Source organism: Lissotriton vulgaris, chromosome 1_1 (genome assembly GCF_964263255.1).
Source record: "Lissotriton vulgaris chromosome 1_1, aLisVul1.2, whole genome shotgun sequence".
NCBI lineage: Eukaryota > Metazoa > Chordata > Amphibia > Caudata > Salamandridae > Lissotriton > Lissotriton vulgaris.
The window spans coordinates 168,494,133-169,597,569 of record NC_141685.1 but is presented as its reverse complement, the minus strand read 5'-3'; the positions used below and the strand labels follow the sequence as shown (position 1 = coordinate 169,597,569).

Sequence of the window (1,103,437 nt, the reverse complement as noted above, 5' to 3'; positions counted from 1 at the left end):
GTCTACTCAGTGATTGATCAATTCATTTCTCTACAGATAAGAAAAAGAAATGAAGTTGCAGGAAACACATTAAGACATTAGCAGAGTGCAGACCAAAAGGAAAGAAATAGTGTTGTTTTTTACTTTGGTAAAGTAGAGTTCTAAAGAACAACATCCACACACACCTGTTCATGCTACTTTTAAAATCCACACTATAGACAGGGCTTGGACTAACAAGGGTATTTTCAGCTAACTTTAGGGTTTAGTTCTAAAACCTATAAACCCAACACACTCGAACTGATTTAACTGGCAGGCACTGGAGAACATTCATAGTTAATTGTGGGCTTTAGGTGCTTTATGCAACATTGATGGTTTCACTGCTGCTGCCAGAGAACAGAGAAATGAAAGAAGGACATTGTGATCTCAATCTCTCTGGGTTAATCCATGCAGTACACATGTACCTCCCAAGACCTGACACAGGAGAAGCGATGCTCATTTCCATCATCACATGCATCTGTAAATGCACCCACCATAGTGGCACTTCCCCAGTGATGTTCAACAGCTGGATCCTTGGGGATTTGACCGCTCACCACTGACTATGTAAATAATTCATTGTTTGATTAATTGCATGTAAAAATATTTTATGAGTTTCTTATTTGCAGTGAATCATTTGACCAAATCCTAACTGTGTCATGGATAGAATTAGTGCAATATGGCAAAATTATTGATATGAGAAAAAGATGTTGAAATGTTTACTTCTAATGAGGTTTCTCAAGATTTGACAGTTAAGTAAAGATTAAATATTTAGCACTAAAGTATTTAAGCTCCTATCAGCTAGAATCCACAAGCATCGACTCTCTGTTATGCATTTCTGCAACCTTGAACTTGGAAAGAAATCTGGATTCAGAAGAAAAGGAACACAAATGATAGTCAGGTTTGTGTTTGCGAGCTAAAAAGAACCCTCTTTTTTATAAACTCTGCTGGTAAATGAAAGAACTTAAAAAACATATGCTGCCTCATGAGCAGAGTGAAAGTTTCTAATGCATTTTAGCCTTTCTCAGACCAGAAATAGGATAGACCGTAGCATTCAGAATCATCCGAAATTTGCTTTTGTGTTGCTGGAGCCACCAAATACAGTGTTCTCATAACCCAGCTTTGGATAGAGGAAGGAGTTCACCGATAACATATTCATGTGAGAAGAAAGAAAAGGAAACATCTTCAGTAGCCAAAGATGATAGAAACAAATGCATTCCACTGAGTTCATTTTAACAAAGTGCCTAGTCCTTGCTGCTGTACATCATCACAACCATCTTGTAGTGGTAGTTTGGGATGAGGTCACTGTCAGAACTTGGAAATGAAACTATTCGTTGCTGTTAAATACCAGACTGAGCACAGCACATCTATGCCGCCAGAGTTCTGTCCGTCCTGGCATGTTTTGCATTGAAGGTTTTGTGAACCAGTGAGAGTCGAGCGTCTCTGCACCTTTGACTAATGAGGGACCACTTCTCATGGATTCTTATCCCTGATGATCAGGAATCTTCAAGGCTATCACATTGCCGGTAAGGAGGCACTAGCATTGCATGAGTAGCAAAAGCAGCATCCAATGACATCACCAAAGCATCCCAGCACAAGGTCATCGATTCCCTTTTTTCTAGTCCTAAGGCGCTGGTCCAGATCTTACTCTATCACAGAGTCTTATTTTTTCCCACAGGCATTTTCCAACAAGTGGAGTATTGTGTCTCCTCCCTAGAGATCAGGGTTCAAACCCTGTAGGGACTGGGAAGGACTGATATCTAAAACAGATCCCCTCTTCGTCTACCTCTAGTGCTTCGATTCAGATCACGACTACTGGTCTTGTTACTCCTGCCAGAGCAAGCACCTGAAGACCGTCAAGTACCATGAGGCGAGGCGTTTCATAGTCTGGGCCAGGGACGAAGAGTGCAGTTGACACCGCTTCTGACCACACTACAGGTAAAAATGGAAAATTTCAAAGACAAACTCTAGCTCTAATGTAACCGGCGTTGGAACCAGGAGACTGTACGGTGTCAATCAACCTCCAGGATGCGTACTTCTACATCCTGGTCCTGCATTTGCATCAGAGGTATCTGTTTTTTTCGGGGTTCTACGCAGTAGTAGTTTGTAGTGCTACCATTTGAGTTAACATCGGCACCTCAAGATTTCAGAGGTGATGGCAGTGGTTACAATCCATCTCTGAAGGTCGGGTGCCCCTATTTTCCCAAACCTGGATGATTGGCTATTCAAAGTTGGATCTCCTGAGGCGGTATCTCCCCATCTTCAGTCAAGTGTAGCCCTACTGTTTGTCCTGGGTTCTGGACCCACCTGACGCCCACTACTCCAGTTCATATGGTCAGTACTGGACACCGCTCTTCTCCAGGCCTTTCCTCTACCTCAAAGGACTGCAACGGTTCCTTCTCTCCAACCCATTGCGAGAGTCACAGTTCTGAAGGTCCTCTGACTCCCAGGTCCGATGGGTCCCTGCATTCTCCTAGTCCTGCATGTTCCTTGACACATGTGAACCCTGCAGTGGTGCCTCTATGGGCAGTGGCTACAGTACGGGGGAGACCTGTCTGACTCCAACATAATCTCCCCCAGTGCTGCAACAGAAGTGGTTTGCCGATTATCAGTGGCGTCCGCTATAGGTATTAGCTTAGGATATCTTCACCTGGTGGGGTACTCCCCATGTGGACTTGTTTGCCGTTTTGTAAAATGCTCAATGCCAGCTGTTCTGTGCCCTTCAGTATCCCTTCATGAGGTGTTGAGGTGAAACATTCAACTGCACTACACATTTCTCTTTATTTCTAGTGTTCTGTCGAAGATACACCAAGACCCGGTTCTAAGTAATTCTCATCGCCCTAGATTGGCCAAAGGGGAGTGTGGTATGAAGACCTTTAGCGCTTCCCCAGATTTCCCCTTCTCAAGCTGCCATGCAGACTAGACCTTCTCTCCCAGTTGGAGAGAATGGTGCTGCATCCCAATTTCAGAGGCGTTCTCCTTCATGCCTGGAGATTCAGCAGGGACATCTGAACTGCTTGCAGCTGCCACGGGTGGTAGTAGACATCATCTTGTTAGGGTGTCAACCCTCTACTAAGTCATCATAAGAAAAAGTTACTTACCTCCGGTAACAATCTTTCTGTTTTTTTCTGGTCAGAATTTGTATTAACTCTCCCACCTCCATGTTTGATTGATGTGTTATAGATGAGAGTTAATTAGATCCCAAATTCATCATCATATTAACTTTATTTTGGTTCGATGAACCATAAAAGTGCACAGTGCAAATGACATTATACAACATTATACAGACATAAAAAGATCATAAAAACAGATCACATCCAGATATCAATGTACATGAAAAAAGAGAAAATAAAGATTCAGTCATAAAATACAAATTGGCAGACACTACCCCCAACTAAATTCCAAGACCAGAGACCAAAACCTCAATAAGAGACCTTAGAAAAATGTTCCTATAGGGTCCGCTATGTCTCCCAAGTTGTTTGTATTATTTCCATTCATTCATACATTTAGTCTTTGTTTCGGGTTTTGGAAACCGTAAACAAATCATCAGACATTAAAAGCACATAAGTCAAATATATGCACGTTAAGGTCTGAATTGAATTAAAACGCTGATTAATTAACAATAAGTCTTAAGACAGAATTAATTACTATCTTGGCCCCCCTGGACGTAATATCTAAATCAAATGCCATGTCAGCATAAGCCTAGTCTTCCTCATCCGAGAAGCCCTCTATTCTAGTCAATATAAATTGTCCATCCCTTATTCTAGGAACCCTTTCCTAAAACACCATTTGAAAAAGAGGAATATAGATAATGCGAATTTTATTGCGTGGTTGAAATTGTATTTCAGTATTCAGGGGCCTCTAGGTGGTTAGGGGTCCCTAAGTTCCTGCAGATCTGTACTATTCACATTTGTCTAACTCTTTTATATGGTGGACAATAGTAAAGTACATGGGCTTCAGTTTCTTCTGCTGTTCCACAGAAGCGACAATTCCAATCGAATTCCCTCGACCAGGGGGGCGAGCCATGCCTGAACTGCAGATACAACTTCCTGGCTAGTACTCGCTGGATCTCATCTAAGAAAGTCTCATATCTTTAAATGTCTTTAATCTGTAGGAAATTCCTCATCAGAATGACCTCTGTTTGGCCCTTCATAAGAGAGGACAGTCTGAAAGCCCTGTAGAAATCCACAAGATTCTTCTTGGAAATTACCAGGAAGGTTGTTAGAGGGTCATCTCATAAAGAAACTAGTCCTATACTAGTCAGGGTGTCCCTAAAATGAGAAAATAAGGGTAGGCTTTTTGTCCCTGGATTCCCAGTTCTTTTAGAGCTTGTCTGTATGGGGTCTACTCTGGAGTCGACGAAATTCTCCTCCAGAAGAGAAGTCTTAAGGCAATGGTCTCTGAAATGGGACACAGTCCTAAATCTAGTTGGAGTGGAGTCAGGGGGTGCTAAGGGCAAGCATCAATAAGTTCCCCATGAATTAATTTTCTACCAATACAATTTGCGTAGCAAATGTCTGCCCCATAAGTAATGGCTCCTAGAGACTGGGTTTTGTATATTTCCATCATTGGGCTAAGAGGCTTAGAGAATGAAATACTAAAGACCTTAGCCAGGCCACCTGTACTCTGTGCTAGTTTCAACCTCTGATTCCCTATGTGAAAGGCCCAGTCCATGTGCTCATTGAGAGTGATCCCCAAATCCTCAAAGATGGCAGCCTTCTCCAATAGGATTCCATTCAGCACGGGGTTGGTTCTGGTGGAATGTATGGTCCAAATTCAAAGCTCTTTGCTTTATGCACCGTATCAAAGCTGGAAAATCCCCTCACTATCTATCCACTTTAGTTCAACAATATTGTCCCTCGCGCACCCTTAGATCGTCCACCCACTGCAGATTCTCTGTCCCCCGTTTCAAGCGTGCTAGAGTTAGAGGGCGCTCTTTTTCTTACCTAGCACCCATGCTTTGGAACTCGCTCCCCATTCCTTTGCGGTCTGAAACATGTTATTTCAAGTTCCGCAAAGGAGTGAAAACCTGGCTGTTCTCCCTATAATCTGTTCTCTACAATTCCGTTTGCCTTCTACTACTTCTGTTCTCCCAGCGCCGGGAAACCCACGGGTAGCTGTGCGCTTTACAAAATCAGATATAATAATAATAATAATAATAATTGAAAACAATACATTTCGTCTTGGCAACAATAATCTCATGACCCCGCTCGATGCAAAACGATTTAAACCCATTGAGTATCCTTTTAAATCCCCATGGGAGATTTTGATAGGAGGAAGGAATCATAAGTGAACATCAGGGCTAGAATTTTGGTAGAACAAACTTGAGAACGTCGTTGTCATTTACCTCATTTAAAGTATCCACCAACCCATTGATGGACAAACAAAATAGCGTTGGGGCCAACACACAGCCCTGTTATCCACAACTAGTTACTAAAAATGCTTCACAAAGCTCCCCTATTTTCCACATCGAACCTGGGCATAGATCTTCTCATGTAGTATCATGATGAGATTGCAGAGGTAGGTGGGAACCCCCATGTGGGATAGAACAGACCAGAATTTGATTCTCAGAACTAGGTCGAAAGCAGATTTTAGATGTACGAAGATCAGACACAGACTGCCACCCTCCAGAACCACCATTTTCCAGTGGACGAGTTGGAGGCAGAATACCTGGTCAATAGTAAAAGCTCAGTTTCTAAAGTCTGCTTGTAAAGAGCTAAGAGCATCATGGTCCTTTATCCACTCCTTAGCCATTCTTGGGTGACCCCTGAGACAGCCTTCTGTATCACATCGATGAGGCTAATGGCATGTAATTCCCCGATAGAAAGGGGAACCTTTCTTATACACAGGGATTATTTCAGCAGCAGCCCAGGTCTCAGTGATAGGCATACCACCCAATACAGCATTAAAGATGACTAGGGGTCCCAGACAACAGGTTCAGAGAGATGCACATCCCCAGTTATCCTATTGATTCCGGGCGTCTTGTGATAGGCTATGTTTGAGATAGCTATGCATACTTCCTCAAGAGAAACCATGGGGAGGTCCTCATTGGCCTTCATACCAGCCTGGTTCGGGTAATATGATTGAAGATCTACATTATTCACCGCCACTACCTCAGGGGGGTCCTGGACATCATAGAGTGAACTAAAGTGATCATTCCAGGCTTCGGACACGATGTTAGGCTCTAGATTGTTTCTCCCTTCCAGATTGCCGCTGGTGACTATATTCCAGAATGCTCTTGGATCTTATTGTTTTGGAGCCTGTCTAGGTCTGTTTGGTGGCATCCGTATACATTATTCAAAAACTTCTGATCTGAGTTTTGTCCTTAGATTAAATGGCTATTATTAGGGTAGATTTGGCTTTTCTACAGTACCCGTTATACCAGGATGGAATCATTTTTTTGTTCTCTCCGGACCTTCCTCCAGCATCAAAAAGGTTCCTCAGTGCAGCTACACAACATGAGTGGATCGCGGCCACTTCCTTGAACCTTTTTCCTGTATTTGTTGCCTGCATGCAAGCACTCAGGTCTTCCATGGAAATCCCCATTACGTTGTAAATGATGGAAGTAGATTTAGCGGAATCCTGTATTTTGGCCCTACTGGAAGCATCTCTGTGATGTTGACAGAAGCTATCGAGCATCAAATGGGTCCTTGTGTTTCCCCTGTATATTCCCATCTTGCGCTAGCAGGTTTAATGCCAAGTCATTATGGTCGCTATCATGGCCTGGTAAAATAAATAAATCGAGAACTGAGTCCCACATTTTTGCGTCCACAAAGACATAATCAATTATGGTCCCGGACCCAGCCAGATTAAACATAGCCACATTTATCTGACGTTGCTCGCCCGTTGAAAGCCATTAGAGGGGTATCGCTCTAGCAGATATCGCTGTAGCAGATATTGCCCTCTGCCTAACATTTTTGTCTAAGGTCTCGCTCAATCTGATGCCCCGTGACTCAAATTGGCAATTAAAGTCACCCCCTATGATCTTGAGGCCGTGCCATTGGAGGGAAGACCGGATGATTGATAATTGCTCTACTGCTTGGGATTCTTGGCTCCTACTGACTGTTCTTGAGTGTACATTAACCAAAACTAGAGTTCTAGCAGAGGTGAATCTCAGCAATACACACAGATGGTCGTGAGACCCCATCTCTATCTCCCTTGCTGAATAATCTAAATAGTTGGCAATTCAGATTGTAAGCCCCCCTGAGGGTCTACCTCGCACTACAGACACAGCAGGTTTGGAAAAGGCCACATAACCTGGTTGCCTGAACTCCTCCATGGCCTGGGTTTCCTGGAATAATACTAAAATATATGTGTCTATGAATGCCCCCGTTACTGCAATCTAGCTTGTTCCTTAGGCCCTCCACATTTCAAGATGCAACTTTGATGGTATTAGACAAGGTTTTGGTGTCTGGCAGAGCCCCACCCGCTTTTGGCTCTTGCTCAATCACCCTGGGCAGACACCCCAGGTTAATAATACTAGTAACATAGCTCAAATCTGCAAGCCCCTGTTTTGCTCCAGCCCTTGGAATCACCCTCCTCCTCCTATCTCCCTTCTTCATATTGGGAAGGCCTTCATTCTTGGGACAGTGTAGCTCAGTGACTAAGGTGCGGCTTCCGTCAGGCCGTGTTCTACCCACGGTGCATCCTGGCCGGGCAATGTTCTTAGCTACTGTTGGATCAGCCCACTATGTGGGCACTCCCTGCCTTGAGCATCAGGCTCTCCCAACAAACTAATCTAGTGAAGTTCTTAATTGAAGGTCTCGGGCCATGCGCTCAGCAGGGTCAGGGAGTCAATCCATCCCATCTTAGACCTTAAATCTATTGTTTACAGGTACAGCATATCTACAGGGGCCAGCCCTGTGAGGGGGATGTTGGGCACAACTGGGAATAGAGGGCAGGGGGCATCGTGCAGGGTGATGGAGCCTACCCAGGAAACGTCTATAAAAATAGCCCAGTGGGAGGATAGATAATGCTGAATTCTGCACCTGCATCGATAGATCTATTAAAAACAAATCTGATACCAGTTGTGGATCCCTAAAATTGATGACAATGCAGTCCCCAGTTTTGTCTTTACAGTCTTTCCCAATCTAGGAAACCCCCCGGGTTAGAATAATGTCCCCAGCTCCAGTGAGGGAAAAACATCTGTGCCTCGAGAGCCAATGTAGAGATTTGTTTTTGAGGTTCTTGTGGGATACTCCCTGGTTGCTATTCAGTCCCAGGACTCTGGTTAGAACCACAACATAAGGACATGATGCTGGAGGTAGATTAATATCAGGTAGCTCCGCACCCTGGAGACCTGCTCGCACTTCCCATGTGCTTTGCTGGTAGGCCTATTGGCCGGTGGTCTCAATTCCGATCCCGAGCCCTTTTGTCTGTTGACTGAGTTGCTGTTAAACCCTTCCCCTGCACTGGGGTTGCACAGCCCCACAGAATCAGCAATTGGGATTTGAAGAGTCTGGCATCCTGTATCCAAGAGACCAGTTTGCCCCCAACATTGTGTGAGAATAGCCCCCCGTACAACTGCTTCAGTAAGTCAAGTTGCATCGAGAGAGGGCTCAGTTCTTTGCAAATTATGATTAGGTCTCCCGTTTTTTTGGTATTTATTTTTTCACAATTTCCATCTGTATTTATCCATATTTATCTTTCAGCAATCTTATTGGTATTTATCCATATTCATTTCACTTTTAATAATAAATGGAGTCGTAACATGGTGTATTTCCACATTTATTTTACTAATAAATATGCACTCATACTTTAATGCCTGTTGCGTTTGAGGAAATTAAGCAGCCATTATAGCAGAACACTACGTCCACATGTAAATATTAGCAATATATAGAAATATATGTTAACATATGCCTACATTTAAGGAAATCCTATCCTGTTTTGTAACTCCTCCTGCTGTTTCTGCATTCAGATGTTGGCTTGGAATTCATACAGGGCAGTGTCAAACGTCACTCACGAAAGGCAAAAATAAATACAGACAAGAAACACATTGTTTTCTGTCTGTATGTATCTGTAAACATCAGAAATGACTGAAATATGGGAGTTTTGATAATGATTTGATCTTCTACAGACGAGTCCTTGTAAAATCCTCCAGCCAAGGGGGATGCGCAACCTTGGGTGCTATTCGAAACGCTAGAATATGATGTGGCCTCCTCAGACCCGACAGCACTGTTAGACTTCAGTGCTCGCCGTTGGGCGGGCTTCTTTTTAACTGCACCCCTATCGGGTCTTCTCGTTATGCGGGGACTGATGTTTCCCTTGGGAACCTGTAGTACATGAGCGGTTCCTTGGGCCCTCCTCTGTGGGCCTGTCGGAACTGGGTGAGGAGATATACAGATCAGACATACCACCACGAGGGTCTGTGGTCAATGACAACCGTCTCTCAGTGAGTTCTATCTCCGTAGCCACAACCCCTATTGCTCTTTGTAACATCTGATTGATGGAAGTTATCTTGGGAGGTATTGGTGGTAGCACTAGTCTCCCTTGGCAGGTCTTCTTCCCCATAGCTGTGCTATAATAATTGTTATTAGATGTATTAGTTGTTATTTGACTGTGAGGTCTCTCTGGAGATCCCACGTGGTCCACCAGTCCAGGGGATTCACCACAGACGTATCTTTCTTATCTTTAATTATCTTCAATAGTGATAGTGTCAGGCTAGTATGACACTACACACTATGCACGGGAAGCGGGGGTCAAACAAAGTATATTAGGAAGGGTTGGTCACTCCCTTTGGCTCCTATCGGTGAACAACGATAGAAGGCGGTGTGGACCATGCTACGGGATGCCCACGCGGATTAGTAAAGTGCCTCTGGGCACAAGCTGCAGGTGACGTGGGCTATCCTAGGCAGCCCCTGTGATCTCGGCTGTCCCTGCTGGGTGGTGGATGTCTTCCCCTGCTCTCTCATTGATCAGTCCCTGTGGTCCCTGCTGGGTGGTGGATGTCTTCCCCTGCTCTCTCATTGATCAGTCCCTGTGATCTCTGCTGTCCCTGCTCGGTGGTGGGTCTCCCCCTGCACTCTCATTGATCAGCCCGCTGTAGGGCTTGCTGGTTCCTCTACTCTTCTCTTCTTCAGCAACAGTGTGCAATAGGGTGTAATCCGGGGAGCGCCTCTTCCTGCCACAGGTGGCACCGAGGCCTAGCTCGGCCACCTCCGTGGACAGGATGCGCCCCCCTAGTGGAAGCCTCACCTCTGTGGAGCTGCAGAGCTGTTTCTGGCCATAGCATCCCTGGCAGAAGAGACCAGATTCTTTGAGCTCCTCGACTCCTCAGCTTGCAATCGGGCTAGCCACCGCCCAGGATCTCCACAGTCTGCAAGCTGGGTTCGCAAGCATCTGGAGCTCCAAATGCAGCTGCACCCAGGCAACCTGTGCTTCCACCTCTGCCAAGAGCCGCAGTTGCCACAGGATACTGACCGATGCAGACTTCGGCCCCATCTCTGCACTTACTCTGAAGCAAGCCCGTTGTGTATATTTTCTTCTGCTTACAACTTCCAAATTCATTCTGGTACTGACCCCGCTATCGATGTCAGAACGCTGGGAAAAAATAGATGAAAACTCAAGTCCTTGTGCGCTCTATGGCTTTGATGCCATCATCAGATGCCACTTCCAGGCCCAATACGAGCCAGCGCCCCTACTGGCAATGTGAGCGCTTTGAAGTGTCCAGATCCAGACTGGCACGTGGGATTATTCTGTGGGCGAGGAATCTGCAGGCAGATAAGAGCATCCACCAGGAAGATCAGATAAGAGTACCCACCAGAAAGATTGTTACCACGGGTAAGTAACTTTTTGCTTCCTATCTCCATTGCTTCCTGTCTGCATGACATGGTGGGTTTTCACTGAGAATTGTCTTCGCCACCTGGGCTGAGGGTGTTGGGGATGTTTTATCAATTTAAATGGTTTGTTGATTGATAAGAAATCTGCCCCTGGGTTTCAATGCGAATGTGCAGAATAAGGAGGTGCACAGAGCCGCTCTGACACACAGTTGTGCGACTCTGAAGCAACAGATAGCAGGGAAACAGAATTGTATTTTGCATGCTTCTTTTGTCAATGTAGTGTTGCCCTTATATGAAAATAACAATATTTTTTTAAAATGTTAATGTGAGTAGTTGTAAATATGTAATAACTTTCCTCCTAACATCACATGACCTAAGGATTCTGTAATAATTAGCCAAAAGTATGAAACATACTGATACTAGAAAGGATTTGACGATGTTTTAGAGTTTTAAGTCATAAATTGACATCAATAGCCTAACAATTCATGCCACCCATAGGTCGGAGGAAGCTGCTGGTAGATATTTCTGCAAGTTTCATTCACCCATTGATGTTTTAAACTATGGCTTCCTTTAAATTAATCTGTTTATCTTTGAATATTTCATCAACAGTATAATAATCTTTAGACTTTAGATGTATGTTATATGTTTGGTGCAGCAGTTCCTTGTTTCCCTACCAATGTTTATCCCTTGATTGGCTGATGTTAATATACATTTTTGTCATTGATGTATTCTTCTGTACTATTGATGTAACGATTTCATGGAATATACATGAATTTACATTAACTCTAAAATACATCTTGATTGATTCATTCACTCACATTCTGTCAACTCTTCTGTGATTTTCTTATTAAAGGAGAGAGAATACTGAAATGTATGTCTAGGGCAGAGGTTCATACCCTGTGGTCCACGGGCCCATGTGGGTCCGTGAACCTACTCAGGGGGTCTGTTACTGCTTAGAAAATGAAATATTAACAGATTAATAAAGTGTATGTAATAAAAGGTGCAAAATGTACAATATGAAAACGTTTTAAACATTATGTGACTGTGAAAGAATTTGGTGAAAGAGGCGGGGCGCACAGCTAGTGGTTATGTTGAGGTTTTTATATGTTTTTTTTATATATATGGTTTTTTAGTTACATTAGGTTCTGGGTGCTCCACCAAGTGACGTAACCGTCCGTATACGTCGAGATTAGTTACTGGTTGAGTGCGTTACACAGTGAGTAAACGCTTCCTTGGAGTTGGGCACACACATCAGGTTCGTCATATGAAGACAGACTCCATTGTTGATTATGACAATCGATTATTTATTCAAAGATTTGATCATATTCATTAGTTACGAAAGTTCTTCAATTATTGTAATCCAATTTTCTAGTTAAACCATGAAGGAATCAATGCTGGTGATTTCAGAAAAAATGCTCCGATGCATTTCGGGCAAACAGTGCCCTTTATCGAGGAGCTCTGTGAACGCAATAATACGCTTTTACCATTCAAAACATATTGTGAATGCAGTTGCATAAAAATAAATTTACATTTCGGGGAACGATACCGTGTATGCTGGGGAGACTGTGTACCTTATAAACCAATGCGCGGGTTCATGGGGACGACTGTAGTGAGTGCTTAATTTGCCAAAATGGAGGGACCCGAAAATTACGTTTAAGGCACTTTTTTGAAAACATACTTCCACCGTCCACAGACAAAAAACCTGACCATCTACTTGGTTTGAAAACAACCAGTACCTACATGCCACCATGTAGTTACAAAAGCATTGACACATTCGAAACACTTGTAAAACAAGATATATCGAAAATCAATTATTCCAAACAAACGAAACAAAACATGACTATGAAAGACAAAGATATTTTGAAAAAAATTGCCAGCAACAAAACCATTAAATGCCTTAAAGCGGACAAAGGTGGCGCCCTAGTCGTCCTTAACACCAGCATGTACGACGCAAAAATCAAAGAACACATCACCGACCCTGAAACATACATGCAACTACATGGCAATCCAACTGATCAATACAAATCAGAACTAATAGACCTTGTCACTAAAGCACACGAGGATGACATCATCGACGACCGCACCAAAAAATATCTCATTGTGGAACATCCGAAAAGCCCGTCCAGCACCATGCTTCCTAAAATTCATAAGAATCTGACGGACCCCCCGTTTCGACCCATTGTGTCTACGAGAGGATCCCTTCATGAGCCCACAGGAAAATTCCTAGATCGACATCTACAGCCAATCGTAATGAATCTTAAGAGCTACAACAAAGATACCACAGAATTTCTTAAAAAACTTTCAGAATTAGACATATCCACGGACGAGCATCTCATCCTATGTACCGCCGATGTCAAAAGCCTCTACACATCCATCCCCCATGGCGGAGGTATTGAGGCCATAGAAAAAGCCCTTGTGAACAGCAACATTGCTAATTCTTTACAAACTTTCCTCATGGAATTGTTGATTTTTACCCTTTATCATAGCTACTTCACACACGAAAAACAGTGGTACCTTCAAATGTCCGGGATGTCAATGGGCAATTGCGCAGCACCGACCTACGCCAATATCTATATGGCAGAATTCGAGTCAACCTATATCTACGCCAACTCCAACTGGTCAGACAACTTAAAGCTATATGTTCGTTAATAAAACGACTTGTTTTTTATTTGGAAAAACACCCGAGAAAGCTTAGAGTCAGCCCTCACCGACTTGAACACTAAAGACAATCGCATCAGCCTCTCATGGAACATCAGTGAACACCAAATTACCTTTCTAGATGTTCTAGTTAAAACCACAGAGACAGGGTTTGAAACCGACCTTTTTCGCAAAGCCACAGATCGGAACAATACAGTACACTATACCAGTTTCCATCAACATTCCCTTAAACGAAACTTGCCATACAGCCAGATGCTAAGGATCAAACGAATTGTATCAAATCCTGAAACATGTACAAACAAAATGGATGAAATGGCCGAAAGATTCACCAAAAGAGGTTACCCTAAAGAACCAATAACTGAAGCCATCAAAAAAGCATCTACAATCACACGTCAAGAAGCCCTCAAAAGATCAAGAAAAAAAGAGGAGAAGAGAACTGTAGTAGTTTCAAAATACTCTACCTCCAGCAAAACATACAAAAACATCATCCTAAAACATTGGCGTATACTGTCATCCGAACCTGACTTCGGCAACCTGTTTGAAAATCCCCCAATTTTCGCATACACCAGATCTGAAAATCTGAAAGAAATCTTGGCAAAAGAACCCACGCAACAACTCTCTCATACTGGCACACGCCCATGCCACAATTGTAACAACTGTAATAACATCATTAAGGGAAACAGTATAAATCACCCAATGAGAGGGTTCAAAATCAAACTACACGTGGATGCGACTTGCGACTCAAGTAATTTGATCTATTTACTGAAATGACCATGTGGCATGATATATGTGGGTAAAACTACCCGGAAAATCAAAATCCGTCTAAACGAACATAAATCAAACATTCGCACCAAAAATCAAAAGTCTAGCATTGCAATGCATTTCAATGAATTTAACCACAACGTGGCTCAACTGAAATTTTTGGTGCTTGAAGTTGTCTGCAAAAGAAGGAAAAGACAATAATAAAACACTCCTCCGACGTGAAACAGCCTGGATTTACAGATTACAAGCGATGAAGCCACATGGCCTCAATGACCGAATCGAACTTAGCTGCTTTCTTTAGTACCATTCTTATGGTACCCATGTTTCACCATATATCTTTTGTTTATCCTGCTTGGGTATTAATTGTACGTATTGTTTACATTTCATCCATGCCCTTCATACTCCTCTTCAATATGGCCGACACACGTACAATCAGACGTTCAGTCCCTCTACCATGTCTAGTACCTAATCACGTAATCGTCACTACGCGTAGCCAACCAGCTACACACCTCCCACTCTGCCAACACTCCGCAAGTCCCTTGCGACTGAGAAGCGGAATCTTGAACCGACCTCCCCACCATCCCCAAGTAAGTTGGAGCTCCGACAAAGACCCGCGTTTTCAGTTTCTGGCACGCTGGGCCAACACTGTTTCTAACAGGTTGTTCAACCCTTTTTCCCACTTTCAGAGCAACACCATTTTCCATGATCCAGAAACATAAGTGTTCCCTGTGAACTCTATGTTTTTCTCCCTCCATTTTGGCAAATTAAGCACTCACTACAGTCGTCCCCATGAACCCGCACATTGGTTTATAAGGTACACAGTCTCCCCAACATACACGGTATCGTTCCCCGAAATGTAAATTTATTTTTATGCAACTGCATTCACGTTATGTTTTGAATGGTAAAAGCGTGGTATTGCGTTCACAGAGCTCCTCGATAAAGGGCACTGTTTGCCCGAAATGCATCGGAGCATTTTTTCTGAAATCACCAGCATTGATTCCTTCATGGTTTAACTAGACAATTGGATTACAATAATTGAAGAACTTTCGTAACTAATGAATATGATCAAATCTTTGAATAAATAATCGATTGTCATAATCAACAATGGAGTCTGTCTTCATATGACGAACCTGATGTGTGTGCCCAACTCCAAGGATGCGTTTACTCACTGTGTAACGCACTCAACCAGTAACTGTGAAAGAATTTGAAATTGGAGGCTGAAAATAAAGTTGCTATCTTCAGATTGATTTGTGGGAGCAGCGCAAGTGCATCAAACAGATTATAGTAAGGACGATGAGCGGCCTCTATTGAATTAGAAAAGCTTCCACCTTCCTATTAAATTTAAATGCGGTATTTGATGAATACCTGTTTCTGTCTTTTTTATACATTGCTTTGTGGCTCAAATCATCAAAAATGTTAATGTCAGGGGTGTGGCTTGGACGGCGATGTGCTGAGACGTGCCTTACGGGAGCTCCTGTGCCCCAACGCTTTTATAAGCCTTTTTCAGCAGAGTTGGGGTGCCGAATTGTGACCCCGTGATCTGTGGGGGCTCCTGGAGAGTGGGGGCACCTGCGCTGTGAAGCGGATCACCGCAGAGGGCTGCTGTGTGCACCGGCGGCCTGCGAGTGTCCTTGCGAGCCTTGGTGGGCGGCCGTGCCCGCCATTTTGTGCAGTCTCCTGAAGCCGGATCTCCGCACCCTAGCCCCGTGTGTGAGCCACTGGCGGGCTGAGAGCTGGGCCCGGTCCGGGGGTCCTTCGGGGGCAGGAGCAAAGGCGAGCCGAACGGGCTGCGGGAGAGGCCCGGCAGGGCTGGAGGCCTGAACGCGACCTGAGGGGCGGCGGAGGCGGCTGGGAGAGCGGCCTCTGCGCCGCGCTCGGCGAGGTGGTGAGGAGCCCGGCGGAATCCTGCTGTGTGAGCCGCGACCTGCCTGGGGGGCATAGTGCGTGTGGCGGGAGTCGTGGTCCCGCTCCTTCTCGCCGCGGGCCACCGAGGAGTGCCGGCGCCCCGGGGACTGACTGTGCCCGCCTTCTTGTGCCCTTGGCAGAGCCTGTGCCTGGCCCGGAGCTTCCTTTGGACCCCCCTCCCGGCGTGGTGAACGGAGCTGCTGGGGATCGAGCGGCCGCTCTGGTGCGGCGCCCTCCCCCCCTTCTGCTGTGCTGCTGGGGTGGTGAGACCTCCGAGGGACCTAGAGGTGGCCTGCGGGGGAGGCGCGGAGAGCGCGGCCACCATTTTACGCCTTACACCGGAGCGGTGGAGCCGGCGGTGGAGCGCTGGACCTGTTGAGGAGGCTGACCCTGGACCTTGGCCCCTGTGAGGTAGGGAGCGGCACTGGAGGCTGGCAGTGACAGCCGGGGACCCTGCAGGTTCACTTGGAGGCGGGAGGAGTGAGGTGACAGACTTCTGCACGGCCCCCCTGAGAGGGGGAGACCTGGCCCCCTGGGGGTGCGAGATTTATACGTGGACCGGGAGTTGGCGCTGGGCCCTAGGGACTGCGGGCTGTGGCCCTGAAGACAGGCCCTGGGACGGGACTGAGGGCGAGGGGCGGGGGGCGGGGGGGCCGGGGATGTTGTGGCCCCCTGGATACGCGGAGCACTACTGCCTGAGCCTTTAACGGCGGAAGGGGGCTCTCCCCGATTGTGACCCCGGACGACGGCCTCTGCGGAGCTGGGGGGTGCAGTGTTTTGCCTGGTACCTCGACCCCTGGCTCACCTGGGGGGGCTGCTCTGTACATCCCTGGTTCTTTAACCCTCCCATAAAGGTCTGGACACTGCCCTGGGCCGCTGGGCCTCTGCTGGGCCTCTGCTGCTGGCTGTGCCTGTGCTTTCCTAGTGTGCCCGCCGCAGTTGACTGCGGTGCTTTGAGGGGGCCTGTATCCTGCCGCCACTTACCGCGCTGGACTTGCTGCGTGGGGGCACCGCCGGAGGGGTGGGAGACACGGTCTGAGGCAAACTCCCCCCCTCTCTTCCTTCGCTTCTGCTGGACTCTAACGCACTGGGCACGCCGCTAGGCCTTGTTTGCGGCCCTGACAATGACACACTCCAGGGGGGGGGTAAAGCGGATCAAGCAACGACCTCCAAGACCAACTCTGTGGTGGCCATGTGGGGCAAAGCAGGGGAGACGGCACCGACCGAGAGCTCCTCCCAACCCGCTGAGGAGTCGCCACCGGTGACCCAGGCCTTTATGTCCTCCTTTATGGCTGAACTAAAGACAGAGATAGGCTCCCTGCGCTCGGAAGTGCACTCCTGTGTTAAAGAGTTGCGCAAAGAGGTTACTGAACTGGGAGATAGGATTGATGGCCTTGAGAAAATTGTCGATGGGCGCACGGGGACCAGGAGCAGCTCTGGCAGAGGGTAGCGGCACTGGAGGAGCAGAACATCGAGCTCCAGGTCAAACAGGAGGATCTCGAAAATAGAAGTCGCCGGAACAACCTGCGCATTCGGGGCGTTGCACTTGTAGCAGAGGGGAAAGACATCATGACCTACGTGGCGCAGCTCCTCCACGAGGTCTGGGGAGACGAAGATGCCTCTCCTCCGACTCTGGACTGTGCACATCGGGTTGCTGGCCCCGCGGGCCATAGGGGCCTGATCCCGGACATTCTGACCAGAGTGCACTACTTCACTGAGAAGGAAGCCATCCTCAAGGCGGCGAGAGATAACTCGGACCTCACCTACGACGGCCACAAGATCCAAATCTTTCAGGACCTGGCCCCTAACACCCTGCGCAGGCAGAGGGCGTTCTGGCCGGTGACGGAGAAGCTGCGGACCCTCAACATCTCCTACCAGTGGGGGCATCCCTTCGCCCTCATCTTCCACTGGGAGGGCAAGCGTAGAGTCACCCTATCCTACAGGGAGGCGGCGCAGCTGCTCAAGATGCCGAAGTCACCGGCAGGAAGTCCTCCCCGACCGCGGCCCCAGGAGAGGATCCCGGCTAGACCTGACTGGACTACAGTTCTGCGCCGGCGTTGTTCCCCCCCGGTGGATGAGAGATCCCCCTCGCAGGCTAAGCAAGACATCATAGCACACATCCGCTCTCTTGAGGGTGACCACGAGGGGACGGGATCCCATCTGTTGACCCCGTGACTTAAGGCCCCCGGAAGGGCGCTGCCCTCGCGACTTCTTGCGGCTACTGTCGCCTTTGACTCCTGCCTCCGATGGTGGCCGGTGATGTTCGCGTCCCATTTAGTGCGGACACTGGTCACTGGATGAGCTGTCTGGTCTTGCCCTATCTCGACGGGTGGCATGAGCCGCTGCTGTGGGACGTAGACCTGACGCCCTTGCTGGGTATCTGCCTTGTGTTCCCTGGGGCTCGCTGATCCTTTTTGGGCCTGCAGTCACGGTGCTCCGCGTGGCGGCTGGGGACTCTCCGCCCTCGTCGCTTGCTCGGGGCCTCCCAGGAACCGGGGCACACTACCTTGGCCATTCTGCTTGTCCCACCCCGGTTTGCCACGTCATGAGCACAGCCACGATACTCTGTTTGTGATTTGCATTGCATCCTGACTCCCACTTGGGCGGTGGGGGCACTGGGGCTGCTGTTTCCTGAATTTCTTGAGAGGTCCCCCCCCCTTTTTCTGGTACTGCTCCCTAGGGAGTGACATTCCTGAGTGCGTCCAAACCCTTGGCTAGAGGATGCCCGGTGACTGGGGCAGTCCAATGTGGCCCTGTTGGCCTTTTTTGACCTTGAACGTTATGAGACCTGCTTGGCCGCTTCCAAACTCTCTCTCCCCTCTTCTTTCTTCCTCCTTCTCCTTCTGGTCTGGTTTCCCTCTGCCCTCTCTTCTATTTCCCCCTTTCGACTCGGCATGTGGTGGGGTGGAGGTGAGCTGGTTGCTGCCCTCTGGGTGGGGTGAGTGGAGTGGGGTTGCTTCTGCGCATTCCCCCTTGCGTTGGTGGGAGCGGGGATCATGGGCGGACCCTGACTGTTACCCGCTATGTCTGCGCCTATCCCACAGACCCTAAAGGTCTTGACACTCAATGTCAAGGGCTTAAACTCCCCTAATAAGCTTAAGCAGGTTTGGCGCTATCTCCTTCAATGCCGTCCTGACATCGTATTCCTCCAGGAAACTCATTTAATACAGGGAGACACACACCGCATGGCGCACCCCAAGTATCCCCTTCAGTTCTGGGCCTCTGTGGACACTAAAACTGCCAGGGTAGCCATTTTGTGCAGAGCTGGTTTCAGGCAGGGGGTTACGAAGCCCTATAAGAGTGGGGATGGGCGCTTTCTTAAGGTTACAGTACACGTGGGGGGGTGCCGACTTACCCTATGTAATGTGTACGCACCCAATCAGTTGCAAGACCGATATCTCCCGACGCTTTTGTGGGACCAGCTCCCGTGTGAGGATCTGAACCTGATTTTGGGAGGAGACTTCAACGTAGTCTGGGAACCGACCATGGACCGTAGTGATGCTGCTTTTAATGATACTGGGGCAATGTCCTCTGCGCTGCGTAAACAGATCGCGGACTTAGGGTTAATGGATGTGTGGCGCTACCACTACCCGGATCTGCGGGACTACTCGTTTTACTCGCACGCCCACAGGTCTTACTCCCGCATCGACTTCCTCTTTGTCTCGCTGGAGCTGTTACGCGATACACTGGGAGCCTCCATATCGGACATATCACTGTCCGATCATGCTCATGTCGAGATGCTCCTCCAGGACCAGGCTGTGCGCTCCCCTCGTGAGGTGCGTTGGTTCTTACCGCCGTGTATCCTTCGGGATGCTGAGGATGGGGACAGCATCCGAGAGGTCATCAACTCCTATTTTGCTACTAATGACACCCCGGAGATGTCCTTCCCGGTGGTATGGGACGCTTTCAAAGCCATGGTCCGGGGACACATCACCTCTCTGGCAATTGCTCGGAGGCGGGCCGCCTGCAAACTGGAGGCTGATCTGGCGGGAGACATCAAGAAGGCCTTTGTGCAGAATAGGGCACATCCTTCATTGGCCTCTAGCAGGAAGCTAGCTAACCTTAGGGGGCAGTTGCGGCTCTTGCGCACTAATAAGGCAGAGGGCGCTTTGTTGGCTCTGAAGCAGAGGTATTTCGAGGGAGGCGACAAGGTGGGCCGACTGCTGGCGGGGAAGTTGCGAGCGCGTGCCGCCAAGGCACATATAACTAGTGTTCGGCTGCCAGACAGGACGCGAGCTGTCTCAGAGGCGGCTAAACAGGCTGCATTTGTGGACTACTATGCAGCCTTGTATAGAAGGGAGCCGACCTCGGCTGATGCGATTGCGACAGTCCTGGCTGACTACGAGGGGGCAACGCTCCCCCCGGGGAGCTCGGCGGAACTGGAAGACCCCATTAATGAGGAGGAAATAGCGGTGGCACTCGCAGATCTTCCTTTAGGGAAAACGCCTGGCCCAGATGGCCTACCCTTATCCTTCTATCGCACATTCCAGGCTCAGCTTCGACCTTATCTCCTGCGGCTGTTTAACTCTTTCACAGATGACACGGGGCCATCCCCTGACATGGGCATGGCGGACATAGCACTGATACCGAAACTCGGAAAGGACCCTACGGTGTGCGCCTCCTACCGCCCTATAGCCTTACTAAACACAGATCTTAAAATATATACTAAACTCCTTGCCAAGCGTTTAGACCCGCACATGCCGGGGCTTGTGGACCCTGACCAGGCCGGATTTATTTGGGACCGACAGGGAGCGGACAATGTGTGTAAACTTGCACACCTAGTGGGGAAGGTGCATCATTGGAAAATCCCGGCCTGCCTTCTATCCCTGGACGCGGAGAAGGCGTTCGATTGGGTAGATTAGGCCTTCCTTAGGGCGGTGCTCCACAAATTCGGGTTGGGTCCGAAGATGATTGCCAGGATTATGGCCCCTTAACTAGGGCCTCAGGCCAGAATCCGGGTTAATGGGGGCTTAACACCTCCGCTGACGATATATAGGGGCACTAGGCAGGGGTGCCCCCTCTCACTCCTATTGTTTGCCCTTGCAGTGGAACCCCTCGCGGAGATGATACGGCGCGAGCCGGACATCCACGGAATAACTCATGGCGGCCGGGATAATAAGGTGACGATGTTTGCAGACGATTTGATTCTTACCCTTACACGCGCGACTCTCTGCCGGCTGTCCATAAGATGCTTTGCCTTTATGAGAGCGCCTCTGGTCTCAAGATCAACCATGATAAGTCCTGGGCTCTCAATCTTACCATTCCGATAGAGAAGATCCCTGCTTTACAGAGGGCTGTGCCCTATCAGTGGGCTGAAAACAATATTCGGTACCTGGGCCTCACCTTGACCTCCTCATTGGACGCCAGGTCATCTGTGAATTGGCGGGACTGCCGAAAGGAAGTCCTGGAGGATCTACGACGTTGGAAGCCACTGATGTTGTCTTGGTTAGGGCGGCTCAATGCTGTTAAAATGTTGATCCTTCCCAAGATTCTATATGTGTTTCAGTGCCTCCCCACCCTACACTGCATACGGAGCCTGCAGCGCGAGCTTACGTCCTTTGTGTGGGGTGGTAACCGGCCACGCTTCTCACAAAAAATCCTTATGGCCCCACGAGACAGAGGAGGTCTCGCCTGTCCCAACCTAGTACATTACTACTGGGCCGCACATCTCCGTTTTGTGGTGGAATGGGGGGTGCGAGAGAGCGAAAAAGGATGGCTGCATATGGATAGGGCGGTGGCAGGGCGCACGATCTGGGATTTGCCGTGGCTCCATCGGACAGCCCGTTCTAAGGGCGCATACATGGCGGTACCCACAAAAACAGTGCTCGACGTTTGGGACACCTTTGCCGTGTCCAGAGGGCTTACCATGTTCCCATCCTCGCACACTCCCATAGCATCGAATCCACATTTTCTGCCGGCTCACCAATCGCGAGCGTTTGAACAATGGACGCAAGGAGACTGCAGGGTGCTTTGTGACCTTTTTGAGGGGGGCACGTTCAAGTCATTTGACCATTGCCGGGAGGAGTTTCATTTACAGCCGACGGCACGGTTGCAATATGCCCAATTGCGCCACTGGGTCTCCAGCGAGGAGATGCATCAAGCAGCCACACGACCCTTTACGCCCTTCGAAAAGCTGGCACGCTCTCTTGGGGGTTTGAAGCGATTGGTCACCCAGATCTACCACATCTTGCAACATCTGAAGCATGTACTTACCCACCCATACCAGCGCCAATGGCAGCTAACGATGGCCGCAGACATTGAGCCTTCACAATGGGATAGAGTATGGAGAGATATCCCTAAGGTTTATCGGAGCATCCCGCAGAGGGAGAATGCTTACAAGCTCCTAACTCAGTGGTACTACACTCCTCTGCGACTGCATAAGATGTTCCCCAAAGTTTCCTCATTGTGCTGGAGATGTCGGTCTGCAACGGGGGATTTTGTTCACATTTGGTGGTCGTGTCCGCTCTTGACTGTATTTTGGAAAGAGGTCCTCAGCCACATTAGGGGGTGTTGGGGTTCCCCTTACCTGAAGCCATAAGCACAATCCTACTTGGCATCCGGCCCCTGGACCTTAAGGCACTTTCCCGCAGTGATTGGGTTTTGGCACTTCAAATGCTGGGGGCGGCCAAGCAGCTTATAACCCTATACTGGAAAAAGACTGAAGCACCCCCCATAGCCTCTTGGTTTGTACGGCTCTGGCATGTTTTAGCTATGGAACTTCTCACTGCGCGAATACAAATACGCGACACTCACTTTGGGACAGTTTGGAAGCCCTTGGTGCGTTACCTTTGCTCATTAGAACACGCGTGATACATGCCCACTAGACTTCGGACTTTACACCTTTTCGATGATGCTGTCCTGCCCGCTGACCCCAACAGACTGATCCCTTAGACATCCTACAGGACGCGGGAGTCCCCACGCTACCCCTGATGGGCGGCTGCCCCCCCCCTCCTCCATAGAGCAACTCACACGCCCCCAGCTTACATGACACCCTTCCTGTCTTTCACTTCTTACCCATTTCTCTCTCTTTCTTCCTTTCCTATACTCGTCTTTAACTCTCATACATGTTTGTTGGCCCCCGTTGGGCCATGTGTGAGTACTAGCCTTGTTACACGCCTACCTGCTCTTACTGTCCTGACGCCTGGACTTCATCCCCACCACATAGCCCTCACAGTTGTTTCTATGCCATGCGGCCGGCCCTGATGGGGTTGTAGGCATGGCGCTGTGTTAATTCGTTCCTATAGGCAGGTCATATGATCTACTTGCTAATTTCTACGCGGCCGGCCTCAAAAAGAGGTTGTAGGCTTATCGCTGTGTTTTTGTGCCCCTGTCTGGGGATTTGTTTAAAATAAAACAGACTTGGTACAAAAAATAAAAATGTTAATGTCGGGGTCCCTGGCTTCCACTAAACATCTCGTTGAGGAACTGTCATGTGGTGGTTACAGTTAGACACTTACCAACTGAATGAGATGGAAACAGGGTCTAGATTATTAGGAAGTATTAGGACCAGGACCTTTAAAATAAAAATAATATATATATAGACAAGGAAGAAAGACTTAATGAAAAGGTAGTAAGAAAAGAAGAAAGGCAAATGTAACAGAAGAGGAAGGAATTAGGGCTTGCTTATATCTTTATGCATCTTCATGTCCTAAGATGTTATGCAAATTTATTTTCCTTTGTGTATGTAAAGTGCTGTGATACCCACGGGTCTAGCTGGTGCTATATAAAACTTTATAAATAAATGAAATAAATAATGACTCAGTGTGGGTCCTCGGCTTCCACTAATAAATCTGTGTTTGTCCCTGCATTCCACTATTGACTCTGTGTGGGTCCCCGGCTTCCACTAATGAATCTGTGTTTGTCCCTGCATTCCACTATTGACTCAGTGTGGGTTCCCGGCTTCCACTATTGACTCAGTGTGGGTTCCTGGCTTCCACTATTGACTCAGTGTGGGTTCCGGCTTCCACTATTGACTCAGTGTGGGTTCACCGGCTTCCACTATTGACTCAGTGTGGGTCGCCCGGCTAACACTAGTGAGTCAATGGTGGTCCCCGGCTTCTACTATTAACTCAGTGTGGGTCACCGGCTTCTACTATTAACTCAGTGTGGGTCACCGGCTTCCACTAATAAATCTGTGTTTGTCCCTGCATTCCACTATTGACTCAGTGTGGGTCCCCGGCTTCCACTATTGACTCAGTGTGGGTCCCCGGCTTCTACTATTCACTCAGTGTGGGTCACCGGCTTCCACTAATAAATCTGTGTTTGTCCCTGCATTCCACTATTGACTCAGTGTGGGTCCCCGGCTTCCACTAATAAATCTGTGTTTGTCCCTGCATTCCACTATTGACTCAGTGTGGGTCCCCGGCTTCCACTATTGACTCAGTGTGGGTTCCTGGCTTCCACTATTGACTCAGTGTGGGTTCCGGCTTCCACTATTGACTCAGTGTGGGTTCACCGGCTTCCACTATTGACTCAGTGTGGGTCGCCCGGCTAACACTAGTGAGTCAATGGTGGTCCCCGGCTTCTACTATTAACTCAGTGTGGGTCACCGGCTTCTACTATTAACTCAGTGTGGGTCACCGGCTTCCACTAATAAATCTGTGTTTGTCCCTGCATTCCACTATTGACTCAGTGTGGGTCCCCGGCTTCCACTATTGACTCAGTGTGGGTCCCCGGCTTCTACTATTCACTCAGTGTGGGTCACCGGCTTCCACTAATAAATCTGTGTTTGTCCCTGCATTCCACTATTGACTCTGTGTGGGTCCCCGGCTTCCACTAATGAATCTGTGTTTGTCCCTGCATTCCACTATTGACTCAGTGTGGGTCCCCGGCTTCCACTAATAAATCTGTGTTTGTCCCTGCATTCCACTATTGACTCAGTGTGGGTCCCCGGCTTCCACTATTGACTCAGTGTGGGTCCCCGGCTTCCACTATTGACTCAGTGTGGGTCCCCGGCTTCTACTATTAACTCAGTGTGGGTCACCGGCTTCCACTAATAAATCTGTGTTTGTCCCTGCATTCCACTATTGACTCTGTGTGGGTCCCCGACTTCCACTAATAAATCTGTGTTTGTCCCTGCATTCCACTATTGACTCAGTGTGGGTCCCCGGCTTCCACTATTGACTCAGTGTGGGTCCCCGGCTTCCACTATTGACTCAGTGTGGGTCCCCGGCTTCCACTATTGACTCAGTGTGGGTCCCCGGCTTCCACTATTGACTCAGTGTGGGTCCCCGGCTTCTACTATTAACTCAGTGTGGGTCACCGGCTTCCACTAATAAATCTGTGTTTGTCCCTGCATTCCACTATTGACTCGGTGTGGGTTCCCGGCTTCCACTAATGACTCAGTGTGAGCCCCAGATCCCAATAATGACGCAGGGGTACATCAAAGTCAAAAGGTTAAGAACCACTGGTCTAGGGTCAGAAGCCTGATTTAACATTGTTCGCCAGTCATACCTTATAGTGGAGGCACAGACTCACATCCAGGGGAGTTCTGTCTCGCACCTTTTGATCGCCACTTACTCATCCTCACTGATAGCACTAGGTGAACCAGATCAGGTCCCCTCCTCCCTTGTTCAGATGGTGACAAAGCACTAGGGTGGATGTAAGGATCTGGGCAGTGGGAAAGTCAATATCACCCTTATGCTATGTTACCTAGGGCAATGCTTCTTTCTCTTTCATGGACTCCAAGTGCCACAGCACCCTACTTTTAATTATTCAAAGGTTTTTCCTAACAAGCGCTCCCCATTTCTCCATTTTGTTCTTCTATCGTCTGACTTCCATTATGCTCATTTGTTTTTTGTTTTCTATGTATTACTTTACAGCACTTTCCATAGGCCCAGGCAAAATCCCACTTTTTCATTTGGGCGCTCACCACTCATTCGCTCACTTTTGCTTTCTGACCTTCTCAGGCCTGGCCCATAAGCGCCCCCTCCACTCTGTCTGCTTTGCTTCGTCTTTACATCCCTTTGCCTCCTTCTACCAAGCTGAGGCATGGCTACCACTGGTGCAGCAATAATATTAGGGCAATAACAATGCATGTCTTATATTAAAGTAAAACAGCAGCAGAGTACACGAAGCAACATGTCACCAGATTGAAGACCCTCACGCGCACCACCCATGGATCATAGCGCTCTGGAAAGTTGATGAAATAAATCACAATTCTACGCTGCAGCTCTTTTGATAGATGTTCTACTGTTCTGACATAAATCAATGAAGGATGTCATCTGTACCTTGGTGGAAGAGAAAACAAAGCAATCACAGGCCACATTCACCGTATACACAAGAACGAGGATGTTGGCGATAAAACCAGTGTCAGTATCCACGATATAAAACAATAACAAAAAAATACTAAGCAAGAAACGTGTAAAAGAATGAAGGTGAGATAGGTGCAGTAAACACCCTTCATATGTGAGACAAGAATGTGAGTTTTAGCCTTATCTATAATCAAAACCTGCACCGACCTCCATTCACCACAACTCCTCAGGCTCTCTAAGGTGCAGGCTCAGCAGGTGAAGGCAGGTCCAGGGAGGCTCAGCAGGTGAAGGGGCTCAGCAGGTAAAGGCAGGTCCAGGGAGGCTCAGCAGGTGAAGGGGCTCAGCAGGTGAAGGCAGGTCAAGGGAGGCTCAGCAGGTGAAGGCAGGTCCAGGGAGGCTCAGCAGGTGAAGGCAGGTCCAGGGAGGCTCAGCAGGTGAAGGCAGGTCCAGGGAGGCTCAGCAGGTGAAGGCAGGTCCAGGGAGGCTCAGCAGGTGAAGGGGCTCAGCAGGTGAAGGCAGGTCCAGGGAGGCTCAGCAGGTGAAGGCAGGTCAAGGGAGGCTCAACAGGTGAAGGCAGGTCCAGGGAGGCTCAGCAGGTGAAGGCAGGTCAAGGGAGGCTCAACAGGTGAAGGCAGGTCCAGGGAGCCTCAGCAGGTGAAGCAGCAAGTAAAGGCAGGTCCAGGGAGGCTCAGCAGGTGAAGGCAGGTCCAGGGAGGCTCAGCAGGTGAAGGCAGCTCCAGGGAGGCTCAGCAGGTGAAGGCATGTCCAGGGAGGTTCAGCAGGTGAAGGCAGGTCAAGGGAGGCTCAGCAGGTGAAGGCAGGTCCATGGAGGCTCAGCAGGTAAAGGCAGGTCCAGGGAGGCTCAGCATGTGAAGGCAGGTCCAGGGAGGCTCAGCAGGTGAAGGCAGGTCCAGGGAGGCTCAGCAGGTGAAGGCATGTCCAGGGAGGCTCAGCAGGTGAAGGCAGGTCAAGGGAGGCTCAACAGGTGAAGGCAGGTCCAGAGAGGCTCAGCAGGTGAAGGCAGGTCGAGGGAGGCTCAGCAGGTGAAGGCAGGTCCAGGGAGCCTCAGCAGGTGAAGGCAGGTCCAGGGAGCCTCAGCAGGTGAAGGCAGGTCTAGGGAGGCTCAGCATGTGAAGGCAGGTCCAGGGAGGCTCAGCAGGTGAAGGCAGGTCAAGGGAGGCTCAACAGGTGAAGGCAGGTCCAGGGAGGCTCAGCAGGTGAAGGCAGGTCAAGGGAGGCTCAACAGGTGAAGGCAGGTCCAGGGAGCCTCAGCAGGTGAAGCAGCAAGTAAAGGCAGGTCCAGGGAGGCTCAGCAGGTGAAGGCAGGTCCAGGGAGGCTCAGCAGGTGAAGGCAGCTCCAGGGAGGCTCAGCAGGTGAAGGCATGTCCAGGGAGGTTCAGCAGGTGAAGGCAGGTCAAGGGAGGCTCAGCAGGTGAAGGCAGGTCCATGGAGGCTCAGCAGGTAAAGGCAGGTCCAGGGAGGCTCAGCATGTGAAGGCAGGTCCAGGGAGGCTCAGCAGGTGAAGGCAGGTCCAGGGAGGCTCAGCAGGTGAAGGCATGTCCAGGGAGGCTCAGCAGGTGAAGGCAGGTCAAGGGAGGCTCAACAGGTGAAGGCAGGTCCAGAGAGGCTCAGCAGGTGAAGGCAGGTCCAGGGAGGCTCAGCAGGTGAAGGCAGGTCCAGGGAGGCTCAGCAGGTGAAGGCATGTCCAGGGAGGCTCAGCAGGTGAAGGCAGGTCAAGGGAGGCTCAGAAGGTGAAGGCAGGTCCATGGAGGCTCAGCAGGTAAAGGCAGGTCCAGGGAGGCTCAGCATGTGAAGGCAGGTCCAGGGAGGCTCAGCAGGTGAAGGCAGGTCCAGGGAGGCTCAGCAGGTGAAGGCAGGTCCAGGGAGGCTCAGCAGGTAAAGGCAGGTCCAGGGAGGCTCAGCAGGTGAAGGCAGGTCCAGGGAGGATCAGCAGGTGAAGGCAGGTCCAGGGAGCCTCAGCAGGTGAAGGCAGGTCCAGGGAGGCTCAGCAGGTAAAGGCAGGTCCAGAGAGCCTCATCAGGTGAAGGCAGGTCCAGGGAGGCTCAGCAGGTGAAGGCAGGTCCAGGGAGGCTCAGCGGGTGAAGGCAGGTCCAGGGAGCCTCAGCGGGTGAAGGCAGGTCCACGGAGGCTCAGCATGTGAAGGCAGGTGCAGGGAGCCTCAGCAGGTGAAGGCAGGTCCAGGGAGCCTCAGCAGGTGAAGGCAGGTCCAGGGAGGCTCAGCAGGTGAAGGCAGGTCCAGGGAGGCTCAGCAGGTTAAGGCAGGTCCAGGGTGACTCAGCAGGTGAAGGGGCTCAGCAGGTGAAGGCAGGTCAAGGGAGGCTCAACAGGTGAAGGCAGGTCCAGGGACGCTCAGCAGGTGAAGGCAGGTCCAGGGAGGCTCAGCAGGTGAAGGCAGGTCCAGGGAGGCTCAGCAGGTGAAGGCAGGTCCATGGAGGCTCAGCAGGTGAAGGCAGGCCCAGGGAGGCTCAGCAGGTGAAGGCAGGTCCAGGGAGGCTCATCAGGTGAAGGCAGGTCCAGGGAGGCTCAGCAGGTGAAGGCAGGTCGAGGGAGGCTCAGCAGGTGAAGGGGCTCGGCAGGTGAAGGCAGGTCCAGGGAGGCTCAGCAGGTGAAGGGGCTCAGCAGGTCAAGGCAGGTCAAGGGAGGCTCAACAAGTGAAGGCAGGTCCAGGGAGGCTCAGCAGGTGAAGGCAGGTCCAGGGAGGCTCAGCAGGTGAAGGCAGGTTCATGGAGGCTCAGCAGGTAAAGGCAGGTCCAGGAGGCTCAGCAGGTGAAGGCAGGTCCGGGGAGGCTCAGCAGGTGAAGGCAGGTCCAGGGAGGCTCAGCAGGCGAAGGCAGGTCCAGGGAGGCTCAGCAGGTGAAGGCAGGTCCAGGGAGGCTCAGCAGGTGAAGGCAGGTGTAGGAAGTCTCAGCAGGTGAAGGCAGGTCCAGGGAGGCTCAGCAGGTGAAGGCAGGTCCAGGAAGGCTCAGCAGGTGAAGGCAGGTCCAGGGAGCCTCAGTAGGTGAAGGCAGGTCCAGGGAGGCTCAGCAGGTGAAGGCAGGTCCAGGGAGGCTCAGCAGGTGAAGGCAGGTCCAGGAAGGCTCAGCAGGTGAAGGCAGGCCCAGGGAGGCTCAGCAGGTGAAGGCAGGTCCAGGGAGGCTCAGCAGGTGAAGGCAGGTCCAGGGAGGCTCAGCAGGTGAAGGGGCTCAGCAGGTCAAGGCAGGTCAAGGGAGGCTCAACAAGTGAAGGCAGGTCCAGGGAGGCTCAGCAGGTGAAGGCAGGTCCAGGGAGGCTCAGCAGGTGAAGGCAGGTCCAGGGAGGCTCAGCAGGTGAAGGCAGGTCCAGGGAGGCACAGCAGGTGAAGGCAGGTCCAGGAGGCTCAGCAGGTGAAGGCAGGTCCAGGGAGCCTCAGCAGGTGAAGGCAGGTCAAGGGAGGCTCAACAGGTGAAGGCAGGTCCAGAGAGGCTCAGCAGGTGAAGGCAGGTCCAGGGAGGCTCAGCAGGTGAAGGCAGGTCCAGGGAGGCTCAGCAGGTGAAGGCATGTCCAGGGAGGCTCAGCAGGTGAAGGCAGGTCAAGGGAGGCTCAGCAGGTGAAGGCAGGTCCATGGAGGCTCAGCAGGTAAAGGCAGGTCCAGGGAGGCTCAGCATGTGAAGGCAGGTCCAGGGAGGCTCAGCAGGTGAAGGCAGGTCCAGGGAGGCTCAGCAGGTGAAGGCAGGTCCAGGGAGGCTCAGCAGGTAAAGGCAGGTCCAGGGAGGCTCAGCAGGTGAAGGCAGGTCCAGGGAGGATCAGCAGGTGAAGGCAGGTCCAGGGAGCCTCAGCAGGTGAAGGCAGGTCCAGGGAGGCTCAGCAGGTAAAGGCAGGTCCAGAGAGCCTCATCAGGTGAAGGCAGGTCCAGGGAGGCTCAGCAGGTGAAGGCAGGTCCAGGGAGGCTCAGCGGGTGAAGGCAGGTCCAGGGAGCCTCAGCGGGTGAAGGCAGGTCCACGGAGGCTCAGCATGTGAAGGCAGGTGCAGGGAGCCTCAGCAGGTGAAGGCAGGTCCAGGGAGCCTCAGCAGGTGAAGGCAGGTCCAGGGAGGCTCAGCAGGTGAAGGCAGGTCCAGGGAGGCTCAGCAGGTTAAGGCAGGTCCAGGGTGGCTCAGCAGGTGAAGGGGCTCAGCAGGTGAAGGCAGGTCAAGGGAGGCTCAACAGGTGAAGGCAGGTCCAGGGACGCTCAGCAGGTGAAGGCAGGTCCAGGGAGGCTCAGCAGGTGAAGGCAGGTCCAGGGAGGCTCAGCAGGTGAAGGCAGGTCCATGGAGGCTCAGCAGGTGAAGGCAGGCCCAGGGAGGCTCAGCAGGTGAAGGCAGGTCCAGGGAGGCTCATCAGGTGAAGGCAGGTCCAGGGAGGCTCAGCAGGTGAAGGCAGGTCGAGGGAGGCTCAGCAGGTGAAGGGGCTCGGCAGGTGAAGGCAGGTCCAGGGAGGCTCAGCAGGTGAAGGGGCTCAGCAGGTCAAGGCAGGTCAAGGGAGGCTCAACAAGTGAAGGCAGGTCCAGGGAGGCTCAGCAGGTGAAGGCAGGTCCAGGGAGGCTCAGCAGGTGAAGGCAGGTTCAGGGAGGCTCAGCAGGTAAAGGCAGGTCCAGGAGGCTCAGCAGGTGAAGGCAGGTCCGGGGAGGCTCAGCAGGTGAAGGCAGGTCCAGGGAGGCTCAGCAGGCGAAGGCAGGTCCAGGGAGGCTCAGCAGGTGAAGGCAGGTCCAGGGAGGCTCAGCAGGTGAAGGCAGGTGTAGGAAGTCTCAGCAGGTGAAGGCAGGTCCAGGGAGGCTCAGCAGGTGAAGGCAGGTCCAGGAAGGCTCAGCAGGTAAAGGCAGGTCCAGGGAGCCTCAGTAGGTGAAGGCAGGTCCAGGGAGGCTCAGCAGGTGAAGGCAGGTCCAGGGAGGCTCAGCAGGTGAAGGCAGGTCCAGGAAGGCTCAGCAGGTGAAGGCAGGTCCAGGGAGCCTCAGTAGGTGAAGGCAGGCCCAGGGAGGCTCAGCAGGTGAAGGCAGGTCCAGGGAGGCTCAGCAGGTGAAGGCAGGTCCAGGGAGGCTCAGCAGGTGAAGGCAGGTCCAGGGAGGCTCAGCAGGTGAAGGGGCTCAGCAGGTCAAGGCAGGTCAAGGGAGGCTCAACAAGTGAAGGCAGGTCCAGGGAGGCTCAGCAGGTGAAGGCAGGTCCAGAGAGGCTCAGCAGGTGAAGGCAGGTCCAGGGAGGCTCAGCAGGTGAAGGCAGGTCCAGGGAGGCACAGCAGGTGAAGGCAGGTCCAGGAGGCTCAGCAGGTGAAGGCAGGTCCAGGGAGCCTCAGCAGGTGAAGGCAGGTCTAGGGAGGCTCAGCAGGTGAAGGCAGCTCCAGGGAGGCTCAGCAGGTGAAGGCAGGTCCAGGGAGGCTCAGCAGGTGAAGGCAGGTCCAGGAAGGCTCAGCATGTGAAGGCAGGTCCAGGGAGGCTCAGCAGGTGAAGGCAGGTCAAGGGAGGCTCAGCAGGTGAAGGCAGGTCCACGGAGGCTCAGTAAAATCCTGAAAGTGCTAATATACTGTGGTATTCAAAGAGAGTCATTGAAGTTGGGCACCTTAGCTGCTCATTTAAAAGGTCTCTTGTTGTTGCTCAGTGGACTGCAGAGTGATGGAGCAGCTGCACTCTCTCTCCGTCCAGGCGCTGTACTGGGAACAGTCTATTCGCAGTTAGGAGTCCTGTGTTTTCCCTAATCCCGGGGCTTATAACTAAGAAATGCGACCCAGCCGCCATTTTCTTTTTCTGATCCTCAACAGTCTTGCGGGATCACCACATTCTTTGCACATTGTGGGGGGGTCCATCTGGGTCCCCCCCATGGATCCTATGGGGTCAGGGTATCCCTTCCCTGCCCCCAGATATATTTATTTTGTTATAACTTAAGAACAGGGGGAACCTCAAGAAAACCTCACCCAGGTGGCGCTTGTGCAGTAGGACATCTGCTAAGTTCACTACAGTTCACCCAAGAGATTCAGCAGACTGTCTCAGAGCAGGAATTACTTTTCAAGTGCTCTGTGTTTTTTTCCCCTTTTCTTGCCTCTCACCTGAGGCTGACAAAGCAAAGCCCCTTGCACCCATTAATACCAGTAGCTAGCCCCTACATGTAGCTACCACACATTCCTGGCCATGATGCAGATTTGGGTCTGAAGATTGAGGGGCAGATTTACAAGCCCCTAGCGCCACTTTTATGCCACCATTGCTTCACTTCTGTGACAAAGCGGCGGCGTAAACCATACGCCACGTTGCGCCGTATTTACAACATGACGCATCTAGGGAGTCGCAGGTACGCCTCGTAAAAGTGACGCAGTGAAATCTACAAGATTTCACTGAGTCACTTTTACGGCCATGCTGCGTCAAAACCCTGCGCCTGCTTGAAGCAGGCGTAAGGATTGACGCAGCCTTGTTAGGCATGGGGCACCCCTGAACCTTGCTGGAGCCATGTCATGCTTGCGAAGTGACTCCAGCAATGCGCTGCCTTCACGCCGGGGTATGCGACACGCATCTGCCAATCCGTGCGCCGCATTATAAATGCGGCGCATCAGTTGTGGCGCACGGGTGGTTTGGCGTATCGCAACTTTTCTGGCGCATCCCTGCTGATTAGCAGAGATGCGCCAGAAGTTGTAAATCTGCCCCTGAGACTTTTTACAGAGTGACACCCCTGAAAAGATATGATTTGTAACAGTAACGAGCAGACGGAGACGCCGGTATCTGCACCTCGGTACGCACTTGTTAGCTGGTACGCTTTGTAAGATCTAATTGGTTTTAATAGTGAGGTACGTCATCCGTTTGCACTTGCATTTTACGTCAGCTCATGGATGATTCTCAAAGTGTAGTCATATTTATATGAACTGTGCTTACGTTGTTTTAAGTGAATTATGATTGTTTTATTATGTGAGGTAATTATCAATGTGTTTATTGTTATGGCATAAACTGATGACAATAAACTTTTGACATCAAGTACCATACCTGCAGGAATGCTCAGTGGGTTTTGCGAGGCTACATTTAACCCGGTTCCCTTACTCAGTTATGGTGCACTATACGAAGTCCTTCAGCCAGTGGGTGAGGAAACTAAACCCTGTAGACCTGGCCCCTATGTCCCACAATTAGCATTATGCACGTTACTCCTGCAGGGGTGAGGATCAGACTGGACACAGCTCATGAGCCCCGGCCCCAAAGGTTGCATTTCCCTTCTTGTGTCCATAATTTCGGTTCGGAGTGAGGATAAGACAAGACAAATCATTTGTCCCTTTAAGGTGACAATGCCAATTATTGTTCCCTTCAGCTCTGTATGTGGGAGGATCAGACTAGATAGAACTTGCACACCCCCTCAAGTTGGTAGTACACTTGTTGTGCCATTTGCTCCTTTACCTAATGAGGCTCAAACTAAACACACCATGTACCCCCAATACAAGACAGGCTTCTCAATGGAACTATTATATCAGAGGTCACGCCAGTTTGTGGGAGACGGGCTCTGGGAGTGGCCTTCAGCCTTGCCCTGTTTATCATACCCGGCAAAAGCTGTGATAGAGAACAGCTGAACATCGAGAGAAGGTACGCTGTGCGATCCATCTTAAAAAACTGTTATCATACTGGGACAAAGCTTTGATAGAGAATAGCTAAACACAGAGAGAGAAGGTACGCTATGAGATCCATCTTAGGAAACTGCTATCATACCAGGGCAAAGCTGTGAAAGAGAATAGCTAAACAGAGAGAGAAGGTACGCTGTGCAATCCATCGCAGGAAATTGTTAGCATACAAAGGCAAAACAATAATAGAGAATAGCTAAACACCAAGAGAAGTTACGCTGTGCGATCCATCTTAAGAAACTGTTATCATACTGGGGCAAAGCTGTGATAGAGAATAGCTAAACACCAAGAGAAGGTACGCTGTGCGAAGCATCGTAAAAAAAAATTATCATACTGGGGTAAACCTGTGATAGAGAATAGCTAAACACCGAGAGAAGGTACGCTGTGCGATCCATCTTAGGAAACTGTTATCATACCAGGGCAAAGCTGTGAAAGAGAATAGATAAACAGAGAGAGAAGGTACGCTGTGCAATCCATCGCAAAAAACTGTTAGCTTACCCTGGCAAAGCAGTGATGGAGAATAGCTAAATACCAAGAAAAGGTACGCTGTGCGATCCATCTTAAGAAACTGTTATCATACTGAGGCAAAGTTGTGATAGAGAATAGCTAAACACAGAGAGAGAAGGTACGCTGTGTGATCCATTTTTAGAAACTGTTACCATACTGGGGCAAAGGTGTGACAGGGAATATCTAAGCAATGAGAAAAGCTACGCTGTGCGACCCATCTTCATAAACTGTTATCGTACTGGGGCATAGCTGTGATAGAGAATAGCTAAACACAGAGGGAGAAGGTACGCTGTGCGATCCATCTTAAGAAACAGTTATACTGGGGCAAAGCTGTGATAGAGAACAGCTAAACATCGTGAGAAGATACGCTGTGTGATCCATGTTAAGAAACTGTTATCATACTAGGGCAAAGCTGTGATAGAGAATAGTTAAATACCGAGAAAAGGTACATTATGGGATCCATCTTAAGAAACTGTTAGCATACTGGGGCAAAGCTGTGAAAGAGAACAGCTAAACATCGTGAGTAGATACGCTGTGCGATCCATCTTAAGAAACTGTTAGCATACTGGGCCAAAGCTGTGATAGAGAACAGCTAAAGATCTTGAGAAGGTACGCTGTGCGATCCATCTCAAGAAACTGTTATCATACTGGGGTAAAGCTGTGATAGAGAATAGCTAAACACAGAGGGAGAAGGTACGCTGTACAATCCATCTTAAGAAACTGTTATCATACTGGGGCAAAGCTGTGATAGAGAACAGCTAAACACAGAGAGAGAAGGTAGACTGTGCAATCGATCTTAAGAAACTGTTATCATACTGGGGCAAAGCTGTGATAGAGAACAGCTATACTCTGAGAGAAGGGACGCTGCACGATCCATCTTAGGAATCTGTTAGCATACCAGGGCAAAGCTGTGATAGAGGATAGATAAACACAGAGAGAAGGTACATTATGGGATCCATCTTATGAAACTGTTAGCATACTGGGGAAAAGCTGTGAAAGAGTACTGCTAAACATCGTGAGAAGGTACGCTGTGCGATCCATCTTAAGAAACTGTTAGCATACGGGGCAAAGCTGTGATAGAGAACAGCTAAAGATCTTGAGGAAGGTACGCTGTGCGATCCATCTCAATAAACTGTTATACTGAGGTAAAGCTGTGATAGAGAATAGCTAAACACAGAGAGAGAAGATACGCTGTGCAATCGATCTTAAGAAACTGTTATCATACTGGGGCAAAGCTGTGATAGAGAACAGCTAAACACAGAGAGAGAAGGTACGCTGTGCAATCGATCTTAAGAAACTGTTATCATACTGGGGCAAAGCTGTGATAGAGAACAGCTAAACACAGAGAGAGAAGGTACTCTCTGCGATCGATCTTAAGAAACTTATCATACTGGGGCAAAGCTGTGATAGGGAACAGCTAAACACCGAGAGAAGGTACGCTTTTGACCCATCTTAAGAAACTGTTATCATACTGGGGCAAAGCTGTGATAGAGAATAGCTAAACATAGAGAGAGAAGGTACGCTGTGCGATACATCTTAAGAAACTGTTATACTGGGGGAAAGCTGTGATAGAGAGCAGCTAAATATCGTGAGAAGGTACGCTGTGTGATCCATCTTAAGAAACTGTTATCATACTGGGGCAAAGCTGTAATAGAGAATAGCTAAACATAGAGAGAGAAGGTACGCTGTGCGATCCATTTTAAGAAACTTTTATAATGGGGCAAAGCTGTGATTGAGAACAGCTAAACATCTTGAGAAGGTACGCTGTGCGATCCATCTTAAGAAACTGTTATCATACTAGGGCAAAACTGTGATAGAGAATAGCTAAACACAGAGAGAAGGTAATGGGATTATGGGATCCATCTTAAGAAACTGTTATCATACTGGGGCAAAGCTGTGATAGAGAACAGCTAAACATCGTGTGAAGGTACGCTGTGCGATCCATCTTAAGAAACTGTTAGCATACTGGGGCAAAGCTGTGATAGAGATCAGCTATACTCCGAGAGAAGGTACGCAGGGCGATCCATCTTAGGAAACTGTTAGCATACCAGGGCAAAGCTGTGATAGAGAATAGCTAAACACCAAGAGAAGGTACGTTGTGTGATCCATCTTAAGAAACTGTTATCATACTGGGGCAAAGCTGTGATAGAGAACAGCTAATCATCGTGAGTCGGTACGCTCTGTGATCCATCTTAAGAAACTGTTATCATACTGGGGCAAAGCTGTGATAGAGAAGAGCTAAACATAGACAGAGAAGGTACGCTGTGCGATCCATCTTAAGATACTGTTATCATACTGGGGCAAAGCTGTGATAGAGAACAGCTAAACATCGTGAGAAGGTACGCTGTGCGATCCATCTTAAGAAACTATTATCATACTGGGGAAAAGCTGTGATAGAGAACAGCTAAACTCCGAGAGAAGGTACGCTGTACGATCGATCTTAAGAAACTGTTATCATACTGGGGCAAAGCTGTGATAGAGTACAGCTAAACACCGAGAGAAGATATGCTGCGTTATCCATCTTTGGAAACTGTTAGGATACCAGGGCAAAGCTGTTATAGATAATAGCTAAACACCGGGAGAAGGTACGCCATGCGATCCATCTTAAGAAACTATTATCATACTGGGGAAAAGCTGTGATAGAGAACAGCTAAACTCCGAGAGAAGGTATGCTGTACGACCTATCTTAAGAAACTGTTATCATACTGGGGCAAAGCTGTGATAGAGTACAGCTAAACATCGAGAGAAGATATGCTGCGTGATCCATCTTTGGAAACTGTTAGGATACCAGGGCAAAGCTGTTATAGATAATAGCTAAACACCGAGAGAAGATATGCTGCGTGATCCATCTTTGGAAACTGTTAGCATACCAGGGCAAAGCTGTGATAGGGAATAGCTAAACACCAAGAGAAGGTACGCTGTTTGATTGATATTAAGAAACTCGATTTATAGGCTTTCTATTTACTGCTTGAGCTACGTTTTAGCATAGAGTTTGGAAACAGATGTGGGTGGCAGGATGTTAGAACTTGCAAATCATATTAGCAATGTTCATATTGTTTTCACTGACCATGTCATGCACTACTGCATTTATTTTCGCATTCTGTTTAGTTACTGTTCATATTAAATACATTAAGCTTGGGTTTTAGAAGTAAACATTTTTAAGCATATCCCATGATTCTTATTGCAATTTTTTTTAACAATTTTTTTATTGAGTTTGCACAATATATACCAGGCATTGGCACGGAGGATACATTTTGATGATAAATGTGTCAATGCATACTTCTAATCGTGATTACTGGGAAATTTTCAAATACAAGAAAAACAGCATTACGCAGCTTGTCTTAGCTTATTCATATTTTGAGCGTGTTATTCACTTATCAAAGAGGGTTCGGAGTGCCACTTTATCGCTGAACTCGCCTAGTGGGACTCAAAACAACCAGAAAACACTTCCTGCACAGTTCTGGTCAGTGGGTGGTGTATGGGTTACAGTTCAAAGTGGTTTTCTAATCATATTGGTGCACTGAAATTAGTCCTTGCACCAGGGGGTTTGAAATCCAACCCTTGCGGGTCATAAGGTGCAGGGCAAGATTGTGACACTTTAATCCTTGAAAGTTTGAACTTTGCAAGCATCACTTGGCTATGCTTTCCCACCCACAATAAAAGGCACAATGATCTGTCTAGGGTCCTGTCGTTCGCGGTGATTTTGAGTGCCTGGTGTTTGATCGGTACTGTAAAATCATTGCGCACAGCACCATGCACAGTGAAAGAGGGTGCAGATTTCTTTCTGCTGCTCAAGTAGACTTTATACTCGAGTGGCAGCTTTCTCAAGGCGAATGGAAGGTTCCTCAATGTGAGTGGTCGTGACCTGTTGTGACCACTCGCGTTTACCAATCTGACCACCCGTGTTCAGAAATCTCAACAGGAGGTTGATTTTCCTCACTCGCGCTCTCCAACTAGACCTTGGCAAGCGCGAGCAAGGACATATCTCGTTTTGAGGTGGATTTTTCTCGCACGCGCTCGCCAACTTGACGTTGACGAGCAGGAGCGAGGAAAAAACTCTGCTCTGTGAAATTCCGCTTGCTCCGCAGAGTGTGGAAAACTTACTGCCCAGACTTAATTAAAAGGATATTTTAAACCATCTTTGAGTTCCATGACCCTAACAAGGAGCTTTACCGTCAGTCTTGTTCTTCTATATGGGCACAGAACTCCTTAGTGACTTGTAATATCCGTATAATGTATGACAGAAGTTACTTTCCCCCTTGTGTAGCCTGTCTGATTTAGATATTCATCACTGGGTGCTATCGGAGACCATCAACACTCGCGGTGCACTAACACCATAGCATTTATTTATCACAGATTTATCCTCTGACGTAATAGGGCAATTTACATAAAGAGGATAGGAGCCTGGTTATTCCTGGTCACAGAGTGCCACCATGTTCTTTACATAGAGATGAGAAATAGGAGAGTCTGTTCTCGATTTTAAAGGGCCCCACACCTCAACTTGGTTGCTAAAAGTATGTATGTATGTATGTATGTATAGGCATTTATATAGCGCACTACTTACCCAGAGGGTCCCAAGGCGCTTCGACCGCTGCGAAACCCTTCCTGGCTTCCCTGAGAGATGGTCCCTTAATGGGTATCTCCAGGGTGAGACCAGGCATCCCCGGCGGTCGGGTGGGGCCGTTAGTGAAGATGAGGCAAGCTAATGCCCAGAGTTGCCGAGTGTGATCGCTGATCAGAGTGGGCACCGAGGCGAGAGAATTCTCGAGTTTGTTTACACGGCGAGGAGTCACATTAGCCTGGTGCCTGGAGCTTGTGTACATATGCACAAGTGAGCCGGGCTACAGATGGCACACAGGCTCATTTACATACAAGACTAGTGGCTCCTGGTTAGAGATGGCACACTAGCGTCTTTACACAGGGAGGAGGATAGGAGCCTAGTGCTCCTTTACGTATGTGGGAGATGTGAGCTTGGTGGCGCCTGGTTACAGACGATGCACAGGGAGAGGAGCTAGGTGATGAAAGAAAGCCAGGGTCTGGCAATCTGCAGCGTGATGGATCTTCAGCCTCCATGACATATTATGTTTCACAGAATGTTCTTGGCGCCCCGTTGCCAACCATAATCCCACTGACATCCGAACCAGGTCATGTGGAGTCTGATGTGATCTCTGTTCTCTTACAATGCTCTATATACCGATCCATAAATACCATAGACCCTTCCAGCCACAGCTGAAGCTGTGCCTCGTTATAAGCTCCACACCGAGTAACAGGAAGACCTTTTAAGAGATCATGTGTCTGACATATCAGGTCACAACATTGAATCACAAATGGAAACCAGTATACAGAGCGTAGCTCCTCACATCACAATGTAAGAGGGATGAGTGCTAATGAAGTGTGGACACGTTTTACCTTATATATATATATCCTATTAATATACCATGACTATCACTGGAAGGCATCAGAGCTCTGCACATGGTCCAAGACAAAGGCAGTCAACATGTGATTGGAGGGTAGATGGTTTCTAAGAGTGAGAGGAGTGCTGATGCGTCATAATGTGATGATCTTTAAAGAGGTGCGTTTTCAGCTCTTTTCTGTCACAATTTGCAGCTCTGATGATGTCATATATTTCTGAAATATTATCCGTATTACAGCGCCTTCTGCCTTGAGAAGGCTCATCCTGGAGCAACATGAGGATAAAACACATGCCGTCAAATCGAGGGCAAAGGGATTGTGACAAGGTTGAGGAACAATAACAACATATCCTACATCAAACCTCACATGTTTAAATGATGGAGCGCAAAGAGCGATATAAAGTGATAAACTGAGAAAAAAGTACCCTGGAGAATTGCTGCAAAACTCATAAAAAAACACATATTCATAGCTGTGTGACTTGGAAGCCGATTATTTCTCAATACAGCCCATGTTTGTGATTACCTTTTCAGTGCTCACATTATCATCAGCACTAGAAGAGATGGGAGCCTGTGCTGTCTGCTCATAGAAGCTCATTTACATACAAAGCGGGGTGACAGTCTGTTTACAAAGCACAACACAACTTGGTTATGTTAAATGCCTACACAGCACATGGTAAAGTGACTCAGGTACCAGTAAAAGTGTTATATGACAGGAGAGGGCAGTCTTAGTTGTTGAGACCTGAATGTCTGACAGGTGCATCTTTAAGTATTTGAACTGTTTGAGAGAGGGTGGCAGTCTCAAATTCTGGGGACACAGCTACCAACAGCTTCCCTCATAATCTTTACTTTTTGCATCCACAGTCAGTGCTGATTCTACTTAAGACAGTAAGCTTTCCAGCTCGGTGGTCGGCTTCCCGGAGTCAGCCTGCCTTGTTCTTCCCATACTTCTTTCAGCAAAGGTAAATGTGTCTTCTACTAAAGTGTCCTTAGCTCACTTTTGGTAACATGACTTGTGCAGTACAGCCACGTTTGATGGTAAAGCAAAACAGTAGAAGTCACTAATTTCAAAGAAAGAAGAGACAATGACTTCAAGATTCTAACCAAGTTTAGATAAAGAAGAATATTTTATATTTACTCAGAAGCAAAATCAAAAGAATAATTGTGATTTAGGGATTATTAATTAGCAAAAACAACTGTCCTAAAGGAAATAAAGGATACAGTTAGTCATGTATTCTAAACGAAAAACAAATGCTAAATAAATGAAAATTTAAATGCCGATCCACTGATGCAATGTTGAAGCCACTTATGAAATAGTGGTTGTCCTTCCTAGCCATGCTCAAGGGAGAAAGGTAAGTCTAGTCTCCGGTAATGATTAACACTGGAATTTGATGCAAGGGCTTGGACTGAACCAATCACAGAAGGTGATGAGCTGCACAGAAGTGGCTTGAAGCACAAAGTTCTCAGAGTAGAGTTGGGTTATCAAGTCAAACCAAAATCTACGGCCATCAAAATGTCTGAAACTTCAGGCAGTTATAACAGGTGTGAAGTCTTCAGAGCTTCCAGGTTATGGATATGGTCCAAGGTTGATGATCCAAACCAACTCAAAGAACCAGCCAAACAAACACATCGGACGAGTGCTTTGGTGTTCGCGCAGGATCATCTCATTCGCTCTAATAATAGCCCAAGTGCTGCATCCACTTTAGAGTTACCACAAAAATGAAACACCCAGGTTGAGTTGGACACCTCAAAGGCTATTCACAAAGGTACCTTGACCTGTGAGGAATCTATACATGCAAGGATGCTCGTAGAGTAACGTTGCTAGTTTTAGATATTCACCATTACGAGTATAACGTTACTAAAAAATGTGGACTTGCACGTCTGCACACGCTTAAACAGAGGTGGAGTAAAAAGTGTAACTTACTACAGCAGTGGAGCAATAGAGAGTGCAGCACCACGCATGGCCAACCACTGGTAATGCAACACCCTCACTTAGAAAATAATGGAGGCAGAGACCCAACAAGCATTGAAAAATCCAATAGGTCGCAGCAATTTGAGAGCTATACACATTGTCAATGTGAATGTCTTTTAGCTAAGGATTTTTCACTGAGTCCTGTTTTGAAGATGTGTGTTACAAACATGGTAGCTCTATACTGGGTGGTATTTATCACACTTGACACATTCTGACTCAGTAGAGTTGTATTTTATTTGGTGCAATAAATATATCACCAATTACAAACCACATGCAATAAGGGACTGAAATGTATAAGAAACACCATGTGATGTCACTTTCTGCGATGTCACTTGGTCAAAGGTTATGTGAGGTCACTGACTCAAAGACCATGTAATGTTCATGTCCTATGATGTTGCTTTGCTCAAAGATCTGCTGGTGTGGGTTCAACCTGCTCTGAAATGTTGAAATGTTGATATTTAGGTTATATGAAATGATCTGTAGGAGGCTCGTTGACCCTAAATACCTGATTTAAGATGGTTGATAGTCTTGTCTTGTCTTGGTTGCCTCCTGTGGCAGGCAGAAATTCAACAGAAATTAAGTCATTCGAACTTATTCCCTCCAGACTGGGAATGTATTCCATTAGTTAGAGAAGATTGCTGCGATTTAGCGTGTCGTGATGCCCTTGCGACGTATATTCCGGAAGAAAGACGAGCATCTCTGTTGATTGTTTAATGCTTCCTTCCTCCTGGTATTTTTTAGTTGTCTGGTGTACTTGAACTGACGAGCCCTGAGCTAAGGGGACTTCATGAGATGCCTGGGTAGTGTCTTAGCCTGGCAGATTGGCTTTGTGGGCTATTGCTTTGAAAAGGAGTGTTTGCTTTGAGGTTGTTTGTATTTCAGAAGTCCCGTTTGCTTCGCGATGCTCAGTTTGTTTTGGATCTGGGTGAGTGGTCTTAACTAGTGTATCTCTTGGTTGAACTTCGTGGGTTTGTCTTAGCGTTGAGCCAATCATTCCGTTCCTGTTCCCCATCTCGGAAGTTGGCCTAAGTAAATAGTTGCTTGCTGTTATTGGTAGTATGTCTTGGTTGGAAGTTGCTTCAAGTGTTTGCCTCTCCATTTGAGTCGGAGGATCCTTATTGTGCAATGTTAGAGCTCCCGTTTAGCCGTTGAGGTCCCTCGCTGTCTTATTCTTGTCACAGTTTGGCTGGGTGAGTTGTTTCGTCTTTGCTACCACAACTCTATGTACGTCTGTTTGTACCAATTGATTTTTTGGCGGAAGTCCTTGATTCAAAGGGTTACAGATTCTTTTGTACAACAGCTGCTGACTTAAGCTGAGGGGCATACGGTCTTCGTCCTCTGTGGAGTGAACATTGTTGAGAGGAGGTTTGTCCTTTGATGCAAAGATCGGAAAGTATTTAGAAGTAGATGTTTCAATTTCCGTTTTTTGCTTCCGCCCTTTCCTTTTTTCTTGCCGCCGTTGTTTGGCGTTGAGTTTCTTTGGGCGTTCCTGACCCGTCTGAATTATTTCTTCGTATGCGTGGTTGTGATCGACAGTTAACTCTGTTTTGATTCCGGGTGACTCCTCATTCCTGAGTGCTTCTTCTTCCGGTATTGTAAAGCCCTTTTCTGCAGTTGCATTTCCTCTGTGTAGATTCCTTAAGTCTCCTATTAGGTCATTTAGCAAGGACGGCAATGTGGCTACTTTATCTAGTGCCTGGCTGCAATTGCAACTTGGGTAGGTGTTTGTTTGTGCTATCACTATTAAGTTGTTTAAGTTGCCTAACTTGTCGTCGATGCCAGCTGTAAAAACTGCCAGTGTGTTAAGAAGAGTGAGTTGGAGCTCCATTTTATCGGATTGGTATTGTAGTGCATCTACTGCTAGCTGAATTGTGTTTAGCAGTGAATTCCACGTTCCGGTATTTTGTTCTTTCCCCCGCTCATTCTCCTTGGAGATGTTAGCAAGCTTGTTTTTATTTTTGGCTGCCAAGGGTAAATCAAGGGGTTGGGGCTCTTTGTGATCTGGTGTATAGGTTGCTAACATATCTTCCCATTCTTGTGTATTGAGATAAGACATTATTGCCCTGCCTTCTGCTTTGCGGCTAAGGTCATGTGGGCTGACTGCCTCCCTGCCTGGGGGGTTTGTTGCTTGGTCATAGATTCCCTGGTCCTTAGGTGGTGTGGCGCATCTAGTCATTAGGTCAGACTTGATAGGAGTGCTGTGGGTTTGGCTCGTAGATTGTAAGTCCAGCGCCGGGCCGAGTGATGCTTCCTTGATTGAAAGCGGCGCTTGTATCTGTTGGTCTGTCTGCCTGTTCTGTCAGCTATTGTTTGTGCTGAAGTGAGTATCTCGTTCGCGTTAGCGTTGTAATCATCCAATGAGTTTGAGATTGGTCACGCGATGTCCATGCTATCTGGATAAGTAAGTGATGGGTTCTGTTTCTGATTATACACCGCAGCAGAGTTAGATGTCTCTCTATTCGCTAGAAAGGAATGCTTGTATTCCTGTGCCTTGAATTGCTGCCTTGCGTAGGGTCTGGTAAGTGATTTCCCAGGGAAAAGAGACTTATGAGTGCAGGCACTGATGGTTGCGTACATGCTGGGCTCAAAACAGCGGGAAGTAGTGGTGTTTGCAGGCCGTGCAGGTGGCTATTGCTCGAAAAAATGGCAGAGCCTGCATCCTTTAAAAATCCGAACTTTGTATATATTTTGGGCTGATGGAGCTTTCTAGTAATTTGAGGTGCACTTGCTACAGGCTCAGACTCTGATAACAGGGCCATTATTAATCCCTGCTCCCTTATGTTTTTTTTGGCCCCAATGCCTGCACTAATGACGAGAGATTCACATCTGTTCCGATGGCGGGATTTGGACTTGTTTTAATTTTCTTGTGCCTTTTCTCGTTTCCTGATGTTTCATTCGATTTTGCTGTGGGCTTTGGTTTTGGCTCCAGGGGCCCCCTGACTTTTCCTGACCTCATGTCGATAGTGTATGAAGTGGACAGCCGTCGCAGAAGCCGCCAATGGGAGATAAAAGGGAGATAAAAGGTGGTGAGCGACCGCTGCCCCCCACCTTACTCTTTGCGCCTTTCTAGCTCGTTTTGCTCATTTGCTCCTCTGCCAGAAAGATGAGAAGATTGAGAAGACTGTGGACAAAAATTTGTAGCAATGGCCCCCTGTGGTGGCTGATACGTTGATAGGGAAAGGCTGTAAGGGGGGCTGTGAGAAGGCTGAGGGAATGCTGTTAGGGAAGGCTGTGGGTGATAGCACGCAAAAACAAGCTGGTTGTCAACTAGCTGTGAGCGGAGCACTCGGGGGGGGGCTTACAGGCAAAGCCGGACCTGGTCAGACCCGCCTAGGTCCACCCACCGGGCTCTTACTTAGCGGCTGCCTCTATCGGCAGCCGCGCTCACGTTGTGCAACAGCAGCAGCCTCACCTAGCCTCCTCTAATCCTGATGCCTGACGGCAGCAGTGGCGGCGGCAATATCGGCGGTATCCAGTATCCACGCTGAAAACAAAGTTGAAGCCGACTCTCGCCGTAAGCGGCCGCCGCCTTCTCCCTGCAACTGCGGCCGCGTTTTTTTGGTTTCTCTGCTCTTCGGTTTTTTTTCGGCGGCTCTGCGGTTTCTGCTTCTCTGTGCCGTATCGCACTCCGCGCTCCTCGCTCCTCCCTCTGCTCTCACTACTTGCCCCTCCTCTTACTGTCAGTGGTTGATAGAATTTTTATAAATGGGATTCCTGGTTGGCTGAGGTATGCAACCAAGTCAGGCAGGAACCACCACTCTCTACAGGGCAAACTAGATACACACTAAAAGATAACCTGTGTTCACCCTCTGGTAGCTTGGGACAGAGCAGTAAGGCATATCTAAAGATTTGTCCATAATTGTCTTCACTGGGAACCAAACACCCCATTGTAGTGCTTGACTCTCACAGGTTAGCTGTCCTACTCAAGGGAGAGGGTGCGGGCTAGTAATCACCAATCACTGGCACGAAATGATAACACCCAATAACTGATTGTCCAGTCAGTACCTTCTGTTTAGAAAAAGCAGAAGTACATTTATTTAAAACACACTTCTAAAAACTACAAAATAGTTTACAACTATGTACATTGTCAGATGGAACATACATAGATGCCATTGATGAATCACTGGGGAGCCCTTAGAGGAGTCACCCAAACATCTCAAGTTAGTCCAATCATTTGTTTTGTAATAAACACATACCATTTGCAAAAATCATTCACATTACTGTGATAATCAATAAAACATTTGAAATCATTATGGTAACCACTTTAAGATTTTTTCAGTAATTAACCTTGTGTTTGTGTATTCTTTCATGGGTGTGATATGTAAGCTGCAATGGTAAAAACAACCCGTAGAGGCCATCACACTGAAAAAGCATTGCACTGCAACCATATAGTCAGCCTCTAGAGGGCATAAGATCAAAATCACATTTGTGGATTCCAGGCCTTCGAGGTCTGATTAAATACCGTTAAATTACCATGCATGTGGCCCCTAGGGGTTGAAACACTACCGGCTGCGGAGTAAAAGCTACAGCAGTGGGAGAGCTCAAAAAGACACGGAAATCCAGAGGAGATGATCATTTTGCAGTCCCCCCCAACTAAGGGTGAGGACTCTGACAGTACCTTTAAAAGAAAGGCTGCATTGTGTTGACTTTTTGGTGGTGTTCCCGTCATCCTGGGACCACCACAAGCAGAGATATGGGCCAAAAAGTGTTCAAACAGCAAGGCTCCGAAGGCATTATGGAGCTATTTTCTGAGAAAGCAGTAAATACGGTAGCAGGGGCACTCTCGCTGTGCTGGGGAGACCTGCGCAAGTTTTGTTCCTTTATTTTCCTTTGTTTTTTAAGCGGCCTCGTGTTGTGCTTCGTTTAGGGTAAAGCAGTCAGCAGATGAGACAGCATCTGACAATTGATCTCAGTCTTCAGTTTTCATGCGCATTGAGAGGCGCTAATGCACTGTAAGGCGTGGCAGTGGGGTGGTGCAGAACGGTGTAAGGGATGAGAGAGACAGACACAGAACACAGGGCGGAGCCATTGTACAGAGAGCACTCAGCTGATGAGACAGCGTCTGACATTTGATTTCGGGCTTCAGTTTTCATGCACATTGTGAGGCACAAACGCGCTGTATGGCGGTGGTGGTGGGGGGGTGCAGGTAACCTGAATGGGGCGAAACAGACGGGCGGAACACAGGGCGGAGCCATTGTGTATGATAGCAGTCAGCAGATGAGACAGCATCTGACATTTGATCTTGGTGTTTGAATGGACAGCAAATATTATGAGATAAGAACAAGAATGTAATTCCTGTTTACAGCGGTGTTCCATAAACCATGAGCGCTCGTCTCAAGTGCTCTGAATTAAAGAAAAAAGTAACACTGATAACAAATGCTAAAATGACAGCTGGGGATGGATAGTAGTAATTGGTCTATGCTCTAGTAGGTAGAGACATGACAAATGTATGCCATGGACAAATGGGGATAAATCATATTAGATCGATGGTGGAGCCAGCAAATGGTAAGTCTGTGGGTGGGCTGACACCCATAAAGGAGATAAACATGTCTCTTTGAGACAGCACAAGCAGTGTCTAGCCGAGACCTAGAAATAGAACCTCATAAGAAATAGAGGTACATTAAAATAATGTATTTTGTCTTTTCATAAAAGATAATTTCAATTAATTCTATACAAAACTTTTTTAAAGGCTCTGTCCTATCTGAACAGAGGCAATTTAGTAATTTAGAGTACATAATAAGAAAATACAGGGATTATACTTTCAGTGGGATTTTTTCAACAAATCTTTAAAAAAACATTTTTAACACATTTAAAATCAATTACATATTTAATTAAAATAAAAGTTAATAGTATTCAAGCATTTTGTTCTACATTTAAAGTATATAAAATTAATTTACAATAATATTTAACTTAAAAAGATTTCTTTTTTTTAATTTAAAAATCATTCAAAATATCCCATATATTTGTGCACAGGGAGATCTCCACCCTAGTTGAACATATTAAAGATTATAATTTTTCTTAAGATTAAATTAAAGGTTTCCCACCTGAAGTAACATTTTGTTTATGTATTAATAATTATTAAATGTGCTGAACACATGTAACTTGACTTTACTGATAATGAATGTTATACTAGTGTTTACATTTTTAAAATGTATTAAAACATTAAACAATAATGAAATGCTTTCTTGAAATATTGTTTGCCATTAAATTCCATTTATTTAGATTGTTTTAAACTAGTTTTAAATATTTAATTCAGCATTATTTCCTATGGGGTTTTATTTTATGTCCCTACCACCATTATTATTTATGGGAGTTTGCTGCAGTTCCAGTGGATGGCCATGTGTTATGTTAGACTTAATCCCGCTCTGAGCACAAGTACATTTACGATTGTTTTAGATACATTATGGCTTAATGACTTTAGAGTTGTGGTTTAAAAACAGCAATGGGCTTACTCTTTAGTGGGTGAGTGCCTGTCTTTTCCCTAAACCCCTCCCTATACTCCTTCTTAGTTCTGCCTTCATCCCTCCTCTTTATTTATAAGCATTTCCCATTTTACAGCCACTCCCTCTGTCCCTTCCACATTTACTACTAAAAACTATACTAACGTGTGCGGAAACTGTGAAGTCGGGGCAGACAACTACACACAGAAAAAGATAAGAGAGGCAGAACAACCGCACGTAATTTGTGAAAAGCATGTTGTAGTTCTTTAGTAGTACTAAAAATGTACAACTCAGATTATCTGTGAGACTCTCTTGGGTATGTCTGATGTGATTTTAAAGCTCGTGAAACTGAAACTGTCCTCAGCAGATGGGAAGTAGGTTCCATTTGTACCAAAAAAGGACCTGGAAAGAGATCAGTTAAGTTAATCTTTGTAATACGAAGCTGTGTCCCATTGGAACAGAAGTCATTAGGACTATTTAGGGTGGTGACAGGAATAGTTAGCATATGGCTGGTCTTGTCCTTAGTGGCACAGAGACACAGAGACTAGAGAATGATGCGGTGGGATGTTGCTGAGATTAATGACCAGTCTTTCCGTCACTCAATAATCAGTCACAAATTGCACAGGCATGAACAGACGTTGGTCCCAGAGAGTCCTACGACAAAGGGACTTCTGCCGCAGGCACCTGCTGAGGCTCATTAAGGCTGGAAATAGTTTGAGGTTACTTGGATTCCAGATCCTTGGAGGCGTGGTCTCAAAGTTCAGGATCAAATGGACTTGGTGGGTCAGAGCCATGGCTTATTAAAACTCAGGAAGCAAAATACACGGAATGGGATGAGGCCACAAATAGTCACTAAGGAATGAGGTTAATTCACAAATTTCTTTCCCTCGCTGTGCGCTTTTCTCAGTAAACAGTTTGTTGGATGATAAATTGATTGATGTCTTTGTGGCGGCTTCATGTGAAGGTTTTGTAATGCTGAAAAGCTCCTCCTCAGAGCACCTTTTACTCTCCCACATTGTCTCTGTCATGTGGAGAGGTTGTTTTTGTAACTGAAGTTGTTGTCACACTGAGAGCACTGATAATTTTTTTTTCTCCCTGTGGATATTCTCATGTTGAATCAAACTGAGTCTCCAGAAGAGGCTTCCCTGGCATTTAGACCAATGACAAGGTTTTGCCCAGTGTGAGTTTGTGAGTTTTCTCATGTTGAGTGAGACCAGATTTCTGACTGAAGCTTTTCCAGTGTGGATTCTGACTTGTTGAATGAGATCGCTTTTCCGACTGAAGCCTTTCTGGCATTCAGGACACTGATACGGTTTTTGTCCAGTGTGAGTTCTCTTGTGTTTAGTGAGGTGGGATTGATAACTAAAGTTGTTCTCATATTCATTGCTCTTATTCAAGTTGTTTGTATCTCCAAGTTGGGTTTGTTCCTGGCTACATGCCATCTTAAGTCTGAATCTAATTCCGGAGTCTGTACTTGTTTATGTTAAAACTCAACATTAACTTCTAAACTACGCTGCTGAAGCTCTTCTTCACATTTGCATTTAACTAATTATAGCTTTTATTTGGAGATCAATGTTCTTATCTTTGAAGCCAGCCTATCTAACTTGTCTTATAAACTTTCACTGAGAGGCCCCTTATTTTTATTAAGATGCCCCTTATGGATTCATTTTCTCCAAGTTATGCTCACAAGGATTCTTTCAAGTGGAATTAAGCTCATTCTGACTGCAGTTTATCGCATTTAATTTAGGAGTTTTAAAAGCAGTGATTGGGTCTTTGGGGATTCGTACTTACAAGTGAGGTACATTTTTTATACAAGTAATGAACAGGGATTAAAATATGTTAGGGTAGTTCACAAATTATCAATAGTGTAACACTGGCCCTTTTTAAGCTTCCTATTCCGGTGAGGCCCAAAAAGGTACACCATTAACTTTGGAGGTCTGGCACACTTGGAAACAACATAGATCAACCCAAGAGACAGAGTTGGTGGGACAAATCTTTCTATATTGTAGATGTTAATCCAGTGTCTTTGCTGTAATGACAGCTGAGAGGTACTTTTTCAGTTTTTTTTAAAAAATACAATGTTTTCTCTCCTCCGAATCGCAGGAGACGGAGACATAAGCTTGCTCTTGTAAACTGAGGTTATTAGCCTTCCTGACAGTTCTGTCACATCACATCACGTCTACGGATACTGATTTGCTGGGAGAGGCTTAGGTCTCCATGGCATTTCTCATAAGCCATCAGTCAGAATTTGCAACACTGATTATTCCCAAGTGCTCTGTGTGAGGATCAGTTGTTGCCTATCTTCTGTGCTCGACCAATCTTGAAATGTTTCCTTTAAGTTAAAATATTCTTATATTTAGTAGCTGCAGTAGATTTTCAATTTACTTGCGGGTACAGTTATTATTTCAGAGGTTATTCAATCCCAATAACTGACACTTGGTAAATGTTCCTGGTCATTACACTTCAAGGTTTGACAACAAATAATGATTGCAAGAAAGTCGATAAATCACTTTCACATTTAGCAGTTTCTTCTGCACCAAATTCCTACCCTTCCTGGTGCATAGAACTGGTTTCTTCTTTAGAGATCTAGAATGGTTCTCCTTTCCTCATAATAACCCTTTTTAGAAATGTTTCCAACATTTCAACATTTCTTTTTCTTTTTGTTGCTTCAGTGACCTGGAAAAATAGAGATAGAAATTATAAAGGAGTTGAACTCCAAGGGGGTGAAAAAGTTCATGGATACTGCATAGACAGGGAACTTGGGACCACTTAAACTCAATGTCGTGATAGCAAAAGGAGTGAATACTGTAGAAAGAAACACAAGTTACACATGCATCATGACAGATTCTCAGAAGCATCTAACACCAACAATTTACTCTTTCTGTGATGACGACTGGCATCACAGTAAGGTATATGTACCTCCTTTAATGAATTATCAGATGTTGTGTACTCCCCTGCCCATTTAAATGACTCTTCTATTGCTTATTTCAGGGATCCATGAAGGGACATTTCATTGAACAAAGGAATCTACCTTGTTGTAATCACTGCTTTAAATGCCACTGGTGGAGCGTGATTATTTTATTAAGAGTGTTTGGACGATCAGTTCCCTTGGGTGTGATACTGTACATAATACATACTTAAGAAACATGACTAACAGTGTGCCTCGTGAAACACGTGAGAGCTTAAAACTGCATTGTTAAAGCATGCAGAAGGGTCACAAACTGGTTTGAGATTAAGTCATTCCTGACAGAGAGAGAAACCTACTAATGTGCTATGAAAATAATATGAAAGGTAGTAATGCAGTCTGTAGTTTTAAAACAAAATATGATTATGAAAATGCTCAAGTAAAATGAGTCCTGCTTATGTTTTCTTTGAGATGTAATTCCGAGAGAAAGTGCTTGCATGTTTCTTAATGAAACGTAATTAGGCTATGCTTACAAGTATAATTAAATGGTGTTTTTAAATTATTTCTTATGCATCTCTATTTCTTTACTGTTTTCAATATTAGCACATTTTTTCATCAGAAAATAGTGATTTAGTGGTTTTCCTTGTAGGCCTCAAAAATGTATTTTGTCTTTTAATGTTACCTTCAAATAGACTAAAAATGTCCTGATTGCACTGTAGCTACGAGTATTATCGCTGAAGTTTCTGTCCTACTGTTTGAAAAATGGACATCCTTTCTGTCAGAATAAAACTCTATTGACTTTGTTGAAAGCTCAGAAGAGAGAGTGTGGAGTGGACACGTCGAATTGCAAATGTATTTCTTATTTCCGAAGGGAAGTGATATTGCACACTCTTAACACCTTGGCTGCTGCATGAATTCCGCTGCGGTGCTGGACATTCCAATCACAGGCGTCGCTCGGACGGCACTGGCCGTCACGCGCACATGCCCACCGTGACTTACAGAAGGGGTTAAAGAACAGTGAACACTGAACAAAGGTATTACGTATGGGTTACGGATGAATTGGGTTAGAGAACGATCACACAACGGTTGCACCATGGATTTTGACAAATGGTAATCATGCAAACTGTGTAAAAGTTATTTTGTTGGCAGGAACTGAAAACGTTTGGCGGTATAATTGCCCCTTGGGAAAAGGACAGCATGCTGGTATTTTCCCTTGCAAGTCCTGGGCCTCACATGCTGTCGGTCTGAACTCTGATTTTTCCCTTAACTGACATCTCCTGATTCCCTCCGCACTTTACCGGCTGGTGAAGTTGAGCAGGTAAAATCTTTCAGCTGAAGAATTTATGACTCCAGCTATTGCACGCTGTGCTCTAGCGTTCCACTGGGTCCATCTCCTGTCCTGGTTCTGATAAATCTACAACCGATTCTTGGTTTCTATGATTCCAAATTTCAAATTCTATTTTGCAATGTGTTTTCTCTCTTTTTCTCTCTTTCTTCCCCATTAGGTGTTATTTGACGATGTATTTGGCCTGAGCTGTGATGTGCTGTGATTTACCTGTATACAAAAGAATAACCATTATTAAATGGTTCTAGTGCGTTTTTGTACTTTGACCATTCAATCTTGAAGTTTAGATAAAGATAACTTGATAACTATTCCATGTGTTTGTCCTTACTTATTGATGATTTTATTAATATTGTGTGAATATTATTAGGTAGGCACTTCTTGATTACAGGTCCTCATGAAGGAGTGGCTTTCCATCTCTAGTTATCTGTGTCCCTATTGGCTCATACGGAGGACCTTATGATTGTGAATGAATTGTAGAGTTTCTATGGGCCAAACTCTGTGTTATTTGAATTGTGTTGCTGAGGATTGAGTTTATGATGTGGTGGGTAACCTACGTTTGAGCTCACAAATTTTATACCTCTTCCCCTGGATCACCACCGTAGACTGAGGTTGTGTCCAGTTAGCTCAGTGAATTTCACCATTTCAAATTGTGTGGAAGATAAGTACTTGCCTGGTGGCACAGAACTTGTAACACTCCTTTGACAGGACCCAGACACTGCAACACCTGAAAAAGGAAAAAAAAGCAGCATAAGGGGAAAGGGAACTAAAATGGGACAAGAAAAGACAAACACTTTAGAAAACCAGAGGAATAAGGAAAAAGAGGCTATCTTCCACTCTTCTTTAAAGAGACCCAGTGTGGCCCTTGTGGTGACAAACAGGACAGGAAAGGGTAGGCTGGGAGGAAGCAAAGAGGTGGAAGTCAGATCCAGAGAGGAAGGACGCAGAATGAACAGACTGAGGGGAGGATGGAATCACATGGTATAAAGGAAAGAACTATGTAGACAGCCAAGGGACTGCTGGAGAACATGGGACGGAAGCGTGCTCATGGCCCAGTGCTTCCCAACCCGAGAAGGGACTAGACCTGCGCTAGGATCCCACCACATTCATATTCCTTGAGGAATGTGGCTACATCAGGTGGGTGCCAGGGTTAGTGGGATCTCAAAAATTGATGGGGGAGGTTTGCGGGAACATGGGGTGGCTGGCCACTGCTACAACGACCATATGTGGTGGCATGCTTTGCCAGATAAACCTTAGTATTTATAAGAGCCCTAAAGTAAGAGGCACAAAGAAGAAAACTGTTATGAAGAGAATACACTGGCAGAGTTCAACAGTTCTTTATTAGCTTCTACACACCTTTTTTACCTTATTTCCTATTCTGCTTCAATTCGAGTTTCCTCGTTTCTTGCTCATAGCCTTCTGCTGCCTCTACGTTTTCTGGCCCTTGATCTTCCCCGCCTCCGTTCCTGTTCACGCCCGTTCTTCCCCGCTGTTGCCCTCGTAGCCCCTCTGCCTCTTTTACCACTCCCGCCGCCCAGCTGCACCTCCCTCCCCCTTCCCCTATTTAATGGCTGTTGTGCGAAGCGGGCATGCCGCTGGCGCGCCAAAGGCAAGCCCATCTGCACTCATCTGCGCCCCTACCGCGACCAGCACCAGGGACCCTGAATCTCCCACCGTCCACCGCTAGGAGACAGCTGTCCTCCTTGCACTCAATCTCAGAAGGAACAACAGCTGCCAGCTGTCGTTGCCAAACACCCCACACAGCCAATTCTCCTGCTAACATTGCTGACATTCCTTCACCATCCACCTCACACCCACGGCCTCCGCACCCATGCCGGACGACCGCTCCACCAAAGTCCTGAAGTGCATCCTCCTCAACGTGCGCGCCCTACAAAGACACGCCGTAGAGATCTGGGACCTCCTCGACACCCTCTCACCAGATGTTGCCTTCTTCACAGAAACCTGGGCAAACGCCACCTCTGGCCCAACATCGCCACTGCCATTTCCGACTGCTACAAGATCCAGAGGAAGGACCACCCCCACTGCCTTGGAGGAGGACTCGCCCTCGCACACAAGATCTCTTTCCGAATCTCTACCTCCAGCACGAGCCACTCTCTCTCCAACACCAAACACCTCCACTTCCAGATCCTGACCAGCCCCAGTACCATGCTTCATGGCACCCTCGCTTACAGACCCCCTGGGCCTCGCGCTCCTTTCATCACCGCCATTGCCGACCTCATGGCATCTCACGGCATCGCTTTCATGGACTACATACTAATCAGAGACCTGAACTTCAACCTCGACAACCACAGCATTCCCGACTCCACCACCCTCCTGGACAACCTCACCAACCTCGGACTGAAGCAGCTCATCACCACCCCCACCCAAAAGGCTGGCTACACCCTCGACCCCATCTTCTCAGGAGGAACCAACTTCCAAATTCAGCCACACGTTGCAGCCTCTCTGGATAGATCACCACTGCATACACTTCTTTTTCAGCACCACCACCGCATAAAAGCCCGCCCTCACCCGCCTCAAAGGAACTGGAGCACGGTCACACAGGAGCACCTCAACTCCACCCTCATCCTCAAACCCCCCGCCACCACGATTGACGCCAACTCTGCAGCCACGGAACTACACCGTTAGATCACCAGCTGCGCAGACAAACTCGCACCCCTCCACCACACCGACAGACAATGCCCCCTGAAAGCTGTCTGGTTCACCACTGACCTCCAAGAAGCCAGACGCGCCTGCAGACATTTCGAGAAACGTTGGAGAAACAGCAAAACTACCGAAGACCAGACCCCCTACAAGCAAGCCATGACAGAATACCACCAACTCATAAGACCCACCTAGAAGACCTTCATCTCGAACAAAATCCTCACCAAAGCCAGCAACCCAAAGGAACTCTTCAACATCATCCAGCAGTTCACAAAACCCCCCAACAAAGCAACAGACATCACACTGTCCTCGAGCCTCTGGAACAAGCTTGGCTCTTACTTCCATCTGAAAATTAAGGCCCTCTATGACAACTTCAGTGAATGGACTTCAGAAACCACAATCCCCTCCAGCAATAACATCTAGCCCACCATCACCGCCTGGACACTGGTCACCACCGAAGACACCACCACAACCATGAAGAGCACCCACTCAGGAGCCCGAATGGACCCCTGCCCACCACACATCTTCCACAGAGTCACCACCGCCATTGCACCCGATCTAAACTGCACAATCAACGCCACTTTCGAATGCGGCATCTTCCCCAACGGCTGGAAGCAGGCTGAGGTCAAGCACCTCCTCAAGAAACCCTTGGTGGATCCGACTGACCTGAAAAACTACCGGCCCATCATCTATCCTTCCCATCGCAGCCAAAGTCACAGAGCATAGAGACCGCCCTTCTTGCGCCACTGAAAACATCTGCAGGCTGCTCGACCACGTCAACACCACGGCCCTCATCCTGCTAGACCTCCCAGTAGCCTTGGTTAATCCCAGGTTAATCTCCAAAAAAAATTGTATCTCTTCTTTAAGAGTCTCTAAGACTTCTGCATCAGCTAAAATTGTGCGATCTAATCTCCAAACCGGGGTCGTATCTTCTAGCTCCAAGCTTAAATTTAGACATATAGCAGAGTGATCTGATAAATGTGCCCCTATATGTTCTACATTGATAACTCGCTCTTTCATCCTAATATCTGTCAGAAAAAAATCGATCCTTGAATTATGTTTATATTTCTTATTATAGAACGTATATCCTGGCTGCTTTGCTGCTTTAAGTCGCCAAATATCACACAGCCCTAACTGAGCCATAAGTGACTTCACTTTAGCAGTCATTTTACTGTTCACTATTGCCCTAGGATTACCAGTTCTATCCAGCTTAGCATCTAATACTGTGTTAAAATCTCCTGCCATAACAATTTTACCTGAGAAGTCCAATAATTCGACTTCTATTTTCTCTAAGATTGTAGGATCATCAGTATTTGGGCCATAGTAACCAACTACTACTAGCGTTTCTCCCGGCAATCGTAACTTACAAATCGCCCATCTCCCTCTACTATCTACTAAACTATTTTAAACTACTATATCAGATCCTCTTCTAATCAGAATAGCCACTCCCTTTGTAACCAAGTCTTGCGATGTATAGATAGCCTTCCCAATCCATTTTTGAGTAGTGAATATATCCTTACATTCCTTTTGTGTTAAGTGTGTTTCCTGCAAAATAATAATCTGTGCTGGCGAATCTTCTAAATATTTCAAAATTAGTAGTCTCCTTGATTTAACTCGGAGCCCGTTAACATCCCAGGTAAGGAACCTTAGCTCCTTTTTATTAGCCCTGCTCATAATATTTATCATATAGTACCCAGATTTCCCTACTGATTAGGACACAGCAAGATAGCTCATGAGGAATATTTTTTTTTTCTCCCTGAACCTGTTCCCTCCCCTTCCCTCCCCACACTCTCAATTCCCTCCCCGGAAAACCCAACCATTACTCCCATGGCCCAGGCCAGTGGACGTCTCAGTGGTGATGTCACTTTTTAAATATATACATTTTTTTTATTTTTTTTTCCTTTTTTTTTTTTTGGTCAGGTTTCTATTTCTAAGCTATTTACTATGCTACTTGGGTAACATCCAAAAAAGCATCAACTTCCTCGACTGTACGAAATGTATACATTTTGTTATGCCACATAACTTTTAGGAAGGCGGGAAATTTTAACTGAGCTGTGGCTCCTACCTCCCTTAAGGGTGTCAGCCGTTTTCCCATCTCCCATTGCCTATTAGCTGTAGCTGGAGATAGATCCGACCTAATATCCACTGATGCTCCATCTATCAAAATAGACTTTTTCTTTAAAGCAAGTTGCAAAATTTTTTCCTTCAGTAAGTATGTTGCAAAATTAATTAGAATTTTTCTTGGCTTTACCCGATCTGGATTTAGCCTAAAGGGGTCGCGATGTACTCGTTGAATGTCTCGGGCCAACAACTCCTCAGTTTCATCTAATGACAACTCTTTTTTTAGCATTTGCACAACAAAAGTTTTTATGTCTGTTCCCTCTTTCCCTTCTGGAAGTTTAAGAATTTTGAGGTTGTTTCGCCTTTGCATATTTTCCAATCTTTCTACCCTTTCATCTAGTTCTCTATCCTGAGAGTATAATGTCTCTATCTCTTTGCGGTTATCCAACACTCTTCCGTGCACCATTTTTATCTCAGATTCCATCTGGCCTGCACGTATAGTTAATTTGTCGATCTTGTCCTCTAACAAAGTACATGTAGCGCTAATACGCTCTTGATTCTTTTTAGAGGCTTCAAAACCTAAATGAATGTCTTGCTCCAGTTTCCTTAAAAGTTCCATAACGGACAAATCTGCTGAAGCGTATCTCTCATGCTGTGTAGGACTAATTTCCTCTGAGGGAATTTTTTCCCCATTAACTGACGTTTCATCTCTTTTTATAAATATATCGACTCCTACATTCTCTTGCAATTCAGTAGGAACCACAGTTGGACTCCCCACTGCTGATTCTGATGTATTAGTTTGAAATATCTGATTAGTGAGAGACTCTGCTGGGTCTGTATCGAGGCTAACAGCATTTTCTACCTCCATCTCTGCGTTTAGAACCTGAAAGGGATTAGGGGATAAGAGGGTTGACCAATCCTGATCGGCCATCTCTGCTACCTCTTCAGCCCTAAGATGGGGCTGGAGCTGGGGGGTGGAACCCGGTTTCAAAACCAAAACCTTAGGGACAGGTTTAAAGTAAGAACTAAGTGAGGGGGTTATAGGGGTCTTAAATCCAGCTTTTTCTTTTTTTTCGTCTCTTTCTTCTCTCTTTCTTTGAGGGTGAAAACGTGGGTTTAGAAAATGTCTCCGTTTTTGCCCCCTCGTTTTTATGACCCTTCTTGCACTCGACTGAAAGAGAAAATGGACCTCCTTGTAAATTGTCAGAATTGTCCCCTTCCAACAGACCGCCCTGCCTCCCCGGTCTGTTACTCCTCAACTGGTATCTAGTTGTTTTTCTTCCCTCTTTCAACCCCCTACTTACTTGCTCCACGCCAAAATCTGCTCCTTCGATCCGGTTGCTACCACATTGCTGCGGAGGGCTGGACGTAAGGGTCTCCACTCCTTGACCCCTGCCGCCACTGGTCGGTGTTCCAATTTTTGCCAGCACTCTTCTCCCTCTGCTGACTCCAAACGCCGCTCTCTCCCAGCTCCCCACCGGTAAATGGCGTGACTCCGCCCCCTCACTCTCAGCGGATTGCAGAGCTGAGCTCTCCGCCATCCGTTGTGGATCCACTGAATCGAGCCGACAAACGGCCTCCAAGATGGACCGGTAGCTCGCCGTGATGCCCGCTATGTTTTTGCTCTCCGCTCAGTTTTCCGGTATGAGGTTTTTTTTTTTTTTGAGATCCGCTATGCCGCCATTGACTGCAGCTTGCGAGCCGACATTGCCGCTCCGCTGCTCTCCGTAATGCAGCGGTGATCCCACAGCGCCTCAGCTCTTGATGCCGCTGTGACCCCACAGCGTCCTCGCTCTCCGCTCTGCCCAAGTATGTAGAAACCGCTAAACCGCTAGGCAGCAACTAACCATTACACGCGACCTGACATCACCACTCCTCGGACGTCCGCGACCCGCTTCCTAGCCGGCCGCCATGTTTTCCCCCCGGTCTCTGTTACTGTGTTGATGCTTTGAGCTCATTCATCGTTTTCTACCATTCCTATGAATGCAAATAGGACTTGGGTTCAATTTTGAATTGGAACACGGTAATTCAATTTCTCTAACCATTTGATAAAACCATACCACCAACTACCACCGCCCCCCAGTGATTGTTTGATGTTCATTCTTCGTCTCGTGTATACGTTTTTTGTCTACTTTTGTGTTAAATGTTTGTATAATGCAACCCCACAATTTTTTCCCCTGTTTTTGAATATGTTGTACTCCTCCGTATTTTCCAGTAACGTTTATTGTTGAAAGCTGTAAATAAGAAAAATATTTAAAAAGAAAAAAGAAAAACAAACCAAACTCGTTTAATAAAAATAAGAAATAAAAGATTATCAAATTTTCTACTACAAACTTTGACTGAAAGAGTGGTCATTTTGGAATGAGCGATTGGGAGCTTCTTCTTTTACTGTTTGATAAACTGTTGCACAGTACTGGCAATTTGTTTTGTTTACTACTAAAAACAGCAAAGAGCATGATAATAAAGACAAAGTGACTTAACTGGCTGTGGAGCAGCAAAGAAAGAGGAGGAAGGACTAGTGTTATGCCCTTTTATACTACAGACTCTATGGTTATTCCCTAGTGTTCATGGGAAATGTAGTTTTGTTGTGTTTTATATTGGCTGCTGAGCTCATTAAAGAAATGAGAAAAAGCATACTCGGAGCCTCCTGTCCTGACATAGAATTTGAGTCTGGTAGATGGTTTAAAAGATAGTGTAGTGAACGCTCTAGTGTTGCACGTCACGTACTTACGTGACGTGCGGCCGGCCATGTTGGGCTGCGCGCGCAGCCCGGGAGACGTGCGAGAGCTGGCCCGAGCAAAGGACGTGCTCGGCGCTCCTCGTGGGTGTAATTAAATAAATAAGTAGAGAACAGATATACCGGCTCCAGTGTTTCATTGGGGGAAAGAGAAATACTACAGTGGCAACGAGGATGGGATGAGCACCCCCCAGCCCCCAAAACACAGGAAGAAAAGAAAAGAAAAAACGGCAGTGCCTGGAGAACAGGACAGAGCCACGGAGCAGAGTGCCCAGAGGGACAGAGGGTGCACACAGTGACGGCGCCCCAATCGAACACCACAAGGAGCGTGGCAGAGCCGACAAGAACGCAGAGGAGTGAACAGTGGGTCCACTGTGAGTAGTCTGCCTAGAACTGCGACAGGTAGCGCGCCAAAAACGAGCCCCGACCACGGCCTACAGGGAACCGAGCTGGCTACCTCACCCAAGCAGGAAGGGGCTGAAAAGGACAGTCCCCCACCCCTAGTGGACGGAGAAGAGCAGAACAATGCGCCAGGGAGCCCGGGAAGCCTAGGAAGTGCGCCGCCAACAGCTAGAAGCGAAAAGATGAGCGCGCAAGCGGGATTCGCGATGGCGCCCGTCCAGTTCCTTCCCAGACCGGGGGAACCCCTCATAAAATGGGAGGACTGGAAGGAATACATAGACAATTTCATAGAAGTCCTGGAAGATGAAAGCGATGAAAAGTTCAAACCACCGAGAAAGAAACGTATCTTACTGTTAAACCTGGGCCCGGAAGGCCTGAGGATCTACAAAAGCCTGGTTCCAAAAAAGAGAGAAGCCACAGATGACGATGTGTATGCCCACGCAGTGGAAGACCTGGACGAACACTTCAAACCTTCGATATGTGTCTCAGTGGACAGGTTTAACTTCCAACAAAGAAAACAACAACCAGGAGAGACGGTGGAGGAGTATGTGGCGGCGCTGAGGAAGCTGGCGTCTTCATGCAGGTACGCCAACTGGGAGAGTGAATTTATAAAAGATCAAGTGGTGATGCACACCACATGCACGAACGTGCAAGACAAGCTATGGGCTGCAGGCGACACTTCGCTTAAAGACGTACTGGTCATTGTCAAAAGGGCCGAACTGGCGCGCCGATGCGCAGCAGCTACGAAGAAAGAAGCAGCGCCCAGCGTCGTAGTGAACAAGGTGGACAATGAAGAGCACCGCAGAGACCTCCAGACCCGGAGGTCGTCGGAGAAGGGTCCGGGCAGATGGCAAAGTAACCCAGGCCCCTCTGGTAAACCGGCGGGAAGTAACAAGAGGTCATGCTACAGGTGCGGAAGCTGGTCGCACGAGGCGCACGACCGGAAGTGCCTCGCGTTCCGCGCCGAATGCATGTTTTGCGGCATAGTCGGTCATTATGAGAAGGTTTGTCGGAAGAAATCCTCCAAGAACACCGTGAAGTACGTCGGCCAGGAAGGGGAAGAACAGGATGAAGTAGCCAAGGAGGAAGTAGTGACGGTGCTCTGCATCTACGATGAAGTCCTGAGTGTGGAAGGACAAGTTCTGGGAGTCGACGGAAGGAGAATGATGAAACCAATTCTGGAGATGACGATAGGAGGTGTCGAAATTCAAGTGGTGGCAGACACCGGATCACCCTACACCATAGTCCAGAGAACCGTATGGGAGGAGAAGTTCGCACCACAACTGGGCCCCGAACTGGAGAGACTGGACATCCGCCCGGTCACATACAATGGGGACCGCATACCCATGGCCGGGTACAGGAGGTTAAACTTCGAATTCAGTGGACGATCCGCCCAGTGCAAGCTATACTTGTCCGAAAAAGGCCCCTCAGTCCTAGGGTGGCTTGACCAAGGCGACTTAGGCATCATATTGGACCCGGGAGGCAAGGAACAAATTCTGCTAACGGAACAGGAAGATGGACCGAACATGGATAAATGGATCAAGGACTTCCCAACTGTCTTCGGGGGCACAGTGGGTAGACTGGATAAATTTGCGCACAAGATTATTCTCAAGGAAGGTGCAGTACCAGTGGCCCACAAAGTGAGAAACATCCCGTTGGCAGTGAGGGACGACGTGAAGATCGAGTTACAGGAGCTTGAGAAGAGAGGGATCATCGAGCCTATCACGTGCGCTGAATGGCTGGCGCCACTAGTGGTGGTGAAGAAACCCAGCGGCAAGGTCCGTCTGTGTGTCGACCTGCGCGAGTTGAACAAGAACATCGTAGTGGAGAGATTCCCCTTACCCCGAATAGAGGAGATGTTGGCCAGCACCAGGGGCATCAGGTGGTACTATAAACAAATTTACGGGGGGTCAAGGGGAAAAGGAGGGGCATGCGATATTACCTTAGTCCCTAACACCGTGATAGGCGGCAGATCTTAACCATCCGGATATTTAAATCAGGTGGGTGACCCCGCCGGTACCTTCCCTTCCGCTCGAATGTAGCTTGGGGTACCGACGGATAGGTAAGCCAGCGGACGCTCTGTTTATCTCACTTTATCACTGTATTAAAGCGCCGCCTTGAGCCTGGTATGTACATCTAAATCCCAATATAAGTGAAGGATATCCAGGTGCTTATTTTCTCAGCTCTTGCAATATAAATAATAGATTAGGATCCATTTTGTTCACATAGATATGGTATCCTTTTGATTTTCCGGCACATGTTTACAATAATGCTGTGCCTTATAGACTGCTGTACTATGTGTCTTAGATGCCTGCAAGTGGCCATATTTACTACATGACCAGAGCTAACTGTCAACTCTGAGCTACTGGTATGGGCCGTGTTTCTGAGGTATATATATAGAGGGGCAGTTTGGTGTCTATCACACGTTCTTTGGGGTAGATGTGTAGCACAATGTGGCGGGGTACAGAAGCTCTGTGCGTTGACTGTGCCCTCTTTTTCCTACACATCAGAGCGGGGCCTCTTCTTCCCGAGTGGTTGCCGGGCGAGGTGAGGTCGTCACCCACACAAAGCTGGGTGAGTATCACTAGGAGGAAATGCCTCCGTGTGATTGAGCTAGTATGTTCTTTGATATGTGGAACGCAAATTGTCTCCGCATGTGTGTCTTGTTTGTGCGGTGTCTGTGAGGTTATGTGGTTTTATGTGTACACTTTAATGTACGGTGTGTACTTTCTGTATTTTGTTAACAGGTAGAAGACTACCTTCCTGTCTCCATTGGACATTGGGGCTCCAAGTTCCTGGCAGATACTGATTCCTCCAAGTACACTTCACGTTATTTTGATGCAAATATTTGATTGCAATTTCACATATTTAGTATAAATTTGTTGCAGTAGCTTAGTATTCATTAGGTCCTGACGAAAGCTGGAATAGTTTTCCATGAAGCTGAAACTAGTTGACCACTCTGCACAGCGCCGTAATGTAGTTTTACTTTTTAACTGCGAGGCGTGTTTTTAATCTTGGCACCCACTCTTGTCTTTATTAATTTATCTTGAGTTTGGGTAGTTAATCTTAGTTAGCACTATCATTAGAGCACTGCACCCATTCAGCATTACCTATTGAGCAACAAAGTGGCTTAATGCGTCGCTTTCCTTTTCCGCACCGTCAGTTGTCGGTTGGGCGGCATTTGAAGCGAATGCTAATTCCCACATGATGAAATTCCGCCATGAGGGTGGTCTGAAGGGAAATTTAACAGCCCAGTGCGACTCAATTATTGTGACACATGCATCCATGTGACCTTCTTTACCGCACATCATATCACACCACCACAGACCTGGTCTTCTTTCCTGTATTTGGGCATCAGGTGGTACTCCACCATAGACTTAACATCCGCCTATCACCAAATTGCCCTGCACCCGGAGAGTCGCAAATTGACCTCGTTTATTACCCCATTCGGGTGCTATCAATTCCGCCGCATGCTGTTTGGGCTAGCCTCAGCAGCCGCAGTTTCCCAAAAACTTATGCATCAATTATTCAAGGACATGCCTGGCGTCCAATACTTCCAGGACGACATCTTGGTGATGGGGCGAGACAGGTCCGACCATGACAGAAAACTAAGTGAGGTACTGGGAATCCTGGAAAAGAAGGGCCTCACGGCAGAATGGACCAAGTGCAGGATAGGAATGGAAAAAGTGACTTACCTGGGGCATGAAATCGGTGCACGAGGAGTGACCCCCTAAGGCTGAAAACGTGAAAGCGATCTGTGACGCGCCCCACCGTCCAATAAGGAGGAAGTCCGATCGTTCCTAGGGATGGCAGAGTACTACGGGAAGTTTGTGCAGCACTTCGCCTCCAAGACTCACCACATGAGGCTACTCACAAGAGAAAACAGTGAATTCCGCTGGTCAGAGGAGGCTCAGGAAGAATTCGACAGGGTGAAAAAGGAAGTGGCAGGAGCCGTCCCATTGCAAGGATTTGACCCTCAGGGAAGCACGGTGCTCACAACCGACGCCAGCGACAAAGGACTGGGAGCAGTCCTCGTGCAAGACCGAGGCCAAGGAGGATTAGAAACGATAAGCTTCGCATCCCGCACCCTGAGTGACACTGAGAAGAAATACAGTGTGATTGAGAAGGAAATGCTGGCAGTAGTGTGGGCCATGTCTAGGTTCAGACAATTCCTTTGGGGCACCAGGTTCCGTCTGAGAACGGACCACAAGCCCCTGCTTAAAGTACTCACGTCAAGCGGTCATGCCGATGCAACGCCGAGGATCTCAAAGATGTCACTTAAACTAATGGAGTTTAGATATGATGTGGAGCACATCCCCGGCAACGAGAACAGAGTGGCGGACTACCTAAGCAGGGCAGCAGCAATGGAGCCTAGTGCGCGAGACAGCGTGGGAACAGAAGAATGGGTGGCACTCACAGAGGACCAAGAAACGACCATCAGCCGACAGGAGTGGAAACAGGCGTACGAAGAGGACCTAGTGCTGGAAGAAGTAAAATCCCATGTGACAAGGGGCTGGCCTGACAAGAGAAAGACCCGGCGAGAACTCAACCCATACTTTGAGGTCAGAGGAGAAATATCGATGGATGACCAGGGCATATTCCTGTTTAGGGGTGAGAAAGTCATACCACCCGCCAACATCATCCCCAAGCTGCGGGACATGCTACATGAGGGACACCTAGGCATTGGCAAGTTGAAACTGAGGGCAAAGCAAAATTACTGGTGGCCGGGAATGGACATAAGAGCTGAGAGGCATGTCAGGGAATGCCCGAGGTGTCAAGGTGCCGACAAAACACTCAAACCATTGCGTCCAGCCCTGGGTAAATTCGATCCTCCAAAGAATCCATGGGAGGAACTGTCCATAGACATCTTAGGCCCTGTCTTAAACGCCCAAGGGATACAGAAGTACATCTGTGTCATGGTGGACCGATACTCCAAGTGGCCGGAGCTGAGAATAGAGGAAGCAATGGACACAGAGACTATTGTAAGTTTCATGGCTGAGACGTTTGTGAGGGAAGGCATTCCAAAGAGTGTCCTCAGCGATAATGGCCCCCAATTTCGATCAGAAAAGTGGTCCCAATTCCTGCAGAGGAATGGCATCGCAGCGAAGCACACGTCTGCATACCACCCCGCCGGGAACGGGTTGGTGGAACGTTTCAATAGAGTGGTAATGGGTTCGATTCAAGCCGCCATCTCAGACAACAAAGACTGGGAAACAGAGATATGGCACATGGTGTGGGCATACAGGATAACCCCCACAGGTACCGGCTACAGCCCATTCCAGATACTCCGAGGTCGCGAACCATTCACCCAGGACAACAGGGTGTGGAAGGAAAAGATAATTAAGAGTGAGTGGTCACCAGCTGTGGTGCAGGCCAACTTGGAGAGAGCCCAGGCAGTGTACACCAAACACTACGACACGCGAAGGAATGTGAAGAACACAGTACTGGAAAAAGGAGAATGGGTGAGAGTGAAACTGGCCACTCTACAAAGAAAGGGTGAAAGTAAATACAGTAAGCCCCTGCAGGTGAAGGAAGTAAGGGGCAGGGCGGCCTTGCTGAGCGATGGGAACGTCTGGTCACAAGACCGCATGGCCAGATGCAATAAAGTTTTATGCTGGAATGACAACAGAACAGACGGAGGAAATGAGGATGGAGGTGAAGCCCCACAAGAATATGGGGGAGAGGACTTGGACATCGGAGAGGTACAACAAGAGGCAGAGGCTGAGGGAACCAGCCAGGAGCGGTTGGCGGAAGAAGATCAGAGTGTTGGAGAAGCTAGCGCGGCCGCGCTAGGGAGTGGTAACAGAGGCGAAGCGGCAGCCGCCATGACCCCGGTAAGACTGACCAGGAGGGGAAGGGCGGTGGTCCAGCCGGCGAGATTCAGAGACTATGACATGAGTGAGGACTTCTACATATAGTTATGTTGGAAAAAAGGGAGATATGTAGTGAGCGCTCTAGTGTTGCACGTCACGTACTTACGTGACATGCGGCCGGCCATGTTGGGCTGCGCGCGCAGCCCGGGAGAGGTGCGAGAGCAGGCCCGAGCGAAGGACGTGCTCGGCGCTCCTCGTGGGTGTAATTAAATAAATAAGTAGAGAACAGATATACCGGCTCCAGTGTTTCATTGGGGGAAAGAGAAATACTACAGATAGGTGTCTGGATTGGCCTTTGTTGAGTACAAATGGCTTTGCAATGCCACCTCCAGGTTTGCCTTTAAAAGGTCTAGAAACCTGCGTGACCAGTTGGTGCATACCCACCCAATGCAGGGGCCGAGAACATCGGGGCTCCCATCAGGACATCATCCATGTGGTGGGTGTGCTGTTCAATTAGTAAATGGCAGAACAAGGTATTTGAACAAATTTACCAATTGCAAAACAACAAATGTTATTCACAGACTGACATGCCAGTGTGGGTTGCACTATATTGGATTGACATCAAAGAAGATTAAGATCAGAATTCAAGAACATCTAAGTACCCTTAAGGAGGGCAAATCGACTACACGCCTGGTGGGCCACTTCCGTGAACTGAAACACCACTACAAAGATATCAAGAGGGTTGTACTAGAGAAGGTGTTGGGAGACACATACAACATCGAAAACAGACTGGCCACTAAAGAGGCCCGTTGGATCTACCAGGAGAGGGAGGACCTACAGGGCTTGAACGACGTCATTGAATGGAACAAGGCGGGGCCCGCACCTAGATGAATTAAGTCAGTGGCTGTCAATAGTTCTGATGCACACAGGAGCCTAATTCGCACAGGGTACAATGGTAGAGTCAACCTTAGAATGCCCATGTAGCATGCAAGAAATATTGGCACACCAGTCAGCCCAGTAGATTGTTAATGATTGGCAAGAGTCGGTGGTGCCAGGAGAATAAGGGTGGTTCCCTCTACAATTGTATATATACAAATGTAGGTCTTTTTTAATCTTTCTCTCTTGTTTTCCTTCAGTTTATGCATGTTGGAATGTTTTGTTCTTTAAAAATGATGTTATTTCTTAAGAACTCACTCGTTTGCTACAGTCTGATCTACGTGTGTGTGCACCATTCAAAGATGGCGCCCATAGAAGTGGTGACGTGATCGTTTTATACCGGAAGCGGGAGGGCGCCGACGTGCTATAAGCCAGACGCTAACCGGACACCGGAAGCAGTGAGGAGCAGCCTTCCGGTTGAAAGGTGAACCAGGCGGGACACAGGGAGCGGGGACGCTAATGCTGGAAGTTGTTTCAGACAGTGGTTGTGGTGTGTGTGGTCCGCCCATTGAGGCGTTTACTTTCCCTCGCGTGTGAGTGGAGTTATTCAGGAATTATGCAGCACATGACATATTCTTGCTTTCTCCACCAGTGATTAAGGTTTATATTTTATCTTCAGGTTGGTAGAGAGCACCCGCAATAAGTACCTTTGGGTATTGTGGACGCGTGAGCATGCCCAGAAAAGGTGGCTGCTGGTATGCAAGGTGAGGGCAACCGACAGGTCAATATTCCTTATATTGAGCAATGAGTTCAACAAGTGCACGCGCAGCGTGCAGTGATTTTTTTTATCATGAGTTGTGTCTAACTATCTGTGTCTACTGACCCCAGGCACATTATTGAACTTACAGTGTGGCAAGGTCTGACCCCTAGCCCTGAAGAAATTGCCGGAAATGTGTTAGAAGGCAATGAAACATGTTGGCTTTCCATAAAAACGGATGGAGTGCGACAGTAGGTCTTGTTTTTAAATTGAGCAAACACACAGCAGTGATTCAAATTGATGGTTGTGCAACTGACTGTTTAGCTCGTTTTTATGTTGTGAAAGCAAGAAAAAACATGTTGTTGCTTTGACAGAAGGGGGTCAGGGTTGATAGACACACAAATATCTTTCGTGGTGTGTTTTACCTTTTTCACACTTCCAATTCATTTGAGCACACTTTCATTTTGGTAGTGGAGGCTGCCAATGATGATAACAGTAGCACACTGATGAGAACCTATCAGTAGCTCCCATGGTGGTGTTTCCATGAGGTGCCTCCACTTCCCTATCAGTAGCTCCCATGCTGGTGTTTCATTTTGGTAGTGGAGGCTGCCAATGATGATAATAGTAGCACACTGATGAGAACCTATCAGTAGCTCCCATGGTGGTGTTTCCATGAGGTGCCTCCACTTCCCTCACATATTTTTTGTTGGACATGCTGTGCTAAAATCCTCAGTTTGAGAAACGTATAAAACCTATTTATATATGTGGGCAGACACACCTGAGAAATCGTTTTTAAGTACGGATAGGAGCACCCAGTGTGTACACCTTTTTTTAAGCTGGTACCTATGCAGTTTAACCAAGATATGGTTCTGGGTATGCTCATGATGTTTTTCCTGGTTTAGAGCAGGTTTTTGTGTATGATTATTGAGTTTGAGTGGAAGGCGACCTGCGTTATATCCCTCTGTAGCTCCTTTTGTGAACGGTCTGGATTGGACTACCAAATTCGGGTAGATGGAGTGGTAATACCTGGAGGGTTTGTAGTTAGTCTCTTGTGTTTTGTCACAGCTCCTCAGGGGGTGTAAGAAAATGTCAGTAATTTGTAGAGGGCCTGCTGTTGGGCTAAGACCACCTGGTTTCATGCAGTACAGACTTGAGAGTGTGTCTGGGCAGGATGAATTAAATTCTGGTAGCAACATGGGGACCTTGCCCAAAGGGGATTGATGTTACCAAGGATAACCATCTTCATTTATAACTGATAGAGAAAGTCAATGTATCTCGAGAGAAAGTCAATGTACCTTGAGGTTCTTGAAAAACTTTCTGCACTGTGCTGGTACAGTCTGTATGTTTATTCACTCATTACCATTTGCCAGTGGAAGTTCAGATAGATTAGCTGAATTAATTCTTGGAACTGTATTCCTGGCATCAGTTCTTGGAGTCTTGAATACAATGTGCGTGTATTAGAATACAATAAAGTGAATTTTTGCCATTCCAAAGGTATCACACCCAAAAATTTGAATTATGCTACTCGATTCCTATGTTTGTAAACTCACTGTGTGCTCAGAAGAAATAACCACACTGCTCTACACGTGGCTGAAAAAACAGGAAGATTTATTTTAAGATACACTCGTCATGCAACTCTTGGGTACATAATGCTAACTCCTCGTCGTAAACTCTACTTATGAATACCAGAAAGGTCCTGCCAGTCGCTCTGCTGCTAATGCCAAGTTCTGTCTGGTCAAAGCTGCTTCCACTAAACTCCTCCTGTACAAATAAAGTTCTCAAAGTTTACCCGAGTTCCACGATACACACAACTCTCGGGTGTTAAAGTTCCACTCAATAACCCTTATACTGTACCTCTGACACCATTTCTTACCTAGTAGTTCACGTGGTCACCGCGAAGGTACTCCTCTGCTCCCTCAACGTAACGCGTCTCAAAGGACCAGATGTTTGAGCTCTGGCCAGTGTATGCTGGCTTGAGCCCCTCAGTAACAATATAAACAAAGGTTGTGAGAAGTTGGCCTGATATGTAGTGTTTCCAATTCTGGAACCACTGGGTATCAGTCCAAACAAACCCCAAAGATGTCAGGTTGTAAGTCAACCTTGTAGACAAGCTATCCTAGTGGTAGCATGGACTAAGCAGCCTTAAAGGCGTAACTTAAGAGGTCGTGTTAAGCGAGCTGTTTTACCACATACAATCCTGTAATCAAATGAAAGGACACCACACAAGTATATATTATAAAAATATATGTCTTTATTTCTAAATTACTCCCCAGTACTCTTTATGAGGAAAGGGGCACAAGCGTTAAATCAAAAGCACAGTAAAACATATAAAGTTGCACAATTATGGATGAGGGCGGGTGGCCACTCAAACCATATACTAAAAAAGTGGTATAAGAGATACCAATCGAACAGTGGTTAGGCCTAGGGCCTAGAGATTCGCTGGGAGCAGTCAGGACTAGCAATGCTGAAGTCGGGAGTAGCCCACAGGAGACGGGTGCAGCACGGAAAGTGCGGCTCGCACCAATGCAATGTCAATGGTGCGTAAAAGTTACTTAAAGTGAATTAAAAGATACTTCCGCTGAACCTAGAGGAACAAAACTCAAGACACAGACCCTAGAGGTGTGTACCAGTGTGGGAACACCGGCGTTGCAATGTTACCTCACCCACAGGCCGTGGGTGCACAGGGTCGAAGTGGCGTCGGGTTTTGACACGCAGGCTCTTGGTGCTTGAAGCTGTTGCAGCTGCAGGCGATGTGAAGCAGAAGTGTCCGGTGCGATCCAAGGGTGGATCGAAGTAGAAAAGTACCTGAAAGCAGAGGGGACAGAGTCTGGGTCACTCAGCAGTGACCAGGGTGGAACCAGGCAATGTCGGGCGCAATCAGGTGGTTGTCGATAGGCTTCTCTCCGCTGTCACGTGGGCTCTGGGGCATCTGCGACGTCCAGGAGCGGGTCACGATCTGTCCCACGTAGGCTCTCGCCGTCAGCACCGTCGGCTTCAAGATTGCAGCAAACAGCACTTGGCAAAAGCAATCCACGCGGAACCGGGAGATTGCTTATCACTCGAACCAGGAGGGTCAGAGTGGGGGTTCCTTTTCACAGGAGCTGGTGCAGATCTGGAGCAACCAGAAAAGCAAGTCGTATTTCGGTTTTCGTCGGCACAGGGGCCACAAGCCAGCTGGCAAGTGACCGGGCCAACGCGTCGAGCCGCCACAAGCAGAAGGGCCCCACGCAGCACTCGTCGAGTGTGGAGGGGGTAGCTTTGGTGCAAGTGTAGCTCGGGGTGGGGGCTTCTCAAACCCCGGTGCACAGCTTCGAGGATCACTCGTGGGCTGCACGGTCAGCGTCTCGTGGCCTTTTCAAGATGGCGTGCCCCACGCTTCCGGTCGCCTCCACTGGTCTCAGCTCTGCAGGGACTGTGGATCGGGCTGGGAGAAGGCAGGCAAGCTTGATCTCGTCGATCTCGGTCGCTCGAGTTCCGGCGGGAACTGCAACAAAGCAAGGGTCGAGGGCTGGATGGTGCCTGTTTGCACAGGGTGGTCACTCCTTGACCACAAGGGAGATTCTTCAGTCTTCTGCGTTGAGTAGAAAGTCGAAGGGTCCAGAATTCGTTTCTTATGTTTCTTCAGGATGATCTGAGTTGCATATTCACTGCTCCCACTCTTATTCGAATCTGGTGGGCTGGACATCCTGCTAGGCAGTGGCGGCTGGTGACATTTGAAAGTGGTGGGGCATAAAATCCCTCAGAGGTTTCCTTCCAGGCGCTGAACCCCGAGGTATTACAACAATGCACTCCAAGAAGGATATAGTTTCCTTAACCTCGCCTTCAGAGCGGACTTCCTCCTTGTGCAGGTATAACATTCTTAGCACGTGGACACGACATCCCTCGTTCTGCCTGCATGCACGGGCTGTTACCGAAGAGTACGGGGATGCACCGTAGCATGATCATGTGGCATTCCATTGTGTGGAGTCAGACTGGTAGAAGATTGAAAATAATAGAAGGGTTGCAGAGGTGCAGGGAACATTGGAGGTGTAACTAACTGAAGGACATAACAAAAAGCAGGCGTGTTGTGTATGTCAAAGATATTTCCCATAAAATGCAAAGCCTTTAAAGGGGAAAATCGAATGCAGGAAACATAAAAAAGTGAAAATGCGTTTCCTCGATGTCAGAGATTGTAAACGGCGTGTCTGTTTAATTTCACTGACGAAAACTCACTGTTTAAGCGTGTGTTGTCTGGAAGAATCCAGAATGTGCCCGGGGACTGTCAGGTCAGGTCTTGCACCCTGTGGCTTGTCCTTCCTGCTCCATGCGCAAGAGATGAATTGCCGCTGGCATTTAATTTGCCTGGTTTCTGTAATGTTTATAAAGAAAAGGGGTGGGGGGTGGGGGGGGGGTAGAGAGGTGCACTGGTGCAGTACTGGAGCGGTGTCTCTGTAAACAAGTCTGTCCGCAACCTTGGTGGCCCGGCCGGGCCTGCTACCAATTTGCCTCATTGCTGATGCATATGAGAGACAATATATTATGCTGGCTAATCGCGATAATGCCGACCCGATGAATCCTGGCGCTGTTTACACTTGCACCCTTTGTGTTTCTAATATGCATATATGGCCTGAGCATGGGAGCCCGGGGGCTAGTGGTTTTAGGCGCAGTCACAAAATGGTGTAAGCAACATGAACTGTTTAGGGCTTCTTGTTTTTCGAAGCATTGTGGGCGATGTAGTTCTCAAAGAGAAAGCTGCTGTGTTGCCGTCTTAATTCTATAGGATGGCACAGTAAGATTCCCGCCTCATAAATCATAAGGAACCAGTGGCAAAGAAGAAACTAAGAGCTTTTCGTATAGCACACCGCCAAATGTCACTTCGGTCAGATTCCTACCCACTTCTGAGCCCTCAGATCTCTGTCTATGTAACTAGTGCCGCTTTGAAGAGGCCGAGAGAGTGAGACAGCGACCCAGGTCTGTGTCTGTCCCGAGGATTCAGGATTGTCTCCCGTACCGGGGGAGGGAGCTTTAAGCAGTACTACTGGCTTTAAGTGCGCATACCATACAGCCCCGCCACAAATAAAGATGGGTATCGGCTGCACCGTATACAACAGATGGGGATGTGGGGGGGAGATGAACAACCTGTTTGTTGGGACCGTCACTCTCCGCATAAGAATACGCCCTGCCTTTCCCCAGGCTCTCGGCTGGCCCTTCCTCAGACAGTGAGAGTCAAGCAAAGCGGTTGCTCGGAAAGTGGGATACGCACCTTTTTATTATTTTAAAATACCACAGTGTCCCACCCACCCCGTGTGATGCCACCACCACCCACTCGCACACCGCCGGTCCGTCCGCAGTCCGCAAACACACGCACATTTGAAATGTCACATTTCTAAATGTAGATTGTAGAACTATTCAGATGATCATCTAACACACACTCTGACTGTGTTAAAAAAAAAAACTTACGCAGTTTCATCAGAACTGGCCTGGACAAACTCTTGTTCGTCACTCACTCGACAGAAGAAGAAGTCAGACAATGATGACCAGGCACGAGTCACGAGGTCTGAGGGCGCGGGGACGTCCCCACAGCGGCCAACGCCGGGCCAATCACCACTACATGGTTGCCAACGCCGGGCCAATCACCACTACATGGTTGCCAATGGCCACTGGTGATTGGGCATTCAGTGCGGCAAGCTGAGCACTGCCACCCACCCACGCGCGGCGGCACCACCATCTAGTGTGAGGTAACTCAGCCAATCCTGGCGCAGCATTAACATTGCCACTGCACCAGGATTGGCTAAAGATCAGGGCTAATACTGCCCATAATGAGACCCGGCTCCCCCGGGTCTCTGCCAGTATGACGGCTAGGGGGGGAGGAGGAGGGAAGGGGCTACTGTGAGTGTGCGCATGCATGGGCAAGTCATAAAAATGACTTGTTCTAAATGCGCACACTGCTGCTGCCCTCCCTGCCACGCTGCTGCTGCCAGCCTGCCTCAGGCCCGCCCCCCACACCTTCCGCGATCGTGATGACGTCACACACTATTGTTGTTGTAACTCCGACCCAAATCATTAGACTGTCGGATATTGTAGCATCATGATTGAGGATTCATAATTGTACTTTTGGTGCGCGCACGAATGCAGTCGTCTGGCAAGTGGGGCAACGCCCCAACGCCCACAATGGACGAACCGCCACTGCTGCTAGGTCCCCTCCTATGGGTGGGACCCAGGAAGGGGGTGGTTACACCCCTTTCCTTTGATCCAGGCCGCGCTGGGACAGGGGCTGGGAGGCCCCAGAACCGGTTTGGCCGGATTATGCAAGGGGCAGCCTTGTGCTCCCCAGGCAGTGTCTGGTTTCTTTGAAACCTCCCTACTAGAATCCACTATCTCCTGTCTGGGGTGGTTTGACACCCCCCTGCGACAGGAAACTCTTTGTCAAGGCCACCATATGCTGAGTTTCGGTCAGCAGCAGGAGGCCAGACCCGTGTCTGTGGCAGAGGCATCCATTTTGTGGATCTGAGGCTCATTTTAATTCAACCGCGTTTCAGTTAAGTAACATGTCTTATCCCTCTAGAAGGGTGGAATGCTACCCCCGTCGCCAGAACTGGCGAGGGGGTAGTATTCCAATTCGTATGACACCTTACACGACATGTTTTGATAAAGCCAAACCAAAGTTGCTATATAACCGCGAGGATTATAAGGCGCTTAAGAGTATATGGTATGGCATTATCCCGGATCAGCTTAGGGAGTTGTTCCCGACAGCTGCAGACAGGCTCGGCTCATGCCAGAGCTCCATCTCACATAAAACCACGCACTCTGCCTCCAGGATTGATGAGGCCTTCCATAGGAGTGGCTTACAGGCTATATATGTGTCCAGATATAGGTATACTACATCTAAGCAAGGGGTGATTACACCCACTTGCCCCAGCTGAGTGATCAGCCAGTTGTGTCAATTTAAGAACCAGCCAGGGGTGGCAAAAGCTATGCTTCAGCCCCTGGTAGGCCTTGGTGGCACCTATGCCCTTAGCACCTATAGTGCATGGTACAGGGGCTGACAAGGAGTCCATGTCCAATTGTGGTATGTACCTATAGCACATGTATTATAAATTTAGAGAGAGAACAGCAGGCTGGGGGTCTGATTAGCAGGCCCACAGCCTCAGTAAGTCGAAAACCAGTGAAGCAAAAAGCAAAAATTGGGGTGACCATAGGATAGCAGGCCCTACTCTCCTACAAAGGTCTAGTGCCCGCTAAAAACAACTGTTAGCTTAAATTATGTTGATTTCTCCCTTGCTACTGTGCCAATATAATGATAGAGGTAAAAAATAAACTCAACAGATTCTGGAAATATTTTAATAGGAGTCAAATTTAACTTAACAAATTCTAAAAAATTGCTTACTCCTTATCCTTACCGAACCACATTAAAACAAGTCCCACACTCCTCCAGTTCAGAAAGAAACTGAAGACGTGGTTATTCAACCAGTAAACCCAGCCACCAATCTTCTGTTCAGGGATAGACAGCATTGCATACCAGCGCCGAGACGCCTACGGGTAATTGCACGCGCTCTACAAATGCCATTAATAAATAAATAAATAAATAAATCCCAATCAAATGCAGAATTTATTGACTTCCCTACTAATGCCCGTGTATGCCCGTTAGGAATATCTCGTTGGCAATATAAACAAAAGATTCGACCACTATTTTGAAGTATGCAGTTCATACATTTCAGATGTTGTGTGAGGGACCAAGATAAACCAGTTGAGTACCAGGACTCGTGAGGATAAGCTTGTAGTCCTAAGGGCATATATAGCAGTATATGTCCTACACCATTGTTGCCTTTACTCACCTCTTTAACATTTTAAACATGAGATACAGGGTGCTAAAAAAATGGTGCTAGACAAAATACAGAGTTAATGTCTAAAATAGCAAGAGACCACCACCAGAAAGTTAACAATAAGCATTATTAAGAATACCATCTGCTTTATAGAAAACAACTCATGTCCACTTTGTCATTGAGCCCTCTAGGCTCTATAGTGTCAAATCGCTTTATCCAATAAATCTCCCTTTGAGACAACACCTGGGCATTATTGCGTCCTACTTGAACATCCTCTTCTTCTATAATTTGAAATCTCAATTGTAACACAGTGTGTTTAGACTCCAACCAGTGTACCACCAAATTCGAATTCAAATTTTGACTTCTTATCATGCTATTATGTTCTGTGATACAAAATTCAACTTTTCACTGTCTTGCCAATATATAGTAGTCCACCTGGACATTTTATACCATATATGATGGTTTTTGTGTTGCAAGTGGTGGAGTGGCATAACTTGATCATCTCACCTGACCTAGGATGTGTAATACTCTCCCCTATAATTACATTATTGCATTGTACGCAATTATGGCATCGTTGTGTGCCTGTATTTTCAACTGGTTTCACATTGGTAAACTTAAGTTTCTCTTAAGTTTCTGGTGCGAGTATATGCAAATATAGTTCAGTTCTCAAAAAGTCCCTTAAAATCTGGCTGTTAGACGGACCGGGAGGGTCGGCCGAGGATAAGGGGAGAGGTCTCCGGGGAGAGCCGTCTCCAGCGATCGTACAGACAAGTAACTTCCCCCCCACAGACGGACACCACACAAGGGTAAAGTTCAACGATACTTTATAGGCAATTCTTTAAGTTTACGATGGAATGGTACAAGGAGGTCTGGACTCAGGGGTCCCCTCGATTCTAGTCTCTGGTTTGGGAAAAGGGTAGCGGGACAGTCTTGTTACCAAAAAGATGAAAATGGCTCTCAATCCTCGAGCTCGGCGTTCTAGATGATCGGGCCGCGGCGGGGCCAGCAGGTCCCGAGATGGACGAGGGAAACGACGGTCCGCGGCGGAGCCTGCAGGTCCCGGTGAAGATGACGGTTACAAACGGTCCGCGGCCACGCCAGCAGGTCCCGACGACGATGAAGGATATGAAGGTTACGAAGGTTGCGGCAGCACCAGCAGGCCAGACGATGGTGCACAAGACAGAGCTACGGCAGCGCCAGTAGTCCGTCCAGGATGAGTTCTTCTTTGCGTCTCTCGACTCCAAGATACAACTGCCTTCCTGCTCTGGAGCTGCCCCAGTTATAGGGCTGGTGTGCTTTGATGTCCGGACCCTCGCACTTGGAGGTCGGGAGGTCCGGGATGAGGGAGTCCAGACACCCAGCAGGGGGGTGGAGCCGGTGCCCGGGGAGGCGATGGGCGAGCGGCACTTGGCGGGGGAGAGCCATCGACACCTCTTTCTCCCATTGACTTGCCAAGTAGCCCGCTCACCTCCTGGGTGGATGGTGGTGCCGGGATGTCTGAGGCCGGGCCAGGCCCAGGGTTGAGGTCGATCGGGGGCCAGGCGGCCTCGTGGTGGAGTGTCCAAGATGGCGCCCCAGGATGGGCGCGAGGGCCGGCAGTGGATCGGACCCACGAGGTTGACATGCTCGAGGGCAGGGGTCCCTGAGGGGACAGAGGACGTGCAATGGTGGTGTGTGGGACTTGCGGGCCCGGACTAGGGCCTGGTTGGGCCGGGGGAGAGCGTCCCTTCATGTGGCCTGTCCAACATGCGTCCCCCCCTGCTGAAGGCGGGGAGAGTTACCCATCCTCTTGGGGACTCTCCTCGTCGAGGCGGAAGAATCGGGACAGGCCATCCGCGTTGGCGTGATCTGGCCCAGGCCGGTGTTCAACTGTGAAGTCCATACCCTGCAGGGAGATGGACCAGCGTAGTAACTTCGGGTTTTCCCCCCGCATCTGCATCAGCCACTGCAGGGGTCGGTGGTCGGTCTGCACCCGGAAGTGGGTACCAAAAAGGTAGGGCCGGAGTTTCTTGAGGGCCCAGACTACAGCGAAGGCCTCCCTCTCTATGGTGCTCCAGCGTTGTTCCCGTGGTAGGAGTCGCCGGCTGATGAAGGCCACCGGTTGATCAAGGCCTTCGGCGTTCCCTTGAGACAGGACTGCCCCAATGCCATGGTCGGAGGCATCCCGGTCATACCACTTTTTCATGTCCTCTTGGCTGGCCTCTAGGTTAGCTTTCGCCAGCTCCCGGAACCGCCGGGTCTGGTTGCGGAGGGTTAGGAGGTACCGGAAGACATCTGGAGGGTTCTTTAGCGGGGGCATCTCCCAGCCTTCTTTGACTAGGCTGAGGGGTCCCCGCACTGGGTGTCCATATAGCAGTTCAAACGGGCTGAAGCCCAGGGATTTCTGAGGGACCTCCCGATAGGCGAAAAGGAGGCACGGCAGCAGCACATCCCACTGGCGACGGAGGGGTTCTTCCAACCCCCCGATCATCCCTTTTAGCGTGCGGTTGAACCGCTCAACGAGTCCGTTCCCTTGAGGGTGATAGGGGGTCGTGAATCGGTAGGTAACCCCGCACTGTTGCCAGAGGGATTTCATATATTTAGAAATAAAGTTCGTGCCTCTGTCGCTGACGACTTCTCGGGGGAAGCCCACCCGGGAGAAGATCCCCATCAGAGCCCGGCCGACTACCGGGGCTGTCACGGTCCGCAGGGGAACAGCCTCAGGGTAGCGGGTGGCGTGGTCCACTAGCACCAAGATGAATCGATGGCCTTGTTTTGTACGCGGGTCTAGGGGTCCCACGATGTCTATCCCGACCCTCTCGAACGGGGTGGTGACCACGGGAAAAGGTTGCAGGGGGGCCTTTAGTTTGCGGCCGCTCTTTCCACTGGCTTGGCACGTGGGGCAAGATCGGCAGTGCTGGTGTACATCGTTTCTCATTTTGGGCCAGAAGAAGTGGGTCACTAGGCGACTGTAGGTTTTATCTTGTCCCAGGTGTCCGGCTAGGGGGACATCGTGGGCCAGGTTTAGCAGAAAGTCTCTAAAACGGAGCGGCACCACTAGTACTCGGCTGGCCCCCAGCTCTGCGATTCTTTGCTCACTGTACAGCAGATCATGGTCCCAGTAGACCCAGTGAGTTCCGGAGGTATCCCCGGCGCTTTGGGCGAGCGCTTGCTGGCGGAGTCCCTCGAGGGAGGGACAGGTCTTCTGTTCCTGGCGAAATTGCTCTTGCGTGGGCCCCCCCTCTTGAGGCCACTGGTCGAGGTTAGCGAGGTCGGAAGGTTAAGCTGGTTCGGGGGGGACGTCATGGTCGGTGGCTTCGGCTGGGGCGACCGGAGGCGGTGGCGCCGGCCATTCGGGTTCTTCTGGGCGGTGGTTGGCACGGGCGGCCATGGACCGGGTGGTGACACACGCCCAGTCTGGGACGCCTAACATCCCCAGGTGTTCTCTTCGTTCTACGGCTGCCCACGGGGAGCTTTCAAGGTCATTCCCCAGGAGGCAGTCTACGGGGGCATCGTCTCGGACTGTTACCTTCAACATGCCGGAGACCCCTCCCCATTCGAAAGGGACGCAGGCCATCCGACACAGACTTTCTGAGTTATCGGCTGAACGTACCGGGCAGAGAATGTTCGGTAGATATTGTTCTGGGGTCACCAGGTGACAGCGGACGGCTGTTACACTGGCCCCGGTGTCACGAAGGGCTTCGGCCCGGCGTCCATTGATGCTCACCCATTGGCTGTACTTCTGGGTGTTAGCGGGTAGGGGGACCCGCGGGACCATGTCTTTCCCCCTAAGCATGCTAGAGCCATGGCGGCTGGCTCCCATTCTTGATGCTCTTGTTCATACTCCTCTTGTTCCTCTGTGATCTGTTCCTCCCCTAGGGCAGCAGCAGCCACCTGGCGGGGCCTTGGGCTCTGGTACTGGGGGCAGTTTGGGTCGTTCGCATAGTGGCCGACTCGTTGGCATCGATGGCACGTAACATTGGCTCGGTAACCCGGTCGCGCCGGGGTGCTGCCCCGGTTGGCCGGGGGGGTGGTGCTGGTAGCGGGGGCGACCGGGGCGTTTTCTCTTCCTCGTCCTTGGCCCCCTCCTCCCCCTCGGGGACGGTGCTGACCATTGTTGTTCCGGTTCTGTTCGTAGGACCCATTCCGGCCCACTCTGGTGATCTCCCACCGGTCAGCTTCGGCTGCGAGCTGCCGGGGATCCGTTAACTTGCTGTCGAGGAGGTGCTGGCGGAGTTCAATGAAGCAATTGTTCGACAGATGCTCCCATACCATAAGATTAAACAGTTGTTCGTAGGTTGTGACGTTGCTTCCTTTGATCCAGCCCTCGAAGGCTCGGCTAAAGTAGTTTACATAGTCCACCCAAGTTGTACCCGGGATGCGGGTGCAGTCTCGGAACCTCTGACGGTACATTTCGGGTGTGAGGCCATAGCGGGTGAGGAGTGCAGCTTTCATATGGTCATAGGAGGTCATCTGGTGGTCCGGGAGCTGTAGCAGGGCATCGCGGCCCTCATTGAGGAATCTCCCCCATAGACCGGCTCCCCAATCGCTTCTATCGATCCGGTGTGCAGTCATAGCGATTTCATAGGCCTTAAACCATTGCTGGATGTCGTCCTCTCGGAAGTATTCTCGAACGACATCCTTGGGGATGTGTACCTTCTTCTCTGTTGCCCCTGGAGAGTGGGGTTGCTCGGGCACCCCTACTCCTTTATTCTGCTTGCGTAGGTTGATCTCAGCTAGGTTCCGCTCGTGTTCGTACGCTAGTTTCTTTTCCTCGAGCTCCCTTTGTCTCTGTTTCTCCTCTCTTTCTTCTCGGAGACGCAGGTGCTCTAAGTTGATTTTTTGTTCGGCCAACTTAAGCTCCACATCCATTTTGAGTCGGGCCATTTCCAGCTCGTGTAGTCGGGTTTTTTCTCTTTCCTGGATCTCGTCTTGCGAGAGACCCGTTCTTTGCTCTTCAGGGGCCGTGGTGGTTTTTGCTGCGGTGCTCTGATCAGGGGTTCCGGCGGCCCCGGTTTCTGCCCAAGACTCTAGGGCATGCTTAAAATCGTCTTTGGTACTCAGTCCGGTGGTAGCGATACCTAGTTCGATGCAGAATTGTTTTAGTTCACGATGGCTGTACTCATCCAATTTCTCCATCTGGAACTTCTCGGTTGATCCGCTTTCTTTAGTTGTCATTGTGATTTCGTCGTGGGGTGAGCTACTCTCTGTACGTTTATGCGGTGATTCGGATCGCGCCGCTGGCCACCAATGTTAGACGGACCGGGAGGGTCGGCCGAGGATAAGGGGAGAGGTCTCCGGGGAGAGCCGTCTCCAGCGATCGTACAGACAAGTAACTTCCCCCCCACAGACGGACACCACACAAGGGTAAAGTTCAACGATACTTTATAGACAATTCTTTAAGTTTACGATGGAATGGTACAAGGAGGTCTGGACTCAGGGGTCCCCTCGATTCTAGTCTCTGGTTTGGGAAAAGGGTAGCGGGACAGTCTTGTTACCAAAAAGATGAAAATAGCTCTCAATCCTCGAGCTCGGCGTTCTAGATGATCGGGCCGCGGCGGGGCCAGCAGGTCCCGAGATGGACGAGGGAAACGACGGTCCGCGGCGGAGCCTGCAGGTCCCGGTGAAGATGACGGTTACAAACGGTCCTCGGCCACGCCAGCAGGTCCCGACGACGATGAAGGATATGAAGGTTACGAAGGTTGCGGCAGCACCAGCAGGCCAGACGATGGTGCACAAGACAGAGCTACGGCAGCGCCAGTAGTCCGTCCAGGATGAGTTCTTCTTTGCGTCTCTCGACTCCAAGATACAACTGCCTTCCTGCTCTGGAGCTGCCCCAGTTATAGGGCTGGTGTGCTTTGATGTCCGGACCCTCGCACTTGGAGGTCGGGAGGTCCGGGATGAGGGAGTCCAGACACCCAGCAGGGGGGTGGAGCCGGTGCCCGGGGAGGCGATGGGCGAGCGGCACTTGGCGGGGGAGAGCCATCGACACCTCTTTCTCCCATTGACTTGCCAAGTAGCCCGCTCACCTCCTGGGTGGATGGTGGTGCCGGGATGTCTGAGGCCGGGCCAGGCCCAGGGTTGAGGTCGATCGGGGGCCAGGCGGCCTCGTGGTGGAGTGTCCAAGATGGCGCCCCAGGATGGGCGCGAGGGCCGGCAGTGGATCGGACCCACGAGGTTGACATGCTCGAGGGCAGGGGTCCCTGAGGGGACAGAGGACGTGCAATGGTGGTGTGTGGGACTTGCGGGCCCGGACTAGGGCCTGGTTGGGCCGGGGGAGAGCGGCCCTTCATGTGGCCTGTCCAACACTGGCTCATGTTGGTTTAAATCCCATCTGCGATTAAAGATTCTCTTGATGTTCCCTGACTGTGTGGAAAGTTTGACACAAATACCAGCCTTTTCAGTTCGTTCTTAGGGCGTTGCTGTAACAATTCATGCCTGTCCATCCTCCTCACCTTGCGCTCTCTGTCTTCCAAAAGTTCTGCAGGATACTTCCTTTGTAAATACTTTCTTTTTTGTGCTTTGGTGATCGTCAAACCTGTGTCTTGATCTGAGCATATTCTTCTTATTCTGAGGTATTGAGAGAAAGGTAGATTTTCTACCAACTCTCTGGGATGGAAGCTTTGATAGAGTAAAGCATTGTTTTTATCTGTAGGATTAGTATACACCTTGGGGCTTAGACCTTTTCGGTCTTTCTGTATGCTGACATCCCAAAAATATAACTCAGTCTGACTGATGTTGCTGGTTGAATTGTAAACTGCTGTCAATAAGGTTCGATTTCACTATGAGCTACTCCAAAGTATCTGATGACCCCTTCCAAATTAGGAAGATGTCGTCAATGAAACGACAACTTAGTAACAAGTTCTCCTTCCATATTGGTTTTTCTAGAATATTTTCCACTTCGAACTTAGCCATAAAAATATTTCCACATGTCGGGCCCCGGCAAATCCCATCGATGTTCCTCTCAGTTGTAAGTGAAAAAGTAACTATGATACAAACAAGTGTAGTAATTCCAATAGAAATACTCTATGAGCTTTTATATCTGATTAATTCAACAGTTCCCATTCCACTGCTTCTATACCGTCCTGGAGAAGAATTGAAGTGTACAATGATGTCACATCGATGAAACATAGTACCCACTGTTGCCACACTTCCATTGGTAAAGCACCTAGCTTGTTCAGAAAGTGCGTGGTATCTTTGATGTAACTACACCGTGACTGGACAATAGGTTGCTAAAATGTGTCCAAATATTTCCTGATTGGTTCAAACAATGAGCTGCACCCTGATACTATGGGTCTGAATGATGGATCTACCAGATTTTTATGAAGGTTTGGAAGCATATACAAGTGTGGCATCACAGGGAACGATGTTGTCAAAAAAACATTTGGGGCCATATGTATCAACATCCTGAATTGTGATTCTCAAATAGCAATTTTTTAGAAATCGCTATTTTAGAATTGCAAATAGGGATGTATATAAAAAATCACAATTTTTTAGTGATTTCTTAATATTCCTTAATTGCGATTAGCAAATTGCGAATCGCAATTACGGAATACTTTCCCATTCATTTCTATGGGCCAGGAGGCCCATAGGAATGAATGGGAAGTTATTCTCAATTTGCGATTCGCAATTTGAGAATCACAAATTGAGAATAATTTCAAGGGTGTCATAAGGACACCCTGATGCATCCCTGAAATTTACATGTGTGCGCATATGACGCACATACATGCCTGTATGTGCGCCACATGTCACTTTGAAAAATGCAAAACAGTGCATTTTTCAAATAAATCGCAAATTACAACCAACTTGAAGTTGGTGGTAATTTGCGATTCCTTAAGGCCAAATTGCACTTTTTTGGTGCTTCTTACATTGCATTTAAGAAATTGCAAAAATTGTGAGTCCTTAAATGCAATTGCAAAATAAGGAAGCGCAAATTTTGAGATTCCTTATTTTGCCTTATTATATACCATTTGGCAAAATTGTATTCGCAAACGCCGAAATTCTGAGAGTTTCGGCGTTTGCAAATGAGCTTGCCTGTCTGGTCACTAAAGTGATCCATCCCATATCTTCTGCTTTCTGTAAGGTGACAGTCAAGACCACTGCTGTTTTTGGTGTGTGGTCTTTTTCTAGTAACACCTAGGTTTGTACATCTCCAACACGTTCGTCGACTTTTTGTTGGTAGAAACTTTGATCCATCATTGCTAATCCTCCTCCTTTGCTGTGGGTTGAAATGCCTGATTTGTGTTCATGGCCAATGTTTTGATAGTATTCTTTTCCTTATTTGTTAAATTGTTCTGCATGTTAGGTTGTATTACATTTGCTCCGAATCCTTTTTCACCAACAGTTCAAATGTGTCCAATAACTCATGGGATACTGGCGCCTGGTACGTGCGTCTAGGTTTAAATTCCATGAACTCGCTCTGATTCAAAGTCACTTGTGAGGGTGCTGTATTGGTAAAGAAGTGCCTGGCATATTCAAGCAAAAAAGGCCCACAAACCAAAATTGGTAAAGAAGTCACCTGGCATATTCAAGCAAAAAAGGCCCACAAACCAATCCCCAGAGAAAACGATAGATTATGGTCTAAAAAATCATTTGAACAATGGGCACAGGAGCTTATTCGCTCTGCTCCTCTGCCATTCCCTGACCCGGTAAAAGCAGATGAAAACTTTACCAGCTGGCTTACCTCTACTCTGGACATAATCGCCCCGAAACAAGATCTAAAAAAGAAAAATAACTCCTTTAAGTCGCCTTGGTTCTCACAGGAACTCAGGAACCTTCGGAAAATTTGTAAAGTCCATGAAAGAAAGTGGAGAAAAAACTGGGATCCCCTTATCAAGGAAGAGTATAAAACTGCAATGAGGATCTACAAAGCAGCACGGAAAGCAGCCCAAGTTTCATTCTTTGACAAAAAAATCAAAGCTGCATCCAGCTCATCCCGAGAGACCTACAAAATAGTTAAAGAACTTCGCAAAATACCCACCCCCCCCCTCTTTTCAACAACCCTCAGTTGCCAGATGCAACCAAATAGCGGGCTTCTTCCAAAACAAAATCACCAACATTTTGGAGTCACTCCCGCCCAAATCAGACAGCAATCCCCCTGATGCCCCCCTCCCCCCCACCACCAGACCAACCCTTGACAGCTTTAACCAACTGTCTAACGATGACTTTTTGAAAGCCCTTTCAGACCTGAAAAGCGGATCCCCCAACGACCCTGCTCCTATTCGAATCCTAAAACAAGTCGGACCGACCATATCCCACCTGGCCACTAACCTAATTAATACCTCGCTGGGCCAAGGAGTGGTCCCCCCCAGCTGGAAGCATGCCATGGTCAAGGCATTACAGAAGAAACCAGGACATGATCCATCAGACCTATCCAACCTCAGACCGATTTCTCTCCTGCCTGGCTTGAGCAAAATCGCAGAGAAGGCAGTTAACCAGCAATTGTCAACCTTCCTCGAATCCAACAATCTCCTTCGACCCTCACAAACGGGCTTCCGGCCAGGCCAGGGGACCGAGACAGCTCTCCTGAAAGTGGTAGAGGAGGCTAGATGCATCTTGGATTCAGGGGGATCGGTTTTACTGATCCTCCTGGATCTAAGCGCTGCATTTGATACGGTGGACCACAAGATCCTAATCCAGCGACTATCGGAACTAGGAGTTAGAAGCACAGCATTATGTTGACTCTCCTCCTTCTTAGAAAACCGTACCTTCCAGGTTTGTGAAGGGAACATCCGTTCAGATATCCTTTCCCTCCAGTGTGGGGTCCCCCAGGGCTCTTCACTGAGCCCTACACTGTTTAATACATATATGGCCCCCCCTGGAGGATGTGGTCACCCCATTTGGGATAAAAGCTGTCACCTACGCTGACGACACCCAAATGATCGTATCATTTTCACTCGAGGAAGAAAACATCAAAAACCTCCATGACTGCCTTGAAGGTATACACACCTGGATGTCCAACTCAAGGTTTAAGCTCAATGGCTCAAAGACCGAGCTTATGCTCCTGGGAAACCAACCACCATCCCTCCCCATCGCTATGTGGCCTTTGTGCCTAGGACCCATCCCCCAGCCTAAAACTGAAACTAAAAGTTTAGGCTTCTGGCTGGAACAGAATCTCTCCATGACAACACAAGCCAAAAAAACAGCCGGGACCTGTGTTGGTCTGCTCCGATCAACTAGGAAGGTTCTTCCTCTACTCCCCGCAACCTCCCAAAAAATGCTCATGCAAGGTTTAATACTTTCAAGATTGGACTATTGCAATGCCCTTTTTTTGGGTGCCCCTGAAGCGACGCTTAATGTCCTGCAGCGAACACAAAATGCCGCTGCACGGATACTCACTGGCACCCCTCGCAGAGTCTCAGCCAAACCTGCCCTTAAGGCACTGCACTGGTTGCCGATCCGCGAAAGGGTCAAATTCAAGTCCCTATGTACCACTCATAAAGCCATGCAAAACCAAGGACCCCCAATGCTGAAATCTATGCTCTACCCATACACACCCAACAGACCTTTACGATCAGCACAAGGCAATATGGCCACGGTCCACCGAACTAAAAGAGCTCGTACTGGTGGACGCCGTTTCTCGGTGGTCGCCGCAACCCTCTGGAACTCTCTCCCAATCCAACTCCGGTCTGAACTTAATCGCATGAAATTCCGAAAGCTTCTCAAAACTCACCTCTTTCCACAATAACCTTTCCCTTCCCTCTCAGCCACTATCCTCAGTTGTTTGTCTGCAATCACAGCGCTGGGACGCTTCCGGGCAGCCATGCGCTATACAAATCCCAAATTCATTCATTCATTCATTCCTCAGTCTCAGAGCCCTCATAAATCCAAAAAGAGAAATCTCACTTTCTAGCCTGTTCGTGTAATATGTACCCACAAATGATGTTCCTTTTTCAAAACTTCTGATTGTTCTGTAGTTAAAGGTAAAAACGAAATTTTTATAATCAGACTTTGTCCTGCTTTCTTAAGTTCTTTCTTATTTTTTCTTTTTCCTCTGCATGTTTTCCTTTTGTAAATTGGGCTTTTGTTGATACTGTTGCATTCGGTGGTTGACCTGAATTGTGTCCTGAGGACAAAAAAGTTGATTGAGTAGAGGTAGTTGCTAGCTCCGGTTCTTGTATGGAGATCATTTTTAGGTACTTGGATGCTGGCCTATGGAGCTCTAGATGGATCTATGTCTTTCTCCGAGACCAGGCTCGCCACTAATGATTTATTATTGGGTCTCTTTCTGGTCCCTCTCTGAGAGTAAACCTCTGCCTATGTATACACCTCATTGAGCTTGTAGTCTATTGTATCTCTTTTGAACTTACGTAATTTGCTTACCTGTATCTCCTTCGAATAGACGTCTCTTTTCCTATTTATTTCCTCCAAAGTGTTTTGCCAAACTTTATCCTCCATTCCGCTGGATCAATTTTTTTTATCCTGTTGATCTCCTCGTCCAGCTCTCTGGTTGTGCGCGATAGCTCCTCCACTAGCAATAGGATCCGATCCAATGAATACTTATGTAGGATACTGTACCATCTGTCCATGAATTCTGTTAAACTGAAATCTGCATAACATGGGTTTTATGGATAATCGCAACCCCCGTGGAATCCTTTTCACTTTGTGATATTGAATAAGTGTGGATGCGAGAAGACGTTGGTTGAGTTCTCTTCTCAACAGATATTGTTGGGTAGTTGAACCTCTTTGTGCCTTAAACGTTGTTGTTTCTCTTTCTCAAGCATATGTCTGTAACCTGATCTGCCGTATATTCCTTAGTGTTTGCCCTGTTGTATGTTAAACTTGAAATGGAGTCAAACGACATTTTAAATGTGTAGGTTCTGAGACAGGGTGACAAAAATGACCTTCGAACCTAGTGTAAATGCTTGTGCACACTAATATACCCTCTACGTATAAACCTATGCAGTGACTTGCTCGCCGGGTGTGTATGTTGTCAATCAGACACTCCTAACTCCTGGACCTTCCTGTTTAATATTGTTTATGTTTGTTTTTATTATAGCTGCAAATATAAGCCCCTGAAGAAGGTTGTGATTGTGACTGAATTTTGGATCAAGAAGTTGTTTTATTGCATTAGGTGTAAAGATGAACAAACCACAGTAATGGTCTATATGTTCATAAACCAGATAACTGTTTTGAGTTTAATGTTAAAGATTTTTATATGAGACGGTCTTATTAAATGAGTGACTAACAGATATGATACATTCGTACAGCAGTGCCCCCGGGGTCCAAAGTAGTGTTTTCTTTGGCACAATTAGGGGCAGTAGCAATGGACACCATGGCCTGTATCTTCTCAGAATCTGCCCTGATCCTCTCACTCCCTTTTTTTTGCCTTTGCAGTTCTCGGATGGTCCCAGTCTAGTCTTGAGTCTGACGTGCAGCCTGTGTTTTGTACAACACAGAGGCTTCTGGTCTTGGTACTAAACCAGGAGTAATCAAGTCCTTAGACCTTGCCTCTCTCTCTTCCTTCGTTGACAACGGTAGACTTACTATCAATGTTCACATCCACTCCGGCAACCGCGTACGCCATGTCATTGCCAATGGCTGGGTAACCTGATTAATTTGGGGCTAAATAGAATCTCCCCATTCTTGGTGTAAGACATTTAATTATTCCTTTCTCAAGCAATAATCATAACTCTTGTCAAGGGTGAACCCTTAAAGTTATTACATTAACCTGAGTTCAGCCCCCTGGTAGTTATAGCACAGAGCAGACAGACTCAACTTAGGATGGTGTGTAAAGTATGTATATAGTGCCAAACCAGTAATAGAGTCAAAACACCAAGAAATAAAAATCCCCACTCGAATAAGAAAACCAAACCAAAATGACAAAAATCCAATAAGGTGAACCGTAAATCTGAATTTTTAAAGATTAGAAGGAACAAAGTGGAAAAAGAACTAAGTACCAATGGTAGTTAATGCTCCTCCTGGTACAGATCTTAAAAGATTCCTGTGTCGGTCTTTCTGAGCTCGCCTGTCTGTCCGATGCACGGTCACTACTGATGGTTTAAGTTTTGCTCTGTTCTGCTCTGGTTTTCTCCATTGAATTTCTCTACTAATTTAACACCGAAAATATTTTCAAGATTTTAGCTCCGCTTTGCTTAGTTTTCATTTCTTTTAGCCTAGAATACTGTGCTGCTGTTCTGTAACATGACGATGCTTGGAGCTAAATCGACTCGCCTTATTGGCTGCATAATATCTTTTTTGGTTAATTACAAGATCAAATTAACAAATCTATATTTTTGAATTGTTTTATGATTACAAAACCAGGTCACTGGCACCGCACACATTTGCAAAACACTTTGCTGGATTAAATCAACCAATCAGCATTTGTATAGCACAGCACTGTCACCCTCTAAGGGTATCTGGGCGCTGGGGATGTGGCATCTCCGTTTGAGAGGCACGTCTTGAGTTTTTGGTGTCCTGTGGGAGGGCGGGCGGGCGCTGAGGCAGAAGAGGGTAGCTGACTGCTGGCAAGCTTGGCAGGGGAATTGTTGCAGGGGAGCTGGCACGTGGGCCTGCTCCGGAGTGTGCAGTTCTTCAGTTTCAGGATAGTGTGACATGACCATATGTCTCCTCATTGGATTCCCCCACCGCCCCTAAGGCGACAGGCCCACATCTGAGCAGCCTGCCATCCTAGGACTCCACCCCCGTTCCCCCCCCCCTTTCACCCGGAGTCTGTAATTGGCCGGTCCTGGCACCTCAGATCCTGGTGTGCTTCTTTGGTATTGTAAATGTGATTTGTAAATTCCCTCTTTTGCAATGACACAGTGGCCCTTGGCCCTGAGCCCCTCCTGGATTGGCCGGTTCACCGTGGATCTCCAGTGCTTAGCTGTGTCTCATTTGGCGAGCGTACACCCCTTCCCCACTAGAATCCGCTGTCCCGAGAGGCCATCCCATCCCGGGAACATTGCCAATAGCCCCATTTTGGAGTCTTGCCCTATTGGGAAACCCAACACCTTTTCCAATGTGGAGAAGATTCTACCCCAAATGTACGATTGGGTATTTCCACACGTGTGTATCTAATCTTCAGTTGGGGCTCCACATCTGAGGCATTTGGGGGTCTGGGCCCTACAATTTGCCATAATGTGTGGGATATAAAGTAAACTCTATGGAGGAATTTAAATTGGATTAGTCTGAGGTGTGCGGGAATCAGTGAGTGCTTGGTTTATAATTTTGGCATCCACCCAGTCATCCTCATTCAGTTCGCCTATCTTGGCGGCCCGAGTGCCCCTCAGGCGCGTCATGGTGTTGGGTGTGTTGCTTACGAGGGTCCTATATAGTTCAGAAATATCTTTGCCTCCAATTTTCCCCAGCATAAGTTTGGGTTCCAAAGGATTGTACCCGGGGAGTGGATTGGAATTGTTCCCTATTGTTCTAGTGTGTCGGCTGAAAGAACTGCGATTGATGTAAGTCATATACTGAGGTCAGTTGTTGGAAAGAGAGATTTCACCAAAGCATACAAACATCCCCTGGCTGTGCCAGCACTCAGTGGGGATAGCTGTTATCGAGTGTACCTGTGGCGGAATTCTCGTGCCGTGAAGCCAGGACCACAGGGCAGAGCCCCGGAACCCCCAACCTCAATGTGGTAGCAGGGTCTACATTGACACCAAATATCCAGTCATTTATTGGAACCATTTGAGCTGTCCAGTAGTACAGTTGTATATCCACTGCCCCCAGGCGACTGAATACACTTGGCATGTGCTACCCTTGCAGCTGAATCACCGCCAGACATAGCCATTGATCTCAGATAGTATTTCGCCAATGCCCCCAGCGGTATCTTTGTCGGTAGTTTTGGAAGGAAAAGAGCCTTTGGGAATGTGGAATCCTTAAATAACACAGTGCGTCCGATGGGATTGAGGGGGAGAGCACTCCAGCGTGACGTGGTTACTAACCTTGTGTTCGTGGCACTTTATGTTTAGCTCCCAACATATCTTGGGATTGTAAGTTATCTGTATCCCCAAGTATGTGAACGGGCCCTGCTTCTGTCACATGTGGAGGTGTTTGAATGATTCTCTGGTGGGAGTGGTGGCTAAGGGGGTCAGTTGTGACACTACTAGCTCGATGTCAGTCTGCGGTGTGCTGTACTTGGCGAATATTGTTTTTAAAACTGCCTCAAGTTTCCTTTGTTTATTTTAAAACTTGCATGTAGCTCTCTGTCCGTTTATATTTAAAATAGCACCAAGTTCGAGAAACTATTCACCTTAAAAGCCTTGTGCCTGTAGCACCTCATTTCCGGTTGCTCCTTGGCCCCGGTCCGACGCGGCCTATGCCGTTTGCTCGGAGGGCCCCCCTGGAGCCTGAAGCGCCGTTAGCGCTCTAGCGTCCTGGCACTTCACTATATTTGCGGCAAGCCTATGCGCACGCGCAGCGGATGCGCCGGCGGCGCGCCAAAGGCAAGCCCGTCTGCGCCCATCCGCGCCTGGCCCGGGCCGAGGGCCGGAACCCCTGTCTGTACAACTCCAGGGCTCATTTCTTACTCTCGGGAATATCTATGGGGGTGGAAATCTGATCCCAAACTCCCGTGCTGTCCCAGGATTGACACTCTGATGGAGCCCAGTAGGTGTTCAGACTGTGATCTCTGCTTTTCTTTCTCGCTACCATTGTCTCTGACTTCATACACACAGCACGAGTCTAGCACACAGTTCAGGGCTATGCTACGCAACACCCGCTCCTTAATCAAACTTAACTTGGAGATGGCTGAGTTGATCGACAGTCACAAATTAGACTTAGTATTTGTTACAGAAACTTGGGCCAATGAATCTTCCGATCCGGACTTAATATTAGCACTTTCCCCAAAATTTCACATTACTAGAGCAGACGGGACACATAAACGAGGGGGTGGACTGGCAATTATTGCTAAAAAGGATATCTCAGTGAAAGCTTCCCCACTGGGCACATCGTCGGACTGTGAACTGCTCGAGTTTCAGGTCCTATTGAACCACAATGATTCCTTGAATGGTCTTCTAATTTATCACCCCCCTAAAGCCCAGCGCCCGCTGCTAGACATTCTTACCCCATTTTTGGAATCTAGTATAAACCACACAAGCGATACTAATTTAGTGGATTTTAACTACCATCTTGAGAGCTCTCTAGGTACTAGTAATGGTGACCTTGTTGAGGCACTGGCTGGGCTGTGCTTGGAACAGTTGGTTAAAGAGTGTACCCATGATGCGGGTCACACTCTGGATGGTATTTTTATGTCCCATCCTATGATCAGTATTGACAAAATTCTTCCGGTGGTATGGTCTGATCATAGAGCTATCATATCCACAATTAAAGCCTCTGCTCAATCACATATAGGATTTGTGTCGTCTTCAACCTTTTCCTATCGAAATCGGGACAAAATTGATCTGGATCTTTTTTACACTTCTCTCCAAAAGAATGCACCTAATTTGGGGTTAGACATTGATCCAGAAGTCAACAATCTTAGCGACTGGATTTCTCAGGCGGCCAACACAGCTGCGCCTCTCCTTACCTCCTCGACAAGAAGGAAAAAATCATCTGAACATTGGTTCTCAGAGACCCCAAGGCTCCAGAAGCAGCTATGTCATAGGACAGAAAAACAATGGAGACTGAATTATAATATAGAGTTAAAAAAGAAATATGCTCAGTCTGGCCTTTTACAAAAAGCTAATTAAGCGGGGAAAAAAAAAGAAACTACTCGGATAAGTTCGCAGCATCTAACAACTCGAGTAAAGAGCTCTTCAAGACAATGAAAAAGCTGCCCAAAATCCCCTAGAAAGGGATTTAGAGTAATAATGCAGATTTCTGCAATATTTTAGGCCAGGCTTTTGTTGATAAATTGCAAGTAGTTTATGACACTTTTCGCAACATTCCCACTGAGCCTAACATAAATACTGTCCCCTCAACAGACATTCTGAATTTTTCCTTCACCCCACCCAGTAGGGATCAAATCATCCAAACTATTAAAGTAATTAAATCAGGGGCTCCCTCTGACCCTGGTCCCCCCAAAATCTATCAGCGCTGCCCCAAAGAGCTTAGTACTCCGCTAGATTTGTTCAGGGAAATTATACACCATGGAAAGTTCCCAATGGCATGGAAAGGAGCATCGGTGCTTCCCCTGCTAAAAGAACCCAATTTGAACCCCGATGACGCCAACAATTATCGTCCAATCTCCAGAATTCCGATTTGCTCAAAGGTCCTGGAGAAACTTCTTAATACCCAACTTTCCACCTTTCTCGCCTCGAATAATTTGTTGGACCATTCTCAAAACGGATTTAGAGAAGGACATGGGACTGAATCGGCCCTAGTCACAGTTAGTGAAGAGCTTAGGCAATCTCTCGATGGAGGCAGGAAGGCCGCCATAATATTATTAGACTTATCGGCGGCCTTCGATACCGTCAATCATAATATCCAAATCTCGAGACTATCTGGACTGGGTGTTCACAGCCTGTCACTAAGGCTCCTTCTATCCTATCTTGCTGAACGATCTTTTAGGGTAGAAGTGGGAGGTACCAGCTCACACATTTTTAATCTGCATTGTGGAGTGCCTATGGGATCCTCCATAAGCCCTATGCTCTTCAATGTGTATGTGGCCCCTTTAGCTGCTCTCGTCAGACAGTATGGATTTTCAATAATCAGCTATGCCGACGACACACAAATTGTGGTGTCTATTACCAACAAAGAAAGTGAGGTGGCAGATCGCTTTAATACATGCGTGGCACAGGTGAATAGCTGGATGTAATCCAACTGTTTGAAATTAAACGGCAGCAAAACAGAGGTTTTGCTTTTGGGAACTAATCCTCTGGGCTGGTCGCCTGAATGGTGGCCTACTGAGCTGGTGAGTCTCCCCAACCGGTCTCTAAAGTCAGAAATCTCGGGGTGATCTTTGAAGATCGGTTAACTTTTGACATTCAGATCTATGTCCTTACAGCAAGGTTCTGGGCCATTCTTAAGCTGATTAGAAAGATCCGAGCTATTATTCCCCCTAAGACCCTGAAAACAGTGGTAATTGCCCTTGCAATATCCAGGTTGGACTATGGCAAAGCCCTGTATCTTGGGATTCAAAATCAATATTTGACGAAGCTGCAACGTCTGCAGAATGCAGCTGCCAGATTAATCCTGAACATTCCTAGGCATGAATCAGTGGCCCAGCGACAGGTGGCACTCCATTGGCTACCTGTCCGGAAAAGAATAGCTTTCAAGGCACTTTGCATCACATTTAATGCACTTCATGGTAGAGGTCCCCTCTATCTGACCTCCAGAATAAAGTATTATGCTCCTTCTAGGAATCTTACATCAGTTCATCAGAAGCTGCTGCAAGCACCCAGATTTAAACAGGTTCGCTGGGGTGGCAGGTGTTTCTTGGTAAGAGTGACTAAACTCTGGAACAGCCTACCCATCACGATCAAAAATAGTCCGAACCTCATCATGTTCAGGAAATCTCTAAAAACCTGGCTCTTTCAAACAGACATCTAATGTACCTACCAAACAGACATCTAATGCACCTACCTCTGCTTTGACTTCGTTTTTTTTTTTTTTAGTGTTAGCGCCAAAACGCCTCCGGGCATTCGTTGCGCTTTATACATTTTAAAATCAAATCAAATTAAAACCAAACCCAAGTTAACTCGATTCCTGAAGCATCTCTATATACCTGCAGCATATGTGTTAATTAGGAAATCGAGACCTCAGGTTCCTGCATGAACATCAGGCCACCATCTGCATACAGGAAGAAATGGTGCTCTGCACCCCGTGCCCTCCTCAAACCCCACAGCTGGGCATTGCGTATAACACATTTGGCCAATGGCTCTGACACAAGGGCAACGAGACATAGAAGCAGGGGAACCCTGTCTAGACAAAATGCCATTAACTCTCACCTTCACCCATGGATTATTATGTAGTAGGTGTACGCACTTTAGGAAGAAGGTGCCAAAAATCATGGTCTCCAAGACAGAGTGAAGGAATGGCCATTCGACTGAGCGGAAGACCTTCTCAAAGTCCTGCTGAGTTAATATTGTCGATTTAGATATCTCACCGGCTCTTGCTAGTCTACTGTGGAGTCCGTGAATGCTGTGTCTCGTTCACCTCGCTGGCATGAAGCCATTCTGATTGTGGTTAATCAGAACGGTGAGTGCCTTTGCCAGTATCTCAGCCTCATTATTCTGGTCAGCCTGTAGGAGGCTCAATCTGTCAATGGTTTGTTTGATTTAGGAAGCACCACCACAATGGTGTTCCATGAATTGGGGGGAGGGTTCCGAGCCCTGAGGCCTTGTTAAACATCTCCATCGTCTGGGGAATTGTGAGGCCTCAGGGCTCATTTCTGGTAGAATTCTACTTGTAGCCATTTGGACCTGGTCCATTCCCTGTGGAACAAACTACAGGCAGACATCAGACACTCCCCCTCCCTGAACACCTCCAGGAAGACCCTCCAGGAACCGATCTGCGGACCCCCCCCCCTCAGCGCCTTGAGACCCTCATGGGTGACCAGCGCGCTTATAATTCCCTGATTGATTGATTGATTGTGGGTAGGTCCTGTGCGGCCAAGAGGAGTTCCTTCACCATGATGTAGGTATCTCCGTCCATCGTCTGTCCGCAAGTCCATCCAGAGCCTCTGTCTGTCTGGCTCTCATGTCTTTAATGTTGAGGGACGGCCACATGATACTATTGAAGTTTCTCCCTAATTATAGTGTATCCATCTGGGACTGCAGCTATGCACTTGTAAGACCTCTCAGGATTGGGGTAATTTTTTATTTAATTTTCCCTCGTGGGCGTCTGTTGAATCCCCCCCCTCCCCTCCCCCCCCCACACACTCGGCCCCACCGCTCTTACCTGCACGAGCCGTACCTGCCACCGATGTGAATATTTTATGCAACCGGTTTGCCTCACCTCTAGATCCCATAGTAAACCCAGCGTGGTAGACGGTTGCAACCAAAACAGCCCAGGAAAGCGCAATTTCTGCTCAGGAGGTGGTCTCTTGGAGGAGGGGTGCAGCAGGGCCCAGGGCCCTGGCCGGCACAGCGCGACCTCAGTTTGTGTGCGATCATTCAGGCCATTGACGTTCCATGTTATAACTTTGTACATTAGGACCCCTTGGTCATTTGTCATGGTGGGAAGCATGAAAGGGCGTAGCCATCGTCTTTGGATGTGCACCACCGGGACCTTTGGGGATTTAAAGTATAAACGTCCGCGCCACCCCACACTTCTAAATGTGAGGCATCCGTCGCCCACATAAAATCGAACCTTTTCCAAACTTGTGGAATATTAACTGAGGAAAAGACAACAGAAGAAAAAAACAATAACCAAATGCAATGCAACAGGTGCAGTCACAGTGATTCGGGTGAAACTGCAGTTCTCAAAAGCCATTGGAATTCAGGACTACAAAAGACTAAGCCAGATGCCCCGTCAGTGGCTCTCTTGATGCAGCCGGGCCGGGCCGCTTCTCTGGTGATGCACAAAGGAACCAAATGGAGAAAAATCAGTAAGGTAAAGAGCATTGAGAACCAGAAACACCAGAGTCAACCAATAGTGAAATAGACTCTGGACAATTCATGACCATGGATTACGAGAGCTGGAACAAGACGAGAAAAGAAACATGGCGTGTGTGGCCTCAAATACAACAAGAATTTGCATTGCAACAGATCTCGCCATTGCGAGAGTTTGTGCTATTGGCATTTATCTATATGTTTTAAAACCTGCAAGCGTTCTTATAGTCCTTGCTTTTAAGAAGCAAGGCTGGCAGTAAAAGAGGCGCAGTTACTGCCAGCCTTGCTTCTCGTATGTAACGACAATAAATACAAAGTGCCTGTTTACCCAGTGCTTGTAGGTTTTCAAAACACATAAATAAAAGGCATTGTCATTTACAATGCCAATAGCTCAAACTCTTGCAAATGCGAGACCTATTGCATTGCAAATGCTTATTAGATTAGCTCAGAGATACAGTGGCAATCCAAACAGTCTTTTGTTTATGAATACGACACTCAACCTAAGAAATGAGATGTGGTTTAAAATGTTTATTTAAAAACCTGTAGTCTCGTGCTTAACCATGTAACGCTCAGGAAAAACAAGGTAAATATTTCTAACATTGTTGTAGAGTTTCTGACATCCTAACACACTAAAGCTATTTCTTGGACTATGCTAAACCTCATCCAAAGCATGAAATAGCAAACCTGCCATACAGGTTTCTTAGGATGGATCACACAGTAAATATGCTTTGAACAGCTGCCTGCAGATTCAGAGCTCTGCTGCAGAAGCAGGATGTGTGCTCTCGGTGAAGGACACTTTCTGCACAGTATCTGTAATCAGTTCCCAATTGGGCGATTTGGCAATCTGGTGTGAATCTGGTCTGGCGATAATTCTAACACGAAAACCTCTCCTAATCACTAGACAGTAAATCTTTTCTAAAACTAAACTAAACATGATGTAAATGCATCAGCACCATCCAAATGGTGACATTGAGCCTCAATATTTGTAAACTAGAAGCTTACTATGTAAGGGGCCATCTTCAAATGACTACACACATTAACCTGAACAGAAATATGTCTGACTACAGGTTGCTGGCCATGATGAGATCAGCATTTATTTTGCATGTGCTTGAGGAACTTCACTCTCTAATAGAGATAGAGGAAAGGCTAACTGCATGAAAATAAACTGCCTAAATGAAAACTGCCACAGTGCTCACAACAGTCCTTCAATTTGACTGCTGTCCCAGAACATCAGAGCATCAACCTTTCCCTTGTGTCAAAGGGCAAGTGAACACTGGACCCTAATTCAATCTAAAGCAGTGGCAAAGGCAATAGACCTTGCTTGCATTTAGAATTTTAAGCTAGAACTATTTGCTTTGCCTTTGCTTGTTCTAGTCCTCTGAATGATGACATGCTTGAATAAAAAGTAAAAAGGTGAAGACATGGGGGCGCAGCCAGTCAACATGGCTGACAGCTCTTAACTTCCCGGCTGGCCAGATCCTGTAATCCTACCTAATGCTGCTGTTCACATCCTGTAATCAGCATAAGACACTTCAGGGCGACAGCGGACAGAGACCTGAACCAGCGGAGTTTGTCTGGACGCCTGATGGCCACCATTTGAAGTGTCTTTCAGTGGGGATGGCCTGTGCCTCATTGGTGGCGGTGATGGTGAGAAGATACTGGCTCCCCTGCCTTGGTGATCGCTGCCACAGGCTGTTGCACAGTGCGGTTTGGGGAAGAAGTAGGGGGGTAGCTGTGGCCCCCAGTGGAGTGAGGACCACCCCGGCTGACCATCCATCACGTGCTGTGGCCAACATCGAGGGGGCAGTCTGTGCCACTGCCAGAGCCCTGAAGAAACCTGCCTGCTGAGCTGTAGTACTGGGGAGTGTGGTCCACCCGTCCCCCGTGGACATGGACCATGTGGGGGCCACTGCGTCGGAAATATTGCCTTCTTGCTGCCCATGCGCTAAGTGCCCTGTGCATGTGAAACACGCTTGCATTGCTGATAAACTAGCTGTGCCTCTGCTGTGAGTGAAGTTTGGCACTACATGTCCACTAGTCCAAATCCCACATTATTGACTGTCAGTTCTGCTTTCTTCACATTTAGTACGCTCATTATAAATGCAGAACTACAAATGCCAGAATCACAACAGAGAAACACAGAGTGGGTTGCTCATGGGGAAAGGGACACATGTGCTCTTTACAGGAGAAGTTGGAAGCAGAGAGAAAAGGAAGGGTGTGTGGAAGGCACGAGAGGGCGGGAGAAGGCGTTGCGAGTGCTCGGAGTTAAGGAGAGAATTACAGGTGTGAAGGGGGTGGGGGACTGAACATTCACTAAAGAGGAATAAGCAACGTGAAAAAAAGAAGCAGAACAGAGGCGCAGAAGGGGTCTTATTGAGAGATATATTTTGTACGACCCTTTCAGAGCAGGAGTGGAAACAGGAGGAGAAGTGGAAAGGACAGGGAGGTTTAAATGGAAAGAAATAAGACAGATGGCTGTAAGGAAGGACATACCAAATAACTCATGCAAGCCCAGGTTCGGTGAGCTGTCTCCAGCCTGCCCACCCCCGGCTGCCGAAGACTCTCCCTGCACAGACTCTGAGCCGAACTCCAGAGCCTCTTTTACCTGCTCCCGTCAGAGTGAGCTGCAGCTATACTGCAGTGGTCCTGAGAGCCCCGCTGGTGGTGAGAAGTCACAAAGCAGGCAGTGGGCCGGAGTCCGTAGGGGTGAGAGGGCCCTGCCCGGTTCCAGATAGGAGAGTCTGCTGCAGAGAAACTCAGGGGGCCATCAGCCAAAGACACGCCGTGCGCGTGCACAGCTCTTGTCCGAGCAGGCCGGGTGTGTACATGGTTTGTCTCTCTTCGCGCACCAAACCCACAACAATAGTCTCCCCAAGGCGAAGCAGGGCATGCGCTGATTCGCTAGGCGAGACCTAAAAAGTTAAAGAAATCAATGTTCCATTTTGTATCATTAAAATCTCAGACTTAGTCTCAGAAATAGATATCACACACGTGAAAGTGATAAAATACCAAACGATCCTTGAGACTTTGTGTGATCCAGGTTTACCTTTTAAAAATATGGTAACCTTATGGATGGCCTCCTTTTCATCTCCCTGCCAAGCAAATCTCAATGCGATGCCGGTGATCCCAACCAAAAAACAAGAGGTTAAACCTGTGAGACTGTTATTGTGAATCAACCCCAAATGTACCCTTGACAGATGTCAGTTGTAATTCGTATGTTAGAGCCCTAACTATGCCAACCCACCCATCAATTCATCTGAAATAGGTAAAAACACATAGCATTTCAATGGGTGCAGGTAGCAAAAGGATGGAATGACGTGCTATATAAAAGAAAGGCACAGTCAAAAATGAAAAAGGAAATGCTGATTCTCTCAGCAGCACACCTACTAATAAAGTGGGGGTTCCTGTGTCCGGGGGGTATGGATGTCAGGTGTGGATGTGTTCCATTTGTGGGGTGGAGGGGGTGAAAGGATGTGAAGTAAGGAACATCGCGCTTCCCATGCTAGGTATGGGACTCTGGTGGCTGTGGACTATGGCATGGCTCCAGGTTTGGGGCTGTGGTGATTTGGATTCGGGCAGAATTAAACCTTATTGAGATTTCGCAAATGATGACGCTGATAAGGGATGGTTTGTGGTTGGGGTAATAGAACATACAGCTAGATACCATGATTGAATGAATGAATATAAAACTTGTAAAGCACTAACTTTGCCCAAGGGCGTCAGACAGTGTTTGGGGTGGATGTGTGGATGGATAACTGGGTATGGAACAGTTTAGGCAGGCATGACTGAGTAAAAAGACTTTGGTCTTTAGGGGTGTGCAATCTCACACAGAGGTTATGATGTGGCGGGATGTAGGTGGCAGGAGACTAGGCACTGCCTTCCGTGAAGAGTATGTAAATGGGTGCTTGCCGGTTGCTTAGGTGTGCTGCTGTGAGTGTTTGCATGATCACCCAATCCTTTGGACTGATGCTGCTGGCTGTTTGATTCTGGTGCACTGAGTCCTGCCAATCAGACCTCACGGCCAGTGCTCTGACCCTTAAAATGTGTATTTCATATTGGTTTACACACAATTGGAATAAGTTAACATACCCATATGTCCCTAGTATATTGTACCATGGGTACGTAGTGCCTGTAATGTAAGTGCCCCCCCCCCATGGACTGTAACGCTTTTTGTGTCACCACAAGTGTGAGCAAGCAGAGCACGATTCCCAGCCCCCATTGCTGGCTGGCAGATAATTTTTTCAATTGCCAATACAAGTTTGGCAGTTCGGGCTGGACTGTTCCCATGAGGCACAGGGTCAGACTGTTTTGCATATGGCCATGTCTGAACTGGGGTGGTGGAGTGAGCTAAAGAATGGTGATGGATTAAACCCAGATCAGTTGATTGGGGGTGAGTGTTTGATTTGCTCAAGCGCTCCGTCCATCACCCCCTTTTGTTTCGCTTTGTTCTCCCTAAGTGTGGCAGGGTATGCTCAGACGTGAATCCCTTGCTCACTCTGCCACTGGATTCAAGCTAGCCTGGCTGATGATGGCTGAAATGCCAGAAACCGGTCCCAGGATGCTTGTTTCCGGTACAGGGAAGACATGGAGTTGGCAGTTCGGGCTGGACTGTTCCCCTGGGGCACAGGGTCAGACTGATTTGCATATGGCCATGTCTGAACTGGGGTGGCGCAGTGAGCTAAAGAACGGTGATGGATTAAACCCAGATCAGTTGACTGGGGGTGAGTGTTTGATTTGCTCAAACGCTCTGCCAATCATCCCCTTTTGTACCCCATTGCTGGCTGGCAGATAATTTTTTCATTTGTCAACACAAGTTTGCCATCACAACTGGAATGCAGGACCATTGCTCTTTATGCTCTGCACAGAGGCCATATTTTGAATGGTCATGTAATCTGAACACCTTTTTGACCCAAAGACAGGCATAGTGTGAAAGTTGTACTGCCAACAGCCTCAGCACCAAAGTCCTCAACTGGAGCCTGTTATAAACACCTGGAGGTTACTCAGTACAAAGGGTGCATGATCCAATAGTAATATGCTGTAAAATAAAATACACAAACACACATGCTGTAAAGAGCTAGCCCTCTTGGGGAGTGCAAGAATCAGTAAAGCATGAGAAATATAAATGGGAACAAAATCACTGCCATGGATTACCCTAACAGCGGGATCACTGGAATTATGTGGCAGGAAAGGGTTAAATTATGTGGCAGGGTGAGTAAATTATGTGGCAACAAAAAGGCAAATTATGCGGCACGACCCGGCACATTTCCAAATAGTTTTACTTCATTTTTTTGCTATTTTTAAACTTGGTAACACTGTTTGGGCACTGGTTGCACCTCCATTAGTAACCATTTAATATCCACATTTAGTAGTGGGAAACAGAAAGTTGACTATTCCAGCTTTTCAAAGGGCCTTTCGACATGCGGCAAGACGTGTTGCTGCATTTTTAGTAACTTGTTAACTGTTTGAGATAAAAAACAATTTTGTTGTTAAAATGTGTAGATTATGCAGCAGCTGATGGATTAGTTGGTAAAATGTGTCAAATGCATAATTATGCAGCAATCGCCGCCACCGCATAATCGCATAATTCCAGTGGCCCTGCCTGACATGCAGCATCAGAATGGGACAGAAAATAGGCCTCTGCACCAAAATAAAAGGGGCCCCCATTAGGGAGTTACTTAGCTAGAAAAGTGTCCCATGTTTGCAAACTAGCGCAGTTTTCAACTTGTAACCACATGCTGTATACGTTTTTTGTAAGGTATGGAAGGACTGCACTGATTTGAGTTTGCTGCAGGCAATGTTTGCATTAATATCATAAAAACCAAAAGTAAAAACCGGCTCACCTGACCATAAAGCAGGTCAACAGCTAGTCAAAAAACGGCCAACAAACTGACCGACAGCAGGGCTTTAAGTGGGATGAAAAAAAACGGTCATTGCCTCCAGATAAATATTACAAGAAGTAAAATTACACCTAGAACAAGCCAGGACTATTGGCTTTGTCGGTGGTTATTAGTTGCATAAGATGAATAAGCAACATCTACGGCTTCCTTGTATATAATATTGAAAATGCTCCAGTTCTGACATGATGAGACTGAAAGAACTTCAAGGAGTCTCGTTGAAGTTGCATTAAAGGCAGCGATGGGTGGCACTGCTGCATGGTTGAGATTTGTTTTTTTCTCTCTGAGGTTGAGGTTAAAAATGGAGAGCGGGCCCGTCTCATTGTCGTGTTCATATCTAGGACCCTAATTCTATATTCACGATTTATGCCCTTGTGAGGTTATAATCAATAATATCCTGATAAAGGCATAAGAATCAGATTCATATTCAGTAATAGCCCATGCAATCCAAAGCACAGCACGGCTACTCCCATCAACTCCTAGAAAGCACAACGCGTTCTTTAAACAAACCAAGACTCCAGCAGCCCGGGAAAACCCCCCTGCTTTTGTTTTGATTTAAACAAGAACTCCTGAAGTCCAGAAAGAACTGTTAGTTCTTAGTGACGTCTTATGTCCAACCTTACGTCGAACTCTGCACCTTCCAGGTATAAAATACCAACAGTTGCCTTAAGCAAACACACAGTGGTTTGGAGCAGAGCGGCCATCTACTTGCCCGAGATCTTAGCTGATGCGAGTGCCCACGGAAGCCGCCCCTCCTGTTTGACGCACTGAGAGAGACGCTGTCTTTTTCTCCAGCCGAGAAAATCCAGCTCCGGTGTTTCCAGCCTACCCTTGCTGGTTGCTGGAATATCGAGTCCTGAGGAAAGAGATACCAGACCTCCCACATTCTATTCCCAAGGTACGGAGCTGACTAAACCCTTAAGAGAATTCTTGATGCAGATTCTTGGCAAAATTATCTTAACCAACTTAACTTGAAACTGCTACTTACTCGTCCCATCCCACATATTAGGCTTAGGTCAGGTACACCGGGGTAGGCTTAGTTAGAAGCACCAGTTGAGTACGTTAGTCAATGTATTTATGTATGTATATATTTTATCCATTTTAAAGTATCATATGGTAAGAAACCATATCAATGCTTTTACAGTATTATTTCATAATACTACTTTTACTGTACGCACTTTACTTTACTTTAAGTATTGCAATTGTGGCAATTCATTTCTCTTGCATGAGGAAGAAGACTTCTCAATAAATAACACCTTTTATTGAAAAACGCCCGTCTTTCTATCTCTCTGCATTCTGGTGAAACTAAGTATGCACTGCTGACTGAGTGAAATAGCTGTCTATTGTTTTCACACAACTCTAGAGATACACTCTTATTCTGAGGGAGCAAAGTTGTCATGTTTATGCGATTGTCGGAAACTGAATCCCTTCTTGTCTGAGCCAGGGGAGCTTGTCCCTCCCTATTCATTCTAGAAAGTTTCCAGTGATCTCTGAGCTAGCTGGCGCAAACCTAAATTAAGTTTAACATAGTCAGTAGAGACCTAGATGACCTTAGTCCTATGTCTACACTGCTGTTTATGTTATTCGAATGGGCAGAGCCTATTGGGAAAATAGGAACTACACTACATGGCGCCCAACGTTTGGTAACGCTATAATCTAACGCAAGACACTAGAGTAACTCAGTCGTGCTTTTTCACACAGAACCCTTTCCCCGTAAAAACTCCAATAGACGTCTGGAGTGGGTGAAAGGTTAATATCCGCCGGAACTTAGTAGGATGAGAATCCTATGTATTAGTTTTTGGTTTGATCAACGTTGAAGGATACAGTGTTCTAAAATATTGTGCACCTAATCTTTGTTTCCTTGAAACTCGATCTGCAACAGAAAGCTTTCAGTCAGTTAAATGGAAGAAAGTGACGAAGAAAGGGAGCGAGCAAGAATAGCAGCTCGACTCTTCGAGGAAGACACAAGTCTCCATGAAACCGACCCGGATGCTATAATCATTCCGGTCAATGTAAGAAGAACTATAACTCTAAAACTTATAGAAAATGGACTGACCGCACGAGGTGGTACAGTCATATTCGTGATAGAGGCACATGAATATCGGCAGACAGAGGTATTCTATTCATGGATACATTTTCCAGCAGCACACGCTACGACAAAAGACTTCCACTATTATAAAATAGGGGAACCTCCGGATGAATACACTCCGTTCGAGGAGATTGAAATTCCACTAAAATACCAAGAGCACCTGCTCTGGTTTAAAGGAGCCCTAAAACATAATGATCACATCACCAGGCTCGGTCCACTAGGTAGACCAGGGGCAACGTGGCCGGTTCTAGCCAGCTACACACCACATCCAGACATTGATAAAATGTCAGTTCCTGAACTTTTAGCTCAGCTAAAACTCTTAATTAAAATACATAGACACTTACGTATTGGCAAGGAGTTCTTTATCTCTGAGATGACTAAATCGGGTGGAAGGTAATTAATCAAGGTATTAAACATAATTATTGTTACCCAACATCATTGAAAATGTGGCTCTCTATACACTATACACTGTGAGGAGTCATTGAAGGAATCCTTGCCAATACGTAAATGATGTTCCTTCTGCTTCCCTTCCCTTTCATTTCTTTTCTTCCCTTTTTCGGTCCCTGGTTATAGTTAAAAATAACAGGGTTCCTAGTGACACAAGGCAACTGACTGCACTATGAGTAATCTCTGCACAGCATCTCACTGCACGATGGAAATCACTGCATGTTGCCCTGCATTTTACTGCATGCGGAATATGTGCTACTGCACTGCATCTTTACAACACTGTGAAGAATCTTTGCACTCTACACTGCATCTTACTGTAATGTGAGAAATCTGTCCACGCCGCCCTGCATCATACAACACTGTGAGAAATCTGCATGCTGCACTGAATATACTGCACTATGAGCAGTCTGTACATGATGCACTGCATCTTACTGCACTGTGAATTATCTATGCACACTGCATTGTTTCTTACTGTACTGTGAGGATTATATGTGCACTGCACTGCATCTTACTACACTGTGAGAAATATGTGCACACTGCATATTACTACTATAAGAAAGCTGTGCACACGTCACTGCATCCTACAGCACTATGAGGAAATTGTACACACTGTACTGCATTTTACAGCACTATGAGAAGTCTGTGCCACTGCACTGTGAGAAATCTGTGCACACTGCACTGCATTGTACTGCAATGAGTAATCTATGCACACTGCACTGCAGTTTAGTGTTTTATGAGAAATCTGTGCACACTGTGCTGCGTCTTATTCCACTCTGAGAAATCTGTTCACACTGCACTGTACCGTAGTACACTCTGAGAAACCTGTGAACGCTTCTCCGCCTCTTACTGCACTATGAGGAATCTGTGCACACCACAGTGCACCTTACAGCACTATGAGGAATTCGGAGTACTGCAATGCTATTTACTGCACTGTGAGAAACCTGTGCACACTGCACTGCATCTGACTGCATTATGAGGAGTCTGGGCAGTGCACTGCATCTTATTGCACTATGACAAGTCTATGTCAGTGCACTGCTGTAGTGTAGTTCCTATATTCCCAATAGGCTCTGCGCATTGGAATAATATATCCTGCAGCTTAGACGTAGGACTGAGGTCGACTAGTTCTCTACCGAATATACTAAACTTAATTGTGTGTGCCAGCTAGCTCAGAGGTCACTAGAAACTTTCTCGAAAGTACAAGAAGGGATTAGTCTCTGACAACCATATAACATGACCACTTTGTTTCCCAAGAATAAGAAATCAATCTTCAGAGTCGCGGAAACAGTAGATAACTATTTTACTCAGTCAATCGTGCATGCTTCGTTTCACCAGAGTTGCTGAGAAATTAGAGAGACTGGTGTTTTCAATAAAAGGTATTTATTGAACAGTCTTCTATCTCAAGTATGAGAAATGTACTGCTACAATAGTAATGCTGGTTATAAAGTACAGGGCATATAATACGAACAGTATTATAAAGTAGTACTGTAAAAGCATGATATGGTTTCTTAAGCCATAAGTTGCCTAAAATATATAAAAAAACATACAGTGATAAAAGAATGGCTAAAAGTACTCAACTGGTGCTTCTAAAATACGCCTACCCCGGTGTACCTGACCTAAGCCTAGCACGAGGGAAGAAATACGTTTTTAGGAGTAATTTTAAGTTTAGTATTCTTTGCCTGGAATCTGCAAGAGTCTAATCAAGAATTCTCTGCACACTGTACTGCATCTTACAGCACTATGAGAAGTCTGTGCCCCTGCACTGTGAGGAATCTGTGCACACTGCACTGCATTGTACTTCAATGAGTAATCTATGCACACTGCACTGCAGTTTAGTGTTCTATGAGAAATCTGTGCACACTGCAACGTCTTATTCCACTCTGAGAAATCTGTTCACACTGCACTGTACCGTAGTACACTCTGAGAAACCTGTGAACGCTTCTCCGCCTCTTACGGCACCATGAGGAATCTGTGCACACCACAGTTCACCTTACAGCACTATGAGGAATTCGGAGTACTGCAATGCTATTTACTGCACTATGAGAAATCTGTGCACACTGCACTGCACCTTGCTGCACTATAAGGAATCGGTGTCACTGCACTTTGTCATACCCCACTATGAGAAATCACTGCAAGGGGTGGACTGAGCTGGCTTCTTCTACCTGGGGACCTCTGGGAGGGTGAAGGGGCTTTCCTTCCGGCCCTAGGGACTTTTGTGGTCATTATGTGTTTAAGGGTGAATTTATGCACACTGCAATGCATCTTACTGCACTATGAGAAACCTGTCACACTGCACTGCATCTTACTGCACTATGAGAAACCTGTCACACTGCACTGCGTCATACTCCACTATGAGAAATCTGTGCACACTGCCCTGCATCTTACTGCACTATAAGCAACCTGTCACACTGCACTGCATCATACTGCACTATGAGAAACCTGTCACACTGCACTGCATCCTACTCCACTATGAGAAATCTGTGCACACTGCCCTGCATCTTACTGCACTATAAGAAACCTGTCACACTACACTGCATCTTACTGCACTATGAGAAACCTGCCACACTGCACTGCATCATACTCCACTATGAAAAATCTGTGCACACTGCACTGCATCTTACTGCACTATGAGAAACCTGTCACACTGCACTGCATCATACTCCACTATGAGAAATCTGTGCACACTGCACTGCATCTTACTGCACTATGAGAAATCTGTGCACACTGCTTTGCATCGTACTGCACTGTGTGGAATCAGTGCATGCTGCACGGCTATTTGAACTATGAGCGATCTGTGCATGCGGCCATGCATTGTACTGCACTATGAGTAGTCTGTGCACCCTGCACTGTGACAAATCGGTACACATTGCTCTGCTTTTTACTGCACTTTGAAGAAGATGTCTGTGAAAACGGCACTGCTTTTTGCTACTTTGTGAGAAATTTGTGCTCAGCTTACTAATAATCTCTGTCAACCGAGAAAATCTGTACATTGTATTGCTTTTCCCTGCTCTATGAGGGCTGTTGACAGGAAAGCTCATGTGCACACACTGCACTGCTTTTTATTACACTGTGAGGGGGGTTTAAAATAAAAGAGGATATCTGTGCAGACTCCTCTGCCTTTTACTGCTCTGTGCCGGGTGCTCAGAGCCCATCTGTGGTCTGCAAACGGAATCACTTTTACAGCAGCTCGAGGGGCGTTTAAAGAAGAGAACATCTGGGCACGCTGCACCGCTCTTTACTCTTCAGTGTGATAAAGCTGTCCATACTGCACTTCCTTCTGCTACACTTAGGGGCACACAGCACAGCACAGCAAGCCACCTAGCTGCGCTGCGTGATAGTGATAGGGCAGGAATGTGCTGTATCTATCTGAGTGAGTGGATTTGTGAGTGGCTCTTTGGATGAGTCATTGGTTGTGTGAGTATTGGTAAGGGTCTGTGAATGGGTATGTGAGGGGTTATGTGGGGTTGGGATTGGGTGTATGAGAGGTTCTATGGGATAGGAGTGGGTGTGTAAGTATCTGTCTGTATGTTAATGTGAGTGGCTGTATTGGTGAGTGAATGGGAGCATGAGTGGCTGTATGGATGACTTAGTGGGTATCTAAGTGGCTGTATGAGTGAGTGGACTTGTGAGTAGCTCTTTGGATGAGTCATTGGTTGTGAAAGTATTGGTATGGGTCTGTGAATGGGTATGTGAGGGGTTATGTGGGGTTGGGATTAGGTCTATGATAGGTTCTATGGGTTGGAGTGGGTGTGTGAGGGGTTCTGTGGATGTTGTCATTAGTGATGGCACTGACCATGTCATGAGTGATGCAATATGTGAGGTCATAAGCAGTGCATTGCAGAGGCATAAGTTATACTTAGCTCAGGTAACTATACCAGCTGAATTTCTATGCTTTGACCCAGTGAAATCTGAACCTAACTCTAACGTCCCTGTAACCTGTAGTTTTTTCAGTGAATATATATATGTATGCTCCATATGTATTCTGCCTTGCCTGTCACTCCTGAGAAAACAGCCACACCAATGCAGTAGTATTTTATCACTGGTATTTATTCGTAAAACGAAACTGGTGCGTTTCGATCTGACAAACTTTTTCACATAACCCGTTTTTCTCTATGTTCATTGCATTTATACAACGTGCAAAAACGCGTTCAAGTAAACATAAACAAAATACTTCACATTCCGTCATTCCTCCTCAACTCTTTGTCAACAAAAAATGTATCAATGACGAACAAAAGCAGTTATTTAGTAAACTAAGTTTTACCAATAATATTGACTTTAGCCACCATATATTAGGTATAGTACAGTTTCTATGACAGTTGTTCAGCTATGTTTGGCTTATTTCTGAATTACATTTTTATTTTGATAAACAATTTCTTGTTAGAGTCTAGTGCACTAATTCAAAACTGACAAACAAATGCTGCTGTGCTTAAGGGGATAGTACCCAAATTAAACTAAATCGTACTTCCACCTCAGTGAATAAAAAAAGGTGTTGCCACATGGGGGTCGCCTTCTGTAGTCTCCTTAACGCTACTAGCAGATGTGCATGGAAGCTTCCAAATATTTATAAGTGAGAAAAAGAGCAATTTAGTATACCAACGTAACGCAAGTACAACCTAAGTACAGTCTTCTTTGTGCTTCATCTTGGAAAACTATTATAAGAGGAGAAAATAATATCGATGGTGAATGTGATATGTCTACAGAAAGAAATATATACATTTGTGACAATTAGAAATATCATCAAAAGAAAAGAAAAATGAGTTACACATAGGAGCTTCTAATTTAAAGTGTGTGTAAAGCTCTTAGCCCTGGTTCATACCATGTGGAGCGAGACTTCCTGCCTCTAGTATGCACCTAGATTTCATTCTGCATAATGCAGTAGTTCTGTTGCCCTCGGGTGTTTCTCAACAGTATCAATGCCAAACAATCTGGCTTTGGTCCAGTCTCCATCACGGTGTTCCCTGAAGTGTTGTGCTGTGCTGTAGCTCATGTCTGCATTTGTGATGGCATGTCAACGTTCGAGTATGCGCTTTTGTATGGGAAAGGTAGTCGACCTTATATACCATCTGTCACATGGGCAGATGATTACATATACTATATAGTCTGTTTCGCAACTGATTGGTTAGTGATACAGTGTTTCTTCCTAATCCTGTCTAGGGTAATCTCATAGACGTTAGTGCTGAATTTACACGCCTTGCAGTGACTACATTTTATGAAACCTCAACTCTGTTGCAACCAAGTTTGTGTGTTGCTTGTGAGATGGCTGTGTACTAACATGTCTTTTATGGAAAGATTTCTCTTAAAAGTGATGTTGGGTGTATTTGCCTATCTTCGTTCTCAAGGTGGTATCATGTGTTAGTATTGCCCATCTACTCTTTAAGATCTTGCATAAGTTGTTTGTTTGACTTGTAAACGTGGTGATAAATCGTATCAGTTCTTTGTCAGGTTCCCTTGATATGTGTGGTTTTCCTTGTAAAAGTTCACATCTCGATTTTTCATCAGCCCTTATGCTAGCTTTTATAAAACTTTTCGTAGGATACTTTCTGGCACTAAAGCGATTTAGCGTGTCCAGTTTGGTTCTCCTACAGCCTTCATTGGTGCTACTGTTTCTTTTGGCTCTCAGAAACTTGCTATAGGGTATACTCCAGCAGTAGCTTGGTGGATGATAGATCTGCAAGGAGGATCGAGTTGCCAGCAGTGTTCTTCCTATAGAGATCAGTCTGGAGTGTGCCATTTTTGAGTGAAACTTTGATATCAAGGAAATCCACTGTTTCCTGGCTGTAATTCGTGGTGAATCTCAGATTGATGTTGTTGTTATTGATGACAGATGAAAAGATTTTAAGGTTTTCCTCACTCCCTTCCCAAACGAGGAAGACTTTGTCAATATACCTGAGCCACACACTGATTTGATCAATGAATCTATTCTGATCTTGATTCCATAGGACTTGCTCCCCCCACCAGCCCACCAAAAGATTGGAATAGCTGGGGGCGAAGCATGTCCCCCTGGCTGTTCCTTGTATTTGCTTATAGAATGTGTTTTCATCTGTGTGTGTTGTAGTACCTTAGCATCTCTCATTCTCCGAAAGTATTTACAGGCATTCATTCTATCTTGATGCCTAATACTAGTGTACAGACTTTCCACATCTAAGCACTCTAGCCAACATTCCTTGTCCCAACACCGATTATTGGATTTTTGGATGAAGTCTTGCGTATCTCTAATGTAGGAATCCAAATTCTGTGCATATGGCGCCGGACAATTATCTACATAGATTGAGGTATTCTCAAAAATACTATTTTATGAGGAAACAATGGGATGACCTGGTGGGTATAGTGCATCCTTATGCACCTTCGGTAACAGGTAGAGTGTGGGTATGGTAGGTGTTTCATTTTTTAGGGACTGTAGTTAATCCCAAATGAGTAGTTGGTGTTCATGCCACTCCAGTAGTGTTTCTTTATAGTGTGTAATTACATTTTGTAAATATTCCCTGTCAGTTCTAATGTAACAGGTGCTATTCCTCACCTGTCTGAGTCCCTCTTTTACATAGTTCTCTCTACAAATTATCACTATGTTGCCCCCTTGTCTGAGGGTTTAATGATTATTGCCTGATCTTTCTGTAACTCAGTGAATGGGTTCGATTGTCTCTTGTTCAAATTACTCTGTTTCAAGTGTTCTCTACTTAGTTTCAAAATGTCCTCCGCAACTATGTCTGAGAATACATCAATATTGTCTTTGGGTAGTTGGGGTATGGATCTAGATAGAATTCTAAAATTCGTTGCCTCAGTACCCCCTGTGTCGATATCAAGGATGTTGTTAATATTGTCAATATTAGTGGGATCTAGAGAGCTTTGGAATTACCAGATATGATTGTGGTCTCTTCCATTCCTTCTAAACTGTGTAGTGTTTGTAATGTCTTAAGGTCTCTTATTGTAAGTGCAGTCCGGGGAGAAGTGGTTGTTGTTGTCACATCAATTGTTTTCCTGTTTGGATGTAATGCATGCATTTTGTACAATTTCAACTTCCTAACAAACTTAAATAAATCTATCCTTAATTGTGCATAATTTACTTGTGACGTAGGACAAAATGATAATCCAAGTTTAAAAGTCCCAATGTCCTCATGTGTGAATTGTGTTTTAGAGAGGTGTATTACCGTTACTTTCTTTGATTGTACTGCCGTTACTTGTTCTTTCCATGCTGGCCCCGTATTCTCATGCCGCTGTTTGTTTGTTTTCCTTCGTTGCCTGCTTCTGTGGTTTTCACTTTTGTGCCCCTTACTCTGCCTCTTTGTTTTGACTGAAATGAGTATTTGTTTTTTTTTTTGTAGCATCTGAAGTTCCTTGGAGAAAGAAATCTTTGGTGCCATCTTGTTTCTCAGTACGATCCGAGTTCAGAGCTCTGGTCCGTGCCTGATTCGGATACACTCTCCTCCATTGCTCCCAGTGTTCTATCTTTAGCAATTTGTTGGCGGGCTTTATCAAAGTTTTTGGCAAATATCAGAATCCTTCCTGCTGCGTAATCAGTTCATCCCAAAGGAATTTATGTTGTTTGCGCTCTATTACATCCTTTTCAAGGGTCTTGAGGCGTTCTTCAATTGGCTTAAGTATTTTCTTAACAGCTTCCTGATCTATTTCTTTCTCAAATTCATCCATTATGCCCTTGATTTTAGTTGTTAGTTCCGTATGCTCTATCCATGCACTCCTGAACAGGATTCTGAGCATGGTATTCGAGCATGCATTAGTATTTTCTGTCCAATCCTTCAGTAGCTCAGGTCCAGGATTTGCCAATGTGGAGATTATAAAGTTTTTCAGGCCTCTCGTTATCCTGTTTACATCAAGGTCATTTTGAAGTGATGTGGCTACTCACCATCGACTGATTTCCTTTGTCCTCATTTTTTCCAGTGTAATTCCTCGTTGTTTCAAAGTGCCAGTTGGGCCATCGGCATCACTTACATCGGCAGCGCCGTCTCCTCTCACAGCTGACTTAGATTTAAAGATTCTAAGAGCCGATGCTTCGCTTTCCTTTAAAATTTCATTCGCCATGTGTATTCCGTATACTGCGTGGTGTAGGTGTAAATACCTAACACACCTTAGTCACTGCAGGTTAAATCCCTTCTATGTGTCGCCAGACCCCCGTGTGCGAGAAAATGCACGCAATGTATGTATATATATATATATATATATATATATATATATATATATATATATATATATATATATATATATATATATATATATATATATATTCGGAAACAAGAAACCACGCGGCACACTTCTTGGCAGCAATTATTTACGTTTATTTCAGGTCTAGCGCAAAACTCCTACGCGTTTCGAACAAACGTTCTTGATCACGGCAGTGTTCTACATTAGTCCCTTTTCAATTTCCACATTTTATACTCTCACTCATTACGTTTGCAGAGCAATGAATTATGGGCCATGTAGTTGTTATCAATCTTATATATACTTTACATTTGTCATTTTTATTATTGTTAAGGGTAGTAGTGGGGTAGCTTATCATGAAGTGATGCACTTATACACGTATACTCTTTAGTAGAATATTTGGTACGTGTTTCACGGAAGGACATAAAGAATTTCCGTGAATAATTAGCATCCCAGTGCCTTTAACTGAATGATATCGCCTTTGTTCCTCGGGCTGAGTGCCCTTTACCCCACTTATTACCTTTCTGTCACTTGTAATAGGCCATTGTATCATATTCTACATTGTGCTGCAATCCTTACAAGAAATTCCGCCCAAACCAAACTGTACATATCACATTGTTATGAAAGTTTCTCTTTTTTCATTTCTAAAGATGAACATGCATCTCCTCATCTGCATTCAGTCCCAAAGGATGTTTTGTTTTAAATTTAATTATCAGTTTAGACTCCAGTCTTCTTAATTTGAGTAGTCTATCTCCCCCTCGTTCTTGTTTCGGGATCGTAGCCAGGCCTAAGTATCTTATGTCTTGCCACGTCTTTCCAGCATGAGTTCTGATATGTTTCGCCATGGCATATGCATTGTCAAGATTTTGAATTGCCCGGATATGTTCTAGTATCCTCTTTTTTAATGGACACTTTGTACTGCCTATGTATTCTTTCCCACAGTAACATTTCAACATGTAGACTACAAATGTTGTTTCACAGGTTATTTTGGTCTTGATAACAAAGTCTTTACCTGAGGGATCTTTCAGAGTTGTTGTGTTTTGTCCAATCTTGCATGCTTTGCATGTCATGCATTTTGTAAATCCGCTGCTTCTTTTTTGAAGCCAGTCTACAGTTTTTTTCGTTGAGAAGTGACTTCGTACCAAATGGTCCGAGAGATTCGGCGCTCTTCGATATGAGATTAGCGGCCCGGTTCCAATTTTGGTTCCTATGTCTGGGTCTTTCATAAGTACATGCCAATATTTTGATAATATTTGCTGAACTTTGTAACTTTCTTTTGTGTAAGTTGCAATCATTCGCGGTTGGTCTTCTTTTCCATGTTCAGTCTGCATGTGCTTTTCATTATTCATTGTTCCGTTGTCTTGATTTTCCTTAGTCAGTGTTTCTATTCTTGATTTCAATCTTGCTTTTTGTTCCCCCTGAATGATGTCAATATGTTTGTATCCACGTTCTATAAAGCGATCTTTTGTGTCTCTGAATTTTCTTTCCATTTCCTCATTCGTTGAGCAATTTCTTCTCATACGGAGAAATTCTCCGTACGGTATGCTCTTTATCAGTTTCTGGGGATGAAAACTTGATCCATGGAGGATGCTGTTTGTAGCAGTCTGTTTTCTTTGTGTGGTCGTTTCTATTTTGTTATTTTGTATAAAGACCTTTATGTCCAAAAACTCGATTTCTTTGGGACTGATGTTATATGTGAATTTTAATCCCTCTTCATTGTTGTTGAGGATGTTAAAAAAGGTCTCAAATTCTGTTGATGTTCCTTTCCATAGTAGAAATAAATTGTCTATGAAGCGCACCCATAGCGCTACTTTGGCCATGTGTTGGTCGTTTTCTTCTCTCCAAGCTATGTTCCTCTCCCACCACCCCATCATGAGATTCGCATAGCTTGAAGAGAAGGAAACTCCCATAGCAGTTCCACACTTTTGCTGGTACATTCTTTGGTTAAAGAGAAATACATTATTGTACAAACACATCCTGATCATGTCAATTATCATTTTTGAATTCTCTCTTTCTGTGATTGTCCTCTGTTTTAAGAAGAATTCGATGGCTCTGATTCCCTTTTCATGGCTTATGGAAGTGTAGAGAGACACCACATCTATTATTACTAAAAGATAAGATGGATGCCAATCTGTGTTCATTAATAGTTTCAAGAAATCCCCTGTGTTCTTTATATAGGATGTTAATGTTGGCACTATGGGAGCAATAAAATAGTCTACATAATTTGCAATGTTTTCATATAGCCCGCCACAATTTGAGATTATAGGCCTTCCGGGAGGTCTATTGAGTGTTTTGTGCACTTTTGGTAAAAAGTACATAGTCGGTGTGACAGGATTTTCCACCATAAGATATTTCTTTTCATTCTCCGAAATTAAACCTTTGTGTAACCAACAGTTCAGTTGTTTTTCAAGCTCTGTTATAAGTTCTGGAATGGGATTTTTTGTTAATGGTTCATAATTCTTTTTTTCATTTAGTTGGCGAAGGGCTTCATCGATGTAATGCTGTTTATCCATTATAATGGAAAAAACAATGGGATACCACTGCAAAAAGAGGCACAAACCAATAAACCAGTGGATCAGAGTCTGATTTCAGCGAAGGTGAACAAAGGGTGGCTGGAATACGTAGTTTTTCTTTTTTAGAGGAAATGGAGCTGCTCTATCACGAGCAGCAGACACCACGCTACAATCCAGGAGGACGGGGATATCTGAGACAAAGAGCAAGAGGAAGTGGCTCACAGTACTCAGGAAAACAAAACACAAAACAAGACGAGGGAACCAACAAAGGAGGGCGATACAATTTGAGATCCAGACCAGGGAAAAGCTAATCACAAAGCAAAAAGGAACGCCAAACCTGGTAATAAACTTATCAAGATATAATCAATTTCAAAATTTCTTTATTCGACTGTCAAGAATGCAGTCATAAAAGCATGTAAAATACATATATATATATATATACAGTTCATTCATGAAAAAGTACAACAGACAGGTAAAAAACAGGCAATCACAAAAAGGATTAAATGATGACATAGTCCAATATGAGTGTACTTAATTGGGACATGGTTACTTATATAATACAGTTCAATTTAGGATCAACCTTCCATACTTAGTCTGAACTTCAGGGCTGTTTTTAAAAAGTTACAAGTAAAAAAAGTGCTATCGCCATGCAACATTTGGAGATATAAAAGTGCTGGCTTAATTTGCACGAAGTTTAATTTTTAAAGCAAGGGTTTTAAAACAATATCTCGTGGTCTCGAGTAAAAGGTACACAGGAATAAAAAGTGAGCCAGGTCTTGCGGAGACTTATTGTCGCAGCCGCAAGGTGGCAACACTTGGCCTCTATGGGCTCCACTCGGTACAGCTAACAACAGGTGGTATAGACCAAAACGGAGTCTGCTCAGCAGGAAGCGCTCATGTCTTGATATATGCCAGGATAAATATGGTTCAGAGAGCATACAAGTCTTGGTTAAAATATGGCTCATTACGCTGGCCTTCTTCAACTCAATTTCTTCCCTATCAAGCTGTCGATTTAATAGGAAAGTATCCTTTACATAGTTAACATCTTTCTTGGCAATGTGCTGAGGTGTTAAATAAAGATCCAACCTGCCCAGATCTTTAAAGCAATTTCTAATATATTTCAGCCAGGGTATCTTGAGTTGCCCTTCCCAAGTGAGGGCTTCGGAAAGGATATTGTGGGTCAGTGGTATTGAGACATTGAGCCAACAGTTCAACCAGCAGAGCAGAGGATTTACAGCAATTTTATCTCCTATGTACGGCGTGCCCAATTCCTCGTGAACGGAGAAATTAGCGGTGCTTTTTGGTAAACTCAAAACCTGTTTCAGGAAGTTACTTCAAGAGTCGCAAGGGCATCTGCTGGTGCGAAGCCCCATAGTTCGCTTCCATAGCAGGCGACCGCAATGCTTTTCGCTTGGTAAAGCTTCATTACGGCGGACACTAGTGTGTTACCCATTTTGCGTGCAAAGTCCATTATTCCAGCGTTGGTCCTTAATATTTCACCTTTCTTTTTGTTTATGGCAGGGCCCCATGAGAGTTTGTGATCAAACAGTACTCCTAGGTAAGAAAAGGTTTTTGTAGATGGTATTTTTTCCCCGTTAACTGAGAAGGGGTAACATTTTTTTGGAGCTGAGCCAACCATCATGACGAATGATTTGGAGTTGTTGACATTCAGGCCACGTGAGGTCATAAATTGGAGAAAGGAATCTAGTAGTTTTTGAAGTCCGAGTGCAGTTCTGGATAGAAGGACGGCATCGTCCGCGTATAGCAGAACAGGCACGCCCTTTTTCCCAATGCGGGGATAATCCGTGTCAGTTTTTAAAAGGTGTTCTTCGAGTCCATTTATATATAAGTTAAAAAGAAAAGGTGCTAAAATACAGCCCTGCCTGACCCCCCGGTTGATTTTAAAGTCTCTCGTTACTTTCAGATCTTTTGTGTAACGGACATTGGCACGTGTGTCGTTATGGAGGTCAGCCAAAAAGTTGATCAGATTATTTTCAACGCCCATGTTCTGCAGGACTACCCAGAGTTTGCTTCTATCGACACAATCGAAGGCCAAGGAAAGGTCCATAAAGGCCATGTATAATGTTCCTTCTCTGGCTTGAGTATATTTGCCACTGATTAAATATAGGTTCAGACATTGGGTAGTTTTAGCGTGTCCTGGTCTGAATCCATACTGGACGGGGGTCATTATATTGTTATGTTTGGCCCATGCATTCAGCCGGTTTAAAAGGATCCCTCCCACTACCTTTGCAACTGAGTTTATCAGAGAAATTGGTCTATAACAAGCCGCTTTTGTTCTGTCACCCTTTTTATATACAGGGACGATAGTAGATGCTCCCCATGACTTAGGAGCCCCCACTACGGCCCCGTCATTGATGACAGCTGTGAGAATTGGGGCCCAAAAAAAGATGTTAGATTTGAATAGATCCGGTGGAAGACGACGTCTGGGCCCGGTGCTTTGTTACTAGAGAGACCATGAATCCCTAATTCAACTTCTTTGATGGTGAAGTGCAGTGGAGTACTTTCGGGGAGTTTAGGTGATTGCAAAGTCTGTGGAGCGTCACTCTTAAAAATGGCACTGAAGTGAGAGATACAGTCATTCTCGGGTATGACTGTTCCCAGGCTTTCAGCATTCGGGTCATCAAAGAGTGGCTTGTTGATTATACTCCAAAACTTCGAGCTATTGCCCAGGATTGAGGGATCGAGCAGAGACTCCCAAGTTTTGCGGAGTTCCTCAAGGCTCATCCCTTAGTCCGACACTTTTTAACATCTATGTGTCGGACCTAGCTAAGACCATCACAGCACATGGGATGAGCCTGACCTCGTACGCCGACGACACCCAACTAGTGTTGGCGATCAAAGGCGACGGAGAGCAAGTAGCTGAAAAATTTAAGAAAGGGCTCCTAGACATAGGAGATTGGATGGCGACAAACTGCTTAAAGCTGAACTCAGAAAAAACTGAGGTACTCATCTTTGGTCCACTCTCCCCAGCCTGGTCCACCTGTTGGTGGCCAGAGACCTTTGGTATTCCTCCCACGCCGACCTCGAAGGTCAGGAATTTGGGTGTTATCTTTGATGATGGACTTAATTTCATGAATCATGCCAACAAAACAGTATCCACAGCGCACTTAAAGTTAAAAATGATCCGCAAAATACGTCCTTTTCTTCCTGACTCTGCTATTAAGACACTGGTTTCTGCTCTCGTCCTCTCATCCCTGGATTATTGTAATGGTTTATTTCTCAATGCTCAAATCAGAGTAACTACAAAACTTCAAACTATACAAAATGCAGCAGCTCGCCTCCTCACCGGCAAAACAAAGTTCGAACCTATTTCCAAAAACATAAAAGATCTTCATTGGCTGACTGTACAAAAAAGAATTCATTTCAAAGCACTCTGTATAGTTTTCAAATCAATCAATAATCAAGGACCACATTTTCTAAGAGACCAACTTCAACTCTACAAACCCACAAGAGCTCTACGATCAGCCACCCTCAGCCAACTGGTTGTCCCTCGTACCAAAACAGTTTCCTGGGGTGACCGACGCTTTTTGGTGGCGGCCCCCAGACTCTGGAACACCTTGCCTCTCAATATCAGACAAAGTGTCACACTGCTTCAGTTCCGCAAACTTTTGAAAACCTGGCTTTTCTCTCAGTAATCTCTTCTCATCCGTTATATCTGATCCATTCTCTTAGGCCCTCATGTCTCCTAGTCAATATTGGTTTTAGCGCCTTGATGCCCAAGGGTATAAGCAGCGCTTTACAAATATTAAAAATAAATAAATAAATAAATAAAGTTTTAGTTTTTATAGTCTTTTTACGAAAAGCAAGGGCATTTTTGTATTCTGCACGAGAGGCCTTGATAAGTGCGGAGTCTCTTGGCTTGTTCTTGAGGGCAGCTTTTAGTTTTCGATTGGCTGAGGAACAGGCATGATCAAACCATCGAGGGTTTTGGGCAGTTGTTCCCTTGACAGGTACAGACAGCAATTGGTCAATCCTTTTTGTCACCACTGCAAAAGCAGATAAGATGGATTCCGGGGGAGCGGAGTTTGAGACACAGAGATTGAGTTCAATTTCACAGTGCTTGACGACGGTCTCGTGCAGATTGTCACTGTTTATCAAGTTCCATTTCAGGCGGCGGTTATTATTAACCGGCTTTGCACTCCTGGGTTTTTAATGTTTTTTCGGAGTACAAAAGGGCCGCGTTGTAACTCAAGGTGAAGAGGGTTGTGGTCACTGTGAATACTTTCTAGGATGTCAAAGTTTAGAACCTGCTGGGCCATACCAGCTGAAAGGAGGATGTGATCTATGAAAGAACCTGACACAGATCCTTTATAGGTTGGATTTTTGAAGGTGAAAGAGTCGTCTTTCAGGGATAGTGCCATGGTTAGGTTCGTGGTATCCATTAAGGTGTTCAGTTTTGTACCGGGATGACAATGAGTAAAGTGAGGACCTGTTTTATTTCCACAGCCCAAAGAGCCCAGAGGTGATATAAGAGGGTTTCCACATATGTGCGTGTTGAAGTCACCAAGGATTATTTTATCCTGGGGCAATTTTGTCCGACTATCACTTAAGTGATTTTGAAGAGTGACAATGTTACATTCGCTCAGAGTAGAAACAGAGTTGTAGAAATTGACCAGGGTTATTCCTTTCTTCCCCTTTCTGAGGACCAAGATCTGGATGTTCCTACTGTCCAGCTGCACACAGTTTATCTCAGATTTAAGGGACAGACTAATAAATGTTGCTAAGCCCCCCTTTACCCTGCCACTGGGCGATTGGGATGCATGAACAAAGAAGCTCTGGAATCCCTCAATGAAGGTATTGCTGTCTACTAGCCAGGTTTCCTGAAAACATAGGATGGTGTACCTATTAACAAAGGATACCCACATTGGGTCATTGATTTTGGAGGCCAGTCCTGCGATGTTCCATGACAGTATTTTAATTGGATTGGAATCATTGTGATCTAAAGTTGATGCAGGGGTTGTGTTAAAAGGATGATGCGTTTGTACGTTGACATTTGTTACAGAGTTCATCTTATGATTTTTGAGGATAGGTGAAGATTGAGAGACCGTAGAGATAGAGAGACTATGAACTTCAGGTAACGGAGGGGCAGGGATGTGTTCTGAAGAGGGGCTGTCTAAGTAGATAGGTCTCGTCATTATAGCAGTATTGGCTAAATTGACCTCTGGGGGGTTCGAGGTTATTAATAAATTGGCGTTGCATTCTACAAAGTTATCTACCCTTTCCGGGCATAAGACAAGAGGCAGGTCAGATGGCAGTCAATCAACCTCATCCAGTTGGTCGTGGTTGTAGAGTGCCTCATATCTATTGGACGTTGGGAACCCATAGTTATTGTACTGAAAATTGGAGTGGTTATAGGCTCGATGGTAACTGGCCCCTTGTCTATCAAATGTTGCTTGGGGTTGGTAGTTATACGTTTTGCTTACCCAAGGGTGAACGTATGGGTATGGTTCTAGACCCACTGGCATGCCTTGATTGGGAACGAGAGGAGCCGGCCAGGGTTGAGGGTTTAGCTGCGAAATAAAAGGTCCTTCTTGGATATACTTATGTTTAATTTTATTCCTTTGAGTATCTGAGCGAACTGGATAAAAATAGCTTAGACCCATTGTACGGATCAAACTATTTGTCACTGGGCTCCTCCAGTCTGCAATAAATTTCGCCGCTCCTATGTATTTAAAGGTAACCACAATGCAGTCGCCCTCTGTGGATTTAAAACGAGTACCCACCCACTCTACTCTTTTAACATGTTGAATGGTTCCTGTTATGTTGGGAGGAAGAGGCCTGTGTGTAGTTAGCCATTGCGTTACTTTGTTCTTCAGTTCCTCATGCGTTTCCTCTCTATTTACGTCTGCTTTCGGTACCCCAATCATAACTATTGTGTAGGGATTAGACTGTGGTGGTAAATTTATATATGGTAGTGATCGAGTTATAGTGGGTCTAGGTTGCTGTGCTCCTATTACTTTTGTATGGGTATTGACGTTTGAAGGAGCCGAGTGCCTTGTATTCTCAGTAATTCCTGTGTTTATATTAGGAGGATAACCCTCTGTTGCCCACTCACTATCATCGTCATCCTCACCTACCTGGGCGTTTTGCGTGTTATCTGTAGGTATCACTGTAATCGTGTCAGTAAGATGAGCTATTTGTGGGATTGACGTCGAATCAGATGTGGGGGGACTCTGATACTGTGATTTTTTTTGTTTACCTGTGTTCTTTGATGAATCACTTGTTTTTTTTACAGTTTTTGAGTTTTTTACATTGAGAGTTGTAGTGGCTGGAACAAAGGTGGTTGGTGTATTGGGTATTTTGAGTAATCTAAGAATACTAGATGATATATCGTTTTGAGCCCTCTCAAACTTACTCAAGGCCTTTTCAATATTAGCAATTTGTTGGCTAATAGGTTGTAGGAGTGATTTAATCAAAGTTTCAATCTCACTCATAGATGGTATGTTCGTGCTACGCTTATTGTCTATATGGCCTGTTTCCTCGTTGACCAGGTAACTACCTGTATTGTTCTTGGTGTTTCCATATGCGTCATGATCCTGTCGGGAAGTTAATGAGGGCCCCCCACGTGTTGGTTCAGTGGGTTTCCCCAGGCTTGTTTTCTGCCACCTGTCTTTAATAGAGCGTTTGGGTTTGCCTGAAAAGAGGTGGGTTTTCCTCATAGGAAGTTTGGTTCTACGCTTTTTTCGAGTGCCCTTAGGAGGATTAAGTTGTTTAAGGGTTTGAGGTTCTGTTAAGTCAGTGGCCAATAGAACACTCTCCTCTGGGTGGGCAACCAAAACTGAGGATGTAGCATTTTCCTGTTGATTATTGTTTACACGATTGGTAAAATCATGAGACTATTGTCCAAATTATTCGCTGTTGACTCAGTGGGCAGAGATTTAGATGTATTTTCTTTAACGTGTGCCCTTGGTAATTCCGAGAATGATTGCATCAGTAGAGACTCCTACGATGAGGCAGTGTCGTCCATGTTTTGGGTATCATTAGTAGTGTGCGTGGACAAGTCTGGGAAGCATAAATTTGGTGTCAAAGAGAGACGCCTCTCTGTGTCCTGAATAGCATCCGCCACAACATTTATCGTTTTTTGCAGCATTTTATCTATTGCGGTTATAGTGGGTAGATGTGTACTCACAGTTTTAAGTCTGCTAGTTGATCTTGTTGCCATCGGTGTTTTTAGCGTTTTGGTCATCCTTAAGCAGTGATTGGTGCCCCGTTCTCCGTTTGTAGTTTATGATGGATGTGGCTTGCGAGTCCTGACAATCGTGCTTAGGGGGTTGGCCCGACCCGGCCACTTCAGGCCCCTGAGGGCCACAGAGGGCCCGCCCTTTGCCCGGGCTTCGCCCCGGGTGCTCCCGCGCGCTCCCGCGACGCGGGGGTGACGCTTCCTTTATGCGCCGCCTGGCGCGATGACAAGCCGGCTGGCGCCGCTAGGCCTGCTGGGAAGTGTAGTTTTAGAGTCCCCCTCCGCTCGGCGGCCGTGGTTCTTGCTCCAACGCTGCGGCGGGAGGGGGACGCAACAGGCAGCAGGCAGGTAGGGTTATGGAGGTCAGCACTCCCTCTTTGGGCTCCTCGTTAGGCACTCTCGGCCTCTGGTGCTGCACTGGTCGCATCGCCGGGTCACCCGCTCTGCCGGGGTGACGCTTCCTTTATGCGCCGCCTGGCGCGATGACAAGGCGGCTGGCACCGCTAGGCCTGCTGGGGAGTGTAGTTTTAGAGTCCCCCTCTGCTCGGCGGCCGCGGTTCTTGCTCCAGCACGGCGGCGGGAGGGGGACGCAACAGGCAGCAGGCAGGTAGGGTTATGGAGGTCAGCACTCCCTCTTTGGGCTCCTCGTTAGGCACTCTCGGCCTCTGGTGCTGCACTGGTCAGTATCGCCGCGTCACCCGCTCTGCCGGGGTGACGCTTCCTTTATGCGCCGCCTGGCGCGATGACAAGGCGGCTGGCGCCGCCAGGCCTGCTGGGGAGTGTAGTTTTAGAGTCCCCCTCCGCTCGGCGGCCGCGGTTCTTGCTCCAACGCGGCGGCGGGAGGGGGACGCAACAGGCAGCAGGCAGCAGGCAGGTAGGGTTATGGAGGTCAGCACTCCCTCTTTGGGCTCCTCGTTAGGCACTCTCGGCCTCTGGTGCTGCACTGGTCAGTATCGCCGCGTCAAGATATAATCTTTCCAAGGAAGAAATCAAATGACTAAATAAAGGTCTTTCCTTTTGTCCAGAAATCCATCATGAACAAGTCGATACAAAATACGCACGGATTGGTCGAGCGCCTGTGCCCCTCAAGAAGAGGCGCTGCTGCCTGGGAAGTCTTCCTGCCAGCCCCCGGGACCTCGCGTGTCTGCTGCCTGCCCTGCGTGTGGCGAACTCGTCACCAAGGAGCCCCGACTGTTGTGGGGGCATAACGGAGAGCACGGGGAAGGTGACCGGAAGCGCTGAGAGCGCAGGGGAGACCGGAAACTCGCTGATCAGAGCGGGTAAGACAGCCTGAGAGGAGCGGTGAAGGGCATTAGCGCCAAATCGATCCTAGAGTCAATTTGACCGTATTTACAACCACCAACACGTTCTACAGACTTGAGACTGTTTCTTAAATAAGAACTTCCTATTTACAAGTGCAACCACTAAGATTATGTGCAACATTTACCTGAAGAAGTAACTAACGTATGTTGATAATTCTTGCTGCTGAAACTAGATAAAATTATATATTTTTATAAAATATACTTACCTGTGTGGTCTCAGTTTGTGGTGGATTGGGATTATTGTTGTGTTGAGTGCAATTATTATACACAATCCCTAGGGGATAAGCCTGCCTGCTCGCGCCAAGCTACCTAGAGGGAGAGCGGAGGTTATCTACTGTGTGTATTCCTTCACCCTGACTAGAAGCAAGGGTCCCTACTTGGTCTAAGGTCCTTACCTCTGCCAATTAGAGTCCCCCAGATCTAACAGTCCCTATACACCACTATTGTGACAACCCTGCTGAGCATTGCATGCTTCCAGTCAGACGCTCATGGCTGACCTTGCATACTTCTACGCACGGTAATGAGGCAATCACTGCTGAGCCAAACATGCTTTGTATACTGGGTAGTTGTGCACACTGCGGAACCACGCATGCTTCATCTTCATTTAATTTGTGCCCACACAGATGAGCCATGAATAATTTCTCTACGGTACAATTGCACATGCGCACCCGCCCTCTGCTGCTCCTTTCGTGCTTCATACACTGGTTAGTTTTGCACCTTTCTTAACCAGGCATGCTTATGATACTGTGCAGTTGTGCACACTACTGAGCTGTGTCCTCAATGCACCCTTTAGCCAACTGTGAAACACTCTCTCTTGCCTTGCATGCTTCTTTTAAGGTGCAGTTGTTCAGTATATAACATAACAACAGTGGACAGGGAAAAGAATAGAGGAGGTGGCCTACTCATAGCCACAACTCCGGAAGTGAACATCACCTCTATGGAGTCCATAAGCACAAACAAAATGGAATTATGTATCTTTAATATGGATGTTCTGTTGGGAGGAACATGGGGAGGAGCATTAGTGTACAGACCTCCAGGCCCCATATATGACTTTCCATATAAGTTATTGGAGTTTATTGCTCCACATGTATTAGCCTCCAACTCTTTCCTTCTGGTCGGTGATTTTAACTGTCATGCAGAACTATTACATGACCCTGACACGGATCAGTTTATCACAAGTTTCAGCACCTTGGAACTAGTTCAATTGGTAATTGGGCCTACGCATATTGCGGGTCATACGCTTGACCTATTGTTAACAAACTCTACAATGTTTAAGGTTGAGTCTCCACTACCATTATTGTGGACGGGTCATTTTCTATTAAAATTTGTTATTCTAGATCCTACTATCAATGCGGTCCCCTGCAGGGAAGTAGTTTGGAGACGATCCTGGCATAAAGTCACCTTACCTCTTTTTACTACTACCTTCAGGTCAGCTCTACCCAGCACAATTGATAACATTGATCAATGTGCGATCTCCCTAGATAGAACAATAACCAATGCTTTGGACAAAATTGTTCCTCTCACCAGAGTTACAATTAAAGCCAGAGCCGCTCCTTGGTTCACTGAACAATTAAAGCTAGTGAAGCTCTCTTGCAGGACTGCAGAGCGAAAATGGAGGAAAACTAAAGACCCAATAGATCCTAAATTATATAAAGATGTTCACCATAAGTATATGGAAAACATAAGACAAACAAGAAAATTACTTCTCCTTAGCCGTATCGAGAAGGCAGCAAATTCAAACAAAGAGCTCTATCAAATTTTGAAGGAATTCTCAACCCCGCCTGTTCGGTCACAACTTTCTACCTCTCAGAACTGGATTTTTATTTTTTTTTTAAATATTTTTTATTAACATTTTTTCAATAAACTCACATTACATTATGATATGCATAATTTGGCAACAGTGATGTTGTTGTTCAACCAGCGGACATGCCACCTGCATACGGCAGGGACACCAGGGGTTGTAGTCCACTTGTCTTTACTGTAATGCGATTTCGAAGGGAACTGGGAGGGATAAACTGGGGATGCATTGCGGGGGGGGGAGGTCAGGGAATGAGGATCGTGGAGGATGTCCGGGTCGTGTCAGCTACAATCTGTTACTGTGGTCTTGTATTGTTTGTAGGGGCTATCAGATGGACGAAGTCACTAGGTGCAGTAGAGAGTGCAACGCGCAGCGATGTGCCCATATAACACATGATTGTTTGGGGCGTGGGGGTAGCGGTATACGTACTCTATTGCGAGGTCTGCACTGCCGGGACCGTAGGTCATGTTGAGAGGTGTTGGGATACGTGCGCGTGTGTGATTGTTTAAACTGGTGGGATAGCATGGCCCACTCCAATGATATGGGGTGTTTTCGCAGTCCCTTTGCTTCCTCCTCCCTCAGGGTTTCCTCCTCTGCCTTTGCCCATTTCTGCACCGCTCCTACCCATGCCTCCATCGGGGGGGTCCGATGTGGCTTGCCAGTTCATGGCGATGTTCCTTTTGGCTAGGAGCAAGGATAGAGCCGCGAAGCGGACTTGCACTTTGTGTGTTTTCGGCCTTAGGAATACTCCGAGAGTGACTGCTTCCCACGTGTGTAACGCTGTAAGTCCTGTGAGTGCTTTGATTGTGTCCAGAATTATAGACCAGTACTGTCGTAGAGTGGGCTAGCTCCAAAACATATGTTGGAATTGCGCGTCTGATGAGTGACATCTGGGACAGAGGAACTGAGTGTCTGGGTAGAACCACTTTAGGCACACTGGTGTTTGATATGCTCTATGCAAGATATAGAGCTGTATGTTTTTAAAGTGTGCATTTCTTGACACTTTCTTGGGGAATTCCAGTGCTCTACCCATTCCCTGTCGTGTAGCTGTCGCCCAAATTCGTCTTCCCAGGTTGCTCGAAGATTATGAAGTGGTCTGTTAGCGAGTTCTCTCATGGACTTATACAGCCAAGTAACCAGTGTCGGCCGATACCCATATATAGGATGGTGTGGATGACCGGGCGTGTTGACGGCTCACCAGCTGTAAGATCACAGTGTGGGCGATAATTGTCTATGAGCTATCGGTGTGTTAAAAACTGTCCCGGGGGGAGGTCATATTCCTCCATGAGCTGTTCGTAGGGACAAAGCTGCCCTCCCGTGAATAACGCTTCTGCCTCGGTTATCTCGCATTCCGTCCATGCACGGAGCGTGGTGAGTGTAAAATAAGTTTCCCGTTTGGGCCAGCCGACTAGTGGCAGCTGAGGGGAGTAACATGGGGTCCCCGCCGTTATTCGATGAATTCTTTGCATATACCAGTGGGCCAAGGACACTTGCAGTGGATACGTCCGTCGAGGTTTGGTACCCAGAAACAGCAGACGACTAAGTTCGGGAATGAGGACTGGGCCTTGCACTGTGTATGTTTCCCCGGTATGCCTACCTGCCGTCCAGTACGACAGCCACTGGAGTTGTGCCGCCAGGAAATACGACTCGAAAGCTGGGGAGCCCAGACCCCCCTGCGTGGTGGGTAACTGCAGTTTGGTGAGAGCTATCCGGTGTCCGCTAGCCCCCCATATAAGTGTGCGGAGGAGCGCATCTAGTTCACGAATGAAAGTCCTGGGTGGAATAACTGGTAAATTCGTGAAATAGTATAATAGCCGGGGAAGAATGATCACCTTGGCTATGGCTACTCGACCGATCTGGGCCATCGGGAGGCTCCTCCAGAAGCCCACCGACGATCTGATGCCGGCTAACACTTTACAGTAATTACCCTCATAAATGTCAGTGGGGGAGTGGTACAGACGGACACCGAGATAACGGGGAGTGCTCATGATCCAGGGCAGACTGCGCACCCATTCGTATCTCCCGTGGCTCAACGGACGGGTGCAATGGGTAAATTGTGTTTACCTTGAGTTCAGATGCCTCCGCGAACTCCGTCAAGGCTGTCCATATGGGTGAAAGGTCCGCAGTTATATCTCAGATGTACATGAGGAGGATGTCCGCGTATAGGGAAACGCAGTGGACTGTGTCCGCTATGGGAATGCCCCATGTGGGCCTCTCCCGATGCAAATGTATCGCCAGGGGCTCCACTGCCAGGGCGAAGATCAGGGGTGACAGGGGACAGCCCTGCTTAGTACCTCTCTCCACTCGGAATGGGGACGAGACGTATCAGCCTAGTCTGACACGAGATGTGAGGTTGGTGTAAAGGAGCCGCGTGTACTGCAGAAGAGTTGGACCTTTTCCTGCCTGTCACAGGATGGCAAAGAGGTAAGGCCACGTGAGAGTATCAAAGGCCTTTTCAAGATCGAGAATTATACAGGCCGCGTGAGGGTACATGTCTCCCACCTGATTCTGGACATGAAAAATCCGCCTTATGTTTTGGGACGTGTTCCTGCCGGGGACGAACCCCGACTGATCCAGATGGACCAGGGGTCATAGAATTTGTTCATATCTATCTGTCAGAATTTTCCCCAATATTTTACAGTCGGCAGAGAGGAGTGTGATGGGGCGGTAGGAAGACAATTGTTGTGGGTCTTGGTGTGGTTTGAGAAACGTCACTATGACAGATTCGCAAAGAGAGTTTAGCAGCTCCCTCCTCTCAAGTGCATCCGCAAACATTTCCGTCAGACAAGGGACCAATAGGATGGAGAAGGTACTGTAGTATTCAAGAGGTAGACCGTCCAGTCCCGGTGCCTTGTTCCGGGCCAACGCACGGATCGCGCAGGAGACGTCTGCTGCTGATATTTTGGCATCCAGTGTGGTTTTGTCTGCTTCTGTGATGTGTGGGATCGGCAACGGGTCTGGAAAGTGGCTTATCCTGTCTAAGATGTGTTGGGGTGAAATAAATCACAGTGTAGTATTCTTGGAAAGCATTTAAAATGTCCATTTGGGAGCGCACTAGGTCACCCGAGGGATTTATTTCTAACTCTCATGACTGGATAGACTCTCTTTCAATTATTTGATGATAAGATCATGGCTATTCATAATTCCTTCCCTGCACAAGATATTAGCAATGACACAGGAAATGTTTCAGTAGCTGCCTTTGATCCCTCTCATATTTTGGAAGAATTCACCCAGTGTAGCTCTGAAGAAGTGACTAAAGGTTTCATAAAAGTTAAATCTGGTTCGCCTGCAGACCCTTTGCCACCGACCTTTTTCCAACTGTAGCTCCAGCCCTCACCAATCTATTCAACAAATCATTGTCTGTATCAGAATTTGACCCAAAATATGGAAAACTGCCAGAGTCAGGAATATATTTAAAAAATCTACTGCAGATCCAAAACTTCTTTCCAACTATCGTCCTATATCGTTGCTCCCTTATTTCAGTAAGATGCTTGAATCACTGGTTAATAAACAGCTCGTTGTCCATCTTGAAAGCATGGATTGCTTGACCCCTCACAAGCTGGCTTTAGGAAAGCCCACAGTACCAAAATAGCTTTGCTGGAGGTATCTGATAATATCAGGCTGGCACTAGAAAATGGACAGTCATCTATCCTCGTTCTGCTAGATTTATCTGCAGCGTTAAACACCATCTCCCACAGCATTCTTGATCATTAGCTTTGGGAGATTGGTGTCAGGGGAAAGGCTTTACAGTGGCTCAAAAACTATCTAACCGATCGAACAACGATAGCACAGGTAGGAAATACCAGCCCCTGTAGTAGATCCGTCAGGAAGGGAGTACCACAGGGCTCTATCTTGGGACCCACACTCTTTAACCTTTATATGACCCCTCTGGCCAAAGAGATTAGATCCCATGGCTTTGATGTTATGTTGTATGCTGACGACACTCAGATCCTGGTCTCTCTTGGTCCAGACCCATTGGAAACCAAGTCCTGTTTCAAAGATTGCATGTCTCATATTGATAAGTGGATGTGCACCAACCGCTTACAGTAGAATGGAGGAAAAACCGAGATAATGATCTATGGCAAGGCTTATGAGCATTGGTCACCTGATTGGTGGCCCTCAAGCCTTGGCCTTTGTCCTACTCCAACAAAATCTGGGCTTTCAAATGGACAACACACTGTCAATGAAAGACCATGTTAATAAGAGAGTTGGCTCATGCGTAGCCTGCGCAAAGTTTCAAGTGGATTCCGACGGAGGCAAGAAAACCACTAGTCCAGGGACTAATTATTAGTCGTATTGACTATGGGAATGCCCTGCTATCTTCTACCAATGAAAACCTTCTCTCAAGGATGCAGGTTCTGCAGAACACAGCAGCAAGGCTGGTACTTAATCTTCCACCAAGATCTCCATCGACACCCAGTTTGAAGCGTTTACACTGGCTGCCTGTAAGAAAACGTATACGCTTTAAGATTCTTTGCATGACGCATATGAATATGTACGTAAAAGGTCCAGATTTGTGGACCAAAAAGTTAAACTGGTATCAACCTGGTAGAACTTTGAGATCCAGCAACCAAGCACTCCTCTCATCTCCCAGAATCCGTACCACCACATGTGGAGGGAAATCTTTCTCGTTCCTTGCTCCGTCTCTTTGGAGCAAACTGTTCTTATGTCTACGCACCACAAGTGATCATAACTCTTTTCGTAGGAATTTAAATACATTGCCGTTTGACATCTAACTGCACCAAATCAAGTTCTTCTCAGAGTTATCCACCAGCGCCATGAGACTTTCTAGTGATATGTGCGCTTAATAAATATTCTATCGTTTGATTTGATAGTGTTAGGCCTTAAATGCTTAGTGTGAAAATGTTTGCATACATCTGAGCCATGCTTTCTTTTTTACACAGTACAATTGTACACACACTTTAGTACCATATATACTTTATATAGACTGCTGTGCTGCGGAGTATAAACAGTTACGCCTTTCATGCTTCCTGTATGGTGCAGTTCTGCACACTGTTAACTCCTACCTGGTTTGCTGTACAATGCAGTTGTGCACACTACAACACAGTACAATTGGGCACACTTGCGTTATCCTGCTTTCAACCCGTGTGCCAGTCACACACACACACACACACACACACCAGACCACACCCCCCACACACATCTTGTATGGATCCAATACAGCGCAGTTGTGCACAAGACTGTTAAGCTATGCTTGCTGTGTTTGTATCCTCTACAGCGCAGTAGTGTGCACACAGAAGAGCTGTGCACGACATTTGCATAGCATACGTTTGTGCACGCACGCACAGAAATCGCCTCTTATTCTTCCTACATAGAGTATATTTGTTTTTTGGTTTTTTTATTTCACAAATGTTTATTGGTAGTTTCCAAAACAAAAACATATAGTAAAAAAACATAAGGGACAATAAGTAAATGAATGGAAAAATATCTGTATTGGGAGTGACAATCACAGAAAATCAGAGTAAATTAAGACTAAGACAAAAATAAAGCAATAAATGGAAGCAGCATAGTAACAGTCATAAACATCATATATAGTATCTACACAAGGGTGATGGACACTGGTAATACAGACTTCAACGTTCCCTGGGAAAGATTACCTGAAGCAGACAAGTACGTTACAGAGTAGGCTTGGTGGTAAGTATATGCGGTCATATGGGCATGAAGGTTGGGAAGTGTGGTGAAAAATCATGGGGGTTTAGGTACGCTAAAATAATTGTCAAGGGAAATCCATATTTGTCTATGAGGAGGGTGCCATGGGGTATTTTGGAGAGAGATATTATTAGCACCTCTCAGCTTGGTGATCCAGTTTAGCCAACATTTAAAGGAGGCTTTACGCGTCTCCTTCCAGTTGTTCAGAATTATCTTCACAGCAACGGTGAACAAAAGGTCAATTAAGGCCCCGTCATCATCTGAGAGCGAATCAGCTCTGGTAGAGCCCAGCACTAAGGTAGAAAACTCTTTGGTGGGGGAGAAGGAGAAAACTTTTGCAATGAATGCAAAGACTTTGTCCCAGAAGGCTGTAACACAGACACAGCTTAGTAAAAGGTGTTCAAGGTCACCATCTTTCTCGTTGCAGTTCCAGCATGTGGCATTGTCTCTAATATTGTCCAAAAAGCTTTGTGGAGAAGCCAAAACTTGGTCTGGGAGAGTGTAGGGCTTATTTTGTGTCTCATGGTTGATTCCCAGGTTTTGGACCACTCCACTTCTGAAATTGGTACCGAAGAGTATGATTCCCAGAACTGCCGAAGGTCTTTATTGAGATTGGAATGCTGTGGCCGTAGGATTTTGTAAAGCCTGGAGACCTGGTGGCCCAACCTATTGAAGGCAGCTAGGGAGCTTGGGAGGGAGGGCGGCTTTTTGAACAGTTTTGCTTTGGAGTTTGCTGTTTTAATATTCCAAAAGTTGTAAAATTCTATTGCTTCTAGATCATATTTGGTTTGGAGTTCTTTAAAAGAGAATGGGTAAGAATTACTAAACAGTGTGGGAAAAATATACCTTTTATTAATCCAGATCTAATTGTGTAGTGGTTTCCCTTTGTACATTATTAAGTGACTGTGCCATAGCGACTCCCAGTCAGAGCACCTTATGTGGTTAGTCAGGAGTTTATAAATTTTTAGGAGGTCAAGTCTTGTATTTTTAAAAATGGATATTGAGCAATCGGCCGTATTCATTTTAGCAGTAAGAATGGACGCTGGAGCAAGATTTTTGAAAAGGGCTTTCTCAACGCTTAGCCATCCAGGAACGTAATCAGCTGGTGGCGCCAGCCAGTAAGAGCCTTGTTTGGTAAGGAAGGCAATCTGGTATAGTTTAAAATCCGCTAGATTGACCCCACCCAAGGGTTTGTCGATGCTTAGCTTTTTTAGGCTAATTCTAGCCTTTTTCCCTTTCCATAGGAATTTAGAAAGTAGAGTATCTAATTTGTGATGGATGTACTGGGACAAGGTGAGAGGGAGCATTGTAATGAGATAATTAACTAAAGGGGAGATCATCATTTTAATGGCTTCGACCCTTCCCCATCAAGTTATAAAATGTGGGGACCAGCCATCCAGTTGTGATTTAATTTTGCCTAGAATGATGGATTCATTGTGATGAAGTGTTTTGAGAAGGGAGATGCCGAATTCGATTCCCAGTTTTCCATGTGAGGCCTGAGGCACCCAGCATTTCTCTGGTACCATAAATGTTTAGGAGCTTAACCTCTGACTTGTCACGGTTCAATTTGTACCCAGAGTGTAGCGAGTATCTTTCTATGGTAGTCAGGAGAGATTCGATGGAGGTCTCTGGATTCTCTGTCGCCACTAGAATGTCGTCAGCATATGCAGCTAGTTTCACCTGTGTGTCCCCGAAGCTCACTCCTGCTATTTCTTTATTTTGTTTTATGCCTGATATGAGTGGTTCAAGGGCCAGGAGAAACAGGGCTGGAGAGAGGGGGCAGCCTAGCCTGGTGCCCTGTTGTAAACGAAATGAGTCCAAAAGGGAGACATTGATAGCGATTCTAACAGACGGTGAAGAATAAAGGGCCATTACCATATTGATGTAGGAATTCCCTAAATTAAAGCCTAAATTAAAGGCTTTCATGCAGTGATGTAAGAAGGACCAAGATACTCTATCGAACGCTTTTTCAGCATCAAGGGTTATGGCCAAAATTGGGGTAGGTATTATTTTGGCTTTCTAAAGGATATGGCATAATAGTTTTGTGTTGTCATTGGACATACAATGTTTTAAAAATCCCACCTGGGAGTTACTGATTAATTTGGGGAGAATGGCATTAAGTCTACTCGCTAGAATTTTCGCATACATTTTGCAGTCCAGATTTATAAGTGAAATGGGCTGAAAGTTTTTAGTTAGAAGGGGGGCCTTTACCCTCCTTCGGGATAACAATTATAGTGGCTTCGCCCATTGATTCTGAAGCACTGCCAGAGGAGGCAAGCGAGTTAAAAAGTTTTAAGAACATGGGGGAGAGCGACTTATCAAATGCTTTGTAGAAGCTTGCAGAAAACCCATCCGGACCGGGGGCTTTGTTGCTTTTAAGTGATTTAATAGAAGCCAGGATTTCCGTGTCTTTGATGGGGGACCCTATTGTAGAACTATCTTCATCAGAGAGTTTGGGGAGGTTCAGGGCATCTAGGTAATTAGTGCAAGCGACCGGGTCGAATGACATCTTGTTCTTGTAGAGGTCTTCATAAAAGGTCTTAAAGGTGTCTACACTTTTTTCTTGTTTGGTGTGTGTATTGTTAGCGGAGTCTTTGATTGATGAAATAGTGAGTAATTTTTGTCTGTGTTTGAGGTAGGACGCCAGAAGTTTTCCAGCTCTATTCCTTTCGCATAGTTTCATGGCTTTGAACTTATTAACCCAAACACCGGCTCGTCTGCTTGCAACAGTGTTATATTCGTACTTCTTATTGATCAGTTGCTCTAAAACCAGTTTGTTATCAAGGTCAGTCGAGTGGGTGGTTTCTAGGATCTTGATGTCTTTTTCAAGCTTGTCTAGATCTACATTAAGTTTATTATTGGTCCTTGCTCTAATGCCAATAATCACCCCTCTAATTGTGACTTTCAGGGCGTCCCAGACTGTGGAGGTGTTCATATCAGGGGAATCATTCAGTGAGATGTATTCCTTTATGGCGTCTTCTATTTGTTGTTTGCTTTCAGGGTCCAATAGAATTTCCTCATTAACTCACCAGTGTTTTGGGGGTAAAATCGAATGGGAGCACGCAAGTTTGGCGCTAATGCAGGAGTGGTCAGAGATCAGCTTTGGAGCGATGTCTGCTTCCTCGATGAGGTGAGTGAAAGGGCTAGAGATTAAAATATAGTCAATTCTGGAGTATGTATTATGTGGGGCTGAGTAGAAGGTATAGTCCCTCCCATCAGGATGTTGGAGGCGCCAAGAATCCTTTAGTAGGAATTTGGTGCACAGGCAAGTGAGTGACTTGTGGGAGCGAGAAGGTTGGAACATGCATTTTGATTGTCGATCTAATAAAGGGTCTATTGGGAGATTGAAATCACCGCCTACAATTAGGAGTTCATCTTGTGGGATGTTCTCTATGGGTAGGGAGACTGATTCCCAAAAGTCTGGGGCATTAGAGTTAGGACCGTATATGTTTACTACATGAATGGGATCTTCGTCCATTAACAGGTGGGTAATTAATAGTCTTGCATCTGTGTCGTGTGTGTGTGAGGTAACAGATAGGTTAGATTCTTTTGAGATTATGGTGATCACTCCTCCCTTCTTGTGGTTTGTCGAGGAGCAGAGTTTGTGGGAGATCCAGTTGAGGTTTATAAAGCTTATGTCCTCCTCTGAGAGCTTAGTCTCTTGGAGTAGGATGATATCCCCTTTTGATTTAGATAGGTATTCAAAAACCTTCCGTCTTTTCACTGGGTAGTTGAGACCCTTGAAATTCAATGAGACTACATTGAGATTTTCAGCTAGGGAATTGGTTTTAACCATCTAAAGAGTTGTGGTCGCTGAGAGAGCCGCCCTCTGTATACCAGTCCTTGCACGGTATGAGACTACAATTTGAAGAGTTCGTGGTTTATCTCTAGTATGTGGGCATTGGTAAACGCATGACCTGTGTGATACTATAAAAGCGTTATCTTTCGCAACGTAAAAGAAACAGAAAACAAAGCAGAAGGAAAAAAACCAGTGCAGTATACAACCTCATTTTCAATCCATCCCCACCCCTCTCCCCCCTTGTCACCCTTGTCCCCCACATCCCCTCCCTACCTCCCACCCCAAAATGTAAGAACTTAGGATGTGCGACGGCAGTACCGTCTATGGGCAGAGCAGAGATATTAAATGAGAGACATTGGATCTTCAGGCAAAACAAGATTAGAGGCCTATACTACATTAGACCCTGAACAAGTAACCAGGAGCATGGATGATAACAAGTTAAAGAGTGAGTTAGAGAACAGCATAACTTCATGCAAGAATCCTGCTGCCTGCATGCGTCACAACAGTGTGATAGTGGACCCTGCTGAGCCATGCATTCTTCAGATTTATTTGTGCTCTGATTGCTGAGTCATGCATGCCTTTTTAGGGTTTTTGCAGACGGACTGCTGAGCCATGCATTCTTCAAATTTATTTTTGCTCTGATTGCTGAGTCATGCATGCCTCTTTAGGGTTTTTGAAGACAGACTGCTGAGCCATGCATCCTTCAGATATATTTCTGCTCTGATTAAAGAGTGAGTTATAGAACAGCATAACTTCATGCAAGAATCCTGCTGCCTGCATGCGTCACAACAGTGTGATAGTGGACCCTGCTGAGCCATGCATACTTCAGATTTATTTGTGCTCTGATTGCTGAGTCATTCATGCCTCTTTAGGGTTTTTGCAGACAGACTGCTGAGCCATGCATTCTTCAAATGTATTTGTGCTCTGATTGCTGAGTCATGCATGCCTCTTTAGGGTTTTTGCAGACGGACTGCTGAGCCATGCATTCTTCAAATTTATTTCTGCTCTGATTGCTGAGTCATGCATGCCTCTTTAGGGTTTTTGAAGACAGACTGCTGAGCCATGCATCCTTCAGATATATTTCTGCTCTGATTGCTGAGTCATGCATGCCTCTTTAGGGTTTTTGAAGACAGACTGCTGAGCCATGCATTCTTCAGTGCCTGCAAGATACTGTACCGCGCAAGCATTATCCAGTGCTCGCATTGCTTTTGTTACAGTTTATCCCAGAGTGTTGCTCACACCGGGGCATGTCTCAGAGCATGGTTTGTTGTGTGCTCCTGGAAGCCGTCAGTGGTATCCAGGAGTAGATAACCACTTAGTGCTTTGATTCTTCTTGCGAGACCTAGTGTATGCAATAATAGTTATACATTAACAATAATAATAACAACTGAAATGATTTTTATAAATGCAACAACAACACAAAGAGAGCTCAGTTTGCATATCCTTACTTTCTCACAATGCTTTTAAGTGCTTTATTGCAGCCAACAAGACTGACATTTTTGTCACTGCCCCCATTTCTGGTCCCATTATCTGTTCTTGCCTTAAATAGCTTGTTTATGCCTTGTGTTCTCCTGGTGTTCCTACTTCACCCTCTTCACTTTTCCATTTTCCTGTTCATCTTGATGTCTCTCTAACGTTGTATGAAATAAAAAGGATTTATAGAGCGCCTAAAGGTGTCAATGAGCTGACAGCAGTTAGTCCTAAACAAGGAACCCTCACCTGGATCTCTCCCTCGAGGCAGACGGCCTCCAGGTGTTGTGTTTCCTGAGGCTCTGCTCCCCTGAACTAAGGGGTTAATGTTGTGACATCCAAGTAGCAAGTGTCCACGTGAGGCTGTAGGAATAGGATCCAGTGGACACCAATACACCGCCTAGTACAGATGGAAGCAGACGCAGAGGGGTACACCCACCTACCTGTGTGCCTCCTCTGTACATCATAAGCCCCTACCTATGCACCTCCTCTGTTTATATCACATAGGCACCTACCTCTGCATATCCTCTGTTTATACCTTATGAGCACCTGCCGGTGCACCTCCTCTCTTTATACCTCATAAGCACCAACCTGTGCACCTCCTCTCTTTATACCTCATGAGCACCTACCTGTGCACCTCCTCTGTTTATACCTCATAAGCACCTACCTGTGTTTCGTCTCTGTTTATACCTCATAAGCACCTACCTGTGCATCTCCCCTGTTTATACCTCATTAACACCTACCTGTGCACCTCCTCTGTTTGTACCTCATAAGCATCTACATGTGCGCCTCCTCTGTTTGTACCTCATAAGTTCCTACCTGTGCATCTCCTCTGTTTATACCTCATTAGCACCTACCTGAGCTCCTCCTCTGTTTGTACTTCCTAAGAACCTACCTGTGCACCTTCTGTTTATACCTCATAAGCACCTACCTGTGCACCTCCTCTGTTTATACCTCATAAGCACCTACCTGTGCATCTCCTCTGTTTATACCTCATTAGCACCTACCTGTTCATATCCTGTTTGTACTCCATAAGCACCCACCTGTGCTCCTCCTCTGTTTGTACCTCATAAGCACCCACCTGTGCGCCTCCTCTGTTTGTACCTCATAAGCACCTACCTGTGCGCCTCCTCTGTTTGTATCTCATAAGCTCCTACCTGTGCACCTCCTCTATTTGTACCTCCCAGATAAGCTTCTGAAACGAAGCTTGTGATCACCATACTACCAACCATGGCCTCTGGACTATCAGGCTATGACTATTATCTGACGTCTGCTGTGTGCATGCTTCTAGTGTGTGGAGTGAGTACACAAACAGAGGGGAGTAGGGAACTGAAGGACATGGAATGAGATACACCTGGATAAAAGAAATATGGGAATGGAGGAATGTGACTTCACCTGTGGACAACAGAAACCCCCTCCCGCTCTACCAAAGCCCTGTAGAGTCACAAAGTAGCATCCTGGCCTTCAGACAGACAACAATAAGTTAAATATCATGGAAAACAGGAACATGGAAAGCAATTATTAATATGCACACATCTGTTGGATTGGGGGATATTTCAGTTAAATTATCGGTTGTGATGGATTCTCTATAAGAAATAAATGACTGATATTGTTGAATAATGAATGACATGATTTAATATTTCTTTGCGTTATCTGTGTGCACAATATAAAGACGGGCCTTTGCAATCAGCCCCTCATTCTGTTTTACAGAAAACCCTGGAAGGAGCTGCTGATTGAAATACAACAGGATCTTAACTTTACCTAGTTTAGGAAGAACTAAAGACTTACATTTTAAGTTGTCATTCAGTTCAGAATCAGGCACTAGTTCAATGGAGATGGATATATATTCCGCTGATAGAAAATCCACCTCAACTCGGGATAATGCTCCAGTCTTCCAGGTTTGAAGGATCCACAAATGCTTGAGCCAGGAGGGCTGTAAAATGTGTTGAAGGTGACTTAGGGCTTTATTACGAGTGTGGCGGTCTTCCAATCGTACTACCACAGCAGAGGTACCAGGCAGACTGTCAAGCCCATTGAGAGCCCGCCGCCGGATTATGACCTAAATCCAGGGTGGGTGGGCGGTGCAGCAGCGGTCTCGCGGCGGCTGAATTAGGCTCATTGGAGAGCCTAAACAGCATACCACCCCCTTAAGAGTGCCTGCAGCACGTTCCTGCACCATGTCATGCATGCCACACTGTGCAGTAACAAGGGTGCAATTCAATGGGGTGGCACAACATGTGCCCCCCGCATGCAACCCCAGGAGCAGAATCTGCCGGGGCCCTGTTAGGGCCCCCTTACCTGCATGTCCTTTATCCTTTTAATGGTGGGGTTCCCGACATGAAAAGGGCGGTGAATATGCAGACCGTAATATGCTCGGCGATGTCGGCACCGGCACTGCCAACATATTCAGGGTTTTTGCAGACCGCCTCCACAGCGGGATCCTTGATCCTGGCGGGGTGGCAGTCTCAGGCGGTCCCACCACCACACTCATAATATGGCGGTCAGACCGCCAGGATGGTGGCAGTTGGATCGCCACCGTGCATATGGCGATCATGAGGGCCGTCGCACTCGTAATAAGTCCCTTAATGAGCTGCAAGGTAAAGGTGGGAGTTGACATTTGAGCTGATCCAGTGTGAACAGGAATACCTTGTGAAAAAGGTGTCTGGAGTTACCTTTGTCATCTATACTTTCTAAAGAGTTACCTTTGTCATGTATACTTCCTGAAGAGTTTCCTTTGTTATACACTTCCTGAAGAGTTACCTTTGTTATACACTTCCTGAAGAGCTACCTTTGGTAGATACTTCCTGAAACTAAATTAACGGCAGCGCTTCATGATTCCTCTCTTTTCCACAATCTGTTCTGTTTAAATTAAATCTTGTCCATGTACATCTACCTCAAACTCTACCTGTAGCACGAGTGCTCTTTGGCTGCCCTTTCTTTAGTAAGTTACTCTGTGAATAATGGTAATTCACTGCCTTTTCAGAAGTAAATAAGATGTGACATGTTCAACCACAGTTTTAATGAAATATCCATGTATGCTAAAATGTTCCTCACTAAATTTCAAATATGGTAGAGAAGAGATGTCTTCTACAGCTGGTTAAATATTGCGTATTCACATTCTATTACATATGCGTTTAGTAATATTGCATTTCTTTACATTCAACAGAAAATAAGCCTTAAATGCACGGATTGATTATGAATAATGAAGATAACACATCAAACCTGCAAAAATTATCAAAAATAAGGAGCTCCAAAAACTTCAGTGCAATCAGAGGCAGAAGACAGATCCAGGAAGACGCAGTCAAAGACAATTCAGTGAGTGTACGAGTCTGAGATCTGCACCTCGACACCCCAAGATGAAGAAATGAACTCAAAAAAGTTAAGGCAGCAAAACGGACAAACCACCTGCTGTATAAACAAGCGTCTAACACCAGCTTTGATCATGAGGCCGATATGAGAGTTGGAGGAAGGTCTCTTGTCTATTTGGTATCCATAGCTTGGAACAAACTCCCTCTTCAGATTTGAGCTGTTAGCAACATGATAATGTTTGAAAAAAGGTTGAAAACTTGGCTTTTTGTCCATGTTTGAAACAACCTGATTAACTTTCTTTTCTGACCTGTGCTTGGCCCCAGGACACTCTTTGGAGTAGCTGTACACATTACTAGTCGCTTCATCATCCTGATATGGCTAGAACAGTGCTTCGCTATCTAAACTGGCAACAGACCACCATTCAGTGCTCTAGGTGTATTGCAAACTCTTTCTAGTCCAACCACAGGCACCCGGGAAAAGCACAACAAAGTGGAGCCAAACAACTGAAGGGAAAGTGGTTCTGCTGCCTAAAGCACAGAGTATTGTCCCAATTTGCACCTACTGGAAGGAAGAATAAGCTTTACCCGCAAGCATGCGAAGCCATTATCCAATCTAAAAATGCAATCACCCACAAGGAAGCCTTACTTGTATTATGAATGTGGCAGGTATTTAGTGAGTCTTGTATTTTATTGTTAAATGGGAAATCAAGTGTCCAAAATATCACACACATACAGGGAACGTGAAAATAACGCAAGTGGTTTATTAACTATGCTGACCCTTCAGGAAACACGGTCAGGAGACAAATCGTGCAATTGCACTGAATATGTCAAGAACTTTAGCCAATTAGAAACCCTAAAAGAGCATCAGCGAATACAAACAGGGGAACATTCATACCATTGCACTGAATGTGTAGAGAGCTTTAGTCAAATTGCAAACTTCCACAGACATCAGAGAATACACACAGGGGGCAAACCATACCATTGCAAGGAATGTGTAAAGAGCTTCAGTCACATTGAAAACTTCCACAGACATCAGAGAGTACACACAGGGGAAAAACCATACCATTGCAGTGAATGTGTGAAGAGTTTCAATACGTTAGCAGAACTCCAAACACATCAGCGAACACACACAGGGGAAAAACCATACCATTGCAAAGAATGTGTAAAGAGCTTCAGTCAATTATCAAACCTCCGCAGACATCAGAGAATACACACAGGGGAAAAACCATACCATTGCAGTGAATGTGTGAAGAGTTTCAGTACGTTAGCAGAACTCCAAACACATCAGCGAACACACACAGGGGAAAAACCATACCATTGCAAAGAATGTGTAAAGAGCTTCAGTCAATTATCAAACCTCCGCAGACATCAGAGAATACACACAGGGGAAAAACCATACCATTGCAGTGAATGTGTGAAGAGTTTCAGTACGTTAGCAGAACTCCAAACACATCAGCGAACACACACAGGGGAAAAACCTTACCATTGCAGTGAATGTGTGAAGAGCTTCAGTCAAAGTACACTCCTCCGCACACATCAGAGAATACACACAGGGGAAAAACCATACCATTGCAGTGAATGTGTGAAGAGCTTCAGTCGGTTAGCACATCTCCAAACACATCAGCGAACACACACAGGGGAAAAACCATACCATTGCAGTGAATGTGTAAAGAGCTTCAGTCAGGTAACAAGCCTCCGGACACATCAGCGAACACACACTGGGAAAAAACCTTACCATTGCAGTGAATGTGGAAGTAGTTTTACTTACTTTTCAGCATTAAGAAATCATCAGCGAGCACACAAAGGGGAAAAAAATCTTTTAAATACCATGAATGCTTGAAAAGCTAAAGTCCATTATCACTCCTAAGCAGGCATCAGCGAACACACACAGAAGAAAATCCTTCAAGTGCAATGAATGTGTGAAGCAATGTAGCCAATTATCAAGCCTATATAGACATCAGCTTACACACACTCTGTAAATACCTTACAACTGTAGTGAGTGTAGAAGTACCTTTAGGAAATTTTTCGCATTAAGGATTCATCAGTTAATGCACACAGAGAAAAATCCTTTCAGGTGCAGTGAATGTGTGAATATCTTCTGTCAGTTATTAAACCTACGGATACATCAACTAACATACACAGAGTAAAAAAGAGCATTGCAATGAATGTCAGAAGTGATTTTGTTAATTGCGAAAACACCTGGGGTAAACCTTACAATGGCACTAAAAGTGTGACGAGCTTTTATCAATTTCTGATCCTATATAGCCTCAGCGAACACACACATTCATTTAACTCACTTAGAAATAATCCTAGAGATGCAGTGAATTCAGAACGAACTTAAGAACAGTAACAATATTATTGACTCATCTGAGGACATAGACAGGAGCAGCACAGTGCCGTTATTGTGGGATGAAGGAATTACAGGAAAAATATGCGTAATTATGTGGGATATTCAAATACCAGATGAATGAAGACTCGACTAGAAGAAAACCAAAGATTTGTAGAATAATAAAAGTGTCTGTTCCCAGTGAGTGTTCACTTTGGTACACATAGAAAAAACAACGTGATATAATAGGAAATCCACTGGGAGACTAGCACAATGTGGAATAAAAGAAAGAAACACTGGTGGTTTTTATTTGGCGATGAAGAGTTACAAAGAAAAACATCCAAGAGTTCCTGTTCATTTTTATTTTTTTTATTTTTTTTATTTTGAGAGTTCGTGAACACATATCACATAACAAAATACAATTCATTCCAGATGCGAAAATGCAATATACAAATCCGACATACATAAACAAATAATGGTCACGTATACATAAAGAGAAAAAACAAAAACAAGAAACGAGAAAGGCAAGACTCTAACTAGTTAAATTAAATTAAAACGTAGCCATTCTTACATTTCATATCTCCACACTCAGCATTCTAAATACAAGAAAGCTATACCAAGAAAAAACTTAAGGCTGAACAATTGATATCCCACTCGGCTGACCCCTCATCCTTGCCGCCCTCCAACTAGCCACTGGTGCCCAAAGCCGTAGCCCCATCTCTCTTGTTTTGAAGTCCTTAAGTTCATATAGAGCACCCTCAATGTTATGGATGCCGAGGAGCCTACATAGCCACATTTGAAATGTTGGAGCCTCTATATCTTTCCAGGCGGCTGATATTAATATTTGGAATACAGCTACTGCTATGAATGGGCTCTATCCAGATCAGTCTCTGGGTCCCCCAGTTTTATAGCCCAGGCTGCCTCAGTCTTGACCATATCATCTGGAGATCTTTCCATAAGAATTTTGTACAGCCCCTTGATTCTGCGCCCCCCACCCTTCAGATAATCCAGAAGTGCACTCCTTTTTTCCAAAATTATTTGGGGTCTTACTGCTCTAATTGTATTAACCACCTGAAGATATTTATATTCTTGCCCTTCCTGTAATGAATATCGCATCCTTAGATCCTCCAGTGATCTACAAACATCCTTCACCATTATTTGCCCAAGTGTTACAATGCCTTGATGTTCCCAATGTCTCCAGGATCCATCCTTACACAAGTTTGGGAAAAGTCCAGAATTCCATAGAGGAGTATGATGATTGTACCTGGGAACTGCCATTACTTTCTGCACTGATGCCCAAACCCCCACTATATCTTCGAGCAATTTATATAGTGTTTTCTTATAATACCGTTTTTCCGTTCTCCTCAAGAGTACCCCGAATGCTTCATTACCCAATGCCAGCTGAAATATGGATGGGATATCATCTTGGCCCATTTCCTGTCCCGCCCCCCTGATCAAAGAGTATTGCCATTTCTGTAAGGAGACAGGACCAGTGATAATTCCTAATATTTGGCATACCTAACCCTCCCCTTTCCTGAGGTAGAGACATAAACTTATTTGATCTTCTAATCTTGCCGTATTGCCATAGGAATTTCATAAAAATGGCTTCAATTTCCTTTATTAGTTTATCCTCTATTTTAAATGGAATAGACCTGAATTTATACAAGATCTTGGGAAACATAGTCATTTTAATGACATTGGCCCTACCTATTATCGATAAATGTAATGTATCCATCCTTTTTAGATCCTGTTCCATTGATTTCAGGAGCGGTGTAAAAATATCTCTAATTATATTCCCTGGTTGTGAACTAAGTGTTATACCAAGGTACACCACCGAATTAACATACCTAGCATCCCGTTTAATTATATTCTTGGAGCACAGAATTTGGGTCTTAGCCTCATTTAATCGGTATCCTGAATATTTCCCAAACAGACTTGTCATAGTCACTATTTCCCTCATAGCAGACTCCGGATCAGTCGTGATGACAGCTAGGTCATCCGCATATGCGAGCAATTTGTTTGAAAGCCTTTTATGACTACAGGTTTTATCGCCATATTAGACATTATTTGAGTTATTAATGGGTCGATGTACAACGCAAATAGAATCGGGGAACAGGGGCAACCCTGCCGAGTCCCCCTCGTTATACTAATTTTTCCTGAGCTCCCCCCCATCAACTGGATCCTAGCTGTTGGAGTAGAATACATTGCCTGTATGGCCTGTCGGAACCTTGGTCCGAACCCCCTCTCCTCCAACACCTTCCACAAAAATGACCACCTTACCCGGTCAAATGCCTTTTCCGCATCAAGGAGGACCATCGCGGCCCTCTCCCCCCCGGCAGCACAGATATCAAACACGGTAATCGCTCTTCTAATATGATCCGTCGTGCCTCTCCCTGGGATGAACCCGTGCTGCCAGGGCGATACTAGAGCCCCGATGATCCTCCCAAAGCGGGTGGCCAAGATCTTAGCATACAGCTTATTATCAGCATTGACTAGGGAGATAGGCCTATAAGAACCTGGATTTTCTTTAGGTTTACCTTTTTTGTGGAGCACCACGATGTTGGTACTCATCCATGACTCCGGTATTTTGCCAGTTATCATAATCCCATTAAACAGGTCTAGAAGAAGAGGGGATATTTCCTCCCACAGACACTTATATATTTCAAGTGGTAGCCCATCCGGGCCCACCGCCTTTCCTAATGCCAGACTTTGTAATCCTCCTATTACCTCATCCATAGTAATAACCTGTTCAAGAACGTCCCTCTATTCCTGACCTAGTCTTACACCTGTGCTTTCCCAGTTGTTAATTGGGGCATCTGTTCCCACCTCCTCCTGGTATAGGTCTTGATAATACCTTCTAAAAACCTCCAAGATCTCGGATGGCTCCTCATATACTCTCCCCTGTTCTTCTATTTTTGTAATTACATTTTTTGACGTGACCTGTTTAATACGCAGCGCTAGTGCCCTCCCGGCCTGTTCCCCTGTCTCATATAACCTGGTTCTCTGTATATGGTATTCTGCTGCTGATTTTGTAGGCAATTGACTCTGTAATCCCGCTTTGATATTATTGATCCTCTCGAGACTTTCCAATCCTTGCCGCCCCTGGCATATATCTCTTCGATGTTGCGCTTCTGCCTCACTCAATCTATTCAGTAATTGCTCCCTTTCCCACTTGATCCTTTTCCACTGCCTGTTAGTATAGCTAATGGTCTCCCCTCTTAACCCTGCCTTATAACTGTCCCATACTACCCCCGGGAGGCACTGTATCTGTTGGCATCAAAAAAGGCCTGTGACCAGTTTTTAATATATTCTATGTAGACACTGTCGGTTAATAGTTTCCTATCAAAAGTCCATGGTCTAGGTCCTTTCGTAGGTCGATTAACATCCATTGTTATTACCAGAGGGTTATGATCGGACATTATCATTGGAAGTTTGGAGATTTTAACCTTGTTCAATTCAGTAGCTGATACGAAGAAGTAGTCTAGTTTAAAGTATTTGTTAAAGGGATGTGAGAAGTAGGTAAACCCAGTATCCCCTGCTTCTTTATTACCCCAGACATCTCTCAACCCATGTGACTGCAACAACGAGGAAATAGCTCTATATACCCGGGGCTTGCGTCCAGTATATGGGGTACCATTAGTGAAGTCAGCCGATATATTGAAATCCCCGCAGACTACTATTGGGGCTGGCCAATCTATCAATTCCTTCTCAATAAAATCGAAGGTCTAAGGATCGTCCGAATTGGCTCCATATATTGAACAGACAGTAAAACCCATGTTCATTTCACATACAGCCCACCTGCCAAGGGCATCTGCCTTACAGCGCTTAATGCCTCCCAGGCCCTCCTTCCCAATAATAGCTACCCCCCTTATGTTAGACGTTTGAGAAGAGCATGACAGAATCTCAAACCCTTTTAACTTAAGCCAATGCTTTTTCTTCCATTGCAAATGAGTCTCTTGTAACCCGAAGATGTCTATACCTGTTGTTTTAAGATATTCCTCAAATCTACCCCTCTTCTTCCAGTCATTCAACCCATTATTGTTTATAGAGCCAATCTTGAGCTTAGGCATACTTCTGAACCAGACATTGCCAGCTTCTCAAACGACAAAAAAACATATTAGATACATAATTGCAACACCTCTTTTTTCGTATATTTACAATTGAATTTATGTGTGAATTAGTGACACATGCTCTCTTTTCTTTTGTGTTTACCCCCCCATCCCACCCCTCCCCCCTCCCGCTCCCCCTTGCACCCCCTGCCCCCCCCCATGCTGGCCCCTCGGCCACTCGCCCACTTCATGTTCATGTTACCTGTAAAAGTGTAGGGATGAATACGATTCTGCCAGCACACATTGCTATATTAGCATAAGTGAGTTAGTTTCTCGAATGCCATTTTGCTGCTTTTGCACATGACACTACATGTCTCTGTTTTTATAAAGACAAACTGCTTGCTTTTCCTTCACATGAGAACGGTAAGTTTTTCACGTCTCTAGACTCACACTGCGACCTCAAGTCTGCACAGTTAAAATAACAATGTATGCTGTTGATGCAGGTTGATCGGCCCACGCTCTAGACACAACACTAACACAGCTGCATATTTCTGAAACTCAGGTGCTTTTAATATTGCATTGTATGCATGAGACTAGCACTTAGAACAAACCTTTCCATCGACAAAGAGCTGTGCTGATCTGGGATGTGATTCACTTCACCTGACTTTGGTGGTATGCGGTCCCCGTTTAACCTAGAGATCCTCTATTATTATAATACCTAGCAAGGGGAGGGTGGCACACAAGGCGCTATAGACCTGGTTCCACTATCATTATAATATGATTGCTCCCTTTATATTTTATGGAATCGTAACAATGCTGATTGTATTGATTGTATGCATCTTTTTACTTATGTTAGCAAAGATACTGCATCTTAGAGCACGTTGTTGAAATAAACATTTAAACTATACCGTGTCTCTGATTACTCACATTGTGGACATTTATGAGAATAAAAATGAAAGAGTGTTCTTGATTCCCACTATTCCTGAGATGTCCCAAAGTCACTTGTTCTGGGTTGTCTAATCATTGGAAGCTTCGCTGTAGTACGGAGAACGAATGAGACACTGATGCTAGTTGTATAGGGGTCTGGGCACTGAGGTAGGTTTTTGGTACACCTAAATACACTGAGGTTCTGGTTTTCTGCGCATAGTTCTGTGCATGAGCAGAATCTCCGCAACATGGCACCCAAAGTCTTGATTAGTGCTTGTATCTGTCCACAATACCCGCAACACCTTTTCCGGTTAACAGGCGTGATGGATTAACCTACCTATACAAATGGGTTATAGATTAATTCAAGCTTGAGATTTATAAAAAGGTTCACATTTTGAATTACTACACTTTTTGTGCTGCAATTTATATAAATTGTTTTTTTTCTCTGTGTCCTTATGGGTTATATTGATATAGCTCAGCATAGTCGGGCAGCGCTCCGGCGTCATCTGACACAGTTTGGAGTACCAGACAATGGTATGTCTGTTATCTTTGTGGTGAGTGCTGATTCAGCATTCCCCTTTGAGCTTTTATAGTCCTGGGTTTCCTGCAAAAAATGCGGATGAGGATACGTTTCATACATACCCTCAAACATCGATTCCTGTGAACTATACTCCATATAGGACACAAGAGATTCCTAATTCGACATGCCAGCATCGTGTTTGGTTTAATGGCACCTTCCCCCAAACTGTAGCTCCGGTTCAGTTAGGTCCCTTGTCAATTCCTGGGGCCACTTGGCCAGTCTTAGCCGGGTTCACACCATATCCACGTTATCTCAATGCCCCGAATGACGACTTGTGTCAACTTTATTCCTCTTTTGTTGGGGTACATAGCGCTTTAGTTCAATATGTTTCTTGCAGCGCAACAAGTTGGACCTCCCGGGATGTCGATTAGTCCAGTCATGGTTAATTTGGCTAATTCGGTAATGGGCAAGCACCCTCAAACTAATGACGATATGCCTTATTGACTTGTTGAGAAATTTGACCAACTGGAAGCAGTGTTTCCTAATACCACTCCTGTGGAAAAACACAGGATTCTCACAATTAGTTTGCAGAAAGACTTATTACCAGAGGTAACAGATTGTGAGAATTGGGGTAAAGTATTTGCAGCAGTATATGCGAAGTATTTCGGCACGCCGTCTATGACTGTCTTGCCCTCTGTGATCAAGCATGTTCAGGATGAGCACAGTCCGGAGGTGGCTGTCGAGTAGGGAATGAGGCCCGTTGGAGTGTTTAACGTAGTTGCTGATCTCATCTTTTGTAATGTAAAGGGAGATGCTGTTAACTTTCAGGTATCGAATGCTTTGCGCCTTCTCCCAGATGTCGACAAACCCTGAGCATTACCGAGAATTATTGCGGAGGCTTATATGACCATTGGCCGCAATAGTTTGGGTGTTAAGCCTTTTGCTAAAACGGCAACTCAACCACAGACTCAGATGGCAAAGTCTACTAAAGAGGACCGTCAAAATTTTCCAAAACAGAATTGGAAGAATAAAAATCAGGGGAAGCAGCAATAGAAACAGGGGTCGCGTCCGGCGTCACCGATACCAGCGTCTACTGAGCGCACTTATGATTTGCGCGACCACACAAGAATTAGGTCTCCTGATAGATTTCCGGTTCCAGAGCAACATTCTCCTCGTTCTTCACAGGAAACATCGGGCGCGCAAGCCGGTGGAGGAGAACACGGCAGGGGTCGGGGTGCCCCACAAGGATGTGAGCAGCCCCGCCCGTCTGATAGTAAAGGCAAGCAGGACGACTTGCCACGTTAACGCCCTCATTTTCAGAAAAAGAAAGTTGTTGCGTTAACCGTAAGGTATGCCACGGATAGTGAGAACACAGCTTCGGATCCTGACATGGGCATTAACGCTGCTCGACAAGAGGGGAGGAGGTGACCCTCCCTAGTTTTCTGCACACCGTGCCTAAGGAGCAGTCCACAGAACTTTGCAGAAGAGTGTGCTCTGGTGCTTGCACCTGCGTTGTACCGTACTCAAGTCGGGGGGGGATAAACATTCTCCTAGACATGAGATTCCATTGCGGTTTATGCCACAGCCACAACTCCGATATCCCATGCGGCGAGAGGCTAAAGGCCCTGTTGCAGAAATCCTTGAACAATTAGAATATCAAGGTATGATTCAGACATGTGTGTTCACCCATGAATATTCCTCGTTTCACTGTTACCAAACCTGATGGGTAGTACTGCCTGGTTTTTGGATTATCGACATTTAAATTCACATTGTCGTACATGTGATGTACAGAACACCCACAGTTCAGCTCTCGTTAATAGTCTGATGCGAAAAAGATGTAAGATTACACTAGATATTTCCAAAGGCTTTTTTACTCATAACCTGTCCTCTGTTAGTAGTCAATGGACAGCGTTTACTTGTGACAGCAAACAAAAACGATTTAAAAGATTGGCCATGGGCTATAAAAACAGCCCAGGTGTCTTTGCCGCATGTGTCGTCTCTTTGTTAGATGGCATTGATCCTGATGCGTACTCGTACATTGATGATATTTATCTCATGGGCGAGGAATTATGGCCGCATCTGTGTTGCATTGACAGCATCATAGTTATGTTGTTGGACTTCGGTTATAAATTTAACTTCGCAAAGTCACACATTGCGGAGTACACAGTGTTGTTCCTTGGCTGTGAGCTCAACAATGAAGGTATAGGTCTTGCACCTCACTTCTTGGAGAAATGCGCACATTTATGGTCTCCTACAACTCTGAAAAACTACAATCCTTGCTGGGATTTTTGAATTTCGGGCGTACTTATATTCCCGATTATGCCCAGAGTATAAAACCTCTATATGCTTTGATACAACCACCTTTTACCAAGTCATGCTGGCTACCTGAACATTCATCTACTTTGCAATTTTTGCAGTCTGATCTTCTTGAATCTAAGTACTTATTGACTCATGATAACCACACTAACCTGGTAATAAGAATTGTGCCTGGTGCTGTGGGTTTCACGTACTTGATGTTTAATGAAGGAGACACAGTGCCTATCGCTTACAAGTCACGCTTGTACACTTCGGCTGAAAAACGATTTTCTTTTGTCGAGAAAGTCTTGACAGCTGTACAGATGGCGATTCTAAAATTGAGAGCGCTGTCACAAGGAAAACACAAGTTGGTTGTTACACCTTATCCTGCATTTGAAGCAGTGATGAAAGCCAGTTTACTAAATTCTAAAGTTTTATATCCTAATTGGATACAATGTGCAACTTGGTTGACATCTCCGGATGTCACATTTATCTTTGAACCCTCATTGCAAACTCAGGAGTTCTTACAGTAGGAGTTTGTTCATCCTGCTCCTCTGTCCATGCGTACTCTTGAGGATTACCATTGTATCATTTACACTGACGGTTCGGCGCAACCGGCGATAGGATCTAAGCATTCTTATTCAGTAGCCTCCACAATCGTGGCTGGTACCATGGTGAATGGAGAATTCAAGTCCGATGTCGTGCACACGCAGACATTAGGTGACTGTACCACCTAGTTGGCAGAGCTACGTGCTCTAGTGCTTGGGTTAGTGAGAATGAGGGGTAAAAGGTCCCAATCCCTTACTGGACGTTTATTGAGCAATGGTCCCTCTTTTTTATCAAGCTTGCCCTCCGCATGGGGAAACCCCTAACCCCCTATTATAGCAAAGTTTGAGAAAGGTGTGTCAGGACAAGCTTTGTTTTTTATAGTCTATTATGGAAAAATTGCAATCACACGATGGTTAATTTTTTTGTTTTAATAAAGGTGTTACTATATTCGTGATAGTACGTGGGACAACAGCCAACACTTGTTTCACCCCTTACATGGCCATCCGGCCTGGGGCTTCCTCAGGGCGTTGCAAATCAGGTTGAAGAAGTATATCTGGTTGTTCTTTTCTGTTGATGAATAGGGATTCCCTGATTTTGGCGTAATGCCGGTACGAGTCGTCTCATGCGATTGGAATTTTTCCATAATAGACTATAAAAAACAAAGCTTGCCCTGACACACCTTTCTCAAACTGTGCTCTAGTGCTTGCATTGGAGTTTGCTGACTCTCGTGTGACTACTTTAATTGTGAGTGGTGTAGAGATGTCTTTATTAGAATCTGCATGTGTTGCTAGGTAACTTGGAATGTAATGATTAGAAAGCTGATGTACTGGCAGAGTGAAGCTGGTGGATAGAGGAGCTGGATTTTCCTGTACCTACTCTTCAATAAAGACTACATTAAGAAACCTACAATCTTCCTGGTTCCATCTTTACATTGGCGACGAGGTTACCCATGGACTTCTTTCTGCGCAAGGGGCAGATACATATATGGGTTGGATTCTCTACCCTTGGAATATAATTTTTCTAGAGATATATAAGCTGTAAGTAAATTCTTGCCTTTGAATTTTATAGGAGATCATACAGAAGATCATAAAGCTCTGGAACAATAATCTGGATTAAATTTGATGTTCCCATTATCGATCTGATTCGCGTTCTGACAAAGTTATGCTAGGAGACTTTCTTTAAACTTCACTTGTCAGCTGATAAAACTTCAATGCTGAACATTACATGGTTAAATCTGTGTTTTTACTTTTCCTCTGCCCGTAGTGTTAATGATTAATTACTTCAATTTACTTTGCATCAACCGTATTTCCATTTGATGTTTATTTTTATGGCTGTCTAGCAAACCTTATCGTCATTAACCTGACATAAATCTGTTTGGTGCTTTGGAAGAGTAATAACAAATAAAGGAAACGTTAAGCGGATTTAAATCTGTTCGGTGCTTTGGAAAAGTAATGACAAGAAAAGGAAACGCTGAGCGCCTACTTTAAAAAGACGCGTTGCTTCACAAATGTTTCTACTTTGAAAGCCGTGCTTGCTCTTCTCGTGCCTCGCTCATTCTTCTTCCAAGCTATTTGTCAACGCGTTATCTACGTGAGTTTGGAATATCTTGGGAGCAACTTCCTTCAGAAACATACGTAAAGCACGCAACGCATCGGCCATTTTGTTGGATTGGGAAGGTTTACTCTACTTAACATTTGGTTCACGTTGTAAACGGAGGATTAATGCGCGATTCATAACAAACTGAGGTCGAGGTCTTCAACAGGACTGCAGTGAATTCACATATTTTTATTTTAATGAATTGTTTTAATTTCTTTCTTTTTAACTATGTTTTCTTTTCAGGAAGGATATTTGTGACTGAAGTATTATTTTACTATTGATATTTACAGTTAAGACTTTGCTGTGGTTTTAATATGTCTGATCAGGGTTTGTCTGCGCCCCCCTCTTTTCATCCCACTCCTAGAGAGCCTGTCATTCCATGGAAGGAATGGAAAAAATTGTTTCTAACTTATATTTTGGCTACTGGTACTGATAAGTATGGTCCAGTACGCAGGCAAGCCATTCTGCTCCACAACTTAGGTGTTGAAGGACGTAGGCTTTATGAAAATTTACCTGAAGTCTCTTTAGGAAGTGGTGATGGTCAGCCTACCAATATTTATGAGATGAGTATGCAAATGTTAGACATCAGATTTATTGATAAAGTCAATGCAGTTCTTGAAAGGCACAAATTCTTTTGTAGAATACAAAGAATGGATGAAAACATATTGTCTTACGTAGCAGCTTTGAGAGGTTTATCTCTGACCTGCAAATTTGAACAATTGGCTGATTCTCTAATACATGACCAAATAGTTAGGTGCACTAACAAGAGGGTGCGAGAAAAGTTATTAATTAAAGATTCTACTTTAGAAGAAGCAATTCAGATAGCTTAAGGTCTAGAGCATACAGATATTTGGATTAAGGAGATGGATCAGTGTACCAGTTCTATGATGAATAAGGAAACTGGGTCAAAACCTGCATCTAGGGGGCGTGGCCAAGATGGCGGCGGAGTAGGACGCCTTTTCGTGCCGCTCCGGCGCTGATCCAACAAAGCATCTAACAGCACGGTTTTGGGGGTGCCCACGAGCCCCTACAGTGGCAGAGACGATCGCCTAGCGGAGCGGCAGACGTTGGTGGGGTCGCCGAGGCGGTGTGACCTTGGAAGCGCCTGCGAGAGCGAACGCAACCCGTGGCCTGTGAGACCCCGGGCTTTCCAGACATCGCGGCCCGGCGCGGTCGAAGGGCGGGGCCCCAGATCCGCCTGCAGACTCTGGAGTAGACGGAAGGCTGTTCGGACCTGAGCCTGGGCGAGGGAGGTCCTGGCGACGAGACCCAGCTCGTACCCCACCACACCTGGGGGAGGTGGAGCACCAACCCCTGGCCAAGCAGTGGCACTCGGACGGCCAGTAGCACTTTACTATCTCCATCGACCAGCCCTCCCCTCGCGGTTGGCGCCAGCGGCCTGTTTGAACTTTCGAGGCCCCGGGCCTGGGTGTTGCGCGAAGCCGGACGGCGGTGGGGCTACGGAGTGACTCTACCGCTAATTGGAGGTGCGACACGTGCAGAGCGGAGGCACGGAGGGCCGAGGCAGACGGACACCGGTTCCCTGGGGTTCCCGCCTGGGATACAGGAGACGCCCACGGGTCGAGTGCCTGAGTGCGGGGGGCCTGGAAACGCTTGGAGGCGACGGCGGGCGCCGAACACTTGGTCCGCCTGCAGGCCCCGCTACTTTCCTTAGCCACGTGGAGCCGGCGCAGGGCGCGGTGAGCCGCCATGTCTACTGTGCAGCGCAAACGAAACCAGGGGAAGGACAAAGCCTCCCAACAACCGGCCTCCCCTGGGGCGAGTGGGTCGTCGAAGCACTCTGATGAAGACGCCCCAGCGACGAAAGCCTTCATGTCGGAGCTGTTCGCCTCCATCAAGGAGGATATATCAGAACTCAGGGCGCAACTCGCCTCCGACCTACGGGAATTGCGGAGGGACGTGGACGGCATAGGAGAGAGGGTGGCGACCCTGGAAGACAGGGACCTGAGTGTGGCCACCGATGTTCATATGCTCCAGCAAGACATAATCCGCCTCACCGAGCAAAATTTGGACCTTCAACTGCATACGGAAGACCTTGAAAACCGCTCCCGTAGAAATAACATCCGTATACGGGCGGTGCCATGGGACGGTGAGGCGGGGGATCTCCGGGGGTACGTTCAGGAGCTGTTTCTCCAGGTCCTAGATGAGGCGGACATGACGGAGATACGGATGGACAGAGTGCACCGGGTGGGATTGCCACGGCGAGGGGGGGGCCCTCCCCCTGACATATTGGTGTGCGTCCACGATTTTCAACTTAAGGAGAGGATACTTCGGAAAGCCCGGGCCATCGACTCACTGCAATTCCGGGGCCATCGGCCACAACTATACCAGGACTTGGCTGCATCCACCCTGCAAAAGCGGAGGGACTTCCGACCTGTCACATCGTTTCTGAGAGAGAGGGGGATCGCCTATTCCTGGGGGCACCCTTTCAGGATTATCTTCAGATGGCAGAACCGCCTGGCCCAAATCCGCACGCTTCAGGCGGCAAAAGAGCTCTTGGGATTGGAGGATGTGCCGTCCTCACAGGCCACGGCGGCCTCTCCGTCTCGACGGCGCCGCCGTTCGAACTCATGGCACAGGGTGGGGCGCTCCCCCGCCGGTTCCCCTGCTAGACAGCGTCCGGACCTTTCTACCAGCTTGCAGGAACGAGGAGCAGCAGTCGCTTCGGTGGCCTCGGCCACGTTGGCCGACTCACAGCTTAGCTCTGGGGCGGCGTAATCCCCGAAGAAAGGCGGATCGGCGCCGGGGAGGCTCGGGCCTTCTGATCGAGGGTTTTGCAAGTACTCTGGTGGGAGACGACCTCGATTGCGGCCAAGGGGGATAGTGGTTTCATTCCTCTGGCCTGTCACTTGATTGGGGGCTTCCTACGGACTTCGGCCTACTGATCTTGATGAGTATAGTTATTGCACTTTTTTTTCTATTTTTGTACAATGTTCTGTGTTGGTTCGGGGGGGGGTTTGGTTGGGGGACTGTGGGGTTGGGGGGGGGGCCGTGACGGTAGGCCTTTGGGGATGAATGCAGAGTGTGAGTGGTGGAATGCGTGCCATGCTGTAGAGGGGCTGATCCAACGACACGTGGCTGGGGGGGAGGGGAGGAATGCAGGCTGGGCGCCAATTGTATTACTGATAGCGAGTTCTCTGTTTGGTGTCTACCATGCCGATTAGTATAGGCACTTGGAACGTCAAGGGCTTGAACTCCCCTCAGAAGAGACAGAAGGTCCTGAAATATGTTGTAGACCATCATCTTGATGTTGTGGGGCTGCAGGAAACCCATCTAGCACGAAAGGATGAACTGTGGCTCCGCCACAGGGCGTACCCCATTGTGTACAGGTCCTCAGCTGTCACGAAGCACTGGGGAGTAGCTCTAATGTTTAAGGCAGCGTTGCATTTTCAACCTATGGGGGTCCGCAACGATAGAGAGGGGCGGTGGCTGATGGTCAAAGGGCACGTTCAGGGCAGGCTATGTACATTTGTGGTGCTCTACTTGCCTAATACGGGTCAGAATAAGTACTTGCAGGAGCTACTGGAGAAGGTGGGGGACTTTGCGGAAGGTCTTGTGTTCATGATGGGTGATTATAACTTGGTTTGGGACGGAGAGGTGGATAGCTCGGGGGGGCGGCGGGCGGACACAGGGGTCTTCTCGGGGGCTACGCAGCGGGGGGTGGAGGAGATGGGTCTGGTTGATGGCTGGAGGTTTTTTCACCCTGATGTAAAGGACTATACGTTCTTTTCCCATGTGCACCACTCCTACTCCCGTCTGGATTACGTCTTCCTTAGTCAATCACTTAGAGGGAACATTTTAGATGCCGCCATTCTCCCGATATCTGTGTCGGACCACAGTCTCATGGTGCTCACGCTTCGGTGGTCACCTCCTGACACCGCGAACCGGAAGTGGTACTTCCCGGCCTCGGTGGTCAGGGACGAGGTGTCCCATCAGGCCTTACGTCTGGCTATTCGGGACTTTTTTGAAAGCAATCCCCCTTCGGACACGTCCCTGATGACCACATGGGACGCCTTCAAGGCGACGATCAGGGGGACGTGCCTGGGCCTCAACTCGCAATTGAACGCTTTACGTAGGAAGGAGAGGGAGGCACTGGAGGCGGAGGTGCTCACGCTTGAGAGGGAGCACAAAGCTAATCCCTCGAGGGTGACCCTACGTCCTCTGACGGCAGTGAGGGGCAAGTTGAAGGCGCACTATACAAATAGGGCTGAACTCACCCTATTGAGGCTGGGTCGGCACTCCTACTCCGGGGGTAACAAGATTGGCAGACACCTGGCCCGGCAATTGAAAGATAAGAGGGAGCGTGAATACATAGGTGGGATTAGAGATGCTGCGGGAGTGCTCCATCACAGTGACGGGGCGAAGGCGGATGTCTTTGGCCGCTTCTACGCCGCGTTGTACAAGGGGGAAGAGCTGGACACTGCTAAACAGCGTGAATTCCTGCAGCGCTTATCGCTTCCACAGGTATCAGGGGCCTGGAACGATTTACTTGATGCTCCGATCACGAGGGAGGAAGTCCTCTCTGCCATCAAAAACCTGAAATTGCACAAAGCCCCCGGACCCGATGGGTTCACCGCAGTCTTTTATCAGACCTATGCGACTGAGGTGTGTAACTTCCTGGTCGCCCTCTTTAACGACATGGTTGGACCTGGGGTGAACTCTGGGACCCTTGCGGAGGCAGTGATCACGGTCCTGCCGAAGCCGGGGAAGGACCCGGAGCGGTGTGCCTCGTACCGCCCCATAGCTTTGCTCAATATCGACGCAAAGCTCTACTCGGCTATTCTGGCGAGTCGCCTACAGGACCTCCTGCCGTCGATTATCCACGCGGACCAATCTGGCTTCATCAAAGGCCGCCAGACGCATGATAACACTAGGAGGGTAATCCACCTTATTGAGAAGGCGGATAGGTTCCGCATCCCGGCGGTCTTGGTGGGGCTGGATGCGGAGAAGGCCTTCGACCGAGTGGACTGGGGCTTCCTATTCCACACGTTACAGGCGTTTGGTTTCTCCGATCGATTCATCGCGATGGTGAGAGCCAACTTTTGCAGCCCGCGTTCGAGGGTGGCGGTGAACGGCCACCTGTCGACCTTCTTCCGGCACACACGAGGCACTAGGCAGGGGTGTCCCCTCTCGCCCTTGCTGTTTGCACTCATCATTGAACCTCTGGCGCTGGCCGTCAGGGAGCATGAGGGGGTGAAGGGCATCCCTTTCACGGGGGAACAGCACAAGATCACCCTTTTTGCAGATGATGTCCTATTGTCGGTGGCCGACCCCGCTAACTCTCTCCCATGTGTACGGGATATATTGCTGGAATTTGAAGCGGTGGCCGGCTTCAAGGTTAACTATGGCAAGTCGCATGTCCTGAACCTGACCCTATCTCAGGCAGAGGTGGCTCGGGTGAAGGCGACGACACCTCTGGCCTGGGCCTCGGGCTCCATTCTATACCTAGGGGTTCACCTCACCCCCACAGTGGGCGGCCTTTTCGCGGCCAACTTCCCGCCCCTCTTGGCCAAGTCGCGGGCGGATCTGGAGAAATGGAAACCAAAATTCCTATCCTGGTTAGGACGGGTACATGCTATCAAGATGGTCCTTCTCCCCAAGTATCTATACCTGTTCCAGGCCCTACCGATCCCACTGCCCTCCACTTTTTTTAGCCACCTTAAATCGATGATGTTGAAATTTGTCTGGCAGGGTGGTCGAGCGCGGCTTTCGTTTACACTCCTGCGACGCCTGCGGAATGAAGGGGGGGTAGGCCTTCCGGACTTCAACCTCTATTACAAGGCGGCCCAACTTAGAGTCATGGTGGAGTGGTCACAGCAGTTTTCTGACAAACACTGGCTGCATATGGACCGGAGTGTGGCAGGCCGGTCCATCTGGGACCTGGCATGGAAGCCGAAGCGGGACCGCCCAGTAAACGCGTATATTAGTACCCCCACGGGGACTACGCTGAAGGTTTGGGACACACTGGCGGGCGATGAGAGGTGGACGACCTTTCCATCCCCATTCACTCCATTGCATTTTAATCCGGAGTTCCCACCGGCGCTCGCCGAGGGCCCCTTTGACGGCTGGAGGGAGGGGGGATGCCGGGCGTTACTTCACTTGTTCCATGGCCCCGATCCCCTGACGTTTGAGAACTGCATGCGGGACTACCAAGTGCAGCCAGGGGAGCGGTACCGGCATTTACAATTGCTTCACTGGGCCACATCGCCGGGGGTGCGGGAGGCGGCGACGAGACCTCTGTCCGACTTTGAAGCCTTTCTCCTGAAGACCTCTGCCATGAAGGGGGCCATCTCTTTTCTATACCAGCTGCTGCTCCGCTCGGCCCTTTCCCCCAGACCGCGCTACATGGAGCAATGGGAGGAGATGGTGGGGAGAGATATCACTGACGGAGAATGGTCGGCGCTTTGGAAGGACATGACGCAATTTAATCATTCCATACTCCTGAGGGAGGCGCATTTCAAAACTCTTACGCATTGGTACATGGTCCCGGCTCGACTTCATCGCATTTTCCCGGTGGTCACGGACAGGTGTTGGAGGGGTTGCGGCCTCCTGGGGGACTTCCGCCACATTTGGTGGGATTGCCCGATCATTAAGCCCTTCTGGGTCGAGATCTTGTCCCATATTAAGGACATTCTGCAGTACCCTGTCGACGACTCCCCTGAGTTCGTGCTACTGGGATTGAGAGACCCCGGCCTTGAACACCAAACGCGAGCCGACAAAAAGATCCTGTGGCTGTGTCTCGGAGCGGCTAAACTCACGTTGGCTTCAGCCTTGAAACGGAAGGAGGCCCCGGCGGTTTCCCTTTGGCACTCTAGATTGTGGAGACTTCTGAGTCTCGAGAGAATGGCGGATATATTTGTAGGCAACTACAAAAACTTCAGGCACGAGTGGGGCCCCTTGGTGTCCTTTCTTTCTGCTGGCTTGCCTTCGGCTGTTTGCCCGGCGTCATTGAGGAATTTACACTTATTTCAGCTCTAGAGTATGCTTGTTGGATGAATGGGGAGTGCGAGCGGCGCCGTCATGGGGGGGGGGAGTTCTTGGGGGGAGGGGCTGGGTGCTACATTGGGGCAGTTGCATCGCCGAGATGAGGCTTACTTAGAGAATGGGGCGATCCTGGACTATTTATCGGCTGCACTAACTGAGCTACCCCATGCTGGGGGATAGATACGGGACTGCCGACAATCTCAGCACATGAAGACTTTACCTGCTGGCTTTCTGTTTTGCTGCTCTGCCTCATCTTACTTTCACGATTCCCACTGTGTGGGACCATCTACGCACCGAATGTGGTACCTTTTGTTTATTGTTATTTTTTCTTTGTCTGCAAAATAAAAAATTTTACAAAAAAAAAAAACCTGCATCTAGTAAAGATGCTGAGATATTGGCAAATGTTAACGAGACTAAAGTAGTTAAGCCTTATAATAAGCCATTTAATAATAAGATTGTTGATAAAAGTAATGAATCCAGTCAACATAAGCAGTCTTTGTCTTTTGGATCTCGACCTGTTAAGTGTTACCGTTGTGGTGCACCCGGTCATATTGCTTCCAGCAGCAAGTGTATGGGGAGAAATGCAATTTGTAGAACTTGTGGTAGAAAAGGACATCTTGCTAAAGTCTGTAAGACTAAAATGCCATTTGTACATGAAGTTGATGATTCTTGTGAGGATGTTCATGAGTTCATTCCCTCCATTGATGTAGTTACCGCCCAGACTGATGTAAATCTTCCTTCCATAGATGTTGTTACTTCTCAAACCATTAACTACACTGATCTCAAGGCCATAAAATCTGTTATCAATATGGAAAGTTCTGACAAGTTAGAAAAGCCACACTATGTCATTAATTTAGATTCTTTGGGTGTAAAAATGCTGATCGATTCTGGTAGTTTATACACTCTCTTATCAAAAGAAATGTATCTCAAAACATGCGGTGATTTGGGGAGTGACAAAGATTGGAATGTTCCTGACATAAAAGCAGTAGGTTATGGCGGGAAAACAATTGATATTTTAGGCTTGAAATGGATGGTAATTGAATTTAAATCCAGGAAAGTTTGTGGACGTGTTTATTTAACTAAACAAGGATCAAATTTGTTAGGGTGGCGACACCAAAAAGACTTAGGGATTATATTGAATCCTAATGCAAGTGAACCAGTCCAATCTATAGTTGTAAATAATATTGATGATTATGATTCTTTGATAATGAATAAATATGCTGATGTATTTACTGAAGAACTAGGAAAACTTAAAGATTTTTCCCATAAAATTATTCTTAAAAGCAGTGCTTCCCCAGTTGTTCATAAAGTCAGGACTGTGCCCCATTTAATGAGAGCTCCATTGCAAGAAGAATTGGACAAATTGTTGAAATTAGGTATAATTGAGCCAATTGAGGCTTCTGAGTGGTTGGCCCCGATTGTCGTGGCGCCTAAGGATGGGGGGAAGAAAATCCGGCTATGCATTGATCTCCGCGATTTAAATAAGAATATATGGGTAGGTCGCCAACCTTTGCCCAATAAATCAGAGATGCTTACTGCAATGGGTGGAGGTAGTGTGTTTAGTGTGATTGATATGTCAGCAGCCTATCATCAAATAGATCTTGATGAGAAATCCAGACACTTGACGTCGTTTGTAACTCCGCTTGGTGCATTCCGTTATTGTCGAATGCCGTTTGGCCTAGCATCAGCATCAGCGGTTTTCCAAAGGGTCATGGAAAAGGTGTTGCATGGATTGAAAGATGTCCTCTGCTTTCAAGACGATGTTCCTATTGTGGGAAAAGATTACGATCATCATGATCAAGTGATGGAAAATGTTTTGCGTCGTATGCATCAGAATGGTTTGACAATCAAAAGAGAAAAATGTCAACTGAGAAGAGATGTGGTGTGTTATTTGCGTCATGAGATCTCTAAGCATGGAATTAAACCTAAAAAAGTATTGTTTTGGCTGTTAAGGATGCACCAACTCCTAAAAATAAGGAACAACTTAAAAGTTTCTTAGGTTTGGCAGAATATTGTTCAAAGTTTGTGAAAAAGTTCACAGATATTGTTGAACCTCTGCGACTGTTAATGAAAAATGGAGTAGAGTTTGTTTGGAATGAGACCTGTGATAGAGCTTTTCAAGAAGTAAAAGAAGGAATTTTGTCGGCTCCTTGCTTAGGACATTTTGATGCTAAAGCAAAAACCTACATTACTACTGATGCCAGTGCTGTAGGTATCGGGGCAGTGTTATCACAAGTGAAAGAGGGTGAAGAGAGGATAATTGGATTTGCATCCAGGAGATTACAGAATGCTGAAACATCATACTCTGTTATAGAAAAGGAAGCTTTAGCGGTGTGTTGGGGAATAAGACATTTCAAATACTTTGTTTGGGGTATTCCTTTTAAACTTCGTACGGATCACAAACCCCTTGTACATTTATTTAAAGGTGGAAAAGGTCTCGAAGGGAGTGTGACTCAGAGAATTTCTAGGTGGATTCTTTCTGTGTTAGAATATAATTTTGAAGTTGAGTATTTGAAGGGTTTGAGAAACGTTGTGGCAGATTGTTTATCCAGGATGCCTATTGATGTGAGTGATGATGAATCTGGTGTCGTGGAGGATGTGGTGTGTTACACAGAAGAACAAGCTTTTGATAAGGAGGAATGGAATGCAGCAATGTTGGAAGATGTTGTGTTAATGGAGGTTATTCAGAGAGTGTCTAATGGTTGGGATGGTGATCTTAGGCTGGACGTGTCTTTCCAAGGGTTCAAGAATGTGGAAGAGGAATTGAGTGTTAGAGAAGGAAAGTTGTGGAGGAGAGATAAGTTGGTACCACCGGATGGTCTTAAAGCAAAGATTATCAGTATTGCCCTTGAAGGCCATTTGGGCAGAAATATGACTAAAAGACGCATTCGTCAGTCATTCTGGTGGCCTAAATTAGACAAGGATGTTGAAAACATTGTCAAGGATTGTTATGCTTGTGCTGCAAGTGACAAGACCAAATTTGTTCGTCAACCACCTCTTTCTTGTATTAACTTTCCTGATCATCCTTGGGAAAGAGTTGCGTTGGATTTTTTAGGACCCATTTCAAGATTTGGGGACTAATTGTAAATTCCTGATGGTTTTGGTAGATTTCCATTCTAAGTGGTTTGCTGTAGAGACTGTTAATAGTATTGTATCTGAGAAAGTGATAACGTTTTTGGAGAATGTCTTTATGAATGAAGGGATTCCCAAGACGTTAGTTTCAGATAACGGTCCACAGTTGGTGTCCAGGGTTATGCAAGATTTTCTTCACAGCAAAGGTGTAAAACATGAAAGAGTTGCCATGTTCAGACCTCAGGCGAATGGTTTAGTCGAGAGGATTAATAGGTTGATTATGGATATCATTCAACTTTCTTTGTGTAATGGGTTGTCGTGGTCAGATGAATTGAGGAAGTTGATATGGTCTTACAGGGTGACACCTCATTCTGTCACTGGTGTCTCCCCTTTTGTATCATTGAAGGGAAGAGAGCCAGGTCTTAAAGAAGTGCCTGGTTGGTTAAATAACTAAGGAATGCATGTGGGTGGATCGTGAGAGGATCAGTAGCAGTGTTGAAAATCAGCAATTGGCTGCTGCTTATCGTTACAATCAAATGAGAAGTGTTAGGTTTCCTACTATCAAGGTGGGTGACTGGGTGGTTGTGAAACGGGGCGGTGATGTTACCAAAGGTGATAGTAAATTCTCCAAACCCTTCAGAGTCAAGGAGGTGAAAAAAAGTGTGCTGGTTTTGAGTGATGGTTCCACTTGGAGCTATGGTAATATTTCTAAATGTTCATCGCCTTCACTACCATATAATTGAGTATCATCATTTTTCTTGTAAGTGTACAGTTATCTATTTAAGTCATGATATATGCAATTGTGTAACCATACTTTCTTGTTTTTGTAAAAGTTTGTTTAAGCTATTTAAATATATGTGTAGGGGAAGATGTGTAGAGATGTCTTTATTAGAATCTGCATGTGTTGCTAGGTAACTTGGAATGTAATGATTAGAAAGCTGATGTACTGGCAGAGTGAAGCTGGTGGATAGAGGAGCTGGAGTTTCCTGTACCTACTCTTCAATAAAGACTACATTAAGAAAGCTACAATCTTCCTGGTTCCATCTTTACAAGTGACTCTTATTACTGTGTTCAGTCCTTCAATAAAAATGTATTCTTTTGGACTCAGAATGACTAACGTGATTCCAAAGGTGACACAATTAAGCACAAGATGCTATGGGTTTGAGTCGCAGAAATAAAGAACGTCTGCCTCTCGTAAATGTAATTCATACTTTTGGTCACCAGCGTGTAGGAGTATATGCTGTTGGCAACAGTCTTGCTGATGAAGCAGCAAAGACCGCAGTAGCAACATATGTAGTAGCAGCAGTTACAAGGTCCAACAGTAAGATTGATGATGACATCTTGGCAGCTATTGCTGCTACAGAGATCGGTGATAATTACCCTAAGGGTTTCCCTTCTAAATACTCATCATTTAAGTCCTGATAAAGTTCCCTATGTGAGAATTAACAACGTTGGTGACAGGCTTATTCCCGACGCGGACCGCAGCTTACCCTTGATAACAGTCGCTCCCGAAGGCATAGCCTCGGCTCATACCCGCGTTTCAGCATATGTCTCTATCTTACAGCAGCGTTACTGGTGGCGTGGATTGTATAAATGAACTTGTTGTTATGTATGTCAGCAGATTAAACCTTCAACTGTTGCTCGGCTGTCACAAACTCAGCTGTACATATCTAATAGACCACTTGGTCGTGCTTATTTACATCACTGTTGACCATTTTCTGCTGATACTGCATATAAGTATACCTTAGTTGCAGTGGATTCATGCACATGTTTTCTCTGGGTTTGGCCAGAAATGAGTGCTGATACTTGAACTGTCATCAGAGATTTGCATGTCTTTGTGGGAATTTTTGCACGTGGGACCGTCCATTCTGATCAGGGTCCAGCGTTCACCTCTAAGGCATACAAGGAAGCCATGGGGTCTTTGGGGGTGCAGATGACATTTTGTCTCCATTCCAGCCTGAGGGCAATTCTGTTGTGGAGCGAATAAACCGTGACTTAAAGCAATCTTTGACAGCTAGGGTTTTAGGTACCACGTGCACTAAATAATCTTCCTAGAAGATCTCCGGGTGGGCAGACCCCATACAAAAGCTGTTTGGCATAAAAATGTTTGCCCCGGACCTTGATGGTCTAAACATTGCGGCGACAACCGTTCCCTTTGAGGCAGATAATAATTCTGCTGTGTTACAGAACCTACAAGAAACTCGAGATAGTCTTGCATGGTCCGTGAGAAGGTGGAGAACAAGAAGGAGTTCAGCCCCTCGTATCATGCACCCGTTCCAGTGCTTGGCATGCAGGGTACAAGAACAGTCATTTTACCACCACTTCCTGGTCGCAAGGGAAACAGGTACGACTCCATTAACAATGTCAAACTACATCGAGTGACCGATTCTTCTTAGTATGACTCCTGCTGTCTCTTGTCCAGCACTGCTGAGAAATTCTGTTTTGGCCTCGGCTGACACCAACAGGCCTGACCTTGCTATAGAGATGTCCACAGTCACTAATCCATTATTAAATTCACCAGCTGTCGATCCACATGAAGATACTGAGTGTACATATCCCACAGATTTGTCATTGCCTGGTGTGTAGACAAATCTAGCTGATCAGTCACATTTTTCCTTTGACTCTGACTCTGTAACATCGAGTGTACCATTGAGGTTTTATATTTTTGTTACCTGATTTAAAAGACATTTTTGGTTCCACCTTGGACTTACATCTGGTTGGTTCTCATCTTCATTTTTTTGTTCTTGTCGATTGGATTTGTGATGGTATTTTTTCGTCTGGTAAATGGACACTATATAACTGAACGATCAAAAATCAGATTAATTGATGAAACTTTGGCCCCATACTCCTCATCACACATTATGAAAAGAGACCAGACTTTTGTCAACATCACAGCCTAGCCCGTGCTAGATGTTGTAAAATTTTGAGATGCTGTAAAATTTCAAATTCATGGACCCACAGAGGTGGTTAGTGTTCCTAATCTACTTCGTGTTTCAATGGGAGATGTTGTGAAACAAAACATACGTTCTGATGATTGGGATGTCCTTGCTATTGAAGCTCTCTTTTATGATTTGAAATATGATGCTGCCCTTCTTGCTGAGGATTTATATTAAGACTCCGCAAACTACGCCTACTTGTTCTGTTACCAACACTATGGCCATCACTTTCTGCATAAGGGTAATACATTTAGAAATGTGGTTAATTACACCCAATGGGAACATTGTCCTACTCCCGTAGAAGGCAGCTTAAATACCCTTTTGAATAAATTCACATATTTTACTGACTTTGATCGGTCTAACCCGAGCTCATTTTATTTTAAATTAAATTACAAATCGAATTCGAAAGTGAGACTTCCTCACTCTAAGTTGTTGTATTCCAAATCTTTTATGGATCAGTTTGATGTGGGTGGCTACAAGTTATGGAAAGATACCATCGATCTTAAATATGTTTGGGGTTCTATACCCTGGCAAGTGCAGGGCACTGAAGCTTTACACCGAGCATGTCTTATTCTGGGCCACATGTTGTTTTTAAATAGTACGATCTCACAAACAACTTGTCTTAGTTTGGCCACTTGAAAACACATGAATACCCCTAAAATTCCTAATCTGCATGCTTACCCTAATTGGAACAATAATACTGATAGGTCCCTTCATGAATTACAATCTTTAATTTCAAATTTCTCCTTTAACATTTCGTCCCTGGATCCTGAGGGTTGGCTGTTGTGGCCAACAAGTTCTGATTCTTGTCAACATGGCTTTCTGGGTTTAGCCCCTGGCCTTACACAGGACAGAACTGATCCCCGTTTTGAGACTTCCCATTCAGTTACCACCTATTCAGTGGGAAAATTATGTCAAAATTGGCTGAAACATTCTACCCTTTCATCTGTTAAACATCATTTATCTTTGTTGACCAACAATGTTGATTTAACTGATTTTGTTAAGGGTCCTGTGAGTGGAAGATCTAAAAGATATATATATGTGCGATTTACTATAAAGTTTGGAAACTGTCGCAGGTTGAGGCTGCTTCCCGTTTAACAGCAATAGACCAAGCTAATTTGGAAAAAGTGCTTGCTCTCATTGATAATAGCATTAACACACTCTCTTTCAGGCTTTACACCTTGGATAATATTGTTTCATCTGTTGTGGATATTGTGTAAGATGATGTTTCTGTTTTGTTCCATAGTCAAAATGAATTGCGGTTCATCACGCAGTTTGCATGGACCTTCCAAACTTTAAAATCTGGGAAAGTGCCTTGGGACTACATTAATATTTCGTCAGTGTTTTTACCGTTTAATTTAACAGAAAAACCACAGTTCATGTCCATGAAGGGTGCGTCATATTCTCTATTGCATATTGAAAATTTAGAACTATTACCATTTTCTGTAGCCAAATCTAATTCAGCTGTGTGGCTCATCAATAGTTTAATAACATTGCCTTTTCCTCTGTTTAAGTTTAGTTCATGTATGAAACACCATGCCCTGGGTAGATATGAACCACTTGGTACCACTTTTCTCCATGAAGTTTGGTCTCTGCCCTTCTCATACAGATGTCTGAGGGATGGCTAAGAGGTTTACTTAAAAGGGGAGGAGTGCACTTCCACACCTGATCATTCACTCGTATGCAAGAATGTTCAATTGCACGACACGTGTAATGTGGAGGCTCCAAATTTAGCTTGCATTTTGAAAGGAATTCCTGTGCCAGCTATCGTACCAACATTCACTCTATTAGCTAACGGTAGCTATTTGCTTTTAAATAATGAAGCTTGCTGTGGGATGTTGGCTGGAATTCCGTACAATGTCACTGTTTCACAGCGAGTAGTTTGCTGTAAAAATTTGCTTTTCCAGCCCCTGCATGGGAGGCTTGATATCTCGATTTGGTCTTCCATTCCGACCCTGAAAGCAGAGTTCAACAAGTTGAACAGAATAAGAGCTTTATTGTCTCAAACAGAAGTCGCTCTCACTTCTTCTCATGAAACATTTGTCCTTCATGTTACTAAAATGTGTACAGAAGTACACATGCTTTTAAATACGGATCTCCCTCTTCATTTTGGTGCTTTAATCCACACTATCTTTAATGCCTCAACCACTACAGGCCTGGCCCACTTTTTTAAAACTGTTAGCTCTGGCCTTGTGACCTCATTCCAAACTATATTTGGTGTGATACTGGCATTTTTTCATTCTATTTTTTCCAGCATCTTTGGCAGCTTCCCTCTAAATCTCGCCTTAGCTGCTGGTATGCTGCTGTTCATTTGCTTGCTCCAAAATGGCTGCACTGTCTGTGTCAAGAGACAGCCGACCCAGGCTCACGCAGCTTCATGATCGAAAGCTTGAACACTATGGAGTACTGCCATTGGGCACATTGGGCTTGGTATATGGATTATCATTTCGCTGTTCCTACTTTACTTGCGCTCAGCCGGTGTTCCATTGCCTGGATTGCCAATTCGAATGGCCATTAGAACTCTGTTTCTCAAACACGGTGTCTCCTGCTCCAGATTTTGACCATCTATTGAGTGCCTTAGTGGCTCATGAGTTGGCCTGTTCTGTAATCGGGATTATGGTCTGTACAGCAGCGCACTGAGTTTTGGCGAATTGGGACATATATACGGCTGCGCAGGACTTCCTGGAACGAAGTTATCTTGATGTAAACGCACGTTGACCTCTGATCGTGCTAGAGGCTCTTGCAATTGAAGAACATGTATGTTAATTTCCGTTACTAAACTGAATGGCGGAACTCTTTGCTGACAATAACAATGACTTCCTTTTCGAGGCTGTTGCGGCATACTGTGCATACACGCTGATGGATTCGATTGGCAACGATCCAGCATGCGATGCATCACTCAAGTTTTTTGGTTCTCCCCATGGTGTTATTTTTCTTCTCTCACTTGCATTTTTTTTCTTTTTTAATAGACATTCTTTTCATTTCATTTCCTCGTGACCCGTTTTTTGACATGAATGAACTTATTTCTTTCTCGGATGAACTTGAACTCTGCATTCTTCTTATGTTTCTTTTCGTGCATTGGCCCCATCAAGGGAGGGTGTATTGAGGATACGGTTCTGCCTGCACACATTGCTATGTTATGTTAGCATAAGTGAGTTAGTTGCTCAAACGCCATTTTTATGCTTTTGCACACGACACTACATGTCTCTGTTTTTATAAAGACAAACTGCTTGCTTTTCCTTCACATGAGAATGGTCTGTTTTTCACATCTCTGTGGTGCACACAAGAAGATATACTGTACAAACACTTTGAGCCCTTAGGTGAGGTTAGCTAATGACAACATCAAAGATTTCCCTCTCCTTAAGGGCCAAAGGTATTCTACTTCCATGTATGTACTTATTAAGTAATTTTGAAAAATGTAACGCCCAATAATGGCAAATGTTCCTATGTATTATGCTAGGTATTTACTGAGCATCAAGAGTGTCAGTTTAGACATTGTCTACTATGCCATTAATCTACTGTTCGCATACATGTACATAGTCCATGATACGTATTTCTTTAAAAAATCTTTTTTAATTAAAAGAGTGTATTTATGTCTGAATATACATGGATAGGATGTATTTCAACTTCACGTTCACCTCTATGCACAATCAACAAGTCTGTGCACCCTTTTACTCACATGCACTTTACACCTAACTAATCTGGCCACACCCAGGCCTTGCCCCGCATGCCCTAACGTCACCTTTTGCCCTTAGCCCTATATTTTAGGATTATTTCTACTTTGAAACATTAACTAGATTAGGGTGTTCTAATCGCCTTAAAATAAAAAATATATTTTTGTATAATCCAAAACTAATCATTTTAATCTAAAGAAGCGGCGAATAGGATTATACTGGATATTTTTAGTACTTGCATTCCAGTAGGATACCATACCCCTTCGAACTGGTTCTTATTTTAGCGATCAAAAATACACCATGACGTCTATTCCTAATAAATAAACTCCAAATATCGCCTTCTTCGCAAAGAACCTTCCCCTTTCTAAAATGGCGCGGAGATTTACTTAGGTTTATAAGTACGTCTTCTATTTCCACTCTCTATTTTCTTTTATAATCCCTCCTCTCCCGGGGTCACGTGTCCGTACACGAGAGACGACCGCCGGGAACTGACAGAGGAGGGATTGCCCAGAGCGGGTAGGTTTGACTTTCCTTACCGCTTTTCAACATACCGCGCACCCGCGTCTAAACACTTTGGAATTGGGCGCGCGTTGCTTTACACGCATATTTAAAAGAACGTCTCTCATTATGGAATTCCCGTTTTTTGCTAGAATACCACCGCGAAAGAAACGCACCCGTTTCTTCACTTGGCGCCATACAGAAATCCCCTCCCGGCTTTGAAGTTCAAACCATAGCGATTAACAGGTAACCTCTCACATTCCTGTGAATAGTTTTTACTCTTGCATAGTTCTGGGCTAACGTATAACCTTAACCTATTGAAAATAGGGAACCTGCTTATTGTAATCTAATAGCACTTTGTTAAGATGACTCATGAGTCCCTTATTTCCTTCCTTTTGTGCATACATAGTGCTATTCCGTTTTTTGGAAATTACCAGTGGACAAAGACAATTACTAACCTTAACTTCAACAGAACATTACAGTACACAGCACCGGCTGTTGTTTAGACTCACAGAAAACCCATTGGTAAGGGATAGTCTGCTGTTCTGTCTCCGTTGCCCTGAACTTGTCAGTTTCTTTTGTACCTACAATTCCGTCTTTTAGAAGCCTTCCTTAAATTCCCTTTTTGTTTTCCCCTTTTAATCCTTACTTTACTCTAGCTTGATACTGAGTTTTTAGAGGTCCAGACTTACTCCATCCATTTTTTGAAATTAAAGTGGAAGGTAATAGCTATTATCCATTTTACAAAAGGTATTGCATGATGTATGCTTTCTGGATCTTTATCGCATATAGGCACACTTATCACAAGCATGTTATGAGGCAACACACATACCTCTTCACGTTGTGTTTTTTTAAAACTGAATCTTTCTGACATCTCACTTTTAAACTCACCATCACTATAGATGCCCTCTGAAATTTTAGGACCACTGTGTACGAGTGACACATGACCACACATGGGTCTTCTTAAATTCCTTCACTCACGACGTACACACTAGCACAATAGTCCAATGACTTGCACGACCATGCAAGTGTCATCACCACTTTTTTCACCAACCGTGTGCGACATCCACGCACGTCACAAACTGCATGTTGGCTGCACAAATGTCACCATATGCAGTACACAATTGAACATGTTTAGTCAATTAAGTGCATACACTATTTTGTATCACCAGCCCTGAAGAGTCGTGTGACTCAACCGTACACGACGAAACACGTGTCGGCGTTTGTATTGTTTCAAGTCTGGAGAAAATTAAACATCTTGCAGAGACAAGAAGAATAACATCAAAGAACCTGCTTCCGCGTTTCCTTTGAACTTTGGGTCATTGTACCTTGCTTATATGTACTTAAATGTAGTTGCGAGAGCTTGGCTTTGCATTTCACATCTCTAGACTCACACTGCGACCTCAAGTCTGCACAAAGTGTTCAAGGTTAAAATAACAATGTATGCTGTTGATGCAGGTTGATAGGCCCACGTTCTAGGCACAACACGAACACAGCTGCTCATTTCTGAAACTCAGGTGCTTTTAATATTGCACTGCATGCATGAGACTAGCACTTGGAAAAAACCTTTCAATCGACAAAGAGCTGTGCTGATCTGGGATGTGATTCACCTCACCTGACTTTGGAGGAATGGGATCCCCGTTTTAACCTAGAGATCTTCTATTATTATAATACCTAGCTCCTAGCAAGGGAAGGGTGGTACACAAGGCGCTATAAACCTGGTACCACTATAATTATAATATGATTTCTCCCTTCGTTTTTTATAGAATTGTAACAATGCTGATTGTATTGATTTTATGAATCTTTTTACTTATGTAAATGTAAATGTAAATGTACCGGTATTTATAGAGCGCACAGCTACTTCCCTGAGGTAGTGTCCCGGCGCTGTCCGTATACCGCTTAGGAACCCTTCCTGGTTTTCCCTGTGAGTGTCCACTCCTGGGCACCCCAGGATGAAACCAGGCATCCCAGCGCTTTTAGGAGCCGTTGTGGAGATTAAGCAAGCTATTGCCCAAAGTCGCAGAGTGGAACCCATGATTAGAATAGGCAGCGAGGCGAGAATTATCAGGTCCGAGGAAATTGAGCCCAAGACCCGCCAGGGCGGGTATTGAACCCTGGTCCCAGTAGGCATGGGCGGAAAATCCGTTCCGCTCGCGGATTTTGCGGATTTTCGGGAAATCCGCAATCCGCGAGATTTGCGAATCTCCCGCAAAATCCGCAAATCCGCGAGCAGCGGATTTTGCTCGCACTGCTCGCACTGTTCGCGTGAGTTCGCGTGAGTTCGCGCCCCGCGAATAAGTGCAAAATTGCAGAAATACGATCTTAGCAAAACTGAAAGTAACTACTTACCAGATTCAAAAGTTCAGGCTCATCATTAGTAGCCATTTCCTGGGGCCCCTCCAGAGTTCAGTTGCCAGTTGAAACTATTATGTGACCCTGCTCTGAACCTCAGAATAGTTACACATATGCCACAAAGGTCCTGAATTACAGCTAAGGGAGACAAGCAGGAGCCAGGCTGGAAGTTAAAATCCATTAATCAGCCCCTAATTCATTATTGTCAGTTGGGGCAGGGCAGGTGTTGTAACTAATTTTGCAACAATGAAAGCACTTAGCAAGTGCAAAAGATCACTAATCAGGGCGCACTAAGGAAGCAGGTGCCAGCTAAAAAAATATTCTGTGACACATTAATCAGCCCCAAATTAATTCAGGTCACTTGAGGCAGGGAAGGTGTGATTTGCTTTGCCGAAAATAATGTACACTGGACAACCAGAGGGTGTGGTGATGAAACAGAGGGTGGCATGGGTGGGCCAGAGGGTGGCATGAGTAGTCAGAGAGTGGCAGTGGTGACAGAGAGTGGCAGTGATGAAGAAGAGTGTCCCAAACAGGCTGGACACGTAGAAACAACAAGTTCGCGAAACTTGCGACCCGACAGGTAAGTTCGCAATTTGCGAAAGTGTACAAAACCCTCGCGAACTGGCAGAAACACGGGCGAACACAAAAAAAAAAAAATCCGCAAATTCGCGGGAATTCGCGGATTTTGCGGATTGCGAATCCGCAAATCCGCAAAATTCGCGAACGCGAGATCCGCAAAATTCGCTCATGCTTAGGCCAGACCTCTGCATCAGGGTCTACCGCTCTAACCATTTGAGCCACACTTCTCCACTGAGCCACACTTCTCCACTTATGTTAGCAAAGATACTGCATCTTAGAGCACGTAGTTGAAATAAACATTTTAAACTATACCGTGTCTCTTATTGCTCAAGTTGTGAACATTTATGAGAATAAAAACAAAAGAGTGTTCTTGATTCCCAGTATTCCTGAGCGGTCCCAAAGTCACTTGCTCTGGGTTGTCTAATCATTGGTAGCTTCGCTGTCATACCAAGAATGAATGAGACACTGTTACTAGTTGGATCGGGGTTCTCGGCACTGAGGTGGATTTTTGGTACACCACAATACACTGAGATCCTGGTTTTCTGCGCATAGTTCTGTGCATGAGCAGAATCCCGCAACAAAAGCAGCTCTAGAAACAATGCTTGGACTAAGAAGGGTATTTTCAGCTAACTTTAGGGATTAGTGATAAAACCTATACACTCAAAAAACTTGGACTGAGTCCCTGCAAGAAGAACTAATTTAACAAGCACACACTGGTGAATAGTCACAGCTGATTGTGGTGTTTGGTTGTTTTCTACAACAGTAAAGATTCAGTGACAGCGGCCAGAGAACAGTGTCCAAAAGCAAAGTGAAATGAGTAGAATGTGAACTGTCACTCTCAGGGTTAATGCTTGCAGTGCACAACATTTACCACCCAATCCCTGATGGGGAACAAGTGAAAGGATCAGAAGGAGAGCTGCGACTCTCAGGGTTAATGCTTGCAGTGCACTGCATTTACCACCCAGGCCCTGACATGGAAGAATGAAAGGAGAAGAATGTGAGCTGTGACTTTCATGGTTAATGCTTGCAGTGCATGGCATTCACCACCCAAGCCCTGATGTGGAAGAAGTGACCCCAATGTCCATTGTTGCATCTGTACATGCACCCATCATAGTGGCCCTTTACCAGAGGTGTTTTTCATCAAGCTGGATCTTAACGCACCGCTGACTATGTAGCTGATTCGCCATTAGATGATTCACGGTTAGATCAATTGTATATAGCAAAGGTGTTCATCATCGATCTGGAACTTGGTCACCGATGGCTGTGTAAATGATTCCCGGTTAGATGAATTGTATATAGCAAAGGTGTTTATCATCGAGCTGGATCTTGGTCACCGCTGGCTGTGTAAATGATATTTACAACAAGGGGTGGTGAGGGACAGAGTCTCTGAATTAAACAGAACACTCTCACCCAGTCAAGAGATCAGGGCTAGATCCAACACCGTTTTTTAGCTCACTGCACCATCCCAGTTTCAGAACCTGGCTGTATGCAAATTAGTCTGTTCCTGTCCCAGTGCATGATGGGAACAGGGCAAACCAAACTACAAAAGCCAATTCTTACACTGGGAAGGAAACAAGCTACCGGGGACCGGTTTCTGGCATTTCAGCCTCTTCGGCAAGGCTTGCTTGAATCCTGATGGTGCAATGAGCAAGGGACTCACATCTGAGCATACCCTTCCACGCTTAGGGTGGACAAAAATATTTACAACAAGGGGTGGTGAGGGACAGAGTCTCTGAATTAAACAGAACACTCTCACCCAGTCAAGAGATCAGGGCTAGATCCAACACCGTTTTTTAGCTCACTGCACCATCCCAGTTTCAGAACCTGGCTGTATGCAAATTAGTCTGTTCCTGTCCCAGTGCATGATGGGAACAGGGCAAACCAAACTACAAAAGCCAATTCTTACACTGGGAAGGAAACAAGCTACCGGGGACCGGTTTCTGGCATTTCAGCCTCTTCGGCCCGGCTTGCTTGAATCCTGATGGTGCAATGAGCAAGGGACTCACATCTGAGCATACCCTTCCACGCTTAGGGTGGACAAAAATATTTACAACAAGGGGTGGTAAGGGACAGAGTCTCTGAATTAAACAGAACACTCTCACCCAGTCAAGAGATCAGGGCTAGATCCAACACCGTTTTTTAGCTCACTGCACCATCCCAGTTTCAGAACCTGGCTGTATGCAAATTAGTCTGTTCCTGTCCCAGTGCATGATGGGAACAGGGCAAACCAAACTACAAAAGCCAATTCTTACACTGGGAAGGAAACAAGCTACCGGGGACCGGTTTCTGGCATTTCAGCCTCTTCGGCCCGGCTTGCTTGAATCCTGATGGTGCAATGAGCAAGGGACTCACATCTGAGCATACCCTTCCACGCTTAGGGTGGACAAAAATATTTACAACAAGGGGTGGTGAGGGACAGAGTCTCTGAATTAAACAGAACACTCTCACCCAGTCAAGAGATCAGGGCTAGATCCAACACCGTTTTTTAGCTCACTGCACCATCCCAGTTTCAGAACCTGGCTGTATGCAAATTAGTCTGTTCCTGTCCCAGTGCATGATGGGAACAGGGCAAACCAAACTACAAAAGCCAATTCTTACACTGGGAAGGAAACAAGCTACCGGGGACCGGTTTCTGGCATTTCAGCCTCTTCGGCCCGGCTTGCTTGAATCCTGATGGTGCAATGAGCAAGGGACTCACATCTGAGCATACCCTTCCGCGCTTAGGGTGGACAAAAATATTTACAACAAGGGGTGGTGAGGGACAGAGTCTCTGAATTAAACAGAACACTCTCACCCAGTCAAGAGATCAGGGCTAGATCCAACACCGTTTTTTAGCTCACTGCACCATCCCAGTTTCAGAACCTGGCTGTATGCAAATTAGTCTGTTCCTGTCCCAGTGCATGATGGGAACAGGGCAAACCAAACTACAAAAGCCAATTCTTACACTGGGAAGGAAACAAGCTACCGGGGACCGGTTTCTGGCATTTCAGCCTCTTCGGCCCGGCTTGCTTGAATCCTGATGGTGCAATGAGCAAGGGACTCACATCTGAGCATACCCTTCCACGCTTAGGGTGGACAAAAATATTTACAACAAGGGGTGGTGAGGGACAGAGTCTCTGAATTAAACAGAACACTCTCACCCAGTCAAGAGATCAGGGCTAGATCCAACACCGTTTTTTAGCTCACTGCACCATCCCAGTTTCAGAACCTGGCTGTATGCAAATTAGTCTGTTCCTGTCCCAGTGCATGATGGGAACAGGGCAAACCAAACTACAAAAGCCAATTCTTACACTGGGAAGGAAACAAGCTACCGGGGACCGGTTTCTGGCATTTCAGCCTCTTCGGCCCGGCTTGCTTGAATCCTGATGGTGCAATGAGCAAGGGACTCACATCTGAGCATACCCTTCCACGCTTAGGGTGGACAAAAATATTTACAACAAGGGGTGGTGAGGGACAGAGTCTCTGAATTAAACAGAACACTCTCACCCAGTCAAGAGATCAGGGCTAGATCCAACACCGTTTTTTAGCTCACTGCACCATCCCAGTTTCAGAACCTGGCTGTATGCAAATTAGTCTGTTCCTGTCCCAGTGCATGATGGGAACAGGGCAAACCAAACTACAAAAGCCAATTCTTACACTGGGAAGGAAACAAGCTACCGGGGACCGGTTTCTGGCATTTCAGCCTCTTCGGCCCGGCTTGCTTGAATCCTGATGGTGCAATGAGCAAGGGACTCACATCTGAGCATACCCTTCCACGCTTAGGGTGGACAAAAATATTTACAACAAGGGGTGGTGAGGGACAGAGTCTCTGAATTAAACAGAACACTCTCACCCAGTCAAGAGATCAGGGCTAGATCCAACACCGTTTTTTAGCTCACTGCACCATCCCAGTTTCAGAACCTGGCTGTATGCAAATTAGTCTGTTCCTGTCCCAGTGCATGATGGGAACAGGGCAAACTAAACTACAAAAGCCAATTCTTACACTGGGAAGGAAACAAGCTACCGGGGACCGGTTTCTGGCATTTCAGCCTCTTCGGTCCCCGGTAGCTTGTCTCCTTTCTGGTATACTCAGACATGAGTCCCTTTATCACTGCTCCATCAGGATTCAAGCAAGCCGGGCCGAAGAGGCTGAAATGCCAGAAACCGGTCCCCGGTAGCTTGTCTCCTTTCTGGTAAAGAATTGGCTTGGTAGTTTAGTCTGCCCTGTTCCCATGATGCACTGGGCCAGGGACAGACTGATTTGCATATAGCCAGGTTCTGAGCTGGGATGGGGCAGTGAGATAAATAACGGTGATGGATCAAGCCCTGATCTTTGGACTGGGTAAGAGTGGTCTGCTCAATTCAGACACTCTGTTCATCACCACCCCCTTTTGTAAATCGATTTTGGCCACTATAGGTGTGGCAGGGTATACTCAGACATGAGTCCCTTTCTCACTGCTCCATCAGGATTCAAGCAAGCCGGGCCGAAGAGGCTGAAATGCCAGAAACCGGTCCCCGGTAGCTTGTCTCCTTTCTGGTAAAGAATTGGCTTGGTAGTTTAGTCTGCCCTGTTCCCATGATGCACTGGGCCAGGGACAGACTGATTTGCATATAGCCAGGTTCTGAGCTGGGATGGGGCAGTGAGATAAATAACGGTGATGGATCAAGCCCTGATCTTTGGACTGGGTAAGAGTGGTCTGCTCAATTCAGACACTCTGTTCATCACCACCCCCTTTTGTAAATCGGCTGTGTAAATGAGTCACGGTCAGATGAATTGTATATAACAGAGGTGTTTATCTTCGAGCTGGATCTTGGCTCACCTCTGGGTATGTATATAAGTCACGGATAGTTGAAATGTATATAACAGAGGTGTTTATCATCGAGCTGGATCTTGGTCACCGCTGGCTCTGTAAATGATTCACGGTTAGATGAATTGTATACAACAGAGGTGTTTATCATCGAGCTGGATCTTGACTCACCACTAGTTGTGTAAACGAGTTACGCTTATGAATGGTATATAACAGAGGTGTTTATCATCGAGCCGTATCTTAACTCACCCACCGCTGATTATGTAACTGGTTCACGGTTAGATGGATTGTATAGAACAGAGGTGTTTATAATTGAGCTTGATCTTGGCTCACCGCTGGCTATTTAAGTGATTCATGGTTAGATGAATTATATATAACAGAGGTGTTTATCATCGAGCTGGATCTTGGTCACTGCTGGCTGTGTAAATGAGTCCCAGTTAGATTAATTATATAATTATATGTTATGAGTTTCTTATTTACAGACCAAATTCTAACTGGTTATAGGACAGAATCAATGCATGACGGCAAAATTATTGATAGGACCTATAGTGGAATGAAGGAGCTCAGTACAAAGAGCTTCTCATAAACCTATGAGCAGCAAGTAAGGGTGAAGGGTCAGCAGTTATAAAGTAAAGGTTATTTGATTTTTTGGTTTTAGTTGAAACGCTCCTGCAAAAGTCATAATCCAGAATGTTGCTCCTCCTCGGTCTCGGACTAACTCATCATTTTATACTTTTTTCTCATAGTATGAGAGGCTCTTTTTCTGAGCCCCTGTTTGTTCTTACAGTGATAAAGTTCTAGCAAAGGCTATCTATGGAGCTACTCCACTATGATTACTGAGTAAGATCTTCTTACACCTTTGCCAAGTTACCTGTAAAAGAGAATGTTATAAGTATGTCTAGGGGCTAGTAATTCGATAGTTCTATGGGTGCTTAACTATAAATATTATATATATATTTATATATTTATCCACTGGAAAAAAAACAAAGTTTACAGGGACGTTCTAGTTAGGAAATAGAATTTAAAAAACCTGGGAAATAAGCTAAAAAAACAAAGGTTACAAGGACGGTATAGTTCGGTTCATAATTTATACACAAAACCATAGAAATTCAGCAGTAATGGTTAGAGTTATCTCAAGAAATAATAACTCATGCCCTCGGGTAACTATAACTTGTGCGTCCACCATGCAGTTTTCTTATCAATAATTTCACTGCAAATTATATCATCAATGATGGCATAGAAGTTATCATGAGTGATGTAATATGTGGGGTAATTAGCAGTGCATGGTCAGGGTGCGAGTTATAGTTACCTTAGGGCACTGCCCCAGATGCTCCATGCCTCCGGCATGAACCAACATTGCTCCCGCTCGCAGGGAGAAGCTAAAAATGCAGCTCCCTGTATGAAAGAGCAATTTTTCATCTGTTTCTATGCCTACTTCACAGCGGGCAGGGAAGCAATTGTAAAGTCTGCTTCCAGCAGCCAAGTGCATGTTTTAATGCTCCTGCCTGCTTGGCGCAGATGTAGTGTCTGTTCTCGCTTTGCAGGAGCTTGAAAATTGCTCCCACAAAGCGAGAGCAAACACAGGTTTCCATGTCTGGACCAGTGCGGGCAGGGAAACTGCTATGCTCTGGGTGTGGGCACCCCAGGGCATAGCCAAGCCGGCAATGGAGTATGGGGTCCTCAGGCTTATTAATGGCCTTGGGAGGGCTACATGTTGATACATTCCAATTTGCTTTTACAGCCTGCCCCAGGATGGGATCCCTGGGGCTGAAATTGACCTGGGGAGGGGGCTGCATGTCCCCTTCCTTCATGATTTCTGCTTCGTGCTGGGGGATGCCCCTTTTAGATCCGAAATCATCCCAGGGAGGTGGGCTGCTTGGCTCCCCTCATTACAATTACGGCTGGGCCCTGGGTAATGGGGTTCCCAGGTCTGAAATTGGCCCAGGTTGGGGGCATCTGCCCCCCTCCCCTCTGGTTTGGATAGCTTGGCCCCGGGTGTTGTGGTTCCCCAGGGCTGAAATCAGCCTTGGAGAGGGGCCACGTGCCCCCTAACCTTAAATTTGGATGGCTGGGGAGTGGTAGTCTCCAGGGCCATAACTGGTCTGGGGAAGTGGGGTCACGTGAGCCCCTTCTGTCCTAATTCTGAAGCTAATTATCCCCCAGGATCTGGCCCACCCGGGGGCATTATAAAAAACAAGTAGGCCTCTCATTTCAGCTCCTTCCTGGAAAGTTCGGAGGTGATCCATCAGGCGGGGGCCGAGAAAAACAGGGGTCCCCCCCTTGTATTTTCCATAGACTTCTTTAAACAGTGCTGTAGCAAAAACTGCTGAACAGCATTACACTAAATTTGGCATGAAGCTAGATCTTGGCCCACAGATTTAGCTTTTTGGTTATTGGTGTAAATCTGATCAGTAGTTTTTGAGAAATTAAGTGCAAAAAATAATTGTGTATTTAGGCAGTTGGTGTCCAGATGTGCTCTGATTGACCAAATTAAGAGGCAGTAGTCAATCCTGATTGGTTAGTTTCAACCTGAGCAACATGTTTGGCAGCCTTTACCAGACTCAGGGGCATAATAAATTAATTAAACAAGCATTTTCAATGCAATAGGTTTCGCATCTGCAAGATTTAAGCTATAAGCATTGTAAATGACAATGCCTTTTATTTATGTTTTAAGGAACAAAAAGACAATAAAAGGGATTATCATAAACAATGCCAATAGCACAAACTCTCGTAAATGCGATACCTAGTGCACTGGGAATTGGAACCAACAGAGAGATATAGGGAAAGAGAAAGATAGAAAGAGCGAAGGAATGAGTACCCATGTGGAGACAGAGAGAAAGAGTGAAAACACTGTGACCATAGATACATTTTATTCTACTGAAACTAAACGCAAATGTAAAACTTCAAAACATGAAAAGCATAATTATTCCACTTACCTTGGAGAAGTTGATTGAAGGGGATAAAGAAGCCCATGGCTGACTTGGTGGCCGGTTGCAAACGGAGTTGCAGTTTCAAAAGTGCAGGACACTGTAAACAATTTAGAATAACACTGAAAGCGTGATTTGCGGGAGCTAAAGCAACCCAAGGCTGGGTAACCAAAGCTGTTTTCATTGGCCCATATCTATTTATTTATTTATTTATTTATTTATTTATTTATTTAGCTGTTTTATAACGCGCTCTGTTACTACCAGAGTATCCTGGTGCGAAAAGAAAAAACAAGCAAGTGGCATCAGAAACAAAAGAGAGAAACTAATAGGCAATTCTAAAAAGATAAGTTTTTAGTGCTTTCTTGAAAGAGACGAAGTTCTCAATTGATCTCAAAGGAAGGGGTAAAGTGTTCCATGTCCGAGCTGCGACAACCATGAGCGAGTGGCCTCCCAGGCGTACTCGCTGAAAGCGGGGCACCCTCAGGAAATTACAATCCGATGACCGCAATGTCCGAGTGCGTACATAGCGGCTAAATCTTTTTCTCAGATAAGAAGGCCCCATGTCATTGATTGCTTTGAAGGCTAAAGTAAGAATTTTAAAAGTTATCCGTTGCGCGATCGGCAACCAATGAAGTTCCTTCAAATGTGCTTGCACGCTTTCTCCACTTGGAATTTTGCACAGCAAACGTGCCGTCGCATTTTGGATGATCTGCAGTCGGGCCACTAGGAAAGCTGGAGTACCGCTAAAAAGAGAGTTGGCATAGTCGAGCCGTGATAAAATTAAAGCCCTCGCAACCGACTCTCTTGCAGAAGATGGCAAATAAGGAAAAAGCTTTCTCATGGCTTTAAGGGATCCGAAGCATACCCCTGTGAGTTTTTTTATGTGTGCCTCGAATCTCAGATCCTCTCCAAACCAGACTCCCAAATTCTTTGCCGAGATAGTAACTGAGCCTGGCTGGGGAAAATCGGACGGCCACAGGAGTTCTCTAAAATTGGGCGGGAATTGACCATACAGCAGAATTTCAGTCTTGTCTTCGTTGCACTTCAGCTGTGCCATTGCTAACCAGTTAAACACAGCAGAAAGGCACGAACGGACAATCTCTGTATTAGTTGCTGGATCCTGCCAGGTAAATAGAAGCTGCGTATCATCTGCATACGCTATGATTTTTGCTCCCATTTGTTCGGCCAACACAATCAAAGGGGTAAGGTATATATTAAAAAGCAGGGGGCTCAATGTAGAGCCCTGAGGAACTCCAGTAGTGACTGGCCTAATTGAGGATGAAAAAGGAGGGATCCAGACCTGCTGAGATCTATCCGATAAAAAAGACTTCACCCACTCCAATGCTGAATCCAGTACACCAATCTCAGCCAAGCGAGTCAGGAGGAGTGAGTGTGGGGCAGTATCAAACGCGGCAGAGAGGTCTAATAAAATCAGAGCCGCTCTGCCGCCGCTGTCCAAACACTCCCTGATTGCCTCAGTAATCTCCACCAGAGCCGACTCCGTGCTATAAGCTGCCCTGAAGCCAGACTGAGCAGGATGCAAAACCTCTGAGGACTCCACAAAGGCATTCAGCTGAGCAAATGCAAGCCTCTCCCCGATTTTAGCCATAGCTGGGAGTAGAGATATGGGTCTGTAGTTGCAAGGCACAGTTGGATCTGCACCTGTCTTCTTTAACAGAGGAAGCAGCTTAGCCTGTTTCCATTCGTTAGGAACCATAGCTGTTGTAAAAGATAGGTCCATTATTTGAGAAATCTCAGGTGCCACCACTTCTGCCACTTCGGCCAACACCCTCGCCGGGCAAATATCATCAGGGGCACCAGATTTTAACGATTTAATTGCCACTAAGGTGTCATCTACAGAAGGTGGGGCAAAGCTCTCCATGGTGTGAGTAGGTTCAGCCTTCAATCCAACATTGGTAGCCATCAAACACCCTCCACCAATTGCTCTAAGACTTTGCTGGATTTTCGCCATTTTAGTCAGGAAAAAGGAGGAGAGACTTTCACACCATTCAGTAGAGGGTTTCATTGAAATTTGTTCGGCACTAGGAGAAAGGAAACTTTTAACTATGGAAAAAAATTCGTGGCTGTTGTTATTCGCCCTCTCAATTCTTCTTGCAAAATATTCAGTTTTAGCCTGTTTGATGTTAGCATAATATTCTAGCTGAGCAGAGCGGTAAGCTGCCTTTGCTTGTGGGCAGTAAGCCACCCTCCATGCACGCTCCAGTTTTTTGCAGGCTAATTTACTGGTGCATAGATGGGGAGAATACCGAGGTTGGGAAGGGGTCGTCCTAATTCTACCAGGATCAGTCACCTTCGATGAGACAGACAAAGCCGCTCGAATCCACCCATCAAAGACCTGCACAGCGGAATCTAATTCTCCTCCCAAAAAGGTCCTATTCTGATCAAGCCAGGTAGAAAATTTACCTACATTTATCTTTGGGGTCGCATAATCATGGAGGCTTTAGGTGAGTCCTTCATAGCCGACCATGAAAATCTGATAAGCTGATGGTCCGTCCAAGTTAATATTTGAGGAGCCTCAACCTTCAGCGGAAAGTTAGAGCAAATGACATCAAAAATATGGCCGCCTGTGTGTGTAGGGGAGGAGACCCATTGGGTTAAAGAGGCCAGATCAAAGGAGTCAGATAGCAGCTTACTTTCCTGATGTTCCTGACAGTCTACATGAATATTTAGATCTCCGAGCAGTAGAAAACGAGAGAACCTTACTGCTCTGGGAATGAGAGTTTCCAGAAGAGCTTTAAGAAACCGTCCCGAGGGGCCTGGGGGTCGATATAAGAGGAAGCCACCCACTGTGAAATGTGGGGACAAAATTAGCGAAAAATTCATAATCTCGCCTTCCGCGAGATTATCTGAATCTTCCACATTAAGCACCCAAGAATCTCTGAAAATAATAGCTAACCCTCCACCTCTACCGCTAGCCCTGTCCTTCCTTCGAATTTTAAACCCTCTGGGAATAGCTAATTCAATGTCAGGAGCACTTGACCCGTCTAACCAGGTCTCCGTAATAAATAGCAGGTCCAAGGTACCATCTTCTAACAAAGAAAAGATCTCTGAAGTATGTTTGCACATTGATCGCGCATTTATTAGTGCTGCTGAAATAGAAGCTTCATCACAGCTGGAATTAGATGAGGTGGCGTTATTAACACAGCATGCAAAACCGCACGCCGAGCAAGAGCTAAGCCTTACCGGGTCAATAGTGACACAAGATTTACCATTATCTAATAATGGACGTAAGGACATCAGAGACGCCCGTGTGTAACTAATGACAGTCGGAGTCGAGATCTGTGCCTGCATGCCAGCCCACCCCGCGTCCGCCACGTCCGGGGCGTGGACGGGCGCAGACGGGCTGACCTTTGGCTTACCTTCGGCGCGCCTAAGGCGCGCCCGCCATGCGCGACCGCTGCGCGTTGGTGCAGGCATGCTAATTTTACGCCGTGTCCTCTCTCCCCCAGCTAGAACGCTGCCACCAGTTCTGCTGGGGAGAGGGACTACACTCAAGATGGCCGCCCGCCCTCACCACCACCGTATCAACAGCCGCGGTGAAAGGGGCCAGGAGAGGCTTGCCAAGATAAACGGGTGAGTCAGAGCTCGCCCGCGATGCACCTGTATAACAAAAGATGGTTAGGCAGGTTTAAAAATGTAAAATAAAAGAGATACGATTTTTATCCTAAAAACGAACACACAGTCTTAAAATCACTGCTGTTCTGACTGATATGGCCATAAGCAAAGCGGGCAAAGCATATAAGTACTGCAGTGGAGCAGCGAGCACTAGGATTGGCTGATGGCTTTCAAGCCAATCATAGTAGCTCTCCACAAAAAGTCTCGGGCAACCATCAGAGGGTGAAACACATCGCTTCATTGGCTGTCACCCAAAATAATGAAAATTATAGAAGTGGATTTGTATAAAGGCATTCTTATGGAGAGTTTGTAAAAAGTAGGAACGGTTAGTTACCATGGGTGCTGATGGGATTTGTGTGGAGAAATGAGCGTTGGAGGAAACTCTCTGGAGGCTCTAGACCATTACGCAATGCGGAAAACTTACTCCTCGAACCTCCCACTTTCAAGAAGGAAAGATTGATGGCCCAATCCTTTTCAGGCAACGCGGTGAGAATCTGTAACTCACTTCCACCTCAGCTCCGGACTACCATCTTCCCCCAGGCCTTCAAAATGGACCTCAAAGTTCTCCTCCTTCAAAGACACTTCCAAATTTAATTTACGCCCTCTCTATTATCTGAAGGAAGACCTTCCATTTAGAAAACTCTACTCTCCTTGACTATGGAAGTGCCTTCCCGGTGTGTTATTGTGGTTTGAGTGTCTGCCATTTATTGCAGTATTAGCCTTCTACTTGTAATGTGTTCACTTGTAATTTTCTCCTCATGTATCATTACTGTTCCTATTGTGAAGCGCTCTGACACCTTCGGGTAAAGTCCGCGCTATAAAAACGCATAAAATAAATAAACAAACAAATAAATAAATAAATAATAAAAGCATCTCTACCACTACGGTGGTGATGAGAAGTCAGTCGCAACCACCTCCACTGTTTCTCTTGTGTTGTTTTGTGGCCACAATTTTTGCTGCTATGGTGATGGGAGTGTAAAAGGACACATGAGATGATTTGTATGAGAGAGGCCTGGGTATGAATGACTGCGTGCTTGTGTGTGGCACTAAATAGGCAACTCTGTGCAAGAAAGCGCGTGTACAGATTACTAGTGTTTGCACGGTACATTGCGTGTGTGTTACTGTACCTGAAGTGCAAGGGCGTTGGATTTTGGTGTTCTGCCCACATGCAAGAAAGGGGGTAGAGGGGGAGCACAAAAAAACATTACGAAATGCTTGCTTTGCGCTGCCTTTGTCTCGGTCTGCTTCATACAGCCCTGTGCGGTGAATGCTTCTGTGCCGCCAGTGCTTCTTGAGCTAGCAGCACCGGCAGCAAGCTCCTGCTCAACTCTCCCTTCCTACACCGGCACCACCAGCCTCTATGACCTCTGAAGAGGCAGTGACTAAGAATAGTACAAAACAAATAACCACATTTTCAAAAATGCTTTATTATCGCTAAAATCAAATTTCATGTTGCCAGGTAGCACCCAAACAAACAGTTTTCTTGTGGAAAATGGCTTTGTTTGGCTTATATGACACTGTTATTTATTGCTGAAACATCAAGTTACCATTTGATGAGAATAGGAACGGGAATGACTGCCTTGCACGGAGGCAACATCTGGACTGTAACAATAAACTAAATAAGTAGAAATGGGCGCCCTGCGAAACATGTAGCAAAGCGCCCGTGTGCAGAAAAGTAATACGGGTGTGTATATAAAAGCAGTAGTCCCCAAAGGAGCATATATACAACTACAGCATAACAAAACTGTAGTTGGCAATTGCTCCTGAGAAAAAACCGCAAGTGATGTTAAAGGAGTGCCAACCAATCAGAAGCCAATAAAAAAGAGTGATAGAGGAGTAAACCAAAGGCAAGCAGCCAGGTGGGATCACACTCCTTGTAATGATTACAGCAGGTCTTGCAGACAACGCATGCACTGATGCTCAACCTAAACAATATGTAAGGGGGCAGAGCGGGCACACCGGAAAGGAACCCCCCTTTACAGGCTGGCCACAACATGAACAACATGCCGTGGCAGCCGTTACAGGACTCTTTGACATGGAGCCAATTGAAATGAAACGATGATAACAGTTACAATATAAATTATTTGTGGATGGTACCATACTAATTTTAGGAATTGTCTGTTTTTTTGTTTTTTTTAAACCTTTATTGGAAAATTAAGGAGATACATGCGCAAGCCCACAACCATCATGGCCAGCCGCAAAGACAGTCATTAAAAATAGGAGAATCGTGGGCAATAGGTCAATATACAAACAGGATATTTCAAAGTACACTATAAGGACTGCGGGGTGCGCGATATAGAATATGAGGTTTTCGTTTTTAAGTTTAGAAGAAGAGAGGGGGCTGCAACAACAAGGACTGCACACCTTACATAAAGGACAAAAAAGAAACAGGGGGGACGTACCCCAGTTACAATCGGAGATAGGCTATGACTACAGCAACTATACAATCAAAGCTGCCGCAGCGACAAGACTAGACAATAGCAACGGTACAGAAAGCAACTTTACCAAGTCCGATCCCCGAGAGCCCACCCCCAAAATCAGGAAACAAAGGCGTATTGAAATGCCTGAAATAGAAAAAAAAAGGTGCGAGACCCAGAGACAGCCAGCCCCACGAAAGAGGAAGACCCTCCCAAAGCCGGAAAAGAGGGATAGGGACCATAGAACAAAACAAACTAAAACAACAAACCCCCCCCCGCACCCGCCACCCTGCACCCCTGTAATGGCTACGGCCTGACCCACTAACAGCGTGCCTGTCACCCCGGAACTGCCCCACAGTAGGGAAAATAAGAGAATGGAGGAGGAGAGATGCAGACCCGCTCCCGGGCACCCGGTGCCCCTCGCCGGCCATTAAAACATATAGGTACAAGGGGTCATCATTGAGCAGGGTATACACAGTCGGGACTACTAAGAGCGGAGCGTAGGCAGTAGCACGCCGGAAACAGGATTGATCACAAAACAGTACAGTTCGCTCCCCAAAGCATCCATACCCACTGTAGTAACGACGTCGTGAAAGCGATACCCCTTGCAACCAAAGTCACAAACAAAAATGAAAGCCAACCTATAGCAGTCCATCGGCCTCTCCCATACATGATATTATATCAGCACAGAAAGTGAACTAGAGCAGCAAGAATCAGATCAAAGTAACATGTCGCAAGGGACAGAGTCAACTTGGCGCAGCATCAAATAAGACAGCGTATCGCGCAGCCCTCACAGTCCCAGCACAAAGGACGATGACCCAGAGGGGAGACATTTATCCTTGTCCAGTCTTGCTTAAAGTACCAGAACCAGCGACAGTACCAATCTCTAGCAAGTGCGACGGGCAAGACCTGGCAGTGAGACAGACCTTTCACACTCACACTCCATGCAATGAAGCAATACAGGAGAACCACAATCCAATGTCCAAATACGGCAGGAACAGCACCAGGATCTCAAGCAACAGGTCGTTGGAAAAGGATATAGCAGCCAGGTCCAGGCTAGCATCTCCGGACTGCCCAGTGCATCCAATAGTACACGTATGGAAAGTTCCAAGGCACAGTGTTTCCGACCCTCCAGCTGCAGTAGTAGGCGCCATCTTGAAGCATCCGGGCGCCGAAGACGGCGTCTCACTGTGCACGAACGGGTCAGCCGATCTCATTCGCTCCACCGCGAGGGTCATGTTATCCAACTTGCCCCCCAATAATAGGGCGCCCTGCACCAAGGTGTCATGAAGGGCAGCTAGAGAGGCCAGCAAAGCGTCAAGGTGCAAACCAGTTCCATGCCCCCCGTGTATCCTGGTCCCCTTCTCCATAGTAGCACGGGTCAGAGCAGGTCCGGTGTGGGGCCGTGGCACTGGCAGCAAGGCAGCGAGCAGTGTAGTTCCCCCGGCAGGGCCACCAAGATCAATCAAAAGGCACCGCTGGAGTCTGTGCAGCTGAAGGGCAGCTCGCAGGAAATTCGGGAGCCTCCCGCCAGAAGCGGGATGGTTAGGAAAATACCTCTCGGCGGAGAGCAAGTGAAAATCGTGTCGCACTGTCCGTTTACACGGGGGCACAGTGAGAGTCTCGGTCCTCACGCGTAGTAACAGTCTGCCAACGTAAGCCTGCCAGAAAAACCGCCGCCACAAGCCACCTCAGAGCTGACCGGTCCCTCCAGGCCAACGGCGGCCGTTGTTGTTCACTCGGGGACCAGCCTCACAAGATGGCCGAGTCCCCGGTCTCAGGGCTGCTGCGGGCCGCAAACGTCGCCGACCATATCTCGCCTCCACAAGCAGGCACGAACCTCGGGATTGCGCCCTCGATGATCGGGCGCTTTCATGTCCCCGTACACTCCGTCTTGCCGCGGTAGTTCACGCAGGATGCGGTCCCGGGAGGAGATGGTGATCGGAGCCGAGGGACTAGGCGGCCATTGCGGTCGCCGGCTTGGCTCCTCCTCCGAATTGTCTGTTTTAAGGTGATTTTACTTGGTGAAATTAAAGGATGCTAACAGTTACAATATAAATCATTTGTTGTCTGTTCTAAGCTGCTTGTAATCATGTTTAAGAGAAAACAGTTTTCTCATGATTTTCTCGCCGGGGTTATAGAAGGTGCTCCAAAAGCTAAAATGAAAGCATATTTCCTGTAAGTCCACACGGTCTTTCTCAGCCATGTGAGAATAAAGTCTGACATTTTCAGTAAATCGTGTACTATCAGAAAGAGCAGCGTATGTCAGCTGATATACAGTGTTCTACTGCAGCCTCCCAGAGTGTTCTAAAGAACAACCAGAGCGCTAACAGTGTTACTTATGACAAAACTGTTGCACACCTGAAGCCATCTTGATTGAATCAAACTGATAAACCTAAAAACATTTCATTTAAAAAGGAACAAAAAGAGGCAGCTCATTTTGTCATAGAAATGATGGTTAGTGCTGTAGAAAGTAAAATTAGAATACCTTTTAAATGAGTTCTCAAATATCTTCTTCTATTTCATTAAAACGTTTTGGCATGCAGACTGAAACATGCGCTTTCAATGCCAGCAGCAGTTTGCCAGTTAACTCCCTGGTGATCAGCAGCTTTACCACAGTGTTCTAATGAGTAACTAGAGTACTAACTTTCGGAAATTATTCCAAAAGTGTGGCCCAGCTGAAATTCATCTTGATGGAATTGAAGTGGAAAACTGGAAGCACTTTCTACTGAGGATACTGCAGTAAGGTAAACATTTCCAGCTAACGAAAAGGAAAGTTTAGATTCTATTGAGGACAAAGAGGCGATGATTATGCATATCGTTCATCACTTTATTAATCCAGCAGCATTCAAAGAACATCTTAATAGAAAACAGCCTGAACTACATTTCCCATGAACCACCAGCAAATCCAAGAAAGGCATTGAGCAGCCCAGAGGGAGCATGGAATCCAAGGAGCAGCATTGAGCAGCGCGGAGGGAGCATAGAATCCTAGGAGCAGCATTGATCAGCGCAGAGGGAGCATGGAATCCAAGGAGCAGCATTGAGCAGCGCAGAGGGAGCATGGAATCCAAGGAGCAGCATCGAGCAGCGCCGAGGGAGCATAGAATCCAAGGAGCAGCATTGAGCAGCGCCGAGGGAGCATGGAATCCTAGGCGCAGCATTGAGCAGCGCCGAGGGAGCATGGAATCCTAGGCGCAGCATTGAGCAGCGCAGAGGGAGCATGGAATCCAAGGAAGGCATCGAGCAGCGTAGAGGGAGCATGGAATCCTAGGAGCAGCATTGAGCAGCGCAGAGGGAGCATGGAATCCTAGGAGCAGCATTGAGCAGCGCAGAGGGAGCATGGAATCCAAGGAAGGCATCGAGCAGCGCAGAGGGAGCATGGAATTCTAGGAGCAGCATTGAGCAGCGCAGAGGGAGCATGGAATCCTAGGAGCAGCATTGAGCAGCGCAGAGGGAGCATGGAATCCTAGGAGCAGCATCGAGCAGCGCAGAGGGAGCATGGAATCCTAGGAGCAGCATTGAGCAGCGCAGAGGGAGCATGGAATCCTAGGAGCAGCATTGAGCAGCGCAGAGGGAGCATGGAATCCTAGGAGCAGCATCGAGCAGCGCAGAGGGAGCATGGAATCCAAGGAAGGCATCGAGCAGCGCAGAGGGAGCATGGAATCCTAGGAGCAGCATTGAGCAGCGTGGAGGGAGCATGGAATCCTAGGAGCTGTGAGCAGCGCAGAGGGAGTATGGAATCCAAGGAGCAGCATTGAGCAGCGCAGAGGGAGCATGGATTCCAAGAAAGGCATCGAGCAGCGCAGAGGGAGCATGGAATCCAAGGAGCAGCATTGAGCAGCGCAGAGGGAGCATGGAATCCAAGGAGCAGCATTGAGCAGCGCAGAGGGAGCATGGAATCCTAGGAGCAGCATCGAGCAGCGCAGAGGGAGCATGGAATCCAAGGAGCAGCATCGAGCAGCGCCGAGGGAGCATGGAATCCAAGGAGCAGCATCGAGCACCGCAGAGGGAGCATGGAATCCTAGGAGCAGCATCGAGCAGCGCAGAGGGAGCATGGAATCCAAGGAGCAGCATCGAGCAGGGCCGAGGGAGCATGGAATCCAAGGAGCAGCATTGAGCAGCGCAGAGGGAGCATGGAATCCTAGGATCAGCATTGAGCAGCGCAGAGGGAGCATGGAATCCAAAAAGCAGCATTGAGCAGCGCAGAGGGAGCATGGAATCCAAGGAGCAGCATTGAGCAGCACCGAGGGAGCATGGAATCCTAGGAGCAGCATTGAGCAGCGCAGAGGGAGTGGGGAATCCAAGGAGTGTTATCAGGCAGCGTAGAGGGGTGAAGGAAGTTACCCGTTAAGGGTCACCCGGGTCACTAATGACCACCTCTCAGCCTTCCACACAAAATGAAGATTCGCTCAGACATTAGAGAATACAAACCAATAACTGTTTATTCGAAGTACACTCAGAGCGGAGCCCAGTCTGCCCAGTCGCTAGGAGTGCTGCAGAGGGACTGACATCAGCAAGCATAAAGATACATTATGTACATTTCAGAACCAATTAAGGCACGCCCATCATGGAATTTTCCAAGCAGATGTAGCTAAACAGTGAAATACAAGGAGTAAGTTTCCATTCTGAGACCGGGCACACATTATCTGCTATTCAAGGTCGTTCTGCCCGTCCCTGCCACTGGACAAGAGGAGAAGGCCTCTATATGGTGGGAAAGATATGCGTTAATAAGAACAGTGTATTCATTAGTGAAGCAAAACTCAACCCTGGAGAAACGCAACTCAGAAAAGGTAATTTCACGGAAAAAGCAGAGGATTACTTTTGATCATGATTCAAAATGGTGCCCAAATAGAAAATGGTGCACCAAATGCTAACTTACATATAACAATACATAAACAAAATCATTTCTATTCCAGTAGTGCAGAGGGAGTAGGGAACCAAAAGAGCTTATCAAGTAGTAAATCGAAGGAGCAGCAACCAGCGATGCCGCTTTCCAAGGAGCGGCATCGAGCAGTGCAGAGGGAGTAGGAAATAAAAGGAGTGGCATTGAATAGAGAAACTGGAGTAGGGAATCCAAGGAGCAGCATTGAACAGTGATGAAGGATTAGGGAATGCATTGAGCTGCGTTGAGCAGTACAAAGGGAGTAGGGAATTTAAGGAGCAGTATCGAGCAGTGTTGAAGGATTAGGGAATGCAAGAAGCTGCGTCGAGCAGTACAGAAGGAGTAGGGAATCCATAGAGCAGCTTCGAGCAGTACAGAGGGAATAGGGATTCTAAGGAGCAGTATCGAGCAGTGCTGAACGACATTCAAGGAGAGCAGAGACAACCAACTCTGATCACCACCAACTCTTCAATACGCTCTACAACTTTAGGGGCTACATACATCTAAGTGGGAGACCCAACCGTCTTGTGTTACCTTAGCAAGCACCTATTTATGACATCCTACACAGATTTACAAGTCATCTGTCAGTATCCCCACTGTGGCCCAAGTACAAAGATCTGTGCCCACTGCAATAAATGACTGTCACAATACATCAGCTGTGTCCTGGCCTGGCCATGGGTACGGTAGTCACTGTTGTTTAATAGTCACTAATGTTTAACAAAAGTTCTGCTTTGGGTGGACCCAAACTACCTTCCAGAGTCTAAAGGTGCTACAGGTGAACGGCACACTATTATCATATTGGGCACATGTCAGGATATTTGTGACTCTGATCACATGCAGAAGAAAACTTTCTGGGTCTGCCAGAATGATGAGATAAATTACAAGCTGTCACATGGACATTGGTCCAGGGACTTTCTACCCCATGCACAACCTATGTGTCTGTGGTGATCTCCTAATACAGAGACTTTAGATCTTACTAGTGCTCGGCTCTTAATATGAAGTCTGATTCTTGTGTACATTTCACAATGGTTAGAACACCAGGTGGAACCATTAGTTGTTGTTGGGGTGCACCTTGCTTGCAGCCCTGCACACTGTTCACACTTTTGGAGTCACTTTACTACTGCACGTTGTACTGAATTCTGTCTCTGCTGGTGGCTTTGACTGTTCCTTGCCATATTCTGTCAAACACAGGGGTAATAACGGGTGATATGGGGTGCGGACCAAATCTATTTGCAGGACATATTATATCCAACATATCTCACTTTTATCCTGTGAAGAGGCACAGACTTTTTGCACGTTTCCTTGCCAAGTCTTCTAACTTTTCACACACTGTCAGAAAGTAAGTTCTGTCTGTTACTATTTATCTATTTCCCTCCACCACACTGATTGCGAAGCTTGTTCTTTCCATCCTGGGTGTGTTGGTATATGTGCGGTGCCCCAGGGAGAGAGGATGTTTTGCAGGGCCGCGCATAATGCCACGCCAACTTTTTTTACCCAATCATGACTTAAGGGGGAAAGTGAGAGGATTCGGAAGGCCTAAGATCAGGTATGCTGGGAATCTACAGAGTTCTGTGTCCAGATGAGTGTCAATGTCTGCGAGCGCCTGCTCTTATTAGGGCCTTATCTTCGGGCATTCCCTTAATATGTGTGGTAGTGTACCAGAGGTACGACACTGTCGCCAGCAGTCAGGAGATTTGGAGTGGTTATATTTATGAATCCTGTGAGGTGTGTAGTACCAGTAGGTTGCAATCTTTGTGGCCATCTCGATACTGGCCATGCTGCGCGCGGTGTATCGTGCCCTGTAATCGACGTCCCCCTATTGTTTAGTCGTGAGTTACCTGCCGATTTCTGCTTCCCAGCGGAGTTGACCCTTGGATTATGGAGTCTCCATTGAGGAGTTAATCATGTGGTATAGGTCTGAAACCAGGCACTTGTTGGAAGACCTCGACAAGAGCCAGTTTTCGAAGGGGGTGAGTTGTCGTTCTGCCCTGGGGCGCATAGAGGGTTGCAGCACCCATCGTCGGATTTGGGTGTAGTGCCAGTGCTCTCTTTCAGGAACTGTAAAGTCTGCACGGAGTGCTTCGAAGGGGAGTGACCGGTACAGGCTAAATAGGTGGCCTTCTGATCAGCAGCCTGTCTGCACCCAGACTTCGAATTAAGGGTTCAGAGAGTCTGGGTGAAAATCCGGGTTATTAGTTATGGGAGTGAGTAGTGAGGGGAAAGTAGTGAGGTTCCTTTGTGTCACTAGACTGTTCCAAACTGCCAGTGGTGCCTTGGTGATTGGAGAGAGATATAGAGATTCGGGCCTCGTGTGCTTCGGGAGGAACGGGATGCTCTATAGTGCTTGTCCCACCACCGCCCGGTCCATAAATAACCAGCGTTAGTAGGTGTAAGCTGGAGACCTAGATAAGGAATGGATACAGGGACACACTATAAAGGCAAAGCATATATTAACCCCTTCCCTGCTCATGACTAGCTCAGCTCCTCATGAGGCACGGTTGAGCTGTGCTGATGACGAGCTGAGCTCGTCATAGTACAATGATAATCAAAAAAAGTCAGCACAGGAGGGGAAAACACCTAGCAGCCAAGGTGTTAAAGCGTTTAATATCTGTGGCCGGAGAGTAAGGTTGAGAGCTTGTGATTTCTGGATGTTTATCTTGAAGTCTGCTGCTAAGCCAACAGCCTTCAACTCAGATCGGAAGGCGGGCAGTGAAGTAGAAGGCTCCTCCAGAGAAGCCATAACATTATCCGTCTATACCCTTATAGTATATGGCTCTCCACCAAATTAGACTCCTTTTATCTGTGGGTTGGTGCGCACTTTCTGGGACATGGGGTCTGTGTACAGGGCCAACAGCACGGGTGACAGTGGACACCCCTGTCTGGTCCCCCTGGCAACAGGGAAGGGAGAGGATGGGTGCGGAGAGGATGGGTGCCCATTGACAGTGGCTGTTGGGTGGGAGTAACTGCCGAGGATCCATCTCTGAAAGTCCCCTATGCCAAAGTGGGGCAGAGTGGCTGCCAGATAGGGCTAGTGGACCCTATTGGATGCGGTTATGCGTGGTGGGTTTCTTGAAGTTGAAGTGGATGCAGCAATGGTTGGTCCAGTGGAGTTCGGATGTGTGGTTGAAGGAGACTTGGGGGCTTGCGGAGAAGATGGGGTCAAGCGTGTGACCGGCGGAGTGGGTGGGTGTTGTGACGAGTTGTCTGAGTCCGAGGTTGACTAGGTTGTCGATCAGGGTGGTGGAGTTGGTGTCGTCGTTGTTCTCAAGGTGGAAATTCAGGTCCCCGAGGAGGATGTAGTTCGTGGAGGCAAGGGCGTGTGTGCGATGAAGTCGGCGATGGAGTCGCTGAACTGTGGTCGGGGTCCGGGGGGTCTGTAGATGAGGGTTCCTCTGAGGGTGGTGTTGGGGTTGGTGTGGGTCTGGAAGTGCAGGTGTTCGGCGGTGCTGAGGGTGTTGTCGGTGTTGGTCGAGACTCTGAGAGTGTTCCTGTGGACGATGGCAATTCCTCCTCCTGCTCTGTTGGTGCGCTCCTTGCGGGTGATCTTGTAGCCTTCCGGGACGGCTATGGCTACGTCGGGTGCCGAGGCGGGGTTCAGCCAGGCCTCCGTCAGGAAGGTGACGTCTGGGGAGGTTGAATCGAGTAGGTCCCAGAGTTCATCTGAATTTTCATGATGAAGAAAGAATTGAAATCCTCACATATTTTTGACTAGGGACCACCAGGGCATTTGAGTGTTCCAGATTAGAGAGTTCAGTAACAGTGTCAAATATTACTTTTTTTTGTTCTCAGCATTTAAAATTTTAGTTGAAAAGTAGGCAGATTTGGACTGCAAAATCAATTTCTTTAAGCCCCAGATATAGCTATCCTTAGGGATAGTAGGTCCTCGTGCGTGCTCCCCTTGTAACAGTTCTCCTCTACAGCTTTCTCGCAGTCCGCTACCCTCTACTGCCCTCTGCGCCTCCTCTGCTTGTTTCCTGCTCTGTTTTTTACCATTTTCTGCTCATGTGTCTGCCCTCTGTTTTGCCATTTTCTGCTTGTTCCTTTCCTCCTCCCACCGTTTCCTCAGGGCCTGGCTTTTTGACAAAACCTCTTACCCCATCGCCCGGATACCCTAGGGGTGACAGTGCCACACTCTACATATGCTGTTTGATGTCCATTTTGTCAGGCTAGTATGCTTTAGACTGTTTATGCTCAGAATTAAAGCATACTAGCCTTAACTCCTGAACCTCTGGAATGGTGAAGACGGTTTGCCGCCGGAGCAACTTCTACCCCAAATGACTTAAGATGTGCTAGAATCTTTGATGCCTACTGCAATATCTTGTGTGACAGACACAGCCCAGTGGAGCAGAGGTCCTGTCCTCCAGATCTCATCCAAGGAGAGCATCCATGTACATTTTGAAGGGCTTCTCTTAGTGAACCCACTTCGGCACAGGATTTAACCCACTTTAGTCAAATCCAGGAATCAGCAGAAACATAGACAGTGCCTTTAACCACTTTCACTAGGAAACATAAGTTTGACTTCTCTCTCAGAAAAGACAGCATTGTCTATCATGGATAATTTAATTGGAAAAACAGAACAGTGTGAAAGTTAAGAGACTGAAGGTACTCACAGGGACTCAAGCCAGGAACCACTTTGTGAGCATTGAAAAGTTGAACAACACTGACATGGTGTAGTTAAACTGAAACAAACATTTCATATCTTTTTGCAGAGATCAGCACTCTTGTGGTGTTCATGCTGATAGCATAGCTTGGCAGGGACGTGTCAGTGTAGCGCCAGCACCGCTTCCAGGCGCTTTCATTTCTGAGCAAAGAGCATGCTCCTCCCCCTTACTCCAGATGAGCGCTCATGTATGGGCTTCACAGAGCTCAAGGTTTGACCCATCATCTGAATTCTCGCCACCGGATCGCAATACATTGCCTTTATTGCCTGGGATTTGTGGAAAAAAACTGCAGAAATGGCTACATGTACCCAGAATCAACATGCATATGCCGCTGTGGAAATCAGGTTATTTTCCTAACATAAGTATGGACGGCGCATGGAAATTCTGGGAACAGCAGGGTATCCAGACGGTGGGTGACGTAATGCAGAATGGTAGTATCATGAGCTTTGCCGCCTTACATCAGAAATATGGTCTACCAAGCAGCCAAAGATTTAAATATCTCCAGGTTTCGCAAACATTAATAGCTGCTAGCTTTGACGCAGCTATTGGCGCCTACTCACTACTTGAATATCTAATAAAAGGCGGGATCGGGATCCGGGTTATATATCAAGACCTAATCAAAAGGGTGTCTGATGATCTCGAGAAGCATGAGGCTGCCTTGGCAGTTAAACTACAGGACCCAGACGTCGATCTGGTCAAAGCTCTATACCTGGATAAACAGTTACTGCGTTCCTCAAATTTAAAGGTGCAGCATTTTAAAACACTCTTTAATCTGAACTATACACTATCTAAGCTGCATGATTGGGGTACGAGGACGGACAGTAACTGCCCTAGGTGTCACCAAGGTCCTGGGGATTTCCTACATATGTTCTTTTACTGTGAAAAGCTTAGTACAATCAAAGCCGAGATCGAGAAATTCCTGGAGGGGCTGCTAGGCTCTAAGATCAGTCTATCCCCGACAGTAATGATTCTCGGCAGCGATAATAAGCTCGGTCTTAATAATAAGGAGATAGAGGCATTGGTTTTTCTAGCTGTCGCTGTTCTATGCATTCTGCTGTCGTGGCATGGAAAGACACTAATGCCCCAACCTTCCAAATGTGGCTGACTAGGTTTCTAGGAATCCATAATATTGAATCCACACTATATTTGTATAAGGGTAGGAAACTGCGTGACCTTGGCTGTAAAATCTGGGCTCCCCTGAAAGCATGGAGGGAGGGCCAAGAATAATTCCTCAGGTCTGGATTTCTGGGGACCCGATGTTTATACTGCTAAACTCCCCAGGATACATCTCATGGATCCCTTGTAAATATTTGAGAAGTTTTCCCCTCCCTTCCCCAGTCAGCCATCCTTATTTATTGGTGTACATATTTATATGGTTATTTATATGCTTATTTATACATGTCTTTGATGGAATATATATGCAGTAATTTTCTATGAACTGTTTTGTAATATGACGTAATTTGTTTTTAATATTCCATGGATTTGTCGTATTATCAAATCTGATTTCTTCTGTATATTGTTTCTCTTTCTTGTACCATTTGAATTCTCAAATAATTTTTTTTTTTAAATGGTGTACTAGTTCTAGCCCTCCCTCCCATCTCCCAGTTATAAGATTCAAGCAGGTGTGAGTGAGACTTCAGCACAACTTCTAAATGTGTGAGTGTCACTCATGATGAGTGAGACTTGAATGCTCTGATGTGTGTGTGTAGGATCTGATGTCACTGCGGAGGCAACAAATGCTACTTGCCTGACAGTACCTCGAAGCCCTCATGCACCCGCACATCGAAGGTGCATGGACGAGGAGTGACTTATGCTGTGAGAGAGGGTTACCACCTGGCTGTTATATTATAGGCGTGGCATGACCAGTATTGTAATGTCTAATCGGTGCGAACTTAAGATATCAAATATAAGCATGAACCACTTTAAAATGTTTTCTAAAGCGGCTTTAATGAATCATGACTGATAGTTAAAGTAAACAAATACAGCAAAGCCATGTTAACGATGAATACAAACAATGTCTTACAAAGTCTGTAGTAATGATGGCACGAGGGTAAGTTGTAATCCAAGTAGGTTTATTCAGAGGTAGTATCAGTAAGTCCTTATCTACAGTTAGGTCATCATTAACAGGTATAGTCCTGTAGGGCAGCCCCACCAGGAGCAGTCTGCTAGCTGCTCAGCCCAATCCACCAAGTGTCCCTCCTCATCCAGTCACCAAGGCACTCTACTCAAGGTCCATTCACCAACATTCCATACATAAGACAAAAAAAAACACAGGCTGAGCAGCGAGGACAGGGAACCATAGGGAATACAACATCACGCAAGAATACTACAAAGTCTTATTGAAGAATCATGTCCAGACCATTGCAAAATCTTAAAACATGATCGAAAGGTGGTAACTCTAATCCGAGCCTGTATGAAGGAGTCTGGCATTAGTTAGTGCTGGAATACCCTCTTCTTCCTTCAGACCCAGCACCGGTCACTCATTGCCATCGGACCATCCACTGAGGGAGAAATCTCTGAGTGGGTCAAAACTGATTGTTCTGTCTTATGAATGTATTATGACTGCAATCTACTTCTTTCTTTATTTTATAAGTGAACCTTTGAAGGGACTGAGGTGGTGAACAAAGCAGACAAATGCAGCACTGACAAGTACCATGCATCAGGCGGTAGAGTAACACATTTCTGTGGTGTGGTCCGCATCACTGCACTGAAATGGAAAGCCACACATTTTAAGCATAGCGCCTGCCTTGGCTGTCAAGCCATACTTGTGCTGCTATGCTGACTAAAACTAAAGCTGGAGTGGCAGCGCACCATGGCATGTGCGTTGCACTGCAAGCTGAGGGCTGAATGACCTAGGGAGCTAACTGGCTCCAAATAACAAAGTATAAATAGAAGGATTACCGTGGCTCAGCCTTACATGCATCTGACTGACATCACAAGCAGCGCCCAATGGCTACTACCCAGACATCAGCCTGACTAAGGAGCGTGACACAGGGACTTTAAAAGTCGCTGCAGGATGTGGCGTCCTGCTGCCGCAGGCCGCCGCTCCCACTCGCTCCCTGCCTGTCCAGAGAAAGTGCCTCGGCGTTTTCCTAGCGCCTGGTATCGTTTACATTGATTTATTTATTTATCTGTGCTCCTACGTAGCGGTAAAATAATTAATTAATTTGCGCTTAACTTAATTTAGGCATTTCTGAACGACGACTGTGCCCCTGCTTTGTCCCGCGCTACCCTACCGCCATTTGCTGTTGTTGTTGTGTTTACCCTCTCCCCGTGTCTCCTCCCCGCGCCCGCCTCCCAGCCGACCCTCCCACTCACTAGTATCACACTGCAGGCCCCGTCCTCGTCTACCTCTGTGACCGTCTGGATCTTGTACTCAGCGGCCGCTCCCACTCGCTCCCTGCCTGTCCAGAGAAAGTGCCTCGGCGTTTTCCTAGCGCCTGGTATCGTTTACATTGATTTATTTATTTATCTGTGCTCCTACGTAGCGGTAAAATAATTAATTAATTTGCGCTTAACTTAATTTAGGCATTTCTGAACGACGACTGTGCCCCTGCTTTGTCCCGCGCTACCCTACCGCCATTTGCTGTTGTTGTTGTGTTTACCCTCTCCCCGTGTCTCCTCCCCGCGCCCGCCTCCCAGCCGACCCTCCCACTCACTAGTATCACACTGCAGGCCCCGTCCTCGTCTACCTCTGTGACCGTCTGGATCTTGTACTCAGCGGCCGCTCCCACTCGCTCCCTGCCTGTCCAGAGAAAGTGCCTCGGCGTTTTCCTAGCGCCTGGTATCGTTTACATTGATTTATTTATTTATCTGTGCTCCTACGTAGCGGTAAAATAATTAATTAATTTGCGCTTAACTTAATTTAGGCATTTCTGAACGACGACTGTGCCCCTGCTTTGTCCCGCGCTACCCTACCGCCATTTGCTGTTGTTGTTGTGTTTACCCTCTCCCCGTGTCTCCTCCCCGCGCCCGCCTCCCAGCCGACCCTCCCACTCACTAGTATCACACTGCAGGCCCCGTCCTCGTCTACCTCTGTGACCGTCTGGATCTTGTACTCAGCGGCCGCTCCCACTCGCTCCCTGCCTGTCCAGAGAAAGTGCCTCGGCGTTTTCCTAGCGCCTGGTATCGTTTACATTGATTTATTTATTTATCTGTGCTCCTACGTAGCGGTAAAATAATTAATTAATTTGCGCTTAACTTAATTTAGGCATTTCTGAACGACGACTGTGCCCCTGCTTTGTCCCGCGCTACCCTACCGCCATTTGCTGTTGTTGTTGTGTTTACCCTCTCCCCGTGTCTCCTCCCCGCGCCCGCCTCCCAGCCGACCCTCCCACACTCCGCCCCCTCCACTATCCATTTATGGACAGATGGACCTACGCGCAGCGTCCACGCGCTACGTACACGCCGAAGGTGCGCCAAAGGTAAGCCCGTCTACGCCCGTCCGCGCCTGGACCGCGCCCAGCGCCAGACCCCCTGGTCCCCGTCCCTCCCAGCCCCCCCACATTACCTACGATGCCGCTTCCCTCCTAGCCCTTAACCCCGGTCGCGCTCCCAACTGCGTCCAAGCCGCCCCCGGATACACCCATGGACCCTTCTCTTGCTACTCCTGCAAATTCAGCGGCACCGACAACATCTCCGCTACGACCACACCACAGACTCCCGATCCCACCCACCTACAATGCATCCTTCTCAACACCCGATCGGTCCACAGACACGCCATTGACCTATGGAATCTACTAGACACCATCTCTCCAGACGTCGCCTTCCTTACGGAAACATGGATGAACGCTTCCTCCGCACCAGACATCACCATTGCCATCCCTGAAGACTATAAGATCACTCGCAAGGACCGTACCGGCACAGGAGGAGGAATCGCTATCGTCCATAAGAAATCAATCCGCATATCAACCAGCTCGGACACCAACCTCGCCAACTCCGAACACCTTCACTTCCAGATCCACGTCGACCCCAAGACTACACTCAGAGGCACCCTCCTCTACAGACCACCAGGACCCCGCGCAAAATTCAGTGAAGACATCACGGACTTCATCACTCCACACGCGCTCCCCTCCAAAGACTACATCCTTCTGGGAGACCTCAACTTTCACCTTGAAAAGAACAACGACCGCAACACCGCCACCCTTTTGGACAACCTCGCCAATCTCGGACTTAAACAACTTGTCACCACCTCCACCCACATCGCAGGTCACACACTCGACCCCATCTTCACATCCAGCAACCATGTCTCCTTCAGCCACACCACAGACCTCCTCTGGACTGACCACAGCTGCGTCCACTTCACCTACAACAAACCAAAACCCAGCATCCACCTCCAACCTACCCTGCAAAGAAACTGGAACAAAATCACCACGGACCAAATCTCTGCTTCGCTCCTTCAAAACACCCCAGCCCTCTCATCCAACGCTAACGAAGCCGCCGCCAACCTCACCATCTGGCTATCCAAAACCGCTGACACCCTAGCGCCACTGAAAAAACGTCAAAACAAACCTGGCAGCAAGAAGGCCTCTTGGTTCAACGATGATCTCAAGAAGTCCAAGAAACTCTGCCGCACCCTTGAAAAGACCTGGAAAAAAGACCCAACCACCAGCACCAAGGACGCCTTCAAAGACGCCACCCGCATTCACCACCAACTAATCCGTAAGGCCAAAAGAACAGCATTCAAGGATCGACTTGACAACAACGCTCACAACAGCAAGGAACTTTTCAACATCGTCAAGGAATTTTCCAATCCCTCGGCCAACTCCAACGACATCACCCCCTCTCAAACCCTCTGCGACTCCCTAGCCTCATTTTTCCACAACAAAATTGCAGTCATCCACAACAGCTTTGACAACCAACCCGGAAACCAACCCACCCTACCAGTTGCTGATCATCCTCCCCCGGCGAACACCCTTAACGATTGGAACCCAATCTCCACTGAAGACACCATCCGCCTAATGAACTCCATCCACTCAGGATCTCCCACAGACCCATGTCCTCACCACATCTTCAACAAAGCAGACTCCGTCATAGCACCGCACCTCCGAGACGTCATCAACTGCTCCTTCATCTCCGCCACCTTTCCGGCAGACTGGAAACACGCTGAACTCACCGCCCTTCTGAAAAAACCCACAGCGGACCCCACCGAACTCAAAAACTACCGCCCCATCTCGCTCCTACCATTCCCGGCCAAAGTCATCGAGAAAGCTGTCAACAACCAGCTCGCCGCCTTCCTCGAAGCCAACAAATCCCTCGACCCCTCACAATCCGGATTCAGAGCAAAACACAGCACTGAGACCGCCCTCATCGCAGCTACAGACGACATTCGAACTCTACTGGACAATGGTGACACCGTCGCCCTCATCCTCCTTGACCTCTCTGCAGCATTCGACACAGTTTGCCACAAAACACTGTTACAACGCCTCAATAACATCGGAATCCAAGGAAAAGCACTTGAATGGATCACCTCATTCCTCACCGGAAGAACCCAGAGAGTCCGTCTTCCACCATTCACGTCAGAGGCCTCTGAAGTCATCTGCGGCGTACCACAAGGATCCTCTCTCAGTCCAACCCTTTCCAACGTATACATGAGCCCCCTCGCGGCCATCGCACGCCAACACAACCTCAACATCATCTCCTACGCGGATGACACGCAACTGATCCTTTCTCTCACCAATGACCCCAGCACCGCCAAAACTAACCTACATGAAGGAATGAAAGAAGTTGCCGAATGGATGAAACTAAGCCGTCTGAAACTGAACTCAGACAAAACAGAAGTCCTCATCCTAGGTACATCCCCATCTGCATGGGACGACTCCTGGTGGCCGGAAGCCCTCGGAAAAGCACCCATCCCGACAGACCACGCACGGAACCTAGGCGTCATCCTGGATTCTTCACTTTCAATGAACAGACAAGTCAGCGCCGTATCCTCTTCCTGCTTCAACATTCTTCGCATGCTCAAAAAAACATTTCGCTGGATCCCCTCCGACACAAGGAAAACAGTCACCCACGCTCTGGTCACGAGCCGACTGGACTATGGAAACACCCTCTACGCAGGTACTACCGCAAAACTCCAGAAGAAACTCCAACGAATCCAAAACGCCTCAGCCAGACTCATATTAGACATCCCACGCAACGAACACATCTCTGGCCACCTTAAAGACCTCCACTGGCTTCCCGTCAATAAGAGAATCATTTTCAGACTGCTTACCCACGCACACAAATCACTCTACGACATCGGTCCAGAATGCCTCAACTCACGACTGTCCTTCTACACCCCCTCCCGCCAACTACGTTCTTCCAACCAAGCCCTCGCCACTGTACCTCGCATCAACAAGACCACCTTGGGAGGCAGATCCTTTTCATACCTAGCTGCTAGAACATGGAACTCACTCCCCGCCTACCTTCGCCTTACCCAGAACCACCTAGCATTCAGAAAGCAACTTAAAACTTGGATATTTGACAAGTAATCCCCCCCTTCCTAAGCGCCTTGAAACCCTCTGGGTATGTAGTGCGCTATACAAATTCTTTGACTTGACTTGACTTGACTAGGTTCAGCAGTAAATTCAAATCATGATGATCCCCACGACTGCCAGGCCCAGTCAACCCAACGGGGTTGTGGTGGTCGCTGGAGCCCGGAGCACACACTGTGTAGCTCAACTGAGCCTGGGTGAATCTTAATGCATGTGGCACATTTGCGAAGGAGTTGTTGCGGCCAGGTCTGACTCAGAGTATGAGGAGGTGGCGGCCAGGTCAGTCTCAGAGTGTGAGGAGGTGGCGGCCAGGTCAGTCTCAGAGTGTGAGGAGGTGGCAGCCAAGTCAGTCTCAGAGTATGAGAAGGTGACAGCCAGGTCAGTCTCAGAGTATGAGGAGGTGGCGGCCAGGTCAGTCTCAGAGTATGAGAAGGTGACAGCCAGGTCAGTCCCAGAGGATGCGGAGGTGGCTGCCAGGTCAGTCTCAGAGGATGAGGAGGTGGCGGCCAGGTCAGTCTCAGAGGATGATGAGGTGGCGGCCAGGTCAGTCTCAGAGGATGAGGAGGTGGCAGCCAGGTCAGTCTCAGAGGATGATGAGGTGGCGGCCAGGTCAGTCTCAGAGGATGAGGAGGTGGCGGCCAGGTCAGTCTCACAGTATGCGGAGGTGGTGACCTGGTCAGTCTCAGAGTATGCGGAGGTGGCGGCCAGGTCAGTCTCAGAGTATGAGGAGGTGGTGACCTGGTCAGTCTCAGAGTATGCGGAGGTGGCGGCCAAGTCAGTCTCAGAATATAAGGAGGTGGTGACCTGGTCAGTCTCAGAGTATACAGAGGTGGCGGCCAGGTCAGTCTCAGAGTATGAGGAGGTGGTGACCTGGTCAGTCTCAGAGTATGAGGAGGTGGTGACCTGGTCAGTCTCAGAGTATGAGGAGGTGGCGGCCAGGTCAGTCTCAGAGTATGAGAAGGTGGTGACCTGGTCAGTCTCAGAGTATGCGGAGGTGGCGGCCAGGTCGGTCTCAGAGTATGAGGAGGTGGTGACCTTGTCAGTCTCAGAGTATGCGGAGGTGGCAGCCAGGTCAGTCTCAGAGAATGAGGAGGTGGCGGCCAGGTCAGTCTCCGAGTATGCGGAGGTGGCGGCCAGGTCTGCTCTGAGTATGAGGAGTTGGCGGCCAAGTCAGTCTCAGAGTATGAAGAGGTGGCGGCCAGGTCAGTCTCAGAATATAAGGAGGTGGTGACCTGGTCAGTCTCAGAGTATGAGGAGGTGGCGGCCAGGTCAGCTCTGAGTATGAGGAGGTGGCAGCCAGGTCAGTCTCAGAGTATGAGGAGGTGGCGGCCAGGTCAGTCTCAGAGTATGAGAAGGTGGTGACCTGGTCAGTCTCAGAGTATGCGGAGGTGGCGGCCAGGTCAGCTCTGAGTATGCGGAGGTGGCGGCCAGGTCAGTCTCAGAGTATGAAGAGGTGGCGGCCAGGTCAGTCTCAGAGTATGAGAAGGTGGTGACCTGGTCAGTCTCAGAGTATGCGGAGGTGGCAGCCAGGTCAGTCTCAGAGAATGAGGAGGTGGCGGTCAGGTCAGTCTCCGAGTATGCGGAGGTGGCGGCCAGGTCAGCTCTGAGTATGAGGAGTTGGCGACCAAGTCAGTCTCAGAATATAAGTAGGTGGTGACCTGGTCAGTCTCAGAGTATGAGGAGGTGGCGGCCAGGTCAGTCTCCGAGTATGCGGAGGTGGCGGCCAGGTCAGCTTTGAGCATGAGGAGGTGGCGGCCAGGTCAGTCTCAGAGTATGAGGATTTGGCGGCCAGGTCAGTCTCAGAATATAAGGAGGTGGTGACCTGGTCAGTCTCAGAGTATGCGGAGGTGGCGGCCAGGTCAGTCTCAGAGTGTGAGGAGGTGGTGACCTGGTCAGTCTCAGAGTATGCGGAGGTGGCGGCCAGGTCAGTCTCAGAGTGTGAGGAGGTGGTGACCTGGTCAGTCTCAGAGTATGCGGAGGTGGCGGCCAGGTCAGTCTCAGAGTATGAGGAGGTGGCGGTCAGGTCAGTCTCAGAGTATGAGGAGGTGGTGACCTGGTCAGTCTCAGAGTATGAGGAGGTGGCGGCCAGGTCAGTCTCAGAGTGTGAGGAGGTGGCGACCTGGTCAGTCTCAGAGTATGCGGAGGTGGCGGCCAGGTCAGTCTCAGAGTATGAGGAGGTGGTGACTTGGTCAGTCTCAGAGTATGAGGAGTTGGCGGCCAAGTCAGTCTCAGAATATAAGTAGGTGGTGACCTGGTTAGTCTCAGAGTATGAGGAGGTGGCGCCCAGGTCAGTCTCCGAGTATGCGGAGGTGGCGGCCAGGTCAGCTTTGAGTATGAGGAGGTGGCGGCCAGGTCAGTCTCAGAGTATGAGGATTTGGCGGCCAGGTCAGTCTCAGAATATAAGGAGGTGGTGACCTGGTCAGTCTCAGAGTATGCGGAGGTGGCGGCCAGGTCAGTCTCAGAGTGTGAGGAGGTGGTGACCTGGTCAGTCTCAGAGTATGCGGAGGTGGCGGCCAGGTCAGTCTCAGAGTGTGAGGAGGTGGTGACCTGGTCAGTCTCAGAGTATGCGGAGGTGGCGGCCAGGTCAGTCTCAGAGTATGAGGAGGTGGCGGTCAGGTCAGTCTCAGAGTATGAGGAGGCGGTGACCTGGTCAGTCCCAGAGTATGAGGAGGTGGCGGCCAGGTCAGTCTCAGAGTGTGAGGAGGTGGCGACCTGGTCAGTCTCAGAGTATGAGGAGTTGGCAGCCAGGTCAGTCTCAGAATATAAGGAGGTGGCGACCTGGTCAGTCTCAGAGTATGCGGAGGTGGCGGCCAGGTCAGTCTCAGAGTATGAGGAGGTGGTGACTTGGTCAGTCTCAGAGTATGAGGAGTTGGCGGCCAAGTCAGTCTCCGAATATAAGGAGTTGGTGACCTGGTCAGTCTCAGAGTATGCAGAGGTGGTGACCTGGTCAGTCTCAGAGTATGCAGAGGTGGCAGCCAGGTCAGTCTCAGAATATAAGGAGGTGGCGACCTGGTCAGTCTCAGAGTATGCGGAGGTGGCGGCCAGGTCAGTCTCAGAGTATGAGGAGGTGGTGACTTGGTCAGTCTCAGAGTATGAGGAGTTGGCGGCCAAGTCAGTCTCCGAATATAAGGAGGTGGTGACCTGGTCAGTCTCAGAGTATGCAGAGGTGGTGACCTGGTCAGTCTCAGAGTATGAGGAGTTGGCAGCCAGGTCAGTCTCAGAATATAAGGAGGTGGCGACCTGGTCAGTCTCAGAGTATGCGGAGGTGGCGGCCAGGTCAGTCTCAGAGTATGAGGAGGTGGTGACTTGGTCAGTCTCAGAGTATGAGGAGTTGGCGGCCAAGTCAGTCTCAGAATATAAGGAGGTGGTGACCTGGTCAGTCTCAGAGTATGCAGAGGTGGCGGCCTGGTCAGTCTCAGAGTATGAGGAGTTGGCAGCCAGGTCAGTCTCCGAGTATGCGGAGGTGGCGGCCAGGTCAGTCTCAGAGTATGAGGAGGTGGTGACCTGGTCCGTCTCAGAGTATGCGGAGGTGGCGGTCAGGTCAGTCTCAGAGTATGAGGAGGTGGTGACCTGGTCAGTATCAGAGTATGCGGAGGTGGCGGCCAGGTCAGTCTCAGAGTATGAGGAGGTGGCGGCCAGGTCAGTCTCAGAGTATGAGAAGGTGGTGACCTTGTCAGTCTCAGAGTATGAGGAGGTGGTGACCTGGTCAGTATCAGAGTATGCGGAGGTGGCAGCCAGGTCAGTCTCAGAGAATGAGGAGGTGGCGGCCAGGTCAGTCTCCGAGTATGCGGAGGTGGCGGCCAGGTCAGCTCTGAGTATGAGGAGGTGGTGACCTGGTCAGTCTCAGAGTATGCAGAGGTGGCGGCCAGGTCGGTCTCAGAGTATGAGGAGGTGGTGACCTTGTCAGTCTCAGAGTATGCGGAGGTGGCAGCCAGGTCAGTCTCAGAGAATGAGGAGGTGGCGGCCAGGTCAGTCTCCGAGTATGCGGAGGTGGCGGCCAGGTAGGCTCTGAGTATGAGGAGGTGGTGACCTGGTCAGTCTCCAAGTATGCGGAGGTGGCGGCCAGGTCAGTCTCAGAGGATGAGAAGGTGGCAGCCAGGTCAGTCTCAGAGGATGAGGAGGTGGCGGCCAGGTCAGTCTCAGAGTAAGAGGAGCGGTGGCGGCAAGGTCAGTCTCAGAGGATGAGAAGGTGACAGCCAGGTCAGTCCCAGAGGATGAGGAGGTGGCGGCCAGGTCAGTCTCAGTGGATGAGGAGGTGGCGGCAAGGTCAGTCTCAGAGGATGAGGAGGTGGCGGCCAGGTCAGTCTCAGTGGATGAGGAGGTGGCGGCAAGGACAGTCTCAGTGGATGAGGAGGTGGCGGCCAGGTCAGTCTCAGAGGATGAGGAGGTGGCGGAAAGGTCAGTCTCAGAGTAAGAGGAGGTAGCGGTCAGGTCAATCTCAGAGGATGAGGAGGTGGCGGCCAGGTCAGTCTCAGCAGAAGAGGAGGTGGCAGCAAGGTCAGTCTCAGAGGATGAGGAGGTGGCGGCCAGGTCAGTCTCAGCGGATGAGGATGTGGCGGCCAGGTCAGTCTCAGAGGATGAGGAGGTGGCGGCCACGTCAGACTCAGAGGATGAGGAGGTGGCAGCCAGGTCAGTCTCAGCAGATGAGGAGGTGGCGGCAAGGTTAGTCTCAGAGGATGAGGAGGTGGTGGCCAGGTCAGTCTCAGAGTAAGAGGAGCGGTGGCGGCCAGGTCAGTTTCAGAGGATGAGGAGGTGGTGGCCAGGTCTGTCCCAGAGTGTGAGGAGGTGGTGACCTGGTCAGTCCCAGAGGATGAGGAGGTGACAGCCAGGTCAGTCTCAGAGGACAAGGACGTGGTGGCCAGGTCTGTCTCAGAGTATGAGGAGGTGGTGACCTTGTCAGTCTCAGAGAACGAGGAGGTGGTGGTCCGGTCTGTCCCAGAGTATGAGGAGGTGGCCGCCAGGTCAGTCTCAGAGGATGAGGAGGTGGTGGCCCGGCGTAAACCAATTGCCATCACCTTAGTTTGCCTTGCAAACAAAGTTAGTCTCACTCTGTTAATCTAGCTCTCACTGATAAATGTGCTTTTTGGCGCTTAGCGCACAGTCAATCAGCTGCTCACTGAGGCTGCTTCGCCCATGCCTGGTACGTGCTTCTGCCACAGCGGCTGTCCGTCGAGTGAATCCACTAGTACAGTGTGTTGACTGACTCCTCCAACACTATGCCCCTCTTCCATTTTATTTGCCACCTTGGTTTATTTTGCCATGAACACAATGCCAGGAACCCCCTCACAGCCAGTGTGAGCCCAGCAATGCACAAAAACAGGCAAACATAATTTTCGTTTAACATGGGCACTTGGCAAAAGCTAAAGAGAACGTCAGTAACGCCACAGACTTGCCACTGATTTTTAAAGGCTTGCAAAACAATGAATAATTTTTCTGGGTGGCTGTCAGTGACCTGACGGTAACTCGCAGATCCCTGCAGTAGCAGGCATACATTAATTGAGCCATCTAGCCAGTTAGAGCCCCAGGAGCTCAACGACGTAATGTGCAGGACAGGTAAGACTACCACCTGGGTTCAAAGTGCGAACAATGGTTATTTGGGGAGACTAGGTATAGAGGTACTAGGCTGAGAAGAGTAAGGGAAAACATAGAAATGAGAGAAAAAGAGAAAGTGGAGAAGGAATACCACTCAGTTACATGTTTCCCTTCTTTTAGTTTTGCAGGTCCCAGTCTTTTTCTCCTACAGCTTTCCCTCACCAACTTGCTGCAAGTTTACATTCTGGCGTACATTTCCATCCTGTCCCTAGCAGTTTTCCACACTATTTCTCGTAGAGGTCTCATTCTGCAACTGGTTTCAATCCCAGTCACCTGAGAACTTTGTTATATCCTCAGTAAACCAGCCTAGATCCTCCTTGCTGCTCAGCCAGAGTGTGAGTTGGTTACGGAATGTTGGTGTGAATGTGATGCGTGGAATGCCTGGGTGCCTGAGGGGATGAGTGGGGACAGAGAAGGGCATAGCAACAAGGCAGGCTGATCCTGGTGTGGCTGGTACTTGACCAGAGTTGGCTGGAGTTAAGATTGTTGCTACTTGGACATGGAACCAATGAAGAAGACTTGGAAATACTACATGGCTACCTGTGTCTACTTGTACAGGGTACAACAAACTTCAACTAAAGAAGTAAGTGCCTGAAAGAGTGCCACTGAGCCGGTATATTAATCTAAAGTAAACACCTGTCCAATCAACCAGCAAATATAATAAAGAATCAAAGTATTTGAATGCCACTGCATGCTTGTTTTCTGGCTGCATATATTTCTGGTGCTTTGCAGCAGTTAACTTCTTTTAGTTTGTCTTTGCTCAAATAGGAGTAATTTCTGATATGTATATGTTTCCCTTGTCTTCATCGCTTGATTTTGCACACGAGAAAGTGCCACTCATAGTGGTTGAAATGGAACTCATAATTGCACAGAAATTATGAAAATGTGAACCATAGCAATCTGAAATTTTCGCAGTTATGCAAAACTTAATTTGGGGCAAATCCTCGGAAACACCCACAGAAACAGGACATTAGAAAACGCTGTTCAGTTTAATTCTAGCAGTTTTCTTACATTTTCATGTATTTAATGAAATACAGGCTGTCATTTCCAATTGACTGGAGGCGATGGTTCCATCAGTGGCCACCAGATGACGCTCCTTGCTTGCTGATGAAACCCACTGAGCTGCACATTGGATGAAAGGGAGAAGAGTTTCCTCTTCCGGGTCAGCGGCGGCAGAGACAGCACCAGCAGCGGGGGTGACATCACTTCCTGTCTCACACTGTGTGTTCAGCCTGCTGCAGAGGAGGAAGGAGCCCTGTCTGGTGGGCAGTTACCTTCATCTTCAGACCCCCACAGACCCCTCACAGACCTCAGATCTGCCCCTCCCCCCCAGACCCAGGAGGGGTAGAGAGCCTGGACACGTCTGCACAGGTCTCTGCTCAGGTAGGAGATTGTCAGCACCTTCTGCTGTGTTTGTAGAAATAGACTGAATAATCCTGGGAATCTCTTACAGCAATATGAAATGTCTGTGCCACTGCACTATGAGAAACCTGTCCCATTGTACTGCTTTTTACTGCACTGTGAAAATTCTGTGCTCGCACAACTGTATCTTACTGCTTTATCTGCACACTCTCTTACTGCTCTCTGAGGAATTTGTGCACACTGCACTGCACGTTACTGCACTATGACCCTGCCATGCATCGTACCTCATTATGCGAAATCTGTACACATTGCTCATCTTTGCACTATACTTTGTGGGACATTCACAGAAGAGAACATGAGAAATCAGTGCTCTTCTTTCTACTAATCTTTGTCAATCGTTTTCAGAGAAAATCTGTACATTGCATTGCTTTTCCCTGCTCTATGAGGGCTGTTGACAGGAAAGCTCATGTGCACACACTGCACTGCTTTTTATTACACTGTGAGGGGTATTTAATATAAAAGAGGAAATATTTGCAGACTCCTCTGCCTTTGACTATTCTGTGCAGGGTGTTTAGAGCCCATCTGTGGTCTGCAAATGGAATCAGTTTTTACTACAGCTCGAGGGGCGTTTAAAAAAGAGAAACTCTGGGCGCGCTGCACCGCTCTTTACTCTTCAGTGTGATAAATCTGTCCATACTGCACTTCCTTCTGTCATATAGATATGCTTTGCCTTCACACTGTGTTAAGTTAGCATGAGCTAATTAGAAGTTTAAACGCCATTTTACTTTTCTGCTGCTTCTGCACACGGCACATATTGTTATTAGAGCTTTTAGCATGGTAGAATATTTTGCTTCACACGAGAATATTATGTTTTGCTATTGTATCAGCTTTGCTTGCTAAGCTATGTCTGAACAGTGAGTGCCGAGGCCTTCAAGGTTATTTCAACACAGTGGTTGTTGTGAGGTCTGATCTGCGCACGTTCTAGACGTAACACATATGCAGCTGCGGCTAACTCTGGCTTTAGGCGCGTTTAATATTGCACTGCGCAGAGCATGCAAACACACTTGATGAATATTTCGCATGCAGAGAGCTAGTGGAAGATGATGTGATCCCTTTCCACTAAGATCAAAGGTATGGGGCCGCCTTTCTAAAACCCAAAGAGACCTTCTTTAGATATAACAGGGGTCGACAAATGTACTCGCCCGCTCGCAAATGCGAGTGAATTTCCTGAAGGGCGAGTCAGTTTCAAGGTCTACTAGACCGGCCTGGCGAGTGCTTATCTGGCACTGCAGTAGCAGGTGAAGGCTCTAGGGGGCAGCATTACAATTGCAGCAACGACGGCATTCAAGTATCCAGTGCACGCTGTGTGCGGTGAAGGCTCTAGGGGGCAGCATGCAGGCTCCACCTAACTTAGTGGTGGAGGTGTGGTGCGCTGGCTATTGGTTCTCTGGGTCCCAGGGCCGTCAATCTTGTAGCGTGCGAAAGCGCTACCAATGACGGCCCTGGCCTGCCCCACGCGCTGTGCTGCTTAAAGTGCAGCCGTGACGCAGCACGCCACCACGCGCGCGCTCTTCGGTGGACTCGGGAGTCGGGACGGAGTGCAGGGCGATTTGGAGGTGAGTCGGGTTTTATATATTGTTTTGTTGCAGGCCTTATCTTAAATCATGACTGCTCGGTGTCATCATACTATCCCTGAAAGTGAATGCCTATGGTGAAGAGCATGCTTGCTAAGCCTCTTTCAGCGGGATAAAAGGGAATTGTAAGGAATATTTACTATGAGTTAGGGCGATATCATCCTGTACATCTTGAGGCAATTAATTCAAGTCATGAGTTTTCGTACACGGACATCAGTGATGATGCACATAGTCATAAATATCCTAATGTAGTGGGTTTGAAATTTTTTAAAAAAGATGATAGTAATTGTAAATGAGTATGATGATTAATTTTTAAGAGGGGAATCGGAATATGTTTTTGTAATTTTTTTATATATATGTTTAATCCAGAATAAAACCGAATTATAGCCAAACACCACTACTATCAACGTCCAAATGCTTCCTTAACTGAAGAAACACTGTATGCATGGTTGAGCTAAGATTGTCTTTTTAATGGACGATACAGTGAGTGAAAGGGGAGACCTGAGATCCATCTGCATTATTTGAGTTCCTGTCATCCTACATATGGTTAGTGCGGAGGTCGGGAGGTTTTTAGTTTGGATCAAGATCTGCAAGGGTGGACTATTTTGGAGTCCTCCATCTCACTGGATGATAGTGGTGGATCTTGACTGTCAGGCGACCCCATCCACCTAGTAGGAAGTGTGTAGTTAATGTAACTCATAAAAGATTAGGATGGTAGGAGGTAAAATCATATGTTTTAGGTTGGAACTAGTTTGATCAGTACCTCTTACTCCTAGGTAGCAGGGGTAGATTACTATGGTTGTACGATAATCAGAGCAAAGGGCAGCATCTGTCTATATAGACCATATGCATGCTGTCTAGTATCAGTCCATATAAACCATATGTATGCTATTGTAGATTATTGTTCAGAGTTGTTTAATAGGACTAATAGTCTGGGAAATATTCCAGGAACAGCCAGGTTTTCTTCTCTCTTCTGAAATTCAAATGTTCCAGAGTGTTGTATTCTGGCTGAGAAGGAATGCCAGTGTTTTAGCACAGATAATGTGGTTCTCCTATAGATTTGTTTGTAGGTGGGTACAATGTGCCGCAAATCTGAAGTGTAGCAGCCTATTCTGTGAGTAATGTTACCCAGTAGAAAAGTAGTTTGGTGGTCATAACATCGGACAAATTAGAGTTGCCTTGCCTACCGCTGTATTTTGGAGGAAATGGTGTATAGAGCTCCATTACGTTATTTTTCCTTGGTCCTCATAAAAGCTTATCAAGGCCTTTAATACATGTCATGTTCAAGAAGGTACTCACAACTTTGGCATTCCTTTCATTCTATCTCAAGTATTTAAGGCTTACAGTACTTGGCATAGCACATGCTTGTGAAGCTGGTGATATATACCTAGCTCTCTTCTCCGGCTATCACACTGAAGAATAAACACTTAACATTTGAAAAGTGGTGCTCGACTTTTTTCCATGCTGTCATATGCTGTATTGGGAAGGAACAGTCTTGACGGCAGTGCAATACATAGAGCTTGGTGGTGATTCTGCTTTCTATTAGTTTATTTTTGACTGTTAAAATTCGCAATACTCAACTTTCCTGCAGAGACTGCAAAGTTCCTGTGGCAAGGGACACACAATGTCTGGAGACTAGTTGAGTGTAGTAGAAGCTGATGTTTATTATATGAAGCCACATACACATTTCTCATTTTGGTCCTTGCTTCCTTTTCTTTTGGTAGTCTTGTTGGTGCATTGCTGTGATGTAAGTCCACCTTGATCCTGTCTTTAGAATTAGGAACAACTGGTTTGTCCTTAGTCCAGTGCCAAAATGAAAGTCGTCCCATATGAGAGAGCAAACTGTTAAAATGGCACAAGTGCACCTGAGGAGCAAATGCAGTATTATTTGTGCAAGTAAATTCTGAGGGCAGTCTGAGTGAGTTTTGTTGTGAGGGCTGGGAAATTTCTATAACCGTGACTTAACTGAGAGGAGTGAGCTTGCACAAAGCAACTTATGAGTACCAGATGACATGTTAAAGTTTATGGGGTTTTTTTGCCATGTATGTTGGCAGAAACGTTCACCACAGCACTTTGATACACACATAGGAAGGTAACTGGGTGCTAAATTATTAAAATTTGCTGTTAATTTGGTTGGACAACGTTTTTTTTGGTTGTTGGCGCTGCAAATGTTTTGAAAAAAAATCATATGCGATCAGTTTGTGGGTCGAGCGCATTGCTGTTAGGTCGAGTAGAAAAGTCTACTCACTCGACCTGCAGGTCAAGTAAGATTTTTTAGATTTGTCGAGCCCTGTATAATATAATATACTAGCAAGGGAGAGTAAGACTTAGGTGCCATTTAGCCTTCTTCCCTCTAGCATTTTAACATGCTTTCTCCCTTTGTATTTTATGGACTAGTAACTATGCTGATTACTTTGTTTCTTATAATATGTGTGCTCGTATTAGCTAAGATACTGCGCTTGAGAACACTGCATTAGAAATAAACATTTCAAACTTGCACGTGTCTTCATTTACTCCTCGTTCTGGATTGATATGTTGGTATAACGAAAGAGTGTTCATGTGTTCCACGTTACCTGAGGTGTTCTAAGTCCATGTTCTGGGTTGTCTAAACATTGGGAGTTTGTAAGAACCAATGAGACACTGATTGCTAGTCTGGTAGGGGATTTTGGGTACTAAGGTGAGTTTTGGTACACCCTAATTCACTGAGGTTCCAAGTCTCTATGCACAGTTCTGTTTGAGGGCAGGATCCCTGCTACATGGCGCCCAACCATTGGTGGTCTTATTACATGACACTTGAGTAGTGCTTCTATCAGTCCTTAACCCCCTTTGCTATTGTTTCTGGAAGACAGTGGTGCCGGACAAACCTACCATGGCTGTGATCATGTTGGTGAGTGCGGAAGTAACTTACCCATACGAAATTGTTTACTCGTCGGTGACCTTCCCGGCTGAAAATGCAAATACTAATATGTTCGACACGTACACTGCGACTGCCATGCCACAAGAATATGTTCCCTAAAGGACACAGGAAGTTCCTATTAATGCCTGGCAGCACAGAGTTTAGTTTAATCGTGCCCTACCCCACTCTTTGTTAACTCCGAGGTTAGGTCCTTTGTCCATTCCAGGCGCAACTTGGACTGTTTTGACTGGATTTACACCGCATCCTAGACATGGAGCGGTTCCCGTTGCAGATTTACGGCTGTTACATACAGTCGCAATTAGTGTAATCCGGTCGTTAGTGCAGTACATTACCCGCAATCTCCCGGGCGGGGCCCCGGGTGCTGCTGCGCTCCCTGCCGGACAGTGCGGAATGAAGCTCAGTCCTGTGATGGTGAATGCAGTAATGGGAAAGCGCCCCCAGAATAAGGATGATTTTCCTTTCTGGCTTGCCGAGAAGTTTGACCAGCTGGAAGCAGTATTTTCTAACACGACTCCTAGTGAAAAACACAGGATTCTGACAATTAGCATGACAAAAGACTTGGGCCCGGAACCTGGTGACTGTGAAACATTGGGTAAGACCTTTGCGGCAGTGTATACGAGGTGCTTCGGCACTCCGTCAATGACTGTCCTTCCAACGGTCCTTAAGCGTGTTCAAGATGAGCAGGGACCCGAGGCGACCGTTGAATTGGGTATGCGCCTATGCGGCACTTTTGACCTAGTTTCCAATCTCGTACTTACGAATGTCAAGGGAGATGCTGTGAACTTTCAGGTGTCTAATGCTTTGCAGGCTGTACCCAATGTCGACAAACCCCGGCAGTTAGCAAGAATTATTGTTGCGGCTTATAAGACCATAGGTCGTAATAGTTTGGGACTCAATCCTTTCTCAACAAAAGAGAAAAAACAACCCCAAGGGCAGAAGTCAGAAACTGACGAACAGCCCAAGGCTAAGAAGTAAAATTGGCCAAAAAACAACAAAAACAGGGAAAAACAACAACAGCAGAAACAGGAATCTCGTCCTGCGTCTCCAGTGCCTGCACCTACAGAACGTATTTATGACTTGCGCGATCGCGCGACGATGAAATCACGCTTTCAGGTTTCTGAACAACGCTCTCCTCGTTCTTTTCAGGAATCATCGGCCTCATCTACCGGTGAAGGAGGAGGCGGCAGAGGTCGGGGTGGGCAGCAGGGACGCGACCAGCCCCGCCCGAAAGACGGTAAAGGCAAGCAGGACGATTTAACACCGAAAAGACCCCAGTTTCAGAAAAATAAAGTTGCCGCTTTAACAGCGAGATATGCCACAGTTAGTGAGAACGCAGCTTCGGAATCAGACATGGGCTCTGACCTTGCTGGAGAGCGCGGCGAAGATTACCATAGTGCGAGAGGCCCTGCGTCCACTACTGAAGGTGACAGCGACTGACCGATATGTTGTTGTGGAGACAGCTGACACTAGAGTAGCTCGCCCTGATAGACTTTATGAAATAGTCCTTTTAATTGAAGGTGACATACAACGTACCATAAAAGGGGTATTTTGGGAAAATCTTATGACTACCTATGACATTTTGTCCGCGGAGGCTGACTGGCCCCCACTTTTTGTGCTTGCAGCTCCGAAAGGGGAGGAGGTGATCCTCCCTAGTTTCGCGCACACTGTCTCAAAGGAGCATGCACTGAATGTTGCAGAAGAGTGGGCTAAAGCCCTTGCGCCGGCTCTGTACCGTACACACTGTGGTTGGGATACATTTTCCCCACACCACGAGATTCCCTTACGGTCTATGCTGCAACCTCAACCTCAATATCCCATCAGACGCGAAGCTAAGGCTTCCGTTGCGGAAATCCTTGAACAATTGGAATATCAAGGTGTAATTGAAACATGTGTGTCACCAATGAAAACCCCTCTTTTTACTGTGACCAAGCCAGACGGGTCGTTCCGTTTGGTAATGGATTACCGGCATCTTAACTTGCATTGTCGTACCTGTGCAGTACAGAATACCCACGGCTCTGCTTTAGTGGATGGTCTTGTGCGTAAATGGTTTAAAACCACACTTGACATTTCCAATGTTTTTTTTGCCCACAATTCAGATGGTCTAAGTTCCCAATGGACCAGCTTTACAAGTGGCGGCAAACCGCACCAATATAAACGTTTACCGATGGGCTATAAGAATAGTCCAGGCGTGTTTGCTGCCCGCATTGTCTCTCTCTAAGAGAGAGTAGACACGGATGCGTGTTCATATGTGGATGACATCTATCTCACAAACGGCGAGCTTTGGGCACATCTGTGTCGCGTTGATCGCAAAATTTGTAAGTTTGGAGACTTTACAAATTCAACTTTGCTAAGTCTCACATTGCAGAGTACACAGTGTTGTTCCTGGGCTATGAGCTCAACAATGAAGGTTGAGGATTGGCTCCTCACTTCTTGGAGAAATGCGCACAATTGCGCGCTCCTACAACTCTGCAGAAATTACAGTCCTTGCTGGGATTTTTGAATTTCGGGCGTACATACATTCTCAAATATGCCCAGCGTATCAAGCCTTTGTATGCTTCAATACAACCTATTTTTACCAAATTGTGCTGGCTGCCTGAACACTCAGCTATTTTGCAATCTTTGCAGGCTGATCTTCTAGAATCTAAATTCTTACAGACTCGTGATAACCAGACCAACCTGGTGATAAGAATCATCCCTGGGGCGGTGGGTTTCACTTACCTTACTTTTAACAAAGGAGAGACAGTACCTATTGCTTACAAGTCACACTTGTACACTTCGGCTGAAATGCGATTTTCCTCTGTGTATAACATTTTTAACAGCAGTGCAGATGGCGATTCTTAAGGAACGTGCACTGTCACAGGGAAAACGCATGTTGGTTGTTACCCCGTATCCTGCATTGGAGGCAGTTACGAAATCCAGTGTACCAAATTCTAAAGCTTTGCCCCCACGGTGGATACAATGGACAGCATCATTGACATCTCCGGATGTCATGTTTATTTTTGATGCCTCCTTACATTCGCAGGAGTTTTTACAATATTAATTTGTTCATCCTGCTCCCTTGGCTATGCGGCCTTTGGAGGATTTCCATTGCATCATTTACACTGATGGTTCAGCGCAAGTTGCGCATGGGTCTAAGCACGCATACGTTTCCGCTTGCACCATTGTGGTAGGTGCCATGGTGAATGATGAGTTCAAGTCTAGAGTCCTGCACACGCAGACACTAGGGGACTGCACTGCACATTTGGCAGAGCTTCATGCTCTGATGCTTGCATTGGAGTACGCTGATCCTAGTATGACGACTCTTATTATGAGTGATTCTTACTACTGTGTCCCGTCTTACAATGAGAACCTGTTCTTTTGGATTCAGAATGATTTTCGTGATTCCAAGGGGGGACACAATAAAACATAAAATGATCTGGGTCCGAGTGGCTGAGCTTAAAGAGCAGTTGCCACTCGTGTTTGTAATTCACACTTTAGGTCATCAGCGCATGGGAGTCCACGCTGTTGGCAATTCGTTGACAGATGAGGCCGCAAAATCAGCAGTATCGTCATATCTGGTTGCAGCTGTTACACGGCCCAAAGGTAAGATTGATGATGATATCTTGGCAGCTATTGCTGCGACTGAGAAGGGAAGTAAATATCCTTAGGGATTTCCTTCGAAGTATTCATACCACTTAAGTCCTGATAAAGTTCCTTATCTGAAAATACCTGACGTTGGTGAGAGGTTGATTCCCAACGCAGATCGCAGGAACACATTGCTCACAGCGGCCCGTGAAGGGGTTGAGTCTGCGCATGCGGGCGTTTCTGCTACTGTGGCTCAGTTACAACAGCGTTTCTGGTGGCGGGGACTGTACAACCAGATGCGTGATTATGTCCTTCAATGTGACATTTGCCAGCAGATTAAGCCTTCAGCTGCTGCGCGTCCGCCCCAGACACAGTTGTACATATCTAATAAACCACTAGGTTGTGTTTACTTAGATCACTGCGGTCCTTTTTCTTCTGATACTGCGTATAAGTACATCTTAGTAGCAGTTGATTCATGTACATGTTTGTGTGGGTGTGGCCTCACCGCAGCGATGATTCACGAACTGTCATAAGAGACTTGCGTGTCTTTGTAGGGATTTTTGCCTGTGCTACCTTCCATTCGGGTCAGGGTCCGGCTCTCGCCTCTAAGGCGTTAAAGGATGCCATGACTTCGTTGGGGGTCCAAGTCAAGTTTTCGTCTCCATACAGACCTGACGGTAATAGTGTTGTGGAACGAATGAACTGCGATTTAAAGCAGTCTTTGACAGCTAGAGTTATAGGCACTGGCAGGAACTGGCTGGCCCACCTCAATAGCCTGCAGCGTGCTCTAAATAATCTCCCTAGAAGGTCTCTGGGTGGGCGGACCCCATACGAGATGATCTTTGGTATCAAGATGTTCGTACCGGACCTTGACGGTCTAGACTCGGCGGCTGTTGCTGCCTCCGTTGACGTAGATGAACATTGCAATGTTTTACAGCATCTACAAGAGACGAGAGACAGTCTTGCAAAGGAACATTTGCCCTCCACCCGGATGATGCGTTGTTCGGGAGAAGATCAAAAACAAGAAAGAATTTGGTTCCTCTTATCGAACTCCAGTTCCAGTGCTTGCAGTGAAGGGCACAAGAACAGTCATTTTACCACCACTTCCAGGTCGTAAGAAAAACAGGTATATCTCCATTGACAATGTCAAGTTACACAGAATGGCCGATTCTTCTTAGTATGACACCAGCGGTCTCATATCCTTCGATTGCGAGAAATTCTGTTTTGGCTCCGGCTTCTAATCCAGTGCCTGATTTTGCCCTCGAGATGCCTGCAATTTCGAGTCCTTTATTGAGTACACTCCCTGGTACTCAACTTGATGAAACTGACTACACTTACCCAACTGACTTATCGATGCCTGATTTACAATCTCGCTTGGCCACAAAATCCAGATTTTCATTTGATACTGTTTTACACACATCAAGAAAGCCTTCAAGGATTACAGTTTATGTAAGACTGTTTAAAAAACATTTTTTTATTCCCCCTTGAACCTATATTTGGCTGGTGCGTTTTTCGATTTACCTTTTTATGTCAATTGGTTTTGTGTTTTATTTTTTCCGTCTCGTCAATGGACACTATGTCGAGGAGAAAACATGCATTCGACATATCAATGGAACATTGGCACCCCATTCCTCACCACACAGATGAAGAGAGACTTGGCTTTTGTTAAAATCACTGCTTGGCCTGTCCTAGATTGGATTGTATGGGATGCTGTTAAATTTCAAATCCATGGCCCCACTGAGGTTATAAATGTCCCTAATGTGCTTAGAGTTAACATGGGGGATGTAGTTAAACAAAATATACGTTCTGATGATTGGGATGTTCAGGCCGTAGAAGCGTTGTTTTCTGATTTGAAATATTATGCTGCCTTTGATGCTGAAGATTTGTATTTAGAATCTGCTAATTACGGTGATTTATATTGTTACCAACATTTTGGCAATCACTACCTGCATAAAACTAATACCAGGAGGAACACTGTAAATTATACACAATGAGAGCATTGTCCAGCTCCTATACAAAGCAGTTCTGCTACCCTTTTGAAAAGGTTCACTTATTTTACTGATTTTAATCAGTCAAATCCCAATGCGTTTTATTTTAAAATGACCGAAAAGTCCACATCCAAAGTTAGACTTACTGATAGTAAATTATTGTACTCGAAGTCCTTTCTAGACCAGTTAGCTGTTGGAGGCTACGAGTTGTGGAAGGAAACAGTTGACCTTAAATCTGTTTGGGGTTCTAAAAGTTGGCTGGTGCAAGGCACTGAGGCTTTGCACTGTGCATGTCTCATCCCGAATCATATGTTGTTTTTGAATTCTACAATTTCACAGACAACATGCTTCGGATTGGCTACCTCTAAAAATTAAATGCTCCTTCTTTCCCGATTTAGAAGAATATTCAGGTTGGGGTAATACTACAAAATTTTTGATCAGAGAGTTGCAAACTCTGCTGCTGAATTCTTCTTTTAACATATCCAGTTTGGATCCCAATAGCTGGTTGCTCTGGCACAGAAGTGCTGACTTGTGCCAGCATTGTTTTCTGGGTTTGGCTCAACACTTTACACAGGTCAGGGTGGATCCCCGTTTTGAAAGTAACCATTCTGTGACTACCTATTCTGTAGGCAAATTATGTCAGAATTGGCTCAAACATTCTACCTTGGCGTCCGTTAAACAGCATTTATCTAAACTGACTGACAATGTTGATCTGAATGATTTCATAAAAGGCCCGGCTAAAGGTAGATCTAAAAGATGGATATATGCTGTTTATAACGAATTCTGGAAAACATCCCAGATTGAGGCGGCTACCCGTCTTAGGGCTATAGATCAAGCTAATTTGGAAAAAGTGCTGGCAGTTGTAGATAATAGCATTAACACGCTTTTTCCCCGCATTTATACATTGGATAATATTGTGTCATCTGTTGTTGATATTGTGCAAGATGAAGTGTCTGTATTATACGAAGGTCAAAATCAATTGCGTTCGATTATGCAGTTTGCATGGACCCTGCAGACACTTAAGCCAGGAAAAGTGCAATGGCATTACATGAATACCTCTTCCCTGTTTGCCCCGTTTAATTTAACTGACAAGCAGCGTTTACTTTCAGTGAAAGATACCTCTTTTTCCATGTTACACATTGAGGGTTGGAGTCCTTACCGTTTTCTGTGGCAGAGGCCGCTACTGCAACGTGGCTTATGCATGGATTGATAACTCTCCCGTTTCCCCTGTTGGAGTTCAAAAACTGTATGAAGTACTTTGCCATTGGTAGATTTGAGCCTCTTGGAAGTTCTTATCTCCATGAAGCCTGGTTGCTTCCTTTTACATATAGATGCCTTAGGGAGGGCAAGGAAGTTTATTTGAATGGTGAAGAATGCACTGAAACACCGGATCACTCATCAATGTGTAGACATATCCAATTACACGGCTCCTGTAATCAGAACCAGCCAAATTCAGCCTGTATTTTGAAAGGTACCCCCGTGCCTGCTATCGTTCCCACATTCACATTACTGGCAAATGGGAGTTATTTACTATCAAACAATGAGGATTGCTGTGGGTTAATAAAAGGAATTGCTTATGTCGTTACCGTCAGTGAGCGTGTGGTTTGCTGTAAGAATGTAATGTATCCACCCCCGCATGGGAAACTTGATGTTTCCATCTGGCCCAAGATTCCGACCTTGAAAGCAGAGTTCAATAAGATGAGTCGCATAAGAGCTCTATTGTCCCAAAAAGAAGTTGCTCTCACATCTGCTCGTGAAACATTTGTCCTTCACGTGGCTAACACCCGCACAGAGGTGCATGCTTTATTAAATACTGACTTGCCCTTGCATTTCGGTGAATTAATTCACACAATCTTTAATGCATCCTCCACAACTGGGCTGGCGCACTTTTTTAAAGTGGTTAGCAGTAGCCTTGTGACTTCAATTCAGAGTATATTTGGGGTCTTTCCTGCTTTCTTTCATTCGATCTTTTCCAGCCTATTTGGTGGATTTCCCATACTACTGGCTCTGGCTGCAGGCGTTCTTTTGCTGTTTTGTTTAATTCAAAATGGATGCACGTCCTGTATTTTGAGACGAGCTGTCACGTCTGGCACTGTTTCGCAACAGAATGCTTGAGTACTATGGAGCGCTGCCGCTTGCAACCTTAAGTGCAGCTTATGGATTATCGTTTCGGTTTTCCTATTTTACATGTGTCCAGCCTGTTTTTCATTGCCTGAGTTGCGATTTCGACTGGGCCCTGGATTTGTATCTCTGCAATACGGTGTCTCCCGATGTGGATTATAACCAGCTGATGAGCCCCTTAGTTGCTCATGAATTGCTTTGTTCTGACGGAGGGATTATGGCCTTTGCAGCGATGCATGTAATACTGTGTCGTTGGAATGTATTCGCAGCGGCGCAAGATTTCTTGGCACACAGCTTCATTGAGAACCCACCGAGTTGTCCTCTGATGGTGCTAGAGGCTCCGGTAAACGAAGAGCATGTATGTTCTTTCCCGCTATTAAATTGGATGGCTGAACTATTTTCGAATGAGAACAGTGACTTCCTATTGGAAGCTGTTGCTGCATATTTTGCCTATTCAATGTTAGGATGAGGTGTGTCATCGTCATTTATTGGACATTGTACACATTTTTTATTATTATTTTTTTTTTTTCTTTTAGTCCTCATTTGCCTTACCCACTGCTTAGGAAATGCCAACCACCTTGCGTGCCCCCGACCAAGAGAGGGAACCAAGAAAATGAAACCCATCTCTGGAACTGGACTCCGAGATATTTTACTGGTGGCAGAGAAGTCCCAAGGAGAAGGGAAATGTAAATTCTTACGCTGACTCCATCTAGGTATGTCTCAACCTGCAGGACCAAAACACCGTATCGGGGCCAGACCCGGTCCAAGGAGTAATGTTGGCATAATCATAGGACCCGGGGAAAAAAAACAAAAAAAAAACCCCGGAACACTATCTCCACTGTGTCAACAAATCCCAAAAGGCCAGATTACGGTTATTGCAAGCTCTAGCCATGTCCACCTTTGATGTTTCATATAATGACGTGAGCCAATCCGAATATATTGGAGCAGATTTTTCCACCCACCGTATGCAGATCTGCCTCCTAGCCAACAGAATAGCATAAAACGGAAAAGATCTTGCTTCGCCAGAAATACTGTCCTCGATTCCAAAGATGATTAGTGGCAATGAAATTACTAATGATGTGTTCATAATGCAATTTAAGGTAGACAGCACTTCCTCCCAGAACTGACCGATGTTGGGACATTCCAAGAACATGTGAATATCTGAAGCTCCTGGTAAATTACATTTATTACACTTCTTGTCTGGGAGAAATTTGGAAAGTCTCTGCGGTGTCATATAAGCCCGGTGTGCTGTGAACAAATGGTTGCGCCTCAGCCATGATGGCTTCACCACTTTATAGAGGAGCGCAAAAGATCTTAACCATATCTCCTCACATTGTAAGCCCATTGTCTCGCTCCACAATTCATCTGGAAGGGTGAAATCCCCATCGGTTTCCTCCAGAAGCTGCCAATACCAGAAGGCCACCTCCTTACCACCCCTAGGTCTTTCTAGTAGCAGCTGCTCCAGGGAGCTTGATTTCCCAAATAATGCATCTTTGCCCCGCTGGGCTCTCCCCCAGCTTTCCAGCTGGATGAATTTAAATCTAGAGAAAGCTGGACCTATACGCTCATGCAATACATCCCAAGGAAGTAACGATCCATCCACCAATAACTCTCCCCATCTAGTAATTCCTGCTTCCTCTAGTGAGGAAGATAAGCTGTCCCTGAGACACTCCGGTAAACCCGGGGAGTCCCATATGGGAGCGAAATTAGAATAGTAAGACAGCCCCAATCTACTTCTAATGGCTAGCCAGCCCCTAGCCCAAGACTGTATAATTTTCAGTCTTATTTTCTTGAAGTATTTCTGACTCCCAAATTTAAATAGAAATCCGTCAGCTGGTAGATTTGCTCCGGTTAACATGGCTTTATACATTGCCACCTCCAGAAGACTCGATGGTGTTTTTAGTAACATCCTGGAGTAGGACAACTGAAAGGCCCAAGCGTAGTACACTAGATCCGGTAGGGCTAGGCCCCCTATCTCCCTTCTCCTCCTCAACTTCTTCCACGCAATTCTAGTTGACTTATAATTCCAAATAAAGGAGTTAAGCTCTCGCTGACATCTGTCCAACATCTTCACATCAAACCCCAATGGAATGGCACCAAATATAAATATAAACTTGGGAAGGATAGACATTTTTATTAAGTTGACCCTCCCCATTATGGAAAGTGGCAAGTGTGTCCAAGATTTCAATAGGCCCTTACATTCCCTGAAGACTCGATCTAAGTTAGTTTGGGCAATGGTCACGATGTCTTGGGTGATTCGGATCCCGAGATAACGCATAGAAGTGGTGATATTAATGCCTAACCGTGGGTCCGGGATATTCCAGACCATAACCTCGGTCTTACTTGAGTTGATATTGTAGCCCGAGATCTTACCGAACTCTACCGCCTTCTGAGTCACGGCAGGGAAGGACAACACCGGATCCGAGGTAAAGATTAAGATATCATCGGCATATAGTGCCGTCCGCCTCTCCCACTCCTTAAACTTGAATGATGGTATATTTTCGTCTGCTCGCAAAGCATTTTTTATTATTATTATTTTTTTCTAGCATATGAAACTTTCTCTGCCCCAGGCCTATTGACTTTGCTACGGCCATTGTCTAAATTTTCTTGGTTTTGAGATTTTGTTTTTGGGTGAAATTTTTAAAATATTTTTTTCACTTGCGCAAATTTGAGCTGACTGTTGTTCTTGAACTCTGCATTCCAAAAATGTGCCCCTTATCTTATCTTATCTTATCTTATCCGTGCTCGGATCAAGGGAGGGTGTCATATAGATATGCTTTGCCTTCACACTGTGTTAAGTTAGCATGAGCTAATTAGAAGTTTAAACGCCATTTTACTTTTCTGCTGCTTCTGCACACGGCACATATTGTTATTAGAGCTTTTAGCATGGTAGAATATTTTGCTTCACACGAGAATATTATGTTTTGCTATTGTATCAGCTTTGCTTGCTAAGCTATGTCTGAACAGTGAGTGCCGAGGACTTCAAGGTTATTTCAACACAGTGGTCGTTGTGAGGTCTGATCTACGCAAGTTCTAGACGTAACACATATTAAGCTGTGGCCAACTCTGGCTTTAGGCGCGTTTAATATTGCACTGCGCAGAGCATGCAAACACACTTGATGGATATTTTCCATGCAGAGAGCTGGTGGAAGATGATGTGATCCCTTTCCACTAGGATCAGAGGTATGGGGCCGCCCTTCTAAAACCCAAAGAGACCTTCTTTAGATATAATATAATATACCGGCAAGGGAGGGTAAGACTTAGGTGCCATTTAGCATTCTTCCCTTTAGCCTTTTAACATGCTTTCTCCCTTTGTATTTTATGGACTAGTAACTATGCTGATAACTTTGTTTCTTATAATATGTTTGCTCGTATTAGCTAAGATACTGCGCTTGAGGACACTGCATTAGAAATAAACATTTCAAACTTGCACGTGTCTTCATTTACTCCTCGTTCTGGATTGATATGTTGGTATAGCGAAAGAGTGTTCATGTCTTCCACGTTACCTGAGGTGTTCTAAGTCCATGTTCTGGGTTGTCTAAATATTGGGAGTTTGTAAGAACCAATGAGACACTGATTGCTAGTTTGGTAGGGGATTTTGGGTACTACGGTGAGCTTTGGTACACCCTAATTCACTGAGGTTCCAAGTCTCTATGCACAGTTCTGTTTGAGAGCAGGATCCCTGCGACACTTCATCTACACTTAGGGGCACACAGCGCAGCACAGCAAGTCACCTAGCTGCGCTGAGTGATAGGGAAAGGGCAGGAATGCGCTGTATCTAACATTCTACCGTGCAGTCCTGTCTTTTCCCTGCGCTGGCGCACAATGTGCTTCTAGCTCCAAAGCAGGCACTCTTGCACCATGGTGCAAACGTGTGTGAGTGCGTGTGTTGTAAACAGGATTGTTTTTGTGTAGGAAGGGGAACCTTCCTGCACATAAGCAATCCCCTGTGGCATTTTCCTATTTCTATATGTGCTGCAGAATCCAGCACACATAGAAAGGAAGCAGCAAGGAGAAATAAAGATATTTCTCCTTGCTACGCCTCCCCTGAGATGCGTAGCATTTTGACGCATTCCCAGGTCTACCTGTGTTGGTTAATCTGGGAATGCACCAGAATCCATGGGTGGATGCATGAGAACAAGCTCACTCCACCCATTGAACGCCTCCCTGGGGCTGAGTCACGCAGTGCAGCGATTTGCGCTGCATATGACACACACAGGGCCAGGCAAGGTGGCCTTGCGTGGCTTGATAAATCTAACTTAAGAATTGCGTCGCTCTTGCGCTTCATTGTGTGGCTCAAGGCCGACGCAACTCTTTGATATGCCCCTCAGTGCATAGGACGCCACATATGGTCATGCAAGGCGGGCTTGCGTGTCTTGATAAATCTAACTTAAGAGTTGTGTCGCTCTTGCGCTTCATTGTGTGGCTCAAGGCCGACGCAACTCTTTGATATGCCCCTGAGTGCATAGGACGCCACATATGGCCGTGCAAGGCGGGCTTGCGTGTCTTGATAAATCTAACTTAAGAGTTGCGTCGCTCTTGCGCTTCATTGAGAGGCTCAAGGCCAACGCAACTCTTTGAAAACCCCCTAAGTGCGGTATTTTCATAAGCGATGACCTGTGCACGTTGCTTTGTTCTTTACTACATCACCAGGGGCGTTTTACAGAAGAGAAACCTGTGCACTGCACTATTTTCTAACTGCTCTAGAAGCAGTGTTAGGACTACAAGAGGAAATCTACTTAACAACAGAATGAGGGGTGTTTACAAAAGAGAACATGTGTACACGCTGCACTGCTGTTTACTGACACTATGATGTTCCTTTACAGAGTATCTGTAAACATTGTACTGCTTTTACCTATACTATGAGGGGCAGTAACAGGAGGACATCTGTGTGCAGTGCTTTGCTATTTATTACACTATGAGGGACATTTAAAGATGAAAACTGAACACTGCACTTTCTTTTTCCAACACTATGAGGAGTGTTTACAGTAATGGAAATCTGTGTACAAAGTCCTGCTTTTTACTAACATTATAAAGGACATTTACTGTGAACCTTTTATAAACTGTACCTCTAATTACTGACACTGTGAGGGTTTTTAATTAAACAGGGGAATCTATACACTTTGCTCTGCATTTACTCACACTGAAATGTCAGATACTGATTCATTCTGATATCCAGTCTTTCTGTTACACAGACCTACATCTCACTGTTACCAAACTGCTAGTTTCTGGAGATTCACTTTGCATATATTCCCTTCTATAAACACTGGGCTGGTTCACTATAATCCCACCGAAGGTTTCCAAACTCACCGGTGCTGAATGCATCAACCGGTGTGACCCAAAACCTTGTTTATCTTGTGAACGTCTGAGAGGAAGAGGACATTTCATTTGTCCCTACATGAGGGTCAGTCTCTATTTATGCAGCCCCTGGTATCTTCCCTGAGGGACCCCTTGCTGTTTACTGGATGTCTGGCATAGGGCATGGGATACACATCCGGCCTCCTGTAGCCTGTTCGATCCCATTTGCCTCCACCTCAGAGCAGGAAGCCTGGCAGAGGTTGGTTGGAGGCTGTTGAAAGGCAAAAAAGCTCCTCTGGTTTAACTCATCATAGAATCCAGCCTGTTGTACTGGGGTGACGGTGGAAGAGGGTGTGACGGACATCATTTCACAGAAGAGCTCAGACCCAGAATTCCAGTGCTTGGTATCCAAAGAACTCATTTGGGCCCTGAGCAGAGGCATTCTTTTTTACCTGTTTGTGATATATCTGCCCAGCTAACTAGTGCCTTGTCTCCCCTAATGGCCATCGCAATTGAGTCCGTAAGACCTACAGTCTAGTGAAGCAGAAACCTTGTTGGCCTAAACTATGTAAAGATACCATAACTTGGTGTGAATCTGTACCATAGTAATCTTTGAATCTGTACCTATAGTATACAGAACTAGCTTCTGCACCTGAAATTACATTGTGTGCGTCAGATTCTCCTCGTGCCTGGCCAGCGTTATTGCATTGTTTGCATCAGATTCTCCTAGTGCCTGGCCTGTGTTGTTGCATTGCTTGTATCAGTTTCTCCTAATGCCTGGCCTGTGTTATTGCATTGTTTGCCTCAGATTCTTCTAGTGCCTGGTCTGTGTTATTGCATTGTGTGCTCTTGTTTGTTATGTTATTATTCTAGTAGGTGCAGCTTTTCTAACAAACAAAGTATCTTTTATCCAAATATAGTGCATCTTACTGTAAGGGTACTGCACGGTTCCTGCAGCAGTAATCTATTACCTTTTTAAGTAGCAACAGTCAGCACAACATGTCTACCAGAGATGTCATAAAGTCAGAAACAGTAGAAAGCTACGTAGGTATGATTGAGAACAAAGTGTTGAGTAAGGTATTAAATGAAGTTACTGCTGTGATAGACCGCAAAACATCCATGTGGAAACAACAGCAGTAAGACAATGGTGCACGGAATAATAGTGATAGATTTAGAGACAGTTCTGTGCAGTGTGTGTAATTTATTTTTCTTTTCTTCGAGTCTCATGAGACGGGTTTACAAGGTAACTTTGAGCGCACTGATTGTTTAGCGCACTGATTGTATAGCATCAGTTCGAAAAAGATGGTAACATAGAAAGGTTGAAAGATTTGAGACTGGTAGATGGTTTAAAAGATGGTTGTCTTGATTGGCCTTTGTTGAGTACCAATGGCTTTGCAATGCCACCTCCCAGGTTCACCTTTAAAAGATCTAAAAACCTTGGTGACCAGTTGGTGCATACCCGCCCAATGCAGGAGTTGAGAACATCGGGGCTCCCATCAGGACATCATCCATGTGGTGGGTGTGCTGTATGTGAACTCACAGGGGTGATTAAAAGTGTTCAGTTAGTAAATGGCAGAACAAGGTATTTGAACAAATTTACCAATTGTAAAACAACAAATGTTATTTACAGACAGACATGCCAGTGTGGGTTGCACTATATTGGATTGACATCAAAGGAGATTAAGATCAGAATTCAAGAACATCTAAGTACCCTTAAGGAGGGCAAATTGACCACACGCCTGGTGGGCCACTTCCGTGAACTGAAACACCACTACAAAGATATTGAGTGGGTTGTACTAGAGAAAGTGTCGGGAGACACATACAACATCGAAAACAGACTGGCCACTAAAGAGGCCCGTTGGATCTACCAGGAGCGGGAGGACCTACAGGGCTTGAACGACGTCATTGAATGGAACAAGGCGGGGACCCACACCTAGATGAATTAAGTCAGGGGCTGTCAATAGTTCTGATGCACATAGGAGCCTAATTCGCACAGGGTACAATGGTAGAGTCAACCTTAGAATGCCCATGTAGCATGCAAGAAATATTGGCACACCAGTCAGCCCAATAGATTGTTAATGATTGGCAAGAGTCTGTGGTGCCAGAAGAATAAGGGTGGTTCCCTCTACAATTGTATATATACAAATGTAGCACTTTTTAAATCTTTCTCACTCGTTTTCCTGCAGTTTATGCATGTTGGAATGTTTTGTTCTTTAAAAATGTTGTTATTTCTTAAGAAGTCACTTGTTTGCTTCAATCTGATCCACGCATGTGTGCACCATTTAAAGATGGCGCCCATAGAAGTGGTCACGTTATCGTTTTATACCGGAAGAGGGAGGGCGATGACGTGCGCCCGCTTTGAAGAGTTTATACACACTCCGAGTACACAGCATTAGCGAGCGCGGAGTGTTTAAGCCAGACGCTAACCAGATACCGGTAAGCAGTGAGGAGCAGCCTTCCGGTTTAAAGGTGAACTAGGTGGGACAAAGGGAGTTGGGACGCTAATGCCAGAAGTTGTTTCAGGCAAGTGGTTGTGGTGTATGTGCTCCGCTTCTAAGTTGGCACATTGAGGCGTTTACTTTCCCTAATTTGAACTCGCGTGTGAGAGGAGTTATTCAGGGATTATGCTGCACATTAAATATCCTTGAATTCTCCACCAGTGATTAAGGTTTATATATTTTATCTTCAGGTTGACGGAGAGCAACCGCAATAAGTACATTTGGGTATTGTGGATGTCTATGCATACCCAGAAAAGGTTGCTGCTGGTATGTAAGTTGAGGGCAACCACCGGGTAAATTCCTTATATGTGAGCAATGAGTTAAACAAGTACAGGTGCAGGGTGGAGTGATTTTTCTTAGGCCTGATCTGCTAGCGGAATTTGGGTAATTTTGGTAATTTTGCGTTCAGCGGAGAACGCGAAATTTGCAAAAATTCTGCATTCCGTGACATCGCCAATTTTTTTTGTTTGTTCGCAATCTCAAAATGTGTGTTTGCGAGATATTCCCCCCAAGCACGTAAATAGCAATTGCGAACAGCAAAAAAGCATCGCGAACAAGCAATTCCGCTTGTTCGCTGAGATTTTTTAGCATTTCGCTGGGATTTGCGTAACGCGATTACGCAAATTCCGCCCACCCCTAATTTTTATCATGAGTTGTGTCTAAGTGTTATGTGTTGTCTGTTTCTATTGTACCCAGGTACATTATTGAACTTACAGTGTGGCGAGGACTGACCCCTAACCCTGAAGAAATTGCCGGAAATTTGTTAGAAGGCAATGAAACATGTTTGCTTTCCATAAAAAACTGATGGAGTGCGACAGTAGGTCTTGTTTTTAAATTGAGCAAGCATGCGGCAGTGATTAAAATTGATGTTTGTGCCAGTGACTGTTTAGCTAGTTTTTATGTTGTGAAAGCAAGGATAAACCTTTTTTTGCTTTGGCAATAGGGGGTCAGGGTTGATAGGCACACAAATATCTTTCATGGTGCGTGTTTTAGCTTTTTCACACTTCAAATTCATTTGAGCATATTTTTGCACACTTTAATTTTGGTAGTGGAGGTTGCCAGTGACGATAATCGGAGCACGCTGATGAAAACCTATCAGTAGCTCTCATGGTAGTGTTTCCATGAGGTGCCTCCACTTCCCTCACATATTTTTTGTTGGACATGATTTGCTAAAATCCTGAGTTTGAGAAACTTATAAAACCTATATAAGGTACGGGGGGCAGACACACCTGAGAAATTGTTTTAAGTAGGAATAGGCGCACTCAGTGTGTACAGCATTTTATAAGCTGGTACCTAAGCAGTTTAACCAAGATGTGATTCTGGGTATGCTCATGATGTTTTTCCCGGTTTAGAGCAGGTTTTTGTGTATGAATATTGAGTTTGAGAGGAGGGCGACCTGCTTATATCCCTCTGTAGCTCCTTTTATGAATGGTCTGGATTGAACTACCAAATTCGGGTAGATGGAGTGGTAATACCTGGAGGGTTTGTAGTTAGTCTCTTGTGTTTTGTCACAGCTGCTCAGGGGTTGTAAGAAAATGTCAGTAATTTGTAGATGGCCTACTGTTGGGCTAAGACCACCTAGTTTCATGCAGTACAGACTTGAGAGTGTGTCTGGGCAGGATGAATTAAATTCTGGTAGCAAAATGGGGACCTTGCCCAAAGAGGATAGATGTTACCAAGGATTACGATCTTCATTTACAACTGATAGAGAAAGTCAATGTATCTCGAGAGAAATTGAATGTACCTTGAAGTTCTTGAAAAACTTTCTGCACTGTGCTGGTACAGTCCGTATGTTTATTCACTCATTACTATTTGCGAGTATTAGTTCAGATAGATTAGCTGAATTAATTCTTGGAACTGTTTTTCTGGCATCAGCTCTTAGAGTCTTGAATACCATGTGCCTGTATTATAATACAATAAAGTGAATTTGCCATTTCAAAGGTATCACACCCAAAAATTAGAATTATGCTACTTGATTCCTATGTTAGTAAACTCACTGTATGCACAGAAGAAATTACCGCACTGCTCTACCCATGGCTGAAAAAACAGGCAGATTTATTTTAAGATACACTCGTCATGCAACTTGTGGTTACATAATTCTAACTCCTCATCGTGAACTCTACCTATGCACTCCAGAAAGATCCTGCCAGTCGCTCTGCTGCTAATTCCAAGTTCGGTCTGTTCAAAGCTGTTACACACAACTTTTGGGTTTTAAAGTTCCACTCAATAACCCTTATACTGTCCCTCTGACACCATTTCATGCCTAGTAGTTCGCGTGGCCTGCACGAAGGTACTCCTTCCTCAACGTAAAGCGTCTCAAACGACCAGATGTTTGAGCGGTGGCCGATGCATGCCGGCTTTGAGCCCCTCAGGAACTATATAAACAAATAACTAGTGCCCTCTAAAAACAACTGTTATCTTAAATCATGTTTTTCTCTCCCTGCTACTGTGCTAATATAATGATAGAGCTAAAAAAAAAAACATGACAGATTCTAGAAGTATTTTGATGGGAGTCAAAATAAACGTAACAAATTCTAAAAACTCGCTTACTCCCTATCTCAATGTAATACAGAATTCATTGACTTCCCTACTAATGCCCAAGTATGCCCGTTAGGAATATCTCGTTAACAATGTAAACAAAAGATACGACCACCATTTTGAAGTATGCAGTTCATACTATTCAGATGTTGTGTGAGGCACCAAGATAAACAAGTTGAATACCAGGACTCATGAGAATAAGCTCGTAGTCCTGAGTGCACTCGCTGAGCCCCTTATAACCGTATATGTCCTGCACCAATGTTGCCTATACTCATCTCTTTAACATTTTAAACATGAGATACAGGGTGCTAAAAATGGTGCTTGAAAAAATACAGAGTTAATGTCTAAAATAGCAAGAGACCACCACAAGTGAACAATTGGCATTATTAAGAATACCATCTGCTTTATAGAAAACAACTCATGTCCACGTTGTCATTGAGCCCTCTAGGCTCTGTAGTGTCAAATCACTTTATCCAGTAAATCTCCCTTTGAGACAGCACCTGGGCATTATTGCGTCCTACTCGAACATCCACTTCTATTATCATTTTAAATCTCAATTGTGAAACAGTGTGTTTAGACTCCAACCAGTGTACCACCAAATTCGAATTCAAATTTTGACTTCTTATCATGCTATTATGTTCTGTGATACAAAATTCAACTTTTCGCTATCTTGCCAATGTATAATAGTCCACCTGGACATTTTATACCATATATGACGTTTTTTGTGTTGCAAGTGGTGGAGTGGCGTAACTTGATCATCTCACCTGATTTAGGATGTGTAATACTATCCCCTATAATTATATTAATGCATTGTGCGCAATTATGCCATTGTTGTGTGCCTATCTTTTTTTCAACCTATTACATTGGTGATTAAGTTTCTCGCGCGAGTATATCTCTTTTAAGTTTCTGACGCGAGTATATGCAAATATAGGTCTGTTCTCAAGAAGTCCCTTAAAATCTGGCTCATGTTGGATTAAGTCCCATCTGCGATTAATGATTCTCTTGATGTTCCTTGACTTTGTGGAAATTTCCACAGAAATACCAGTCTTCTTAGGGCGTTGCTGTAACAATTCATGCCTTCCCATCCTCATCACCTTGCTCTCCGTGTCTTCCAAAAATTCTGCTGGATACTTCCTTTGTAAATACCTTCTTTTTTGTGCTTTGGTGATCTTTAACCCTGTGTCTTGATCTGAGCATATTCTTCTTATTCTGAGGTATTGAGAGAAAGGTAGATTGTCCACCAACTCTCTGGGTTGGAAGCTCTGATAGAGAAAAGCATTGTTTCTATCGGTAGGCTTAGTATAAACCTTGGGGCTTAGCCCTGTTCGGTCTTTCTGTATGCTGACTTCTAAAAAATACAACTCAGTCTGACTGATGTTGCTGCTGCATTGTAATCTGCTGTCAATAAGGTTCAATTCCATTATCTTCTGCTCCAAGGTATCTGATGACCCCTTCCAAGTTAGCAAGATGTCATCAATGAAACGACAATATAGTAACAAGTTCTCCTTCCATATTGGTTATTCTAGAATATTTTCCTCTCAAACTTAGCCATCAAAATATTTGCATATGCCGGTACCCCGGCAATTCCCATCGATGTTCCTCTCAGTTGTAAGTGAAAGTTGTCGTTCCACAAAAAGTAACTATGATACATACAGAAATGTAGAAATTCCAATAGAAATACTCTATGAGCTTTTATGTCCGATTGATTCATCAACAGTGTCCATTCCACTGCTTCTATACCTTCCTGGAGAGGAGAGAGAAATTGAAGTATACAATGATATCACATTGATGAAGCATAGTACCCACTGTTGCAACCCTTCCATTGGTAAAGCACCTAGCTTGTTCAGAAAGTGTGTGGTATCTTTGATGTAACTACACCGTGACTGGAGAATAGGTTGCATAAATGTGTCCAAATATTTCCCGATCGGTTCAAACAATGAGCTGCACCCTGATACTATGAGTCTGCACGGTGGATCTACCAGATTTTGATGATCGTTTGGAAGCATATACAAGTGTGGCCCCCTAGGGAACTATGTTGTCAAAAAACGCCTGGTCAATGAAGAGATCTGACCCATATGTTCTGCTTTCTGTGGGATGACATTCAAGACCGCTGCTATTTTCGGTGTGGGGTCTATTTCTAGTAACATGTAGGTTTGTACATCTCCAACATGTTTGTTAACATTTTGTTGGCAGAAACTTTGATCCATCATTACTAATCCTCCTGCTTGGTCTGTCAGTTGTGTTCATGGCCAATGTTTTGAGAGTATTCTTTCCCTTATTTGTTAAATTGTGTCTGCATTTTAGGTTGTATTCTGTTTGCTCCAAATCCTTTTTCACCAACAGTTCAAATGTGTCCAATAACTTATGGCGTACTGGTGCCTGCTCTGATTCAAAGTCCCTTGTGAGGGTGCTATCTTTGTAAAGAAGTGTCTCAGTCTTAGTGTCCTCATAAATCTAAAAAGAGAAATCTCACTTTCTAACCTGTTCGTTTTATATGTACCCGCAAATGATGTTCCTTTTTCTAGGACTTCCAATTGATCTGTAGTTAAAGATTCAGACAAGATGTTGATAATTAGGCTTTGTCCTGCTTTCTTAAGTTCTTAGTTTTTCTTTTTCCTCTGCGTGTTTTTCTTTTGTAAATTGGGCTATTGTTGAAACTGTTTTGCTCGGTGATTGACTTGAATCGTGTCCCGAGGACAAAAAAGACGCTGGTTCTTGTGTGGAAATCATTTTTTTTTGTTGTACTTGGGGGCTGGCTAATGGAGCTCTAGATGGATCTGTATCTTTCTCCGAGACCAAGCTCTCCTCTGATGATGTATTATTGGGTGTCTTTATGTTCCTTCTCTGAGGGTAAACCTCTGACCATGTATACACCTCATTGAGCTTGTAGTCTATTGTATCTCTTCGAACTTGCATAATTTACTTACCTTTATCTCCTTTGAATAGACATCTCTTTTCCTATTTATTTCCTCCAAAGTGTTTTGCCACACATTATCCTCCATCCCACTGGATAATTTAGTTTTTATCATGTGGATCTCCTCATCCTCAGCTCTCTGATTGTGCGCGATAGCTCCTCCACTAGCAATAGGATCCGATCCAATGAATACTTATTTAGAATACTGCACCATCTGTCCATTAATTCTGTTAAACGGAAATCTGTATAACATAGGTTTTATGTATAATCCGAACCCCCGTGGAATCCTTTTCACATTGTGATATTCAATAAGTGTGGATGCAAGAAGACGTTGGTTGAGTTCTCTTCTCAATAGATATTCTAACTGTTTAAATTGTTGGGTAGTTGAACCTCTTGGTGCATTAAACGTTGTTGTTTCTCTTTCTAAAGCATATATGTCTGTAGCCTGCTCTGCCGTATATGCCTTAGTGTTTGCCCTGTTGTCTGTTAAACTTGAAATGGAGTCAAACGACATTTTAAATGTGGAGGTTCTGTGACAGGGTGTCAAAAATGACCTTCAAACCTACTGTAAATGCTTGTGCACACTAATATACCCTCTACGTATAAACCTATGCAGTGGCCTGCTCGCCGGGTGTGTATGTTGTCAATCAGACACTCCTCCTAACTCCTGGACCTTCCTGTTTAATATTGTTTATGTTTGTTTTTATTATAGCTGCAAATATAAGCCCCTGAAGAAGGTTGTGATTGTGACTGAACTTTGGATCAAGAAGTTGTTTTATTGCATTAGGTGTAAAGATGAATAAACCTCAGTAATGGTCTATGTGTTCATAAACCAGATAATTGTTTTGAGTTTAATGTTAAAGATTTTTATATGAGACAGTCTTATTACATGAGTGATTAACATATATGATACATTCGTTCGGCAGTGCCCCGGGGTCCAAAGTAGTGTTTTCTTTGGCACAATAAGCGGCAGTAGCAATGGACACCACATCCTGTATCTTCTCAGAATCTGCCCTGATCCTCTCACTCCCTTTCTCTTGTCTTTGCAGTTCCTGGATGGTCCCAGTCTAGTCTTGCGTCTGACGTGCAACCTGTGCTTTGTACAACACAGAGGCTTCTGGTCTTGGTACTAAACCAGGAGTAATCAAGTCCTTAGACCTCTCCTCTCTCTCATTCTTCGTTGGCCATGGTAGACTTACTATCAATGTTCACGTCCACTCCGGCAACCGCGTACGCCATGTCATCGCCTGATGAAATTGGGGCTAGATAGAATCTCCCCATTCTTGGTGTAAGAAATTTAATTATTCCTTTCTCAAGCAATAATCATAACTCTTGTCAAGGGTGAACCCTTAAAGTTATTACATTAACCTGAATTCAGCCCCCTGGTAGCTATAGCACAGAGCAGACAGACTCAACTTAGGGTGGTGTGTAAAGTATGTATATAGTGCCAAACTAGTAATAGAGTCAAAACACCAAGAAATAAAAATCCCAACTCGAATAAGAAAACCAAACCAAAACGACAAAAATCCAATAAGGTGAACCGTAAATCTGAATTTTTAAAGATTAGAAATAAAAAAAAAAGTGGCAAAAAGAACTAAGCACCAACGGTAGTTAATGCTCCTCCTGGTACAGATCTTAAAAGATTCCTGCGTCGGTCTTTCTGAGCTCGCCTGTCTGTCCGATGCACGGTCACTACGGATGGTTTAAGTTTTGCTCTGTTCTGCTCTGGTTTTCTCATTGAATTTCTCTACTTATTTAACACTGAAAATATTTTTAAGATTTTAGCTCCGCTTTGCTTAGTGTTTGTATCTTTTAGCCTAGAATACTCTGCAGCTGCTCTGTAACATGACAATGCGTGGAGCTAAATTAACTCACCTTAAGAGACGCTTTGAACCTCTATAGGGATTTGGAATTCAATATGAGTATAGAGTAGCATATATCCCTTGCAACATCAGCTTCCCAAAATTGGGCCAAGCCATAGGGCGTCAAGGAACTGCAGTGTACACTTTGTATTAACTATTGCTGGTGTAATAGTGTACTTTGTTTATTTATTTGTTTTAGGTTGATTTTCACATTTAGTCTTTTTTTCACACTGTTTTATATGAACACTTTAAAATCACAGTTGTTGTGTAATTGAAATGTATTTGACTCTGACAAAAGGAAATTGTTGCTTTCTTAAATGTGTTATTGGATAAAACATTGTGAATAAGACACAATCTGCTTGTGAACCTATTAGTCAGAGCTTTGTTCTGCTTTAATAAAGAGAAGCATTAAATTGACAGCCAGGTTCTCTCTTCTTGGGTTATAATTTTGGCATCTACCCAGTCGTCCTCATCCAGTTCGCCTATCTTGGCGGCCCAATTGCCCCTCAGGAGCGTCGTGGTGTTGGGTGTGTTGATTACGAGGGCCCTATATAGTTCTGAAATATCTTTGCCTCCAATTTTCCCCATCATAAGTTTGGGTTTCAAAGGATTGTCCCCGGGGAGTGGATTGGAATTGTTCCCTATTGTTCTAGTCTGTGTCTCTATGGAAAGAACTGTGATTGGTGTAAGCTGTCTAAGATCAGCTGTTGTCAAGAGAGCACACACACCAATGTGGGAAGTATTCCCTATTGTTGTAGTGCATGTCTTTGTTGAATCCAGGACCACAGGGCAGAGCTCCGGAAACCCCACCCCAATGTGGTAGGAGGGTCTACCCTGTCAACAAATATCCAGTTATTTATTGGAACCATTTGAGCTGTCCAGTAGTACAGTTGTTTATTCACTGCCCCCAGGCCCCCATATGTAGGCGAATGAATACTCTTGGCATGTGCTACCCGTGCAGCTGAATCACCGCCAGACATAGCCATTGATCTCAGATTGTATTTCACCAATGCCCTCTGCGGTATCTTTGTTGGTCGTTTTGAAAGGTATAGAGCCTTTGGGAAAGTGGAATCCATAAATAACAAAGTGCGTCCGAGGGGATTGAGGGGGAGAGCACTCCAGCGTGACGCTGTTACTAACCTTGCGTTCATGGCACTCTATGTTTAGCTCCCAGCAGATCCCAACAGATCTTGGGATCATTAGTTATCTGTATCCCCAAGTATTTATTTTTATTTATTTTATTTTGAAGGTTTTATATAGCGCGAACAAGACCCTTGTGAGTATCAGAGCACTTACAAGTCATATGTAGAAAACAAGACATAGACACAAAAACTGAACTAGTAATAAGATACAGTAATAAGACAGAGAGTTCACATGAATTTAGCCATGAGGATCGCTTTCACTTCTTCTTAAATTTCAATTGTGGTGCACAGGGTCTTCTGTGCCAGGGCTTTTTTCCCAAAACATATCCACAATTGCTATGTCTGCCCCCTGTAAGTCCCTAGTAAATGGTTCCCTGGGTACCCAGGGCCTGGGAGCTGCAGAGGGTCCCCTCGTACCCTCCTCAGTGGGACCATGCCACTGCCCTTGCAGCTCGCATGCCCCTGTGAGAGCGAAAACAACAAGGTTGGCAGCACTCTACCTGGGTGCCATGCCAGACAACACTGCCTGAAGGTATAGGTCAGTCACCGCTCTAGCAGATCTCACAGCCCTAAGGCACGGTGACCTATACCACAGGTGAGGACACATCTGCTCGAGCAGAGACGCCCCGATAATATTAGGGTCCATTCTTTAATATTGTAAGTGCCAGTGAAGCCACACAGAGTACATGGGCTGGAAACTCGACAGCTCGATTTCCACAGCACCATGATTGCTTCCCTGAACACAGGGGTGTTTGGTACCAAACTACTCCTTTCAATATATCCACACCAATGCCACTGCGAGATTTATTATACCATGTACTCAGAGGGCACCTCAGAGGTGCCCGCTGAAAACCTACCAATCTTGGCGTGGTTTCTGACCGGCTGTAGGCATTTAGCCACCACCAGACATGTTTCTGGACCCCTGGGTGGAGAGCCCCTTCTCTCTTGGACCAGAAACAATGCACATACTGGGTGAAGGTGTCACACGTCCTCCCCCAGGATGGGCCAATGCTTAAAGGGGAAGCTTCAAAGGGCCTTTGTAATATGCATCCTGTGCCTCTGCTGCTAACAGAAGATGGCAGCCTCCGGTTTACACCTTCACTTCATGTGGGAAAACCGGTGGGAAAACTTATGAGAATAAGAGATGTGCCTACCTCTGCCAATCCACCCCTCAGGTGGGGGAGGCGAGGTGAAGCACATCTTTCAGTCCTCACCATCTTGAAGATGGGTAGACCTGCCAATCAGGGCTAGGTCTGTGCACACTCCCACAGGAGGGTGGCATAATAGATGGTGTAGTCAACCCAGGTAAGGTGCCAATTGACCCTACCTGCTACTCCCCTAAAAAGAGGTCCCTGCAGAGAAGACTGAATACGACGACTGCCTTGACCCCATCCCTACTAGCCTGTCTTCAGCTTCTGTGAACCTGCAACCTGTCTTGCTGCAAGTGACATCTGAAAACCCTGGGAGGACTGCTGCCTTTGAAAAAGACTCCAATCTCCCGTGGAGAGTGGATCTGTCCAGAAGAAACAACTCCAAGGGCTCCGTATCCAGCTGGAACCGCAATCCCTGCACCCTACGCCCACGGCCCGAGTCTGAGTGGCCCACCTGCCCAGTGAAGTCTCCCCAGTGATTCAGACCTTGAATTCAGTGTTCGCTGACCGCTCCTGACCTCCATGACGATGCCTCTCGACTGAATCCAGAGGCTCTGCCTAACCGTGACTGGCTCAGGTAAGAAGACTTGGAAGTTGAAAGGCACCCCTGCACCGGAGCCCCTGGGCCTTGGTGAGCTGAACCAATTGTGCCCCTACGACACCCTGCCTCTCTACTTACCTCTCCTGTAGTTGGTCTCCCTCTTGCAACCTCCGGTGGGATGCCTGCAGCCTCTTTGTCAAAAGCTCCAAACTCCATTCAAAAGCATTGGGCACCCAACGCTGATGGAGCATCCAGCTTCCCCTCTGCCCCTAGTGGTGTATGCTTGGTGCTGCTTGGGCCCCCCCTGTGCTTGTGCTAACCCCCAAAGCTTAGCCTCTGCCACTGATACACTTACCTGCAAGCAGTGTGGCTCCAGGCACCCCCAGTCTCTATTGAAAAGCATTGGGCCGAACTCTGACTCTGACCTCTGCACTCAGCCGCCCCTGTGCTGCTACTGGTGCAGTTTTGGTACTCCCCTAACCCGTGCTCCTTGCTGACCTTTGGGCCTGAATACTGGATTTGTAAGTGTGGAACTTACCTGTTAAACTACATTATTGTTTTCACCAGAGGGAACATTGAACTGCTTCAAACATATTCTAAATGCGAACTTTTAAAAGCAAGAAGTATTTTTATTTAAAAACGTACTTACCTTTTTGCGACGATCTTGGTCTTAAAATAAAATACAAACAAAGTATATTTTTCCAAAAGTGGTGTGGATCTCCTTATTGAGCTGTGTGTCCATTATTGGTCAATGTTGTGCAATAAATGTCTTCCACTCCACCGCCCCGACGCTGTTGGTAGCGGTTCCTCCCCACGCTCCCTGCTCTCTTTGGTATCGTTGTGTTGCGCTCCTTACCTAGTCCTGCTGCTTTTCAAATCTGCTGGCCCCTGTCTCCATAACGCTGTAGCGCGATTAGCATTGGCATAAATTAGAATTTAATTTCAGCGCTTTTTGCCGACTTTAGCACTGTGCTTAATTCACGCTGTTGTAACGCTATTTGTGTGATATTTGCATTAATTGATTAGGAAACCGTTCATTGTTGCGCTTTTGCTCACATTGTCTCAATATTTCATTTGTCTTTGTGCCTGTCTGCAGTTTCGTTTTCTCTGCCATTTTTGTTGTTGTTGTGCCTGGGAGCCCGTCCTCTACAGCCCGCCCCGCCTCCCAGCTGATCCTCCCTCCCACTGACTGCATAGCCCGCTCCCGTACTCGGAAGCGCTGTGACCGTCCCGACGCTGTTGGTAGCGGTCGCTCCCCACGCTCCCTGCTCTCTTTGGTATTGTTGTGTTGCGCTCTTTACCTAGTCCTGCTGCTTTTCAAATCTGCTGGCCCCTGTCTCCATAACGCTGTAGCGCGATTAGCATTGGCATAAATTAGAATTTAATTTCAGCGCTTTTTGCCGACTTTTGCACTGTGCTTAATTCACGCTGTTGTAACGCTATTTGTGTGATATTTGCATTAATTGATTAGGAAACTGTTCATTGTTGCTCTTTTGCTCACATTGTCTCAATATTTCATTTGTCTTTGTGCCTGTCTGCAGTTTCGTTTTCTCTGCCATTTTTGTTGTTGTTGTGCCTGGGAGCCCGTCCTCTACAGCCCGCCCCGCCCCGCCTCCCAGCTGATCCTCCCTCGCCCCTCCCCCTCCCACTATCCACATATGACAGATGCCTTTCCGTGCAGCGGTCGCGCCCCATGCGCGCCGAAGGCGCGCCAAAGGTAAGCCCGTCTATGCCCGTCCGCGCCTGGACCGCGCCCAGCGCCAGACCCCCTGGCCCCCACAAACCGCACTCCTCCCGCATAACGTATGACGCCGCCACCCTCCTAGCCCTTAACCCCGGACGACCACCTCAATGCTACGAGGCTGCCCCAGGACACACCCACGGTCCCTTTGCCTGCCACTCCTGCAAGTTCGCCTGCATCAAGACCCACACCAAATCCAGTAACTCTAAACACAGCTCCGACTCCAACCACCTGAAGTGCATTCTGCTGAACACCCGCTCGGTCCACAGACACGCCACTGAACTCTGGGACCTACTCGACACTGCTTCACCGGACATCGCCTTCCTTACAGAAACCTGGATGAACGCATCATCAACACCCGACATCACCATAGTCATTCCAGACACCTACAAGATCATCCGAACAGATCGCACCAACCAAACAGGAGGAGGCATCGCCATCGTCCATAAGAACATCATCAGAATCACTACCAGCTTCGACGATAACCTTGCAACCGCCGAACACCTCCACTTCCAGATCCACACCGACCCCAGGACCACACTCAGAGGAACACTCATCTACAGGCCACAGGGAACCCGTAAACAATTCAGCGAAGACATCACTGACTTCATCAGCCCACACACCCTCACCTCCGAGAACTACATTCTACTGGGAGACCTCAACTTCCACCTGGAAAAGAAAAACGACAGCAACACCACCACCCTTCTGGACAACCTAGCCAATCTCGGACTCAAACAACTTGTTGACACCCCCACCCATGTAGCCGGACATACGCTAGATCCAATCTTCACCTCCAGCAAGCACATCTCCTTCGATCACACCACAGCTCTCCATTGGACGGACCACAGCTGTGTTCACTTCAGCTACAGAACTACCTCGACCCATAACCCCCCATAACCTATTCCGCGAAGAAACTGGAACAAAATCACCACCGACCAACTCCTCACATCGCTCAACCAAAACCCTCCCAATCAATCATCAATCAGTGACACTTATAAAGCGCGCTACATACCCGTAGGGTCTCAAGGCGCTGGGGGTGAGGGGGGAGCCGCTACTGCTCGAACAGCCAGGTCTTCAGCTTCTTCCTGAAGGAGAGGTGGTCTTGGGTCAGGCGCAGGTCGGTCGGGAGGGAGTTCCAGGTCTTGGCGGCCAGGTAGGAGAAGGACCTTCCTCCTGTAGTCGCTCTTCGGATGCGGGGGACGGCGGCGAGGGCGTGGTTGGCTGATCGGAGGTGGCGTTTGGGAGCGTAGAAGTTGACTCGGCTGTTGAGGTAGCTCGGGCCTTGGTCGTGTAGGGCTTTGTGTGCGTGGGTGAGGAGGCGGAAGGTGATTCTTTTGTTGACGGGGAGCCAGTGAAGGTCTCTCAGATGTCCGGAGATGTGGCTGGTTCGTGGGATGTCGAGGATGAGTCTGGCTGAGGCGTTCTGGATCCGCTGGAGTCTCTTCTGGAGCTTGGCGGTGGTACCGGCGTAGAGGGCGTTGCCGTAGTCCAGTCGGCTGGTGACGAGGGCCTGGGTGACGGTCTTCCTGGTCTCGGTGGGGATCCACCAGAAGATCTTCCGTGGCATGCGTAGGATGTTGAAGCATGCCGAGGAGACGTTGTTGACTTGCCTGGTCATGGAGAGGGAGGAGTCCAGGATGAAGCCCAGGTTGCGTGCATGGTCTGTCGGTTTGGGTGCGGTGCCCAGGGCGGGAGGCCACCAGGAGTCGTCCCAGGCGGAGGGAGAGGAGCCCAGGATGAGGACCTCCGTCTTGTCCGAGTTCAGTTTCAGGCGGCTGGTCGTCATCCACTCGGCTACCTCTTTCATCCCTTCGTGCAGGTTGGCTCTGGCGGCGGCGGGGTCGTTGGTCAGGGAGAGGATCAGCTGGGTGTCATCGGCGTAGGAGATTATGCTGAGGTTGTGTTTGCGTACGATGGCCGCGAGGGGGCTCATGTAGACGTTGAAGAGGGTGGGGCTCAGAGATGATCCTTGGCAAACATACATACAATTTTTTGTGTTATGTTTAAAAAGAGTCTTGCTATACTGTTTTTCGGACTCATACTTATGAGATAGCGCAAGGCAAGGCGAAATAAATTTCGCCTTGCCTTGCTTTGTGTTTATCAAGCTAGGAGACATATAATGTCGCTCTCTGCTCCTATATATATATATATGCGTCTGAAAATGACTCTCGCTGCCCCAATATGTATGAGTTCGAAAAACAGTATAGCAAGACTCTTTTTAAACATAACACAAAAAAATTTATATAATAAGTCGTGTAAGAGACAATTCAGGCTATTTTTACACACACCCAGGAGGGGTGTTTAATGAGAAATAGTTGGTGCATGCTAAATTGTATGTTTGCCACGTAGCCATATCGAGAAGACTATTAGCTAGGGTTGAATAATGCGAACAATCGTCCTTTAAACCAGTTAAATAGGATATCTATCCCTATTATTACCAGGTATTTTGAATACAAACAGAGGACTATTCGCTGGACGAACAACCTCTACGTATAGATAAGGAGGCGGAATACCCCTTATGACACACTGCTATACTTATCGTCTGTTTGAGGTAGGTGATGTATCACTGCTCGCCGGTTTTTGCCACCTCCCCCCTAACTAAATCTGGTGCCATCGCCAAATAATGGCAAGTAATCTGTGACTGGTTCCAATCTTGTTATTGAGAGATGGTTCTTTAGAAATATTGTGTAGGAAGATAGCAGATTTACCATTAGTCTATGGGATTGGGCACCATGTCTGGGTGCCAAGCACTTATGTGATCATATTTATTTATTATTTATTTATTTATTTATTTCTAAACTTATAAAGCGCGAACAAATACCACGAATGGTGTCTCGGCGCTGGGCAGACAGAGAGACACTTCCTGTGCATTATTGAATGAATAACCAGGTCTTCACTTGCTTTCTGAAAAGCAGCAGTGAAGAGCTGCTTTTTAGGTTTCGCTGGGGGGCGGAGCCGTTAGGCTCCTCCTCCAGAGAAATCTAATGAGTACAGTAAGGCACTATGGAACACGCCCCCCGTCCCATTGGCTAGCTCCATAAATGGAGCCTAGCCATTGGACGAGGGGCCTGTCCATCAATGCCGGACCAGACACGGGGGCGTTCCCGAGATTCTTTGGCTTTTGCCGACGTCACGCGACGCCGGGAACGCCCCCGTGTCTGGTCCGGCCGGGCCGTGCTTGCTGCTGTCCTGCCTTGTGTCCCTCCTCCCGCCGTCCCCACGTTTCCCGCCTCCCTCCCGCCGTCCGTTCCTCTCGTGTCCTTTCCCGCCCCCCTCCCGCCCCCTGTGTCCTCTCCCGCCCCCTCCCGCCGTCCGTTCCTCTCGTGTCCTTTCCCGCCCCCCTCCCGCCCCCTCCCGCCGTCCGTTCCTCTCCCGCCCCCCCATATATAAAATTGCATAAATAAATAAATAAAAAAAGAGTTGTGATTAGGAACCTGGTTTCTGTAATTAAATCTATGTTCTTTCGTGCGCTTTTCTAAATAATGCGAAATTACTGAAGCTCTGCTTGGGTGGGACAACCATAGGCTTGGCTTGGCTTATTCTTCCGAAATGCCTTTGTCCTACTTTAGTCTCTACCCTGAGTTCGTGCCTGTAGTCTGACATGCTCCTCTCTGATTGGCTGTTATGTGGACTACCACAAACGTGGCGAGACAGAATCAGCCACAGGAATGAACGGGGAGCGGTTTAACTACACGTCGATGAGAGGTGGGCGTACGTTTACTGACAAGGGGTTCGGAGGTCGGCTATTCCATTGCCACAGCGGGGGCTCTATTGTTTTAAGAACATATTAGAAAGAGTGTTACGCACTATTAGTTGCCTCGGTACTCATTTAAAATATGGCATATTTACATCTTCGTCACTTGTTCTTTTCGTCTTGCATCACGGAGAGTATCAGACAAAAGGCTATGCACCCCGAACCCAACTCTATGGTACAGCCTAGCCAATTCTGGTCACGTCACTTCCGGCTCTCGTTCCAGTACCTTTTATTCCCGGCAGCACCCGTGAGTCCTGGTTGATGCGGCCGGCCTTGGCAAAGAACATGAAGCTGCTTGTTGCTGCTGCGCTCGTCGCGGGGTCCATTATTTTCTTTCTCTCCGGCTTCTCCGAGGCCGAAGAGAAGAAGAAGGGACCGAAAGTTACCCACAAGGTGAGTCCGTAAGAAAAGCTAAGTATGGGGCGCGTGATTCAACAAGGGTACTGTACGGCACGGCACGGCCCAGCCCATGACGGGGGGAAGTGGAGGTGTAAGGTACCAGGCTTGTAATGCATTTGTACGGTCTGGCTGCGATTCTTGGCTGGTAGCGGGGTTCCTACAGTTTGGGGGGGGGGGGCAGAACTCTGCTGCGCCTGGTTGAATATTGACGGAACGAACAATCTGGTTAATGAACTGAGCACTCAGCGCGTCAAGGTTCTACAGTAAAACATTGCAACCAACTTTTTATAGTTGCAGACTCCGATTGTTATGCACACCCCCACTGAACACAGCCTCAACTTGCTGACCATGCCTGTTTAATTCTAAGCCGTTTAATAAAGTATCCCAGTGAGGATGTGTGAACACTATAGCCTGCATCGCCAAATCGCGTAATAGGCTTCATATAGCCGACCGCTACGTCGGTGAGATTTGGAGACCTCGCAATCCTAAATCGGAACAATATACAAGATCTTTCTCTGGTATGACCTCAATGATATTAACTCCCCCCAGAGTCTACAAAATATAATGTCCACGTTTTGCTACTGCTATTTGTCAAATTAGATGTAGGTCTATCTAGCAAGTGAAAGTAGATTCCCTTGCCCTCCATTTAACCTTTGCTTTCGATAAACAGACAGGAGGGTTGAGATTTCAAAGGAGTCTAAGTAGATAATAAGGTGATTAAATGTATGGAGTAGATACATGTTTAAGGGAGTTGTACATAAAAGGGATGCCAAGGAGATATGTAATGGTGCTCCTGAAACAATTTTATTTGATTTGTGCCACATAGGTTCACCCATTTAGTGATGGTTTACTTGGAACCTTGCTTTCTGTTATCTAAATATTTTTTTTTACACTGGTGTAGTTTTTCCTTCAGGTATTTAATGATTTACTTTTTATTACGTATAATGTTTGCCATGTCAAATTATTTTACACTTTGCCCTACCTATTTTCAATACCTCATGCCTGCCATGGAGTCAACATTTACCATGTTTCTATCCTTAGCTTTATTGCTTCTTTAAAAAATGTTCTCCTTCAGACAGCTTCTTTGATTTGTTAGCCTTTCTTAGACTCTATATACAGGGCGTTAGTATAACCGTAGGTCACCGGGGAGTAGTCTTGCATGCCTCCTTAGGTTTACATATGAAAGTAATTTTCTATCTCGTTTAAAAAAAAAAAAAAATCTATCTATCCGTAGTTCCACTCTTAATTGTGGGGCTCTTTGCATGTGTGTGGGGCTCTTTGCGTGTGTGTGGGGCTCTTTGCGTGTGTGTGGGGCTCTTTGCGTGTGTGTGGGGCTCTTTGCGTGTGTTTGGGGCTCTTTGCGTGTGTGTGTGGGGGGGGCTCTTGCGTATGTGTGTGGGGGGCTCTTGCGTGTGTGTGTGGGGGGCTCTTGCGTGTGTGTGGGGGGCTCTTGCGTGTGTGGGGGGCTCTTGTGTGGTGTGTGTGGGGGGCTCTTGTGTGGTGTGTGTGGGGGGCTCTTGTGTGGTGTGTGTGGGGGGCTCTTGTGTGGTGTGTGTGGGGGGCTCTTGTGTGGTGTGTGTGGGGGGCTCTTGTGTGTGTGTGTGGGGGGGGCTCTTGTGTGTGTGGGGGGCTCTTGTGTGGGTGTGTGTTTTGGCATTGTAAATGAGAATGCCATTTATTTATCTGTTTTCAAAACCAACACATAAATAAAAAGTTTGCCATTTACAATGCCAATGGCTCAAACTTTTCCGAAGGCGAAACCGTTGCATTTTAAATGCTTGTTACATAATGGGGCAAGGAATTCCAGAGCTTCAAGGCGGCCACCAAGAAGCGTCTGTCTCCCCAAGTAACTGTTCTCACCCGTTGAATGCATAGGGATGCGGATGAGGCAGATCTTAACGCTCTCTTGGGAACATACAGCTGCAGTGATTCCCTAAAAAAGTCAGGTCCTTGGCTATTCAGTGCCTTGTATATAATACACAAAGCCTTGAATTTGGTTCTCTTTTTTACTGGGAGCCAGTGTAGTTGGTAAACGACGGATGAGATAGGCGCGAACTTGGGAGTTTTGGTCAAAATTCGTGCAGCGGCATTCTGCACCATTTGTAACTTTTTGAAGACCTGCTCCTGAGCATTCAGCAGAAGCCCATTACAGTAGTCCACCTTGGATAACACCAAGGATGACATAAGGGTTTTCCCTGCAGACAGGGGAAGGTAAGGTAGTAGCTTTTTCACTTTTCGTAGCGTGAAAAAGGAAGAGGAGACTACTGCATTGGCATGATTGGTGAAACTTAGTTTGTTGTCAAACAACACTCCTAGGTTTCTGACCTTTGAAACTGGGGTGGGTGGATTGCCCATTTCCGGTGGCCACCAGATCGGAGACCAAGATGGTTTTAGGTCTCCAAACACCATTACCTCGGTCTTATCGGTGTTTAGTTTTAGACAATTACTGTCCATCCAGTGACTGATGGCTCTCATGCCCGTCTGAAAGTTGGCTGCCACTTCGATCCCGTTTTTATGCACTGCCAACACCAACTGAGTGTCGTCGGCGTACGAAGTCACTCCCATTCCATAGGTTTTAATGACCCTCGCCAAGTCTGACACATAGATGTTAAAAAGTGTCCGACTCAGCGAGGATCCCTGGGGGACTCCGCAAGGCAGCACAAATGTAGGTGAATAGAAGTTCCCCATCTTTACCGACTGTTCTCTGTTAGCCAGGAAAGAAGCCAGAAGCTCCGCAGCCTTGCCCTGTATGCCCATGGCTGTGACACGGTCGATCAAGATGTTATGATCGACTGTGTCAGATCAGAACAGCCGTGCCACCCTGGTCCATGATCTGTCTGATCTCTTCAGAAGCCTTGATGAGCGCCGTCTCCGTTCCATGTCCTCTCCTAAACCCAAACTGAGTGTTATCTAACAGGTTGTTATGATCAATGTAGCTAGCCAGCTGTTTATTTATAACTTTTTCAAGTATTTTAGATGGAAAAGGAAGGGCTGCTATAGGGCGATAACTTTTTAATTCCAAGGTGTTAAGGGTGGGTTTCTTTAGAAGTGGCTTTATTATAGCAGTTTTCCATGTTTGAGGATAGTTTCCTGATTCACAGATGGTACTACAGATGTTCTCCAGGATTGGAGCTACCACATGAGTTGTCAGAATATCTAGTTTGTGTGCTGATATTAATTCAGCCACCTCTTCTCTATGTTTACACATAGATCTAGCGTTCACCAGTGCGCATTTAATGCGTGTGGTCTCATTACAGGGTGCCCCTGGAATTAGCGGTATCTGAGTAAGGGAGTGATTGAATTTAAAATTGCAGTTTGGGCAGGCTATATGAGTCACGTTGGAATACTCTTCTAAGTTAAGGTGTGGGCAATCCTGCCGAAGCATGGTGTTTTTAATCTCTAACAGATTGGAGGAAGAGTATTTCATTAACTTACTAGGATGGCGTGGTGGCCGGCCAGGAATTTGGGCACTGGGCCCGGGTCCGGCGCGGACTGGCGCAGACTGGCACCCCTTTGGCGCGGCTTCGGCGCGCCATCGTCGCGCCCGCTGCGCCCGTCCGCTGCGCTTCCGGCATAGACTCATGCTTTTATAGTGGGAGCTCGGGCGTCGGAGGGGGCATGGCCAACAGAGATGGGCGTGTCTCTAGGCTCCCTCGCTCGTGGTAATGGCGGCAGAGAAACGAGCGTTATATAAGGTTTTTGTGATAATGTGATATTTATGTGACTATGTTATATGTCTCTTTTGTATTGGAAGCAATGTTAATATGTGTTCTTTTGGAAAGCCTGTAACATTACGTTTTTTAAGGATTTTTTGGCCTCAAATTTCTGTCATTTCAATTAGATCTATTGTGCCTATTTTCCATGCCTAAAATTGATCTTGTTTAAATTTCAGAATTTGTTTGGGAAACATTATTTGTACACTGTCCTGATGAAGGCGGATTTTATCGATTGTACCGCCGAAACGCGTCGACGCCCTAGGAGTTAATCAGGGATCATAAATCAAGGAGAAATTCAAAATTAACGCTTGTGTTTGGGTTTAATCCTTTTTCCCTGTGTACTCCTTTTTAATTGGAATGTTGTTTTTATTGTTTATTGTACCGTCCTATTTATGTTTCCCAATTTTTAATTGATGTAATGTTTGCTTAATAAATTGTGTTATACTTTATTTCTTTGCCAGAGTGTTTTCACATACATTGTTATTTTCACGTGTCTACATTGCTTCCATGTGATATGTAAGGTGTCAGCAGTTTAATGAATGTTTTGTGAGTATTTAAGTACTTTTTCAAATTCGTCCAAAGGGAAATTCTTTTTGACTTGCGTCATTCGTGGAACCCTATCCCTTTGGTTTTGGGGTCCCTCTCTCTTTTGTTAGACATTTCTTGTATTAACCAAACAATAATTGTGAAACACCTTTGGATCTATATTTTTTAAGATTATAAGATTCAGCTTATGAGGACTTTTATATTTTGCCTTCCCCTTCCCACCCCTGGAAAACCCCCTCCCCATCTTACTCTGGCTGGATGTCTTGCCAGATTATCGTCCCCTGACATGTTCCTGTCTACTGCCCGCATTTTCACTTTTATCGGTCAATATACTTGGTATTTTGTAATCAGTGACAGATGGCGGGAATATAATTTTATTCTCTTATCTATTATCAATGTTAAGATATGTTGTTGCTTCTAAAGACCCTTAAGTATCTAAGGTATTATTAGGCGGGAATTATAAGTAGGGTTGGTGTAGCTCAGGGCTTCTTAACAAGATTAGATTAAGTTAGGGGGGTGGAGATCTATAGTGAAAAAAATGTTGTTGTTTTTTTTTCCTCCCTTCCCCCTCCCTTTTCTCTCCTTTTTTTTTCCCACCCATTTTTTGTTTTCTTTTTTCTTTTTTTTTCCACTCGCATATATTTATACGCCTCTTTCCCCCTCCCCCCCAAGGGCTCATTTTTTAATTTTTTTTATCTGCATTGATATTAATTTCTTTCCCCATATTTTTTTAATTTTGTCCGTGTTTTAGACCCTTCTTTTTTAGCTCTTATATTTTCATTTATTATTTGCTAGCTTTTACAAGTGACCAGGGGGGTTTGTCAATGAGATGTCGTCTACTTTAGTCTCCAGACTTTCACACATTGTACGGATCTCTGACTGGATTTGTCTCGATTCCTCAAAGCATTTTTTTGACTCCTCGAACCCACTCCTGATCTCCTTCCTCATGCTGAGAAGTATGACTTGAAGGGAGTCATCACTCTCGGTTTCTTCGTTCCCCCCTACACATTGATCTAGTTCTTTTGCCGCCCTTTCTGTCTCTGCTGAAATAATCACTTGGTGGTCTATAAGGGGCATTGTATTGGTAACCTGCTCTGCGGGATCCCCCATCTTTGCGCCACCTGCCGGCACTTCAGCCCCCGTTGCCTCCTCTGCTATTTCCACAAGGTTACTAAGTGTGGCTGTAGGGTCGAGGGCTTCAGCTGACGTGGATGCGTTTTGTGTGTTATCCAATCTATGGGGGTCTTGATTTATGTTGAGAACTTGGGGCAGAACCTTGAAATAGGACTTCAGTGACGTAGGGTCGAGGGCTTCAGCTGACGTGGATGCGTTTTGTGTGTTATCCAGTCTGTGGGGGTCTTGATTTATGTTGAGAACTTGGGGCAGAACCTTGAAATAGGACTTCAGTGACGGTGTAATCCGGGGGACTTTACTAATTTTTGTTTTACATTCGCCCTTGTTCTGACTCGCCTTATGGGGTAGTTCCTTCGGGCCGGTGTACCGCAACTGATATCCCTTACCCCTCCTCGGCACCCTTGGGGCTGAAGGTTGTGTTGAGTCAAAAACAGCCTCAGACTCTGGTTCTGATTCTGTGACAGGCTGTTCACCTGAGCTTCCTTCAGGTTCTTGCGCCTGGCTTATACCCCTAAGTCTTGTAGGGACCCCTAAGCCTTTGTCTTTGTTGCCTTTATAGCTCCCTTTTCCTTTCCCCTTTGCCTTCCGTTTCCCCAGGGCTCCAGCAGTCTTGGGATCTCACTATTTGCCTGGGCAGGGGCTTGTGAATATGCCTTAAAGCTGAAGACTTTGGATGTAAGGTCTGGATTCTGCCAGGAGCTACAGTCTTGTTTATCCAAGGGGCCACATTCGTCAGTAGGCTGTATTTCCCCCCTCAGCAAGTTCCCTCCCTGCTGGCCCCCCTTACCGCACCACGTATTTGCTGCCACTCTCTTTGCAGAGACGCCGTGTGTAACTGCCCTTCTGCTTCTTCGCAGCTCCACGGCTGCGTCTCCCCAGTGGTAGGGCGCAGGGAGGAGAGCCCGCCCCCTACACATCGACGGCTCTGACTGCGGTCGTATCCACGGCGGTCGGATGGTCTGACGCTTCTGAAGTGCCTCGGCGTCTCTGAGCCGTTAATCCCGCAGCTGCCTGTTTCAGGTCGGCTCAACCCTCTCCCCACAATGGTTTTTCCAAAGCGGACAAGCCTCACAAGTGAGTAAGCTCGCAAGTATATTTCCGATGCCTTAATTTGCCGTCTCCCGCCAGTCCGTGGTGACCGATACCCTAATCAAACAACCGGGGCATCTTGACAAGAGGCTGCGTCAGAGACGAGCGCACCGCGTTAACAAGCGGCCGCCATGTTTTCCTAATAGGTACATCTCTTTACTAACCGATCCAGTAATTCTCTTTCTCGACGGTCGGGCAGTTGACTCCGCAACTGTCTTCGTTCCATATTAGGGGTCGTGTTAGGCGACCCGAAGAAAGGTGAGAGAATGTTAGCGACAGTGTTAGCCATTCTCTGTCGAACGGACGGAGAAGCTGACGAGAGAACAGTAGGAGAACCAGGTTGAGGTAAAGCTGGAGCAGAGGAAATAGCGCAGGAGGTGTTAGGGGAAATAGTCGGGATAGTAGGCAAAGTTGTGGAGATCGGCGGGCCTTGAGGAGGCTCCGTCAGAGGAGTAGAAACCAGCGGAAGAGGGGCTGGCGGTTGTGGAAGAACTGGGGTCTGTGCGGCGGGGCGTGGTATAACAAAGCGTTGCGGAGGTGCAGTAGCATTCTGTGCATAGGGGGGTGGCGAACTCAATAAGTGGGACATTAAAGGATCCTTTTCAGGGTCTTTCTTTGTTTCCTGTCCCTTAGGCGGCAAAACTGGGTAGCACTTATCCACCGCTAACTTCTTTATCCTGGACATTTGCTCGCTCTCCTGCTCTTCCTCATTATCCCTAAACGCAACAGCCGCTTGTACAATTGACATGCCTCTTTTATTTTTCTTCGCTAATTTCATTTCTTTCTGTTTGGCTTCCTTTCGCCATAGGCGGAAAGAGTCAAACATCGCCGGCCGGGCTTTCTTTTTAAACAGTTTGACCTCTAAGTTGTCTAGAATTTCCGTATCAAAGCTACCATATTGGGGCCATTTTAAAACACCGTCCTTTCTGGTGTATCGGATCCATACTTCGTTATAGGCAATGGGACCTACGCCATGTTTCACGTATAATTCATAAGTTGGAGTTCCGATCGGAGGAACCGGACACGAGTCCTCCAATCGGGAATCCCTATCACAACCAAGACAAAACAAATGTCCAAATCTGCTAAAACCAGGCATCTTCGCTCTCTAGTCTAGCTTCAAACTTCGAAGGATTATCGAATACGATAGTCTTGCGAATACGCGAACCCTTCGGTTTTGGCGCTTGCAAGTTCCAAACAGATTGTATCCTCGAAGGGACACCAAACAAAACTAAGGACTGGGAGACGCTCCACTTATACTTAACTGAGGTATCGATGGCGTCACCAGAAGACTCGTCTATCGTTTCGCTCTACAAATCATCAAGGGTCCAAAACAGGGCGATAGTCAGGGCAGCAGTCCTTCGTAGCCATCGGGAAGCAGGGAACCTCGCAGCAAAGACCTTCGGAACACGTCGACATGCAGGGGTCGATGAAGTGACTGGCCGTCCTCCGGAATTTTCACACGAAGCTCCTCACGAACCTCTGGCTTGGACCGGTACCGCTGAAATCGCCCGACGTTGGGCGCCAACTGAGGTACTGGGTTTTTCGGAACCCAGTGGTGTCAGGGACACACCCTTGTGACCTCGAGTTCTTCCTGTTTCAGACCACAGAAACACGAGTCTTCTAGGTGAAGTCAAAGATAATATTTCTTGGCTGCAACCAGTAACAGGTATCCTAGAAGTACAACAGCATGTAGGTTCTCAGGAGACTGCTCAAAATTACAAAGCCAGTCTTCTTTTTTTATACGAAATATTATGCTTTAGGCACAAATTCCCTATTTTACAATTGGTTATTCACATATTTTACTACAAAGAAAGAACAGAGTCATGATGACAAGCCCACGTTCTAGTATTTCCAACCCATGATCAATTACCCGGCAGGGTCCAGTATTTCCATCAGATATTGGCGGACCCCCAATAAAACAGGGAACCTCCTCCTTGTAAAACGAGTCAAAAGAACGGAGCAGAGACAGGTGTACATAAGATTGTGCATGGTTTGTGTGCGATGAAAGGTTTATGACATGTTGCGCCCTGATACTAATCTTGCTCGGCCGTTGGGAAGAAGCTGACCGAACAGGTTTGGCTTCGGGCAGTGGAGTCGGCTTGCCCAGGTCACTGAGGAGTCAGTGAAGGTATACGTGTCCTTCGGACTCGGGTTTTGGCCTCGGTCATTTGGCTATGTGAGGGCAATCACAAAATGGACGCCGTTCACAAAATGGAACCCGAGGGTTCGAGACGGAAATGCTGATTTCAGGGTGATTGCGTCACTCGATTGTGACGCAAATGCTCGTGTATAGTATTCAATTCATTACCGGTCTGCTAATACTAAAATCGTCATGATTCGACGATGTTTATGACACGGGTCCAGAATTCTCAGTACCACAAGACCCGGCACCGGTCACTCACTGCCAAGACACCATCCACTGAGGGAGAAATCTGTGAGAGTCAAACCCGATTGTTCTGTCTCATGAATGTATTGAGACTGCAATCTACTTTATTTTGTTTTATAAGTGAAACTTTGGGGGAGTGAGTGGGTAAAAATTGCAGAGAAATGCAAAACTTAATTTTGGGCAAATCAATGGAAAGTTGTTTGAATATACACAGCCCTATCAAATATAAAGAATTACCCAGAGAAACAGGAAAAATAGAAAAACAGAAAAACTTTGACTAGTTTAATTCTAGCAGTTTTCTTACATTTTCATGTATTTGATGAAATTCAGGCTGTCATTTCCAATTAACTCTTAAAGACTGGAGGCGGTGGTTCCGTCAACGGCCACCAGAGGGCGATACTCGCCTGCTGATGAAACACTGAGCTGCACATTGGATGAAGGGAGAAGGGTTTCCTCTTCCGGGTCAGCGGCGGCAGAGACAGCACCAGCAGCGGGGGTGACATCACTTCCGGCCTCTCCTCGTGAGTGCAGCCTGCTGCAGAGGAGGAAGGAGCCCTGTCTGGTGGGCAGTTACCTTCATCTACAGACCCCCCTGCGACCCCCCCTCAGATCCCAGATCTGCCCCCTTGCCGCCCCAGGGGGAGGAGAGAGCCTGGACATGTCTGCTCAGGTCTCTGCTCAGGTAGGAGATTGTCAGCACCTTCTGCTGTGTTTGTAGAATTAGACTGAATCATCCTGGAGGGAATCTCTGCAGGAGCCGGGCTGAGCTGGGCCCTTTTATCCGGGGGCCCCTGGAGGGCTGAGCTGGGCTGTTCTATCTTGGGGCCCCTGGGGCTTAGCTGGGCTCTTCCATCCGGGGGGCCCTGGGGTGGGGCTGAGCTGGGCTCTTCTGTCCGGGGCCCCTGGGGTTGAGCTGGGCTCTTCTATCCGGGGTCCCCTGGGGCTGAGCTGGGCTCTTCTATCTGGGGGCTGAGCTGGGCCCTTCTATCCGTGGGCCCTGGGGGGCTTTCCTTCTGCCTGGGTGTGTTTGTGGGCATCATGTGGGCATCATGTGTGTTAAAGAGGGGATCTGTGTACTGCACTGCATCCTACTGCACTGTCAATAATATGCGCAAGCTGCAATGCATCTCACTGCACTATGAGAGGTCTGTACGCTGCATCTTACTGCACTGTGAGGAATCTGTACACACTGCACTGCATCTGACTGCACTATGAGTAATCTCTGCACAGCATCTCACTGAACGATGGAAATCACTGCATGCTGCACTGCATTTTACTGCATGAGGAATATGTGCTACTGCACTGCATCTTTACAACACTGTGAAGAATATATGCACTCTACACTGCATCTTACTGCAATGTGAGAAATCTGTCCACGCAGCCCTGCATCATACAACACTGTAAGAAATCTGTGCACGCTGCACTGTATATACTGCACTCTGACCAGTCTGTACATGCTGCACTGCATCTTACTGCACTATGAGAAACCTGTGCACACTGCATCCTACTACTATAAGAAATCTGTGCACACGTCACTGCATCTTACAGCACTATGAGAAGTAAGTGCCACTGCACTGAGAGAAATCTGTGCACACTGCACTGCATTTTACTGCAATGAGTAATGTATGCACACTGCACTGCAGTTTAGTGTTCTATGAGAAATCTGTGCGCACTGTGCGTGTCTTATTCCACTCTGAGAAATATGTTCACACTGCACTGTAACGTAGTACACTCTGAGAAACCTTCTAATGATTCACCTCCTCTTACTGCACTATGAGGAATCTGTGCACACCACAGTGCACCTTACAACACTATGAGGAATTCGTAGTACTGCACTGTGAGAAATCTGTGCACACTGCACTGCATCTGACTGCATTATGAGGAGTCTGTGCAGTGCACTGCATCTTATTGCACGATGACAAGTCTATGTCAGTGCACTGCACTGTATCTAACTGCACTGTGTAAAATGTGTGCACACTGCACTGCACCTTGCAGCACTATAAAGAATCGGTGTCACTGCACTTTGCCTTACCGCACTATGAGAAATCACTGCAAGGAGGTGGACTGAGCTGGGTTCATCTACCTGGGGACCTCTGGGAGGGAGAAGGGGCTTTCCTTCCGGTCCTTGGGACTTTTGTTATGTTATGTTATACTAAATTTGTAAAGCGCGCAGCTTCTCAAAGTATCCCGGCGCTAGTTCCAAAGAAAGCCAACCACATAACCATCTAAAGGGGAGAAGGAAAAAGAGAAGCCTAAAAAAAGCAGAGTTTTTAATTTCTTCTTGAAAGCAACAGGGTCCGACACCCTCCTACGGGCCAGAGGGAGCTCATTCCAGGCTAGACCTGCTTTGCAGGTGAAGGAGCAGCCACCCAGCCTGTGGCGATTGAACCGAGGGTTCTGTATTAGGAGTTGGTCAGAGGATCGCAGTTGCCTAGAAGGTTTGTAAAAGGCAAAGCGCTTCTGAAGATAGAGCGGGCCCAACCCATACAAGGCCCGGTGGACAATGGACAGCATTTTAAATTTAAGACGAGACTCGACTAATAGCCAGTGCAGGTAGCGAAGATGGATCCGCACGCTCTGCCTGGTAGATAGTCCCAGGAGGAGTCTCGCTGCCGCATTCTGGACTACCTGGTCAGATAGCCCGGACATCCAACCAGGAGAGCATTGGCATAGTCCAGGCGGGAAAGGATCAGCGCCCGTACGACCGTCTCTTTGGCACCGGCTGGCAAGAGGTGGAGAAATTTCCTCAGAATTTTCAGGGTGCCAAAACATGTCCCTGTTAGCTTCTTCACTTGTGTCGCAAAATTTAAGTTTTCCTCAAACCAAACCCCCAGATTTATTGCAAGACCCTTGTCGGACAGAGGGGGCGGGAAGTCCGGTGGCCACAGCCTAGCTCTGAAATCCACAGAGAACGCGCCAAACAAAAGAACCTCCGATTTCTCTTCGTTGCACTTTAGCTGTGCATTAGCCAGCCAGCAAAACACAGCTGAGAGACAGCGCTGCGCCATGCTGACCGAATCCTCACCCCATTTCCAGGAGAACAGCAGCTGCGTGTAATCCGCATAGGCCATCACCTTGGCCCCAAGGACTCCGCTAGATAGACCAAGGGAGTCACATAGGTGTTGTACAGTAGGGGGCTAAGTGAGGATCCCTGCGGGACGCCGGTGGAAAGAGGCGTCGGCGCAGAGGCGCAGGGGAGCAGCCAAACTTGCTGTGACCTATCCTCGAAAAAGGATCTAAGCCAGCTCCAAGCTGAGCCCGCAATGCCGATTGCTGTTAGACGATCGAGAAGGAGAGAATGGGGCACCGTGTCGAATGCCGCCGAGAGATCCAGCATCACCAAGGCTGCTCTCCCGCTGGCATCCAAGCAATCACGTATAGCCTCTGCCACCTCCAGCAAAGCTGACTCCGTGCTGTAAGAGGCACGGAACCCCGATTCGCCGGATGCAGCAAACCCGCCCTCTCTACATAGTTGGTGAGCTGAGAGGTAACTGCCTTTTCGCAGACCTTGGCCAAGCTAGGCAGGAGCGAGATAGGTCGGTAGTTGGCGGGAAGCGACGGATCCAGGGTTGGCTTCTTGAGCAGGGGCAGTATGAGAGCCTGCTTCCAAGAGGACGGAACGCAGGCCTCGCGGAGTGACTGATTGACCAGAAGATTGACTTCCGGGTTGATCATGTCGGACAACTCAGCGAGCAACCTAGCCGCACAAGGATCCTTGGGGGAGCCCAATTTCAGTGCTCCAAGGATTCTGCGTGAGGCCAATGGGTCAATGGGGCTAAAAGCAGAGACAAAATGAGCCGAATCCCTCACCGGACTGCCCGACGGAACAGTCGGGTCGTCTTAGGGATTTCCAGAAAGGATTCTTGAAAGTCCATGATTTTATCCCTAAAGTGTTTTGCCAAGGTGTTGCACCAGTTGTCAGAGGGGGGGGGGGGACCACCGCCTCCTGGGCATGGAGCGTTACAAAACTCTGCACGATGGCAACAATTTTCTTGGAATTGTTATTCGCCCAGTTAATGCGAGTGGCAAAATGCTGGCCTTTGGCCATGGAAATAGCTGAATAATAGATTTTCTGTTTGACTCTAAGAGCCTGTTTGGCAATGGGGCAATAGCCGCTGACCCGCCATGCTCTCTCCAAAACCTTACAGGCGTGCTTTAGAGCCTTCAGCTCCGAGGTGAACCAAGGCTTCGAGGGAGTCTCTCTCCCCAGTTTGCAAGGACCCGGTGCCGAGAGGGCAGTGACTGAATCACTAATCCAACTAGAGAAGGTGGTAACATTGTCCTGTCACCTAGGAGGGGAGGGCGTGAGGCCGCCAGATGGCCGCCAAGAAGACCTGCATCCAGCTTCCTGGCCGTGGGGGCGCAATGGCTGTTAGCTAATTGCCGCTGGCGCTGGGCGGACCATGAGAAGAATATAGGGAAGTGATCCGACCAGGTGATCGGGAGAGGCTTTCTGACCAGCACCGGGAAGTTGGAACAGATATTATCCAAAATGTGATCCCCCTTGTGGGTCGGATCAGTCACCAATTGGGAGAGCATAGCCAACTGGAGATTTTCCATGAAGACAGCGGAATCAGCCGACTCCAAGGTGTCGAGATGTACATTGAAATCCCCTAAGAGAAGGTGGTTGGCAAACCTTAAGACTCTATCTGCCAAAGCATCACCGCAGGCATCCAAAAAGACACCTTTTGTGGTCATTATGTGTGTTTAAGGGTGAATTTATGCACACTGCACTGCATCTTACTGCTCTCTGAGAAACCTGTCACACTGCACTACTTTTTACTGCACTGTGAGAAATCTGTGCACACTGCCCTGCATCGTACTGCACTTTGTGGAATCAGTGCATGCTGCACGGCTATTTGCATGATGAGCGATCTGTGCATGCGGCCATGCATTGTACTGCACTGTGAGTAGTCTGTGCCCCCTGCACTGTGAGAAATCGGTACACATTGCTCTGCTTTTTACTGCACTTTGAAGAAGATGTCTGTGAAAACAGCACTGCTTTTTGCTACTTTGTGAGAAATGTGTGCACAGCTTACTAATAATATCTGTGAACCGAGACAATCTGTATATTGCATTGCTTTTCCCTGCTCTATGAGGGCTGTTGACAGGAAAGTTAATGTGCATACACTGCACTGCTTTTTATTACACTTTGAGGGGGTTTAAAATAAAAGTGGAAATCTGTGCAGCCTCCTCTGCCTTTGACTATTCTGTGCAGGGTGTTTAGAGCCCATCTGTGGTCTGCAAACGGAATCACTTTTTACTACAGTTCGAGGGGCGTTTAAAAAAGAGAAAATCTGGGTGCGCTGCACCGCTCTGTACTCTTCAGTGTGATAAATCTGTCAATACTGCACGTCCTTCAACTACACTTAGGGGCACACAGCACAGCTCAGCAAGCCGCCTAGCTGCACTGCGTGATAGTGAAAGGGCAGGAATGTGCTGTATCTATCTGAGTGATATCTTATTTCTGATTATATCTTTATTTCTTGTTAGAGTCTAGTGCACTAATTCAAAACTGACAAACAAATGCTGCTGTGCTTAAGGGTATAGTACCCAAATGAAACTAAATCGTACTTCCACCTCAGTGAATAAAAAAAGGTATTGCCACATGGGGGTCGCCTTCTATAGTCTCCTTAACGCTACCAGCAGTTGTGCATAGAAGCTTCCAAATATTTATAAGTGAGAAAAAGAACAATTTAGTATACCAGCGTAACGTAAGTACAACCTAAGTACAGTCTTCTTTGTGTTGCATCTTGGAAAACCATTATAAGAGGAGAAAATAATATCGATGGTGAATGTGATATGTCTACAGAAAGAAATATATACATTTCTGACAATTAGAAATATCATCAAAAGAAAAGAAAAATGAGTTACACATAGGAGCTTCTAATTTACAAGTGTGTGTAAAGCTCTTCGCCCTGGTTCATACCATGTGGAGCGAGACTTCCTGCCTCTAGTATGTACCTAGATTCCATTCTGCGAAATGCAGTAGTTCTGTTGCCCCCCCTAAGGTGTTTCACAACTGTATCAATGCCAAACAATCTGGCTTTGATCCAATCTCGATCATGGTGATCCCTGAAGTGTTGTGCTGTGCTGTAGCTCATGTCTGCATTTGTGAAGGCATACCAATTTCCGAGTATACGCTTTTGTATGGGAAAGGTAGTCAACCCTATATTTCATCTGTCACAAGGGCAGATGATTACATATAGTACATAGTTTGTTTCGCATGTGATTGGTTTAGAGATACAGTGTTTCTTCCTAATCCTGTCTAGGGTAATCTCGTAGACGCTAGTGCTGAATTAGCACGCCTTGCAGTTACCGCATTTTCTAAAACCTCGACTCTCTTGCATCCACGTTTGTCTTTTACTTGTGAGATGGCTGTGTACTAACATGTCTTTTATGGAAAGATTTCTCTTAAAGGTGATGTTGGGTGTATTTGCCTATCTTCGTTCTCAAGGTGGTATCATGTGTTAGTATTGCCCATCTACTCTTTAAGATCTTGCATAAGTTGTTTGTCTGACATGTAAACTTGTCGATAAATCTTATCAGTTCTTTGTCAGGTTCCCTTGATATGTCTGGTTTTCGTTGTAAATGTTCATCTCTCGATTTTTCATCAGCCCTTATGCTAAATTTTATAAGGCTTTTCTTAAGATACTTTTTGGCACTAAAGTGATATAGCATGTCCTGTTTGGTTCTCCTATAGCCTTCGTTGGTGCTACTGTTTCTTTTGGCTCTGAGAAACTTGCTATAGGGGATACTCCAGCAGTAGCTTGGTGGATGATAGATCCGCAAGGAGGATCAAGTTGCCAGCAGTGTTCTTCCTGTAGAGATCAGTCTGGAGTGAAACTTTCATATATCAAGGAAATCCACTGTTTCCTGGCTGTAATTCATGGTGAATTGATTGATGTTGTTGTTATTGATGACAGTTAAAAAGATTTTACGGTCTTCCTCGCTCCTCTCCCAAACGAGGAAGACGTCATCAATATACCTGAGCCACACACTGATTTGACCAATGAATCTATTCTGATCTTGATTCCATAAGACGTGCTCCTCCCACCAGCCCACCAAAAGATTGGAATAGCTAGGGGCGAAGCATGTCCCCCTGGCTGTTCCTTGTATTTGCTTATACAATGTATTTTCAAAGAGAAAAATGTTCTCCTTTAGACAAGTTTCAATCATTTACATGATCATGTGATTGTGTTGTATTACTGTTAGACCTGTCCTCCTTGGCGTGGGCCTTCTTACCTCCCGGGCCCGACCGTCCCCTGTGCGTGGCCATCCCGAGCGTAGCCCTGTCCTATGTCCTCCTTACATCCCCCCTGATCCCAGAAGAATCGTAGCCACCCTGACATAGCACCCCCAGTTTCCCCCAATAGCAGGAAGCCTAGTGCCCAGGCCCAACAATAGAAACCGGGGTCCACCAGCGCCCTCCCCCATAGGGTCCCAACCTCAGAGAAACCTGAACCCCCCTTCGCCCCCCTGCCCAGCTGTGGGTAGCGATCCTTTTCCCTGTGGAATGGGGCGGAGTTTCGTTCGCACCTCCTGCCTGAAACGGCCCCACTCCCTGTCGGGCAGCGGAAAAGCCCCATCTCCAGACTTCAAAGGAGATGAGTGCCAGATGGCCGGAGGCACCGACAATCGGCCCCAGGCCCGAGGAGCCATCTGGGAGGGCTAGAACTTGAAAGGAAAAAGGAGAGATATAACGGTGGCCACATTGGGAGTGGAGTTAGTTGAATCTTGGAACAAGAGGGCCCTGCTGACGTGGTCGCGGCCCATCCTGGAGAAGAAGAACGTCACTCTCCCACCAAAGACACTCTGAGCCATGCTGACTAGATCGCAGCTCCCCTGACCCCGTGAGGACACTTCGTTGCCCCCGACTCGAGCCCTGCTGACTTCTTCGCGGCTCAAGCCTTGTACCTGGCCTACATCTGTCCGTCCCATACCTGGAAGCGCTTGAGGACCTGTCCGCTCCTGAGTACGTACCACAGCTACATTTGTCCACCCCGTACCTGGAAGTGCTTGAGGACCTGTGCGCTCCTGAGTACGCACCGCAGCTACATCTGTCCGTCCCGTACCTGGAAGCGCGTGAGAACATGTGCGCTCCAGAGTACGCACCTCATCAACAGCTGTACGCCACTTCCCGGGGAGCGCAAGGAGACCAGTGACGCTTCACACTCCAAAGTACGAGCAGCACTGGCCTGTCACCGCCAGGAGGGGCGACCCGACCTACGGCGCTCAGAAGTGCGCGTCGTACCCAGAGCCCAGGGTGTGTGGAACATCAAGTGGACGAATCGTGGTTGAGGGTACAAGTTGTCCACAAACCTGCCGCTCTAGACCCCATCGGTATCACGCGACTCGAGGATTGTGAGTCGTACGCCTGATACCTCTACATTGCAGCCCTCCGTAACCCGTGGCTCGAGGATTGAGAGCCGTACGCCGGATACGTGGCCTCCACCACCCGTTCCAGGAGCGCTGAATCCCACAGCCCTCCCGAGCCAACCTGACTAGAGACTAACCCAGGGAGACTGTGAGTACCTCGAATTCCCACGAAGTCTCCCGCAAATCCCCTCCATGAGTCCCGGCCATTCAAGAAGCACAGCTGGCCCCTAGCCCAAGTGTACATAATCCCTGATCCGATGAGAAGCCATATATAAAGAACTTGTTTTGCCTATAAGCCATTGGTTTGGTGTCCCTTTGTAGTGTGGTGGTGTCTCCGTGTACATGAACATTAATGCTTAACCCACCCCTCTGGAGGGTCTGACTCTAGTGCTCGGTAACGTTCATGGAGGAGGGTGGTCAGGAGTACTTACCTCTGTCCCCCAGAGACCCCCCTCTAACACTGGTAGCAGCGCAAGAGATCTGAATCAGCACTTGTGGTCTTTGTATAGCGGAGCAGCTGACACACTACCTAGCGCCATGAGTCTTACCGGATCCAACGGGAACCCTACCTTTCAAGAAGACCAATTAGAGAATTACACTCATAGGGAACTGAAACAATTCTGTAAGGACTTTCAAATCCCCACCACTGGCCTAAACCTCAAGGAAGATTTCCAGAAGGCCCTGAAGGCCTGGGTAGAGTCCATGGCGCCTCCTCCCCATGTACGGTGCTGGGGACGGACAGCAGGACGAACCCAGGGCCCCTAAGAGGGAGAGAGCAGTTTCCCCTGCACGTAGCAGCACGCTAGAGAGAGGCCTGTCCCCAGAGGAACTGGTAGATCAAGAGAAGAGCAGAGCCCACGAGTTAGAGCTAGCTAAGCTAAAAATTGAAGGGGAGTAAAAATTAGTAGAAAGGAAGTTAGCTATAGAAGAGTTGAGGTTGCAAGGGGAGTTGGAGAAAAAAAAGTTGCAGCGAGAGCCTGAGGGCAGGAAATTCCAGTTAGAGCACGAACGGAGCTTGAAGGAGCTCAAACTCAAGGCTAGGAGTGAGGAAGCCAGGCCCCCGGGGAACCGAGGAACCCCTCCCCCTGTAGAAGCCAAGGATCACATCCCTAAAGACGTAGTCAAGGAACACTATAGGAACAATGTCATTCAACAATGGTTTAAAGCCTATGAGGTAGCGATGACCTCCCACCGGGTCCCGGAGACGGATTGGGGGGCCGGGCTGTGGGGGCGATTCCTGAGCAAGGGGAGGGATACCATGCTAGAACTCCCCTCCACGGTACTGAATTCCTACTAGTAACTAATAGCTCGTCGGCTTCGAGAGGAGGCTTGATGTTATACATTTTGTTGTTATACATTATCCTTAGAAAGGCAGGGAATCGCAACTGGACAGTGGCTCCCAAACTCCTAAACTTCTCCATCCGCTGGCCTAATTCCCATTGCCTATCTAACGTGGTTTTGGATAGGTCAGATCTAACTTCAAAAGGGAAGTCTGAGGCTTTCAGGGTCTTGACTTTCAATGCTAGGTTCAGTATCTTTTCTTTCAGGGAGTATGTTAGGAAGTTCACCAGGATCTTCCTTGGTTTGACTCTGCTTGGGTTGAGACGGAAGGGGTCCCTATGTACCCTCTGAATGTCGGATTCTATTTCAGACAGAGATTCTTCCAGATTGAGGGAGTCTTTAAGTATAGTTGCCACAAAGTTCTTTATCTCTCCTCCCTCTTTTCCCTCCGGAATTTATAGCAGCCTCAAGTTGTTTCTTCTTGAAAAATTTTCAAGAGACTCAACTCTTTCTTTAACTGCCTCACCCTCCCGTCGTAGAGTCTGGATCTTAGTCACAGCATGTTCCAGTTTTGCCTTAAGTTCGCCGACATAGTTCTCTAAGCTTCCAGTTTTCAATGAGATGTCGTCTACTTTAGTCTCCAGACTTTCACACATTGTACGGATCTCTGACTGGATTTGTCTCGATTCCTCAAAGCATTTTTTTGACTCCTCGAACCCACTCCTGATCTCCTTCCTCATGCTGAGAAGTATGACTTGAAGGGAGTCATCACTCTCGGTTTCTTCGTTCCCCCCTACACATTGATCTGGTTCTTTGGCCGCCCTTTCTGTCTCTGCTGAAATAATCACTTGGTGGTCTATAAAGGGCATTGTATTGGTAACCTGCTCCGTGGGATCCCCCATCTTTGCGCCACCTGCCGCCACTTCCGCCCCGTTGCCTCCTCTGCTATTTCCACAAGGTTACTAAGTGTGGCTGTAGGGTCGAGGGCTTCAGCTGCCGTGGATGCGTTTTGTGTGTTATCCAGTCTATGGGGGTCTTGATTTATGTTGAGAACTTGGGGCAGAACCTTGAAATAGGACTTCAGTGACGGTGTAATCCGGGGGACTTTACTAATTTTTGTTTTACATTCGCCCTTGTTCTGACTCGCCTTATGGGGTAGTTCCTTCGGGCCGGTGTACCGCAACTGCTATCCCTTACCCCTCCTCGGCACCCTTGGGGCTGAAGGTTGTGTTGAGTCAAAAACAGCCTCAGACTCTGGTTCTGATTCTGTGACAGGCTGTTCACCTGAGCTTCCTTCAGGTTCTTGCACCTGGCTTATACCCCTTAGTCTTGTAGGGACCCCTAAGCCTTTGTCTTTGTTGCCTTTATTGCTCCCTTTTCCTTTCCCCTTAGCCTTCCGTTTCCCCAGGGCTCCAGCAGTCTTTATACCTGGGATCTCAATATTTGCCTGGGCAGGGTCTTGTGAATATGCCTTAAAGCTGAAGACTTTGGATGTAAGGTCTGGATTCTGCCAGGAGCTACAGTCTTGTTTATCCAAGGGGCCACATTCGTCAGTAGGCTGTATTTCCCCCCTCAGCAAGTTCCCTCCCTGCTGGCCCCCCTTACCGCACCACGTATTTGCTGCCACTCTCTTTGCAGAGACGCCGTGTGTAACTGCCCTTCTGCTTCTTCGCAGCTCCACGGCTGCGTCTCCCCAGCGGTAGGGCGCAGGGAGGAGAGCCCGCCCCCTACACATCGACGGCTCTGACTGCGGTCGTATCCACGGTGGTCGGATGGTCTGACCCTTCTGAAGTGCCTCGGCGTCTCTGAGCCGTTAATCCCGCAGCTGTCTGTTTCAGGTTGGCTCAACCCTCTCACCACACTGCTTTTTCCAATCCGTCCAGCCTCACAAGTGAGTATGCTCGCAAGTATATTTCCGATGCCTTAATTTGCCGTCTCCCGCCAGTCCGTGGTGACCGATACCCAAATCAAACAACCGGGGCATCTTGACAAGAGGCTGCGTCAGAGACGAGCGCACCGCGTTAACAAGCGGCCGCCATGTTTTCCTAATAGGTACATCTCTTTACTAACCGATCCAGTAATTCTCTTTCTCGATGGTCGGGCAGTTGACTCCGCAACTGTCTTCGTTCCATATTTGGGGTCGTGTTAGGCGACCCGAAGAAAGGTGAGAGAATGTTAGCGACAGTGTTAGCCATTCTCTGTCGAACGGACGGAGAAGCTGACGAGAGAACAGTAGGAGAACCAGGTTGAGGTAAAGCTGGAGCAGAGGAAATAGCGGAGGAGGTGTTAGGAGAAATAGTCGGGATAGTAGGCAAAGTTGTGGAGATCGGCGGGCCTTGAGGAGGCTCCGTCAGAGGAGTAGAAACCAGCGGAAGAGGGGCTGGCGGTTGTGGAAGAACTGGGGTCTGTGCGGCGGGCGTGGTATAACAAAGCGTTGCGGAGGTGCAGTAGCATTCTGTGCATAGGGGGGTGGCGAACTCAATAAGTGGGACATTAAAGGATCCTTTTCAGGGTCTTTCTTTGTTTCCTATTCCCTTTTGCGGCAAAACTGGGTAGCACTTATCCACCGCTAACTTCTTTATCCTGGATATTTGCTCGCTCTCCTGCTCTTCCTCATTATCCCTAAACGCAACAGCCGCTTGTACCATTGACATGCCTCTTTTATTTTTCTTCGCTAATTTCATTTCTTTCTGTTTGGCTACCTTTCGCCATAGGCGGAAAGAGTCAAACATCGCCGGCCGGGCTTTCTTTTTAAACAGTTTGACCTCTAAGTTGTCTAGAATTTCCGTATCAAAGCTACCATATTGGGGCCATTTTAAAACACCGTCTTTTCCGGTGTATCGGATCCATACTTCGTTATAGGCGATGGGACCTACGCCATGTTTCACGTATAATTCATAAGTTGGAGTTCTGATCGGAGGAACCGGACACGAGTCCTCCAATCGGGAATCCCTATCACAACCAAGACAAAACAAATTTCCAAATCTGCTAAAACCAGGCATCTTTGCTCTCTAGTCTAGCTTCATACTTCGAAGGATTATCGAATACGATAGTCTTGCGAATACGCGAACCCTTCGGTTTTGGCGCTTGCAAGTTCCAAACAGATTGTATCCTCGAAGGGACACCAAACAAAACTAACGACTGGGAGACGCTCCACTTATACTTAACTGAGGTATCGATGGCGTCACCAGAAGACTCGTCTATCGTTTCGCTCTACAAATCACCAAGGGTCCAAAACAGGGCGATAGTCAGGGCAGCAGTCCTTCGTAGCCGTCGGAAGCAGGGAACCTCGCAGCAAAGACCTTCGGACCACGTCGACATGCAGGGGTCGATGAAGTGGCTGGCCGTCCTCCGGAATTTGCACACGAAGCTCCTCTTGAACCTCTGGCTTGGACCGGTACCGCTGAAATCGCCCCACAATGGGCGCCAACTGAGGTACTGGGTTTTTCGGAACCCAGTGGTGTCAGGGGCACACCCTTATGACCTCGAGTTCTTCCTGTTTCAGACTACAGAAACACAAGTCTTCTAGGTGAAGTCAAAGATAATATTTATTGGCTGCAACCAGTAACAGGTATCCTAGAAGTACAACAGCATGTAGGTTCTCAGGAGACTGCTCAAAATTACAAAGCCAGTCTTCTTCTTTTATACAAAATATTATGCTTTAGGCACAAATTCCCTATTTTACAATTGGTTATTCACATATTTTACTACAAAGAAAGAACAGAGTCATGATGACAAGCCCACATTCTAGTAATTCCAACCCATGATCAATTACCCGGCAGGGTCCAGTATTTCCTTCAGATATTGGCGGACCCCCAATAAAACAGGGAACCTCCTCCTTGTAAAATTAGTCAAAAGAACGGAGCAGAGACAGGTGTGCATAAGATTGTGTATGGTTTGTGTGCGATGAAAGGTTTATGACATGTTGCGCCCTGATACTAATCTTGCTCGGCCGTTGGGAAGAAGCTGACCGAACAGGTTTGGCTTCGGGCAGTGGAGTCGGCTTGCCCAGGTCACTGAGGAGTCAGTGAAGGTATACGTGTCCTTCGGACTCAGATTTTGGCCTCGGTCATTTGGCTATGTGAGGGCAATCACAAAATGGATGCCGTTCACAAAATGGAACCCGAGGGTTCGAGACGGAAATGCTGATTTCAGGGTGATTGCGTCACTCGATCGTGACGCAAATGCTCGTGTATAGTATTCAATTTATTACCGGTCTGCTAATACTAAAATCGTCATGATTCGACGATGTTTGACACGGGTCCGGAATTCTCAGTACCACAAGACCCGGCACCGGTCACTCACTGCCAAGACACCATCCACTGAGGGAGAAATCTGTGAGAGTCAAACCCGATTGTTCTGTCTCATGAATGTATTGAGACTGCAATCTATTTTATTTTGTTTTATAAGTGAAACTTTGGGGGGAGTGAGTGGGTAAAAAATGCAGAGAAATGCAAAACTTAATTTTGGGCAAATCGTTGGAAAGTTGTTTGAATATACACAGCCCTATCAAATATAAAGAATTACCCAGAGAAACAGGAAAAATAGAAAAACAGAAAAACTTTGACTAGTTTAATTCTAGCAATTAACTCCAATTAACTCTTAAAGACTGGAGGCGGTGGTTCCGTCAACGACCACCAGAGGGCGATCCTCGCCTGCTGATGAAACACTGAGCTGCACATTGGATGAAGGGAGAAGGGTTTCCTCTTCCGGGTCAGCGGCGACAGAGACAGCAACAGCAGCGGGGGTGACATCACTTCTGGCCTCTCCTCGTGAGTGCAGCCTGCTGCAGAGGAGGAAGGAGCCCTGTCTGGTGGGCAGTTACCTTCATCTACAGACCTCCCTGCGCCCCCCCCCCCCTCAGATCCCAGATCTGCCCCCTTGCCGCCCCAGGGGGAGGAGAGAGCCTGGACATGTCTGCTCAGGTCTCTGCTCAGGTAGGAGATTGTCAGCACCTTCTGCTGTGTTTGTAGAATTAGACTGAATCATCCTGGAGGGAATCTCTGCAGGAGCCGGGCTGAGCTGGGCCCTTTTATCCGGAGGCCCCTGGAGGACTGAGCTGGGCTGTTCTATCCAGGGGCCCCTGGGGCTTAGCTGGGCTCTTCCATCCGGGGGGCCCTGGGGTGGGGCTGAGCTGGGCTCTTCTGTCCGGGGCCCCTGGGGTTGAGCTGGGCTCTTCTATCCGGGGTCCCCTGGGGCTGAGCTGGGCTCTTCTATCCGGGGTCCCCTGGGGCTGAGCTGGGCTCTTCTATCTGGGGGCTGAGCTGGGCTCTTCTATCCGGGCCCCCTGGGGTTGAGCTGGGCTCTTCTATCCGGGGTCCCCTGGGGCTGAGCTGGGCTCTTCTATCTGGGGGCTGAGCTGGGCTCTTCTATCCGTGGGCCCTGGGGGGCTTTCCTTTCGCCCTGGGTGTGTTTGTGGGCATCATGTGGGCATCATGTGTGTTAAAGAGGGGATCTGTGTACTGCACTGCATCCTACTGCACTGTCAATAATATGCGCACGCTGCAATGCATCTCACTGCACTATGAGAGGTCTGTACGCTGCATCTTACTGCACTGTGAGGAATCTGTACACACTGCACTGCATCTGACTGCACTATGAGTAATCTCTGCACAGCATCTCACTGAACGATGGAAATCACTGCATGCTGCACTGCATTTTACTGCATGAGGAATATGTGCTGCTGCACTGCATCTTTACAACACTGTGAAGAATCTTTGCACTCTACACTGCATCTTACTGTAATGTGAGAAATCTGTCCACGCCGCCCTGCATCATACAACACTGTGAGAAATCTCTGTAGGCTGCACTGTATATACTGCACTCTGACCAGTCTGTACATGCTGCACTGCATCTTACTGCACTATGAGAAACCTGTGCACACTGCATCCTACTACTATAAGAAATCTGTGCACACGTCACTGCATCTTACAGCACTATGAGGAAACTGGGAACACTGTACTGCATCTTACAGCACTATGAGAAGTATGTGCCACTGCACTGAGAGAAATCTGTGCACACGTCACTGCATCTTACAGCACTATGAGAAGTATGTGCCACTGCACTGAGAGAAATCTGTGCACACTGCACTGCATTTTACTGCAATGAGTAATCTATGCACACTGCACTGCAGTTTAGTATTCTATGAGAAATCTGTGCGCACTGTGCTGTGTCTTATTCCACTCTGAGAAATCTGTTCACACTGCACTGTAACGTAGTACACTCTGAGAAACCTGCTAATGATTCACCGCCTCTTACTGCACTATGAGGAATCTTTGCACACCACAGTGCACCTTACAACACTATGAGGAATTCGTAGTACTGCACTGTGAGAAATCTGTGCACACTGCACTGCTTCTGACTGCATTATGAGGAGTCTGTGCACTGCACTGTATCTAACTGCACTGTGTAAAATCTGTGCACACTGCACTGCACCTTGCAGCACTATAAAGAATCGGTGTCACTGCACTTTGCCTTACCGCACTATGAGAAATCACTGCAAGGAGGTGGACTGAGCTGGGTTCATCTACCTGGGGACCTCTGGGAGGGAGAAGGGGCTTTCCTTCCGGTCCTTGGGACTTTTGTTATGTTATGTTATACTAAATTTGTAAAGCGCGCAGCTACTCAAAGTATCCCGGCGCTAGTTCCAAAGAAAGCCCACCACATAACCATCTAAATGGGAGAAGGAAAAAGAGAAGCCTAAAAAAAGCAGAGTTTTTAATTTCTTCTTGAAAGCAACAGGGTCCGACACCCTCCTAAGGGCCAGAGAGAGCTCATTCCAGGCTAGACCTGCTTTGCGGGTGAAGGAGCAGCCACCCAGCCTGTGGCGATTGAACTGAGCGTTCTGTATTAGGAGTTGGTCAGAGGATCGCAGTTGCCTAGAAGGTTTGTAAAAGGCAAAGCGCTTCTGAAGATAGAGCGGGCCCAACCCATACAAGGCCCGGTGGACAATGGACAGCATTTTAAATTTAAGACGAGACTCGACTGGGAGCCAGTGCAGGTAGCGAAGATGGATCCGCACGCTCTGCCTGGTAGATAGTCCCAGGAGGAGTCTCGCTGCCGCATTCTGGACTACCTGGTCAGATAGCCCGGACATCCAACCAGGAGAGCATTGGCATAGTCCAGGCGGGAAAGGATCAGCGCCCGTACGACCGTCTCTTTGGCACCGGCTGGCAAGAGGGGGAGAAATTTCCTCAGAATTTTCAGGGTGCCAAAACATGTCCCTGTTAGCTTCTTCACTTATGTCGCAAAATTTAAGTTTTCCTCAAACCAAACCCCCAGATTTATTGCAAGACCCTTGTCGGACAGAGGGGGCGGGAAGTCCGGTGGCCACAGCCTAGCTCTGAAATCCACAGAGAACGCGCCAAACAAAAGAACCTTTTCTTCGTTGCACTTTAGCTGTGCATTAGCCAGCCAGCAAAACACAGCTGAGAGACAGCGCTGCGCCATGCTGACCCAATCCTCACCCCGTTTCCAGGAGAACAGCAGCTGCGTGTCATCCGCATAGGCCATCACCTTGGCCCCCAAGGACTCCGCTAGATAGACCAAGGGATTCAGAAAAGGGGGTGGTGATGAACAGAGTGTCTGAATTAAGCAGACCACTCTTACCCAGTCCAAAGATCAGGGCTTGATCCATCACCGTTTTTTAGCTCACTGCACCATCCCAGCTCAGAACCTGGCTACATGCAAATTAGTCTGTTCCTGTCCCAGTGCATGATGGGAACAGGGCAAACCAAACTACCAAGCCAATTCTTATACTGGGAAGGAAACAAGCTTCCGGGGACCGGTTTCTGGCATTTCAGCCGTCGTCGGCCCAGCTTGCTTGAATCCTGATGGTGCAATGAGCAAGGGGCTCACATCTGAGTATACCCTTCCACGCTTATGGTGGACAAAATGATTCAGAAAAGGGGGTGGTGATGAACAGAGTGTCTGAATTAAGCAGACCACTCTTACCCAGTCCAAAGATCAGTGCTTGATCCATCACCGTTTTTTAGCTCACTGCACCATCCCAGCTCAGAACCTGGCTACATGCAAATTAGTCTGTTCCTGTCCCAGTGCATGATGGGAACAGGGCAAACCAAACTACCAAGCCAATTCTTATACTGGGAAGGAAACAAGCTTCCGGGGACCGGTTTCTGGCATTTCAGCCGTCGTCGGCCCGGCTTGCTTGAATCCTGATGGTGCAATGAGCAAGGGACTCACATCTGAGTATACCCTTCCACGCTTATGGTGGACAAAATGATTCAGAAAAGGGGGTGGTGATGAACAGAGTGTCTGAATTAGGCAGACCACTCTTACCCAGTCCAAAGATCAGGGCTTGATCCATTACCGTTTTTTAGCTCACTGCACCATCCTAGCTCAGAACCTGGCTACATGCAAAATAGTCTGTTCCTGTCCCAGTGCATGATGGGAACAGGGCAAACCAAACTACCAAGCCAATTCTTATACTGGGAAGGAAACAAGCTTCCGGGGACCGGTTTCTGGCATTTCAGCCGTCGTCGGCCCGGCTTGCTTGAATCCTGATGGTGCAATGAGCAAGGGACTCACATCTGAGTATACCCTTCCACGCTTATGGTGGGCAAAATGATTCAGAAAAGGGGGTGGTGCTGAACAGAGTGTCTGAATTAAGCAGACCACTCTTTTTTTTTTTTTTAAATCTGTTTTATTGAAACTCTTGGTGTACAGGTACAGTTCGTTATGTGCATAATTCAAAGGGGAAACAACAATCGGAGTGGTTCGTACAGTATCAAAGCGAATACAGTCGATGGTTGAAGGTCCAATAATTGCACATATATATAAAAATCACCACTTGTTGTCTTATGGGTGGGCACTGCATGCGTCAGACCATTCATTCCATTGCCTTGTCACAGTGTGACTCACAGTGCCGTTCCCACCAGGACATCCAACCTTGCCCGCCCAGATGGGTAGCCTGGTGACCAGCCGTCCCCCCGGCGTCCGCAGCCTTCTGGTCGGTAATGAAGTGTGATGTCTCCCTACAGTATGAATAGCCATCCAGGCCCGACTCCGGGCGGCATGTACGTGTGCTGTGGACGACTAGATTGGTCAGGATGTCGGCACCGTGGGGTGGAAGGTCGCGGCAGTGGCTTGCCTATGTGCTGCACTCCTGTGTGTAGTCTCTGTATGCTAGTAGTGAGGGTGCGAGTAGGAAAGGCAGGTCCGGTGCGGTCAACTGGGGGGCGACCTCTGCCGTGGGTGTCGCTATTCCGATCTAGGGAAGAGCAGGAAAGAAAGCGTGGGTGTAACGAACCTAAACTTGAGGGGGGGGGGTGCTGCAGTGTGGGCCCTGTCTCGTTGGTTTCGGGTGGGGTAGTCTCATAGGGTGCCGTCCCGTGGTGCTCTCGGGAAGGTGTTACAAGTGGTGCGTGATAACTCTGAATCCCGGGGTGGGAGTGCATTAGCGGAGTCGCCTGCGTGTGTAGCCCCTGCTGACAGGTGGGGGGGTGGGGGGGGGGGGTAAGGGTGGAGCGGGCGGGGAAGCGGGGGGGGGGGGGGGGGGGAACCAGGGGGGCGGGAGGGGGCGAGCGGGGGGGAGCCGGAGGGGGAGGGCGGTGGGTCACGGGGGTGGCGTTTCTTGTTCGTCTGCGCGCGGCCCTCGTTACTCCCCTTTCTCATTACTCTCCCTCTACATCACCCCTTTATCATGGCAGGCCCTGGCGAAAGCTCGAAGGAAACCCTCCCATATCTGGGCTATCGGTATGGCCCTCCGCCCCGCCGTCTCCTCCCTGCTTAGTACCGTGCCCTCTGCGGTCGCCCAGTAGGTGAGGGAGGCACACCAATGTTTTGTCAGCGGTGGTGCTGCGGCTTTCCAGTGGCGGGTTATGAGTCTTTTGGCGGTTATCAGCCCTAAATCCCAGAACCTCATGTGGGGCTTGTTATGTTTCGTCCTGGTGAGGAGGCCCAGTACACAAGTGTCCCAGTCGTGTCGAGCGCTTAGCCCCGTCCCTTTTGCCAACAGCGTGGTGACATCGTGCCAATACGTCTGCAGCTTGGGACATGCCCACAGCATGTGTAGGAGATCTGCGTTCAGTAGCGCCCAACGTGGGCATTTGGACGTGTCCAGGCCAAAGTAACGATTAATCTTGTCCGGGGACAGATATGCCCTGTGTGTTATGTAGAACTGTATGATTCTGAATCTCGAATTGCGGGGAATGTGTTGTGGTCCCTCTAAAATCCTTTCCCACTCCTTATCCGACCAGTCCTCCCCCCTGTCAGTGGTCCACCTGTCCCTGAGCGACCGCAGGGAGCATGTTGTGTGGGATCTCAGCGCCTGCGTTAGCCAGTGTACGACGTGTGTGCCCGCCCCCATTACGTGTAGGTACTGTATTAAGAGGTGTGTCTCGGGTTCCGCTGACATGTCTCCCCAGTGTTCCGTTAGGACCCGTATCATTGATGCATGCGTCAGGAATTGACCCGCTGGCAGTCCAGGATTCTCCACTAGCCCCTCGAACTGCACCAGGGTCCCATCGTCATATAGGTCCGCCATCTTTTCAAGCCCCACCTGTGCCCAGTCGTGCAGGCGCGCTGCCGTCACCACTCCCCCCGGCCTGGGTAGTCCCTCCAGTGGTAATGCTGGGGCGTAGGGTGTAGTCTCCCTGGTTAATGTCAGTGCACGCTTGTAGCATCTCAGTGCCACTGCTACATGCAGTTGCGTCTCACGTGTCACGCCTCTGAGGGGGTGGAACAGTGCGAGAGCCTCCGCATGGGTCAGTGCTGGGGCTGTTGAGGCCGTGTCGTTCAAGTTTCTGCCCGCGAGCCATGCTACCACCCATTGAAGCTGTGCGGCGAGGTAGTAATGCTCGTGGTTCGGGACCGCTCGTCCCCCCGAGGCCGTCGGGGCATATAATTTCTTCAGGGCCACCCTCGGTCTCCCCGCATTCCATATGAGGGTTCGTGCTAAGGCCTCCAGGTCTTTGAAGATCCGGGCTGGGACATATACCGGCAGGTTCGAATAGTAGTACAGAAGTCTGGGTAAGACTATCATTTTGGGCAGGGTGATCCTGGCCGGGACATTAAGCGGGAGCGTGCCCCAGAATCGGATCTGTGCCCGCAAGGAGTTTATGGCTCGAACCAGGTTGCCATCCAGTATATCCGCCGCGTTCCTGTAAATGTGTATGCCCAGGTACTTAAAGGTGCCGGCATACCACGTCAGCGTCGTGTTTCCTAGCTGTACTACGCACTCTTGCATATCTGGGTGAAAGGGGAAAACCCCAGACTTACCCCAGTTGACCCTTAGACCCGAGTGCGTCGCGAATTCGCTGAGGGCGCTGGTGAGTTCCGGGGGTATCCGCGTCAGGTCCCTGACGTAGAGGAGTAAATCATCGGCGTACAAGGAAACCGCGTGTACCCCGTCTATCAATGGGATGCCCCACTGGGCGCCCTGCATCCTCAGTATCTCCGCCAGTGGTTCCATGGCCAATGAGAAGAGTAGGGGCGATAACGGGCAGCCTTGTCGTGTGCCCCGCCTCACCTGTATAGCATCCGAAATCAGGCTCCCTATCCGGACCCGGACGGTGGGCGTCTGGTATAGGAGTCCCACCATTTCCAGATAGTTGTCTCCCAGACCAAACTTTTGCATAACCGTTCTAAGATACGGCCACTCCACCTAATCAAATGCCTTTTCCAGGTCTAATACTATGCAACCCGATCGTGGCCAAGGGTCTCTCGCGTACTCCTGCACCCTGAATAACCGGCGGATATTGAGCGATGTGCTGCGTGTAGGTACGAACCCGTTCTGGTCAGGGTGGACCAGGAGGGGTGTATGTTGGGCCAGTCTCCTCGCTAGAGTGGAGGCTAGTATTTTATAGTCTGTGTTTAGGAGGGCGAGTGGCCTGTATGAGCCCATAAGCGTCCCCTCCTTACCCGGTTTCAAGAGGGAGATCAGTGTGGCTTCGCTCAGAGAAGGGGGCAAGGAGGAATCTTCTAGAGCCTTCTCATATAGTTTAACGAGTTCAGGAATCAGGAGGTCCTGGTAGGCTTTATAAAACTCCGCTGGGAGTCCGTCGGGGCCAGGGGATTTGCCGTTTGAGAGCGCCGCTATGGTCTCCCGGAGCTCCTCAGGGGCAACGGGTGCCGCGAGGATAGTTCGTTGGGCGTCGGTGAGTGTCGGCAACGTCAACCGACGGAGATACTCCTCCGTGTCCGGGGCGGGTGTGGGCAGGCAAGAGCGATACAGTGCTCCGTAATGCGTAGTGAATGCTCTATGTATCTCTGACTGTGTGTGTAGGGGCGTCCCAGTCGCATCTAGCACTTTTTTGACTGGTTTCGTTCGGTCTTCTCTGGTGATGAGCCACGACAGCAACTTTCCGGGCTTATCCCCCCTATCATGTGTGCGTGCAGCATGAGCCGCAAAATTCAGACATCGGAGCCTCTCCAATAGCCATTCGTGGGTCGCTTGCGCAAGTGGAAGTCCAACGATATTCCCTCCCGTCGAGTCCCGCTCATGTCAACTCAGTTCCTCCTCCACCCTCTGTAGGTCCCTCTCCACCTGACGTTTGAGATTCCCCTGTGTACCTAAACACTGCCCCCTAATGACCACCTTAAACGCCTCCCATTCCATTTGCAGAGAGGTGGCTGAGCCTGCGTTGTCCTCAAAGTAATGCACTATATGTGCAAACAGTGAATCCCGGAAGGGCACGTCTAGTAGGAGGTCTGGTTGCAGTTTCCAAGTGGGGACAGGGGGGCGAGCACTCTCCCATGTGATAGTTAACATATGTGGGTTGTGGTCCGAGTGTGTCCTACCCATGTAATGCGCGTCCGTCACTAGCGGGAGTAGATCATCTGTGAGCATGAATCTGTCCAATCGGGTGTGTAGGGTGTGGGCTCCCGAATAGTACGAGTATATCCTGGCCGTGGGGTTCCGGTGGCGCCACACATCATGCAAGTTCCAGTGTGAGGTCCAGGCTATAAGAGCTTTCATGGCGCCCACTACTGGCGCATTGGGTAGTGGTGGGAATGAGCGGTCCAGTGTGGTATCCAGTACACTATTGTAATCCCCTCCCAGCACCCAGGGGACCCCATGCCAATGTGCTAGTGTCGCGGATACCGTCTCGAGGAAGCCCTGTTGGTCTGTGTTAGGGGCATAGAGCGACGCCACCACCAGCGGTCGCCCGTCTAGGCGTCCCTTCACTGCCACAAACCTCCCCTCCTTGTCTATGTGTGAGTCCTCTACCTCAAACGGGAGCCCCGGTCTGATCCATATCAGTGCCCCCCTAGCGTAAGAGGAGAACCCAGTTGCATAAATCTGTCCGCGCCATCACCTGCGCAGGGTGTGTACCTCAGGGGCTGTTAGGTGTGTCTCCTGGAGGAGCGCTATCTGTACCTTGTGTCTCTTTAAGTAGGAGTAAATCATGTATCTGCGTGCAGGTGTGTGTATTCCGCGTACATTCCAGGTACACAGTACTACTTCAGCCATCAGCATATAACAAGTCAGTCACACCCACTCTCCCCCCCATACCAAGTGCCTCCCCAAGGGGCCCTCCATCACCCAGTGTCAGAGCATCCCCAGTTTTTTCCGAGCAGCACCCAGGAAAGCCCAGTGAGCACCCCCGTAGGTCATGTATGCAGCGTTGCACAGTAGGGAAAGGGGGGGTAAACATTAACTGGGGGGAATACCATCGGGTCGGTTGCCAAACGTGCAGCCGTCCAAACTTTTTGCAAAAAGTACGAACAGTCCATGCTGGGGGGTTGCTGCCCATCGCGCAGTCCAAGTGCCCAGTGAGTGTTTGTTGAGCGTGAAGGCGTGAGTGCCCTCCCAGGGGGGTGTGTAGTGTAGGCCCGATTGGCCATCAGGCCGGCCCACTGCCTGGTTAGCAACATGTCCAGAAAGTCATGGGGTGTCTGCCCCGGCCGAGCCTGGAGTCGATAACCATCGCCCACCCATAGGGACCCCGCAATGTAGTGGCCCACGTGGCGTGGGTGCCATCGGGCAGCTGCTCCGTAACAGGTTACTGCAAGTATGACATTGTCTCAACTTACTGCGTGTTCTGTGTCCGTCTCCACCGGGCCTCGCTGTGTCCTTGCTTCTATCACTGGTGGCCCCGTGGCGTGGCACTCCTCCATTAGCCAAACAGGTCCGATGTCTGTGGGGTGATGTCGGGCAGCCCATTCGAGAGCTGCGAGTCCGGGAGTCCATAGATCGCTTCGTCGTCGCTTGGCGATACTCTGGGGCTGTGGGCGGGCGGAGAGCGTTGTGAAGGGGAGCCGCTGAGCTCCGAGACCATCCGCAGAGCTTCCTGCTGTTCCCTGCGCACCTCCTCCTCTGGTGGGCTCGCGCTGTGTTGGGTGCTGCTGGCCGCTGGAGAGGGTGACCTAGCTCCACGTCTCCTTTTAGACCTCCTGCGTCTCCTTGGCCTGTCCGGGCGTCCTGACCTTTCAGTGTTTTTATCCGTCCCATTGTCCAGCCAGGCTTCCACGTCTTCCGAGGAGTCAAAGAAGTGCGTTTTTTCGTTCGCTACCACCCTGAGTTTTGCTGGGAAGAGGAGGGAGTACGTAAGTCCCAGCTGGCGCAGCCTCCGCTTCACCATTAGGAATGATTGTCGCTGGCGTTGCACCTGGATCGTGTAGTCTGGGAAGAACATTATGTTCGCGTTTTCGACCTGTATGGTGCCCAGTTTCCGGGTCTCTCGCAGGACAGCATCCCGGTCCCTGTAATTGAGGATACGGAGTAGGAATGGGCGCGGGTTGGAGCCGGTGTGCAGTGGCCTTGTCGGGACTCTGTGTGCCACCACGAAGTGCGGTGAGAGGGTGCCTTCCGGCAGCAGGGTGCGTAACCATTCTTCTACGTGGGTGGTCGGATCCTTGCCTTCCCATTTTTCGGGCAAACCCACTATGCGGACGTTGTTGCGTCTCGCCCACCCTTCTGCATCCTCTGCCCTGTCCTCCAGGAACTCCACCCTGTTGAGGAGATCTTTAATCTGCTTGTCTGACTGGGCGACCCGAGGTTCCATGCCCGTCACCGTGGTTTCCAGGGTTTTGGTGCGCTCAGCCAGTTTCTTGTGATCTTCCTTCAGGTGCGTGAGGTCAATGGCGACTCCGTCTATTTTCGCCTCCAGGGACGTCCGGGTAGACTGGATGGAATTTTCCAGGCGTTCCATGGCTGCCAGCACCGAGTCCAGTTTAGTCGCCACCGGATCCGCGTCCGTTTGCTTCTGCGTCTTATCCATTTTGCCCTTTTGGGACGTGGTCCCCGTTCCTGTGCGTTTTCCGGCACCCCCGGACATGGGCGGGCGCTGGCCCTCGGAGGATCCCGGCGAGGTGTCGGTTTGTGGTCGCGTTGCTTGTCGGAGCCACTGGCTGGGGCTCCGGCAATGTTCCTAGGTCGGGGAGTGCAGGGTATGTCCACCTTGGAGTCTCCCGTGAGGTTGAACTGCGCCGATCGGATTTCGGCCCAGGCAACGTGTGACGCAGTGTTGCTTCTGTGGTGAAGCGTAATTTAGGCTCCTCGTCGGCTCCCCGTTATGTCGGGCGTCCCGCTATGTCGCGGCCTTGAGGGCGCCGAAGTCCGGTGGCGTTCAGCTGTGGCGCGTGTGGCGTGCAGTAGGTAGTGTCTTCCTGCGGCGTCCGCCTCACCTAATTGTCCCTATGGATCCGTGCACGTGGCCTGGCTGTCGTTGGCAATGGCGGGTGGGGTGGGCAGTCGGGTTCCAGGTCTGTCAGGTGGTCCGTGGCCTCCGCTGGCTCTGCCCCACCAGTGCCCCGAGCTGCGCGCTGCAGAGACGGCCTGCGGCGCCCCCCCTGGGTGTTTCACTGCTGCCTAATCGCTGGGCCCGGCTTGTGGCGCCGCACGGGGTTGGGTCCGTGTGCTCCGTGCTGCCGTGAGTGGCGGATCTGCGCTCAGGCGGGCGCTGTGTTCTCTGCGCCTCGCGCCGTGGCACTCACCGTGCAGGGCCGGTCTCTGACCTGGGGGGGTGTTCGGGGCTTCTGATTGCTGCCCTGTCGGAGCCTGGGGGGTGCAGCCCCCCGGGAGTCCGAGTGTCACCCGGGTCCGCTTTCACCAGCGCCGGTCCGCACCTGTGGCATAGGGCGATGGGGGATGGGCACCTCTCCGCTCCTCAGTCGGTCGCGACGGTCCGGATGGCGGTCTCGGTCCCTCTGCAGCGCGGCACTTCTCCGTCACCCTGGTGTGGCCAGTCGGGACGCCTCCACCTCCTGTGGTCAGTCGGGGGGCCAATCTCCGACTGTGTGTCCCGGCGCCGCTGCCGTTGTTCGCGACTCCCAAGGGTCCCGTCCGTGCGGCCCTCGCTTCCGGTTGCAGCACCGGGCTTTCCTGCTGGGTCTCGCCGGGTCCGTGGGCTCCTCCTCGGCTGCGTCGGCCTCACTGGTGCCGGTGCGGTCTCGGGGCTCGTCGGACCCTGATTCTCGGTCCAATGCTGCGTTAGTGCCCCTTGGTCACTCGCTGCAAGTCCGGGCCGGCCAGGCGGTGAATTTCTCGGATAAATTGACCCCTGAGTGTGGGATCACGCTGGAGCTCCGCTAGGGTACAGCCAGTCTCGCTGCGCGCGTAGCCACGCCCCCATTAGGCAGACCACTCTTACCCAGTCCAAAGATCAGGGCTTGATCCATCACCGTTTTTTAGCTCACTGCACCATCCCAGCTCAGATCCTGGCTACATGCAAATTAGCCTGTTCCTGTCCCAGTGCATGATGGGAACAGGGCAAACCAAACTACCAAGCCAATTCTAATACTGGGAAGGAAACAAGCTTCCGGGGACCGGTTTCTGGCATTTCAGCCGTCGTCGGCCCGGCTTGCTTGAATCCTGATGGTGAAATGAGCAAGGGACTCACATCTGAGTATACCCTTCCACGCTTATGGTGGACAAAATGATTCAGAAAAGGGGATGGTGATGAACAGAGTGTCTGAATTAAGCAGACCACTCTTACCCAGTCCAAAGATCAGGGCTTGATCCATCACCGTTTTTTAGCTCACTGCACCATCCCAGCTCAGAACCTGGCTACATGCAAATTAGTCTGTTCCTGTCCCAGTGCATGATGGTAACAGGGCAAACCAAACTACCAAGCCAATTCTTATACTGGGAAGGAAACAAGCTTCCGGGGACCGGTTTCTGGCATTTCAGCCGTCGTCGGCCCGGCTTGCTTGAATCCTGATGGTGCAATGAGCAAGGGACTCACATCTGAGTATACCCTTCCACGCTTATGGTGGACAAAATGATTCAGAAAAGGGGGTGGTGATGAACAGAGTGTCTGAATTAAGCAGACCACTCTTACCCAGTCCAAAGATCAGGGCTTGATCCATCACCGTTTTTTAGCTCACTGCACCATCCCAGCTCAGAACCTGGCTACATGCAAATTAGTCTGTTCCTGTCCCAGTGAATGATGGGAACAGGGCAAACCAAACTACCAAGCCAATTCTTATACTGGGAAGGAAACAAGCTTCTGGGGACCGGTTTCTGGCCTTTCAGCCGTCGTCGGCCCGGCTTGCTTGAATCCTGATGGTGCAATGAGCAAGGGACTCACATCTGAGTATACCCTTCCACGCTTATGGTGGACAAAATGATTCAGAAAAGGGGGTGGTGATGAACAGAGTGTCTGAATTAAGCAGACCACTCTTACCCAGTCCAAAGATCAGGGCTTGATCCATCACCGTTTTTTAGCTCACTGCACCATCCCAGCTCAGAACCTGGCTACATGCAAATTAGTCTGTTCCTGTCCCAGTGCATGATGGGAACAGGGCAAACCAAACTACCAAGCCAATTCTTATACTGGGAAGGAAACAAGCTTCCGGGGACCGGTTTCTGGCATTTCAGCCGTCGTCGGCCCGGCTTGCTTGAATCCTGATGGTGCAATGAGCAAGGGACTCACATCTGAGTATACCCTTCCACGCTTGTGGTGGACAAAATGATTCAGAAAAGGGGGTGGTGATGAACAGAGTGTCTGAATTAAGCAGACCACTCTTACCCAGTCCAAAGATCAGGGCTTGATCCATCACCGTTTTTTAGCTCACTGCACCATCCCAGCTCAGAACCTGGCTACATGCAAATTAGTCTGTTCCTGTCCCAGTGCATGATGGGAACAGGGCAAACCAAACTACCAAGCCAATTCTTATACTGGGAAGGAAACAAGCTTCCGGGGACCGGTTTCTGGCATTTCAGCCGTCGTCGGCCCGGCTTGCTTGAATCCTGATGGTGCAATGAGCAAGGGACTCACATCTGAGTGTACCCTTCCACGCTTATGGTGGACAAAATGATTCAGAAAAGGGGGTGGTGATGAACAGAGTGTCTGAATTAAGCAGACCACTCTTACCCAGTCCAAAGATCAGGGCTTGATCCATCACCGTTTTTTAGCTCACTGCACCATCCCAGCTCAGAACCTGGCTACATGCAAATTAGTCTGTTCCTGTCCCAGTGCATGATGGGAACAGGGCAAACCAAACTACCAAGCCAATTCTTATACTGGGAAGGAAACAAGCTTCCGGGGACCGGTTTCTGGCATTTAAGCCATCGTCGGCCCGGCCTGCTTGAATCCTGATGGTGCAATGAGCAAGGGACTCACATCTGAGTATAGACTTCCACGCTTATGGTGGACAAAATGATTCAGAAAAGGGGGTGGTGATGAACAGAGTGTCTGAATTAAGCAGACCACTCTTACCCAGTCCAAAGATCAGGGCTTGATCCATCACCGTTTTTAAGCTCACTGCACCATCCCAGCTCATGAACATGGCTACATGCAAATTAGTCTGTTTCTGTCCCAGTGCATGATGGGAACAGGGCAAACCAAATTACCAAGCCAATTCATATACTGGGAAGGAAACAAGCTTCCGGGGACCGTTTTCTGGCATTTCAGCCGTCGTCGGCCCGGCTTGCTTGAATCCTGATGGTGCAATGAGCAAGGGACTCACATCTGAGGATACCCTTCCACGCTTATGGTGGACAAAATGATTCAGAAAAGGGGGTGGTGATGAACAGAGTGTCTGAAATAAGCAGACCACTCTTACCCAGTCCAAAGATCAGGGCTTGATCCATCACCGTTTTTTAGCTCACTTCACCATCCCAGCTCAGATCCTGGCTACATGCAAATTAGTCTGTTCCTGTCCCAGTGCATGATGGGAACAGGGCAAACCAAACTACCAAGCCAATTCTTACACTGGAAAGGAAACAAGCTTCCGGGGACCGGTTTCTGGCATTTCAGCCATCGTCGGCCCGGCTTGCTTGAATCCTGATGGTGCAATGAGCAAGGGACTCACATCTGAGTATACCCTTCCACGCTTATGGTGGACAAAATGATTCAGAAAAGGGGGTGGTGATGAACAGAGTGTCTGAATTAAGCAGACCACTCTTACCCAGTCCAAAGATCAGGGCTTGATCCATCACCGTTTTTTAGCTCATTGCACCATCCCAGCTCAGAACCTGGCTACATGCAAATTAGTCTGTTCCTGTCCCAGTGCATGATGGAAACAGGGCAAACCAAACTACCAGAATTCTTATACTGGGAAGGAAACAAGCTTCCGGGGACCGGTTTCTGGCATTTCAGCCGTCGTCGGCCCGGCTTGCTTGAATCCCGAGGGTGCAATGAGCAAGGGACTCACATCTGAGTATACCCTTCCACGCTTGTGGTGGACAAAATTATTCAGAAAAGGGGGTGGTGATGAACAGAGTGTCTGAATTAAGCAGACCACTCTTACCCAGTCCAAAGATCAGGGCTTGATCCATCACCGTTTTTTAGCTCACTGCACCATCCCAGCTCAGAACCTGGCTACATGCAAATTAGTCTGTTCCTGTCCCAGTGCATGATGGGAACAGGGCAAACCAAACTACCAAGCCAATTCTTATACTGGGAAGGAAACAAGCTTCCGGGGACCGGTTTCTGGCATTTCAGCCGTCGTCGGCCCGGCTTGCTTGAATCCTGATGGTGCAATGAGCAAGGGACTCACATCTGAGTATACCCTTCCACGCTTGTGGTGGACAAAATGATTCAGAAAAGGGGGTGGTGATGAACAGAGTGTCTGAATTAAGCAGACCACTCTTACCCAGTCCAAAGATCAGGGCTTGATCCATCACCGTTTTTTAGCTCACTGCACCATCCCAGCTCAGAACCTGGCTACATGCAAATTAGTCTGTTCCTGTCCCAGTGCATGATGGGAACAGGGCAAACCAAACTACCAAGCCAATTCTTATACTGGGAAGGAAACAAGCTTCCGGGGACCGGTTTCTGGCATTTCAGCCGTCGTCGGCCCGGCTTGCTTGAATCCTGATGGTGCAATGAGCAAGGGACTCACATCTGAGTATACCCTTCCACGCTTATGGTGGACAAAATGATTCAGAAAAGGGGGTGGTGATGAACAGAGTGTCTGAATTAAGCAGACCACTCTTACCCAGTCCAAAGATCAGGGCTTGATCCATCACCGTTTTTTAGCTCACTGCACCATCCCAGCTCAGAACCTGGCTACATGCAAATTAGTCTGTTCCTGTCCCAGTGAATGATGGGAACAGGGCAAACCAAACTACCAAGCCAATTCTTATACTGGGAAGGAAACAAGCTTCTGGGGACCGGTTTCTGGCCTTTCAGCCGTCATCGGCCCGGCTTGCTTGAATCCTGATGGTGCAATGAGCAAGGGACTCACATCTGAGTATACCCTTCCACGCTTATGGTGGACAAAATGATTCAGAAAAGGGGGTGGTGATGAACAGAGTGTCTGAATTAAGCAGACCACTCTTACCCAGTCCAAAGATCAGGGCTTGATCCATCACCGTTTTTTAGCTCACTGCACCATCCCAGCTCAGAACCTGGCTACATGCAAATTAGTCTGTTCCTGTCCCAGTGCATGATGGGAACAGGGCAAACCAAACTACCAAGCCAATTCTTATACTGGGAAGGAAACAAGCTTCCGGGGACCGGTTTCTGGCATTTCAGCCGTCGTCGGCCCGGCTTGCTTGAATCCTGATGGTGCAATGAGCAAGGGACTCACATCTGAGTATACCCTTCCACGCTTGTGGTGGACAAAATGATTCAGAAAAGGGGGTGGTGATGAACAGAGTGTCTGAATTAAGCAGACCAATCTTACCCAGTCCAAAGATCAGGGCTTGATCCATCACCGTTTTTTAGCTCACTGCACCATCCCAGCTCAGAACCTGGCTACATGCAAATTAGTCTGTTCCTGTCCCAGTGCATGATGGGAACAGGGCAAACCAAACTACCAAGCCAATTCTTATACTGGGAAGGAAACAAGCTTCCGGGGACCGGTTTCTGGCATTTCAGCCGTCGTCGGCCCGGCTTGCTTGAATCCTGATGGTGCAATGAGCAAGGGACTCACATCTGAGTGTACCCTTCCACGCTTATGGTGGACAAAATGATTCAGAAAAGGGGGTGGTGATGAACAGAGTGTCTGAATTAAGCAGACCACTCTTACCCAGTCCAAAGATCAGGGCTTGATCCATCACCGTTTTTTAGCTCACTGCACCATCCCAGCTCAGAACCTGGCTACATGCAAATTAGTCTGTTCCTGTCCCAGTGCATGATGGGAACAGGGCAAACCAAACTACCAAGCCAATTCTTATACTGGGAAGGAAACAAGCTTCCGGGGACCGGTTTCTGGCATTTAAGCCATCGTCGGCCCGGCCTGCTTGAATCCTGATGGTGCAATGAGCAAGGGACTCACATCTGAGTATAGACTTCCACGCTTATGGTGGACAAAATGATTCAGAAAAGGGGGTGGTGATGAACAGAGTGTCTGAATTAAGCAGACCACTCTTACCCAGTCCAAAGATCAGGGCTTGATCCATCACCGTTTTTAAGCTCACTGCACCATCCCAGCTCATGAACCTGGCTACATGCAAATTAGTCTGTTTCTGTCCCAGTGCATGATGGGAACAGGGCAAACCAAATTACCAAGCCAATTCATATACTGGGAAGGAAACAAGCTTCCGGGGACCGTTTTCTGGCATTTCAGCCGTCGTCGGCCCGGCTTGCTTGAATCCTGATGGTGCAATGAGCAAGGGACTCACATCTGAGGATACCCTTCCACGCTTATGGTGGACAAAATGATTCAGAAAAGGGGGTGGTGATGAACAGAGTGTCTGAATTAAGCAGACCACTCTTACCCAGTCCAAAGATCAGGGCTTGATCCATCACCGTTTTTTAGCTCACTTCACCATCCCAGCTCAGATCCTGGCTACATGCAAATTAGTCTGTTCCTGTCCCAGTGCATGATGGGAACAGGGCAAACCAAACTACCAAGCCAATTCTTACACTGGAAAGGAAACAAGCTTCCGGGGACCGGTTTCTGGCATTTCAGCCACCGTCGGCCCGGCTTGCTTGAATCCTGATGGTGCAATGAGCAAGGGACTCACATCTGAGTATACCCTTCCACGCTTATGGTGGACAAAATGATTCAGAAAAGGGGGTGGTGATGAACAGAGTGTCTGAATTAAGCAGACCACTCTTACCCAGTCCAAAGATCAGGGCTTGATCCATCACCGTTTTTTAGCTCATTGCACCATCCCAGCTCAGAACCTGGCTACATGCAAATTAGTCTGTTCCTGTCCCAGTGCATGATGGAAACAGGGCAAACCAAACTACCAGAATTCTTATACTGGGAAGGAAACAAGCTTCCGGGGACCGGTTTCTGGCATTTCAGCCGTCGTCGGCCCGGCTTGCTTGAATCCCGAGGGTGCAATGAGCAAGGGACTCACATCTGAGTATACCCTTCCACGCTTGTGGTGGACAAAATTATTCAGAAAAGGGGGTGGTGATGAACAGAGTGTCTGAATTAAGCAGACCACTCTTACCCAGTCCAAAGATCAGGGCTTGATCCATCACCGTTTTTTAGCTCACTGCACCATCCCAGCTCAGAACCTGGCTACATGCAAATTAGTCTGTTCCTGTCCCAGTGCATGATGGGAACAGGGCAAACCAAACTACCAAGCCAATTCTTATACTGGGAAGGAAACAAGCTTCCGGGGACCGGTTTCTGGCATTTCAGCCGTCGTCGGCCCGGCTTGCTTGAATCCTGATGGTGCAATGAGCAAGGGACTCACATCTGAGTATACCCTTCCACGCTTATGGTGGACAAAATGATTCAGAAAAGGGGGTGGTGATGAACAGAGTGTCTGAATTAAGCAGACCACTCTTACCCAGTCCAAAGATCAGGGCTTGATCCATCACCGTTTTTTAGCTCACTGCACCATCCCAGCTCAGAACCTGGCTACATGCAAATTAGTCTGTTCCTGTCCCAGTGCATGATGGGAACAGGACAAACCAAACTACCGAGCCAATTCTTATACTGGGAAGGAAACAAGCTTCCGGGGACCGGTTTCTGGCATTTCAGCCGTCGTCGGCCCGTCTTGCTTGAATCCTGATGGTGCAATGAGCAAGGGACTCACATCTGAGTATACCCTTCCACGCTTATGGTGGACAAAATGATTCAGAAAAGGGGGTGGTGATGAACAGAGTGTCTGAATTAAGCAGACCACTCTTACCCAGTCCAAAGATCAGGGCTTGATCCATCACCGTTTTTTAGCTCACTGCACCATCCCAGCTCAGAACCTGGCTACATGCAAATTAGCCTGTTCCTGTCCTAGTGCATGATGGGAACAGGGCAAACCAAACTACCAAGCCAATTCTGATACTGGGAAGGAAACAAGCTTCCGGGGACCGGTTTCTGGCATTTCAGCCGTCGTCGGCCCGGCTTGCTTGAATCCTGATGGTGCAATGAGCAAGGGACTCACATCTGAGTATACCCTTCCACGCTTATGGTGGACAAAATGATTCAGAAAAGGTGGTGGTGATGAACAGAGTGTCTGAATTAAGCAGACCACTCTTACCCAGTCCAAAGATCAGGGCTTGATCCATCACCGTTTTTTAGCTCACTGCACCATCCCAGCTCAGAACCTGGCTACATGCAAATTAGTCTGTTCCTGTCCCTGTGCATGATGGGAACTGGGCAAACCAAACTACCAAGCCAATTCTTATACTGGGAAGGAAACAAGCTTCGGGGGACCGGTTTCTGGCATTTCAGCCGTCGTCGGCCCGGCTTGCTTGAATCCTGATGGTGCAATGAGCAAGGGACTCACATCTGAGTATACCCTTCCACGCTTATGGTGGACAAAATGATTCAGAAAAGGGGGTGGTGATGAACAGAGTGTCTGAATTAAGCAGACCACTCTTACCCTGTCCAAAGATCAGGGCTTGATCCATCACCGTTTTTTAGCTCACTGCACCATCCCAGCTCAGAACCTGGCTACATGCAAATTAGTCTGTTCCTGTCCCAGTGCATGATGGGAACAGGGCAAACCAAACTACCAAGCCAATTCTTATACTGGGAAGGAAGCAAGCTTCCGGGGACCGGTTTCTGGCATTTCAGCCGTCGTCGGCCTGGCTTGCTTGAATCCTGATGGTGCAATGAACAAGGGACTCACATCTGAGTATACCCTTCCACGCTTATGGTGGACAAAATGATTCAGAAAAGGGGGTGGTGATGAACAGAGTGTCTGAATTAAGCAGACCACTCTTACCCAGTCCAAAGATCAGGGCTTGATCCATCACCGTTTTTTAGCTCACTGCACCATCCCAGCTCAGAACCTGGCTACATGCAAATTAGTCTGTTCCTGTCCCAGTGCATGATGGGAACAGGGCAAACCAATCTACCAAGCCAATTCTTATACTAGGAAGGAAACAAGCTTCTGGGGACCGGTTTCTGGCATTTCAGCCGTCGTCGGCCCGGCTTGCTTGAATCCTGATGGTGCAATGAGCAAGGGACTCACATCTGAGTATACCCTTCCACGCTTGTGGTGGACAAAATGATTCAGAAAAGGGGGTGGTGATGAACAGAGTGTCTGAATTAAGCAGACCACTCTTACCCAGTCCAAAGATCAGGGCTTGATCCATCACCGTTTTTTAGCTCACTGCACCATCCCAGCTCAGAACCTGGCTACATGCAAATTAGTCTGTTCCTGTCCCAGTGCATGATGGGAACAGGGCAAACCAAACTACCAAGCCAATTCTTATACTGGGAAGGAAACAAGCTTCCGGGGACCGGTTTCTGGCATTTCAGCCGTCGTCGGCCCGGCTTGCTTGAATCCTGATGGTGCAATGAGCAAGGGACTCACATCTGAGTATACCCTTCCACGCTTATGGTGGACAAAATGATTCAGAAAAGGGGGTGGTGAATGGTGATGAACAGAGTGTCTGAATTAAGCAGACCACTCTTACCCAGTCCAAAGATCAGGGCTTGATCCATCACCGTTTTTTAGCTCACTGCACCATCCCAGCTCAGAACCTGGCTACATGCAAATTAGTCTGTTCCTGTCCCAGTGCATGATGGGAACAGGGCAAACCAAACTACCAAGCCAATTCTTATACTGGGAAGGAAACAAGCTTCCGGGGACCGGTTTCTGGCATTTCAGCCGTCGTCGGCCCGGCTTGCTTGAATCCTGATGGTGCAATGAGCAAGGGACTCACATCTGAGTATACCCTTCCACGCTTATGGTGGACAAAATGATTCAGAAAAGGGGGTGGTGATGAACAGAGTGTCTGAATTAAGCAGACCACTCTTACCCAGTCCAAAGATCAGGGCTTGATCCATCACCGTTTTTTAGCTCACTGCACCATCCCAGCTCAGAACCTGGCTACATGCAAATTAGTCTGTTCCTGTCCCAGTGCATGATGGGAACAGGGCAAACCAAACTACCAAGCCAATTCTTATACTGGGAAGGAAACATGCTTCCGGGGATCGGTTTCTGGCATTTCAGCCGTCGTCGGCCCGGCTTGCTTGAATCCTGATGGTGCAATGAGCAAGGGACTCACATCTGAGTATACCCTTCCACGCTTATGGTGGACAAAATGATTCAGAAAAGGGGGTGGTGATGAACAGAGTGTCTGAATTAAGCAGACCACTCTTACCCAGTCCAAAGATCAGGGCTTGATCCATCACCGTTTTTTAGCTCACTGCACCATCCCAGCTCAGAACCTGGCTACATGCAAATAAGTCTGTTCCTTTCCCAGTGCATGATGGGAACTGGGCAAACCAAACTACCAAGCCAATTCTTATACTGGGAAGGAAATAAGCTTCCGGGGACCGGTTTCTGGCATTACAGGCATCGTCTGCCCGGCTTGCTTGAATCCTGATGGTGCAATGAGCAAGGGACTCACATCTGAGTATACCCTTCCACGCTTATGGTGGACAAAATGATTCAGAAAAGGGGGTGGTGATGAACAGAGTGTCTGAATTAAGCAGACCACTCTTACCCAGTCCAAAGATCAGGGCTTGATCCATCACCGTTTTTTAGCTCACTGCACCATCCCAGCTCAGAACCTGGCTACATGCAAATTAGTCTGTTCCTGTCCCAGTGCATGATGGGAACAGGGCAAACCAAACTACCAAGCCAATTCTTATACTGGGAAGGAAACAAGCTTCTGGGTACCGGTTTCTGGCATTTCAGCCGTCGTCGGCCCGGCTTGCTTGAATCCTGATGGTGCAATGAGCAAGGGACTCACATCTGAGTATACCCTTCCACGCTTATGGTGGACAAAATGATTCAGAAAAGGGGGTGGTGATGAACAGAGTGTCTGAATTAAGCAGACCACTCTTACCCAGTCCAAAGATCAGGGCTTGATCCATCACCGTTTTTTAGCTCACTGCACCATCCCAGCTCAGAACCTGGCTACATGCAAATTAGTCTGTTCCTGTCCCAGTGCATGATGGGAACAGGGCAAACCAAACTACCAAGCCAATTCTTATACTGGGAAGGAAACAAGCTTCCGGGGACCGGTTTCTGGCATTTCAGCCGTCGTCGGCCCGGCTTGCTTGAATCCTGATGGTGCAATGAGCAAGGGACTCACATCTGAGTATACCCTTCCACGCTTATGGTGGACAAAATGATTCAGAAAAGGGGGTGGTGATGAACAGAGTGTCTGAATTAAGCAGACCACTCTTACCCAGTCCAAAGATCAGGGCTTGATCCATCACCGTTTTTTAGCTCACTGCACCATCCCAGCTCAGAACCTGGTTACATGCAAATTAGTCTGTTCCTGTCCCAGCGCATGATGGAAACAGGGCAAACCAAACAACCGAGCCAATTCTTATACTGGGAAGGAAACAAGCTTCCGGGGACCGGTTTCTGGCATTTCAGCCGTCGTCGGCCCGGCTTGCTTGAATCCTGAGGGTGCAATGAGCAAGGGACTCACATCTGAGTATACCCTTCCACGCTTGTGGTGGACAAAATGATTCAGAAAAGGGGGTGGCGATGATCAGAGTGTCTGAATTAAGCAGACCACTCTTACCCAGTCCAAAGATCAGGGCTTGATCCATCACCGTTTTTTAGCTCACTGCACCATCCCAGCTCAGAACCTGGCTACATGCAAATTAGTCTGTTCCTGTCCCAGTGCATGATGGGAACAGCGCAAACCAAACTACCAAGCCAATTCTTATACTGGGAAGGAAACAAGCTTCCGGGGACCGGTTTCTGGCATTTCAGCCGTCGTCGGCCCGGCTTGCTTGAATCCTGATGGTGCAATGAGCAAGGGACTCACATCTGAGTATACCCTTCCACGCTTATGGTGGACAAAATGATTCAGAAAAGGGGGTGGTGATGAACAGAGTGTCTGAATTAAGCAGACCACTCTTACCCAGTCCAAAGATCAGGGCTTGATCCATCACCGTTTTTTAGCTCACTGCACCATCCCAGCTCAGAACTTTAGGTGTGGCAGGGTATACTCAGACATGAGTCCCTTTCTCACTGCACCATCAGGATTCAAGCAAGCCGGGCCGAAGATGGCTAAAATGCCAGAAACCGGTCCCCGGTAGCTTTTCTCCTTTCTGGTGAAGAATTGGCCTGGTAGTTTAGTCTGCCCTGTTCCCATGATGCACTGGGCCAGGGACAGACTGATTTGCATATAGCCAGGTTCTGAGCTGGGATGGTGCAGTGAGATAAATAACGGTGATGGATCAAGCCCTGATCTTTGGACTGGGTGAGAGTGGTCTGCTTAATTCTGACACTCTGTTCATCACCACCCCCTTTTCTGAATCGTTTTTGGCCACTATAGGTGTGGCAGGGTATACTCAGACATGAGTCCCTTTCTCACTGCACCATCAGGATTCAAGCAAGCCAAGCCGAAGACGGCTGAAATGCCAGAAACCGGTCCCCGGTAGCTTGTCTCCTTTCTGGTGAAGAATTGGCTTGGTAGTTTAGTCTGCCCTGTTCCCATGATGCACTGGGCCAGGGACAGACTGATTTGCATATAGCCAGGTTCTGAGCTGGGCTGGTGCAGTGAGATAAATAACGGTGATGGATCAAGCCCTGATCTTTGGACTGGGTAAGAGTGGTCTGCTTAATTCAGACACTCTGTTCATCACCACCCCCTTTTCTGAATCGTAGATAGACCAAGGGAGTCACATAGGTGTTGTACAGTAGGGGAGTAAGTGAGGATCCCTGCGGGACGCCGGTGGAAAGAGGCGTCGGCGCAGAGGCGCATGGGGGCAGCCAAACTTGCTGTGACCTATCCTCCAAAAAGGATCTAAGCCGGCTCCAAGCTGAGCCCGAAATGCCGATAGCTGTTAGACGATCGAGAAGGAGAGAATGGGGCACCGTGTCGAATGCCGCCGAGAGATCCAGCATCACCAAGGCTGCTCTCCTGCTGGCATCCAAGCAATCACGTATAGCCTCTGCCACCTCCAGCAAAGCTGACTCCATGCTGTAAGAGGCACGGAACCCCGCCGGATGCAGCAAACCCGCCCTCTCTACATAGTTGGTGAGCTGAGAGGTAACTGCCTTTTCGCAGACCTTGGCCAAGCTAGGCAGGAGCGAGATAGGTCGGTAGTTGGCGGGAAGCGACGGATCCAGGGTTGGCTTCTTGAGCAGGGGCAGTATGAGAGCCTGCTTCCAAGAGGACGGAACGCAGGCCTCGCGGAGTGACTGATTGACCAGAAGATTGACTTCCGGGTTGATCGTGTCGGACAGCTCAGCCAGCAACCTAGCCACACAAGGATCCTTGGAGGAGCCCGATTTCAGTGCTCCAAGGATTCTGCGTGAGGCCAATGGGTCAATGGGGCTAAAAGCAGAGACAAAATGAGCCGAATACCTCACTGGACTGCCCGACGGAACAGTCGGGGTCGTCTTAGGGATTTCCAGAAAGGATTCTTGAATGTCCATGATTTTATCCCTAAAGTGTTTTGCCAAGGTGTTGCACCAGTTGTCAGAGGGGTGGGGACCACCGCCTCCTGGGCATGGAGCGTTACAAAACTCTGCACGATGGCAAAAATTTCCTTGGAATTGTTATTCGCCCAGTTAATGCGAGTGGCAAAATGCTGGCCTTTGGCCGTGGAAATAGCTGAATAATAGATTTTCTGTTTGACTCTAAGAGCCTGTTTGGCAATGTGGCAATAGCCGCTGACCCGCCATGCCAGGACGCCCCTTTGCTGGGGCAGCTGCGCGCTATAGAAATATAAATAACATAACATAACATAACATAACATAACATGCTCTCTCCAAAACCTTACAGGCGTGCTTTAGAGCCTTCAGCTCCGAGGTGAACCAAGGCTTCGAGGGAGTCTCTCTCCCCAGTTTGCAAGGACCCGGTGCCGAGAGGGCAGTGACTGAATCACCAATCCAGCTAGAGAAGGTGGTAACATTGTCCTGTCACCTAGGAGGGGAGGGCGTGAGGCCGCCAGATGGCCGCCAAGAAGACCTGCATCCAGCTTCCTGGCCCTGGGGGCGCAATGGCTGTTAGCTAATTGCCGCTGGCGCTGGGCGGACCATGAGAAGAATAAAGGGAAGTGATCCGACCAGGTGATCGGGAGAGGCTTTCTGACCAGCACCGGGAAGTTGGAACAGATATTATCCAAAATGTGATCCCCCTTGTGGGTCGGATCAGTCACCCATTGGGAGAGCATAGCCAACTGGAGATTTTCCATGAAGACAGCGGAATCAGCCGACTCCAAGTTGTCGAGATGTACATTGAAATCCCCTAAGAGAAGGTAGTTGGCAAACCTTAAGACTCTATCCGCCAAAGCATCGGCGCAGGCATCCAAAAAGACACCTTTTGTGGTCATTATGTGTGTTTAAGGGTGAATTTATGCACACTGCACTGCATCTTACTGCTCTCAGAGAAACCTGTCACACTGCACTACTTTTTACTGCACTGTGAGAAATCTGTGCACACTGCCCTGCATCGTACTGCACTTTGTGGAATCAGTGCATGCTGCACGGCTATTTGCACGATGAGCGATCTGTGCATGTGGCCATGCATTGTACTGCACTGTGAGTAGTCTGTGCCCCCTGCACTGTGAGAAATCGGTACACATTGCTCTGCTTTTTACTGCACTTTGAAGAAGATGTCTGTGAAAACAGCACTGCTTTTTGCTACTTTGTGAGAAATGTGTGCACAGCTTACTAATAATATCTGTGAACCGAGACAATCTGTATATTGCATTGCTTTTCCCTGCTCTATGAGGGCTGTTGACAGGAAAGTTAATGTGCACACACTGCACTGCTTTTTATTACACTGTGAGGGGGTTTAAAATAAAAGTGGAAATCTGTGCAGACTCCTCTGCCTTTGACTATTCTGTGCAGGGTGTTTAGAGCCCATCTGTGGTCTGCAAACAGAATCACTTTTTACTACAGTTCGAGGGGGGTTTAAAAAAGAGAAAATCTGGGTGCGCTGCACCGCTCTTTACTCTTCAGTGTGACAAATCTGTCAATACTGCACGTCCTTCAACTACACTTAGGGGAACAGAGCGCAGCTCCGCAAGCCACCTAGCTGCGCTGCGTGATAGTGAAAGGGCAGGAATGTGCTGTATCTATCTGAGTGAGTGGCTCTTTGGATGAGTCATTGGTTGTGTGAGTACTGGTATGGGTCTGTGAATCGGTATGTGAGGGGTTATGTGGGGTTAGGATTGGGTGTATGAGAGGTTTTATGGGGTAGGAATGGGTGTGTAAGTATCTGTATGTATATGCGAGTGGTTGTATTGGTGAGTGAGGGGGTGCATGAGTGGTTGTATGGGTGACTTAGTGGGTATGTAAGTGGCTTTGTGAGTGAGTGGATTTGTGAGTGGCTCTTTGGATGAGTCATTGGTTGTGTGAGTATTGGTATGGGTCTGTGAATGGGTATGTGAGGGGTTATGTGGGGCTGGGATTGGGTGTATGAGAGGTTCTATGGGGTAGGAGTGGGTGTGTGTCTGTCTGTATGTATATGCGGGTGGTTGTATTGGTGAGTGAGAGGGTGCATGAGTGGCTGTATGGGTGACTTAGTGGGTATGTAAGTGGCTTTGTGAGTGAGTGGATTTGTGAGTGGCTCTTTGGATGAGTCATTGGTTGTGTGAGTTCTGGTATGGGTCTGTGAATGGGTATGTGAGGGGTTATGTGGGGTTGGGATTGGGTGTATGAGAGGTTCTATGGGGTAGGAGAGGGTGTGTGAGTGGTTCTGTGGATTAGCAATGTCACTGACCATGTCATGAGTGATGCAATATGTGAGGTCATAAGCAGTGCATTACAGGGGCATAAGTTATAGTTAGCTCAGGTAACTGTACCAGCTGAATTTCTATGTTTTGACCCAGAGAAATCTAAACCTAACTCTAACATCCCTGTAACCTGTAGTTTTTTCAGTGAATATATATATGTATACTCCACATGTATTCTGCCTTGCCTGTCACTCCTGAGAAAACAGCCACACCAACGCAGCAGTATTTTATCACTGGTATTTATTTGTTAAACAAAACTGCCGCGTTTCGATCTGACAAACTTTTTCACTTAACCCGTTTTTCTCTATGTTCATTGCATTTAAACAACGTGCAAAAACGCGTTCAAGTAAACATAAACAAAATACTTCACATTCTGTCATTCCTCCTCAACTCTTTGTCAACAAAAAATGTATCAATGACGAACAAAAGGAGTTATTTAGTAAACTAAGTTTTACCAATAATATTGACTTTAGCCACCATATATTAGGTATAGCACACTTTCTATGACAGTTGTTCAGCTATGTTTGGCTTATTTCTGAATTATATCTTTATTTCTTGTTAGAGTCTAGTGCACTAATTCAAAACTGACAAACAAATGCTGCTGTGCTTAAGGGTATAGTACCCAAATGAAACTAAATCGTACTTCCACCTCAGTGAATAAAAAAAGGTATTGCCACATGGGGGTCGCCTTCTATAGTCTCCTTAACGCTACCAGCAGTTGTGCATAGAAGCTTCCAAATATTTATAAGTGAGAAAAAGAACAATTTAGTATACCAGCGTAACGTAAGTACAACCTAAGTACAGTCTTCTTTGTGTTGCATCTTGGAAAACTATTATAAGAGGAGAAAATAATATCGATGATGAATGTGATATGTCTACAGAAAGAAATATATACATTTGTGACAATTAGAAATATCATCAAAAGAAAAGAAAAATTAGTTACACATAGGAGCTTCTAATTTACAATGTGTGTGTAAAGCTCTTCGCCCTGGTTCATACCATGTGGAGCGAGACTTCCTGTTTCTAATATGTACCTAGATTCCATTCTGCAAAATGCAGTAGTTCTGTTGCCACCCCTAGGGTGTTTCACAACTGTATCAATGCCAAACAATCTGGCTTTGATCCAATCTCGATCATGGTGTTCCCTGAAGTGTCGTGCTGTGCTGTAGCTCATGTCTGCATTTGTGAAGGCATACCAATGTCCGAGTATACGCTTTTGTATGGGAAAGGTAGTCAACCCTATATTTCATCTGTCACAAGGGCAGATGATTACATATAGTACATAGTTTGTTTCGCATGTGATTGGTTTAGTGATACAGTGTTTCTTCCTAATCCTGTCTAGGGTAATCTCATAGACACTAGTGCTGAATTTGCACGCCTTGCAGTTACCGCATTTTCTGAAACCTCGACTCTCTTGCATCCACGTTTGTCTGTTACTTGTGAGATGGCTGTGTACTAACATGTCTTTTATGGAAAGATTTCTCTTAAAAGTGATGTTGGGTGTATTTGCCTATCTTCGTTCTCAAGGTGGTATCATGTGTTAGTATTGCCCATCTACTCTTTAAGATCTTGCATAAGTTGTTTGTCTGACATGTAAACTTGGTGATAAATCGTATCAGTTCTTTGTCAGGTTCCCTGTGCGCTCCTGAGTACGTACCACAGCTACATCTGTCCGCCCCGTACCTGGAAGTGGTTGAGGACCTGTGCGCTCCTGAGTACGCACCGCAGCTACATCTGTCCGTCCCGTACCTGGAAGCGCTTGAGAGCCTGTGCGCTCCAGAGTATGCACCGCAGCTACATCTGTCCGTCCCGTACGTGGAAGCGCGTGAGAACCTGTGCGCTCCAGAGTACGCACCGCATCAACAGCTGTACGCCACTTCCCAAGGAGCTCAAGGAGACCAGTGACACTTCACACTCCAAAGTACGAGCAGCACTGGCCTGTCACCGCCAGGAGGGGCGACCCGACCTACGGCGCTCAGAAGTGCGCGTCGTACCCAGAGCCCAGGGTGTGTGGAACATCAAGTGGACGAATCGTGGTTGAGGGTACAAGTTGTCCACAAACCCGCCGCTCTAGACCCCATCGGTATCACGCGACTCGAGGATTGCGAGTCGTACGCCTGATACCTCTACATTGCAGCCCTCCGTATCCCGTGGCTCGAGGATTGAGAGCCATACGCCGGTTACGTGGCCTCCACCACCCGTTCCAGGAGCGCTGAATCCCACATCCCTCCCGAGCCAACCTGACTAGAGACTAACCCGGGGAGACTGTGAGTACCCCGAGAATTCCCACAAAGTCTCCCACAAATCCCCTCCATGAGTCCCGGCCATTCAAGAAGCACAGCTGGCCCCTAGCCCAAGTGTACATAATCCCTGATCCGATGAGAAGCCATATATAAAGAACTTGTTTTGCCTATAAGCCATTGGTGTGGTGTCCCTTTGTAGTCTTACCGGATCCAACGGGAACCCTACCTTTCAAGAAGACCAATTAGAGAATTACACTCATAGGGAACTGAAACAATTCTGTAAGGACTTTCAAATCCCCACCACTGGCCTAAACCTCAAGGAAGATTTCCAGAAGGCCCTGAAGGCCTGGGTAGAGTCCATGGCGCCTCCTCCCCATGTACGGTGCTGGGGACGGACAGCAGGACGAACCCAGGGCCCCTAAGAGGGAGAGAGCAGTTTCCCCTGCACGTAGCGGCACGCTAGAGAGAGGCCTGTCTCCAGAGGAACTGGTAGATCAAGAGAAGAGCAGAGCCCACGAGTTAGAGCTAGCTAAGCTAAAAATTGAAGGGGAGTAAAAATTAGTAGAAAGGAAGTTAGCTATAGAAGAGTTGAGGTTGCAAGGAGAGTTGGAGGAAAAAAAGTTGCAGCGAGAGCATGAGGGCAGAAAACTCCAGTTAGAGCACGAACGGAGCTTGAAGGAGCTCAAACTCAAGGCTAGGAGTGAGGAAGCCGGGCCCCCGGGGAACCGAGGAACCCCTCCCCCTGTAGAAGCCAAGGATCACATCCCTAAAGACGTAGTCAAGGAATACTATAGGAACGATGTCATTCAACAATGGTTTAAAGCCTATGAGGTAGCGATGACATCCCACAGGGTCCCGGAGAAGGATTGGGGGCCCGGGCTGTGGGGGTGATTCCTGAGCGAGGGGAGGGATCCCATGCTAGAACTCCCCTCCACGGTACTGAATTCCTACAGCCACATGAAGGAGGCCCTAGTAGCTAGGTATGGGCTCACCCCAGAGATGTACAGGCAGCGATTCAGGGATTGCAAAAAGCTCCCTGGTACCACCTGGGTAGAATATGTCAACTTTTACAGTAGAGCCTTGGAAGGGTGGATCAAGGGCAGCAAGGTCACCACATTCAAAGAGTTATTTGATCTGATAGCCTGGGAACACCTATCATTAAACTGCTTTGTGGAACTGCGCCAGCACCTCCTGGACAGCAAGACGTGGAGGCAGACCGCTGGATGAACACCCGGGTCCCCAGGGGCCCAGTGGGTGACAATGTTAGAAATAAGAAGGGCCCCGACAGCGAGGGGGGGCCAAGGTAGGCTGCTGGAGTTCCCGCCAGGGCCCCAACGTAGCCCCCAAGGAAACCAGCAGCCAGGATCAACGTCTCCCCCCGTAACGAGCCCTTGGGTCCCCCCAGGCAGACCGGGGCCAAGGAACGCCACCTCTTGTTACAAATGCCAACAACCAGGCCACTATGCCAGTGACGCCCAGTGTCCCATCTACAAAAAGCCCACCATCTCTGGCAATCCCCCCCCCCCGTCACCTGACTGCAGTCGCCCTCGAGGAGGAGTTAGAAGCTCCCGAGGAGTGGGAACCCGTAGCGATGTCCCTGGTTTCCCTAGGGGATGGAGAAATGGTCCCCGGAACCCCGCTACCACCCAACACTACGAAGTACGTGCAGTGGGTGACCGTCAACGGACACCGGGTAGAGGCCCTCCGCGACACAGGTGCCAGTGTCATGGCTGTCCGCTGTTATTGGAACCGGAGGTCTCTGGTTGGCACAGGTATGCACTTGCGACAAGCAGGGACCCTCACTTCCAGTCAGGGCAAGGGAACTACTCCTTCGAATAACCCCTGCTCACCCTCTAGGTAGTGTGGCGCCAGCAGACAAGGCTAATCCTCAGGGCGATAGTAAGTTAAGCATTTATGATCACACACAGTAAAACCCACTGACCCACCACAAATGGACACCAGTCGTATGGTTGTATCAAAAATACCTATACTTTATATAAAGGATAGATTCAAGCAGGAATATCCCAAGATCATATAACGTTTAGCGATTTGAGGCCACCAGATTACAATATGCAATTTAGTCTTTAAATGTTCGTTGTTCAGCAAGGTACGATGACAGGGAAATAAGAACGTTGCGGACCCTGGATCCGATATGAACTCGAGACGGAGTTCAAGCGTACCTTGCTTGTGGAAGTCCGAGGCGTTTCAGGCGAGGCTATGGTGAGGGCGGACCCGGGATGAGGCCGACGGTTCTCCAGAGGATCTCTCCGGCTCGGTCCCCCTCGAGGAGCGAGGCGGGGAGCAGGACTGTGGAGGGTTGCTGCGATCCGGGGTTGATGCAGCTCACGGGGCGAGGTGCCGTTCAGGCCTGCGGGACGTACTACTTCTTAGCACGCCGGGTCGTACTTGTGGATCTGTGAGGGGCGTCGCGTTCTCGGGCAGGCGGGTACAGCACCAGGCTTCCGGTACCCCTGGATGGGGAGGCCTTTCTTGAGGTGCGGCACGAGCCTTGGTATGCAGGAGGCAAAGTGAGACAGTTGGGTACGTTAGGACATACGGACTAGCCGAGGCTATGGCATGCGCTCCTTGCAGATTCCGGCTGGAGAAGATGAGAGGCGCACAACGCGCTTCGTTAGCGGCGAGGTGACAGGAGAGCGGGCGGCCCGGCACTGAAGCGGAGAGCGACTCGGGGATGAGCGGGGCTCTCTGCGGCGGGGCGACCAGGCTCCGAGCTGTCACGACCTGGGAGGGGGCGAATGCACCCGAGTCACAACTCTGGCGAGGGAATAAGAACTAAGGCCCAACAGCAGACGGGCACAAGCAGAATAGAACCCAATGGTCCTGGGGTTCCGTTCAGGGGGCAAGCTCTCGATCAAGCCCTTGGAGATAGTTTCAGGCACAAGTCTACAAAGTGCTCTCTGGTCCTTTCCTCTCCGTTCTCAGCAAGGCACCCCTGCAGGCCAGTCTTACAGGATACAGACTGGTTTCCGTCCTTCAGCTTCTCTTGGTCCTTCTAGTCAGGCAGAGGTTCGTCGTGGTAAAAACTGGATCTGATTTGTAAGGAGCGGAGCTCCTATCTTTATACTGCATTTCTTTTGTCTTTGCAGGCCAGGGGGCCTGAGCCTAGTTCAACCCGGTTTTGGAGTACTCTGTTGACAGGATGCTGCCGTCTTCTTTCAGGGCGCAGGGCAGAGACATCAGACGCTCGGCAGGAGGTGGAGCCAGCATTGTGGTGGTGGAGCACAACCCTATTCAGAGTCAAGGACTACTCCGCCCACCCATCCTGGAGTAAGCACCCTATTCACCACCTGGAGCCCCCGACTGTCCCCGGGAATCCCCCAGCCCTTTCACTCACACAAACCCAGACAGCAGATACACATCCTGGCAGAGGCGGGCTGAAACAGTTAGGCCAGCAAAGGCTAACTTTCTAAAAGTGTCATTTGCAAACACAGGATATTAAAATAAACCTTACTAAAGGAAGTATTTTATTATTCTGAGTTCAGGCATACTAAACTCGACGTGCTACCGTGTTCCCTGAGCCTGCCGGGACTATAGCGGGTAATAGTTCCGGCAGCTCATCTGGCCTAAGAGAAGAGGTAGCCCTTCAATAGTGAAGAGCGAAAAAGGGCGGTAATTCACTACGAGGACTTGCCAAACTCTAGGCTTGTCCTACCTTACGCTTACAATGCACCCTGCCCGTATGCCTACCATAAGCGTGACTGATATGAAGGTTAGGGAAGGTTCAGGGACTGGCAAGTGTGGGCACGTGCGCAGTCAGCGTGACAGTAGGAGACCGTACGCGGATCTGCAATGGCGAACCAGAGACACATCTTACGAGGCCGCTTCTGTGGGTGGCGCAACCAGCGCTGCAGGCCCACTAGCAGCATTTGTATCTACAAGCCCCGGCACTCCTCGTGCACTTTACTGGGGACTGATAGTAAACCAAATAAGCCAATCGTGGAAATCAATTACATATACACTTTACATTGGGAGCACTTGCACTGCGGCACGGGTTGGCCGTGGCGCAGTGCCCTGAGCATCGAATACCAGCAAAACATCTGAGGCACATCAGCAAAAAGTGGAAGGGAGACTCACGCCAAGGTGCCAGGTCTAACAGCTGTCACTTGGTATCAAAGGAGCAGATTGTCCCTCACGCCCTCTGTCCCGTCATTGCGGCTGACAATTCTGAGAGCCTCTGCAAAATGGCCCAAATTCCCTTTGAATGGGGGGGGGAGTATCTGGCAACCTGCAGGTAGCGGTCCGACCCTCCATGCCGGTCGATTGTTTACTAGGCAACGACCTGGAGACTTCTCCGTGGACACAGTTGTAATCTGAGAATGATGGGCCTACCTGAGTGGGTGTGCACCACCACTCGGGCCATGGCCGCACGGATGAGTGCTCCAGAGGAAGTGGGGCCAGAAAGAGGGGCCCAGAGCCCCGCCTTAGAGGGAGGAGAAAGGGAGTGCAGACAACCTGACCCCTCCAGTCCCGACACCCTAGGAGAATCCAACCGTGAAGAAGAAGAAGCCCAGGGCCCTACCGGAGAGCAGATTGCAGAGCTGGGGGACTTTCCTGGATTGGCCGAATGGCAACCAGAGGGGGGGACCTTCCCAGGAAGAGTTCTGCCAAGAACAGACCACCTGCCCCACCCTTCTAGGCGTGTGGCAGCAGGCCGCCGCACAGGCGGCCAGCAAACAGTCCGGGTCCCACTGGATCTACTGGGAGAATGGTCTCCTCTACAGCGAGCCTAAGTCTGCTGAGCTAGGGTCAGCCTGGGTGCTGGTGGTACCCCTATGCTTTAGAGACTTCCTACTGGGCCTGGCTCCCGACGTGCCGGACACTTGGGACAAGATTAGACATACCACCGGCTGGTCACCCATTTCTATTAGCCCAAGATGCGCCAAAACGTAGCGACCCACTACCAGTCATGCCAGGCCTGCCAGGCCAGTGGGAAGAGTGGAGGAGGTGCAAAGCTCCTCTCCAGCTCTTCCCAGTGGTCAGTACCCCCTTTGAATGGGTGGGAATCGATATTGTGGGACCTCTGGACCCCCGGACCGCCATGGGCCACAGATTCATCCTAGTCCTGGTGGACCATGCTACCAGGTACCCCGAGGCCATCCCCCTCCGTACAGTGATGGTCCCCATGGTGGGGCGGGCCCTGATGGGAATATTCTCCCAGGTGGGATTCCCCCGGAAGGTGGTGAGCGACAGGGGGACCAACTTAATTTCAAAATACATGAAGTCCCTGTGGTAGGAGTGTGGGGTGACTTACAAATTCACCACCCCGTACCACCCCCAAGGCAATCGTCTGGTTGAGAGGTTCAACCGGACCCTCAAGGGAATTATCATGGGCCTGGAGGAGCCCCTGAGGCGTAAGTGGGACGTCCTCCTACCCTGCCTCTTGTTCGCGTACCGGGCAGTTCCCCAGAAGTCCCTGGGGTTCAGCCCTTTTGAACTACTCTATGGTCACCCCGTCCGAGGACCGCTAAGCCTAGTCAAGGAGGGCTAGGAGACAGCCCCCCAAAACCCTCCCCAGGATGTATTCCGATACATCCTGGCCCTAATGAACCAGACTCGGAAATTTGGAGAACTCGCGGAGGCCAACCCAGAGGCTAGCCAGAAAGAAATGAAACACTGGTATGACCAAAATGCCACTCTGGTAGAGTTTCAGCTTGGTCAGCAGGTGTGGGTGATGGCCCCGGTGGAACTTTGCACCCTCCAGGACAAATGGACCGGTCCCTTCAAAGTAGTGGAGCGCAAGAGCCAGGTCACCTACCGGGTAGATGTACAGTCCCCAAGGAACCCTTTGAGGGTGCTCCACGTGACCTGCCTCAAACCCCACTTCGAGCGGTCTGAGGTGAGCATGCTCCTAGCCACCGATGATGGGGCGGAGGCGGAGACCGAGCCCCTGCCAGATGTCCTATGTGCTAAGGATAAGGATGGCTCCATGGAGGGAGTGATTCTCTCCCCCTCCCTGACCCCAGAACAGCACGAAGACTGTCGCCAGCTATTGAGACAGTTCTCGGACCTGTTTTCCCTGGTCTCCAGTGTCACAGATTGGTGTGTCCACGATGTAGACACTGGGGACAGCACCCCTGTGCGGCACAAAGCCTACCGTCTCCCAGACCGAGTCCGGTCCTGCATTAAGGAGGAGGTCTCCAAAATGCTTGCCTTGGGGGTAGTGGAATCCTCTGACAGCCCGTGGGCCAGCCCCGTGGTCCTGGTCCCGAAAGCGGCCGCCCCAGGTACCACGCCCGAACTAAGGTTCTGCGTGGATTACCGTGGACTCAATGCCATCACGAGAACGGATGCACACCCCATTCCCTGGGCAGACAAACTCATTGACCATCTGGGGGCGGCACATTACCTCAGTACTTTCAACCTGACCTGAGGATACTCGCAAATTGCCCTCACCGAAGGAGTAAAAGAGAGATCTGCCTTCTCCACCCCCGATGGGCACTACAAATCATGGGTGATGCCATTCGGAATGAAGAACGCCCCGGCCACCTTCCAGAGACTGGTCAACCGGGTACAGGGACCTTGTGCCAGAGTGTATTCTTACATTTGCGGCCTAGCAGGCGCTCACCCCGCTTTATATTTAAATTATAGAGGGAGCCTACCCCTCATCAGCCCTGCATCACCGCCGCAACCCGGGACAACAGAAAATCACCGCTGCGGCCCCCAGAAGTCAGGCTGCCCTTGCTGAGACGAGGGTGGGGCCCGGCCAAGGAGCAGGAAGTCCGGCCGTAGGAGGAGACAGGAAGCAGGGCTCCCGCATCGGCGGTGTGAGCCCTGCATGTGTCTCCCACCAGAGAGCCCCGCAGCCCCCGGCAGAGAGGAGCACCGGCCACCAGAGCAGCGAGGCTCCCCGAGTGAAAGGAGAGCCCCGCAGCCCAAGAGGAGCCTCGCCCTATCCTGCGCAACTCAGAGGAGTGCTACAGAAGACCTCCGGTGAGTGAAGCGGGACTCCGGCATTGGGGGCACATTATTGTAGCAGTCCCAGAGCAGGACACCAACGGAGGCATTTGCTGATTCAAGCCCTGAGAGGTTCCCGGGCAGCAGTGCATTCAGAGCCCACGAGGGGCCCCGGGGGCCATTATTGATAGAGGGGGCGTCGGGGCACATTGCCGGTGCCCGCCCCCTCTTGCTAAGTGCTGCCTTCGTTTTTGGCCATAAATGTTTGTCGAATCCCCCGAGCGGAACTCCAACATCTGGGGAGCATTATTGTTTTAGCCAGAGAGGCTCCACCAGTTTGGGGGCATTTCGGGAGGTAGAGCGGCCCCGGCTGGCAGCGGGCCGCTCCCCACACAGTGGGCACCATTTTTTTCTCGAGCCCACGAGGCTTCCACGTTGTTTTGGCCCTATTTTGATTATTTAGAGGCCAGAGGAGGTCTCCAGCTGCCCAACACTTAGTGGGCAGCTGCTTCGTTTAGGCCCCCCCAGGAACCCTTGCGCCATTTTCTTTGGCTGCCTGCACAGCCTTCCCTGACATTGTGGACACCGGGCGTTTCAGCCCCTGAGAGCCCAGGTGGCCTGGGGGACAGTTCTGGTGCTGTGCCCTAGCGTGGGGTACCTGTTTCTGGCCCTATGTGATCTTTGTGCAATTTGTGATTACCTGCCTACTGTGCAATGCCTTCTTACCTACACCTCTGAATGTGTTTTCATGCATCATGTGCCAAGCTTCTTGCCTATACCCCTAAATGTATTTTTATGCGTGGGTGGTTGTTTTTCATAGTATAGGTATGCTAGTGAGTTCATGGTTCCCTGCGTGATATGTGCCTAAGGTGTTTAGGATCGCGTAGGTGGTACTTACCTTTTACCAGTGATTACTGGTTATGTGCTACATTTACTATTTGATGCTACAGTTATGATATGTTCTATGTGCTAAGCGCTACTCCTACAAGTATTCTATTTCTACAAAGTGCTAGTTCTACCAAGTGCTTATTCCTGACAGTGGTTCATGTGGCCCTGTCCCATGTATATAATCCCCTGTAAATTTTGCCCGTGCCTCTGGCACATTGTAAATGGTGTGTTTATTATCTAATGTGTTTGGTATAATACAAAGGCTATTTTTAAATATAACCTTGTGTGGAGTTTCCTTTGTGGTGGGCCTTGGGTGTTGTTGCTGGGTGCGTGCGCAAATACTTAACCTACATTGCCTCCGGGATTAACCTTACTGCTCGTGTCACGTTACCTAGAGGGTGAGCAGGGGTTATCCTTTGCATGTAACTTCCTTGCCCTGACTAGTGGTGGTTTCTGCCTGGCTTTGGCGCAAGCCTTAGCCAACCGGAAATCCCATCTCTAACATTCCCTGTCACTTCTAACGTAACAGGTGCTATTGCTCACCTGTCTGAGTCCCTCCTTTACATAGTTCTCTCTACAAATTATCATTATGTCGCCCCTCTTGTCGGAGGGTTTAATGATTATTGTCTGATCTTTCTGTTAATGTGTTCCATTGTCTCTTGTTCAAGTTACTCTGTTTCAATTGTTCTCTACTTAGTTTCAAAATTTCCTCTGTAACTGTGTCTGAGAATACGTCAATATTGTATTTGGGTAATTGGGGTATGGATCTAGATGGCATTTCCCCCTGTCGATACCAAGGATGTTGTTAATATTGGTGGGATGTAGCGAGTCATTGGAATTACTAGATATGATTGTGGTCTCTTCCATTCTTTCTAAACTGTGTAGTGTTTGTAATATCTCAAGGTCTCTTATTGTAAGGGCAGTCTGGAGAGAAGTGGCTGTTGTTGTCACATCAATTGTTTCCCTGTTTGGACGGAATGCATGTATTTTGTACAATTTCAACTTCCAAACAAACTTAAATAAATCGATCCTTAATTGTGCATAATTTACTTGTGATGTAGGACAAAAGGATAATCCAAGTTTAAAAGTCCAAATGTCCTCATGTGTGAATTGTGTTTTAGAGAGGTTTATTACCGTTACTTTCTTCGATTGTACTGCCATTACTTGTTCTTTCCATGCTGGCCCTGTATTCCCATGCCGCTGTTTGTTTGTTTTCCTTCGTTGCCTGCTTCTCTGGCTTTCACTTTTGTGCCCCTTCCTCTGCCTCTTTGTTTTGACAGAAATGAGTGTTCGTTTTCTTTTTGGAGCATCCGAAGTTCCTCGGAAAAATAAATCTTTGGTGCCATCTTGTTTCTCTGGTCTTCCAACGATCCAAGTTCAGAGCTCTGGTCCGTGCCTGATTCTGATACTTTTGCAGCATGAATCTTTCTGGATTCACTATGCTGTGCATTATTCTGCAGTCTAGTGGTTGGGTCCGGAATCGTAGTGTTTTCTTTCTTTTTTTTTTTTCTTTCGTAGCCCAGGTGGGCGTCGACGTCCTACCTTTTGGTGTACTTCCTGTGACGTTGGCACGCTTTCTGTGGAAGCTCCCAACTTTGGGAGCCATCTTCAGATTCTTTTTTCCGTCATTGGGTCTGGATTGTCACCGAGAGGCTCCAGAGTTTTTGGAGAAAAGAAGAGGAAAAAGACGAATTTTACACAGAAAAGATTGGAGAATATACAGAGGAACGAGATCACCAAGCCGGGACGACGAAGAAGGAGGAGAACTTTGAGATCTTCGACGTCCAACGGAGAATGGGCACACAGGGGGCCCCCTGAGCGCAGGAATGGACAAAACACCTTTTAAATTCTGCCGTAACTGCCACCACAAATACGCGCAGAAGGACCAGCACCCGGTCGTCAACCTCTGCTTACCGGTCAACCACGAGAGCAAGGATTGCAACGCCTGCTCCGCCTTCACCCCGAAGACACTCAGGGTTAGAGAGAGACAGAGGAGAGCCAACTACACCATGCAAGGCAAAGGCCAACCTCTGTCGCTTCGGGACCTGGGCCTCTCCAGCGACGAAGAGGACAACATCGCCGAGGGACCAGATGACTACACGGTCATAAGCTCCCACCTTTGGGCACCATTTTCAGATTATTTTGTTCGCCGTTGGGTCTGGATAGTCACCGAGAGGCTCCAGTGTTTTTGGAGAAAAGAAGAGGAAAAAGACACATTTTACACAGAAAAGATTGGAGAAGATACCGAGGAATGAGATCACCAAGCCGGGACGACGAATAAGGAGGAGAACTTTGAGATCTTCGACATCCAACGGATAATGTGCACACCGGGGGCCCCCTGAGCGCTGGAATGGACAAAACACCTTTTAAATTCTGCCGTAACTGCCACCACAAATACGCGCAGAAGGACCAGCACCCGGTCTGCAACCTTTGCTTACCAGTTCACCACAAGAGCAAGGATTGCAACGCCTGCTCCGCCTTCACCCTGAAGACACTCAGGGTTAGAGAGAGACAGAGGAAAGCCAACTACACCATGCAAGGCAAAGGCCAACCTCTGTCGCTTCGGGACCTGGGCCTCTCTAGTGACGAAGAGGACAACATCGCCGAGGGACTAGATGACTACACGGTCGTAAATACCGTTAAGAAGGCATCTAAAGAGGTAGGAGCGACGTCGACCCCTAAACCCCGACAGGCTCTCGAAAGCCCAAGTCAGACTCTCGAAAAACAGAGTCTAAGTTCTCGAAGGGAGCACTGGCGCCAAAAATCTCGACGGCCGCAGCTGCATTCAAGGAAAAACAGCCCAGCGGATCCTTCGAAAAGGACTACCAGGCAGCGAAGACTGGCGAAAAGCCAAGGTCGTCGAAGCACGTCCCCGAAAAGGACCGTTCGACTTCGAAGGAGAACGGCCCGACGCCAGAAGTACAAAACAACATTCTGAGCAACCCGTTCAATGGAGAGACACTGTTCGGGGCACCGGTGGATGAGAAGCTCACCCAGTTTAAGAAAGAAAATGAAACTGCAAGGTCCATGGGGGCCTTACAATTCAGAGGGATGAGAAGGGGTAACCCGACGCGGAGACCAAACGGAAGGGGAGGAAACCAGCTGGGAACATCTCACCAGACATTCCAGCAGGCACACCAGGAAGGCAATCAATCAGAGCAGGGACAGCAAAAGCAAGCCTGGCAGTACCAACCTCGAGGCCAGTCCTTTCGCGGAGGGCGAATGGACGAGGGCAAACAAGAAGAGTGGGCCAACAACCCACCTCAAAGTGACTCCGTCACGCAAAGCGTGCCCACCCACACGACCCCTCTGAGGGTGAGGCCCAACAAGGTCAACGAGAGGGGGTTACACTGACCAAACATCGGCGAACATGTAACACCAGTAGGAGGCGGGCTAAGATACTTCTTCCAGGAGTGGAAGAAGATAACTACAGACAAATGGATACTCAACATCATACAGTTCGGATACTACATAGAACTGGAAAAGAAACCACCAAACAGAAAACCAAAAAGGAAGGCACATTCAGGAAAAGAACTAGCATTACTCCTAGAGGAATCACAAGTACTGCTCCGAAAGGAGGCTAACGAACCAGTTCCATTCAGAGAAAGGAACAAGGGAGTGTACTCAAACTATTTCCTAGTTCCAAAGGTGGACGAAACGCTAAGACCCATCCTTCACCTAAGGTTCCTAAACAAATACATAACGACACAAAAATTCAAAATGACATCCCTACAAGAGGTCATTCCTCAGATAAGGGACGGAGACTTCATGTCCACCATAGACCTCAAAGATGCCTCCCTGCACATTCCCATGAACAGGCAGCACAAACCTCTACTAAGATTTACCATCAACAAAAAACACTACCAGTTCACAGCCCTAGCCTTCGGACTAAAGTCCGCACCAGGGGTGTTCACCAAATGTCTCGCAGCCGTGGCAGCGTACCTGCGCAGGGCAGGGTTCATGTATACCCTTACCTCGACGACTGGCTAATAAAAGCAAGTTCACACAGGACATGCAAGGAACACGCACAGCGGGTCACAGAAACAATTACATACCTGGGTTTCTTCATACACTGGGGGAAATCCTCATTGGAACCAGAGCAAGTGAAGATCTTTCTGGGGGCACAGATCAACACCATACAGTGCAAGGTGTTCCCCAGCGACAAGAGAACGCTGGCTCTGCTGAAGGAGACACGCCACTACTAGAAGGGGCGAGCTCTGACAGTGAGGACAGCGAGCAAGATCATGGGGATGATGGTGTTCTGCATACACCTGGTCCCCAATATACAGCTCCACATGAGACCATTCCAGGAATGACTGCAACAACAATGGTCACAAGCTACAGGAAGTTGGGAAGAACTAGTGGTTGTAACGCACGCAGTGCAGGAGGAGATTATGTGGTGGAACAGGGAGACCATAACAAAAGGGAAGCCTTTAACACCACCAACCCCAACGGTGACCATCACCACAGACGCATCCCAGATGGGATGGGGAGCACACATGAACAAACTCAAAGTGAGGGGTCTGTGGACTCCAGCAGATGCAGTCAGACACATCAACTACCTGGAACTGAAGACCGTGTTCCTCGCCCTGAAGGCATTCCAGAAACAACTGTACAACCAGAGAGTGTTGATACAAACAGACAACACAACAACAATGTTCTACATCAACAAACAGGGAGGAACACAATCAGTCGCACTATCCAACCTAGCGCAGGAAATATAGAGATGGGCCATCCCACTCAAAATAGACCTGCTAGCCATACACCTACCAGGGAAGGACAATGTGGAAGCAGACTGGCTCAGCAGACAGACTTCAGTATCCCACGAGTGGAAGCTCAATGCACAGGAAACGCAAAGGCTATTCAGGAGATGGGGAACACCGACGATAGACCTATTTGCAACACACCAGAATGCCCAATACCGACACTTCGCATCCAGGTAACCAGGGGAACAATCCCAGGGGACTGCCCTAGGGATAAGCTGGTCGAAAACATTTGCCTACGCTTTTCCCCCGATACCACTGATACACAGGGTACTCAACAAGTGCAGGACCAGCAACATGACACTGATCCTGGTGGCACCACAGTGGCCAAGGCAGACCTGGTACTCACAAATAATGGAAATGGCACAGGGACCACCCCACAAGTTCGGGAAAAGAAAAGACTTACTCTCCATGCAAAACGGAGAAGTACTACACCCAGAACCAGAGAGCCTGAGCCTAGCGGCATGGCTCCTCAAGACATAGAGTTTGCACACCTAAGGTTACCTGAGAGCGCCCTGCGGGTGCTACCAGAGGCAAGGAGACCTAGCACACAAAGGTGCTATGTGGCAAAATGGAAGAGGTTCACACAATGGTGCAGCAAGAAGAAACTACACAAGAAGATAAGAGAATCAACAGTGCTAAGATACCTCACGCTCCTGCTGAAAGCAAAACTAAGTTCATCCTCGCTAAGAGTACACCTAGCAGCGATAGCAGCCTACACAAGAGGAGAGACAAGAAAGAGCTTCTTTACATCACAAGTAGTAAAGAGATTCCTGGAAGGGGCAAAAAGGATTGCACCACCTAAGAGGATGCCGCCACCGGCATAGAACCTTAATTTAGTCCTAACAGAGCTTATGAAAGTGCCCTTTGAACCCATCCATAAGGCCTCCCTACAAATGCTGGCAATGAAGACAGCCTTTCTGGTGGCTATCACCTCGCTGCAAGCGTATTCACTGCAGGAATCCTACATTCAAATACACAATAATAGGGTGGTAATGAGAACTGACCCACACTTTATGCCAAAGGTGGTGTCTAGCTTCCACATGAACCAGACAGTACAAATACCAAGTTTCTTCCAGAAACCGTCCACAAGCGCAGAGAGGGCACTGCACACTCTGGATGCTAGAAGAGCAGTAATGCATTACATGGAAAGAACTAAGGAGCACAGGAAAACAAATCAGTTATTTGTGTCCTTCGCTGGGTAGACCAGTAACAAAGGGAACCATCGCACGATGGGTCGCAGAAACTATACAATTCTGCCACAAACAGGCAGGCCAAGAACTAGCAGAGGGGGCACGAGCCCACTCTACCAGGAAGAAGGGAGCAACAATAGCCTTCCTGGATAACACACTCATTCAAGACATATGCCTGGCGGCAACATGGGCTTCAATGCACACGTTCACTAAGCACTACTGTGTGGATATACAAATGAACAAGGAAGCACAAGTAGGACAGAAGGTGCTTCAACATATATTCAACAACCAACACTCATCTTCCACCCAGCCGCCACAAACATAACAAACCGCTACAAAGTCTATGCACAGCAGAGTGAATCCAGAAAGATTCACGCTGCAAAATGAATAGTTTCTTACCTGTCAGTGTAGTTTTGCAGCTTGAAAATCTTTCTGGATTCACCACCCACCTCCGCCAGAAAGATGAGGCAGGAGAAGAAGGTGGAAATAAAAAGGACAATATACAAATAGACACCTAAATAGACAAAGCGGGAAAAATCATTTACTTGGAGGAAAAACTAGAAAACATTGCCAAAGGATTCACAAGCAGAACACAAAAACAAGAAATAAGAATCCGAAGATGGCGCTCAAAGGTGGGTGCTTCCGCAGGAGGCATGCCAACATCACTGGAAGTACACCAAAAGGTGGGACGTTGACTCCCACTTGGGCTACGAAAAAAAAAAAGAAAGAAAAGACTACGATGCCGGACCCAACCACTAGACTGCGGAATAATGCACAGCATATTGAATCCAGAAAGATCTTCAAGCTGCAAAACTTCACCGACAGGTAAGAAACAATTTTTCTCTGCTCCATTGCTATCTTTAGCAATTTGTTGGTGGGCTTTATCGAAATTTTGGGCAAATATCACAATGAGCCATGCATCCTTCAGATATATTTGTGCCCTGATTGCAGAGTCATGCATGCCTCTTAAGGGTTTTTGCAGACAGACTGCTGAGCCATGCATTGTTAAGATATATTTGTGCTCTGATTGCTGAGTTATGCATGCCTCTTCAGGGGTTTTGCAGACAGACTGCTGAGCCATCCATCCTTCAGATATATTTGTGTTCTGATTGCTGAGTCATACTTGCCTCTTAAGGGTTTTTGCAGACAGACTGTTGAGCCATGCATCCTTCAGATATATTTGTGCTCTGATTGCTGAATCAATGCATGCCTCTTTAGGGTTTTTGCAGACAGACTGCTGAGCCATGCATTCTTCATATCTATTTGTGCTCTGATTGCAGGGTCATGCATGCCTCTTAAGGGTTTTTGCAGACATACCGATGAGCAATGCATTCTTCAGATATATTTGTGCTCCGATTGCTGAGTCATGCATGCCTCTAGGGTTTTTGCAGACATACCGATGAGCAATGCATTCTTCAGATATATTTGTGCTCTGATTGCTGAGTCATGAATGCCTCTAGGGTTTTTGCAGACATACCGATGAGCAATGCATTCTTCAGATATATTTGTTCTCTGATTGCTGAGTCATGAATGCCTCTCGGGTTTTTGCAGACATACCGATGAGCAATGCATTCTTCAGATATATTTGTGCTCTGATTGCTGAGTCATGAATGCCTCTTTAGGGTTGTTGCAGACAGACTGCTGAGCCATGCATCCTTCAGATATATCTGTGCTCTGATTGCTGCGTCATGCATGCATCTTCAGGGTTTTTGCAGACAGACTGCTGAGTCATGCATTCTTCAGTCCCTGCAAGGTACTGTATCGTGTAAACATTATCCAGTGCTTTCACACAACGGGTGCAATCCGGGCCAAGGGTGGCGGCGGCGCGTGTACTGATTTGACAAAGACATTCATCCACTCACAAAGGTGCTACAATCGCCTCTTAGCTTGGATGGTGCTTGCATTGCTTTTGTTGCCGTTTATCCAAGAGTGCTGCTCACAACGGTGCTACAGTCGCCTCTTAGCTTGGATGCTGCTTGCATTGCTTTTGTTGCCGTTCATCCAAGAGTGCTGCTCACAGCGGTGCTCCAATCGCCTCTTAGCTCGGATGGTGCTCGCATTGCTTTTGTTGCCGTTCATCCAAGAGTGCTGCTCACAGCGGGGCTACCATCGCCTCTTAGCTTGGATGGTGCTCGCATTGCTTTTGTTGCCGTTTATCCAAGAGTGCTGCTCACAGCGGTGCTACCATCGCCTCTTAGCTTGGATGGTGCTTGCATTGCTTTTGTTGCCGTTTATCCAAGAGTGCTGTTCAAAACGGGGCTACCATCGCCTCTTAGCTTGGATGGTGCTCGCATTGCTTTTGTTGCCGTTTATCCAAGAGTGCTGCTCACAACGGTGCTACCATCGCCTCTTAGCTTGGATGGTGCTTGCATTGCTTTTGTTGCCGTTCATCCAAGAGTGCTGCTCACAGCGGTGCTACCATCGCCTCTTAGCTTGGATGGTGCTCGCATTGCTTTTGTTGCCGTTCATCCAAGAGTGCTGCTCACAACGGTGCTACCATCGCCTCTTAGCTTGGATGGTGCTCGCATTGCTTTTGTTGCCGTTCATCCAAGAGTGCTGCTCACAGCGGTGCTACAATCGCCTCTTAGCTTGGATGGTGCTTGCATTGCTTTTGTTGCCGTTCATCCAAGAGTGCTGCTCACAACGGTGCTACCATTGCCTCTTAGCTTGGATGGTGCTTGCATTGCTTTTGTTGCCGTTTATCCAAGAGTGCTGCTCACAGCGGTGCTACCATCGCCTCTTAGCTTGGATGGTGCTTGCATTGCTTTTGTTGCAGTTCATCCAAGAGTGCTGCTCACAGCGGTGCTACCATCGCCTCTTAGCTTGGATGGTGCTTGCGTTGCTTTTGTTGCCGTTCATCCAAGAGTGCTGCTCACAGCGGTGCTACCATCGCCTCTTAGCTTGGATGGTGCTCGCGTTGCTTTTGTTGCCGTTCATCCAAGAGTGCTGCTCACAGCGGTGCTACCATCGCCTCTTAGCTTGGATGGTGCTTGCATTGCTTTTGTTGCCGTTTATCCAAGAGTGCTGCTCACAACGGTGCTACCATCGCCTCTTAGCTTGGATGGTGCTTGCATTGCTTTTGTTGCCGTTCATCCAAGAGTGCTGCTCACAGCGGTGCTACCATCGCCTCTTAGCTTGGATGGTGCTTGCATTGCTTTTGTTGCCGTTTATCCAAGAGTGCTGCTCACAGCGGTGCTACCATCGCCTCTTAGCTTGGATGGTGCTTGCGTTGCTTTTGTTGCCGTTTATCCAAGAGTGCTGCTCACAACGGTGCTACAGTCGCCTCTTAGCTTGGATGGTGCTCGCGTTGCTTTTGTTGCCGTTTATCCAAGAGTGCTGCTCACAGCGGTGCTCCAATCGCCTCTTAGCTTGGATGGTGCTCGCGTTGCTTTTGTTGCCGTTCATCCAAGAGTGCTGCTCACAGCGGTGCTACAATCGCCTCTTAGCTTGGATGGTGCTCGCATTGCTTTTGTTGCCGTTCATCCAAGAGTGCTGCTCACAGCGGTGCTACCATCGCCTCTTAGCTTGGATGGTGCTTGCATTGCTTTTGTTGCCGTTTATCCAAGAGTGCTGCTCACAACGGTGCTACCATCGCCTCTTAGCTTGGATGGTGCTCGCATTGCTTTTGTTGCCGTTCATCCAAGAGTGCTGCTCACAACGGTGCTACCATCGCCTCTTAGCTTGGATGGTGCTCGCATTGCGTTTGTTGCCGTTTATCCAAGAGTGCTGCTCACAGCGGTGCTACCATCGCCTCTTAGCTTGGATGGTGCTTGCATTGCGTTTGTTGCCGTTTATCCAAGAGTGCTGCTCACAGCGGTGCTACCATCGCCTCTTAGCTTGGATGGTGCTCGCATTGCTTTTGTTGCCGTTTATCCAAGAGTGCTGCTCACAGCGGTGCTACCATCGCCTCTTAGCTTGGATGGTGCTTGCATTGCGTTTGTTGCCGTTTATCCAAGAGTGCTGCTCACAACGGGGCATGAGACTGAGCATGGTTTGTTGTGTGCTCCTGGAAGCCCTCAGTGGTTTCCAGGAGGAGAGAACAACTTAGCGCTTTGATTCTTCCTTCGAGACCCAGTGTACGCAATAATAATTATACATTAACAATAATAATAACAACTTCTAAAATGATTTTAATTACTGCAACAACAACACACAGAGAGCTCAGTTTACATATCCTCCCATTCTGAACACACAATGCTTTTTAAGTTCTTTATTGCAGCTAATAAGACTGGCATTTTTGTCACTGCCCCCATTTCTGGTCCCATTATCTTTTCTTCTTGCCCTTCTATTGAAGGGCGGAAGAAAAGATAATGGGGCCAGAAAACAAGCTATTGTTTATGCCTGGCGTTCTCCTGGTGTTCCTCGTTCACCCCCTTTACTTCTACCTTTTCTTGTTCGTCTTGACGTCTCTCTAACGTTATAGGAAATGAAAAGGATTTATAGAGCGCAAACAAATGCCCAAAGGTGTCAAGGCGCTGACAGCAATTACCCCTAAAGAAGGAAAAGAAGATGGAAATAGAAATCCCATGGTCTCAAGCCCCGAAAGCATCTGTGACAGAATAAAAAGTCAGGTTTTTAACCCCCTTAGCGCGCCTTAGAATCCGACGCGGATGTTTCTGTGTGCGGGCGGGGTTGTGTCGGTCAACGGACGTGGGCAGCACTACGGAGGTAGTGCTTGCAACGGCTGGGCCGACTCACGCAACGGATGGGTTAAGGCCATACGAAATGGGGTGTGAGCCTGAAGACTGGAGATGGAACAGAGAAGGGAGTTCCATAGCTTGAATACGGCCACGGAAGAGGCTCTGGACTCCTAAACATGCCTTTTCGTATTAAGGAACAATTACAAGATTTTGACTTGAGGATTGAAGCTGTCTGGAGGGAATATATCATTGAAACATGTCTTTAATATCTCCATGCCCCATGTTATGCAGTGCTTTGTGAACAATGCATAAAGTTTGAAGGTAATAGGTTTGTCACAGGTAGCCAATTGAGCTTCAGAATCTCTGCCAAAACTGATTGAGATTTAGGAATATCAAAAATCAATCTTGCCGCCGCATTTTGGACCAGCTGCAGTTTGGCTACTACAGTCTTGTTGATAGCCAGGTGGAGCGCGTTGCAGTAGTCTAACGGGGATGAGATCAGTGCCCAGGCCACTTGCTTATGTGCCGAGCGCAAAATGTAAGGATCTCTCCTTCTCCAGGCGCCCTTTTTCTTCCTTCCCTCGCACTTTTTCTTCTTTGGCTTTCCCTCTCTCTCGTATCTGTACTGCTGTTCCTCGTTTCCATCTTGTTACCCCCACTGCGCTTCCCGCCCATTGAATACGAATCACGAGGGCTTCAGGAGGAACCATGGCTGGTGACGGCGACCTCTGTGCTCTGGTCTTGTGTATAGACTTATTTATTTAAGTGATCAGTCTTTTAAAAACAAAAACCATTAAACCAATGGCATTTATAATAGTACTACTGCATACTTATATAAACACGTAAAATCATTAGTAGCATTTTTACATGGTTGGGCTACAACATACTTCCATACATCAATTATGTAAAATTTTGTTTAAAATGGAGATTTAGGAGTTCTTGTCTTTGTGACAGATTATTGCGATCTCCACGGAGTTTCAGCCATTTCCTTTAAATACACATTTAAAAGTTTCACCCCCCTGCACTGTTCAGTGATCTCTGAGGGGCTGTTGTGGACGGATGTGATCATGTCTGTGATCCTTGAATACTAATTTAGTGGGAAGTAGCCCCTTTTGGAACATGGTCTTCTTGTCTGCTCAGTGGGCTAAAAATAGCTGGTATCAGAACTTCCTGCCTGTTACCGACCCACTGGGTGTCTTAAGTTATTGCGTCACCATCTCTAATCCCTGGCCAAGCAAGATCAGGCTGCAGATTTAGTGAGAACGGCCCCCCTAGAGCACCAGGCCAAGTTAGGCACCCATCCTCTGTGCTGCTTTAGAGACCCTAGTACTTGAAATTCTACTTCATTCCCTATTCGGTGTTATTCTCTGCCATGCCAGCAGCAAATGTAAAATGTATTTTCAGCTAAATGGTTGGGCACAGGTGCTTTTAGTCGGGTATGGTGAGATGTCTGTCATATTTCAACAGGAATTTTTATCGACACACACTTTTCCCTTTCTGTTTTGAAAGTCTTTAACAATGTTGGTTGTATTACAAAATAACGTGTTTTCTCTCACTCCCCATGTGTCTCCTTTCCATTGCCCCGTTAGGCCCTCTCATGCACATTATAACTCAGCTCCATTCATGGAAAATCTACAGCTCACCCCCTCCAATCTTACTGACCAAGCAACGCTCCTGCCTGCCAGTGTCTCATTATTACCTATTTACTTCAGTGTCAATGAGGTGTGTGCTGGTTTACATGTGAGTGTCTTTTAGCCTGTGTGTTTGCTTCTTATGTGTGCATGTTTGTGTGCATATATTTGAATATCTGTTTGTGGGAGTTAGTTTGTTTCTATTTGTATTTATGTGTTTGTGTGCACCATTGTGGGTAGTTAGGTGTCTGTATGTTCATGATTGGTGTGTGTTTGTGGGTCTGTGCATCTCTTTGTATGTATTGTATTGTATGTGTGGGAGCACTCTTTTCTGTCTTTATCAAGCAATCAATCAGGACACTTGTAAAGCGCCCTGCATACCCGTGAGGGTCTCAAGGAGCTGGGGGGAGGGGGGGGGGGGGGGGGTGGTGCTGCTACTGATCAAAGAGTCACGTCTTGAGTAGTCTTCTGAAGGCCAGTATGTCTTGGGTCTTCCGTAGGTTGGTGGGGAGGATGTTCCAGGTCTTGGTAACGAGGTGGGATAAGGATCTGTCTCCAGCTGTTGTTCTTCGAATGCGGGGGACAGCGGCGAGGGCGAGGTCGGCAGAGCGGAGCTTGCGGTGGGGTGTAGAAGCTGAGTTGTCTGTTGCGGTATGCTGGGCCGGTGTCGTGGAGGGCTATCAATGTGCTTAACCTCTTCCTTAGAAGATAGAAATCCTCTTTTAATGAGGTATTCCCTATGCCTGCCCTATACATTAAAACACACATTAAATTACATTAGCACACCCAATTGTCTATGTATTCACAGTCAATTATTAGGATAAGATTTTCAGTGTAAAAACTGTACTTGTAAATCATTATTTTTCTCACAAATACAGATTGTTTATCCTCCACTTCTACTTTCAAACACAATGCGTAAACTACAGGCATAGCTTTCATTAGTGCAGCAGGTGCAGTGGCACCAGGGCCCACTGAACTTTAATTATTGAGGTATTTCACAGTTTAACATGGGCCAAAGAGGGAATTTCTTTCTTGGACTAGAGCCCCTGACGCACAGGCTACTGCTGTCACCTAGCCTTGCTGGAGAACGTTATTTGCAAGAGGGATGCTGTATGGAAGAGTAAAGACTCGTTGGATATTGTTCTACTCGTGAAATACACCTGCTTTAGAGTTGGAAATGATTATTAGCCCCGTCAGTGGCGGGAAGTTTCATCGGGGAGCATGGCAGTGCCTAACAGGACTGAATGTGAACACAGCTAAGTACAGGAGGCTGCTCGGTGCATTACAGGTGCCTGTATTCTAGGTCTTGTCATGACGTTTGGACAACTTAACTAGATATGGTGATCTCCTGTATGTGCTGCAAGTACATAATATTAAGGCGTTAAGAGCCCAGTTCCTTGGGGACGTTTGCTTGCGAACCATAGCGACTCGAAGGGGGAGCAGCCATAAAGACAAGCCCCAGGGCAGTCCGGAGGTCAGCCACGGTGTACCCTCTTATGCCCTCATTACAAGTAGCCTCTTTGGTTATTATGGGAAATATGAAACCGAGAAATACAGAGAATCTATTTACTTTAATGCTGAAAACTGACAACTTGTCTGGGTGTACATTTGGGAGAAATTAGGAATTACCAGGTGAATTGAGGCACTATATCACAAAACGTGTAATACTCGAATATATATATATATATATATTCACTGAAAAAACCATAGGTTTTACACATGTTATAGTTAGGAAATAGCATTTGAGAAACCTATGAAATTCACTGAAAAAACCATAGGTTTGACACCAGTTATAGTTAGCTGGAAATTTTACTGACATAAAACCAATGAAATTCCACGTTATAGTTAGTTGGACTCACTATAACTTGCGCGTGTAATGCACTGCTGATGACATTACATATTACATCACTCATGACATGGTCAGTGACATCACTCATGACATCACTGATGACACCATCCAGTGAATGTGTATCTTACTGAAAAAAAATATTTTTTATATATGATTATGTAAAGGTCGATGGAATAATAAATGTTTAAATAAATGTTTTAATGAATTTTTTTTTTAAAAAAATGATTGGTTAACTGGCTTATTAAGTGTATCTTAGTGAATACATATATTAGCGAGTAATGTTAAAATATTTAAATATATGTATCAGTGTTTCACTTTGTGAATAAGTGGCTGCGTGGGTTGATGAGTACCTACATGTGTGTGTATATGGGTTATTAGTATCAGTATGAGTGTCTCTATGGTTTGGTGGGGATGTTACTTATCATATTAGTATCAGTATGAGTGTCTCTATGGTTTCTATGGTTTGGTGGGGGTGTTACTTATCATATACTTATCATATAGATCCATCAATGACTGACTCACTGTTTCTATATTTTTTGAAAACAGCATATGTGCAGGACTGTATGGGTGGATGAGTGTGTATATGTGTGTGTTAGTGAGTGAATGCCTGCCTCACTAGTGTCTTTATCAGTAACGAGATATGTTTAAATCTAGTATATGTGAGTATTGATATATATAAGTCAGTATATGTGAGACTAAGAGATAGAAAGAGTTCCTGTTTAAATAAGTATGTGTTTCTATAAGTGATTGTTTAAGAGAGTAAGTATGTATAAGTTTCCTTAGAAGTAACGTGGTAGTGTGTGTATAGTTGTATATGCAAATAAATGGATGTTCAATAGTTTATTTGCATGTGTGAGTATGTGTGTGAGTAACTTTTGGATGATTGTCGGTGTGTAACAGGATGTATAGGTGTATCACTACATATGATGAGTGAGTATATGTATGAGTGACTATATAGAACTGTTGGTGAATGAGAGAATGTGTATATAGATGGTGGAATTACTGAATTGGTTGTTGTAACTGGTATGGGTATCTCCATTTTTTTGAAAATGTTAATTTCTATTTTCCAATATGTGTTTTAAGGGTTACATTACACTTAAAGGAGGTCTGTCATCAGTGATGTCATGAGTGATGTCACTGACCATGTCATGAGTGATGTAATATGTAATGTCATCAGCAGTGCATTACACGCGCAAGTTATAGTGAGTCCAACTAACTATAACGTGGAATTTCATTGGTTTTATGTCAGTAAAATTTCCAGCTAACTATAACTGGTGTCAAACCTATGGTTTTTTCAGTGAATTTCATAGGTTTTTCAAATGCTATTTCCTAACTATAACGTGTGTAAAACCTATGGTTTTTCAGTGAATTTCATAGGTTTTTTTAATGCTAGTTCCTAAGTATGAAATCACGTTCGTAACTAGATAGTGTCACCGCCTACACGTCCTGAGAAGCGCATGTAAAGTCATGTGACTTGAAAACAAGACTTCCAATTGGTTCTTAGTAGTTTCTGTTCGGGAATTTGCACGAAGCACTCCACCCACTTTCCTCACAATCTTTTCTACTCTCAAGAGACAACAACGTCGAGCATCTTCCGGAAAACTTTGCTGAAATGGCTGCCCTTTCGCATTCATCTTCTGAATCTGAAGGAAATGAGCGACCACCGTTAAGAAGAAAAAAGGAATCTTTCATTTGGCAATTTTTTACTTATCCTGAAGATCAAAAGAAAGTGAATGCGCCAAAAGTAACCTGCACGATATGCAATTCGGAGCTCTCAAGGGGAAATCCAAATAGAAAATATTCCTTTTCTATACACACCAGGCATGTTAAACAAAGGCACCCTGAGCATTATGCAAAAGCATCGACAAGAGCCCTGGCCACGCTATTACCATCAGAGGTGGCCAGCACATCTTCTGGTGGACGACCTGTATCTCCATCGAGTGCTGAGATGGACTTGAGACCATATCTTGCGAAGGTGCACATGAAATGCAACGAGTGTGGAGAAATTCTTTTGTATGGAGAGCAGAGCCTCGTTCTTATTAAACTCAAAATTGAAAGTCATAAATGCCCCAAGAAAAGATAAATTTCTTTACTTCATTTTCATAGTATTACATACTGAAAAATGTAGTAGCAACTCTAAGAAATCGAAAGCATCATAACACTTGTTTCCCCAAAAAAAAAAAAAAGTTATTTTCAGAACTAACTATTTCCACCAAAACGTGCTCCAAGAGCATATTATGAAATGTGTTTTCGCCGCTTTATTTTAGTGCGAGACCGGGTGCGCGCACCCTCCTATCGCGTACAGGACCTGACACTTGCATGTGAAGTCATGTGACTTCAAAACAACACTTCTAATTGGTTCTTGGTAGTTTCTATTCTGGAATTTACACGCAGCACTCCACCCACTTCCATCACTTTCTTTTCTACTCTCAAGAGAGAACAACGTCGAACATCTTCCTGAAGACTTCGCTGCAATGGCTACCGTTCCGCATTCATCTTCCGAATCTGAAGGAAATGAGCGACCACCTTTGACAAGAAAAACGGAGGCCACGCTATTACCATCAGAAGTAATCAGCACATCTTCCGGTGGACGACCTGTATCTCCATCGAGTGCTGAAATGGACTTGAAACCATATCTGGCGAATGTGCACATGAAATGCACAAACTGTGGAAAACTTCTTGTATACGGAGAGCAAAGCTTTACTCTAATTAAACACAAAATTGAGAGTCATAAATGCTCCAAGAAAAGTTAAATTTCTTCACTTTATTTGGATAGTATGACATACTGAAAAATGTCGTAACAACTTTAAGAAATCAAAAGCATCATAACACTTGTTTCCCAAAAAAAAAAAAAAAGTTCTTTTCAGAACTAACTCTTTCTACCAAAACGTGCTCCAAGAGCATATTATGAGATGTTTTTTCGCCGCTTTATTTTAGTGCGAGATCGGGTGCGCGCACCCTCCTATCGCGTACAGGACCTGACACTTGCATGTGAAGTCATGTGACTTCAAAACAACACTTCTAATTGGTTCTTGGTAGTTTCTATTCTGTAATTTACACGCAGCACTCCACCCACTTTCATCACTTTCTTTTCTACTCTCAAGAGAGAACAACGTCGAACATCTTCCCGAAGACTTCGCTGCAATGGCTACCGTTCCGTATTCATCTTCCGAATCTGAAGGAAATGAGCGACCACCTTTGACAAGAAAAACAGAGGCCACGCTATTACCATCAGAAGTAATCAGCACATCTTCCGGTGGACGACCTGTATCTCCATCGAGTGCTGAAATGGACTTGAAACCATATCTGGCGAACGTGCACATGAAATGCATGAACTGTGGAAAACTTCTTGTATATGGAGAACAAAGCTTTACTCTAATTAAACACAAAATTGAGAGTCATAAATGCTCCAAGAAAAGTTAAATTTCTTCACTTTATTTGGATAGTATGACATACTGAAAAATGTCGTAGCAACTTAAAGAAATCAAAAGCATCATAACACTTGTTTCCAAAAAAAAAGAAAAAAAAAACAAAACTTCTTTTCAGAACTAAATCTTTCTACCAAAACGTGCTCCAAGAGCATATTATAAGATGTTTTTTCGCCGCTTACATATAGTGCGCGACCGGGTGCGCGCACCCACCTATCGCGTACAGGCGTCGAGACACGCATGTGCAGTCATGTGACTTTAAAACAACACTTCCAATTGGTTCTTACTAGTTTCTATTCTGCAATTTACACGGAACACTCCACCCACTTCCCTGGAAAACCAGTTTATCGAAAAACTTTTAAAGCCTCCTCTTATGAAATATTCGACATCGTTCACATAGCAGAGTAGTAAATAGCACTATATACACTCCGTCCCTTAATTATAAGAGACTTATTGCTATGTGAGAACAACTTTTGTTTTCACGCGATAATGTGAAATGCTGAGCCTGTTACATAATTTTCTTTCACATATATGTTACTATTCTCCTTCGAGCACTAACACCGTAGAAAATACCACCAATAGCGGTGATATTTTTTACACCGAGAACGGGCGATTTGTATCGCTTAGAGCCCTTACAATTATAAAGTTTTATTTCCTAAGTCTCTGATCTCCAACTGTGCAACGTGGCTCCCCTGTGTGTCGTAATAAGGTCCATAACCAAAAACTACAGGGCCAGCATTATACACATGCACAGAACCACAAAACGACAAGAGCCACCATGTTAATATATATCCTTAATATAATAAACCTCTGAGAATAAATACATATTTCCGTGGCACCCCATAAAAGAAATTTGGCGTCCTCTGACTCTGCTTCATTACCAAACACCCTAACCCCGCCCCCCTCACTCTTCACTAAACTCCACACTCCACCCTACCCGGACCCCCTATTACAAACCCCCAACCTACCCTCCCTGCCCAAGCCCACCATGAACCTCAAACCGCCCCTGGAAAACTTATAAGACACAGGATTACTAAAACTCAAAGAATAGGCAACAGGCAGATAATCTAAATAGTACATAAAGGCACATATTTTTTCCATAATACTATTGAAAAACATGTTCTATTTTTTATAAATCTATCATGCATCTGACCCTCTAGAACCGCTTTCAGAACGTGAACTATAAACCTCTACTTTTCATTTTCAAACCATACACTTTCAATTACATAATTTTTTTTTTACAATTCATGTAATGTTACACACCTTTTCTAAAATACACCAGTCCCTGTTATTTATAAGGATTTATTTTCAGTCTTCATCAGTGACACTTTCTTAACATATAATGAAAATCACTGTGACTTTTTAAACGACAATGCTAACGCGGTAAAAATAACCCTTCATTTGCTTTCCTTTAAGAATGCAGACTATCTACCCCACGCATGCGTTTCTTGATCTTTGTATTTGGCAGCGAATACCGACCTTGAATCGGAAGACATGAACAAGAGCTCCATTGTCACATTTAAAACTGAACGTTGCATCTGCTCACACACATATCTTTCACTTAGCTAACATTCACAGAAAACAGCATTGATGTAAAAAAAAATTGACCTTGCTTTACAACTAGCTCAAATGACTGCCTTATTTTTAACGCATCCTCCACTTCAAGAAAAGCTACTTTTTTGATAACTACTAAGCAATATATAAGTGACTAGACTCCTAGAATATTTATCAAGTCATTCTGCTCCTCTCCACTGCATAGCCGGCGACCTAATTCTGTGGAGTTGCTATACAACCGGCAGTGCTGCGCTGTTTCCTTTACCATCTTGGGAAATTCAAAATGGATGTCCCTCCTGCCTTCGCAAACGAGCCGGACCACTTACAACTATTTCGACAGAGAATGCTTCTGTACTACGGCACCTTACCACTCTCAACTTTGAATACTTCATATCGATTATCATTTCGATATTCGTATTTCACCTGTGTGCAGCCTGTATTTCATTGCCTGAGCTGTGATTTCACGTGGGCCCTGGATTTACGTCTCTCCAATTTGGTACCTCCTGAAGCGAATTACAATCACCTCATGAATCCGTTACTTGATCATGAACAGCTTTGTTACAATGGAGGGTTTATGGCCTTTGCAGCGATACAAGGAGTTCTGGGTCATTGGAATATATTCGCAGCGGCGCAAGATTTCCTAACAGAGAGCTACATCCAAAACCCACTGAGATGCCCTATGACGGTAAAAGACGCTCCAATAATGACAGATCATGAATGCTCCTTTCATCTTCTCAATTGGATGGCTGACATGTTTTCAGATGATAACAGTGATTTCCTGTTGAAGCACTTGCTGCATACTTTGCCTACACAATGGACGGTTAACTCTTTCCTAACAGAGAACTACATCGAAAACCCACCGAGCTGCCCTCTGATAATAAAAGAAGCTCCGATTTTAACAGATCATGAGTACTGCTTTACTCTTTTCCATTGGATAGCTGACATACTTTCAAATGATAAAAGTGATTTCCTGTTACAAGCAGAAGCTACCTATTTTGCCTAAACAATGCTTCAATAACTCTTATACAAGCCATTGACGTCCTCATTTCCTTTTGCTTCCCTATATTCTTCACGTTCTTTTCCATATTTTCTTTTGAAGAACAGACCTATTGGCTTTACTAACAGTGGACATTATGATTTCGTGTTGTTTAAATTTTGGTCTTTTATGTGGACTACATTTGTTTCTTCAGCTACTCGATTTTCAACTTTATTTTTTTACAGTCTAATCTCAACAATTCTATTGCATATCTTATCTAAGGTTATTTCAAACGTACTCGATGCAAAACTCGCTAATATATGCTACATGTACCCTAATTAATGTGTCAATTTTAAACAAGTTTTTTATAACTGTAAACGCCATTTCTTATCTCAACTGCTTATTTCCGCCTCACACGCCTCTGTTCCTTTAATTTTCTATAAAATTATTAATTTAAAATACTTTACAGAAAAATATGTTCTTTCAACAATATTTCCATTGTTACTTGTACTGTATTTCAAATGCAATACTGCAACCTTCAAAAGATATCTCAATACAGTAGTTCTCCTCAATAGTGATTTGCGCAGCATCCAACAGATTACATACATGCACCTCTCGCCATTTTGTCGCTTTTGGCGCCTTTTTTCCCCGTACACAGTAACATAACACAAACTTGATAGTGCTTCGCATGTAGACAGCTGATTGATAAAGTAATGATGTATAACCACTTGCATTTTCATATATCGTTCCTAAACTGAAAGGCCAGAGACCTTCTTCCATTTATTAAAATATAATATACTTCCTTATAAGAGTGTACAATATTTTTTTCCAACTATATTCAGTTCAAATAAGCTTTATTCGGCGTTTGGCCATAAAAGCAACACAGTAAAATACATACAGGTAAAATAACTCAACATAACATTGCCTGGATAAAAGAAAAATGAGATAAGACCCAACTAAAAATAGTTTGGCATGTAAGCAGTTAAAAAAAAAAAAAAATAATAAAAAAACCCCAATACACAGAATCCCCCTTTTTCACCCGCTGTTATTGTGAATCGGTGCTCGAGGACCAGGATAAAAGTCATGGAGGTCCCAGATACGAATGGAGCCATCACCAAGTTTTGGCTGGATAGAACGCAAGTAGGGGGCAGTATTCTTGTCCTTAAACCTAACCAGAATCAAGTCCCCCGGAACATTTTTGGGCAGATGACCAAGCCACCCCACCCTTCTGACGCTCTGTATCCCACCGTCTAGCAGGGAAGGTAATGGTCTATTGTTTTGGAGCCAATAAATGGCTTTGTTCAAAAGGTCCCGATGCAGTTCACGTTTTCCTGGTCGGAGAGCAGGTACCCCAGAGAGAATGGTGACATATGGGGCAGCTACGGGGGGTAAATCGATGCAGTGTCTTCTATCTAGTGCGATCACAGGAGCTCTTTGTGGGACATGCTCGTGAATACGGGTGATATTGTGATCACTTTGAGTCGGTGGTGTAACAGGGGAATCACATGTTTGTAAAATCCTGGGAGCATTGTCTGTAGGCCTTTTGTGGGTATTAGTGGGGGAAGAGCGTATGGGAGTAACAGTGATTCTAGTCGGTGGGTATGACTGAGATACCGTTTGTTCAATCCTGCACAGTCTATCTCCCAAATCATGTAATTTAGCAACCAGTGGAGAGAGAGCAGTAACAAGCAGTCGCTCGATTTGGGCCAGAAGAGACGATTGTAGGGGGGATCGAGGCTCAGCCTTGTCCACAGGTGATGAGGCTGTACTGGGTCCGGGAACTGTGGGGCTGCAATTAGTAAGTGGAGGGAGGGTGGTAGCGGGGGAAGCCTGGGGGGAGCAGGTAGTTTGAGCAGTGTCTCGAGACACTATGGGGGGGGATAGAGCATCCGGGATGTAGTGTGTGCCACAGAGGGCATTCAGCTCTTCCCAGATGGACATTGAAGTTGAGTGACTGTGTACAGTTATCCTGGTGATAGCTATCGGCAGTTCAAGGCAATAGGGATGGAAGAAGAGGAGCTTGACTGTACCTTGTCCAAAGCTGAAGCCAGGAGCGGTGGCCCGTCCCGTCCTCCTCGTGCCTCTGAGGGCCACAGAGGGCCCGCCCTTTGCCCGGGCTTAGCCCGGCGCAGACCCGCGCGCGTCCCGCGACGCGGAGGGAGTGTCCAGTACAAGTAGCGCCTCCGGGCGCGCTGTGGCCGGAAACCGGAAGTCGGAAGTGGGCGCAAAGCACCCTGGGAGCTGTAGTCTCCAGCCGCAAGGTGGAAAGCGGCGGCGGCGAGACTACAGCGTCAGGAGCCCAGGAGCCCAGGAGCAAGAGAACCAGCGTCCGCCCACTGGTAGGTGTCCCTCCAAATGCTGCTACAGCCCCCGCTCCACCGAGGGAGCGTCCAGTACAAGTAGCGCCTCCGGGCGCGCTGTGGCCGGAAACCGGAAGTCGGAAGTGGGCGCAAAGCACCCTGGGAGCTGTAGTCTCCAGCCGCAAGGTGGAAAGCGGCGGCGGCGAGACTACAGCGTCAGGAGCCCAGGAGCCCAGGAGCAAGAGAACCAGCGTCCGCCCACTGGTAGGTGTCCCTCCAAATGCTGCTACAGCCCCCCTATATTCTTCACGTTCTTTTCCATATTTTCTTTTGAAGAACAGACCTATTGGCTTTACTAACAGTGGACATTATGATTTCGTGCTGGTTAAATTTTGGTCTTTTATGTGGACTACATTTGTTTCTTCAGCTACTCGATTTCAACTTTATTTTTTTACAGTCTAATCTCAACAATTCTATTGCATATCTTATCTAAGGTTATTTCAAACGTACTCGATACAAAACTCGCTAATATATGCTACATGTGCCCTAATTAATATGTAAATTTTAAACGAGTTTTTTATAACTGTAAACGCCATTTCGCATCTCAACTGCTTATTTCCGCCTCACACGCCTCTACTCCTATAATTTCCTATAAAATTATGTTTCTAAAATACTTTGCAGAAAAATATGTTCTTTCAACAATATTTCCATTATTACTTGTGCTGTATTTCAAATGCAATACTGCAACCTTCAAAAGATATCTCAATACAGTAGTTCTCCTCAATAGTGATTTGCGCAGCATCCAACAGATTACATACATGCACCTCTCACCATTTTATCGCTTTTGGCGCCTTTTTTTTCCCCTCACACACTGACGTAACACAAACTTGATAGTGCTTCGCATGTAGACAGCTGATTGATAAAGTAATGATGTATAACCACTTGCATTTTCATATATCGTTCCCTAACTGAAAGGCCAGAGACCTTCTTCCATTTATTAAAATATGATATACTTCCTTATAAGAGTGTGCAATGTTTTTTTCCAACTATATTCATTTTTCTTCAACTATAGCGTTTGTATTCCATGTACTACTGACAATACCAATTACTGTGTTTTTTGCAATTTCTGTACTCATATTACATAATGATTTGCCTTTAAAACAGTACATTTCTAAATAAACATTTCAAATATTCACGGTTTCTCTTTTAATCCATAATCTCAACTGAAATGATTTCATTTTGAAAAACTATTCATGGGTTCCACATAACCTTAACTGTAGTCACTGAGGACCTTATTTATGAAGACCTTCCGCCGCCGGTGCCTCATTTTTTAAAATGGGAAACAGTGACGCACCGGTGGCGCAAGGCCTTCATAAATAAAGTCCTGAATGTTTTCTTTTCTCGACCTCACTTACTGATACTAGAACCTGCAAGCCAATTACGGCCCGTGAACTCTTTCTTAGTAGGTGGCGCACCGTACAGACAGTTATACCACTGTTAAAAATGTTTTTTTACTGTTACCAAGCACCGCCACAGTTCCGCTTCACTCAGACTTAATCACTGCTCCCACGCTTCTACAGGCAAAACGCTATGTCGTATTTCTCTCCTCATCACCCTTTCATCTCCACAATAACAAACAGTTGTCCGCCTGCCACCACAGAACAGAGTCAGATACAGAGGCACCAAAGAGTGAACCCATCACCAACTGCAATCTCCGGCTGTTTCCATGGTTACACCTCATTCTGCACAATGCTGAAGGCACAGGTCAAAAGTTCATGTCTCAACGTTCTACAACAAATTAAGAAGACTATTTTCCCTCCAGAAACACCTGCCAATCCACAGCTCTGTTACATGTCTTGTTTTTTCACACCCAATAGTACTTTTCGTTTAACATAAACATTAACATGCAACGTACTGTTCAATCTCCACTTATTACAATCAACCAATCATTTTTATTTTTTTAACCACACCCAGCCTCTTCCTTTTTCTTTATTTAGAATTTCAACTTCTAACTACCATTCCACTTCCAGAACCGATCGGAGGACGACTACAAATCCCTTGAAAATGAAGGTCTGGCTTATAGGACACAGTTATATTCACTGGAGTGAAAAATATGCAGTAAGCAGACGAATTTGCAACCTCGGCTTACCAAATGTACACATAACATGGATTGCCAAAAGGGGATTGAAATGTCACCAATTGATTCCATTGGTGAAAACTTTTATGCATCTCCCAGAACCAGACCTTATAATTGTGCACTGTGGTGGGAACGATCTAGGCACAATCACTGGGGTAGGTCTGGAAATGCTTCTAAAAGACACCTTTCGACAATTGATGACACTTTTTCCTCGATCTGCCTTGGTATATTCCAATATATGCCAAAGACAGAAATGGAATTGGTCCAACCAACATTGTGCACAAATTGAGAAAGCAAGGAGACATGTAAATAAATCTGTTTCTGCGTTCCTCAGAGATTATAGCATGGGTTCTATTTACCACAACAACTTGCGATACCACATGCAAGACGTCTATAGGAGAGACGGTGTTCATTTCACGAATGAGGGAAACAGAATCTTCCTCTGCAACATCAGGCTCTGCATCGGTCCTTACTTATAAATGCAGAAAACACTCAATTAACACAATGGCTCTTTTCAGAGCCACCTTATATCTAAGCACTCAAACTTCTGATTTATCTCCATTTTCACACTCTTGTAAATAGGTGTGCGCGACCGGGTGCGCGCACCCCGTATTTTTTTCGAGAAAAAATTATATCTTTTTGCGTTTAAGGGCCTTACTGCACACCCCGAGAAAAGCTACGCAGCAAAACAATCTCTACCTTCTCCCCTTTCCATGTTTCAACGCTTTGAAATGAACAATATATTTACTCGCAGTGACAAAATGGTGAACAAAACTTCCTGATTTCCTTCGAATCGAACGTTAACAGACGTCACGCAGCAAAAAAAACTTCCGCTCACGCGCAGCCGCTTGAGTGCGCGCACGCGTGCGCGCCTATAGATATATAATTGACTTTAACTTTAATTTTCTCAACAACTACTGAACGGATTTACACCATTCCAAAAAAAGCGTAATCTGCGAACCGGACTCTACAGTTTTGCCAAATTTCTTATAAATCCATTCAGCCGTTCGACCTGTAGCCGAGTCTAAAGGTCCTATGGAAAATAACATGCAGAAAACACATTTTGGGACCCCCCCTTATATCTCAGCCCCCACTTGACCAATCCCCCCCAAACTTTCAGGGAAGGAGCGCAGCGGACGAGCCATCTTCTTTGAGAAATTCGCTAAGATTCTTCAACCAGGGCCAAAGTTATTCCAAATAGAATGTTGAGGATTTCCTATGGAAAACAATCCTAACTATAACTACCTACTGGCGAGCGCCAGTAGGTAATATATATATATATATATATATATATATATATATATATATATATATATATATATATATAAATATATAGTATATATATATATATATATATATATATATATATATATATATATATATATATATATATATATATATATATATATATATATATCAAACCAAAGTTGTTCCACAACTCACGAAGCCACAACTCGGCGTGGTAGTCCATACAAACAGGTAGGTAGCAGCCCAGCAACGTGCACACTTTCTGCCATACGCGTTTCGAGCTTGTAGCAGCTCTTGATCACTGGCGGCAAGGAGACAGGATACGGAAGTTAAGAACATGTGGTTTATTTATTGAAGAGTCCCGCCCCAGTGGGCGCAGTGGCATGCTGGTATTGATAGTCTTTATCACGCCACCCCTACTCATAGTTCATTCACCAAGTGGTTCCGTACCTGGCTCCCAGAAAATAAAGTCCCGGTTGGGCATGCGCTCACTGTTAGGCTAGCCTCGGTTCCCCTTGCCTGTGTTGGCCACGTCGTACCTCCAAGCCTCTTAGTATTCCGCACAGAGGTCCCGCACAAGTCGCGGTGGGGCTTCGCAGCGGCTGGAACTGCCGCTAAACATCAAACCAAAGTTGTTCCACAACTCACGAAGCCACAACTCGGCGTGGTAGTCCATAAAAACAGGTAGGTAGCAGCCCAGCAACGTGCACACTTTCTGCCATACGCGTTTCGAGCTTGTAGCAGCTCTTGATCACTGGCGGCAAGGAGACAGGATACGGAAGTTAAGAACATGTGGTTTATTTATTGAAGAGTCCCGCCCCAGTGGGCGCAGTGGCATGCTGGTATTGATAGTCTTTATCACGCCACCCCTACTCATAGTTCATTCACCAAGTGGTTCCGTACCTGGCTCCCAGAAAATAAAGTCCCGGTTGGGCATGCGCTCACTGTTAGGCTAGCCTCGGTTCCCCTTGCCTGTGTTGGCCACGTCGTACCTCCAAGCCTCTTAGTATTCCGCACAGAGGTCCCGCACAAGTCGCGGTGGGGCTTCGCAGCGGCTGGAACTGCCGCTAAACATCAAACCAAAGTTGTTCCACAACTCACGAAACCACAACTCGGCGTGGTAGTCCATACAAACAGGTAGGTAGCAGCCCAGCAACGTGCACACTTTCTGCCATACGCGTTTCGAGCTTGTAGCAGCTCTTGATCACTGGCGGCAAGGAGACAGGATACGGAAGTTAAGAACATGTGGTTTATTTATTGAAGAGTCCCGCCCCAGTGGGCGCAGTGGCATGCTGGTATTGATAGTCTTTATCACGCCACCCCTACTCAAAGTTCATTCACCAAGTGGTTCCGTACCTGGCTCCCAGAAAATAAAGTCCCGGTTGGGCATGCGCTCACTGTTAGGCTAGCCTCGGTTCCCCTTGCCTGTGTTGGCCACGTCGTACCTCCAAGCCTCTTAGTATTCCGCACAGAGGTCCCGCACAAGTCGCGGTGGGGCTTCGCAGCGGCTGGAACTGCCGCTAAACATCAAACCAAAGTTGTTCCACAACTCACAAAGCCACAACTCGGCGTGGTAGTCCATACAAACAGGTAGGTAGCAGCCCAGCAACGTGCACACTTTCTGCCATACGCGTTTCGAGCTTGTAGCAGCTCTTGATCACTGGCGGCAAGGAGACAGGATACGGAAGTTAAGAACATGTGGTTTATTTATTGAAGAGTCCCGCCCCAGTGGGCGCAGTGGCATGCTGGTATTGATAGTCTTTATCACGCCACCCCTACTCAAAGTTCATTCACCAAGTGGTTCCGTACCTGGCTCCCAGAAAATAAAGTCCCGGTTGGGCATGCGCTCACTGTTAGGCTAGCCTCGGTTCCCCTTGCCTGTGTTGGCCACGTCGTACCTCCAAGCCTCTTAGTATTCCGCACAGAGGTCCCGCACAAGTCGCGGTGGGGCTTCGCAGCGGCTGGAACTGCCGCTAAACATCAAACCAAAGTTGTTCCACAACTCACAAAGCCACAACTCGGCGTGGTAGTCCATACAAACAGGTAGGTAGCAGCCCAGCAACGTGCACACTTTCTGCCATACGCGTTTCGAGCTTGTAGCAGCTCTTGATCACTGGCGGCAAGGAGACAGGATACGGAAGTTAAGAACATGTGGTTTATTTATTGAAGAGTCCCGCCCCAGTGGGCGCAGTGGCATGCTGGTATTGATAGTCTTTATCACGCCACCCCTACTCAAAGTTCATTCACCAAGTGGTTCCGTACCTGGCTCCCAGAAAATAAAGTCCCGGTTGGGCATGCGCTCACTGTTAGGCTAGCCTCGGTTCCCCTTGCCTGTGTTGGCCACGTCGTACCTCCAAGCCTCTTAGTATTCCGCACAGAGGTCCCGCACAAGTCGCGGTGGGGCTTCGCAGCGGCTGGAACTGCCGCTAAACATCAAACCAAAGTTGTTCCACAACTCACGAAGCCACAACTCGGCGTGGTAGTCCATACAAACAGGTAGGTAGCAGCCCAGCAACGTGCACACTTTCTGCCATACGCGTTTCGAGCTTGTAGCAGCTCTTGATCACTGGCGGCAAGGAGACAGGATACGGAAGTTAAGAACGACGTGGCCAACACAGGCAAGGGGAACCGAGGCTAGCCTAACAGTGAGCGCATGCCCAACCGGGACTTTATTTTCTGGGAGCCAGGTACGGAACCACTTGGTGAATGAACTTTGAGTAGGGGTGGCGTGATAAAGACTATCAATACCAGCATGCCACTGCGCCCACTGGGGCGGGACTCTTCAATAAATAAACCACATGTTCTTAACTTCCGTATCCTGTCTCCTTGCCGCCAGTGATCAAGAGCTGCTACAAGCTCGAAACGCGTATGGCAGAAAGTGTGCATGTTGCTGGGCTGCTACCTACCTGTTTGTATGGACTACCACGCCGAGTTGTGGCTTCGTGCGTTGTGGAACAACTTTGGTTTGATGTTTAGCGGCAGTTCCAGCCGCTGCGAAGCCCCACCGCGACTTGTGCGGGACCTCTGTGCGGAATACTAAGAGGCTTGGAGGTACGACGTGGCCAACACAGGCAAGGGGAACCGAGGCTAGCCTAACAGTGAGCGCATGCCCAACCGGGACTTTATTTTCTGGGGGCCAGGTACGGAACCACTTGGTGAATGAACTTTGAGTAGGGGTGGCGTGATAAAGACTATCAATACCAGCATGCCACTGCGCCCACTGGGGCGGGACTCTTCAATAAATAAACCACATGTTCTTAACTTCCGTATCCTGTCTCCTTGCCGCCAGTGATCAAGAGCTGCTACAAGCTCGAAACGCGTATGTCAGAAAGTGTGCACGTTGCTGGGCTGCTACCTACCTGTTTGTATGGACTACCACGCCGAGTTGTGGCTTCGTGAGTTGTGGAACAACTTTGGTTTGATGTTTAGCGGCAGTTCCAGCCGCTGCGAAGCCCCACCGCGACTTGTGCGGGACCTCTGTGCGGAATACTAAGAGGCTTGGAGGTACGACGTGGCCAACACAGGCAAGGGGAACCGAGGCTAGCCTAACAGTGAGCGCATGCCCAACCGGGACTTTATTTTCTGGGAGCCAGGTACGGAACCACTTGGTGAATGAACTTTGAGTAGGGGTGGCGTGATAAAGACTATCAATACCAGCATGCCACTGCGCCCACTGGGGCGGGACTCTTCAATAAATAAACCACATGTTCTTAACTTCCGTATCCTGTCTCCTTGCCGCCAGTGATCAAGAGCTGCTACAAGCTCGAAACGCGTATGTCAGAAAGTGTGCACGTTGCTGGGCTGCTACCTACCTGTTTGTATGGACTACCACGCCGAGTTGTGGCTTCGTGAGTTGTGGAACAACTTTGGTTTGATGTTTAGCGGCAGTTCCAGCCGCTGCGAAGCCCCACCGCGACTTGTGCGGGACCTCTGTGCGGAATACTAAGAGGCTTGGAGGTACGACGTGGCCAACACAGGCAAGGGGAACCGAGGCTAGCCTAACAGTGAGCGCATGCCCAACCGGGACTTTATTTTCTGGGAGCCAGGTACGGAACCACTTGGTGAATGAACTTTGAGTAGGGGTGGCGTGATAAAGACTATCAATACCAGCATGCCACTGCGCCCACTGGGGCGGGACTCTTCAATAAATAAACCACATGTTCTTAACTTCCGTATCCTGTCTCCTTGCCGCCAGTGATCAAGAGCTGCTACAAGCTCGAAACGCGTATGGCAGAAAGTGTGCACGTTGCTGGGCTGCTACCTACCTGTTTGTATGGACTACCACGCCGAGTTGTGGCTTCGTGAGTTGTGGAACAACTTTGGTTTGATATATATATATATATATCCACACATTTACAAAGTTACCCTTGTGAAGACGCCAAACATTTAGGGGAGCTTGAACCTTTCATTTAGTAAGGATCGCTGGTAAGTTGCAAGTGCTTCCTCACACCACAGAAAGCCTGACGCGTTTCGAACGGCAATCGTTCTTTTTCGAAGGCTCCATTGTCCATTCACCTGCAGGCATGTTCTATTAAGTGTCTGCATCACAGCATGAGCCCCGCCCCGAGGAGCGCCAGCACAGCAAGTGCCGATGGTACTCGTAGTTTCTCCAGTGAGTGCTGCAGGAAAGGCAATGCAAAGTGTTACCCATGTGGGTTTGGGATGAGGCGACACAAAGCAGCTTCTTGCTTTTACAAGTCCTTAACATCGGAACTCCCCTGTTCCAACCACAGTAACCCCAGTGAGTCACTGCTGGATCCGCCGTGGCAGTGGGGCATCTTTGCGACCGGGCTGGCCGCCAAAAATCCACACGTTTATATATATATATATATATATTACCTACTGGCAGTCTCCAAATAGCCCATAGGTATCTCCAGTATGTGCCAGGGAGCTGCGTTGCAGACAGGTGTTCAGCGGCCACGCCCCTTTTTACACCTCTCTGCAACGCATCTCTGTGGTGCTTACTGGAGGTACCTAGTGGGATAGTTTAACCCTAGGGATCCTTAGAATTGAAGGGGACATAATCTCTCAACTTAGAACAGTGACAGGGTGCATTTACACAGTGGTGAAGGGAGGGGACGGGGCCTGACGTGATGTGTGCCCTGAGGCGCGTTTTAAGTTGGGGAATAAATTCAACTTCAAACCTGAGGGACCATGGGGGCCAAGCAGTCCACCAGGTGCTTCCAGGAAGCGCTACTGCGCTGCGTTGCAGAGAGGTGGTGCATGCCGTGCCCCTTTTTACATCTCTCTGCTACGCAGCTCTGTGGCGCTTACTGGATGTACTACGAATTTTGATTTACTCACCTGTTATCAGGAGAGACCTCAGTGCTGCATCTTTGATCCCAGTACTGATCCTCAAAAGTAATTCTAACTATACTTGCCAGTAAATTGAATTTCCTTCCATACGCTAACATTGACTAGTTTCACTTGGAAATTCTGGAGTGTGGAGTTTTGCATTTTAAAATAGTCACCTAAAATCATCCGAACAACAAATTCCGATTTACTCACCTGTTATCAGCAGAGAACCCAGTGCTGCATTATTTAGCCTAGCACTGACCCTGAAAAGTAATTCTAACCGTACTTACCAGTAACTTGTATTTCCTTCCATAAGAATCAATTGTCTGGTTTTCACCAGAAAAGTTTCAAAGTGTCTATTCTCACAAACTAAAAATATTCCTTAAAAATCGCCTGTATGACAAACACATTCTTTCAACTGTTTACAGGAGATGCACCAGTGCTGGATCCAGGATTCACCACTGAGTAAGAAAAAGTACCGGTAACACTACTTACCTGCTAAGTGAATTTCCTTCCAAAGGGTAACATTGAGGGGTTTTACTTGATAATGTTTCTAAGTGTGGAGTTTTGGAACTTTAAAATATTCTTATAAAATCAGCAGAACTACGAATTCCGATTTACTCACCTGTTATCATGAGAGAACCCAGTGCTGCATCTTTTAGCCCAGCACTGACCTGAAAAGTAATTCTAACCGTACTTACCAGTAACTTGTATTTCCTTCAATAAGAATCTATTGTCTGATTTTCACCAGAAAAAATTCTAATGTCTATTTTCACAAACTAAAAATATTCCTTTAAAATCGCCTGCATGACTTAAACGCATTCTTTCAACTGTGTACAGGAGATGCACTAGTGCTGGATCCAGGATCCACCACTGAGTAAGAAAAAGTGACTATAGCACTACTTACCTGCTAAAGGAACTTCCTGCTATAGGATAACATTGGTGATTCTATGTGAAAATATTTGTGTCAACTTTTAAAATACAATAATATTCCTTAAAAATCACTACTGTAACTAAAACAATTTTACTCAACCGTTTACAGGAGATATCCATGGACTGAATCTAGGATCCAGTCCAGTGGTTAGAAAAGTAATCCTTAAAGTAACTAATTGCATTTAACTAGAAATTCACAATGAGGTCAATGTTGCATTGTGTTTGAAATTGTGTTGCCCATTGCAACAACTGTAACTACTGTACTTAAAAGTCTATTGCCTATTTGCAAAGTATTTAAACTAAAGTAATTCATTCTAAAAAAGTATGTTTTGTAATGTAATGTATAATGTAATCATAATGCTTTTTTACAAAATAAAATATCTAAAAATAAATTGTTTAAAAAATGTAGTAAATCAGTATCAAAAAAATAAATATAACAATTAATACATTTAAAAATTGTCATTTACAAAACCTTCGAAATTCACTGAAAAAGCCATAGGTTTCAGGCCTGATATAGTTAGGAATTAGCATTTAAAAAACCTTAGAAATTCACTGAAAAAACCATAGGTTTTAGGGGTGTTATAGTTAGCTGGATATTTCACTCGTACAAAACCATTGAAATTCCTCCGATATAGTTAGTTGTACTCACTATATCTCGCGCGCCCACTATCCACTGCTGATGATGCCACATATTACATCATTCATTACATGGTCAGTGACATCACTGATGACATCTCAAATGACATCACTGAAGACATCATCCACGTGACAATCAGATACACCTCATCATACACTAGTATAACCTTTGTTCACTCACTGTAAAATACAGAGTACCATATTTGAATCCATTGACACACCAATACAAGTTTCTAAAATTCCACTCAGTGATTCCTAGATCTATACACACATTTAACCATTTACCTATAGATTCACTCATACATGCAGTCAATGATCAATAGAACACTTTCAAATATACTTATACACCTATCTCAACATTACACACCAGCACACATCCTAGACACTTATGAAGTCATCCTACTCACTTATGCAAACAATGGATCATACTTACATTTACTCAGCCACACACTTATAGAAATACCACTTTATCTATTCATATAGATAGTAACTCATACTTAGTGTGTTATAAAATCACTATTACAAGTATACAGTTATCCATACAGTCACGCATACAATCACTGAGTCTTATGTATACTTATTTATAAACAACAACTGACACATACACTGCCTTTTATTTTTCTACTTTGTTGGACATGTACCATTGAGAGCGATATTTGCTCATCGCCACACCCATAAAGATATTCACTCACCCAAACAACTGTTATAACATGTAGTTTTAACTTCATATACCTACTGAATCAACTATTCACACATCTTTGGGCAGTCACACACCCCCCACTAAACCACACACACATTCACTCTCCCATACAAATACTCAGTTAACTAATCAATAACTAATATAGACTTTCAAATAGCTAGTAACCAACTGGAGAAGCAGTTTACACAACAACTGACAAAGTGATACAGATGTTCACACAGTTTAGTCACTATCAAATATATGTAGTGAGACACTTTATATTAATCAAGTAAACAGTCAATCAAACTGCTACTAAATCCTCCATCCAGATATTTATATTTATATTTATATATCCACTCATTCTTCAATGCATATAATACATATTTAAATAACGAATCAAACCACATTCACGGATGATGTCATTAGTGATGTCATCAGTGATGTCATTTGAGATGTCATCAGTGATGTCACTGACCATGTCATGAATTATGTAATATGTGACATCATCAGCAGTGGATTACGGGCACACGAGATATAGTGAGTACAACTAACTATATTGGAGGAATTTCAATGGTTTTGTACGAGTGTAATGTCCAGCTAACTATAACACCTCTAAAACCTATGGTTTTTTCAGTGAATTTCTGAGGTTTTTTAAATGCTAATTCCTAACTATATCAGGCCTGAAACCTATGGTTTTATTCAGTGAATATATATATATATATATATTCCTTCGATACCTCTCACCACCTTTCTTTTCCCAGCGGAAGTCACGGCACGACAACATGTAGGTTATCTAAAATATTTTATTTTTAAAACACCATGTGTAAAAATGCGCAAGAATAGGACGGCCTACGTGTTTCGGCTACAATTAGCCTTCAACTGGACCATAGAGTCCCAGGTGTGTAGTAAATTTATAAAAAGTGCTCAGTGGTAGTAACCTTCTTTGTGTTCATTAAACACTAGACTGTTAACCTCATTTACAAACTATGGCTCAATACAATCGCCATTTTGTCTTTCTTCCATTCCTGTGAAGTACTCTTAAAGTGCTGCGTGCGAGATGATGATATCATTTCCTCATTCATGGCAGTAAGTTATTCTGTCACAATCTATAAATAATGCATTCTACAAGGCCTTGCCAGGTGGTCTCTCCATTGATTTATGAACTTTCGGCAGAAAGTTGATAGTAGCTATGATCGGATTGTCTCTTTTCAAGTAGCAATATTCATCAAAATCAATTAGGCCTCTTTCTTTCCATCCCAGCAACAGTGTATGGTATTCATTCATCCATTCCCCCATCGGCGTTGTTGGCCAATAGCTCATAATGATCTTGATTCTCCAACTGTTGCTTTGCCTCATTTATATAATCGGTAACATTTTGGACCACAATGTTTCCTCCTTTATCCGAGGATTTTATTATTATTGCAGGATCGTTTTTGAATTCTGTGATTGCCTGATATTCTTTTGGCGAGAGGTTCCACTTTTTTTATTGTTGTTCTTATTCCAATCCATGTTCTTATTAGCGATGGAGCTGCTTGAGATCTTGGTAACTTCTTCTACCATTATTTCATGGAATAGGTCAATTTTATTCCCGGGTGGCATCTGCGGACAGAACCTGGCCTGATTTCTTAGTCCGCTTTCACCTCCTATGTTTGTTGTCAGTCCAATAGTGTTTCAGAAGTCAATATCTGATGTGAACGAATCTTGACTTGTCTCTATGTTTGATGATTCATTCTCTCTCAAAGATTTTAATGCTCTGAGTGCTGGTAGATCTTTTTGGGCAAATAAGGATGGATTTGTTTCTTCTGATTGACAGGCATTAGGTTGAGTTTTCTTTTCCGCAAAGTATTTTGTAAGTTTAATTTTCCTACAAAACTTGTAGAGATCAATCCGTACATTGGGGATATCGATATCCTTGTTGGGGCAGTAGGATAGTCCTCGATTCAATAGTTTGATTTGAACGGCCGTTAGTTGTTTGTTGGATATGTTCAGCACCAGATTTTTATCTTGATTTATTACGCTTTTTTAAGGATTATTTTTGCTTTCCTTTTCCTCTCTTTGGTTTTGCTCCTTCTTCTGCCCCTTCTACTTGTGGTTTTGGTTGTCCTCTCCCCCACGTGTTGATTCTGCCTCTTCCTCTTTGTTGCGTTATCATTTGCGTCAATTGCATCTCCCCGTGAAAATCCAGTGGAGTTGTTACTGTGTCCTCATCAGCTGAGCTGATTTCTGAACTGTCTATTGTATCGGTATTTACTGTTCCAGCGCACTTGTCCATCACAACTCTACTTCTTAGAGTGTCGTACTTTCGGGCAAACGTGTATATGCGCCCGTTTGCATAATCCATCCTGTCCCTCGTGAATTTGTTTGCTTTTCATTTCTCTACCACCGTCTCATATTTGTTCAATGTTTTCTCCATATTTTCAATTAATTCCTTGTTTTCTTCAGATACCGGGATTTTTGCTATCTCTTGTTCCAGTGATTGGATTATGCTTGTAATTTTCTCCAATTTCCTCTCAGCGTGTATGATTAATGTCCTCATGAGTTTAAAGGAACCCTCATTGGTGTCCTGTTGCCATAATTTGATCAAATCCGGGTCTAGATTGCTCAATGTGGGCATGATGAGTATCCGTAGCCCTCTAGGGACTCTTTTAAACTCTATACATTTTTCTAATGTCATTTTTTCTCACCATTTGTTAATTTCCAGGATCCGGTTTTGTTGTAATTCTCTTAGGACATTTACTATTGTTCTGTTATCTTTTTCTTTTCCTTTTCCTCCTGCTATTCCTCTTGTATTTGTGCTAGTTGAGGGAGTTGTTTCATCATCATTGAGTAGTTCACTCGCCCTTAGTTGGCGATTCCTGGTTTTATCTGCCATCTATATAAATGAGGTTATAATTTTCACAGTTTCTTGTCTGTAATTGCTTTGGTGTTTTATTTGTTTTATTTCAGGATTCTGTCATCTGCTCCCAGATTAGCTCAGAATCCCATTGACCTGGTGCTCCTCTTACTCCCCACGTTCGAGGAATCACGATATACCATACTGTTTCTATAATGCTCAATCCCTCTCATTGAGCTTCTTCCGGGTTTCTTGCAGAGACAGTATTTGCCTGTAATTTAGGAGTCGAGAACGCAATGAGTTGTCTCGTATCATTCGTCTTTTGGAAAGCGTCTTATTTTCTTTGCCCCTTTTGCGATGACACAATGCTCGGCTACTCTTCCAGGCGATTTGTGATCAAGTAGGCAGCTGCAGGCCCCCGCTCCTCATACGCCACCTCCGCCGTGCTACTGAGTTGCACAGACGCCGCCCACCCCCCGCCTTGCTCACTCACCGCTGGGTCTTTGCCGCTCAGACTCCAGGCATCCGTTTTCTCACATTTGTTCGGATGCATTTAAACATTGAGGTTCTGTGATTCTGAACCCGTTTCATAAAGGTCGTCGTATCGTGACGATTTTGGTAACAGCGGACCGAAAATGACGAGTGTGGTATGTACGAGTGTTTTCGTCATGTTCGAGTGATGGGATCACCATGAAATCAGGGATACCGTTCTGAACCTTTGGGTTCCATTTTGTGTACGGCAGCCATTTTGTGGTTGCCCTCACATAGGCCTATGACTACGGCCGAACGAGTCCTTGGGACACTTACACTTTTAGCTGACTCCTGTGTGACCTGGGCAAGCTGACTCCATTGCCCGAAGCTAAACTTGTTGAGCCAGTTCCTTGTTCGGCAGCTAGTCAAGATAGAGATCAAAGAGCAGGACATTGCTGAGTTTATGGTACATGCACACACCCTTCTATCTTGCCTCTCATCTGTTTCTGTTCCTTCTTTTATGGCCTATTTATGGTTTGGGTTGAGGTCTTTTATTATGGGTTTCTGTCCGGCCTATTCGAGCAAGAATGTTGGGCCTTCCCGTGTAATTGATGGTGGGCTGGAAAAATGAAATGTGGGTTTGTCATGCAATGCTTTTGTCGTGTACACATGGGATTGGTCAACTGTAAATAAGGAATGTTTGCCTGAAGCACAATATTTGGTATAAAAAGGGATGACTCGCTTTGTAAAGTTGAGCAGTCTCCTACGAATATACGCCATTGTACTTCGTGGACCTCTATTTCTGGTTGCAGCCAATAAATTTGATCTTTGACGTCACCAAGAAGTATCCTGTGTCTCTGTATGCCAAGACAGGAGAACTCGGAGACATCGGGCCTTTACCCTAGCGCCGCTGGGTTTGAAAAACCCGGTTCTTCATTTGGCGCCCAACCGGGGCGACTTCAGCGGTACCGGTCCAAGCCTGAAGATCGTGAGGAGCTTCGTATGAAAATTCTGGAGGAAGGCCTGCCACTTCATCGACCCCTGTATGTTGTCATGGTCCGAAAGTCTTTGCTGCGAGGTTCCCCGCTTTCCGACGGCTACGAAGGACTGCTGCCCTGACTGTCGCCCTGTCTTGGACCCCTTAGACGATTTGTAAAGCGAGACAATAGACGGGTCTTCTGGTGACGTGATCGATACCTCAGTTAAGTATGAGTGGAGCGTTTCCTAGTCCTTAGTTTTTGGGTATCCCCTTGGGATTTTGATTTGGGACTTGCAAGCACCAAAGCCGAGGGATTTGTGTATTCACGAGACTATCGTATTTGATATTCCCTTGAAGTTTGAAGCTAGACTAGTGAGCGAAGATGCCTGGTCTTAGCAGACTTGGAAAGTTATTTTGTTGTGGTTGTAATAGGGATTCCCGATTGGAGGATTCGTGTCCGGTTCCTCCGATTGGAACTCCAACCTATGAGCTCTATTTGAAACATGTCGTGGGCCCCATCACGTATAATGAAGTGTGGATTCGCTACACTAGGAAGAATGGTGTCCTAAAGTGGTCCCAATATGGTAGTTATGACACGGAAATTTTAGATAATCTGGAAGAAAGCCCGGCCGGCGATGTTTGACTCTTTCCGCCTATGGCGAAAGGAAGCCAAACAGAAGGAAATTAAATTAGCGAAGAGAAATAAAAGAGAGAAGGGTATCTCGATAATGCAGGCTGCTATACAGTTTAAAGGTAACGAAGAAGAGCAAGCAAGTGAGCAGTTGCACAGGCAACGTAAAATGGCGATTGATAAGTGTTATCCAGCCTTGCCACCTCATCAGCAAGATGCGACGAAGGAACTTGAGAAAGATCCTTTGATGTCACATTTGTTGAGTTCGCCACCCCCTTATATGCAGAGTGCTACAGCACCTCCGCAACCTTTAGTTGCGCAACCTCCGGTTGCTTTGCCTCCGGTTATCCCACAGCCGCCAGCTCCTCTTTAGTTGGCTCCTATTCCTTTGGCGCAGCCTCTTCAAAGGCCGCCGACTTTGCTACTTGCTCCGTCTCCAATTCCTACGACTTTGTGCCCTGTATTGTCTACTTCTTCCAATACTCCTTCTGATACTACCTCTATGTATGCTTTGTCTCATCCTGTTTTTCCTCCTGTTCTTTTGTCGACTTCTCCTTCTGTTTGACAGAGAATGACTGATACTGTTACTAGTCTCTTGTCTCCTTTCTTTGGGTCATCGAGTACGACCCCTGTTTCAGCGCGTAAACAGTTGCGTAGCCAAATGCCTGGTCCCGAAGAGCGGGAAGTATTGGATCATTTAGCGCGTACATGGGTTACTAATTCTTTAAGATACGATTTAGAGTCTGTTATGGATGTTTTCCGTCAATGGGAAATAAAAGGAGGACCCCGCAACAATTAATAAGGGACTGGGGGGGAATGAAGTCTTTTAAACAAACTTGGGCGTCCCCTTAGACAAAAACCACACAGGTTGCGTGTTCTACCCAAAAAGTAGCATGCCGTTAATTCGGCGGGAAAGGTAAAGTTACAGAATTGAAAATATCAATCTCTAAAGGCAGGCTTCAAACAGGGAGACAATGTCTATGGTTCAGCTCAGCTATATTTCTGTAATGGCTAGATTTTTAGTGAATTGTTTAAATAGAGGAACATTTCTTAAACACATTCAGACCGTAAACAGTAGGAGTTAAAATGTAAGATTTGTTTTTCCACCAAAATGAATTACATAGAGAACACAATAAAAGGTGGTTCAATGAAGCATTAGAAAATTAAAAAAATTTCTTTCCACACCAAGAATTGTAATAAAAACTCTGTTGTACATTTATTATATAATCACAATACAATATATAAGAGATTATTTTAAAACCACATGTTTATACATTTCATACAAAGATTATTAAAAAAAACAAGAATCACAAGTCGACGCGGCGTTTCGGTTTTCTGTATTTGGACCTTCTTCAGGACTGATTCTTTAAATTAGATTGGGCAGCCCGCCCACTGGTTGCAGTTTAATTGATTTCTGCACCCTGTAGTCATCGGATTATGACACACTCAGGAAAAAAATCTTCAATTTCTGATTTTATGATCCCACTTGTTATTTTGTTGAGTTAGCTTTGTCTTGGACTGCCAGGGGGAGCCACCATCTTCCTAGGTATGGGTTTCTTCAATTTCCCATTAAAAAATCTTTTGCGGATACTCAGGATGGATTGATACCAAGTTCCTTCTTGATCACCTCCAAAATTTTTTCTTAATTGTTAGAATTGGCCTCCCTGCTCCTGGTCTCTGGCAGTCTTTCACACGTCCCTCCACTCATCCGGTATTGGCCGTCTCGAATGCTGGCATCCTGAGTATCCGCAAAAGATTTTTTAATGGGAAATTGAAGAAACCCATACCTAGGAAGATGGTGGCTCCCCCTGGCAGTCCAAGACAAAGCTAACTCAACAAAATAACAAGTGGGATCATAAAATCAGAAATTGAAGATTTTTTTCCTGAGTGTGTCATAATCCGATGACTACAGGGTGCAGAAATCAATTAAACTGCAACCAGTGGGCGGGCTGCCCAATCTAATTTAAAGAATCAGTCCTGAAGAAGGTCCAAATACAGAAAACCGAAACGCCGCGTCGACTTGTGATTCTTGTTTTTTTTAATAATCTTTGTATGAAATGTATAAAAATGTGGTTTTAAAATAATCTCTTATATATTGTATTGTGATTATATAATAAATGTACAACAGAGTTTTTATTACAATTCTTGGTGTGGAAAGAAATTTTTTTAATTTTCTAATGCTTCATTGAACCACCTTTTATTGTGTTCTCTATGTAATTCATTTTGGTGGAAAAACAAATCTTACATTTTAACTCCTACTGTTTACGGTCTGAATGTGTTTAAGAAATGTTCCTCTATTTAAACAATTCACTAAAAATCTAGCCATTACAGAAATATAGCTGAGCTGAACCATAGACATTGTCTCCCTGTTTGAAGCCTGCCTTTAGAGATTGATATTTTCAATTCTGTAACTTTACCTTTCCCGCCGAATTAACGGCATGCTACTTTTTGGGTAGAACACGCAACCTGTGTGGTTTTTGTCTAAGGGGACGCCCAAGTTTGTTTAAAAGATTCCGTCAATGGGAAACACCGAAGCAGAGGTATGTTTTTGACAAGATGTGTACTTTCCTTCGTGAAGAATGGGAAGATGGTGATTTGGGACAGACTCCGTCTGAGTTGTTTTGTGTACAGTCTGAGTTTGCGAAGGGAACTATAGTGGGTTTCGAGGTTGAGAGAGCAGTTGCGACATTGTTGTAGTTTAGGACCGAGTCTCCTTCTCAGCCGTTGTTTGAGCCTGATCTTTCTGTTAGGAGGAAGGTGCGACAATATCCAATGAGAGAGGTTCCTCCGGTGTGGAAAGAGGCCATTCAGGCTGATGTTAATGCTGGTATTGTAGCTGCACCGGCTCATTTTCAACGTGTTTGAGTACATGTTCCGTGGAAGCGAGCTGAAGTTTTGGCTCTTAAGCAGACTTTGCCTGACCCCCGTACAAAATCCTGCAGGGTATTATAAGGAATTATCACAGACTGCACACTCATGTGTTATGAATCTAGCTGATATAGACATGTTGTTTGGAAATGTGGTTCCACTGCCTTTATGGGGATTGATTCGTCATACGGATCATGCGCAAGAGTTAGGTAATACCTGGGTTAACATTGGTGCTGCGGATGGTCGACAAGTGGGTGGTGCTAAACCTGAGCCTTTAGTCGCAGAACTTCCTGGTAGGATCGTTACTTATATGAAGACTTTAATGCCTGCTATGCGAGTAAACTGGGACAAATTGTCTGCGTGTAAGCAGAAGAAAGATGAAAGCGTGTCTGATTTCTTCACTAGGTTTGAAGAGACGTTTATTGACCATAGTGGTCAAGACATGAGTACGGAAGGTGGTCAACGGTTGTTTGTTGATAAGTTTGTGCATAACTTGCTTCCCGAGTTGTGTACTAAATTGAAGGATTCAGAGAGTTCTTGGGCTGTTTCCTCATCAGCACAGATATTGGCTACTGCACAGTACTACGAAAATAGGGATAAGGATGAGAAGGATAGAGCAGACAAGAAGACTAAAGAGTTGAAGACAAAGGTTCTTTTGCAGCAAGTGTATCCGCCTCGTAGTAGCCAACGTGATTATCAGCAACTTCAGCAGTTTCAGAGAAACTCACAAAGGTTTGAGTCTCCTCAACCGCGTTTTCCTGTAGGCCCTAATCTGTGTGCATATTGTAAAGAAGAGGGTCATTTTAAAAATAGTTGCCCGGTTCTGTTACAGCGCGTGAATGGTGTTTCTGGTGTGAGAGGTCGAGGTGTTCAGCAAGCTTCTAGAGGTAGGGGACGTGGTGTGTTCCCCCAGAATGCGCGTTCCTTTCCTCCACAAAATTCTCATGAATTGTTTTGATCAGCAAAATGGTGCGTCTGGTAGGACGACTCAGTACTATGCTGACAACTAATATGTCGAAGGTGAGAATATGGACGGTAATGATTGCCAGGACAGCCATAGACAAAGAGAGGAAGTGGTTTCAGTTCCAGTAGATCAGAGTGGACCCTATGTTGAAGTGATTACATCAGGTGTGTCAGAGCCTTTTCTGTTGTTAACTGGTGCTGCGAAGAGTTCTATTATGCACTCTAAACTCCCTGGCACACCTTTGTCTGGCTTGACGAATGTTTCAGTAGGTTTTTCTGGCGCCCCGGTTAAGAACCCGATTTCTAGTTGGACCTTGTGAATTGGAAGCACCCCTTATTTTGACGACAGGTTGTGGTGAGAATTTGCTGGGATTGGATCTATTGATAAGATTGTATGCAACACTACAATGTTCTCCTTCGGGAGTACAACTTACATTAGGTAAGAGAGTGATCTCTCCGATGTATTTGTCGAGAGACCGACTCCCGGCCGAATTGTCTTCTCTTCTTGATATTCTTTGGGCTACTGGTCCTAATGATGTGGGTCTTTTGGAGATACTGCCATATGTTGTGACGCTGAAAGCGAATGTTCGAATGCCACGTATTCCCCAATATAGGATATCTAGTGATGGTGAAAGAGCGTTGCTAGCGATCATTTATGACCTGATTGAGAAATATGTGATTGAAGAAACGAGAGGTAATGTGTGCAATAGTCCGGTTTTGCCTGTTCTGAAACGTGCTGATTCTTCACAACCGCCTGTATATAGGTTTGTGATCGATCTTCGTGAGGTGAACAAGATTGTAGTTCTGCAATTTCCTGTTGTTCCAGATATTACTGCCTTATTGACCATGATTCCAGCTTCGGCTACCTGGTTTTCGGTGATTGATTTGAAGAATGCTTTCTTCAGCATCCCGATTGCCGAGGAGAGTAGAGATATTTTCGGCTTCTCTTTAGGAGGTCGAAGCTTCCGGTTCAAGCGTGCTCCTCAAGGCTATTGTGAGAGTCCATTAATATATAGTCAGGCTTTGAAAACACAGCTTGACACAATTGTCTTACCTGATGGTGCTGCTCTTGTTCAGTATGTCGCCGATTTGTTAGTAGCTACCGATGCTGAGGAGATTTGTAAAGAAGCTACTTTGTCGTTGTTGCGTCATTTGTCTGACTTCCATCATAAAGTGTCCCTTTCGAAGTTCCAGTATTGTCGACAAGAAGTGACCTACTTAGGTCATCTCTTATCGAAGGAGGGAAGAAGATTGACCCCAAAACGAATCCAAGCGATTGCGAAAATGAGTGTGCCAACTATGCAGAGAGAAGTGCGTGCTTTCCTGGGTATTACGTCGTATTGTAGACAGTGGATTCCAACTTTTTCGCTTCTTGCGAAACCTTTGATAGCTCTTACTGTTAAGGATACTCCGAATCCCATTCCTTGGACTGACGAATGCCAGAAGAGTTTTTCTGAATTGCGCGATGCATTGTGTTCGACTCCTGTGTTGGGTACCCCCGTTTACAGTAAGCCTTTCACACTCTATGTCCATGAGAGAGAGGGATGTGCATTGTCAGTTTTGACACAGCAGTTCGGCGATAAGCAACGTCCATGTGCGTATTTCTCGTCGACTTTGGATCCGGTAGCTAGAGCGTTGCAGAGTTGTTTGACAGCTGCAGCGGCAGCGGCTGTCTCTATTCGACAGTCTGCTGGTTTGGTGATGGATAATACGTTGATTGTGATGGTTCCACATGCAGTGGATACCTTGTTAAACAGAACCAAGACACAGCACTTAACTAGTGCTCGATTGTCAGGTTATGAGTTGACACTCTTAGCGAGTCATGTGCACATAAAGAGATGCAATACGTTGAATCCAGCTACGTTGTTGCCGACTTCAGTAGGAACAGATGTTTCTGAACAGCATGATTGTTTTCTTAGGACAGAGGAGGAAATGAAAGGGAGAATAGACCTTAGGGACACTCCTCTTGCGGAGTGTGATGGTACCTTATGGGTGGATGGTTCATGCTTCAAGCTCCCGAATGGTGATACAACTGCGGCATATGCTGTTCCGACTTTACATACGATTGTTGAAGCTGCACGTATCCCACATAATTCAGCTCAAGCAGCAGAGTTGATTGCATTAACAAGAGCGTGTGTGTTGTCGAAAGGGAAACGAGTGACTGTATATACTGACAGCCAGTATGCGTTTGGTGTGGCTCATAGTTTTGGTCGCTTGTGCAAGGAACGTGGGTTCCTCACGTCTCACGGAACGAAGATACAGCATGGTGAGTTGGTGAATGAGCTTCTTGAGTCACTTACCTTGCCGTTGCAAGTTGCGATAGTGAAATGCAGTGCACATAAGAAGGTTACCGATGATGTTGGTCGTGGTAATGCGTTTGCGGATGAAGTTGCGAAAGATGTGGCGAGGGATGTGATGAGTCGAATGTATGTTCCAGGTCCAGCGAGATGGGTTCCAGATAGAAGTATGTGTGAAGATACGATAGAAAGTGTGAAGTCAATTCAAGCTGAAGCTACAGAGAAGGAGTTGAGCGTATGGAGAGAGAGTACGGGTAAATTGGATTCGAATGGTTGTTGGGTTGAGTTGTCAGAGCATCAGCGATGGTTGTTACCCTATGCGTACGTGCTTGCAGTGGTTACAATGGCGCATGGAATAGCTCATATTAGTACGAAAGGGATTTGTAAGTTGTTGGCTCCAGTATGGCAAAATGCTGGAATTCCTAAGTGTGCAGAGAACGTGGTTAAGAATTGTATGGTTTGTCTGATGTACAATCCTGGTAAGGGAACTCCAACTCCAGCTGGTCATTTTGCGCCTCCGACGTATCCGTTTGAGGTCTTGCAATTAGATTTTATACACATGGAGAGATGCAACAACCTGAAATATGTACTCGTGGTTGTTTGTGCCTTTTCAAGATGGGTAGAAGCATATCCCCTGAAAGATAATACTGCCTTGTCCACAGCTAAAGCCCTTGTTAAGGAGTTTTTCTCTAGGTATGGTTTGCCGAGAATGGTCTGGAGTGAATTTTTGGGTCAAGTGATGAAGAGAGTATGTGATGGTTTAGGAATTCGTCAGAAATTCCATGCTGCAAATCACCCCCAATCAGCTGGTTTAGTTGAGTGCCTATAATGGCACCCTTAAGTTGATATTGGCCAAGATACAAGCGAGCTCTCATCTTAAATGGCCCGATGCTTTGCCATTAGCACTTTTGTCAACTAGGATGACTGTACATTCTCGAGTGGGACTTAGTCCATACGAGATAGTTTTTGGTCGCCCGGCAAACATATGGGGAGTGCCGAGGCCGACAAAATTCAGCGAGATCGAACACCCTGTACTGCTTGACTATCTGTATGATTTGACGGCTAAATTGCGGGTCTTACACGAACAGGTTCATGATACATGCCTCAGGCTTCTGAAGAATCAGGACACTCTATTGATCTTGGCTCCTGGGTCCTAGTGAAGAACTTCCAGCGGACAAAGAACGATTAGCCCCGCTGGACCGGTCCCTACTTGGTGCTATTGTCTACGCGATCTGCAGTGCGAGTGCAAGGAAAGAAAATCTGGATCCACGGCGTACATTGTACGGTGGGTCCAGGATGGCATTCCTGATTCAGAAACTGACACCGTGCCTCGTTTTCTGCCTTTTAGCGATGCACGTTCAATTGGGACGAGTTCTGAGCATGAAAGTGACGATCTTCTGCAAGAAGCTGTGCCACCGTCAGTTCGACTAGACACTACCGAGCCTGAACTTTTATTCCATGATCAGACATTACCTGGAAAAGGCCGTTATAATTTGCGACCAAGAGTTGTGGGACTAATAAAGTGAAAATTCTTTTTTTCTTTGCTATTTTTTGAAAGTTCAGCCCTCCCATCTGAGAAACTGTTTTGACTGATTTTTGTTTTTCGAACCGCCATCCGGGTTCAGCTGTAGGGTCGCGGTGTAAAGACTTGGGAGTGCAAGCCGAAGACATGAGGTCGACGGTTCTGGTTGGTCCTAGGGCGTTCCCTGGACTGACAGACGCATTCCTTAGCACGGAAGAACCAACCGCCGCGAGCAGCACGGTTAGAGGATGGAGTTTTTCGAGATGGAGAGACCTGTTGAAGAAATGAGTTTTAAGAGCAAAATGTGCCAAATTATGAGTAGAAAGTGTTTTTTGATATTATGTCTTTTTATGTTACTTGGCTTGATGATGTTCTTTATGGGATATATTATATTCTCTTTTCAAGTGATGTTTGCACCCACTACACCACCCATAGCTTCTTCTACTGTTTCTTCGCATTCTTTTCATCCACTGGCTGAACATGAGTCCATTAGGAGATTGGAATTCGTTAATAATTCCTTTGTTCAGCTTTTGCATCAACACCAGCTAGTAGTGAACATGACTAACTGTTGGGTGTGTGGTCTTATGCCTCATACTACTGATAAAGGTATTCCTTACCTGGTCCTGGCATTCAGCTATAATGGTTCCGTGTGGGCATATAGAACGATGTTCATCTATGTTCGTGAAGTCTACCCCCTACGTTCTGTGAAAGACAATCCAAACAATAGTGCTCTAGTTAAGGGAATAGTCGATATGATTAGAGGAGCTAGTTCCTATGAGACAATCCCGAAAGATGAGACACTAGCATATATTGGATGGAACGTGACAGGATATGGAGCTAGTCTGAGTGAAAACCAGCGAGCGAAAAGATCCTCTCCGATTTGGATTGTACCCCATCAGGGTCATTTATGTCTGCAAGGTAATGGCAAGAATCCGAAAGCTCAGTTAGGGAAGAGTATCTGCACTGAGACGTATGTTTTTGCGTCCCAGACTTCCCCATCGTTTCTAGCAGCTAAGGGTACCTATTTCGTCTGTTACAATAGCGCATACACGTGGTTGCCCCCTGATTTCTCGGGCACATGTTTTGTCTCATTCCTGTTGCCTCCTACTTATACAGCTGCGGCATATTACCACAAGACGAGAGTTGTTAGAGGTGTCTTGAGTAAGGAAGATACTGCAGGATAAGAATTAGGTGATTTCTTGAAGGGTTTTCTGCCATTTTGGGGACCTATGGTTAACAACAGGAACATACGGCAATTGACGAGAGTGGTTGAGTCCACCGTAGTTGAAACTGCTGGTGCCCTTAGTAACTTGACTGCTGAGCTCCAGTCGGATCGCCTTATGACTCTTCAGAACAGAGTTGCGTTAGACGTCATACTTGCAGATAGAGGAGGGGTATGTAAATTGATTCAATCGAGCTGCTGTGTTTTCATTCCAGACAATGCTCCAACAGTGTACCAAGCCATTTCCAAACTGCACAAGATCTCCGAGTCTATACATGTGGACAAAGGAGATTGGACATTAATGGGAAGGTTTTGGGGATGTTATCCACTTGGGGATGGAAGATTCTGATGATCATTGGGATGGTCTTAGCCATTCTTTTCCTTTTCTGTCTTTGTGTACAATGTGCTCCTGCTATATGTGGCCTTAGTGCTACCTTGTGTGTAAGGAGACCTGTATCAAGAGACGTGCTAAGTAATAGGATGATGCTACAGCAACATCTTGATGATCTGATGAATATAGACCTGGATTCAGACTGACATGAGTTTAGGTGATTGCCAATGTAAGGGCAAAAGGAGGGTATGAGGTTCCGTGATTCTGAACCCGTTTCATAAAGGTCGTCGTATCGTGACGATTTTGGTAACAGCGGACCGAAAATGACAGTGTGGTAATGTTGAGTGTTTTTTTGTCATGTTCGAGTGATGGGATCACCATGAAATCAGGGATTCCGTTCTGAACCTTTGGGTTCCATTTTGTGTACGGCAGCCACTTTGTGGTTGCCCTCACATAGGCCGATGACTATGGCCGAACGAGTCCTTGGGACACGTACTCCTTTAGCTGACTGCTGTGTGACCTGGGTAAGCTGACTCCATTGCCCGAAGCTAAACTTGTTGAGCCAGTTCCGTGTTCGGCAGCTGGTCAAGATAGAGATCAAAGAGCAGGACATTGCTGAGTTTATGGTACATGCACACACCCTTCTATCTTGCCTCTCATCTGTTTCTGTTCCTTCTTTTATGGCCTATTTATGGTTTGGGTTGAGGACTTTTATTATGGGTTTCTGTCCGGCCTGTTCGAGCAAGAATGTTGGGCCTTCCCGTGTAATTGATGGTGGGCTGGACAAATGAAATGTGGGTTTGTCATGCAATGCTTTTGTCGTGTACACATGGGATTGGTCAACTGTAAATAAGGAATGTTTGCCTGAAGCACAATATTTGGTATAACAAGGGATGACTCGCTTTGTAAAGTTGAGCAGTCTCCTACGAATATACGCCATTGTACTTCGTGGACCTCTGTTTCTGGTTGCAGCCAATAAATTTGATCTTTGACGTCACCAAGAAGTATCCTGTGTCTCTGTATGCCAAGACAGGAGAACTCGGAGACATCGGGCGTTTCCCCTGGCGCCGCTGGGTTTGAAAAACCCGGTTCTTCAACATGGCAGATCATAGAGGCGTCGATCATCTTGGTCCGATTCTTCAAATGACTGGAATTGTTCCCAGATCACCTCGCCTCCTTCGTGAGTGCCTGTGATGTGTGTCCCAGGCCACGCACCATAGATTCCTTCGACACCTCTCGCCACCTTTCTTTTCCCAGCAGAAGTCACGGCACGACAGCAGGTAGGTTATCTAAATTATTTTATTTTTAAAAAACGTGCAAGAATAGGACGGCCTACGCGTTTCGGCTACAATTAGCCTTCAACTGGACCATAGAGTCCCAGGCGTCTAGTACCCTTCTTTGTGTTCATTAAACACTAGACTGTTAACCTCATTTACAAACTATGGCTCAATACAATCGCCATTTTGTTTTTCTTCCATTCCTGTGAAGTACTCTTAAAGGGCCGCGTGCGAGATGATGATATCATTTCCTCATTCATGGCAGTAAGTTATTCTGTCATAACAATTATTTACAATCTATAAATAATGCATTCTACAAGGCCTTATAGAGTTGTCTCTAATAATAATAAGTCATAAATTATGTATATATACACACATATATATATATATATGTCTCTCTCTCTAAATATATATATATATATATAGAGAGAGAGAGAGAGAGAGACAGAGAGAGACAGAGAGAGAGAGAAAGAGAGAGATATTTTCAATAAAAAAAAACAAAGTTTACAGAGACGTTATAGGTTGGAAATAGCATCAAAAACCTTAGAAATACACAGAAAAAAATAAAGGTTACAAAGACGTTTACTTAGGTTCAGATTTTACATACTCAAAACCGTAGAAACTGAGCAGTTATAGTTACCTGGGCTAACTATAACTTACACTCCCCACAATACACAGCTTATAAAGCGGGCAGAGAAACACATGAAAAAATTGTTCCTGCCTGTAGAGCGCAGGGTTTTAAGCTGCTCTCTACGGGTAGGAACAATACTGGCTCCCGCTGGCGTCATGGGGTCTCTGGGGGCCCTCAACATTGATCATGTGTGTGCCCTGGATGGGCTCAAGGGCACCCACCCTTTACTGGCAGGGTCATTTTTGTAAATCCTTCATTATGCATGGTCAAGGCATATGCATGGTAAAGGTGCTACGTGGTAAAGGCATACGTGTTTAAGGCATTGCAGGGTAAAGGCATACGTGTTAAAGGCATTTGTTGGTTTCTATTACATTATAATTAGTCTAATCCTGCACTATCTCTTGACCTGAAACTAAACCCTGGGCCTTGATAAACTGAACACAGACAGCTCAAAAAAAGTGTAAAAGCAGGTTTAGTGGGAATGTCATGTCACATTGTCATCACATGCCATTTCCCCAATGCATTGTACCATTTCCCCAGTTTCCCCCAGATAAATGGTGCTATGAACTGTATAGCACTACTCGCCACCACGTTTAGAGGGTGATCCATTTCTCTTCCTACCCTGGAAAGAGAGTTAGTCCAGCATTTTGTTGAAGTGAAACTCTAACTGTTTCCAGTGTCAGAAAAAGTCAGATTGGGGTCTGTGAATGCTCACTTGCTTACAAACTGACAAGGTGAATCATGCATGCACTACAGTTACTAGTGTGTGATTCTACACATGCAAAACATGTACACCTGGCAGCTATCATCTGACTAGTTTTGTTTTCAAACATTGTTGAAAGAGCTGAGGACACAGACAAGCCCACTGACACCAAGAGAGAAACAGTAATGACAGTTATTCACAGGCCCTGGCAAACCCCCTAGGCCTGCTCAACATGAGACCAATCTCCCTCCCAAACATTCTTGCTAAACTATTCACAGGCATTCTGGCTCACAACATAGTCCGTTCATAATGGCCTTATGACTGCAAGCCACAGCAGTGGTGAGTTAATATTGTGCTGTTAATAAAATTGATAATTTCCAACACTGAGAAGACACTGGGTGTAGGAAGGTGGATATCTGACCATATGGTTACCCCAACTTTTTGCCTTGTGTTTTGCTGGTTTTCGACTCAGTTGGCCTGTTATCCTGCTATTCGGGGCTCCAGGCTATCTGCTCTCCCTATAAAATGGACTCCATGTACTTTAGGTACATACCAGATTGGGTATTGGGTCACCTCTGTGTGCCCCTGTGTAGTGTACCATAGGTACCCAGGGCATAGGTGCATCCAAGTCCTACCAAGGGCTGAAGCATGTATTATGCCACTCCTGTCTGGCCATCCAAACTGACACCACAGGCTGATCACTCAGCTTGAGTAAGGTGGTGTAATCACCCCTTACTTAGATATAGTATACCTATATCTACCTTTATATATAGACACATATGCACCTATAAGTCACTCCCATGGTAGGCCTCGACAATCCTCAAGGCAGAGTGCTTGGTTTTATGTGAGAGGGTGCCCTAGCATAAGCTGAGCCCCTCTGCAGCTTTCAGAACCATGTCTGTATAGCTGTTCTATGATACACTGGGACAGGATTAGACTAATTTGCATACAGCCAGGTTCTGAAACTGGGATGGTGCAGTGAGCTAAAAAACGGTGTTGGATCTAGCCCTGATCTTTTGACTGGGTGAGAGCTTTCTGCTTAATTCAGAGACTCTGTCCCTCACCACCCCTTTTTGTAAATATTTTTGTCCACCCTAAGCGTGGAAGGGTATTCTCAGATGTGAGACCCTTGCTCATTGCACCATCAGGATTCAAGCAAACCGGGCCGAAGACGGCTGTAATGCCAGAAACCGGTCCCCGGGAGCTTGTTTCCTTCCCAGTGTAAGAATTGGCTTCTGTAGTTTGGTTTGTCCTGTTCCCATCATGCACTGGGACAGGATCAGACTAATTTGCATACAGCCAGGTTCTGAAACTGGGATGGTGCAGTGAGCTAAAAAACGGTGTTGGATCTAGCCCTGATCTTTTGACTGGGTGAGAGCTTTCTGCTTAATTCAGAGACTCTGTCCCTCACCACCCCTTTTTGTAAATATGTTCTATGATATAGCCATACCATATACGCTTAAGTGCATTATAATCCTCATGGTTAAATGATAACTTTGGTGTGGCTTTATCAAAACATGTGGTGTAAGGTGTCAAACACTTTGGAATACTACCCCCCCCCCCACCAATTCTGGCAGCGGGGGTAGCATTCCACCCTTCTAGAGGGAAAAGACATGTATGTTACTGCTTTACCCGGTTAGAGTTAAACAGAGCTTCAGCATCACAAAATGGATGCTGCTGCCACAGACACGAGTCTGAACTCCTGCTGCTGGACAAAACTCCAGCAAGGGAGGCCTGGACAATGGGTTTCCTGTCAAGGGAGGTGCTAGCACCCCCCCAGACAGCCGGTAGTGTATTGGGGCAGGGAGGGTTGAATGGAACAATGCTTTTCCAGACACTGCCTGGGGCACACAAGATGCTCCATGCATAGCCCGGTTCAAACCAGTTGCTGGGGCCCTCGAGCCCTGCTCTGGCGCGATACTGGGCAAAGGGAAAGGGGTGTAACCACCCCTTTCCCAGGTCCACCCATTGGAGGGACCTAGTGGGTAATCCAGCCCATTTTCTTAGTAAAAAGATAGGAGCTGTGTCCCCAGGACGTTAGATTATCCTGGAACGAAACTCTGAAATGAAACTCTTGGACCTTCGATATTCTATACTGACTAGAAGACTGAAGACATCTCCCTTGTGGTCAAGGACTGACCACCTTGTGTAAACAGGGACCCCTGTCTTTAGTAACAAGCAAGGTAAAGGCGGCAGTTGACATTTGAGCTGATCCAGTGTGAACAGGACAGCATTGTGGAAAAAGATGCCCGGAGTGACCTTTGTCATATATACTTCCTGAAGAGTTACCTTTGTTATATAGTTCATAAAGAGTTACCTTTGTTATACACTTCCTGAAGAGTTACCTTTGTTATACACTTCCTGAAGAGCTACCTTTGGTAGATACTTCCTGAAACTGAATTAACGGCAGTGCTCCCTGATTCCTCTCTTTTTCCACAATCTGTCCTGTTTAAATGAAATCTTATCCATGTGTATCTACCCAAAACTGTACCTGTAGCACATGAGTGCTCTGTAGCTGCCCTTTCCTTAGTAATTTACTCTGAACAATGGTAAATCATTGCCTTTTCAGAAGTAAATAAGATGTGACATGTTCAACCACAGTTTTAATGAAATATCCATGTATGGTAAAATGTTCCTTACTAAATTTCAAATATGGTAGAGAAGAGATGTCTTATCCAGCTGGTTAAATATTGTGTATTCACATTGTATTACATTTGCATTTAGTAATATTAAATTTCTTTACATCCAACAGAAAATAATCCTTAAATGCACGGATTGATTATGAATAATGAAGATAACACATCAAACCTGCAAAAATTATCAAAAATAAGGATCTCCAAAAACATCAGTGCAATCAGAGGCAAGGACAGATCCAGGAAGAAGCAGTCAAAGTCAATTCAGTAAGTGTCCGATTCTGAGATCTGCACCTCGACACCCCAAGACGAAGAAATGACCTCTACAAAATTAAGGCAACAAAACTGACAAACCACCTGCTGTTTAAACAAGCATCCAACACCAGCTTTGATCATGAGGCCGGTATGAGAGTTGGAGGAAGGTCTCGTGTCTATTTGGGATCCATAGCTTGGAACAAACTCCCTCTTCTGCTTTGAGCTGTTAGTAACATGATAATGTTTAAAAAAAAGGTTGAAAACTTGGCTTTTTGTCCATGTTTGAAACAACCAGATTTACTTTCTTTTCTGACCTGTGCTATGCCCCGGACACTCTTTGGAGTAGCTGTACACATTACGAGTCGCTTCACCATCATGATATGGCTAGAGCAGTGCTTCGCTATCTAAACTGACAACAGGCCAGCATTCAGTGCTCTAGGTGTATTGTTAACTCTTTCAAGCCAAACCACAGGAACCAGGGAAAAGCACATCGAAGTGGTGCCTAACAACTGAAGGCTAAAGAAAAGCGGAGTTCTGCTCTCTGAAGTACAGAGTTTTGTCCCAATTTGCACCTACCGGAAGGAAGATTAAGCTTTACCCGCAAGCAGGCAAAGCCATTATCCAATCTAAAGATGCAATCACCGACAAGGAAGCCTTACTGATATTATGAATGTGGCAGGTATTTAGTGAATCTTGAATTTTATTGTTAAATCGGAAATCAAGCATCCAAAATATTACACACATACAGGGAATGTGAAAATAACGCAAGTGGTTCATTAACTATGCTGACCCTTCAGGAAACACGGTCAGGAGAAAAATCTGGCAATTGCACTGAATATGTCAAGAACTTTAGCCAGTTAGAAACCATAAAAGAGCATCAGCGAAAACAAACAGGGGAAAAACCATACCATTGCACTGAATGTGTGAAGAGCTTCAGTTGGTTATCCCATCTCCAAATACATCAGCGAACACACACAGGGGAAAAACCATACCAGTGCAGTGAACGTGTAAAGACCTTCAGTCAGTTACAAGAACTTCAAACACATCAGCGAACACACACAGGGGAAAAACCATACAATTGCAAGCAATGTGTGCAGAGCTTCAGTCGGTTATCACTCCTCCAAACACATCAGCGAACACACACAGGGGAAAAACCATACCATTGCACTGAAGGTGTAAAGAGCTTCAGTCGGTTAACAGACCTCCGAAGACATCAGCGTACACACACTGGGGAAAAACCATACCATTGCAAGGAATGTGTGCAGAGCTTTAGTCGGTTATCACTCCTCAAAACACATCAGCGAACACACACAGGGGAAAAACCATATCATTGCACTGAATGTGTGAAGAGCTTCAGTCAGTTAACAGACCTCCGAAGACATCAGCGTACACACACTGGGGAAAAACCATACCATTGCACTGAATGTGTGAAGAGCTTCAGTCGGTTATCACATCTCCAAACACATCAGCGAACACACACAGGGGAAAAACCATACCATTGCACTGAATGTGTGAAGAGCTTCAGTCAGTTATCACATTTCCAAACACATCAGCGAACACACACAGGGGAAAAACCATACCATTGCACTGAATGTGTGAAGAGCTTCAGTCGGTTAACAGGCCTCCGAAGACATCAGCGAACACACACGGGGGGAAAACCATACCATTGCAATGAATGTGTAAAGACCTTCAGTCAGTTATCACACCTCCACACACATCAGAGAATACACACAGGGGAAAAACAATACCATTGCAAGGAATGTGTGCAGAGCTTTAGTCGGTTATCACTCCTCCAAACACATCAGCGAACACACATGGGGGAAAAACCTTACCATTGCACTGAATGTGTGAAGAGATTCAGTCGGTTATCAGACCTCCAAAGACATCAGAGAATACACACAGGGGAAAAACCATACCATTGCAGTGAATGTGTGAAGAGCTTCAGTCAGTTATCAGACCTCCAAAGACATCAGAGAATACACACAGGGGAAAAACCATACCATTGCAGTGAATGTGTGAAGAGCTTCAGTCAGTTATCAGACCTCCAAAGACATCAGAGAATACACACAGGGGAAAAACCATACCATTGCAGTGAATGTGTGAAGAGCTTCTGTCTCATTTCAGACCTCCACAGACATCAGAAAATACACACAGGGGAAAACCCATACCATTGCAAAGAATGTGTAAAGAGCTTCTGTCGGTTACAAGAACTCCAAACTCATCAGCGAACCCACACAGGGGAAAAACCATACCATTGCAAGGAATGTGTAAAGAGCTTCAGTCAAATTTCACAGCTCCACGCACATCAGAGAATGCACACAGGGGAAAAACCATACCAGTGCAGTGAATGTGTGAAGAGCTTCAGTCAAATTTCACAGCTCCACGCACATCAGAGAATACACACAGGGGAAAAACCATACCAGTGCAGTGAATGTGTAAAGAGCTTCAGTCAAATTTCACAGCTCCACGTACATCAGAGAATACACACAGGGGAAAAACCATACCAGTGCAGTGAATGTGTAAAGAGCTTCAGTCAGTTAACAGACCTCCAGAGACATCAGCGAATACACACAGGGGAAAAACCATACCAGTGCAGTGAATGTGTAAAGAGCTTCAGTCAGTTAAAAGACCTCCGGAGACATCAGCGAATACACACTGGGGAAAAACCTTACCATTGCAGTGAATGTGGGAGTAGTTTTAGCGTACAATCAAACCTCCGGACACATCAGCGAATACACACAGGGGAAAAACCATACAATTGCAGTGAATGTGGCAGTAGTTTTACTTACTCTTCAGCATTAAGAAATCATCAGCGAGCTCACAAAGGGGAAACAAATCTTTTAAATGCCATGAATGCTTGAAAAGCTGTAGTCCATTATCAATCCTAAACAGGCATCAGCGAACACACGCAGAAGAAAAGCCTTCAAGTGCAATGAATGTGTGAAGCAATGTACCATACAACTGTAGTGAGTGTAGAAGTACCTTTAGGAAATCTTTCGCATTAAGGATTCATCAGTTAACACACACAGAGAAAAAACCTTTCAGGTGCAGTGAATGTGTGAATATCTTCTGTCAGTTATTAAACCTACGGATGCATCAACTAACACACACAGAGTAAAAATGAGCATTGCAATGAATGTCAGAAGTGATTTTGTCATTTGCAAACACACCTGGGGTAAACCTTACAATTGCACTAAAAGTGTGACGAGCTTTTGTCAATTTCTGATCCTACATAGCCTCAGCGAACACACACGTTCATTTAACTCACTTAGAAATAATCCTATAGATGCAGTGAATTCAAAAAGAACTTAAGAACATTAGCAATAATATTGACTCATCTGAGGGCATAGACAGGAGCAGAACAGTGCAGTTATTGTGAGATGAAGGAATTACAGGAACAAGTATATAATTATGTGGGTTATTCAAATACCAGATGAATGAAGACTCGACTAGAAGAAATGAAGAAAACCAAAGATTTGTAGAATATTAAAAGTGTCTGTTCCCAGTGATTGTTCACTTCGGTACACATAGAAAAAACAACGTGATATAACAGGAAATCCACAGGGAGACTAGCACAATGTGGAATAAAAGAAAAGAAACACTGGTGGTTTTTATTTGGCGATGAAGAGTTACAAAGAAAAACATCCAAGTGTTCCTGTTCATGCTACCTGTAAAAGTGTAGGGATGAATATAATTCTGCCTGCACACATTGCTATATTAGCATAAGTGAGTTAGTTGCGAAAACGCCAATTTGCTGCTTTTGCACATGACACTACATGTCTCTGTTTTTATAAAGACAAACTGCTTGCTTTCCCTTCACATTAGAACGGTCTGTTTTTCATATCTCTAGACTCACACTGCGACCTCAAGTCTGCACCAAGTGTTCAAGGTTAAAATAACAATGTATGCTGTTGATGCAGGTTGATCGGCCCACGCTCTAGACACAACACAAACACAGCTGCTCATTTCTGAAACTCATGTGCTTTTAATATTGCACTGCATGCATGAGACTAGCACTTGGAAAAAACCTTTCAATCGAGAAAGAGCTGTGCTGATCTGGGATGTGATTCACTTCACCTGACTTTGGAGGTATGGGGTTCCCGGTTTTAACCTAGAGATCTTGTATTATTATAATACCTAGCTCCTAGCAAGGGGAGGGTGGTACACAAGGCGCTACAGACCTGGTTCCACTATCAATATAATATGATTTCTCCCTTTGTATTTTATGGAATTGTAACAATGTTGATTGTATTGATTTTATGCATCTTTTTACTTATGTTAGCAAAGATAGTGCATCTTAGAGCACGTATTTGAAATAAACATTTTAAACTATACCGTGTCTCTGATTGCTCACGTTGTGGACATTTATGAGAATAAAAACAAAAGAGTGTTCTTGATTCCCACTATTCCTGAGAGGTCCCAAAGTCGCTTGTTCATTGGTAGCTTCGCTGTAGTACGGAGAATGAATGAGACACTGTTGCTAGTCGGATAGGGGTTCTGGGCACTGAGGTGGATTTTGGTACACCACAATACACTGAGGTCCTGGTTTCCTGCGCATAGTTCTGTGCATGAGCAGAATTCCCGCAACATGGCGCCCAAAGTCTTGATTAGTGCTTGTATCTGTCCACAATACCCTCAACACCTTTTCCGGTTAACAGGCGTGATGGATTAACCTACCTATACGAATGTGTTATAGGTTAATTCAAGCATGAGATTTATAAAAAGGTTCACATTTTGAATTACTACCCTTTTTTGTTGTACTGCAATTTATATAAATTGTTTTTCTTCTCTATGTCCTCATGGGTGATATTGACATAGCTCAACATAGTTGGGCAGCGCTCCGGCGTCATCTGGCGCAGTTTGGAGTACCAGACAATGGTATGTCTGTTATCTTTGTGGTGAGTGCTGATTCGGTATTCCCCTTTGAGCATTTCTACTCTTGGGTCACGTTTCCTGCAATAAATGCGGATGAGGATATGTTTCATACATACACTCACACTGCGATTCCTGTGAACTATACTCCATATAGGACACAAGAGATTCCAATTTCGGCATGGCAGCATCGTGTTTGGTTTAATGGCACCCTCCCCCACACCGTAACTCCGGTTCGGTTAGGTCCCTTGTCAATTCCTGGGGCCACTTGGCCAGTCTTAGCCGGGTTCACACCATATCCACGTTATCTCAATGCCCCGATTGACGACTTGTGTAAACTTTATATCTCTTTTGTTGGGGTACATAGGGCTTAGGTTCAATATGTTTCTTGCAGCGGAACAAGTTTTAATAAATTTTCTTTAAAAATGCCGACTCTGTAAGCGGCACAACACGTGTGAATTTAAAAGCTACACGCGGTAAATAAGTCTTGTTATAATTTTAGGAGCCGTGCGATAAAGACAAGCTATCCCGGTTAAACCTTTAAAGAAAAGAATCAAGTATGTACAGCCCACCTCATGTAGGAAGCCGTCCGTTTGGACTTAGACGTGTTGCTCAGGTCGGGCTTGGTGATTGATGGTAATCAGGATATAGTAATTCAATCCAGTACCTACGCATTGACAAAGGTACGTTATATAGCAAACTGGTGGCAGCAAACAATGCTCTTATTGGTCCCTCCAATCCTTGGTCCCCTGTTTTTTGGCCCCCCATCCTTGGTTCCCCCCGTCTCCCTCCACGTCTGTCAGAACCCTCTGCATCAAGGTTAGCCAGGACCTCTTGCTACGTCCCAAGATAAGCACAGTAGTCTCCTCTTGCTTCCTTTCCCTCAGAATTATCCGGAAAGTCTCACGCTACTTTTCGGCTGATGCTCTCAAACTTGTTATTTCGGCAATGATTCTTTCCCGACTAGATTATGGTAACGCCCTATATGTGGGCATTCCAGCCTATGAATGTCGCCGGCTGCAGCTTATACAAAATCAGGCAGTGCGCCTCATTTTTAGGCTCCCCAAATCTAGTCACACCACCCCTCTACTTAAAACTCTCCATTGGCTCCCTATAAAGGAGCGCTCACTCTTCAAGTTGGGTTGCCTGACCTACATGTCATTAGCTGGCACCGCTCCTGCCTTCATTCAATCAAAGATCACTGCATATGTCCCGGCTAGGCATCTGCGGTCTTCCACACAGTTTCTTCTTCTAGTCCCCCGATTTCGTAAGAAGAAATCGGGTGGCTCCACATTTTCGACACTTTCCCCCCTCTTTTGGAACTCACTTCCCCTGACACTCAGATCTATTTCTTATTACCTGGATTTTCGGGCTGCTTTGAAAACCCATCTCTTTTCCTCTGCTTACATTCTTTAATTCTTACTTCCCTTTTCCCTCAGTTTTAGTTTCTGTCTTCAGCGCCAAGAAACCGCTTGGTAGTAGAGCGCTATATAAATTCTTTCCAACTTCAACTTCTTTCCAACTTTGATACAACCAACTTTTACCAAGTCATGCTGGCTGCCTGAACATTCAGCTATTCTGCAGTTTTTGCAGTCTGATCTTCTTGAATCTAAGTACTTATTGACTCATGATAACCACACTAAGCTGGTAATAAGAATTTTGCCTGTTGCCGTGGGTTTCACGTACTTGACGTTTATTGAAGGAGACACAGTGCCTATCGCTTACAAGTCACACTTGTACACTTCGGCTGAAAAGCAATTTTGTTCTGTCGAGAAAGTCTTGACAGCTGTACAGATGGCGATTCTAAAAGAGAGAGCGCAGTCACAAGGAAAACACATGTTGGTTGTTACACCTTATCTCTAACAAAAGAGAGAGGGACCCCGAAACCAAAGGGATAGGGTTCCACGAATGACGCAAGTCAAAAAGAAATTCCCTTTGGGCGAATTTGCAAAAGTACATAAATACTCACAAAACATACATTAAACTGCTGACATCTCACACATCACATGGAAGCAATGTAGACACGTGAAAATTACAATGTATGTGAAAACACTCTGGCAAAGAAATAAAGTATAAAACAATTTATTAATCCCTGATTAACTCCTAGGACGCCCTAGGAGTTAATCAGGGATTATAAATCAAGGAGAAATTCAAAATTAACGCTTGTGTTTGGGTTTAATCCTTTTTCCCTGTGTACTCCTTTTTAATTGGAATGTTGTTTTTATTGTTTATTGTACCGTCCTATATATGTTTCCCAATTTTTAGTTTTTAATTGATGTAATGCTTGCTTAATAAATTGTTTTATACTTTATTTCTTTGCCAGAGTGTTTTCACATACATTGTAATTTTCACGTGTCTACATTGCTTCCATGTGATATGTGAGATGTCAGCAGTTTAATGTATGTTTGGTGAGTATTTATGTACTTTTGCAAATTCGCCCAAAGGGAATTTCTTTTTGACTTGGTTGTTACACCTTATCCTGCATTTGAAGCAGTGATGAAAGCCAGTGTACCAAATTCTAAAGTTTTATATCCTAATTGGATACAATGGGCAACTTCGTTGACATCTCCGGATGTCACATTTATCTTTGACCCCTCATTGCAAACTCAGGAGTTCTTACAGTATGAGTTTGTTCATCCTGCTCCTCTGTCCATGCGCACGCTTGAGGATTACCATTGTATCATTAACACTGACTGTTCGGTGCAACCGGCGATAGGATCTAAGCATTCTTATTCAGTGGCCTGCGAAATCGTGGCTGGTACCATGGTGAATGGAGAATTCAAGTCCGATGTCATGTACACGCAGACATTAGGTGACTGTACCATCCAGTTGGCAGAGCTTCGTGCTCTAGTGCTTGGGTTAGTGAGAATGAGGGGTACAAGGTCCCAATCCCTTACTAGCCGTTTATTGAGCAATGGTCCCTCTTTTTTGTCAAGCTTGCCCTCGGCATGGGGAAACCCCTAACCCCCTATTATAGCAAAGTTTGAGAAAGGTGCGTCAGGGCAAGCTTTGTTTTTTATAGTCTATTATGGAAAAATTCCAATCGCACGAGACTACTCGTACCGGCATTACACCAAAATCAGGGAATCCCTATTTATCCACAGAAAATAACGACCAGATATACTTCTTCAACCTGAATCGTAACACCCTGAGGAAGCCACAGGCCGGATGGCCATGGAAGGGGTGAACCAAGTGTTGGCTGTTCTCCTACGTACTATCATGAATATAGTAACACCTTTATTAAAACAAAAAAATTAACCATCGTGTGATTGGAATTTTTCCATAATAGACTATAAAAAACAAAGCATGCCCTGACACACCTTTCTCAAACTGTGCTCTAGTGTTTGCATTGAAGTTTGATGACCCTCATGTGACTACTTTAATTGTGAGTGACTCTTATTACCGTGTTCAGTCCTTTAATAAAAATGTATTCTTTTGGACTCAGAATGACTATCGTGATTCCAAAGGTGGCACAATTAAGCACAAGATGCTATAGGTTTGAGTCGCAGAAATAAAGAACGTCTGCCTCTCATAAATGTAATTCATACTCTTGGTCACCAGCGTGTAGGAGTACACGCTGTTGGCAACAGTCTTGCTGATGAAGCAGCAAAGACCGCAGTAGCAACATATGTAGTAGCAGCAGTTACAAGATCCAACAGTAAGAATGATGATGACATCTTGACAGCTATAGCTGCTACAGAGATTGGTGATAATTACCCTAAGGGTTTCCCTTCTAAATACTCTTATTATTTAAGTCCTTATAAAGTTCCCTATGTGAGAATTAACAACGTTGGTGACAGGCTGATTCCTGACGCGGACCGCAGGTTACCCTTGATAACAGTCGCTCACGAAGGCATAGCCTTGGCTCATGCCGACGTTTCAGCGTATGTCTCTATCGTACAGCAGCGTTAGTGGTGGCGTGGATTGTATAAATAAACTTGTGAATATGTCCTTTCTTGTTATGTATGTCAGCAGATTAAACCTTCAACTGCTGCACAGACGCCACAAACTCAGCTGTACATATCTAATAGACCACTTGGTTGTGTTTATTTAATCACTGCTGATCTTTTTCTGCTGATACTGCGTATAAGTATATCTTAGTTTCCGTGGATTCATGCACACGTTTTCTCTGCATTTGGCCACAAAGGTGTGCTGATGCTCGAACTGTCATCCGAGATTTGCATGTCTTCGTGGGAATTTTTGCATGTGGCACCTTCCATTCTGATCAGGTCCAGCGTTCACCTCTAAGGTGTACAAGGAAGCCATGGGGTCTTTGGGGGTGGAGGTGAAATTTTTGTCTCCATACCGGCCTGAGAGCAATTCTGTTGTGGAGCGAATGAACCATGACTTAAAGCAATCTTTGACAGCTAGGGTTTCAAGTACTAAGTGCACTAAATAATCTTCCTAGAATATCTCTGGGTGGGCAGACCCTGTACGAAATGCTTTTTGGCATAAAAATGTTTGTCCCGGACCTTGATGGTCTAGACATGGCGGCAACAGCCGTATTCTTTGACGTAGATAATCATTCTGCTGTGTTACAGAACCTACAAGAGACTCGAGACAGTCTTGCAAAGGAACACTTGCCCTCCACATATGGAGCTGAAGCTGCTCTACAGATTCCGGTAAATTCCGGTAGTTAGCTGGCTACCCCGAGTCGGTGACCTGGTCTCTGAGAGGGTGGAGAACAAGAAGGAGTTCAGCCCCTCATGCTTGGCATGCAGGGTACAAGAGCATTAATTTTACCACCACTTCCTGGTCGCTAGCGAAACAGGTACGAATTCATTGACAATGTCAAACTACAACGAGTGGCCGATTCTTCTTAGTATGCCTCCTGCTGTCTCTTGTCCAGCACTGCTGAGAAATTCTGTTTTGGCCTCTGCTGACACCAACATCCCTGACCTTGCTATAGAGATGTCAAGCTTAGAGTTGTGCTCCTGAGGCGGAAGCCGGGAGCGAGCCACATCTTCTTAAAAAATTATTGTCACAGATTTACTTGTGTTTTAAAAGTTGGATTGTCACAGATTTACTTGGGTTTTTAAATTCACTTACTTCTTGGGAAACTAGCTGTCAGACGCAGCTGAGTCAGCGCTGACGCAGCACGCTAATTACCAACACTCTTTCGCGCCTCTCGCCATGATCAGAGGCCACGTCCCTTTTTAGGCCATGCCCCCCCAAGCCGACTCCTACTTAAAGACGCCGAATCAGGGCACTGGGTAAAAGCTTAGAGTTGTGCTCCTGAGGCGGAAGCCGGGAGCGAGCCACATCTTCTTAAAAAATTATTGCCACAGATTTACTTGTGTTTTAAAAATTGGATTGTCACAGATTTACTTGTGTTTTTAAATTCACTTACTTCTTGGGAAACTAGCTGTCAGACGCAGCGGAGCCAGCGCTGACGCAGCACGCTAATTACCAACACTCCTTCGCGCCTCTCGCCACGAGCAGATGCCACGCCCCTTTTTAGGCCACGCCCCCTAAGCCGACTCCTACTTAAAGACGCCGAATCAGGGCACCGGGTAAAAGCTTAGAGTTGTGCTCCTGAGGCGGAAGCCGGGAGCGAGCCACATCTTCTTAAAAATTATTGTCACAGATTTACTTGTGTTTTAAAAATTGGATTGTCACAGATTTACTTGTGTTTTTAAATTCACTTACTTCTTGGGAAACTAGCTGTCAGACGCAGCGGAGCCAGCGCTGACGCAGCAAGCTAATTACCAACACTCCTTCGCGCCTCTCGCCACGAGCAGAGGCCACGCCCCTTTTTAGGCCACGCCCCCAAGTCGACTCCTACTTAAAGACGCCGAATCAGGGCGCCGGGTAAAAGCTTAGAGTTGTGCTCCTGAGGCGGAAGCCGGGAGCGAGCCACATCTTCTTAAAAATTATTGTCACAGATTTACTTGTGTTTTAAAAATTGGATTGTCACAGATTTACTTGTGTTTTTAAATTCACTTACTTCTTGGGAAACTAGCTGTCAGACGCAGCGGAGCCAGCGCTGACGCAGCAAGCTAATTACCAACACTCCTTCGCGCCTCTCGCCACGAGCAGAGGCCACGCCCCTTTTTAGGCCACGCCCCCAAGTCGACTCCTACTTAAAGACGCCGAATCAGGGCGCCGGCTAAAAGCTTAGAGTTGTGCTCCTGAGGCGGAAGCCGGGAGCGAGCCACATCTTCTTAAAAAATTATTGTCACAGATTTACTTGTGTTTTAAAAATTGGATTGTCACAGATTTACTTGTGTTTTTAAATTCACTTACTTCTTGGGAAACTAGCTGTCAGACGCAGCGGAGCCAGCGCTGACGCAGCACGCTAATTACCAACACTCCTTCGCGCCTCTCGCCACGAGCAGAGGCCACGCCCCTTTTTAGGCCACGCCTCCCCGGTCCACAACCCCGGAGTGGTATAAATTATGTGCATATTCCGGTCGCGCAACGGGCCAGCGCAGCGGGCGCGACGTTTGCGCGCCAAAGGCGCGCCTAAGGCAAGCCCGTCTGCGCCCGTCCGCGACCGACCGGGGCCAGGGGCCACCCTCCCTGCTCAGACATCATGCCAGACCATCACCTACCACTCGCAGCTCCTGCACCAATTAAACCAGACAGTAAGTCCACCCTGTCTACACACTTGGGACCTCTCTATCCAACACGCCGGTTGTATTCAGTCTGGATTTCATTTCTCCCACAGTATAAAGAAACCCGCATCAATTTTGTTGTTGCTGCTCAACTGCCGCTCACTCCCCAAACACTCCACGGAAATCTCCCTATTGTTGGAGGAGATGAGCCCAGACGTTCTTTTCGCCACAGAAACATGGTTACAGGAACACTCTGAACCTGACCTGGTACAAGCGCTTCCACCTGGTTATCAAATACTTCACCTAGACCGCAAAAAAGGCATTGGCGGTGGCCTAGCTGTAATCCATAAATCAGATTACGTGGTCACTAGCACCCCCATAAACTTCCCGGACTGTGAATGCCTCCCTTTTTTTATAAAATTCAGCGCCACACATACCTTTTCGGGTATGCTCATATATCGCCCGCCAGGACCACAAGGGCAATTTCTTCCGGATCTTGCCTCAATAGCGGCAAGTCTTGCAGTGAGCTCTGCCAATTTTACTATCTTAGGTGACCTTAACATCCACCTAGACGACCCAAACGACTCTACAGCCAGAGAACTTTCCTCAAGCTTAACTGCCCTTGAATTACACCAACGTGTAATTGGGCCTACCCACCAAAAAGGACACCTTTTAGACCCTGTCTTTAGCAACTGCAAAAACCTTCACGTTGGAAATCCCTCACCCCTTCCATGGTCTGACCACTTCCTCATCCCGCTCACTTGGACCCTGCCCCTTCACCTCCTCCCCAAACCCCCGACAATTCAACGTTCCCGCAACTGGTCTAAACTCCCTTTATCTGAGTGGCAGGATCTCCTACAGGGCACCAAACCCATTAACCCATCCACTCCCACTCAAGATAACGAGAACTATAACGAGTGGATCACTAGTTCCTTAGATATAGTATTACCACTAAAAAACTCCCATCCTAAGCGGGGCAATCCTACAGCCCCGTGGTATACAAGTGATCTACGAGAGGCCAAACGTGTCTGTAAACGACTTGAGAGGAAATGGCGCCTCAGTTACCTCCCAGCGGACAAAGCAAGCTATCGAACGGCAATAAAAAACTACAAAGTAAATATCCATCTAGCTCAGGCCAAATATTTTGAACTTAAGATCGAGAAGGCAGCGTCTAAACCTAGGGAGATTTATCAGATAGCCAAATCCCTTTTGCAACTTCCTGAGGCCCCAAAACATCATAATAACATTCAGACCCACTGTGAGGAAATAGCTGAGTTTTTCTACTTGAAGATAAAAACTATGAACTCCTCTTTTCCCCCCACTGTTACTTTGTCTGCAGACTCTGTCAACACAGGCTACACGACAGCTTCCCCCTGTGTTCTCAATAGGTTTCCCCCATTAGAACTTATTAACCTGGAAAAACTCATGAGTCAGGTTAAATCTGGGTCACCTATTGACCCAGCTCCTCCCAGTACTCTCACTCAGATAACCCATTTGATCTCGCCCACCATCCAAGACCTGCTCAACTCCTCCCTCCAGACTGGTATTGTTCCACCTCCATGGAAGAGAGCAATGGTCAAAGCTTTATTAAAAAAGCCCAGTCTCGACCAATCCAACCCCGCTAACTATCGACCCATCTCCCTCCTGCCGTGGCTTAGCAAACTTCTCGAGAAGCATGTTAACATCGCCCTCACTGACTTCCTGGAAGCCAATAACATACTAGACCTCTCTCAGACCGGCTTCAGGCCGCGTCACAGTACGGAGACTGCACTGATTGCAGTGACAGAGGAGGCAAGGAGGATCTTGGACGATGGCGGGTCCACGGCCATTGTCCTACTCGACCTAAGTGCCGCCTTCGACACTGTCAATCATAATATCCTACTCCATCGTCTGGAAAAAATAGGAGTGTCGGGCATAGCACTCAATTGGCTGAGGTCTTTTCTCACAGACAGATCCTTTCAAGTCTTTGAGAGGGATTTCACCTCTGCCAGTAGACCCCTCAATTGTGGAGTGCCTCAGGGCTCCTCCCTGAGCCCTACCCTTTTTAATGTCTACCTACGCCCCCTAGCTGATGTCGTCCGCCCATTCGGGGTGAAGATCGTCACTTACGCGGACGACACGCAGCTAGTGGTAGCACTGGACCCCCCCCCTGAACTCTCATCACAGTCTACAAACATGCCGTGAAGCCGTCGCTGCTTGGATGTCTGGCTCTTGTCTTAAACTCAACGGGGACAAAACAGAGATAATGCTCCTGGGAAATAACATCGCGAAATCCATTGATCCTATCTGGCCCCTCTGTTTAGGAAGTCCCCCGCAACCCAAGGAGCATATCAAGAGCCTAGGCATCTGGCTCGACCACACTCTAACCTTCAATTATCAAGCCACCAAGCTTGCTGCCACCTGCTTCGGGCTGATGAGAATACTCCGTAAAATTCTCCCTCTCCTTCCGCTCCACTCAAGACGGATCCTGGTGCAAGGATTGATCCTTTCCCGTCTCGATTGTGGGAACGCCCTATATCTTGGGGCCTCACAATCTACACTTAACAGACTCGAGGTCATCCAAAACTGTGCGGCAAGAATTCTCCTGGATATTCCCCGCCGAACTTCAGTCAGAGCCCGACTGAGGGATCTTCACTGGCTCCCGGTGAGATCCAGAATCGAATTCAAGAGCATGTGCATCGCACACCCCTCCTACTGGGGAACAGGCCCCTCTATCAACTCCCCCCTGGTGAAAGCCTACCTACCCTCTCGCCCACTCAGATCCGCGACCTCCCACCTCGCCTCAGTACCACGCATCAGGAAGGCCAGATGTGGAGGCCGCTTGCTCTCTTACAGCCTAGCCAGGATGTGGAACTCCCTTCCCCTCCATATGAGATCTTAACCTAACCTTCTCACTTTCCGTAAACTGTTAAAAACCTGGCTTTTCAGCAAAACTTCAATTTAATTCCTCACTCAGCCTCTCCCACTCAAGCCTCTCTGGCTCAACTCATTCTTTTCTACAGCGCTGGGACGCCCCTGGGTAGCCATCGCGCTCTACAAATCCTCATTCCATTCCATTCCATTCCAACAGTCACTGATCCATGATTAAATTCGCCAGTTGGCGATCCACATGAAGATACTGAGTATACATATCCCACAGATTTGTCATTGCCTGGTGTGTAAACAAGTCTAGCTGACCAGTCACTTTTTTCCTTTGACTCTGACTCTATAACATCGAGTGTACCATTGAGGTTTTCTATTTTTGTTACTTGGTTTTAAAGACATTTTTTGGTTCCACCTTGGACTTACATGTGGTTGGTTCTCATCTCCATTTTTTTGTTCATGTCGATTGGATTTGTGATGGTATTTTTCCGTCTGGTAAATGGACACTATATAACTGAACAATCAAAAATCTGATTAATTGATGGAACTTTGGCCCCACACTCTTCATCACACATCATGAAAAGAGACCAAACTTTTGTCAACATCACAGCGTAGCCCGTGCTAGATGTTATTGTATGAGATGCTGTAAAAGTTCAAATTCATGGACCCACAGAGGTGGTTAATGTTCCTAATGTACTTCGTGTCTCAATGGGAGATGTTGTGAAACAAAACATACGTTCTGGTGATTGGGATGTCCAAGCCATTGAAGCTCTCGTTTCTGATTTGAAATATTATGCTGCCTTTGATGCTGAGGATTTATATTTAGACTCCACAAACTACGCCGGAATTGTGGAAAGCACACAGTATTTGTTGTAAAACAACACCGCTATGACAGAAAATCAATGTAGTTGAAAGAGAACTGCCCACAGGGGGCAGAACGTAATTTATTGGTGCTGCAATTATTTGTGTTGCTCCTAGTGCTTGGGATCCCACTTTTGGAAATACCCCTGTTAGCACCCACTGTTTCGAGGAACTCAACACACATAAGGAACTGGATTGTAACCAGCAATCTTTACTGTTTCTTCTTACCTGACTGGCGGATGGTTGGAGCCTGCTGAAAGTCCTGCGGTCACCTGGGAAGCTGTGCTGGCCATCGGTGGAGTCCGAATCGTCTGGAGTCATCCCCACCTTCACCGGACTGCTGAAGACCGGGTCTGCACTGGGTCTGCACTTGGAGTGCTGGCGTCGATGCCCAGGTGAAGCGTCCGGAGTGGAGCGCTAAGGGCGGACTGGGCAGAGCCTCACGGAGCGGTCCTGGGGCGCTCGCAGCAACTCTTATCGAGGCAGGCTGGGCACCCGACCCGAACCCCTGGGTGTGTTATCGCACTGCCTTGACAAAGGCTCTTGCTCCCGACGACGGCATTTTCACCTTCGTCCTGGCCCCCAGCTGCCTGCTGCCCGCATTGGCGATCCTGGTCTTTGCTTCGTGGATCTGCCCGCTGCCCGGATTACCGATCTTGGTCTTCGCCTCGCGGCTCTGACTTCCCAAGGCCCCCTTGCTGTTCCTGGGACCTTTGGGAGCAGACCCGCAGACTGTGCCCGACGATGCACACAACGATCCCAGTGCTCTCTGCTTCCCGAAGTTCTGGGATCATCGAGAGCTGCATTGAAGTTTAAAAAAAAAAATGCTGATGACACCGATGATTGCAATGAAATGCCGATGACACCAGCTTACTTGCTACACAGGAATGCAACAAGGTATTTTCTCTGCTTCGTTTTGATTTTGATTTTTGTCCATTTACCCCTCTGAGAACTATGGCCCAAAATGGCCGGGGCCATAAACTACAGCAATAAATCGCCTCCATTACTACCAGACGCGCACAAGGCTGAACAACAACTCTGCATGGCACTGGGAATCACCAAAATAGATATAGGACTTGTCCTCCCCACTTAGAAAGCTAGAAACTGGACTATCTCGATCTGCCCTGGATTAGAAAGCGAAACTGGTCTACCCCCCTGGTCTCAAAGCATAAAAACAAACAGAGGACTACAATACTATTCTCTATCTCCCCAACTTTTCGGCCATCTTAGACTAATCATTCCTCATTACTTAACCATGCCTAAGGAGTCGGCCATTTTAGACTAGTCATAATCTCTATTCCTTCATGCCCACTATTTAGCTTAACCACCCACACCTTACACGCACTTACTATAGCTCTGTATCTACACCTACCCACACAACCTCCTTCACCTACCTACACCTCTACTCTCAACATGGAACCCACGGGCAAGCACACATATAAAATTAATTATCCCCTGAGCTCCCCAAAAAAGACGCCAAACGTTTTAAACAACTTCTTGAAGTCCCACCATGAAACCCCCTTTGTGGACACTTACTTCTCACTAAACAATGGAGCCAAGAGCACCGATATTATCTTCTACACTATACGTAGAGCACAATGGAGAAAAACGTTCCTCACCTTACTCACTATCTCCGCCACTAGGAAATCCGCTCATGGCCTAACACTTTCCACCGCACCATCCCAACTCTTCCCAGTGAGAGCAACCATCACTATCTACAACAACTGTATTATCTTAATTCAATCCACAGACAGGAACCTTGACCTATTCAACAACTTGTTCCCCACTTTCAAAGAATATATCTCCAACCCTCTGACTCCAATCCATCTGACCTCCAAGCTTAGCACCCTTGACTCCACAGCGCCTCCTACCACTAATCGCCTATCCTCCCCCACCTTCCCTCCTTCTAACCTAGCACAGCATCAGAACGACACACCCCTCCTCCCTCCCCCCAGTATTTTAGTCATTCACTCACCTGTTACAGGAACCTCACACCCCTCAATCCCAGGCGTAGATCACTCCTCTTCCTACATCCATCCCACCCTCACTCTCCCCGCCCTCCACCATAACCCTCCCCTCTCACTACCAACTGGACTCTCAGAACACCCCACCTCCTTTAACTCCACTCCCCCTCCCCACAACAGGACCATTTCCCATCCCATCTCCCCCCCATTCTCAGACCCCACTACCACACCTGCACCCCGCCACCCCTAGCCTACACTCATCCCCCAACTTCCCACCCCCTCCTACCACTAACCCTCGCCACAATAACACCAACCCCTCACTATTCCAACCACACACCTCCCCCCAACTTTCCTACCCCTCCTACCACCAACGCCCTCACTTATACCACCAACCTCCACCCTAATCCAACCACACCCCTCCCCCCAACTTCCCTCCCCCTCCGACCACCAACCCCCTCACTAATACCACCAACCCCTGCACTAACACCACCACACCCCTCCCCCCACTCCAGTACCCTTGACACTTACTCACCCTCAGTGCCCATCCCCAACACCTTTCCTAATCCCACGCTGGACAAGATTATGTCCACCCTCCTCCAAATCAAAGAGGATCTTCACACCTTCAAAGAATTACTCTTTATACACCCCAGACATCCCCTACCCACCACTACTTCCTCTCCTAACAAGTCCCCCACCCATCCTACTCACCCTCTCACACAAAACTCCCCACACTGGACCTCAATCCCCGCTCGCAATCCCACCAACCGCTCTCGACGTACCATCAATACACTTTCGGAATACGACATATGCACCCTCCTCCGCTCATATGACCCAGTTCCTCAAAACCACATAGCCACCACACACTTTTCCATCCCCATGATTCACTCAAACCCCCTTAGGCCCTCCACACATAACAACAGAGGCTCCCTCCCTAATAACCTTAAAAAAGTTCCCCTCACTCTAGAACCCTCTACCTCCCTTATCACCCCTTGGCTCAAGTGCACACTACTCAACTGCAGATCGGCCCCTAGACACTCCTCCAACATCGCTGATCTCATCAAAACACTGGACCTTGACCTGACCATTCTCACTGAAACCTGGTTAACAGAATCTTCTACACCAATCATTGACATTCTAGTTCCCCCCAACTATCACATCATTAGACTTGACAGGACCGGCAAGACAGGCGGTGGAATCGCATGCATTTATATGAGCAACCTCTCAGTTACTAGAGTCACTTCCCCCTCTCTTACCTCCTGTGAATACATCTGCCTCGATGTCATCAGCGAGGGCAAACCTGTATGCTCTCTACACTAATAAAAGTGATTTTGCGAGTTTAGCGTTTTATTAACGGTACTAAATAGTGGAGGTAGACAGCTTATTGGCTACCCTTGTATTCATGCAGAGACGTTTTTTTACATCGCTGAGTCTCCCAGCTAGTAGTTGCATAGACTTGAAGAGCACAGTGAGTCAGCTTGCATTTCCAAACTTAATTTAGGAATAAGGAGGGAGAGATGGGTTGAACGGCGTTATGGTGATAAGTATTGAAAAGATTTGGTATGCAATAGAATTAAACAGAAGGAGGTACCCCTGATGTCTATAGCAGGGAAGGGGGTCTTTGTAACAGAAAACAAGAATTGTTTTCTGTTACAAAGATTTGGTATGCATCATAAGTTGATTTCTGATATTAGTGGATTTACGTTAACACTAACACACTTGGTGACAGCTTTTCTTTTGCACACGTTTGGACCTTTTGACCTCTAGTAGACACATGAGGCACCTTACATTCTGGTTAAAATGTACACTTGGCCATTGTTGAAAGAAGCATCTTAATCAAATCAGTATAGAGTCAACAGTATATGATGGATTAGTATTAAAACTTTGAATATGTTTTCTTTTTCTTACCAGCGCCCCTGAAGAAAGGAGAACTTCCAGAAATGCATTGGGCTTTATTATTATGTGTTTTTTATCAAGTTTTCAAAATAATCAATTGTACTGTCAATATTCAGTATTGAATGTTTCGTTTGTAATGTTGAATGATGTTTATGATACCCACATTCAGTATTTTGTTCATGAAAATTACAATGAATACATCGCACAACTTTTTGGTTTCAAGAATGTTTCTTTGATGATAAATGTGATTAGCATTTTTTAATTCTAGTGATTTTGTGTGTACTACGTTTAAATATTGCTGTGCGTTTGGTATACCAGTGGTTCTGCACTAGCTGTTGCACACATGGCTGTACACCACAACTCGCCCAGCTATCTCACTCAGAAGCTGACAATCTCAGGTGGATCAAGAGCCACTGGAAGCACAACAAATCTTCTTTCTGAAACCTCGAAGATTCCGGAAGGAAAAAACTTATAAACGCTCCTTTTCAGGAATGGCACCCAGGATCTGGAATGCACTCCCTCCAGAAACCAGACTTATCTCCTCCACTGCATTTTTCAAGAAGGAAGTAAAAGCTATCCTCATGGCTAAATTCACCTGAACATTTACCTTGGATTTATTTGAGACTCTGCACCTACTTGTACTATTTGTTTTGTCTGATCGACTATGCTCCTTGATGTACCTACCCTATTTTGCTACCCATTTATTACCTACAGCTATTCTGTGCTCAAAAAGTCTGTTAAACACTCTCTTGTTTTTCTTACCCCTTGTTTTTGTAAAGCGCTCTGATATCTGCAAAGATCGTGTTCGCGCTATATAAAATTTTCAAAATAAAAATAAATAAATAATGGCCATCACTTTCTGCATAGGGCTAATACGTTTAGAAATGTGGTTAATTACAACCAATGGAAACATTGTCCTACTCCCATAGAAGGCAGCTCAAATACCCTTTTGAATGAATTCACATATTTTACTGACTTTGATCGGTCTAACGCGAGCTCATTTTATTTTAAATTAAATTACAAATCGAATTCGAAAGTGAGACTTACTCAAATGTGTTGTATTCCAAATCCTTTATGGTTCAGTTAGCAGTGGGTGGCTACAAGCTATGAAAAGATAACATAGATCTTAAATCTGTTTGGGGTTCTAGACCCTGGCAAGTGCAGGGCACTGAAGCTTTACATCGAGCATGTCTTATTCTCGGCCACATGTTGTTTTTAAATAGTACGATCTCACAAACAACTTGTCTTAGTTTGGCTACTACAAAACACATGAATACCCCCAAAATTCCTAATCTGCATGCTTGCCCTAATTGGAACAATCATACTGATAGATCCCTTGATGAATTACAATCTTTCATTTAAAATTCCTCCTTTAAAATTTCGTCCCTGGATCCTGATGGTTGGCTATTGTGGCCAAAAAGTTCTGATACTTGTCAACATGGCTTTCTGGGTTTAGCCCCTGGCCTTACACAGGAAAGAACTGATCCCTTTTTGAAACTTCCCATTCAGTTACCACCTAGTCAGTGGGGAAATGATGTCAAAATTGGCTGAAACATTCCACCCTTTCGTCTGTTAAACATCATTTATCTTTGTTGACCGACAATGTTGATTTAACTGATTTTGTTAAGGGTCCTGTGAGTGAAAGATCTAAAAGATATATATATGTGTTATTTAGTATGAAGTTTGGAAACTGTCACAGGTTGAGGCTGCTTCCCATTTAAGAGCAATAGACCAAGCTAATTTGGAAAAAGTGCTTGCTCTCATTGATAATAGCATTAACACACTCTCTTTCAGGATTTACACCTTGGATAATATTGTTTCATCTGTTGTGGATATGTTGCAAGATGATGTTTCTGTTTTGTTCCATGGTCAAAATGAATTGCGGTCCATCACGCAGTTTGCATGGACCTTACACACTTTAAAATCTGGGAAAGTACCTTGGGACTACATTAATATTTTGTCAGTGTTTTTACCGTTTAATTTAACAGAAAAACAACAGTTCATGTCTATGAAGGGTGCGTCATATTCGCTATTGCATATAAAAAAATTAGAACCATTACCCTTTTCTGTAGCCGAATCTAATTCAGCTGTGTGGCTCATCCATGGTTTAGATATGAACCACTTGGTACCGCTTTTCTCCATGAAGTTTGGTCTCTGCCCTTCTCATGCAGATGTCTGAGGGATGGCTAAGAGGTTTACTTAAAAGGGGAGGAGTGCACTTCCACACCTGATCATTCACTCGTATGCAAGAATGTTCAATTGCACGGCACGTGTAATGTGGAGGCTCCGAATTTAGCTTGCATTTTGAAGGGAATTCCTGTGCCAGCTATCGTACCAACATTCATACTATTAGCTAATGGTAGCTATCTGTTTTTAAATAATGAAGCTTGCTGCGGGATGTTGGCTGGAATTCTGTACATTGTCACTGTTTCACAGCGAGTAGTTTGATGTAAAAATTTGCTTTTCCCGCCCCCGCATTGGAGGCTTGATATCTCTATGTGGCCTTCCATTCCGACCCTGAAAGCAGAGTTCAACAAGTTGAACAGAATAAGAGCTTTATTGTCTCAAAAAGAAGTTGCTCTCACTTCTTCTCATGAAACATTTGTCCTTCATGTTACTAACACGCGTACAGAAGTACACATGCTTTGAAATACGGATCTCCCACTTCATTTTGGTGCTTTAATCCACACTATCTTTAATGCCTCAACCACTACATGGCTTGGCCCACTTTTTTAAAACTGTTAGCTCTGGCCTTGTGACCTCATTCCAAACTATATTTGGTGTGATACCGGCATTTTTTCATTCTATTTTTAACCAGCATCTTTGGTGGCTTCCCTCTAATTCTCGCCTTGTCTGCCAGTGTGCTGCTGTTGATTTGCTTGCTCCGAAATGGCTGCACTGACTGTGTTAAGAGACAACCGACCCAGGCTCACACAGCTTCATGATCGAAAGCTTGAACACTATGGAGTAGGAGTACTGCCATTGGGCACATTGGGCGTGGCATATGGATTTTCATTTCGCTTTTCATACTTTACTTGCGCTCAGCCTGAGTTCCATTGCCTGGATTGCCAATTCAAATGGGCATTAGAACTCTATCTCTCAAATACGGTGTCTCCTGCTCCAGATTTTGACCATCTAATGAATTCCTTAGTGGCTCATGAGTTGGCCTGTTTTGGAATCGGGATTATGATCTGTGCAGCAGCACACTGAGTTTTACCGAATTGGGACATATATATGGCTGCGCATGACTTCCTGGAACAAAGTTATCTTGAGGTAAATGCAAGTTGTCCTCTGATCGTGCTAGAGGCTCCTGCAATTGAAGAACATGTATGTTAATTTCCGTTACTAAACTAAATGGCGGAACTCTTTGCTGACAATAACATTGACTTCCTTTTGGAGGCTGTTGCGACATACTGTGCATAAACGGTGATGGATTCGATTGGCAACGATCCAGCATGCGATGCATCGCTCAAGTTTTTTGCTTCTCCCCGTGGTGTTATTTTTTTTTTCTCACTTGCATTTTTTTCTTTTTTAATAGACATTCTTTTCTTTTTGCCTCTTTCATTTCCTCGCGACCCATTTTTTGACAAGAATGAACTTATTTCTTTCTTGGATGAACTTGAACTCTGCATTCTTCTTATGTTTCTTTTCGTGCATTGACCCGATCAAGGGAGGGTGTATTCAGGATACTGTTCTGCCTGCACACATTGCTATGTTAGCATAATTGTGTTAGTTGCTCAAACGCCATTTTTCTGCTTTTGCACACAACACTACGTCTCTGTTTTTATAAAGACAAACTGCTTGCTTATCCTTCACATGAGAACGGTCTGTTTTTCACATCTCTAGACTCACACTGCGACCTCAAGTCTGCACAAAGTGTTCAAGGTTAAAATAACAATGTGTGCTGTTGATGCAGGTTGATCGGCCCACGCTCTAGACACAACACGAACACAGCTGCTCATTTCTGAAACTCATCTGCTTTTTATATTGCACTGCATTCATGAGACTAGCACTTGGAAAAAACCTTTCAATCAACAAAGAGCTGTGCTGATCTGGGATGTGATTCACTTCACCTGACTTTGGAGATATGGGGTACCCCGTTTTAACCTAGAGATCTTTTAATATTATAATACATAGCTCCTAGCCAAGGGATGGTGGTAGACAAGGCGCTATAGACCTGGTTCCACTATCATTATAATAGGATTTCTCCCTTTGAATTTTATGGAATTGTAACAATGCTGATTGTTTTGATTTTATGCATCTTTTTACTTATGTCGGTAAAGATACTGCATCTTAGAGCACGTAGTTGAAATAAGCATTTTAAACTGCCATGTCCCTGATTACTCACATTGTGGACATTTATGAGAATAAAAACAAAAGAGTGTTCTTAATTCCCACTATTCCTGAGAGGTCCCAAAGTCTCTTGTTCTGGGTTGTCTAATCATTGGTAGCTTCGCTGTCATACCAAGAATGAATGAGGCACTGTTGCTAGTCGGAAAGGGCTTCTGGGCACTGAGGTGGGTTTTTGGTACACCACAATACACTGAGGTCCTGGTTTCCTGCGCATAGTTCTGCGCATGAGCAGAATCCCCGCAACAAAAGCATCTCTAGAAACAATGCTTGGACTAAGAAGGGTATTTTCAGCTAACTTTAGGGATTAGTGATAAAACATATAAACTCAACACACTTGGACTGAGTCCCTGCAAGAAGAACTAATTTAACAAGCACACACTGGTGAATAGTCACAGCTGATTGTGGTGTTTGGTTGTTTTCTACAACAGTAATAATTCAGTGACAGCGGCCAGAGAACAGTCTCCAAAAGCAAAGTGAAAGGAGAAGAATGTGAACTGTCACTCTCGGGTATATTGCTTGCAGTTCATAACATTTACCACCCAGGCCCTGACGCGGAACAAGTGAAAGGATCAGAATGAGAGCTGCGACTCTCAGGGTTAATGCTTGCAGTGCACTGCATTTACCAGCCAGGCCCTGGCATGGAAGAATGAAAGGAGAAGAATGAGAGCTGTGAAAGGGTTAATGCTTGCAGTGGACGGCATTCCCCACCCAGGCCCTGACATGGAAGAATGAAAGGAGGAGAATGAGAGCTGTGACTCTCTGTGTTAATGCTTGCAGTGCACAACATTTACCACCAAAGCCCTGACGCGGAACAAGTAAAAGGATCAGAATGAGAGCTGCAACTCTCTGTGTTAATGCTTGCAGTGCACTGCATTCACCACCCAGGCCCTGACATGGAAGAATGAAAGGAGAAGAATGTGAGCTGTGAAAGGGTTAATGCTTGCAGTGGACGGCATTCCCCACCCAGGCCCTGACATGGAAGAATGAAAGGAGAAGAATGTGAGCTTTGACTCTCAGGGTTAATGCTTGCAGTGCACTGCATTTACCACCCAAGCCCTGACGTGAAACAAGTGAAAGGATCAGAATGAGAGCTGCGACTCTCTGTGTTAATGCTTGCAGTGCACAGCATTTACCAGCCAGGCCCTGGCATGGAAGAATGAAAGGAGAAGAATGAGAGCTGCGACTCTGTGTTAATGCTTGCAGTGCACTGCATTTACCACCCAAGCCCTGACGTGAAACAAGTGAAAGGATCAGAATGTGAGCTGTGACTCTCAGGGTTAATGCTTGCAGTGCACTGCATTTACCACCCAGGCCCTGACATGGAAGAATGAAAGGAGAAGAATGTGAGCTGTAACTCTCAGGGTTAATGCTTGCAGTGCACTGCATTTACCACCCAGGCCCTGACATGGAAGAATGAAAGGAGAAGAATGTGAGCTGTGACTCTCAGGGTTAATGCTTGCAGTGCATGGCACTCACCACCCATGCCCTGATGTGGAAGAATGAAAGGAGAAGAATGAGAGCTGTGACTTTCAGGGTTAATGCTTGCAGTGCACTGCATTTACCAGTCAGGCCCTGACATGAAAGAATGAAAGGAGAAGAATGAGAGCTGCGACTCTCAGGGTTAATGCTTGCACTGCACTGCATTTACCACCCAGGCCCTGACATGGAAGAATGTAAGGATCAGAATGAGAGCTGCGACTCTCTGTGTTAATGCTTGCAGTGCACTGCATTTACCATCCAGGCCCGGACATGAAGGAATGAAAGGAGAAGAATGTGAGCTGTGACTCCCAGGGTTAATGCTTGCAGTGCACTGCATTTACCACCCAGGCCCTGACATGGAAGAATGAAAGGAGAAGAATGTGAGCTGTGACTCTCATGGTTAATGCTTGCAGTGCACTGCATTTACCAGTCAGGCCCTGACATGAAAGAATGAAAGGAGAAGAATGAGAGCTGCGACTCTCAGGGTTAATGCTTGCAGTGCACTGCATTTACCACCCAGGCCCTGACATGGAAGAATGTAAGGATCAGAATGAGAGCTGCGACTCTCTGTGTTAATGCTTGGAGTGCACTGCATTTACCACCCAGGCCCTGACATGGAAGAATGAAAGGAGAAGAATGTGAGCTGCGACTCTCATGGTTAATGCTTGCAGTGCACTGCATTTACCACCCAAGCCCTGATGTGGAAGAAGTGACTCCATTGTCCATCGTTGCATCTGTAAATGCACCCATCATAGTGGCCCTTTACCAGACGTGTTTATCATCAAGCTTGATCTTTACGCACCGCTGACTATGTAGCTTATGCACGATTAGATGGATTGTATACAACAGAGGTGTTTATCATCAAACTGGACCTTAACTCACCGCTGACTGTAGCTGATTCATGGTTAGATAGATTGCATACAACAGAGGTGTTTATCATTTATTTTGTTTATTTATTATATTTTGGTCATTTATTGGACGCAGCGAATCATCCACAGGGGGATCTTTTGGCGCTTGAGAAGAGAACAACCTATTGACAGTGGGAACCAGATTAGAAAAGCCAGGTTTTAAGCAGTTTCTTAAATTGAAAGAAACTGGAACAGGCACGGAGCTCTTCCGGGAGAGAGTTCCAATAACTGGGTGCCAGATAAGAAAAGGCTAGCCCACTCATTTTGGTCTTCCTTATTCTCTGAGTACAGAGCAGGTTGCAGTTGCTGGATCGAAGCTGTCTTACGGGTTGATAATAATCAATTTTTTTGTCAGATATGATGGGCCCATACCCTGGAGGGCCTTGAAAACCATACACAGCAGCTTAAAGATGGCTCGTTTTCTAAACGGGAGCCAATGCAGTTGGTGAAATAGAGGTAAAGAGGGGGTTCGAGCAGGCTTATTGAGGGCAAGACGGGCTGCTGTATTTTGAACCACTTGAAGTTTGACCGCCAAGTCCTCTCTTACTCCCACCAACAACGAATTGCCATAGTCCAGTCGACTAACTAGGAGTGACTGGATAAGAGTCTTTCTGGCATTTAGCGGGATCCACCGATAGATTTTTCTGAGCATCCTCATGGTTCCAAAACACATGCCTGACACGGTCTTCACCTGCTCTTCCATGGATAATTTGTTGTCAATTTTGATACCCAGGTTCTTAGCCCATCCTCTAGGGGAAGGGGATTCTCCTAATTCTGCTGGCCATCAATCTGGGGTCCATATCTCCTCCGCCTTGCCAAACAGTAAGATCTCTGTTTTCGAGGAGTTAAGTTGGAGGAAATTCTTCTTCATCCAGCTTGCGATGCTGATCGTGCAGTTTATCAATTTAGGTTTGGTTACTGAAGGGTTAGCCTCAAAGGGGATTATCACCTGTGTGTCGTCTGCATAGGATATAGTTTCAAAAGCAAAATTCCTAATGATGGCAGCTAAGGGGGACACATATATATTGAACAAGGTAGGGCTCAATATTAAGCCCTGTGGGACTCCTTTATCTACCAAAGTGGTTTTTGACACAAAAGAGTCCAACTGGACACTCTGTGTTCTATCAAACAGATAGTTCTGAATCCATTTAAGGGCCATGCCTCTGACACCAATCTCTCGAAGCCTGTACAACAGGATGCGATGAGAGATGGCGGCAAAAGCCTCCGCCAGATCAAGCAGCACTAACATCACAGGGATATCCTTGTCCAGATACATTCTTAAAGTGTCAGTAATCTCCAACAAAGCGGCCTCCGTGCTATAAGAAGCACGGAAGCCCGACTGGGATATGTCCAGTGAGTTATTCTGTTCCAAGTAGCAGGAAAGGTGCCGGTTGACTAGTGTCTCCATAATTTTTTAACAACAGGGAAGCAAGGAAATCGGTCTAAAATTCTGTAAATCCGTAGGGTCCGCTAATGCCTTTTTAAGCAAAGGTTTATTACGAGCGCATTTCCATTTTTGTGGCACCGTTGCTGTGCCTATTGAGATGTTACAAACTTGAGCAAGCACATAAGACTGGGGTTAGTTCAGACATAACAGCAGGCGGCACCGGGTCTAGCGGGGAACCGGATTTCACCTGCGTTAATAACAGGCTTACTTGTTCCCCTGAGATGTTGGGAAAAGATTCTAGGCTTGAAGGACAGTGGTTTTCAGGCACAGGGACCTTTTCAAGAGCAACCTCTTCAGGCCCAAAGGCGCGATAGATCACGTTCATTTTTTAGTAAAGTAGCTCCCTAGATCCTCATATAATTCTTGGGTGGATGGCAGGAGTGGGTTGTTAGACCTCTGGTTTGTGAATTCCTTTAGGATAAAAAAGGAATTATTGTGGATTGGAGGAGCTCAGTACAAAGAGCTTCTCATAAACCTATGAGCACCAAGTAAGGGTGAAGGGTCAGCAGTTATACAGTAATGGTTATTTGATTTTTTTTTTTGTTGAAACGCTCCTGCAAAGGTCATAATCCAGAATGTTGCTCCTCCTCGGTCTCGGACTAACTCATCGTTTTATACTTTTTCGTCATAGTATGAGAGGCTCTTTTTCTGAGCCCCTGTTTGGTCTTACAGTGATAAAGTCCTAGCAAAGGTTATCTATGGAGCAGCTTCACTGTGATTACTGAGTAAGATCTTCTTACACCTTTGCCAAGTTACCTGTAAAAGAGAATTTTATGTGTTTGTCTAGGGGCTAGTAATTCCATAGTTCTTTGGGTGCTTAACTATAAATATTATATATATATTTATATATTTATCCACTGGAAAAAAAATTTACTAGGACGTTCTAGTTATGAAATAGAATTTTAAAAACCTGAGAAATTAGCTAAAAAAACAAAGGTTGCAGGGACGGTATAGTTTGGTTCACAATTTAAACACACAACCATAGGAGTTCAGCAGTAATGGTTAGAGTTATCTCAAGAAACTATAATTCGTACCCTGGGGTAACTATAACTTGTGTGCCCACCATGCAGTTTTATTATCAATAATTTTACTGCAAATGATATCATCAATGATGGCATAGAAGTTATCATGAGTGATGTAATATGTGGGGTAATTAGCAGTGCATGGCCAGGGTGCGAGTTATAGTTACCTTAGGGCACTGCCTCTGATGCTCCACGCCTCCGGCATGAAATAGCATTGCTCCCGCTCGCAGGGAGAAGCTAAAAATGCTGCTCCCTGCATGCAAGAGCACTTTTTTCATCTGTTTCTCTGCTCACTTCACAGCGGGCAGGGAAGCAATTGTAAAGTCTGCTCCCAACAGCCAGGTGCATTTTTCAATGCTCCTGCCTGCTGGGCGCAGACATAGTGTTTGTTCTCGCTTTGCAGGAGCTTAAAAATTGCTCCCACGAAGTGAGAGCAAACACTGAGACCAGTGCGGGCAGGGAAACTGCTATGCTCTGGTTGTCCAGCTGCTGTGGCTCATCTGAACTGGTCCTAGGAAGCTTTTTTCCGTTCCAGGGAAGGCATGGCTTGGCAGTTTGGGCTGGACTGTTGCCATGAGGCACAGGGTCAGACTGATTTGCATAAAGCCATGTGTGAACCGGGGTGGCAGAGTGGGCTAAAGAACGGTGATGGATTAAACCCAGATCTTTTGACTGGGTGTGAGTGCTTGATTGGTTCAGATGCTCCGTCCATTACCACCCCCTTTTGTACCGCTTTTGGCCGCCATAAGTGTGGCAGGGTATGCTCAGACGTGAATCCCTTGCTCACTTTGCCACTGGATTCAAGCAAGCCGGGCTGAAGACGGCTGGAATGCCAGTAACCGGTCCTCGGAAGCTTGTTTCCGGTCCAGGGAAGACATGGTTAGCTTGGCAGTTCGGGCTGGACTGTTCCCATGAGGCACAGGGTCAGACTGATTTGCATATAGCCATGTCTGAACTGGGGTGGCAGAGTGGGCTAAAGAACGGTGATGGATTAAACCCAGATCTTTTGACTGGGCATGAGTTTTTGATTGGTTCAGATGCTCCGTCCATTACCACCCCCTTTTGTACCGCTTTTGGCCGCCATAGGTGTGGCAGGGTATTCTCAGACGTGAGTCCCTTGCTCACTTTGCCACTGGATTCAAGCAAGCCAGGCTGAAGACGGAGGTAATGCCAGAAACCAGTCCTCGGAAGCTTGTTTCCGGTCCAGGGAAGGCATGGCTTGACAGTTCGGGCTGGACTGTTCCCATGAGGCACAGGGTCAGACTGATTTGCATATAGCCATGTCTGAACTGGGGTGGCAGAGTGGGCTAAGGAATGGTGATGGATTAAACCCAGATCTGTTGACTGGGTGTGAGTGTTTGATTGGTTCAGATGCTCCGTCCATTACCACCCCTTTTTGTACTGCTCTGGGTGTGGGCACCCCAGGGCATAGCCAAGCAGGCAATTGAGTATGGGGTCCCCAGGCTTATTCATAGCCTTGGGAGGGGTGCTTGTTGCCCTTTTCCCATTTGCTTTTACAGCCTGCCCCCAGGATGGGGTCCCTGGGGCTGAAATTGACTTTAGGGAGGGGCTGCGTATCCCCCTCCCTCATGATTTTTGCTTCGTGCCTGGGGATGCCCCCCTTTAGAACCGAAATCAGCCCGGGGACGTGGGCTGCAAGGCTCCCCTCATTACAATTACGGCTGGGCCCCGGGTAATAGGGTTCCAGGTCTGAAATTGACCCAGGACGGGGGCATCTGCCCCCTCCCCTCTAGTTTGGATACCTAGACCCTGGGGGTGTTGTGGTCCCCAGGGCTGAAATCAGCCCAGGAGAGGGGCCACGTGCCCCCTCCCCTTAAGTTTGGATGGCTGGGGAGTGGTGGTCTCCAGGGTCATAACTGGCCTGGGGAAGTGGGGCCAAGTGCACCCCCTCTCTCCTAATTCTGTAGCGTATTATCCCCCAATATCTGGCCCACCCGGGGGCATTATAAAAAAGAAGTAGGCCTCTCATTTGAGCTCCTTCCTCGAAAGTTTCAAGGAGAACCATCAGGCGGGGGCCGAGAAAAACATGGGTCTCCAGCTTGTATTTTCCATAGACTTCTTTAAACAGTGCTGTAGCAAAAACTGCTGAACAGCATTACACTGACTTTGGCATGACGCTCGATCTTGGCCCGCAGATTTAGTTTTTTCTTATTTGGTGTAAATTTGATCAGTAGTTTTTGAGAACTGAAGTGTCAAAAATAACTGTATATTTAGGCAGTTGGTGTCCAGATGTGCTCTGATTAACCAAATTAAGAGGCGGTAGTCAATCCTGATTGGTTGGTTTCAACCTGAACAATATGTTTTGGCAGCCTTTACCAGACTCAGGGATATAACACATTAATTAAACAAGCATTTTCAATGCAATAGGTTTCGCATCTGCAAGAGTTCAAGCTATAAGCATTGTAAATGACGTTGCCTTTTATTTATGTTTTAATAAACAAAATGTAAATAAAAGGGATTATCATGTGCAATGCCAAGAACACAAACTCTCATAAATGCGAGACCTAGTGCACTGCGAATGGGAACCAGAAGAGAGATATAGGGAAAGACAAAGATGGAAAGAGCGAAGGAACGAGTACACATGTGGAGACGGAGAGAAAGAGTTAAAACACTGTGACCATAGATACATTTAATTTAACTATACTGAAACTAAACGCAAATGTAAAACTTCAAAACATGAAAAGCATAATTATTCCACTTACCTTGGAGAAATTGATTGAAGGGGGTAATGAAGCCCATGGCTGACTTGGTGGCCAGTTTCAAACGGAGTTGCAGTTTCAAAAGTGCAGGACACTGTAAACAATTTAGAATAACACTGAAATCGTGATTTGCGGGAGCTAAAGCAACCCAAGGCTGGGTAACCAAAGCTGTTACCATTGGTCCATATAATTCCTGCAGTGGATTGGCAAGCACTAGGATTGGCTGATGGCTTTCAAGCCAATCATAGTAGCTCTCCACAAAAAGTCTGGGGCAACCATTAGAGGGTGAAACATACCGCTTCATTGGCTGTCACCCAAAATAATGAAAATTACAGACAAATGGCTTTGTATAAAGTCATTCTTATGGAGAATCTGTGAAAAGTAGGGACGGTTAGTCACCATGAGTGTTCATGGGATTTGTGTGGAGAAATGAGGGATTCAGGAGCACATACGGAGCACCACTGCCACTACAGTGGTGAGGAGAAGCCAGTTGTTATTTAGGATGCAATTGCAGTCGCAACCACATCCGCTGTTTCTTTTTTTTGTAAGCAGATTTTATTCATTTTCATCTTGTCAATTAGTAGCAGTACATTTCAACAAGAGCGTTTCATCTTAACTTAAGCAGCGGGTGTCAACAACAAGCTTGGTTGCATCTATTCAGTCCTGCTCCCCGCTTCTCACCCCTTATAGCTGTCACCGCAAGGGCAACCACCCCCCAAATTCCTAACAACTCTCGCAACTTTACATTCAATGTCTTTATATCGGAGATCAGCTTCTCGGTTGTCTGTTCTCATCTACACACATATCTATCTAAACAACTAAAAAGTGAACGAAACCCCTCTCGCTCCCCCATCCCCTTTCCCCCTACCCCCACATCTGCTGTTTCTCTTGTGTTGTTTTGTGGCCACAATTTTAGCTGCTATGGTGATGGGAGTGTAAAAGGACACACATGATGATTTGTATGAGAGAGGCCTGGGCATGAATGACTGCATGGGTGTGTGTGGCACTAAATAGGCAACTGTGTGCAAGAAAGCGTGTGTACAGATTACTAGTATTTGCACAGTACATTGCGTGTGTGTTACTGTACCTGAAGTTCAAGGGCCGATGGATTTTGGTGTTCTGCACACATGCAAGAAAGGGGGTAGAGGGGGAGCTGAAAATGACGGAATGCTGGCTTTGAGCTGCCTTTGTCTCGGTCTGCTTCGTACAGCCCTGTGCGGTGAATGCTTCAGTGCCGCCAGTGTTTCTTGAGCTAGCAGCACCGGCAGCAAGCTCCTGCTCACCTCTCCCATCCTACACCGGCATCACCAGCCTCTATGACCTCTGAAGAGGCGGTGACTAAGAGTAGTACAAAACAAATAAACACATTTTCAAAAATGCTTTATTATCGCTAAAATCAAATCTCATGTTGCCTGGCTGCACCCAAAATAACTACTTTCTCATGATAACTTGCCTTGTTTGGCTTATATAACACTGTTATTTATTGCTGAACCATCAAGTTACCATTTGATGAGATTAGCAACTGGAATGATGGCCTTGCACAGAGGACATTTCTGGACCGTAACAATAAACAAAATAATTAGAAACGGGTGCCCTGCTGAAACATGAAGCGCGGCGCCCGTGTGGAGAAAAGTTATGCACACGTTGTGAAGAACCGGGTTATTTAAGACCCAGCGGCGTCAGGGGACACGCCCAAAGTCTCCGGGTATCACCTGTCTTCAAACACAGAGACACGGAATCTTCTTGGTGACGTCAAAGATCGAATTTATTGGCTGCAGCAAGTAACAGAAATCCTAGAAGTCAACACGGTATGAGTTCTCAGGAGACTGCTCAATTTTACAAAGCAAGCCATCCTTTTTATGTCAAAAATCACATTCCAGACGAATACCTTACATTTACAATCTGTCCAATCACATGTATCCAAATCAGAGGTATCGCATGATGGTAAAACCTACTTTTTAGTTGCCCAGCCCACGATCGATCATTGGTCAAACCCAACATTCTTCATCAGACAGGTCGATCGAACCCATCATAAAAACGGGCACATCCCCATTGTAAACGGACCATAAAGAAAGGAGCAGAGACAGGTGTGAGTAAGATAAGACATAGTTGTGTGCAATAAAGGGTTTATGATGTCCTGTGCCTTGATCCTCAATCTTGATCAGCTACTGGGAAAAGAACTGGCCTAACAAGTTTGGCTTCAGGCAAGAGGGTCGTTTGCTCGGGTCATTCAGAAGTCAGCTAAAGTGTACGTGTGCTAAAGGCTCGTTCGGCCGTAGTCATCGGCCTATGTGAGGGCAACCACAAAATGGCTGCCATATACAAAATGGAACCCAAGGGTTCAGGACGAATCCTCTAAATACATAGTGAATCCATCGGTGTAACGTGACGAAATCACTCATGCTTGCCGTACTAACTGGTTACGGTTTGCTAATACCAATTTCGTAACGAAACAATGACCTTTCTGAAACGGGTTCAGGATTCACGGAACCTCAGACCCTCCTTTTGCCCTTACATAGGCAATTAACCTACACTCACTTCAATCTGAGTCCAGGTCTATATTCGTCAGATCATCAAGATGTTGCTGAAGCATAATCCTATTGCTTAGTACCTCTCTTGGGACAGGGCTCCTTGCACACGTAGTAGCACAGAAGCCACATATAGCAGGAGCGCACAGTACACAAAGACAGAACAGGAAAAGAATCGCTAAAGTCATCCCAATGATCATCAGAATCTTCCATCCCCAGGTGGATAACAGTTCCCAGAACCATCCCATCAACGACCAATCTCCTTTATCCACATGTATAGATTCGGAGATCTTATGTAATTTGGAAATGGCCCGGTATACCGTAGGAGCATTGTCTGGAATGAAAACGCAGCAGCTTGATTGGATCACTTTACATACCCCACCTCGATCTGCAAGTATGACATCTAACGCAACTCTGTTCTGGAGTGTCATAAGGCGATCCGACTGGAGCTCAGCAGTCAGGTTACTAAGGGTACCGGCAGTTTCAACTACGGTCGACTCCACCACTCTCGTCAATTGCCGTATGTTCCTGCTGTTAACCATCGGTCCCCAAAACGGCAGAAAACCCTTCAAGAAATCTCCAAATTCTTGTCCTGTAGTATCTTCCTAACTGAAGACACCTCTAACAATTCTCGTCTTGTGGTAATCTGCCGCAGCTGTATAGGTAGGAGGCAACAGGAACGAGACAAAACAAGTGCCCGAGAAGTCAGGGGGCAACCATGTGTACGCCCTATCGTAACAGACAAAATAGGTACCCTTAGCTGCTAGAAACGATGGGGAAGTCTGGGACGCAAAAACGTACGTCTCAGTGCAGATACTCTTCCCTAACTGAGCTCTCAGATTCTTGCCATTACCTTGCAGACAAAGATGACCCTGATGGGGTACGATCAAAATCAGAGCGGATCTTTTCGCTCGCTGGTTCTCACTCAGACTAACTCCGTATCCAGTCATGTTCCATCCAATATATGCTAGTGTCTCATCTCTCGGGATTGTCTCATAGGAGCTAACTCCTCTAATCATATCGACTATTCCCTGAACTAGAGCACTATTCTTTGGGTTATCCTTCACAGAACGTAGGGGGTATACTTCACGAGCATAGATGAACATCGTTCTGTATGGCCACACAGAACCATTATAGCTGAATGGCAGGACCAGGTAAGGAATACCGTTATCAGTAGTATGAGGCATTAGGCCACACACCCAACAGTTAGTCGTGTTCACTACTAGTTGGTGTTGGTGCAGAAGCTGAACAAAGGAGTTATTAACGAATTCCAATCTTCTAATGGATTCATGTTCAGGCAGAGGATGAAAAGAATGCGAAGAAACAGTAGAAGAAGGAATAGGTTGTGTAGTGGGTGCAAACGTCACTTGAAAAGAGAATATAATATATCCCATTAAAAACATCATCAAGCTAAGTAACATAAAAAGACATAATATTAAAAAACATTTTCTGCTCATAATTCGACACATTTTGCTTTTAAAACTCATGTCCTCAACAGGTCTCTCCATCTTGAAAAACTCCCTCCTCTAACCGTGCCGTTCGCGGCGGTTGGGTATTCTGTGCTAAGGAATGCGTCTGTCAGTCCAGGGAACGCCCTAGGACCAACCAGAACCGTCGACCTTGTGTCTTCGGCTTGCACTCCCAAGTCTTTACACCGTGACCCTACAGCTGAACCCGGATGGCGGTTCGAAAAACAAAAATCAGTCAAAACAGTTTCTCAGATGGGAGAGCTGAATTTCAAAAATAGCAAAAAGGAACATTTTTATTATTTATTTGTCCCATGACTCTTGGTCGCAAATCATAACGGCCTTTATCAGGCAATGTCTGGTCGCCTAATAGCAGTTCAGGCTCAGTAGTGTTCAATCGAACTGACGGTGGCACAGCTTCTTGCAGGAGATCGTCGCTTTCTCGCTCAGAACTTGTCCCAATTAAACGTGCATCGCTAAAAGGCAGAAAACGAGGTACAGTGTCAGTTTCTGAATCAGGAATGCCCTCCTGAACCCACCGGTCGTACAGCAGAGGCAAAGGAACTCTCTTACAATGTACGCCGTGGATCAGTTCTTCTTTCCTTGCACTCGCACTGCAGATCGCGTAGATAACAGTACCAAGTAGGGGCCAGTCCAGCAAGGCTGATCGTTCTTTGTCCGCTGAAAATTCTTGATCAGCACCCAGGAGCCAGGATCGATGGCAAGTCCTGGATCTTCAGAAGCCTGAGGCAATGTATCATGAACCAGTTGGTGTAAGACACGCAATTTAGCCGTCAAATCATATAGATAGTCAAGCAATACAGGGTGTTAAATCTCGCTGAATTTCGTCGGCCTCGGCACTCCCCATATGTTTGCCGGGCGACCAAAAATTATTTCATAGGGACTAAGTCCCACTCCAGAATGTACAGTCATCCTAGTTGATAAAAGTGCTAATGGCAACGCGTCAGGCCATTTAGGACCAGAGCTCGCCTGTATTTTGGCAAGTTTTAACTTAAGAGTGCCATTATAGCACTCTACTTGTCCAGCTGATTGTGGGTGATTTGCAGCGTGGAACTTCTGCCGGATTCCTAACCCATCACACACTCTCTTCATCACTTGACCCACACATTCACTCCCATTGTCGCTCCAGACCATTCTCGGCAAACCATACCTAGGGAAAAACTCCTTAATAAGGGCTTTAGCTGTGGGTGAGTAGTGCGGGTGAGTAGTGCGCTATACAAGTATCAATTTACATATTATCTTTTAGGGGATATGCTTCTACCCATCTCGAAAAGGCACAAACAACCACGAGTACGTATTTCAGGTTGTTGCATCTCTCCATGTGAATAAAATCTAATTGCAAAACCTCAAACGGATACGTCGGAGGCGCAAAATGACTAGCTGGAGTTGGGGTTCCCTTACCAGGATTGTACATCAGGCAAACCATACAATTCTTGACCACATTCTCTGCACACTTAGGAATTCCAGCATTTTTCCATACTGGAGCCAACAACTTACAAATCCCTTTTGCACTGATATGGGCCATTCCATGCGCCATCGTAACCACTGCAAGCACGTGCTCTGACAACTCAACCCAACAACCATTCGCATCCAATTTACCCGTACTCTCTCTCCATACACTCAACTCTTTCTGTGTAGCTTCAGCTTGAATAGACATCACACTTTCTATCGTATCCTCACACATTCCAACATCGCCTATCCATCTTGCAGGGCCTGAAACATACATTCGACTCATCACATCCCTCGCCACATCTTTCGCGACTTCGTCTGCGAACGCATTACCACGACCAACGTCATCGGTAACCTTCTTGTGTGCACTGCATTTCACAATCGCAACTTGCAACGGAAAGGTAAGTGACTCAAGAAGCTCATTCACAAACTGACCATTCTGAATCTTCGTCCCATGAGACGTGAGGAACCCACGTTCCTTCCACAAACCTCCAAAACTATGAGCCACACCAAACGCATACTGGCTGTCGGTATATATGGTCACTCTCTTTCCTTTCGATAACACGCACGCTCTCGTAAGTGCAATCAACTCTGCTGCTCATTGCAACCCCAACCTCGTCCTGTTAACTTTCGTTTTTGCTGCCATCTTGTTGTTGTGCCGTCCCAGGCCGCAACTCCACCCCGCTCCCGCCTCCCAGCTGACCCTCCCTCCCACAATAGAGTTAAGGATCGCACCTCTGACCACAGCGCTGTGACCGTCCTGACTCCGTCTGAAGCGGTCGCTCCCCCACGCTCCCTGGCTCCAGCTGGTATCGTAGCGCCTCACAGCAATTGCTTGTGCTTCTGCTTTGTAATTGGCTCCGATTACTAAGTGTGCCCCGATTTCAGTAATTGCAGCTTTGCCAGATCTTAGCGTTACGCTATATTTGTATAGCTTGCAGGCCGCTTTGTTCATAAATTATTTTCTGCCTGATTGTGCCTGCGCCTCTGCCCACCCCAACCTCGTCCTGTTAACTTTCGTTTTTGCTGCCATTTTGTTGTTGTGCCGTCCCAGCCCACAGCTCCACCCCGCTCCCGCCTCCCAGCTGACCCTCCCTCCCACAATAGAGTTAAGGATCGCACTCTGACCACAGCGCTGTGACCGTCCTGACTCCGTCTGAAGCGGTCGCTCCCCCACGCTCCCTGGCTCCAGCTGGTATCGTAGCGCCTCGCAGCAATTGCATGTGCTTCTGCTTTGTAATTGGCTCCGATTTCTAAGTGTGCCGCCGATTTCAATAATTGCAGCTTTGCCAGATCTTAGCGTCACGCTATATTTGTATAGCTTGCAGGTCGCTTTGTTTATAAATTATTTTCTGCCTGATTGTGCCTGCGCCTCTGCCCACCCCAACTGATTACTAGCACGCTAGCGCTTGGGTGTAGATCGTTTTGCACTGTGATAAGGACAATTTTTAAAAAACTGTGTGTTTTAACCTGTGCACTTTTATAATTGGAAAGTGTGTCATTTAAATTGTTGTTACCTTGCCAGGCATAGCGCTGACTCCCCGGTCCACCGCAGCTACTTTATGCTGATTGAGTGGAGGGAGAAAGAGCGCTCCTACTTCCTGCTTGTCCCTCGGCCGGCGGCCATCTTCAGAGGGTGACGCTCTAGTCTTCCCTCACCTCCCAATCTACATATACCCTGCCTTCTCGCGCAGCGGTGACGCGCAGCGGGAGCGCCTTCGTTGCGCCTAAGAGGCGCCAAAGAGAAGCCAGTCTGCGCCAGTCCACGTCCTGCTTGCTGGAGGCCAGGGTCTTACACCATGGTAGGGCTCCCTCTTTCCTATGACTCTTCATCGCTTTGTGCCCTATGTCCCTCCACCAATCCGTTATGTCGCCACACGTTCCTCCCATCCCATACTGACTACCTTTGTAAAAGCTGTAACTGGAGCCCAACCCCTCTTCACACCCGTCCTTTACTCCCTGTTCAGGAATGGAGAATGTTCCTCCTTAATTGTAGGTCCTTATGCAAACATCACACCGAACTGCATATACTAATTGAAGAGCTTAATCCTGAGGCTCACTTTTTAACTGAAACTTGGCTTCACACAGATAACGATCCGACTACTGTATGGGCCACCCCACAAGGATACACGCTTAAAAGACTGGATCGCCAGACCGGGAGAGGTGGGGGACAGGCCATTATTTATCGAGACAGCTATAAATGCCGTATCACCCCCACCACCTCACCAACCTGCGAGAGTTTTCACTTTTCGCTAGAATTCTCCCCCACTACCACCTTCTCTGGCATCCTAGCCTATCGTCCACCTGGCGCTCTTAACAATTTTATTACTAAAATAACAGACCTCGCTGCAAGTATCGTATTGTCCTCGCCTAATTTCACTCTGCTGGGGGATCTCAACCTACATCTAGATGATCCTCACGACACTACAGCTAATAATCTTCGTTCCAATCTACAAGCCTTGGACTTACATCAAAAGGGCTTTCACGTAACCCATAATAGGGGTCATCTTCTTGACCACATCTATAGTAATATAGATGATCTCATGGTGGAGCCCCCTACACCACTACCTTGGACCGCCCACTTTTTGATACCTTTTACCTGGCGCACAAACTCCCCTTCCTCCACTCACCACCTTGCTAGATATCGAGGAAGGAAGTGGTCCTCACTCCCCCTCCCTGCATGGGAAGCCGCCCTTGCTAGAGACCCACCTAGGAAGGTAATGAACTCCAACACAGCCACCAACAACTTCGATGGTTGGATCTCTAGCACACTTGACCTGGTCCTTCCCATACAATCTAGTAACTCCATAAAAAGACCCAAAGCCGCCCCATGGTATACACCTGCCCTCAAGACCATGAAATTAGCTTGCCCTAAACGCGAGAGAGCCTGGAGACAGGACTACTCCCAACCCAGGAAGGCTGAATATAGAGCTGCCATCAAGCTCTACAAACAGGAGATAAAGGTGGCCCAAGCTTCTTTTTACAGTGACAAAATTAATGCAGCCGCTAATGCCCCAAGGGAAATCTTTAAAATTGTCAAATCCCTCATCACACCCCCTGCCGAGTGTCCCTCTGCTGTAGGCGCCCAAAACCGTTGTAACGATTTGGCCGCTTTTTTTCCCCAAAAAATCCAGGCCATATATTCCTCATTTAGGGACGCTAATAATGACACGGAATCCCTCGTACCTACAACCTCCGATTCCTTTGTCTCTTGTACGCTCGATACAATTCCACTCTTGGACATCCCTGCTTTGGATAGACTTATCCCTAAAATCACCTCTGGCTCCCCTAACGACCCAGCACCCCCTCAGACCCTCAGTAAGGTCATGGACGTTATTCGCCCGGTCATATTGGACGTTCTCAACACATCCATCACCTCCAAATCCGTACCACCTTTATGGAAGTGCGCGATGGTGAGGGCTCTGTTGAAGAAGCCCAATCTCGACCAGAACAACTTGCCGAATTATCGTCCTATTTCCTTACTCCCTTGGCTGAGCAAACTGCTTGAGAGGCACGTAAATAACACCTTGATGAACTATTTGGAGTCAAATAGTCTTCTGCGTGCCTCTCAGACAGGGTTCCGTCCTCTGCATGGGACTGAAACCGCTCTCTTAGCGGTAACGGAAGAGGCAAGAGCCAGTTGGACCGGGGTGGAAAAGTCGCCATCATCCTATTAGATCTCAGTGCCGCGTTCGACGCGGTTAACCATGTCACGCTATAACAACGACTGGCGGACATGGGCGTGTCGGGCGTGGCCCTGGAATGGCTGACATCCTTCCTGGCTGACCGTTTCTTCCAGGTCTTTGAGGGTGAGGCGGTGTCTCCCAAACATCCACTCAGGTGTGGGGTCCCTCAGGGCTCCTCCCTGAGCCCCACCCTGTTTAATGCCTACATGGAACCCCTAGACAGGATAGTCCATCCCTTCGGTGTGCGTATCGTCACCTATGCGGACGATACCCAATTGGTGGTCTCCTTAGACCACTCTGAGGGATCGTCCCACACCCTAGGCCCCTGTCTGGAGGCTGTTGCCAGATGGATGCAATCTTCTTGCTTAAAACTCAACGGGGAGAAGACAGATGTCATCCTATTGGGCAATCCTTCTCCCTCTGTCCTTGCATCCATCTGGCCACCATGTTTGGGCCCGCCCCCTGTCCCCAAGTCCCAAATAAAAAGCCTCGGGATCTGGTTTGATAAAGCTTTGGACTTTTCGGTCCAAGCCACAAAGACCGCCGCCACTTGCTTTGGGCTTATGAGGATGTTGCGGAAGGTGCTCCCTTTGCTCCCATTCCAGGCAAGGAGGATCCTGGTCCAGGCCCTTATACTCTCCCGCCTGGATTACGGGAATGCCCTCTATATGGGAGCTCCGACCTTTGCCACCCAGAAGCTCCAAGTCACACAAAACAGTGCGGCCCGCCTACTCTATAACCTCCCTCGCTGGCAGCCAGCAAGGAATGCCCTAAGGGAGCTTCACTGGCTCCCTATAGTGGCAAGAGTACAATTTAAGGCTATGTGTATTTTACACAAAGCCTTTCATCGCACAGGTCCCGCAATCCTATATCCCTTGGCTACTCCCTGCATCCCGTCCCGCTCCCTCCGCTCCTGTACCCTCCAGCTGGCCACTTCCATCAGAGTCAGGAAAGCCCGCTGGGGAGGCCGCTCTTTTTCCCATAATGCGGCTAAACTCTGGAACACCCTTCCTTTATCCCTTCGAGGAAACAGTAACCATCTGTCCTTCAGGAAAGCCCTGAAAACACACTTGTATGCTAAATCCTGCTGATCTGCCCTGAGCTCGCGCTAAGCAAATTCAGTCACAAGCGCTACGAGGCCTCTGGGTAGTTAGCGCTATACAAGTGCAATTTCAATTCAATTCAATTCAACCTCGTCCTGTTAATTTTCGTTTTTGCTGCCATCTTGTTGTTGTGCCGTCCCAGCCCGCATCTCCACCCCGCTCCCGCCTCCCAGCCGACCCTCCCTCCCACACTAGAGTTAAGGATCGCACCTCTGACCACAGCGCTGTGACCGTCCTGACTCCGTCTGAAGCGGTCACTCCCCCACGCTCTCTGGCTCCAGCTGGTATCATAGCGCCTCGCAGCAATTGCTTGTGCTTCTGCTTTGTAATTGGCTCCGATTACTAAGTGTGCCTCGATAATTGCAGCTTTGACAGATCTTAGCGTTACGCTATATTTGTATAGCTTGCAGGTCTGCCTGATTGTGCCTGCGCCTCTGCCCACCCCAACCTCGTCCTGTTAACTTTCGTTTTTGCTGCCATCTTGTTGTTGAGCTGTCCCAGCCCGCAGCTCCACCCCGCTCCCGCCTCCCAGCTGACCCTCCCTCGCTCCGCCCCCCTACACTATCTACATATATCAGAACAGCTGACGCGCAGCGGACGCGCCCCATGTGCGCCGAAGGTGCGCCAAAGGTAAGCCCGTCTACGCCTGTCCGTGCCTGGACCGCGCCCAGCGCCAGACCACCTGGTCCTCGCAAAACCCACTCCTCCCGCATATCGTATGACGCCGCTACCCTCTCAGCCCTTAACCCCGGCCGCACACCTCAATGCTGCGAAGCCGCCCCAGGACACACCCATGGACCATTCGCCTGCCACTCCTGCAAGTTCGCCAGCATCAGGACCTACACCAAATCCAATTCCTCCAAACACAGCTCTGATTCTAACCATCTGAAGTGCATCCTACTGAACACCCGCTCGGTCCACAGACACGCCACTGAACTCTGGGACCTACTCGAAACTACATCACCGGACGTCGCCTTCCTTACAGAAACCTGGATGAACGCCTCCTCAGCGCCCGATATCGCCATAGCCATCCCGGACAATTACAAGATCATCCGAAAGGACCGCACCAACCAAACAGGAGGAGGCATCGCCATCGTCCACAAAAACACCATCCGAATCACGACCAGCTCCGACGATAACCTCACGACCGCTGAACACCTCCACTTCCAGAACCACACCGACCCCAGGACCACACTTAGAGGCACCCTCATCTACAGACCACCAGGAACCCGCACACAATTCAACGAAGACATCACGGACTTCATCAGCCCACAGGCCCTCACCTCCAAGAACTACATTCTACTGGGAGATCTCAACTTCCACCTGGAAAAGAAAAACGACAGCAACACCACCACCCTTCTGAACAACCTGGCCAATCTCAGACTCAAACAACTTGTTGACACCCCCACCCACTTAGCCGGACACACGCTCGACCCTATCTTTACCTCCAGCAAACACATCTCCTTCGATCACACCACAGCTCTCCACTGGACGGACCACAGCTGCGTTCACTTCAGCTACAAAAAAACACGACCCACATCCCCCCACATCCTATTCCTCGAAGAAACTGGAACAAAATCACCACCGACCAACTCTTCACATCGCTTAATCAAAACCCCCCTGCCATATCATCGGACCCAAACCAAGCTGCCACCAAACTCACACAGTGGATCTCCCACAGCGCTGACGAATTAGCACCCTTGAAAAACCACCAGATCAAACTAGGTAGCAAAAAGGCTCCCTGGTTCAACGATGACCTTAAGAAATCCAAGAAGGTATGTCGTACCCTCGAGAAAACCTGGAGAAAAAACCCAACCACTGACAACCTGACCACCTTCAAGGACGCCACCCGCAAACACCACCAACTGATCCGATCCACCAAGAAATCAGCATTCAAGGATCGACTTGACAACGCCCACAACAGCAAGGAACTATTCAACATCGTCAAAGAATTTACCAACCCCACCACCGGCACCAACGACATCACTCCCTCCCAAGACCTCTGCGACTCTTTATCCTCTTTCTTCCACAACAAAATCGCTGACATACATAACAGCTTTGAAAACCAGGCCAAAGATCAGTCCACTCCAACCACCCCCGAACCAAAACAGCACTTTCACAACCTTCACGCCTGGAACCCAATCACTACTGAAGACACCATCCACCTGATGAACTCCATCCACTCAGGTTCACCAACCGACCCATGCCCCCACCACATCTTCAACAAAGCAGACTCCATCATCGCACCCTACCTCCGCGATGTCATCAACTGCTCCTTCAACTCCGCTACCTTCCCGGAAAGCTGGAAACATGCTGAACTCAGCGCCCTTCTGAAGAAACCCACAGCAGACCCCTCTGAACTTAAGAACTACCGCCCCATCTCACTCCTCCCATTCCCTGCCAAAGTCATTGAGAAAGCCGTCAATAATCAGCTCCACGCCTTCCTGGAATCCAACAATTCCCTCGACCCCTCACAGTCTGGATTCCGAGCCAAACACAGCACCAAAACCGCCCTCATCGCTGCTACAGACGACATCCGAACGTTACTGGACAACGGAGAAACAGTTGCCCTCATCCTACTCATCCTCTCCGCCGCCTTCGACACAGTCTGTCATAGCACCCTCATTCAACGCCTCAGCAACGTCGTAATGCAAGGAAAAGCATTGGACTGGATCATCTCATTCCTCACCGGAAGAACCCAGAGAGTCTGCCTCCCCCCATTCAAATCAAAGGCCACCGAAGTCATCTGCGGCGTACCACAAGGATCATCTCTCAGTCCCACCCTTTTCAACGTTTACATGAGTCCCCTCGCATCCATCGCGCGACAACACAATCTCAACATCATCTCCTACGCAGACGACACCCAGTTGATCCTCTCCCTCACCAAAGACCCAAGTATCGCCAAAACCAATCTACACGAAGGAATAAAAGAAGTAGCCGAGTGGATGAAAAACAGCCGTCTAAAACTAAACTCGGACAAAACGGAAGTCCTCATCCTAGGATCATCCCCCCTGCCTGGGACGACTCATGGTGGCCACCGGCCCTGGGTGAGAGTATACCCATCAGATTGTTCAAAAGTCACGCATATACGCTATGTGTCGACATTTAACTAATCTTTACCTTTCACCTCATTACCTCTAGACATCACCTGACACCCGGAACGAATGTTACATTATGTCAGGCAACTACTTATAACCCGTTATTCAATTTTTAAACCTTCGGAACAGCACCATCTTGCTGTCAGCAACTACTTTCTATTTTGAAGGTAAGGACGCCTTAAGCACGCATATATCTTTCCGGCAGTCAAGTCTTTACTTTTTTGCTCGTAAAGCCGCACGTAGTTTATTTTCCCTTTGTGGCAATTTGTGCAATGCCCTTTATCGTTTTACCTCACCTTTCACCCGCTTGCACATCTAAACGCTTAGAACTTTGGCGTTTACATAACCATTTATAGCCCGTTTTTCTAGCATGAAGTACATCGTGTTTATGATATCTCCTGCCGCGTTGCTTAATTTTTGCACGTTGGCGATTTTAAAAGCCAGTTTTGATCTATCCCTAAATAGATGACGTGTCTTTTATTATTTACAGTTTTTAAAGCTTTCCCGGCACTTCGATCACCTACTTGGATCTAAGATTTGAAATATGAACAAGGAAGCATCAGTTGAATGCTCCCAGGTAATCGATACATTTTTTGAGTAATTAACATCATTTACATGATCGTTCATGGAATCATGCCGTATGAATGCTCCTTAAAATATCACCTACCGAGCATCCAAATAGCCTTTTTTGTATCTCTTTACAGCTATAGATATATGTCAATGGATACCTATATAAAGTGAAATAACCAGATACCGAGGGACCTAGAACCCGCGCTGTGAAAATAATAGGTAATTTTCCTTTGAATCCCAGATCATTAAGAGAATCTCTAGGAATGTTGCCTATATTATGTTGAACCCCAATTAGTATATACACTGTCAGCCCTTACCTTGAAAAGCTTCTCGCCCAATAATCTTATCAACATACAGTTGATACCTGTATCAATAGTATTGAATCCCGTCTGTGTAAGTTGCTCCATTATATAGCACCTTTTAATGCACATGTGAAGAATTGGTAGGAATACATGTAGAAATAAATTGAAACTGATAAGCTAGCAACAAAATGACTGTACCACCTTTTGTGCTGGACTAGCCAGTCCCAATTATCTGCTCGTTTAATCCATCTAAATCAATCGGGACCATGTATGATTATGTGTTCAGTGGCTCATTGTGCTCAAAATGTCTACAACTAATTTTTAATTATGCTGTTGATTATATTATATATTTTGTTTGATTAGGTATTAGCCTTTATCAAGTGGCCCTGTGTATCTTTTTTAAAGAAGTTAACACCGATCCATTTAAACTAACGATTTGAAAAACAACGCTGCAAATGTAAGTTGATTGACTCAGATCATGATGTTATTCAATAGGATCTTTAAATGCTTTGTCTCTATCAGTCAGATATACAATGAACTTGACAGGATAGTTTGACCATTTATTATTATATATGAAGTTAAGTACTGCTGTAAGAATATACAGTTACCTGTCTATCATATGACAATGAGGGACCAAATTTTTGTCTGGATTTGATTGGTGGAAAAATTAATTTTCGAGATCTGTTTTATGTAGTAAATTAATTGTTTAGGCAGTGAATAACTAGTATGGAATATGTGAAACATTATATGTACATAACTTATTTTTGTAATGTTCCTTTCAGAGTTTTACCTATGACTCCTGAGGAAGGCGGATTTCACTCTGCCGAAACGCGCGTCGAGTCTCTATAATTAATTTCGCAGTGATTCCTATATCTGTGTTTTTTGTAATTCATTATGATGTTAATATGATGTATATGGTTTTTATGTATTGCCTTTGAATTGTGTTCAACATTTTTAAATGTCAGTATTTTATTGTATCATATAGTTTGACTTATTTGTTTGAGTCTCTATATGATTTTTATCTATGTAACAATTAAACATATAATTTTTAATATACACACCATTCCTCTCGATAATTCTTTTCTGCCCACCGGTCCTAGACTTTCTGGTCGCTCACTTTACAGATGGCCTAGGATTTTTTTACTCATATTGGTTATTACCCTGCCCTAGGAGTCTGTGTATTACTGATACCCAGGGGGTCCTTGTTTCCTCTCAACTACAGCACCCATACCCACAGATCACGCACGTAACCTGGGCTTCATCCTAGACTTCTCCCTCTCGATGACCAAACAAGTCAACGCCGTCTCATCTTCATGCTTCAACATACTACGCATGCTCAAAAAAATCTTCCGTTGGATCCCCACCGAAACAAGAAAGACAATCACCCACGCACTGGTCACTAGCCAACTGGATTATGGAAACACCCTCTACGCCGGAACCACAGCCAAACTGCAGAAAAAACTCCAACGCATCCAAACGCCTCCGCCAGACTCATACTGGACATCCCCCGTCTCACATCTCGGGCCACCTGAAAGACCTCCATTGGCTTCCCGTCAACAAAAGAATAACTTTCCGGCTCCTTACCCACGCACACAAGGCCCTCTACGACCTAGGACCTGAATGCCTCAACACGCAACTGTCCTTCTACACTCCCAACCGACAACTACGATCATCCAATCAAGCCCTCGCCGCAATCCCGCGCATCCATAGGTCCACCATGGGAGGAAGATCCTTCTCCTACTTAGCGGCTAAAACCTGGAATTCTCTCCCCACTCACCTCCGCCTTACACAGAACCACCTCTCCTTAAGAAAGCAGTTAAAAACCTGGCTATTCGATAAGTAATGTACCTACCCCCCTCAAGCGCCTTGAGACCCTCTGGGTGAGTAGTGCGCTATACAAATTCTTGAACTTGAACTGCTTGAGCTGAATTATGTGGGATACGTGCAGCTTCAACAATCGTATGCAAAGTCGTAACCGCATATGCCGCAGTCGTATCACCATTTGGAAGCTTGAAGCATGAACCATCCACCCATAAGGTACCATCACACTTCACAAGAGTGTCCTTAAGATCTACTCTCCCTTTTGTTTCCTCTTCTGCCCTGAGAAAACAATCATGCTGTTCAGGAACATCTGCCTCTACTGATATCGGCAATAACGTAGCTGGATTCAACGTATTGCATCTCTTTATGTGCACATGACTCGCTAAAAGTGTCCACTCATAACCTGACAATCGAGCACTAGTTAAGTGCTGTGTCTTGGTCCTGTTCAACAAGGTATCCACAGCATGTGGAACCATCACAATCAACGTATTATTCATCATCACACCAGCAGACTGTCGAATAGAAACAGCTGCTGCCGCTGTGGCTCTCAAACAACTCGGCAACGCTCTAGCTACCGGATCCAAGGTCGACGAAAAATACGCGCATGGACGTTGCTTGTCCCCAAAAGATTGCGTCACCACTGACAACTCACATCCCTCTCTCTCGTGGACATACAACGTAAAGGGCTTACTGTAGTCGGGGGTACCAAAAACAGGAGCCGAACACAATGCATCGCGCAGTTCAGAAAAACTTTTCTGACAATCGTCAGACCACGGGAGGGGATTCGGTGTATCTTTACAAGTCAATGCCACCAGAGGTTTGGCCAGCAGAGAGAAATTTGGTATCCATTGTCTGCAATATGACGTGATACCCAAGAAAGCGCGCACTTCTCTCTGTGTAGTTGGCACACCCATTTTCGCAATCGCCTGAATTCATTCTGGGGTCAATCTCTCTTCTTCCCTCCTTCGATAAGAGATGACCTAAGTAGGTCACTTCTTGTCGACAATACTGTAACTTCGAGAGAGACACTTTGTGATGAAAATCAGACAAATGACGCAACAACGACAAGGGAGCTTCCTTACAAATCTCCTCAGTATCGGCAGCGACTAACAAATCGTCGGCGTACTGGACAAGAGCACCACCATCAGGTAAAACAATCATATCAAGCTGTGTTTTCAAAGCCTGACTATAGATAGAAGGACTTTCGCTATACCCTTGAGGAGCTCTCTTAAACCGGAAGCTTCGGCCTCCTAAAGAGAAGCCAAAGATATCCCTACTCTCCTCGGCAATCGGGATGCTGAAGAAAGCATTCTTCAAATCAATCACCGAAAACCAAGTGGCCGAAGCTGGAATCATGGTCAATAAGGCAGTATTATCTGGAACAACAGGAAATTGTGGCACGACTATCTTGTTTACCTCTCTAAGATCGATCACAAACCTGTAAACGGGTGGCTGAGAAGAGTCAGTGCGTTTCAAGACAGGCAAAACAGGGCTATTGCAAACATTACCTCTCGTTTCCTCAATCACATCTTTCTCAATTAGGTCATGGATAATCGCTAACAGCGCTCTTTCACCATCACTAGAGATCCTATATTGGGGAATGCGTGGCATTTTAACGTTTGCCTTCAGCGTCACAACATATGGCGGTATCTCCAAAAAACCCACATCATTAGGACCAGTAGCCCAAATAGTATCAGGAAGAGAAGACAATTCTGTCAGAAGTTGATCCTTCGACAAATACATCGGAGAGACCACTTTCCTACCCAATGTAAGTTGTACTCCAGAAGGAGAACAATACAATGTTGCATACAATATTTTCAACAGATCCAATCCCAACAGGTTCTCACCACAACCTGTCGGCAGAATAAGGGGTGCTTTGAATTCACGAGGTCCAACAGAAAGAGACTAGAAATCGGGTTTCTAACTGGGGCGCCAGAAAAAACTACTGAAACATTCGTTAAGCCAGACAAAGGTGCGCCAGGGAGTCTAGAGTGCATAATAGAACTCTTCGCAGCACCAGTATCCAACAGAAAAGGCTCTGACACACCTGATGTAATCACTTCAACATAAGGTTCACTCTGATCTACTGGAACTGAAACAACTCCCTCTCTTTGTCCATGGCTGTCCTAGCAATCATTACCATCCACATTTTAACCTTCGACATAGTAGTCGTCGGCATAGTACTGAGTCGTCCTACCAGACGCATTATTCTGCTGATCAAAACAATTCATTTAATTTTGCGGAGGAAAGGAACGCGCGTTCTGGAGGAAACCTCCACGTCCCCTATCTCTAGAAGCATGCGGAACACCCCGACCTCTTGCGCCAGAAACACCATTCATACGCTGTAACAAAACAGGGCAACTATGTTTAAAATGACCCTCTTCTTTTGAATATGCACATTGATTAGGGCCTACAGGAAAACGCGGTTGAGAAGGCTCAAAACTTTGCGAGTTTCGCTGAAACTGCTGAGGTTGCTGATAATCACGTTGATTATTACGAGGCGGGTACGCTTGCTGTAAAAGAACCTTCGTCTTCAAATCTTTAGTCTTCTTGTCTGCTCTATCCTTCTCATCCTTATCCCTATTTTCGTAGTATTGCGCAGTAGCCAATATCTGTGCTGACGAGGAAACAGCCCAAGAACTCTCTGAATCCTTTAACTTAGTACATAATTCGGGAAGTAAATTATGCACAAACTTATCAACAAACAACCGTTGACCACCCTCGGTACTCATGTCTTGACCACTATGGTCAATGAACGTTTCTTCAAACCTAGTGAAGAAATCAGATACACTTTCATCTTTCTTCTGCTTACATGCAGACAATTTGTCCCAATTTACTCGCATAGCAGGCATTAATGTTTTCATGTAGGTAATGATCCTACCAGGAAGTTCTGCAACTACAGGCTCAGGTTTAGCACCACCAACTTGTCGGCCATCCGCAGCACTAATGTTAACCCACGTATCACCTAACTCCAGCGCATGATCATTATGACGAATCAAACCCCATACAGGTTGTGGGACCACATTTCCAAACAACATGTCTATATCGGCTAGATTCATAACACATGAGTCTGCGGTCTGTGATAATTCCTTATAATGTCCAGCAGGATTTTTACGGGGGTCAGGCAAAGTCTGCTTAAGGGCCAAGACTTCAGCTCGTTTCCACGGGATATGCACCTAAACACGTTGAAAATGAGCCGGTACGGCATCAATGTTATGAGCGGCATCAGCCTGAACAGCATCCTTCCATACAGGAGGAACTTCTCTCATGGGATACTGTCTCACTTTCCTCCTAACATAAGGGTAAGGCTCAAACAACGACTGAGAAGGAGACTCGCTCCTGAACGAAAGCAGTGTCGCTACTGCTCTTTCAACGTCGAGACCCACAATTGTGCCTTCCGCAAACTCGGATTGTACATTGGACAACTCAGGCGGAGTTTATTCCAGATCACCATCTTCCCATTCCTCACGAAGGAACGTGCACATCTTATTGAAGTCATATCTCTGCTTCGGTGCTTCCCATTGACGGAAGACATCCATAACAGACTCTACATCATATCTTAAAGGACGAGTGACCCAGTTACGCGCTAAATGATCCAATACTTCCCTCTCTCGGGAATCAGGCAGTTGGCTACGCAACTGTGTATGCGCTGAAACAGGGTCATACTCAATGACCCAAAGAAAGGAGACAAAAGACTAGTAACAGTATCAGTCATCCTCTGTCGAACAGAAGGAGAAGTTGACAGGACAGGAGATAAAGCGGACTGAGAGGAAGGTAATGTAGGAGCAGTAGCAGAAGAGGCAGTGAGAACAGGCGGAAAAGTCGTAGGACTTAAAGACGGAGCAGGTAGCAAAGTCGGTGGCCCTTGAGAAGGCTGCACCAGAGGAGTAGGAGCCACCTGAAGAGGAGCTGGCGGCTGTGCAATAGCAAGAGGCAAAGCAACTGGAGGTTGCGCAACTAAAGGTGGCGGAGGTGCTGTAGCATTCTGCGCATAAGGGGGTGGCGAATTCAACAAATGTGACATCAAAGGATCTTTCACAAGATCCTTCATCACATCTTGCTGAAGAGGCGGCAGAACTGGATAGCATTTATCAATCGCCATTTTACGTTGCCTGTGCAACTGCTCACTCGCTTGTTCTTCTTCATTATCTTTGAACTGTATGGCAGCTTGCATTATCGATATACCCTTTTCTCTTTTATTCTTCTTCGCTAATTTAATTTCTTTCTGTTTGGCTTCCTTTCGCCATAGGCAAAAGAGTCAAACGTCGCCGGCCGGGCTTTCTTCTTAAAAAGTCTAACCTCTAGATTATCTAAAACTTCTGTGTCAAAACTACCATATTGGGGCCATTTGAGGACACCATCCTTCCTAGTGTACTTAATCCATACTTCGTTATACGTGATGGGGCCCACGCCATGTTTCACATAGAGCTCATAGGTTGGAGTTCCAATCGGAGGAACCGGACACGAGTCCTCCAATCAGGAATCCCTATTACGACCACAACAAAATATTCTTCCAAGTCTGCTAAGACCAGGCATCTTCGCTCTCTAGCCTAGCTTCAAACTTCAAGGGAGTATCGAATACGAAAGTCTCGTGAATACACAAGTCCCTCGGCTTTGGAGCTTGCAAGTTCCAAATCAAAGATCTCAAGGGATACTCAAAAACTAAGGACTGGGAGACGCTCCACTCATACTTAACTGAAGTATCGATGACACCACCTCAAACTCAACCCTGACAAGACAGAGTTGGTCTTGACAGGAGGTGGTTGCAGTCCCTGGTCCCCTTCGTTCTGGCCCCCTTCACTTGGTGTCCCCCCCCTCCCGGTCCCTAAAGTTAAAACCCTTGGTATCTTTCTCAATCCCCAACTATCTGTAAACCCCCAGGTGAGCTCAGTGGTCTCCTCCTGCATCTTTTCCCTCCGGATAATTAGAAAGATATCCCGCTTCTTTTCCCTTCCGGCACTGAAAATAATTGTGATGGCAATGGTGCTCTCGCGCCTCGATTATGGGAACATAATCTACAACGGCGCACCGGCCTATGCCATACACCGATTGCAGCTAGTGCAAAATCAGGCTGCCCGCCTGATCCATGGGCTGCCCAAATACCATCGAGCAACCCCACTGCTGAAATCATTGCACTGGCTACCTGTGAGGGAGCGGGCCTTATTTAAACTAGGTTGCCTCACCTTCCAGGCTAGAATGGGCACTGCCCCCGAGTTTATGTGCTCGGCCATCAAACCTTACCTTCCGGGCAGAGAACTCCGCTCTACCCACATGGCACTCCTGGCCACCCCTCGCTTTAAGAAAAAGAAAGCAGGCGGGGCGAAATTTGCGGTCCTCGCACCTGTCTTCTGGAACTCCCTCCCTATGACCCTTAGATCCGCAACTTCCTATTTGGAGTTCCGGAAGAATCTCAAAACCTTCCTCTTTTCCAGAGCTTTTGATGCCTAATCTGTCCCTGTTGTTGCTGTTGCTGGTAATAGCTCCTTCAGCGCCATGAAACCGCTGGGTATAAGCGCGCTAAACAAATGCTTTTAAATTCAAATTCAAATTCTGTGGGTGGCGCAACCAGCGCTGCAGGCCCACTAGCAGTATTGGCATTTACAAGCCCTGGCACTCCTGGTGCACTTTACTAGGGACTAACAGTAAATCCAATGAACCAATCATGGACATCAATCACATGTACAGTTTTCAGTAGGGAGAGCATATGCACTTTAGCACTGGTCAGCAGTGGTAAAGCGCCCAGAGTCATTAAACCAAACAAAGTAGGTCAGAGAGAGTATTGGAGGAAGGCAAAAAGTTTAGGGATGACCCTGCCAAGAGGCCCAGGTCCAACACAACCCCCTTCCAGCCAAAACGCAGGGTAGACCAATCACCACTGTGATGGGCTTCCCTGCTTGGGGCGATAGAACATGGACCTGGCCCGCAACAGCAGGGGCACATTCCAGTTCTACGCCAATCAGAACCTATTTTAAATCCTCTGTACATACTCTCAGGGTCCACCCAGCTACTCCATGGGGCACCCTTCTCTTCCTCTGTGGACACCACCTTGGCAGCACCTAGTCCTAATTCGCTCCCAGGTGTGTCCCAACAGACAGTCATCAAATCACAGTGGCCACTGACAGTAGTCAGGAATGAGACCCAGGCCTTATGCCTCTCAGGGCTCTCAAACCTCTGTGACCTTAAAGAGCGGGGGGCAGTAGCCCCAGGTGCTTGGCACCCTTTGTCCACTCTCTCTCCTGTCAGGTCAGGTATGACATCCTGGCACTGACCCACCAGCTCCAGGCCTCTACCTGGCAGCTGGACCCAAGACTGGGGTAGCCTCCCCCTCACCCGGTCCTCCTCCTTGGGGCTCTGTACCCTCCCACCTGGAGTGGTACCCCCTTCCAGAATTGTCAGGGCACCTGTGGCAGGTGACCTGCACAATCCGCCCACCAGTTCAGGGGTGCTATCCTGCAACTGGATTTACAAAAGGGGGCTGCAACTGGGGCACCAGGTCAGGGGGGACACCCTGCACCTGGCCCTTAAACCTAGGGTCTAGACCCTCTAGTTGAACCGGGGTCAGAGGCGATGACTTCCTCCCTCTGCACCCCCTTCCAGAGTACTGCCCACTCCCAACTGGAGTGGTACCCCTAGAAGTGACATGGGTCAGGACACTGATTACAGTGGTCCTGCCCTCCAGATCAGACAACACCTGAACCTGGCTCTCCAACTCAGGGACCCAACCCTGCAGTTGAACTGTTGCCTGGCGCACCAGGACTTCCCGGGGAGCACGCATGCCCCCCCTGAGGGTGGCACATAGCTCATGTGCCGTGCGACAGTCTGCCTGGCGCAGATCTCCCAACCCCTGTCCATCTGACAGAGCGGGAAGATCCCCCAGGACAGAAGTGGTGTCCCCATGGTCATTCACTGGGGACGCAGCCCTACTGGCTGGCCCCTGACCCACTGGTTCTTCCACTGGGGACTGTTTCCCCCTCTCGCCCCTCCTTCTGGATTTCTGCACCCTCCCAACTGGAGTGGTACTGCCAGACACCAGAACTACTGGAGCTCTGTTTACAGAGCCTCCACGTTCTCTAGCCACTGGGGGATCCCCCTCAGCGGGTGACTCATCCGGACAGCCTAGGCTCCCCACCTGGTGTTCCCTTAAAGAACCATCCAGGCTCTGAGACTGAGGTTGGGCACTACCAGGACAAAACCCATTCTCACTCCTTCCCCTCAAGGACAGGACGTGAGGCCCTACACCCCTCTCACTACCACAGGACCTAGCTGGGCTACTCTGCGCCACTTCCACCACTCTGGGCTGGAAGATACCTGAGCCACTCCCCACAGGATCACACCCCAATGCCTCTCCAGACCCTCTGGAATCCACCACAAGGTCTGCTTCCAATGTGAGCTCCCTGGGGTCAGAGAACTCACTCTCAAACAGGTGTTGGCATAGCTCTGGAAAACTGGGACTTAAAGTATGCTCTCCCACAATTGGATTACACAGCCCCCTAGCAGGGTTAACCAAACTATCCTTCACCTCACCATCCAGCGCCTCACACACATACTCCACACCATCCTTCTGAGACTGGCCAGACAGTAGCGGACTGTCTCTGTCACATAACCCACACTCTTCTGGGCGGTCTTTACACTCACCCACCAGGACCTCAACCATGGGGGAATCCCTCCCACCACTAGGACCATGAACTCCTACGCCAGCTACCCTATTCCCTTCAGGGACGCTGCGCACTACTGGAGCTACCTCATGCCCTTGAACCTCCTGATGTAAGTTAACCCCCTCCAAGTCAGGTGCCATATCTCTAGGTGCGCGCACTATGCTGTCAGCACTAGATACCTTAATGTTGCTGCCACCATCTGAGCTGGACTCCACCTCCAACTCAGCAAAGCTCAATCTCTGAGCTACACATATTTCTTGTTGCTGGGCTGAAGCCCTCCTGGCCTCAAGCCCCTCGAGCTCCAAGTCAAGTTTCCTCATTCTTAAGTCATGCGCAAGCTCCATTTTCATTTCTTCCAGGGCTAACTTCCTAGATTCTAGCTCCAGTTGGCAATTCCATTTCAGCTCCACCAACTTCATTTCATGTTCTCGGGGGGCCTGTCTGTCCGCCAGCTCCTCTGGTGACAGACCTCGGCCAGAAACACTGCTACCCAATGGGGAGGTTGCACCCCTCCACTCTGGAGTCAGGGGTCCCTCCAGCTGCTGTTCTGCATCCTCAAATTCAAAATCCTTTCCAGGGGCATTCCTTGCCTTGACCCAGGCCCTCAGCGCCTTTTGGAACGGCTCCCTTCTGGAGAGTCCGGTCATGGAAATGTTCAAATTGTTGCAGAAGCTCTTGAGCTGTTTCCCAGTATAGTTTTCTAGTTTCTCCCAATCACAGTCAATAGAAGAAATGGATGGTGCCTTTTCCATTTTCACTGACACCAGCATGACTTCAAAAACACATGGAGATCTCTTCTAGCAAAACATAAATCAAAAAAAAGTCTGTGGCTAAGTTACTGGACTGTATTCACTATGCAATGGTCAGTAGCTAAGGTAAAACACTGCAAACGTAAATTCGCGATCCTCACCGCTGCGTCCAATGTAGGAAGGGGGAGTCTCTAGTTGGCGCAGTGCAGCACTGGCGACAAGCAGGGACTCTCTCTTCCTCGTCAGGGCTGAGGGTTACCTTCAAGAACAACCTCTGCTTACCCTCTAGGTAGTGTGGCACAAGCAGTCTAGGCTAATCTCTGGGGCACATAGGGTTAAACATTTGCAATATTACACCATCACCACCAACCCACCACACAATGACACCAAACTGTATTTCTGTAAACATATCTTCTTTATATATATCTTTAGATCAGGCTTGTAAATACAGTCTTTGCGTAGTTTAAAAAAATGGTTCCAGCAACTTGTAAATATGCCACAGTTCTTATTCTACTTCTTCTAGTCTTTCAAAGGTATTCTTTTAGGGCCTTTTGCCCAGTTCCTGCCAAGTATAGTGCTTTCTGGCGCTTCTGTGTGCTTCCCAGCGCCTCTGTGCAGCTCCTGCTTGAAAATCGGGCCTGGCCTGCCAATGCTCACGCTTCTCGCGTGAGCGGCGAAAGGCATGACCGGGTCTGGCTCTCAGAATGAGTCACAGCTGTGTGGGACTCGCTGCGGAGAAGGCGCCGGCCACAGGGAGTGTCAGGGGGGGCCTCGGGGAGCCAGGAGCGGTGCGAGCCTCTCTGGAGAGGGGAGGCTCGTGCCGAGGTGCAGACTGCAGCTGCGGGGCTCCCAGGGCACGGAAGGTCACAGAGGGCGGTGCGAGCTGCAAAGGGCAGGATGCTCGCACTGCGAGGGGACACACAGTACCTTTAAAGATTAGGCGACCAAGATCCGTAGGAAAGGAGTCTGTAGTTAAAGACGCATCACCACAGTGCAGGAGCCGCAGGAAGGAATCTGTAGTTAAAGATGCATCACCACAGTCCAGGAGCCACAGGAAAGGAGTCTGTAGTTAAAGATGCATCACCACAGTCCAGGAGCCGCAGGAAGGAATCTGTAGTTAAAGATGCATCACCACAGTCCAGGAGCCGCAGGAATGAATCTGTAGTTAAAGATGCATCACCACAGTCCAGGAGCCGCAGGAATGAATCTGTAGTTAAAGATGCATCACCACAGTCCAGGAGCCGCAGGAAGGAATCTGTAGTTAAAGACGCATCACCACAGTCCAGGAGCCGCAGGAAGGAATCTGTAGTTAAAGACGCATCACCACAGTCCAGGAGCCACAGGAAAGGAGTCTGTAGTTAAAGATGCATCACCACAGTCCAGGAGCCACAGGAAAGGAGTCTGTAGTTAAAGATGCATCACGACAGTCCAGGAGCCACAGGAAAGGAGTCTGTAGTTAAAGATGCATCACCACAGTCCAGGAGCCGCAACAAGGAATCTGTAGTTAAAGATGCATCACTACAGTCCAGGAGCCGCAGGAATGAATCTGTAGTTAAAGATGCATCACCACAGTCCAGGAGCCGCAGGAATGAATCTGTAGTTAAAGATGCATCACCACAGTCCAGGAGCCACAGGAAGGAATCTGTAGTTAAAGATGCATCACCACAGACCAGGAGCCGCAGGAGGGAATCTGTAGTTAAAGATGCATCACCACAGTCCAGGAGCTGCAGGAAGGAATCTGTAGTTAAAGACGCATCACCACAGTCCGGGAGCCACAGGAAAGGAGTCTGTAGTTAAAGATGCATCACCACAGTCCAGGAGCCGCAGGAAGGAATCTGTAGTTAAAGATGCATCACTACAGTCCAGGAGCCGCAGGAATGAATCTGTAGTTAAAGATGCATCACTACAGTCCAGGAGCCGCAGGAAGGAATCTGTAGTTAAAGATGCATCACCACAGTCCAGGAGCCACAGGAAAGGAGTCTGTAGTTAAAGATGCATCACCACAGTCCAGGAGCCGCAGGAAGGAATCTGTAGTTAAAGATGCATCACCACAGTCCAGGAGCCACAGGAAAGGAGTCTGTAGTTAAAGATGCATCACCACAGTCCAGGAGCCACAGGAAAGGAGTCTGTAGTTAAAGACGCATCACCACAGTGCAGGAGCCGCAGGAAGGAATCTGTAGTTAAAGATGCATCACCACAGTCCAGGAGCCACAGGAAAGGAGTCTGTAGTTAAAGATGCATCACCACAGTCCAGGAGCCGCAGGAAGGAATCTGTAGTTAAAGATGCATCACTACAGTCCAGGAGCCGCAGGAATGAATCTGTAGTTAAAGATGCATCACCACAGTCCAGGAGCCGCAGGAAGGAATCTGTAGTTAAAGATGCATCACCACAGTCCAGGAGCTGCAGGAAGGAATCTGTAGTTAAAGACGCATCACCACAGTCCAGGAGCCACAGGAAAGGAGTCTGTAGTTAAAGATGCATCACCACAGTCCAGGAGCCACAGGAAAGGAGTCTGTAGTTAAAGATGCATCACCACAGTCCAGGAGCCACAGGAAAGGAGTCTGTAGTTAAAGATGCATCACCACAGTCCAGGAGCCGTAGGAGGGAATCTGTAGTTAAAGATGCATCACCACAGTCCAGGAGCCGCAGGAAGGAATCTGTAGTTAAAGATGCATCACTACAGTCCAGGAGCCACAGGAAAGGAGTCTGTAGTTAAAGATGCATCACCACAGTCCAGGAGCCGCAGGAAGGAATCTGTAGTTAAAGATGCATCACCACAGTCCAGGAGCTGCAGGAATGAATCTGTAGTTGAAGATGCATCACCACAGTCCAGGAGCCGCAGGAATGAATCTGTAGTTAAAGATGCATCACCACAGTCCAGGAGCCACAGGAATGAATCTGTAGTTAAAGATGCATCACCACAGTCCAGGAGCCGCAGGAAGGAATCTGTAGTTAAAGATGCATCACTACAGTCCAGGAGCCGCAGGAAGGAATCTGTAGTTAAAGATGCATCACCACAGTCCAGGAGCCACAGGAAAGGAGTCTGTAGTTAAAGATGCATCACCACAGTCCAGGAGCCGCAGGAAGGAATCTGTAGTTAAAGATGCATCACCACAGTCCAGGAGCCACAGGAAAGGAGTCTGTAGTTAAAGATGCATCACCACAGTCCAGGAGCCGCAGGAAGGAATCTGTAGTTAAAGATGCATCACCACAGTCCAGGAGCCGCAGGAAGGAATCTGTAGTTAAAGACGCATCACCACAGTCCAGGAGCCGCAGGAAGGAATCTGTAGTTAAAGACGCATCACCACCGTCCAGGAGCTGCAGGAAAGGAATCGTTAGTTAAAGATGGATCACCACAGTCCAGGAGCCGCGGGAAAGGAATCTGTAGTTAAAGATGCATCACTACAGTCCAGGAGCCGCAGGAAAGGAATCTGTAGCTAAAGAAGCATCACCACAGTCCGAAGCCACAGGAAAGGAGTCTGTAGTTAAAGATGCATCACCACTGTCCAAGATCCGTTGGAAAGGAGTCTGTAGTTAAAGATGCATCACCACAGTCCAGGAGCCGCAGGAAGGAATCTGTAGTTAAAGATGCATCACCACTGTCCAAGATCCGTAGGAAAGGAGTCTGTAGTTAAAGATGCATCACCACAGTCCAGGAGCCACAGGAATGAATCTGTAGTTAAAGATGCATCACCACAGTCCAGGAGCTGCAGGAAGGAATCTGTAGTTAAAGATGCATCACCACTGTCCAAGATCCGTAGGAAAGGAGTCTGTAGTTAAAGATGCATCACCACAGTCCAGGAGCCGCAGGAAGGAATCTGTAGTTAAAGATGCATCACCACAGTCCAGGAGCCACAGGAAAGGAGTCTGTAGTTAAAGATGCATCACCACAGTCCAGGAGCCACAGGAAAGGAGTCTGTAGTTAAAGATGCATCACCACAGTCCAGGAGCCGCAGGAAGGAATCTGTAGTTAAAGATGCATCACCACTGTCCAAGATCCGTAGGAAAGGAGTCTGTAGTTAAAGATGCATCACCACAGTCCAGGAGCCGCAGGAAGGAATCTGTAGTTAAAGATGCATCACTACAGTCCAGGAGCCACAGGAATGAATCTGTAGTTAAAGATGCATCACCACAGTCCCGGAGCCGCAGGAAGGAATCTGTAGTTAAAGATGCATCACCACAGTCCAGGACCCACAGGAGGGAATCTGTAGTTAAAGACGCATCACCACAGTGCAGGAGCCGCAGGAGGGAATCTGTAGTTAAAGATGCATCACTACAGTCCAGGAGCCGCAGGAGGGAATCTGTAGTTAAAGATGCATCACCACAGTCCAGGAGCCGCAGGAAGGAATCTGTAGTTAAAGATGCATCACCACAGTCCAGGAGCCACAGGAAAGGAGTCTGTAGTTAAAGATGCATCACTACAGTCCAGGAGCCGCAGGAGGGAATCTGTAGTTAAAGATGCATCACTACAGTCCAGGAGCCGCAGGAAGGAATCTGTAGTTAAAGATGCATCACTGTGAGAAGTTGGCCCGATATGCAGCGTTCGCTATTCTAGCGACCGCTATGTATCGTTCCAAACGACCCTTATGATGATTGGTTGTAAGTCAACCTATAGACCAGCTATCCTAGTAGCGTGGATACGAGCAGTCTAAGGCTAAAGACTCGAGAGGGCGTGTTAAGCCAGCTGTTTACCACACATGTATCCCTTGAACACCCAGTGAAGGGACACCACACAAGTGTTATGAAAATAAACGGTATATTTATTTAAGAATCACAACAGCCCTGTACTCTTTATGAGGACAGGGTACTAAGCACAAACCAAATCTCTTAGGAAAATACTTCAAGTGCACAATTAAAACAAGTGTCTGAAGACACGGAAAGTTTAGTGGTCTCGGGCGGACCCGATAAGGCAAGTCGGAAGCGAGGGACTCAGGACCCTAGAGTAAGGAGGCTATGCAGGCACCGAAATGCCGAAGTTACCTAGCCACGAGGGCTGCGGCTGCACAAGTCTTACAGGCGTCGGGGGTCTTCGCTGACGAGCCAGGAGCCGGAAGAAAAGGAGTGGCTGGCCGGCGACCAGTGATGAATAGTTCGTAGAGATCCAAGCCTGGATCAGAGATCGATGATACCTGAAAGCAGAGGGGACCAAGTTCGTACTACTAGCCAGTAGTCAGAGGGTACCAGGAGGGCACCGGTTGGCCGTCACCTCGACCAGGTGAGTGGGCGACGCTAGGCTCTGCAGTCTCACGGACCAGGAGGCGTTGTCGGCGACCAGGATGGAGGTGCGAGCTGTCCCACGAAGGATGATGCTGTCGGCGTCGCTGGGCCCAGGATTGGGGCAACAAGCCTTGGCAGATCTCAGGGCCACGTGGTAGGCCTAAGATGGCGTCTTGAATGGACCAGGAGGGTCCGGGGTGCTCCTCTCGGAAAAGGGAGCAAGGGCCGATCTGGAGCAACCAGACCAGCAGAGTTGTTTGTCGGTCGTCGTCAAGGAAGGGCACAAGCCAACGGCTAGTGACCGGACAACGTGCTGAGCAGCGAGCAGAAGGGCCCCACGCAGATCGTGGAGATGCTGGGAGACTGCACTTCGGTGCTGGAGCGGCTCAGGGTCGGGGCTTCTCGGACCCCAGAGCACTCACCAGAGAATTGCTTCGATGGTCGTGCTGGTTAAGAGCTTGCAGGTTCTGATGATGGCCGGTCCCTCGAGGTCTCGTCGCACCCACAGATCACAGCTGAGCTGATGATGTGGGTAGAGGTCAGAGGTGCCAGGGAAGCCGGTTCTCGTCGAGCTGGGCCGTCGGATTCCTTGAGGAAGGACTTACAGCAAACCGCAGAATTCTTAGATGGTGCCCGCTGATGCAGGGTGACTACTCCTTAGTCACAAGGGAGAAATCTTGAGAAGAGTCTCGAATGTCCTTTCGTAGAAAGTAGTTCTTGATTCAAAGATGATCTAATCTGGAAGGGTCCCCGCTCCGGCCTTTATTCTAAAGAAAGGGGTGGGTACATGACTAGGTCCTGCCCTAAGGGTGGGACCAGGAAGGGGGGTAGTTACACCCCTCTCCCCTGCCGGACTTTCCCCAGGCCAGGGCTGGTGCCCCTGGAACTGGTTCTAACCGGCAGATGCGTAGTGAGCACCGGGGTGCCACTCCGCAGTCACCTTCTCGCAAAAGCCCTACCTACCCAGAATACACAAACCCTGTCTGGGACGGTGCGAACACCGCCCTCGACAGGAAACCCTTTGTCCAAGCTCTCCTCGCTGGAAGGACTCCCAGCAGCAGGAGGTCAGACTCGTGTCTGTGGTGGCAGCATCCATTTTGTGGAGCTGAGGCTTTAGTTAACTTTAACCGGGGTTCACAGTTACGTACATGTCGTGTCCCTCTAGAAGGGCGGAATGCTAACCTCGTCGCCAGAATTGGTGAGGGGGCAGCATCCCGATTCGTATGACACCTTACTCGACATGCCTTGATAACGCGACACCGAAGTTACCGATGTGGTACGCGTTATCATGGAACAGCCATTGGGTCTTGATTCCGCAAGCTGCAACCGGGCTCGGCTCGGGCCAGAACCTAGTTCACACGAGCCCACGCACTCTGCCTTCAGGATTGTCAAGGCCTGTCATAGGAGTGACTGATAGGAACTCGGGTGTCCATTGTATGGTTAGATATAGAGCTACTATACCTAAAGCAAAGGGTGATTACACGACTTTGCCCCAGCTGTCATGCAGCCAGTTGTGTCAAATTTAGGAGGCCAGCCAGGGGTGGTATAATACATGCTGCATCCCCTGGCGGCCCTGGGTACACCTATGCCCTGCGTTACGGGGTCTGATAAGGTGGCCCAGTACCAATTGGAAATGTACCTAGGGTACATGGAATCCATTTTAAAGAGAGAGCAGTAGGCCTGGGGTCCTGATTGGCAGGGTCCCAGGTCGACTATGTCCAAAACCAGCTAAAACACAGGGCAAAAAGTTGGGGGCAACCATAGTCAGGAGGTACCTTCCTACACAACCCCCCCCCAAACGAAAGGAGATAAGGCTATCCTTGTCCAGGTAAGCCTCTATTACCTAAGTGGCCATATAAGGAAGGACCAGCTCTGGCTTGGTTTCCCCCTGTGTCATGGCCCACTAGGCAACCCCTCACCCTAAGGGTATCTGAGGGTCTCCACCATAGGGAATCTCTGTCTCTGGTGTGTCTTGGGAAAGAAGAAGGCTGATGCTGGGATGGAGTACTGAAGTGAGGCTCCTCTACCTTTGGGCTCAACTTCCTCCAATCACCATTCATCATGTGTGCCTTCCTTTCTTTAGCTGAGATGCACTGAGCTCTCAGGGTCAGCCTCTGGCTACCTAAAGCTGGAGGCTGAGTCCCTCTGTTTGGCTTACTGGAGGGACAGGTCAGGTCTGGGGTTTTTAGGCCCCATGTTTGCCTGTGCCCAACAGTGTCCAGCTGTGGGAGTTCCCTAACTACTTTTAAGGGGGATCCCTCAGGAGTCTGTTCTATTTTCACTTGGCTAGGTTTACCAGCTTCAGTGATCCTAATCTGCTGATTAAGGGGTTCTTTTGGACAGGGGGCCCTTTTGGGTCCACCACTGGCCTCCCCGATCTCTTCAGCCCTGGGCTGACTGAGGCAGGGTAGAGAGGTGCAGGTTACCTGCTCCAGACTGGGTCCCACCTGGGAAGGGTCCACTGACATCAGAGGTTCTGCCTGGCTAGGCCTGACTACCTCTGGGGCAGTTCCTTCAACAGGGGTAGAGTCAGTTCCCTGAGGAGGCTGGCTCTCTCCTAGTGTCTGGGAGGGGGAAGACTCTTCTTCCTCCTCAATGCTCTCTGTTTGAGTGGAGTGATCCATTGTTTCAGGCTTCACAACCTCACTATCTGTTTGAGTAGAGACTGAGACCATTTCAGCCTTGCCAACCTTTTCAGGAGGGCACTCAGTTTGTGTTTGGGCTGTGACTGTCACCGCCCTCCTATCCTGTTCTGGAAAGTCTGTCTGAGCCTGGGCAGTGGCTACCACTGCCCTTCCAACCTTTTCAGGGAGGAATGGTGCTTGGACTGGGGCGGTAGCTATTACTGCCCCACTAACCTGTATGGATAGGCCTATCATTCTGCAGTGAGTTTCTTGCTCCACCTCAGCCCATGCTGAGAGTTCCAGGTCATTCCCCAGTAAGCAATCTACAGGTAGGTTATCTGTCACTGCCACTCTCATGGGCCCGGTGACATTACCCCAGCTGAGCTTGACTACTGCCATGGGATGCCTTCTCTTCACTCCATGAATGTCTGTCACCTGATAAGAAAAACCAGGGGTCAGTTGAGCAGAGGGGACCAGATGGTCACTCACCATGGTGAGGCTGGCCCCTGTGTCTCTGAATGCCTCAACTTTCTGACCATTCACTAAAACTTCTTGTCTATACTTTCCCAAAATATGGGGTCCAGTAGTGAAGTTGGCAAACCCCATGCCAGTCTCACAGACAAGAGTGTGGTCAGGGAACCGGGCTAGGCCATAGTCCTCCTGTTGGCCCAAAGTAATGCCCACCACATTCTTGGGGGCACTCCCACCACCTGGGGGATTACCACTAGTGGTAACAGGAGGTCTGGGAGTGTTACTTGGGGGTATGTTTTCCTTATTGCTGGTTTTAGGGCACTTGGCATCACTTTTGTAATGGCCCACCTGTTTACAGGTATGGCAATAAGGTTTCTTCTGTTCTGAAGGAGTGTTCTGGGACCCACCACCCTTGTTGGAGTTTTGGGGCCCTTGGGAAGTCTTCTCTGTGGATTTATCCCCACCCTTCTCTTGAGGCTTGGTTGATTCCTTTTTCTGGTCACCACCCTGGTTTTTAGGCCTAACCCTGGTTCTGACCCATTTGTCTGCCCTCTTACCCAATTCCTGTGGAGAGGTCAGATCAGAGTCTACCAGGTGCTGGTGTAATAACTGGTTATGACAATTATTTAAGATTTGCTCCCTTATAATTAGATTATACAATCCTTTAAAATCAGTAACCTTACTACCCAGTAGCCAGCCTTCAAAAGCCTTAGTGGCACAATCAACAAAGTCAGACCAATCTTGAGACTGCGTTTTCTGGGTATCCCTGAACAGCATCCTGTACTGCTCAGTGGTTAGGCCAAACCCTTCAACCAGTGTATTCTTCAAGACTTGGTAATTGTTAGCATCCTCTACCCTTGTGGTGAGGAGCTTGTCTCTTCCTTTACCTTCAAAGGAGAGCCACAAGATAGCTGCCCACTGACTCTGGGGAACACCTTGCACAGTGCAGGCCCTCTCCAAAGCAGTAATCCATTTGTGGATGTCGTCCCCTTGTTTAAAGGGGGGCACTATCTTACCAAGGTGTTTCGTATCAAAACTCCTTTCCCTATTGCTAGGTATAATGCTGCCACCAGTGGGGACTGCCCCACTTAACTGTTGCTCTCTAGCAAAGGCAAGCCTCTCTTTGGCCAGGGCAAGTTCTTCCCTTTCAATCCTCAGATTAGCTGCCCTTTCCTTAGCTTCGTACACTCTCCTCTGAGGGGACGTCATCCCTCTTTGAGAAGAGTTGTGAGAGCCATTGGTTTGAAAGGATCTGCCAGAGTCTCTTGACAGAGATCGGGCTCGTCCATTCCCAATGTTAAGCTGACCTGATAGTGGCCCCGGGGGTCCCCCAGTACCACTGTCATGCTTGCTTAAGTTGGACCTGCTTAGTCTAACGACTTCTACCTGTCCCTTATCTGCCTCATCCCCAGAGGGATCCTCATCCTCATCATCCTCCACATCCTCGTTCTCAGTTGCGAGGTGGATGAGGTCAGGATCGTCTCTGGTTCCCTCGAGGGGAGGCATGTCTCCTTCTGGATTAGAAGAGCTGGGAAGGGTCTCAGCTTTTCTGGCATCATAAGTCTCCAAGAGACCAATCAGAAAGGACGTTGTGGGGTTAGACCCCTGCTTGATCTTCCTGGAGTGACACACTTGTCTTAACTCCTTGAAGCTCAGCACAGTATATCTTGAAGGGATGACCTGTGGAGGGTCAACTGACACAAGGGGAGACTCAGAGTTTCCTCCTTTGTCCGACATACTGTTTCTAGTGTGGTGTTAGTGATGCACCTACCTACACTATGTGTTTACCTACTGATCCCTTGCTAAGAGTTGCAGCCAAGGTGTGCTAGGCCTTGAGGAGCTGCAACAGCTGGTTCAGTAGAACTCAGAGTATTCTAAGCTTAGTTATATGTACTAACAGTACTTATGTGATCTTTCAACAAGATATTCTTAGGATACGTGTGGTAAAACAACAGCAAGCTCAAATCCAAACCGCTGCTCACCAATGTGAGAAGTTGGCCCGATATGCAGCGTTCGCTATTCTAGCGACCGCTATGTATCGTTCCAAACGACCCTTATGATGATTGGTTGTAAGTCAACCTATAGACCAGCTATCCTAGTAGCGTGGATACGAGCAGTCTAAGGCTAAAGACTCGAGAGGGCGTGTTAAGCCAGCTGTTTACCACACATGTATCCCTTGAACACCCAGTGAAGGGACACCACACAAGTGTTATGAAAATAAACGGTATATTTATTTAAGAATCACAACAGCCCTGTACTCTTTATGAGGACAGGGTACTAAGCGCAAACCAAATCTCTTAGGAAAATACTTCAAGTGCACAATTAAAACAAGTGTCTGAAGACACGGGAAGTTTAGTGGTCTCGGGCGGACCCGATAAGGCAAGTCGGAAGCGAGGGACTCAGGACCCTAGAGTAAGGAGGCTATGCAGGCACCGAAATGCCGAAGTTACCTAGCCACGAGGGCTGCGGCTGCACAAGTCTTACAGGCGTCGGGGGTCTTCGCTGACGAGCCAGGAGCCGGAAGAAAAGGAGTTGCTGGCCGGCGACCAGTGATGAATAGTTCGTAGAGATCCAAGCCTGGATCAGAGATCGATGATACCTGAAAGCAGAGGGGACCAAGTTTGTACTACTAGCCAGTAGTCAGAGGGTACCAGGAGGGCACCGGTTGGCCGTCACCTCGACCAGGTGAGTGGGCGACGCTAGGCTCTGCAGTCTCACGGACCAGGAGTCGTTGTCGGCGACCAGGATGGAGGTGCGAGCTGTCCCACGAAGGATGATGCTGTCGGCGTCGCTGGGCCCAGGATTGGGGCAACAAGCCTTGGCAGATCTCAGGGCCACGTGGTAGGCCTAAGATGGCGTCTTGAATGGACCAGGAGGGTCCGGGGTGCTCCTCTCGGAAAAGGGAGCGAGGGCCGATCTGGAGCAACCAGACCAGCAGAGTTGTTTGTCGGTCGTCGTCAAGGAAGGGCACAAGCCAACGGCTAGTGACCGGACAACGTGCTGAGCAGCGAGCAGAAGGGCCCCACGCAGATCGTGGAGATGCTGGGAGACTGCACTTCGGTGCTGGAGCGGCTCAGGGTCGGGGCTTCTCGGACCCCAGAGCACTCACCAGAGAATTGCTTCGATGGTCGTGCTGGTTAAGAGCGTGCAGGTTCTGATGATGGCCGGTCCCTCGAGGTCTCGTCGCACCCACAGATCACAGCTGAGCTGATGACGTGGGTAGAGGTCAGAGGTGCCAGGGAAGCCGGTTCTCGTCGAGCTGGGCCGTCGGATTCCTTGAGGAAGGACTTACAGCAAACCGCAGAGTTCTTAGATGGTGCCCGCTGATGCAGAGTGACTACTCCTTAGTCACAAGGGAGAAATCTTGAGAAGAGTCTCGAATGTCCTTTCGTAGAAAGTAGTTCTTGATTCAAAGATGATCTAATCTGGAAGGGTCCCCGCTCCGGCCTTTATTCTAAAGAAAGGGGTGGGTACATGACTAGGTCCTGCCCTAAGGGTGGGACCAGGAAGGGGGGTAGTTACACCCCTCTCCCCTGCTGGACTTTCCCCAGGCCAGGGCTGGTGCCCCTGGAACTGGTTCTAACCGGCAGATGCGTAGTGAGCACCGGGGTGCCACTCCGCAGTCACCTTCTCGCAAAAGCCCTACCTACCCAGAATACACAAACCCTGTCTGGGACGGTGCGAACACCGCCCTCGACAGGAAACCCTTTGTCCAAGCTCTCCTCGCTGGAAGGACTCCCAGCAGCAGGAGGTCAGACTCGTGTCTGTGGTGGCAGCATCCATTTTGTGGAGCTGAGGCTTTAGTTAACTTTAACCGGGGTTCACAGTTACGTACATGTCGTGTCCCTCTAGAAGGGCGGAATGCTAACCTCGTCGCCAGAATTGGTGAGGGGGCAGCATCCCGATTCGTATGACACCTTACTCGACATGCCTTGATAACGCGACACCGAAGTTACCAATGTGGTACGCGTTATCATGGAACAGCCATTGGGTCTTGATTCCGCAAGCTGCAACCGGGCTCGGCTCGGGCCAGAACCTAGTTCACACGAGCCCACGCACTCTGCCTTCAGGATTGTCAAGGCCTGCCATAGGAGTGACTGATAGGAACTCGGGTGTCCATTGTATGGTTAGATATAGAGCTACTATACCTAAAGCAAAGGGTGATTACACGACTTTGCCCCAGCTGTCATGCAGCCAGTTGTGTCAAATTTAGGAGGCCAGCCAGGGGTGGCATAATACATGCTGCAGCCCCTGGCGGCCCTGGGTACACCTATGCCCTGCGTTACGGGGTCTGATAAGGTGGCCCAGTACCAATTGGAAATGTACCTAGGGTACATGGAATCCATTTTAAAGAGAGAGCAGTGGGGCTGGGGTCCTGATTGGCAGGGTACCAGGTCGACTATGTCCAAAACCAGCTAAAACACAGGGCAAAAAGTTGGGGGCAACCATAGTCAGGAGGTACCTTCCTACAATCACTACAGTCCTGGAGCCGCAGGAAGGAATCTGTAGTTAAAGATGCATCACCACTGTCCAAGATCCGTAGGAAAGGAGTCTGTAGTTAAAGATGCATCACCACAGTCCAGGAGCCGCAGGAAGGAATCTGTAGTTAAAGATGCATCACCACAGTCCAGGAGCCACAGGAAAGGAGTCTGTAGTTAAAGACGCATCACCACAGTGCAGGAGCCGCAGGAGGGAATCTGTAGTTAAAGACGCATCACCACAGTCCAGGAGCCGCAGGAAGGAATCTGTAGTTAAAGATGCATCACTACAGTCCAGGAGCCGCAGGAGGGAATCTGTAGTTAAAGATGCATCACTACAGTCCTGGAGCCGCAGGAAGGAATCTGTAGTTAAAGATGCATCACCACAGTCCAGGAGCCGCAGGAGGGAATCTGTAGTTAAAGACGCATCACCACTGTCCAAGATCCGTAGGAAAGGAGTCTGTAGTTAAAGATGCATCACCACAGTCCAGGAGCCACAGGAAAGGAGTCTGTAGTTAAAGATGCATCACCACAGTCCAGGAGCCGCAGGAAGGAATCTGTAGTTAAAGATGCATCACCACAGTCCAGGAGCCACAGGAAAGGAGTCTGTAGTTAAAGATGCATCACCACAGTCCAGGAGCCGCAGGAAGGAATCTGTAGTTAAAGATGCATCACCACAGTCCAGGAGCCGCAGGAAGGAATCTGTAGTTAAAGATGCATCACCACAGTCCAGGAGCCACAGGAAGGAATCTGTAGTTAAAGATGCATCACCACAGTCCAGGAGCTGCAGGAAGGAATCTGTAGTTAAAGATGCATCACCACTGTCCAAGATCCGTAGGAAAGGAGTCTGTAGTTAAAGATGCATCACCACAGTCCAGGAGCCGCAGGAAGGAATCTGTAGTTAAAGATGCATCACCACAGTCCAGGAGCCACAGGAAAGGAGTCTGTAGTTAAAGATGCATCACCACAGTCCAGGAGCCGCAGGAAGGAATCTGTAGTTAAAGATGCATCACTACAGTCCAGGAGCCACAGGAATGAATCTGTAGTTAAAGATGCATCACCACAGTCCAGGAGCCACAGGAATGAATCTGTAGTTAAAGATGCATCACCACAGTCCAGGAGCCGCAGGAAGGAATCTGTAGTTAAAGATGCATCACCACTGTCCAAGATCCGTAGGAAAGGAGTCTGTAGTTAAAGATGCATCACCACAGTCCAGGAGCCGCAGGAAGGAATCTGTAGTTAAAGATGCATCACCACAGTCCAGGAGCCACAGGAAAGGAGTCTGTAGTTAAAGATGCATCACTACAGTCCAGGAGCCACAGGAATGAATCTGTAGTTAGAGATGCATCACTACAGTCCTGGAGCCGCAGGAAGGAATCTGTAGTTAAAGATGCATCACCCCAGTTCAGGAGCCGCAGGAAGGAATCTGTAGTTAAAGATGCATCACCACTGTCCAAGATCCGTAGGAAAGGAGTCTGTAGTTAAAGATGCATCACTACAGTCCTGGAGCCGCAGGAATGAATCTGTAGTTAAAGATGCATCACCACGGGGGCGTGGCTGGCGGCCGAACATGGCGGCAGCATAGAGGACTAGCTCCGGCGGGGAAGCGACCTCTCCATCTATCCGCACAATAATCCGTGACTATTTGTTACCTCCAACGGCGGCACCGAACGCCCGGGACCGGGCGGGACTGGCGGCAGGTCTCCAGGCGATAATCGAACATTGTATGCCGGAGTTATCGTCGAAAGTTGAATCGACCGGAGCCTAGGCCCACCTCCGGGCCCTCAAGTGCTAGCTGAGTCCGACCGGAAGTGCAGCCTGCCTGGCAGCCGCAGACAGGAAGTGGTCGGTGCAGGAGCCCCACGCCCAGTAACGGTCCTGTCCTGCGTCATTCAACTCACTCTCTCCAGCGACGTCTCATCGGAAGGGTGGCCGCAAACTACCGAAGCCACCGACCATACTTTGCCCGACAGCCCGTGCAGGAGTCTAACTTTTAACGACGGAGGTCCTTACATCCGGCACCGGGAGCAGCGCGGCGATTGCCCGTCTACCTGGCACCCCACCGGACCGACGAACTGTATTCCCTCCGTGACCGAACGATGGCCGGGAAAGGTGTGAAAGGCGGCACAACCCAGACTCGTATTGACCGCTTCACCAACGACAGGACCGCTTCCCCTCCGGCGGAGGGAAAGACTCCCCCTGTGAAACCAGGCGAGTCCGGGGGGCCGAAGAAGGCGACACTGGACGATATTATGAAGGCTCTCACACAGGTCCAGGCAACGGTGGGCTGCATCTCAACAGAAATCACCCTAATCCGCGCTGACTTTCATAAAATGGCGGAAAAGGTAGGATCTCTGGAGCTCGTCACGAAGTCGCTGGTGGAGGATGTCTCGGAACTGCAGACGGCCATGGAAGCGGTCATGGCCGAAAACAAGCACCTTAAGGACAAGCTCGACGACCAGGAGGGCCGCTCCAGGCGAAACAATGTACGCATTCTTGGCGTTCCGGAGTCAGAAGGTGTGAGGGCTACGGATCTCTATGTGGAAGAACTCATTAAGACTCATCTTCAACCCAAAGGCCTGTCGGCCTTCTTTTCTGTGGAGCGAGCCCATAGAGTCCCGGGTGGTCAACCGAAACCAGGGGCCACGCCGCGGCCGATCCTAGCGAGACTTTTTAACTTCCGTGACCGGGACATCATCCTGCAGGCGGCACGTGTCTCGCCGCCGATGAAAATTCTTAACTCAACGGTAGCTTTTTTCCCGGATTACACGGCGGAAGTGGCCAGGCGGCGATAGACATTCTTGGACATTAAAAGAGAACTTAGGAAACGGGAGCTCCCATATTCAATGATCTTCCCAGCCAGGCTTCGGGTGGTGGCGGAAAACAGGACATGGTTTTTTGATGACCCAAGCACTGCGCGAGACTGGCTGGACGGCTGGCGTCCGGCTTCCCACCCTCGTCGCCCTGGACGGACTAAGACCGGTTCGCCTCATTCTGATCCCACCGCTGCAGGGGCCGAGGGTACGAACAGTGGCAGGAGCTCTCCGATACGAGATGAAACTGCTTTGAGTCTGGAGGTGGACCCTTGACCACATGTGTGCACTGTAAAAGTTTGGAACTGTGGCTGGAACCGTCATGGACACTGGGCCGAGGGCCTCCGTGGAGGGAATGAGGGGCCGCTGATTCCAGAGCGCTCCTCACCCCCAACGAGCAAGTAACTGTGTGTTTTCTTTGGGGTGGGATGAAGCACTCTGCTAGATTGGGGTGGCGGGCAGTTTGGAGTCCGTGTAGCAGGGAAGCAGGGAGGGTGGGGTTGTTGGGAATGGGGGGGTTGTGTTGTTTGTTTAGTTTGAAATGTTTGGCTCAACTTCTTGTCTTGGAACTGCTAGTGTTCACGCTTGACCGTATTCCTTACACCGGGCGTGTTGCCTCTGCTCCTCGATCACTGTATCGGTACACTCACACGCTTAGTTACACTGGCTTGGGGTTTTTCCTATCTGTTATGCCTCCGCCCCGCCCTCTAAGGCACTCAACTGTACGATTGACCACAATATGGCGGATCCCCCACGACCTGCTGTAGTACCGCATGACACTGGGGTGGGGGCGGTACCACCGCTTCGGGTAGCGTCCTGGAATGTGCGGGGGTTGGGTGATAAAGTGAAGAGAGGGCTGGTCCTACAATGTATTAAGAGACTGAACTGCGATATCGCCCTCCTCCAAGAGACACATTTAGTGGGGGTTGCCTCCAAAGCTCTGGATAGGAGAGGTTACCACATGCTGATACACTCAGACTTCACTTCGGGATCCCGGGGAACGGGGATATGGGTAAAAAAGACGTCGCGATTCATTCACCACTCCACAAAAACAGATCAACATGGCCGCTTTGCGGCGGTGTGTGGACAGTGGGAGGGCGTGCCCATCAACGTGGTGTCTGCGTACATCCCGCCGGCGCTACATTCATCGGCACTTCCGGCCCTGGGTAAATTTCTTTTGGAACTCCTGGAAGGGGATTTGTTAGTGGGCGGAGACTTCAACGCATTGGCTGATTCTGAAATGGACAGGTTCCCGGCTCGCCCCCTCCCTACTGACCCAACGAAATTCAGGGACTTCTTAGAGGCACAGGGTCTGATAGACATTTGGAGGCAGCTTCACCCTACTGATCGCCACTATTCATACTATTCCTCCACTCATGCTTGCCTGTCGCGCATAGACTACTTCCTCACACTGGGGGGCGGTAAACTCACTTTTGACAAGGTGCACATCGCACCACGGGGTATTTCAGATCACTCTCCCCTGCTCGCTACACTGTCCTGCTCTGCCACGGCCCGCACGCGTCTCTTCCCAATCTACCCTAGCTATCTTAAAACCCCTCCGATCCGAAAATCCCTTAAAACTGCCACTAAACTTTACTTCCAGGAGAACTCCGGGTCGGTGTCCTCGCCTACGGTTCTCTGGGAAGCATACAAGACGGTGCTCAGGGGCCAGGCCATTTCGACCATAGCCGACCATAAACGCAAACAAAAACTGGAAATGGTCGAACTGGAACTGCAATTGGAACAAGCAAATGTGACTCACATGGCCACACCGTCAGAGGCCACCAGGCACGCGCTGACTCTTTGCCAGCTAAAACATGACGACTTTCTCCGCCGTAGGGTGCTAGAGCGGATCGAATCAACGGCATGCAGAGTTTATGATGTAGGCGACAAAGCCAACAAGTTGCTGGCTTGGTTGGACAAAAAGCGGGTTGGAGGCAGGCATATCCTTCAGTTGCAAGACCGCACGGGGACGCTTCACACGCACCCCCCCAAGATAGTTGACCTCCTGGCAGACCACTTTCAATCAGTTTACACCCCAGAAGTGGTGGTCACGCCAGTACAGGCTGAACTGGCGCTCCAAGAAATTGAGGTGGAGGGGCTAACGCCGGAGGCACAAACCGAGCTGGAAGCGGATCTCACAGTGGAGGAACTCCGTGTGGCGATAGGCGCACTGCACACGGGCAGAGCGCTGGGCCCAAACGGGATCCCAATCGAATGGTTCCAAACGATGTCCGACACACTGGGCCCACCGCTACTGGCCATGTTCGAGAACTGTCGTGAGTCAGGAACGCTGCCATTGGATCAGCGCCTGGCAACGATAGTAGCTATCCCAAAACCTGAGAAACCTCCAGAATGTTGCGCGTCCTACCGCCCGATCTCGCTACTCAATGCAGAGGCGAAGATCCTGGCGAAGGTGATCGCTATTCGACTGACCCCACACCTTGGCCAGCTGATCCACCCGGACCAATCCGGCTTTATGCCTCACAGGAGTACAGCATTAAATCTCCGTAGAGTACACGGCGCGTTGGCGCGTGCGCACTCCTTGACAGAGCCAGCAGCCATCTTGTCGCTGGACGCCAGGATGGCCTTCGACATGGTGGAGTGGCAGTACCTGTTCGCAGTCCTGCGCCGGATGGGCTTCGGTCCGAAATTCCTATCCTGGATCCGACTACTCTACACAGGCCCAGTAGCTCACGTAGCGGCCAATGGCCATATATCTCGTGCGATCTCTTTGGCGCGTGGAACCCGCCAGGGATGCCCCCTCTCCCCATTGCTGTTCGCGTTGGTCCTCGAACCCCTCGCGATCGTCCTCAGAACGACACCACTGTTGAAGGGCATTAGGTGGACGGAGACCTGGGACGATAGAGTATCATTGTATGCGGATGATATGCTGGTGTACGTATCAGCACCCGAACTGAATGTCCCGATTTTACTGGCGCTTTGCGACAAACACGGTGCGGCCTCTGGTTACACAATTAACTGGACGAAATCGGTCCTTTATGTGCTGAAGGGCCCTCGACCAGTCCTCCCGGAACATTGTCCGTTGGTGGTGACAGATGTTTCCTTCAAATATTTGGGTATCCATGTCACTAACGATATGACCGTCTTCAGCAATCGAAACCTAGCGCCCCCCCTCCTCCGTTTGAAGGCAGACGTGCGGCACTGGTCGTCCCTGCCGCTCACACTTTTAGGCCGCGCTGCGCTGTTCAAAATGATGGCGCTCCCGCGCCTCCTATATGTCCTTGAGAATGCGCCTGCCGTGATTCCGCCCTCCTACTTCCAGAAGGTTACCGCGTTGGTTACCACTCTACTTTGGGGTGAGCGTCCCCCGAGGATAGCGCACCTCAAACTGAACCGCGGCTGGTACGATGGTGGCATTGCGCTACCGAACATACAGCTTTATTATTGGGCATCCCAACTTAAGGTAATTAACCAATGGATCCATGCACCACACACTGACCCGGCGTACATGGCGGACAGGGCCCAACTCGGGACACAGAGCCTCCTGGCCCCCCTCTATAACCACAGTCTACTCAAGAACCTGATAGGCCCCACTAAACACACAATCACCCTATGGTACAGGGCACTTACCAAGCTACAGTGGAAGGGAGTCATTACGAAGCTTACCCCGCTTTGGGACACTAAAAAACTGGGCTGCCTGAGGACCAGTAAAGGATTCACCCAATGGGACAATATAGGCATTTCTACAGTGGGGGACCTCTGGACGTCCACTGGGGTGATACCATTCGAGCAACTCCAACAACAATATGAGCTGGGCCCCACGGAAACATATAGGTACGTCCAAATCAGGCACGCTCTCCTGGCGGTGTTGGAGCCGGGAACTACAATCCCGGAATCTTCGCCCCTAGAAGACCGGCTCCTCACGGATTACATGCAAGCGAAAGCCACCTCACTCACCTACCGTAAATTACTGAACAATCTCTCTGACCCCCTACAGACCCTGCGAGAAAAATGGGAGGATGAGTTGGGCGCTATGGATGAGACGGACTGGAACGCTGCTGTGGCATCCCCGAGAGAGGCTGGGGTTTCCGCAAGGTTCAGACTCATACAACTGAAAATACTGCACAGAACGTACTACACGAGGACCACCCTACACAAAATGCACAGGGCTGACTCCCCTCGTTGTCTTAGAGGATGTGGGGAGGATGGCACACTACTGCACACGTTGTGGGGCTGCCCTCTCATTGCCCGGTACTGGCAACAGGTCATGCGCACGATTTCCCAGGCCCTTGACACCTCCCTCACACCTGAACCGCGCCTCTGTCTTCTGAATGTTTGGGAGAGCACTGATCTTAACCTCAGACAACAGCAGTGGGTTACAATTGGAACAATGATGGCTAAGCGTGATATGGCACAGAGGTGGGGGGTGGCTGAGTTACCTACCTTGTCGCTATGGTGTCAAAATATGGACAAACTGATGTTCACTGAACGAACTGTTTACAAATTGAGAGCGAACCCAAAGAAATGGAACAGGGTGTGGGAGGCCTGGAATAGATATAGAGGGGACCTGTGCGACCCGCTTCAGGAGGCTGATGACGAAGACTCGGAAGATGAGGAGGAGATGATTGGCTAACCTGTGGGCTGCCACGGGGCAAAACTAGTACTGTACTCATATAAGTGGAACTCCTGCTCACGTCCTGCGGGGAGTGGAGGGGTTAGGCCTGGGTGGGGGGTCGGTGTGTTCTACTAGCGTCTTCTGTTCTATACTGCTTCGCATCTAAGCACTATTATTGAGCCACTTTGTTTGGTTTGGTTTTCAACGTTTTATACATGGAACAGTTAACGAAAATGCTATTTAAAAAAAAAAAAAAAGTAAAACTTCATGACTCCGATATTTCTCTCCTTATGGTCTGCCGTATCATCCTTATCCTTTGCTGCCGGACCGGAGGGTTGTCGGCTAAATAGCTGTGTATTACTACGGGACATCCTGTTCTTCTCTCCTATCATGATTACTGTGTAATTGTCTTGTTGTAACATGGATGATGAACATCAATAAAAGTTTTTACACCAAAAAAAAAAAAAAAAAAAAAAAGATGCATCACCACAGTCCAGGAGCCACAGGAAAGGAGTCTGTAGTTAAAGATGCATCACCACAGTCCAGGAGCCGCAGGAAGGAAATCTGTAGTTAAAGATGCATCACCACAGTCCAGGAGCCGCAGGAAGGAATCTGTAGTTAAAGATGCATCACCACTGTCCAAGATCCGTAGGAAAGGAGTCTGTAGTTAAAGATGCATCACCACAGTCCAGGAGCCGCAGGAAGGAATCTGTAGTTAAAGATGCATCACCACAGTCCAGGAGCCACAGGAAAGGAGTCTGTAGTTAAAGATGCATCACCACAGTCCAGGAGCCGCAGGAAGGAATCTGTAGTTAAAGATGCATCACTACAGTCCAGGAGCCGTTGGAAAGGAGTCTGTAGTTAAAGATGCATCACCACAGTCCAGGAGCCGCAGGAAGGAATCTGTAGTTAAAGATGCATCACCACAGTCCAGGAGCTGCAGGAATGAATCTGTAGTTAAAGATGCATCACCACAGTCCAGGAGCCACAGGAAAGGAGTCTGTAGTTAAAGATGCATCACCACAGTCCAGGAGCCACAGGAAAGGAGTCTGTAGTTAAAGACACATCACCACTGTCCAGGAGCCACAGGAATGAATCTGTAGTTAAAGATGCATCACCACAGTCCAGGAGCCGCAGGAAGGAATCTGTAGTTAAAGATGCATCACCACTGTCCAAGATCCGTAGGAAAGGAGTCTGTAGTTAAAGATGCATCACCACAGTCCAGGAGCCGCAGGAAGGAATCTGTAGTTAAAGATGCATCACCACTGTCCAAGATCCGTAGGAAAGGAGTCTGTAGTTAAAGATGCATCACCACAGTCCAGGAGCCACAGGAATGAATCTGTAGTTAAAGATGCATCACCACAGTCCAGGAGCTGCAGGAAGGAATCTGTAGTTAAAGATGCATCACCACTGTCCAAGATCCGTAGGAAAGGAGTCTGTAGTTAAAGATGCATCACCACAGTCCAGGAGCCGCAGGAAGGAATCTGTAGTTAAAGATGCATCACCACAGTCCAGGAGCCACAGGAAAGGAGTCTGTAGTTAAAGATGCATCACCACAGTCCAGGAGCCGCAGGAAGGAATCTGTAGTTAAAGATGCATCACTACAGTCCAGGAGCCACAGGAATGAATCTGTAGTTAAAGATGCATCACCACAGTCCAGGAGCTGCAGGAAGGAATCTGTAGTTAAAGATGCATCACCACAGTCCAGGACCCACAGGAGGGAATCTGTAGTTAAAGACGCATCACCACAGTGCAGGAGCCGCAGGAGGGAATCTGTAGTTAAAGACGCATCACCACAGTCCAGGAGCCGCAGGAAGGAATCTGTAGTTAAAGATGCATCACTACAGTCCAGGAGCCGCAGGAGGGAATCTGTAGTTAAAGATGCATAAACAACATTCCAGGAGCCGCAGGAAGGAATCTGTAGTTAAAGATGCATAAACAACATTCCAGGAGCCGCAGGAAAGGTAAAAAGCCAACCAGATAAATTGCGGCACCTTACAATACTCTATGCTGCACGTTTAGCAGGCTATATGGCCAGTGGGATCACAGTGATTTTTAGTCCCATGCAGTAGGAGCCTCACTCAAGTGCGAGCATCTTGCTAGTCCGCCCGGTAGCTCTCCAGCACCCGACAGAGTTGCCCGCTGTCACCGGTGCCATTTGCAATGGCTGTTAAACCACTGGTCCTGATGCTCTGCACCACCCATCATTACTGAGGAATGGTGATTCCTCCCTTTTTGCCTAGTTTTTGATGCAACTTTGACTGAGGTGTGCAGGGTCCCCACAAACCAGGTTCCAAGTACCAGTGTTCTTTCACTAAAACCTATAGCACAATAGGCACCACTTAAGCAACCCTCTTAAGTCCCTCGTAAATGGTAATCCAGGTACCTAGGACAAGGAGACTGAAGAGGGTCCTCTAGGGCTGCAGCACCAGCTGTTCCAACACTAGGACCCCTCACTAAGACCGTGTGAACTGCCACTACAGAGAAAACTGAAGAGTCAACATGGCACACATCCCTGTGTGCGATGCCCACAGACCGGAGCTCGGCACGGAGGACGCTGTAGGATTCATTTCCCTGAGCAGTGGAATACGCGGGAAGACATGCGTATTTACAGAGGACCTTAGGAGATTTTCTTTACCCACAACCGGAAACGTGCACTTCAGGTTGACAGAGATCTTCCCAGACCTTTTTGGCAGCAACCTGCAGTTTAATCAGTTGTTGCAATTCAAGTGCATAGTAAGATTACGGGCAACAGGAGGAAGGTTTCACCACCCAGTTTGAACCCAGTTTTCATCCAGTTTTCCTCGTGCATACCAATTGGGTATTATTTTCTCTGCTGCAACTGTCCTCATAAGCCTAATTGATTAAGGTCGAAACGCGTCGATCCCAAGATACAAAGGAGTCAGCCAAATATGGATTAACATAAAATAATTGTGTACATATTCTTGATAAGGAAGTGAGAGTGAAAAATTCCCTCAAATGTGTACAGGACTTCTTCATTTTGGATTTATTCTAGTGACGGATGGAATAAGGCTGTTGATACCTCCGCACGTGAAAATAATTGCCAGGAAAAATAGTTGCCTTTTGTTTTTATATATATTTGTATATGTGATTTATTTGTGTTTGTTGTTTGTGATAATTGTGATGCATATAAATAATTTTACAACCACTCCTGGAGTAAGCATTGGTGGTATATAAATAAGAAAACAATAGAGATTTGTTACTCTATGAAAGGGATCTATTGAACTGACATATTGGTTCCTCTGCATCACAGTCTTGTTTTGAGAATGCCAACATATACAGCATGAGCTATAGGTAAGTCACCCTTACTGCAGGCCTTACTGCTCCCTAGAAAGGCTAAAAAATAATGACACCATTATAATCAAGAATAGCGACAAAGGTGGAGGGATAGTCCTAGTGGACTGTAATGTATATGAGGAGAATATGAATAAAATGCTTAATGATCCTTCATTTTATAAAAAAATCAGGACTAACCCTACTGAGAAAATAGTGAAGACAATAAATAAGCTGACCACAAAAGCGTTAAATGAAGGTATAATAAACAAGAAAGAGTTTGAATTTTTGAACACATCAGAGAAAAAGGTTTCCTGTATCTATGGTCTACCTAAGATCCATAAGGACCAGAAAAATCCACCATATCGACCAATTGTGTCTACAATTGGTACCCCCTTGGAAGCCCTGTCAAAATATTTAGACCAAATATTGCGCCCCTATGTCTCACTATCAAAATCATATGTAAAAGATACTGGCGACATGATCGTCAAAGTTGAGAATTTAGCTTTTAATGAAGGTAATGATATCCTCGTAACCCTTGACGTGGAGTCATTATATAGCAATATACCTCAGGCAGAAGCAATAGAGGCCACAATGTGGTTTATTGATCAGCACAAAATTCCTTGCTCCAAACCATTCATCAAAGATTGTTTGACTTTAGTGCTAAAAGAAAATTTCTTTGAATTCGGCGAAGAATTGTTTCTACAGATCAAGGGTGTAAGCATGGGGGCCTCTATGGCCCCATCAATAGCGAACATCTATATGATTCTGTTTGAGAGTAAATTCATCCATAATGAAGTTGCACCGTTCTTCGAATCTGTCTCCCATTGGTACCGCTACATCGATGATATTTTCTTTGTGTGGACCGATGGGAGACAGACTTTGGATGAATTTCTGTTGTGGCTGAATTTAACAGATGACAACCTCAAATTCACTGCACACACCAGTGAATCTAAAATCGAGTTCCTTGATATAAACATTAAAAACAGAGATGGGATTTTGGAAGTGGATTTATACACCAAGCCCACTGCTCGTAACACCCTTTTGCACTTCAAAAGCTACCATCCACGTTGTCAGAAAGACAGCATTCCCTTCTCTCAGTTCCTGAGAGTAAGGCGAAACTGTACCAGCATACACGACTTTGACATCCAAGCTGAGATCATGAAGCGCAAATTTATTGATAGGGGATACCCACACAGGTTAGTCAGAGGAGCATACAAGAGAGCCCGATTTTACGATCGGGACTCTCTTCTGCACTCACAGAAACAAAAAGCAGATCCAAAACTCGTATGCATAACGAAACATTCAACCATGGACTCTACTATAAGACAGATAATTAACTCAAATTGGCACCTACTGAATGTTAATGACAACGACCAAAAATTACAGAAACCCATGTTCGCCCACAAGCGAAATAAGAACTTAAAAGATCAAATAGTCCATTCCCGGCATAAAGGGAGCATTAGAAGTACTCCTTTCATTCAGAAATCTATTAATGGAGCAAATGCCATTAAAGGAACATCCCGCTGTGGTTCCTGTCAATTCTGCGAAAGCATTATTGTAGGCGAAAAAATGGAATTTAACAAAACAGAAATCAGAGCTAAGGAACTCTGGAACTGCAACACAAAGAACGTTGTATACTTAATTGTCTGCCCCTGTAACCTCGGTTATGTTGGTGAAACATCCCGTGCGATAAAAACCAGACTAACAGAGCATAAGTCAGCCATCAAAACTAGAAAAACAACTGCACCTTTAGTGAGTCATTATCTAGAGTACAACCATAAACCAGAAGAACTAAAATGGCGCATTCTGGAAAGGATACAGTTGCAAAAGAACCAAGGTGGGGACAAAATCCGCAAAAAGAGAGAGGTCTTTTGGATTTTTACTCTTGGTACCTTTAATCATGGATTAAATCATGAGTTACCATGGGAGAATGCGATAATTTAGTCCCACTACAATTTTAATATAAGTAGGATTGAGTTTAGATAGATAGATTTATATCCACACTGCTGAATTGTCACCCATGACTAGCTTCTCGAATCAGAAAACACTTCTGGGGTTTCCATAGCCTAGAGTTTAAAATTAGCAACCCTTCCGTTTTTTATTAATAGATAATATGCTGCCTAAAACTGGCGCTTTTAGTCAAAACTAGTATAAATAGATTACTGCTTTAAAAATAGGCGGAACTTTCCCAGGACGCTGCTAGGGAGGCGGAGCCTATGCAGAAAATAAAAGAGTGCCTCCCGTGCACTATAGCCAACCATTCCCGCTGTAACGAGGAGGTGAGAGAGATCGTTGCGCTACAGCTCCAGGACTAAGGTAATGACACGGTGATCTTTGCGGGAACCCCTGGCTAGCGGTATTACTTTTCGTTAACCCGCACCCGTACTCGCTAGCTTGGACTGTGTTGTTATATTAAAGCCCCACTCCGTCTTTCTCGGCTAAGTCCGGGTTTTACGGAACGCTCTTTTCAAGCAGAGCTCTTTTAATTCTTTCAAATTTAGCTTGAAACTCGCAACTTGTACTCATACCCTTGGAGGTTGTTTATTTAAAGCCCCAATGTGCTGTTAGGCTATTAACGGCATAACACAATACATAGTCAAGGCTGTGTTTTCATTTCACGCTAAGACCACGGCTGAAAATTACTTTCCCGGGAGGTTGTTTATTTAAAGCCCCGATGTGCTGTTAGGCTATTATCGGCATAACGAAATACACAGTCAAGGCTGTGTTTTTAACTCATGCTAAGACCACGGCTGAAAATTACTTTCCCGGGTCACCAATCCCTTATGGATATTTCTTTCTATCCTCAGAGGCCGTATTCTAACCATAAAAAATAACAGAAGAGTGCCGCCCGTGGACCCATAGCGTGTGTGTAAGCACACAACGGTCTCCATCGTGTTGTCACGCTTCAAATGACCGACAGCAACTTTTAAGGATTGTGCCTCCCTACGCGAATAAAACAAATGTAAGAAACATCTCTATAATATTTAATTGGTAACATATCATTCATAAAGTATGTTATTCTTACAACCATTATTTTATTTTCAGCCTCAAATATCCTTGTGTACTATTCGCAATATGACGACCTAAGTGGATCTGAATGCCTGAGACCTCTCCCTTGTCTGTACATTTTTAAAGGAATGACGAAGAATAATGATAGGTAGTAGTAAGATGGAGGCAGTGAACACTGACTAAACAGGTGAGATCAGCACCTAACGCAATTAGTTTATTTTATGAGGATGAATAATATGAATTTAAGAATCTTTAACAGTAATCTAAATATGTTTTTTCTATTCAGTTATCACATACCGAATCCAAATCTAATGAAGGAAAGGTGCCTTACTCCCTAGAACTACTATATATCCTCTGAGATTTTATCAATTTTGGTAAGGAAAAAAGCTTTATGTGAATTCAACCAAAACATATGCAGAAGATATGCCTTAGCCTCATCTTTGTCTAAATACTAGCCCAACTCTCTATAAATTCAAGGAGCTTTTTAACAACAGATGCATCTCCCTTAGCAAACAACTGTCCGAGCCCACCTATAACCCATACTTATCTATAGATAGACTCAGGTAATTTACGAAAAAAAGACACATTTGTATATAAGCTGCCTGTCAGAAATGACCATAAATAATTTAACAGATGTACTAAAATAGGAAACATGAATTAGGTTTTGAATTTATTAGTTCTTTAATAAGCTTTAGGGTGACCTTTTAAAATATTAGACTTTATGAATGACACACCGACCTCTATGAAGTTACAGCACATGTCTGCAGTTTAACTGCTAAAGATTAGGTCTTTCTTTGATAAATTGTGGTATTTTGATCAATGTATGCTCTTTTCCAACCACATCTTTAAAAATGTTATGTATGACTACATTAGTCTGGCTGAGATATTTGAAAATGTCTTAGAATAATTTTATTAATCGTAAAAAAGCAATGCACTGTGATTTTAAATCTATTTAAATATTACCATTGTATATCTTTTCTGTTTAGAGAAATTGGCTGAACATCCGTTTCTGTCCTGACGAAGACAACCAAGTTTGTCGAAACGCGTTGACACATGATATACAGCCATATGTTATGAACGAAAAGGATTTTTTATATAAAAAAAATACTTTATGAAGATGTTTTGATAACAAACAAATGAACTTCATGAAATGTCTATTGTGTAATTTGTTTACTTTTTATGTATACGTCTATCCTATATTTATATTAAAATGTAGTTTTTGATATCATTTCAGTCCATTGCTTAAATCATTTTTTATATCAATTTTGTGCTATTTTAACATTGTTTATACAGTCAGCCAGCTTTTGTATTTCTTCAGTCTGCCTGGGTGTTAGACGGACCGGGAGGGTCGGCCGAGGATAGGGGGAGAGGTCTCCGGGGAGAACCGTCTCCAGCGATCGTACAGACAAGTAACTTCCCCCCCACAGACGTACACCACACAAGGATAAGGTTCAACGATACTTTATAAGCAATTCTTTAAGTACGGTAAAATGGTACAAGGAGGTCTGGACTCAGGGGTCCCCTCGGTTCGGGTCTCTGGATTGGGAAAGGGGTAGCGGGACAGTCTTGTTACCAGTTGGTTAGATGAAATAGCTCTCAATCCTCGAGCTCGGCGTTCTAGATGATCGGGCCGCGGCGGAGCCAGCAGGTCCCGAGATGGTTGAAGGTAGCGACGGTCCGCGGCGGAGCCAGCAGGTCCCGATGAAGGTGGTGGTTACAAACGGTCCGCGGCCACGCCAGCAGGTCCCGACGACGATGAAGGTTTCAGAAGGTTGCGGCAGCGCCAGCAGGCAGGATGATAGTTCGCAAGGCAGGGCTACGGCAGTGCCAGTAGTCCGTCAAGGATGAGTTCTTCGCTGCGTCTCTCGACTCCAGGATACAACTGCCCTCCAGCTCTGGAGCTGCCCCAGTTATAGGTCTGGCGCCCTTTGATGTCCGGACCCTCGCACTTGGAGGTCAGGAGGTCCGGGATGAGAGAGTCCAGACACCCAGCAGGGGGGTGGAGCCAGCGCCTGGGGGAGCTGGGGGTGATCGGCACTTGGCGGGGGAGAGCCATCGACACCTCTTTCTCCCATTGACCTGCCAAGTAGTCCGCTCACCTCCTGGGTGGATGGTGGTGCCGGGATGTCGGGGTCTGGCCAGGCCCAGGATTAGGGTCGATCGGAGGCCACGCGGCCTCGTGGTGCTGTGTCCAAGATGGCGCCCAGGTCGGGCGAGAGGGCCGTTAGGGGATCGGGCCCATGAGGTCGAGATGTTCAGAGGCAGGGGTCCCAGAGGGGACGGAAAACGGGTAGTGGTGGCGTGTAACACTTGAGGAGCCGGGCTCGGGCCTGGTCGTGCGGGGAGGGAGCGAGCCCTTCATGTGGCCTGTCCAACACTGGGTATTTATCCCTACAAGAAAAAGGCCTTACTGCTCTAAGGCAGGGAGCACTATATCCCATGTGAGGACATATCTGCATGAGCAGATGTGACCTTGCAATACGTGAGCCATTCTCGGATATTGTAACTGCACAGGGAAGCCACAGAGCGTACCTGACTGGGTACTTGTCATTACGAGTTCCCGAGCTCCAAGATGACTTCACTGTACCCTAAGATGTTTGGTACCAAACATCTCATCTTAATAAATGGTCATTAATGCCAGTGTTGGATCTATTAATAAATACACACAGGATATACTTCAGAGGGTCCCCTGAAAAGCTACCAAGACCCTGTGTGGTCTCTGACTAGGCCTAGCCAGCCTGCCACCACCAGACATGTTTCTGACCTCATGGGGTGAGAGCCAGCGCTCTCCGAGGCCAGGAAACAAGCCTGCTCTGGGCGGAGGTGGCTCACACTTCCTCCAGGCCGGAATGGCTTGCCAGAGTGGGAAGCTTCAAAGGCAATACCGCTTTTCAAATGTGACCCAGGCATCTCTAGATAGTGGAGGATGCCAACCCCCGTTTCTGCTTCACATTTGGCAGGAGAAAAGTTGGGAAAGTTAGTTAAACCCGGACGTGTGTCCATATTCAGGTAGCACCACCACTAAGGTGGGGCAGAAGATGTGGACAAAACTTTTCCAATTTCTCCATCTTGGCATTGTAGGACATTACATTGGAAGAGTACAGTCCGGACTCCAACTGTTGTGGAAGCAACCACCCATTGAGGGACTGTGAGACCCCGCAGACCCACTTTGTGATTGGCCCAACTGTCCCAGAATCGCCTCTACAACTTGTCTGCTACGGAGTCGGACCGTGAGGAAATCTTGACGCACGCCGCCGGCTGACCTATCTGCTCTGCACCCGGCCTTGGTAACAACGATCCAGCTGTGTTTCCAGGGTCCTGAGGCCCTTGCAACCAGCTGCCTCAGGTGGGACCCCTCAGGCTCACCTTTAAGTCCCTTTGGGAAGTGTGTTTTCAAGTGGCTGGACCCGGGATGCTCCTGAGCCTTCACTGGTGGAACACGGGACCTGGCCTTGCTACTTAACTAACTCCCAAAGATGAACCTTGACTTCCAACTGAATGATTTTATATGCATTTAATGATCTCTTCAGATTGACTTCAATAGTGCGTAATTGCGCACAAAAGTAATTCATTTTGCCAACTTTGAAAATTCATATCTTGAACAAAGTTCTGGGTGTTAAAAATGATAAAATTTATGTTATTTTTGTAAATTGGTCTCGGATTTATTCTTGAGTGCGTGTCTCATTTATTGCCTCTGCGAGTACAACAAAATGCTTATTGCACTACCCTCTGATAAGCCTAACTGCTCGACCACACTACCACAAACTGAACTTTAGTATCATCTACTTTTTAAAAATATATATTTTTTATTAGTTTCAATCGCAGTTATGCTTACATTTGTGATCAGTATTTCAGCGGGCACTTGACACAGCAGTACATTAGCATGGGTAAGAAAAATCACTTTTACACATTATCTGTTGCTCAATCTCTATTTCGCCTCATTTCAAGTTCCAACATTGGGGGGATACAGATAGTCCCTCGATAGGTGGCTCAGTGAGGTGATAGTTCAGGATCTTTAAGAGTCTGCTCAGCTCTGGAGTCAGGCTGCTGCAAGGTTACATTTGAAATTGAAATTGAAATTGAAAGTGTCTTATAAAGCGCACTTCTACCCGCACCGCAGGCCTCGTAGCGCTATAGACCGCTGGGGAACCCGTCCTGGCTTTCCCTGTGAGATAGTCCCTCCTGGGAGTCTCCAAGGTGAAACCAGGCATCCCCGGCGTTTGTGAGGGGCCGTTGTGGAGATGAGGCAAGCTAATGCCCAGAGTTGCCGAGTGTGATCTCTGGTTGGAGTAGGCACCGATGCGAGAATTATCGAGTCCGCTGATCCTGGTCCGAGACCCTGCCGCGTCGGGAATCGAACCCTGGTCCCGGGCCGTTCTCTGCTCTCGGGTCTGCCGCCTCTAACCAGTGAGCCACACCACTCCAACATTTCATTTCCTGCCCGCGGCGCCGCCCCTGAGACTCTCACTCTGGGGGGAAGGGGGAGGAGGGGGGGCTCATCCGTGGTGCTGCTGGCAGCTTGAGCACCGCTGGGGGCCCCGGGATGGGATGTGCCTCGTCACCTGCTGAGGAAGTGATGTAAGGTGGTAGCAGGCCACGAGAAGCGGCGGCGACTCAGGAGTGGAGGGGTCCTGTGAGAAGCAGCGAGAGGCCTGTCCAGAGGAGGAGAGAAGCTGAGGCCTGTCTAGAGGAGGAGAGGCCTGTCCAGAGGAGGTGAGGCCAGTCCAGGGGAGGGGCAGAGGAGGAGAGGCCTGTCCAGGGTTGCAGAGGAGGAGGGGCCTGTCCAGGGGTGCAGAGGAGGAGAGGCATGTCCAGGAGGCAGAGGAGGAGAGGCCTTTCCAGGGGTGCAGAGGAGGTGAGGGCTGTCCAGGGGAGCAGGGGATGAGATGCCTGTCCAGGGGTGCAGAGGAGGCGAGGCCTGTCCAGGGTTGCAGAGGAGGTGAGGCCTGTCCAGGGGTGCAGAGGAGTAGAGGCCTGTCCAGGGGTGCAGAGGAGGAGAGGCCTGTCCAGAGGAGGGGCAGAGGAGGAGAGGCCTGTCCAGGGGTGCAGAGGAGGAGAGGCCTGTCCAGGGGTGCAGAGAAGGTGAGGCCTGTCCAGGGGTGCAGAGGAGGTGAGCCTGTCCAGGGATGCAGAGGAGGAGAGGCCTGTCCAGGGGGGCAGAGGAAAAGAGGTCTGTCCAGGGGGCAGAGGAGTTGAGGCCTGTTCAGGGGTGTAGAGGAGGTGAGGCCTGTCCAGGGGAGCAGAGGAGGGGTGCAGAGGAGGTAAGGCCTGTCCAGGGGTGCATAGGAGGTGAGGCCTGTCCAGGGTTGCAGAGGTGGAGAGGCCTGTCCAGGGGAGCAGAGGAGGGGTGCAGAGGAGGTGAGGCCTGTCCAGGGGTGCTGGGCGGTGAGGCCTGTCCAGGGGTGCAGAGGAGGAGAGGCCTGTCCAGGGGTGCAGAGGAGTTGAGGCCTGTCCAGGGGTGCAGAGGAGGTGAGGCCTGTCCAGGGGAGCAGAGGAGGGGTGCAGAGGAGGTGAGGCCTGTCCAGGGGTGCATAGGTGGTGAGGCCTGTCCAGGGGTGCAAAGGAGGAGAGACCTGTCCAGGGGTGCAGAGGAGGAGAGGCCTGTCCAGGGGTGCAGAGGAGGAGAGGCCTGTCCAGAGGAGGGGCAGAGGAGGAGAAACCTGTCCAGGGGTGCAGAGGAGGAGAGGCCTGTCCAGGGGTGCAGAGGAGGAGAGGCCTGTCCAGGGGTGCAGAGGAGGTGAGGCCTGTCCAAGGTTGCAGAGGAGGTGAGGCCTGTCCAGGGGGTGCAGAGGAGGAGAGGCCTGTCCAGGGGTGCAGAGGAGGTGAGGCCTGTCCAGGGGTGCAGAGGAGGTGAGGCCTGTCCAGGGGGGCAGAGGAGGAGAGGCCTGTCCAGGGGTGCAGAGGAGGTGAGGCCTGTCCAGGAGTGCAGAGGAGGGAGGAGAGGTCGGTCCAGGGGTGCAGAGGAGGTGAGTCCTGTCCAGGGGTGCACAGGAGGAGAGGCCTGTCCAGGGGTGCAGAGGAGGTGAGCACTACCCTCTGATGAGTCTAACTGCTCGACCACGCTACCACAAACTGAACTTTAGTATCATCTACTTTAAAAAAATATATATTTTTTATTAGTTTCAATCGTAGTTATGCATACATTTGTAATCAGTATTTCAGCGGGCACTTGACACAGCAGTACATAAACATGGGTAAGAAAAATCACTTTTACACATTATCTGTTGCTCAATCTCTATTTGGCCTCAGTTCAAGTTCCAACATTGGGGGGATACAGATAGTCCCTCGATAGGTGGCTCAGTGAGGTGATAGTTCAGGATCTTTAAGAGTCTGCTCAGCTCTGGAGTCAGGCTGCTGCAAGGTTACATTTCATTTCCTGCCCGCGGCGCCGCCCCTGAGACTCTCACTCTGGGGGGAAGGGGGAGGAGGGGGGGCTCATCCGTGGTGCTGCTGGCAGCTTGAGCACCGCTGGGGGCCCCGGGATGGGATGTGCCTCGTCACCTCCTGAGGAAGTGACGTAAGGTGGTAGCAGGCCGCGGGAAGCGGCGGCGACTCAGGAGTGGAGGGGTCCTGTGAGAAGCACCGAGAGGCCTGTCCAGAGGAGGAGAGAAGCTGAGGCCTGCCCAGAGGAGGAGAGGCCTGTCCAGAGGAGGTGAGGCCAGTCCAGGGGAGGGGTAGAGGAGGAGAGGCCTGTCCAGGGTTGCAGAGGAGGAGAGGCCTGTCCAGGGGTGCAGAGGAGGAGAGGCCTGTCCAGGGGTGCAGAGGAGGTGAGGCTTGTCCAGGGGTTCAGAGGAGGAGAGGCCAGTCCAGAGCCAGAGGAGGAGAGGCCTGTCCAGGGGTGCAGAGGAGGTGAGGCCTGTCCAGGGGGATGTAGAGGAGGCAAGGCCTGTCCAGGGGTGCAGAGGAGGAGAGGCCTGTCCAGGGGTCAGAGGAGGTCAGACCTGTCCAGATGGGCAGAGGAGGAGAGGCCTGTCCAGGGGTGCAGAGGAGGAGAGGCATGCTCAGGGGTGCAGAGGAGGAGAGGCCTGTCCAGGGGTGCAGAGGAGGTGAGGCTTGTCCAAGGGTGCAGAGGAGGAGAGGCCAGTCCAGGGCCAGAGGAGGAGATGCCTGTCCAGGGGTGCAGAGGAGGAGAGGCTTGTCCAGGGGTGCAGAGGTGGTAAGGCCTGTTCAGGGGTGCAGAGGAGGAGATGCCTGTCCAGGGGTGCAGAGGAGGTAAAGCATGTCCAGGGGTTAGAGGAGGAGATACCTATCCAGAAGTGCAGAGAAGGAGAGGCCTGTCCAGGGGTGCAGAGGAGGAGGGGCCCGTCCAGGGGTGAATAGGAAGAGAGGCATGTCCAGGGGTGCAGAGGATGTGAAGACTGTCCAGGGGTGCAGAGGAGGAGAGGCATGTCCAGGGATGCAGAGGAGGGGAGGCCTATCCTGGGGTGCAGAGGAGGTGAGGCCTGTCCAGGGGGATGCAGAGGAGGCGAGGCCTGTCCAGGGGTGCAGAGGAGGAGAGGCCTGTCCAGGGGTCAGAGGAGGTGAAGCCTGTCCAGATGGGCAGAGGTGGAGAGGCCTGTCCAGGGGTGCAGAGGAGGAGAGGCCTGTCCAGGGGTGCATAGGAGGAGAGGCATGTCAAGGGATGGAGAGGAGGTGAGGCCTGTCCAGGGGTGCAGAGGAGGAGAGGCCTGTCCAGGGTTGTAGAGAAGGTGAGGCCTGTCCAGGGGTGCAGAGGAGGTGAGGCCTGTCCAGGGGTTTGCAGAGGAGCCGAGGCCTGTCCAGGGCTGCAGAGGAGCTGAGGCCTGTCCAGGGGTGCAGAGGAGGGAAGGCCTGCCCAGGGGTGCATAGGAGTAGAGGCCTGGCCAGGTGTGCAGAGGAGGAGAGGCCTGTCCAGGGGTGCAGAGGAAGTGAGGCCTGTCCAGGGGTGCAGAGGAGGTGAGGCCTGTCCAGGGGTGCAGAGGAGGTGAGGCCTGTCCAGGGGTGCAGAGGAGGTGAGGCCTGTCCAGAGTTGCGGCCTGTCCAGGGGTGCAGAGGAGGTGAGGCCTGTCCAGAGGTGCAGAGGAAGTGAGGCCTGTCCAGGGGTGCAGAGGAGGCGAGGCTGTTAGACCTGGCACCTTGGCGTGAGTTTCCCTTCCACTTTTTGCTGATGTGCCACAGATGTTTTTGCTGGTGTCCGCCGCTCAGGGCACTGCGCCACGGCCAACCTGTGCCGCAGTGCAAGTGCTCCCTATGAAAAGTATAACTATGATTGGTATACCTGATTGGTTCATTGGATTCACTGTCAGTCCCCAGTAAAGTGCACCTGGAGTGCCAGGGCTTGTGAATGCCAATACTGCTAGTGGGCCTGCAGCCCTGGTTGCGCCACCCACAGAAGCAGCCTTTGAAAATGTGTCTAGGGTCTGCCATTGCAGAACCTGCGTGCAGTCTGGTACTGTCATGCTGGCTGGGCAAGTGCACCCACTTGCCAGCCCCTAAACCTTCCCTTAACTTCATATTAGTCACCCCTATGGTAGGCCCAAGGGCAGGGTGCATTGTAAGTGTAAGATAGGACATGCTCTGATGTGTGTGGCATGTCCTAATAGTGAATTACAGCCAAATTCGATTTTCACTATTGTAAGGCTACCTGCTCCCTTTAGGCCAGAATGGGCTGCTCGAATTATTACACTCTATAATCCCAGCAGGCTCAGGGAACACAGTAGAAAATAATGTTTAGTATGCCTGAACTCAGAATATTAAAATACTTATTTTAGTAAAGTTTATTTTAATATCCTGTGTTTGCAAATGCTACTTTTAGAAAGCTAGCATTTGCTTGCCTAACCATTTCAGCCCGCCTCTGCTAGGATGTGTATCTGACTGTCTGGGATATCGGATATGTGAGTGACAGGGCTGGGGGATGACAGATGGTGAATGCAAGGATTACACCTTAGTGGGAGGTAGGAGTGGCCCTGGACTTTTAAGCAGGCTGTGCTCTGCCACCACAATGCTGGCTCCGCCCCCCTGGGGGGCGACTGATGACTCAGCCTGCACCTGGCCCAGGAAGGGCGAAGGTACTCCTGGCTGCCCCTGGCCACACAATGCTGGCTCCACCTCCTGCGGAGCGTCTGATGTGCCTACCCCTCACACTGAAAGAAGAAGCCAGAACACACCAACATAGTGCTCAGAGACTGAAAGGAGTTATGCAGAGGCCCCCCTGGCCTGCAAGAACAAAGAAAATGTGGTATAAAAGTAGGAGCCCTGCTCCTTGTAAATTAGATCCTGTTTGCGCAACAAAGAAGCTCTGCCTGAAGAGGAGGACCCTGGAAGCTGCATGGAGAAGTACTGACCCCAAGAGACTGGCCTGTGGTGGGTGCCTTGCTTCTGACGAGAAGAGGAGAGAAAGACTGAAAAGACTTTGCTTTATTTTTGAACTTGTGCCAAACTCCTACAAAGATCTCCAAGGGCTTGCTGTGGAACTTGCCCCCTGAACAGTGCCCCAGGAACATTGGGCGCTACCCCCCCCATAAGAGGAACCGCTGTGAGTGCTGCCTTCCCCTGCACTGCCACTTGGGAACAGTGGAGCGCGTCGTGATCATTCGCCGTGCCCCCTGAGAGGCCCAGGGCACTACCATCCCTCAAAGCACCGTGACTGCCGCCTGCCAGGGCCCCAGAAGCACCACAAAGACCAGCCTTGCTGGCCCAAGCACCGTGACTGTCGCCCCAACAAGCCGTAGCTCGCATCGTGAGGAGAGGCCTCGCCCTGCACCTGCTTGCCCCCTTTGACCTGTGCCTGTGAAAGTGCCTGCCTCTGTCTGTGAGCGGCTCCGGCGTGCTGTGCAGAAGAAGCCGTCTTGACCCCTTTGACGTGCCCTGCAGGTTTGCCGCCCCCAGCGTGTGCCCCCTCTTTCAGGACTCGAGGCGCTTTATCTCTCTGGCCCAGCCCGCGCCGCAACGCCAACCTTCAAGCTCGAGCCGAGCCGCCGCTCTGACTGGCCCAGGAAGGAAGGCACCGCGACGCGGGACACCGAGCCGACCTTGACCTTGCCGCCTCGACCCTCTTCAAGGATCTCTAAGGTACTGTGTGCCCCAGCGGTGCGAGCGTCCTGCCTGCCAAGCTCGCACCGCCCTCTGTGAACTTCCGTGCCCTGGGAGCCCCGCAGCTGCAGTCTGCACCTCGGCACGAGCCTCCCCTCTCCAGAGAGGCTCGCACCGCTCTTGGCCCCCCCGAGGCCCCCCCTGACACTCCCTGTGGCCGGCGCCCCCTCCGCAGCGAGTCCCACACAGCTGTGTGACTCATCCTGAGAGCCAGCCCCGGTCGTGCCCTTCGCCGCTCACGCGAAAAGCGTGAGCTTTGGCAGGCCGGGCCCGATCTTCTCACAGGAGGCACACAGAGGCGCTGGGAAGCACACAGAAGCGCTAGAAAACACAGTACTTGGTGGAAACTGGGCAGAAGGCCCCCAAGAACACATTTTTAAGCCTCTTTTGAAACGCTGAACAAAGAACTGTGGCAACCTAATTACAAGTAACTGGAACCATTTTTTGTACCAAGACCGTATTTACAAGCCTGTTTTAAATATATATATAAATAAATGTATAAAGAAGATATTTTTGCAGGAATACAGTCTAGTGTCATTGTGTGGTGGGTTGGTGGTTGTTGTATGTGATGTTGCAAATGTTTAACCCTATGTACTCCAGAGTTTAGCCTAGACTGCTTGCGCCACACTACCTAGAGGGTGAGCAGGGGTTATTTCTGGGAGTAATCCTTTGCCCTGACTTAGAGGAGAGGGTCCCTGCTTGTTGCCAGTGCTGCACTGCGCCAACCAGAGACCCCCAATTCTAACAGAGGCCTGTCCAGGGGTGCAGAGGAGGTGAGGCCTGTCCAGGGGTGCAGAGGAGGAGAGGCCTGGCCAGGGGTGCAGAGGAGGTGAGGCCTGTCCAGGGGTGCAGAGGAGGAGAGGCCTGTCCAGGGGTGCAGAGGAGGTGAGGCCTGTCCATGGGGTGCAGAGGAGGTGAGGCCTGTCCATGGGAGCAGAGGAGGTGAGGCCTGTCCAGGGGTGCAGAGGAGGTGAGGCCTGTCCAAGGGTGCACAGGAGGTGAGGCCTGTCCAAGGGTGCAAAGGAGGAGAGGCCTGTCCAGGGAATGCAGAGGAGGTGAGGCCTGTCCAGGGGTGCAGAGGAGGTGAGGCCTGTCCAAGGGTGCAAAGGATGTGAGGCCTGTCCAGGGCTGTAGAGGAGGTGAGGCCTGTCCAGGGGTGCAGAGGAGGTGAGGCCTGTCCAAGGGTGCAAAGGAGGCGAGGCCTGTCCAGGGGTGCAGAGGAGGTGAGGCCTGTCCAGGGGTGCATAGGAGGTGAGGCCTGTCCAGGGGTGCAGAGGAGGAGAGGCCTGTCCAGGGGTGCAGAGGAGTTGAGGCCTGTCCAGGGGTGCAGAGGAGGTGAGGCCTGTCCAGGGGAGCAGAGGAGGGGTGCAGAGGAGGTGAGGCCTGTCCTGGGGTGCAGAGGAGGTGAGGCCAGGACAGGCCTGTCCAGGGGTGCAGAGGAGGAGAGGCTTGTCCAGGGGTGCAGAGGTGGTGAGCCCTGTTCAGGGGTGCAGAGGAGGAGAGGCCTGTCCAGGGGCAGAGGAGGAGAGGCCTGTCCAGGGCTGCAGAGGAGGTGAGGCATGTCCAGGGGTCAGAGGAGGAGATACCTGTCCAGAAGTGCAGAGGAGGAGAAGTCTGTCCAGGGGTGCGGAGGAGGAGAGGTCTGTCCAGGGGTGAATAGGAAGAGAGGCATGTCCAGGGGTTTCCAGGGGTGCAGAGGAGGTGAGGACTGTCCAGGGGTGCAGAGGAGGGGAGGCCTGTCCTGGGGTGCAAAGGAGGTGAGGCCTGTCCAGGGGATGCAGAGGAGGCGAGGCCTGTCCAGGGGTGCAGAGGAGGAGAGGCCTGTCCAGGGGTAGAGAGGAGGTGAGGCCTGTCCAGGGGTGCAGAGGAGGAGAGACATGTCCAGGGTTGTAGAGGAGGAGAGGAGGAGAGGCCTGTCCAGGGGTGCAGAGGAGGAGAGGTTTGTCCAGAGGGCAGAGGAGTTGAGGCCTGTCCAGGGGTGCAGAGGAGGTGAGGCCTGTCCAGGGGAGCAGAGGAGGGGTGCAGAGGAGGTGAGGCCACTCACTGGAGCTTAAAACTGCTGCTGATCTTTCGCACCCAATCCTGCTGTGCAAGAAAACCAGTTTCACCGTCTACAACCTGTGCTGGCTGTTTGGAGCAGACGCTGATTGCTCACCGTATCGTGGTGCTGCCTCCCCCTGACTCGCTGGTGTGAGCGTGAGCTGCACTCGGCACGCTCTGCTTGTCGCTCCCAGCTGGAGTCAGAGGGGTTGAGGCCAGGGTGCATACAGCGAGTGCACCTAGCCTGGGGGACTGCGAGGACCATAATCCTTAGCGGAGATCACCTGGTTCCTCTTCCCCCAGGCGACCCGCCCACGGACACGCCCCCAACGAAACGTATACAAATAACATCTCGCTCCCCGCGACGCGGGACGCGCGCGGGACCAAGCGCGGGGATAAGTCCGGACAAAGGGCGGGCCGTCTGGCCGTCCGGGGACGTCTGAGGACGGGCCGGGCCCCCCCCCTTTCATCCCGACTATTACTGCAGAGAACACCGCACTCGGTAAGTCAACTAGCAGCTTACATCAGAGCGTACATCGGTGTTATTGTATGAGAACCCATAACCCACAACAATCTAAAGTATATAGATAAATAAATGGGCTTCAAAAAATTACGTTCCCGCACGATATTTATGAAAAGAATGGGGACAGAAAATGCTGTTCGGAAATCTACCGACAAGGCAATTAAACCTGGACGGATAACGTTAACACCGGCAATTAGCACATACTTTACTACACTTACAACTAAAGACACTCAAGAATTGAATACATCTGCCAGAGAAACCTCTCCCAACGTTTCCGTAATCTTAAGGGAATTAGAAAGCACTCCAACGATACCTAGCCAACAATCAAAACTGTGTCTTCTGGCCACTGATCTAAGTAGTAAATCACCTTGCACTCCAGCTGATTTACTAAACCCTCAACAAGAACAGACTACTCTAAAAACTTCTACTCCCATCAAAAATGGAGGGAGTTCAGCGCTATTTGACAACTCAAATATCAATAAATCAGTTCTAGGACTGCAAAACTTGGAACATGCAGCAAGCCAGAACAATAAGGATAAAACATCTCTTCCAATCACCTTAATCGATCTCTCATCCGATCCTTTCAATATCAACTCCAAAACAAATAATAATATTATTAACACGACATCACCCATATCAAAAGCCCTGTTTTCACTGCAAGAGATTCTAGAATCGGTTCTCTCTTTTCTGGGAAATATTCTTGATAATTCTGATCAAACCCTGGACGTCCAAATAGGGATACTAAAACATCTAGTTAATAAGAAAAAGAAAAAAGACCTCCTCTTAGCAGAGGCAAACAATTTACCAACGAAAACAAAATCTGAGCAAAATGATATATCGAAAGAACATAATAATGAACAGAAGAAAAGTACACGTGACTTCGGTACCCAAACTTTTAAGACTCAAAAACAACAAAAACAAAAGATGGAACATCCAAATGATACAACAATATATTCCTTAAAAAAACTTTTCAAAGAAGAATATCAGCAAAAAATTAACAATTTCCCAATATTCAAAAAAAGAGGCGAAACAACTACACTGGTAAATAATTCTGTATCAGATAACCAGGAATTACATACGTCTAATATATCAGTACAAGATAACGGAAAACTTGCAGATAAAAAGAATCTGGAAAGTAACATAGAAGGAAGGAAAAGAAGGAGAAAAAAAACAATCAGGAGGATTCAAAAAAAGAAAGCTAACAAACTAAAATTTCGACAGTCAGCTATAAAACAAAACCCTGAAGAGGAAAAAGATGGAAAAATAATAGCATCTGAAAGTATTGCAAAATCAGCAACTAGGAAAAACCTTGAAGAGAAGTCGCCACAACTAGACCCAAGAGCGCAAGAATTTGTCTCTTTCAGACTTCTAGAGGAACCAACTCAAATTAATAATAAAAAAATCATGGAACATCTAGACAGGAACAAACAAAGAGAAAAAGATTCTTCTCCTAAAATTATACAATTCGAAGATCTTTTTCCTAGTGACTCATCCCCACTCAACAGAAGAAGGATAATACATCTACTACGCCATATTAAGCCTCTACAATCATTGAGTAGTAACGAACTTGATTTAGTAACTTTTCCCATTAAAGACAACACTAAATTAGCAAGGGTAACATTTTGGTCGTCTGTTATCCCAGAAATCATCCTGAATGATAAGGAGATACTTTACAAACAAGGCTATGATGTTGTGGAAAGAAAAGAATCAATGGTCAGTACGGTTCCAATTGGGTATGATGCCCAAATCAGTGCACTCGCCAATTCATACAGGAAACAATTTCCAAAACATTATGAAGCGTTGGAAGATCAAGCATTCATGCACTCAGATACTTATTCTGTAGGGCAAGAAAAACTAAAAATTCTGGTGAACAAAGGTCAACGGGCCGTCTGGTATCAAGCTCCTAAGATACCTGTGAACGATAATAGCACAAAATCTTGGGCTTGGGTTTCAGAGACTCTAAATAGCAACAAACCCAAGAGATCTCAACAACAATCTGTTTAGCACTGGCATAAAAATAACCTCCTGGAACATCGCAGGTGGAATTAAGAACAAACTGTCCACGGCCACCAGAAATCGGCCGGATATCTTGATTTTACAAGAAACATGGGCAACCGAACCTATCACTGTTCAAAACTATTATGTTTACGAAATTCCAGCAATAAACACTCATCGAGGTCATGCTAAAGGCGGTTTAGCTATTCTATTAAGTGAAGAATATCTGTGGGCCCAGGAACTATTAGATACCAACTTAGAAAACCTACAGTGCATCAAAATCTCCGCTAAAACATGCAGTACAGCTCACCCTAAAACAATTCTCCTCTTTAATGTATACGCTCCTCCAGGTAAAAAGCATGATATAATACTCTTAAATATCATGGAAAGGATTGAGATCATAACAGAAAACGATCCTCACTCATCCTTTTTAATTGTCGGCAACTTCAATAGTAAAATTTCTAATTTTGAAATTAATAAATGGGCAAAACAACACTCAGAAGAAGGTCTGGACATCATAGCTCCACAATTCCCGGAGGGCATACTGACTGACAAAAGAGGGAAATTGTTATTATCAACACTAACAAACATAAATGGAGTAATATTGAATGGTAGCATGGAAGGGGATATCCCTGCAAATTACACCAGACAGGGAAATGGGACATCATCTATAATTGATTATATAATCACAAGTAATGATTTGCTAGAAACAGTCTCATATCTGCTCAACCAGTTCTGTCACGAAAGCGATCATACCATGATGCACCTGACAACAGATTGGTTACCTAATTCTTCTGCAGCCTGTCACATATTATATCAAAAAAGCAATGTAGTGGTGAACAATGAAAAGAGACGCATATTCTGGAACTCTCATACCATCGACAAAATTACGTCTCTGATTGATCATTCACAACTCTTAACGAGAATATACTCAGAAAATCCCATCGAAAATTTTGAATCCATTATAAAAGAGTTTAGATCTCTCATCCTTAATATGACAGCAAAGGATTCAGCAGGCAACAGTAAGAATAAAGATAAAAATCAGCGCACCTTTAAGAACTCTGAAATAAAGAAAAAACTAAACAAATACATACGCGCCCAATATATGAATCCCACTCTAGAAATAAAAAAGGAAATAAACAAAACCAAAAATCAATTAAGACGCGAGAATCTGAGACATAAAAAAACCTTACAAGATCGTAACTGGGTAGATATCCAGATAGCGGCAAACAAGAACGACCAGCGCAAATATTGGTACCTAATAGGAAAACTTACTGGATCCAAAAAGAAATTACAATCAATACCGGTCCCTCCGGATGCCTGGGAAAGTTTTCTGACAGACCTTTACAGACCAAATTTAATAGTTCCATCGGAAAGCAGTGGGGTCTACAATAAAGAAAAAGTTAAACTTCCATTAAGTAAAATTACCGCAACATCTGTCGAACTAAACATACGTAAAGCAAGATCAACAGGAGCGTCTGGCCCTGATCAGATTCCGATCAAAGCACTAAAAACCGCCCCAAAGGAATGGAGTCAGTTGCTACATCCCCTTTTCAATTATATCTTAGATACTGGCCAAGTTCCAAAATCATGGCAGGGAAGTATAATCATTCCGATCCATAAAAGGGAAGTAAAACCCGGGCAAGCAATTTCCGTCAAATAGCACTTATGGACTCCGTGGGCAAGGTATTTGCAGCAGAAATCTTACACCGTCTAAAAGAATGGGCCTTCACGACTGGCCAGATACCGATGTTTCAAGCAGGTTTCAGACCTAAACATTCGGTAACTGACAACATCGCAGTTATCCAAACCATCATTGACAAATATATAACACAAAAAAATCAGGTTGTATACGCTGCCTTCATAGATTATTCTACAGCATTTGACCGGGTAGACCGACCAACATTGTGGGAAAAATTGAGGAAACTTGGCATAAACGAACAACTACTACAGTCTATAATTAGCTTACACACCAATACTTGGTGTCAAGTTCAAATGGGGGGAGAAAGAGGGTACACGGAAAGAATTAAAACTGAAAATGGACTAAAGCAAGGGTGCCTCCTAGCCCCAATATTATTCTCCCTCTACCTAAGCGACCTGTGCCATTACCTGCAATTGGGCTCCAACCTACCTCCAAAAATTGCTGATCAAAAAATTATTGCTTTACTGTATGCTGACGACATAGTGTTGTTGGATCTTACCCCCTTTGGACTACAAACGTCACTTGACATTCTGCACAAATACTCTAAAGAAAACTATCTAGTCCCAAACATTCAAAAAACAAAAGTGCTGGCCTTCTCGGGGAGGAAACAAAGCGCAAAATATACCTGGAGTCTAGGAGGGGAAAAGATAGAAGAAGTTAAGGACTATCCCTACCTCGGCAGGATCCTTTCAAAAAACGTATCTAACACCGCGCAACTGAATAATTTGTCAAGGAAATCAGATATACACGTCGCGGCCCTCCTGAGACTCTATAGCGCAACAGGGAATAGACATTTTTCCTCGCTGATAAACCTCTATAAAGTAAAAATATCTCCTGTAGTTTCTTACGCGACGGAGTACATCCCCATAAAACAATGGGCTTTTATGGATCGAAAAGAGGGGAAGATTTTAAGAAAAATTATGAAAATGTCAGATGCAGTTCCTGTCCAAGCACTGAGACTGGAACTATCAGTGACAAGTTCCTATGCAGTAGCAATTGCAAATATAATAAGGTGGGCCTACAACTTATTGCACGCAAAAGAGAACACACTAAGGTCACTGTTGAAAAAAGAAACCTTCGAGTATGATGCTAAAAAGCAAGTCTTCAGAAAGAACATGGTTGAAGCATTTCGTGTAGCAAATATTACCGTTGAAATGCTGCTAAATTGGTCACCAGCACAATTAAAACTATTCTTAAAATGCTTCACCCCAAAGCTTAGCTACGAAGTGGACTCTCGACACTGCACCAAATTATCTACCTATAAACCATTTGTTGATTCCTTAGAATATAAACAAAGTCGGCCTTATATTGGACTAACCTTAACACATGGTGCAAGGAGAACAATTGCTATGCTTCGACTGGGCATCCTCCCCTTACTTTCATTTACCTCAAGATAGTCCCCGGGGGAATCTGCTTTATGTACATTGTGCGCTGGGGGTGATCAGACTCTGGAACATGTTCTATTTGTATGTCCGAACCAGATCGTAATTTCTGCCCGCACTAGATTTTTAGCACCAATATATTGCTCATGTAGAATCACGACAGTGAGAGAACTTATCGCTCTTTGCAAGCAACCTCCGAATGAATTTGTTTGTTTTAACTTGTATAAATTCTTAAAATCGTTTTTATCTCTGTATTGACAAAATTGAATCTCTTTTTACATGTAACTTGTGTAATATATTTTCCTGTCCAGGGGTGCATAGGAGGTGAGGCCTGTCCAGGGGTGCAGAGGAGGAGAGGCCTGTCCAGGGGTACAGAGGAGTTTAGGCCTGTCCAGGGGTGCAGAGGAGGAGAGGCCTGTCTAGGGGTGCAGAGGAGGAGAGGCCTGTCCAGAGGAGGGGCAGAGGAGGAGAAACCTGTCCAGGGGTGCAGAGGAGGAGAGGCCTGTCCAGGGGTGCAGAGGAGGTGAGGCCTGTCCAGGAGTGCAGAGGAGGGAGGAGAGGTCTGTCCAGGGGTGCAGAGGAGGTGAGGCCTGTCCAGGGGTGCACAGGAGGAGAGGCCTGTCCAGGGGTGCAGAGGAGGAGAGGCCTGTCCAGGGATGCAGAGGAGGTGAGGCCTGTCCAGGGGAGCAGAGGATGAGAGGCCTGTCCAGGGGTGCAGAGGAGGTGAGCACTACCCTCTGATGAGTCTAACTGCTCGACCACACTACCACAAACTGAACTTTAGTATCATCTACTTTTTAAAAATATATATTTTTTATTAGTTTCAATCGCAGTTATGCTTACATTTGTAATCAGTATTTCAGCGGGCACTTGACACAGCAGTACATAAACATGGGTAAGAAAAATCACTTTTACACATTATCTGTTGCTCAATCTCTATTTCGCCTCATTTCAAGTTCCAACATTGGGGGGATACAGATAGTCCCTCGATAGGTGGCTCAGTGAGGTGATAGTTCAGGATCTTTAAGAGTCTGCTCAGCTCTGGAGTCAGGCTGCTGCAAGGTTACATTTCATTTCCTGCCCGCGGCGCCGCCCCTGAGACTCTCACTCTGGGGGGAAGGGGGAGGAGGGGGGGCTCATCCGTGGTGCTGCTGGCAGCTTGAGCACCGCTGGGGGCCCCGGGATGGGATGTGCCTCATCACCTCCTGAGGAAGTGATGTAAGGTGGTAGCAGGCCACGAGAAGCGGCGGCGACTCAGGAGTGGAGGGGTCCTGTGAGAAGCACCAAAAGGCCTGTCCAGAGGAGGAGAGAAGCTGAGGCCTGTCTAGAGGAGGAGAGGCCTGTCCAGAGGAGGTGAGGCCAGTCCAGGGGAGGGGCAGAGGAGGAGAGGCCTGTCCAGGGTTGCAGAGGAGGAGAGGCCTGTCCAGGGGTGCAGAGGAGGAGAGGCATGTCCAGGAGGCAGAGGAGGAGAGGCCTTTCCAGGGGTGCAGAGGAGGTGAGGCCTGTCCAGGGGGATGCAGATGAGGTTCCGTGATGATTTGAACCCGTGTTTTCAATATTGTCGGAAAAACATAATATTGGTATCAGCGAACCGCAAATGATCCATTTAGCATATCCTGGTGTTTTCGCTATGCTACGAGCAAGAGTACTCCTGTTACAAACACATTTCCGATCTACCCATGGCATCCATCTTAGATCATGGCAGCCATTTTGTGTTTCTTGCCCTCACATACGCAATAATCTCTGATTACTCCATTTCGATTAAGGACACGTAGGCTTGGCCGGCGATTCACCTTTTCAGTGACACGCACACCTTAGAACAGAACACGCTGTAGCTGCATGACTCGACAAAGGCTGCCTCCTCTGCCCGAGGCCAGTCCTGCTATACTGGTTCTTGTGTTCGTTGGCCTGATCACGATTAGGCGGCCGAAGCTGGTAGCCTTGCCCATTTACAACCCACAAACATCCCTTATCCTGCTTTTCTATCTTCTGCACCTGGCTCTGCTCCTTTCCTTATTAGGGGGAGGTAACGAAATTTACGATGAGGCGGTCCGGGTCTTGAATGAAAAGTTGACATGAGATTATGATGGAAAAGTGGGAACCCCTCGTTCGTAATGTTTTGACATCAGATATTGTCGACGATTCCTGTGCAACGCCAAATATTTATTGTTTAGGACACAAAGGTTTGGGAATGTATTACATGTAAAGAATTTGCCTCAAGCTCAAATTTTAGTATATAAGGAGCAACCCTTTTTGTACAAATCGAACAGGCTCCTAGATACTGCCCGTGTGTAGTTTCTGTGACTTCTGTGTCCCTGCAGTAATAAACCTTTGGTCTTTGACGCCACCATCGAGAAGCCCGTGTTTCTGTTTATTTGAGCACCGAGACAGGTGGAACTCCGGGGTCTTCGGGTGTTATCCCTGACACCTCTGGACGGAAACAAAAAGTCCAGAACTCCAATTGACGCCCAACGTGGGGCGACGTCATTCGGTACCGGTCCAAAAGCCTGAAGAGTTCGAGAAGCTTCGTGTGAAGATTCCTGAGGGAGGCGCCCCACTTCATCGATCCCGGCATATCGCAAAAGTGGCCCGACGTTCTCTTCCACGAGGGTTCCCGTTCAGGACGGCTGCAGTGGTCCGTTGCCTTGACCGTCGCCCTGTCTTGGACCCGAGGTGCAGTCCTTAGTACGGCGAAACGTGACGGGTTTCTCCTTGGTGACGTCTTCAGTGCCTCAGTTAAGTATTTAGTGGTTGCTAGTTGGTTACTTCGTAAGGGTTGTTAAAATCCTTTTAGTTCTTGGTTTGGTTTGGTTTCGTAAGATTATCACTGGTTGTTCTGGTTACGATAATCTATTGGTTTAGTTTGGGTATCAATACATTTGTTCGTTTTTGGTAGGCCTAAGTTCTTGGTTCGAGTGCACATTCCTGTTTGTATTTGTCTGTTCTGTGTTCCGGGTTATAAAATGGTAAGTCGGAAAAATTGTATGTTGTCGTGCTTTGGTTGCAACAGTGATTCCAGCTTGGAGGATTCATGTCTGGTTCCTCCGATTGGGACTCCGTTATATGATCTTTATTGTAAGTTTGGTGTGGGTCCTATATCTTATAATGAGGTGTGGGTCCGATACACTGAAAAAGATGGTGTCCTTAGTTGGCCACTACATGGTAGTTTTGAACCTGAAGTTCTTGATAATTTATAAGTAAAATTGTTTAAGAAGAAAGCCCGGCCGGCAATGTTTGATTCTTTCCGTTACTGGCGAAAAGAATCTAAACAGAGAGAAATTAAAAGGTTGAAAAAAGAACAGAAAGAGCAAGAGTTAACTTTAGAACAAGCGGCTAAGCAGCTGCAAGATAACGAGTCTCAGAAAGCAATGGAGATAGCTACTAGAGAGCGTAACTTAGCGATAGATAAGTGCTACCCAGCCTTGCCATCGAGTACAACTAAGATAGTAGAGGACCCCGAAAACGATCCTCTGTTGTCTTACTTGTTACGGTCATTCCCACCGTATGCACAAGGTGCTACGGCTCCGCCTGTACCAAATGTTCAATTGCCGGTTGCTGGACAACCTGGTATTCCTGCTCCTGTCCCTCAGAATCAAGCTCCTGTACCTCCTATAGTTAATGTAAATGTTCCTACGGCACCACCTCTTCCTGGGTTGCCGACTTCTCTACCTATACCTGTATCGTTTACACCTACTGTTTCACAAGCTATCTTACTCGATACTCCTGCTGTCCCACTATCTGTTCCAACTGCTACTGTGTTCTCCGCATCTGCTAGTATTATGACTCCGCTTTCGGTTCGTCGAAGAATCACTGATTCTGTCTCTAACATTCTGTCTCCTTTCTATAAGTCTTTAATTAAGACTCCTACTTCTGAGTCTGTGCAGAGACGTAGTCAGCTTCCAAGTACTGAGGAACGGGGAATATTAGATTCCACGGCTCTCCGATGGATTTCGAAGAGTAGGAGATATAGTACGAGAGATGTACTAGATACATTTATGCAATGGAATGAACCAACGCAACGAAATGTCTTTGACGAGATGTGCTCTCTTTTACGTGAGGAACTAGAAGAAGATGACTCTGAATTGAATTTAGAAAACTTAATTAAGGTTCAGAAAGAGTTTGCTGCAGGTATGATAGTAGGTCAAAATATAAAAGAAGCGATGGAACTGATTTTAAGTTATAGGAATGATCCATCACTTCGTTCACCGAGGGACTTAGAGAAGAGTAGTACGAAGCAGAATCGCCAATATCCAATGAGGGAGGTTCCTCCAATTTGGCGTGATGCTGTGCAAGCTGATGCGGTCAATGGTATTGCAGCTGCTCCGGCACAATTCCAAAGAGTGTGGATACACATTCCGTGGAAGCGAGCTGAAGTATTGGCAGTGAAACAGGCCTTGCCAGATCCGCGTAAAAATCCTGCCGGATATTATAAGGAATTAGCACAAACAGTTGAGGCTTGTGTAATGAATCTAGCGGACATTGACATGTTTGGGAATGTAGTTCCGCAACCAATTTGGGCTAAAATTCGTAAAGAGAATCACCCAGTTGCTCTAGGTGGTGATTGGGCAGCTATTATTGCAGCGGATGGTCAGCAAATAGGTGGTTCCAAACCCGAACCTCTAATTGCTAATCTTCCAGGTAGAATAATCGACTTAATGAAGACTCTGATGCCAGCATTGCGTGTTAACTGGGACAAGTTGTCCGCATGCAGGCAAAAGAAAGACGAAAGTGTCTCCGACTTTTTTACGAGGTTCGAAGAGACTTTTGTAGATCACAGTGGTCAGGATATGAGCACAGAAGGAGGTCAGAGATTATTTGTCGATAAATTTGTACACAATTTGCTGCCTGAACTATGCAATAAATTAAAAGATTCCGAGAGTGCGTGGGCTGTCTCTACAACTGCGCAAATACTTGCAACTGCACAGTATTATGAAAATAGGGATAAAGAGGAGAAAGAGAAATCAGATAAGAAAACGAAAGACTTAAAAACTAAAGTTCTTCTGCAACAAGCATATCCGCCTCGCATGAATCAGACCAATACACAGCAAGGATCATATCAAAGGACAGATTATGGTTCTCAGAGACCACAATACCAGTGGAATCAGTGTGCGTATTGTAAGAAAGAGGGTCATTATAAGAATGAGTGTCCAGTTTTAGCGCAAAATAACGCAGCAGCAGCTCAGAGAGGTCGTGGTGGTTTTGTGCAGAATTCTAGAGGTCGAGGACGAGGTACTATGCCTCCACAAACAAATGATCGCCCTTCCAATCACTTTGATCAGCGAAATGGACAATCTGCCCAACAAAATAGATCTCAGCAGTATCATGTTGAAGACTATTGTGAAAATGATGAGGGATTTCAGCAAAATGAGTACTAGGACAGCCATGGACAGAGAGAGGGGGTAGTATCAGTACCAGTGGATCAGAGTGGGCCTTATGTCGCAGTAGCAACATCAGGTGTAGTCGAACCGTTTCTGTTGGATACTGGTGCCGCAAAAAGTTCTATCATGCATGCGAAACTCCCTGGCGCACCTTTGTCTGGCTTAACAAATGTTTCTGTAGGTTTTTCAGGCGCCCCTGTTTACAACCCTGTATCTGGTCCTTTGTCTATTTCTGTTGGACCGTGTCAATTGAAAGCACCCCTGATTTTGACAACAGGTTGTAATGAAAACCTGCTTGGTTTAGACTTGTTAAAACGCCTAGATGCGACATTGTACTGTTCTCCGGAAGGGGTACAGCTTACGTTGGGTAAAAGAATCACCTCTCCGATGTACTTGTCTATGGATGCACTCCCACCAGAGCTGCGTTCTCTCCCTGATACTCTTTGGGCGACTGGTCCTAACGATTTAGGCCTTTTAGAAATACCACCATATGTAGTCACTTTAAAAGCAAATGTCAAATTTCCACGAATTCCTCAATACAGAATATCTACTGAAGGTGAACGTGCACTTTTATTGATTGTGCAAGATTTGATTAAGAAAGGTGTGGTTGAAGAAACTAGAGGAAATGTCTGTAACAGTCCTGTATTGCCAATTTTGAAACGCACTGATCCTTCAAAGCCTCCAGTATATAGGTTTGTTATAGACCTCAGAGAAGTTAATAAAATTGTGGTTCCGCAGTTTCCTGTAGTACCAGACATTACTGCATTGTTAACATTGATTCCTGCAACAGCTACATGGTTCTCAGTCATCGACTTGAAAAATGCCTTTTTCAGCATTCCAATAGCCGAGGAAAGCAGAGATATTTTTGGCTTCTGTCTAGGAGGTCGAAGTTTCAGATTTAAACGCGCTCCACAAGGCTATTGTGAGAGCCCATCCATTTACAGTCAAGCATTAAAAAGTCAGTTAGATTCCTTTGTACTTCCTCCAGGTTCTGCTCTAGTGCAGTATGTAGATGACCTTCTAGTGGCTGCCGATGACAAGGAAACTTGCAAAGCAGCTACGATTTCGTTATTGCATCATTTGTCTAATTTGAATCACAAGGTGTCACCTTCGAAAATGCAATACTGCTGCCAAGAAGTGACCTACCTAGGTCATCTCTTGTCAAAGGAGGGAAGGAAGTTGACCCCAGAGAGAATAAAAGCAATTACGCAGATGAGTGTTCCTCGCACACAGAGAGAAGTACGTGCCTTTTTAGGTATTACCTCTTACTGTAGGCAATGGATCCCAAATTTTTCTCTTTTAGCAAAACCGTTGGTAGCTTTGACTGGGAAAAATGTTCCGAGTCCGGTGCCATGGTCTGCTGAATGTCAGGAAAGTTTTTCTGAGTTACGAAATGCACTATGTTCAGCTCCTGTATTGGGTACACCCGATTACAGCAAGCCATTCACGCTCTATGTTCACGAGAGAGAAGGTTGCGCGTTGAGTGTTCTGACACAGAGATTTGGTGATAAACAACGCCCTTGTGCGTATTTTTCATCAACATTAGATCCGGTAGCTAGAGCGTTACCTAGTTGTTTGAGAGCTACAGCGGCAGCTGCGGCTTCCATTCGACAATCTGCTGGTTTGGTGATGAATAACATGCTAGTGGTCATGGTTCCTCATGCTGTGGATACACTCATGAACAGAACCAAGACACAACACCTTACTAGTGCTAGATTATCTGGCTACGAGCTGACACTGCTAGCGAGTCATATTCAGATCAAAAGATGCAATGTAGTGAATCCAGCAACACTGTTGCCGGCTAATCAAGAGTCGAGTGATTCCGAACCCCATGATTGTTGTTTCAGAACCGAGGAGGAGACAAAAGGACGAATTGATTTAAAAGACACCCCATTGTCAGATCCAGATGGCACGTTGTATGTTGATGGGTCATGCTTTAAATTGGAGAACGGTGATGTGACTGCTGCTTATGCAGTAACGACTTTGAGTACGATTGTGGAGACTGCAAGAGTGAGTCAGAATTCTGCCCAAGCTGCAGAATTAATCGCTTTAACGAGAGCGTGTGTTTTAGCTAAGGGAAAGAGAGTGAATGTGTTCACAGATAGTCAGTACGCGTTCGGCGTGGCCCATAATTTTGGCCGTTTGTGGAAAGAAAGAGGTTTCATTACGTCCCATGGGACTAAGATTCAACATGGTCAGCTAGTTAACGACTTGTTGGAATCTCTAACCTTGCCGACTGAAGTTGCGATTGTGAAATGCAGTGCGCATAAAGCAATCACGGATGATGTTGGTCGTGGGAATGCTTTTGCTGACGAGACCGCTAAACAGACAGCTAGAAATATGATGAGTAGAATGTATGTTGCAACGTCTGCAAGATGGATTTCTGAGTCTGGAATGTGTGAGGATACAGTGGAAAGTGTGAAAGAGATTCAGAAAGAGGCAACTGAGGAGGAAAAGCGTGCATTGAAAGAAAGTACGGGCAAGTTGGATTCGAGTGGGTGTTGGATTGACTTGTCGGAACAACAGCGTTGGATGTTGCCTGATGCGTATGTGCTTGCTGTGGTGACAATGGCACATGGAGTAGCGCACATAAGTTCTAAAGGAATCTGTAAAATGTTGGCTCCAGTCTGGAAGAATGATGGGATTAGTAAATGTGCAGAAAGAGTGGTGAAAAATTGTATGGTATGCCTGATGCATAATCCTGGCAAGGGAACCCCTACTCCTGCTGGTCACTTCGCTCCACCTTCCTGCCCTTTTGAAGTGATTCAGTTAGATTTCATTCACATGGATCGGTGCAATAACTTAAAGTACGTCCTGGTGGTAGTTTGTGCTTTCTCCAGATGGATCGAAGCATATCCACTAAAGGACAACACTGCCCTATCAACTGCCAAAATTCTTCTCAAAGAATATTTCCCTAGGTACGGAATGCCACGGATTGTCTGGTCAGATAACGGAAGTGAGTTTATAGGGAAAGTTATGCAGAGTGTGTGTGCCGGTTTAGGAATTAAACAAAAATTCCACAGTGCAAACCACCCCCAGTCTGCTGGTTTAGTTGAGGGTTACAATGGCACCCTCAAACTAAAACTCGCTAAAATACAGGCATCCACGGGTTTATCCTGGCCAGACGCACTACCCTTGGCTTTGTTATCCACGAGAGCGACTGTACATTCTAGAGTAGGGCTTAGTCCATATGAAATTGTCTTTGGCCGTCCTGCTAATATTTGGGGAGTGCCAAGGCCAAAGGAATTTTGTTCTCTGGAATATCCAATGTTGATTGATTACCTTTACGACTTGACTGCTAAATTGAGTCTTATTCACCAACAGGTTTTCGATGCATTGCCAAAGCCTCCGGAGAGTCCAGGTCATCAGCTGAAACCAGGTGACCACGTTGTGGTACGAAACTTTACGAGGACAAAGAACCTTCAGCCCAGATTTGTTGGCCCCTACCAAATACTGCTAACAACGAGAACTGCTGTTCGAGTGGCTGGTCGCAAGCATTGGATCCATGCAACACACGTCAAACGTGTGCCCTTGCCACTTCCTTATGATAACTGGGTGAAGAAGGGATTTGGTGCCTCTGAGTTCGAGCGAACACCCAAGTTTGTCCCTTTCAGCGATGCCGAATTGGTAACTGACACTTCGAACTCTGACTCTCCTCCTGAAACTACTTCTTTGATTCCTGAACATTTGCCCTCTGCATCAGAAGAAACTTTGCCATCTGCGAACTTGAACATTGCAACCTCTGCTGACAAGACACTGTTTCCTGATCAAACAGTTCCTGCAAAACTAAGATACAACTTACGATCTCGTAATATGGACAAATAAAGCAGGAAACTGCCTATTGTGATATTTGAAATTTTGAACTTTTGCCTTCAGCCAGGAAGTTTGCTATTGTTTTATTGTTTTTAAAATTTGCCTTGCCGTCTGGGTAGCCGTAGGGTCGTGGCTGTGTGCCTAGTTGAATCTGCGGGGGTCAGACACAAGGTCGATCTTTCTGTTGGTTTTGGGAACTCCCAGGGCTGATAGAGGCATTTTCATCTACGTACACATCATCAGTGGTCGCGAGCGGAATGTAGAAGATGGAGCTTCCTGCGCTGCAACGAGAAAATGTGATTTATGTTCGCAGAAACAGACTTTACAGAATCCTTCATAGTAAATGTTTTCTGATGCAATGTGCTATTTCATTTTTAATTGTTTTAATAACGTTGGTGGGTGGAATCGTTTTTGGTATAAATTTAATCTTTGTGCCAGTAACTACAGTACCTCCCCTTGATCCTGCTACCTCTACTGTTCCTCCTATACACTCTTTCCACTCATTTCCTGAACATGAGCAAGCTCGACGCTCAGAATTTATCAATAACACTTTCGTACAGCTCTTGCACCAACACCAACTAGTAGTTAACACTACAGACTGCTGGGTGTGTGGCCTGATACCCCACACTATGGATAAAGGCATTCCCTATCTGGTTTTGCCTTTTAGCTATAATGGATCATTTCAGGCCTTTCAAACCATCTTTGCTTATGCCCTTGAAACCTATCCTCCGCGTCCACCACGTTCCACTAAATATAACTCTGCCAACAAAGCTTTAGTCCAGGGAATTATTGACATGATCAAGGACGTCAATAATACTCCATCTTACCCTAGAGACGAAATGCGAGTATATTTGAGTTGGAACTCTACAGAGTATCGCCTTAGCCTGGGAGAAAGCAAGCGAAAAAGCTCCACTCCAATATGGGTCGTACCTCACCGAGGTCAGGTCTGTTTGCAAGTTAATGGGAGAAATCCGAGAGCTCAGCTAGGGAGGAGTGAGTGCGTTGAGACTTATGTGTTTCCGTCTAACTCTTCCCCTGCTTTCCTTACTGCTAGGGGTACCTACTTCATCTGTCAAGACAGAGCGTACACATGGTTGCCTGCTGACTTTTCAGGTTCATGTTATATTGCTCGATTGTTGCCTCCAACATACACTGCTTCTTCTGACTATCACAAGACAAGAGTTGCAAGAGGTGTTTTCAGCAAGGAAGATACCGCTGGTCAGGAAGCTGGAGACTTCTTCAAAGGTTTCCTTCCGTTCTGGGGGCCTATGGCCAATAGTAGAAACATACGTCAGCTAACACGGGTAGTTGAATCTACTATTACCGAAACTGCTGGTGCCCTTAGCAATTTGACAGCTGAGCTTCAGGCGGATAGACTCATGATGTTGCAGAACCGTATGGTTCTAGACGTAATACTTGCAGATCGAGGTGGGGTATGCAGAATGATCCAATCGAGCTGCTGTGTCTTTATTCCCAATAATGCTCCAACAGTCTATGAGGCGATCTCTAAGCTACACAAGATTTCCGACTCTATTCATGTAGACAAGGGAAACTGGTCCTTCATGGAGTGGTTGTGGACTCTGATATCAGCATGGGGATGGAAGGTTCTGATGGTCATTGGTGTCATCTTAGTATTCCTATTCTCATGCTGCCTGATTATCCAGTGTGGTCCTGCTTTGTGTAGTCTCTGTGCTGCAACCTGTTTTAGAAAACCACCTGCGTTTGGAGAAAAGGCACGAGAAAGGATGATGATACAACAGCATGTCACTGACCTGATGAGCATAGAGTTAGACTCTGACATAGACTGAGTAATTGCCTATGTAAGGGCAAAAGGAGGGTCTGAGGTTCCGTGACGATTTGAACCCGTGTTTTCAATATTGTCGGAAAAACATAATATTGGTATCAGCGAACCGCAAATGATCCATTTAGCATATCCTGGTGTTTTCGCTATGCTACGAGCAAGAGTACTCCTGTTACAAACACATTTCCGATCTACCCATGGCATCCATCTTAGATCATGGCAGCCATTTTGTGTTTCTTGCCCTCACATACGCAATAATCTCTGATTACTCCATTTCGATTAAGGACACGTAGGCTTGACCGGCGATTCACCTTTTCAGTGACACGCACACCTTAGAACAGAACACGCTGTAGCTGCATGACTCGACAAAGGCTGCCTCCTCTGCCCGAGGCCAGTCCTGCTATACTGGTTCTTGTGTTCGTTGGCCTGATCACGATTAGGCGGCCGAAGCTGGTAGCCTTGCCCATTTACAACCCACAAACATCCCTTATCCTGCTTTTCTATCTTCTGCACCTGGCTCTGCTCCTTTCCTTCTGGGCCTTTATTAGGGGGAGGTAACGAAATTTACGATGAGGCGGTCCGGGTCTTGAATGAAAAGTTGACATGAGATTATGATGGAAAAGTGGGAACCCCTCGTTCGAAATGTTTTGACATCAGATATTGTCGACGATTCCTGTGCAACGCCAAATATTTATTGTTTAGGACACAAAGGTTTGGGAATGTATTACATGTAAAGAATTTGCCACAAGCTCAAATTGTAGTATATAAGGAGCAACCCTTTTTGTACAAATCGAACAGGCTCCTAGATACTGCCCGTGTGTAGTTTCTGTGACTTCTGTGTCCCTGCAGTAATAAACTTTTGGTCTTTGACGCCACCATCGAGAAGCCTGTGTTTCTGTTTATTTGTGCACCGAGACAGGTGGAACTCCGGGGTCTTCGGGTGTTATCCCTGACACCTCTGGACGGAACCAAAAAGTCCAGAACTCCACAGAGGAGGCAAGGCCTGTCCAGGGGTGCAGAGGAGGAGAGGCCTGTCCAGGGGTCATAGGAGGTCAGACCTGTCCAGGGGGACAAAGGATGAGAGGCCTGTCCAGGGGTGCAGAGGAGGTGAAGCCTGTCCAGGGGTGAACAGGAGGAGAGGCCTGTCCAGGGGTGCAGAGCAGGAGAGGTCTGTCCAGGGGTGCAGAGGAGGTGAGGCCTGTCCAGGGGTGCACAGGAGGAGAGGCCTGTCCAGGGGTGCCAAGGAGGAGAGGCCTGTCCAGGGGTGCAAAGGAGGAGAGGCCTGTCCAGGGGTGCAGAGGAGGTGAGGCCTGTCCAGGGATGCAGAGGAGGTGAGGCCTGTCCAGGGGAGCAGAGGATGAGAGGCCTGTCCAGGGGTGCAGAGGAGGTGAGCACTACCCTCTGATGAGTCTAACTGCTCGACCACACTACCACAAACTGAACTTTAGTATCATCTACTTTAAAAAAATATATATTTTTTATTAGTTTCAATTGTAGTTATGCATACATTTGTAATCAGTATTTCAGCGGGCACTTGACACAGCAGTACATAAACATGGGTAAGAAAAATCACTTTTACACATTATCTGTTGCTCAATCTCTATTTGGCCTCAGTTCAAGTTCCAACATTGGGGGGATACAGATAGTCCCTCGATAGGTGGCTCAGTGAGGTGATAGTTCAGGATCTTTAAGAGTCTGCTCAGCTCTGGAGTCAGGCTGCTGCAAGGTTACATTTCATTTCCTGCCCGCGGCGCCGCCCCTGAGACTCTCACTCTGGGGGGAAGGGGGAGGGGGGGGGCTCATCCGTGGTGCTGCTGGCAGCTTGAGCACCGCTGGGGGCCCCGGGATGGGATGTGCCTCGTCACCTCCTGAGGAAGTGATGTAAGGTGGTAGCAGGCCACGAGAAGCGGCGGCGACTCAGGAGTGGAGGGGTCCTGTGCGAAGCACCGAGAGGCCTGTCCAGAGGAGGAGAGAAGCTGAGGCCTGTCCAGAGGAGGAGAGGCCTGTCCAGAGGAGGTGAGGCCAGTCCAGGGGAGGGGCAGAGGAGGAGAGGTCTGTCCAGGGTTGCAGAGGAGGAGAGGCCTGTCCAGGGGTGCAGAGGAGGAGAGGCATGTCCAGGAGGCAGAGGAGGAGAGGCCTTTCCAGGGGTGCAGAGGATGTGAGGCCTGTCCAGGGGGATGCAGAGGAGGCAAGGCCTGTCCAGGGGTGCAGAGGAGGAGAGGCCTGTCCAGGGGTCAGAGGAGGTCAGACCTGTCCAGGGGGGCAGAGGAGGAGAGGCCTGTCCAGGGGTGCAGAGGAGGAGAGGCCTGTCCATGGGTGCAGAGGAGGTGAGGCTTGTCCAGGGGTGCAGAGGAGGAGAGGCCAGTCCAGGGCCAGAGGAGGAGAGGCCTGTCCAGGGCTGCAGAGGAGCTGAGGCCTGTCCAGGGGTGCAGAGGAGGGAAGGCCTGCCCAGAGGTGCATAGGAGGAGAGGCCTGGCCAGGGGTGCAGAGGAGGAGAGGCCTGTCCAGGGGTGCAGAGGAAGTGAGGCCTGTCCAGGGGTGCAGAGGAAGTGAGGCCTGTCCAGGGGTACAGAGGAGGCGAGGCCTGTCCAGGGGTCAGAGGAGGCAAGGGATGTCCGGCGGTACTGAAGAGGTGAGGCCAGTCCAGGGGTGCAGAGGAGGAGAGGCCTGTCCAAGGGTGCACAGGAGGTGAGGTCTATCCAGGGCTGCAGAGGAGGTGAGGCCTGTCCAGGGATGCAGAGGAGGTGAGGCCTGTCCAAGGGTGCAAAGGAGGTGAGGCCTGTCCTGGGGTGCAGAGGAGGTGAGGCCAGGACAGGCCTGTCCAGGGGTGCAGAGGAGGAGAGGCTTGTCCAGGGGTGCAGAGGTGCTGAGCCCTGTTCAGGGGTGCAGAGGAGGAGTGGCCTTTCCAGGAGTGCAGAGGAGGAGAGGCCTGTCCAGAGGAGGAGCAGAGGAGGAGAGGCCTGTCCAGGGGTGCAGAGGAGGAGAGGCCTGTCCAGGTGTGCAGAGAAGGTGAGGCCTGTCCAGGGGTGCAGAGGAGGTGAGGCCTGTCCAGGGATGCAGAGGAGGGGAGGCCTGTCCAGGGGTGCAGAGGAGGAGAGGTCTGTCCAGGGGGCAGAGGAGTTGAGGCCTGTCCAGGGGAGCAGAGGAGGGGTGCAGAGGAGGTGAGGCCTGTCCAGGGGTGCATAGGAGGTGAGGCCTGTCCAGAGGAGGGGCAGAGGAGGAGAAACCTGTCCAGGGGTGCAGAGGAGGAGAGGCCTGCCCAGGGGTGCAGAGGAGGTGAGGCCTGTCCAGGGGTGCAGAGGAGATGAGGCCTGTCCAGGGGTGCAGAGGAGGAGAGGCCTGTCCAGGGGTGCAGAGAAGGTGAGGCCTGTCCAGGGGTGCAGAGGAGGTGAGGCCTGTCCAGGGATGCAGAGCAGGGGAGGCCTGTCCAGGGGTGCAGAGGAGGGGAGGTCTGTCCAGGGGGCAGAGGAGTTGAGGCCTGTCCAGGGGAGCAGAGGAGGGGTGCAGAGGAGGTGAGGCCTGTCCAGGGGTGCATAGGAGGTGAGGCCTGTCCAGGGGTGCAGAGGAGGAGAGGCCTGTCCAGGGGAGCAGAGGAGGGGTGCAGAGGAGGTGAGGCCTGTCCAGGGGTGCATAGGCGGTGAGGCCTGTCCAGGGGTGCAGAGGAGGAGAGGCCTGTCCAGGGGTGCAGAGGAGTTGAGGCCTGTCCAGGGGTGCAGAGGAGGTGAGGCCTGTCCAGGGGAGCCGAGGAGGGGTGCAGAGGAGGTGAGGCCTGTCCAGGGGTGCAGAGGAGGTGAGGCCTGTCCAGGGGTGCAGAGGAGGAGAGGCCTGTCCAGGGGTGCAGAGGAGGAGAGGCATGTCCAGGGGTGCAGAGGAGGAGAGGCCTGTCCAGAGGAGGGGCAGAGGAGGAGAAACCTGTCCAGGGGTGCAGAGGATGAGAGGCCTGTCCAGGGGTGCAGAGGAGGTGAGGCCTGTCCAGCGGTGAAGAGGAGGTGAGGCCTGTCCAGGGGTGCAGAGGAGGAGAGGCCTGTCCAGGGGTGCAGAGGAGGTGAGGCCTGTCCAGGGCTGCAGAGGAGGTGAGGCCTGTCCAGGGGGGCAGAGGAGGAGAGGCCTGTCCAGGGGTGCAGAGGAGGTGAGGCCTGTCCAGGGGTGCAGAGGAGGTCAGGCCTGTTCAGGGGTGCAGAGGAGGAGAGGCCTGTCCAGGGGTCAGAGGAGGTCAGGCCTGTCCAGGGGGGCAGAGGAGGAGAGGCCTGTCCAGGGGTGCAGAGGAGGAGAGGCCTCTCCAGGGGTGAATAGGAGGAGAGGCATGTCCAGGGGTAGAGAGGAGGTGAGGCCTGTCCAGGGGTGCAGAGGAGGAGAGACATGTCCAGGGTTGTAGAGGAGGTGAGGCCTGTCCAGGGGTGCAGAGGAGGTGAGGCCTGTCCAGGGGGGCAGAGGAGGAGAGGCCTGTCCAGGGGTGAAGAGGAGGAGAGGCCTGTCCAGGGGTGCAGAGGAGGAGAGGCCTGTCCAGAGGAGGGGCAGAGGAGGAGAGGCCTGTCCAGGGGTGCAGAGGAGGAGAGGCCTGTCCAGGGGTGCAGAGAAGGTGAGGTCTGTCCAGGGGTGCAGCGGAGGTGAGGCCTGTCCAGGGGTGCAGAGGAGGTGAGGCCTGTCCAGGGGTGCAGAGGAGGAGAGGCCTGTCCAGGGGTGCAGAGGAGGAGATGCCTGTCCAGGGGTGCAGAGGAGGTGAGGCCTGTCCAGGGGTGCAGAGGAGGTGAGTCCTGTCCAGGGGGGCAGAGGAGGAGAGGCCTGTCCAGGGGTGCAGAGGAGGAGAGGCATGTACAGGGGTGCAGAGGAGGAGAGGCCTGTCCAGGGGTGCAGAGGAGGAGAGGCCTGTCCAGAGGAGGGGCAGAGGAGGAGAAACCTGTCCAGGGGTGCAGAGGATGAGAGGCCTGTCCAGGGGTGCAGAGGAGGTGAGGCATTCAGGGGTGCAGAGGAGGAGAGGCCTGTCCAGGGGTGCAGAGGAGGAGAGGCATGTCCAGGGGTGCAGAGGAGGAGAGGCCTGTCCAGAGGAGGGGAAGAGGAGGAGAAACCTGTCCAGGGGTGCAGAGGATGAGAGGCCTGTCCAGGGGTGCAGAGGAGGTGAGGCCTGTCCAGCGGTGCAGAGGAGGTGAGGCCTGTCCAGGGGTGCAGAGGAGGAGAGGCCTGTCCAGGGCTTGCAGAGGAGGTGAGGCCTGTCCAGGGCTGTAGAGGAGGTGAGGCCTGTCCAGGGGGGCAGAGGAGGAGAGGCCTGTCCAGGGGTACAGAGGAGGTGAGGCCTGTCCAGGGGTGCAGAGGAGGTGAGGCCTGTTCAGGGGTGCAGAGGAGAAGAGGCCTGTCCAGGGGTAAGAGGAGGTCAGGCCTGTCCAGGGGGGCAGAGGAGGAGAGGCCTGTCCAGGGGTGCAGAGGAGGAGAGGCCTCTCCAGGGGTGCATAGGAGGAGAGGCATGTCCAGGGGTAGAGAGGAGGTGAGGCCTGTCCAGGGGTGCAGAGGAGGAGAGACATGTCCAGGGTTGTAGAGGAGGTGAGGCCTGTCCAGGGGTGCAGAGGAGGTGAGGCCTGTCCAGGGGGGCAGAGGAGGAGAGGCCTGTCCAGGGGTGAAGAGGAGGAGAGGCCTGTCCAGGGGTGCAGAGGAGGAGAGGCCTGTCCAGAGGAGGGGCAGAGGAGGAGAGGCCTGTCCAGGGGTGTAGAGGAGGAGAGGCCTTCCCAGGGACGCAGAGGAGGAGAGGCCTGTCCAGGGGTTCAGAGGAGGTGAGGTCTGTCCAGGGGTGCAGAGGAGTTGAGACCTGTCCAGGGGTGCAGAGGAGTTGAGGCCTGTCCAGGGGTGCAGAGGAGGTAAGGCCTGTCCAGGGGTGCAGAGGAGGAGAGGCCTGTCCAGGGGTGCAAGGAGGTGAGGCCTATCCAGGGCTGCAGAGGAGATGAGGCCTGTCCAAGGGTGCAGAGGAGGTGAGGCCTGTCCAGGGGGGCAGAGGAGGAGAGGCCTGTCCAGGGGTGCAGAGGTGGTGAGGCTTGTCCAGGGGTGCAGAAGAGGTGAGGCCTGTCCAGGGGTGCAAGGAGGTGAGGCCTATCCAGGCGTGCAGAAGAGGTGGGGCCTGTCCAGGGGTGCAGAGCAGGAGAGACCTGTCCAGGTGTCAGAGGAGGAGAGGGCTAACCAGGGGTGCAGAGGAGGAGAGGCCTGTCTAGGGGTGCAAGGAGGTGAGGCCTATCCAGGTGTTATGGCCGGATTTTCTGAGTAGGTGGGATCAGCCCCTAGGGGCCCCTATGACCCAGCCAAAACGTACTCACCTTCCCTCCTCAGGACCAACTATCCAGGCACCTGGTACCTACCTGAGGATGGGGAACTCGCAATATACAAGCTCATATTATTAAAAACACCACTAAATCTATAGGGATACTAAGAATACTCACTGATTACTAGGGATATCCATACCCTACACCACACTTATTCACATCAGTTGGTCTCGCGGCCACCCCGACCCAGACCGTTCTACCCTAGGGCAGATATGACACACAATCCGGTGCGTCTACACACGGGCCTGCAGAACCCAATGCTCTCTTCTCCAAATTGTTTGCAATCCTGCAAAACTACACACTAGTTCGACCTCCTAGTGTTCTCATTTACTCAAGCCACAATCCAGTGGGTATACACACTGATCTTCTACTCAGTGCTCTCATTAACACCGCATATCAACGACGACCACATTCCTATGAACACCTATATATATATATAGTGGGAAGTCTCTTCACTAAGGGTCTGCTACTACAATATTAGGAGTAAGCCAATTAATCTCATATATCTCCTACTCTTGACATCATAGGTCCACTCACTCCCTATTTATGTGATCACCACTTACCTGATTGGGATTACTCATCCATTCACGTACCTAGTAACTACCTAGGAGATACATTTACCTTCAGTGAACAAGAATAGGAGATACACACCAGTTTGTTATAAACTGGGGGGTTATTTTATTACAACAATATAAACATTTACACAGATCTGACAAAGACTATAGGTAGAACACTCCGCTGAAAGAGAAAAGATTAAACATAACAGGAACACTCCGCTGAAAGAGAAAGGATTTAAACATACAATAGCCTAGGGAATAAGGACAAGATTAAGATGCAAGTGTAAAGTAAACTAATGTGATGAAAACAATATCACCTGATTAGTGTGAAGTCTTGTTCTAGCTGTCATCTGGGTTCCTCTCTCGTCTGTGCCTTGGCTCATCTCATGCTCTCTCTCTCTCCTGCACTCTTGGGTACACCTCTGCGCTGATCACTCTGTCTCTGGACTCCTCTCCCCCACACGAACTGTCTCCACCTTCCATCTTCAATCTTAATGGTTCCTGCCGCTCTGATCACCGTTCATTCCACTAGCTTATTCACTCTGTCTCTGCGCCAATGTCCAATTAACTCCATCTGCTCCCATAGGTTAGTCCACGATCTCTCCTCCGTCTCTTCTAAAAGGCATTACTTCAGACTCCAGCTATTCACACCTCCTCCTGATAAGCAACTGCTTCTGACTGCTTCCTTCAGTTCCAGCTCACTATTCAACTCAGCTCTTCTCCAGCTTGAACCCTCTCTCTCTCTGCCAACTCCACTCCACTGCTTTTCACTCCTCCACCTTAACACGACCCTCTGGCTTCGCCACCTTCACTCGACTGCCACTCTGCTCGACTCCCTCTCTGCTTGACTGACTGACTCCGCCTCTGCACTTCACTGATATAGAATGCTGTTCCCTCATGGAAAGTTCCAGCCAGCAGCTTCCTCCCACCAATCCCATGCACCAGGCTCCTTGCGCTAGACGCTCCCACAGTGACCAGTCTGCTTGTTTCGTCTAGAGACCTGAGCCCGGGAACAATTCCTGATTAGATTCAGCTCTGGCAGGTTCTCTCCGGTCCGCTTAGGGCGAACAACAGTTATAACTATAAACTTTGCCTTTGCCCTGAAAAGCCTCTCAGCTTCATCAAGATGGAGTCCCTCTAGCTCTAGGCCTGTAGGCCTGAAAGGGGTGAAATGCTCCTTAGCTCTGTCAGAATACCTACATAAACCATACCAATGTGTCTAATATGTCAAAGCCAATAGGCAATAGACAGGTTAAAGTCAAGAATAAAGGCATATTAAGCAGCTATCCTCTTCTAAATCTGGAAAAAAGGGCTTAAAAGGGCCAACACAGGCTAAGAATACCTATACTAGATGCGAGCAAGATTAATGATCTATATCACTGCTAAATAAAGCCAAAAAACTCTGCCATTACACCAGGGCTGCAGAGGAGGTGAGGCCTGTCCAGGGGTGCAGAGGAGGTGAGGCCTGTCCAGGGGTGCAGAGGTGGTGAGGCTTGTCCAGGGGTGCAGAAGAGGTGAAGCCTGTCCAGGGGTGCAAAGCAGGAGAGGCCAGTCCAGGGGTCAGAGGAGGAGAGGGCTGATCAGGGGTGCAGAGGAGGTGAGGCCTGTCATGGGGTGCAGAGGAGGTGAGGCCTGTCCATGGGTGCAGAGGAGGTGAGGCCTGTCCAAGGGTGCAAAGAAGGTTAGGCCTGTCCTGGGGTGCAGTGGAGGTGGGCCCTGTCCAGGGGTGCAGAGAAGGTGAGGCCTGTCCAGGGGTGCAGAGGAGGAGAGGCCTGTCCAGGGGTGCAGAGGAGGTGGGGCCTGTCCAGGGGTGCAGAGGAGGTGAGGCCTGTCCTGGGGTGCAGTGGAGGTGGGCCCTGTCCAGGGGTGCAGAGGAGGTGAGGCCTGTCCAGGGGTGCAGAGGAGGTGAGGCCAGGACAGGCCTGTCCAGGGGTGCAGAGGTGAGGAGGCCGTTTCCAGAGGGGCAGAGGAGATATGGCATGTCCGGCAAGGGGTTAGGAGGTGCAGCAGAGGTGACGGCTGTCCAGGGTGATGCAGAGGAGCGAAGGCCTGTCCAGGGGGTGCAGAGAAGGTGAGACCTGCCAAGGGATGTGCAGGCGAGGCTTGTCCAGGGGGGTGCAGTGAAAGTGAGGCCTATCCTGTCCTGTGGGGGCAGAGGAGGTGAGGCCTGTCAAGGGGGGTGTAGAGGAATGGAGGCCTCTCCATGGGGGTGCAGATAGGTGAGGCCTGTCCACGGGGTGTATCCTGTTCTGCTGGGGGCTGGGAATTAGAGGCTTGTCCTGTGCACAGGGTGCAGAGGAGGTAGAACCTGTCTTGGGGGTGTAGAGGAGATGAGGCCTTTCCAGGGAATGCAAAGCAGGTGAGGCATGTCCACGGGGGTGCAGGAGAGGCAGAACCTGTCCAGGGGGTGCAGAGAAGGCATGTCCAGAGGGAAGAGGAGATGAAGACTGTCCAGATGGTGCAGAGGAGAGGCTTCTCCGGGGGTTGCAGAGGAGGTGAGACCTGTCAAGGGAATGCAGAGGAGGGGAAGCCTGTCCAGAGGAGGGGCAGAGGAGGTGAGGCCTGTCCAGGGGGCTGCAGAGGAGGAGAGGCCTCTCCAGGGAGCTGCAGAGGAGGTGAGACCTGTCCAGGGGTGCAGAGGAGGTGAAGCCTGTCCAGGGGTGCACAGTAGGAGAGGCCTGTCCAGGGGTGCAGAGGAGGATAGGTCTGTCCAGGGGTGCAGAGGAGGTGAGGCCTGTCCAGGGGTGCACAGGAGGAGAGGCCTGTCCAGGGGTGCAGAGGAGGAGAGGCGGAGAGGCCTGTCCAGGGGTGCAAAGGAGGAGAGGCCTGTCCAGGGGTGCAGAGGAGGTGAGGCCTGTCCAGGGGTGCAGAGGAGGTGAGGCCTGTCCAGGGGAGCAGAGGATGAGAGGCCTGTCCAGGGGTGCAGAGGAGGCGAGCACTACCCTCTGATGAGTCTAACTGCTTGACCACACTACCACAAACTGAACTTTAGTATCATCTACTTTTAAAAAATATATATTTTTTATTAGTTTCAATTGTAGTTATGCATACATTTGTAATCAGTATTTCAGCGGGCACTTGACACAGCAGTACATAAACATGGGTAAGAAAAATCACTTTTACACATTATCTGTTGCTCAATCTCTATTTGGCCTCAGTTCAAGTTCCAACATTGGGGGGATACAGATAGTCCCTCGATAGGTGGCTCAGTGAGGTGATAGTTCAGGATCTTTAAGAGTCTGCTCAGCTCTGGAGTCAGGCTGCTGCAAGGTTACATTTCATTTCCTGCCCGCGGCGCCGCCCCTGAGACTCTCACTCTGGGGGGAAGGGGGAGGAGGGGGGGGCTCATCCGTGGTGCTGCTGGCAGCTTGAGCACCGCTGGGGGCCCCGGGATGGGATGTGCCTCGTCACCTCCTGAGGAAGTGACGTAAGGTGGTAGCAGGCCACGAGAAGCGGCGACGACTCAGGAGTGGAGGGGTCCTGTGAGAAGCACCGAGAGGCCTGTCCAGAGTAGGAGAGAAGCTGAGGCCTGTCCAGAGGAGGAGAGGCCTGTCCAGAGGAGGTGAGGCCAGTCCAGGGGAGGGGCAGAGGAGGAGAGGTCTGTCCAGGGTTGCAGAGGAGGAGAGGCCTGTCCAGGGGTGCAGAGGAGGAGAGGCATGTCCAGGAGGCAGAGGAGGAGAGGCCTTTCCAGGGGTGCAGAGGAGGTGAGGCCTGTCCAGGGGGATGCAGAGGAGGCAAGGCCTGTCAAGGGGTGCAGAGGAGGGGAGGCCTGTCCAGGGGTCAGAGGAGGTCAGACCTGTCCAGGGGGGCAGAGGAGGAGAGGCCTGTCCAGGGGTGCAGAGGAGGAGAGGCCTGTCCATGGGTGCAGAGGAGGTGAGACTTGTCCAGGGGTGCAGAGGAGGAGAGGCCAGTCCAGGGCCAGAGGAGGAGAGGCCTGTCCAGGGCTGCAGAGGAGCTGAGGCCTGTCCATGGGTGCAGAGGAGGGAAGGCCTGCCCAGGGGTGCATAGGAGGAGAGGCCTGGCCAGGGGTGCAGAGGAGGAGAGGCCTGTCCAGGGGTGCAGAGGAAGTGAGGCCTGTCCAGGGGTGCAGAGGAAGTGAGGCCTGTCCAGGGGTGCAGAGGAGGCGAGGCCTGTCCAGGGGTCAGAGGAGGCAAGGGATGTCCGGCGGTGCTGAAAAGGTGAGGCCAGTCCAGGGGTGCAGAGGAGGAGAGGCCTGTCCAAGGGTGCACAGGAGGTGAGGTCTATCCAGCGCTGCAGAGGAGGTGAGGCCTGTCCAGGGGTGCAGAGGAGGTGAGGCCTGTCCAAGGGTGCAAAGGAGGTGAGGCCTGTCCTGGGATGCAGAGGAGGTGAGGCCAGGACAGGCCTGTCCAGGGGTGCAGAGGAGGAGAGGCTTGTCCAGGGGTGCAGAGGTGCTGTGCCCTGTTCAGGGGTGCAGAGGAGGAGAGGCCTGTCCAGGGGTGCAGAGGAGGAGAGGCCTGTCCAGAGGAGGGGCAGAGGAGGAGAGGCCTGTCCAGGGGTGCAGAGGAGGAGAGGCCTGTCCAGGTGTGCAGAGAAGGTGAGGCCTGTCCAGGGGTGCAGAGGAGGTGAGGCCTGTCCAGGGATGCAGAGGAGGGGAGGCCTGTCCAGGGGTGCAGAGGAGGAGAGGTCTGTCCAGGGGGCAGAGGAGTTGAGGCCTGTCCAGGGGTGCAGAGGAGGTGAGGCCTGTCCAGGGGAGCAGAGGAGGGGTGCAGAGGAGGTGAGGCCTGTCCAGGGGTGCAGAGGAGGAGAGGCCTGTCCAGGGGAGCAGAGGAGGGGAGGCCTGTCCAGGGGAGCAGAGGAGGGGTGCAGAGGAGATGAGGCCTGTCCAGGGGTGCATAGGAGGTGAGGCCTGTCCAGGGGTGCAGAGGAGGAGAGGCCTGTCCAGGGGTGCAGAGGAGTTGAGGCCTGTCCAGGGGTGCAGAGGAGGTGAGGCCTGTCCACGGGAGCAGAGGAGGGGTGCAGAGGAGGTGAGGCCTGTCCAGGGGTGCATAGGAGGTGAGGCCTGTCCAGGGGTGCAGAGGAGGAGAGGCCTGTCCAGGGGTGCAGAGGAGGAGAGGCATGTCCAGGGGTGCAAAGGAGGAGAGGCCTGTCCAGAGGAGGGGCAGAGGAGGAGAAACCTGTCCAGGGGTGCAGAGGATGAGAGGCCTGTCCAGGGGTGCAGAGGAGGTGAGGCCTGTCCAGCGGTGCAGAGGAGGTGAGGCCTGTCCAGGGGTGCAGAGGAGGAGAGGCCTGTCCAGGGGTGCAGAGGAGGTGAGGCCTGTCCAGGGCTGCAGAGGAGGTGAGGCCTGTCCAGGGGGGCAGAGGAGGAGAGGCCTGTCCAGGGGTGCAGAGGAGGTGAGGCCTGTCCAGGGGTGCAGAGGAGGTGAGGCCTGTTCAGGGGTGCAGAGGAGGAGAGGCCTGTCCAGGGGTCAGAGGAGGTCAGGCCTGTCCAGGGGGGCAGAGGAGGATAGGCCTGTCCAGGGGTGCAGAGGAGGAGAGGCCTCTCCAGGGGTGCATAGGAGGAGAGGCATGTCCAGGGGTAGAGAGGAGGTGAGGCCTGTCCAGGGGTGCAGAGGAGGAGAGACATGTCCAGGGTTGTAGAGGAGGTGAGGCCTGTCCAGGGGTGCAGAGGAGGTGAGGCCTGTCCAGGGGGGCAGAGGAGGAGAGGCCTGTCCAGGGGTGAAGAGGAGGAGAGGCCTGTCCAGGGGTGCAGAGGAGGAGAGGCCTGTCCAGAGGAGGGGCAGAGGAGGAGAGGCCTGTCAGGGGTGCAGAGGAGGAGAGGCCTGTCCAGGGGTGCAGAGAAGGTGAGGCCTGTCCAGGGGTGCAGAGGAGGTGAGGCCTGTCCAGGGATGCAGAGGAGGAGAGGCCTGTCCAGGGGTGCAGAGGAGGAGAGGCCTGTCCAGGGGGCAGAGGAGTTGAGGCCGGTCCAGGGGTGCAGAGGAGGTGGGGCCTGTCCAGGGGTGCATAGGAGGTGAGGCCTGTCCAGGGGTGCAGAGGAGGAGAGGCCTGTCCAGGGGTGCAGAGGAGGAGAGGCCCGTCCAGGGGTGCAGAGGAGGAGAGGCCTGTCCAGAGGAGGGGCAGAGGAGGAGAAACCTGTCCAGGGGTGCAGAGGAGGAGAGGCCTGTCCAGAGGAGGGGCAGAGGAGGAGAAACCTGTCCAGGGGTGCAGAGGAGGAGAGGCCTGCCCAGGGGTGCAGAGGAGGTGAGGCCTGTCCAGGGGTGCAGAGGAGGTGAGGCCTGTCCAGGGGTGCAGAGGAGGAGAGGCCTGTCCAGGGGTGCAGAGGAGGAGAGGCCTGTCCAGGGGTGCAGAGGAGGTGAGGCCTGTCCAGGGGTGCAGAGGAGGTGAGTCCTGTCCAGGGGGGCAGAGGAGGAGAGGCCTGTCCCGGGGTGCAGAGGAGGAGAGGCATGTACAGGGGTGCAGAGGAGGAGAGGCCTGTCCAGGGGTGCAGAGGAGGAGAGGCCTGTCCAGAGGAGGGGCAGAGGAGGAGAAACCTGTCCAGGGGTGCAGAGGATGAGAGGCCTGTCCAGGGGTGCAGAGGAGGTGAGGCATGTTCAGGGGTGCAGAGGAGGAGAGGCCTGTCCAGGGGTGCAGAGGAGGAGAGGCATGTCCAGGGGTGCAGAGGAGGAGAGGCCTGTCCAGAGGAGGGGCAGAGGAGGAGAAACCTGTCCAGGGGTGCAGAGGATGAGAGGCCTGTCCAGGGGTGCAGAGGAGGTGAGGCCTGTCCAGCGGTGCAGAGGAGGTGAGGCCTGTCCAGGGGTGCAGAGGAGGAGAGGCCTGTCCAGGGGTGCAGAGGAGGTGAGGCCTGTCCAGGGCTGCAGAGGAGGTGAGGCCTGTCCAGGGGGGCAGAGGAGGAGAGGCCTGTCCAGGGGTACAGAGGAGGTGAGGCCTGTCCAGGGGTGCAGAGGAGGTGAGGCCTGTTCAGGGGTGCAGAGGAGAAGAGGCCTGTCCAGGGGTAAAAGGAGGTCAGGCCTGTCCAGGGGGGCAGAGGAGGAGAGGCCTGTCCGGGGTGCAGAGGAGGAGAGGCCTCTCCAGGGGTGCATAGGAGGAGAGGCATGTCCAGGGGTAGAGAGGAGGTGAGGCCTGTCCAGGGGTGCAGAGGAGGAGAGACATGTCCAGGGTTGTAGAGGAGGTGAGGCCTGTCCAGGGGTGCAGAGGAGGTGAGGCCTGTCCAGGGGGGCAGAGGAGGAGAGGCCTGTCCAGGGGTGAAGAGGAGGAGAGGCCTGTCCAGGGGTGCAGAGGAGGAGAGGCCTGTCCAGAGGAGGGGCAGAGGAGGAGAGGCCTGTCCAGGGGTGCAGAGGAGGAGAGGCCTGTCCAGAGGTGCAGAGAAGGTGAGGCCTGTCCAGGGGTGCAGAGGAGGTGAGGCCTGTCCAGGGATGCAGAGGAGGAGAGGCCTGTCCAGGGGTGCAGAGGAGGAGAGGCCTGTCCAGGGATGCAGAGGAGGAGAGGCCTGTCCAGGGGTGCAGAGGAGGAGAGGCCTGTCCAGGGGTGCAGAGGAGGTGAGGCCTGTCCAGGGGTGCAGAGGAGGTGAGTCCTGTCCAGGGGGGCAGAGGAGGTGAGGCCTGTCCAGGGGTGCAGAGGAGGAGAGGCCTGTCCAGGGGTGCAGAGGAGGAGAGGCCTGTCCAGGGGTGCAGAGGAGGTGAGGCCTGTCCAGGGGTGCAGAGGAGGTGAGTCCTGTCCAGGGGGGCAGAGGAGGAGAGGCCTGTCCAGGGGTGCAGAGGAGGAGAGGCCTGTCCAGGGGGCAGAGGAGTTGAGGCCGGTCCAGGGGTGCAGAGGAGGTGAGGCCTGTCCAGGGGTGCATAGGAGGTGAGGCCTGTCCAGGGGGCAGAGGAGGAGAGGCCTGTCCAGGGGTGCAGAGGAGGAGAGGCATGTACAGGGGTGCAGAGGAGGAGAGGCCTGTCCAGGGGTGCAGAGGAGGAGAGGCCTGTCCAGAGGAGGGGCAGAGGAGGAGAAACCTGTCCAGGGGTGCAGAGGATGAGAGGCCTGTCCAGGGGTGCGGAGGAGGTGAGGCATGTTCAGGGGTGCAGAGGAGGAGAGGCCTGTCCAGGGGTGCAGAGGAGGAGAGGCATGTCCAGGGGTGCAGAGGAGGAGAGGCCTGTCCAGAGGAGGGGCAGAGGAGGAGAAACCTGTCCAGGGGTGCAGAGGATGAGAGGCCTGTCCAGGGGTGCAGAGGAGGTGAGGCCTGTCCAGCGGTGCAGAGGAGGTGAGGCCTGTCCAGGGGTGCAGAGGAGGAGAGGCCTGTCCAGGGGTGCAGAGGAGGTGAGGCCTGTCCAGGGCTGCAGAGGAGGTGAGGCCTGTCCAGGGGGGCAGAGGAGGAGAGGCCTGTCCAGGGGTACAGAGGAGGTGAGGCCTGTCCAGGGGTGCAGAGGAGGTGAGGCCTGTTCAGGGGTGCAGAGGAGAAGAGGCCTGTCCAGGGGTAAGAGGAGGTCAGGCCTGTCCAGGGGGGCAGAGGAGGAGAGGCCTGTCCAGGGGTGCAGAGGAGGAGAGGCCTCTCCAGGGGTGCATAGGAGGAGAGGCATGTCCAGGGGTAGAGAGGAGGTGAGGCCTGTCCAGGGGTGCAGAGGAGGAGAGACATGTCCAGGGTTGTAGAGGAGGTGAGGCCTGTCCAGGGGTGCAGAGGAGGTGAGGCCTGTCCAGGGGGGCAGAGGAGGAGAGGCCTGTCCAGGGGTGAAGAGGAGGAGAGGCCTGTCCAGGGGTGCAGAGGAGGAGAGGCCTGTCCAGAGGAGGGGCAGAGGAGGAGAGGCCTGTCCAGGGGTGCAGAGGAGGAGAGGCCTGTCCAGGGGTGCAGAGAAGGTGAGGCCTGTCCAGGGGTGCAGAGGAGGTGAGGCCTGTCCAGGGATGCAGAGGAGGAGAGGCCTCTCCAGGGCTGCAGAGGAGGAGAGGCCTGTCCAGGGATGCAGAGGAGGAGAGGCCTGTCCAGGGGTGCAGAGGAGGAGAGGCCTGTCCAGGGGGCAGAGGAGTTGAGGCCGGTCCAGGGGTGCAGAGGAGGTGAGGCCTGTCCAGGGGTGCATAGGAGGTGAGGCCTGTCCATGGGTGCAGAGGAGGAGAGGCCTGTCCAGGGGCGCAGAGGAGGAGAGGCCCGTCCAGGGGTGCAGAGGAGGAGAGGCCTGTCCAGAGGAGGGGCACAGGAGGAGAAACCTGTCCAGGGGTGCAGAGGAGGAGAGGCCTGTCCAGAGGAGGGGCAGAGGAGGAGAAACCTGTCCAGGGGTGCAGAGGAGGAGAGGCCTGCCCAGGGGTGCAGAGGAGGTGAGGCCTGTCCAGGGGTGCAGAGGAGGTGAGGCCTGTCTAGGGGTGCAGAGGAGGAGAGGCCTGTCCAGGGGTGCAGAGGAGGAGAGGCCTGTCCAGGGGTGCAGAGGAGGTGAGGCCTGTCCAGGGGTGCAGAGGAGGAGAGGCCTGTCCAGGGGTGCAGAGGAGGAGTGGCCTGTCCAGGGGTGCAGAGGAGGTGAGGCCTGTCCAGGGGTGCAGAGGAGGTGAGTCCTGTCCAGGGGGGCAGAGTAGGAAAGGCCTGTCCAGGGGTGCAGAGGAGGTGAGGCCTGTCCAGGGGTGCAGAGGAGGAGAGGCCTGTCCAGGAGTGCAGAGGAGGGAGGAGAGGTCTGTCCAGGGGTGCAGAGGAGGTGAGCCTTGTCCAGGAGTGCACAGGAGGAGAGGCCTGTCCAGGGGTGCAGAGGGGGTGAGGCCTGTCCAGGAGTGCAGTGGAGGAGAGGCCTGTCCAGGGGTGCAGAGGAGGTGAGGCCTGTCCAGGGGTGCAGAGTAGGTGAGCACTACCCTCTGATGAGTCTAACTGCTCGACCACACTACCACAAACTGAACTTTAGTATCATCTACTTTTTAAAAATATATATTTTTTATTAGTTTCAATCGCAGTTATGCATACATTTGTAATCAGTATTTCAGCGGGCACTTGACACAGCAGTACATAAACATGGGTAAGAAAAATCACTTTTACACATTATCTGTTGCTCACTCTCTATTTCGCCTCATTTCAAGTTCCAACATTGGGGGGATACAGATAGTCCCTCGATAGGTGGCTCAGTGAGGTGATAGTTCAGGATCTTTAAGAGTCTGCTCAGCTCTGGAGTCAGGCTGCTGCAAGGTTACATTTCATTTCCTGCCCGCGGCGCCGCCCCTGAGACTCTCACTCTGGGGGGAAGGGGGATGAGGGGGGGGCTCATCCGTGGTGCTGCTGGCAGCTTGAGCACCGCTGGGGGCCCCGGGATGGGATGTGCCTCGTCACCTCCTGAGGAAGTGATGTAAGGTGGTAGCAGGCCACAGAAGCGGCGGCGACTCAGGAGTGGAGGGGTCCTGTGAGAAGCACCGAGAGGCCTGTCCAGAGGAGGAGAGAAGCTGAGGCCTGTCCAGAGGAGGAGAGGCCTGTCCAGAGGAGGTGAGGCCAGTCCAGGGGAGGGGCAGAGGAGGAGAGGTCTGTCCAGGGTTGCAGAGGAGGAGAGGCCTGTCCAGGGGTGCAGAGGAGGAGAGGCCTCTCCAGGGGTGCATAGGAGGAGAGGCATGTCCAGGGGTAGAGAGGAGGTGAGGCCTGTCCAGGGGTGCAGAGGAGGAGAGACATGTCCAGGGTTGTAGAGGAGGTGAGGCCTGTCCAGGGGTGCAGAGGAGGTGAGGCCTGTCCAGGGGGGCAGAGGAGGAGAGGCCTGTCCAGGGGTGAAGAGGAGGAGAGGCCTGTCCTGGGGTGCAGAGGAGGAGAGGCCTGTCCAGAGGAGGGGCAGAGGAGGAGAGGCCTGTCCAGGGGTGCAGAGGAGGAGAGGCCTGTCCAGGGGTGCAGAGAAGGTGAGGCCTGTCCAGGGGTGCAGAGGAGGTGAGGCCTGTCCAGGGATGCAGAGGAGGAGAGGCCTGTCCAGGGGTGCAGAGGAGGAGAGGCCTGTCCAGGGGGCAGAGGAGTTGAGGCCGGTCCAGGGGTGCAGAGGAGGTGAGGCCTGTCCAGGGGTGCATAGGAGGTGAGGCCTGTCCATGGGTGCAGAGGAGGAGAGGCCTGTCCAGGGGTGCAGAGGAGGAGAGGCCCGTCCAGTGGTGCAGAGGAGGAGAGGCCTGTCCAGAGGAGGGGCACAGGAGGAGAAACCTGTCCAGGGGTGCAGAGGAGGAGAGGCCTGTCCAGAGGAGGGGCAGAGGAGGAGAAACCTGTCCAGGGGTGCAGAGGAGGAGAGGCCTGCCCAGGGGTGCAGAGGAGGTGAGGCCTGTCCAGGGGTGCAGAGGAGGTGAGGCCTGTCCAGGGGTGCAGGGGAGGAGAGGCCTGTCCAGGGGTACAGAGGAGGAGAGGCCTGTCCAGGGATGCAGAGGAGGTGAGGCCTGTCCAGGGGTGCAGAGGAGGAGAGGCCTGTCCAGGGGTGCAGAGGAGGAGAGGCCTGTCCAGGGGTGCAGAGGAGGTGAGGCCTGTCCAGGGGTGCAGAGGAGGTGAGTCCTGTCCAGGGGGGCAGAGGAGGAAAGGCCTGTCCAGGGGTGCAGAGGAGGTGAGGCCTGTCCAGGGGTGCAGAGGAGGAGAGGCCTGTCCAGGAGTGCAGAGGAGGGAGGAGAGGTCTGTCCAGGGGTGCAGAGGAGGTGAGGCCTGTCCAGGGGTGCACAGGAGGAGAGGCCTGTCCAGGGGTGCAGAGGGGGTGAGGCCTGTCCAGGAGTGCAGAGGAGGAGAGGCCTGTCCAGGGGTGCAGAGGAGGTGAGGCCTGTCCAGGGGTGCAGAGGAGGTGAGGCCTGTCCAGGGGTGCAGAGGAGGAGAGGCCTGTCCAGGGGTGCAGAGGAGGTGAGGCCTGTCCAGGGCTGCAGAGGAGGTGAGGCCTGTCCAGGGGGGCAGAGGAGGAGAGGCCTGTCCAGGGGTACAGAGGAGGTGAGGCCTGTCCAGGGGTGCAGAGGAGGTGAGGCCTGTTCAGGGGTGCAGAGGAGAAGAGGCCTGTCCAGGGGTAAAAGGAGGTCAGGCCTGTCCAGGGGGGCAGAGGAGGAGAGGCCTGTCCGGGGTGCAGAGGAGGAGAGGCCTCTCCAGGGGTGCATAGGAGGAGAGGCATGTCCAGGGGTAGAGAGGAGGTGAGGCCTGTCCAGGGGTGCAGAGGAGGAGAGACATGTCCAGGGTTGTAGAGGAGGTGAGGCCTGTCCAGGGGTGCAGAGGAGGTGAGGCCTGTCCAGGGGTGCAGAGGAGGAGAGGCCTGTCCAGGGGTGAAGAGGAGGAGAGGCCTGTCCAGGGGTGCAGAGGAGGAGAGGCCTGTCCAGAGGAGGGGCAGAGGAGGAGAGGCCTGTCCAGGGGTGCAGAGGAGGAGAGGCCTGTCCAGAGGTGCAGAGAAGGTGAGGCCTGTCCAGGGGTGCAGAGGAGGTGAGGCCTGTCCAGGGATGCAGAGGAGGAGAGGCCTGTCCAGGGGTGCAGAGGAGGAGAGGTCTGTCCAGGGATGCAGAGGAGGAGAGGCCTGTCCAGGGGTGCAGAGGAGGAGAGGCCTGTCCAGGGGTGCAGAGGAGGTGAGGCCTGTCCAGGGGTGCAGAGGAGGTGAGTCCTGTCCAGGGGGGCAGAGGAGGTGAGGCCTGTCCAGGGGTGCAGAGGAGGAGAGGCCTGTCCAGGGGTGCAGAGGAGGAGAGGCCTGTCCAGGGGTGCAGAGGAGGTGAGGCCTGTCCAGGGGTGCAGAGGAGGTGAGTCCTGTCCAGGGGGGCAGAGGAGGAGAGGCCTGTCCAGGGGTGCAGAGGAGGAGAGGCCTGTCCAGGGGGCAGAGGAGTTGAGGCCGGTCCAGGGGTGCAGAGGAGGTGAGGCCTGTCCAGGGGTGCATAGGAGGTGAGGCCTGTCCAGGGGGCAGAGGAGGAGAGGCCTGTCCAGGGGTGCAGAGGAGGAGAGGCATGTACAGGGGTGCAGAGGAGGAGAGGCCTGTCCAGGGGTGCAGAGGAGGAGAGGCCTGTCCAGAGGAGGGGCAGAGGAGGAGAAACCTGTCCAGGGGTGCAGAGGATGAGAGGCCTGTCCAGGGGTGCGGAGGAGGTGAGGCATGTTCAGGGGTGCAGAGGAGGAGAGGCCTGTCCAGGGGTGCAGAGGAGGAGAGGCATGTCCAGGGGTGCAGAGGAGGAGAGGCCTGTCCAGAGGAGGGGCAGAGGAGGAGAAACCTGTCCAGGGGTGCAGAGGATGAGAGGCCTGTCCAGGGGTGCAGAGGAGGTGAGGCCTGTCCAGCGGTGCAGAGGAGGTGAGGCCTGTCCAGGGGTGCAGAGGAGGAGAGGCCTGTCCAGGGGTGCAGAGGAGGTGAGGCCTGTCCAGGGCTGCAGAGGAGGTGAGGCCTGTCCAGGGGGGCAGAGGAGGAGAGGCCTGTCCAGGGGTACAGAGGAGGTGAGGCCTGTCCAGGGGTGCAGAGGAGGTGAGGCCTGTTCAGGGGTGCAGAGGAGAAGAGGCCTGTCCAGGGGTAAGAGGAGGTCAGGCCTGTCCAGGGGGGCAGAGGAGGAGAGGCCTGTCCAGGGGTGCAGAGGAGGAGAGGCCTCTCCAGGGGTGCATAGGAGGAGAGGCATGTCCAGGGGTAGAGAGGAGGTGAGGCCTGTCCAGGGGTGCAGAGGAGGAGAGACATGTCCAGGGTTGTAGAGGAGGTGAGGCCTGTCCAGGGGTGCAGAGGAGGTGAGGCCTGTCCAGGGGGGCAGAGGAGGAGAGGCCTGTCCAGGGGTGAAGAGGAGGAGAGGCCTGTCCAGGGGTGCAGAGGAGGAGAGGCCTGTCCAGAGGAGGGGCAGAGGAGGAGAGGCCTGTCCAGGGGTGCAGAGGAGGAGAGGCCTGTCCAGGGGTGCAGAGAAGGTGAGGCCTGTCCAGGGGTGCAGAGGAGGTGAGGCCTGTCCAGGGATGCAGAGGAGGAGAGGCCTCTCCAGGGCTGCAGAGGAGGAGAGGCCTGTCCAGGGATGCAGAGGAGGAGAGGCCTGTCCAGGGGTGCAGAGGAGGAGAGGCCTGTCCAGGGGGCAGAGGAGTTGAGGCCGGTCCAGGGGTGCAGAGGAGGTGAGGCCTGTCCAGGGGTGCATAGGAGGTGAGGCCTGTCCATGGGTGCAGAGGAGGAGAGGCCTGTCCAGGGGCGCAGAGGAGGAGAGGCCCGTCCAGGGGTGCAGAGGAGGAGAGGCCTGTCCAGAGGAGGGGCACAGGAGGAGAAACCTGTCCAGGGGTGCAGAGGAGGAGAGGCCTGTCCAGAGGAGGGGCAGAGGAGGAGAAACCTGTCCAGGGGTGCAGAGGAGGAGAGGCCTGCCCAGGGGTGCAGAGGAGGTGAGGCCTGTCCAGGGGTGCAGAGGAGGTGAGGCCTGTCCAGGGGTGCAGGGGAGGAGAGGCCTGTCCAGGGGTACAGAGGAGGAGAGGCCTGTCCAGGGATGCAGAGGAGGTGAGGCCTGTCCAGGGGTGCAGAGGAGGAGAGGCCTGTCCAGGGGTGCAGAGGAGGAGAGGCCTGTCCAGGGGTGCAGAGGAGGTGAGGCCTGTCCAGGGGTGCAGAGGAGGTGAGTCCTGTCCAGGGGGGCAGAGGAGGAAAGGCCTGTCCAGGGGTGCAGAGGAGGTGAGGCCTGTCCAGGGGTGCAGAGGAGGAGAGGCCTGTCCAGGAGTGCAGAGGAGGGAGGAGAGGTCTGTCCAGGGGTGCAGAGGAGGTGAGGCCTGTCCAGGGGTGCACAGGAGGAGAGGCCTGTCCAGGGGTGCAGAGGGGGTGAGGCCTGTCCAGGAGTGCAGAGGAGGAGAGGCCTGTCCAGGGGTGCAGAGGAGGTGAGGCCTGTCCAGGGGTGCAGAGGAGGTGAGGCCTGTCCAGGGGTGCAGAGGAGGAAAGGCCTGTCCAGGGGTGCAGAGGAGGTGAGGCCTGTCCAGGGCTGCAGAGGAGGTGAGGCCTGTCCAGGGGGGCAGAGGAGGAGAGGCCTGTCCAGGGGTACAGAGGAGGTGAGGCCTGTCCAGGGGTGCAGAGGAGGTGAGGCCTGTTCAGGGGTGCAGAGGAGAAGAGGCCTGTCCAGGGGTAAAAGGAGGTCAGGCCTGTCCAGGGGGGCAGAGGAGGAGAGGCCTGTCCGGGGTGCAGAGGAGGAGAGGCCTCTCCAGGGGTGCATAGGAGGAGAGGCATGTCCAGGGGTAGAGAGGAGGTGAGGCCTGTCCAGGGGTGCAGAGGAGGAGAGACATGTCCAGGGTTGTAGAGGAGGTGAGGCCTGTCCAGGGGTGCAGAGGAGGTGAGGCCTGTCCAGGGGTGCAGAGGAGGAGAGGCCTGTCCAGGGGTGAAGAGGAGGAGAGGCCTGTCCAGGGGTGCAGAGGAGGAGAGGCCTGTCCAGAGGAGGGGCAGAGGAGGAGAGGCCTGTCCAGGGGTGCAGAGGAGGAGAGGCCTGTCCAGAGGTGCAGAGAAGGTGAGGCCTGTCCAGGGGTGCAGAGGAGGTGAGGCCTGTCCAGGGATGCAGAGGAGGAGAGGCCTGTCCAGGGGTGCAGAGGAGGAGAGGTCTGTCCAGGGATGCAGAGGAGGAGAGGCCTGTCCAGGGGTGCAGAGGAGGAGAGGCCTGTCCAGGGGTGCAGAGGAGGTGAGGCCTGTCCAGGGGTGCAGAGGAGGTGAGTCCTGTCCAGGGGGGCAGAGGAGGTGAGGCCTGTCCAGGGGTGCAGAGGAGGAGAGGCCTGTCCAGGGGTGCAGAGGAGGAGAGGCCTGTCCAGGGGTGCAGAGGAGGTGAGGCCTGTCCAGGGGTGCAGAGGAGGTGAGTCCTGTCCAGGGGGGCAGAGGAGGAGAGGCCTGTCCAGGGGTGCAGAGGAGGAGAGGCCTGTCCAGGGGGCAGAGGAGTTGAGGCCGGTCCAGGGGTGCAGAGGAGGTGAGGCCTGTCCAGGGGTGCATAGGAGGTGAGGCCTGTCCAGGGGGCAGAGGAGGAGAGGCCTGTCCAGGGGTGCAGAGGAGGAGAGGCATGTACAGGGGTGCAGAGGAGGAGAGGCCTGTCCAGGGGTGCAGAGGAGGAGAGGCCTGTCCAGAGGAGGGGCAGAGGAGGAGAAACCTGTCCAGGGGTGCAGAGGATGAGAGGCCTGTCCAGGGGTGCGGAGGAGGTGAGGCATGTTCAGGGGTGCAGAGGAGGAGAGGCCTGTCCAGGGGTGCAGAGGAGGAGAGGCATGTCCAGGGGTGCAGAGGAGGAGAGGCCTGTCCAGAGGAGGGGCAGAGGAGGAGAAACCTGTCCAGGGGTGCAGAGGATGAGAGGCCTGTCCAGGGGTGCAGAGGAGGTGAGGCCTGTCCAGCGGTGCAGAGGAGGTGAGGCCTGTCCAGGGGTGCAGAGGAGGAGAGGCCTGTCCAGGGGTGCAGAGGAGGTGAGGCCTGTCCAGGGCTGCAGAGGAGGTGAGGCCTGTCCAGGGGGGCAGAGGAGGAGAGGCCTGTCCAGGGGTACAGAGGAGGTGAGGCCTGTCCAGGGGTGCAGAGGAGGTGAGGCCTGTTCAGGGGTGCAGAGGAGAAGAGGCCTGTCCAGGGGTAAGAGGAGGTCAGGCCTGTCCAGGGGGGCAGAGGAGGAGAGGCCTGTCCAGGGGTGCAGAGGAGGAGAGGCCTCTCCAGGGGTGCATAGGAGGAGAGGCATATCAAGGGGTAGAGAGGAGGTGAGGCCTGTCCAGGGGTGCAGAGGAGGAGAGACATGTCCAGGGTTGTAGAGGAGGTGAGGCCTGTCCAGGGGTGCAGAGGAGGTGAGGCCTGTCCAGGGGGGCAGAGGAGGAGAGGCCTGTCCAGGGGTGAAGAGGAGGAGAGGCCTGTCCAGGGGTGCAGAGGAGGAGAGGCCTGTCCAGAGGAGGGGCAGAGGAGGAGAGGCCTGTCCAGGGGTGCAGAGGAGGAGAGGCCTGTCCAGGGGTGCAGAGAAGGTGAGGCCTGTCCAGGGGTGCAGAGGAGGTGAGGCCTGTCCAGGGATGCAGAGGAGGAGAGGCCTCTCCAGGGCTGCAGAGGAGGAGAGGCCTGTCCAGGGATGCAGAGGAGGAGAGGCCTGTCCAGGGGTGCAGAGGAGGAGAGGCCTGTCCAGGGGGCAGAGGAGTTGAGGCCGGTCCAGGGGTGCAGAGGAGGTGAGGCCTGTCCAGGGGTGCATAGGAGGTGAGGCCTGTCCATGGGTGCAGAGGAGGAGAGGCCTGTCCAGGGGCGCAGAGGAGGAGAGGCCCGTCCAGGGGTGCAGAGGAGGAGAGGCCTGTCCAGAGGAGGGGCACAGGAGGAGAAACCTGTCCAGGGGTGCAGAGGAGGAGAGGCCTGTCCAGAGGAGGGGCAGAGGAGGAGAAACCTGTCCAGGGGTGCAGAGGAGGAGAGGCCTGCCCAGGGGTGCAGAGGAGGTGAGGCCTGTCCAGGGGTGCAGAGGAGGTGAGGCCTGTCTAGGGGTGCAGAGGAGGAGAGGCCTGTCCAGGGGTGCAGAGGAGGAGAGGCCTGTCCAGGGGTGCAGAGGAGGTGAGGCCTGTCCAGGGGTGCAGAGGAGGAGAGGCCTGTCCAGGGGTGCAGAGGAGGAGTGGCCTGTCCAGGGGTGCAGAGGAGGTGAGGCCTGTCCAGGGGTGCAGAGGAGGTGAGTCCTGTCCAGGGGGGCAGAGTAGGAAAGGCCTGTCCAGGGGTGCAGAGGAGGTGAGGCCTGTCCAGGGGTGCAGAGGAGGAGAGGCCTGTCCAGGAGTGCAGAGGAGGGAGGAGAGGTCTGTCCAGGGGTGCAGAGGAGGTGAGCCTTGTCCAGGAGTGCACAGGAGGAGAGGCCTGTCCAGGGGTGCAGAGGGGGTGAGGCCTGTCCAGGAGTGCAGTGGAGGAGAGGCCTGTCCAGGGGTGCAGAGGAGGTGAGGCCTGTCCAGGGGTGCAGAGTAGGTGAGCACTACCCTCTGATGAGTCTAACTGCTCGACCACACTACCACAAACTGAACTTTAGTATCATCTACTTTTTAAAAATATATATTTTTTATTAGTTTCAATCGCAGTTATGCATACATTTGTAATCAGTATTTCAGCGGGCACTTGACACAGCAGTACATAAACATGGGTAAGAAAAATCACTTTTACACATTATCTGTTGCTCACTCTCTATTTCGCCTCATTTCAAGTTCCAACATTGGGGGGATACAGATAGTCCCTCGATAGGTGGCTCAGTGAGGTGATAGTTCAGGATCTTTAAGAGTCTGCTCAGCTCTGGAGTCAGGCTGCTGCAAGGTTACATTTCATTTCCTGCCCGCGGCGCCGCCCCTGAGACTCTCACTCTGGGGGGAAGGGGGATGAGGGGGGGGCTCATCCGTGGTGCTGCTGGCAGCTTGAGCACCGCTGGGGGCCCCGGGATGGGATGTGCCTCGTCACCTCCTGAGGAAGTGATGTAAGGTGGTAGCAGGCCACGAGAAGCGGCGGCGACTCAGGAGTGGAGGGGTCCTGTGAGAAGCACCGAGAGGCCTGTCCAGAGGAGGAGAGAAGCTGAGGCCTGTCCAGAGGAGGAGAGGCCTGTCCAGAGGAGGTGAGGCCAGTCCAGGGGAGGGGCAGAGGAGGAGAGGTCTGTCCAGGGTTGCAGAGGAGGAGAGGCCTGTCCAGGGGTGCAGAGGAGGAGAGGCCTCTCCAGGGGTGCATAGGAGGAGAGGCATGTCCAGGGGTAGAGAGGAGGTGAGGCCTGTCCAGGGGTGCAGAGGAGGAGAGACATGTCCAGGGTTGTAGAGGAGGTGAGGCCTGTCCAGGGGTGCAGAGGAGGTGAGGCCTGTCCAGGGGGGCAGAGGAGGAGAGGCCTGTCCAGGGGTGAAGAGGAGGAGAGGCCTGTCCAGGGGTGCAGAGGAGGAGAGGCCTGTCCAGAGGAGGGGCAGAGGAGGAGAGGCCTGTCCAGGGGTGCAGAGGAGGAGAGGCCTGTCCAGGGGTGCAGAGAAGGTGAGGCCTGTCCAGGGGTGCAGAGGAGGTGAGGCCTGTCCAGGGATGCAGAGGAGGAGAGGCCTGTCCAGGGGTGCAGAGGAGGAGAGGCCTGTCCAGGGGGCAGAGGAGTTGAGGCCGGTCCAGGGGTGCAGAGGAGGTGAGGCCTGTCCAGGGGTGCATAGGAGGTGAGGCCTGTCCATGGGTGCAGAGGAGGAGAGGCCTGTCCAGGGGTGCAGAGGAGGAGAGGCCCGTCCAGGGGTGCAGAGGAGGAGAGGCCTGTCCAGAGGAGGGGCACAGGAGGAGAAACTTGTCCAGGGGTGCAGAGGAGGAGAGGCCTGTCCAGAGGAGGGGCAGAGGAGGAGAAACCTGTCCAGGGGTGCAGAGGAGGAGAGGCCTGCCCAGGGGTGCAGAGGAGGTGAGGCCTGTCCAGGGGTGCAGAGGAGGTGAGGCCTGTCCAGGGGTGCAGGGGAGGAGAGGCCTGTCCAGGGGTACAGAGGAGGAGAGGCCTGTCCAGGGATGCAGAGGAGGTGAGGCCTGTCCAGGGGTGCAGAGGAGGAGAGGCCTGTCCAGGGGTGCAGAGGAGGAGAGGCCTGTCCAGGGGTGCAGAGGAGGTGAGGCCTGTCCAGGGGTGCAGAGGAGGTGAGTCCTGTCCAGGGGGGCAGAGGAGGAAAGGCCTGTCCAGGGGTGCAGAGGAGGTGAGGCCTGTCCAGGGGTGCAGAGGAGGAGAGGCCTGTCCAGGAGTGCAGAGGAGGGAGGAGAGGTCTGTCCAGGGGTGCAGAGGAGGTGAGGCCTGTCCAGGGGTGCACAGGAGGAGAGGCCTGTCCAGGGGTGCAGAGGGGGTGAGGCCTGTCCAGGAGTGCAGAGGAGGAGAGGCCTGTCCAGGGGTGCAGAGGAGGTGAGGCCTGTCCAGGGGTGCAGAGTAGGTGAGCACTACCCTCTGATGAGTCTAACTGCTCGACCACACTACCACAAACTGAACTTTAGTATCATCTACTTTTTAAAAATATATATTTTTTATTAGTTTCAATCGCAGTTATGCATACATTTGTAATCAGTATTTCAGCGGGCACTTGACACAGCAGTACATAAACATGGGTAAGAAAAATCACTTTTACACATTATCTGTTGCTCAATCTCTATTTCGCCTCATTTCAAGTTCCAACATTGGGGGGATACAGATAGTCCCTCGATAGGTGGCTCAGTGAGGTGATAGTTCAGGATCTTTAAGAGTCTGCTCAGCTCTGGAGTCAGGCTGCTGCAAGGTTACATTTCATTTCCTGCCCGCGGCGCCGCCCCTGAGACTCTCACTCAGGGGGGAAGGGGGAGGAGGGGGGGGGCTCATCTGTGGTGCTGCTGGCAGCTTGAGCACCGCTGGGGGCCCCGGGATCGGTATGTGCCTCGTCACCTCCTGAGGAAGTGATGTAAGGTGGTAGCAGGCCACGAGAAGCGGCGGCGACTCAGGAGTGGAGGGGTCCTGTGAGAAGCACCGAGAGGCCTGTCCAGAGGAGGAGAGAAGCTGAGGCCTGTCCAGAGGAGGAGAGGCCTGTCCAGAGGAGGTGAGGCCAGTCCAGGGGAGGGGCAGAGGAGGAGAGGTCTGTCCAGGGTTGCAGAGGAGGAGAGGCCTGTCCAGGGGTGCAGAGGAGGAGAGGCATGTCCAGGAGGCAGAGGAGGAGAGGCCTTTCCAGGGGTGCAGAGGAGGTGAGGCCTGTCCAGGGGGATGCAGAGGAGGCAAGGCCTGTCCAGGGGTGCAGAGGAGGAGAGGCCTGTCCAGGAGTGCAGAGGAGGGAGGCGAGGTCTGTCCAGGAGTGCAGAGGAGGAGAGGCCTGTCCAGGGGTGCACAGGAGGAGAGGCCTGTCCAGGGGTGCAGAGGAGGTGAGCACTACCCTCTGATGAGTCTAACTGCTCGACCACACTACCACTAACTGAACTTTAGTATCATCTACTTTTAAAAAATATATATTTTTTATTAGTTTCAATTGTAGTTATGCATACATTTGTAATCAGTATTTCAGCGGGCACTTGACACAGCAGTACATAAACATGGGTAAGAAAAATCACTTTTACACATTATCTGTTGCTCAATCTCTATTTGGCCTCAGTTCAAGTTCCAACATTGGGGGGATACAGATAGTCCCTCGATAGGTGGCTCAGTGAGGTGATAGTTCAGGATCTTTAAGAGTCTGCTCAGCTCTGGAGTCAGGCTGCTGCAAGGTTACATTTCATTTCCTGCCCGCGGCGCCGCCCCTGAGACTCTCACTCAGGGGGGAAGGGGGAGGAGGGGGGGGCTCATCTGTGGTGCTGCTGGCAGCTTGAGCACCGCTGGGGGCCCAGGGATGGGATGTGCCTCGTCACCTCCTGAGGAAGTGATGTAAGGTGGTAGCAGGCCACGAGAAGCGGCGGCGACTCAGGAGTGGAGGGGTCCTGTGAGAAGCACCGAGAGGCCTGTCCAGAGGAGGAGAGAAGCTGAGGCCTGTCCAGAGGAGGAGAAGCCTGTCCAGAGGAGGTGAGGCCAGTCCAGGGGAGGGGCAGAGGAGGAGAGGTCTGTCCAGGGTTGCAGAGGAGGAGAGGCCTGTCCAGGGGTGCAGAGGAGGAGAGGCATGTCCAGGAGGCAGAGGAGGAGAGGCCTTTCCAGGGGTGCAGAGGAGGTGAGGCCTGTCCAGGGGGATGCAGAGGAGGCAAGGCCTGTCCAGGGGTGCAGAGGAGGAGAGGCCTGTCCAGGAGTGCATAGGAGGGAGGCGAGGTCTGTCCAGGAGTGCAGAGGAGGAGAGGCCTGTCCAGGGGTGCACAGGAGGAGAGGCCTGTCCAGGGGTGCAGAGGAGGTGAGCACTACCCTCTGATGAGTCTAACTGCTCGACCACACTACCACTAACTGAACTTTAGTATCATCTACTTTTAAAAAATATATATTTTTTATTAGTTTCAATTGTAGTTATGCATACATTTGTAATCAGTATTTCAGCGGGCACTTGACACAGCAGTACATAAACATGGGTAAGAAAAATCACTTTTACACATTATCTGTTGCTCAATCTCTATTTGGCCTCAGTTCGAGTTCCAACATTGGGGGGATATAGATAGTCCCTCGATAGGTGGCTCAGTGAGGTGATAGTTCAGGATCTTTAAGAGTCTGCTCAGCTCTGGAGTCAGGCTGCTGCAAGGTTACATTTCATTTCCTGCCCGCGGCGCCGCCCCTGAGACTCTCACTCTGGGGGGAAGGGGGAGGAGGGGGGGCTCATCCGTGGTGCTGCTGGCAGCTTGAGCACCGCTGGGGGCCCCGGGATGGGATGTGCCTCGTCACCTCCTGAGGAAGTGACGTAAGGTGGTAGCAGGCCGCGAGAAGCGGCGGCGACTCAGGAGTGGAGGGGTCCTGTGAGAAGCACCGAAAGGCCTGTCCAGAGGAGGAGAGAAGCTGAGGCCTGTCTAGAGGAGGAGAGGCCTGTCCAGAGGAGGTGAGGCCAGTCCAGGGGAGGGGCAGAGGAGGAGAGGCCTGTCCAGGGTTGCAGACGAAGAGAGGCCTGTCCAGGGGTGCAGAGGAGTAGAGGCATGTCCAGGAGGCAGAGGAGGAGAGGCCTTTCCAGGGGTGCAGAGGAGGTGAGGCCTGTCCAGGGGGATGCAGAGGAGGCAAGGCCTGTCCAGGGGTGCAGAGGAGGAGAGGCCTGTCCAGGGGTCAGAGGAGGTCAGACCTGTCCAGGGGGGCAGAGGAGGGGAGGCCTGTCCAGGGGTGCAGAGGAGGAGAGGCATGTTCAGGAGTGCAGAGGAGGAGAGGCCTGTCCAGGGGTGCAGAGGAGGTGAGGCTTGTCCAGGGATGCAGAGGAGGAGAGGCCAGTCCAGGGTCAGAGGAGGAGAGGCCTGTCCAGGGGTGCAGAGGAGGAGAGGCTTGTCCAGGGGTGCAGATGTGTTTAGGCCTGTTCAGGGATTCAGAGGAGGAGATGCCTGTCCAGGGGTGCAGAGGAGGTGAGGCATGTCCAGGGGTCAGAGGAGGAGATACCTATCCAGAAGTGCAGAGGAGGAGAGGCCTGTCCAGGGGTGCAGAGGAGGGGAGGCCCGTCCAGGGGTGAATAGGAAGAGAGGCATGTCCAGGGGTGCAGAGGATGTGAGGACTGTCCAGGGGTGCAGAGGAGGAGAGGCATGTCCAGGGGTGCAGAGGAGGGGAGGCCAATCCTGGGGTGCAGAGGAGGTGAGGCCTGTCCAGGGGGATGCAGAGGAGGCGAAGCCTTCCAGGGGTGCAGAGGAGGAGAGCCCTGTCCAGGGGTCAGAGGAGGTCAGGCCTGTCCAGGGGGGCACAGGTGGAGAGGACTGTCCAGGGTGCAGAGGAGGAGAGGCCCGTCCAGGGGTGCAGAGGAGGAGAGGCCTGTCCAGAGGAGGGGCACAGGAGGAGAAACTTGTCCAGGGGTGCAGAGGAGGAGAGGCCTGTCCAGAGGAGGGGCAGAGGAGGAGAAACCTGTCCAGGGGTGCAGAGGAGGAGAGGCCTGCCCAGGGGTGCAGAGGAGGTGAGGCCTGTCCAGGGGTGCAGAGGAGGTGAGGCCTGTCCAGGGGTGCAGGGGAGGAGAGGCCTGTCCAGGGGTACAGAGGAGGAGAGGCCTGTCCAGGGATGCAGAGGAGGTGAGGCCTGTCCAGGGGTGCAGAGGAGGAGAGGCCTGTCCAGGGGTGCAGAGGAGGAGAGGCCTGTCCAGGGGTGCAGAGGAGGTGAGGCCTGTCCAGGGGTGCAGAGGAGGTGAGTCCTGTCCAGGGGGGCAGAGGAGGAAAGGCCTGTCCAGGGGTGCAGAGGAGGTGAGGCCTGTCCAGGGGTGCAGAGGAGGAGAGGCCTGTCCAGGAGTGCAGAGGAGGGAGGAGAGGTCTGTCCAGGGGTGCAGAGGAGGTGAGGCCTGTCCAGGGGTGCACAGGAGGAGAGGCCTGTCCAGGGGTGCAGAGGGGGTGAGGCCTGTCCAGGAGTGCAGAGGAGGAGAGGCCTGTCCAGGGGTGCAGAGGAGGTGAGGCCTGTCCAGGGGTGCAGAGTAGGTGAGCACTACCCTCTGATGAGTCTAACTGCTCGACCACACTACCACAAACTGAACTTTAGTATCATCTACTTTTTAAAAATATATATTTTTTATTAGTTTCAATCGCAGTTATGCATACATTTGTAATCAGTATTTCAGCGGGCACTTGACACAGCAGTACATAAACATGGGTAAGAAAAATCACTTTTACACATTATCTGTTGCTCAATCTCTATTTCGCCTCATTTCAAGTTCCAACATTGGGGGGATACAGATAGTCCCTCGATAGGTGGCTCAGTGAGGTGATAGTTCAGGATCTTTAAGAGTCTGCTCAGCTCTGGAGTCAGGCTGCTGCAAGGTTACATTTCATTTCCTGCCCGCGGCGCCGCCCCTGAGACTCTCACTCAGGGGGGAAGGGGGAGGAGGGGGGGGCTCATCTGTGGTGCTGCTGGCAGCTTGAGCACCGCTGGGGGCCCCGGGATCGGTATGTGCCTCGTCACCTCCTGAGGAAGTGATGTAAGGTGGTAGCAGGCCACGAGAAGCGGCGGCGACTCAGGAGTGGAGGGGTCCTGTGAGAAGCACCGAGAGGCCTGTCCAGAGGAGGAGAGAAGCTGAGGCCTGTCCAGAGGAGGAGAGGCCTGTCCAGAGGAGGTGAGGCCAGTCCAGGGGAGGGGCAGAGGAGGAGAGGTCTGTCCAGGGTTGCAGAGGAGGAGAGGCCTGTCCAGGGGTGCAGAGGAGGAGAGGCATGTCCAGGAGGCAGAGGAGGAGAGGCCTTTCCAGGGGTGCAGAGGAGGTGAGGCCTGTCCAGGGGGATGCAGAGGAGGCAAGGCCTGTCCAGGGGTGCAGAGGAGGAGAGGCCTGTCCAGGAGTGCAGAGGAGGGAGGCGAGGTCTGTCCAGGAGTGCAGAGGAGGAGAGGCCTGTCCAGGGGTGCACAGGAGGAGAGGCCTGTCCAGGGGTGCAGAGGAGGTGAGCACTACCCTCTGATGAGTCTAACTGCTCGACCACACTACCACTAACTGAACTTTAGTATCATCTACTTTTAAAAAATATATATTTTTTATTAGTTTCAATTGTAGTTATGCATACATTTGTAATCAGTATTTCAGCGGGCACTTGACACAGCAGTACATAAACATGGGTAAGAAAAATCACTTTTACACATTATCTGTTGCTCAATCTCTATTTGGCCTCAGTTCAAGTTCCAACATTGGGGGGATACAGATAGTCCCTCGATAGGTGGCTCAGTGAGGTGATAGTTCAGGATCTTTAAGAGTCTGCTCAGCTCTGGAGTCAGGCTGCTGCAAGGTTACATTTCATTTCCTGCCCGCGGCGCCGCCCCTGAGACTCTCACTCAGGGGGGAAGGGGGAGGAGGGGGGGGCTCATCTGTGGTGCTGCTGGCAGCTTGAGCACCGCTGGGGGCCCAGGGATGGGATGTGCCTCGTCACCTCCTGAGGAAGTGATGTAAGGTGGTAGCAGGCCACGAGAAGCGGCGGCGACTCAGGAGTGGAGGGGTCCTGTGAGAAGCACCGAGAGGCCTGTCCAGAGGAGGAGAGAAGCTGAGGCCTGTCCAGAGGAGGAGAGGCCTGTCCAGAGGAGGTGAGGCCAGTCCAGGGGAGGGGCAGAGGAGGAGAGGTCTGTCCAGGGTTGCAGAGGAGGAGAGGCCTGTCCAGGGGTGCAGAGGAGGAGAGGCATGTCCAGGAGGCAGAGGAGGAGAGGCCTTTCCAGGGGTGCAGAGGAGGTGAGGCCTGTCCAGGGGGATGCAGAGGAGGCAAGGCCTGTCCAGGGGTGCAGAGGAGGAGAGGCCTGTCCAGGAGTGCATAGGAAGGAGGCGAGGTCTGTCCAGGAGTGCAGAGGAGGAGAGGCCTGTCCAGGGGTGCACAGGAGGAGAGGCCTGTCCAGGGGTGCAGAGGAGGTGAGCACTACCCTCTGATGAGTCTAACTGCTCGACCACACTACCACTAACTGAACTTTAGTATCATCTACTTTTAAAAAATATATATTTTTTATTAGTTTCAATTGTAGTTATGCATACATTTGTAATCAGTATTTCAGCGGGCACTTGACACAGCAGTACATAAACATGGGTAAGAAAAATCACTTTTACACATTATCTGTTGCTCAATCTCTATTTGGCCTCAGTTCGAGTTCCAACATTGGGGGGATATAGATAGTCCCTCGATAGGTGGCTCAGTGAGGTGATAGTTCAGGATCTTTAAGAGTCTGCTCAGCTCTGGAGTCAGGCTGCTGCAAGGTTACATTTCATTTCCTGCCCGCGGCGCCGCCCCTGAGACTCTCACTCTGGGGGGAAGGGGGAGGAGGGGGGGCTCATCCGTGGTGCTGCTGGCAGCTTGAGCACCGCTGGGGGCCCCGGGATGGGATGTGCCTCGTCACCTCCTGAGGAAGTGACGTAAGGTGGTAGCAGGCCGCGAGAAGCGGCGGCGACTCAGGAGTGGAGGGGTCCTGTGAGAAGCACCGAAAGGCCTGTCCAGAGGAGGAGAGAAGCTGAGGCCTGTCTAGAGGAGGAGAGGCCTGTCCAGAGGAGGTGAGGCCAGTCCAGGGGAGGGGCAGAGGAGGAGAGGCCTGTCCAGGGTTGCAGACGAAGAGAGGCCTGTCCAGGGGTGCAGAGGAGGAGAGGCATGTCCAGGAGGCAGAGGAGGAGAGGCCTTTCCAGGGGTGCAGAGGAGGTGAGGCCTGTCCAGGGGGATGCAGAGGAGGCAAGGCCTGTCCAGGGGTGCAGAGGAGGAGAGGCCTGTCCAGGGGTCAGAGGAGGTCAGACCTGTCCAGGGGGGCAGAGGAGGGGAGGCCTGTCCAGGGGTGCAGAGGAGGAGAGGCATGTTCAGGAGTGCAGAGGAGGAGAGGCCTGTCCAGGGGTGCAGAGGAGGTGAGGCTTGTCCAGGGATGCAGAGGAGGAGAGGCCAGTCCAGGGTCAGAGGAGGAGAGGCCTGTCCAGGGGTGCAGAGGAGGAGAGGCTTGTCCAGGGGTGCAGATGTGTTTAGGCCTGTTCAGGGATTCAGAGGAGGAGATGCCTGTCCAGGGGTGCAGAGGAGGTGAGGCATGTCCAGGGGTCAGAGGAGGAGATACCTATCCAGAAGTGCAGAGGAGGAGAGGCCTGTCCAGGGGTGCAGAGGAGGGGAGGCCCGTCCAGGGGGGAATAGGAAGAGAGGCATGTCCAGGGGTGCAGAGGATGTGAGGACTGTCCAGGGGTGCAGAGGAGGAGAGGCATGTCCAGGGGTGCAGAGGAGGGGAGGCCAATCCTGGGGTGCAGAGGAGGTGAGGCCTGTCCAGGGGGATGCAGAGGAGGCGAAGCCTTCCAGGGGTGCAGAGGAGGAGAGCCCTGTCCAGGGGTCAGAGGAGGTCAGGCCTGTCCAGGGGGGCACAGGTGGAGAGGACTGTCCAGGGTGCAGAGGAGGAGAGGCCTGTCGAAGGGTGCATTGGAGGAGAGGCATGTCAAGGGGTGAATAGGTAGAGAGGCATGTCCAGGGGTACAGAGGAGGTGAGGACTTTCCAGGGGTGCAGAGGAGGAGAGGCATGTCCAGGGGTGCAGAGGAGGGGAGGCCTGTCCTGGGGTGCAGAGGAGGTGAGGCCAGGACAGGCCTGTCCAGGGGTGCAGAGGAGGGGAGGCTTGTCCAGGGGTGCAGAGGTGGAGAGCCCTGTTCAGGGGTGCAGAGGAGGAGAGGCCTGTCCAGGGTCAGAGGAGGAGAGGCCTGTCCAGGGCTGCAGAGTGTTGGACAGGCCACGTGAAGGGCCGCTCCCCCTCTGCCCGACCAGGCCCGAGCCCGGTCCCTCAAGTGTCACACACCACCACTTCACGTTTTCCGTCCCCTCCGGGACCCTTGCCCCTGAACATATCGACCTCGTGGGCCCGATCCACTACCGGCCCGCGCGCCCAGCCTGGGCGCCATCTTGGACACTCCACCACGAGGCCGCGTGGCCCCCGATCGACCCCAACCCTGGGCCTGGCCAGGCCTCAGACATCCCGGCACCACCATCCACCCAGGAGGTGAGCGGACTACTTGGCAGGTCAATGGGAGAAAGAGGTGTCGATGGCTCTCCCCCGCCAGGTACCGCTCGCCCACAACCTCCCCGGGCGCTGGCTCCACCCCCCTGCTGGGTGTCTGGACTCCTTCATCCCGGACCCCCCGACCTCCAAGTGCGAGGGTCCGGACATCAAAGGGCACCAGCCCTATAACTGGGGCAGCTCCAGAGCAGGAAGACAGTTGTATCCTGGAGTCGAGAGATGCAGAGAAGAACTCATCCTTGACGGGCTACTGGCGCTGCCGTAGCTCTGCCTTGCGAACTATCGTCCTGCCTGCTGGCGCTGCCGCAACCTTCGTAAACCTTCATCGTCGTCGGGACCTGCTGGCGTGGCCGCGGACCGTTTGTAACTACCATCTCCATCGGGACCTGCTGGCTCCGCCGCGGACCGTCGCTTCCTTCATCCATCCCGGGACCTGCTGGCTCCGCCGCGGCCCGATCATCTAGAACGCCGAGCTCGAGGATTGAGAGCTATTTTCATCTATTGGTAACAAGACTGTCCCGCTACCCCTTTTCCCAATCCAGAGACCAGAATCGAGGGGACCCCTGAGTCCAGACCTCCTTGTATCATTTTACCGTACTTAAAGAATTGCTTATAAAGTATCGTTAAACCTTATCCTGGTGTGGTGTCCGTCTGTGGGGGGGAAGTTACTTGTCTGTACGATCGCTGGAGACGGCTCTCCCCGGAGACCTCTCCCCTTATCCTCGGCCGACCCTTCCGGTCCGTCTAACATTGGTGGCAGCGGTGGGATCCGAATCACCGCATAATCGTACAGAAAGTAGCTCACCCCACGACGAAATCACGATGACAACCAAAGAAAGCGGATCCACCGAGAAATTTCAGATGGAGAAATTGGACGAGTACAGCCATCGTGAATTAAAACAATTCTGCATCGAACTAGGTATCGCTACCACCGGTCTAAGTACCAAAGACGATTTCAAGCATGCCCTAGAGTCCTGGGCAGAAACCGGGGCCGTCGGAACCACCGACCAAAACATCGCAGCAGTAGAAAAAAACACCACGGCCCCCGAGGAGCGAAGAACGGGTCTCTCGCAAGACGAGATCCAGGAACGAGAAAGAACACGACTACATGAACTAGAAATGGCCCGGCTCAAAATGGATGTTGAACTTAAGTTGGCCGAACAAAAACTGAGCTTAGAGCACCTGCGTCTCCGAGAAGAAAGAGAGGAAAAACAGAGACAAAGGGAGCTCGAGGAAAAGAGACTGGCATATGAACACGAGCGCAAATTAGCTGAGATAGACTTACGCAAGCAGAACAAAGAATTAGGGGTGCCCGAGCAACCCCACACCCCAGGGACAACAGATAAGAAGGTACACATCCCCAAGGATGTCGTTCGAGAATACTTCCGAGAGGACGACATCCAGCAATGGTTCAAGGCCTACGAAATCGCTATGACCGCCCACCGGATCGATCGAAGCGACTGGGGAGCCGGTCTATGGGGGAGATTCCTCAATGAGGGCCGCGATGCCCTGCTACAGCTCCCGGACCATCAGATGACCTCCTATGACCACATGAAAGCTGCCCTCCTCACCCGCTATGGGCTCACACCCGAGATGTACCGTCAGAGGTTCCGAGACTGCACCCGCATCCCGGGTACAACTTGGGTGGACTACGTGAACTATTTTAGCCGAGCCTTCGAGGGCTGGATAAAAGGAAGCAATGTCACAACTTACGAACAACTATTCAATCTCATGGTGTGGGAGCATCTATCAAACAATTGCTTCATTGAGCTCCGGCAGCACCTCCTCGACAGCAAATTGACTGATCCACGGCAGCTCGCAGCCGAGGCTGACCGGTGGGAAATCACCAGAGTGGGCCGAAATGGATCCTATGAACAGAACCGGAACAACAACGGTCAGCACCGTCCCCGAGGAGGAGGAGGGGGCCAAGGACGAGGAAGAGACAACGCTCCGGTCGCCCCCGCTACCAGCACCACCCCCCCGGCCAACCGGGGCAGCACCCGGCGCGACCGGGATACAGAGCCAATGTCACGTGTCACCGATGCCAACGAGTCGGCCACTATGCAAACGACCCAAATTGCCCACAGTACCAGAGCCCAAGACCCCGCCAAGTGGCCGCTGCTGCCCTGGGGGAAGAACAGATCTCCGAGGAGCAGGAAGAATATGAGCAAGAGCATCAAGAATGGGAGCCAGCCGCCATGGCTCTAGCATGCTTAGGGGGGAAAGACATGGTCCCGCGGGTCCCCCTACCCGCTAACACCCGGAAGTACAGCCAATGGGTGAGCATCAATGGACGCCAGGCCGAAGCCCTCCGTGACACCGGGGCCAGTGTAACAGCCGTCCGCTGTCACCTGGTGACCCCAGAACAGTTCCTACCAAACATTCTCTGCCCTGTCCGTTCAGCCGATAACTCGGAAAGTCTGTGTCGGATGGCCTGCGTCCCTTTCGAATGGGGAGGGGTCTCCGGCATGTTGAAAGTGACGGTCCGGAATGATGCCCCCGTAGACTGCCTCCTGGGAAATGACCTTGAAAGCTCTCCGTGGGCAGCCGTAGAACGAAGAGAACACCTGGGGATGTTAGGCATCCCGGACTGGGCGTGCGTCACCACCCGGTCCATGGCCGCCCGTGCCAATCCCCGACCGGAGGAACCCGAATGGCCGGCGCCTCCTCCCCCGGTCGCCCCAGTCGAAGACACCGACCGTGCCGTCCCCCCAGAACCAGCTCAACCTCCGGACCTCGCTGGCCTCGACCAGTGGCATCAAGAGGGGGGGCCCACACAGGAGCAGTTTCGCCAAGAGCAGAAGACCTGTCCCTCCCTCGAGGGACTCCGCCAACTAGCCCTCGCCCAGAGCGCAGGGGATACCTCCGGAACACATTGGATCTACTGGGACAATGATCTGCTATACAGTGAACAAAGGATCGCGGAGCTGGGGGCCAGCCGAGTGCTAGTGGTGCCCCTCCGTTTTAGAGACTTCTTGCTAAACCTGGCCCACGATGTCCCCCTGGCTGGACACCTGGGTCAGGATAAAACCTACAGCCGCCTAGTGACCCACTTCTTCTGGCCCAAAATGAGGAATGATGTACTCCAGCATTGCCGATCTTGCCCCACGTGCCAAGCCAGTGGAAAGAGCGGCCGCAAACTAAAAGCCCCCCTGCAACCATTTCCCGTGGTCACCACCCCGTTCGAGAGGGTCGGGATAGACATTGTGGGGCCCCTGGACCCCCGTACAAAACAAGGACATCGGTTCATCCTGGTACTGGTGGACCACGCCACCCGCTACCCCGAGGCTGTTCCCCTGTGAACTGTGACAGCCCCGGTAGTCGGCCGGGCCCTGATGGGGATCTTCTCCCGTGTGGGCTTCCCCCGAGAAGTCGTCAGCGACAGAGGCACGAACTTTATTTCCAAATATATGAAGTCCCTCTGGCAACAGTGTGGGGTCACCTACCGATTCACGACCCCCTATCACCCTCAAGGAAACGGACTCGTTGAGCGGTTCAACCGCACGCTCAAAGGGATGATTGAGGGGTTGGAAGAGCCCCTCCGTCGCCAGTGGGATGTGCTGCTGCCGTGCCTCCTCTTCGCATATCGAGAGGTCCCCCAGAAGTCCCTCGGCTTCAGCCCGTTTGAAATATTGTATGGACATCCCGTACGGGGGCCTCTCAGTCTAGTCAAGGAAGGCTGGGAAATGCCCCCTCTAAAGAACCCTCCAGATGTCTTCAAATACCTCCTAACCCTCCGTAACCAGACCCGACGGTTCAGAGAGCTGGCAAAAGCAAACTTGGAGGCCAGTCAAGAGGACATGAAAAAGTGGTATGACCAAAATGCCTCCTCCATCGAATTTGAACCCGGACAACAGGTATGGGTGATGTCCCCCACCGAACCCTGCGCCCTGCAAGACAAGTGGACGGGGCCCTTCAAAGTAGTCGAGCGCAAGGGTCCTGTCACCTATCTCATCGACATGGAATCTTCACGGAACCCCCTCCGAGTCCTCCACGCTAATAGACTGAAACCCCACTTTGTACGTTCAGAACTCAGCCTCCTGATGGCCACAGACAATGGAGCCGAAGAAGACTCCGAACCCCTCCCTGACCTCCTACGGACTCGGGAGAAAGATGGCTCCGTGGATGGGGTCCGACTCTCGGAGGCCCTCACCCTGGAACAACGCCAAGAATGTCGAGACCTTCTGTTGCAGTTCGCCGGCCTGTTTTCCCTCACCCCAGGTGTCACTTCCTGGTGTGTGCACGACGTGGACACGGGGGACAGCCCCCCTATCCGCCACCGGGCCTACCGCGTACCAGATCGGGTACGGGCCTGCATCCAGGAAGAAGTAACCAAAATGCTCACGCTCGGGGTCATTGAGCCCTCAGACAGCCCCTGGGCCAGCCCAGTAGTACTGGTCCCCAAAGCAGCCCCTCCCGGCACCACACCGGAACTCCGGTTCTGCGTCGACTACCGGGGCTTGAATGCGGTCACCAGAACGGACGCACACCCCATCCCCCGGGCAGACGAGCTAATCGACCGCATGGTAGCTGCCCGCTACCTCAGTATTTTCGACCTGACGGCGGGCTACTGGCAGATCGGCCTCACACCCCGGGCCCAAGAACGATCTGCATCTTCCACTCCTGATGGCCATTATCATTTCAAGGTCATGCCCTTCGGCATGAAGAATGCTCCAGCAACATTTCAGCGGCTCGTCAATCAGGTCTTGGCCGGGCTCGAAGGATTCAGCGCCGCCTACCTAGACGACATCGCTGTGTACAGCCACCATTGGTCCGACCACCTCCACCACCTCCGAGCGGTGCTACAGGCCCTTCAGCGAGCTGGCCTCACGATCAAGGCCAGCAAATGCCAAATTGGTCAGGGGTCCGTAACCTACCTCGGACACCAGGTGGGAAGCGGCCTGGTGGCCCCTCTGCAGCTCAAGATTGCCGCCATCCAGTCCTGGCAGCCCCCCATCACCCAGACCGAGGTACGCGCCTTTATGGGACTCACGGGCTATTACAGACGGTTCGTGAAAGACTATGGTACCATAGTGGGGCCCCTCACAGAACTCACGTCCAAAAATCAACCCAAGAAGGTCAACTGGACCCCAGATTGTCAAACAGCCTTCGAACAACTGAAGGCCGCCATGTGCTCCGCCCCTGTGCTCCAGGCCCCCGACTACAGCCGGGAATTCGTCGTCCAGACGGATGCCTCCGACCACGGCATTGGGGCGGTCCTGTCTCAATTGAACACCGAAGGCCTTGATCAGCCAGTGGCCTTCATCAGCAGGCGACTCCTACCTCGAGAACAACGCTGGAGCACCATCGAGAGGGAGGCCTTCGCCGTGGTATGGGCCCTCAAAAAGCTCCGGCCCTACCTCTTTGGCACACACTTCCGGCTGCAAACCGACCATCGACCCCTGCAGTGGCTGATGCAGATGCGGGGGGAGAACCCAAAACTACTACGTTGGTCCATCTCCCTACAAGGGATGGACTTCACTGTTGAACACCGGCCTGGGCCAGATCACGCCAACGCGGATGGCCTGTCCCGCTTTTTCCGCCTCGACGAGGAGAGTCCCCAAGAGGATGGGTGACTCTCCCCGCCTTCAGCTGGGGGGGACGCATGTTGGACAGGCCACGTGAAGGGCCGCTCCCCCTCTGCCCGACCAGGCCCGAGCCCGGTCCCTCAAGTGTCACACACCACCACTTCACGTTTTCCGTCCCCTCCGGGACCCTTGCCCCTGAACATATCGACCTCGTGGGCCCGATCCACTACCGGCCCGCGCGCCCAGCTTGGGCGCCATCTTGGACACTCCACCACGAGGCCGCGTGGCCCCCGATCGACCCCAACCCTGGGCCTGGCCAGGCCTCAGACATCCCGGCACCACCATCCACCCAGGAGGTGAGCGGACTACTTGGCAGGTCAATGGGAGAAAGAGGTGTCGACGGCTCTCCCCCGCCAGGTACCGCTCGCCCACAACCTCCCCGGGCGCTGGCTCCACCCCCCTGCTGGGTGTCTGGACTCCTTCATCCCGGACCCCCCGACCTCCAAGTGCAGAGGGCCGGACATCAAAGGGCACCAGCCCTATAACTGGGGCAGCTCCAGAGCAGGAAGACAGTTGTATCCTGGAGTCGAGAGACGCAGAGAAGAACTCATCCTTGACGGGCTACTGGCGCTGCCGTAGCTCTGCCTTGCGAACTATCGTCCTGCCTGCTGGCGCTGCCGCAACCTTCGTAAACCTTCATCGTCGTCGGGACCTGCTGGCGTGGCCGCGGACCATTTGTAACTACCATCTCCATCGGGACCTGCTGGCTCCGCCGCGGACCGTCGCTTCCTTCATCCATCCCGGGACCTGCTGGCTCCGCCGCGGCCCGATCATCTAGAACGCCGAGCTCGAGGATTGAGAGCTATTTTCATCTATTGGTAACAAGACTGTCCCGCTACCCCTTTTCCCAATCCAGAGACCAGAATCGAGGGGACCCCTGAGTCCAGACCTCCTTGTATCATTTTACCGTACTTAAAGAATTGCTTATAAAGTATCGTTAAACCTTATCCTGGTGTGGTGTCCGTCTGTGGGGGGGAAGTTACTTGTCTGTACGATCGCTGGAGACGGCTCTCCCCGGAGACCTCTCCCCTTATCCTCGGCCGACCCTTCCGGTCCGTCTAACACAGAGGAGGTGAGGCATGTCCAGGGGTCAGAGGAGGAGATACCTGTCCAGAAGTGCAGAGGAGGAGAAGCCTGTCCAGGGGTGCAGAGAAGGAGAGGCCTGTCCAGGGGTGAATAGGTAGAGAGGCATGTCCAGGGGTACAGAGGAGGTGAGGACTGTCCAGGGGTGCAGAGGAGGAGAGGCATGTCCAGGGGTGCAGAGGAGGGGAGGCCTGTCCTGGGGTGCAAAGGAGGCGAGGCCTGTCCAGGGGATGCAGAGGAGGCGAGGCCTGTCCAGGGGTGCAGAGGAGGAGAGGCCTGTCCAGGGGTCAGAGGAGGTCAGGTCTGTCCAGGGGGGCAGAGGAGGAGAGGCCTGTCCAGGGGTGCAGAGGAGAAGAGGCCTGTCCAGGGGTGCATAGGAGGAGAGGCATGTCCAGGGGTGCAGAGGAGGAGAGGTCTGTCCAGGGGTGCAGAGGAGGAGAGACATGTCCAGGGTTGTAGAGGAGGTGAGGCCTGTCCAGGGGTGCAGAGGAGGTGAGGCCTGTCCAGGGGTTTGCAGAGGAGCCAAGGCCTGTCCAGGGGTGCAGAGGAGCTGAGGCCTGTCCAGGGGTGCAGAGGAGTGAAGGCCCCCCTAGGGGTGCATAGGAGGAGAGGCCTGGCCAGGGGTGCAGAGGAGGTGAGGCCTGTCCAGGGGTGCAGAGGAGGTAAAGGCCTGTCCAGGGGTGCAGAGGAGGTGAGGCCTGTCCAGAGGTGCGGAGGAAGTAAGGCCTGTCCAGGGGTGCAGAGGAGGTGAGGCCTGTCCAGGGGTGCAGAGGATGAGAGGCCTGTCCAGGGGTGCAGAAGAGGTGAGGCCTGTCCAGGGGTGCTGAGCAGGAGAGGCCTGTCCAGGGGTCAGAGGAGGAGAGGGCTGACCAGGGGTGCAGAGGAGGTGAGGCCTGTCCAAGGGTGCGAAGGAGGTAAGGCCAGTTCTGGGGTGCAGTGGAGGTGGGCCCTGTCCAGGGGTGCAGAGAAGGTCAGGCCAGTCCAGGGGTGCAGAGGAGGTGAGGCCAGGACAGGTCTGTCCAGGGGGTGCAGAGGTGGTGAGGCCTGTCCTGGGTTGCAGAGGAGCTGAGGCCTGTCCAGGGGTGTAGAGGAGGAGAGGCCTTCCCAGGGACGCAGAGGAGGAGAGGCCTATCCAGTGGTTCAGAGGAGGTGAGGCCTGTCCAGGGGTGCAGAGGAGTTGAGGCCTGTCCAGGGGTGCAGAGGAGTTGAGGCCTGTCCAGGGGTGCAGAGGAGGTGAGGCCTGTCCAGGGGTGCAGAGGAGGAGAGGCCTGTCCAGGGGTGCAAGGAGGTGAGGCCTATCCAGGGCTGCAGAGGAGGTGAGGCCTGTCCAAGGGTGCAGAGGAGGTGAGGCCTGTCCAGGGGGGCAGAGGAGGAGAGGCATGTCCAGGGGTAGAGAGGAGGTGAGGCCTGTCCAGGGGTGCAGAGGAGGAGAGACATGTCCAGGGTTGTAGAGGAGGTGAGGCCTGTCCAGGGGTGCAGAGGAGGTGAGGCCTGTCCAGGGGGGCAGAGGAGGAGAGGCCTGTCCAGGGGTGAAGAGGAGGAGAGGCCTGTCCAGGGGTGCAGAGGAGGAGAGGCCTGTCCAGAGGAGGGGCAGAGGAGGAGAGGCCTGTCAGGGGTGCAGAGGAGGAGAGGCCTGTCCAGGGGTGCAGAGAAGGTGAGGCCTGTCCAGGGGTGCAGAGGAGGTGAGGCCTGTCCAGGGATGCAGAGGAGGAGAGGCCTGTCCAGGGGTGCAGAGGAGGAGAGGCCTGTCCAGGGGGCAGAGGAGTTGAGGCCGGTCCAGGGGTGCAGAGGAGGTGGGGCCTGTCCAGGGGTGCATAGGAGGTGAGGCCTGTCCAGGGGTGCAGAGGAGGAGAGGCCTGTCCAGGGGTGCAGAGGAGGAGAGGCCCGTCCAGGGGTGCAGAGGAGGAGAGGCCTGTCCAGAGGAGGGGCAGAGGAGGAGAAACCTGTCCAGGGGTGCAGAGGAGGAGAGGCCTGTCCAGAGGAGGGGCAGAGGAGGAGAAACCTGTCCAGGGGTGCAGAGGAGGAGAGGCCTGCCCAGGGGTGCAGAGGAGGTGAGGCCTGTCCAGGGGTGCAGAGGAGGTGAGGCCTGTCCAGGGGTGCAGAGGAGGAGAGGCCTGTCCAGGGGTGCAGAGGAGGAGAGGCCTGTCCAGGGGTGCAGAGGAGGTGAGGCCTGTCCAGGGGTGCAGAGGAGGTGAGTCCTGTCCAGGGGGGCAGAGGAGGAGAGGCCTGTCCTGGGGTGCAGAGGAGGAGAGGCATGTACAGGGGTGCAGAGGAGGAGAGGCCTGTCCAGGGGTGCAGAGGAGGAGAGGCCTGTCCAGAGGAGGGGCAGAGGAGGAGAAACCTGTCCAGGGGTGCAGAGGATGAGAGGCCTGTCCAGGGGTGCAGAGGAGGTGAGGCATGTTCAGGGGTGCAGAGGAGGAGAGGCCTGTCCAGGGGTGCAGAGGAGGAGAGGCATGTCCAGGGGTGCAGAGGAGGAGAGGCCTGTCCAGAGGAGGGGCAGAGGAGGAGAAACCTGTCCAGGGGTGCAGAGGATGAGAGGCCTGTCCAGGGGTGCAGAGGAGGTGAGGCCTGTCCAGCAGTGCAGAGGAGGTGAGGCCTGTCCAGGGGTGCAGAGGAGGAGAGGCCTGTCCAGGGGTGCAGAGGAGGTGAGGCCTGTCCAGGGCTGCAGAGGAGGTGAGGCCTGTCCAGGGGGGCAGAGGAGGAGAGGCCTGTCCAGGGGTACAGAGGAGGTGAGGCCTGTCCAGGGGTGCAGAGGAGGTGAGGCCTGTTCAGGGGTGCAGAGGAGAAGAGGCCTGTCCAGGGGTAAAAGGAGGTCAGGCCTGTCCAGGGGGGCAGAGGAGGAGAGGCCTGTCCGGGGTGCAGAGGAGGAGAGGCCTCTCCAGGGGTGCATAGGAGGAGAGGCATGTCCAGGGGTAGAGAGGAGGTGAGGCCTGTCCAGGGGTGCAGAGGAGGAGAGACATGTCCAGGGTTGTAGAGGAGGTGAGGCCTGTCCAGGGGTGCAGAGGAGGTGAGGCCTGTCCAGGGGGGCAGAGGAGGAGAGGCCTGTCCAGGGGTGAAGAGGAGGAGAGGCCTGTCCAGGGGTGCAGAGGAGGAGAGGCCTGTCCAGAGGAGGGGCAGAGGAGGAGAGGCCTGTCCAGGGGTGCAGAGGAGGAGAGGCCTGTCCAGGGGTGCAGAGAAGGTGAGGCCTGTCCAGGGGTGCAGAGGAGGTGAGGCCTGTCCAGGGATGCAGAGGAGGAGAGGCCTGTCCAGGGGTGCAGAGGAGGAGAGGCCTGTCCAGGGATGCAGAGGAGGAGAGGCCTGTCCAGGGGTGCAGAGGAGGAGAGGCCTGTCCAGGGGTGCAGAGGAGGTGAGGCCTGTCCAGGGGTGCAGAGGAGGTGAGTCCTGTCCAGGGGGGCAGAGGAGGTGAGGCCTGTCCAGGGGTGCAGAGGAGGAGAGGCCTGTCCAGGGGTGCAGAGGAGGAGAGGCCTGTCCAGGGGTGCAGAGGAGGTGAGGCCTGTCCAGGGGTGCAGAGGAGGTGAGTCCTGTCCAGGGGGGCAGAGGAGGAGAGGCCTGTCCAGGGGTGCAGAGGAGGAGAGGCCTGTCCAGGGGGCAGAGGAGTTGAGGCCGGTCCAGGGGTGCAGAGGAGGTGAGGCCTGTCCAGGGGTGCATAGGAGGTGAGGCCTGTCCAGGGGGCAGAGGAGGAGAGGCCTGTCCAGGGGTGCAGAGGAGGAGAGGCATGTACAGGGGTGCAGAGGAGGAGAGGCCTGTCCAGGGGTGCAGAGGAGGAGAGGCCTGTCCAGAGGAGGGGCAGAGGAGGAGAAACCTGTCCAGGGGTGCAGAGGATGAGAGGCCTGTCCAGGGGTGCGGAGGAGGTGAGGCATGTTCAGGGGTGCAGAGGAGGAGAGGCCTGTCCAGGGGTGCAGAGGAGGAGAGGCATGTCCAGGGGTGCAGAGGAGGAGAGGCCTGTCCAGAGGAGGGGCAGAGGAGGAGAAACCTGTCCAGGGGTGCAGAGGATGAGAGGCCTGTCCAGGGGTGCAGAGGAGGTGAGGCCTGTCCAGCGGTGCAGAGGAGGTGAGGCCTGTCCAGGGGTGCAGAGGAGGAGAGGCCTGTCCAGGGGTGCAGAGGAGGTGAGGCCTGTCCAGGGCTGCAGAGGAGGTGAGGCCTGTCCAGGGGGGCAGAGGAGGAGAGGCCTGTCCAGGGGTACAGAGGAGGTGAGGCCTGTCCAGGGGTGCAGAGGAGGTGAGGCCTGTTCAGGGGTGCAGAGGAGAAGAGGCCTGTCCAGGGGTAAGAGGAGGTCAGGCCTGTCCAGGGGGGCAGAGGAGGAGAGGCCTGTCCAGGGGTGCAGAGGAGGAGAGGCCTCTCCAGGGGTGCATAGGAGGAGAGGCATGTCCAGGGGTAGAGAGGAGGTGAGGCCTGTCCAGGGGTGCAGAGGAGGAGAGACATGTCCAGGGTTGTAGAGGAGGTGAGGCCTGTCCAGGGGTGCAGAGGAGGTGAGGCCTGTCCAGGGGGGCAGAGGAGGAGAGGCCTGTCCAGGGGTGAAGAGGAGGAGAGGCCTGTCCAGGGGTGCAGAGGAGGAGAGGCCTGTCCAGAGGAGGGGCAGAGGAGGAGAGGCCTGTCCAGGGGTGCAGAGGAGGAGAGGCCTGTCCAGGGGTGCAGAGAAGGTGAGGCCTGTCCAGGGGTGCAGAGGAGGTGAGGCCTGTCCAGGGATGCAGAGGAGGAGAGGCCTCTCCAGGGCTGCAGAGGAGGAGAGGCCTGTCCAGGGATGCAGAGGAGGAGAGGCCTGTCCAGGGGTGCAGAGGAGGAGAGGCCTGTCCAGGGGGCAGAGGAGTTGAGGCCGGTCCAGGGGTGCAGAGGAGGTGAGGCCTGTCCAGGGGTGCATAGGAGGTGAGGCCTGTCCATGGGTGCAGAGGAGGAGAGGCCTGTCCAGGGGCGCAGAGGAGGAGAGGCCCGTCCAGGGGTGCAGAGGAGGAGAGGCCTGTCCAGAGGAGGGGCACAGGAGGAGAAACCTGTCCAGGGGTGCAGAGGAGGAGAGGCCTGTCCAGAGGAGGGGCAGAGGAGGAGAAACCTGTCCAGGGGTGCAGAGGAGGAGAGGCCTGCCCAGGGGTGCAGAGGAGGTGAGGCCTGTCCAGGGGTGCAGAGGAGGTGAGGCCTGTCTAGGGGTGCAGAGGAGGAGAGGCCTGTCCAGGGGTGCAGAGGAGGAGAGGCCTGTCCAGGGGTGCAGAGGAGGTGAGGCCTGTCCAGGGGTGCAGAGGAGGAGAGGCCTGTCCAGGGGTGCAGAGGAGGAGTGGCCTGTCCAGGGGTGCAGAGGAGGTGAGGCCTGTCCAGGGGTGCAGAGGAGGTGAGTCCTGTCCAGGGGGGCAGAGTAGGAAAGGCCTGTCCAGGGGTGCAGAGGAGGTGAGGCCTGTCCAGGGGTGCAGAGGAGGAGAGGCCTGTCCAGGAGTGCAGAGGAGGGAGGAGAGGTCTGTCCAGGGGTGCAGAGGAGGTGAGCCTTGTCCAGGAGTGCACAGGAGGAGAGGCCTGTCCAGGGGTGCAGAGGGGGTGAGGCCTGTCCAGGAGTGCAGTGGAGGAGAGGCCTGTCCAGGGGTGCAGAGGAGGTGAGGCCTGTCCAGGGGTGCAGAGTAGGTGAGCACTACCCTCTGATGAGTCTAACTGCTCGACCACACTACCACAAACTGAACTTTAGTATCATCTACTTTTTAAAAATATATATTTTTTATTAGTTTCAATCGCAGTTATGCATACATTTGTAATCAGTATTTCAGCGGGCACTTGACACAGCAGTACATAAACATGGGTAAGAAAAATCACTTTTACACATTATCTGTTGCTCACTCTCTATTTCGCCTCATTTCAAGTTCCAACATTGGGGGGATACAGATAGTCCCTCGATAGGTGGCTCAGTGAGGTGATAGTTCAGGATCTTTAAGAGTCTGCTCAGCTCTGGAGTCAGGCTGCTGCAAGGTTACATTTCATTTCCTGCCCGCGGCGCCGCCCCTGAGACTCTCACTCTGGGGGGAAGGGGGATGAGGGGGGGGCTCATCCGTGGTGCTGCTGGCAGCTTGAGCACCGCTGGGGGCCCCGGGATGGGATGTGCCTCGTCACCTCCTGAGGAAGTGATGTAAGGTGGTAGCAGGCCACGAGAAGCGGCGGCGACTCAGGAGTGGAGGGGTCCTGTGAGAAGCACCGAGAGGCCTGTCCAGAGGAGGAGAGAAGCTGAGGCCTGTCCAGAGGAGGAGAGGCCTGTCCAGAGGAGGTGAGGCCAGTCCAGGGGAGGGGCAGAGGAGGAGAGGTCTGTCCAGGGTTGCAGAGGAGGAGAGGCCTGTCCAGGGGTGCAGAGGAGGAGAGGCCTCTCCAGGGGTGCATAGGAGGAGAGGCATGTCCAGGGGTAGAGAGGAGGTGAGGCCTGTCCAGGGGTGCAGAGGAGGAGAGACATGTCCAGGGTTGTAGAGGAGGTGAGGCCTGTCCAGGGGTGCAGAGGAGGTGAGGCCTGTCCAGGGGGGCAGAGGAGGAGAGGCCTGTCCAGGGGTGAAGAGGAGGAGAGGCCTGTCCAGGGGTGCAGAGGAGGAGAGGCCTGTCCAGAGGAGGGGCAGAGGAGGAGAGGCCTGTCCAGGGGTGCAGAGGAGGAGAGGCCTGTCCAGGGGTGCAGAGAAGGTGAGGCCTGTCCAGGGGTGCAGAGGAGGTGAGGCCTGTCCAGGGATGCAGAGGAGGAGAGGCCTGTCCAGGGGTGCAGAGGAGGAGAGGCCTGTCCAGGGGGCAGAGGAGTTGAGGCCGGTCCAGGGGTGCAGAGGAGGTGAGGCCTGTCCAGGGGTGCATAGGAGGTGAGGCCTGTCCATGGGTGCAGAGGAGGAGAGGCCTGTCCAGGGGTGCAGAGGAGGAGAGGCCCGTCCAGGGGTGCAGAGGAGGAGAGGCCTGTCCAGAGGAGGGGCACAGGAGGAGAAACTTGTCCAGGGGTGCAGAGGAGGAGAGGCCTGTCCAGAGGAGGGGCAGAGGAGGAGAAACCTGTCCAGGGGTGCAGAGGAGGAGAGGCCTGCCCAGGGGTGCAGAGGAGGTGAGGCCTGTCCAGGGGTGCAGAGGAGGTGAGGCCTGTCCAGGGGTGCAGGGGAGGAGAGGCCTGTCCAGGGGTACAGAGGAGGAGAGGCCTGTCCAGGGATGCAGAGGAGGTGAGGCCTGTCCAGGGGTGCAGAGGAGGAGAGGCCTGTCCAGGGGTGCAGAGGAGGAGAGGCCTGTCCAGGGGTGCAGAGGAGGTGAGGCCTGTCCAGGGGTGCAGAGGAGGTGAGTCCTGTCCAGGGGGGCAGAGGAGGAAAGGCCTGTCCAGGGGTGCAGAGGAGGTGAGGCCTGTCCAGGGGTGCAGAGGAGGAGAGGCCTGTCCAGGAGTGCAGAGGAGGGAGGAGAGGTCTGTCCAGGGGTGCAGAGGAGGTGAGGCCTGTCCAGGGGTGCACAGGAGGAGAGGCCTGTCCAGGGGTACAGAGGGGGTGAGGCCTGTCCAGGAGTGCAGAGGAGGAGAGGCCTGTCCAGGGGTGCAGAGGAGGTGAGGCCTGTCCAGGGGTGCAGAGTAGGTGAGCACTACCCTCTGATGAGTCTAACTGCTCGACCACACTACCACAAACTGAACTTTAGTATCATCTACTTTTTAAAAATATATATTTTTTATTAGTTTCAATCGCAGTTATGCATACATTTGTAATCAGTATTTCAGCGGGCACTTGACACAGCAGTACATAAACATGGGTAAGAAAAATCACTTTTACACATTATCTGTTGCTCAATCTCTATTTCGCCTCATTTCAAGTTCCAACATTGGGGGGATACAGATAGTCCCTCGATAGGTGGCTCAGTGAGGTGATAGTTCAGGATCTTTAAGAGTCTGCTCAGCTCTGGAGTCAGGCTGCTGCAAGGTTACATTTCATTTCCTGCCCGCGGCGCCGCCCCTGAGACTCTCACTCAGGGGGGAAGGGGGAGGAGGGGGGGGCTCATCTGTGGTGCTGCTGGCAGCTTGAGCACCGCTGGGGGCCCCGGGATCGGTATGTGCCTCGTCACCTCCTGAGGAAGTGATGTAAGGTGGTAGCAGGCCACGAGAAGCGGCGGCGACTCAGGAGTGGAGGGGTCCTGTGAGAAGCACCGAGAGGCCTGTCCAGAGGAGGAGAGAAGCTGAGGCCTGTCCAGAGGAGGAGAGGCCTGTCCAGAGGAGGTGAGGCCAGTCCAGGGGAGGGGCAGAGGAGGAGAGGTCTGTCCAGGGTTGCAGAGGAGGAGAGGCCTGTCCAGGGGTGCAGAGGAGGAGAGGCATGTCCAGGAGGCAGAGGAGGAGAGGCCTTTCCAGGGGTGCAGAGGAGGTGAGGCCTGTCCAGGGGGATGCAGAGGAGGCAAGGCCTGTCCAGGGGTGCAGAGGAGGAGAGGCCTGTCCAGGAGTGCAGAGGAGGGAGGCGAGGTCTGTCCAGGAGTGCAGAGGAGGAGAGGCCTGTCCAGGGGTGCACAGGAGGAGAGGCCTGTCCAGGGGTGCAGAGGAGGTGAGCACTACCCTCTGATGAGTCTAACTGCTCGACCACACTACCACTAACTGAACTTTAGTATCATCTACTTTTAAAAAATATATATTTTTTATTAGTTTCAATTGTAGTTATGCATACATTTGTAATCAGTATTTCAGCGGGCACTTGACACAGCAGTACATAAACATGGGTAAGAAAAATCACTTTTACACATTATCTGTTGCTCAATCTCTATTTGGCCTCAGTTCAAGTTCCAACATTGGGGGGATACAGATAGTCCCTCGATAGGTGGCTCAGTGAGGTGATAGTTCAGGATCTTTAAGAGTCTGCTCAGCTCTGGAGTCAGGCTGCTGCAAGGTTACATTTCATTTCCTGCCCGCGGCGCCGCCCCTGAGACTCTCACTCAGGGGGGAAGGGGGAGGAGGGGGGGGCTCATCTGTGGTGCTGCTGGCAGCTTGAGCACCGCTGGGGGCCCCGGGATGGGATGTGCCTCGTCACCTCCTGAGGAAGTGATGTAAGGTGGTAGCAGGCCACGAGAAGCGGCGGCGACTCAGGAGTGGAGGGGTCCTGTGAGAAGCACCGAGAGGCCTGTCCAGAGGAGGAGAGAAGCTGAGGCCTGTCCAGAGGAGGAGAGGCCTGTCCAGAGGAGGTGAGGCCAGTCCAGGGGAGGGGCAGAGGAGGAGAGGTCTGTCCAGGGTTGCAGAGGAGGAGAGGCCTGTCCAGGGGTGCAGAGGAGGAGAGGCATGTCCAGGAGGCAGAGGAGGAGAGGCCTTTCCAGGGGTGCAGAGGAGGTGAGGCCTGTCCAGGGGGATGCAGAGGAGGCAAGGCCTGTCCAGGGGTGCAGAGGAGGAGAGGCCTGTCCAGGAGTGCATAGGAGGGAGGCGAGGTCTGTCCAGGAGTGCAGAGGAGGAGAGGCCTGTCCAGGGGTGCACAGGAGGAGAGGCCTGTCCAGGGGTGCAGAGGAGGTGAGCACTACCCTCTGATGAGTCTAACTGCTCGACCACACTACCACTAACTGAACTTTAGTATCATCTACTTTTAAAAAATATATATTTTTTATTAGTTTCAATTGTAGTTATGCATACATTTGTAATCAGTATTTCAGCGGGCACTTGACACAGCAGTACATAAACATGGGTAAGAAAAATCACTTTTACACATTATCTGTTGCTCAATCTCTATTTGGCCTCAGTTCGAGTTCCAACATTGGGGGGATATAGATAGTCCCTCGATAGGTGGCTCAGTGAGGTGATAGTTCAGGATCTTTAAGAGTCTGCTCAGCTCTGGAGTCAGGCTGCTGCAAGGTTACATTTCATTTCCTGCCCGCGGCGCCGCCCCTGAGACTCTCACTCTGGGGGGAAGGGGGAGGAGGGGGGACTCATCCGTGGTGCTGCTGGCAGCTTGAGCACCGCTGGGGGCCCCGGGATGGGATGTGCCTCGTCACCTCCTGAGGAAGTGACGTAAGGTGGTAGCAGGCCGCGAGAAGCGGCGGCGACTCAGGAGTGGAGGGGTCCTGTGAGAAGCACCGAAAGGCCTGTCCAGAGGAGGAGAGAAGCTGAGGCCTGTCTAGAGGAGGAGAGGCCTGTCCAGAGGAGGTGAGGCCAGTCCAGGGGAGGGGCAGAGGAGGAGAGGCCTGTCCAGGGTTGCAGACGAAGAGAGGCCTGTCCAGGGGTGCAGAGGAGGAGAGGCATGTCCAGGAGGCAGAGGAGGAGAGGCCTTTCCAGGGGTGCAGAGGAGGTGAGGCCTGTCCAGGGGGATGCAGAGGAGGCAAGGCCTGTCCAGGGGTGCAGAGGAGGAGAGGCCTGTCCAGGGGTCAGAGGAGGTCAGACCTGTCCAGGGGGGCAGAGGAGGGGAGGCCTGTCCAGGGGTGCAGAGGAGGAGAGGCATGTTCAGGAGTGCAGAGGAGGAGAGGCCTGTCCAGGGGTGCAGAGGAGGTGAGGCTTGTCCAGGGATGCAGAGGAGGAGAGGCCAGTCCAGGGTCAGAGGAGGAGAGGCCTGTCCAGGGGTGCAGAGGAGGAGAGGCTTGTCCAGGGGTGCAGATATGTTTAGGCCTGTTCAGGGATTCAGAGGAGGAGATGCCTGTCCAGGGGTGCAGAGGAGGTGAGGCATGTCCAGGGGTCAGAGGAGGAGATACCTATCCAGAAGTGCAGAGGAGGAGAGGCCTGTCCAGGGGTGCAGAGGAGGGGAGGCCCGTCCAGGGGTGAATAGGAAGAGAGGCATGTCCAGGGGTGCAGAGGATGTGAGGACTGTCCAGGGGTGCAGAGGAGGAGAGGCATGTCCAGGGGTGCAGAGGAGGGGAGGCCAATCCTGGGGTGCAGAGGAGGTGAGGCCTGTCCAGGGGGATGCAGAGGAGGCGAAGCCTTCCAGGGGTGCAGAGGAGGAGAGCCCTGTCCAGGGGTCAGAGGAGGTCAGGCCTGTCCAGGGGGGCACAGGTGGAGAGGACTGTCCAGGGTGCAGAGGAGGAGAGGCCTGTCGAAGGGTGCATTGGAGGAGAGGCATGTCAAGGGGTGAATAGGTAGAGAGGCATGTCCAGGGGTACAGAGGAGGTGAGGACTGTCCAGGGGTGCAGAGGAGGAGAGGCATGTCCAGGGGTGCAGAGGAGGGGAGGCCTGTCCTGGGGTGCAGAGGAGGTGAGGCCAGGACAGGCCTGTCCAGGGGTGCAGAGGAGGGGAGGCTTGTCCAGGGGTGCAGAGGTGGTGAGCCCTGTTCAGGGGTGCAGAGGAGGAGAGGCCTGTCCAGGGTCAGAGGAGGAGAGGCCTGTCCAGGGCTGCAGAGTGTTGGACAGGCCACGTGAAGGGCCGCTCCCCCTCTGCCCGACCAGGCCCGAGCCCGGTCCCTCAAGTGTCACACACCACCACTTCACGTTTTCCGTCCCCTCCGGGACCCTTGCCCCTGAACATATCGACCTCGTGGGCCCGATCCACTACCGGCCCGCGCGCCCAGCCTGGGCGCCATCTTGGACACTCCACCACGAGGCCGCGTGGCCCCCGATCGACCCCAACCCTGGGCCTGGCCAGGCCTCAGACATCCCGGCACCACCATCCACCCAGGAGGTGAGCGGACTACTTGGCAGGTCAATGGGAGAAAGAGGTGTCGATGGCTCTCCCCCGCCAGGTACCGCTCGCCCACAACCTCCCCGGGCGCTGGCTCCACCCCCCTGCTGGGTGTCTGGACTCCTTCATCCCGGACCCCCCGACCTCCAAGTGCGAGGGTCCGGACATCAAAGGGCACCAGCCCTATAACTGGGGCAGCTCCAGAGCAGGAAGACAGTTGTATCCTGGAGTCGAGAGACGCAGAGAAGAACTCATCCTTGACGGGCTACTGGCGCTGCCGTAGCTCTGCCTTGCGAACTATCGTCCTGCCTGCTGGCGCTGCCGCAACCTTCGTAAACCTTCATCGTCGTCGGGACCTGCTGGCGTGGCCGCGGACCGTTTGTAACTACCATCTCCATCGGGACCTGCTGGCTCCGCCGCGGACCGTCGCTTCCTTCATCCATCCCGGGACCTGCTGGCTCCGCCGCGGCCCGATCATCTAGAACGCCGAGCTCGAGGATTGAGAGCTATTTTCATCTATTGGTAACAAGACTGTCCCGCTACCCCTTTTCCCAATCCAGAGACCAGAATCGAGGGGACCCCTGAGTCCAGACCTCCTTGTATCATTTTACCGTACTTAAAGAATTGCTTATAAAGTATCGTTAAACCTTATCCTGGTGTGGTGTCCGTCTGTGGGGGGGAAGTTACTTGTCTGTACGATCGCTGGAGACGGCTCTCCCCGGAGACCTCTCCCCTTATCCTCGGCCGACCCTTCCGGTCCGTCTAACATTGGTGGCAGCGGTGGGATCCGAATCACCGCATAATCGTACAGAAAGTAGCTCACCCCACGACGAAATCACGATGACAACCAAAGAAAGCGGATCCACCGAGAAATTTCAGATGGAGAAATTGGACGAGTACAGCCATCGTGAATTAAAACAATTCTGCATCGAACTAGGTATCGCTACCACCGGTCTAAGTACCAAAGACGATTTCAAGCATGCCCTAGAGTCCTGGGCAGAAACCGGGGCCGTCGGAACCACCGACCAAAACATCGCAGCAGTAGAAAAAAACACCACGGCCCCCGAGGAGCGAAGAACGGGTCTCTCGCAAGACGAGATCCAGGAACGAGAAAGAACACGACTACATGAACTAGAAATGGCCCGGCTCAAAATGGATGTTGAACTTAAGTTGGCCGAACAAAAACTGAGCTTAGAGCACCTGCGTCTCCGAGAAGAAAGAGAGGAAAAACAGAGACAAAGGGAGCTCGAGGAAAAGAGACTGGCATATGAACACGAGCGCAAATTAGCTGAGATAGACTTACGCAAGCAGAACAAAGAATTAGGGGTGCCCGAGCAACCCCACACCCCAGGGACAACAGATAAGAAGGTACACATCCCCAAGGATGTCGTTCGAGAATACTTCCGAGAGGACGACATCCAGCAATGGTTCAAGGCCTACGAAATCGCTATGACCGCCCACCGGATCGATCGAAGCGACTGGGGAGCCGGTCTATGGGGGAGATTCCTCAATGAGGGCCGCGATGCCCTGCTACAGCTCCCGGACCATCAGATGACCTCCTATGACCACATGAAAGCTGCCCTCCTCACCCGCTATGGGCTCACACCCGAGATGTACCGTCAGAGGTTCCGAGACTGCACCCGCATCCCGGGTACAACTTGGGTGGACTACGTGAACTATTTTAGCCGAGCCTTCGAGGGCTGGATAAAAGGAAGCAATGTCACAACTTACGAACAACTATTCAATCTCATGGTGTGGGAGCATCTATCAAACAATTGCTTCATTGAGCTCCGGCAGCACCTCCTCGACAGCAAATTGACTGATCCACGGCAGCTCGCAGCCGAGGCTGACCGGTGGGAAATCACCAGAGTGGGCCGAAATGGATCCTATGAACAGAACCGGAACAACAACGGTCAGCACCGTCCCCGAGGAGGAGGAGGGGGCCAAGGACGAGGAAGAGACAACGCTCCGGTCGCCCCCGCTACCAGCACCACCCCCCCGGCCAACCGGGGCAGCACCCGGCGCGACCGGGATACAGAGCCAATGTCACGTGTCACCGATGCCAACGAGTCGGCCACTATGCAAACGACCCAAATTGCCCACAGTACCAGAGCCCAAGACCCCGCCAAGTGGCCGCTGCTGCCCTGGGGGAAGAACAGATCTCCGAGGAGCAGGAAGAATATGAGCAAGAGCATCAAGAATGGGAGCCAGCCGCCATGGCTCTAGCATGCTTAGGGGGGAAAGACATGGTCCCGCGGGTCCCCCTACCCGCTAACACCCGGAAGTACAGCCAATGGGTGAGCATCAATGGACGCCAGGCCGAAGCCCTCCGTGACACCGGGGCCAGTGTAACAGCCGTCCGCTGTCACATGGTGACCCCAGAACAGTTCCTACCAAACATTCTCTGCCCTGTCCGTTCAGCCGATAACTCGGAAAGTCTGTGTCGGATGGCCTGCGTCCCTTTCGAATGGGGAGGGGTCTCCGGCATGTTGAAAGTGACGGTCCGGAATGATGCCCCCGTAGACTGCCTCCTGGGAAATGACCTTGAAAGCTCTCCGTGGGCAGCCGTAGAACGAAGAGAACACCTGGGGATGTTAGGCATCCCGGACTGGGCGTGCGTCACCACCCGGTCCATGGCCGCCCGTGCCAATCCCCGACCGGAGGAACCCGAATGGCCGGCGCCTCCTCCCCCGGTCGCCCCAGTCGAAGACACCGACCGTGCCGTCCCCCCAGAACCAGCTCAACCTCCGGACCTCGCTGGCCTCGACCAGTGGCATCAAGAGGGGGGGCCCACACAGGAGCAGTTTCGCCAAGAGCAGAAGACCTGTCCCTCCCTCGAGGGACTCCGCCAACTAGCCCTCGCCCAGAGCGCAGGGGATACCTCCGGAACACATTGGATCTACTGGGACAATGATCTGCTATACAGTGAACAAAGGATCACGGAGCTGGGGGCCAGCCGAGTGCTAGTGGTGCCCCTCCGTTTTAGAGACTTCTTGCTAAACCTGGCCCACGATGTCCCCCTGGCTGGACACCTGGGTCAGGATAAAACCTACAGCCGCCTAGTGACCCACTTCTTCTGGCCCAAAATGAGGAATGATGTACTCCAGCATTGCCGATCTTGCCCCACGTGCCAAGCCAGTGGAAAGAGCGGCCGCAAACTAAAAGCCCCCCTGCAACCATTTCCCGTGGTCACCACCCCGTTCGAGAGGGTCGGGATAGACATTGTGGGGCCCCTGGACCCCCGTACAAAACAAGGACATCGGTTCATCCTGGTACTGGTGGACCACGCCACCCGCTACCCCGAGGCTGTTCCCCTGCGAACTGTGACAGCCCCGGTAGTCGGCCGGGCCCTGATGGGGATCTTCTCCCGTGTGGGCTTCCCCCGAGAAGTCGTCAGCGACAGAGGCACGAACTTTATTTCCAAATATATGAAGTCCCTCTGGCAACAGTGTGGGGTCACCTACCGATTCACGACCCCCTATCACCCTCAAGGAAACGGACTCGTTGAGCGGTTCAACCGCACGCTCAAAGGGATGATTGAGGGGTTGGAAGAGCCCCTCCGTCGCCAGTGGGATGTGCTGCTGCCGTGCCTCCTCTTCGCATATCGAGAGGTCCCCCAGAAGTCCCTCGGCTTCAGCCCGTTTGAATTATTGTATGGACATCCCGTACGGGGGCCTCTCAGTCTAGTCAAGGAAGGCTGGGAAATGCCCCCTCTAAAGAACCCTCCAGATGTCTTCAAATACCTCCTAACCCTCCGTAACCAGACCCGACGGTTCAGAGAGCTGGCAAAAGCAAACTTGGAGGCCAGTCAAGAGGACATGAAAAAGTGGTATGACCAAAATGCCTCCTCCATCGAATTTGAACCCGGACAACAGGTATGGGTGATGTCCCCCACCGAACCCTGCGCCCTGCAAGACAAGTGGACGGGGCCCTTCAAAGTAGTCGAGCGCAAGGGTCCTGTCACCTATCTCATCGACATGGAATCTTCACGGAACCCCCTCCGAGTCCTCCACGCTAATAGACTGAAACCCCACTTTGTACGTTCAGAACTCAGCCTCCTGATGGCCACAGACAATGGAGCCGAAGAAGACTCCGAACCCCTCCCTGACCTCCTACGGACTCGGGAGAAAGATGGCTCCGTGGATGGGGTCCGACTCTCGGAGGCCCTCACCCTGGAACAACGCCAAGAATGTCGAGACCTTCTGTTGCAGTTCGCCGGCCTGTTTTCCCTCACCCCAGGTGTCACTTCCTGGTGTGTGCACGACGTGGACACGGGGGACAGCCCCCCTATCCGCCACCGGGCCTACCGCGTACCAGATCGGGTACGGGCCTGCATCCAGGAAGAAGTAACCAAAATGCTCACGCTCGGGGTCATTGAGCCCTCAGACAGCCCCTGGGCCAGCCCAGTAGTACTGGTCCCCAAAGCAGCCCCTCCCGGCACCACACCGGAACTCCGGTTCTGCGTCGACTACCGGGGCTTGAATGCGGTCACCAGAACGGACGCACACCCCATCCCCCGGGCAGACGAGCTAATCGACCGCATGGTAGCTGCCCGCTACCTCAGTATTTTCGACCTGACGGCGGGCTACTGGCAGATCGGCCTCACACCCCGGGCCCAAGAACGATCTGCATCTTCCACTCCTGATGGCCATTATCATTTCAAGGTCATGCCCTTCGGCATGAAGAATGCTCCAGCAACATTTCAGCGGCTCGTCAATCAGGTCTTGGCCGGGCTCGAAGGATTCAGCGCCGCCTACCTAGACGACATCGCTGTGTACAGCCACCATTGGTCCGACCACCTCCACCACCTCCGAGCGGTGCTACAGGCCCTTCAGCGAGCTGGCCTCACGATCAAGGCCAGCAAATGCCAAATTGGTCAGGGGTCCGTAACCTACCTCGGACACCAGGTGGGAAGCGGCCTGGTGGCCCCTCTGCAGCTCAAGATTGCCGCCATCCAGTCCTGGCAGCCCCCCATCACCCAGACCGAGGTACGCGCCTTTCTGGGACTCACGGGCTATTACAGACGGTTCGTGAAAGACTATGGTACCATAGTGGGGCCCCTCACAGAACTCACGTCCAAAAATCAACCCAAGAAGGTCAACTGGACCCCAGATTGTCAAACAGCCTTCGAACAACTGAAGGCCGCCATGTGCTCCGCCCCTGTGCTCCAGGCCCCCGACTACAGCCGGGAATTCGTCGTCCAGACGGATGCCTCCGACCACGGCATTGGGGCGGTCCTGTCTCAATTGAACACCGAAGGCCTTGATCAGCCAGTGGCCTTCATCAGCAGGCGACTCCTACCTCGAGAACAACGCTGGAGCACCATCAAGAGGGAGGCCTTCGCCGTGATATGGGCCCTCAAAAAGCTCCGGCCCTACCTCTTTGGCACACACTTCCGGCTGCAGACCGACCATCGACCCCTGCAGTGGCTGATGCAGATGCGGGGGGAGAACCCAAAACTACTACGTTGGTCCATCTCCCTACAAGGGATGGACTTCACTGTTGAACACCGGCCTGGGCCAGATCACGCCAACGCGGATGGCCTGTCCCGCTTTTTCCGCCTCGACGAGGAGAGTCCCCAAGAGGATGGGTGACTCTCCCCGCCTTCAGCTGGGGGGGACGCATGTTGGACAGGCCACGTGAAGGGCCGCTCCCCCTCTGCCCGACCAGGCCCGAGCCCGGTCCCTCAAGTGTCACACACCACCACTTCACGTTTTCCGTCCCCTCCGGGACCCTTGCCCCTGAACATATCGACCTCGTGGGCCCGATCCACTACCGGCCCGCGCGCCCAGCTTGGGCGCCATCTTGGACACTCCACCACGAGGCCGCGTGGCCCCCGATCGACCCCAACCCTGGGCCTGGCCAGGCCTCAGACATCCCGGCACCACCATCCACCCAGGAGGTGAGCGGACTACTTGGCAGGTCAATGGGAGAAAGAGGTGTCGACGGCTCTCCCCCGCCAGGTACCGCTCGCCCACAACCTCCCCGGGCGCTGGCTCCACCCCCCTGCTGGGTGTCTGGACTCCTTCATCCCGGACCCCCCGACCTCCAAGTGCAGAGGGCCGGACATCAAAGGGCACCAGCCCTATAACTGGGGCAGCTCCAGAGCAGGAAGACAGTTGTATCCTGGAGTCGAGAGACGCAGAGAAGAACTCATCCTTGACGGGCTACTGGCGCTGCCGTAGCTCTGCCTTGCGAACTATCGTCCTGCCTGCTGGCGCTGCCGCAACCTTCGTAAACCTTCATCGTCGTCGGGACCTGCTGGCGTGGCCGCGGACCATTTGTAACTACCATCTCCATCGGGACCTGCTGGCTCCGCCGCGGACCGTCGCTTCCTTCATCCATCCCGGGACCTGCTGGCTCCGCCGCGGCCCGATCATCTAGAACGCCGAGCTCGAGGATTGAGAGCTATTTTCATCTATTGGTAACAAGACTGTCCCGCTACCCCTTTTCCCAATCCAGAGACCAGAATCGAGGGGACCCCTGAGTCCAGACCTCCTTGTATCATTTTACCGTACTTAAAGAATTGCTTATAAAGTATCGTTAAACCTTATCCTGGTGTGGTGTCCGTCTGTGGGGGGGAAGTTACTTGTCTGTACGATCGCTGGAGACGGCTCTCCCCGGAGACCTCTCCCCTTATCCTCGGCCGACCCTTCCGGTCCGTCTAACACAGAGGAGGTGAGGCATGTCCAGGGGTCAGAGGAGGAGATACCTGTCCAGAAGTGCAGAGGAGGAGAAGCCTGTCCAGGGGTGCAGAGAAGGAGAGGCCTGTCCAGGGGTGAATAGGTAGAGAGGCATGTCCAGGGGTACAGAGGAGGTGAGGACTGTCCAGGGGTGCAGAGGAGGAGAGGCATGTCCAGGGGTGCAGAGGAGGGGAGGCCTGTCCTGGGGTGCAAAGGAGGCGAGGCCTGTCCAGGGGATGCAGAGAAGGCGAGGCCTGTCCAGGGGTGCAGAGGAGGAGAGGCCTGTCCAGGGGTCAGAGGAGGTCAGGTCTGTCCAGGGGGGAAGGGGAGGAGAGGCCTGTCCAGGGGTGCAGAGGAGAAGAGGCCTGTCCAGGGGTGCATAGGAGGAGAGGCATGTCCAGGGGTGCAGAGGAGGAGAGGCCTGTCCAGGGGTGCAGAGGAGGAGAGACATGTCCAGGGTTGTAGAGGAGGTGAGGCCTGTCCAGGGGTGCAGAGGAGGTGAGGCCTGTCCAGGGGTTTGCAGAGGAGCCAAGGCCTGTCCAGGGGTGCAGAGGAGCTGAGGCCTGTCCAGGGGTGCAGAGGAGTGAAGGCCCCCCTAGGGGTGCATAGGAGGAGAGGCCTGGCCAGGGGTGCAGAGGAGGTGAGGCCTGTCCAGGGGTGCAGAGGAGGTAAAGGCCTGTCCAGGGGTGCAGAGGAGGTGAGGCCTGTCCAGAGGTGCGGAGGAAGTAAGGCCTGTCCAGGGGTGCAGAGGAGGTGAGGCCTGTCCAGGGGTGCAGAGGATGAGAGGCCTGTCCAGGGGTGCAGAAGAGGTGAGGCCTGTCCAGGGGTGCTGAGCAGGAGAGGCCTGTCCAGGGGTCAGAGGAGGAGAGGGCTGACCAGGGGTGCAGAGGAGGTGAGGCCTGTCCAAGGGTGCGAAGGAGGTAAGGCCAGTTCTGGGGTGCAGTGGAGGTGGGCCCTGTCCAGGGGTGCAGAGAAGGTCAGGCCAGTCCAGGGGTGCAGAGGAGGTGAGGCCAGGACAGGTCTGTCCAGGGGGTGCAGAGGTGGTGAGGCCTGTCCTGGGTTGCAGAGGAGCTGAGGCCTGTCCAGGGGTGTAGAGGAGGAGAGGCCTTCCCAGGGACGCAGAGGAGGAGAGGCCTATCCAGTGGTTCAGAGGAGGTGAGGCCTGTCCAGGGGTGCAGAGGAGTTGAGGCCTGTCCAGGGGTGCAGAGGAGTTGAGGCCTGTCCAGGGGTGCAGAGGAGGTGAGGCCTGTCCAGGGGTGCAGAGGAGGAGAGGCCTGTCCAGGGGTGCAAGGAGGTGAGGCCTATCCAGGGCTGCAGAGGAGGTGAGGCCTGTCCAAGGGTGCAGAGGAGGTGAGGCCTGTCCAGGGGGGCAGAGGAGGAGAGGCCTGTCCAGGGGTGCAGAGGTGGTGAGGCTTGTCCAGGGGTGCAGAAGAGTTGAGGCCTGTCCAGGGGTGCAAGGAGGTGAGGCCTATCCAGGCGTGCAGAAGAGGTGGGGCCTGTCCAGGGGTGCAGAGCAGGAGAGACCTGTCCAGGGGTCAGAGGAGGAGAGGGCTGACCAGGGGTGCAGAGGAGGAGAGGCCTGTCCAGGGGTGCAAGGAGGTGAGGCCTATCCAGGGCTGCAGAGGAGGTGAGACCTGTCCAGGGGTGCAGAGGAGGTGAGGCCTGTCCAGGGGTGCAGAGGTGGTGAGGCTTGTCCAGGGGTGCAGAAGAGGTGAGGCCTGTCCAGGGGTGCAAAGCAGGAGAGGCCAGTCCAGGGGTCAGAGGAGGAGAGGGCTGATCAGGGGTGCAGAGGAGGTGAGGCCTGTCATGGGGTGCAGAGGAGGTGAGGCCTGTCCATGGGTGCAGAGGAGGTGAGGCCTGTCCAAGGGTGCAAAGGAGGTTAGGCCTGTCCTGGGGTGCAGTGGAGGGGGCCCTGTCCAGGGGTGCAGAGAAGGTGAGGCCTGTCCAGGGGTGCAGAGGGGGAGAGGCCTGTCCAGGGGTGCAGAGGAGGTGGGGCCTGTCCAGGGGTGCAGAGGAGGTGAGGCCTGTCCTGGGGTGCAGTGGAGGTGGGCCCTGTCCAGGGGTGCAGAGGAGGTGAGGCCTGTCCAGGGGTGCAGAGGTGGTGAGGCCAGGACAGGCCTGTCCAGGGGTGCAGAGGTGAGGAAGCCGTTTCCAGAGGGGCAGAGGAGATATGGCATGTCCGGCAAGGGGTTAGGAGGTGCAGCAGAGGTGACGGCTGTCCAGGGTGATGCAGAGGAGCGAAGGCCTGTCCAGGGGGTGCAGAGAAGGTGAGACCTGCCAAGGGATGTGCAGGCGAGGCTTGTCCAGGGGGGTGCAGTGAAAGTGAGGCCTATCCTGTCCTGTGGGGGCAGAGGAGGTGAGGCCTGTCAAGGGGGGTGTAGAGGAATGGAGGCCTCTCCATGGGGGTGCAGATAGGTGAGGCCTGTCCACGGGGTGTATCCTGTTCTGCTGGGGGCTGGGAATTAGAGGCTTGTCCTGTGCACAGGGTGCAGAGGAGGTAGAACCTGTCTTGGGGGTGTAGAGGAGATGAGGCCTTTCCAGGGAATGCAAAGCAGGTGAGGCATGTCCACGGGGGTGCAGGAGAGGCATAACCTGTCCAGGGGGTGCAGAGAAGGCATGTCCAGAGGGAAGAGGAGATGAGGCCTGTCCAGATGGTGCAGAGGAGAGGCTTCTCCGGGGGTTGCAGAGGAGGTGAGACCTGTCAAGGGAATGCAGAGGAGGGGAAGCCTGTCCAGAGATGGGGCAGAGGAGGTGAGGCCTGTCCAGGGGGCTGCAGAGGAGGAGAGGCCTCTCCAGGGAGCTGCAGTGGAGGTGAGGCCTGTGCAGGGGATGCAGGAGAGGCAGAACCTGTCCAGGGGGTGTAGAGAAGGTAAGACCTATCCAGGGGCTGCAGATGAGGTGAGGCGTGTCCAGCGGTGCTGAGGAGGTAAGGCCTGTTTTGTCCATGGGGGTGCAGCAGAGGAGAGACCTGTGTGGGTGGTACAGAGAAGGTGAGACCTGTGGAGAGGGGGGAGAGGTAGAGGAGGTAAGACCTGCCTCTTGCAGAGGAGGTGAATCCTGTCCTGTTGGGGGAAATAGATTAGAGGGGGTGAAGCTTGTCCAGGGGGAGGCACAAAGAAGGTGAGGCCTGTCCAGTGGGAGCAGAGGCGGTGAGGCCTGTCAAGCATGGGTGTGTTGGGTGCAGAGGAGGTGAAGCCTTGAGGGATAAAAATCGATTTGTGTGTAATCTCCATATGTTTTAGTTGTTAGCACAATATATATATATATATTCACTGAAAAAACCATAGGTTATAGACCATATATAGTTAGGAATTAGCATTTACAAAACCTTGAAAATTCACTGAAAAAACCATGTGTTATAGACCATATATAGTTAGGAATTCGCATTTACAAAACCTTATTTTACTCACACAAAACCATTGAAATTTCATATATAGTTAGTTGCACTATCTATATATCGCGCACCCGCAATCCACTGCTGATGATGTCACATATTACATCATTCATGACATGGTCAGTGACATCACTGATGACATCACTGATGACATCTCAAATGACATCACTGATGACATCTCAAATGACATCACTGATGACATCTCAAATGACATCACTGATGACATCACTGATGACAACATCCAGTGACTGTATGTTATTGTAAAGTTAAAATATGTCTTACATATTGAAGAATGAGTGGATGTATAAGTGTCTGGATGAAGGATTTAGTAGGTGCACGACTGACTGTATGAGTGAGTGATTAAATGTGTCTCACTGAGTGCATGGGTTAGTGACTAAACTGTCTTAATTTGTGCATCATTATGTCTGTTGTTCTGTAAACTGCTGCTTGTGTTGATCAGTAGCTATATGAGTAACTATATGGGTTATTGATTGTTTGCCCAAGTATTTGTATGGGAGACTGAGTGTGTGTGTGGGTGGCTGGGAGGTGTGTGACTCTGTGCATAGATGTGTGAGCAGTTGATTCACTAGATGTATGGGTTCAAAAGTGCATGTGGAAACAGCTGTATGGGCGCTTGACTGTGTGCATGAGTGTATTGGTGAGTGAATGGATATCTCAGTGCTACATGTCAAAGTAAGTACATATGTAAAACACAGTACATGTGAGAGTTGACATATATAAATTACTGTGCATAAGAGCCAGTGAATGTGTGAGTGGCTGTATGGATCATTGAGAACTTGTATCAGTGATTGTATAAGAGAGTAAATATGTGTTAGTACATGTTTGAATAAGTAAGGTGTGTATAACTGTATAGTTGAGGAAATGGAGGTGTGATTGATTCTTTGCATGACTGACTAGGTGTGTCAGTAACTCCATGGATGAGTGACAGTCTGTGAGTGTCTGTTTACACTGAGTGTATCTAAGGTTATATTAGAGTCTGAAGAGGTTCATCGTATTATCACATAAATGATGTCATCAGTGATGTCATTTGAGATGTCATCAGTGATGTCATCAGTGATGTCACTGACCATGTCATGAATGATGTAATATGTGACATCATCAGCAGTGGATTGCGGGTTCGCGATATATAGTTAGTGCAACTAACTATATATGAAATTTCAATGGTTTTGTGTGAGTAAAATAAGGTTTTGTAAATGCTAACTATATATGGTCTATAACCCATGTTGTTTTTCAGTGAATTTTCAAGGTTTTGTAAATGCTAATTCCTAACTATATATGGTCTATAACCTATGGTTTTTTCAGTGAATTTCAATGGTTTTTAATAGCAAATATCAAAAGCTTTAAAATGTCAAGTACGTGATAGGTAAAAACATTTTCGTGTTTATGCACGCTGATGTGCTTTGAACGCTGCCCCCCCCCCCCTCTTTTCTTTTAGGAGTATTCTCTCTTTGCAGATAGTGAAGGGTAGGTAACGCAGGCCTTTGCCCCCGTTGTAATCCGTCGTGCCTGCTTCTCTCTCAATTTGATTGATTGTTATCCAAGCATTACTGTTTTAGAATTGGTTCTCTTTGGTTCATTCTCTATTTACAAACAAGCACAGAGTCGCAATACTCTGTTTAGTCTTTGCAGATAGTGAAAAATCGTTAAAAAAACAAAAGGAATCAAACAAAATCAGTAGGCCACTAATGGGATCTCTTTTTGACCTCGCTAAAATAGAAACATTAGGAACAACCCCTCATGAGAAATACGAAACTAGTGAGATGAACTGAGCTCGACACCATGATGGCGGCAAGATAGCTCGGCTCCGCCGCCCACCCCGCCCAAAATAACGACAAACACTATGCAAATATTATAAATATATACAACACACCAGCAAAGTAACAGGGTAAAACGTTTTATTAAATAACTATTTACATGGCAGCCTGCTGCAACATCGATCCAAACAAGCCTTTGTATTTGGGGCTCAAAATCAACAAGTAACAGGGTAAAACGTTTTATTAAATAACTATTTACATGGCAGCCTACTGCAACATCGATCCAAACAAGCCTTGTATTTGGGGCTCAAAATCAAATCCATTCCCGGGATTTCTCCTGCCCCCTCCTCAAGTCTTGTTGCCCTGATGTGGCCTAAGATCGCCCCCGACATAGGCGGCCGGCTCCCGGGGTCAGACGGAACTTTTTGCCTTTTAGTGACTCTTCCATTCTGGACCTTGTCCCACAATCCGTTTGACCTGAAGACACGTCCTGCGGTGCCCTAGTCCGACCATCACATATTCCTGCACCAGGAGACGGCGTGGGATGCACTAGAAGGGAGAGGCGGCGCGAACGAGCCTCCCCCACCTCCCCAGGTTGAAGGTTTCTCAGCTACACCCCACCGCTTCACTCGACCAGCTGACTTGCGCCCGCTCTTGCGACACAGTGCCTCGCTCGGCCAGCTGAATTGCGCCTGCTCTTGCTATTACAGCGTCTCACCCGCCATCCAACGGAATTGCACCCAATCTTGAGGTACAGCGACAGGCGGCTACCACGGAACACACAAAATGGCGGTCAGCTCTACAGACTTGGGCCTGGCCTGCAAGGATGGCTCTGGGCAACCGTGGAACTCGGACGCTTGACTGCTAGGGCATGGGCCCCATTCCCAAAAACGTCCCCTCAGCCTTGAAGATTCTACAACAGTCACCGGGACCCCCGACTCCCGCAGACTTCCGGTGGGGAGCGACTGCCATGATTGCTCGTGGAATGGCCAAGACGTAGCCACGGGGTGCTCTCATGCTGACGCCAGCTTCAATCTGAAACATCCAGAAACACTGTAGACTACCAATTCGATCAGTTCCGGTGGAGCCCCAACGTGACCCGGTAGAGAAGAACTTGCCCTCCCCTCTTTGACTGAAGGTTCTTGTTGCCTGTCCCTTCTGTTGTCATTTAACAGAACTTTTTTGACTGCTGAAAGGGGTTCTGTTCCGACCGCTGGTTGGTGGAGACATTTTGACTATATTCTGGACCTGCGTTGTCGCGTAATGCGTCATATGACGCGCCGCGTTAGCGCACCCAGAAGTGCTCCGGTGCGCGAGGCGCAGCTTCCCGGAAGCGATCCGGGGCGTGGCGCGCAGCGCGTAACGTAAGCATAACAGATCATGTGACTTGTTAATAAAACTTTTCTTTGGTTCATTTTACTTTTGTTTTTCTAATGATGGAAGGTTTGGTCATATGACCATATGACCTAAAAATAACACTTTTCATTGGTTTAGAACATTTTTTTTTCCCAAATGATGAAAGCCCCACCTTTTTTTTTCTCACTCTGACTTGTAAAGCAAAGGACCCATGTGCATTTACAGTTTATCACTAACAATGTTCCAGGCTAATGTATTTTCCCGGGAAATTTACAACTGTCCTGCAAGTAAAATATTCCTATTTCGAGAAAAAGGGCGTTTCTTCGTCCCATGAGGGAGCGGTTGAACAAAAGAGGCTCGGCCTGCTGTCTTAGTCGCTGATATGCATGAATATCGAATTCTTATCGATCACTTTATGTTGCAGGAGTGGAAAACACAACAGCCCTTGACCATTTATCTTTACTGCTTTCCTGCGTATTATACCTTTTAACTGTCATGTAATCGGGCTGCTTTATTTCACTTGCCTTTTACTGATTCGAAAACAGTGGCTATTATTCAAAACTTTACCAATCTAGGTACTACTACCATATTTTGTTTTAAAAAACTTTATTGTGAAAATGTCAGTATACAAATACGGGCCTATAACCACGTGGGCCGGCCAAGGAGCAAACTGGAATCGTATATGATGAGGGGACATTTACACTGTAGAAGAACGTAACGGGCGGGCCATTAGGTTGCAAGAACTAAGGTGTCTAACAGTTGCGGAATCGGTGGACGTACACTTTATAATTAAAGTACGACAGGGCCAGTTACAATAAAATTATCTAGATATACATTTGCGGGCAAGTACCATGGATGACGGTAATTCAAAATTTCAATAGTACAGTAATCAATAACACATCAGAACTTAATATCAATAGGAATGTCCAAATGTTCAATCAGTACTCGTCGCCGCCCGCCATGTGCTTCAAAACTGCATACGTATCTCGTGATATCAAGGCTGGGCAACCAGTACACAACAAGTAGTTACGAGTCCCATTTATACCGGCGCCCTTTTGGACGAGGCCGGGCAGGTCCAGGATATAGTCAAAATGTCTCCACCAACCAGCGGTCGGACCAGAACCCCTTTCTGCAGTCAAAAAAAGATCCGTTAAATGACAACAGAAGAGATAGGCAACAAGAACCATCAGTCAAAAGAGGGGATGCCTTCGGGAATGGGGCCCATGCCCTAGCAGGCAAGCGTCCGAGTTCCAAGGTGTCCCAGGGCCATTTTAGTGGACCAGGCCCAAATCCAAAGAGCCGGCCGCCATTTTGAGAGTCCTTTTGCAGCCGCCTATCGCTGCACCGCAAGAGTGGGCGCAACTCAGCTGGATGGCGGGTGAGGCACTGTGCCGCAAGAGCGGGCGAAACTCAGCTGGATGGCGGGTGAGGCACTGTGCCGCAAGAGCGGGCGGAACTCAGCTGGATGGCGGGTGAGGCACTGTATCCGCAAGTGCGGGCGCAACTCAGCTACATAGCGAGTGAAACGCCTAGGGGCGCCCCACTGCAGCTGAGGAGCCTCCACCTGGGGAGGCGGGAGAGGCCCGTTCGCGGCGCCTCTCCCCCGCCGGGGCACCCCATGCCGTCTTTCGGCGCAGCATTGTAGGATGGCCAGACCAGTACAGAAACTTGCTGGACACCACCTCGGTGCCATCCGGATCTCAGCGCGTTGTGCTGCCTTCGGCCTACTGTAGCCGCAAGTAAGGACGCAACTCAGCTGGATAGCGAGTGAAACACCAAGGGGCGCCCCACTGCAGCTGAGGAGCCTCCACCTGGGGAGGCAGGAGAGGCCCGTTCGCGCCGCCTCTCCCCCCCCCCGGGGCACCCCATGCCGTGTTTCGGCGCAGCATTGTAGGATGGCCACACCAGTGCGGCAACTTGCTGGACACCACCTCAGTGCCATCCGGATCTCGGCGCGTTGTGCTGCCTTTGGCCTACTGTAGCCGCAAGTGCGGACGCAACTCAGCTGGATAGCGAATGAAACTCCAAGGGGCGCCCCACTGCAGCTGAGGAGCCTCCACCTGGGGAGGCGGGAGAGGCCCGTTCGCGCCGCCTCTCCCCCCCGCCCGGGGCACCCCACGCCGTCTTTCGGCGCAGCATTGTAGGATGGCCACACCAGTGCGGCAACTTGCTGGACACCACCTCGGTGCCATCCGGATCTCGGCGCGTTGTGCTGCCTTCGGCCTATTCGCACATCGGTCCGCTACTGACGCCACCTCACAGGCCAACGGATTTTGGAGGCTTTTTATAGCCCAAAGCCGCATAACAGGTCATGTGACTTGTTTATAAAACTTTTCATTGGTTCATTTTACTTTTGGTTTCCTAATGATGGAAGGCTTGGTCATATGACCTAAAAATAAAACTTTTCATTGGTTTAGAACATTTTTTTTTCCCAAATGATGAAAGCCCCACCTTTTTTTTTCTCACTCGTCAGTCCTAAAAGGTTCTGTTAGATGACAACAGAGGGGACAGGCAACAAGAACCATCAGTCAAAAGAGGGGAGGGCAACTTCTTCCCTACCGGGTCACGTTGGGGCTCCACCGGAAGTCATCGAATTGGTAGTCTACAGTGTTTCTGGATGTTTTAGACTGAAGCTGGCGTCAGCATGAGAGCGAGAAACAACTGCTAAGGGAGGGTCAAGGGGAGTATGTTTATAGACCATCCAAGTTCAAAACCCCTATTGAAACTATAAAGAACAGAAAGAACTTGAAGGTCTGAAAAAGAAGCTAGGTCCTCTAGGTAGATGAATTGGCAAAGTAGACAGTGATTTTTTCACACTGTTTCGCACCCTTTTTAATGTGACGTCCAGGTGAATAACAATAAAAGGATTTTTCTTTTGCCTTGACCGTCATTTTAACATCACTCACTCAACTTTCACTGCACTGCACTGTACCAGCACCGCCAGTGGCGTGGACACTTTCATCTTGTGAACCATAACAGTGTGATATCCAGCCAATTCATCTGGGCATGGATACACCAATTTGGTTCTAGATGTCCTAAATGACGAGGCTCCGCCATGAGGGTGGCCTGATAGGATTTCTACCTTACACTTAGTGTCTATCGACCACTTTGGACTGGTTCAGTGCAATATCAGTGTGTAGTTTGTTTCATTGAAGACCTAGAGGACCTAGCTTCTTTTTCAGACCTTCAAGTTCTTTCTGTTCTTTATTTGTCAGCATGAGAGCACCACCATCTCGTGGCTCCGTCGTGGCCATTCCGCAAGCAATCATGGCAGCCGCTCCCCACCGGAAGCCTGCGGGAGTTGGGGGCCCCGATGACTTTTGTAGAATCTTCAAGGCTGAGGGGACACTTTCTGGAATGGGGCCCATGCCCTAGCAGGCAAACGTCCGAGTTCAAATGTGTCCCAGGACCATTTTAGTGGAACAGGCCCAAATCCGAAGACCCGGCCGCCATTTTGAGAGTCCTGTGGCAACCGCCTATCGCTGCACCGCAAGAGTGGGCGCAACTCAGCTGGATGGCGGGTGAGGCGCTGTAATAGCAAGAGCAGGCGCAATTCAGCTGGCCGAGCGAGGCACTGTGTCGCCAGAGCGGGCGCAAGTCAGCTGGTCGAGTGAAGCGGTGGGGTGTAGCTGAGAAACCTCCACCTGGGGAGGTGGGGGAGGCTCGTTCGCGCCGCCTCTCCCTTCTAGTGCACCCCACGCCGTCTCCTGGCGCAGGTATATGTGATGGTCGGACTAGGGCACCGCAGGACGTGTCTTCAGGTCAAACGGATTGTGGGACAAGGTGTGGAGCAGGCGCAATTCAGCTGGCCGAGGGAGGCACTGTTCCGGAAGAGCGGGCGCAACTCAGTTGGATGCCAAGGGGCACCCCACTGCACCTGAGGAGCCTCCACCTGGGGAGGCGGGGGAGGCCCGTTCGCGCCCCCCCCCCCCCCGGGGCGCCCCACACCGTTTTTCGGCGCAGCATTGTAGGATGGCCAGACCAGTGCGGCAACTTGCTGGACACCACATCGGTGCCGTCCTGATCTCGGCGCGTTGTGCTTTCTTCGGCCTATTCGCACAACGGTCCGCTACTGACGCCACCTCACAGGCCGACGGATTTTGCCGACTAAAAGACAGACCAAAGCAGCCCATTGTTGCTTTGAGATGGATGTTGCAGCAGGCTGCCATGTAAATAGATGTTTAAAATGTTTTTTTAACGTGTTTACTTTGTTGGAGCGTTGTATATATTTATAAGTTATTAAAGTGTTATAATCCTACTACTTTGTTGGAGTGCTATATATTTTTAATGTGACACATAATTGTGAAGACTTTGATGTACAAAAAGGCATCCTTGGAATCTTCCACTTCAGGCTCGGTCCCACACACCCTTACAGTGAGAATCCCCTCCCCAATCACAATACAGGATCGTTATCAGATAGTAGGAACGCGTGTGGTGTTGCGGATCTCATGGGGTGGGGGCCTTGATCTACTGTAACTCCTTTGAAGAGGGGTGATTCTTTACAGTTGGGGCCATAAACTACATCCGCAGGGCTAGGTGATACCCTGGGACCGGCCTGGACAATCGGACACAGAGGAAGAGGAGTGTCAGAGGGTGCTGTAGTGAATAGGGTGAAAGGGAGGTGTTGGGCGGGCACAGGGTGTGATTCTCAGGAAAGAGCAGCGCAGATGGGAGGAGGTTTATGGCCCACGCATGAGAGAGAGAGCGTGGGTGACCAGTGCTTGGGGGAGATGCTTGCGAGGGTGGGGAGCCATGCTGAGGATCGGCGGCGTGTAGAGAGTGGGTCTGGTCAAGGCATCTAAAATGGCTGCCGTGCACGACAAAAGTGTGGCATTGGAAAAAAGGCAAGATGACGCAGACAATGTTTATCAATACGGATTAATTTATAACAATTATTTTTAACAATATATTTACTCGCAGTGACAAAATGGCGGTCAACACTTCCTGATTTCCTTCAAATCGAAAGGTTAACAGACGTCACGCAGCAAATAAAAAAAAAATCCGCTCACGCGCAGCCGCTGGAAGACATGTATCAACATATATGAGCCTCCTCAGCCACCCTCAGAAAACATAAGGGGTCAGGATACGTCTCCAGTACCCCCTTATACCCATTTCCCTCATTGTTTTTCCTCCATCTTGTAATTTAATTAAAACGAAACTCAAAATGGCGAATTCCCGTTTCGCTACCAGTTCGCGACCCGGTTCGCGAACCGGGAAGCGCTGATACCGCTTTTAAACAATTTTTTTTTTTTTGCCCCACGGGACCCTTTAATAACCCCAACATCATTCCTAGAGGGTCAAGAGGGGTCTACCTTGCCCCCTTTCATTAAATTCCCCCTTCGTTTTTCTCCTCCTCTTGTCTCTCGATCCTACCGAGAGACAAGATGGCGGCCGTTCTGGACTGTTTAGAATGTTGACAGACACCGGAGAGCCAATCAGCTTCGCTTCGCAAAGTTCCGTTACGCGTGAAGTACGCGAACCGGAGCGCTACCCGGTACTCTGTCACAGATATATCTGTTTTTTAAAACGTTAATTTCTCAAAATCCACTGGAGCACATATATTGAGACCTAGCAAAGGCACATCGGGCTGACAGTCCCTACAATTTTGCCAAGTTTCGTACAAATCCATTCAGCCGTTCGAGCTAAAAGTGAGGCCAACCGCCCTATGGAAATTAACATGGGAAAAACGGGTTTTGGGACCCCCCTTTTTTCTCGCCCCCCCCTTGACGAAACCCCCCCAAATTTTGAGGGGCTGCTCAGAAACAAAATGTGCCATTTTGCAGAAAATTTCAGCTAATTCCGTCCACAAACGCCAAAGTTATTAGACATAGAATTTTCAAAAGTCCCATAGAGAAAAAATCCTAACTATATATACCTACTGGCGACCGCCAGTAGGTAATATATATATATATATATACATATATATATATATATATATATATATATATATATATATCACACTGAGAACGGCGTACCAATGAGCACTTGGTCAAACAATCACAGGAGTCAGGAAAGTGTCCCAGAGCAAAAAGGGGTTTATTCAGTCATAAACTTTGCGACGCGTTTCGCGCTTGAAAATCGCTTGTTCACACAAAGTATGCAACGTTACAATACTGCTTTGTGGACAACCACACTTTCGTGTAGGTGGACATCGAAAGTGGACTGATAATATCCGCCATCTTAGAATGGTCAATAATTCACATAGTAAACATTGATCGTACTTCACGCTTTGTCAAATACATAAACCGTCTGTGAGCATCAACAATGTCAACAGAAGAATAAACATACATAATGGGACTGAGACAAATGAATGCTGGTACATTGCATGAAGTGAAGTGTACATCATTCTCTGATAGTTTCAGCGAATTCAAACTGGTGATGCGCTCGTTAGTGCGCTCTGGTTAAAATTCATAAAAGATCAAATCCCTCATGGGTCTGTGAGTATCAACAATGTACACAAAAAAATATATATATAATACGTGCATAATATGATTCATCTATGGCAAGTAACTGCCAGTACATAGAATGAAGTCAAGTATAAATCATTGTCAAGTGATTTCTCCAGCAGATTCAAAATTGTAATGCGCTTGTTAGTGCGCTATGACCAGGATCTTATTCACACAAACATTACTTAGTTGCTAATGAAGCGTGTAGAGTCTCTATCATTCGTCATTAGACAGGGTGTGCATATACGAGACATTGGCGTCGGCCATTGAACAGCATGTTCAGATACGGGATTCTGTCTGTTACCGATTATACACACTTCATGATAGAATAACGTAATAAACAGTAAAAAAAAATTTTTGTAAAATGTTTTTACCTTATATAATGCGCTGGTTAGTGCGCTACTGTAAAAGAAGTAAAACAATATGAGTACCTCAGTCTGAAATACTGCATAGCCATAGTATAAATCAACCAGTTAGTAGTTCATCTACAAAACATAATAATAACCTATTCAGAGGCGAAACACAGCCCAATCAAAAAGATGGCCAAAGTCCATATACATAAAAGCAAGTTACAGTACCCTTCCGTGATTCAAGTGAAAAACACGTAACTTTATACATTGGTCTCCATTAACACCACACGTGTCGTGAAAAACTTCTACGGTCATATAAAAAAGATATAAATTTACATACATGGATGAAAAAGAAGAATGAAGATTCATGGAGCAAGGGAAGGGCACCTAAGTTCACAGGCCTTTGGTCGGGGCCCTCACCCTCATCCTGTATGAGCAAAAAAGAGACAAAAGTTGGCATATATATCGGTAAAAATTGATCAACTGCAAAACTGACAAAGTATATCATTGATACAGATGTCTGACCATCTCCTCGTCCATATTATGGCCCTTAGGAGACCTGGTACATAGATTAATAATGTATTCAGACATCAAATGGGACACGAATTATCTGTTAATTACGATGGATGTGAACTCCCTCTACACCTCAATCGAACATCAACAAGGGATAGAGGCTTGTGCGAGATTTTTGAAAAAGAGAAACATTGGATATCTTTTGCACACCACTATGGTGCTTGATATGATGTTATACTGTTTGACCAATAACTTTTTTCTATTCAATGATGAAATCTTTATCCAATTGCATGGGACTGCGATGGGAACATGTTTTGCCCCGAGTTTTGCTAATCTGTTCATGGGGGCATGGGAGAATGATCTAGGCAGTGACACTAATCTGATCGAAGAACTGGGCAAAACAATATTCTGGCTACGGTACATAGACGACATTTTTGTCGTCTGGAATGGCACCAAAGAAGAGGCCTTGGCCTTTGTTGATAAATTGAACAACAACACTAGGAACATCTTTCTCTCATGCAACATCAGCAATGAAGAAGTTGATTACCTAGATATCAAAGTGCAGATTAGGGATAACTGTATACAAACATCCCTTTACAGAAAAAATACTGAGCTTGTTGTTCCTTTGACCCAAGATGATGTAAAGGAATTCAGCGGCAAGGCACCTACTCGAAACTGGTGATAAAGTTTCTTGTCCAGTGGTCTGGTGATGGTATCCCAATAAGTCTCGCGGGAGGGGTCCAGCTTGAAGCTTAGGAATCTTCCCGTAAGACTACCAGAGCTGGAAGCAGTTACCAGGGATTGGCGGACCGAGGCTCAATACAATTCCTTGAATTCCTTTTTTGAGGGAAAGGTGTTGGTACCAGGAGAAGCCCACAAGTGTTCTAATCCCATATCTTGTAGGCTCTTTTTTACAGAACAAAGCCAAGGGATTCTTCCAGAGCCCCCCATCGACCTCACTTCTACTAACTCCTTTGCAAAAAGGGTGAGATCCGGGGAAGTCCACAAACGCCTCCAAAGAGCCACTACTCTAAATCTTGCCATATTGTTAATTGGAAAGCAGCCCAGATCTTGGCAAAGAGGTATCGATGGAGAGGATTGAGGTAACCCTACCAAGTTCCGCAAGAATTTACACTGGGTTTTGTAGAGACTCGAGCGATCCATGAATCCCCATAGATCAGCGCCATAGAGTATGGCAGCATTTATTTTGGTATCATAAATTTTCAAAGCTGGGATAACCCGTTTTGTTATGGATCTCTTCTGCTCTCGCAAAAGACAGCCAGTGAGTTGGGCAAATTTTAGCTGTTGAGCAGCGATTTGCTCTTTCCATAGCAAGCGGCGGTCCAAAGTGACCCCTAAGTAGGTCATGGTTTCAACTTGTTCCAGGTTGACCCCACTCATAGTTACATTGCTACGGACAAGGTTATTCCTAGTTAGAACCATGAACTTGGTTTTCCCCAAGTTTACCTGAAGGTCATTTTTTACACAAAACTCCTCAAAGCAGTTCAAGGCCCGCTGCAAGCCTTTCCGTGTCTTAGATAGGAGTAGAGTGTCGTCAGCAAAGATAAGCATAGGGAATCTAGTCCCTGCCAACGATGGGGCATCGGTATGGGTAGCTGAGAAAAATTTGACTACCTGATCAATAAAGAGCAGGAAAAGTGTGGGCGCAAGGACACACCCCTGGCGAACTCCACGAGTGACTGGGAAAGAATCTGTACGTTGTCCTTGGCCTCCCCACCTCACCCTTGCATAGTTCTCTTCATGCATTTTGATAATTAACTCAAGTAGTTCTCCTGGTAACCCAAGATCCCTCAGTACCCGCCACAATTTGCCCCTAGGCACTAAATCGAAGGCTGACTTCAGGTCTATAAATGCGGCGAAGATGGTACCACAGCCGAGCAAAACCACCTTCCAGAAAATTAAACAGAATCGAAACACCTGGTCAATAGTGCTCGTCCCCGATCTGAAGCCTGCCTGCATAGGTGACAGTATATTTTCCGATTCCATTCACCCTTGCACTCTAGCCAAGATCATTCGTGCGATGACCTTTTGGAGGCAGTCAATTAGGCTAATCGGGCGATAGTTGCCTGGATTTGACCTGTCTCCTTTTTTGTATATTGGGAGAATCTCTGCCCCCTTCCATGATTTGGGTATACTTGCACCTTTTGCTATCGCATTGGCTATGTTGGTTATATATGGCACCCAGAGATCGATATTTGCTTTGAACAAGTCTGCAGGTATAAGATCCAACCCCGGTGCTTTCCCCCGCTGAGTCAAACCAAGGGCAGACTCCGCCTCAATGTTAGTGAAGGTCAATTTTTCCCCGCATGTGGGCGTTATGTACAACTTATCCAACATAGGCGGAGGATCAGAGCCCTCCATACTAAATTGGGTCGAATAGTGTTTTGCCCAATCTTCCGGGGACACATGATTGGTTGGAGTACGGGAATCAACATCCTTTCCCCATTTTACTATATCCCAAAATTTGGTCTGATTGTTCATCTTGGAAGCATCCAAGAGATCGGCCCAATAGCCATCCTCCCACTCCCTTTTAGCTTCCCACTGTGCTCTTTTATACCGGGCCCTAGCCACCTTTACAGCACACATATTTCTAGATTTAACAGTGTTAACAAGATTGCTGTGAGCCTCCCTACATTTTTTGTTGTACCACTTTTCCCGAATACCGTGTGGTCGTACTGTACCCTTCTGGCATGGCTTAGAAAGAAGAAGCTTGAGCTGGTCAAAACAACGTTCATGCAGATCCATAATGGTGTTAGGTTCTAAACTGCCCCTCCCTATAACCTCTAACATCATTTTGTTTAATGCATTCAAAACCACATTCTTAATATTGGTCTGTAGGGTCTCTTCTCCTGATAGGTTAGACCATTTCAGCCTCCTGCGATCATTAGACAGATCAGCAACCCCTGACCCTAAGGGAACTGGGTCTTCCAATCTTTCCATACCATGCAGCCTTAATTTCAGTGACAGGAGATTATGGTCGCTTTCTGGACGAGGGACAACTTCCATATCGACCATCAATGACCAGAATTCTATTTTCAAAAGGAAGTAGTCTATACAACTCTTCCTCAGTCCATTGTCAAAGGTATAGTTGGCACCAAGATCTGAGAGAGAGCGTCCATTTACTGCCCTTAACCCCCAAGTGAGGCATAGTGCAGTCCAGTTCAAGGCTGCCTCCGTTGCTTTGACAGTTTTACTGGTCAATAAGTCCGGTATGTTCCATGTTGCATCCTCAACGGACCCCCAACTATCCCCTGCAACATAGAGCAGCTCAATTGTACAGTTCAAATCACCTGCTAGAAGAATTAAAGTGTCCTTGCTCAATCCAGCTAGATGTCTGTCCAGAACATCCACAATGGCAGGGCACCGACCACCTGGGAGGCCACGTGAATAAATGTTAATAATGATCATATCCCGTCCGCCTCCCTTACTCAGTTTGATGGCCAGTAGGTCAGGGGTATCCTCATAAAGTTCGGTGATGTTATATCCCGATGTCTGTTTTACCCACGTTATCAGGCCCCCTGATGCTCGCCCTTTACTACTCTTGATTGCGGGTTTAAAAAAGTTTATGAAGCCTGCCTTGTGAATTGGTTCGGGTGCCCAGGTTTCTTGTAGTACCACAACATCATATTTATCGACAAACTCAAGCCAATCCTCAGAGTCCATGCGACCCTTGACACCCTCAACATGCCAGGACACTATATTAAATGTTTCTGGAGTGGGTTCTGTTGTATTCTGTGCGAGATTAGCCGTGGACAGGGGAGTCATTGGGGTAATCTGTGTAAACATGTTTCTCTCCCCTCTTTCTTTCTTCTATATCAATTTTATTCAGGCTTTCCCCCTCTGACATGGCCACAGTTATTTCCACTACACCAGGTACAATCTGATCGCTGGATTCAAGTGCCATTGGGGCTTGATGTGATAAATGTGCCTCATTCCCACTAACATCAATGGGCTTATTCTTCCTGCTTGGTGCATGCAGTCAATCTATCTGCTCCAAGTCAGACAAGGGCCCAAAGTGGTTAAAAAGTATGGGGTACTGCTGTGTGTGAGGTGTTCTTAACCCTTGATACCTCCCATCTCTTACTCTCAAATGAGTTGGGCCTAGGGGGTAGTTGCTATGTCTATGTGGATAAAAATACGCAAGACCCAGGGATTGTACATCACCCTGCCGGGCAAATCTGGCTTTCCGTCGTATAAAATCAACCACCCAGGGATCTTTAAATGAAATTAAGATACAGTCCCCTTCCAGATCTTTGGTACCATTACCCACCCAATCTACTCTCCTTACATAGAGAATTTCTGTTGGGGATGATGGTGGTAAGGGACGGTTCTTATTTAGCCAAAATTTCGCCTTATTACGCAGATCCCCATGTGTCTCCTTAATACCATCTTTTAGGGGAGCAACACCAGTTAAAACTATAATGTATTGGGTTGCCTCCGGGGGTAGGTTTACGCGGGGAGCTATGCTCATGCTTTGTTTGCCCACAAACGGCGTCCTGGTAGGCTGATGGTTAGTTTTTTGCCTACTAGGTGGCTGAGCTGGGGTACTATATGATGATTTTGCCATAGCATCTGGCGTAGATGGTTTCACTCTATCTGAATTGGATTTAGCTAGGTCTTTTTTCTTAGGAGCATGTGTCAGGGACCCTCCACTTGCAGTGCTAGGTGTATCATCTGACCTTGCCCCTACTATGAGTTTATTAATAGCTACCCCTGTTGGTGCTGGTTTAGTTACCTTATTTATGGGGAATTACTGGCTGGTTTGGTTTTGCTTAATGTCTGATTACGAGCCCCTACAGCAGAACTAGGGGTAGTTAGTTTTTGCAATAAGCCCAGATTTGTATTGACTGCGGTCTCCAGAGCATCGATTTTGGAGGTCATCAACCTTGTTCGCTCCAAGACTGGAAGCAGGATTGTTTTGAACATGGCCTCAATTTTGACCAAAAGAACGTCATCACTATTGAGGCATGTTGGGCAAGGATTAACCCGGCTAAAAATTTGGGAGTCTGGTTTGGGGAGGATTTGCGATTCGAGGCACACATAAAAAAACTCACTGGGGTGTGCTTCGGGTCCCTAAAAGCCATGAGGAAGATTTTTCCTTATCTGCCCTCTTCAGCAAGAGAGTCGGTCGCAAGAGCCCTTATTCTATCACGACTTGATTATGCCAACTCTTTGTTGTGTGGCTCTCCGGCCTTTTTGGTCTCAAAGCTCCAGATTATCCAAAATGCGACTGTTCGCCTACTGTGCAATGTGCCATATAGAGAAAGTACTCGGACTCACATGAAAGAACTACATTGGCTGCCAGTAGCGCAGAGGATAACCTTTAAAATTCTTACTATAGCTTTCAAAGCAGTTCATGACCTTGGCCCTTCTTATCTGAGAGATAGATTTTCCCGCTATGTCCCTACTCGGGCTCTGCGTTCAGCAGATTGCAATTTTTTAAGAGTACCCCGATTTCAGCGAGTTCGCTTGGGAGGCCAATCTCTTGCTGTTATCGCGGCCAGAACTTGGAATACTCTCCCCCTCCCCCTGAGATTAACTGAAAATTTTGTGACATTTAAGAAGGCACTTAAAACTTATCTTTTCAGAATTGCTTATTAATTTCTTCATTGAAAAAGAAAATTTCTGTTCTCTTCTTTCCCTTCGGCCACTTACCTGTTTCTTTTTACGCGCCAGGACACTCTGGTAGTATATGAGCGCGATATAAAACAGCTAAAATAAATAAAATAAATAAAATTAGATGACCCCAAAGGGGTGAAGGAGGGGCAATGCACATTAGGAAAACCCGAGGGTAGGTGTGGGACTGGTAAAGGGAGACTACGTATATCGTTCAATTTAGGCTGCTTTAAGTCTTTTGCCCCCTGGGGACTCAAATCGAGCTTTCTCTTGCGAGATATCGATCTCGGTCCCATAAGATCGCCCTCAGGCGGGGTAAATGAAGTTGAATCATTAGATTGGGAAAGCATGTCCATACTATGTTCGTTGTCCCCATTATTCTGAGTTTTGTCCCCCTCACTTGGCTGGCAAACATTTGATTTCGGGACATCGATGACCGGAGATGTAGGCAGGGCCACCCCCTCTCCATCCACATGGACTATTGCCTCAGTCTTCATAGAATAAATGCAGTTGGATGCTGCATGGGGAACAGGACTTTTGGCTATTGCCAAGCCACCCAACAAAGAGCGCTTACCAGTAACTAAATCTAGGGACAACCTTTTTTCCACCATTTCTATTTCTTTCTCCAAAATCCCTGTGGCTCTAGTGATGAAAGCGTCCAGTGGACCAGAAACAACTCCCTTGGATGTTTGTAGCTGGACTAATCGTTCTTTCCCTGATCTCAAAGGCATAATGATTTCCAACTTGTTTTACCTACTACCGTTAGAGTATAGTGCGTCGCCCTCCCTTTCAAAGACAATCAGTCTCAATGTGCCTTCGGGTCCCAAACAGTAAGGGGAGAGCACCTAATACCTGGGAATCTATTTTGCCAGGGGTTCAGGCCCAACCCAACCTTGTCCGACCACGGACGGCCACAGACGGTCCCGCCCTTGTCCCGGGCTTCTCCCGGCGCACTCCCGCGCGCTCCCGCGCAGCGGGTACACGACAATCCAAAGATAGCAAGGGGCGTGATTGGCGGGTGGGCGGGGCCGGCAGGGAGAGCAGCCCAGCTGGTGGTGATAGGGCGCGCAAGGACTCCTGGACCACGGAGTCCCTGCCTAGTGCTCGCAGCCCTGCCGGTCGGGAAACAGCAGCCCCTTTAAGAATAGCAACTCCCGCGGTTAGAGCCGTGCTGCGGGACACGTGAAGCGGGTCTGGCGAGTTGCTGGTGCAGCCTCCGGTGTCTTTGGGCAGGAACTTGTGCAGCAGATGGCCGGTACGCTTGCAGCGTGAAGCGTAAAGGAAACAATCACACCTGGAAACCAGTCAAACACCCCTTTATCTCCGTGGGCGGGGGGGCGGGCCGGCAGGGAGAGCAGCCCAGCTGGTGGTGATAGGGCGCGCAGGGACTCCTGGTCCACGGAGTCCCTGCCTAGTGCTCGCAGCCCTGCCGGTCGGGAAACAGCAGCCCCTTTAAGAATAGCAACTCCCGCGGTTAGAGCCGCGCTGTGGGACCCGCGAAGCGGGTCCGGCGAGTTGCTGGTGCAGCCTCCGGTGTCTTTGGGCAGGAACTTGTGCAGCAGATGGCCGGTAAGCTTGCAGCGTGAAGCGTAAAGGAAACAATCCCCATTCTTTATCTTACTCCACCACCCCTGTTCAGACATGGCCATATGCAAATCAGTCTGACCCTGTGCCTCATTTGAACAGTCCAGCCCGAACTGCCAAGCCATGTCTTCCATGGACGGGAAACAAGCATCCTGGGACCAGTTTCGGATTCATAATCCTCATCAGCCAGGCTATCTTGAATCCAGTGGTAGTGTGAGCAAGGGACCCATGTCTGGGCATACCCTGCCAACTTAGGGCGAACAAAGCGATACCAGAAGGGGATGATGGACGGAGCGTTTGAGCAAATCAAACACTCATCCCCAGTCAACTGATCTGGGTTTAATTCATCACCATTCTTTAGCTCACTCCATCACCCCAGTTCAGACATGGCCATATTCAAATCAGTCTGACCCTGTGCCTCATGGGAACAGTCCAGCCCGAACTGCCAAGCCATGTCTTCCCTGGACTGGAAACAAGCATCCTAGGACTGGTTTCGGATTCATAATCCTGATCAGCCAGGCTATCTTGAATCCAGTGGTAGAGTGAGCAAGTGACCCAAGTCTGGGCAACCCTGCCAACTTAGGGCGAAGAAAGCGATACCATGGGGTACCAGTGGGGATGATGGACGGAGCGTTTGAGCAAATCAAACATTCCCCCCCAGTCAACTGATATGGTTTTAATCCATCACCATTCTTTACCTCACTCCTCCACCCCAGTTCAGACATGGCCATATGCAAATCAGTCTGACCTGTGCCTCATTGGAACAGCCCAGCCCGAACTGCCAAGCCATGTCTTCCCTGGACCAGATACAAGCATCCTGGGACCAGTTTTGGATTCATAATCATCATCAGCCAGGCTATCTTGAATCCAGTGGCAGTGTGAGCAAGGGACCCATGTCTGGGCATACCCTGCCAACTTAGGGCGAACAAAGCGATACCAAAGGGGATGATGGATGGAGCGTTTGAGCAAATCAAACACTCACCCCCAGTCAACTGACCTGGGTTTAATCCATCACCATTCTTTACCTCACTCCAACACCCCAGTTCAGACATGGCCATACGCAAATCAGTCTGACCCTGTGCCTCATTTAAACAGTCCAGCCCGAACTGCCAAGCCATGTCTTCCCTGGACCGGAAAGAAGCATCCTGGGACCGGTTTCGGATTCTTAATCCTCATCAGCCAGGCTATCTTGAATCCATTGGTAGAGTGAGCAAGAGACCGACGTCTGGGCATACCCTGCCAACTTAGGGAGAACAAAGCGATACCATGGGGTACCAGTGGGGATGATGGACGGAGCCTTTGAGCAAATCAAACACTCGCCCCCAGTCAACTGATATGGTTTTAATCCATCACCATTCTTTACCTCACTCCAACACCCCAATTCAGACATGGCCATATGCAAATCAGTGTGACCCTGTACCTCATTAGAACAGTCCAGTCCGAACTGCCAAGCCATGTCTTCCCTGGACCACATACAAGCATCCTGGGACCAGTTTCGTATTCATAATCCTCATCAGCCAGGCTATCTTGAATCCAGTGGTAGAGTGAGCAAGGGAACCTCGTCTGGGCATACCCTGCCAACTTAGGGCGAACAAAGCGATACCAAAGGGGATGATGGACGGAGCGTTTGAGCAAATCAAACACTCACCCCCAGTCAACTGACCTGGGTTTAATCCATCACCATTCTTTAGCTCACTCCACCACCCCAGTTCAGACATGGCCATATGCAAATCAGTCTGATCCTGTGCTTCATGGGAACAGTCCAGCCCGAGCTGCCAGTCATGTCTTCCCTGCACCAGAAACAAGCATCCAGGGACCAGTTTCGGATTCATAATCCTCATCAGTCGGCTACCTATGTCATCTACATGAACTGTCTGTACTGAAAACGGGAAGGACCTATGGAGACAAATGGAGAATGGTGACCCGCTGTGGACCACTGAGTATATATTGCATGATGGACACAGGTGTCTGTGTACTACCCAGGAATATACACTGTGTACCTAGTAAATGAGTCTCTTGAAGTAACAGGATATCAGGGGTGTGATAACTGCCCCCTCTTAATTTTAGTATTCAAACTATTATCAATCCATGACTTTATACTATATCCCATCTCACAGTCTGACAACAATTTGTTACTCATTAGAATCAAAATGATCCTGTACAACTCGCAGGAGCATGTGCCTGGTAACACGAACAAAATGAAACCCTGAAGAATCTAAACTAAAATCCATCTCCCTAACGTCCCCACCCTATATTTCCATCCTAGAAGCATCAGTCTCCCCAAATCACATGTAATAATCAACTGTGAAACTCAAGGGCAAAAAGTGAAAATAGAAACAAGCAAAAGGAGTGTTGCTCTTTGAATGAAGAGTCCTTTTTCTTTTCTCTTTCAGGGGCTTTGTATTGTGCAGAAAAGCTGAACATGAAGTCAGTCCTTTCATAATGGTCTCTGTTGCCACATGGGTGTTACTTCCCCTGAACCCCTGGGTGTGGTGAAGACTGTCTGCAGCAGGAGTAACCTCTCCCCCCAATGACTTCGGTGTGCTAGATTCTTTGATGCCGCCTTGGTTGATTGTTTTTTGTGGGATGAAGATATTTCCTCAGACGCCCTTTGAATCCCCTGTATGTGTCAGTGTGAACTGAAGGAGGTTCAAAGGCAATATCTTGTGTGCCAGACACAGCCCAGTGGAGCAGAGGTCCTGTCCTCCAGATCTTAGCCAAGGCACTGAGAGCATCAATGCACATTTTGAAGGGCTTCTCTTAGGGAACCCACCCCGGCACAGAATGTGTAACTCACTTCAGTCAAATCCAGGAATCAGCAGAAATATAGACAGTGCCTTTAACCACTTTCTTTAGGAAACATAAGTTTGCCTTCCCTCTCAGAAAAGACAGTCTGCTCTTCCAAGGCCAATGTCATTGCAGAAACTGCACAGTGAGAAAGTTAAAAGACTGAAGGTACTCACAGGGACTCAAGCCAGGAACCACTTTTTGACCATTGTAAAGTTGAACAACACTGGGGGGCGCTAGATGGTGCACTAGCGAATGGTAGCCTTTGCGTGAGGCTCCCGCCAACCAGCAATATTTATCATATAAATCATCCTTTTTAGGCACTTTTGGGAACTGTGCTCATGGGATTCTGCACCACATAACCTCCGACGCATTCTGGCCGAGTTTGGGGCGAATCGGAGTGAAGCTGAGCTGGTGAGGTGCTGCAGTAACTTTGGCGACCTGGACCTGTGGAGCGCGCTGTGTCGGCGGTCGGCCACACCAACCACGCAAGACCGAGGTTTCCTTTGAGGCCTTAGGCCTCGCACAACGCGAGTCCCGCAAACACGGTTCCGACCGCCCTGGATCTCTACACCTGCCTGCGCAGGAGACATCAGGGACAGCTGCGGACCCGCTCCCCTCCCCTGTCTGTCAAATATCATCCTGTGGCGTAGAGTGGGCCCTGCGGGGGGGCCGAGAGAGGTTTAGAGCCGCGATATCGAGACGCCCGCCTGCAGGACAGCCCCCTCCGGGGACACGGGAGACAGGAGAGGAAAGTAGATGCATCCTTTGAGCGGTGAGTGTGACACCCGGAGAGGTTGCATAATCGCCAAGTCGAGGCCGCAGGGCGGACCTGAACAGAGGGGAGCCTAAAAGATCTCCTATAAACTTGTGATCTCAGCATATTGGGCTGCATCCGGGGACAAGGAACAAGGGCAACCCCGAGAATTGGACTGTCAATCTAACAAGGTCGGAGAGGAGCGTCCCTTGGAGCTAACTGGCCCTGATGGAGTGGCTGCCAATGGCGGGACAAGATACAGGAAAGTGACGCTGGCGCACGGGTAGGGGACACTGCTCTGGCCTTCGCATTTATCGGTCCGCACTGCCCCTTTCTCCACCGCATTTTGGGCCGCATTCTGCTCAGTGAGGCTTATAGCGAACGGAATTCACGGCGAGGAGCCTGCGACGGGCTAGGCCTGCAACGGTTGGGAATATCCTCTCCTCCTGGCCGGTGGAATCGATTGAGCAGTGCGAGAGCCACTGCATGTGGTACAGGGTGAGCGGCCCCATGATCGCTGTTCAAAACAACACCAGGAAGAGCCCAATGTTCTAGAAAAGGTTCGTGCTTTTACCTTTCCTTCTGCCTGACGACCCCCTCGCTCCACCCTTCTGTCCGTGACCGCTAGCCGGAGAGCTGGTACGTGGCCATTTGCGGGGAGCGGCTGATTGGCCTGGTCTGCTGCGAGGATGGGTAGGCCAGACACGAGGCAACCGAAGCTCACCTTTGAGGCTGCCAAGAAGTCGAATCGCACTGCACCGGATCAGCAAAATTTGGCAGGCACTAGCGGAGCAACCGGGGGACCCTCAGAATCTACAGCGGATCTGCAAGATGTCCTTCGTGAAATGCGACAGGGCTTTGCTATGATAGCAGATAAAGTTGATATAATGTCGTCACGCATGGATGCAGTGGTTCATAAACTAGATGCTCACGAAGAACGCCTGAACGAAGCGGAGCATTGCATCTCGGACTCGGAGGACACCACGACGCGGCATACTTCGCAGCTCTCCAGAATGGATAACCTGCTATAATTGCGGCCAAGAACAAGGATTTGGAGGCGAGGAGTATACGTAACAATGTCAGTATGGTTGGTATTCCGGACATGACCAACATGGGCATGATGGAGGAATATGTGGAGAAACTATTGCTGGCGGCGATTGGCTCCGAGGCCTTTTCGCCCCAATTTATTGTGGAAAGGGCGCATCGATCGTTGGGCCCTAGACCCAAACCGGGCACAGCTCCTAGACCTATCATTGCCCGATTATTGAATTACAGAGGCAGAGATGTGGCATTGCGGGCAGCTCGTAGCACGAAATCACTTTCATGTGATGGCAATTCCTTTACCATATACCCAAATTTCACCCCAATGGTGCAGGAGGAGAGGCGGAAGTTTCTAGATGTGAAAGCTAAGCTCCGCAACTTACAAATTGACTATGCACTGCTTTATCCAGCTCGCCTGAGACCTACGTACCAAGGTCGACAGAAATTCCTTACGAAACTGCAGCAGGTGGAGGATTTCATTAAACACTACAAACGTACTAACAGGTCCGCTGAGGGGATGGAAGAGGCTCCGGATTCACCACACGAGTGAATGGACGAAGAGGAACAGTGACTGTCATGGACTGGAGTGAATATTACTGACTTGAATGCCCATCTGTGAGTACAGGACAGCTTATGTTGGGGGGACCTCCACCTTTTCGGCTAAATTTTCTTCTTGATTGATGGATAGATGTATGGGCGATGCAGTTTCCATGGTGCCTACGTCTATATCGCTGGGCACCCCTCTTTCCACTTGGTCGGGCTGCAGCAATGCTGTGGATCCGGTAGGTGTGAGGGGTTGTTGTGTTGCCACCTGGACATGTTCCCCAGCGGGAAATACCCTTGCTGTTGTTTTCTACTTCGGGCATATTTTGGCCCCTGTTTTTTGGGAATTTCTGGGTGGGATGGGGGGGTAACGATACTGGCAGGTTGGGGTTGCTTCAGTGGGTGAGGGGGGGATTTGGGGGAAATTGTGGGGGTTGCACAGTTTGAATGTGGACAGAGTGCATGGACGCGCTTCGGGACTAGACGCGTGGTTTTTATGTGAGATGTGTTGGTTGACTACACAGCGGCCAATGATACGTACACAATGGTATAAAGGAGGGCGGCGCAAGAGAGAGCAGTTGGCGGATCAGACTGATGAGGTGGGGTGGGTTGGCTGCGGCTGTTATGGATACTTGTTGGATGCATACTGATCATTTCCAATGGGCGAAATAGACTCAAATGCATGTACTGTATTGTCATGGAATGTGCGTGGTCTAAAGGATGCTCGTAAATGCAGGCAAATGTTATCTTATTTTGACAGGCACGAAATAAATGTAGTGATGCTGCAGGAAACACATATTCCCCCTTTACCTCTACGTTCGCTGCCAGGTGTGCAGGGGTCAGAGCATTCTCAAACTATTCGTTATATGCCAGAGGCACAGCCATCCTTATACATCGCAATGTTCCCTTCACACTCCTGGGTCAGCGGATAGATAGGGCGGGGAGATATGTTGGGAAAGATATGGCTTGGTAGTTCGGACTGGACTGTTCCCATGAGGCACAGGGTCAGAGCTGATTTGCATATAGCCAGTGTCTAACCCAGGGTGGTGTGGAGTGCAAAAAACGATGGATTTAGGCCCAGATCCTTGTACTGGGGTGAATGTATGACATTGTTCTACATTCTGTCCATCAACTGTGTTTTTTGCAATTTTCACCCCGAGTGTGCTGGGTATACACAGACGTGAGTCCCAGGCTCTCCACACCACTGGAGTCAAGCTATCCAGGCTGATAAAGGCTGATAGCCAGAATCCGGTCCTTGGATGCTTGATTCCGGTCTGGGAGAGACATGGCTTGGTAGTTCGGACTGGACTGTTCCCATGAGGCACAGAGTCAGAGCTGATTTGCATATAGCCAGTGTCTAACCCAGGGTGGCGTGGAGTGCAAAAAACGATGGATTTAGGCCCAGATCCTTGTACTGGGGTGAATGTATGACATTGTTCTACATTCTGTCCATCAACTGTGTTTTTTGCAATTTTCACCCCGAGTGTGCTGGGTATACTCAGACGTGAGTCCCAGGCTCTCCACACCACTGAAGTCAAGCTATCCAGGCTGATGAAGGCTGATAGCCAGAAACGGGTCCTTGGATGCTTGATTCTGGTCTGGGAAAGACATGGCTTGGTAGTTCGGACTGGCCTGTTCCCATGAGGCACAGGGTCAGAGCTGATTTGCATATAGCCAGTGTCTAACCCAGGGTGTTGTGGAGTGCAAAAAACGATGGATTTAGGCCCAGATCCTTGTACTGGGGTGAATGTATGACATTGTTCTACATTCTGTCCATCAACTGTTTTTTTTGCAATTTTCACCCCGAGTGTGCTGGGTATACTCAGACGTGAGTCCCAGGCTCTCCACACCACTGGAGTCAAGCTATCCAGGCTGATGAAGGCTGATAGCCAGAAACCGGTCCTTGGATGCTTGATTCCGGTCTGGGAAAGACATGGCTTGGTAGTTCGGACTGGACTGTTCCCATGAGGCACAGGGTCAGACCTGATTTGCATATAGCCAGTGTCTAACCCAGGGTGGTGTGGAGTGCAAAAAAACGATGGATTTAGGCCCAGATCCTTGTACTGGGGTGAATGTATGACATTGTTCTACATTCTGTCCATCAACTGTGTTTTTTGCAATTTTCACCCCGAGTGTGCTGGGTATACTCAGACGTGAGTCCCAGGCTCTCCACACCACTGGAGTCAAGCTATCCAGGCTGATGAAGGCTGATAGCCAGAAACCGGTCCTTGGATGCTTGATTCCGGTCTGGGAAAGACATGGCTTGGTAGTTCGGACTGGACTGTTCCCATGAGGCACAGGGTCAGAGCTGATTTGCATATAGCTAGTGTCTAACCCAGCGTGGTGTGGAGTGCAAAAAACGATGGATTTAGGCCCAGATCCTTGTACTGGGGTGAATGTATGACATTGTTCTACATTCTTTCCATTAACTGTGTTTTTTGCAATTTACACCCCGAGTGTGCTGGGTATACTCAGACGTGAGTCCCAGGCTCTCCACACCACTGGAGTCAAGCTATCCAGGCTGATGAAAGCTGATAGCCAGAAACCGGTCCTTGGATGCTTGATTCCGGTCTGGGAAAGACATGGCTTGGTAGTTCAGACTGGACTGTTCCCATGAGGCACAGGGTCAGAGCTGATTTGCATATAGCCAGTGTCTAACCCAGGGTGGTGTGGAGTGCAAAAAACGATGGATTTAGGCCCAGATCCTTGTACTGGGGTGAATGTATGACATTGTTCTACATTCTGTCCATCAACTGTGTTTTTTGCAATTTTCACCCCGAGTGTGCTGGGTATACTCAGACGTGAGTCCCAGGCTCTCCACACCACTGGAGTCAAGCTATCCAGGCTGATGAAGGCTGATAGCCAGAAACCGGTCCTTGGATGCTTGATTCCGGTCTGGGAAAGACATGGCTTGGTAGTTCGGACTGGACTGTTCCCATGAGGCACAGGGTCAGAGCTGATTTGCATGTAGCCAGTGTCTAACCCAGGGTGGTGTGGAGTGCAAAAAACGATGGATTTAGTCCCAGATCCTTGTACTGGGGTGAATGTATGACATTGTTCTACATTCTGTCCATAAACTGTGTTTTTTGCAATTTTCACCCCGAGTGTACTGGGTATACTCAGACGTGAGTCCCAGGCTCTCCACACAACTGGAGTCAAGCTATCCAGGCTGATGAAGGCTGATAGCCAGAAACCGGTCCTTGGATGCTTGATTCCGGTCTGGGAAAGACATGGCTTGGTAGTTCGGACTGGACTGTTCCCATGAGGCACAGGGTCAGAGCTGATTTGCATATAGCCAGTGTCTAACCCCGGGTGGTGTGGAGTGCAAAAAACAATAGATTTAGGCCCAGATCCTTGTACTGGGGTGAATGTATGACATTGTTTTACATTCTGTCCATCAACTGTGTTTTTTGCAATTTTAACCCCGAGTGTGCTGGGTATACTCCGACGTGAGTCCCAGGCTCTCCACACCACTGGAGTCAAGATATCCAGGCTGATGAAGGCTGATAGCCAGAAACCGGTCCTTGGATGCTTGATTCCGGTCTGGGAAAGACATGGCTTGGTAGTTCGGACTGGACAGTTCCCATGAGGCACAGGGTCAGAGCTGATTTGCATATAGCCAGTGTCTAACCCAGGGTGGTGTGGAGTGCAAAAAACGATGGATTTAGGTCCAGATCCTTGTACTGGGGTGAATGTATGACATTGTTCTACATTCTGTCCATCAACTGTGTTTTTTGCAATTTTCACCCCGAGTGTGCTGGGTATACTCAGACGTGAGTCCCAGGCTCTCCACACCACTGGAGTCAAGCTATCCAGGCTGATGAAGGCTGATAGCAGAAACCGGTCCTTGGATGCTTGATTCCGGTCTGGGAAAGTCATGGCTTTGTAGTTCGGACTGGACTGTTCCCATGAGGCACAGGGTCAGAGCTGATTTGAATATAGCCAGTGTCTAACCCAGGGTGGTGTGGAGTGCAAAAAACGATGGATTTAGGCCCAGATCCTTGTACTGGGGTGAATGTATGACATTGTTCTACATTCTGTCCATCAACTGTGTTTTTTGCAATTTTCACCCCGAGTGTGCTGGGTATACTCAGACGTGAGTCCCAGGCTCTCCACACCACTGGAGTCAAGCCATCCAGGCTGATGAAGGCTAATAGCCAGAAACCGGTCCTTGGATGCTTGATTCCGGTCTGGGAAAGACATGGCTTGGTAGTTCGGGCTGGACTGTTCCCATGAGGCACAGGGTCAGAGCTGATTTGCATATAGCCAGTGTCTAAGCCAGGGTGGTGTGGAGTGCAAAAACCGATGGATTTAGGCCCAGATCCTTGTACTGGGGTGAATGTATGACATTGTTCTACATTCTGTCCATCAACTGTGTTTTTTGCAATTTTCACCCCGAGTGTGCTGGGTATACTCAGGCGTGAGTCCCAGGCTCTCCACACCACTGCAGTCAAGCTATCCAGGCTGATGAAGGCTGATAGCCAGAAACCGGTCCTTGGATGCTTGATTCCGGTCTGGGAAAGACATGGCTTGGTAGTTCGGACTGGACTGTTCCCATGAGGCACAGGGTCAGAGCTGATTTGCATATAGCCAGTGTCTAACCCAGGGTGGTGTGGAGTGCAAAAAACGATGGATTTAGGCCCAGATCCTTGTACTGGGGTGAATGTATGACATTGTTCTACATTCTGTCTATCAACTGTGTTTTTTGCAATTTTCACCCCGAGTGTGCTGGGAATACTCAGACGTGAGTCCCAGGCTCTCCACACCACTGGAGTCAAGCTATCCAGGCTGATGAAGGCTGATAGCCAGAAACCGGTCCTTGGATGCTTGATTCCGGTCTGGGAAAGACATGGCTTGGTAGTTCGGACTGGACTGTTCCCATGAGGCACAGGGTCAGAGCTGATTTGCATATAGCCAGTGTCTAACTCAGGGTGGTGTGGAGTGCAAAAAACGATAGATTTAGGCCCAGATCCTTGTACTGGGGTGAATGTATGACATTGTTCTACATTCTGTCCATCAACTGTGTTTTTTGCAATTTTAACCCCGAGTGTGCTGGGTATACTCCGACGTGAGTCCCAGGCTCTCCACACCACTGGAGTCAAGATATCCAGGCTGATGAAGGCTGATAGCCAGAAACCGGTCCTTGGATGCTTGATTCCGGTCTGGGAAAGACATGGCTTGGTAGTTCGGGCTGGACTGTTCCCATGAGGCACAGGGTCAGAGCTGATTTGCATATAGCCAGTGTCTAACCCAGGGTGGTGTGGAGTGCAAAAAACGATGGATTTAGGCCCAGATCCTTGTACTGGGGTGAATGTATGACATTGTTCTACATTCTGTCCATCAACTGTGTTTTTTGCAATTTTCACCCCGAGTGTGCTGGGTATACTCAGGCGTGAGTCCCAGGCTCTCCACACCACTGGAGTCAAGCTATCCAGGCTGATGAAGGCTGATAGCCAGAAACCGGTCCTTGGATGCTTGATTCCGGTCTGGGAAAGACATGGCTTGGTAGTTTGGACTGGACTGTTCCCATGAGGCACAGGGTCAGAGCTGATTTGCATATAACCAGTGTCTAACCCTGGGTGGTGTGGAGTGCAAAAAACGATGAATTTAGGCCAAGATCCTTGTACTGGGGTGAATGTATGACATTGTTCTACATTCTGTCCATCAAATGTGTTTTTTGCAATTTTCACCCCGAGTGTGCTGGGTATACTCAGACGTGAGTCCCAGGCTCTCCACACCACTGGAGTCAAGCTATCCAGGCTGATGAAGGCTGATAGCCAGAAACCGGTCCTTGGATGCTTGATTCCGGTCTGGGAAAGACATGGCTTGGTAGTTCGGACTGGACTGTTCCCATGAGGCACAGGGTCAGAGCTGATTTGCATATAGCCAGTGTCTAACCCAGGGTGGTGTGGAGTGCAAAAAACGATGGATTTAGGCCCAGATCCTTGTACTGGGGTGAATGTATGACATTGTTCTACATTCTGTCCATCAACTGTGTTTTTTGCAATTTTCACCCCGAGTGTGCTGGGTTTACTCAGACGTGAGTCCCAGGCTCTCCACACCACTGGAGTCAAGCGATCCAGGCTGATGAAGGCTGATAGCCAGAAACCGGTCCTTGGATGCTTGATTCCGGTCTGGGAAAGACATGGTTTGGTAGTTCGGACTGGACTGTTCCCATGAGGCACAGGGTCAGAGCTGATTTGCATATAGCCAGTGTCTAACCCAGGGTGGTGTGGAGTGCAAAAAACGATGGATTTAGGCCCAGATCCTTGTACTGGGGTGAATGTATGACATTGTTCCACATTCTGTCCATCAACTGTGTTTTTTCAATTTTCACCCCGAGTGTGCTGGGTATACTCAGACGTGAGTCCTAGGCTCTCCACACCACTGGAGTCAAGCTATCCAGGCTGATGAAGGCTGATAGCCAGAAACCGGTCCTTGGATGCTTGATTCCGGTCTGGGAAAGTCATGGCTTGGTAGTTTGGACTGGACTGTTCCCATGAGGCACAGGGTCAGAGCTGATTTGCATATAGCCAGTGTCTAACCCAGGGTGGTGTGGAGTGCACAAAACGATGGATTTAGGCCCAGATCCTTGTACTGGGGTGAATGTATGACATTGTTCTACATTCTGTCCATCAACTGTGTTTTTTGCAATTTTCACCCCGAGTGTGCTGGGTATACTCAGACGTGAGTCCCAGGCTCTCCACACCACTGGAGTCAAGCTATCCAGGCTGATGAAGGCTGATAGCCAGAAACCGGTCCTTGGATGCTTGATTCCGGTCTGGGAAAGACATGGCTTTGTAGTTCGGGCTGGACTGTTCCCATGAGGCACAGGGTCAGAGCTGATTTGCATATAGCCAGTGTCTAACCCAGGGTGGTGTGGAGTGCAAAAAACCGATGGATTTAGGCCCAGATCCTTGTACTGGGGTGAATGTATGACATTGTTCTACATTCTGTCCATCAACTGTGTTTTGTGCAATTTTCACCCTGAGTGTGCTGGGTATACTCAGACGTAAGTCCCAGGCTCTCCACACCACTGGAGTCAAGCTATCCAGGCTGATGAAGGCTGATAGCCAGAAATCGGTCCTTGGATGCTTGATTCCGGTCTGGGAAAGACATGGCTTGGTAGTTCGGACTGGACTGTTCCCATGAGGCACAGGGTCAGAGCTGATTTGCATATAACCAGTGTCTAACCCTGGGTGGTGTGGAGTGCAAAAAGCGATGGATTTAGGCCAAGATCCTTGTACTGGGGTGAATGTATGACATTGTTCTACATTCTGTCCATCAACTGTGTTTTTTGCAATTTTCACCCCGAGTGTGCTGGGTATACTCAGACGTGAGTCCCAGGCTCTCCACACCACTGGAGTCAAGCTATCCAGGCTGATGAAGGCTGATAGCCAGAAACCGGTCCTTGGATGCTTGATTCCGGTCTGGGAAAGACAAGGCTTGGTAGTTCGGACTGGACTGTTCAAATGAGGCACAGGGTCAGAGCTGATTTGCATATAGCCAGGGTCTAACCCAGGGTGGTGTGGAGTGCAAAAAACGATGGATTTAGGCCCAGATCCTTGTACTGGGGTGAATGTATGACATTGTTCTACATTCTGTCCATCAACTGTGTTTTTTGCAATTTTCACCCCGAGTGTGCTGGGTATACTCAGACGTGAGTCCCAGGCTCTCCACACCACTGGAGTCAAGCTATCCAGGCTGATGAAGGCTGATAGCCAGAAACCGGTCCTTGGATGCTTGATTTCGGTCTGGGAAAGACATGGCTTGGTAGTTCGGACTGGACTGTTCCCATGAGACACAGGGTCAGAGCTGATTTGCATATAGCCAGTGTCTAACCCAGGGTGGTGTGGAGTGCAAAAAACGATGGATTTAGGCCCAGATCCTTGTACTGGGGTGAATGTATGACATTGTTCTACATTCTGTCCATCAACTGTGTTTTTTGCAATTTTCACCCCGAGTGTGCTGGGTATACTCAGACGTGAGTCCCAGGCTCTCCACACCACTGGAGTCAAGCTATCCAGGCTGATGAAGGCTGATAGCCAGAAACCGGTCCTTGGATGCTTGATTCTGGTCTGGGAAAGACATGGCTTGGTAGTTCGGACTGGACTGTTCAAATGAGGCACAGGGTCAGAGCTGATTTGCATATAGCCAGGGTCTAACCCAGGGTGGTGTGGAGTGCAAAAAACGATGGATTTAGGCCCAGTTCCTTGTACTGGGGTGAATGTATGACATTGTTCTACATTCTGTCCATCAACTGTGTTTTTTGCAATTTTCACCCCGAGTGTGCTTAGTATACTCAGACGTGAGTCCCAGGCTCTCCACACCACTGGAGTCAAGCTATCCAGGCTGATGAAGGCTGATAGCCAGAAACCGGTCCTTGGATGCTTGATTCCGGTCTGGGAAAGACATGGCTTGGTAGTTCGGACTGGACTGTTCCCATGAGGCACAGGGTCAGAGCTGATTTGCATATAGCCAGTGTCTAACCCAGGGTGGTGTGGAGTGCACAAAACGATGGATTTAGGCCCAGATCCTTGTACTGGGGTGAATGTATGACATTGTTCTACATTCTGTCCATCAACTGTGTTTTTTGCAATTTTCACCCCGAGTGTGCTGGGTATACTCAGACGTGAGTCCCAGGCTCTCCACACCACTGGAGTCAAGCTATCCAGGCTGATGAAGGCTGATAGCCAGAAACCGGTCCTTGGATGCTTGATTCCGGTCTGGGAAAGACATGGCTTTGTAGTTCGGGCTGGACTGTTCCCATGAGGCACAGGGTCAGAGCTGATTTGCATATAGCCAGTGTCTAACCCAGGGTGGTGTGGAGTGCAAACAAACGATGGATTTGGGCCCAGATCCTTGTACTGGGGTGAATGTATGACATTGTTCTACATTCTGTCCATCAACTGTGTTTTGTGCAATTTTCACCCCGAGTGTGCTGGGTATACTCAGACGTGAGTCCCAGGCTCTCCACACCACTGGAGTCAAGCTATCCAGGCTGATGAAGGCTGATAGCCAGAAATCGGTCCTTGGATGCTTGATTCCGGTCTGGGAAAGACATGGCTTGGTAGTTCGGACTGGACTGTTCCCATGAGGCACAGGGTCAGAGCTGATTTGCATATAACCAGTGTCTAACCCAGGGTGGTGTAGAGTGCAAAAAGCGATGGATTTAGGCCAAGATCCTTGTACTGGGGTGAATGTATGACATTGTTCTACATTCTGTCCATCAACTGTGTTTTTTGCAATTTTCACCCCGAGTGTGCTGGGTATACTCAGACGTGAGTCCCAGGCTCTCCACACCACTGGAGTCAAGCTATCCAGGCTGATGAAGGCTGATAGCCAGAAACCGGTCCTTGGATGCTTGATTCCGGTCTGGGAAAGACATGGCTTGGTAGTTCGGACTGGACTGTTCAAATGAGGCACAGGGTCAGAGCTGATTTGCATATAGCCAGGGTCTAACCCAGGGTGGTGTGGAGTGCAAAAAACGATGGATTTAGGCCCAGATCCTTGTACTGGGGTGAATGTATGACATTGTTCTACATTCTGTCCATCAACTGTGTTTTTTGCAATTTTCACCCCGAGTGTGCTTAGTATACTCAGACGTGAGTCCCAGGCTCTCCACACCACTGGAGTCAAGCTATCCAGGCTGATGAAGGCTGATCGATAGAAACCGGTCCTTGGATGCTTGATTCCGGTCTGGGAAAGACATGGCTTGGTAGTTCGGACTGGACTGTTCCCATGAGGCACAGGGTCAGAGCTGATTTGCATATAGCCAGTGTCTAACCCAGGGTGGTGTGGAGTGCAAAAAACGATGGATTTAGGCCCAGATCCTTGTACTGGGGGGAATGTATGACATTGTTCTACATTCTGTCCATCAACTGTGTTTTTTGCAATTTTCACCCAGAGTGTGCTGGGTATACTCAGACGTGAGTCCCAGGCTCTCCACACCACTGGAGTCAAGCTATCCAGGCTGATGAAGGCTGATAGCCAGAAACCGGTCCTTGGATGCTTGATTCCGGTCTGGGAAAGACATGGCTTGGTAGTTCGGACTGGACTGTTCCCATGAGACACAGGGTCAGAGCTGATTTGCATATAGCCAGTGTCTAACCCAGGGTGGTGTGGAGTGCAAAAAACGATGGATTTAGGCCCAGATCCTTGTACTGGGGTGAATGTATGACATTGTTCTACATTCTGTCCATCAACTGTGTTTTTTCAATTTTCACCCCGAGTGTGCTGGGTATACTCAGACGTGAGTCCTAGGCTCTCCACACCACTGGAGTCAAGCTATCCAGGCTGATGAAGGCTGATAGCCAGAAACCGGTCCTTGGATGCTTGATTCCGGTCTGGGAAAGTCATGGCTTGGTAGTTTGGACTGGACTGTTCCCATGAGGCACAGGGTCAGAGCTGATTTGCATATAGCCAGTGTCTAACCCAGGGTGGTGTGGAGTGCACAAAACGATGGATTTAGGCCCAGATCCTTGTACTGGGGTGAATGTATGACATTGTTCTACATTCTGTCCATCAACTGTGTTTTTTGCAATTTTCACCCCGAGTGTGCTGGGTATACTCAGACGTGAGTCCCAGGCTCTCCACACCACTGGAGTCAAGCTATCCAGGCTGATGAAGGCTGATAGCCAGAAACCGGTCCTTGGATGCTTGATTCCGGTCTGGGAAAGACATGGCTTTGTAGTTCGGGCTGGACTGTTCCCATGAGGCACAGGGTCAGAGCTGATTTGCATATAGCCAGTGTCTAACCCAGGGTGGTGTGGAGTGCAAAAAACCGATGGATTTAGGCCCAGATCCTTGTACTGGGGTGAATGTATGACATTGTTCTACATTCTGTCCATCAACTGTGTTTTGTGCAATTTTCACCCTGAGTGTGCTGGGTATACTCAGACGTAAGTCCCAGGCTCTCCACACCACTGGAGTCAAGCTATCCAGGCTGATGAAGGCTGATAGCCAGAAATCGGTCCTTGGATGCTTGATTCCGGTCTGGGAAAGACATGGCTTGGTAGTTCGGACTGGACTGTTCCCATGAGGCACAGGGTCAGAGCTGATTTGCATATAACCAGTGTCTAACCCTGGGTGGTGTGGAGTGCAAAAAGCGATGGATTTAGGCCAAGATCCTTGTACTGGGGTGAATGTATGACATTGTTCTACATTCTGTCCATCAACTGTGTTTTTTGCAATTTTCACCCCGAGTGTGCTGGGTATACTCAGACGTGAGTCCCAGGCTCTCCACACCACTGGAGTCAAGCTATCCAGGCTGATGAAGGCTGATAGCCAGAAACCGGTCCTTGGATGCTTGATTCCGGTCTGGGAAAGACAAGGCTTGGTAGTTCGGACTGGACTGTTCAAATGAGGCACAGGGTCAGAGCTGATTTGCATATAGCCAGGGTCTAACCCAGGGTGGTGTGGAGTGCAAAAAACGATGGATTTAGGCCCAGATCCTTGTACTGGGGTGAATGTATGACATTGTTCTACATTCTGTCCATCAACTGTGTTTTTTGCAATTTTCACCCCGAGTGTGCTGGGTATACTCAGACGTGAGTCCCAGGCTCTCCACACCACTGGAGTCAAGCTATCCAGGCTGATGAAGGCTGATAGCCAGAAACCGGTCCTTGGATGCTTGATTCCGGTCTGGGAAAGACATGGCTTGGTAGTTCGGACTGGACTGTTCCCATGAGACACAGGGTCAGAGCTGATTTGCATATAGCCAGTGTCTAACCCAGGGTGGTGTGGAGTGCAAAAAACGATGGATTTAGGCCCAGATCCTTGTACTGGGGTGAATGTATGACATTGTTCTACATTCTGTCCATCAACTGTGTTTTTTGCAATTTTCACCCCGAGTGTGCTGGGTATACTCAGACGTGAGTCCCAGGCTCTCCACACCACTGGAGTCAAGCTATCCAGGCTGATGAAGGCTGATAGCCAGAAACCGGTCCTTGGATGCTTGATTCTGGTCTGGGAAAGACATGGCTTGGTAGTTCGGACTGGACTGTTCAAATGAGGCACAGGGTCAGAGCTGATTTGCATATAGCCAGGGTCTAACCCAGGGTGGTGTGGAGTGCAAAAAACGATGGATTTAGGCCCAGTTCCTTGTACTGGGGTGAATGTATGACATTGTTCTACATTCTGTCCATCAACTGTGTTTTTTGCAATTTTCACCCCGAGTGTGCTTAGTATACTCAGACGTGAGTCCCAGGCTCTCCACACCACTGGAGTCAAGCTATCCAGGCTGATGAAGGCTGATAGCCAGAAACCGGTCCTTGGATGCTTGATTCCGGTCTGGGAAAGACATGGCTTGGTAGTTCGGACTGGACTGTTCCCATGAGGCACAGGGTCAGAGCTGATTTGCATATAGCCAGTGTCTAACCCAGGGTGGTGTGGAGTGCACAAAACGATGGATTTAGGCCCAGATCCTTGTACTGGGGTGAATGTATGACATTGTTCTACATTCTGTCCATCAACTGTGTTTTTTGCAATTTTCACCCCGAGTGTGCTGGGTATACTCAGACGTGAGTCCCAGGCTCTCCACACCACTGGAGTCAAGCTATCCAGGCTGATGAAGGCTGATAGCCAGAAACCGGTCCTTGGATGCTTGATTCCGGTCTGGGAAAGACATGGCTTTGTAGTTCGGGCTGGACTGTTCCCATGAGGCACAGGGTCAGAGCTGATTTGCATATAGCCAGTGTCTAACCCAGGGTGGTGTGGAGTGCAAACAAACGATGGATTTGGGCCCAGATCCTTGTACTGGGGTGAATGTATGACATTGTTCTACATTCTGTCCATCAACTGTGTTTTGTGCAATTTTCACCCCGAGTGTGCTGGGTATACTCAGACGTGAGTCCCAGGCTCTCCACACCACTGGAGTCAAGCTATCCAGGCTGATGAAGGCTGATAGCCAGAAATCGGTCCTTGGATGCTTGATTCCGGTCTGGGAAAGACATGGCTTGGTAGTTCGGACTGGACTGTTCCCATGAGGCACAGGGTCAGAGCTGATTTGCATATAACCAGTGTCTAACCCAGGGTGGTGTAGAGTGCAAAAAGCGATGGATTTAGGCCAAGATCCTTGTACTGGGGTGAATGTATGACATTGTTCTACATTCTGTCCATCAACTGTGTTTTTTGCAATTTTCACCCCGAGTGTGCTGGGTATACTCAGACGTGAGTCCCAGGCTCTCCACACCACTGGAGTCAAGCTATCCAGGCTGATGAAGGCTGATAGCCAGAAACCGGTCCTTGGATGCTTGATTCCGGTCTGGGAAAGACATGGCTTGGTAGTTCGGACTGGACTGTTCAAATGAGGCACAGGGTCAGAGCTGATTTGCATATAGCCAGGGTCTAACCCAGGGTGGTGTGGAGTGCAAAAAACGATGGATTTAGGCCCAGATCCTTGTACTGGGGTGAATGTATGACATTGTTCTACATTCTGTCCATCAACTGTGTTTTTTGCAATTTTCACCCCGAGTGTGCTTAGTATACTCAGACGTGAGTCCCAGGCTCTCCACACCACTGGAGTCAAGCTATCCAGGCTGATGAAGGCTGATCGATAGAAACCGGTCCTTGGATGCTTGATTCCGGTCTGGGAAAGACATGGCTTGGTAGTTCGGACTGGACTGTTCCCATGAGGCACAGGGTCAGAGCTGATTTGCATATAGCCAGTGTCTAACCCAGGGTGGTGTGGAGTGCAAAAAACGATGGATTTAGGCCCAGATCCTTGTACTGGGGGGAATGTATGACATTGTTCTACATTCTGTCCATCAACTGTGTTTTTTGCAATTTTCACCCCGAGTGTGCTGGGTATACTCAGACGTGAGTCCCAGGCTCTCCACACCACTGGAGTCAAGCTATCCAGGCTGATGAAGGCTGATAGCCAGAAACCGGTCCTTGGATGCTTGATTCCGGTCTGGGAAAGACATGGCTTGGTAGTTCGGACTGGACTGTTCCCATGAGACACAGGGTCAGAGCTGATTTGCATATAGCCAGTGTCTAACCCAGGGTGGTGTGGAGTGCAAAAAACGATGGATTTAGGCCCAGATCCTTGTACTGGGGTGAATGTATGACATTGTTCTACATTCTGTCCATCAACTGTGTTTTTTGCAATTTTCACCCCGAGTGTGCTGGGTATACTCAGACGTGAGTCCCAGGCTCTCCACACCACTGGAGTCAAGCTATCCAGGCTGATGAAGGCTGATAGCCAGAAACCGGTCCTTGGATGCTTGATTCCGGTCTGGGAAAGACATGGCTTGGTAGTTCGGACTGGACTGTTCAAATGAGGCACAGGGTCAGAGCTGATTTGCATATAGCCAGGGTCTAACCCAGGGTGGTGTGGAGTGCAAAAAACGACAGATTTAGGCCCAGATCCTTGTACTGGGGTGAATGTATGACATTGTTCTACATTCTGTCCATCAACTGTGTTTTTTGCAATTTTCACCCCGAGTGTGCTTAGTATACTCAGACGTGAGTCCCAGGCTCTCCACACCACTGGAGTCAAGCTATCCAGGCTGATGAAGGCTGATAGCCAGAAACCGGTCCTTGGATGCTTGATTCCGGTCTGGGAAAGACATGGCTTGGTAGTTCGGACTGGACTGTTCCCATGAGGCAAAGGGTCAGAGCTGATTTGCATATAGCCAGTGTCTAACCCAGGGTGGTGTGGAGTGCAAAAAATGATGGATTTAGGCCCAGATCCTTGTACTGGGGTGAATGTATGACATTGTTCTACATTCTGTCCATCACATCAACTGTTTTTTTTACAATTTTCACCCCGAGTGTGCTGGGTATACTCAGACGTGAGTCCCAGGCTCTCTACACCACTGGAGTCAAGCTATCCAGGCTGATGAAGGCTGATAGCCAGAAACCGGTCCTTGGATGCTTGATTCCGGTCTGGGAAAGACATGGCTTGGTAGTTCGGACTGGACTGTTCAAATGAGGCACAGGGTCAGAGCTGATTTGCATATAGCCAGGGTCTAACCCAGGGTGGTGTGGAGTGCAAAAAACGATGGATTTAGGCCCAGATCCTTGTACTGGGGTGAATGTATGACATTGTTCTACATTCTGTCCATCAACTGTGTTTTTTGCAATTTTCACCCCGAGTGTGCTTAGTATACTCAGACGTGAGTCCCAGGCTCTCCACACCACTGGAGTCAAGCTATCCAGGCTGATGAAGGCTGATAGCCAGAAACCGGTCCTTGGATGCTTGATTCCGGTCTGGGAAAGACATGGCTTGGTAGTTCGGACTGGACTGTTCCCATGAGGCACAGGGTCAGAGCTGATTTGCATATAGCCAGTGTCTAACCCAGGGTGGTGTGGAGTGCAAAAAACGATGGATTTAGGCCCAGATCCTTGTACTGGGGTGAATGTATGACATTGTTCTACATTCTGTCCATCAACTGTGTTTTTTGCAATTTTCACCCCGAGTGTGCTGGGTATACTCAGACGTGAGTCCCAGGCTCTCCACACCACTGGAGTCAAGCTATCCAGGCTGATGAAGGCTGATAGCCAGAAACCGGTCCTTGGATGCTTGATTCCGGTCTGGGAAAGACATGGCTTGGTAGTTCGGACTGGACTGTTCCCATGAGACACAGGGTCAGAGCTGATTTGCATATAGCCAGTGTCTAACCCAGGGTGGTGTGGAGTGCAAAAAACGATGGATTTAGGCCCAGATCCTTGTACTGGGGTGAATGTATGACATTGTTCTACATTCTGTCCATCAACTGTTTTTTTTGCAATTTTCACCCCGAGTGTGCTGGGTATACTCAGACGTGAGTCCCAGGCTCTCCACACCACTGGAGTCAAGCTATCCAGGCTGATGAAGGCTGATAGCCAGAAACCGGTCCTTGGATGCTTGATTCCGGTCTGGGAAAGACATGGCTTGGTAGTTCGGACTGGACTGTTCCCATGAGACACAGGGTCAGAGCTGATTTGCATATAGCCAGTGTCTAACCCAGGGTGGTGTGGAGTGCAGAAAATGATGGATTTAGGCCCAGATCCTTGTACTGGGGTGAATGTATGACATTGCTCTACATTCTGTCCATCAACTGTGTTTTTTGCAATTTTCACCCTGAGTGTGCTGGGTATACTCAGACGTGAGTCCCAGGCTCTCCACACCACTGGAGTCAAGCTATCCAGGCTGATGAAGGCTGATAGCCAGAAACCGGTCCTTGGATGCTTGATTCCGGTCTGGGAAAGACATGGCTTGGTAGTTCGGACTGGACTGTTCCCATGAGGCACAGGGTCAGAGCTGATTTGCATATAGCCAGTGTCTAACCCAGGGTGGTGTGGAGTGCAAAAAACGATGGATTTAGGCCCAGATCCTTGTACTGGGGTGAATGTATGACATTGTTCTACATTCTGTCCATCAACTGTGTTTTTTGCAATGCTCCTAATGTGGACACACCGGAATCTTTTGCAGTGGTATGGGGAGTTATATCAGATATTGGATCGCGCCACGTCATCTGGGAAGGAGACTTCAATGTAGCCATGATTCCTGGATTGGATAGGGCAGATGGGCAGACACAATATCATCCCAGGGCAAGAAAGACGTTAAGAGGCATCTTGGAAGATGGAGGACTTGTAGATGGCTGGAGACATACACACCCTGGACTCAGAGAAGGGACACATTTTACTTCCTACACGGGGATGTGGGCAAGGATAGACTATTGCCTCCTGTCCAGAGAATTGGCTCCTTGTATAACAGCTGCCAGACATTTGGCCAGGACCCAGTCAGATCACTGTCCGGTATTGATTACACTAGCTATGCCGGGCTATACTCGCCCCCGGCGTCCTTGGCGGCTACAGCCTACTGCCCTGTTAGACACTGTCTTTCGTGAAGAACCGAAGACAGACATAGAGGAATTATTTCCCCACAATAAAGACACGGTTGATAGCGTAGAGACGGTCTGGGAGGTCTTTAAGGTTACTGTCAGGGGTTGGTACATAGCTATGAGCTTTGGTGTCTCACGGGACATACAGCGCACAATGCGGAAACTGGAGGAGGAATTGCAGGGCTAGAGCGACAGATGCTGGGAGAGAGTTCGGGACTTTTGCAACGACAATTTCGAACCAAACTCTCGGAGTATGAGGCAGAGGCGCAGTGAGAGGTGCATTTAAGGGACAAGTATTGGAAAGCTCACCAATATAATGAGGGAGATAGGCCTAGTAGGGTGTTGTCAGTGGCGGTGCGAGATGCACGGGGAGCTAGCACCATATTAGAACTAGTGGATGACTCGGGAGAGGCCTGTAGGGATAATGATCGTATATTGGCCACACTCCAGGCACACTATATGCAGTTATACACCTCCCATTCCTCCGATGACATTAATCTCGAGGGATTCCTGGGAGAGCTGGCACTTTGCGGGCTGAGCGACGTCGATAGAATGTTCCTCAGCGCCCCGTTCGAACTGGATGAGATCCGAGATGCCATAATGTCCCTCAGCAATGGGAAAGCTTAGATGGACTCCTAGCTGAGTTTTCTAAATGCTATATTGATATAATGGCTCCAGTGTTAAGAGAAGTGTTTGAAGATTCATTAGAGGTTGGGATATTGCCCAGCTCCATGAGAGAGGTGGTGATTACTTCCCTCCTTAATCCGAGTAAAGACCCGACACAGTGTGACTCTTATCGACCTTTGTTGTTACTTAACTGTGATGCTAAGATCCTTGCCAAAGTGTTGGCTACGCGACTCTCCCTACTCATGACCAGCCTTATACTACCCGATCAGTCGAGATTTGTTCCAACGAGATCGACCTCCCATAACCTACGAACCGTCTTTTCACTCATACAAACAGTGGCCCCGAAACTCCCTTTGGCTGCGATATTCCTAGATGCATCCAAGGCGTTTGATTCCGTGGAATGGCGGTATCTGTTTACTGTCCTGTATAAGATGGGCTTTCCTCCGGTTTTTGTGGGGTGGATACGTTTATTATACACTGCTCCTACAGCCAAAGTGCTGGCCAATTGTCACTTGTCGGAGGCCTTTGCGCTCACTAGAGGCACCTGCCAGGGATGCCCACTGTCCCCTCTCTTGTTCGCTATAGCGATAGAGCCATTGGCCTGTTGTATCCGACAATTACACAAAGATAGCTCCTTTGGTGGTTTTCAGAGACAGCTTTCAATTTCGCTATACACAAACGCTCTATGTCAAAGACCCTCGGAATAACCTAAATGCTCTATTGAGAGAGTTTGTTGCTTTTGGTGGGCTGTCTGGTGTAACGATAAACTGGGGGAAATCACAGCTGTTCCCACTGACTGCTGCAGTATCGGAATTTCCACTGGATTACCATTGGAATGGTGCCATACTGATCTAAGACACTTAGGTATCCAAATATCCAGAGATAGGGATGAGACACTCCGGCTCAATTATGGAACGGACATTACCAAGCTGACGGATTCGGTCTCGCGTTGGATAAGGCTTCCGTTATCGATGTCTGCCAGGGTCTCACTAATTAAAATGGTAGTCTTGCCTCAATTTCTTTATTATTTTCTCAACATACCATACAACCCAGGGTCCTTTTATTTTAAGACATTGAAGTCTGAACTGATTCCGTTTGTATGGGGGGTAGACAGGCACAACTCAAATGGGCTCTTATGTTGCAGACTTATGACATGGGAGGCTTTGACATACCTGACTTTGAAATATATTATCTGAGTGCACAGGCGCATTATTTGTATCACTGGATGAAACCTACCAGCTTTATGCCGCAGATAGCGGTTGAGGACTGGATCGCCTACCCATTGCCTTTAACTGGTATTGTATACGGTCCTGCTAGTGTTCTGGATACCCCGCCAACTACAGTGACGTGCACAGTGGATGCGTGGCGGAGGATAGGGCAGCGACTGTGGGCACCGATGCTCTACGCGCCCCGAATGCCTCTGTCCTACCACCCTCAGATGGCGTTATTTCAAGAAGTGGGCTTCCGCAATATGTGTTGTCGACTCAATATAGGTACATGGGGCGACTTATTCCCTGGAGGAGTCTTCCGCTCACGGAAGCAATTTTTTGGTGAACACCCCCCAGCCCTTTGGAGGTGTTTTATTATATCCGGCTGCGAGAAGGATTGAAAACAGTGCTCCTAGATTACCCCAAAGAACCCCCTTGCACTGTTCCCCTTAATGTGGTTCTGAATAGCGCAGATGGCACACATTTGGTGTCTAGCATATACAGCAGCATGCGTGGTAATATACCGGCAGTTGTGGGTACGGCCAGGGTGCGTTGGGCTGAAGATCTTGGCAGAGAGGTGACGGATGAGCAGTGGGAGTACTGCTGTGGACTCGCGGGGACACTGATGCCAAGTTGCCATTTTAAAATAATCCATTATAAGTTTTTACATAGAATGTATTACACCCCGGCCCGAAAATTTCGATTTCACCTCACAGACTCAGATTGTTGTGAACGATGTAAGCAACCTGGTGCTGGTTTTATGCATTTGGCATGGGAGTGTCCGCAGGTGAGGCTATACTGCGGGCAGATTCATGAGGCGCTGGAGCTTATGATAGATGACACAATCGAGATGGAGCCTCTTATGTTTTTATTGGGCTATACGGCGCAAATCCCGATGAGTAGCCGGAAGTTTACCAATGTAGCATTATTATTGGCCAAAAGACGACTGGCGTGCAGATGGGGGAGGGGGCGCGCCCCCAAGTTTAAGGAATGGATGCAAGACATGGTGTACTGTCAGGTGCAATATGGGATATACTCGGAAATGCAATCGATGACATCTAAACCGACAGACATTTGGGGCCCACTACACACTTACTTCATACAGACGGCGACACAATCGACGGATAGCGCCCTGTCTGACTTAGAGAGTAGACATTCCCAAACATGATCACTAGTCCTAGTTGATACATGCCACGTCCACATAATGGACCCACTGGGGAGTTTAACACCCCTCTCATACGACCTGCACCGGGCAGATATGGGGTACACACAGAGAGAGCATTTCCTGAGATCCAGATAGGAGGGGATACCTACACAGTTAGTGAGAGCCGGAACAACACTATCCCAGGCAGGTGCAATACGCACACGGCGCAACTAGAGAGATACCCTTGCCACGGTAAAACGCACTGACATTTAACTTTACCTATCGGTAGCATTGAAAACGTATATCCACGTATTGGGTAGCATACACTAACTGCGGATGTAATTGAGAAATGCCAGTCTGACGTGTGTTAAGCACAGAGGGAGAGATTTATATTGCATGCTAAATATGTGGTCTGCACATTTGTTTTGTTGTTTCCATGTTGCTCCATTATGCTCGACCTCGCCATCTCTGCCATTAACGATATACTGAACCTAGCTCAATACGCGGCCGGCCCGAAGTGGTTGTAGGCGACTTGCTGTGTTAGACTACTGTTCAATATTACTCACATATTGATGCTCAATGATTGCGATAACATGCTGCCGGCCCTGCTGTGGTTGTGGGTGCAAGCTGTGTACACGTGCACGAATGTTAATAAAGGTTTTTGAAAATAAAAAAAATTAAAAAGTTGTACAACACTGACATGAAGTGCAATTAAACTGAAACAAACATTTCATTTCTTTTTGCAGAGATACACAGGTAACATCCAAATCATTAATACACACATCCAAATTAACATTACACCGAAAGTATAATATGTGCAGCCGCAAGGTGAAATATTAAAAATGTAGTGTTATCAATCTGTAGGACAGTGGGTTTGCTGAACTCTATGAAGTGAATAGTGTCTCCCTCTTTAGTTGTAAGCGGCTACTCTGCACACAGTGGAAGTGCGAGCAAAGTCACATAAGGAGTACTAGGACCCCCTCCCGCCTCCCAGTTATAAGATTCAGCTAGGTGTAAGTGAGACTTCAGCACGACCTCTAAATGTGTGAGTGTCACTCATGATGAGTGAGACTTGAAGGATCTGATGTGTATGCATTTTTTTCGGATCTGATGTCACTGCCGAGGCAACAAATGCAACTTGCCTGACGGTGCACCCGCACAATGATAGTGCATGGATGAAGAGTGTCTTATGATAGGAGAGAGGGTTACCACCTGGCCGGTCTTTTATAGGCGTGGCATGGCCTGTATTTTCATATCCCGGCCAGGACAAAAGTAGGAAGATTACTTAAAGCTGGCATTTTTCCTCTAATCAGTGCAAACTTAAAATATCAAATATAAGCAGAAATCACTTTAAAATGTGTTCTAGAGCTGCCTTAATGAATCCTGACTGAGAGTTAAAGTAAATAAAGACAGCAAAGCCATTTTAAAAATGAATACAAAAATTTTATTCAAAGTCTTATTGAAGAATAATATCCGGGCCTTTGCAAAATCTTAAAACATGACCAAAAGGCAGGTCGTAACTCTAATAAGAGCCTGTATGCAGAACTCTGACATTTGTTAGTGCTGGAATACCCTCTCATCCTCAGACCCGGCACCGTTCACTCATTGCCATGGGACCATCCACTGAGGGAGAAATCTGTGAGAGTCAAACCTGATTGTTCTATCGCATGAATTTATTAAGACTGCAATCTACTTTATTTTGTTTTATAAGTGAAACTTTGGGGGAGTGAGTAGGTAAAAAATGCAGAGAAACGCAAAACTTAATTTGGGGCAAATCGTTGGAAAGTTGTTTGAATATACACAGCCCTATCAAATATAAAGAATTACCCACAGAAACAGGAAAAATAGAAAAACAGAAAAACTTTGACTAGTTTAATTCTAGCAGTTTTCTTAAATTTTCATGTATTTAATGCAATTCAGGTTGTCATTTCCAATTCACTCTTAAAGACTGGAGGCGGTGGTTCCGTCAGCGGCCACCAGAGGGCGCTCCTCGCCTGCTGATGAAACACTGAGCTGCACATTGGTTGAAAGGGAGAAGGGTTTCCTCTTCCGGGTCGGCAGCGGCAGAGACAGCACCAGCAGCGGTCGTGACATAAATTCCGGCCTCTCTTTGTGTGTGCTCAGCCTGCAGCAGAGGAGAAAGTACCCCTGTCTGGTGGGCAATTACCTTCATCTTCAGACCCTCACAGACCACCTCAGACCCCAGATCTGCCCCCCTCAGACCTCAGATCTGCCCCCCAGGAGGAGAACGCCTTGACACGTCTGCACAGGTCTCTGCTCAGGTAGGAGATTGTCAGCACCTTCTGCAGTGTTTGTAGAAATAGACTGAATAATCCTGGAGGGAATCTCTGCAGGAGCCGGGCTAAGCTGGGCTCTTCTATCCGGGGGCCCCTGGGGCTGAGCTGGGCTCTTCTATCCGGGCCCATGGGGCTGAGCTGGGCTCTTCTATCCAGGGGCCCTGGGGCTGAGCTGGGGTCTTCTATCCGGGCCCATGGGGCTGAGCTGGGCTCTTCTATCCAGGGGCCCTGGGGCTGAGCAGGGCTCTTCTATCCAGGGGCCCTGGGGCTGAGCTGGGTTCCTCTATCCGGGCGCCTGGGGCTGAGCTGGGCTCTTCTATACGGGGGCCTCTGGGGCTGAGGTGGGCTCTTCTAACTGGGGGCCCCTGGGGCTGAGCTGGGTTCTTCTATCCGTGGGCCTTGGGGGCTTTCCTGCCGCCCTGGGAGTTGTTTGTTGGCATCATGTGTGTTAAAGAGGGGATCTGTGCACTGCACTGCATCCTACTGCACTAGCAATAATATGCGCACGCTGCAATGCATCTCACTGCACTATGAGAAGTCTGTGCACTGCATCTTACTGCAATGTGAGAAATCTGTCCACGCAGCCCTGCATCATACAACACTGTAAGAAATCTCTGTACGCTGCACTGTATATACTGCACTCTGAGCAGTCTGTACATGCTGCACTGCATCTTACTGCACTATGAATTATCTATGCACACTGCACTGCATCTTAATACACTGTGAGAAATCTGTGCACACTGCATCTTACTACTATAAGAAATCTGCGCACACATCACTGCATCTTACAGCACTATGAGGAAACTGTGCACATTGTACTGCATCTTACAGCACTATGAGAATTATGTGCCACTGCACTGAGAGAAATCTGTGCACACTGCACTGCATTGTACTGCAATGAGTAATCTATGCACACTGCACTGCAGTTTAGTGTTCTATGAGAAATCTGTGCGCGCTGTGCTGCATCTCCTTCCTCTTTGAGACATCTGTTCACACTGCAGTGTAACGTAGGACATTCTGAGAAACCTGCGAATGGTTCACCTCCTCTTACTGTACTATGAGGAATCTGTGCACACCACAGTGCACCTTACAGCACTATGAGGAATCTGCGCACGCTGCAGTGCATCTTACAGCACTATGAGGAATCCGTAGAACTGCAAAGCTATTTACTGCACTGGGAGAAATCTGTGTACACTGCTCTGCATCTGACTGTATTATGAGGAGTCTGTGCAGTGCACTGCATCTTATTGCACTATGACAAGTCTAAGTCAGTGCACTGCACTGTATCTAACTGCACTGTGTGAAATCTGTGCACACTGCACTGCACCATGCTGCACTATAAGGAATGGTGTCACTGCACTTAGTCTTACCGCACCATGAGAAATCACTGAAGGGGGTGGACTGAGCTGGGTTCTTCTACCTGGGGACCTCTGGGATGGAGAAGGGGCTTTCCTTCTGGCCCTGGAGACTTTTGTGGTCATTATGCGTGTTTAAGGGTGAATTTATGCACACTGCACTGCATCTTACTGCACTATGAGAAACCTGTCACACTGCACTGCATCGTACTGCACTATGAGAAACCTGTCACACTGCACTGCATCTTACTACTCGATGAGAAACCTGTCCCACTGACCTGCATCTTACTGCACTATGAGAAACCTGTCACACTGCCCTGCATCTTACTGCACTATGAGAAACCTGTCACACTGCACTGCATCTTACTGCACTATGAGAAACCTGTCACACTGCCCTGCATCTTACTGCACTATGAGAAACCTGTCACACTGCACTGCATCTTACTGCACTATGAGAAACCTGTCACACTGCTCTGCATCTTACTGCACTATGAGAAACCTGTCACACTGCACTGCATCTTACTGCACTATGAGAAACCTGTCACACTGCCCTGCATCTTACTGCACTATGAGAAACCTGTCGCACTGCACTGCATCTTACTGCACTATGTGAAACCTGTCACACTGCACTGCACTGCATCTTACTGCACTATGAGAAATCTGTCACACTGCACTGCATTTTACTCCACTATGAGAAATCTGTGCACACTGCCCTGCATCGTACTGCACTGTGTGGAATCAGTGCAAGCTCACGGCTATTTGCACTATGAGCGATCTGTGCATGCGGCCATGCATTGTACTGCACTATGAGTAGTCTGTGCACCCTGAGAAACCTGTCACACTGCCCTGCATCTTACTGCACTATGAGAAACCTGTCACACTGCACTGCATCTTACTGCACTATGAGAAACCTGTCACACTGCTCTGCATCTTACTGCACTATGAGAAACCTGTCACACTGCACTGCATCTTACTGCACTATGAGAAACCTGTCACACTGCCCTGCATCTTACTGCACTATGAGAAACCTGTCGCACTGCACTGCATCTTACTGCACTATGTGAAACCTGTCACACAGCACTGCAATGCATCTTACTGCACTATGAGAAACCTGTCACACTGCCCTGCATCTTACTGCACTATGAGAAATCTGTGCACACTGCCCTGCATCGTACTGCACTGTGTGGAATCAGTGCATGCTGCACGGCTATTTGCACTATCTGTCCATGTGGCCATGCATTGTACTGCACTATGAGTAGTCTGTGCCCCTTGCACTGTGAGAAATCGGTACACATTGCTCTGCTTTTTACTGCACTTTGAAGAAGATGTCTGTGAAAACGGCACTGCTTTTTGCTACTTTGTGAGAAATTTGTGCTCGGCATACTAATAATCTCTGAGAACCGATAAAATCTGTAAATTGCATTGCTTTTCCTTGTTCTATGAGGGCTGTTGACAGGTAAGCTCATGTGCACACACTGCACTGCTTTTTATTACACTGTGAGGGGGTTTAAAATAAAAGAGGGTATCTGTGCAGGCTCCTCTGCCTTTTACTGCTCTGTGCAGGGTGTTTAGAGCCCATCTGTGGTCTGCAAATGGAATCACTTTTTACTACAGTCCGAGGGGCGTTTAAAAAAGAGAAACTCTGGGCACGTTGCACCGCTCTTCACTCTTCACTGGGAAACATACATCTTTACTGCACTCTCTTTTACTACACTTAGGGGCACGCACGCAGCTCAGCAAGTCACCCAGCTGCGCTGCGTGATAGGTAAAGGTCAGGAATGTGCTGTATCTAACACTCTACAGCGCAGTCCTGTTTTCCCTGCGCTGGCGCTCAATGTGCTCCCAGTGCCAAAGCCGGCACCCCTGCACCATGGTGCAAGCGTGCGTGCCTTGCAAACAGGATTTTGTTTGTGCAGGAAGGGGCACCTTCCTGCACAAAAACAATCCCTTGAGGCATCTTGCTGAGTGTGCCACAGTATCCAGGACACATAGAAAGAGGAGGCAACAAGGAGACATAAAGATACTTCTCTTTGCTGTGCCTCACCTGGGAGACTTAGCATTTTGACGCATTCTCAAGTCTACCAGTGTTGCTAAATGTACAAATGCTCCAAAATCCATGGGTGGATGTGTGGGAACAACCACGCCCCACCCATGGAATGGAACACCTATCTGGGGAAGAGTAACACAGCGCCGTGATTGACGCTGCGTGGTGTTACTCTAGATTTATCAAGCCGCGCAGGGCCATGAAAGGTGGCCTTGCATGGCTTGATGTATATAACTTAAGAGTTGCGTCTCTCTTGTGTTCCATTGCGTGGGCCGCGCAGGGCCATGAAAGGTGGCCTTGCATGGCTTGATGCATATAACTTAAGAGTTGCGTCTCTCTTGCGTTCCATTGCGTGGGCCGCGCAGGGCCATGCAAGGTGGCCTTGCGCGGCTTGATGAATATGACTTAAGAGTTGCGTCTCTCTTGCGTTCCATTGCATGGGCCGCGCAGGGCCATGCAAGGTGGCCTTGCGTGGCTTGATGAATATAACTTAAGAGTTGCGTCTCTCTTGCGTTCCATTGCATGGGCCGCGCAGGGCCATGCAAGGTGGCCTTGCGTGGCTTGATGAATATAACTTAAGAGTTGCGTCTCTCTTGCGTTCCATTGTATGGGCCGCGCAGGGCCATGCAAGGTGGCCTTGCGTGGCTTGATAAATATAACTTAAGAGTTGCGTCTCTCTTGTGTTCCATTGCATGGGCCGCGCAGGGCCATGCAAGGTGGCCTTTCGTGGCTTGTTGAATATAACTTAAGAGTTGCGTCTCTCTTGCGTTCCATTGCATGGGCCGCGCAGGACCATGCAAGGTGGCCTTGCGCGGCTTGATAAATATAACTTAAGAGTTGCGTCTCTCTTGCTTTCCATTGCATGGACCGCGCAGGGCCATGCAAGGTGGCCTTGCGCGGCTTGATAAATATAACTTAAGAGTTGCGACTCTCTGGCGTTCCATTGCATGGGCCGCGCAGGGCCATGCAAGGTGGCCTTGCGCGGCTTGATAATTATAACTTAAGAGTTGCGTCTCTCTTGCGTTCCAGTGCATGGGCCGCGCAGGGCCATGCAAGGTGGCCTTGCGTGGCTTGATAAATATAACTTAAGAGGTGCATCTCTCTTGCGTTCCATTGCATGGGCCGCGCAGGGCATGCAAGATGGCCTTGCGTGGCTTGATGAATATAACTTAAGAGTTGCGTCTCTCTTGCGTTCCATTGCATGGGCCGCGCAGGGCCATGCAAGGTGGCCTTGCGTGGCTTGATAAATATAACTTAAGAGTTGCGTCTCTCTTGCGTTCCATTGCATGGGCCGCGCAGGGCATGCAAGATGGCCTTGCGTGGCTTGATGAATATAACTTAAGAGTTGCGTCTCTCTTGCGTTCCATTGCATGGGCCGTGCAGGGCCATGCAAGGTGGCCTTGCGTGGCTTGATACATATAACTGAAGAGTTGCGACTTTCTTGCGTTCCATTGCATGGGCCGCGCAGGGCCATGCAAGGTGGGCTTGCATGGCTTGATAAATCTAACTTAAGAGTTGCGTCTCTCTTGCGTTCCATTACATGGGCCGCGCAGGGCCATGCAAGGTGGCCTTGCGTGGCTTAATAAATATAACTTTAGAGTTGCGTCTCTCTTTCGTTCCATTGCATGGGCCACGCAGGGCCATGCGAGGTGGCCTTGCGTGGCTTGATGAATATAACTTAAGAGTTGCGTCTCTCTTGCGTTACATTGCATGGGCCGCGCAGGGCCATGCAAGGTGGCCTTGCGTGGCTTGATGAATACAACTTAAGAGTTGCGTCTCTCTTGCGTTCCATTGCATGGGCCGCGCAGGGCCATGCAAGGTGGCCTTGCGTGGCTTGATAAATACAACTTAAGAGTTGCGTCTCTCTTGCGTTCCATTGCATGGGCCGCGCAGGGCCATGCAAGGTGGCCTTGCATGGCTTGATAAATATAACTTAAGAGTTGCGTCTCTCTTTCGTTCCATTGCATGGGCCGCTCAGGGCCATGCAAGGTGGCCTTGCGTGGCTTGATAAATATAACTTAAGAGTTGCGTCCCTCTAGCGTTCCATTGCATGGGCCGCGCAGGGCCATGGAAGGTGGCCTTGCGTGGCTTGATAAACATAACTTAAGAGTTGCGTCCCTCTTGCGTTCCATTGCATGGGCCGCGCAGGGCCATGCAAGGTGGCCTTGCGTGGCTTGATAAATATAACTTAAGAGTTGCGTCTCTCTTTCGTTCCATTGCATGGGCCGCTCAGGGCCATGCAAGGTGGCCTTGCGTGGCTTGATAAATATAACTTAAGAGTTGCGTCCCTCTAGCGTTCCATTGCATGGGCCGTGCAGGGCCATGGAAGGTGGCCTTGCGTGGCTTGATAAACATAACTTAAGAGTTGCGTCCCTCTTGCGTTCCATTGCATGGGCCGCGCAGGGCTGTATGGGGGGATGTTGGTTGCCGGCCCTAAAGCCAACCCCCTGCCGCGCACGGCCGAAGACTGGGCGCAGCAGGGGCTTGCATTTACATACAGGATTTATTTATTCATTAATTTTTTTATTTTTTTATGTTCAAAATTTTTATTAAGCAATAACAAAATGATAACGGCAAGAAGGCATCAGTAGAATTACAATCGTATTACAAAGGTGCCGCAGTCAAACATGGATTGTTACATATAAAGCAATACATACATATAGTAAAGAAAATAAAGTATATTGAAGACAAGAAATTAAACATCCGTCCGGATCTATAAGTGATCTGGAAGAGAGATTAGATGAATGGATGAGTGAATAAACATTATAAAATACCAACATTGCATTCCCACAGTTGTATATAGTTCCGTAGAGCCCTCCGTCCAAAGCTAGCCATATAATACAATTTTTACTTTGTCGCCCCTGCATTGTGCATCTAAGGTTGTCAAGGCCAATGAGCACAGGGTATAACCAGTACAATTCATGCAGCGTGCGCCCCACAGTTCACTAAGTTGAGACCTCATCAGTTAGTACTTCAAGGTGGGTCGAAAGTGAAGGAGGTCTGATCTAAGGAAGACCATCATTTTTTGTTGGTAACCTGCCATGGTGATGAGTGTAGGGCGGGATTGTCAGTGCCCCTAATACAGGACAGCCATTCCCTCCAGGCATTGAAGGAGACCTCCCCCGTTGATTTCCAATTGCAAAGGATCACCTTCCATGCTAATGTTAGCAAAAGATCCAGGAGCTGGCGGTCATGGTCCCCTTTTAATAATGGGTCTAAGGCTCCTTGGAGAATGTAGATGAATTCCCTTGTAGGGTGTATGTCAAACGTGTGCTCAATGTAGTCAAAGATTTTTGCCCAAAAGGTGTGGAGCGTGGGGCAATCAAACAACATGTGTGGAAGGCTACCAATGCCGGAGGAGCAGTTCCAGCAATTCGGTGTATCCCGCAGGCCAACCTTAAATAGACGCTGTGGGGTCCAGTATGTCCTGTTAATAATCATATACTTAGTCTGTGATAATATCGGCGATACCTTGTGTGTGAGTGCTGATGCATGTATCCTGACCCAGTCTATACTTATGCCAGTGTTGTTTGGTTCTTATTCCCATTTGATCTCATTGCGTCTCATCGATTTGTTGGCCGTTGGCGCAAGCAGTTTATATATTTTTGAGACAAAATGTCCAGAGGAGTTAAAGTGGGGGAGCATAGACTTTAGCCAAGGCGTCACTAGCTTGAATGTTCTAGTGGATAGGGCTGACTTTAGCTTCAGGAAAGCGTAGAAGTCAATCGGTAACAGGGAGTGTCTAGCCTGTAGAGTCGAGAATGGCAGTGGCATATTATTTTCGTGGAGATCAGCAACCACATTAATACCTTTATCAGACCAGTGGTCCCATACGATGGGCGATCCGCCGATTTTAACAGACGGGTTATGCCATAAAGATGCAGAAGATGAATTGTGGATTTGCTGACCAGTGTTGTGGACGCGATCTATCCGCAAAAGCGCTCTCTTGGTGTTGAGCATAATGTATTTAGAGTTCGTAAGGTGTGAGAGGTCCATTGTTAGGACAGCCGAGAGCGGGGCCTTGCCTATAATGGATTTCTCAATGTCAACCCATAAGGGCGTATAAATAGGGTTTTCGATAAACCAGGAGGCTCCCTGTTTACAGAGAAAGGCAGTCTGGTAATTTCTGAAATTCGGTAAGCCTAACCCCCCTTTAAACTTCGGGAGTTGCAGTTTCTTCATGGCAATCCTCGGTTTCTTCCCTTTCCACAAGAAATCCGTGAGCGATTTCTCAACTTTATGTAGAAAGTCCTCCGTGAAGGTCATGGGGAGCATACATGCCATGTAGCTTACCAAGGGACTGATCATCATTTTTAGTGTTTCCGCCCTACCCCACCACGAGAGGAATTTTGGAGACCAGCCGTCCAATAGTTTTTGTATCTTTTTATAGAGCAGCTCTTCATTAATTTTTAAGGTGGATATCAAATCCTTTTCAAATTCCATTCCCAAATATTTAAAACTCTTCGGCTGCCAGGTAAGCCCGGAGTTGCCCAGGATGTTTTTATCACATAGGTTATTTAATGACTTCACCTCCGTTTTATCCTTGTTCAAGGAGTATCCAGATACACTTGAGAAGTCATCTATTGTGGACAGTAACGCCGGGATAGCCTTATCGGCTTGTTCACCCCCGCCATTCACTGCTAATGACCTCATATATGACATCACTCATGACATGGTCAATTACATAATTTGTGACATCAGTGATGAATTCTCACATGACAGGATTGATGAGATCACTGACATCATCCTAGCTTTCTTTTCCCGCATATTGATGTATAAATTACTATGGCATCACTACTGTCATCACGATTCAACTCCCTTAAGTGTAGAAAGCATCATTATGTGCAACCTTGACCCTACACCATACACTTTACAGCTAGAATAGTTCACATTAACTATCAGCCACAGGTGTATAGGAAACCCATGAGTACAGTATACGATCTGTGTACAACTGTTCAGAGAAAGCCAAGTTTAGAAAAAATAGTGAGTGTCAGTTTCAAAACAAATGACCTACTGCGGACAAACACCTGTGTATCAAACACCTGAAACTCACCAAACCTACATTGAGACCTGAAGGTGATATCAGTAGAGAACTGGGTACTGTAAACAGAGCTTACTCGATAGAGGGAGTTTACTTTATACCACACTGTTTGCAAACAGTGAAGCTTTCATAACAAACACACCCGAGTATTAAAAAGTATCAATTTTGTACATTGCACAGCTGTCAAAAATGCCACTATTTGCTCAAATTGACCAACATCTGAAGTGCTAAACACCCTTCAACTCGCACCCTTTATACTGTCTTTAGCCCATCTTCTCAAGCAATACAAGCATTGGTACATGGGTTAGTACCTGTTGCAGAGAGTCTTCTATGTTTTGTAGCAATTGTCATGCTGATACAGTTCTCTCTAATAGTTCAAGGCTGCTTATAAAAGTTAGTATTTACTATGTAGAATCTTACACCTGTTGAAATCTTTTTTTAAGAACCATAAAACGTGTGTGGAACTTAATGAACACCGTCAGCTGTTACCAGCACAGAGATGTACTCCTCAATCCAAAGATTTATAACATATTCCATACCTCTACACACCTATGATGTGTAGGAGCAGATGTCAAACCCCAGTGCCAAGACGCCTCGGCAATAGAGCGCTATACAAGCATTTATAACATAACATAATATGTGTTTTGTAAAGACTTACATCCAATAGCTGGGTCGAGTGTACAAAATAGGTAGAAAAGTAATATGGTACTTACGCACCACTATGTAAACTATGAAACAAACAAGCACACTCAGTGGATGATGTCATCAGTGATATCAATATTATCATTTGAGATGTCATCAGTGATGTCATAAATGATGTGATAGAACAAGTCATGAGTGATGTCATAGGTGAGGTCATAAGCAATGCAGGATAGGGTGCAAGTTACAGTTATCTCTGATAATAACCTGTGAATTTCTGTGATTTTTCTAGTTCAAAGCATTAATACATTATATACAGTAAATGTATATATATATATATATATATATATATATATATATATATATACATATATATATATATATATATACATATATATATATATACATATATATATATATATATATATATATCAAGCTCCAAAGTTACCCACAAGTTTAAGGAAGCACTCGGGCAGCAGCAATGCTCGGCAGACCACACACGCAGCAGGAGCAGCCTGACGCGTTTCGGAAACCTCCTTCCTCATAGGCTCAGTCCCACAGATTAAAACACCAGCGTTAGGCCACACTACATTTATTGTTTAAGCTGCCTTCTGATAGGCCAATTCATAAGCCACAACATGGTTGGTGGACAAGCCCCTTTAGAATTCTGGGACATGTAGTGCGGCAAATCTCACCCTGATGGGTGCCGTGTCCTCTGGGTCCTTAATGCAACAGCCCTTCAATGGGCCCCATTTATGTATATATATATACATAAATATGTGTGTGTTTGTAGTGTTTGTATTCACTGGAAAAACCATAGGTTACAGGGACGTTATAGTTAGGCTCAGAGTTACCTGAGCTAATTATAACTTACGCCCCTGCAACACACTGCTTATGACCTCACATATTACATCACTTATGACATGGTCAGTGTCAGGTTCAGATTAGTCAACAGCACACCAACCTCTAACCTTCGGAACAGATTCATCAGGGGCTATGTACAATTCCCAGTTCCCCCTTACACTACCTCCCAGGGAGTATACAGCACCCTACCCTGCACGTAAGTACCCAGGGGAAAGGGGAAAGGGGAAAGGGATAAAACAACAAAAGGTAGATGTCCACTACCACAGGGTCTCTTAGGTCTCTTCCTTATTACGAGAAATCCTTCTTTCTCAGTAAGCCCTAAAACAGTAGTAAATCCCTGTATGTAAGAGAAAGTACAGCCATAATGACTTCAAACACCTCACTATGCACTACACTGTAGATGGAAGCTGTAAGTAAACCTCCCCACCTCTATGACAATCTTACATGCATTCATACTGGGAGGAACTGAACCACAGATTAGTGTCACCACAGAATAAACACCCATAAGGGCTGTACTCATCTGTTGTCGTCCATATGGGTTGGGTATAAGTCACATCAACCCAATGATGGCATCTGATAGAGTAGATAAGAGGAACACCTTTAACCCAGGAAGAAATCCATACAATGAAGATTATGCACAATGGAATCTGGGTGCAGTTACCACATGCATGCGCTGGCCCAACAGTAGATGAAGAGGCCTGAATACCTAAACCCCGTCAAGGGCTTGTATGAGCAAAATGTAAAAAGAAACAAAATAAAGGTCACAGTAAAGAGTACGTGGATTTTTGCTCTCTACACCACTCTCCGTCACAGTGGAGAGGGAGTGTGTTTGCTAGGCACGGCAGGAGGTGAAACCGAAGGGGTGAAGGAAAGCTCCTTCACCGCAGAGCAGCAGAATCAAATTCTTTCGAGTCTGCAGGAGAGCGTCTGGGTTCAGCGGTGATCCTGCCACTGACCGACCTGGAAGTGGGAAGGCACTCTGTATCATCAGAGGGCTGTTGATAACAAAAAGAAATGAACTGACAAGAGCTCCATCACAGCAGAACTGAAGAACGCTGAATCCAACCATCCACAGGAACCGAAGATGGATCTCTAAACAAAGAGTCTGACTCCACCGGCTCTCTAACGATTGACAAGCACCAGCTCTCTTCAGGGGAGGGGTTTATGTAGGCAGTCCCAAACCCTGGAGAAGATGCAGTGGCTGCCCCAATGCCATATGTGAGCTGTGATTCTCCCGTTGCAATATTCAGTTCACAATCTTACTTCAATCTTACTTCATTTTCTGTCTCTCAGGTCCTGAAGTGGTGCTTCTACCCATTTCCACTACGGAGGACCAGAACAGTCAGTGACATCATTCATGACATCATCCAGTGAGTGTAAGTGTTTCATAAATGTTTCTGAGACTTAAATATATAGTAAGCTACAGCATAAGTTACATTACTATTCTTTATGCACTAGTAATTAGTCATACTATTTCTAACATCTCATCTGGGTGTCTGCGTGACTGTATCAGTGTGTGAGTGGATGTCTGATTGGCGGTGGGGGTGTGTGAGGTGCGGCATGGATGAGTTAGTGGGTATGTGAGTAGCTGTATGGGTGAGTGAGTGGCTTTGTGAGTGGCTGTATTGAGAGTGAGTGGGTATGTGAGTGACTGCATGGGTGAGTTAGTGGCTGGGTGAGTGGCTGTATTGGTGAGGGACTGGCTGTGTGAGTGAGTGGATAGCTGTTTGAGGGTGTGTATAGGTACGTGATTGGTTGTGAGTGACGGTATTAGAGAGGGAATGTCTGTCTGAGTGGTTGTGAGTGGTGGTATGGATGTGTGAATGGGCATTTAAGTGGTTATGTAGGTGTGTGAGTAGTTGTATGGGTCAGCGGCTGTCTATCTCAAGAAGTGTATGGGTCAGTGAGAGGCTGTGTCAGTGGCTGTATGGGTAAGTGTGTGGGTGTGTGAGTGGCTGTAGGGGTAAATAAGTGAGTGTGTGAGTAGTTGTATTGGTGAGTAAGTGGAAGTGTGAGTGGCTTTATAGGGGAGTGTGTGGGTGTGTAAGTGTCTGTATGTATATGTGAATGGTTGTATTTGTGAGTGAGTGGGTGCATGAGTGGCTGTATGGGTGACTTAGTGGGTTTGTAAGTGGCTGTGTGAGTGAGTGGATTTGTCAGTGGCTCTTTGGATGAGTCATTGGTTGTGTGAGTACTCGTATGGGTGTGAATGGGTATGTGAGGGGTTATGTGGGGTTGGGATTGAATGGATGAGAGGTTCTATGGGTTAGGAGTGGGTGTGTGAGTGATTCTGTGGATGTTGTCATTAGCGATGTCACTGACCATGTCATGAGTGATGCAATATGTGAGGTCATAAGCAGTGCATTGCGGAGGGAAAAGTTATAGTTAGCTCGGGTAACTATACCAGCTGAATTTCTATGATTTGTACCAGTGAAATCTGAGCCTAATTCTAACGTCCCTGTAACCTGTAGTTTTTTCAGTGTATATATATGTATAATCCACATGTTTTCTGCCTTGCCTGTCACTCCTGAGAAAACAGCCACACCAATGCAGTAGTATTTTATCACTGGTATTTATTTGGCAAACAAAACTGACGCGTTTCGATCTGACAAACTTTTTCACATAACCTGTTTTTCTCTATGTTCATTGCATTTATTCAACGTGCAAAAACGCGTTCAAGTAAACATAAACAAAATACTTCACATTCTTGATTCCTCCTCAACTCTTTGTCAACAAAAACGTTATCAATGACGGACAAAAGTTGTTATTTAGTAAACTAAGTTTTACCAATAATATTGACTTTAGTCACCATATATTAAGGTATAGTACAGTTTCTATGACTGTTGTTCAGCTATGTTTGGCTCATATCTGAAATATATTTTTATGTTGATAAACAATTTCTAGTTAGCTTCTAGTGCCCTAATTCAAAACTGACAATCAAATGCTGCTGTACCTAAAGGTATAGTACCCAAATGAAACTAAATCGTACTTCCACCTAAGTGAATTCAAAAAGGTTTTGCCACATGGGGGTCACCTTCTATAGTCTCCTCAAAGCTACCAGCAGATGTGCATGCTAGCTTCCAAATATCTATAAGGGAGAAAAAGAACAATTTAGTATACCAGCATAATGTAAGTACAACCTAAGTACCGTCTTCTTTGTGTTGCATCTTGGAAAACCATTATAGAAGGATAAAATAATATCGAGGATGAATGTGATATGTCTACAGAAAGAAATATATACATTTGTGACAATTAGAAATATCATCAAAAGAAAAGAAAAGGGAGTTACACATAGGAGCTTCTAATTTACAAGTGTGTGTAAAGCTCTTCGTCCTGGTTCATACCATGTGGAGTGAGACTTCCTGCTTCTAGTATGTACCTAGATTCCATTCTGCATAATGCAGTAGTTCTGTTGCCACCCCTAGGGTGGTTCACAACTGTTTTAATGCCAAACAATATGGCTTCGGTCCAGGCTCCATCATGGTGTTTCCTGAAGCGTCGTGCTGTGCTGTAGCTCATGTCTGCATTTGTGATGGTACGCCAATGTTCGAGTATACGCTTTTGTATGGGAAAGGTAGTCAACCCTATATACCATCTGTCACATGGGCAGATGATTACATAAACTACATAGTCTGTTTCGCATGTGATTGGTTTAGTGATACAGTTTTTCTTCCTAATCCTGTCTAGGGTAATCTCATAGACGTTAGGGCTGAATTTGCATGCCTTGCAGTGACCGCATTTTCTGAAAGTTTGACTCTTAAAAGTGATGTTAGGTGTATTTGCCTCTTTTCGTTCTCAAGGTGGTATCATGTGTTAGTCTTGCCCATCTACTCTTTAAGATCTTGCCTAAGGTGTTTGTCTGACTTGTAAACTTGGTAATAAATCATATCGGTTCTTTGTCAGCTTCCCTTTATATATGTGGTTTTCCTTGTAAAAGTTCATCTCTCGATTTTTCACCAGCCCTTATGCTAGCTTTTATAAGGCTTTTCATAGGATACTTTCTGGCACTAAAGTGATCTAGCATGTCCTGTTTGGTTCTCCTATGGCCTTCGTTGGTGCTACTGTTTATTTTGGCTCTTAGAAACTTGCTATAGGGGATACTCCAGCAGTAGCTTGGTGGATGATAGATCCGCAAGGAGGATCGAGTTGTCAGCAGTGTTCTTCCTCTAGAGATCAGTCTTGAGTGTGCCATATTTGAGTGAAACTTTGATATCAAGAAATCCCCTGTTTCCTGGCTGTAATTCATGGTAAATCTCAGAGATGTTGTTATTGATGACAGATAAAAAAGTTTTAAGGTCTTCCTCGCTCCCCTCCCAAACGAGGAAGACGTCATCAATATACCTGAGCCACACACTGATTTGATCAATGAATCTATTCTGATCTTGATTCCATAGGACATGCTCCTCCCACGAGCCCAGCAAAAGATTGGAATAGCTGGGGGCGAAGCATGTCCCCTTGACAGTTCCTTGTATTTGCTTATAGAATGTATTTTCTAGGGCAGTCTGGGGATAATTGGTTGTGGTTGTCACATCAATTGTTTCCCTGTTTGAACGTAATGCATGCATTTTGTACAATTTCAACTTCCTAACAAACTTAAATAAATCAATCCTTAATTGTGCATAATTTACTTGTGATGTAGGACAAAAGGGTAGTCCAAGTTTAAGACTCTCAATGTCCTCATGTGAGAGTTGTGTTTTAGAGAGGTTTATTCCTGTTACTTCCTTCGATTGTACTGCCATTACTTGTTCTTTCCATGCTGGCCCCGTATTCCCATTCCGCTGTTTGTTTGTTTTCCTTTGTTGCCTTCTTCTCTGGCTTTCACTTTTGTGCCGCTTCCTCTGCCTCTTTGTTTTGCCTGAAATGAGTGTTTGTTTTCTTTTTGTAGCATCCGAAGTTCCTCGGAAAAAGAAATCTTTGGTGCCATCTTGTTTCTTAGTATGATCCGAGTTCATAGCTCTGTTCCGTGCCTTATCCTGATACTCTCTGCTCCATTGCTCCCAGTGTTCTATCTTTAGCAATTTGTTGGCGGGCTTTATCAAATTTTTTGGCAAATATCAGAATCCTTCCTGCTGCAAAATCCAGTTCATCCCGAAGGAACTTGCGTAGTTTGCGCTCTATTAAATCCTTTTCATGGGTTTTGAGGCGTTCTTCAATTTGCTTAAGTATTTTCTTAACATCTTCCTGATCTATTTTTTTCTCAAATTCATCCATTATGCCCTTGATTTTAGTTGTTAGTTCCGTATGCTCTATCCATGCACTCTTGATCAGGATTCTGAGCATGGTATTCAAGCATGCGTTAGTATTTTCTGTCCAATCCTTCAGTAGCTCAGGTCTAGGATTTACCAATGTGGGGATTATAAAGTTTCTCAGACCTCTCGGTATTCTGTTTACATCCAGGTAATTTTGAAGCGATGTGGCTTCCCGCCATCGACTGTTTTCCCTTTTCCTAATTTTTTCCAGTGTAATTCCTCATTGTTTCAAAGTGCGGGTTAGGTCATCGGCATCACTTACATCGGCAGCGCCATCTCCTCTCACAGCTGACTTCGATTTAAAGATTCTAAGAGCCGATGCTTCGCGCTTCTTCAACATTTCATTCGCCCTGTGTATTCCGTATACTGCGTGGCGTAGGTGTAAATACCTAACGCACCTTAGTCACTGCAGGTTATGTTATGTTATGTTAATTTATTTCTTCTATAGCGCTCGGCTACTCCAAGGAGCATCCCGGCGCTTTGATGAAGAATATCGGCAGGCAAAACAAGACATAACAACTAAAAAGCAGACAGAAGAGAGGATCAAGTTTATTTAGTAAAAAGCCACGTTTTAAGCTCTTTTCTAAAAGCAAGGAGACTGGGAGCCTGTCTGAGAGAAAGTGGTAGTTCATTCCACTCCTTCGGGGCTAGGTAGCGGAAAGATCGACCTCCCATCCTTGCACGCCTGATAGCAGGGACTGTCATTTAGGATAGACAAGATTATCTCAAAGACCTGTTGGGTACATATCCGGAGAGACGTTTCCTTATGTACTTAGGGCCAGATCCTTGTAAAGCTTTGAAGGCAAAAGTCAGGCACTTAAAAAGGATTCTTTTAGCGATCGGTAGCCAGTGTAAAGAATTCAGTAAAGCCGAGGCACCTGCTCTTCTCGGGAGCCCGTAAATAGCACGGGCTGCCGAGTTCTGGACCACTTGCAAACGGGTCAAAAGATATTTTGGTAGACCCAAGAAAAGGGCATTTGCGTAGTCCAGTCGAGATCCGATCAAGGCCTGAACAATAATCTTCCTATGCTGGAAAGACACTAGAGGAAGAAACTTCCTCAGCATCCATAAAATGCCAAAGCATTTACCTGAGAGGCACGAAACATGTGGCCCAAAGGACAATTTACTGTCCACAATCACTCCCAAATTTTTAGCCTTGAGAGACACGTTGTCAGGTGGAAACAGATCTTGTGGCCACCAAGCTTTCCAGTCTGGTTCACAGGTGCAACCAAAAAAGAGCAGCTCCGACTTATCGGAATTGCACTTTAATCCATTACACCTGAACCACTCAAAAACCGCACCAAGGCAATCCCTGATCTGTACGCCGTCAAATGACCCGCCCCTATCACAAGTGAAGAGGAGCTGGGTGTCATCGGCGTAAGATACGATCTGGGCGCCAAAAGACTCCGTGACTACCGCCAGAAGGGCCATAAAGATGTTAAATAGCATGGGGCTAAGAATGGAACCCTGCGGTACCCCAACCTCTAGTGGAGCCATATCAGCGGAGAAAGGGGCGCCCAGATCGTTTGCCGGCGGCTGGCCAGAAAAGATTTAAGCCAGTTCCACACCGTTCCCCGAATGCCGCTCTCCCAGAGTCTTACAAGGAGGCGATCATGGGGGACGGTGTCGAAGGCCGCCGACAGATCTAACATTACCAACATGGCCCTTCCTCCAGAGTCGAGTAGTTCCCTGATGGCATCCGTGACCTCGAGAAGAGCCGACTCCGTGCTGAAATTTGCACGGAACCCAGATTGTGTGTCATGCAACAGGTCGTTTCCTTCGATGAAATTGGAAATCGTCCGATGTGCAAATTTCTCGGCCACTTTCGCCAGGGCAGGGAGAAGGGAGATAGGCCTATGGTTGGCATGGATGAGGGGGTCCAAGGTAGGCTTCTTGATCAATGGCAGGATCAGAGCATGTTTCCATGCCTGCAGGACCACTCCCGTTGACAGCGAAGAATTCAGAAGGGGGTTCAGCAAGGCATTTAAAGCGGGTGCCACCTTCCCCAGATGTTTAGCCGGGCACGGATCAAGTGGAGAACCTGATTTCAAGCTTGACAAAAGCTCGAGAGAAGTGTCAAGGCATAGATGTGGAAATTGTAAAAGAGAAGGGCCTAGACCCTCCCTGAATGAAGGGGGGGATGAGGGACCCACGGCCGACTGAGAGCTAGGGTGGAAAAGAGAGGCTTGAATGGTTGTGATTTTACTGGTGAAGAAAGTTGCAAGCTGTTTTATCCATACTTCTGAATGAGTATGAGATGGAGTACAGATAGCTGGAGAGGTGAAATCCAGAACAACTTAGAAAATGTATTCACAGCCATTTTCAGCCTCATCAATTCGACGCTCAAAATAGGCCTTTTTTTCATTCCAGATTGACTGGTGGTAGGCTTTAGTTATTGCTCGAAATTTCAATTTCTCAGTCACATCATAGGTCCGTCTCCAAACTCTCTCAGCCCTTTTACAACCCTGCCGCTGCTCCCTTAGCTGGGGACTGAACCATGGGGCCGACGCTCTACGTTCGCCAGATTTAAGCTTTTTTTCGGGGATTAAGGTCTGAAGTCTGGCTGTCAGCCAATTCTGAAAGAGACTAAGATTCTCTTCCAAATTGCCCAAAAGAGGACATGGAAAGGTGGTAAGGGCCTCAGATAACATATCCACCGAAAGCAGATGCAAAGGGCTCGACGTTCGCATGGTCTCTATTGATTCTCTCACCCGAGTAAGAGCAGTGGCAGGCACAAAAAAGGAGATCAGAAAATGATCAGACCATAATACTGGTTGTATAGACGTTATCGTACTGGATTTTGTTGAGAAAATCTGGTCTAGAGTATGGCCTTTATTGTGCGTCGGTTTCTGCAGAAACAGAGACAATCCTAATGGAACTGTGATGTCACTGAGTTTCATTGCATCGAGGTCCACTGTATTATCCATGTGAACATTGAGATCCCCAAGAAGAATGCAATGCTCAGATCTGAGACAAGGGACTGAGAGAGCTACTTGTAGTTCATCAAAGAACGGCCCTGCAAGTCCCGGGGCTCTATACAAGAGAATCCCAGTACAAGCCTGGAGGGGGGAGAGCTGAAGGGTGAAACCCAAGGCTTCACATCCCTGAATATTCTCTACCGGGAAGGTTGAGTAGGGAATGTTTTTATTTACCACAAGAGCTACACCTCCCCCTCTGCCTGATATTCTATCCCTCCTAAAGATGTTGTATTCCGGAGGGATGGCGTTGGCTAAATCAGGTGCAGAGCAGTCACTCAGCCAGGTCTCAGTAAGAAATAGGCATGATATATTGGAATTCTGTAATAAATTCCAGATATCAAGGGAGTGACAGGTCAAGGATCTAGTATTAAGAAGAAGACATTGATAAGGGGCCGGGATATTGTCCAGCGCAGTTCCGATAGACGTTGGAAGACGCCAACCGAAAGTTGGACAACCTTTTCTTAAGGCCCGGCTGCCAGGAAAGAAAGAATGACATTGGCCACTAGGGGGGCGTAAGGCAAGTAAGTCTGCCGAATTATAGCAAAACATATCTGTGAGATAACACAGAAGTACTACAAGCAAATATAAAAATAGGCACCCCACCGTCCAGCTCCGTCCGCTGCCGAGACGCTGACGGGCGCAGACGGGCAGGACTCTGGCAAGACTCCGGCAAAGCGGAGGCCACCCCGCTGCGCGATCCCGCTGCGCTCGGAGGACTGGTTTAAATAGTCCCTCCAGGTGGGGAGCAAAACGGCCCTCCGGTACACCCACGATGGCGCTGGAAGAGCGTCAAAGCCCTTCTCAAGATGGCGCCCGCTAGAAAGTAAAAAGAAACCCTCCACAACCCCGAAACCGGGCCCGCACAAGCGGCGGTGTTCTTACCAATTACAGTGCAAGTAAGGGGTGAGCCCCAGGAGTACTGCCTATTAAAATCAGGGGAAAAATAAAATAAACGAACAAAAATACAAAATGGGCTTTTTTAAAAACAGAACGCGCTCACCACGCTGCGCAAGAGCTGTTACTAGCTGCCAATACCTGGCCAGGTTAGATCCCTTCTATGTGTCGCCGGACCCCCTGTGTGTGAGACAATGTGCCAAATGTATGTATATATATATATATATATAACACTAGCTGTCACCAGTAAGTAGTTATAGTTAGGACCTAGTTTCCGTAGCAGTTTTTTTTATTTTGCTAATAACTTTGGCTCCAATTTACGAGTCTACAAATGTTTTAAAGCTAGTTTACCATTCAATTCAGCTGCTGTCTGGAAAGCTTTGGGGTCCTTCGTCAGTACAGGCCAAGGAAAAGGGTGGTCCCAAAATACCTTTTCCCCATGCAATTTCCCATAGGGGTTTTAAACATGACTACAGCCCGGAACACTGAACTGAATTACACCAAATTTGGAAGCAAGCTAGAGCTTGGTCCAGAAAGATCTCTTTTTGTGATTTGATGCAAATCCTTTGATTAGTTTTTAAGTAATTAAAAAGAAAAAGATTTAGCAGCATGACCATCTTGCGGCAGCACCTTGCAGCAGTGGACAGCCCCACTTCAGCCATGTTTCAGCCCCTGGGCCCCCTCTACATGCTGAGCTGCATGGGAGCCCCCAGGTAATTGTTGCACTTTGCATCCGGGTCTGCAGGTGCTTATGGCAGAGCACGGATAGGGCACTGGGGCTGGCACTCTCAATGACCGTGTGCTTAGGGGGGGAAGTGCTTGTTTGTGGTGCATTTGAACAGAGGTGAAAGGTGATTGCTGCTGTTAGGGCTTGCAGTGACCTCTCTGCTCTGTTAGATCCACTGTCTGAGTGCAAAGTAAATCCCTGCGTGGACAGGGTCAGTGAACTGACAGGAGCGCAGTGTACGCTTTCTAGCAACCAAACTGACAACGTGGGCCACACAGTGGTGCATGCACATCCCACAAACACAGAGGTTAGCATCCCACACCTAATCTTTGTGCTTACACACACCAGAACGAAATGAAGTACTGAGCAGTACATGTTTCCTAGGCATCTAGGATCTGGGTAGTCACACACGGTTGGCTGTGACACTTCTGCTATTACCAGCAGTAGTTACTTAATCATGCATGCGTTAATAAACCGTGTGTTCTCCCAATATTTGTTTGATTATTTGTTATAAAAGTCAAGCTCATTTCATTTACTGTACCCTTGTGCACTCTGCAGTACCTTGCATGCTCACTGTACTTTGCTGTAGTACACACTGCTGAGCAATACATGGTTCCTTGAGTGCAATTTAGCGCCGTGGCGAGCCATGCATCCTTTCTATACACCACTATTGTGACCCCTCTGCTGAGCATCGCATGTTTCCAGTCAGAAGCTCACGGCTGACCTTGCACACATCTATGCACTGTAATGGGGCAATCACCGCTAAGCCAAACATGGGTAGTTGTGCACCCTGCTGAACCACGCATGCTTCATCTTTATTTCAGTTGTGCCCACACCGATGAGCCACAAATAATTTCTGTACGGTATAATTTCCCACGTGCACAAGCCCTCTGCTCTGCCTTTCGTGCTTCATACACTGGTGAGTTCTGCACCTTTCTTAACCAGGCATGCTTATGATACTGTAAAGTTGTCCACACTGCTGAGCTACATTTTGTTCCCAGTACAGAACAATTATGTGCAAAAAAGTGTGACCTCAATGCATCCTATAGCCAACTGTACAACACTCTCTCTTGCCTTGCATGCTTCATTTAAGGTGCAGTTGTGCATAGTGTTAGGCCTTAAATGCTTACTGTGAAAATAATGTTTGCATACTGCTGAGCCATGCTTTCTTTTTACACAGTACAATTGTAAACACACTTTAGTACCATACATGCTTTATTTAGAGTGCTGTGCTGCGTGAGTATAAAAAGTTTCGCCTTGCATACTTCCTGTATGGTGCAGTTCTGCACACTGTTAACTCCTACCTGGTTTGCTGTACAGTGCAGTTGAGCACACTACAACACAGTACAATTGTGCACACTGTTGCGCCATCCTGCTTTCAACCCGTGTACTAGTCACACACATACACACACACACACACACACACACACACACACACACACACACACACACACACGCCACCCCACATACATCTTATGTGGATCTAATACATCACAGTTGTGCACAAGACTGTTGAGCTATGCTTGCTGTGTTTGTATCCTCCACAGCACAGTTGTGTTCACACAGACGAGCCGTGCACAACCTTTGCACAGCATAAGTTTGTGCATGCACGCACAGAATTCACCTCTCATTCTTCCTACATAGAGTATATTTGTGATGCAAGAATCCTGCCTCCTGCATGCGTCGCAACAGTGTGATAGTGGACACTGCTGAGTCATGCATCCTTCAGATTTATTTGTGCTCTAAATGTGAGTCATGCATGCCTCTTTAGGGTATTTTCAGACAGACTGCTGAGCCATGCATTCTTCAGATATACTTGTGCCCTGATTGCTGAGTCATGCATGCCTCTTTAGGGTTTTTGCAGACAGACTGCTGAGCCATGCATTCTTCAGATATACTTGTGCTCTGATTGCTGAGTCATGCATGCCTCTTTAGGGTTTTTGCAGACAGACTGCTGAGCCATGAATTCTTCAGATATATTTTTGCTCTGATTTTTAAATCATGCATGCCTCTTTAGGGTTTTTGCAGACAGACTGCTGAGCCATGCATCCTTCAGCTATATTTGTGCTCTGATTGCTGAATCCTGCATGCCTCTTTAGGGTTTTTTCAGACAGACTGCTGAGCCATGCATTCTTCAGATATATTTGTGCTCTGATTGCTGAATCATGCATGATATTGCTTGATCTCAGTGCAGCCTTCGATACTGTATCTCACAGTATCCTCCTGAACAATGTTGCCTCCTTTGGTATTAGTGATAAAGCCTTGCACTGGTTTTCGTCTTTTCTCACAGACCGGACTTTCCAAATTTTTTACAAAACGTCTACGTCCAACACTTATCTTTCCCCACATGGTTTGCCCCAGGGCTCTATCCTTAGTCCTCTTCTTTTTAATCTTTATGTCGTTCCTTTGTCCCATATTGCTCACTATTTTGGTCTAAATCTATTCACCTACGCTGATGATTCTCAGATTGTGTTTTCCCTATCCCAAGCTGAACCCACCTCTCCTTCATCTTTGCAAACGGGTCTTAGCGAGATCTCCAGTTGGATAAATCGCAATTTTCTCAAACCAAATAGCGATAAGACGTAGGTACTTGTCTTTGGAAATAAGCCTGATTTATGGAGCTCGAGACATTGGCCTTCGACCATGGGTTGCTTACCCGTTCCTTCTGAACGAGTGTGCAATCTTGGGGTCATTATTGATAGGGATCTATCGATGAAAGATCAGGCCAACAAAGTTGCAGCCACCTGTTTTACCATCTTAAGGTGGCTGAGAAAAATCTTCTGGATTCTGCCTTCGGACACCCAGAGATCCGTTGTGACGGCCCTGGTGACCTCTAGATTGGACTACGGGAACGTGCTCTATCTGGGGGCTACCAGGGCGGTCATGCGCCGTCTTCAACTAGTTCAAAATGCCGCTGCACGGCTTCTCTGTGGTTGTCGAAAACGCGATCATATTACCGAGCGTCTTAAAGAACTGCACTGGCTCAACCTTGACAATCCGGTAAAATTCAAAGCATTGTGCTTTATGCACAAGATCAAAATTGCAGTTGGTATCTTCAGTCCCTTGTTAAATTTTATGCACCTGCCTGTTCTCTCCGTTCTTCTTCCCAACACCTTTTTTGTGTTCCTAAGTTCAGGCTCTCCAGAGTGGGTGGTCGCTCTTTTGCCACCTTGGGACCCAAACTCTGGAATTCCCTTCCCTTGGAATTGCGTATTGAGAACTGTCATATTCGCTTCCATAAAGCCGTAAAGACCTGGCTTTTTGTCCAATAATTTCCCTCTGGATTATATTCTGCTACCTCTGTCATTCAGCGCCGGGAAACCCTTACGGGTAGCTGTCGCGCTATATAGGATTAATAAATAAATAATAAATAGTAATAAATATGCATGCCTCTTTAGGGTTTTTGCAGACAGACTGCTGAGCCATGCATTCTTCAGATATATTTGTGCTCTGATTGCTGAGTCATGCATGCCTCTTTAGGGTTTTTGCAGACAGACTGCTGAGCCATGCATTCTTCAGATATATTTCTGCTCTGATTGCTGAGTCATGCATGCCTCTTTAGGGTTTTTGCAGATAGACTGCTGAGCCATGCATTCTTCAGTCCCTGCAAGATACTGTACCGAGCAAGCATTATCCAGTGCTTTCACACAACGGGTGCAATTCGGGCCAAGGTAGGCGGCACGTGTACTGATTTGATAAAGATAATCATCCACTCACAATGGTGCTACAATTGCCTCTAAGCTTGGCTGTTGCTTGCATTGCTTTTGTTGCAGTTTATCCAAGAGTGCTGCTCACACCGGGGCATGAGACAGAGCATTGTTTGTTGCGTGCTCCTGGAAGCCTTCAGTGGTATCCAGGAGTAGATAACCACTTATTGCTTTGATTCTTCCTGTGACACCTAGTGTACGCAATAATATTTATACATTAACAATAACAATAACAACTACTGTAATGATTTTAATAACTGCAACAACAACACAAAGAGAGCTCAGTTTACATATCCTCCCATCCTGAACACACAATGCTTTTAAGTGTTTTATTGCAGCTAATAAGACTGACATTTTTGTCACTGCCCCCATTTCTGGTCCCATTTTCTGTTCTTGCCTTCAATAGCTTGTTTATGCCTGGCATTCTCCTGGTGTTCCTCGTTCTCCCCCTTCACTTTTCCATGTTCCTGTTCATCTTTGACGTCTCTCTAACGATGTATGAAATGAAAAGGATTTATAGAGCGCTAACAAATGCCCAAAGGCGTCAAGGCGCTGACAGCAGTTAGTCCTAAACAAGGAAACAAGGATGGAAATAGAAATTCCATGCTCTCAAGCCCCGAAAGCAATCGTGACAGAATAAAAAATCAGGTTTTTAAGGCCTTACGAAATGGGGTGTGAGTCTGAAGAGTGGAGATGGAGAGGAGAAGAGAGTTCCCTAGCTTGGATACTGTGGTGTTTCTGGCCTTGGGCCCGCATGTTGGATGAATGACAACAAACACAGCGTAGTTGGGTACTGAAACTGGCATGGAGCACGTGCCCTCTGGCCCCTTTTATTACCAGGGTCACCTGACTGGTGACGCCTGTGGTGGGTGGGTGTAAAGTGTGTGACATCACAGGCAGACCACTAGAATGTATCTTAGGCCTTCTGCTGGGCAGTTTTGGAGTTCTAAACAGCATCGTGAGGATACCTCCTTCGCCTAGGCGACGTTCTGTAGACCGTCTTGGTCTCACAGTGTTGAAGTTCATATATACTAATTTAGTGTCTCTTTGGATGAGTCATTGGTTGTGTTTGTATTGGTATGGGTCTGTGAATGGGTATGTGAGGGGTTATATGGGGTTGGGATTGGGTGTATGAGAGGTTCTATGGGGTAGGAGTGGGTGTGTGAGTGATTTTGTGGATGTTGATAAGCGTGGCTCAAATCCACCCGAGTGACTTGCCGCACTCACCTATAGTTACTATATAGGAAGTCAGCCGGACAGTGGAGAAGAATAAACAAAAGTCTTTATTAGGCCAAACAACACTCATATGAGAGGGCCCTGTCCGACCTCACTCCTAGGAGTGCGAACGAGAGGACTGACTCTCTGCATCACAGCAATACATTATAATGCAATACAGTTAGTTAGGGTACGCCCCTAATGGAAAATCACCGAAACCCAGACCAGTGAACAATGCCATCATACAGCAGGCATCTGCACCTGCAAGGGATACATCGCTATCTCTACTCAAGTCCATGGAGCTAGGCTTCGGCGTCTCTGGGCATGAGAACATTACTGATAAAGAGACTTGTTAGTTTCGGCCACAGCAAGCCGAGAAACGAAAACTGCTGTCTTAGTGAATTTCTGTATTCCTGCGGGAGGGGCACATGAGCGAGCAGGGCCCGCAGGCACAGAGGGATACATAAAATGGTGGCACAGGCTAAGCTAAGGAACTAATATGGTCACACGTACATTTGAATATGAGTAAAGGAGCAAGTAAAATAATTCAGCATAGGTGCATATACGAACTTCATCAGTTAGCCATATGATGCTAACTCACACATCATCAATGGGAAATTGGGGTATCGAAAAGTGAATTCTATCAGACCCTCCTTTTAGCATCATTGGCTAACTATGGCCTCATTTATTTGCCAAAAGGTAGTGTCGACATCCATTCTAGGGGCAGGACATTTCTTTCATTTTTATTTCTTTAGTCTAGAACATCCTCTGCAATAAACATCAACCAGCTTGCATCAGCAGGAATTTCAGTAATCATAGAAGTTGTGTATTGACCAGGTAACTTCTTTTTCGGACGTAAATTCGTAGCACACATAGAGCAGCATGGAGGGAGGCAATATACACAAAGGCAGCAGGTCAGTATTACACTCACCACACCAACCAAACCCATCAATATTTTCCAACCCCAGGAAGAAAAGGCACCTCAGAGCCACCCCTGTATGGACCATGTCCTGTTATCCTGATGCAGTTCAGTCGCTAATCTATGTAATTTCTGTACTGCCAAGTTAACAGTCGGAGCTGAGTCAGGGATATACACGCAACAAGACGTCCCGATGACGCGACAGGCCCCGCCCCTATCTGCCAGTATGACATCAAGCACCATCCTGTTCTGGATCGTAAATAATCTCATAGCCTGAATCTCGACAGATATGTTAGTCGTAATGTCAGCTTCAGTGAGAACTACTTTTTCCATTACCCTGGACAGTCGTCGAATAGCTCTGCTGTTAAATATCGGACCCCAGAAAGTTAGCAAACCCTTAGAAAAATCCGTCCATTGTTGGTACGAAGTGTCCGTCTGATCAACGTCATCTACCTGGAGCTCCCTCCTTTTTCGCTGCTCTTGTGGACTGGGGAATCGACGATGTGTTTTGTGATAATCAGAAGGAGCTACATATACAGGAGGAATCATGTAGGCTAGGTAACACACCCCACCCCAACCCTCAGGCAACCATAAGTATCCATTATCTCCACACACGAAATAGATACTGGGTGGGGCAATCAAAGAGGGGCTGAGAGGCAAACGTATCGATGCAGTCACGTTACAGGAGCTATTACCAACTTTGATGGGACCCCTCCCCTCTATACAGAAAAATGGGGAAGGACCTACCACAGCCAGGGGTATCAGAGACTTGGCACTGTTGTTACCCTTCGGGGGGTGTCTGTAGGACAGAGAAGCATTCAATTTCAGGAAACTTTCCCTAAGTTTGTCAGTATCATTTGGTGTCAGAAACCGGCCCAACTTTTTCTCACACGTCTCTATAAATGTCTGGTCAAAACGTCCGTCAGTGTATATTCGTCCAAGGGAAGATGGAGGCAGAGGGCGCACTCGCATTGTCATTGTCTACCCCCTATTCTGCAGTCGAGGAGTCAGGGAATCTGGCTGCTGGAAATATTTAACAAGACCTATGAGAGTTTACCACCACACACAACTGTTCACAGGCGTCAAAGGGAGTGCTAGAAATCTATCCTTCTTATAGGCAGCAGAAGGCAGATGCCCACAAACCCAACAATCTGTCAAATTGGTGGTGGCATGTGCATGGTGCAAAGTCTTAATAAAAACATTTTCTTTGTAACCCTTTCTCAACATTCTTTCACCATAATCTACAGTAATCATATTATGTTCAGGAATGGCAGTGGGTGTGGGTGCAAACACGTGAACGGGGTAAGCTTTATCCAGGAAAAACAATATTCCAAGAGTCACTATAAAAGCAATTAGAATAATAATGATGACCACAATTTTTCCTTTTCGGGGGAGAGCCAACCAGGGGGAATCAGGTACAGGTCTCGGGGGAGCCGCAAAGGGCTGCTCCTCATCAGGAATAGGGCGCCCAAAAGGATACATTCTCAAGAATGTTCAAGATATACCAAAAATGAAAAATAAAAGAAAAACACTTCTACTAAAAAAATAGTCCCAGACAATCCTCAACCGGCCAGAGGGGTTCTTCAACCCTTAAAAGGGATCTTCTCCCTGTGTCCTTCAAAGCCTCACAGGCAGGCTTTTACCGTCCATACCTTATTCCAACGTCGCTTTTTAACAATTGAAAACAGGGGAGCACTTAATTCGGGCCCCGCACCACTCTATAGTCTCATAAAACGCAACCTTCGGCTAAACACCAGGGCTCTTACAAGTCCATCCCTACCACTAAATCTTCGTATTCAGAAAGTTCACTAAGCCCTTCTTCCAGTGTTTAGTCCATCATATTCATCACTGTTACTTATTTTCTTCGGGGCCGCAAATTATATCGAGTGCTCCCTGGCACTTCGGGGTCAGTGAACAAAGCAGGTGTATCTGTGGCAGATGCTGAACTCTCTGGTGTCTCTTCACTAGTAGCAACAGGAGTAGTAGAGCTCACTGAATTCTCTATTCCGCTTCGCTCTTCTCCAATCAGTGAAGCATCGGAGAAGGGAACATATCTTGGTATATTCTCATGCTCCTCATCAGCAATGCCGTCCTTTACCCACTGGTCATAGGGCAACGGGAGCGGGACCCTCTTCACATGTGAGGCGTGGGCCCACGCCTTCCTTCCTTCCACCCGAAGCGCCGTACGCGTGGTGAGAAGTACCTGACGCGGCTCCGACCACCTTGGCTCCAGACAAGACTTCCGCTGATATCTTCGGACAACAACCCAGTCCCCTGGGTTGATGGAGTGTCCTGGCCCCTCCGGCAACGGCTTCAGAGTGTCTGCTACTTGCTGATGAATAGAAAGAAGATCTTTAGTCAAAGCATACAGATAGTCTATCAACAAAGGATATGGTACTTCTGAAAAACACTTAGGCCTGGGCACTCCCCAGATATTGGCCGGGCGGCCGAATACCACTTCATGGGGGGAGACGCCCGTTTTCAAATTCACTGTTACTCTCGTTGAAAGTAAGGCTAAGGGAAGGGCATCTGGCCAACGGAGACCTGTACTCTCACATATTTTGGCCATTTTCAATTTGAGCGTGCCGTTAAACCGCTCCACAAGTCCTGCTGCCTGAGGGTGTAAGGCTGAATGAGATTTTTGGGAAATCTGTAAGCCTTTACATATTTGCTTTACTAATTCTGCATTAAAGGATGTGCCATTATCACTCCAGATCACCCTGGGTAATCCAAAGCGAGAAAAATACTCCTTTATCAACATTTTTGCAGTAGAAATGGCTGTGCAATCTTTCGTTGGATACGCCTCCACCTACTAAAGGCGCATACGACTACAAGGACGTACTTTAAGTTGTTGACCCTTTCCATTTCGATGTAATCCATCTGAATCACCTCAAAAGGGAAAGAAGGAGGTGCAAAGTTTCCCGTTGGGACAGGGGTACCCTTTCCAGGATTATGCCTCAAACACACCATGCACTGTCGAACCAAGTGAGTGGCCACTTTAGAGATATTCTTATTGCTCCACACTGGGTCTAACAATTTACAAATCCCTTTCGCACTAACATGGGCAGGCCCATGCGCCATCGTCACTACTGGAAGAACATATGCATTCGGGAGTAACCATCGTCTCTTATCGGTCACATCTGTTCAACATTCATCCGCATCCAATCGTCCCTGCCCATCCTTCCATGCCCTCAATTCATCTTCTGTCGCTTTTCCCTGTATATTCTTTACACTCTGTACAGTGTCTGAAAACATATGGACATCTGGGACCCATCTGGCTGGTCCTGCCACAAACATTTGTGGTAATTTTTCCCTAGCAGTCTCTTTTGCTGTTTCGTCGGCGAAGGCATTGCCTCGCCCTACGTCATCCACGATTGTCTTGTGTGCGCTACACTTTATCACAGCCAATCTTTTGGGTAGTGTCAGTGCCGCTAGCAGTCGTAATATCAGTGGGCCATGTTGTATGCGTTGTGCATGAGAAGTCAGAAATCCCCGTTCTGCCTAAAGTCGCCCATAATTATGAGCCACGCCAAAGGCGTATTGGCTGTCAGTATAAATGTTCACGTCTAGTCCCTCACTCAATTCACATGCTCTCAGTAAGGCTATAATCTCAGCAGCTTGGGCCGAATTGTAAGGTATCCTAGAGGTCTCCACTACTGTCTGTAATGTTGTTATTGCATATGCTGCTGTCGATGTACCATCTGGCAATTTAAAACAGGACCCATCCACATACAACTCCCCGTCTGGTTCGTCCAAGGGCCTGTCTGTCAGATCCACCCTCCCCTTTGTCTCCTCCTCTGTCCTAAAGAGACAGTCATGTATGTCATCGTCCTTTGTATCTGTGGGGATAGGTAACAATGTGGCCGGATTCAGTGTTGCACACCTTTTGATCCTAACATGGGGTGCAAAAAGAGTCATCTCATAACCCGTAAGACGAGCACTAGTTAAGTGCTGCGTCTGTGTCCTGTTCAACAAAATGTCCACAGCATGCGGTACCATGACTGTGAGATCTGATCCCAATACGAGCCCTGCCGATTGTCTTATGGAGACCGCAGCAGCCGCCGTGGCTCTCAGACAACTCGGCAGCGCTCTTGCCACATTGTCAAGCATTGCAGAAAAATAAGCGCAGGGTCTCTGTTTCCCCCCGTAACACTGAGTTAAAACAGACAACGCGCAACCTTCCGCCTCATGTACATAAAGAACAAAAGGCTTCTGGTAATCAGGTGTTCCAAGAATGGGCGCAGAACATAAAGCCGTTTTTAGTGACTCAAACGCTTCTTGACATGCGGGGGTCCAGGGTAGGGGTTCGCGCACTTCCTTGGTAGTCAGATACAATAGGGGTTTTGTTAGTAACGCATAGTTAGGTATCCACTGGCGACAATACGATGTTATGCCCAAGAACGCGCGCACCTCTCGCTGCGTGTTAGGTACCTTCATGTTATTAATAGCTTTTATGCGCTCTGGCGTCAATCTCCTCCCCACTTTCGAAAGGAGGTGACCGAGGTAGGTTAACTCCGTTCGACAGTATTGAAACTTTGGAAGGGACACTTTATGCCCCCTTTTAGCCAAATGGTGTAGTAATTTCACAGTTGCATCCCGACAACCCTTCTCGTCGTCCGATGCTATCAGGATATCATCCACATACTGCAACATGACGTTGCCAGGTGGAAGTTCCAGTTCATCCAATTGTGCCTTCAGTGCTTGACTATATATGCTCGGACTCTCAGTGTACCCCTGGGGAATTCTCTTAAAGCGGAAGCTTCGGCCAGCCAATGAGAATCCGAAGAGATAACAGCTTTCTTCATGTACTGGAATACTGAAGAAAGCATTTTTCAAATCCAGGACAGAGAAATATTTAGCAGAAGGGGGGATCATTGTCAATATAGTAGTGATGTCCGAGACCACCGGGTACTGTGGCTCCACTACTCTATTTACGTGTCGCAAATCAATCACAAACCTATAGACATCAGGAGTATTATCAGTAGCTTCAGGTGACCTTCTTTTAAGGATTTTAAGGATAGGTAAAATAGGGCTGTTACATATGTTCGAATCAGCCTCTTCCACTACACCAGACCGTATTAAATCTTGTATTATTTGTAACAAGGCCTTCTCTCCCTCCCTAGGAATCCTGTACTGTGGAACCCTGGGTAATTTTGCCCCCACCTTCACTCTTATGGTCACCGGGGCAATATCCATTTTACCTACATCTGTATCATTGACAGCCCACAAGCTGTCGGGTATGCCTTGAAATTCAGGTGGTAATGGGTCATCTTTCGAAAAACACTGCAATGGGCGGGCGACATTCGGGCCCAAAGTGAGGTACACGCCATCTGGGGAACAATAGATGGTGGCGTGCAACCTTTTCAATAGATCTAAGCCCAACAAATTTTCCCCACAATTCGATGTCAATAGAAACGGTGAATCAACAGTGAAAGGGCCAATCGTCAACGTGAGAGGTTTAGAAATGGGGCTAATCACCGGAGTTCCTGCGAAACCCACAGAGATGTTATTTTTGCCAGACAGAGCCGCCCCTGGGACCCGAGAACGAGCCACTGAACTTTTCATTGCACCCGTATCCACTAGAAATTTTTGTTGAGACCCCAATAAGTCTGCCTCGACATAGGGTCCCCTCTGATCAACTTCCACAAGTACTGGTCCCATGCTCTGTCCTACGCTGTCCTAGTTGTGGGAGAACCCTGTCAAATCGTCCACTGAGTAATCATCGTTATAGTACTGACCACCGCCCCTCTGCAACTGTTGTCTGTCTGCACCATTGTCAAAGTAATTTCCTCCCAGTCTCCCACCTCCTTCTGACCGTGCAGCCTGTCTCCCAAAATCGCCACTACCTCTTCCTCGTCCTCGCCCTGGACCAGTGTTCGACTGAAGCAGTGGGCAATCCCTCCACCAATGCCCCTCCTGCTTACACTTCGCGCACTGATTCGGTCCCAGCCTTTCCCTACTCTCACCTCTCCCGAAGCCGCCTCCACGACTCGGCGCTGCACCCCTTCCTCTGCCTCTAGCCACTTGCTGCAACAAAACTCTTGTCTTTAGATCCTTAGCCTTCTTTTCCTGCTTGTCCTTACTTTTATTTTCTCTGTGCTCATAATACTGTGCCATACTGAGAATACCCGAAGGGGAAGACGTTGTCCACGTGCTCTCCGACGCTTGCAATCTCGCTAAAATTTCAGGCAATAAGTTCACGACAAACCTATTAACAAAAATCCGCAACCCTCCATCTTGTGACACATCTTGCCCACTAAAATCTATGAACGTTTCCTCAAACCTCGTAAAGAAGTCCGAGACTGCCTCATCCTTTTTCTGCTTACAGGCCGTCAACTTGTCCCAATCTACCTTTTTCGGGGGAATGAGAGAATGCATATATTTTATTATGCGCCCTGGTAAAGCTAAAATCTCAGCCTTCGGCTTCTCCCCTGGCTTACGCTCCTTATCCCAGTCCTGCAACTCCTGCCACGTACCTCCTAACTCTTCCGCATGGTCAGTACCTTTCACTTGCCGCCACACATCAACTGGGACCAAAAGTCCGAAAAACAACTCAACATCAGCCAAAGTCATTACAGTGGAAGACGCAGCTTCTGTTAGCTCTTTGTAGTAGGCAGTCGGGTTCTTTCTAGAATCTGGTAGCTGAGCCTTCAATGATAATACCTCACTTCTCTTCCATGGCGTATACACCCATTGCTCCTGGAAATGCGCATCTATCCTGTTCCTGGTGACAGCCCTCGTGACTGGATCTACCACCTCGGGAATCTCGGGATGAAAAATAGGGTGCACCTCGCGCATAGGATGTAGACCTGGGAAATGGGGTGTGCCTGTAGAGGGTAGTTCATTTCTGTATTGTAATAGGGCACGTAAACTACTCATCACCTCTTTCACCCCGGTATTCGTTCTATAGGCTCCGGCCTGTAAGTCTCGTAAAACCGCTGGAGCCACACCTCCATACCCCTGTTCCCATAGCGGTATCAGTACATTTGACATATGCCACAAAGCGTGCTGTTGCATCAAGGGCTCAAAATCCTTCATAGTGGACCAAATATCCTCAAACGAATAAATATTATTCCTGGCCCACTGACATGCCTGATTAGCCACCATACTCTTCTCATCTAGACCAACTGTAGAACGCGTAAGCAACTTCCGTACCTGCGAGAGTAATCCGCTACCTGCGCCTCGACTCGGTGTTAGCATCTCCTGACTGGGGGTGGTACTAGCTGAAACAGTAGGGAGTGCTAAAGAAAATTGGGAGGGTGCAGGTGAAGTGGTCTGGAGTAAAGAAACAAGGGGTGTCGAGGGCGAGGATTGTTGGGGGGCACTTGCTGAAGGACCCGGAACTCCACTACTGGGGGCTGGAACTGGCAAGGAGGGGTACAGGGGCTGTGGGGCATAAGGGGGAGGGGGTCGGGTATTCAGAATGTCTTCCATCTCATCTGGGTCGTCCTCTCGCACTACATAACTTTTATTTTCTTTCAACCTACAAAGTCTATCTGAGCGCTCCATACGTAGCGCATTCTCATTTCCAACCTGTTCTCTCGCCTTCTGCGCCATAGTCTGAGTGGACTTTTTATAAGCCTCCTTCTCGTCTCTCAACTTGCGTTTCTGGCCTCTTTCTGCCACACTCGCAAAGAATCAAACATACTCTGACGGCTACGCCTAGCAAACAATTTGTCTTGCAAATAATCCAATTTAGCTTCATCGAAAGAACCCGTTAAAGGCCATTGTAAATCCACATTATCAGCAGTGTACCAGTGCCACAAAGTACCAAACAAAAGCGGGACCAATCCATGCTTGACATACATATCAAAGCTTGGAGTGCCTTCAGGGGGTGCAGGTTGGCTCTCGGCCAGTCTAGTATTTGAGGGTCGACAACAACATCCAAAACATCGTAACTTACTAAAACACGGCATCTCTATTTCGGTGTGAAAGAAACACTTCTCCACAGACTACGTTACCTTGAGTCGCTAGCTCGAGCTCGTTCATACACACATATAGACATACATTAGGAAACCACACACGCACGTATACAATACCTCCAAACACGTGTTACCAAATGGGACAAGGCCCGTCGACCAAGTCCTGGGGAACCTGGACTCTACCGCAGACCGAACAGTACACTAACTGTTCTGAGGATGGGGAAACGAATCCGCTCCCCGTGCGGCACTACGGATCACTGCGCACTTTACCACGGGAGACCCAGGACTCACCTCCACTGAACCACCACTCTAGGAGTTCAGGGCAAGCACCGGAGTCCACCCGCGATGAGCCACGCCTTCACCACAGTACCACCCGGTCGGATTGCTACAAACAATACATCTAGATATTCCCCCAACCTCGTCAAGTCTGTCAGAGCGCTTACTCGCACTCTGAGTTCCCCGAAGCACACTAGCCCCAGGAGCACACCGGCTCCTCAAACCACTGGAGACACCCTAGTCTCCCGGAACACTCCTGTTCCTGAAACAATCACAGGTGGACCACTCACCTTCCGTAGGCGGCACCGACCTCTACCGTTCTCCACCTCCGGCTGCCAGGACCAACACGGTCAGCTTCAAGTTCCGCCTTCTGGACCCCGGCGTAAGATCCGAACCGGGACCTCTCCCGATCAGCAGGGTGGGGCAGCGCTGCGAGAACCAAGCTCGGCATCAGATGGGTACCCGGGCCCACCGTGCCGACCAGCGGGTCCCCGGTCTTCTGCTACCCACTTACGGGTGAGAAAGATCCTTATCGCGGGTTTCCTATTCGGGCGCCATCTGATAAGCGTGGCTCAAATCCACCCGAGTGACTTACCGCACTCACCTATAGTCACTATATAGGAAGTCAGCCGGACAGTGGAGAAGAATAAACAAAAGTCTTTATTAGGCCAAACAACACTCATATGAGAGGGCCCTGTCCGACCTCACTCCTAGGAGTGCGAACGAGAGGACTGACTCTCTGCATCACAGCAATACATTATAATGCAATACAGTTAGTTAGGGTACGCCCCTAATGGAAAATCACCGAAACCCAGACCAGTGAACAATGCCATCATACAGCAGGCATCTGCACCTGCAAGGGATACATCGCTATCTCTACTCAAGGCCATGGAGCTAGGCTTCGGCGTCTCTGGGCATGAGAACATTACTGATAAAGAGACTTGTTAGTTTCGGCCACAGCAAGCCGAGAAACGAAAACTGCTGTCTTAGTGAATTTCTGTATTCCTGCGGGAGGGGCACATGAGCAAGCAGGGCCCGCAGGCACAGAGGGATACATAAAATGGTGGCACACAGGCTAAGCTAAGGAACTAATATGGTCACACGTACATTTGAATATGAGTAAAGGAGCAAGTAAAATAATTCAGCATAGGTGCATATACGAACTTCATCAGTTAGCCATATGATGCTAACTCACACATCATCAATGGGAAATTGGGGTATCGAAAAGTGAATTCTATCAATGTTGTCATTAGCGATGTCACTGACCATGTCATGAGTGATGCAATATGTGAGGTCATAAGCAGTGCATTGAGGAGGCAAAAGTTATAGTTAGCTCAGGTAACTATAACAGCTGAATTTCTATGATTTGTACCAGTGAAATCTGAACCTAATTCTAACGTCCCTGTTACCTGTAGTTTTTTCAGTGTATATATATATGTATATTCCACATGTATTCCACCTTGCCTGTCACTCCTGAGAAAACAGCCACACCAAAGCAGTAGTATTTTATCACTGGTATTTATTTGGCAAACAAAACTGACACGTTTCAATCTGACAAACTTTTTCACATAACCTGTTTTTCTCTATGTTCATTGCATTTATACAACGTGCAAAAACGCGTTCAAGTAAACGTAAACAAAATACTTCACATTCTGTGATTCCTCCTCAACTCTTTGTCAACAAAATCTTTATCAATGACGGACAAAAGTTGTTATTTAGTAAACTAAGTTTTACCAATAATATTGATTTTAGTCACCATATATTAAGATATAGTACAGTTTCTATGACTGTTGTTCAGCTATGTTTGGCTCATATCTGAAATATATTTTTATTTTGATAAACAATTTCTTGTTAGCTTCTAGTGCCCTAAGTCAAAACTGACAAATAAATGCTGCTGTGCCTAAAGGTATAGTACCCAAATGAAATCAAATCGTACTTCCACCTGAGTGAATTCAAAAAGGTTTTACCACATGGGGGTCGCCTTCTATAGTCTCCTCAACGCTACCAGCAGATGTGCATGAAAGCTTCCAAATATCTATAAGGGAGAAAAAGAACAATTTAGTATACCAGCATAATGTAAGTACAACCCAAGTACCGTCTTCTTTGTGTTGCATCTTGGAAAACCATTATAAGAGGATAAAATAATATCGATGATGAATGTGATATGTCTACAGAAAGAAATATAAACATTTGTGACAATTAGAAATATCATCAAAAGAAAAGAAAAGGGAGTTACACATAGGAGCTTCTAATTTACAAGTGTGTGTAAAGCTCTTCGTCCTGGTTCATACCATGTGGATTGAGACTTCCTGCTTCTAGTATGTATCTAGATTCCATTCTGCATAATGCAGTAGTTCTGTTGCAACCCCTAGGGTGGTTCACAACTGTTTTAATGCCAAACAATATGGCTTCGGTCCAGGCTCCTTCATGGTGTTTCCTGAAGTGTCGTGCTGTGCTGTAGCTCATGTCTGCATTTGTGATGGTACGCCAATGTTCGAGTATACGCTTTTGTATGGGAAAGGTAGTCAACCCTATATACCATCTGTCACATGGGCAAATGATTACATAAACTACATAGTCTGTTTCGCATGTGATTGGTTTAGTGATACAGCTTTTCTTACTAATCCTGTCTAGGGTAATCTCATAGACGTTCGACTCTTAAAAGTGATGTTAGGTGTATTTGCCTATCTTCGTTCTCAAGGTGGTATCATGTGTTAGTCTTGCCCATCTACTCTTTAAGATCTTGCCTAAGGTGTTTGTCTGACTTGTAAACTTGGTGATAAATCATATTGGTTCTTTGTCAGCTTCCCTTGATATATGTGGTTTTCCTTGTAAAAGTTAATCTCTTGATTTTTCGCCAGTCCTTATGCTAGCTTTTATAAGGCTTTTCATAGGATACTTTCTGGCACTAAAGCGATCTAGCATGTACTGTTTGGTTCTCCTATAGCCTTCGTTGGTGCTACTGTTTTTTTTTTGCTCTTAGAAACTTGCTATAGGGGATACTCCAGTAGTAGCTTGCTGGATGATAGATCGAAAGGAGGATCGAGTTCCCAGCAGTGTTCTTCCTCTAGAGATCAGTCTTGAGTGTGCCATATTTGAGTGAAACTTTGATATCAAGGAAATCCCCTGTTTCCTGGCTGTAAATCATGGTAAATCTCAGAGATGTTGTTATTAATGACAGATAAAAAACATTTAAGGTCTTCCTCGCTCCCCTCCCAAACGAGGAAGACGTCATCAATATACCTGTGCCACACACTGATTTGATCAATTAATCTATTCTGATCTTGATTCTATAGGACCTGCTCCTCCCACCAGCCCAGCAAAAGATTAGAATAGCTGGGGGTGAAGCATGTCCCCTTGACTGTTCCTTGTATTTGCTTATAGAATGTATTTTCAAAGAGGAAAATGTTCTCCTTTAGACAAGTTTCGATCATTTCCATGATCATCTGTGTGTGTTGTAGTACCTTAGCATCTCTCATTCTGAGAAAGTATTTACAGGCATTCATTCCATCTTGATGCCTAATACTAGTGTACAGACTTTCCACGTCTAAGCTCTCTAGCCAACATTCCTTGTCCCAACAAAGATTATTGGAATTTTGGATGAAGTCTTGCAGATCTCTAAAGTAGTAATCCAAATTCTATGCATATGGTGCCAGAAAATGATCCACATAGATTGAGGTATTTTCAAAAATACAATTTTTTAGACAACAATGGGACGACCTGGTGGGTTTAGTGCATCCTTATGCACCTTTGGAAACAGGTAGAGTGTGGGGATGGTAGGTGTTTCATTTTATAGGAACTGTAGTTCATCCCAACTGAGTAGTAGGTGGACATGCCACTCCAGATGTCTTTCTTTATAGTGTGTAATAACATTTTGTAAATATTCCCTGTCAGTTCTAACGTAACAGGTGCTCTTCCTCATCTGTCTGAGTCCCTCTTTTACATAGTTCTTTATACACATTATCACTATGTTGCCCCCCCTTGTCAGAGGGTTTAATGACTATTGTCTGATCTTTCAGTAACTCAGTTAATGTGTTCCATTGTCTCTTGTTCAAGTTACTCCGTTTCAAGTGTTCTCTACTTAGTTTTAAAATGTCCTCTGCAACTGTGTCTGAGAATAAGTCAATATTGTCTTTGGGTAGTTGGGGTATGGATCTAGATGGCATTCTAAAATTTGTCGCCTCAGTTCCCCCTGTGTAGATACCGAGGATGTTGTTAATAAAGTCAATATTAGTGGGATCTAGAGAGTCATTGGAATTACTAGATATGATTGTGGTCTCTTCCATTCCTTCTAAACTGTGTAGCCCTAGTAATATCATAAGGTCTCTTATTGTAAGGGCAGTCTGGGGAGAAGTGGTTGTGGTTGTCACATCAACTGTTTCCCTGTTAGAACGTAATGCATGCATTTCGTACAATTTCAACTTCCTAACAAACTTAAATAAATCAATCCTTAATTGTGCATAATTTACTTGTGATGTAGGACAAAAGGATAGTCCAGGTTTAAGAGTCTCAATGTCCTCATGTGAGAATTGTGTTTTAGAGAGGTTTATTCCTGTTACTTCCTTCGATTGTACTGCCATTACTTGTTCTTTCCATGCTGGCCCCGTATTCCCATTCCGCTGTTTGTTTGTTTGTTTTCCTTTGTTGCCTTCTTCTCTGGCTTTCACTTTTGTGCCCCTTCCTCTGCCTCTTTGTTTTGCCTGAAATGAGTGTTTGTTTTCTTTTTGTAGCATCCGAAGTTTCTCGGAAAAAGAAATCTTTGGTGCCATCTTGTTTCTCAGTACGATCCGAGTTCATAGCTCTGTTCCGTGCCTTATCCTGATACTCTCTGCTCCATTGCTCCCAGTGTTCTATCTTTGGCAATTTGTTGGCGGGCTTTATCAAATTTTTGGGCAAATATCAGAATCCTTCCTGCTGCATAATCCAGTTCATCACGAAGGAACTTGCGTAGTTTGCGCTCTATTAAATCCTTTTCATGGGTCTTGAGGCATTCTTCAATTGGCTTAAGTATTTTCTTAACATCTTCCTGATCTATTTCTTTCTCAAATCCATCCATAATGCCCTTGATTTTAGTTGTTAGTTCCGTATGCTCTATCCATGCACTCTTGATCAGGATTCTGAGCATGGTATTCAAGCATGCGTTAGTATTTTCTGTCCAATCCTTCAGTAGCTCAGGTCTAGGATTTGCCAATGTGGGGATTATAAAGTTTCTCAGACCTCTCGTTATTCTGTTTACATCCAGGTAATTTTGAAGCGATGTGGCTTCCCGCCATCAACTGTTTTCCCTTTTCCTAATTTTTTCCAGTATAATTGCTCATTGTTTCAAAGTGCGGGTTGGGTCATCGGCATCACTTACATCGGCAGCGCCGTCTCCTCTCACAGCTGACTTCGATTTAAAGTTTATAAGAGCCGATGCTTCGCGCTTCTTCAACATTTCATTTGCCCTGTGTATTCCGTATACTGCATGGCGTAGGTGTAAATACCTAACGCACCTTAGTCACTGCAAGTTAGATCCCTTCTATGTGTCGCTGGACCCCCTGTGTGCGAGACAATGTGCCCAATGTATGAATATATATATATAACACTAGCTGTCACCAGTAGGTAGTTATAGTTAGGACCTAGTTTCCGTAGCAGTTTTTTTTATTTTGCTAATAACTTTGGCTCCAATTTACGAGTCTACAAATGTTTTAAAGCTAGTTTACCATTCAATTCAGCTGCTGTCTGGAAAGCTTTGGGGTCCTTCGTCAGTACAGGCCAAGAAAAAGGGTGGTCCCAAAATACCTTTTCCCCATGCAATTTCCCATAGGGGTTTTAAACATGACTACAGCCCGGAACACTGAACTGAATTACACCAAATTTGGAAGCAAGCTAGAGCTTGGTCCAGAAAGATCTCTTTTTGTGATTTGATGCAAATCCTTTGATTAGTTTTTAAGTAATTAAAAAGAAAAAGATTTAGCAGCATGACCGTCTTGCGGCAGCACCTTGCAGCAGTGGACAGCCCCACTTCAGCCATGTTTCAGCCCCTGGGCCCCCTCTACATGCTGAGCTGCATGGGAGCCCCCAGGTAATTGTTGCACTTTGCATCCGGATCTGCATGTGCTCATGGCAGAGCACAGACAGGGCACTGGATCTGGCATTCTCAATGACCGTGTGCTTAGGGGGGTAGAACTTGTTTGTGGTGCATTTGAACAGAGGTGAAAGGTGATTGCTGCTGTTAGGGCTTGCAGTGACCTCTCTGCTCTGTTAGATCCACTGTCCAAGTGCAAAGTAAATACCTGCGTGGAAAGGGTCAGCGAACTGACAGGAGCGCAGTGTACGCTTTCTAGCAACCAAACTGACAACGTGGGCCACACAGCGGTGCATGCACATCCCACAAACACAGAGGTTAGCATCCCACACCTAATCTTTGTGCTTACACACACCAGAACGAAATGAAGTACTGAGCAGTACATGTTTCCTAGGCATCTAGGATCTGGGTAGTCACACACGGTTGGCTGTGACACTTCTGCTATTACCAGCAGTAGTTACTTAATCATGCATGCGTTAATAAACCGTGTGTTCTCCCAATATTTGTTTGATTATTTGTTATAAAAGTCAAGCTCATTTCATTTACTGTACCCTTGTGCACTCTGCAGTACCTTGCATGCTCACTGTACTTTGCTGTAGTACACACTGCTGAGCAATACATGGTTCCTTGAGTGCAATTTAGCGCCGTGGCGAGCCATGCATCCTTTCTATACACCACTATTGTGACCCCTCTGCTGAGCATCGCATGTTTCCAGTCAGAAGCTCACGGCTGACCTTGCACACATCTATGCACTGTAATGGGGCAATCACCGCTAAGCCAAACATGGGTAGTTGTGCACCCTGCTGAACCACGCATGCTTCATCTTTATTTCAGTTGTGCCCACACCGATGAGCCACAAATAATTTCTGTACGGTACAATTTCCCACGCGCACAAGCCCTCTGCTGTGCCTTTCTTGCTTCATACACTGGTGAGTTCTGCACCTTTCTTAACCAGGCATGCTTATGATACTGTAAAGTTGTCCACACTGCTGAGCTACATTTTGTTCCCAGTACAGAACAATTATGTGCAAAAAAGTGTGACCTCAATGCATCTTATAGCCAACTGTACAACACTCTCTCTTGCCTTGCATGCTTAATTTATGGTGCAGTTGTGCATAGTGTTAGGCCTTAAATGCTTACTGTGAAAATAATTTTTGCATACTGCTGAACCATGCTTTCTTTTTACACAGTACAATTGTACACACATTTTAGTACCATATATGCTTTATATAGGGTGCTGTGCTGCGTGAGTATAAAAAGTTATGCCTTGCATACTTCCTGTATGGTGCAGTTCTGCACACTGTTAACTCCTACTTGGTTTGCTGTACAGTGCAGTTGTGCACATTACAACACAGTACAATTGTGCACACTGTTGCACCATCCTGCTTTCAACCCGTGTACTAGTCACACACATACACACACACACACACACACCACACCCCCACATACCTCTTATATGGATCTTATAAAGCACAGTTGTGCACAAGACTGTTGAGCTATGCTTTCTATGTTTGTATCCTCTACAGCGCAGTTGAGTGCACACAGACGAGCCGTGCACGTCCTTTGCCCAGCATAAGTGTGTGCACGCACGGACAGAAATCGCCTCTCATTCTTCCTACATAGAGTATATTTGTGATGCTAGAGTCCTCCTGCCTGCATGAGTCGCAACAGTGTGATAGTGGACACTGCTGAGCCATGCATCCTTCAGATTTATTTGTGCTCTGATTGTGAGTCATGCATACCTCTTTAGGGTATTTGCAGACAGACTGCTGAGCCATGCATTCTTCAGATATATTTGTGCTGTGATTGCTGAGTCATGCATGCCTCTTTAGGGTTTTTGCAGACATACTGCTGAGCCATGCATTCTTCAGATATACTTGTGCTCTGATTGCTGAGTCATGCATGCCTCTTTAGGGTTTTTGCAGACAAACTGCTGAGCCATGCATTCTTCAGATATACTTGTGCTCTGATTGCTGAGTCATGCATGCCTCTTTAGGGTTTTCGCAGACGGACTGCTGAGCCATGCATTCTTCAGATATATTTGTGCTCTGATTGTTGAGCCATGCATGCCTCTTTAGGGTTTTTGCAGACAGCCTGCTGAGTCATGCATTCTTCAGATATATTTGTGCTCTGATTGCTGAATCATGCATGCCTCTTTAGGGTTTTTGCAGACAGACTGATGAGCCATGCATTCTTCAGATATATTTGTGCTCTGATTGCTGAGTCATGCATGCCTTTTCAGTGTTTTTGCAGACAGACTGCTGAGTCATGCATCTTTCAGATATATTTGTGCTCTGATTGCTGAGTCATGCATGCCTCTTTAGGGTTTTTGCAGACAGACTGCTGAGCCATGCATTCTTCAGATATATTTGTGCTCTGATTGCTGAGTCATGCATGCCTCTTTCGGGTTTTTGCAGATAGACTGCTGAGCCATGCATTCTTCAGTCCCTGCAAGATACTGCACCGAGCAAGCATTATCCAGTGCTTTCACACAACGGGTGCAATTCGGGCCAAGGTAGGCGGCGCGTGTACTGATTTGTGAAAGATATTCATCCACTCACAATGGTGCTACAATCGCCTCTAAGCTTGGCTGTTGCTTGCATTGCTTTTGTTACAGTTTATCCAAGAGTGCTGCTTACACCGGGGCATCAGACAAAGCATTGTTTGTTGCGTGCTCCTGGAAGCCTTCAGTGGTATCCAGGAGTAGATAACCACTTATTGCTTTGATTCTTCCTGTGACACCTAGTGTACGCAATAATATTTATACATTAACAATAACAATAACAACTACTGTAATGATTTTAATAACTGCAACAACAACACAAAGAGAGCTCAGTTTACATATCCTCCCAATCCTTGAACACACTTGCTTTTAAGTATTTTATTGCAGCTAATAAGACTGACATTTTTGTCACTGCCCCCATTTCTGGTCCCATTTTCTGTTCTTCTTGCCTTTCAAGTCAAGTCAAGTCAAGTCAGAAATTTATATAGCGCGCTACATACCCATAGGGTCTCAAGGCGCTTGAGGAAGGGTGAGAATTACTTGTCGAATATCCAAGTTTTAAGTTGCTTTCTGAATGCTAGGTGGTTCTGAGTAAGCCGAAGGTGGGTGGGGAGTGAGTTCTAGGTTTTAGCTGCCAGGTAGGAGAAGGATCTACCTCCCATGGTGGCTTTGTTGATGCGGGGAACAGTGGCCAGGGCTTGGTTGGAGGATCGTAGTTGACGGGAGGGGGTGTAGAAGGACAGTCTTGTGTTGAGGCATTCGGGTCCAATTTCGTAAAGTGCTTTGTGTGCGTGGGTTAATAGGCGGAAGGTAATTCTCTTATTTACGGGAAGCCAGTGTAGGTTTTTCAGATGACCAGAGATGTGTTCTTTACGCGGGATTTCAAGTATGAGCCTGGCTGAGGCGTTCTGGATGCGTTGGAGTTTTTTCTGGATTTTTGCGGTGGAACCGGCGTAAAGGGTGTTTCCGTAGTCCAGGCGACTCGTGACAAGTGCGTGAGTGACCGTTTTTCTAGTTTCGGTGGGGATCCAGCGAAAAGTTTTTTTGAGCATGCGAAGAATGTTGAAGCAGGATGATGAGACAGCGTTGACTTGTCTGGTCATCGAGAGTGAGGAGTCCAGGATGACGCCAAGGTTCCGTGCGTGGTCCGTCGGGATGGGTGCTTTTCCAAGGGCCTCTGGCCACCAAGAGTCGTCCCAGGCGGAGGGAGAGGTACCTAAGATAAGGACTTCTGTTTTGTCTGAATTCAGTTTCAGACGGCTGTGCTTCATCCACTCGGCTACTTCTTTCATTCCTTCGTGTAAGTTGTTTTTGGCGGTGTTGGGGTTCTTGGTGAGTGAAAGGATCAGTTGGGTGTCGTCAGCGTAGGAGATGATGTTGAGATTGTGTTGGCGAACGATGGCTGCGAGGGGGCTCATGTATACGTTGAAGAGGGTGGGGCTGAGTGACGATCCTTGCGGCACGCCGCAGATGACTTTAGAAGCCTCTGATTTGAATGGAGGGAGCCGGACTCTCTGAGTTCTTCCGGTGAGGAACGAGGTGATCCATTCCAGTGCTTTTCCTTCTATTCCGATGTTACTGAGGCGATGTAATAGGGTGTTATGGCAGACTGTGTCGAAGGCTGCGGAGAGGTCAAGGAGGATGAGGGCGACTGTTTCTCCATTGTCCAGTAGGGTTCGAATGTCGTCTGTTGCTGCGATGAGTGCTGTCTCAGTACTGTGTTTGGCTCTGAATCCGGACTGTGAGGGGTCGAGGGATTTGTTGCTTTCGAGAAAGGCGGCAAGCTGGTTGTTGACAGCTTTCTCGATGACTTTGGCCGGGAAAGGAAGGAGCAAGATGGGGCGGTAGTTTTTGAGTTCGGTGGGGTCAGCTGTGGGTTTTTTCAGAAGGGCGCTGAGTTCTGCGTGTTTCCAGCTTTCCGGGAAGGTGGCGGAGTTGAGGGAGCAGTTGATGATGTCTCGGAGGCGTGGTGCTATGATGGAGTCTGCTTTGTTGAAAATGTGGTGAGGGCATGGGTCAGTTGGGGATCCTGAGTGGATGGAGTTCATCAGGCGGATGGTGTCCTCAGTGGAGATTGGGTTCCAGTTGTTAAGGATGTTCAAGGGGGGAGAAGGTCCTGCAGATAGTTGGGTGGGTAGGTCTTCGGGTCGGTTGTCGAAGCTGTTGTGGATGTCTGCAATTTTGTTGTGGAAGAACGAGGCTAGGGAGTCGCAGAGGGCTTGAGAGGGGGTGATGTCGTTGGAGTTTGCTGATGGGTTGGTAAATTCTTTGACGATGTTGAATAACTCCTTGCTATTGTGGGCGTTGTTATCTAGTCGGTCTTTGAAGGCGGCTTTCTTGGCGGACCGGATTAGTTGGTGGTGTATTCGGGTGGCGTTTTTGAAGGCGACTCTGGTGTTGGAGTTTGGGTCTTTTTTCCATGCTTTCTCGAGGGAGAGGCAGAGTTTCTTGGATTTCTTAAGATCATCGTTGAACCAGGAGGCCTTCTTGCTGCTTAGTTTGTTTTGATGTTTTTTCAACGGTGCTAGGGTGTCGGCGCTTTTGGATAGCCATTGGGTGAAGTTAATGGCTGCTTGGTCGGGGTTTGAGGAGTGGACAGGAGGGATTTGGAGGAGCGATGAAGAGATCTGGTCGATGGTGAGTTTGTTCCAATTTCTACGCAGAGTGGGTTGAGGGTGGTAGTGGATTGTGGGCTTATTGTAGAAAAATTGAACGCAGCTGTGGTCCGTCCAATGAAGAGCTGTGGTGTGGCTGAAAGAGACGTATTTGCTGGAGGTGAAGATAGGGTCGAGTGTGGGACCTGCAATGTGAGTGGGGGAAGTGACAAGTTGTTTAAGTCCGAGGTTTGCGAGGTTGTCCAGAAGGGTGGTGGCGCTTTTGTCATTGCTCTTTTCCAGTTGAAAATTGAGGTCTCCCAATAGGATGTAGTCCTCGGAGGGGAGGGCGTGTGGGGTGATGAAGTCAGCGATATCGTCATTGAATTGTGCCCGGGGGCCCGGGGGCCGGTAGAGAAGGGTGCCTCTGAGTGTTGTTTTGGGGTCGGTGTGGATCTGGAAGTGAAGGTGCTCGGCGCTGGCAAGGTTGTCATCTGAGCTGGTTGAGATGTGAATGGAATTCTTGTGGACGATGGCGATGCCTCCTCCTGTATGCTTGACGCGGTCCTTGCGGATGATCTTGTATCCTTCTGGGATGGCAATGGTGATGTCTGGGGCTGATGAGGCGTTCATCCATGTTTCTGTTAGGAAGGCGACGTCTGGTGAGATGGTGTCTAGTAGATTCCAAAGGTCGATGGCATGTCTGTGCATTGAGCGGGTGTTGAGCAGGATGTATTTTAGGTGGTTGGTGTCGGGTCTCTGTGTCGCGTTGGTGGATGAGGAGTTGGTATTGGTGCCGTCGAACTTGCAGGAGTTGCATGAGAAGGGACCATGGGTGTGTCCAGGAGCGGCTTGGACGCAGTTGAGGGAGCGGCCGGAGTTAAGGGCTAAGAGGGAGGCGGCATCGTAAGTGATGCGAGTGGGCTGGGTATTACGGGAACCAGGGGGTCTGGCACTGGGCGCGGTCCAGGCGCGGACGGGCGTAGACGGGCTTACCTTTGGCGCACCTTCGGCGCGACTGGGGCGCGATCGCTGCGCGTGAACGCTGCGCGCAAGAGCAACTGTCATAAGTGGGAGTGGGGGGGGGCGAGGGAGGAGCAGCTGGGAGGCGGGTGCGTGGTGGAGGGGGCGGGCTCTGGCCAACAACAACAACAACAGCAATGGCGGCTGGGGCGGAAGCGCCGACCGGGTCGGGTGAAACCGATCAAATAACTTCGCGGGCGGCCACACAATGCCAAAGCAGGCACAATGCCAAAGCAGGGAGCAGCTAATGCAGGAGCACAAATAAACAAATAATGCAGCAAAGGACAGCAACACGGGCACACGATCTCGGGCAGGCAAATACAGCATGAAAATAAATAAATGATGCAGCACGGTACAGCAAACACGGGCACACGATCTCAGGCAGGCAAATACAGCGTGAAAATAAATAAATGATGCAGCACGGTACAGCAAACACGGGCACACGATCTCAGGCAGGCAAATACAGCGTGAAAATAAATAAATAATGCAGCACAGGACAGCAAACACGGGCACACGATCTCAGGCAGGCCAATACAACGTGTAAAATAAACAATTAGTGCAGCAAAGGACGATCTCTATGATCAGCAGCAGGGCTGCGCAACGATACCCAGCTTGAGGCAGGAGAGAGCGGGGGCAGGAGGGAGCGACCGTAACTGACGAAGTCAGGATGGTCACTTTCAATAGCTTGTTTATGCCTGGCGTTCTCCTGGTGTTCCTCGTTCTCCCCCTTCACTTTTCCATGTTCCTGTTCGTCTTTGACGTCTTTCTAACAATGTATGAAATGAAAAGGATTTATAGAGCGCTAACAAATGCCCAAAGGCGTCAAGGCGCTGACAGCAGTTAGTCCTAAACAAGGAAACAAAGATGGAAATAGAAATTCCATGCTCTCAAGCCCCGAAAGCAATCATGACAGAATAAAAAGTCAGGTTTTTAAGGCCTTACGACATGGGGTGTGAGTCTGAAGAGTGGAGATGGAGCGGAGAAGAGAGTTCCCTAGCTTGGATACTGTGGTGTTTCTGGCCTCGGGCCCGCATGTTGGATGAATGACAACAAACACAGCGTAGTTGGGTACTGAAACTGGCATGGAGCACGTGCCCTCTGGCCCCTTTTATTACCAGGGTCACCTGACTGGTGACGCCTGTGGTGGGTGGTTGTAAAGTGTGTGACATCACAGGCAGACCACTAGAATGTATCCAGCCGGATACTACATCCCTCCCACATTTTAATGAAGCGACACAAACAATGGTCCAACCTGTAAGAAAAACAACTAAGCAAAAATCACCACCAAATGAGCCTCTTTAGGCCTTCTGCTGGGCAGTGTTGGAGTTCTGAACAGCATCGTCAGGATACCTCCTTCGCCTTGGCGACGTTCTGTAGACCGTCTTGGTCTCACAGTGTTGAAGTTCATATATACAAATTTAGTGTTGATGCATCTGGAGCTGAAGTGAAGTCCACTTTGGTGTCAGAGACGATAACTGTGAGTGAGGCCTTCCTTCAGAGGTGGCGAGCTTGGTGACTCTCCTTACTCCTGACTGCTGGGCAACGTTCGACTTGCCTCACTCGCCTGGACTCCACTGTCACTGGAGCCTCTTGTCGGGGGATTTTCCTGCTGGCTCAGATGGGACCGTGTGGGCCGTGCAGGGCTTTGTGGGAGCCGCATAAAGGCGTCGCCGAGGAACTGCCAACGGACTCACAGCCAAGTCGCTCATGTAGCCTCTTCATATCAAGTCAAGTCAAGTCAAAAGATTTATATAGCGCGCTACATACCCGGAGGGTCTCAAGGCGCTTGAAGAAGGGTGGGGAATTACTTGTCGAATATCCAAGTTTTAAGTTGCTTTCTGAATGCAAGGTGGTTCTGAGTGAGACAAAGGTGGGTAGGGAGTGAGTTCCAGGTTTTAGCTGCCAGGTAGGAGAAGGATCTACCTCCCATGGTGGTTTTGTTGATGCGAGGTACGGTAGCAAGGGCTTGGTTGGAGGATCGTAGCTGGTGGGAGGGGGTGTAGAAGCAAAGTCGTGTGTTGAGGCATTCAGGTCCAAGTTCGTAAAGTGCTTTGTGTGCGTGGGTTAGGAGGCGGAAAGTAATCCTCTTATTGACGGGGAGCCAGTGGAGGTTTTTCAGGTGACCAGAGATGTGGTCTTTACGCGGGATGTCTAGTATGAGTCTGGCTGATGCGTTCTGGATGCGTTGGAGTTTTTTCTGGAGTTTTGCGGTGGTACCGGCGTATAAGGTGTTTCGGTAGTCCAGGCGGCTTGTAACCAGTGCATGGGTGACCGTTTTTCTGGTTTCGGTGGGGATCCAGCGAAATGTTTTTTTGAGCATGCGAAGAATGTTGAAGCAAGATGATGAAACGGCGTTGACTTGTCTGTTCATAGAGAGTGAGGAGTCCAGGATGACGCCCAGGTTCCGTGCGTGGTCCGTCGGGATGGGTGCTTTTCCAAGGGCCTCTGGCCACCAAGAGTCATCCCAGGCGGATGGGGAGGTACCTAAGATAAGGACTTCTGTTTTGTCTGAGTTCAGTTTCAGACGGCTGTGCTTCATCCACTCGGCTACTTCTTTCATTCCTTCATGAAGGTTGGTTTTGGCGGTGTTAGGGTCTTTGGTGAGTGAGAGGATCAGTTGAGTGTCGTCAGCGTAGGAGATGATGTTGAGGTTGTGTTGGCGTGCGATGGCCGCGAGGGGGCTCATGTATACGTTGAAGAGGGTGGAGCTGAGTGAGGATCCTTGTGGTACGCCGCAGATGACTTCAGTGGCCTCTGACTTGAATGGTGGGAGGCGGACTCTCTGGGTTCTTCCGGTGAGGAACGAGGTGATCCATTCCAGTGCTTTTCCTTGGATTCTGATGTTTCTGAGGCGTTGTAGCAGTGTGCTATGACAGACTGTGTCGAAGGCTGCGGAGAGATCGAGGAGGATGAGGGCGACTGTGTCTCCATGGTCCAGAAGAGTTCGAATGTCGTCTGTTGCTGCGATGAGGGCGGTCTCCGTGCTGTGTTTGGCTCGGAAGCCGGACTGTGAGGAGTCGAGGGATTTGTTGGTTTCGAGGAAGGCGGCGAGCTGGTTGTTGACAGCTTTCTCAATGACTTTGGCCGGGAATGGAAGGAGCGAGATGGGGCGGTAGTTTTTGAGTTCGGTGGGGTCAGCTGTGGGTTTTTTCAGAAGGGCGCTGAGTTCTGCGTGTTTCCAGCTTTCCGGGAAGGTGGCGGAGTTGAGGGAGCAGTTGATGACGTCTTGGAGGTGTGGTGCTATGATGGAGTCTGCTTTGTTGAAGATGTGGTGAGGGCATGGGTCTGTGGGGGATCCTGAGTGGATGGACTTCATCAGGTGGATGGTGTCCTCAGTGGAGATTGGGTTCCAGTCATTAAGGATGTTCAAGGGGGGTGAAGGTGCGGCAGAAGGTTGGGAGGGTTGGTCTCCGGGTCGGTTGTCGAAGCTGTTGTGGATGTCTGCGATTTTGTCGTGGAAGAACGAAGCTAGGGAGTCGCAGAGGGCTTGAGAGGGGGTGATGTCGTTGGAGTTGGCTGAGGGGTTAGTAAATTCTTTGACGATGTTGAATAATTCCTTGCTGTTGTGGGCGTTGTTATTTAGTCGGTCTTTGAATGCGGCTTTCTTGGCAGATCGGATTAGTTGGTGGTGTATGCGGGTGGCGTTTTTGAAGGCATCCCTGGTGCTGGAGTTTGGGTCTTTTTTCCAGGCCTTCTCGAGGGAGCGACAGAGTTTCTTCGATTCCTTAAGATCATCGTTGAACCAGGAGGCGTTTTTGCTGCCTAGTTTGATTTGACGTTTTTTCAACGGTGCTAGGATGTCGGCGCTGTTGGATAGCCATTGGGTGAGGTTAATGGCTGCTTGGTTGGGGTTTGAGGAGTGGACAGGGGGGTTTTGAAGAAGCGATGAGGAGATCTGGTCGATGGTGATTTTGTTCCAGTTTCTTCGCAGAGTAGGTTGAGGATGGTTGTGAGTTGTGGTCTTATTGTAGATAAAGTGAACGCAGCTGTGGTCCGTCCAATGGAGAGTTGTGGTGTGACTGAAGGAGACATGTTTGCTGGAGGTGAAGATAGGGTCGAGTGTGTGACCTGCGATGTGGGTGGGAGAAGTGACAAGTTGTTTGAGTCCGAGGTTGGCGAGATTTTCCAGAAGGGTGGTGGCGTTGCTGTCATTGCTCTTTTCCAGGTGAAAGTTGAGGTCTCCCTGTAGAATGTATTCCTCGGAGGGGAGGGCGTGTGGGGTGATGAAGTCAGTGATGTCGTCGCTGAATTGTGCACGGGGTCCTGGAGGCCTGTAGAGGAGGGTGCCTCTGAGTGTGGTCTTGGGGTCGGTGTGGATCTGGAAGTGAAGCTGTTCGGAACTGGCAAGGTTGACGTCTGAGCTGGTTGAGATGCGGATGGAGTTCTTATGGACGATAGCGATGCCTCCTCCTGTTTGCTTGGTGCGGTCCTTACGGATGATCTTGTATCCTTCCGGGATGGCAATGGTGATGTCTGGGGCTGATGAGGCGTTCATCCATGTTTCTGTTAGGAAGACGAAGTCTGGAGATATGGTGTCTAGTAGGTTCCAGAGGTCGATGGCGTGTCTGTGGACCGAGCGGGTGTTGAGCAGGATGCATTTTAGGTGGTTGGAGTCAGATATCTGTTTGGTGTTAGTGGATGAGGAGTTGGTCTTGGTGCCGTCAAACTTGCAGGAGTTGCATGTGAAGGGTCCATGGGTGTGTCCAGGAGCGGCTTGGGCGCAGTTGGGGAGTCGACCGGGGTTAAGGGCTAAGAGGGTAGAGACGTCGTATGTAATGCAGTTGGGGAGGGTGGGACGGGGGCCAGGGGGTCTGGCGCTGGGCGCGGTCCAGGCGCGGACGGGCGTAGACGGGCGTACCTTTGGCGCACCTTCGGCGCAACTGGGGCGCGACCGCTGCGCGTGAACGCTGCGCGTAGGTCCTACTGACATAAGTTGGGAAGTGGAGGGGGGCGGAGCGTGGGAGGGGGAGCTGGGAGGCGGTAGCGAAGGGGGAGGGACGGGCTGCAGGTACAACAAAATGGTGGGCTCAAAAACAACAACAGGACGCTATGCGAGGGCAATGCAAATACAAATAAACAAATGCGAGGACTCAAACAGCAGCGCTATGCACACAGGTCAGCAATTAATATTGTAAAGCCCTGAAATGGTAAATGAGAGTAAGCAGCGCAATGCACGTAGGACCAAATACCAGCAATGAACTACGCAATGCGGAGCGCTACGCTGGAAACTGGGCGCTGAATCAGAAATGAAAATGCCAGTGGATAGGCAGCGCTACGATACCACAGTAGCGCTTGTAGGTCGGGAGGTGGGCAGGAGCAACCGCTTCACGTGGAGTTCAGCTGGTCACAGAGGCTCCTCAGCCGAGTTGTTCCTAGTACTTCATGGGTGAGAGGGGGAGCTGGGAGGCGGTAGCGAAGGGGGAGGGACGAGCTGCAGGCACAACAAAATGGTGGGCTCAAAAACAACAACAGGACGCTATGCGAGGGCAATGCAAATACAAATAAACAAATGCGAGGACTCAAACAGCAGCGCTATGCACACAGGTCAGCAATTAATATTGTAAAGCCCTGAAATGGTAAACGAGAGTAAGCAGCGCAATGCACGTAGGACCAAATACCAGCAATGAACTACGCAATGCGGAGCGCTACGCTGGAAACTGGGCGCTGAATCAGAAATGAAAATGCCAGTGGATAGGCAGCGCTACGATACCACAGTAGCGCTTGTAGGTCGGGAGATGGGCAGGAGCAACCGCTTCACGTGGAGTTCAGCTGGTCACAGAGGCTCCTCAGCCGAGTTGTTCCTAGTACTTCGTGGGTGGGAGGGGGAGCTGGGAGGCGGTAGCGAAGGGGGAGGGACGAGCTGCAGGCACAACAAAATGGTGGGCTCAAAAACAACAACAGGACGCTATGCGAGGGCAATGCAAATACAAATAAACAAATGCGAGGACTCAAACAGCAGCGCTATGCACACAGGTCAGCAATTAATATTGTAAAGCCCTGAAATGGTAAACGAGAGTAAGCAGCGCAATGCACGTAGGACCAAATACCAGCAATGAACTACGCAATGCGGAGCGCTATGCTGGAAACTGGGCGCTGAATCAGAAATTAAAATGCCAGTGGATAGGCAGCGCTACGATACCACAGTAGCGCTTGTAGGTCGGGAGGTGGGCAGGAGCAACCGCTTCACGTGGAGTTCAGCTGGTCACGTCCTCACTGTCTGGACTCGGGTGCTGCGTCTTCCTCTGCAGATCTTGTGGGTGACGAGTCTTCAGCTGTACCTTTGTGCGTCCTGATCCTGACGTGGAGCGGCGGCCGACACATCTCTCCCATTCGGACCCCTTTCACACGGGGACTCCGTCAAGGCCCTTGTCCCCTGGACTGCCACGTGACTGCATGTTCTGTGCGGGATGTTGCGTAGGCCACGCTTAGGGTTGCTGCGGAACTCCCGACAGGGCCACGGTCAAGTCTTGTGTAGTCCCCAAGGGCAGCTCTCCCAATGGCCGGGTGTGGTCGACTTCGGCAGGCTCTGGGTGAACTCGGGTGTACAGACTGTTCCTGGAATATTCGCCTCTCTGAGCTCCAGTTGTTCTGGGTGTGTGGATTTTCTCAGGTGGTGTGATGCTCCTTGGTGGTGACGCACCTGGACGGTGGTAGAAAGATGGCAGTTTTCTTCAGTGGACAGACAGGCGGCGATCTTCTGTTGGGGTGACTTTAGGGAGTGAGAAGGACTTGAGGTACTTTGTGGCACTGCTCCGTTTTTTGCAGGCAGGTGCACTACGAGGTGTGATGCTATCGATACCAAGCAGCCATGTGGTGTGGTTTGCGGTTGTGCCTGTTCACCAGTAGGAGCGGCTGATGCAACCTCTTCACCAGTGGCGGCGTTGGGCAGCAACGTGCGGTGCCTGCTCCACACCAGTCTTTCTGGTGCTGCTGCTGGGGGCAGTTCCCTGGAGACGTTGTTGTCTTGGCTGGTCATCCAGTTCTTGCTAGTGGGGGGTGTCTTTGGTATTGTCGCTTGAGCTTGGACAGCGCTTGCCTGGGCTGGAGAAGCTCTTCTGGTGGCCTTTAGTGATCTGTGATGGTCTTTCCGCCTTTGAAAGTCTGGGCAGCCCGTTGGGGTGGTGTGCCAATCAATCAATCAATCAATCATAGCATTTGTGAAGCAGGCTACTCAGCCATGAGGGTCTCAAGGTATTGGGGTGGGAGGGAGGTGCTGCTACTGCTCGAACAGTCAGGTCTTAAGGTGTCTCCTGAAGGTGAGGTGGTCCTGGGTCAGTCGAAGTTGGACGGGGAGGGAGTTCCTGGACTTGGCAGCCAAGAAGGAGAACGATCTTCCTCCGGTGGTGGTTCCACGAATCCATGGGATGGTGGCGAGAGCGCAGCTGGCGGAACGGAGATGACGGGACGGAGTGTAGAACGTGAGGCGTCTGTTGAGGTAGTCGGGGCCTATGCCGTGGAGAGCCTTGTGTGCATGGGTGAGGAGCCTAAACGTGATTCTCTTGTTGACTGGAAGCCAGTGCAGGTCTCTCAGGTGGGCAGATATGTGGCTGTGGCGAGGGATGTCGAGGATGAGGTTAGCGGAGGCGTTCTGTATGCGCTGGAGTTTTCTCTGAAGTTTTTCTGTGGTTCCTGCATAGAGGGCGTTCCCGTAGTCCAACCGGCTGGTGATGAGGGCTTGGGTGACGGTTTTTCTTGTTTCGGAGGGGATCCATATGGATATCTTTCAGAGCATGCGCAGGGTGTTAAAGCATGAGGATGAGCTGCGTTGAATTGTTTGGACAGTGTGAGCGTGGAGTCCAAGATGAATCCCAGGTTGCGTGCATGGTTCGTGTCAGTGCTGTGCCCAGCGTGGTGGGCCACCAGGATTCATTCCAGGCGGATGAGGATGCTCCCAGGATGAGGACTTCCATCTTGTCCGAGTTCAGTTTCAGGCGGCTGAGCTTCATCTAGTATGCGACGTCCCTCATTCCTTCCTGGAGGTTGGTCTTGGCGGTGGCTGGGTCTTTGGTGAGGGGGAGGATCAGCTCCGTGTCGTCGGCGTAGGAGATGATGTTGAGTTTGTGTGCGCTGACGATTTCGGCGAGGGGGTTCATGTAGACATTGAAGAGAGTCGGGCTGAGCGAGAAGCCTTGGGGTATGCCGCAGATGATCTCGGTGGACGTGGAGTGGAAGGGAGGGAGGCGGACACTCTGGGTTCTGCCGGAGAGGAATGATGTGATCCAGTCCAGGGCTCTTCCTTATATGCCTGTGTTGTGGAGGTGAGATCTTAGGGTGCGGTGTTAGACAGTGTCGAAGGCGGCTGAGAGGTCAAGGAGGATGAGGGCGGCTGTTTCCTCGATGTCGAGCAGGGTCCTGATGTCCCCATGGCTGCAATGAGGGCGGTATCGGTGCTGTGGTTGGCGCGGAACCTGGACTGGGATGGGTTGAGGGAGCCATTTGCCTCGAGGAAGGCGTCAGCTGTTTGTTGACGGTCTTCTCGATAATTTTCGCCGGGAAGGGAAGAATGGAGATGGGCCGGAAGTTCTTGAGGTCCTTAGGGTCCTCTGTGGGTTTCTTCAGTAGAGATTTGATCTCTGCGTGTTTCCGGCTCTCTGGGAGGGTGGCGGTCGAGAAGGAGTTGTTGATGATGTTCCGGAGGTGGGGTGCGATGATGGCGTCTGCTTTGCTGAAGATGTGGTGGCGGCATGGATCGGACGGTGAGCCGGAGTGGATGGTGTTCATGACGTGGGTGGTGTCTTCAATGTTGTAATTATATATATCTCATATCTCTATTGCTTAGATTGCTTCTTTTCTATATGCTTGTAATGCCATAGCCTCTATTTGCTGTTAATGTCATGCGGTTCTATGAGGGCAGGAGTGGTAAGTTGACCGATCACCTACTGCATGCACTACTGTGGTTTTGAGAAATCTGGACCCTGCTATGATATGGTACCGAGGCCTAACACTCGTGTCACAAAATATCATCGTACCATGATGAATTTGGTGTCGGCAGACCGGTAATGATTAGGACATTATCCCTATGCATTTGCGTCATGATTGAGTGATGCTAACACCCTTAAATCGTGGTTTCCGTTTCGAACCCTCGGGTTCCATTTTGTGAACGGCATCCATCTTGTGGCTTACCCTCATATAGTCGATTGATTGAGGCCGAGTTTAATCTAAAAGGACACGTCCACCTTAGCTGACTTCCCCATGACCCGGCCGAGCTGACTCCACTGCCTCCAGCCAAACCTGTTCGGGCGACTCCTCTCCCAGTGGCCGAGTAAGATAGCATCAAGGCACATGCCATAAACCATTTACTACATACAAACCATGTTATCCACACACATACACCTGTCCATGTTTCTTGTTTATGGCCGGTTTTACGATGAGGAGGTGCCCGATTTTATTGGGGTTTCATCGATATCTGATGGTAGTTCTGGGTCGAGCTGGGTAATCTATCACGAACTGGACACACGAAATTGTAGGCTGGCCATCATGACTTTGCTTTTTTTTTTTGTACAAATATGTATATGGTTGCATCGTAAAACAAGGAATTCTTGCCTTAAGTTTAATATTGTGTATAAAAGGAGAAAGCTAGTTCTGTAAAAATGAACAGTCTCCTGAGAACTTACAAACCGTGCTGTTGTACTTCTAGGACGCTTGTTACTTGGTTGCAGCCAATAAACCTAGATCTTTGACATCACCTAGAAGACTCCGTGTTTCTGTGGTCCAAAACAGGAAGAACCTAGAGGTCTCTGGGTGTTGTTCCCCTGGCACCACCGGGTTCCTAAAAACCCGGTACCTCAGTTTGGCGCCCAACGTAGGGCGGTATCAAACGGTGTCGGTCCAAGCCAGATGTTCGTGAGGAGCTTTGTGTGAAAATTCCAGAGGACGGCCAGCCACTTCAGAGACCCCTGTATGTCGACGTGGTTCCGAAGGTCTTTGCTGCGAGGTTCCCCGCGCCCCAACGGCTACAAAGGACTGCTGCCCTGACTATCGCCCTGTTTTGGACCCATCGATACTTGGTAGAGCGAAACGATAGACGAGTCTTCTAGTGACATCATCGATCATCAATACTTCAGTTAAGTATAAGTGGAGCGTCTCCCAGTCCTTAGTTTTGTCCTTAGTTTTTGGTATCCTTGAGATACGCTTTGATTTGGAACTTGCAAGCGCCAAAGCCGAGGGACTCGTGTATTCACGAGAATATCGTATTCGATAATCCTTTGAAGTTTGAAGCTAGACTAGTGAGCAAAAATGCCTGGCTTTAGCAGACTTGGAAACTTGTTTTGTCTTGGTTGTAGTAAGGACTCCCGATTAGAGGATTCGTGTCCGGTTCCTCCGATTGGAACTCCAACATATGAGCTATATATAAAGCACGGAGTAGGCCCCATCACATATAATGAAATGTGGATAAAATACACCAGAAAAGATGGTGTTTTAAAATGGCCCCAATATGGTAGCTTTGACACAGAAATCTTAGATAATCTCGAGGTCAAACTGTTCAAGAAGAAAGCCCGGCCGGCGATGTTTGACTCTTTTCGCCTATGGCGTAAGGAAGCCAAACAGAAAGAAATGAAATTAGCAAAGAAAAATAAAAGAGGTATGTCAATGGTACAAACTGCTGTTGCATACAGGGATAATGAGGAAGAGCAAGAGAGTGAACAAATGCTCAGAAGCAAGAAGTTAGCAGTAGACAAATGCTACCCAGTGTTGCCACGTAAAGAACAAGGATCAACGGAGAAACTTGATAGCGATCCTCTAATGTCCCACTTATTGAGTTCTCCACCTCCCTATGCACAAAATGCTACTGCACCCCCGCAACGCTATGTTATACCGCGCCCTGGCGCAAACATTCCAGTTCTTACACAAGCACCAGCTCCTCTTCAGCTGGTTTCTACTTTTCCGGCGCAGCCCTCTCAAGGGCCGCCGCCTTTGCTACATACTCCATCTGCCTCTTCTACAACTTCGCCTACTGCTCCAATTGCTTATCCTGATACTCTTTCTGCTATTGCCTCGATTTCTACTTTACATCAGCCTGTCTTTTCTGGCATTCCTGCTCTTCCACCAGCTTCTCCTTCTGTTCGACAGAGAGTGACAAAAACTGTCACTGGTCTGTTCTCACCTTTCTTTGGGTCACCTAAAACGACCCCTAATACAGAACGTAGACAGTTGCGAAGTCGACTGCCTGACTATCAGGAAAGAGAAGTGCTGAATGAGTTAGCACGTAAATGGGTAACTGATACTGTAAAGTATGACGTTCAGTCCGTTATGGAAGTCTTTAGTCAGTGGGAAGCATCTACACAGAGATATGTATTTGAGCAAATGTGCCTATATCTCCGTGAGGATGTGAGGGAAAATGATCCAGAATATGACATGACTGAATTACTTCGTATGCGATTCAGGTTCGCAGAAGGCATGATTGTAGGTGCCGATGTTGAACAAGCAATAGAAATGTTGTTGTCTTATAGGAGTAAAGGAAGACATTCTAGATTACTGTATGAGCAGGACATGCCAGGTAAGAAGGAAATGCGACAGTATCCCATGAGAGAAGTTCCTCCAGTTTGGAGGGAGGGCGATGCGAATCCAGCAACTCCACCACATTTCCAGCATGTATGGGTACATGTCCCCTGGAAAAGATCTGAAGTTTTAGCGCTCAAGCAGACATTGCCTGATCCTCGCAAAAATCCTACAGGGTATTATAAAGAGTTATCACAGACTGCCAGCTCCTGTATAATGAATCTAGCAGATGTAGACATGTTGTTTGGAAATGTTGTTCCACAGCCTTTATGGGGAAAGATTCTTCATGCAGATCATGATCAATTGTTGGGTGATACATGGGCTAATATTGCTGCTGCTGATGCTAGACAAGTTGGTGGCTCCAAGCCCGAGCCTTTGGTAGCAGAACTCCCTGGTAGAATTATCACGTATATGAAGACTTTAATGCCTGAATTACGTGTGAATTGGGACAAGTTGTCTGCCTGCAAGCAGAAGAAAGATGAGAATGTGTCTGACTTTTTCACGAGGTTTGAAGAGACTTTCGTCGATCATAGTGGTCAGGATATGGCTACTGAGGGTGGCCAAAGATTGTTTGTAGACAAGTTTGTACATAATCTGCTTCCTGAACTGTGTAATAAATTGAAAGACTCAGAGAGTGCTTGGGCTGTTTCCACGTCAGCGCAGATTTTAGCTGCAGCCCAGTACTACGAAAATAGGCGCAAGGACGAGCTAGAGAAGGCAGACAAAAAGACTAAAGATTTGAAAACTAAAGTCCTTCTCCAGCAAGCTTATCCACCTTGTAATAATAATCAGCAGGATTATCAGCAACCACAGCAGTATTTGAGAAACTCGCAAAGAAATGAGTCTTCTCAACAGCGTTTACCGTATGGTCCGAATCAGTGTGTATATTGCAAGGAAGAGGGTCATTTCAAGAATAGCTGTCCGGCTTTATTGCGACGTTTGAATGGTGTTTCTGGTGCAAGAGATAGAGGTGCCTTGTCCAACAGGCTCCTAGAGGTAGGGGCCGTGGAAATGTCCCCCAGAATGCTCCTTCTTTTCCGCCTCAAAAATCTATGAACAGCTTTGATCAACAGAATAATGTGTTCTCTAGGACAGCTCAGTACAATACTGATGACTACTATGCAGAAAACGAGAGTGAGGGTAATGATTGCTAGGACAGCCATGGACAAAGAGAGGGAGTTGTTTCAGTTCCAGTAGATCAGAGTGGACCTTATGTTGAGGTGATTACATCAGGTGTGTCAGAACCTTTTCTGCTGGATACTGGTGCTACAAAGAGTTCTATAATGCACTCAAAACTTCCTGGCGCACCTTTGTCTGGCGAAATGAATGTTTCAGTAGGTTTTTCTGGCGCCCCGGTTAGGAACCAGATTTCTAGTCCTATGCCCCATTCTGTTGGGCCATGTGAATTGGAAGCACCCCTCATCCTTACAACAGGCTGTGGTGAAAACTTGTTGGGATTGGATCTGTTAAAGAGATTATATGCGACTTTGTACTGTTCTCCTCGGGAGTACAACTTACCCTAGGCAAGAAAGTGGTTTCTCAATATATTTGTCAAAGGAAAATATTCCAACGGAATTGTCATCTCTTCCGGATATACTTTGGGCTACTGGTTCTAATGATGTGGGTCTTTTTAGAAATAGCGCCATATGCCATAACATTGAAAACCAATGTTAGGTTGCCACGTATTCCCCAATACAAGATCTCTAGCGAAGGTGAAAAGGCGTTGATAGCAATTGTTTATGATCTGATTGAGAAAGATGTCATTGAAGAGACAACAGGTAACGTTTGTAACAGTCCTGTTCTGCCAGTTTTAAAGCGTACTGATCCGTCTCAGCCACCTGTGTATAGGTTTGTGATTGACCTTAGAGAAGTTAACAAGATTGTTGTGCCACAGTTTCCAGTTGTTCCTGATATCACTGCCTTATTGACTATGGTTCCAGCTTCAGCCACTTGGTTCTCGGTGATTGACTTGAAGAATGCTTTCTTCAGTATCCCGATTGCCGTGGAGAGAAGAGATATTTTTGGCTTCAATTTAGGAGGCCGAAGTTTCCGCTTCAAACGTGCTCCTCAGGGCTACTGTGAAAGTCCATCTATATTCAGTCAGGCTCTGAAATCACAGCTTGACACAATTGTTCTACCTGATGGTGCGACACTTATTTAGTATGTAGACGATTTGCTACTCACTGCAGATACTGAGGAGATCTGCAAGCAAGCCACTTTATCATTGTTGCGCCATTTATGTAACATGAAGCACAAAGTCTCTCTTTCTAAATTGCAATTTTGTCGACAAGAAGTGACCTACTTAGGTCACATCTTATCGAAGGAGGGAAGGAAGCTGACCCCAGAGAGAATACAGGCAATTGCAAAATTGGGTGTCCCAAGGACACAGAGAGAAGTGCGTGCTTTCTTGGGCATTACATCATATTGCAGGCAATGAATACCAAATTTCTCGTTATTGGCCAAACCTTTGGTGGCATTAACTTGCAAGGATACACCGAAACCCATTCCATGGTCTGAAGATTGTCAGAAAAGTTTTCACGAATTGCGTGATGCATTGTGTTTGGCTCCTGTGTTGGGTAACCCCCGACTACAGTAAGCCTTTTACATTATATGTGCATGAAAAGGAAGGTTGCGCATTATCAGTTCTGACACAATGTTTTGGGGACAGGCAGCGTCCATGCGCGTACTTTTCAGCAACTCTAGATCCCGTAGCAAAGGCATTGCCAAGTTGCTTGAGGGCCACTGCAGCAGCGGCTGTCTGTATTCGACCGTCTGCTGGGTTAGTAATGAATAACACACTGATAGTTATGGTCCCACATGCAGTAGACATTTTGCTGAACAGAACAAAGACACAGCACTTAACTAGTGCTCGTCTGTCAAGTTATGAGCTGACACTGTTAGCGAGCCATATACACATAAAGAGGTGCGATACACTCAACCCAGCGACGTTATTGCCCAGTCCAGCAGAGACAGATAAGGTCGAGCAACACGAATGCTGTTTTAGGACAGAAGAAGAGACAAAAGGGAGAGTAGACTTAAGGGACACTCCCCTTCCTGAATGTAATGATGCTTTATGGGTTGATGGTTCATGCTTCAAGTTGCCAAATGGTGATACGACTGCAGCATATGCTGTGACAACATTGCACACGATTGTAGAAACTGCACGTATCCCACAACATTCTGCGCAAGCAGCAGAACTAATCACACTCACAAGAGCGTGTGTGTTGGCAAAAGGAAAACGAGTGAATGTGTACATGGACAGCCAATACGCCTTTGGCGTGGCTCACAGTTTTGGACAATTGTGGCGTGAACGTGGATTCCTGACTTCTCATGGAGCCAAGATCCAGCATGGTCAGTTGGTGAATGAGCTTCTTGAATCACTGACTTTGCCCTTACAAGTTGCGATTGTAAAATGTAGCGCTCACAAGAGGGTGACTGATGATGTTGGTCGTGGCAATGCATTTGCTGATGAAGTTGCGAAAGAAACAGCCAGGAATGTGGTGAGCCGAATGTGTGTTGCAGGCCCTACAAGATGGGTAGGTGATGTTGGCATGTGTGAAGACACTATTGAGAGTGTGAAGTCTATTCAATCCGACGCTACAGAGAAATAGGTGAATGAATGGAGAGAAAGCAACGGCAAATTGGATGCGAATGGTTGTTGGGTTGAATTGTCAGAGCATCAGAGATGGCTGCTACCCGATGCGTACGTGCTTGCAGTGGTGACAATGGCTCATGGAATGGCTCACATCAGTATGAAAGGGATTTGTAAGTTGTTGGCTCCAGTATGGCAGAATAGTGGCATCCCAAAATGTGCAGAGAATGTGGTCAAGAACTGTATGGTGTGCTTGAAGTACAATCCTGGGAGGGGAACCCCAACTCCAGCTGGTCATTTTGCGCCTCCAACGTATCCGTTCGAGGTTTTGCAGCTAGATTACATCCACATGGAAAGGTGCAACAACCTGAAATACGTACTCGTTGTTGTTTGTGCCTTTTCCAGGTGGGTGGAAGCGTACCCTCTTAAGGGCAACACTGCCTTATCCACAGCCAAAGCCCTGGTCAAAGAATTCTTCCCCAGATTTGGAATGCCTAGAATGATCTGGAGTGATAATGGGAGTGAATTCGTGGGACGAGTGATGAAGAGAGTGTGTGAGAGTCTTGGTATACACCAGAAGTTCCACGCTGCAAATCACCCCCAATCAGCTGGATTAGTAGAATGCTATAACGGCACTCTGAAGTTAAAGCTTGCTAAGATCCAAGCAAGCACAGGCCTTACATGGCCTGACGCTCTACCCTTAGCACTCCTATCCACTAGAATGACTGTGCACTCTAGAGTGAAACTTAGTCCCTACGAAATAGTGTTCGGCCGTCCGGCCAACATATGGGGAGTGCCCAGACCCAAAAAGCTTAGTGAGGTAGAGCATCCTGTGCTGCTTGACTATTTATACGAATTGACAACTAAATTACGTATTTTGCACCAACAGGTTCACAGTTCCCTACCACCAGCTCCTGATGATCTAGGCCACGCTATTGAACCTGGCACATGGGTTCTAGTGCGAAATTTCCATCGAACGAGGAACGAACAGCCTCGCTGGACGGGACCCCACCAAGTGCTGCTGGCAACCCGCACCTCAGTCCGTGTGCACGGCAAGAAAAGCTGGGTGCACGGTGTGCACGTTAAACGAGTACATTTACCTTTGCCCTATGACCGGTGGGTTCAGGAGGGAATTGCGGACTCCGAGACCGAGACTGTGCCTCGCTTCTTACCCTTCAGTGATGCACGTTTGAAGGGAACTGCTACAGAAAAGGGAAGTGATAATATTCTGCAAGGACTTGTGCCACCATCAATGCAGTTGGACACTACAGAACCTAAAATCTTGTTTGAAGACCACACCATACCGGGAAAACAGCGGTATAATCTGAGGCCAAGAAAAACAAACTAATAAAAATAAATCAATAAAGGTTTACTTTTCCCCCAAGAACTATTTTTGATTGAGCAGCTCTCTCATCCAGGAAACTTGCTAATTTTTTGATTTTCGAACCGTCATCCGGTTCTGCTGCTAGGGTCGTGGTTGCCACAGTCTTTGGAGTGCAGCTGGAGACAGTTAGGTCGACAGTTCTGGTTGGTCTAAGGGAGTTACCCTGGACTGAACAGGAGCACTCCTTAGCAGAATCAACCTCCCACCGCGGGCAGCAAATTAGAGTGGATGGAGTTTTCCGAGATGAAGAGACCTGCCAAACTCGCGAACTTTAAAAGAACAATATGCACTGTGATGGCAAGAAAACAATTTTTAGTAATATGCATTTTAATGTTGTGTAGCATAATGACGTTTTTTGTGGGCTATACTCTGTTCACCCTTCTAGTCACATTTGTACACGACACTCAGCCCGCACCTCCTCCTACTGTTTCCCCGCATTCTTTTCACCCCCTACCTGAATACGAGTCTGCCAGAAGATTAGAGTTTGTAAATAACTCATTTGTCCAGCTCCTACACCAGCACCAGTCTGTAGTAAACACCACGAATTGTTGGGTGTGTGGACTTATGCCACACACCACAGATAAGGGTATCCCGTATTTTGACCTGCCATTTAGTTAACATGGTTCCCTGTGGGCTTTCCAGACCATATTCCTGTTTGCCATAGAGCCGTACACCCCGCGTCCCACAGGAAGAAACTCAAGCAACAAGGCACTAGTGGCAGGAATCAGAAATATGAGTAGGGATATCGACACGGTTAGAACGATTCCAAAAGATGAGCTTATACCATACAGACGATGGAACATGACTAAGTATGGGATTTCCTTAGCTGAGAGCCAGAAGGAAAGAAATCCTCCCCAATCTGGATAGTACCCCATCAAGGTCGCCTGTGTCTGCAAGGAAATGGCAAAAACCCTAGAGCCCAGTTAGGGAAGAGTGTCTGCACTCAGACTTACATTTTCTCGTCTCAGACCTCTCCCTCATTTCTAACAGCTGAAGGCACTTACTTCGTCTGCCACGACAGAGCATATACATGCTTGCCCCCTGACTTCTCGGGCACATGTTTTATCTCGTTTCTGCTGCCACCAACCTAAACGGCCGAGGCAGATTACCACCGGACAAGGACAGTTAAAGGTGTTGTGAGTAAAGACGACACTGCGGAACAGGAGTTTGGAGATTTCGCAAAAGGTTTTCTGCCCTTTTGGGGGCCTATGGTGAACAGCAAAAACATTCGCCAGTTGACGAGGGTAGTTGAATCCGCCGTGACTGAAACGGCTGGTGCCCTTAGTAACTTGACTGCAGAGCTCCAATCAGACGGCCTTATGACTATTCAAAACAGGGTTGCCCTAGACGTCATACTTGCAGACCGTGGTGAGGTATGTAGAGTGATCCAATCCAGTTGCTGCATTTTTATTCCTGACAATGCTCCGACAGTATACCAGGCCATCTCCAAACTACACAAGATTTCTGATTCCATCCACATGGATAAAGGGGACTGGTCCTTGCTGGGGTGGCTCTGGGAACTGATATCTGCTTGGGGATGGAAAATTCTGATATTTATTGGAATGATCTTAGCCATTCTGTTCTTGTTCTGCCTATGTGTGCAATGCGCTCCTGCCATATGTGGCCTCTGTGCTACATCATGTGCAAGGAAGCCTATGTCTAGGGACAAACTGAGCAACAGGATGATGCTACAGCAGCATCCTCATGACTTCATGAATACAGATTTGGACTCAGATTAGCATGAGTTATTGCCTATATAAGGGCAAAAGGAGGGTCTGTGGTTCTGAGAAATCTGGACCCTGCTATGATATGGTACCGAGGCCCAACACTCGTGGCACAAAATATCATCGTACCATGACGAATTTGGTGTCGGCAGACCGGTAATGATTAGGACATTATCCCTATGCATTTGCGTCATGATTGAGTGATGCTAACACCCTTAAATCGTGGTTTCCGTTTCGAACCCTCGGGTTCCATTTTGTGAACGGCATTTATCTTGTGGCTTGCCCTCATATAGTCAATTGATTGAGGCCGAGTTTGATCTAAAAGGACACGTCCACCTTAGCTGACTTCCCCATGACCTGTCCGAGCTGACTCCACTGCCTCCAGCCAAACCTGTTTGGGCGGCTCCAAGTCAAGTCAAGTCAAGTCAAAAAGATTTATATAGCGCGCTACATACCCATAGGGTCTCAAGGCGCTTGAGGAGGGGTGGGGAATTACTTGTCGAATATCCAAGTTTTAAGTTGTTTTCTGAATGCTAGGTGGTTCTGAGTAAGGCGTAGGTGAGTAGGAAGGGAGTTCCAAGTTTTAGCTGCCAGGTAGGAGAAGGATCTGCCTCCCATGGTGGTTTTGTTGATGCGAGGTACAGTGGCAAGAGCTTGGTTGGAGGATCGTAGCTGACGGGAGGGGGTGTAGAAGGACAGTCGTGTGTTGAGGCATTCAGGTCCAAGTTCGTAAAGTGCTTTGTGTGCGTGGGTTAGGAGGCGGAAAGTAATCCTCTTGTTTACGGGGAGCCAGTGGAGGGTTTTCAGATGACCAGAGATGTGTTCTTTACGCGGGATGTCTAGTATGAGCCTGGCAGAGGCGTTCTGGATGCGTTGGAGTTTTTTCTGGAGTTTTGCGGTGGTACCGGCGTAGAGGGTGTTTCCGTAGTCCAGGCGGCTAGTGACCAGTGCATGGGTGACCGTTTTACGAGTTTCGGTGGGGATCCAGCGAAATGTTTTTTTGAGCATGCGAAGAATGTTGAAACAAGATGATGAAACGGCGTTGACTTGTCTGGTCATCGAGAGTGAGGAGTCCAGGATGATGCCCAGGTTCCGTGCGTGGTTTGTCGGGATGGGTGCTTTTCCAAGGGCCTCTGGCCACCAAGAGTCATCCCAGGCGGAAGGGGAGGAGCCTAAGATGAGGACTTCTGTTTTGTCGGAGTTCAGTTTCAGACGGCTGTGCTTCATCCACTCGGCTACTTCTTTCATTCCTTCGTGTAAGTTGGTTTTGGCTGTGTTAGGGTCTTTGGTGAGTGAGAGGATCAGTTGAGTGTCGTCAGCGTAGGAGATGATGTTGAGGTTGTGTTGGCGAGCGATGGTCGCAAGGGGGCTCATGTATACGTTGAAGAGGGTGGGGCTGAGAGAAGATCCTTGTGGCATGCCACAAATGACTTCAGTGGCCTCTGACTTGAATGGTGGGAGGCGGACTCTCTGGGTTCTTCCGGTGAGGAACGAAGTGATCCATTCCAGTGCTTTTCCTTGGATTCCGACGTTTCTGAGGCGCTGTAGAAGGGTGCTATGACAGACTGTGTCGAAGGCTGCGGAGAGGTCGAGGAGGATGAGGGCGACTGTGTCTCCGTTGTCCAGTAGAGATCGAATGTCGTCAGTTGCAGCGATGAGTGCGGTCTCAGTGCTGTGTTTGGCTCGGAAGCCGGACTGTGAGGAGTCGAGGGATTTGTTGGTTTCGAGGAAGGCGGCGAGTTGATTGTTGACAGCTTTCTCGATGACTTTGGCAGGGAATGGAAGAAGTGAGATAGGGCGGTAGTTTTTGAGTTCGGTGGGGTCAGCTGTGGGTTTCTTCAGGAGGGCGCTGAGTTCGGCATGTTTCCAGCTTTCCGGGAAGGTTGCGGAGTTGAGGGAGCAGTTGATGACGTCTCGGAGGTGCGGTGCTATAATGGAGTCTACTTTGTTAAAGATGTGGTGAGGGCATGGGTCTGTGGGGGATCCTGAGTGGATAGAGTTCATCAGACGGATGGTGTCCTCAGTGGAGATTGGCTTCCACTCGTTGAGGATGTTCAGGGGGGGTGGGGGTCCTGCAGGGGTTGGGTGGGTTGGTCTTCGGGTCGGTTGTCGAAGCTATTGTGGATGTCTGCAATTTTGTTGTGGAAGAATGAGGCTAGGGAGTCGCAGAGGGCTTGAGAGGGGGTGATGTCGTTGGAGTTGGTCGAGGGGTTGGTAAATTCCTTGACGATGTTGAATAATTCCTTGCTGTTGTGGGCGTTGTTATCTAGTCGGTCCTTGAAAGCGGCTTTCTTGGCGGTCCGGATCAGTTGGTGGTGTATGCGGGTGGCGTTTTTGAAGGTGTCCTCGGTGCTGGTGGTTGGGTCTTTTTTCCAGGCCTTCTCAAGGGAGCGGCAGAGTTTCTTGGATTTCTTAAGATCATCGTTGAACCAGGAGGCCTTCTTGCTGCCTAGTTTGATTTGTCGTTTTTTCAGTGGTGCTAAGATGTCGGCGCTGTTGGATAACCATTGGGTGAGGTTGGTGGCTGCTTGGTCTGGGTTTGAGGAGTGGGCTGGGGGGTTTAGAAGAAGCGATGAGGAGATCTGGTCGATGGTGATTTTGTTCCAGTTTCTTTGCAGAGTGGGTTGGGGGTGGTTGTTGGAAGTGGGCTTGTTGTAGGTGAAGTGAACGCAGCTGTGGTCAGTCCAAAGGAGAGCTGTGGTGTGGCTGAAGGAGACATGTTTGCTGGAGATGAAGATAGGGTTGAGTGTGTGACCTGCGATGTGGGTGGAGGTGGTGACAAGTTGTTTAAGTCCGAGGTTGGTGAGGTTGTCCAAAAGGGTGGTGGTGTTGCGGTCGTTGTTCTTTTCAAGGTAAAAGTTGAGGTCTCCCAAAAGGATGTAATCCTCGGAGGGGAGTGCGTGTGGAGTGATGAAGTCCGTGATGTCTTCACTAAACTGTGCGCGGGGTCCTGGTGGCCTGTAAAGGAGGGTGCCTCTGAGTGTGGTTTTGGGGTCGATGTGGATCTGGAAGTGAAGGTGTTCAGAGTTTGCGAGATTGACGTCTGAGCTGGTTGAGATGCGGATGGATTTCTTATGGACGATAGCGATACCTCCTCCTGTGTGGCCGGTGCGGTCCTTGCGTATGATCTTATAGTCTTCCGGGATGGCAATGGTGATGTCTGGGGCTGAGGTGGCGTTCATCCATGTTTCTGTTAGGAAGGCGACGTCCGGAGAGATGGTGTCTAGTAGATTCCAGAGGTCAATGGCGTGCCTGTGGACCGATCGGGTGTTGAGCAGGATGCATTGTAGGTGGTTGGGGTCGGATATCTGTTGTGTGATCGTAGATGAGGAGTTGTTCTTGGTGCCGTTGAATTTGCAGGAGTTGCATGAGAAGGGTCCGTGGGTGTCTCCAGGAGCGGCTTGGACGCAGTTGGGGGAACGGCCGGGGTTAAGGGCTAGAAGGGTGGTGGCATCGTAAGTAATGCGGGGAGGGTGGGCATTACGAGGACCAGGGGGTCTGGCGCTGGGCGCGGTCCAGGCGCGGACGGGCGTAGACGGGCTTACCTTTGGCGCACCTTCGGCGCGAATGGGGCGCGACCGCTGTGCGTGAACGCTGCGCGAAAGAGCATCTGTCATATATGGATAGTGGAGGGGGAGGGGCGAGGGCGGCTCAGCTGGGAGGCGGGGCGGGCTAAAGAGGACGGCTTTCTATGCAGAGCACAACAACAAAAACAAACAAAATGGCAGCGGAGGGGTGAGCAAAGCAGAGCGCCGGGGGATATCGCGCTTTTAAAGTGAAAGTTACAGTGGCAATATAAAACGCAAACAAAGCGAAGCGGCAACCAAGGCAGACTGCAGGCAATTAATTACGAGGCAGTTTTAAGTCAAAGCGCAGCACAACGATACCAGTTGTCGCCAAAGACACTGGGGAGCGACCACTCAGCACAAAAGCGAAGTGGCCGAGTAAGATAGCATCAAGGCACAACATGCCATAAACCATTTCCTACATACAAACCATGTTATCCACACACACACCTGTCCATGTTTCTTGTTTATGGCCGGTTTTACGATGAGGAGGTGCCTGATTTTATTGGGGTTTCATCAATATCTGATGGTAGTTCTGGGTCGAGCTGGGTAATCTATCACGAACTGGACACACGAAATTGTAGGCTGGCCATCATGACTTTGCTTTTTCTTTGTTGTACAAATATGTATATGGTTGCATCATAAAACAAGGAATTCTTGCCTGAAGTGTAATATTGTGTATAAAAGGAGAAGGCTAGTTCTGTAAAAACGAACAGTCTCCTGAGAACTTACAAACCGTGCTGTTGTACTTCTAGGACGCTTGTTACTTGGTTGCAGCCAATAAACCTAGATCTTTGACATCACCTAGAAGACTCCGTGTTTCTGTGGTCCAAAACAGGAAGAACCTAGAGGTCTCTGGGTGTTGTTCCCCTGGCACCACCGGGTTCCTAAAAACCCGGTACCTCACTACATTGCTGGGATTCCGCCTTCGTTTTCTGAACACTTATGGGGGTCGGACTCCGACGCTGCTTGCTGCCTCAGTGGAGCGGAGAGCAGACAGCGTACATCTCGCTGATGTGCACAGTCCTCTTTTACTTGCAAAGAAGGACCACACAATGCGCATGTGCAGAAATTGAATGCGACGCTCAGGGATATTGATCAGAGCATTTCCTGACTTTTTCTACAAGTAACATGACTTGGCTCTGTATGTGGTGCCAGGGTGAATTCTCCCCCTGCGCCCTATCTCACAAGTATGTGCTGGGTTATATACATTTGCATAGGCTTTGCCTTGAGTGGGTTTTTTGGTCCAGGCATCTCCCTCCCCATTTAAATTAAGGCATAATCCTTGGCCTTACCTAGTTAGTTCCACTCTCCCCTTACTCTCTCAACTCCCAGTAAATTGAATGTGCATGCAGAGAAAATGACACAATGGGAGCCCTATAAGGCGGAGGCAGACAACTACCATGAAGAAGGTGTTGACCAGCTAGAGCGAGATATGGTGGATGCACTGGACTGCAGTGTACAGCAATCTGTGAATAAGACCCTGGTACTGGTGCCATGTCCCTTCACGGGGCAGCTGTGTGAGTTTGCATGCCATAAAGGCTGGCAACCCAAATTCCTCCGGCCAACAATGAGTTGGGCCCATCAAAAAAGGGCAAAGACAAGAGTAAATCACAGCCAGAGGTACAGGGAGAGGCTATTGCAAAGCTGAGGTGCAAGAGAGAGACTTAACACGATTATAGTGCCAACCCATAGGGAGAGTCCTCTCAGTCTCACAGCTCACAGCATGCAGAGGCCCTAGACTCAGACTGCTCTTACCACACTGAGGACAGTGATGAGGGTGAGAAGGCAAGACCCAATAAGAAGAAACGGGATCCAGTCCATACCCTTCGGGTGCTCCAATTCAAGCCCACCCAAATAATTCTCCCCATGAAGCTAAAAGGAATATTCTGGAGAGGCCTTTTTGTCAGGGCCGGGTGCCATGGAGGGTGCACCAGGATGTGGAACCCACCAAAGCTCTCAACAAGGCTACTATGCCTGTGTCAAAGGTGGTTCGTATGGAGACCAACCAGATCCCACCTTCTATCCGACTCAACCCATAGGTGGCCGCCCCAGATTCTGCTGCAGATCCAGACACGAACAATAGAATGCAATCCAGGACACAGGATCTACTGGTATGAGTTATTCCCTTCCCAGAAGTGATATTGGGAGGAAGAGTGTCGCTATTCATAACAACTGTAAATGCATATTCGAGGACCCATGTGTACTGGTGACCATTCAGGGCTTCAAACTGGAATTTTATGAATCTCCAACTCATCTGGCCCCCAAGACAAATGTATTTTTCCCAAACACAATAAGTTTTTTTTTATTCAAACTCTCCTAGCCAAAGGGGCAATGTGCCTGACAACTCCCTAGCCCAAAGGGTTCATGAGGCCCTCCTTTCTGTTCGAAAAGAAGGGCATAGGTCACTACTAGTCCTAAACCTCAAAGATTTCAATGTCTGGATAATGTACAGGCAATTCAAAATTGAAGAAATTCTCTTCCCAAGAGATATTCTACAGGAATGCGATTAGATGGTCCGTCTGGTCCTAGAGGATGCCTACCTCTCCGTCCCCATATTCCCACCTCAACAATGGTTTCTACAGTTCATATGACGGGAACAGTGCATGGAATTCAAATCCGTTCCATTTGGTCTCTCATTGGCCCCATGGTGTTTCACTAAATTGATGAGACCAGTCGTAGAAGCACTGAGGGCTTGAGGAGTATGTCTAATTGACTAAACAATCTCCAGTTGATGGCCCAGAACCTTCAGACACTCAGGACTAATCTATCATGGACTATACAACTTCTTGAGAGTCTGGGATTCCTGATAAACTCCCAGAAGTCAGTCCGGTCACCAGTCCAGCAAATGGCATTTCTGGGTTTCCAGATAGAATCAGTCCAAGCACAATTTCCTTCCAACCCAAAAGCTAAGAAATATCAAGAGATAATTAAGGTCTGCGTTGTGCCAACAGACTGTATCGTTGAGGTAGATTGTCAGAATTGTGAGACTCCTGGCCTTATCGATACAAGTCATATTTCCAAGCCCCCTCCATTACAGAGCCCTTCAGATATTAAAAATACAACACTTATGGAAGGGTCTATCTTACACAGAACATGTCCCACTGATGGGCAAAGCCAGGACAGAGATAGCATGGTGGTTGGACCACATGGAATCCTCGAATGGTCTAGCCATTCTCACCAGAAATAGGGATCAAATTGAATGCCCGCCGGTTGGGTTGGGGAGTGAGGTACAGGACAATGTCGACAGGGGATCAGTGATCAGAGGCGGAGCTCAGGCTCCACATAAACTGCCTGGAACTCCTGGCAGGCTCTTTCACTATCAGGAGGCTCTCCCCGATAAAGAGGGACTATTATATCTTACAGAGAATGGACAACATCTCAGCAATCCGCTACATCAACAAACTTGGGGGGACGAAGTCCCATCTACTAGCAGAGATTGCTAAGGACTTCTTTCACTTCTGTCTCGATCATTGCATCTCCCTCATAGTGGAGCATCTACCACACGAGGAACACCATAGTCGACTAGAACTCCAGACACTTACGAGATTTCAGCAACTGGATACTTAATCACTCAGCCTTCCCAGCTCTGAAAAGATTGTGAGGCCTGTGCAAAATAGATCTGTTTGCATCATGACTCAATCGGCAACTGCCACCTTTTTTGAGCTTGTGCCCAGATCCGATGCCCAGGCGACAGATGCATTTATCCAGGACTAGGATCAGTTCCGAGGCTATGCCTTTCCCCCCATTCCTGATGATTCCCGGTGCCCTGTCACAGATCAGTAGACAAGCAGCAGAAATCATTTTGGGGACACCTTACTGGAGAGCGCAACCTTGGTTACTAGTAGCTCTAACTCTAGCGACTGCGCCTCCAGTTCTACTCCCAGTTCAGCCGGATCTCCTCTTAGACCCGGAAAGTATTCTTCACCCATTGAATCTATAAGGTCAACTCAAGCTGATGGCTTGGATGATTTCAGGCAAAGATGGCATACCCAAGGCATTTCGCAACAAGCTGTATCCTTCATCAGGCAGACCTGGCCAGATAACACCCATAAAATATATTCTTTAGCTCGGAGGACATGGTGTGCTTGGTGCAACACATGGAGTGTTGATCCCGTGGGGGCAGAACATTGTATAGTAATAAACTTTCTATTAGAACTAGCATCTTCTAGTTTAGCATACCGAACAGTCATTACTTCAGAACAGCAGTCTCCGCAGGATACCTCCCAGTAAAGGGTAAACTATTGGATGAATGCCCTCTAGACTGCAAATGGATGAAAGGTATCGATATGGTCAACCCTCCGAGACCCAAGTATACACCCATTTGGGACGTGAATGTTGTTCTCAAATTCTTGGAGCAATGGCCTGGCAACAAATACTTTTTGTGCAAACAACTTTCAGGCCAAGCTCCCAATGTTATTATGTCTGATTTCCTGTAAGAGGGTATTGGACTTACGAGTATTGGATCTATCAGCTAGAGTATTCTCTCCAGAAGACATTTCCTATACTATCACACGCCACACCAAATCGATTTCTATGTTGGTAATCTATCCAAGTTTCCCAAACAGTAGTAAATAATGTGTGGTGCAATGCTTAAAGGATTATGAAATCGATACTTGTGATATGAGATAGGAGGCTAGAGGACAACTATTATTTGCCTTACAAAAACTCTAAAAACCAGTGTCTGCAGCTACCTTAGCCAGGTGGATGAAATGACTACTGGCCGTCCCCCTGGCCCATCTAAAACCTGGGGTTCCCTGTTGACCGAATCACTTGCACCGCTTATTCTTCATGCTGCAAATTTTCTGTGCATGGGGACTTGAATTTAAATTTTGATGATCCTAGTAATACATCTGCTCGAACTCTTTTGGACAATCTGTTGACCCTGAATCTTTCACTCATCAATTCCTCACCTTCCCATGTAGCAGGTCATCTTTTGGACCCTATTTTTTTTAATCTTCCTACTGTGTCCACTGCTACTCCCATTCAGCTAGGCTGGTCTGAACACCTTGCCATTCCTTTCTTTTTTGATTTCTCCTTGGTTGCTTCAACAGACTTTTCCTTCCATTTCATCTCAACTAGACTCAGACCAGCTACTTGTCGAACACTGGTTGTCTGAGGCTGGCGATTCCATTCTTCCCATTTTCGACTAAATCCCAATCTAGAGTGCTTCCCCGCTCCGTGGTTTACTGACTCCCTTAGAGCTGTAATAAAACAATGTACAGTTTAGGAGAGACTGTGGGACAGCAGTACACGCCAGAGCCAAAGCCACTTATCTGTTGGCACAAAACAATATCATGCTCTTTGCAGATATGCTCGGGCCTCCTTGTAATTGGATAAAATGATGTCCGCCCAAAATGATCAGAAAACCCTATTTAAAGTGGTGTCCGAACTTTCTACACCCAATATGTTCTTGCCATCCCCCTACCTTCCATTACATTATTGCAATGAACTGCCACGTTTTTTTCACAATAAAGTTGTGTCTATTTATTGTGCGGTGGAGTTGGATTCCTATTCTCATGACAACTTAATCTTTCCCATTACTCAACTTTCTGACCAGGTTGTGACTGTTCACTCAGATTTTGCATCTGATGGATCTTGTCAAGTTAAGCTTGGCTCCCAACTGATTTAATTCATTTGAGAAATATACTTGGAAACATCATGTCTGGATACCCACTTGATCCTCTCCTTCCTTCCAAGCTCAGAAGCCTGGATGACCCTTCCCTTGAGGTGATTTCTCAGCTTCTTAATTCCTCCCTAAATCTGGGACAGTTGCCTTGCAGTAGGACACACGCTCTGGTGCATCCACTGTTGAAAAAGACTGGTTTAGATCCCCTCTGCAGGTCCAACTACAGGCCTATATCTCTTCTCTCAAAATATTGGAAAAACACATTAACTCTCAACTTTTTGCACATGTGACGAAACATAAGCTATTTCATCCATCTCAGTCTGGATTTCGTCCTGGTCACAGTACAGAATCAGCTCTGTTGGGGGTAATGGAGGACCTTAGGCAGCAGCTTGATTGTGGGGGCTAAGCAGTGCTCAGCCTTTTCAATTTGAGCGCTGCTTTTGATTCGATATCCCATTCCATTCTGGTGGAGAGCCTCGTAAGCTCTGTTACTGTAGGTGTAGCCTTGCAGTGGCTGATTTCTTCTTTGGAGGATCACTCCTTTCAAGTCTTTTCTCACACCGTGAAATCTAACCCCGTTGCCTTGACATCTGGAGTTCTGCATGGTTCGATCTTGAGTCCTCTGCTTTTTAATCTTCACTTTCGCCCTTTGGCAGACATTGCGGAAAAATCTGGGTTGACCGTCTTTTCATATGCTGATGATATGCAGATTATTTTTTGTTTACCACCTGCTCAACATCAAGATCCTTCTTCACTTAAACATGTTCTGCATAACATCTCCTTGTGGCTGTCCAGCAATGCTTTAAGGCTGAATGGTTCTAGGACGGAGGTGATCATTCTGGGGAGCAATCCTGAGCTTTGGGGGGCCAACCACTGGCCTGTATCTCTGGGACCTTTACCACCCTGGTTCCTAAGGTTAAGAATCTGGGATTTTCCATCCATAACAAGCTTTCTCTCATTGCTCTGGTCTCAGGAGTCACCTCGGCCTGCTTTGTGGTCCTCAAGAGGTGAAAGAAAATTCTCTGGCTAATTTCACCTGCCGCTCAGAGGACTGTCCTGCAGTCTTTGGTAATCTCAAGTCCCTTTTCTATTTCAAGTATTAGGGTAATTCATTGATAGGCCTTCCTCTATACCATGTGACACCCCTGTTTAGTTCTAGTTATTTTGTGAGGTTGTTTTCAAATATATTACCAAACAGTGGAATAATCTACCTCACCAACTACCACTTCTACCTGCTTAAGCAGTGAAAAGTGCACCTTTCATATGCAAGTTGTGTCACTCATCCTGGAGAATTGCTGAAAGAAACAGGATTCTGACACAGCCACTCCACATTTTGCCATCAAGACAAGGTAAGTAGAAGCATGGGCCTGGATCAAGGTCTGTGGTTTCCTAAAGATCATTGTCCAAAACCTTCCAAATCACCATGTAGTTTCTGTGCAATATGTCAATGTCCTAAATGTGATCCTATCTAAGACACTTTGTCAAATGAACACTGAAATGTGCTCATCAGTGTTTATTTTAAGTCTGTTGCATGGGGTGTGGCATAAAGCGACTCTCTTTTTGGTGAAAAGGAAAATATTTTTAATTGGGCTTTGGCCCAGAGAGAAAGGTAAACATCCAAGGAAGGAAGAGAAAAACAGGAACTAGTGAGAAAGGGATAAAGCAGAAAAGAAATGGAACCTGCAAGAGCGAGATAAAGAAGCATGAAGTGTATGTTGGTAGATGACAGATATGACTTACAGTCAACATATTTAAATGATTGTTTACATGGTACATTCATGTTGGAGCTTACAATAGTAAAGCAGCACATAAAGATTTACACAAATCCTGCCTTGTTTAGAACTACAATTTCTGAACATCAACTCTTTTGCAACACATGGAACATAAATCAGTTTCACAGCTTGTTGTTTTTTCTTTGGTTAAAGTTAAAATATTAACTGTGCAAAAGAGGCCTCGAGCTTGAGCTGAAATCCACAGGGGACTGGGGTGTTTAGAAACACAGTGTTAGAGAGTGGTTTGCACCCTGTCCAAGTAGAGACCCCTAGTCTAGTCAGGGTAGAGTGATTACACACCTCAGATAACCCCTGCTCACGCCCTTGGTAGTTTGGCTCGAGCAGTCAAAGCTTTTGTAAAGCATTTGTACATGCAAACACAGTAACAGTGAAAACCCTACGAAAGGTCACCACACCGGTTTAGAGAAATAACCAATATTTATCAGAATAAAACACCAAAAATCCGGCATATGCAAGTAAAGATATCACTTTTAAAAGGTACAAAATAGTTCAGTCCATGGGACACTATGGCTGAGTCACTTTTAGCACAAAGTACCTGGGATGGGCTAAAATCAAAGCCGAAATCAGGCGCAGGGGAGGTGTAGTGCTATAAAAGCAAAGTATTGCATTGCTTCATTACTACCAGGGGAGATGATGTGTCAGTTCCTTACTGCCAGGGGAGGTGATGCAGTTTCTAAATGCAGCACAGGGGAGGTGATGCATTGGCTCCCTGCTGTCAGAGGAGGTGATCTGTTGTTTCCTTACTGTCAGGGGAGGTGATGTGTCAAACTCTGGATACTCAGCCTTGGTTCCTTACTGCTGGGCCACATCGATGAAAAACTTGTCTCATAGGTACGATGCATTGAAAATCCAGACACGTTGTGTTGATGTGGAGGAGCAGGCTGTGCATTGATATAACAGTCTGAAGCAGGTGATGCACTGATGTCTTCAGCCACACAGCAGGGCCCTAGACGGAGTCAAAGCGTGCACCATTGAAGACGATTACATGGTGCTCATGACTCGGGTTGCAGCAATCCTTCAGCCGCAAGTAGACACTGCATCGATTCTTTGGCTGCACATCGATGATGCTTTGGATTTCAAACCGCTCGGCGGTGCTGTGCTGGAAAAACAGCTGTTGAGAGTCAAAGCATGGATTTTCTGGGTTCTTAGCAGCCAAGCCAACTAAAAAAAAAGTCCAGTCCTTTCACTCCCAGGACAGAAGTAACAAACAGAATTTCAGTTCTTCCCAAAGCATCCAGCTCCTCTTCCTGGAAGAATGTCCTCTCAGTCCCGAAGTGTTCTGAAGTTTTGGTGTAACAGCTCCAGTACTTATACCAGTTTCTACCTTTGAAGTAGCAAACTTTAAAGGAAAGTCTTTGTAGTTCACAGGACCTGCCTTAAACTGACCTGGCTGCAGACACACTACAAGGGGCAGCAACTTCTTTGTGTGAGGACAGGCACAACCCTATTCACTTGTCAGTGACAACTCCTTCCACCACTCCAGCTCAGGAAGACCTATCAGCCTGGTGATGGGCCATCAGCATATGCAGTGCACATCTCAACTCCCTTTGTGTGACTGTCTCTTGTGAATGCACAAACAGCCCAACTTTCACCCTTCCTCAGATGTGGATTCCAATGACAGGAGGAGTCACAGAATAGTAGGCAAGAAAATGCCCCCTATTTAAAAGTGGCATTTTCAAACACACAATTTGAAAACCAATTTTACTAAAATATGCATTTTCTGACTCTGTGAGAAGCGGTCGCTCCCCACGCTCCCTGCCTGGATATCGTAGCGCTTGGCTCACACTGCTTGCCTGTAAAGAATATTGGTGCCTGGGTATCGTAGCGCTTGTTCGCATTACTTGTAAAGATCTTGTGCCTGCTACTGCTCACTGCTGCAAAAGAATTATTGTGTCCTTTGCTCGCATTTAATTTGTGCAAGTTATTCCGGCCCTCGGAACCGCACCCATACCTACGGACCATGCACATAACCTGGGCTTCATCCTGGACTCCTCCCTCTCGATGACTAGACAAGTAAACGCCATCTCATCATCTTGCTTCAACATCCTACGAAAGCTCAAAAAAATCTTCCGTTGGATCCCCACCGAAACAAGAAAGACGGTCACCCACGCACTGGTCACAAGCCGACTGGATTACGGAAACACCCTCTACGCCGGAACCACAGCCAAACTACAGAAAAAACTCCAACGCATCCAAAACGCCTCAGCCAGACTCATTTTGGACATCCCTCACCAAGCTCACATCTCCGGCCACCTGAAAGACCTCCATTGGCTCCCTCTCAACAAGAGAATAACGTTCTGTCTCCTCACCCACGCACACAAAGTCCTCTACGACCTCGGACCCGAATGCCTCACACGCATCTATCCTTCTACACCCCCTCCCGACAACTATGATCGTCCAATCAAGCCTTCGCCGCAATTCCGCACATCCACAGATCCACCATGGGGGGAAGATCCTTCTCCTACTTAGCGGCCAAAACCTGGAATTCTCTCCCCACCCACCTCGGCCTTACACAGAACGACCTCTCCTTCAGAAAGCAACTAAAAACTTGGATATTCGATAAATAAATACACCTCCCTCCCCCAAGCGCCTTGAGACACTCTGGGTGAGTAGTGCGCTATACAAATTTTGGAACTTGAACATGAACTTGCTGTCGTTTTTCTTTTCCAGGTAAAAGTTGAGGTCTCCCAGTAGAATGTAGTTCTCGGATGGGAGGGCATGTGGGCTGATGAAGTCAGCGATGTCTTCGCTAAATTGTGTGCGGGGTCCTGGGGGTCTGTAGATGAGGGTGCCTCTGAGTGTGGTTTTGGGGTCGGTGTGGATCTGGAAGTGAAGGTGTTCGGCGGTAGCGAGATTATCGTCGGAACTGGTCGTGATGCGGATGGTGTTCTTATGGACAATGGCGAAGCCTCCTCCTGTTTGGTTGGTGCGATCTTTTCGGATGATCTTGTAGGTTTCCGGGATGGCTATGGCGATGTCGGGGGCTGATGAGGCGTTCATCCATGTTTCTCTAAGGAAGGCGACGTCCGGCGATGTAGTGTGGAGTAGGTTCCAGAGTTCGATAGAGTGTCTGTGGACTGAGCGGGTGTTGAGCAGGAAGCCCTTTAGGTGGTTAGTGTCGGAGCTCTGTTTGGAGTTTGTGGATTTGGTGTGGGTCCTGATGCAGTCGAACTTGCAGGAGTGGCAGGTGAAGGGTCCATGTGTGTGTCCTGGTGCGGCTTGGTAGCAGTTTGGTGATAGGCCGGGGTTAAGGGCTGAGAGGGTTGCAGCGTCGTAGGTAATGCAGGTGGGATGGGATTTGCGGGGAGCAGGGGGTATGGCACTGGGCGCGGTCCAAGCGCGGACGGGCGTAGACGGGCTTTCCTTTGGCGCACCTTCGGCGCGCATGGGGCGCTTCCGCTGCGCGTGAACGCTGCGCGCGGAGGCATCTGTCATATGTGGATAGTGGAAGGGGAGAGGTGAGGGAGGAGCAGCTGGGAGGCGGGAGCGCGGTGGAGATCGGGCAGGGAGGCACAACAACAACAACAAAATGGCAGCAAGCCAAAAGCGAAACAGGATTGGGGCACAATCGGCGTAAACACGATGCAAATGGCAGTGGCACCGGCACAATCAGGCACAAATCAATTCCACAGGCAGCGCAGAACAATTGAAAATATAGTCAAAGCGCAATTTGGCAATCCAGCGCTACGACACAAAAATGATGATCAAATCAATAAACAATCAGGCAATCTAGCGCTACGATACAATTGCGATAATCAATCAGGCAATAGCAGATGTGGGAGCGAGGCAGCAGACAGCAGTGTGGCGGTATAGCGCTACGATACCAGGTGGCAGGCAGAGCGGGGAGCAGCGTGAGGAGCAACCGCTTCTGTTGGGAACAGGACGGTCACAGCAACACCACCACCCTTCTGGACAACCTGGCCAACCTCGGACTCGAACAACTTGTTGATACCCCCACCCACAATGCCGGGCACACGCTTCACCCAATCTTCACCTCCAGCAAGCACATCTCCTTCAATCACACCACAGCTCTCCATTAGACAGACCACAGCTGCGTTCACTTCAAATACAAAAAGACCACGACCCACAACCACCCACAACCAATTCCCTGAAGAAACTGGAACAAAATAACCACCGACCAGCTCTTCACATCGCTTCACCAAAACCCTCCTACCAAATCATTGGACCCAAACCAATTTATTTATTTGTTTACATTTGTAATGCGCACAGCTACCCAACAAAGGGTTTCCTGGCGCGGCAGATCCCAATAGCAATGTGGTTACAGAAAACTAGATGTTAAAGAGCCATGTTTTTAAGGCTTTTCTGAATTTGATGTAATTCGACTCAGACAGCAATGTATGTGGCATTGAATTCCAGTGAGAAGGTCCCAGGAATGAAAAGGACTTGCCACCCATGCGTGACAGCTTGGTCCTTGGAATTTCAAAATGATTTGCCGTGGAAGACCGAAGAGATCTGGAAGGACGGTAGGGGCGCACCAGGTTTTGCAGATATTTAGGAGCGGTGTTGGTGGAAATCCTGTGCATAAAACATAGAGATTTGAATTTAACTCGGTTTTCAATTTTTAGCCAGTGTAACTTCCTGATGTATTTAGTGGTTGGAGTAGAGATGGGAATTTTACAGAGTAGTCTGGCTGCTGCATTTTGCACTGATTGCAACCTGCGGACAGTAGCTTTGTTCGCCCCCAGGTACAAAACGTTGCCATAATCTAGCCTAGATGTTATTAGGGCATTGACAACTGTTTTCTTGGTGTTTTCAGGCAGCATCCAACAGATCTTTTTTAGCCATTTTAATATGGCAAAGCAGGTGGCTGAAGTCTTTACCGCTTGCTGATGTAAACTGAGTGAGTCGTCAATAATGACGCCCAGGTTGCGAGCATGAGTAACCGGAGTAGGGGGTTGCCCATTTCAGTTGGCCAATGTTGGGGTCCCCAAAGTTCTTTATTTTTGCCCAACACGATTAACTTGGTTTTTTCGCCGTTAAGTTTTAGGAAGTTTTTTTGCATCCAATCGGCGATTTTACAGAGTCCGAGTTGTAGGGTGGAGGAATTATCAGAATCTGCAGCTGATAAAGAAAAAAGCAGCTGGGAATCATCAGGGTAGGAAAACATTAAAAGCCCTGTTTCATCCACTATTTTGGCCAAGGGGCTCATATACACGTTGAAAAGCAACGGGCTAAGAATAGAGCCCTGTGGAACTCCGTGTTTGAATGTCATGGTATCGGAGCAGGCAGTTTTTGAGAAGACCTGGAACGTGCGGTTTTCCAATAATGATCTAATCCAGTTTAGAGCTGCCCCACGGATGCCCAGGGAGTGGAGTGTTTGGGCGAGGACCGCATGCGACACGGTGTCGAATGCCACGCTGAGGTCGAGCAGCACAAGTGCCACTGTTTCGCCATTGTCCACCATGCGGCGGATATTTTCGGTTACCCCCAGCAAGGTAGTTTCTGTGGAAAAGCCTGCACGAAATCCCGACTGGTGGGATGGTAATAGGTCATGAGTGGTAATGAAATCAGTGAGGCAACGATGTACATGTTTCTCCAAAATTTTTGCAAAGGTGGGCAGCAAGGATATTGGGCGGAAGTTAGCTGGCAAATTGGGGTCTGCGCCGGCTTTCTTCAGGAGCGGATGAATCATTGCATGCTTCCATTCACTGGGTACAAATTGTTCCAGTAACGAAGCATTGAGAAGATCAGTGATGGTAACCAAGACGTTGCTGTTAAGTTGCTTTAAGATTGAGCATGGCAATGGGTCTTTAGGTGAGCCAGATTTAATAGTTTTTAGCAGCCTTTGAACCATATCAGGGTTCAGCAAGGGCCAACTATCAAGTTTGACAGAAGATGCATTAACCGGAGTAGAGCAATCCGGAATGCCTGGGGCATTACCCGAGGTAGGTGATGCACAGTTTGGGGTAGCTTCAGTGGTTAACTTATATTTATTAGAAGCTTGATTAATGTCTTGGTGAATTTTGTCGACTTTATTGATGAAGAAGGCCACATTTAGTTTTATTAAGTTCAGGTGGGAGTTGAGACGTATTAGAGCCAGCCAGCTCTTTTACTAGCTTAAAAAGTGTTTTGGAGTGGTCTAACGCATTTGTGATTTTTGTGCAGATGAATTCTGCTTTAGCCTTGCTACACTGCTTTTGATACGCTATTAACTGAATTTTGTATTTTTCCTTGATTACAGGTGAGTAACTCCTCCTCCATTGACGTTCAAGATTTTTACATCTAGTTTCTTCATTTTGTAAAATATCGTTGAACCAGGGCGCAGGAGAGCGGTGGGTATTAGGTTTAAGCTTTGTTTTGGGCAGGGTGGAGTCAATGGCTGCAAGAAGCCAGTTTTGTACTGTGGAGGAGAGCTGTTGAACAGTGGTCTTAGTGCAAGGCCTATGTTCTTCCAGGAGGGTATTGAGACTGTCAATGTCAAGTTGTTTCCACTTTCTTATAAACTGGGTGGGTAGGGGAGTATTATCTTTATTTATAGGGTCGACCTGAAGGGCAAATTTAACCAAATAGTGGTCGGACTAGGGCAGAGGCTGGGCAGAATGCGTCACAATATTGTTAAGATTGGAAAAGATGGGATCTAGCAGTTGTCCAGCACGGTGTGTAGGCCCTGAGTTCTTTAAGGTTAGATTGGGAGCTGCTAAGTCATTTATGAAGTCTTTAGCTAAAGAGCATTCCTCATTCTCTAGATGCAAGTTTATGTCGCCTAAGATTGTGAAATTGGCAGTTCTCATAGCTAACGGTCCGATAAGTGCAGACATATTTGTCACCCATTTGGATGCTGCCCCCGGAGGCCGATAAACAAGGACTCCGGCTAAAGTGAAATAAGGGGCTAGCGTAAGTTTAAATGTCGCCGCTTGGCAGCCATCACATAAAAGAGGTTTAAATTCGCAATTAAAAATCTTTTTGAAGATGATGGCAATTCCTCCGCCAGGTATCTTTTCCCTGTCAAGTCTGGTGATAGCGTAGGAGTCCGGAAGTGCCATAGCTATGTCTGGACCCGAACTTTCTTTGAGCCAGGTTTCAGTAATAAACAATGCGTTGGGTGCTTCATCTAAGAGCATGTTAAAAATTTCTAATTTATGCATTGGTAAAGAGCGACAGTTGAGGCTAATAAAAAACCAAGCAGCCACCAACCTCACACAATGGATCACCCCAGCGCCGACGAACTAGCACCCTTGAAAAACCATCAAATCAAGCAAGGTAGCACAAAAGCCCCCTGGTTCAACGATGACCTTAAGCAATCCAAGAAGTTCTGTTGCACCCGTGAGAAAGCCTGGAGAAAAAACCCAACCACTGACAACCTGGCCACCTTCAAGGACACCACCCGCAAACACCACCAACTGATCCGATCCACCAAGAAATCAGCATTCAAGGATCGACTTGACAACAACGCCCACAACAGCAAGGAACTATTCAACGTCGTCAAAGAATTTACCAACCCCACCGCCGGCACCAACGACATCTCTCCCTCCCAAGACCTCTGCGACTACCTAGCCTCATTCTTCCACAACAAAATCGCCGACATACATAACAGCTTTGAAAACCAGTCAGGAGACCAGTCCCCTCCACCCACCTCCGAACCAAAACCCCCCTCTAACAACCTTTGCGCCTGGAACCCAATCACCACTGAAGACACCATCCACCTGATGAACTCCATCCACTCAGGATCGCCAACCGACCCATGTCCCCACCACATTTTCAACAAAGCAGACTCCATTATCGCACCCCATCTCCGAGACGTCATCAACTGCTCCCTCAGCTCTGCTACCTTCCTGGAAAGCTGGAAACATGCCGAACCCACAGCAGACCCCACTGAACCTAAGAACTACCGCCCCATCTCGCTCCTCCCATTCCCTGCCAAAGTCAATTAGAAAGCAGTCAACAGTCCTTTTGAGCTTTCCACAGGTCCAGAGGTGTACTGAAGAGTTGGGTGTGAGGGTTCAATATTTATATCTGGTACCCACTTTGAAAAAGGAAAAGGTTCTAGAGAACTCCCTTTTGAAGTACCTGAAATCTCTGCCTCTCCTGTCCTGGCTCCAAACTGGCTGCACGAACAATACAGTGATAACAAGTAATTTGTGTGAAGCCCAGGCACAGTCTGTTCAGTTGCAAGTGAGTCTGTGCCCAGGTCTGTCCCCATCCTGCCAATTTGTGGCCCATCCATCACACCTAATCCCTCTATTGGGTTGCTAGCTGGAAGGAATAAACAAAGTGCAGCTGCCAACTGCACCCAGTCACACGGCCTTGGAGCAGGCTGCAGGTATCAAATACTGCAAAAAACATGCCATGATTCTAAAAGTGGAATTTTCAAAATTGTAACTTAAAATCTGACTTTACCATTTAATTATATATTTATGTTGGACATGAGGTCTCTGATTGGCAGAGGCATGCACCCTTGTCCAATCAGGGACCACCACTCTATTCTGGTTAAGCTCTCAATCCCCCTAGGGAATCGTATATCCACCCTATGGTAACTTGGCGCAGAGCAAACATGCTTAACTTCAAGAGGCTATTGGTAAAGTATTTGTATACACCCACAGAGCAAGTCACAGAGGACACCACAACAAATAAACTCCACAGAGTGGTAGAAAAATATGGGCGATTTATATGCACATAAAATAAGACAGTACAATACATCTCTTCTTAATAAGAATCAGGATAGGAGTTCATTTACAAGGTTATAGGCAAACAGTGCTGAACGAATTGGGCTCCATTCAGGAGCATTATGGTGATTTTAGAATCCTCTGCATTTTCCACAAGTGAGACTGGGTCTGCTGGGGCAATATTTTAGCTGTAATTAGTTGGGGGGCACCTTTAGGCAGTGAGACGCAAAGCACCACAACGCTGGAGACTGGTTGTGTCCAAGATGGCAACGAATCACACCACTGCTACTGAGAGTCCAAGGAAGGCAGCCTGGTGGTTAGGGAATCTGGAAAACTTCTGAGATAGACAGTCATGGGAATGGTGTTACCGTGGCAGTCCTTGCACTCAGGCAGTGGGGGGGAGGTAATCAGCTGACAAATTGGTGCTGGTTGGTGCCCAAGTCCTCTGGGCCCGCGCTGTTGCGTGGGACGTCCATGGCCCAAGTACTCCATTGCAGTGTAATCCCGACAACCCTGTGAAGGAAGGCACCCTGTTCCTGGTTGGCAATTGATGCAGTCACAGGGCAAGGGCACGGTCTTGACTACATTATCTCCCAGACTCAGTCGGGCTTTGTCCCCCAAAGGCCGACTACTTTAAACCTGCGCACATTATTTGCAGTAATAAATAGGATCGCTCCGGAGGTCCCTGCGGCTGCTGTCCTACGGATGTATGTCGATACCACGCATACCGTTACAACGCGGTATGTTACAACGTGGTTTTAACAACGCAAGTCATTATGTCGACTTGCACTGGAGGGTGCTGGACTTAGGAATAGTGCGAATTACTATTCCAACTCCAGCCTACGTACAGTAGGGAAGGTGTTGGAATAGTAATTCACACTATTCCTTAGTCTAGAGCGACCTCCAGTGCAAGTCGACATAATGACTTGCGTTGTTAAAACCAACGTTGTTACATACCGCGTTGTAACGGTTGCGTGGTAATGGATGTTTCCCGTCCTACTCGATACCGAGAAGGACCTTCGGCTACTTGAGGTGGCCCTTTTTTCATAGCAGTGATGCGAAGGTTGGGTATCCCTAAAGGATTCATTGACCTTACTTTGTTGCTTTGCACCGCGCCCACCGATAGGCTTTGATTAAATAGCACACTGTCCCCTTCATTCGCTTTCACTCGCGGCACCAGACAGGGTTATCCGCTTTCCCTGCTGCTCTTCATATTGGCGCTGGACCCTCTGGTTCACCATTACCAGGAAAGACACCTGCACAGAGGTCACCACTTCAAAATGGGTCCTCTGTTAATTTCCCTATATGCAGATTATATCATCCTATATGTCCGAAACCCCCAGAAGAATTTGGAACTGCTCAGCAGAGAGATTATCTGGTTTGGCGTTATTTCAGGGCTGGGTATTTAATTGGGGAAATTCCTAAACTTTCCCCCTGACGCTGAGCACTGAATGTAGGTTTTTATTGGATTAGCTCAGTAAATTAAAACCATAGCTATAAAATATCAACATTAGCACTGTTATCATATTAAAAAGCAAACACTGGAAAAAACAACCAAGATTTGAAATCCTGTATATATAAAAAACAATCTTGTAGGTGCCAGTATAATCACAATACAGTGAAGGGCCTAAAGTAAAATAAATTAGTGCAGGAATGCTAAGCAAGGGGACAGAAAAAGTCTGTGATGAGTTTTTTGGGGGGGGAGAACTGGAAGCAAGGGGGCCAAAGAGGGTAGAAAAAGGTTGTCCAAAAGTCTCACGAATGTTCCAATCCTTACAAGCACTTGAGTGTCTGAGGAAGTAAAGCCCAGGGCCGATGCTTCCCAACACGACCTAATGCCCCATTTTAAATATAAGGGTTTTAAAAGAAGTCTTCTGGGGGCGTCCAGGGCAGGACAGGAGCACAGGAGATGCAGCCATGATTCGGTCTGGTAGTTGCACAGTCTGCATGCCCCCTCCTCACTTGTTGGAGACCATCGGTTAAAGGTAGTTGAACGCAGATCTAGGAGACGCATGAACATTATATTCTTCCGAGCCACTGCATTTAAATTTTCCAGGAGGTAAGATTGAGGTGTCCCAGGGAGGTATGAGTTGTTCAGGGGGAGCAAGACTGTTGATGTTTTTAAAGCCTGGGAGTCCATCCGGTGGGAAATTTGTTTGACCTGCTTATTGATAACCTTTTTCCAGACTGTGTATGGAATAGTGTCTGAAGTTAGTAATGAGTTGGCCTTTGTAACTTGACGATTCCATGGATTTCCAGGACTAGCAAAAGTTTCTTTTAGCCGGGCTTTTAAAGTGTTGTCTGCGGCTTTTAATGTCCTTATAAAGTATTTCAGGGTGTCAGCCTCACAATAAATGGATTGTCTTTGAAGGCCCAGCTCTAGTCGTAGTCTTGCCCTATGAATGAAGTTTGGAAGATGAAAGATTTTTTTATAAATGGAAACTTGGGCAAGGTCAAGACTAGCAGAGCATGCACCAGGGAAGGCCTGATGCCCATAGTTTAAGGCGGGGAGAAGAGTGGCTTTAATCACCTTCAGGATAGGTTCTGCAGAAGGACTACTCAGGGACTGATTGAGTCGGATCAAGGAGTATGTTATAGCGCCTGCTCTCTTTTTCAAGGTGGCTAGGTGGGCTGCTGGTCTGGAGGACCCACTAAACCAGACCCCCAGGTAATTATATTTTGTCGTTGTCTTGATCTTTGCAGGGCCAATGTACCACCTTAAACTTTTATTGTTCTTACAGCCGCCGGATATCAAAACCTTAGTCTTTTCCTGATTGATTATTAAAGTATTGGCAATATTATATTTATTGAGCCTGCTTAACGCTCTTTGGAGACCCGATTTTGCCTGGTCCATTATTACAATATCGTCAGCATATTGTAAAATGTGCAAGTTCCTTTTTGCAGAGCCCAATTTTGGCAGAAGATTACTTTTCTCCAAGAATGTTGCCAGGTCAGCAGTGTAAAGATTATACAAGAGGGGGGCAAGAACGCAGCCTTGATTTAGTCCGTCTCCGGTAACAATTTTTGCAGAGACTGTCTTTGGGCCAGTTTTAATTCGCACCCATGTGTTCTTAAGCAAGGAGATAAGGGCTCCTAGCAGGCTCTGAGGAATCCCCCAATTATCCAGTTTTTTGTGCTGCTTGTTGGCTCAGAATAGCTAGAGTCTTGATGTTATCTATTGTTTTCTGCTACCCATTTTTCTAGTGACCTAAGAAGACAGTGGGCGCATACCTTAGCCTCAAGATCTAATAGGGCAATGAGCCGGTAATTGGCTGGTAGCGAGGGATCTCCTTTCTTAAAAATTGGGCATAGGATCGAGCCCAGCCATGAGTCTGGTAGCCGACGGGTCGTAGACATGTTATTATATAGCGGGACCAAAAGCTTGGCCCACTCTTCCAGAGCACATTTGAATACCACTGCTAGAAGGTCGTTGGGCCCGGGAGCACCGTCGTTTTTCATGGCTTTCAAATACTTGGAGACCTCGGCTGAGGTAGTCAGCTCGTGAGTTTCTGTCTGGGTGGTATTGGCACGATCTCTTAATTCGATCGCCACAGGATCCGGGGTGTCACAGCAGTATAGATGAGTCACATGCTAGGCCCAATCGTCTTCACGAACCGCGTTCCCTCATTTCTTATTGGAGGAATGGAGCTTATTCATGTGGTTCCAGAACTGGGACAGATTTTTTTCCTTTAGCAAGGCGAATATTTTTAGCCATTCGTTCTGTTCTTTTTGTCTCTTTTTGTCTCTTGGCATCCCATGATTATTTTTTGAAGGCTTTGCGCAATAAATCCATATTATTGGCAGAGAGCGCGGTGCCTTTCAATTTGTGCTGGCGCACGGCCCTCCTTAGGGCTTTTCTTTGGCTGGCTAACTCCAGGTCAGGGGTCAGCTTCGGACTTGGCCCATAGGATCTGTGCTGAGCTTCAGGGCCTGTTAGGAGGTCTCGTAATTTGGCAATAGCGTTGTCCCACCGGTGATGAAAGTCTGTGGGGGCATTGTGCGTGAAATTTGGAATTTCTCCCCCAAGCCAAGTACCCACCTTGACAGAGCCCGAAGTGTCCCATTTAATTCTTCTGACTAAAGTGTGGAGTTCGGCCTGCATTGAGTGCCCCACTTCAGTTATTTCGGTAGCGGAAGGCACTTGCAGTCGCATTGTTACAGTTAAGGGATTATGGTCGCTCTCAGAACGAGTGGAAATTTCCATCCTGATTAATTTATTCGCCAGAGATGGTGATAAGAAGATGTAATCGATGGTCGAAATATTCTTAAATGTTGGGAAAAAATAAACACCGGGGTTCTGTTCCAATATAATTTGCTTTGCAGAGTGTAGGTTGTAATTAGTCAGAAAAGTAATCATAGTTTCTTGCTCTTTAGATTTGATGACTGAAAGGGCGTTGGTTGCCAGGTCTCTGATTTTGAAGTCCCCTAGTAACAGTACCTCTGCTGAGGCGAATTCCAGTAAAAGTTCTTCCAGGTGTTTAATCAGTAGGACTGTTGCCGTTGATTTTAAAGTTTTAGCTGTATTGTGGTAACAATTGATTAAGAGCATTGAGAAAGCCTTACCTAAAGATGAGAAATTAGCACAGTCTGCCCTGCCGTTAAGTACCGAAAGATGGGAGTAGCCGCAATCTTACACCCATGTTTGATGAAAATGGAAAAGCACCCAGAGGGTCCTCCATAGGAATAGGGCTGGATAGCTGATTGAAAAAGTTCATAATAGCCGTGCAGAGGCGATGGAGATAGAGACCAAGTCTCCTGAAAACAAATGATGTCAATTTTATTCAGGAATTCCACGGCTGATTTAGATGAAAAGGTTGACTTTAACCCAGCCACATTCCAGGATGTGATGGTCAGTTTAGAGTCTGACCAGTTGGCTTCCCCGTTAGGAGGACTGCTGCTGGGAGCATGTAGTTGAAGGCTCTCGGTCGGAGTGCCCATAGTGGCTCTCAGTAGCATGGAAGACAGGATGGCTGGATTTACAGCTTACCAGATGTTGATTATTAGTACATGAGATGTTTATAAGGTTACCCAGTTTCGAAGCTTCTGGAAGCCAGACATGGGTTGCAACCCGGGTCCCCTTCAGAACACTGATGTACGGCCTCACAGGGTCTACCTGAAAGAAGAACTTGGGGATATTTTTGTTGTTAAGGAACCCACAGTTCTATGCCCCAGTTTTCAAATTTGCTGGCTTCCCCGAAAATTGCATCCCTTAGGGATTCTCTGGACCACGTTGTGACAGTTGCTTCTGAGCCCCCTTTGCCTGATAATGAGGCAAACTTGACCGATGTGAGATCTAAAGAGGTGACCCCGGAGAGCGCTGGGACGTGGCTGAATAGGCAGATAAGGTTGTTTCTGCTTCATTTTCCAGACTTTGATAGTTCTGTCTCCTAGCTATTTCGATTTAAGGTGCAGGTACCTTGAGATGTTGGGGTCGTACTTCAGGTAGATAAATATTCCCCCCTAGTTTACTTTTCCCTCCCGGGACATGTATCAGTTGGGACTGAAAAGACCTCTGCATTTGTATAGAGTGATCCCAATGGGGTTCGATTGGGTCACCTGACGAGTGGCACAGGGAGCGGCCCGTCGCTTCACCTTCTGTTGTAGTTTGGGACTCTGCATTCATTCGTTTTACCTTTTCCGGGCCTTTGATTGGGCTGTTCCGTATGTTTGGTACTTCCGTTTGGGGCTGTGCTGTGTTATTTTGGCAGCCTAGGCTTTGGTCATAAAAGGCTATTCCTTTCGTTTTATTTGGCAAAGATCCATACGTTGCCATTGTAGAGTATAATTCGGTGATTCTGGGAGCCGGGGGCATTCTCATGGACACTTCCTGAGTCAATTGCCTAAGATTTTCAGTGGCATTGTTATTGACCACGGGAATCATTCTTGTCTCAGTGATTATCGATTTAGGTTTTAAGGCCAGGTTGAAAATGGGAAAGTAGGAAAGCCCCCTTGCTTTGGTAACTGGTGCACTAGGTGCCCCTGACCCATCGTGCCCCACTCTCCTTTTCGCAAGACGTTGTTGTTTGGATTGTTTTTTAAGTTTCTTTCTCGCCCTCCTGGACAGTGGAGGTTTCATGGGAGAATTGGGTGGCATGTGAACCATATTTATATGGGCTGTGTCAGTGAGATCAGGCTGCGAATTCACTGATGGAATGGACTTTAGGCTGCTGATGTTAGTGCTCTCCGAGCCAGCTTTGAGATTGCCTGGGCTGGTCCCCAATGACGGACAAGCCGAAATTTTAAGGTCTGGTTCAAAGGAAGGGGGAATAGTTCTTCTCGCTGATATTGGATCGGCCAATATTGCAGTACACAAGGGCTCTTCGGAGGAAAAAGAGGTTTGAGACTCTTGAGTAGATTTCAGTTTCCCGTTTCCGTTGATGTTAAACTTCACGCTATCCAAGAGCGCACCCAGAATTTCTGGGATAGATGAAAGTTTGTTGATTAGTGGAAAACAGGAACAAGAGTTCGAACTATCCAAAGGCCCTATGGATCTTTCAAGAGAGCTTAGCCTGGAGCCCAAGTCTGACAATACTGAAGCCAAAGTTTGAATTAGGTCAATCTGTAATTCCATTTTCTGTGATTGCCATAGCAAGGCTGTTGAGATTGTGTCTTGCTTTACATGAAGGGATGTCAACGAGACCGAGATAGAACTTGTAGATCCTGAAGGGGCAAACAAAGATGGATCCTGTTCTTCTTGCACTGTACTGAAAGATTTGAAGTGAGGGCTAAGGCCCGGTGTATGAGCGAGGGATTTTTCGATTCGGGCTTCTAAGGAAGCCAGGAATCAGTCAGATAAGTTTTTAGATAGGAGAGGACTTTCCTACTTTGGGCTCTTCTTTAAAAACAGAGAGTCACTGGGGTTATTTTGGGGTGCACCTGGACTGCGTCGTGGTGAGGACTTCGATACTGAGTCAGCAGCTGCCTGATCTCTGCAACTATCTGGACGATTTAAAGGAGTGGACAGGATACTGCCGTGGACTTCGGCTTGGACTTGTAGTGAGCAACCTCAGCCACAGGCGGAACAGCCAGCAACAGATGACAGACAGGCAAGCCTTGAACCGCGAACAGAGCGTCTCACTTCGGAGCTCTGGGCGGCAGTCCAAGTGGTGTCAGCTCCGGCAGGCCCGCCGATGACGAGCCGGCTGCCAGATCACAAGACTTTGGGGAACAACGGGGACACAGCAGCCCTTCGATAGCCTTGACAACCGCAGGGACGGCAGCCGGTAAGACAGCACGGTAAGACAGCACGGCAGCACGGCACAGCAGCAGGAGCGGGAGGGCGTGGCTTACAGAGAGCACTGTTCATTTGGAATGTGAGTTCCTGCTGGCGTGGTGTGAGGAGTCGGCCAAATATTTGGGTATGCAGAGCCACAGACAAACCAAGCAAATTATTAGACTAAACTACAGCCCTGTGGTGCATAACTTGGAGCAGTAGGTCAAGCGCTTGTTCAGACTCCCACTTCCCCTTGCTGGTCGAGTTTCACTTGTGAAGATGATTGTCCTGCCAAGGTATTTGTATCTGTTTCACAACATTGCTATCCCACTCCACAACACTTTTTTACACACTTTGCGTTCTTTTTAAAAAAAGAATCTTTTTATTAAACATTCTCAACATAAAGGTACAGATTCACAAAATCAGTAAAGGGATTTAGTGCGAAATCAGATCTACATACAAATACAGCAGCATAATTCAGTGGAAATCAGGGGGAGGGGGATCATCACCACCAGCATCACAGGGAGGGGTACATATGTTGCCACGGTATGCATTCCAGGGACCCAAATCCTAGAACATTTTCGGGGCACCCACAGGCCACATAAACTGTCTTTTCTCTTAGCATGCACCAGTTGAGGTTTCTCTTCCAATCTGTGACCGTGGGTGGATGTGGGGCTCCCCGAAGCTGCACGATATTTCTCTTGGCGATCATGCAGCCAAGTGTGACCCAATGCATGGTATAAGTGTTCAGGTCAGTAGGTTCCCTGATGTTAAGGAGGCATCTGGGCTCTTCTGGTTTAACTTCTACCCTCAATGCTTCGCTCATGATTTTATGTATGTTGCACCAATATTTCTGGATTGGCTTGCAGTGCCATAATTTGTGTATGAATGTGCCCATTTGTGTGCATCCCCTTCTACAAGAGCCATCCGTCAGCCCACCCATGTGTACCAACTGAGGACCAGGTATAAAGATTCTGTGCAGGATCTTAAGTTGCACCAGTCTTAGTCGCTCTGGGATCGCAACTGTTTTGGGAGAGTAGACCGCTTTCTGCCAAGCTTCATCATCCAATTCGATTCAGTCCTCAGTCCATCTGTCTCGTAGTGCCAGTAGGGGATTTTCAACATTGTTAATGAGTTTCCGGTATGTTAGGGAAATGGCTTTGTCAGGCAAGTGGCCATCCTCTAGTGGGGAGGTATCCGGTCAAGTAGAGTCGCTAGGAAATACTGTTTGTAGTGAGTGTCTGATTTTCAGGTACCGATAAAACTCAGAATTCGCCAGGACATACTGGGTTTGGAGAGCGTTAAGGGGTTTCACGCCCTCTGAGCACCAGAGGTCCTTAACATGAGAGATTCCTATTAGATCCCATTTATCAAAACCCTTAGAATTTCCCAAGTATCCAAGTTTCCGTGAGTTCCACAGAGGAGTGGTGAGAGTCAGCTTTTTATGCCAGCCGAGCGACTTAGCGGCAGACTGCTAGATTTTGACTGCGTGATTGGTGGGGTCGGTGAGCAGGTATTTGCCTGGTGTTGAGTATAGCGCACAGGAGAAGATCCCGTGGGAAGGAGCCAGAGATCCATTAGGAACTCCGGGTTGTCAGGGCGACCGTATGTGCAATGATTAATAGCTGTAAGGTGCAAAGCCCAATAATATTTTTTAATGTCGGGTAGACCAATTCCGCTGTCATACCAGCTGAGTGTCAGATTTTTCAGAGCAATACGCGGCCTCCCCCCTTGAGAATGTCTCTCAGGAGTCTTTCAAGCTCTTTAAAATATGAGTTTATGACAGGGTCAGCTGAATTCTGCAGGGCGTACAGGAAACGGGGTAAGACATCATTTTAAATAAAGGTGCTTTGCCCAATAGCAGAGCGGGAGTGACTTCCAGTTTGCTATGTCACTTCTGAGTCTCTGCAGTGGGGGGACTAAATTACGGCGGTATCGGACGGAGGAGTCAAGAGAAATGAATATGCCTAAGTATTTGTAGCCTTCTGTGACTATTGCAATTAGGCAGTTTCGGGGTAAAGGGGAGGGGTTCCCCCAGAGGACATACAGAAGCGATTTTTTCCAATTGACGCGAAACCCAGAATACCTGCCAAAAATGTCCAATATATCGAAGACTGCTATCAGGGATCTCTTTGGGGACGTGAGATAAAGAAGAATATCATCCACATATAAGGAGATCCGGTCTTCCCAGTCTGCCGACCAGTGCATGCCGTGGATCATTACATCCTTACAAATCCATGCTGCAAGGGGTTCGAGGGCTAAAACGAACAGTAAGGGAGAAAGGGGGCACCCCTGACGGGTCCCTCGGCTGAGTGTGAAGGGCTCTGACTTCCTGTTGTTCACGACTATCTGAGCCATCAGTGCACTATATAACAGTTGCACCCAGTGCCAGAAAATCGTCCCAAAACCCAGTTTGGCAAGTACTGCAAAAAGGTAAGACCATTCCAGTGTATCAAATGCCATAGTGGCATCAAGGGAGACTATAATTGCATCCTCACGTATTGTTGGTACTCTACCCAGGACCCTGTGCAATCTGCGCATGTTAAGAGCAGTGTTTCTTTTAGGCATGAACCCTGATTGATCTGGGTGTACGAGGTCCCCTAGCACCTTGATCAGCCTTGTGGCGAGCACTTTAGCTAAAATATTTGGTTCCGCATTTAGTAGCAATATAGGCCGATAGGAGGCACACTCCGTTTTGGGTTTCCCTTCCTTGTGGATTATAACAATATCGGCAATCCTCTTGTCATATGGCAGTGAACCCTGCTTAAGTCTGTCCTCGAACATGGACTTCAGGTAGGGGCAAATTTATCTGGTCAAAGTTTGTAAAGTTCGATTGAAATGCAGTGTGGATCTGGGGCCTTTCTCAAGTGTAGGGCTCTTGTAGCTGTTGCGATTTTGTCAGCGGTTAGGGCACTGTCCATAAAAGTTCGGTCTGTGTCTGATAGTTTGGCAAGAGAGACATCTTTAGCACTTTACGTTCTTATCTCATCAGATTCGTCGGGGGTAGGAAGACCTAGAGTTAGCTGGGATGTCATGTCCTTACCATAGGAGAGTGGTGGTTTTGGGGGGGTCCCCAATTTCAGATCTACTATTTGGTTGCGCAGTGCAGTTTCGCACACTCCTGATATCACCCGGACACGCAGATCAACTACACTAGACCTTAGCCTGACCTGGTGCTTCCATCGCCCCCTTGTATGGTTCTGCCGCGGGGTTTTGCCAGGGATCCCGGGGATATCCAAACAGTTTGCACCACTAGCTGGGCCTGGCATAAGTTGACAAAAGTGACTGGTGTTGGTGCTCTATACTCATCGGAGATCCCTGTCAATACTAACCCCTGGATCCCCATTACGGAACAAAAACTAACACAGCGTACACTCACTAAATATTCAAAAATAAGATTGGGATCTGTTCCCAGGGGGCTATGTTTTTTTTAGCACAGAGGGTGGGAGGTTCAGTGAGGCAGGATTAATGGATCCATTTGTATTTAGCGGGATATGGAGGGCGCTCAGAGCTAATATTCTGGAGTACCCGTTGGAGCCCAAGTACTTCGCTCCACTCACTCTCTTAATCACAAGTTCCGGGGCAGAACACCTAACCTCGAAGCTATACAAAGCATGTCTGTCATTAGTCCCTAGCAGGTAGGCCAAGTTACGGGAGGCATGGGAGCGGGACCTTAGGCACCCAATTCAAGACTCTCACTGGTCCTTTTGTTGTGCACAAACAATAGAGGTCTCCTTAAACAGCAGACATAAGCTTATACACTTCAAATATTTGTGGAGGGTCTATATGACCCCATTGAAGGTTCACTCCATTGATCCCAATCAACCACACACTTTTGTCCTAAGTGCAGTGGCCCACACGCCGATTTTGCCCGCCTGACTTGAAACTGCACTAAGATTGGGGGCTTCTGGAGATTCATTTTCAGAATGATAACACAAATGACCCACCTTGAGATGGTCCGTACACCTGAGGTCGCCTTGTTGGGCTATGTGGGGGAGTTTCCCAAAGAAGTGGTGCAAATTCACAGCCATTGCCCTTTTGCTCACTAAGAGGGAAATAGCTCTTAAATGGGGAAATAGGGCATCCCCCACAGTGAAAGATTGGCTCAATAGCCTCACATACTGTAATACTAATTGTGACCTTTATGCTACGACTCAACCTTCGGCATCCAGGCAAAATTACATTTCGGAGCCTCTTAATTACTTACTGGAGATTAGTGCCGCCCCTATCTCACAACAGCCTGCTGGGATAGACCCCACTCAATCAATCAATCAATCAGGACTCTTGTAAAGCGCACTACATACCAGTGGGGGTCTGAAGGCGCTGGAGGGGGGGGGGGCGGGGGGGGGAGTTGCTACTGCTCAAAGAGCCAGGTCTTGAGGAGTCTTCTGAAGACCTGTAGATTTGGGTCTGCCGGAGGTTGGTGGAGAGGGTGTTCCAGGTCTTGGCGGCGAGGTGGGAGAAGGATCTGCCTCTGGCTGTAATTCTTCGGATAAGGGGGACCGCGGCGAGGGCGAGGTCGGCAGAGCGGAGCTTGCGGGTGGGGGAGTAGAAGCTGAGTTGTCTGTTGAGGTACGCTGGGCCGGCGTCGTGGAGGGCCTGTGTGCGTGGATGAGAAGCTTGAAGGTTATCCTCTTGTTGACGGGGAGCCAGTGTAGGTCTCCCAGGTGGGTAGTGATGTGGCTGTGGTGGGGGATGTTGAGAATCAGACGTGCCAAGGCGTTCTGGACGCGATGCAGGCATCTTAGGAGCTTGGCCAATTCTCTAGCGTAGAGCGCATTACCATAGTCCAGTCTGCTGGTGACGAGGGCCTGGGTTACTCTTCTTCTTGTTTCAGTAAGGGTTCCACTTGAAGATACTACATAGCATTCGGAGGGTATTGAAGCAGGAGGGGGAGATGGCGTTGACCTGCTTAGTCATGGTGAGGGTGGAGTCAAGGATGACCCCTAGGTTGCATGCGTGGTCTGTGGGAGTCGGAGCAGTTCCCAGTGTGGTTGGCCACCAGGAGTCGTCCCAGGCAAATGGGGTGGACCCAAGGATGAGGACCTCCATTTTGTCCGAGTTCAGCTTCAGTCTGCTGTTCCTCATCTAGTCGGCGGCGGCCCTCATTCCTTCATGGAGGTTGGTTTTGGCTGTGTGAGGGTCTTTGGTGAGGGAGATGATCAGCTGGGTGTCGTTGGCGTAGGTGATGATGTTGAGGTCGTGTTGATGGGTGACATGGGCGAGGGGTGCCATGTAGATATTGAACAGCGTCGGGCTGAGGGACGAGCCCTGGGGTACGCCGCAGATGATCTTGGTGGCATTGGAGTGGTAGGGGGGAGTCGGACACTCGGAGTTCTGCCAAAGAGGAAGGATGTGGTCCAGTCCAGGGCCTTCCCTTGGATTTCGGTGTCGTGGTGGCGTGTCTGTAGGGTGCAGTGGCAGACCGTGTCGAAGGCGGCTGATATGTCCAGGAGGATGAGGGCTGCTGTTTCTCTGTTGTCTAGCAGGGTCCTGATGTCATCTGTGGCGGCGATTAGTGGGGTTTCGGTGCTGTGGTTGCTGTGGAAACCGGACTGGGATGGGTCCAGGATGTTGTTGTCTTCGAGGTAGCGGGTCAGCTGTTTGTTGAAGATTTTCTCAGTTACCTTAGCCAAAAATGGGAGCAGGGAGATGGGCCGTAAGTTGTTAAGGGGCTTGGGGTCCGCCTTTGGTTTCTTGAGTAAGGCGTTGATCTCGGCTTTCTGGGAAGATTGCTGTCTTGAAGGAGATGTTGCTAGCCTTGCTGAGATGGGGTGCGATGGATGTGCTGGCTTTGTTGAGGATGTGGTGGGGGCATGGGTCTTGCATTGAACCGGAGTAAATGGTCTTCATGATCTCGCTGGTGTCCTTGTCGTTGATGCTTGTCCAGGAGAGTAGATGGTTGGTGCGTGTGGTGATGGTGGGGGCGGTGGTCGTCGGGGTGGTGATCTTGCAGTGGAAGAAGGTAGCCGGTGAGTCACATAGGTCTTGCGACGGCGGGATGTCGTTGGTGTTGGAGCTGGGGTTTGAGAGTTCCTTCATGATGTTGAAGAGCTCCTTGCTATTGTGTGCGTTGTTGTCTAGGCGGTCCTTGAATGAGGCCCTCTTGACGGCTCTGATGATTTGGTGATGTCTGCGGGTGGCGTTCTTGTGGGGGATGAAGCTATCTGGTGATCATTCGCGGAGCCAGTTCTTCTCCAGTTTTCCGCATGTTCTTTTGGAGGCCTCTGGGTCTTCAGTGAACCAGGTGGCTTTCTTGCTGGTGTGGCTGTTTGGAGGGTGTTTTGAGTGGCGCAAGGGTATTGGCGCAGTCGTCGATCCATTGTCTGAGGTTGCGGGTGGCGGTGTCGGGGTTGGTGGAGTCGGCGGGTGGGTTCTGAGTGAGGGTGGTGGTGAGCTGGTCATTGGTGACTTTGCTCCAGCATCGTCGAGGCACCAGTTGGGTGCGGTAGTGCTTGGTGGGCTTCCTTTAGGTGAAGTGGATGCAGTGGTGGTCGGTCCAGTGGGGTTCAGTGGTGTGGCTGAAGGAGACGTGGGGGTTTGCGGAGAAGATGAGGTCGAGCTTGTGGCCGGCGGTGTGGGTGGGTGTTGTCACAAGCTGCCTGAGTCCGAGGTTGTCGAGGTTGTCGAGCAGGGTGGTGGAGTTGGTGTCATTGTTGTTCTCAAGATGAAAGTTCAGGTCTCCCAGGAGGATGTAGTCCATGGAGGAGAGAGCGTGCGTGCTGATGAAGTCGGTGATGGAGTCACTGAACTGTGGTCGGAGTCTGGGGGGTCTGTAGATGAGGGTTCCTCTGAGGGTGGTGTTGGGATCGGTGTGGATCTGGAAGTGCATGTGCTCGGCGGTGCTGAGGGTGTCGTCGGTGTTGGTCGATACTCTTGTAGTGTAGTTCCTATTTTCCAAATAGGTTCTGCGCATTGGAATAACATAAACGATAGTTTAGACGTAGGACTGAGGTCGACTAGGTCTCTATTGAATATGTTAGACTTAATTAGGTTTGCCAGCTAGCTCAGAAGTCACTAGAAACTTTCTCAAATGAACAGGGAGGAGTTAACTTCCCTGATTAAACAAGAAGGGATTAGCTTCTGACAACCGCATAAACATGACAACTTTGCTCCCCCAGAATAAGGAGTATATCTCTAGAGTTGTGTGAAAACAATTGATAGCTATTTCACTCAGTCAATCGTGCATACTTAGTTTCACCAGAGTGCAGAGAAATAGAGAGACGGGCATTTTCAATAAAAGGTGTTATTTATTAAGCAGTCTTCTTTCTCATGCAATAGAAGTGAATTGCTACAATTGCAATACTTGTCATAAAGTAAAGTGCGTACAGTAAAAGGGGTATTATGAAATAATACTGTAAAAGCATAGATATGGTTTCTGAGCCATACGATACTTAAAATGTATAAAATATATACAATTACATACAATGATAAAAGTTGACTAAACGTACTCAACTGATGTTTCCTAAATACGCCTACCCCAGTGTACCTAACCTAAGCCTAGTACGTGGGAAGGAGTAAAGGAGTTTTTAAGTTAAGTTAGTTTTGCCAAGAATCTGACTCAAGAATTCTCTAAGGATCTAATCAGCTCCGTACCTTGGTTTTAGAATGAAGGAGGCCTTGTATCTCGCTCTCAGGACTCGATCTCCCAGTAACCCGCAAGGGTGACTGGAAACACTGGAGCTGGATTTTCTCGGCAGGAGAAAAAGACAGCGTCTTTCTCAATGCGTCAAATGGGAGGGACGGCTTCCTTCGGCACTCGCATCAGCTGGGCTTCGGATAAGTAGATAGCCACTCTGCTCCAAACCACTGTGTGTTGCTTAAGGCAAACGCTGATATATTTATACCTGGAAGGTGCCGTGTTTGACGTAAGGTTGGACATAAGACGTCAATAAAAGATGTCACTAAGAACTGGCCATTCTTTCGGACTCGCAGGAGTTCTAGGACAAATCAAAACAAAAGCATGGGGAATTCCCAGGTTGCTGGAGGTTTGGTTTGTTGAAAGAACTTGTTTTACTTTCCAGAAGTCTAAGGAAGTAGCCTTGCCGTATTTGGATTGCATTGGCTATTACTAAATATAGATATGATTCTTAAGCCTTTATAAGGGTATGATTTGTTATAACCACATAAGGGCATACATCGGGAATATTTAATTAGGGTCCTAGATACGTTCATAACACCCACTCCACGTATAATGTCCATCATTACTAAATACTAAGCAATATATAAACATATAGGTATGCATGTGTTTTCCAGCCCACCCCAAAATACATCAAATGCATAGATACACGAAAATGAGTATTATACTGTACGCTTTCAAGCAGTGGTGTCATTCAAATAATGCAAATATAAATATCAGCTGAATGAATTGCGAAAATTAAATTTATGAAATGGCTCTTAATACAGAAGAGAAGGTCGAGACCATTTCATCACATATTTATACAAGATTGTACATGTGCTAGAGGCTGATGCAAAATATTGTCTCTAGAGTCTCTAGGAATAGAAGCTCTGTTCTCTAAGAATAGTTCTACTTTAAGCAGAGTACCTTGTGCCAAAAAAAGGAAGCATTTTAAAAGTTGGGAAAAATAATTTTGCTTTCAAGGGAAAGAATAGTTCCAAGTGTTTTCAGCAGTGTTGTTTATAAAAACTGAAGGCCGAATTCAGAGTTCAGGGAACGCTGTGTGCTCGCTATTTCAAATAATATTCTCGTTGTTAGGATAGAACATTACCTCAGATAGACCAGCAACAAATTTGTCTACAGCAGTAGGTGAAAGTTGGACCAACGCTGAAAAATCTGAAAAAGTGCATAAATGCGATGCATTGCCATCATCGGTGTTCAGATCAGCAATGTTCACAGAACGTTGTACCTGTGTGCTGTCGCTTTTATCTCTTACCTCACCACCACCTAATCGTAATGGTGAAGTCTCAACGAATGCCGTCATCAGAATCAGTAGCCGCTGGGGACAACACGTTGCATGAGTCGTTACCGGACAAAGCAAAGCTCAATATCCATTGGTACTGCTGATGGTAGTGTAAGACAGACGTCCAACACGCATTCTTCTCCGCATAGCAGACATCGAAGCACAGGTAAGATGCAATTTTGCCAGATCAGTCTGAATGAAAGAAACTAGGTAGTATTCAGATCTCTTAGCCGGGCCAATCCGAGGACCTTAGTGATACGGTCTCGGTATCGTATTGCTAGGATCGTTTCTTCCATCGTAGCCTGAGTTTTGTCTGTGACTTGGCTTGCCATATCGGAGCAGAAGGAACAAAAATAAAATTCCTGCTACGAGTCCCAAAATAAGAGGCAGGCCACCAAAAAGAGAATGCACAGAATTCGGAAAGATGCCCAGAACTGTTTCAAAGGGTGCTAACAGTCCCGAAAAAATTGTCTTAAATACATGTGCGATGCCACTGGTATCTGACATGTTTAAAATTTGGCTTAACATTTCTACGAAATGCACGGGGCAATTTGTCGATAATAAGGTATGTATCTCTGCCGTGTCCTTGCAGCTTGCGGGTCATATGTCTCTTTGGACGGGGTTAAAGGCACAGTTGTCTGTAAAAGAATAGACTTCATTCTGCTTAAAGTATCAATTCAAATAGAAGAGATAGTCACAGAAGGCCATAATGCTGCCTCCATTTCTGAATTGTTGTTTGGATACAATAATTGCATACAACAAATGACCCTGGAAGTAACGCTCACAAGATAGGGTTTTCCTGGCATCATGCCACAACAGCTGTGGTCACTTAATATAACGTGGCTACCGTTGGAAAGTTGTCTGAAAAAGGGTTCTATCTGTGTAGCTGGGGTGCCATGCAGATGAAATGAAAGGTTGTTTGATGAACCTTCGCAGGCTCCATGCAAGTTTATACCTTGACATAGAAGTGTACCGCTCAGTGATGTTTTACAATTATTACCACTAAGAAATACCTCATTCTTGCCCCCACTCCAACATCTATGTGTATAAGGTAAATTCCAGGTTGATTTGATGTATCCTTTACCTAACCTTTCATACAGGCCTGCTGGTATATATGGCTGAGATACCCGCCACCCCCTCTCAACACAATCCCCAAAGGAGGGAAACCGGAAACAGTTCTTGAAGTTTTTGGAAGAGGGAGGGAGTGACCCTCCCGGCCGTATTTATTAAAACAAAAATTAAAACATTATATTAATGTACAATTTCATTACCACATTGCGATGTTTGGCTAACCTTAACAGATTCTCTAATACAGAGGTTCTCCTAGCCGAACTAACATCCTACAAAACATTGACTTGAAATTTTTAAATTGTACATCCTAACGTTTAAGGGCCAACGGCAAGGTCGTAACCGGTGTCAAGATCCCTAACCAGAAATACCCCCCCCACTTGGGAGGGGCGACAGGACTGAGGCGTACCTCCAGTGCAACTACCAATTTCCCTTGACTTGACGGGGGCACCAATAAACTCGACGCCATTTAAAGGTCGTTCGAGGACTCGTGTGAGGTTATCTAGAAGGTAGCGTAGACCTCCCCCCAAACCCCACACAACTTACCACATCTGCCGTCGCAGACGTCACTGGCCCCGGGAAATTCCCCAGGAGGGGGCTGTAACCCCTCCTACCCAGGAAGGGGCCTTGACCGCCTTTCCTTTTCTTTCGGCGACCCATCCTTAGAAGGGACCGCCTCCCCGTTGAGGGGCCAATGGCCACCTCCCCCGAGCGCTCCCATCCGTGTTGGGTGACGCCCACTCATAGGGATCTTCCAATTAGTGCTCACCGATCATGACCTTACCGCCACAGGCCGGATAGTTGACCGGCTATCCGGACCCCCCACAAAGCTCCTACCTAAAGGCTCCTTTTTCACAGCCGGTGATGTCTGACCGCTGGCCCGGTGTTGGGTCGACTGCATAGTCCGCCCCGCCTCGTAGGCTTGCGCAACTGAAAATCAAACAAAAACAAGAGGCGTGAGTACATCATTACAGCTTCACAACATGTGTAACCGCACATACCTCTTATAACAATTGGAGGACCAACGCCCCACTCGTTTCACTTGTTCAACCTTAAGACCCCTAGCTGTAGCTTCTGTAGCAGCCCCTATCCGAAAGGAATGGGTCCCAAACTCGCCCGGGTTCAAGCCCGCAGCGGCAATTGACATCGCAAGCACCCGCTGAAACTGAAATTTCGTCAGTGGGGTGGCGTCTGCGTGTCTCAACAAGGTCCCCCCCCATGATGCCACCCTTCGTGCTAGGTATTCTTCTAAACACTTTACCGGACACATGGAGGACCCGGGAGTCCTGCGTATGATTATGCAGTCACCCATCCCACCTTGATCGGTCTTGGACCTGACAAAGGAGACCGTCATTGTCTCACCTCTGATCTGAACATGTTCCTGGCACAAACCCCCTGTCACATCCTGTTTGTTCCTTGCCACCAGTTCGCTTACCCGCATCGCCCCATGGAATGCCAGCGTAAAAGCGGCTCGGAACAACACTGTCTCAAACTGAGATGAACATGTGGAAGGGAGTGTGGCCAACAACTGGGCCAACCTATCCAAACCTATCGGGCGCCTCTCATCTACTCTGCGACCTTCAAGGCGTTGCCACCCACGCAGCGCTTTCTGTACAACGAAAGACGCTGTCGGGTCCTGGATACCATGAGCCCTGGCAACAAAGGAAATGGCAGCACAATGCCTCTGGGCCGTAGCCACCGATTTCCCAGCCCTATGTAAGGACATCAGAAAATTCACCACCCATTCCTCGTGGCCCCACAGCCCCTCTCTATCGGGCCCCAAAAAGGCTAAATAGGACCGAAACGCCCCTTCATATGCCTTCCTCGTCCTTGGTGCTAGACTCTCTCCCACGAGGTGACGAAGTTCGGGGCACCGAGAGACCAGAGAGCTTCGGGAAAGGGTGCCGGCTCTGGGTCCGCTGTGGGAAGGAAACCCGAGAAAGCCTGCATATGAAAACGAGACAGTGCATCAGCCGCCTGATTCATTACCCCCGGGACATGTTTTGCTCTGAATAGCACATTCAGTTGCATACACAGTAAAACAATTTCTTTGAGCAGTCTTAAAATCATTTTACATCGTGCAGCCTGGCTATTGATGCACTCGACCACGGTCATATTGTCAGACAAAAAATCACAGAGTGATCTTTGAACCCTTCGGGCCAGGTTCTCAGGGCCACAAAAATGGGGAAAAGTTCAAGGAAAGCAATATTGCTTGTCAGACCATTGTCATGCCACCATGTCAGCCACCTCTGTGCCGACCATTTTGTGCCGAAGATGGCGCCAAAACCTATGCTACCTGCTGAATCGGTCCATAGCCCCAGCTCTTCCGAGGACACGGCTGGTTCGTTCCAGACGACTCGACCATTAAAGTCCGCCAGGAATGCTAACCAAATGCGCATGTCCTGGCGGACCTCAGCCGATAGTCTCGTGCGATGATGGCCCTCCTTCAGGCCGACCATAGCTTGGGCAATTGAACGGGAGAAGGGGCGGGCCATTGGTATTACCCTCAGGGCAAAATTCAACTGTCCCACCAACTGCTGTAATTGATGCAGCGTAACTTTAGATCCATTTATACACACTCGGAGGGCTGCCCTGAATTTTAACACTTTGTCAGCTGGCAAACGAAAACAACCCTCACTGGAGTCTAACTCGATCCCCAGAAACTCAAGGCAAGTCGTAGGACCCACCGTCTTACCTGGTGCCAATGGCACACCAAACTGCTTCATTAACATACAAAATTCGGCCAAGGCCCGGCCACATTCGAGATCCCCGGCTGCCCCAAGGAACAGAAAATCATCAAGGTAATGCATTACATGGTGGAAACCCGTCTTCTTTGTGAAGACCCATTGTAGAAAACTACTGAATTTCTCGAAATAGGCACAAGATATCGAGCACCCCATCGGCATACACTTATCCATGTAATAACAACCCTGAAACATGAAACCCAGGAGACGCTGGTCGTCTGGGTGTACCGGGAGCAATCGGAACGCTGACTCGATATCTGACTTCGCCATCAGCGCCCCGGGCCCCAGGCGATTCGAAATGGCTACGGCCTCATCGAAGGATGCGTACCGCACCGAACATACTTCCGGATCTATTGCATCATTAACAGAAAGACCACGTGGAGCTGATAAATTATGAATCAATCGGAACTCCCCCGGGTCCTTCTTGGGGACCACCCCTAAAGGAGAACAAACAAAATCATGCACCGGGGGTACACTAAACGGGCCGGCGACCCGACCTCGAGTCACCTCTTTTCGGATCTTATCCTGCACCACGGTCGTATGCTGCAGGACCGAAAGTTGATTTTTACACTTCTCCACACCCTGAAAGTCCCCTACCGGGATGCGGAAACCATACGAAAATCCGTTCCGCAGCACCCCAGCAGAAGCACGATCCGGGTATTCACTGAGCCAGGGAATCATCGCCAAGGTATCAATCGGGGTAGGTAAAGGCGCCCCTCGGACTATGTTAGACCTGTTTGGCGCCTCCTCTCCCCCCGTTATCACCCGTTTTGGCTCTGCACGTGGACTCAGGATGGGGCGACCCGCACCCACTACATTCATGTTTAAATTTACACGTTCCCTGGGGTCTAGTACATTTACCTCTGTTGAAATTAAAGCACAACCCCCTTTTTCCGGTATTGCCGGCAGGTCTCGACTGATCGTCGGTACCCGTACCTGAACGAAAGGGCGTCCCCCCATATTGGCGGGAGGATTCGCCAACATTACTTCCTACCAATGGCATTTTCAACATACCTGTCTCCTTCATTTTATCCCATGTCAAAGAATCATAACAATCCCAGGTCAAGCTTTTATTATGCTCTTTAGCCTTTCGAAAAAGATTATCGTAGCAAAACCAATGGTTACCCTGGTATGATGTCGAGTACCCCATGATTCGCGACTGATAGGTCGGCAATTCGGAAAGCAACTCGGGCCTACGTTCCCCCAATATCGACGTAAAGATTCCCCATGCATTGCCCCAATTGCCAATATTCTCATTCACTTTAAAGGCGGCCATTTTTGCGCGCCAAACACTCGGATGCATGAGGTCTTTCTGACCCTTAACATGCTCCACTTCATAATGATCAACAAGCAACGAGAAGATGTTCACATATTCCCCTGCCCAAATCTTTTCCTTAATTGCCAAAGGCACATGTTGACCCAACCTTTCTCTACGAGAGGGTGCTGACTCATCCCTTGCAATCGGCAATGGCCGCTTACCTGCACCGGACGCTGCCTCTGCGGTCGCAATCGTCCCTTGTGGCTTGTCAACTACTGCAACCGGGGCGGACACCTTGGCTGCTTCACGTTTCTCGCGCAATTGCTTCATAAGCGCCTGCGCCTCGGCAGCCGTGGCGCCCTCACTACTTTCGCCCAACCACGCTGCAAGTTGTGCTGCCAGCTCGGGCGGCATATCTTCATTGGACACCGGGGTGACCACCACGGGAATCGGATTCCCCTCCGCCGGTACTGGGGTTGGCGCTTCGAGCGGGGTACAGGGAACCGGGACGTCTCCCCCAGCTGGTCCCCTCCTTGGCCTCTTGGCTCTCCCTCCTGGAGCTGCTCCAGCCGACGGACGTTCCGGCCCCCCTTCCCCGTCTCTCTCCGCCACCCGTTTCTTTAGCTCGGTCATCTCCTTCATGAGAACCCGAACCATCTGTTCGGTCGTCATTCTCTTCCCGCCTTTCTTGGGCATTTCTCCGACAGAGTATCTGTAAGACAAAAGAAAGATTACAACGCTCAAAATTGGCTCTTCGTTCCGTCTCGAGCTCACGTGCAGCGAGGAGGTGCAGCTTCAGAGCACAGGAACAAGAGGATGTCTTCGGGTCTTGCGTCCCCTTTTATCCGTCTTCAGGGCGGGCGTAAACCCGCCCCTGCCTGCCCCGAGGGCGTGGCCAGCCGCGTCAGTGTCTAGGCCAGCCCACTCTAGGGCGGGAAAAAGCGCGCCCCGGCTACGCCGCTTCGGGCATACCAGCCGGGACACACCACCCGCCCAAGATGGCTTCCCGGGGGGATCGTGGTACTCTGCCATACGTGCGGGGGGACCGAGTGGTCGCCCCTTTCCATACTTTTGGCAGTATTGAAACTGAAAAGTTGTTATCGGGATTTTAATGGTGCCATGTATTATCCATTCAATGACAGGTCTTTCTGACATTGTCAGTGGTAATCTCTCAAGTTCTTCAATGCTCAGCACCGTATAGTCTGCTCCTTTTTGTGCCAACGAGATTTGCCTATCAGTAAGGTTAAAGATAAAAAATAATGACGTTATGTTGATTAGACGCCATGGCACGTGACCTGAACACAGGTTTTGTAACGTACAGCCTAGCTGTACAATAGAACGCAATTGGGACTGACCATGTTGTAACATTATCATATCCTGTTCTATTATATCAATAGCAGATGATACAATGCTGTCCAGTGAATAGATTCTGGAGGACAGAGTCGTTAACCTATTGTCCACTACTGAAAGTGTTTTTTCCAAATTAATACGATCAATTTCTCGTATTTTTTCTGCAGTTTCAATTTGATTTAATTTCCAAGCTTCATTGTAAGCTGCGTATAAACCGGCGTATATGAAACATTTTTGACGATGTTTGCGAGGTCCCAGTACGAAATCTCGCAAGTCAACACCTTCTTTAAGTAAAGTTAAGTGTTGCTTAATTTCGGGAAGTGTGGATCTCTGTAGCCAGTCGAGGCATAGTTTTCCTACACTGTATGTTGTAACTATCCCTGGATGTTGTCTCTGAGAATATCTTGGGTCTGGCCTGTTCTATGTGAACCCCTGTATTTTGTTCAGGAATCTATCTTGACAGTTATTAGTGTCTGTGGGCCAGATCAACCATGTGTTCCAATCAGGAAGTGTTCTGTTTGTTTTAAAATATAGGCAACGTCTAACCCCTCATCTATAGTGGTGTTTCTATCAGGCATAGGCTTTGGTATAGACGGGTTGTTTAAATCTTTTATCTGGGCTAAACTAAGACAGGTTGTTTGCTGAATTGTGTCATTCAGGAACATTATTTGTTCTGGGATCTTGCAGGCTCTAAACAATGCTTCTAAACCTTGTACCTGCCATTCCTTTGTACCCCAGATGGTTTTTGTCTCAATGTTGTTTTTCCAAAATTCAAAACCAAATGCTGACATTTTTTCATAAAATTTTTCAGAATAAATCAGTTTAGTATTTGTCAATATGTTTTTAATTCCTGTCTTATTTAACACTTTGAAATAAAATGTTTCAGGATCAGTGACATTAAACCCTGAGAAGTATGGGAATTTCTCATAAAATGTTTTTGAACTGCTTTTTGGCGGAGTTGGACAATGTTCCCATTGATTGTAACTGAAAACATTTCTAAGATTTGCAGATTTATGCAGATAATGAAGCCCAAAGTGATTGTAAAAATACATTTCCTCATAATTCGACGAACCCTGTAAATAATCATGTTCTGTAAATTTTTCTGACATTTCTAAATCTGACATCATATTATTTATATTTTCAAAGTCCCAATCATCAGAGAAAATACTTGGTGATACAAAGTCACTTAAGGAGATCTTAAATTGATGTGGATATTTCAAGAGCTCAACCGGGCCATCAATTTCATAATCAGTTTTGTCCCATGCTATACCACCAGGTATAGGCTTTGATGTGATGTTGACTGATGACAGTTCTCTTTTTTCGATGTGTGAGGATCTGTGTGGTTTCAGGACCAAGTTGATGTTCTGACTTGCAGTGTCCACTGTACTATATTTTCCACCAATAAATCTACCCAAACTTAAAACCAAGATGAGCCACAGAAGGAGGAAAAGTACACCTAACACAATCCATAATTTAATCCATGGTGAAGTTAGATATGTTTCTCTGAGTTGATGAAAGAGCTCTGTGATTTTATTTTTGAAAGTTTTTGTTGCTGCCTTGTCTCCATTTTCACTTGGATCATCGGAAAAGTCATCAAAGTTGATAATGTAGCCAGATGCAGTTCTGTCAATTGGTGGGATTGCTTCCGGATTTCCATTGATCTTTGAATTTTCTTTTGTTACATTTGTATAGTCCGAGGCTACATCGTTGTAGACTGGTGTTTCCTGATGAACTATTGCAATTTGGGTTTCAAGAGGCACAAGTTCCATGGCTTTGTTGCATAGTCCTTTTTTAATCACTGCAGGTTTGTCAAATGTGATAAGTCTCTCAGTTTGAACCTCTTGGATTGTAGCAAGATTTGGTCTTCTGCTATTTCTTGGGAATCCACTGGGCCTACTACTTATTATTGGCCACATGGTTGTGGTTTCACCAGGTCGATTGATACAACTCGGTTCTCCTTTTACCAGCAAGGGGCGGTAGTACAACTGATCTTGTTCCGCTGACAGCTAAGACAGGTACTGCTTTTCTGTAAGAAGGCCCAAATTCCTTCTTCACTGCGATCTTTTCTCTGACCAGATCCCTAATCTTTGGAATCCAGACAGGCCTTGCTGGGACAGGTGGTTTTTCTTCAGTGGTAGTTGGCTTTAGCTTTTCGTTATTCAGACTTTTTCTTGTTTCATTTAAGTCCTGTAAAACAGCCAAGCGATCTTTGATATCAAAGGCTTTTTGTTGCACCACTGAAGTCTGGCAATCCAAGTCCTGGATGATCATTCTAGTACCAAATAAAAGTTCGTACGGACTGATACCTCCTAGAGAATTTCTTGGTATGTTATTAAGACTATGTTGGACACTTATTAGATGTTTGACCCACCCGTCACCCGAACCTAATACCCTCGCTGTTATAGATTGCTTTATTGCCTTGTTTCTTTCTCTCCACTACCGCATTTCCTTCGGGATGGAATGGACTAGAATACCGCAATGCAATGCCCATGCTGGCCATGGCCTCCTTTTAAGCCCGAGAGCTAAACGCAGGACCCTGGTCAGAATGTAGCATGCCAATTGCGTATGTGCCGATAAAGACTCGCAAATCTTTTATAACAGTTCTGGCGTCAGCCGTGCGCTGGGGGTCTCATCTAAATGAATCACGACTTAAGAAAAATGGGATCGCATTTTTCTGTCCGGATGTCTGCGCATAGATAGCCTGATGCTATCTAATAGTGGTGTCTGGGCTGGTGTCTGGTCCAGTTCACAACTGCGATCTCTGTTGCAGTCCTGACAATTCATTGCAAAGTTATACATTTCTACGCTCATCCCCGGCCACCAGTATTGTGATTGTAATTCTATTAGAGATTTCAGGATCTCTTGGTGCCTCAGATCCAATCCCATGTGTGCTTCTTGTATCAAGAAGACTCTCCGGTTCGTGTTTGGAATTACTCTATCCCCCACTCCAGGGATTCGAGCAAATGGAACGGAGTTTGCATCAATTATGTATGTATTGCCGAGTGGATAGTTTAGAGGTAGCGTCGCATAATTGCCTTCCATTGAGGCTTTTACTGCAAGCAGCGTTTCGCCATCTATTTGTTTTTTCGTATGCTTTTTTGTGGCTACGGAAGCCGAGTGATCGGCTGCTGCTGTGGCTTTGTCAGCCAATTAATTCCCTGCAACGTGAACGCCATCACGTTGAAGACTCTGCGTATGTATCACGTGAGTCTTTTGTAGTTCTTTCCGCAGAAGAACTACTTGTTCCATAGTTTTTCATGCTTTATTGTGGCACCTGTCTCATCTTTGTAACCGTTTTTATCCAGGTCTGCATGGAATTATTATGAGTTTGGATGCAGTAATGCGAATCGCACACTATCAATGTCGGGAATTCGCAATCAGCATTTTCAAGGGCCATCTTTAAAGATCTTATTTCAGCTCGCTGAGCTGTACACTTTCTGAGAGATTCAGTTTTAGTGACCATCGGTCTGAATTTACCTAAGCGCCAGCAACCTTTAACAATCGCGCACGCTGCATTGTAAATCTATTTTTCCACAACGTAGTGTTGTGCAAATCTGTCCGTGTAGATCCCACAGGTGTACTGTTCGAGAGGCAGAATTTCGATCGGCAGAGGACATTCATTTTCATATTCCAGATATTCTAGTTTTTTCATTTTTGGATCAAATGCGTGTGTCACGTCTTCTGTTGCAAGAGAAGTTTCCCATTTTATCCATTTTGGATCTAGAGCTTTAGCATTAAGATTGCCTGGTATTGTTACCGCCTCAAGTGCTGATACGGCTGTTAAAACAGATATCTTTTTCCCTTGGGCTAGGACTCTTTCTTTTGCTACAGTAGTTTGAACCGCAGTTAGAATTTTTTAAGCATGGGCGTAAAATCCGTTCTGCTCACGGATTTTGCGGATTTTCGGTAAATCCGCAATCCGCAAACTCTCGCGAATTTGCCGAAAATCCGCAAATTCGCACGCGGCGGATTTTTTTGCTTGGTGATACAATATTGCGGCGCGCGGCGTTCACTTACTGTCATTCAGCGTTTGCCGAGTTGTTTTTCTCGATATTTTGCAAGTGCTGCGCCATTTTGGATCTTACTGCGGGATCCAGCGGGAGTTTGGCGACCGCGATTACGTCATTGCGGCTTGCCACCATGCACAGAGAGTACACCGTGATCACATATCGCGGGAGTTCGCAATTGCGAACACGTAGATGCGGCGGGCAGCAACAATCTCACACTCGCGAAATTACAAAATTTGCATTTCTGCACAAGAAATCCACCAAGCAAGCAGCATAAACCTTCTGAAAATGATGATTTTTATCAGAATAACCCCTCAGGTTGACATTTGCCTGCACTTTTTTTGCAAGGAGTCCATTTTGGGGGGGGGGGGAGGAAGGAAGTGCCCCACAGTCTCCAATTTCCTGGTCCTGTCCAGCAGGCTCCTCCCAGTGCTTTCTTCATGTGCTGGTCACTTTCATTTGGATTCTTGACCTGGAAGGATTACTTTTTGTAGATGCTGCTGGATATTTGGATTTGAGGTCTTTTTGACTTTCTTTGGATCACTTTTGGATTAGAAATCAACTTTCACAAGTAAGTTTGTCTGGGGCTTTACAGTTGCTGTTCTGCAGAAAAACGAGTTTTGCAAAACTGAAAGCACTCAGCAGGTGCAAAAGTTCAAACTCATCATTAGTAACCATTCCCTGTAGTGCTTCCTGAGGGCCCCCTCCAGAGTTCAGTTGCCTACTTGCAACTATTCTATGACCCTGCTCTGACCCTCACAGCAGGCTCATAGAATAGCTACAAGTAGGCCACAAAAGTCCTGGGAAAAAAAATTGCACTGCAACAGAAAGCAAATTACAGATAAGGAAGCAGGTGCCAGACTGGAAGTTTAAATTCAGTGACACATTAATAAATCAACCCCAAATTAATTCATGTCAGTTGAAGCAGGGCAGGTGTGCTTGCTTCCCCCCCCCCATAATCTACAGTGATGAACCAGAGGGTGGCAGTGATGTACCAGAGGGTGGCATGGGTGAACCAGAGGGTGGCAGTGTTGATACAGAGGGTGCTGTGAACCTGTGATGATGAACCAGACATAGAAACAATGTAGTCGCGACCGTTGCAAACCGACAAGTAAGTTCGCAATGGCAGAAACCCTTGCGAACACAAAAAAAACAAAAAATCTGCAAATTCGCGAGAGTTCGCGGATTTTGTGGATTGCGAATTCGCGAATACGGAAATTCGCGAACGCCAGATTCGCAAAATTCGCCCATGCTTAGAATGTTTTCAGTAGAACTGAATTTCATTTCAGCTTGTGTGTACAAATGTGATTTTTAAGCTATTGGTACCGTTTCTCCTTCATTATATGTCAGGTATGTGAATCCGCATCTTCCTGGGATGACTCGGATTACAAGGTTGCGTTCGTTTGCACGTGTTTGCAGTTTTGTTTTAGTTAACATGTCTGTCTGTAATGATCTTAAAATTTCTGTGTGTTTTTGAGTCCAATTAATTGGTTTAAATTCAGGTTTTATTAGTTCGTAGAAAGGTTTAACCCTCTCTGCATAATTTAGAATGTATGTTCTTCTGAAATTCAGGAAACCTAGTATTGATTGTAAGTTCGTTAGCGTTTTTGGAGCTTGGAGTACTGCACACTTCTCTAAGAAGTTGTCTGCTAGGCTTTTGCCTTCACTTGATAATTCATATCCTAAAAATAGGACAGTTAGATTGGCAATTCGTGATTTTTTAAAGTTAAATTTGTACCCTTCAGCTGCGAACCCAAGTATTATGGTGTTCACTCTTTTCAAGTGAGTCTCCAGGTCATCGTCTGTAAGATAGATGTCATCAACATAGGATAATGCCTCATCATCATACATTTGTAGTAACTCTGTTACTCTCATTGAAAATAATCCTGGGCTGTTCTTGAATCCCTGTGGGAGACGACAAAATTGTTTTTTGGTCCCCATGCTGGAGAAAGCGGTCAAATATCTGCTTTCAGGTGCTATGTTTTGACAGAAGAAACCATTTAAATGATCTAATGTCGTTTTATATTTATTCCTTAGTGCTGCACTGTGTGAGTTTTGTACTGCAAAAGTTTTACAACAAGAGTTTAGGTGTCTGTAGTCCAAAACTAGACGATATGAATCATCTGGCTTGGAGACAGGAAACAAAGGATTGTTCGTTTGTGAGGTGCATGTTTCAATCACCCACTGATATTCAAGTTAATCTAAGATGACTCTTACTTGTTTATTAGCTTCTTGCTTAACAGGATAATGCCTCTGTGCAGTAGGTTGATTTTTTAACTGGATTTTATGGTGAGGAGAATCCTCATCCCACCCTACATGATTTTTATATAATGCAGGGGCTTGGGCCACTGCCCATTTTCTAGCAAATGTGTATTTTTTGTGAATTGGAATGTGATTTGCGAAGGCAGGCATAATCATTTCTTCGCCATGTGGGCACTCCCTGACAAACTCTGATGGCCAGTCCTTTTCTGCTAGAAGGATATCATAGCCTTTAGATAGGTTCTCCCAAAAGAGACCTTTTATTTTCCTAGTTTTATCTCCCTCTATACGAAATGTTATTTGATATAGTTCATGGGGCACGCTCACTCGGGTGTCTGCAGTTTCCACTTGAATGTATTCATTCATATCCACTGTCTCCAGAAGATTCATCAGGATCTTGCGAGCTATGCTCACTTCTGCTGCGCTGTCTAGCATTGTCTGGGCCCACTCTCTGTTTTTCAGTTGTGTCCTCAGAATTCTCAGCATGTTTTATTTTAATACTGGCTACCTTCTTTCTGGGAAATTGTAATTTTTTACTTTGATGAGCAGGTTCCTTGTCTTTGGACTTGACGTGCTCTTCTTTATGTTCTGACCTTCCTCTTCTTTCTGATTTCTTTGATGAAGTCTGAAAAGATCGAGAGGGACGTGTATCAATATCTTGATATCTGTCAGGTTTTCTCAAATTGTCCCTATTTCTAAGGTTGTATCTTTTTCCAGAGGGCTCCCTTTGGGGAGACTTGCCCCCCCGTTCTGGAGATTTATCTCTTTGTTGGGGAGACCTTCCTCTGCTCTGAAACTGTTTTTCTCTGGGAGTGGTTTGTTTATTACCCTCCCACTTCTTCTTTTGAGAATTGAGATTATTTTTAATAAAAGTTTTTTCAGGATTTTCAAATAATGTATTTAGTCGGTAGGTTGTACTGTCAATTGTTAATTGAACTAAATCCCTATATGCTCTTGTTAATTCTTTTATTTTAACTAAGAGTTCTTCGCTTGACATTTTTTCAATGTCGGGATTTGGTGTGTAGCCGGCTAGAACCGGCCATGTGGCTACTGGTCTACCTAGTGGACCGTGCCTGGTAATGTGATTTTGATGTTTTAGGGCGCCATTAAACCAGAGCAGGTGCTCATGGTATGTTAGTGGAATTTCAACTTCCTCGAAAGGAGAGTATTCCGCTGGAGCTTCCGCTATTTTGTAGTAGTGGAACTCATGTGTTACAGCATGTGCAGCTGGAAAATGTATCCCTGAATAGAATAGAATACCTCTGTCTGCCGAAATTCATGTGCCTCTACCACAAATATGGCTGTACCACCTCTTGATGTTACTCCATTTTCTATAAGTTTTATAGTTATGGTTTTTCTTATATTGACCGGGATGAGTATTGCATCATGGCCCTCTTCCTTAAACGCTGTAACGTCTGCACCCGGTTGGTTCGCATTTACTGCGGCTTCACCGGTTTCGTTGTTGTCGCCGTGATTTGACATTGTTTAATGAAAGTTTTGAGGAAACAAAGATTAGGAGCACAATATTTTGGAACACTGTATCCTTCAACGTTGACTAAACCAAAAACTAATACATAGGATTCTCATCCTACTAAGTTCTGGCGGATATTAACCTTTTACCCACTCCAGACGTCTCTTGGAGTTTTTACGGGAAAAATGGGGCTGTGTGAAAAAGCACGACTGAGTTACTCTAGTATCTTGCGATAGATTATCGCCTTACCAAACGTTGGGTACCATGTAGTGTAGTTCCCATTTTCCCAATAGGCTCTGCGCATTGGAATAACATAAACGATAGTTTAGACGTAGGACTGAGGTCGACTAGGTCTCTATTGAATATGTTAGACTTAATTAGGTTTGCCAGCTAGCTCAGAGGTCACTAGAAACTTTCTCGAATGAACAGGGAGGAGTTAACTTCCCTGATTAGACAAGAAGGGATTAGCTTCTGACAACCGCGTAAACATGACAACTTTGCTCCCCCAGAATAAGGAGCATATCTCCAGAGTCGTGTGAAAACAATAGATAGCTATTTCACTCAGTCAATCGTGCATACTTAGTTTCACCAGAGTGCAGAGAAATGGAGTGACAGGCGTTTTCAATAAAAGGTATTATTTATTGAGCAGTCTTCTTTCTCATGCAAGATAAGTGAATTGCTACAATTGCAATACTTGTCATAAAGTAAAGTGCGTACAGTAAAAGGAGTATTATGAAATAATACTGTAAAAGCATTGATATGGTTTCTGATCCATATGATTCTTAAAATGTATAAAATATATACAATTACATACAATGAGAAAAGTTGACTAAACGTACTCAACTGATGTTTCTAAATACGCCTACCCCAGTGTACCTAACCTAAGCCTAGTACATGGGAAGGAGTAAAGGAGTTTTTAAGTTAAGTTAGTTTTGCCAAGAATCTGACTCAAGAATTCTCTATGGATCTAATCAGCTCCGTACCTTGGTTTTAGAATGAAGGAGGTCTTTTATCACGCTCTCAGGACTCGATCTCCCAGTAACCCTCAAGGGTGACTGGAAACACTGGAGCTGGATTTTCTCGGCAGGAGAAAAAGACAGCGTCTTTCTCAGTGCGTCAAATGGGAGGGACGGCTTCCTTCGGCACTCGCATCAGCTGGGCTTCTGATAAGTAGATAGCCGCTCTGCTCCAAACCACCGTGTGTTGCTTAAGGCAAACGCTGGTATATTTATACCTGGAAGGTGCCGTGTTTGACGTAAGGTTGGACATAAGACATCAATAAAAGATGTCACTAAGAACTGGCTGTTCTTTCGGGCTCGCAGGAGTTCTAGGACAAATCAAATCAAAAGCATGGGGAATTCCCAGGTTGCTGGAGGTTTGGTTTGTTGAAAGAACTCGTTGTACTTTCTAGGAGTCTAAGGAAGTAGCCTTGACGTATTTGGATTGCATTGGCTATTACTAAATATGGATATGATTCTTATGCCTTTATAAGGGTATGATTTGATATAACCACATAAGGGCATAGATCGGGAATATTTAATTAGGGTCCTAGATACGTTCACAATACCCTGAGGGTGTTCTTGTGGATGATGGCGATTCCTTCTCCTGTTCCATTGGTGTGGTCCATGCGCGTGATCTTGTATCCTTCCGGAATGGCAATGGCGATGTCGGGTGTGGAGGCATGGTTCAACCTGGTCTCTGTCAGGAAGGCGACATCAGGGGAGGTAGAGTAGAGGAGGTCCCAGAGCTTGACGGTGTGTTTGCGGGGGTAGCGGGTGTTTAGGAGGATGAATCTGAGGTAGTTCGGTCCCTTGGTGGGCGGTTTGGCTGGCCGGATGCTGGTGAAGTTGCAGTTCTGGCAGGTGAAGGGTACTTGGGTGCGCTTCAAGGTAGCCCGGTAGCAGGTATGTTCTTGACCGGGGTTGAGTGCGTGGAGGGTGCTGGCGTCGTAGTGCAGTCGGGCATCGTGGCGTCTCTGGGGTCCAGGGGTTCTGGCACTGGGCGCGGTCCAGGAGCGGACGGGCGCCGACAGGCTTGCCTTTGATGGGGAGGTGGGAGGGAGGAGCAGCTGGGGGAACGGGCAAATGGAGCACAGAACAAGCACAGGCAAAGGCAAAACAAGCGGCACAAAATACAAAGCAAGTACAGGCAAAAAGGCAATTAGACTACAATACAGGTCACAAGGCATGATTATCAGAGCGCACACAAAGTGGGCCACCCCACTGGGGTGGCGTAATTCCTGTTCCACCCAACTGCTCAATTGTTGTGTTTATTATGTCAAAGAAAGTACAGGCCGGACAATGAGGGTGAGCCTGCTGGTCCGGGTTGGTCAGATGTTGATATCACAATTTACAATATATATGCTACCCTGAGACATTGGTACATTGCACGCTTGAGTATACTTGTTTTGCAAATGATACTTGTTTTTATTCTTACTCGATTTCTATGATCACAGTGAATGACCATGCAATGTTATAAGCAATATGAAAATGATAAATAAAGTTATTTAAAAAAGCTGTCACTTTGTAAATCATCCCCTAGCAGTGTCTGTGAGATTTCTGGCCTTTTTAGTCAAGCCAGTGCATGTCAGACATTTGTGACATGCTGTGGCATATGAAAGGGGGACAAGGTTTGCGATGAAAGAAATACCTTCATTTGTGAAATGAGACTTTGGGAATGGTTATATAAAAAAAAGAAATGCATGGGGCAAGTCTGAGAGTGAAAGAAAAGAAGGGCTATATGTATATAAATAACGAAAATCAAGTGTAGATTTGTGGTATGTAAAAGCAAAATGACATGGAAATAGAAGCACAGCACCCTGTTCCAATGACACAAAAGCATTGGACAAAAAGTATCTCTACAGAACAGTTGGTCCAGTGGTAACTAACAGGGACTTTGAGCGCTTTTGACAAGGGTTCAAACCCCACCTAGGAAAATTAGATTTTTATAATGTTTTCTATTTTTCTTCTATTTTACCCAAATGAAAGATGCCCTATTGTAAATCACCCCTAGCAGTGTCTGTGAAATGTGTGGCTTTTTTAGTGAAGTCAGGGCACCAGTCATTTGTGACATGCTCTGGCATGTGGAAGGGGGGGCAAGGCTTGCTATTAAGGAAATCCCTTAATTTGTGGAATGAGACTTTGGGAATGGTTAGGTAAGAAAGAGAAATGCATGGGGCAAGTCTGAGAGTGGAAGAAAAGAGTGGCTATTTTGGCCCTTTTTAATGACACAAAAGCTTTGGACAAGCAATTTCTGTTCAGAGCAGATGGTCCCGTGGTAACAGACAGGGACTTTCACATGTCTCTATTTTTTGACATGGGTTCGAACCCCAGCTAGGAAAACGCGATTTTTATAATTTTTCTATTTTTCTTCTACTTTACCCAAATGAAAGATGCCCTATTGTAAATCACCCCTAGCAGTGTCTGTGAGATTTGTGGCATTTTTTAATGAAGCTAGGGCATGTCAGACATTTGTGGCTGTGGCATGTGATGGGGGGGCAAAGCTTGCTATTAAAGGAATCCCTTATTTTTGGGAATGAGACTTTGGGAATGGCTGTGTAAGAAAAGAAAATGCATGGGGCAAGTACCAGAGTGAAAGAAAAGAAGGGCTATTTATTTATAAAGCATGACAATTAAGTGTGGATTCGTAGAAGATAAAAGCAAAGCAGAATCTAAACAGAAGAAGGACCAGCGGTCTTTGTCTATAATAAAAAGAGTTGCACCCCACAATAATAGAATAACACTGATAGTACAGGGGTTAGTAACAGGTACTTGCATACATTTTGACAAGGGTTCAAACCCCCACCCCGGAAAATTCCTTTTTATATTATTTTTCTTTATTTTTTGTAGCCGAGTGAAAGGTAGTCCTTTGGAAATCACCAACTGGCATTATCTGCCGTTAACCATGAAAGAGCATGTCAGAAATCTATGACATGCTGTGGCACATGTCAAATAAGCTGTGGTATATGCCACATGACAGAGTGACTTGTGTCACATGCCATGAATGGGCACCAACCCTTACTGCAATCCGCCTGCCGCATGCTGGTAACTCACTTGTGGTGCAGAAGGGAGTCCATTGGGGGAGCAAAGTACACTGTCCAGCAAGCTGCACCTTCTCTTCCTACAACGGTTTCCACTGCAGTGTGGGAGACGGGTCTGCGATTTCACTTACTTGATGAGATGGGGCTCGTAATTTCTTTCAGCGCTGGGCATGCGGTGCAGCGGCCTCTGGACGTTTGGGGCTGGGGCAGGCTTAGTCCTCCTGAGGGGGGGTGCCATGCTTTCCAGTGGGTAGGGTGAATGTTCAGTGTCACAAGCCAGTTGCACAGCGCTGCCTGTGGGGCATCGACTTTCGGGTGCCCTCATCCTTGCTAGTTTTATGGCGGTGTGCAGCAGGGGTGCCGTGTGCACTGGCTACATTTCCCCCATGACCGAACATGAAAAAGCCAAAACAGATGCGGGGCTCGACCTGCTTGTCTCCATTGTGGTGTTTCGGGCCTCAGGGACACATGTTGGATGAATGACCACAAACACAGCGTAGTTGGGTACTGAAACTGGCCTGGAGCACGTGCTCTTTGGCCCCTATTATTACCAGGGTCACCTCACTGGTGACGCCTGTGGTGGGTGGGTGTAAAGTCTGTGACATCACAGGCAGACCACTAGAATGTATCCAGCCAGATACTTCAGATACGGCCACAGAAAAGACTCTGGGCTCCCCAACTTGCCTTTTGGTATTTAAAAACAATTACAAGATTTTGACTTGAGGATTGAAGTTGTCTGGAGGGAATATATCATTGAAATATGTCTTTAATATCTCCAGGCCCAGTGTTATGCAGTGCCTAGTGGAAAGGGGTGACCACTCGGTCCCCCCGAATGTATGGTTGGGTGCCCCGATCCTCCCGGGAAACCATTTTGGGCGGGGGGCGTCTCTCGGCTGGTATGCCCGAAGCGGCGTAGCCGGGGCCCGCCTTTTCCCGCCCAAGAGGGGTTGTCCTAGACACCTACACCGATGACCACGCCCAGTAGGCGTACCGGAGGAGGGTACACGCCCTCCCGCAGAAGAATAAATAGAGCGGGAATCCGAAGAAGCGTCCTCTTGTTCCTGTGCTCTGAAGGCTGCACCAACCCATTGCTCGTGAGCCCTCGACAGAACAAGCAGCAATTTTGAGAACTTGTAATCTTGTTGTTTCTCTTTCAGTTATTTGGAGTCGAAGAGTCCAGGACCTCGTTGATCGGCTAGGAGCAGAATACTCGAAACCATGGCTGGCAAGAAAGCAGGAAAGGGTTCCGAGACGGATAAGGTTCTAAGCCTATTGTTGAACCGGATGGCTTGCATGGACCGGAAACTCAGACAAGTCCAATCGATCGGTCGAGGTTTGGCGGAGGTCAAAAAACAGCTGGCTGCACTGAGCAACCCAGGTAACCCTAAGAAGGTAATTGGCCCGGCCTTGCCGGGAGTCGTCCCCGAGGGTAGAGGGAAGCGGGTCAAGAAGAGGGCGGTTTCGGGGGAGGTTCCGGTCCCAGAGGTACCCCCAGTCGCCCCGTCACACCGGCAGACAACCCGGTACCAATCCCAGATGCGGGTCAGCCGAACCCGGTTGTGATTACTCCCGCTAACGATGAGGAAATGCCTCCCGAATTGGCCATCCAGTTGGCAGCATGGCTCAATAAGAAGGCAGGGGGTGCAGTGGCTCCTGGAGACCCGGTCGAAGAGGGCAGGCTACTAATCGAGCAATTGCGGCAGTCGAGAGATGCCGCAAAGGCGAATCTTCCTCTTGTTTCTCCACAGGTGGCACCAGTGGGACCTGCAGTTGGTCAAGAGAAAACGGCGGGAACAACGGCCGAACCGGATAAGCTCGCTTTGCCAATGGCAGGGGAGGGTTCATTACCCTCAAGGCGGGAGAAGGTGGCACAGCACATCCCTATGGCCACGAAAGAGTTAATATGGGGAGACAAATATGTCAACATGTTTTCATTATTAACTGACCATCGCGAGATGGAATATGCTAAAACCCAGAAGGATTTGTGGCACCCGAGCGTGTGGCGCGCCAAGATGGCGGAATTCAAGGTGGATGAGACAGTAACGAATTGGGTTAAGGCCTTTTCTATATTTACTGCAGTTATGGGGGAACGTAAACCCGAGGTGTTAACTGAACTGTCTTGCTATCAAAATCGTATTATGGATTTTTATGCAATGTATGAGGGGGAGGAATGGAAAGGTTATGACATGAAATTCCGGAAAGCGAAAGAATATGATGCTACTCTGACATGGGATTGCCTCGACTCGGTGTCATGGCACAAGCAGCTCCTGCCAGGGGCGGCAGGTACATCCTCGCCAGGCGGGAGTGGGTATGGGGTCGTCCGCCAAAAGCCCGCGGTGCCCTTTCGAGCGGGCGCCGGTGGAGATTACCAGCCTAAAACCGGCGGGAATGCCGGCTAGCGGGGGGTTTGTTGGGGCTTCAATCGAGGCAACTGTAACAGACCGCAGGGAACATGTAGGTTCAAGCATGTGTGTGCGGGCTGTGGGAATTCCTCACACCCGGAGAGTTCATGTAGATCTAAAAATAGCGGGACGGGAGGAAAAGGAGGGTCTAAGCTGGAGTGAGGTAGAACGTTGTGACCGATTGCCTACACCCGTTGATCTCATGGCTATGACTCCTTGGTTGAACAAATACCCTGACCATGTATCCGCTGGGGTGTTGAGGAAGGGATTCTTACACGGCTTCCACTTCCCAGCGGGGGATTTTTCGGGGGGACTCCTTTTGTAAAAACCAGTTATCGGTACAGCACAACCCAAGCGTGGCCGAGAGAAAAATTGCAAAAGAAGTCAGCTTAGGGCGAGTGGCAGGGCCTTTTCATCGCCCGCCGGTGGCGGGGTTCATCTGTTCCCCGTTAGGGGTTGTCCCGAAGAAGGACCCAAGGGAGTTTAGACTTATTCATAACCCCTCTGCTCCAAGGGGTTCCTCGGTGAACGAGGCCAATGACCCAGAAGTTTGTTCAGTGCGGTACGCATCGTTCGATGATGCCGTGGCCATGTTAAATCGCCTGGGCCCCGGGGCGCTGATGGCCAAATCAGATATCGAATCGGCGTTCCAGTTGCTCCCGGTACACCCACTGGATCAGCGCTTGCTAGGTTTTGCATTTCAAGGGAGTTATTACATGGATAAATGCATGCCTATGGGTTGCTCCATTTCTTGTGCCTATTTTGAAATGTTCAGCTGTTTTTTAGAGTGGGCATTCACCGAGGCCACAGGGCATAGGCATGTTATGCACTATCTTGATGACTTCCTGTTCTTAGGAGCAGCCGGCGATACGAAATGTGCGCAGGCACTGCATGACTTCTGCAACCTCATGAGGGAGTTTGGAGTCCCATTGGCACCAGGTAAGACGGTTGGACCATTTACTTCACTGGAGTTTCTGGGAATTGAGCTCGATTCGGTGGAGGGATGTTTCCGTTTACCATTCAATCAATCAATCAATCAGTGACACTTATATAGCGCGCTACATACCCGTAGGGTCTCAAGGCGCTGGGGGGGGGGTGCCGCTACTGCTTGAACAGCCAGGTCTTCAGCTTCTTCCTGAAGGAGAGGTGGTCTTGGGTCAGGCGCAGGTCGGTCGGGAGGGAGTTCCAGGTCTTGGCGGCCAGGTAGGAGAAGGACCTTCCTCCTGTAGTCGCTCTTCGGATGCGGGGGAAAAAAGTGGCCACGTTTAGGGCTTCCTTGACGCAATGCCTGGGCAAGGAGAAAGTGACCCTGCACCAGTTACAACAAACAGTGGGTCAGCTTAACTTTGCCTTGAGGGTGATACCAATGGCCCGCCCCTTCTCACGCTCTATTGCACAAGCTATGGTTGGTCTCAAAGAGGGACACCACCGTACGAGACTGTCTGCAGAGGTTCGCCAGGATATGCGCATTTGGTTGGCATTTCTGGCGGACTTCAACGGTCGAGTTGTGTGGAACAAGCTGCCAGCGTCTTCAGATGAACTAGGTCTGTGGACTGACTCAGCGGGGAGCGTGGGATTTGGCGCCATCTTTGGTAATCGATGGTCGGCGCAAACATGGCCGACGTGGTGGCACTCCAGCGGTCTCACAGGTAACATTGGGTTCTTGGAGTTATTCCCCATTTGGGTTGCTCTGATGGCATGGCCAGACGACTTCAGGGACCGCTTAGTGGTGTTTTGGTCTGATAATATGACTGTTGTCGAATGCATTAACCAACAGGCAGCACGCTGCAAATGGATCTTGAGATTGTTGAAAGAAGTTGTGCTGCTTTGCATGAGACTGAATGTACAGTTCAGGGCGAAACATGTGCCGGGCGTACTGAATCATGCAGCTGATGCACTCTCTCGCTCACATATGCAGGCATTCAGGGGTTATCTACCTACAGCGGACCTAGTGGCAGCACCATTCCCCGAAGCACTTTGGCTAATCGGTGCCCCGGATTACAAGACCTCGTGGCAGCAAGCTTAGCCCCCAGGACAAGGAAGGCATACGAAGGAGCGTTTCGTTCCTATTGCACATTTTTGGGTCCGACAGGGAATCAGAACTGGGGTCAGGAGGAATCCTTCCTGGGGTTCCTGGTGGCGCTGCACAGAGAAGGCCGATCAGCGGCAATGGCCAGTAGGCATAGGGCGGCCATTTCATTCATGGCGCAGGTGCATGGCATAAAAGACCCAACGGGTTCCTTTTTGGTTAAGAAGGCCCTTCGCGGCTGGCAGCGCCTCGAGGGTCGCAAGCAAGATCCGAGGCGCCCGATTGGCTTGGACAGGTTGTCTCTACTGGTAGCGAAACTAGACGAGACGTGCTCCTCCCACTTCGAGGCAGTTCTGTTCCGGGCAGCTTTCGCATTAGCATTCCATGGGGCTATGCGGGTGAGCGAACTGGTCGCAAGGAATAAGAAAGGTGTTGAGGGAGACTTGTGCAGGGATCACATCCAAATTAGGGGTGATTCGATGGCCAGGTCCAAAACTGATCAAGGGGCTATGGGAAATCGTGTTGTCGTGCAGCGCGCGCGAGGGTCCCCCACCTGCCCGATAAAGTGTATAGAGGAATACTTGGCACTGAGGGAGGTTACATGGGGGGGGAGTCTGCTAAGACACAAGGATGGCACCCCACTGACGAGGTTTCAGTTCTAGAGGGTGCTAGCACTGACGATCGCGGCTGCGGGCATGGACCTGTGCGATTTTGGGACCCACTCCTTTAGGATAGGGGCTGCTACTGAGGCTACAGCCAGGGGTCAGAGTGCGGAAGAAGTGAAACTATTGGGACGATGGTCCTCGAATTGCTTCAGAAGGTATGTGCGATTGCACATGTTGTAAAGATCAAGTGACCTGCACTCACGCTTCTTGTCTTTTGTTTCAATTACAGTTTCGCAAGCCTGTCACGCGGGGCGGAATTTGCAGTCGACCCAGCACCAGGAGACCAGCGGTCAAGGACCACCGTCTGGAGAAAGAGTGGTATGGGTCGTGGGCCACTCATATGTGAGGCGCGCCGGGGACGTATTCAAAGCAGGTGACGCGACTCGCGCAGCTGGGGAATACAGGTACAGAGTAGCCTTCCATGGGAAGGGCGGGCTCTGTTTTGACCAATTCGAATCATTTTTTGAGGGTCTCTTAGGGCGGCAAAGGTCACCGCCATCTGTAGTCATAGTACACCTGGGGGGCAATGACTTGGTGACATGGGGGAGACGAGTGTTGTTTGAACAAATCTTGTCTGCTGTTAGCTGGTTGGCTAGAAGAGTCCCGGGGTGCACGATTGCCTGGTCCCACATGATCCCCAGGAAGGTATGGCGGGGGGGCCTTTCGGTGTCAGCACTGAACCATTCGGTGAAAAGGGTTAACAATAAAATTGGTAAATTGTTTCGCTCTTCGCAGTTGCATAGCATTCCTCACGGGTGTATTCGGGGTGATCTCATGTACCTAAATGATGGGGTCCACTTGTCCAGGGAGGGAAATGATTTACTCATAGGTGACTTCATATCATGGCTAAGGGGTTTGAGGAAGCATGACCTTTAGGAGGAGTAGGGGGGGCCGGATAGTCGGTCAACTATCCGGCCTGTGGCGGTAAGGTCATGATCGGTGAGCAGTAATTTCAAGGTCCCTAGAGGGGGGCGCCACCCAGAATGGATGGGAGCGCCCGGGGGGAGGCGGCCATTGGCCCCTCCCATGGGGAGGCGGCACCCACTAAAGATGGGTCGCCTAAGGGGAGACGGCCATAGGCCCCTCCCAGGGGGGAGGCGGCTATATGCCCCTCCTACTAATTTCCCGGGGGCCGGATATCCGCGACGGCGGATAGAGAGTGTGGGGATGGGGGGGAGTCCACGCTGTCCTTCCTACAGATACCTCTCACGGGAACTCGGACGACCTTTAAGATGGCGTCGAGTGGAAAGGGGGCCCCCACCACGACAAGGGAAGTTACAGTGGGCAATGAGGGTAGAGTCCTCTGCGCATGTGCCACTCACACCGTGAGGGCGAGAGTTTTGGTAGTAGGGATCTGACACCGGTTAAGACCTTGCCGTTGGCCCTTAATGCTAGGATGTACAATTTTAATTTAGAATGGTTGCATTTGCAGGATGTTAGACTCGGCTAGGAAACCTTTGTATTAGAGATCTGTTAAGGTTAGCCAAAGAACATGTCTTCATCGAAATGTAATAAATGTGAAATTGTACATGATTATGAAACTTTTATTTAATGTTTTAAATTTTGTTTCATATTTTAATAAATACGGCCGGGAGGGTGACTCCCTCCCGCCTTCCAAAAGTTCAAGCCTGTGTCCGACTTCCCATCCTTGGGGATTGTGTTGGGAGGGGGTGACGGGCATTCCGGCCATATGGAAAGGGGCGACCACTCGGTCCCCCCGAACGTATGGTTGGGTGCCCCGATCCTCCCGGGAAACCATTTTGGGCGGGGGGCGTGTCTCGGCTGGTATGCCCGAAGCGGCGTAGCCGGGGCGTGCCTTTTCCCGCCCAAGAGGGGTTGTCCTAGACACCTACACCGATGACCACACCCAGTAGGCGTACCGGAGGAGGGTACACGCCCTCCCGCAGAAGAATAAATAGAGCGGGAATCTGAAGAAGCGTCCTCTTGTTCCTGTGCTCTGAAGGCTGCACCCACCCGTTGCTCGTGAGCCCTCGACGGAACAAGCAGCAATTTTGACCCACCCACCAGCCCCTTATGGCAGTGTTTGTTTTTTAATAAAGTTTTGCTGAGATAGGCCCCGTTTTTCCTTTGTAGAAAAGTAAAGGAATGTTTAGGTTAAGGATATGACTTCTGTCTGTAGGATACTGTTTTTCTTTTTAGGATTAAGCAGTCGATGACACAATTAGGCAATGTCTGAATTTTTCCTTCCTTAGTAGGTGAACAACTGTTGTATTTATTTTTGGTCGGGCGGTAATGTCATGATCGGTGAGCAGTAATTTCAAGGTCCCTAGAGGGGGGCGCCACCCAGAATGGATGGGAGCGCCCGGGGGGAGACGGCCATTGGCCCCTCCCACGGGGAGGCGGCACCCACTAAGGATGGGTCGCCTAAGGGGAGACTGCCATAGGCCCCTCCCAGGGGGGAGGCGGCTATATGCCCCTCCTACTAATTTCCCGGGGGCCGGATATCCGCGACGGCGGATAGAGAGTGTGGGGATGGGGGTAGTCCACGCTGTCCTTCCTACAGATACCTCACACGGGAACTCGGACGACCTTTAAGATGGCGTCGAGTGGAAAGGGGGCCCCCACCACGACAAGGGAAGTTACAGTTGGCAATGAGGGTAGAGTCCTCTGCGCATGCGCCACTCAGGGCGAGAGTTTTGGTAGTAGGGATCTGACACCGGTTAAGACCTTGCCGTTGGCCCTTAATGCTAGGATGTACAATTATAATTTAGAATGGTTGCATTTGCAGGATGTTAGACTCGGCTAGGAAACCTTTGTATTAGAGATCTGTTAAGGTTAGCCAAAGAACATGTCTTCATCGAAATGTAATAAATGTAAAATTGTACATGATTATGAAACTTTTATTTAATGTTTTAAATTTTGTTTCATATTTTAATGGATACGGCCGGGAGGGTGACTCCCTCCCGCCTTCCAAAAGTTCAAGCCTGTGTCCGACTTCCCATCCTTGGGGATTGTGTTGGGAGGGGGTGACGGGCATCCCGGCCATATAAACAATGCATAACGTTTGACGGTAATAGGTTTGTCACAGGTAGCCAATTGAGCTTCAGAATCTCTGCCAAAACTGATTGAAATTTAGGAATTTAAAAATCAATCTTACCCCCGTATTTTAGACCAGCTGCAGTTTGGCTATTACAGTCTTGCTGATAGCCAGGTGGAGCGCATTGCAGTAGTCTAACCTGGATGAGATCAGTGCCCAGTCTACTTACTTACGTGCCGGGAGGGAAATGTAAGGATCGCTCCTTCTCCAGGCGCCCTTTCTCAACCTTCCCTCTCACTTCTTCTTCCTGGCTTTCCCTCTCTCTCGTATCTTTACTGCTGTTCCTCGTTTCCATCTTGTCACCCTCACTGCCCTTCCCACCCATTGAATATGGACCACGAGGGCTTCAGGGGGAACCATGGCTTTGAAGGCGACCTCTGTGCTCTGTCCTTGTGTTCAGTTAAAGCTCTGCTCAGTGATCTCTGAGGGGCTGTTGTGGACAGATGTGATCATGTCAGTTATCCTCACTGGACCAGAAACAAGCATCCTGGGACCGGTTTCAGGGCATCACCCCTCATCAGCCAGGCTATCTTGAATCCAGTGGTGTAGTGAGCACGGGACCCACGTCTGGGCATACCCTTCCCACTTAGGGTGACATATTCCATCAATTGTTGTTGGTGATGGCGACCTCTGTGCTCTGTCCTTGTGTACAGTTAAAACTCTGTTCAGTGATCTCTGAGGGGCTGTTGGGGACAGATGTGATCATGTCGGTTATCCTTGAATACTAATCTAGCGGCAATAGCCCCTTTTGGGATATTGTCATCTTGTCTGCTCAGTGGGCTAAACAGTAGCAGGTATCAGAGTTTCCTGCCTGTTACCGACCTACTGCGTGTCATAAGTTATCGCGTCACATCCCTTATCCCTGGCCAAGCAAGATCGGACTGCAGATTTAGTGGGAAAGGCACCCCCAAGAGGGGTGTTACATCCCACTAGTTAATGTATTTTCAGCTAAATAGTTGGGCACAGATGCTTTCAGTCGGGTATGTCTGTTGCATTTCAATAGGAATTGCCATCTACATACAGACACAGCCGCGCGCACACACTTTTCCCTTTCTGTTTTGAAAGTCTTCAACAATGTTGGTTGTATTACAAAATAACGTGTTTTCTCTCACTCCGCGTGTGTCTCCTTTCCATTGCCCCTCTCATGCGCCCTGCTTGTCATATAATGTGTTTTAACATTATATGCCAGCTCCATTCATGGAAAATCTACAGCTCACCCTTCCAATCTTACTGCCCAAGCCAAGCTCCTGCCTGCCAGTGTCTCATTATTATCTATTTACTTCAGTGTCAATAAGGTATGTGCTGGTTTACCTTTGTGAGTGTCTTTTAGCCTGTGTGTTTGTTTATGTGGGCATGTTTATGTGTGTCTGTTTGAATATCTGTTTGTGGGTGTTCATTTTTTTCTATTTGTATTTATGTGTTCGTGTGCACCATTGTGGGTAGTTAGGTGTCTGTGTGTTCATGTTTGGTGTGTGTGTTTGTGGGTCTGTGCATCTCTTTGTATGTGTATTTCTTTTTGGGAGCACTCTTTTATGTCTTCATCAATGTACTTATGCTCTTCCTTAGAAGATAGAAATACTCTTTTAATTAGGTATTCCCCATGCCTGCCCTATACATTAAATAAGAAACAATTCTTGGACACAAAATTTGAAAGTAGCAATGAAACAGCAATTAGTATGAGGTATGTTCAATCACAACCTCATTGATATATTACAGAAATCTTTATGTACCTACAATGTGCCCAGATGAAAGGAGGGAGGTGGGGTAGGTAAAGTGGTTTTGTGAGGATTGATGGTTTAGTGGGAAGAATTTAAAGATCCAGTGAGGTCACAGATTTCATCATTTGACATCACATATGCATTTGTTACTAAGCCACATGCAGAAACAATAAAAACCTATGCCTTATATTGAAACACAACAATTATAGTCTGTTGTTCATGGGTAGGTGAAGAAGAAAGTCGACGTTTCGACCCCTTATAGATGTAGGTTTATTTGCCACCTTACTACGGGGTGTTCCTCAGGACTGGGGTAAGTGACGTGGGTTAAAAAAGAAGGGGGGCACCTGAAATCAATGAAACAAAAATTAAGCTAAAGGAAAACGCACCTATTCAAACATGGGCATAAATAATTGCCAATATTTACCAACGACCCACCCAAATCCGGTGGCACTTGTTCTACGAAAAGGATGGGCCGATAGGCTCTTCGTGGGACAGGGAGAGCACGATTTCACCTAACGAATAAGGTGTATCCATAAGTGGCACACCAAAGGGTGCCATAGGTTAAAATAAAGGAGTTAAACATTAGTCAAAACCGTAGCGTGTAAAAAAAGGGGGGCGTATACACGCGCCACACTGCTAAGACACATTACACTGTCTTCCTTAAGTCACATTATGTACACAGTTAATCAATATCCTAAGAATGGAAAAGAAGAATGCCAAAACCCATCTGAACAAACACAGCCCAAATTCTCAAAACACACCACAATGAAGTACCTCCTCGAATGTTAGTCAAACCTTCCGGCTTCGTGTTATTCAATTTCTGAAAGGAAGGTAATGAAAAGTATGTTGTATCTAATAAGGCTAAAAGGCTCGACAACAAGTGGTATGGAGTACGCTAGGTATTCGTGAATTACTCACCGATCCAAAGTGGTCTTCGGTTTGAGTACAGTAGTGGCAGTTCTCGTGATTTAATCTAAAAAAGGTTAAAGAAAGCACCCACTAAGTATACGTGCGCTGGAGTGCAAAGAGGGTAGTCCAGAAGTTAATTAGACAAACCCTGCTGTAAATACAAGTAATTAAACAACAGGGGGTGGTGATGGACAGAGTTTCTGAATTAAGCAGAATACTCTCACCCAGTCAAGAGATCAGGGCTTGATCCAACACCGTTTTTTAGCTCACTGCACCATCCCAGCTCAGAACCTGGCTATATGCAAATTAGTCTGTCCCTGGCCCAGTGCATCATGGGAACAGGGCAGACCAAACTACCAAGACAATTCTTTCACTGGGAAGGAAACAAGCTTCCGGGGACCGGTTTCTGGCATTACAGCCGTCTTCGTCTCGGCTTGCTTGAATCCTGATGGTGCAATGAGCAAGGGACTCACGTCTGAGTATACCCTTCCACGCTTATGGTGGACAAAATAATTAAACAACAGGGGGTGGTGATGGACAGAGTTTCTGAATTAAGCAGAATACTCTCACCCAGTCAAGAGATCAGGGCTTGATCCAACACCGTTTTTTAGCTCACTGCACGTAATTACAAGTAAAGCTTACCGCGGGGTGGATGGTGCCGTCTCCGGAGAAAATCAGAAGAGACTGGCAGCCGATTGCAGTATCCTAAAAAGGGGGCGTGCACGTGTCACGGAAAGCGTAGCAGCCGCTGGATGCTAGCGGACCGCTTCACCGGACGTGCTCCGTGTCATTATTGACACAATGTAAAGACTGATGGAAAAAAACAAAGAACAGATCCACTGTTCGTGACATCTTCCCTAGTTACATCATGGATGGATACATTGTTTTGGGAGTGGTTATTTACATCAACAATGCCAACGGAACGGCTGGGCACATTTAAATTAACAAAGTTGGGAAGGACAAACACCAACAAGAGTACTTTCAAGTTAATTCAGCACCATATTACCATTTCTAAATAGCAGAGTTGTACAGGATATATAAAATACGTCAAGTCTATCCAGGCAACACTAGTGCGTAACTAATAATACTAATATTTAAACAGTACGCACTGGGACCCCTTTCCCTGTAACAATTGATACCCAGGTCCCAGTACTTTTTGGGTTTGCCCTTCTATGTAATGCCCTATACATTAAAGCAAACATTAAATTACATTAGCACACCCAATTTTCTATGTATTCACAGTCAATTATTAGGCTAAGATTTTCAGTGCAAAGACTGTACTTGCAAATCATTATTTTATCTCAAACACAGATTGTTTATCCTCCACTCCAACTTTCAAACACAGAGAGTAAACTAGAGGTGTAGATTCCATTAGTGCAGCAGGTGCAGTGGCACCAGGGTCCACTGAACTCTAATTATTGCTGTATTTCACAGTTTAACATGGGCTAAAGAGGGAATATCTATCGAGGACTAGAGACCCTGACACACTGGCTACTGCTGTAACCTATATAGGTAAACAACAAACTAGGCAGACAAATTGCTTGTCAAATAAATGTTACATGGGCATGGGACCATTTTCAAAGTGAGGTTAAAAACAAAATTTATTGGCAAATACATCAAAAATTCATAAAATAGTTCAAAATAGTTTCAATGAGACAAGAATTTAATAAAAATAGTTCGAAGAACTATAAGTGAATAAACAAAATGAAAAACAATGACTGTATAAAAAATATAATTAAAAAACAAGAATACAGAGAAAATATTCGTGGCACAACAGTAATAAATCTCGACGCACGTTTCGGCGACCAGCGCCTTCTTCAGGACAAGCCACACAGTAACCTAAGTAATAATAAACATTATATAATAAAAGCAAATAAATATATCACATAATGTATTGATAAGAGGCAAAATACATGTACTAGCTTCCAAGTAACAAATACTATCATATTTTAGTCAACATTTGTTAGAACACCTCAAAGGATTATCGTACATACATTTACATGGTAGAATTGGTCCAAAGCCCATCTGTAGACAAGTACATTATATCAATAGATGCAACAATGCAACAAGCCATAATAAGTTTGCGAGAGGGATGCTGTATGGAAGAGTAAAGACTCGTTGGATATTGTTCTACTCGTGAAATACACCTACTTTAGATTTGGAAATGATTATCAGCCCCTCAGTGGCGGGAAGTTCCATCGGGGAGCATGGCAGTGCCTACCAGGACTGAATGTGAACACAGCTAAGTACAGGAGGCTGCTCGGTGCATTACAGGTGCCTGTATTCTAGGTCTTGTCATGAGGTTTGGACAACTTAACTAGATATGGTGATCTCCTGTATGTGCTGCAAGTACATAATATTAAGGCGTTAAGAGCCCAGTTCCTTGGGGAAGTTTACTTGTGAACCATAGCGACTCGAAGGGGGAGCAGCAATAACGACAAGCCCCAGGGCAGTCCGGAGGTCAGCCACCATGTACCCTCATGCCCTCAGTACAAGAAGCCTTTTTGGTTACTATGAGAAATATGAAATCCAGAAATTCAGAGAATCTATTTACTTTAACGCTGAAAACTGCCAACATTTCTGTGTGAAAATATGGGAGAAATGAGGAATTACCAGGGCAATATATCACAAAACGTGTAATAGGCAAATATATATATATATATATATATATATATATATATATATATATATATATATATATATAGAGAGAGAGAGAGAGAGAGAGACAGAGAGAAAAAAAGAGAGAGAGATATTTTCACTGAAAAAAACAAAGGTTACAGGGACGCTATAGGTAGGAAATAGCATAAAAAACCTTAGAAATACATGGAACAAAACAAAGGTTAGAGAGACGTTTACTTAGGTTCAGATTTTACACACACAAAACCATAGAAGCTGAGCAGTTACAGTTACATGGGCAAACTATAACTTACATTCCCCACAATGCACTGCTTATGAAGCGGGCAGAGAAACACATGAAAACATTGCTCCTGCCCATAGAGCGCAGGATTTTAAGCTGCTCCCTATGGGTAGGAACAATACTGGCTCCCGTTGGTGTCACAGGGACTGTGGGACCCCCCCTCGGCCCTCAACAATAATCATGTGGGTGCCCTGGGTGGGCTCAAGGGCACCCACCCTTTACCGGCAGGGCAATTTTTGTAAATCTTTCATTATTCATGGTCAAGGCATATGCATGGTAAAGACTTGAGTGGTAACGGTGTTACGTGGTCAAGGCATATGCATGGTAAAGACTTGCATGGTAACGGTGTTACGTGGTAAAGGCATATGCATGGTAAAGACTTGTGTGGTAAAGGTGTTACGTGGTAAAGGCATATGCATGGTAAAGAATTGCGTGGTAATGGTGTTACGTGGTAAAGGCATATGCATGGTAAAGACTTGTGTGGTAAAGGTGTTACGTGGTAAAGGCATATGCATGGTAAAGACTTGCGTGGTAAAGGTGTTATGTGGTAAAGACATATGCATAGTAAAGACTTGCGTGGTAAAGGTGTTACGTGGTAAAGGCATATGCATGGTAAAGACTTGTGGGGTAACAGTGTTACGTGGTAAAGGCATTTGATGAAATGTATGACATTATAATTAGTCTATTCCTGCACTATCTCTTGACTTGAAACTAAACCCTGGGCCTTGATAAACAGGACACAGACAGCTCCCCAAAAAAGTGTAAAAGCACATGTAGTGGGAATGTTATGTCACATTTTCATCACATGCCATTTTCCCAGTGCATTGTACCATTTCCCCAGTTTTGCCCCGGATAAATGGTGCTATGAACCTTATAGCACTACTCGCCACCACATTTAGAGGGTGGCGCCGCGGCCAGGGCAACTGATGCTGGAACCTGGGGATCACGGTTTGATCCTCAGCGCCGGCGGCAGATTAGCCCAGCACCATGTGACTCTGGGCAATAGCTTGCTTAATCTTCCCAACGGCCCCCAGCACCTGGAGACCCTTACGGGTGATTGTTCGTGATTTACAAATGTGGATTATTATTATTATTATCCATTTCTCTTCCTACCTTGGAAAGAGAGTTACTCCCTCATTTTGTTGAAGTGAAACTCTAACTGTTTCCAGTGTCAGAAAGAGTCAGATTGGAGTCTGTGAATTCTCACTTATTCACAAGTAAGCGGTCATTCACAAACTGAACGGGCGAAGAATGCGTGCGCTGCATTTACTAGTGTGTGATTCTACACATGCACAACATGTACACCTGGCAGCAATCATCTGACTAGTTTTGTTTTCAAACATTGTTGAAAGAGCTGCTTAGTCCTAAAAACTCCAATTCTTTGTGCATAAATAAGATAAGCTGAAAACAACTCTTCTGGGGACACAGACAAGCCCACTGACCAAGAGAGAAACAGTAATAACAGTTATTCACAGGCCCTGGGGAAACCCCTAGACCTGCTCATCATGAGACCAATCTCCCTCCCAAACATTCTTGCTAAACTATTCACAGGCATTCTGGCACACAACATAGTTGATCCGGTCAGGTTTGTAAAAAAGATCCGCCCGCCCCAGCTCCTCACAACAATTTTTTATGTACCTTACCCACGGGATGCGTAATCTATGATCTAGACTCATTATTTTAGAAAGAATCTGATGGGTAAGAACTAACTCCATATTTAACCAGCAGTTTAGCCCAAAAAGTATGGGACGTAGGGCCAATATATCACTTAGAACTTGCACTCCCAGTTCCTCATGTACCGCCGCATTTGAAGTACTGTTAGGCACCGCTAATAAATGTTTTTAAAAAAGCATTCTCCACTATTTGCAGTGCACCCAAAGTGACATAACCCCAAATTTCGCTGCCGTAGCTGGCTATCGCTACACTTTTGGCCTGATGCAGTTTCAACAATGTTGCCTCTGGACGCTTGCCCATTTTAGAGGCAAAATTAAATATGGCAGTATTCGCCCTGGTAACCTCCCCCCTTTTTCTCTAGAGGAGAGGGCCCCATTTGAGGGTGCCGTCAAACAACACCCCCAGATAACAAAAGGATCGAGTTATTGGGACCTTTGCATTACCTGCTCTAAAAGGGTCCTGGGTCTTGGTATTACAGTGTAGATCTTCCAAAAAGTTAACCAGGTTATCCACCATCCCCATGGCCCTCATGGCCCTCCACAGCTTCCCCCGGTTAACACAATCAAAGGCTGAGGAGCGGTCCGGTAGACCAAACGATACCTCGATGGGATTCCCTGCTTAAGGCGATAGAACATGGAACCTGGCCCAAACAGCAGGGCCATCCTGTCCTACGCCATCCTAAACCCAGTTGTATCACTCTATCCATACTCTCAGGGTCCACCATGCCAATCCATGTGGAACCCTTCTCCTCACCTGTGGACACCACCTGTGCAGCACCTAACCTTAATTTACTCACAGGTGTGTCCCAACAGACAGACAGCAAGCCACAGTGACTACCAACAGTGATCAGGGATGAGACCCAGGCCTCATGCCTCTCATGCCTCTCAAACCCCTGTGGCGTCAGAGGATGGGGGGGAGTGTCAGGTCAGGTCTAACATCCTGGCACTGACCCACCAGTCCCGGACCTGTATCCGGCGGCTGGACAGGAGGCTGACGTGGGCTTCTCCACACCCAGTCCTCCTCTTCCTTGGGGATCTGTACCCTCCCACCTGGAGCGGTACCCCCTTCTAGAATAGTCAGGGCACCTGTGGCAGGCGTCCTGCACCATTCATCCACCAGTTCAGGGGTTCTATCCTGCAACTGGTATTCCAGCTCAGGGGGGACACCCCGGACCTGGCCCTCCAACCTAGGCTCCAAAGCCTCCAGGTCAGACAACAACTGAACCTGGCTTTCCCACCCAGGGACCAACCCCTGCGGTGGAACACTTGCCCGGCGCACCAGGACTTCACTCACAGATGTGCCCATACTGGTAGACAGTACCCAGCTGGCCAATGCAACGGTGTGGCCCAGTCCACCCCCACGGTGAGACTCCTGTCTACGAAGACAACCAAGAACACAACTTTCCTTCCAGTTCAGGACCTCCCTCCAGCAACTGGTCTCCCAACCTAGGATTTAACCCCTCAGGTTGCACCGGGGTCAGAGGCGAGTACTCCCTCCTTCTGCACCACCTTCCAGAGCGCTGCACCCTCCCTACTGGAGGGGTACCCTTGGGAACCATATTGGTCAGGACACTGGTTACAGATGTCCTTCCTTCCAGGTCAGGCAGATCCTGAACCTGGTCTCCCAACCCAGGGACCAAAACCTGCGGTTGTGCATTCGCCTGGCATGCCAGGACTTCTGGGGACTCACATAGTACCCCCTTGAGGGTGACACACAACTCATGTGTCTTGTGACAGTATGCCTGGCGCAGATCTCCCGACCCCTGTCCACCTGACAGTGCGGGAAGATCCCCCAGGACAGAAGTGGTGTCACCATGGTCACTCCTGGGAGACTCAGCCCTTCTGACCGGTCCCTGACCCACTGGTTCTCCCACTGGGGACTCCTTCCCCCTCTCACCCCTCAGTCTGGACTTTTGCACCCTCCCAACTGGAGTGGCACTGCTAGACACCAGAACTGATGAAGGCCTGGTTACAGGCACTCCCCGTTCAACAGACATTAGGAGATCCTCCTTAAATGGCCTACAAGTACAGTCTAGGTCCCCAACCTGGTGTTCCCTTAAGGAACGCCACAGGCCCTGAGACTGGGTTTCGGGCACCGTGAGACACACCGTCCCACACTCATTCCTTCTCCATTGAGACCGGACATGAGCCCCTACACCCCTCCCACTACACTGGGACCTAACCGGGCTACACTGAACATCTCCCACCTCACAGGTCTGGAAGATATCTAAGCCACTCCTTTTGGGATCACTCCCCAATGCCTCCTCAGACTCTCTGGAATTCACCAAGAGGTCTGTCTCCAACGCAAGTTCTCTGGGGTCAGAGAACTCACACTCCACCGGGTGTTGGCATAGCTCTGGAAAACAGGGACTTAAAATATGCTCTCCAAAAAATGAATCACACAGCCCCCCACAGTTGTTAACCAAGCTACCCTTTGCCTCACCCTCCAGTGCCTCACACAAGTACCCCACACCACTCAGTGACTGGCAAGACAGTGTCTGACTTTCCCTGTCACACAACCCACACTCTTCTGGCTGGTCTTTACACACACACACTAAGGTTTCTACCACGGGGGAACCCCTCTCCCTGTACCTCTCATCTAGAGTCAGTAGAGTGTCCCTCCCACCACTAGGAATATGGTCCCCTGTGCCAGTCCCCCAATCTTCTTCAGGGACACTGCACTCCACTGGAACTACATCATAAACCTGAACCCCCTGGTGTATGTTGATCCTCTCCCTCAAGTCAGGTGCCACATCTCTGGGTGTTTGTACCTTTCTCTCCACACTAGATATCATAATCATGCTGCCACCATCTGAGCTGGACTCCACCTCCAACTCAGCAAAGCTCACTTCTTGAGCTACCCATGTTTTTCTTCAGCTGAGAGCCTCATGGCCTCATGCCTCTTGAGCTCCAACTCAAGCGTCCTCATTCTTAATTCATGGGCCAAGGTCAATTTCAATTCCTCCAGGGCACGAGCATGTTTGCTCTCCTCCGCCGCCCTTTCTTTTTGCATTTGCTTCATCTTTATTTCAAGCCTCAACATTTCTAACTTATGATCTCTAGCCCTTTGGTTTTCCTCCAACTCCTCTGGGGAAAAACTTTCAGCTGAATGATTGCTGCCAGCCCTTGAGGCTGCTCTGGACACAGGCAGATCCTGTGGCCTGAAACCATCCCTTTGTGCATCCTCATCCACTTCTGCACCACATGTCTTCCCAGCCCCTTTGGTCTCCCACCAGGCCCTTAAGGCCTCCTGTAGCTCCTCCTTCTTGGAGTGGCGCTTTATGGGGAATCCAAAGTTCCTGCAGAACTGTCTGAGTTGACCTACTTTGTAATCACTTAACATTTCAATATCAAACTCCAGTTCTGCAACATCACTTGCTGGTTTACCATTCAGAGACATGATACTTGGATTCTTTCAGGGTTACGATCAAAAATAGAACAAAAAATAAAAAACTCAAGCGTAGTATGCGGTGGCGTAGTGGTCTGCACTCACTAGTGATGTACACCAATTACTGTGGGTCTAGTACAAACACAAGTTCAAATCCCACCGCTGCCACCAATGTTAGAACTGGGGGTTTCTAGTTGGCAGAGGTAGGAACCACTGTCCAAATAGGGACCCTTGCTTCTAGTCAGGGCAAGTAGATAACCTTCTGAGATAACCCCTGCTCACCCTCTAGGTAGCTTGGCACGAGCAGTCTAGGCTAACCAGCGGCAATGTGTAAAGAATTTGTACCAACACTCACAGTAACACAGTGAAAACACCACAAACTGACTCCACAACAGTTTAGAAAAATAAAGGTATTTAATCTAAACTACACAAGACCAAAACAACAAAAATTTAACATACACAGTTCAAGAATATGGTTTCAAAAAGAGTTCTTAAGGTTGTAATGTAAGTTCTTTAAGTTGCGATAAAATAATCCACAGATGCGTGAAAAGTTCACAGTTGCGTCATGTTTACTCACAGTACCTTTTAGTTGCAACAAAGTTCCAAAAGCAGAAGCTGGTGCAGTGGAAAACAAGTGATGCGTTGCTCCTGAGACCCTGGGGAGGCGAAGCGACAGCCCTGCTGCAGCAGCGGGCGTGTTGCGATGAATCCGGTCTGTATGGGGAAGAAGGCCACTTGTATGGATTCCGGTGCGTAGGTTCCGTAGGAAGTTTGTTCTGGCAAAGGCATGATGCGACGACCTCTGGAGTTGCGACGATCTCCGGGGCGACGATGCGCAGACCAGCGGTGATCTTCTCTCTCGCAGCTCCTCGATGCAATGGTTTCTGCAACGACACTCGCAGCGACGTGATGCGGTCCGCAAGTAAGCGGTGCGGCGATCTCACCCAGCGACGACAGGCTTTGCGACGACACTCGCAGCAATGTTTGATTCTCCCGCACCGGTCTGGTGCGTCCCGCAAACGAAGGATGCGACGGCTCTGGCAGCAGCGTCAGGTGCTGCGACGATCTCGACCTTCGTAGCGGTGGGAATCTTCTCGCACTGTCGGGGATGCGCTTGGCAAGCGAGCAATGCAACACTTTTCAATTGCAAAAGTCTCTCAAGCTTAGTTTCAAGCTTCCCAGCACAGGTACAACTTCCAGAGGCCCCACAACTGGATCAAGCACTCCAGGAAGGACAGAACTCTCTCAGCAGAGTTCAGGGAAGCTGGGGGGTGAAGTCCTTTTGTTCCTGGGACTTCAGAACAGGGAGCCAGCTCTACTCAGGCCCTTGGATATTCCTTCAAGACAGGGGACACAGCACCACAGCAAAGTCCTTCCCCTCTCCTTGGCAGCAAAGCAACAGGTCAATCCAGCAGAGCAACAGCAGGACAGTCTTCCTTCTTCAGTTTCAGCTTTCTCCTTGGCAGGGGTTCCTTCTTGAGTCCAGGATGATCTCATTTTCTGTTGTCAGGGGTCCTGTACTTATAATCAATCAATCACAGACATTTATAGAGCGCGCTACATACCCGGGGGGTCTCAAGGCGCTTGGGGGGGGGGGGGGTGCCGCTACTGCTCGAACAGCCAGGTCTTCAGCTTCTTCCTGAAGGAGAGGTGGTCTTGGGTCAGGCGCAGGTCGGTCGGGAGGGAGTTCCAGGTCTTGGCGGCCAGGTAGGAGAAGGACCTTCCTCCTGTAGTCGCTCTTCGGATGCGGGGGACGTCGGCGAGGGCGTGGTTGGCTGATCGGAGGTGGCGTTTGGGAGCGTAGAAGTTGATTCGGCTGTTGAGGTAGCTCGGGCCCTGGTCGTGTAGGGCCTTGTGTGCGTGGGTGAGGAGGCGGAAGGTGATTCTTTTGTTGACGGGGAGCCAGTGAAGGTCTCTCAGATGTCCGGAGATGTGGCTGGATCGTGGGATGTCGAGGATGAGTCTGGCTGAGGCGTTCTGGATCCGCTGGAGTCTCTTCTGGAGCTTGGCGGTGGTACCGGCGTAGAGGGCGTTACCGTAGTCCAGACGGCTGGTGACGAGGGCCTGGGTGACGGTTTTCCTGGTCTCGGTGGGGATCCACCAGAAGATCTTCCGTAGCATGCGGAGGATGTTGAAGCATGCCGATGAGACGTTGTTGACTTGCCTGGTCATGGAGAGGGAGGAGTCCAGGATGAAGCCCAGGTTGCGTGCATGGTCTGTCGGTTTGGGTGCGGTGCCCAGGGCGGGAGGCCACCAGGAGTCGTCCCAGGCAGAGGGTGAGGAGCCCAGGATGAGGACCTCCGTCTTGTCCGAGTTCAGTTTCAGGCAGCTGGTCGTCATCCACTCGGCTACCTCTTTCATCCCTTCGTGCAGGTTGGCTCTGGCGGCGGCGGGGTCGTTGGTCAGGGAGAGGATCAGCTGGGCATACCCCTAAAAGTCTTTGTTCTCTTTGTGCGTGTGGGCCCTGAGCTCGGTCTGAACCAGTTCTGGGTGTTTCTTGAGTACTTTGTTTTCCTGGCTTCTCCTTTCCTTTCAGAGTGAGGGGCAGGGTCGTCTGCCGCCCAGCAGGAGGTGGAGCCAGCATTGTGGCAGGCAGGCACAGCCCTATTCAGGCCTAGGTGCTAACTCCTTCCACCACTCAGGTTGCAAATGCAGTCATTCAGCCTAAGGCTGACTCAGCCAGCCTCCTGGGAAATCCCCAGCCCCTGTCACTCTCAAACCAGACAGTCAATACATAAACAGCCCAAGGCACACAGAAGGGTCAGACAAGAGAACAGCAACTTTCTAAAAGGGCTGTTCTCAAACACAGGATTTAAAAACCACCTTTCCTAAAAGATGTGTTATTAAATTCTGAGTTCAGGGATACTAGACTCTTATGTCCTATCTTGTTCCTATGAGAAGAAATGCTGGTAGCCACTGTAGCCAGCAGCCCCCATGTTAATCTATGGAGCAAGATAGCCTTACAATAGTGAAAAACGAAAATGGCTGCCTTTCACTACCAGAGCATGTCACCTGCACTAGTACATGCTCTACCTTTCACATACACTGCACCCTGCCCAGGGGGGTACCTTGGGCCTTCCATAGGGAAGACCAATGTGCACAAAAAGAGAAGGGTTAGGCCTGGTCAGTGGGGACACTGACCAGGGGGACATGGCAGTTCACAGACTGCACACAGGCACTGCGGTGGCAGGCCTGAGACACCATTTTAGGGCTACTCATGTGGGTGGCATAATCGGAGCTGCAGGCCCACTAGTAGCATTTGTCATCACCAGCCCTGGCACACCCAGTGCACTTTACTAGGGACTTCTTAGTGATACAAATATGCCAATCATGTAGATCCAATCACAATAACAATTTACACAGAGAGCATATGCGCTTTAGCACTGATCAGCAGTGGTAAAGTGCGCATAGTCCAATTGCCAACAGCCACAGGTCAGGAAAAATAAGGGAGGAAGAAGCAAAAAGTTTGAGGATGCCCCTGCAAGAAGGGCCAGTTCCAACAGTACCCTGGCACACCATTGTGTACTTTCCTGTAATAAGATAAAGGTTTAAGCACTGGGCTAGAGTGGAGTGACCAGGGCGGAAGCCATACTGTATATCTGCCATGATCTTATTTTTTTTAGGCGACACTGAGAGTCTTTCCAAAATTACCCCCACCTACCACTTTCACCACAGAATCCAGAAGAGAGATTGGTCTGTAGCATGTAGTGCAGTTGCGATCTCCCTTCTTAAAAACTGGGACGACAGTAGAAACTCCCCAGGATTTGGGGCACCCGGACTTGGCCGTGGCATTAATTACTGCTTGCAGAACCGGGCCCCAGAGGCTGGGATTAGATTTGTATAGGTCCGGGGGAATGCCCTCCGGCCCGGGTGCTTTATTGCATGTAAGACCTGCGATACCCTTTTCCACCTCGGCTAGCTCAAATATTAATGGCACGTTACCAATAATTGTGGGCTGAGGCATGTCCATGTCCTGTGAGACACTGAAAATATCCTTAAAATGGGAAACCCATTGATCTTCCGTTAAGTTAGTTGATACATCGCCGCCCGAGAGTTCTCAAACAATGGTTGATTAATTATACCCCAGAATTTAGAGCTGTTCCCCAGGATACTTGCCTCCAACAGGTCCCTCCACACCCCGGCTTTAATTTCACTTTTGCGAGCAGCCAGAGCTTTTTTATACTCGTGGCGGCAAACACCAATTAAGTCTTTGTTTCTCGGGACCATTTTTAAGGCTTCCTTTAATTTCCTCCCTGCCTTAGAACAATTTGAATCAAACCATCTTGGGACTGTCAGTTTATGGTTAGTAACCGGGGCACTCAAAATGTCTCCTATCTTGAAGATAATGGAGGCAAACGAATTAAGGATAACATTCGGTTCAAAACCTGGTGTCACACAAGAAGTTAGTTTTACAGAGCATGACTCCAGCACCTTGCTTTGGAATATATCTGGATTAACCTGGCGCCATCTCAGGCGACGGCGCCCATCCATCAAACTTACTTGAGCTGGCAAAGGGCACCCTCGTTTGTATGGCCAATGGCCCACCACCAATTGACACACAAACAGGGTTGTGGTCGCTTAAAAGCGCCCTCAATTATTTCATACCCCTGAAATCGATCAAGGATACCAGAGGAGATCAAAATATAATCCACAAAGGACCCACACCTTCCTCCTCTAAAAGAGGGAATAATTTGCGTGCTCAAAGGGGACACGAGAGAAATAGATGGAACCAAATCAAAGTCATCTAAAAGGTTATTTAGCTCGGCCCCCTGGTATGTATGTTCAAAATGAAAGCCCCTCATTCTTGCACATCCCAATTCTGATGTAGCAGTTGTTAAAGGGTCACCACAAGGGTGGACATTAAAATCTCCCATAACCATTAATTTCTGTAATGGCAAGCCTCTAGCTTCCCTCAGAGCAATCAAGCTTCTATATCGGGTTGTATCTGGGGAGTTATAAAAATTAACAATTCCAAGGCTTTCAGTTCCCTTCCCCAAAACATTTACTTGGGTATTTGTCCCGGATGATGGTATGAAATGAATCCTGCTAGACACTGCTAAAGAGATGAAGATAGCCAATCCACGCTTGGCTCTACCACACAAAGATAGGGATGAGGGACGTAAAAGACCTTATAGCCCTCCAAGTATAAATCACTGGCCACCAACCAAGTTTCTTGAAGACAAATCACAGTGAATTGTCTAACAAATTGAAGAAACAGTGGGTCCCTAACTTTACTAGACAAACCAGCAACGTTCCACGATAGAATGTTGTAAATACCATTATGTGGGGGTAACATATTAACAGGGGCCAGCGATATGGTCTCAGTATAATCTCCAGTTGGCCCAGACTGGGCCCCACCTGTCAGCATGGTAGTTTGTTCGAGGGGTACAGGGGAAACCCCGTGCTGTAAACTATTTCCCTTACCCTCCATGAAGTCAATCACAGTCATCCTATCTGAATAAGGCTGTGAGTCTATTTGAAAGTTCCAGCCCTGTGATATTCGGGTACAATTGACCCCTTGTAGGATGTAAAATTTCCCCTCTCCCGTTGGATGATAAACTATCTAATCTATGAGCCTGACCCCCATTAACTATAGCCCTGTCTGAGGGATCTTTATGGAAATAACCCAGGGGGAAGCACTCGAATTCCTAAGTCACCAAGGGGTACTTCCAAGTAGGTATCCCTAACGATGCATTCAACAACAGATGGGTTGTTACAATTTACAACAATGCAATCATCCACCCCCTGTTTCCTAGACTTCCCTATCCAATCTACTCGGCGGGCCATGATTCTATTTCGTTCTATAATGGGTGTCATGGAAGTATTATTGGATAATCAGTGAGTTGCCTTGTTTTTTAGCTGCGTAAAGTTCACTCTAGAACCCGCAGGTAGGGGTGGCACATTACACAAGACTATCACCAAGGGGGTCGATTGGGGGTGTGGGTGAATAACTTTGTGATTACCAAGTCTGCTTTTGCCCAGCGCGGGCTGATCCTGCTTTGCCTGAGTTAGATCGAGCTGTAACGGACCGGGAGCATGAGCATCTGTAACATAATTTGGCCCCTGCTTGTTTGTAACTACTCTTAATGGGCCATTAGAAGTCGTAACCCTGCTGGCTGTACTATCAAGTTGATCTCTATTTATAGGGCAAAATTGGTTCACTGGTCCCTTCGTGTGTGGAAGACTGGGATTTACTGGGTCCCTTGAAGGCATAATGGGTGGTTTACCCTGTTCCAGTAATAGTTTCTCCATAACTATCAACTTTTCCCATACTAGGGCCAGCTTCTCATCCATTAAACTGCCCAAGGCTTTGATTAAGGTATCCTGAAGTTGCTGTAATGCGCTATTCCCCAGTAAGAGAGATGATTGGGGGTTCTTCAGACCAGGTTCGGAAGGTATGTTTAGTTTGGCTTTTTTTGCAGGACCCCCAGTGAGCTTTGATTTCCTTTTCACCCCCCTGTTTTATTACGTGTTGTATTACTTAGATCTCTGCACTCCTCGGGTCTTTCCTTTGCCTATTGTTTCTGATGATATATCAGGGGATCGCCGGGCTGCCGGACCCACCATCGGTAACACATTGCTTACCCTGGTTACGATGGTTACAACCGGGGAAAGCACAGGGGGATTTATTTCCGGGAAGGATATGTCGTGAGAATTCCCAGACTCCGACCCAGCACAAAGTAACTGGGACCCATCCAAAACCACTATAGCGGTCTCATTTACTTTGTTTATCTCACCAGGTAGAAGAGGGACGCTCGTGGAGGGTGATTTAGATAACCGTCTGTTAACCGGACTATTTCTTTATCAAGCGCAGAGGCCGCTCTTAACAGATATGCGTCCATCGTGGAAACATTCGCCCTTGTTACACATTTAAGGCTATCCTCCTTCTGTGCAATCTTCCACCTCCCAATATCGCACTCCCTAACCTTAACAAGCCAATATGTTAAAGAAAGAAGGAGCACGAGAACCTTCGCCCTATGCTAGCTATCTTCTTATCAAACCACTAATTCACCTTGTAGACACGACCGTTTAAATGCAAATTAAGTACCCAAAACCAATATAGCAAAACAGATGCAAGGAAAAAAAACGGAAAAGTCAGAGTCAATGTCCAAAGCGGACTAAATAGAGAAATGAGTCTCGGTGGATTAATGACCGGCAAAGAGGGTGGGCCCGGCCTGGCCTCTTCTGGCCCCAGACGGCCCGCCCTTGTCCCGGGTTTCTCCCGGCGCGCTCCCGCGCAGCGGATGTGACGAGGTCTTTAATGCGATTAATTCTTACGGGGTAACCCAGTATCCCTGAGAACCTGGGCAATACAGTAGTAATTTCAACAGTGGTTCTTTCGGGTATCTAACCAATTGCTTTGAATCATATGCATACCTTCAGCAATAATCAAATTATAGTTTCAAAAATATGCTACATTAGTCATCTTTGAGGTGCAAAACCAAACACAAAAAGAAGGGTCAGAGTATATTTTAATTAAACAGTTATTTTTTCTTTTTCTTTTTAGTTGTCAACTGACACCTTCCGTAAGAACATAAAAAGCAATTTTTTACTTTTTCACAAAATACAAATTGCGGCGCAACAATTCAAATCAGTGTGAGAAGTGACTGAGTGTGAAATATTGTGACATTGTGACATATATACGTGAAGGTCTATATACAAGTGAATAACCATCAAAGGACCAATTTACCGAGTCCAACACATCATGGCTAATTGAAATAGCGTGTTGGTCCCGAGTATTAACGAGATAGAAACTGGCCTTTTATAAACCTCTCCCCCTTCCTCATAATCACTTATTCACTTGTATATAGACCTTCACGTATATATGTCACAATGTCACAATATTTCACACTCAGTCACTTCTCACACTGATTTGAATTGTTGCGCCGCAATTTGTATTTTGTGAAAAAGTAAAAAATTGCTTTTTATGTTCTTACGGAAGGTGTCAGTTGACAACTAAAAAGAAAAAGAAAAAATAACTGTTTAATTAAAATATACTCTGACCCTTCTTTTTGTGTTTGGTTTTGCACCTCAAAGATGACTAATGTAGCATATTTTTGAAACTATAATTTGATTATTGCTGAAGGTATGCATATGATTCAAAGCAATTGGTTAGATACCCGAAAGAACCACTGCTGAGGTCTTTAATGCGGCGGTGGGCGGTGTTCAGCCCCAGCACAGGTGATAGCAGATGGTATGTCTCCTTTGAGTCCTTTACAGCACCTCGGGCGTTACTCCCCCAACACGGAACAGGCAAAGGTTTGACTTCACGCTTCTCTTTCCTCTGCTTTCGTTTATTTGTTCCCCTGTGAAATGGATCCAATAATCAGAAAAAACCCTTTTGCTGCAAATGTCGTCTTTCTCTGATGTTTTTCTATTCCACAGTACAGCCTAATCCACGGAGCGGAGAGGTGCAGTAGGGGCGAGTCTGAACACTATGCTGCCCTAGGGGGTCCTGTAGTCCGGTAGTCTGTTGAGTCGGTTGAGGTTGGAGACCTTAGAAAATGTCCTAAGTTCCGGCGGGCTCCCCTATCTGTGGTAACAACTCAGTTGTCCCCGGATCCACCGACCACACCCACAGGCCGCACCCAGTCTTAGACCATTCATAATGGCCTTATGGCTGCAAGCCACAGCAGTGGTGAGATAATACTGTGCTATTAATAAAATGGATGCTTTTCAACACTGAGAAGACACTGGACACAATGTCCGCCAAGGGCCCGATTTATATTTAGGCGGATGGTTTAATCCGTCATAAATGTGACAGGTGTCCCGTCCACCCTATTAAAAGTGCATTATATCCTGTGGCATTTGTAATAAAGCGGATGGAATCTGTTATGTTTGAGAAAATACCCTGTCCGATAAACTCTAAATCAGGCTCTATGTCTGCAGCAAGTGTTGTAGAAGGAGCAAGAGCCAGCATTATAGGAAGAGGGCCTAGAAGCAGATATAGTCCCAGAGGCACTGAAGCACCTACCTCTTCACTTCCTCTGTTTATACCCCATTTGTACCTACCTGTGCGCCTGGTCTGTTTGTACCTCATAGGTACCTATATGTGCACCTCATCTGTTTATACCTCACAAGCACTCACCTGTGCACCTTCACTGTTTATAGCTAACAGGTCCCTTCCTGTGCACCTCCTCATTTAGTACCGCCCAGGTGAGCTTCTGAAATAAAGCTTGAGAGCTCCATACTGCCAGCCATGGCCTCTTCCCTATAAGGCCATTATCTACATCGGCTGTGTGCATGTTTCAAGTGTGTCTCCTGCCTCAGCTAACAATGAACCCTGAAGAGTGAGTACACAGACCGAGGGGAGTCAGAAGCTGAAGGACATGGAATGAGGTAAACCTGGATAAAAGAAATATGGGAATGGAGAAATTAGACTTCACCTGTGGACATCAGACACCTCCTCCCGCTCTACCAAAGCCATGTTGAATCACAAAGTAGCATCCTGGCCTTCAGACAGACAACAATAAGTCAAATATCTTGTAAATGTTGAAAAACAAAAACAATTATTAATATTCACACATCTGTTGGATGCTTGATATTTCAGTTAAATTATTGGTTGTGATGGATTCTCTATAAGGAATAAATGACTGATATCGTTGAATAATAAATTACATGATTTAATGTTTGTTTGCCAAATCTGTGTGCGCAACATAAAGTCGGGCCATTAGATTAACCCCTCATTCTGTTTTACAAAAAACCCTGGAAGGAGCTGCTGATTGAAATACCACAGGATCTTAACTTTAACTAGTTTAGGAAGAACTAAAGTCTTACTTTTGTAAGTTGTCATTCAGTTCAGAATCAGTCAATAGTTCAAGGGAGATGGATATATATTACGCTGATAGAAAATCCACCTCAACTCAGGATAATGCTCCAGCCTTCCAGGTTAGAAGGATTCAGAAATGCTTCAGCCAGGAGGGCTGTAAAATGTGTTGAAGGTGACTTAGGGGCTTATTACGAGTGTGGCAGTCTTCCAATGGGACTACCACAGCAGAGGTACCAGGCAGACTGGCAAGCCCATTGAGAACCCGCCGCCAGATTATGACCTAAATCCAGGGTGGGTGGGCGGTGCAGCAGCGGTCTCGCCGCGGCTGTATTAGGCTCATTAGAGAACCTAAACAGCATACCACCACCTTAAGAGTGCCTGCAGCACGTTCCTGCACCATGTGATGCATTCCACACTGTGCAGGGACAAGGATGCAATTCCATGGGGTGGCACAACATGTGCCCCCCGCATGCAACCCCAGGAGCAGAATCGGCCGGGCCCAGTGAGGGCCCCCTTACCTGCATGTCCTTTATCCGGGAAACATCACTTACAACGCAACTTTTACCACGCAGTGCCTTTACAACGCGGGCATTACAACGCAAACCATTACAACGCATTGCGCTGGGAGGCGCTCTAAAATAGGGAATAGGTTTAATTTACTGTCCAACACCTTCCCTACTATCAACGGGGACTGGAGTTGCAATAGTAAATTAAACTATTCACTATCCAGCGCCCCAAAGCACTATGCGTTGTAATGGTATGCGATGTAAAAACCGCGTTGTAAAAGCATGCGATGTAAAAGCATGCGTTGTAATGTCGTACATCCCCTTTATCCTTTTCATGTCGGGGTCCCCGCCAGGGAAAAGGACGGTGGATATGCAGACCGTAATATGATCGGCGATGTCGGAATCGGCACTGCCAACATATTCGGGGTGTTTGCAGACCGCCTCCACAGCGGGATCCTTGATCCTGGCGGGGGGCGGTCCCACCACCACACTCATAATACAGCGGTCAGTTCACCTGGATGGTGGCAGTTGGACCGCAACCGCGGATACCGCGATCATGAGGACCGTCGCACTTATAGAAAGACTCTTAATAAGCTGCTAGGTAAAGGCGGGAGTTGACATTTTATCTGATCCAGTGTGAACAGGAAAGCATTGTGGAAAAAGGTGTCTGGAGTTACCTTTGTCATATATACTTCCTAAAGAGCTACCTTTGTCATGTATACTTCCTGAAGAGTTACCTTTGTTATACACTTCCTAGAGAGTTACCTTTGTCATACACTTCCTGAAGAGTTACCTTGGTTAAATACTTCCTGAAGAGTTACGTTTGTTATACACTTTCTGAAGAGCTACCTTTGGTAGATACTTCCCGAACCTGAATTAACGGCAGCGCTTCCTGAGTCCTCTCTTTTTCCACAATCTGTTTTGTTTAAATGAAATCTTGTCCATGTATATCTACCTAAAACTCTACCTGTAGCACGAGTGCTCTGTTGCTGCCCTTTCTTTAGTAAGTTACTCTGTGAATAATGGTAAATCACCGCCTTTTCAGAAGTAAATACAATGTGACATGTTCAACCACAGTTTTAATGAAATATCCATGTATGCTAAAATGTTCCTTACTAAATTTCAAATATGGTAGAGAAGAGATGTCTTCTACAGCTGGTTAAATATTGTGTATTCACATTCTTTACAGTTACAATTAGTAATATTGCATTTCTTTACATCCAACAGAAAATAAGTCTTAAATGCATGGACTGATTATGAATAATGAAGATAACACATCAAACCAGCACAAATTGTCAAAAATAAGGAGCTCCAAAAACATCAGTGCAATCAGAGGCAGAGGACAGATCCAGGAAGAAGCAGTCAAAGGCAATTCAGTGAGTGTACGAGTCTGAGCTCTGCACCTCGACTCCCCAAGACGAAGAAATGACCTCAACAAAACCAAGACAACAAAACTGACAAACCACCTGCTGACCTGCTTTGATCATGAGGCCGGTATGAGAGATGGAGGAAGGTCTCGTGTCTATTTGGGATCCATAGCTTGGAACAAACTCCCTCTTCAGCTTTGAGCTGTTAGTAACATGATAATGTTTAAAAAAAGGTTGAAAACTGGGCTTTTTGTCCATGTTTGAAACAAACTGATTTACTTCTTTTTGTGACCTGTGCTTTGCCCCGGGACACTCTTTGGAGTAGCTGTACACATTACGAGTCGCTTCACCATCATGATGTGGCTAGAGCAGTGCTTCGCTATCGAAACTGGCAACAGACCAGCATTCAGTGCTCTAGGTGTATTGCAAACTCTTTCTAGCCAAACCACAGGCACCAGGGAAAAGCACAACGAAGTGGAGCCTAACAACTGAAGGCTAAAGGAAAGCGGAGATCTGCTCTCTGAAGTACAGAGTATTGTCCCAATTTGCACCTACCGTAACGAAGATTAAGCTTTACCCGCAAGCATGCGAAGCCATTATCCATTCTAAAGATGCAATCACCCACAAGGAAGCCTTACTGATATTATGAATGTGGCAGGTATTTAATGAGTCTTGCATTTTATTGTTAAATCGGAAATCAAGCGTCCACAATATCACACACATACAGGGAATGTGAAAATAACGCAAGTCGTTTATTAACTATGCTGACCCTTCAGGAAACACGGTCAGGAGAAAAATCGTGCAATTCCACTGAATATGTCAAGAACTTTAGCCAATTAGAAACCATAAAAGAGCATCAGCGAATACAAACAGGGGAAAAACCATACCATTGCAATGAATGTATAAAGAGCTTCAGTCGGTTAACAGACCTCCAAACACATCAGCGAATACACACAGGGGAAAAACCATACCATTGCAACAAATGTAAAAAGAGCTTCAGTCAAATTTCAAACCTCCACACACATCAGAAAATACACACAGAGGAAAAACCATACCATTGCAGTGAATGTGTAAAGAGCTTCTGTCGGTTACAAGAACTCCAAAAACATCAGCGAACCCACACAGGGGAAAAACCATACCATTGCAAGGAATGTGTAAAGAGCTTCAATCAATTATCAAACCTCCACACACATCAGAGAATACACACAGGGAAAAAACCATACCATTGCAACGAATGTAAAAAGAGCTTCAGTCAAATTTCAAACCTCCACACACATCAGAAAATACACACAGGGGAAAAACCATACCATTGCAGTGAATGTGTAAAGAGCTTCTGTCGGTTACAAGAACTCCAAAAACATCAGCGAACCCACACAGGGGAAAAACCATACCATTGCAAGGAATGTGTAAAGAGCTTCAATCAATTATCAAACCTCCATAGACATCAGAGAATACACACAGGGGGAAAACCATACCATTGCAAGGAATGTGTGAAGAGCTTCAGTCAATTATCAAACCTCCATAGTCATCAGAGAATACACACAGGGGAAAAACCATACCATTGCAAGGAATGTGTAAAGAGCTTCAATCAAATTTCACAGCTCCAAACACATCAGAGAATACACACAGGGGAAAAACCATACCATTGCAGTGAATGTATGAAGAGTTTCAGTACGTTAGCAAAACTCCAAACACATCAGCGAACACACACAGGGGAAAAACCATACCATTGCACGGAATGTGTGAAGAGCTTCAGTCAATTATCAAACCTCCATAGACATCAGAGAATACACACAGGGGAAAAACCATACCATTGCAGTGAATGTGTGAAGAGTTTCAGTACGTTAGCAAAACTCCAAACACATCAGCGAACACACACAGGGGAAAAACCATACCATTGCAAGGAATGTGTGAAGAGCTTCAGTCAATTATCAAGCCTCCATAGACATCATAGAATACACACAGGGGAAAAACCATACCATTGCAAGGAATGTGTAAAGAGCTTCAATCAAATTTCACAGCTCCACACACATAAGAGAATACACACAGGGGAAAAATCATACCATTGCAGTGAATGTGTGAAGAGCTTCTGTCAGTTACAAGAACTCCAAATACATCAGCGAACCCACACAGGGGAAAAACCATACCATTGTAAGGAATGTGTAAAGAGCTTCAATCACATTTCACAGCTCCACACACATCAGAGAATACACACAGGGGGAAAACCATACCATTGCAGTGAATGTGTGAAGAGTTTCAGTACGTTAGCAGAACTCCAAACACATCAGCAAACACACACAGGGGAAAAACCATACCATTGCAGTGAATGTGTGAAGAGCTTCAGTCAAATTACATGTCTCCGCACACATCAGAGAATACACACAGGGGAAAAACCATACCATTGTAAGGAATGTGTAAAGAGCTTCAATCACATTTCACAGCTCCACACACATCAGAGAATACACACAGGGGGAAAACCATACCATTGCAGTGAATGTGTGAAGAGTTTCAGTACGTTAGCAGAACTCCAAACACATCAGCGAACACACACAGGGGAAAAACCATACCATTGCAGTGAATGTGTGAAGAGCTTCAGTCAAATTACATGTCTACGCACACATCAGAGAATGCACACAGGGGAAAAACCATACCAGTGCAGTGAATGTGTAAAGAACTTCAGTCAGTTAACAGGCCTCCAGAGACATCAGCGAATACACACTGGGGAAAATCCATACAATTGCAGTGAATGTGGTAGTAGTTTTAGGGGACAATCAAACCTCCACACACATCAGAAAACACACCCAGGGGAAAAACTGTACCAGTGCAGTGAATGTGTAAAGAGCTTCAGCCAGTTAACAAACCTCCAGAGACATCAGCGAATACACACTGGGGAAAAACCATATAATTGCAATGAATGTGGCAGTAGTTTTACTTACTCTTCAGCATTAAGAAATCATCAGCGAGCTCACAAAGGGCAAACAAATCTTTTAAATGCCATGAATGCTTGAAAAGCTGAAGTCCATTATCAATCCTAAACAGGCATCAGCGAACACACGCAGAAGAAAAGCCTTCAAGTGCAATGAATGTGTGAAGAAATGTAGTCAATTATCAAGCCTATATAGACATCAGCTTACACTCACTCTGTAAATACCGTACAACTGTAGTGAGTGTAGAAGTACCTTTAGGAAATCTTTCGCATTAAGGATTCATCAGTTAATGCTCACAGAGAAAAAGCCTTTCAGGTGCAGTGAATGTGTGAATATCTTCTGTCAGTTATTAAACCTACAAATACATCAACTAACATACACAGAGTAAAAATGAGCATTGCAATGAATGTCAGAAGTGATTTTGTCAATTGTGAACAGACCTGGGGTAAACCGTACAATTGCACTAAAAGTGTAATGAGCTTTTGTCAATTTCTGATCCTACAGAGCCTCAGCGGACACACACCTTCCTTATAAATAATCCTAGAGATGCAGTGAATTCAGAAAGAACTTAATAACAATAGCAATAATTTTGACTCATCTGAGGCATTGACAGGAGCAGAAGAGTGCAGTTATTGTGAAATGAAGGAATTACAGGAAAAATATGTATAATTATGTGGGATATTCAAATACCAGCTGAATAAAGACTCGACTAGATGAAAAGAAGAAAACCAAAGATTTGTAGAATAGTAAAAGTGTCTGTTCCCAGTGATTGTTCACTTCGGTACACATTGAAAAAAACAATGTGATATAACAGGAAATCCACTGGGAGACTAGCACAATGTGGAATAAAAGAAAAGAAACACTGGCGGGTTTTATTTGGCGGTGAAGAGTTACGAAGAAAAACATCCAAGAGTTCCTGTTCATACTACTTGTAAAAGTGTAGGGATGAATACGATTCTGCCTGCACACATTGCTATATTAGCATAAGTGAGTTAGTTGCTCAAACGCCATTTTGCTGTTTTTGCACATGACACTACATGTCTCTGTTTTTATAAAGACAAACAGCTTGCTTTTCCTTCACATGAGAATGGTCTGTTTTTCACATCTCTAGACTCACACTGCGACCTCAAGTCTGCACAAAGTGTTCAATGCTAAAATAACAATGTATGCTGTTGATGCAGGTTGATCGGTCCACGCTCTAGACACAACACAAACAGAGCTGCTCATTTTTGAAACTCAGGTGCTTTTAATATTGCACTGCATGCATGAGACTAGCACTTGGAAAAAACCTTTCAATCGACAAAGAGCTGTGCTGATCTGGGATGTGATTCACTTCACCTGACTTTGGAGGTATGGGGTTCCCGGTTTTAACCTAGAGAACTTCTATTATTATAATACCTAGCTCCCAGCAAGGGGAGGGTGGTACACAAGGCGCTATAGATCTGGTTCCACTATCATTATAATATGATTTCTCCCTTTGTATTTTATGGAATTGTAACAATGTTGATTGTATTGATTTTATGCATCTTTTTACTTATGTTAGCAAAGATACTGCATCTTAGAGCACGTAGTAGAAATAAACATTTTAAACTATACATTGACTCTGATTACTCACATTGTGGACATTTATGAGAGTAAAAACAAAAGAGTGTTCTTGATTGCAACTATTCCTGAGAGGTCCCAACGTCGCTTGTTCATTGGTAGCTTCGCTGTAGTACGGAGAATGAATGAGACACTGTTGCTAGTCGGATAGGGGTTCTGGGCACTGAGGTGGATTTTTGGTACACCACAATACACCCAGGTCCTGGTTTCCTGCGCATAGTTCTGTGCATGAGCAGAATTCCCGCAACATGGCGCCCAAAGTCTTGATTAGTGCTCGTATCTGTCCACAATACCCTCAACACCTTTTCCGGTTAACAGGCGTGATGGATGAACCTACCTATACGAATGTGTTATAGGTTAATTCAAGCATGAGATTTATGAAAAGGTTCACATTTTGAATTACATCAAAATTATTATTATTATTATTGTGAATATTTACACACAGGTACATATTTAAGATCGTTTAGTGCAATACCAGAAAGAATAGAGGCTTCAAGCTAGATAATTCAAACTTTATTGTGTTTCTGCATTTTATACAGAAAAGTGACAAAGCCCTGATGACAGTCTGGGAACTGGTTTCCTCAGACTAGAAATGCGTCGGCACATCTGAGGGAGCAATCAATATCACTAAGCATTTAAACTAGCTCTGGCTGGTTGTAAAAGTCCTCCTTATTTTAGGATGTCCTCCTTCCTTTTGACTTTGTCTCTTCATTCTTTATGAATTCAGATTCACTTTTTTGAAAATTTCAATTGTTTGTGTTTGTATAGTGAATTTTTTGTGGAATGTATGATAATTGTGTATATGAATTGTAAATATTTTGTTTGTAAATAGTTAGATGTTGGAATTTAAATGTATTGAATGTACAGTTTTTTCCTTTTTTGCGAAACTTTCAAAAGAAGAATGAATTTATTTTTCGAAATAGACAGGTATAAATAAATATACCGGGTCAAACTCAATAAGTTTGTGATTCTCCTATGATCTGAAATACGTTTTTGGAAATTAATTGGGTGTAGACATATTCTTGTGTTTTCTGGTTTTGGATTATCGACATTTAAATTCACGTTGTCGTACATGTGCGGTACAGAACACCCACAGTTCAGCTCTCGTTAACAGTCTGATGTGAAAAAGATTTAAAATCACACGAGACATTTCAAATGGCTTTTTTAGTCATAACCTGTCTTCCGTTAGTAGTCAATGGACAGTGTTCACTTGTGGTGGCAAACAAAAACAATTTAAAAGATTGGCCATGGGCTATAAATACAGCCCAGGTGTCTTTGCCGCACGTGTCGTCTCTTTGTTAGATGGCATTGATCCTAATGCGTACTCGTACATTGATGATATTTATCTAATGGACGACTAATTATGGCCGCATCTGTGTCGCATTGACCGCAACATAGTTATGTTTGCGGACTTCAGTTATAAATTTATTTTCGCAAAGTCAGACATTGCGGAGTTCACTGTTGAGCCCAGTGTTGTTCCTGGGCTCAACAATGAAGGTAGAGGTCTTGCACCTCACTTCCTGGAGAAATGTGCATGTTTATGGTCTCCTACAACTCTGAAAAAACAATCCTTGCTGGGATTTTTGAATTTCGGGCGTACTTATATTCCCGATTATGCCCAGCGTATCAAACCTCTATATGCTTTGATACAACCAACTTTTACCAAGTCATGCTGGCTGCCTGAACATTCAGCTATTCTGCAATTTTTGCAGTCTCATCTTCTTGAATCTTAGTACTTATTGACTCATGATAACCACACTAACCTGGTAATAAGAATTGTGCCTGGTGCCATGGGTTTCACGTACTTGACGTTTAATGAAGGAGACACAGTGCCTATCGCTTACAAGTCACACTTGTACGCTTCGGCTGAAAAGCGATTTTCTTCTGTCGAGAAAGTCTTGGATGGCGATTCTAAAAGAGAGAGCGCAGTCACAAGGAAAACACATGTTGGTTGTTACACCTTATACTGCATTTGAAGCAGTGATGAAAGCCAGTGTACCAAATTCTAAAGTTTTATATCCTAATTGGATACAATGGGCAACTTCGTTGACATCTCCGGATGTCACATTTATCTTTGCCCCTTCGTTGCAAACTCAGGAGTTCTTACAGTATGAGTTTGTTCATCCTGCTCCTATGTTCATGCGCACGCTTGAGGATTACCATTGTATCATTAACACTGACAGTTCGGCGCAACCGGCAATAGGATCTAAGCATTCTTATTCAGTGGCCTGCGCAATCGTGGCTGGTACCATGGTGAATGGAGAATTCAAGTCCGATGTCGTGCACATGCAGACATTAGGTGACTGTACCGCCCAGTTGGCAGAGCTACGTGCTCTAGTGCTTGGGTCAGTGAGAATGAGGGGTAAAATGTCCCAACCCCTTACTAGCTGTTTATTGAGCAATGGTCCCTCTTTTCTGTCAAGCTTGCCCTCGGCATGGGGAAACCCCTAACCCCCTATTATAGCAAAGTTTGAGAAAGGTGTGTCAGGGCAAGCTTTGTTTTTTATAGTCTATTATGGAAAAATTCCAATTGCACGAGACGACTCGTACCGGCATTACACCAAAATCAAGGAATCCCTATTTATCCACAGAAAAGAACAACCAGATATACTTCTTCAACTTGATTCGTAACACCCTGAGGAAGCCCCAGGCAGGATGGCCATGTAAGGGGTGAAACAAGTGTTGGCTGTTCTCCTACGTACTATCACGAATATAGTAACACCTTCATTAAAACAAAAAAATGAACCATCGTGTGATTGGAATTTGACCATAATAGACTATAAAAAACAAAGCTTGCCCTGACACACCTTTCTCAAACTGTGCTCTAGTGCTTGCATTGAAGTTTGCTGACCCTCGTGTGACTACTTTAATTGTGAGTGACTCTTATTACTGTGTTCAGTCCTTCAATAAAAATGTATTCTTTTGGACTCAGAATGACTATCGTGATTCCAAAGGGAGCACAATTAAGCACAAGATGAAATGGGTTTGAGTCGCAGAAATAAAGAATGTCTGCTTCTCGTAAATGTAATTCATACTCTTGGTCACCAGCGTGTAGGAGTACACGCTGTTGGCAACAGTCTTGTTGATGAAGCAGCAAAGACCGCAGTAGCAACATATGTAGTAGCAGCAGTTACAAGGTCCAACAGTAAGAATGATGATGACATCTTGGCAGCTATAGCTGCTACAGAGATCGGTGATAATTACCCTAAGGGTTTCCCTTCTAAATACTCTTGTTGTAGTGTAGTTCCTATTTTCCCAATAGGCCCGGCGCATTGGAATAACATAAACAGTAGTATCGACGTAGAAGTGCGGATCTTCCAGGCCTCTACTGACTATGCTAGACTTAATTGGGTTTGTTACCAACTAGCTCAGAGATCACTGAAAACTTTCTTCTCTGAATAGGAAGTGATCAGCTTCCCTGGTACAGATAAGAAGGGATTCAGTTTTCCAACAACCGTGCAACATGACAACTTTGCTCCTCAGATCAAGAGTCGATCTCTAGGGTCGTGTGAAACAATAGACAGGTATTTCACTCAGTCAGTCTTTGTGCAGATTACTTTCACAATATGTAGAGGATAGAGAGACGGGCGTTCGTCAATAAAGGGTAACATTTATTGAACAGTCTTTCTTCTCGTACAAGAGAAATGAATTGCCACAATTTCAAGACTTGTTATTATAAAAAGTACGTACAGTAAGATAAGGATTGCGAAATAATACTGTAAAAGCATTGATATGGTTTCTTAGCCATACAATGGTTTAAAATGAATAAAACATATATACAGTCATATATACATTAGGCTAAAATACTCAACTGGTGCTTCTAACTACGCCTACCCCAGTGTGCCTGACCTAAGCCTAACACGTGGAAGGGAAGTAAGTAAGTAGCTTTAAGTTAAGTTGGTTTTGCCAAGGTTTGCTTCAAGAATTCTCACTAAGGGTTTAGTCAACACCATACCTCTGAATTGAATGATGGAGGTCTGGTATCTCCTTCAGGGTAGAACTCGATATCCCAGTCACCCGCGAGGGTAGACTAGAAACGCTGGAGCTGGATTTCTCTGCAGGAGAAAGGCAGCGTCTCTTCTCAGCGCGTCGAGGAGGAGGAGGATGGGCAGCGTCCGCGGGCAGCTTGTATCTGCTGGGCTCTTGCAGGGGACGGCTGTTCAGCTCCTAAGTTCACCACACCATCGTTCGCTGGGTAGCAGCGATAGCAGTAGCGATAGCAGCTATGGTATCATCAGCATGACAGCAGCTTCAGGCGGCGTACAACAGGCAATTGCTTAAGGCAACGTTGGTAGTATTTATACCTGAAAGGTGCCTGGTTTGACGCAAGTTGCTGGACATAAGACGTCAATAAAAGATGTCACTAGGAAGTGATCGTCTATCAGTGCTCATTAGAGTTCTATTACTAATCAAAACATAGCAAGCGGGGCTTTCCCAGGTTGCTGAGTTTTATCTTGTTGAAGAACTCGGAGTGTTAATCTAGGAATCTTAGATAGTGACTTCTGCTCTGTCATTGCACTAATTGGTTGCAAAGGAAGTGGCAGAGAAAGCTATCCTGGAATGTGGCTCTGTTCGTGTGAGGCCAGAGATGAGTTTCTGAATATTGCACTTGAACGGTTATGCCAATATAGGGAGTAAATGGATTTATAGCCATTAGGGACATAAGGTCACAGTATCGATCAGGATCTTAGATTAGCACGCAACACCCACTCCACGATTTTATGTCCATCAAATTACTAAAACTAGAGCAATAAGATGCATGTGTAACATTGCCCACCCCAAAATACATATATGCATTTGAAATAGGCGTATTTGTCATACGTGAAAATTTTAGGTACTGTACGTTTTCGAAAGCATAGAAATCATTCAAAAATTATAGCATATGAAATCAATGAACGATTATGCAAGAAGAATTACACATTAAATATCTCTGAATACAGAAGAAGGGTGAGATAATTCATCACATATAAATGCATTGCAGTAAAAATGTGCTAGAGGCTGGTGTAAGGTTATCATGTCTCTAGGTGTATGTAGAAATAAAAGTCGAAGCTTCTGTTCTCTATGAATAGTTCTACTTTAAGCAAATAATTTTTTCGTGCCAAAAAAAGGGTGAATATTAAAAAATGTTCAATTCAAAAGAATTCTTGCTGAACGGGGCAAATAGAGTTCCAATGCTTCTAGCAGTTTTTGTTATTCAAAACTGAAGGCCGAATTCAGAATTCATGAGAAAGCTGTGAGTCGGAATGCTTTTCTAAAGTTATTGTTTTTGTTCGGGTGAGAACATCATATCAGACAGGCTCTCAAAGAATTGGTCTACAAAATCAGGTGACAGTTCAACCAAATTCGATAGCGCTGTAACTTGGCAGGTGTGCGAGTGATTGCTGTCATCGTAGTCAGGATCAGCAATGCTCACAGATGGTCGTACCTGGATGATGTTGCTTTGGTCACTTGCTCCACTGTTACCACCTAGTCGTAGCACAGGAGTCTCAACGAATGCCGTCATCAGGATTGGTAGCCGCTGGGGACAACACAATGCGTGAGCCGTTATCGGACTGAGCAAAGTATCGACGTCCATTGGTACTGCTGATTGGAGTGCAAGACAGATGTCCAACACGCATTCATCTCCGCATAGCATACATCTTAGTACCGGTAAGATACAGTTCTGCCATATAGGTCCGAATGAAAGAAACCAGGTCATGTTTAGATCTCTCAGCCTGGCCAATCCAAGGGCACTAGTTATTCTGTCCCGGTAGCGCATTGCTAGGATTGTTTCTTCCATCCCCATAGGAGTCATGTCTGAGCTGCGGCTTGCCATAACGAAGCAGGAGGGTCAAAAATAAAATCCCTGCCACAAGTCCCAAAAATAGGGGTATGCCGCCAAAGACAGAGTGGACAAAGTTTGGAACGATTCCCAGAATCGCTTGAAACGGTGTTAGCAGTCCTGTAAAAATCGTCTTAAATATGCCTGGGATGCCTATGGCACTAGACATGTTTAGAATTTGGCTCAATATTTCTACGAAATGCACAGGGCAATTTGTTGATAATAGGTCATGAACCTCCGTAGCTGTCCTTGCAACTAGGAGATCATACGTCTCTTTCGATGACGTGATGGGCACTGTTGTCTGTAAAAGCACAGATTTCATTTTGCTTAAAGTATCAATTCGTATAGAAGAGAATTGCAGACGAGGCCAGATGGGAGTCTCCATGTCTCCAGGCCCGCTCGGGAACAATGCTTGCATACAGCATTTGACCATGGATGTTACTCCTACAAGATAACTTTTCCCTGGAACAAGGCCACAACATCTCTGATCCGTTCTTAGAATGTAACTCCCATTTGCGAGTTGCATAAAGAAAGGCTCTATCTGCGTTGCAGGTGTGACAAGCTGGTGGCATGAAAGGTTGTTAGAATTTCCATCACAAGCTCCGTGTAAATTAATACCCTGACACAAAAGTATACCGCTTAGTGAACGTTTACAGTTTTCACCACTAAGAAATACATTTTTGTCGCTGTCACTATAGCATGAATGTGTGTATGGTAATTTCCATTCTGATTTTACATAACCTTTACCCAATCGTTCATACTGGCCAGTAGGTATGTATTCAAGGCACTTTTTAAATTGGAAAGTTGTTATCGGAATTGTGATAATCCCGTGTATTATCCATTCAATGACAGGATTTTCTGACATTGTCAATGGTAATCTCTCAAGTTTTTCGATGCTCAGGATTTTATAGTCTGCTCCTTTCTGTGCCAAGCTGATTTGTTTATCAGTAAGGTTAAAGATGGAAAACAATGACGTTGTGTTGATTAAACGCCAAGGCACATAGCCTGAACGAAGATTTTGCAGCGTCCAGCCTAATTGTACAATAGAACGTAATTGTGACTGGCCATGTTGTAACATTAGCAAGTCTCTGTCTATTATGTCAAAGGCAGAAGATACAATATTGTCCAACGAATATATTCTGGAGGACAGAGTCATTAACCCATTGTCCACTACAGAAAGTGATTTTTCCAGATTAATACGATCAATTTCTCGTATTTTTTCAGCTGTTTCCATTTGTGTGACTTTCCAAGCCTCGTTGTACACAGCATAGATACTGGTCGCTATGAAACGCCTTTGACGCTGTTTGCGTGGTCCAAGAATGAAATCACGCAAATCAGCACCATCTTTTAGTAAAGACAAGTGTTGCTTAATTTCAGCCAGTGTGGATGATCCTAGCCATTCGAGGCAGAGTTTCCCTACACTGTATGTTGTTATTATCCCTGGATGTTGTCTCTGGGAGTATCTAGGGTCTTTTCTGGTCATTGTTAACCCCTGTGTTTTGTTCAGGAATCTATCTTGACAGTTGTTTGTGTCAATAGGCCAGATTAACCACTTTTTCCAATCAGGATGTGTTCTGTTAAAATGTAAAATTTTAGTTACGTCTATCTCAATATCTGTAGTTGTATTTTCAGGTATTGGCTTTGGTATAGACTGTCTGTTTAGGTCTTTGATCTTAGCTAGGCCAAGACAGGAAGTTTGGTGAATTGTGTCATTTAAAAACATCATTTGTTCTGGTATCATGCAGGTTCTGAATAATGCTTCAAGGCCTTGTACCTGCCAATCTTTTGTACCCCAAATCGTTTTTGTTTCAATGTTATTTTTCCAATAATCAAAACCAAATGTCATCATTTTTTCATAAAATGCTTCTGAATATATCAATTTAGAATTTGTCAGCATTGTTTTCATTCCTGTTTTATCTAACAGTTTGTAATAAAACGTTTCAGCATTACTGGTGTTAAACCCTGAGAAGTATTTGAATTTCTCAAAGAATGTTTTGGAACTGCTTTTAGGTGGTGTTGCACAATGTTCCCATTGATTATACATAAAAACATTTCTAGGCTGAGCAGATTTATGCAAATAATGATTGCCATAATGTGTGTAGCAGAAGTTTTGCTCATAACTAGATGAACCTTGTAAATAATCATGATCTGTGAATCTAGCTGACATTACTAAATCAGACATCATATTATTAATACTTTCAAAGTCCCAATCATCAGAGAATGTACTAGGTTTTACAAAGTCACTCAAGGAAACCTTCAGTTGATGAGGATACTTCAGGATCTCGACCGGACCATAGATCTCATAGTCAGTTTTCTCCCATACTACCCCACCAGGTATCGGAATGGCTGTGACATTTACTGTTGACAGTTCTCTTTTCTTCACGTGGGATGATCTGTGTGGTTTGAGGACTAAGTTGATGTTCTGACTTGCTGTGTCCATTCAATTGTAATAAACTTTCCTAAAATTAAAACTAAAATTAGGCATAGTAGGAGTATAAATACCCCTGAGATAATCCAATGCTCAATCAATGGTGTATCCAGATATAATTCTTTGATTTGTTGAAAGAGTTCTGTTTCTTTTTCTTTAAAGTTCTTTTTTGTTTCTGGCATCACTTCGGGGTCATTTTGATCTTCAGAGAAGTTGTCGAAGTCGATGAAATAACCAGAGGCAGTTCTGTCAATTGTTGGAATTATATTCACAATTTGTCTTTCGGTAGCACATTCAGATGCCACATCATTGTAGACTGGTGTTTCTTGACGAACTGTTTCAATCTGTGTTTCAAGAGGCACGAGTTCCATGGCATTATTGCATAGTCCTTCATTGAGCACTGCAGGCTGATCGAATGTGATGAGTCTTTCAGTTTGAACCTCTTGGATTGTTGCAAGTTTGGGTATTCTGTTGTTTCTTGGGAGTCCACTGGGCCTACTGTTGATTATAGGCCACATGCTTGTGGTTTTACCAGGTCGATAGATACAACTCTGTTCTCCTTTTTACCAGCAAGAGGCGGTAGTACTACTGATCTTGTTCCGGTGACTGCCAAGACAGGTACTGCTTTTCTGTAAGAAGGCCCAAATTCCTTCTTCACCGCGATTTTTTCTCTGACTAGATCCCCAATCTTTGGAATCCAGACAGGCCTTGCTGGGGCTGTTGCTTGTGGTGCCTTGTCAGTGGTATCTGGCTGTTGCTTTAACTTTATGTTGCTTAAGGATTTTCTTGTTTCATTCAGTTCCTGTAAAACAGCCAAACGATCTTTTACATCAAAGTCTGTTGTTTTTTCTTGTACCACTGACACCTGACTATCGAGGTCCTGAATGTTCATTCTAATTCCGAACAATAGTTCGTATGGGCTGAAACCTTTTAGAGAATTTCTTGGCAAATTGTTAAGACTGGTCTGGACACTTATTAAATGTTTGACCCACCCAGCGCCTGAACCTAATACCTTCGCTGTTATAGATCGCTTTATGTCTCTGTTTTTTCTTTCTACCACACTATTCCCTTCGGGGTGCGACGGACAAGAATACCGCAACCCAATTCCCATGCTGGCCATGGCCTCCCCATAAGCCCGAGAGCTAAAAGCAGGACCCTGGTCAGAATGGAACGTGGTAATTGCGTATGTGCCGATAAAGACTCGCAAATCTTTTATAACCGTTCTGGCGTCAGCCGAGCGCTGGGGCCACATTTTTTAAGTGCTTTTAGTCTTAATGATTAATAGGACGCTGCAGGTTGGGATGTAGACAGTGTTACGCTGTTTCTGATTGGTAGCCGGAAGCATCGTTCACTACTGCGATCCCTGTTGCAGTTTTCACAGTTGTTTACATATATTTGGTGTTGTACACTCATTCCCGGCCACCAGTACTCTGATTGTAATTCTGTCAGAGATTCCTTCATCTGAAAGTGCCTTGGACCTTCACCCATGTGTGCGTCTGCTATTAATACATTTCTCCTGTTCGTGTTTGGAATCACTCTATCCCCCACTCCAGGGATTCGAGCAAAAGGAACGGAGTTTGCATCGAGTACGTATGCATAATTGAGTGGATAGTTCACGGGTAGTGCTGCACAGTCGCCTTTTACGGTCGTTTTTACTGCCAGCATGGTTTCCCCGTCAATGTATTTTACTGAACGCTTTTTTGTGGCTACGGAAGCTGGTTTAGTTGCTTCCGCTGTGGCTGTATTAGCCAATGAATTCCCTGCAACGTGAACGCCATCACGTTGATGACTCTGTGCGTGTATCACGTGAGTCTTTTGTAGTTCTTTCTGTAAAAGAGCTACCTCTTTCCATAGCAATTTATGCTTTATTGTGGCACCTGTGTCATCTTTGTAATCGTTTTCAATCCAGCTCTGCAGTTTATTATTGTAAGAGTTGACGCATAAATGAGAATCGCACACGATAAGTGTCGGGAATTCACGTTCTGCATTTTCGAGCGCCATCTTTAAAGATCTGATTTCAGCTCTCTGAGCCGAACAGTTTCTTACTGATTCAGTTTTTGTTACTTTCGGTCTGATTTTACCGCACAGCCAACGACATTTAATGATCGCACAGGCTGCATCGTAGGTTTTACTCTCTACGTTGAAATGCTGTACAAAACTATCTGTATAGATTATACAGGCGTACTGTGGGAGAGGCAGAAGTTCGATTGGCAGAGGATATTCTTCTTCATACTCTAAATCATTCAGTTCTTCGAATTGCTGGGCGAAATAGTATTTCACATCTTTCGCTCCAAGAGAATCTACATACTGTATCCATTTCGGATCCAATGACACCGTAGGCAGGTTTACTGGGCTGAATAGCGCCTCGAAGGCGGATTCCGCTGTAAGGACATTTATCCTTTTGCCGTGTGCTAGTTCTCGTTCGTTTGCTAATGCAATTTGCACAGCTTTGACAGCACGTTCTGTCAGACTGAATGCTTTTTCTGCTTGTGTGTACAAGTGAGATTTAATTGAAATTGGTACCTTTTCTCCCTCATTAGAGGTCAGGTACGTGAATCCACATCTTCCTGGGATGACTCGGATTACAAGATCGATTGTTTTATCACGTGTATCTAATTTTGTTTTTGCTAACATGTCTGTTTGCAGTGACCTCAAAATTTCTGTGTGTTTTTGAGTCCAGTTGATTTGTTTAAAATCAGGTTTAATTAATTCGTAGAGAGGTTTAACCCTCTCTGCGTAATTTAGAATGTAAGTTCTTCCGAAATTCAGAAAACCTAGAATTGATTGTAGATTTTTCAGCGTTTTTGGAGCTTGGAGTACACCGCACTTCTCTAAGAAGTTATCTGCTAGGCTCTTGCCTTCACTTGATAATTCGTATCCTAAAAACAATACTGTCAGATGGGCAATTCGAGACTTTTTAAAGTTGAATTTGTAACCCTCTGCTGCGAACCCAAGTATAATGGTGTTCACTCTTTTCAAGTGAGTATCCAAGTCGTCGTCTGTTAGATAGATATCATCTACATAAGATAATGCCTCATCATCATATATTTGTAGTAACTCTGTTACTCTAGCTGAGAATAGTCCTGGGCTGTTCTTGAACCCCTGTGGGAGTCGACAGAAATTTTTCTGCGACCCAAATATTGAGAAAGCGGTCAAGTATCTGCTTTCTGGTGCAATGTTTTGACAAAAGAAACCATTAGAAATATCTAATGTCGTTTTATATTTTTTCCTAATTATGTTGTTCATTAGTGCAGCACTATGCGAATTCTGTACCGCAAATGTTTTTGCAACATGAATTAAGGTGTCTGTAGTCCAAAACTAGACGATATGAATTGTCTGGCTTGGAGACAGGAAACAAAGGATTGTTCATTTGAGAGGTGCATGTTTCAATCACCCCCTGGTATTCAAGTTGATCTAAAATCTCCCTGACTTGTTTTTTAGCTTCTTGCTTAACTGGGTACTGCCTCTGTGCAGTAGGTTGATTTTTTAACTGGATTTTGTGAGGAGGAGAGGCCTCATCCCATCCAACATGATTCTTATATATTGCAGGTGCTTGAGCAACTGCCGATTTCCTTGCATAAGTATATCTTTTGTGAATCGGAATGTGATTCGAGAAGGCAGGCATAATCATTTCTTCGCCACGAGGGCACTCCCTGACAAACTCTGGGGGCCAATCTTTTTCAGCTAACAGAATATCATAGCCTTTTGAGAGTTTATCCCAAAATAGACCCTTTATTTTCCTAGTCTTATCACCCTCTATACGCAATGTTATTTCGTATATTTTATGGGGCTCGCTAAGTCTGGTGTCGGCAGTTTCAACCTGAATGTATTCATTCGTGTCCACTGTCTCCAGATGATTCATCAAGATCTTGCGGGCTATACTGATTTCTGCTGCACTGTCTAACATTGTCTGTGCCCACTCCCCGTTTTTCAACTGTGTCCTCAGTATTCTCGGCATGTTCGATTACTCTAATACTGGCTACCTTCTTTTTCTTAAATTGAGATTTTTTACTCTGAGCAGGTTCCTTGTCTTTGGACTTGGTGTGCTCTCCTGGGTCTGACCGTCATCTTCTTTCCGATTTCTGCGAAACAGATCGAGAGGGACGTGTATCAATACTTTGATATCTATCAGGTTTTTTCAAATTATCCCTATTTCTAAGGTTATATCTTTTCTCAGAGGGCTCCCTTTGGGGAGACTGGTGTTCTCGAGTCGGAGTTCTTTCTCTCCGTCGAGGAGACCTTCCTCTGGACTGGAAAACTTTTTCCTTGGGAGTGGATTGTTTATTTCCATCCCAGCTCTTTTTAGGAGTTTTTGTACGAAAAAGCAGCAGCGGACCTTAAAAATGCCGCACCTAAACTCCAGTGCCAATGGTGTCTATGATCAAGTCAGTTTGATAATGTGCAGCCAACCCCGACACCAGCTGCTGTTTGGCGTCGCTGTGCTCTCCAGATCAGTTAAACAATTTTTAGATACTCATGGGGGCGCACCAAAATGAAAGTCCAAAAAGAATAAATAGAAAAATGTTCTTTATTTATCTTTCTTCAGAAAAAAAGCACGTCAATAAAACATGTAGCGAGATCTCGCTACATGTTTTATTGACGTGCTTTTTTTCTGAAGAAAGATAAATAAAGAACATTTTTCTCTTTTTAGGAGTGTTTGAATTATTTTTAATAAATAATTTTTCAGGATTTTCGAGCAGTTGGGGCTTAACTGGTTTTCCACCCAAGCTGTCTCTATATAGTTCTTCATAGCATTTCTCTATGATTCTGGCAAGCTCAATTGGCTGATTCGTTATATCTGATTCCCTCAACTTCTGGCGGATCGCCACAGATGCTGCTTCTCCCTTTATGTTGGCTAATAATATAGCCGAGACCTGCTTGAAGTCTTTCAGTAATTTCATACCAAGAGTTAAAGCGGGCTCTGGACCGTATTCATTTTGAATCTGTTTTAGCACATGTGGTATTACCGCCATGGACGGAACACCATGTGTTTTTGTGTAAATGGAAGCAAAGACTGTACCCCAAGTGTCACAGTCCTCCACGTGTGGTGCGACCCCCATTGGAAGGCAGATGGTCAGAATCCTGTGTTTCTCAATAGGGGTAGTATTAGGAAATACTGCCTCTATTTGAGTAATTTTCTGTGCTAACCAGAAAGGAATTTGTTCCCGTTTTATGGGTGTTTTACCAAGACATGATTGTATGTTCTGTGGTGTAATCTTATTAGTGTTCCCCTGATGAGGGGTCAGCTGTGGAACATTAACAGCTGGTTGGACTGTTGCAGTCCGCATTACATATTGGACTAATTGCCTATGTATTTTAATTAGTGTTTTTAGCTGTGCTAACAGCTCTTGTCTTGACATTTTTTCAATGTCCGGATGTGGTGTGTAGCTGGCTAGAACCGGCCATATTGCTCCTGGTCTACCTAGTGGACCGAGCCTGGTAATATGATCATTGTGTTTTAGGGCGCCTTTAAACCAGAGCAGGTGCTCGAAAGGAGCGTACTCTTCCGGTGGATCCTCTATTTTATAATAGTGGAACTCTTTTGTTCTAGCGTTTGCCGCTGGAAAGTTTATCCATGAATAGAATACCTCTGTCTGTCAATATTCGTGAGCCTCTATCACGAAGACGACTGTACCACCCTGTGGTGTCAGTCCGTTCTCTATAAGTTTTAAAGTTATAGATTTTCTTAAGTGGACCGGGATGATTATTGCACCGGGTACAGTAGTAGTGTCGGGACCCTGCTGAGTCGCATCTGCTGCGGCCTCAGTGGTTCCGTTTTCTCCTGGCATTGTATAAATGCAAGGTTTTTTCAGAGCCGGTCTCCAAGGAGACAAAGATTAGGTGCACAATATTTTGGAACACTGTATCCTTCAACGTTGAATAAACCAGAGCTTTACATAGGAATCTCTTCCTACTGAGTTCGGGCGGATTTTAACCTTTCACCCACTCCAGACGTCTATTGGAGTATTTACGGGAGAAAGGGGTTTGTGTGAAATATGCACGACTGAGTTACTCTAACGTCTTGCGTTAGTTTATCGCCTTACCAAACGTTTGGGCGCCATGTAGTGTAGTTCCTATTTTCCCAATAGGCCCTGCGCATTGGAATAACATAAACAGTAGTATCGACGTAGAAGTGCGGATCTTCCAGGCCTCTACTGACTATGCTAGACTTAATTGGGTTTGTTACCAACTAGCTCAGAGATCACTGGAAACTTTCTTCTCTGAATAGGAAGTGATCAGCTTCCCTGGTACAGATAAGAAGGGATTCAGTTTTCCAACAACCGTGCAACATGACAACTTTGCTCCTCAGATCAAGAGTCGATCTCTAGGATCGTGTGAAACAATAGACAGGTATTTCACTCAGTCAGTCTTTGTATTTTGAATTTAAAAATGTTTATATAGCGCTCTACTACCAAGCGGTTTCTTGGCGCTTTTGGACTGCGAAGAGTGACAGGAGCAGGGGGGATCAGACCTTGTAGGCTTGGGAAAAGAGCAGAGTTTTGAGGCCCTTCCGGAAATCAGTGTAGGAGGATGTCATCCGGAGTTCCGTCGGGAGGGAGTTCCAGAAAGCAGGAGCGAGAACTGCAAATTTCGTTCCTCCGGCCTTTTTCTTTCGGAAACGGGGGGTAGTTAGCAGGGCCAAGTTGGTGGATCGGAGCTCTCTGCCGGGTATGTAAGGTTTGATGGCGGAGCAAATAAACTCCGGGACGGTGCCCATTTTGGCCTGAAAGGTGGTACAGCCAAGTTTAAACAAGGCTCGCTCTTTCACCGGCAGCCAGTGCAATGCCTGCATTAAGGGGGTAACCCGATGGAATTTGGGCAGGCCGTGGATCAGGCGGGCTGCCTGATTCTGCACTAGCTGCAAACGGTGAATAGCGTAGGCTGGAGCGCCATTGTAAATGATGTTGCCATAGTCAAGGCGCGAGAGCACCATGGCCATCACTATAATTTTTAATGCAGGCAGAGAGAAGAAACGAGAAATCTTCCTGATGGTTCTCAGGGAAAAGAAACAGGACGAAACAACCGAGGAGATCTGTGAATGAACAGAAAGTGAGGAATGGAGAAAAATACCAAGGGTTTTGACCTTGGGAACTGGGAGCGGGGAAGCACCAAGTGAGGAGGGCCAGTGGGAAGGGGACCAGGGGCTGCAACCACCTCCAGTCAAGACTAACTCAGTCTTGTCTGGATTGAGTTTGAGGTGGTTGCAGTTCATCCAGTCCTGGATGAACAGCATGACGGACTGGACGTTCTGGGAGGAGGAAGAGGAATGGGAAAGGTTGAAAATTAGCTGGAGGTCATCGGCGTAATTAAACACTGTGACCTCGAGCTGCTGTAACATAAAAATGAGGGTAGATGTATAAATTAAAAAGAAGTGGGGAAAGTGAGGAACCTTGGGGGACTCCACATACAACCTTACGAGGGGCAGCGGTGAAGCCAGCTAGATGAACCGCCTGAGCCCTGTCGCTCAGAAAGGACTCAAGCCAGGCGAGGGCCAGGCCCTCGATGCCCGCCGCCTTGACACGGGTGAGAAGGATGGAATGGTCCATCGTGTCAAAAGCGGCGGACAGATCTAAAAGAATGAGGGCCTGTGGACAATTAGTGTCAATGCCCTCGCGTAGGCTGTCCATCACTGAGGACACCACCCTCTCGGTGGAATGGAGGGGGCGGAAGCCGGCCTGCCTGGAAGAGAGGCAGTGGTTGGTCTCCACATAGGTGCTCAAGGTACTGGTCACGTGGGTTTCCAGAACCTTGCCCAGGTAAGGCAGGAGGGAGATGGGACGGTAATTGGAAGGGGAGGAAGGGTCAGCACCGGGTTTTTTGAGAATGGGAATGATAGCCGCAAATTTGTGAGCAGCAGGGACCGCTCCATTACTGAGCGAGTCATTCAAGAGTGTGAGGGAGGGAGTAGGGCAGTTTAGGAAGATATCTCTTAAGATGTGAGCAGGGGCAAAGTCAAGGGGAGAACCTGACTTTACCTTTTGGAGCAGAGGGAAGAGCGTGGCCTTAGTTAAGGGAGGGATGGAAGTAAGTTTGGACGTGACAACAGGCGGGAGAGGGTTGGTAAATGTGGGGGAGGGAAGAGGAATATTAGCTTTGATCTTTGCGACCTTGTCAATGAAAAAATCATTGAGTGAGTCGCAAAGCGGTTGAGAAGGGGGAATTGAAGCCGCGGCTCTATTGGACGAAGCGAGCTCATGTACTGTGGCGAAGATCTCCTTAGTTTGGGAATCCGCTGCCATTATCCTGTGTGAGTAGAACAGGGTCTTAGCGTCAAGAATGCCTTGCTTGTATGTCTTGAGCACGGAGAGATAAGTAGTTTTTTTTAAGGGGCAATATTCTCTTCTCCATGCACGCTCTGCTCTACGGGCAGCCAGTTTCATTACCTTGAGGTCAGGAGTGAACCAGCGGTTAGCGGCATGAGCTCGCTTAACCGTGATCCGCCTCAAGGGGGCGAAGTCTTCGCCAGCCTGGGTCAACCACCCATCGATAGTGGCCAACTGGTCCGAGGCGGCGAGGCCAGAGAGATCAGGGCAGGAGTTAGCTAGGGATGAGTGGAAAGAAGGCATATCTGCCTTACCCCATTTCCTAACCCAGGTGTTCTTGGGAAGGGGAAGTGTAGCCACTGGGGCTAAGGCAAGGGAAAAGGAAATTAGAAAGTGGTCCGACCAAGGGCAAGGGGAAATGGTAGGGGAGGAGGTAGGGATGTTCAGAGTCCAGACCTGGTCAAGTGAGTGGCCGTGCACGTGGGTAGAGCTGTGAACATGGAGGGTGAAATTGAGGCTGGTCATGAGATCCGTAAACTCTTTAGATTGGGAACTTTCAGCGGGATCGTTAGGCCAGAAGTTGAGGTCGCCCAGGACCAACACTGATGAGTTATTAACGACCAGGGTTGCGAGGATGTCTTGGAAATCAGAAGCAAAAGTGGGTGTGGGGTGAGGGGGACGGTAAATAAGAACAGCAGTTAGGGGGGTCGCGTGGGAGGTAGCGCGGACTACCTTTGTGCAGATTACTTTCACAATATGTAGAGAATAGAGAGACGGGCGTTCGTCAATAAAGGGTAACATTTATTGAACAGTCTTTCTTCTCGTACAAGAGAAATGAATTGCCACAATTTCAAGACTTGTTATTATAAAAAGTACGTACAGTAAGATAAGGATTGCGAAATAATACTGTAAAAGCATTGATATGGTTTCTTAGCCATACAATGGTTTAAAATGAATAAAACATATATACAGTCATATATACATTAGGCTAAAATACTCAACTGGTGCTTCTAACTACGCCTACCCCAGTGTGCCTGACCTAAGCCTAACACGTGGAAGGGAAGTAAGTAAGTAGCTTTAAGTTAAGTTGGTTTTGCCAAGGTTTGCTTCAAGAATTCTCACTAAGGGTTTAGTCAACACCATACCTCTGAATAGAATGATGGAGGTCTGGTATCTCCTTCAGGGTAGAACTCGATATCCCTGTCACCCGCGAGGGTAGACTAGAAACGCTGGAGCTGGATTTCTCTGCAGGAGAAAGGCAGCGTCTCTTCTCAGCGCGTCGAGGAGGAGGAGGATGGGCAGCATCCGCGGGCAGCTTATATCTGCTGGGCTCTTGCAGGGGACGGCTGTTCAGCTCCTAAGTTCACCACACCATCGTTTGCTGGGTAGCAGCGATAGCAGTAGCGATAGCAGCTATGGTATCATCAGCATGACAGCAGCTTCAGGCGGCGTACAACAGGCAATTGCTTAAGGCAACGTTGGTAGTATTTATACCTGAAAGGTGCCTGGTTTGACGCAAGTTGCTGGACATAAGACGTCAATAAAAGATGTCACTAGGAAGTGATCGTCTATCAGTGCTCATTAGAGTTCTATTACTAATCAAAACATAGCAAGCGGGGCTTTCCCAGGTTGCTGAGTTTTATCTTGTTGAAGAACTCGGAGTGTTAATCTAGGAATATTAGATAGTGACTTCTGCTCTGTCATTGGACTAATTGGTTGCAAAGGAAGTGGCAGAGAAAGCTATCCTGGAATGTGGCTCTGTTCGTGTGAGGCCAGAGATGAGTTTCTGAATATTGCACTTGAACGGTTATGCCAATATAGGGAATAAATGGATTTATAGCCAATAGGGACATAAGGTCACAGTATCGATCAGGATCTTAGATTAGCAGGCAACATTGTCATTTAAGTCCTGATAAAGTTCCCTATGTGAGAATTAACAACGTTGGTGACAGGATGATTCCCGACGCGGACCGCAGGCTACCCTTGATAACAGTCTCTCACAAAGGCATAGCCTCGGTTCATGCCGACAATTCAGCGTATGTCTCTATCTTACAGCAGCGTTACTGGTGGTGTGGATTGTATAAATAAACTTGTGAATATGTCCTTTCTTGTTAAGTATGTCAGCAGATTAAACCTTCAACTGCTGCTCGGCCGCCACAAACTCAGCTGTATATATCTAATAGACCACTTGGTTGTGTTTATTTAGATCACTGCTGACGTTTTTCTGTTGATACTGCGTATAAGTATATCTTAGTTGCAGTGGATTCATGCACACGTTTTCTCTGCGTTTGGCCACAAAGGAGTGCTGATGCACGAACTGCCATCAGGGATTTGCATGTCTTTGTGGGAATTTTTGCATGTGGCACCTTCCATTCTGATAAGGGTTCAGCGTTCACCTCTAAGGCGTACAAGGAAGCCATGGGGTCTTTGGGGGTGCAGGTGAAATTTTTGTCTCCATACTGGCCTGATGGCAATTCTGTTGTGGAGCGAATGAACTGTGACTTAAAGCAATCTTTGACAGCTAGGGTCTTAGGTACTACGTGCACTAAATAATCTTCCTAGAAGATCTCTGGGTGGGCAGACCCCATACGAAATGCTCTTTGGCATAAAAATGTTTTTTACGGACCTTGATGGTCTAGACATGGCGGCGACAGCCGTAACTTTTGACGTAGATAATCATTCTGCTGTGTTACAGAACCTACAAGAGACTTGAGACAGTCTTGCAAAGGAACACTTGCCCTCCACATCTGGAGCTGAAGCTGATCTACAGATTCCGGTAGTTAGCTGGCTATCCCGAGTCGGTGACCTGGTCCGTGAGAAGGTGGAGATTAGAACAAGAAGGAGTTCAGCCCCTCTTATCATGTACCCGTTCCAGGGAAACAGGTACGACTCCATTGACAATTTCAAACTACGAGTGGCCGATTCTTCTTAGTATGACTCCTGCTGTCTCTTGCCCAGCAATACTGAGAAATTCTGTTTTGGCCTTGGCTGACACCAACAGGCCTGACCTTGCTATAGAGATGTCCACAGTCACTAATCCATTATTAAATCCGCCAGCTGGCGATCCAAATGAAGATACTGAGTATACATATCCCACGGATGTGTCTTTGCCTGGTATGTAGACAAGTCCAGGTGACCAGTCATGTTTTTCCTTTGACTCTGACTCTATAACATCAAGTGTGCCATTGAGGTTTTCTATTTTTGTTACTTGTTTTAAAAGACATTTTTTGGTTCCACCTTGGACTTACATCTGGTTGGTTCGCAACTCCATTTTTTTGTTTATGTCAGTTGGATTTGTGATGGTATTTTTTCGTCTGGTAAATGGACACTATATAACTGAACGATCAAAAATCATATTAATTGATGGGACTTTGGCCCCACACTCCTCATCACACATCATGAAAAGAGACCAGACTTTTGTCAACATCACAGCCTAGCCTGTGCTAGATGGGATTGTATGAGATGCTGTAAAATTTCAAATTCATGGACCCACAGAGGTGGTTAATGTTCCTAATGTACTTCGTGTTTCAATGGGGGATGTTGTGAAACAAAACATACGTTCTGATGATTGGGATGTCCAAGCCATTGAAGCTCTCTTTTCTGATTTGAACTATTATGCTGCCTTTGATGCTGAGGATTTATATTTAGACTCCACAAACTACGCCGACTTGTTCTGTTACCAACACTATGGCCATCACTTTCTGCATAAGGCTAATAAATTTGGAAATATGGTTAATTACACCCATTGGGAACATTGTCCTACTCCCACAGAAGGCAGCTCAAATACCCTTTTGAATAAATTCACATATTTTACTGACTTTGATCGGTCTAACCCGAGCTCATTTTATTTTAAATTAAATTACAAATCAAATTCGAAAGTGAGACTTACTCACACACAATTGTTGTATTCCAAATCCTTTATGGATCAGTTAGCAGTGGGTGGCTATGAGCTATGGAAAGATACCATAGATCCTAAATCTGTGTGGGGTTCTAGACCCTGGCAAGTGCAGGGCACTGACACTTTACACCAAGCATGTCTTATTCCAGGCCACATGTTGTTTTTAAATAGTACGATCTCACAAACAACTTGTCCTGGTTTGGCCACTTCAAAACACATGAATACCCCTAAAATTCCTAATCTGCATGCTTACCCTAATTGGAGCAATCATACTGATAGGTCCCTTGATGAATTACAATCTTTAATTTCTAACTCCTCCTTTAGAATTTCGTCACTGGATCCTGTGGGTTGGCTGTTGTGGCCAACAAGTTCTGATTCTTGTCAACATGGCTTTCTAGGTTTAGCCCCTGGCCTCACACAGGTCAGAACTGATCCCTTTTTGAAACTTCCCAGTCAGTTACCACCTAGTCAGTGGGGAAATTATGTCAAAATTGGCTGAAACATTCCACCCTTTCGTCTGTTAAACATCATTTATCTTTGTTGACCGACAATGTTGATTTAACTGATTTTGTTAAGGGTCCTGTGAGTGGAAGATATAAAAGATATATATATGTGCTATTTACAATGAAGTTTGGAAACTGTCGCAGGTTGAGGCTGCTTCCCGTTTAAGAGCAATCGACCAAGCTAATTTGGAAAAAGTGCTTGCTGTCATTGATAATAGCATTAACACACTCTCTTCCGGGATTTACACCTTGGATAATAATGTTTCATCTGTTGTGGATATCTTGCAAGATGATGTTTCTGTTTTGTTAATTGGTCAAAATCAATTGCGGTCCATCATGCAGTTTGCATGGACCTTACAAACTTTAAAATCTGGAAAAGTGCCTTGGGACTACAGTATTTCGTCAGTGTTTTTTCCGTTTAATTTAACTGAAAAACAACAGTTCATGTCCATGAAGGATGCCTCATATTCTCTATTGCATATAAAAATATTAGAACCATTACCATTTTCTGTAGCCGAATCTAATTCAGCTGTGTGGCTCATCCATGGTTTAATAACATTGCCTTTTCCTCTGTTTAAGTTTAGTTCAAGTATGAAACACTATGCCCTGGGTAGATATGAACCACTTGGTACCGCTTTTCTCCATGAAGTTTGGTCTCTGCCCTTCTCATACAGTTGTCTGAGGGATGGCTAAGAGGTTTACTTAAAAGGGCAGGAGTGCACTTCCACACCTGATCATTCACTCGTATGCAAGAATGTTTAATTGCACGACACGTGTAATGTGGAGACTCCGAATTTAGCTTGCATTATGAATGGAATTCCTGTGACAGCTATCGTACCAACATTCACACTATTAGCTAACGGTAGCTATTTGCTTTTAAATAATGAAGTGTGGTGATCTGTAATCAGTACTTTATGCTACCTGTTGTCATGCCATCACGGAATACTGTGATGTCACCTGTGGGGTCGCTGGGGATTCCACTCTAGTGTTCCTTGTGTGGCAGTTGCAGCTGCTGTGTCTCTTCTACTGGCTGGACGGCTCTCTTCTCCAGAATAAACCTACAACATCCATCACCTGTTTCTGCCTCATCTTTACATTGGCGACAAGGATGGTCAGCTGTTCTTCAGCTGTTTTCAACTTTCAAAGGGACATCTTCGTTTGAATCACTTCGAAGTTCAGGACCCTTTATCACGTTTGTCCCAACAAAAGTCGACACTCATGTGATTAAATTTAAAATTTAATTGCCTGCTGTACATGTAGAGAGCCGTCACAGCCGTCGGACTTTTATTCACCTTTCCCGCTGCTTTACTTTTACACTTCAAATGGCTTTGAGCAGCGTCGCTATATTACTGACTCTTTAATACGCCAGCCTGACCCTAACTGAATAAGCAGGAATTTAACGAGGCCTCACCTGGGCCAGCTAAACTAAGCAAGACTGTCTCTTTACTTCTGAAGTTTTCCTTACCTCCCGCTCTGCCCTCCCAGCGCTACGTGTTTTCTCCACCGCTTGTTCCTTTCGTCTCGGCTTGCTCTCCATTGTGATGACGCTGTAGAATTTTCAGCGTACCTCAGTCGTGTGCCTTGTTCTAACGTCTCTACGTATGCTGCCATAGCAACTTGGAATCGTCACGACGTTCACGCTGTATGCTGACTGTCATAACAATCGTCACGACGCTCACGCCTGCAGCCTTAACTTGCACGTCACAGAGGCTTGCTTGTCACAAAGGGCGGCACGTCACAGAGACTTCATCTGATCTTCATTCCTGCTGTTCGTAACCAAGTGCTCATTCTCAAGTGCACAGCTGATTAATCCAAAAACGCTTGTCTTCGCTGATGCGCACAGCTAATATTTACACGCTGATGTGCACAGCTTCGGTGCACAGAAAAGAGCATTTTCACGCTGATGTGCACAGCTTTGGTACACAGAAAACTACATTTTCACGCTGATGTGCACAGCCTTGGTACACAAAAAAGAACATTTACACGCTGGTTTTGGTTGCACACTTTTCAAAGATAGTTTTCTTCTATAATTTTTCTTATTTCAACTCAATAAAAGAAAAAAAGAGATCCACAATGCAAAGTGTCACTCCTCCTTCTCCTTTCCTTCAGACACCTGGTGATCCTCCTCTTGAATGGAAACTTTGGTTAAGATCTTTTATGGCTTACTTGGGTGCAATTGATGGTTTGAGATATCGTGCTGAAAGAAAAAAAAGTCTTATGTACTATCACCTTGGTGTTGAAGGTCAAAATGTGTTTGACCATTTACCCCCTTTTGTTCCGCCTCCTGGTGAAGATCTTGATGAATTCGACGTAGCTATAGCAAAACTGGACAAGTACTTCATTAAAACCAAAAACATTGTTGTCCATCGTTACAAATTCTTCACCAGGGCTCAAAAACCTGAAGAAAGCATTGATACTTTTGTTACAGCCTTAAAAATGCTTGCTTCAAAATGCGAATTTGAAAATTTTACCTCACAACTTATTAGGGATTAACTTGTTGCACGCTGTTCTTGTAAGCAAATTCAAGGGAAATTACTAACTTGCAAAGATCCTACTCTTGATAAGGCAATTGACATAGCAAAGAGTATCGAGAAATCTTTGGAGGATTCCAAACAATTGGAAGTTGCTCTATCCAATACCTCCATTTCGAGTGCAGTTTCTACTAAAACACCTGTTTCTATTAAAACACCTAATTTTATTCCTCGTGACACACGTGGCTATTTTAGAAGGATGGGAACTACTGGTACTAGAAGACCTTTTATGCCTAACAGACAATTCAGCCAAAGTACTTTTTGTTTCAGATGTGGCTCTTCTTACCATGTATCCAATTTCAAAAATTGTCCTGCTGCCAACCAACAATGCAGCCAGTGTGGCAAAAATGGTCATTTTTCAAGAGTTTGTATGAGAGGTAGAAGAGGCAGTGTGCGGTGTGTCATGAATGAGAGCGAGTCTTCTCCTGATTAAATTCCTCCAGAAAACTCAACTGAATATTTGGAATGTGATGTAACTAGTCAAGAGTATGTAGTCGTTGTGAAAGACTGTAACAATGCCAGTCAAACATTTCATGTTCCTGATCCCGAAGTTGACACTATTATTGAAAAACATTGTGTTCAATTACTTGTAGACACTGGGGCTCGTATCACCATTGTTTCTCATGAAAAATACATTCGTTTTTGGCAAGATAAGTGTTTACTTCCTCCGGATGTTCTCACTGTGGCTTTTGAAGGGAGCAGAATTAATCTTTTAGGTTATTTTTGGGCTGAAATTGGAAATTTTGGAAAATCTATCAAGGGGAAGGTTTATGTTGCCAAACGAGGCATTAATGTTCTTGGTCTCCTTCATCAGGCTGAGTTTGGCATTACCATCAAACCTGGTTTACCCAATCCTGTATTCATTGAAGGGTGCAATCTCCCTTGTTCTACTTCTTCAATTTCTGTTCCTGTGTGTAACATTTTGGATGGTAAAGTGTGGGAATGCAAGTATGAGAAATTTTTTGAAGATCGTCTTGGTAAAATCACCAATTTTCAGCATTTTATTAAAGTCAAAGATAACATTATTCCTGTTAAACACAAACTGAGAAATGTCCCGCTCAGTATTAGAGAGGATTTGTCGAAACACCTAAAATCACTATGTGAACAAGGAATTATTGAAAAAGTAGAATCCACATTATGGCTTTCCCCCATTGTGCTTGACAGGAAGAGGTCTGGTGACCTTAGGATGTGTGTGGATTTGCGCAGTCTTAACGAGGACATCTGGGTCGATGGCTTTCCCCTTCCCCGTATTGAAGATTTGATAGCAAAAGTAGGTTCTTCCACTTGGTTTTCGAAACTTGATCTCAAGGCAGCTTATCACCAGATTGAATTGCATCCTCTTTCGCGACATCTTACTGCTTTTGTTACACCTGATGGTGTATTCCAATTTTGTCGCCTTCCTTTTGGCCTGGCTTCTGCCGCCGCTGTCTTTCAGAGAATCATGTCCGAAATGCTTGAGGAACTTTCTAATGTAGTCGTCTTTCAAGATGATATTCTTATTTTTACCCAAACTGAGGCTGAGCATGAGAAAGCCATTGATCAGGTCTTTAACATTTTAGAACGAAGAGGTGTAACTTTACAGAAGAGCAAGTGTGTATTTAAAACTAGAGAGGTAGAGTATCTTGGTCATATCATTTCCGAGAATGGCATCAAACCTAGACCAGGTCTAGTAAAAAATATTATTGAAGCTCCTGCACCCTCAAACAAAGAACAGCTTTTGTCCTTTCTTGGTCTTTGTGAGTTTTACTCAAAATTTATGAAAGACTATGCTAAGACTACTGAATGTTTCAGACTTTTACTAAAAAAGGGTGCCACCTTCAGCTGGTCTGATGAGTGTGAGAAGGGCTTTCAGCTCATTAAAGAGCATATCACTAAAGCTCCTGCTCTACAGCCTTTTAATGGAAATAGAGAAACTGTGATTACTGTTGATGCTTGCGAATATGGTTTAGGAGCTGTCCTTTCACAATTGGCCTATGGCAGGGAATTAACTGTGGGGTTTGCTTCCAGGACTCTTCGTCCTGTTGAAAGAAAATATTCTGTTATAGAAAAAGAGCTTCTAGCTTGTGCTTGGAGCGTTGAGAAATTCAAATCTTACTTGTGGGGTAGACCTTTTATCCTTCAAACCGACCATCGACCACTTGTCGACATTTTGTCAGGCAGAAATATTAAACGTACAACTGCACGGTTGGCTAGGGTTTCTACTAAATTATTGGAGTTTAACTTCAAAGTCATTTATATTCCTGGTGGTAAAAACAAACGGGCAGACTGTTTGTCCAGGCTACCCATACAAGATCCTGATGAAAAAGAGTGGGAAACTGAAATTGAAGAATGTTTTGTGGCCAACATTTGTCATGATTTTATTTCTTTTGCTGAAAATGATTGGATTAAAGCAGTTGAAAATGACGATGTCCTTAAAGAAGTAATTTCTTTCATACAAAAGGGTGGCCAAAGGAAAAATCCCTTTCCCCCGAACTTCAGATCTATTGGAAAATTAATTCAGAACTTTCTTTGGAAAATGGCAAAATTGTTAGAGGTGACAAATTTATTCCTCCCTCTGTTTATCGTGAGAAAATAGTTGCAGATGCCCATTCTGGACATCTAGGGGCTACCATTACCAAGAGAAATGTTAGAGCGAATTTTTGGTGGCCAAAAATGGATAATCAGATTGTGGAGGCTATTAAACGTTGTACACGTTGCAACACTAGTGACAAGGTTCTTGTTTTAGAAGGTGTTTGTGATTCCATTGTTCCTCCTCCTGTCAGGGCTTGGCAGAAAATTGGTTTGGACTTTCTAGGTCCATTTCATGTTCTTCCCAATACTTCTAAATACTTCCTGGTTCTTGTTGATCACCTCTCTAGATGGGTGGAGGTTGAACCCATCAATGTTCCCAACTCTAAAAGTGTCATTGATTGCTTAAGTAAAATTTTCATGAGGGAAGGTTGTCCGGAAGAAATTCTCACTGACAACAGCGTACAGTTTGTTTCTAAGGAGATGAGTGTTTTTTTGAATAACTGCTGCATCAAACATACTAGAACTCCTTTATACCATCCCCAGAGCAATGGCAAAACCGACAGGTTCAATAGGGTTGTTGTTGAATGTGTGCAAGCTGCTTTTAGGTCTAAAAGTTGCATTTTTCAAGCTGTAAAAGACCTTGTATGGTCTTATCGGATTTCTCCTCATGTTGCCACAGGTTTTTCTCCCTTCGAACTCATGAGGGGAAGAAAAGCTTGTTCCCAAGCTTTCCCTTTTTGGATGGTTAAAAGTTTCCACCGGGGGTGTGATTTGGAAGAAGTATGGGAATGTGCAAATAAGAAGTCTTTCAATTCATTGCCTAGTAATGTAGAATTAGGAAAGAAGTCTCTACATAATATTTGTGAGGGTGATTGGGTTAGAATTAAGAATCCTGTCACAGTCAAGAAGGGTTTTTTGAAATTTCTTGAATCTCAGCAAGTTGTGGAAGTTCGCAAAAATGCTGTTAAATTGTCAAACGGCAACTGGTGGAGCACATCTTGTGTCGCAAAAGATCCTTCTTCCCGTGCAACTGTACTTTCCCCTAAAATTGTTGATGTTGGGAATGGTTTCAGGAAAAGCTCTAGAGTAACTGTTAGGCCTAACAGATTTCGTGATTATATCTAATTTGTTCATCCTAGTTGTTAAACTCTGTTTTTTTAGTGTTTTTTTTGGGGGAAATGTTTTTTTTGTTTATTAAAAAGGGGGGAGGTGTGTGGTGATCTGTAATCTGTACTTTATGCTGCCTGTTGTCATGCCATCACGGAATACTGTGATGTCACCTGTGGGGTCGCTGGGGATTCCACTCTAGTGTTCTTTGTGTGGCAGTTGCAGCTGCTGTGTCTCTTCTACTGGCTGGACGGCTCTCTTCTCCAGAATAAACCTACAACATCCATCACCTGTCTCTGCCTCATCTTTACATGAAGCTTGCTGCGGGATGTTGGATGGAATTCCGTACATTGTCACTGTTTCACAGCGAGTAGGGAGGCTTGATATCTCGATTTGGCCTTTCATTCCGACCCTGAAAGCAGAGTTCAACAAGTTGAACAGAATAAGAGCTTTATTGTCTCAAAAAGAAGTCACTCTCACTTCTTCTCATGAAACATTTGTCTTTCATGTTTCTAAAACGCGTACAGAAGTACACGTGCTTTTAAATACGGATCTCCCACTTCATTGTGGTGCTTTAATCCACACTATCTTTAATGCCTCGACCACTAAAGGCCTGGCCCACTTTTTTAAAACTGTTAGCTCCAGCCGTGTGACCTCATTCCAAACTATATTTGGTGTGATACCGGCATTTTTTCATTCTATTTTTTCTAGCGTCTTTGGCGGCTTCCCTCTAATTCTCGCCTTGGCTGTCGGTGTGCTGCTGTTGATTTGCTTGCTCCAAAATGGCTGCACTGTCTGTGTCAAGAGACAGCTGACCCAGGCTCACGCAGCTTCATGATCGAAAGCTTGAACACTATGGAGTACTGCCATTGGGCACATTGGGCGGGGTATATGGATTATCATTTCGCTTTTCATACTTTACTTGTGCTGAAAATGCCAGAATGCTGGCTTTGTGCTGCCTTTGTCTTGGTCTGCTTCATACAGCCCTGTGCCATGAATGTTTCCGCAAGGCCAGTGCTTCTTGAGCCAGCAGCACCGGCAGCAGGCTCCTGCTCACCTCTCCCATCTTACAGTGGCACCACCAGCCTCTATGACCTGTGAAGAGGTGGTGACTAAGAATAGTACAAAACAAATAAGCACATTTTCAAAAATGCTTTATTATCGCTAAAATCAAATTTCATGTTGCCAGGTAGCACCAAAACAAACTGTTTTCTTGTGGAAAATGGTTTTGTTTGGCTTATATAACACTGTTATTTATTGCTGAAACATCAAGTTACCGTTTGATGAGATTAGGAACGGGAATGACTGCCTTGCACGGAGGCAACATCTGGACCGTAACAAAAAACGAAATAAGTAGAAACATGAAGCGGCGCCCGTGTGGAGAAAAGTAATACTGGTGTGGATATAAAAGCAGTAGTCCCCAAAGGAGCATATATACAAATACAGCATAATAAAACTGTAGTTGGCCGGTGCTCCTGAGAGAAAACAGCAAGTGATGTTACAGTAGTGCCAACCAATCAGAAGCCAACAAGGAAGAGTGATGGAGGAGTAAACCAATGGCAAGCAGCCAGGTGGGATCACACCCCTTGTAAAGATTACAGCAGGTCTTGCAGACAGCGAATGCGCTGATGCTCAACCTAAAAAATATGTAAGGGGGCAGAGTGGGCGCACCCGAAAGGAACCCCCCTTTACAGGCTGGCCACAACATGGACATCATGCCGTGGCAGCCGTTACAGGACTCTTGGACATGCCCTTTGAAATTAAAGGATGCTAACTGTTGCAATATAAATCATTTGTTGATGGTACCATACTTATTTTGGGTATTGTGGTCTGTTCTAGTCTGATTTTACCCTGTGAAAAATGCTACCCTCAACTGAGATTTCATAAATCATATATAAGAGAAAACAGTTTTCTCATGATTTTCTCAGAGGGGTATGGAAGATGCTCCAAAAGCTAAAATGAGAGCATGTTTCCTGTAAATCCACACTGTCTTTCTCAGCCCTGTGAGAATAAAGTCTGACATTCGTGTACTTCCAGCAGGATCAGTGAATGTCAGCTGATATACAGTTTTCTACTGCAGCCTCCCAGAGTGTTCTAAAGAACAACTAGAGCGCTAACAATGTTATTTATGACAAAACTGTGGCACACCTGAAGCCATCTTGATTGAATCAAACTGATAAACATAAAAACATTTCATTTAAAAAGGAACAAAAAGAGGCAGCTCATTTTGTCATAGAAATGATGGTTAGTGCTGTAGAAAGCAAAATTAGAAAACCTTTTTAAAGAGTTCTCAAATATCTTCTTCTATTTCATTAAAATGTTTTGGCATGCAGACTGAAACATGCACTTTCAATGCCAGCAGCAGATTGCCAGTTAACTCCCAGGTGATCAGCAGCTGTACCACATTGTTCTAATGAGCAACTAGAGTACTAACTTTCTGAAATTATTCCAAAAGTGTGGCACAGTTGAGATTCATCTCGATGGAATTGAAGTGGAAAACTGAAAGCACTTTCTACTGAGGATACTGCAGTAAGGTAAACATTTACTAGCTAACGAAAAGGAAAGTTTAGATTCTATTAAGGACAAAGAGGCGATGATTATGCATATCTTTCATCACTTTATTAATCCAGCAGCATTCAAAGAACATCTTAATAAAAAACAGCCTTAACTACATTTCCCATGAACCACCAGCGAATCCAAGAAAGGCATCGAGCAGCGCAGAGGGAGCATGGAATCCAAGGAGCAGCATTGAGCAGCGCAGAGGAAGCACGGAATCCTAGGACCAGCATCGAGCAGCGCAGAGGGAGCATGGAATCCTAGGAGCAGCATTGAGCAGTGCAGAGGGAGTGGGGAATCCAAGGAGTGTTATCAGGCAGCGTAGGGGGGTGAAGGAAGTTACCCGTTTAGGGTCACCCGGGTCACTAATGACCACCTATCAGCCTACCACACAAAATGAAGATTTGCTCAGACATTAGAGAATACAAACCAATAACTGTTTATTCAAAGTACACTCAGAGCAGAGCCCGGTTTGCCAGTTGCTAGGAGTGCTGCAGAGGGACTGACATCAGCAAGCATAAAGATACATTATGCACATTTCAGAACCAATTAAGGCACGCCCATCATGGAATTTTCCAAGCAGATGTAGCTAAACAGTGAAATACAAGGAGTTTGTTTCCATTCTGAGAGCGGGCACCCATTATCTGCTAATCAAGGTCATTCTGCCCGTCCCTCCCACTAGACAGGAGGAGAAGGCCTCCATCTGGTGGGAAAGGTATGCGTTAATAAGATTAGTGTATTCAATAGTGAAGCAAAACTCAATCCTGGAGAAATGCAACTCAGAAAAGGTCATTTTTCGGAAAAAGCAAAGGATTTGTTTTGATAATAATGCAAATGGCGCCCAAATGGAAAATGATGCACCAAATGCTAACTTACATGTAAGAATACATAAACAAAATCATTTCTATTCTAACAAGGGGTTGGGTATCCAAGGAGGGGCATGGAATAGTGCAGAGTGAGTAGGGAACCCAAAGTGCTCCTCAAGTAGAAATCAGAGGAGCAGCAACCAGCAGCGCAGGGGGTGTAGGGAATCCAAAGAGAGGTATTGAGCAGTGCAGAGGGAGTAGGAAATAAAATGAGTGGCATTGAATAGAGAAGCTGGAGTAGGGAATCCAAGAAGCAGCATTGAGCAGTGTTGAAGGATTAGGGAATGCAAGGAGCTGCGTCGAGCAGTACAGAAGGAGTAGGGAATCCATAGAGCAGCTTCAAGCAGTACAGAGGGAGTAGGGAATCAAAGGAGCAGTATCGAGCAGTACAGAGGGAGTAGGGAATCTAAGGAGCAGTATCGAGCAGTACAGAGGGAGTAGGGAATCCACGGAGCAGCTTCGAGCAATACAGAGGGAGTAGGGAATCAAAGGAGCAGTATCGAGCAGTGTTGAAGGATTAGGGAATTCAAGGAGCTGCGTCGAGCAGTACAGAAGGAGTAGGGAATCCATAGAGCAGCTTTGAGCAGTACAGAGGGAGTAGGGAATCAAAGGAGCAGTCTCGAGCAGTACAGAGGGAGTAGGGAATCTAAGGAGCAGTATCGAGCAGTACAGAGGGAGTAGGGAATCAAAGGAGCAGTATCGAGCAGTGCTGAACGACATTCAAGGAGAGCTGAGACAAGCAACTCTGATCACCACCAACTCTTCAAAAGGCTCTACAACTTTAGGGGCTACATACATCTAAGTGGGAGACCCAACCGTCTCGTTTTACCTTAGCAAGCACCTATTTATGACATCCTACACAGATTTACAAGTCATCTGTCAGTCTCCCCACTGTGGCTCAAGTACAAAGGTCTGTGCCCACTGCAATAAATGACTGTCACCAGCCATCAGCTGTGTCGTGGCCTGGCCATGGGTACAGTAGTCACTGTTGTTTTGTGGTAAATAATATATTACCCTGTCATAATTTCTATACATTAATAAAGGGTCATGCATTAAATGAGAGGCAGAGTCCGTGGTGTCCGATTCATAAGGGCTTTATTTCTCTAACTGCAGTTAAAGGAGAATCGAGTTCCATCACCACTAAGGTTCAGGAAGGATCGTCATCTGAAGTTTATTCACAGAGTACATCATTATATAGTAAAACATACATTAACTTGCATGGAAAAGGTGGAGCAAGTGACAGAGAGAGATAAGAACACATGGGCGTGAAAAGAAGGCGTACATGTGGGTGTTCCCTTGATGAGTCATAGGTGTGTCATAGGTGGGTGGATACATGGGAGGGGAATATATAGGGGCAGCTGGAACCTTTACCCTACTTGTGTGCGTAACCTAATCATGACGTGTAATTGACGTGTAATTGGGGAATGCAGGAAGGAGCTGACTTTCGTGCTAGTAGAGAAAGGCCTTCAGTGTCAGGGCGACCTGTACTTCTAGTAATATCTGATATCTTAGGTCCGGAGATGTATTATCTGGAGCAAAAGGTCGCGCATCACCAAGAGCCGGTGTGGGCATATATTTCTTCGAGCATAGCATGGGGGCTGTGGGCTTTCTATGGGTGCGAGCTCTGTAAATCACTTGAATGGAGACGGAAAGGCTAGGCCCTATCTTCTGCAGGCGGAATATGTTTATCCTTTTCATTTAGGCCGGAATGTGTTTCTGTGGAGCTGAACAGATAACTGTAGGCAAAATACTGCCTTGGCAGGCCAGGCTGGGCACCTCTCGGCTGAGCAGGAAGTATGTTAGCACATTAGCTCTGATATCCTCACCTTAACGTCCGGACTATGTGCCCCCTTTATGCCCTTCTATTTCTCTTCTCTACCGCTTTCCCAGTAACACCTTCCTCTTATCCCCCCCACACTCCCTCGCCACTTTTCACCATCATGGCCACCCCCCGAGTTAAGGCTGGAACCAATTGCTACAAAATCATTTATCCTCCTAGCCTGTCTAAAGCCGCAACTAAACGATGGAAACATAACACTATTGAACGTTTCCCAGATTCCCTTTTTGTGGATCAATTTTACAATAGTCCTTTTGGGAGGCTAAAAAATGATTTCATTTTCTTCACTCATGACATCCCCTCCTGGTCCAACAGTCTTTACTATTTCCTCAACGTCACCTCCTCCTCCTCTATCCCCCATGGGAAAAAACTAAAAATTTCCCCTTCTGCTTGCTTCAAAGGTAACCTCACTATCTCACTCTATAACAACGGTACTATCCTGATCCAAGGCACAGACAACTGCCTCTCGCTCTTTGACTGCCTCTTCCCCTCCTTACTCCCCTCCTCTGCAACTGGATTTCCCCATCACTCTCCTTCCAGCTCCACCCATTACTCCCTTTCTCCTCCGCAGACCCCACCTCACTCCAATTGGCTGCTCCCTCGAGGAGCACAGGTCGGCCCCCTTCCCTCCCCCTCCCTTGTGACCTCCCCTCCTATTCCTCCCCCCTCACAGTATATCCCTTCACACATCACTTCAACCTTTCCACAAGCCAATACGCACCTCGTCCCATCTGCACCATCCCGTTTCTCCAATCTCTTCTCCTCCCCCATTTTCCCTCCCATCACCCCCCTTTTTAGCCCACCTCTCCTCCGTCCCTCTCCCCAAGTGTACTTTCCTTATGCTCCCCTCACCCCTTCCATCCTTCCCCCCTACCCCCTCTTCCCCTCGTTACTCACCCCGTCCTCTCCTCAATCCCACCGCATCTCTCTCCTCCCTCCTACTCCGCCAGTAATGCTGCACTACTCCCCTTCCCCGCCCGGTAACCCCTTCCACTTCCCTCCCGCGGGCCCAGCAGAACCACTTCCTCTCTTCAACTCCCCTTTCTCCCAACACCCCTCACTCTGCCTGATGCCCGTTCCCTCACAGCCACCTCTCCTAGCTGACAGGTCCTCCACAACCACCGCACCTCTTTTCCTCCCAAACCTCCTACATTCTCATGATGCCACACAGGCCTCCCCTCTCATTCTACCCAACCGCCGTGTTCCGCACACCTCTCCCCCTAAATTTGTCCTTAATTCCTCTCCCTCTTGCAACACCAACATAGACAACTCTCCCTTAACCTCCGTTTCACTAACTCCCGCTCTCACCCACCACCCTTCCCCACTTATGAACCCCACACCCAAAATTACCTCCTTTCCTGCCACCTCTCCCTGCCTGCCACCACCCACTCCACCCCCCCCTTGTTTCAATAGAGCCACCCAACCTTCCCCAACCCAACCTTCCGTGCTCTGCCCCATTCTCACTGGAAAACACGCTAGGCTCTCTTATCACCTCCATCTCCCAGCTTACAGCTGCCATTTCACTTTTATGCTCTAAGATTGTCACCCCTTCTTGCACCGCTACTCCTTCCCAACTTCCCACGAGATGCACCTCGCCCCCTCACCCCAGTACAGCCAAGCTTAACCTATCGTCGGGAAACTCTGTTAACTCACTCAAGCCCTTGAACGCCACCCCTCCTCAACCGGCATACCCTAGCAACCCCACTATCTACGCCATTCTGATCATCACCTCTGTCAGAACAAAGCATCCACCTAAACCCCCCCGAGCACCCCCTCATAAGTACAATATCCCGATCACCCTTCAGAGCCCTAGTGCCCCCGTCACCAAAACAGTCTTGACAGAGCTGCGCTACATGCTTCACAACTGCAGATCTGCAGTAAAACACAAACTTGAAATCTCCGATACCATCACCCTTCATAATATTGACATGCTCTTCCTCACAGAGACCTGGTTCAAAGATAGATCTCACTCTATATTTGATCTCCTATTACCCACAGGCTACTCTTTACTTAGGAATGACAGAACTGTCAACACGGGGGGAGGTGTTGCAGTCATCTTTAGAAACACCCTCCAACTCAAGGCCTCTCCTAACAGCTCCTCCAAAACCTTTGAATGCCTTTCTCTTGAGCTTCAATTGCAACACCGTTCACCCCTCAGATTCCATGTCATTTACCGCCCGCCTCGTAGTGGCCCTTCGTTTATGGATGAACTCACCGACTTCATCAGCGACCAATACTCGCGAAGTGACAATCAGACCTTCGTGGGTGACTTCAATCTCCACTGGGGAGTACCGCAAGACTCCTCTGCGAACTCACTGGCCACCTTCCTCTCTACTAACGATCTTATCCAACACTGCACTGAATCAACTCATTCTAAGGGCGCAATCCTGGACCTTGTTATTTCTAAAGCAGGCATGCTTTCTACCACTATCCCAATTCATGTAGATTGGTCTGACCACCTCCTCATCCCATTCTCTCTTCAACTTTCACACTCTATAACTCTTGGCCAACCCAAGAGGGCCATCTCATGGTTCCGGGATGCTAAAAATATTGATGTCGGTCCCCTCTGTGAATCAGCTTTGTTATCTCTTCCAAGGCTCGACCCGAACCTAGATGTTGACGAACTCACCTCTCAAAGCCTCATAGTTCTTGCAGCTGAAATTAATAAAGTCGCTCCACTCAAAAGCAAAAGGTTAAGGCCCACTCCCTCAGCACCTTGGTTCAACAAATCCCTTTATGAGGAAAAGAAGCAGCTAAGATCCCTGGAGAAACAATGGAGGCAAGTGCCCTCCTCCGACAATTGGCCAAGCTTCGCTCAGCAAGATCCAAGTACCACAAGCACATCTTCCTTGGGAAAGCGACACACTTCAAAACCCTCCTTGACTCCGCCAAAAATAGACCCAAAAAACTATTCGATCTCATCAAAATGCCTAACTGCTCTCCCCCAACCTCCAAGGTGGATGATTCTACAAAGAGAGCAGCGGATTTTGCTATTTTCTTCGATGAAAAAGTGAAATCACTTGTGGATCAGGTCGCTCATCCTACCCCTCCAAAGGAGCGCAAATCCTTAGCCATTTGGCAGAGCTTTGACCCCATATCTGAAGATGCCCTTCTCAAGTGCATACGAGAAACGAAGCCATCCAACCATTCTCTTGACCCTATCCCCAGTGCCATTGCCATTGACTTCTATACCCATTCCCTCTCCTATTGGACCACTCTGATCAACCTCTCCCTCTGGCAAGGCTCCCTTCCTGCCTCCTTCAAAACTGGGCAGGTCACCCCTCTTCTGAAAAAACCCACTGCTGATGCGAATGACCTCAACAACTTCCGCCCCATCACTAACCTTCCCTTTCTGGCGAAGATCACAGAAAGATGTGTAGCAAAACAACTCTCCTGTCATATCAAGGACAATGATCTTCTAGACCACTGTCAGTCCGGCTTCATCCAAAACTGCAGCACTGAAACAGCCCTACTGCAAGTGGTTGATGACGCGTTGAGGATACTCGATTCAGGGGGGTCCTGTCTTCTAATTCTCCTTGACCTTTCCGCAGCCTTTGACACTGTCAATCACAACACCCTCCTCAATATTCTTCAGCAGAGAATGGGCATGGAGGGCACTGTGCTTAAATGGTTTGCATCCTTCCTTTCTGGCAGATCCCAAATGATCAAAATAGTGAACAGTCTTTCACCTCCTGTGGCGGTAGGTCAAGGTGTTCCCCAAGGCTCGATACTTGCTCCCACACTGTTCAATCTCTATTTAGAACCACTGGGAAATCTCCTAAGTAAATCCGGGATTCACTATCATCTTTATGCTGACGACACTCAACTCTACCTCAAGATTGCCTCTACTCACGATCTCTCCATCCTAAGCTCCACTCTCGACTCCATTCAAAACTGGATGTCAACTCATCAACTGATTCTGAATCCCTCCAAAACTGAATTCCTCCTCTTCTCCTCCTCACTCTCTCCTCCCCCGGTTCAATCATGGATGGATCAGATGAATCTACTAAACAATAAACCCATCATTGTCGACAGCGCCAAATCCCTTGGTGTCATACTAGACAAAAAACTCAATCTAATTCCCCACATCAATTCCATTGCGAAATCAGCTCGATACCAACTGCGCCTTCTTTGGGGAATCCGTCGCTTCTTCGCGGAGCGGGACCTTATAACCCTGGTGCAAGCACTGGTCCTCTCCAGACTCGACTACTGCAATTCTCTTCTTACTGGCCTCCCCAAATCCCACTTGTCCCCACTTAAGTCTGTTTTCCACTCAGCAACTCGTTTCATTTATGGGGCCAAAAGAAGCGATCACATCACACCGATGTTATCTACACTCCGCTGGCTTCCCTTTGAGGCTAGAGCTATCTACAAGACCGCTTGTATCACCCACAAAGCCCTGCACTCCTCTTCTCCTCGCTACCTGGCGAATAAACTGAAACTCTCTGGAGGTTCTAGACCTTCACGCAATGCGGAGAATCTACTGCTTGAACCTCCCACTTTCAAGAAGGAAAGAACGATGGCCCAATCCTTTTCAGGCAACGCAGTGAGAATCTGGAACTCATTCCCGCCTCAGCTCCGGACCACCGCCTCCTCCCAGGCCTTTAAAAGGGACCTCAAAGCTCTCCTCCTCCAGAGACACCTCCAAAAGTAACTCTCTTTTATCTGAAGGAAGATCTCCCACTACTGAAAATTTCTACTTCTCATGTCCATGGAAGTGCCTTCCCAGTGTGTTCTTGCGGTTAGAGTGTTTGCCTTTTATTGCAGTATTATCCATGTACTTGTGTTTGGTACCCTCTTGCAACTTGCACTCACCACTTTGCCCCTGTAACACACGGTTTGCTTCCTCTCACATGTTTTTTACCTTTGATACTTGCACAGGTGCCACTTTTGCCTTCGTAATCGTTTGTTCTTGTGCTTAAGTGTCTAACATATATTGCAATATTATACCGCAAATTATAATCTATTTTCTCTTGTAGCCTGCACACTTGTCAATTTTTTTTCTCCTGTGCACTTTTTACTACCTCATGTATTTTTGGTAGCCCACATTTTTACCTCATGTATTTTGTTTGCTCACAAGTGTCACAACTACCTTGTCTACCTCATGTATTTTTGGTTTCTCACAATTTTTACTACCTCATGTATTCTTGTTTGCTCACAATTATCACTTTACCGTATGTAACGTAACGTATGCCTCTGCAATCTGTTGCTCTTGTAATGTTCTCAGTTTGTATCATTTCTGTTCCTATTGTGAAGCGCTCTGACACCTTCGGGTAAAGTCCGCGCTATATAAAATTGCATAAATAAATAAATAATAAAATAAAATATGTGAGAGGTTAGGAATACATAGCTAAATTGCAGTTTTCAGAGTGTCAGGGGGCTTGGAAACCCTTAATTCGGGCCCTGGCTCGGCTGGGCCACGAAATGGAATCCGTCTTGATTTAATAAACGTGTACTTTACAAACATGTTGGCAATATAGGCCTCAGTGCAGAATTAACGTTTCTTACATGGAAATCTTGATGACTGACATCCTGCAGGACGCAAATACAGAGGCCTTGTTATTCAGGCCATTAATACATGGGAAATACATGGAGTTCATGTACATATACTACACGGTGGGGCACACGCTAGGGGACACATAGGCCATATAAAATTTATTTTCCTCATTCCCTCCTTGTCCCCTACGTTCCCTTCAAGTTACATCTATTTGCATAAGACCTTGTATATGGTCATACAGCATCATTTGCTCTTCTTTTCGCTTCTGGATATGCGGATGGGGAATACAGGCAGTGGCACACAAGCCGCAAATCGCCGGGCCACATTGTAGAAAGAGACAACAACTGAACATGATGAACAGGATTATTCCTATGAACGTTAATACCGTCCAACCCCATCCTGCTATTACACTCCAGAGCCAACTGGACCAAGTCCCTGGGTCTTGATGCATCTCATGCGCTATCTTATGGAGTCTTGTTATTGCTGCATACACGGATGGCGCGTTATTAGGAATAAACACGCAACAACTGGATCCGATGACTCTACAAGCTCCGCCCCTATCTGCCAAGATGACGTCAAGAACAAGGCGGTTCTGAAGAACAACAAGTCTCATAGCAGACTGCTCTTCTGTTAAGTTCGCTAGAGCAGATGCAGTCTCATTTACTACTGCTTCCAAAATTCTTGTTAACCTGCGTATAAGTTTACTGTTTTGGACGGGACCTATGAAGAAAAAGAATCCTCTGTTGAAATCTGCATATTGCTCCCAAGCTGTCTCAGTCTGATCAACAATTGGGGAATTTATCTCCCTCGTGTGTCTAACATGTACTAATCGGGAATCACGATGATAATGGGAAGGGGCTAGAAAGACGGGGGCAGAAGGAACGATATATAACATGTTCCACCCCAGTCTAAGGGCAGACGTACATAGGCTGTCTGACCACAAATAAAATAGGAATGGCGTGATGCTTTGAAAGTAGACTTTCCTTTATCATTGAACTCGATAACAGTATTACAATCACTGTGACCTAAATGTACTGATCCTTTCTTTCTAACGCATAATTCACCTTTTACTAGTAAGACTGTTATGAACGGTGAACCTGTACTTTGCTTGGGCTGAACATTCAGAATCATAAAGCTAAGGGAAGCATTTCCTTGCGCGTACTCTTCATTTTCTAGATCTGTACCTTTCCTCTGGGGAAGTCCGTCTTCGTCTGGAAAACATGCTTTATTCATTACTTTATTCAGATCTCCATATATCCATTCATTCTGGGAAACTACGGATGTTCTGTCTAGTGATGTCATTAAGGCAAATCATGCACCACACGAACCATTGTGCGAGAACGGGAAAGGAAAAAGAGGCAGGACTCCCTTCGTTTTCTGGTAAGGTGGGAGGCGGCCACATACCCAGCACTTTGTTATATTGCTGGCCTGATGAGAATGGTGCAACATACGAATAAAAGTGTTGTTTCGCAGTGCTAGTCGATATGATAATTCGTGGGGTGGCAGATCACTGAATGTGTGTTCTACAGTGTCATTGAAAGAAAGATGCATATATGAAGCAATAGGAGGAAAGAAAACATGTAGTATCAAACTGATACATATAATCATGACACTTAAAAGGAACATAATAATCAGGGTTACTATACATCTACTACGTAGAGCCTTGCAGTATATCTTTTTCTTATCTCTCTGTCTAGTGCTATTCTGGTCTATATACATGTCAGGAACCTGTCTAACCGATTCACCACAGGGTGGACTTAAACAATTAAACTGTCTGACTTACTAGACCGTAACTTAGATTTATACTCCTGTTGCAGAGTTTTTTCAAGCAAAGGGGGTTTTGAATCACTGGTTTCGAGGCAGTCCTTGGGTTTGTTTAAATTGTCTTATAGTCCATGGAATTTCTTGATGTGCTGGGCATGGATCCAGCCCTTGCGTCCCTCGACCTTCACTGCAGTCCTCGTGGTAAGCAGTACGAGCTTCGGCGTCGTCCAGCGGGGCTCGAGCGGACTTGTACGGTCGAAATTCCGTATAAAAACAAGGTCCCCAGGGACAATGATGTGGTCCTTAACCTGGGTGTTGTCTGGGAAGGCGGCTGCAACCTGTGAACGACAAGAGAGTAGTGCAGACATCAAGGAAGCCAGGTAATCTGTCAGCATATTACTGTCAACATCAGTTATTTTCTTTGGCATCGGAGTACCCCATATATTTGGCGGTCTTCCAAAGACCACCTCGTAAGGGGACAGTCCTGTTCTGGAATGAGCTACCATACGCATGTAAAAGAGGGCAACCGGCAAGGCTACCATCCAATCCACGCCTTTTTCTGCACAGACTTTCGCTAATTTGGTCTTAAGTGTCTGATTGTGTCTTTCAACGAGTCTGGCTGCCTCTGGATGTCGTACACAATGGAACTTCCACTGGTACCCTAACAGAAGAGATACTTGTTTCATTAACTCAGAGGAGAATGGCTGACCATTATCTGAGTACACGACACGGGGCAATCCGTAACGTGGAAAGTATTCTCGAACCAACTGCCTGGCAGTTGTTACAGCAGTGTAATCTGGAACTGGGTATGCTTCTGTCCATCTAGATAGTGCACATACTACTACTAGGACGAACTTATAACCTCTACATCTGTCCATCTGGATATAATCCATCTGGAGGACTTCAAAAGGGTGATCAGGAGGATGAAAACCACCTTGTTCCACCGGAATGCCTTTGCCTGGATTGAACTGACAACAGATCATACAGGTACGTACTTTCTGTTTTGCTGCTGCACGCAAGTGCTTGTTGAACCAGATATTCTGTAAACTGTCTAGCATAGCCTTTTCTCCTCGGTGTGCTGGACTGTGTGCTGTGTTTATGATTACTTGAACCATGGAATCTGGAAGAAACCATGTAGCTTTGTTTTTAGTCATCCAACCTTGGTCAGTCTGGACCTCTCCTTGTTCAGTCCATTTCTTTATTTCATCTGAAGTGGCATGTGTCTGTATGTCAAGTACATCTTGTGTGGGGTCCCTGACTGTCATATTATTCGTCGGTAATGATACTTCGGTCTTTGTCGTGTCCGTTGGAGTCTGAGCTGTAAGCTTAGCTGTTCGATCTGCCAGGTCGTTACCCTGGGAAATGGTGTCTGTAACTTTCGTGTGTGCTTTACATTTCATGATGGCTATGGCTGTAGGCAAATGTATTGCTTCTAACAGAGCTTGAATAAGGGGACCATGCTGGATCTTGGCCCCATGGGAGGTCAGGAAACCTCTCTCCTGCCATAACACTCCGAAGTCATGAACGACTCCGAAAGCGTACTGTGAGTCTGTATAAATGTTCACTTTCAAGTTCCTGGCTCGTATGCAGGCTTGTGTCAGAGCGATGAGCTCTGCTGCTTGAGCGGACAGTGTGTCTATTCTTTGTGTTTCTATGACTTCCGTATCAGTGGTCACGGCATAGGCGGCCACTAACTCTCCTGTGCTTGTTCTCATGCATGAACCATCTACATAAAGTGTCAGGTCAGGGTCGGAAAATGCAATGTCTGTCAGGTCTTGTCTGGGTTTCGTTACTGTATCAATTACTTCCACACAGTCATGTGGTGCAGTGTCTACTGTACTTGTGGGCAAGAGTGTAGCAGGGTTCAGTATATTGCATCGTCTGATTTCTATGTGTGGCTGGAATAATGTCAATTCATATCCTGTCAGTCTTGCTATAGTCAAATGCTGTGTCTGTGTTCTGTTCAAAAGTACTTCAACTGCATGTGGGACTTGTACTGTCAGGGGATGGCCTAATACAATTGAGTCGCTTTGTCTTATATCTAGGGCTGTTGCTGCAACTGATTTCAGGCACGCAGGCAGAGCCTGGGCCACTGGATCTAATGTACTAGAAAAATAAGCACATGGCTTGTGTTTTCCTGCTTGATCTTGTGTAAGGACAGATAATGCTGTTCCATCTCGTTCAGTGACAAAAAGCGTAAAAGGCTTGCTGTAACATGGTGTCGCTAAAACTGGTGCTTGACATAAGGCCTGTTTCAGTTCGTCAAATGCAAGTGTATGTTCCTGTGTCCAAGGGAGGACAGTCGAAGACGCTGCCTCCTGTGTTGTCAACTGTATGAGTGGTTTAGCTAGATATACATACTGAGGAATCCATTGTCTGCAGTAAGAAGTGAGGCCAATGAAGGCCCGTACCTCCTTTTGTGTCTTGGGTCGTGAAAGATTAACAATTAACTGGATACGGTCTTGTGTCAGCTGCCTACCCTCCTTGGAAAGCAAGTGTCCTAGGTACACCACTTGCTGTCCACAGAATTGTAGCTTTGAAGGGGACACCTTGTGTCCCTTGTCTGCCAGAAAGTATAAGATTGTCAGTGATGCTCGTTCGCAGTCAGACTCTGTACGTGCAGTGATCAGAATATCGTCAACATATTGGAGCAGTGCGGTGTTGGCAGGCATGTGAATACTGTCTAGTTGTCTTTTCAATGCTCGACTGTAAATACTAGGACTTTCTGTGAACCCTTGAGGAGCCCTCGTAAATTTAAAGCTGCGTCCATTTAAACAGAATCCGAAAAGGTATTGGCTCTCTGGGTCTATTGGGACACTGAAGAAGGCGTTCTTTAGATCAATTACAGTGAAGAACGTCGCTTCGGAATCAATTGCAGTCAATAAGGAAGAAATGTCTGGAACCACTGGGTATTGCGGTATTATACACTTGTTTAACTCTCGAAGGTCAATCACTAGTCTATAGACTGGTGGTGCATTAGGGTCTGTTCGTTTGAGAATAGGAATGACAGGGGAATTACATATATTCGAGTCAGTTTCTACTACTACTCCTTGAACAATGAGTTCGTCAACAATTTTTAGTAATGCTACTACGGCATCAGGTGGCAACTTGTATTGTCGGATTCGTGGCAGTACTACTCCTTTCTTGAGAGTGACACGATATGGTGTAATGTGCATGTAACCTACATCAGTCGGACCTTGTGCCCATAAATGCTGTGGTACATTCTGGAGTCTGTGATCAAAACCTTTCAACACATAATGTCCTTTAAAATCACGTAAAAACAATCGCACTCCTTCCGGAGAACAACAAATAACAGCTCCTAGTTCTTTCAATGTCTTTATACCAAGCAAATTTTCTGGACATGACTTCGTTAGTAACAAGTCTGTAGTAAGAGATAATGGACCTACTCCTAGGGAAACTGGCTTTGACACTTTGTTAACAATAGGCGTTCCTGAAAAACCCAGGGAAACATTCTGTGAGCCTGAGAGGGGTGCCCCTGGGACCTCGTCATGACTAATGGTAGTTCTACTTGCCCCTGTGTCAATCAGAAATTTTCTGTCTTTTCCCAATACACGACTACGTACATAGGGACCTTCTTGATCGACAGGAACCTCAATAAGAGGCAAGCCAACCTCCCTCTCTAGGCTATTTCATGAGTACTGCTGAAATTCTGGATAGCCTGACTGTGCATACTGATACATTTGCTGCGTGACCTGCTGTGTGGCAGCGATGGGTTGTGGTAGAGCTACTGTCTGTTGCGTGTTCTGTGAGGTGTTATTCTGTCTAGGAGGATGCGGTCTTTCTTTTGTCTTGCCTGTAGCTATATTGTGTTTCAAAACAGCACATTCATTCACATAGTGACCTGGTTGCTTGCAATAATTACAGTTCCCTTTAACAGGTGCCATATATTTTGTATTCACATTAGCTGGTACCGATTGTGCAACTAGCACTTTCATTTTCGTGTCTTTCAAACGTTTCTTTTCATGTTCCTGTTCCTCTCTAATCCTGTTCTGGTGATACTGTAACATTTGTAACATTTGGGAAGGACTGTTTGCTTGCCAGGTACTCTCAACCTTCAGTACTCTATTCTTGATCAGGGGTGAGGAATTTTCTACTAGTTTGCTCACAAAAAGATGTGGATATGATTCACTACTTGGCTTAAGACCACTATTAATAGAAAAACATTTCTCGAATCTAGAATAAAAATCACTAGTATCTTCATCTGATTTCTGTTTACAGGCTGAAATAGCATCCCAGTCTTCCTTTTTAGTAATCAGTAATCTCGGCAGAACCTGTATCAAGAGTTCTGGTAATGCTTTGGCGTGGTCCCCTAGACCAAGCCCAGGGGCCCGTCCTTTATCCTCTGTTTCCAATTCTGTCCAATTAATCTTCTTCTCTCCCACTTCCCAATCTTTTTCTTTAAGCTTTTCATAAATACCCACAGGTAACAGTACTTTCAATAACTTAATAATGTCAGCATACGTGTAATCCCCTATGCGGAGAAGGTCTTTTAATTCACGATGGAACCCCCCCGGGTCTTTATCATGACAGGGCAGCATTCTTTTCATTTCCAGTATTTCTAGTTTCGTCAAGGGTGTGTAAACATATACTCTTTGGAGCGCACCATCAGTGTCTTTTACGGGATGGACCTCTCGTAGGGGGTTCTGTCTGTCTATGTGGAAACACTTTCTGTCGTGATGTGGGGCAGGAATCATGCATGTTGATAGAAAAGTCATGTACCTATGTCGCTGGTCCAGAATGACATTAATTAATTCGGTACCTAGGCCTAACCATCTGTCTAATAATATATCATCCATTAATTTGTACAAGGGACCGGAATCAGAATGCTGACTCTCGTATAACGTGATCAAATGTTGAACCATGTAAATACCAGCCAAACGCTGTTCGTTCGGAGAAAGGCTCAAAAAGGTCTGAGCCACTATGTCATTGTTATATATATTAGAGTTAGACACCCATTGAACGGCTGACCGGGCTAATTCCTGTTCGTGTAGAGTGTGGGGTGTATCGCACTCGACTCGTTTCTACAGTGCTTTCTCAGTAGCTTGAAACAGATTTTTGATGGAAAATCTTTCTTTGATGGGTGGTCCCTTTTTGCGGTGATCGAGGCCTATAGGGTTGTCAAATGGTCGTGCTCTGCCTACATAATTTATTCTACCCGTTTCCTCTGTTTCATCATTTTCTGAGGCTGAATCCTCTTTCTCTTCGGCCTCTTTCTTGTGTAAATTCAGAATCTCTTTTTGTATTTTCCTATACATGCATTCTGTCTTTCCCATTGTATCATGTTTACCGGCAGATATGTTGTCACTCCAGTCAGTCATACCTCTAGTTACTCCTCTGTCTGGTTGATCTTGTTCCCTGATCAGGCAGTTAATCAAAAACCGTTAAATCATGTTTTTAACCTCTATCTTTCTTTGTTTCATGGCATCTTCTATACTCTCGGGTCCCTCCCCCGTTCGAATGAAATGGTATATTCTGTCTAAATTTTCCTTCATTCCTGGTAACGCAATCAGATACTCTACAGCTCGTCTTAGTCGCAGTGAAAACACGAGCAGGCCACCCGTACCTGGTACTGGATCGTATATACACTGTGTTATCGTTACAGTAGACCTAAAAGGTGATGTTGTTGCTGGTGGCGTTCGTTGTAAATCTTGTAATGCACGTGTTGCTGGTGGTGTTCGCGGTGTTGCTGGCGGCCCCCCTCCCACTGCCCCTTGTCCTAAGTCATCCCTCACAGTCAGTGGGGGAAGCTGAGGTGTAGGCTGATTCTGTGGTGCGGGCGGAGGGAGAAAAGGATTGTTGACGGGAGGAACAGGAGGAGGAAATACTGTATTTACATAATCCGGAGCAGGCTCCGCTAGATAGGAAGAAATAAAAGCATCAGCTTCCATTTGTCTATGTCTACGTGCTTTAGTCGGTATCAGAGGTGGCGGTAAATTACTGGGTACTTCTGAGGGGGTCACGTGAGCTAGTCCGTCAACGAGGACGGGATACATGCCTGTGACGAGGGCATTTCTTTCTCGATCTACTTGTTCCATCTTGACCCGTTCCCCCTCTTGCTTTAATTCTTTTTCTCTGGCTTCTTTACTTCTCTCTGCTTTGTGATACTCTTTCTCTGTTCTCCTATGCGCTTCTTTACGCCATAACTCAATGGCATCTTTCTGTGACTGTCTAGATTTTTTTTTCCATAGTGCTTCCTCCACTCTCATAATGCATTCAGAATCCCATGTTCCCGTGATAGGCCATCTATACTTTTCATCTAGTTCCTTCGTGTAGTCCACCCATAAATCTAGGAACAGTATGGCATCTAGCCCATGTTTCTGATACATGAAATGACCAGGAGTGTCTCTCGGCGGAACAGGAACTGACTCTTCGAGAATCCCTTTTCTAGTCCCTATCTGACGTAGTTTTGAAAACAGTGGCATGTTGGAACTGACTCTAATGAAAACACGATATACACGAGAATAGACTGAAAACAACCATTCACACAACAACACTAAAACATTAAGAACAGATACATTCTAACTAGTACATAGGAAATAACATGATTCTAGAAAACAGCTTACTTTATGTACTGCAAAACAGCACAACCATACCGGTCTCATAAAGAGACACGTCTTTACCGTGTCCACACAAGGGAACACGTCTTTACCGTGTCTGTGTACCCAAACATGTCTTTACCGGGCAAATAAATGAACCCGTCTTTATGCGTTCCCAATAATGGTACTCACCGGGAAGCAGAACTTGAACTTGAAGGCCTCGGACACTCGATACTTCGGGACAGCTACGGCCGCGTCTACTGCTACTGCTGTGCTTACTGCTGCTACGCATGCGCCTTGGAACAGGTGGGCTTCGGGATACCTCGGACCTTGCTCTCTCACGGCTTGGGCTCTGGTTGGGATGGTCCGCAATCCTCACTGCCTCGTGTGGATGCCTGGTCGCAGTCTCTGTCTCCTCCGTGGGCCTGAGGGAGTAGGCAGGAAGTCCTGCTGTCGTGTACACTTGAAGTCCGTCACGGCTATAGAAAGGGTAGGGGGCTGGACCTACATCGCCGGCGCATGGGGAAGGGGACTGGTCCCTATTCGGGCGCCATTTTATGTGGTAAATAATATATTACCCTGTCATAATTTCTATACATTAATAAAGGGTCATGCATTAAATGAGAGGCAGAGTCTGTGGTGTCCGATTCATAAGGGCTTTATTTCTCTAACTGCAGTTAAAGGAGAATCGGGTTCCATCACCACTAAGGTTCAGGAAGGATCGTCATCTGAAGTTTATTCACAGAGTACATCATTATATAGTAAAACATACATTAACTTGCATGGAAAAGGTGGAGCAAGTGACAGAGAGAGATAAGAACACATGGGCATGAAAAGAAGGCGTACATGTGGGTGTTCCCTTGATGAGTCATAGGTGTGTCATAGGTGGGTGGATACATGGGAGGGGAATCTATAGGGGCAGCTGGAACCTTTACCCTACTTGTGTGCGTGACCTAATCATGACGTGTAATTGACGTGTAATTGGGGAATGCAGAAGGGAGCTGACTTTCGTGCTAGTAGAGAAAGGCCTTCAGTGTCAGGGCGACCTGTACTTCTAGTAATATCTGATATCTTAGGTCCGGAGATGTATTATCTGGAGCAAAAGGTCGCGCATCACCAAGAGCCGGTGTGGGCATATATTTCTTCGAGCATAGCATGGGGGCTGTGGGCTTTCTATGGGTGCGAGCTCTGTAAATCACTTGAATGGAGACGGAAAGGCTAGGCCCTATCTTCTGCAGGCGGAATATGTTTATCCTTTTCATTTAGGCCGGAATGTGTTTCTGTGGAGCTGAACAGATAACTGTAGGCAAAATACTGCCTTGGCAGGCCAGGCTGGGCACCTCTCGGCTGAGCAGGAAGTATGTGAGAGGTTAGGAATACATAGCTAAATTACAGTTTGCAGAGTGTCAGGGGGCTTGGAAACCCTTAATTCGGGCCCTGGCTCGGCTGGGCCACGAAATGGAATCCGTCTTGATTTAATAAACGTGTACTTTACAAACACGTTGGCAATATAGGCCTCAGTGCAGAATTAACGTTTCTTACATGGAAATCTTGATGACTGACATCCTGATGCAGGAAGCAAATACAGAGGCCTTGTTATTCAGGCCATTAATACATGGGAAATACATGGAGTTCATGTACATATACTACACGGTGGGGCACACGCTAGGGGACACATAGGCCATATAAAATTTATTTTCCTCAGTTTAATAGTCACTAATGTTTAACAAAAGTTCTGCTTTGGGAGGACCCAAACTACCTTCCAGGGTCTAAAGCTCTACAGGTGACCGGCACACTATTTTCATATTGGGCACACATCAGGATATCTGTGACTCTAATCACATGCAGAAGAAAACCTTTCTGGGTCTGCCAGAATGATGAGATGAGGTACCAGCTGTGAGAAGTTGGCCTGATATATGATGCTCACTAGTTCTAGTGATCACCTTGTATCAGTCCAAACAACCCTTATGGTGATTGGTTGTAAAGTCAACCTTATAGACCAGCTATCCTAGTGGTAGCATGGACAAAGCAGTCTTTAGGCTAAACTCTTTTGGCATGTGAAGCCAGCTGTTTTACCACACATAACCCCTTGAATACCAAGTGAAAGGACACTACGCAGGTTGTTATGAAAATAAACAAGTATTTATTAACTAGCATACACCTCTGAACTCTTTATGAGGTCAGAGGGCTAAGCACATGACAAACTCTTAGGAAAAATACGTTTAAGTTGCACGATTTACAATGGTGCCCTAGGGGCACGACAAACCATATACTAAGTAAGTGGATCGTGAAAGTCAATCAAAGGAATGGAGCTGTCCAGAGGCTGTAGGATCGCTGGGACCATGCTACACTAACTTGAGGTAAGTAATAGGAGGCCCACGGAACGAGTGTGCAGAGTGTGAACTCACACGCGAGATGCGTACAAACGTCTATGGACAGTACAGTTTAAAGAAAAGGTGAGTACGGACGTCCCTGACTAGATAGGACAAAAACGACAATGGAACTGGACACTAGGAGAGTCAAGCTACCCTTGAGCACCAAAATGCTCATGTTACCTCACCCACAGGCTGCGGGTGCATAGGTGCCAAGTCGTGTCGGGTTCCTGCGTTGAAGTCTATGAAGCCTGGAGGAAAAGATGCTGCAGGCGGTCAGGAGGAAGATGTCCGGTGTGATCCAAGGATGGATCAGTGAAGAGTAGAACCTGAAAGCAGAGGGGACAATGTTCAAAGTCACTAGCCAGTGACTGGAGTGGAACCAGGAGTGGAACCAGATGTTGTCGTCGCGATCAGGTGAAGGTGGACGCTTGGCTCTGCAGCCACGTGGACCAGGTGGTGTCTTCGACGACCAGGATGGAGGCACGAGCTGTCCCACGCAGGCTCTCGCTGTCGGCGGTGTCGTCTCCGGATTCGGGTTCAACAGGCCTTGGCAAAGGCAACCCACGCGGTGAGTGGAAACAGCGTCTGGAGTGGACCAGGAGGGTCCGGGGTGCTCCTGTTTTGGAAGGGAGCAAGGGCCAGTCTGGAGCAACCAGACCAGCAGCAAAGTTGTCGGAGTTCGTCATCTAGGAGGTCACCAGCCAGCCGGCAAGTGACCAGACAACGCGTCGAGCAGCAAACAGGCAGAAGGGCCCCACGCAGATCTCGTGGATGCTGGAGGGCTGATCTTCGATGCAGGAGCTGCTCGGGGTCGGGGCTTCTCAGTCCCCAAAGCACTTGGACGAGGATGCCTCGGAAGTCGTGCTGGAGCGAAGTGCTGCTTCTTTCGAGATGGCCGGTCCCACGTGTCTCGTCGCACCCACTGGTCTCAGCTGTGCTGCAGATGTGGGTAGAGGTCGGAGAAGTCTGGGAGTCCGGGTCTCGTCGGGCTCTGAAGTCTGGATCCATGCAGGAAGACGACAAAGGGAAGCCGCTGTACGCTGATGGTGCCTGCTGCTGGTGGGTGGACACTCCTTGCCCACAAGGGAGATTCTTCAGTCTTCTGATGTTCAGGAGGGAGAAGGTCAAGAGTTCTTCATGAAAGTTGTCAAGATTAATCTAACTTGGAATGGGACCAGCTCCTACCTTTATTCCGCTAAAGGAGGCTGCACTACGACTAGGTCCCTCCTCTGCGTGAGACCAGGAAGGGGGGGTGGTTACACCCCCTTTCCTTTGTCCGGTCTTGCGCCAGCTCTGGGGCTGGAGTGCCCCAGGAACTGGTTCGGACCGGTGTATGCACAGGGACACCTTGTGTGCCCCAGGCATGTCTCATTCCTTTCAGCCCTGTCCTACCCAATACACATAATCCTGTCTGGGGTGGTGCTAGCACCTCCCAAGGCAGGAAACCCTTTGTCAGAGCCTCCCTTGCTGGAAGGACTCCCAGCAGCAGGAGGTCAGACTTGTGTCTGTGGTGGCAGCATCCATTTTGTGATGCTGAGGCTCGAGTTAACTTTAACCGGGGTTCACAGTTACATACATGTTGTGTCCCTCTAGAACGGTGGAATGCTACCCCCGTCGCCAGAATTGGCGAGGGGGTAGTATTCCAATTCGTATGACACCTTACTCGACATGTTTTGATAATGCTATACCAAAGTTAGCATTTGACCGCGAGGTTCATAATGCACTTAAGAGTATATGGTATAGCGTTATCATGGAACAGCTATTAGGACTTGGTTCCGCAAGCTGCCGACGGGCTCAGCTCATGCTAGAGCACCATCTCACATAATTCCAAGCACTCTGCCTTCAGGATTGATAAGGCATGCCATAGGAGTGACTGATAGGAATATATGTGTCCATTTTTAGGGTTAGATATAGGGATACTATATCTAAAGCAAAGGGTGATTACACCACCTTGCCCCAGCTGTCGTGCAGCCAGTTGTGTCTGATTTGGATGGCCAGCCAGGGGTGGCATAATACATGCTGCAGCCCCTGGTAGTCCCTGAGTGCACCTATGCCCTGGGTACCTAAGGTACACTGTACAAGGACTGATAAGGTGACTCAGTATCCAATTAGATATGTACCTAAGGTACATGGAGTCCATTTTACAGAGAGAGCAGGAAGCCTGGGGTCCTGAATAGCAGGATCCCAGGCCAACTAAGTCGAAAACCAGCAAAACACCAGGCAAAAAGTTGGGGGTAACCATAGTCAGATATCCACCTTCCTACATAACCCCCCCCCCCCCAAACGAAGGGAGATAAGGCTATCCTTGTCCAGGTAAGCCTATATTGCCTAAGTGGCCATATAAGGAAGTACCAGCACTGGCATGGTTACCCCCTATCTCATGGTCCACTAAGCAATCCCTCACCCTAAGGGTATCTGAGGGTCTCCACCATAGGGAATCTCTACCTGTGGTGTGTTTTGGCAAAGTAAAAGGCTGGTGCTGAGATGGAGTACTGAAGTGAGGCTCCACTACTGTTGGGCTCAACTTCCTCCAATCACCATCCACCAGATATGCCTTTCTTTCCATGACTGAGTTGTGTTGGGCTCTCAGGGTCAGCCTCTGGCTACCTAAAGCTGGAGGCTGGGTCCCTCTGTTTGGCTTACTGGAGGGACCAGTCAGGTCTGGGGCCCTTAGGTCCCATGTTTGGCTGTGCCCAACAGTGTCCATCTGTGGGAGGTCCCTAACTAAGTTTAAAGGGGATCCCTCAGGAGTTTGTTTTATTTGCACTTGGCTAGGACTGCTAGCTTCAGTGCCCTTAATCTGCTGATTGGGGAGTTCTTTTGGACAGGGGGCCCTTTGGGGTCTACCACTGGCCTCCCTGACCTCTACAGCCCTGGGCTGACTGAGGCAGGGTAGAGAGGGGCAGGTTACCTGCTCCAGACTGGGTCCCACCTTGGAAGGGTCCACAGACATCAGAGGCTCTGCCAGGCTAGGCCTGCCTACCTCTGGGGCAGTTTCTTCACAAGGGGTAAGATCAGTTCCCTGAGGAGGCTGATCCTTTCCTAAAGTCTGGTGGGAGGGAGATTTCTCTTCCTCCTCAATGCTCTCAGCTTGAGTGGAGTGATCCATAGTTTCAGGCTTCACAGCACTATTATCTGTCTGAGTTTGAGCTGTGGCCATCACAACTCCACCAACCTTTTCAGGAAGGGACTCAGTTTGGGTATGGGCTGTTACCATTACAGCCTTGCCAAACTTTTCAGGGAAGGAATCTGTCTGAGATTGGGCTGAGACTGGCACAGCCCTCCTAACCTGTTCAGGGAGGACATCTTGGACTGGGGCTGTGGCTATCACTGCCCCACTAACCTTGCCATGGAGGTTTACCATTTTCAAATGTGTTTCTTGCTCTACCTCAGCCCAGGCTGAGATCTCTAAATCATTCCCCAGTAGACAATCTACAGGCAAGTTTGATGACATTGCCACTCTCTTGGGACCACTGACACCTCCCCAGCTGCGATTGACCACTGCCATGGGATGATCTCTCTGTACTCCATCAATGTTGGTCACCTGGTATGTGGCTCCAGGTAAAAGTTGCCTTGAGGGGACTAGGCTTTCAGTCACCATGGTGATGCTAGCCCCTATGGCTCTGTAGGCCTCAACTTTTATACCATTGATGAGGGGCACCTGTCTGTACTTGTCCAAAGTGTTGGGACAAGCTGTGAAGTTGGCAAACCCCATGCCAGTCTCACAGACAAGAGTATCTAAGTCAGGGGACCTGGTTAGGCCAGAGTCCCCAGGAACTCCCAAAGTAAATCCACCCAAATTCATGGGGGCACTCCCACCACCTGGGGGATTACTACTAGTAGTAACAGGAGGATTGGAAGTATTACTTGGGGGTATGTTCTCCTTATTGTTGTTGGCCCTTGGGCAACTGCTGTCAGTTTTCCAATGGCCTACCTGTTTGCAGATATGGCAATAAGGTGTCTTCTGGATATTGGAAGGATTCTGGGACCCACCCCCTTCAGAGGATTTTTGGGGCCCTGATGTGGTTTGATCTGAAGATTTATTCCCACCCTTCTCTTGAGGCTTGGTTGATTCCTTCTTTTGGTCACCACCTTGGTTCTTAGGCCTAACCCTGGTTCTGACCCATTTGTCTGCCCTCTTACCCAATTCTTGTGGAGAGGTCAGATCAGAGTCTACCAGGTGCTGGTGTAATAACTGGTTCTGACAATTACTTAAGACTTGCTCTCTCATAATTAGATTATACAATCCTTTGAAATCAGTAACCTTACTTCCCAGTAGCCAGGCTTCAAAAGCCTTAGTGGCACAATCAACAAAGTCAGTCCAATCCTGAGACTGAGTTTTCTGGGTGTATCTGAACAGCAACCTGTACTGCTCAGTTGTTAAGCCAAACCCATCAATCAGTGTGTTCTTCAGGACTTGGTAATTGTTAGCATCCTCAGCTCTAGTAGTGAGGAGCTTATCTCTACCTTTACCTTCAAAGGAGAGCCACAGTATAGCTGCCCACTGACTCTGGGGGATGCACTGTACAGTGCAGGCCCTCTCCAGAGCAGTCATCCATTTGTGGATGTCATCCCCTTGTTTAAAGGGGGGCACTATTTTACTCAGGTGTCTAGTATCAAAACTCCTGTCTTTATCTTTAGGGATAATGCTGCCACCAGTGGGTTCTGACCCACTCAATTTCTGCTCTCTGGCAAAGGCAAGTCTTTATTTGGCAAGGGCAAGTTCTTCCCTCTCAATCCTCAGATTGACTTCCCTCATCTTAGCTTCATGCTCTCTTCTCTGAGGGGATGTCATCCCTCTCTGAGAAGATGCCTGAGAGACATGGGTGTGAATAGATCTTTTAGAGCCTCTGGAGTGAGACCTAACTAGTCTATTCCCAAGGTTAAGTCTGCCTGGGGATGGCCCTGGGGGTCCCCCAGTACCATTCCCATGCATGCTTAAGTTGGCCCTGGTAAGTCTGCTGACTACTACTGGACCTTTGTCTGCCTAATCCCCAGATGATTCTTCCTCTTCCTCCTCTTCCCCTTCTAGTTCAAGGAGGTTAAGGTCTGGATCACTAAGGGTTCCCTCTAAGGGGGGCATGCTCCCATCTGGATTAGAGGGGCCTGTGTTAGAAGCCCTTCTGGCATCATATGTCTCTAAGAGACCTATCAGAAAAGGAGTGGTAGGGTTAGAACCCTGTTTTAGTTTCCTGGAGGTACACAATTGTCTCATCTCCTGGAAGCTAAGGGCTGCATATCTGGAAGTGACCTGTGGAGGGTCATCAACCACAAGGGGGGTCTCTGTGTCCCCTCCTGTGGTAGACATGCTTTTATAGTGAGGTGTAAGTGATGCACCTACCTACACTATGGGTTTACCTACTGATCCCTTGCTAAGAGTTGTAGTCAGGGTGTGCTACTCCCTTTCTACTACAACAGCTGATTCAGTAGAACTCAGAGTATTTCTAAGCTTGTTATATGTACCTATGGTACCTTATGTGATCTTTCAAATGATATCTCAAGATTATATAATGGTAAAAACAACAGCAAGCTCAAATCCCAACCGCTGCCACCAATGTGAGAAGTTGGCCTGATATATGATGCTCACTAGTTCTAGTGATCACCTTGTATTGTGGTTCTGAAAATTCTGAACCTGTGTTTTAAATATCATGATTCTGTTATGAATTTGGTATCAGCGAACCGCAAATGACGAATGCGGTATGCATGAGTGTTTTCATCATATTACACCAATGGATTCACTGTGTATTTGAAGGTTCTGTTTTGAACACTTGGGTTCCATCTTGTGAATAGCAGCCATTTTGTTCATTGCCCTTACAGTAGGCTCCCACCATGGTAGAACAAGTATTTAAGGACATAACCTTAGCATGGGTTTGTGCTGACTCCTGCATGACCTGACGAAAGCTGACCCTGTTGCTTGAGGCTAACCTTGCCAAGCCAGTTCCTGCCTTTAGCTGATCAAGATTATAGATCAAAGCACAGGACATTGTAAAGATTTACTTCACACAAACGTGCCTATCTTATTTCCATCTGTTCCTGCCCCCACAAGCTATTTACGACCTAGGCTGTGTTCTTAATGTCTTATGTTTATCCGGCCTTGTCAGCTAGAGAATGTATGCATTATGTGGACATTGTTTATGGCCTGGACTTATCTTGAAAGTGGGTTTGTCATCATACAGTGCTTTGTGTGCACGTCCTGGGAGTGACCAGCAATAATCTTCTTCAAAGAAAGAATGTGTGCCTAGGGAATAATAATTTGTATAATAGGTCTGTGCGGAGACCATTCAGGCAGACTACCTCATTCAGTCGCTTTAGGTGTGGCTGGGCGACGTAGCCTCACAATTAATTGTAATAAAGATGTATTTTTCATATTTCAGATTCTCTGTTGAATTCTTTGCTGCCTTTGAATGGATTACTTGTTGGTAAGACCCCTAGGAAGAAGTGATGAAGTTTTTAAGGTACTTCAAATGGCCGCCCAACGTGGGCCTCATCAAGAAGTGACTATCTGGAGGAGTAATCTTGTCAGAGGACAGAAATCTACTGGGGAAGGCAAGACAGAAATCTACTAAAAGAGGTACTCTGTGCACGGAGGTTCTGGGGGATTCTCTGTCTTTGCGGCTCAGTATATTTTGATTTTTCTGACTTAAACTCTCCAAAAGATGTCACTCCTGACTGAGCAACCCTTTTTATTTTTGGCACAAGTTTTTTTTAAGAAAGAGACTGTTAGTGCAGTTAGAACTTGGCAGTTAGAATTTAGACAAGGTTTGTATAGGTTTGTATATGCGAATTGCAATTTGTATAGGCAGGTAAGGAAGGATTTTTTTTTTCTTCATCTGTTTTAGTTGAGGTATAAGTGGGTCGCTCCCAGTCCTTTGTTGTTCTTTGTCTAGTCCTTAGTATTATTTGAAGATTGCAATTTTCAATAACCAAGGGTTTTGTATATTTACAAGTGTATCGATGGAGATAGCCCCTTGAAGTTTGAAGCTGTATTAGTGAGCTATAAGATGCCTGATCTTAGCAAATTTGGAGATTTGTGTTGGCCAACTTTGTATAAGTTTGGATTAGCCGGTTTACAAACATATTTCTTCCTTGGTGACTTTGTATCCCCAGGGAATTAAAATATGACATAATACATAACAAGGATCCTTTGCTCTGTGCACTTTTATATGCAGAACGATTTTTGGTGTTCTGCCAGCTAAAGCTAGTGAATTGAGTGTATTTTCGTTTTCCTGCACATACAGCTAGTGCTGTTGGGCTGTTTATACAGTCTTTTGGAACGCTGTTGAGAAATGTTTCTTGTAAATATGACTTACAGCTACTTGGTTTACGTACAGTCTGGACTGTCCTGTTTTCGTCCTGAGTGTTGATTTGTGGGTTTACATGTGTGTTTAAATGTGTGTTTAAATGTTTAGGTGGTTTTTCTCATTAGTGTAACTTCGGTATGTGGATAAAGTCCGCGCAATTTATGAAAGCGCTGTATTGTGTGTCCTGAATGTTTCAACATTTTCTGTTTATGTCTGAAATGAGCTTAATGTGTGTGGGTCACATTTAATGTATATAAATAAGGCCCCAGACAAAAACGAAATTACCTATTTTTGCAAAAATAAATACATTTACAGCATTTTCTCTAGATGCACGATGTTAGATGTTCACAGGCAAGCTTTTTCAGCTGCAGTATATTTGATAGGAATGTTCATTCAGCCAGCATTTTTCCAGTTAAAAACGGGTGGAATTTTGTATAACCGTCCTTTTTAATTAATGTGGCAAAAAAAAAAAAATATGACGCAGGAATATGACGCGTTTTAAGTTAGGCATATGCGCTCAGGTTTGTGAGTTAATGCATCTAAATGATAAGGAAGGGATGCAGCGGACTCTTATATGTAGAGCAATCACAGAGAGGAATAATTGGTTTTATTAGAAGGTAAAACAATTATTAATTATGAAAAATAATTATTAAAAATGAGTGCTACCAAAATCGTTTTTTGATATTTATAAAGCTTAACACTCATACTATGACCTCATAGCATTAAAATTTGATTTAAGTTATGTTGCATCACTAAAATGACAAACATTCGTGTGTGTAGTTTCGCCTTGGCATAGGCGCAAGCAAGCTCATTTTTATAAAGTATAAGTTATTATTTTCAAATGCCTGATTCATGGGTTATGTAATGGACATTCCAGTAATGCATATTATGCATGAAAATTGTGGGATATTCATTTTTAAATGCCCAAAACCTGAAAGTCGATTTTGAGTAAAAGCACTGTTTAAACTGCATTTTGCTTTCATTCAGAGTACCTTTTAAAATGTCTCAGGCTTGAGCAAAAGCATACATTTAGGTTTTGATATATATATTTTGCAGGTTGTGCCTTCTTATGATTCAGTGGGTTAATGTGCCAGTACAGGCTTGTTTTAATATCAGGGTTGAAGGCTCTAGCTTCAGCGAGGCCTACGGAAAGTTTGTTCATTTAAGTCTGATGAAGTGTGTACCATAGGATTGCAACAAGCATTTACTATAAAAAAACTGGTCTGTGTGTCTCTAGGTTTTGAGAAACATTGACAGTTAATATAGGTTAATAATCTGGGAACAGAAAGTACATTTTTAGCGCCAAAAAAAAAAAAAAAAAAAAAGGGAAATTATTTTTTAAAATATAGTGAATTATTGAATTAAGCCTTCTGGCTTTGTCAGCTTCAGTGTGACAGAGGTTGAGAAACTTGAAAGGCTGGTTCCATGCGCGGCCGAGATGTTATCTTTTCAGTTTTCCCCATAAACAATGTAGAAGGCTGTCATGTTGACATTTGTGACCTTTTAATTAGGGCCCCGCCTGTGGAATGCAGAATGACCTCGCTGAACCGGCATCTAAAGCTAACTTCAGCCACCTCTCTGTTTTCACTTCCTGCCCCTGCCATGGTCCTGACCTGAGGCTACTCGAATAGCAGCAAAAGGCAGGCATTTTTCTGAAGGGAACGTTTGACAAAAAATAATACTGTGGGAAAATGTGAACCTTCCGATAGATTTAATTTCTGCTCATGTTTATAATTTAAAAAGGTCTTCTTAGAGCGTTACAAATTTGACTTTTGCTGGGTTGGGGTTCTGCTTTTGGGAACTAGAATGAGCAAAGGATGCAGGGCACATGGACAGCACAAAGGGCCGTGTACAACAATGATGATTGAATTAAAGAAATAAATGAGATGGCACCAGCCGAAGAATAAATAATGGTTCCAGTCTGTGCCCACAAAACACCTGTTGTTTGGCAAATTATGTCACCTCACACTTATCTCAAATTAGAAATCCGGCAGGGCTGACACAGTACTTCATCCCGCTAGTCATAATAAAGGAATAGTATTTAGCTTGTAAGACTGCAGCCTTTTCTGTATGCCATACAAATGGTCAGTACCCTGGAGGGTTGTAGAGCCCAAACTACCCGTGGTTTGCATAACTCCCAGATACCCAGCTGCTTTCAAAATGCTGCAGATAAGCATTTTATTTAAAATGCAGTTAATTATATATGCTTTAAGTCTATAAACTTCATTCATTGAAGGCTGCCGTGTTCTCATTTGCCGCTCTTCATCTTACATCTGCGTTAAAAGCGCACACCTGAGATACTGCACTTTATACTGGTTTGTAGCACAGATAATAAACTATGCTTACTGCGCCCCCATTATGCCTTAAACGGCAATTTCAGTTATAAGTAGACAAAACCAAGCAAAGGGTTTGTTTTTATTCCTTATGTGGACCAGTCACCCATATAATAATTACATTACTGCTTCCTGTGGTTTATTTGTCAAAAATATCGTTCCCTAACTAAGTTTTTTTTTGGCACACTTTAATTTGGTTTATTTTTTTACATCTGTGCACTCCCTCAGCAGGTTATTACGTGCATACATGGTTGCAGGTACTTCCCTCCATCGGTGGGAAAACTATCCTTCAAATTAAGTGCGTATTTATCACTCACAACATATTTAGTACAAGTAACTGTGCAACTCATTTAAATACTTTTTATATTTACAGAAAGCTTAACTAAAGGTTAGATAATTCATCAGCTGCATTTCTAAACATACTTCCTTGCGGTCAACTGGACAGAAAATTCAGACTATTAGACCTCACCAATTTTAACAGATATATTATATCGGTAGTTTTCCACAGTACATGCCTTTTGTGTTTTCACCATATTTTCCGCACTGACCCGTTTATTTATGGGACTGATTTCTAAAACAACTGCCTGCTGCCATTTTTAGGCAGTTATTAGCAATTAATATGTTCCATCTGTACAGTTGTAGGGAAGAGGATGTGGCATAATGGTCACAGCTGCCCATTTTGGAAAGGGGGAACAAGGTCCAGCTCCGAGTCAAGTAGTCAGCAGAGTTAAAAGCTTTAGGCCTGAGTAAGAACAATTTGCCAATTAGGAATCATTTCTCTCAGTGGAAATTATAGGTGCAAATTAATATAGAGTGTCAGTATAACTATTTCTTTTAGAACGGTAAAAATATGATGGCTTGATGTTGCGATGTGGACTGACAAGAGAGTAACAGTTAAGTAATGTAACTTTATTTTTGTGTATGTTACAATTTTTTTGTGTGCTGTGTATTTTTCTGCTTCTGCCAACAGATTATTCATGGATTGTTCTAAGGCAGACAAGACATGTGAGTTTGGTTAATTGAAAGGAGATGTGTTTTTTGCGTAATTTCTTTGGAGAAAAATGTTCATGTTTTCGTTTGTGTATTTGAATATTTTAATTGGTCCTGTATGTTAGGAGAGAGACAGTAAAGTTATACTTGACAGTAGACTCCAACTACGTTATATTCTACTGTCAAAAGGATGGTACAGGCCCAAATATTGGGTTTTTGGCTGCAGGTTTATCTGATGGCTTGACATGTGCATTTTTTATTTTTTTTGTATGTTTTGTTGTATGTTGTTACTATTACAAGTTCTCCTGTGTTGTGAAGGGGTCCGTATGACGATACGTACCGTTACACAATAATTGGATAAATTTGGTATAATGATAAATTTCACAGATATGGTTTTCATACTGTGAGGAAGACAGGCAGCACTTTTACCAATGCATGCCTAAAATTGGCTATAATGATATTGAAGAAAACTAAAAAGATATACAGGTTCAAAGTGTATCACCTGATGCAAGTCACTCACTGCACATTCCCTTAAAGGAATAGGCAGCCCTAAATTGTTATGTATCCTTGATTGGACCTAAGGATGGAATTATAGATCTGTGACTCAAGGTGACCTAATTTCTATATTGCATTATTTAATCATGTTTTGTTTCCCAAATAGCGTATGGCTTTGTCCCTTGAAAGGAAGCCAGGTTTCATTTTTTTTCTCACCCTGAAGAGAGAACAGGAACATTAGTTAGGATTACCGTATATGGTGTAGTGGCCAACGGTAGAGTTAGAATTTGTGTAACTTTGGTCTTTTGTGTATCCCCCGTACTCTTGGTGCTGTGTCACATGCCTGAGGCACCCAAGCAAACTCTTGTTCTTCCTATAGATTTTTCTTTTGTTGCTTCTCCCCTGACCAATGTCGCATTATGCTTAGTTATTGGGGATTTTAGTTGTCCTACTCCCATTTCCCCTTCTCCATATTCCTTTCACCAGTCAGCCCATTTATTATGGGTGTATTGTTTATGTGCACACTTCTAAACTGACCGGTGATGTATCAGGGACCCCCCATGTTATGTAAAAAAAAAAATCAGACTGACTGTCAGGGTAGTGATAGGCTGGTTAACTGACCCAATATTATAGTAAGACAAGTTTTCCATCTCAATAGGAGATACCTTAAGTTTATCCTTTTGAACATGACGAATTTTCAATGTCTATTTTAATTTTTCAATTCTCTTTTGTTCCTGCTGCTTTAATTTTTGGTGGGTTCAGATGTGTTCTAATCATGCAAATACCAGGACTTTCTAGTGCTTGTCCTTTGTCTGCATATTTGATCATTAGCCTTTGTATTGCATAGTGCACCTGATGCACATTTTTAAAGGGACTTTTCTTCATGTTCTTGATCATATGTATTATGTTATGTCTCTATTTGAGATGTTCTAGATAAGGAATTTAGGAACACCTAGGTTTAATAATTGAGGGAAATATGTATTTACCCCATTAGACAATGCCACTGTGTGAGGACATCCATTTATATTCCTATGGCGTATTACCACTCCCTTGCAGATTGCAGCCCACCTGTTTGCAGTCCCCTTGTTAAAACACATGAACTGTTTTTGTGCTTGATTTGAGGGAAACTAACAATTGTGTTATATTTCCTACATCACTAGGTTCTGCTGGATCTTCCAGAGTCAAAGGAAGAGTGATTCCTGCAGACCTGTGATCAAGACTAAGCCCACTCCCCATCAGTGACCGCTCCAGATGAATCACAGATTTCTTGGCTCTACAATTCCTGCAAAAAGAAAGTCGCGAAGCTGGACAGCGATCATCAGCGCGACATCAGTGGTACCTCCCAAGCAAGGCATTTGCTTCAACAAAAGGCGTTGCAGAAAAAAGAGGAGCTGGTTCCTTGTTTGGCACAGAACGAGAGTTTGTTTGTTTGGGCTTTGTACCTGTTATGTGCTGGAAACCTCTGTCAGTGTACAGTCCCTTGAGCCCTTGGCCCCAGTTTTGGCCACCCACACACCTCTTTTGCTTTGCTCCAGCGGAAAGGCAGTGCACCCAAGGATCCAAGTTTGGAAAAAGGCACTACATTCTGGTGTCCATGGGAAAGCAGCTTGAGCGTCCTCTGACACTAAATGATGAGTGTTGGAGTCTGAAAGTGCTGCTGATCTTGATAGGCGGTTCTCAGTAGTGCTTGGATCTGCACGAGATGCTTTGTGCCCTTGATCAATGAAGAGCACATCATTTGTAGTGTCTGCCACAAAGAAGAGACACTGGTGCATTGTTTTGAGACATTGAGACTTTCGAGTGAGCTGTGGGTGTTTTGCCAGGAGGGCACTCCAACTAAACAGAAGAAGACAATGGAAGCGGATTTGTTGGCCAAGAACTATGACTATGAACTAATAAAAGTTTTTTTTCTTTTTGATTGTGCAGCTCTCTCATCCACGAAACTTGCTAATTTTTGATTTTCGAACCGCCATCCGGTTCTGCTGCTAGGGTCGCGGTTGCCACAGTCTTGGGAGTGCAAGCCTGAGACACTAGGTCGAGGGTTTTGTTGGCCCGAGGCAGCCTTCCTGGGTTTAGCAGAGGCACTCCTGAGCAGAATCAATCTCCCACCGCGGGCAGCAACTTAGAGGATGGAGTTTCCCAGGATGGAGAGACCTGCCAGACCAACGAACTTTAAAATAAGAATATGTACTGTGATGGCGAAAAAACGATTTTTAATAATATGCATTTTTTATGTTGTGTAGTGTGATGATGTTTTTAATAGGTTCTGTTTGCTTCACTTTAAGTGACATCTGTACCCACTACACAGCCCATACCTCCTCCTACTGTTTCCTCACATTCTTTTTCACCCTCTGCCTGAACACGAGTCTGCTAGAAGATTGAAGTTTGTCAATAATTCATTCAGTCAGCTCTTACACCAACGCCAATTAGTAGTGAATACAACTAACTGTTGGGTGGGTGGTCTTATGCCGCATACAACAGGCAAGGGTATCCCGTACCTGGTCTCACCATTTAGCTATAATGGTTCGTTATGGGCGTTCCAAACAATGTTCATATTCGCCATCGAACGGTATTCTCCACATTCCATGGAGAGTAACTCAAGCAACAAAGCATTGGTAGTAGAAATTGCAAATATGAGCAGAACAATTGACTCGTACAGAATGATTCCTAGAGATAAGTTGCAAGCTTACGTTAGATGGAATATAACAAAATATGGAGTTGCTTTGAGTGAGAACCAGCGAGTAAAAAGCCATTCAAATTGCTGCATTTTTCATCCCAGACAACGCTCCGACAGTATACCAGGCCATCTCCAAACTGCATAAGATCTCTGAATCCATTTATGTGGATGAAGGAGACTGGTCCTTGATGGGGTGGTTCTGGGAACTGGTCACTGCCTGGGGATGGAAGATTCTGATAGTCATTGGGATAATCTTAGCCATTCTTTTCCTGTTCTGTCTGTGTGTACAGTGTGCTCCTGCAATATGTGGCCTCGGGGCTACATCATGTGTAAGGAAGCCTGTATCAAGAGATGAACTAAGTAATAGAATGATGCTACAGCAACATCTCAATGACTTTATGAATATAGACCTGGACTCAGATTAGCATGAGTATAGGTTATTGCCTATGTAAGGGCAAAAGGATGGTCTGTGGTTCTGAAAATTCTGAACCAGTGTTTTAAATATCATGATTCTGTTATGAATTTGGTATCAGCGAACCGCAAATGACGAATGCGGTAATCATGAGTGTTTTCATCATATTACACCAATGGAGTCACTGTGTATTTGAAGGTTCTGTTTTGAACACTTGGGTTCCATCTTGTGAATAGCAGCCATTTTGTTCATTGCCCTTACAGTAGGCTCCCACCATGGTAGAACAAGTATTTAAGGACATAACCTTAGCATGGGTTTGTGCTGACTCCTGCATGACCTGACGAAAGCTGACCCTGTTGCTTGAGGCTAACCTTGCCAAGCCAGTTCCTGCCTTTAGCTGATCAAGATTATAGATCAAAGCACAGGACATTGTAAAGATTTACTACACACAAATGTGCCTATCTTATTTCCATCTGTTCCTGTTCCTGCCCCCACGAGCTATTTATGACCTAGGCTGTGTTCTTAATGTCTTGGGTTTATCCGGCCTTGTCAGCTAGAGAATGTACGCATTATGTGGACATTGTTTATGGCCTGGACTTATCTTGAAAGTGGGTTTGTCATCATACAGTGCTTTGTGTGCACGTCCTGGGAGTGACCAGCAATAATGTTCTTCAAAGAAAGAATGTGTGCCTAGGGCATAATAATTTGTATAAAAGGTCTGTGCAGAGACCATTCAGGCAGACTACCTCATTCAGTCGCTTTAGGTGTGGCTGGGCGACGTAGCCTCACAATTAATTGTAATAAAGATGTCTTTTTCATATTTCAGATTCTCTGTTGATTTCTTTGCTGCCTTTGAATGGATTACTTGTTGGTAAGACCCCTAGGAAGAAGTGATGACGTTTTTAAGGTACTTCAGTATCAGTCCAAACAACCCTTATGGTGATTTATTTAATTTAATTTAATTTAATTGCGGGTTTATATAGCGCTAGGAATCGACTCCCGGAGGAGTATCTCCACGCTTCGACCGCTGGGGAACCCGTCCTGGCTCACCCTGAGAGATGGTCCCAGATGGGTATCTCTAAGGTGCGACCAAGCATCCCCGGCGATCTGGGGGGGCCGTTGTGAAGATGAGGCAAGCTGATGCCCAGAGTTGCCGAGTGTGGTCTCTGACTAGAGTAGGCACCGAGGCGAGAATTATCGAGTCTGCTGACCCTGGTCCACGACCCTGCCGCGTCGGGAATCGAACCCTGGTCCCGGGCCGTCCTCTGCTTACGGGTCTGCCGCCTCTAACCAGTGATGCAAACAAAACAGATGATGGACCGAATGTGGATCAATGTCACACATTCATCCCAGTCAAAAGATCTGGGCCCAAATCCATCGTTTTTTGCACTCCACACCACCCTGGGTTAGACAATGGCGATATGCAAATCAGCTCTGACCCTGTGCCCCATGGGAACAGTCCAGTCCGAACTACAAAAGCCATGTCCTTCCCAGAACGGAATCAAGCATCCGAGGACCGGACCGGTTTCGAGGTAACACCTCTCATCAGCCCGGCTAGCTTGACTCCAGTGGTGTGGAGTGCCTGGGACCCACGTCTGAGCATCCCCAGCGCACTTATGGCGGTATTGCAAACAAAACAGATGATGGACCGAATGTGGATCAATGTCACACATTCATCCCAGTCAAAAGATCTGGGCCCAAATCCATCGTTTTTTTGCACTCCACACCACCCTGGGTTAGACAATGGCGATATGCAAATCAGCTCTGACCCTGTGCCCCATGGGAACAGTCCAGTCCGAACTACAAAAGCCATGTCCTTCCCAGAACGGAATCAAGCATCCGAGGACCGGACCGGTTTCGAGGTAACACCTCTCATCAGCCCGGCTAGCTTGACTCCAGTGGTGTGGAGTGCCTGGGACCCACGTCTGAGCATCCCCAGGGCACTTATGGCGGTATTGCAAACAAAACAGATGATGGACCGAATGTGGATCAATGTCACACATTCATCCCAGTCAAAAGATCTGGGCCCAAATCCATCGTTTTTTTGCACTCCACACCACCCTGGGTTAGACAATGGCGATATGCAAATCAGCATCCCAGAGCCTCCACACCACTGGAGTCAAGCTAGCCGGGCTGATGAGAGGTGTTACCTCGAAACCGGCCCGGTCCTCGGATGCTTGATTCCGGTCTGGGAAAGATATGGCTGTTGTAGTTCGGACTGGACTGTTCCCATGGGGCACAGGGTCAGAGCTGATTTGCATAAAACCATTATCTGACCCAGGGTGGTGTGGAGTGCAAAAAACGATGGATTTAGGCCCAGATCCTTGTACTGGGGTGAATGTAAGACATTGATCTACATTCTGTCCATCAAATTGTTTTTTGTAATTGCCTCTAACCAGTGAGCCACACTTCTCCACTGATTGGTTGTAAAGTCAACCTTATAGACCAGCTATCCTAGTGGTAGCATGGACAAAGCAGTCTATAGGCTAAACTCTTTTGGCATGTGAAGCCAGCTGCTTTACCACACATAACCCCTTGAATACCAAGTGAAAGGACACCACACAGGTTGTTATGAAAATAAACAAGTATTTATTAACTAACATACACCTCTGAACTCTTTATGAGGTCAGAGGGCTAAGCACATGACAAACTCTTAGGAAAAATACGTTTAAGTTGCACGATTTACAATGGTGCCCTAGGGGCACGACAAACCATATACTAAGTAAGTGGAATGTGAAAGTCAATCAAAGGAATGGAGCTGTCCAGAGGCTGTAGGATCGCTGGGACCACGCTACACTAACTTGAGGTAAGTAATAGGAGGCCCACGGAACGCGTGTGCAGAGTGTGAACTCACACGCGAGATGGGTACAAACGTCTATGGACAGTACAGTTTAAAGAAAAGGTGAGTACGGACGTCCCTGACTAGATAGGACAAAAACGACAATGGAACTGGACACTAGGAGAGTCAAGCTACCCTTGAGCACCGAAATGCTCGTGTTACCTCACCCACAGGCTGCGGGTGCATAGGTGCCAAGTCGTGTCGGGTTCCGGCGTTGAAGTCTATGGAGCCTGGAGGAAAAGATGCTGCAGGTGGTCAGGAGGAAGATGTCCGGTGTGATCCAAGGGTGGACCAGTGAAGAGTAGAACCTGAAAGCAGAGGGGACAATGTTCAAAGTCACTAGCCAGTGACTGGAGTGGAACCAGGAGTGGAACCAGATGTCGTCGTCGCGATCAGGTGAAGGTGGACGCTTGGCTCTGCAGCCACGTGGACCAGGTGGTGTCTTCGACGACCAGGATGGAGGCACGAGCTGTCCCACGCAGGCTCTCGCTGTCGGCGTGTTGTCTCCGGATTCGGGTTCAACAGGCCTTGTCAAAGGCAACCCACGCGGTGAGTGGAAACGGCGTCTGGAGTGGACCAGGAGGGTCCGGGGTGCTCCTCTTTTGGAAGGGAGCAAGGGCCAGTCTGGAGCAACCAGACCAGCAGCAAAGTTGTCGGAGTTCGTCATCTAGGAGGTCACCAACCAGCCGGCAAGTGACCAGACAACGCGTCGAGCAGCAAACAGGCAGAAGGGCCCCACGCAGATCTCGTGGATGCTGGAGGGCTGATGTTCTATGCAGGAGCTGCTCGGGGTCGGGGCTTCTCAGTCCCCAAAGCACTTGGATGAGGATGCCTCGGAAGTCGTGCTGGAGCGAAGTGCTGCTTCTTTCAAGATGGCCGGTCCCACGTGTCTCGTCGCACCCTCTGGTCTCAGCTGTGCTGCAGATGTGGGTAGAGGTCGGAGAGGTCTGGGAGTCCGGGTCTCGTCGGGCTCTGAAGTCTGGATCCGTGCAGGAAGACGACAAAGGGAAGCCGCTGTACGCTGATGGTGCCTGCTGCTGCAGGGTGGACACTCCTTGCCCACAAGGGAGATTCTTCAGTCTTCTGATGTTCAGGAGGGAGAAGGTCAAGAGTTCTTCGTGGAAGTTGTCAAGATTAATCTAACTTGGAATGGGACCAGCTCCTACCTTTATTCCGCTAAAGGGGGCTGCACTACGACTAGGTCCCTCCTCTGGGTGGGACCAGGAAGGAGGGTGGTCACACCGTCACACCCCCTTTCCTATGTCCGGTCTTGCGCCAGCTATGGGGCTGGAGTGCCCCAGGAACTGGTTCGGACTGGTGTATGCACAGGGACACCTTGTGTGCCCCAGGCATGTCTCATTCCTTTCAGCCCTGTCCTACCCAATACACAAAATCCTGTCTGGGGTGGTGCTAGCACCTCCCAAGGCAGGAAACCCTTTGTCAGAGCCTCCCTCGCTGGAAGGACTCCCAGCAGCAGGAGGTCAGACTTGTGTCTGTGGTGGCAGCATCCATTTTGTGATGCTGAGGCTCGAGTTAACTTTAACCGGGGTTCACAGTTACATACATGTCGTGTCCCTCTAGAACAGTGGAATGCTACCCCCGTCGCCAGAATTGGCGAGGGGGTAGTATTCCCATTCGTATGACACCTTACTCGACATGTTTTGATAATGCTATACCAAAGTTAGCATTTGACCGCGAGGTTCATAATGCACTTAAGAGTATATGGTATAGCGTTATCATGGAACAGCTATTAGGACTTGGTTCCGCAAGCTGCAGACGGGCTCAGCTCATGCCAGAGCACCATCTCACATAATTCCAAGCACTCTGCCTTCAGGATTGATAAGGCCTGCCATAGGAGTGACTGATAGGAATATATGTGTCCATTTTTAGGGTTAGATATAGGGATACATACTATATCTAAAGCAAAGGGTGATTACACCACCTTGCCCCAGCTGTCGTGCAGCCAGTTGTGTCTGATTTGGATGGCCAGCCAGGGGTGGCATAATACATGCTGCAGCCCCTGGTAGGCCCTGAGTGCACCTATGCCCTGGGTACCTAAGGTACACTGTACAAGGACTGATAAGGTGACTCAGTATCCAATTAGATATGTACCTAAGGTACATGGAGTCCATTTTACAGAGAGAGCAGGAAGCCTGGGGTCCTGAATAGCAGGATCCCAGGCCAACTAAGTCGAAAACCAGCAAAACACCAGGCAAAAAGTTGGGGGTAACCATAGTCAGATATCCACATTCCTACACCAGCTGTCACATGGACATTGGTCCAGGGACTTTCTTCCCCATGCATAACCTATGTGTCTGTGATGATCTCCTACTTAAGAGACTACTGCTACTATTTTTTCTCATCTCTTAGTATGGAGTCTGATTCTTGTGTACATTTCTCGATGGTTAAAACACCAGGTGGAACCATTAGTTATTGTTGGGGTGCACCTCGCTTGCAGCCCTGCACATTGTTCACACTTTGGAATCACTTTACTATTGCAGCTTGTACCGGATTCTGTCTCTCTGCTGGTGGCTTTGACTATGCCCTGCAATACTCGCTGCCATACTCCGTCAAACACACGGGTAAGTCAGGCTTCCCTGCTGATTATGCACTGGCCCATATCTTAAGGGAGCTATTCTTGGGCTGTCCCGATCCCCCCCTATCTCTTCTCAATTCTTCCATCTCTCAGGGCATCATTCCAACTCTATTTAAATCAGCCACCATTATTCCCATCCTGAAAAAACCTGGTTCTGACCCTACTGTCCCTGCTAACTTCAGGCCCATCTCCCTGCTCCCTTATTTAGGCAAAATTCTGGAGAGCCACATCACCTCCTGCCTGTCGAACTATATCGAGACCAACCATCTTTTGGCCTCCGACCAAGCGGGATTCCGCCCGGCCCACTCGACCGAAGCTGTGGTCCTTGCAGTCCTGGATGAGCTGAAATGTAAGGCGGACTCTAACTCTCCCCAAGCCTTGGTGCTCCTTGATTTGTCTGCTGCTTTTGACACGGTCGACCATTCCATCCTTCTCGACCGTGTCAGGGCAGCAGGGATCCAGGGCACCGCTCTCTCCTGGCTCGTTTCTTTCCGTAAGGGACAAACGCAAGCTGTCCGCCTCTCTGTTTTTTCTGCTCCCTCTCTCCCGGTGTCCTCCGGGGTTCCCCAAGGCTCCTCCCTTTCCCCTCTTCTTTTTAATCTTTACATTTATCCCCTTATTGTTTCACTGCTCAATATGGGGGTCTCCGTATACAATTACGCTGATGACCTCCAGCTTGTTTTTACTTGTCCCCCTCCCCTGAGTCCATCTCCAAATTTCAAACTACCCTTATTTTCATTTCTGATTGGATGAACCAAAACCATCTTAAATTAAATCTGGACAAAACGGAGTTGGTCCTGACAGGCGGTCCTACTACCCCTTGGACCTTTGCCTTTTGGCCTCCCATCCTGGCCCCCCGGTTCCCTCTTCTTCGTTAGAACCCTGGGAATTAAGGTCAGTCAGGACCTCTCCATGCGCCCGCAAGTTAGCTCGATTGTGTCATCCTGTTTCCTTTCCCTCCGAATCATCCGTAAGATTTCTCTTTTTTTTTTTATTTGACGCCCTTAAGATAATTGTTTTGGCTATGATCCTTTCGAGACTGGATTACGGGAACTACCTATATGTGGGCATTCCAGCCTACGAGCAGCGCCGCCTTCAGACCATTCAAAATCAGGCCGCTTGTCTTATCCATCAGCTCCCCAGGTCTCATCACACCACTCCCCTACTTAAGTCCCTCCATTGGCTTCCCGTCCTGCAAAGATCCATCTTTAAATAGGGATGCATAATTTTCATGGCCCGTGCTCATACGGACCCTATTTTCATCAACTCTAGGATCACTCACTATTGCCCTTGTCGTGACCTTCGTTCTTCCACCCAGGCACTCCTTAGTGTCCCCCGCTTCCGTAAAACCAGAACTGGCGGCACAAGGTTTTCTATTGTTGCCCCGCGCTTTTTGAATAACCTTCCATTCTCCATTAGGTCTATTCCTGATTATCTGCTATTCCGTAAAGCACTCAAGACTCACCTATTTGCTCAAGCGTTTTCTCTTCAGTAATCTTCTGGCTCCCCCTTGCTCTGCTACCGCCCCCCTCCTTCAGCACCAGGAAGCCGCTTGGTCACAGTGCGCTCTATAAATTCTTTCAACTTTCAACTTTCAAACACAAGGGTAATAATGGGTGATATGGGGTACAGATCAAATCTTTTTGCAGGACATATTATATCTGACATATCTCACTTTTCTCCTGTGAAGAGGCACAGGCTTTTTGCTCATTTCCTTGCAAAGTCTTCTAACTTCTCACACACTGTCAGAAAGTGAGTTCTGTCTGTTACAATTTCTCTTCCTGGTGAAGAGCCTGGTCACTCTCAGAGTGGATGTAGAGTTGGGCCTGGCCTCCAGGGACCTCTCTGCCATCAAACAGAGTGAAGAGCTTGGCCTCTCCAACTCTCTCTCCCACAGTACTCTGGGTTTATAGCCTGGGTCTCCCCTCCATCACACTGATTGCGAAGCTTGTCCTTTCTGGGGCTCTCCTCCATCACACTGAGAGCAGACCCTGACCTCTCCAGGTCCCTCCTCCATCGCACATGGAGCAGACCCTGACCTCTCCAGGTCCCTCCTCCATCGCACTGGCTGTAGAGCCTGACCTCTGCAGGTCCCTCCTCCATCACACTAGGAGCAGACCCTGACCTCTCCAGGTCCCTCCACCATCGCACTGGGAGCAGACCCTGACCTCTCCAGGTCCCTCCATCGCACTGAGAGCAGACCCTGACCTCTCCAGGTCCCACCTCCATCACACTGGGAGCAGACCCTGACCTCTCCAGGTCCCTCCTCCCTCACACTGAGAGCAGACCCTGACCTCTCCAGGTCCCTCCTCCCTCACACTGAGAGCAGACCCTGACCTCTCCAGGTCCCTCCTCCATCGCACTGAGAGCAGACTCTGACCTCTCCAGGTCCCTCCTCCCTCACACTGGGAGCAGACCCTGACCTCTCCAGGTCTCTCCTCCCTCACACTGAGAGCAGACCCTGACCTCTCCAGGTCCCTCCTCCCTCACACTGGGAGCAGACCCTGACCTCTCCAGGTCCCTCCTCCCTCACACTGGGAGCAGACCCTGACCTCTCCAGGTCCCTCCTCCATCACACTGGGAACAGACCCTGACCTCTCCAGGTCCCTCCTCCATCGCACTATGAGCAGACCCTGACCTCTCCAGGTCCCTCCTCCATCGCACTGGGAGCAGACCCTGACCTCTCCAGGTCCCTCCTCCATCTCACTGAGAGCAGACCCTGACCTCTCCAGGTCCCTCCTCCATCACACTGGGAGCAGACCCTGACCTCTCCAGGTCCCTCCTCCATTGCACTGGGAGCAGACCCTGGCCTCTCCAGGTCCCTCCTCCATCGCACCAGGAGCAGACCCTGACCTCTCCAGGTCTCTCCTCCATCACACTGGGAGCAGAACCTGACCTCTCCAGGTCCCTCCTTCATCGCACTGGGAGCAGACCCTGACCTCTCCAGGTCCCTCCTCCATCGCACTGGGAGCAGACCCTGACCTCTCCAGGTCCCTCCTCCATCACACTGGGAGCAGACCCTGACCTCTCCAGGTCCCTCCTCCCTCACACTGGGAGCAGACCCTGACCTCTCCAGGTCCCTCCTCCATCACACTGGGAGCAGACCCTGACCTCTCCAGGTCCCTCCTCCATCGCACTAGGAGCAGACCCTGACCTCTCCAGGTCCCTCCTCCATCACACTGGGAGCAGACCCTGACCTCTCCAGGTCCCTCCTCCATCGCACTAGGAGCAGACCCTGACCTCTCCAGGTCTCTCCTCCATCACACTGGGAGCAGAACCTGACCTCTCCAGGTCCCTCCTTCATCGCACTGGGAGCAGACCCTGACCTCTCCAGGTCCCTCCTCCATTGCACTGGGAGCAGACCCTGACCTCTCCAGGTCCCTCCTCCATCACACTGGGAGCAGACCCTGACCTCTCCAGGTCCCTCCTCCATCACACTAGGAGCAGACCCTGACCTCTCCAGGTCCCTCCTCCATCACACTGGGAGCAGACCCTGACCCCTCCAGGCCCCTCCTCCATCACACTAGGAGCAGAGTCACCTCCCATCACACTACGAGCAGAACTTGTCCTCTCCATGTGTCTCCTCCAGCACACTGGGTGCAAAGCCTGACCTCTCCATGTCTCCCCTCCATCATACTGGGAGCAAAGCCTGACCTCTCCAGGATTGTCCTCAATTATAGTGGGAGCAGAGCTTGACCTCTCCAGGCCTCTCCTCCATCAGGATGTATGACGTTAGAACACATACATTGACAACGCGTACCTTTACAACGCGTTCGTAACAACGAAAGTTGTTACCACGCATTGCGCTGGGGGGCGCAAAATTGATTAATTTAATTTACTTTTCCAACACCAGTCCCCGTGGATAGTAGGGAAGGTGTTGGGATAGTAAATTAAATCATTTACTATCCTTGAGCGCCCCCCAGTGCAATGCGTGGTAACAACTTTCGTTGTTACGCCCGCGTTGTAAAGGTATTCCGTGGTAATGCTTGCGTTCTAAACGCTGCATACCCTCCATCACAATGGCTGTAGAGCCTGACCTCTCCAGGTCTTCCCCCATCACACTGGGTGCAGAATCTGACCTCTCCCGGTCTCTCCTCCATCACAGTGGCTGTAGAGCCTGACCTCGCCAGGTCTCTCCACCAACACACTGGATGCACAGCCTGACCTCTCCAGGTCTGTCCCCATCACACTGGCTGCAGAGCCTGATCTCTCCAGGTCTCTCTTCCATCGCACTGGCTGCAGAGCCTGATCTCTCCAGGTCTCTCCACCATCACACTGGCTGTAGAGCCTGACCTCTCCAGGTCTCTCTTCCATCGCACTGGCTGCAGAGCCTGACCACTCCAGGTCTCTCCTTCATCACATTGGCTGCAGAGCCTGACCTCTCCAGGTCTCTCCTCCATCACACTGGCTGTAGAGCCTGACCTCTCCAGGTCTCCCTTCCATCGCACTGGCTGCAGAGCCTGACCTCTCCAGGTCTCTCCTTCATCACATTGGCTGCAGAGTCTGACCTCTCCAGGTCTCTCCTTCATCACACTGGCTGTAGAGCCTGACCTCTCCAGGTCTCTCCACCACCACACTGGCTGTAGAGCCTGACCTCTCCAGGTCTGTCCCCATCACACTGGCTATAGAGCCTGACCTCTCCGGGTCTCTCCTCCATCACACTGGTGCAGACCCTGACCTCTCCAGGTCTGTCCCCATCACACTGGCTGCAGAGCCTGACCTCTCCAGGTCTCTCTTCCATCGCACTGGCTGTAGAGCCTGACCTCTCCAGGTCTCTACACCATCACACTGGTTGTAGAGCTTGACCTCTCCAGGTCTGCCCCCTTCACACTGGATGTAGAGCCTGACATCTCCAGGTCTCTCCTCCATCACACTGGGTGCAGACCCTGACCTCTCCTGGTCTGTCCACCATCACACTGGCTGAAGAGCCTGACCTCTCCAGGTCTCTCCTCCATCACACTTGGTGCCGAGCCTGACCTCTCCAGGTCTCTCCACCATCACACTGGCTGTAGAGACTGACCTCTCCAGGTCTGTCCCCATCACACCGGCTATAGAGCCTGACCTCTCCAGGTCTGTCCCCATCACACTGACTCTAGAGCCTGACCTCTCCAGGTCTCTCCACCATCACACTGGCTGTAGAGCCTGACATCTCCAGGTCTCTACTCCATCACACTGGGTGCAGACCCTGACCTCTCCAGGTCTGTTCACCATCCCACTGGCTGAAGAGCCTGACCTCTCCAGGTCTCTCCACCATCACACTGGCTGTAGAGCCTGACCACTCCAGGTCTCTCCTCCATCACACTGGGTGCCGAGCCGGACCTCTCCAGGTCTGTCCCCATCACACTGGCTATAGAGCCTGACCTCTCCAGGTCTGTCCCCATCACACTGACTGTAGAGCCTGACCGCTCCAGGTCTCTCCACCATAACACTGGCTGTAGAGCCTGACCGCTCCAGGTCTCTCCACCATAACACTGGCTGTAGAGCCTGACCTCTCCAGGTCTCTCCACCATCACACTGGCTGTAGAGCCTGACCTCTCCAGGTCTGACCCCATAACACTGACTGTAGAGCCTGACCTCTCCAGGTCTCTCCACCATCACACTGGGTGCAGAGCCCGACCTCTCCAGGTCTCTCCTCCATCACACTGGCTGTAGAGCCTGACCTCTCCAGGTCTGACCCCATCACACTGGATGCAGAGCCCGACCTCTCCAGGTCTCTCCACCATCACACTGGCTGAAGAGCCTGACCTCTCTAGGTCTGTCCCAATCACACTGACTGTAGAACCTGACCTCTCCAGGTCTCTCCACCATCACATTGGCTGTAGAGCCTGACCTCTCCAGGTTGGTTCCCCATCACACTCTCCATCAACTCGATGGCCAAAGCAGCCAGCTTCCACCTGAGCTACCTATGGAAGCTGAAACCTTTCATCGATGCTCCTGACCTAAAAATGGCAGTTCAAGCTCTAGTCATATCTAGACTGGAATATGGATGTTCCACCCTTACCGGTCTACCCAAGATCTCTTTAGCACCTCTAAAAGCCTGCCTCAACGCGGCCGCCAGACTGCTCACTGGCACCAGAAAATTCAACCACATCTCTAAACACATGAAAGCTCTGAACTGGCTCCCGCTAGAAGCCAGAATCCAGTTGAAACTGGCATGCATTACACACAATGCCCTATACACAAACTCCCCTGCCTATCTGGCACAGAAAGTAGTGGTATCTGGAGGAAGCAGAAATTTCCGGTCTGCCAGAAACCTCTTACTCCAACCTGCCCTTTTTCAGGAAAAAAGAACCTACAATAAGGCGTCCACTGGGGCCGCACCAAGAATTTGGAACTCTTCCCACCCGACATCAGAAAAATCCCTTCTCTCGCACGCTTCAAGAAGGAGGCCAAAACCTTCCTCATGGGTAAATTCCTCGTCTAATGCCTGCCCACACCCACCACATTATGCCTGACGAATCTAAGACTATTGCTTCCGGAAGAAGCTAAGACTATTGCCTCCCCCCCTGATCACTAATTATCCTGCAACAAATATGTAGGCCTCTGTTCTTACTGTCTCTAACTATGATTGTAATCATTCACGTGCATCCAACACCCCTGCCCCCGCCAACCTTTTGTATAGTTCTATATTTCTCTGCATTTTATGTTGGTTTGTTGACCTTGTGTACCATGTAAAGCGCTCTGATACCTTCACGGGTCAAGTTTGCGCTCTATAAAACACTATAAATAAAATAAAATACACTGGTTGTAGAGCCTGACCTCTCCAGGTCTGTCATTTACCACACTGGGAGCAAAGCCTGACCTCTCCAGGACTGTGCTCCATTACAGTGGGAGCAAAACCTGACCTCTCCAGGTCTCTCCTCCATCACACTGGCTGTAGAGCCTGACCTCTCCATGTCTCCCCTCCATCACACTGGGTCCAAAGCCTGACCTCTCCATGTCTCCCCTCCATCACACTGGGTCCAAAGCCTGACCTCTCCATGTCTCCCCTCCATCACACTGGGTCCAAAGCCTGACCTCTCCATGTCTCCCCTCCATCACACTGGGTCCAAAGCCTCACCTCTCCATGTCTCCCCTCCATCACACTGGGAGAAGACCCTGACCTCTCCAGGTCTCGCCACCATCACACTGGGAGCAGACCCTGACCTCGCCAGGTCTCTCCTCCATCACACTGGGAGCAAAGCCTGAGCTCTCCAGGACTGTGCTCCATTACAGTGGGAGCAAAACCTGACCTCTCCAGGTCTCTCCTCCATCACACTGGCTGTAGAGCTTGACCTCTCCAAGTCTCTGCTCCATCACACCGGGTGCCGAGCCGGACCTCTCCAGGTCTGTCCCCATCACACTGACTGTAGAGCCTGACCGCTCCAGGTCTCTCCACCATAACACTGGCTGTAGAGCCTGACCGCTCCAGGTCTCTCCACCATAACACTGGCTGTAGAGCCTGACCTCTCCAGGTCTCTCCACCATCACACTGGCTGTAGAGCCTGACCTCTCCAGGTCTGACCCCATAACACTGACTGTAGAGCCTGACCTCTCCAGGTCTCTCCACCATCACACTGGGTGCAGAGCCCGACCTCTCCAGGTCTCTCCTCCATCACACTGGCTGTAGAGCCTGACCTCTCCAGGTCTGACCCCATCACACTGGATGCAGAGCCCGACCTCTCCAAGTCTCTGCTCCATCACACTGGGTGCCGAGCCTGACCTCTCTAGGTCTGTCCCAATCACACTGACTGTAGAACCTGACCTCTCCAGGTCTCTCCACCATCACATTGGCTGTAGAGCCTGACCTCTCCAGGTTGGTTCCCCATCACACTCTCCATCAACTCGATGGCCAAAGCAGCCAGCTTCCACCTGAGCTACCTATGGAAGCTGAAACCTTTCATCGATGCTCCTGACCTAAAAATGGCAGTTCAAGCTCTAGTCATATCTAGACTGGAATATGGATGTTCCACCCTTACCGGTCTACCCAAGATCTCTTTAGCACCTCTAAAAGCCTGCCTCAACGCGGCCGCCAGACTGCTCACTGGCACCAGAAAATTCAACCACATCTCTAAACACATGAAAGCTCTGAACTGGCTCCCGCTAGAAGCCATAATCCAGTTGAAACTGGCATGCATTACACACAATGCCCTATACACAAACTCCCCTGCCTATCTGGCACAGAAAGTAGTGGTATCTGGAGGAAGCAGAAATTTCCGGTCTGCCAGAAACCTCTTACTCCAACCTGCCCTTTTTCAGGAAAAAAGAACCTACAATAAGGCGTCCACTGGGGCCGCACCAAGAATTTGGAACTCTTCCCACCCGACATCAGAAAAATCCCTTCTCTCGCACGCTTCAAGAAGGAGGCCAAAACCTTCCTCATGGGTAAATTCCTCGTCTAATGCCTGCCCACACCCACCACATTATGCCTGACGAATCTAAGACTATTGCTTCCGGAAGAAGCTAAGACTATTGCCTCCCCCCCGATCACTAATTATCCTGCAACAAATATGTAGGCCTCTGTTCTTACTGTCTCTAACTATGATTGTAATCATTCACGTGCATCCAACACCCCTGCCCCCGCCAACCTTTTGTATAGTTCTATATTTCTCTGCATTTTATGTTGGTTTGTTGACCTTGTGTACCATGTAAAGCGCTCTGATACCCTCATGGGTCAAGTTTGCGCTCTATAAAACACTATAAATAAAATAAAATACAATAAAATACACTGGTTGTAGAGCCTGACCTCTCCAGGACTGTGCTCCATTACACTAGCTGTAGAGCCTGACCTCTCCAAGTCTCCGCTCCATCACATTGGGTGCAGAGCATGGTATATCCCATCACATTGGGAGTAGAGCCTGGTTTATCCCATCACACTGGGAGCATAGCTTGACCTCTCCATGTCTATCCTCCATCACACTGGGAGCAAAGCCTACCTCTCCAGGTCTCTCCTCCATTGCACTGGGTGCAGAGCCTGACCTCTCCAAGTCTCTGCTCCATCACACTGGGTGCAGAACATGGTATATCCCATCACATTTAGAGCAGAGCCTGGTTTATCCCATCACACTGGGAGCATAGCTTGACCTCTCCATGTCTATCCTCCATCACACTGGGAGCAAAGCCTACCTCTCCAGGTCTCTCCTCCATTGCACTGGGTGCAGAGCCTGACCTCTCCAAGTCTCTGCTCCATCACACCGGGTGCAGAGCATGGTATATCCCATCACATTGGGAGCAGAGCCTGGTGTATCCCATCACACTGAGAGCATAGCTTGACCTCTCCAGGTCTCTCCTCCATCACACTGGGAGCAAAGCCTACCTCTCCAGGTCTCTCCTCCATCACACTGGCTGTAGAGCCTGACCTCTCCACGTCTCTCCACCATCACACTGGGAAACACAAGATGATGGACGGAGTGCTGAAAACTTTCAACCACTTAGCCCCAGTCAAGAGATCTGGGTTTAATCCATTGCTATTTTGCTCATTATATCACCCTAGTTTGGACACAGCCATATGCAAATCAGTCTTGACCCTGCTCCTCATGGCCACAGTCCAGCCCAAATTGCCAGGTTCTCACTGGACCGGAAACAAGCTTCTTGGGACCAGTTTCGGGGTATAACCCCATATAAGCCAGGCTAGCTTGAATCTAGTGGCACGGCGAGCAAGGGACCCATGTCCTCTTAAGGCAAACATAGCAAATACAACAAGATGATGGACAGAGTGCTGAAACGTTTCAACCACTCTCCCTCAGTCATACTGGGAGCTTAGCCTGACCTCTTTAGGTCTCTCCTCCATCATACTGGCACAGACCCTGGTATATCACATCACTCTGGGAGAAGAGGCCTCTCTTTGGTGATACTGGAAGCAGAGCCTGCCTTGTCCACCATCACCCTCAGCGTCGACCTAGATTGCTTCCCTTGGTTCGGAGCGTGTCTCTTCTCCGCAACACTGGGCGCACTGCCTGGGGACTATCCTCTCTAGCAGTGGGTGCAGAGCATGACACCCATGTGTCTCCATCCTTCACACTGGGTGAATAGACTCATCTTTCCCATGAAATATGGGTGCAGAGCCTGGTCTGAAACAGCACCCAAAAGACACATGCTGATGGGTTGCTGAATTCCGCATTGGCCAGTCTGAAGGTTTTTTCGCCTTCATTGCAGGCTTGAATATTTCCTGTTTGAGGACACCCTTTGGTCTAATGTCCTGGGCACCTCTGGAAGGCTTTCCCAAGGGATGCATGTTGTGAGTAGGCTCATACTGATGTCAGCCTTCTGACACAGAACTACCATTAGAACACTATGTAATGTTCATGACAAAATATTGTCTACCACATTATAGATGTATCTAAACCTTGGACCTGAACAAGGTGGAGATGTAAATTGAAGATGTCCACCAAAACGCGTATTGACGTGGTTTAAATTTCTTTATTCATTTTCAAACATACCAATAGAAAAAAACAAGGCGTATTCATAAAAGCATTGCAGGACCCAGATACACGGTGGGTCATACTCTGAATTGAAAGAACCCAGAAACCCCTCTTCCCCCTGAGCTAACCCCCGGACCTGGTGACTAAAAGGACAGGCCAGTAGGGAGGATAAAACATAAGATAATTATTGTAGAGTGTGTCATTAGTGTTGGTCGGGGTCAGGGGGCCGTGCGACCTCAGGTAGGCGCAACAACTGGAGATATTTGGGGCAGGTAAGTTCTTGAAATTCTGATTTTAATAATGATAGGAATGGTGCCCGTAGCGTAGGAAACGCTGATCCCTGCTTGGATAATGAGAGGTTGATGCTTTCCATCCCTAATATCGGCCACATAAGGCGTAACCATCCCAGGCGGGTCAGTATATGTGCGGTGCCCTAGGGAGAGAGGATGTTTTGTGGGGCCGCGCATAATGCCACGCCAATTTGTTTACCCAGTCGAGACTTAAGGGGGAAAGTGAGAGGATTTGGAAGGCCTAAGATCAGATAGGCTGGGAATCTATGGAGTTCTGTGTCCAGATGAGTGTCAATGTCTGCGAGCGCCTGCTCCCAATAGGGCCTAATTGTCGGGCAATCCCATAATATGTGTAGTAGTGTACCAGGGGTACCACACTGTCGCCAGCACTCAGGAGATTTGGAGTGGTTATATTTATGAATCCTGTGAGGTGTGTAATACCAGTAGGTTGCAATCTTTGTGGCCATCTCGATCATGGCCATGTTGCGCGCGGTGTGTCGTGCCCGGTTATAGACATCACTCCATTTTCTTGTTGTGAGATCCCTGCTGATGTCGGCTTCCCAGCGGAGTTGGCCCTTGGGTTTTGGAGTCTCCATTGAGGAGTTAATCAGGCCGTATAGGTCTGAAACAGGCACTTGTTGGAAGGCCTCAATAAGAGTCAGCGTTCGAAGGGGATGAGTTGTCGTTCTGCACGGGGGCACGGGGGCGCATAGAGGGTTGCAGCACCCACTGTCGGGTTTGGCTGTAGTGCCAGCACTCTCTTTAAAGTCTGCATGGAGTGCTTCAAAGGGGAGTGGGCCCTCCAGGCTAAATAGGTGGCCTTCTGATCTGCAGCCTGTCTGCACCCAGACTTCAAATGAAGGGTTCTGAGAGCCTGGGTCAAAATCCGGGTTACTAGCTATAGGAGTGAGCGATGAGGAGAAAGGAGTGAGGTTCCTTTGTGTCGCCAGACTGTCCAAAACTGCCAGTGGTGCCTTAGTAATTGAATAGAGATATAAAGATTTGGGCCCGTTGTGCTTCGGGAGGAACAGGATGCTCCATAGTGCTTGTCCCTTGGGCGCTCAGTCTATAAATAACCAGTTCATCTCGGATTCGGCCCGCAACCATTCCACAAAGACCCTCAATTGGGTTGCCTTGTAGTAGCGGAGGAGATGGGGGATTCCTAGGCCACCCTCATCCAGAGATTGGTAGCTGAGGTCCCTGCGGAGCCTATGTCACCTGCCCATAGACATTTGTTTAATTCTTGCTGTAGTGAATTTAGCAACCCAGGAGGAGGCGAGACCAGGAGCACTTGAAAAAGAATCAAGATCTTGGGGAGGACTGTCATTTTAATGGCAGAAATGCATCATAGCCAAGGCAAGGGGTAGGACCGCCAATGACGTAGGTTATTCTTGATCAGATTAGTCAGTTTTTGGTACTTGAGGGTAAAAGGGTATGCAATGGTAGGAGTTAGCTGGAGACCTAGATAAGGAACAGACACAGGGCCTACTGTAAAGGCAAAGCATATCTTAAAGCATTTAAATATCTATCGCCGGAGAGTAAGGTTGAGAGCTTGTGATTTCTGGATATTTATCTTGAAACCTGATACTAAGCCAACAGCCTTCAACTCAGTTCGGAAGGCGGGCAGTGAAGTAGAAGGTTCCACCAGAGCAGCTATGACATCATCCGCGTATACACCTATAGCATGCGGCTCTCCATCAAATTGGACTCATTATTCCTTACTAGAGGGCGCGTCTCATTCCAGTCGCTGCAAGGAGGAGAGGGGGTGGGACGCATACCTAAATAACAAGCCTTTGTAATGCAATAGGTCTCGCATTAACGTAGTTTAAGCTACTGGCAATGCAATAGCTTAAACTCTCATAAATGCGAGACACTAAACCAGCAGCTCACTGCCCCGGCCTAACCTGCGGTATCCACCAACTATTTAGATTTGCGGAAACTAATGGATTACCTTTTACACAGAGTTCACTGACGCTGCTGGGGGTAACCTATTGTCCAAGATGTCTGTTTGTCGCAGATACGTCAGTAAAACTGACGTATCTGTCAGCGCAAAAAGTTGCGCATTGCTGGAGTGGTGTCGGAAGCCCGACTGGTCATGGGGTTGTGCTCAACAATCTGGTTGATCTTTTTTGCATTGAGAAAGGAACATTCAGACATCCTTGTATGTACCAATAACCCTGTTTTAACTACAAGTCACTTCATTTTTACCCATGTCTAGAAGTCTGGCTATGTTTACTTCACTTGGGGTTCCTTTATCACTCTCCTTCACTTTTTTCAAAAAGACCACTCACAAAATCTAATGCAAGTCGAATAAAAATGTATTCGGCCAATAATGAACATAAAAGCACAATTGCACAAATGTATGACGTTACATCGCTGTCTTCAAACCGCAATACGTTTACAACGCAGTCATTACAACGCAAGTCGTTACAATGACTTGCGCTGGATGGCACTGGACTTAGGAATAGTACGATTTACTATTCCAACTCCAGCCTATGTAACAGTAGGGAAGGTGTTGGAATAGTAAATCATACTATTCATTAGTGTATAGCGCGATCCAGTGCAAGTTGTTGTAACGACTTGCATTGTAATGGCCACGTTGTAAACATATTTTGGCAGATGCATCAAGCAAAATACCTCCTGGTAAAATTGCGATTCGGTAAAACAGGCCGATACCGAACGCAAAACCTGGAAATGCAATGCATCAACCCAAAACCCTTAAAAAATAAAGAATCGGTAAATACCTACTGCGGTAAAATACTGAATCGCCTAATAGTGATTCGGTAATACAGAGAAAGAAACCAGCCTCCGGAAATACCGAATCGCTAATAAAGAATCGCAACGAAATGCATCAAAACTCGCAAATACCGAAAATGGTCAAAATCGCTATTTTGCATGAGCAAAATAAGGGGAATCAGAAACTGGAGGTAAAGTTATTGGAAGGTAGGAAAAAAATAAAGATTTCCAACACAGGTGCAGCCACTCAGAAACCCTTCAAATATGCTTCTGGAGACCCTGTAGGTCTTCCAAAATGGCTTCCCCCTACATGCTTGTTAGGAGGAGGAGAATCAATGCCCTTGTACAGCGCAGGTGTCGGGATTGGCAACAGCGCAAGTATAAAAATTTGCCACTAACCTTGGTCGGATGACCAGCAGAAACGATGTCTGGCAATAAGCCCCCCAGTCCCGCCTAGACACGATCCCAACAGCGAAATTACCAACTCTCTGTGTGAATACGTGCCAAGGGGGGAAAAGGGGAAGTGGATAAAACAATGAACAGGCGGTGACGGTTTTTTGTAGGTCCCTCTGAGGTCGGGCCAACGGACTGCGTGATATCAGGAGTGTCCACACTGCATTGAGAAAGGACAAAACAAGAGGATTTACATCAATCCTTTGGAGAGCTATAATAAAGCCCGGAAACCTTCTCTTGTTACTCACCAATTTGTCACACAGCCCAACCAGGGCATTTTGCATCACTGCAGACAAGACAGTCAGGAAAGAGGTTTTTAATCCATAGGAGAAATGCTGATTGATACTCCTTGCCATGGAACAGTCTACATAAGCCGCCAGAAAACGGAGTAACAGGAGCGCACTAGAACAAAGTTCATCAAGATATAGTTCCTGTTGTTAATTGCACAACACGAGTCCCAGTAACATCTGTTCGTAATGCTCCTCTGTGAATTAACCAGAAACAAACTGCAATATCCAATTAGCGTTCCCCTGCTTACTTCACAACACAGTACAGAGTCTTGGAGGAACTCGACTCCCCAAACGCGACTCCTACTAAATTTGAACGGTATTTCAGAGAGCGCGTCTTTAAGCAGCAGAAGCGTTCCCAAACAATGACCTTCCTTAACCCGTGAATTTCAGACAAACGCAAACCGCCCTTTTATAAGACACCGCGGCTACTATTCTAGAAATGCAAAGAAAGGAACAAAAATAAACACTATGAAGGCGAGCCCGCACTCCTGTCGTTTCAGTACTTATCGCAATTCGCAAACTATACACAAGTTCCAGGAAACAAAGTCCGTAACGGGGTCCAGGCACAGCAGGCTTCTATCTTCCAGCTGAAATCTGGCGGGGATCACCATCCGCATCTCCAAACGATCCAGGTTGATTAACAAGCACCTTCCTCTTGGGAGGGAGGTGCTTTTGTAAGAAACTCCATGTGACTCCATTTGCCTGCCCCTTAGCATGCTGGTAGTTGTAGTGCTTCCGGCCATTGACATTCATACTATAGTGGACACACAAACAACGGGGTACCCTAGGATGATATGGCATGCGCCCCCTCGACCATGAAACCGCTACAGCAGGAGAATGATCCAGGACAGAGTCTTCAGGGTGCGCATCACATTGCTGGGCTAGACAGAGGAACAGATCTATGACAATTACAGGCTCAAAAGGGCCATGATAATGCGCCTCATTGCCAACCTTGAACCACTACTGCAGCACCAGACCCGTAGGACCAATGCCATCCCAGCCCATGTCCAGGTCCTATGCAGCCTGCACATGCTGGCGTCAGGAAGCTTCCAGTGGTCATAGCAGAAGCTGGAGGCGTGTCGCAAAGCGCACTATCACGCTTCTTCCACAATTTCCTAGATGCAATGCTGACATTGATACATCACCACATCACCTTCCCACAACCCCACAGCAGTTGAACCGCACCAAACAGGAGTTCTACCAGGTGGCACAATTCCCCCATGTGATAGGGTGCGTGGACTGCAACCATGTCCCCATCTGTCCCCCGTCAGCCAACGAATACATCTACCATAACCGGAAGTCATACCATTCCATCAATGTCCAGGTTGTGTGTGTAGGAGAGTAGGGTCTGCAATCCTATGATCACCCAGATTTTTTGCTTTTGTTTCACTGGTTTACGACTTTCTCTGGCTGTGGGCCTGCCAATCAGACCCACAGCCTGGCTGTTCTCTTTCTAAATTACGATATGTACCCTAGGTGCATTTACCAATTGGTACTGGGCCACCTTATCAGACCCTGTAACTCAGGGCATAGGTGTACCCATGGCCGCCAGGGGCTGCAGCATGTATTATGCCACCCCTGGCTGGCCTCCTAAATTTGACACAACTGGCTGCATGACAGCTGGGGCAAAGTCGTGTAATCACCCTTTGCTTTAGGTATAGTAGCTCTATATCTAACCATACAATGGACACCCGAGTTCCTATCAGTCACTCCTATGGCAGGCCTTGACAATCCTGAAGGCAGAGTGCGTGGGCTCGTGTGAACTAGGTTCTGGCCCGAGCCGAGCCCGGTTGCAGCTTGCGGAATCAAGACCCAATGGCTGTTCCATGATAACGCGTACCACATCGGTAACTTCGGTGTCGCATTATCAAGGCATGTCGAGTAAGGTGTCATACGAATCGGGATGCTGCCCTCTCACCAATTCTGGCGACGAGGTTAGCATTCCGCCCTTCTAGAGGGACACGACATGTACGTAACTGTGAACCCCGGTTAAAGTTAACTAAAGCCTCAGCTCCACAAAATGGATGCTGCCACCACAGACACGAGTCTGACCTCCTGCTGCTGGGAGTCCTTCCAGCGAGGAGCGTTTGGACAAAGGGTTTCCTGTCGAGGGCGGTGTTCGCACCGTCCCAGACAGGGTTTGTGTATTCTGGGTAGGTAGGGCTTTTGCAAGAAGGTGACTGCGGAGTGGCACCCCGGTGCTCACTACGCATCTGCCGGCTAGAACCAGTTCCAGGGGCGCGCAGCCCCTGACCTGGGGAAAGTCCAGCAGGGGGGAGAGGGGTGTAACTACCCCCCTTCCTGGTCCCACCCTTAGGGCAGGACCTAGTCATGTACCCACCCCTTTCTTTAGGATAAAGGCCGGAGCGGGGACCCTTCCGAATTAGATCATCTTTGAATCAAGAACTACTTTCTACTAAAGGACATTCGAGACTCTTCTCAAGATTTCTCCCTTGTGACTAAGGAGTAGTCACCCTGCATCAGCGGGCACCATCTAAGAACTCTGCGGTTTGCTGCAAGTCCTTCCTCAAGGATCCGACGGCCCAGCTCGACGAGAACCGGCTTCCCTGGCACCTCTGACCTCTACCCACGTCATCAGCTCAGCTGTGATCTGTGGGTGCGACGAGACCTCGAGGGACCGGCCATCATCAAAACCTGCACGTTTTTCTTAACCAGCACGACCATCGAAACAATTCTCTGGTGAGTGCTCTGGGGTCCGAGAAGCCCCGACCCTGAGCAGCTCCAGCACCGAAGTGCAGTCTCCCAGCATCTCCACGATCTGCGTGGGGCCCTTCTGCTCGCTGCTCAAGCACGTTGTCTGGTCACTAGCCGCTGGCTTGTGCCCTTCCTTGACGACATCCGACAAACAACACTGCTGGTCTGGTTGCTCCAGATCGGCCCTTGCTCCCTTTTCCGAGAGGAGCCCCCCGGACCCTCCTGGTCCATTCAAGACGCCATCTTAGGCCCACCACGTGGCCCGAGATCTGCCAAGGCTTGTTGCCCCAATCCTGGGCCCAGCGACGCCGACAGCATCATCCTTCGTGGGACAGCTCGCACCTCCATCCTGGTCGCCGACAACGCCTCCTGGTCCGTGAGACTGCAGAGCCTAGCGTCGCCCACTCACCTGGTCGAGGTGACGGCCAACCGGTGCCCTCCTGGTACCCTCTGACTACTGGCTAGTAGTACGAACTTGGTCCCCTCTGCTTTCAGGTGTCATCGATCTCTGATCCAGGCTTGGATCTCTACGAACTATTCATCACTGGTCGCCGGCCAGCAACTCCTTTTCTTCCGGCTCCTGGCTCGTCAGCGAAGACCCCCGACGCCTGTAAGACTTGTGCAGCCGCAGCCCTCGTGGCTAGGTAACTTCGGCATTTCGGTGCCTGCATAGCCTCCTTACTCTAGGGTCCCGAGTCCCTCGCTTCCGACTTGCCTTATCGGGTCCGCCCGAGACCACTAAACCTTCCGTGTCTTCGGACACTTGTTTTAATTGTGCACTTGAAGTATTTTCCTAAGAGATTTGGTTTGTGCTTAGTACCCTGTCCTCATAAAGAGTACAGGGCTGTTGTGATTCTTAATAAATATACTGTTTATTTTCATAACACTTGTGTGGTGTCCTTTCACTTGGTGTTCAAGGGGTATGTGATGGTATAACAGCTGGCTTAACACGCCCTCTCGAGTCTTTAGCCTTAGACTGCTCGTATCCACGCTACTAGGATAGCTGGTCTATAGGTTGACTTACAACCAATCATCATAAGGGTCGTTTGGAACGATACATAGCGGTCGCTAGAATAGCGAACGCTGCATATCGGGCCAACTTCTCACATTGGTGAGCAGCGGTTGGGATTTGAGCTTGCTGTTGTTTTACCACACGTATCCTAAGAATATCTTGTTGAAAGATCACATAAGTACTGTTAGTACATATAACTAAAGCTTAGAATACTCTGAGTTCTACTGAACCAGCTGTTGTAGCTCCTCAAGGCTTAGCACACCTTGGCTGCAACTCTTAGCAAGGGATCAGTAGGCAAACACATAGTGTAGGTAGGTGCATCACTTACACCACACTAGAAACAGTATGTCGGACAAAGGAGGAAACTCTGAGTCTCCCCTTGTGTCAGCTGACCCTCCACAGGTCATCCCTTCAAGATATACTGTGCTGAGCTTCAAGGAGTTAAGACAAGTGTGTCACTCCAGGAAGATCAAGCAGGGGTCTAACCCCACAACTTCCTTTCTGATTGGTCTCTTGGAGACTTATGATGCCAGAAAAGCTGAGACCCTTCTTAACTCTTCTAATCCAGAAGGAGGTATGCCTCCCCTTGAGGGAACCAGAGGTGACCCTGACCTCATCCACCTCTCAACTGAGAACGAAGATGTGGAGGATGATGAGGATGAGGATCCCTCTGGGGATGAGGCAGATAAGGGACAGGTAGAAGTCGTTAGACTAAGCAGGTCCAACTTAAGCAAACATGACAGTGGTACTGGGGGACCCCTGGGGCCACTATCAGGTCAGCTTAACATTGGGAATGGACGAGCCAGATCTCTGTCAAGAGACTCTGGCAGATCCCTTCAAACCAATGGCTCTCACAACTCTTCTCAAAGAGGGATGACGTCCCCTCAGAGGAGAGTATACGAAGCTAAAGAAAGGGCAGCTAATCTGAGGATTGAAAGGGAAGAACTTGCCCTGGCCAAAGAGAGGCTTGCCTTTGCTAGAGAGCAACAGTTGAGTGGGGCAGTCCCCACTGGTGGCAGCATTGTACCTAGCAATAGGGAAAGGAGTTTTGATACGAAACACCTTGGTAAGATAGTGCCCCCCTTTAAACAAGGGGACGACATCCACAAATGGATTACTGCTTTGGAGAGAGCCTGCACTGTGCAGGGTGTTCCCCAGAGTCAGTGGGCAGCTATCTTGTGGCTCTCCTTTGAAGGTAAAGGTAGAGACAAGCTCCTCACCACAAGGGTAGAGGATGCTAATAATTACCACGTCTTGAAGAGTACACTGGTTGAAGGGTTTGGCCTAACCACTGAGCAGTACAGGGTGCTGTTCCGGGATACCCAGAAAACGCAGTTTCAAGATTGGTCTGACTTTGTCGATTGTGCCACTAAGGCTTTGGAGGGCTGGTTGCTGGGCAGTAAGGTTACTGATTACGAAGGATTGTATAATTTGATGATGAGAGAACAAATTTTAAACAATTGTCAGAACCAGTTGTTGCATCAGCATCTTGTCGACTCGGATCTGACCTCTCCCCAAGAATTGGGAAAGAAGGCAGACAGATGGGTTCGAACAAGAGTGAAACAGAACCAGGGCGAGAATCAAGGTGGTCAGAAGAAAGCAGACCAGAAGGGTAAAGATTCTAAGGGGGAACAAAATGACCAGAAGTCTTCGACAGGTCCCCAACAACCCAAAGAGGGTGGGGGTCAGGCTCCCCAAAAGAAGAAAGAAGGCCAATCTAAAAGATGGTGCCAATACTGCAAAAGTAAATCTCACTGGATTAGTGAGTGCACCAAGAAAGGAGGGCAGACTCCTGCCACTGCAGCCCCTAAGGCACCTGTGCCCCCTAGTACAGCCAGCAGTGGTAGTGCACCTCCCAAGGGTTTAGTAGGGTTAACCCTGGGTTCTGAGGGGCGTGACAACTTAGTTGGCACACTCACTCAGGCTGTCCTTGTCAGTACAGGGGATGTGGATATGTCCCCTGACGTAAGCCCCAATACTTTGGGCAAATACAGACAGACACCTTTCATAAACGGAAAAATGGCTCAGGCCTATAGGGACACTTGTGCCAGTGTCACCATGGTGACACCTAACTTTGTGGACCCTGGACAGATCATGCCAGGTACAGAATTCCTGGTGACCAATGCAAGCAATGTCACTACCAATCACAGTATGGCAATTGTAGCTTTCTCCTGGGGAGGGGTAACTGGCCAAAAGAAGGTTGTAGTTAGTTCAGACCTCCCAGTGGATTGTTTGTTGGGCAATGATTTGGAGTCATCACAATGGTCAGAAGTGGAGCACCGGACTCACATGGAAATGTTAGGCTTGCCAGCACATGTGTTCGCCGTGACCAGGTCACAGGTCAGGAAATGCCCCACTGAACAGGTGCTGGATCCTGGAACAACGGACCAGACACCTCCCAAGAAAAAGAGCAGTAGGGTTAAGGCTGCGCCTTCCCCCTTGCCCCAGGTCGTGGATCAAGTCTCCGAGGAGGCTGACCTACAGGAATTGAGGGAAACTGAGCCTAGGGAGTTCGAACTTGATCAAGTTGAATTCTTGGGTTCAGGGGGACCCTCAAGGGAAGACCTGGGGAAGGACCAGTTAGACTGCCCTTCTCTTGAACCCCTCAGACAGCAGGCTGCTGCTGAGGCTGCTGGGAACGCCACAGGTACCCACAAGGTATACTGGGAAGATGGACTCCTGTACACTGAGTCAAGAGACCCCAAGCCTGGCATGACCAGGAGGCTGGTTGTACCCTTGTCTCAGCGAGGTTTCCTACTTACCTTGGCCCACGAGATTCCCTTAGCAGGTCACTTAGGCCAGACGAAGACGTGGGACAGGCTTGTCTCACACTTTCACTGGCCTCATATGAACGAAGATACCAAGGAGTTTTGCCGCTCCTGTGTCACTTGCCAAGCCAGTGGTAAGTCAGGTGGCACGACAAAGGCCCCCCTTATACCAATGCCTGTGGTGGGGGTGCCCTTTGAACGGGTGGGGATTGACATCGTCGGTCCCATGGAACCACCAACAGCATCAGAGCACAAGTTTATACTGGTGGTAGTGGATCATGCCACCAGGTATCCTGAAGCTATTCCCCTTAGGACCACTACAGCGCCTGTTGTGGCAAGAGCCCTAGTTGGAGTGTTCTCCAGAGTGGGCTTCCCTAAGGAGGTCGTCTCCGACAGAGGTGCAAACTTTATGTCGAGCTACTTAACTGCTATGTGGAAGGAATGTGGTGTCAACTACAAGTTCACTACACCCTATCATCCACAATGCAATGGGCTTGTTGAGAGATTCAACAGGACCCTAAAAGGGATGATTCATGGACTACCTGAAAAGCTTCGGCGTAGATGGGACGTCCTGATCCCCTGCCTTTTATTCGCTTACAGAGAAGTCCCAGAGAAGGGGGTTGGCTACAGCCCTTTTGAACTTTTGTACGGGCATCCTGTGAGAGGACCCCTGTGTTTGGTGAAGGAAGGATGGGAGAGACCTCTCAAAAAGCCTGCAGCCAACATAGTGGACTATGTGCTTGGCCTCCGCTCGCGGATGGCTGAATACATGGAAAAGGCATCTGAAAACCTTAAGGCCAGCCAAGAACTCCAAAAAGCTTGGCATGACCAAAAGGCTGTCTTGACTGTTTACCAGCCCGGACAGAAGGTGTGGGTGTTGGAGCCAGTGGCCCCAGCAGCACTCAAGGACAAATGGTCCGGGCCCTACACCATCCTGGAGAAAAAGGGAGAGGTCACCTACCTGGTCGACCTGGGAACTCCCCGGAGCCCCCACAGGGTGCTTCATGTCAACAGGCTCAAGGCATATGTCGACAGGAAGGACATGAGTTTGCTCATGGCCCTAGATGAGGGACAGGAAGAGGAGAGTGACCCTCTCCCCGACCTGCTCACTCAGAATCCTGACGATGGATCGGTCGATGGTGTTGTCTTTTGTGGCAGCCTCTCCGAACATCAACAGAAAGACTGTAAACAGGTTCTTCAGTCTTTCAGACATATGTTCTCTCTAACACCCAGTCAGACCGATTGGTGCACCCATGAGGTTGACACTGGTGACAGCTTGCCCGTCAAGAGTAAAATCTACCGGCAGCCTGATCACGTTAGAGACTGCATCAAGAGTGAAGTGCAGAAAATGTTGGAGCTGGGAGTCATTGAGCCCTCGGATAGCCCTTGGGCTAGTCCCGTAGTTCTAGTGCCGAAACCTCACACCCAGGGCGGTAAGAAGGAGATGAGGTTCTGCGTAGACTACAGGGGTCTCAATGCAGTCACTAAGACTGACGCCCACCCAATACCAAGGGCAGACGAGCTTATCGATAGATTGGCTTCGGCCAACTACCTAAGTACGTTTGACCTGACAGCTGGGTATTGGCAAATCAGGTTAGCTGAGGACGCCAAGCCTAAGACCGCATTTTCTACCCCTGGTGGGCATTATCAGTTCGTGGTGATGCCCTTTGGTCTGAAAAATGCACCTGCCACCTTCCAAAGGTTGGTGAATCAAGTCCTTACTGGGCTGGATGACTTCTGTGCGGCGTATCTAGACGATATTGCTGTCTTTAGCTCCACCTGGGAGGATCACCTGGTCCACCTGCGGAAAGCGTTAGAGGCTCTGCAAGCAGCAGGCCTCACTATCAAGGCCACCAAGTGCCAGATAGGGCAGACACAGGTTGTATACCTGGGCCACCTTGTAGGTGGAGGCCAGGTTCAGCCACTGGAGAGCAAAATACAGTCAATCAGGGACTGGGCTCCTCCAACCACCCAGACTCAGGTTCGAGCTTTCTTGGGCCTGACTGGATACTACAGAAAGGTTGTCAGGAACTATGGTTCCATTGTGACACCATTAAATGAACTGACAAGTAAGAAAATGCCAAAAAAGGTTCAGTGGACAGCGAGCTGTCAAAAAGCATTCGATGACCTAAAGCAGGTCATGTGCACGGCGCCTATCCTTAAGAGTCCAGACTACTCCAAACCATTCATTGTCCAAACAGACGCTTCTGAGTTGGGTGTGGGAGCTGTCCTTTCTCAACTGAATTTTGATGGTCAAGACCAGCCCATTGCTTTTATAAGCAGAAGGCTGACCCCTAGAGAGAAGAATTGGTCAGCTATTGAGAGGGAGGCCTTTGCTGTGGTTTGGGCCCTGAAGAAGCTGAGGCCATACTTGTTTGGCACTCACTTCAAGATTCAGACCGACCATAAGCCCCTCTTGTGGCTAAATCAGATGAAGGGTGAAAACCCCAAACTGCTTAGGTGGTCCATTTCCCTACAGGGGATGGACTTTACAGTGGAACATAGACCTGGTACTGATCATGGCAATGCCGATGGGCTCTCCAGATATTTCCACTTAGAACAAGAAGACTCACCTGGTCAAGGTTAGCTTATTGTTCCGACGTTTGGGGGGGGTCATGTAGGAGAGTAGGGTCTGCAATCCTATGATCACCCAGATTTTTTGCTTTTGTTTCACTGGTTTACGACTTTCTCTGGCTGTGGGCCTGCCAATCAGACCCACAGCCTGGCTGTTCTCTTTCTAAATTACGATATGTACCCTAGGTGCATTTACCAATTGGTACTGGGCCACCTTATCAGACCCTGTAACTCAGGGCATAGGTGTACCCAGGGCCGCCAGGGGCTGCAGCATGTATTATGCCACCCCTGGCTGGCCTCCTAAATTTGACACAACTGGCTGCATGACAGCTGGGGCAAAGTCGTGTAATCACCCTTTGCTTTAGGTATAGTAGCTCTATATCTAACCATACAATGGACACCCGAGTTCCTATCAGTCACTCCTATGGCATGCCTTGACAATCCTGAAGGCAGAGTGCGTGGGCTCGTGTGAACTAGGTTCTGGCCCGAGCCGAGCCCGGTTGCAGCTTGCGGAATCAAGACCCAATGGCTGTTCCATGATAACGCGTACCACATCGGTAACTTCGGTGTCGCATTATCAAGGCATGTCGAGTAAGGTGTCATACGAATCGGGATGCTGCCCTCTCACCAATTCTGGCGACGAGGTTAGCATTCCGCCCTTCTAGAGGGACACGACATGTACGTAACTGTGAACCCCGGTTAAAGTTAACTAAAGCCTCAGCTCCACAAAATGGATGCTGCCACCACAGACACGAGTCTGACCTCCTGCTGCTGGGAGTCCTTCCAGCGAGGAGCGTTTGGACAAAGGGTTTCCTGTCGAGGGCGGTGTTCGCACCGTCCCAGACAGGGTTTGTGTATTCTGGGTAGGTAGGGCTTTTGCAAGAAGGTGACTGCGGAGTGGCACCCCGGTGCTCACTACGCATCTGCCGGCTAGAACCAGTTCCAGGGGCGCGCAGCCCCTGACCTGGGGAAAGTCCAGCAGGGGGGAGAGGGGTGTAACTACCCCCCTTCCTGGTCCCACCCTTAGGGCAGGACCTAGTCATGTACCCACCCCTTTCTTTAGGATAAAGGCCGGAGCGGGGACCCTTCCAAATTAGATCATCTTTGAATCAAGAACTACTTCTACGAAAGGACATTCGAGACTCTTCTCAAGATTTCTCCCTTGTGACTAAGGAGTAGTCACCCTGCATCAGCGGGCACCATCTAAGAACTCTGCGGTTTGCTGCAAGTCCTTCCTCAAGGATCCGACGGCCCAGCTCGACGAGAACCGGCTTCCCTGGCACCTCTGACCTCTACCCACGTCATCAGCTCAGCTGTGATCTGTGGGTGCGACGAGACCTCGAGGGACCGGCCATCATCAAAACCTGCACGTTTTTCTTAACCAGCACGACCATCGAAGCAATTCTCTGGTGAGTGCTCTGGGGTCCGAGAAGCCCCGACCCTGAGCAGCTCCAGCACCGAAGTGCAGTCTCCCAGCATCTCCACGATCTGCGTGGGGCCCTTCTGCTCGCTGCTCAAGCACGTTGTCTGGTCACTAGCCGCTGGCTTGTGCCCTTCCTTGACGACATCCGACAAACAACACTGCTGGTCTGGTTGCTCCAGATCGGCCCTTGCTCCCTTTTCCGAGAGGAGCCCCCCGGACCCTCCTGGTCCATTCAAGACGCCATCTTAGGCCCACCACGTGGCCCGAGATCTGCCAAGGCTTGTTGCCCCAATCCTGGGCCCAGCGACGCCGACAGCATCATCCTTCGTGGGACAGCTCGCACCTCCATCCTGGTCGCCGACAACGCCTCCTGGTCCGTGAGACTGCAGAGCCTAGCGTCGCCCACTCACCTGGTCGAGGTGACGGCCAACCGGTGCCCTCCTGGTACCCTCTGACTACTGGCTAGTAGTACGAACTTGGTCCCCTCTGCTTTCAGGTGTCATCGATCTCTGATCCAGGCTTGGATCTCTACGAACTATTCATCACTGGTCGCCGGCCAGCAACTCCTTTTCTTCCGGCTCCTGGCTCGTCAGCGAAGACCCCCGACGCCTGTAAGACTTGTGCAGCCGCAGCCCTCGTGGCTAGGTAACTTCGGCATTTCGGTGCCTGCATAGCCTCCTTACTCTAGGGTCCCGAGTCCCTCGCTTCCGACTTGCCTTATCGGGTCCGCCCGAGACCACTAAACCTTCCGTGTCTTCGGACACTTGTTTTAATTGTGCACTTGAAGTATTTTCCTAAGAGATTTGGTTTGTGCTTAGTACCCTGTCCTCATAAAGAGTACAGGGCTGTTGTGATTCTTAATAAATATACTGTTTATTTTCATAACACTTGTGTGGTGTCCTTTCACTTGGTGTTCAAGGGGTATGTGATGGTATAACAGCTGGCTTAACACGCCCTCTCGAGTCTTTAGCCTTAGACTGCTCGTATCCACGCTACTAGGATAGCTGGTCTATAGGTTGACTTACAACCAATCATCATAAGGGTCGTTTGGAACGATACATAGCGGTCGCTAGAATAGCGAACGCTGCATATCGGGCCAACTTCTCACAGTGTGCAATGCCAAGCACATCATTACAGACATCGTATCACAATTCCCAGGAAGCACCCACGACGCTACATATTCAGAGACAGTGGCATCCACAGGTGCCTGATCAACGGGGAATTTGTAAAGGGTCACCTACTCGATACATACAAATGCCTCCAAATGAACACCATCCTCACATATGTAAATGTATCCATGCAACTAACCATTTGCTCCCCTCCCTGCAGGTGACTGCACCTACGCCTTGCGTGATTATCTATTCACTCCCTACCTCAACCCTGCAACACCTCAGGAGCAGTGCTACAATGCAGCACATATCAGCACCAGGAATGTGGCAGAGCGAACCTTTGGCATCCTCAAGAGTCGCTTCCAGATACTACACAAGACAGGAGGTGCCTTGCAGTATGACCCAGTGACCTGCTGCCGGATAATAGCGGTCTGTGCCATGCTGCACGACATTGCCACAAGAAGGGGGATACCAATAGAGGTGGACGGAGAGGACGACTTACGGGCACAGCAACCCCCCCCAACACCAACAGGCACACGTGCCAAATACAGCTGAGGGACCAAGGAGGCAGACATACATCACAAGACATCACTTCTGAGACAGGTATGAAAAAGCCAACACAACATGTTTATGTTTGCTATTGTTTAATGCACATGAGTAGCTGTCAGCTGCATATGTATGAGACGCCAACATGACGCAGAATCAGATAGACGAATCAAAACATGTCTGTTGTCATCACGGGTGTTACATGTTACTGTACAGTTGGCCCATGGTTACGTCACCATGGCCAGGGAGCCAATGGATCATGGCTATTTGCGCCTGCCCCGTAACCCCAGCCTCCTGTCCCGTGACTCCGCCACATCTCCGCGATGTGATTCTGTGGCTGTGGTGCTGGGTGCACTGCGCCTCCTTTCACTGGCCTCCGGAACAGAGACGCTGCTCACGCTTGAGGCAGCCTCACTCCCCTCCTCCCCTCCCAAACTGCTGGCACTGAAAGTCCCAGACTGCAGATGCTCCACTGAAGTGGTCACTCTCTCCAGGGACTTTGCGACATCCCCGCAATATTGGTCCAAATCGACCTGCAGGGACACAGATCTACGTGACAGCACAGCTGTGCTGTTGCACAGCTTAGTGATGGCTCTATTGGGGGCAATAGTACGGACCATTTTCTGGCGATGCCTACGGCGCTCGCTCTGTTGGCCTGCAATTGCAGCACGTGCGAGTTCCTGCAGGCACAGTTTGATGTCTCTGTTGCCCTCAGCAACGGCTGTGGTCATCTCGCGCATTGCGTCTGACATGGGGCCTATTTTGTTTGTCAGTTTCACAATGTTGATGTTCATAGCACCCACGTGTCTCCCCTGCAGGCGCTGGACACGCAGCATTCGTGTCTCCACCACTCCGTATCCGTGGCCTGGATCATCTGCTCTCTCAACAGCTCTACCTAGGGGCCTGGCCCGCTGCCTTACTCGGACACGTGCTGTTGCTTGGGTGGTTGGAGCAACGACTGTCTGTCGTGGGACAATTGTGTCAGCTGGCCTCTGCTCTGACTCCATCACCTGCAGGGAGGGGACATTTGCCCTGCGGCTCTGTGTAGTTGGCCGCGGTGGTGGTTGTTATGTACGCCATGGTGGTGGTGATGTCCGCCGTGGTGGTGGTGGCGGTGATGGTGGTGTTATGGTTCAGGTTCCTGCGGGGTCTCAACATCTGTCCCCACTGGTGTCTCTGAGATGACGAGGCGTACGCTGTCATCTGAGTCGAAGGGTGATGCATCTGTATGTGAAACTGTGCATAGATATTATTTTGCCATGATGGATCTGTGTTGCATGATTTAACCTACATAAAGGAGATTTTGCACTGACATATGGCTATGTGCAACTGGTTTCATTTCTATTACATCAGGGGTCAGACATGCACTCATTCATGATAGGACTACAACTCCCAATGATGCACTACTCTGGTGAGCGGATATGCATTAGGCGCAGTACAAAAGGGGGTGGTAATGGACGGAGCATCTGAACCAATCAAACACTCACACCCAGTCAAAAGATCTGGGTTTAATCCATCACCGTTCTTTAGCCCACTCTGCCACCCCAGTTAAGACATGGCTATATGCAAATCAGTCTGACCCTGTGCCTCATGGTAACAGTCCAGCCCGAACTGCCAAGCCATGTCTTCCCTGGACCGGAAACAAGCTTCCGAGGACCGGTTTATGGAATTCCAGCCGTCTTCAGCCCGGCTTGCTTGAATCCAGTGGCAAAGTGAGAAAAGGGACTCACGTCTGAGTATACCCTGCCACACTTATGGCGGCCAAAAGCGGTACAAAAGGGGGTAGTGATAGACGGAGCATCTGAATCAATCAAACACTCACACCCAGTCAAAAGATCTGGGTTTAATCCATCACCGTTCTTTAGCCTACTCTGTTGACCCAGTTTAGACACTTATACGCCTGCTTGAGGCGTAAGAATTTGACGCAATGGAATCCTAGAAGTGGCGCAGTGAAATCTTGTAGATTTCACTGCGTCACTTCTACAATGCTTTTTTGCATTGGAACGCCCAACCTGCATACATTACACCTGACGCTGGTAAAATGTGACGCAGGGCTTTACGTGAGGCATCTCCCTAGATGCTTCACGTTGTAAATGGCCTCATTTTTACACAAAAAGTGATGCAACAGCGGCGCAAAAATGACACAGGGGACTTGCAAATCTGCCCCACGATACCCAAATAGGGAAATGTAGCAATATTTGTCAGTTCTCCACCTGTGCATAAAAGCGTACGCTCGTCACGATTTATTTTACCAGATGACATTATGTGGGACTTCAAGAAATTGATAGAGAGGTTGAGTGAGACCATAAAATCTATAGACGTGTTTACAAGTCTTTGCAGCGCCTTTGGTGTCCATGAAAGGTGAACTGCATTATCTGCGTATAAAAGAGCAGGGATGGGTTTAGCACCTGCTCTAGGAGTGTCTTTGCTGCCGATGATAGGGCGGCACCCAGATTGTTAATATATAAGGTAAACAAAACAGGGGCCAAAATACATCCCTGTCTCACCCCTCGCTCGTCCTGCTGTGTCCATGATTGCTTTCTGGACCTCAGCTACCCCAAAGCATAGCGGACGCGTCTCTATGCAAGGTTCCCAGGGGGTGACGTTTCTGTCCAAATCCATTCCTCTATAAATCTGCTCTAAATAACTAACCCATACATCAGCAGTGATGACACGGTCTGTTCTCATAGAGTGCTGTTCTTTTAAAAAAAAGGACTGTTTCGGATTTTTCAATTTTTTTTAGCTATTTGACAAAACACTAACCTGATTCAGATTGTGCCATGCTTGTTCCCGTATCTTGTCTTTCCTTTGATTTATGGCCAGTTTACAGGCTTTCCTACATGCCTTTATCTGTTCCTCATCCTTGGGTTTATATTTTAAAGCACTCATTAGATATTTGTGGGATTTAGAACAGTCTGCGTCGACCAACTTTTCCCCCTCTAATGTCCCTAGCCTTCCTCTCCCCGTTAAACTTTCTGCAATCCACTTGACAAGATTTCCAAAAGCCCCTCTTGTCACACCAGCTTCAGCCTGGGAATCAAGACACAATTTAATATCTTCAGCACCATTCGTATACAACTTATCTAAAAAGGCCTCCCCCACCTCATTATGCAGCCCTGATTTGTTGGTTGAAAGTCCCAATGTGATCCCCTCTTTCTCTCCGCACCTTGGAAGACCAGCTCTCCCATCATCTGTAAATTCAGCGGATTGTGATCACTGTAGCAGCTCCACATAGGGTTTACTTTTAATAATATGTAAAGGAGCAGGGGAGCAGATACCATAATAAAGTCTTTATTCAAAGAACAGCCCGCCAATAAAAGATGGTACTAACTTGTCGCAAGTACATTTTCTAGCCGACAGCCCAGGGGAGAGTGTTGAAAATGAACTTATGTTATCAAGCTATGCCTAGAGCCCCTTCCTAGAGTACAATTGGAAGGACTCGGGTGTACATTGAAATCCCCCATTAAGATAACGTCATAGTAGGAGCGACTCGTCTCTCCATAATGCTCCAAGAAGCCCTCAAGTGCTTGCTATCATTTACCCTACAAAAAGAGTTATACAAATGAATAACCAACAATGTAGATCGCTTGGAAGAGGTGTGGCGCAGCAGCCAGGGTGCCCGACTCCGGACCACGGGTTTCACGGTTGATCCCCGATGCCGGCGGCAGGTCAGCCCAGCACCATGTGACTCTGGGCAATAGCTTGCTTAATGTTCCCGAGGGCCCCCAGTGCCGGGAAACCACTTCGGAGGTAGCTGTGCGCTTTACAAATTCAAGGTTATTTATATTATTGGAAAATGGCATGAGCCCTGGCTATTTAGCAGACAGACTCACCCATGATCAGCCTTCTAGAACACTCCGCTCAGGCTCCAAGTCGCTGCTCCTGGAGCCACGTGTTAAGAAATCCTGCATGGGTGGGAACGCCTTCCATGACTTAGCCCCCTCCTGCTGGAACCAACTCCCCAGCCACCTCCGGAAATGCCCAGACTCTGTACTATTCCAAAAGCTCTTTAAAACCAAGCTTTTCTGAAATCCTTTCCTTGCCCTACTGCAGCACCTCCATAGCGCGGAGATACCCCGCTGGGGGTGATTCGGGCACTTTACAAGGTAATAAATTAAAAATCAGAAAATAAGCCAGCCTCCCTTTGCATGTCCTATGGTGGAAGGGAAAGCCATTTTATAAAAAGGGGCAAAACCATTCAGGAAAAAAGAGTCCGATGTATCCCATGTTTCTTGTAGGGTAACAATATGACCGGACCATATTATTACAAGCCACGCCTCCACATGTTTTTTAGCCCTTAGTCCCGCAATATTCCAGGATATAATTCTGAGATTCAATGGGCCTGGTTGGGTGGGGACAGATGTTAAGGGAGTGTTTATTTCCTCCGAAGGTAATGGTGGGCACCCTGTAATCTCCCACCCCCAGTCAAGACCAATTGTCAATCGATACTATCTAAACCCCTCAGCGGAGCAAATCTGTTTGCAAGGGGGATAGCTGAGTTCATGTTTTTTTAAAACATCTTTCTATTAAACAGGCTCATGATATCTCATACATTGCATTAAAGACACACATAATTGACCGTTTAGATACATTGGTACCTGTAAAGTTTCATCATGGCCAGCACAACATTAATATACAACCCACCTGAGTTCATGTTTGAGCAATGTATTGACCTTACTGCTTGGAAACCAATGTTTGTGCTCTGGGTTCTGTGACGTGGTACCCCTGTAAGACAAAATAAAATAAAAGTGAAGCAGGAATATCTTAATTTCAGTTTTAAAATCTTGCCTACGCACACTGTGAATCATGGTTTTTGTATGTATTGGGTACGTTAAGTTAACCACAATGCAGTCGCCCTCCATATCTTTCTTTATGGAGGATCCGACCCATCTCACTCTTCTGGCCATGATGACATGAGGTGATGAAGGGAAACCATTTATTGTCCAGCCAGTGGGTCACTTTGTGTAGCAGGTCTATCGTAGACTCCCGGGTACCCTGCTTAACTGGGGGAGCCCCGCTCAGAACGACCACTACGGGGATTGACTCTGGAGGCAAATGTGATATATCAGTGCTCCCGTCTACCTTCTGAGGGCGGCTGGGGGAATTTGGGCCCTGCAAATTGGACCGAGAGTTGTTATGAGGGTCAATCTTATGAGCATCTAGCATAGTTCCATTATAGGCGCAAGACCCCACCCACAGCACAGCAGAATAGGCATGCACGAATAAAAACACAACACAATTTTTTTGTTTGGATAAAATATTGCTGCAGGCTTTGGACTCCTCCTGGAGTCCTCCTGGAGTCCCGCAGAAGAGAGTGGGGGCGGGGAAGTGCCCAAATGTAACTAAGGGGTGGCCGCCCTCTGAAGTGGCCTCCTGCGGGTGTCAAGGGCAGCTGCAATCTCAACGGGACTGCCCACCACCGTCCCAATTGTTGTGATTTTCCCAGGCTCCTTTGTGAGCGTATGCCCTTCTGTGGTGGGTGTATGTTTCCTAGACCTGACTGCTACCTACTTTTGGCATCCTTGGGCTGGACTTGTTGAGGGGGCCGAGGACGCCGGCCAAACACACTGTGTTTGCCCTGCACCATCCGCCACCTCCCCAGTCGCTGCTCCCAAGTTCCTGAGTAAATGGCGAGGATGCAACTCAGTGACCTGATGGAGCAAAGCTTCTATCTTAGTCAATCGCAGATTAATGGGTACCAAAAGTCATTTTAACATATCTTCAATTCTGGGCAACAACTCAGACACACACAGACCCAAGTCCTCCTGGTCTATAGCAACTGGACCAACAGCCTTCTTGGGTATCTGCAGAGGTTTTTTCCCCTCGTCCTCTCTTCCTTTTAATCGGAGGTTCAGAGAAGGATGTGACCTCAACTTGGTTTCCATCCACACCAAACGGCAGATCAATATCAGCAGCAATAATCGCCATGGGTACCCTCTTGCCATCATTTTCCATTTGCAAAGAGTCAATTGGGGGCAATAAGGTCTGAGGATGAGTTACTAATTCCAGCAAGAGTATCCTTTGAGTGAGTGCAATTTTGTTTGACAAAACGTTTGCAACACCTGGCTAGAAACGTGTCCAGAGTAGTAGCTGTGCTGCCCCCTCCAGGCGGTACCGTGCTTTGCTTCCTTTTTCCCATTCATTTTAAGCAACTGTGTTTTAAGGAACCTTTGCAGAGAACTTTGCAATTGCGCAAAGTGATCAGGGGCGTTGATTGCTTGTGTGTAGTGCCTTGCCGGATAAATGATGAGACTTAAAAAGAAACCTCCCCCACAGATTTGAACAGCAAGAAACGTTCACCGCTGACAGATTGCACGGACCAAAAACAGAGCAAAGAATACATTAAGTAACTTAATAAAGTGCCTTAAAAAGAGGCCCCAGATCACAGGGGTTGGAGGGGTGGCCCAGCCCAGCCTCTTCCGGACTCTGGCGGGCGCCCGCCCTTGGCCTGGGCGTCACCAGGTTGTGGCCCAGCTGCGCCCACATGCGTCCCGCGCTGCGAGAGACCCGCGTTGTTCAAGAGCGTTGCTGGGGAATGCAGTATTGTCCAGTGCGCCAGTCTCCCACCTATCTATTGCATCGGAATAAATATATGTTTAGAGTTAACATATAATCCTTCTGTATGGATTTTTGTGTATCATAGTCAAATAAAGAACTCAAGGTGGCAAGAGGAAAGGCACTAACTGGGCTGGTGGGTAGAAGCCACCACTCACTGTGGGCTGTGTGGAGGCAGCCACTCACTGTGGGCTGTGTGGAGGCAGCCACTCACTGTGGGCTGTGTGGAGAGGCAGCCACTCACTGTGGGCTGTGTGGAGAGGCAGCCACTCACTGTGGGCTGTGTGGAGGCAGCCACTCACTGTGGGCTGTGTGGAGAGGCAGCCACTCACTGTGGGCTGTGTGGAGAGGCAGCCACTCACTGTGGGCTGTGTGGAGGCAGCCACTCACTGTGGGCTGTGTGGAGGCAGCCACTCACTGTGGACACTGTGGAGAGGGAACCACTCACTGTGGGCTGTGTGGAGAGGCAACCACTCACTGTGGGCTGTGTGGAGGCAGCCACTCACTGTGGGCTGTGTGGAGAGGCAACCACTCACTGTGGGCTGTGTGGAGAGGCAGCCACTTACTGTGGGCTGTGTGGAGGCAGCCACTCACTGTGGGCTGTGTGGAGGCACCCACTCACTGTGGGCTGTGTGGAGAGGCAACCACTCACTGTGGACACTGTGGAGAGGCAGCCACTCACTGTGGGCTGTGTGGAGGCACCCACTCACTGTGGGCTGTGTGGAGAGGCAACCACTCACTGTGGACTCTGTGGAGAGGCAGCCACTCACTGTGGGCTGTGTGGAGGCAGCCACTCACTGTATGCTGTGTGGAGAGGCAGCCACTCACTGTGGGCAATGTGGAGAGGCAGTCACTCACTGTGGACACTGTGGAGAGGCAGCCACTCACTGTGGGCTGTGTGGAGAGGCAGTCACTCACTGTGGGCTGTGTGGAGGCAGCCACTCACTGTGGGCTGTGTGGAGAGGCAGCCACTCACTGTGGGCTCTGTGGAGAGGCAGCCACTCACTGTGGGATGTGTGGAGAGGCAGATACTCACTGTGGGCTTTGTGGAGAGGCAGCCACTCACTGTGGGGTGTGTGGAGGCAGCCACTCACTGTGGGCTGTGTGGAGAGGCTGTCACTCACTGTGGGCTGTGTGGAGAGACAGTCACTCACTGTGGGGTGTGTGGAGGCAGCCACTCACTGTGGGATGTGTGGAGAGGCAGCCACTCATTGTGGGATGTGTGTAGAGGCCGCCGCTCACTGTGGGCTTTGTGAAGAGGCAGTCACTCACTGTGAACTGTGTGGAGAGGCAGTCACTCACTGTGGGCAGCTGTGTGGCAAGCAGGTAAACTCTGTGAGCTCTGTGGAGAGGCAAGCACTCACTGTCGGCTGTGTCTAGAAGCCGCCACTCACTGTGGACGATGTGGCAAGCAGGTAAATGTTGGGGACTGTGTGGAGAGGCAGTCCCTCACTGAGGGCTGTATATAGAAGCAGTCACTCACTGTGGGCTGTGTGGAGACGCAGTCAGGCAGTCACTCACTGTGGGCTGTGTGGAGAGGCAGTCCCTCACTGAGGGCTGTGTGTAGAAGCCACCACTTACTGTGGGCGGTGTGGAGAGGTAGTCACTCACTGTGGGCTGTGTGGAGACGCAGTCAGGCAGTCACTCACTGTGGGCTGTGTGGGGAGGCAGTCACTCCCTGTGGGCTGTGTGCAGAGATAGCCACTCACTTTTAGCTGGAGGCAAAAGCAGCCACCCTCTGAGATGCTGGGGTCCCTCGATGGGCTTGCTGCCAAAGGACCATTTCCCATTTAGAAAACTTTGTACGCAAGTAATATCTCAGTTGAGACATTTATAGAGCAATATAAGAATCTAAATTCCTTGTAGATACTAGGTACAATACAATACATCGGCATTTGTAAACTGTGCAGCTGCTCGAAAGGAAGTGTCCTGGTGTTAGCAGCAGGATCACACAAAAACAGGCAGCCAGCCTAAGCAATACACAGATGAGTCTTCAAACCTTTCCTAAAGACCATTTCTGATGGTGAAAGCCAGAGAGCAGTTGAAGCGAGTTCCACAGATTCACTGTTAGTAAGGCAAAGGGTCTCTCACCAATCCTGGCCCTATGAACGCTGAGGGTATTTGAGGGCTTCAGTGAATTGGACCTTAGGGTCTGCCCTGACAATAGGCCCGAGTCTTCGTCTCAGATACTGCAGACCTTTCTGCTCCAGGGCTCTGTAGGCGAAGATTAATGCCTTGAATTTGATGTGGCTAATGACCCGTGTTAGACCTGGCAACCTTGCCGTGGTTTTCCCTGACTTTTTGCCTCTACCTCCTGTATTGTTGATGCTGTGCTAGTTTAGATGCTTTGAGCATTTTGCCACTGCTGATCAGGGTCAAAGTGCAAGCACTCCCTGTGTAAATTGATTTTGTGATTGGTTCTCCCTGATTGGCATATTTGTTTTACCAGTGAGTCCCTAGTAAACTGCATTGAGTGTGCCAGGGCTGGTAAATCAAATGCAACTAGTGGGCTTGCAGTGCTGATTGTGCCACCCACATGAGTGTCCCTGAAAAGAGGTCTCACGGCTGCCACCGCAGTGCCTGTGCGCAGTTTGTTAACTGGCTTATCAACTTGGCAAGTGCAACCACTTGCCAGGCCATACCCTTCCCTTTTCTTACACATAGGGTACCCCCCTGGGCAGGGTACAGTGTATGTAAAAGGTAGGACATGTGCTGGTGTGTGTAACATGCCTGATAGTGAAATTCTGCCAATTTCGTTTTTTACTATTGAAAGGCTATCTTGCCCATAAGACAGAATAGGGAATGCTTTGTAACAGATTCCAAGCATATCTTCCCACAGGGATAAGATAGAAAAATTGATTTTAGTTTCCCTGAACCCAAGATTTAATAACACATCTTTTAGTAAAGATGGTTTTTAAATTGTGTTTTAAAATACCACTTTTAGAAAGTGGCTATTTTCTTGTTCAAAGAAAAACCAAAGGGGATGATGGACGGAGCGTTGACAATACAAACACTCACCCCCAGTCAACTGATCTGGGTTTCATCCCTTACCGTTCTTTAGCTCACTCGGCCACCCCAGTTCAGAGTCTCTATTCTCTAGTCCCTTGCTCACTTTGTCACTGGATTCAAGCAAGCTGGGCTGAAGACGGCTGAAATGCCAGAAACCGGTCCTCTGTAGCTTGTTTCCAGTCAGTTCGGGCTGGACTGTTCCCATGAGGCACAGGGTCAGACTGATTTGCATATGGCCATATCTGAACTGGGGTGGCGGAGTGGGCTAAAGAACGGTGATGGATTAAACCCAGATCAGTTGACTGGGGGTGAGTGCTTGTATTGTCAACGCTCCGTCCATCATTTCCTTTGGTTTTTCTTTGTTCGCCATAAGTTGGCGGGGTATGCTCAGACATGAGTCCCTTGCTCACTTTGCCACTGGATTCAAGCAAGCCGGGCTGAAGACGGCTGAAATGCCAGAAACCGGTCCTCGGTAGCTTGTTTCCGGTCCAGGGAAGGCATGGCATGGCAGTTCGGGCTGGACTGTTTCCATGAGGCACAGGGTCAGACTGATTTGCAGATGGCCATGTCTGAACTGGGGTGGCTAAGTGGGCTAAAGAACGGTGATGGATTAAACCCAGATCAGTTGACTGGGGGTGAGTGCTTGTATTGTCAACGCTCCGTCCATAATTTCCTTTGGTTTTTCTATTTTCTTGTTCAAACATCCTGTGTGTCTCTGCCTGGTTGTGGACTGACTGTCTGGCTTTGGAGTGACAGGATCTGGGGAGGTGCAGTGGCTCCAGGAATCTGGATGAGTCAGCACTAGTCTGAATAGGCCTGATCTACATTTGGAGTGGTGGGTGGAGTAGCACCTGTACCTGAATAGGGCTGTGCCTCCCTTCCACAAGGCTGGCACTACCAGGGGGAGGAGCAGGGTTTATCTAAAGTGTGTATCCCCCTTACCCTGACTAGAAGCAAGGGACCCTATTTGGACAAAGGTACCTACCTTTGCCAGCTAGAGACCCCCATTTCTAACAACCGGTAACCAGCGCAGCTAACAAAGATGAGCAGAAACAGACTGACGCATAGGTACCTTAAGAAGAAGGCGCTGCTGCATTTTGAGTGATCTGCAGCCGATGCAGTAAGTAGGCTGGTAAGCCCAGATACAGACTATTCACATAGTCCAAATTTGAGTGAACCAGGGCATGAGCAATAGTCTTCTGTGGCATCAACAGAACCAGATGCAATACCCTCCTCAGGGAGTTTAAGGTAGCAAAGCAGCTAGCCGAGACTGCTGTGACCTACAGTTCAAAAGCCAAGTGAGGGTCAAATGTGAACCCAGATTTCTGACACAAGAGGAGGAAATTGGAGGAGCCCCAGCCTCTTAGGGCCATCAGTTGAGAGAATGGGGGTGGGGCTTGATAGAGCCAAAGAGAAGAATTTTATTTTTTTCAGAATTCAGTTTAGGGCAGCTCTCATCCATGCAATTGGCCAATGCTTTTCGGCAATTCTTGGAAGAACTGAAGGCATCTGAAGCCTCATCAAGGGAAGGACAGAAGGTGCTGAGCGTCATAAGCACAGGAAATCACTTTCAAGCCCCAGGCTTCCACAAAGTTAGCCAGGGCCCCAATTACACATTGAAAAGAGTGAGGGACAGCCCTGGGGGAATCCATATTTAAGGGTCTTTGGACCCGAAGAAAAAGGATCAAGGAAAACAGCCTTAGATCTGTCCTCAAGATATGATTTAAAACAGGACAGAGCTTTCCCTTCAGTTCTAATCTTCAACAGCCTTCGCCGCAGGATAGAATGCGAGACCGTGTCAAACGCTGATAACAAATCCAATTCTACAACCGTAGCTGATGCACCCTGAACCAGATTAGACTTGATAAATTCAGAGACCTCCAGTAAGGCCAACTCCGTACTGTACCCTGTACACTGCATATCATGGAAAAGGGAGTTTGATTCCAGAAAAAGGGAAAGCTGTCTATTGGCCACCTTTTCCAGCATTTTGGCTACTGTGGGAAGAATTGAAATAGGTCTGAATTTGCTAAGAGTTTTGGGGTCAGCATTAGTTTTGTTAACAGTGGTACCAGGAGGGACTGTTTTCACCCCTTCAGAACAACAGCAGACTTCCGTGAAGCGTTCAGCCGTTTGTTCAAAATGTGAATAGCAAACAGCAAAGCTAATTTCAGGATTTCAGGGAGGATTTCAGGGAGGCAACAGTCTCGGGGCAAGCTGAACTTGCAGATGGAAGAACATATATGTCTAGATTTTTCATATATTACTAAATCAGGTTGTCACCCTATTTAGGGACTCACATTTCTGACAGAAGAGTGACACAGGGCCCGATTCACAGCACTAACTTAATTCTGGGAGTTTTTAAGGACCAGTTAAAGGTGAATTGCTAAATTACTTTTCTTGCTGATTATGGAACACACATGTGTCCTAACCACATCTGTTCGATCGATCCAAATCTTTTAAGAGAGGAAAGCGCTTTAATCCTGTGGGCTCGATTCACAGAACTAACTTAAGACAAAATCCTAAACTTACTACTTTTGGTATTCACAGAACGTTCTTACTACTTTTGGTGGGATAGAGCCAGGTCTTCAACTTCTTCCTGAACTGCAGCAAGTTCTCCATCTGCCTGAGTTCAGTTGGGAGTTTATTCCAGGCCAGTGCCGCTGCAATACTAAAGGCCCTTTCTCCTGATTTAGCTCTTTTAAATCTAGACACTCCTACCAGCTTCGCCGATGAGGAGCGGAAGATGCGCTACACAGCGTACTTTAAAACGGCTGCTTAGAAACATGTTGTGTTTGGTGTCAAACACCTTGGAATCCTACCTCCTGCGGGGGAGGTATGATTCCACCCTCCTAGAGGGACTTATGTGAAAGACCAGTACACCCGGTACCATCTTTTTCGATCTGGGCATCACAAAGTTGATGATGCCAGGCACACACACAAGTCTGCCCTCCTGCTGCTGAGCCAAGCCTGACACAGGGAGGTGTGACCACCTCCCAAACAGTCTTTAGTGTATAGGGGCTGGGTGGATGCACTCTTAGAGAGCCAGAAAGTCTGCACTGGGGGTACATTTGGTGTTTCCATGCATAGTCCAGCTCAAACCGGTCGCAGCAGTCATTTGCTCCTGCTCTGGTGTGAAACTTGACAAAAGACATGGGTGTAGCCTCCCCTCTGTCCTAACCCTCCCCTAGCAGTGTCCCTGGAGTTAGTCCAATGCCTTCCCTGGGTATAAAGTGGGAAACCTGACTACATGGCTTTGGATTTTAAGTGGACTAAACTCTGCAAGCAGAAACCAAGTACTTCAATGGTCTACACTTCGCTGGACGATAGAAGAATCTCCCTTGAATTAAAGGAGTTACTCCCCTGCATCAGCGTGCACCTAAAAGCATCTGACCGGTTTGCCTCTCCCGAGCTCCTGAGGACTCCGCAGATTTCTGCAACACAGGAGGTGGGTTCCCGAGCATCTCTGAGGTCGATCTGCTCTCAAAAACAAATGAAACGAGGCCCAAAATCAATTTTATAGTACAATTAGCATAAAAGGCCAATGTACCATGTCAAAAGTCTTCTATATATAAAGCAAAAGTAGGGCAGTTGGGCTGTGGAAATCGTGCACATGTGAGGGTATAATGTGGAGGTTCCGGAGACAATTATGAGCGCTCTTATTAGCCATAAAGCCATTTTGATCATCATGCAGTAGTGTTCGGATGACAATATGTAATCTCAAGGCTATTACGTTTGTACAGGCTTTAGTTTCGATATTATTAATTACTGAAATTGATTTATAGAAGGCATCGAGTTGTGAGGAGTTATGCGGCTTCAGAGTAACTGAAATAACCGCCCCTCACAAGAAGTCAGAGAGCATGTAATTCCCAAAGGCCGCTTGAAACATCGACTTTAAATGCAGAATAACCAGAAAGGCACATTTCTTGAAGAATTTAATGGTACACCCCTTGGGTCCAGGATCCTCGCTTGACAGTGCCCACACTGAAAGGTCTCTTATGATGGGATTTTGAAGTTTAGCAGGAGGGGGATGTACACAAAAATATAATATTTGGTAGTAATGGGTGAATGTCTCTGTAATATCTGTACTTGACCCTCAGTGGATAAAATCGAAGGGACAATTCTTGACATATGGCCTTTGTTTGGAAGCCAGAACAAAAATTCCCAGCCTGGTCACCCACTTCATACTTTGTGAATACAACTAGCCTGTCCATCCAGTAATATGAATCATCTGCTTTAGTGTGGTTCTCGGATGTTAAAGGAGTTGAGCTACTTTGGTGTGGTTTGCATTCACCTCCCTCTTTTCTACCTGCATAACTTGGTCTTCTTGGTCAGTATTCTCCCTCTTCCAATTTTCGAGCTGACCTCTAACCTGAGCCATGGTATTTCCTCTAGTCACTACCTTGAATGCTTCCCAAGCTGTAACTGCTGAGGAGACTGAACCCGCAATAATGTAAAAATAATCTATGATCTTATTCCATAGATGTTTCACAAGAGTATCATCTAACATTCAAACACCATTACCCTCCAACTCCCATTGTCGATGTCAGGAGGTTTATAGGACTGGCGAATGATCGGAGAACCCACTGGAGAGAATGACATGTTTACCTTTGTCGTCTACCTGAACTAGCTGTACAGAAAATGGGAAGGACCTACAGAGGCAAATGGAGAATGGCGACCCCTGTCAACCACGGAGTAAATCCTGCATGATTGACATGGGTGTATATATCCTACCCAAGAACACACACTTTGTACCTAGTAAATCAGTCTCTTGAAATAACAGGATATCAGGGGTGTGTTGATCAACAAACAACATAACTGCCCTGTCCCAATTTGAGTTTTCAAACCATTGTCAGTCCATGACTTTATACTATATCTCATCTCACAGTCTGACAACATGTCGTTTGCCAGGTTTCGGTCAGCAGCAGGAGGTCAGACTCGTGTCTGTGGCAGCAGCATTCATTTTGTGATGCTGAGGCTCTGGTTAGGATTAACCGCGTCTTAAGTAGCATGTCTTCTCCCTCTAGAAGGGTGGAATGCTACCCCCGTCGCTAGGACAGGTGAGGGGGTAGTATGCCAAAGTGTATGACACCTTACACGACATGTTTTGATAAAGCCAAACCAAAGTTAGCAATAACCGCGAGGATTATAATGCAATTAAGAGTATATGGTATGGCAATATCCTGGAACAGCTATAAGGAAATGGTTCCGAAAGCTGCAGACAGGCTCAGCTCATGCTAGAGCACCATCTCACATAAAACCAAGCACTCTGCCTCCAGGATTGTTAAGGCCTGCCATAGGAGTGACGTATAGGTATTTATGTGTACAGATATAGGTTTAGATACATGTATACTATATCTAAGTAAGGGGTGATTACACCACCTTGCCCCAGCTGAGTGATCAGCCAGTTGTGTCGATTTGAATGGCCAGCCAGGGGGGGGAAAAGATATGCTGCAGCCCCTGGTAGGCCTTGGTTGCACCTATGCCCTGAGCACCTATAGTGCACTGTACAGGGTCTGATAAGGTGTTCAGTACCAAATTGGTGATGTACCTATAGTACATGGATATTAATTTAGAGAGAGAACAGCAGGCTGTGGGTCAGATCAGCAGGCCCACAGCCACATTAAGTCAAAAACCAGTGAAGCAAAAAGCAAAAATCTGGGGTGATCATAGGAAAGCAGACCCTACTCTCCTACAACAGGGTCTCCTGTGCCAGTGCTTTTTCCCAGAACATATCCACAATTGCTATGATTGCCCCCTGTAAGTCACTAGTAAATGGTACCCTGGGTACCCAGGGCCTGGGAGCTGAAGAGGGTCCCCTCGTACCCTCCTCAGTGGGACCATGCCACTGCCCTTGCAGCTTCCATGCCCCTGTGAAAGCGAAAACAACAAGGTTGACATGGCATTCGACCTGGGTGCGGTGCCAGACAACACTGCCTGAAGGTATAGGTAAGTCACCGCTCTAGCAGACCTCACCGCCCCAGGGCAGGGTGACCCATACCACAGGTGAAGACATATCTGCATGAGCAGAGACGCCCCGACAATATTAGGGTCCAATCTTTACTATTGTAAGCGCCAGTGAAGCCAGACAGAGCACATGGGCTGGAAACTCGACAGCTCGATTTCCACAGCACCATGATTGCTTCCCTGAACACAGGGGTGTTTGGTACCAAACTACTCCTTTCAATATATCCACACCAATGCCACTGTGAGATTTATTATACCATGTACTCAGAGCGCACCTCAGAGGTGCCCCCTGAAAAACCAATCCTGCTGTGGTTTCTGACCGGCTGTAGGCATTTAGCCACCACCAGACATGTTTCCGGACCCCTGGGTGGAGAGCCCCTTCTCTCTTGGACCAGGAACAATGCACATCCTGGGCCAAGGTGTCACACCTCCTCCCCCAGGATGGGCCAATGCTCAAAGGGGAAGCTTCAAAGGCCTGCCGCCTTTGTAATATGCAATCCTGCGCCTCTGCTGCTAACAGAAGATGGCAGCCTCCGGTTTACACCCCCACTTCATGTGAAAACCGGTGGAAAAACTTATGAGTATAGGAGATGTGCCCACCTCTGCCAATCCACCCCTCAGGTGGGGGAGGTGAGGTGAAGCACATCTTTCAGTTCTCACCATCTTGAAGATGGGTAGACCTGCCAATCAGGGCTAGGTCTAGGCACGCTGCCACAGGCGGGTGGCATAATTGAGGGTGTAGTCACCCCAGGCAAGGTGCCAATTGGCCCTACATGCTACTCCCTTCAAATAACCCTAAATTTAGTATTTAGGTGGCTCCCCAGTCCTGAAAATTGTATCTGCTATGACTTTTGAAGAAAGAAGAATTCCCTGCAGAGAAGACTAAATACGACAACTGTCTTGGCCCCATCCCTACCAGCCTGTCTCCAGCTTCTGCGAACCTGCAACCTGTCTTGCAGCTGGTGACCTCTGAAAACCCTAGGAGGACTGCTGCCTTTGAAAAAGACTCCAATCTCCAGTGGAGAGTGGACCTGTCCAGAAGAAAACAACTCTAAGGGCTCCGGATGTAGCTGGAACCGCGATCCCTGCACCCGACGCCCACGGCCCGAGTCTGAGAGGCCCACCTGCCCAGGGAAGTCTCCCCAGTGATTCAGACCTCGAATCCAGTGTTCGCTGACCGCTCCCTCCTGAACTCCATGACGATGCCTCTAGACTGAATCCAGAGGCTCTGCCTGACCTTGACTGGCTCAGGTAAGAAGACTTGGAAGTTGAAAGGCACCCCTGCACCCGGAGCCCCTGGGCCTTGGTGAGCTGAACCAATTGTGCCCCTTCGACATCCCGCCTCTCTACTTACCTCTCCTGTAGTTCGTCTCCCTCTTGCAACCTCCGGTGGGATGCCTGCAGCCTGTTTGTCAAAAGCTCCAAACTCCATTCAAAAGCATTGGGCACCCAACGCTGATTTAGCATCCAGCTGCCCCTCTGCTCCTGGTGGTGTATGCTTGGTGCTGCTTGCCCCACCTGTGCTTGTACCAACCCCCAAAGCTTATTCAGAAAAGGGGGTGGTGATGAACAGAGTATCTGAATTAAGCAGACCACTGTTACCCAGTCCAAAGATCAGGGCTTGATCCATCACCGTTATTTAGCTCACTGCACCATCCCAGCTCAGAACCTGGCTATATGCATCATGGGAACAGGGCAGACTAAACTACCAAGCCAATTCTTCACCAGAAAGGAGACAAGCTTCCGGGGACCGGTTTCTGGCCTTTCAGCCGTCGTCGGCCCGGCTTGCTTGAATCCTGATGGTGCAGTGAGCAAGGGACTCATGTCTGAGTATACCCTGCCACACCTATAGTGGCCAAAAACGATTCAGAAAAGGGGGTGGTGATGAACAGAGTATCTGAATTAAGCAGACCACTCTTACCCAGTCCAAAGATCAGGGCTTGATCCATCACCGTTATTTAGCTCACTGCACCATCCCAGCTCAGAACCTGGCTATATGCAAATCAGTCTGTCCCTGGCCCGGTGCATCATGGGAACAGGGCAGACTAAACTACCAAGCCAATTCTTCACCTGAAAGGAGACAAGCTTTCGGGGACCGGTTTCTGGCATTTCAGCCGTCGTCGGCCCGGCTTGCTTGAATCCTGATGGTGCAGTGAGCAAGGGACTCATGTCTAAGTATACCCTGCCACACCTATAGTGGCCAAAAACGATTCAGAAAAGGGGGTGGTGATGAACAGAGTATCTGAATTAAGCAGACCACTCTTACCCAGTCCGAAGATCAGGGCTTGATCCATCACCGTTATTTAGCTCACTGCACCATCCCAGCTCAGAACCTGGCTATATGCAAATTAGTCTGTCCCTGGCCCAGTGCATCATGGGAACAGGGCAGACCAAACTACCAAGCCAATTCTTCACCAGAAAGGAGACAAGCTTCCGGGGACCGGTTTCTGGCATTTCAGCCGTCGTCGGCCCGGCTTACTTGAATCCTGATGGTGCAGTGAGCAAGGGACTCATGTCTGAGTATACCCTGCCACACCTATAGTGGCCAAAAACGATTCAGAAAAGGGGGTGGTGATGAACAGAGTATCTGAATTAAGCAGACTACTCTCACCCAGTCCAAAGATCAGGGCTTGATCCATCACCGTTATTTAGCTCACTGCACCATCCCAGCTCAGAACCTGGCTATATGCAAATTAGTCTGTCCCTGGCCCAGTGCATCATGGGAACAGGGCAGACCAAACTACCAAGCCAATTCTTATACTGGGAAGGAAACAAGCTACCGGGGACCGGTTTCTGGCATTTCAGCCGTCGTCGGCCCGGCTTGCTTGAATCCTGATGGTAGAGGTGAGCAAGGGACTCATGTCTGAGTATTCCCTGCCACACCTATAGTGGCCAAAAACGATTCAGAAAAGGGGGTGGTGATGAACAGAGTATCTGAATTAAGCAGACTACTCTTACCCAGTCCAAAGATCAGAGCTTGACCCATCACCGTTATTTAGCTCACTGCACCATCCCAGCTCAGAACCTGGCTATATGCAAATTAGTCTGTCCCTGGCCCAGTGCATCATGGGAACAGGGCAGACCAAACTACCAAGCCAATTCTTCACCAGAAAGGAGGCAAGCTTCCGGAGACCGGTTTCTGGCATTTCAGCCGTCGTCGGCCCGGCTTGCTTGAATCCTGATGGTGCAGTGAGCAAGGGACTCATGTCTGAGTATACCCTGCCACACCTATAGTGGCCAAAAACGATTGAAAAAAGGGGGTGGTGATGAACAGAGTGTCTGAATTAAGCAGACCACTCTTACCCAGTCCAAAGATCAAAGCTTAGCCTCTGCAACTAACCCACTTACCTGCAAGCAGTGTGGCTCCCGGCACCCCCAGTCTTATTGAAAAGCATTGGGCCGAACTCTAACTCTGACCTCTGCACTTGCCCGCCCCTGTGCTGCTAGTGGTGCAGTTTTGGTACTCACCTAACCCGTGCTCCTTGCTGACCTGTGGGCCCGAATACTGGATTTGTAAGTGTGGAATTTACCTGTTAAACTGCATTATTGTTTTCACCGTAGGGAACATTGAACTGCTTCAAACATATTCTAAATGCCAACTTTTAAAAGTGAAAAGTATTTTTATTTAAAAATGTACTTACCTTTTTGTGAAGATCTTGGTCTTAAAATAAAATACAAACAAAGTATATGTTTCCAAAAGTGGTGTGGATCTCCTTATTGAGCCGTGTGTCCATTATTGGTCAATGTTGTGCAATAAATGTCTTCCACTCCTCTGTGTGAGGCCTAAGGCTGCTCGCCAACACTCCCACTTACAGAGCACTTTGGGATTTACATTGAGCCCTGTACACTTTTGGGGAACCCCTGATCTTTGTGCATGGAATGACAACCTAGTGGGCATACCATATACAAAGCCAGATTCATACAGCGTCAATGTACATTTGGAAGGGCTTCTCTTAGTGAACCCACCTCGGCACAGAAATTGACTCACTTTAGTCAAATCCAAGAATCAGCAGAAACAGACTGCGCCTTTAACCACTTTCTCCAGGAAACATACATTTGACTCCTCTCTCAGAAAAGACAGTCTGCTCTTCCAAGGACAATTTAATTGGAGAAACAGCAGAGTGTGAAAATCAGGATACTGAAGGTACTCGTAGGAACACAAGCGAGGAACCACTTTGTGACCATTGTAGAGTTGACCAACACTGACATGAAGTGCAATTAAACTGAAACAAACATTTCATTTATTTTTGCAGAGATCAGCACTCTTCTGGTGTGCATGCTGATAGCAAAGCTTGGCAGGAACGTGTCAGTGTAGCGCCTGCACCGCTTCCAGACGCTTTTATCTCTGAGCTAAGAGCATGCTCCTCCCCCTTAGTCCAGATGAGCGCTCATGTATGTGCTTCACAGAGCTCAAGGTTTTGAGATTCCTAGGAGCTGAAACAAATTAGCCTATTGATGACCTCACAGGAAGTGATGTCACATAGCATTTGCCTTTGATAATGTCAGAGGATGAGACACTAATGAAATTACCCACAGAAACAGGAAAAATAGAAAACATTGTCCAGTTTAATTCTAGCACTTTCTTACATTTGCATATAATTAATGAAATTCAGGCTATTTCTAATTCACTCTCAAAGACTGGAGGCAGCAGTTCCGTCAGCGGCCACCAGAGGGCGCTCCTCACCCGATGATGAAAACCACTGAGCTGCACATTGGATGAAAGGGAGAAGGGTTTCCTCTTCTGGGTCAGTGGCGGCAGAGACAGCACCAGCAGCAGTGGTGACATCACTTCCGGCCTCTCCTCGTGAGTGCAGCCTGCAGCAGAGGAGGAAGGAGCCCTGTCTGTCTGTGCAGTTACCTCCATCTTCAGACCCTCACAGACCCCAGATCTGCCCCCCCCTCACCCCAGATCTGCCCCCCAAGCCCCCCCCCCCCCCCAGGAGGAGGAGAGAGCCTGGACACGTCTGCACAGGTCTCTGCTCAGGTAGGAGATTGTCAGCACCTTCTGCTGTGTTTGTAGAAAGAGACTGAATAATCCTGGAGGGAATCTCTGGAGGAGCCGGGCTGAGCTGGGCTGTTCTATCCGGTGCCCCTGGGGCTGAGCTGGGCTCTTCTATCTGGGGGCCCCTGGGGCTGAGCTGGGCTTTTCTACCCGGGGCCCCTGAGCTGGGCTGTTCTATCCTGGGCCCCTTGGGCTGAGCTGGGCTGTTCTATCCGGGGGCCCCAGGGGCTGAGCTGGGCTTTTCTATCCGGGGACCCAGGGGCTGAGCTGGGCTCTTCTATCCGGGGGCCCCTGAGCTGGGCTGTTCTATCCTGGGCCCCTTGGGCTGAGCTGGGCTGTTCTATCCGGGGGCCCCAGGGGCTGAGCTGGGCTCTTCTATCCGGGGGCCCCTGGGCTGAGCTGGGCTTTTCTATCCGGGGGCCCCAGAGGCTGAGCTGGGCCCTTCTATCCGGGCCCCTGGGGCTGAGCTGGGCTGTTCTATCTGGGGGCCCCAGGGGCTGAGCTGGGCTCTTCTATCCGGGGGCCCCTGAGCTGGGCTGTACTATCCTGGGCCCCTTGGGCTGAGCTGGGCTGTTCTATCCGGGGGCCCCAGGGGCTGAGCTGGGCTCTTCTATCCGGGGGCCCCTGGGCTGAGCTGGGCTTTTCTATCCGGGGGCCCCAGAGGCTGAGCTGGGCCCTTCTATCCAGGGGCCCCTGAGCTGGGCTGGGCTCTTCTATCCGGGGGCCCCTGAGCTGGGCTGTTCTATCCTGGGCCCCATGGGCTGAGCTGGGCTGTTCTATCCGGGGGCCCCTTGGGCTGAGCTGGGCTCTTCTATCCGGGGGCCCCAGGAGCTGAGCTGGGCTTTTCTATCCGGGGGCCCCTGAGCTGGGCTGTTCTATCCTGGGCCCCTTGGGCTGAGCTGGGCTGTTCTATCCGGGGGCCCCAGGGGCTGAGCTGGGCTCTTCTATCCGGGGGCTCCTGGGCTGAGCTGGGCTTTTCTATCCGGGGGCCCCAGGGGCTGTGCTGGGCTCTTCTATCCGGGAGCCCTGGGCTGAGCTGGGCTCTTCTATCCGGCGCCCGGAGGGGGGGGCTGTGCTCTTCTATCAGGGAGCGCCTGGGGGCTGAGCTGGGCTCTTCTATCTGGGGGCCTTGGGGGGGCTGAGCTGGGCTCTTCTATCCGGGGGCCCCTGGGGCTGAGCTGGGCTCTTCTATCCGGGTGCCCCAGGGGCTGAGCTCGGCTCTACTATCTGGGGGGGCCCTGGGGCTGAGCTGGGCTCTTCTATCCGGGGGCCCCTGGGCTGAGCTGGGCTCTTCTATCTGGGGGCCTTGGGGGGGCTGAGCTGGGCTCTTCTATACGGGAGCCCCTGGGGCTGTGCTGGGCTCTTCTATCCTGGGGCCCGGAGGGGGGAGGGGGCTGTGCTCTTCTATCGGGGAGCACCTGGGGGGCTTTACTCCCAACTCTGGGTGTGTTTGTGGGCATCATTTGTGTTAAAAAGGGGATCTGTGCACTGCATCTTACTGCACTATGAGGAATCTTTACACTCTGCCCTGCATCTTACTGCACTGTGAGTAATTTGTGCACTACACTGTATCTATCTTACTACACTGAAAGGTATCTTTGTCACTGCACTGCATCTTATGGAACTATGAAAAATCACTGCCAGGAGCTCGACTGAGCTGGGCTCATCTATCTGGGGACGTTGTGGGGGGAGGCTAGAGGGGGTGTTATTTCTTGCCCTGGTGGTTTTTGAAATAAGAAAAGGCTTAGAAGGACCCGGTCATTTGTGTTGGTGAATCTGGGAATGCGGCTAAATCTATGGCGCGATGCGTGGGAACACCCACTCTCCGCCCATGGAACCCGTCACTGGGACAGGTAACGCAACGCAGCCATTTGCGCTGCATATGACGCCACACAGGGCCATGCAAGGTGGCCTTACGTGGCTTGATAAATCTAACTTAAGAGTTGCGTCTTTCTTGCGTTCCATTGCATGGGCCACGCAGGGCCATGCAAGGTGGCCTTGCGTGGCTTGATAAATATAACTTAAGAGTTGCGTCTCTCTTGCGTTCCATTACATGGGCCACGCAGGGCCATGCAAGGCGGGCTTGCGTGGCTTGATGAATATAACTTAAGAGTTGCGTCTCTCTTGCGTTCCATTGCATGGGCCGCGCAGGGCCGTGCAAGGTGGCCTTGCGTGGCTTGATAAATCTAACTTAAGAGTTGCGTCGCTCTTGCGCTTCATTGTGTGGCTCAAGAGTGGCCCCTCAGTGTGGTATTTTCAGAAGTGATGACCTGTGCACGTTGCACATCTACTACATCAAGAGGCTCGTTAACAGAAGAGGAAGTCTGAGCACTGCACTCGAAGCAGTGTTAGAACCACAGGAGGAAATCTATTTTACACCAGAGTGAGGGGAGGTTACAAAAGAATAGATCTGTGCACTCTTTACTGCTGTTCACTGACACTTTGAGGGGCCTTTACAGAGAGAATCTGTCAGTACTGCACTGCTTTTACCCATACTATGAGGTGCAGTAACAGGAGGAAAGCTGTGTGCAGTGCACTGCTGTGTATTACACTACCAGGGACATTTACAGAGGAAACACAATGAGGGGTGTTTACAAAAGAGGAAATCTGTCTCCAAAGCACTGCTTTTCACTATATTATAAGGGGTACCTATCGATCTGTAAGGTGCATGGATGTTTACGTACACTTCGAGAAGTGTTTAAAGTACAGAATATATGTGTGCTGCTTTTTACTCACACTACGAGGGGCATTTAATGTGGGAACATTTATAAACTGCACCACTTATTACTGACACCCATGGGTTTTAATTAAACAAGGGAATCTGTGCACATTGCACTGCGTTTTACTGCCACTGTCAGGATTGCAGAGGTCAGCATTGCTACTCTGCGCTACTTTTGACTTTACTTCTCTTTGAGTAGGCGTTTGCAGAAGTAACCTCTGCACCTGGCGCTGCTTTTTACTGACAGTGGAAGGGAAACAAGGACATGAATAATCTCGGTTAGATCTAGATTCATTCTGATATCCAGTCTTGATTAGTCCCTACATGAGGGTCAGTCTCTGTGCACGTGGGCTGCTTCAGAAAGCTGCCCCTGGTAGCTTCCCCGAGGAACCCCTTGTTGTTCACTGGATGTCTGGCATAGGGTGGAATACAAATCCGGCCTCCTGTAGCCTGTTCCAACCCATTTAATTTAATTTCTAATTTAAAACATTTCTAAAGCGCAGCGTACACCGTGCGGTTTCTTGGCGCTAGTGAACAGGATCGGCAACTGAGGGAAAAGACAAGAGTGATAGGAATGAAAGATCTAAGCGGGGAAAGCCTGATTGAAGAGGAAAGTTTTTAAATCTTTACGAAAGGAGAGGTACTGGGTAGCAGAACGAAGATGGTCGGGGAGGGAGTTCCAAAATGTTGGGGCCAAGGTGGAGAAGTTTGCCCCACCCCACTTTTTACGTGTAAAGCGGGGGATCTGAAGAAGGGACTTAGAGGAAAACCGGAGCTCTCTTGTGGGAACATAGGGTTTTATTAAGGAAGAGATAAAAACGGGGGCAGTGCCCTGACGGGCCTGGAAGACCATGCAGCCAATCTTAAAAAGGGAACGTTCTTTTATGGGAAGCCAGTGAAGCTCCCTAAGAAGGGGGGTGGAATGGTGGTAGCGTGGGAGGCCGTAAACCAGCCGGGCCGCCTGGTTCTGGATCGACTGGAGTCTACGCAGACTGTATGCTGGAATGCCATGATAGAGAGCGTTGGCATAATCCAGCCTTGATATCACCAGGGCGGCCATGATAATCTTGAGTGCCTGAGGGGAGAAGAAGCGGGAAACAGAGCGGATGGTGCGGAGAGTGAGAAAACAAGAAGAGACCACGGAGCTGATTTGTGAGTGGAGAGTGAGCTGGTGATTCATTTTAACACCCAGTGTTTTGACCGTGGATGAGGGGGAAGGTGCGGGCGCAAGAGAAGCGGGCCAGAAGAGAGAGTTCCAGGGGCTGGATGAACCACCGGTGAGAACCAATTCGGTTTTATCCGGGTTCATCCAGTCCCTGATGAATGTCATAGTAGACTGGAAGTTAGAGATAGAGAGGGGAGAAGAGGACAGATCAAAGATGAGCTGGAGATCATCCGCATAATTGTACACGGTGACCTCCAGCTGCTGGAGCGCGAAGATAAGAGGAAAGATATAGAGTTTGAAAAGTAGGGGAGAGAGAGAGGATCCCTGGGGAACACCACAAGTGACAGGGAGGGGAGTGGAAGAGAAGTTGCCTAGCCGCACTGCCTGGTGCGGTCCCTCAGAAAGGAGGAGAGCCAAACCAGGGCTGATCCCCCGATTCCAGCCGCCCTGACACGGGACAGTAAGATGGTATGGTCCACCGTGTCAAAGGCGGCGGACAGGTCAAGGAGGACCAGTGCCTGGTGTTTGTTATCATCCATGCCCTTTCTGAGGTTATCTAGGACTGAGACCACAACCGATTCGGTCGAATGTCTGAGACGGAAACCGGCATGGCGAGATGCCAGCCCCCCATTGGTCTCAATATGGGCGCTCAGTACCGTGGCGTTCCATCACCTTGCCCAAAAAGGGCAGCAGGGAGATGGGGCGATAGTTGGCCGAGATGGAAGGGTCCGCGCCAGGTTTCTTCAAGATGGGTACTATCGTGGCTGCCTTTAGCGCATTTGTCTCCACGTCAGAGCAGGAAGCCTGGCAGAGGTGAAACAAAAAGATCCTCTTTTCTTGTTAGCGACTGCTGCAAATTACAAAAAAGCTCCCTTGCTGATTGGAGACTGGTTGAAAGGCACATCCAAGAAAGGGCCTCTGGTTTGGCTTATTGTAGAATCCTGCCTGTTGCGCCTCGCGTGGCGATGGAAGAGGGTGTGACGGACGTCATTTCACAGAAGAGCTCAGATCAGCAAATCCAGTGCTTGGTATCTGAAGAACCCATTTGAGCCCTGAGCAGAGGCATCCTAAGTGACCCAGTGAACTAGAGCCACGTCCCACCTAATGCCCGTCACAATAGAGTCCGTAAGACCAACAGTCGTGGGGCAGAAAACGTGTTGGCTTATACTATGCAAAGATACCATGACTTGGTTTAAATCTGTACCTATAGTGTACAGAGCTAGCCTCTGCACCAGAAATTACATTGTTTGCGTCCGATCCTCTTAGTGTCTGGTCTTTGTTATTACATTGTTTGAAGCAGATTCTCCTAGTCATGGTCTCTGTTTTTGCATTGTCTGCATCAGATCCTTTTATTACACGGCCTGTGTTATTGCATTTGTTAGACCTAGTACCATTGGTGTGGGTCTCCCTTCCTCTTTTTGACGGATTGCCTCCTCTGTTTTTTATGTTTGCTGGTTTAGACGCTTTGGGCACTGCGCCACTGCCATTCAGTGCCACAGTGCAAGTGCTCCTTGGAATCTTGGTGTTTAATTCGAGATTCCATGATTGGTGTATTTTATTTACTGTCAGGCCTTAGAATCGTGCACTGGGGTGCCCGGGCTTGTAAATCAAATGCTGCTGGTGGGCTTGAAGCACCAGATGTGCCACCCGCCGGAGCAACTATTAAAGTATGACTCAGGCCTGCCACTGTGGAGTGCCGTATGCAGCCTGGGGTGCTGTGTGACTCGGCGAGTGCAACCACTCACCGGTCTGTGAACCTTCCCTTCACTGCATGTTGGTCACACCTAATGAAGACCTGCGGGCAGGGTGCGTTGTATGTAGAAGGCTCTGGAGTGTGTGGCATGACCTAGTAGTGAATCACCCTGAGCGCATTTTTCACTATTGTAAGGCAACCTGTTCCCCCTAGGCCAGAATGAGCAGTTTGGTTATAGCATCCTAAATTTCTAACTGACTCAGGGAACCAGGTGGAGAGTCGAGTTTAGTATGACTGAACTCAGAATGATAGATGCATCTTTTAGTAAAGTTGGATTTACCATCTTGTGTTTGAAAATACCACTTTTAGAAAGACGGTATTTTCTTGCCTAACTATCCAGCCTGCTTCTGCTAGAGTGCGTATTGTGTGTCTGGGTTTGTGAGTGACAGGGCTGGGGGACTCCAGGAAGTAGGGCGCCACCGCAGCAATCTCATGCTGTTTGTGTGGAGGGAGGCACTCACTTCCTGGTGAGCCGCGCAGAGCGGCCATTGTGGCAGGGTGACGCTCTAGTGGTCGACCAGCCTCAGAGTATTTAAAGTTTCAGACGGGCCGACGCGCTTGAGGACAACGCACAACTCCTTGCGCTAGCCCCACGAACTTAAAACCGCTTGTGATGCTTTTAAATTGCTGAATGTTTAATGCTTGTTTTTAAAATACTTTTCTGAAAATTACCTGCATACTTTGTGCTAGCGTGTATTTTGATCAGACTGCTCTCCCTGGTCCACCGCAGCAATCTCGTGCTGTTTGTGTGGAGGGAGGCACTCACTTCCTGGTGGAGCCGCGCAGAGCGGCCATTGTGGCAGGGTGGCGCTCTAGTGGTCGACCAGCCTCAGAGTATTTAAAGTTTCAGACGGGCCGACGCGCTTGAGGACAAAGCACAACTCCTCGCGCTAGCCCCACAAACTTAAAACCTCTTGTGATGGTTTTAAATTGCTGAATGTTTAATGCTTATTTTTAAAATACTTTTCTGTAAATTACCTGCATACTTTGTGCTAGCGTGCATTTTGATCAGACTGCTCTCCCCGGTCCACCGCAGCAATCTCATGCTGTTTGTGTGGAGGGAGGCACTCACTTCCTGGTGGAGCCGCGCAGAGCGGCCATTGTGGCAGGGTGGCGCTCTAGTGGTCGACCAGCCTCAGAGTATTTAAAGTTTCAGACGGGCCGACGCGCTTGAGGACAAAGCACAACTCCTCACGCTAGCCCCACAAACTTTAAACCCCTTGTGATGGTTTTAAATTGCTGAATGTTTAATGCTTATTTTTAGAATACTTTTCTGTAAATTACCTGCATACTTTGTGCTAGCGTGAATTTTGATCAGACTGCTCTCCTCGGTCCACCACAGCAATCTCGTGCTGTTTGTGTGGAGGGAGGCACTCACTTCCTGGTGGAGCCGCGCAGAGCTGCCATTGTGGCAGGGTGGCGCTCTAGTGGTCAAACAGGCACATACGTACATAGAACCTTGGCGTCTACGCGCAGCGGACGAGTGCAGCGGGCGCGCCGATGGCGCGCCTAAGGCAAGCCCGCCGGCGCCCGACTGGGACCTGGGACCATGGACTATGGCCAAAAATACACATACTCGGCTGGTAAGCTACTTCTTCTTAGACCTCCTTCCCACCTCTGCCCTTCTTTTGCCCCTCATATACTGAGACGTACCGCAACTTGTGGCATTTCTCAGGATACACTATCCCATTCAAACACTAAATATAGTAATACTCCGTCCTTGACTGACCCTCAACTAAAACTTTGGTGCTTATACCTTAACACTAGATCTATGGTTAAGCACCAAACGGATATATTTTTATTACTCACCACCGAAAAACCTTATATTCTCTTGGTCACAGAGACTTGGCTCACCCAAGATTCACTAACGGACATTCTGCAGCTCTTCCATCTGAGTATTACATCACAGCAGAGAATCGTCCGATGGGTAAAAGGGGTGGGAGGGTAGCAGCCATTATTCATAAAGACTACAAATTTGTGTTACTCCCTTCTCTGAATATAATTAAAATTAAAATTGACACGGCCAGTGGGGCTTTATTACTTGTCCTGCTTTACCGACCCCCTCAAACCATGACTAATTTTCCCATGTCCCTGGCAGAACAGATAGCTCCTCTTGTGACTAACTATCCGAAAATACTCCCGGTGGGTGATTTAAACAACTGGCCTGATAATACCATTGGTGATCCCCAGACAATGGAACTCTCAGAACTACTTTCAGACATCAATTTGACTCAGCATATACACTCCGCTACTCATGTAAAAGGTCATACTTTGGACCAACTATGGTCCCACAATCTTCCTCTTTCATTACTCTCCATTATGCCCTGCATCTGGTCTGACCACTCTTTAATTCAGTTCACAATAACTATTAGTGGGCACACCAAACCACCGCCCCTGGTGGGCGGAGAAACCAGGAAATGGAAAGCTATTAACACACCTGCCTTTATAAAAACACTGGCATCTACGCTGCCAGCACCCTGTAAGGAGGTAGACCTCATGGAGGAGGGGATCTCACAATGGCTCCTAAAGGCTACTGACACACACGTGCCTCATGAAAATTCACTCGTGCACGTAACATGGATGCCCATAAGTGGTTCACCTCAGATCTTAAGAACTTAAAACTCAAGGTGCTCCAGAAAGAAAGAAAGTGGAGAGCAAAATATAAGCCCCAAGACAAGGAGGAATATATCGTTGCTCGCAGAAATTATCAAAAGATTATTTTACAAAGTAAAACTGATTATTTCTCTGGAAAAATTTTAAATTCCCCAAATAAATCTAAAAACATTTTCAATATAGTGAATGACCTGTGTAATAGCGAAAGAACTGCACTTCCCTTGGCCCCCACGCAGGAACTTTGCAACTCACTAAACGATTTTTTTATAGACAAAATTGTTACCATAAAAAAGAGTATTCAAACCCCCTCCCCTGCTGGGATCCCTTGAAGATATCCATTATAATCCAGCTACTCTAGACGCATTCTCATTTATTGATGGAAAAATATTTTTAGAACTTCTTTCTCGCGTCAAATCTGGCTCACCCAACGACAGCTGCCCACCTCATATTTTAAAGGAGGTGTGTTCAGCCATTCCATCAGGAATCCTCTCCCTTTTAAATGAATCACTTTTACAAGGCAAGGTCCCCGACAAATTTAAAAATGCCACAGTGATCCCACTATTGAAAAAAACAGGAGCAGACCCCCTAGACCCAGCCAATTATAGGCCTATTTCCCTTCTCCTTTTTCTTTCTAAACTCCTTGAGGCTCATGTATCTAGGTGTATGTCCAATTTTATTTAAAACTCTGAATACCTAGAACCAAACCAAGCGGGTTTTCGACCATCTCACTCAACAGAAACTGTCATTTTGGCTGTCCAGGAAACGTTAAGATCTAATGAAGATAAGGGCGTCCATCAGGCCCTGGTGCTCCTTGATTTGTCGGCCGCGTTCGGCACGGTTGGCTATAACATTCTGATTAACCGTGTCGAGCAGGCCGGCCTCAGGGGCCCGCTCTGAACTGGATTGCCTCTTTTGTTACAAATCGTACACAGTCAGTGAGTTTAGGGACTTTCACAGCCCCCAGGACGTCATCTACCTGTGGGGTACCTCAAGGTTCATCACTTTCTCCTTTATTATTTAATTTATTATTATTATTATTATTATAGAAGCTTTTGTAGCGCGCTCTGTTACTAAAACAATAGTATCCTGGCGCGAGAGAGAAAGGCGGTAGATCAGAGTAAATCCAGAGTAGAGAGAAAACCATTATACAGTGATGTTAAAGAGATGGGTTTTTAGGCCCTTCCTAAACATCATGAGGATGGAGTTGTTCTCAAATGGAGAGGAAGGGTGTTCCACGCTCTCGCAGCTCTGACAGAGATGGATTGGCCACCGAGCCTACTGTATTTGAACTTAGGAACATTCATTTGGTGAAGATTAGTTGATCTGAGAGGACGATTAGGAACATAAAGGGAGAATCTTTTTCTTAGATAAACTGGACCAGTTTGATGGACTGCACGATATGCAAGAACAAGGATTATAAATAAAATCCGATGAGCAACTAGAAGCCAGTGAAGAGTTCTAAGAGGTTGGCGAACACTAGAGCTTCTGGGTATGTTAAACAAAAGCCGCACAGCGGCATTTTGGATGACTTGGAGACGATGAATCAGATAGGCCGGAAGTCCGCAGAAGAGGCCATTCGCATAATCCAATCTGGATAATATGAGAGCGCGAATGACCGTCTCCTTGGCCTCTCTCGGGAGCAAAGGAAGAAACCTGCGTAATGTTTTAAGTGTAGAAAAACAGATCCCAGTAAGTTTTTTTAAATGATCCTCAAATCTGAGGTCATTGTTAAACCAGACTCCTAAGTTTTTTACAGGTCCGCCGATGGATTTGGGGCATGGCAGATCGGTGGGCCAGGGAGAGTTGCTAAAGTTATCTGGAAAGGAGCCATACAGCAGGATCTCAGATTTACTTTCATTGCATTTTAGTTGGGCGAGGGCCAACCAACGAAAGACCGATGATAGACAAAATTGAACTCTCGACGTATCCAGGTTATTTTTTGGCCATGTGAACAGAAGTTGTGTGTCGTCGGCGTAAGCCATAATTTTTGCTCCCAGCTGTTCAGCAAGATAGATGAGAGGAGTCATATATATATTAAAAAGCAGGGGGCTGAGGGTAGAGCCCTGTGGAACACCAGTTGTGAGTTTTTTGGGAGAGGAGGCAAAGGGTGGCATCCAGATTTGCTGAGATCTATTATCCAGAAAAGATGTCAGCCAGTCAAGAGCAGAGCCTGTTATGCCTATGGCCGCTAATCTGGTCAGTAGAAGGGAGTGAGGAACCGTATCGAAGGCGGCAGAGAGGTCCAATAAAATCAGAGCCGCTCTGCCACCTCCGTCCAAGCATTCCCAAATGGCCTCAGAAACTTCAACTAAAGCAGTCTCTGTGCTAAAGGCTGCTCTAAAACCTGATTGCGCTGGGTGAAGAGCCTGAGAGCTTTCTACAAATTTGTCCAGCTGTATAAAGGCAGCCTTTTCGCATATTTTTGCAAGAGCCGGCAACAATGATATGGGCCGGAAATTAGCGGGGACCGTAGGATCTAAGCCATTTTTTTTAAAAAGTGGTAGCAATTTAGCTTGCTTCCAGCATGCCGGAACAGTGGCAGTGGAAAAGAGTGGTTGATAATGTGTGTCACCTCATGACCAACTGTGTTAGCAAGTCCAGCAAGAACTCTGGCAGGAGAAGGGTCAGAGGGGGAACCTGATTGTAAGGTAGCAAGGATTTTAACAATATCTGTTTCTTCTACTGGGGTGAAGTGGGTAAACTGATCCATAAGGACAGACATAATGGGGGATGGAATGATCATTGAAGGTGGAAAGCTATTACATACAGTGAGTAAATCATCTTGAATTTTGGCGATTTTGTCCACGAAGAACACAGAAAGTTCTTCACACCATTTCACCGAAGAGGTTAGTAAAGGTTGAGCAGCACATGGTGAAACAAAGCTTTTGACGATAGCAAAGATTTCCCTGCTATTGTTGTTAGCCTTGGTTATTCGCCCATCGTAGTATTGACTTTTTGCCAATTTAATCGCTGCATAATACCTCTTTTGCGCCGCCCTCAATTCTTTCTTAGCCTCTGGAAGATAGGGAAGATTTATATCTCTGTACGTTGATATATTCTTTAAAAAACTATAAAATTACTATTTTTAACTATGCTGATGATCTTCAGTTAATCATTCCCCTAAACACCCCGGATTCAGCCGCCGAATGCCTGGCTGTTATGTCACATATACAGAGATGGATGACCCTTAATCATCTCAAACTCAACCCGGGCAAGACAGAACTGATCTTGCCTGGGGAAAGCGAACGGAGCTGGGGTCGGCATTTTTGGCCAGCTGATTTGGGAGTCCCCTCCCCCCACAAAGACCCACTCGGTTAAAAGTCTAGGGATCATTCATAACGAAGATCTATCTCTTAAAGGACAGGTAGGAACGGTGGTCTCTTCCAGTTTATTCCAACTTAGAAAGATCAGCAAAATAGCCCACCTATTAACACACTCAGCACTTATTCAAGTAGTGATAGCCCTTGTACTCTCCCGCCTGTATTTTTCAAACAGCCTTTATTTGGGCCTTCCAACAAGCCTAGTAAAACGTCTCCATATGGTCCAAAACCAGGCGGCAAGGCTCATCTGGAAACAACCCAAGTGCCAATCAATTAGGGCTGGGCTGGGAAAACTCCACTGGCTGCCAGAGGCCCAGCGAATCGCTTTCAAAGCAGGATGTATTACTTTCAGGGCACTGCACGACAACGGCCCTATATTTATTAGGAAGTCTATCACTAATTATAAGCCACAGCGCAATTTACACTCCACTCACCTAGGCCTTGCAACTGTCCCTCTATTTAAGAAGAAACGCCAGGGTGGCAGCTGTTTTTACTATCTGGCCACCTCCCTTTGGAACTCCCTTCCGCTACCTATCAGACAGAGCAATGATCTTCTGGCATTTCGAAAGTCTTTAAAAACGTGGCTTTTCCAACAGGCTTACGCTTAAAACTGTGCCTAGTGTCTCGTACAAATAGCGGCATGAAACCTATGGGTGTACGTGCGCTTTAGAAATAGTTATTAACATAACATTACATAACATTATCCTGAAAGTGGTGGGAGGAGTAGGCACCTGGGTCTGAATAGAGCAGGGCCATCTTCCACAATGTTGGCTCCACTTCCTGTGGTGAGTCTGAAGACCCTGGCTCACCTCGACAAAGGAAGAAGACACACACTGGTAGAATGCACCTGAAACTGGGTTTGACCAGGCAAAGGACCCTCTGCCTTCAGAGAACAACTGATTTATGGGTATAAATACTGGGGCCAAGACTCCAGATCTTTGGAATCACTCTGGAATGAACAAGATGACCCTCTGCTGAGGAAGAGCACCTGGAGACCACAGGAGTTGTACTGCCCTCTGCCAGAGCACTGTAGTGGGTTGCCTGTGGTGGTGTCTCTTGTGCCAAGGAGAGGTAGAAAGGACCAAGGAAGAAACTTGCGGCTTGAGGGAGAAGCAGAAAGAAAATCCTCAAAGTCTTAAGGAGGCCAAAACAACATCCTTCCAGTTTCTTGATGTGAGTTGTAACAGAAAGACTCTCGTCGAACCACACTACCAGATTTTTGGCGGGCTGTCTCGATGAGAGGGGAAGCGGGGAGTCAGGTGGCCACAGCTGCTCGCGGAAGTCAGCGGGAAACTTGCCATGAAGCAAGATCTCAGATTTTTGTTCATTGCACTTAAGCTGTGCATCGGCGTGCCATTTAAAGATGGAAACTAGGCACTGTTGCGCTGCTGAAACGGAGTCTGATGTTTTGTCCCAGGTAAACAGCAGCTGCGTATCGTCCGCATAGGCCATCACCTTAGCCCCAAGCTCCTCTGCCAGATATATCAGTGGCGTAACATCAATTTTAAAGAGGAGCGGACCAAGGGAGGAACCCTGCGGGACTCCAGTGGTGACCAGCTGAGGGGAGGAGGAAAAAGGGGGGAGCCAAATCTGCTCGACCCGCTCCCAATAAAGTGTATCTTACTGCAAGGATACTGCTCAGTTCCTGCAGCAGTAGTCCATTAACTATTTATGTAGAAACAGGCAGCACAACATGTCTACCGGAGATTTCTTTAGGTCAGAAATAGTATGCTAGAAATGGGGTTACCAATTCTACCGGGGTAGCATGGAGCAGAACGGGCAGGCCAAACTTCTGAGGAGATGTGTGAAGCATCCACGCAGTACGCACAGATGACACACCAGGCACACCACAAAAGAGACACAACACCGCTTCTGGTTGGAAAAAGAATAACTTTTGTATTAGGTCCAACCTGCAAAGGTAAAACTCAGTAATGCACAGTAATCACAATAGGGCGCCAACGGGTGCCAGGGCAATGGATACCAGGGGGATAATTTACAGGGAAAATGGGCAAAGCAAGAAAAGGGTGAGTCCATTAGGCTGAAATAAAAAGAACGTTATCAATTGGCATGAAACATACGGTCAGTATTGCAGGGCAAACACAGGCATTAATCCTTGGCATCACCTTAGCAGTATGTTATATGTTATGTTATATGTTATAACTGGATTTGTAGCGCGCACTGTTAGTCAAGACTGTCCTGGCGCGTGGGCAAAGCAATGGCAGATAGAGCTAAGGAGTTAAACTACTTATTGAAACAGATGTGTTTTTAAGAGTTTTTTGAAGATGGCCAGGTCAGTGGTATGTCTTAATAGGTCTGGTAGGTTGTTCCACATGATGGCAGCTCTAACAGCCAAAGACTGACTACCTAGACGTGATTTCCTAAATCTGGGGACCACCAGGCGTCTAAGGGTCGCCGAGCGGAGTTGGCGCGTCAGTTGGTAGAATGTAAATCTGGCCCTCAGGTAAGCTGGACACGGGCCATGTAGGGCTTTGTGAGTCAGGACCAACGCCTTGAATCACACTCTTTGAGCCACCGGGAGCCAATGAAGAGCGCAAAGCTGTTTGCGGACACTTAGTCTCCTGGGGATGTCAAAGAGGAGCCGAACCGCCGCATTTTGAACCACTTGAAGTTTGCCCAGGAGAAAGCCAGGAGAGCTGATGTAGAGGGCATTGGCGTAGTCCAGGCGCGAGAGTATCAGCGCCCTGGCTACTGCCTCCGTGGCAGCTTGGGGCAGAAGGGGAAAAAACGTCCTCAGGGTTGTTAGGGTACCGAAGCATGAACCCGCCAGTCTCGTGATTTGCTCGCGGAAGCACAAGTCAGCCCCAAACAAAATCCCAAGGTTCTTTGCTACCCCTCAGTCGCCCTTGGGGCAGGGGAATTCATTGGGCCATAGTGATTCCTTAAAGGCCACCGGAAATTGGCCATAGAGAAGTATTTCAGATTTATCCTCATTGCATTTGAGGCTGGCCTGGGCAAGCCAAGCAAATACTGAGGACAGACAATGTTGGGCTTCATCAGTGCGTAGGTCACTGCCTTTCCAGGTAAAGAGGAGTTGGGTGTCATCGGCGTAGGCCATAATTTTGGCACCCAACCTCTCTGCTAGGTAGATAAGGGGGTCAGATAAACATTGAAAAGCAAGGGGCTCAAAGTCGACCCCTGCGGGACCCCTGTTTCTACTTTTTTATCTGAGGAGTGGAAGGGCGGCATCCACACTTGCTGGAAAGGTCATTAAGAAATGATTCGACCCAGCTTAGACCAGCGCCCGTGATCCCTATATCCGACAACCTGGAGAGCAGCTGAAGATGGGGTACCGTGTCGAACGTGGGAGAGAGGTCCAAAAAAATCAGTGCTGCTCTGCCGCCCCCATCCAGACATTCTTTAATGTCCTCGGTGACCTCCACGAACGCCGTCTCAGTGCTGAAAGATGTTCGGAAGCTTGACTGTGCGGGATGCAAGGCACCCAAGGACTCCACAAATTTTTCTAGCTGTCTAAAGGCTACCTTCTCACAGACCTTGGCTAATGCTGGGAGAAGGGAAATAGGGCGGTAATTAGATAGAAGCAGTAGGCTGTAAGCGTAAAATAAAACATTAGGCATAAACCCAGCTTGACTTGTATTAGCACCTCCTGCAAAAGGGAACAACAGGCACGCAATACTACCATCTGGCCTAGGAAGGCAGAATCACCTTTAACATGGGGCACCAACTTAACATCTGGCATCACCCTTAAGAAAAGCACATTAGGTACATCAGTGGTAACAGGGAAACCCTAGGCATCACGACCTTAGGCAGGACCTTCTGCAAATAAACTTCATAGCCTGACCTCCACTTTCGGCATCAGACAAACTCTTTACTGCAGGCACAACCCTATCCCGGGGCGTAAAGCATTGAGGCATTTCCAGCATAGCCCCCTTCCTAACAGGTCAGGCGTCCTACATGGGGTGGCCCTTAAATTATTAATGCCCCCAATCGCTGCCACTACCCTCTGTCCAGCGGGGCAGTGGTGCAAAGGCAGTCCTGTGTGGGTGGCGCGAGGGAGTCCCTCTTCTGGGGCTCCCTGAATACACAATGGTCCCCGGGGGTGGGCACCAACCCTGTGCCCCGACACCCCCCCACCACAGTCTAATGGAGCCCCCACTCACCGGGCTCCTGATGTCCTTGCGGGGTTTTGCTGGGCTCTCCTCAGAGCATGAGAGCCCCGGGGCAGCTCCTGGGATCTATGTGGGCCATACGAGGCCCACGAGGCCTCACTCAGGCCCCTGCAGCACAGCGCTGGACTCGCGTCAGCACTCAGGGCTCTCCATCCAACGCGGGGGCCCCAACAGAACTTTGGCTCGTTCCTTCAGTTTCCTCTTGTGAGGCACAGACCGGCGGGGTGGGCTCCCGCTCCGGTTGCTCTCCACGGGGCTCCCTCGAGATTCCGGGAGCCCCGCAACGTCGCTGCTCACTTCCGGCCTTACCCGGGTTCCCCCTCCCTCACGGGGCCCACCAATCTGTGTGCGGCGGCTGGGGGGTGCAGCCGGTGACGTGTCCGGCGCTCCCAGCCAAGTGATGCCGCCCGTCCCAGCTTCTGCGAGGCCCAGCACGGCTTGCTCAATGCTGCGGTGGCCCTCTCCTGGCTCCGGGGGCCTCTACGAGGGTCCAGTCACTAGCGGCACTCCCTTGATCAGCGACCCGAGGTCGCGGTGGTGATCCCAGGAATGGCGCTTCTTCAGACGGCCCAAGGGGCTGCGGTGGTGAGTTCGGCTTCTGCACCAGTGCGGGGTAGGCACCCGCTGATGGATTATTTATGAAGCGGGGGTAGTTGATCGCGCCACACGCGGGGTAGGCACCCGCAGCGCTTTTGAGCCCACAGTTCTTCCTGGCCCCGGGCTGCGGCGGTGACTAGGGCCTGCAGCGCGACTTGGGCACAGCGCTATGAAGGGGGCAACATCGCTTAGAAGGGCAGCAAGGCAGTCCCGGTCACGGCGCTCTGGGAAATAATAGCGCTTCCATACAAACTGGGCTTAGGATTGTGGCGCTTAGGGGGCAGACAGCCTCTCCAGCCCCAGCGCTTGGTGGCTCAATGCTTCTTGCAGTCCCAGGCAGTATAGCGCTTGACAGGTGCACCACAGGCAGCAACTCTCCCAGCCCACAACGCTTCTTCTAGGCACAGCGCTTTAGGATTGTAGCGCAAGGGGGGACAGACAGTCCCAGCAGCAAGCCCCAGGTTCACTCTCCTCACCTCCTGGGGGTAGTGTCCAAGATGCTCCTTCCCTTCTAGGCGCTTCTGGGTGCAGCGCTTGCGTGGCGCAGGGTCCCGGCACTTCAGAGACCTAGGAGGGCCCTCCTTCTTCAGGGGGCCGGGTGACAGAGCAGAAGGCACTACTGGGCCAGGTCAACAGCCAGTGGGGGCTTCATCAAAACAGGGCGGTAGGCTGACACCATCCTCCACTGCAGTGTGGCCCTCCACCTGTACAGCAGCCTGAACTCCTGAAGTGGGGCTTCCACTAGCCCTGGGGACAGTAGAGGGGTGATAGATGGCTGCAGGGTCCAGCACACAGGCCCAAGTGGCGGTCTCCCCTGGCAGCAGGTCCCCTCACGTTCCTGTCCCAGCTCTGTCTCTGCACATGGTGGCACAGCCCCCTTATTTATAACCCCCTGACCCCACCTACAGAACCTTCTAGAATTCTCAGGCAAACTGGTTTTAACTGGCTCAGGGGGAGGAGTAGAGCACCCTGGGTGCCAGGCTTTCCCTCGAAAAGCAGGGATGGCTGGACTGGTGGGGGAGTGTGGCTCAATGGTTAGAGCGGCAGACCCTGATGCAGAGTTCTGGCCAGGGACCAGGGTTTGATTCCCGCCTCGGCGGGGTCTCAGGCTCAATTTCCTCAGACCTGTTAATTCACGCCTCGGTGCCTATTCTAATCACGGGCCCCACGCTACAATTCTGGGCAATAGCTTGCTTAGCCTCCACACCGGCCCCAACAGCGCTAAGGATGCCTGGCTTCACCCTGGGGGTGACCAGGAGTGGACACTTCACAGGGAAAGCCAGGAGGGGTTCCACAGCGGTATGAGTATCAGCGCCGAATAGGCGACACCGCAAGGTGACCGTCTGGTGACAGTGCGCTCTATAAGTACCATGACATTTACATTTTACATTTACCTAACGACTAGACTGCTAACCTACTGCAGTCAGGTGGCACAACACACAGCCATGGCATCCATCTTAAATTCGACATTTCATCAGGGTACATTTTACAGAATTGGAGAAAAATACGTGCACACCATTATCACATTAACATGGCGTCTCACACCACACATGGCCTATACAGTAACCTTTACCATGGGGGAGACATCCTTAAATTAGGGGGGCGAAAAGCGAAACATTTTGATGGAAAAGGGCCAAGTCCAACAGCTAGGTAGGTATGATGTGAAACAAACTGATAAGTGAGGTTTTAAATAACGGAGCTGTTGTGATAAACAGACAGCAAAACGTCCATGTTGAAACAACAGAAGTAAGACAATGGTACATGTTATGAAAAAATGGTTGAATGATACATAGTTCTGTGCGGTGTGTCATTATTTGTTCTTGTCTTCCAGTCTATTGGGATTTTACCAACTAACTTTGAGCATGGAGCTTTCACGAATCTCAGAGACAGGCAGTTCCAAAGATGGTAACAGAGAACGTTGAAAGATTTGAGCCTGGATGCTGGTAGATGGTTTTAAAGATTGGAGTCTGGATTGGACTACCAAGTGCTGGTAGATCGATTGGTAGCTCCTGGAGGGTGTTTAGTTGGTCTTTGTGTTAGCACAGCTGTCCAGGAGGTCTAAGAAAATTTCAGCAATTTGCAGAGGGCTTGCCGAGGACTAAGACCGCCAAGCTTCATGCAATATTGACTTGAGGGTGTGTGTCTGGACAGGATTAATTTGATTCTTGTTGCAAAATGTATGACCTTGTCCAAAGAGCATTGATGTTACCAAGGATCAAAATCTTCTGTTACAACAGATAGAGAAAATCAATGTACCTCGAGGTTCTTGAAAAGCTCTCTGCACTGTGCTGGTACAGTCAGTATGTTCACTAGTTGCCATTTTCAAGGGGATGTTCGGAAAGAGAAGTTGAATTCATCCATGGAATTGTATTTCTAGCTCCAGCTCTTGCAGTCTTGCAGTATGTGGTGGATGCGGTAGAACTGCCTCAATTTTCCACGGAGCTTAGAAAATCCAGATTGTCCTTCATCTCACAGCTTGAGCCCTGTGGCTTGACCTGTAGAATTACAATAAAGAAGTTGACCTAGGCCAGTTGTACCTCACCCGACCTTTGAACTGCCTAGAAGGAAGATCTGCACAAGGCAACGCTGACAGAAGTCCTTGCTGGCGGTGGCCTCAAAGCAGTGAGAGACCCACAAACCACACAATACTTCAAGCCCAGCTGGCCACCGTCACCAAAGTAACAACAAACTTGATCCAGGGCCCTGGAGCTGTAGTAACACGTTACCAGCAGAGCGTAAGTTTGACACAGTGGTCATGGCACTAGGGAACCAAGAATAGACTGACAGAATTAAAACAGGCAGACAAAGTACAAGCTAACATAACATCACATCAGCGGAATAAGTATGTTGTCAAGTCGCTCCTGAAGCCACTATGACTTTAATGAGGGAAGGGTTGAGTCGAGGGACAAAAAGAAGAAATTCAGTTTGTGATGCCTCCACTCACTGAAGGTCCTTCACCCTCATTCAGCCCTCTGAAAGCGAGGACAATAGGTGAGGCCTCAGGTCACTGAAGGTCCTTCACCCTCATCCAGCCCTCTGGAAGCGAGGACAATAGGTGAAGCCTCAGGTCACTGAAGGTCCTCCAACCCCATCCAACCCTCTGGAAGTGAGGACAATAGGTGAAACCTCATATCACTGAAGGTCCTTCACCCTCATCCAGCCCTCTGGAAGCGAGGACAATAGTTGAAACCTCATATCACTGAAGGTCCTTCACCCTCATCCAGCCCTCTGGAAGCGAGGACAATAGTTGAAACCTCATATCACTGAAGGTCCTCCACCCCCATCCAGCCCTCTGGAAGCGAGGACAATCGGTGAGGCCTCAGGTCACTGAAGGTCCTTCACCCTCATCCAGCCCTCTGTAAGCGAGGACAATAGTTGAAACCTCATATCACTGAAGGTCCTTCACCCTCATCCAACCCTCTGTAAGCAAGGGCAATAGGTGATGCCTCAGGTCACTGAAGGTCCTTCACCCTCATCCAGCCCTCTGTAAGCGAGGGCATAAGGTGAAACCTCATATCACTGAAGGTCCTTCACCCTCATCCAGCCCTCTGGAAGCGAGGACAGCAGATGATGCCTCAGGTCACTGAAGGTCCTTCACCCTCATCCAGCCCTTTGTAAGCGAGGACAATTGGTGAAACCTCATATCACTGAAGGTACTTCACCCTCATCCAACCCTCTGGAAGCGAGGGCAATAGTTGAAACCTCATATCACTGAAGGTCCTTCACCCTCATCCAACCCTCTGTAAGCAAGGGCAATAGGTGATGCCTCAGGTCACTGAAGGTCCTTCACCCTCATCCAGCCCTCTGTAAGCGAGGGCATAAGGTGAAACCTCATATCACTGAAGGTCCTTCACCCTCATCCAGCCCTCTGGAAGCGAGGACAGCAGATGATGCCTCAGGTCACTGAAGGTCCTTCACCCTCATCCAGCCCTTTGTAAGCGAGGACAATTGGTGAAACCTCATATCACTGAAGGTACTTCACCCTCATCCAGCCCTCTGGAAGCGAGGACAGCAGATGATGCCTCAGGTCACTGAAGGACCTTCAGCCCCATTCAGCCCTTTGGAAGCAAGGACAATAGTTGAAACCTCATATCACTGAAGGTCCTTCACCCTCATCCAACCCTCTGTAAGCGAGGGCAATAGGTAATACCTCAGGTCACTGAAGGTCCTTCACCCTCATCCAACCCTCTGTAAGTGAGGGCAGTAGGTAATACCTCAGTTCGCTGAAGGTCCTCCACCCCCATCCAGCCCTCTGTAAGCGAGGACAATTGGTGAAACCTCATATCACTGAAGGTCCTTCACCCTCATCCAACCCTCTGGAAGCGAGGGCAATAGTTGAAACCTCATATCACTGAAGGTCCTTCACCCTCATCCAACCCTCTGTAAGCGAGGGCAATAGGTGATGCCTCAGGTCACTGAAGGACCTTCAGCCCCATTCAGCCCTCTGGAAGCAAGGACAATAGTTGAAACCTCATATCACTGAAGGTCCTTCACCCTCATCCAACCCTCTGTAAGCGAGGGCAATAGGTAATACCTCAGTTCGCTGAAGGTCCTTCACCCTCATCCAACCCTCTGTAAGAGAGGGCAATAGATAATGCCTCAGGTCACTGAAGGTCCTTCACCCTCATCCAACCCTCTGTAAGTGAGGGCAGTAGGTAATGCCTCAGGTCACTGAAGGTCCTTCACCCTCATCCAACCCTCTGTAAGCGAGGGCAATAGGTAATACCTCAGTTCGCTGAAGGTCCTTCACCCTCATCCAACCCTCTGTAAGCGAGGGCAATAGGTAATGCCTCAGGTCACTGAAGGTCCTCCACCCTCATCCAACCCTCTGTAAGCGAGGGCAATAGGTAATACCTCAGTTCGCTGAAGGTCCTCCACCCCCATCCAGCCCTCTGTAAGCGAGGACAGTGGGTGATGCCTCAGGTCACTGAAGGTCCTCCACCCCATTCAGCCCTCTGGAAGCGAGGACAATAGGTGAAACCTCATATCACTGAAGGTCCTTCACCCTCATCCAACCCTCTGTAAGCGAGGGCAATAGGTGATGCCTCAGGTCACTGAAGGTCCTTCACCCCCATTCAGCCCTCTGGAAGAGAGGACAATAGGTGATGCCTCATATCACTGAAGGTCCTTCACCCTCATCCAGCCCTCTGGAAGCGAGGACAATAGGTGAGGCCTCAGGTCACTGAAGGTCCTCCACCCTCATCCAACCCTCTGTAAGCGAGGACAATAGGTGATGCCTCAGGTCACTGAAGGTCCTTCACCCTCATCCAGCCCTCTGTAAGCGAGGACAATAGGTGAAACCTCATATCACTGAAGGTCCTTCACCCTCATCCAACCCTCTGGAAGCGAGGGCAATAGTTGAAACCTCATATCACTGAAGGTCCTTCACCCTCATCCAACCCTCTGTAAGCGAGGGCAATAGGTGATGCCTCAGGTCACTGAAGGTCCTTCACCCCCATTCAGCCCTCTGGAAGCAAGGACAATAGTTGAAACCTCATATCACTGAAGGTCCTTCACCCTCATCCAACCCTCTTTAAGCGAGGGCAATAGGTAATACCTCAGTTCGCTGAAGGTCCTTCACCCTCATCCAACCCTCTGTAAGCGAGGGCAATAGATAATGCCTCAGGTCACTGAAGGTCCTTCACCCTCATCCAACCCTCTGTAAGCGAGGGCAATAGGTAATACATCAGTTCGCTGAAGGTCCTCCCCCCCCATCCAGCCCTCTGTAAGCGAGTACAATAGGTGAAACCTCATATCACTGAAGGTCCATCACCCTCATCCAACCCTCTGTAAGCGAGGACAATAGTTGAAACCTCATATGACTGAAGGTCCTTCACCCTCATCCAACCCTCTGTAAGCGAGGGCAATATGTGAAACCTCATATCACTGAAGGTCCTTCACCCTCATCCAGCCCTCTGGAAGCGAGGACAATAGGTAATACCTCAGTTCGCTGAAGGTCCTTCACCCTCATCCAACCCTCTGTAAGTGAGGGCAATAGGTAATGCCTCAGGTCACTGAAGGTCCTTCACCCTCATCCAATCCTCTGTAAGCGAGGGCAATAGGTAATACCTCAGTTCGGTGAAGGTCCTTCACCCTCATCTAACCCTCTGTAAGCGAGGGCAATAGGTAATGCCTCAGGTCACTGAACGTCCTCCACCCTCATCCAACTCTCTGTAAGCGAGGACAATAGGTAATACCTCAGTTCGCTGAAGGTCCTTCACCCTCATCCAACCCTCTGTAAGTGAGCGCAATAGGTAATGCCTCAGGTCACTGAAGGTCCTTCACCCTCATCCAACCCTCTGTAAGCGAGGGCAATAGGTAATACCTCAGTTCGCTGAAGGTCCTTCACCCTCATCCAACCCTCTGTAAGTGAGGGCAATAGGTAATGCCTCAGGTCACTGAAGGTCCTTCACCCTCATCCAACCCTCTGTAAGCGAGGGCAATAGGTAATACCTCAGTTCGGTGAAGGTCCTTCACCCTCATCCAACCCTCTGTAAGCGAGGGCAATAGGTAATGCCTCAGGTCACTGAAGGTCCTTCACCCCCATTCACCCCTCTGGAAGCAAGGACAATAGTTGAAACCTCACATCACTGAAGGTCCTTTACCCTCATCCAGCCCTCTGTAAGCGAGGACAATAGGTGAAACCTCATATCACTGAAGGTCCTTCACCCTCATCCAACCCTCTGTAAGCGAGGGCAATAGGTGATGCCTCAGGTCACTGAAGGACCTTCACCCCCATTCAGCCCTCTGGAAGCAAGGACAATAGTTGAAACCTCATATCACTGAAGGTCCTTCACTCTCATCCAACCCTCTGTAAGCGAGGGCAATAGGTAATACCTCAGTTCGCTGAAGGTCCTTCACCCTCATCCAACCCTCTGTAAGCAAGGGCAATAGGTGATGCCTCAGGTCACTGAAGGTCCTTCACCCTCATCCAGCCCTCTGTAAGCGAGGGCATAAGGTGAAACCTCATATCACTGAAGGTCCTTCACCCTCATCCAGCCCTCTGGAAGCGAGGACAGCAGATGATGCCTCAGGTCACTGAAGGTCCTTCACCCTCATCCAGCCCTTTGTAAGCGAGGACAATTGGTGAAACCTCATATCACTGAAGGTCCTTCACCCTCATCCAACCCTCTGGAAGCGAGGGCAATAGGTAATACCTCAGTTCGCTGAAGGTCCTTCACCCTCATCCAACCCTCTGTAAGAGAGGGCAATAGGTAATGCCTCAGGTCACTGAAGGTCCTTCACCCTCATCCAACCCTCTGTAAGTGAGGGCAGTAGGTAATGCCTCATGTCACTGAAGGTCCTTCACCCTCATCCAACCCTCTGTAAGCGAGGGCAATAGGTAATACCTCAGTTCGCTGAAGGTCCTCCACCCCCATCCAGCCCTCTGTAAGCGAGGACAATTGGTGAAACCTCATATCACTGAAGGTCCTTCACCCTCATCCAACCCTCTGGAAGCGAGGGCAATAGTTGAAACCTCATATCACTGAAGGTCCTTCACCCTCATCCAACCCTCTGTAAGCGAGGGCAATAGGTGATGCCTCAGGTCACTGAAGGACCTTCAGCCCCATTCAGCCCTCTGGAAGCAAGGACAATAGTTGAAACCTCATATCACTGAAGGTCCTTCACCCTCATCCAACCCTCTGTAAGCGAGGGCAATAGGTAATACCTCAGTTCGCTGAAGGTCCTTCACCCTCATCCAACCCTCTGTAAGAGAGGGCAATAGATAATGCCTCAGGTCACTGAAGGTCCTTCACCCTCATCCAACCCTCTGTAAGTGAGGGCAGTAGGTAATGCCTCAGGTCACTGAAGGTCCTTCACCCTCATCCAACCCTCTGTAAGCGAGGGCAATAGGTAATACCTCAGTTCGCTGAAGGTCCTTCACCCTCATCCAACCCTCTGTAAGCGAGGGCAATAGGTAATGCCTCAGGTCACTGAAGGTCCTCCACCCTCATCCAACCCTCTGTAAGCGAGGGCAATAGGTAATACCTCAGTTCGCTGAAGGTCCTCCACCCCCATCCAGCCCTCTGTAAGCGAGGACAGTGGGTGATGCCTAAGGTCACTGAAGGTCCTTCACCCCCATTCAGCCCTCTGGAAGCGAGGACAATAGGTGAAACCTCATATCACTGAAGGTCCTTCACCCTCATCCAACCCTCTGTAAGCGAGGGCAATAGGTGATGCCTCAGGTCACTGAAGGTCCTTCACCCCCATTCAGCCCTCTGGAAGAGAGGACAATAGGTGATGCCTCATATCACTGAAGGTCCTTCACCCTCATCCAGCCCTCTGGAAGCGAGGACAATAGGTGAGGCCTCAGGTCACTGAAGGTCCTCCACCCTCATCCAACCCTCTGTGAGCGAGGACAATAGGTGATGCCTCAGGTCACTGAAGGTCCTTCACCCTCATCCAGCCCTCTGTAAGCGAGGACAATAGGTGAAACCTCATATCACTGAAGGTCCTTCACCCTCATCCAACCCTCTGGAAGCGAGGGCAATAGTTGAAACCTCATATCACTGAAGGTCCTTCACCCTCATCCAACCCTCTGTAAGCGAGGGCAATAGGTGATGCCTCAGGTCACTGAAGGTCCTTCACCCCCATTCAGCCCTCTGGAAGCAAGGACAATAGTTGAAACCTCATATCACTGAAGGTCCTTCACCCTCATCCAACCCTCTTTAAGCGAGGGCAATAGGTAATACCTCAGTTCGCTGAAGGTCCTTCACCCTCATCCAACCCTCTGTAAGCGAGGGCAATAGATAATGCCTCCGGTCACTGAAGGTCCTTCACCCTCATCCAACCCTCTGTAAGCGAGGGCAATAGGTAATACATCAGTTCGCTGAAGGTCCTCCCCCCCCATCCAGCCCTCTGTAAGCGAGTACAATAGGTGAAACCTCATATCACTGAAGGTCCATCACCCTCATCCAACCCTCTGTAAGCGAGGACAATAGTTGAAACCTCATATGACTGAAGGTCCTTCACCCTCATCCAACCCTCTGTAAGCGAGGGCAATAGGTGAAACCTCATATCACTGAAGGTCCTTCACCCTCATCCAGCCCTCTGGAAGCGAGGACAATAGGTAATACCTCAGTTCGCTGAAAGTCCTTCACCCTCATCCAACCCTCTGTAAGTGAGGGCAATAGGTAATGCCTCAGGTCACTGAAGGTCCTTCACCCTCATCCAATCCTCTGTAAGCGAGGGCAATAGGTAATACCTCAGTTCGGTGAAGGTCCTTCACCCTCATCCAACCCTCTGTAAGCGAGGGCAATAGGTAATGCCTCAGGTCACTGAACGTCCTCCACCCTCATCCAACTCTCTGTAAGCGAGGACAATAGGTAATACCTCAGTTCGCTGAAGGTCCTTCACCCTCATCCAACCCTCTGTAAGTGAGCGCAATAGGTAATGCCTCAGGTCACTGAAGGTCCTTCACCCTCATCCAACCCTCTGTAAGCGAGGGCAATAGGTAATACCTCAGTTCGCTGAAGGTCCTTCACCCTCATCCAACCCTCTGTAAGTGAGGGCAATAGGTAATGCCTCAGGTCACTGAAGGTCCTTCACCCTCATCCAACCCTCTGTAAGCGAGGGCAATAGGTAATACCTCAGTTCGGTGAAGGTCCTTCACCCTCATCCAACCCTTTGTAAGCGAGGGCAATAGGTAATGCCTCAGGTCACTGAACGTCCTCCACCCTCATCCAACTCTCTGTAAGCGAGGACAATAGGTGAAACCTCATATCACTGAAGGTCCTTCACCCCCATTCACCCCTCTGGAAGCAAGGACAATAGTTGAAACCTCACATCACTGAAGGTCCTTCACCCTCATCCAACCCTCTGTAAGCGAGGGCAATAGGTAATACCTCAGTTCGCTGAAGGTCCTTCACCCTCACCCAACCCTCTGTAAGCGAGGGCAATAGGTAATGCCTCAGGTCACTGAAGGTCCTTCACCCTCATCCAACCCTCTATAAGCGAGGGCAGTAGGTAATACCTCAGTTCGCTGAAGGTCCTCCACCCCCATCCAGCCCTCTGTAAACAAGGGCAATAGGTGAAACCTCATATCACTGAAGGTCCTTCACCCTCATCCAGCCCTCTGTAAGCGAGGACAATAGGTGAAACCTCATATCACTGAAGGTCCTCCACCCTCATCCAACCCTCTGGAAGGGAGGACAATAGTTGAAACCTCATATCACTGAAGGTCCTTCACCCTCATCCAGCCCTCTGGAAGTGAGGACAATAGTTAAAACCTCATATCACTGAAGGTCCTCCACCCTCATCCAACCCTCTGGAAGGGAGGACAATAGTTGAAACCTCATATCACTGAAGGTCCTTCACCCTCATCCAGCCCTCTGGAAGTCAGGACAGTAGATGATGCCTCAGGTCACTGAAGGTCCTTCACCCTCATCCAGCCCTCTGGAAGCGAGGAGAATAGGTGATGCCTCAGGTCACTGAAGGTCCTTCACCCTCATCCAGCCCTCTGGAAGCGAGGACAATAGTTGAAACCTCATATCACTGAAGGTCCTTCACCCTCATCCAACCCTCTGTAAGTGAGGGCAATAGGCGAAACCTCATATCACTGAAGGTCCTTCACCCTCATCCAGCCCTCTGGAAGCGAGGACAATAGTTGAAACCTCATATCACTGAAGGTCCTTCACCCTCATCCAGCCCTCTGGAAGTGAGGACAGTAGATGATGCCTCAGGTCACTGAAGGTCCTTCACCCTCATCCAGCCCTCTGGAAGCAAGGACAATAGTTGATGCCTCAGGTCACTGAAGGTCCTTTACCCTTATCCAGCCCTCTGTAAGCGAGGACAATAGGTGAAACCTCATATCACTGAAGGTCCTTCACCCTCATCCAACCCTCTGGAAGCGAGGGCAGTAGTTGAAACCTCATATCACTGAAGGTCCTTCACCCTCATCCAACCCTCTGTAAGCGAGGGCAATAGGTGATGCCTCAGGTCACTGAAGGACCTTCACCCCCATTCAGCCCTCTGGAAGCAAGGACAATAGTTGAAACCTCATATCACTGAAGGTCCTTCACTCTCATCCAACCCTCTGTAAGCGAGGGCAATAGGTAATACCTCAGTTCGCTGAAGGTCCTTCACCCACATCCAACCCTCTTTAAGAGAGGGCAATAGGTAATGCCTCAGGTCACTGAAGGTCATTCACCCTCATCCAACCCTCTGTAAGCGAGGGCCATAGGTAATACCTCAGTTCGCTGAAGGTCCTTCACTCCCATCCAACCCTCTGTAAGCGAGGGCAATAGGTAATGCCTCAGGTCACTGAAGGTCCTCCACCCTCATCCAACCCTCTGTAAGCGAGGGCAATAGGTAATACCTCAGTTCACTGAAGGTCCTCCACCCCCATCCAGCCCTCTGTAAGCGAGGACAAAAGGTGAAACCTCATATCACTGAAGGTCCTTCACCCTCATCCAACCCTCTGTAAGCGAGGACAATAGTTGAAACCTCAAATCACTGAAGGTCCTTCACCCTCATGCAACCCTCTGTAAGCGAGGGCAATAGGTGAAACCTCACATCACTGAAGGTCCTTCACCCTCATCCAGCCCTCTGGAAGCGAGGACAATAGGTGATGCCTCAGGTCACTGAAGGTCCTTCACCCCCATTCAGCCCTCTGGAAGCAAGGACAATAGTTTAAACCTCATATCACTGAAGGTCCTTCACCCTCATCCAACCCTGTGTAAGCGAGGGCAATAGGTAATGCCTCAGGTCACTGAAGGTCCTTCACCCTCATCCAACCCTCTGTAAGCGAGGGCAATAGGTAATACCTCAGTTCGCTGAAGGTCCTTCACCCACATCCAACCCTCTGTAAGAGAGGGCAATAGGTAATGCCTCAGGTCACTGAAGGTCATTCACCCTCATCCAACCCTCTGTAAGCGAGGGCCATAGGTAATACCTCAGTTCGCTGAAGGTCCTTCACTCCCATCCAACCCTCTGTAAGCGAGGGCAATAGGTAATGCCTCAGGTCACTGAAGGTCCTCCACCCTCATCCAACCCTCTGTAAGCGAGGGCAATAGGTAATACCTCAGTTCACTGAAGGTCCTCCACCCCCATCCAGCCCTCTGTAAGCGAGGACAAAAGGTGAAACCTCATATCACTGAAGGTCCTTCACCCTCATCCAACCCTCTGTAAGCGAGGACAATAGTTGAAACCTCAAATCACTGAAGGTCCTTCACCCTCATGCAACCTTCTGTAAGCGAGGGCAATAGGTGAAACCTCACATCACTGAAGGTCCTTCACCCTCATCCAGCCCTCTGGAAGCGAGGACAATAGGTGATGCCTCAGGTCACTGAAGGTCCTTCACCCCCATTCAGCCCTCTGGAAGCAAGGACAATAGTTTAAACCTCATATCACTGAAGGTCCTTCACCCTCATCCAACCCTCTGTAAGCGAGGGCAATAGGTAATACCTCAGTTTGCTGAAGGTCTTTCACCCTCATCCAACCCTCTGTAAGCGAGGGCAATAGGTAATGCCTCAGGTCACTGAAGGTCCTCCACCCTCATCCAACCCTCTGTAAGCGAGGCCAATAGGTAATACCTCAGTTCGCTGAAGGTCCTCCACCCCCATCCAGCCCTCTGTAAGCGAGGACAATAGGTGAAACCTCGTATCACTGAAGGTCCTTCACCCTCATCCAACCCTCTGTAAGCGAGGACAGTGGTTGATGCCTCAGGTCACTGAAGGTCCTTCACCCTCATCCAACCCTCTGTAAGCGAGGGCAATAGGTGATGCCCCAGGTCACTGAAGGTCCTTCACCCCCATTCAGCCCTCTGGAAGCAAGGACAATAGTTGAAATCTCACATCACTGAAGGTCCTTCACCCTCATCCAACCCTCTGTAAGTGAGGGCAATAGGTAATACCTCAGTTCGCTGAAGGTCCTTCACCCTCATCCAACCCTCTGTAACCGAGGGCAATAGGTAATGCCTTAGGTCACTGAAGGCCCTTCACCCTCATCCAACCCTCTGTAAGCGAGGGCAGTAGGTAATACCTCAGTTCGCTGAAGGTCCTCTACCCCCATCCAGCCCTCTGTAAGCGAGGGCAATAGGTGAAACCTCATATCACTGAAGGTCCTTCACCCTCATCCAACCCTCTGTAAGCGAGGGCAATAGGTAATGCCTCAGGTCACTGAAGGTCCTTCACCCTCATCCAACCCTCTGTAAGCGAGGGCAATAGGTGAAACCTCATATCACTGAAGGCCCTTCACCCTCATCCAAGACTCTGTAAGCGAGGGCAATAGGTAATGCCTCAGGTCACTGAAGGTCCTTCACCCTCATCCAACCCTCTGTAAGCGAGGGCAATAGGTGAAACCTCATATCACTGAAGGTCCTTCACCCTCATCCAACCCTCTGTAAGCGAGGGCAAAAGGTAATGCCTCAGTTCGCTGAAGGTCCTTCACCCTCATCCAACCCTCTGTAAGCGAGGACAATAGGTGAAACCTCATATCACTGAAGGTCCTTAACCCTCATCCAACCCTCTGTAAGCGAGGGCAATAGGTAATGCCTCAGTTCGCTGAAGGTTTCCACCCCTATCCAGCCCTCTGGAAGTGAGGAATATCATTTAGGACCAAGGCGATGGGTCTTAGACTTCGTGTAGGAGTATTGTGCGGGCACTAACACGTCTTACAAACCCCCTTTGTACTTTGTAAGACGTCTGATGATTGAGACAGAGGAGTTTAAAGTTGACCTGTTTTTCATCAAGGAGGCAGTGATAGGACAGGATGATAGTTCTGCACCGTAACTCTATCCTTGCCAGCATATTCTGAACAGCATATTTTAAAAGTGTAGCTGTCTTCCCCGTGCAGCCTTTCACAAGTTGAGGTAGGTAGTCCAGCCAAGAGAGAAAAAAAAGCTCTTACCCCCTCAGCTCTTTTAGGAGTGGGTAGTAGTTTTGTTGAATCCTTCCAGTAATCCTGTTGTAAAACTCAAGAAGACCAAAAGTTTTTTGTATTTGAGGAAGAAATCAGACATCGCTGTCAAATGTACTTCCAAGGTTTTTAACTTAGTCAGGCTCAACTGGTGTGGGACAAAGCTCTGGCTTTCCTGTGAGAGTCCTCTAGCAATGAGAAGAACTTCAGTATGAACTCTATTAATATTTATACATTTAGTAGTCATCAGGAAGTTAATGGCTGTCAAGCACACCCTCAGACGGCTGATGGAATTGTCAGAATCCCTGTTCAGCCTAAGGAACAGCTGTGTGTCATCAGCAAAGGATAATACTTTCAGACCAAAGGAGTGGACTAACCCCTCAGTGGTGCCACATCTGGTTTAAAGAGAAAGGATGAGATATCATATCCTGTGGGTTCCTCCATAAACTATTGCCAGAGCAGTAGCAGTAGAACAAGCAGGCAGAAGAACAACAGTGTTGGAACACCCTCGCTGAAGAAGCAGAACAATTGTAGAGCTGCCCTTGATGCCTGCAACCGAAGGACATTCAAAACGAGAAGTAATTGTTCAACAGTGTCTAAAGTGGCCATCGGATCTAGAAGGTTCAGGCCGGCCTGAAGGTTATCATCTTGGCTCATTTGAAGCTCCTCCCGGAAGGGTAAAAGAACTGCCGTGCAGGGGCCGGGCTGGAATCCTGGGTGTTACCCAAACAAGAGCACAGTCCCCTAGACTTTTATGACCTGATTTAGAGTTTGCGTACTCCTTTGCAAACACGAAAGAATAAACTGCCTGGATGGCAGACCTTAAGGGTTTCAGGCTTCCTCTGACAGCCAATAGAGTAGGGCTCGTCAAAGGAGGGGTATTACACTGCCCACCTTATTTAGGGTGGGTGATGTACTGTCCTCTTTAGGTCTTGCCTAGCGATGCAGCGCATTTGCTGCTCACTTGGCGAGATCTATTGTCGTCGATTTCTTTGTGGAAGAGGTACAGGAGATGTGCACGAGCCCGGACAGGATATGTGCAAGCGTATGGTGTGCCGGCACGGCGCGCCTACGTCAGCTGCTTCCATTTACCAGCTTGTGAACGGACAGCATTCCATTTGTCGCTGCTTGCTGTAGTGTGGCATGGTTAGGATTGTAGCTCCTTCCCCACGCCATTACCCGTAGCTTCCGATATACCGCTGAAGCTACATGTTGGCATCCTGCCCACTAATGCTGGTACACAGTACATTTGCATAACAAACATTTTTATAAGATATGAGCAAAATGATGCATCTTTTTTAAGTCTGGTTTAGGACTGACTTAGATGCCAGGCAGCGCCTCAAAAGGGAAGTCTAATCTAATAGTGAAAGTAATACCATATAATGTGCCTACTGAGGACGCAGTAAGTGTATTGGGTGCAGTTGTTTGTCGTCTTTTGTTTACTTCCCCTGCCCCTGTGAGAGGGTTTGCTCTCGTGCTCCCTTTCTCGCACCTAGGATTTCCTTTGCTAAATGAAGTGTTGTGCAGGAGAGAAGGTCACAATACCAGTAAAACTTAAAACAATGAAAGCATATATAACAAGAAACTCAAACGACACAATGCGGAGTAAACTGTGCACCGCTTCATATTGAAGTTAGCGGCCATGCTTTTGTTTTATCCTGCTGGGCTCGCCACAAAGAGCTTTTCACACCTACCTCCCGGTCACAAACGCTGTCTTACAGGAAGAACAGCGGTCGGTAAAGACAAAGTAACTGGCACAGGATCATCTGATAACATATTATAATATATCTACTTTGGACTGTTTTCCTTTTCTTACATGTGCTTAATAGTTCAATACCTTTTGATTCTATTTTCATTTAACATTTACTTTTTATTTTACCTTAAATACGCTCAAGTTTACATGTATTATTTTAAAAAACACACAATCAAACTAAACCTCACATGTTATAGTTAGGTAAAATACTTTGCTATTTGTAATGCCCATAGCTCTAACTCTTGAAAATGCCAAACCTATTGCATTGCAAATGCTTGTTTTTGTTAGTCAACTTCAGGTAAAACCTGAATATTGATCCACACTCCCCGTGAAAAAACTCACAGTGTGTTTTTCAGAAACAAACTCCGACTTTGTAAACATTTGGTGGATTGCCTTCAAAATCGAATGTGGGCGTCCACCACATTTTTTTTTGTTTCTTTTTATTGAAAATTATAAACAAACAAGGCAATAAGGAACATTTACAGAATACCAATTCAAGGAGGGAGGAACAGGGTATACAAAATCATATGCAATCGGCAATGGGATGGGGGGAAGACGGGGAGAAACAAGTCCATGCGTCATTAAGATGATACTTCGGTAGGAACGTGGGGAGAAGGGGAGAATGAAACATCAGCTTTTTTTGTCATGGGGGGAGTGCAGATGCCACCACAGTAACTGTTCCAGGGACCCCATATCTTGTTCCACTTCCAGGGTCGCCCCCGGGCCACGTAAACAGTTTTCTCCCTAAACATCGCCCAATCCATATTCTCCCTCCATGCTTCAACTGTAGGTGGCCTCTGGGACCCCCATAGTTGCGCTATGTCTCTTTTAGCGATCATATTACCAAGGGACGCCCACTGGATCTGCGCAGCATCGTAATCTGTTGGCTCCCACACATTCAACAAACAGCGCCTGGCTTCGGGCAAAAGAGCAATACCCGTGGCCTCCTCCATAATTTTTTGCACCTCATTCCAGAAAACATTTACATCGCGGCACTCCCAGAGAATGTGGAGAAATGTCCCAACGAGCCCGCAACCTCTCTTACACAAACCATCTTCTGAAAATCCCATTCTAACCAGACGGGGGCCTGTAACGTAGGTTCTGTGGAGTATCTTAAGCTATACTAACCTGAGACGGGCCGGAATCGCAACCTCCTTAGGAGAAGAGATCGCCGACTGCCAGTCCTCGTCGTCCAATTCTAAGCCATCTCGGGTCCATAAGTCCCGGAGCTGAACCAGTAGGTCCGCCCTATTGTTTATTCGTTTTTTATAGATCAAGGAGATAGTACTGTCCGGCACATGACCGTCCAGCACCCTATCCTCGAGCGGGGACGACTCCGGGATCTTCTCACCCTCTGAAAAAACAGCCTTCAAGGCATGGCGGATCTGAAGATATCGAAAGTGTTCCCTGTCATTCAATTGGAACTCTGTCTTCAGTGCCTCAAATGATTTGATACGGTCCTTCACCCAGAGGTCGTCCACCTTACTGATCCCTATCAGGTCCCACTTCTCAAACCCCTTGGTCTTCCACAAGTTGCCAAGTCTATCAGAGGCGAAAAGCGGGGTTGCCAACGTCATGCGGTCTTTCCATCCCATCGCATTATTTGCATCATACCACAGACGCACAGCGGTCTTCGTGGGGCCCGACAGATCCCTACCAGCTGACCTAGAGTAAAGAACTCTATTATAATCACCGCCAGGCAACAACCACCTATCCATAGTGAACGCGGGGTTAGATGGACCATACATGCCATGATTAATAGCACTCAGTTGAGATGCCCAATAATACCGCTTAATGTCAGGGAGAGCAATACCCCCATCATACCAAGGGAGTGTCAGCTTCGCAAGCGCAATACGGGGTCTACCATCCCAAATCAACTTCCTCTGGAGGCCCTCCACTGCACGAAAATAACTAGCCGGAACTTTTTCAAGGGTATTTTGGAGTGCATAGAGGAACCGTGGCAGAGACATCATTTTGAGGAGCGCAGCCCGGCCGAGCGGCGAAAGCGGGAGCTTACGCCAGCCCGCCACATCCAATTTCAACCTATTCAACGGGGAGATCAAATTATACTCATAATGAGCCACCGGGTCCAACGATATGTAAATTCTGAGATACCTGAACCCCGAAGACGTCACCTGGATGGGGACAAGCACGTGGGAGACGAGGGACCTCACCCCACAGTACATAAAGACAAGATTTGGTCCAATTTATAACCAAACCAGAATTCTTACCAAAGGAGGTCAGCACATCGAAGAGAACTATCAGCGATTTCCGGGGAGATGTTAGATAAAGCAGGATATCATCTGCGTAGAGCGAGATACGATCCTCGAAGTCAGTGGACCACCAAATACCCTTCATCGAAGGCTCCCACCATATCCATGCAGCAAGGGGCTCAAGGACCAGGGCGAATAGTAGCGGCTACAAGGGACAACCCTGCCTCGTACCCCTCCCCAGACAGAACGGCTTAGAAACCCGTCCGTTAACAACAATCTGTGCGAGGGGTCCCTCATAGAGGAGTCGCACCCAGCCGATAAAGCCTGGACCAAATCCGAACTTAGCAAGGGCAGCCCACAAATATGGCCATTCCATGGTATCGAACGCCATCGTGGCGTCTAGTGAGGCCAAGATGGCTGGCTCACGTTAGGTCGCCGCCCTCGCGAGAACACCATGCAACCGCCTGAGATTTAGGGCCGTATTTCTGTGCGGAATGAAACCCGATTTATCTGGATGGATCAGATCGCTAATCACAGTTATTAATCAATTGGCCAAAACTTTCGTGAAAATCTTAGGTTCCGCATTTAAAAGAGATATCGGCCTATAGGAAGCACACTTATCCCTCGGTTTTCCTTCCTTGTGGATCACAACTATGGTAGCCAGACGCTGATCACCGGCAAGGGAGCCTCTCTCACGCGATTCCACAAACATATCACGTATATAGGGAGCCACCTTGTCAGGACGCAATTTGTAAAGTTCAATTGGGAGACCGTTGGGACCCATAGCCTTCCCCGACTGCAAAGAGCGAATAGCGAGAGCCACTTCGTCTATTGTTATATCCGATTCCATATGTTCCTTATCTGCATCAGACAAGCGCGGCAACGCAATATCGCGCAATAACAAATGCAAATCCCGTTCCGGCCGCTCTGACACAGGGGAACAGACTGCTTGGAAGTGCTCCGCGAAACACTGGGTGATCTCGCCTGGGTCGGCCACCCGCTCACCACTCATTTTCTCAATCTCAACACGATTCGCCCTATCTCTCTTATCAAGCCACGCTATTAGTTTACCCGCCTTGTCACCAACATCATACAATCTACCCTGCTGCTCCCTATTCATGATTTTCGCCGTAACCGTGACCAATGCTTTGTATTCCAATTGCTTAAGATGCAAGACATGCAGCTTCTCATGTGTACATCCCCGCTCGAGGTCACTCTCCAGATCTACAATCTCCGACTCAATCTGTACGACTTCCTCATTCCTACGTTTCTTCACACCCGCGATTAAAGACAAAGCCTGGCCTCTAATGACTGTATTAAAAGCCTCCCAAAGGGACACGGCAGAAGACACAGACCCCTCATTTTCTGTAAAATACTGGTCAAGAGTCTTTACAAGGGCGGCACGGGTCTTAGGATCCCGAAAATACCAGGGGTTGATCAGGGCTACCCTACCCTCTTCACACGCATGCAGCTCCATCTGAATCCATACTGGGGAGTGGTCAGATATACCCCGCGCCAGATGTCTAACCTCGGTAACCGCGAGGGCTTGAGCCGCGGGCATCAGTACATAATCGATCCTGGAAAGGCTACCATGTGCGCCTGAATGAAAGGTGTATTGACGCTGGGAGGGATGTAATAACCGCCAGCAGTCTACCAAGCCTAGTGTGTCTATAAAACTGCGGAGCCAAGTCTGAGCACTCCTGAGGTCCCTAGGCGGATGTCGATCCTCTCTACTGGAGACCACTGCATTGAAGTCACCACCCAATACCAGAGTCCCCTCTGAGAGGGAAAGGATGAGACGCCCAAGATCAGCAAAGGTAGTCGATTGCAGGCCCGGGGGAATATAAACAGATACCAAGGAGTGGGTGCGACCCTCCCACCTACCAGTAACAGCCACATAGCGCCCTCTGTCATCCAGAACCGTTGCGTCGATTTCAAACGGGAGGGAACTCTTCATTACAATGCCCACCACTCTAGATCCAGTGGTAAAACCGGCATGGGCGACTAGACGATAACCCCTCCTATTCATGGCCTGACAAGTGTTACCTATTAAGTGCGTCTCTTGGAGGAGTATCACATCAGGGGATAAACGTTTCAAAATTTGCAACACAACCCCACGTTTTATCCTATCCCCCAACCCATTCACGTTCCAACTAAGTAGTTTCAGTCCCCTATCCCCCATCCTGATAATACAGACAAATCCATCCCTCTCCAGAACTCGGCACTCCGATCAATCGATAAAACAATACATTGCCTCAAAAAAAACAAAATACACAAACCAGAAACCACCCACCCCCCAACCATTACCCGTTACAACCCCCCACCCTGCACCCCTGCATCAACCTAAAAAGCCACCCAAACTTGCAGTGTGCCTGTCGCCCTAGCATCGAACTAACTACAAAAAGTAAAACAGAGGAGGAGAAGACCCGCCATCAATCCCACCACCCCCCCAATTGTCACATTGTCAGTATAGTTCAAGCAGCATATATAGCGAACCGCTGTCTGAGGCCAGAACGATCGAGCCTAGCATCGAACTAACTACAAAAAGTAAAACAGAGGAGGAGAAGACCCGCCATCAATCCCACCACCCCCCCAATTGTCACATTGTCAGTATAGTTCAAGCAGCATATATAGCGAACCGCTGTCTGTGGCCAGAACGATCGAGGATCAAGGCCGAGCGCCTACTCCTGTTCCTCCAATCCGCCCTCCACTCCTCCAGACCACTCATCCTGTCCACGCTGATTGGGCAAAGTGTCCAGCCAGTCCGCCACAACCTCAGGACGATCAAAAAAGTATGTCCGCTCCTCAAGTTCGATCCTCAGTTTGGCCGGGAAGAGCATCGCGTATTTCAGGCCCAAGTCTCGCCGCCTCCTTTTGACACCCATGAAACTTAGTCTCTGTTTCTGGACCGCCAGCGTAAAGTCCGGGTAGAAACTCACCGAGGTATTTTCAAATTTCGTGGTCCCACTCATCCGCGAGGCCTGCAGAATTGCATCTCGATCCCTGAAGTTAAAGATCCTGGCAATAGGCCGCGGTGGGGCTCCCAGCTTTGGCTTTCTACCCGGAACTCTGTGGGCCCGCTCGACAGTAAAAAACGTGCTCAATCCTTTAGGTGCAAGATGGGAGACTACGAGGTTTTCCACAAAAAGATCCGCTGCAGGATCCTCCGCTTTCTCTGGGACCCCGATAATGCAGACGTTATTACGCCTAGCTCTTCCCTCAAAATCCTCCAGACGACGGGCGAAGAGTTTGTTGGAGGTTCGCAAGTTGCGGACCTCGGTCTGTAAGTCAGTGACATCCCCCGTCAAGCTAGCGGTCTTGATGTCCAAAGATTTAACCTTCTCGTTCGTTTTGGACAAATCAGTTCGAATCAGATTGACATCTATATCCACTGTGTCCAACTTATGAGCGAGAATCTCCATTTGCTGTCCGAGGTAGGCTTTACTCCCGTCAATGGCGGCCATCACGTCTTGCAAAGTTAGTTCCGTTATCGAGGCGGGAGCACCCCCAGCATCTTCCATTGTTTTACCCGGTCCACTGGGGGATCCCTTTGTTTGGGCGTACCGATCTATGTTGTTGGACTGGGTATATCCACCTCGTCGCGTGGTCTTAGCCTTTACCTTGTCTCCATCAGTTTTGCTTGCCATCGCGAATGAATTGAACCTCGAGGATATATGGCGGCACCAAGTCTTTAAGACAAAAGGAACAGCGGCAGTCAGAGGGCAGCGGCCAGGCCTATGTCCTATATAGCAGTCAGATGAACGATCTAATGTGCCACGTATAACAATAGCCTCCGGCCCAGGGGGACATCATCCGGCGAGATCGCTGAAAATGAAAGTGAAAGTCAATCGGACCGCCAGCCTGCCCCTCCTCAGGCCGATGTTGATCAATTACTGCACAGACATCATGCCAACTCGAGCCCCGGGCACTACTACGGTGTAGGCCGTGATCTTCAGAACGTCGTATCTTCGATTCCCGGTGTCCGATTTAGAATCTGACTGCAGGATTCGCCTCCCCCGTGGTTCGTCTATACGAATTCAACGATGAAGATCAGGATATATTACAGGATAGATGTGGGAGGTAGCGAGGGTCTCGGGACCCCTGCGCTCACGCGGCCATCATGGTTGCGCGCGAAGCTCCTCCCCCGTCCACTACATTTTTATGCTCTTAAAATAACCCCTGTCAATGTACAAAGGTGACGAAGTTTCAACTGGACTAGTCAGGCCTTTCGTTCTGTGGTGAACCAAATACCAAAACTGCCTCAGCACTAAAAGAAGCGTAAGTGCTACTGGAAGCTTTCAAGACACTGGTAGCAAAGGCCCATTGAAGTGGACTCCTTAGATGGCATTGACTCAGTTTAGGTTCATGTCCCATTGAGTACCATGACGCTATGAGACCAATTGGGGTCTTAATTAGTCTAATCCTGCACTATCTCTTGATGTGATACTAAACCCTAGGCCTTGATAAACTGGACATAGAGGGAAATAGCATTTACAATGCACCATTTACCACGCAGGCCTTTTCCCCGCATGCCTTTACAACAAAATGCCAAGTATATAAATCAGATGTGTGTGTATATATCACCTACAGGCGGTTGCCAATAGGTAGTTCTAGTTAGGATGTAGTTTACATAGGAAGAGCGTTTTTTTCATTTGCCAATAACTTTGGTGTCATTTGACGAATCCTCATGAATATTTTTTAAAGTAGTTTGCAACTCACTTTAGCTGCTGTCTTTTTTCGGGGTGATCTGTCAAGCGGGAGCTTAGAAAAAAGCGGGGGTCCCAAAACGCTTTTTCCCTGTGTTAATTTCCATAGGAAATTTAGACATGGTTACAGCCCTGACCTGCTTAACAGAATGACACCAGATTTGGCAGGAAAATGGATATTGATTCTGGGAAGTGCCTTTTTGTGATTTCTTTAAATCTGTACAGTAGTTGCAGAGTTATTTAAAGAAATACCTTGGGACACGGAGGACCCCAACACCTCCCAATCTCGTGCTGTGATCTGATTGGCTTCCAACACTTCAAACCAGGAAGTGTTGGAAGCCATCTTGTGACTCTGCTTGAATCAAGTCACAGAAAAAAACATTAAAAAAAAGAAAATGGTGTCTGGTAGAAACACCCTGACCCCACTGGGTCTCTTCGAGGGAGTCCCACAAGGACCTCGCTTGACCAAAAATGCATTAAAAAAAATAATTTCAGCAGGATCCTTGGACCCTGCCGAATTTTTTGTTGTTAAACAAAGCGTGGTCTCCTGTGTTGGTCCCAGGTGGGCCAGGTCCTGAGGGCATTTCTAAAAATAATAGAGTGAGGGGCACACAGGTCCCCTCCATGAAGCTGAATATTGCCCCAGGGGCCATCACCTACCCGGGGCTTCTTTAAAAATGAAAGTGGGGGGGGCGTGGCCAAGATGGCGGCGGAGTAGGACGCCTTTCCGCGCCGCTCCGGCGCTGATCCAGCAAAGCATCTAAAAGCACGAACTTGGGGGAGCTCACGCGCCCCAAAAGCGGCGGGGAAGACCGCCTGACGGAGCGGCAGGCTTTGGTGGGGTCGCCAAGGCGGTGTGACCCCGGGAGCGCCTCTGAGATCGAACGCACCCCGCGGCCTATGAGACCCCGGGCTCTCCGGACATCGAGGCCCCGCGCGGTCGGAGGGCGGGGCCCTAGATCTGCCCTGCAGGCGTTGGGGTAGACGGAAGGCTGGAAGGAGCTGCACTTGGGCGACGGGTGTCCTGACGGCGGGACCCAGATCGTACCCCACTGCCCCTGGGGGAGGTGAAGCGCCGGCCCCTGGCACTGCTGTGGCACCCGGACGAGCAGCAATATTCTACTATTTGCGCCGCCCGTCACTACCTGCACGGGGCCAGGCTCGGCTGGCGTCTGCAGCCTGATCGGAATCTCGAGGCTCGCCATTACACCTGTCCACGAGGCGCAGGGCCTGGGCGCTGTGCAAGGCCGTGACTGCTACGAGGCAAAGGAGTGGTTCTCCCGCTGGCTGGTGGCGCAACACGTGTTGGGTGGAGGCCCGGAGGGCAAAGGCATATAGACACCGGCTCTCGGGCTTTCCCGTCTTGGGCACCGGAGGATCCCACGGATCGAGTAGCTGTATGTGGGGGGCTGGACATACTTGGTGACACCCGTGAGCGCCCTCCCGAGCACTTGGACCGCCTGAGGGCCCCGCTATCTTCCACAGCCACGTGGCGCCGGCTCAGGGCGCTGTGAGCCGCCATGTCTACTATGCAGCGCAAACGGGGCCAGGGGAAGGACAATGCCCCGAAATCCTCTCAACAACCGGCCTCCCCTGGAGCGAGTGGGTCGTCGAAGCACTCGGATGAAGACGCCCCAGCGACGAAGGCTTTCATGTCGGAGTTGTTTGCCTCAATCAAGGAGGACATTTGCGAACTCAGGGCGCAACTCGCCTCCGACTTGAGGGAGGTGCGGAGAGACGTAGACGGCATAGGCGAAAGGGTGGCGACCCTGGAAGACAGAGATCTGAGTGTGGCTACCGACGTCCATATGCTTCAACAAGACATCATCCGCCTCACCGAGCAAAATTTGGACCTACAACTACATACGGAAGACCTTGAAAACCGCTCCCGTAGAAACAACATCCGAATACGGGCGGTGCCGTGGGACGGTGAGGCTGGGGACCTGCGGGGGTACGTCCAGGAGCTGTTCCTCCAGGTCCTCGACGAGGCAGACACGAAGGAGATACAGATGGACAGGGTACACCGGGTGGGATTGCCACGGCGCGGGGGGGGACCCCCCCCTGACATTCTGGTGTGTGTCCACGATTTTCAGCTTAAGGAAAGGATTCTCCAAAAGGCCCAGACCATCGAGTTGCTGCAATTCAGGGGTCATCGACCACAGCTGTATCAGGACTTGGCTGCATCTACGGTACCTTGCAAAAGCGGAGGGAATTCCGACCGGTTACATCGTTTTTGAGAGAGAGGGGCATCGCTTACTCCTGGGGACACCCTTTCAGGATCATCTTCAGGTGGCAGAATCGCCTAGCTCAAATCCGCACGCTTCAGGCGGCAAAAGAGCTTTTGGGAATGGAGGATGTGCCGTCTTCGCAGGCCGTGGCGGCCTCCCCGTCTCGGCGGCGCCGCCGTTCGAACTCATGGCACAGGGTGGGGGGTTCCCCCATCCGTTCCCCTGCCAGACAACGCCCAGACCCTTCTGCCAGCCTGCAAGAACGGGGAGCAGCAGTCGCCTCGGTGGCATCGGCCACGTTGGCCGACTCACAGCATAGCTCTGGGGCGGCGTGATCCCCGAGGAATGGCGGATCGGTGCCGGAGAGGCTCGGGCCTTCTGGTCGAGGGCTCTGAAAGTACTCTTGTGGGAGACGACCTCGATTGTAGCCAAGGGGTATAGTATCTTCATTCCCCCGGCCTGTCTCTTGAGTGGGGGCCTCCTACGGACTTCGGCCTGCTGATCTCGATGAGTATGGTTACTGCACTTTTTTTTCTGATTTTGTACAATGTTGAGTTTACATATCGTTTAGGGGGGGGTTTGGTTGGGGGTTCTTGGGGTTGGGGGGGGGGGACCCGTGACGGAAGGCCATTGGGGGTGACTGTGGTGTGTATGTGGATGAGTGCGTACTTTGCTACAGGGGGTGTGGTTCAGCGACTATTCTGGAAACGCTTGGGTGTATTCTGCCGGGGAGAGGGGAGGAAGGCGGGATGGGGGCCAATTGTATTACTGAAAGCGGGGTCTGTGGTTTGTGTTTGCCTACCAATTAGTATAGGGACATGGAATGTCAAGGGCATGAACTCTCCTCAGAAGCGACAGAAGGTCCTGAAATATGTGGTAGACCATCACCTTGATGTGGTAGGGTTGCAAGAAACTCACTTGGCGCGAAAGGATGAGATGCGGCTCCGCCATAGGGCGTACCCCATTGTATACAGGTCCTCAGCTATCACGAAGCATCGGGGGGTGGCATTACTATTCAGGGCGGCGTTGCACTTTCAACCGGTGGGGGTCCGCAGCGACAAGGAGGGACGGTGGCTGATGGTCAAGGGGCACATTCAGGGTAGGTTGTGTACGTTTGTTGTGCTCTACCTGCCCAATGCAGGTCAGAACAAGTTCCTGCAGGAGTTACTGGTTAAGGTGGGGGACTTTGCAGAAGGTCTCGTGTTCCTGCTGGCCGATTATAATTTGATTTGGGACAGAGATATGGACAGCTCGGGGGGGCGGCGGGCGGACACAGGGGTCTTTTCTGATGCTACGCGGCGTGGGGTGGAGGAGCTGGGTCTAATTGATGGATGGCGGTTTTTTCACCCTGATGTGAAGGACTATACGTTCTTTTCCCATGTGAACCACTCCTACTCCCGTTTAGATCACATCTTCCTTAGTCAATCCCTTAGAAGGAACATTCTAGATGCCGCCATTCTCCCGATATCTGTGTCGGACCACAGCCTCATGGTGCTCACGCTCCGTTGGTCAGCACCTGACACCGCGACTCGGAAGTGGTACTTCCCTGCATCGGTGGTCAGGGACAAAGTATCCAATCAAGCCTTACGTTTGGCCATACGGGAATTTTTCGATTGCAATCCCCCGTCGGACACTTCTCTGATGACCACGTGGGACGCCTTCAAGGCGACGATCAGGGGGACATGCCTGGGCCTCAATTCGCAATTGAACGCTCTACGTAGGAAGGAGAGGGAGGCGCTAGAGGCCGAGGTGCTCACGCTTGAGAGGGCACACAAAGCTAACCCCTCGAGGATCACCCTGCGTCCCCAGACAGCGGTTAGGGGCAAGCTGAAGGCACACTATACAAATAGGGCCGAGCTCACCCTCCTAAGGCTGGGACGGCACTCCTACTCCAGTAGTAACAAGATTGGCAGACACTTGGCCCGACAATTGAGGGACAAGAGGGAGCGTGAATACATAGCTGGGGTTAGAGACTCCGCGGGAGCGCTCCACCATTGTGACGGGGCGAAGTCGGACGTCTTTGGCCGCTTCTATGCCGCTTTATACAGGGGAGAGGAGCTGGATACTGCTAAGCAGCGGGAGTTCCTGCAGCGCTTATCGCTTCCGCAGGTCTCCGGGACCTGGAATGACTTACTCGACGCTCCGATCACGAGGGAGGAGGTCCTCTCTGCCATCAAAAACTTGAAATTGCACAAAGCCCCCGGGCCCGATGGATTCACTGCAGTTTTCTATCAGACCTATGCGACTGAGGTGTGTGACTTCCTGGTCGCCCTCTTTAATGACATGGTTGGACCTGGGGTGAATTCCGGGACTCTCGCGGAGGCAGTGATTACAGTCCTGCCGAAGCCGGGGAAGGATCCGGAGCAGTGTGCCTCATACCGCCCCATAGCCTTACTCAATATCGACGCGAAGCTATACTCGGCGATTTTGGCGAACCGCCTCCAGGATCTGCTACCGACGATTGTCCACGCAGATCAGTCCGGCTTCATCAAAGGCCGCCAGACGCACGACAATACTCGGAGGGTGATCCACCTTATTGAGAAAGCGGACAAGTTCCGCATCCCGGCGGTCTTGGTGGGTCTGGACGCGGAGAAGGCTTTCGACCGAGTGGACTGGGGCTTTCTATTCCACACATTACAGGCGTTTGGTTTCTCCGACGGATTCATCGCTATGGTGAGAGCCAACTTCTGCAGCCCACGCTCGAGGGTGGCAGTGAACGGCCACCTGTCGGCCTTCTTCCGGCACTCACGGGGCACCAGACAGGGGTGCCCCCTCTCACCCTTGTTGTTTGCGCTCAGCATTGAGCCTCTGGCGATGGCGGTCCGGGAGCATGAGGGGGTAAAGGGCATCCCATTCACGGGGGAACAGCACAAGATTTCCCTCTTTGCAGATGACGTTTTGCTTTCAGTGGCCGACCCTGCTAACTCTCTTCCGTGTGTTCGAGATATCTTGCTGGAATTTGAAGCAGTGGCCGGCTTCAAAGTTAATTACGGCAAGTCTTATGTCCTGAACCTGACTCTGTCTCAGGCCGAGGTGGCACAGGTGAGAGCGACTACGACTCTGGCCTGGGCCTCGGGCTCCATTCTATACTTGGGAGTTCACCTCACCCCTACGGTGGGCGGTTTATTCGCGGCCAACTTCCCGCCCCTCATGGCCAAGTCGCGGGCAGAACTGGAGAAATGGAAACCAAAATTCCTATCCTGGTTAGGTCGGGTGCACGCTATCAAAATGGTCCTTCTCCCCAAGTATCTGTACCTGTTCCAGGCCCTGCCGATCCCACTGAGCTCCTCCTTTTTTAGCCACCTTAAGTCGATGATTTTGAAATTTGTCTGGCAGGGTGGTCGGGCGCGACTTTCATTTGCACTCCTGCGACGGCTGCGGACTGACGGGGGGGTCGGCCTTCCGGATTTCCACCTCTATTACAAAGCGGCCCAACTTAGGGTCATGGTGGAATGGTCACAGCAATTTTCCGACAAACACTGGTTGCACATGGACCGGAGTGTGGCGGGCCGGTCCATCTGGGATCTGGCTTGGAAACCGAAGCGGGACCGCCCAGCAAACGCGTATATTAGTACCCCCATGGGGACTACGCTGAAAGTCTGGGATACCCTGGCGGGTGATGAGAGATGGACAACCTTTCCGTCCCCGTTCACTCCATTGCATTTCAATCCGGAGTTTCCACCGGCACTCACCGAGGGCCCCTTTGACGCCTGGAGGGAGGGGGGGTGCCGGGCGCTACTCCACCTGTTCCACGGCCCTGACCCCCTGACGTTTGGGAACTGCATGCGGGACTACCAAGTGCAGCCGGTGGAACAATACAGGCATTTACAACTGCTCCACTGGGCCACGTCACCGGGTGTACGGGAGGCTGCGACGAGACCTCCATCCGCCTTTGAGGCCTTCCTCCTGAAGACATCCACCATGAAGGGGGCCATCTCCTTTCTCTACCAACTGCTGCTTCGTTCTGCCCTTTCCCCTAGACCGCGCTACATGGAGCAATGGGAGGAGGTGGTAGGGAGGGATATCACCGACGGCGAATGGTCGGCGCTTTGGAAGGACATGACGCAATTTAATCACTCCATACTCCTGAGGGAGGCGCATTTAAAAACCCTTACGCAATGGTACATGGTCCCGGCTCGACTTCATCGCATTTACCCGGCTGTCACGGATAGGTGCTGGAGGGGCTGCGGCCTCCTGGGGGACTTCCGCCACATTTGGTGGGACTGCCCGATCATCAAACCCTTCTGGGTCGAGATCTTATCCCATATTAAAGATATCCTGAAGTACCCTGTCGACGACTCCCTGGAGTTCGTGCTACTGGGTTTGAGAGACCCTGGCCTTGAGCACCAGACACGAGCCGACAAAAAGATCCTTTGGCTGTGTCTCGGCGCGGCCAAACTCACGTTGGCATCAGCCTGGAAGCGGAAAGAGGCCCCGGCGATCTCCCTTTGGCACGCTAGACTGTGGAGGCTCCTGAGTCTCGAGAGAATGGCGGACATATTCCTAGGCAACTACAAAAACTTCAAACACGTGTGGGGCCCCTTGGTGTCCTTTCTCTCTACTGGTTTGCCCTCAGCAGTTTGCCCGGCGTCATTGAGGAATTTACATTTATTTCAGCTCTAAAGTATGCCTGTCGGATGTATGGGGGATGAGTGCGGCACCGTCACGGGAGGGGGGGGGGGAGTTGTGGGGGGGTTATGGTTGGGTGCTACTTTGGGACAGTTATGTCGATAAGACGAGGCTCACCTCGAGGGCATGGCGATTCTGGACTCCCTATCGGCTGCACTAACTGAGCAACCCCATGTTGGGGGATACGAGCAGGACTGCCGACACTTACGGCTGGCGAAGCCTCTTGTTCACTGACTTTCTTGTATTGCAGCATTGCCTCGTCTTACGCTAACGCTTTCCCACTGTGTGGGATAATCTGTGCGCCCTATGTGGCACCTTTTGTTTGATGTTTTATTCTTTCTGTCTGCAAAATAAAAAAAAATTCCAAAAAAAAAAAAATGAAAGTGGGGGAGGGTCGCACAGCAGGGCTCGACAAATCCTAAAAATTGTACTAGTCCTGCAGGTCTAGTACCTTGGAAAATCCCATCGACCTGACTGTAACCTACTTCACCTCCGTCTCTAAAAACAGAGCAAAACTGACAGGATAACAAGATTTAAAGGCATCTTTATTGCTCATTACCTTTGTGAGCAATAAAAATGCCTTTAAATCTTGTTATCTTGTTACTTTTGCTCCGTTTTCAAAGACAGAGGACAAAAGTTAGTTTGTCTTCCTACTCGTCAGAAAGGGCGAGTAGGACCTAAAAATAGCTTGTCCTAATCAATTCTCCCTCTCAAATGCGAGCGAGCGAGTGGATTTGTCGAGCCCTGTACAGCCTCCCCCACTGCCCAGGAACCATCACTTCCCTGGAGGCTCCTTGACTCCCCACCTGCCCCGGTGTCCGCCACCTCCCTGGGGCTTTCTCTTTACACAAAGCGTGGGTTGCGCGGACCTCCCTTCCTCCACCCTTGGGGCTGCCACCTTCTCAGGGCTTTAATTTTAAATAATGCGGGGGGCACACAGAAGCCCTGCCACCTCCCTGGGCCTTTTGTCAATTTGGAAGGGGGGGCCAGCGTGGTCTTCCCGGAGACCCAGGGACTACCTCTCAAGGGCTATAATTTTAATTGATGTGTGGGGGCCACACAGACCCCCCTGCAACCCCAGGGACTGCCACCTCTTTTTTGTTAAATGTATTGCAGGGGACACATGGCCCCTCTGCAGCCCTGGGGAAAATATGAAGAACCTGCAGCCAATATTGGCCCTGGGCACCCCAGGCCAGACTCCTGCTATTTCCCGGGGTGCCCACCCCTGGAACATAGCTGTTTGTTGTGGCTTGGCGGGAGCTATACCGCTCCGGCCAAGCCACAGCAAACTGTGTTCCACTGTGCTCTTCACTCCCAAGCTGAGTGGTCGCTCCCCTGCTGTTGCGGTATCGTTGTGCTGCGCATATGATACATTCTGGATTCTGATTATTAATTACTGCCTGCTGTGTGCTCTGATTGCCGCTGCGTGCTTTATTTACCGCGCTGCCCATTTGCATAGTTAAATTGCCGATTTGCCCATTTACATTGTGTAATTGCCAGCGTGACTTTGTAGCAGATTTTGTGATCATTTCGCCGCTTTGTTCATTTGCATTTTGACTTGCTAGCGTGACTCTGTGCAGAAATTGCGTTTTCCCCCAAGCCCTCTTGCCGGTCTGACCCCTCCGCCTCCATTTTGTTGTTATTGTCCTCCTCCTTAGCCCGCCCCGCCTCCCAGCTGAACCGCCCTCCCACAAACAACAAACAGCGCTCCCTTACCTGGAAGCGCCGTGACTCGCTCTTCACTTCCAAGCTGAGTGGTCGCTCCCCTGCTGTTGCGGTATCGTTGTGCTGCGCATATGATACATTCTGGATTCTGATTATTAATTACTGCCTGCTGTGTGCTCTGATTGCCGCTGCGTGCTTTATTTACCGCGCTGCCCATTTGCATAGTTAAATTGCCGATTTGCCCATTTACATTGTGTAGTTGCCAGCGTGACTTTGTAGCAGATTTTGTGATCATTTCGCCGCTTTGTTCATTTGCATTTTGACTTGCTAGCGTGACTCTGTGCAGAAATTGCGTTTTCCCCCAAGCCCTCTTGCCGGTCTGACCCCTCCGCCTCCATTTTGTTGTTATTGTCCTCCTCCTTAGCCCGCCCCGCCTCCCAGCTGAACCGCCCTCGCCCCTCCCCCTCCACTATCCATATATGACAGTTGCTCCCGCGCGCAGCGTCCACGCGCAGCGACCGCGCCCAATCCGCGCCGAAGGTGCGCCAAAGGTAAGCCCATCTACGCCCGTCCGCGCCTGGACCGCGCCCAGCGCCAGAGCCCCTGGCCCTCGCATTGCCCAGCCCTCCCGCTTTACCTACGATGCCGCCACCCTCCTAGCCCTTAACCCCGGCCGTCCCCCCAACTGCGTCCAAGCCGCTCCTGGACACACCCATGGACCTTTCTCCTGCTACTCCTGCAAATTCAGCGGCACCGACAACATCTCCGCTACGACCACACCACAGATTCCCGACCCCAACCACCTACAATGCATCCTTCTCAACACCCGCTCGGTCCACAGACACGCCATTGACCTATGGAATCTACTAGACACCATCTCTCCGGACATCGCCTTCCTAACAGAAACATGGATGAACGCTTCCTCCACCCCAGACATCACCATCGCCATCCCTGAAGACTATAAGATCACACGCAAGGACCGTACCGGCCACACAGGAGGAGGAATCGCTATCGTCCATAAGAAATCAATCCGCATCTCAACCAGCTCTGACGCCAACCTCGCCAACTCCGAACACCTTCACTTCCAGATCCACATCGACCCCAAGACCACACTCAGAGGCACCCTCCTCTACAGGCCCCCAGGACCCCGCGCAAAATTTAGTGAAGACATCACGGACTTCATCTCTCCTCACGCGCTCCCCTCAAAAGACTACATCCTTCTGGGAGACCTCAACTTTCACCTTGAAAAGATCAACGACCGCAACACCACCACCCTCTTGGACAACCTCGCCAACCTCGGACTTAAACAACTGGTCACTTCCCCCACCCACATCGCAGGTCACACTCTCGACCCCATCTTCACCTCCAGCAATCATGTCTCCTTCAGCCACACTACGGATCTCCTCTGGACTGACCACAGCTGCGTTCACTTCACCTACAACAAGCCAAAACCCATCAACCACCTCCAACCAACTCTGCAAAGAAACTGGAACAAAATCACCACCGACCAGATCTCCTCATCACTCCTTCTAAACACCCCAGCCCACTCTTCTAACCCATACCAAGCCGCCGCCAACTTCACCCTATGGTTATCCAACACCGCCGACACCTTAGCACCACTGAAAAAACGCCAAAGCAAACCTGGCAACAAGAAGGCCTCATGGTTCAACGATGATCTTAAGAAGTCCAAGAAACTCTGCCGCTCCCTTGAAAAGGCCTGGAAAAAAGACCCAACCACTAGCACCAAGGACGCCTTCAAAAACGCCACCCGCACTCACCACCAACTAATCCGAAAGGCCAAGAAAACAGCATTCAAGGATCGACTTGACAACAACGCCCACAACAGCAAGGAACTTTTCAACATCGTCAAGGAATTTTCCAATCCCTCGGCCAACTCCAATGACATCACCCCCTCTCAAACCCTCTGCGACTCCCTAGCCTCATTCTTCCACAACAAGATTGCAGACATCCACAACAGCTTCGACAACCAACCCGGAGACACACCCACCCAACCTTATGCTGAACACTCTTCCCCCGTGAACACCCTTAACGACTGGAACCCAATCTCCACTGAGGACACCATCCGCCTAATGAACTCCATCCACTCAGGATCCCCCACAGACCCATGCCCTCACCACATCTTCAACAAAGCAGACTCCGTCATAGCACCGCACCTCCGAGACGTCATCAATTGCTCCTTCAACTCCGCCACCTTCCCGGAAAACTGGAAACACGCTGAACTCACCGCCCTTCTGAAAAAACCCACAGCGGACCCCACCGAACTCAAAAATTACCGCCCCATCTCGCTCCTTCCATTCCCGGCCAAAGTCATCGAGAAAGCTGTCAACAACCAACTCGCCGCTTTCCTCAAAGCCAACAAATCCCTCGACTCCTCACAATCTGGCTTCCGAGCAAAACACAGCACTGAGACCGCCCTCATCGCAGCAACAGACGACATTCGAACTCTACTGGAGACACAGTCGCCCTCATCCTCCTCGACCTCTCTGCAGCATTCGACACAGTCTGCCACAGCACCCTTTTACAATGCCTCAAAAACATCGGAATCCAAGGAAAAGCACTAGAATGGATCACCTCGTTCCTCACCGGAAGAACCCAGAGAGTCCGCCTTCCACCATTCAAGTCCGAGGCCACTGAAGTCATCTGTGGCGTACCACAAGGATCCTCACTCAGCCCCACCCTCTTCAACGTATACATGAGCCCCCTCGCGGCCATCGCCCGCCAACACAACCTCAACATCATCTCTTACGCGGATGACACTCAACTAATCCTTTCTCTCACCAATGACCCCAGCACCGCCAAAACTAACCTACACGAAGGAATGAAAGAAGTTGCCGAATGGATGAAACACAGCCGTCTGAAACTGAACTCAGATAAAACAGAAGTCCTCATCTTAGGTACATCCCCCTCTGCATGGGATGACTCTTGGTGGCCGGAAGCCCTTGGAAAAGCACCCATCCCGACAGACCACGCACGGAACCTAGGCGTCATCCTGGATTCTTCACTCTCTATGAATAGACAAGTCAGCGCCGTATCCTCATCCTGCTTCAACATTCTTCGCATGCTCAAAAAAACATTTCGCTGGATCCCCACCGAAACCAGGAAAACTGTCACCCATGCTCTGGTCACGAGCCGACTGGACTACGGAAACACCCTCTACGCAGGTACCACCGCTAAACTCCAGAAGAAACTCCAACGAATCCAAAACGCCTCAGCCAGGATCATATTAGACATCCCATGCAACGAACACATCTCTGGTCACCTGAAAGACCTCCACTGGCTACCCGTCAATAAGAGAATCACCTTCCGACTGCTAACTCACGCACACAAATCACTCTACGACATCGGACCAGAATGTCTCAACTCACGACTGTCCTTCTACACCCCCTCCCGCCAACTACGTTCTTCCAGCCAAGCCCTCGCCACTGTACCTCGCATCAACAAGACCACCATGGGTGGCAGATCCTTCTCATACCTGGCTGCTAGAACATGGAACTCACTCCCCACTTACCTTCGCCTTACCCAGAACCACCTAGCATTCAGAAAGCAACTTAAAACATGGATATTTGACAAGTAACCCTCCTCCCCTTCCTAAGCGCCTTGAGACCCTCTGGGTATGTAGTGCGCTATATAAATTCTTTGACTTGACTTGACTTGACTTGACTAGCAAGCAAGAGCAGAAAAAAATGCTCTTGCTTCCTGAGAGCGGGGCATTATGGGGCAAGATTCTAGAGTTTAGTGAATATTATTGTATTATCTCTCAGCTGAGCCTGAGAGCCTGCCCCCTGAGGAGGGTTTTGATATTGGATACTATAATATTCACTGCACTTTAGAATTTTGTCCCATAATGCTTTGCAGGGCCTTTTGGTTGGGATTTTATTTTTGCCTATACCTGTGCTTGGGGTGGTCCTAGGAGGATGGGACCACCACCAAATCATTTCAGCATCGTGTGCTGTTTGTGTTCAAGGATTCTGCTTGGTCCTGTCCCTAGGTTAGGAAGGACCCCAAAATCATCACTTCTCTCACTGCTTGCTGTATTTTTCATTTTCACTTTTGTGAGATGATTATATTCATTTTAGCATGTAATAACGTTACTTGTCGTTTTCCCAAGGGTATGTGAGGATTCTGTTTTCTTAATTGTGGTGAGACGGAATGGAGTTGCGGAGCAGAATTCACTGAGTTTTTGATCAATTCCACAGAATTCGGTGTAGTGGTACTCCGCCAACTCCGCCCACTCTTATCTGTGTGTTCATATTTTGTGTGTGTGTTTGTGGACCTGTGCATCTTTTTGTATGTGTATTTCTTTGTAGGTACACCCTTTTCTGCCGTAGAAGATATAAAGCCTCTTTTAATTAGGTATTCCCCAAGCCTGCCTTCCAAATTAAAAAACACATTAAATGACATTAGCACACCCGCAATTTTCGATGTATTCACAATCACATTTATCCCAAACACGGATTGTTTTTCCTCCATTCCTACTTTCAAACTAGAGGCGTAGCTTCCATTAGTGCAGCAGGTGCATTGGCTCCAGGGCCCACTGAACTCCTAATTATTGCTGTATTTCACAGTTTAACATGAGTCAAAGAGGGAATTTCTTTCTTGGACTAGAGCCCCTGACACACTGGCTACTGCTGTCACCTAGCTTTGCTGGAGAACAAATGTTATTTGCAAGAGGGATGCTGTATGAAAGAGTAAAGACTCGTTGGATATTGTTCTATTCGTGAAATACATCTGCTTTCGAGTTGGAAATGATCATCAGCCCCGTCAGTGGCGGGAAGTTCCATCGGGGAGCATGGCAGTGCTTAACAGGACTGAATGTGAACACAGCTAAGTAGGGGAAGCTGCCCAGCGCATTACCTTTGCTTGTGTTCTAGGCCTTATCATAAAGTTTGGCCAACTTAATTAGATATGGTGATCTCCTGTATGTGCTGCAAGCAAGTACACCATCCCGCCGAGATATTAAGGCGTTAAGAGCACTGTCCGTTGGGGAAGGTTACTTGCGAACCACAGAGACTTGAAGGTGGAGCAGCCATAAAGACAAGCCTAGGGGCAGTCTGGAGGTCAGCCAGCGTGTAACCCTTATTACGTATAATCTCTTTAGTGCGGATGGGGCCGGTAAAAGCAGTTATCTTCCCCACGTAAATATGAAATCTGGAAATACAGAGCATCTATATACTTTAACACTGAAAACTGCCAACATTTCTGTGTGAAAATGTGGGCGAAATGAGGAATTACAAGGGGAATTGGAGAAGTATATCACAAAACGTGTCATAGATGATTAGAGCAAAGCTATTTCCAATGGGAGGGCCAGCACTTTGTACAGTTGTCCGGTACTTCTATGGGCAGCTGTGCCGCGCCGGTCTATTCCAATGCCTTCATGAAATATTTTGAAGAAAACAATATTCTGAACCTCAATTCTTGGAAGACACATGCCAGGATTTTCCTAAGGTACATTGATGACATCTTTGTCTTGTGGCAAAGAGACCATGAATCTTTGAACAATGAACTACTACAACTGAATCATATTAATGATCGCATTCAATTCACCCATGAGGTCAACCAAGAAACTATCATCTGGAAACTGATCTACACAGAAAATCCACTGATAAGAATAACACCCTGCATTACAAATCTTTTCACCAGACGGCTTTGAAATACCACCTACCACAGCAAACAAATAGTATCTGAAACTACCAAGTTTGAAGAACAGGCAACCACTATGATCAGACGGTTTGAACAAAGAGGTTATCCGCAAACCATTCTTAAAAATGCCAAAGAACGTTGTGATAAATTGAGTCAACAGGAGGGATTGACCTTTAAAAACAGAGACACCAGCAAAAGACCTGTGGTCATATCGAAATATTCAGTCAACCCGAGATCATATAAGACATCTATACTCAAACATTGGTCAATCCTAGGTACTGAACCTGATTTCAAGCACATTTTTCAAGGTCCACCATTATTTGCCTACAAAAGAGGTCACAACCTAAAAGAAATTATCACCAAACCGAAACAAGTAACCTCCACCATCTACAAAGGCAATCAACCTTGTTTTAACTGTCAAAATTGTAACAACCTTATCAGAGGGTCAATCTTGAAACACCCCATGAAAGGCAGTGACATCAAGCTGAAACTCAATGCCACATGCAATACCGAAAATCTGGTGTACATCATCAAATGTCCTTGTGGATTGATCTACACAGGGAAAACTTCTCGCAAGTTAAAGACACGTATTAATGAACACAAAAGCAACATCAGGACTCAAAACCTTAAATCTTCTGTAGCAGCTCACTTTAAAGAACTTAGACACAACATCAGTCAATTACGATTTGCTGCTGTTGAAGTGGTGCCTAAGCGCGATGACAGAGACAATACTAACTTTATCTTGCAAAGGGAAAATTACTGGATAAAATTTCTGCAATCGTCAAAACCTTTGTGTTTAAATGATCGGATGGAATTTTTGTGTTACCTATGAAGTCATGAATTATCTGTATTTCTTGATATCTGTTTCTTACATACTGTCTACATTTTATCTACTTTTTTCATTTACTGGTACATTACTGGGCAGTATTAATCCATTCAGTTTCACTATTTGCCTTTCATCTTCCAAATACACTGTTACAAGATGGCCACCACCATATGTGTCCTCTTTCTATGTTTACATTTCTAGTTCACTTTCCCCCTTCACTATTTCTTTTTCACAAACACACGCTTTGGTGCAAAGATAGCTGAACGGCGTTGACACGCTGTTCGTTTCTGAACCTTCAAGTAAGTTTGGTCCACTCGCCGCTAGCACATTCTTTTAACCGACCGCACTTCTCCATACGGTATATCCGGCTTAATTTATCTGGGCTCACGCTCTTTCTTTAATTTGGTACTATTTTCGACACACTTTACTTTGACACATTATCTCACTTGGTAATTACGATTTTCGTACACTGCCTATCATGTTTTCGTTTTTCATTCCAACCTCGAGCTACTTGCACTTTCTAATATTCATTTCTTACACCTCGGGTAAACGTGATACATTCATGGTTTATTTCTGATCAGGATTTCTAGGGACTATCAACTTATCTTCCTCTTCATAGTGCTTGATATTTTGGTTTTATGCTACTCGTTTTGTGTAATTTTACTTATGGGTTTTGATACAATTATGGTTGAATCAGTAATGATTTTGCAGCATGTGATTTATTTTATTCTGTAAATGTGTTTGTGCAATGTGACACTTGAAAAGATCCTACATATATTTTTTCTACATTATTTTCAGACTACCCCTGACGAAGGACTTTAAAAGTCCAAAATGCATTGGGTGAACTCTCAATGGTCTTTTTGAAAATCATGGGAAATTTAAAGATGTTAAACTAGCAATCAGCTATATGATACATACAATTTCCTGTGAAGAAACATGGAATAAATTACGATGGAAATCATGATTTTTTGAAGTTTGAATATATTCTTCAAGACGTTCACACGTCAAATTGGTTTTGCTCAGAGAGACGACACTCATTCCAAGTGTCGCAACCTGTTTATAGATGATTAGAGGACAGCCGCGTTGGAGACCTTAAATGTGTAGTGATGTTTGTTTTAAAAACACTGTGGTTGTCGCACACTGGGTTGCTCGGTTGAAGGCGTGAGTCGAAACGCGTAGGCATTGTGTGTTGAGTGTTGCTGCATTATAGAATTAATAAAACAGTAGTGAGTGCTTGGACAATGGTGTGTCGTCTTCGTGGGACACAGAGTGAGAGTGCGGCTGATCGTCCTTTGAATGAAGTCGTTTTGAGGTGGTTTATCGCAGGGCCATTGTTGTAAATCATTATGCGTGGTTAAGGCATATGCATGGTAAAGACTTGCGTGGTAAAGGTGTTACGTGGTCAAGGCATATGCATGGTAAAGACTTGCGTGGTAAAGGTGTTTCGTGGTAAAGGCATACGTGGTAAAGACATTTGTTGGAATGTATGACATTACAATTATTCTAATCCTGCACTATCTCTTGACTTGAAACTAAACCCTTAGCGTTGATAAACTGGACACAGACAGCCCAAAAAAAGTGTTCACCTCCTCAGTTAGGACCTCCCAGGTGAGCTTCTGAAATGAAGCGTGTGAGCTCCGTACTGCCAACCATGGCCTCTTCACTATCAGGCCATTATCATACATCTGCTGTGTGCATGCTTCAAGTGTGTCCCCTGCCACAGCTAACAATGAACCCTGTTGAGTGAGTACACAGACCGAGGGGATTAGGGAGCTGAAGGACATGGAATGAAGTAAACCTGGATAAAAGAAATATGGGATGGGAGAAATGAGACTTCACCTATGGACATCAGACACCTCCTCCCGCTCTACCAAAGCCCTGTTGAGTCACAAAGTAGCATCCTGGACTTCAGACAGACAAAACTAAGTCAAATATCTTGTAAATGTTGAAAAACAAAAACAATTATTAATATGCACACATCTGTTTGATGCTTGATATTTCAGTTAAATTATTGGTTGTGATGGATTCTCTATAAGGATTATATGACTGATATCGTTGAATAATAAATTACATGATTTAATGTTTGTTTGACAAATCTGTGTGCGCAACATAAAGTCGGGCACATTATAATAACCCCTCATTCTGTTTTACAAAAAACCCTGGAAGGAGCTGCTGATTGAAATACAACAGGATCTTAACTTTAACTAGTTTAGGAAGAACTAAAGTCTTAGGGGCAGATTTATGTCGGACTTACTCCACGTTTACGCCGCCGTTGCGTCACGCAACGGCACAGAAACGTGGCGCATCCCTGTGACCTATTTACAACGTGACGCATCTAGGCAGATGCGTCACGTTGTAAAGCCCTGCGCCACATGGAACCTGCGTCAGGTTTCATGTGGGCATTCTGTCGCAGGGTGGGCGTTCCCTCGTAGGAAAGCCCCGTAAAACTGACGCAGTGAAATCTACACGATTTCACTGAGTCAGTTTTACGAGGCTGCTGCGTCAAATCCTTACGCCTGCTTGAAGCAGGCGTAAGGAGTGACGCACCACGTTATGTATGGGTGGCCTCTGTACATTGCAGGAGTTGCGTCGCACTTGCGACGCTACTCCAGCAATGCGCCGCCCGTACACCACAAGATGCGTCACGCATCTGCCCTTCCTTGCACCATGGTGCGCCGCATCCTAAATGTGGCGCATCTGTGGTGCCGCAAGGAGGGAATTGCGTGACGCATCAGTTCTGGTGCATCCCTGCTGATTTGCAGAGATGCGCCAGAACTCATAAATCTGCCCCTCACTTTTGTAAGTTGTCATTCAGTTCAGAATCAGGGACTAGTTTAAGGGAGATGGATATATATTACGCTGATAGAAAATCCACCTCAACTCAGGATAATGCTCCAGTCTTCTAGGTTACTAGGATCCAGAAATGCTTGAGCCAGGAGGGCTGTAAATGTGTAGAAGGTGACTTAGGGCTTTGTTACGAGTGTGGCGGTCTTCCAATGGGACTACCACAACGGAGGTACCAGGCAGACTGCCAAGCCCATTGAGAGCCCGCCGCCGGATTATGACCTAAATCCAGGGTGGGTGGGCGGTGAAGCAGCGGTCTCGCGGCGGCTGTATTAGGCTCATTGGAGAACCTAAACAGCATACAACCACCTTAAGAGTGCCTGCAGCACGTTCCTGCGCCATCTCATGCATGCCACACTGTGCAGGAACAAGGGTGCAATTCCATGGGGTGGCACAACATGTGCCCACCGCATGCAACCCCAGGAGCAGAATCGGCCGGGGCCCTGTGAGGTCCCACTTACCTGCATGTCCTTTATCCTTTTCATGGCGGGGTCCACGCCAGGGAAAAGGGCGGTGAATATGCAGACCATAATATGATCGGCGATGTCGGCATTGGCACTGCCAACATATTCGGGGTGTTTGCAGACCGCCTCCACAGCAGGATCCTTGATCCTGGCGGGGGGGGCGGTCCCACCACCACACTCATAATACAGCGGACAGTCCGCCTGGATGGTGGCAGTTGGACCGCAACCGCGAGTACAGCGATCATGAGGACCGTCGCACTTATAGAAAGACACTTAATAAGCTGCCAGGTAAAGGCGGGAGTTGACATTTGAGCTGATCCAGTGTGAACAGGAAAGCATTGTAGAAAAAGGTGTCTGGAGTTACCTTTGTCATATATACTTCCTAAAGAGCTACCTTTATCATGTATACTTCCTGAAGAGTTACCTTTGTTATACACTTCCTAAAGAGTTACCTTTGTTATATACTTCCTGAAGAGTTACCTTGGTTAAATATTTCCTGCAGAGTTACCTTTGTTATACACTTCCTAAAGAGCCACCTTTGGTAGATACTTCCTGAAACTGAATTAACTGCAGCGCTTCCTGATTCCTCTCTTTTTCCACAATCTGTTCTGTTTATTTGAAATCTTGTCAATGTACATCTACCTAAAACTGTACCTGTAGCACAAGTGCTCTGTGACTGCCCTTTCTTTGGTAAGTTACTCAGTGAATAATGGTAAATCACTGCCTTTTCAGAAGTAAATACAATGTGACATGTTCAACCACAGTTTTAATGAAATATCCATGTATGGTAAAATGTTCCTTACTAAATTTCAAATATGGTAGAGAAGAGATGTCTTCTACAGCTGGTTAAATATTGTGTATTCACATTCTTTACGTTTGCATTTAGTAATATTGCATTTCTTTACATCCAACAGAAAATAAGTCTTAAATGCATGGATTGATTATGAATAATGAAGATAACACATCAAACCTGCACAAATTATCAAAAATAAGGAGCTCCAAAAACATCAGTGAAATCAGAGGCAGAGGACAGATCCAGGAAGAAGCAGTCAAAGGCAATTCAGTGAATACGAGTCTGAGCTCTGCACCTCGACACCCCAAGACAAAGAAATGACCTCAACAAAACCAAGACAACAAAACTGATAAACCACCTGCAGATCAGCTTTGATCATGAGGCCGGTATGAGAGTTGGAGGAAGGTCTTGTGTCTATTTGGGATCCATAGCTTGGAACAAACTCCCTCTTCAGCTTTGAGCTGTTAGCAACATGATAATGTTTAAAAAATGTTGGAACCTTGGCTTTTTGTCCATGTTTGAAACAACCGGATTTACTTTCTTTTATGACCTGTGCTTTGCCCCGGGACACTCTTTGGAGTAGCTGTACACATTACGAGTCGCTTCACCATCATGATATGGCTAGAGCAGTGCTTCGCTATCTAAACTGGCAACAGACCACCATTCAGTGCTCTAAGTGTATTGCAAACTCTTTCTAGCCAAACCACAGGCACCTGGGAAAAGCACAACAAAGTGGAGCCTAACAACTGAAGGCTAAAGGAAAGCGGAGATCTGCTCTCTGAAGTACAGAGTATTGTCCCAATTTACACCTACCGGAACGGAGATTAAGCTTTACCCGCAAGCATGCGAAGCCATTATCCATTCTAAAGATGCAATCACCCACAAGGAAGCCTTACTGATATTATGAATGTGGCAGGTATTTAGTGAGTCTTGTATTTTATTGTTAAATCGGAAATCAAGCGTCCACAATATCACACACATACAGGGAATGTGAAAATAACGCAAGTGGTTTATTAACTATGCTTACCCTTCAGGAAACACGGTCAGGAGAAAAATCGTGCAATTCCACTGAATATGTCAAGAACTTTAGCCAATTAGAAACCATAAAAGAGCATCAGCGAATACAAACAGGGGAAAAACCATACCATTGCCATGAATGTATAAAGAGCTTCAGTCGGTTAACAGACCTCCAAACACATCAGCGAATACACACAGGGGAAAAATCATACCATTGCAAGGAATGTGTAAAGAGCTTCAATCAATTATCAAACCTCCATAGACATCAGAGAATACACACAGGGGAAAAACCATACCATTGCAAGGAATGTGTAAAGAGTTTCAGTACGTTAGCAGAACTCCAAACACATCAGCGAACACACACAGGGGAAAAACCATACCATTTCAGTGAATGTGTGAAGAGCTTCAGTCAATTATCAAGCCTCCATAGACATCATAGAATACACACAGGAGAAAAACCATACCATTGCAGTGAATGTGTGAAGAGCTTCTGTCGGTTACAAGAACTCCAAATACATCAGCGAACCAACACAGGGGAAAAAACATACCATTGCAAGGAATGTGTGAAGAGCTTCAATCACATTTCACAGCTCCACACACATCAGAGAATACACACAGGGAGAAAACCATACCATTGCAGTGAATGTGTGAAGAGTTTCAGTACGTTAGCAAAACTCCAAACACATCAGCGAACACACACAGGGGAAAAACCATACCATTGCAAGGAATGTGTGAAGAGCTTCAGTCAATTATCAAGCCTCCATAGACATCATAGAATGCACACAGGGGAAAAACCATACAATTGCAGTGAATGTGTGAAGAGTTTCAGTACGTTAGCAAAACTCCAAACACATCAGCGAACACACACAGGGGAAAAACCATACCATTGCAGTGAATGTGTGAAGAGCTTCTGTCAGTTACAAGAACTCCAAATACATCAGCGAACCCACACAGGGGAAAAACCATACCATTGCAAGGAATGTGTGAAGAGCTTCAGTCAATTATCAAACCTCCACACACATCAGCGAACACACACAGGGGAAAAACCATACCATTGCAGTGAATGTGTGAAGAGCTTCTGTCGGTTACAAGATCTCCAAATACATCAGCGAACCCACACAGGGGAAAAACCATACCATTGCAAGGAATGTGTAAAGAGCTTCAATCACATTTCAAAGCTCCACACACATCAGAGAATACACACAGGGGAAAAACCATACCAGTGCAGTGAATGTGTAAAGAGCTTCAATCAGTTAACAGACCTCCTGAGACATCAGCGAATACACACAGGGGAAAAACCATACCAGTGCAGTGAATGTGTAAAGAGCTTCAGTCGGTTATCAAACCTCCGGAGACATCAGCGAATACACACAGGGGAAAAACCTTACCATTGCGGTGAATGTGTAAACAGCTTCAGTCAGTTATCACACCTCCTGAGACATCAGCGAATACACACTGAGGAAAAACCATACCATTGCAATGAATGTGGAAGTAGCTTTAGGGAACTATCACACCTACACACACATCAGAGAACACACACAGTGGAAAAACCATACCAGTGCAGTGAATGTGTAAAGAGCTTCTGTCGGTTAACAGACCTCCTGAGACATCAGCGAATACACACAGGGGAAAAACCATACCAGTGCAGTGAATGTGTAAAGAGCTTCAGTCGGTTATCAAACCTCCGGAGACATCAGCGAATACACACAGGGGAAAAACCATACCATTGCAAGGAATGTGTAAAGAGCTTTAGTTGGTTAACAGACCTCCGGAGACATCAGCGAATACACACAGGGGAAAAACCATATCATTGCAATGAATGTGGAAGTAGCTTTAGGGAACTATCAAACCTACACACGCATCAGAGAACACACACGGGAAAAACCTTACCATTGCAGTGAATGTGTAAACAGCTTCAGTCAGTTATCACACCTCCTGAGACATCAGCGAATACACACTGAGGAAAAACCATACCATTGCAATGAATGTGGAAGTAGCTTTAGGGAACTATCACACCTACACACACATCAGAGAACACACACAGGGGAAAAACCTTACCATTGCAGTGAATGTGGCAGTAGTTTTACTTACTCTTCAGCATTAAGAAATCATCAGCATGCTCATAAAGGGGAAACAAATCTTTTAAATGCCATGAATGCTTGAAAAGCTGAAGTCCATTATCAATCCTAAACAGGCATCAGCGTACACACGCAGAAGAAAAGCCTTCAAGTGCAATGAATGTGTGAAGAAATGTAGTCAATTATCAAGCCTATGTAGACATCAGCTTGCACTCACTCTGTAAATACCGTACAACTGTAGTGAGTGTAGAAGTACCTTTAGGAAATCTTTTGCATTAAGGATTCATCCGTTAATGCTCACAGAGAAAAATCCTTTCAGGTGCAGTGAATGTGTGAATATCTTCTGTCACTTATAAAACCTACGGATACATCAACTAACACACACAGAGTAAAAATGAGCATTGCAATGAATGTCAGAAGTGATTTTGTCAATTGCGAACACACCTGGGGTAAACCGTACAATTGCACTAAAAGTGTGACGAGCTTTTGTCAATTTCTGATCCTACAGAGCCTCAGCGAACACACACCTTCATTATAAATAATCCTAGAGATGCAGTGAATTCAGAAAGAACTTAATAACAATAGCAATAATTTTGACTCATCTGAGGACATAGACAGGAGCAGAACAGTGCTGTTATTGTGAGATGAAGAAATTACAGGAAATATATGTATAATTATGTGGGATATTCAAATACCAGATGAATAAAGACTCGACTAGATGAAAAGAAGAAAACCAAAGATTTGTAGAATAATAAAAAGTGTCTGTTCCCAGTGATTGTTCACTTCGGTACACATTAAAAAAAACAATGTGATATAACAGGAAATCCACTGGGAGACTAGCACAATGTGGAATAAAAGAAAAGAAACACTGGCGGCTTTTATTTGGCGGTAAAGAGTTACAAAGAAAAACATCCAAGAGTTCCTGTTCATGCTACTTGTAAAAGTGTAGGGATGAATACGATTCTGCCTGCACACATTGCTATATTAGCATAAGTGAGTTAGTTGCTCAAACGCCATTTTGCTGTTTTTGCACTTGACACTACATGTCTCTGTTTTTATAAAGACAAACAGCTTGCTTTTCCTTCACATGAGAACGGTCTGTTTTTCACATCTCTAGACTCACACTGCGACCTCAAGTCTGCACAAAGTGTTCAATGTTAAAATAACAATGTATGCTGTTGATGCAGGTTGATCGGTCCACGCTCTAGACACAACACAAACAGAGCTGCTCATTTTTGAAACTCAGGTGCTTTTAATATTGCACTGCATGCATGAGACTAGCACTTGGAAAAAACCTTTCGACAAAGAGCTGTGCTGATCTGGGATGTGATTCACTTCACCTGTCTTTGGAGGTATGGGGTTCCCGGTTTTAACCTAGAGAACTTCTATTATTATAATACCTAGCTCCTAATAAGGGGAGGGTGGTACACAAGGCGCTATAGATCTGGTTCCACTATCATTATAATATGATTTCTCCCTTTGTATTTTATGGAATTGTAACAATGTTGATTGTATTGATTTTATGCATCTTTTTACTTATGTTAGCAAAGATACTGCATCTGAGAGCACGTAGTTGAAATAAACATTTTAAACTATACATTGACTCTGATTACTCACATTGTGGACATTTATGAGAGTAAAAACAAAAGAGTGTTCTTGATTCCCACTATTCCTGAGAGGTCCCAAAGTCGCTTGTTCATTGGTAGCTTCGCTGTAGAACAGAGAATGAATGAGACACTGTTGCTAGTCAGATAGGGGTTCTGGGCACTGAGGTGGATTTTTGGTACACCACAATACACCCAGGTCCTGGTTTCCTGCGCATAGTTCTGTGCATGAGCAGAATTCCCGCAACATGGCGCCCAAAGTCTTGATTAGTGCTCGTATCTGTCCACAATACCCTCAACACCTTTTCCGGTTAACAGGCGTGATGGATGAACCTACCTATACGAATGTGTTATAGGTTAATTCAAGCTAGAGATTTATGAAAAGGTTCACATTTTGAATTACATCAAAATTATTATTATTATTATTATTGTGAATATTTACACACAGGTACATATTTTAGATTGTTTAGTGCAATACCAGAAAGAATAGAGGCTTCAAGCTAGATAATTCAAACTTTATTGTGTTTCTGCATTTTATACAGAAAAGTGACAAAGCCCTGATGACAGTCTGGGAACTGGTTTCCTCGGACTAGAAATGCGTCAGCACATCTGAGGGAGCAATCGTTATCACTAAGCATTTAAACTAGCTCTGGCTGGTTGTAAAAGTCCTCCTTATTTTAGGACGTCCTCCTTCCTTTTGACTTTGTCTCTTCATTCTTTATGAATTCAGATTCACTTTTTTGAAAATTTCAATTGTTTGTGTTTGTATAGTGAATTTTTTGTGGAATGTATGATAATTGGGTATTTGAATTGTACATATTTTGTTTGTAAATAGTTAGATGTTGAAATTTAAATGTATTGAATGTACAGTTTTTTCCTTTTTTGCGAAACTTTCAAAAGAAGAATGATTTTTTTTTTCGAAATAGACAAGTATAAATAAATATACCGGGTCAAACTCAATAAGTTTGTGTTTCTACTATGATCTGAAATAAGTTTTTGGAAATTAATTGTGTGTAGACATATTCTTGTGTTTTCTGGTTTTGGATTATCGACATTTAAATTCACGTTGTCGTACATGTGCGGTACAGAACATCCACAGTTCAGCTCTCGTTAACAGTCTGATGTGAAAAAGATTTAAGATCACACAAGACATTTCAAATGGCTTTTTTAGTCATAACCTGTCCTCCGTTAGTAGTCAATGGACAGTGTTCACTTGTGGCAGCAAACAAAAACAATTTAAAAGATTGGCCATGGGCTATAAAAACAGCCCAGGTGTCTTTGCCGCACGTGTCGTCTCTTTGTTAGATGGCATTGATCCTAATGCGTACTCGTACATTGATGATATTTATCTAATGGACGACGAATTATGGCCGCATCTGTGTCGCATTGACCGCATCATAGTTATGTTTACGGACTTCAGCTATAAATTTATCTTTGCAAAGTCAGACATTGCGGAGTTCACTGTTGAGCCCAGTGTTGTTCCTGGGCTCAACAATGAAGGTAGCGGTCTTGCACCTCACTTCCTGGAGAAATGTGCATGTTTATGGTCTCCTACAACTCTGAAAAAACTACAATCTTTGCTGGGATTTCTGAATTTCGGGCGTACTTATATTGCCGATTATGCCCAGCGTATCAAACCTCTATATTCTTTGATACAACCAACTTTTACCAAGCCATGCTGGCTGCCGGGACATTCAGCTATTCTGCCATTTTTGCAGTCTGATCTTCTTGAATCTAAGTACTTACTGACTCATGATAACCACACTAACCTGGTAATAAGAATTGTGTCTGGTGCCATGGGTTTCACGTACTTGACGTTTAATGAAGGAGACACAGTGCTTATCGCTTACAAGTCACACTTGTACACTTCGGCTGAAAAGCGATTTTCTTCTGTCGAGAAAGTCTTGACAGCTGTACAGATGGCGATTCTAAAAGAGAGAGCGCAGTCACAAGGAAAACACATGTTGGTTGTTACACCTTATACTGCATTTGAAGCAATGATGAAAGCCAGTGTACCAAATTCTAAAGTTTTATATCCTAATTGGATACAATGGGCAACTTTGTTGACATCTCCGGATGTCACATTTATCTTTGCCCCTTCATTGCAAACGCAGGAGTTCTTACAGTATGAGTTTGTTCATCCTGCTCCTATGTTCATGAGCACGCTTGAGGATTACCATTGTATCATTAACACTGACAGTTCGGCGCAACTGGCAATAGGATCTAAGCATTCTTATTCAGTGGCCTGCGCAATCGTGGCTGGTACCATGGTGAATGGAGAATTCAAGTCCGATGTCGTGCACACGCAGACATTAGGTGACTGTACCGCCCAGTTGGCAGAGCTACGTGCTCTAGTGCTTGGGTCAGTGAGAATGAGGGGTAAAATGTCCCAACCCCTTACTAGCTGTTTATTGAGCAATGGTCCCTCTTTTCTGTCAAGCTTGCCCTCGGCATGGGGAAACCCCTAACCCCCTATTATAGCAAAGTTTGAGAAAGGTGTGTCAGCGCAAGCTGTGTTTTTTATAGTCTATTATGGAAAAATTCCAATTGCACGAGACGACTCATACCGGCATTACACCAAAATCAGGGAATCCCTATTTATCCACAGAAAAGAACGACCAGATATACTTCTTCAACCTGATTCGTAACACCCTGAGGAAGCCCCAGGCCGGATGGCCATGTAAGGGGTGAAACAAGTGTTGGCTGTTCTCCTACGTACTATCACGAATATAGTAACACCTTTATTAAAACAAAAAAATGAACCATCGTGTGATTGGAATTTTTCCACAATAGACTATAAAAAACAAAGCTTGCCCTGACACACCTTTCTCAAACTGTGCTCTAGTGTTTGCGTTGAAGTTTGCTGACCCTCGTGTGACTACTTTAATTGTGAGTGACTCTTATTACTGTGTTCAGTCCTTCAATAAAAATGTATTCTTTTGGACTCAGAATGACTATCGTGATTCCAAAGGTGGCACGATTAAGAACAAGATGAAATGGGTTTGAGTCGCAGAAATAAAGAACGTCTGCCTCTCGTAAATGTAATTCATACTCTTGGTCACCAGAGTGTAGGAGTACACGCTGTTGGCAACAGTCTTGCTGGTGAAGCAGCAAAGACCGCAGTAGCAACATATGTAGTAGCAGCAGTTAAAAGGTCCAACAGTAAGAATGATGATGACATCTTGGCAGCTATAGCTGCTACAGAGATCGGTGATAATTACCCTAAGGGTTTCCCTTCTAAATACTCTTATCATTTAAGTCCTGATAAAGTTCCCTATGTGAGAATTAACAACGTTGGTGACAGGATGATTCCCGAGGACCGCAGGCTACCCTTGATAACAGTCGCTCTCAAAGGCATAGCCTCGGTTCATGCCGACGTTTCAGCGTATATCTATCTTACAGCAGCGCTACTGGTGGCATGGATTGTATAAATAATCTTGTGAATATGTCCTTTCTTGTTATGTATGTCAGCAGATTAAACCTTCAACTGCTGCACAGCTGCCACAAACTCAGCTGTACATATCTAATAGAACACTTGGTTGTGTTTATTTAGATCAATGCTGACCTTTTTCTGCTGATACTGCGTATAAGTATATCTTAGTTGCAGTGGATTCATGCACACGTTTTCTCTGGGTTTGACCACAAAGGCCACGGATGTGTCTTTGCCTGGTGTGTAGACAAGTCCAGGTGACCAGTCACGTTTTTCCTTTGACTCTGGCTCTATAACATCAAGTGTACCATTGAGGTTTTCTATTTTTGTTACTTGTTTTAAAATAAATTTTTGGGTTCCCCCTTGGATTTACATCTGGTTGCTTCTTATCTCCATTTTTTTGTTCATGTCGATTGGATTTGTGATGGTATTTTTTCGTCTGGTAAATGAACACTATATAACTGAACGATCAAAAATCATATTAATTGATGGGACTTTGGCCCCACACTCCTCATCACACATCATGAAAAGAGACCAGACTTTTGTCAACATCACAGCCTAGCCTGTGCTAGATGGGATTGTATGAGATGCTGTAAAATTTCAAATTCATGGACCCACAGAGGTGGTTAATGTTCCTAATTTACTTCGTGTTTCAATGGGGGATGTTGTGAAACAAAACATACGTTCTGATGATTGGGATGTCCAAGCCATTGAAGCTCTCTTTCTGATTTGAAATATTATGCTGCCTTTGATGCTGAGGATTTATATTTAGACTCCACAAACTATGGCCATCACTTTCTGCTAATAAATTTGGAAATATGGTTAATTACACCCAATGGGAACATTGTCCTACTCCCACAGAAGGCAGCTCAAATACCCTTTTGAATAAATTCACATATTTTACTGACTTTGATCGGTCTAACCCGAGCTAATTTTATTTTAAATTAAATTACAAATCACATTCGAAAGTGAGACTTACTCACACACAATTGTTATATTCCAAATCCTTTATGGATCAGTTAGCAGTGGGTGGCTACGAGCTATGGAAAGATACCATAGATCCTAAATCTGTTTGGGGTTCTAGACCCTGGCAAGTGCAGGGCACTGAAGCTTTACACCAATCATGTCTTATTCCAGGCCACATGTTGTTTTAAATAGTACGATCTTAAAAAACAACTTGTCTTGGTTTGGCCACTTCAAAACACATGAATACCCCTAAAATTCCTAATCTGCATGCTTACCCTAATCGGAACAATCATACCGATAGGTCCCTTGCTGAATTACAATCTTTAATTTCTAACTCCTCCTTTAGAATTTCGTCACTGGATCCTGTGGGTTGGCTGTTGTGGCCAACAAGTTCTGACTCTTGTCAACATGGCTTTCTAGGTTTAGCCCCTGGCCTCACACAGGACAGAACTGATCCCTTTTTGAAACTTCCCATTCAGTTACCACCTAGTCAGTGGGGAAATTATGTCAAAATTGGCTGAAACATTCCACCCTTTCATCTGTTAAACATAATTTATCTTTGTTGACCGGCAATGTTGATTTAACTGATTTTGTTAAGGGTCCTGTGAGTGGAAGATCTAAAAGATATATATATGTGCTATTTTCAATGAAGTTTGGAAACTGTCGCAGGTTGAGGCTGCTTCCCGTTTAAGAGCAATCGACCAAGCTAATTTGGAAAAAGTGCTTGCTGTCATTGATAATAGCATTAACACACTCTCTTCCAGGATTTACACCTTGGATAATATTGTTTCATCTGTTGTCGATATCTTGCAAGATGATGTTTCTGTTTTGTTCATTGGTCAAAATTAATTGCGGTCCATCACGCAGTTTGCATGGACCTTACAAACTTTAAAATCTGGAAAAGTGCCTTGGGACTACATTAATATATCGTCCGTGTTTTTTCCGTTTAATTTAACAGAAAAACAACAGTTCATGTCCATGAAGGGTGCGTCATATTCTCTATTGCATATTGAAAAATTAGAACCATTACCATTTTCTGTAGCCGAATCTAATTCAGCTGAGCGGCTCATCCATGGTTTAATAACATTGCCTTTTCATCTGTTTAAGTTTAGTTCATGTATGAAACACTATGCCCTGGGTAGATATGAACCTCTTGATGCCGCTTTTCTCCATGAAGTTTGGGCAAGAGTGCACTTCCACACCTGATCATTCACTCGTATGCAAGAATATTCAATTGCACGATACGTGTAATGTGGAGACTCCGAATTAAGCTTGCATTATGAATGGAATTCCTGTGACAGCTATCGTACCAACATTCACACTATTAGCTAACAGTAGCTATTTGCTTTTAAATAATGAAGCTTGCTGCGGGATGTTGGCTGGAATTCCGTACATTGTCACTATTTCACAGCGAGTAGGGAGGCTTGATATCTCGATTTGGCCTTTCATTCCGACCCTGAAAGCAGAGTTCAACAAGTTGAACAGAATAAGAGCTTTATGTCTCAAAAAGAAGTCACTCTCACTTCTTCTCATGAAACATTTGTCTTCCATGTTACTAAAACGCGTACAGAAGTACACGTGCTTTTAAATACGGATCTACCACTTCATTGTGGTGTTTTAATCCACACTATCTTTAGTGCCTCGACCACTACAGGCCTGGCCCACTTTTTTAAAACTGTTAGCTCCAGCCGTGTGACCTCATTCCAAACTATATTTGGTGTGATACCGGCATTTTTTCATTGTATTTTTTCCAGCGTGTTTGGCGGCTTCCCTCTAATTCTCGCCTTGGCTGCCGGTGTGCTGCTGTTGATTTGCTTGCTCCAAAATGAATGCACTGTCTGTGTCAAGAGACAGCCGACCCAGGCTCACGCAGCTTCATGATCGAAAGCTTGAACACTATGGAGTACTGCCATTGGGCACATTGGGCGTGGTATATGGATTATCATTTCGCTTTTCATACTTTACTTGTGCTGAAAATGCCAGAATGCTGGCTTTGTGCTGCCCTTGTCTTGGTCTGCTTCGTACAGCCCTGTGCCATGAATGTTTCCGCAATGCCAGTGCTTCTTGAGCTAGCAGCACTGGCAGCAGGCTCCTGCTCACCTCTCCCATCCTACACCGGCACCACCAGCCTCTATGACCTGTGAAGAGGTGGTGACTAAGAATAATACAAAACAAATAAGCACATTTTCAAAAATGCTTTATTATCGCTAAAATCAAATTTCATGTTGCCAGGTAGCACCCGAACAAACTGTTTTCTTGTGGAAAATGGCTTTGTTTGGCTTATATAACACTGTTATTTATCGCAGAAACATCAAGTTACCGTTTAATGAGATTAGGAACGGGAATGACTGCCTTGCACGGAGGCAACATCTGGACCGTAACAATAAACGAAATAAGTAGAAACGGGTGCCCTGCGAAACATGAAGCGGCGCCCGTGTGGAGAAAAGTAATACGGGTGTGGATAGAAAAGCAGTAGTCCCCAAAGGAGCATATATACAACTAAAGCATAATAAAACTGTAGTTGGCCGGTGCTCCTGAGAGAAAACCACAAGTGATGTTACAGGAGTGCCAACCAATCAGAAGCCAACAAAGAAGAGTGATGGCGGAGTAAACCAATGGCAAGGAGCCAGGTGGGATCACACTCCTTGTAATGATTACAGCAGGTCGTGCAAACAGCGCATGCGCTGATGCTCAACCTAAAAAATATGTTATGGGGCCGAGTATGCACATCCGAAAGGAACTCCCCCTTTACAGGCTGGCCACAACATGGACAACATGCCGTGGCAGCTGTTACAGGACTCTTGGACATACCCTTTGAAATTAAAGGATGCTAACTGTTGCAATACAAATCATTTGTTGATGGTACCATACTTATTTTGGGTATTGTGGTCTGTTCTTGGCTGATTTTACCCTGTGAAAAATGCTGACTCGCTTATGAGATTTCATAAATCATGTTTAAGAGAAAACAGTTTTCTCATGATTTTCTCAGAGGGGTATGGAACGTGCTCCAGAAGCTAAAATGAGAGCATGTTACCTGTGAATCCACTCTGTCTTTCTCAGCCATGTGAGAATAAAGTCTGCCATTTTCAGTAAATCGTGTACTTCCAGCAGGAGCAGCAAATGTCAGCTGATATGCAGTGTTCTACTGCAGCCTCCCAGAGTGTTCTAAAGAACAACTAGAGCGCTAACAGTGTTACTTATGACAAAACTGTGGCACACCTTAAGCCATCTTGATTGAATCAAACTGATAAACCTAAAAACATTTCATTTAAAAAGGAACAAAAAGAGGCAGCTCATTTTGTCATAGACATTATTGTTTCTGCTGTAGAAAGCAAAATTAGAAAACCTTTTTAAAGAGTTCTCAAATATCTTCTTCTATTTCATTAAAGCGTTTTGGCATGCAGACTGAAACATGCGCTTTCAACGCCAGCAGCAGACTGGTGATCAGCAGCTGTACCACAGTGTTCTAATGAGTAACTAGAGTACTAACTTTCTGAAATTATTCCAAAAGTGTGGCCCAGCTGAAATTCACCTTGATGGAATTGAAGTGGAAAACTGAAAGCACTTTCTACTGAGGATACTGCAGTAAGGTAAACATTTCCAGCTAACTAAAAGGAAAGTTTAGATTCTATTAAGGACAAAGAGGCGATGATTATGCATATCTTTCATCACTTTATTAATTTAGCAGCTTTAAAAGAACATCTTAATAAAAAACAGCCTTAGCTACATTTCCCATGAACCACCAGCGAATCCAAGAAAGGAATCGAGCAGCGCAGAGGGAGCATGGAATCCTAGGAGCAGCATTGAGCAGCGCCTAGGGAGTGGGGAATCCAAGGAGTGTTATCAGGCAGCGTAGAGGGGTGAAGGAAGTTACCCGTTTAGGGTCACCTGGGTCACCACCTCTTAGCCTACCGCACAAAATAAAGATTCGCTCAGACATTAGAGAATACAAACCAATAACTGTTTATTCAAAGTACACTCAGAGCGGAGCCCGGTTTGCCCAGTCGCTAGGAGTGCTGCAGAGGACATGACATCAGCAAGCATAAAGATACATTATGGACATTTCAGAACTAATTAAGGCACGCCCATCATGGAATTTTCCAAGCAGATGTAGCTAAACAGTGAAATACAAGGAGTTTGTTTCCATTCTGAGAGCGGGCACACATTATCTGCTATTCAAAATCGTTCTGCCCGTCCCTCCCACTAGACAAGTGGGAGAAGGCCTCTATCTGGTTGGAAAGATATGTGTTAATAAGATTAGTGTATTCATTAGTGAAGCAAAACTCAACCCTGGAGAAATGCAACTCAGAAAAGGTCATTTCTTAGAAAAAGCAAAGGATTCGTTTTGATCATAATGCAAATGGCGCCCAAATAGAAAATGGTGCACCAAATGCTAACTTCCATGTAAGAATACATAAACAAAATAATTTCTATTCTAACAAGGGGTTGGGTATCCAAGGAGGGGCATGGAGTAGTGCAGAGGGAATAGAGAACCCAAAGAGCTGGTGAAGTAGAAAATCGGAGGAGCAGCAACCAGCAGCGCACGGGGTGTAGGGAATCCAAGGAGCGGTATTGAGCAGTGCAGAGGGAGTAGGAAATAAAAGGAGTGGCATTGAATAGAGAAGCTGGAGTAGGGAATCCAAGAAGCAGCAATGAGCAGTGTTGAAGGATTAGGGAATGCAAGGAGCTGCGTCGAGCAGTACAGAAGGAGTAGGGAATCCACGGAGCAGCTGTGAGCAGTACCGAGGGAGTAGGGAATCAAAGGAGCAGTATCGAGCAGTGCTGAACGACATTCAAGGAGAGCTGAGACAACCAACTCTGATCACCACCAACTCTTCAAAATGCTCTACAACTTTAGGGGCTACATACATCTAAGTGGGAGACCCAGCCGTCTCGTGTTACCTTAGCAAGCACCTATTTATGCCATCCTACATAGATTTACAAGTCATCTGTCAGTCTCCCCACTGTGGCTCAAGTACAAAGGTCTGTGCCCACTGCAATAAATGACTGTCACCAGCCATCAGCTGTGTCTTGGCCTGGCCATGGGTACAGTAGTCACTGTTGTTTAATAGTTACTAATTTTTAACAATCGTTCTGCTTTGGGTGGACCCAAACTACCTTCCAGGGTCTAAAGCTCTACAGGTGAACCGCACACTATGTTCATATTGGGCACACATCAGGATATCTGTGACTCTAATCACATGCAGAAGTAAACCTTTCTGGGTCTGCCAGAATGATAAGATGAGGTACAAGCTGTCACATGGACATTGGTCCAGGGACTTTCTTCCCCATGCACAGCCTACGTGTCTGTGATGATCTCCTAATATGTTATGTTATGTTATGTTATACAACTCTTCTATAGCGCGCGGCTACTCATACGAGTGTTCCGGCGCTTTGGCAAAGAGTAAAAAAAACGGTACATAACACAGTGCTCGACGCAGGCGGCAAGGATAGTTACTGGGTAAAAAGCCACGTCTTCAGCTCTTTTCGGAAGGCGAGCAAGTTGGATAATGATCGCACAGCAGTAGGAAGCTTGTTCCAACAGCAAGGGGCCAGATAGCGAAAAGAGCGGCCTCCCGTACGGGCTCGTTTGATTGTAGGGACGATGGCTTTTGCTAGTTGTGCAGACCTCAGAGTTCTCCTTGGAAGATAGAACGCTATCCGTTTCCGGAGATACTTAGGGCCGATGTGATGTAGGGCTTTAAAGGCCAGAGTCCTAAAGAGACTATTGCTCTTATTTTTGCTCGTCTCTTCGTATGGAGTCTGATTCCTGTGTACATTTCTCGATGGTTAAAACACCAGGTTGAACCATTAGTTGTTGTTGGGGTGCACCTCGCTTGCAGCCCTGCACATTGTTCACACTTTGGAGTCACTTTACTATTGCAGGTTGTACCGGATTGTGTCTCTCTGCTGGAGGCTTTGACTATGCTCTGCCATACTCCCTGCCATACTCCGTCAAACACACGGGTAATAATGGGTGATATGAGGTACATATGAAGTCTATTTGCAGGAAATAATATATCTGACATATCTCACTTTTTTCCTGTGAAGAGGCACAGGCTTTTTGCTCATTTCCTTGCAAAGTCGTCTAATTTCTCACACACTGTCAGAAAGTGAGTGCTGTCTGTTACTATTTCTCTTCCTGGTGAAGAGCCTGGTCAGTCTCAGAGTGGATGGAGAGTTGGGCCTGGCCTCTCTGGACCTCTCTGCCATCAAACAGAGTGAAGAGCTTGGCCTACCCAACTCTCTCTCCTGTAGTACTCTGGGTTTATAGCTTGGGTCTCCCCTCCATTACACTGATTGCGAAGCTTGTCCTTTCTGGGGCTCTCCTCCCTCACACTGGGAGCAGACCCTGACCTCTCCAGATCCCTCCTCCATCACACTGGGTGCAGACCCTGAACTCTCCAGGTCTCATCTCCAGCACACTGGGAGCAGACCCTGACCTCTCCAGGTCCCTCGTCCCTCACACTGAGATCAGACCCTGAACTCTCTAGGTCCCTCCTCCATCACACTGGGAGCAGACCCTGACCTCTCCAGGTCTCTCCTCCCTCACACCGAGAGCAGACCCTGACCTCTCCAGGTCTGTCCTCCATCACACTGGGAGCAGAGCCTGACCTCTCTAGGTCTCCCCTCCATCACACTGGGAGCAGACCCTGACCTCTCCAGGTCCCTCCTCCATCACACTAGGAGCAGACCCTGACCTCTACAGGTCCCTCCTCCATCGCACTGGGAGCAGACCCTGACCTCTCCAGGTCCCTCCTCCATCACACTGGGAGCAGACCCTGACCCCTCCAGGTCCCTCCTCCATCGCACTGGGAGCAGACCCTGACCTCTCCAGGTCCCTCCTCCATCACACTGGGAGCAGACCCTGACCTCTCCAGGTCCCTCCTCCATCGCACTGGGGGCAGACCCTGACCTCTCCAGGTCCCTCCTCCATCGCACCGAGAGCAGACCCTGGCCTCTCCAGGTCCCTCCTCCATCACACTAGGAGCAGACCCTGACCTCTCCAGGTCCCTCCTCCATCGCACTGAGAGCAGACCCTGACCTCTCCAGGTCCCTCCTCCATCACACTAGGAGCAGACCCTGACCTCTCCAGGTCCCTCCTCCATCACACTAGGAGCAGAGTCGCCTCCCATCGCACTACGAGCAGAACTTGTCTTCTCCAGGTCTGTCCTCCATCGAACTGGGAGCAGAGCCTGACCTCTCCAGGTCTCTCCTCCATCACAGTGGCTGTAGAGCCCGACCTCTCCAGGTCTCTCCACCATCACACTGGCTGTAGAGCCTGACCTCTCCAGGTCTCTCCTCCATCACACTGGGTGCCGAGCCGGACCTCTCCAGGACTATCCACCATCACACTGGCTGTAGAGCCTGACCTCTCCAGGTCTGTCCCCATCACACTGGCTATAGAGCCTGACCTCTCAAGGTCTGTCCCCATCACACTGACTGTAGAGCCTGACCTCTCCAGGTCTCTCCACCATCACACTGGCTGTAGAACCTGACCTCTCCAGGTCTGACCCCATAACACTGACTGTAGAGCCTGACCTCTCCAGGTCTCTCCACCATCACACTGGCTGTAGAGCCTGACCTCTCCAGGTCTGTCCCCATCACACTGGCTATAGAGCCTGACCTCTCAAGGTCTGTCCCCATCACACTGACTGTAGAGCCTGACCTCTCCAGGTCTCTCCACCATCACACTGGCTGTAGAACCTGACCTCTCCAGGTCTGTCCCCATCACACTGACTGTAGAGCCTGACCTCTCCAGGTCTCTCCACCATCACACTGGCTGTAGAGCCTGACCTCTCCAGGTCTGACCCCATAACACTGGCTGTAGAGCCTGACCTCTCCAGGTTGGTTCCCCATCACACTCTCCATCAACTCGATGGCCAAAGCAGCCAGATTCCACCTGAGCTACCTATGGAAGCTGAAACCTTTCATCGATGCTCCTGACCTAAAAATGGCAGTTCAAGCTCTAGTCATATCTAGGCTGGAATATGGATGTTCCACCCTTACCGGTCTACCCAAGATCTCTTTAGCACCTCTAAAAGCCTGCCTCAATGCGGCCGTCAGACTGCTCACTGGCACCAGAAAATTCGACCACATCTCTAAATTCATGAAAGCTCTGAACTGGCTCCCGCTAGTAGCCAGAATCCAGTTGAAACTGGCATGCATTACACACAATGCCCTATACACAAACTCCCCTGCCTATCTGGCACAGAAAGTAGTGGTATCTGGAGGAAGCAGAAATTTCCGGTCTGACAGAAACCTCTTACTCCAACCTGCCCTTTTTCAGGAAAAAAGAACCTACAATAGGGCGTTCACTGGGGCCGCACCAAAATGTTGAACTCTTTCCCACCCAACATCAGAAAAATCCCTTCTCTCGCACGCTTCAAGAAGGAGGCCAAAACCTTCCTCATGGGTAAATTCCTCGTCTAATGCCTGCCCTCACCCACCACATTATGCCTGACGAATCTAAGACTATCGCTTCCGAAAGAAGCTTAGAATATTGCCTCCCCCCCTGATCACTAATTATCCTGCAAAGAATATGTAGGCCTCTGTTTTTACTGTCTCTAACTATGATTGTAATCATTCACGTGTATTCTCTTTCCCCACATCCAACACCCCTGCCCCAGCCAACCTTTTGTATAGTTCTATATTTCTCTGCATTTTATGTTGGTTTGTTGACCTTGTGTACCATGTAAAGCGCTCTGATACCTTCACGGGTCAAGTTTGCGCTCTATAAAACACTATAAATAAAATAAAATACACTGGTTGTAGAGCCTGACCTCTCCAGGTCTGTCATTTACCACACTGGGAGCAAAGCCTGACCTCTCCAGGACTGTGCTCCATTACAGTGGGAGCAAAACCTGACCTCTCCAGGTCTCTCCTCCATCACACTGGCTGTAGAGCCTGACCTCTCCATGTCTCCCCTCCATCACACTGGGTCCAAAGCCTGACCTCTCCATGTCTCCCCTCCATCACACTGGGTCCAAAGCCTGACCTCTCCATGTCTCCCCTCCATCACACTGGGTCCAAAGCCTGACCTCTCCATGTCTCCCCTCCATCACACTGGGTCCAAAGCCTCACCTCTCCATGTCTCCCCTCCATCACACTGGGAGAAGACCCTGACCTCTCCAGGTCTCGCCACCATCACACTGGGAGCAGACCCTGACCTCGCCAGGTCTCTCCTCCATCACACTGGGAGCAAAGCCTGAGCTCTCCAGGACTGTGCTCCATTACAGTGGGAGCAAAACCTGACCTCTCCAGGTCTCTCCTCCATCACACTGGCTGTAGAGCTTGACCTCTCCAAGTCTCTGCTCCATCACACCGGGTGCAGAGCATGGTATATCCCATCACATTGGGAGCAGAGCCTGGTGTATCCCATCACACTGAGAGCATAGCTTGACCTCTCCAGGTCTCTCCTCCATCACACTGGGAGCAAAGCCTACCTCTCCAGGTCTCTCCTCCATCACACTGGCTGTAGAGCCTGACCTTCTCCACGTCTCTCCACCATCACACTGGGAAACACAAGATGATGGATGGAGTGCTGAAACCTTTCAACCACTTAGCCCCAGTCAAGAGATCTGGGTTTAATCCATTGCTATTTTGCTCATTATATCACCCTAGTTTGGACACAGCCATATGCAAATCAGTCTTGACCCTGCTCCTCATGGCCACAGTCCAGCCCAAATTGCCAGGTTCTCACTGGACCGGAAACAAGCTTCTTGGGACCAGTTTCGGGGTATAACCCCATATAAGCCTGGCTAGCTTGAATCTAGTGGCACGGCGAGCAAGGGACCCATGTCCTCTTAAGGCAAACATAGCAAATACAACAAGATGATGGACAGAGAGCTGAAACGTTTCAACCACTCACCCACAGTCATACTGGGAGCTTAGCCTGACCCCTCTAGGTCTCTCCTCCATCATACTGGCACAGACCCTGGTATATCACATCGCTCTGGGAGAAGAGGCCTCTCTTTGGTGATACTGGAAGCAGAGCCTGCCTTGTCCACCATCACCCTCAGCGTAGAGCCTGATTGTTTCCCTTGGTTCGGAGCGTGTCTCTTCTCCGCCACACTGGGCTCACTGCCTGGGGTCTATCCTCTCTAGCAGTGGGTGCAGAGCATGACACCTCTGTGTCCATCCTTCACACTGGGTGAATAGACTCATCTTTCCCATGAAATATGGGTGCAGAGCCTGGTCTGAAACAGCACCCAAAAAACACATGCTGATGGGTTGCTGAATTCCGCATTGGCCAGTCTGAAGGTTTTTTCGCCTACATAGCAGGCTTGAATATTTCCTGTTTGAGGACAACCTTTGGTCTAATGTCCTGGGCATCTCTGGAAGGCTTTCCCATGGGATGCATGTTGTGAGTAGGCTCATACTGATGTCAGCCTTCTGACACAGAACTACCATTAGAACACTATATAATGTTCATGACAAAATATTGTCTACCACATTATAGATGTATCTAAACCTTTGACCTGAACAAGGTGGAGATGTAAATTGAAGACGTCCACCAAAACGCGGATTGACGCGGTTTAAATTTCTTTATTCGTTTTCAAACATACCAGAAGAAAAAAACAAGGCGTATTCATAATAGCATTGCAGGACCCAGATACACGGTGGGTCATACTCTGAATTGAAAGAACCCAGAAACCCCTCTTCCCCCTGAGCTGCCCCCCGGACCTGGTGACTAAAAGGACAGGCCAGTAGGGAGGATAAAACATAAGATAATTATTGTAGAGTGTGTCATTAGTGTTGGTCGGGGTCAGGGGGCCGTGCGACCTCAGGTAGGAGCAACAACTGGAGATATTTGGGGCAGGTAAGCTCTTGAAATTCTGATTTTAATAATGATAGGAATGGTGCCCGTAACGTGGGAAATGCTGATCCCTGGTTGGATAATGAGAGGTTGATGCTTTCCATCCCTAATATCGGCCACATATGGCGTAACCATTCCAGGCGGGTCAGTATATGTGCGGTGCCCTAGGGATATAGGATGTTTTGTAGGGCCGCGCATAATGCCACGCCTATTTGTTTACCCAGTCGAGACTTAAGGGCGAAAGTGAGAGGATTCGGAAGGCCTAAGATCAGATAGGCTGGGAATCTACGGAGTTCTGTGTCCAGATGAGTGTCAATGTCTGCGAGCGCCTGCTCCCAATAGGGCCTGATTGTCGGGCAATCCCATAATATGTGTAGTAGTGTACCAGGGGTACCACACTGTCACCAGGACTCAGGAGATTTGGAGTGGTTATATTTATGAATCCTGTGAGGTAGGTAATAACAGTAGGTTGCAATCTTTGTGGCCATCTCTATCATGGCCATGTTGCGCGCGGTGTGTCGTGCCCGGTTATAGACATCACCCCATTTTCATGTCGTGAGTTCCCTGCCGATGTCGGCTTCCCAGCGGAGTTGGCCCTTGGGTTTTGGAGTCTCCATTGAGGAGTTAATCAGGCCGTATAGGTCTGAAACCAGGCACTTGTTGGAAGGCCTCGACAAGAGTCAGCGTTCGAAGGGGGTGTGTTGTCGTTCTGCACGGGGGCACGGGGGCGCATAGATGGTTGCAGCACTAGTATTGCCAACGCTCTCTTTCAGGAAGTGTAAAGTCTGCATGGAGTGCTTCAAAGGGGAGTGCGCCCTCCAGGCTAAATAGGTGGCCTTCTGATCTGCAGCCTGTTTGCACCCAGACTTCAAAGATGGGTTCTGAGAGCCTGGGTCAAAATCCGGGTTACTAGCTATAGGAGTGAGCGGTGAGGAGAAAGTAGTGAGGTTCCTTTGTGTCGCTAGACTGTCCCAAACTGCCAGTGGTGCCTTAGTAATTGAGGAGAGATATACAGATTTGGGCCCGTTGTGCTTCGGGAGGAACAGGATGCTCCATAGTGCTTGTCCCTTGAGCGCTCAGTCCATAAATAACCAGTTCATCTCGGATTTGGCCCGCAACCATTCCACAAAGACCCTCAATTGGGTTGCCTTGTAGTAGCGGAGGAGATGGGGGATTCCTAGGCCACCCTCATCCAGAGATTGGTAGCTGAGGTCCCTGCGGAGCCTATGTCACCTGCCCATAGACATTTGTTTAATACTTGCTGTAGTGAATTTAGCAACCCGGGAGAAGGCGAGACCAGGAGCACTTGAAACAGAAACAAGATCTTGGGGAGGACTGTCATTTTAATGGCAGAAATGCATCATAGCCAAGGCAAGGGGTAGGACCGCCACTGACGTAGGTTATTCTTGATCAGATTGGTCAGTTTTTGGTACTTGAGGGTAAAAGGGTATGCAATGGTAGGTGTTAGCTGGAGACCTAGATAAGGAATAGACACAGGGCCTACTGTAAAGGCAAAGCATATCCTAAAGCATTTAACATCTATGGCCGGAGAGTAAGGTTGATAGCTTGTGATTTCTGGATATTTATCTTGAAGCCTGATGCTAAGCCAACAGCCTTCAACTCAGTTCGGAAGGCGGGCAGTGAAGTAGAAGGTACCTCCAGAGAAGCTATGACATCATCCGCGTATACCCCTATAGCATCCGGCTCTCCATTAAATTTGACTCCTTATATCTGTGGGTTTGTGCGCACTTTCTGGGGCATGGGTTCTATGTACAGGGCCAACAGCACGGACGACAATGGACACCCCTGTCTGGCCCCCCTGGCAACAGGGAAGGGAGGGTAGCCCTCGCCTCTGTCTCCCGCATCCAACGAACGACTTCCGATGGCAGATACTTCTCCTACCTCGCCGCCAAGACCTGGAACACCCTCCCTACCCACATACGGCAGACCCAAGACCTACTCGCCCTCAGAAGACTCCTCAAGACCTGGCTCTTCGAGCAGTAGCATCACCCCCCTCCCCTCAGCTCCTTGAGACCCTCACAGGTAAGTAGCGCGCTCTACAAGTACTCTGATTGATTGATTGATTGATTGCCCATTGACGCGAACAATGGCTGTTGGGTGGGAGTAACGGCTGAGGATCCATCTCTGAAAGTGGACCCCTATGCCAAAGTGGGTCAGAGTGGCTGCCAGATAGGGCTAGTGGACCCTATTGAATGCTTTCTCAGCGTCTATTGCAAAGAGCATAATTCCGTCGGCATATCTCAGGGTCTATGATGCCGGGAAGGAGAGGACCAAGCTGACCAGCAAGAATCCCAGTAAAGGTTTTGAGATCTGTGTTCAGGATGGGATGAGATGATAGGAAGCGTAATGAGTCCTGTCTTTTCCGAGTTGGGGATTACTACTATATCTGCTCGGAGGATCGACAGGGGGAGTGGTGTTTTGTCCCTGATCAAGATAAAGATCCTCATGGGGCAAGGCTTTGACAGAAAGTTTTATAAAAGGAGGCTGAAAAACCGTCTGGCCCAGGGGATGTGGAAGGCTTTAGTCAGGAGATACAAGAGATAACATCTATCCTGAGCGGATGTTCTAGATCTGCAGCCTACGTGGGAGTCAGAGAAGTAGTGGAAGCGCCCTTGAGATAGGTTAAGATCGCGTTCAGCGAGAGGTCTTATGCGGTGTGGCATGGGTGTAACAAAGGCCCCTCCAACCCCGCAGTGTGGGGGGGCCCAAGCTCCAGGGGCCCCCGCAGCGCAGAGAATACTTACTGTAAGGGTCCATCTCTGGAACCCAGTTTTAAAGTTATGCTCGTCGCTGTTCACTCATTAACTATATGGTGCACTCTGCGCGCACCCTCCAGCGCTGTCTGCAGCCTCAGGGTGGGGTCTAGGGTGGGGCAGAGCTGCGCTGGTGTGACTGAATTGTCATGCGCAGTTAGTGTAAACTACACTTGCCAGGGTCGATGGGTGTGTGTCGGACATTTGGACCAAAGCAAAATGGAATAGCCAGCTGCGGTCTTCTGCCTCCGGCGCCGTCCCGGGCCTGCCATAGAAGCTGTGGGTCTCCGGGGAGTTGGTAAGGGAGAGGGAGGTGATGGCATGACTTTTAGTAGTAGTCCAGTCGCTCACAACTGTGTTGAGTTCAGCTATGTTCCCTACTCTGCATTCGAGCTGCTTTTTACTCAGGACCCCTGGGAGGGTTGCTAACTTACTTTTGCAAGGCTCAAACCACACATAATAATAAGCCTTATAGTCCTTATGTGAAATATTGTTGAATGCGAGCTTGCGGCTCAGCGAGGGCATTGTTCGACATGGATGAATGCCTCTTCAGCCCCAGACATCGCCATTGCCATCCCGGAAGGATACAAGATCATCCGTAAGGACCGCATCGAGCAAACAGGAGGAGGCATCGCTATCGTCCATAAGAACTCCATCCGCATCTCAACCAGCTCAGACGTCAACCTTGCCAGCGCCGAACACCTCCACTTCCAGATCCACACCGACCCCAAGACCACACTCAGAGGCACCCTCCTCTACCGGCCGCCAGGACCCCGTGCACAATTCAGTGACGACATCACTGACTTTATCACCCCACACGCCCTCCCCTCCGAGGACTACATTCTATTGGGAGACCTCAATTTTCACCTGGAAAAGAGCAACGACAGCAGCGCCACCACCCTTCTGGACAATCTTGCCAACCTCGGACTCAAACAACTGGTCACTACCCCCACCCACATTGCAGGTCACACACTCGACCCTATCTTCACTTCCAGCAAACATGTCTCCTTCAGTCACACCACAGCTCTTCACTGGACGGACCACAGCTGTGTTCACTTCACCTACAATAAGACCACAATCCACAACCATCCTCAACCCACCATGCGAAGAAACTGGAACAAAATCACCATCGACCAGATCTCCTCATCGCTTCTTCTAGACCCCCCCGCCCACTCCTCAAACCCCGACCAAGCAGCCATTAACCTCACCCAATGGATATCCAACAGCGCCGACATCCTAGCACCGTTGAAAAAACGTCAAAGCAAACCAGGCAGCAAAAACGCCTCCTGGTTCAACGATGATCTTAAGAAATCGAAGAAACACTGTCGCTCCCTCGAGAAGGCCTGGAAAAAAGACCCAAACACCTGCACCAGGGACGCCTTCAAAAACGCCACCCGCATACACCACCAACTAATCCGGTCTGCCAAGAAAGCCGCATTCAAAGACCGTCGCCTAGATAACAACGCCCACAACAGCAAGGAGTTATTCAACATCGTCAAAGAATTTACCAACCCATCAGCCAACTCCAACGACATCACCCCCTCCCAAGCCCTCTGCGACTCCCTAGCTTCCTTCTTCCACAACAAAATCGCAGACATCCACAACAGCTTTGACAACCGACCCGAAGACCAACCCACCCAACCTTCTGCAGGACCTTCACCCCCCTTGAACATCCTTAATGACTGGAACCCAATCTCCACTGAGGACACCATCCGCTTGATGAACTCCATCCACTCAGGATCCCCAACTGACCCATGCCCTCACCACATCTTCAACAAAGCATACTCCATCATAGCACCATACCTCCGAGACGTCATCAACTGCTCCCTCAACTCCGCCACCTTCCCGGAAAGCTGGAAACACGCAGAACTCAGCGCCCTTCTGAAAAAACCCACAGCTGACCCCACTGAACTCAAAAACTACCGCCCCATCTCGCTTCTTCCATTCCCGGCCAAAGTCTTCGAGAAAGCTGTCAACAACCAGCTCGCCTCCTTCCTCGAAACCAACAAATCCCTCGGCCCCTCACAGTCCGGCTTCCGAGCCAAACACAGCACTGAGACCGCACTTATCGCAGCAACAGACGACATTCGAACTCTACTGGACAATGGAGACACAGTCGCCCTCATCCTCCTCGACCTCTCCGCTGCCTTCGACACAGTCTGTCATAGCACCCTTCTACAGCGCCTCAGAAACGTAGGAATCCAAGGAAAAGCACTGGAATGGATCACCTCGTTCCTCACCGGAAGAACCCAGAGAGTCCGCCTCCCACCATTCAAGTCAGAGGCCTCTGAAGTCATCTGCGGCGTGCCACAAGGATCGTCACTCAGCCCCACCCTCTTCAACGTATACATGAGCCCCCTTGCGACCATCGCTCGCCAACACAATCTCAACATCATCTCCTACGCGGATGACACTCAACTGATCCTATCACTCACCAAAGACCCTAACACCGCCAAAACCAACTTACACGAAGGAATGAAAGAAGTAGCCGAGTGGATGAAGCACAGCCGTCTGAAACTGAACTCAGACAAAACAGAAGTCCTCATCTTAGGCACCTCCCCCTCCGCCTTGGATGACTCTTGGTGGCCAGAAGCCCTTGGAAAAGCACCCATCCCGACGGACCACGCACGGAACCTGGGCGTCATCCTGGACTCCTCACTCTCGATGACCAGACAAGTCAACGCCGTTTCATCATCTTGCTTCAACATTCTTCGCATGCTCAAAAAAGCATTTTGCTGGATCCCCACTGAAACTAGAAAAACGGTCACCCACGCACTGGTTACGAGCCATCTGGACTACGGAAACACACTATACGCCGGTACCACCGCAAAACTCCAGAAAAAACTCCAACGCATCCAGAACGCTTCAGCCAGGCTCATACTTGACATCCCGCGTAAAGAACACATCTCTGGTCACCTGAAAAACCTCCACTGGCTCTCCGTAAATAAGAGGATTACTTTCCGCCTCCTAACCCACGCACACAAAGCACTTTACGAACTTGGACCCGAATGCCTCAACACACGATTGTCCTTCTACACCCCCTCCCGTCAGCTACGATCCTCCAAACAAGCCCTTGCCACTGTACCTCGCATCAACAAAACCACCATGGGAGGTAGATCCTTCTCCTACCTGGCAGCTAAAACCTGGAACTCATTTCCCACTCACCTTCGCCTTACTCAGAACCACCTAGCATTCAGAAAACAACTTAAAACTTGGATATTTGACAAGTAATTCCCCACCCTTCCTCTAGCGCCTTGAGACCCTATGGGTATGTAGCGCGCTATATAAATCTCTTGACTTGACTTGACTACTAGAGGGCGCGTCTCATTCCAGTCGCTGCAAGGAGGAGAGGGGGTGGGACGCATACCTAAATAACAAGCCTTTGTAATGCAATAGGTCTCACATTAACGTTGTTTAAGCTATTGGCAATGCAATAGCTTAAACTCTCATAAATGCGAGACACTAAACCAGCAGCTCACTGCCCCGGCCTAACCTGTGGTATCCACCAACTATTTAGATTTGCGGAAACTAAAGGATTACCTTTTACACAGAGTTCGCTGACGCTGCTGGGGGTAACCTATTGTCCAAGATGTCTGTTTGTCGCAGATACGTCAGTATAACTGACGTATCTGTCAGCGCAAAAAGTTGCGCATTGCTGGAGTGGTGTCGGAAGCCCGACTGTTCATGGGGTTGTGCTCAACAATCTGGTTGATCTTTTTTGCATTGAGAAATGAACATTCAGACATCCTTGTATGTACCAATAACCCTGTTTTAACTACAAGTCACTTAATTTTCACCCATGTCTAGAAGTCTGGCTATGTTTACTTCACTTGGGGTTCCTTTATCACTCTCCTTCACTTTTTTCAAAAAGACCACTCACAAAATCTAATGCAAGTCGAATAAAAATGTATTCGGCCAATAATGAACATAAAAGCACAATTGCACAAATGTGTGACGTTACATCGCTGTCTTCAAACCGCATTACGTTTACAACGCCGTCATTACAACGCAAGTCGTTACAATGACTTGCGCTGGATGGCACTGGACTTAGGAATAGTACGATTTACTATTCCAACTCCAGCCTATGTAACAGTAGGGAAGGTGTTGGAATAGTAAATCATACTATTCATTAGTGTATAGCGCGATCCAGTGCAAGTTGTTGTAACAACTTGCGATGTAATGGCCACGTTGTAAACATATTCTGGCAGATGCATCAAGCAAAATACCTCCCGGGAAAATTGCGATTCGGTAAAACAGGCCGATACCGAACGCAAAACCTGGAAATGCAATGCATCAACCCAAAACCCTTAAAAAATAAAGAATCGGTAAATACCTCCGGCGGTAAAATACTGAATCGCCTAATAGTGATTCGGTAATACAGAGAAAGAAACCAGCCTCCGGAAATACCGAATCGTTAATAAAGAATCGCAACGAAATGCATCAAAACTCGCAAATACCGAAAATGGTCAAAATCGCTATTTTGCATGAGCAAAATAAGGGGAATCAGAAACTGGAGGTAAAGTTATTGGAAGGTAGGAAAAAAATAAAGATTTCCAACACAGGTGCAGCCACTCAGAAACCCTTCAAATATGCCTCTGGAGACCCTGTAGGTCTTCCAAAATGCTTCTCCCTATGTGCTTGTTAGGAGGAGGAGAATCAATGCCTTTGTACAGCGCAGGTGTCGGGATTGGCAACAGCGCAAGTATAGAAATTCGCCACTAACCTTGGTCGGATGACCAGCAGAAACGATGTCTGGCAATAAGCCCCCCAGTCCCGCCTAGACACGATCCCAACAGCGAAATTACCAACTCTCTGTGTGAATACGTGCCAAGGGGGGAAAAGGGGAAGTGGATAAAACAATAAACAGGCGGTGATGTTTTTTTTTAGGTCCCTCTGAGGTCGGGCCAACGGACTGCGTGATATCAGGAGTGTCCACACTGCATTGAGAAAGGACAAAACAAGAGGATTTACATCAATCCTTTGGAGAGCTATAATAAAGCCCAGAAACCTTCTCTTGTTACTCACCAATTTGTCACACAGCCCAACCAGGGCATTTTGCATCACTGCAGACAAGACAGTCAGGAAAGAGGTTTTTAATCCATAGGAGAAATGCTGATTGATACTCCTTGCCATGGAACAGTCTACATAAGCCGCCAGAAAACGGAGTAACAGGAGCGCACTAGAACAAAGTTCATCAAGATATAGTTCCTGTTGTTAATTGCACAACACGAGTCCCAGTAACATCTGTTCGTAATGCTCCTCTGTGAATTAACCAGAAACAAACTGCAATATCCAATTAGCGTTCCCCTGCTTACTTCACAACACAGTACAGAGTCTTGGAGGAACTCGACTCCCCAAACGCGACTCCTACTAAATTTGAAAGGTATTTCAGAGAGCGCGTCTTTAAGCAGCAGACGCGTTCCCTAACAATGACCTTCCTTAACCCGTGAATTTCAGACAAACGCAAACCGCCCTTTTATAAGACACCGCGGCTACTATTCTAGAAATGCAAAGAAAGGAACAAAAATAAACACGACGGAGGCGAGCCCGCACTCCTGTCGTTTCAGTACTTATCGCAATTCGCAAACTATACACAAGTTCCAGGAAACAAAGTCCGTAACGGGGTCCAGGCACAGCAGGCTTCTATCTTCCAGCTGAAATCCGGCGGGGATCACCATCCGCATCTCCAAACGATCCAGGTTGATTGACAAGCACCTTCCTCTGGGGCGGGAGGTGCTTTTGTAAGAAACTCCATGTGACTCCATTTGCCTGCCCCTTAGCATGCTGGTAGTTGTAGTGCTTCCGGCCATTGACATTCATACTATATTGGACACGCAAACAACGGGGTACCCTATGATGATATGGCATGCGCCCCCTCAACCATGAAACCGCTACAGCAGGAGGATGATCCAGGACAGAGTCTTCAGGGTGCGCATCACATTTCTGGGCCAGACAGAGGAACATATCTATGACAAGTACAGGCTCAAAAGGGCCATGATAATGCGCCTCATTGCCAACCTTGAACCACTACTGCAGCACCAGACCCGTAGGACCAATGCCATCCCAGCCCATGTCCAGGTCCTATGCAGCCTGCACATGCTGGCGTCAGGAAGCTTCCAGGGGGTCATAGCAGAAGCTGGAGGCGTGTTGCAAAGCGCACTATCACGCTTCTTCCACAATTTCCTAGATGCAATGCTGACATTGATACATCACCACATCACCTTCCCCACAACCCCACAGCAGTTGAACCGCACCAAATAGGAGTTCTACCAGGTGGCACAATTCCCCCATGTGATAGGGTGCGTGGACTGCAACCATGTCCCCATCTGTCCCCCGTCAGCCAACGAATACATATACCGCAACCGGAAGTCATACCATTCCATCAACGTCCAGGTTGTGTGCAATGCCAAGCACATCATTACGGACATCATATCACAATTCCCAGGAAGCACCCACGACGCATACATATTCAGAGAAGGTGGCATCCACAGGTGCCTGATCAACGGGGAATTTGTAAAGGGTCACCTACTCGGTACATACAAATGCCTCCAAATGAACACCATCCTCACATATGTAAATGTATCCATGCAACTAACCATTTGCTCCCCTCCCTGCAGGTGACAGCACCTACGCCTTGCGTGATTATCTACTCACTCCCTACCTCAAACTTGCAACACCTCAGGAGCAGTGCTACAATGCAGCACATATCAGCACCAGGAATGTGGCAGAGCGAACCTTTGGCATCCTCAAGAGTCGCTTCCAGATACCACACAAGACAGGAGGTGCCTTGCAGTATGACCCAGTTACCTGCTAATAGCGGTGGACGGAGAGGACGACTTACGGGCACAGCAACCCCCCCCCCCCCCCAACACCAACAGGCACACGTGCCAAATACAGCTGAGGTACAAAGGAGGCGGACATACATCACAAGACAATACTTCTGAGACAGGTATGAAAGAGCCAACACAACATGTTTATGTTTGCTATTGCTTAATGCACATGAGTACCTGTCAGGTGCATATGTATGAGACGCCAACATGATGCAGAATCAAATAAACGAATCAAAACATGTCCGTTGTCATCATGGGTGTAACATGCTGCTGTACAGTTGGCCCATGGTTACGTCACCATGGCCAGGGAGCCAATGGATCATGGCTATTTGCGCCTGCCCCATACCCCCAGCCTCCTGTCCCGTGACTCCGCCACATCTCTGCGATGTGATTCTGTGGCTGTGGTGCTGCGTGCACTGCGCCTCCTTTCGCTGGCCTCCGGAACAGAGACGCTGCTCACGCTTGAGGCAGCCTCACTCCCCTCCTCCCCTCCCAAACTGCTGCCACTGAAAGTCCCAGACTGCAGATGCTCCACTGCAGTGGTCACTCTCTCCAGGGACTTTGCGACATCCCCGCAATAATGGTCCAAATCGACCTGCAGGGACACATATCTACGTGACAGCACAGCTCTGCTGTTGCACAGCTTAGTGATGGCTCTATTGGTGGCAATAGTACGGACCATGTTCTGGTGATGCCTACGGCGCTCACTCTGTTGGCCTGAAATTACAGCACGTGTGAGTTCCTGCAAGCACAGTTTGATGTTTCTGTTGCCCTCAGCAACGGCTGTGGTCATCTCGCGCATTGCGTCTGTCATGGGCCTATTTAGTTTGTCAGTTACACAATGTTGATGTTCATAGCACCCACGAGTCTCCCCTGCAGGCGCTGGACACGCAGCATCCGTGTCTCCACCACTCCGTATCCGTGTGCTGAATCATCTGCTCTCTCAACAGCTCTACCTAGGGGCCTGGCCCGCTGCCTGACTCGGACACGTGCTGCTGCTTGGGTGATTGAAGCAACGACTGTCTGTCATGGGACAATTGTGTCAGCTGGCCTCTGCTCTGACTCCATCACCTACAGGGAGGGGACATTTGCCCTGCGGCTCTGTGTAGTTGGCCGCGGTGGTGGTGGTGATGTCCGCCGTAGTGGTGGTGATGGTGGTGATGTCCGCCGTGGTGGTGGTGGTGGTGGGGATGTCCGCCGTGGTGGTGGTGGGGGTGGTGATGTCCGCCGTGGTGGTGGTGGCAGTGATGGTGGTGTTGTGGGTTCAGGTTCCTGCGGGGTCTCAACATCTGTCACCACTGGTGTCTCTGAGATGTCGAGGCGTCCGCTGTCATCTGAGTCGAGGGGGGATGCATCTGTATGTGAAACAGTGCATAGTTATTATTTTGCCATGATGTAACTGTGTTGCATGATTTAACCTACATAAAGGAGATTTTGCACTGACATATGGCCATGTGCAGCTGATTTCATTTCTATTACATCAGGGGTCAGACATGCACTCATTCATGATATGACTACAACTCCCATGATGCACTACTCTGGTGAGGGGATATGCATTAGGCGCAGCTACATATGCACTGTGATTGGCCTGGGGGGATTGGCATGGGTGGACAACACGTTGCATATCTCCTCCTGCTGCTGCGCCGGATGTATCCAATTGAGTGACCCCCACAACAGCTTCTGGCTCAATTGTTGCCTCGACGAGGTCCTCAAGGGCAGTGTTTGCAGTCACATTGGACGTTCCCCCTCCTGTGCCAGCTGCATCCCTCACCCTTTCGGCAATCCTCTCCTTTGCCCTCTTCCTGAGGTCATACCACCTCTTCTTTAAATTGTCTATGCTGCAGTGGGTGACTCCTAAAGCATTGACTCTGTCTTTAATGCGCAGCCACAATTTGCGCTTCTCTGCCTCTGGAACTTTTTGGGACAGCCTCCCAAAAAGCCTGTCGTGTTTGCTGCTCACCCCCTCGATGAGCAGTTCGAGTTCCTTATCTGAAACCTTTCGTTTTCTCTTCCTGGGTGCCTCCTTGTTCTGGGGTGCATCCTTCTCCATCCTGGTAGTCTGCTCTGAGTTTGATTATGTTCTCACTGTAGCAATCCTCTGGTCCTGTGCTCTGCCTCCTCCTCTGAGCTCCTCAGGGCACTGAATGAAGCATGGGCTGTGTTGATTCCTGATTGTGATGTCATCAGCCTGTTGCCGATGCGACTTTTTCTTTTTTCCGGATTCGCTATTACTGAAATCGCAAATACCGAATCGGTATTTGCTACTTCGGTATTTGCTCATCTTTGAAATGGTGTCTCGCAAACGTGTTTACCGGATATTTAACGATTTTTAGCCATTCGGTATTAAATACCGAATCTGTTGATGCATCGCGGTATGCGACTCCTTATTAGCGATTCCTTATTTTTTGCTAATAAGGACTCGTTTTACCGATTTTTGATGCATATACACAATTGCGGTGTAAAGACCGCGTTGTAATGGATGTCTCCCCAATAGCACAGCCCTAGAGTAAAATTTTCAAAACTTGTACAATACTTAATAAAAGGGCGAAACCGATAATTCATGTACAAATTTCCATGTACGAGTGATAAAGCCCTTGTGTATATTAATTTTAATAATATATCAAATCTACTACATGTCAAAACTACTACCCCTTCTTTGACCTGGATAAAGAGCATTCTATACAGTACTAACAAATGATTTAAAACAATGCCCATTAAAATATAACAATTCTAGCGACAAGTCTATACGCGATCACATTTTTTCTTTCTGCGTAGGGCTCCTGTTAAGAAACTCGCAACCCCAAAGCATATCAAAGGTGAGGACAACATTTGCAGATATATCAGTGCTGGCCTCACTTGTGCAAAATTACATTGTTTTAAAAGTGGTAAAATGTATCTTGACCAATGATCATTATAAAATCCACAGAAGAACATAAAATGTATGAGATCTTGGTCCAAGAAATCATCACGAGGGCAGAGATTTACAGCCCCAGGCTTCGAAAAGCCCTTAAGTACTGTGACATACCAATGGATACAATTGAACCTAAACCTGATTAAAAGAAAACAGTGGTGTAGATTTTTTAATATAAGACCAGAAGGGTTGTTATAAAGTTCAGGACTCAAGAGTATGTACTGTCCTATCTTGGAGAAGTGTGGCTCAATGGTTAGAGCGGCAGACCCTGGCCCGGGACCAGGGTTCAATTCCCCGCCTCGGCGGGTCTTGGGCTAAAAAATTCCACGGACCTGATAATTCTCGCCTCGGTGCCTATTCCAATCATGGAGTCCCACTCTGCAACTCTGGGCAATAGCTTGCTTAATCTCCACAGCGGCCCCCACAACGCTAAGGATGCCTGGCCTCCACCTTGGGGGTGCCCAGGAGTGGACGCCTCACAGGGAAAGCCAGGATGGGTTCCACAGAGGTATTCATACAAGCGCCTTGAGACCCTTGCGGGTGAGTAGTGCGCTATACAAGTATCAATTTACATTACATTACATCGTAGGTTTTTTAAGCTCCCTTTCCACCATCCTCTTAGCTAAAACTTGTCTTTTAATTCCCTTCAACTCACCACGGTGCATTTGTCTAGGATGTATAAAAAGCTCAGGGCGCCCTACATATGCCAGCTGCTGTGAAATGTAACCCAGCCAAAGAATGTCAGCCACGTCGTCGAGGCTCATACAATCTTCTAAAACAGTTTGGTTCAGCGTAGGTATGGGGCTAGACCATATTTATTTAGGGGGCCACTGTTATGCGGTCAGAGATATAACCCTGTCCTAATTCTTCATGCACCATAAAAGATGGGTGCTGGGGGTACAGATAATATAGTTTCCACAGGAATTTATCTTCAGCCACCTGCTGATCACCAACCTCCTTACAGCCTCATACCTTACTGCCATATGTGGCCATTGGTATACATTTCTCATTACAGACCTTCAGTAATGCTCGTAGTGGTTTGCTCTCCAGTCTCCTAGCAAACTCAATTGTCGCTCCGGCTGATCTAGACAGGGTGTTTTTTTTTTAGTGTTCGCTGAGGTACCCAAGACCCTTTTTTGTCAAACAGGACGGCAGATTTACAAGAAAGTGACCCATATGTAAAGATGCGTCACTTTCCCTGCGCCACCCTGAGAAACACTTGTGCCACTATGGATGCACCGTGTTTCCAGTACGGCGCACCATGGCGCAAGGATTGACACATGCGTCAGAAATTCTGACGCATCTGTTGACGCAAAAGTCATGCATTGCTGGAGTCATGTCACAAGCACAATGCAACTCCAGCAATACAGGGGAGACCTATTCTCCTTGTGCTGCGTCACTTATTATGCCTGCTTCAAGCAGGCAGAGGAATTTGATGCAGTGGCGTCCTAGAAGTGGCACAGTGAAATTTTGTAGATTTCACTGCGTCACTTCTACGTGGCTTTTTTGCGTTGGAACCCCCACCACGCATACATTATACCTGACGCAGGTATAATGTGATGCAGGGCTTTACAACGTGATGCATCTCCCTAGATGCGTCACGTTGTAAATGGCTGCATTTTTACGCTGCTGTTGCGTCACAAAAGTGACACAACAGCAGCGCAAAAATGACGCAGGGGGTTTCGCAAATCTGCTCCACGATATCCAAATAGGCAAATGTAGCAACATTTGTCAGTTCTCCACCTGTGCATAAAAGCATACGCTTGTCACGATTTATTTTACCAGATGACATTATGTGGGACTTTGAGAAATTGATAGAGAGGTTGAGTGAGACCATAAAATCTATAGACTTATTTACGATTCTTTGCAGCACCTTTGGTGTCCTTGCAAGTAGAACTGCAATATCTGCATATAAAAGAGCGGGGATGGGTTTAGCACCTGCTCTAGGAGTGTCTTTGCTAGGCGATGATAGGGCTGCACCCAGATTGTTAATATATAAGGTAAACAAGACAGGGGCCAAAATACATCCCTGTCTCACCCCTCGCTTAACGTCCCAGGATTCTGTAAGGGAACCCTTTTCATTGTATTTGACAGAGGCTGTTAAATGTGGGTGGGACCAATGCTGAAAAGCCACTAGATTGGCATCCGCCTCAATCTTTAATAAAGGCCATGATTTTGACCTATTCACTCGGTCGAAAGCAGACAGTAAGTCCATGAAAGCCATATGCATATATCCCTATATAGTGAGTGAGTATTTGCCGATAATCATGAGTACCTTTATGCATTGATCCACTGTCCCCAACCCCCTTCCTGAAACCGTATTGCAGGTCAGATATTATATTACTTGCATCTAACCATATTGTCAAGCGTTGTAAAATCACTTTCCCCATAATTTTTGCAGCACAGACTAATATTGAGATTGGGCGATAACAAGCAGGGTCATCCCGAGCGCCCTTTTTAAAATGGGGTAAAATAACCGCTGTAGACCAAGAGTGGGGTGAACCGCCTACCGTTGCTGATTTAAAGACCCTAGCTAGGATCATTGCCCACATCCCTGGGTCAGCTTTATAAAGATCTGCAGGGACCCCATCAGGCCCAGGGGCTTTTCGTCCTGATGTGTCCATGATTGCTTTCTGGACCTCAGCTACCCCAAAGCATAGCGGGACGCGTCTCTATGCAAGGTACCCGGGGGGTGATGTTTCTTTCCAAATCCATTCCTCTATAAATCTGCTCAAAATAACTAACCCATCAGCAGGGATGACACCGTCTGTTCTCATAAAAAAAGGACTCTTTACGGATTTTCAAAATGTTGAACTATCCGACAAAACACTAACCAGATTCAGATCATGTCATGCTTGTTCCCGTATCTTGTCTTTCCTTTGATTTATGGCCACTTTACAGGCTTTTCTCCGTACCTTTATCTGTTCTTCACTCTTGGGTTTATATTGTAAAGCACTCATAAGAGCTTAGTGGGATTTAGAACAGTCTGCGTCGAACCATTTTTCCCCCTCTAATATCCCTATCCTTCCTCTCCCTGTTAAACTTTCTACAATCCTCTTGTCAAGATTTCCCAAAGCCCCTATTGTCACACCAGCTTCAGCCTGGGAATCAAGACACAATTTAATATCTTCAGCACCCTTCGTATATAACATATCTAAAAAGGCCTCCCCCACCTCATTTTGCGGACCTGATTTGTTGGTTGAAAGTCCCAATTTGATAAACTCTTTCTCTCCGCTACATGGAAGTCCAACTCTCCCATCATTTGTAAAATCAGCGGATTGTGATCACTATAGCAGCTCCACATAGGGTTTACTTTTAATAATATGTAAAGGAGCAGGGGAGCAGATACCATAATAAAGTCTAAATTCAAAGAACAGCCCCGCCAATAAAAGATGGTACTAACTCTGTCTCACCCGTGTACTCAAGGCAGTGTAAAATATTTGTGGCAAGTGTTCCGGTCGCTTAAAAATGATTAATGTCTTATTACCCTTGTCCAGAGGAGGCCAAAGAAGAGAAGGCTGAAACGTGGTCACGTCGACACTTCTAAGGAGGAGTCCTTGGAACTACAGTTTTCCTTGGAATTGTGTAGTGACACACTAGCGCTAGTCCTTAAGTGTTTCACCCGGACTACCTCTGAGTGGTTCGCCCAGAATTTATGGGTGGACACTAGTGAGAATAATATTCTAGGGTTTCCGACTAATGTATAACTGTGTTTATGTTGATGATATAATGTTGTGGTATATGTTATGTTCCGTTTTCTTCATTGATTAGGTGCCATTGTGTATGTGTGTTATAAATACATTGTGATAGGTACATTAAGAATAACAACATTTCGGAGAGGGTAATTAACTGTGCTCTACTCATAAACTTTTTTGAATCTTTTCCCTCATACCATTTCTTCTTGTATTAAAGTACGTCCCATACCCAGGTATAGGAGGGTAATTTGGGTATACCCCTTTTGTTTATGTTTGCAAGCCCACTAGCAGCATTTTGGTTTACAGGCCCTGGGCACACACTGTGCAGTGTACTAGAGACTTAACAGTAAACCGTATATGGAAACACTAATCCATGATAACAATTTACAGAGGGAACACTTGCACTTGGGCACTGAACAGCAGAAACCCAAGGGATCTAGACCAGCAAAAACAAAATCCAAACACACAGTAAAACACAGGAGGCAAAGGCAAAAAATGCAGGGGAAACCCATGCCAAGGCTGCCAGCTCTAACACTCTCTCTTCCAATTTTCGGGTTACACCTAATATGAGCCATGTTATTTCCTCTAGTCACTACCTTGAATGCTTCCCAAACTGTAACTGCTACAGGTACAGAACACGCAATAATGTCAAAATCGTCTATGATCTTATCCCGCAGATGTTTCACAAGAGTATCATCTAACAGCCAACTGGCATTCCAACACCACATACCCTACAACTCGCATTGTCAATGTCAGAGGGTTAGTTGGACGGGTGAATGATGGGAAAGCCCGCTGGAGAGAATGACATATTTACCTAGGTCGTCTACATGAACTGTCTGTACTGAAAATGGGAAGGACCTATAGAGGCGAATGGAGAATAGCGACCCCTGTCGACCACTGAGTAAATATTGCATGATAGACACAGGTGTCTGTGTACTACCCAGGAATACACACTTTGTACCTAGTAAATGACTCTCTTGAAGTAACAGGATATCAGGGGTGTGATGTTCAACAAACAACATTACGGCCCGTCTCAATTTTAGTTTTCAAACTATTATCAGTCCATGACTTTATATAATATCCCATCTCACAGTCTGACAACAATTTGTTAGTCATTATAATCAAAGTGATCCTGTATAACTCGCGGGGGCATGTGCCTGGTAACGGGAACAAAATGAAACCCTGAACAATATAAAGTAAAATCCCTACCCCCAACATCCCCACCCTATATTTCTATCCTAGAAGCATCAGTCACCCCAAATCATATGTAATAATCACATGTGAAACTCAATGGCAAAAAGTGAAAATAGAAACAAGCAAGCAAAAGGAGTGATGCACTTTGAATGAAGAGTCCCTTTTCTTTTCTCTTTCAGGGGCTTTGTATTATGCAGAAAAGCTGAACATGAAGTCAGTACTTTAATAATGGTCTCTGTTGCCACATGGGTGTTATTTTCCCCCAAACCCTGGGTAGGGTGAAGACTGTCTGCAGCAGGAGCAACTTCTACCCCAGATGTGTCAGCTGAAAACATTTCAAAGGAAATATCTAGACACAGCACAGCGGAGCCGAGGTCCTATCCTTCACGTCCATTTGTAGCACTAAGAGCATCAGTGAGAAAGTGCCTCGTTTGACATGGTTATCCCCTGTTATTTGCTGCCTGGTTTTTGATGTAGTTTCAATTGTAGCGCACAGGGTCTCCTGTGCCAGTGCTTTTTCCCAAAACATATCCACAATTGCTATGTCTGCCCCCTGTAAGTCCCTAGTAAATGGTACCCTGGGTACCCAGGGCCTGGCAGCTAAAGAGGTTCCCCTCGTACCCTCCTCAGTGGGACCATGCCACTGCCCTTGCAGCTTGCATGCCCCTGTGAGAGTAAAAACAACAAGGTTGGCAGGGCACTCTACCTGGGTGGCGTGCCAGACAACACTGCCTGTTTGGTACCAAACTACTCCTTTCGATATATCCACACCAATGCTACTGTGAGATTTATTATACCATGCACTCAGAGGGCACCTCAGAGGTGCCCGCTGAAAACCTACCAATCCTGGTGTGGTTTCTGACCGGCTGTAGGCATTCAGCCACCACCAGACATGTTTCCGGACCCCTGGGTGGAGAGCCCCTTCTTTCTTGGACCAAAACAATGCACATACTGGGCCAGGGTGTCACACCTCCTCCCCCAGGATGGGCCAGTGCTCAAAGGGGGAGCTTCAAAGGCCTGCCGCCTTTGTAATATGCAATCCCGTGCCTCTGCTGCTAACAGAAGATGGCAGCCTCAGGTGTACACCTTCACTTCATGTGGGAAAACCGGTGGAACAACTTAGGAGAAGAAGAGATGTGCCCACCTCTGCCAATCCACCCCTCAGGTGGGGGAGGCGAGGTGGAGCACATCTTTCAGTCCTCACCATCTTGAAAATGGGTAGACCGAGGGCCAGTCAGGGCTAGGTCTGTGCACACTCCCACAGGAGGGTGGCATAATAGAGGGTGTAGTCAACCCAGGCAAGGTGCCAATTGGCCCTACATGCTACTCCCTTAAAAGGCCCCTAAATTTAGTATTTAGGTGGCTCTACCAGTCCTGGAAATTGGATCTTTGATGACTTATGAAGAAAGAAGCGGTCCCTGCAGAGAAGACTGAATACGACGACTGCCTTGGCCCCATCCCTACTAGCCTGTCTCCAGCTTCTGTGAACCTGCAACCTGTCTTGCAGCCGGTGACCTCTGAAAACCCTGGGAGGACTGCTGCCTTTGAAAAAGACTCCAATCTCCCGCGGAGAGTGGACCTGTCCAGAAGAAAACAACCCCAAGGGCTCCGGATCCAGCTGGAACCGCGATCCCTGCACCCGACGCCCACGGCCCGAGTCTGAGTGGCCCACCTGCCCAGTAAAGTCTCCCCAGTGATTCAGACCTCGAATCCAGTGTTCGCTGACCGCTCCCTCCAAACCTCCATGACGATGCCTCTAGACTGAATCCAGAGGCTCTGCCTGACTGTGACTGGCTCAGGTAAGAAGACTTGGAAGTTGAAAGGCACCCCTGCACCTGGAGCCCCTGGGCCTTGGTGAGCTGAACCAATGGTGCCCCTACGACACGCTGCCTCTCTACTTACCCTTCCTGTAGTTGGTCTCTCTCTTGCAACCTCCGGAGAGATGCCTGCAGCTGTTTGTCAAAAGCTCCAAACTCCATTCAAAAGCATTGGGCACCCAACGCTGATGTAGCATCCAGCTGCCCCTCTGCCCCTGGTGGTGTATGCTTGGTGCGGCTTGGGCCCCCCCTGTGCTTGTGCTAACCCCCAAAGCTTAGCCTCTGCAACTGATCCACTTACCTGCAAGCAGTGTGGCTCCCGGCACCCCCAGTCTCTATTGAAAAGCATTGGGCCGAACTCTGACTCTGACCTCTGCACTCAGCCGCCCCCTTGCTGCTAGTGGTGCAGTTGTGGTACTCCCCTAACCCGTGCTCCTTGCTGACCTTTGGGCCTGAATACTGGATTTGTAAGTGTGGAACTTACCTGTTAAACTGCATTATTGTTTTCACCATAGGGAACATTGAACTGCTTCAAACATATTCTAAACGCCAACTTTTGAAAGTGAAAAATATTTTGATTTAAAAAGTGATGTGGATCTCCTTATCGAGCCGTGTGTCCATTATTGGTCAATGTTGTGCAATAAATGTTTTCCACTCTTCTGTGTGAGGCCTAGGGCTGCTCGCCAACACTCCCACTAATAGAGCACTTGGGGTTTTACATTGAGGCCTGTACACTTTTGGGGGACCCCTGATCTCCGTGCATGGAATGACCACCTAGTAGGCATATCATATACAAAGCCAGATTCATACAGCGTCAATGTACATTTTGAAGGGCTTCTCTTAGTGAACCCACCTCGGCACAGAATTTGACTCACTTTAGTCAAATCCAAGAATCAGCAGAAACATAGACAGCGCCTTTAACCACTTTCTCCAGGAAACTTACATTTTACTTCTCTCTCAGAAAAGACTGTATGCTCTTTCGAGGGCAATTTAGTTGGAGAAACCGCACAGCGGGAAAGTTAAGAGACTGAAGTACTTGTAGGAACGCAAGTGAGGAACCACTTTGTGACCATTGTAAAGTTCAACAACTCTGACATGAAATGTAATGAATCTGAAACAAACATTTCATATCCTTTTGCAGAGATCAGCACTCTTCTGGTCTGAATGCTGGTAGCATACCTTGGCAGGAACGTGTCAGGGTAGCGCCTGCACTTCTTCCAGATGTTTTCATCTTTCAGCCAAGACCATGCTCCTCCCCCTTACTCAGAGGTGCAACTAGAGCCAAATTTAGAGGGGGGTGGGGGGGCTACAAAAATGTTCGGGTGGGGCTAATTCTTCCAGAAATAGGCAGAGTGGAGTTGCAGGAGCTCTAAAAAGGGGTGAAAAGCAACAAAACCTCGCTAACAAGTAAATGGCCTTTTAAAGACCTGTGAAGTACTCATGTGCGGCGGCAATAAGACGGACGCTAGACCTGCCGGGCTACAGCAGCTTAAAAACTGTCTGTGTGAGTGCACGGGAAGCTGTCTCAGCCTGGACTGACACCCACGACGGGGGGTGGGGGGGGTGAGAGGGAGGCTTAAGCCCTTTGAGCCCTATGGGCGTTGTGTGCCTGCCCTTACTCCAAATGAGCGCTCATGTATGTGCTTCACAGAGCTCGAATCTTTTACATTCTTAGGAGCCAAAATAAACTATCCTACTAATGACCTCACATGAATTGATGTCACATAACATTTGACTATGATAATGTCAGAGGAAGAGATATTAGTGAAATTATAGGAATGATGAGTACACAGGTAAAATCCAAATCATTAATACAGACATCTAAATTGACATCACACAGAATGTATAATCTGTGCAGCCGTCACGGTGAAATATTGAAAAAGTAGTGATATCAAAAATGTAGGACAGTGGGTTTGCTGAAGTGAATAGTGTCTCCCTCTTTAGTTCTAAACGGCTACTCCGCACACAGTGGAAGTACGAGCAAAGTAACATATGGAGTACTAGGCCCTTCTCCCAGTGATAAGATTCAGCAAGGTGTGACTGAGACTTCAGCACAACCTCTAAATGTGTGAGTGTCACTCATGATGAGTGAGACTTGAATGCTCTGATGTGTGCCTGTCGGATCTGATGTCACTGCGGAGGCAACAAATGCAACTTGCCTGACAGTGCTACGAAGCCCTCCTGCACCCGCACATTAATGGTCAGTGGTCGAGGAGTGACTTATGCCAGGAGAGAGGGTTGCCACCTGGCTGGTATATTATAGGTGTGGCATGGCCAGTATTTTAATGTTCCGGCCAGTAAAATAAGTAGGAAAATAACCTAACGCTGGTATTGTTTTCTTCAATAAGTGCAAAGTTAAAATATAAAATATAAGTAAAAATCACTTGTTCAATTTGTTCTAGAACTGCCTTAATGAATCATGACTCATAGTTAAAGTAAACAAAGACAGCAGAGCAAACCGTTGAAATGCTGTTTGAGTATACACAGCCCTAACAAATATAAAGATTTACCCTCAGAAACAGGGAAATTAGAAAAACGCTGTCTAGATTTATTCTAGCAGTGAGTTGCATACACATTTTCATCTATTTAATGAAATTCAGGCTGTCATTTCAAATTCAGTCCTGGAGACTGGAGGCGGCGGTTCCATCTTTGGCCACCAGAGGGGGCTCCACGCCTGCTGATGAAACACTGAGCTGCATATTGGCTGAAAGGGAGAAGGGTTTCCTCTTCCGGATCAGCAGCGGCAGAGACAGCACCAGCAGCGGTGGTGACATCATTTGCTGTCTCTCCTCGTGTGCTGCAGAGGAGGAAGGAGCCCTGTCTGGTGAGCAGCTACCTCCATCTTCAGATCCCCTCAAACCCCAGATCTGCCCTCCCCCTCAGACCCCAGATCTGCCCTCTCAAACCCCAGCTCTGCCCCCCCAAGCCCCAGGGGAAGAGAGAGAGCCATGGACACGTCTGCACAGGTCTCGGCTCAGGTAGGAGATTGTCAGCACCTTCTGCTGTGTTTGTAGAAATAGACTGAATAATCCTGGAGGGAATCTCTGCAGGAGCCGGGCTGAGCTGGGCTCTTCTGTCCGGGGGCCCCTGGGGGGGCTGAGCAGGGCTCTTCTATCCGGGCCCCTGGGGGCTGAGCTGGGCTCTTCTATCCGGGGCCCCTGGGGCTGAGCTGGGCTCTTCTATCCGGGGGCCCCTGAGGGCTGAGCTGGGCTTTTCTATCCGGGGCCCCTGGGGCTGAGCTGGGCTTTTCTATCCGGGGCCCCTGGGGCTGAGCTGGGCTCTTCTATCCGGGGCCCCTGGGGCCTCTTGGGCTGAGCTGGGCTCTTCTATCCGGTGGCCCTGGGGCTGAGCTGGGCCCTTCCATCCAGGGGCCCCTGGGGCTGAGCTGGCCTCTTCTATCCGGAGGCCCCTGGGGATGAACTGGGCTCTTCTATCCGGGGGCCCTGGGGCTGAGATCGGCTCTTCTATCCGGGGGCCCCTGGGGCTGAACTGGGCTCTTCTATCCGGGGGCCCTGGGGCTGAGCTCGGCTCTTCTATCCGGGCGCCCCTGAGGGGCTTTCCTTCTGTCTGGGGGTGTTTGTGGGCATCATTTGTTTTAAAGAGGGCATCTGTGTGCACTGCATCTTACAGAACTATTAGAAATCACTGCCAGAAGCTGGGCTCTTCTATCCGGGGCCCCTTGGGCTGAGCTGGGCTCTTTTATCCAGGGCCCCTGAGGCTGAGCTGGGCTCTTCTATCCGGGGCCCCTTGGGCTGAGCTGGGCTCTTCTATCCGGTGGCCCTGGGCTGAGCTGGGCTCTTCTTTCCGGGGGGGCCCGGGGCTGAGCTGGGCTCTTCCATTCGGGGGTCCGTGGGGGCTGAGCTGGGCTCTTTTATCCAGGGCCCCTGAGGCTGAGCTGGGCTCTTCTATCCAGGGCCCCCTGGGGCTGAGCTGAGCTCTTCTATCCGGGGGCCCTGAGGGGGCTGAGCTCGGCTGTTCCATCTGGGGGCCCCTGTGACTGAGCTGGCTCTTCTATCCTGGGCCCCTGGGGCTGAGCTGGGCTCTTCCATCCCGGGCCCCTGGGGCTGAGCTGGGCTCCTCTATCCGGGGCCCCTGGGGGCAGAGCTGGGCTCTTCTATTGGGGGGCCCTGGGGCTGAGCTGGGCTCTTCTATCTGGGGGGCCCTGGAGCTGAGCTGGGCTCTTCGATCTGGGGGGCCTTGGGGCTGAGCTGGGCTACTCTATCCGGGGGCCCCTGGGGCTCAGCTGGGCTCATCTATCTTGGGAGCTCTGGGAGGGGGGGGGGCTTTTTCTTCTGGCCCTGGTGGTCTTTGTGGGCATCATTTGTGTTTAAGACTGTAAAGAATCTGCACACTGCGCTGCATCTTACTGCATAATGAAGAATCTGTTCACGCTACCCTGCATCGTGCTGCATAATGAGTAATCTGTGAACCCTGCCAAGCATCGTACCTCATCTTCCCCGAGAGCTGGAAACACGCCGAACTCAGCGCCCTACTCAAGAAACCAACAGCGGACCCCACCGACCTCAAGAATTACCGCCCCATCTCGCTCCTCCCGTTTCCAGCCAAAGTCATCGAGAAGACCGTCAACAAGCAGATGGCCGCTTTCCTCGAGACGAACGGATCCCTCGACCCCTCACAGTCCGGCTTCCGAGCCAACCACAGCACCGAGACCGCCCTCATCGCCGCCACCGACGACATCCGAGCCCTGATGGACAATGGAGAAACAGCGGCCCTCATCCTCCTAGACCTCTCCGCGGCATTCGACACGGTCTGCCACCGCACCCTAGTACGGCGCCTCAGCAACGTCGGAATCCAGGACAAGGTGCTGGAGTGGATCATCTCCTTCCTCGACGGGAGAACACAGAGAGTCCGCCTACCACCGTACAAGTCAGAGGCCACCGAAGTCATCTGCGGCGTCCCCCAAGGATCATCTCTGAGCCCCACCCTCTTCAACGTCTACATGAGCCCCCTCGCGGCCATCGTACGCAAACACAACCTCAGCATAATCTCCTACGCCGACGACACCCAGCTGATCCTCTCCCTGACCAACGACCCCGCCGCCGCCAGAGCCAACCTGCACGAAGGGATGAAAGAGGTAGCCGAGTGGATGACGACCAGCCGCCTGAAACTGAACTCGGACAAGACGGAGGTCCTCATCCTGGGCTCCTCTCCCTCCGCCTGGGACGACTCCTGGTGGCCTCCCGCCCTGGGCACCGCACCCAAACCGACAGACCATGCACGCAACCTGGGCTTCATCCTGGACTCCTCCCTCTCCATGACCAGGCAAGTCAACAACGTCTCCTCGGCATGCTTCAACATCCTACGCATGCTACGGAAGATCTTCTGGTGGATCCCCACCGAGACCAGGAAGACCGTCACCCAGGCCCTCGTCACCAGCTGACTGGACTACGGCAACGCCCTCTACGCCGGGACCACCGCCAAGCTCCAGAAGAGACTCCAGCGGATCCAGAACGCCTCAGCCAGACTCATCCTCGACATCCCACGAACCAGCCACATCTCCGGACATCTGCGAGACCTTCACTGGCTCCCCGTCAACAAAAGAATCACCTTCCGCCTCCTCACCCACGCACACAAAGCCCTACACGACCAAGGCCCGAGCTACCTCAACAGCCGAGTCAACTTCTACGCTCCCAAACGCCACCTCCGATCAGCCAACCACGCCCTCGCCGCCGTCCCCCGCATCCGAAGAGCGACTACAGGAGGAAGGTCCTTCTCCCACCTGGCCGCCAAGACCTGGAACTCCCTCCCGACCGACCTGCGCCTGACCCAAGACCACCTCTCCTTCAGGAAGAAGCTGAAGACCTGGCTGTTCGAGCAGTAGCGGCTCCCCCCCCCCCAGCGCCTTGAGACCCCACGGGTATGTAGCGCGCTTTATAAGTGTCACTGATTGATTGATTGATTGAATCTGCACACATTGGTCATTTTTTTTACTACACTTTGTGTCTTAGATTGACAGAAGAGGATGTCTGTGAAAACAGCACTGCTTTTTGCTACCTTGTGAAAAATGTGTGCTCTGCTATATTACTAATCTCTGTGAACCGATAAAATCTGTATATTGCATTGCTTTTCCTTGCTCTATGAGGGCTGTTGACAGGAAAGCTGATGTGCACACACTGCACTGCTTTTTATTACACTGTGAGGGGGGTTTAAAATAAAAGAGGAAATCTGTGCAGACTCCTCTGCCTTTCACTATTCTGTGAAGGATGCTTAGAGCCCATCTGTGGTCTGCAAACATCATCAGTTTTACAGCGGCTCGAGGGGCGTTTAAAAAAGAGAAAACCTGGGCACGCTGCACCGCTCTTGACTCTTCACTCTTCACTGGGAAAAAACTGTCCATTCTGCACTTCCTTCTACTACACTTGGGGGCATATTTATTCAAAGATTCATGCAGCACATTCCTGTTTTTCCCTGCGCTATCGCACAATGTTCTACCTAGCACCAAAGCAGGCGCCCCTGCACCATGGTGCAAGCGTGCGTGCCTTGCAAACAGGACTGTTTTTGTGCAGAAAGGGGCACCTTCCTGCACAAAAGCAATCCCCTGAGGCATTTTCCTCTTTCATGTGTGCTGCAGAATCCAGCACACAACTAAAGCAAGGAACAAGGAGAAATACAGCTATTCATCCTCGTTACACCGTTCATGGGGATGCGACCCATTATGACGCACTCCCAGGTCTACCAATGTTGGTGAATGTGGGAATGCGGCAAAATCTATGAGGCGATGCGTGGGAAAACCCACGCTCAGCCCATGGAACCCGTCACTGGGGCAGAGTAAAGCAAAGCAGCGATTTGTGCTGCGGTGCGTTACTCTAGATTTATCAGGCCACATATGGAAATGCAGGGCAAGGTTGTGTGTCTTGATAAATCTAACTTAAGAGCTGCGTCGCTCTTGCGCTTCATTGTGCGGCTCAAGGCAGACGCAGCTCTTTGATATGCCCCTAACTGTGGTATTTTCAGAATCGATGACCTGTGCACGTTGCTTAGTTCTTTACTACATCACGAGGCGCGTTTACAGAAGAGGAAGTCTGGGCACTGCACTAGAAGCAGTGTTAGGACAACAGGAGGAGAATGAGGGGTGGGTACAAAAGAGTAGATCTGTACACTCTGCACTGCAGTTTACTGACACTTTGAGGCGCCTTTACAGAGAGAATCTGTCAGTACTGCACTGCTTTTACCGATACTATGAGGGGCAGTAACAGGAGGAAAGCTGTGTGCAGTGCACCGCTGTGTATTACACTACCAGGGACATTTACAGAGGAAAACACAATGAGGGGTGTTTACAAAAGAGGAAATCTGTGTCCAAAGCACTACTTTTCACTATAATATAAAGAGTACCTATCGATCTGTAAGGTGCAAGGATGTTTACGCATACTTCGAGAAGTGTTTAAAGTACAGAATATATGTGTGCTGCTTTTTACTCACACACCGAGGGGCATTTAATGTGGGAACATTTATAAACTGCACCACTTATTGCTGACACCCATGAGTTTTAATTATACAAGGGAATCTGTGGAGAACCGGGTTTTTATGGACCCAGTGGTGCCAGGGGAAAACACCTGAAATCTCCTAGATTCACCTGTCTCAGAGTTACAGAAACGCAGCAACTTCTTGGTGACGTCACGTCAAAATTCAAATGTATTGGCTGCAACCAGTAACAGAGGTCCACGAAGTACAGTGGCTGTATATTCGTAGGAGACTGCTCAAATTTACAAAGTCAGTGAACCCTTTTTATACGAAATATTATGCTTCAGGCAAACATTTCTTCTTTACTGTAAACCAATCCCATGTGTACAATAAACATTGCATGACAAGCCCACATTCCATTGTCCAACCCACCATCACGTATTGCATGACAAACCCACGTTTCATCGTCCAGCCCACCATCAATAACTTGGCAGAACCCCAACACTCTTCATCAGATAGATGGTCGGACCCCTAATAAAAACTGGCACCTCCTCATCGTAAAGCAGGTCATAAAGAACGGAGCAGAGACAGGTGTGTGTAAGATTAGACATAGTTTTGTGCAGTAAAGGGTTTATGGCAGGCTGTGCCTTGATCTTAATCTCGGTCGGCCACTGGGAAAGAAACTGGCCGTACAGGTTTGGCTTCGGGCAGTGGAGTCAGCTTGCCCAGGTCACACAGGAGTCAGTTAAAGGTGTACGTGTCCCAAAGACTCGTTCGGCCTTAGTCATCGGCCTATGTGAGGGCAACCAGAAAATGGCTGCCGTACACAAAATGGAACCCGAGAGTTCAGAACGGAATCTCTGGTTTCCGGTTGATCACGTCACTCGAACATGACGAAAACACTTGTGTATAGTATACTCGTCATTCTCGGTCTATTGATACCAAAATCATCATGATTCGACGATGTTTATGACACGGGTCCAGAATTCACGGAACCACAGACCCTCCTTTTGCCCTTACATAGGCAATAACCTACACTCACGCTAATCTGAGTCCAGGTCTATATTCATAAAATCATTGAGATGTTGCTGTAGCATCATCCTATTACTTAGCTCGTCCCTCGATACAGGTTTCCTTACACATGATGTAGCACAGAGGCCACATATAGCAGGAGCACACGGTACACAAAGACAGAACAGGAAAATAATGGCTAAGATCATCCCAATGACCATCAGAATTTTCCATCCCCAGGCGGATAACAGTTCCCGGAACCATCCCATCAACGACCAATCTCCTTTATCCACATGTATAGAATCGGAGATCTTATGTAGTTTGGAAATGGCCTGGTACACTGTCGGAGCGTTATCTGGAATAAAAACGCAGCAACTTGATTGGATCACTTTACATACCCCACCTCGGTCTGCAAGTATGACATCTAACGCAACCCTGTTCTGAAGAGTCATAAGACGATCCGACTGGAGCTCAGCAGTCAAGTTACTAAGTGCACCGGCAGTTTCAACTACGGTGGACTCAACCACTCTCGTTAATTGCCTTATGTTCCTGCTGTTAACCATAGGTCCCCAAAACGGCTGAAAACCCTTTAGAAAATCTCCCAATTCTTGTCCGGCAGTATCTTCCTGACTGAAGACACCTCTAACTACCCTTGTCTTGTGATAATCTGCCGCAGCTGTATACGTAGGAGGCAACAGGAACGATACAAAACATGTGCAATCAGGGGGCAACCATGTGTAGGCTCTATCATGACAGATGAAATAGGTACCCTTAGCTGCTAGGAACGAAGGGGAAGTCCGAGACGCAAAAACGTATGTCTCAGTGCAGATACTCTTCCCTTACTGAGCTCTCGGATTCTTGCCATTACCCTGCAGACATAGGTGACCCTGATGGGGTACAATCCAAATCGGGGAGGATCTCTTTGCTCGCTGGTTCTCATTCAGACTAGCTCCATATCCGGTTACGTTCCATCCAATATACGCTAGTGTCTCATCTCTCGGGATAGTTTCATAGAAAGTAGCTCCTCTATTCATGTCTACTATACCCTTAACTAGAGCACTATTCTTCGGATTATCTTTTACAGAACGTAGGGGGTGGACTTCACGAGCATAGATGAACATCGTTCGGTATGCCCACACGGAACCATTATGACTGAATGGCAGGACTAGATAAGGAATACCTTTGTCTGTTGTATGAGGTATAAGACCACACACCCAGCAGTTAGTCATGTTTACTACTAATTGGTGTTGGTGTAAAAGCTGAACGAAGGAGTTATTGGCAAATTCTAATCGTCTAATGGATTCATGTTCAGGTAGAGGGTGAAAAGAATGTGAGGAGGCAGTAGAAGAAGGTGTAGGCTGTACAGTGGGTAAAAACGTCACTTGAAAAGAGAATAAAACATATCCTATTAAAAACATCATTACAATGAACAACATAAAAAGGCATATTATCAAAAAACATTTTCTAGTCATTACTGTACACATTCTGGCTTTGAAATTCATTTCTTTGGCAGGTCTCTCCATCTCGAAAAACTCCATCCTCTAACCTTGCTGCTCGCGGAGGTAGGGTGTTCCGTGCTAAGGAATGCGCCTGTCAGTCCAAGGGAAACGCCCAAGAACCAACCAGAACCGTCGACCTTGTGTCTTCTGCTTGCACTCCAAAGACTTGTTGCCCGCGACCCTACAGCTGAACCCGGATGGTGGTTCGAAAAACAAAAATAAAAAAGTTTCTCAGATGAGAGAGCTGCACTTTCAAAAATAGCAAAGAAAAGGAGTTTATTTGTCCATAGTTCTCGGCCTCTTATTATAACGACTTTTCCCAGGTAACGTCTGGCCTTGAAATAAAAGTTCAGGCTCTGTAGTGTTCAATCGCAGTGACGGTGGCATGGCTTCTTGCAAAAGATTGTCACTTTCACGTTCAGAATTTGTTCCTTTTACACGTGCATCGCTAAAAGGCAAAAAACGAGGCACAGTCTCAGTCTCAGAGTCAGCGATACCCTCCTGGACCCACCGGTCGTACGGCAGAGGCAAAGGGACCCTCTTACAATGTACGCCATGGATCCAGTGCTTTTTTCCTTCCACTCGCACTGCGGATCTTGTTGATAGCAGGACTAGGTGGGGGCCTGTCCAACGGGGCTGATCGTTCTTTGTCCGCTGGAAATTTTTCACCAAGACCCATGAGCCAGGATCGATGATGTGACCTGGATCTTCAGAAGCCTGAGGCAGAGTATCATGAACCTGTTGGTGTAAAACACGCAATTTAGCCGTCAATTCATACAAGTAATCAAGCAGTACAGGGTGTTCAATCTCACTGAATTTTGTTGGCCTTGGCACTCCCCATATGTTGGCCGGGCGGCCGAACACAATTTCGTAAGGACTAAGTCCCACTCGCGAATGCACAGTCATTCTTGTCGATAAAAGTGCTAAAGGCAAAGCGTCAGGCCATTTTAGACCAGAGCTCGCTTGAATCTTGGCCAATTTCAGTTTTAGCATGCCATTATAGCACTCTACTAGTCCAACTGATTGGGGGTGATTTGCAGCGTGGAACTTCTGTCGGATACCTAGTCCTTCACATACTTTCTTCATCACTTGACCCACAAATTCACTCCCATTATCACTCCAGACCATTCTCGGCATTCCAAACCTAGGGAAAAACTCTTTGACAAGGGCTTTAGCTGTGGACAAGTCAGTGTTATCTTTCAAGGGATATGCTTCTACCCATCTTGAAAAGGCACGAACAACCACGAGTACGTATTTCAAGTTGTTGCACCTCTCCATGTGGATGAAATCTAGCTGCAAAACCTCGAACGGGTACGTTGGAGGAGCAAAATGACCAGCTGGAGTTGGGGTTCCCTTACCAGGATTGTGTTTCAAACACACCATGCAATTCTTGACCACATTCTCTGCACACTTAGGAATTCCAGCATTTTGCCATACTGGAGCCAACAACTTACAAATCCCTTTCACACTGATATGAGCCATTCCATGTGCCATCGTAACCACTGCAAGCACGCACGCATCGGGTAACAACCATCGTTGATGCTCTGACAATTCAACCCAACAACCATTCGCATCCATTTTACCCGTACTCTCTCTCCACACACTCAACTCTTTCTCTGTAGCTTCAGCTTGGATTGACTTTACACTCTCTATCGTATCCTCACACATTCCTCTATCCGGAACCCATCTCGCCGGACCTGCAACATACATTCGACTCATCACATCCCTCGCCGTTTCTTTTGCAACTTCATCAGCGAACGCATTACCGCGACCAACGTCGTCAGTAACCTTCTTATGTGCACTGCATTTCACAATCGCAACTTGCAATGGCAAGGTAAGTGACTCCAGGAGCTCATTCACCAATTGACCATTCTGTATCTTTGTACCGTGTGATGTAAGGAACCCACGTTCTTTCCACAAACGCCCAAAACTATGGGCCACACCAAACGCATACTGGCTGTCGGTATATATGGTCGCTTTCTTTCCTTTCGACAACACACATGCTCTCGTAAGTGCAATCAACTCTGCTGCTTGAGCTGAATTATGTGGGATACGTGCAGCTTTAACAATCGTCTGCAAAGTCGTAACAGCATATGCTGCAGTCGTATCACCATTCGGAAGCTTGAAGCATGAACCATCCACCCATAAGGTACCATCACACTTCACAAGAGGAGTGTCCCTAAGGTCTATTCTCTCTTTCGTTTCTTCTTCTGTCCTTAGAAAACAATCATGCTGTTCTGAAACATCTGTCTCCGCTACAATCGGCAACAATGTAGCTGGCTTCAACGTATTACATCTCTTTATGTGCACATGACTCGCTAGGAGTGTCAACTCGTAACCTGACAATCGAGCACTAGTTAAGTGCTGTGTCTTGGTTCTGTTAAGTAAAGTATCCACTGCATGTGGAACCATTACGATCAATGTATTATTCATCACCAAACCAGCAGACTGTCGAATAGAACCAGCTGCTGCTGCTGTGGCTCTCAAACAACTCGGCAACGCCCTAGCTACTGGATCCAAAGTTGACGAAAAATACGCGCATGGACATTGCTTGTCTCCAAAAGACTGTGTCAACACTGACAATGCACATCCTTCTTTCTCATGGACATACAACGTAAAGGGCTTACTGTAGTCGGGAGTACACAACACAGGAGCCGAACACAATGCATCACGCAATTCGAAAAAACTTTTCTGACAATCTTCAGACCATGGGAGGGGATTCGGTGTATCTTTATAGGTCAATGCTACCAACAGTTTAGCCAACAAAGAAAAATTTGCTATCCATTGTCTACAATATGATGTAATACCCAAGAAAGCACGTACTTCTCTCTGTGTAATTGGCACACTCATTTTCGCAATCGCTTGAATTCTCTCTGGGGTCAATCTTCTTCCCTCCTTCGATAAGAGATGACCTAAGTAGGTCACTTCTTGTCGACAATACTGTACCTTTGAAAGAGACACCTTGAGATGGAAGTCAGACAAATGACGTAACAATGATAAAGTAGCTTTCTTACAAATTTCCTCTGTATCGACGGCGATTAACAAATCGTCGACGACCTGAAGAAGAGCAACGCCATCAGGTAAAACAATCGCATCAAGTTGTGTTTTCGGGGCTTGACTATAGATTGACGGACTTTCACAATAGCCTTGAGGAGCGCGTTTGAACCGGAAGCTTCGGCCTCCTAAATTGAAGCCGAAAATATCCCTGCTCTCCTCGGCAATCGGAATACTGAAGAAAGCATTCTTCAAGTCGATCACCGAAAACCAAGTAGCAGAAGCTGGAATCATTGCCAATAAGGCAGTGATATCAGGAACAACTGCAAACTGCAGCACTATAATCTTATTCACTTCTCTAAGATCAATCACAAATCTGTAAACAGGTAGCTGAGAAGGATCAGTACGCTTCAAAACAGGCAGAACCGGACTATTGCACACATTACCTCTTGTTTCCTCAATCACATCTTTCTCAATCAGGTCATAAATGATCGCTAACAACGCTCTTTCACCATCACTAGAGATCTTATATTGGGGAATGCGTGGCATTTTAACATTGGCTTTCAATGTCACAACATATGGCGGTATCTCCAGGAGACCCACATCGTTAGGACCAGTAGCCCAAATAGAATCAGGAAGAGAAGACAATTCCGTCGGGAGTTTATCCTTCGACAAATACATCGGAGAGATCACTTTCTTACCCAGTGTAAGTTGTACTCCCGAAGGAGAACAATATAGTGTTGCATACAATCTTTTCAACACATCCAATCCCAACAAGTTCTCACCACAACCTGTCGTTAGAATAAGGGGTGCTTCAAATTCACGAGGTCCAATAGAAAGGGACAGAGGGTTAGAAATTGGGTTCCTAACCGGGGCGCCAGAAAACCTACTGAAACATTCGTTAGGCCAGACAAAGGTGCGCCAGGGAGTTTAGAGTGCATGATAGAACTCTTCGTAGCACCAGTATCCAACAGAAAAGGCTCTGACACACCTGATGTAATCACCTCAACATAAGGTCCACTCTGATCTACTGGAACTGAAACAGCTCCCTCTCTCTGTCCATGGCTGTCCTAGCAATCATCACCGTCTACATTTTTGCCTTCGACATTGTAGTCGTCGGCATAATACTGAGTCGTCCTACCAGACGCACCATTCTGCTGATCAAAACTATTCATTGAATTTTGTGCGGGAAAGGAACGCGCGTTCTGGGGAAAACCTCCATGTCCCCTACCTCTAGGAGCTTGCTGAATACCACAACCTCTAGCGCCAGAAACACCATTCATACGCTGTAACAAAATAGGACAACTATACTTGAAATGACCCTCTTCCTTACAATATGAACACTGATTTGGGCCTACCATAAAACGCTGCTGAGGGGACTCAAACCTTTGTGAGTTTCTTTGAAACTGTTGAGGCTGCTGATAGTCACGCTGACCACCACGAGGCGGATACGCCTGCTGTAAAAGAACCTTCGTCTTTAACTCTTTAGTTTTCTTGTCTGCTCTATCCTTCTCATCTTTATCCCTATTTTCGTAGTACTGTGCAGTAGCCAATATCTGTGCTGAAGAGGAAACGGCCCATGAACTCTCTGAATCTTTCAATTTCTTACACAGCTCGGGAAGCAAATTGTGCACAAACTTGTCAACGAACAACCGTTGACCACCTTCCGTACTCATATCTTGACTACTGTGGTCGATAAAGGTCTCTTCAAATCTGGTAAAGAAATCAGACACTGTCTCATCTTTCTTCTGCTTACATGCAGACAATTTATCCCAATTTACACGCATCGCAGGCATTAAAGTCTTCATGTAAGTAACGATCTTACCAGGGAGTTCTGCTACTAAAGGCTCAGTTTTAGCACCACCAACTTGTCTGCCATCTGCAGCACTAATATTAGCCCATGTGTGACCTAACTCTTGCGTATAATCCGTATGACGAATCAATCCCCATAAAGGCTGTGGAACAACATTCCCAAACAACATATCTATATCGGCTAGATTCATAATACATGAGTCTGCAGTCTGTAATAATTCCTTATAGTACCCTGCAGGGTTTTTACCGGGATCAGGCAAAGTCTCTTTGTACCATACACAAGAGCCTAACGGGGACAGGCCCTAAGTATTTCACTGACATCTTTCAGTCTTACATCCCAGGACGCTCTTTGCGTTCCAGCAACCAGCAACTACTTAAAATACCCAGAATCAAGAAAACTAGACAAGGTGGCCGTGCACTGGCCTATACCGGACCCACATTATGGAACTCACTACCACTTGAATTGAGGTCAATCGCTAACCATATGAAGTTCCGGAAAAATCTAAAAACTTATCTGTTTCCCAGCTATTAATGTCTTCCAATTCCCTGGACACAATTTTTACTCTCACTTCCATCTGCAGTTATAGCGCGGAGATACCCCTTCGGGGGTCTAGTCCGGCGCTCTATAAGCATATAAAATAAAATAAAAATAAAATAAGTCTGCTTAAGAGCCAAAACTTCAGCTCGCTTCCAAGGAAAATGTACCCAAACACGCTGAAAATGAGCCGGTACGGCATCAATGTTAAGACCAGCGCCAGTCTGAACTGCTTCTTTCCACACCGGAGGGACTTCTCTCATGGGATACTGTCTCACCTTCTTTTGTAACAGAGGAATCAGGCTCAAACAACGGCCGAGAAGTACCCTCACTCCTAAAAGACAACAATGTCACAACTGCTTTCTCAACATCGGAACCCACTATCGTACCTTTCGCAAACTCCAACTGTATCTCGAACAACTCAGAGGGAGCCTGTCCCACATCATCATCTTCCCATTCTTCAGGAAGAAGAATACACATCCTATCGAAAACGTATCTCTGCTTCGGTGCTTCCCATTGATGGAAGACATCCGTAACAGATTCCAAATCATATCTTGAAGGACGAGTAACCCATTTACGCGCCAAGTGGACCAATAGTTCTTTCTCTCGTTGGGCGCCAAATGGAGAACCGGGTTTTTATGGACCCAGTGGTGCCAGGGGAAAACACCTGAAATCTCCTAGATTCACCTGTCTCAGAGTTACAGAAACGCGGCAACTTCTTGGTGACGTCACGTCAAAATTCAAATTTATTGGCTGCAACCAGTAACAGAGGTCCACGAAGTACAGTGGCTGTATATTCGTAGGAGACTGCTCAAATTTACAAAGTCAGTCAACCCTTTTTATACGAAATATTATGCTTCAGGCAAACATTTCTTCTTTACAGTAAACCAATCCCATGTGTACAATAAACATTGCATGACAAGCCCACATTCCATTGTCCAGCCCACCATCACGTATTGCATGACAAACCCACGTTTCATCGTCCAGCCCACCATCAATGACTTGGCAGAACCCCAACACTCTTCATCAGATAGATGGTCGGACCCCTAATAAAAACTGGCACCTCCTCATCGTAAAGCAGGTCATAAAGAACGGAGCAGAGACAGGTGTGTGTAAGATTAGACATAGTTTTGTGCAGTTAAGGGTTTATGGCAGGCTGTGCCTTGATCTTAATCTCGGTCGGCCACTGGGAAAGAAACTGGCCGGACAGGTTTGGCTTCGGGCAGTGGAGTCAGCTTGCCCAGGTCACACAGGAGTCAGTTAAAGGTCCCAAAGACTCGTTCGGCCTTAGTCATCGGCCTATGTGAGGTCAACCACAAAATGGCTGCCGTACACAAAATGGAACCCGAGGGTTCAGAACGGAATCTCTGGTTTCCGGTTGATCACGTCACTCGAACATGACGAAAACACTTGTGTATAGTATACTCGTCATTCTCGGTCTATTGATACCAACATCGTTATGATTCGACGATGTTTATGACACGGGTCCAGAATTCACGGAACCACATCTGTGCACATTGCACTGCATTTTACTGTCACTGTAAGGATTGCAGATGTCAACATGGCTACTCTGCACTACTTTTTTCTTTACTTCACTTTGAGGAGGCATTTGCAGAAGTAATATTTCCACCTGGCGCTGCTTTTTACTGACAGTGGAAGGGAAATAAGGACATGAATAATCTCGGTCAGATCTAGATTCATTCTGATATCCAGCCTTTCTGTTACTCAGACTATTATCAACTGATTGTTTCTGGAGATTCACTTTGCATATTCCCTTCTATAAACTAGGCTGATTCACTATAATTCCACCAAAGGTTTCCAAACTCACCAGTGCTGCATGCTTCAATCTGTGTGACCTTCTTATCTTGTGAATGTCTAAGAGGGGAGGGAATTGGATTAGTCCCTACATGAGGGTCAGTCTCTGTTTACGTGGCCTGCTTCAGAAAGCAGCCCCTGATAGCTTCCCCGAGGAACCCCTTGTTGTTCACTGGATGTCTGGCATAGAGGTGGAATACACATCCGGCCTCCTGGAGCCTGTTCCATACCACTTGTCTACACTTCAGAGCAGGAAGCCTGGCAGAGGTGAAACAAAAAGATCATCTTTTCTTGACTGATTGGAGACTGGCTGAAAGGCAAATTCAAGAAAGGTCCTCTGGTTTGGCTTATTGTAGAATCCAGCCTGTTGCACCTCGTGTGACGATGGAAGAGGGTGTGACGGACATCATTTCACAGAAGAGCTCAGATCGGCAAGTCCAGTGCTTGGTGTCTGAAGAATCCATTTGAGCCCTGAGCGGAGGCCTCCTTTTTCACCCAGTGAACTAGAGCCATGTCTCACCTAATGCCTGGCACAATAGAGTCCATAAGACCTAGAGTACGTAGACCTACAATCTAGTGGATCAGAAACCTTGTTGGCTTAAACTATGCAAAGATGCCATGACTTGGTGTGAATCTATACCTATAGTATACAGAACTAGCCTCTGCACCTGAAATTACATTGATTGTGTCAGATCCTCCTCATGCCTGGCCTGTGTTATTGCATTGTTTGCATCAGATTCTCCTCATGCCTTGTCTGTGTTATTGCATTGTTTGCACAACAAAGGGACTTAATGATGCCATAACGACCTATCAACTACAAAAATAATAAACTAAAGGAAAGTAAAATCTGACAATCCTAAGCTACCCTCAACAAATGAGATACCCATCAGACGCCACGCGGTACCGCCCTTCATCATCTTCTTCAGGAACCTGCTTACATAAGGACTCTAGGTGATATATGAGGATAAGTTGGAAAATCCTTCATAAACCAAATAGCCCGTAGTGCGGTCCTTGAACTGTGGTAAAATCGATTACCTATACTTAATTTGCTATCAATAATCAATAAGAATAACTCAGAAAAATAAGAGGCAAAATCCGGGATATTGAGGTTAACTCAAAAGGGTTTTATTCCTGTAAAAGGAATTGGGTTATTGGCTCGAGCCAAGGTGGCATAACCATTCCATCACCTCACAGGTTCAGGAAGGGGCAGACAGACAACATATTGTTTACAGAAGCACATATATATAGTCAATGCATTACAATGTATGAGCATATAGTAGGCGTAACAGCTGGAAAAGAAGAGATAAAACATGGAAACGTCATCAAAAAGGCGGTACAATGGGCGTGCATGAAGGCGTACACTAGAAACGTCACTTGTCATGAGGTCACAAGTAGGTGGATCCATAGGAGAATCCTGCAATGTCAGCAGAAATACATGGCAGAGATGCGCGCGCAGCAGCTTGACGTGGGTCTGACGTATAACCAGAGGGTGAAAGGACTTGACATTTAGCACTACAAGTGTAGACATAAGTGTAGACATAAGTCTGGGATGTCAGATCAACCTAATCCCAAATTGTATCTGGTATCGTATGTTTAAGGAACAGTAGTGTCTGGAAGGGAAAAGGTCTCTCGGGCGGAGACTACTCTATACTGTCTGCATGTATGCGTCTACGTGTTGGCATGCGAGGTGAGGGGGCATGGATCTACCATGGCAACGGGGTCTATGAATTACTTGCACGGAAACAGAAGAGCCGGGCCCTCTGCTCCTGCAGCTGGGAGGATATTTACTTGAGCTATGAGACAGGAATGTGTTTTCGAGGAGTGGAGCAGATAATTCGAAGGTTGAATACAGTCTTGGCAGGCAGAGGTTAGGCTATGCGCCGGAGCCGCGCAAGGAGTAAGGTGGGGGCCACTGGTACAGAGGTAGCCTGGGCTGAGGCCCTCGGAGTCAGAAAGCAGGAGAGAAAAAGACTCAATGGCATAATCTGGGCCTACTTCGCCAGAGCTGAAAAACGTGTAAAGTGTACCACAAAAAGACGGTGGCACGACATATATAGAAACTGAATATTCAATCCGTTCATGGCGGATCCGAAAGAGGACAAGTTAAAGATGGACGCAAATGTATTTGCGTCTTCGTAGCTGGCACAGGAGGGAAATAACATGCACTGCAAGCTAGTACATGGAGACGGTGGGGTACTCGCTGGGGAACACTACTCGATCAAAAATTATATTTCCTCATTCCCTCCTTGTTCCCCACGGACCCTTCATGACACATCGATTCTCATTAATTGATCGACTTGTTCACTTAACATCATTTGCTCTTCTTTCTTTACGCGCTTTGAATGGGAACTTGAACGTGGAACACATGAAGTGGCACACAGGCCGCAAATTGCCGGTCCGCATTGGATACACAGGCAACAACTGAATACTACAAGAAAACCAATACCTAGGAGGGATAGGATCTTCCACCCCCAGGCTGACAACGTTGTCCAGAACCAACCGGACCAAGTCCAGGTGCCTGGAGTCTGATGAATTAAACTTGCAATTTTATGGAGACGTGTAATAGCTTTGTACACGGTTGGCGCGTTATTAGGGATGAAAATACAGCAGCTTGACCCGATGACCTTACAAGCTCCACCCCTATCTGCCAAGATGACGTCAATCACGAGACGATTTTGAAGAACAACAACCCGCATGGCGGACTGCTCCTCCGTTAAGTTACCTAGAGCTGAAGTGGTCTCAAATACCACTGCTTCGAGGGTTCTGGTCAGTCTACGGATTAGTTTACTATTTGAAACAGTACCTAGGTAGGGGAAGAAACCTTTATTGAAATCTGTATATTGTTCCCATGTAGTTTCTTTATAATCGACAAGCGGGAGATCTCTCTTGTATCTATGCTTTACCAAATTTGTATTTCTATGATAGTCGGGAGGGGCTAGGAAGACAGGTGGCAGAAGGAATGCAATATAACAGGTGCCATCCCAGTCTAAAGGCAAACGGACATATGCAGTATGACCACAAACAAAATAGGAATGACGTAAAGCCCTAAACGTGGATCTACCATGATCAGTAAATTCGACTACAGTGGTACATTTACTATGACCTACGTGTACAGAACCATTCTTGCGAACACATAGTTCACCAGTAACAGGCAATACTGCCATAGCAGGTAGAACAGGAGCAGCTTCGGATTCGACAGATAAAATCATGAAAGTGACTGTGTAATTTCCTAACCCATATACTTCGTTTTCTAGATCAGTTCCAGTATCAACGGGGAGTCCCTCCTTGTCAGGGTAGCATACCTTAAGCAGGACTAAGTTCAGGTTTCCCCAAACCCAGTTACCTTTATAAATAGCAGCAGTAGAGACTAAGGAATTGAGCATTTTAAACCACGCACCACATGTGCCATTATGAGTGAACGGGTACGGGAAAAGGGGCAAAACACCCTTGTTTTCTTGGTAAGGAGGGAGTCGACCACATATCCAACAATTAGTAGCATTGGTAGTCTGATGGGAGTGATGTAACATACTAATGAAAGTGTTGTTGCGCAGCGCAAGCCTATATGATAATTCATGAGGCGGTAATTCACTAAAAGAATGTTCAGCAGTAGCATTATAAGTAGATTGTGCACGCTTGAATATAGGATAATAGATATGTAGAAGAATACCAGCAATGATAACCAGCAAACATAGAAAAAACATAACAAGTAATGTCACTATACAGCGACTACGAAGTGATTTGCAATACGCCTTTTTCTTATGTTGTCTTTGTCTATCTGTCTCTCTATCTCGATCTAGGGGATACATGTCAGAAACTAATTTAACCGATTCACCTAGGGGAGGACTTAAACAATTAAACTGTCTGACTTGCTAGATCGTAACTTTTGTCTGTAAATTTCTGAAGCAGTTTTCTCAACCAAAGGGAGTTTCGTGTCAGTTTGTGGAGGAGGGCAGGGCTTAGTGTCCAAGTCCGAAGGAAGTCCAAAGTATTTTTTAATATGGCTGGAATGCAGCCATCCCTTCCTGCCCTCTATCTTAACTGCTGTCCTCGTCGTAAGCAGAACCAACTTCGGCGATTGCCAGCGGGGCTCCAGCGGGCTCTTCCGATCAAAATTCCTGACGTATACGAAATCACCAGGAACCACCTCATGGGGCTTCGTCTCGGTGTTGTCGGGAAAGGCTGCAGCTACCTGTGAACGACAAGATTGTAGTGCAGACATCAAGGAGGCAAGGTAATCTGTCAGCATAAGACAATCAACATCAGTTATTTTACGCGGAATGGGCGTCCCCCACATATTCGGTGGCCTACCAAAGACCACTTCATACGGGGATAGCCCAGAACGGGAATGGGCCACCATCCTCATATAGAAGAGGGCGACCGGCAAGGCAACTATCCAGTCTATACCTTTCTCTCTGCAGATCTTGGAAAGTCGGATTTTCAGTGTTTGATTATGACGCTCCACGAGACCTGCTGCCTCGGGATGCCGGACACAATGGAACTTCCACTGGTAACCTAACAGAAGTGTAATATGTTTCACAAGTTCGGATGAGAATGGCTGACCATTATCTGAGTACACGATACGGGGCAAACCATACCGCGGGAAGTATTCACGAACCAACTGCTTGGCAGTGGTCGGAGCAGTGTAATCAGGGACTGGGTATGCCTCTATCCATCGGGAAAGAGCACACACGACTACGAGGACATACTTGAATCCTCGACATCGTTCCATCTGGATATAATCCATCTGGAGGACTTCAAAAGGGTGGTCGGGAGGCCGAAATCCACCTTGTTCTACGGGGATGCTTTTACCTGGATTGAACTGACCACAAATCATGCAAGTACGCACTTTCTGTTTGGCTGCTGCCCGTAAGTTTTTATTGGACCATATGTGTTGAATACTGTCTAGCATTGCTTTCTCTCCAAGGTGTGCGGGACTATGTATTGTATTAATGATGACTTGTACCATAGAATCGGGGAGAAACCATGTAGATTTTCCCTTCGTCATCCATCCCTGGTCTGTTTGGACCCCTCCTAGTCTAGTCCATTCCTTAATTTCATCTGGTGTTGCATGTGACTGTATGTCGATCACATCATGTGCGGGATCCCTAACTGTCATACAGTGTGCTGGTACCCCTACTTGTGTCTGATCAGTTACATGAGTTCGGTTTTGAGCAGTTTGCTTTGCTGTTCGGTCTGCCAGGTCGTTACCCTGGGAAATGACATCAGTAACCTTAGTGTGTGCTTTGCATTTCATAATAGAAATTGCAGTAGGTAGATGTATTGCATCTAACAGAGCTTGAATGAGGGGACCATGCTGGATGTTGGCACCGTGAGAAGTTAAGTAACCTCTTTCTCGCCAGAGGACTCCAAAGTCGTGAACGACTCCGAATGCATAACGTGAATCAGTATATATGTTGACTCTCTTATTCTTAGCTTGTATACATGCTTGTGTCAGAGCTATGAGCTCTGCTGCTTGGGCTGACAGAATGTCAATACAATTTTGTTTCAATGACTTCCGTGTCTGTCGTGACGGCGTAGGCTGCCACTAATTCACCTGTCTTTATTCTCATACATGAACCATCCACATAAAGTGTCAGGTCTGGATCTGGTAACGGAACATCTGTTAAGTCTTGTCGGGGCTTTGTTGTGATAGTAATAACTTCGATGCAATCATGTGCCAATGGATCTACTCCATTTATTGGCAATAACGTGGCAGGATTCAATGTGCTGCAGCGTCTAATTTCGATGTGTGGCTGAAACAATGTCAATTCATAACCTGTCAATCTTGCTATGGTCAGGTGTTGGGTTTGAGTCCGATTCAAAAGGACTTCTACAGAATGTGGAACCTGTACTGTCAATGAATGTCCTAACACGATAGAATCACTCTGTCTAATTGCTAAAGCTGTCGCTGCAACTGATTTCAAACATGCTGGAAGGGCTTGTGCTACTGGGTCTAATGTACTGGAAAAATAAGCACAAGGCTTGTGTGAACCTGCTTGTTCCTGAGTGAGGACTGACAATGCAGTACCTTCACGTTCTGTGACAAAAAGTGTAAAAGGCTTACTGTAACATGGTGTTGCTAAAACAGGTGCTTGACATAAGGCTTTCTTTAAGTCCTCAAAAGCTTGTGTATGTTCCTGAGTCCAAGGGAGGACAGACGAAGTCGCTGCCTCCTGTGTTGTTAACTGAATGAGTGGCTTTGCTAGAAATGCATATTGGGGAATCCATTGTCTACAGTATGAGGTGAGGCCTATAAAGGCCCGTACCTCCTTTTGTGTTCTGGGCGGTGTCATGTTAACAATTAACTGAATGCGATCAGGTGTGAGCTGTCTCCCCACTTTGGACAGCAAGTGACCCAGGTACACAACTTGCTGAACACAGAATTGTAGCTTCGAAGGAGACACCTTGTGTCCCTTGTCAGCCAAGAAGTTCAAAACAATCAGGGATGCATTTTCACATTCGGGTTCGCTTCGAGCGGTGATCAGTAGATCATCGACATACTGAAGCAGAGCAGTGTGAACTGGCATGTGGATACTGTCTAGTTGTTTTTTCAATGCTTGACTATAGATGCTGGGGCTTTCTGTGAATCCTTGAGGTGCACGGGCAAATTTAAAAGATCGTCCATTTAAACTGAATCCGAACAAATATTGGCTTTCCGGATCAATGGGGACACTGAAGAAAGCATTCTTGAGATCGATTACAGTAAAGAACGCTGCTTCGGAATCAATAGCTGTCAGTAACGAAGAGATATCTGGGACCACAGGGTACTGTGGTACAATGCATTTGTTCAATTCGCGCAAATCAATAACCAATCGATAAACAGGTGGGGAATTAGGGTCAGTACGTTTGAGAACAGGAATGATAGGAGAATTACACACATTAGAGTCGGTTTCCACAACCACTCCTTGTGCGATTAGCTCGTCAATGATTCTCAATAAAGCCACTACAGCATCTGGGGGTAACTTGTATTGTCGAATTCGTGGTAATACCACCCCTGCTTTAAGTGTGACTCGGTACGGGGTAATGTGCATGCAACCTACATCAGTGGGGCCCTGCGCCCATAGGTGGGCAGGGACGTTCTGTAGTCGGGGATCCATATCTCTCAATACATAATGGCCTTTGAAATCTCGCAAAAATAATCGTACTCCCTCGGGAGAACAGCAAATAATGGCTCCTAAAGCTTTCAGTGTTTTTATGCCTAATAGATTTTCTGGACATGATTCGTGAGCAATAAATCAGTAGTCCGTGTCAGAGGACCTACTGCAAGAGGGAGGGGTTGTGATACTTCGTTGATAATGGGTTTTCCTGAAAATCCGAGGGACACGTTCTGTGAGCCTGAGAGGGGTGCCCCTGGTACTTCATTGTGACTTATCGTGGTTCTGCTTGCCCCTGTGTCAATGAGAAACTTTCTATCTTTCCCTAAAACTTGACTATGTACATAAGGACCACTCTGATCTACAGGAACTTCAATAAGGGGCAAGCGGAATTCACTCTCTAGGCTGTTTCATGTGTATCGTTGATAATCAGGGTAATCGTTCTGTGCATACTGATACATTTGCTGTGTCGTGGTTTGTGTTGCAGTGATGGGCTGTTGCTGAGGTATCGCTACTGTCTGTGAAGGAGCTGACATGGGTGTGATCTGCTGTATATTCTGGGGTACTTGTTGTGAAGTCTGATCTTGTCTAGGAGGACGTGGTCTCTCTTTAGTCTTGCCCGTGGCAATATTATGTTTCAAAACGGAACATTCATTTATATAATGTCCTGGCTGCTTGCAATAATTACATACACCCTTTACAGGAGCTGACGAATTACTAGATTGGTTCGCACCCTTCTTCTGACCATCAGCAGGAACCGACTGAGCAACTAACATTTTCATTTTCGTATCTTTCATACGTCTCTGTTCATGTTCTTGTTCTTCTCTAAGTCTATTCTGGTGGTACTGTAACATTTGTAACATTTGCGAAGGGGTGTTAGCTTGCCAAGTGCTTTCTACTTTCAGTACTCTATTCTTGACCTGGGGTAGGGAATTCTCGACTAATTTCGTTACAAAAAGATGTGGATATGACTCGCTACTTGCTTTCAGACCGCTGTTAATACCAAAACATTTCTCAAATCGTGTATAAAAATCACTAGTGTCTTCATCAGGTTTCTGTTTGCATGCTGAAATTGCACCCCAATCTTCCTTTTTCGTACTCAATAAACGTGGCAACACTTGTACTAATAAACCTGGCAACATTTTAACTTTATCTCCAAGCCCTAGGCCTGGCACTCGGGTATTCTCTTCATCTTGTAATGCAGCCCAATCGATCTTTGCATCACCCACCTCCCACTCTTTTTCTTTGAGTTTCTCATATATGCCTGGAGGCAGTAATACTTTCAGTATTTTCATGAGGTCGGGATAAGTGTAATCGCCCATTAATAACATATCCTTTATTTCGCGGTGAAAACCTGCAGGGTCTTTATCGTGACTGGGTACTAATTTCTTCATTTCCAATAATTCCATTTTAGTTACAGGAGTATACACGAACACGCGTCTAAGCGTGTTGTCTGCGTTCTGTACGGGGTGCACTTCTCGCAACGGATTCTGTCTATCCATGTAATACATGGTCTTTCGTTCCATAACGGGTGCTGCGTTAATCTGTGGACATAAGAATGTACTATACTTGTGGCGGTGCTCTAGAATTACTTTAATCAGGTCAGTACTTAGACCTTTCCATCTGTTCGTGACCAGTTCAATTAATATATCGCGCAGGGGACCTGGATCAGAATGTTGGCTTTTATATAATAAAAGCAGATGCTGTATCATGTACATACCAGCTAAACGCTGCTCACTCGGTGTCAAGTTCAGGAACGTATGCGCTAACACATCATCACCATATTTCTCAGAGCTGTCAGCCCATTGCACGGCTGACCTGGCTAATTCTTGTTCATCCATAGAATCGAGTGCATGATACCCCATGCGCTCTTGAAGTACTCGGTCGGTGGCTTGGAATAAGTGTTCAGGTGTTTTAGGATTACACATGGCTTCCTGATATATTCTTTTACATTCTGGGCGCACTGGGCGCATTGAATTATTAAAGGGCCTTCCTTTACCTACATACGCTACCATTTCTCTGACTGGCAACTGTGCTTGTGCTGATGTCTCTGGTTCTTCCTCTACCTCCTCCTCTGTGGATTCATGTTTGTCGGAATCTACTTCCGGTACGGGCTGTCTTTTCTCGTGCATCTTAGTTATTGAAGTTCTGATTCTTCGGTACATGTTATCTATACAGGCTTCTTTGTCATGCTGTCCATCGGCAATATGTCGGCCCCATTTGTGGAGTGCTTTCAAATCTTCCGGGTTCGTACCCGGCCTATCTGCTTCTCGAATAAAACAGTTTATAAGAAACCGTAATAACTTGGCTTTAGTATCCACTTTCTGATGGGCCATGGCCTCCTTAATGCTTTCGGGCCCTACTCCTGTCTGCACAAACTTATATATTCGATCTAAGTGTTCTGTCATTTCAGGTAGTGTCATCAGGAAATTCGTAACTCGTCGTAAACGTACTGATGCAAGTAACATGTCCACGTCGTTCTTTTTACCAGGTACTGGATCATATCTACAATCTGCCAGGCGATCTCCATAAACTGTAATATCTATTCTAGGTGTACGCTGTTGCGCTATTTCTCTAAGACTCAGGCGATGGTTTGGTGGCGGAGTCTGGTAACCTGCCCCTCCGGACGCGCCTCCTGAGGCACCGGCTCCGAAAGGGGTAGCCAGATCTGTATCAAGGGAAGTAGGAGGAGGATTCAGGGGAGGGGTAGCTTGTCGGGGAGGAAGAGCATAAGGGTTCTGACCGTTAGGCACAGGCCCTGGTACCGGTAATGGCGCAGGCAATGGGGTATTAACATAGGTGGGAGCAACATCATCTAAGTAGGAAGAAAGGAATACGTCCTTTGCTGTCCTCGGGTGTGATTTAGTCGGGAGCAATGGGGGTGGTAGGTCCTTCGGTACTTCTGGAGAGGCCTTAGGCAGGCCTTTTGATAGGATGGGGAACATGCCATTCATAAGCGTATTACGCTGTCTGTCTACTTGTTCTAATTTTACTCTGATACCTTCCTCAACTAATGCATCTTCTCGGACCTTGTCGGGTTCCTCCTTACTCTTTTCTTCTAGTCTGTGAGCTTTTTCTGTGCGCCTATGCGACTCTTTACGCCATAACTCAATAGCATCTTTCTGTGACTGTCTGGCTTTCTTTTTCCATAATGCTTCTTCTACTCTCATGATGCAATCTGCATCCCATGTCCCTGCAGCGGGCCATCTCTGATTCTCTGACAGTTCTTTAGTGTAGTCTACCCATAAGTCGAGGAATAAAACAGCGTCTAGGCCGTGTTTATGGTACATAAAATACCCTGGAGTGTCCCTAGGTGGAATGGGAACAGCTTCTTCTAGAACCCCTTTACGGGTTTTTATTTGTCTTAGTTTGGAGAACAACGGCATTCTGAAATCAGGCTACTTGATTCTTACTCAGATATGAACACACTATACATAAGACACGTCTAAGCACAACAATGAAAATCGAACATTCACTCATACCACGACATTTAAATGACACATTAAAACATCACATTAATAGGTAACAATGACAAGTGCAACAGAATGTACCGCTAAACGGCACGGATACACCTTACACAGGTGCAGACTAGATATACTGCTAAACAGTACAGATACACTGCTGAACAGTGCAGAACAGGCTCGTGTACCCGAACCCGTCTCGACCGGCACAAACTAATGCGCACGTCAGGATGCGTCCCTAGCAACGGTACTCACCAGGAAGCACGGAAACAGAAGGCCTCGGAAACTCTGGACTGGACTCGACACGGACTGGATTCGGACTCGACGCAGATACTTCGGAACCTCGGACTCTGGTGGGCCTCGGTATACCACGGATCTTGCTCTCTCAGCTAGGCTCAGGTCGGGATCCTCCGCACTCCTCACCGCCTCGTCTGGGTGTCGATCGCAGCCTCAGTCACCTCCGTTGGCCTGAGGGAGATACAGGAAATCCTGCGGGTACGCGTAATTGTCCGTCCGGCTGTGGCAGGGGGCTAGGCCTGCAACGCACCACCGGCGTGTGGGGTGGGGGAGGGGTCCCTATTCGGGCGCCAGAACTGTGGTAAAATCGATTACCTATACTTAATTTGCTATCAATAATCAATAAGAATAACTCAGAAAAATAAGAGGCAAAATCCGGGATATTGAGGTTAACTCAAAAGGGTTTTATTCCTGTAAAAGGAATTGGGTTATTGGCTCGAGCCAAGGTGGCATAACCATTCCATCACCTCACAGGTTCAGGAAGGGGCAGACAGACAACATATTGTTTACAGAAGCACATATATATAGTCAATGCATTACAATGTATGAGCATATAGTAGGCGTAACAGCTGGAAAAGAAGAGATAAAACATGGAAACGTCATCAAAAAGGCGGTACAATGGGCGTGCATGAAGGCGTACACTAGAAACGTCACTTGTCATGAGGTCACAAGTAGGTGGATCCATAGGAGAATCCTGCAATGTCAGCAGAAATACATGGCAGAGATGCGCGCGCAGCAGCTTGACGTGGGTCTGACGTATAACCAGAGGGTGAAAGGACTTGACATTTAGCACTACAAGTGTAGACATAAGTGTAGACATAAGTCTGGGATGTCAGATCAACCTAATCCCAAATTGTATCTGGTATCGTATGTTTAAGGAACAGTAGTGTCTGGAAGGGAAAAGGTCTCTCGGGCGGAGACTACTCTATACTGTCTGCATGTATGCGTCTACGTGTTGGCATGCGAGGTGAGGGGGCATGGATCTACCATGGCAACGGGGTCTATGAATTACTTGCACGGAAACAGAAGAGCCGGGCCCTCTGCTCCTGCAGCTGGGAGGATATTTACTTGAGCTATGAGACAGGAATGTGTTTTCGAGGAGTGGAGCAGATAATTCGAAGGTTGAATACAGTCTTGGCAGGCAGAGGTTAGGCTATGCGCCGGAGCCGCGCAAGGAGTAAGGTGGGGGCCACTGGTACAGAGGTAGCCTGGGCTGAGGCCCTCGGAGTCAGAAAGCAGGAGAGAAAAAGACTCAATGGCATAATCTGGGCCTACTTCGCCAGAGCTGAAAAACGTGTAAAGTGTACCACAAAAAGACGGTGGCACGACATATATAGAAACTGAATATTCAATCCGTTCATGGCGGATCCGAAAGAGGACAAGTTAAAGATGGACGCAAATGTATTTGCGTCTTCGTAGCTGGCACAGGAGGGAAATAACATGCACTGCAAGCTAGTACATGGAGACGGTGGGGTACTCGCTGGGGAACACTACTCGATCAAAAATTATATTTCCTCATTATAGTGATTTAGTAAAGTTCTTCTAGTGGGTGATAGGATTGCAGTGCTAGTGTGTAGTGAAAAAAGTGTAATAAAATTGGATGATGGAGCAACTAATACTTTATTCTTGTTAATGCCCGATCCTCAATTATTAAAACAAAATAGCATAGGGCAGTTTGAAGCAAATAACGACATGTTTCAGCAAAAATGGAACAGATAGTTCCTGCCTTCCTCGGGACCTTGTCTGTAATGCTACTACAATGTGTAATAGTGAAAAATAAAGTACACAATGTGAAATAAGTAAATATAGAGGAACGTGATCACCTGTGATCCTAAGTGTCTGTATTCAACCTGCACATGGTTTATTTGTACCACTAGAGGGAAAAGAACATAGTATGATAAGTCAAAATATTCACCATATAGTCGCTCATAAAAAGACACATGTAAGAAAGACAACAGTATCTAGGTCGCCATGTGGTCGAAACCCACTAGCACGAACTATGTGCGAAAATATTGAATACAGTAACATCTTAGAGTGATTACTACATAAAGATGTACTGCAGAGCCTGCTTACCTTTGGTGCAGGAAAAATGCGCCTCACCCCACCTGGCAGTGACTCAGGAGGAGGAAGCACCGCTCAGAAAAAATAGGATAAAAGAAACAAAGACCCGGAGGTGAATGTCCCAAATCCTGAAATAAAAAGACCCTTAATGTTCTCTAAAATGCAGTACCATGTGGACACATTAGCCAAATTAAATGGGTAGTGGTTTATGCTGCTGGCAATCAAAGCATAAAGCTAGCGAATGAGGAGGAGGAGCTCTGGAAAAACTCCGGAACCTCCGCGCTTGAGGCGGACAGAAGCTAGGGCTCAGCTCATGAAAGACCCAGCCAGCCGCGTACCCCAGAGAAGGCTGACGTTAAACAAAGTGTCTATCAGGAAAAGAAATGATAGTTTGAGCCCAAAGTATAGAACAGATCTTCGAAGAAATCCATCAGGCGGTCACATACCCATCCGTCGGTACTTCGCGCCAGCATCCAAGACTACTGGGGAGGTACCGAACGGGAGGAAGGTCACCATATTTATTATGGTCATACGGTATTGGTTGGACCAGAGTCACATGACCATGAACAGTGACGCCATGAGAACCGGGCGTAAGTAATAGCAATTTGTTTTAACATGAAGAATTGCTGTGCCCCGGTAAATGGTACTGATGATAAATTAGAACTAAGAAACAAAGAAAACAGCGATATGGGTGAAAAAGGCCCCATTTCACTCGGTAGTTATGAAAATCTCGTGAGACAGATGTAAGCCGCACAGGCGCTTGGGAATTGTAGTAAAGTACATGTTGCAAAACATGGTCTCCAGAATCACAGTGACTCTTTAACCCTGTTCAAGTGATTTCAAACATCGCTCAATGTAAGGCGGATTATGATATCAAACCTGCCGTGTTGTAAACTGTGCAGCACTCCAAGTTGGCACGAGGGCTAGCAATAAGCTAAGTAAAACCACACAGAATATAGAGAAAAAGCGCTCAAACCAACTCACCAAATCAGTTGATCAGTGTATAAAGCCAGTAAGGATTAAAGAGGCTTGCGAGTATATAGCAATAGCCTTATTCTGCAGTTATGGATGCCCAATAGGATGGCCATATCTAAGATTGTGTGTGATAAGGCTGCAAACCAAAGGTCAATAAGCGGAAAAAGACCTTGTATTTAGCTGCCATACACTATCTATGTCAATGGTAAAAAACAGCATGTACCATGCGGAATTAAATGGGTACTTAGAGTCAGGTGTAGAGCTAAGAAGAAAAAAGGGTGGCAAACCCTGGGCAAAATGTAGGACCTAATGTAGGTGACCGGAATGTCTGTAGAACTCTCTAGCAATGCAACATACGTCCCGGTGCACTAAACTGTATGCTGGTATTGAGACAGTTTAAAGATGGAAGATGCAACTTTACAGGATGGGCCACGGAATCTCGTCCTTCACATCTAACATGAGCTCTGATTGGAATTCCATAGAGCATATTATCAAACCCATTATCGCCACTTTAGCTGCACTTTGCTGCCAATAAAGTGGCGATAATTTTGTTGCCAAGGCTTGATAATGGCCCTCTCTCTTTTCACAAATAAAGGTTACACTACAGTTTTGCGAGTGCAGTGTACCTGGTACATTTTACTTGTTATAGTGCCGCGTTCAAGTGGTGTCTATATGGAAGAGCCTACTGCGTTACTGACACCCGTTATGCCGACTTATTTCTAATGCATTGCTATGAAGAATTTGTAGATCTAGGCCTCTGTGCTTACCGTTGTGTAAACTTTGCGGCCAAACACATAAGAAAGTGGAGTTCACAGCTCGTGCGGCAGGACTGATGCTGTTCACGCGCCAGGAGGCGCCTTATCTGCAGGAGCGCCGAAGCGTTCGGGGGGCATCTAACCGGAGTACCAAGCCAGCCGTGAAGGAAACGGCGTTGAAAACCAGCTCCTCACCTTCCAATCCCGCCGTGAGGGGAACGGCTCCTGCGCTTGCCGTCAGTCGCCCGGTGCCACACGCAGCTGGGGAACCACAACACGCAGCTGCCCCGGGGCTCGCACGGCAGGACTGACGCTGTTCACGTGCCAGGAGGCGCCTTATCTGCCAGAGCGCCGGAGCGCTCGGGGGGCATCTGACCGGAATACCAAGCCAGCCGTAAGGAAACGGCGTTGAAAACCAGCTCCTCACCTTCCAATCCCACCGTGAGGGGAACGGCTCCTGCGCTTGCCGTCAGTCGCCCGGTGCCACACACAGCTGGGGAACCACAACACCCAGCTGCCCCGGGGCTCTCGCGGAAGGACTGACGCTGTTCATGCGCCAGGAGGCGCCTTATCTGCAGGAGCGCCGAAGCGCTCAGGGGGCATCTAACCGGAGTACCAAGCCAGCCGTGAAGGAACCGGCGTTGAAAACCAGCTCCTCACCTTCCAATCCCGCCGTGAGGGGAATGGCTCCTGCGCTTGCCGTCAGTCGCCCGGTGCCACACGCAGCTGGGGAACCACAACACCCAGCTGCCCCGGGGCTCGCGTGGCAGGACTGATGCTGTACACGTGCCAGGAGGCGCCTTATCTGCAGAAGTGCCTCTCGCCCCCTCGAGTCACCCGCGGGAGCGACCGGGAGAAGCCCGGGACAAGGGCGGGCCATCTGGGGCCATCAGGGGCCAGAGGAGGCCGGGCTGGGCCACATCTCTGACATCTACAATATGGGTAAGAGGAAACAGAAAGAGTTGGCTTTGCCTTCTATGTTGCCTTCTATGTTGGCCACGAGGACAGACACGAGCACTTTGGATATTGTTGCAGACAGAGGGACTCAAGACACTGACCAATCGCAATCATTGCCCAGTATTGGATTGAGCAGACCCATGACTTCAGACATTGATATAATTCCTGATGTAGGGCTGGAAACTTTGCCAATACCTCCCTCACCACAAAAATCTAATCCTAAACTACCGCAGCAACAGGAGAAAGGGGGGTGAACAACCAAGAAATGTCAGAGAAAGACTAGAACTTGGATGGGGACTGTATTGTCCTAAACTTTGATAAAAATAACCTGGCGGACTACCTTTTCTGGGACGGCTCGGATTTAAAAAATTCAGGCATCAGGCCACTCCCTCTGGGATATTTCTACCCTCCCCAAACTGAAAAACAATGGCATATTGTTGGGCGGCCAAAGAAACCGTACACGCAGGAAAGGAATGTTTCCCCGCACCAACAGAGTTCCTCCGGGGTGCAGTTTGCACCTCCGTTGCCTGACAGACAACTTGATCAAGCCCTGCCATTGGTCAATCAATATAGTCCCTTCACAACAATGGAGGAGAATGATTGACTAGTACATAACTCGGGGACTGATGTACAGCCCCCGCACCCTACCTGTAGGATCATGACGTGGAACATTGCTGGCATCAAGGCTAAAGCAGGAAATGAAACTTGGGTCAACTCATTAAAAACCTTTGATATCATAGTCCTCCAAGAGACTTGGGACCCAATAAACAGCTTCTCCCTGGATGGTTATAGACATTTTTGTATCCCAGCAACCACTAGTATGGCAGGTAGAGCCAAGGGAGGTTTACCTAGTTTATTTAAATTTGACTTGAAGGGTATGCTAACTCAGTGCAATTCAGGATGCCAAAACTGCCTACTAGTGGAACTATCCTCCTCCGATACTTCCAAAATCTTATTTATCAATTTTTATAATTCGTGTGCCAATGAGAGCACTCATTTTCATCTGGATTTATTGGAGACATTTTTGTCAGTATATAGCACTACTGTAAATGCTTTTGAGATAATATTTATGGGGGACTTTAACATTCACCCTTGCAACCAACCGTGTGCCAATATAGAAGAGGAGGGCCCCCTATATTCTCTACCCATACATCTTGAACACTCAAAACGGGGGGAGGCCCTTGAAAACTTTTTGGCGACCTGGAATCTCTATGAGTCAGGTTGCGGGGAATGTGGCTCTAGGACCCCCACATTTAAAGGAACAGCCGACGGTACAATTATTGATTATATTTTTTTGTCTTCTTTTATTTTATCCAAGGTTTTATGGTATAAGACTGAGGTCTCGGTTTTTAGCGACCACAATCCTGTTCTAATAGAGATGATGCTTGGGAACCTGTTGAGCTTCAAAACTGTGATACATAAGGGCGGCTTGAATGTGACTGGTAAAGATCAAGGACGTAGGCTAAAATGGTCAAAAATAGTCCCTGAAACTTTCTTACAGGAAGTACTAAACAGGGTTGAAGATCATGTGGCCATATGCCCAGAGAAGCAAGCTCAAAGTACACATGTGGTTATTGCTTTTGATAACATTTGTAGACAAATAAACCATAGTTTACTTGCAGGAACCAGACAGACTAGATATAATAGTAAGAGATGGTTCAATAAAAGTTGTTCTAGGGCACACGCAGATTTGCTCAAAGCCCTGAAGGCCACTCCAAAAGATCCAGCACAAATAGCTAGCACAAGAATTGCTTATAAAAAAGCTATTCAAGAAAGGAAAAAAGAGCTGAAAGAAGAGGCCTGAACACAATTACTTGCCCCTGAGGTTTTAAAAAACAGTGGACAGTTCTGGAAAATTATAAATCAACCACTGTTCTCGGCTGATGAGAATTCGTTCCTCGAGTCCAATATACCAGATGAGGGGTGGATAGCGCACTTTGGGAAAATATATTGCACTCCAGGCTCTGAGAATCACACGACTATTGATCTTCCCAGAATTGAGGGTTCCCCTGTGACCTTTGAGGTCAAAGAAGTGGAAAGAGCGATAGAACAGACTTTAAAAAATAAGGCACCAGGCCCCGACGGGGTCTGTGCCGATATATTTAAATGCGCACCGAAATTCTGGTCCGTGATCTTGTGTAGTGTTTTTAATGCTTTGAACCAAAATAACATACTGGTGTCCTGGAAAAAATCCATTATTATCCCGGTCTTTAAAAAGGGAGATAGGCAGGACCCCTCCTGTTATAGGCCTATCTCCCTAATAGTCTCATCGGTCAAAATCCTGGGACGGGTTATATTGCATTAAATAAAGGATTGGCTTGACGATAGAGGGGTACTGTCGAATGTACAATATGGCTTTAGATCCAAAAGGAGCACATTAGACCAATGCCGTAACCTACAATTACTATTAGACAAATACACCAAGGCAAAGGAGGGGTCAATGTACCTGGGGTTCCTGGACCTCTCCTCGGCATTTGATCTTGTAAATCGGTCAAAGTTATGGCAAATCCTGCTAAATATGGGATTTGACCAGGCTCTGGTTAACCTCTTGGCGGATTTACACTCTGGCCTATTGGCTTCTGTACGGGTCACTGCTGAGGGGCGCTGTTCCAGCCATTTTAACTCAGAGAGAGGGGTCAGGCAAGGGTGCATCCTGGCTCCCCTCCTTTTTACGGTATATATCAATGCCCTGGAGCAGGCGCTGAAGGAGGAAACGCACGACACACCGCGTATAGGGGAACTTGGTATTCTAGTTCTCCTTTACGCGGATGATGCTGTTCTTCTTTCACGTACGGGGGTTGGATTACAACGGCTGCTAGATGCCTTTGGGAATTTTATGAGGTCCCTGGATCTTAAAATTAATGCAAAAAGTCACAAGTTATGATCATGGGGCAGAGTTCCAGGAAGAAACAAGTTAAAACCTTTTTTTGTTGCAAGGAAGAACTTAGCAGAGTACCCACATTCCCATACTTGGGTATCATCTTTGACGAGAGAGGGAACTGGGGCCCGCAACTTAAAAATAGAAATATTGCCTTTGCCCGTACTACTTCGGCACTTCTGGGCTTCACAAAAAAACTGGGGGCAAGGCCAATAGAAGCCATAATGAAGATGTACAAAGCCAAATGCCTTGCAGTCGCCACATATGGTAGTTCAATATGGGGCTATAGTGCCCTAGATCGTATGCAGGTGACTGAGAACAAATTTATGAGATCTGTCCTAACAGTGCCACAGTCCACTCCCTCATACACCATCCATTCTGAGTTAAGGGCAGGCTTAATTTCTGACAGGATAAAAATAGCTCCTTTAATATGCTGGATAAAAACTTTGTTGAACCAGGAAATCTCCTTGAACCACATTATCATGAAAGATTGTCTCCTACTAGAAAATGTAAGTAAGATCCGGTGGCTGACATATATTAAAAATAGTTTTTATAAACTTGGGAGACCAGAGCTTTTCTCCTCACCAGAGTTAATAACATCTAAGGATATTACACAAATTAAGGGTGCTATGTCACAGATGCTGGCATTTGAGAGAGAGGACTTAGAACTAAGAAAACCCACTGTAAGGGCTAAGCTCATCTTAGTTAATTCATCAGGATCCGAACCTTACCGTAACCTGGTGAACCGTCCCTATCACAGGCATCTTTTAACTCGCTTTCGTTTTAATTTGATCCACCTGAACCTAGGCTACTTCCCGAAATGGAGTACCCCGGAAAATGCTATGCCATGTAACTGTGACAACTTTTCCACTCAGAACAAAATGCATTTCTTGATGTTCTGTGGACATTATACGGAATTAAGGATGACATTTTTGGTTCCTATACTCAAAGAGGCAGGGTTCTTGAAAGTTAAGCCTGCTCTCTTGTACTTACAATTACTAAATAGCCACCGTATTATTTTTCATGTTGCCAGTTTCTTAGTGGGTGCTGCCCGGATCAGGAAAAGGATTAATTGTACCTAAATGAATTTGGTTGTTGTTAATTAGAATGATGTTATTTCATCCTGTAAAATTGATAGCAAAGGTAACTAAATTGGTTGATGGTTTTTTATATTCTGATTTTATGAAATCTTATGAAATTTTTAGGAAATTTTTAATGGTTACAAATTTTCTATTCTATTTGTGTAAATAATGAGTATTTTGTATTGTACCGTTGCCTTTTTATGATATTGATTTATCGAAATAAAGTATTCTGACAGACTGACTGAACTTCATTTGAACAAATCTTCTACACGTCCAAGCAGGCAGCAGTGTCTATAAGTTTAAGAGAGAAAGAGAAATGATGTCACAGAGAGTGAGAGAGAGAAAGAGAGAGAAAACAACATTAAAACTGTGTCACAGAGTCTGGAGTTGAGATTTTTTTCTTGAATTGTCAGACGGAGATTTTCTAGCTCCTTGCATCACTATACCCATGTTAAAAGTGACTTAAAAGTGGCGTAATAAGGTTGTGGATCTGTTTGTCATACTGTTGTAACCTATCTGTTGTCACTGCTTGGAGGTAATTATAGATTTTACAGAGAAGCTGCTGTACACCACGCACTCTGGGCCATAATATGAAGCCTAGGCGACAAAATTATCGCCACTTGATCGGCAGGAAAGTGTCGCTAAAGTGGCGATAATGGGTTTGATAATATGCTCTATGGAATTCCAATCTAAGCTCATGTTAGATGTCCTTCACATCTAACATGAGCTTCGATTGGAATTGCATAGAGCATATTATCAAACCCAATATTGCCACTTTAGCAGTACTTTGCTGCCGATAAAGTGGCGATAATTTTGTCACCAAGGCCCTCTCTCGTTTCTCAAATAAAGCTAACACTACAGTTTTACGAGTGCAGTATACCTGGTACATTTCAGTTGCTATCGTGCCGCGTTCAAGTGGTGTCTATATGGAAGTACCTACTCCGTTACTGACGCCCGTTATGCCGACTTATTTCTAATGCATTGCTATGAAGGCTTTGTAGATTTAGGCTGCTGTGCCTACCTTGTATAAACAGTGCGGCCACCGGAGTTCACCACTCAACTTGAACTCTGCTTCTATACGTCAAAGTATATTCAATACGTTGGAGGCAATTCCATTGCTGTTGCTCGATAGGCCGTGGTTGCTTCTGAACAATGTTTGGTGAAGGATACAAAAGGATATTTTGATTAGTCATCGTAAACTGAGTTGCGTAACTACGTTCAAAAGTGAATTTTAATGTGGATTCTTAATATTCCGTAGTGAGACTGTTGCAGCTTCAGCAAACAAAGGAAGATCAATAACTTAATACAGACCTGGGACGGCCTCGTGACACAGAAAACAAATACTATCATGGACGCACAATTATTAATAATAGAGGCCTAAGCACGTGGCGTAGTACAGAAATACAACACAGAAATTTATGCACGCACAATTTTTAAAATTAGAGGTGTATAGGACCTTGTGACTTATAAAGAAATATTTCAATTATGTAAGCACAATTTAAAACCATTGAGGGGTAGGAAAGCCATATGAAGGAGAACAAAATAGCATTATGCATATACAATATACAGTGGAGGCTGATGTTGTGAAGTCTTCTCTTACCTTTGCTTCTGTCGTCTTTTGACGTGTCTTCAAAGGCTGCGGTTTCGCTGAGTCTCGGGTGTTTTCGACGGTCTATCTGTCACCGCAGCACAGGCAGGCAAAAGAGAACGTGCTCACGTCAGTGCCCGCATTATATGGGAACCACAGGGGCTGACCAAATCAAGCCCAGGGCCGTCATTGGTAGCGTTTTCGTGGTCTGCATGAATGACGGCCCTGGGGGACATCCCATTGGGTAATGTATTGGTTTCCAGGCTTAGTGATGTCAAGCATGCTAGGTGGTCGCATGTGAGTGTGTGCACTAACAATTAACAACAGAGAGAGATGGGGGCGGTGTTATAATGTGTGCAGAGGCAGGCCCAGAATTGGATCTGCAATGAGTGAACAATTCTAATCATTCTCCTTAGCACGCCCTGAGCTCTGATTTGTCACTGAGAGGGTGATCGCACCATAGTTTGTACTGCTTATCATACTCAGTGTGTACCCGTGCATACGGTACGAATATGCTTTGACGTTACGTGATGCATTAAAGCTTCCGTGTGACGTCATGTTCGGAGTTTTGTACGCGAAAGGGGGCAATGTTTCTACTTGGTTTAAAACATTTATTTATGTATTTAATGTACATACTAAGGGCAGCCATTTTTGATAACTATGATTTTTTTTAATACTTGTAATATTCATATATGACTTTTAAAAACAATTACACAAATCGCGGTAGAACATCATGCGTTCTGCATCGAAATAGCTGCGTAAGCGCATCATAAGCGTACACAAATTGAGTACCAAAATGAGTGTCTGTATGATTCGGTGGGGAGTATTACTTAGCGCACAGATGCATGAATTACTGACTCACTGTATGTGTTTTGAAGACAGCATGTGTGCAGGACTGAATGGGTGGATAAGTGTGTGTATGGGTGTGTTAGTGAGTGAATGACTGTCTCAATAGTATCTTTATGAGTAACTACATATGTTTTAATTTCAAATTTCAATTCCAGTGGTGTAGTGAGCACGGGACCCATGTCTAGGCATACCCTTCCCATACCCTTCCCACTTAGTGTGAATTATTCCATCAATTGTTGTTGGTGACGGCAACCTCTGTGCTCTGTCCTTGTGTATAGTTAAAGCACTGTTCAGTGATCTCTGAGGGGCTGTTATGGACGAATGTTTTCATGTCTGCTAATCTAGTGGGCAGTATCCCCTTTTGGGACATGGTCACCTTTCTGCTCAGTGGGCTAAACAGTAGCAGGTATCAGGGCTTCCTGCCAGTTGCCGACCCACTGTGTGTCTTAAGTTATCGCGTTGCCGTCCCTCATCCCTGGCCAAGCAAGATCGGGCTGCAGATTTAGTGGGAACGGCACCCCCTAGAGCACCAGGCCAAGTTAGGCCCCCAGCCTGTGTGCTGCTGTAGAGACCCTTGTACTTGAAATTCTACTTCATTCCATAACCGGTGTCATTCTCTGCCATGCCAGCAGGGACGTAGCTTCCGGGGGTGGTATTTGGAGTGTTACATCTCACTAGTAAGTGTATTTTCAGCTAAATAGTTGGGCACAAATGCTTTCATTCGGGTATGGTGAGATGTCTGTCGCATTTCAACAGGAATTTTTATCGACCCACAGACACAGCCGCGCGCACACACTTTTCCCTTTCTGTTTTGAAAGTCTTCAACAATGTTGGTTGTATTACAAAATAACATGTTTTCTCTCGCTCTTCTTTCCATTACACCTTTCATGCGCCCTACTTGTCGTATAATGTGTTTTAACATTATATGCCAGCTCCATTCATGGAAAATCCACAGCTCACCCCTCCAATCTTACTACCCAACCTATGTCCCTGCCTGCCACTGTCTCATTATTACCTATTTACTCCAGTGTCAAAAAGATGTTTGCTGGTTTACGTGTCTGAGTGTCTTTTAGCCTGTGTGTTTGCTTGGGTGTGCATGTTTGTGTGCGTCTATTTGAATATCTGTTTGTGGCTGTTAGTTTTTTTCTATTTGTATTTATGTGTTTGTGTGCACCATTGTGGGTAGTTAGTTGTCTGTGTGTTCATTTTAGGTGTGTGTGTTTGTGGGTCTGTGCATCTCTTTGTATGTGTATTTCTTTTATGTCTTTACCAATGTACTTAACCTCTTCCTTAGAAGATAGATAGCCTCTTTTAATAAGGTATTCCCCATGCCTGCCCTACACATTAAAACACATATTCCGCTCTTCCGCTTCCTACATGGGAACAGGCCCTCTCTGAACAGCCGCCCCGAAAAACTAAGAATCCTGACCTAGCAGTTCTTAATTTTCACAACTGGATTTCCAGCACACTTGATTTAGTCCTCCCGAAGTGTTCTTTGCAGACAATAAAAAGACCTAAAGTTGCTCCATGGTACTCTCCTGCCCTTAGGACGTTGAAACAAGCCTGCCGGAAAGCAGAGAGAGCATGGAGGAAAGACCGCTCTCAACGTAAGAGTTCAGAGTATAGATCAGCGATAAGGCACTATAAGAGCCAGATAAAACTTGCCCAAGCTGAATTTTATGAAACTAAAATTAATATGGCAGCCAACTCCCCTGGGGAAATTTTTAAAATTGCAAAATCTTTGATATCCCCTCCGTCTGAAAGACCACCATCAGAGGGTGCACAGGCCCGCTGTGAGGATCTTGCCACTTTCTTCTCTCAGAAGATTCAGGCCATCTATTCCCAACTAGCGATAAATGGCGATGGCATATTCTCCCCCTCTGCTTTAGACTCAGATTCGCATGTATCATGCTCTTTGGTCACCTTTCCTCACCTGGATTCCAATACCTTAGATACTTTGGTCCAGATGGTCACCTCAGGATCCCCAAATGACCCAGCTCCGCCCCAGACCTTAGTAAAAGCAATTGACGCCATTCGCCCGTTTATGCAGGAGGTTCTTAATACCTCCATTACCTCCAACTCTGTCCCATCTACGTGGAAGTGTGCGTTGGTCAGGGCTTCGCTGAAAAAGCCGAATTTGGATTCTAACAATCTATCCAATTTCTGCCCTATATCTCTGCTTCCGTGGATGAGTAAGTTGTTGGAGAGACATATCAATAAAACATTAGGGGACTATTTGGAGTCCAATAAACTTCTACAGGTCTCCCAAACAGGGTTTCGTCCTCAGCATGGCACTGAGACGGCCCTCCTGGCAGCCACAGAGGCAGCCAGAGCTATAATGGACCAAGGTGGAAAAACTGCTATTATACTTCTGGACCTCAGTGCCGCGTTCGACACTGTTAACCATGCCACACTACTACATCGTCTGAAGGGCATGGGGGTGTTGGGCGCGGCCCTGAAGTGGCTGACCTCTTTTTTAGAGGAACGCTTTTTCCAGGTATTAGAAGGCGTGGTGGTATCATCAAAGCATCCGCTCAGCTGTGGGGTTCCACAGGGCTCTTCCCTGAGCCCCACATTATTCAATGTTTATATGCAGCCTCTAGAGAAGATAGTTCTCCCTTTTGGTGTGCGGATTGTCACCTACGCAGACGACACCCAACTTGTGGTCTCTTTGGACCACAAGGAGGGCTCGTCTAACACCTTGGGCCCGTGTTTAGAGGCTGTTGCTGGGTGGATGCAACTCTCCCATCTCAAACTCAACGGGGAGAAGACCGAGATTATGCTACTAGGCAACTCTTCTCCTACCTCCCTGATGTCGAACTGGCCTTCGTGTCTCGGCGCTCCCCCTCCCCCTAAAGACCAGATAAAGAGCTTAGGAATCTGGCTGGATAGAGCACTGGATTTCTCGGTCCAAGCTACTAAAACTGCCTCTGTATGTGTGGGGCTAATGAAAATGCTCTGGAAAGTGCTCCCCTTACTTCCATTCCAGGCGAAAAGGGTCATGGTACAGGCCCTGATACTCTCTCGCCTGGATTATGGCAATGTTTTATACCTAGGGGCCCCGGCAACAGTGACAAAAAACTCCAAGTCACTCAAAACTGCGCCGCACGCCTATTGTTTAACATCCCTCGCTGGCAGTCAGCGAGAACTGCCCTAAAGGAGATTCATTGGCTCCCAGTGGCTGCCAGAACACTGTTTAAGGCCATGTGCATTCTGCACAAATCTTTTCATCGAACTGGCCCGGCAGTGCTGTACCCCTTAGTGTTGCCTTATGCGCCGCCTAGAACCCTTCGTTCGGCTTCATTGCATTTGGCAACTAAGGCAAAAATTAAGAAAGCCCGTTGGGGTGGCCGTTCGTTCACTCACTCAGCGGCAAAGGCATGGAACTCCTTGCCTTTACCCCTCAGACAAAACGACAACCTGATGTCATTTAGGAGAGATTTAAAAACCTACCTGTTTTCAAAGGCGTACTAATTTACCCGGTGGCCGGACACAGTAATCAGTCAACAGCGCTGCGAGGCCTTCGGGTAGTTATGCGCTATATAAGTGGAATTTTTCATTTCATTTCATTAAATTACATTAGCACACGCAATTTTCTATGTATTCACAATCAATTGTTTCTGGACCAGGGTCAGCAGACTCGATAATTCTCTCGCCTCGGTGCCCACTCTGATCAGCGATCACACTCGGCAACTCTGGGCATTAGCTTGCCTCATCTTCACTAACGGCCCCACCAGACCGCCGGGGATGCCTGGTCTCACCCTGGAGATACCCATTAAGGGACCATCTCTCAGGGAAGCCAGGAAGGGTTTCGCAGCGGTCGAAGCGCCTTGGGACCCTACGGGTAAGTAGTGCGCTATATAAATACCAATACATTTATATTTACATTTACAATTATTAGGATAAGATTTTCAGTGTAAAAACAGTACTTCTAAATCATTATTTTTATCTCAACACAAATTACCTATCTTCCACTCCTACTTTCAAATACAACGCCTAAACTAGAGGCATAGCTTCCATTAGTGCAGCAGGTGCAGTGGCACCAGGGCCCACTGAACTCTAATTATTGCTGTATTTCTCAGTTTAAACAGGGACCAAAGAGGGCGTTTCTTTCTTGGACTAGAGCCCCTGACACACTGGCTGCTGCTGTCACCTAGCCTTGCTGGAGAACGTTATTTGCGAGAGAGATGCTGTATGGAAGTCTAAAGCCTCGTTGGATATTGTTCTACTTGTGAAATACATCTGCTTAAGAGTTGGAAATGATTATCAGCCCCTCATTGGCGGGAAGTTCCATCGGGGAGCATGGCAGTGCCTAACAGGACTGAATGTGAACACAGCTAAGTACAGGAGGTTGTCCGGTGCATTATAGGTGCCTGTGTTCAAGGCCTTGTCATAACTTTTGGTGAATTTAAGTAGATATGGTGATCTCCTCTATGTGAATTTGAATTTAAAAATATTTGTATAGCGCATGTTTACCTAGCAGTTTCATGGCGCTGCGGGGACAATTCAATTTCAAATGCAGGCTCAAAGTTGGATCAAGTAGAGAAGGCCTGTAAGAACAGAAAAGTTTTCAGTCTCCCACGAAACTCCATGTAGGATACTGATGTTCGAATGGAGAGGGGTAAGGAGTTCCAAAAGGACAGGGCGAGAACAGAGAGCTTGCAGCCTCCTGTCCTGCTTTTCTGAATTCGGGGTACCACTAAAAGAGATAGGAAAGAGGAGCGTAAAGGCCTACTAGGAATGTAATAATGAATGTTAGACTTGATGAAAGCTGGAGCTGTCCCGGCAAGAGCCTGGAAAGTCAGGCATCCAAGCTTGAACAGGGCTCTTTCTTTTATAGGGAGCCAATGTAAGGAACAAAGAAACGGGGTAATGTGCTGGGATCTAGGTAGACTAAGAACCAAGCGGGCAGCTTAGTTCTGCACTAGCTGGAGTCGACGGAGGGCATAGCTGAGAATGCCATTGTACAGTGCGTTACCATAGTCAAGGCGAGAGAGAACCATCGCCATGCCAATAAATTTAAGGGCTGAAAAAGAAAAAAAACGTGAAATCTTGCGAATAGTATGCAACACAAAGAAACAAGAAGAGACCACCATGCTAATGTGCGAGTGAAGAGTAAGGTGTTGATTAAGAGTGATCCCCAAGGTTTTGACAGAAGAAGAGGGAAGAGGAGGCGAACCAAACGAGGAAGGCCAAAAAGCAGAAGACCAAGGATTACGTTTACCACCAGTCAGGTCGAGCTCAGTCTTATCAGGGTTGAGTTTCAGATGGTTGGAATTCATCCAATTCCTGATAAAAACCATCACTGACTGGAAGTTGTGAACGGAGTGAGATGAATTTGACAAAGTAAAAATAAGCTGGAGGTCATCAGCGTAATTAAACACTGTGACCTCCATCCGCTGTAAAGCAAAAATAAGTGGGAAGATATACAAGTTGAAGAGAAGCGGGGAAAGAGAAGAGCCCTGAGGGACACCACATTGTACTTCATGAGCCATAGAAGAAAAGTCCGCCAGATGGACGGCTTGGGTGCGATCACTAAGAAATGAGGTCACCCAAGCCAGGGTGCCTCCTCGACACGGGAAAGAAGGATGGTATGATCAGTGCTTAATTTGTAAAATATGAAGTGCAGGTGCTAAAATGTTTGTCGGAGGCCACACCTACTTTTCTCTTGCTCCACCCACTCCCTCCACTGGCTCCATCCACTTACTCTATTAACTCCACCTACATCTTCAACTGGCGCTGCTAATAGGGACCTTACTCCTGCCGTCACATTCGGTAAGGTTGGCACTTTACCTTCAGGCAATCTCAGGAATGGGCTGGCGAGGTGAGCTAGCCTCCCTCGAAATGGGGAAAACTAACTTACCCAGATAGGAAAAGCAGACCTGTGCCTTGGGTTAAGCAAGGCCTCAATGGCACTTTTCAGGCAGAAAGTAGGCCAGGCCTGTGTTGTTTAATGGTAAAAAGAGTGAAACAACTGCAAGCTATCCCGATTCCCGAGCCTATCCCAGAGATGCTGTGCTGGTAGGGATTCTTTGTTGAGCCTCCTGCAACAGCTGTGTGTTGTAGCTACTACTAGGTAAAAAATTGTAAAAGGTGCTGAAAACGTTACAATCAACTGCATGTGGTATACTCCAGAACAACAACACAAATGACAACGTCCCTTCAGTACATCCATCCACCCACATAATGCTTCACATGGATATAATACAAGATCAATTCAGCCACTAGATAGTTTAACGCACCAGTAAACAATAGTGTAGGGCACACCATCCTGCCAGTCGCCATCCAAAAATGAGTCCTATGTAAAGTAAATGAAACCTAACCAAATGCAATATCACCAGCTCACTTTTGTTCCAATCAACCAGAATCCCAGAACTGCAAATGGTGCTCAGTTTCAGAAAGTGCTTCGAAACCAAACAAATGGTGGGAATGTGCTATACAAACGCATGTGATGTAACATTTATATGGCATACACCACAAAATAGTAGGCGTTGTTATCACCCAGGATAATCATAGTCACAGTATCGAACACTGAAGGATCGAGGGCTAAGTTAACACTACCAGATTTCAAACCAGTAGCCATACACGGAGCTGTGTAGCTGCTCCTCAACCCCCTGAGCTATGTGATGTGACTATTATTATAACTGATAAAACATACAAGGAAATTTGTGAATCTCAAACTGGATCGAACGAACGATGTCATGCATCAAAATGTTCCAGTCATCTTTTTATTAACATCAATATTTTATCAGTGTTATAAATCGTAATTTTTAGCACTATATTCTTTACTTTGACGTGAAGGTTAAAGTCCTAGCGCCTTCCTGAGTGTGGCGAAATATATAAAATATTAGTCTAATGTGTCTATCATTGAGACTGCGCCAGTGCACCTGTGAAATAATGAAAAATCAATGCGATTGGCCTTTACACGTACAAACCAGCAAAGCACATGTTTAAATAACTGCCTCTCACTCCCTTGGCAGGGCAGGGAGGCCATTGTGAGAGGTGGATCTCGTCAAAACCATACCACGCTTCCTAGATCAGCCTTTTAAAAGTTATTCACTCCCACAGCACTGCACAGGTGTTAGAAGTACAGTTTTCTTACATTAATTCATGAAGAGGCTTAAAGGCCGTCAGTCACCGTGGTGTGCGAGCCCCAATCAATTTATAGGGAATGACTTGGGGAGGCCGTGCGCAGTTGCGCACCATTTGATTTAATTCGTGAAAACTTTAAGAGGCTTGCTTGCAGCCGGCTCCGCTGAGTAAGGGGGCCCTTGGAGCGAGGGGGCTGGGGCTGGGGAGGGGGGGGGGGGCTGTGTTACACCCCTGGACTGCTGGCGAAAAGAAAACAAAGCTGATTAGGTAATTGCCTTTTAATTACTGCCCCTGTGTCTACTACTTATCATGTTCTGGTAATTTAGCTGCGTCATAAAAACTGTGAGGCCTTCATTTCCTGAAATCCCTTTTCAGCGAGGATGGTGCTTCCAGCGTGTCTGTGATATATATGCACAGTCACAAACCTTTCCTCCAGGAATCTCATATTTCGCGTGCAATAGTTAATTATAACAGACATTAACATTAATGGAATGGGTTAGACCTCAGCTAACCCTTTGTGTTCCGAGGGGGAAGTGAAACACTTACATAGACAGTAGTGTGTTTCACAGAATTGCTCCCAGCTGTGGCGTCTCAGAACTTTTTTCAAAGTGACTAACTCCAGGCTCTTTTACCTTTGAGGATATCTTCATCTCCTAAAACCAGACGGGGTGCAGGTCACTACGAGTCACTCGACGACGTTGTTGAATTCAGCCCGATCCGACAGATGACGACGTTGGGCGGGCAGCCAGCCCCTGCAGGCATCACCGGATCGATCAGCCAGCAGTACAGTCAGTACTGCTATCTGTGAAATCAATCTGCGCATGCTACCGTGCGCACACTCGCACAGCCCCGGCCCTACCCCCTTCAGAAGAACCAAAACCCAGCCCGCCCAAATAAATCAGTGTGTGACTGCCCCGCGGCCCGCCCACCGGCAAGTTGCAACAGTCAACTCAACACTGCACTGCGACTAAACTAAGGGCCGCGGGCTGCGGCAATATATATATTAATTTATGAATCTTCTCTTGGGCTCAGGCAGCCTCACTGCCTCAGGGCAGGCTAAGCAGTTTGACTCACACTCGGAAGACGTGAACACGCTGCGGCTGCACCGAGTACAGTAAAGCACATTTTAAAAGACATCAATGTGTGATGTGCGCAGCTGATGGGTAGACCCGGCCCTGATAATTAAGTGCCGGTGCTAAGCACTGGAAAGCACCGGCACAAATTAAGCACTAGGTATGATCAACCATGTCGAAAGCGGCAGACAAATCGAGGAGAATCATTGCTTGTGGGAGATTGGAATCAAGCCCCTCTCTGAGTGTATCCATAACGGATACCACCACCTTTTCGGTGGAGTGGAGGGGGCGAAAACCCGCTTGGGAGGGGGCAAGAAACCCATTGGACTCAATAAAGGAACTAAGAGTGATGGTGATATACCGCTCCAAAACCTTAGCCAGGTAGGGAAGGAGGGAGATGGGACGATAGTTTGCCAATACTGTAGGATCTGCACCAGGCTTTTTTAAAATGGGAACAATCGTGGCTGACTTGTGAGAAGAAGGGACAGTTCCTATTATTAGGGACTCGTTAAGGAAGGTAAGGGGAGGGAGAGGGCAGCTCCGGAAGATGTCACACATAATGTAGGCCGGGCAAACATCTGCAGGTGAACCAGATTTAACACTAAGGAGAATAGAGAGAAAAGTCTCCTCAGATAGCAGAGTTATTTGGTCAAAATGACAAGAGTTATTCGGCGGGACAATGTCGGAGAATGATGTAGAAGGGGAAGGGATATTGGACTTGATGTCTTCAATTTTACTAATGAAGAAATCGTTCAGGGAATCACACAACTGTTGGGAGGGAACCGGTTTGGCAGTTATTCTGTCCGAGGAGGCCAATTCGAACACTGTGGAAAAAATTTCCCTCGGTTTGATCTCCGCCTGGAGAATCTTGCCTGAAAAATAGGATGTTTTTGCCTTAACAATAGCTTTCTTGTACTCCGCCTGGATAGAGTTATACAAGATTTTAGAGGTCTCACTATAGGTACGTCTCCAGGTGCGCTCTGCTTGGCGGACCGCCAATTTATTCTCTTTAAGCTCCTGGTTAAACCACTTGTTCGCTTAGTGAGGGCGCTTCACCTTAACACGCCAAAGGGGGGCCACCTGATCACATTTCCTAGACAACCATTTATTAATGGCCTCAACTTGAGATGAAATAGAGAGGTTGTCAATGGCTGGACTAGAGGTTGAGAGAGAGGAGCACAAAGATGGAATGTAAACTTTACCCCAATTACGCGCCCAGGTGTTCTTTGGAGGGGGTGACTTCTGAGCTGACCTCAAATCCAGGGAGAAGGAGATCAAATAGTGGTCAGACCACAAACAGGGGGTAACAATAGGGACAGGAATACGAATGTTAAGGGACCAGATTTGGTACAGGGTATGACACTGAACATGAGTAGTGGTATGAACGTGTGAGATAAAATTTAGACTACCAAGCAGTTCGGTGAAATCTCTGGAAGATGCATTTTCCGCTGAATCAGAGGGCCAGAAGTTAAAGTCCCCAAGCACCAGAACCGATGAATGGCTTACTGCGAGAGTAGCTAATAATTCCTGAAAAGCTGGGAGAAAATGGGACATAAGTTGGGGTGGACGATACATCAGAACACAAGTAATAGGGGTTTTAAAAGACACAGAGCGGGCAACCAGAAAATCAACCTCTAAAATTGAGGGAAAAGAAAGTAGTTGGAACTGAATGCCAGAGCGGATAATCATGGCCACCCCTCCTCCTACCCTGCCAGAGGGCCGGTCTGCTCGCAGAGCATAGTATGCGGTGGGCAGAGCCGCCAATAAGCTAGGCAGGGATTCAGGGCGAAGCCAAGTTTCCGTTAGGAACAATAGGTCCGGTTTGTAGGTGTCCAAGAAAATAAACAGGTCTGACTGATGTTTAACAGCCGATCGGGTGTTTAACAAGAAGGCTGAAATAGTCGGGGTAATAATCCCAGAAGAGAGAGGTGAGGGGATAATGACAGTGTTTGGGGTGGACACTGAAGGAGGGGAAGTGGATGGCAGCAACAAAGAGGGTATATTAAAAGTAAGGGAAGGCAAGGCTGGAACTCTAGCAATGCCCATGTCACAGACATGACCCCGAATTGCAGGATCTAAGTGGCAAGGACCTTGATAAGCGCAAAGTTGGTCAGCCGGGTAGGAGCGAAAATTGGCATAATGCCGTGCCCCTTGCCCCATCTGGCCGTGGACGGGCGCAGACGGGCTTACCTTAGGCGCACCTTCGGCGCGCAAAAGGCGTGCCCGCTGCACTCATCCGCTGCGCTTCTGATAACACATGCGCGCTTTGTAGGGAGCAGCCTCGGGCCGCTAGACCGCTGCCTGCGATGTGCGTACCCTTCAGGCTACTGCTAAGATGGCGCCTTCTCTTCAGCTGACCGGCACAGGAAGCCTCGCTGAAGGAGCTGCCCTCCACGCTATCGGCACTAGGAGCCGCGCGGGACCGGGGCAGAGGAGGCCAAGAAAGTAAGTAATTGCAAGCAGTTTACAATGCAACAATACAGTTTTAAAATAAAACGAAACGAAGCAGCAGAGAGCTGACTGCTTTCAGCAAAGTTGAAAAACAAATGAGGAGTGGTTTAAAATGGTCAGCAGTATCGATCACTGCAGGTTAAAAAGTATTACTAGCCAACAATGCTGCTTCAGAGTCGAAGAGCCCCCAATGAGCCCCAGGAGCTGCCACCACCTGTATGACTGTATGTGCTGCAAGTACACCATATTAAGGGGTTAAGACAAGCCGCAGGGCAGTCCAGAGGTCAGCCCCCGTGTACCCTCATGCCATCAGTACAAGAAGCCTATATGGTTTTTATGGGAAATATGAAATTCAGAAACACAGAGAATCTATTTACTTTAACGCTGAAAACTGCCAACATTTGTGTGTGAAAATGTGAGAGAAATGAGGAATTAGTGTAGGATATCACAAAATGTGTAATAGGCGAATATATATATATATATATATATATATATATATATATATATATATATATATAGAGAGAGAGAGAGAGAGAGAGAGAGAGAGAGAGAGAAAGAAAGAGAGAGAGAGAAAGAGAGAGAGGAAGAAAGAAAGAGAGAGAGAGAGAAAGAAAGAGAAAGAGAGAGAGAAAGAGAGATATTTTCACTGAAAAAAGCAAAGGTTACAGGGACACTATAGGTAGGAAATAGCATCTTTAAAACTTTAGAAATTCACAGAAAAAAAAGGGTACGGGGACATTTACTTAGGCTCAGATTTTACACACACAACACCATATAAACTCAGCAGTTATAGTTACCTGGGCTAACCATAACTTACGCCACCCACAATGCACTGCTTATGAAGCGGGCAGAGAAACACATGAAAACATTGCTCCTGCCCGTAGAGCACAGGATTGTAAGCTTCTCTCTACGGGTAGGAACAATGCTGGCTCCCGCTGGCATCACGAGGGCTTTGGGACCCCCCCTGGCCCCCAACAATGATCATGTGGGTGCCTTGGGTGGGCTGAAGGGCACCCACCCTTTATCGGCAGAGCCATTTTTGTAAATCTTTCTTTATGCGTGGTCAAGGCATATGCATGGTAAAGACTTGCATGGTACGTGGTAAAGACTTGCGTGGTAAAGGCAATGCGTGGTAAAGCCATACGTGGTAAAGGCATTTGTTGGAATGTATGACGGTATAATTAGTCTAATCCTGCACTATCTCTTGACTTGAAACTAAATCTTGGGCCTTGATAAACTGGACAAAGACAGCCCAAAAAAAGTGCAAAAGAACATGTAGTGGGAATGTCATGTCACATTGTCATCACATGCCATTTTCCCAGCGCATTGTACCATTTCCCCAGTTTTCCGCAGATAAATGGTGCAATGTACCGTATAGCACTACTCGCCACCACGTTTAGAGGGTGATCCATTTCTCTTCCTACCCTGGACAGAGAGTTACTCCCGCATTTTGTTGAAGTGAAACTCTAAGTGTCAGAAAGAGTCAGTTTGGAGTCTGTGAATTCTCACTTACTCACAAGTTAGGGTTCATTCACAAACTGGCACGGCGAAGCATGAGTGCGCTACATTTACTAGTGTGTGATTCTACGCATGCAAAACATGTACACCTGGCAGAGATCATTTGACTAGTTTTGTTTTTAAACATTGTTGAAAGAGTTGCTTACCCCTAAAAACTACAACTATTTGTGCATAAATAAGATAAGCTGTAAACAACTCATCTTGGGACACAGATAAGCCCACTGACACCAAGAGAGAAACAATAATAACACTTATTCACAGGCCCTAGAAAGCCCCCTAGTCCTGCTCATCATAAAGGCCCATCTCCCTCCTAAACGCTCATGCTAAACTATTCACAGGCATTCTGGCACAAAACTTAGACCATTCATAATGGCCTTATGACTGCAAGCCACAGCAGTGGTTGATAATACTGTGCCGTTAATACAATTGATGCTTTCCAACACTGAGAAGACACTGGACACAATGTCCGCCAAGGGCCCGATTTATATTTAGGCGGATGGTTTATTCCGTCATAAATGTGGCAGGTGTCCCGTCCACCCTATTAAAAGTGCATTATATCCTCTGGCATTTGTAATAAAACAGACGGGATCTGTTGTTATGTTTGACAAAATACCTGTCCGATAAACTCTAAATCAGGCCCCTTGTCTGCAGCAAGTGTTGTAGAAGGAGCAAGAGCCAGCATTATAGGAAGAGCGCCTAGAGGCAGATATAGACCCAGAGGCACTGAAGCACCGACCTCTTCACTTTCTCTGTTTATACCTCATCAGCACCTACCTGTGCACCTGCTCTGTTTATACCTCATAAGCACCTACCTCTTCACTTCCTCTGTTTATACCTCATAAGCACCTACCTGTGCGCCTGCTCTGTTTGTACCTCATGGGTACCTATATGTGCACCTCATCTGTTTATCCCTCACAAGCACCCACCTGTGCACTCTCTCTCTTTATGCCTCATCAGCACCTACCTGTGACCCTGCTCTGTTTGTACCTCATAGGTACCTATATGTGCACCTCATCTGTTTATACCTCACAAGAACTCACCTGTGCACTCTCTCTGTTTATAGCTAATTGGCCCCTTCCTGTGCACCTCCTCAGTTAGTACCTCCCAGGTGAGCTTCTGAAATGAAGCTTGTGAGCTCCGTACTGCCAACTATGGCCTCTTCTCTATCAGGCCATTATCTGCATCAGCTGTGTGCATGCTTCAAGTGTGTCTCCTGCCTCAGCTAACAATGAACCCTGTAGAGTGAGTACACAGACCGAGGGGAGTAGGGGAGCTGAAGGACACGGAATGAGGTAAACCTGGATAAAAGAAATATGGGAACAGAGAAATGAGACTTCACCTGTGAACAACAGACACCCCCTCCCGCTCCACCAAAGCCCTGTTGAGTCACAAAGTAGCCTCCTGGCCTTCAGACAGACAACAATAAGTCAAATATCTTGTAAATGTTGAAAAACAAAAACAATTATTAATATGCTTGATATTTCAGTTAAATTATTGGTTGTGATGGATCCTCTATAAGGAATAAATGAATGATATCGTTGAATAATAAATGTCATGATTTAATGTTTGTTTGCCATATCTGTGTGCGCAATATAAAGACGGGCCTTTGCAATCAGCCCCTCATTCTGTTTTACAGAAAACCCTGGAAGGAGCTGCGGATTGAAATACAACAGGATCTTAACTTTACCTACTTTAGGAAGAACTAAAGACTCACTTTTTAAGTTGTCTTTCAGGCCAGAATCAGTCAATAGTTCAAGGGAGATGGATATATATTACGCTGATAGAAAATCCACCTCAACTCAGGATAATGCTCCAGTCTTCCAGGTTAGAAGGATCCAGAAGTGCTTGAGCCCGGAGGGCTGTAAAATGTGTTGAAGGGGAGTTAGGGCTTTGTAACGAGTGTGGCGGTCTTCCAATGGGACTACCACAGCAGCGGTACCAGGTAGACTGCCAACCCATTGAGAGCCCGCCGCCGGATTATGACCTAAATCCAGGGTGGGTGGACGGTGCAGCAGCGATCTCGCGGCGGCTGTATTAGGCTCATTGGAGAGCCTAAACAGCATACCACCACCTTAAGAGTGCCTGCAGCACGTTCCAGCACCATGTCATGCATGCCACACTGTGCAGGAACAAGGGTGCAATTCCATGGGGTGGCACAACATGTGCCCCCTGCATGCAACCCCAGGAGCAGAATCGGCCGGGGCCCTGTGAGGGCCCCTTACCTGCATGTCCTTTATCTTTTTCATGGCAGGGTCCCCGCCATGAAAAGGGCGGTGAATATGCAGACCGTAATATGCTCGGCGATGTCGGCTTTGGCACTGCCAACATATTCGGGGTATTTGCAGACCGCCTCCACAGCGGGATCCTTGATCCTGGCGGGGTGGCAGTCTCGTGGCGGTCCCACCACCACACTCATAATACAGCAATCAAACCGCTAGGATGGATTCTGTTTAAATGAAATCTTGTCCATGTATATCTACCTAAAACTCTACCTGTAGCACGAGTGGTCTTTGGCTTCCCTTTCTTTAGTAAGTTACTCTGTGAATAATGGTAAATCACTGCCTTCTCAGAAGTAAATAAGATGTGACATTTTCAACCACAGTTTTAATGAAATATCCATGTACGGTAAAATGTTCCTCACTAAATTTCAAATATGGTAGAGAAGAGATGTCTTCTACAGCTGGTTAACTATTGTGTATTCACGTTCTATTACATTTGCATTTAGTAATATTGCATTTCTTTACACCCAACAGAAAATAAGCCTTAAATGCATGGATTGATTATGAATAATGAAGCTAACACATCAAACCTGAAAACATTATCAAAAATAGGGAGCTCCAAAAACATCAGTGCAATCAGAGGCAGAGGACAGATACAGGAAGAACCAGTCAAAGGCAATTCAGTGAGTGTACGAGTCTGAGCTCTGCACCTCGACACCCCAAGACGAAGAAATGACCTCAACAAAACCAAGTCAACAAAACTGACAAACCACCTACTGTATAAACAAGCATCCAACACCAGCTTTGATCATGAGGCCGGTATGAGAGATGGAGGAAGGTCTCGTGTCTATTTGGGATCCATAGCTTGGAACAAACTTCTCATGTTTAAAAAAGATTGAAAACTTGGCTTTTTGTCCATGTTTGAAACAAACAGATATACTTACTTTTCTGACCTGTGCTTGGCCCCAGGACACTCTTTGGAGTAGCTGTACACATTACGAGTCGCTTTACCATCATGATATGGCTAGAGCAGTGCTTCGCTATCTAAACTGGCCAAAGACCACCATTCAGTGCTCTAGGTGTATTGCAAACTCTTTCTAGCCAAACCGCAGGCACCATGGAAAAGCACAATGAAGTGGATCCTAACAACTGAAGGCTAAAGGAAAGAGGAGTTCTGCTCTCTAAAGTACAGAGTATTGTCCCAATTTGCACCTATCGGAATAAAGATTAAGCTTTACCCGCATGCTTGTGAAGCCATTATCCAATCTAAAGATGCAATCACCCACAAGGAAGCCTTACTTATATTATGAATGTGGCAGGTATTTAGTGAGTTGTATTTTATTTTTAAATCGGAAATCAAGCGTCCAAAATATAACACACATACAGGGAATGTGAAAATAACGCAAGCGGTTTATTAACTATGCTGACCCTTCAGGAAACCCGGTCAGGAGAAAAATCGTACAATTCCACTGAATATGTCAAGAACTTTAGCAAATTAGAAACCATAAAAGAGCATCAGCGAATACAAACAGGGGAAAAACCATACCATTGCAATGAATGTGTACAGAGCTTCAGTCGGTTATCACATCTCCAAACACATCAGCGAACACACACAGGGGAAAAACCATACCATTGCAATGAATGTGGGAAGAGCTTCAGTCAAATTTCAAACCTCCAAACACATCAGAGAATACACACAGGGGAAAAACCATCCCATTGCAATGAATGTGTGCAGAGCTTCAGTCGGTTATCACATCTCCAAACACATCAGCGAACACACACAGGGGAAAAATCATACCATTGCACTGAATGTGTGAAGAGCTTCAGTCGGTTATCACATCTCCAAACACATCAGCGAACACACACAGGGGAAAAACCATACCATTGCAATGAATGTGGGAAGAGCTTCAGTCAAATTTCAAACCTCCAAACACATCAGAGAATACACACAGGGGAAAAACCATCCCATTGCAATGAATGTGTGCAGAGCTTCAGTCGGTTATCACACCTCCAAAAACATCAGCGAATACACACTGGGGAAAAACCATACCATTGCAATGAATGTGTAAAGAGCTTCAGTCAAATTTCAAACCTCCACACACATCAGAAAATACACACAGGGGAAAAACCATACCATTGCAAGGAATGTGTAAAGAGCTTCAATCAGATTTCACAGCTACACGTACATCAAAAAATACACACAGGGGAAAAACCATACCATTGCAGTGAATGTGTGAAGAGCTTCAGTCGATTACAAGAACTCCGAACACATCAGCGAACACACGCAGGGGAAAAACCATACCATTGCAAGGAATGTGTAAAGAGCTTCAGTCAAATTGCAAACCTCCACAGACATCAGACAATACACGCAGGGGAAAAACCATACCATTGCAGTGAATGTGTGAAGAGTTTCAGTACATTAGCAGAACTCCAAACACATCAGCGAACACACACAGGGGAAAAACCTTACCATTGCAGTGAATGTGTGAAGAGCTTCAGTCAAAATACACTCCTCCGCACACATCAGAGAATACACACAGGGGAAAAACCATACGATTGCAGTGAATGTGGAAGTAGTTTTAGGCTACTCTCACACCTCCACGCACATCAGAGAACACACACAGGGGAAAAACCATACCATTGCAAGGAATGTGTAAAGAGCTTCAATCAAATTACAAACCTCCACAGACATCAGAGAATACACACAGGGGAAAAACCATACCATTGCAGTGAATGTGTGAAGAGTTTCATTACGTTAGCAAAACTCCAAAAACATCAGCGAACACACACAGGGGAAAAACCTTACCATTGCAGTGAATGTGTGAAGAGCTTCAGTGAAATTGCAAACCTCCGCACACATCAGAGAATACACACAGGGGAAAAACCATACCAGTGCAGTGAATGTGTAAAGAGCTTCAGTCAGTTAACAGGCCTCTGCAGACATCAGCGAATACACACTGAGGAAAAACCATACACTTGCAGTGAATGTGGAAGTAGTTTTAGGCTACTATCACACCTCCACACACATCAGAGAACACACACAGGGGAAAATCCCTACCATTGCAGTGAGTGTGACAGTAGTTTTACTTACTCTTCATCATTAAAAAATCATCAGCGAGCTCACAAAGGGCAAACAAATCTTTTAAATGCCATGAATGTTTGAAAAGCTGAAGTCCATTATCACTCATAAACAGGCATCAGCGAACACACGCAGAAGAAAATCCTTCAAGTGTAATGAATGTGTGAAGAAATATAGTCAATTATGAAGCCTATATAGACATCAGCTTACACACACTCTGTAAATACCGTACAACTGTAGTGAGTGTAGAAGTACCTGTAGGAAATCTTTCGCATTAAGGATTCATCAATTAATGCTCACAGAGAAAAATCCTTGACGGTGCAGTGAATGTGTGAATATCTTCTGTCAGTTATTAAACCTACGGATACATAAACTAACATACACAGAGTAAAAATTAGCATTGCAATGAATGTCAGAAGTGATATGTCAATTGCGAACACACCTGGGGAAAACCTTACAATTGCACTAAAAGTGTGACGAGCTTTTGTCAATTTCTGATCCTACATAGCCTCAACAAACACACACCTTCATTTTACTCACTTAGAAATAATCCTAGAGATGCAGTGAATTCAGAAAGAACTTAATAACAATAACAATAATGTTGACTCATCTGAGGACATTGACAGGAACAGAACAGTGCTGTTATTGTGAGATGAAGGAATTACAGGAAAAATATGTACAATCATGTTGGATATTCAAATACCAGATGAATAAAGACTCGACTAGAAGAAATGAAGAAAACCAAAGATTTGTAGAATAATAAAAGTGTCTATTCCCAGTGATTGTTCACTTCGGTACACATAGAAAAAAACAACGTGATATAACAGGAAATCCACTTGAAGACTAGCACAATGTGGAATAAAAGAAAAGAAACGCTGGCGGTTTTTATTTGGCGCTGAAGAGTTACAAAGAAAAGACATCTAAGAGTTCCTGTTCATGCTTCTTGTAAAAGTGTAGGGATGAATACGATTCTGCCTGCACACATTGCTATTTTAACATAAGTAAGTTAGTTGCTCAAACGCCATTTTGCTGTTTTTGCACATGACACTACATGTCTCTTTTTTTATAAAGACAAACTGCTTGCTTTTCCTTCACATTAGAACAGTCTGTTTTTCACATCTCTAGACTCACACTGTGACCTCAAGTCTGCACAAAGTGTTCAAGGTTAAAATAACAATGTATGCTGTTGATGTAGGTTGATCGACCCACGCTCTAGACACAACACGAACACAGCTGCTTATTTCTGAAACTCAGGTGCTTTTAATATTGCACTGCATGCATGAGACTAGCACTCGGAACAAACCTTTCCATCAACAAAGAGCTGTGCTGGTCTGGGATGTGATTCACTTCACCTGACTTTGGTGGTATGCGGTCCCCGTTTTAACCTAGAGGTCTGCTATTATTTTATTACCTATCAAGGGGAGGGTGGTACACAAGGCGCTATAGACCTGGTTCCACTATCATTATAATATGATTTCTCCCTTTGTATTTTATGGAATTGTAACAATGCTGCTTGTATTGATTTTATGCATCTTTTTACTTATGTTAGCAAAGATACTGCTTCTTATAGCACGCAGTTGAAATAAACATTTAAACTATACCGTGTCTCTGATTACTCACATTGTGGACATTTATGGGAATAAAAACGAAAGAGTGTTCTTGATTCCCACTATTCCTGAGAGGTCCCAAAGTCGCTTGTTCTGGGTTGTCTACTCATTCGTAGCTTCGCTGTAGTACCGAGAATGAATGAGACACTGTTGCTAGTCGGATAGGGCTTCTGGCACTGAGGTGGGTTTTTGGTACACCACAATACACTGAAGTCCTGGTTTCCTGCGCATAGTTCTGTGCATGAGCAGAATCCCCGCAACAAAAGCATCTCGAGAAACCATGCTTGGACTAAGAAGGGTATTTTCAGCTAACTTTAGGGATTAGTGATAAAACCTATAAACTCAACAGACTTGGACTGAGTCCCTGCAAGAAGAACTAACTTAACAAGCACACACTGGTGAATAGTCACAGCTGATTGTGGTGTTTGGTTGTTTTCTACAACAGTAATTATTCAGTGACAGCAGCCAGAGAACAGTGTCCAAAAGCAAAGTGAAAGGAGAGGAATGTGAACTGTCACTCTGGGTATATTGCTTGCAGTACACAACATTTACCACCCAAGCCCTGACGCGGAACAAGTGAAAGGATCAGAATGAGAGCTGCGACTCTCTGTGTTAATGCTTGCAGTGCACTGCATTTACCACCCAGGCCCTGACGCGGAACAAGTAAAAGGATCAGAATGAGAGCTGCGACTCTCTGTGTTAATGCTTGCAGTGCACTGCATTTACCACCCGGGCGTTGACATGAAAGAATGAAAGGAGAAGAATGAGAGCTGCGACTCTCTGTGTTAATGCTTGCAGTGCATGGCATTTACCACCCAAGCCCTGACACGGAACAAGTGAAGGGATCAGAAGGAGAGCTGTGACTCTTTGTGTTAATGCTTGCAGTGCACTGCATTTACCACCCAGATCCTGACATTAAAGAATGAAAGGAGAAGAATTTGAGCTGTGACTCTCAGGGTTAATGCTTGCAGTGCACTGCATTTACCACCCAGGCCCTGACATGAAAGAATGAAAGGAGAAGAATGTGATCTCTGACTCTCAGGGTTAATGCTTGCAGTGCACTGCATTCACCCCCAAGCCCCGACATGGAAGAAGGAAAAGAGAAGAATGTGAGCTGTGACTCTCAGGGTTAATGCTTGCAGTGCACTGCATTTACCACCCAAAACCTGACATGGAAGAATGAAAGTATCATAATGAGAGCTGCGACTCTCTGTGTTAATGCTTGCAGTGCACTGCATTTACCACCCAGGCCCTAACATGGAAGAATGAAAGGAGAAGAATGTGAGCTACGACTCTCAGGGTTAATGCTTGCAGTGCACTGCATTTACCACCCAGGCGCTGACATGGAAGAATGAAAGGAGAAGAATGTGAGCTGTGACTCTCAGGGTTAATGCTTGCAGTGCACTGCATTTATTTATTTATTTATTTATTTATTATTACATTTATTGAGCACGCAGCTACCCGGAGGTTTCCCGGCACCCAGGCCCTCATGGTTAATGCTTGCAGTGCACTGCATTTACCACCCAAGCCCTGATGTGGAAGAAGTGACGCCAATGTCTGTAAATGCACCCATCAAAGTGGCCCTTTACCAGAGGTGTTTATCATCAAGCTGGACCTTAACTCACCGCTGACTGTAACTGATTCATGGTTAGATAGATTGTATACAACAGAGGTGTTTATACTTTATTTTGTTTATTTATTATATTTTGGTCATTTGTTGGGTGCAGCGAATCATCCCCAGGGGGATCTTTCGGCGCATGAGAAGAGAACAATCTAGTGACAGTGGGAACCAGATTAGAAAAGCCAGGTTTTAAGCAGTTTCATAAATTGAAAGAAACTGGAACAGGCACAGAGCTCTTCCGGGAGAGAGTTCCAATAACTGGGTGCCAGATAAGAAAAGGCTAGCCCACTCATTTTGGTCTTCCTTATTCTCTGAGTACAGAACAGGTTGCGGTTGCTGGATCGCAGCTGTTGTACGGGTTGATAACAATCAATTTTATTTGTCAGATATAATGGGCCCATACCCTGGAGGGCCTTGAAAACCATAAACAACAGCTTAAAGATGGCTCGTTTTCTAATGGGGAGCCAATGCAGTTGGTGAAAGAGAGGTAAAGAGGGGGTTCGAGAAGGCTTATTCTTCATAATCTTCTGGAAAAGCCATTGCCAAAGCTGGTGTTGCTTCATTATTCAGCCAGGTTTCCGTAAAAAGGCATATGTCTGGCCAGGTCTTGTCTGTTAGGTCCCATATTACCACCACATGTTTTGGGATAGAACGCGCATTCAGATACAACCCCTTAAATGGTAATGCTAGGCCCATCCCGGTCTGTCTCTCACTTCCAGTGTCCTGCACCCTTCCAGTAGGACTGGGGATGGAACATAATAGTGGACTAAGGGGAGTATGCATGACTTCCCCCTATGTCCATCCACAATCGGGGCACTTATCTAAGGTGACACCATCTACTACTTGCAGGTTAATTCTCCCCCCTGCACAAGCTGATGCAAGCCCATGTTCCACCAACCTCTCCTTAGGGTACACCAGCCTGGGAGCCTGAGGTCCCTGTGGAAAAACGGGCAGCATCCCCTGGCAGCCGGCAGCCGGCAGCGTCTAGGCCCGGTCGGGCGCAGACGGGCTTGCCTTAGGTGCGACTACGGTGGGCCAGCGGAACGCCCGCTGTGTGCAGCCGGAAATGCATTGATTTTATACTTGGGAGGGATTTCCACTAGAGCGCTAACCGCTAGAGTGGCGCCCCACAGGTGTGAAAGACTATGGGCGTGCTCTCTCCACTCAATCAATCGGAAATCCGATTGCGGTGGACCGGAGAGCAGTCCAAACAATGCATGAAATGTAATCAGGTAAAAGGCAGTTTAGATGAAAGGCAGTTCTAGGTAAAAACAAATGTCACATCTGAAACATATAATGCTAAAAACAAACTTACAGAAGATTCCTACTCAGGCTGCTTCCTTCTCTCATTGAGCTGGATCTTGGCTCACCACTGGCTGTGTAAATGACTCGCGGTTAGATGAATTGTATATAACAAAGGTGTTTATCTTCGAGCTGGATCTTGGTCACCGCTGGCTGTGTAAATGAGTCACGGTCAGATGAATTGTATATGACAGAGGTGTTTATCATCGAGCTCGATCTTGGCTCACCGCTGGCTGTGTAAATGAGTCACGGTCAGATGAATTGTATATAACAGAAGTGTTTATCATCGAGCTGGATCTTGGCTCACCGCTGGGTATGTATATAAGTCATGCTTAGATGAATTGTATATAACAGAGGTGTTTATCATCGAGCTGGTTCTTGACTCACCGCTGGCTCTGTAAATGAGTCACGGTCAGATGAATTGTATATAACAAAGGTGTTTATCTTCGAGCTGGATCTTGGCTCACCGCTGCGTATGTATATAAGTCATGCTTAGATGAATTGTATATAACAGAAGTGTTTATCATCGAGCTCGATCTTGGCTCAGCGCTGGGTATGTATATAAGTCACCGATAGTTGAAATGTATATAACAGAGGTGTTTATCTTCGAGCTGGATCTTGGCTCACCGCTGGGTATGTATATAAGTCATGCTTAGATGAATTGTATATAACAGAGGTGTTTATCTTCGAGCTGGATCTTGGCTCACCGCTGGGTATGTATATAAGTCACAGTTAGGTGAAATGTATATAACAGAGGTGTTTATCTTCGAGCTGGATCTTGGCTCACCGCTGGGTATGTATATAAGTCATGCTTAGATGAATTGTATATAACAGAGGTGTTTATCTTCGAGCTGGATCTTGGTCACCGCTGGGTTTGTATATAAGTCATGCTTAGATGAATTGTATATAACAGAGGTGTTTATCTTCGAGCTGGATCTTGGCTCACCGCTGGGTATGTATATAAGTCACAGTTAGGTGAAATGTATATAACAGAGGTGTTTATCTTCGAGCTGGATCTTGGCTCACCGCTGGGTATGTATATAAGTCATGCTTAGATGAATTGTATATAACAGAGGTGTTTACCTTCGAGCTGGATCTTGGCTCACCGCTGGGTATGTATATAAGTCACGGTTAGTTGAAATGTATATAACAGAGGTGTTTATCATCGAGCTGGATCTTGGTCATCGCTGGCTCTGTAAGTGATTCATGGTTAGATGAATTGTATATAACAGAGGTGTTTATCATCGAGCTGGATCTTGGTCAGCGCTGGGTATGTATATAAGTCATGCTTAGATGAATTGTATATAACAGAGGTGTTTACCTTCGAGCTGGATCTTGGCTCACCGCTGGGTATGTATATAAGTCACGGTTAGTTGAAATGTATATAACAGAGGTGTTTATCATCGAGCTGGATCTTGGTCATCGCTGGCTCTGTAAGTGATTCATGGTTAGATGAATTGTATATAACAGAGGGGTTTATCATCGAGCTGGATATTGACTCATCAACCGCTGATTATGTAACGGATTCACTATTAGATGGATTGTTTACAACAAAGATGTTTATAATTCTAACTGGTTATAGGACAGAATCAATGCATGACGGCAACATTATTGATAGGAACTATTGTGGAATGGAGGAGCACAGTACAAAGAGCTTCTCATAAACCTATGAGCACCAATTAAGGGTGAAGGGTCAGCAGTTATAAAGTAATGGTTATTTGATTTTTTGTCTTTTGTCGATACGCTCCTGCAAAGGTCATAATCCAGAATGTTGCTCCTCTTAGGTCTCGGATTAACTCATCATTTTATACTTTTTTCTCATAGTATGAGAGGCTCTTTTTCTGAGCCCCTGTTTGTTCTTACAGTGATAAAGTCCCAACAAAGGCTATCTATGGAGCTACTTCACTGTGATTACAGAGTAAGATCTTCTTACACCTTTGCCAAGTTACCTGTAAAAGAGAATTTTATGAGGTTGTCGAGGGGCTAGTAATTCCATAGTTCTATGGGTGCTTAACTATAAATATAATATATATATTTATATATTTATCCACAAAAAAAAAACAAAGTTTACAGGGACATTCTAGTTAGGAAATAGAATTGAAAAAACCTGAGAAATTAGGTAAAAAAACAAAGGTTACAGGGACGGTATAGTTCGGTTAACAATTTATACACAAAACCATAGAAACTCAGCAGTAATGGTTAGAGTTATCTCAAGAAACTATAACACGTTCCCTCGGGTAACTATAACTTGCGTGCCCACCATGCAGTTTTCTTATCAATAATCTTACTGCAAATGATATCATCAATGATGGCATAGAAGTTATCATGAGTGATGTAATATGTGGGGTAATTAGCAGTGCGTGGCCAGTGTGCGAGTTGTAGTTACCTTAGGGCACTGCCCCAGATGCACCACGCCTCCGGCATGAACCATCATTTTTTTTGTCAGATATAATGGCCCCATACCCTGGAGGGCCTTGAAAACCATACACAACAGCTTAAAGACGGCTCGTTTTCTAATGGGGAGCCAATGCAGTTGGTGAAAGAGAGGTAAAGAGGGGGTTCGAGCAGGCTTATTGAGGGCAAGACGGGCTGCCGTATTTTGAACCACTTGATGTTTGGTCGCCAAGTCCTCTCCTACTCCCACCAACAAAGAGTTGCCATAGTCCAGTCGACTAACTAGGAGTGACTGGATAAGAGTCTTTCTGGCATTTAGTGGGATCCACTGAAAGATTTTTCTGAGCATCCTCATGGTACCAAAACACGTGCCTGACACGGTCTTCACCTGCTCTTCCATGGATAATTTGTTGTCAATTTTGATACCCAGGTTCTTAGCCCATCCTCTAGGGGAAGGGGATTTCTTATTCTGCTGGCCACCAATCTGGGGTCCATATCTCCTCTGCCTTGTAAAACAGTAAGATCTCTGTTTTCGAGGAGTTGAGTTGGAGGAAATTCTTCTTCATCCAGCTTGCGATGCTGATAGTGCAGTTTATAAATTTAAGTTTGGTTACTGAAGGGTTAGCCTCAAAGGGGACTATCACCTGTGTGTCGTCTGCATAGGATATAGTTTCAAAAGCAAAATTCCTAATGATGGCAGCTAAGGGGGACACATATATATTGAACAAGGTAGGGCTCAATATTGAGCCTCGTGGGACTCCTTTATCTACCAAAGTGGTTTTTGACACAAAAGAGTCCAACTGGACACTCTGTGTTCTATCAAACAGATAGTTCTGAATCCATTTAAGGGCCATGCCTCTGACACCAATCTCTCGAAGCCTGTCCAACAGGATGCGATGAGAGATGGTGGCAAATGGCGCCGACAGATCAAGCAGCACTAACATCACAGGGATATCCTTGTCCAGAGACATTCTTAAAGTGTCAGTAACCTCCAACCAAGCGGCCTCTGTGCTATAAGAAGCACGGAAGCCCGACTGGGATATGTCCAGTAAGTTATTCTGTTCCAAGTAGCAGGAAAGGTGCCGGTTGACTAGTGTCTCCATAATTTTTTAACAACAGGGAAGCGAGGAAATCAATCTAAAATCTGTAAATCCGTAGGGTCCGCTAATGCCTTTTTAAGCAAAGGTTTATTACGAGCGCATTTCCCTTTTCGTGGCACCATTGCTGTGCCTATTGAGATGTTACAAACTTGAGCAAGCACATAAGATAAGACTGGGGTTAGTTCAGACATAACAGCAGGCGGCACCGGGTCTAGCGGGAACCGCATTTCACCTGCATTAATAACAGGCTTACTTGTTCCCCTGAGATGTTGAGAAAATATTCTAGGCTCGAAGGACAGTGGTTTTCAGGCACAGGGACCTTTTCAAGAGCTACCTCTTCAGGCCCAAAGGCGCAATAGATCACGTTCATTTTTTTAGTAAAGTAGCTCCTTAGATCCTCACATAATTTTTGGGTGGATGGCTGGAGTGGGTTGTTAGACCTCGGGTTTGTGAATTCCTTTAGGATAGAAGAGCTCCCGAGAGGAATTCCTAGCTTCCATAATGCGGGAGCCTAGGTAGGATTGCCTAGCTATGTTATAGCTGTTTAGATAGGCTCTATGAGCCACTCGGTAGCGCGATTCCTCATGCTCCAAGTTGGATTTCCTCCATTTTCTTTCTAACACCCTCTCTTAAGACTATCTCAATACCAGGGGGCAGGAGCTGCCCTTGCCTGAATATTTACCCTTTTTAAAGGTGCAATAGAGTCGAGGCCATCCGTTATAGAGGCCTCGAACCTTTCTAAGGCAGTCTCACAATTGTCACAGCTTTCAAGTATGGGAGGGATATAGACCCGACTAAATGCAGCGGAAGTTACCTTTTTCCAGGATCTACGCAACTCCTTGTGAGTGTGTGGGGGGCCGGAAAGTTTTTTCAACGCCCAAGAAAAATGTAGTGCCAGGTGATCAGTCCAGCTTAACTTTAGGGGGGGTTCGGCAACTAACTCAGGGATGCTGGTAAAAATCATGTCCAACACATGTCCAGCCACATGTGTAGGGCTAGTGACTCTAGGGGTCAGTTCAAGAGTTTCCATCACTGCCACCAGACGGACAGATTCTGTATTGGAGAGAACCTCCAGAGGATGATTGAAGTCCTCTACCAATAGAAACCTGTTGGTCTGTAACGTATAAGGGGCCAGCCGTTCTAGCAGTGCTGAACAAAACTCCTTCCTGATACCTACCGGGGGTGATATGCTAGAGCTCCCCCCACTCAATCTCTTGGCGGGGATGCCCTCTGAAGATCAATAGCTCGATATTGGGGGAAGATAGTGTATCAAGAGTCTTAATATGATAAGGGGGACGAGTGGGAATGGCCAAACCTCCACCCTGTTTTCCTGATCTATCCAGATGGACCACAGCATAATCTTGTGGAAAAGCCATTGCCAAAGCTGGCGTTGCTTCATTATTCAGCCAGGTTTCGGTGAAAAGGCAGATGTCTGGCCTGGTCTCGTCTAATAGGTCCCAAATTTCCACCACGTGTTTTGGGATAGATCGCGCATTCAGATACAACCCCTTAAATGGTAATGCTAGGCCCATCCCGGTCTGTCTCTCACTTCCAGTGTCCTGCACCGTTCCAGTAGGACTGGGGATGGAACATAATAGTGAACTAAGGGGAGTATGCATGACTTCCCGCTATGTCCATCCACAATCGGGGCACTTCTCTAAGGTGACAGCACCTACTACTTGCAGGTTAATTCTCTCCCCTGCACAAGCTGAGGCAAGCCCATATTCTACCAACCTCTCCTTAGGGTACACCAGCCTGGGATAAACCGGCAGCATCCCCTGGCAGCCGGCAGCGTCCAGGCGCGGATGAGCGCAGACGGGCTTGCCTTAGGTGCGACTTCGTTGGGCCAGTGGCACGCCCACTGCGCGCGGCAGGAAATGCAGTGATTTTATACCTGGGAGGGCTCTCCACTAGAGCGCTAACCGTTAGAGTGGCGCCCCACAGGTCTGAAAGACTATGGGCGTGCTCTCTCCACTCAATCAATCGGAAATCCGATTGCGGTGGACCGGAGAGCAGTCCAAACAATGCGCGAAACGTAATCAGTTAAGAGGCAGTTTAGATAAAAGGCAGTTCTAGGTTAAAACAAATGTCACATCTGAAACATATAATGCTAAAAACAAATTAACAGAAGATTCCTACTCAGACTGCTTCCTTCTCTCATTGAGCTGGATCTTGGCTCACCACTGGGTGTGTAAATGAGTCACGGTCAGATGAATTCTATATAACAGAGGTGTTTATCATCAAGCTGGATCTTGGTCACCGCTGGCTGTGTAAATGAGTCACGGTTAGTTGAAATGTATATAACAAAGGTGTTTATCATCGAGCTGGATCTTGGTCACCGCTGGCTGTGTAAATGAGTCATGGTCAGATGAATTGTATATAACAGAGGTGTTTATCATCGGGCTGGATCTTGGTCACCGCTGGCTGTGTAAATGAGTCATGGTCAGATGAATTGTATATAACAGAGGTGTTTATCATCGAGCTGGATCTTGGTCACCGCTGGCTGTGTAAATGAGTCATGGTCAGATGAATTGTATATAACAGAGGTGTTTATCATCGAGCTGGTTCTTGACTCACCGCTGGCTCTGTAAATGAGTCATGGCTAGATGAATTGTATATAACAGAGGTGTTTATCATCGAGCTGGATCTTGGTCACCGCTGGCTGTGTAAATGAGTCACGGTCAGATGAATTGTATATAACAGAGGTGTTTATCATCGAGCTGGATCTTGGTCATCGCTGGCTGTGTAAATGAGTCACGGTCAGATGAATTGTATATGACAGAGGTGTTTATCATCGAGCTCGATCTTGGCTCACCACTCGCTGTGTAAATGAGTCACGGTCAGATGAATTGTATATAACAGCGGTGTTTATCATCGAGCTGGATCTTGGTCACCGCTGGCTGTGTAAATGAGTCATGGTCAGATGAATTGTATATAACAGAGGTGTTTATCATCGAGCTGGATCTTGGTCACCGCTAGGTATGTATATAAGTCACGGTTAGTTGAAATGTATATAACAAAGGTGTTTACCATCGAGCTGGTTCTTGACTCACCGCTGGCTCTGTAAATGAGTCACGGTCAGATGAATTGTATATAACAGAGGTGTTTATCATCGAGCTGGTTCTTGACTCACCGCTGGCTGTGTAAATGAGTCATGGTTAGAAGAATTGTATATAACAGAGGTGTTTATCATCGAGCTGGATCTTGGTCACCGCTGGCTGTGTAAATGAGTCACCGTCAGATGAATTGTATATAACAGAGGTGTTTATCATCGAGCTGGATCTTGGTCACCGCTGGCTGTGTAAATGAGTCACCGTCAGATGAATTGTATATAACAGAGGTGTTTATCATCGAGCTGGATCTTGGCTCACCACTGGCTGTGTAAATGAGTCACGGTTAGATGAATTGTATATAACAGAGGTGTTTATCATCGAGCTGGATCTTGGTCACCGCTGGGTATGTATATAAGTCACAGTTAGTTGAAATGTATATAACAGAAGTGTTTATCATCGAGCTGGTTCTTGACTCACCGCTGGCTCTGTAAATGAGTCACGGTCAGATGAATTGTATATAACAGAGGTGTTTATCATCGAGCTGGTTCTTGACTCACCGCTGGCTATGTAAATGAGTCACGGTAAGATGAATTGTATATAACAGAGGTGTTTATCATCGAGCTGGTTCTTGACTCACCGCTGGCTGTGTAAATGAGTCATGGTTAGATGAATTGTATATAACAGAGGTGTTTATCATCAAGCTGGATCTTGGTCACCGCTGGCTCTGTAAATGAGTCATGGCTAGATGAATTGTATATAACAGAGGTGTTTATCATAGAGCTGGATCTCGGCTCACCGCTGGGTATGTATATAAGTCACGGTTAGTTGAAATGTATATAACAGTGGTGTTTATCATCAAGCTGGATCTTAGTCACCGCTGGCTCTGTAAATGAGTCACGGTTAGATGAATTGTATATAACAGAGGTGTTTATCATCGAGCTGGTTCTTGACTCACCAATAGTTGTGTAAACAAGTCACGCTTCGATGAATTGTATATAACAGAGGTGTTTATCATCAAGCTGGATCTTAACTCACCCAGCGCTGATTATGTAACTGATTCATGGTTAGATGGATTGTATACAACAGAGGTGTTTAGAATTGAGCTTGATCTTTGCTCACCACTGGCTGTGTAAATGAGTCGCGGTTAGATGAATTGTATATAGCAGAGGTGTTTATCATCGAGCTGGATCTTGGTCACCGCTGGCTGTGTAAATGAGTCACGGTCAGATGAATTGTATATAACAGAGGTGTTTATCATCGAGCTGGATCTTGGTCACCGCTGGCTGTGTAAATGAGTCCCGGTTAGATTAATTGTATAAATATATGTGATGAGTTTCTTATTTACAGAGACTCATTCAACCACATTCTAGGACAGAATCAATGCATGACGGCAAAATTATTTATAGTAACTATTGTGGAATGGAGGAGCTCAGTACAAAGAGCTTCTCATAAACCTAAGAGCATCAAGTAAGGGTAAAGGGTCATCAGTTATAAAGTAATGGTTATTTGATTTTTGTTGAAACGCTCCTGCAAAGGTCATAATCCAGAATGTTGCTCCTCTTAGGTCTCGGACTAACTCATCGTTTTATACTTTTCCTCATAGTATGAGAGGCTATTTTCTGAACACCTTACTGTGATAAAGTCCTAGCAAAGGTTGTCTACGCAGCTTCTTCACTGTGATTACTGAGTAAGATCTTCTTACACCTTTGCCAAGTTACCTGTAAAAGAGAATTTTATGAGATTGTCTAGGGGCTAGTAATTCCATAGTTCTATAGGTGCTTAACTATAAATATTATATATATATATTTATATATTTATCCACTGAAAAAAAACAAAATGTACAGGGACGTTCTAGTTAGGAAATAGAATTTAAAAAAACCTGAGAAATTAGCTAAAAAAAAAAAAGGTTACAGGGACGGTATAGTTCGGATCACAATTTATACACAAAACCATAGAAATTCAGCAGTAATGGTTAGAGTTATCCCAAGAAACTATAACACGTGCCCTCGGGTAACTATAACTTGCACGCCCACCATGCAGTTTTCATATCAATAATTTTACTGCAAATTATATCATCAATGATGGCATAGAAGTTATCATGAGTGATGTAATATGTGGGGTAATTAGCAGTGCATGGCCAGGGTGTGAGTTATAGTTACATTAGGGCACTGCCTCTGATGCTCCACGCCTCCGGCATGTACCAGCTTTACTCCCGCTCACAGGGAGAAGCTAAAAATGCTGCTCCCTGCATGCAAGAGCAATTTTTTTTATGTTTCTCTGCCCACTGCACAGCAGGCAGGGAAGCAATTGTAAAGTTTGCTCACAGCAGCTAGGTGCATTTTCTAATGCTCCTGCCTGCTGGGAGCAGACGTAGTGTTTATTCTCGCTTTGCAGGAGCTTTAGAATTGCTCCCACAAAGCGAGAGCAAACACAGGTTTCCGTGTCCGGACCAGTGCGGGCAGGGAAGCTGTTATGCTCTGGCTGGGGCGAACAAAGCGATACCAGGTATCTCTTTGTTTGCTTGGAGTTGGCAGGGTATGCCCAGACGTGGGTCCCTTGCTCCCTCTACTGCTGGATTCAAGATAGCCTGGCTGATGAGGAATATGAATCCGAAACCGGTCCCAGGATGTTTGTTTCCGGTCCAGGGAAGACATGGCTTCGCAGTTCGGGCTGGACTGTTCCCTTGAGGCACAGGGTCAGACTGATTTGCATATGGCCATGTCTGAACTGGGGTGGTGGAGTGGGCTAAAAAATGGCGATGGATTAAACCCAGATCAGTTGGCTGGGGGTGAGTGTTTGATTGGCTCAAAGGCTCCGGCCATCATCCCCTTTGGTATCACATGGTATATCCTCTAGGCACTACCTTGAATACTTCCCAAACTGTAACTGCTGAGAAGAAGTTTGACAAGAGTATCATCTAATAACCACCAGGCATTCAAACACCACATACTTTTCAACTCCCACTGTCGATGTCAGAGGGCTAGTTGGACTGGTGAATGATCGAAAAGCCCGCAGGAGAGACTGACATATTTACCTATGTCATCTACATGAATTGTCTGTACTGAAAATGGGAAGGACCTACAGAGGCGAATGAAGAACGGCAAACCCTGTGAACCACTGAGTAAATCCTGCATGATTGACACAGGTGGATGTGTACTACCAAGGAACACACACGTTGTACCTAGTAAATGAGTCTCTTGAAGTAACAGGATATCAGGGGTGTGATGTTCAACAAACAACATAACGTCCCCCTCTTAATTTTAGTATTCAATCTATTATCAGTCCATGACTTTATACTATATCCCATCTCACAGTCTGACAACAATTTGTTACTCATTAGAATCAAAGTGATCCTGTTCAACTCGCAGGAGCATGTGCCTGGTAACACGAACAAAATGAAACCCTGAAGAATCTAAACGAAAATCCATCCCCTTTACACCGCCACCCTATATTTCCATCCTAGAAATATCAGACATCCCAAATAATATGTAATAATGAACTGTGAAACTCAAGTGAAAATAGAAACAAGCAAGCAAAAGGAGTGATGCACTTTGAATGAAGAGCCCCTTTTCTTATAGAGTCCCTTTTCTTTTCTCTTTCAGGGGCTTTGTATTGTGCAGAAAAGCTGAACATGAAGGCAGTCCTTTCATAATGGTCTCTGTTTCCACATAGGAGTGAGTGGGTAAAAAATGCAGAGAAATGCAAAACTTAATTTGGGGCAAATCGTTGGAAAGTTGTTTGAATATACACAGTCCTATCAAATATAAAGAATTACCCACAGAAACAGGAAAAATAGAAAAACAGAAAAACGTTGAGTAGTTTAATTACGGCAGTTTTCTTACATTTTCATGTATTTAATGAAATTCAGGATGTCATTTCCAATTCACTTTAAAGACTGGAGGCGGTGGTTCCGTCAGCGGCCACCAGAGGGCGCTCCTCGCCTGCTGATGCTGAACTGCACATTGGCTGAAAGGGAGAGGGGTTTCCTTTTCCGGGTCAGCGGTGGCAGAGACAGCACGAGCAGCGGTGCCGACATCACTTCCGGCCTCTCCTGGTGTGTTCAGCCTGCAGCAGAGAAGGAAGGAGCCCTGTAGTTACCTCCATCTACAGACCCCCCTCAGACCCCCAGGAGGAGGAGAGAGCCTGGACAGGTTTCTGCTCAGGTAGGAGAGCTGCCAACTCACTTGGCTGCAATTTATTAATCCATGGATCAGATTCTCCCCCCCCCCCCCCCTGGCATTCATGGTGATGAGCCTGAGTGGGGAGCGGAGGAGGTGAGGCCTGTCCAAGGGTGCAGAGGAGGAGAGGCCTGTCCAGGGGTGCAGAGGAGGTGAGCCCTGTCCAGGGGTGCAGAGGAGGAGAGGCCTGTCCAGGGGTGCAGAGGAGGTGAGGCCTGTCCAGGGGTGCAGATGAGGTGAGGCCTGTCCGGGGATGCAGAGGAGGAGAGGCCTGTCCAGGAAGGCAGAGGAGATGAGGCCTGCCCAGGGGTGCAGAGGAGGAGAGGCCTGTCCAGGGGTGCAGAGGAGGTGAGGCCTGTCCAAGGGAGAGGCAGAAGAGGTGAGGCCTGTCCAGGGGTGCAGAGGAGGAGAGGCCTGTCCAGGGGGGCAGAGGAGGTGATGCCTGTCCAGAGGAGGGGCAGAGGAGGAGAGGCCTGTCCAGGGGCAGAGGAGGTGAGGCCTGTCCAGGGGTGCAGAGGAGGTGAGGCCTGTCCAGGGGGGCAGAGGAGGAGAGGCCTGTCAGGGGGGGGAGAAGAGGTGAGGCCTGGGGGTGCGGAGGAGGTGAGCCCTGTCCAAGGGTGCAGAGGAGGTGAGGCCTGTCTAGGGGTGCAGAGGAGGAGAGGCCTGTCCAGGGGTGCAGAGGAGGTGAGGCCTGTCCAGAGGAGGGGCAGAGGAGGAGAGGCCTGTCCAGAGGAGGGGCAGAGGAGGAGAGGCCTGTCCAGGAGTGCAGAGGAGGAGAGGCATGTCCAGAGGAGGGGCATAGGAGTAGAGGCCTGTCCAGGTGTGCAGAGGAGGAGAGGCCTGTCCAGGGGTGCAGAGGAGGTGAGGCCTGTCCAGGGGTGCAGAGGAGGAGAGGCCTGTCCAGGGGCAGAGGAGGAGAGGCCTGCCCAGGGGTGCAGAGGAGGAGAGGCCTGTCCAGGGGTGCAGAGGAGGTGAGGCCTGTCCAGAGGAGGGGCAGAGGAGGAGAGGCCTGTCCAGGAGTGCAGAGGAGGAGAGGCTTGTCCAGAGGAGGGGCATAGGAGGAGAGGCCTGTCTAGAGGAGGGGCAGAGGAGGAGAGGCCTGTCCAGGAGTGCAGAGGAGGAGAGGCCTGTCCAGGGTTGCAGAGGAGGAGAGGCCTGTCTAGGGGTGCAGAGGAGAGGAGGCCTGTCCTGGGGTGCAGAGGAGGAGAGGCCTGTCCAGGGGCAAAGGAGAAGAGGCCTGTCCACGGGTGCAGAGGAGGTGAGGCCTGTCCAGAGGAGGGGCAGAGGAGGAGAGGCCTGTCCAGAGGAGGGGCAGAGGAGGAGAGGCCTGTCCAGAGGAGGGTAATAGGAGGAGAGGCCTGTCCAGGAGTGCAGAGGAGGAGAGGCCTGTCCAGAGGAGGGGCAGAGGAGGAGAGGCCTGTCCAGAGGAGGGGCAGAGGAGGAAAGGCCACCCCAGGAGTGCAGGGGAGGAGAGGCCTGTCCAGTGGTGCAGAGGAGGAGAGGCCTGTCCAGGGGTGCAGAGGAGGTGAGGCCTGTCCAGGGGTGCAGAGAAGGTGAGGCTTTCCAGGGGTGCAGAAGAAGTGAGGCCTGTCCAGAGGAGGGGCAGAGGAGGAGAGGCCTGTCCAGGGGTGCAGAGGAGGTGAGGCCTGCCCAGGGATACAGAGGAAGAGAGGCTTGTCCAGGGGGCAGAGGAGGTGAGGCCTGTCCAGAGGAGCAGAGGAGGAGAGGCCTGTCCAGGGGGGCAGAGAATGAGAGGCCTGTCCAGAGGAGGGGCAGAGGAGGAGAGGCCTGTCCAGAGGAGCAGAGGAGGAAAGGCCTGTCCAGGGGTGCAGAGGAGGTGAGGCCTGTCCAGTGGTGCAGAGGAGGAGATGCCTGTTCAGGGGTTCAGAGGAGGTGAGGCCTGTCCAGGGGTCCAGAGGAGGTGAGGCCTGTCCAGGGATGCAGAGGAGGTGAATGACAGGGTACCAGGGCACATCAAGTCAAATTGAATCAGTGGTCTGTCAAAAATTGGGGGGTTACTATAACAGAAACCCACTTTCCTACAGGTAGTCTTTGAACAAAATGTGGAGATGCATACCATGCGTTCTAACTTGTCATTTGCTGGTCTATTTTCCAGAAGGGTCTCTCTTGGAGTCCACCAAGCACGTTTCATCGTATTTTCAGCAACTTGTTTGGGTATCCGCGTTCCTTTAATTTGTGCACAAGAATTTCTGCATTCATAAAATAATCACTTTTACCTGAGCAATTCCGTCTTATTCGGAGAAATTGGCCCGAAGGCAAATTGTCATGTAAACTGTGTGGATGATGGCTTGTATAATGCAGGGCATTGTTCCTAACCCTTGATTTGGTAAACAATTTATTTCTTTAGTTATAAAGTTTTATATAGCGCGAACTTGATCCCGAAGGATATCAGAGCGCTTTACAGTTAGAGGGAGAGGAAGGAAACAGATCACAACAAGACTAAAATGGTGAAACTAATAAGCATAAAATCACATAGAGCAAACATAACAGATCCTATCTAATTCAGGGTTAACGTAGAGTGGGCTCATCAAAGATAAAATGACATCAAGGGAGTGATGATACATAATGATGTAAGCGGGGCAAATACAATTGTAACAAACAGAATAATCAACCAATGCTGTAGTATTTACAGAGCGATTAGGGTCCGTCGTGATAAGGTAAGAACTTATTCATGAGGAATCTTTTTGCTTCCAACTTGAAAGCATCCTTGGAGGAGATTCTATGAATTTCCGGTGGGAGAGAGTTCCAAATATTTTGTGCAGCGCCAGAGAAGGCTCGTTGATGGTAGTTCATAATCTGCCATTGTGGCCAAAGACTGCTACATCCAAAAATGTGATAGATGACTGGCTACTGGACACACAGAATTGTATATCTACTGATCTGGCATTCAACCATTCAATAAACACATTTAAGATATCATCTTGTTCATCCCAAAAGCAATGTGTACCACCCAGAGGCAATGTCTATGTGGTAATCAAACTCTCGTGTCATCGGTAGGCTAAGAGTAAGATTTATTCACCACTCACCCAACTGCACCAGGAATGTAACTGCCGGTAACAACCTGGCAACGCATCAACAACAACATTCCAGGAGCCGCTGGAAGGAATCTTTAGTTAAAGACGCATCACCACAGTCTGGGGCCATTTTAAAAAACACAGTTTTACTTACAACTTTAGAATGGTTGTATATACCCCTGATCTTGGACATAAATGGGGGAAAGGCATACATTTAGTTAGTGATTCCTGAAGCTCACTATTTCACACATTGTAGGTCAGGAATAAACACAGAGTCTCCTGGTTGTCCAGTTTCGTAGTGCAGTAAACCACACTTGGGGTGTTGGAGATTGTGATGGAGAGGCAGAGGGATTACAATCCCTGGATAATGACCTGTATAGTGGCACTGTCGAGAAGGAACATTTGGTGTCTATTTCCAGCATATTTAGGTAAAGTGGTGAAGCTGGGATTAGATGTTATGTCTAGTGGTGTTGTGCGCACACGCCTGTGAATTGCCCACCTCTTTAAGGGTTGTGTCAAGGGTTATTTTTACATCATTTTTCTAGATGTATTGAGCATATTTATAAGTGCCTTCCCACCATCAATGCCCGCTCCTTAGGCAAACATAAGGATGAGATAGCAGAGCTACTCACTGATCATAAACTCGATGTCCTTTTTATAACAGAGACTTGGACAGACCCTGCATCTGGACCAGACCTCGTAGTGGCTACGCCCGAGAGCTATTCTGCCTTAAAACCAAGATAGACTGGACAATAAAGGAGGCAGGCTGGCAATAATTTTTCGCAGCCAGCTAACTACTAAAATAGATCCTATCCCCTCTTCCATTTGCGACGCACTATACTTCACGATCCTGCTCACTCCATCCCAAACATTTAAGGGGATAATACTATACCGCCCCCCAGGATCGAGAACAGAGTTTCTGTCCGGCCTAGGTAACCTCCTAGAATCCACAGTAGCCGAAGATACCTTCTGTATTCTAGGCGACTTCAACTTTCATTTAGAAAACCACCTAGATAAGGACACCTCGTCACTACTTGCGGACCTAGAAGCAGCAGGGCTGTCACAGCGAGTTCATAAAGTCACCCACACAGTGGGTCACACGCTGGATGGCCTTTTCACAAATAACCAAAATATCCTTGTAAAAAATATACTCCCTCTAGTGTGGACCGACCATCACGCATTCATATTTGACATTTCTACCCACAGTAAGCCTTTCCTAAACGCCAGCATAAATAGGCCAGATGTAGTTAAAGCTTGAATAAAGGTAGACAATCATCTCCTCAATACCCAGTTGTCCTCCCCTCGACCAGATGCCTCGCCAGACTCTAATACTGCCGTGGCCAATTACACCAACTGGCTGCAGAAAGCCTTCAATCTGCTGGCACCGAGCAAAACCCTCTCCAAAAATCGAACCTCCCCGTCAGCCCCATGGTTCACTGAAACCCCAAGGGAACAAAAGAAAGTATGCAGAAATCGGGAAAGGCAATGGCGCAAATCCTACACCAGCGAAGAAAAATTCCTCTACAAAGATGAGCTTGCCAAATATAAACGCATTATTGCACAGGAAAAAAGTGAATACTATGTATCCCAAATAGAATCGGCAAAACACTCCAATAAAAAGCTCTATCAAGTAGTCTCTAAGCTATCAGGTCACACACCTACCGCTGCTACAACACCCTCCCAGTCACTATGTAACTCCTTAGCGGATTACTTCTATAATAAAGTTAACAACATCTATTTGGAATTTGCATCTCACACCAAGTTGGCCGATCAACCTCTGATCAACAGTACCCCAGAACATTGTTTGAAGCAATTTGAAAACATAACAGCAGAAGAAATAAATTCTTAATACAATGTCCTCTATAAAGTCAGGGTCAGCAAATGACCCTTGACCACAGGACGCACTCACACCAGTTGCTGAGCAGGTGGCTGCTGTTTTATCCAAAAAATGTTATGTAATGTTCTCCTCTGGAACCTATCCACCACCTGGAAGAAGACAATCTTAAAACCTCTATTAAAAAACCCAACCTGGACCCAGTTGTTACCAAAAACTATAGGCCTATAACTAGCCTACCTTTCACAGCTAAAAGTGTAGAGCAACTCATGAATATTCAACTTTCCAAGTATATAGAAGACCATCATCTCTTAGATGACACTCAATTTGGGTTCCGCAAAGGCCATGGAACAGTGACCGCTTTAATTAAGGCGTCGGAAGACATTAGAATTATCCTGGACCAGGGAGGAACAGCAATACTCATCCTGCTGGACCTCTCAGCGGCCTTTGACATGGTCGATCATACTATCTTGATCGATCGTGTCACTTGTATGGGCATCCAACACAAGGCCAGAGAACTGCTGCACCCACCAACTCCAGTAACCAAGGTTAGGAATCTGGGTGTTACATTTGATGATAGACTGACTTTTCTTCCACATGCTAATTCGGTAGCCTCAGCATCGTTTCACAAATTACGCATGATTAAAAAACTTCTGCCATTTCTTCCTCTGAACGCTCTAGTCAGCACCTTAGTTATGTCTCCCATAGATTACTGCAATGGACTGTTTGCGAATGTGCAAAAGAAGGTCATTCAAAAACTTCAAACAGTTCAGAATGCAGCTGCTAGAATTTTATCAGGAACCCGTAAATTCAAGTCCATTTCCCACATTGTCAAGAATTATAACTGGTGTCAGTAAAGAATCGGATAAAGTTCAAGACAATTTGCATTGCCTTTAAAGCATCTCACAAAACAGATCCGAATTTCTAATATATCCCCCAAAGATTCGCATACACTTCAGCTAAATGTGCCACACACTAAAACAGCTTCTTGGGGCGACAGAAGATTTGTGGTCTCCACGGGTAAACTCTGGAATACTATCCCGCTGGAGGTCAGATCCTGTCAGTCTTTGCTTACTTTTAGAAGGCTGATAAAAACCTGACTCTTCAATCAATAAGATCTCCATCAGGGTTACCTACTGCAGTCCGTAGCACCGAGACACCCCAGGGTATTTGTGCGCTTTACAAATCTCCCAAAAAAAATCAATAATAATAAATAAGGAAGCTTGGTCTGTGTGTAAAGGCGCTTTCATGTACTGGATTCATGTGAGGTGGAGAGCCCATTTTAGGTGTCTCCCTTGTATCTACATAGCCTCTAAAGTTGTGTGCTGTTCCATAACGTTAGTGACAATCTGCATTATCTCCTCTCACTCCATGCCCGCCGCTGCTTTTTAGACTCTCTCCTCGTATTGAAATTCATTGTAAAGCAGATGACCCTTGTAGAGAAGGTTATAATCTCTCTGACACCACTTGGTACGTAATATCCCACACCTGGCCCAAAAAAAGTGGTGCACAGTCAATATATCGATGTTGTAATATCAACTTACCTTAATATCAAGTTTTTTATATCGTAGGTACAGAATATCGACAGCAAGAATATCGGTGACCAGAATATCGACCTTAAGGTAAGTAATTTTGTTTTATTTAATATTGATGTAAGTAATATCGTTAGCAAAAATATAGTTGTAAATAATATCAATATTTATATTAGTGTTATGTATTTAAGTATGTATTTTATATGTATGCGTTTAATATTTTTTGTAATGTATTTTATTTATTTTTAAATATATGTATGAAATGTTTAGAAAATATTAAAATATTTTTAGGCAGATTTTGCATTTTAGTATTAGAGCGGGTTGTGGGTTTACAGGGGAATAGGGTGAGAAGTAATTTAATTATATTAAATAAAAAAATCATTTCCATTAAATATAAATTAATTTTAATAACATTTTGTGTTTTAGTATTAGAGCGGGTTGTGGGTTTATAGGGGAAGAGGGTGAGAAGAAATGTAATTATATTAAATTAAATAATACTTTTATTAAACATAAATTAATTTTAATAATCATTTGTATTTTAGTATTAGAGTGGCTTGTGGGTTTATAGGGGAATAGGGTGGGAAGTAATTAAATTATATTAAATAGACATTTTTATTAAATATAAATTAATTTTAATGAGAAATTGTGTTTTAGGTCTGTTGCGGTTTATGGCTTTGTAGGGTAATAGGGTGGGAAGTACTTTAATTATTTAATTAATATTTTTATTTAATTTGTATTTATTATTAATGTATTGGTAATTAATAATTGGCCATTAGCTTTTATGACTTTATTAATTAATACGTATATTAATAATACATAATGTGTTATTAGTTTTATTTATGGTTATTGATAATTGCATTATTGTGTATTAATTAATAATTGGTAAATCATTTTTAATAATTAATTAATCGTTAATTATATTATTTTGTTAATTTTGTATGTGTAGCGTGTTGTGTGTTTATAGGGGAATAGGGTGGGAACTAATGTATTATAATTAATTATTTATTTTAATTAATTATTATTTATTAATTAATTATTGTTAAATAATTATTAATTGGTAATATTTTTTTATCAATTGATACAAAATAATTGTGTTATTTTTTATGTGTAGTGTGTTGTTGGTTTATAGGGGAATATATTTGGAAGTAATATATTATAAATAAGTAATTATTATTTTTAAATAATTAATGTGAAATTATTATTAATTAATTACTAATTTTTCATTATTTTTAATTAATTTATAATTAAAATAATGTTCTTTTTTTATGTGTAGTGTGTAGTGTATTTATAGGGGAATAGGGTGAGATTTAATTTAATGTTAATTACATAAACATTTCTTTATTTGTATTGATATTTATTAATAATTCTTTTAATGAACTTTTTCAAATGTTATTTCTATTAAAATATTTAAATTATAAGTGCCTAAAATGAACACCTATGCTATCCACCACTTTCCCTACTGTTACACTGGAGTGGGTGTAGTAATTTTTACCCCTATGCTATCCCATACTTTCTCTACTGTTGCATTTATGGGAGTGGGAATAGTAATATTTTATTTCTACGCTATCCAACATTTTCCCTACTGTTGCACTCTCTGGAGTGGGAATAGTATTTTAACCCCTACGCTATCCAACACTTTCCCTACTGTTGCACTCACTGGAGTGGGAATAGTAATTTTAACCCCTATGCTATCCGAACACTTTCCCTACTGTTGCACTCTAAGGAGTGAGAATAGTAATTTTAACCCCTATGCTATGCAACACTTTCTCTACTGCTGCACTTACTGGAGTAGGAATAGTAATTTTAACCCCTATGCTATCCAACACTTTCCCTACTGTTGCACTTGCTGGAGTGGGAATAGTAATTTTTAAACATACGCTATCCAATACTTTCCCTACTATTTCACTTACTGTAGTGTGAATAGTCATCTTAACCCCTACGCTATCCAACACTTTCCTTACTGTTGCATTTGCTGGAGTGAGAATAGTAATTTTAACACATATGCCATCCAAAACTTTCCCTACTGTTGCACTCACTGGAGTGGGAATAGTAATTTTAACCCCTACGCTATCCAACACTTTCCCTACTGTTGCACTCACTGGAGTGGGAATTGTCATTTTTACAATTATGCTATCCAATATTTACCCTACTGTTGCACTCACTGGAGTGGGAATAGTAATTTTAACGCCTACGCTATCCAACAATTTCCCTACTGTTGCACTCACTGGAGTGGGAATTGTAATTTTTACAATTACGCTATCCAATATTTACCCTAATGTTGCACTCACTGGAGTGGGAATAGTAACTTTAACGCCTACGCTATCCAACAATTTCCCTACTGTTGCACTCACTGGAGTGGGAATAGTCATTTTAACCTCTGCGCTATCCTACACTTTCCCTACTGTTGCACTCATTGGAGTGGAAATAGTAATTTTTATAGTTACGCTATCCAATATTTACCCTACTGTTGCAGTCACTGGAGTGGGAATAGTAGTTTTAACCCCTACGCCCTCCAACACTTACCCTACTGTTGCACTCATTGAAGGGGGAATAGTAATTTTTACAGTTACGCTATCCAATATTTTTCCTACTGTTCCACTCACTGGAAGAAGCGTGCCTCAATGGTTAGAGCGGCAGACCCTGATGCAGAGGTCTGGCCCGGGACCAGGGTTCCATTCCCGCCTCAGCGGCTCTTAAACACAATTTCCTCGGACCTGATAATTCTCACCTCGGGCCTAGTCTAATCATGGGTCACACTCTGTGACTCTGGGCAATAGCTTGCTTAATCTCCACAACGGCCCCAGCAGCGCTGTGGATACCTGGCTTCACCTTGGGGGTGCTCAGGAGTGGACATTTCACAGGAAAGCCAGGATGGGTTCCACAGCGGTATGAATACAGCCTACGAGGCCTCCGGGTAGAAGTACACTATATAAATACTCTACATTTACATTTACATTTCACTGCAGTGGGAACAGTAGTTTTAACCCCTATGCTATCCAATATTTTCTCTACTGTTGCAATACCTGCCACTCCTGCAAGTTCGACTGCATCAGGACCCACACTAAATCCACAAACCCCAAACAGAACTCTGACACTAACTACCTAAATTGCATCCTGCTCAACACCCGCTCGGTCCATAGTCACGCCACTGAACTTTGGAACCTACTTGACACCACATCGCCAGATGTCGCATTCCTTACAGAAACCTGGATGAACGCCTCATCAGCACCCGACATCGCCGTAGCCATCCCGGACGGCTACAAGATCATCCGAAAAGACCGCACCAACCAAAAAGGAGGAGGCATCGCCATCGTCCATAAGAACACCATCCGCATCACGACCAGCTCTGACGATAACCTCTCTTCCGCGGAACACCTACACTTCCAGATCCACACCGACCCCAAGACCACACTCAGAGGCACCCTCATCTGCAGGCCACCAGGACCCCGCACACAATTCAGCGAAGACATCACTGACTTCATCAGCCCTCACGCCCTCCCCTCCGAGGACTACATTCTACTGGGAGACCTCAACTTCCACCTGGAAAAGAACAACGACAGCAACACCACCACCCTTCTGGACAACCTCGCCAATCTCGGACTCAAACAACTTGTTTACACCCCCACCCACTATGCTGGGCACACGCTCGACCCAATCATCACCTCCAGCAAACACATCTTCAATCACACCACAGCCCTTCATTGGACGGACCACAGCTGCATTCACTTCAACTACAAAAAGACCACGACCCACAACCACCCACAACCAATTCCCCGAAGATACTGGAACAAAATTACCATCGAACAGCTCTTCACATCACTTCACCAAATCCCTCCTGCCAAATCATTGGACCCAAACCAAGCAGCCAGCAACCTCACACAATGGATCACCCACAGCGCTGATGAATTAGCTCCCTTGGAAAACCATCAAATCAAGCAAGGCAACAATAAAGCACCCTGGTTCAACGATGACCTTAAGAAATCCAAGAAACACTGTCGTAACCTCGAAAAAGCCTGGAGAAAAAACCCAACATCTGACAACCTGACCATCCTCAAGAACGCCACCCGCAAACACCACCAACTGATCCGATCTACCAAGAAATCAGCATTCAAGGATCGACTTGACAACAATGCCCACAACAGCAAGGAACTATTCAACATCGTCAAAGAATTTACCAACCCCACCGCAGGCACCAACGACATCACTCCCTCTCAAGACCTTTGCGACTCCCTAGCTTCTTTTTTTCACAACAAAATCGCTGTTATACATAACAGCTTCGAAAACCAATCCGGAGTCCAGTCCACTCCACCCACCTCAGAACCAAAACACCCCTCTAACAACCTTTGCGCCTGGAACCCAATCACCACTGAAGACACCATCCGCCTGATAAACTCTATCCATTCAGGATCGCCAACAGACCCATGTCCCCACCACATCTTCAACAAAGCAGACTCCATTATCGCACCCCATCTCCGAGACGTCATCAACTGCTCCCTCAACTCCGCTACCTTCCCGGAAAGCTGGAAACATGCCGAACTCAGCGCCCTTCTGAAGAAACCCACAGCTGACCCCACTGAACTTAAAAACTACCGCCCCATCTCGCTCCTCCCTTTCCCTGCCAAAGTCATTGAGAAAGCCGTCAACAATCAACTCGCCGCCTTCCTCGAATCCAACAAATCCCTCGACCCCTCACAATCCGGCTTCCGAGCCAAACACAGCACCGAGACCGCCCTCATCGCAGCAACCGACGACATTCGAACACTACTGGACCACGGGGAAACAGTTGCCCTCATCCTACTACACCTCTCCGCAGCCTTCAACACAGTCTGTCATAGCACCCTTATACAACGCCTAAGCGACGTCGGAATACAAGGAAAAGCATTAGATTGGATCATCTCGTTCCTCGCCGGAAGAACCCAGAGAGTCCGCCTCCCCCCTTTTAGATCAGAAGCCACCACAGTCATCTGCGGGGTACCACAAGGATCATCACTCAGTCCCACCCTCTTCAATGTTTACATGAGTCCCCTCGCATCCATAGCGCGCCAACACAACCTCAACATCATCTCCTACGCTGACGACACTCAGCTGATCCTCTCCCTCACCAAAGACCCAAACACCGCCAAAACCAACCTACACGAAGGGATGAAAGAAGTAGCTGAGTGGATGAAGAACAGCCGTTTAAAACTGAACTCAGACAAAACAGAAGTCCTCATCTTAGGCTCATCCCCCTTTGCCTGGGACGACTCATGGTGGCCACCAGCTTTGGGAACCGCACCCATCCCCACGGACCATGCACGCAACCTGGGCTTCATCCTAGACTCCTCCCTCTCGATGACCAGACAAGTCAACGCCGTCTCATCATGATGCTTCAACACTCTACGCATGCTCAAAAAAATCTTCAGTTGGATTCCCACCGAAACAAGAAAGACAGTCACCCATGCTCTAGTCACAAGCCGACTGGACTACGGAAACACCCTCTACGCCGGAACCACAGCCAAACTACAGAAAAAACTCCAACGCATCCAAAACGCCTCAGCCAGACTCATACTAGACATCCCCCGCCAAGCTCACATATCCGGGCACCTGAAAGACCTCCACTGGCTCCCCATCAACAAGAGAATAATGTTCCGTCGCCTCACCCACGCACACAAAGCCCTCTACGACCTAGGACCCGAATGCCTCAACACGCGCCTGTCCTTTTACACCCCCTCCCGCCAACTACAATCGTCCAATCAAGCCCTCGCCGCAGTTCCATGCATCCACAGATCTACCATGGGAGGAAGACCCTTCTCCTACTTAGCGGCCAAAACCTGGAATTCTCTCCCCACCCACCTCTCCTTCAGAAAACAACTAAAAACTTGGATCTTTGATAAGTAACTTAACCCCCCCCCCCACACCTCAAGCGCCTTGAGACCCTCTGGGTGAGTAGTGCGCTATACAAATGCTGAACTTGAACTTGAACTTGTATGTGTATATATGTATTTAAAATGTATACAAATTGTGTTAACAATTTAGAAGTTATGAAAATAATTATTCATTAATATTAAGTAAGTATATATATAATATATATTATATCCATAAGGTACCTTTATCCGTTAGAATAAAACGTCGCCGACACTCAGAAAGTTGCTGTGCACGATAGATTTTAATAAGGCAATATATTATATGTATATATTTAATTTATGTTAACATTATATATACTAGTTATTTTAAAATATTAAAAAATATTTAACTATGTTTCTTATATATATATATATATATATATATATATATATATAGTTATTTTACATTCTTTTTTAACTTTAAAAAAACTAATATTTTTAACAACGATATTTTTTTGTTTCGATATTTTTGTGCTTTATTTAGATAGGATATCGATATTCTTGACTTCGAAATTATGTTCCCCATATTTTTGTAGGTCGATTTTCTGTCCGTCCATATTATTAAAAAAAATAAACTGACTGCATGCTTTACTATATGGTAATACTTACTTGAAATATTACTCATTTTGCTCATACTTCAGGCCATATGAAACTAGTCTTTGCCCTCCCACCCTCTTGTCCACACAGTACCCTGAATCCCGCCATCTATTACATGCTACCTCTCAAGAGAACTTACAGACAGAATAGAACTTTTCCTGCTGTTAGACACTTAAAACTTTCTGTTAGTAACTCCACTGGGTGCAGACCCATTGGTGCCTGGTCTGTGTTATTGCATTGTTTGCATCATATTCACCTAGTGCCTGGCCTGTGATATTGCATTGTTTGCATCAGATTCTCCTTGTGCCTGGCCTGTGTTATTGCATTGTTTGCATCAGATTCTCCTTGTGCCTGGCCTGTGTTATTGCATTGTTTGCATCAGATTCTACTCGTGCCTGGCCTGTGTTATTGCATTGTTTGCATCAGATTCTACTCGTGCCTGGCCTGTGTTATTGCATTGTTTGCATCAGATTCTCCTTGTGCCTGGCCTGTGTTATTGCTTTCTTTGCATCACATTCTCCTTGTGCCTGGCATGTGTTATTGCATTGATTGCATTAGATTTTCCTAGTGCCTGGCATGTGTTATTGCATTGTTTGCATCACATTCTCCTTGTGCCTGGCATGTGTTATTACATTGTTTGAATCACATTCTGCTTGTGCCTGGCATGTGTTATTGCATTGATTGCATTAGATTTTCCTAGTGCCTGGTCTGTAGTATTGTATTGTTTCATCAGATTGTCCTAGTGCCTGGCGTATGTTTTTGCATTGTTTGCGTCAGATTCTCCTAGTGCCTGGCCCATGTTATCGTATTGTTTGCATCAGATTCTCCTAGTGCCCTGCCAGTGTTATTGCATTGTTTGCATGAGAATCTCCTAGTGCCTGGTCTGTACTATTGCATTGTTTGCGTCAGATTCTCCGAGTGCCTGGCCTGTGTTAATACATTGTTTGCATCAGTTTCTTCTAGTGCCTGGTCTATGTTATTGCATTGTTTGCATCAGATTCTCCTAGTGCCTGGCCTGTGTTATTGCATTGTTTGCATCAGATTCTCCTCGTGCCTGGCCTGTATTAATACATTGTTTGCATCAGTTTCTTCTAGTGCCTGGCCTATGTTATTGCATTGTTTGCATCAGATTCTCCTAGTGCCTGGCCTGTGTTATTGCTTTGTTTGCATCAGATTCTCCTGGTGCCTGGCCTGTGTTATTGCATTATTTGCGTCAGATTCTCCCGATGTCTGGTCTGTGGTATTGCATTGTTTGTGTCACGTGTTCCTAGGCCTGACCTGTGTTATTGCATTGTTTGACTCACGTTTTTCTAGTGCCTGGTCCGTGTTATTGCATTGTATGCGCTGCTTTTGGTGTGTTATTATTCTAATAGTTGCAGCTCTTTTAACAAACATGGTACCTTTTATATTTCAATCAAGTGCATCTGACTACAAGGACGCTGCACTCATCCTGCAGTAGCAATCTATTTCCAATTTTTGTAGCAACAGACAGCACAACATGTCAGCCAGAGATGTTATAAGGTCAGAAACAGTACATAGGTAAGTAGGTATGATGGAAAACAAACTGTTGAGTAACGAAGAAACTGCTGTGATAGACGGCAAAACATCCATATCTAAACAACAGCAGTAGAACAATGGTACATGGAATGATAATGGTAGATTTATTTACACTTTTGTGCAGTGCATGTCACTTATTGTTCTTTTCTTCCACTCTCATGAGATGGTTTTACAAGGGAACTCTGAGCTCACTGAGTGTGGAGCTTCCACGAATCTCAGAGATGAGCCGTTCCAAAGACGGTACCAGAGAAGGTTGAAAGATCTGAGTCTTGCTGCTGGTAGATGGACTGGTGATCCCTGAGGGGGTGTAGTTGGTGTGGTGTTGCCATGGCTGTCCAGGGGGTGTAAGAAAATGTCAGCAATTTTTGGAGGGCCTTCTTTTGTGTGAGAACCACCCAGCTTCAAGCAATACTGACTTGAGGGTTTGTGTCTGCGCAGGATGAGTTACATTCTGATGACAAAATGGAGGACCTTGTCCAAAGGGAATAGATGTTACCAAGGTTTAACATCTTCAGTTACGACAGATAAAGAAAGTCCAAGTACCACGAAGTGTCTGAAAAGCTTTCTGCACTCTGCTGGTGCTGGCTGAATGTTTATTCTTCAATTGGCATTTGCCAGGGGATGTTCAGATACAGTGGTTGAATTAAACTTTGGAGCAGCACTTGTAGCGTTGACTCTTTGAGTCTTGTATATGCTGGAGGACCTTGTCCAAAGGGAATAGATGTTACCAAGGTTTAACATCTTCAGTTACGACAGATAAAGAAAGTCCAAGTACCACGAGGTGTCTGAAAAGCTTTCTGCACTCTGCTGGTGCTGGCTGGATGTTTATTCTTCAGTTGGCATTTGCCAGGGGATGTTCAGATACAGTGGTTGAATTAAACCTTGGAGCAGCACTTGTAGCGTTGACTCTTGGAGTCTTGTATATGCTGGATGCGGTAGGACTGTCCCAATGCTCTACGGAGATCAGAAAATCCAGACTCTCCTTCATCTCAGACCTCGAGCTCTGTGGCTTGACCAGTAGAGCTGCAATAAAGAAGATGACCGAGACCAGTTCTACCTCTCCCAACTTTTGAACTGATCATTGAGGAAAGAAGCCCTTGTCTGGAAGGAAGATCTGCACATGGTGCACTTGACAGAAATCCTGCCTGGAAGGAAGATCAGCACAAGAAACTGCTGACAAAAGTCCTGCCCGGAAGGAAGATCTGCACAAGGCGCAGCTGATAGAAGTCCTGCCTTGAAGGAAGATCTTCACAAGGCACAGCTGACTTAAGTCTGCACATGGCAAAGCTGACAAAAGCCCCTGCCTGGAAGAAAGATCTGCACAAGGCACAGCTGATTGAAGTCCTGCCTGGAAGGAAGATTAGCACAAGGACCACCTGACAGAAGTCCTACCTGGAAGGAAGATCTGCTCATGGCACAGCTGACAGAAGTCCTGCCCGGAAAGAAGATCTGCACAAGAAACAGCTGCACAATCCCCAAGGAGCCCTTCTACCCTTAGTTATAATGAGATTTGATGTATAAGATATGGGCAGTGATTTTTTAGTGACGTACCACTGGAAGCGTCGACTAAGGTATTCTGGACTGGAGTTAAGCAGTGCCTTGAATGCAATGCATGAAGATTTGAACTCAATCCTATTTTAGGTGTCACCTAGCGTTGCTTCACATGCGCTGCTTGCCCTTTAGAGTTATAGTAAGAGAGGGGATTTGAGAAGGGGACTCAAAGCGCCGCCCCTCACTTTCATTGGCTTGCATCACCATTTATGCTAAACGGTGGCCTGCCATTGGAAATGGGGTTTTGTAGCCGCTGTCCGTTCACCTTTTCGTCCGGTCCATCCGGACAGGCTTCTCTGCTTTGCTGCTGTCGCAAAGCAATTTCTTATCTTTATGGGGCCGTCTGTTTTTACTCAGCCCCATGTTTATTTTTGCATGGTGCTTTCATTTAAAGTGAAAGTGAAAGCGCGATGCAAATATAAACACACGGCTGAGTGAAAACAGATGGCCCCCTCCCTTCCCGCAATGGCGAGCGCTGGTTCCCACTGCAGGCAGGCACAAAGTGCATGGCGCTCTTTCACCTTCCTATTTTTTGGATAAATCTTGTTTTTGCATTTTTCATGTTTCACATTAAAAAAAACATGTGTGAAAGCTCTTGTTGGGAGTAATTTACCTTCGATAACGCTTTTTCTGGTGGATACAGTGTCTGCCTGTGGATTCCTCACCTTATGAATATCCCCTGCGCCAGCATTCCACAGAAACTTTTTTCCTAGCTCTGCACGCCAACAAGGACGTCACAATACCACACCTCCGCACGCGACTCGTCACCTGAGTCATAAGAGAGGCTAGTGGGTGTGATGACATCAGTTCCACCCATTTTTCCGTGCCACCGAGGCAAAAGGGTGAAACGACAACATACTCAGTGTATGCACAGTACATAATATTCAATAACTACACATAGTGTAAATTCGAAAGGAAAGCCAAAGAGCAAAAGCATTTCTTATAAATCATACACTGTGGGGGCGTGGCTTGGCCGGCTGCAAGATGGCCGCACTCTAAGTGGGCTCTGCCGGCCAAGCAACACAATCCGTCATTTTCCTCCTGGCATCTTACCTCGCCAGCGCTGCTCTTTTGATCGCCGCCCCCCGGGGGCTGTCCTGCACCTTCCTGGCCAGTTTCCGCCTCTCTGTTGGTCCGCTGGTCGACGCTGTTGGCCTCGTGGTGGGCCCGGAGCCCCTGTACCGGTGGCGAGCTCCAAGCTGCTGGACCTGCCGCTGCTGCTGGTGGTGAGCCTGCTGGCTGTGCTGGGCTCCGCTGCGGAGATCGTCATTCCGTTCCCCTCTGGTGAGTTGTGCCGCTGCCTGGGGTTAGTGCCTGCAGGGTTTGGGGGCCATCTGCTGAGCGGCCGGGTGGTGTGGCGCTGCGGCCTAGTGAAGCCTAGTTCGCTCCTGGTCTCGGCCCTTCGTGCGGGCTGCGGTGCTGCCGTTGCTTGGCTGTCCCGGCGGGGAGCCCCTCCTTGCCTCCCCCGTCGGTTCCTTTCCCCGTGGTGGGCGCTGACCCCCGGGGCCTAGGCTCACTGAACCCGATCTGCCTCCTCCTTCGCGGGATCGCCCTGGGCCTGCATTCCATCGGCCCGCCCCCGATCCTGGACCTGCTGCTGGGCGGACCGATGTGCCTCCATGTCCTGTGTCGCCTAAAGCGGGGCCTGGCGGTGTTGGGACTGCCGCGGAGCTGCAGTGCATCTGACCACTCCCATCTGCTCAGCAAATTAATATCCACAATTGCCTTTCGAACCCCTCCCCCATCTCTATAGGAGTTCCGCAAGGATCCATACTATCTCCCTCTCTCTTTAACCTCTTCATGGAATCCCTCACCCTCATTCTCAAACAAGCTGGGATTAACTACCACCTCTACGCTGACGATACACAACTCTACCATAAGATAAAAACCCATACTGACAACCTCCACCTCAATAACACCCTCATCAAAATTCAAGCCTGGTTCCACTCGAACTATCTCAAACTTAACCCAAAAAAACCCTGAAATTATTCTTTTCTCCCCAAAAAACAACCAGCTCTCCATTCAAAAGTGGATCACAGACCTTAACGCCCTTAACTGCTCCTTGTCCCTAGCCACCTCAGTCAAATCCTTAGGCATCTCCCTTGACAACCGCCTAACTCTCAACGTACACATCAACAACTCTGCCAAAGGAGCCCTCTTTACCCTCCGTAACCTTAAGAAAATTAAGCCCTTCATCCCAATTGATGACTTTAAACTGGCAGTCCAATCTCTTACTCTATCGTGCATTGATTACGGCAATGCCATCCTCACCGGAATTCCTAAAACCCACCTGGCACCTCTTAAATCAGTGCTCAACCTCGCGGCTAGGCTTATCACGGACTGCAAACGATTTGACCACATCTCTCCCGCCCTCAAATGGCTCCCCATTGAAGGTAGATCCACATATAAAACCGCCTGCATTACGCACAAAATCCTCCACCAAAACACACCGACATACCTCTCCAACAAACTGACCAAAGCAGGCTGCACGCGATCACTGAAAAGCTCCAACACCCTCCTACTTATCCCCCCCTTCAGAAAATGAATTCCACTCAGTCATGCTCCTTTTCAGGCAATGCCCCACTTATTTGGAATGCCCTCCCAAAAGACCTCCGTTGTAACCAGTTCTACCCCAGCTTCAAAAAAGAACTCAAACTTCTTCTCCTTGATAAATACTGGGGCTTCTAATCTCTCCCTAGTAGCCTCGCCCCTCTGCATCACCACACCTAGCTGCTCCGCATATGGCTAGTGACCACCCGCCTACCCAACCCCCTTTCCTTCAATCTGATCACCTTACCTCCCCTCCTTATGACCCTCAGTTTTTTCTTGCATGTTTTTGTATACTTAGGTGAAGCTTCCCACCAAGCTGTGACCGCTATATTGTATTTCTCATAGTGTCTAGCAATTGTTTTTACTTTTTCATCTAGTTGTCATGTATCCTATGTGGACGTACTCTTTTATTAATCCATTGTCTGTGCTTATACACACTGTACCTGTATTGAAACACCTTGTAAAGTGCTCTGATACTCCTGGGTCCAGCCAGCGCTATATCAAACCTCTTAAATCAGCAGAGACCCCCAGGCTCGTGGGAAGCCAAAAGAGAGGCGAGAACCGGTCTGGTGGAGAATGGCGTTGAGTGACTATGCGGGAAACAAGACTGGCTATAGGATGCGTCACCTGTGCAAAGGCTCTGAACAGGGAGCAGCGAGGAATGGACTTCACTCCAGTGGCCTTGCTGTTGGTGGGGGGGGCCCTAGAGTGGGGAGGGGGGACAACGAAATATAGATGACAATGGGAAGAGATATTTTAACCAAGGCACTATGCAATTAAGCAAAACTTAATAGTTACAATGGGCTGGAAACGCAGGCGAGAATGGGTCAGATGAGAGACTCTAGCCTACCTTAGCATTAAGCATGTTCTATAGGGCGAAAAGCTCCCTGCAGGTTGGGGAAGAGGGTAGTTCAAGCAGGGAAGCAGGGTGGGGGGTGCAAGTTAGAGGGATAGAAACCCATCAAGTGGGTGTGATTGTTACAGTAGTTGTTATTTTTATGCTCGGAGCTAAGAAACACAGTAATACAGGAGGGCACATGGATGAGAGCTGTCGGACACATGAAACAACTCCATGGAGGTGGACACAGGTGCTGAGGAGATGCACTTAACCAGCTGGGGGCACGAGGGGTTGAGAGTTTTCACTCACCATAACATGACCAACTCTCCATGATGGCACTTACAATTTTGACGTGGAACATCAATGGTTTGGGTAGTAAGGTGAAGCGAACTCTGCTGCTCCACTGCCTTCGTAGGCATGGTCCTGGCATGGTGCTGCTCCAGGAGACCCACCTAAGAGGCAATCCCTGAAATGCAATGGATAGATATGGGTACAAGTTGCACATGCACGCAGGGTATACCTCAGGCTCAAGGGGAGCGGGGATTCTAATTAAGGCATCCGTTTCACTGATAGTGAGTAGGTGTTGGCTCGACAAGCTAGGACAGTATGTAGCAATCACCAGCTCTTGGGAAGGGAAAACTCTGAACCTTTGCTCGGTAAACATTCCTTCGAGGCTGCATAGTGATACCCTTACACTGCTGGGAAACACCATACTTGAGTTGCCCCTAGGCATGCCCATTCTTGGGGGTGATATGTATGCAGTCATGGACACGCAGTTAGATAGACTGACAGAGGCAATGGGGACACTCTGAAGCGAACCACTACAGGGAGTTATAGCAGCGATGGGCATGATTGACCTGTGGGGGGCTCATAATCCATTGAGTCGAAGTACACACTTACCTCCGCTGCACATAAAAGCCACTCCAGACTAGACTACATCTTCACATTCAAATCACAGGTGGGACAGTTTTGGGAGACCACACACAAAGCGCTTGCTATATCCGACCACTCCCACAGTCACAGTGCAATTAAAGAGACCAACGAGAAACACTACACTGCCATGGCACGTCAGAAACAAGCAGTTCATGCAAAAGGTACAGATACATACTACACAATACTTTCAAGACAATGAGGGCTCGGTGGAATCGGCCTCCAATTTGTGAGAGGCTTACAAGGCAGTGATCAGAGGATACACCCAGGCACAAATAGGCAGTCATAGAAAAGAACAAAATAGAGAAGCTGAAAAACTTGAACTGTACAAGAGTCTAGCAAGTAAGGTTGCTCCCCATCTTTTAAATGTGAGTTAAGAGAAAAAGGGGAACTCCCCCTGGACCAACGCACAGCCACGATAGTGGTGATCCCCCAAAAAGGTAAATCGCTGGTCGAGTGTGGGTCGTATAGGTTGATATCCTTGCTAAACACAGAGGCATAGGTGCTGGTGAAGATACTAGCACAGTGGTCCATCTGGATCAGTCAGGGTTTATGCGTCATAGGGACACACGGCTCAACCTTCGAAGGCCATACTGGACCAAAAAGACACAAGATGAGGAGGAGGTACTCCTTTCATTGGATGCCCAGATGGCATTCGATAGTATTGAATGGCAATTCATATTTGCCATGTTATTAACACCATGGCTGCTGTGCATTTTCCCCTCCTGTGCTGACATTTTATGAATCCTCATTGTTCATGACGAGCTCAGCTCGTCATCAGCACAGCTCAACTGTGCCTCATGACGAGCTAAGCTCGTCATGAGCATCGAAAGGGTTAAAAAGAGGGAATAGTTATTGGGCTTTTTCTAAGTCCAGCGGTCATGCCCTAGATGCAGTCAACGATGATATCCCCTGGGTTTCGCTGAACACCTGAAGCACCTGCAGAACATATCTCCTTCATTATCTCTAATTGTTTTTATCTGGCCTACTAAGGACAATGAGACAACTAGCATGATTACAAACGCCTCCATCACCCTAGCACTTATTCCTCCTGGAACAACCACAAAGTAACATACGTTTCTGTCACCCAACACAACAGTAATATCAAGCTGGCCTTAAACACTTTCTTCGCTCTACCCTCTGATAGCCAAATATAGGGTACTCTGACGGACACATTGTGCCTATCTGTTGTACTGTTTTGGCCCATAGGAACCTCTACCCTAACACCACTTAAAAGAATAACTAATTAAACGTCCAAGACATTCTACCGGGTGCTTTTTAACTTCACATCGACCCACGTACTCTCTTTCAACTTCGCTTGGACCTAGGTGGCTGTTCACCCCGGGATAGTCTAATATAAGGGAGGCTGGCATACGCTATACCATTACTGTGCCAACATATTTATCACTGATTTCACCTTAACTAGGACTTATTATATACCCTTATATTACATTGAATTGTATATACACTTAGACAACCCACAGGGCGATACACACTCAGCGTACGTAGTTTTCTAGGGCCAACTACCTCTTAGCTGGGTTATGTACTACACTCCAAGATGGCCGCCTTGTTTTAAGCATTTAACGCATGCCTCTCAGCCTTCTTCGCTGTTGAGTAACGAGGCCACTCCTCCACCACAGTCATTCCAACATGCATGAAAAGTACTTATACTCCGCGTCCGGAGTAGACTTCACCTTCCTGAAGAGCAGCGGTATGGGTAGGTCGAGAGACTGGTTCTGCATTGGGAACAGGTAAGCACCACTGTAGGTGTTTGTGTCGTCTTCTTTTTTGTAGCGCTCGTACAGCATGGAATAGTGACTCCTTGTTTGCCCGCAAAAGCTACAAACGGTTTACGAGTATGGTAACGGGGTGTGTCTTGTTTTGTTCTTCCCCAGTGTATCCGCTGATACTGTGGTCCCCGCCCTACTGTTCACACAAGTCTGTACGGGCAGCAGGGAGTTGTTTTTTGACTGCCTCGAGACTGCACACATATTTAGCCACAGGAAACTTTGACACTGCCCACTCCCCACGGTTCTTTGTTTGGGATACGATACGAGTGGGGTGCCATGAGGTTGAAAACACAACAGTCCCCCTTGTTTATAAACCAACATTTCATGACACTTTTTGAACCTTTGTGTGCGAGACAGTGCCTCCTCCCAGCGCATGTGTGCTTCAACCGTTGCAGACTTTACACATTCGTGCCTGCCTATCTCGTTGACTCAATGAATTTCGATTTTCCTATTTTCATAGTGACACCACTGTTTGGGTGTCTTTTATCCGTTGCATCAGATGAGGCCAGACTTCACACTAATTTCGGTGAGTCTTGCACACACTGGTGCATCAGCCTTGTGAATATCAGGTGGTCGCTGATCAATGGGTTACCCCTCTGATAAACAGTGCTTTTCAACTTTCTAATGAATATAATGCGCAAAACGTCTCATGACCTGTAGTATAAAAACTCAGGACTGCTGTGCCTTTTCACTGTTTGTTTTTATTACAGGTGATCTCTGTTCCCTAGGAGGCCATTCCCTAGGCGAATACCAGTGGTAGGTAGCATTGCACCTTTACCACACTTGTATGTAGATAGGTTGTTTTTCACAATTTGTTTGACTCACGGTCCTGAAGAATCACCACTGATCAATTATTGACATTTCTAAGGCGAGAAACATGTCGACCATCTGGGAGTAGAATAGGTATTTTGTCGCATAGATAACAAAACACACTACTGCTCCCTTGGTATTTTATTTAGGTAGGGTACCCGACAGAATAAAGTCTTCAAGAGGAATCCCTAACCTATTTTAAACCACACCACACACATCTACACTTGACTAAGGCCCCTCACACCCACTACACCCATACGGCAAGGAACAAAAGATCTTCAATAAAGAGCCCCTGTAAGGGTGCCCGTTGGGCATTGCAGCGCCGGCCCAACGAGGAGCAGGCTCATATTTTGAAGCATGACACCTACCTTGCTGGATGTGGAATGGCACTAGCACTGCCATAGTATATGCCCCAGGGACACCCTCATCTCTCAAAGACCAAATGTTGTGTGGTTGAAGAAGTTTGTCATCTTAGAAATGCTTAAAGTGGGTTTGATTGCCGGGTAACCTTTACTCCATTGGTTTGGGCATGCCTAGGAGTCATTCCCACGTAAGAGCCTGTGCCGGCATAAATGAGGCATCTGCAGGCACCCCCTTCAGAACACTCCTAGACCTGAGGAAGAGCAGAAGAGGACAGGACCTCCTGTCTGTGATCTGAAAAAAGCCCTGAAGGACTTGATCTGCTTTTCTTGTACTCTGGACAAAGAAGTAGACTTGTAGGGTCATACGGCTGACCTCCTATTCAACCTACAAGGATACCGAACACTAAAAAGTCCTTTGCTGCAACTGTCCAGTGGCATGGACTGGACTGGTCCCGGCTGTTGGTCCTTGACTGAGCCCATATGAGGCTCTAAGTGCTTCCCCTGAGGTCCTGGGAGGCTATAGAAGTGCACTCCTATTATGGAAGAAGACTAAAGTCAAAAGGTAAAATCTTTGACCAGCACGAACCTGGTTGGTGTATCCGACCTGACTTCCATTGCGGTCACCATCAATTTACGCCTAGGTCTTCCGCAACAATGGAGTATCATTGGCACCTTGTGATTCTTGGCACTATCTCTACTTAAAGCGTTACATTTCATATCTCAGATTCCGCTTATTGGGTTTTGTCATTTTAGTGTTATTTTGTTCATTACATTTCACTTTATTTTTCTATTTCGCTTTTTTATTTTTTTGCATTTTGACTTTTACTGTTTTGGTTTCTGCATACATATTTTACATAGTACCCTAAGTTAAGCCTGCCTGTTCCGTGCCTTAGGTACCAGGGGGTTGACTCCAGGTTACTTTTAATGGCGTTGAGAATTCACTCTGACAGGGGTTGTGTTTTTTCCTCTTTCACCACAAATAATAATTCCATTTCTTGCAGAAAGTAGCAGAGAGTTTTTAGAAATGATCTGCAAATAGGCAGTTGATAACCTACCGGGGTTGAAGCACTTGGAATATGGGACGAGTATCGTGCGGGACCAGAACCTCTAAATAATTCAGTTTGGAGATGAACCAAGCATCACGCTTGAATGTCACAACTTTTTAAAACAAGGTAGTCAGGAAAGTGTGAGGAATATATTGCAGCTCTTTGCATTTTGACAGCCCCAAGCAAATCTGAGAACAGAGTGGGTGTATGTAGCAGAGATGAGTTTGTGTTTAACTGATTCTCTAAGAAGTTGCAGGAGAGATTACTGAGCTGCAGAACCCAACTCTCCCTGAGAGGTGAATATTCCTAAAAGCATAGAGCGCTCCACGCTTTCATCTAAGACACTGACCTCTGAGGAGGGCGCAACACCAGTGAGTCGCATTCTTGGGACTGCTCTGGGTTGTTCTGTGAACTCCAGAGAAATGGGAATTGAGCTGAGAAAGCTCATCATGGCAGTTGTTACAGGTGTGGGTTTAAGGCACACGTGGGAAGTAATGGGAAATGCCCGGATCAAGGACAATGTTGCAGTGTTGGGGCATTTTCAAGCAGTATGAGTGTATGCACTACTGTGAAAGTCTGCACAATTGATGTTCATGAGGAAGAATGTCCCCAGAGGGAATAACTTAGCTTTAGCAATTGATTCCATAGTTTGTTCCACCTTCCTGCGACAGGTAATGTGTCCCTTGTGTATGGTTCATGCTGGTACGGTGTTGTTAAATGGAATGGCGGATTCAGGACTACCCATCAAGATTTTGTGTGATGTAGCCTTTGATAAAACTAGAGCCGTGAGAAACAGCTGACCAGCTCCAGTATAAATCCCCACACCTTAGGTGAGCAGGATATCGATATATACTGGATTACTTTGTTAGTCTGCTGGAATGATTGGGTAAAAAGATTCACTCAAAAATGTGTGTATCTATCAATGGAAGGTAAGGGATGGGATGGCACAATCAGACTAAGCTGGTTTCGCTATGAGGCCGGTGCCTGATAATGCAGCGGTGTTGAGTGACATGCCGGTATCGAATGTAGATTTTGATGCCAATGACATTAAGAATACTTTACTACATTCTCCTGTTGTTTCCCGAGTGGGTCCAGTGAATGGGTTGAGCATTGTATCAAACTTAAAGCTCAGGCGGTACCTCTCATTCAAAGAGTGCGCTCTGTTTTTCTGAGGGTACAGAGTGAGCTTACTGCCCTCTTACATGATTTATGATACAAATTCCTCTGAATGGTTTCACCAGTTCTTATTGTCCAGAAGAGGTCTGGGGGCATGCATCTTTTAAAATGGTCTCCCCTGGGACTGGTGTGTAAGTGCTGAGGTGTTTGGGTGTGCTCAAGTGGATGCAGAGCAAACTGTGGCTCTGGGTATGGTTGTGAGACCCGATTCTTTTGTTCTGCTTGGTAAGCCGAGACCGTACTTATTAATAATCACCCAATTTGAGTGGTGAGATCCGCATTGCTGGTCTGCCTGAAGTTGTGATGCTGCTGACAGTAGCGTGTCTGCTAAAAGCGATGGCATGACTGGTGGATCTATGAAGCCAAATAAGAGAAAGTTATCTTCCGACATCACAGTCTTCGTGACTGAGACCAGTAACACTGAAGACTCTGAGACTCACAGCAGTAATTTCTCCTTTCAGAGCGTTATTGCTGCAGATGGAGTGAAGCCAAGAAGTACATTACTAAGGTACCAACAAAGATTAATATTTTTCATTTGTATTAACTGTTTCTCTTTTGCAGCATTTGAAAATGCATTTTCTAGTTTTGTTGCTTTTTGTTTAGTTTTTTCTTGTAGACTGTTACCTTTGGTTTAAAGGGAAAGATGTTGTAGTGTGTGACCTTAATGCTGCAGTTTGCATTTCATTACCATCATTTGCTTACCCAGGAGAATCTCCAGGGTAGAGGAGGTTTGCTGTTCCAGAGTTCTTTCTTCAGCTTCTGGGCAGTTGTCACTCTGTGGCGATCTGTGGTCCTGTTTCTCTGCTCTCCTTGTAGTAGCTCTTATCAGAGCTTCATCCATCCGCCAACGATAATAAGATGCCAGGCATCACCCATCACACAACACAGACTATGATGTGCTACGTCTATCTACTCGGCGCAGTTAAAGTGCAGATAAAGTTCTCCGGACCCATCTGGCTGTGAATGTAACCTAAGGCCTTAAGATGAAATGAAGAGCTTACCTCCTTACTGAGTGGCTGCAGACTGCTGTGTGTACACCCGATAGCTGGCAGCACCCTGGAGTATGTATGTATAAATAAGATTATGTTGGAAGTAACCTGTAATATAGTGGCAGGCAACACCCTGCCAACAAGTAGGATTTCCTGGGTGTCAAGGGTGGCTGATTCCGATTGGGTGATTGATAGTTTTCCAGAAACTCATGTTTTTGATTGTTCATGTAGTTAATGAAACATGCCTAGGCGTTTTATCTCTTCAGTTGACAGAAGCTGCAATAAAAGTTTCTTTGTCGTTGCAAAAAGATATGAACGGCCGACGAGCCTCTGTCTGTCAAAGAATGAAAGGGCTGGGGAACTGTCAGTCATCTCACTGCTAAGCAGAGCAGTGTCATGCTTCATCCTCCGTCAGGCCTCTGATTTTGACCAACATCGCTTAGAACACTGGGACTTTAGAGCCCATCCTTTTAATGAGAAAAACAAAACTACAAGTCCCATAATCAATAGTGGTGGAAGGTGTCACACATGACCAGGCGCAACATCCGATTCAGCATATCCAGTTTCATTTTATAAGTATTTGACACAATATTGAATTTATAACTTTTTATTTTTTATGGTCATGAGTCACCAGAATACTAAAAATGTGTCTTTTATTTTCAAGGTCAATTAAGTAATGGTCACCAGCTTGGAAGCTCTGTTAATTCTTCAGTATTTGTCATTGATCTCCACATGTGGCTAGTTTGGGTCTGCCCCCTGCATCGTTCCCGATAACTCGCACAGGTAAGGAGCTTATAGCAGCAATATGATAACCCCATACTCGTCTGTAAGAAGTGCGCTCCGAGGCAGGTATCCGATCATTTTTGTGAAACAAGGAAGGGCAAATATTTGCTATGTACATTTGTTAAAATAAAACACAATCATATCACAGTATACTGTTCCGAGGGTTCAGTCCCAGAGTCATTATCTGTAACTGAACGCAGACACCCTAGGAAGCATGTGCTTTTAAGACAAGTTGCGTTCACTCACCTGAAGGTGACATGCTTCATCATTGGGCTATACTCCTCACCAGGCTGGCGCTACAATGCCTGGTTGGCACCACAAGAGGGCACTTTGTCGGAGATCTTGTATTAAGTATGCCGGATGAGCATAGTAGGACAGAGGATGTTGTGTCATAAGATGTGAGATTGGTGAAAGTCTGAATATAAGATCAACCATTGACCAGTTGCCACAATATAGTTAATCCTGGTCCATGTTGAGATTAAAAACAGTGGCAGAGAAATTGAATAACTAATGGCCCCTATCACTGTGTGAAAGTATCGATCACCTACGGACCTGCTGGTAAGCTGGGGTATATACTTCAGGTCAACTTTGTTCATGCCCTGTGTAACCATGGAGCAATCTGTTGGCATTTCATCAGGCCCAAATATGGGAAAATGGGTAAATGTGACCTAATCTTCTCCACAGCGTGACGAGCTCTGTAACTCAAAGCCCTGCACGTGCATAGGTGATAAGGTGCCTATTACCATCTTACCACCACAGGTGAGCGCTGTCTAACAGGGTGCACTAGATACGGTAACCCTCCTAAGGGTCAGGACATACTGACTTATCCAATAGCGAGGACGCCGCATCAGAAGGCAACTGGTTTGAAAAGCACATGTTTCCTAGAGTGCGTTCAGTTAGAGATAATGTCTGTGGGACTGAACCTCCAGAACAGTATACTGTGAGTTGATTTATATGAAGAATGTGTATACTGGACTGTCGATTTCCTCATCATCTCTTATGATATGTAAAATAAAACACAACACATCGGGAGGCCAACACATCTATCATACATTTAATGCAAAAATAGCAAAAGGCCAAGCAAACTAACAAGTGACAATTGTCTTTGCAATGGACGAGAGCATCTACCCTAAAGCAAGTTGGAGTATATAATGCTAATGCTACACAATGTATTTTTATACACTTTTCTCCTAATACAAGTCAATGAAACCTGAACACGTGATAGAAACAGTTACTGAAACAACACTAATGAGTAGGAGGCAAGATCTTCTCTTGAGAGGAATGTGAGGAGTCTGTGAGGTGCAGATAAAAGATACACAGACAAGCTGCAGAATTCACTGTTTCTGGAAATAACACTTCTGTTTGTCAATGTTCAATTTACTACAAGATGCAGGAAAGTGTGCAGATGGACATCACTAAATAAAAGGGTTCTGGGCCCTAATAGAATCATGTAACTTTGCAGGTTATCATTCTAGCCAACTTGAGTCATTAGTAGCACTTTGGGACTAGTGATCATACTAACCAGCTTCAGTCAGTATTGACTCCCTGAGACCTATTATCCTGCTAAGTAACTCCAGTCAGTAGTGACCCCTGTACCTTAAATCCTGCAAATATTCAAAACCAGAGGTCAACTCTACTGCCAACCAGTTCCAGTCAATATTGACATGTATTGTTACCCTGCCTGTAATGAATACCAGAGGCTAGCGTTGTTGCTAGCTAGCTCCAGTCACCAGTGCCAGTCACATATTATCCTCAATAGGACCAACGCCCAAGGCCTGTGCAGCTGCTAACCTGCCCTAGTCAGGAGTGACCTCCCAGACCTGTTATTCTGCATATAATCAGCAAGGCTTTGGCCCTAATAACACTCACCCCCACACCCACATCCTTACCGTATAATACCAATGTAATTTATTTACTTATATCATACGGTAGGTACCGCACTATTTCACACGATCCCAAAAACAAAGAAAATCTAAATTTGCCTAATTGTTTAGCACGCCACCTTGTCAAAAATGACCAAATCACACCAAGCACTATAGCCTGCCACATCACATGGCACACTCAGCCACAACATGACCAGATACCACGGCAGGGATTTGGGGCCATTAGTCCTCTGTTCGAGGCTTGTGTACTGTAGATGCACATGCTTTGCATACTCCTGCCATCTTGTGTTGGGTCCGGATGTTTGCAAGTTATTTTCCTTTGAAGAAGTCTTTCCAGTCACGAGGTAAGGTGACTCCTCCTTTCGGTGATAGTGCGCATGGGCATCGACTGCATTGTTAGATTGTTTTTTAGACCAAACGGGTTTGGATGTGTATTACTGCACTCCGAAACCGCTCTTCAGGTTCCCCTCAGTGCGCAGTCCACTCTACCCTCAACTGTATTGTTTCAGTACATGTTTCCCTGTTCTCCGCGTTTCAAATCAATTGGCAAACTCTCCATTTTTGATAGAAAACCTCGTGGGCAACCGTCGGGCCTTGCTGCGTAGGGCCAGCCATCTGGAAATGGAACGGACTCCATTCTATTTCTGTCCTGGGTGCCGCGCCAAGTACCCTCGCATCGACGTACATCAAGTTTGTAACTTGTGCATCTCTCCGGAGCACAAGAAGGAAGACTGCGACGCTTGTAAGTCGTTTCGGTCCAAGTGGACTCTTCACGATCATCAGGCTCAATGACGAGAGAGGCAGCATCAAAGCATTCAACACTCTCTGGAGATCTTCGGGGAAGAATCTGACCAAGACGAGATAGAAGCGTCCGCCGTAGAAGAAGAGGCCCATCTCTATGCCAGAGCGCAATCGCTGGGGCATGCTGGGGTAGCCATGTGATTGCAATTCTACGTCATACCATTACCATAGGCGACTGACCAAATGTATAGGTTATCTTGCGCCCTTCTGACATCTAAACAGGCCTAATAAAAAGCCTTTGGGTGTCAGCTCAATACTTAGTTGTGTGGCTTGCACCCTTTTTTCGACAGCTAGTTTGATCTCACATCAGAGTACTGGCTGATAGGTCTGACGAATCCAGGAGCAAAATAAATATCTGCATTTCCAACCACAGATTGGTATTATCAGTTCACTGTAATGCCCTTTGGTTTGAAAAATGCTTCTGCCACTTTTCAAAGGTTGGTGAACTAAGCCCTTGCTGGATTGGAATCCTTGAGTGCAGCATTTCTACACAATATTGCTGTCTGTAGCTCCACCTGACAGGATCACCTGATTGACCTTAGGAAAGCACCGGGGGCTCTGAGAAGTGCAGGCCTGGTTATCAAGGCATTCAAGTGCCAGATAAGGCAGGAAAAGGTTGCATACTTGGGTCACTTTGTTAGTGGAGGCCAGGTTCAACCTTTGCAACCCAAGTTCTAGACCATTCTGGACTGGGTGGCTCCAACTACCCAGACTCAAGTGAGGGCCTTCCTTGGCTTCCCTGGATTATGTCAAGCATTTAATTGTGCAGACCGATGCCTCTGAACATGGTACAGGAGCAGTGCTATCCCAAAAACATGACCACGGTCAAGATCAGCCACTGGCTTTCATCAGTAGAAGGCTAATCCCCCAGGTAACAGCGTTGAAGTGCCATTTAGATGGACGCCTTTGCTGTGGTTTGGTCCCTCGAGAAGTTTAGGTCAAACCTCTTTGGCTCCCCGCCATTCCTGAGGCCGCGGTGTTTCCCGGAGGTGCAACAGGTCCCCCACTCTTCGGTTCCTCTTCTAACTTCCAGGTCTGGCCTTTGCCCGTCCTGCTTGGCTTTGGTGACGGCCGCCTTAGTTTACAGCTGTCGCCCACAGACGACCTGCTTTCTCCACTAGGGGGCCCTACGGAGGCAGGTGCGGCCTTCGCTCACGCAGTGTCCATGGCTCTGGGTTTTCCGCGCATGGGTGACCCGGTTGCTCATTTCCCGGTAGACCATCTTTTGGAGGTTCTCCACCAGGGCTCTGGTGGGAGGGAGCTATTGCTACCCTTTGAGGGTTCGCTCCTTTGTTCCCTGATGGAGACCTGGGGGCGTCCTGCCACAGGCGATCCGGTGCTCCAACGCCTCCTGCACCGGCACCTTCCAGCGCCACGTGACCTGGCATGTCTTTCCCTCCACCCCTCTGCCTCCAGTCCACTTTTGCAGGCTTCTTTTCCCTCCTTGCCGCCACTATTATCTCTGCCATCGCGGGAGGCCCGCTGGCTGGACTCTTGGGGACACAACATGTTCGTCTCGACCAGCGATGCTTTGCGGGCCCTTAACACCTTATGTGTGTTGGCTAGGGCCACCTCTTCTTTTTGGGACTCGGCTGAGTCCATGGGATTCGCCGCTTCACTTTTTTGGTCGACTTACGGCATCATGCGTTGGATGGCCGGGAGCTAGCAGCGTTTATTCTCCGCTCCGCTCTGGACATCTCTGAGGTGCTGGGCCATGCCATGGCTACCTCGGTCGCCCTCCGTCGGCATGCTTGGCTTGGTGACAGTGTGTTCCCAGTAAATGTTCGGGAGCGGCTGGTTGATCTTCCATTCGGTGGCACTCTGTTATTCCATGCCCCGGCAGACTCCGCCATCCAGAGGTTCTTGGCAGGGCTCCATCCTCCTCCTCCTCCTCCTTCTCCTTCTCCTTCTCCCCCACAGTGACTGCTGAGTTGATCTGGTTCTTGGACCTTCTTTTGGGCAGGTTGCCCTGGCTGTGAAGTGGGTTTTATGGCCACTCGAGTCCTCCTTGCTGAGACTGTGGCTTTGTTGGCTGCTGGAAGGCCCTTTGTTGACTGTGTTTGTTTTTGCTTGAGTTATCTGCACAGACTTGGCCCTGAGATTAGGCCTTCTGTTTTTCTCTTGGGCTGCTTGACAAGCCTTCTGCGGGTTTTTCTTTTCCCCTCGTTTTTTCCTCTGCTGCGGAAGTTTCTTCCAAAGAGGGATCCCATGTCTTGGGACTTAACGTACCCTATGTGGGGTAGTAGTAGCTGTTATATAGCTTGCGCTCTACTAGGGAGTTATGGTCGCCTTCGGGCCTCTGCTCTCCATGGCGTTTATGTATGTTGCTGATGCTTCTTTAGGTCGTGTGCGTGGACTCCTCGTAGTAGTGTGTCTGGGCATTTCCTTGCCTTCATGCTCTTTTCCTGGAGGCTGGGTTGGTTCTGTGTTTCTCCCTTTGTCAGGCGTAGCCTGCCCGGTGCTCCTGGGGCCCCAGGCTGTTCGTCCTGCTTCCGGCGGCTCATTACTGCCGGCGCAGCTCTGTCTGATCTGTTGCCTTCCGTCTATGGTGGGCTCGCCTTCTTTTTCATCGTTTACTTGGGCCCTCTAGGCTTTTCTTCTTCCTCTTCCTTGCCCTGGCATTGGATGGAAGCTCTGTTGCCTTGTAGGGGTGTGGGGTGCTTCGGCCTCCCTGGCCTTGCCCGTGGTTCCTCTGTTGAGAGTGAACAGGCTTTCTTCTTCTTCTTTTTTCTTCTTCTTCTTCCACTCTTGGGTTCGGTGGTGTTCTGCTTGTGGGGGGCTGGGAAGACGGGGTTCTTCGCCCTGTCCATTGGATTAGTCCCCTGTCTTGTCCAGGATGGTGAGGTCCTTCCGCAGACCCTTTTTTCCCTAGGGTATGGCTAGGGTATCTATTCAACTTTAAGGAATCTGTGGCTAGTAGTCTGTATCAGATGTACAAGTTACTTACCTTTGGTAACGATGTATCTGGTAGAGACGATTCTAGCCGTAGATTCCTTCACGGCCCGCCCTTCCTCCCCGTTCTTCGAGGTCCCTTTGGCTTGCCCTTCTGCACTCGCCTCCCGGTGGATGGCTATGATGAGTGAGTGCAGTCTTTCGCTCTCTCGCCAAGACATTGTCTTGCTTTGTTCCTTCCTCTTCCTTGGCAATGTGGAGACTGGATCTATAGGTACTCCTGTGCCCCTCTGCTCTGGTTGCTCCAGGTTTGAGGCTGGTGTTCTTTCATCCCTCTTGGTCCTGAGGGTCCTGGCCCCTCTGCTATCCTCTGGGTTTGTGTCATTTGGCCGTGCCCTGTCCTGGCTCCCTTGGGGGGGTTGTGGCACTCTGTGCTGGGGTTGCCTTGGACGTCTTTCGTTCCCTTTTTTTCTTGGAACTTGCTCCCCTTCATGGGTCTTGGTCGGGGGTGTAGTCCTGCTGCATGTTGTCATGATATTTTGCATATTTTCCTTGTCTTAAGGGGGTACTGTTTTCATACTGGCAGGGTGGCTGCTCAGGGCTGTGCTCTGTTCTTTCTTCTTTCCCTGTTTTGGGTACTGCAGTGTTGGCACTGCTCCTTATGGTGTTCTTCGTCACCATTCCTTCTTTTCAGGGATGCTGTGGCAAAAAGTTTTCCAGATCCAGTTTCACGCCTGAGGATAATTCTACGTTAAGGAATCTGCGGCTAGAATCGTCTCTACCAGATACATTGTTACCGAAGGTAAGAAACTCGTACAACAGGTACATCTTAGAAAGACTGATGGACATATTGAAGCGGACCTAGAGATATATGCATAACACAGAAAATATAGAGGTCTTGATTTAGAGTTTGGTGAGCAGGGTACTCCTTCACAAGCATGTTTGAGTATCCTGTCCAACAAACGGATGGTCTGCCTGACCTAAAGCAAGTCAGGTGGAGTGTCATGTGTCGAGCCTTGCTTGGGTGCCGTTGGTTTAAATACATCGGACGGCCATTCCTTTTTAGATCAAGCAGTCTGATGTATTTTTCTCTTATTCAGGACCACCAGGGAATACCTGGCAGTCGTGATGAGAATCTTTTTTTTAAATGAACCCCACTTCCTGGGAGAAAATTAATTAGGGAGAAAGTTCCTAGGGTGCGAGGGTGATCAGTTATTGGTTTTTAAAAACAAACTGCGGCTTTGGAAGCTTGTTTTTGAAAAACACACAGTTGGTGAATGGCCGCCTGAAACATGGCAGCCGCTCACCACGCCTGCAGTGCCTTCAGAGGAGCCACCATGGCTGCTGCTCCTCTGAAGGAACAGAGAGCGCAACAGGGCCAGCAGAGATCTCTAACAAGTCGGGTGACCCTTTGGACTTTAATTCAAACCCATAGTCTTGATAATTGACAAATAGAGGAGTGGAGAAAAGAGAGTTAATTAGAATGCTGCCGCTATGTGATTTCTTGTATGTGGATAAGTAAATGACAAGACGCTGCGGTGTTCCTTATCTTAACTCAGCTTTTTTTTAAAAAACCTGCTATATATGTCGCATTGGTGTATCTCTGCAATGTCAGCTGAGCAAGTTACTGGTTATGTTAAATTATGTCATACTGGATTGCTGTCTAAAAAACATACAAGGACCAAACGCTTCAGCTTGACAAAGCAAGGGAGTTTCAGTGCCGCCTCTCTGTTCAGTCCAGTTCCAGGGCGACAGGATAGGTAGCGGCTACTGGGTTGAGGTCACTTTCCTTTGATGTCATGTGACCTGTCCTAGTAATGCTGCGCTAACTGACCAAGTAAACCCTTTTTTGTACTTGACTCTCAAGTTAGCGAGGGCGAGCAGTCACAATATTCACAGCTTTGTAATGACGGCCAGCTTGAACTCCGAGCTCAACAATAGATCAACAGACTCGATTGAATAAATGACCAGCACACTGCTTATCTTGCCAAGACACAGGTACTTTGTAAATCTCTTTTTATTGAACTAGTGCTCAATCGATGGTGTTGAAAATAAAAATACGGTGCACATTAGTGAGAGTGATTAGACCAAAAACACAAAGTCTGAAAAAATGGAGTGAGTAACATAGCTTGGCTTGTCCTGACACTCCCTGGCTAAATACGACTACATAAAACTAGCTCACAAGAATGGTACATATTTAACTTTCACCACTTCATGGCGCGTCACATGGCCCGGTAGCTCTACCATCCCTCCCATATCTTTTCCCATTTACAAGGGCAGCCCCTACTGAGATACACCCTGTGTCCACCCGTTGACACCAATCGAGATCTGCTTCCCAATCCTCCACCCTAGGGGGGGAGAGCTGGCTCCCCAACCCCGTGCAATATTACGCTTGCCAACCGCTGAAGCCAGGGCCAGTCATATTCTGCGAAAACTATGCCATGTCACCTCACTTGTGATATTCAGGAGGTGCCATTTGGCCCCCATGGGGATCGCTAGTCCCATGACCTGGGACATTATTCTCATGATCTCTACCCAGTAGCATTGAATTACCGGACAACTCCACACCACATTTAAAAAAAGCCCCCCCTCACATTACCTTATGCAGAGAGGTGGCTGCCCACCCTATTTGGTGCAACAAAGTTCTGGAGTAATAGGTCTTATGTAGGATCTGTAGTTAAATTAGACCAAAACAAGTTCTAATTGAAACCTCCCTGGCACCCTTAATGGACTCAACCCAATCGCCGTAGACAAGCGTGCCTAGATCCCTCTCCCACACATCCCTCCGCGTCCCCAAGGGATCCAGGGAATTGTAGATGAACTTCTTATAGATGGTTGAGATTGCTTTTTCAGTCAGGGATTAGTTAGCAGCTGGTCCTCCAGTGGGGATTCTTCAGGCAACTGATCCCCTTCCCAGACGTGACCTTGCAGAGCGTGATCCACCTGCAAATGTTAGAACCATTTTTAGTCACCTAAATTATACTTTTGTTGTAGGATCGTGAAGGACACAAGCGCCTGTCCCCTCCACACATCGCCCGGCCGCTTTAAGCTAATCAATCCCCATTTTGTGAAGCCCTGCAATACTCCTGTTGCACTTAAGAGATCACCATCATTCAGTGGAGTAATTTCAGTCAGCTTACCTTCTCAGCCTAAATACTTGGTAGCCTCTTTCCTCACCCTTACCAATGTTTGGGTATGAGTAGGCAGGGTGCACTCATACTTTCTTCGATACAGCACCGGGGTGGGGTAACCTCTCTTGCCCATGGCCAATCTATCTACCCGGTAAGCAGGATCCTCGCAGTCCGCAAAAACCCAGTTGTTGACTGCCACCAGCTGCGTGGCCCAGTAATACTTGTGAATGCTCCGGAACGCGAGTCCACCTTAATAAACTCCGTTCTGCAACGTACTCAGCGTGACGTGCCACCATCCCACAACAGGAGCCGAAGTTCTCAGTCTACCTTTTGAAAGAAAATGTCCAGTAGGATCTTAAAGGACGTTTTTTGCACGATGTACAGGAGACCCTGGAGGGTCATCACTTTAAATAGGGCCACCCGGCCCAGTAAGGAGAGCCAGAGCGCCTGCCAGTTTGGGGTATCCCTGCAACACCGGTCTAATTTCGGTAGCATGTTCCTGCCTGTGGCTCTCTTGTAATGAACACGCCCAAATATTTTGTTTGAAATCTATTTTTATTTTGTAGGTAAAGAATAGAACACAGGTCCAGATATACACAGCGTTAAGCCCACAACCCTATTTAGGGCCAGCAGTGTACTGTAAGAGAGCCTCCAAGAGTATGGAGAAGCAGTAGCAAAGTAGCTTGAACACAGCATGTCGCCTACAACCCTTGTTGGGCCGGCCGCGTGACACATTATGTATAGCAATCTTGGTCTATTGTGGGAAGTCCCAGGACCCTTTAAAAACAACAACACTAAGAACACGGGCGAGAGGCTCATAAGAAGTGAGCAGTGATGAGTGGACAGAAAAGTGTCGGAAAGAGAAGAGGTAGTAGGAAAGACAGATTACGCCCAAAAAAGCTGCAGGGTCCCTGCCTCCAGCAGGAATATTAAGGACTTCTTCCAATTGATCTTATATCCTGAATAACGCTTGTACTTTGTGGGCAAAACCTACCGGCAGCAGCAGCAGCAGAGGGGGATACGCGAGGAGGAGAACCACGCTCCCCACAAGCCAGCGGGGCTGAGAGACGCCCTTTGGAGGCACTCCCTGCCCAGGTGGAAGCCAAATACCTCTTGCGTTTCCCGCTCCGCGGGAAACGCTCGTACTTTGTGGGCAAAACATACCGGCAGCAGCAGAGGGGGATACGCAAGGAGGAGAACCACGCTCCCCACAAGCCAGCGGGGCTGAGAGACACCCTTTGGAAACACGCCCTGCCCAGGTGGAAGCCAAATACCTCTCGCGTTTCCCGCAGAGCGGGAAACGCTCGTACTTTGTGGGCAAAACTTACCAGCAGCAGCAGCAGCAGAGGGGGATACGCAAGGAGGAGAACCACGCTCCCCACAAGCAAGCGGGGCTGAGAGACACCCTTTGGAGACACGCCCTGCCCAGGTGGAAGCCAAATACCTCTCGAGTTTCCTGCGGAGCGGGAAACGCTCGTACTTTGTGGACAAAACTTACCGGCAGCAGCAGAGGGGGATACGCAAGGACGAGAGCCACGCTCCCCACAAGCCAGCGGGGCTGAGAGACACCCTTTGGAGACACGCCCTGCCCAGGTGGAAGCCAAATACCTCTCGAGTTTCCTGCGGAGCGGGAAACGCTCGTACTTTGTGGACAAAACTTACCGGCAGCAGCAGAGGGGGATACGCAAGGAGGAGAACCACGCTCCCCACAAGCCAGCGGGGCTGAGAGACGCCCTTTGCAGGCACGCCCTGCCCAGGTGGAAGCCAAAAACCTCTTGCGTTTCCCGCTCTGCGGGAAACGCTCGTACTTTGTGGACAAAACTTACCGGCAGCAGCAGAGGGGGATACGCAAGGAGGAGAGCCACGCTCCCCACAAGCCAGCGGGGCTGAGAGACACCCTTTGGAGACACGCCCTGCCCAGGTGGAAGCCAAATACCTCTCGCGTTTCCCGCGGAGCGGGAAAAGCTCGTACTTTGTGGGCAAAACTTACCGGCAGCAGCAGCAGCAGAGGGGGATACGCAAGGAGGAGAACCACGCTCCCCACAAGCCAGCGGGGCTGAGAGACACCCTTTGGAGGCACGCCCTGCCCAGGTGGAAGTCAAATACCTCTTGCGTTTCCCGCTCCGCGGGAAACGCTCGTACTTTGTGGGCAAAACATACCGGCAGCAGCAGAGGAAGATACGCAAGGAGGAGAACCACGCTCCCCACATGCAGTGGGGCTGAGAGACACCCTTTGCAGGCATGCCCTGCCCAGGTGGAAGTCAAATACCTCTCGCGTTTCCCGCGGAGCGGGAAAAGCTCGTACTTTGTGGGCAAAACTTACCGGCAGCAGCAGCAGCAGAGGGGGATACGCAAGGAGGAGAACCACGCTCCCCACAAGCCAGCAGGGCTGAGAGACGCCCTTTGGAGGCACGCCCTGCCCAGGTGGAAGTCAAATACCTCTTTTCTGCGGGAAACGCTCATACTTTGTGGGCAAAACTTATCGGCAGCAGCAGAGGGGGATACGCAAGGAGGAGAACCACGCTCCCCACAAGCCAGCGGGGCTGAGAGACACCCTTTGGAGGCACGCCCTGCCCAGGTGGAAGCCAAATACCTCTCGCGTTTCCCGCGGAGCGGGAAAAGCTCTACTTTGTGGGCAAAACTTACCGGCAGCAGCAGCAGCAGAGGGGGATACGCAAGGAGGAGAACCACGCTCCCCACAAGCCAGCAGGGCTGAGAGACGCCCTTTGGAGGCACGCCCTGCCCAGGTGGAAGTCAAATACCTCTTTTCTGCGGGAAACGCTCATACTTTGTGGGCAAAACTTATCGGCAGCAGCAGAGGGGGATACGCAAGGAGGAGAACCACGCTCCCCACAAGCCAGCGGGGCTGAGAGACACCCTTTGGAGGCACGCCCTGCCCAGGTGGAAGCCAAATACCTCTCGCGTTTCCCGCGGAGCGGGAAAAGCTCGTACTTTGTGGGCAAAACTTACCGGCAGCAGCAGCAGCAGAGGGGGATACGCAAGGAGGAGAACCACGCTCCCCACAAGCCAGCAGGGCTGAGAGACGCCCTTTGGAGGCACGCCCTGCCCAGGTGGAAGTCAAATACCTCTTTTCTGCGGGAAACGCTCATACTTTGTGGGCAAAACTTATCGGCAGCAGCAGAGGGGGATACGCAAGGAGGAGAACCACGCTCCCCACAAGCCAGCGGGGCTGAGAGACACCCTTTGGAGGCACGCCCTACCCAGGTGGAAGCCAAATACCTCTTGCGTTTCCCGCTCCGCGGGAAACACTCGTACTTTGTGGGCAAAACTTATCGGCCGCAGCAGCAGCAGAGGGGGATACGCAAGGAGGAGAACCACGCTCCCCACAAGCCAGCAGGGCTGAGAGACGCCCTTTGGAGGCACGCCCTGCCCAGGTGGAAGTCAAATACCTCTTTTCTGCGGGAAACGCTCATACTTTGTGGGCAAAACTTATCGGCAGCAGCAGAGGGGGATACGCAAGGAGGAGAACCACGCTCCCCACAAGCCAGCGGGGCTGAGAGACACCCTTTGGAGGCACGCCCTACCCAGGTGGAAGCCAAATACCTCTTGCGTTTCCCGCTCCGCGGGAAACACTCGTACTTTGTGGGCAAAACTTATCGGCCGCAGCAGCAGCAGAGGGGGATACGCAAGGAGGAGAACCACGCTCCCCACAAGCCAGCAGGGCTGAGAGACGCCCTTTGGAGGCACGCCCTGCCCAGGTGGAAGTCAAATACCTCTTTTCTGCGGGAAACGCTCATACTTTGTGGGCAAAACTTATCGGCAGCAGCAGAGGGGGATACGCAAGGAGGAGAACCACGCTCCCCACAAGCCAGCGGGGCTGAGAGACACCCTTTGGAGGCACGCCCTACCCAGGTGGAAGCCAAATACCTCTTGCGTTTCCCGCTCCGCGGGAAACACTCGTACTTTGTGGGCAAAACTTATCGGCCGCAGCAGCAGCAGAGGGGGATACGCAAGGAGGAGAACCACGCTCCCCACAAGCCAGCGGGGCTGAGAGACACCCTTTGGAAACACGCCCTGCCCAGGTGGAAGCCAAATACCTCTCGCGTTTCCCGCGGAGCGGGAAACGCTCGTACTTTGTGAGCAAAACTTACCGGCAGCAGCAGCAGCAGAGGGGGATACGCAAGGAGGAGAACCACGCTCCCCACAAGCCAGCGGGGCTGAGAGACGCCCTTTGGAGGCACGCCTTGCCCAGGTGGAAGTCAAATACCTCTTGCGTTTCCCGCTCTGCGGGAAACGCTCGTACTTTGTGGGCAAAACATACCGGCAGCCGCAGAGGGGGATACGCAAGGAGGAGAACCACGCTCCCCACAAGCCAGCAGGGCTGAGAGACACCCTTTGGAGACATGCCCTGCCCAGGTGGGAGCCAAATACCTCTGCGGGAAACGCTTGTACTTTTTGGGCAAAACTTACCGGCAGCAGCAGAGGGGAATACGCAAGGAGGAGAACCACGCTCCCCACAACCCAGCGGGGCTGAGAGACGCCCTTTGTAGACACGCCCTGCCCAGGTGGAAGCCAAATACCTCTCGCGTTTCCCACTCCGCAGGAAACGCTCGTACTTTGTGGGCACAACTTACCGGCAGCAGCAGAGGAGGATACGCAAGGAGGAGAACCACACTTCCCACAAGCCAGCGGGGCTGAGAGACGCCCTTTGGAGACACGCCCTGCCCAAGTGGAAGCCAAATACCTCGTACTTTATGGGCAAAACCTACCGGCAGCAGCAGCAGAGGGGGATACGCAAGGAGGAGAACCACGCTCCCCACAAGCCAGCGGGGCTGAGAGACACCCTTTGGAGACACGACTTGCACTGTATTTAATCAGACGCATAACCCGCTCCGCGGGACGAGCCGGGTGAAGCCCGGGCCAAGGGCGGGCCCGTCTGAGCCCGTCCAAGCACAAACAAGGACGGAGCGGGCCCTCCTCTTTGACTTCCCATGCAGAATTGCACAGCAAGGTCAGTGTGTTATATTTGTACCACAAAGTCTCTGAGTAAATCCCACTGATATCGACTAATTTTGCTTGGGCAATAAAGCCTGGAGATACTTTATAACAACTAAACGTGATCATGGCTTTAAATGGTGCTGGGAAGGGGAGAAAGTCTACCACTGGAAGTGTTGTAGGGACAATTGACCAATTCCTAACCAGGGCAACGTCCATGTTGCAACGTGAAATTGAACTAACAGAGAGACGGTTATCCACGGACCCAATTTTCAACAAACGGTCATCACTGGGGCAACTAGCCAAGGTACAATCCCCGATACCAGAATCTTTATCTGTGACGCCACTACCTGCAACACACACTGTGGCTGATATTGCATTTGCTAGACCGACTGGAGAGGGCAATCAACTGACCGAAGTAGTCATTGTGGCACCACCAACAAGAGACCCATCTATACTTTCTCAAAGCCCAGGAACTACTTGACCGGGACAGTCAATCCGGTTGGCTATGGAAACTAATCTAGGGGCTATTAACAAAGTGCCCGGCAAAGTAGTTAAAAGAAAACCTGGGTTAACTGCATTAATGAACAAGAAAATGAAAATGCAAAAACTGGTTAATATGGAAAATGAACCACCTGTTGTTGTACCTCATGGACCGCCGCCCTTAGTGGACGAGTCGCTGCCCATAGATGTCAATGAAGACATCTCACCTCAAGAGAGAGGGGGGACTTCTGGGCTAAAATGGAACAGATTTTTATAGAGTCCTGCCTCCCGATCCATGAAAGACTGGACTCTATTGAGAAAAGACTATCTCGCCTTGAATCACTATGTTTACCAAAACAGGGAGGGGAGGGCTTAGGGGTTGTGGAACCCGCTAGTAGCGGCATGGGACCTTCTGGTCTTATTAGGGTAGGCACCCGGAGTACAATTCCGGTGGTTACAAATGCAGAAAGGGCAACACCAGTTCAAATAGGTCCAACGAACGATAACCCAATTATTCAGCCTGTCCTAGTCGTACCTAATGCCCCGATAAATACAAAGAATGGGGGAGGAAGGGGCGGCTTGGGGGCTAGTAGCTCTGAACATACCCCTATACAGGCAACAAATATGGGACAAAGGACGAGGTCACAGGGTGCGAATGGGCCCCTGCTGTCTCGTCTACATTTGCCCCCAGAGTCAATACCCTATGTGGTGGTCCTTGCAGGGGTCCCCTCCCTGAGCCTGGGAAAGTTGGAGGACTATAGAGACCTCAAAAACAAATGCATCCACTGGTTAAACTACAACAAACCCCTTCCAAACGGGGGATCTAACGAAACTCTATTCGCAAGACGAGTGGATTTGGTGGGGCCTCGAGGGAAAAACATAGACGGGGACTGTATTGTGATTAATTTCAGGAACAGTTGGACAGTCAAGCATATATATGTAATTTGGAGACAGACGACCCAGAAACGTTAATAAAATCACTTCCATTAACGTATTTCTACCCGGGTGCCCACAGTAATGCTCATTTAGCACACAAGAGGAGGGGGGGATACAGTGGGAGGGCAAGGAAACCCAGGGAGGCAATCCCCTGCTAGGAAATGTCAACTGGAATGGGTCCCAAATAGCCCCTTGTTGCTTGATATGTTCCACCACCAGAATAGGTATAGTACTCTGGAATTGGTAGATTGACTGCCGAAGATTAAGGAGTCGTTATCTTCTGCAGTGGTAAACAAGAACTTATGTAGTCAAGGGCAATTTTGTTGAGATGAAACGTTTAATCATCCTGGGAGGATCCATGGGTGAGGAAGGTATACTAGGGGATAAAAAAGGTCAAACTAGGGGGAACTAAGCAGCTGGAAAAGTGGGTCCTAAAAACTACAGTGGCCAGGGTCAGGAGAACTTATGGAAAATGGAGGTGCGGGGGTAGGAGCGTTTGGGATCGGTGGGGTCAGCTGTGTAAATGAGGGGAGGGGAACTACACCGACGGGTGACCGTGTGCATAGACCATTTAACTGTGGCTTAAATATAAGCCCCACTCACACGGTGTCAAATGGGAACATCAACATACTCTCCTGGAATGTGGCAGGACTAAAAGAACTAATTAAAATCTGAAAATTGGGGCTTGTTCATGGACAAACACGACATCTGCCTAATGCAGTAGACGTGGGCTGTGGACAATTACCAGCGGAGTGGGTTTGCCACATTTAATATTCCCGCATCAAAAGGGGGCAGAGGAAGACCGTCAGGAGGGCTAAGTATCTGGGTAGCCACTCACTTGGGAGCTACAGCCAAGCAGCTGACAGTAAACTCCCCAGACATCCAATGGGTCTTGCTAACTTTGACAGGAAATAAGCACATAGCCATATTAAACCTCTACTCTAGGCCTACCAAGAGTGGGCAAGAGCCCATGGTTATTGAACAATTGAGGGAATTCGCACTGACTCTTATCCCGAGGTTGTTTAAATCATTGGGGGTGATTTCAATTGTCAGTTTGAACCCCTCAGCAACATAGGCCTGGATGACACTGATGAGGAGAATCAGCATTGGAATATTCCTGAAACCTTAATTCCACCAGTTAAAGCTTGGACTCCGTTGGTGCTACAAATTACTTCCCTTACCCTGTCCGTATCTGTAAGGCCCTGTAATGGACGACTAAAATCGGATAGACCCGGCCAGGAGACATTTAACAGAGAAGGGCAATCATCGATCATTGATTACATCTTGATCGAATCTAGATCATGGGATAAGGTCCAGGATTTTAGGATCCACCAACGGATGGACAGCCACCTCAACGCCCTAGTTATGTCTCTAAAGGCAGATAGTTGGGGACTGTCCAATAACCAGACTGAGCCGAATCCTGCCCAACAGCCCCACCTTCTCCACAATAATAGACAGAGAGTAAAATGGCCCCACATAATGGGCTCTCCCAACAGGCAGTCGCAAATATATCTTCAGGTTTTGCCCCATCTTATCGATATGGCATAGGTAGGGTCAACAGGCCCTGTAGACGGGAGGGATAATAGTAGGCCTGTTGAAATCCACAACCATCTAGCCTCAATAATGCTGGAGGTTTTTTTCCCCACTCCAGACCTATAGGGAAAACCCAGCTAAGACTCACCCATGGTACAATGCTGATTGTCGTAAGAAGAAAAAGGACCTGATTAAAGCAATTAAGGCCAAAGATAAACCCTGTATCAAGTTACTCCGGGTGCAGTACAAGCAAATTATAGAGAGGGTAAGAAAGTGCTGGGAGGCGGGAAAGTGGGAGGAACTGAGGTCAGTTTTACAGCTTAGAGACCTCAAATCCTTCTGGGCAATTGTTAGTAATGATGGGAGGGGAGGGAAGAATGCAGTAAACCCTAACTTAGCCCCAGCAGTATGGGAAGACCATTTTGGAAGCCTCTATGCTCGGCCGAGCAATGCCCGTCCTGTATCGGTGTCACAGAGCCTCCTCCACGAGTATCGACTGGGGGGGGCCCAGGAGATATCGATACTAGAAGTGGAATCAGCCATTGCTAAGTTACTGCCTAACAAAGTCCCGGGGCTTGACAAAATCCCCGGGGACTTGTATCGGTCAGAACCGAAAATATGGACCCCCTATCTCTGTGTCCTGTTTAATACAATCTTAACAGGGATGGACCCGCCAGAGACCTGGCGGGGGGAAGAGATAGTCCCTATTTTTAAAAAAGGCCGCTGCGTCCAGGAGTGCTTTCCCGTCCAGGGAGGAACTTACTGCCGATTTTGGGCCAACATTGAGAAGCGCCGGGGTCGTGTGCTAGGACCCGCTGCGCCGTGATCTACCTGCTGGCTGCTAGTAAACCATCCCCAACGCCCAGCATAACCATCTGGACTTCATCCCCCAGAAGGCTCTGGGGCTGCCTGCACCTGTGACGGAGCTTGTCACCGCCCCCAGCACACGTCTATTAACTGCTCTGCTCTAGATGAGAGTTTCCGGGAATTATTAGACAACCTTTTTGAAGAATCTCTTACCATCCCAGTGAGCAGTGGATCGGGTAGTGGTAATGACACCCAGCAAACAAATGCTAGCCCAAACATTGCGCGCCCTCTCAATGCCGATAAAGAAATCCCTTTTATTGCTCATATTGAGCAAATTTTGAAGTCCTTGATCTTACCGGTGATTGAGAGGTTAAAAGAATTAACGACCAGATTAGATCGCTTTGAACAGGGTACACTTGACAACTTTTTCTCTGTAAAGTCCCTAATTAAGCTACACTCCCAAAAAAGTTTTGCAACAGGCGCACATAAGCAAAATCCTTCTGTAGCTCCTGCAGTAATGGGTAAACCGACACCTTCAAAACAATACTTTGCCTCAGGGACCCCAAGTGGAACTAACCCTCCTACGAGATCTGTCACAACGAGCAAAGCTCCAGCTATAGTAGCTATTCCAAATAAGGCTAGCAATCTACCAGATCAATCTCTAACTAAAGGGGCTAAGAGGGTTCGCGATAGGGCACCCACAGAGGTCCTGAGTGATAATCATAATAATAGCAAAATGAATAAGCAGAGCAAAGATCCACTCTTAAAATCTGATCTAGCTCATAGCATGGATTCCAATCTTCCTTGTGTTAATTTGCCTCCAGCCTGTTTGCCTTATGTAGTTGTATTGGCAGGAGTCCCTTGTCTGAAACCGGGCAAAATTGAATCATATGCCGAACTTAAGAATAAAACCATCTTCTGGCTAACCAATAATAGGCCCCTCCCGAGGGAATTAGATGGACAGATCCTTCATGTTAGAAGAGTAAGATGGGTGGGAAAAAGGACCAAAGACATTAAAGGGGATTGTATTCTAGTCAATTACATGGTGACATTGGAATCAGTACGCATGAGTTGGGATATTTTTACTCAAGCCCACTAAGATGGCATCAGGGACAGAACATTGGAAGCCAACTCTGGGGAGGGTACGCTGGCAGTTCCAATTTTTTCCTAAATCCTGCTTTTTACAGAGATATTATCCATCACGAAAGTAATTTGGGGTACTGACATAGCGATGATTTGTTTTCGCGTTCTTTGCCCTTTATTCCTGATTGTAGTAGGCACAGTGGTTGTAGGTTTCCAATCCTCTCCCCAGGGACTATCCAGTCAGCCCCGAATTTAATTTCACCAGAAATAACTCGCCGGGGTGGTGGGCTTCAGATAGGATCCCAAACTGTGGCAACCAACTCCTGTAAACGGAAGGGAAAGGAATATGGGAACCATTCCATTATCAGATTTGGCCCATTTGGCCGCAAGGATATATCTGTAAGTCCCTTGGGCACCCCTATTCCCTCTGCAGATGTATCTGCCCAATAGAGCGCCATTTCCCCATACAAGATCTCTTGCAATCTTCTATGGCAACTGACCCTGGTGGAGAGCATCCACCACTACATGCAGAACAACTTAACTGCCTCCAGGGTGTAGAGGTGGCTGACGGGCCGATGATAAAGGTTCTCAGCTGGAATATAGCAGGAATCGCTAGGAATTTAGATCTCCCTGATTGGAACACCTTGGTGGAGTCCCACACAATTTGTATCTTCCAAGAGACCTGGAGCATGGAACCTAACCACAAGGTTGGCTACACCACGTATTTTATACCTGCAGTTTTGCCATCCACAGGGAGGGGTCGGCCTTCGGGCGGACTACTCATCTGAGTGAGCATCTCCCTGGGATGTAGTATCACACAAGAGCAGTGCAGCTCGCCAGACATTCTTGGGATCTCAATAAGAGGCCCAGGCAGGGGGAGGTTACTTGATATATTTAATATATATGCCAGGGGCACTAAAGGCTGTTCCTTTTCGACGACAGTAGCATTGCTAGAAAAATCTATTCGAGATTGTGGTAGTGGCACGCATGTATTGGTCGTGGGGGACCTTAACTGCACATTCGAGCCCCTTGCAGTAGAGGACATCCTAGATCTTACTGAGGACGACTCTAGGAGGGGCATACCAGCGTTAGCGATCAAACCAATAACAAAATGGACGCAGAGGGCGATCCAGCTCAATGCGCTGACTCTGGAATATGGTTTAAGAGCAGCAAATGGCAGAACCGCCTCAGATCCCTTAGGTGCCCACACATACAATAGGCCCAACCATACGTCAAGGATTGACTATATTCTCCTTGATTTAACACTTTGGAAATATATTCAGGATATAGTAATATAACCAACTGTAGACACCGATCACAACTCGCTGTCTTTGAGCCTAAAGCACCTGTGGCCATGCCAAAGCGGTTTATTGCCTCCAAGCAAAGTATAGTCCACCTCGGAAGTTCTTCCATCTAACTGCGGAAGGCGCCTCAAGTGGTGCAAAGTTGCCTTAGATGAAGCAAAGGTCCAGGCTATAGGAATGATACTGGCAGCCTCGCTAAGCGAGATGGAAGTGTCCCTTATGGAGCATCCAGACCCTTCCCGGGCTACGTTGGTATTCCAGGATACCACAAAGTCCATAGGAAATTTATTCTTGGTACAAACATGTGGGGGCAGGGCAAAAGGGCCCCAGAGGCCTAAGGCAAAGCAGGGCTGGTATACAACAGATTGTAGGCAGAAGAAGTTGGCATTAATTAAGGCTGTCAAGATGAAGTCACAACCTCTGATCCAGTACACCAGGAAAGAGTACTTTTTTTGCGGTAACTAACGCCAAAAGGGTGTGGGAGGACCTGTATTGAGAAACATTAAAAGAGGCTAGCGCAGGGCGGGATGCAGGCCAGTTCTGGAGCACTATAAGAGTGAGGAATAGGCCTGACAGCGACCTTATTACCTGTGACATCACTGACCAGGTGTGGTTTGACCACTTTTCTAAGTTGTATTCTTGCCAGCCAGAAGCTCCTAGTGATTCCGCTCCATGCAGTTCTCAAGTAATACCCGGAGAGAATAATCAATTTCCTTTTTCAGTCAAGGAGGTTGAATACGCAATTAGTTGCATTGTGCCCCAAAAAGCAGCTGGCCCTCATGGTATTCCCGGGGACTTGCTTCGTTCTAACCTGCCGAAATGGGGGAAGCTTATTCATACTCTTTTGACTGCTATTGACAAGGGTGCCGCCATTCCCGAGTCCGGGAAGGGGGCCGAGGTCGTCCCTATTTATAAAAAGGGCCAGAGGGACGACCCTTCCAACTACCGCCCAATAAGTGTATTAGACTCCACCCAGAAAGTTGTGGGGAAAGTGGTGCTTGAAAGAATTCTGCAATGGGCTGAGGACAATGAGATTCTCTCCAACTATCAAGCGGGCTTCAGAGCTGGCACAAGCACTATAGAGCAGGCTTTTAGATTACTACTTATTCATTGGAAAGTGGCTGTTATAGGCAAAGGCAGCCTTTACCTTGTTTTTATTGATCTAAGGACTGCCTTCGACCTTGTGCCTAGAGGACGTTTATGGGGGGTGCTGTCAGAAATGGGGATTCCACCCAACATCTTGTTTATTCTAGTAAGGCTTCACGAAGGAAATTTCGCGCAAGTGAGGTGGGGTACAGAGGGGCAGAAAGCTAATAGGATTCCGGTGGGGAACTGGGGTCCGCCAGGGATGTGCCCTTGCCCCGACCCTTTTTTCACTGTATGTGAATGGGGTGGTTGAGCACTTGCTACTTAAACCATCAGATGCTCCATCCCTGGCAGGGGAGTGTATCCCTACCCAATTATTCGCCGATGATACGCTCCTAATATCTAAGACCCCAGTAGGCCTTCCTGGCCTCCTAGATAACTTTCAGGCTTTTTGCATCCAACGTGGCCTAGTATTAAATACTGACAAGACTAAGTTTCTGGTGTTGAACCCCCCGAAAAAAATTGGGCGCCCCCCTGTACTAAACCATGTATCCCTAGAGAGGGTCATCGTATTCGGCTATTTAGGTATTCGTATATTGGATACTATGCAGTGGACCCCGCACCTTTGTGAAATGCTATTAGACCACAAGAGAGTCACGGGGGCCCTCCTTAAAGAGCAGCGCTCCTCTTCGACAAGACCGATAGCCCCTGTTATTGACATTTATAAGGCAAAGGCGGTAGTTCTGCCCTGTATGGGGCAGAGCTTTGGGGCACTTCTAATATAGATCTACTGGTAAGGTCTGAAAACAAGTTTTTAAGGGCCAATTTTTCCCTTCCACAGAGCACCCCACTGACTCCCTTATGGCTTGACCTAGGATGTCATCCCATCAGTGATCTTGCTAAACTTCGGCCATTACTTCTATGGGCCCAGCTGTGGCGAGTACCGGAACTTGCCAATTATGCGAAGGGGCTAGCGGAAGTTATGACATGGTGGGATGGCATAAGATAAAATGGCTCAAAGATGTTACATTTTTACTTGGCAAGCTAGGCCTTACTGAAGCCTGGGATGCTCAGTCTTCTCCCCGGAAAGCGACCCTTATGATTCCTTATTGGAAATGGGTCGCTACCAGAACTTGTATTGACCCAACTCTTGGTAGGTTGACGGAAGAGTTCCTAAGGCATAAAGATGTACTATTTCGGGAACTATATCTAGATATTGTATGGAAATCTTATGACATGGCATTATATTTTAGATTCAGGGTAGGGGCACTCCCAGTGCGCGCCCTAACTGCTCACTGGAAACCCCGTCTCAGACAACATCTCTTTGTCCTATTTGTCAAACTAGTATAGAAACTGTACTACATATCCTGTTTGCTTCCCTGGATTATGCCCACCCAAGACGAAGGTGGCTCAAACCTATATGCCAAGCTATGGGAACTAGGGAGTCCAATGAGGCACTCCGGATTTTAATGTCGGACACACGGCCACTATATGTTTGTGGTCTTTCTAAGTTTTTAGCAGGGACATGGTCTATTAGGGCTAAAAGGCTAACACCAAATGTTTAATCTGGTTTTAAAACATGGTTAAATTTAAAATCTGTAACCACAATTTTATTGTCTAAGGTTTTAGATTTTAAACAATAATGAATTGCTAACAAATTGTTTTTATGTAAATGTGTTGTATATAATGTGTGCTTTTATGATATTTTTATCGAAATAAAGCCCTATGAACTGAACTGAAAAAAAGGTTGTCCTCTGCAACCCTCGAATTATAGGCCCATTAGCCTGATAGATATAGCCAGTTCAAGGGGTGGGAGCGCACCAGACACGTCCCAACGTAATTACCTCAAGCATGATGGTTCATGTAGTTCATTATTTCTCGCTCAATTCATTTCAAAGTGTTCATAGCCAGTGCTGTATTATTAGTTTCAATTCGTATCCCTAGACACGTGTTTCATGATTCCTCAATCGTCAGTAGGGAAAAAGCAAAGTTCATAGGTTGCAGGGCGTGCTGCCTCGTCTCTCAGGACCAGTTCCACTCACAGCATGAAGGTGCAGGCTCCCGAGCTCGCCAGCTTACAAAATTTAAACAGTTCAAGGGGTGGGAGCGCACCAGACACGTCCCAACATAATTACCTCAAGCATGATGGTTCATTATTTCTCGCTCAATTCATTTCAAAGTGTTCATAGCCAGTGCTGTATTATTAGTTTCAATTCGTATCCCTAGACACGTGTTTCATGATTCCTCAATCGTCAATAGGGAAAAAGCAAAGTTCATAGGTTGCAGGGCATGCAGCCTCGTCTCTCAGGACCAGTTGAACTCACAGCATGAAGGTGCAGGCTCCCGAGCTCGTCAGCTCACAAAATTTAAACAGTTCAAAGGGTGGGAGCGCACCAGACACGTCCCAACGTGTCTGGGCCTCAACAATCACGTTGTTGTAGAGTTTTATTTTCTGCCTTGAACCGTTGGGAGAGTCTTGGCGGGGGGTCCCTCAGACTAGCTGGTCCTGCTGAATGGCTTTCCGGCCCGCCCTACAAATACCGGGGATGTGTCAGACCTTGGTTCTTCCAGGACCGCCTTGTCCTCCTACTGGATAGTCAAACTCCCTTCCCTTTTTTATCAGACAGGCAGACTTGTAGGCAGACTTCTAGGCTCCTCAGTACAGGTACACAGCTTCTCCATTAAGTAATTCAGCCTGCAGGTGATGTCCCTTCAACTTAGATAGACTGTCAGGCTGACACCATCCCTGGTGGCACAGCAGACACCTAAGTACTTTGTAGAGCTCATTATTCCTTGGTAACAGAGGACTTTGAACTGGAGTATAAAAGAGGGATATATGGTCCCACTTGTATACACACCTGGCAGGCAGGAGATGCATTCTAATCTGTCGCACTCTCACATTGCATCTATGCTACGCACACCAACACCCTAAACACACACTGGATGTTAGCGCAAAGTCTGGGCACAGGCAAAGAAATGGAGCATTACATGGGTCTGTCAGTAGGAAGCCACTCCACTGACCATGATGCAAAGATCGCATCAGGCTATTGATCCTTACAACAGGGTGCATTGCCACCACCGCTCTAGCTGTTAAACCCATGACAGTCCTCTGCCTTAAATAAGGGCACACTTGGTGTGACCCTCCAGGTCAAAGGACCGGTCCGTGACCTATCATAACCCCTTGTTCGAAGTTGCACAGTACTGGGGTGACAGGAAAATCTCATGTTAAATTCTTTTTTTTTTACTTTGTGGTAGTTTTACCCCAGTAAAGTGTAGTTACTAGTTTGACGCCATGGACTGGGGAGTTGCCACGAGGAACAGATTCTTCTGCCTGTCAAACCACATAAAATTCACTATTTCATAGTGTTTTTCTGCTTTTATTTACCACTTGTTTTAAGCAGGTGGTATATATATGCATGTGGTTGGTGGGGGGGGGGGAGATTGGTGAAGTAGGGGAGGGATTGGTGAAGCAGGGGAGGGAAGGGGAAAACAGAGGGAAGAATTGTGTGTTTTCCGCAGTTAGTAAAAAAAAAAACAGCATAAGTCTTGGCTGCTTCTGCTGCACCCAGAGTCTTGTGCGTCTTTTCAGTCTAATTTTTCTGTCTGGAAAAAAATGGTGTCCTGTTTTTCTGCACCCATTAAATCCAGGTGCAGAAAAACCTAACCACTGATAATCAGGTGGAATAAAATGAAAACATGAAAGTACACCTTAATTTCATTGCCCTTGATTCATACTCTGGACAGTAGTTGAGGGATAGGTCTAGGCATAGTCCTTGTAACACACAATAGATTTGCGTGCGGCAGAGGCCAGAACTCAAAAGTCAGGATACCAGATACAAGTTGGTGGTAACTCAGGGCAGGGGAAAACGCCTGTTGTCCATGGGGAAATTCCCATCCCAGAAATCTACATTAAAAATTAATTAATAGTATTCTTTTTTAAATAGCTGTTTGGTGCCAGGGCATATTACTTTAATTTCTGCCTTTGGGATTCTATGTTACAACTCCATAGGGTGCATGTATCCTTTGTGAGTTTAATAAAATGTTGAAAATTCTACAAATCCTTACTCCTACATCCAAGTATTTTCAGGCTACCATTCTACACTCTGCTCTGTCAGAAGAACAGCTCAACATTTTCAAAATTCTGCAATTCTGTATTGATTTGGCTTGTAAATTATTTTTGGAGAAATTTACATGCATTAACTATTTAATTTTAATACTATAGGTGATTGAAATTATGGACGAAAAAAGCACGATTTACCACCAGGCAACTGAATGTTAGTGCCATAAGAAGGATTATTCTGAAAAACTGAAGGACATCCAGCATTCTAAGTTTAAAAAAATTCCGAAATCTAGGTGTGGCGAGGAAGTGGGAGCTGAGGAAAGTACTATTCCTGTACGTGAAGTATCTAATTTTCCATTTCATTAACCCAGAGCAAAGTCATACCTGTGCACACAGCATCAGAAATAATGCCAGAAAGACCAATCAGAGCATCCTCATCTGAAATATTATCAGAAAGACAAATTGCCTCAGCATGACAGAATAACGTTCATCTAAAGCATCATGTAATCCCAGAGAGGAAGGACACACTGCATAAAAGAAAGTTATAACAAAAGGTTTCTTCTGCAGACCATCAAAGAAAAGACACTAAAGAAGACTCCGAAGCTGACACGCTAACAACCAAAAGATTGGAAAATCACCTTTGTTCAACAACCGTTTTTAACCAGTTACGCAAGTTTGAGACCATCTGACTCAGGATATAACACCTCGATCCACTCTGCTCACTCTTGCGAAAACCTTAAAAATTCACCACTTTATTGTGTTCATGACCATCTCAGATTGTTTCCTTTTTATTATGTACTGTTCTGTAATTCTATGTAAATCGCCTCAACATTATCTGTTGTGCAGGAGTGATATGTAAAACTGATTAAATGAGCACTGTTGCGCAATAGCTAATGTGAATAAATCCTCGTCTTCAGAACTACAAACCTTAACCTTACACCAAACATAGAAAGGGTAAAAGGAACTGATGTTCTGCGACTAATGATCCACAATAGTACTGTGCATATTTTAATGTCCTCGGTTACTGCCATTGCGCCAGTGCAAAAAGTGACTTCTCAGCTTAAGCATTAAATATCAGACTAACACCTTATCACTGCATTGCTAAGAACCTATACAAATAGATTTGAGAAAAACTTCAGTCACAAAATAAGTTGCTGCCAGAGAGGCTATAACCAAAAGACTAATATCTGCTAGAAACATTTCGACAGGTGTTACAGGGCTGCTTCCAGACATATTTTGCTCAAATCAAGTGTTAAGAAGATTACATACAATTTCTTTTAGAGATAAGTGCTGAACATTATCTAAACAAGCCCGACTCTAAAATCAAGTTCACTCTTACTGTGGCATATAAGCAAGAGAAAAGTAGAGATATTACCTCTAGGAATACAATTGATAAAAGCACGGGCTGTGAGAACAAATTCAGTGTTCAAACCCGTCTCAATCAAAGCAAAATAACCCAAGTTGGGGAAAAAAGTTACCTGTGCCAACTAAGATTCAGCCATAAATCTCATCTCACTGAATTTGAGAGAATGCTCAATGGGGAAAACCACTCTCAGTGCAAAGTATGCCAAAAAAGTTTCAGGCGTAAATCTTATCTCACTAAGCATATGAGAATCCACACTGGGGAAAAACCTTATCAGTGCTCTGAATGCCAGAAAAGGTTTAGTTTCAAACCTAGTCTCAATCTACATGCATTAACCCACTCTGTAGAAAAACCTTACCAGTGCCCTGAATGCCAGAAATGTCTCAGTGACCAAAACAGTCTCACTCGTCATATAAGAACCCACACTGGGGATAAACCTTATCAGTGCACGGATTGCCAGAAATGTTTCATTGAGAAAAACAGTCTCACTCAGCATAGAAGAACCCACACTGGGGATAAACCTTTTCAGTGCTCTGAATGCCAGAAATGTTTCAGTTACAAAAGCAGACTCATTGAACATATGAGAATCCAATGTGGGGAAAACCCTTATCAGTGCTCTGAATGCCCAAAACATTTCAAACTTAAATCACTTCTAACTGCACATGTGAGATTCCACACTGGGGAAAAACCTTATCAGTGCTCTGAATGCCAGGAAAGATTTTGTAACAAACAACGTCTTTCTCAACATGCAATAACCCATTCTGTGGAACAACCTTATCAGTGCTCTGAATGCCAGAAATGTTTCAGTGTAAAACGTAATCTCACACGGCATACAAAGATCCACACTGGGGCAAAACGTTATCAGTGCTCTGAATGCCACAAATGTTTCAGTGACAAAAACTGTCTCACTCGGCATACAAGAACCCACACTGGGGAAAAACCTTATCAGTGCTCTGAATGCCAGAAATGTTTCATTGACAAAAACAGTCTCACTCATCATATAAGAACCCATACTGGGGAAAAACCTTTTCAGTGCTCTGAATGCCAGAAATGTTTCATTGACAAAAATAGTTTCACTCATCATATAAGAGCCCACACTGGGGAGAAACCTTTTCAGTGCTCTGAATGCCAGAAATGTTTCAGTTACAAAAGCAAACTCATTGAACATGCAATAATCCATTCTGTGGAACAACCTTATCAATGCTCTGAATGCCAGAAATGTTTCAGTGTAAAAAGTAGTCTCACACGGCATACAAAGATCCACACTGGGGAAAAACCTTATCAGTGCTCTGAATGCCAGAAATGTTTCATTGACAAAAGAACTCTTTCTCAACATACAATAACCCACACTGGGGTAAAACCTTATCCATGCTCTGAATGTCAGAAATGTTTCAGAGACAAACGCAGTCTCACTCAACATATAAGAACCCACACTGGGGAAAAACCTTATCAGTGCTCTGAATGCCAGAAATGTTTCAGAGACAAACGCAGTCTCACTCAACATATAAGAACCCACACTGGGGAAAACCTTTATCAGTGCTCTGAATGCCCAAAACATTTCCACTGTAAATCACTTCTAACTGCACATTTGAGATTCCACACTGGGGAAAAACCGTATCAGTGCACTGAATGCGACAAATGTTTCAGGGTAAAAAGCAATCTCACTCAGCATATAAGAACCCACACTAGGGAAAAACCTTATCAGTGCTCTGAATGCCAAAAATGTTTCGGCCAAAAAAACAGTCTCATTATTCATATAAGAACCCACACTGGGGAAAAACCTTATCGGTGCTCTGAATGCCACAAATGTTTCAGTGAAAAAACCAGTCTCACTCAGCATATAAGAACACACACTGGGGAAAAACCATATCAGTGCTCTGAATGCCAAAAATATTTCTGCCAAAAAAACAGTCTCATTATTCATATAAGAGCCCACACTGGGGAAAAACCTTATCGGTGCTCTGAATGCCACAAATGTTTCAGTGAAAAAAACAGTCTCACTCCGCATATAAGAACCCACACTGGGGAAATACCTTATCAGTGCTCCAAATGCCAAAAATGTTTCAGCCTTAAATGTAATCTCACTAAACATATGAAAATCCATACTGGAGAAGAAAATTATCAGTGCTCTAATTGTCAGAAAAGATTCAGAGGTAGAGATAATTTCAAGCGCCATAAGAAAACACACCATCAAAATATTTTAGTGCCAGAAAAGCATCAGTTTTAAACACAATCTCACTCTACATGAGCAGATGCACACAGGGAAAAAACATTACCAATGCTGTGAATGCCAGAAATTCCTATCTGATAGGCACAGCCTCACTAGCCATAAGCGATTCTCCATATTGATGAAAAACCTTATGAGTGTTCTGAATGCCAGAAAAGCTGCAGAGAAAAACGCTATCTCACCATGAGAAACTCCACACTGGAGAAAATCCTTATGCCATAAAAGCTAGTATCTGAAAGACAGAATCTGAAAGAAACACGTTCGTGTTGAATGAATGAATGAATAGCATTTTTATACCGCGCAAAACTTAGCCCCAAGGGGCATCAAGGCGCCAGACAAACAAACAAAAGGTCCACATTACCAGATAGATGAACCAGGAAGCCACAAAAGGCGCAGTCCCTAATATGCCTGAGAGAAAAGCCAGGTCTTCAGGTGTTTTTTGAAGACCGCTAAAGAGGATTGGCTAGTGAGCTCAAAAGGGAGAGAGTTCCAGAGTTTAGGAGCTAGAACAGAAAAAGCTCTGCCTCCCCACTTTGCCTTTGTGAACTTGGGGACCACAAGCAAATTCTTGGAAGAAGACCGGAAGGTTCTACTGGGGGAATACACACACAGAAGGGCCCTGATACCTTCCGAGCCTGCGCCGTAAAAAGCACCATGGGCTAAGCACAGGAGTTTAAAGGTAATCCTAGAGGGGATGGGAGTTCCTGCCAAAAGTCTTGAATCATTTGAAAAGATACCATCCAGCGTATGGCCGGCCAAATGTGTGGGGCCAATGACCAGTTGACCCAAACCACATGCCGCTAGACCATCTACAAGTACTGCAGTATCCTTCGATTCTATGGCCTCTAAGTGAAAATTAAAATCGCAGAGAATACTGAAGTGGGGCTTATTAACGTAGGGCTCTATCAATTTAAGGATGTCATGGGCAAAGGTCGTTCTGGGGCCAGGAGGTCTATAACAGAGAATACCAGAGAAAGAGGCAGAGGGAAGGAAATTAATAGAGAAATACAAAGCCTCAAACTTATCAGAGGGTAAAGAAAGAGGCTTAGTGCTACAAGTAAAAGTGCCTCTGAAAAGGATACCCAGGCCACCTCCCTTTCGTCCTGACCTATCCATTCTGGCCAAAGAATAGCCCTCGGGGACTGCCACTACGAAGTCAGGGCCGGAGGTTTCAGAACCCCAGGTTTCGGTGATAAAGACCCAAGGGGGCCTTTTTTGAGAGACAAAGTCGTTGAAGGCAACATTATTACGAGCCAACGACCTAGCATTAAGGAGCAGGCCAGCCTCACTTGAATCATCAGGAACGGGAAACTTACTTCCATATCTCCTAGATTTATTAAGACAATAATGGCCAGGGCCTATGGATCTAGAAACCCCTTTGCAACAGTTGAGATTAACCAGGTTGTCAGGAATAGAAGAGAAATGACACGGTTTAAACCCAGGTCTAAGTGCAAGAAGTGCAGAGTGGGAATATAACTCACGATTTTTATGAAGAGTAAAACGAGGTCCAGCCCAACTAGCCCCTTGCGCGTCCTTAGCGCGGACGGGCGCAACTTCGGCGCATGCCTGTTGCGCGCGTCCGCTGTGCGCGGAGAAAGTCATCCCGATTAAATATGGCCGGCCCGAGTCTGGCACACCACCTGACCGGCACCAGCCAATGGGAGCGGGGGGGCTAGCTGTCTGCCGCCATGCCCTCCACGCAAACGGGAAAACCAGCAGTGGAACGGGGCACAGGCAGGTAGGGACCAAACAACACTAAGCAAAGCACCCAATGCACAGTAAAATGATTTCCAATTAAAATGCGAGAAGTTTTAAAATTCGGCGATATATGAAAAGTCAATTCTAAAATAGCAGCAGTAAAGACCAGTTAGCAGCAAGTCAATTCAAATTATTTTAGAGCAACCGGGCATAGTAAGTCATGCACCGGTAGATTCCTTACCTTAGAATTACCCCCAGGCGTCAGACTGGATACGGGAAGCTTTTCGTCAGCAGTACCCCTGCATGTCGGTAGGCGTCATCTGCGGCTCCGTGTCGGTGTCGTGATCGCCGGAATGATGTCGCTGGAGTACTTAGACGCCGCCCTCGCGCGTTGACGTCAGTTCTTCTTTTTTCCGCGCCAGCTAGCGCAGATCCGGGAAGAGCACGTACCTTTAGTCATTTTTTGACTAACTTTTTGGACATTTTTGTCTATCTTTGTCGAGTCGACTCGACTCGACTCCTGGTGCCAGTAGGGATGCCCGGTTTAAAAGCTGTGTGACGCCTTTAACTGACTGATGTCTGTTACCGACCCCCTCCGCCGGTGTCCCTACTGTTTGGGGGGCGACCACTATGACAAGTCGTGCCCTGACTGCCGGGCCTTGACGTCGAAGGCTAGGCGGGAGCGTTCCCGTAAGCTCCTCGAGCTCCGGCAGTCGACTCTGTGCCGCTCGAGGTCCCAGTCGGGGAGAAAGTCGAGGAACTGGTCGCGGAGCCGCAGTCATCACCGATCATCCGGATCCAAGTCCTCGCACTCGGGTAAGTCGAGGCATGTCAAAAAGAAGCAGTGTTGCTCTTTGGACTCCCCTCGCCACTCACGCAGCTCAGGAGTCGCATCCTGTCCCACACCCTCCGCTCACTGGACTCAATGCGACTCCGGCCGATATTAGAGACTTCCTCGTTGCCAAGAGGACTCTCTTCCCGCCGTCGACACCTGCCGGCGCGGCTTCGGGCCCGCGGGCCCGACTGGGAGTCCTAACTTGCTGGCGGGTTCGGCCCCGGTGCTGTCGGCAACTTCGGTCTCGGCGTGCAGGACCCCGTGGGATCCAGGCCTGGATCCCGGTCGACGCCTGTTGACCTTATGACTCCTCCGCTGGTGCTGACCCCAGCGCCATCCTCGGACAACACCGTCCCTGGTTTTAGCCCCAGTCCCGGTTCGGCGTTGGAGCAGCGCGTCTCCGACGTCGATGGGTGAGCTCTTCACCTATGACCCGGCTCTGTCATTTATGCAAGTATGGCTCACTGGTTAGAGGAGGCAGACCCTGAAGCAGAGGTCAGACCTGGGACCAGGGTTCAATTCCCGACGCGGCAGGGTCTTGAGCCCAAATGTTCACGGACTCGACAATTCTCGCTTCGGTGCCTACTCGAATCACGGGTTCACACTCTGCAACTCTGGGCAATAGCTTGCTTAATCTCCACTACGGCCCCCCGTGGCGGGATGCCTGGCTTTCACCTTGGGGATGCCCAGTAGGGGTTATCTCCCAAAGCAAGCGCCTTGAGACCTATCGGTGATAAGGCGCTATATAAGAACCTTTGACATTTTACATTTGACATGCCTGTTAATCAAGACACGGATCAAGAGGAGGACTGGGAGGGATCTGAGGACCCTCTGGCACAGCAGTGCCAGTTAAGTTAGGACTGGGCAGATGAGCTGGGGGATGCCAGTGGTCTAGACACTTCGCCTGACACTGGTTTTCTCTCTCCTCCCTCCGTGACTACGGAGGAGGGGGCTACTTATGCTGTGGTGTTGCGCAGGGCGGCAAAGACCCTAGCCCTTGAGCTCCCTGCAGCAGCGTGAGGACTAACTTCCTCATCGAGGTGCTTCAACCGCCAGTCAGCTCTACGAAGCCTCTGCTGCCGTTTATTGAGGCCCTCACTGACTTTCTGATAGGCACTTGGTCCAAGCCCTCCACAGTTCTCCCTGTGGATCAGTACGTGGACCGACGCCAGCGCCCGGCTCCGGGCGACCCCTGCTTTCTGTCCACCCACTCCACCCCCGAGAGTCTGGTTATCCAGGCCTCCACGTCCCAGACCGCATTCCCGACCGCTCCGCCGGATCAGGAAACCAAAAGGCTAGATCAGTTTGGCAAGAAACTGTTCTTCTCGGTCAGCCTAGGATTGCGGTCCATTAACACTGCATGCCTTTTGGGCTGTTACACCCACTCTCTGGGATACGGTGGCGGACGTGCTACCCCAGTGTCCGGCGGAGGCCCAGACACGGCTCGCCCAGGCTGTCGCTGACGGCCGAGACGCAGCACGGTATTCCATCCGATGTGGACTTGACACCACAGACTCGCTGGGCAGAGCAAATTCAACGACTGTGGCGATTACTCGTCACTCCTGGCTGAGGTCCGCCAGTTTTTCAGGAGATGTCCAGAACACACTCATGGACATCTTTGGCGACAAAGCAGATAGCGAGCTTGAGCGCTTTAAGGACTTCAGGGCTATGGCCAAGTCCTTGGGCCTGTCGGGCCAGCGCCAGCAAACTTCTGCTTTTCGTCTCTTTCGTGGCCACGGAAGGGGCACCCCTACACGTTTGTACAGCCTCAACGCGGTCGCGGACGTGCTGCCCGCCGTGGTGGAGCAGGGGGTCAGAGAGCCGGTCAGCCCACATCAGCTCCCGCAGCTTCTGCCTCAAAGCCTTCCTAGTCTGAGCTTTCAGGCTCATTCCACGCCAGTCGGAGGCAGGGTTTGCCATCACGTACTCCACTGGCGTTCCATCACTTCAGACAGGTGGGTGCTGCAAATCATCCGAAGGGGCTACTCCCTCCCCTTTGAGGCGACCCCTCCAGCCATGCCACCACAGTACCATGTCGGGGGATCACTTGCAACTTCTGCGAGAGGAAGTTACGGCCCTCTTGGCCAAGGGGGCAATCAAGCACGTTCCTGGTCCAGAAGTAGGACGTGGTTGTTATTCCCACTACTTTCTGGTTCCAAAAAAGGGCAAAGGGGGCCTGTGCTCTATCTTGGACCTCAGGAGCGTCAACGGCTTCCTCCTGAAGGAGAAGTTCAAGATGCTGACTTTAGCTCAGGTTCTGGCTGCCGTAGACCCTGGAGACTGGATGGTAGCGTTGGACTTGCAGGACACCTATTTCCATATTCATGTCCTGCTGGCCCACCGGCGTTACATGCGGTTCATGGTAGGCCACGAGCACTTTCAGTTTACCGTGCTCCCCTTCTGCCTTACCAGTGCCCCCTAGATGTTCACTAAAGTGATGGCAGTGGTTGCAGCTCATCTGCGCAGATTAGGGGTTTCAGTCTTCCCCTATCTCGACCTCTGGTTGTTGAAGGCGGGCTCGCTCCAGACAGTCGTCTTCCACCTCCAGAGTACGGCCGGTCTCCTGCACTCGCTGGGGTTCTCCATCAACGTGCCGAAGTCACACCTGAGTCCCTCTCAGAAGATCCTCTTCATCGGAGCGGTTCTACACTCGGCGCAGTTTTGGGTGTATCCTCCCGAGCAGCGGGTTTGGAATATTCAGGCTCTGTTTCCAATCTTTCAGCCTTTATCCAGAGTTTCGGTCAGAATGACCCTGCAGGTCCTGGGGCTGATGGCCTCTTGCATCCTGCTGGTACATCACACCAGGTGGCGGATGCGGGCTCTCCAGTGGGACCTGAAGTTCCAGTGGGCACAGCATCAGGGCAACCTGACTGACCACGTCCTGATCTCGAAGGGCACTGCGAGACAGCTGCAGTGGTGGCTCATGGACCGTGATTGGGTCAGTGGCAGATCCCTCTCCCTTCCCCAACCGGAGCACACAGAGGTGACGGGTGCGTCCCTCCTAGGATGGGGTGGCCACATGGGACAGGCGGAGATCCGAGGCCTCTGGTCTCCGGCTCCATATCAACCTTCTGTGGGTGCGGGCGATCCGACTTGTACTGAAGGCATTCCTTCCCTCTGTCCGGGGTAGTGTAGTGCAGGTGTTCACTGACAACACCACCACCATGTGGTACTGCAACAAACAAGGTGGGGTGGGGTTGTGGACCCTATGTCAGGAGGCTCTGCGCCTCTGGACATGGCTGGAATATCAGGGCATCACCCTGGTGGTTCAACACCTGGCAGGTTCGCCGAACACCAGGGCGGACAAACTCAGCCGCCGGTGCATGATCGATCACGAATGGCGTCTGTACTCGGACGTGGCGCAAGGTCTCTTTCAGCAGTGGGGAGAGCCTTGGTTAGATCTATTCGCCACCGAAGAGAACGCGCAATGTCTTCAGTTCTACGCGTTGGAATTTCCAAGGCGGCACTCGCTCGGCGACGCTTTTCGTCGCGAGTGGAGTTGCGGTCTGTTGTACGCCTTTCTGCCTATCCCACTTCTGCCCAGAGTGCTGAAGAAGATCAGGCACGACCGGGCCCAAGTCATCCTTGTGGCTCCAGATTGGGCACGAAGATACTGGTATCTCAAGCTACTCAGAATGTGAATCGATCCCCCGATTTGACTGCCTCTTCAGGAGGACCTTCTGTCATAGCAGCAGGGAACGGTCCTCCACCCGAACCTATCCAGCCTCCACCTCCATGCGTGGAGATTGAGCAGCGACAGTTGAGGCCATTTGACTTGCCTCCTGAAGTCTGTGATGCTATTCTGCCAGACAGGCGTCCCCCCACAAAAACGGTAAATGCCTGCAGGTGGAACAAATTTGTGGCATGATGCACAGCAAAGGCTGTGGATCCTCTCTCTGCCCCTCTTTCAGAGGTTTTCCTCTTTCTTCTTTCTGTCGCCCAGCAGGGCTCTGTCCTTGGCACTATCAAGGGCTATCTTTCGGTCATTTCAGCCTTCTTGTGGCTTCCTGGTCAGCCTTCTATTTTCAAGTTCCTTGTTGTAAATAGATTCTTGAAAGGCATCACGCACATGTTTCCTCCTGTTCCTTTCGTGATGCCTCAGTGGGACTTGAATCTGGTTCTTACCTTTTTGATGTGCGCTCCCTTTGAGCCACTTCATAATTGCCCTCTCCGTCTTCTGACCCTAAAGACTGCTTTCTTGGTTACCATCACCTCAGCCAGAAGAGTGAGTGAGCTCCAGGCTCTTAGCCTGCTTTCCTCTCTGTCCATCCGGACAAAGTTGTTCTGAGGACTCGTCCTTCTTTTCTACCCAAGGTGGTTACTGCCTTTCACATCGGACAGACCATTACCATGCCCACCATCTTTCCGCCTCCACATCCCTCGAAAGAGGAAGAGAGGCTCCACCGTCTGGACCTAAAACGTGCGCTCTCCTTTTACCTGAACTGCACACAACAGTTCCAGGTGGACGACCAACTCTTTGTTGGCTACATGGGAGCTAAGAAGGGACAGGCAGTGCACAAGCGGACCATCTCTCGTGGGTCGTTTTGTGCATCAAGATCTGTTATTCCTTGGCTAAAAAGGAACCTCTTGTGGGGCTGCGCGCCCATTCCACTCAGGCTACAGCGGCTACTACTGGTTTGAGACGGGGAGTCCCTTGCTGGGCATTTGTCAGGCAGCTACGTGGGCCTCGCTGCACACGTTTGCAAAGCATTACTGCCTGGAGAGCCAAGGCCGGAGAGACTGCTTCTTTGGCCGTTCTGTTCTCCAGGACTTCCTGGTGTGATTTTGGTTCGCAGACCAACCACCGGGGTTGGTATTGCTGGGGTATCTATTCTAAGGTAAGGAATCTAACACTAACGTGTTTCTTTCAGATGCACAATTTACTTACCATCGGTAACGATATATCTGTAAGAAACATTAGTTAGTGTTAGATTCCTTACCGCCCCACCCATCCTCCCCGTTTCTGCGAACCGATATCTAGGGTTCAGGAATTTCCCTGTCAGGGCCCTAGTTTCATGGTACCAGTGTCTGTTTCTTGTATGGCTCTGCGTTCCTGGCGCGGAAAGCTATGTACAGAACTGACGTCAGCGAGGGTGGCGTCTAAGTACTCCAGTGACGTCATTTTGGTGATCACAATGACGGACGCGGAGCCGCAGACGACGCCTACCGACACGCAGGGGTACTGCTCACGAAAGTCAAATTCCACCAAGCAGTTCCAGCGCGTGTTCGTCGTACCAAACAACTGCAGCCAGTGAATCCTGGGCTCGCTGTCAAACAAGTTCAAGTGTGACTCCTGATAAGACCATCGCCATTGACTGTCTTGTCTGTGAGAAGCTGCTCCAGCCCTCCTGTGATGGTGGGCTGGAAGACCTTCACCGCCAAGTGAAATGCTCGCAACTCCAACAGCTTGATGTGGAGTTGGGTATCTGCCGCTGACGAGGGTTCCCTAATCTCTGTCTCCCATATGGCCTTCCCATCCCATTCCAGAAGAAATACATGCATCTCTGTGCCAGAAGTAGGTCGTGGTTGCTATTCCCACTACTTCTTGGTACCCAAGAAGGACAAAGGCCTGCGTCCTATCTTAGACCTCAGGGACATCAACCGGTTTCTCCGGAAGGAGAAGTTCAAGATGTTAACCTTGGCACAGGTCTTGTCTGCCCTCTACCCTGGAGATTTGATGGTAGAGTTGGACTTGCAGGACGCTTACTTTCACATCCCCGTCTTGCCTGCCCACTGGCCCTACCTACGGTTCATGGTAGGACACAAGCTTTTTCAGTTTACCACACTCCCCTTTGGCCTTATCAGCGCCCCTAGGGTGTTCACGAAAGTGATGGCGGTGGTCGCAGCTCATGTGTGCAGATCAGGGGTTCCAGTCTTCCCCTATCTCGATGACTGGTTGTTGAAGGCAGGCTCGCCCAGGCTGTCGTCTCCCACCTCCAGACTACAGCGGACTTCCTGCATTTGCTGGGGTTCACAGTTAACGTGCGGAAGTTGCACCTGATTCCCCCCCATAAGTCCTTTGAATCAGAGCGGTTCTGTCACAGCGCAGTTTTGGGTCTATCCTCTGGAGCAGCGAGTCCAGGATATTCAGACTATGATACCGAAGTTTCAGCATCCATCCCGGTTTTCTGTGAGAATGACCTTGAGGCTGATGGAACTCATGGCCTCCTGCATCCTGCTGGTGGATCATGCCAGATGGCATATACAGGCTCTGCAGTGGGACCTGAAGTTCCAGTGGGCGCAGCACCAGGGGAATCTTTCCAATGACGTTCAGATCTCGGAGGGGACTGCAAGTCAGTTGCAGTGATGGCTCACGAACCAGGATTGGGTAAACGGCAGATCCCTCTCCCTTCCTCAACCTGAGTTCACAGTAGTGACATATGCTTCACTCCTGGGATAGTGCGGCCATATGGGAGAGGCGGAGATCAGAGACCTCTGGTCTCCGGCGGAGTCCAGGCACCACATCAACCTTCTGGAGCTCTGGGCGATTCATCTTGCACTGAAGGCATTCCTTCCTTCTGTTAAAGGAAGAGTTGTGCAGGTGTTCACGTACAACACCACCGCCATGTGGTACTGCAACGAACAGGGCAGGGTGGGGTCGTGGACCCTATGTCAAGAGGCTCTTCTCCTTGGACATGGCTTGAACATCAGGGCATACCTCTGGTGGTTCAACAACTAGCAGGTTTACTGAACGCCAGGATGGACAAACTCAGTGCCTCATGGATCACAAATGGCATCTTCACTCGAAGGTGGTGTTGGTCTCTTTCAGCAGTGGGGAGAGCCTTGGTTAGATCTATTCGCCACTGAAGAGAGCACGCAATGTCAGCAGTTCTGCGTGTTAGAGTTACCAAGGCGGCTCTCGATCGGCTACCCTTTCCGTCGCGAGTGGAGTTGTGCCTGTACCACTTCTGCCAAGATTGCTGAAGAAGATCAAACGCGACAGGTCCCAAGTCATTCTTGTGGCTCCTGACTGGGCACGAAGAGTCTGGTACCCCGAGCTCTTGAGCATGGCCATCGATCCTATTGTTATCAGATTTCTTAAGTGCATTACTCCTCTCTTTCCTCCTTCTCCTTTCGGAATGCCCCAGTGGGACTTAAGTCTTTTCCTCACTTATCTTATGTGTGCTCCCTTTGAGCCCCTACATAATCGTCCACTTTGCCTCATTGGAAGACTGCTTTTTTGCTTGCCATCACCTCTGCTCGCAGGGTGAGTGATCTTGAGGCTCATCTTCCAGACCTCCATTTCTTGCTATCCATCCGGAAAAAGTAGTCCTCCATATAAGCCCTCTTTTCTGCCCAAAGTGATTGTCTCTTTCCACGTAGGTCTCACCATCGGATTGCCTACCTTCTTCCCGCCTCTGCACCCTTCCAAAGAGGAGGGGAGACTCCACTGTCTGGACCCAAAACGTGCGCTGTCTATCTACCTTGACCGCACGAATGACTTCCGGGTGGACGATCAACTCTTTACGGATTATGTGGGCACCAAGAAAGGTCGGGCAGTGCACAAAGATACCATCTCGCGATGGGTCGTCCTATGCATTAAGATCTGTTATTCTTTGGCTAAAATGGAACCTCCAGTAGGACTGCTCACCGACTCAACCAGGGCCAGGGCAGCCACTACTGCTTTGGGACGTGGAGTTCCGCTGGTTGACATCTGTTACACAGCCACGTGGGCATCCCTGCACAAATTTACTGTGCATTACTGCCTGGACAGCCAAGATGGCTTTTTCGGCCGTTCTGTTCTCCAGGACTTCTTGGTGTGAACTTAGTTTGCAGACCCTCCTACGGGGTTGGAATTGCTGGGGTATCTATTCTAGGGTAAGTAATCTATAACTAATAGTCTCATTCAGATGAACTAGTTACCTTCGGTAATGATGTATCTGTAAGAGACATATATTAGTTATAGATGCCTTACCGCCCCACCCATCCTCCCCATTCTGCACACTGACTTGTAGGGATAGGGATTCCCTTGCAGGTGCCTATTTTGTGCCCGGAAGCTGTCTCAGCCTGGGCTGGCACCTCTTAGCCCACTAGTATTTTCCCATTTTTATATATAAATACAGATAAAGGAAAACTTGTTTTCCGTCTGTATTTATATGTAAAAATCTGTAAAAACGGAAAACCGGGAGCCCTATATATGATGTTCTCTAGTTCTAGTGACCACCTTGTATCAGTCCAAACAACCCTTATGGTGATTGGTTGTAAGTCAACCATATAGACCAGCTATCCTATTGGTAGCATGGACAAAGCAGTCTTAGGCTAAACTCTTTTGGCATGTGAAGCCGGCTGTATTACCATATGTAACCCCTTGAACAACAAGTGTAAGGACGCCACACAGGATATATATAGAACATATATATGTATTTATTTACTACAAATAGTCCCCTGAACTCTTTATGATCACAGAAGCAATCACGTTAAAACAATTCAATTGATAAGTATACAAAGTTGCACAAAATATGGATAGGCCTGGGTGGCCCCTAAAACCTATACTAAAGAAGTGGTATAAGTACCACAAGTCGAAAGGAAGTAAGGCCTAGGGCCTTGGGAATCGCTGGGGCTATGAGGATCTAACTAAGGTTAGGAACTAGGAGGCCCACGGGATCTGGTTTGCAGTGCGCAAAGTTAGAAGCAGTTCACATTGAAATCAATGGATGTGTAAACGTTTTAAAGTTAAAGGTAGGAAGTCTTCCGGTCAGTCTAGAACGTAACCCTTTGGAATCTGGACACTAGGAGAGTGGAACTACTCGGGAGCACCGGAGTGCTTGCGTTACCTCACCCGCAGGAAGCGGGTGCAGTGGTGCCAAAGTGTGTCGGGATTCTGCAGGAGTTCAGATGGAGCCTTGGAGTGTTGATGCTGCAGGCGACCTAATGTGAAGAGTTCCGGTGGATCCAAGGGTGGATCTGAAGAGGTGAAGACCTGAAAGCAGAGGGGACAATGTTCACAGTCACTAGCCAGTGACCGGCGTGGAACCAGGAAGGAACCAGGCATTGTCTGGTGCAAACAGGTGATGTCGTGAAGCTTTTCTCTTCAGCCACGTGGACCAGGTGACGATGACGACGACCAGGAGTCACTCACGAGCTGTCCCACGAAGGCTCTAGTTGATGGTGGTGTCGGCTTCTTGATCGGAGCAAACAGGCCTTGGCTAATGCAAGCCACACAGGAAACAAAGAAGGCTTCTCTCTCGGACCAGCAAGGTCAGAGGGGTTGCTGCTTTTAGGAGCAGCAAGGGCCAGTCTGGAGCAACCAGACCAGCGGTGGAAAGTTGTCGTTTGGTTGCCAAAATGGCCACTAGCCAGCGGGCTAGCAACCGGGAAGGCGCGTCGAGTGGAACAAAGCAAAAGGGCCCCACGCAGATCTCGTGAGAGCTGGGGGGCTGGTCCTTGGTGCAAATGTAGCTCGGTGGTGGGGCTTCTGAAGACCCCAAGCACAGCGGTGAGGGTGCCTCAAGTGCTGCGCAGTCAGCTTCTCGTGGACTTTCCAAGAGGTCCGGTCCCACGTCTCAGGTCGCCTCCACTCATCTCAGCTTTGCAGGGACTGTGGATCGGGCTGGTAGATGTCTGGGAGTCTGGTTCTTGTCGGGCTCTGGCTCGAGGCGGCGGCAAAGCAAGTCATTGATCGCTGGATGGTGCCTATGTTCACAGGGTGGTCACTCCTTGGCCACAAGGGAGATTCTTCAGTCTTCTGAGCAGCAGAATGTCGAAGGTCCAGAGTTTCGTCTTCTTCAAGCGTAGTTCAGGATAATCTAAAGTCTGGGGACACAGCTCCTACCTTTAAACCAAATCAAGGGGCTGGATTACCTACTAGGTCCCTCCTATGGGTGGGACCAGGAAGGGGGGTGGTTACACCCCCTTTCCATTGTCCAGTTTCGCGCCAGAGCTGGGGCTGGAGTGCCCCAGCACCGGTTTGAACTGGCATATGCACGGGGACACCTTGTGTGCCCCGGGCATGCCTGATTCTATTCAGCCCTCCCTAACCCTTTACACAAAATCCTGTCTGGGGTGGTGCTAGCACCTCCCAAGGCAGGAAACCCTTTGTCCAAGCCTCCCTCGCTGGAAGGACTCCCAGCAGCAGGAGGTCAGACTTGTGTCTGTGGTGGCAGCATCCATTTTGTGATGCTGAGGCTAACCGGGGTTCAGGTTCTGTACATGTTGTGTCCCTCTAGAAGGGTGTAATGCTACCCCCGTCGCCATAATTGGCGAGGGGGTAGTATTCCAATTCGTATGACACCTTACTCGACATGTTTTGATAATGTCAAACCAGAGTTAGCATTTAACCTCAAGGTTCATAATGCACTTAAGAGTATATGGTATGACGCTATCAGGAAACAGCTAAAGGACATTCTTCCAAAAGCTGCAGACAGGCTCAGCTCATGCTAGAGCACCATCTCACACATAACTAAGCACTCTGCCTCCAGGATTGGTAAGGCCTGCCATAGGAGTGACTTATAGGTTACTGTGTGTCCTTTGTATGTTAGATATAGAGATACTATACCTAAAGCAAAGAGTGATTACACCACCTTGCCACAGCTGAGTGATCAGCCAGTTGTGTCAAATAGTAAGGCCAGGCCAGGGGTGGCACAATACGTGCTGCAGCCCCTGGTAGGCCTTGGATGCACCTATGCCCTGGGTACCTAGGGTACACTGTACAGGGGCTTACAAGGTGATCCATGTTCCAATTGGTAATGCACCTAAAGTGCATTGGCATACATTTAGAGAGAGAACATGGTGAGGAAAATCCTCTTTTTAAAGGGATATTTCATCTTAGCCGGGTCTTAATTTGCAACAGTAATCCTCATAAACCCAAGGGTTTCTTGATTGTGGTAGAAATGCATTTTTACCCCTTCATTGTACGTTTAAGCACAGACCATTGCTTGAAATGTTGTGATCAATGTAGGAAAAATACTCCGTGCACTGAGAAAATGTGTTAAAATAACGGAAAGTTGATAATCGCAGTAAATACCTTCTCAAACCTGGATTTATCTAGAAGAGAAGTCTGTTATTTCAAGCAGATTTTTAATACCACAAGGTATAAGAAATTAGGGGATCTTAATCTGATATCTTGATCAGTAAATTATCTGAAATTATTTAATATAAATGTTTGCAAGTATTATTTCTAAAGATAAAGGAAGTTCTATATTTGTCTTTTCTAAACTAACCCCAGTGCATATGACTCCATACCCACCTCTCTCAAAGCAATATTGTGCTTGTTTTAGTGAGAAAGCTAAATGATCTAGGAGAAACCAGGAACTGGCGTCAGTATTGTTCTTAGGAAGCTTTAAGTTAAAGAGTGAAAACACTTTTTAGAATGCCCCAAAAATTGTGATAAAGATATTTCAATATGTTTGACAAAAAGAATAGGTACATTTCATGACAATATTGAAATGGGAAATAAAATAACAGAAACAAATATTTACACCACACGACAAAAACTTTAGAGACTAAATTTCATCAATATATAGGAAATACTGAGGTTTATGTATTAATAATCCATTTGGTAAAAGTGGTTGCTTGTGGAGTCAGCACACTACTGTGTCTGTGATTGCTTTTAAATAAAGGCATTTTTTAATGAACCCCATTTTACTTTCAGATTCACATATGTCCCCATGGGTTACTACCTCCTGTTACTGTTTTTGAGCCCATGTATGGTTTCAAAGCTTAATACATACCTTAAGGATGTATTACAAAGTCGGAAGGGACACTATTAAGATTCCCCTTCCAAATTCTGAATTGTTAAATGGGCTTAGTACATTTCAAAAAGGGGTTTTAGCATTTGCAAACTCTGTGAATTACCGAACCAGTGGATTTTTGAACAATAAAACCCTTGGTACATGAGGCAATTTTTCTCAATTCCCCCCAAATTAAGTTTGCTAACAATGTTAGTTGAATGATAACCTGTGCACATAGCTATTTTGTGATGGTGTTGCTTCAGATCAAATAAAAACCATCACACATGACTCTTACACAATGCTTAAAGACAGAATTTCTGACATCCAGCTTTAATGTTTTGTGTTTTGTTAAGTATATTTGCAAATGTTGTCACTTAAACAGGAATGCATCTAAAGCGGTCTCTGGACATAAATTGGATGTAATCATAATCTTTAGATACATTTTCTGAGTTTTAGGACCAATGTGTGTCTTCTGGGTTTACTCTAAGCCACTATAATAAACATATTCAATCCTTTTAGATTTGATCTGTTTGTACTGGTTTCTATTGCAGTCAATAATCTACATTTAGACCAAGGATCAATTCTACTCATGGCTATTAAAATCTATTTTTCATTGATCTCTTTTAGTGTTATTGCAAATAAAACGGTAATAGAACTGATCTGAGAGATGGACCTTCAAGTATTATGCCTAGTCAATTTATTGAACAAACTATGGAGTTAAAATCTGAATAGATTAGATCCACAAACATTGCCTGACCACTGTATTTTACATCAATAGATTACTAATCCGCACATGTTGTCTTAGTACAATTCACTCATCTTTAATTCGCGGAGTTCGTGCTGGGTCTGTTTGAACTCTTTTAAAATATGACATTTAAATGTCCAAAAGTTCAGGAACTCTAATTTCAAGCCTGGTCAAACCTTAATGAATGCTATACCTAAAAATGCCCTTCTGTTCCTACATTTTATTGTGCACCATGATTTAGAAATGGCATGTTTTTCCTTTCGGAGGTAAAATTCTAAACATATTTATTATTGTTGCCATCTGAAACATTATCACTAATTGGGAAGATAACAACAAGTGGTCCTGTGATGCTTGCGGAATGGGAAGTGTTTAATCAAAAGGTGGATTGAATTCAAGTTTAGGTGACAATTTTACAAAAGTGAATGGATTTTGTATATATTTAAAATTGCTGATTTCCAAAACGGCCTAAATCAATTAATTGAATTGAAATTCAAGTTTATCATGGTAATCCTATTGTTGGAAAATATGTGATTTTGAACCCCATGAGGCAGTTCCTTTCCAGAAAGCATTCAGTTTGTAATCATGAGTCAAATAATGCTGAGGAGGTTAAACTATTCAAATTGAATTCAAATTTCACTCATTGTTCAATATATTTCTGTTAGTATTTTAGTGTGCAGACATTATTGCTTAAGGAAAATAATTAATTTTGTTTTTCTATATGTAGGAAGCATTACATTAATGAAATTACTGTATCCCCACCTTCTTTCTTTCCTTTCCTGTTCTTTATGAACGTTTCTGTCGTTGAACTTTAAAGATTGCCCAAAATTAGGAATTGTGCTCTACATAACTTTGCAGTGTTACAGTATGTTGATGTTTATGTACAATTTTTGTCTCTTTTGAGTATGGCAACTGATGTTCTGTTTTGCTTTAATAATCAGATTATGTTTATTAGGTTTTATTATTCAATAAAATGTTTCAAACACAACAAATGGTAGTTGATATGTATTTACAAAAGCAGCATTTTTATTGTATGGGCAGTTTCAAAGAGGCCAAAAATGTGGTCTGTGGGTTGACGGAGGACCACATTGGCATCTTCAGGGGAAGGTTTGGGCATGTCTTGAGGAGACTCACTGTTGCAGCCACAGGGCAGGAGGCACTGGCCTCTGTGGAATCCGCGAGGGTGTGCCATGAGGTAATGGATGAGGTTGAGCCGAAACCTGGTCAATAGAAAATGACTATGGATGCTTTTAAGCCCTAGAAGATAAGGTACGCTGGTTGGTACAGTTTTTAACACGGTGTACTTACACACTCGGCTTACGCGCTTGTTAGCAGTACCAGCTTGCCAGTCACCTCCTGCTCTCCCGGTGGTGCCGTGAGGGGTACGGCTCCGGGAGTCCACCCGGCTACTTAGCTGCCCTTGTTTGTTTCCTGCCACGGACCCTGCACTCCCGCGCCCGCAGCCCCCGTGACTACACCTCCCAGGGGGCTGCGCGAGGTGCGCGCTGCTGTCATCAAGAGGGCGCCGGGGGCCTTGAAATTCGGGCCGGCCCTCCCGCAGGGCAGGGCTACCCCCTAACTCTGGATTTTACGGACCCCACTACAAGGTCTATAAGGACTAAAAGGTACTGTGGGGTCATTGAGGGGGTTACTTTAAACAACAAAAGGTGTGTTTATCCTCCGACTACGTCTAACAGTGCGCAAAGAACCATCGTTTGCGTATAAAAGCGATTGAGAGTGCCCGTTCAAATTTATTTGATTAATAATGGGCAAAAGAAAGTCTTTGGAGGGGGGGAGCTCAATTGTCACAACCAAAAAAGGGGAAAAAGGCAAAAAGTGCTTTGCATGCAGCCACTAATTGTACTTTGACAAGAATTGAAACCATTGTCAGTGAATGTGAGGAGGTCTTGGCAGGAAATTCCAGTAATTATCGGGTGGAAACCCCGGATCCCCTCTCTGAGGTGTTAAAACAGCAGCGAGGGAAAGTGATCCCTGCAATTTTTGCCAAAAAACCCCCATAAACTATCACGATGTGTGAAGTTCATAATTCATTAGAAGGGCCCTCTACGGTAGACTTAGCAGAGGTACCAAAGGGGGCTAATCCGTCGAGTAAGATGCTGGAAAATTCGAATTATGGTATGCCAAAGGAAAATGCATATGAAATAGGCATCAACTGTTCTAATAGATTTCCAGTCTTAGAAGAAGAAGCTGGGGACCTAAATGATACCACAACACAGGTAACCATCAAGGCTCCTAGGGCCCCAGAGCCATGTGGTGTAGATGCTGGGGAATGTGTGAGTTGTGCACATTCCAACAGGGCACTCCTCAAGAGACTAGAGAACGTGGAGAGGGAAATGATTGCGATTAACAAATTGTTGGAGTCAGCTCTGAAAGGAAATACCTACAGCATCAATTCCCCTCCAAACCCCAAAACCCTTTATAGTACCAGCACTAATTAATGTAAGAGAACCCTTACTCTCGAATCCAGCGATAGAAGGTGGGCCTAAAAAAGAAGGATCCCAGGATCAAAAATCAGATGGTAGGGATCTGTCTACTGGCCAGCATAGCCTTCGGCCTTACGCTGAAATGATGAAAGTACGGGGAATAGCAGGTGGAATTAGGGTTGCTCACTCGAGTAATTTAACTTCCAATGGTACTCGTGAGGGCAAAAATGGAAAACACAAGGTTGACCCCTCAAACACTTCATCAAAAGGCAAAATTCCTAGAAACTCCACTGCAACAGTTTACATGATCGGAGTCCCAAAACTCAACAGGAACTCCGGCCATGAAACTAGTGAACCTATTCACAACAAAACAATTCACTGGCTCCGCCATGTAAGGGGGTGCAGATCCATCATCAGGGAGGACATGATTAGCGTCAATAGATTATTCCTGTTCAGCTCCCACACAGATTGCATTGAAATCCAACTATGTAATGCAGTTTTCGCAGAAAACCTAGTGGCTTTAGAGTTTCGGACGTGCCCGCCTAAGCACTCCAGCATACAGATTAGACATCTCCCCCTTTGGTCCATATCAGGGGTAAGGAGGATTCAGATTTAAATCATATAGATTGACTATCCAATGCTAATTGTAGGTCTTACCCGGTAATAACACCTAACGCAGATGACGTTAGGAACACGCCTTGCGTAACCAGCCCAACGGCTAGTTCGTTGGGCAGGAAAATGTCGGGTCTGGAAATTGTAGATTCATACAAAGTGGGTGAAGGAAACTCAGGGATGATTCGATTCCTCTCATGGAACATTGCAGGCCTCGAAAAAGAAACTGGTAATGCCAGAATGGAATGATTTCATCAATAATTTTGAGGTCTGCTTGTTCCAGGAGACTTGGAGCACGATCCCCCTATACAAGTCTCGGTATTCCACCTATTTTGCACCGGCGACAAACTCGGGAAAGGGTCGCCCATCGGGGGGCTTCACGTTTGGGTCAAGGTGGCCCTGAATAGGGACATCACCGTCCATAATTCAGCTTCAGAGGATATTCTACACCTATCACTTAAAGGTCCCTTGAATGATAGCAGAGTGGAGTTGTTTAATATATATGCTAGAGGAACACCAGGGGCTCAAATTTCGCATACAGTATCACTACTTGAAATAGCCTTGGAAGGTATTCCCCCTCTCGCTAATATTATTGTGGGAGGAGACCTGAACTGTACATATGAACCTTTAAGCGAAGAAGACCTTTTGGGAAATAATGAAGAAGACACAAGACATTCCATCCCCACATTGAGCTTGAGGCCAATTAAAAAATGGTCAGCTAGGGCGATACAAATCAATTCCCTAACAATGGAATACAACTTACGTGCATTGAATGGTAGAACGATTTCGGACCCACATGGGGCTATGACTTTTAATAGACTTAGTGGCCCCTCGCAAATTGACTATATTTTGTTGGATACACGACTATGGGGGAATGTAGTCGACATGGAAGTTAAACAAACACAGGATAGTGACCATAATCCCCTCTGCATGAAGATTAGATGGGAATGTAATAGGAGGACATTAAATGTACCGCTATTGTCAACAAAATAAGTAGTGCCATCTAACTCCAATCGCAAACTAAAATGGCCTAAGGTGGCATGCCAGGAGAATGTCCGAACTAGCATAGGTGATCTAGTAGAACAAAAAAGTGCGGAACTCTTATTGCTCATTACTTCCCAGGATAACGAGCAGGGTTTCAAATTGAGTGAATCCTATGGGAATTTTATAGTATATCCGGGTACTTATTTTATGGTTAATGATTTTAGTGGACATAAAAGTAGAGCACTTAAATGGGGCAACTTATGGTATACAGCGGCATGTAGGAAAAAGAGAGGCCATCTCCGTAGCCCTCGGTAAAAAGGACCAGGTAGCCGCTAGATTGGCTAGAAAGGAGTACAATAAAACCTTAGAATCTGCAAAGCGGGATTGGGAGGAAGAACACTGGCAGGAACTCAAAATGGCGTCCTTTCTAAAAGACTCAACCTTATTTTGGGAATTGATCAATAAACTAAACAGAAGGGGAGCAGACCCTCTCCCAAACCACATAACTGAGCAGCAATGGCACTCCCACTTCTCAAGCTTATATTGTGGTGACGTTGAATCTGACCAAATACAAGGTGGGCACTTGAAACTAGAATCAGACCATGAGAGCCTTGAACCAGTAGAGCCCTTTACATTCCAAGAGGTTCAATCTGCCATTAAGAACATAACCCCCGGGAAGGGCGTCGGTCCGGATGGGCTCCCAGGTGATTTATTACTACATGATTTCACGCGGTGGACTAATTTAATTGTCCTCCTGATGAATTTGCTGGTTCAGGGCCATTCAGTCCCTGAATCGTGGAAAGGGGCAGAAGTGGTAACAATATACAAGAAGGGCGCTAGAGAGGACCCTGCCAACTACAGGCCGATTAGTTTAATCGACATGGTACAGAAGGTAGTTGGCAGGGTCATCATCTCCAGAATTGGGTCATGGCTGGAGGGAAATATATCCTGACGCACCTACAGGCGGGATTCAGGCAGAAGGTGGGTACGATGGACCAGGTTTTCATATTCTTTGCGGTGTACTGGAAATCTGTGTCCATCGCGAAAGGCTGTTTGTACTTAGCCTTTATTGACCTGAAAACCGCCTTCGATCTGGTCCCTCGCGCCAAACTTTGGCAGGTGCTGCAGGATATGGGTTTTCCACGATATCTCCTGGAGCTTATAAAAGACTACATGAGGGTAACTATGCAAGAATCAGATGGGGATGCCAGGGTCAACTAACCAGGAGGGTACCAGTGAATAGGGGGGTCCGCCAGGGTTGTGTGATGGCCCCCAACGATGTTCTCTCTCTTTGTAAATGATGGGGCAGACCATTTGAGAGAGGACCCAGCTGATACCCCCACCTTGGCAGGCGAGAAAACACCAACCCTCCTCTTCGCAGATGATACCCTCCTGATGTCCAAAATCCCCTCTGGTCTGCAGAAACTACTAGATAGGTTTAGTCAGTTTTGTGAAGAACGAGGTCTAACTATCAATACTACTAAAACAAAACTGATGGTATTGTCCCGGTCTAAAAAATCTAGGAAGATTAATGTTGCCCTCAATGGATCTCCGCTAGTGGTGGTGGATGCTTTTGAGTACCTGGGGGTCAGGGTCAACAGCAGAATGAAATGGGACTCCTGTGAGAAGGTGGCCTGATATGCAGTGCTCACTATTCTAGTGAACACTATGTATCAGTCCAGCAACCCTTATTGATGATTGGTTGTAAGTCAACCTTATAGACCAGCTATCCTAGTAGCGTGGATACGAGCAGTCTAAGGCTAAAGACTCGAGAGGGCGTGTTAAGCCAGCTGTTTACCACACATATACCCCCTGAACACCAAGTGAAAGGACACCACACAAGTGTTATGAAAATAAACAGTTATTTATTAAGATTCACAACAGCCCTGTACTCTTTATGAGGACAGGGTACTAAGCACAAAACAAAACTCTTATGAAAATACTTAAGTTAGCACAGTATATACAAATGCCCGAGGGGCACGGAAAACCATATACTTGAAAAGTGGAATGCGAAATTACTAGCAGGTAAGTACAGTACTAATCGGCTTCGGAATCGCTAAGACTTGACTATATAATCGTTAGATTACTTCTAGGAGACCCAGGGGACTCGGGTGCAGAGTGTGCACTCTCACGCGGGATGCGGGACAAAGTCTATGGTAGCTAGAAATTGCAAAGTTAGTGTTCTCAGGCGAACCCGACCTGGTAGGAGGAAAACGAAAGTGGATCCTGACCCTTGGATAGTGAGGCTATGCTGGGGCACCGAAATGCCGAAGTTACCTAGCCCAGGGGCTGCAGCTGCATAGGACTCAAAAGACGTCGGGAATCCTCGTTGCCGGACCAGGAGCCTGGAAGAAAGAAGTTGCTGGCAGGCGACCAGTGAAGAAAGTTCGGTGGATCCAAGCCTGGATCGATGGAAGATGACACCTGAAAGCAGAGGGGACCAAGTTCGAGACTACTAGCCAGTAGTCAGTGGGCACCAGGAGGGCTCCGGATGGTAGCCACCTCGACTAGGTGAGTGGGTGACGCTGTGCTCGAAGATCTCACGGACCAGGAAGCGTTGTCGGCGACCAGGAAGGAGAAGCGAGCTGTCCCACGAAGATTGAAGCTGTCGGCGTCGCTGGACCCAGGATTGGGCAACAAAGCCTTGGCAAATTCAAGCCCACGCGGTGGACCTAAAATGGCGTCTGGAGTGGACCAGGAGGGTCCGGGGTGCCTCTCTTGAAGAAGGAAGCAAGGGCCAGTCTGGAGCAACCAGACCAGCAGCAGTGATGTCGTCGGGTGTCATGTAGAAGGCCACAAGCCAGCCGGCTAGTAGCCACACAGCGCGGTGAGCACGCAGAAGCAGAAGGGCCCCACGCAGATCGTGGAGATGCTGGAGAGCTGATCTTCGGTGCTGGAGCTGCTCAGGGTTGGGGCTTCTCGGACCCCAAAGCACTCACCAGTGGAAGACTCGGTGGGCTTGTTACAAAGAAGTCGTGCAGTCTTGGCGATCGTCGGTCCCTCGAGGTCTCGTCGCACTCACGGTTCTCAGCTTTGCTGTAGAGGTGAGTAGAGGTCAGAGGTGCCAGGGAAGCCGGGTCTCGTCGAGCTGGGTCGTCGGATTCGTGAAGAAGGACTTGCAGCAGACCGCAGTGTTCTTAGGATGGTGCCCGCTTGATGCAGGGTGACTACTCCTTAGCCACAAGGGAGAATCTTGAAGAAGAAATCTTGAAGTCCTTTCGAAGAAAGTCGTGTCTTGATTCCAAAGATGATCTAATTTTAACAGGGGGCCCGCTCCTATCTTTATACTAAAAAAGGGGGCTGACCCGGTGACTAGGTCCTGCCTATGGGTGGGACTAGGAGGGGGGTGGTTACACCCCTCTCCCATGCCGGACTTCCCCAGGCCAGGGGCTGGTGTGCCCCTGGAACTGGTTCAGACTGGCCTATGCGTAGTGAGCACCGGGGTGCCACTCAGCAGTCACCTTCCTGTAAAGCCCTGCCTACCCAGGATACACAAAACCATGTCTGGGACGGTGCTAGCACCGCCCCTGACAGGAAACCCTTTGTCCAGGCTCCCCTCGCTGGAAGGACTCCCAGCTGCAGGGGGTCAGACTCGTGTCTGTGGTGGCAGCATCCATTTTGTGGAGCTGAGGCTTCGTTTAACTTTAACCGGGGTTCACAGTTACATACATGTCGTGTCCCTCTAGAAGGGTGGAATGCTAACCCCGTCGCCAGAATTGGCGAGGGGTTAGTATTCCAATTCGTATGACACCTTACTCGACATGTTTTGATAAAGCAATACCAAAGATAGCATTTAACCGCGAGGATTATAATTCACTTAAGAGTATATGGTATGCGATATCATGGAACAGCTATTAGGACTTGGTTCCGCAAGCTGCAGACAGGCTCAGCTCATGCCAGAGCACCATCTCACACGATTCCAAGCACTCTGCCTTCAGGATTGTTAAGGCCTGCCATAGGAGTGACTGATAGGAATCTGTGTGTCCATTTTAGGGTTAGATATAGGTATACTATATCTACAGCAAAGGGTGATTACACCATCTTGCCCCAGCTGTCGTGCAGCCAGTTGTGTCAAATTTAGGAGGCCAGCCAGGGGTGGCATAATACATGCTGCAGCCCCTGGCAGCCCTGGGTACACCCATGCCCTGAGTTACAGGGTCTGATAGGGTGGCCCAGTACCAATTGAAATGTACCTAGGGTACATGGAATCCATTTTAAAGAGAGAGCAGTAGGCCTGGGGTCCTGATTGGCAGGGTCCCAGGTCGACTATGTCCAAAACCAGCTAAAACACAGGGCAAAAAGTTGGGGGCAACCATAGTCAGGAGGTACCTTCCTACAACTCCCATGTGGCAAAAATGCTCCTAAATCATAACAGAGTCTCGGGAGCCATCTTAAGAGATCATCAGGCCTCTATTAGTAGACCTATAGCCCCGGCTCTAGCCGTGTATGAAGGGAAGGCACTGGCTTCTGCAGTCTATGGGTCAGAATTGTGGGGGTTCGATAACACAGCGGAGCTAGTTAAAGCCGAGAATAAGTTCATGAGAGACCTAGTTGGGCTCCCACTCTTAAACCCACTAAAACCTCTTTTTCATGACCTGGGTCAACGTTCTATTAAAGACCTAGTTCGCCTGCGCCCATTACTATACTGGGTACGCTTGAGAAGAACACCGGAATTGGCAATCTATGCAGCAGTGATTGACGAACGTATTAGTTTGAACAGCTCAAAGAATATCGTATGGCTGAACAAACTAAAAGAGTTGGTCATAAACATAGGGTTGGGTGAATCGTGGTCAGCCCATTCCCCCCCCACCCCCCCTGAAACAAACAAACAGTTAAGAAAATCTACTGGGAGTGGGTGCAGGCTGAGGAACTAAAAGACACTAAGTGGGGGACTTTAACCAACCATTTTCTGGAGCATAAACCGGCCAGGAAGCTTGAACCTTTTTTAGATTTTATTAAAATACCCAGTGATAGAACTCTCTTTTTTAAAGCTGAGGTATGGGACACTCCCATTGAATGAATTTACTAGGATCTGGAGGAAATTCCTTGTCCCATCAAGCGACCTGTCCAGGTTGTGCAAGCCCCACTGAGTCCTTAGCACACTTCCTGTTCGCCTATAGCGCCTACAGGGGGGCTAGGAAAAGGTGGTTAAAACAAGTATGCAGGGAGTTAGGAGTTAGGCAGTATACGATGGCCTTGCGCATCCTAACAACAGACACAACATCTCTGACGATTGTTTGCGGGGCTGCAAAGTATCTGGGGAAGGCATGGCAGATACGCTCGAAATTGTTACAATCTAAAATGAGGTAGAAAATCTGCAGACTAATGAAATTGGTTGAATAAGACATGAATCCCACAGCACATTAGGGCCATTGGCCTTTTTAATTGGTTGTATAAGACATAAGGTCACAGTATTTTATGGCCATTCACCTTTTTATTTTTTATTTTGTATATATTGTTTTTTTATTGCATTGTTTATTGGTTGTATTTGGGACACAAGAATATTATTCCTTTTATGATGGAAATTGTATCTACTTTTGTGATAAATCTTTTATAGAATAAAGTATTACAACACTAGGCTTACACCGCTCATTTTTCCTCTCTATCAAAGTGGCTCATTCTTAAAAAACACTCTTTGACCAGAGAAAGGTCCCTCTTACATCTGCACTCAGGGTTAGCGAATAGTTCCTAAAGCGGTACAAAAGGGGGTGGTGATGGACGGAGCATCTGAATCAATCAAACACTCACACCCAGTCTAACGATCTGGGTTTAATCCGTCACCGTTCTTTAGCCCACTCTGCCACCCCAGTTCAGACATGGCTATATGCAAATCAGCCTGACCCTGTGCCTCATGGGAACAGTCCAGCCCGAACTGCCAAGCCATGTCTTCCCTGGACCAGAAACAAGCTTCCGAGGACAGGTTTCTGGCATTCAAGCCGCCTTCAGCCCGGCTTGCTTGAATCTAGTGGCAAAGTGAGCAAGGGACTCACGTCTGAGCATACCCTGCCACACTTATGGCAGCCAAAAGCGGTACAAAAGGGGGTGGTGATGGACGGAGCATCTGAATCAATCAAACACTCACACCCAGTCTAACGATCTGGGTTTAATCTGTCACCGTTCTTTAGCCCACTCTGCCACCCCAGTTCAGACATGGCTATATGCAAATCAGTCTGACCCTGTGCCTCATGGGAACAGTCCAGCCCGAACTGCCAAGCCATGTCTTCCCTGGACCGGAAACAAGCTTCCGAGGACCGGTTTCTGGCATTCAAGCCGCCTTCAGCCCGGCTTGCTTGAATCCAGTGGCAAAGTGAGCAAGGGACTCACGTCTGAGCATACCCTGCCACACTTATGGCGGCCAAAAGCGGTACAAAAGGGGGTGGTGATGGACGGAGCATCTGAATCAATCAAACACTCACACCCAGTCAAAATATCTAGGTTTAATCCATCACCGTTCTTTAGCCCACTCTGCCACCCCATTTCAGACATGGCTATAATCAAATTAGTCTGACCCTGTGCCTCATGGGAACAGTCCAGCCCGAACTGCCAAGCCATGTCTTCCCTGGACCGGAAACAAGCTTCCGAGGACCGGTTTCTGGCATTCCAGCCGTCTTCAGCCCGGCTTGCTTGAATCCAGTGGCAAAGTGAGCAAGGGACTCACGTCTGAGCATACCCTGCCACACTTATGGCGGCCGAAAGCGGTAAACAAGGGGGTGGTGATGGACGGAGCATCTGAATCAATCAAACACTCACACCCAGTCAAAAGATCTGGGTTTAATCCATCACCGTTCTTTAGCCCACTCTGCCACCCCAGTTCAGACATGGCTATATGCAAATCAGTCTGACCCTGTGCCTCATGGGAACAGTCCAGCCCGAATTGCCAAGCCATGTCTTCCCTGGACCGGAAACAATCTTCCAAGGACCGGTTTCTGGCATTCCAGCCGTCTTCAGCCCGGCTTGCTTGAATCCAGTGGCAAAGTGAGCAAGGGACTCACGCCTGAGCATACCCTGCCACACTTATGGCGGCCAAAAGCGGTACAAAAGGGGGTGGTGATGGACGGAGTATCTGAATCAATCAAACACTCACACCCAGTCAAAAGATCTGGGTTTAATCCATCACCGTTCTTTAGCCCACTCTGCCACCCCAGTTCAGACATGGCTATATGCAAATCAGTCTGACCCTGTGCCTCATGGGAACAGTCCAGCCCGAACTGCCAAGCCATGTCTTCCCTGGACCGGAAACAAGTTTCCAAGGACCGGTTTCTGGCATTCCAGCCGTCTTCAACCCGGCTTGCTTGAATCCAGTGGCAAAGTGAGCAAGGGATTCACGTCTGAGCATACCCTGCCACACTTATAGCGGCCAAAAGCGGTACAAAAGGGGGTGGTGATGGACGGAGTATCTGAATCAATCAAACACTCACACCCAGTCAAAATATCTGGGTGTAATCCATCACCGTTCTTTAGCCCACTCTGCCACCCCAGTTCAGACATGGCTATATGCAAATCAGTCTGACCCTGTGCCTCATGGGAACAGTCTAGCCCGAACTGCCAAGCCATGTCTTCCCTGGACTGGAAACAAGCTTCCGAGGACCGGTTTCTGGCATTCCAGCCGTCTTCAACCCGGCTTGCTTGAATTCAGTGGCAAAGTGAGCAAGGGACTCACGTCTGAGCATACCCTGCCACACTTATGGCGGCCAAAAGCGGTACAAAAGGGGGTGGTGATGGACGGAGCATCTGAATCAATCAAACACTCACACCCAGACAAAAGATCTGGGTTTAATCCATCACCGTGCTGTAGCCCACTCTGCCACCCCAGTTCAGACATGGCTATATGCAAATCAGTCTGACCCTGTGCCTCATGGGAACAGTCTAGCCCGAACTGCCAAGCCATGTCTTCCCTGGACTGGAAACAAGCTTCCGAGGACCGGTTTCTGGCATCCCAACCGTCTTCAACCCGGCTTGCTTGAATTCAGTGGCAAAGTGAGCAAGGGACTCACGTCTGAGCATACCCTGCCACAATTATGGCGGCCAAAAGCGGTACAAAAGGGGGTGGTGATGGACGGAGCATCTGAATCAATCAAACACTCACACCCAGACAAAAGATCTGGGTTTAATCCATCACCGTGCTGTAGCCCACTCTGCCACCCCAGTTCAGACATGGCTATATGCAAATCAGTCTGACCCTGTGCCTCATGGGAACAGTCCAGCCCGAACTGCCAAGCCATGTCTTCCCCGGACCGGAAACAAGCTTCCGAGGACCGGTTTCGGGCATTCCAGACGTCTTCAGCCCAGCTTGCTTGAATCCAGTGGCAAAGTGAGCAAGGGACTCACCCTGCCACACTTATGGGTACCAAAAGCTACCTACCCTGGAGAGGCCAACTCTTATATACTGGAGCCATCGGATGCGTAAGACACGGTCAAGTGAAAGGAATTCCCGTAGGATGTCTTTGCTAAGTGTATTTTCTTGCTTAGCCCAAATATTAAGCCACAAAGCCAGGGGACGGAAAGCCAGTACATCTGAGAGGAAAGGCATTCCGAACTCTTCGTGGATGACATAAAATGAAGTACTTTGTGGGACAGAAAGGGCCCTTCGGAGGAAAGAGTTCTCAGCATTTTGCACTGCTCCTACCCCAATGTGGCCCAAAATCTCACTCCCATAACTAACCTTTTTAGATATATTTGTCTTCATATGTCTTCAAAAGAGCCCCTATTGGCTTCCCTCCCACTCTGCTGGCAGAGTTAAAAACAGCTGCAAAAGCTTTCACTAGATCCCCTTTCTTCCAAGTAAGCAAAGGGCGCCAACTCAAGGATTCGTCAAACACAACTCCCAAATAGGAGAAAACATTGGTCTTCGGTATTGATGAAGTCAGAGTTTGAAAGTGAACTGCTTAGCTTTACGGGATCCCACCTGCATAATGAACGACTTGGCATGATGAAACAAAAGGTCCAAGTCCTCCATAAAAAGGGCAAAATAATTCAGAGGAAGTTGTAGTCCCCTAGCTGTCTTCGCCAAGAGGACTGCGTTGTTCGTGTATAGGAGGACTGGCAGGCTAAGCTTGCCTACCTGGGGACAATCCGCATTTGTGGCCAAAAGGGCCTTCTCTAAGGAATTAATATATAGGTTAAAAAGAAAGGGTGGTAAAATGCACCCCTGAAGCACCCCTCTCTTGATGTCAAGCTGACTGGACACTTTCAGGTCCTTTGAATAGCGGACAACCACAGTTGAATCACGGTGAAGATCCCTCAGAAATAAAATGATGTTACTGTCAATGCCAATGGAGGACATCAACTGCCACAGCTTGGACCTATTAACACAGTTTTATTTTTTTATTTATTGCCATTTTGAACACAATTCCGTTATATTCCAACAATCCAGTACGAAATGGATTGAAAAGGAGCGTATACAGTCTGTCTTTTCAGTACACAATGCTAATAATAGCTCACATCGTTCCCACCTACAACAAATCTCAGGCATGATAATAATCAAGCTAGGAAAATTGCACACATTTCAACAATTATTAACACAAATGTAATGATGTTACACATATCTTCCCAGATACGGCCTTTGCTACAGTTGTACATTGTGGCCTCTGGCCGGAGCTATCTCTTCATGTGCTCTAGCATTGAAATTGGGTGTGGGGTGTGGATATATCACGTCTGGGGAGCAGTTTGCGTGCCCTCCGCGTCTTTCACTTCAGTCGTTACTTGTAAGCCAGCATTCCATGTTAAGAACGGCTCCCATATATTGCGGGGTCTGGATGAAGGTGACATCAATGCCCAAAATGTGCTCAATTGTGCGTGCCCATATGTGACGTCTCTAACCCAATCTTTAATGGAAGGCACTCGCTGCCCCAATTAATTACAACCTGTCTCTTAGCAAACAGTAGGAGGAGTGCGTGCAGTTAACGCAACTTTGGCGGAGTGTCCTTTACGTACCCTAATAGGCTAAGGATGGGAGACGGGGCCAGCGACACCCCCAATATGGTGTTCACCGACTCGAAAATCTGCACCCAGAAGTCGGCTATCTTGGAACATTGCCATGCAACATGTAAGAACGTAGCTGAAGCACAGCCACATCTCCAACAGGTATCCTCATTGCGAATGCCCATCTGGTGAAGGCCCACTGGGATCCTGTAGTATCTATGCAAAAATTTAAAGTGGATCAGCCTCAATTCATAATTCGGGGAAAGCTCCAACAGTTGCCACACCAATAGTCCCATTGGGCTTCAGTCAGTGGCGTTTCTAGTTCGTCGTTCCAATTTTTAAAAGAGTTTGGTGTTACTATCAGAGCAGTGTCTTGCATGCGGACATAGAGGTGTGTAATAAGTGTATGGGGAGACGGGAATTTCAGCAGATTTTCTAATGCAGGCAGGGTCGGTGGCGCCCTCAGGAATTCCTCACAGAGGGCACTACATGCCGTGCGTATTCTATGATACAAAAAGATCTCAGTAAACTGGACCAGTTGACCCTCGGGTGCCACAGGGGAGGTCTGAATTATTCTCCAGGGTATAGGTCTTCGAATGTCTGAAGATTCATTTTGTTAGCTAAAGCCTTACTTCTACTGTCCCTTATGCAAGGCATCATTGGGTTCTGAGATAATGGGATGAAAGAGGCAAATAGCAACGGGATCCCCGCTCGTTTGCACTGTTCATCCCATGACCAGCACAGGGTCCCAGCAGAGTCTATGTCACCATGAGGGCGGCATGCCGTCCAAAAGATTGAAGGACTGAACACAGTAGTAAGAGTCACTCACAATTAAAGTAGTCACAGGAGGGTCAGCAAACTCCAGTGCAAGCACTAGAGCACGTAGCTCTGCCAACTGGGCGGTACAGTCACCTAATGTCTGCATGTGCACGACATCGGACTTTTTTTTATTTTTTTTATTTTTTGGTGTAAGACATTTATTTTGCACAAATGAGATAGAAGATTCACACTGCGTCACGCCAACAACCCGGAGGCAGGCCGCTATCAGGAATAGTATGCACAAAGACCAGGAAAACAGATTAGGGGCCAGCATCCGGCCGGTTCTAACATCCAAAGTTAGATAGTCAACACAATAACATCGTAAGCGTATGCAGTGCAACCTCAGCGAGTAAACGGTCTTACTTTTCTCACAGTGCTGCAGACATTTAAAGGCATCAGGAATCAATTAACCCCTTCTGTGCTGCGCAAATTTTCCCCCGGTGCTGAACGTTCCATTGGGCCTATGGAACCATGACGGAACGGTTCCGTCATAAGCACAGGCCACCTTATGCTCATGAGGGAACCGTTCCGTCATGAGCATGGAAGGGGTTAAGCCGCCTCTGGGCAAACAGCGGTCAGCAACCCGCTGCAGCGGCATGTGGAAAGGATGTGTCTATCAGCACCGCTTTTCTCCCAACATGTCCCTCCAACAAACAAAACCAAAAACATCAATCATAGGTGCAAGTACATAGAGAAAAACAGCCATATAACACCTCAGCCAACAATAAGGTCTCATGGACCCGCGCCGGATCGTCCTGAAGGAGGGCAAGCTATAGGGAAGGCGGGTGTGTGGCGACATCTATCATGTGCACGTATAGGCCAGAGGGCGTGTGGGGGGGGAGGGGGGGAGGGGCGGTAATGAGGCCGCAAGGTGGCCCATGGGAGAGGGGGGCCAGTGACATTCCCGGGGGCAGTGGGGGCCGCAATTGCAGATCGTGCGTCAGAGCAGGGCCGGTCCGTGTCAGCGCGGGTCCATGGGGCTACAATCACTCAGCCACACAGTGTGCACATTCAGCCCATATCGTCTGAAACACTCGTATCAGGTGAGGTACCCTGGGCGTCCGAACTCGCGCGTTCTCTAGTCCACTGTATAAATGGGTCCCAAATGTCAGTAGGTCTGGAAGCGGTGGGCATGGTCTCTCAGTAGTGCGTCAGTTGAGTATGGCCGTATGTCACATCCCTAATCCAGCCCTTGAAAGAGGGGAGAGCCGGCCTGCCCCAGTGCAGTGCGATCTGTCGTTTGGCATATAAAAGGAGTAAGGCATGTAGTTTCCTGTCGCAGGGTTCAGTGTCTTTAACGTAGCCTAGCAGACCCAATAGTGGGGTCGGCGTGTCATTCCTATGTGTGATTTGATTAATGGCTGTAAAGACCTCCGACCAGTATGTACCCAGCTTGGGGCAACTCCAAGCCACATGGATAAAGGACGCACCCTCCCCTCCACACTTCCAGCAAGAGGCGTCCGCGCGGATGCCCATACGGTGTAAAAGTGTCGGCGTGCGATAATACCGGTGTAGGAATTTAAAGTGGATGAGCCGCAGCCGATAGTTCGGGAATAGGGCCGTGAGTTGCTTACAGCAGTATTCCCATGTGTCGTCCGACAGCTGGTCTTCCAGGTCCGCGGCCCAAGCTTGCTTGGCCGTGGCCACCGTCAACGGGGCCTGTTCCTGCATGCAGTTATATAGTCTAGACACCAGCTTCTTGGGGGAGGGTCGTGAAAGCAAGTTTTGGAGGGCGGACAGTATGCACGGCTCCTCCGGGAAACGCGGACCTAGCTTCTTGCAAGACTCCCTAAGGGAATGATACAGTAACATGTCTGCAAAAGTGTCGGGCTGGTCGACCCCGCTAGCGGCCATCTCAAAAAAAGTGCCGTCGGGATATAGGTCTGCAAAGGTGAGGAGTCGATTTCCACGGATCGTGAGGACGTCACCTCTGGCTGTTAAACAAGGTAGCATCGGGTTACCCCTCAGGGGGACAGCCGGCGCATAAAGTAAGGAGAGCCCGGCTCTTTTCTGAAGCTCGCGCCAGGTCCAGCGGACCATTTCCACTGTGTCTACCTCACGCGACGGGCATGTGACTTTCCCGTATAGCGCCACTCATAGTGGCAAGGGGGCGACCACTGCAAGTTCCACCGCCGCATGCAGCTGGTAGGGAGTGGGGTAGGCCCAGAAATGCAGGAACTGAGCCTGTGCACAGAGGGAGTAAAGCTTCAAGTCCGGGGCACCCAGGCCCCCTTGTCGGAGCGGAAGTGTAAGCAGGTCCCAGGAGACTCTGGCCTGCCCACCGGCCCACACCAACTTCAGCAGCAGCGAGCGGACGCGAGCGTGGAAGTGTGTTGTCATTGGCAGTGGTATGTTGACGAACAAATATAAGAATTTGGGGAGAACTACCATTTTTGCCAGTGCAATCCTCGCAACCAGGGACAGAGGCAATTTGTTCCAGACCTCGATTTTCCCTTCCAAACAGTCCACCGCCCTCCCGAAGTTCAACGACCACAACTCTTGCACATCCCGGCTGATCCAGACACCCAAATATTTGACCGCTTCCGTCTCCCATCTAAGGGGGTAGTCCGAAGCAGGGCGATCAGTGCTCTCCGTCAGGGGGAAGGCTACATATTTTGACCAGTTGATGGATACCCCCGCCAGGCCTTCAAACCTCACAAATTCTCGGAGTAGCGGACTCATGTTGTCTTTGGGATTTATGACGTACAAGGTGACATCATCCGCGTATAGCGAAATCAGCAAGCTCCTAGCGCTGAAACCAATGCCCCTGGCAGTATGGTGTTGCCTTATTCGAGCCGCAAGCGGCTCCATCGCAATTGCAAAGAGGAGCGGGGACAGAGGACATCCCTGCCTGGTACCCCTTGATACACTAAATGGCTTGGAAACGAGCCCGTTAACACTCACCCTGGCTCTGGGTGCCGTATATAGGAGCTTGATAAGGGTCATGAAGTTTTGACTAAAACCCATCCGCCCCAGGACACTAAAAAGGTAAGGCCACTCTAGGGAGTCGAAGGCCTTGGTGGCGTCAAGAAACACCACCGCCGCCTGTACCGATGGGTGTAAATAGTGAAGTACAGAGAAGATAGTTCTGAGATTATGTGATGTCGCGCGGCCAGGGATGAATCCCGATTGATCTGGGAGCGCAATCATAGGCAACATCGGTTGTAATCTATCTGCAATCACCTTCGCGTAAATTTTAGCATCCACATTTATAAGAGAAAGAGGCCTGTAGGAGTCCAGTTGTTGTTCATCTTTATCCGGCTTGAGTAGTGTGATAATTAGGGCCTCGCGCATGGAGTCTGGAACGGAATTTAATTCAAGAGCCTCGACGAAAACGGAGTGTAGTCTCGGCGCCAGTTCATCGACATAGGTTTTATAGAAGGAAGTAGTCAGGCCATCAGGGCCAGGGGCTTTGTTGGCCGGCATGCTTTTAATCACCTGGGTGATGTCTTGTATTGTGACAGTGAGGTCCATGTATTGTCTGTGGTTGTTGTTAAACCATATGAGTGCGATTGAGTCAAGGAAGTCTCGCAGTGATGCCGGTGTCGTGGGTTGTCTCGAGGTGTAAAGGGTGGCATAAAAATCCGCGAACGCGCATAACACAGCTTCTTGGCCCATCACTAGGTTCCCGGTTCTATCATAAATGGTGTGGATATAGTTGGATTGTGTGCGAGGAGCTATCAGCCTAGCAAGTGTCCTGCTCGGCCTGTCCCCTTCCCCGTATCTGCACGCCTCAGCTTGCTTCCCCAGGAATCGCACCTCCCGCTCCGCTTCCTCATTAAAGGCCAGCAATTTGGTTTTCAGTTCACCAGCAATCTCCAACGACGGGTCAGAGCTAAATGCAGTATCAAGGTCCCTCAGTTCCCTCTCCAGTTTAGCTAAT

The 1,103,437-nt window shown here is 47.9% G+C and overlaps 5 protein-coding genes across 20 annotated transcripts; all 5 read left to right on the top strand.

The window, feature by feature from the left end:
* Positions 1–139,580: 139,580 nt before the first annotated feature.
* LOC147738020 (uncharacterized) lies at positions 139,581–142,747 on the top strand. Its single transcript, XM_086952045.1, has one exon. The coding sequence runs from the start codon at positions 140,416–140,418 to the stop codon at positions 141,556–141,558; it is 1,143 nt and encodes a 380-aa protein (XP_086808171.1). The 5' UTR covers positions 139,581–140,415; the 3' UTR covers positions 141,559–142,747.
* A 66,978-nt stretch (positions 142,748–209,725) lies between these two features.
* On the top strand, positions 209,726–730,151 carry LOC147738019 (uncharacterized). Of its 15 annotated transcripts, XM_086951565.1 has the most exons (4): positions 471,205–471,352; positions 588,307–588,389; positions 619,385–619,482; positions 725,490–730,151. In XM_086951565.1, exon 4 carries the CDS (start codon positions 726,391–726,393, stop codon positions 728,635–728,637), a length of 2,247 nt encoding a protein of 748 aa, XP_086807691.1. In that variant the 5' UTR covers positions 471,205–471,352; positions 588,307–588,389; positions 619,385–619,482; positions 725,490–726,390; the 3' UTR covers positions 728,638–730,151. The 15 variants fall into 15 exon arrangements, with proteins under 15 accessions (XP_086807681.1, XP_086807691.1, XP_086807686.1 ...); XM_086951555.1 differs by lacking the exons at positions 471,205–471,352; positions 588,307–588,389; positions 619,385–619,482 and adding exons at positions 209,726–209,856; positions 358,642–361,585 and having other exon boundaries at positions 726,569–730,151; XM_086951560.1 differs by lacking the exon at positions 619,385–619,482 and having other exon boundaries at positions 471,207–471,352.
* Positions 730,152–903,243: 173,092 nt separating this feature from the next.
* LOC147738018 (uncharacterized) lies at positions 903,244–907,522 on the top strand. The gene is made up of 2 exons (XM_086951809.1): positions 903,244–905,991; positions 906,074–907,522. Exons 1-2 carry the CDS (start codon positions 904,136–904,138, stop codon positions 906,294–906,296), a joined length of 2,079 nt encoding a protein of 692 aa, XP_086807935.1. The 5' UTR covers positions 903,244–904,135; the 3' UTR covers positions 906,297–907,522.
* Positions 907,523–996,530: 89,008 nt separating this feature from the next.
* Positions 996,531–1,000,368, top strand: LOC147738017 (uncharacterized). Of its 2 annotated transcripts, XM_086951856.1 has the most exons (3): positions 996,531–997,455; positions 997,624–998,692; positions 998,771–1,000,368. In XM_086951856.1, the coding sequence occupies exons 1-3, from the start codon at positions 997,110–997,112 to the stop codon at positions 998,850–998,852; spliced, it is 1,497 nt and encodes a 498-aa protein (XP_086807982.1). In that variant the 5' UTR covers positions 996,531–997,109; the 3' UTR covers positions 998,853–1,000,368. The 2 variants fall into 2 exon arrangements, with proteins under 2 accessions (XP_086807982.1, XP_086808028.1); XM_086951902.1 differs by having other exon boundaries at positions 996,531–997,875; positions 998,212–1,000,368.
* A 67,401-nt stretch (positions 1,000,369–1,067,769) lies between these two features.
* LOC147738016 (uncharacterized) lies at positions 1,067,770–1,069,830 on the top strand. Its single transcript, XM_086951956.1, has 4 exons — positions 1,067,770–1,067,864; positions 1,067,949–1,068,181; positions 1,068,266–1,068,598; positions 1,068,851–1,069,830. Exons 1-4 carry the CDS (start codon positions 1,067,770–1,067,772, stop codon positions 1,069,828–1,069,830), a joined length of 1,641 nt encoding a protein of 546 aa, XP_086808082.1.
* The last annotated feature ends 33,607 nt before the right edge of the window (positions 1,069,831–1,103,437 follow it).

Bases quoted from the DNA above. Each gene is read 5' to 3' on its own strand.
- LOC147738018 (XM_086951809.1), top strand. From the start codon at position 904,136: ATGCTTACCCTTCAGGAAACACGGTCAGGAGAAAAATCGTGCAATTCC. The intron at 905,992-906,073 runs GCATCAGAGAAC...ACACCTCCTGAG, and splicing joins GAACTATCAAACCTACACAC to ACATCAGCGAATACACACTG.
- LOC147738017 (XM_086951856.1), top strand. From the start codon at position 997,110: ATGCTGACCCTTCAGGAAACCCGGTCAGGAGAAAAATCGTACAATTCC. The intron at 997,456-997,623 runs ATCAGCGAACAC...ACCTCCAAACAC, and splicing joins GTTATCACATCTCCAAACAC to ATCAGAGAATACACACAGGG. The intron at 998,693-998,770 runs GCTACTATCACA...GTGTGACAGTAG, and splicing joins GAATGTGGAAGTAGTTTTAG to TTTTACTTACTCTTCATCAT.
- LOC147738019 (XM_086951555.1), top strand. From the start codon at position 359,560: ATGCTGACCCTTCAGGAAACACGGTCAGGAGAAAAATCTGGCAATTGC. The intron at 361,586-726,568 runs ATCAGCGAGCTC...ACCTCCAAACAC, and splicing joins CTCTTCAGCATTAAGAAATC to ATCAGCGAATACACACAGGG.
- LOC147738016 (XM_086951956.1), top strand. From the start codon at position 1,067,770: ATGCTCAATGGGGAAAACCACTCTCAGTGCAAAGTATGCCAAAAAAGT. The intron at 1,068,182-1,068,265 runs ATATGAGAATCC...TTCTAACTGCAC, and splicing joins CAAAAGCAGACTCATTGAAC to ATGTGAGATTCCACACTGGG. The intron at 1,068,599-1,068,850 runs ATCATATAAGAA...GTAGTCTCACAC, and splicing joins TGACAAAAACAGTCTCACTC to GGCATACAAAGATCCACACT.
- LOC147738020 (XM_086952045.1), top strand. From the start codon at position 140,416: ATGGGAAATCAAGTGTCCAAAATATCACACACATACAGGGAACGTGAA.